Raw genomic sequence first — 1,112,608 nt, 5'->3', positions numbered from 1 at the left:
GGGAGGAGCAGATTTTGGGGGAAGAATTAAGAGTTCAATTTGGGATGTGTTAAGTTTGAGATGTCTATTAGATAAACAATTGTGGAGACTGAATACTCAGATAGAGAAATCCAGGGTTCAGGGGAGAGCTTGAGAATCATCAACATTTAGGTGGTATTCAGAGCCACTGGACTGGATGAGATCTCCTTGAAGAAGCAAAATAACTGAGGACCAAACCCTGAGCATGCCAGTGTTCAGAGTTCAGAGTGATCAGAATGAACCACTTACAGAGACTAAGTAGGAGTGTCCAGTGAGGTAGAAGAGCCAAGAGAAAGGAGTATTTCAGAAACCAAGAGAAGAAAGTGTTTTGAAAAGGAAGGAAACATTGGAAGGGCTATCAGCTTACTCAATAAAGAAATTGCATGGGAAGAAAAAAGAAGGAAGGAGAACCTGCAGGTTAAAAGGAAATTTAAAGACACACCAACTAGTCATAGTATGTGGACTGCATTTAGATCCTGACTCAACGATCAAACTGAAAAATAATTCCAACATGTCTGAGATAATTGGAAATTGGAACACTGACTAAGATATTTGATGATACTGAGAAGTTACTGTTCATTATTTTAGATGTAATAATTATATATTATATTATTGTTATGTGATATATTTTAGAGTGTGAAATAAAAGTCATATTTTATGGCAAGACAAGAAAAATTTAAACATAAAATATTTCTTTGCCCTTTGGCCTCCTCTCTGTCCTCTACTGTGCATTGTGTATCTGCATTATGCATTGACCAAACCTTCCCCATCAGTAGAAATACCTGAAAGAGCAACATTCTCCTAGCACCAAAAAAAAACAGCCCCTTAAAAGATAACACTCCTTTTTCATCTTGCAAGGGGCTACAGTGACACTTAGATCTGAACTGTGTAAACTGTCAATAATATGTCATTTAATGTACAGCCCTCTGTCTCAAAAAACTTCACAAGAACTGTGCCTTGACTTCTAACAGGCAGAAAAGTTCTTGGAGCTTTCTCAGATGCTGTTCCTGGGTTATAATTCTCAAATTTGGCTAAAATTGAAATTTTCCATTTCTTTCATAGATTGACTATTGATTAAGTTTCATCGACAAGAGCTACATACTGAAGTATTTACAGATAAGCGTTAAAATACAAAGGAGTGGCAAACTGTGCCAAATACTGATGATAGGCTATATAAGGTGAGGACTGATGATTAACCATTGGAATGTGCCTTATGGTGACCTTGAGAAACACCATCTCAGTGGAATGGTGGATCAAAGAGAGGGTGGGAGGAGGGACTGTGGAAACAGCAAGTATAAATGCATATTATGGCAGTGGCTTTTGGGAACATCTTAAAAGTATAAGCTGGAGCAATTCACAGTTATTGTGGCCATTTTTAGAGCTACAGGATGCAGTGGTACCTGTATTTTCTCAATTGCAAAAATGATATAACCATCAGTTTAAAGAGCTTAAAAGATATCACTCATATTCCCACCCCTCTTACAAAATTATTGATTTTAGAATATTTCCTTCTAGGCTCAGGCCACATACTTTGATAATTGTATGCAGTTTCAATAGAATCATGCACATTATTTAAATATTAATGTATTCTTTCATAAATCTGTCCCCATGTTTCTAATATCCTTCATAAGTATATATTTTTTCTTTTCCATCTATTTTTCTCAACCAAATATTTAATTATTTTATTAATTGCTTTTTTACATATAAATGATTGTGAAGGTGATTGATATAAAATTTCAGAAGCAAGCACACATCTAGCTGTGTAAGGAAAGAAATAATATTGCCACTCTTAGAGAAAGGCTCTAGTTAAAAAAAAAATAGTTGGAATGATTTCCTTGAACTATTTGGCTTCAGCTTCTATGAGTCTTATAAGATCTTGTGTGTGGAAGTCAGTGACCAAGGCCATGACATAAGGCCCATAGTTAGGTCCTCAGCTGGTCTGTGATGTGGCCCAGGCACCAGCTATCTGGTAGAAATCCTGCCAGAAGCAATACGTTGCTCTGCTTTTTCTGCTTCTGAGTTCACCCTAGTCAACTCTAGTTATCAACATAAGTAAGTGAAGGACCCCTCTGGCGTGAAATGAGGATTCTTGACTGGTGCGTGTGGCAGGGCAGGCAGGAGCTTCAACATTGCATGATGCTGGCCAGCCAGGTACTGCTAAGAATCTGGGCCATGTTCACCCAGGTATTTACAAGATAAAAAAATAATACAAGAGCAGAAGATACCTTGATAACTCTCCTCCGCATGTCTGTCTCTTGAGTTACAGCCAAAACCGATGTCATATATATCAGGGCATAGCTGTCATACTGTTATTTCCCTTTGCCATCACTTTGGAAATTCCCTTATCTTTTCTCTTTTATCCTGTATCTTACTTTTCCAGGGTTTATTTCCTCATTTTGGTGGCTTGCATCTAGAAATAGTTGCCTGGAAGATAAATGTTTGATACCTTACCCATCTGAAAATATTCTTAATCTTCTTTTGCATTGAATGATATTTGGGTAAGTATAGAATTCCAGGCTGGAAATTGCTTTATTTCAGTGTGTTGAAGATAACATTCCACTGTCTTTTTGCTTCTGGTGTTGCTATTAGAAGAAGTCTATTTTGATCAGATTTTGTTGCTGATTATAAGCTATTCTGATCTCTGATCCTTTGTACGTAACTTATTTTATTCCCGATCCCCCACCTCAGGAAACCTATAAATGTTCTCTTTGTCCCCATTGTACCAAAATTTCATTATAATGGGTACTGCTGTGGAGAATATATGTATATATAGATATAGATATATATAGATAGAGATATAGCTAGAGATAGATATACATTAATCATAACTTCTCTAACCAGTTCCTTTAAGAAATTGAATGATTATTCTTCTATAACTCCTTTGTCACCCAAACTCTGCTTTATAGAGCAAGATTATAAATGAGATTCCATTTTGTAAAAAATACTAATTAATTATTTATTTGGCTTCATCAGGTCTTAGTTGCAGTAGGCAGGATCTTTAGTTGCAGCACACAAACTCTTAGTTGTGGCATGTGGGATCTAGTTCCCTGACCAGGGATCGAACCCGGACCCCTTGCATTAGGATCACAGAGTCTTAGCCACTGGACCACCAGGGAAGTCCCAAGATTCCATTTTAAAACAAATGTATGTATTTGGGGGGAGGGGAATGTGAACAGGTACCCAATTTTCATTAAACTGATCCCTACATCTCACACATCTGAGAAGTTGTATGCACAAAGAGAATTGACATTCAGAGCTTGAAGGTATGCCAGATTTTCTTTTTTGAAAAAGTTCAATATCATTCACTAACTTATGTTTCCTAAGGCCAGAAATTGTTCAGATATATTTGGCCAGATTTTCTTCAAGGCCTTTTCTGCTTCTCACTAGGAATCACAGTTCAGACATGTCAGGGAAGGATGAGTTCCAGCCCTTGGAAGGAGATTACTCAGTTGAGTAAGGGTCGAAGAGTCCTCTTAGCTGACATGTGCATGACACAGAAAGCTAAGAGTTATCAGTGATTCTGAGCAAGAGTGGCAGATAAAACCTGTCTCCATTCACACCCTCATACTCTGTAAAAGATTTTTTTTGGAATATGAGGGTTGTGATGATTTAATGCTCCAGAGTGGGAAGGTATTAAAATGGCCTTCTTTTTGTCTTGCCAGAGGCTCCACTTGAGGAATCCCCCCATTCTAGAAAAAGTGCTATACTGCCCATGTAGGAGGATGGGCTGAGAAGTGGAGGCACTGAGAAACCGATTCTTCACAGATGAGTCTATTCTCACCTTCAAAATACTTAAGAGGAGGCAGGTTCATCAAGAGGTTGAGGAGACCCTTGGTGAGCACTTCCTTAGAGAAAAATTTTAGAGTAGTCAAGTGACCATAACTTTTATCCACTTCTTTCTACCCAACTGGCACTGAAGGGGACAGTCTGTGGCCAGTTCTCCAACAGCAGGCCACATCCAGGATTTGGTAGGGCAAGGATGCATACATATTTCCAGAGGGCCAGACGCAAGACTCTGAGTAGAAGAGCCAAGCTGTGTCCTCTTAGCACTGCCTGTAGGGTCTAAGGGCCTCTAACCAGGATCTGAGAGGTAGACCCAAGGAGCCAGCTGACAGAGGCATTGCCCCTGTCGAGGGAATTGTGGGAGAAATATCTCCAGTGACCTCAGTCCTCTAGAGATCCCACAAATCACCCCAGGAGAGAAAAACACAGCATTGAAAATCTGCTATAATCAGAGGGCACCAACATCAGATGACAACTTTATCAATCAAGGAAGATTTTTCCTCAAAATCTCAGAGGGGGGCCCAGAGCAGCATCTAAAGGTAGTGGTCAAGGAAACAGGAGAAGCTAAGTTTGTTGTTTCCTCAACCCCCATCCCCAGAAGTTCTCCAGGCTACAGCAGGCTCTGTTTTGGAGGGTTGACAGATGAGTTTTCCAAGAGTTTTAACATTTCATTATTACAATGTTCTGGACTTTATATTACTTGAAAGTGAGCAGAAAGGCTTTGAGAACTGATAAAATGTCAACGAAGGGCAGTGAAGAATAAGTGGAAAGAATGTATCTGAAATGAGTACTGCCAGAGACAGTAAAGTTACTTTTTGCTTGCACTATACTGAGTCCAGCTCACTCAGTAAATTGGTTACATCTGCAGACACTGTACTTCTCCTACTTTGAGAGAGTGAGATGCAGGCATAATTGGCATAAGCTTTTTATTGTACTAAAATACACACCACATAAAATTTACCATTTCAACCATTTTAAGTGTACAATTCAGTGGCATTAAGTAATACACAATTTTGTGCAACCATCACCACTATCCATTTCCAGAAGTTTTGCATCATCCCAAACTGAAGGTCTGTACCCATTAACCACTAACTCCCCATTCCTCCCTCCCCTCAGCCTCTGGTGACTACTATTCTACGCTCTGTCACTGAATTTGCCTATTCTAGGTACCCCGTATAAGAGGAATCTGTAATATTTGTCATTTTGTGTCTAGCTTATTTCACTTAGCATAATGTTTTCAAGGTTCATCTATAATGTAGCATGTATTAGAATTTCATTTATTTCTATGACTGAATAATATTCCATTGTATGTACATAACACATTTTGTTTATCCATTTATCTGTTGATGGACATTTGTTCTACTTCCACCTTTCGGTTATTGTGAATACTACTGCTATGAACACTGGTGTACAAATACATGTTCCTGTCCCTGTTTTCAATTCTTTTGGCTATACGTCTAGGAGCAGAATTGCTGGATCATACGAAAAATCCGTGTTTAACATTTTGAGGAACGCCAAGCTGTTTCCACAGTGGCTGCACCATTTTACATTCTCACCAGCAGCACAGCAGGGTTCTAACTTCTCCACATCCTTGTCAACACTTTTTAGTTTCTTTGTTGTTGTTGTTTTTATTTTTTGATAATAGTCATCCTAGTGGGTGTGTGGTTTTGATTTGCATTTCCCTAATAACTAAAGATCATCTGTTCAAGTGCTTATCAGCCATTTGTATGTGTATCTTTGTAGAAATATCTGTTCAAGTCCTTTGACGATTTTTGAATTTGGCTTTTTGTTGTTGTGTTGTATGAGTTATGTGTTCTGGATATTAATCCCTTATCAGATATATTATTTGAAAATATTTTCTCCTATTTTGTGTGTTGTCTTTTTACTCTCTTGATAGTGTACAAAAGTTTTTCATTTTGATGAACAAAAGTACAATTTATTTTTTCTTTTGCTGTCTATGCCTTTGGTGTCATATCCAAGAAATCATTGCTGAACCTAATGTCATGAAGATGTTTTGTTTCTTCTAAGAATTCTATAGTTATAGCATTTAAGTTTAGCTCTTTGAGTCAATTTATGTATCTGGTATAAGGTAAGGTTCTAACTTCATTTTTTGCATGTGGATATCCAGTTTTCCCAGCACCATTTATTGAAATGTCCTTTCCCCACTGAGTAGTCTTGGCATCCTTGTTGAAATCTCTATTCATTACATAGTCTGTCCTTATGCCAGTACTGCACTTGCTTTTTAAGTTGTAGTATTCTTGGCATTATCCTACGATTACATAATTCTGAAAATGAATAGAAACATATATCATTACTGACAAAGTGAATAATATTTGTAGTATCATTACCCGTTTCTGTCGAGTATAATAAATAACCTTAACAGTTCATTGTATTATAAAAATAAATCTATCAAAATTTTTAAACATTTGCCCAAAGCCTCTTATTCCCTTTTTTTTTCTTCACTGATATTATTCCTCTTGCTTAGGCATTGCCCTGGACTTTACTCTAAAGCCAAAGTCCTTTTACTAAAATAGCCAAGAACCTGCATTATCTGGCCAATCACTGCTCACCTACTTCTCTGCCCTTATTTCATAATTCTCATTCCACTCCAGCCACATTGGTTTCTTTGTTTTTCCTCCAATATGCCAAGCACAGTCCCACCCCATTACATCTACTGTGTACCTGCAGTACTCAGTGAGGCTATCTGTAACCACACTGTACAAAATAACAACCTCTCCCCTCCCTCCGAAATACCCTTTCTCTGCTTTACTTTTCTTTGTCACATTTCACAACACTACATATGTACTTATTTGATAATCATCTGTTCTCCCAACACCACCAGGATGTAAGCTTTGTTAGAGCAGGGACTCAGCACCAATGAATGAATGAATGAATGCTTTAGGAAAGAATATGAGTCCTCCTTCATTCATTCAACTAATATTTATTGAGACCTTACTGTAGACTAGTCAGTAAATGGCATAGACATTAAACATACAGAACTTGTTAAATGGTTGCACAAATCTAAAATACAAAATTAAATGAGTTTTTTAAAGAAGTGGGTAAGTCAGTCTCACAGACAAATCCAGATTGGAAGCCTTAGTGACAAATCAAGATTTTAAGGACTGAGCACACTGCCCCTCAGCTATTGCTCAATGCACCCTGACGATCAGATTCTACCCCCCAAGAAACTTGTAATGGAGGTTCACTGAGGCTAGTCATTCTCTACCGATCTTTTGAATGGAGATGGGAGGAGGCACACACCTTCGTGGAGGGCAATTACTTTGCCCTTGCACAGACCCTGTGCTAGCCAGCAGTGCCCAAGAAAGGCTGCAGGTCTGGCTAGGGACTGCATCCCCTCGGGCCCTTTTGGGGCCTGTGCAGAGGCAGCAGCGCAGCCCTGCAAAGACTGATCAGTTCACGGACCTGTGCTTGACTTGCCCTCTGTTTTCACTGTGTAAAAGGCCAGAGGAAATGTGCTGCTTCAAGTATAGCACCACCTCTGCACCTGCTAGATATGGTCTAGAGCTTGAGGGCGCAGCCTGGGAGGTTGCCACAGTGAGGGCCTTAGCGACAGGGTGTATCCACTGCTACTTCAGGGAGGACAGGAAGGACAATATGGGCAGGCCTGGGGTGTGGCCTGGGTTTGCATTAAGTGTGCGACTCCGTTTGGCAGCGGATCGTAACAGCTTCCTGGGGAGGGAGAAACCAAGGACGGTGTAACCCCCTCATGAGAACGTGGTGGGCCAGGAGCCCATAAATGTTCCTGAATGAGTCGGTGGGTGGTGAACGCCAAGAGAGCTTCCGGCTGGGTGGGGGGGAGCTGCCGAGTGAGGAAACACGGCGGTTGATGTGCCTCCTGTCTCTCACTGACTGGGCGGGTGGGGCCGGGGTACCGGAAGGGGGCGAGGGAAGAGGAACCTGGAGAGCAGGAACTCCGCTAAGACTGCGAGAAGGGGCGGGGCTACGAGGCGCGTCGCGGCGGGACTACAATGGCGGGAAGGGGCGGAGTCACGAGGCGCGCCGGGGGCGGGGAGGGGGCCCCGAGCGGCATCTAGCTGCCCGCGCACTGGCCGGAGTGGGTGACGGATACCTCAGAGCGCCCTACGCCCCACCCAGAACCTAGCGCGCCGGCGCCCGGCTTGCACGCGGCAAGGCACTGCGGCGGCGGCGGCGGCGGCGGAGCCGGCTGGGAGGGCGGCGAGAGGCTGTGGCCTGGGCAGCCGAGGCTTACGCAGCGTGTCAACCAGGGCGCCTACGAGCTCCTAGTGCTTCTGCTCGGCTTCGTGGGACTGCTGGCCGTCGGCAGCAGCCTGCTGGTGCTCGTCCTCTACCTCAAGTTCCCGCGGCTCCGCAGCCCCGCCCGCCTCTTCCTGCTTCACGTTGGCCTCGGCAACCTGCTACCCTCCGTCCTCCGGGCCGCGCTAGCTTTCGCGTTCCGCCCGAGGGGCGGCGTGGTGGGGGGCGCCACGAACTGCGTGTGGGACGGCTTCAGCAACAGCCTGTGGGGTGAGTGGCCGGGGTAGACTTCCCGCTCCTGCGGCCTCCTGCCCCCGGCCCCGCCCTCTCCCGCTCCTGGACCCCAACCTCGTGGCGGTGCTCCCCTGACTTCACCTCCCCCTACCTCTCTTCTTCTGATCTCACCTCCTCCCTTGTGACCTCGCCTTCCCCCTGATCTCACCCGCTTCCCCCCACCTCTGCACCTTCCCCGCCGACCTCTTCTCCTCCAGCACTCGCTGATCTCCCTCCCTCCCTGTGCTCACCAGGCCCCACGCCAACCCAAACCCCAGCCTGTCTGCAGCCCCATCTCCCTTGTGCCCACCTCCTCCATACCCCTTTCTGGCCGTTGTGCAGCTCATCTTGCTTCTCTGCTTTCATCTCCTAATTTAATTCAACGGCACGAGACAATGGCTTTTACACTTTGAGGAAAGAAATGAGGGCTGTGGAGTTAAGAGATTCAAGGAAAAAAGTGTTTGATTTGTGAAAGTTGGAGAGGGTGATGAGGAAAGATCTAATTCCTATATTACTTCCCTAAAGTGAGAGGTAGAAACCTAACGTAGTAGTAATGTGTAAATTCTTTGAAAAATTTGCCCATTAGCAGTTGTAAACCTTTGACTGCTTCCTAGGAAGTGAGATCGTTTTATTCAGGTCCTCAGAATGCAAATTGGCATGTGCCCTATTAGCTATTTTTACTATAATTTCCTCCTTATAGTTTCCAGCACACCAAAATCTAAGGTGAGTTTGCAGATGGCCCAGAGAATCTCAACTCAGATGAACAAATAATTAGCTGTGCAGCCAGTAGATTTCATTAAAGTAGAACTTGATTGTGAATACAATACTCTTAACCCATATGGAAGATTTAAGTCTCACTGAGACTTGACATTTTGAAGGATGAACCACCCAGTGTGTCATTGAAGATGTGATTTTTCTAAGATTAGGAAAGTATCCTTTTGTGTGTGCTCCAGAATTTCATTTGTACAAAGATTTGAAATAGAAATGTATATTTCTCAGGTGTTAAATTTCCTTTTAAAAAAAAAGAATCCTGAAATCCATTGATAATTTATTACTGCCTTTATCTTGGCAGGTTTATGAGAATAAAATCTTTGTAGTGTTATCAAAAGTATTTTCTTATTCAACAACCTTCTATGTGGTGACAAATCCAAATATTGTATTTGTTATGATTCCTTTTTTTATATTTTGAGGGAAACAAGAAAATGCAATAGAGATCATAATTTTATTTATTTGATTGTCTCAATGATTCTAATATTCTAATACTACCTACCCCTTCCCCAATAACCCCTTATCTGAGAGCTTCATTTATACAAAGATTTGAAACTTGGGAGGGGGTTGTAGGTGTGTGAAGGTGGTGATATAGATCACACTATAGATTACACTCTTTGTATTAATTTAAAATACCTAACAGGCAATGTTTCAGGCAGGGCTAAGCTTTAAAGAGGGCAATTCAAGCCAAGCCCTAAAGTGGCATCGGTAGCAGAAATTGGGCCACAGACATTAAAGTTCTTATCTTTAAAAAGTGTTTTTTCTGTGCTGGGAAATTCAGCTTCTATCCTGACTCGGTGCCTGGGAATTTGAAAACAGGGGTATATTGAGTTTTTTATTAGTACCAGCATTCCCCTTCTTCCTCATCCCTTATATCTTGTGGCCCCACCCTGCTGTGTCTCCTTGTCTCTTCCATCCTTTTTCCTCCCTCATCATCCCTGCTTAGGTCTCACCCCAGTCAGAAGGGATTTTCTAAGACTGCTAGAAATGTTCACCACACAGTATTTTGCCTGACTACTGCTCTTTCTCTGGGCATTTCTTTAGTGCTTTCAACAATGACTTTAACCTGTTTTTAAGTTAGAGGTGGAAACTCTGGGGCAAGAGGTTCTGAGTCTTGTTTAAGCCCTGGGAGACAAGTCAATAGTGGGTTATGGTGGAGCTGAAAAAGTTCTTAGCAAAGATTAAGAATTTCTTTGCCTGGGGTAAATTCCAAAGACTGTGCTTCTAGGTAAGAGTTAAAGATGAAAAGAGGGAGGGTGCTTCCCTTATTGTTATCCCTGAGCAAGAACTAACCAACCATGGAGTACTGAAGGGGCAGAACATTTTAAAATACCAAAAGTGGCTGCTTGCTCCAGAGGCTTCTGGAGAGGCTGCCTTATCAAGTGGAAAGACCACTGGTCTGATGGTGTGAGAGTGGGTCCCACTCTTGATCCTGTGGCTACCCATCATGTGGACTTTCCCAGTCACTTAATTTCTCCAGCCATCAGTTTTCTCATCTTTTTTACGGGGTAGTTGAGCTAAATGTGTTAAGGTTGTCCTGTCCTGCTTTGTATTACAAGGACTCCTTTGATTCCTATAGGTTAGAAGGTGCCTGGTTTTAGCACTTATAGCTTATATCCTCTCCCTTACTCCCAACCCTCAGCTGTATCCCCTTCTAAACTGAGAATAAGTACATACTATGGTTACACTTCTTCACATACCCTCATGGGTTCTGTCTTCCTCTGCACACCCTGCTGGAAGAAAGCAGAATAAGTAACTCAAACATACTCACATACTTATGTGAGTAGCCTGGCAGCCACTTCATTCTGTGCTCAGTTTCTTGTTTCTGAGGGAATGTTGAAAGCAAGTGGAATCCCTGATATTCTTGAGGCAGAGGCTTTGACTAGACAGGACTATTAAGATTGCCATCTCAAACTGAGCAGTCAGTTCAGTGAATTAGTCAATTTAATCTAAGTTCCAATTGAACAGCTTGTTTTACAGATGTCTAGGATAATTAGTCATCTTAGCCTAGGCGGACCCAATATGCACTGATCAGTAAGTATAGTGGTAGGAAAAATCAGAGCTCAAGAAACTCACCCTTACCGTGCAATGATGAATGACAGAAAGGCCACCTAGCATGTGTGTGTAATGCTTTAGCCTAAAGACTTCCAGGTGAGTATGCTTTTCAACCCTTTGGCTGTTGCACCTCTGGCCATACCTACCACCACACAGGTGTTCTGCACATGGAGTATAATCAGGATGATGCTGGACAGGAGAGACTTTCTTCACTACCACCTCCTACCCCTTCAAAAACAAGAACAACAAACAACATGTTAATCTTGGCAGAGGGTGTTTGGACAGCCCTTTATCTTGGAAGACAGAGATTCAGGGTCTCAGAGCTAGAGTCTTGCAAAATGCAAGTCACCCTATGTTGACTTGGGTTTTAGAAATAGGTGTTATTTTATGTTAAGATATTTTAACATATGGACCCAGGACTTTTTTAACTTATACCTAAAAAACACACCTGTGCGTATGTACATTCATATAAGGATTTCTTATAAAAATATTTTCCCTTCAGTAGACCAATTCTTTCATATACCTAAATATTTTTAAATGCTAGTTGTATTATTGAATTAATCCTTTTTTAATAATCTGAATAGCTAATTCAGTTGAAATAGTCTCATGTTGCTCCCATAAGAGTCAAGTGGTAGGTGGGACATGGAAGAATCTATTCATCTGTCCTAGAAGCATCCACACACTGTATTGCCACAGAAGTATGCATGCATAATCATGACAGTGTGCACATTGAATATAGTCTGTTTCCATAAACACAGTGGAGCCACATGTTACTTGCAATTTAATCTCGCAGTTGTATATCATTCAGATATTTAAAAGCAAAAATTATAGAATTTTATTATGTTAATTCTTCTTTATTTTTGTGGGATGTTATTTTATCCATTCTTCATTGTTGAATTACATGATTTGGAGGAGTCTGTACCTTTTGTTCATTTTCAGGAAATTAGAAAAGATGTGAGAAAGTATTTAATGACTTGCTTTAGTAGAGGCTCATGTCCTAAAAACAAGTTGGGCTCCATTGGATTGTAATTGCTGTTGCATGAAATTACTTTTCTCTTAATATTGTTTACAATTGTATTCTTTCTTGAATTTTCTTCTTTCAGAGAAGAGTTCCAGTCACAAATGCATATGTGATACTTTTTGACATTCACTGCTAAGATGAAATGCAGAAGTGAACACGACACACTCATTCTCGTATTCTCAGATATGATTAGATGTACTTTATCATGTTTTTATGCTACTGACCTATAAGAAAAAAATACTAAAAAAGGGTAGCAGTTAAACACCTAGGACCTGCAACTTCAGTACGTCTGGGATGATCTGGAATATCACAAGGAGAGATTTTATTACAGCATATTCACACCTTATCTGAGCCCTCAGCCTATGTTCATACACATTTCCTTCATTGGAAGTTGTCACCAGACGCTTTACCTCCCAGGATGGACAACAGGCTCCCAACAGAGTTTGATGTGGTTGTAATAGGGACAGGTTTGCCTGAATCCATCCTCGCAGCTGCATGTTCTAGAAGTGGTCAGAGGGTTCTGCATCTTGATTCAAGAAGTTACTATGGAGGAAACTGGGCTAGTTTCAGCTTTTCAGGATTGCTCTCCTGGTTGAAGGAATATCAGCAAAACAGTGACATTGGGGAAGAAAGTACTGCTGCATGGCAAGACATGATCCATGAAACAGAAGAAGGCATCACTCTTCGCAAGAAGGATGAAACCATTCAACACACAGAAGTTTTTTGTTATGCCAGTCAGGATGTGGATGGCAATATTGAAGAGACTGATGATCTGCAGAAAAATCCTTCCTGGGTAGCATCTAGTACCCTCATTAAACCTCTGGATTCTGCGTGCTTGTCTGAAGAAATGCACTCGTTATATGTTTCTAGCTATGAAGTGCCTGCAAAAGGGACTCCAGAAAACAATGGAGAAGTAACTGATACAGCAGAAACCTTGGTGAAAGAAGAATATTGTGGATATAAAACTTATAAACACAGAGTTTCAGATGGTGCTAAAGACGAAATCAAACCTATATTGGAAGACAACAGTGATCCACCAAAGAGAAACAGGATTACTTACTCTCAAATAGTTGAAGAAGGCAGGAGGTTTAATATTGATTTGGTATCAAAGCTGCTTTATTCCCAAGGACTGTTAATTGATCTTTTAATCAAATCAAATGTTAGTCGTTATGCAGAATTTAAAAATGTCACTAGGATTCTTGCATTTCGAGAAGGAAAAGTAGAGCAGGTGCCTTGCTCCAGAGCAGATGTCTTTAATAGCAAAGAGCTCACTGTGGTTGAAAAGAGGATGCTAATGAAATTTCTTACATTTTGTTTAGACTACGAGCAACATCCTGATGAATACCAAGCTTTCACGCAATGCTCATTTTCAGAGTACTTAAAAACCAAAAAATTAACCCCCAGCCTCCAACATTTTGTACTACACTCAATTGCAATGATGTCAGAGTCATCTTGCACAACAATAGAAGGCCTTAAAGCAACAAAAAACTTTCTTCAGTGTCTTGGAAAGTTTGGCAACACTCCCTTTTTATTTCCTTTGTACGGCCAAGGAGAAATTCCCCAGTGTTTCTGCAGGATGTGTGCAGTTTTTGGTGGAATATATTGTCTTCGCCATAAAGTACAATGCCTTGTAGTTGACAAAGAATCTGGAAGATGTAAAGCAATTATAGATCACCTTGGTCAAAGAATAAACGCTAAATATTTCATTGTGGAGGATAGTTACCTTTCTGAGGAAACATGCTCAAATGTGCAGTACGAACAGATCTCCAGGGCAGTGCTCATTACGGATCAGTCTATACTAAAGACAGATTCAGATCAGCAGATTTCCATTTTGATAGTACCTCCAGTGGAACCAGGAGCATGTGCTGTTCGAGTCACTGAATTGTGTTCTTCAACCATGACGTGCATGAAAGACACCTGTCTGGTACATCTGACCTGTTCATCTTCCAAAACAGCAAGAGAAGACTTAGAATCAGTGGTGAAGAAATTATTCACCCCATATGCTGAAACAGAAATAGACAAGGAAGAACTTGCAAAGCCAAGACTCTTGTGGGCTCTTTATTTTAACATGAGAGATTCCTCAGGAGTCAGCAGAAGCTCATATAATGGCTTACCTTCCAATGTTTATGTCTGCACTGGGCCTGACTGTGGACTAGGAAATGAACACGCAGTCAAGCAAGCTGAAACACTCTTCAAGGAGATCTTTCCAAGTGAAGAATTCTGCCCCCCACCTCCAAATCCAGAAGACGTTTTCTTTGATGGTGATGATAAGCAACCAGAGCCTCTTGGAGCCAATACTATAATAATAGCCCAACTAGAATCCTCTGAGGGAAGCAAAAACCTAGAAAGCTCAGAGAAGCACCTTCAAAATTAGAAAAAAGCAAACTGGAAATGCTACTTTGGGCCTTCATCCAGTATCACAATATTCTCATTTAAAGGACAGTTTCCTATATGAGTAATTAGAAGTGGTTATTTGATGAATGGCCTGCAGATGTTGTCTATAACTCTCTTTGTGACTTTCAGTTATTGGATGTATTTGTTAACCTATCAATAATTGATTTATTGGTTATTGGACTTCTTTTTGTTTCAGAATGGGCTCCATGAGCCAGAATCTTAAACAGGGTTAGCTTTATTTTAGTACTGGGTATACATGTGAGGGTTCCATATTAGCCATGGTGCTTAAAGGAAGATGGTATTGTATCTGCTGATCTTCAGATTTTATTATTGTCTACAGAACAATAACATCTAAGGAATATTTTAATTACTTTTGTAGCTATTACAGTTGCTACCACCTCTGAATAGTGAAACACACACAGAGGAAATTATGTGGGTCTTTTCTTTATAATATAAAGATAATATATTAAGTATGATCCTTTATTTGTGAAGGTGATGTCTACAATACATCTTGCAGTTTAATTCTCCTACTTGACCCTTGTAACCAATGAGGCAGTGATGCCACCACAGTCTTATACATTGTAAAAAGAGTCAGAGTTCATTTAGTCGTTGAAGAGCTCATTCTTGGGAGGTTCAGTCCAAAGAAAATCTAGGGGAAAAGATTAGTTCTGGTTTAATATTTCAGAAAATTTCTGAAGAGCACTGCTCTGGTACCTAAAAGAAAAGAACTAAGTAACTCAGGCTAAAGAAAAAATAAATTGCTTCAGGAAAAGATATTACAGAATGCTTGTTCTGAAATTGCTAAGGAGAAACTGAGTGAAGCATTTTTAACCTGGGATTACAGATGGTTTTTAAAATCCATCTGTAAATAGATTTCCCAAGGTTTCTCAGTGAAAGTGAAGCATACCATCTTGTTGACTCCACCACTTCAATTAGTAACACTACAATTGATAGGAGTGAATCAAAGGAGGGTTACCATGTCCCTTTGGTTGTGTCCCACCCCACAAATAATGAGGTAAATGCCTTCGTAATCAACTCCTGCCTCTTAGCTGTTATCTAGAGGATAGAATACTTTTTTCCAGAACTACCAGAAGTCATAAAACTGGTTATACTCTAACAGCAGAAGCTTGTGGAGCTGTCAGAAGAAATAAACTTCCTTCTCTTTAGGTCACTGTTTCCATTCCTCAGACAGAGAATGATAATCCTATAGGAAGGATTTAGGAAGGGATAGGAAAGGATATAGGAAGCCCTTTTAATTACAGTTTTTGTCCTGGAACAGAGCATTTGCTATGTGCTAGGCACTTATTGTGCTCTCTAATTACAGTTTCTCAACAACCCTGTGAGGCAGATATTATTGAATACATTTTCAAAGAGGAAGTAAAGACTTAATAATTCTCTCTGAGTCTGGTTTGTGGAAGAGCCAACATTGGAATCCAGTCTTTCATGATTTCAAAATCTTTCCACTGATGTTAACTGTTAGAAGAGTGTAGGTACTGTAGGAGAAGGAAAAGATGCTCATGAAAACGAGTCTAGCGTTGCTAGTGAATCAAAGTAGACAGACATCTCTTGGCTTATTGAGTCAGAGAAATATGAAAATAAAGATTAATTAAAAGTAAATGTGGCTTAGAGCTATGGATCTCATTGAAGCAGAATTTGTCTAAAGGTTTTAACAAAATCATACTTTTTAATGTATCTTTTGATTATTGTGTTATAAAAAGTAATGTTACTAGGCCAAAATATGCTTTGAATAAATAGTCTTTTGATCTTCTATATGTGAGGAAAATGAAACAAGAAAGATTTAAGTAATTTTCAGCCTACTGAAGTAGAGAAGTCATTAATTGGTATTAATATATATGTTTTGAATCTAGCAGATCTATTATTGGGTGGATTCTAAGGCTTAAACTTATCAAAACAACTGAAATAGACCTAAAAATTAGTTATTAAAATGTAAAAGAATTTAAGATGTTAAGTGAAATGGAGGTGAAGGTGGTAATCCAGACCTATTGAAAAAATTTTAATTTCTGTATCATGAATATTTTTATTCATAAGAATTTGAGAAGGGCAACGAGAAGTTGCAAAAAATGATAGAACCAAAGATAATGGAAACAGGAAAATGTTAGATTAGGTAAAATAAGGGTTTTAAAAACTAAGAAAATGAATATATTGGTTTCCTACTTGAATGCAAATAAATTGGAAATGAAAAAAGTTATTACCAATAAAAAGCATTTTAAAAATTAGAGGATATTATAACCTAGTATAATTTTCTGACAAGTTGGAATTTTACCCTTATGGGCTTATTGGTGAACTTTTTCAAATGTTCAAAATATAAATAATATCTGTGTATCAAAAGATGATATAATATTTGCAGTTTGAGGTTAATATTGCCTCAATGCTAGGAGTCAAACATTTTGAAAAGGGTCTCATTCTGAACAAATGCAGAATATTAGCAAATGATACACAACATAAAAATAATTATTACTGTGACTCAGGATTATAAGGTTAGTGTTCAATAGAATAACCATTAAATCAATATCAACAGAACAAAATAGTAAAAATGCAAAGTACTAACTACAGGTAACTTTAAAAATATTAATAAAATAAATCATTTTTTATTTAATTATATCTGGTAATGATTTTTTTGGTTTCTCATTGTGATAATTACTAAAAACCAAGAACTAACATTATTCCTATTAGGAAAACATATAGGAAACATTTCTCAAGCAGAAATTAAATAATCTTGGCACTACTTTTATTTGTCATTGTAATAAATCATTAATAAGCATTAATAAATCATTAATAAGCATTCATAAATGAGAAAGATAAGGAAAGAAAGCACAAATATTTTCTATTGACATGACTTTTAAACTAGTGAAACCTGTAGTACAATAAACAGGCTGACAATAAAAGACTAATTCAGGAAGTTGTAGGATGTATAACTTTAAAATTAATCTTATTTCTTGGGCTTCCCTGGTGGAGCAGTGGTTAGGAGTGCGCCTGCCAATGTAGGGGACACGGGTTCGTGCCCCGGTCCGGGAGGATCCCACGTGCCGCAGAGCGGCTGGGCCCGTGAGCCATGGATGTTGGGCCTGCGCGTCTGGAGCCTGTGCTCTGCAGTGGGAAAGGCCACGACAGTGAGAGGCCCGCGTACCGCAATAAATAAATAAATAAATAAATTTAATCTTATTTCTAGATTCAAACAGTGACAAGCTACAACTTAAAGTGTTTGGGTATTAACATATACAAGCCATTTAAAGAAAGTTATACAGCTATATTGAGGTAAGAAAGATGCTTATATAGAAGCAGGTTACAGGAACTGCATCCTAGTATAATGAAAAGGAAGTAAATAGGAAATCTGAAAACCAAAATTAGACTCCTCACTTTACTACTTACAAGTTGTGTAATCTTGGGAAAATCATGCCTACTTTCCATTTCACCATCTATAAAATAGAAATAATGCTTTGCAGAATTATTATGAGGATTAAATTAATGTAAAAGAAATTATGTCCAAAGGACTGGCAATAGGGTGAAGTTAGTATGTAGATATACTACACTTCCACTTAACGTTCCAACTGGATGCTTTATATAATTTGACAGAATTGTGATAAATAATTTAGGAAAATAAGCAAGGATATGTCTTTTTAACTTGGGAAAAAAGGGAGTTTTGCACTTCAGATCGTTAAAACATGCTGTTAAGCATCTTTTCTAAATACACTATGGTATTGAGTAGAAAGTTTAAGACTAGTAAACCAATTGGAAAGAAATATATAATAACTGCTTGTGGAAAGATTAGCTGGATGTAAGTATAAAAAAAGAAATTAGATCCACTTCACACATAACAGTTTGTTCCAGATTAAGATCTTCAGTATAAAGGTAAAAATAAAAAGACTACAATTCTCATCCCAATAATTTTGCAAAGGAAACTTTATGGCAAAGAAAAATGGTGACAAGGTAGATGAGATCAACTAAGAAAAATGAAAAATGTATACTAAATAGGAAGAAGACAAGAAATGGGGTATAAGCCACTTGCATTACACAAGGATAAAGTACTCAATATTTTTTAAAAGGTAAGTGCAAATCCATAGGGCTTTGTGCTCTTTACTAGGCAAGTTTATGGAAGAATTGAGTTGAAGCAAGAAGATAGAAATAAAATGGTATTCAGATTTACTAATATTAAAAATGCAAACTAGAGCAACTTTGACTTAGTTCATGCAATTATATTAGCAAAAAAATTTTAATTGCATGTATGCTCATACCAGTAGCATTATTATATTAATGTAGTTTTTTTGAAGAACTATTTAGAAGAATATAAGAACTCTATAACCAATCTGTCTTTTGATAGCTCTAACTCACTCTGAGTAGCATATGCCCAGGAAAATATTTTAAAAGAAAAAAAAGTCTATTTGTATAAAGATATTTCTAGTGATTGCATTCATTTGAGTTTTAAAAAGAGCCCAGTAATTGGGAACTGGATAAGTAAATTTTCATGTATTGCTATTGCTATCATAGACTGTTATATAGCCATTAAATAGTATTGATATATGTAAAACCATATGGGAAAATGTTTAAATGAGACTTGAAAGTGCTAAAACATAAATTATTGTATTTACTGATTGTGTAAAAATTTAGATCTATACATTGGAAAGAATCCGAAGAGAACATTGTAATTAGTTTAACATTAAGAGGGTCTTTTTTCTATAAAATACTGATGTATGAAATAAAAAATAAAAGATTAATTGGTAAAATGGTTTACTGAATTGGTGAGAAAATTATTGATTTCTAAACTTCTAAATTTCTCCTTTAAATTAACAAATATAAGTGTTAGTGTCAAAAGATAATCTCCCAAAACATGGACAGAAAGTTTTCCGACTCTTGGTGGGAAGGAATTCTTGGTCAAGATGGATTTTGCATCTTTTCTCAGTTGCCCAACATTAAGAAATAAGGTATATTGTGACTCTAGGTAGATAAATAATTTTTTAAATGGGAATCTCAGAGCCAGAGGTAGAAATAATAGAAATGATACTAATGCATTCCAGGACATCAGCATGAAGACATTATATACTAAAGTATGGCCCCTAATCCAAGAACATACTTCATTTTGGAGTCTTGGAGGCCAGGGAAATGAAGGTTGGGTTTGGATTGGTAGAAGTGGCCAAGCCTGGGTCTGAGGAGTGCTTTCAGGGAGACCGGTGTTAAGGACAGATCTCAGGGGACTGAGGATGCTGGCAGACCCTTTCTTGTTAGTCTGAGACGTCCAAATCAAGGTGATTTAATTCAACAAACATCAGTTGAACATCAACTGTGGGTTATGAATTTGAATTATTCTAGGGATTAGAAATAGAAATATAAATGACAGATCCTCTAGAGGATGTATGTTTTGTTTTATCTTTATGGGAACTTAAGGTGTTTTCTATCCATCATACTCCACATCATAACCACCTCCTTTCACCCACACTCCCCCCCGCAACAAAACGAAAAGTGATTTGTTGTGCATGGCATTCCTTTAAAGGAATACCAAGACCTTTTATTATGCAGTTGCAAACAAGTAGCTTAATAAAAGGTAGATCAGTTAATACTTTCTGAAATCTATTTCAGCTAACATTCCGTTAATTAAGTTTCTGACAATCAGAAGCTTTCTGTCTTGCCTGTGGGAAGGAGTGAAGAGAAGGTACAAGAGATTGGGTCCCAGAAGCCCAAAGCGTTGAGAGCTCAGAGAATAGAAGTATAAAGAAATCAAAATGAGAGAAGCAGATCATAAAGTTTCAAAACAAAAAATTCTAATTAGGATTAGATTAGGTTTACCTACCTTTGTCTTGGCAGGACAGATAGAAGTCATGCTTTTATTGCGTTGAGGTAGTTGCTTCCTCTTTGAAGATTTATACATTTTTATTTCAGTATTTTTACTCTCATAAAGAGGCATTGTTTCCAGTATAGTTCTTACCCTTCTAACCAACAACCAAATATATTCACATTTCTAAAGCAGGGGACACAATACCTCCAGCTGTATGTAAGCCATGAACAAAGATGCTGAGTGATTCAACTGAAAGAATTTGACTCTAACATGAATATTTTGACAGCAGTTCTGCTACAGCATTTGTAGGATTTTTTCTCCTGACAACTACATTTTTTTTATATGAACCTCAAGACAACTACATAAGGTAAGAAAGGGCAGGTATTTATATCCATTTTACAGATAAGACTTGGAGAAATTAAGTGATTTGCCTGGACTCTCTCCTAGTAAGTATTCAGATTCATTAATTAGAATTGAAATGTAACTTCTGCCTTACCTTCATCTCAAGATGATTATTTATTGCATGTAAGAGTGCACAGCACATAAATCACTATTTTAAAAGTGGTTGCTTCTAGAATTTGAGAGTACTTTTTTTTCAATAAATAAATCATCCTATAAATTAAAATTTGTATAGTTCAAGTGGGCTGACTAGAATTGCAAGAAGGAGAAGGGAGTTTAAGCTCACACCTGAAATCAAACTTTCTCCTGGTTTTTATGTCAAGAGCTTCATTTCTATAATACAGTATTTTTATTAGTTCCTGTTGATATCCTATAATTTTGACATTTGCTTGTTGCTAAATATATATTTAACCCGTAATACACTCTGAACAGCATGAATAAAGGTATAGACATCAGAGGAAAAGGAATGACTTTGGATTCAGAGGTGCAGGGTTGACAAAGTATAGTAGGAAGATAAATACCTTTTTGTAGTTCAATCAGAAGGAAAACATATTTAGGCATTTTATAAGTTTTAAAGAAAAGGGAATCCTAGGGGATACCAGTGCAGTAGGATTAAGACCAACTCTTTTGATTATAGGTCATATAATTAAAGCCCTTGAGCACCCAGTTCCTGTTTGAGACTTTTATTTGTTCATTTATTCATCTCATACCAGAAATATTATGAATCAGTATGGGTAAGTTAATTTTACTTCATGATAAGTTAATTTCATTTATATGTGTAATTTATAGTTAAAGTCTTTGTACCAATTTCAGTATTCTTATTGCCCATTATAAAGAAGAAATTTGGGGGAATGGACTGCTGAGGAAGAGCAGGGAATCTTGTTTTTAGGCAATTAACAGTTGTTAAGTTCCTAAATGATTTAAGTGAATTATTAAAGAGAAATGAGCTGTATGTCCTTCTGTTCCTTTAACAATTCCATTTTATGACTGCATATAACATTATTTGTAGTGCCCTCTGTTGCTGAAACATAAATACCAACCAGGTGTTTACTAAAAGGAAAAAGCAAAAGACGAGAACTGCACTGGAAATAGTTTCTCATGAGATTGTAATCTACTTTAAAACAAAGTCTGTGTGTGCTGTACCTCTGTATTCCCTACAGTGTCTTGCACTTCATAGGCATCCAGAAAAAGATTTGCTAAATGGAAGACGAACTAGCAGTTTCCAGCACCCTTTTTCTTCCTTCTAGGTTCCAACCGACGAACAGAGTACAGAGGAACAATCTGGGAAAATGTATCAAAATTATAGTGCTGGGTCTTTGTATTATTAGTACAGGTAATTAGTTTTAGGGTAAACCTATGTGAGTGAATGAAACTACTTAAAAGGAACATTTAAATCTATGAAATGTTTCATCTAATCATTTTACCAATTTTCTCCCATCAAGGCAGTGGTTCTCAAACTAGGGTGATTTTGCCCTTCAGGGGACATTTGACGATGTCTGGAGACATTTTTGGTTGTTAAAACTGGGAATGGGCTGCTGCTGGCATCTAGTGGGTGGAGGGCAGGAGTTCTGCTAAACATCCTATGATGCACAAGACAGCCTCCCCACAAGAAGGAATTATCCAGCCCAAAATGTCCATAGTGCCAAGTTGGAGAAGCTGCATTAGAGTAAAAGTTATGAATATTTATAATGAATCTGCTTTCTTTTATGCTCCACACTTTTACATTTCTTCCTCAACATTTTCTGACTCCCTCAATGCTTCTTCAACAGGGTCACTGTTGGTAGAAACTGCTGTCTGCTGCTTCCTTACATAACACCTCCCCACTCCTTTATCTCCTTTCCCTCACAAATTAGCTATGGCTTCCTTCTGAAGGTTTATGATAAACTTCAAAACAAAATTCAGAGATTTAGTGAATATTTCTCATCCTGCCCCAATTGTCAGGTACAGCCTAGAGATTTTGTGGGGTTTTAAAAAAAACATGCATCTCATTCAGAAATAGAATAACTCTGCAGTTATAGAAATGAAACTATGATATTCTTCTATTGTTTTGTTTTAGTGTTTTTTTGTCATGTTCTCATTATCTTTTTAGGTATCTTTCTATACACTGCAAACTACCTCAAAATCAATGTAAAAATATTTTGACATACTTTTTTTTGGAGGGGTATTATTTACTTGACAAGCTATGGGCAAATTAATCAAATTACATGTATATGACAATATCCTATGAGTTTCAGAGAAGCCAATACAAGACTAAATAAACCATCCATAATTGAATTATATTTACATTTACACTCACTAATTGTTCACCAAGCAATGAAATAGTGCAGTAGCTTGACATTTTATAAACGGGGATTAACTAGAAAATACCTATAAAATGGAATGAGTAAGGAAATGAGTCAGTATTCTTAATGTAGATATGAATCTTAAGTAGATTACTCGCAAAGTGAAACATAGGATTCGATACAATGCAACATTTATTGAGCACTGTGCCTCAGTTTCTGTGCTAGAGTCTGGGAATACAGAGAATAATTGTATGTAACACTGAGCATTTACTGTATGCCAAACACTGTTCTGAGTGCTTGCTGTATTTACCTTATTTAATCCTCATAACAGCCCAGTTGGGTAGGTGCACTTATTATGCCTGTTTTGCAGATGGGGAAACTGCAAAGAAAAACTTGACCAAGATAACACAGCAGGTATATGGTAGAACCAGGCTTCAAACCCAGGCAGTCTGACTATATAACCCACGTGCTATGATTGCAATGTGGTGTAGTTTCTTCAGAGAGATGTCATATTAATTCCAGGAACAAGTAATTAATTATGTGCCAGGAACGGTCCCGATTTCTTTATATATATATATATATATATATATATATATATATGTATGTATGTATGTATATATGATCTCAATTTTTAAAATAACCCTGTGAGGTAGGTATTAATGTTTCCATGTGTATATGAGAAATAAGACTCAGTAACTTTCCCAAAGTTATAAAATTGGTAAGTAGTAGAACTCCCAATCCACTGGAGCTGACATCGATGCACAATTAACGACTATATTAACCAGGCTATGAACATTTTTGTGATATAGGTATAAATAAACTTTAATGGATGCACAGAGAAGTTACTTTAAGTCTGGCTAGGGAAATCTGGGAAGGCTTCATGAAAGAAAAGACCTGGGTCCTGACTGTTGAAATGAATTTCTACAGACTGATATGAAGAGCAACATTCCATATACGGACAACAGCAGAAACAGAGGTATGGTGTCATCCAGGACAACTCTCTGATGGCTAGATCATAGAGTGCACTGAACTAGAGTGGAGAGGTGGGGCATGTGGGAAAGTGTCCAGGGTATCAGTGTCATAAAGATCATGAGACTTCTATTCAGTGTATAGTGAGGAGCTGTTGAAGGTTTTTCTAGATCAGGCTTATGTTTAAAAAGGTTAGTCTGGTGTAGTGAGGAGGGAGGCCGGAAAGAAGGTGCAGAGACTGGATGCAAATGAGAATGGTAATGAGAAAATGAGTGGTAATGAGAAAAAATATTATAAGGCTTGGGTGGGCTGGGAGATGGAAATGAAACAGGCAGAGAAAAATTTGGAGATAGAAACCTAGAAAATGACTGGATGTTATGGATAAGGTAGAGAAAGGAATTGAAAATGATTAAAACTTCACCTTACGTACTTGAATGAGTGCAATAGCTTTTAACCAAGATTGGGAACAGGTTTTGAAGAAAAGCAAATGGGTTTGGTTCTGGTCATACAAGGTGATCAGGAGATGGTTCTGGAAGGTCTCAGAGGGTTGTATGCTAAAGAGTTTTGACTTTGTCCTAGTGTAGCCCCACTTAATGTATTCAACAAGGAAATGGGTTGTATTTGGATGTATAACCCTGGTGTCTGCTTGGAGGACAAATCCAAAAGAGGCAAGAATGTAGAAAGGAGGCCAGACAGAAGGCTTTTAAAATGGTTTGTCAAGAAATGATGAGGGTCTGAATTGGGACAATAGTACTTAGGACAAAGGAAAGATTTGAGAACTACTGAGGAGATTAACTCAGCTGAGTTAGTGATTGATTGAATGTGAGTGCCACAAGAAAGGAAGAGAAATCAGGAAACAACAGAGAAAGACCTAGTAGATAGAGACCTGTTATGAATGCAAATATGGTACCCTGCCCGTTTTGATGCAGTAACTGACCCCCTGGATTGTCCTGGATTAGGAAAATTTCCTTCTAGGATTCCTAGATATACACTCTTTTTTTCCTCCTGGGGTTGTTAAGCCTCAAGGATATAAATCAGAGGTTGCCAGTACCTTAATTACCAGAGAGTCTGTCTGAAATTTAGGCCAAATAGAGAGCAACCAAACCAGTGATGGGAGGAGAGAGACACAGCCCTGATGACATATTTCAGGTCCCTAACTTATGTGGCTCACATTATATTTCTACTGGAAATACAAAACTGGCATAGAAATAGGACATGAGGTAGGAGAGGGGTTATAGAAACCAAGGGGAATTTCAAAAAGAGCCTGTTCTAAACTGTTGATATTGGAAATGTTTTTGCAATTGATTGATTTATAAATTGATGAAATTATAGAGCAATGGTTTTAAACTGAAGAGTTCTTATGATTCCAATGGGAATGTCTTTAAAGTACAGATTACCAGGTCCCACTCCTGCATTCTGGGTCAGCGGGTATACAGAGGGCAATTGCATTTCATTGTTGCCTGGGTGGTGCGTTGTCATGCATCATGTCATAAGTAAGAAGTAATAAAGCAAGTATTTCATGGTATGGTAGTTGGTATTTAGTTTATCTTCTGGTGGGTATTTTAGAGAGTTGTACTGAAAGCATTAAAATTTTATACAACTTCTCACTTAACAATTTTATTGCCAAGAATTTATCCTAAGGAGGTAATCATGGATGTTTGTAAATATATAGCTAATGGATTGTAATATCCGTGGCTAGCACTTATTAAATGTGTACAATATTCCAGGTACTGTTATAACTGCTTTATGCATATTAATTAACTCAGTCTTCATCCCTACTCTGCAAGGTAGTTAGATAATATACTACTACCCCATTTTACAGTTAAATAAATTAATGCACCAGTAGATTAACTTTTTCAAGGTCACATAAAAGTGGAGGATATGGAACCTGAACTTAGCGCCCTATGTTATACTTAGTGTTTCTCTTCATAGCACTGTTAGAAGAGTGAAAAATTGCAAATAATCCAAAGATCCAGTGTGACATCTGAGGGAGCACATGTTCCAGAAATCAACATACCACTGAGCAAACCATTCAGGACCCAGACCCTGGAAACATGCTTTACCTCCTCCTGACCCCCCAAAAGATGATCAGAACAAATCCTGTCATACCTCACATCCCTGCTGAAGTCAGTCTTTGCCAAAAGGGAAAGCTCTTCATCAGCCATGACTGCACTCTCTTGATATGGTGCAGTCCTGAGCTGCACCATATTATTTATTTCTTGATAAATTATTATTATTTCTTGATATGGTGCAGTCCTAAGCTCCCACCATGTGTGCTCAGAGCCTCCTCTCACAAGCAGTAAACTCTCCTATATCTTCAACATCTTCTCAATATTTTCTCTACCTCCTTTCTTTCCCTTAACCCTGGCTGCACCCAAGGACTCTATTTCCCACCTCCAGGCAGACGCTGTTTTTTTTCAGATGGTGAGCTGAAGTTTCGGCAACAGACCATGAGAGAAACTGAAATAGAGTTTAGCACTCACAGTCCTGGAGGAAGGACATGGCACCCCGCAAGGGGTCACACAGGGAGGTAAAGGCAGAGTGCAGAAAAAAGGAGGCAGGACCTGGGATGCATTATGGTCCATGGGTTGAGTGCTTTGGTGTTGGTGGACTAAAGATGGATTGGACAATTCAAGCCAAAAATAACAGGGTTTTGTTAAGTTCCACAGGGGCTTATCTAAGGGGTACATAGCAGGAAGGCCCTGGGAAGCAGGTGATAGTCAGGGCTGTTGGGAGTCACATCAGGAACTTATGTTTGCTTGTGACTCTGCGGGCTGCTATCAGGGGCATGTGCTTGAATGAGGGGTTAGTGTAAAGTCCTCCAGGCCTCTTGGCCAAATAAAATAGATGTTGAGGCAGTAATACCATGGAGTAGCTTAGCTAAACTCTCAGTACACTGCATATACCCCAGAACCACGTAGTTGAGTAAATGCCCCATTGAGTATCACTGCTGCTTCCAAAGCATTACTCCCTCCTTTTCCTGTAAAACTCTTTGCTCCATCAACACTCACCCCACAGTGAGGTCACAAACTTGAACTCATGCTATCACAAGATGTGCAGGGCATATAGAGCTTATATGGCTCTTGCCTGTCTCATTTGCAGTCTTCTTTCTCCCTCCTGGATAATTCACATCAGTTTACAGTCTAGCCACTACCTCCAGTTGTCCCCTGACTCATGGTTGTCCCTTTCTAGTCTTTGTTTAAAGAGTCTATCTTCTGAATGTCTGCTACTTGCTACCTCCATATCCCCAATGAAATTTTTTGTTTTGTAAGTTATTTAAAAGCTTTTAAATATAGAAAAGTGCAAAGGATAATATAATACATATTTATGTACCACCCAAAGTGAGCAGAGGTTAATATTTCTATATTTATTGTAATCTATCTTTAAAGAATTGAAATATTACAGATAAAATTCACATCTATGTATTTCTTCTCTCTAGTCCATTCTACCTCTTCCCTTCCAGAGATCACTGCAGACATGAATTTAATGTGAATCCAAGCAATGCTTCGACCCTTTTGCTCATGATATATTTACCCATTTCCCCCTTTTGATGGATGTTGGGTTAGTTCCTATAATATGATAAACAATGCCTCAAAGTATATCCTCGTATATATCTCTTCCTATCCAATGTACAAGAGTTTCTCTAGGGCTGTGCTGTCCAATATGGTAACAACCAGCCACATGCCTCTTGGGCACTAGATATGTAACTAGTCTACATTGAGATGTAAAATGCACACTGTATTTTAAAGACTTAGTATCAAAAGAATTATATAAAAAATTTCACTCATAATTTTATGTTTATTATAAGTTGAAATAATATTTTAAAGATGTTAGGTTAAATAAAATATATTATTAAAATTAATCTATCTGTTTCTTTTTACCTTTTAACGTGTGTCTACTAGAAAAATTTAAATAACATATATGGCTCACATTACATTTCTACTGAACAGTACTATTCTAGAGTATATAAGTAAACCTAGAATTCTTGGGCCTGGTAAATGCTGGATAAGTTTTCAGATTGATTTTTTCAGTATCCTCAGTCTCACTCCTTTATATAAAGCCCTTCCATTTCCCCCAGTCTTGGTGATCTTTCCTCTCTCTGAGCTCCTACAGCACTTAGGTTTGTATGTCTCATTTGATAGTTCAAATACAAATTTTGTATTTTTGTTTGTCTTTTTATGTTGCCTTTTCCCTTTTACATCTGGGGTCCCTGTATCTTGGGACTTTGCTTCCCCAGCACTAAGCTCAGGGCCCTACATGTTAGAGCCACTTAAATATTTCAGGAAGGTTTAGAGAGTCCTGTCATCGTCTACTTTTAAGTTGTGATTTGTCCTGGATCAGTTTTATCTTATTTACCTAGAATATGCCTTAAGTCTCTTGTGCATCCAGGCTTCACTTTGCTCTCCATAATATGAGAAAATTCCTTAGGAAGTAACATTAGTCTTCAGGCTGATGAAACTGCTGATATATCCCCAACAAGCTCCTCACTTCCTAGTGGGTTTGGAGTTTGGATAACTAGGCCAGGGAGAACCCCCCATGTACAAGGCCAATAAAGCTCCCTATTCAAATGACACCACCTGCAGACATTTTCTGACATGCTACATCTGGTTCGATAAAACATGGCATTACGATAGCTAATTCGAATATAGGAAGCAGCAGAATTGCAAAAGTCAAGGGAATAGGTAGAGAAGGATAAAACTAGAAATGAGTAAAATATTATGAATATTAGATCTGTCGATATAAACTTGACAAGTTTCCCCTTCCTCAGAGCTGGAGCTTTGTGCATGACATAGCCTTTGGTGTCCCTGTGGAATACTGTTTTGTGAAATGTTAATTCAAAGGAATAGTTATGTTCAGTTTCTCTTAGGTGGGGGCAATTTACAAATTGCTCTGAGCAGCAGATAGGAATAAAGGCAAGCAAATTTTAGAGCCCAGAAAGACACTACTGGGGAAGCTAAGGGATGTGGGAGTGTTGATGTAGAAAGATAGCTAAAGAATAAGAGACTGCAAACATAAAAGGCATGATAACAGCAGTTGAAGGGTATGTGCTATTTCCCTGCCTGGGGTGATCCTCAGTTATATCTGAAAAAGCATACATTATACTGGTCTCTCTGCTGTGGGCATGAGCCATATCTCATTATTCCCTATTTCTTAAAGATGTAGAAGAATTCTTAGGATGAAATATACCTGATAATAATAGTAAATGAATCAAAAGACAGATAAGCAAAAAAATATAAGAAAAGAAGTATGCTGGAGAGAGTGTGGAGAAAAGGGAACCCTCTTGATACAGCCACTACGGAGAACAGTATGGAGGTTCCCTAAAAAACTAAAAATAGAACTAGCATGCGACGCAGCAATCCCACTACTGGGCGTATACCCTGAGAAAACCATAATTCAAAAAGAGTCATGTACCACAATGTTCGTTGCAGCTCTATTTACAATAGCCAGGACATAGAAGCAACCTAAGTGTCTGACAGATGAATGGATAAAGAAGATGTGGCACATATATACAATAGAATATTACTCAGCCATAAAAAGAAATGGAATTGAGTTATTTGTAGTGAGGTAGATGGACCTAGAGTCTGTCATACACAGTGAAGTAAGTCAGAAAGAGAAAAACAAATACCGTATGCTAACACATATATATGGAATCTAAAAAAAAAAAAAAGGTCATGAAGAACCTAGGGGCAGGATGGGAATAAAGATGCAGACCTACTAGAGAATGGACTTGAGGACACAGGGAGGGGGAAGGGTAAGCTGGGACAAAGTGAGAGAGTGGCATGTACATATACACACTACCAAATGTAAAACCGATAACTAGTGGGAAGCAGCCACATAGCACAGGGAGATCAGCTCGGTGCCTTGTGACCACCTAGAAGGGTGGGATAGGGAGGGTGGGAGGGAGGGAGATGCAAGAGGGAAGAGATATGGGGAGATATGTATATGTATAGCTGATTCACTTTGTTATAAAGCAGAAACTAACATACCATTGTAAAGCAATTATACTCCAATAAAGATGTTAAAAAAAAAAAAAAGAAAACTTTAAACTGCTGAAACCATATGATACATGTGAAAAATCTTCTCATTGAAGAGAATCGTTCCATAGAACACTAAAGTCTGTGCATATATTTCCAATCCTGTGCTATTGGCCGGACAAAGAGACAGATGGTAATGCTGTTTCTCTGATGCAAAGGATGGAGGTCATGATGGGAAGACTTCAGGGGCTGAAGGAGAAATGGGTAGCCTGCAGGGTCGGTGTCAAGGAGATGAGAGGGCCGTCCCTCCATGCTGACTGACGTGGGTGCAGATGATGCAATCGAAAGAGCTCTGCACTGCATCTCTTGGTATGGGACTGAAATTGGAGAAGTCAGAGACTTCCACAGTGGTTTCTGGTGTTTCTCCATTGGTCATTGAGCCTGTGGAGGAAAACCTGGAAAATGAGCTAATAGCCATATAGGGAGTATATTAAAGGAGATTTGATTTTAATCTAGATCAACCATTCCTGAAGTCGGAATCATCAGGGCAGTCTCTTAAACATGCAAATTCTCAGGTTCTGTCCCAGACCTACTAAAGCAGAATCTTCAAGGGCAGAGCCTCAGAATTGGCATTTTAAATAATCTCCCCAGGAAATTCATTTGTAGCTATTTCAAAAGCTGGCATTTGGAAATCACTATTCCTACCAAGGGAGAGAGACTTGCTGCTCAGATCTAGAGGGTTTTAAATTGAACATCAAGGGGGAGTTATATCCATGTGACCCCAATTTGACAATGTGGGGGAGAAGCTTGAAGCAGTAGAATCAGAATGGACCTGGGAATCAGCCCTGCTCTAACACCCACTAGCTTTGCTTTGTGGCCTTAGGCAAAATACTTCATATTTGTAAAGCTTGCCTTTCCCACCTCCAATTTTTCTTTAGCTCTTCTTCGTTTGACATTCTCAGCTCAGGATAACTAAGACTTTCATGATATTTTCTTGTCTATCCAAATTGTCCCACACTAGTCAAGCTCAAGATGGGCTTTACTGTACGTGCTGCCACCTCACAAATGTGTATTTTTTAAACTTCAAGCATTGTGTCTCAGCACTGTACTGCCCAGGATATAGCAATTATGTTTTTCCACAACACATTCTGACAAGCTTCCTATCTTCTTTTCCCATTCTCCTTTTATGGTCCTGTGGTATCTCATATCACATTATTTAGTCGACTAGTTACTTGCACACACAAACATGCACACACACACACAAACTCACACACACATACATAATTATAATAGTGTGCTATATTCATTCTTGAGAGAAAAGGGACACTGGCTGTATTTTAATACTCTCCACTTGACTTAAAAGGGAACAAGTGTGTTACCACCTGCTCTAAAACCTAAACTCTGAGCTCCTTTGAGAGCTTTGTAAATTATAAATGACTAAGATTTAATTTTGTACCTCTGAGATGTCCTCATATTGTTAATTTGCTCTTCCAAGGTGTCTCAGATTTTCTTTACTTGGTGCCAGGTTAGTAATCCAGGAAGGAACACTTAGAAATTAGAATCGTCATTGCAGACATGCGGTCACATGGCTATCCCATAATGTATTCATGAGTTGAATTTTTTTCATAGAGTTAAAAAGACCTCAAGCTTCTCTCCATCACAACCAACTCGCTTCATCAGATCTTTCCAGGGAGAATCCAAATAGAGCTCTGGACTAGCAGTCAGAAGACCTGGGTTCTCCTCCAAGCAAAACTTTACCAATCTTGTGACCTTAGGCTAGTCACTAATCTCAGCCCCTTTTCCACACACTCTTATTCAGTGGTGATAATGAGCCTTTTCTGCTTCACATGTCTATGAAGATATGATAAAAAAAATACATGCAATGTACATTGAAAAATATAAAATACCATATGAAATAAGGTGTAACAATTTATTATTGTGTTTGGAGAACAAGAGATGACAAATCTAATGAGAATACCATTTGACTTCCCATCATCCATAAAAATGAATATTTTTACAGGGTCTTTTTAATAGTCAAAAATTAAATTGTGCTAAGTGTCAAATAGTGTTTCAAGCTGAAAAGGGAATCCCGGGCTTCCCTGGTGGCGCAGTGGTTGAGAGTCCACCTGCCGATGCAGGGGACACGGTCCGGGAAGATCCCACATGCCGCGGAGCGGCTGGACCCGTAAGCCATGGCCGCTGAGCCTGCGCGTCCGGAGCCTGTTGCTCCGCAACGGGAGAGGCCACAACAGTGAGAGGCCTGCGTACCGCAAAAAAAAAAAAAAAAAGGGAATCCCTTAGGGAAAAGTGCAGGAAGTTGGCTTGTTTTATCTCTCCTAACTTATATGTTGCTACTTTCCATTAGGAACATTTTTCCTTTTCATTGAAATTGGACTGTGACTATTTCTAAGCATAGGTGACAACCTTAGTGTTTGTTTATTTTACAGGGGTGACCATGTTTGCTCCAGGATTTTTATTCTTTATTTGAGAAGAAACATGGTATACTTAACTTTTATCATCAATAGATATATGATAATACCTTGGTAACTATTCCAGGTGCCAAGGAAGATGTCAGGATACAAAAGACATGGTCCCTACCTATCAACACCTAAGGGTGTTGATAACTTGATTGCAGACTTGGGTACATATTGAATTGTACCAAAATATAGTAGGTAATAAACAGCAGCCATGAAGGTATAGTCTGTTGCTGTTGTGTATGAGCAGAGTGTAGCATGCACTAAGGAAGTTAGAAACGGTGAAAGAGAAAGTTGACCAGATAGTGGAAGCAATATGCAGACTTCCTTGAAAGCAGAATGTTAAGCAAAGGGAGCTTTGCAGATCATTATGCTACAGAGAACCTTAAGATGATTATCTTAGCACAAGTTTCCAAAAATAATGCCTATGGCAAAGCATAAGGACTAATGATTTATTGGAGATATATTCCCAGGGTCTCAAGAATGAGAGAATAAAGGAAGAGACATGGAAGAAAGGCAGTCAAATATGAAAAGATACAATGCCAAGCTGGCCACAGCTTCACAAAAAGAGCTGATTGCTTCATCTTGCAGGACATCTTTGGAGAGGCTGTATGAAACCCATGGAGTTAGAGGAGAGTGCAAGCAATTTAATTTCAGTCCTTCCTGTCTCCTGACTCATATTCATCCAAGTCTGCTCCATTATGTGTTAATGTCCCCTTGCTTCTGGGTTGGGTCAGCTGCGTCCAGGCAGCAGCTAGGGAAGACAGTCTCTGAGGGTCCAGTCCAGTGAGGGCAAAGGTATAGGTTGGTACTGCAAGTAGGTCTATGGTGGTTACAGCAGTAGGAGCTGTAGGTTGGTGACTGTAGTCATGGAACAACCATTGCTTTAAAGCAAGAAAAATGTTCAAGGCCCATGGTTAAGAGAGGGGCTTGTGAGCTGGGTCAAGGAGATGTAGGATGGCACATAAACTGAGTCCAGTCTCAAACTGGTATTTGGTGCACGAGAGGATGATAGAGGTCAGGTAAAGAAAAAGAAAATCAATGAGGAAATCGGTCAGAACGATCACCTGTGGGATGTGAGCCTGCACTAGAATAATGGGAGTGGTATGAAGCACAGAGATGAATATAGAAATATTTCAGAAGAAAAGCCTTCTGTTGGTGTTAAGTGAAAATATGAGATAGGGGAAATACAAGAGTGAAAATTAAGCAAGTAAACATATTCCTAAAGTGGGTCAGAGTCAAGGTCCTGTGAGCAGAACATTCTCTGTTACAGTTTTCTTGAGTACATTGTGGTGAATTATCATAAGATCTAGAATGCTGTGTTCAAGGAGTAATTTTGATTGAGTGGTTGAAATTAAGTGTATGCCTCCTATTTTACCTGTGGTACCACACCCATTCTACAAGTGCAGTTGAATTAGGATTAAATGCACAACTGAGATATCAGAATATATCAATGTTTCCATCTGACTGTTTCCCACTGTTGCATGTGTTTGTCACTCTTCTGAATCTTAAGTAATATGACAGAGAAGTTACTATATATTCAAACTGTCCTTTTTCACTGGACTTGTAGACTGGTCACAATGGACATTTGTTGAGTCCCTTAGTGTAGTAATTATCCCATTTCCCCCATTGTGAGCTATCTTATTCAATGTCCTCCCCTGAAAAGCAGAAACATAAGCATGGAGTAAGTTCTAATGATGTCCTATCCAAAGATAGGGCACTCCTTTCCTTTGGTTATGCTGCATGGAGTTAAGCAATTACCGGGGTGGGGGTGTGTGTGTGGGAAAAAACCTTAAATTCAAATAACAGGCAAAGGAAACAGTCTAAAATTGGGTTATTTGTCCAAATGGGGCTGTAGGAAAACAAAGAGCCAAGTTTGAAGCCAGAGAGGTCAGAGGCCGAGAAGTGATGATATTGAATCAAAGACTGCAGGGCGGAGATGAGCCTGGAATGATTTCCAGGCTACTGTGCAGATGCCCAAGGTAGCCCAGGAGGAGGGGACACACACACAGACGGTCCCCTGTATTTTACCACCTGCGTCAATGACTACTTCCCCCTGCCTCCCCTATTAAAAAAATCACTAGATTTAATGGGGAAAAAAATGCACTCCCTTTTTTAATATATACAAAATACCACTAGTCATGAAAGGGGGCATTTCCTTCCTCTACCCGTCTGGAGTTGTTGTGGCTGGACTAACAATAAGGTTGACACAAAATGAATTAACAGAAGAAAAAGAAACAAATTTAATCATTTACATAGAGGCCTCGTAGAAATGAGACCAAGGAGTGGCCCAAGCAGGCAGCTTTTATGCATTTTTAGACAAAGAAACAATAAATTTGAGAGAAATTGAGAAGACAAAGTTTTGAGGTGCCCAATAAAGTGAAAAATCTAAACACAGTTTGGGCTGGGGGTAGTAAATGGAAGAAGTAACAAGGTTTGTTTACACAGTCTTCTTGGCCTGAATTCCCTATCTCTGGTGACAAGGTATCCTTCTCCCTCTAGATGCAGAGAGCACACCTTTCACATGAGAGATTTATGTCCTGCTTTCAGGAAGACAGAGGAGATGGTTAGAGTGTTCCTCTTGTGTTGGCCATTTCTTAAGTAACTTTAGTTCAAAATAATCAATGTGCCATTGAGGCACACTTTGGGGTGGTCCTCCCTGAACCCCAACACACTGAAGGGTTGCATGAGTGAGGACAACTGAAACAATAATACAGACATTTAAACAGTGAGAAGCTAGTCCACAGACCACAATCTGAGACTGCCGTGTTGAATCACTCTCTTCTGAGGAGTCATTGACCCTTTTGGTGAGGGTGCTCCCAATTCTTAATGCACAGCAAGCATTTGGTGGCTACATGGCAGTCAAAAGTAAATCTCAGTTAAGCTGTTTACCTGAAATCATTTTTTTTTTTTTTTTGCGGTACGCGGGCCTCTCACTGTTGTGGCCTCTCCCGTTGCGGAGCACAGGCTCCGGACGCGCAGGCTCAGTGGCCATGGCTCACGGGCCCAGCCGCTCCACGGCATGTGGGATCTTCCCAGACTGGGGCATGAACCCGTGTCCCCTGCATCGGCAGGCGGACTCTCAACTACTGTGCCACCAGGGAAGCCCATGAAATCATAATTTTGTTAACCCATGGAAAGAGTTTTATGTTTTATGCTGTGCTGTGTTTCTTATGGAACTGAGTCTTTGAATACTAAACATAAAGATAATAAATTTGTTTTTGGAACAAATAGTTGGAAAATGGCATTTCATAAAGGGAGGGAAGCAGTTATAAAGAAAGAATCATTAACTAACGTTAATTTCTTTCTTCTTAATATAGACATCGGATAAATGCCTAAAATATGTATTCTAAAAACCAACCATCATTTTGGTGTTTCAGAGGACTGCTTTTATCGATCAAATGGAATTGCTCATTCCAATGGCTGGGAAACATTATACAATGGTCATCTCTATTTTCCTTTAAAATTCTTCAACTAAAAAAAAAAGTTGAGTTTAAAAAATTACCTCTTCTGATATCAAAAGTAGACAAAGTTACAGAACATATGTAGTAGATAACAGATGGATTAAATATGCTTTCTGCAAAGCCTACTTCAATAGTATAAAATTGTTTTATAATTTTTAAAAGGAAATTAGAAGATGAGTATAGCATAGCATGGACTTTGGAAGCAGACTGATTTGAATCTCAGCTCTGTTATTTATTAACTTGTGACCATGGTAAGTTATTTTTGCCTCAGTTTCATCATCTGCAAAATGGGGATGATAATTTCTTCGTGTCTCACAGAGTTGTGAGGATTAAATAAAATAACTAAGGTAAATTGCTTAGAACAGTGACACATAGTAAGCACTCTGTGTTAGTGACTGAAATTATCATTGCTAATTAAATTAAAAGGTGTGAGAAATCGTATTCAACAAATAAGCAACATAAACAAGATTTCAAAGAAGAATTGGTTACTCTCCTAAGAGAGCAAACTTTTTCAAGCATATTAAATGCACTGTTTTCCTCTAATGTTGTTCAATTATGAGTAGAAACCACCAGTTACGTAATAAAGAAGTATTTTTATTAAGCAACTTCAAATAGCTTTATGTGGACTGAAATAAACTACATCTTTTGAAACTTTTGCAAATCAATACATGTTTTTGAATGAACAAAACTGGAATTTTTATTGCTTGGAAAAAATGTATACCCACTTAGTTTGAAAGATTTTTACCATATGATCTGTAGATTTTATCTGCCACAAGTCAGGTTTTTAAAGTTTGCCCTATTTTATAGGTAGAGAATTTGAAACACAGACCACTGAGTGATTTGTTCAAAAATCACCAGAGAATCCATGATGAAGTGCTTTATCCCCTAATCATCTTCTCTCCCAAATCTATCTCTCCAATTTCCTTTCCAGATCAACTATCCATCATTTGATTCTTCTTCATTCATTCCCACATCAACAAAGATTCACACCCATAAAGTTTATGGACACTTCTCATCTCTTCTTCCTCAGTGTCACTGCATTAGTTCCGTCCCCCATCACTATGATTGTATTGCTCCAGTAGGTTTCTCAATTACCAGACTTGTCTCTCGCCCTAAGCCTTTTTCCATAATGCAGTCAGAAAGAACTTTCCATAAGGAAAATCAGCAAAAGCAAAACCAAGAGAAAATAAAACAAAATTCTCTAGACTTGTACAGTGGTAGAAGAGAACAACAACATTTTAAAGGCTCCTCAGAGCCCTCAGGATACATTTCAAACTCCTCGCCTGATGTTTAAGGGTCTTCCTGGGAGAATCCCTACTCTTTCACTTCTCTCTTATTAGAACTCTTTTTCTACCATATTGAATTATTTGTAGGAACCCAAATAATGTAAGTTCTGTCAGGTCTCCATGTGTTTACATAAACTGTTCCCTCTTCCTGGAATACAATTGACAGTCCTTTCCCCCACACCCTCCTTATTTGCCTGGTTAAAAGGTATTCATATTCAAGATTCAGATCGTGCCTGCTTCCCAGAGAAAAGTCTCCTGAATTGTGTGTATGTATATTCCTCCTCCTACTATCACACTTGGAGTTTCTTCTTATACCGCCTTCAAGGAGCATGAGCTCCTTGAACGTATGAACTGTGTCATATTAACTTTACCACATAGGAATTAACAGATCTGGGGCATGATTAAACAATACCTGTTCTAAACACTTATTCTATTTAGTGTAAACTTGCTTACCCAGAGTCTAGGCTGTTCAATGTGGACATCTAGTGGCCAAAGAGGGAAAATGATTTGGTTCTCAACCTTTGTACATATTATTAATAAACTCGTATTTAAGCTCCAGAGTTCTACACACTCCTGTGCCTTCTGACAATTTTCTACCACTTAAAGCAATTTTGATCCCAGATACTCAGCTATTAAATAATAATACTTTATATGCTACTACTTTACTAACTACATTTATATTCTCATTTAATACACACATGCACACACACAATGAGACAGTGTTTTGGTAAAATTATTCCTATTTTACTGGTGAGCAAATTGAGGTTCAGAAATGTTAATTAACTTTCCCAGAGTCATGGTAGTTATGTATAAAAATTGGAATTGAATCCAGGACTCTGGCCTCAAAAACATTCCTCTGTCATAGAATTTATCAAATTGTTTCATAATTATTTATTCCTCTGCTTATAATTTGTCTTTGTTTTTCCATTACCTAGCACAGTGCCTGTTATATTGTGTGTGCATGATGTACGTTTGTTGATAAATGTTGTAAATAGTGCATAATCAAGTTATATCACAAAGAACTTTACTGGACTCAAACTGATGCATGGAGTTAACATTTGAATACCTTTTTTCATGTCCATGCTTTTGTATACACTATATCCTTGGTCTTGAAATATCCTCACCCTTGTCAGCTTGATAATCTCCCTCCCATGCATCAATTCAAATATTGTTTTCTCTTAAAATCTTCCCTAGTATTTCCCCTGTCAAAGAGATAAGTACTTCCTTCATTGCATTCTCCAGCTCCCCAAATACTGCTCAGTTTTAGCACTGATCACATTCTTATAATTATTTGTTTACATGTCTGTCTTCTCCTTCAGACTATGAGATCTTTGTCAGAATTGCAGGCAGAGGGAACAGCAATATCAAAGCAGCCAGTTTTTGTTTTGTTTTGTTTTAGTTTTGGGTTTTTTACATTTTTAATGAAATATAGTTGATTTATAATGTTGTGTTAGTATCAGGTATACAGCAAAGTGATTCGGTTATACATATATTATTTTTTCAGATTTTTTTCCCTTATAGGTTATTACAAAGTATTGAGCATAGTTCCCTGTGCTATTCAGTAGGTCCTTGCTGGTTATTTATTTTATATATAATAGTATATATATATTAATCCCAAACTCCTAATTTATCCCTCTCCCCTTTTCCCCTTTGGTAACCATAAGTTTCTTTTCTATGTCTGTGGGTCTATTTCTGTTTTGTATATAATTTCATTTGTATCATTTTTTTTAGATTCCACATATAAGTGATATCATATGATATTTGTCCTCTGTCTGGCTTACTTCACTTAGTATGATAATTTCTAGGTCCATCCATGTTGCTGTAAATGGCATTATTTCATTATTTTTTATGGCTGAGTAAATATGTACCACATCTTCTTTATACATTCATCTGTCGATGGACATTTAGGTTGATTCCTTATCTTGGAGATTGTAAATAGTGCTGCATGTATCTTTTCAAATTATGTTTTTCTCCAGATATATGCCCAGGAGTGGGACTGCTGGATCATGTGTTAGTTCTGTTTTTAGTTTTTTAAGGAATGTTCATACTGTTCTCCGTAGTGGCTGCACCAACTTACATTCCCACCAACAGTGTAGGAGGGGTTTTTTCCTCCACATGCTCTCCAGCATTTATTATTTGTAGAATTTTTGATGATGGCCATTCTGCCTGGTGTGAGGTGATACCTCATAGTAGTAAGCAGTCTTGATAATATGACAATGAGATTAGATTTTATAGTCTGTTGTCTTCAAATTGGAGTATGCATACTGCTAGAGGAATATAAACTCTTTCCAATGGCTCTGCAAGGATAGGTTTATGAGAATCAGTTTCTAAATTCTCAGCTTCCATTTGTATTCTTCCTAGAAATCATACTTACTATCCAGGCGCTCCCTTTTTCAATCAGCTTTCTCCCGCTTTACACAGAAAGGCAAGCTCCTAACCTTTCTCAGATAAACTTTAACTGTGGAGTATTACCAGCGGGGGGTGTGGGAGGAAAATTCAGGATGGCAAAGGGACAATTTAAAATATTGATGAAGATCTTGATGAAGTGAATGACACTCAGGTTGTTTCCAATTATTTGTTTTAATAAAATTGAATGGTAGTTGGTAAATCACTAAAAATAATTTTTGAAGATAAACACTGATTTTTGGCACATAAATCCAGAAGAGTTTAAGTAATTCAATATAGAAACATATTCTTAAAATTAATAAAAATTAACTGTAACAAAACTTCCATTACCATCTGGATTTATATATGATCAAGAAATCTCTCTTTAACTTCAGAAACAAGAAAAATAGGAAGAGAATTTACCTTACATTATTTTAGCATTGGTAATAATAACCCCTGGATAGATATATTCTTTGCAGTGAGGGAAAGCTGTATTTATCATTTTGAGATATGTATTTATATTTTTTTCTTTTTAATATTTAACAAAATATTTTGATCAATTGTATGCTAATATAAATTGTAGTGAAAACATAATCTATAAGACAGATTTTCTTAACACTTAGAGGCTTACTATCCAGAAAATTTTTAAATCAATTTCCAAATATATTTTTGTTGAAGAAAAGAATAAGGGAAATAATTTAAAATCTTTCAACATACAAATATATTACACTGGGATAAAAATTTTAGGGGAGAAGAATATCAGAACTGCTGAACAATCATCAACTGGGAGACACTGGAACTCACCAAAAAAGATACCCCACATCCAAAGTTTCAAAGGAGAAGCTGCAGTGAGATGGTAAGAGGGGTACAATCACAATAAAATCAAATCCCATAACCACCAGGTGGGTGACTCACAAACTGGAGAACAGTTATACCACAGAAGTCCACCCACTGGAGTGAAGGTTCTGAGCCCCAAGTCAGAGTTCCCAAACTGAGCGTCTGCAACAGGAGGAGGAATTCCCAGAAAATCAGACTTTGAAGGCTAGTGGGATTTGATTGCAGACCTTTGACAGGACTGGGGGAAACAGAGACTCCACTCTTGGAGGGCACACACAAAGTACTGTGCGCATCAGGACCCAGGGGGAGGGAGCAGTGACCCCATAGGAGACTGAGCCAGACCTACCAGCTAGTGTTGGAGGGTATCCTGTAGAGGTGGGGCGTGGCTGTGGGTCACTGCCGGGACAAGGACACTGGCAGCAAAAGTTCTGGGAAATACTCCTTGCCATGAACGCTCCCGGTGTCGATCATTAGTCCCACAAAAGAGCCTGTAGGCTCCAGTGCTGAGTTGCCTCAGGCCAAACAACCAACAGGAAGGGAACTCAGCCTCACCCATCAGCAGGCAAGTGGATTAAAGTTTTACTGAGCTCTGCCCACCAGAGCAACAACCAGCTTGACCCACCACCAGTCCCTCCCATCAGGAAGCTTGCGCAAGCCTCTTAGATAGCCTCATCCACCAGAGGGCAGACAGCAGAAGCAAGAAGAAATGCAATCCTGCAGCCTGTGGAACGAAAACCATATTCACAGAAAGACAGACAAATTGAAAAGGCAGAGGACTATGTACCAGATGAAGGAACAAGATAAAACCCCAGAAAAACAGCTAAATGAAATGGAGACAGGCAACCTTCCAGAAAAAGAATTCAGAATAATGATAGTGAAGATGATCCAGGAACTTGGAAAAAGAATGGAGGCAAATATCGAGAAGATGCAAGAAATATTTAACAAAGACCTAGAAGAATTAATGAACAAACAAACAGAGATGAACAATACAATAACTGAAATGAAAAATACACTAGAAGGAATCAATAGGAGAACAGCTGAGTCAGAAGAATGGACAAGTGACTTGGAAAACAGAATGGAGGGAAATCAATGCTGCAGAACAGAATAAAGGAAAAAGAATGAAAAGAAATGAAGACAGCCTAAGAGACCTCTGGTGTAACATTAAATGCACCAACATTCACATTTTAGGGGTCGCAGAAGGAGAAGAGACAGAAAAAGGACCAGAGAAAATATTTGAAGAGATTATAGTCGAAAACATCCCTAACATGGGAAAGGAAATATCCACCAAAGTCCAGGAAGTGCAGAGAGTACCAGGCAGGATAAACCCAAGGAGAAACATGCCAAGACACATAGCAATCAAATTGATAAACATTAAAGACAAAGAAAATTATTAAAAGCAACAAGGGAAAAATGACATATAACATACAAGGGAACACACATAAGGTTAACAGCTGATTTCTCAGCAGAAACTCTACAAGCCAGAAGGGAGAGGAATGACATATTTAAAGAGATGAAAGGGAAGAACCTACAACCAAGATGACTCTACCCGGCAAGAATCTCTTTCAGTTTCCACAGAGAAATTAAAAACTTTACAGACAAGTAAAAGCCAAGAGAATTCAGCACCACCAAACCAGCTCTACAACAAATGCTACAGGAACTTCTCTAAGTGGAAAACACAAGAGAAGGAAAAGACCTACAATAACAAACCCAGAACAATAAAGAAAATGGTAATAGGAACATGCATATCAATAAATACCTTAAATGTGAGTGGATAAGATGCCCCAACCAGAAGACACGGGCTTGCTGAGTGGATACAAAAATACGATCCATATATATGCTGCCTACAAAAGACCCACTTCAGACCTAGGGACACATACAGACTGAAAGTGAGGGGATGGGAAAAGATATTCCATGCAAATGCAAATCAAAAGAAAGCTGGAGTAACAATACTCATATCAGATAAAATAGACTTTAAAATAAAGAATGTTACAAGAGACAAGGAAGGACCCTACATAATGATAAAGGGATCAATCCAAGAAGATATAACAATTATAAATATGTATGTACCCAACATAGGAGCACCTCAATACATAAGGCAACTGCTTACAGCTATAAAAGAGGAAATTGACAGTAACACAATAATAGCGGAGGACTTTAACACCTCACTTACACCAATGGACAGATCATCCAAACAGAAAATTCATAAGGAAACACAAGCTTTAAATGACACAATAGACCAGATAGATTCAATTGATATTTATAGGACATTCCATCGGAAAACAGCAGATTACACTTTGTTCTGTAATCCGCACATGGAACATTCTCCAGGATAGATCCAGGATAGATCACATCTTGGGTCACAAATCAAGCATCAGGAAATTTAAGAAAATTAAAATCGTATCAAGCATCTTTTCTGACCGCAACACTATGAGACTAGATATCAATTACAGGAAAAAAATGTAAAAAAATCACAAACACATGGAGGCTAAGCAATATGTCACTAAATAACCAAAAGATCACTGAAGAAATCAAAGAGGAAATCAACAATACCTAGAAACAAATGACAATGAAAACACGATGATCCAAAACTTATGGGATACAGCAAAAGCAGTTCTAAGAGGGAAGTTTATACCAATACAATCTTACCGCAAGAAATAAGAAAAATCTCAAATAAACAATCTAACCTTACACCTAAAGGAACTAGAGAAAGAAGAACAAACAAAACCCAAAGTTAGTAGAAGGAAAGAAACCATAAAGATCAGAGCAGAAATAATGAAATAGAAACAAATAAAACCATAGCAAAGATCAATAAAACCAAAGGTTGGTTCTTTGAGAAGGTAAACAAAGTTGGTAAACCTTTAGCCAGACTCATCAAGAAAAAGTGGGAGAGAACTCAAATCAATAAGACTAGAAATGAAAAAGAAGTTACTATGGACACCACAGAAATACAAAGCATCATAAGAGACTACTACAAGCAACTTTATGTCAGTAAAATGGACAACCTGGAAGAAATGGACAAACTCTTAGAAAGGTATAACCTTCCAAGACGGAACCAGGAAGAAATAGACAATATGAACAGACCAATCGCAAGTAATGAAATTGAAACTGGGATTAAAAATCTTCCAACAAACAAAAGTCCAGGACCAGATGGCTTCACAGGTGAATTCTATCAAACATTTAGAGAAGAGCTAATACACATCCTTCCCAAACTCTTGCAAAAAATTTCAGAGGAAGGAATGCTCCCAAACTCATTCTGCAAGACCACCATCATCCTGATACCAAAACCTAACAAAGATATTACAAAAACGAAAATTACAGACCAATATCACTGATGAATATAGATGCAAAAATCCTCAACAAAATATTAGCAGACAGAATCCAACAACACATTAAAAGGCTCAAATACCATGATCAGTGGGATTTAGCCAGGTATGCAAGGATTCTTCAATACACAGAAATCAATCAATGTGATACACCATATTAACAAATTGAAGAATAAAAACCATATGATCATCTCAATAGATGCAGAAAAGGGTTTTGATAAAATCAACACTGATTTATGATAAAAATTCTCCAGAAAGTGGGCATAGAGGTAACCCACCTCAACATAATAAAGGCCATGACAAACCCACAGCAAACATCATTCTCAGTGGCGAAAAACTGAAAACATTTCCTCTAAAATGAGGAAGAAGACAAGGATGTCCACTCTTGCCACTATTATTCAGCATAGTTTTGGAAGTTTTAGCCACAGCAATCAGAGAAGAAAAAGAAATAAAAGAATACAAATTGGAAAAGAAAAAGTATAACTTTCACTGTTTGCAGATGACATGATACTATACATAGATAATCCAAAATATGCCACTAGAAAACTGCTAGAGCTAATCAATGAATTTGGTAAGGTTGCAGGACACAAAATTAATGCACATAAATCTCTTTCATTCCTATAAACTAATAATGAAAGATCAGAAAGACAAATTAAGGGAACAATCCCATTCACCATTGCAACAAAAAGAATAAAATACCTAGGAATAAACCTACCTAAGGAGGCAAAAGACCTGTACTCAGAAAACTATGAGACACTGATTAAAGAAATCAAAGATGACACAAACAGATGGAGAGATATACTATGTTCTTGCATTGGAGGAATCAGTATTGTGAAAATGACTATACTACCCAAAGCAATCTGCAGATTCAGTGCAATCCTTATCAAATTACTAATGGCATTTTTTACAGAGCTAGAACAAAAAAATCTTAAAATTTGTATGGAGATACAAAAGACCCCGAATAGCCACAGCAATCTTGAGGGAAAGAAACGGAGCTGGAGGAATCAGAGTCCCTGACTTCAGACTATACTACAAAGCTACAGTAATCAAGACAATATGGTACTGGCACAAAAACAGAAATACAGATCAATGGAACAGGATAGAAAGCCCAGAGATAAACTCACACCTATGGTCAACTAATCTATGACAAAGGAGGCAAGGATATACAATGGAGAAAAGACAGGCTCTTCAATAAGTGGTGATGGGTAAACTGGACAGCTACATGTAAAAGAATGAAATTAGAACACTCCCTAACACCATACACAAAAATAAACTCAAAATGGCTTAGAGACCTAAATGGAAGATCAGACACTATAAAACTCTTAGAGGAAGACATAGGAAGAACACTTTTTGACATAAATCACAGTAAGATCATTTTTGACCCACCTCCTAGAGTAATGGAAATAAAAACAAAAATAAAAATTTGGACCTAATGAAACTTAAAGGATTTTGCACAGCAAAGGAAACTATAAACAAGATGAAAAGACAACCCTCAGAATGGGAAAAAAATATTTGCAAATGAATAAATGGACAAAGGATTAATCTCTAAAATATATAAACAGCCCATGCAGCTCAATATCAAAAAACCAAACAACCCAATCAAAAAATGGGCAAAAGACCTAAATAGACATTTCTCCAAAGAGTACATACAGATGGCCATGAGGCACATGAAAAGATGCTCAACATCACTAATTATTAGAGAAATGCAAATCAAAACTACAATGGGGTATCACCTCACACTGGTTAGAATGGGCATTATCAGAAAATCTACAAACAACAAATGCTGGAGAGGGTATGGAGAAAAGGGAACCCTGTTGCACTGTTGGTGGGAATGTAAATTGATACAGCCACTATGGAGAACAGTATGGAGGTCCCTTAAAAAACTAAAAATAGAATTAACATATGACCCAATAATCCCACTGCTGTGCATATATCCAGTAAAAACCATAATTCAAAAAGACACATGCACCCCATTGTTCATTGCAGCACCATTTATAATAGCCAGGTCATGGAAACAACCTAAATGTCCATCGACAGATGAATGGATAAAGAAGATTTGGTACATATTTACAATGGAATATTACTCAGCCATAAAAATAATTGAAAGTGGGTCATTTGTAGAGATGTGGATGGACCTAGAGACTGTCATACAGAGTGAAGAAAGTCAGAAAGAGAAAAACTAATATGGTATATTAACGCATATATGTGGAATCTAGAAAAATAGTACAGATGAACCTGTTTGCAAGGCAGAAATACAGACACAGATGTAGAGAACAAATATAAGGACACCAAGGGGGGAAAGTGGGGTGGGGAGTGGTGGTGGTGGGGTGAATTGGCAGATTGGGATTGACATATATACTCTAACATGTATAAAATAGATAACTAGTAAGAACCTGCTGTATAAAAAAAATAAAATTAAAATAAATAAACTGCTATAAAAAAATTTTAGGGGAAAAGCAGAAGGGAAATATGAGTTTAAATGATTGATCATCTACATGTGTGGGTTTTTGTGTATAGACATGTAAGTATCTATATGCAAATATAGATACAAATATGTTTATGGAATTACTAACATTTATGAATCATTGGATATATTTAAAGAGTAAAGTAATATATTTTTCAATGTTTATGTTACTGAGTCCAAGCTCATAGTGCTCACCGTACAACAGACCAGTAAATTGAGAGATGAGTTGTTGGGACAAGAAATAGTGACTTTATTTGAAAGCCAGAAGACTGAGAAGATGGTGGACTTGTGTCCCAAAGAACCATCTTGCCTGAGTTAGAATTCAGGCTTCTTTTATACTAAAAGGGGAGGGAGTAAAGTCAAACCTTTCCTGGTTCCAGTCAGCCTCTGGAGGGGATGTGTTAATTTCTTCCTACAGTCATTCACAGGTAGGCCTAGTCAGGATGTTTCCTGTGAGCTAAACAAAGTTATTTTAGTTTAATGCTCATTACTGGGGAGTCAGTGTTCCCAGAGATGGGTCATTATGTATTGTTTAAGCTTATAGGCAATATCCCTTTAGAGATTAACTTGCAATAGAATACAAAACGTTCTTCCCTATTAAAATTATATTTACATTGCATGACTCTTTAAATTTAAGGTAAAACAAATTTAAATATATCTCTTTAAAAATGTGAGAGTATACATAATTTCTCAAAATTCTATTAGGAAAAACACTAGAAAAAAGATTGAAGACCTCTGTTGTGAACCACGGGAAGCCACAAAAGGCATGGTCAGATGTGTACAAGCCTGGTAACGACTAACATTTCTACCTCCCCACATGTCTGGAGTCTTAGAGGTTCTTACACGAATTCAAAGAGGATTGCTTGGTCGGCGGGAAGATGGCGGAAGAGTAAGATGTGGAGATCGCCTTCCTCCTCACGGATACACCAGAAATACATCTACACGTGGAACAACTCCTACAGAACACCTACTGAAGGCTGGCAGAAGACCTCAGAGCTCCCAAAAGGCAAGAAACTCCCCACGTACCTGGGTAAGGCAAAAGAAAAAAGAAAAAACAGAGACAAAAGAATAAGGACGGCACCTGCATCAGAGGGAGGGAGCCGTGAAGGAGGAAAAGTTTCCACACACTAGGAAGCCCCTCCGCGGGCGGAGACTGCGGGAGGCGGAGGGGGGAGCTTCGGGACCGCGGAAAGGTGCACAGCGACGGGTGTGGAGGGCAAAGCGGGGAGATTCCTGCACAGACGATCGGTGCCGACCGGCACTCACCAACCTGAGAGGCTTGTCTGCTCACCCGCCGGGGCTGGCGGGGCTGCGAGCTGAGGCTCGGGTTTCAGTTTTGGACGGAGCGCAGGGAGAGGACTGGAGTTGGCGGCTTGAGCATAGCCTGAAGGGGTTGGTGTGCCACGACTAGCCGGGAGGGAGTTCAGGGAAAAGCCTGCACCGGCCGAAGAGGCAAGAGACTTTTTCTTCCCTCTTTGTTTCCTGGTGCGCGAGGAGAGGGGTTTAAGAGCGCTGCTTAAAGGAACTCCAGAGACGGGCGCGAGCCGCGGCTAAAAGCGCGAACCCCAGAGACGGGCGCGAGCCGCGGCTGAGGGCGCGAGCCCCCGAGACGGGCGCGAGCCGCGGCGGGAAGCGCGAGCCCCAGAGACGGGCGCGAGCCGCGGCTGAAACCGCGGAGCCCAGAGACGGGCGGGAGACGCTGGGGCTGCTGCTGCCGCCACCAGGGGGGCTGTGTGCGAGCACAGGTCACTCTCCGCGCCCCTCTTCCGCGGAGCCTGTGCAGGCCGCCACTGCCAGGTTCCCGGGATCCAGGGACAACTTCCCCGGGAGTACGCACGGCGGGTCTCAGGCCAGTGCTGCGTCACGCCGCCTCTGCCGCTGCAGGCCCGCCCCGCACGCAGTGCCCCGCCTTCCCCCATCCCCCAACCCCCGGCCTGAGTGAGCCGGAGCTCCCGAATCAGCGGCTCCTTTAACCCCGTCCTGTCTGAGCAAAAAACAGACGCCCTCCAGCGATCTGCGCGCAGGGGCAGGGCCGGGTACAAAGCTGAGCTCCTGTGAGCTGTGAGAGCAGGGAGGAGAGGGGGAGGTCTCTCCCGGCAGCCGCGGAGGCGGCGGATTGAAGCTCCACAATCAACTTGATGTGCCCTGCATTGTGGAATACCTGAATAGACAGGGAGTGATCCCAAATTGAAGAGGGGGAATTTAGGAGCGAGATCTGTGATTTTTTTTTCCCTTTTCCTCTTTTTGTGAATGTGTGCGTGTATGCTTCTGTGTGAGATCTTGTCTGTATACTCTTGCTTCCACCATTTGTCCTAGGGCTCTATCCGTCCATGGTTTTGTTTTTTTTTTTAAAAAAAAAAAAAAATTTTTTTTAATAATTAATTTTAATTGTAATAACTTTATTGAACTTTACCTTCGTTCTTTCTTTCTTTCTTTCCTTCCCTCCTTCCCTCCTTTAGACAGCGAATCACCCCAGGTTGAGGGGGTGGTCTCTGGGAGCAGGATTTATGATTTTTCCCCCTTTGCCTCTCTTTGTGAAGGTGTATGTGTATGCTTCTGTGTAAGATTTTCTCTGTATAGCTTTGCTTCCAACATTTGTCCTAGGGCTCTATCCATCCATGGTTTTTTTTTAAAAAAAAATTTTTTTTTTCTTAATAATTAATTTTAATTGTAATAACTTTATTGTACTTTACCTTCGTTCTTTCTTTCTTTCCTTCCTTCCTTCCCTCCTTTAGACAGCGAATCACCCCAGGTTGAGGAGGTGGTCTCTGGGAGCAGGATTTATGATTTTTCCCCCTTTGCCTCTCTTTGTGAACACGTATGTGTATGCTTCTGTGTAAGATTTTCTCTGTATAGCTTTGTTTCCAACATTTGTCCTAGGGTTCTATCTGTTCTTTTTTTTTTTTCTTTCTAAATATTTTTTAGTACAATAACTATATTATACTTTATTTTATTTTTACTGTATCTTCTTTCTTCCTTTTTTCCTTCTTTCCCTCCTTCCTTCCTCCCTTCCTCCCTCCCTCCCTCCCTCCTTTCTTTCCTTCTTTGCTTCTTTCTTCCTTCCTTCCTTTCCTCCTTTCCTCCTTTCCTTCTTTCTTTCCTCAAACTTCTACTAATTCTCTCTACATTTTCTCCTTCTTTCCCTCCTTCCTTCCTTCCTTCCTCCCTCCCTCCCTCCTTTCTTTCCTTCTTTGCTTCTTTCTTCCTTCCTTCCTTTCCTCCTTTCCTTCTTTCTTTTCTCATACTTCTACTAATTCTCTCTACATTTTCTCCTTCTTTCCCTCCTACCTTCCTTCCTTCCTCCCTCCCTCCCTCCTTTCTTTCCCTCTTCGCTTCTTTCTTCCTTCCTTCCTTTCCTCCTTTCCTTCTCTCTTTCCTCAAACTTCTACTAATTCTCTCTACATTTTCTCCTTCTTTCCCTCCTTCTTTCCTTCCTTCCTCCCTCCCTCCCTCCCTCCCTCCTTTCTTTCCTTCTTTGCTTCTTTCTTCCTTCCTTCCTTTCCTCCTTTCCCTCTTTCTTTCCTCATACTTCTACTAATTCTCTCTACATTTTCTCCTTCTTTCCCTCCTTCCTTCCTTCCTCCCTCCCTCCCTCCTTTCTTTCCTTCTTTGCTTCTTTCTTCCTTCCTTCCTTTCCTCCTTTCCTTCTTTCTTTCCTCATACTTCTAATAATTCTCTCTACTTTTCCTCCCTTTTATTCTGAGCCGTGTGGATGAAAGGCTCTTGGTGCTCCAGCCCAGGAGGCAGGGCTCTGCCTCTGAGGTAGGAGAGCCAACTTCAGAACACTGATCAACAAGAGACCTCCCAGCTCCACATAATATTAAACGGTGGAAATCTCCCAGAGACCTCCATCTTAACACCAGCACCCAGCTTCACTCAACGACCAGCAAGCCACAGTGCTGGACAACCTATGCCAAACAACTAGCAAAACAGGAACACAACCCCACCCATTAGCAGAGAGGCTGCCGAAAATCATAACAAGGCCACAGACACCCCAAAACACACCACCAGACGTGAACCTGCCCACTAGAGAGACAAGATCCAGCCTCATCCAGCACAACACAGGCACTAGTCCCCTCCACCAGGAAGCCTACACAACCCGCTGAAACAACCTTAGCCACTGGAGACAGACATGAAAAACAACGGGAACTACGAACGTGCAGCCTGCAAAAAGGAGACCCCAAACACAGTAAGATAAGCAAAATGAGAAGACAGAAAAACACACAGCAAATGAAGGAGCAAGATAAAAACCCACCAGACCTAACAAATGAAGAGGAAATAGGCAATCTACCTGAAAAAGAATTCAGAATAATGATAGTAAGGATGATCCGAAATCTTGGAAGTAGAATGGACAAAATGCAAGAAACAGTTAACAAGGACCTACAAGAACTAAAGATGAAACAGGCAACGATGAACAACGCAATAAATGAAATTAAAAGTACTCTAGATAGGATCAATAGCAGAATAACTGAGGCAGAAGAACGGATAAGTGACCTGGAAGATAATGTAGTGGAAATAACTACTGCAGAGCAGAATAAAGAAAAAAGAATGAAAAGAACTGAGGACAGTCTCAGAGAGCTCTGGGACAACATTAAACGCACCAACATTCGAATTATAGGGGTTCCAGAAGAAGAAGAAAAAAAGAAAGGGACTGAGAAAATATTTGAAGAGATTATAGTTGAAAACTTCCCTAATATGGGAAAGGAAATAGTTAATCAAGTCCAGGAAACACAGAGAGTCCCATACAGGATAAATACAAGGAGAAATACGCCAAGACACATATTAATCAAACTATCAAAAATTAAATACAAAGAAAGCATATTAAAAGCAGCAAGGGAAAAACAACAAATAACACACAAGGGAATCCCCATAAGGTTAACAGCTGATCTCTCAGCAGAAACCCTACAAGCCAGAAGGGAGTGGCAGGACATACTGAAAGTGATGAAGGAGAAAAACCTGCAACCAAGACTACTCTACCCAGCAAGGATCTCATTCAGATTTGATGGAGAAATTAAAACCTTTACAGACAAGCAAAAGCTGAGAGAGTTCAGCACCACCAAACCAGCTTTACAACAAATGCTAAAGGAACTTCTCTAGATAAGAAATGCAAAAGAAGGAAACAACCTATAATAACGAACCCAAAACAATATAGAAAATGGGAATAGGAACATACATATCGATAATTACCTTAAATGTAAATGGACTAAATGCTCCCACCAAAAGACACAGATTGGCTGAATGGATACAAAAACAAGACCCTTATATATGCTGTCTACAAGAGACCCACCTCAGACCTAGAGACACATACAGACTGAAAGTAAGGGGATGGAAAAAGATATTCCATGCAAATGGAAACCAAAAGAAAGCTGGAGTAGCAATTCTCATATCAGACAAAATAGACTTTAAAATAAGGACTATTAAAAGGGATAAAGAAGGACACTACATAATGATCAAGGGATCGATCCAAGAAGAAGATATAACAATTGTAAATATTTATGCACCCAACATAGGAGCACCTCAATACGTAAGGCAAATACTAACAGCCATAAAAGGGGAAATTGACAGTAACACATTCATAGTAGGGGACTTTAACACCCCACTTTCACCCATGGACAGATCATCCAAAATGAAAATAAATAAGGAAACACAAGCTTTAAATGATACATTAAACAAGATGGACTTAATTGATATTTATAGGACACTCCATCCAAAAACAACAGAATACACATTTTTCTCAAGTGCTCATGGAACATTCTCCAGGATAGATCATATCTTGGGTCACAAATCAAGCCTTGGTAAATTTAAGAAAATTGAAATTGTATCAAGTATCTTTTCTGACCACAACGCCATGAGACTAGATATCAATTACAGGAAAAGATCTGTAAAATATACAAACACATGGAGGCTAAACAATACAATACTTAATAATGAAGTGATCACTGAAGAAATCAAAGAGGAAATAAAAAAATACCTAGAAACAAATGACAATGGAGACACAACGACCCAAAACCTATGGGATGCAGCAAAAGCAGTTCTAAGGGGGAAGTTTATAGCAATACAAGCCCCCCTTAAGAAGCAGGAAACATCTCGAATAAACAACCTAACCTTGCACCTCAAGCAATTAGAGAAAGAAGAACAAAAAAGCCCCAAAGCTAGCAGAAGGAAAGAAATCATAAAAATCAGATCAGAAATAAATGAAAAAGAAACGAAGGAAACGATAGCAAAGATCAATAAAACTAAAAGCTGGTTCTTTGAGAAGATAAACAAAATAGATAAACCACTAGCCAGACTCATCAAGAAAAAAAGGGAGAAGACTCAAATCAATAGAATTAGAAATGAGAAAGGAGAAATAACAACTGACACTGCAGAAATAAAAAAAATCATGAGAGATTACTACAAGCAACTCTATGCCAATAAAATGGACAATCTGGAAGAAATGGACAAATTCTTAGAAATGCACAACCTGCCAAGACTGAATCAGGAAGAAATAGAAAATATGAACAGACCAATCACAAGCACTGAAATTGAAACTGTGATTAAAAATCTTCCAACAAACAAAAGCCCAGGACCAGATGGCTTCACAGGTGAATTCTATCAAACGTTTAGAGAAGAGCTAACACCTATCCTTCTCAAACTCTTCCAAAATATAGCAGAGGGAGGAACACTCCCAAATTCCTTCTACGAGGCCACCATCACCTTGATACCAAAACCAGACAAGGATGTCACAAAGAAAGAAAACTACAGGCCAATATCACTGATGAACATAGATGCAAAAATCCTCAACAAAATACTAGCAAACAGAATCCAACAGCACATTAAAAGGGTCATACACCATGATCAAGTGGGGTTTATTCCAGGAATGCAAGGATTCTTCAATATACGCAAATCTATCAATGTGATAAACCATATTAACAAATTGAAGGAGAAAAACCATATGATCATCTCAATAGATGCAGAGAAAGCTTTCGACAAAATTCAACACCCATTTATGATAAAAACCCTCCAGAAAGTAGGCATAGAGGGAACTTTCCTCAACATAATAAAGGCCATATATGACAAGCCCACAGCAAACATCATCCTCAATGGTGAAAAACTGAAAGCATTTCCACTAAGATCAGGAACAAGACAAGGTTGCCCACTCTCACCACTCTTATTCAACATAGTTTTGGAAGTTTTAGCCACAGCAATCAGAGAAGAAAAGGAAATAAAAGGAATCCACATCGGAAAAGAAGAAGTAAAGCTGTCACTGTTTGCAGATGACATGATACTATACATAGAGAATCCTAAAGATGCTACCAGAAAACTACTAGAGCTAATCAATGAATTTGGTAAAGTAGCAGGATACAAAATTAATGCACAGAAATCTCTGGCATTCCTATATACTAATGATGAAAAATCTGAAAGTGAAATCAAGAAAACACTCCCATTTACCATTGCAACAAAAAGAATAAAATATCTAGGAATAAACCTACCTAAGGATACGAAAGACCTGTATGCAGAAAATTATAAGACACTGATGAAAGAAATTAAAGATGATACAAATAGATGGAGAGATATACCATGTTCTTGGATGGGAAGAATCAACATTGTGAAAATGACTCTACTACCCAAAGCAATCTACAGATTCAATGCAATCCCTATCAAACTACCACTGGCATTTTTCACAGAACTAGAACAAAAAATTTCGCAATTTGTATGGAAACACAAAAGACCCCGAATAGCCAAAGCAGTCTTGAGAACGAAAAAAGGAGCTGGAGGAATCAGGCTCCCTGACTTCAGACTATACTACAAAGCAACAGTAATCAAGACAGTATGGTACTGGCACAAAAACAGAAAGATAGATCAGTGGAACAGGATAGAAAGCCCAGAGATAAACCCACGCACATATGGACACCTTATCTTTGATAAAGGAGGCAGGAATGTACAGTGGAGAAAGGACAGCCTCTTCAATAAATGGTGCTGGGAAAACTGGACAGGTACATGTAAAAGTATGAGATTAGATCACTCCCTAACACCATACACAAAAATAAGCTCAAAATGGATTAAAGACCTAAATGTAAGGCCAGAAACTATCAAACTCTTAGAGGAAAACATAGGAAGAACACTCTATGACATAAATCACAGCAAGATCCTTTCTGACCCACCTCCTAGAGTAATGGAAATAAAAACAAAAATAAACAAATGGGACCTAATGAAACTTCAAAGCTTTTGCACAGCAAAGGAAACCATAATCAAGACCAAAAGACAACCCTCAGAATGGGAGAAAACATTTGCAAATGAAGCAACTGACAAAGGATTAATCTCCAAAATTTACAAGCAGCTCATGCAGCTCAATAACAAAAAAACAAACAACCCCATCCAAAAATGGGCAGAAGACCTAAACAGACATTTCTCCAAAGAAGATATACAGAATGCCAACAAACACATGAAAGAATGCTCAACATCATTAATCATTAGAGAAATGCAAATCAAAACTACAATGAGATATCATCTCACACCAGTCAGAATGGCCATCATCAAAAAATCTAGAAACAATAAATGCTGGAGAGGGTGTGGAGAAAAGGGGACACTCTTGCACTGCTGGTGGGAATGTGAATTGGTTCAGCCACTATGGAGAACAGTATGGAGGTTCCTCAAAAAACTACAAATAGAATTACCATATGACCCAGCAATCCCACTACTGGGCATATACCCTGAGAAAACCAAAATTCAAAAAGAGTCATGTACCAAAATGTTCATTGCAGCTCTATTTACAATAGCCCGGAGATGGAAAGAACCTAAGCGCCCATCATCGGACGAATGGATAAAGAAGATGTGGCACATATACACAATGGAATATTACTCAGCCTTAAAAAGAAATGAAATTGAGTTATTTGTAATGAGATGGATAGACCTAGAGTCTGTCATACAGAGTGAAGTAGGTCAGAAAGACAAAGACAAGTACCGTATGCTAACACATATATATGGAATTTAAGGGGAAAAAATGTCATGAAGAACCTAGGGATAAGACAGGAATGGAGGCGCAGACCTACTGGAGAACGGACTTGAGGATATGGGGAGGGGGAAGGGTGAGTTTTGACAGGGCGAGAAAGAGTCATGGACATATACACACTAACAAACGTAGTAAGGTAGATAGCTAGGGGGAAGCAGCCGCAAGGCACAGGGATATTAGCTCGGGGCTTTGGGATAGCCTGGAGGGGTGGGAGGGGGAGAGTGGGAGGGAGGGAGACGCAAGAGGGAAGACACATGGGAGCACATGTATATGTATAGCTGATTCACTTTGTTATAAATCAGAAACTAACACACTATTGTAAAGCAATTATACCCCAATAAAGATGTTAAAAAAAAAAAAAAAAAAAAAGAGGATTGCTTTACCTTTGTAGAAGTTCTCCTTCCAGTCAGAAATGCCCTCCCTGATACTTTTTGTTTCTTAAGACCTAGTCCATCTTTTCAGATCCAACTTAACTTTTACCTCTTCATGAAGCCATCCCCAAAAAACAATCCAGTGGGATTTCATTTTTCTGGTTTGTTGTTGCACAATAAACTTAACATATGATTACGTATCATCTTACATTGCCCATCTTACATTGCCCTTAAATGTTGCATATGAGTTAGTCTTGGCTTTATAAGCATATTGTAGTCCCTTTGAAGGTAGGGACCACATGTCTCTGATTTCTCCTATAAGACCTACTCAGCAGAGTAAGAGGCACTTAATACATACATGATCAATTCGCAGCTTTATGGGGGAGCAGGGACATCACACTAGCCCTATAGAAGTTGTAGGGTAATAGAAGTTGCCCTGTAGTGCAATAGGCTGTGTAACAACAAAATCGAGTTCTGAAGTCAGTCCTGGGTTCTCAAAATTGTCTCCACTATCTCTTACCCTTTGGAGCCACGGACCTCTTTTTCCAAAACAAAGGAATACCATACATAGAGTGATTACCATGGGGCTTGACTCATAACTGATGCCCAGTTTGCAACAGTCGCCTTCCCCTTTCCTGCCCACAGTGTCACCTGGAATAGAGAATTAGGCTTAACATCAGTTTAAAAGTACATGTAACATAGTTGTAAGATTATCCATGCATTTTCATCCTCCTGGGGTGTGATCTGGGAATCAATTAGAATATAGAAAGTAATTTGGACTCAGGATTGAAATTCGCTAGTGAAAAAAAAGAGGCTGACATATATTTTGCAACAAAGGGATGTAGTTTAGGTCAGTTCAAATGGGTCACCGTCCAAGACTAAGTCAGTGTGACTAAGCCTGCTACTTATATATACCCGTGCTATTGGGAGGGCCTGAGGAATGCAAGGCTTGCTCTCTCTAGGTCTGTACTAACAGGTCATGGTACTGAATAATAGCTACTGAATTCAGGACTTGAAGCCCATTGTGCTTGCTAAGACACAGTTATGGTCAAAAACTATATTATATTTTTTAAATTCCTTATTGCTTTGAACTAAATAATAAGAAGGGAAAATTCAGTAAACTCCTGTGTTCTGACATCACAATATTGGCTCCCTATTTCAGCTCTGAGCACAATGAGGTTTTTCCTGACACCCTGTCCACATTTCCCTTTATGCCCTCTCCTGCCTCACCTCACATTATTCTCTATCTCTGCACCATCTCGTCCCTTCATAGCACTTCACTAATTTACTTGTTTTGCTTTTTGGTTTGTTATTATCTCTTCTCTTTTACCCACTGGACTGTAATAAGTTCCACAAAACCTTGTTTCACTCACCACTTCACGTCAATTTTCTAGCACCGTGATTGACACATGCAGTTAATGAATAAGCAAATTAATATATGAAATATATAAATTATTGAGTGAATAAATTGCTCTCTCGGGAGAGGCAGAGAAATAAATGAATAATCTTGTTAAAGCCTATTTGTTGTAAAATAAAAGTATAGATGAAGACACAGGAGCACAGAAGACTTCCATCTCTGTCAGCAGTCTTGCATGTGAAAGTTCATAGGCTGACGCTGCTAGTAGGTAGGTTAGGACATCTCTTGTGTAATTTTACCATCACTTTGGTCAGTTCACACTTGTGGAACCCACTTTGACTTTATCTCTATAGCTGAGTCAGATACCTGAGAGAAGTCAAAACCAAAAGAGACTTTTTTTTTAGTGACTCTTCTTGAAATGCTCCAGTTTCCCTTTGGCAGAAAATTTAACACAACAGCTGTACCATTGGGCTAGAGCTGATTTTAGAGCTTTTATTTTTGTCCTGCTATAACTCACATGCCATTTTCCATTCCACATTTTCTTTTATGAGTAAATATGTTTCCAACTGAGTTTCCTGGGGGCTGTGAGACGTTATCTCTATTAAGATATTTTGGCTTTTAGAGCACCTTGTTGGTTCCAGATACTCTGTAAGGTATTGCCAGCGGAGAATGTTCTGCCTGTCTTCTCCCACAACCCCGCAGTGCTGTGCTATGCTGTCCCACTTTCTCTTCTTGCAGGTATTTTTTCCATTATCACCCTAACTACACTGGCCTGTGAACGTTATATTGGCATGATCCATAACAGAGTGATCAGTTTTTCCTGGGCCTGGAGGGCCATTACGTACATCTGGCTATACTCACTGGTGAAGTCAGGGTCACCTCTCCTGGGCTGGCATAGGTACATCCTGGGTGTGCATGTACTAGGCTGTGCTGTGGGTTGGAAATCCAAGGACATCAGCGACTCCTCCTTTGTGCTTTTCTTATTTCTTGACTGCATGGTGGTACCTGTGGGTGTCATTGCCCATTGCTATGGCCATATTTTGTATTCCATTCGAAAAGTGAGTTGAAGAATATGAATGCCCCTCCTCCAAATTGTGCAGGGTAGAAAATTTTCTGTGAAAGAAAATCATACTCTTCCCCACAGCTGATACAGCTCTAGGGGACGTCCCACTTGATAAAATTTTGCACTGTGAGTCACTCTCTGACAAGATCAATGAGGAATGGCATTTACTTTCCCTTCGTCACTCTTTAAACTAGAAAAAGGAAGGAAAGGAGTTCTGAGCAGACAAAATCAATAACAACCAAAAAAAAAAAAACCCTATATCTTCAAGCATTCTTAGAATTTAAGAACTCTAATAAAGGGAATTCCACACTTCCCATAACTTTATTCATCCAATAGTCACATATACCTACTAGAGAATGGTACAGATATTTTGTCTGGAAATCAGTTTTGAGTCATAAAGGACAAGAACTGACCACAGCAGGTTTCCTGTTAGGTGCTAGCAAGAAGGCGTCTGAAGTAACAGACTGGGGCACACTTCATATTCCAGTTTCTAACTTCAACCATGTACATTTTCCTTACTCACTGCTTCTTCCTACTCTTTTCTCTCATCAAAATTCTCCAGTCTCTTGCTCACTCTGCCAACCCCCTCTAGCTTTCACCTCTTTTAAATCACTTAGCCACATGCATTATTTTAAATCATGCCCCATTTTTTCATGTTCCAACATTTTTTATGCACATTCATTTTGAAAAAAATCAAATCCCTTGTTCAATCCAACTCTTTGTTTTCTGCATGACTGTAGTCAAACTACAATAAGTTGAAGAAAAACCACATTGGATTCCCAGCACCCACATTCAGCAAGCAGTGAGATGTCCTCTTAGCAGTGTCTAGCAAACTTTGGATCCCTAGATGGTCCACTCTCTATGCAGTTGCTATTACAAATCCTCAATTCTCATTTTACTCTCTTGCCCTACTATCCTCCCCCCCCCCTTATTCTTATCAAACTGTCATGCTTCTTGTTTGTTTGGCAAAATAAATCAATTACCAAGAAATTCCTTAACTCTCTGCCTCCCTTTATACAAACTTCTAGGTACCTACTCATTCTTTTTTTTTTTTAATATCTTTATTGGAGTATAATTGCTTTACAATGTTGTGTTAGTTTCCACAGTACAACAAACAAGGTGAATCAGCTATACATATACATATATCCCCATATCCCCTCCCTCTTGCACCTCCCTCCCCCCATCGTTATTCCACCCCTCTAGGTGGTCACAAAGCACTGAGCTGATCTCCTTGTGCTATGCAACAGCTTCCCACTAGCCATCCATTGTACATTTGGTAGTGTATATATGTCAATGCTACTCTCTCACTTCATCCCAGCTTCCTCTTCCCTGCCGTGTCCTCAAGTCCATTCTCTATATCTGCATCTTTATTCCTGTCCTGCCACTAGGTTCATCAGTATGAATTTTTTAGATTCCATGTATGTGAATTAGCATACAGTGTTTGTTTTTCTCTTTCTGACTTACTTCACTCTGTATGACAGACTCTAGGTCCATCCACCTCATTACAAATAACTCAATTTTGTTCCTTTTTATGACTGAGTAATATTCCATTGTCTGTGCCACATCTTCTTTATCCAATCATCTGTCAATGGACATTTAGGTTGCTTCCATGTCCTGGCTATTGTAAATAGTGCTACAATGAACATTGTGGTACATGACTCTTTGAATTATGGTTTTCTCAGGGTATATGCCCAGTAGTGGGATTGCTGAGTCATATGGTAGTTCTATTTTTAGTTTTTTAAGGAAAACTATACTGTCCTCCATAGTGGCTGCACCAACTTACATTCTCACCAACAGTACAGGAGGGTTCCCTTTTCTCCACACCCTCTCCAGCATTTATTGTTTGTAGATTTTTTGATGATGACTATTCTGACCAGTGTGAGGTGTTACCTCATTGTGGTTTTGATTTGCATTTCTCTAATGATCAGTGATGTTGAGCATCTTTTCATGTGTTTGTTAGCAATCTGTATGTCTTCTTTGGAGAAATGTCTATTTAGGTTTTCCACCCATTTTTGGATTTGGTTGTTTGTTCTTTTGATATTGAGCTGAATGAGGTGCTTGTGGATTTTGGAGATTAATCCCTTGTCAGTTGCTTCATTTGCAAATATTTTCTCCCACTCTGAGGGTTGTCTTTTCATCGTTTATAGTTTTCTTTGCTGTGCAAAAGCTTTAAAGTTTCATTAGGTCTCATTTGTTTATTTTATTTCCATTACTCTAGGAGGTAGGTCAAAAAAGATCTTGTTATGATTCATGTCATAGAGTATTGTGCCTATGTTTTCCTCTAAGAGTTTTATAGTGTCTGGTCTTACATTTAGATCTTTAATCCACTTTGAGTTTATTTTTGTATGGTATTAAGAAGTGTTCTAATTTCATTCTTTTACATGTAGCTGTCCAGTTTTCCCAGCCCCCACGTGTTGAACAGCCTGTCTTTTCTCCATTGTATATTCTTGCCTCCTTTGTCAAAGATAAGGTGACCATACATGCGTAGATTTATCTCTGGGCTTTCTATCCTGTTCCATTGATCTATATATTTCTGTTTTTGTGCCAGTACCATATTGTCTTGATTGCTGTAGCTTTGTCATATAGTCTGAAGTCAGGGACTCTGATTCCTCCAGCTCCATTTTTTTTTTTCCCCTCAATATTTCTTTGGCTATTTGGGGTCTTTTGTGTCTCCATGCAAAATTTAAGATTTTTGTTCTAGTTCTGTAAAAAATGCCATTGGTAATTTGATAGAGATTGCATTGAATCTGTAGATTGCTTTGCATAGTTTAGTTATTTGCACAATATTGATTCTTCCAATCCAAGAATATGGTATATTTCTCCATCTGTTTGTGTCATCTTTGGTTTCTTTCATCTGTTTCTTATAGTTTTCTGAGTACAGGTCTTTTACCTCCTTAGGTAGGTTTATTCCTAGGTATTTTATTCTTTTTGTTGCAGTGGTAAATGGGAGTGTTTAATTTATCTTTCTGGTCTTTCATTATTAGTGTATAGGAATGAAAGAGATGTGTGTGCATTAATTTTGTATGCTGCAACTTTACCAAATTCATTGATTAGCTCTAGCAGTTTTCTGGTGGCATCTTTAGGATTCTTTATGTATAGTATCATGTCATCTGTAAACAGTGACAGTTTTACTTCTTTTCCAATTTGTATTCCTTTTATTTCTTTTTCTTCTCTGATTGCTGTGGCTAAAACTTTGAAAACTCTGTTGAATAACAGTGGTGAGAGTGGGCACCCTTGTCTTGTTCCTGACCTTAGAGGAAATCCTTTCAGTTTTTCACCATTGAGAATGATGTTGGCTGTGGGTTTGTCATATATGGCTTTTATTATATTGAGGTAGGTTCCCTCTATGCCCACTTTCTGGAAAGTTTTTATCATAAATGGGTGGTGAATTTTGTCAAAACCTTTTTCTGCATCTATTGAGATTATCATAAGTTTTTTATCCTTCAGTTTGTTAATATAGTGTATCACATTGATTGCTTTGCATATATTGAAGAATGCTTGCATTCCTGGGATAAACCCCATTTGATCATGGTGCATGATCCCTTTAATGTGCTGTTGGATTTTGTTTGCTAGCATTTTATTCAGGATTTTTGCAACTATGTTCATCAGTGTTATTAGCCTGTAATTTTCTTTCTTTGTGACATCTTTGTCTGGTTTTGGTATCAGAGTGAAGGTGGCCTCATAAAATGAATTTGGGAGTGTTCCTCTCTCTGCTATATTTTGGAAGAGTTTGAGAAGGATAGGTGTTAGCTGTTCTCTAAAAGCTTGATAGAATTCACCTGTGAAGCCATCTGGTCCTGGGCTTTTGTTTGATGGAGAATTTTAAATTACAATTTCAATTTCAGTACTTGTGATTGGTATATACATATTTTCTATTTCTTCCTGGTTCAGTCTTGGGAGGTTGTACATTTCTAAGAATTTATCCATTTCTTCCAGGTTGTCCATTTTATTGGCATATAGTTACTTGTAGTAGTCTCTCATGATCCTTTGTATTTCTGTGGTGTCAGTCGTTACTTTTCCTTTTTCACTTCTAATTCTGTTTATTTGAGTCTTCTCCCTTTTTTTCCCATTGAGTCTGGCTAATGGTTTATCAATTTTGTTTATCTTCTCAAAGAACCAGATTTACTATTGTTTCCTTCATTTCTTTTTCATTTAATTTTGATCTGATCTTTATGATTTCTTTCCTTTTGCTAATTTTGTTGTTTTGTTTTGTTTTGTTTTGTTCTTTCTCTAATTCCTTTAGGTGTAAGGTAAGGTTTTTTTATTTGAGATTTTTCTTGTTTCTTGAGGTAGCATTGTATTGCTATAAACTTCCCTCTTAGAACTGCTTTTGCTGCATCCTATAGGGTTTGGGTCGTCATGTTTTCATTGTCATTTGTTTCTAGGTATCTTTTGATTTCCTCAGTCATCTCTTGGTTGTTTAGTAGCATATTGTTTAACCTCTGTGTGCTTGTATTTTTTACAGGTTTTTTTTTTTCCTGTAATAGACATCTAGTCTCACAGTACTGTGGTTGGAAAAGATGCTTGATATGATTTCAATTTTCTTAAATTTACTGAGGCTTCATTTTTGACCCAAGATATGATGTCTCCTGGAGAATGTTCCATGTGCACTTGAGTAGAGACTGTATTCTGTTAGTTTTGGATGGAATGTCCTATAAATATCAATTAAGTCCATCTGGTCTATTGTGTCATTTAAAGCTTGTGTTTCCTTATTTATTTTGTGTTTGGATGATATGTCCATTGGTGTAGGTGGGATGTTAAAGCTGCCTAGTATTATTGTGTTACTGTTGATTTTCCCTTTTATGGCTGTTAGCATTTGCCTTATGTATTGAGGTGCTCCTATATTGGATGCATAGATATTTACAATTGTTATATCTACTTCATGGCTTGATCCCTTGATCATTATATAGTGTCTTTCCTTGTCTCTTGTAATAATCTTTATTTTAAAGTCTATTTTGTCTGATACAAGTCTTGATACTTCAGCTTTCTTTTTTTTTTTTTTTTTGCTGTATGTGGACCTCTCACTATTGTGGCCTCTCCCACTGTGGAGCACATGCTCCAGACATGCAGGCCCAGCAGCCATGGCTCATGGGCCCAGCCACTCCATGGCATGTGGGATCTTCCCAGACCAGGGCACGAACCCATGTACCCTGCAACGGCAGGTGGACTCTCAACCACTGCACCACCAGGGAAGCCCTTCAGCTTTCTTTTGATTTGCATTTGCATGGAATGTATTTTTCCATCCCTCACTTTCAGACTGTATGTGTCCCTAGGTCTGAAGTGGGTTTCTTGTAGACAGCCTATATACAAGTCCTGTTTTTGTATCCATTCAGCCAGTCTGTGTCTTTTGGTTGGGGCATTTAATCCATTTACATTTAAGGTAATTATTGATATGTATGTTCCGATTACCATTTTCTTAATTGTTTGGGGTTTGTTTTTGTAAGTCTTTTCCTTCTCTTGTGTTTCCTGCCTAGAGAAGTTCCTTTAGCATTTGTTGTACAGCTGGTTTGGTGGTGCTGAATTCTCTGAACTTTTGCTTTTCCTTAAAGCTTTTGATTTCTCTGTAGAATCTGAGATTCATTTTATTTTGAATTTTATTTTATTTACTTATTATACATCAGGTTCTTATTTGTTATCTATTTTATACATATTATTGTATATATGTCAATCCCTATCTCCCAGTTCATCCTACTCCCCCCACCCCCACCACTTTCCCTGCTTGGTGTCCATACATTTGTTTTCTATCTGTGTCTATTTCTGCCTTGCACACTGGTTCATCTGTAACATTTTCTAGGTTCCACATATATGCATTAATATACAATATTTGTTTTTCTCTTTCTGACTTACATCACCCTGTATTACAATCTCTAGATCCATCCATGTCTCTACAAATGACTCAATTTCATTCCTTTCTATGTCTGAGTAATCTGAATGAGATTCTTGCTGGGTAAAGTAATCTTGGTTGTAGGTTTTTCCCTTTCACCACTTTAAATATATCTTGCCACTCCCTTCTGACCTGTTGAATTTCTTCTGAAAGATCAGCTGTTAACCTTATGGGGATACCTTTCTATGTTATTTGTTGCTTTTCCCTTGCTGCTTTTAATATTTTTTCTTTGTGTTTAATTTTTGTTAGTTTGATTAATATGTGTTTCAGCATGTTTCTCCTTGGATTTATCTTGTATGGGACTCTCTGCTTCCTGGACTTGATTAACTACTTCCTTTCCCACGTTGGGGAAGTTTTCAACTCTAATCTCTTGGAATATTTTCTCAGACCCTTTCTTTTTTTCTTCTTCTGGGACACCTATAATGTTGGCACACTTAATGTTGTCCTAGAGGTCTCTGAGACTGTCCTCCATTCTTTTCATTCTTTTTCCTTTATTCTGCTCTGTGGCAGTTATTTCTACCATTTTATCTTCCATCTCACTTATCTGTTGTTCTGCCTCAGTTATTCTGCCATTGATTCATTCTAGAGTATTTTAAATTATAGTTATTTTGTTGTTCATTACTGTTTGTTTGCTCTTTAGTTCTTCTAGTTCCTTTTTAAATGTTTCTTGTATTTTCTCTATTCTATTTCTGAGATTTTGGATCATCTTTACTATCATCACTCTGAATTCTTTTTCAGGTAGTTTGCCTATTTCCTCTTCATTCATTTGGTCTTGTGGGTTTTTATTGTGCTCCTTTACCTGTAAGATATTTCTCTGTCTCCTCATTTTGTTTAATTTACAGTATTTAAGGTCTCCTTTCCCTAGACTGCAGGGTTGTAAGTAGTTCCTCTTGCTTCAGTTCTCTGCCCTCGGTAGTGGGGTTGGTCCATTGTCTTGTGCAGGCTTCCTGATGGGAGGGATTGGTGCCTATGTTCTGATGGGTGGAGTTGAGTCTTTTTCCTCTGATGAGCAGGGCCATGTCAGGTGATGTGTTTTTGGTGTGTCTATGAGCTTAGTATGACTTTAGGTAGTCTGTGTGATGATGGGTGGCCTTGTGTTCCTGTCTTGTTTGTTGTTTGGTGTGAGATGTCCATTGCTGGAAGCTGCTGGCAGTTGGTTGGAGCTGAGTCTTGGATTCAGATAGAGGTCTCTGTGAGAGCTCTTGGTAATTAATCTTCCCTGGGACCAGGAATTCTCTAGCAGTCCAGCATCCTGGACTTGGTGCTCCCACCCTAGAGCCTGAGGCCTGACATCTGGTCAAGGGACCAAGACCCCACAAGTCACTCGTCCTGACAATAAAGGTAATTTAAAAGACTAACAAAACCCCAGACAAATGGTGAAAAGTAAAATAAAACAAACAGAAACAAGGAAACACGAACACATGCAAAAGAAACAAAAACAGAACCAAACAAATCAAAAAGCAAGAGAACAAGCAGACAAACAAAAGAACCCAAGCACAAAATGGAGCAATTAAGAAGAAAGCTGACAAAAACACAAAACCAAAACACAAAAGCAAAGCAGAGTGCCAACTGAAGAATGAAGCAAAGAAAGAAAACAAACCAACAAAAATGATTAAAAAATAAAAAGAAATTAAAAGGGGAAAGAAGACAGAACAACAGAAAGGCAACGTAGAAATAGAAATATAAAAAAATAAAATGCAAAATTAAAGAAAAAAAAGACAAACAAACCCCCCGAGAAATGTAAAAACAAAATCAAATAAACAAAATCAGAGACAAGGAAACGCACACACCTAAAAGAAGCAAACACAGAGCCAAATAAAACAGAAAGCAAGAAAACAACCAGACAAATAGAAGAGCTCAAAAATGAAATCAAACAATTAGGATTAAAGCTAACAGAAACACATAACCTAAAAACAAAACCAAAGCAGTGTGCCAACTGAAGAATGAAGCAAGGAAAGAGAACAAACCAATAAGAATGATTTTTTAAAAAATAATAAAATGAAATAAAAAGGGAAAAATCACAGGACAACAGAAAAGCAAAGAAGAAATGGAAATATTTAAAATATATATATACACATATATACTGAAGAAAAAAGAAAAAATAAGGGAAAAGAACACAGAACCACAGAAAAGCAAAGTAAAAATAGAAATGTATAAAGAAAAATTTAAAAATATGTTATGAAACATGGAGATCTCAAGAGACTAAATTAAAAAAAGAAAAAAAACCTAAAACTCCACCACCAAATAAACAAAGAAAATCCAAAAAAAAAAAAAAAAACTAGAACCAACAACTTAACAACTCGAAACATAATAAAATTAATAGCAATAATTATGTTTCCCTGGGGTCTCCGCTGTGTCCTTGCACATGCCATGAGCCACACCCACCCCCACCTCCCGAAGAGGCTCTCCTGTGCCTCTGGGCTGGTCTCTGGACCTGCTGTGGGCCCTGTGGGGACTACTCAGACTCTGATCTGGCCCAATTCTTGCATGTGCTTACCCCAAAAGTCCACAGCTACAAGAGCTAGACCGTTTTCACTTGTCGGAACACTCACTGTCTACTCAGCTATTCCATAGATGCAGGGTCTACCTAGCTGATCATGGGTATTTAATCTGCAGCTTGCACAGCTGATGGAAAGATTTTTGATCTTCTTCCTTAGTCACCCCGTCCAGCTTTGGTTTTATCCCCACCTCTGTGTGTGGTCCACCCACAGGAGTCTGGTCCTGAGGCTGCCTTGGAGCCCTTGGGTCTGTCCCTGTGAGGACCAGGCACAGAGGTGGTATGACTGCTTAGATCACAGGAGCCCCAGTGGTGTCAAATGCCCCCACTCATTTTTATATCCCTCTCTTCAGTTGCAAGGGAATGGGAGAGGTCTCTCAGGACCAAACTGATCCTAGATTCTTGTTTTCTTCCCCATCCCATTCTCTGCCTCAGGGACCTCTCTCAAGTAATAATTTTCTCTTTTACTCATATATTCAATCTCTCCCTCAGTACTGGCTGTTTATCTGTAGCATACAACCATGCTAATTTAATTCAAAAGCAAAATATACTCTCAACTCCCTCTAGTTATCACTTTATTTCTCTCCACATCACTGCTAACTCAAAGAAACATTGGTGGCTTTTGGTGCTACATCGTCACTCAATAAGCATTCATTTGACCAATATTTATTGAGCATCTAAAATGTACCAATTATTTACTGTTATGGGCTGAATATTTGTTGTCTCCCCAACACTCAATGTGATGGTATAGGAGATGGGGCCTTTGGTAGGTAATTAGGGATATATGAGAATGGAATCACGAAGGTGGGGCCCTCATGATGGGATTAGCACCCTTATAAGAAGAGAAAGAGAGAGCAGAGCTCTCACTCTCTCTCTCCACTGATAGGAGAACATGGAGAGAATTTGGCTATCTACAAGCCAAGAAAAAAGGCCTCACAATGAAACCTACCTTACTGGCACCTTGATCTTAGACGTCCCAGTCTCCAAGTCTGTGAGAAATAAGTTTCTATTGTTTAAGCCACTCAGTATTTTGTTATGGAAGTCCAAACAAAGGCAATTACTAATCTCTAAGGATACACAGTGAATAAGATATAGCCACTGCCTCAGAGAGTCTGTAGTTTAGTAAATTCACATATTTATTCCTTAACCCATTGCAAATTGGTGATTCCTTCTACCACACTCTCACAGAAACAGTCTCATTAAGGTCATTGATGATCTCCCAAATGTTAGAGCCAATGGACAAACTTCAGTCTCTTTTTTTTCTGGCATCTGTGGCATTGAGACTTGTGGCATTGTTGACAGCTCCTTCTTAATTGTGAGTTTCTGCTCTCAGTGTTTCTAGGACCCCATTCTCTTTTATCTTTGTTGCTGACTCTCTGGGCCCCATCGTCTCATGTCTCCTTCACAGGCTTCTTTTCTTTGGGCCTCCCCAGCATTCTATGCTTAGCTCTCATCTCATCCTGTCACTGACCAGGGTTCTTGGCCTTCCTTAATCAATAGAAATTGATAAGAGGTCAGACAAGAAATTCAAGCAAGGCTTTATTGGGGTCCCTGCTACAGCAGGGAGGAGCAAAAACAAGTAACAAGTTCCCTTGCTCGCTCCTTGAGGCGGGGTCAGCTGGTTCTTTATATGGGGTGAGGGTAGGAGTGGGCCCAGAGACGGGCCAAAGGGGTGGCTTAGGTGGTTTGCCCACCCCTTTGGTGGTGTTGTGTGCAGGGGGCACGCTTTTGCTCTTGACACCCTGCTTTTGCTCCAGGCTTTTCAGAAGTAGCAGTTGGGTTTTTGGTCTTTTTGTATCTCATTGTCCATAATTTGCCCCAACTGCACATGCATGCAGTTAATTTTAGTCCCTTACAGTTTCTTTGTATTTTGTTGCTTGAGGAGACATGTGTCCAGGTGCAAGCACTGCAGCAAAGGGTCCCGGGTCCCGGGTCCCAGCCTGTCTCAATACTACACAATAGACATGGGCAATCTCATATATTGGCAGTATTTTCCTTCTAACAATAGCATGGTGACTTTGAAATCTCTACTTCTGATCCAGGTTGTTCTTATGACCTCTATCAGATCCTCATAGTCAATTGCCTATTGAATACCTTCGTGTGGATAGTCCACAGACTTGTCAAATTCAACATGCGTGAAGATGAATTGGTCATCTTTCCCCCCAAGTCTCTACTCCTCCATTCCCTTTCTTAGTGAATGGTCATCACTCTTATCTACCTAAACCAGAAACTAAGGGGTAATCTTTGACTATTCTTCATCCATGTCTCCCTCACACCCAAACAATTATCAATTTTTATCTATCGAACCTCAAATATATTTCCATATATCTATTTTGTCCTCTCAATTTTTTTGCCTGCCAGACTCAATTCAAAAGGATCTTAGTTTTCCTTTCTTTATTCTTGCCTTCCTCTAATCCATTCTCTTCATACTGCCACCAGATTAATTGTCCTCAAATGAAAATTTTCTTATGTCACTACTCAGCCTAAAATCCTTTAAGGGTTCTATTGCCTTCATGATTAAAAGTAAGGTCCCTGAGCTGACCATGAGGTCCTGTGTGGCCATCTCTCATCTGCCTGTCCAGTCTCATTTTTTTACATTCCCTCCCTCTTGCCACCTCAAGCTTCAGTCAACTACAGTATTTCTTGTCCCCAGAAATTGACATGTTCTTTTACCTCTTTGCCTTAACCCTGGAACATTCTGTCTCTCCTCCTTGTCTAAACTCCTCCTCACCTCAGAAGGCTGAGATCAGGATCTGTTTGCTCTTATCTACCTCTGAATTTGTTACCCCTACTGCGTATTCCCATAGCCCTCTCCGGTCACCTCCCTCATGGTATGTTATCACCTATGGAAATGGTGCTTGTCACCCTCACCAAATAGTGAATTCCTCAAGAGAAGAGACCCACTCTTATTTATTTTTTCACCTATAGCTGGAACAGTACCTACATGCAATAGGGACCAGTGACTATTTTTGGAAAAAATTTACAGAGGGCTTAGGAAAGGGGAGTGGTGAAAGTACAAAGAGATTTGACTACTGACTGTGCTATAAACTCAACACAAAGCTTGGTGCAAGGAATTGCTTCTATTTCCTTATCCAGAGAGGTTATTTGTAATAGCAATAGAGACATAGCTACTCCCTTGAGAAGGACTCACAGTAAAGTCTTTGAAAAACCTACGGGTGTCTGAATCACCAAGCACTAGGCGTTGGTAATTCTGGGGAATTTGTCTTAAGTTGTTCCTCCTTTAGGACAAATTTGTGTATGTATCAATACTTTTGCTTTATTCATAACAATTCTGAAAAATATCCTCAAATGATTGGATAAAAGGGGACAAGACATAAAGTAGAGCTCTTTATTTGGAAAATGTTGAATGAGCAGAGTAAAGGAATAGAGAGTGATGAAACAAAGAAGCCAAAGACAGATAAATGAAAAATAATCATGGAAACGTCACATATGCAAACCCAAATAATCTGAAACTTTAGTCAGATCTTTTCCTTATACCAGAGGAACTGGGAAAGCATAAACCAATATTTTCTTCAATTAATTTCTCCAGTATGCATGTAATTCCAGAATGATAAATGAATTCTCTGCTTTGATAAGTGGTGAGAAATTATGGGGACTGACATTGCCCAGAAAGTGGTACAGATAAAATTGTTGGGCCCTAGATAGTGGGGACTTGAGGCACAGATCATTGACATGTGGTGTATTACTAGTTAATTGAAACCCCAAGGAGTCATAAATCATGATTCCTAATATCCTATATTATCATAAAAGTACATATGAATAAGTATGGTTGTTTCAAATATAATTCAAATATAAATACATAATCTCAAAAACAATCCCACAAAGTCATACGTGTGGAACTGGGACTCAACTTCTGTTTAATAAGTTACACATTTTAACCTCCTTTAATTGTTACTCTTAGAGAAGGTCATTGAATTGCTCAACATCACACAGGGAGCAAAAGTGGTGAATCTGGAATATGAACCCAGATCTTTTAATTCCACATCTAAAGTTTTTACTAGAACTCCACAACCTTCTTAAAATCTCTAGGGAAAAATCCTCCCCCCACCAAAATCCTGTTTTGAAAATAGAATAATATCCTATCACTTTAAATAAAATAGTTTCTTTTAAAATAGAATAGCACACACAGATAATAATAGCACCAGAAATTTAACACTCACTACCATACACACATTTCCTCTACTCTAGAAAAATAATCAACCATTTTAATTATCTATGTTTTCTTCTATTCTCTGTCAATATGAATACATAATTTAATAAGAATATAGTTTCTTAAATAAAGTTTAGATGACATCAGTGATTTAGATAATTCAAATATATTTTTAAATACTATAAGCACATGTTTTAACAGATTTCTTCAGAAAATTTTTCCTTAACTTTTATGATGATGCTAGAAATAAAAGGAACACTTATAGTTTGTTGAAATGCAATAAATTTCCCAGGTTAAAATTATATATTAAGTATCAGTGGTATGCCAGATACCTTTTCTTATATCAATATATAAAGCATTTGTATTTTTGTAGCAAAATTAGCTTCTTAAGATGTCAGAAATATCCATTTGATTTACAAATATACTTTTTTTTTTTTTTTTGCAGTACACGGGCCTCTCACTGTTGCGGCCTCTCTCGTTGCGGAGCACAGGCTCTGGACGCGCAGGTTCAGCGGCCATGGCTAATGGGTCCAGCCGATCCGCAGCACGTGGGAACGAATATACTTTTGATGTACAGGAATATTCTCTCCCTCTTCTTAATAACACGTTTATCACAATAATAGGAGGAACTTCTGTTACCAAGTCCAAGATTGTTCTGCCAGCCACATGACAGGCCAATAAATTGGGAGACAAGGCTTTGGGGCAAGGAATTAATGGCTTTATTTGGAAAGCCAGGAGTCTGAGAAGATGGCAGACTAATGTCCTAGAGAACCATCTTGTTTCTGGGGTCTGGATGCTAGTTTATTTTATAGAACGAAGAGTGGGGAGGTGAGGAGGTAAAGTTAAAAGGCCATAAGTTGTTGCAATTATTTCCTGATTTCAGCCAGACTCTGGGAAAGGATGTGTTAATTTCTTCTTTCCTGCAGCCATTTGACAGGTGGGCTGCATCAGGATGTTGTGAGCAGAACAAAGGTATTTTGGTTTAACATTCAGGCATGGGGGCAGGGTTCTGGATATGGACCATTATGTATATTTTCAGCTATTGGCAGCATCCCTTTAGTGATTAACTTGTAGCAAAAGCAGTAGAATACAAAGGTTAAAGTAAAAGAAACAGATCTAATATGAAGTCAGATTTCTTATTCCCTGTTATACTTCTAAAGAGTTTTTTATCTGAGAAAGTCAAAGAACCTTCAGACTATAGGCCATTATGCCTAAATACTGTTAGTGGGGACAAACTAGGAGTAAAACTAGGAGTAAAAAGTTCTCTAAAATGCTGATTTTAGAGAAAATGGGCTATCTGGGCTTTACTGCGCTCTATCCTCTGCAGCTGAGCCACTGATGAAACAAACCCAAGCAAATTGCTCATCAAAACTCTACTTTATAGTCATTAGCTGTAAAGTGGAAGTCACAGTAGTTTCCAGGAAGAATTTATTTAGGAATTAAGTTTTCATCAAGACTAGCTGTAGGCTTTAACATGTAGAACTACTGACATCACATTTGCTGCCTGGTTTGAGAATTTGAGGATTATGCTCTGGATAAAAGAGATTCTAGGATTATGGAGAATTTTTTTCCAATTTATCGTGACTCTTTATATATTTATTTATTTGGCTGTGTTGGGTCTTAGTTGTGGCACATGGAATCTTCATTGCAGCATGGAGAATATTTCATTGTGGTATGCAGCCTCTCTCTAGTTGTGGTGCTTGGGCTCTACAGCACACAGACTCAGCAGTTGCAGTGTGAGGGCTTAGTTGCCCAGTGGCATGAGGGATCTTAGTTCCCCAATCAGGGATCGAACTCATGTCCCCTGCATTGGAAGGTGGATTCTTAACCACTGGACCACCAGGGAAGTCACTATCATGGCTCTTTCAGGCTGTCTTTTAGCGACTTGAAGATCTAGGCAAAAGAGTTCATTTTCTTCTTCTTTAAGCCAATTAGAAAACATTAAAAACCATTGAAGGATCTAAGAGGCTATTTAGTTCAATATATTATGTTAAGGTGAGGAGACTGAGGCCCAGAGAGTTTAAGGGCTGGGCCCAGCTGCAGGTCCTGGATCAGATGCCAGCCTCCCAAGGTCCTATTCAGTTCTCTTTCCATTAAGGTGGGGCCAAGAATGGTGCCTGAATATTTATTATGAAAACAACAAACAAAAATGATTTTTTCATTTTCACCCCTTTATTTTCCTTCTCCTTTCTGCAGCTCCGTTTTGTTGAAGATCTTCAGACAATTCAAACGTTCAAGATTTTAAGATATGAAAAGAAACTGGCCAAAATGTGCTTTTTCATGATATTTGCCTTTCTGATCTTTTGGATGCCTTGTGATTTGTTTCTTGGTGTTTAATGGTTATGGACACCTGTTCACTCCTACAATAATATCTACTGTTTGATATCTCTTTGCTAAATCAAGCACTGTGTATAATCCAGTTATCTATATCTTCATGATCAGAAAGGTAAGCTTTGTAATTAACTGATCATTTTCACCATGTTGGTGGGGTTGTTGGAAAATATAATACTTTTATAGAGATTATTCATAGCAGCTTCAATGATAAAAACCTAAATCAAGCATTTTATAGGAAAGTAGAGGGTTTAAGAAGAAATGTAGAATATTCCCAGAGAAAATAATAACAATTCTAAGACCTACCAATGGAGATTTGCACTTGTTAGGTAAAATTGTATTAAAATCAGTATTTAATACATCAGAAAACATTTTATGTTTAATAATTACAATCAAAGTTAATAATTTATTTAAAATTCTTACTGCACTATGCAGATTGTATCAATTATCTTTACAAAACTCCATGAAATAGGCACTAATAGTATCTTATTTATGGATTATGAGATAGGTTCAGAGAAGTAAAAGAAGTTGTTTGCTTCAGGACGTGTTGGTGCCCGGATTTGAACCTGGTTTGCTGTTGTATATTTTCACCAACTGATTTGTAATCTTGATCCAAAAAAAAAAAAATCTTAACCTAATTAAAGGAACATTAGTGAGTACACCAAGCTGTAAACTCTACCAGGAAGGGCCTTGCCTGTCTCTGCTGCCCACAATATCCCCAGATTGTAGCACAAATTGCCTCACCTCATAGGGGCTCATTGAATATTTATGGAATGAATTAATGTTCAAAATCCCTTAAGGAAACACATCTAGCTGCCTGCATGGAAGATTCATGCAACTTGAATCTATGGCTATTATAAGGTATTGAAAGAGACCTATGTGGTAAAGTTAATAAGAATTATAATAAATAAAAGACGTTAAACTCCAGGCTTAAGTAGATCTGAGCATTACCACCTAACTCCACATCAGCTAACAAATAAAAAAGAACAACCCAAATTAAATTTACCTAATTTTCTTGAATGTCAATCCAAACTTTTACTTAATATTCAACTTTATTTCCTCCCTGCCCAGTTTCGAAGAGCCCTTTTGCAGCTCCTATGTTTCCGACTGCAGAGATGCCAGTGACCAGCTAAAGACCTACCAGCAGTTGGGAGTGAAATGCAAATCCAACTCATTGTGATGCCACAGAAAGATAGGGACAGACCAAAGAAAAAAGTGACTTTTATCTCTTCTTCCATCATTTTTGTCATCACTAATGATGAATCACTATCAGTTGATGGTGACAGAACCAGTGGGTCATAGGTCGATGTAATCCAAGTTTGTCCTTTATAGGAAAGAATAATGGTAATGAAAGATGGGGCTTTAAATCAGATACCACTTTTAGACTACCATTAAAAGAACTGTTTTGGAATCCCCATTCTATGTAATATCAACAGAACTTTTGTGGTCCAACAGGAAATCTGAATTGCTCTCTGGCCTCAAGGAGTAACTGAGCAAGACAAATTCTTTTAATTCAGCGGGTGCTCTGTATAATGAAAAACCACTTGCACAAGGTGGGCATCGGGCACCATCAACTTCTAACATATTAGAAGTTTTCACTTCAAATATATATTTTTAAAAGACTGTATTTTCCAAAGCACATAACATATTTCTCAAAAATACTTAGATCTTAAAATAACTTTGTCTCATATACTTGTGTGAAATAGCTAGAAAATCTTTAATTTTTTGTAGTGTTGGGTCCTATTCAGTGTCATGTCAAATGGTTGCTCAATCAAATTTATCAAAGTGACAATTCTTAGGATGAAAAAGAATTCCTTAACTTTATGTGAAACAAAAGACTATTGCTCTATGTATAATATGATAAAGAGGAGCTTCAGACCAATGTGCTACTGCGCAAGCTCTAGAAGATACCATTAAAAAGAAACAGAGGAAAGAAAATAGAATGTCAAGGTGGTCAAGGTTTATTGGTAATCATACATTAGCAGATGATGTACATGGTGAAGCTGATGTTAATAGGTGTCTCCATCTATTTCATTTCAAATATGAACATGGCAGGCTTAGCCCCTCCTTCTAGTAATTTCCCACAATTTTGCCAAGAATTCTATTGATAGATTTAGAAAAGGAGTTCCAGCAAAAACCAAACAAACCTACATTTGAAGAGGGATGAAAATAAGTGTAAAACTGTATTCACAAAATGTGAATATTAAATAAAAATATATAATCTTTATTGATCTTCAATCAATACACTGGATAAATAGTGGTCAGTGTTAGTGAAGAGACCATTTTTCCATGAGTCATTATTTAGTTTAAACATGGATTATTAGGACTCAAGAGTTTCCTTGACAATATAGGCAAGAAAGTGAATCATTTTATTTCTTAATTTTTATTTCTTACATGACTGTTCTACTAGTGTTGCATCTTCATAATTAATCACATTTGAAAGACTTCTAAATGATTCAGTTGGCCTATTGAAGAAGGAAGAAGCAAGAAAAAAGTTTCACTAAATGATCATTTAAACATCAAGTTTGTTGCTAGTTTTGCAGCATATAGTTCAAGAATGTTAGTAAATTGCTTCTGAAACGGAGTAAAATATGGCTTCATATTTCTGTGAAAATTGTCTCCCCTTGTTTCCTTTCCACTCTTTTATGTATATAGATATTTAGTTTATAAATAAATCTCTTCCTATCCTTCACTTAGTGTGGCTTTAATAGCCTTTTAAAAAAATCCTTAGAAGGTAATATTGCCTTTTGAAGACTGAGAAATAAAATCAATTCATTTTGAACTCTCTCGAAAGTCCCCCAATCCCTCATTTACACTTCTAGTTTTAGCAAGAAAATCTGAGCACTGTGCTTAGGTAAGTTCCATCCAGGTAATGAAAAGTGCAGTTAATATATTAGGCAAATTGCGACTTTTAGTCCCAGGTGTTAAGTCAACCCTATCATGACTTCTATTATGTCCTTTAAAGAAAAGGGTGATCAGTGACTTCATTGAGGTCTCTAGGGCCTTACTTTTTGAGAAGTGAAAGAGATCTTAGTCACTGCACTTTTATATTTAGAATGATCTGACCTAAGCATAGTGCTGTGGGGAAGCTGAGTTTTACTTAAAGTGGTGGGTTATTTTTTCAATAATTTCAGTGAGCTCACAGAGAAATTCTACATTGAATTTAACTATAAGCTGATAAATATCTTCTATTCGTGAATTAAATATGATGATGGAAACATGATTTTAATCCTGTTTTGGTTACAGAGAAATCTAATATTTGCTACTTCAGGATCTTTTTATCACTTGCTAATGACATTGGGAATTTGTTCTAGTGACTCCAGGGAGTTTACAGGGAGACATGCCCTGTATTCTGGAAGTAAGTGACCCAGTCCCATGGTCTTCTCAAGTAGTCCAGAGGTCTCAGTGACTTGGAACGCATAAGTAGGTAAGTACCACTGACAGCTATCAGTGTTCCAAAGAAAAAGAGTCCTTTGTTTATCACCTGTAAAAAAGAGCAAGAACTTTCACTTTATTTGTGCAGTGATTAAAATCTTTCAAGTAGACTTCATTTTTAAATGACGTTTTATACAATTTCCTCTTTGTTCTTTAAACTGAAACAGTGATGTAATTGCATGACCACTAGGTGAAGTCCTGAAATATCTGGCAAGGTCAAGAATTTGGAGCTTCCTGCCTCCCTCTCTCCCTCCTCTCTCTCTTCCCAGAAACTCCTGAATCTATGTGTCTGTACAAAGAATTCTTAACAGTTAGCCTTTGTCCAGCCATAAAAAAAATTCACAGTTGAAAAAAAAAAGAACTGTTAACTCTGTCTTGAAAGAAGCCACAAATGATTCAGTCATTGCTCAGACCCTGCACAAAGTGTCCCTGAGAAGAGTGATGGGTTCATTGGCCTCTGTGACTTGGAAGACACACATTCAAAGACTTAAACATGCACCCTCACCACCTACAGTCTATCAACCGCACGAGCTGAGGCTCAGTCTAGTCTGGGTTGTGTGCACTCTCGTATCATCCTGGTCTCTTTCACTGCACTTATTGTCCTGCATTCTAACTGCCCGTCACTGTCTCTTTCCCCTTTGGACTTTTAGTTCCTTGAGGGCAGGGACCTTATTTTATTCACCTCTGTATGAATAAATCTTTATTCATTCCAATCTAGCCTCTAAATCTTTCTAAAATCCACACCTGAGACTATGAGCTGCCTTTGTCTTCCTGTTTCCCTCAAAATAATATTCAAGATTTTTCAGGTCCTACTTACTGTTGCAGCTCCACCTCTAGCCATTTTCACACATATGTGCTTCTTCCAGGTCCACTGAAATACTTGCCATTCCCATTCTGAATGTGTGAGAGGTTTCTTCAACCTCCGCGCCCCCCTCCCTATGCCCATGTCCATTCCCCACCAGGGCAGTGTCTCTTCGCTGCAGATGTCCATTTCCCCCACTAGTCTCTGAGCTATGCAAAGGGTAGGGGCTGCTTTATGTTCATCACTATGCCCAGCTCAATGTTTACATACTATTTGTTTAGTGAGTGAAGTTGTAAAGTTTCCACAGTGGAAGATCAGGAATCTGAATCTCCATTTAATGGCATCTGTGAGTCAACTGCCCAAAATTAATGTGGAATAGCATTACACTGGAATTAGACTGTGTTTTATAAGTCATTTGCTTCTGTCCAGTTTTGTAAATTAAACCCATAGGAGTATTGCATGAAGCAAAAGTCAATTGCTAAATAAAAGGTCGCATTGATAAAATAAAGTAGAAAGTTTAGAAATATTAGCATCAATTTCTTTTTTGAATTTCTTCTCAGGGATTGCCTCTTTTTGTAATTTTGTTCATTAGGCATTCTGCCACCTGTGTATCCAGGACATTTTTTAATTTGAAAGGCAAACACCTAGTGTCTGTCACATTATTTCCATATTTGCCTGAGGTAAACATAACCATAACACTGTGAACCTCAACACATCAGATTAAAAATAAGTATAATCTGTTCCAACCTTTTTTTGCCAATGCCAGCGCAGCACTGCCTCATGGTATCTTATTCTGGAAAAGGTGACCTGTAAGAAAGTTTAAAAAGTATTCTTGTGTATTCTTTAACGGCTAAACAGAAGATTAAAATGAGGAAAAGTCTTAAATCCAGACCTTACCATGGTGTAAAGAGGGATAAAAGTAGATGGCATAATAGCATGAAGAAATCTCTCTATGTTCTTTTGGAAGAGGAACCACCTTGAGTTGACGTGTGCTCGCATCTGCAATAATGTAAGGAGTCTCAAAGAATACCTTGAACAAAGTACCTTTAATTGTTTTCTGCAACTTTATCCCTCTTTATTCCCATTCACCACAAAGCCAGACTGAAGGTAGTCAAATAAATTCTTATTTCCAATCCTTTTCAGTCAATGTCAGAGAACAATAACTTGAAAAGGTAGAGCAATTATGCAAAACCTGTTAGAGAACTCTATTTTGCATGGGGGCCAACTCTATTTCAGTAAGAGTCTGTTTGTATGGATCTGTGAGTAGTCTGTGAGCCCAAAGACTTGACTAATTTCTGTTACTTCCTGGTCAGTTTGGAACATTATTTATGGCAAGAAGAGATCTGTTTAAAACTAGGCCTGTCTTGATATACTCCATATTCAGGATAAACATTACGTCGTAGTTGTCTTGTTTTCAAAGACAAGGCAAAATACATCAGTGAGACTTCCAGTATCTTATAGAACTTCCTTCACCACATATGAAACAATTCTGCTTGAGTTGAATTCTATTTTATTTCTTTCTGTCTTCAGGAGAGATGGAAAACAACTATACTCTTTTTAAAATTTTTATCTTGTAAGTTTTTTCATTTGATTATTTAAAAACTATAACCACAACCATTTACTGTGAGCTTTTCATGTGACTGGCTTAAAATGGAATTGTGTTTTTCTTCTGAGTAGTAATCTACTGACTATGAATTTCTTTGGTATTACATATTTCTTTCAGTGCAAAAAACCCCAAAGGATATTCAGTGCTAATTTAAGTTTGCAGCTTATAATGTTAAGAATGGAAAGGTTATTTAATGTCTCTTAAATTTTCCAAATATGTTAACTCATATCAAAAATAATTTTTCATTAAAATAGCATATTAGTACCTCTACTAAATGTCTAAGCCTTGAGTCTATGAATTATCAGATATTGAAACCAGATATTTTGTCTTTTTTGTTACCTCCTAAATGTCCCTGAAATGTAGATGGAGGTGATGTGTGTGGGTCATTATCACTGTCTTTATAGTCAAAGTTCAGCTATGTGTAAGGAATGCTCTGTGTGTGTGTGTGTGTGCATGTTTTCTCTTGGCACCTATTCTTATGCAGCATGCATGAGGCGGGGATCAAAGAAACATTAAAGCAAAGAATGTTTATTAGAATGTCAGTGCATGATCTCATTGAATAGAACCAAACATTCTCACTTGCCTCTATGTAATTGTACATGGATAGGTCTGAAATTGCATGGTCATCTGGAATTCTTAATCTTGAGAATTCAGGAAGGCACATACCTAGAAACCAAGTTAAATAATATATCTTTTCCAAAACAGTCTGTAAACAATGTGCTTGACTCTACACAGTTCAAATGAAATGGTGTATTCTCTATCAGTGGTCTCTACTAACCTTTTAAAACTCTGGACAACAAGACTGTATGACCAACAATCTATGAATACTGAGCAATAACACAGGGACATTTCCCATTACCTATGATTTAATAAAACTTATGATAAAGTTTTTATAATATATACTAGATTAGTGAATCATTATTTTTATTTCACACATGGAAAGCAGTTCATATAAATGACTGTAAATGACCCCAAATCCTTAGAATTTGCTACTCTCCTTTTTGTTCTTCTTTGCTACACCATATACATTTGTTTCATTTTACCTAAGCCACCTTATTAGCTTAAACATACTCTGTTATTCTGTTATCTCCCAGAGGCAGGACTCATGTTATATTCATGTTTGAAAACTTAACCTGGTATATGGTAAACACTGAATAAATATTTGATAAATTAATAACTAACTAATATAACTTCACAGGGCCAAACAACTCTAGTTCTGAGGAAGCCATTTCTAAAGTCAGAGAACATGGGTGCAAGTCCCAGCTTTACCAATTCTAGCTACTTGACTTTGGGCAAGTTACTTAACCATCTCTAAGCTTAAATTTCCTCAGTTGTAAAATAGGGACAAGAATAGTACCTATGCCCCATGTTTTTCATGAGATAATGTGATAAAAATCAGCAAGATACCTAACACATATTACATGTCCAGTGATGTTAGCTATTATTGTGATAATTTTTGTTCTATCTTCATTCTCTTGTAACTAAAACCAGTATTGACAGTATGTTCTGTTATATGAGCCCTCCATCTGTCTCCACCATTGTCATTACATGCTAACCAATCACACAAGGGCTAAAAAGGGAGGAAACAAAATACTTCTGGATCCTGAGCATCTGAGTGAGATAACTGGGAAAGAAAGGAAGAAAACCAGAAGAAATTTACCCTGGAATCTATAATCTCTTCAGATTCAGACAGCACAGTGTTCACTGACTCCCTATAACACTATAAAAAAAATCGTCACTGTGAACTTACTTTGTTCCAGGCTTTTTTTTTCTTGATGTATAGTTGATGTACAATATTATATGAGTTATGGGTGTACAACATAGTGATTCACAATTTTTAAAGGTTATACTCCATTTATAGTTATTATAAAATATTGGCTATATTCCCTGTGTTGTACAATATATCCTTGTAGCTTATTTATTTTATACCTCATAGTTTGTAACTCTTAATCCCCTTCCTCTATCTTGCCCCTCCCCCTACCCTTTTACCCACTGGCAACCACTAGTTTGTAATCTGTGGGTTAGGCTTTTTTTTTTTTTTTTTTTTGCAGTACGCGGGCCTCTCACCGTTGTGGCCTCTCCCGCTGCGGAGCACAGGCTCCAGATGCAAAGGCTCAGTGGCCATGGCTCACAGGCCCAGCCGCTCAGCGGCACGTGGGATCTTCCCAGACTGGGGCACGAACCCGTGTCCCCTGCATTGGCAGGCGGACTCTCAACCACTGCGCCACCAGGGAAGCCCAGGCTTTTTTTAAAAAAAGCTTTCCACAAATTATTTGATTTAACCTTCACAACTCTCAGAAGTGGTATTATCCCCATTTTATTGATGGAAAAAATATCTGAGACTTTAAAAAGATAAAGTGACTTGTTCAAGGTCAAAGGGCTAATAAGTCAGCAAGTCAAGACTGGAATCTGGGTGTAGATTCAAAGCTGGTTCTTTAAGTCTATCCCTTACCTGAAACAGGTTTAAATTCAGAGGTGACCTTTGAGGACATGTAATGCTGAGAAGCAATAAAAGTTATCCAGTTCTCAGGCTATTATTTGCAATTTCTTTTACAGGTGAAAGTTATGTACGCTTAATTTAACTTACTTTCAGAATTATACATAAAGTTTAAAACTTCAATACTTGTAAAATTAATATATTTCTGGAATTAATTTTAATCAAAAGGCAAATGGAAGTATCAGATGCAAGCTTTGATAAGGCAAAAAGCAAGAAAATTCTGGAGCTTCTAAAAGTGTTTCTGAGGTCATGCTGTAGGGATTATAGGCATGGAGGTTAACTAGGCTGAGAGGGAGGGAAAGGAGTATATCTCTGCCAAACTTTGGTGCTCGGAACTTTTATCTTTGTATTGATCGATGCATAGACCTCCATGTAAAACTTAAAATAAACTATTTTTTCCTCTCTGGGTGTTCCTTGTCTGATATGGGCAACAACAGTGGCATAGACTGTTAATAGAAAAATTTATAATCCTGAACAGGAAATATGCATCATGGTTTGTAATCTTCCAGGATCAGAAATAGGTATACAATTAATCAGCAAGGCTAGTCTGTGTCCAGTTGAGAAATTTTACTTACTAAGGTCGTTATTGAATTTATCCATTAATTCATCAAATACCAAGCAGTCTTCAAATCCCTAAAACAAGAAAAAATAAACTGTAAATAATAAATACTTCTTAGCAATTTTGAATAGACTTTTCATTGGTGAGTATAATTCACAGGATGTTTACTCTCAACCAGCACATAACAGCTTAGCATTGAATTCTGATTAAAAAGAGAATTGACTGCATGTTTGATGGTTTTATCTTTGCCCGATTTACTCATATATATATATATATATATATAATTTAGAATATGATCAAAATTTTAAATTACTTGTAATTTTGACAAATCCATTGCTTCTTCAAGAAGCAAAAATAGGGCAGCTTCTTTGGTGACCAGCTACGTCGTTTGGCAGCAGCCTCAAGTGCTCACAACTGCACAGAGCAAGGAGCATGCTGAACAGGGATGTTCCAGTTTAAAAAGACAGAGCTTCAAACAAAGACACGTAAATATCTGGAGCTGCCAAGCTTTATCTTTTAAAGTCAAGAAAGAAATTTCCGGGGGGGACCTTGAAGATGGCGGAAGAGTAAGACGCGGAGATCGCCTTCCTCCCCACGGATACACCAGAAATACATCCACACGTGGAACAACTCCTACAGAACTCCTACTGAAGGCTGGCAGAAGACCTCAGACCTCCCAAAAGGCAAGAAACTCCCCACGTAACTGGGTAGGGCAAAAGAAAAAACAGAGACAAAAGAATAAGGACGGCACCTGCACCAGTGGGAGGGAGCTGTGAAGGAGGAAAAGTTTCCACACACTAGGAAGCCCCTCCGTGGGCGGAGACTGCGGGAGGCAGAGGGGGTTGTTTCGGGACCGCGGAGTAGTGCACAGCGACGGGTGCGGAGGGCAAAGCGGGAAGATTCCTGCACAGACGATCGGTGCCGACCAGCACTCACCAACCCGAGAGGCTTGCTGCTCACCCACCGGGGCGGGCGGGGCTGCGAGCTGAGGCTCGGGTTTTGGTTTTGGACGGAGCTCAGGGAGAGGACTGGGGTTGGCGGCTTGAACATAGCCTGAAGGGGTTAGTGCACCACGACTAGCCGGGAGGGAGTTCGGGGAAAAGCCTGCACCGGCCGAAGAGGCAAGAGACTTTTTCTTCCCTCTTTGTCTCCTGGTGCGCGAGGAGAGGGGTTTAAGAGCGCTGCTTAAAGGAACTCCAGAGACGGGCGCGAGCCGCGGCTGAGGGCGCGAGCCCCCGAGACGGGCGCGAGCCGCGGCTGAAAGCGCGAACCCCAGAGACGGGCGCGAGCCGCGGCTGAGGGCGCGAGCCCCCGAGACGGGCGCAAGCCGCGGCTGAAAGCGCAAACCCCAGAGACGGGCGCGAGCCGCGGCTAAAACCGCGGACCCCAGAGACGGGCGGGAGACGCTAAGGCTGCTGCTGCCGCCACCAAGGGGCCTGTGTGTGAGCACAGGTCACTCTCCACACCCCTCTTCCGCGGAGCCTGTGCAGCCCGCCACTGCCAGGTTCCCGGGATCCAGGGACAACTTCCCCGGGAGTACGCACGGCGGGTCTCAGGCTGGTGCAACGTCACGCCGGCCTCTGCCGCAACGTCACGCTGCCTCTGCAGCTGCAGGCCCGCCCCGCACGTAGTGCCCCTCCTACCCCCATCCCCCAACCCCCGGCCTGAGTGAGCCGGAGGCCCCGAATCAGCGGCTCCTTTAACCCCGTCCTGGCTGAGCGAAAAAACAGACGCCCTCCAGCGACCTACACGCAGAGGCAGGGCCAAATCCAAAGCTGAGCTCCTGTGAGCTGTGAAAACAAAGAAGAGAAAGGGAAATCTCTCCCAGCAGCCACAGAAGCAGCGGATTAAAGCTCCACAATCAACTTGATATACCCTGCATCTGTGGAATACCTGAATAGACAAGGAATGATCCCAAATTGAAGAGGTGGAATTTAGGAGCGAAATCTATGATTTTTTTCCCTTTTCCTCTTTTTGTGAAGGTGTACGTGTATGCTCCTGTGTGACATCTAGTCTGTATACTCTAGCTTCCACCATTTGTCCTAGGGCTCTATCCGTCCATGACTTTTTTTTAAAAATTCTTTTTCTTAATAATTAAGTTTAATTGTAATAACTTTATTATACTTTACCTTCGTTCTTTCTTTCTTTCCTTCCTTCCCTCCCTCCTTTAGACAACGAATCACCCCAAATTGAGGAGGTGGTCTCAGGGAGCAGGATTTATGATTTTTCCCCCTTTACCTCTTTTTGTGAAGGTGTATGTGTATGCTTCTGTGTAAGATTTTCTCTGTATAGCTTTGCTTCCAACATTTGTCCTAAGGTTCTATCCGTCCCTTTTTTTTTTTTCTAAATATTTTTTAATTCAATAACTATATTATACTTTATTTTATTTTTACTGTATCATCTTTCTTTCTGTCTTTTTTTCCTTCTTTCCCTCCTTCCTTCCTTCCTCCCTCCCTCCCTCCCTCCCTTTCTTTCCTTCTTTGCTTCTTTCTTCCTTCCTTCCTTTCCTCCTTTCCTTCTTTCTTTCCTCATACTTCTACTAATTCTCTCTACTTTTTCTCCCTTTTATTCTGAGCCGTGTGGATGAAAGGCTCTTGGTGCTCCAGCCAGGAGTCAGGGCTCTGCCTCTGAGGTAGGAGAGCCAACTTCAGGTCACTGGTCAACAAGAGACCTCCCAGCTCCACATAATATTAAACAGCGGAAATCTCCCAGAGACCTCCATCTTAACACCAGCACCCAGCTTCACTCAACGACCAGCAAGCCACAGTGCTGGACAACCTATGCCAAACAACTAGCAAAACAGGAACACAACCCCACCCATTAGCAGAGAGGCTGCCTAAAATCATAATAAGGCCACAGACACCCCAAAACACACCACCAGACGTGAACCTGCCCACTAGAGAGACAAGATCCAGCCTCATCCAGCACAACACAGGCACTAGTCCCCTCCACCAGGAAGCCTACACAACCCACTGAAACAACCTTAGCCACTGGAGACAGACATCAAAAACAACGGGAACTACGAACCTGCAGCCTGCAAAAAGGAGACCCCAAACACAGTAAGATAAGCAAAATGAGAAGAGAGAAAAACACACAGCAGATGAAGGAGCAAGATAAAAACCCACCAGACCTAACAAATGAAGAGGAAATAGGCAATCTACCTGAAAAAGAATTCAGAATAATGATAGTAAGGATGATCCGAAATCTTGGAAGTAGAATGGACAAAATGCAAGAAACAGTTAACAAGGACCTACAAGAACTAAAGATGAAACAAGCAACGATGAACAATGCAATAAATGAAATTAAAATCACTCTAGATAGGATCAATAGCAGAATAACTGAGGCAGAAGAACGGATAAGTGACCTGGAAGATAAAGTGGTGGAAATAACTACTGCAGAGCAGAATAAAGAAAAAAGAATGAAAAGAACTGAGGACAGTCTCAGAGACCTCTGGGACAACATGAAACGCACCAACATTCGAATTATAGGGGTTCCAGAAGAAGAAGAAAGAAAGAAAGGGACTGAGAAAATATTTGAAGAGATTATAGTTGAAAACTTCCCTAATATGGGAAAGGAAATAGTTAATCAAGTCCAGGAAGCACAGAGGGTCCCATACAGGATAAATACAAGGAGAAACACGCCAAGACACATATTAATCAAACTGTCAAAAATTAAATACAAAGAAAGCATATTAAAAGCAGCAAGGGAAAAACAACAAATAACACACAAGGGAATCCCCATAAGGTTAACAGCGGACCTCTCAGCAGAAACCCTACAAGCCAGAAGGGAGTGGCAGGACATACTGAAAGTGATGAAGGAGAATAGCCTGAAACCAAGACTACTCTACCCAGCAAGGATCTCATTCACATTTGATGGAGAAATTAAAACCTTTACAGACAAGCAAAAGCTGAGAGAGTTCAGCACCACCAAACCAGCTTTACAACAAATGCTAAAGGAACTTCTCTAGACACGAAACACAAGAGAAGGAAATGACCTATAGTAGCGAACCCAAAACAATATATAAAATGGAAATAGGAACATACATATCGATAATTACCTTAAATGTAAATGGACTAAATGCTCCCACCAAAAGACACAGATTGGCTGAATGGATACAAAAACAAGACCCTTATATATGCTGTCTACAAGAGACCCACTTCAGAACTAGAGACACATACAGACTGAAAGTAAGGGGATGGAAAAAGATATTCCATGCAAATGGAAACCAAAAGAAAGCTGGAGTAGCAATTCTCATATCAGACAAAATAGACTTTAAAATAAGGACTATTAAAAGGGACAAAGAAGGACACTACATAATGATCAAGGGATCGATCCAAGAAGAAGATATAACAATTGTAAATATTTATGCACCCAACATAGGAGCACCTCAATACATAAGGCAAATACTAACAACCATAAAAGGGGAGATCAACAGTAACACATTCATAGTAGGGGACTTTAACACCCCACTTTCACCCATGGACAGATCATCCAAAATGAAAATAAATAAGGAAACACAAGCTTTAAATGATACATTAAACAAGATGGACTTAATTGATATTTATAGGACACTCCATCCAAAAACAACAGAATACACATTTTTCTCAAGTGCTCATGGAACATTCTCCAGGATAGATCATATCTTGGGTCACAAATCAAGCCTTGGTAAATTTAAGAAAACTGAAATTGTATCAAGTATCTTTTCCGACCACAACGCCATGAGACTAGATATCAATTACAGGAAAAGATCTGTAAAAAATACAAACACATGGAGGCTAAACAATACACTACTTAATAATGAAGTGATCACTGAAGAAATCAAAGAGGAAATAAAAAAATACCTAGAAACAAATGACAATGGAGACACAACGGCCCAAAACCTATGGGATGCAGCAAAAGCAGTTCTAAGGGGGAAGTTTATAGCAATACAAGCCCCCCTTAAGAAGCAGGAAACATCTCGAATAAACAACCTAACCTTGCACCTCAAGCAATTAGAGAAAGAACAAAAAAACCCCAAAGCTAGCAGAAGGAAAGAAATCATAAAAATCAGATCAGAAATAAATGAAAAAGAAATGAAGGAAACGATAGCAAAGATCAATAAAACTAAAAGCTGGTTCTTTGAGAAGATAAACAAAATAGATAAACCACTAGCCAGACTCATCAAGAAAAAAAGGGAGAAGACTCAAATCAATAGAATTAGAAATGAGAAAGGAGAAATAACAACTGACACTGCAGAAATAAAAAAAATCATGAGAGATTACTACAAGCAACTCTATGCCAATAAAATGGACAATCTGGAAGAAATGGACAAATTTTTAGAAATGCACAACCTGCCAAGACTGAATCAGGAAGAAATAGAAAATATGAACAGACCAATCACAAGCACTGAAATTGAAACTGTGATTAAAAACCTTCCAACAAACAAAAGCCCAGGACCAGATGGCTTCACAGGTGAATTCTATCAAACGTTTAGAGAAGAGCTAACACCTATCCTTCTCAAACTCTTCCAAAATATAGCAGAGGGAGGAACACTCCCAAATTCCTTCTACGAAGCCACCATCACCTTGATACCAAAACCAGACAAGGATGTCACAAAGAAAGAAAACTACAGGCCAATATCACTGATGAACATAGATGCAAAAATCCTCAACAAAATACTAGCAAACAGAATCCAACAGCACATTAAAAGGGTCATACACCATGATCAAGTGGGGTTTATTCCAGGAATGCAAGGATTCTTCAATATACGCAAATCTATCAATGTGATAAACTATATTAACAAATTGAAGGAGAAAAACCATATGATCATCTCAATAGATGCAGAGAAAGCTTTCGACAAAATTCAACACCCATTTATGATAAAAACCCTCCAGAAAGTAGGCATAGAGGGAACTTTCCTAAACATAATAAAAGCCATATATGACAAGCCCACAGCAAACATCATCCTCAATGGTGAAAAACTGAAAGCATTTCCACTAAAATCAGGAACAAGACAAGGTTGCCCACTCTCACCACTCTTATTCAACCTAGTTTTGGAAGTTTTAGCCACAGCAATCAGAGAAGAAAAGGAAATAAAAGGAATCCAAATTGGAAAAGAAGAAGTAAAGCTGTCACTGTTTGCAGATGACATGATACTATACATAGAGAATCCTAAAGATGCTACCAGAAAACTACTAGAGCTAATCAATGAATTTGGTAAAGTAGCAGGATACAAAATTAATGCACAGAAATCTCTGGCATTCCTATATACTAATGATGAAAAATCTGAAAGTGAAATCAAGAAAACACTCCCATTTACCATTGCAACAAAAAGAATAAAATATCTAGGAATAAACCTACCTAAGGATACGAAAGACCTGTATGCAGAAAATTATAAGACACTGATGAAAGAAATTAAAGATGATACAAATAGATGGAGAGATATACCATGTTCTTGGATGGGAAGAATCAACATTGTGAAAATGACTCTACTACCCAAAGCAATCTACAGATTCAATGCAATCCCTATCAAACTACCACTGGCATTTTTCACAGAACTAGAACAAAAAATTTCGCAATTTGTATGGAAACACAAAAGACCCCGAATAGCCAAAGCAATCTTGAGAACGAAAAAAGGAGCTGGAGGAATAAGGCTCCCTGACTTCAGACTATATTACAAAGCAACAGTAATCAAGACAGTATGGTACTGGCACAAAAACAGAAAGATAGATCAGTGGAACAGGATAGAAAGCCCAGAGATAAACCCACGCACATATGGACACCTTATCTTTGATAAAGGAGGCAGGAATGTACAGTGGAGAAAGGACAGCCTCTTCAATAAATGGTGCTGGGAAAACTGGACAGGTACATGTAAAAGTATGAGATTAGATCACTCCCTAACACCATACACAAAAATAAGCTCAAAATGGATTAAAGACCTAAATGTAAGGCCAGAAACTATCAAACTCTTAGAAGAAAACATAGGAAGAACACTCTATGACATAAATCACAGCAAGATCCTTTCTGACCCACCTCCTAGAGTAATGGAAATAAAAACAAAAATAAACAAATGGGACCTAATGAAACTTCAAAGCTTTTGCACAGCAAAGGAAACCATAACCAAGAGCAAAAGACAACCCTCAGAATGGGAGAAAACATTTGCAAATGAAGCAACTGACAAAGGATTAATCTCCAAAATTTACAAGCAGCTCATGCAGCTCAATAACAAAAAAACAAACAACCCCATCCAAAAATGGGCAGAAGACCTAAATAGACATTTCTCCAAAGAAGATATACAGCATGCCAACAAACACATGAAAGAATGCTCAACATCATTAATCATTAGAGAAATGCAAATCAAAACTACAATGAGATATCATCTCACACCAGTCAGAATGGCCATCATCAAAAAGTCTAGAAACAATAAATGCTGGAGAGGGTGTGGAGAAAAGGGGACACTCTTGCACTGCTGGTGGGAATGTGAATTGGTTCAGCCACTATGGAGAACAGTATGGAGGTTCCTTAAAAAACTACAAATAGAATTACCATATGACCCAGCAATCCCACTACTTGGCATATACCCTGAGAAAACCAAAATTCAAAGAGAGTCATGTACCAAAATGTTCATTGCAGCTCTATTTACAATAGCCAGGACATGGAAACAACCTAAGCGCCCATCATCGGATGAATGGATAAAGAAGATGTGGCACATATACACAATGGAATATTACTCAGCCTTAAAAAGAAATGAAATTGAGCTATTTGTAATGAGATGGATAGACCTAGAATCTGTCATACAGAGTGAAGTAAGTCAGAAAGAAAAAGACAAATACCGTATGCTAACACATATATATGGAATTTAAGGGAAAAAAATGTCATGAAGAACCTAGGGGTAAGATAGGAATAAAGACGCAGACCTACTGGAGAACGGACTTAAGGATATGGGGAGGGGGAAGGGTGAGTTTTGACAGGGCGAGAGAGAGTCATGGACATATACACACTAACAAACGTAGTAAGGTAGATAGCTGGGGGGAAGCAGCCGCAAGGCACAGGGATATTAGCTCGGTGCTTTGTGACAGCCTGGAAGGGTGGGAAGGGGAGAGTGGGAGGGAGGGAGACGCAAGAGGGAAGACATATGGGAACATATGTATATGTATAGCTGATTCACTTTGTTGTGAATCAGAAACTAACACACCATTGTAAAGCAATTATACCCCAATAAAGATGTTTAAAAAAAAAAAAAAAAAGAAGCAAAAATAATTATATTGTTCTACCATGAGCATTAAAATAATATTTAAACTCTTCAGGGCTTTAAGATTCACATTTAGAGCAATTTAATGACAGGATAGAACTTTCATATTAACTTACTTTCTATAAGCCAAGATTAAAGCAAATTTCCAATCAACAAATCTACAAAATTAGTAAGGTACTATGCTAAATGAAGTAGGGAGAAGAAAATAAAAAGCTATGTTTCCCTGCATCCTAGGAATTCAAACTATAGTTTTAAGACAATATAAAAATATGTAAAGGTTAAGAAATAAAATATTTCTATATCAATTATACATATCATACCTGAAGCAAATAAATTTGTCAATTATATAGGCTGTTAATGCTATAGGAATTTAGAAATGAGAGATACCATATAGAGATGAGATAACACTCTTAAATTCTTTATTTAATTAATTCATTTATTCCTGGAGAATTCCTATGAGATAGGTATATTAAAATCCGAATTTTACAGATAAGGAAGTAGAGATAAGTTAGTTGCATGAGAACATATTCTAATAAATCATGAAGCCAGACTTTGAACCAGGGAGTTCTAATTATCCACTATGTTAAAATTGATGTTTCCTTACTTTTTTAAAAATTTAAGTACAGTTGACTTACAATATTATATTTATTTCAGGTATACAACATAGTGATTTGATATTTTTATAGATTATACTCCATATAAAGGTATTATAAAATATAGACTATATATTCTGTGCTGTATATTACATCCTTGCATCTTATTTATTTTATGCCTCATAGTTTGTACCTCTTAATCCCCTTCCTCTATCTTGCCCCTCCCCCTACCCTTCTACCCACTGGTAACCACTAGTTTGTTCTCTATATCTGTGAGTCTGTTTCTGCTTTGTTATATTCGTTCATTTGCTTTATTTTTTAGATTCCACATATAAGTGAAAACGTACAGTATTTGTCTTTCTTTGTCTGACTTATTTCACTAACCATAATACCATCCAGGTCCATCCACGTTGTTGCAAATGGCAAAATTTTGTTCTTTTTTATGGTTGAGTAATATTCTGTTGTATATACATAGCACTTCTTTATCCATCCATTGTTAATGGACAGTTAGGTTGCTTCCATATCTTGGCTATTGTAAATAATGCTGATATGAACATGGGGTGTATATATCTTTTCAAATTAGCATTTTAATTTTCTTTGTATACATACCATGAGTGGAATTTCTGGACCATATGGTAGTTCTATTTTTAATTTTTTGAGGAACCTCCATACTGTTTTCCTTAGTGGCTGAACCAATTTACATTCCCACCAACACTACTAGAATTCCCTTTTCTCCACATCCTTGACAACACTTGTTCTTTGTTGTCTTTTTGATGATAGCCATTCTGACAACTATGAGATGATATCTCACAGTGGTTTTGATTTGTACTTCCTTGATGATTAGTGATGTTGAGCATCTTTTCATATGCCTGTTGGCCATCTGTATATCTTCTTTGGAAAAATGCCTATTCAGGTCTTCTGCCCATTTTTTAAATTGGGTTGTTTGTTTTCTTGACATTGAGTTCCATGAGTTTTTATATATTTTTGATATTAACCCCTTATGAGACATTACATTTGCAAAGATCTCCCATTCAGTAGGTTGCCTTTTCCTTTTGTTGATGGTTTCCTACACTGTGCAAAACTTTTAAGTTTGATTAGGTTTCACTTGTTTGTTTTGCTTTTGTTTCTTTTGCTTGAGGAGACAGATCCAAAAAAGTATTACTAAGACCTATGTGAAAGCATTTCTTTTCTTCTAATAGTTTTATGGTTTCATATCCTACACTTAAATCTTTAATCCATTTTGAGTGTATTTTTGGGTATAATAGGAGAAAATATTCTAATTTCATTCTTTTACATGTAGCTGTCCAGTTTTCCCAATACCACTTATTGAAGAGACTGTCTTTTCCCCATTGTATATTTTTGCCTCCTTGGCTGTAGACTAACTGACCATATCTGCATGGGTTTATTTCTGGGTTCGGTGTTCCATTGACCTATGTGTCTGTTTTTGTGTCATTACCATACTGTTTTGATGATTATAACTTTGTAGCATAGTTTGAATTTAGGGTCCATGATACCTCCAGCTTTGTTCTCTTTTCTCAAGATTGCTTTGTCTACTGAGGGTCTTTTGTAGTTCCTTACAAATTTTAGGATTTTTTTCTAGTTCTGTGAAAACTGTCGTGAATATTTTGATAAGAATTGCATTAAGTTTGTAGATTGCTTTGGGTAGTATGGACATTTTAACAATATTAATTCTTCCAATCTATGAATACAGGATATCTTTCCATTTATTTTTATCATCTTTAATTATCTTTATCAATGTCTTATAGTTTTCAGAGTATAAGTCTTTCACCTCCTTGGTTAAATTTATTTCTATGTGTTTTATTATTTTTGGTGCAATTCTAATATTGTTTTCTTGCTTTCACTTTCTAATATTTCATTATTAGTTCATAGAAAAGCAACCGGTTTCTGTATATTAATCTTGCATCCTGCCACTTTACTGAATTCATTTATTAGTTCTAATATTTTTTTGGTGAAGACTTTAGGGTTTTCTATATATGTCATCAGCAAATAGTGACAGTTTTACTTCTTCCTTTCCAATTTGGATGGCTTTTACCTCTTTTACTTGTCTGATTGCTATGACTAGGACCTCCAGTACTATATTAAATAGAAATGATGAGAGTGGACATCCTTATCTTGTTCCTGATCTTAGAGAAAAAGCTTTCAGCTTTTCACTGCTGAGTATGATGTTATCTGTGGGTTTGTCATAAATGACCTTTATTATGTTGAGATATGTCCCCTCTGTACAAATTTTGTTCAGGGTTTTTATCAGAATGGATGTTGAATTTTGTCAAATGCCTTTTCTACATCTATTGAGATGGTCATGTGATTTTTATCTTTTGTTTTGATAATGTGATTTATCACACTGGTTGATTTGCAGATATTGAACCATACTTGTACTGCAGGGATTAATCCCAGTTTATCATAGTTTATGATTCTTTTAATTTATTGTTAAATTTATTTGCTAATATTTTGTTGAGAATTTTTATATCTATATTCATCAGAAAAATTGTCTGTAATATTCTTTTATTTTTTTGTAGTGTCTTTGTATATTTTAGTATCAGGGTAATGCTGAACTCAGAATGAATTTGGGAGTGTTCCCTCCTCTACAATTTTCGGAAAATGTTTGGTAGAATACATCTGGGAAGTTATTAGTCCTGGTTTTGTTTGTTGAGTGTTTTTGATTATTAACTTAGTTTCAATACTAATAATCAGTCAGTTCAGATAATCTATTTCCTCCTGATTCAGTCTTGGAAGATTGTATGTTTCTAGAAATCTATCTGTTTCTCTCAGGTTGTCCAGTTTGTTGGCATATTCATAGTATTCTCCTATGATTGTTTGTGTTTCTGTGATAATGGTTATATTTTCTCCTCTTTCATTTATTATTTTGTTTATTTGGATCCTCTCTCTTTTTTTCTTAGTGAGCCTGGGTAAAGGTTTATCTGTTTTTTGTTTATCTTTTTAAAAAACCAGCCCTTGATTTCATTGATCTTTTCTATTTTTTTTTTGAGGGGGTTCTCTATTTTATTTATTTCCACTCTGATCTTTATTATTTCCTTCCTTCTGCTGACTTTGGGCCTTGTTTTTTCTTCTTTTTCTAATTTCTTCAGATAAGATAGGTTGTTTACTTGAGACTTTTCTATTTTCTTGAGGTAGGCCTGAAATGCTATAAACTTCCCTTTTAAAACTGCTTTTGCCATCCTGTAAATAACAATTAAGTCCACCTGGTCTAATGTGTCATTTAAGGCCACTGTTTCCTTTTAGATTTTCTGTCTGGATGATTTATCCATTAAGGCAAGTGGAGTGTTAAAGTCCTCTACTATTATTGTATTACTGTCAATTTCTCCCTTTATGTCTGTCAATATTCACTTTATATATTTAAGTACTCCTATATTCGATGCATATATGTTTACAGTTTTTATATCCTCTTCCTGTATTGACCCCTTTATCATTATATAATGTCCTTCTTTTTCTTTTATTATAGACTTTGTTTTAAAATTTATTTTGTCTGATATGAGTATTGCTACCCAGCTTTCCTTTTGTTTCTATTTGCATGGAATATCTTTTTCCATCCCTTCACTTTCAATCTGTGTGTGTGTATTTAGCTCTGAAGTGAGTTTCTTGTAGGCAGCAGAGAGATGGATCTTATTTTTTAATCCAATCAGCCACCCTATGTCTTTTGACTGGAGCATTTAATCCAATGACATTTAATGTGGTTATTAATAGGTATGTACTTATTGCCATTTTATTATTTTTTTTCTGGTAGTTCTTCTTTGTTCTTTTCTTTTTCTTTTAGTCTCTTCTTTTGTGGTTTGATGTTTTTCTTTAGTGTTATGTTTGTGTTCCTATCTTTCTAAATTTTGTGTATCTATTCTAGGTTTTTGATTTGTGGTTACCATAGAGTTCATATATGTTGACCTAAACTATACCTACTTGTTTTAAACTGATAGACATTTAAGTTCAAAAACATTCTAAAAGACCTACTTTTTTTACTCCTCCCCCATGGTTTGTGTTTTTTATGTCATATTTTACATTTTCAGGCCTATCCTTTAACTGTTTATTGTAATTATACTTGATTTTACAGTTTTTGTCTTTTAACCTTTGTTCTAGCTTATTTAAGTGGTTGATCCACAGCTCTTACCATATATTTGCCTTTACCAGTGGGATTTTTCCCTTCTTATTTTTCTTATTTCTTGTTACAGCCTTTTCTTTTTTACTTAAAGAAGACACTTTAACATTTCTTGTAAGGTCGATTTAGTAATGATGAACTCTTTTACTTTTTGCTTGTCTGGGAAACTATCTCTCCTTCAATTCTGAACAATAACCTTGCTGGGTAAAGTATTCTTAGTTGTAGGTTTTTTCCTTTCAGCACTTTAAACATATCATTCCATTCCCTTCTGGACTGCAAAGCTGCTGCTGAAAAATCAGCTAATATGATTGCCTATGGGCGTTCCCTTGTTTGTGATTCTTTGTTTTGTTCTTGCTGCCTTTAAAATTCTTTCTTTAATTTTGCCATTTTCATTGTCTTGGTGTGGGTATTTTGGGGTTCATCTTGTTTGGAACTCTTTTTGTTTCCTGTACCTGGATATCTGTTTCCTTCTTCAGGTTAGGGAAGTTTTCAGCCACAATTTCATCAAATACATTTTCTACCTCTTTCTCTCTCTTCTTATCCTGAGACCCCTATAATGTGAATGTTAGTATGTTTGATTGTCTCAGAGGTCTCATTTTTAAGAATTTGTTTTTCTTTTTGCTGTTCTGATTTTGTGATTTCCACTATTCCTTCTTTCAGATCACATATGCATTCTTCTATATCACCTAATCTGCTGTTGAATCCCCCTAGTGTATTTTTCATTTCAGTTATTATATTCTTTAGCTCTGATTGGTTTTTTCTCATATTTTCTAAATCTCTGTTGAAGTTTTCAATGAGTGCTTTCATTCTACTCCCAAGTTTGGTGAGCATCTTTATGACCATCGCTTCTAACCCTTTATTAGGTTAATTATTTATCTCTATTTCATTAGGGTATTTTTCAAGGGTTTTACTTTGTTCTTTTGTTTGAAACATATTCCTCCATTTTCTCATTTTGTTTAACTTTCTATGTTTGTCTCTATGAAATTATGTGAAAGTTACCTGTCCTGGTCTTGAAGGCATGTCTTATGATATCCTATTCAGTCTGCATGTGCCCACTGGCTTTGGTGGGAGAGCTGCATCTGAAGTGAGCATGGGCCACACTTTCCCCTAGGGTATGCTGGCAGCCACCACTTTGGTGGGAAACAGGGCTGGATTCAGAGGGGCTAGAGCCAGATCCAGGTGCAGCCAGGGCTTCTCCTAGACTCAGTGGCAGTCACTGCCCTATGGGGTAGGGTTTGAGGCTCCCAGGGCCTGGAGTAGAAGCCCCGAGGGTGGTGGGTTTCTGCTGAGTGTGATGACAATCTCTGCCTTGGTTGGGGGCATGGCCAGGTTCCTGAGGGCTTGGAGCCACACTTCTAAACTGGTTCTGCTTTTTCCCCAGGTGTACACACCTTGGTTAGAGGCAGGGTGGGGGCTGGAGGGGCTGGAGCCACACTGCTGAGCTGGTTGCATTTCTTCCCTGGTGTGTGCATGCTCATTAGCAATAGCAGCCTCCACCTTAGTGGGGAACAGCGTCAGAGTAGGAGGTGCTGGAGCAGGAGCCCAGTGCATGTTGTGGGGTACACTGGGGAAGCCCTGGCAGGCCATCCAGAGCAACCAGCACTTGTCAGTCTGCTGCCTCCATGATGGGATTGGGAGCAAGCAAGTCTGTGTACATGCTCTTCAGGAGCAGAGTATCAGTTTCTTACTGCCCCCTAGTAAGCCACAGCTAAGGAGTCTCATTTTCCTGGCCTTGAACCCCAGACCTGGGGTGTCTAATATGTGGCTCAAACTCCTTGCTCCCCAGGGAGGATCCCCAAATCTGTGATAGCCCCCTCCTCTTCTGGGTCACACACTAGGGGTGTGTGTCTTGACTAGATCAATTCTCCTCCCCTCCTACCAGACTCCATGTGGTTCTTTCTTTACAGCCTTGGTTGTAGAAGAGCTATTCTGCTAGTCTTCAGGTTGTTCACAGTGAGTTTCTCTATGTGTAGCTGTAGTTTTGATGTGTTCGTGGGAGGAGGTGAACTCAGGGTCCTCCCACTCTACCAACTTGATCCCACCTCTCTTGTTATGTTTTTGTAAAACAAAATGTTTTTGACTACTTTGCTCAAAATATAATTGATTAGATTCATAAGCTCTTTATTCTTGGACTATATCCCATTCACCAAAACAATATAAGACTATGGTTATAAAACTATTAGTAATCAAACACACATGCACATAAAATAATTGTTTGTCTAGACAATTATTTTAGAATTCCTTAAAATTAATGTTCAATATTTGAACACTATTCATTTTCTGAAATATTTTTTAGCCAGAATGGTAAAATTTCCATGAAAGCAGCTAGTATTCAACATCTAGTCTGTTTCATCATTTTATTTAACTCGATCAATTGTGTTTTCTTTTCTTTTGGAATGAAAAAGCAGAGGGAAAAAAAAGATAATTTGGGATATTTTTCTTTTCTGATACTAACATTATAATCTCTAGAAAAAATACACTTTAAAAGTTAAGTCTTGAATTGCTGATAGTCAAGTTTCCAAATTTCAAGTCATCAATACATTTTCTAACTGAACAGAAAACTATCTTATGCTTTTTTATACACTAAATTACTGCATCAAGTAATCCAAGAGTTGACTATATTTAGAGATCAATCTAGTTAAATAGCTGGTATGGTTTTTGAGTTGACTGTTTTCTCAGAGATTATGTGAGGATAGTTTTAAGCATATTTTTTATTTAAGACTTTTTAGTTGAGACTGACCCAGAGAAATTTAAGGGACTTACCTATGGAAAAAGAACTTACCGCATTCATTCCCTGCCCAAAAAAGGGCACTATGGCATGAGCTGCATCTCCCATCAACACACAGTGTGATTTAAAGTGAAAAGAAGAGCACTTAACGGATATCATGGGCTGGGCGGGCAACAGAAAGAAATCTTGTGCCAGGGTTTGCCTTTAGAGGAAAACAATAAAAATGTAAAAATGTTAAGCTGGGTATTAAATATTGTGTAATTCTTTCAGATTTACTGGCTTTGCTAACATAATATTTCATTGAAAAGTACGTGAGAATGTCAGGAAGAAAACAGGAGAGGGAGAACTGAAGTTTCTTCTAGTTTCCAAATTCCACTGTTCTATTTATATTCTTAATTTGCAACAGTTTTAATCACATCCAAAAGGAACAAGTTTAGCTGCATTTGAATAACTTGAAATATGTCTGTGTTATATGTCATGAAAATTTTATTATCAAGCACACAGATCACACAATTTTCAACTACGTTGGAATGTTTTAGGTTTCCTTGGAGAAACTTGAGATGCAGTTGTGCATTTGATTAGCACACAACAAACCAAAATTAAGTTAATGCGAATCCATGTGTATTTGGAAATGAACAACTGTAATCAAGCTAGTATCTGTTCAAGCATCTACAGAGGTTTTGTGGAAGCTATAGGTAGAGAAGTAGTACATACACTAGAGGATCTTAAATCTAGTTGGAGAGGCAAGAAAGAGCCACAGAACAAGTTCTGAAGTAGCTAAGGGCTAAATTTTGGTGTGCAGAGATTTCCCTTCAAAGTCAGAGAAGGAGAAGCCAACACAGGCAATTGAATTTTTCTGCAGGAAAGGATGAGAACTGACAATTTTTAATAGATCTGCTATGGGTGGGCAGTGGGCTATCCCTTTTACATAATTAGCTCATTCAATTTTCAAAATAGCCCTAAAAGTTAGGTAACCTGATGTCTATTTTAATGATAAAAAATCTGAGATTCAGGGAAGTCAGGGACAAGAGCAGTATTCAAATCTTGCTCTTTCTGCAGTATTGTGCTGCCTCCATGAAGACATCGCTGGAGATAGAAAGTGAGCTGGATTCCAGGACGGAGTGACAGTGGGAGAGAGGCACTGAGTGAGACCAAATGACAAGGTCCATATGAAGGGGAAGTTGATATGGGCTAGAGGAGCTGAGACTGATAATCCAGACAGCTAATACAATTAGCTATCAATTTGGGGGAACTTTATATGTGCCTGGCCCTGTGCTGAATGATTTATAGGCATGATCCCCTTCACTCCTCACAACAACCCTTTGGTGCAGGTATTACTATTATCACCATTTTACTGTGAGGGGCGTGAGACATAGGAAAGCTTATACAGCTAGCAACTGGTGGACTTGAGACTTGAGGTTGCAAGCTATTTCTGCCTTGATGTAGATTTGTGTTCCCACCAGCAGAAGGAAGCACAGTCAAGCCCTAAGGGGCCTGAGCGCCTGCTCAGGGTACATAGAAGGTCCAGGGACATTGGTGATTTGTCTTTCCCAGGGAAACTGGCCTGGCCTGGATTTTTTCAGAATTCCTGTTCACAGCACAAGATCCTCTTGGACTTTTGCTGTAATCTAGGCTTCCTGTCTAGGTCACTGCATGATTGGTCATGTTTAACAAAAACGGAAATAAGTGCATTAGCCTTTATTTGAACTTTGAATAACTCAAACCAGTGGGGCAAAAGGCACCATTGCACATCTTGAGACTTACTTTCCAATTAGAGGGATAGAATCCGGAAAGTACTTCTGGAAGAAATTCAGCACATCACTACTAGTTTGCAGTTTTTCAAACTCTTCAAAGGGCATGAACAAAGTACACGTGAAAGATTTGTTCTGTAAGAAGAAGAGGAACAGTGTGAGAGAGATCAGGGGGCCAGGCAATGCTGGCACTAAGGCAGACCCCTAAATCACAGACTGCTTGCTGTGGCTCAGGGGCCTCTGGGAAGAATGTCCAAGCAGACAGGAAAGGCAGCCTCTCTTTCTTCCCTCACTCCCAAGGAAAAGCTCCGTCAAGTCCCAAGGTGCTCCCCAGCTTCTTGGTTATCAGGAGAATTTTATACTGTAAACTCAAGATATTTTCACCAAGCAAACATTACACTTCTTAGATTATTAGGTTGGTTGGATTTGATTTCTCGTCTTTTTTTTTCTTTATTGTTGTTCCATTTAAGATGTCATGATATTAAGGCATTAGACCCTAGGACTGTTAATAAGTGAAGAAAAAAAAAAAGAAAGTAAAAGACCAACCAGAGAAATATCAATAGGTATACCTGTGTATATTATCTATATAGATAATATAGATAATAATAACTATATATGTATATATTATATATTAACATAGCAAAAAAGTTTCTTTCTAATGAAAGAACAGCCATGCTCTTTTGAGATAATGTATATTCCAATGTTGTCCTACAGATATTAAGGATGAAAAATACTTCCTAATATATAACCTAAATCTCTTTGGCTTTATTTCGGGACCATTTCTTCCTGTGCTGTCTTGGGGAAGATGGCAGTCAGGTACCACCACACATAAACCCCCATTAGTCATTCATATATGTTAAATATCCTCTCCAAAGTAAATAGTTTGGATTCCTTCAGGTTTTTCCTCAGTATCCCCAGAGTTTCAGATATAATCACTAAATAGACTAAACAATGATGAAGTTGATTACATTCATGCATACAGAGTATAAAAGTAAGTAACAAAAAACATTAATTATATATGCAAAATGACAGTTGATAAGAAATTTTACACTACCATGTTAGGAAGTGCAATCATCATAAAGGTATCTCTAGGCCAAATATGTAGATAATTAGGTTCCATGGCATACTGCAGGGAAAAAAGGTATATATAATTAGTGTATTAATGTAGCACATCTGCATTAACAAATTAAATACGATGATTCTGTTTATGTTATAATTGTTTCCACAGCAATTTAAATCAATGTCATATGCATGGTGATGTGCACATCCATTGCTACGTAAAGCAGAAGTTTTCTTAGAAAAGACTTTGTGTTCTGTCTTTATAAACTCAGGCTTAGGTGAGTTTTTGATACCATGTATAATTGAAGATTTGAGAACATGCTATAAGATTCATTTTCTCTCTCTCCTCTGTTTCCATGGACACACGCACATATATACACATACACAAATATGTATACATACATATATAAAATATATATTATATACACACATAAGCTGTGGATGTGTGTATATATGTGTAATGTTTTTCTACTTTATTTTTTACCTTATTTGGGTACTTATTTGTATAAACAGAAAGATCCTAAGTTTAAATTTCATGGACAAAACAAAATTTTACAAACAAGCCTCTTATTGCTTGTTTACTACAACATAAATAGTAGAGAGAAATGCTCCCTCTTTAGCAAAGCCACTACAGGGCAATAGCCGCCTGAGTAGGTATGTATGGCTTGGGCACATGAATTGACCCAAAGACCCAAGTGACCCAAACCACTGAGGTTCCCAGGGGTATTACATATATAAGTATATGCCATCCGTTTCCCAACTATTTTAAGTTTGTATTATTTTCTATAAATGTTTAGAGAGCACCTACCATGTATATGTCTTATGGTAGTAAAAAGATGACAAAAAGTACATCTTAGTCTCCTAGCTAACATTTTCACACTTTTTTATAGCTATTTGTGTCTTAGGAGATGAGACTGCTTCTTCCCGGCTTTTTTATCCCCAGAGCCACAAAGAAAGCCCAATACACAGACAAAGAGATGAATAAGTGAATAACACTTTGACACCAAAGATCTCACAAAGCAGTTGAATAGGCAAGATATATACATATGAAAAGCTCCCAAAAACTTCTCTTTAACAACAACTCAAGTGGTAGAGAGACAAAATGATTTGGTGCCTAGGTAGAAGTTTAGGAAAGAAAAACTGGAAAGGTAAGAGGATTGTGGGTCTGGGATGGCTGAAACAAGGGACTGGTAGATTAGATAGCGGTGAAGGACAGTGGCTGCTGGTGAGGGTGAGCACACTGAACAACGTGGAGGGGGCACAAATGAGCATGGTGCCTTACTGGTAATAGGACACCAGCCTGGATGAGGTGAGCCTCCTTGCTTCCCTCTTGCTATCTTTTGACCTATTCTACATGGTGTCGATAAAGCAAATATGATACCAAAAACATTTTGATATTCATACATATTTCATGACCCTAGAAAACAACTCTTTAAAATTTCAGGTTCTTTATTCCAAGTCACGCTCTCAATAGATATCCTTATGCAACAGCGGTCCCAAGGTCAGATTTGTCATAATTCCCATGGGTCTTCTTACTACAAGTCCCTCCACACATAAAGTCTAAGCGAGACAGTTTGCTTGCTGTGCAAAAACAGCTTTAAGATAAGCTCCCACATAATTCCCAAAAGCACTCCCTTAATATTCACCCAACTCTGTCACTCATCCAATCTCTCCCTCCTACTCCACCTGTCAGAGACGGAGTGAAAATGTCTGCTACATTAGAAAAAGAAAAAAGGAAGGAAGAAAAGGAAAAAGAAAAGAAAGGAAGGAAGAAAGAAAGAAGTGGAGAAAAAGTTTCATAGAATTGTTTTTGGGCCATGTCAAAATATTCCCATGTCTGGTCACATTACTATGTCAAAACAGCATTTCTTAAAAGAGTAAAAACTTTCTATAAACCACCAATCATTACTATTAAATAGGAACACCTTGTAAATAAATGGCTATCTTAAATCTACATTAGTAGGCATGATCTCACTCAAACTGGGGACAATTTTTCAACAAAATCCTATAATCCAGAATTATCAGATCCTGGGCCATTAGAATATGACCCACCTGAAGACCATAAAATATCATTGAAGAATTAGTAAATCCATGTTTAACCAGGAGGAAGAAATAGAAAGACAACGAAATGTTAAAATATGGATTTAACTGGCTGAGAGTTTAGTATATAAGTGGTATATAATACCACTATCCCAAACTGACAAACTATTTCATAGATGTCTGAATTTCAAATAGTATAGATTAAATCAGTACCTTAAAATATATGTTTTATATGCAAATCAAGTATTTAACTAATGCTGTTTACTTTTCATTACTGATAAGCCAAGATCCTCATTGCTTCTGTTGGTGTTTTAATTTTCCTTATTAAATTCCTACATTTATTTGCTTATGACAATACACAATATACATACTACATATTTCCCTCCGGCCACATATGGTTTAACGTGGGAAGCAGGGAATGAGAAACATGCAATGCAAATCTCTTTGAAACAACTTGCTGTTCACTTTATTTAATAACTTTTGCATTTAATCATGAGTATAAGAACTCTGGATTGTCAGTATACATAGTTGATTCCCAACCCAATTTTTTTCTCCCAAGAGATAATAGAAAAATGATATTATTTTGTAAGACAAATCCCCTGTGTGTTTCCAATAAGGCAGTTGTAATTCCTCTCCTTCCTTCCATTCAAGAAAACATATCAAAAGGTAAGGGAGTGAGAGTGATATTATTAAAGAGATACCTGTACATCCAATTTATTATTAATTACAAAATACTTGTGGCCTTGATCAAGATATGCTATGAGAACAACTGCACTAGAATACGCTTCTATACTAATATGGGGCAGGGGGAGGAGGAGAGTTGTAGAAAGAAGAAAAGAAAGGGAAAGGACTTACATCCCCATTCTTAGGTGGAATATTCAATTCCATGAACCCATGAGGAATGTATTGTTGACTGTAATCAAAGCGGGGTTTCTTCATGAGGTGAGTTCTGACAGTGGAATAGGCTCCATCACATCCTACAATGAGGTCACAGGTGACATCTTTGGCAACGTTCTCATGTCTGAAAAGTAAAATAAATCATCAAAAAAAAAAAAAAAAGCCTAGTGGTGAAAATGATGAAGTACCTCTATTGGGTATAAAAAGTAGTGACTTAATGGGGCCACTACTCACTTTTACCTATCTGATTTAGAGCTTTGAGTAGATAGCTATAAAATGAAGATAACAATTGTCCCAGTCATGGGTTTGCTTATGAGAATGAGGATAACACAAAACCATACTGATTAATAAAGACATGCTAGGCCACAGAAGCATGACTAAGAGTTGAGTTCCCTGCATGAAGGAAGAGAAACTTGAAAAGAAAGAAAAGTGTTTCAAATGGAGGGAATGTATGAACAACCACAGGATGTGACCAGATCTTCTAGGAGCAACACATTTGTCTTGAACAGAGGGGATCAGAAGATGGATTTAAGAAAAGAATACAATTGGGAAGGGAGGAGAAGAGAATGAATGTTAAGACAAAAGGTTTAAATACATTATTCTGGCAAATGGGAGAAAACAATTTTTTTCCATTGGGGAGATGGTGTATAAAGAGTGGTAATTTAAGATAACTTACTTAGGAGTGGAAACATTGCAGTGGAGCCAGAGTGCAGATGGGAAAGAAATGGGGACAAGGTGACTGTAGTAGCCTGCATGTGTGGGGATGAGAGCCCAAGGATTGTGGCGCTCAGGAAGAAGGAAGACATAGGCTCTGAGGCAAACAGAAAGTATGAATGATTGGTACATGTTTATAGGTCTAGTGGGAGAAAATATGGAAAGGGCTACATCAAGGATGATTTTAATTATTTGGGTAATAGTACTAGGGAAGTCAGGAATGGGAGATGCTTGGTGACAAATAGAGGATCAAGGTTTTAGATGTGTTTGAGATTATGGCAAGTAGTTGTGAAGGTGTTTAATGGGAAATTAATATTGATTAAGATTGAAATAAGGATTGAGAATGAAGAAAAAGCCCTGGCCTGGAGATGTTAATCATAGAAATGTGAATTTACAAGTAGTTGTTGAATGAACTGTGAATCTCCCACGAGTGGGATGTGAGGTTTAGAACTCTAGAGGAAATGGAGTTGGCCAAGGGGAGGCAGACAAATAGTATTCAGAAAGAGGCGAGGAGAAACAGGGCAGCGGAGGGTCATCGGTTTCAAGGGAGGAGAGTGTTTGAAGCAGAGTATGGCTACTAGTGTAGTAGTGTAGAATCAGGAAGAATCACCGGTGCTAGTATTCAGAAGGCATCTAAGACCTATTTTCAATATAAAATTACTTGATTCTAGAAACTGTTTGAATTACCCTGTTAGTAATCATTTAATTCTTTCAAAAGAGCCAGAGAACAAAGTTTACAGGTACAATTCTCCATGTCAACCCTTCACCTCTGAAGTCAAAAGGCTAACTGGTGATTACCCAAGCACTGTGATCATTCCTTCCTCAGGATTACATTTCAACAGCCTGTGGCCAAAGTGCACCTTTGCATTGGGATATTTCTCAACAGCTGAGGAAACAAAGAAAGACAACTAATAGAAATGAAATTCCAATTCTTATTTCACTTAATCAAATTGAAATATTAATCATTTTCTGAGAACAGTGTGATAGAGATACTTATTCTTACCAATGTAAAAACGAGTTAGTTAAAAGGTAATTTGACAACTATTTGGCAAATGTTCCAGGATAATTTGGTAGCAAAAGAGATAAATAAAAATCAACTATCCTCATCTCAAAAAAAAAAAAAACTAATTCCATTATGCAAATTCTTATATCACTGTAATTGTTTGTACCCTAGGAAAGAAGCTGTCATCACATATTTTAAAAGTTTTCCCCAATTTAAGGCTTAATTTGTGATCGGAAATATTCAATCAAACTTCCTTTTTCATACTATGTCTGACTTTATATTTCTTTTTAGCAAGTCCTCTAGACTTCTAGCTCAATTTGTCATAAATATAGATTATTGATACTAATTCTTTTTGTAATCAAACACTGCAACAGTTAGGGGAAAATGAGTAAGAAGATTTGAAACTTAATAAGTAGAATCAAATTATTTTAGTGCTTTCTTTGCCTGCTAACAATCTATAGTGTATTTCGTTTTCTGAATTATTAATTATGTTCTTATCATAGTAGTAAATTTATTTTTGTTCCTATTAATTCTCATGGGCAGGAGATCTATAATTAGTGGTTATTTATTGTTCTTAAAGCGACAAATCAGAATGCAGGTGTTAGAGCTGGAATAGACCTCAGAGATGATTTATTTCAAAACTCTTCATCTTATAAATGGAATAACCAAGATCCTGGAGGGAAAGACAATTTGCCTGAGGTCATACAAAGTTAAAAAAATTAGGAAAAATAACCCAGAGGTCTGACTTCTGTACTTATCTCTCCTTTTCATCTCAGGTTTTGTCTTTTTTTTGTTCTGCTTTGCTTGAGTTTGATTTGGGGTCTGAAGACTTTAAGATTCTTGGACATGAGATTAGAAGCTTTAGAATATTGAAATCTGAGATAAGCCTAAGACTGATCTATGTTTAAGAAACCTTTTGACAAATAACTTGGAGAAGTCAGAGTTTACCTGAACCACTCTGGGTGTCTTTTATTAATACAAACACAAAATGTGTTGGTGGAATCAACCTTTTTGTAAATTAAATTTTATTTTATTTTCAAATTAGATGTATAGTAATACATCCCAAAGAATTTTCCATGGAATACTAGTCCTGTGATATGCTCCCCAAAATAGTTGTTCTGTGGTCAGTCATTAGAGAAATGCTCATACTTTGACCCTCCTGGCTGTGCTGTCCTGGTCCCCAGATACATGTGGCTCTAGAGTGCTTGAAATGCAGCTGGTCTGAATGGAGATGTGATGTACCCACTGGGTTTTGACAACTTAGTACCAAAAAATGAAAAGAATAAAATGTCTCATGAGTAGGTTTCTTACATTGATTGTACATTGAAATGACAATATTTTGGATATATTAGGTTAAATATACATTAAAATTAATTTCACCTTTTTCTTTTTAGGTTTTCTAATGTGGTTAATATAAAGTTTTAAATTATACATGTGGCTGGCATTTGTGGTCACATCTTAGACAGCATTGCTCTAGAAAATCCACACTGCAGACTAGTAGAATAAAGGCCCTGAGAAGTACTGTAAGAAAAGACTTAAAACTAAGTTGATGCAGGGTTTATCAAATTTACCTGACCACATATACTTTTTCTGTTTGTTTTACTTAACAATTATTAATAGCCCACCAAATAGTAAACTATGAAACAATCCTACATGAAAAGCTGATTCAGGGAAATGATTTAGTTACAGTACTTTCAGAGGTGAGCCTCTTCTATTAGAAGGAATGAGCATTTATCTGTGGAATGGGTGGCTCACACATCTGATGCCATGTAAAGGAATAAGAGCTGTGTAAAAGAACTTTATATGTCAAACAAACTTTAGGAGTCAAGAGACTCAGCATTCTTTTTATCAACGTATTTATGTCACTTATGAAATTGCATGCTGTGCAGTGCACCCCTAATGAAAAACAGGTGAGCATGCAAGATTGGAGCTCCTTATTATTAGCAGGTGTTTCATATATTATATATAATACTGGAGGCAGTGACTGTAATAGTTAAAAGCATGGACTTTGGAATAGACAAACTCAAGTTCATATCCAGATTCTACTACTTATTAGCAGTGTAATCTGCTGCTCTGTGGAGCTCTCCAAGCCTCCTTTACCATCTATAAAACTGAGGTAAAAATAATTCCCACTTCACAGAGTTGTTTGGAGGGTTTTACAAATTGATGCAATATAAAGCAGTTAACATAGTGCCTGGTGCATCAGTGAATCTTTTCTATTATTTTTATCAATAAATTCATAGGATACTGTTAAGAGATTATCTTAGGTCCACTATGCTACTTTTTCAAAAATCTGTTTTGTAGTTTCTTTTCTTAAGATCAACATGAATATATCAAGCAACCTAGCCCACCCCCACCTATCTACTCATCCAAAAGTCAGTCTTACAACTACAAGTAAAGAAGTAGAAATAAGAAGAATACTAAGCCCTATTTCTTAAGTACCTGGTGAATCAGCTAGAGTGACCTTCCCTATCACTCCTCCTCCCAGTTGAATTCAATTCAACAGATATGTTGCAAACTCACCCTGGGTAGGGGACTGAGGAGAAACACAGATAAATCATTGGAACCTGTGCTCTCCAAAAATCCAAGGCTGCTGGAACGCATTGAGGGATTGATTGATTTAAAAGAAAGTAGAAATACTAATGGCATGCTTTGCATGGAATGAATCTGTTTAGTACAAATGCTGAAGAAGAGAAAAAAGTATGATAAAGGGCTACATGGAATGTGATTGGATTGATTATCCAAGCTACAAATTTAATTTGCAATCCAGGGACGTTTCAATTAATAGGTAGGTCTCTTTAGTTACATGAGCATCTTCAGGCTTATACACACCTTCCTCTTTCTCAACCTCCTAAACCCTGAATCTGTTTTGTCTCCTACAAATATCTTGAATCTATACCTCCCCCCAACCACTTGGCTATAGCTTTAGTCCAGGGCCTTGTTTTTGCACACAGGGATTATCATAATACTCTAAAATCTGCAGCCCTCTATCAGCCTTCACACTATTGCTTTTCATCTTTCTGATAAGAAAATCTAGTTGTCTCTTTGAAAATTGTTACATCTGTATATCTGTGTTCCACTAGACCATGAGTTCTTCACTGAGGAGTGAGCACTCATTCAATCCAGTGCCTAGAAAACAATAGGAATTCAATACATGCTGAACAAATGATTTTTATTTAGACCACTGATAAAATGAAAAAGAGATGCTGGAAGATGCATCACCACTACTTTTTTTTTTTTTTTTGCGGTACGCGGGCCTCTCACTGTTGTGGCCTCTCCCGTTGCAGAGCACAGGCTCCGGACGCGCAGGCTCAGCGTCCATGGCTCACGGGCCTAGCCGCTCCGCGGCATTTGAGATCTTCCTGGACCGGGGCACGAACCTGTGTCCCCTCCATCGGCAGGCGGACTCTCAACCACTGCGCCACCAGGGAAGCCCTCTACTTTTAAAGAAACACTTTGTATTGTACATAGTCTTGCTCTTAATAACCCCCCCAAAAAGGAATAGTAAACAAATCTCAGTAAATCATGTGACAATCATTAGTCTCATGTGCTTTACAGAAAGTGAAAACTGGTGAATAAAGCACTGGACTTACCAGTCAATAGATCCTTGTTTAGATTTTCTCTGCTTATAGAAAGAATATACTGCAAGAAAAATATAATAGATACTGTTTGTTTCTGAAGAATGGACAAATATGCTTCTATTTTATTCACTCAGCAATAGGAAATATTAATCATTTAGCAGAAGGTTGCAAGCTCAGTTTTATAACCATTTAACTAAGTAACTTTTTTCTATAAACACTTTAATCAAATACATGTTATACAATGTTCACGTTTAAACTTAGGTTCGATACTATAAAAAACAAACCTTTTTCTGGTAGCAAAAACGTTATTTTCACTAAGAAAGATAGTTTTAACAACCAAACATAAATCTCATATATTCATCTTAAGTCTCCAAATCGAGCTGTGTAAAAAACTTCAGAAATGACAGCACTACTAGAATAAATGTACTATTTCCCAAAGAAACTACTTTGAAAGCCTTCATTTCGGTGTGAAAGGCTGTGTGTGTGTGTGGTGTGGTTGTGGTGGGGTGAGGGTTGCTAGGAGTAGGTGGAACCCAGCTGAGACATGTGTTGGTTGTTTCTGACTTCATAGGACCAACTGTTCCATGAGGCACGGTCAGAACAGTGCATAGGGCCCATGATATTTTCAGGGATTCATGAAAATATTTTAATTTTAGTTTATTTTAAAATCAGAAGAAAAAAATATAATGAGTATATATAAGAATGAATCCAGTCTGGATTATATTCAAGATTAATATAATCTTTATATCAATGCACTCATACAATCTAATTTTCAATATTTACTGTTTTATAGAGAAAGGGTCTCACAAAGGCAAAAGTGCCTATCTAGAGCTCATGAAAGTCATAATGCAGTCTTGCAATTCAGGGCAAGTCTATTGCTTTAAAATTTTAAAGCATATAATTTTCCAAATTATGGGACATTACAACATTTAACACAAATATGGTAATTTATTAATCTTCACCTCATTCAAATATAGGCATTTAAAATTAACAGCTAAATCTATACATGGTGTAAAAATAACTTGGTCATGATACAGAAGCAGTGACTGAGGAGGAGCTTCCTGTGTCTTTGCTATAAATTAAAATTAACAGGGATGTCTTCATTCTCTGCCTCATGGTTGTTTTCTAGTCTTCTACATTATTAATCATTGCATTTCCATAGAAACCACACTTGTTATTCAAAGTATATTAGGAAACATTCAAATTATAAAGGCTTATTAATGTGAGGAAAATATTCTTTCCCTTTCAGTTGATTCCTATCAGGCTTAGTTGAGATAATCTGGGAACTAATAATCTGGGAACCAACAGACATGTCGTCCTGCAGGAAGGCCAGGGAGAGTCCCGGTCTAATCTACTCCATATCTTTGAGCAGTATCTTACTATAACCAAAAGTTAGAGTCACTCACATCAAGCTTCACTTCTCCAATACATATTCTAAAAGGCTTATCTTGTGAAGAATAAGTAAGAATAAGAACAAACAAGTCAAGAGCTATAAAGTGGCCCTTGTAACCAAACCTAAAAGAAGTAGGATAATCTCCTTTGGAGATTCGTAAGACAATAGTTGCAGTGCTGACTTTTTCAAATATGCTAGGAAAAAATGTTTACATTCTAGTCCTGAAAGCCTTCAAATGAGAATGTTTTCTAGTAAGGGGGCACCATTTCTGTATTTTGGGTATAGGAGTTTAGCAAGAAGAATTGGGGGAACTCTGACCGGCTCTGTATATTAGAGAGTATTTTGATATTTGGCAACTGGGGAGGGAAATGGGAGGAACCAGTAAGACAGTTGCCACAAGGGAGAAAGGGCAGAGAAATAACAGCTGGGGGAGGTAGGCTCAGAGAAGGGGGTACAGAAAGGATTTCAGAGGTCAAACTGTACACACTAGAAATTTATAAATTGTTTGCTGTGTCCTGTGCAAGGTGGACCTTCCATGACCCCCAAGTCTTCAGCATATTCATGTGTATTTTGAGTGAGTGCTTTTTGTATGGAAAATGGTGAAAATGGTGAGTTTCATGTGTGGCCATCATGGTACACAGCCAATACTAGAGGAGAGGGAGTGGACACCAAGAAGTCCATAGGACAGTAGGTAGGCTCCCTGAGCATTCAAAGAAATCCTGGGGTCATGGGGATGGCTTTGCACTTCCACAGTCTGTGGAATCGACCAATTCAAAGCAATTTTATATAGTTCTTAAAAGATAAGGAGACCCCATGTTCAACTCCAGTATAAAGACAGTGATGCAAAGCTATAAATTTAGCATTAACTCAATTGTTAAGAATTGAGAAATGGCAAGATTGATGGGGAAGGATCATTTCCTCCTTCCATATTGAAGGCCCCGAAATGAGAACTCCCACCAACACTTTCAACTTCCTGGGGAGTCATTGGTGATGAAACTGCTCCTCTCTCTCTCTCTCTCTCTCTCTCTCTCTCTCTTTCTCTCTCTGTGAGGGTAAGGAAGTCAATTTTAGCCTCAAGTCCAAGTCACTCTTTTCATCTAGCTTCCCTGTTATTTTTGAACCATATCTTACTCTTTGACCTATTCATACTTTATTGGTTCAATCTCTGGGGAAGGGATGGATATGCTGAATTGGACCTCCTCAGCACAATGTTAATCCAAGAGAAAGGTGGGATGACTATTACGAGTCGCTCTCATTTTAGCAAAAAGAAACAGTGCAACTAAGCAGTACTACCAGCACTCCTCTGAGGGCCTCCTACACCATGCTCGCTGGCTGTTGTCTGTAAGGAAACCTGTCTTGTTTCTCCCTTGCTGCTGACCTCATGTGATCATGCAGCCTGTTTCTTTCTCCAAGGTGGTTGGAGTCAATGCATCTAAAGCTGCTGATCGCTGTGAGATTCTTTGCAAGTTTTCTCATCACTGGACACACGTGACACTTAAAAATTTACATTGTTTAGAAATTTGGTCTCACCCAACGTCCCTCCATAGATAGACTGTCATTTGATTGGAACAGTGCTATTTCGCTGCCAATCTAAGATTTAAACAAAATGTCTGTTTCAAGCCTCACCTTCTCTTCTCTGAAAATGAAAGCTTTCCTCCCTCTCTGAACCATATAGCTGAGTGCCCCTGCCATCACTCAGGTGAGTTCTTTTCACAAGAACTTGATTACTATCTGTCCTCCCCAGGTTGCAAGCTCCTCTCCTGTTGCTCAGCAACTAGCACAGGGCATGGCTAGCATAGCACAGGAGGACAATTATTGCTTCCAGAAAAGATACATTTAGTTAGTATAGTTTATACTTGACTTGCATGTGTAAATCTTACTTGCCTATCAAGAAGAGGCAATTCTTTTCTTTCTTATAGCATCAAGTTCAATTTGGGGCCAATTAAACAGGACATATTAATTATCTGAAGACATTTATCTGACTATGGATGGTCAGTGGACTGTCTTTCCCTTCCTTCCCCTGCCAGGCTCATGTATTAAGACTCTGTAACTAAGTTTTCATAATGCCAAAATAAGCAGGTTATTATTTCTAAAAAGTCATTAAATAGAAATTTTTAGTCCTTCCCCACTACCCCCTCATTCCCACTTAGTCGTTGGAATGTTTTACTTTTCAATTACTTTTTTTTTTTTTGCGGTACGCGGGCCTCTCACTGCTGTAGCCTCTCCCATTGCGGAGCACAGGCTCTGGACGCGCAGGCTCAGCGGCCATGGATCACGGGCCCAGCCACTCTGCAGCATGTGGGATCTTCCCGGACCGGGGCACGAACCCGTGTCCCCTGCATCGGCAGGCAGACTCTCAACCACTGCGCCACCAGGGAAGCCCTTCAATTACTTTTTAAACGCACACAAAATTTACCATCTTAACCATTTTTAAATATACAGTTCGATGGCATTAAATACATTTACATTGTTGTGCTACTATCAGAACCATCCATCCACAGAACTCTTCATCTTGTAAACCTGAAACTCTGTCCCCATTAAATAATAGCTCCCCATTCCTCCCTTCCTCCAGGTCCTGTCAACCACCATTCTACTTTCTCTTTATATGAATATAACTACTCTAGATACCTTACATAAGCAGAATTATATAGTACTTAACATTTTGTGACTGGCTTATTTAGCTTAGTTTATCTAAGGTTTATCTATGTTGTAGAGTATCAGAACTTCCTTCTTTTTGAAGGCTGAATGGTATTCCTTTTTATGTTGTATAGAAAACCTACACCTGTGCTGTGTGTCTCTCCTTTACTCTCATACTATTACCACACTCACCACACTTCTGACACCATATACATGTGGGAGTTTTCCTCAAACCAGCAATTCTCTGCAACTCCAGCTGGGCACCCTATAGTTTATTCTGACACTACTAACTTGGAGATGGCGTCAGATTCCACAGGTTAAAAGCTCAGCCCTACAAGACCATTCCTCTCCTTCACACGCCAATTGCAAATGCAGTTTGTCACCTGTGCTTCTGACTAATCAGCTATAAATCAGAAGTTGCCATGATCCCCTCTTCAAGGTCAATCAATTTGCTAGAGTGGCTCACAGAATTCAGGGAAACAGGTTACTTACATTTACCAGTTTATTATAAAAGAATATGATAAAGGATACAGATGAACATCTAGGTGGAAGAGATGCATAGGATAAAGTATGTATTTGCCATCTCTGGGTGTGCCACTCTCCCAGTACCTCCATGTGTTCATGAACCTGGAAGCTCTCTGGACCCCATACTTTTGGAATTTTTATGGAGGCTTTATCATGTAGGCATGATGGATAATTAACTCCATTTCCAGCCCATCTCCCCCCTCTGCAGAATGGGGGTTGTGTCCGAAAATTCCAAGCTTCTAATCATGAGTTGGTCTTTCTGGTGACCAGCCCCCATCCAGGAGTCCATCCAGAGTTACCTGGAAAGACACTGCTGTCACCCAGGAAATTCCAAGGGATTTAGGAACTCTGTGTAAGGAACCAAAGACCAAATATTAGAACAAAAGATGCTCCTAGTGTTTTTATCACTTAGAAGATTACAAGGGTTTTAGGAGCCCTATGTCAGGAGCAAGTGCAGAGACCTGTATGTATTTTTTCTATTATCTCACATAAGTATATACCACATTTTGTTTATCCATCCATCAATGGACATTTTGGTTGCTTTTACTTGTTGACTACTGAGAATAATGCTGCTATGATCATGGGTGTTCAAATATCTCTGCCAGACCCTGTTTTCAGTTCTTTTGAATATATACCTAGAAGTGGAATTGCTGAATCATATGGTAGTTCTATTTTTAATTTTCTGAGGAACCACCACACTGTTTTCCACAGTAGATGCACCAATTTACATTCTCACCCACAGGGTACAAGGTTCCTATTTCTCCACACCCTCACCAACACTTATTTTTTGATAGCAGCCACCGTAATGAGTATGAGGTGCTTCAGCTTCTTTAATCAGCACAAGATCCACAAAGACCTTACTCCCATGAGCATATGTGCTTTATTTCTTGCTACCCAAAGTGTGGTCTGTGGACCTGCAGCATGGACACCACCTGGGTGAATTTGGTTTGCAGAACCTCAGCCTCCACCCCAGCCCTACAGAATCAGACTGTGTATTTTAACAAGATCTCAGGTGAGTCTGAGAAGTGCTGATCTACCTACAATGGATGCTCTGCAGAGGATCAGAGACTCAGAAGAATATGAACCTCACTTGGGCTCTGCAAAATGAGGCATTGCTGGATAAAGTAAGCTGGGGTTTTTCTATGGTTGATAGGTTTATGGTACATTCATTCTGTCTCTCAAAGAAATAAACATAGAAAGAAACTGTAATCAGATAAAAATACTTTGCCCAACTCTGTACATTACTATTTCAAAGATAAGAAGAAAAACACAAAGTAGGATAATGGATTTTCCTTCTTAAACACTACATCATCATCTGGCCTCTGTTTGAGAAATTATACAATGCTGAAAGCATTTCCAGTTCATTCTATAAATTCTATTATAACTATTACAACTAGAATAATAATAATTTGAGGCAAGAGAGTCAGGGGGAGGCAATAGCATCATAAAACTTAAGTTTGCATAGCGCTGTTCTTGCATAGTATGCTTAACAATAAATACATGGTAATCTCTATCTAGTTGAAAGGAGATGGGAGGGAAAGGGCATCCCAGGCCAGTATGAGTGAAGCATAGAGGCATAAAACAGCCTAATAGCAATAACAATAATAACCATTATTGAATGGTTATTAGGGACTGGGCCCTTTCTAAGCATCTCATATGAATTAACTAGTATATGTTCTTGCATTCTAAACAGGCAAGCAATGTCAAAGATAGGGTTAGAGAAGAAAAGCAGGGCCAACAAGAAAGTAGCAGGTTCCAGACATTAGACTCAGTTATTACCATTTTACAAAAAAGGAATCTCCAGGTAAACCTACCTGTGACTTTGTCCCATAGGGAATTGCAGACTTTTTTCCTGAAAGAGAGTGAATCATTCTTGCTCTCATGGGGATACCTTGGGCTACAATCTGAAATAAAATCAGAAATATCAATTTCAATTTCCATAATGTGGCATCATGCAAATAAGATAGATATCAATTTTAAAATGTGATTATTCAAGTATTTTCCAAAAATCAAAAAATGTAAAGGTCCATGAGAACACAGTATGGTAGAAAATCAATAAAAACTATGTTCCTGCAAATTTTACTTTTCAGGTTTTTTTTAACCTTTAGATTTTAGAATAGATGTCAAGTTTATTTGGTCTAAAGCAAATATTACAAGCGAAGAAATGGTTCATTGTCAGAGAGATTAAGTTATTTTTCTCATGATCACAAAAGAGAGTAATGCATGAGGAGTAAATCCCAGGATTCCTGAAATCCAGTGCAATGTGCTTTCCTACACATGCCTAAGAAAAATGTGGAAATGCAAATGGCAGTTATATTGACTTATATATCATTTCAAAGACACACTGTTGCAAAAGTGCTATCAATAAAAATATATTTCTCTTCACATTTCCAAGAGACATGATAGTGAGAAGTTTGGCAACATTGAATCCATATAAGGAAAATCTGCAACAGGCACACAATCCAAACACTGAGAGCTCATTGGTTTCAGAATTCAGAAGTTTTCAAATTTTAGATAGGCAATGTAGTGCATATGTGGTTATTATATGACACACAGAGGAGTCTAGGGCAACCGCCCTATAACACAATATTTCTTTAGTAAAACACATTCACACGAAATGAGATTTTTTTTTAAAAGGCTATAAAAAGCCTCACATCAGGTCAAATTTGCTGCTGAGCGGGTGATGAAAAAGCTTTCTAGTCCCAGAACTTCTGGAGTACAGAGTTGTGGATAAGAGATTATGGACCTAAGTAGTCAAAAGAATGGAGTTCGCCCGCCTCCTCTCACCCTGGATGCCATCTCAGATCACACTTCTGTAGGCAGAGGTTCACGATACTGTTGAGAGCCCAGTGTCAGAAGTGATGATCAAATTCCCATCTGATACAGTATCTGCCTGCCCCACAACCTGCTCTGGTCCCCCCAGGTGCCTCAAGTGTGAAATGTTCACCCTGTTGTGAAATTTAGAAGTTTGATAAACCTTTGTAAAATGAGCTCTCATGCAGAGGTTTTTTTGGCATTAAGTGGTGCTTTGAACTAGGAGAAATCAAGACCGTGCAGTTGTTGAAAAACAGCAGATGTTATTTTCTATAAAGAAAATGCATTAACAAGGTACCTGATCTTCCAGGCCAATGGATTTCAAGGCTTGTCGTCCTCTATAAGAAAGGGCCAAATTAATGCTTCTTCCCCGTGCAAATGTAGTCACTCGGATATCTAAGATATTGGAAGTAAACCCCATGTTACACACACTTTCGTATATCCTAATACAGGATGAGCATAGAGCACCTGAAAAACTGGTGCCATCTGGACCAAATTAAAAGACCGTGTTAACTCTTTTAAAGAAAACATGGATAGTAATATATTTGCATTAAATTAAATTTAGATAGTTGAGGTTTTTAACGAAATCTAACAGTGCATCTTTTAAATTTTTTTTCTTTTTAAAATCTAAGGAGTTGCCAACAAACAAATGAAAGGATGCTCAACATCACTAATCATTAGAGAAATGCAAATCAAAACTACAATGAGGTATCACCTCACACTGGTCAGAATGGCCATCATCAAAAAATCTATAAACAGTAAATGCTGGAGAGGGTGTGGAGAAAAGGGAACCCTCTTGCACTGTTGGTAGGAATGTAAATTGATATAGCCACTATGGAAAACAGTATGCAGGTTCTTTAAAAAACTAAAAATAGAACTACTATATGACCCAGCAATCCCACTACTGGGTATATACACTGAGAAAACCATAATTCAAAAAGAGACATGTAGGGGCTTCTCTGGTGGTGCAGTGGTTGGGAGTCCGCCTGCCAATGCAGGGGACACAGGTTTGAGCCCTGGTCTGGGAAGATCCCACATGCCGCGGAGCAACTGGGCCCATGAGCCACAACTACTGAGCCTGCGCGTCTGAAGCCTGTGCTCCGCAACAAGAGAGGCCACGATAGTGAGAGGCCTGTGCACTGCGATGAAGAGTGGCCCTCGCTTGCCACAACTAGAGAAGGCCCTTGCACAGAAACGAAGACCCAACCCAGCCATAAAATAAATAAATAAATAATTAAAAAGAGAAAGAGAGAGAGAGATGTACCATAATGTTCACTGTAGCTCTATTTACAATAGCCAGGACATGGAAGCAACCTAAGTGTCCATTGACAGATGAATGGATAAAGAAGATGTGGTACATGTATGCAATGGAATATTACTCAGCCATAAAAAGAAATGAAGTTGAGTTATTTGCAGTGAGGTGAATGGACCTAGAGACTCTCATACAGAGTGAAGTAAGTCAGAAAGAAAAACAAATACCATATGCAAACACATATATATGGAATCTAAAAAAAAAATGGTTCTGAAGAACCTAGGGGCAGGACAGGAGTAAAGATGCAGATGTAGAGAATGGACTTGAGGACACAGGGAGGGGGAAGGGTAAGCTGGGAAGAAGTGAGAGAGTGGCATGGACATATATACACTACCAAATGTAAAATAGATAGCTAGTGGGAAGCAGCTGCATAGCACAGGGAGATCAGCTCGGTGCTTTGTGACCACCTAGAGGCGTGGGATAGGGAGGGTGGGAGGGAGATGCAAGAGGGAGGGGATATGGGGATATATGTATATGTAAAGCTGATTCACTTTGTTATAAAGCAGAAACTAACACACCATTGTAAAGCAATTATACTCCAATAACGATGTTAAAAAAAAAGAAAAAGAAATGTAAGGAGGAAGAAGTCAAAGAATCAGAACAACATCTCACATTATTCAGTATTGTCTTACCTTCTCTAGCTTCATATACATTAACTTGGAAATTCCTCTTGGCAAGGAAGCATGCATTTAATGATCCCACCTAGGAATCAAAGCAATTTTTTTCAAATTTTTATCTGATTCCACAAATACAGGGAATTTTTGCTTGCTAAATGCAACATCATGTGTGGTCATAGCCTCAGTCATTACACTGATTTACTCAATCACTACAGGAAAATACCATTTGCAAAAATAATGGGATTAACTCAACATTAAGTGGTATAATTTTCAAGGAAGTTTTGGTTTTTCTTTTTTTTTTACTTTTGTATGATGAGATATAACTTTCATACAGAACAATCATAAACCATGTGTACTGTTTGCAGTTAGAAAGCGAACACCCATATAGCCACTCTGATCAAAAAGTAGAACACTGCCAATCTCCTATATCTCCCCCAAACTCCTCCCCGGTTACAATCCCCAAACTTTCACCTAGAGGTAAACGTTCTGACTTTTGTGATAACCAATCTTTGTTTCTTTATATTTTTACCACTTAGGTATACCCCCCTAGGCAATATAATTTAATTTTGTCTGCTTTTGAATCAGATAATTAGAATCACACTTGTGTATTTTTTTGTAGATGTTTCTTTAACTCAATAATATGCTGATGAGATCCATCCATATGATCTCGCATAAAATCCATTTTCATTACTGTATGATTCTTCATTATGTGAAATCTCACAGACTATTTAACCATTTTACTGTTGAAGGACATTTGAGTTGTTTCTGTCCTGAGAATATTATTTTTTCCAGTTTTATTGAGATCTAATCGATATATAAATTGTATAAATTTAAGGTATACAGCGTAATGGTTTGATATATGTGTACATTGTGAATTGATGGCCTGGGTTAATTAACAATGCTGCAAAGAACATTTCTGTACATGTGTCCTGGCACACATGTGCATGATTTTTCTCTAGGGTTTTATGCACAGAAGTGGAATCCCTGGTCAAAGGTTTATGTATCTTCACCTTTATTATGCCAAACTGTTGCAAAATTTTATACTAATGTGTTTTCCTACCAGCAGCTTCTGAGAGTTCGTCTTTGCTGCCAGCATTTGGTGTTCTCAAACTTTTAAACATAGTAGTGGTTGGGTAAGGTGAGGAGGAGTATAGGTTTAACTTACATAAATAAATAGTTATTAATAAAGAGATTGAACACTTTTTCATATATTGATTACCTATTTGCATCTCCTCTCTTGTAAAGTGTCTGTCTTGCCCATTTTCGGTTGAGTTGTCTATTTTTTCTTCTACCGATCATTTGAGCTATTCAGAGATCTGAGTACAGGGTCTGTCATTTTTAAATGTTGCAAATATCTTCTTCCATTCTGTGGCTTGCTTTTTAAACTATATAGTATCTTTAATGATGAGAATCTATTTTAATGTAGTCACATTTAAGAATCTTTTACATTATCGTTAATGCATTTGGTATCCTGCTTAAGAAATCTTTCCCTACTTTGAGATTATAACAACGTTTTTGTATATTGTCTTCTCAAAGCTTTATAGCGTTGCCCTCCTAAATAGCTTTATATAGGTTGCAGTGATTAATGCCTCACCACTAGCAACTTAAATTTAAGAATGCCATCTATATTTAATTATCACACTCGAATTTTCAGCAGCATTCAATACTGTTAACTAACCTTTCTTCTTGAAACACTAAATTTCCTTCATTTTCTGTTTTTTTCCATACATCTCTGGCCATTGCCTCTGTCTTTCACCCTTGCAAAGAAGGACAATCAAATGTTGGGGCTTCTTAAGCCTCCATCCTGGTCTATCTTCCACATCCATGGTGATGCAAAAACTTACATCTCCCACTCAGATCTCTTTTTTGAGCTCGTGCATATAGATGTTTAATTGATGTACATTTTAAATGTCTCAAAGCACCTCAGAATCAACAGATACAAATTGAAACTGTGATCCTTGCCCCAAATTGTGTCAGTTCTCTTCACATGGGATGGATGGGATGTCTCAATGAATGACATCTCATCCATCCAGTTGCTCAAGCTAGAAATCTAAGAGTCGTCTGTGGCACCTCTCTCTCTCTCATTCTCCACGTCCAATCCATTCCAAGTTCTGCCAATTCTACCCTGTAATGTTTCTCCATCTATCCATCTCTTTTCATTTTCACCATTCTGCTGCTAGTTATCATAATCATTGTGCTCGATTAATGTCAAGTTTCCTTTTTATTCTACCAGCATTCATCTGACTTCTTGACCATTGATTCTCCACAAGCAGCCATTTGGTGTAATAGTGAAACAGGTCATTTGAACGAAATCTTCTGCTAAGAGAAAAAGAAAGCCCAGGCAGGTGAACTTGGCATTTGGAGCCACACCTAGGGTTATCTACTCATTACAGGGGAGGCAAAGAATTTCAACAGAATTTTTGATAGATTCATGAAGTTAGAGGGACAAAATCTGGAGTTTAGGACGTGTACCCCAACCTCCTGTTAAGGAGGGTTTAATAAATGCCCAGGGAGGTTGATTGGAAGATGGCGGAAGAGTAAGACGCGGAGATCGCCTTCCTCCCCACGGATACACCAGAAATACATCTACACGTGGAACAACTCCTACAGAACACCTACTGAAGGCTGGCAGAAGACCTCAGACCTCCCAAAAGGCAAGAAACTCCCCACGTACCTGGGTAGGGCAAAAGAAAAAACAGAGACAAAAGAATAAGGACGGCACCTGCACCAGTGGGAGGGAGCTGTGAAGGAGGAAAAGTTTCCACACACTAGGAAGCCCCTCCGCGGGCGGAGACTGCGGGAGGCAGAGGGGGGAGCTTCGGGACCGCGGAGTAGTGCACAGCGACGGGTGCGGAGGGCAAAGCGGGGAGATTCCTGCACAGACGATCGGTGCCGACCGGCACTCACCAACCCGAGAGGCTTGTCTGCTCACCCGCCGGGGCGGGCGGGGCTGCGAGCTGAGGCTCGGGTTTCGGTTTTGGACAGAGCGCAGGGAGAGGACTGGGGTTGGCGGCTTGAACATAGCCTGAAGGGGTTAGTGCACCACGACTAGCCGGGAGGGAGTTCGGGGAAAAGCCTGCACCTGCCGAAGAGGCAAGAGACTTTTTCTTCCCTCTTTGTTTCCTGGTGCGCAGGGAGAGGGGTTTAAGAGCGCTGCTTAAAGGAACTCCAGAGATGGGCGCGAGCCGCGGCTAAAAGCGCGAACCCCAGAGACGGGCGCGAGACGCTAAGGCTGCTGCTGCCGCCACCAAGGGGCCTATGTGTGAGCACAGGTCACTCTCCACACACCTCTTCCGCGGAGCCTGTGCAGCCTGCCACTGCCAGGTTCCCGGGATCCAGGGACAACTTCCCCGGGAGAACGCACGGCGGGCCTCAGGCTGCTGCAACGTCACGCCGGCCTCTGCCGCAACGTCACGCCGCCTCTGCCGCTGCAGGCCCGCCCCGCACGCAGTGCCCCTCCTTCCCCCATCCCCCAACCCCCGGCCTGAGTGAGCTGGAGCCCTTGAATCAGCGGCTCCTTTAACCCCGTCCTGTCTGAGCAAAAAACAGACGCCCTCCAGCGACCTACACGCAGAGGCAGGGCCAAATCCAAAGCTGAGCTCCTGTGAGCTGTGAGAACAAAGAAGAGAAAGGGAAATCTCTCCCAGCAGCCACAGAAGCAGCAGATTAAAGCCCCACAATCAACTTGATATACCCTGCATCTGTGGAATACCTGAATAGACAAGGAATGATCCCAAATTGAAGAGGTGGAATTTAGGAGCGAAATCTATGATTTTTTTCCCCTTTTCCTCTTTTTGTGAATGTGTACGTGTATGCTTCTGTGTGAGATCTTGTCTGTATACTCTTGCTTCCACCATTTGTCCTAGGGCTCTATCCGTCCATGGTTTTTAAAAAATTTTTTTTTTCTTAATAAGTAATTTTAATTGTAATAACTTTATTATACTTTACCTTCGTTCTTTCTTTCTTTCTTTCCTTCCTTCCTTCCCTCCTTTAGACAACGAATCACCCCAAATTGAGGAGGTGGTCTCTGAGAGCAAGATTTATGATTTTTCCCCCTTTACCTCTTTTTGTGAAGGTGTATGTGTATGCTTCTGTGTAAGATTTTCTCTGTATAGCTTTGCTTCCAACATTTGTCCTAAGGTTCTATCCGTCCCTTTTTATTTTTCTAAATATTTTTTAATTCAATAACTATATTATACTTTATTTTATTTTTACTGTAACTTCTTTCTTTCTGTCTTTTTTCCTTCTTTCCCTCCTTCCTTCCTTCCTTCCTCCCTCCCTCCCTCCTTTCTTTCCTTCTTTGCTTCTTTCTTCCTTCCTTCCTTCCTTTCCTTCTTTCTTTCCTCATACTTCTACTAATTCTCTCTACTTTTTCTCCCTTTTATTCTGAGCCGTGTGGATGAAAGGCTCTTGGTGCTCCAGCCCAGAAGTCAGGGCTCTGCCTCTGAGGTAGGAGAGCCAACTTCAGGACACTGGTCAACAAGAGACCTCCCAGCTCCACATAATATTAAACAGTGCAAATCTCCCAGAGACCTCCTTCTTAACACCAGCACCCAGCTTCACTCAACGACCAGCAAGCCACAGTGCTGGACAACCTATGCCAAACAACTAGCAAAACAGGAACACAACCCCACCCATTAGCAGAGAGGCTGCCTAAAATCATAACAAGGCCACAGACACCCCAAAACACACCACCAGACGTGAACCTGCCCACTAGAGAGACAAGATCCAGCCTCATCCAGCACAACACAGGCACTAGTCCCCTCCACCAGGAAGCCTACACAACCCGCTGAAACAACCTTAGCCACTGGAGACAGACATCAAAAACAACGGGAACTACGAACGTGCAGCCTGCAAAAAGGAGACCCCAAACACAGTAAGATAAGCAAAATGAGAAGACAGAAAAACACACAGCAGATGAAGGAGCAAGATAAAAACCCACCAGACCTAACAAATGAAGAGGAAATAGGCAATCTACCTGAAAAAGAATTCAGAATAATGATAGTAAGGATGATCCGAAATCTTGGAAGTAGAATGGACAAAATGCAAGAAACAGTTAACAAGGACCTACAAGAACTAAAGATGAAACAAGCAACGATGAACAACGCAATAAATGAAATTAAAAGTACTCTAGATAGGATCAATAGCAGAATAACTGAGGCAGAAGAACGGATAAGTGACCTGGAAGATAAAGTAGTGGAAATAACTACTGCAGAGCAGAATAAAGAAAAAAGAATGAAAAGAACTGAGGACAGTCTCAGAGACCTCTGGGACAACATTAAACGCACCAACATTCGAATTATAGGGGTTCCAGAAGAAGAAGAGAAAAAGAAAGGGACTGAGAAAATATTTGAAGAGATTATAGTTGAAAACTTCCCTGATATGGGAAAGGAAATAGTTAATCAAGTCCAGGAAGCACAGAGAGTCCCATACAGGATAAATACAAGGAGAAATACGCCAAGACACATATTAATCAAACTGTCAAAAATTAAATACAAAGAAAGCATATTAAAAGCAGCAAGGGAAAAACAACAAATAACACACAAGGGAATCCCCATAAGGTTAACAGCTGATCTCTCAGCAGAAACCCTACAAGCCAGAAGGGAGTGGCAGGACATACTGAAAGTGATGAAGGAGAAAAACCTGCAACCAAGACTACTCTACCCAGCAAGGATCTCATTCACATTTGATGGAGAAATTAAAACCTTTACAGACAAGCAAAAGCTGAGAGAGTTCAGCACCACCAAACCAGCTTTACAACAAATGCTAAAGGAACTTCTCTAGACAAGAAACACGAGAGAAGGAAACGACCTATAATAACGAACCCAAAACAATATAGAAAATGGGAATAGGAACATACATATTGATAATTACCTTAAATGTAAATGGACTAAATGCTCCCACCAAAAGACACAGATTGGCTGAATGGATACAAAAACAAGACCCTTATATATGCTGTCTACAAGAGACCCACTTCAGACCTAGAGACACATACAGACTGAAAGTAAGGGGATGGAAAAAGATATTCCATGTAAATGGAAACCAAAAGAAAGCTGGAGTAGCAATTCTCATATCAGACAAAATAGACTTTAAAATAAGGACTATTAAAAGGGACAAAGAAGGACACTACATAATGATCAAGGGATCGATCCAAGAAGATATAACAATTGTAAATATTTATGCACCCAACATAGGAGCACCTCAATACATAAGGCAAATACTAACAGCCATAAAAGGGGAGATCGACAGTAACACATTCATAGTAGGGGACTTTAACACCCCACTTTCACCCATGGACAGATCATCCAAAATGAAAATAAATAAGGAAACACAAGCTTTAAATGATACATTAAACAAGATGGACTTAATTGATATTTATAGGACACTCCATCCAAAAACAACAGAATACAAAATTTTCTCAAGTGCTCATGGAACATTCTCCAGGATAAATCATATCTTGGGTCACAAATCAAGCCTTGGTAAATTTAAGAAAACTGAAATTGTATCAAGTATCTTTTCTGACCACAACGCCATGAGACTAGATATCAATTACAGGAAAACATCTGTAAAAAATACAAACACATGGAGGCTAAACGATACACTACTTAATAATGAAGTGATCACTGAAGAAATCAAAGAGGAAATAAAAAAATACCTAGAAACAAATGACAATGGAGACACAACGGCCCAAAACCTATGGGATGCAGCAAAAGCAGTTCTAAGGGGGAAGTTTATAGCAATACAAGCCCACCTTAAGAAGCAGGAAACATCTTGAATAAACAACCTAACCTTGCACCTCAAGCAATTAGAGAAAGAAGAACAAAAAAGCCCCAAAGCTAGCAGAAGGAAAGAAATCATAAAAATCAGATCAGAAATAAATGAAAAAGAAATGAAGGAAACGATAGCAAAGATCAATAAAACTAAAAGCTGGTTCTTTGAGAAGATAAACAAAATAGATAAACCACTAGCCAGACTCATCAAGAAAAAAAGGGAGAAGACTCAAATCAATAGAATTAGAAATGAGAAAGGAGAAATAACAACTGACACTGCAGAAATAAAAAAAATCATGAGAGATTACTACAAGCAACTCTATGCCAATAAAATGGACAATCTGGAAGAAATGGACAAATTCTTAGAAATGCACAACCTGCCAAGACTGAATCAGGAAGAAATAGAAAATATGAACAGACCAATCACAAGCACTGAAATTGAAACTGTGATTAAAAATCTTCCAACAAACAAAAGCCCAGGACCAGATGGCTTCACAGGTGAATTCTATCAAACGTTTAGAGAAGAGCTAACACCTATCCTTCTCAAACTCTTCCAAAATATAGCAGAGGGAGGAACACTCCCAAATTCCTTCTACGAGGCCACCATCACCTTGATACCAAAACCAGACAAGGATGTCACAAAGAAAGAAAACTACAGGACAATATCACTGATGAACATAGATGCAAAAATCCTCAACAAAATACTAGCAAACAGAATCCAACAGCACATTAAAAGGATCATACACCATGATCAAGTGGGGTTTATTCCAGGAATGCAAGGATTCTTCAATATACGCAAATCTATCAGTGTGATAAACCATATTAACAAATTGAAGGAGAAAAACCATATGATCATCTCAATAGATGCAGAGAAAGCTTTCGACAAAATTCAACACCCATTTATGATAAAAACCCTCCAGAAAGTAGGCATAGAGGGAACTTTCCTCAACATAATAAAGGCCATATATGACAAGCCCACAGCAAACATCATCCTCAATGGTGAAAAACTGAAAGCATTTCCACTAAGATCAGGAACAAGACAAGGTTGCCCACTCTCACCACTCTTATTCAACCTAGTTTTGGAAGTTTTAGCCACAGCAATCAGAGAAGAAAAGGAAATAAAAGGAATCCAAATCGGAAAAGAAGAAATAAAGCTGTCACTGTTTGCAGATGACATGATACTATACATAGAGAATCCTAAAGATGCTACCAGAAAACTACTAGAGCTAATCAATGAATTTGGTAAAGTAGCAGGATACAAAATTAATGCACAGAAATCTCTGGCATTCCTATATACTAATGATGAAAAATCTGAAAGTGAAATCAAGAAAACACTCCCATTTACCATTGCTACAAAAAGAATAAAATATCTAGGAATAAACCTACCTAAGGAGATGAAAGACCTGTATGCAGAAAATTATAAGGCACTGATGAAAGAAATTAAAGATGATACAAATAGATGGAGAGATATACCATGTTCTTGGATGGGAAGAATCAACATTGTGAAAATGACTCTACTACCCAAAGCAATCTACAGATTCAATGCAATCCCTATCAAACTACCACTGGCATTTTTCACAGAACTAGAACAAAAAATTTCGCAATTTGTATGGAAACACAAAAGACCCCGAATAGCCAAAGCAATCTTGAGAACGAAAAAGGAGCTGGAGAAATCAGGCTCCCTGACTTCAGACTATACTACAAAGCAACAGTAATCAAGACAGTATGGTACTGGCACAAAAACAGAAAGATAGATCAGTGGAACAGGATAGAAAGCCCAGAGATAAACCCACGCACATATGGACACCTTATCTTTGATAAAGGAGGCAGGAATGTACAGTGGAGAAAGGACAGCCTCTTCAATAAATGGTGCTGGGAAAACTGGACAGGTACATGTAAAAGTATGAGATTAGATCACTCCTTAACACCATACACAAAAATAAGCTCAAAATGGATTAAAGACCTAAATGTAAGGCCAAAAACTATCAAACTCTTAGAGGAAAACATAGGAAGAACACTCTATGACATAAATCACAGCAAGATCCTTTCTGACCCACCTCCTAGAGTAATGGAAATAAAAACAAAAATAAACAAATGGGACCTAATGAAACTTCAAAGCTTTTGCACAGCAAAGGAAACCATAACCAAGAGCAAAAGACAACCCTCAGAATGGGAGAAAACATTTGCAAATGAAGCAACTGACAAAGGATTAATCTCCAAAATTTACAAGCAGCTCATGCAGCTCAATAACAAAAAAACAAACAACCCCATCCAAAAATGGGCAGAAGACCTAAATAGACATTTCTCCAAAGAAGATATACAGAATGCCAACAAACACATGAAAGAATGCTCAACATCATTAATGATTAGAGAAATGCAAATCAAAACTACAATGAGATATCACCTCACACCAGTCAGAATGGCCATCATCAAAAAATCTAGAAACAATAAATGCTGGAGAGGGTGTGGAGAAAAGGGGACACTCTTGCACTGCTGGTGGGAATGTGAATTGGTTCAGCCACTATGGAGAACAGTATGGAGGTTCCTTAAAAAACTACAAATAGAATTACCATATGACCCAGCAATCCCACTACTGGGCATATACCCTGAGAAAACCAAAATTCAAAAAGAGTCATGTACCAAAATGTTCATTGCAGCTCTATTTACAATAGCCCGGAGATGGAAACAACCTAAGCGCCCATCATCGGATGAATGGATAAAGAAGATGTGGCACATATACACAATGGAATATTACTCAGCCTTAAAAAGAAATGAAATTGAGCTATTTGTAATGAGATGGATAGACCTAGAGTCTGTCATACAGAGTGAAGTAAGTCAGAAAGAAAAAGGCAAATACCGTATGCTAACACATATATATGGAATTTAAGGGGAAAAAATGTCATGAAGAACCTAGGGGTAAGACAGGAATAAAGACGCAGACCTACTGGAGAACGGACTTGAGGATATGGGGAGGGGGAAGGGTGAGTTTTGACAGGGCGAGAGAGAGTCATGGACATATACACACTAACAAACGTAGTAAGGTAGATAGCTGGGGGGAAGCAGCCGCAAGGCACAGGGATATTAGCTCGGTGCTTTGTGACAGCCTGGAGGGGTGGGATGGGGAGAGTGGGAGGGAGGGAGACGCAAGAGGGAAGACATATGGGAACATATGTATATGTATAGCTGATTCACTTTGTTATAAAGCAGAAACTAACACACCATTGTAAAGCAATTATACCCCAATAAAGATGTTTAAAAATAAAATAAAATAAAATAAATGCCCAGGCTTTGGGTTAGGAACCTAAACAGGTATATCTTAGAAGTAGGGTAAACTGGAAATAAATCAATGATCAAAAGGACCAAAGTAGGCTTAGGAATCATGTCTAGCCCTGATTGGATTATGTTCATCTGGGATTGTTGGTAACCACAGCCACCTGACAGAAGTAAACATAATCTTCTCAGAGAAAAATGACATCATTGTAGGCCTAAGATTTTCTCCATAATATTTTTACATTGTGGAGATCACATCACTGTTCTGCCCCAGCTTTGCTAGCCTTCTTTCAGCTGCTTGTACTCAACATGCTCTCCCTCACCAAAAGATTTCTGTGGCTAACAATCTTCTTCTCTTTCCTCTTTTTCTAGTAAATGCCCATTCATTCTCAGGTCTCCACTCAGCTTTACTTCCTTAAGGAAGCCTTCCTCAGCCACTCTACCTCAAACCCCTTCTTATGAGTTCTCATAGTGCTACAGACTTTTCCTTTGAGAAATGTTAAGGGTTGAATTGTGACACCCCCAAATTCATATGATGAAGTCTTAACCCCAGTAACTCAGTGTGACCTTATTTGGAGACAAGGTATTTACAGAAGTAATTAAGTTAAAATGGGGTCACTAGGGTGCCCCCAAATCCAATATGATGGGAGTCCTTATAAAAAGGGTGATTTGGATACTGAAACACTCATAGAGGGAAGATGATGTGAAGAGACACAGGGAGAAGACGTCCATCTACAAGCCAAGGAGAGAGACCCGGAACAGATCTTTCTCTCACATCCCTCAGAAGGAGCCAACCCTCCTGACATCTTGATTTTAGGCTTCTAGCCTCCAGAACTGTGAAACAATAAATATTTATTTTTTAAACCACTTGTTTGTGGTATTCTGTTACAGCAGCCCTAGGAAACTAATACAAAGTGCTTATCACAATTGAAAGTTTACATCCTTAGGGTGATTCTGTAATCAATATCTGCCTATCCCACTAAGCTGTTTTTGCTCACCATTTTATCCCTGCCCAAAACCATTGTGTTTGCAACATAATCAGTACCTGATCAATATTTGTTGAATGTATAAATGAATGGTAGAGATTACATTTTAAAATAAAATTTGTAACCAAACCAAACCAAATTATATTGAGCGTCTGTTATGCATGATTTAATCTGCTAGATTTTAGGGATCTAAAGATTGTCAAGCTAAGTACTCAGGCCCACTGACACCTAATTTAGTTCAGGTGTCAATCTAGTTCAATCTAGTTTAACCTAGTTCAAGAAGAGAAAAACATATAAACGAATCAATGTTTAGTAGATTTTATATAAAAATTTTGCAGATCCCCCACAGTATCTGGATTTCATATATGGGTTGGTTAAAAAAATATATAATAAATTTAATCATAAAACATTTATATATAATTTTTAAATAATAATATGTTTTAGTCATATAATTTTATTCCATTTACCCAATGTTTCGTGCATATATATTGAGATACCTTTCCCTGCAAAATAATTCTCAGCCCAGAGGTGGAAATCAATGTTAAAAGAAAGAAAAAAAAAGGACTAAAGGAAATCTTACAGAACATACAAGAAAGGGATTAATTTTGCCTTAAGGGATCTAGCAGATTGTATTTTTCAAAGATGGTCATAACAATACCTCTTCTGTTATTTGATCTCAACACTCCTTCAGCAAGAAGTGGAGTTTATTTCTTCACTTTCTTGAATCCAGGAGGGCCTGTGATAGCCTTGATCAATAAAATGCAGTAGAAGCGACACCTGAGCCATTTCCAGGCATAGTCCTTAGCTGGCCTGGAAGCTTCTGCTTCCTGCCTTTTGGAAGCCAGTGATCATATAAGAAGAGTACCTATCTGGAGGCTGTTATGTGTGAGAAACCCAAGACACATGGACAGTACCCATGCAGTTGCTCTCGTTAAGAGCCTCAGCTGAGCATTTCACTCATCAACAGCCAACACAAACTGCCAGCCATGGGAGTGCGCCATCTTGGACATGCAGCTTAGTCAAGCCTTCAGATGACTGCAGCCCCAGGTACATGGCAGAACACGCACAGAACTGTGAGGCGTAATAATAGACTATTGTTTTAGGCCACTAATTTTTGGGGTAGTTTGTTACACAGCAATAGATAGCCAGAACAAAGGGATTGGTAAAAGCTTACTGGAGAAGACTATGTTTCAGTTGAGTTGAAGAATGAAACTATTTTGACATGTAGAGAAGAAGCAAATTGATAAAGAGTATGAATCCTTTGGAATTTTAAAAACAACTTTCAAGAGATATAGAAAAATAATTATTTGAAAAATATTTATTGATTCCTAAGTATTACAAGAATCTTTGTTAGGCATTAAAAGTGATCCAAAGATAATACATAATGGCTGCCCCAAGGGAGTTCACAGTCTTGGCTGGATCTTCATTTTTTCAAATATTATTCACATATTTATTTAGCACATATATATTGATTTTTTTCCTATGTGCCAGCTCTGTGCTAGATGCTAAGGATACAACCAAGAGCAAGATATATCTAGATCTCTCAAGGGGATTACAGTCGATTATAACACAGTGATAAATAGCATGGTGGGGGAAGTACAGCTATGAGAGTACGGAGAAAGGACCCTTAACCCAAATGTAGGGTTACAGAGTAAGATAGGGTATGACTTCTCAGAAAAAAATGAAATCTAACCTGAGACTGAAAGATTGAGCAGGAGTCAGCCAAATAAGTGGGGGTGGGTCAGGAGGAAGAGGGTTCTAAGTAGAAGGAACACATGATAAAGGTTAAAAATAATACTAGAAAGAATAAAACAGAAATCCAATTAAAGAAACAATAATAATAGTGTACAAACCCAATAAGAAGTTGTTATGTATCATTCATTCATTGCTCTAACTCATTTAATCTTCTCTGCAGCCATATGAAGTAGATACTTTATTATCTTGTTTTACAGATATGGAAATTGAGGTACAGAGAAGTTAAGTGGCTCACCTAAGGTAACACAGCTAGTGAGTGCTGGAGTTGGTATCAAGATTCAAATGGATCCAATCTGTCTCCAGAACACAGGCTCTTAATCAATAAAGTAGAAGTATGGGTGAATAGCATACAGTTGAAGATTGAGACCATGAATTAAGAGTGGCCCCAAGATTTGAGGTTTTGTTATATTTTTTTCATTGTAGCACTGAACAGCTTGGATTCTATGGAGAGGAAGAAAACCACTGGAATAAAGCAGAGTGGGATCCATCCATTTGGATGGAATAGAAAGCAAGGAGTTGAAGTATTATTTGGATTGATGAACAGTAACAAGTTGGATGGGATGAAAGGAAAACAGAGAGGACTGATAAATGGGGGGAGTCGGAGTTCCCTGTGAAGAATAGATGTAGGAGAAGCAACTGAATGAGAGAGCTAGTAAGTTAGGAGGCTTTGAACAGAGAGTCCTAAATCCAACACTATTATCGTAGATGAGGCACTTCTGTGGAATGACAAGGTCGAGGTCCAAGATGTGGTCATGGGACTTGGAGACTGAAGTACGGTGGAGGTGGAAGGGATTGAAAGCACAGAATTCTAGGAACTAACAGGCTAGGGAATTGGTTGGGTCAGCAATGTAAACTTTGATAGTCACTCAGTGTGATGTCAAGGCCGGGGTATAGAAAAAAGATTATGAAGTCTTCAATGTTGGGTAGAAGTGGCCTAGAGGTTGATTGATGACAACAATGAGGGGACAGAGGTGATATAAGTAGTATAAGTAACCTCAAATGATTTGCACATAAAAATGGAGAGAGGGCTGGAAGTTTCGGTGCAGAGTAAGGGTACCATGGCAACTCCCAATCTTGAGATACTTGAGCTGTGGGAGAAGGTTGCAAGAGAGCTGCTGTCCTCAGGTTTAAGCTAAGGCCAGGAGTCTGAGGGGAAATGCAATAAGTAAAGCGAAAACACTGGAAATTTTGCCTACCAAAAAACAGATCCAGTGGGCTCTGTGGAAGATTTTGGAAGGGAAGGGAGAAAAGAGAAGTTCAGCAGGGAGACAGGAATCACAGATATGGATGAGGGTACACCTGCGAGGACACACTTAACTAGAGGAGCTCTGAGATGTGAGGCTGCTGGGTTCTCAGCAGCCCCCAGTGGATGTGGGGATTAAGGAGAGGGGCTTGCACCTGGGCAGTGTTTAGGGGACCTATTAGTAAAATTGTAGGCACAGGAGGACCTGAGTCTTCTTCTACTATTTACTCCACATGAGTTTTTTTTTCCTCCGCTCCAAGGCAACTTAGCATCTAAGCACTTAGATATTCTTTTTCTTAATAATCTGATGGTTCAGGGCTTGTGTCTCCTCTCACCACGGATACTGCAGCCACCTAAATTTCTTCATGTTATTCAATTTCTGTAGACTGTGATGGTTATTTTGTAGTCAGTCCCTATTTAAACCATTAAGTGTGTGGAAAGTTAAAAAATTTAATTTTGCAAAGCAATTCACATATTTAATATCCTGAAAGGCCAACCAAGAAATCCATGTTGAATTATTTTGTTAAATAAATATACCAGAGGTAAGGGGTGGTAAGTAGGCAGAACATAGAGGATTTTTAGGACATTGAAAATACTCTGTATGATACCCTAATTTTATACATTTATCCAAACCCAGAGAATGTACAACACCAAGAGTGAACAAGGTAAACTATGAAATTTGAGTGATAATGATGTATCAATGTAGGTTCATCAACTGCAACAAATATACCATTCTGGTGGGGGTGGTTGATAATGGGGCCAGAGGTATATGGGAAATCTCTGTATTCCCCTTAATTTTGCTGTGAACCTTAAACTGTTCTCAAAAATACAGTCATAATAAGTAAGTAAGGACTTCCCTGGTGGTCCAGTGGTGAAGAATCTGCCTGCCAATGCAGGGGACACAGGTTCGATCCCTGGGCCAGGAAGATCCCACATGCTGCAGGGCAACTAAGCCCACGCACCACAACTACTGAAGCCTGCGCCCTCTAGAGTCCGTGCTCCGCAACAAGAGAAGCCACCACAATGAGAAGCCCGAGAGCCGCAACAAAGAGTAGCCCTCACTCACCGCAACTGGAGATAGCCCGTGCGCAGCAACGAAGAGCCAGTGCAGCCAAACAAAAAAAAAGTAAGTAAATAAATAAATAAGCAAACCATTTTTTCCTGTGTAGCCACTACTTAAATTGAGAACACATTACTTGCTAACATTTGGTGTGTCTGAAGAGATCATTACAAATTGCTTCCCTCTTAATCCCTCAGTCTGAAGTGACTTCACCTTGTATTGTCATCATTTTCTCATCAGTGATCAAGCTATCTCAGCTGACAGTATGACTTGGTGTTTGGCATAAAAAACTGTGTGTCTTAATATCTTTTTCATGCCTTTCTTCACACCTTTCCAGCAAGGCCCTGGACTCTTGTGTTTCACTAATCACAGCTCCTTTGATCTTCTTTTTTTTTTTTCTCGGTACGCGGGCCTCTCACTGTTGTGGCCTCTCCCATTGTGGAGCACAGGCTCCAGACGCGCAGGCTCAGTGGCCATGGCTCATGGACCCAGCCGCTCCGTGGCATGTGGGATCTTCCCGGACCGGGGCACGAACCCGTGTCCCCTGCATCGGTAGGCGGACTCTCAACCACTGCGCCACCAGGGAAGCCCTCCTTTGATCTTCTTAATTCCCTTTTTTCCTCCCCTGATTTCTTCCAGCTTATGAAAAGTTGCCTGCCTATCTTCCTTTCACGTGTGTGTTAAAGAATATCTAGTAAGGGCAATAGTAGTAAGTTGTATCAAGGAAAAGAAAAACTGTAAGCAAACTAAAGTTCATACAATAAAATAAATTTCTTCCAAAGGCTAAATTGCTCTATAACATTAGGGAAAAAAACAGAAAGGCTAGATAGAATAAGTCTCACTGAAGGAAAAGAGAAAGGTTTGTGAAACTCCTCTTTCTTTCACAGTATTATAATCATAACTGCTTCTTTTATGTTTGTGGAAAGCAGGACAGGGGAAGGATATTGATCAGGAGACCAACTGGGTCAGGAAAGTTGGAATGAGGCTAGAGGAAGTACTTTAGAAATGAGTTTTTCTTACTGGGAAAACAGACCAGGGAGAAGGACAGTAGGATACACAAGCCACGATCTAAACAATGAAAGATCAGTGAACCTAATATAGGGAAATGGTGTAACCGAGCAGGACCCTTTAGGGCCTTCCCAGGGCATGCCCTTCCGCCATGTCCTCTGCTTTAGCTGTTCTCTGAAGTACATAGATAATAGTATCTGATGCACATTTCCTGAGTTGTTTTACAGATGTGAACCCCTCCCCCCCACCAAATGGAAGGTTAACTACTTGGTGACCATGAGCACATAGCCCCCACAACTCCTGAAGCCTATGGATTGATAATGTTAACCCCTGTGACACTGCTCTGTTACCTCACTATCAACGAACCAGAGAATTATGCATGAGCTGATCACATACCCTGCGATACCCACCCCTCACCTGGCCTTTAAAAATGCTTTGCTGAAACCCTTCAGGGAGTTCTGGGTTTTCTGGGCACGAGCCACCGTCTCCTGGCATGACCCTGCAATAAATCTTCTTCTGCTCCAAACTCCAACATTTTGGTTCGTTTGGCCTCACTGTGTGTCAGGCAGACGAACTTGCCTTTGGTGACAATGACAGAAAAGTGGAGAAACTGAGACTCAGAAGCAAAAACTCCATTCATCTGTTTCCTGGGAATTCAACTTGAATTATAGAGTAAATGAGCTGTAACAAATGACGTACAAACAAGAGTCTCAGTGACTGGGTTCAGAACAGGCTCAGTTCCAAGCCAATGGTGGGCCAATGGTCTACTTTCATGGGTTTGTTATGTTACTTTTCTTTGACCAAAATTTGATTCCAGGATCTTGGGAGATGAAGCTGACTCAGGTGGAGATTCTCCTTCAATCCTTTCTAAGGTTGGAAGTGTTGATCCCTACCTCTCTAACACTTCTTGTGTTTACCAATTGAGCATGTATAAATGGTTCCTCATGAGGTAGAAGGAAAAGAAGGAACCTCAGGTGCTATGGACACAATAGGGTTAAATATAATCTTGGTTCATGAAAATATCAAGGGCTAGAGAGGATGAGGGCCAATAGGATCTCTTATGCATTGCTTGCAATGATCTCAAGTTGAGTATTCACATAACTGACAAATCAGCAATTCCTCTTCAAGGCATATACCCAAAAGAAACTCCAGGAGACACATGCCAGGATATCCAGAGCCACAGTTTTCATAACTAAAAATAAACAAAATACTGGAAGCAGCCTAAATAGCCATCACAGAGGTATGGACAAATAAATTATGGTATATTTACACAATAAAATACTACAATATGAATGTATTAGTAACACTACAAGTAAAAAGAACATGTCCCAGATGACTTCATACTGCGTGATGCTCATATAATAAAGACAACCACAACTAAACCACAGATACATGTATATAACAATTTTTAGAAGTATATATTTTATAGAATTTTTTTTTTTTTTGCAGTACATGGGCCTCTTAATGTTGTGGCCTCTCCCATTGCAGAGCACAGGCTCCGGACGCGCAGGCCCAGCAGCCACGGCCCACGGGCCCAGCCGCTCCACGGCACGTGGGATCCTCCCGGACCAGGGCACGAACCCGCGCCCCCCGCATTGGCAGGCGGACTCTCAACCACTGTGCCACCAGGGAAGCACCAGAAGTATATATTTTTAGGAGCATATTATTTATGTGTGTATATATATATGATCAGCATATATCATATATACATAAAACTTTTATATGTATGAAATCAAGAGAATGATAAACACGAGATTCAGGCCCATGTAATGGGTGGGAGAGAAGCTCAGAGGCTGTTATAAGTCATTCAATGTATCAATTCCAGGTTAAGTGGTGAGTTCAAAAGTACTGCTGCTTATTATTATTAATAAACACACAAAAGAATAAATAAAAATGCCTTCTCCAAGACCAGTCATAATAAGGTGTCCAATTCTGTATAACTAAGGTTTGAATAAAATTAAAAGAAAAAATATTGGTAGATGTTACATAAATTCAACTAGAAGGATTAGTAACATGGATAATAAAGTACTTTTCAGACTCTAACTTTATTTCTCCTTCTTACTTTGTGTAAAATGCACTTAATCAGGAATGAAATGCCTTCTTTAGTTGTTACACAGGCAAAAAGGCTAGCAAAACATAAAGATATAAATGCAAAGGAAAATGTGTGTACATCATTCTGAGCACACCACAAACTCTCGGTTAGGGCACAGCTGGTTCCTGTAAATCAATAGGGGAGGAGGGTGGTGAGAGGAGAGAAGAAACTAGGCAGGGTTAGACTCCTGGGAGCAATCAGCAGTTTTCATGCCAGTTCTTAGAGTTAAGCCTGGACAGAGCTAAGACAGTTCTATTAATGACATGGACAATTATGAAAAATCTCTATATTTCTTTTGAAACACCAATAGTCCACAATAGTAAACAGTTTCGATCATAAAATAACTTGTAAATTAAATGTTTTATTAACAACTGGTCTAGCCTGTTTGCTTAAACAGAGCTCTGATGAGATTCCTGGGTTATGTAATTATGGATTTACCCAATTTATTGTTCTTCCATTTCTCTACTTCCTCTTTTCTTACTTCCTTCTTTAAAGGTCATGTGCTTTGACTCACCCTGGCCCATTATATTGATGCCTAACTTACCAATTTAAAAGATAATTTGAAAATTTCTTTTATATAAATGTGAGTGAGATAAGCTTCTCAGCATTCAGCAGGTGTGGCTTTTTGTAATAGGATTCATTAACTTTCTGCTGATTCCCATGTGACCTCTTCAGCAATGATTGTTCAAGTGTCCAATGATCATGAGAAAACTGTACCTTTTAATTTATAAATGCTGACTTTGACAGGAAGAGGCAAAATGATTATAAACATGTCATACCTTTTATGCCTTTTAATATAATGTGTTTGAAATTAATCTGATAATATAATGTTAAACATGTGTCAACTATGTTGACACATAGTGTCAACATAATGAAGCATATAAAACTCTCCCTAAGAGTCACAGAGTTTGTTTGTTTATGAGTCTGTCACCAAACAGGCTTTAGTAAAGTCTGTTACTACCTCCTACTCATGAAACTATAGCTTGATCTCTGAAGAATTTGATCTTTGAACACAGCAATGTAATGAGAAGAACAAGACTGTTAACTGTACTTACTCTGAAATAAGCAAATAAAAGTGTCTTCAGGGACTTCCCTGGTGGTCCAGTGGGTACGACTCTGAGCTCCCAAAGCAGGGGGCCTGTGTTCGATCCCTGGTTGGGGAACTAGATCCCACATGCATGCCTCAACTAAGAGTTTGCATGCCACAACTAAGAAGTCCACATGCTGCAACTAAAAATCGCACGTGCCGCAACTAAAGATCCCACATGCCGCAACAAAACATCCCATGTGCCACAACGAAGATCCCTCATGCCACAGCTAAGACCCAGCGCAGCCTAAATAAATAAATAATGAATAAATGTATTTTTAAAAAAGGTCTTCATACTTTGTAACAATTCCATCTGCTAGAATTGTGTATGTTATGCCATTACCCTTCACTGGGACTACTACAAGTTTTCTAATAACTCTCCCTCCCCACCAGTCTCTACCTATTTAAGCCATACTTCCACCAGAGCTAGTTATCTTCTAAAACAGAAATCAAATGATGCATTTTCTTTCTTAAAATCCTTTAATGGCTCCTTAGGAAAAAGTCCCAAATTTTCAACATGGCATAAAAGACTTTTATATGGGAACCCAGCCTCTCTCTCCAGCTCATTTTTTGCTATTCCCTTGTACTATCTGTAAGAGGTATACCAAAGTCACTGTATATTTCCTGAATATACCATGTACTTTTATACTTATGTGCCTTTGAATCTAATGTTCCCTTTGCCTGGACTATTTTTTTCTGCTTTAGCCTTCATTCAAGACTCATGTCCTCTGTGCAATTTCTCTCAGTATCTCTCCTACTCCAAAAGACTTGTCTTTTCTTCTTTAATTCCATGGATGTATATATATGTGTGTGTGTGTGTTTGTGTGTGTGTGTGTGTGTGTGTATGTGTGTTTTAACATCTCTCATAATTAACTAAATTATTTATTTACATTCCTGTCTGACTTTCCCACCAGGCTGTGAGTGCCCAGGGAATAATGATATGTGGTGTATGGCTTATACTTTATCAATCTTTCTATTTCTGGTACAGACCTGATACTTAGTAAAAAACTTAACATTTTTCAAAAAAAAATTAGAAAATACAGATAAACATGAAGAAAAATGTAATCTCCTACAATCTTACCATCAGGGAGAACCGGTGTTAAGATTTTCTATGTATGTAAAGCAAACGATATTTCTTTTAAAAATGGTAGCAGGATATATATTTTATTTCATAATTTCCTTTAAAAAATGAATTGTATACTGTGAATATATTTCCAAGTCATAAAATATTTTAAATCATAATACTTGATAGTTGCATTACATTTCATTGTATGCAATGCCCTTATATTTGTACATTTGAGTTATTTTAATTTTTTAGGATTATAAATGATTGCATGGTGCTCACTGAGTTCTTTTGATAAAATCACAGTAATGAAATGGTCCATCAAAGCACAAGTCTTAGTGGCAGGGACCAAACTCTCAGAAACTTCTGAGATCTATACCCTCTTTCTGTCTGCCCCATTGGTTCTTAGGCCTTAGTACCAGGGAGGAATGGAATAAATATAACAGGGTAACAAGAAAGGAGGGAGAAGAAAATCTGAGATAAGTGGAGGAGATGATTTTGATTGCCTGGAGTGTGGGAGGAGTTTGCTGTATTTTCTTTGGTTTTGTTTTTGGAATAGCTGCAAAGTACATGAAAGAGATTGAGAGTGAGTGAGATTTTTAGAAGGTTTTGTTACAGGTTTTGAACATACTCCAGATTTGGTGTTTTGGGGAGACCACGTTAAAGATTCTAATGCTTTTAATTCCCCTCAGGTTGAAGGATGATCGTTCCTCTAAATGCAGTGCCTCGCTGAGGCTGACTTCGAGAGAGCTGATGCTGCTTTCCGCAATTCCCCCCTATTTTTAAGACAATCAGCATGTATTTTTTCAAATTGTCTTCCAGAAAAAAGTACCAATTTAGATTATCATCAACAGTGGAGGAGTGCTCTTTTCTCTTTGAGTAGACAGATAGATAAATAGGTGGATGGATAGATGTTTATGGACAGATGGACAAACAGAGTATTTCGGAACCAATGAAAAGGAAAGCAAAACACATTCCTTGCAGGGAGTTAATAATACTTTGATCTGTCTAGAGTTACTGGTTTCATTCCAGGTACTGCTCATCAGGTAGCAAATGAAATAAACTCTGAGCAAGGAATTCTGTTTTATGTAGGTGAGAACAGGATTTATGAGGCACCTTAGAAGTCCATCAGGATAGCAAAACAAAAAAAAAATCTCAAAATGTTAGTCTGGTGTGTAAGAGAAATATAGATACTTGAGCGAGATAGCTGAAAGAAAACTTGTTCGGTGGGAGGAAATGAAGCACAAGCAAAATTACAAAAGAGATTGGGGAAAGCTGGTAGAGTGAGATGAAAACTTGTCCCTAGCCATTGAGCAACCGCAGGATGAGGTCTGTGGTCACAAAAAAAATCCACTCTACTTCTGTTTGTAGAAGTTGCTAGATATCAGGGCAGTAATAAAGGTTTTTCATACACACATTTTAGTGCCTGAAGAGCAGAAAATAAGAGTGGAGTGAATAGAGTTTTGTTTATTTTAATATTAATAGAACAATAATAATAATAAAGGTAATTAAGTTATTTACATGGTTTGTCTCATCAATATTTGCATAAAATAAAAAGTAGACACTTGAACCAACTATATATAGACCTATATATGGAATTATATATAGACCTTGACCAAAGATTATGAAACATTTGATGGTTTATATGTGTCTAGAATATTTATTTTATAGAAAGTAAAAATTCTGGGTGACATTTGATTTCTGTTTTTACGAAGACTACATTGAGAACAAAGCTAGCGATCTGGGAGTGAGGAAGTATGAAAAAGAAGCAGCATAATGGTAGAATTAAAAGACCTAGGGACCGGCACATATATACAATGGAATATTTCTCAGCCATGAAAGAAACGAAACTGAGTTATTTGTAGTGAGGTGGATGGATCTAGAGACTGTCATACAGAGTGAAGTAAGTCAGAAAGAGAAAAACAAATACCGTATGCTAACAAATACCGTATGGAATCTAAAAAAAAAAAAAGATGGTCCTGAAGAACCTAGGGGCAGGATAGGAATAAAGACGCAGACGTAGAGAATGGACTTGAGGACACGGGGAGCAGTAAGTATAAGCTGGAGAGAAGTGAGAGAGAGGCATGGACTTATATACACTACCAAATGTAAAATAGATAGCTAGTGGGAAGCAGCTGCATAGCACAGGGGGATCAGCTCGGGGCTTTGTGACCTCCTAGAGGGGTGGGATAGGGAGGGTGGGAGGGAAATGCAAGAGGGAGGGGATATGGGGATATCTGTATACATATAGCTGATTCACTTTGTTATATGGCAGAAACTAACACAACATTGTAAAGCAATTATACTCCAATAAAGATGTTAATAAATAAATAAATAATAAAAATAAAACAAGTAGAAAGAAAAAAAAGATCTAGGGACCTAGTTTTAGCCCATGATGAAGCAAGCAAGATGCAGAGAGGGTAAGATTTCTTGGGCTTCCAGCTGGTTGCAGCCTCTCCTCCTCCTCTGCACTGTCTTCTGCTCTTTCTGTCCAGCTGAGCTGAGTAAAGAGTGAGCTCTGAGGGGAAAGATCCTAGGGAGAAAGGGCAGAAAGCACCATCTAGAGCCAATTTGGTATCAGGACTATATTGAGCCTATAAATCTGTGACAGAATTATCATCTATAGAAGTGAGACACAACCTGTCATAGAATCAAGGTCAAGCAGCTTCAAAGGCAATGACTTGAATACTAGGGGAGAGGGCACAATTAATAACAGTGAGTCATAAAATGCACAAGTCTCCTTACCCTGATGTTTTGAATGACTTTACCCTCTAAATAGCTCTTAATGGAGAAGTTTGCTGGGTCAAACATAGGGAGAATGGAGTGGGGTTGCTTGTCAGCAGGGGAGACAAAAGAAATGCTTCAATATTGCCCTAAAATACATCTTCAAAGTGTGTGCCAGAACAATGCACACATACTCCAACAGAAGGCTGCAGCTAAGGCTGGAATGCTTAATAGTCTTTTCAGCCAAAACTCTTAAACTTCAGCCAAAAAGTGAGGGCTCAGTAGCTGTAGTTGTCACTGAAATCTCTGGTCATTTTCATCATACCTGTAAACGTTGAAAATAGTCACCTCAGAAGCAGCATTTCTGAATACCAAGGATCTGAATACCTACGTATCTTAAGGACACATGTGCAGGATAGATGGCCTTTCTTTTGACTTCTCTGGCTTGTCACTTTGGGAAGAAAACACACCTCACTCTAACACAAAGTAAGGCAGCTGGTGTGGCAGTTTTTTCCGCTAGGTCAACTTGTTAGAATTGGAAAACTGTAAAACTCCTTCCAGCCTGAAAAGTAGAGATTGTTTTTCAAATTAGTCCTTCAAAGGACTGCTTTCCTTATTATTCCATTCTGATGAAAAATATTGTCTTTCTTTTAATTGCCCATAACTTCTAAGAGCATGATCTCCCATTTTGTTCTGAAAGCAAACTCATGCACACAAAATATTTTAGTGTGTTTGACAGTATAAGGCACTGGGATAACCTTCATAAAAGGAAAGGGAGCAGGACCCAAAGATAAGAAAATCTTTAGACTCATGAAGTTAAAAACCTTCTATGGGGAATACACTCTGCATATCTATAACTTTCACAGAATGCAGTCTGTGAGAAAGGCAAGCAAAGCTCTGTGTGTGTTGCAGGGGAAGGGGAGGTAATCACCATTGCAGGGGAAGGGGTTGGGAGCAGTGTTTCCCACGAGAAGGAAGATAACTAAGCCAATACAGTCATTTTGCTAAATATCCAGATTAATGCTCTTGAAAAACTGTTTTAACATCTTTTTCCACTCTTCAATAGCTCAACTTTCACCAATTTATGACCATGGTTTACAGTTTCTTTCACCTTTAGTTGCTGAGTAAGATCTTTCATTGATCTATTGGCTCCTTCTGACCTTTTGAACTTGACATTTCTTCGAAGAACAGAAATCAACTGGTTAATCACAGAATCAGATGATCACTATACTAGAGCAAAGACAAATTCTAAGGGTAATCTTTCACTAGACAAGGCACCATTGGGAAAAAAATACGTTCACTATATTCTTTGGACTTCTGAGTAAAGGTTCTCAGCTCCGTTGCATTTTTTCCCCTGGGGCCCAGAGAGAGTCTTTAATGTAGTAGACAGTATAAAGGATTAGGATCAGTCCATGGGGAGGAAGAGTATGGGAAAGGTGGGGGAAAAAATGCAAGGGGGCTTCCCTGGTGGAGCAGTGGTTGAGAGTCCGCCTGCCGATGCAGGGGACACGGGTTCGTGCCCCGGTCCGGGAAGATCCCACATGCCGCGGAGCGGCTAGGCCCGTGAGCCATGGCCACTGAACCTGCGCGTCCGGAGCCTGTGCTCCGCAACAGGAGAGGCCGCAACAGTGAGATGCAAGGAAGTAGATGGGTAAGAAAATAATTTTGTCCTTTATGTATTGAATTTAACCTTCTTGAATTGCTCTATTTAATCAATGTTTTTTTTTCGTAATTTCCTCAATATTCAGACTTCCATCCAATATGAAATTTCTTTTACCTTCATATCATTAAGAAGAGTTTTTCATTCCCCTCATTCATTCATCCATCAAATACTAACTAAATAATGACATTAAGCAATGTTAGGCATGGTTCCAGCCATAAGAGTATATATCCTAGTTGGAGTAGATAGTTAATAAAGAGTTTACCTTTATTTACCAAAAACAAATAAAGTGTATAAGTTCAGATACTGATAAATAATACAAAAAAACAAAAACAGGGAAAAGATGAGGCCAGGCAGGTAGACAGGCTCAGTTCCTGTAGGGCCTTTGGTAAAGAGTTTGGATTTTATTTTTTTTGTAATGGGAAACCACTGGAAGGTTTTAAGCAAACAGTGATAATTCTCATACTAATGATTTAAAAGTGGCTGCTGTGTAACTGCCTGTGGATAAGAGTAGAAGCTGGGAGACCACTTAGGAGGAAATCAGGACTATGGATGAAGGATGATGGTGGCCTGGACTAGGATGTTAGCAATGGCCAGAATTGAAATATATCTTGGATATAGAGCCACCAAGGCTTACTGGTAGAGTGAAAGAGGAATGGGGTTTGCATAAAATGAAAAAAAGAACATGATTCCTAGGTATGGACCTGAGCAATAAGGTAAATAGAATTCCTTTGCAGAGGAATTTTAGTTGCTTGTTAATACACGTGTATTAATTCATGTCTTCTATTTTCTAGCACATGTATGTATGCATGCACAGATAATGACATGTTTACATGATGAAGAGTTCAAGTGTTATTCGGGGAGAAATCTGTGGATGATACCCACATTTTTATGCCTTCCAAAATCATATATCCAATCACATATTTGTTATTTCCCCTTGGACTTCTAAGACATTTTAAGATATATCACTGCTGCCACCCTAGTCCAAGTCTTGGACAAACACAACAGCCTCTTAACTGGTGTATCTGGTCTTCTTACAATTTTCCCAACTCTTCTCTACATAACAGCCTAAGGAATCTTAAAATCGCAGCTTGCTTTCCTACCTAAAATCTTCCAATGGTTTTCCATCGTGTCTAGGATAAAATCTGTCTTCCTTGCCCTCTAAGATCCTAGGATCTCTGGCTATTTCATTCTCCCCAGCCTCAGCAGCTACTCTTCTCCACTCTCATTCTTTCTGCCTTTCTGTCTGCTCCAAGAAAGTGCCCAGCCCATTGTCTATCGCCTCAGTGTTTCTCTTCGGACAGTCGTTCATCTACCCAATATGCTCTTTCTGTAGCCCTTCGCATGGTTCCTTCCTTCTCATTATTCAGGTCATATGCCTCCCCCTCAGAAAGGCTGCCCCTGAGCACACTCTAAATGGACACCCATTAAGACACTACCGCATTACCCTGCTTGCATTTCTTTCATGGTGCTTAGGTCTCACCGAATTTATTTATTCGTTTTCTTCTCCATTGTCTTTCTCCTCCCTGAATGTTCACCACTGTATCCCTAGTACCTAAAATAATGTTAGCACATAGCTGGCACCCAATAAGATTTTGTTGAATACATGAATTCTCCTTTTATGTAAAATTTAGAAAGGAAAAAACTGGACTGAAGCCTGGTATGAAGTAATAAGAAATGACGACACATGTCACATGTATTGGCCAACATGGCATGTGGTAGCCTTCCTTAGCATTTTGAAATTTAGAACCAGAAAAGTTAGAACTGTCGTCGTACTTTGGGGAAAACACAAGAAAGAAGGCAAAACAAAAGTCAGAATTAGTACAAACTGTATAATTCTATGTGCGATATAAAATATACTGATCTATATACAACCCAGAACAGTGTCTGGCACATATTAGGCCCTTAATAAATTTTTGTTGAGTAAATGAATGAATGAGCTAAAGGCCTGCAAATCATTAGACCAAAAGCAAAACCAAAATGATTAAACTTTAACTAATTGGGATATTTTTACTCCAAAATAGGAGTTCTGCTAAGGGAGGGGAAATACAGTTCAGCTGAGGCAGTCCCACGTTAAGCAGAGCTAGCTTTCATATAATAATGACAGAGCAGAGGAGAGCCCCCTCCTACATCTTGCTAAATGTGGGCCATCTCAGCCCCTTCATCTCACCGGCTCTGTGAGAGAGGAGGCCTAACTTCACCACCCTAGGACCAGCTCCACTGCGCCAGCTAAATAAGGTGACTAAACAGGTTTTACTCCCAAGTACTCAGATAACTAGTGAACATTCAACATGATAGTTTTGCATTAACTTCATGTTTCTTGACCCTTTTATTCTTATTAGACAGTATAAACTGAGTTATTAACCAAAGTGGGGCAAATGTTTTGATTAAAATGACTATTTACACTAATAATCTGTTTTTAAAGAGTAGCCAATTTGGGGATTAATCAAATTCAATTTGCTTTATTTTCTATTTTTAAAAATGCTGTACTGAAAAAGCAGGGGAAAACAGACATTTGTATTTAATGGAAATAAAATCGCTTTTCTAGAAAAGAGCAAACTAAACTAATACCACATTTTAAAAGGTGTATTTAAATATCAGAAAAGTTTCAAAAGAAAGTGAACAATCCTTACAAATGATTAGTAATAATCATTAAAATACGTGAAATAGGTAAGGAAGATTAGAGGTACAAACTTCCACTTACAAGATAAATGAACTGTACATCGTGGGGAATATAGTCAATAATTATATAGTATCTCTGTATGACAACAAACGTGGTCAAAAAGTACAAACTTACAGTTATAATGTAAATAAGCACTAAGGGTGTAATGTACAACATGTAATTAATACTGCTATATATTATATATGAAAGTTAAGAAAGTAAATCCTAAGAGTTCTCATCACAGGAGAAGATCTTTTTCTTTTATTTTGTATCTGTATGAGATGAGGGATAATGTTCACTAAACTTATTGCAGCAATCATCTCATGATGTATATAAGTCAAATCATTATGCCGTACACTTTAAACTTATACAGTGTTGTATGTCAATTATACCTCAATAAAACTGGAAGAAAAAAATTAAAGAAGTTAATCTCTGATAAACAAATAAAAAAGAGTAATGATAATTAATATAATACTGCTAACAGGAATAATATATCCAAAGAGATTCTTACCAAGCCACCACCAATGACAGCTATAGTTTTCCTTTGAATATCAGAAGAATCCATCACTGCCAAAGTGGTTTCCATAATTTTTGCTGGTCTTGTCACGGAGAAGACTGTCTCCTGCACACTGATTTCCTCCGGTCTTTACTCTGCCCAAAGCCCTGCATTTGTGAGCCAGCAGCATTATTTGAGCAAGGCTAATCTTCCTTGAACTTAGAAGGTAGCATTTAACCCGTTAGTTGCCCAAAGGACAATCAGCTCAACTTTAGGAAAAAAGGGAATTCATTGCAATAATCAAAATTTGAAAAATCCAGACAAGTTAAGCTACTCACTATCTTATGTGTAAAACAGAATTTTTAAAGCACAGTTTTACAGCTTTTCTTCTTCCTTTTCTAAACTGTGTATTCTTACTTTCATTTTCATCCATGACTAACCATGAATGATACTTCCCTGGTCTCATGTCCCAGAGCATCTTACACTTTTCTTAGGAAGATGGCATGGTTTCATAATTGATCTGTGGATTATTCTTGTTATTAAGACTGGTCAGGGATTTCAGCTAAATGGTCCTCATGGATTGTCTTTTTTTGCATCAAATGCTAGAAACGTTAGAATCTAATTTGTGCATTAACACTAGGGGAGATGGTTAATATTATGCTTTTTATAAATTCATTCATGGCTTCATATTATCTTTCCACTTCTTTGTCTTCTTTCACCCCATTTTAAAAGCATATTTTAAATTTTTGTGCATATTTTTGAATTGAGGGTTTCTTAAAAATGGAGCATGATGTGCAAAATAAAGTAAGAACGTAAATGAAGATGCTTTCTCCCTGGTGAGGGCAGACAGACTTCAGAACGGTTTTTCCCTGGTGAGGAACTAGAGTTAGACATCATTCAATAGTGACCCTTGTGGATAAGTATGGTTAGAGTTGCTAGAAGAAGTTGTTGTTAGGAATTTTTATTTATTTATTTACAATAGGTAATATTACATTCACATGGTATGAAATACAAGAGGCACAAAAGGGTATACAGTGAATAGTCATTTTTCTTCTAATCCTGTCCCTTGGCCACCTATTTCTCCTGCCCAGAGACATCCACTGTTTTGGTGTCTGGGTTTCCCTACTCTTCTGTAAACAGCACTCTCTCTCTCTCTCTCTCTCTCTCTCTCTCTCTCCCTCCCTCCCTCCCTCCTCCTCCCTTCCTTTTCATAAATAGTGGCCAATTTTACATACTTTTCCACTCTCTATTTTTTCATTTACAACATAAACTCAAGAATTCAAACATACAGAGAACAGTTTCATTTGTTTTTTAAAATTGTGGACTGTAACACAAAAAACTAAAGTACATAAAACACAAGTGTAGAGTACAATAACTTATTGTAAAGCAAGTACCCATGTATTCACCACTCAGGCTACAAAAAATCATTGCCAGAACCCCAAAAGTCTACATGTGTTCGCTGCTGATCACCACCTCCTTCACAGAGGTAACCACCATTCATACAAGTATCCTTAAAATACTTTAGGTTTGCACTTTTGCCTCATTTTAAACTTTACTGTAAATGAATTTAGGTTGGGTTTTTTCTTTGAAATTTGCTTTTTTTCTCAATATTATGCTTCTTAAGATCCATCTGTATTATTCCATGGAGTTCTAGTTCACTCGTTTTCATGTATCCATTCTACTGCTGATGGATATTTGGGTGTTTCCAATTTTTTAATATTTTGAATAATGCTGCTGCTTGACCAACCTTGTATATACGATGTAGTGCACACACATATGAGTATGTATAGGAATTACATACTGGTTATGCATATTTTTAACTTTCCAAAATAAACCACAGTTATGTTCCAAAGTATTATACTAACTTTTACTTGACACAGTGTATAGAAATTTCTCTTCTGCTACATCCTCATCAGCATGTACTTCGTTAGTACATCTAGTTTTTGCTGGTCTGGTGGGTGTGTACTGTATCTCACTGTCATTTTAATTTGCATTCTTTGATTATTAATGAAGTTGGGCATCTTTTCTCCTGTTCATTCACATTTGCTTTTTTTCCTCTGTATAGTGTTCATTTTTCTTTTGGGTAGTCTTTTTTCTTTTAACTGACACTGGATATGAGTTTTATTCTTTTTATATATTGCAAATAACTTCTTCTACTCTGTAGCTTGCCTTTTTGCTTTCTTAATGATGTGTTTTGATGGAAAGATATGCTGAATTTTAACATATCAAATGTTATCAACCTTTTCCCTTATGAGTTTGTTTTGATGGTTATTTATTTGGGGGGAGTAGGTACTCATGTTATCTAATTTCCATACAAGCATTTTAAACTGAGTGCTCAAAATTCTTTTTGAAAATTAAAAAAAAAACAAAACTGCAGGAGGGAGATCAAGATGGCAGAATAGAAGGATGTGGAACTCACCTCCTCCCACAAATACATCAGAAATACATCTACATGTGGAACAATTCTCACAGAATACCTACTGAATGTTGACAGATCTCATACAACCAAAGCTTCAAGACAGATTGCCATGTAATCAAGTATAACGAAAGGGGGAAAAAAAGGAATTGGTAGGGGACCCGCATCCCTGGGAGGGAGCTGTGAAAGAGGAAAATTTCCCAGGAACACCCTTCAACAGCTGAGATAACAGCCAGGATACATAGGGAGCTTCAGAGGCTCAGAGGAGAGTGCAGCAGCAGAATTGTGGCAGGCAGAACAGAGCGAGACCAGCACAGACAGTCCTGGTCACCTCCCGGCACTCCCCAGACTGAAATGCATGTCTGCTGGTGTGCGGGAGCTGGCTACTGAAATTTGGGCTTTAGCAGACAGATTTGGGGAGGGGATTGGGGTTGGCTCCATGGAGACAGCCTGAGGGGGCTGGAGTGTGGTCTGAGCAGCAACAACAGGTGTACACAGGACTGGCCCTGGTCCACCATAGAAGCCCCATTGTTAACACAAGCATGAAGCAGGGACACTGCCCTGCCATAGCAGTCTCATTCTCAGCATGCTCACAGTGGGCATGGCTCCACCTCTACAAACTCTAGGAGTATGCAAGCAACAGTGGGTTGTCCTCATGCAGAGGCAGAGCTGAAATCTGAGCCAATCCCTAGGGGCTGCGTGACTTAGAAAGAAGGGTTGAAATCTGAGCCATGTGTCAGCAGCTGTGTGATCCACAGATTTATGCCACCAGTGGCAGCTTTGTGAACTCAGTGCCTGCTGGACATCCAAGTGGATTACTGGTGCTCCCGTAACTGGGGTGGGTCCAGTGATAGCAGCTGCAGTCTTTGCAAGTGGGCACATGGAGAGGCAGAGCTGGGGACTGGACTGATTCCATAGCTCCCATGGCAGGTATAAGTGCACAAGTGTGGTGGTCCCAATGCCTAACTTCAGCAAATCTGCACTGATGAATCTGCACTGGTGGCTTTGTGAGCACAGTGTCTGAAGAACACCCAGGCCAATCACCTGCATTCCCACGGTTGAGGTGGGGCTGAGGGCAGTGTCAAAAACCATGTACTTTGTGAGCCCACACAATGGGTGACAGACACCACAGAGTGCACAGAGTGCACTTCCTAGTGGACGGCTCCTAGGGAGGAATACTCAGTGGCTCCTCTTCAGGCAAAAGTGCTCCAGTCCCACCTACCTCACACTGCAGCTGAGAAACAGATATGGGATCTTCTGCTCCAACAACTGGGGAGCAGACCCTACCCCCAACAGGGCTGTGACAACCACAGACAAAAAGGAGGCCCCACTCAACATCCAGTGCAGGCTGTGTTCACCACAACACCAATCACACAACCTATCAAAGGGATAAAGAGCAGCACACACTGAGGAAAGATATGGCAGGCATTCATACTAAAAATAGCTCTTACACAAAAAATATTAGACTCATGCATGCTACACAGGGATGCTCCCACGTAAAAACAGCCTTTCAAGAACATAGTAGATAACTGCTTCTCCTAAATTCATAGAGAAACATAAGTAAAATGAAGAAGCAGAGTAACCAGTCTTAGTTAAACAATCAAGAGAATTCCCCTGAAAGAACAAACAATGAAACAGAACTCTCTAGTCTATTAGATCCTGAGTTCAAAAAAGAGGAAACAGAAATACTGAAGGAATTAAGAAAGGCTATCAATAGAAATGCAGATCACTGTAAAAAAGAACTAGAAACTATAAAGAGAAGACAATTAAAATTAGAAAATTCATTTGCCAAAATGAAAGCTGCAATAAAGGCAATAAATACAAAACTAAATAATGCAGAAGAATGAATAAATGATCTGCAAGATAAAAAAATAGAAAACATGTAATAAGAACAGAAGACACAAAGACATATGAAAAAAAAATGAAAGCACTATACAAGACCCATGGGATAATATAGTGTCCCAATCTACACATAATAGGGATCCCAGAAGGAGAAGAAAGAGAAGAAGGGATTAAAACTGCATTTGAATAACTTATGCCTGAAAACTTCCCAAACTTAAAGAAGGAAACAGATACAGGAAGCACACAGGGTCCCAAACAAGATGAGCCCAAACAGACCTACACCAAGATGCATTGTAATTAAAATGGCAAAAGTCAAATATAAAGAGAGGATTCTAAAGGCAGCAAGAGAAAAACAAAGAGTTAGTTACAAGAGAAGCCCCATAAGGCTATCAGCTAATTTCTCTACAGAAAGTTTGCAGGCCAGAAGGGAATAGCAAGATATATTCAAAGCACTGAAAGGGAAACACTTGCAACATAGGATACTCTAACCAATGATAATCTTATCATTTAGAATAGAAGAGATAAAAATTTCTCAAATAAGCAAAAACTAAAAGAATACAGCAATACTAAACCTATCCTAAAAGAAATATTGAAAGTTCTTCTCTAAATAGAAAAGAAGCAAGAAACTACAGGAAAGAGAAAATCACAGTTGGAATGTAAATCACTCAAATAAGCCAGTACACAGATTAAAAAAAAAAAAAAAAGCAAAAAAATTCTTATGAAAGAGCAGATAACTAGAATGAACAGCAAAAGGATAAACATGAAGATGTGAAAGGGGACATCAAAATCATCAAATGTGGGGTTGGGGAGCTAAGAAAATGTAGATTTATTTTTTAGAATGTGTTTGAGCCTATATGACTACCAGTCTAAAGCAAGTAGATATAGTAATGGGTTAACATACTTGAAAAACAGGCTAACTACAAATCAAAAACATACAATAGATTTACAGAAATCAAAAAGCAGAGAACACAATCATAATGCAAAAGAAATCCATCAAACCACAAAAGGAAAAACGAAAAGAAAAATAAAGGAAGAAAGAAAAAATACAAAATCAACTGGAAAATAAGGTTTAGAAAGGGAAGAAATACATATCTAATCAAATTTACCTTAAATGTTAATGGATTAAATGTTCCAATCAAAAAACAGAATGGCAGATTGGATAATAAAACAAGAGCCTACAACTTGCTGTCCTTATGGCGAATGACACACAGATTGAAAGTGAGCAGATGGAAAAAGATATTTCATGAAATGGAAATGACAAGAAAGTGGGGGTAGCAAAAGTGATGTCAGACAAAATAGACTTTAAAACAAAGGACATAAAGAAAGATAAAGAAGGACACTACATAATGATAAAGGGATCAATAAGAGGCTATTACACTCATTAACATATATGCAGCCGATATAGGAACACCTAAATACATAAAACAAATACTAAGAGACATAAAGGGAGAAATTGAATGGAATATTATCATATTAGGAGAGTTTTACACTCCACTAACATCAGTGGACAGATCTTCAAGAAAAAATCAGTAAGGCAACAGAGATCCTAAAAGACACAATAGAACAGTTAGACTTGATATTTTCAGGACATTACATGCAAAAAAGACCAGAGACTCCATTTTGTGAGAGCACCAAAATCACAACTAACTGCTGAACAATCATCAACAAGAAGGCACTGGAACTTACCAAAAAAGACACCCACATCCAAAGACAAAGGAGAAGCTGCAATGAGACGGTAGGAGGGGTACAATCACAATAAAATCAAATCCCATAACCACTGGATGGGTGACTCACAAACTGGAGAACAATTATACCACAGAAGTCCACCCACTAGAGTTAAGGTTCTAAGCCCCATATCAGGCTTCCCAACCTGGGGGTCTGGCAATGGGAGGAGGAATTCCCAGAAAACTGGGTTTTGAAGGCTAGCGGGATTTGATTGCAGGACTTCAACAGGACTGGGGAAAACAGAGACTCCATGCTTGGAGGGCACACACAAAACAATGTGTGCATGAGGCCCCAAGGGAAAGGAGCAGTGACCCCGTAGGAGACTGAATGAGACCTAGCTGCTAGTGTTGGAGGGTCTCCTGCAGAGGCGGGGGGTGGCTGTGACTCACTGAAGGGACAAGGACAGTGGCAGCAGAAGTTCTGGGAAGTACTCCTTGGCATGAACCCTCCTGGAGTCCACCATTAGCCCCACCAAAGAGCCTGTAGCCTCCAGTGATGGGTCACCTCAGGCCAAACAACCAACAAGGAGGGAACCTAGCCCCACCCATCAGCAGGCAAGTGGATTAAAGATTTCCTGAGCTCTGCCAACCAGAGCAACAGCCAGCTCTACCCACTACCAGTCCCTCCCATCAGGAAGCTTGCACAAGCCTCTTAGATAGCCTCATCTACCAGAGGGCAAACAGCAGAAGCAAGAAGAACTACAATTCTGCAGCCTGTGAAAAGAAAACCACATTCACAGAAAGATAGACAAAATGAAAAGGCAGAGGACTGTGTACCAGATGAAGCAATAAGATAAAACCCCAGAAAATAGCTAAATAAAGTAGAGATAGGCAACCTTCCAGAAAAAGAATTCAGAATAATGATAATGAAGATGATCCAAGAACTTGGAAAAAGAATGGAGGCAAATATCGAGAAGATGCAACAAATGTTTAACAAAGACTTAGAAGAATTAAACAGCAAATAAACAGAGATGAACAATACAATAACTGAAATGAAAATGAAAAACACTAGAAGGAATCAATAGCAGAACAACTAAGGCAGAGAGTGGATAAGTGACCTGGAAAAGAGAACGGAGGGAAATCAATGCCATGGAACAGAATAAAGGAAAAAGAATGAAAAGAAATGAAGACAGCCTAAGAAATCTCTGGTATAACATTAAATGCACCAACATTCACATTAGAGGGGTCCCAGAAGGAGAAGAGAGACAAAAAGGACCTGAGAAAATATTTGAAGAGATTATAGTTGAAAACATCCTTAACATGGGAAAGGAAATATCCACCAAAGTCCAGGAAGTGCAGAGAGTTCCAGGCAGGATAAACCCAAGGAGAAACATGCCGAGACACATAGCAATCAAATTGACAAACATTAAAGACAAAGAAAAATTATTAAAAGCAACAAGGGAAAAATAACATACAAGGGAACTCGCATAAGGTTAATAGCTGATTTTTCAGCAGAAACTCTACAAGCCAGAAGGGAATGGCATGATATATTTAAAGTGATGAAAAGGAAGAAGCTACAACCAAGATTACGGCACCCAACAAGGATCTCATTCAGATTCGACAGAGAAATGAAAAGCTTTACAGACAAGCAAAAGCTAAGAGAATTCAGCACCACCAAACCAGCTCTACAACAAATGCTACAGGAACTTCTCTAAGTGGGAAACACAAGAGAAGAAAAGGGACTACAAAAACAAACTCAAAACAATTAAGAAAATGGTAATAGGAACATACATATCAATAATTACCTTAAAAGTGAATGGATTAAATGCTCCAACCAAAAGACACAGGCTTGCTGAATGGATACAAAAACAAGACCCGTATATATGCTGCCAACAATAGACCCACTTCAGATCTAGGGACACAAACAGACTGAAAGTGAGGGGATAGGAAAAGATATTCCACGCAAATACAAGTCAAAAAAAGCTGGAGTAGCAATACTCATATCAGATAAAATAGACTTTAAAATAATGTTACAAGACAAAGGAAGGACCCTACATAATGATCAAGGGATCAATCCAAGAAGAAGATATAACAACTGTAAATATCTATGCACCCAAAATAGGAGCACCTCAATACATAAGGCAAATGCCAACAGCCAAAAGAGGAAATAGACAGTAACAAACAAACAAGGAAACAAAATTATCGACAAATAATTCTTGGGGACTTTAACACCTCATCTCAGAATAAAAGCAATATGATCATCCCAATAGATGCAGAAAAAGCTTTTGACAAAATTCAACACACATTTATGATAAAAACTCCAGAAAGTGGGCATAGAGGGAAACTACCTCAACATAATAAAGGCCATATATGACAAACCCACAGCAAATATCATTCTCAATGGTGAAAAACTGAAAGAATTTCTTCTAAAATTTGGAACGAGACAAGGATGTCCACTCTCACCACTATTATTCAACATAGTTTTGGAAGTCCTAGTCATGGCAATCAGAGAAGAAAAAGAAATAAAAGGAACACAAATTGGAAAAGAAGTAAAACTGTCACTGTTTGCAAATGACATGATACTATACATAAAAAACCCTAAAGATGCCACCAGAAAACTACTAGAGCTAATCAGGAATTTGGTAAAGTTGCAGCATACAAAATGAATGCACATAAATCTCTTGCATTCCTATACACTAACAATGAAAGATCAGAAAGAGAAATTAAGGAAACAATCCCATTCACCACTGCAACAAAAAGAATAAAATACTTAGGAATAAACCAACATAATGAGGTAAAAGACCTATACTCAGAAAACTATAAGGCACTGATGAAAGAAATCAGAGATGACACAAACAGATGGAGAGATATACCATGTTTTTGGATTGGAAGAATCAGTGTTGTGAAAATGACTATACTCCACAAAGGAATCTACATATTCAATGCAATCCCTGTCAAATTACCAATGGCATTTTTAACATAACTAGAACAAAAAATCTTAAAATTTGTATGGAGGTACAAAAGATCCCATATAGCCAAAGCAAACTTGAGGGAAAAAAGTGGAGCTGGAGGAATCAGACTCCCTGACTTCAGACTATACTACAAAGCAACAATAATCAAGACAATATCGTACTGGCACAAAAACAGAAATATAGATCAATGGAACAGGATAGAAAGCCCGGAGATAAACTGACATACCTATGGTCAACTAATCTATGACAAAGGAGGCAAGGAGACACAATGGAGAAAAGACAGGCTCTTCAATAAGTGGTGATGGGTAAACTGGACAGCTACATGTAAAAGAATGAAATTAGAACACTCCCTAACACCATACACAAAAATAAACTCCAAATGGATTAAAGCCCTAAATGTAAGACTGGACACTATAAAACTTTTAGAGGAAAACACAGGAAGAACACTCTTTGACATTAATCACAGCAAGATTTTTTTTGACCCACCTCCTAGAGTAATGGAAATTAAAACAAAAATAAACAAACGGGACCTAAGTAACTGAAAACCTTTTGCACAGCAAAGGAAATGATAATATGAAAAGACAACCCTTGGAATGGGAGAAAATATTTGCAAATGAATCAATGGACAAAGGATTAATCTCCAAAATTTACAAGCAGCTCATGCAGCTCAATATCAAAAAAGCAAACAATCCAATTCAAAAATGGGCAGAAGACCTAAATAGACATTTCTCCAAAGAAGATATACAGATGGCCAAGAGATACACAAAAAGATGCTCAACATCACTAAGCATTAGAGAAATGCAAATCAAAACTACAATGAGGTATCACCTCACACCAGTTAGCATGAGCATCATCAGAAAATCTACAAACAACAAATTCTGGAGAGGATGTGGGGAAAAGGGAACCGTCTTGCACTGTTGGTGGGAATATAACTTGATATAGCCACTATGGAGAACAGTATGGAGATTCCTTAAGAAACTAAAAATAGAATTACCATATGACCCAGCAATCCCACTACTTGGTATATACCCAGAGGAAAACATAATTCAAAAAGACACATGCACCCCAATATTCATTGCAGCACTATTTACAATAGCCAGGTCATGGAAGCAATCTAAATGCCCACTGACAGATTAATGGATAAAGAAGATGTGGTACATATATACAATGGAATATTAGTCAGCCATAAAAAGGAATGAAATTGGGTCATTTGTAGAGACATGGATGGATCTAGAGACTGTCATACAGAGTGAAGTTAGTCAGAAAGAGGAAAACAAATATCGTATATTAACACATATATGGGGAATCTAGAAAAAGGGCACAGACAAACCAATTTGCAAGGCAGAAATAAAGACACAGATGTAGAGAACAAACATATGGACACCAAGGGGCGAAAGCAGGGGGTGGGGGTTGTGGTGGTAGGATGAATTGGGAGATTGGGATTGACATATATATACTAATATGTATAAAATAGATAACTAATAAGAACCTGCTGTATAAAAATAAATAAACAAACAAACAAATAAAATGAAATTTAGAAAAATAAAAAAAATATCAGAAAGAAAAAAGCCCAGAATACACATTCTTTTCAAGTGCCCATGGAACATTCTCTCAAATAGACCACAAACTAGGACAAAAAATAAGCCTCAACAAATTTAAGAGGATAGAAATTATTTCAAGCATCCTTTCTGACCACACTGGCATGAAACTAGAAATCAATCACAGAAAGAGAAAAGAGGGGGAAAAAAACCAAATTACACAGGGACTAAAAAACACGGTACTAAAAAAAACAATGGGTCAACAATAAAATAAAAGAGTAAATTTAAAAATACTTCAAGACAAATGACAATGAAAATACAACCATACAAAATCTATGGGATGCAGCAAAAGCAGTCCTAAGAGGGAGGTTCACAGTGATAGAGGCTTTCCTCAAAAAACAAGAAAAATCTCTAATAAACAATCTAAACTACCACCTGAAAGAATTTAGAAAAAGAACAAATAAAACCTAGAGTCAGCAAATGGAAGGACCTAATAAAGTTCAGAGAGGAAATAAGTAAAATAGAGATTTAAAAAAATGGAAAAAAATCAATAAAACCAAGACCTGGTCTTGAAAGGGTAAAAAAATTAACAAACCATCTAGCCAGGCTCACCAAGAAGAAAACAGGACCCAGATAAACAAAATAAGAAATGAAAGAGGAGAAATAACAACAGGTACTGAAGAAATACAATAAAACCCACAAGAGAACACTATTAACAATTATATGCCAACAAATTGGACAACCATTACTTCATGGACAATTTTCTAGAAACATACAGCCCACCAAAACTGAATCAAGAAGGAAGAGATAATTTGAACAGACCAATCACTAGAAGGGAAATAGAATATGTTAAAAACAAAACAAAACAAAACAAAAACTCCCTGCAAACAAAAGTCTAGGACCAGATGGCTTCACTGAGGAATTCTACCAAGCATACAAAGAAGAAATTATACTGACCCTTCTCATACTCTACCAAAAGATTGAAGAAGAGGGAACACTCCCAAAGTCATTCTATGAAGCCACCATCACCCTGATACCAAAACCTGACAAAGACAATACCAAATAATATAATTACAGGCCAATATCTTTGATTAATACAGATGTAAAATTCCTCAATAAAATATTATCAAACCAAATCCAATGACACATAAAAGGAGTTATACACCATGATCAAGTTGGATTCATCCCAGGGTCACAAGGATGGTTCAACATATGCAAATCAATCAACATAATATACCACATCAACAAAAGAAAAGGCAAAAACCACATGATTATCTCAATAGATGCAGAGAAAGCACTTGATAAAACTCAACATCCATCATGATAAAAACTCTTACTAAAGTGGGTATAAGAGGGAACATATCTCAATATAATAAAAGCTATTTATGACAAACCCACAGCCAACATAATACTCAATGGTGAAAAGTTGAAAGTGTTCCCCCTAAAATCTGGAACAAGACAAGGTTGCCCACTCTCACCACTTCTATTCAACATGGTATTGGAAGTCCCAGCCACAGCAATTGGACAAGAAAAAGAAAGAAAATGTATCCAAATTGGAAGGGAAGCAGTAGAATTGTCATTATATGCAGATGACATGATTCTATATATAGAAAACCCTAAAAAGTCTGCACAAAAACTAATAGAACTGATAAAAAGATTCAGCAAGGTAGCAGGATACAAGATTAACATACAGAAGTCAGTTGCATTTCTTTACACTAACAATGAAATATCAGAAAGAGAATGTAAAAAAGATCCTTTTTAAAATCGCATCAAAAAAATAAAATACATAGGAATAAACCTGACCAAGGAGGTGAAAGACTTATATGCTGAGAAGTATAAAACATTGATAAAGGAAATTGAAGATGATTCAAAGAAATGGAAAGATATCCCATGCTTTTGAATTGGAAGAATTAACATTGTTAAAATGACCATGCTACCCAAAGCAATCTACAGACTTAATGTTATCCCTATCAAATTACCCAAAACATTTTTCACAGAACTAGAAAAAGTAATCCTAAAATTTTTATGGAAACATAAAAGACCCAGAATTTTCAAAGCACGGAAAGGACAAACCTGAGGAAAAAGAACAAACCTGGAGGTGTAACCCTCCCAAGACTTCAGACAACACTACAAGCTACAGTAAACAAAGCAATGTGGTATTGGCACAAAAACACACATACGGATCAATGGAACATAATAGGAGCCCAGAAATAAACCTACGGTCAATTGATCTATGACAAAGGAAGCAAGAGTATACAATGGAGAAAAGACAATCTCTTCAGCAAGTGGTGCTGGGAAACCTGGACAGCCACAAATAAATCAATGAAATTAGAACACTCTTTCATACCAGGCACAAAAATAAAGTCAAAATGGCTTAAAGACTTAAATATAAGACATGACACCATAAAACTCCTAGAAGAGAATATAGGCAAAACATTCTCTGACATAAATCATAGCAATGTTTTCTTAGGTCAGTCTCCCAAGGCAATAGAAAAGAAATGAAAATAAACAAATGTGATCAAATCAAACTTTAAAGCTTTTGCACAGCAAAGGAAACAAAACGATAAGACAACCTATGGAATATGAGAAAATATTTGCAAACAATGTGACAAACCAGGGCTTAATTTCAAAAATATACAAACAACTCATACAACTCATTACTAAATAAACAAACAAACCAATTTTTAAAAATGGGAATAAGACCCAAATAGACATTTCTCCAAACATACAGGTGGCCAACCAGCACATGAAAAGATGTTGAACATCACTAATTATTAGAGAAATGTAAAGCAAAACTACAATGAGATATCACCTCACTTCTACTGTATAGCACAGGGAACTATATTGAATATCCTGTAATAAACAGTAAAGGAAAAGAATATGAAAAATAATATATATGTATAACTGAATCACTTTGCTGTACAGCAGAAATCACTCCAATCAGAATGGCCATCATTAAAAATCTACAAATAATAAATGCTGGAGAGGGTACGGAGAAAACGGAACTCGCCTACACTGTTGGTGGGAATGTAAATTGCTGCAGCCACTATAGAAGACAGTATGGAGGTTCCTCAAAAAACTAGAGTTGCCATATGATCCAGCAATCCCACTCCTGGGTATATATGCAGAGAAGACCATAGTTCAAAAAGATACATGCACCCTAATATTTATAGCAGCACTATTTACAATATCCAAGACATGGAAGCAACCTAAATGTCCATCAACAGATGAATGGATATATATATATATATATATATATATATATATATATATATATATATATGGTACTCAGCCATAATAAAGAACGAACAATGCCATTTGCAGCAACATGAATGGACCTTGAGATTATCATACTAAGTGAAGTAAGTCAGAAAGAGAAAGACAAATACCATATGATATCACTTATATGTGGGATCTAAAATATGATACAAATGAACTTATTTACAAAACAGAAACATACTCACAGACATAGAAAACAAATTTATGGTTACCAAAGGGGAAAGGGGGTGCGGGAGGGATAAATTAGGAGTTTGGGATTAGCAGATACAAACTACTATACAACAAGGTCCTACTGTATAGCACAGGGAACTATATTCAATATCCTGTAATAAACAGTAAAGGAAAAGACTATGAAAAATAATATATATGTATAACTGAATCACTTTGCTGTACAGCAGAAATTAACACTACACTGTAAATGAATTATACTTTAATAAAAAAAAATGATGACTTAAAAAAAGAAAAAGGGCTGCAGTAGTTCGAAGCTTCAGATATCAGTATATTGCCTTAGTATTTCTGCTTCTGCCGAGTGCCTGTGGGTGATTTCCCACTCATTTGATGTGTAGAATTAGCGAGGTCTGTTTCTGAAATAGGTGTTCCCTTGATGTCTATATGTCCCTTACGAGACTAAACTAGTTATCTTCAACTATTTGCTCTCTTTCAGCCTAGGAGTTTTTTTCCACAACACTTGATGTGCCCATTTTGAACGTTATTCATCTGAAAGACAAATTCTTATGGAAGTACTCATTGGCAGATCAGTAACAAATAAGATAGCCTGAAGTTTACATATAATTCTCTGCTTGGTAACTGTAAACTTTCTCTTCTACTCAAAAAGCACATCTGGTAGTATATTATTACCTGAGTAACATTCTGACTGCTTTAATTATTTAAAAAAATAATTTAAAAATTTCAAAACCTAACTCTTCTGTATGACGTATTGTTGACCCACTTCACAAATGATCTAGTTAAAACAATGTTTTGTGACATTGAGATTAACTATGAGGATGCTGATAACTGTTATTCTATGATGTTTCTAGATCATTAATGAGGTGGATCAAGTAACTTTCCAGGTCTGAGCCAAAGAAACACACATCAAGCAAGTAGATAAGAGATTAATAATGAATCATGTGGTTCTATGCAGCCTATAAGCAACATGCTAGTGGACTGATAGGTAATGATCATTATTACTTTGGTAGCAAGTCCCAGCTCTTGTCTCAGTTCACTCTCAGTAGAACAAGTAAAATTGCTTTGTATTATTGTCTCCCAGGAATTTCCCCAGTCCCTGTAACAGGGAGAGTCAGTATTATTTGACTGTTTCTCCAGTTAGGTGACAATTTTCAAGTCTCATCTTGCCTTTTCCTTTTTTTCTCTTTTTGAAAATACAAAACTAAATGAAATTTGAATTATAAAGTAGCTACATTTCATAACACCTGAATACTGTGGATTTGATGTTCTTTGGTTTGGAGGAGTACGAAAGAGATAACTTTTTGCTTGAGGTTGGGCAGGAGGAAACAGATCTGAGTAGAGTAACATAGTCAATAACTTTATAAATTGAAGGATGGCATGAGGGCCTTGGGTGTCTGATAAGAGAAAGGGCATCAAAAGCTTGAACAAAGTTTAACTATTACAAAGCTACAATTTCGACCACGGCTACTTGTCTTTCTATTCTTCCTAAATGTCAGGTAGAAAGAGTTGCCTCAGAGGGGCCTCAGGAAACTTAAAGATGACCACACCCTTTTTCTATGGAAGGTTTTCTTGAGGGAAAGAAGGAATTAATGAATTTGTTTTCTCCCTCCTCTGAGCCTGAAGAATGTGAGGCTGTGGGACAAGCTAGGGATTTATGGGGTAACTGTTGTGTCAGGAGCAGCAGCATTTCATCCTCATTGGGATTTGATTATTTGTTAATCCCTAAATCAGGTCCTTCTCCAACAGAATGACCCAAGTGGAGCATACTTTACAGTATGCTTTACTTTACAGAAGACACTGAATGTTTCCACTTTTCTCTACATATATTTATAAGTTTTAAAAATCTGCATTGTTGGGAACAATAAAAGTTTATTAAAAATTAAAATTTAGAAGAGATTAATTAATACAATATTTGCTCTGTTGTTTTCATCATTGTTATACTGTTGAAGTTGAGATGAACTCAGCTTGCTCAATAATTATTTATTCATTTCACCAGGTCTTTGGCACTTACAGCTCTATGTCTTCTTCTGTCTTTGCAGGGCTGGCTCTGCGTGTTTAGGTCTGAAAAGAAAAAAGGTGTAGTGGATGAATAGAAAAGGAAATAAATATTAAAATAAATTAATAATGTACCTTATACTCTATAATGTGCCATAAAGTTAGGAGTGTGGTTAACTTAACCCTCTCTACTTGAGGTCCACTAAAAAAATTTTTTTTTTTTTTTTTTTTTTGCGGTACGCGGGCCTCTCACTGTTGTGGCCTCTCCCGTTGCGGAGCACAGGCTGCGGACGCGCAGGCTCAGCGGCCATGGCTCACGGGCCCAGCCGCTCCGCGGCATGTGGGATCTTCCCAGACCGGGGCACGAACCCGTGTCCCCTGCACCGGCAGGCGGACTCTCAACCACTGCGCCACCAGGGAAGCCCAAAAAATTTTTTTAACAGAAGAAAAAGGAAAGATAATCTAAGACTGAGCCCTGAGGCACTTCCTCATCTTCAAGTGAGGAGCTAGCAAAGAATAGCATGAAGGACTAGCCAATTAGATAAGGGAAGAGGGGGACATTCAATACTGCAAAGATCAGGAAAGAGATATTTCCAAATGGAAGGAGTGTCAATTGCATCACTGCTGCTGAAAATATCGGACACTGTCCATTGGATTTGCAACTTGATGGTCATTGGTGAACTTGACAAAGCAGCATCAGTGGAGTGATGTGAACTGAAGGCAGTCTCTAGTAAACTGAAGAGAGAATCAGAGGCGAAGTGTAGATGGTGAGCAAATATGCCCTAGAAATGGAGAGGTAGTTGAAGTGGGATGCAAGTTGAGGCAGTTTTGTTTGGTTTTGCTTTTAAACATGGGAGATAATACAGCAAGTTTACAGTATTAGTTTATGGCAGTGGTCCAATAAAGAGAAATAAACTGATGATGTAGGAAGAAGAGTGGAAAATTAAAGGTGCAATGTCCTTGATGGGGTGTGGAATCCAGCACATTAGTAGATTTTTTTTCTTTATTTTTCTTAGGGAATGGAGAGAGAGTTGCTTAGTTTTATATTTATTTATTTATTTTTGGTTGTTAATTTTAGTGTTTTTCAAAGTTACTGTACATCCACATAGTTTTAAAAATCAAAAAGTTCTACAAGATAGCCAACATAAACGGTCATCATCCTCTTTATCTCTCTGCCATTTGTCCCTGCACAGAACCATCACTTCCAACTCCAGGGTATATATATCCGTATCTCTAAATAACATGCAATGTTATGACTTTTTGGTTGTTTTAATTTCTGGTTTTAGGTATTAGATCATGACTTCCTATCATTGAAGATGAGGATTAATGTTTTTCACCACCTTTTCTTTTCTCCCAGCACCTATACTCTTTCCATTTCTCTATCAGTATTGTTACATCAACAGTTTGGTTAGATTGATATTTAACATTTAATTTATTATAACTATGGCCTGTCAAATTTAATAATGATTATGTTTACTTTCCTGAAAAATACAACTATTTTTATTTCTCAATTTAAAAAGGTATCTTTTTCTTTGCTGAATTTTCAAGGACATCATAAATTCAATCTCCAAAATCTCCCCCATTTATCTAAATCTCTTATGAATACATTCAAGGGTTTTAGATATTTTATATTCTTGAAGAAATAGCTCCTGGATGCTCTAATTTGCTTCAATCTGGGATGGTTGCTCTCTGTGTTAAGTGCAAGCTGTCATACCCTCATCTAGGGATTTTAAATATCTATCAGATATGTTGGAGACTCTACTTCTTGAAGCCCATGACTTCCCCTTTCTTGGTTTACTCCCTATTTTTGGTGAAGCCCTTTCTCCAAGGATTTTCTGAAAAAGAGTAAGTGGTAAGTAAGTTTTTTGAGACCTTGTCTATGTGAAAATATTTTTATTCCATCCTCACATTTGATTTGGCTAGATATAGAATATTAAGTTGGAAATGATTTTCCTCCAACAATTTGAAGACATCAGTCAGCTATTCTCTAATTTCCAATGTTGCTGTTGAGAAGTCATGAAGATTCCTAATCCTTCAATCGTGACTTATTTTTCTCTCCAGAAGCTCTTCTCTCTGCTCCCAGTGTTGTTACATTTATTGATGACATGACAGATTCTGGCCTGTGTTCCCCATTGTTCTGGCACTAGTGGACTTTGTTAAACTAATTACACAAGGCAACCATTAGACCTAAGTGGCTCTAATGCTTTTGTGGCCTATATAAGCAAACCAAAACCTAAGCCTGTAAGTGCTTCAAGGTTAAGAAAGTGAAACCTAAGAATAAGCAATCACAAACAGCCAACTGGCTTTAAGCTATAGCTAATCAGATCATTTCCTTTGCTTCTGCACTTTCTCTATGTAAGTCTTTGTCCTGGCTTCTACCGGCAGATTGCTCCTAACCACTTCTGGTTTGATGCTGCCCTGTTATAATCGAGTTTTTCTCAAACAAAAATTTTAACCTGCCTCCACTTCTATTTTAACAGCTTTACTCTGAAAACTCATTTCTGCTCGTTCTAAAATATTTTCTTGAATTTGTTTAATAGTTTCTTCCTCTTTGTTTTCCAACATTATTCAGATGTTGGACATACTGAACTGTTCCTCTAATTAACTTCTCTCTCACATTTTCCTTCTCTTTGAATATTTGCTCTACTTTCTGTAGACTTTTACAGCCATATATTCCAACCTTTCTACTAAATTTTTTCTAAGAAATACCCTAGTAATCTCCCAGGTTGGGAGGTATCTTAAATTAGAATCTTCAGAGTTTTTATTTATTATACATTATTATATATAGTCCTCTATTATTATTATAGGATAATGAGAATATTTTAACTGATAAGCATAGAAACTTACTATAAATTTTGTCAACAAGGTGTTTAGATTTAGAACAAAGGAAAGAGAAAACCACTGCATTGTTCATTTGGCCTTCATGGCAGGACATCAAGTTCCATAACTTGAACAGAAAGCAAAGTCAAAGAGAAACTCAAACAAACCATGCAAATATCAACAAGAATAAAGCAGGTCAATATTGTCATCAGACAAAGTTCAAGGTAAAAAAAGAAAAAAAAGAATTAAAAAACCATGCACACAAATCTCTAAGCAAAATAAAAACGTATTTTGCATAGATAAAAGCTTGCATCCTAAAATGAAGATGTATAGTGTCAACTATTAATTTAAAGGCACTTACACTACATTTTCATTATTAAGTAACAAAAATAAATTAACTAAGTCAATGTTTCCCAAATTTCAGTCATTTGTATAGCACCTTCACAATATACTTAAAGTTTTGTTTCATCTTATGTACATTTTATTTATATAAAATGTAACATTATACTGCTGCTGGAGAGGGGAAATCAGGTTCATTGATAAATAGAAGGGGAAAATACAAATAAATTCTAAATTGTAGCTGAATTCTTCACCTGTGGATGAACTTTAGCCAAAGGCTTTCCCTCTGTTTTTACAAAAGATATTAGCAAGTGTTGGAGAAGTGTAAAATAAACATTTGCACATACACCTAAAAGACTCTTTTTACAAAATAGAGATCGAAAATGGGATAATGGCCAATGTTACTTAATGTTGCATTCCTGGGCCATGTACAGGTGGCAATATTGGTTTATATCACACCCTTGCAGAAACTCTGAACTAGACTTAAGTCAGGAAGTTGTGGTGAAAAAAAGGAAATACAAAATAAACCAAAAGAAAATAGGAAGAAATTAATAATCAAAAAAGCACTTTCAAACTAACAAGGAAAAAAGGAGTTGACATATATTGAGCCATTATTTGATCTCTAGAAAACACAAATTGTCATGGGAAATGTGAAATGAAGTGGGCCCCTTCCCTGACAAACTCCTTGAAATGACTACCTTTTCTCTACTTTGAGAAGTAGGCTCACCAGAAGTCACAGGAAATTAATAAGGTGAGAAAGATGGGTCCAAGAGGGCTAGAGCAACTAGTTGCAACTTTTTAAAAATTAATTTTATAAGTTCTATAAAGCCAGTGTGCAATATCCCCAGAAATTAAGAGGAACAGCAAACAAGGTAGAGCTGGTTCATTGGGCTTAGTGACACAGTGTGCCAACCCAGTAAAAGGCAACCAAATACCCCTGGGATAAATTGTAAACAGGGTTAAAGTGAGCAGGGAGCTACACATATGACTCCTTATATAAAGAATAAATGTAAATTGGTCTTGCTCTTCCTGAAGTAGGCAGAGACTTTGAATGGAAATGAAAATGAAGAATAAATGTAAAGTACTCCTCTCTTAGTAACATAGTACAACTATAACCACATTAGCAACCTTAAGTCTAGCCTGAATTTAAACCTAAGCAAGTCCCTTGAGTGTGGCAGTCAAAATCAGCTGAAATTCTGAAAATGGGACATAATGCTATGAATGTTGAACAAAAGATTTAATTTATAATCTAAGTTTTATACCATTTAATATTTCTGTTGCAGAAAGCTAAGAAAGAATACTGAAGAAAAGAACAAGAGCTAAAAAATATAGGAAGAGAAGGTTGCTAAAGTCTTCTGGGAAAGTTCTTTCTTATTTTTTGGGGACTGTTTCTGGAGAGACCCTCTTTCACTGAAAGTTATTACATGCAGATTCAAGGTTTGGAATTGCTGTAGCCATCTTGTCAAAATCTGAAGATGAAGCCTACACAAAGAAAAGGGCAGAATGAAGATAAGATAAGAGAGATAAAACTACAACAGTGAGATCATCTAGTCTGGAAACTGTTCTATCTGTGGATTTGTAACCAAGCAGGACCCTATGTGACCTTCCTGAGACAGAAGCGCTACCAATGTTCTCCACCTGCCTCTTGTTTTAGAAAAGCTCTAGTGTCCCAGGTTCCCCTGAGTTGCAAAAGTCTGGTTCAAGAATTAATGATTGAAAGAATGTGAACATGTAGTAACAAAAAATAGTAGTTGAGCTAGGACAACTGGTGACAATTTGAACAATAAATCAGGCATATAGCAGAATCTTTAGTTCTTCTCTGAAGGGTATAGATAGCAGTATCTGATGCACATTCCTGAGTTGTTTTACAGATACTAAAACCACCACCAGATGGAAGAAGCTAATGGCATGATGACCATGAGCATGTAGTTCCAAGACATGCTGGAGCCTGAGGATTGATAATGTTAATCCCTGTGACACTACCCTGTTACCTCACCATCAGTCAATCAGGGAATTGTGCATGAGCTGATCATGCACAATTCTCTGTGACTCCTCTCCCTCAGCTCCCCTTTAAAACCCCTTCCCTGAAACCCATCAGGGAGTTCGGGGGGTTTGAGCATTAGCTGCCCATACTCTTTGCTTGCTTGGTGCCTGCAATAAATGCTGCACTTCCCTTCACCACAACCCGTTGTCAGTAGATTGGCTTTACTGTGCACAGGTAAGCAGACACAAGTCCAGTTGGGTAACAGTTTTAGTTATGTGAGTCCATCTGGGCTGGATATCCAAGACAGCTCACTCACATGGCTGAGAATTGATGCTGGGTGCCAGCTGTGAGCTCAGCTAAGCTGTTGACTAGAATGCCTGCCTGTGGCCTCTCCAGCACAACTGTCTTAGGGCAGTCAAACTTTTTACATGGTGGCTGACTTAGCACAGGGTAAGTGTCTCAAAAGACTCATGGGGAAGTAGCACAGCCTTTTCTGACCTATCTTCAGCAGCACTCAGATTCTATTTGTTATCAGTGAGTCATAAGACCAGCCTAAATTAAAGGGGAAGATACTATTTAGACTCACCTGTGAAAAAGTCACACTGTAGAAAAGCAGATGGGATGGGAGATATTGCTGTTGGAAAATAAATTTTGCCACACCCATTTATTTATTTTTTTTAATTATTTTTAATCTTTCTGCAGTGCCAAGCTCCATTTCCTGAGAAATATTAATAATGATACAAAAAAAATCCCACTATGTGCCTGCAAAATAGTTAAGATTGTGGGTTAGTTGGATGATACTGGGCATCAATTTTCTCTTCTATAAATAGGAATAATAATAGGACCTACCTCATAGGGTTGTTCTCAGTGTTAAAAGAATTAATACATATAAGTGCTAGAAAATTTTCTAGATCATAATACGTATCAACAGGTGATTGTTAAAAGGGATTAAAATAGCCCATTTATAAAACATCTGTCAGTTAACATTTTAAGTTAAAATGTATGGTTGAAACAGAAGATACACTGAAAATAAAATGAAACAGAATTATCTAAAATAAAATGAGAAACATACATCAGGCAAATAACCACTATAAAACTGGCATAGAAAACAATATTTAAAAGAATTTAAAATAACAAGTAACAGAAATAAAGAGTGATGTTCCCAATGAAGAGAGACTACCTATAAAGAAATCATTGGAGCATTGTGTATAACAGCAAAAAATTACCTTTCATTAAAAACTGTATAAATAAAAAGTTTTACATTCATTCAATGAAATACTGTTAAGTTAAAAGATTATTAAGAAAATGACATAAATAAAATGTGCTAAATTCATGTGATGGAATACTATTAAGTAAAAACATCATGGCTAGGTGTTAAAAACAGAATCCGGTTATAGAACAGTAAAACTGTAAATTTTTAAAAACTGTTGTTTGCATACCAATATGCAAACTAAAAAATACACTGGTGAATATTATATCATAATAATGACAGTTTCTGGGAAGATGGGGAAGAAAATGCAACTCCATTATTAGTAATTTATTTTATTTTACAAAGGGTATGAAGCAAATATATCAAAATGCTAGCATTTCCTAGGAAATGAGAGTAATTATTAGTAAGTGCTTGTTTCTGTAGTTTTCTGTCAAACCGATGACAACGCTAACAATACTACCTTCACACTAAACTTTGGTGTGCTGTCTTATTCAGTGTTGTCTGTCTTTTAATGGTGGAAAGCATAACCATATGGGATGGACAGTTCATTGTTTTCTAAAACCATTCCACTGTCTTTTACTCTGAATTTTTTTTATTCTGAGCTTCTATCTTCTAAATAAATCTTGGTTTGTTTGACAGAGGGAGGAGATACTGAGATACAAAGAGGTGAGGGGGGTGGTTCTGGAATGTTTAGATGGTAGTTCAACTATTATGCTCTTTCATTTAAATTTTCAAATTTTATATATATACGAGTCAAGTTCGTAAGCCACAAAATAACAAACAGTGTTACCTAGAGGTTTTACAGAGACTAACTCTAAGAAGCTTGGCTCTGCAGGTCCTGGACTTTTTTTTTTTTTTTTTTTTTTTTTTGCGGTACGCGGGCCTCTCACTGTTGTGGCCTCTCCCGTTGTGGAGCACAGGCTCCGGACGCGCAGGCTCAGCGGCCATGGCTCACGGGCACAGCCGCTCCGCGGCATGTGGGATCCTCCCGGACCGGGGCACGAACCCGTGTCCCCTGCACCGGCAGGCGGACTCTCAACCACTGCGCCACCAGGGAAGCCCGGTCCTGGACTTTTGACTTCTGGACATCATCCAATGGTTCTCTTTCTTGATTAACTGTCATGTGGTTCCAAGCAGTTCAAAGAAGAAACAAGAGAAAAAATTGTGGTTCCTATGCAATTTTATATCTGTTCCTGCTTTCCTATCATCATCTATAAAAACAACATGCCTTTAATCTGAAAACATGTTATCAATGCAAAAGACTTGGAGAACCTGTATGCAAAAAATTAAAATTCCGAAATCACCTATGATTATGGACATCTTCCCCATTACATTTAAAAAGAGTTCCTAGAGTACCTACTAAGAAGAGAAAGGAAACTGTACAGACCTCAAAACAACAAGTTAAACGAACTGAGTAATTAGTGTTGGCTTTTTATGGATAATTATGATTTCATTCTCTATACTTTGTTTTCTAAAATGTCTGTACTTAAGAGGTAATCTGGAACAGATGAAAAAAGCAAATAGAAAATGTAATGTTTACATGGTAGCTAAATGAATAAGTAAATTCTCCTCTCTAGGCTACACCACCAACCAAATACTGACTCATTAGCTAATACCTCTCTGTTAGGCACTGTAACACAGTAAAACCAAACCAAACCAAATAAACACTGGTTCAACGACGCCACGAACCCCCTTTCGCATCATTCGTTTCCCAGGAATCCCAGGGCTCCACAGTGAGGAAGTTAAGCCCGCCCCTCACGCTTCATTGGCCATTGGCCACTGGTCCCGCCCCACAAGCTCGTCTTTGAAGCCGTTGATTGGATATGAGTGAGGACCGTGGAGGGGACTGGTACTGACAGCCGGTGCGGAGGCGTGGCCATATCCCCCGGAAGTTCTACCCGGACCGCCGCGCTATGGATCGCGCGCTACGGCTCCTCGCGCGTTCGCGTTTCCTCTCACGCGCTCCAGCTTCCGACCCCCGCCCTGGCCCCGGCCCGGCTGGCGCGGCACTCTTGCTGCTTCGGCCTCCGAACGTCGTTCGAATGGTGAGCTCGTGCCGCCCAACCGCCGTGGCCGCCCCGCGATGACCTTGAGGCCTCCCGCCTGCCGGCCCTAAGGTCCCGATACTCGGCTGCGTGTTGGAACTTCGCTGCCGGCCCGGGGCGCCTCCTCCCCCGGGGGAGCGCCCGGGAGGGGCGGCAGCAATTGGCGAGAGCCCTGTCGGGACTCCCCGACCCCGCCCCAGCCGCGCTCACTGCTTCGCCCCTGCCCACGGCGGCTGTCCTCGGAACGGTGCAGGGGTGGACGGTGTGAATTGGGGGCGGCGCCGGAATGGGACGGTGTCCGGAGGGGGCTGCTCCGCTTCTGCTTTTGATGGGCCCAGCTGGATCCAGCCCCTCTGAGCTAGCTTCTGGGGTCACAGCTCTGCAGGGAACTGTTCTTAGGCCTCCAGGCGGGTTGAAAGGTCTTGTGAACCTAAGAGATTTTACTTTTCATGAAATTGGCCATTTAGTTTGTTAGGCTGGTTTTCCCCACTTAACTTTTGTATAAACCCTGAAATGTGAAACAGGGGCAGAGTGTCCTGAAGTACTTTGGAGGAAATTACATGGACCATAACATAACTACAGCTGAATCAGCACTTTTTATTGAGAAAGACCTGCAAGGAACTTAAAGGTCCAATTTCAGGTTATGACACCCTGACTTACATGAGCCCTTTTGCGCTTTAGAGTGTCACCTTCGGTAATTTGGGCTTCAACAAGCATTAAATACGTATGCTCATATGTGTATTATCAGGAAAAGTTTGAGAAATAAATGCTAGTTTAGGAAGACTTACATTCTGCACTCTTCACTGCTGTATGAGCTTTCATTGAGAGAGATGTGATTTCAGACCCTAGTCTGCTACTCAGAGTTGGGATTTGTAGCAGGTAATATTTGTCCTCAGTGTCTGCCGGTAAAATGAAAATAATTACACATACTCATCAAGATTGCCCCTGTGAAAGTACTTTGAGTTTGGGATATGGTGAGTGCTTATTAAATGAATGCTTCCATCTAAGGTATTTCAAAGGCCCAAGACATTTTTCTGGGCTGTAAACTGTAAGATAATTTGATGACATCACTGTACTTGAAACTGCGAAATCAGGGGTGCTTTATATTTCTGCAACTCCCTGCTTGAATAATTTTAGTGCACTTTAGAGCCTTTTAAAAATTTGTTTTTCACTTATTTAGTGTTTTGTAAAAGGGAATAGAAGGCTGGAGAACTGACTCTATCCCGCTGTCAATGTCAAAAAAATAGCATTGCGTTGCATTTAATGTTGTAATGTTAGCTAACATCAGATGAGGATAGATTTTTTTTTTTATATAATCCCAAATACATCTTTTGCCCTCTGATCTTCTCAGCTCCAAAATCTCTGAGTTGATTTTATTAAAAGTTTTTCTTGTTGCTAGTGTTAAGAAATAAACTATATTCAATATCCTGTGACAAACCATAATGTAGAAGATTATGAAAAAGAATATATATGTATAACTGAGTCACTTTGCTGTATAGAAGAAATTAACACAATATTATAAATCAACTATACTTCAATAAAATTTTTTTAACAAAACAAAGAAATTCACATAACCCTAAATGCCCTGTTACCTTTTATCTCAATTAGGAACACAAGGAAGTTCATCCAACAGGAAGATTACATTGAATGCTCCCTGTGTGTAAAACAGTCACTATGGACACAGAGTTTAGAGACTACTGAGGCATATTAAATAAGCAAAGAAGTCATGCACAGTTAATAACACTGTGGTACCGAGGAGAAAAAGTACAGTGAGAGTGAGAATATATAATGGAGACCTGCTGTGAAACTGCCTTGGTAGCATGGTGGACAAGGAAGTCCTACATTTTTTAAAGTAACTTTATTTTATGATCTTCAGGATGGCTATAAAGTCTGGAAACATAGATAATATTCTGTGTTACAATGCAATATCAATAAACCATTTATTACATATTTGTCAGTATTTCAAGACTTAGTGGTCACCCTATATTTTAAGAACAGAAAGACTTTTTAAAAAGTCTGTTTAAAGGAACTGAAAGCCCAAACACAATGAAGTCAAATTTTGGATTTTTATCTCTTGAGATAGTCTTTTTGCCTAGGAAATGATTTGGATTTTCTTGAACACTGAAATATTCTTTTAAACCACCTTAGGATAAGAATCTGAAAGGCATTTTATATTTTCTTTAGGAGATACCATGGTTTAGTTAATGGTTATCTTACACATGCGTGGGGATATACTATAGGCCTGAAGCCTATATTTTTTTGGCTGGCCTTTCTGATTTAGACTGGCATGCAAATTTGGAGACCACGTCATCAATTCCTGAGGTTACCGGAATTAGTGGTTGGTAATAGCACTTGGTATTTCTAGGGCTAAATAGCAATCATACTATGGTGAACACTGGACACACTATTCATTCATGCTTCTCCAGGAGGGGAAGTGATTGTGAATAAACATGCATCTCCCAGGACATCAGGAAATTGCACATTTGTGCCTGCCCCATGCCTAGCTGGTTAACTCTTTAAACTTCTCCTAGAAATTCTGCTCTCTGAATTACAGGTTATAAAGAAATGGTTTTCAAAAACACTAGTTTTTTGTGACAATGGATTATATTATATGAATTAAAAACATTTAACAGATACCATCATGACATCATTTTTCATCAAAAGCACTGATAATTTTCCCATTAATTTAGGTGAGCAGCCCTCCTCTTCTTGCCCAAGCCACTGGGAAGAGGTGACATACATTATAATGTGGGAAGGTTTTGAAAATCATACATATGTTTTTCAGACTTCAGGTGGACTTATTAGTGGGTGGAGAAATCAATGTAGCGGGCAGTTAACAGCATTGGGTTTTTGACAGAATAGCATAGAATAGAAAATAGGCGTACAGGACAGATTTTTTCATGGAATTTTTATTTCAGGTTTGTGTGCATGTACATGTGTGTTTATGTACAATATAAAGGTTTTTTCTTCTGTAGGTCATTGGGAAGAACGTTTGAAGAGATTTGGCAGTTACCTGTTTCATTGTTCCTCTATCTGTGTATATGTGCTTGTCTAACAGACACCAGCCATAGGCATTGCCTCCACTGACAGAGCCTGGAGCCTTTCAGAGTATTTTACAGCATTGCTTCAGTTTCTGATCTACAGATTTGTGCAACCTATATATTTCCTGGGTTAAAAAAAGGGAGAACTTTCTGGTTTTTTGGAATACTTTATTAGCTGGCTAAGCTGCTACAATGTTTGTTGTTGGAAATTTGGGATGTTTATTTTTATTGCTGTAAGGACAAGAAGTATATTTTTTGAAGTGTTTACTGAGATTGTGATTTCAGCCACAATTGACATCTGCCATTTTTTAACGGTCAGTGTCAAGATCTAGAATTTGATGTAGACTGTTGTTTCTTGAGTTAGAATTTAAATTTTTCTAAAGTTTAAGCTTGAAGAACATAGGTAAAATTTATTCACTTAAATCTTTACAAAATACTTTGGATATGAGTTTTATCATTGCAACCTGTTATTTAGGTGACAACATTATTCCTGTTTTATGATGAAAATTTAATAATTTTGAACACAAAAAATGATGTTGTAAATTTAAGGAATCGAACTTGATTTCACAAATGACTGATGGAAACCAATATCCTTTCTTTGGAGCCAGTAACTATTTGCTGTCTTATAACAAGGTGATGGAGAGGAAGAAGAACCTAGCTCATGTGTCCAGTGCCACTGTTGTCATTGCTAATGTTATTGCACCAAAGTATATTTTAACATACAAGGATATTTACTTAGGATATTTAAAACAAAGATCATTATGCAAAATTTTTTTGTGCATTTGAGATATAAAACCCCAGCTGCAAGTTGGCATACGGTGGTGTCAGTGTAAGCACACTCTATTAGAGAAAAATCTAACTGTACATCTTCAGATCCTACAGGGTAGTGGTTGTTGTGGGCCAATCTGGAGTTACTTCCTCCATTTCTTGGTTTATGGAAGTGATAAAAAAGGGAATCCAAACAGCTTTTAGAATACGAAAGTCCAGGGTTTGAGTGTTTCAGGCCCTCCCTCTTGCTGTCTGGGTGATCTGCTGAGATTATTTAATCTTGTGCAGCCTCAGTGTCTCCTTCTTTAACATGGGGATGACCATAGTAAAATCTCCTAGGGTGGTTGTGAAATTCAAATAAGGTGATACCTAAAAAGTGTTTGCTACATAGCACAGTAAATGATTATTTTTATTGGCTTCTCCTTATTGGCTTCGACCAATCCTTTGCAGACTTTTTTTTTCCATTTTTATTGAAATGTAATTGACATACAACACTGTATAAGCTTAAGGTGTACAGCATAATTTGACTCACGTACATCATGAAATGATTGACACAATAAGTTTAGTAAACATGCATGATATCATATAGAGAATTAAAGAAATAGAACAAATTTTTTCTTTGTGATGAGAACTCCTAGGATTTACTCTTTTAACAACTTTCATATATAACGTACAGCAGTGATAATTATATTTATAATGTTGTACATTACATCCCTAGTACTTATTTATCTTGTAACTGGGAGTCTGTAACTCTTGACTGCCTTCATCCAATTCTGCCTAACCCCACCCTCTGCTTCTGGTAACCACAAATCTGATCTCTTTTTCTATGAGTTTGTTTGTTTGCTTGTTCGTTTTTGAAGTATAATTGACCTACAACACTATGTTAATTCCTGTTAAACAACATAGTGATTTTTTAAAGTTATTTATTTTATTGAAGTATAGTTGGTGTACAATATTATATAAATTACAGGTGTATAGTATAGTGACTCACAATTTTTTGTTATGCTCTATTTGTAGTTATTATAAAATATTGGCTATGTTCCCTGTTTTGTAAAATATAGCCTTGTACCTTATTTTACACATAATCGTTTGTACCTCTTAATTCCCTACCCCTGTATTGCCCCTTCCCTCTCTCCACTGGTAACTACTAGTTTGTTCTCTATATCTGTGAGTCTCCTTCCTTTCTTTTTTTTATATTTACTCATTTGTTGTATTTTTTAGATTCCATATGTAAGTCACATTTGTCTTTCTCTGTCTGATTTATTTCACTTAGCATAATACCCTCCAAGTCCATCCATGGTGTTGTAAATGGCAAAATTTCATTCTTTTTTACAGCTGAATAGTTTTCCTTTGTGTATATATACCATATCTTTATCCATTCATCTGTTGATGGACACTAAGGTTACTTCTGTATCTTGGCAATTGTAAATAATAGTGCTGTGAACATTGGTGTGCATGTATCTTTTTTTTTTTTTTTTTTTGCGGTACGCGGGCCTCTCACTGCTGTGGCCTCTCCCGTTGTGGAGCACAGGATCCGGACGCGCAGGCTCAGCGGCCATGGCTCACGGGCCCAGCCGCTCCGCGGCATGTGGGATCTTCCCGGACAGGGGCACGAACCCGTGTCCCCTGCATCGGCAGGCGGACTCTCAACCACCGTGCCACCAGGGAAGCCCCATGTATCTTTTTGAATTAGTGTTTTTGGTTTTTTCAGGTTTATACCCAGGAGTGGTATTGCTATGTAATATGGTAGTTCTATTTTTAGTTTTTTGAGAAACTTTTTTTCTACAGTGGGTGTACCAATTTACATTCCCACCAACAGTACATGAGGGTTCCCTTTTCTCCTCATCTTCACCAAAACTTGTTATTTGTTGTCTTTTTGATAATAGCCATTCTCACGGGTGTGAGGTGATAACTCTTGGTGGTTTGGATTTGCATTTCTCTGTTGATTAGTGATGTTGAGATCTTTTCATGTGCCTATTGGCCATCTGTATGTCTCCCTGGAAAAATGTCTATCTGGGTCCTCTACCCATTTTTTTAATTGGGTTTTTTGTTCTTTTGATGTTGAGTTATATGAGTCTTTCTATATTTTGGATATTAACCCCTTATCAGATATATTGTTTGCAAATATATTCTTCCATTCAGTAGATGGCCTTTTTGTTTTGTTGATAGTTTCCTTCACTGTGCAAAAGCTTTTTACTTTGATGTAGTCCCATTTGTTTTTTTGCTTTTGTGTCTTTTGTTTCCCTTGCCCAAGGAGTCATATACTAAAAAATTTTACCAAGACCCATGTCAAAGAACTTATTGCCTATGTTTTCTTCTGGAAGTTTTATGTAAGTTTTGGGTATTACATTTAAGTCTTTAATCGATTTTTTAATTTATTTTTGTGCATAGTGTGAGAGAGTAGTCCAGTTGGATTTTTTGCATGTAGCTGTCCAGTTTTTCCAGCACCATTTATTGAACAGGCTGTCTTTTCACCATTGTATATTTTACCTCCTTTGTCATGGATTAATTGCCCATATAAGTGTGGGTTCATTTCTGATCTCTATTCTGTTTCATTGACCTATATGTCTGTTTTTGTGCCAGTGCCATACTGTTTTGATTACTATAGCTTTGTAGTATAGTCTGAAATCAGGGAGCATGATACCCCCAGCTTTGGTCTTCTTTCTCAAGATTGTTTCAGCTGTTCAGGGTCTATTGTGTTTCCATACGAATTTTAAAATTATTTTTCTAGTTCTGTGGAAAATGCCATTGGTATTTTGATGGGGATTGCATTTAATCTGTAGATTGCCTTGCGTAGTATGGGCATTTTAAAATTATTAATTCTTCCAATCCATTTCTGTGTCATCTTTAGTTTCTTTCATCAGCGTCTTATAGTTTTTTGAGTACAGATCTTTTACCTCCTTAGTTAGATTTATTCCTAGGTATTTTATTCTTTCTTTATGAGATTGTACATGGGATTGTTTCCTTTTTCTCTTTCTAGTAGTTCATTGTTAGTGTATAGAAATGCAACAGATTTCTGTATATTAATTTTGTACCCTGCAACTTTACTGAATTCATTGATGAGCTCTAATAGTATTTTGGTGGTGTCTTTAGAGTTTTTATGTATAGTATCATGTCCTCTGCAAACAGTGACAGTTTTACTTCTTCCTTTCCCACTTGGATTCCTTTTCTTTTTCTTGTCTGATTGCTGTGGCTAGGACTTCCAATACTATCTTGATTAAATGTGATGACAGTGGGCATCCTTGTCTTGTTCCTGATCTTAGAGGAAATGCTTTCAGCTTTTCACTGTTGAGTATAATGTTAGCTGTGGGTTTGTGATATACAGCCTTTATTATGTTGAGGTATGTTCACTCTATACCCACTTTGTTAAGAATTTTTATCATAAATGGGTCTTGAATTTTGTCAGAAGCTTTTTCTGTATCTGTCAAGATGACTCTATGATTTTTGTTTTTCAGTTTGTTAATGTGGTATATCACATTGACTGATTTGTGGATATTGAACCATCCTTATATCCCTGGAATAAATCCTACTTGATCATGGTGTATGGTCCTTTTAATGTGTTGTCGAATTTTGTTTGCTACTATTTTGTCAAGGATTTTTGCATCTGTGTTCATGAGAGAGATTGGCCTGTAATTTTCTTTTTTTGTGCTTTGTCTGGTTTTGATGTCTGGGTGATGCTGGCCTTGTAGAATGAGTTCAAAAGCATTCCTTCCTCTGCAGTTTTTTGTAAAGATTTGAGAAGGATAGTTGCTACTCTTCTCTAAATGTTTGGTAGAATTTTTCTTGTGAAGACAGTTGGTCCTAGATTTTCGTTTGTTGTTGTTGTTAATTACTGATTTAATTTCATTACAGGTAATTGGTCTGTTCATATTTTCTATTTTTTCCTGGTTCAGTCTTGGGAGATTGTACATTTTAAGGAATTTGTCCATTTCTTAATGGCCATTTTATTGGTATATAATTGTTGGTAGTAATCTCTCATGTTTCTTTGTATTTCTGTGGTGTCAGTTGTAACTTCCTTTTCATTTCTGATTTTATTGATTTGAGCCCTCTCTCTTTTTCCTTTGAGTCTGGCTAAAGGTTTATCAATTTTGTTTATCTTTTCAAAGCACCAGTTCTTAGTTTCATTTATCTTTCATAATTTTTTGTCTCTATTTTATTTACTTCTGCTCTGATCTTTATGATTTCTTTCCATCTGTTGACTTTTGGGTTTTGTTCTTTTTCAGGTTCCTTTAGGTGTAAGGTTAGGTTGATTTTTGATTTTTCTTGTTTCCTGAGGTAGGTGTGTATTGCTATAAACTTCCCTCTTAGAACTGCTTTTCCTCTGTCCCATAAATTTTGCATCATTGTGTTTTCATTTCCATTTGTCTCTAGGTATTCTTTTATTTCATTAATGATCTGTTGGTTATTCAACTGCGTATTGTTTATCCTTCATGTGTTTGTGTTTTTTGCAATTTTTTTTCTTGTCATTGATTTCTAGACTCATGGCATTGTGGTCAGAAAAGTTGCTTGATATGATACCAGTTTTCTTATATTTACTAAGACTTGTTTTGTGGCCTAGCTTGTGATCTGTCCTGGAGAATGTTCCATGTGCATTTGAAAAGAATGTGTATTCTGCTGCTTTTGGATGGAATGTTCTATATAGAGCTATTAAGTCCATTTGGTCTAATGTGTCATTTAAGGCCAGTGTTTCCCTGTTAATTTTTTGTCTGGTGGATGATCTGTCCATTGATGTAAGTAGAATGTTAAAATCCCCTACTATTATTGTGTTCCTGTCATTTTCTCCCCTCGTGTTTGTTAATATTTGCTTTATATTTGTAGGTGATTCTGTGTTGGGTACATACATATTTACAATTGTTATATCTGCTTAGATTTATCCCATGCTCATTATGTAATAGGCTTCTTTGTTTGTTGTTGCAGTCTTTGTTATAAAATCTATTTTGTCTAATGTAAGTATTACTACCATGGCTTTCTTTTCATTTCCATTTGCATAGAATACCTTTTTTCATCCTGTCACTTTTAGTCTGTGTGTGTCTCAGGATCTGAAGTGAGTCTCTTGTAGGCAGTATATATATGAGTCTTGTTTCCATAACCATTCAGCCACTCTATATCTTTTGATTGGAGCATTTAGGCCATTTACATTTAAAGTAATTCTTGATATATATGTACTTACTGCCATTTTGTCCTTTGTTTTGGGGTTGTTTTTATAGTTCTTTTTGTTCCTTTTTTCTTACTTTGCTCTCTTCTCTTGTTATTTGATGACTGTCTTTAAATTACATTTGGATTCCTTTCTCTTTTTTGTGTATCGATTATTGATTTTGGTTTGTGGTTACCATGTGGTTTATATATTGCAGTGTGTGTGTGTGTGTGTGTGTGTGTGTGTGTGTGTGTGTGTATGATTATTTTCAGCTCCTGATCTTTTAAGTGCAAAAGCACTTTAAGAACCCTGCATTTTTATTTCCCCACACACACTTTTTCTGTTTCTGACATTGTATTTTACATCTTTTTGTCTTGTGTGCCCCTTAACTTCTTATTGTGGATATAGACAATTTTACTGGTTTTGCGTTTCAGCCTTCCTACTAGCTTTGTACATGACTGATTTACTACCTTTACTATATTTAGCCTTACCAATGAGATGTTTTTTTCATAATTTTCATACATCTAGTTGTGGCCTTTTTCTCTTAGAGAAACCCATTTAAAGGTGGTTTGGTAGTGCTGAACTCTTAGCTTTTTCTTGTCTGTAAAACTTTTGATCAGTCCATTTAAATCATAATGAAAGCCTTGCCTGTTGGAGTCTTCTGATTTAGGTTTCTCCCTTTCACCACTTTAAATATATCATGCACTCCTTTCAGGCCTGCAGAGTTTCTGCTGAAAACTCAGCTGAAATCCTTAAGTTAAGTACAATTACCTTGTACTTAACTTGTTGCTTTTCCCTTGCTGCTTTTAGTATTCTCTCTTTATCTTTAATTTTTGCCATTAATTAAAGTGTGTCTTGGTGTGGTCCTCTTTGGGTTGATCGTGTTTGGAACTCTGTGTGCTTCCCAGACCTGGATGTCCTTTCCCTTTCCCAGGTTAGGGACATTTTCAGCTATTATGTCTTCAAATATGTTCTCTGCCCCTTTCTCTCTGTCTTCTCCTTCTATGGCTCCTGTAATGTGAATGCCAGTACACTTGATGTTGTCTCTGAGGTCTCTTACACTGCCCATGTTTCTTTTCATCCTTTTTTCTTTTTCCTGTTCAATTTCAGTAATTTCCACTATTCTTTCAGCCCACTGAGCTGTTCCTCTCTGTCATCTAATCTACTGTTGATTCCTTCTAGTGTACTTTTTATTTCAGTTGTTGTATTCTTTAGCTCTCTTTGGTTGTTGGCTCAGGAGGTCTTAAGGCAGCTGGCCTGCTGGTGGGTGGAGCTGTGTCCCTGCGCTAATAAGCTGTATTCCAAAATGGTGCTTTCAAGAACTGATGTCCTTGTGGTAGAACAAGCTCCCATTAGTGGCTGCCCCCAGTGTGTAGGTTCCCAGTGTGAGCTCCAGTTGCCTCCTACCTCTCCGGGAGGCTCTCCAAGATCAGCAGGTATTCTTACCCAGGTTCCTTTCAAATTACTGCTTCTTCCCTGGGTCCCAGAGTGTGTGAAATTTTGTGTGCACCCTTTAAGAGTGGAGTTTCTATTTCCCACAGCCCTCTGGCCAAAAATGAGCCCTGCTAGCCTCCAAAGCCAAACTTTCAAGGGGCTCTTCTTCGCCCTGCTGGGGAGCCTGACATGGGGCCTGGACCCCTCGCTTCTTGGGGAGAACCTCAGCAATTGTAATAATCCTCCAGTTTGTGGGTCACCCCTCCTCTGGGGGTGGGGGGCAGTGGTAATAGGTTTTGACTTTATTGTGTCTTCCTCCCTCCTACCTGTTTTGCCGTGGTTCCTTTATATCTTTAGTTGTAGAAGGTCTTCTCTCTAATTTTCTAGCCTTACTCATCAATCATTGCTCTGTAGATGATTGTAGTTTTGGTGTGCCCATGAGAGGAGATGAGCTCAGAGTCTTCCTACTCTGCCATCTTGGCCACTCCCCTCCTCTGCAGACTTTTAGGCATAGAAAAAAAATGTACCTCATTGGATATACACCTGTATTTCTAACTAGGTACAAGGACACTTTTCTTTTCATGCAATCTAAAAGGCTTTATAATATATAAAGGGTTTTTAAATCTTTCTAGTCCCAGGGGATAACTACAAAATTAATTTTTTCTTATTCAGAGGACTGTTTACTAAAATAGGGTTACTTGGCTGGGTGTTTTTAAATCTTTTGAATCATCTGACCATGTTTATTTTATAATTAATGCAAGATGAACATTAATTAAAGTTCTGAGTATCTCTGATACTCTTAATCTCTTTAATGTAAAGTATCATATGTAAACTCTAGATTTGTATATTTTTTTTAAATTAGTGTAAGTTGATGTATTTAGTAGAGTCCTAGGTTCTCCATAAAAGGGATTTGGGGTCATGGGTTCCTATCCTGGGGAGTGGATTGGTTTCAAGATATAAACTCCTTAAAATCATATGTAAGATTTTACATATATGTATTTATGTTCATTCTTCTAGAGAGAAGATCCATAGTTTTCCTCATATTCTTAAAAGGTTCCAACACCCTGAAAAGGTTAAGAACTGATCTAGCCCATGTCCCCTTGTCTGTACATTTACTGTAACTTATAGATGAGAAAAGCTGACTTGCTGAAGGTGACACAGCTACCAGATGGTGGGCTGTCTCACTGCAAAGCCTGGACTGTTTTGTATGGCACTAAGCTACCTCTCATGCATAATATTTGTAGACCATAGTTGAGCTTTGTTTAAATATATAATTATAATATATATATATATAATACTTTCAAATTTTAAAGTATCATTCTTAACGTCATTTTCCAAAGTTCCCAGTAAAATACGCATTAACCTAAGTACATCAAAGCTTGACCAATAATAGGCATACTCCTGAATTGGAAAAGATTATTATTTTTATTTATCATTTGCATAGTGTATGAATTCTACAATCTGTCTTTAACACATGTATTAATAAATTTGTGTGACAAAAATTTCTCAAGAAAAAAGCTGGAAGTGGGGATAGTAGAATGAGAATCAAAATGGAATTTTTTTGTCTTTTTGGTACTTATTAAGGTTTCTTTACCTGTACATGATGTATTGTTTATATGATGTTATTGTTCTTGATACTTGGTTTCTTTTCAAGCTATAACAGTGTCTTGTCTTTATCTTTAGGCAAGCCAAAGTTCTTTTCGGATAGAATATGATACCTTTGGTGAACTCAAGGTCCCAAATGATAAGTATTATGGCGCCCAGACTGTGAGATCAACAATGAACTTTAAGATTGGAGGGGTGACAGAACGCATGCCAGTAAGTGGCTTTTTTGGAAATGTTGGCTTATTTTGGATGAACTAGGCATTATTCAGTGAGTCACCTTACCTTATAAATAAGTATTTTACAGAGTTAAAATGTAGAGTTATTAGAGAACTGGCTTTGTGAATAATAAGATGTTTCTCTCTCAGTAAAGTGTCAGAACTTTTTGAAGTTTAGTATACTAATATCTTGAGCTATGTATGACTTTGAGTATTTTGGATTTTTGATAGAACTAAGTGATTTGTCTTTCATTCTTGTTTGGATTTTTCATATTTTTACTAGAATTTTGCAGTTTGTAAGCATTTTTAATTTTGATACTTAATTTTTTAACTGATTATTTAAATGATTTAAAAGAAAACCAATTTTTCTTTAATATTATACTTTATCTATCTTGGCTTCAGTTTGTAGAAAAGTATACACAAATTCATAAAAATACTATTTGTCATGATGTCTGGCATATAATAGGTAATATATAAGTATTTGTTCACTGTTAACATGAATGATTTAATGATTAGAAAACTTTCTACCATATTTCATTAAATCCTTAGATTATAACTGATCCTCAATTAGAACTGATATGTACTACTAAGAAAGAAAAAGTCTGCCAATTAAAGTTGTGACATGTCATTGATTGTAGGATGCATCTTGATTTCAGGGATGTTAAAGTGTGAAAAGAATTGATGGAATATATTACATATCCTACTGGAGCCTAACTAGGGTATGAAAAATAGTCAGTGTAGGAATACAGGATAGGCTAGTAAGCCTAGAAGGAACCAGGCTTCATCTGGTGAGATACTGTTTAACATTTATCTTCTAAATATACTTTTTATCTTACAATAAATTTAACTTCCGTAGTTTAGCTAATTACTAAGGCTTCAAGACTGAATCTTGACAGGTTCATACAATTTCCCAAGAGGCAGCTGAATCTTCTTAGAAGAATCTCTCTGTTTTTGCCACCCACAGCCAGTTTAATGGTGAGGTAAACATAGGCTCAGACTACATGGTTGGGAGACAGAGGGTAGCAGATCCTAAAGTATTCTCATATAGTTCAACTCCTGGGATTAAAGAGATTAGTCTTAACCAGTATTGACTGGAGTAAGCATGGCTCATGTTTTGAATTTCCTGCTTCAACCAGCAAGGTGTGTGGTTCTGGGAGTGCATGATTGCTGCCACTGCTGCTGTCCTGGAGATAGAGAAGTTGTTTGGATTTGGACAGGTGTCTGTGAAACATGGATACATGGGTTATCGATTTTTCACATTTGGCTTCATCTGGATTAATTTCCTGAACTATGTTAAATGTAAAGCAGACTGTGTGCCTTAAACTAAGTAGTATGATTAAACCCAACCCTTTGTACCTCAGGTCCATAGGAAAATAAAACCAAAAAAGATTATGAACTGCTATGTGAGTAAATGAAGAATAATGAGACCCTTCTTTCATCTCCAATAATACATTTACTATTTTGTTTTAATAGTGTCCAGTGAAACTTTCTGCTGTGACCTTTGTTCATTTTCATGAGTCCACAAGCACTGTGGGATCAGTCACTCCATTCTAGTAGCCTGAGTTGATTGGCATTTGGTTGTGACTGTGGCTTGGTTGTGACTTTGGCAGTGGTTTAACCCACTGCAGTGTTCCTGTAGAAAATTAAATTCCCATTTTTTTTCATATGTAAAGTTTTAAAGCTTCTAATCTTTTGTGCCATATATCTCCATTTCATTTGGGTAAAACACTTGTAATGTTTTAATTTTGATTTCTTAAAATTCGAAGTAAAAATGTTCTGTTTTTCTTTCCTTTTGTTTGCCCTTCAGTTTATCCTCTGTGTGACCCAGGTTCAGTGTGTCTTACTCATTACTTTTTGTTGTTTTTCCACTTTTATTTTCCTCTAAGGACTATAGCTTCTCTTTTACAAATTTATCACTCTCTTCTTCACCCTTCCTTTCTTCCTTCTTTCTCATTCAAACCTGGTATGGTATCTAAATCACAGTCTATATTATTTACTTTGACAAGAACACATAATTTATTTATCTTGCGGAAAGTTACAGTACCCCAAGCCCAGTGTAGCCCTGCTTCCTGACCCAAGACTCATTTATCTTGTATTTCATTGAAACCTCATCAGATTTACTCAATTTATCCTTTTAAATTTTATGAGGTGCTTTGGAGTAGAAAGTGAAAAGATCTGAAAACTAAAAGGGTTTGATATGTGGTTATATATATCAGAAGCTATCACCTTTAAGTCTGTAGAACTCTGGGTTTTTAAAAAAAAATTATTCTGAGAGAAATGTCCAGTGATTTATTGAGTGTCAAGGCTTCACTGACTAAATAAAATATCATGTTTTTTGGCTTTGGGATGAAATGATACCCATTCAGTAACTGGGTATTTCATACTAATTAGCAGTTAAATATATTATTTCTTTTTATTATTTGTTTATCTAGTTGAGGTATAATTTACATATAACATTAGTTTCAGGTGTACAGCATAATGATTCGATATTTGTATACATTGCAGAATGATCACCACAGTAAGTCTAGTTACTAGTTACTAGTTACATGCCTAGTAACATCCATCACTATACGTAGTTACAAGAAAATTTTTTTTCTTGTGATGAGGACTTTTAAAATCTCTTTGCAACTTTCAAATATGCAATACAGTATTGTTAACTATAGTTACCATGCAATACATTGCATCCCCATGATTTATTTATTTTATAACTGGAAGTTTGTACCTATTGACCTCCTTTATACATTTTGTCCACCCCCTGCCCCTGGCAACCACCAGTGTGTTCTGTCTATGCGCTTGGTTTTCTGATTGTTGTTTGTTTTGCTTTTTAAATTCTACATATAAGTGGGATCATGTGGTATTTGTGTTTACCTGTCTGACTTATTTCACTTGGCGTAATGCCCTCAAGGTCCATCCATGTTGTCACAAATGACAAGATTTCATTCTTTTTTATGGCCAAGTAACATTACATTGTATTTTTTACCACATCTTCTTTATCCATTCATTCATTGATGGATACAGGTTATTTCCATATCATGGCTATTGTAAATAATGCTGCTATGAACATGGGGATGCATATATCTTTTCGAATTAGTGTTTTCATTTTCAAGTAAATACCCAGTAAATACCTGGAATTGCTGGATCAGACAGCAGACGTACTTCAGTTTTTTGAGGAACCTCCATACTGTTTTCCAAAGTGGCTGCACCAATTTACATTCCTCCCAACAGCGTACAATATTTGCCTTTTCTCCACATCCTCGCAAACACTTATTTGTTGTCTTTTTTTTTTTTAATTTTGGGAGTAGGAGTTTATTAATTTATTTATTTATATTTGCTGTGTTGGGTCTTCGTTTCTGTGAAAGGGCTTTCTCTAGTTGTGGCAAGCGGGGGCCACTCTTCATTACGGTGCGCCGGCCTCTCACTATCGCAGCCTCTCTTGTTGCGGAGCACAGGCTCAGTAGTTGTGGCTCACGGGCCTAGTTGCTCCACAGCGTGTGGGATCCTCCCAGACCAGGGCTCGAACCCGTGTCCCCTGCATTGGCAGGTGGACTCCCAACCACTGCGCCACCAGGGAAGCCCCTGTTGTCTTTTTGATAATAGCCATTCTAACAGCTGTGAGGTGGTATCTCATTGTGGTTTTGATTTGCATTTTTCTGGTGATTAGTGATGTTGAGCATCATTTCATGTATCTGTCAGCCATCTGTATATCTTCTTTGGAAAAATGTCTGTTTTCATCATCTGCCCATTTTTTAATCAGTTTGTTTTTTGCTACTGGGTAGTATGAGTTCTTTATATATTTTGAATGTTAACCCCTTATCAGATATATGATTTGCAATATTTCCGTTCAGTAGGTTGCATTTTCTTTCTTTTTTTTTTTTTTAAAGGCAGCAGACTCTTTATTTGATGTGGTTTTAAAATACATCAAAATCAAGTCCCTGGCTGTTCTGTATACCAAAAAGTTTTCAGCACACCTTCAAACAAATCTGGGCGGCCAGTTTGGGCCATAAGGGAAGCAGTTACAGGGACAGAAGGCAGCACCCCTCCTGGGGTTACCTCCTCTGTGCTGTGCAAGGTAATAGGGCTAGAGCACCAACTCAGCAGGCCTCGCCCTCCCCCATAGACACTAGGGCAGCTCCACTGGCCTTCTGGTCAGCCTTCCACAGGGCCACCATGATGGGGGTAGAGGAGGGGAAATAACCATCTTTACAGGCATAACATTCTCTTACAGAAAGTGCCTGAGCTCAGCCCATGGTCCAAAAACCTCACAGAAAACAAATTTTAAAAAGTACTGCTGACACCTCGTAGAATCTGGTGTACACAAAGCTCTCAGCTGGACAAGACCCTGAACGCAAATTACTGTCAGCAGATCCTCACCTGCTGTGGTCTCCTGCAGGAAAAGCTAGCAATCTAAGAACCCAATACACAACTCTTGGTCCTAAAACTGGGGCATAAGACCTGCCCCAGTGAGGAAGGAACTGGCCTTCACTCATGGATAGGCCACCTCTTCATCTGGCCCAGGACCCTGGCTGATGTGGGCAGCACCCAGGAGCCTGGGCTGAATTTGGAAAGCAGAGCACCTGTAGTGGTTGATAAGATTTGGTCAATGGAGAGGAAGAAGAAGGGGATCCCCATCCATAGCCTGGCCTGGATGCCTAGAGACAGATGGCTGGAGGTGAGAGCAGAGGTTGTACCTTGCACAGCTGGGACCACCTTGCTCACTGTAGCTCCATAGCAGCTAGACTTGGTTTCTGAGCATTGCTGTCCTGTGCGGCTGTGATTTCCCACACCACACTGGACTCCAACAGTCCCTTCCCTGCCAACATTAGGACTTTAAGAGGTAACTGAAGTGGGGCAGGCAATCATGTGGGCTACTGCAAGCCTTTCTGCTGGGGGCAGGCAGAAACTTATGCCTCTTCCCTGTGCTTCGTTAGCCCAGCAAACCCTGTATGGGATTGGCAGCTCTTATGTTCCTCAGCAGAGTAGAGTAGTATCCCCTCAGCCAGGGATGGCAGATAGGTCTCAACACTTATACTGGCTGCTGGGAGAATCTTGAGAAATGAGAATATATACCAGGGATTTAGCAGGAAATACTCTGAAGCAGATTAGTGGTACCTACCATGGGGGAAGAGGGGAAGTCATGTGCCATTCATTTGCCATCTCTGGTCTAAGTCCGAACATAATTCAGGAGTACTCTTCATGAACTTAATTATCTGAAGGATTTAAGTTAAGGGCTGAAAGAGTAGGCTATTTGTAAGATAATGAATCGACTTCAAGGAAATACAGGAAGAAGCAAAAACTCAAGCATCTGATTCATCTTGGTCTGTGGCTCCCTCAGGTACACTGAAGCTGAGCCCCAGATGGAGATGGAGTTACAGTACCCCAAGCCCAGTGTAGCCCTGCTTCCTGACCCAAGACTCATTCTGCTGTTCCAGAACATTGTTCTGTACAAAGATTGGCTAATACTCTGGCAAGTTTGCAGTTAGCAGGACTTTCAGAGTATAGGGTATCATGTATAAGGGGTGGGAGAGGGGGTAGAGAAGGAACAGACATAACTGTCTGCAGCCATTTTTGTGGATTTCTGAGGCTTAGTCAATGGCTGAGTCTCATTCTTATCCATAAGCTGTCAGACAAGACCTGGGGGCTCCCACATAAGAAGAAGTAAGATGTCAAGGAGGACATAGCTCTTATTATTTGGGCAACAAGATCAGAGCAAATCTCAAAAGATTGTACACTGCGGGTATGGGTATAGGAAGCAGAAACAGACTCATAAAGCCAAGGGGACAGTTGGGCCCAGGGCCCAGTAACTGCTGCATGGAGATAGTGGTGATGGCATCGGCAGTGGTCTCCCAAGATTGAAACCACAGGTAAGCTTGTGGCAAAGCCATCAGAAGCCCTTTCCTTTTTCTTACTCTAAACAATCTGATTTCATCAAGCAGGAAACCTCAGCCCCAACATGGCAAAGGTACCAGGTGGGGTGCTGAGGGGAGTGGGGCACTAGAGGCCAGGAACCCTGGCACCACCCCTAAAACACCCCTTCTTCCTCAGAAGATCCTCAATACAAACACTGTCACGTGCAAAACAAAAATAAAGGAAACAAAACAAAACCCAAAAACCTTTAGAAAAAATCCTTTGGGTGATCTCTTGTCAATCATTTGTGCAGGCTAGAGAGGCACCTGTGAATGATAAGGCTACTGCGAAACGTCATTGGCATGTTTGTCACTACCAGAGGGCAGAGGAAGTGGTGCCTGAGGGGCTCCCTAACAGCACATCATCCCACACAGAACATTCTCCAGGTCCCTTGTCCTAGGCAGGGAAGCAGTTTCATCGCTGGCTTTGAGCGCCCAATCAACACTCTGCCTGGCAACCCCTTTTCTAAGTCAAGAGAAGCAAAGGAGCTTCCAGGGAAGCTAGGAGAGCCAGAGCTGCCCAAGTCCTGCTAACAGGAGAAACACAGTCAAGGCCTGGGTGTGTCACCTGTCGCGAGCCCTGAAGGGCAGGGAAGGAGGGACTGAGCCTCAAATCGGGCAGCGAATCGCTCAAGTCGCTTGTCCTGCCAGCATACTGTGACAGCAGCTGCAGATGACAGCTCCGCTTTAAGACTCTTCAGCTCACAGAAGAGCCACTGACTTCATGTGTACACACCCCCATCTCCAAGGCAAGCCCATTTTACACTTACAGATATGAGTGTATGAGGTCTTGCCCATATGCTATATGTATGTAAAATTGACCCACAAAATCCAAAACTGCAGAGTCAGATGCCAGCTAGGTCAGAGCACCCTGGGCCTCAGTAGTGAGAGCCTCGCACAGGCCAGGCCTGGCTGGGCTGCTCGCTCCCTTCCCAGCATGCCCCTGGTGCAGGCTCCCTCAGCGGTGGTGAAGGTAGGCTCCTGAAGCCCCGTTTGGCCTGATGCTTCCGTGCTCAGTGCTCCAGGACAGCAAGGAGCTTCTGTGGCCCTTGGGGAGCTAGGTGCTTGGACCCTAGGCCCCTCAGCACCCTGTTCCTTGGAGGCATTGGCAGCCTCTGGCCTCCACACAGGGCCACTGTCAATGAGGGGGCCCTGGCTTCCAGCACTCAGGTCCTGCACCCTCCAGCTGCTGCATTTTCATTTTTTTGACGTTTGCTTTGCTGTGAAGAGGCTTTCTAGTTTGATGTAGTCCCATTTGTTTATTTTTGCTTTTGTTGCTTTTTCTTTTGGACTCCTCCAGAAAATCATTGCCAAGACTGATGTCAAGGAGCTTACTGCCTATATTTTCTTCTAGGAGTTTTATGGTTTCAGATCTTAATGTTCAAGTCTTTAATCCATTTTGAGTTCATTTTTATGTATGGTATAAGATAGTGGTCCAGTTTCATTCTTTTGCATGTGGCCAGTTTTCCCAGCACCATTTTGCTACCTTTATTTTATTTGCTACTTTTAGTTTTTTCTAAAGAGAAGGAAAACTTATAATGTAGCACGGGATCCAGTGAGGGGAAATAATGGTGTAGGCTGGTGAAATGGTTATCATTTGTTTTTAAATATATGAAATAAAAACATATACATTATAATGTCTTATAATAAATAGGACGAATGGTATATATGTGTGAATGTGTGTATATGTGTGTGTGAGGCATACATATATATCTATGAAAAGTCATTGTATTTGCTTTTGTTTGGTTCCCTAAACAAATAGATAAATGATGATTCTTGGTTTTTATATATCTATTTTTAATCTTTCTCTAGATCCTAAACATTTTAGGGTCATAATGTTACTTAAGTTATTGTTTTATGTACCTGCATAAGATAGTAATCTTAAACTTTCATGCCTTTTTTTGTACCTGCATTTTTTTTGTACCTGCATAAGATAGTAATCTTAAATTTTTGTACCTGCATAAGATGGTAATCTTAAACTTTCATGCTTAACTAAAATTGCAAATTTGAGATATTTTTCTGATTAACTCTAGATCCCAGTTATTAAAGCATTTGGCATCTTGAAGCGAGCAGCTGCTGAAGTAAACCAGGATTATGGTCTTGATCCAAAGATTGCTAATGCAATAATGAAGGCAGCAGATGAGGTAAGAGGTAATAAGTGTGTTTACTTAATGGCATCAGACCCATATTAACTGCTGGATAATGATAAGTGCTGACACGAGGAAAGGGGCACTGTGAATTCTTTAGTTAATGAGTTTCAGCATAGGATGGCAGCATTATTATTTGGTGAGGGTATTAATATGGTGCTTAAAATATTGTGGCAAATTTTCTGGGTGATTTTATACCTTTTATTTTTAATTTTCTTTACTTTTCCTTTTAATTTATATAGTTTAAAGAAAACTTGGAAGAGATACCCTTTGAACTTATATATTTGATTTCTTGTTTTATGTATAGATGATTCCTTTGAAAGCTAGTTGGTTATTTGATACTATGTGTGGAGAATGTAATTTCACTATGTCACTAATAACATAATTAATTGCTTACGCAATTAAAGATAAGCAGTCAGAGATAACAGTTTAAAAGCCCTGAATATAATGTTGTTCATTGCAGTACTATTTATTATAACAGCTGCTTATGTAAGTTATATTGTGAAGCCATGGAAATTTAGTTTTTTAAAGAATGTCATAGAACAAACCCTACCATATAAGAAGTGGGGAGGAAAGATTGCAAAATGCATGTATTTTATGATCCTAATTTTATTTAGAAAAAATGAACAGAAAAATATGTTTTTCTACATCTACATATATACTCCCATTGCTGAAAGTAGAGACTAGAAGGTGATGCCAAAATGCTAATCATCTTTATTTCTGAGGGTAGAACTGTGATGACTATTATACTTTTCTTAGTTCTCAGAATTTTTTACACTGATCACCTGTTATTTTTATACAACTAGGAAAAAAGTTTTACTTTAAAGTGAATCAGTTGTTTAAGGTAATAGATTTCTAAAGTGCATGCTGATTTTTTTTAAGCTAAAATCATTCCAGAAGGTGAAGTTAAGCACCCACTCTCTTAGAAAGCTTATAATCCAAAAATTAACAAATTAACTAAAAGGACAAAAATATGACAAAAATAAGGACAAATCTAGACCATATTTATGTCTATGCTTGGAGGTTGCTACTCATAGGACATGTGTGGGATGCAGTAGCTATTAGTGAGCTCACAGTGTTAAGTCACTCGTTCATTATCATGCTGACTCTGGCTGTAACATCTGTTGGATATTCCTGCTGAGTACCAACAGTAAATTTATCTAGACTTAACACATTTGCCAGCCTTAATGGGTGGGTGGGTCTGTCTGTATATTATTAGAGGGCAGTTGAGAAAAAGGAGAAAGATATCTTTGATTCAGTTTTCATTTGGAATCAGTGAAATTGTTATACCATTCACAATAGATAATCTTTCATCTTTTTTTTTTTTTAAATGTTGGGGGTAGGAGTTTATTAATTTTATTTATTTATTTTTGCTGTGTTGGGTCTTTGTTTCTGTGCGAGGGCTTTCTCCAGTTGTGGCAAGCGGGGGCCACTCGCTATCGCGACCTCTCTTGTTGCGGAGCATAGGCTCCAGATGCGCAGGCTCAGTAGTTGTGGCTCACAGGCCCAGTTGCTCCGCGGCACGTGGGATCCTCCCAGACCAGGGCTCGAACCCGTGTCCCATGCATTAGCAGGCAGACTCCCAACCACTGTGCCACCAGGGATGCCCCAATCTTTCACCTTTTAAAGTAGCAGTGGTTAGACTGCAGGAGCTTCAATTTGCTGGACAACCATGAACTATTTGGCACCATCACTAGCATATGAAAAAAGTGAATACCTTTAAAATAGTACTATAAATAGTACCAACTTAATCATATTTGATTTAAATAGCTAAATGAATATTTCTTATTTTTTAAAATTCATTTTGTAACATTTTGCTCTGCAGGTAGCTGAAGGTAAATTAAATGATCATTTTCCTCTCGTGGTATGGCAGACTGGATCAGGAACCCAGACAAATATGAATGTAAATGAAGTCATTAGCAATAGAGCAATTGAAATGCTAGGAGGTCAACTTGGCAGCAAGAAACCCGTGCATCCCAATGATCATGTTAATAAAAGCCAGGTCGGTATACGATCTTTTCTTTGTTATAACTTGAAAAGAATCCTGAGATTTTCCTTGTAAAATGGGCATTAACTTTTTTTTTATGAGGTTTTTTTTCTTTTTAAATTTATTTATTTTTGGCTGCATTGGGTCTTCATTACTATGCATGGGCTTCTCATTGCGGTGGCTTCTCTTGTTGCAGAGCACGGCTCTAGGGCGCAAAGGCTTCAGTAGTTGTGGCTCACGGGTTCTAGAGCACAGGCTCAGTAGTTGTGGTGCACGGGCTTAGTTGCTCCGCGGCATGTGGGATCTTCCCAGACCAGGGCTCGAACCTGTGTCCCCTGCATTGGCAGGAGGATTCTTAACCACTGTTCCACCAGGGAAGCCCCAGGCATTGACTTTTGACAGGGAGTGTTTATTCTGCTTATATTCTTTAATGGAAAGGACTTCTCCTTATTTCTTTTAGGAATCTTGAGTCTGTGTCTTAAATTTTCATAAAAAGCACCTTTAGGGAAAAAAAATCACTTTTAGGACACCTGAATTTAGTATATATGTATATTTTCGCTGTTTGATTTATATTTTAAAAACTCTTTCTTTTGAAATATAAAATTATTTATAAGAATTGCAAAGATACTTCAGAGTTCCTGTATACCCTTCAGCCAGCTACCCGTAATATTAAATATTTTACATAACCCTAGTACATTTGTCACACTAAGAAATTAACATTGGTACAATACTCTTAATTAAACAGGCTTTATTAGGATTTCCCTAGTTTTCTATTGATCTCCTTTTTCTCTTAACCAGGATCCAGTCCATGCTCCACATTGTATTTAGTCATCAGATCCCCTTAGTCTCCTCTAATCTATGAAAGCTTGTCTTTTGTCTTTGTGACTCTTGAAAGCAGTGGCCAGGTATTTTATAGAATGTCCCTCAATATGGGTTTGTCTGTTGTTTTCTCATGATTAGACTGAGACTGTGGATTTTTGGAAAGACTTATAGAAATGAAGGGCTCTTCTTGCATCGTATCAGGGGTACATGATAGCAACATGACTTGGTACTGGTGATGTTAACTTGAATCACTTGGTTAAGATGGTGTCTCCCTGGTTTCTCCATCTTCTATTCTCTATTTGGTAGAAGTAAGCCACTGTGTCCAGCCTATACTCCAGCTACTACACTTAAGCTCCACTTCCTAAACGGAAGAGTATCAAGAAATTTTTGGACATGTGTTAAGATTACCACAGAATTAATAGAGAACTTTGAGGCTATTCAAATAGCCTCTTTCTCCTTAAACTTTTGCCTATTCATTTTAACATTCATCAGTGGATCTTGCCAATAACAACTACATTAGTGTTTCAGTAGTGATTTTCTGTTTCCCTCATTCTTTCTACATTTATTAATTGAAATTTTTCTGTAAGGAATACTGTCTTCTCTCTCCCCTGACATTTATTTATTTAATCATTTATGTATATCAGTATGAATTCATTAATATTTTTTTCTTAAGGTTATAATCTAATATTTTTGATACTTATATTGCTACTCGTATTGTTGCCACAGAGCCACAGCTTGTTGGCTCCTGTGTCCTTTGGACATGCCACCATCCTTTTTCTTTTTTAAGGCACTGATTAATTTTTTGCACTATAAGATGCTCCAGGCTTCTCATCTTGTATTTTTCCTGCCCTAGCCCTCATAAGCACTTATTTTTCCAAAGAGCTCTTGGAGGATCTTATAACTTATTGGGAAGTGATATTTAAAAATCAAGATCTGGGTTCTGAGTATAATTTAATGTATTTTTAAGTAGTGAGGAAGTTTTTTCACATAAGTCCATTGTATGAAGGATTTTGCAAACCCAAGTCTCGCCTTTAAATGTGAGTTTATCTTTTTTTTTTTTTTTTTTTGTGGGCGGTACGCGGGCCTCTCACTGTTGTGGCCTCTCCCGTTGCGGAGCACAGGCTCCGGACGCGCAGGCTCAGCGGCCATGGCTCACGGGCCCAGCCGCTCCGCGGCACGTGGGATCTTCCCAGACCAGGGCACGAACCCACGTCCCCTGCATCGGCAGGCAGACTCTCAACCACTGCGCCACCAGGGAAGCCCGAGTTTATCTTTTACATACACTGAAGTCTGAAATCTACTTCAGAATAATCTAGTGTGTATGGTCAGATGGAGGAGTGAGGTGGAGTTATAGATGAAACAAGATTGGCTGTATGCTAATTGTTTGAATTCAGGTGGTAGATACATGAGTGTTCATTATACCATTCATCCTACTTTTGTAAGTAGTTTGATAATGTCCATAATACAAAGTTTAACAAATGAGTAATGAATATATTTTTTTAAATAGCATCGTAATTTAAAAGTATGGGTTTACAGTTGAGGAAAGAGCATGGAGTTTAGACTACCTGGTCAGGTCCCAGTTCTGCCAACCATAAAAATTTTGGCAAGTCACATAATTTCTTTGACAGTTTAGCTTTTCTATTTTTAAAGTGGTGACCTACCTCACAGAATTTTCCTCAAGTTTAGTAAAGGAAGAAGTGTTTGTGAAAGACTGTATGTGCTATTTAACTGTAAGATATTTTATTATTGCTATCCTTACATACATTTGCTAGTTGTACTTCTCTATGTCTTGCTGTCATTTCTTAGCAAGCAGATAGAGTAACGTATAATACATTCATTGTAGGTGGTATATGTAATATAGTCCTAAATACCTTCCACAAAGGAAATCAGGTTGCTTCTTATTTGATCCTAAGTGATTTGCCACAGGTAAATGTAATTGAGTACTAAATAGCCAAGTTTTGAGTAGTCATTTAGTGAGATTTTTAATTGAGGCATTCAAGTTTGGTTTATTTTTGCCTCTGATTTAACATTTTACATTTCTTTTGAAAATTTTCCAACAGAGCTCAAATGATACTTTTCCCACAGCAATGCATATTGCTGCTGCAGTAGAAGTTCATGAAGTACTGCTACCAGGACTACAGAAGCTACATGATGCCCTTGATGCAAAATCCAAAGAATTTGCCCAGATCATCAAAATTGGGCGTACTCATACACAGGATGCTGTTCCACTTACTCTTGGGCAGGTATATTGCGTGCAATTAGATTTGGTTCAATTGCGAGCTTGGTACAAATGGCCAGCATATTACCCTCTAAATCACACTGGTTTAAAAGACCAAATTTATAACAATTCAGTTCAGTGACAGATGATTCTGCATTAACCAGTCAGTAGTTTTTATTGGTATCCACTCAGAAGAGCAGAGCATACAGGCTATGAGCCAGACTCCACATCAGTCTACTTGAGTTCAAATCTTACTTTGCTATGTGCAAACTATTGGACCTTAGGAAAATTATTTAGCCTTTCTGTGCATCAGTTTTCTGAGCTGTAGAATGAGGAAAATATCTCTTTCATAGGATAGTTATGATGTTCAAATAAGCTGATTCATGTAGAGTGCTTAGAACCGTCCCTGACACATTATAAGCACATGTTGGTGTTAGCTGTCATCATCGTCTTCATCAGTATCATTATCATAATTTCTTCCATTGTCTCTCTTACTCAAAATTAGTAAGTTCTTTAAAAATTAATTTTAAAATGATTAAATGGGGCATATCTTACTCTTTACAGTTGTTTTGGCCACATGTAAAAGAGGTATTTCTCTCTTTTCCAAAATACCAGAAAGTATTTTTATGTTTCTTTATTGATACTTTAAAGAATGCCTAATAGTATACATTGCAAAGGAAATACAAGGAACAGTTTTTGTCTCAGTTAAGTTCACTCCAGTTTGGGAGGTAGGACATATGCAAATTCTATATCAAGTATCAAAAGATAGGTATCCAATAACAGTATTTTTGTAGAAATTCAGGTGAGGGAGAGAGTTTGGCTGCTGGTTATTTGGAAAGATTTCATTTGTAGTTTTGTTCAGATGACAGCAAACACTGAAAAAAAACTTGATCAATATACCTTAACTTTATCACGGAAGGAATGAGGAAAACTGGAAGTGATTAATTGACATACAGATGATATGACTAAACTGAGCTTGCTAAATTAAGTTGTTCCTTAGGCTGTATCTTATTTCTCTTTACATCATTGGCTCTTAGTACCATGCATAATTTCTAAGGAGATACAGTATATGTTTTTGAAACTTTTGAGTATCCCTCTGGATACTCCTTTTTGTGTGTGTTACATGTAGGAAAACCATTATATGCTAAAGTCTGGTTGGGCCATTTACTCAGCCTCCTATGTAAAATCATCATTCTTCGTATTATGACAGAAAGGTTTTTTTTCTCTTTGATTTTATCTTATCAGAAGCATTTATACTTGCTTTTATTGTAATTGTCTTTTGAGGTTTTTGAGTGCAGTTTTTTTCCTCAATAAAAATATATTCCTGAAGTGAATCCAGCTGGTGTATATGTAAGTGGTGTTAGATCAGATGGATCAGGTCTACCTGAAAGGAGTTGTATCTTCTAAAACATTTTCTTTAGAGCAGTGTGAAATCCTAGTACTAATCAAAATTATTCATGATTTTTCAGTGTTTTTAGGCAGGAAAAAAAGATTTAGTGTAACCCTATATCCCAGCTTGCTCAGTTGAGTTCTAGCTTATGCCTTCTGTCCTTACATAATTCTTGATAGGGCCCTTGCTATGTTCTAAACATGATGAATTCTGTGTTTACTTTACTTAAAGGATGTTATACTGTGGGAACCAGTGTGGCATTAATAGCAGAATTAAAATGCATCTTGAAGCTATAGTCTTAACTCTAACCTGTTACCTTCTTGTGCTGTTCAGTGAGTCACGTAGCTTCTTGAGTCCCTGTAAAACATCCTCAAATTCCATATCAGGTTTTTTAACTGAAATTGTACGGAGGATATTTCTATGTTTGCATTTTTCTTGAGGGGATTCAGTTTTTTTCTTTCTCAGAGTTGTTTGAGATACACCAAAAAGTAAATAATTTACAAATAAACCAATAATTTAATCTAGTAAAGTTTTTTTTTTAATGTCCTGTGTTGTTTTTCTTTGCTTTCTATGGAAAGACTAGTTTATAAATAGGCCACATGTTATCAGTGGCATTGTCTACCTGATAGGTTTATAAATTCTCTTTCTCTCCTATACTTTGTTTATTGTATGAATCAAATAATACAGTTACCACTTGAGTAGCTTCTAATTTTGTACCTGAAACGTGTTTTTTAAAAACTTGAATTTAATGTAGTTAGAGTAACTTGTATGCCATTAGAAAATTATATATTCTCACCTTAATTTCTTTTGCTTTTCAGGAATTTAGTGGTTATGTTCAACAAGTGAAATATGCAACAACAAGAATAAAAGGTGCCATGCCAAGAATCTATGAGCTCGCAGCTGGGGGCACTGCTGTCGGTACTGGTTTAAATACTAGAATTGGCTTTGCAGAAAAGGTTGCCGCAAAAGTGGCTGCACTCACAGGTAGGTGATAACACGGTTTATTACTCATTTCCATTATACTAGTCTGTATTTTTCTGGGTGTTTCTGCTTTGAATTCTTACAAATTTAAAGTTAGAAATAATATTTTCCCATCAAACATGTACTTTGTGTCTATTTCAGAAGTTGTAATGTTAACCTTTTGCTTTTTTAAAGTTTTCCATCTGTAAGTTCATACAGCATTAAAATCTGTCAGTGCTAATTTGCTTACTATCTGGTAGTATTCAATTATTTTCCATTTAAAGCTGTTTTGAATACTCATTTTCAAAGCAGGAGGAATCAACTGATGGTTGAGAAATTCATTTGAATGACAAATATGTTAGAGATTGACAGGCTTAATTTCTTTTTTTCCTATGGCATGCTGTGACATTTCTTTGAATTAATGACCTTTTTGAATTTTCTTTCCTTTAGTAGAGTACTGTGCTCTTGATAATGATAACTGTTATTAGAGCTATTATCTCCAGAAAACTCTTATTAAGATGCAGATATTACCAGAGAGTTAGGATACAGATAATTATACAATGCTTATTATTGCTTACTAGCAGAGATTTTTTTAAATCAAATTTTAATCAAGAAGAACTGTATTATGGGGTTTAGAATATGTAGATTTTTAAAAATTTGAACATGGGAGAGATTGAGAATGTCTAACTCATTCTGGCTCCCTAATCTCTCAGAGGACCTTGTGGGTCCTGGCTAGAGAAGAGAATAGAGCACCTAAAATAGGGGGAAAATTGTACTAGGAAAGGAGTGTGGAATAAAGCAGAGTGAATTTTACCTACTTTTCCTCTTTACTCAAGCGTAGTCAGGCATCAACACAGGTGTTTGCAGTAGGATAATGTTTTTTCTTTCAATATTTTATATTTCTTTCAACATTTATTGTACCTGTTCTTTTTATCTTTTAAGTGTGCTAACATCATCAGATTTTCTACCCCTTTAGGACTTCTTGAAGAAATGTAGACAAAGCTTGAGTCTTAAGCATTTTTTTCTGAAGTAAGATTTTTATTCTGTTCTTTTTTTGCTTTTCATATACTGGCACTTTCTGTTTAACTTGCTGATATTAGAAAAATGTTGAATTTTACCTGTTAACTCATATAGGTTATTATTTTTTCTTCAGGCTTGCCTTTCGTCACAGCTCCAAATAAATTTGAAGCTTTGGCTGCTCATGATGCTTTGGTTGAACTCAGTGGAGCCATGAACACGGCCGCTTGCAGTCTGATGAAGATTGCAAATGATATTCGTTTTCTGGGTTCTGGTCCTCGCTCAGGTCTGGGAGAACTGATTTTGCCTGAAAATGAACCAGGAAGCAGTATCATGCCAGGTAATCACATAGCTGGTAAATGTCAGAACTGGAACTTGACTAGAACCCAGGCATTCTCATCTACAAAGCATATCTGCTTTTGTTTTAACGTGATCTCAAAGTGGATAGGGACATGTGTGGTGCCCTTGTTTCACAATGTCTTTGTGGGCTGCTTTTGATCAGGACTTCTGGGGACATCACCCAACAATATAGGAGAAAAGAATTTTAGTTAGCAGCATGTATTTTGATTTCCACCTTAGAAAATATGTAATAGTTTTATCTTTCACAATCCAAAGCAAATAGAATTCTAAAACAGGCTGTTAAAGTGATCTGCATGGGATGAATAAAGATGAATTATATCAAATGCCTCTTATTTCATTTTTTGCTTTAGGTTTTGGCCAGTTAGGTAAGGGAGGCTCCACAAATATGGTTGGGGCCTTGCTTTATTATATGTCTTACTTTATTTAATGAAGTTGGATTTCCTTCTTTTCTTGATGTCTGGATTCCAGTAAGTCATTTGGTGGACTCACTTGATATTCATGGAATCCAGTGGAGAAGTGTGGGCAGTACTGTTAGATGAATGTAGCTGGGTGAACAGTGACATTTAAGGAGTGCCTAATGAGTTGACTTCAGACTGGAGGGATATCTTGGCAGCAAGCTGAAGGGCTGTGCCCTTTCACCACTTTACTGGTGACTGAGGGTGAAGGTAGAGAATATGTGTTGATCATATTAGCAGATAAAGTTGAAATAGCAGTACATCAGATGACAGAGCCTAGATTCATAAAGGACTCTGTAGTTGGACTAAAACTGACAAGAGTGAAAAAGAAAGACCTGACTACAGATTCTTTTAGATCTAGGCATGTGTAGAATGAGAAAAGATCTGATTTTAAAGTATGTCATGTTGAAAAATGACATGAGTTCAGTTGATTGCAAATTCAAGGTGATTACCTAAAAAAGAGAAATGCAGAGTCACAGATAAAGAACTAATCTTCCCACTGTGTTGCTTTGTACTTGTCAGAGGAATCAGGGATGTTCGGTTCAAACTTGAGCTTGTCAGAGGAGTGTTACAGGGTGGTAGGGTTCTGGAAACACAAATAGGAAAATTCCAGCTTAACATCAGTTTCCTCTGGGAAGCCTCTCAGATGTTGGTGAGGTGCTTCTTTTATAAGTATTCCCATAGCAGTCTGCACTTCTCTGTATTGACCCCTTATCTATTATAATTGTCAGTTCTCTCTCCCTCGCCTCCGAGTTCTGTGAGGGCAGGGGCTGCATCCTTCTTCCTCACTGTTGTATATTCAGTGCCTGGCTCCATAAATATTTCTAGAGTGCATGTAAGCCATGAAGGTGAAAAGAGCTATATTTACTGTGTAGTTGTAGGTACTCTACTTATTAGCCATTGCATGATTCAGAGTTTCTGGCTACATGGTTTGTTTCATTAAACAGCACTGATGGTTGGGACATTGCTTTATTATATGTCTTTATTTAATGAAGTTAGTTTTCCTTCTTCTCTTGGTTATTTGATATAAAACCTAATCTTAAACTCATATTTGAAGCCACAAGTGTGTTTGATGTGATTTCTCTCTTTGGCGGTTTTCTTGAAGGCAAGGTGAACCCCACCCAGTGTGAGGCACTGACCATGGTTGCAGCCCAGGTCATGGGCAATCATGTCGCCATTACCATTGGAGGCAGCAGTGGACATTTTGAGTTGAATGTTTTCAAGCCATTGATGGTAAGCTTTAAATTTGATTTTTAATGTCTTTAACCAAAAGCTAGTTGTCTTGGTTTCTGTCTTTCATTAAGGTTTCCTACAGTTCTTTAGGTACTTGGATAATATACCTAGCAGTTGGAAGTTAAACATATGTTAATGTTAGAAGACTAATCCTGTATATTTAATTAGGTGACTTTTAGCTTAAGTAATTGGTGGTTTGCTTTTTATAATAGGAAGAAAAATTCTGGAAGTAGGGTATAGGTTTCTTTCTTTTCCCTCACCACTGGGGATGCCAATTGTTAGAAATAAGTTCCAGTCTCCTCAGTTAAAAAAAAAAAAGAAACTCTCCTTCCAGCCTGTCTCCTTCTCATGCTGCTGCTTTCTTCCTCTCTCTGAATTCAGCCTTTTTAAAGAAATACCCACTCTCACTCTCATTTGCACTGCAGTCTGGCTTCCACCCCTGCACTTATGTTTGAATTGTTCTTGTAGCACTTGTGACCTCTTGAGTCCAGCAGACATGCCATGGCTCTCAACTAACATCTGACCTTGACTTGTTGCTCTTTGAAACACTCTTTGTCCTTGGTTTCTTCAGCACTTTCTCTCCAGTTCTCTTCCCTTTCTCAAGGCTTTCTTCCATTGGTTTTACTCTTCCACATACCTTGAAAACATTGTGTCCACTCAATCTATTCTTTTTCCTTCATCTTTCTGAAGACAGAACAAAATGGCATCATCTTTTATCCAGTTTCCCCAACTTCAGATAATGGAGCTATTATCATTTACAGTCCTTTATTTGTGTGAAGTGTTATATCTAAGTATATATTAGAGGCTTATTTCCAGTTTGTGTCTGGTGTAAAGTCTGATTTTAATTTAATAAGAATATGCAAATAACAAATATTAAGTGTATTCATTCAGTGTATTCATCAACTATTTATTGAGTACTAGTCTGTGTCAGGCACTGTACTCATTGCTAGTGATAGAACAATGAACAAGACAGATTTTTTTTTTTGCCCTTATGGAATGTACATTCTGGTGGAAAATAGAAAGAAGACAGACCAAAGCACAACTCAGACTGATAAAATTTTTTTTTAATTAATTAATTTATTTTTGGCTGCATTGGGTCTTTGTTGCTGTGCATGGGCTTTTTCTCTAGTTGTGGTGAGCAGGGGCTGCTCTTCATTGCAGGGTGCAGGCTCTAGGTGCACGGGCTTCAGTAATTGTGGCACATGGGCTTAGTAGTTGTGGCTTGCAGGCTCAGTAGTTGTGGTGCATGGGCTTAGTTGCTCCACAGCATGTGGGATCTTCCCGGACCAGGGCTTGAACTCGTGTCCCCTGCGTTGGCAGGCAGATTCTTAACCACTACGCCACCAGGGAAGCCCCAGACCGATAAGCATTTGCTTTCAGGTCAAATTCCAAACAGTTAACACCAGCTGCCTGGCAAATATATGTGCATAACAATAAGTGTCTTGCCAAATTTTTTTAAACAAAGGTCTGTTTTGTTTTTAATAGAAAATAAGTCAAGATAATCAACATTTGCCATATAATAAAGTCATTAATATCATTAAACCTTGAAGTTCTGTGTCTTCTACTAGAGGCCATTGTTGGGAGTCTGGTTTTCAGACCCTGGGATTTTAGACCACAGAGATTAGGATGTGGATATATATCTTAATATATATTGGAAATGTTAGCAGAAAGAAAAAAAACTGCTAAAACAAACTAATTGACTTTATACTGTTTTAAAATACTGTGTGAAAGGTTATTTTCAAGGGATTATGGAATATTTGTTTTGTTAAGCATAAAAAATGTGATCATTAAGAACTGAGAAGCCCTGATTTCACTGATTGCCTCAAGCTCACGCTAAACTTTTTTCTTTTTGAATTTTATTTTTTTCTACAGCAGCTTCTTATTAGTCATCCATTTTATACACATCAGTGTATACATGTCAATCCCAATCTCCCAATTCATCACACCACAACCCACTGCTGCTTTCCACCCTTGGTGTCCATACGTGTGGTCTCTACATCTGTGTCTCTATTTCTGCCCTGCAAACAGGTTCATCTGTACCATTTTTCTAGATTCCACATATATGCGTTAAAATATGATATTTGTTTTTCTCTTTCTGACTGACTTCACTCTGTAAGACAGTCTCTAGATTCATCCACGTCTCTACAAATAACCCAATTTCGTTCCTTTTTATGGATGAGTGATATTGCATTGTATATATGTACCACCTCTTCTTTATCCATTCGTCTGTCGATGGGCATTTAGGTTGCTTCCATGACCTGGCTATTGTAAATAGCGCAGCAATGAACATTGGGGTGCATGTGTCTTTTTGAATTATGGTTTTCTCAGGATATATGCCCAGTAGTGGGATTGCTGGGTCACATGGTAATTCTATTTTTAGATTTTTAAGGACCCTCCATACTGTTCTCCATAGTGGCTGTATCAATTAACATTCCCACCAACAGTGCAAGAGGGTTCCCTTTTCTCCACACCCTTTCCAGCATTTGTTGTTTGTAGATTTTCTGATGATGCCCCTTCTAACTGGTGTGAGGTGATACCTCATTGTAGTTTGACTTGCATTTCTGTAATAATTAGTGATGTTGAGCAGCTTTTAATGTGCTTCTTGGCCATCTGTATGTACTCTGGAGAAATGTATGTTTAGGTCTTCTGCCCGTTTTTTGATTGGGTTGTTTTTTTTAATATTGAGCTGCATGAGCTGTTTATATATTTTGGAGATTAATCCTTTGTTGATTCATTTGCAGATATTTTTTTCCCATTCTGAGGGTTGTCTCTTTGTCTTGTTTGTAGTTTCCTTTGCTTTGCAAAAGCTTTTAAGTTTCATTAGGTCCCATTTGCTTATTTTTGTTTTTATTTCCATTACTCTAGGAGGTGGATCAAAAAAGATCTTGCTGTGATTTATGTCAAAGAGTGTTCTTCCTATGTTTTCCTCTAAGAGTTTTATAGTGTCCGGTCTTACATTTAGGTCTCTAATCCATTTTGAGTTTATTTTTGTGTATGGTGTTACGGAGTGTTCTAATTTCATTCTTTTATATGTAGCTGTCCAGTTTTCCCAGCACCACTTATTGAAGAGACTGTCTTTTCTCCATTGTATATCCTTGCCTCCTTTGTCATAGATTAGTTGACCATAGGTGCGTGGGTTTATCTCTGGGCTTTCTATCCTGTTCCATTGATCTATATTTCTATTTTTGTGCCAGTACCATATTGTCTTGATTACTGTAGCTTTGTAGTATAGTTTGAAGTCAGGGAGTCTGATTCCTCCAGCTCCTTTTTATTCCCTCAAGACTGCTTTGGCTTTTCGGGGGTCTTTTGTGTCTCCATACAAATTTTAAGATTTTTTATTCTAGTTCTGTAAAAAATGCCATTGGTAATTTGATAGGGATTGCATTGAACCTGTAGATTGCTTTGGGTGGTATACTCATTTTCACAATATTGATTGTTGTTCTTTAACTTTTCTAGATCCTTGTTAAACATTTCTTGCATCTTCTCGATCTTTGCCTCCATTCTTTTTCCAAGGTCCTGGATCATCTTCACTATCATTATTCTGAATTCTTTTTCTGGAAGGTTGCCTCTCTCCACTTCATTTAGTTGTTTTTCTGGGGTTTTATCTTGTTCCTTCATCTGGTACATAGCCCTATGCCTTTTCATCTTGTGTATCTTTCTGTGAATGTGGTATTTGTTCCACAGGCTGCAGGATTGTAGTTCTTCTTGCTTCTGCTGTCTGCCTTCTGGTGGATGAGGCTGTCTAAGAGGCTTGTGCAAGTTTCCTGATAGGAGGGACTGGCGGTGGATAGAGCTGGCTGTTGCTTTGGTGCGCAGAGCTCAGTAAAACTTTATTCCACTTGCCTGCTGATGGGTGGGGCTGGGTTCCCTCCTTGTTGGTTGTTTGGCCTGAGGTGACCCAACACTTGAGCCTACCCAGGCTCTTTGGTGGGTGGGGCTAATGTTAGACTCTGGGAGGGCTCACTCCAAGGAGTACTTCCCAGACTTTCTGCCGCCAGTGTCCTTGTCCTCACAGTGACACACAGCCATCCCCCGCCTCTGCAGGGGACCCTCCAACACTAGCAGGTAGGTCTGGTTCAGTCTCTTATGGGGTCACTGCTCCTTCCCCTGAGTCCCAATGAGCACACTACTTTGTGTGTGCCCTCCAAGAGTGGAGTCTCTGTTTACCCCAGTCCTGTCAAAGTCCTACAATCAAATCCCGCTAGCCTTCAAAGTCTGATTCTCTAGAAATTCCTCCTCCTGTTGCCAGACCCCCAGGTTGGGAAGCCTGATGCGGGGCTCAGAACCTTCACTCCAGTGGGTGGACTTCTGTGGTATAAGTGTTCTCTAGTTTGTGAGTCACGCACCAGCAGTTACGGGATTTGATTTTATTGTGATTGCACCCCTCCTACCGTCTCATTGTGGCTTCTCCTTTGTCTTTGGATGTGGAGTATCTTTCTTGGTGAGCTCCAGTGTCTTCCTGTCGATGACTGTTCAGCAGTTAGTTGTGATTCTGGTGTTCTTGCAAGAGGGACTGAGAGCACGTCCTTCTACTCTGCCATCTTGAACCAATCTCCTCATGCTGAATTTCTAACCTCTGCATCTTTGTTTCTCTTCCTTCTGCATAGAAGATTCTTTTTCCGTCTCTGGCTATTTAAGTGCTCTCCATCAAATAAAACTTTATCAACTCCTACAACTGGAATTTATTTCTCCCTCTATGCTCTTTAACATTCCATACCTGTATTTTATAACACCACAGACTATCTTGTGTTTTATTTATTTGTATTCATGCCTTTATACCTCTTAAAAGGGCACTTCGGTGCCCTCAGATGTTTATAATTTCTTTCATATTTGTTTTCTTGGGTATGGTGCCTTACAGGTTGTAAGAGTGCTATATGTTAATTGTATTACATACTCATTTATGAATCGCAAATAATGTGTTATTGAACAAAGAAAAAAGTTAGGCTTAATAAGTTTGTCTCTCTCTCTTAGATTAAAAATGTGTTGCACTCAGCCAGACTGTTGGGGGATGCATCAGTTTCCTTCACAGAAAACTGTGTGGTGGGAATCCAGGCCAACACAGAAAGGATCAACAAGCTAATGAATGAGTCTCTAATGTTGGTGACAGCTCTTAATCCTCATATAGGTATGTGTTTAAAGAATAATAGTGTCATTTTGAATACAGTTAAAGGCTGAAAATTTTTTAAGAGACTACTGGATCAGTGTTTGTGAACGACAGATGTCTTTTGGACAATCTCTTAAGACATTTCACATTGTGTTGAAAGACGCTATATATATATAACCTTTATGGTATCATATTGCTTCCAAAATCTTGATTGATTATGCTTCATTTTACTTGAAATGTGCTATGTTCAGAAGTAGAACTTTAAACTTATTTTAATCTTAATGGAATTCAGATACTGTGGGACGCTAAATTCAGATATTAAGTGTCCTCTCAGTTTTTAATGTCACTAGGTGGCACTGGCTGATTAACAACACTGAATGAATTCGTTTTTCTACCTTCTCTAGATGCTATACTATACTTTGTTTTTGTTGTTTTATTCAACTCAGAAATGGATTAAATTAAAAGAAAAAGGGTTATGTATGCATAGCTTATAGGGAAACGGGGGAAATACAAATATTTTGTCTAAAACCATGGCTTTTGTGTTGCAAGCCTTTTCCAGATTTATAAATATTTCATTATGTAGATTCAAAAATGTTAGCTTGGATTATAGATTGACTAGTGATCCCCATTAAATACACTGTTTTGTCATGGATTTTGAGGCATTCATTGCATTGTTATAATGTGTTAAAAGCCTTTTCCCACCTTCTCCTTACTGCTGAGCTGAGGTTATTAACATATTCTTTGATTTTCTACATTAGAACAAGTTATGATGCAGTCATTTGGTGGGATATGATTACTGTTTTTAAACAGTCTTACTTCAATAATCCTGAACTTTCAAGGCTGATTTTATATTCTTGGCTTCATGTCAAGCTGTAATTTCAAGTCTTATAAAGTTAGAGCTCATATAACTGCTTCAGGTAGCTCAGAGCCCAATATGCTATCTGCTCTTTGGAATAGTATTAAGATTGACAGTAATACTGGGTTCTTTTGAAATAATTGTACATCAGCATTCAACTGGAGAGATATACAGAGGAACCCAAAGGCGTATGTGAGAAATGTTTCATCACATATATACTTCAGAATTTGTTACAGAAACATTTGGAGGTACTCCTAAAGCAGAATGATTGATGTCTTTCTTAGACAATTTAATGTGAGGTAAAGGCCATCCAAGGATAAGTAGGCAAACCACACCTTACTGGTTGACAAAGCATGAGCCTTACAACTCCACATCATGGGTTCTGTTTGTGCTTATATATAACAGGCTGATTGGTAATCATGTTTTGTGGGGCTTGAAGAAGAGAACTGAAAGGGTTAGCATAATGCATAGACTTTAATGTCATTATTAACATAAAAGTACAGAATGTCTAATATTAACCCCAAAGGTTTGACATGAGAATTCTTTCTCTCAAAGTTAGTCTGACCAGTAAATGCCCTTTTCAACATGCTTAGCATTCACAAATTAATTTTATTAACTATGTCCATAATATGTTTATAGGTAGATTAATTGCATACTACACATAACATCTTGTAGGTGGTTGATAATTGCACATGACACATAACGTGTTGCTTGGTCAATAATCATATTGCTTCAGCAGGCTTCTTCTCTCTGATCATAGTCCTCTAATCCTGGGTTGGTTTTTTCTGTTTTTTTTTTTTTCTCTTTCACTGGTTTCATTTTTGTTTTTTCCCTTCTTTCTGGTTTTTGCCTTCTTTTTTTGTTGTTGTTAACATTAAACCGAGATAACTTGCAGAATTGCCCTGCCCCTATCTTTATTAACTGTAAAAGCAAGTAACTTTGAAGTAAACAGTAGACCTGTGATCTCTTGCACAAGTATATATTTATACTAAAACTTGTACCCTTGTAATGTCTGGAAGGAGGCCAGGGCATGGAGTGCTGAACCAGAGAGAGATGTTGGAAGCAGCCCTGAAGGCTCATCTCTCAGAGCCCTGCCAGCCCTTCCCTCATTGTGGGAGGACTCTCCTCTCTTTTCCCTCTTAGAGCCCTTTACCATATAGTTCCTGGTTGTGCAGTCCTGTATTTTCTGTAGTGCTGCAGCACTGAGCTTGTTAATGCTTTGTTAGAAAGATAATTTTTCTGGTTAAGCATGCTATTGAAACAGCACATTTATACTAGTCAGATGTATACTTTTATCTCTTGGTGCCATTATATATGTGTGTGTGTGTGTGTGTGTGTGTGCGTGCGTGCGCGTGTGTGTTTGTGTATGTGTATACATATATATCGAGAGAGAGATGCATCTATGTGGATATATTTTCCGCCTTATGAAAATATCTGGGTTAGTGGGCAATTTTAATTTAGGGACAAATCTTGTAGAAAGGGAAGTATGTATTACTTCAGAAAAGTAAAGGTTTTAGTCCATCTAAGAAATGACAACTATCAAGATAATCCACTGCTAAATATTTTTAAGATTAAAAAATGTTTACTTAAGAGACCAGTAGCATTAAGTAAATAATAACGATTACCTTTTGCTTTAGAAAACCAAGTTTCACTATTAACTCCTACATCGCCTTTTAATTTTTTCTTTAGGGTATGACAAAGCAGCCAAGATTGCTAAGACCGCACACAAAAATGGATCGACCTTAAAGGCAACTGCTATTGAACTTGGCTATCTCACAGCAGAGCAGTTTGATGAGTGGGTAAAACCTAAGGACATGCTGGGTCCAAAGTGATTTAAATAAATTCATAATAAAAATTATTGTCATATAAAATAAAAAGTGAAACAGACTCCTTATATTTCTTAAACAAAAATGGATAAATGTGAAAGGAAACTGCTATTGAACTTGACTGTCTCTAGCAGAGCAGTTTGGTCAGTGTATAAAATGCCAGGACATGCTAGGTCCAAAATGAATTTTAAAAGTGTAAAATAAAATAATTAAATGTATAAAATCAAAAGGAAAACAGACTTATTTTTCTTTTATGTTAATTGACTCATATTATATAGTTGAATCTGTGAGTTTTGTGTATGGGTGTTTACCATTTCAAATGTTTTAAAAGAGCCATATCAGTTTTTAAAGAGTTGTAATTTTTTGGGGTGGTTTTTGTTTTAAAAAAATTCCCCTATAGTAAAAAAGTACTTGTTAGCTCATTCCCAAGTTAAGTCTTCAGACATCTTTTATTTTCCTGTGATTTGGGAGCATAAGCTGACCAAGCATTTGCCCTCCTAAGTGGGGTTGTGAGTGGTTTGTATGTGTGTACGCGTCATGCATACATGCATGCATATATATGGAATATATATATGTACACATATATAAGGAAATAGGATAGATTAACAAAATTAAAACATATATATCCTATGTGCTAATTACACAGACACACACACCTGATCTTATTTAAATTATCCTAGGAAGACTGAGTTAAGAATTATAGGACATGGATTAAAAAGGATAAGGGGTGCAAGCAGGAAGCTTGGAAAGAAAGGGAGGGTGTCACGGGAGTGAGTCTTGCCCATCATCTCTCTGTGCACCTCTCAGTGCGAGGATTTTTCAGCAGGAGTTCATTTGACACAACCTCAGGGAATTTTGAATTAGCAGTTCTAGGGAGATCCAGGTTAAGTTGATTTAAACCTGGAACTGAAGGCTTTGTTTAAAATAGACCCAACCTCAATTATGTAGGGAGTTGGAACAATTTGTTCTTTTTTCCCCTCCCACATGTATAATAAATAACAGGATTATGAAGAGAGTGATTCCCACTGGCTAAAGCATCTCATCTGTAAGTAGTACTCTATCAAGTGTGTTTAAAAAGAAAAAAAAAGGAATACTTACTCCTGATACTTATTCTTGGAAAATTAGGCTCATTAACACCAACTCTGCTGTGGTATTTAGAAGATAGCATATATAGCATTTTTAAAAAATAATTAAAATTCTAATATAATGTTCTATGTCAATTGTACCTCAATTTTTAAAAGTTGTATGAGTATTGTGATGAAAAATGAAATTATATTCTTACAAATAATCTCTTAAGCTTGAGTGGATATTCTTTTTTTATTGTAAAAGGGATTTCAAACCTTTTAATGGAGCCCATAGGATCTACTTTTAACCCATGCAGTATTGTTTTTGGCAGTGTTTTTCACATGGTGATGATGTGATGCTTGTGCAGTTTGATTTCCTGTAGCCTATTTTGTTTAAAAAAAAATTATTGGAAAAAATCATAAAACAAAATCAGATTGTGCCTGGAACTCAATAACCAAACTGGCAACTGTTCTATAGTTGTGGACCTGAATGATGTTTTGCCTGAGCAGGCATCCTCAATCTAAACAAGCTGTCATTGGAGGGCTCAACTAGAAACATAACCACTTATGTAATAAAGATAATAGCAAGTCAGGTTTGTAGCCTCAAACAGTCTTTGTACAGCTATCTGCTATATCCTAGCATATTATGAGCCATCATTGAATCCTTTGAGCTGACAGTCATCTTTGTGTGATGTTAGTGAAGTAAAACACTGGGCTTTATGGTGAAATCCTACATAAGTGTTTTAGGATTCCCTGTGAGAGGGTTGTACTGAAAATCAACTTCAGTATTTGTACACTGAGGACAGTGTTGTCTCATGGGACGTTTGGCAATGTCCAGAGACATTTTTGGTAGCACTGAGGAAGGAGTGCTGCTGGCATCTAGTGGGTGAAAGAGATGATGCTGAACATCCTATAATGCACAGGACAACCCCCAACAACAAAGAATTGTCCACCTCCACATATCAATAGTGGTGAGACAGAAACGTAAACCCCAAAGCTACTATCTCTGGAAATGCTCACTGTTTAGTTAGGCTTCACTGTTTGCTTGTGTGTATTTATATCCTGGCATTGCAGAGACTTTATTAATTGAAACCATGAGGTATCTTAGATGTGAGCATGAACAGAAAAGTGTTAATGAAACATTAAGTGATCACAGTGCTCATGGCTTGGAATGACCTACACCCAGCAGGGTATGCAAGGATTTGTGCTGGATAAACATAATGGGGGTGAGGGGCTGTCAAGTACTTGCGAAAACGCCAGGTAAATATGTTTCAAGATGGAGACGAAAACAATCCATTGATCCTTAGCAAACATGTAGAATGCCAAGGGGCTTACTTGAGCAAACACATTTCAGAGGAGGAAAGTCATGGGACTTACGAACAGATCAGTCTAGAACTACACCAAACTTGCCACACAGACGCAGCAGGGAAGTTCATAGAAAGCCACGGGCTAAATTTACTCATTTAACTGTTTCATTTGGTTGACAGCAAAAGTATATATTCACAAAAATTTATGAGAATATTTCATATTCAAGTATATTTTAAAGATCATATGCTTGAATATGGCTGTTATATCTCTTCAACTGTCCTATTGGTCTATAACTACAGCAGCAAGAAATCTTGGAGAGACAAATTTAATGTTTTTTTAAAAAGACAAGATTAAAACTGGTAAGCTAAAATGAATTAGTTTTTTTTTAAGCAAATTCATTAAATTGGCCATTTAGCAACTGACTTTTTGAGCAACTAACCTAGAGCTGCTTCCATCTGCAAGCTGGGTGAGATGAAAGAAGCTGCTGATCATTGTCTGCCATCTGTTTTGTCAAGAAGCAGAGCATCAAGATCACAGAACAACTGTGTGAAGCCAGGCAGATGAGGACATTGTCTTGGTATCTTCAGATTACCCTGGAGATAACCTGCTGACACTTTACCCTGCTCTTCAGGGCTTTCCACAAAAGACGTAACTATGGCTACCCAGCCACAGGCCAAGATGCTGAGTACCAAAGGAGCTCATTAAAATCTATTTGCTGTATTAGCATCAAACATATTCATAAGCCTATGGAATCCGGGATTGAGAAGACCTCTGTCCCTAGGATTAAGGGGTGGGAGATAATGAAATATGTTTCCTATATAAAACACCATACTCTAATAGACAATACTCCTTTCTAGGAACTTGTGGTCTGGGACTTCCCTGGCAGTCCAGTGGTTAAGACTTCACCTTCCAGTGCAGGGGGTGCAAGTTTGATCCCTGGTCAGGGAGCAAAGATCCCACATGGCTTACAGCCAAAAAAAACAAAACAGAAGCAATATTGTAACAAATTCAATAAAGACTTTAAAAATGGTCCACATAAAAAAAATCTTTAAAAAACAAAACTTGTGGTCAAGTGTGCATCATCTTGCCTCAGTCAGGTGAGAAAGGGGTTTAGAATGAAGAGTTTTTGATGAAAGCTACACATTGTCATCAGTAACTTGGGGCTAATTGTCATATCAAGACATTTAAACAAAGGTGAAATTTGAAGCTGTAAAAGAGAATGGCCAAGGAAAAGGCAAAAGGAAAATGAGAGGTAACCACTGAATGAGATAGATGTGGCCATGGAGGTTAAATTAGAATGGTTCAGTCTAGATGCTAAGGCAGGAGAAGGGGGAAGCTGGTAAATCCAGTGGAGTTCAATTTCACCTCAGCTGCTTACTAGTCATGTTCCTGGCCACCACTTTATGTCTATAAACCCATTTCCTTATCCCTAAAATGGAGTTATTGATAACATATTTCATACTTACAAAGTACCAAGTGCAATCCCTGCCTCAATTAGCTTTCTCGGTTTCCTTCCCTGAAGAGAATGGACAAAATTACTAAGTGTTAAACAGATTTTAAAAGGTAAAATTGGATTAGCCATTTTTTCCTTCAAGAAGACTGTTCAGCCATATAATTTATCATCCAAACTGGAACACTTTGTGTTCCAGAACAAAAGGAAGTGCTAAGCTAATTTAAATCGTATAATTTTTAAAAAATTTATTGACCAAAAAATTTTTATCATATTGGTGGACCTATAAATAATGCTACTCAAAAGTTAAGTTTAAAAATAGATTTTTCTCCAAAATACTAAAAACATTTATGAGTATGTGTGTACATTAAAAGGCAAAAATTTTAAACGATTATCTGAACAATAAAAATTAGAGAAGCAGGACTTCCCTGGTGGCGCAGTGGTTGGGAGTCCGCCTGCCGATGCAGTGGACCCGGTTCGTGCCCCGGTCCGGGAAGATCCCACATGCCGCGGAGCGGCTGGGCCTGTGAACCATGCCCGCTGAGCCTGCGCGTCTGGAGCCTGTGCGTCTGGAGCCTGTGCTCCACAACGGCAGAGGCCGCGGCAGTGAGAGGCCCGCGTACCGAAAAAAAAAAAAAAAAAATTAGAGAAGCAGAGTGACATCAACATCATGACTGGGTGAGATGCTCTCTTTATCTCTTCCCCTTCAATCTACAACCAGTAAAACATTAACAACTCAACAAAGATTCCTCTGCCCAACACACTGGGACACTGGAGAATTCCACATATCTGTACATCTAAAGGTGGCTAAACTGGAACACATAGAGGAGGTGGAACTGGAGGAATAGCAGAGGTGGTGCCTGCAATTGGGGCCCTCCGATTGCAGCAGCTGAGCCTACAGCCCCAGAAAACCTGGTAGCAGCAGGGGAGGCTGCACACACAACTCTGGTCTCCCAGCCACAGCAGTGCCCACAGTCACAGATAACTTGGCAGCAGTGGAAGCAAAACCTGTGCTCCCATCCCTCCAGCCGAGGAGGCACCCGAGAATCTGGTACCCCGCTCCCTGACCACACCAGTGCAGCCCATGAACCTGACAACACTGGACATGGCAGAAGTGCCCACAACCCAGGCAACCCCCCAACCCTCCACTCCTCCCTATAGTGGTGGAGCCTGTGGCTCAGGAAATTCCAGATGCGACATAAGCGCCCACCATCCTGGTACCCCAGGCAGTGATGCCAGAGACAACAGCAAGGCACAAATGACCCTGGAGCACAGCAACGACAATGAGGGCACTGAGCATCAACTCTGGCAAAGGCAGTGCGTGGAAAGTGCTGGCTCTCAAATATAGCTAGAAGTAGCTCAAGCAAGAGAAACCAAAAACTTGTGCTATAGCACCACCTTCTGGAAAACAAAAGAAAAGCCTCTAATTTCTAACCTGTTGAATCCTTAGACTCAAGGGGTTTTTTTGGTTTTTGGGGTTATTTTTGCGGTACGCGGGCCTTTCACTGCTGTGGCCTCTCCCGTTGTGGAGCACAGGCTCTGGACGCGTAGGCTCAGCGGCCATGCGTCACGGGCCTAGCCGCTCCGCGGCATGTGGGGTCTTCCCGGACCAGGACACAAACCCGCGTCCCCTGCATCGACAGGCGGACTCTCAACCACTGCGCCACCAGGGAGGCCCTAGACTCAAGTTTTAAAAAGATTTGTGTAAAGGTGTTCACTACTTCAAATGTGCCTGGGGGAGGGGGGCAAGATGGCGGAGGAGTAGGAGGACATGGAGTTCATCTCTCCCCACAGATGCATCAAGAATACATCTACAGGGCTTCCCTGATGGCGCAATGGTTGAGAGTCCGCCTGCCGATGCAGGGAACACGGGTTCGTGCCCCGGTCCGGGAAGATCCCACATGCCGCAGAGTGGCTGGGCCCGTGATCCATGGCCGCTGAGCCTGCGCGTCCAGAGCCTGTGCTCCTCAATGGGAGAGGCTACAGCAGTGAGAGGCCCGCGTACCACACACACAAAAAAAGAATACATCTGCAAATGGAACAAGTCTCATAGAGCACTGGCTGAACACTAGCAGAGGACCTCAGACACCTAAACGGACAAGAAAGATCCCCGCATAACTGGGTAGGATGAGAGAAAGAAGGGAAAAAGAGGAGAGGAAGTGGGACGGGAACGGCAGCCCTTTGGGGGGCAGCAGAAGGAAAGGAGAGGTTCCTGCATCCGGGGAGACCCCTCACCGGCGGCGAGATCAGATGGGACAGAAGGGGAGCTTTGGGGGCTCTTGCAAGACAATGCAGCACCAGGTCTGTGGCAGGACAGAATGAGACCTACACAGACAGTCCGTGCCCCAGCCTGAGATGTGTGTCCCCAGTGCAGACGGGGGCTGGGCGCTGGAACGAGGGGTTTGGGGAGCAAGCCCAGGGAGAGGACTGCTCTTGGTTTCGAGGAGACAGCCTGAGGGGATAGGAGTGAGGAAATCCGCAACCGGAGAGTGTGGAAGAAACCCGACTGCCGTGGAAGTAAAGCGGCATCGTTAAGTGACACGCAAGGGGCAGAGCTGCCATTACAGTCTTTCTCCCCATGCACTGGCCCCTGCCTCCCTGGCCACTAGGAGGGGCCCCCACCAAGGCGGCTTTCTCGCGCCTGTGACCTGATGCTAGGAAGGGCCCCTGCTGGGGCCTCTCTCTCACACCCACAACTGGGTGCTAGGAAGGGCTCCTGCTGAGGACAACTCTCTCATGCCAGTGGCCACTGGCTCCACCACATACCAGTCACTGCCAGGGCTCCAGCGACCCCAGCCACCATGGTGCCTCTGCACCCCCTCCTCACCGGGGTGGACTCCTGTGCTCCAAGGAAGCCTCAGGAGCAAACCCCTGTGGGTGGCCCACAGGTGGAGGTGGGACTGAAAACACAGCTGAGCCCCAGGGACCATGCAACTAAGGAAGAAAGTTTGAAATCTCTCCTCACAGCTGCACAAACTGCAAATTGGCACCTGTTCAACCGGCCTTGTAAACTTAGCACCTACAGAACACCTAAACAGACAACAAGTGCTCCTGCAGCCAAGACAGGCTTCGCTTTAGCAGCTATAGACTTTGTGAGCACATACACATGGGGGTTGGGCCAGGCTGGAGTTGAAGCTGCCCCATAGCATGCACAGCAGGTCCAGATCCATGATTACTGCAATTCTGGGACCTGACTTAGGTGGATCTATGCTGGTGGCCTGGTGAAAACAACATCTGAGAGACACCAGAGTCAATTGCTGGCATACCCACAGTTAAGGTGCGGCCTAGAGCAGTGCCAACAACAGTGTAATCTGAGAGCTCACACAACAGGTGAAAGGCACAGCCACAGGTGAACAGGTCCAGAGAAGGAATACTCAGTGGCTTCCCTCCCAGTGGGGGTGCTCCAATCCCACCTACCTCATACCGCAGATCAGATACACAGCTGAGAAACAGATCTGGGGGCATACTCCAACAAATAAGGAACAGATCCTACCTCTGACAGGGCAGCAATAACCACAGAGCAAAGGGTAGGCCATGCTCAATATCCAGTGCTGGCTCTGTTCACCGCAACATCAGTCACACCTCCTATAAAGGAGATAATGGCCAGCATACACTGAGGAAAGAGGTGGCAGACATCTATGGTTAAAAACAACCCTCACACCAAAAACTATTAAACCCAAACAGGCTACACAGGGAAGTTCCCACATAAAATAGCCCTCCAAGACAGTCTGAGGGTCTGGCATTGGGCAGAAGAAGCCCCAGAGCATTTAGCCTTGAAGGCCATCAGGGCTTGAGTGCATGAGCTCCACAGGGCAGGAGAAACAGAGACTCCACTCTTGGAGGGCACACATAAGATCTCATGTGCACTGGGATCTGGCACAAAGCAATAGTGCCATAGGAACCTGGGCTACACTTACCTAGGGGTCTTAAAGTGTCTCCTGGGAAGGTGAAGGTCGACTATTGCTCACTGTGAGCGCAAGGACACTGGTAGCAGAAGTCCCAGGGAATATTGATCAGAGTGAGATCTCCTGGAGGTCCACACTTCTCCACCAAGACCTGGCCCCACCCAACAAACTGCAGGCTCCAGAGCTGGAATGCCTCAATCCAGACAACCACCAAGATAGGAACACAGGCCCACCCATCAGAAGACAGGCTGCCTAAAGTGATACTGAGCTCACAGCCACCTCAAAACACACCCTTTGACATGGCCCTGCCCATCAGAGGGACAAGACCCAGCTCCACCCAAGAGACGGCAGGCACCAGTCCCTCCCACCAGGAGCCTGCACAAGCCCCTGGACCAACCTCATCTACCAGGGGACAGACACCAGAAGCAAGAGGAATTATGATCCTGCAGCCTGTGGAAAGGAGACCACAAACATAGAAAGTTAGACAAAATGAGATGACAGAGAAATATGTTGTAAATGAAGAAACAAGATAAAAACCCACAAGAACAACTAGATGAAGAAGAGATAGACAATCTATCTGAAAAAAGAATTCAGAGTAATGATAGTAAAGATGATCCAAAATCTCAGAAAAAGAGTGGAGGCACAGATGGAGAAGATACAAGAAATGTTTAACAAGGACCTAGAAGATTTAAAGAACAAACAAATAGAGATGAACAATACAATAACTGAAATGAAAAATACACTAGAAGGGATCAGTAACAGAATAACTGAGGCAGAAAAAGGAATAAGTGAGCTGGAAGACAGAGTGGTGCAAATCACTGCCACAACAGAATAAAGAAAAAGAAATGAGAGTCTCAGAGAATTTGGGACAATATTAAATGCACCAACGTTTGCATTATAGGGGTCCCCAAAGGAGAAGAGAAAGAGAAAGGGCCTGAGAAAATATTTGAAGATATTATAGCCAAAACCTTTCCCAAAATGAGAAAAGAAACATTCACTCAAGTCCAGGAAGTGCAGAGAATCCAATGCAGGATGAACCCAAGGAGGAACACACCGAAACACATATTAATCAAACTGACAAAAATTAAAGACAAAGGAAAAAATAGTAAAAGCAACAAGGGAAAAGCAACAAATAAAATACAAGGGAATCTCCATAAGGTTATCAGCTGATTTTTCAGCAGGTCAGAAGGGAGTGGCACAATGTATTTCGAGTGATGAAATGGAAAAACGTACAACCAAGAATACTCTACCCAGCAAGGCTCTCATTCGGATTCAAAGGAGAAACTGAAAGCTTTACAGAGAAGCAAAAGCTAAAAGAATGCAGCACCACCAAACCAGATTTACAACAAATGCTAAAAGAACTTCTCTAGGTGGGAAAGAGACCAGCAACGTAAAAAACATTGTACATACATAGACTGCTAAATCAAAACCTCATGAGATATGCAAACCCAAAAACTGCAATAGATACACACAAAGAAAGGAAAAGCAACCCAGACACAACACTAAAGATGGTCATTAAACCACAAGAGAAGAGAACAAAAGAGGAAGGGAAGAAAAAAGACCTACAAAAGCAAACACAAAACAATTAAGAAAATGGCAATAAGAACACACATATTGATAATTACCTTAAATGTAAATGGTTTGCTCCAACCAAAAGACACGGACTGGCTGAATGGGTACAAAAACAAGACCCATATATATGCTGTCTACAAGAGACCCACTTCAGACCTAGGGACACATACAGACTGACAGTGAGGGGATGGAGAAATATATTCCATGCAAATGAAAATCAAAAGAAAGCTAGAGTAGCCATTCTCATATCAGACAAAATAGACTTTAAAATAAAGACTGTTACAAGAGACAAGGAAGGACACTACATAATGATCAAGGGATCAATCCAAGAAGAAGATATAACAATTGTGAATATATATGCACCCAACATAGGAGCAGCTCAATATATGAGGCAAATGCTAACAGCCGTAAAAGGGGAAATTGACAGTAACACAATAATAGTGGGGGACTTTAATACACCACTTACACCAATGGACAGATCATCCAGACAGAAAGTTAATAAGGAAACAAATCCTTAAATGACACAGACCAGACAGACTAAACTGATATCTATAGGATATTCCATCCAAAAGCAGTGGAATACACTTTCTTCTCAAGTGCACACAGAATATTCTCCAGGATAGATCACATCAAGGCCCACAAATCAAGCCTCAGTAAACTTAAGAAAATTGAAATCATATCAAGCATCTTTTCCAACCACAAAGCTGTGAGATTAGAAATAAATTGCAGCATTATTTACAATAGCTAAGCTATGGAAACAACCTATGTGTCCATCAACAAATGAATGGATAAAAAAGGAGTAATACATAAATATACAATGAAATATTACTCAGCATAAACAAAGATGAAATCTTGCCATTTACATCAACATGGATGGACCTTGAAGATTAATACTCAGTGAATGCTTCACTAATGCTAAATGAAATAAATCAGACAGAGAAAGGCAAATACTGTGTGATTTCCCTCATATGTTGAATATTAAAAAATAATAATAAATAAAATAAATGAACAAACCAAAACAAACTAAAACAAACATGTAGATACAGAGAACACATTAGAGGTAGCCAGAGGGAAAGGGTCAGGGGAAGGGTGAAATGGTGATGGATGGAAACTAAATTTTTGGGTGAACATGCTGTACAGTATACAGAAGTAGAAATATAATGTTGCATACATGAAACATATAATATTATAAACCAGTTACTTCAATAACAAATTTTTAAAATAACAGAAGCAGAACTATTATTCATGGTACATATTAAAGTAATTTGATCAGTGTCTTATTATCTGTCTCTAATAAAGCATCACTTGTGTTTTCTAAAGAATGTATTTTTTTCCAATAGGGTCTCATTATTTTGAATTTTTCCACAAAATTGGCTATAATCTTTAAAGCTACATTTGTGGTGAAAAATTATAAACCTTTTACATTTTCAATTGACTCTTTGTAGACTACAATATTTTTAATTGAGCAACTAGTCGTTCTACAGCTGCTGATGTACCTGATAAGTTCAGAGCAAATTCTAAATGAAAGATACTTTAAGTACTATATTTTGTTTGTTTTGTTTTTCTTTTTTTTAACATCTTTATTGGAGTATAATTGTTTTACAATGGTGTGTTAGTTTCTGCTTTATAACAATGTGAATCAGTTATACATATACATATATCCCCATATCTCTTCCCTCTTGTGTCTCCCTCCCTCCCGCCCTCCCTATCCAACCCATCTAGATGGTCACAAATCACCGAACTGATGTCCCTGTGCTATGCAGCTGCTTCCCACTAGCTATCTATTTTACATTTGGTAGTGTATATATGTCCATGCCACTGTCTCACTTTGTCCCAGCTTACCCTTCCCCCTCCCCATATCCTCAAGTCCATTCTCTAGTAGGTCTGCGTCTTTATTCCCATCTTGCCCCTAGGTTCTTCATGACCATTTCTTTTTTGTTTTTTAGATTCCATATATATGTGCTAACATATGGTATTTGTTTTTCTCTTTCTGACTTACTTCACTCTGTATGACAGACTCTAGGTCCAACCACCTCAATACAAATAACTCAATTTCGTTTCTTTTTATGGCTGAGTAATATTCCATTGTATATATGTGCCACATCTTCTTTATCCATTCATTTGTTGAAGGACACTTAGGTTGTTTCCATGTCCTGGCTATTGTAAATAGAGCTGCAATGAACATTGTGGTACATGACTCTTTTTGAATTATGGTTTTCTCAGGGTATATGCCCAGTAGTGGGATTGCTGGGTCATCTGGTAGTTCTATTTTGAGTTTTTTAAGGAACCTCCATACTGTTCTCCATAGTGGCTGTATCAATATACATTCCCACCAACAGTACAAGAGGGTTCCCTTTTCTCCACACTCTCTCCAGCATTTATTGTTTGTAGATTTTTTGATGATGGCCATTCTGAGCGGTGTGAGATGATATCTCATTGTACTTTGGATTTGCATTTCTCTAATGATTAATGATATTGAGCATTCTTTCATGTGTTTGTTGGCAATCTGTATATCTTCTTTGGAGAAATGACTATTTAGGTCTCCTGCCCATTTTTGGATTGGGTTATCTTCTCAAAGTACCAGCTTTTAGTTTTATTGATCTTTGCTATCATTTCCTTCATTTCTTTTTCATTTATATCTAATCTGATCCTTTTGATTTCTTTCCTTATGCAACCTTTGGGGGATTTTTTTTGTTCTTCTTTCTCTAATTGCTTTAGGTGTAAGGTTAGGTTGTTTATTTGAGATGTTTCTTGTTTCTAAAGGTAGGATTGTATTGCTATAAACTTCCCTCTTAGAACTGCTTTTGCTGCATCCCACAGGTTTTGGGTCATCGTGATTTCATTGTCATTTGTTTCTAGGAAATTTTTGATTTCCACTTTGATTTCTTCAGTGATCTCTTGGTTATTAAGTAGTATATTGTTTAGCATCCATGTGCTTGTATTTTTTACACATTTTTTCCTGTAATTGATATCTAGTCTCATAGTGTTGTGGTTGGAAAAGATACTTGATATGATTTCAATTTTCTTAAATTTACCAAGGCTTGATTTGTGACCCAAGATATGATCTATCCTGGAGAATGTTCCATGAGCACTTGAAAAGAAAGTATATTCTGTTGTTTTTGTATGGAATGTCATATAAATATCAATTAAGTCCATCTTGTTTAATGTATCATTTAAAGCTTGTACTTCCTTATTTATTTTTATTTTGGATGATCTGTCCATTGGTGAAAGTGGGGTGTTAAAGTTCCCTACTATTATTGTGTTACTGTCGATTTCCCCTTTTATGGCTGTTAGTATTTGCCTTATGTCTTGAGGTGCTCCTATGTTGGGTGCATAAAGATCTACAATTGTTATATCTTCTTCTTGGATTGATCCCTTGATCATTAGGTAGTGTCCTTCTTTAACTCTTGTGACAATCTTTATTTTAAAGTCTATTTTGTCTTCTATGAGAATGGCTACTCCAGCTTTCTTTTGGTTTCCATTTGCATGGAATATCTTTTTCCATCCCCTTACTTTCAGTCTGTATGTGTCCCTAGGTCTGAGGTGGGTCTCTTGTAGACAGCATATATACAGGTCTTGTTTTTGTATCCATTCAGCCAATCTGTGTCTTTTGGTGGGAGCATTTAGTCCATTTACAATTAAGGTAATTATCGATATGTACGTTCCTATTCCCATTTTCTTAATTGTTTTGGGTTCGTTATTGCTCTTCTGCAGGACTGGTTCCTTCTGGGGGGCCCTAAGGAAGCCCGTGTTGCCTTGCCTTTTCCAGCTTCAGAGGCTGCCTTGCATTTCTTGGCTCACTGGCTCTTCCTTGCAATGCTCCATTGTCTTGCTTCTGTCCTCACATTTTCTACTACTCATTCTGGCAGGAATGACTACATCAAACACATCTTCCCTCTACCACTGAGTATTTTAAATTATTATTACAACACTGTCATGAACTACTGCATACTCTAAATTTTGGCCACTCTTTTACTTTTTTTCTTACATAAAGCAGTAGGGGAGAATTTGGAGGCAAAAGGGCAAGAACTTTTAGATATATACAGTTGATTCTCATTATTTGTGGCAGTTATGTTCTACAAAAGTCACAGCAAAGACTGATTTAGTGAATACTAAAGCACTGCTCCCATGAGAAATAGAAAGTTAGGATCTCACAAGCCCCTGGGCAACATATTTTCGTCAACTAATTAATATATAACCTTGTTTTATGTGTGTTTCTGTTTGAAAATCTCTTATTTAATGTATATAAGTTTGATTCATATATATATGAATATATGTATATATACATATGAATATATATGTGTATCTATGGTTGATTCATTAACACTGAACTCATGCCAACAGAGCTGTAACTCATGCCTGAACCAAGCTTATCTCATGCACATGCTTTCTCAGGAAGCCAAGTCACAGCCTTCTTGTGCTTGGGAATACTGGACAGCACTGTATTTGGGGGGCATTTTAAACAGCAAAGTGACCAACAAAAAGCATAAAAATGAGAAAAACATAGCACTAAATAGACCAAGAAAAGGACACTTGTTTACAGAATGAGAGCTAAAACAAGAAGGCCAAGCTTACCTTATTTGAACTCAGCTAGGAGCATGTGTGTCAAGCAACCCAAATTTTTCACCACTCTGCACATGTTCACAAATGGACCACAAAAGCACTATCAGTATAAATTTGGGGTTACAAATAAATTTTAGTGAGTAGGTGAACTACTCACTACTACTATTTGAACTACTACTATTCTATGGAATCTGTAAATAATTAAGATTGACTGTACTACAAAACACTTTTCTAGAAAAGTTGTACAAATTTTTACAACTAGTAATAATTGTATAGGGATAATATTTCAGCAAACAATGAGGGTTTTCATTTTAAAAATTGCCCAACTAACAGTTTCTTTTTTTGACGGTATCTCATCGTTGGTTTAAATTTCTTCTGTTACTACTGTAGTCAATTTTTTAACCCATTTACTAATTTGGTTTTTTGTTCCTGAACTTTGTTAATTTTTCTAATGGGTTTTAGTGTTTTTGTACAAATTTGAATGAGCTTTGTATGTATCTAGTTTATCAAGCTTTGATATAATGAATGTAAATATTTTTCCAGTTTTTCTGTTTGCCTGATAGCTGAATTTGTAGTATATTTTGACATGCAGGGATTTTTGCATTTTTTATGGAGCACTCAAATCTGTCAACTTTTCCCTTTGGCTGTTTCAAGATATTTGGAAGCAAAAGAAAGAGACAGGGGTATAATTTGAGGGACAAGGAGAATCCAGGGAAGTTTTATTTCAGTGTCTTTGCTCTTCTTCTTTCTCTCCTTCTCTCTTGCTCTCCCTCCCTCCATTTCTCCCTCCCTCCATCCCTCTCTCCCTCCATTCCTTCTTTCCTTCCCTCCTTCCTTTCCTTCTTTTTTTTTAAATGCTAAAACTTAAACTTTTTATTGACATAGAAGTAGATTTGAAAAGACACCAAAGATACAAGAGAAAAAGTGTTGGATGGAGTAAAGTCCCAGAAGAAACAAGAATGAATGTCATGGATAGTTTAGATTTGGCAAGAAATAGGACAGAGTTTATATTTTAAACTGGGGATACAGAAGTGAGGAGCAATTAAGGAGACCCAAGGAAAGGGATCTTATTCTTTTCTGGTGTCTCTATTCTTCAGAGGGCCTGGCACATGGTTGGTGGGTGCTCAACAAATCCTTCAGGGGTTGAAAGTTTAATGTGTTAGCCGGGTTATAATCAAGGACTCTCTCCCAAACCACATTTATAAAAAGATTGCAGCTTTACTGAGGTATAACACAATTTTTTTGTACTACAATGAGTCTTTTGTTTCTTTGAATACCATGCCTGCCAAGTAAATATTTGAAAGAGTATTTTATTGACTGAAGCAATACAATAGATGGGTGCATCCTCAGCTCATTGAGATGAAAAGTCTCAATCATTATCCCCTAAAATTTTCTTTAGAAACCAAGAATGAAAGGAAAAGACTGCTATTTAGTCTGTTCCTGCTCAATAAAAGATGGATAACTGCCTTTCCAGTCAAAAAACCTCACTTATAGGACTTTACTACTGTCCTGCAGACTGAATTGCTGAGAAAACCATCACCCAGAATTCTGTGGATCAAGCCAGATTGATTTATCACATCAACCATGTCCTGTACAGTATGCAAGGAGGATGGCAAAGGCTAGTTTAAATAAAACGTGTATGTCCTTGCAATTGTCAAACCAACCAGAAAAGATGATGAAAATAGTCACTTCCTCACAACAGTAGCAAAAGATGTGTTAATTTTCATTTTAATTTAAGCTATTCCTAATGTATTTCACAGTTTTGACAAGATGAGAAGTGCTTTGCACTTTGTCTTTTATTTTAATCATTAATCATGAAAATTATCAATATAACTTATGAATTTTGATTTTGGATTATGTATTTATATATGGTTCTATTTGATGTATGAATAAACACACAAAACAAAACTATGGATTTAGATTTATACTCTGTAGTTATTTTTTGGGAAGGGGGGTTGGAATTTAAACTGATCACTTTTTATTTTTAATTGAAGTATACTTGATTTACTATATTGTGTTAGTTTCAAGTGTAAGAAAAGGGATTCATTTATATATTTTTTTCAGATTATTTTGCATTATAGGTTATTATAAGATATTAAATATAGTTCCCTTTGCTATACAATAAATCCTTGCTGCTTATCTATTTTTATGTGTAATAGTTTATATCTGTTAATCCCATACTCCCAATTTATCTGCTCCTCTCCCTTTCCCCTTTGTTAACCATAAGTTTGTTTTCTATGTCTGGGGGTCTGTTTCTGTTTTGTATTATTTTTAGATTCCACATATAAATGACATCATATAATATTTGTCTTTCTCTGTCTTACTTCACTAAGTATAATATTCTTTAGGTCCATCTCTGTTGCTACAAATGGCAATACTTCATTCTTTATGGCTAATATTCCATTATATATATTTATATGCCATATTATATATATATGCCACGTCTTCTTAAGCCAGTCATCTGTTGATGGGCACTTGGGTTTTTTCCATGTCTTGGCTATCGTGAATAGTGCTGCTGTGAACATTGGGGTGCATGTGTCTTTTCAAATTAGAATTTTCATCTTTTCTGGACATATACCCAGGAGTGGGATTGCTGGGTCATATGGTAGTTCTATTTTTAGTTTTTTTAAGCAACATACCTACTGTTTTCCACAGTGACTGCACCAATTTACTTTCCCACCAACAGTGTAGGAGAGTTCCCTTTTCTCCACACCCTCTCTAGCATTTATTATTTGTGGACATTTTGCTGATAGCCTCTCTGACCCATGTGAGGTGATACTTCATTGTGGTTTTGATTTGTATTTCTCTAATTAGTGATGTTGAATATCTTTTCATGCGCCTATTGACAATCTGTTATGTCTTCTTTGGAGAAGTGTCTATTTAGGTCTGCCCATTTTTTGATTGGGTTATTTGTTTTTTGATACTGAATTGTATGTGTCGTTTGTATATTTTGGATATTAATTCCTTGTCAGTCACATTTTTGCAAATATTTTATCCCATTCAGTAGTTTGTGTTTTTGTTTTTGTTGATGGTTTCCTTTGCTGTGCAAAAGCTTTTAAGACCCATTTGTTTATTTTTGCTTTTATTTATTTTGCCTTGGGAGACTGATCTAAGAAAATATTGCTGTGATTTACATCAGAGAATGTTATATCTATGTTCATTTCTAGGAGTTTTATGGTGTCATGTCTTATATTTAGGTCTTTAAACCATTTTGAGTTTATTTTTGAATATGATGTGAGAGAGTGTGCTAACTTCATTGATTTACATGCAGCTGTCCAGCTTTCCCAACACCACTTGTTAAAGAGACAGTCTTTTCTCCATTGTATATTCTTGCCTCCTTTGTCACAGATTGGTTGCCCATAAAATTGTGGGTTTATTTCTGGGCTCTCTATTCTGTTCCATTGATCTATATGTCTGTTTCTGTGCCAATACCATGCTCTTTCGATTACTGTAGCTTTGTAGTATTGTCTGAAGTCTGGGAAGATTATGTCTCCAGCTTTGTTCTTTTCCCTCAGGATTGCTTTGGCAATTCTGGGTCTTTTCTGGTTCCATATAAATTTTAGAATTATTTGTTCTGTGAAAAATGTCATGGGTATTTTGATAGAGATTGCATTAAATCTATAAATTGCTGTTGGTAGTATGGCCATTACAATCCAAAAGCATGGGTTATCTTTCCATTTCTTTGAACTATCTTCAATTTCCTTTATCAAAGTTTTATAGTTCTCAGCATATAGGTTTTTCACTTCATTGGTTAAGTTTATTTCTAGGTATTTTATTTTTTGACTCAATTTTATTTATTTATTTATTTATTTATTTATTTATTTATTTATTATTATTTGCGGTACACGGGCCTCTCACTGTTGTGGTCTCTCCCGTTGCGGAGCACAGGCTCCAGACATGCAGGCTCAGCGGCGATGGCTCATGGGCCTAGCCACTCCGTGGCATGTGGGATCTTCCCAGACCGGGGCAGGAACCCATGTCCCCTGCAACGGCAAGTGGACTCTCAACCACTGCGCCACCAGGGAAGCCCTGACTCAATTTTAAATGGGAGTTTTTTTTACATTCTCTTTCTGATATTTCATTGTTAGTGTAAAGAAATGGATTTCTGTATGTTAATCTTGTATTCTGCTACATTGCTGAATTCATTTACTAGTTTTAATAGTATCTGTGTGGAGATTTTAGGGGTCTCTATATAAAGTATCATTAAACTAACCACATTTTTTATACCAAAATAATCTTAAATGAAATAGGATGAATTTCCATTCTACTGGGATGAGATGATAATAAACTAAATTCTGATTTTAATTATCTTTTGGTCATGTTTATAATTATTTAGATTCAATTTATTTAGCATATTTCTGCCTCGTTTTCTATTACATTGCTTCTAGGAATAAATTATTGTATATTTGCCAAAATGTAATTTTTGACTATAGTATTTATCTTGTATATCAAATTACAGACATATTTGAGCAAAAAGCAACTGTAACAGTGATCCTTACCCCAGTTGGTAGTGGGAGTGACACATTAGAATCTTTGGGGGAAGTTTAAAAAGTAAATCAATGTCTTACTCCATCCTCATGAATTAAATCAGTTTCTGAGGGAGGGCCCCAGGCATTGCCATTTTTGTAGAAAGCGTCCCAGGTGATTTTTATGTCTAGCCAGGATTGGTAACCACCAACCTATATAACACAATGGTATTTTTTTCCATATATAAATAAGCAATTCACTACATCCCAGATAAAATGTAGTCATTTTTAGTATGTCTAATGAATGCACATTGTGTAGTTCTTGTTATGACACTGTTTAAATCATCTGGGCAGGATTTCACATTATCAATTACTTATGTTATTTTAAATTCTCTAGTTATTTCTCCTTTATTTCCTTGAAGTCTTAAAGGGCCTTGATTATATGGGAGAAATTTTTCATTGCCATTTTATTTTATAACCAAACATTTTTCAAAAGTAATTTTTCTGTATTACTAACAGCCTTTTGGAGAGAATAGTAAAGTCACAGTTTCTTGGAATGTTGTGATACTTTCCCAAAATAAAAATTCCCCCTGCCCACCCACACACACACATGCACACACACACATAGCACATATTGTCTACTGCTATTCTTATTTTAACATAAGCAATATGTGACTTTATAAATTCATAATTGTTAGATGTAATTTTATTGAGATTCCTCACTGCCTATTTCAATACTCCCCAATCATAAATGAACATGCATTCCAAAAAATCATCCTAACTTTGTGAATACAATAAGTATATCACATAACATTTTCTCATTCTATATAACTCTACTTGTCATAGGATAGTAATAGTCAAACCTGAGCTGAAGACCAAGGTATTTGTGTCTAGTTTGCTGTGCTTAACTTCTCTTCATGGAACTTCTCTATTTCTCAATTATTTACACTGAAAAAATTGGATTAAAATCTTCCCATCATCTAATTTTTCCAGCTGTTTGAATGGCATCCTAGTGTTTTCCTCACTGACTACCCACTATTTTTATTTTACCTTATTTTATTGAGCTATTCATTTAGAACTATTTTAGACTTATAGAAAAGTTGAAAAAATAATACAAAAAGTTCCTTTATAGCTCTCATCCTCCTTCCCCTAATATTATCATCTTACGTAGTAGTACAATGATCAAGAACAGGAAATAAGCATTCATACAGTATTATTAACTAAACTATAACCTTTCTCACAAATTTCAGCAATTTCCCCATTATTATTCCTTCTCTGTTCCAGGATTCTATCTGATGTCCCAAACTGCACTTAGTTGTTAATTCCCTTTAGTTGCTTCCAGTCTTTAACAGTTTCTCAGTCTTTCCTTATCTTTTATGACCTTGACACTTTTAAAGTGTATTGACTATTTAAATTATAGAATATTCCTCAATTTGTATTCCTCTAATATTTTCTCATTTTGGGGATGAAATTATACAATTTTGACAAGAGTAACAAAGAATGATATGGTGTTCTTCTCAGTAACATCATATCAAGAGTTTCATGGTGTCTTCCCTAACATCTTTATTGGAGTATAATTACTTTACAATGGTGTGTTTGTTTCTGCTTTATAACAAAGTGAATCAGCTATATACATATACATATACCCCGATATCTCCTCCCTCTTGTGTCTCCCTCCCACCTTCCCGATCCTACCCATCTAGGTGGTCACAAAGCACCGAGCTGATCTCCCTGTGCTATGCAGATGCTTCCCACTAGCTACCTATTTTACATTTTGTAGCATATATATGTCAATGCCAGCTTACCTTTCCCCTCCCCACGTCCTCAAGTCCATTCTCTTTGTCTGCGTCTTTATTCCTGTCCTGTTCCTAGGTTCCTCAGAAAGTTTGTTTTTTTTTTTTAGATGCCATATGTGTTAGGATACAGTATTTGTTTTCCTCTTTCTGACTTACTTCACGCTATATGACAGACTCTGTCTATCCACCTCACTACAAATAACTAAATTTCATTTCTGTTTATGGCTGAGTAATATTCCATTGTATATATGTGTCAATTCTTCTTTATTCATCTGTCGATGGACACTTAGATTGCTTCCAGTCCTGGCTATTTATTGTAAATAGAGCTGCAATGAACATTGTGGTACATGACTGTTTTTGAATGATGGTTTTCTCAGGGTATATGCCCAGTAGTGGGATTGCTGGGTCGTATGGTAATTCTATTTTTAGTTTTTAAAGAACCTCTATACTGTTCTCCACAGTGACTGTATCAATATACATTCCCACCAACAGTGCAACAGGGTACCCTTTTCTCCACACCTTCTCCAGCATTTATTGTTTGCAGATTTTTTGATGATGGTCATTCTAACTGGTGTGAGGTGATACCTCATTGTGGTTTTGATTTGCATTTCTCTAATGATTAGTAATGTTGAGCATCTTTTCATGTGTTTGCTGGCAATCTGTATATCTTCTTTGGAGAAATGTCTATTTAGGTCTTCTTCCTATTTTTTAATTCCGTTTTTTGTTTTTATGATATCAAGCTGCATGAGCTACTTGTAAATTTTGGAGATTAATCCTTTGTCAGTTGCTACATTTGCAAATATTTTCGTCACTGTGAGGGTTGTCTTTTCGTCTTGTTCATGGTTTCCTTCACTGTGCAAAAGCTTTTAAGTTTCATTAGGTCCCATTTGTTTATTTTTGTTCTTATTTCCATATCTTTAGGAGGTGGGTCAAAAAGGGTCTTGCTGTTATTTATGTCATAGAGTGTTCTGCCTATGTTTTCCTCTAAGAGTTTTATAGTATCTAGCCTTATATTTAGGTCTTTAATGTATTTTGAGTTTATTTTTGTGTATGGTGTTAGGGAGTGTTCTAATTTCATTCTTTTACATGTAGCTTTCCAGTTTTCCAAGCACCACTTATTGAAGAGGCTGTCTTTTCTCTACTGTATATCCTTGCCTCTTTATCAAAAATAAGGTAACCATATGTATGTGGGTTTATCTCTGGGCTTTCTATCCTGTTCCATTCATCTATATTTCTGTTTTTGTGCCAGTGTCATACTGTCTTGATTACTGTAACATTGTAGTATAGTCTGAAGTCAGGGAGCCTGATCCCTCCAGCTCCGTTTTTCTTTCTCAAGATTGCTTTGGCTATTCGGGGTCTTTTGTGTTTCCATGCAAATTGTGAGATTTTTTTGTTCTAGCTCTGTGAAAAATGTCAGTGGTAGTTTGATAAGGATTGCATTGAATCTGTAGATTGCTTTGGGTAGTAGAGTCATTTTCACAATGTTGATTCTTCCAATCCAAGAACATGATATATCTCTCCATCTGTTTGTATTATCTTTTATTTCTTTAATCAGTCTTATAATTTTCGGCATACAGGTCTTTAGTCTTCTTAGGTAGTTTTATTCCTAGATATTTTATTCTTTTTGTTGCAATGGTAAATGGGAGTTTTTTCTTAATTTCACTTTCAGAGTTTTCATCATTAATGTATAGGAATGCAAGAGATTGTGCATTAATTTTGTATCCTGCTACATTACCAAATTCATTGATTAGCTCTAGTAGTTTTCTGGTGGCATCTTTAGGATTCTCTATGTATAGTATCATGTCATCTGCAAAACAGTGACAGATTTACTTCTTCTTTTCTGATTTGGATTCCTTTTATTTCTTTTTCTTCTCTGATTGCTGTGGCTAATACTTCCAAAACTATGTTGGAAAATAGTGGTGAGAGTGGGCTACCTTGTCTTTTCCTGATCTTAGTGGAAATGGTTTCAGTTTTTCACCATTGAGGACAAAGCTGACTGTGGGTTTGTCATATATGGCCTTTATTATGTTGAGGTAAGTTCCCTCTATGCCTGCTTTCTGGAGGGTTTTTATCATAAATGGGTGTTGAATTTTGTCAAAAACTTTCCCAGCATCTATTGAGATGATCATATGGTTTTTCTCCTTCAATTTATTAATATGGTGTATCACATTGATTTATTTGCGTATATTGAAGAATCCTTACATTCCTGGAGTAAACTCCACTTGATCATGGTGTGTGATCCTTTTAATGTACTTTTGGATTCTGTTTGCTAGTATTTTGTTGAGGATTTTTGCATCTATGTTCATCAGTGATATTGGCCTGTAGTTTTCTTTCTTTGTGACATCTTTGTGTGGTTTTGGTATCAGGGTGATGGTGGCCTCACAGAATGAGTTTGGGAGTGTTCCTCTCTCTGCTTTATTTTGGAAGAGTTTGAGAAGGATAGGTATTATCTCTTCTCTAAACGTTTGATAGAATTCGGCTGTGAAGCCATCTCGTCCTGGGCTTTTGTTTCTTGGAAGATTTTTAATCACAGTTTCAATGTCAGTGCTTGTGATTGGTCTGTTCATATTTTCTATTTCTTCCTGGTTCAGTCCCAGAAGGTTGAGCTTTTCTAAGAATTTGTCCATGTCTTCGATATTGTCCATTCTATTGGTATATAGTTGCTTGTAGTAATCTCTCATGATCCTTTGTATTTCTGCAGTGTCAGTTGTTACTTCTCCGTTTTCCTTTCTAATTCTATTGATTTGAGTCTTCTCCCTTTTTTTCTTGATTAGTCCAGCTAATGGTTTATCAATTTTGTTTATCTTCTCAAAGACCAGTTTTTCTGTTTGTTTGTTTTTTTAAAAATTAATTAACTAATTAATTTTTGGCTGTGTTTGGTCTTCGTTTCTGTGCAAGGGCTTTCTCTAGTTGCAGCAAGTGGGGGTCACTCTTCATCGCGGTGCACGGGTCTCTCACTATTGCAGCCTTTCTTGCTGTGGAGCACAAGATCTAGATGCGCAGGCTCAGTAGTTGTGGCTCACGGGCCTAGTTGCTACGCGGCATGTGGGATCTTCCCAGACCAGGGATCAAACCTGTGTCCCCTGCATTGGCAGGTTGATTCTCAACCACTGCACCACCAGGGAAGCCCAAGAACCAGTTTTTAGTCTTATTCATATTTGCTATTGTTTCCTTCATCTCTTTTTCATTTATTTCTGATGGATCTCTATGATTTCTTTCTTTCTCCTAACTTTGGGGGGTTTTTGTTCTTTCTCTAATTGCTTTGGGTGTAAGATTAGGTTGTTTATTTGAGATGTTTCTTGTTTCTTGAGGTAGGATTGTATTGCTATAAAATTCCCTCTTAGAACTGCTCTTGCTCCATCCCATAGGTTTTGGGTCGTCATGTTTTCATTGTCATATGTTTCTAGGTATTTTTTGATTTCCACTTGATTTCTTCAGTGATCTCTTGGTTACTTAATAGTGTATTGTTTAGCCTCCGTGTGTTTGTAATTTTTACAGATTGTTTCCTGTAAGTGATATCTAGTCTTATAGCATTGTGGTCAGAAAAGATACTTGATACGATTTCAATTTTCTTAAATTTACCAAGGCTTGATTGGTGGACCAAGATATGATCTATCCTGGAGAATGTTCAATGAGCACTTGAGAAGAAAGTGTGTTTTGTTGTTTTTGGATGGAATGTCCTATAAATATCAATTAACTTCATCTTGTTTAATGTATCATTTAAAGCTTGTGTTTCCTTTTTATTTTCATTTTGGATGATGTGTCCATTAGTAAAGTGTGGTGTTAAACTCCCCTACTATGATTGTGTTACTGTCGATTTCCCCTTTTATGGCTGTTAGCATTTGCCTTATGCATTGAGGTGCTTCTATGTTGAGTGCATAAATATTTACAATTGTTATATCTTCTTCTTGGATTGATCTCTTGATCATATTTAGTGTCCTTCTTTGCCTCTTGTAATAGTCTTTATTTTAAAGTCTATTTTGTCTGATATGAGAATTGCTACTCCAGCCTTCTTTTGATTTCCATTTGCATGGAGTATCTTTTTCCTTCCCCTCACTTTCATTCTGTATGTGTCCCTAGGTCTGAAGCAGGTCTTTTGTAGACAGCATATATATGGGTCTTGTTTTTGTATCCATTCAGCCAGTCTATGTATTTTGGTGAGAGCCTTTAATCCATTTACATTTAAGGTAATTATTAATAGGTATGTTCCTATTATCATTTTCTTAATTGTTTTGAGTTCTTATTGTAGGTCTTTTCCTTCTCTTGTGTTTCCTGCCTAGAGAATTTCCTTTAGCATTTGTTGTAAAGCTGGTTTGGTGGTGCTGAATTCTCTTAGCTTTTGCTTGTTCTTAACTTTTGCTTGTCTGTAAAGGTTTTAATTTCTCCATTGAATCTGAATGAGATCCTTGCTGGGTAGAGTAATCTTGACTGTAGGTTTTTCCCTCTCATGTCTTTAAATATGTCGTGCCACTCCCTTCTGGCTTGCAGAGTTTCTGCTGAAAGATCAGCTGTTAACCTTATGGGGATTCCCTTGTATGTTATTTGTTGCTTTTCCCTTGCTGCTTTTAATATTTTTTGTATGTGTTTAATTTTTGATAATTTTATTCATATGTGTCTTGGTGTGTTTCTCCTTGGATTTATCCCCTATGGGACTCTCTGTACTTCCTGGACTTGATTGACTATCTCCTTTCCCATATTAGGGAAGTTTTCAACTATAATCTCTTCAAATATTTTCTCAGTCCCTTTCTTTTTCTCTTCTTCCTCTGGGACCCCTATAATTCGAATGTTGGTGCATTTAATATTGTCCCAGAGGTCTCTGAGACTGTCCTCAGTTCTTTTCATTCTTTTTTCTTTATTCTGCACTACTGTAGTTATTTCCACTATTTTATTGTCCAGGTCACTTATCCTTTCTTCTGCCTCAGTTATTCTGCTATTGATTCTTTTTAGAGAATTTTTAATTTTATTTATTTTGTTGTTCATCATTGTTTCTTTACTCTTTCGTTCTTCTAGGTCCTTGTTAAACATTTCTTGTATTTTCTCCATTCTACTTCCTAATGGGTGGGGTGGTGTTCCCGTCTTGCTAGCTGTGTGGCATAGGGTGTCCAGCACTGTAACTTGCTGGTCTTTGAGTGTAACTGGGCCTTAGCATTGAGATGGAGATCTCTGGGACAGCTTTTGCCATTTGGTATTATGTGGAGCCAGGAGGTCTCTGGTGAATCAATGTCCTAAACTTGGCTCTCCCACCTCAGAGGCCTGACACCCGACCAGAGCACCAAGACCCTATCAGCCACACAGCTCAGAAGAAAAAGGAGAAAAACAGAAAGAAAGAAAGAAGAAAATAAAAAGAAATTATTAAAATAAAAAATTATTAAAAGTAATAAAAAAAGAAAGAAAGAAGAGAGCAACCTAACAAAAAGCAAACCCACCAAATATAACCAGTGCTAAAAACTATACTTAAAAAATAAATAAATAAATAAACAGGCAGCCAGAATCCTAGGACAAATGGTAAAAGCAAAATCAGACAAAATCACAAAGAAGCATACACATACACACTCACAAAAAGAGAAAAAGAAATATATACACATATATATATATATATATATATAATAAAGAAAGAGAGCAACCAAATCAATAAACAAATCTACTAATGGTAATAAACTCTAAATACTAAACTAAGATAAACATAAAACCAAAAACAAATTAGATGCAGAAAGAAAACCCCAAGTCTGCAGTTGTTCCTAAAGTCCGCAGCCTCAATTTTGGGATGATTCATTGTCTATTCAGGTATTCCAGAGATGCTTGGTACATCAAGTTGATTGGGGAAATTTAATCCATTGTTCCTGAGGCTACTGGGAGAAATTTCCCTTTCTCTTCTTTGTTTGCACAGCTCCTGGGGTTCAGCTTTGGATTTGGCCCTGCCTCTGTGTGTAGGTCACCTGAGGGTGTCTGTTCTTCACTCAGACAGGACAGGGTTAAAGTAGCAGCTGATTAGGAGGCTCTGGTTCACTCAGGCCTGGGGGAGGGAGCGGTATGGAATGTGGGGGGAGCCTGAGGTGGCAGAGGCCGCTTTGATGTTGCAACAGCCTGAGTCATGCTGTGTGTTCTCCCAGGGAAGTGGTCCCTGGAACACGGTATCCTGGCAGTGGTGGGTTGCACAGGTTCCTGGGAGGTGAGTTGTGGATAGTGACCTGTGCTTGCACACAGGCTTCTTGGTGGCTGCAACAGCCTTAACATTTCATGCCCGACTCTGGTGTCTGCACTGATAACCACAGTTCGCACCGGTCTCTGGAGCTCGGTTAGGTGGTACTCTGAATCCCCTCTCCTCGGGCATCCTGAAACAATAGTCTTTTGCTTCTTAGGCAGTTCCAGACTTTTTCCCAGACTCTTTCCCGGCTAGCTGTGGTGCACTAGTCCCCTTCAGGCTGCGTTCAAGCATCCAACTCCAGTCCTCTCCCTGGGATCTGACCTCCAAAGCAGGAGCCTCAGCTCCAGTCCCTGCCTGCCCCAGTGGGTGAGCAGACAAGCCTCACAGGCTGGTGAGTGCTGGTCGGCACCGATCCTCTGTGCAGGAATCTCTCTGCTTTGCCCTCTGCACCCTGTTGCTGCACTCTCCTCTGTGGCTCCAAAGCTTCCCCTCCCCCACCGCCACCCATCGTCTTTGCCAGTGAAGTGACTTCCTAGTGTGCGGCAACTTTTCCTCCTTCACAGCTCCCTCCAAACATTTCAGGTCCTGTCCCTATTCTTTTGTCTCTGTTTTTTCCTTTTTCTTCTGCCCTACCCACATACATGGGGAGTTTCTTGCCTTTTGAGAAGTCTGAGGTCTTCTGCCAGCATTCAGTAGGTGTTCTGTAGGAGTTGTTCCACATGTACATGTATTTCTGATGTATTTGTCGGGAGGAAAGTGGTCTCCATGTCTTACTCCTCTGCCATCTTGAAGGTCTCTATCTTTACCTTATTACCAATGTTGTTTACCTTGATGTCTTGGTTAAGCTGGTGCCTTCCATGTTTCTCTAATGTAAAGTTACTATCGCTCCCTTTGTAGTTAATAAATATCTCAAGGAAGTATGTTGAAAGTATGCAAGTCCTATTTCTCTCATGAATTTTTGCATCCGCGGGTAGATCTTTTCTGCATCAATTATTATTGTGGTATTTGCTTAATGGTGGTGATTCTCTTTTTTTTTCTTTCCTTAAAGAAGAGCTGTTCTTTTCATCATTTATTACTTATTTTATTATTTATTTTATCAGTATGAAACTGTGGAAAATTACTTTTATTCTCTATGTTAAAACCAATAAAAACATTATTAATTTTGTGACTCAATTTGCTCTAAATTTGGCTATTCAGGTTAGGCTACCCCTTATGTTCTTTTGACAAGCCCTCTTATTTCAAGTGCATTTTAACTTTCCTGGTACTAAAAGATTTTCATCATTTGTAACTACATGATCTCCAAACATTTCTATGATGATCTTACCTGTGCAAAGTGTTCACTTTGAAGTAGAAAACTGATGAGTTAATGTGACTGGTAATTATCTTCTCTATTAATTAGTTCATTTTTATGTTATAACCAACACAATTGTAAAATTGAGAATTGCCTGCACCTCAGTGATACCAATGTCACATAAAGTGGGTAGATGAGTATTACCAAATACCACACATAAATGAAAAATAATAAATTGAAATCACATCTAACTTACAAAATTGTTTGTTGATGTGCATACCTCCAAATGAACTTAAGTATACTTCAGATTATTGTAGGGGTTTCAAGGGATTTGGGGGTTGTCCAAGATAAAGCATGACCATAAGATGGAAGTAGTACACCCAAGCTTTGACACTTTTTGACACTTTGATAGATGTGAATGAGGGCAAAATCGCTCATAGTATTTGACCTCCTAGAGTCTAAAGATTAGGGGGTCATCACTCACAAGGGTAGGAAGGCAAGGGAACTCTTAGGGTAGAGGGGCATCAGAGATGGGATTTATGTGGACACAAGAGTGAAGTCACCTAGAAGCATGGTGGGAGTCTTTCAGTCAGAGAGTGCCAAAAGGAAACAGCATCTTGGGGTCTTTATGGCCTGGATCTTATCCTATCTATAGTTAGCATATGTTGGGTACAGTTTTTCATGAGGTACACAAAACAGGCAAGCTCTAATGGTTAAAAATCTGCTTTTTTGGACCATGTTTAAAATAGCTGGATGTGTAAAAATTTGTTTGTCTCTGGTAGGCTTTTGAGCCAAGAGGTCTTTGAAGCAGTGAAGAAATAAATAAGCTAGGGTCCATTACAAAGAAGCCATCTTTGACTCATTTATATAATAAACATAAAGTTGTACCACACTTTTCTCATGCCACATCAACTCTCAGTGCCATCAATATAATGAATGATTATTGAGGGTGAGCTGGAGGGCTAAGCCATTGTCAATCATCTGACAGAAGAGGAGGGTGAGTAATGGATAACAGTTTGTGCCTAGAGATAAAATATTCAATACCAGACAGAAAAAGATCAATTGGACTCAACCTCCAATGCCATACTAACACTTTGGGGGAAGACATAGGAATAGAATGAGTTCATACATATAAAAATTAATGAAGTAAAGGGCAAAGAGGGTGCTAGCTGGATGACTCTTGTCAGCATACTTTATGCAGCAAGAACGTTATTAGCATGGGACTGTTGCAATAGCAGTAGTTTAAAACCTGCATTACAGCTCTGTCTCTCTGGTGGGAGAAAATGGTATGCATTCAATGAGAAGCTGAAGATGGCATGCAATTCCTGATTATCTACTTACCACATATCCAAGGGGCCCTTGGGAAGGATTTGAAGTGACTTCTGTGGTGGAGTGGACAATTCTGGACTTGGATGTCAAAGTCCTCTCCAGATCTTGAGATTGCAACTTGCTTGTCCTGATACCCTAAGTAGAGGACTTAGCTTTGTAAAACCAACTTTCTTTGCAAAACAGGAGTAGAACTTTCTAATTCACACGGTTGTTGTTTGTACTGCCATAAGTCCCAGAATGTAACTACTACCAAGGATGAACTTCTAAACGTTGTCTGGCCTGTGGTGACAGAGTAGGTGGTCGCCATACCAGACATTATTTAAATGGTCTGGAAACAGTCCCTCTCAATGCTGGCTTGAAGACCCACTACAGTATAGGGCTCCATGAATATAGTGACCATATGTATTTTGTCTACCTCTGAATATCCAACATCTTACACAGTACTTGACACATAGTAAGTACTTCATAAATATTTGTTGATCAAATAAAGGCATTATTCAAACTCCTTCTTTGAGAAAACCTTGACTCTAGGCAACAATCCCTGATAAACCAAACATTATTAAATCATTAACATTGGCTTAATCAATCAAATTAACTTCAGCCATGTAGTAATATCCTTGGGGAATGGAGCATGGTTTTCATAAATGAGGTCTAGACCGTGGGATATTATTGAGTAAGGAAGGTAAAACTATGGTGTTGGGGCAGGTGGTTGCTGAGCAGTAGGGAGCTAGAGGAAGTTAAATGTATTGAAAGAGGAACACTCAAAATTAAGAGAAGGTTTCCAAAAACAGACACTTAAAGCAAATGTGAAAAACTTCCTGGGAATAAGTTCTGTGCCTATACAAATTTTAATGAGTTTGAGTCTCTATCTTACTGAGGATAAGACATTATGGAATTAATCATATCTTGAATATGGTTAGTATTTCCTAGAAGAAAGCAGAAAGGGATAGACACCCATTTTTGCAGGTCCCACAACCCAGTTATCTCTGAAGTATAGATCACATAAGGCCAATATGCACAGAGAGAACCACAGGAAAAGGAGGACAGAGGAGAGGGAGTAGGAGAAGAGAAGTGACAGGAGCATGGATTGAGTGAAGGAAGGAAGAAGCAGGGAAAAATAAGGGCTAGAAAGGAAAAATGAGATGCTAACAGTCTGAGAGCTGCCTGTCATTAGTTACCTGAACTGTGTTTCAGAGTTCCTGCTCTACTCAACCATTTCTTGGCATAGGCCAGAGCCCTCAGATAACTTTTTTCTATCATTCTCACCCACAATTTCAAGTACAATTGCCTTTGAAAGGTGTTCATCTGCTTCTCAAATGTTCCTACAGAAAGAAGTCTTTAGACTCTGAGTACTGTTGTGTATCTCAGCCACCAAAAAGAACATTTATGGAGAGTAATTGGGCAAGTTGAGGGTATAAACCCCAGAAGAAACAATGTATTTGGACCAGAAAAATTGGTTGGCAAATGTTAAGGTTTTTATGAGTCATCATGATGATTTTTAAAGTAATTATAATTTGTTCCGTACTTTGTCACAGTTGTTTTGATTTGTGGCTTTAATCAGTGTATAAAGTTATTTTGTTGTCCTTATTTTTAGGAAGATATTCACAGTGTTGAAATATTTCAAATGCCAATGATGTTAGATTTCTTGAATATTTTCCCTTGCTAGTGCCTGATGAGTCATTGTACTATCATTCTGTCCCAAGAACATTATGGTGACACCAGTCTTAGTCATAAATCTATTACCATTGTGGAGGCGGGGTGGTAGGTTATGGGAAGAAATCTACACAATGAGAATAATCTGTTTTAATCTTAAAGTTGGAGTTTTTACTCACATTTTAAAAGCAAATTTATTTTAAAGTAGATTTCCAAGCCTACAATTGCTCAGCTAGCTGCCCTATTATCATGCTATCACCAGCTGCATGAAGTCTTGGGTTTCAAAGGTATGCCATTTGGATGCTATAGTTCATAATTCAATTTTCTTTTCACCAGCATGATGAATGGAGTTTGGGCAGATAATCCTACAGAAAGACTACATTCAACTACTAAATAGAATGTAAACCATGATGTGTCCTGTTACATCACCTAAGGAAAAAGCTGGAACACACCTACAGATTATCTGTTTCAGTTCCTTATTAAGTATGAAACTCATAGTAACAATGCTCTGATAAACTTTCATACAGAGGAGATGAACACCAAATGTTGGTTGATTAGCAAAGCATGGCATACTATTGAAAAATCTAAACAGAAGAGCTGTTTTCAAACATGATAAATAGATCAAATAGTTCTGCAAGAATTAAAACTGACAGCTTTCCTAGTTATGTTATAACACATCAAAATACAACACAGTATTGAGCCTTTCAGGTTTTGAGGGGGAAATGAATGCCTTTAGTTTCATTTTATAACCAAGAAATATGTGTAAAACTAAACCTTACTTCATCCCTTACCTCCATCCACATCTACAGGTATGACAGCAGGAGGGAGAAGATATATGTACCATACGGGTTCAGTTTTCTCCGTAAAATAGAAGGTTGACTTTCCCAACTTCATATCTCCAGATTGGTTAGGTCAGATCACTCGGGGAACATTATATTTGACAGATCACTCAGGGAACATTATATTTGAAATAATCTTATTTTGGGTACTATTTTGTTGTAACATTTTAGGAAGTGGATTAAGAAGTATGGTCTCTGTTCTTCAGGAATTGATTTACTTCGGTTTTTCTATTTCATCATAATTAACTAACACTTTAAATCGCTAAAGAGTTTTAGAAACAAAATAAGTTCTCATAGAAGCTCCATTAAAAATACTGTTAATCTTATTTTACATAACTTTCATACAAAGAGATTGAAAAAGATCCCTAAACATGGGATATCTAGAAAGAATGGACCATTTGATCTGTCCACAGTTCTTTCTGACAATTGGAACTAATGTTATTGTTTTTCAAGAAATTGACCAAACTTGCAAATTGTTTTGGCCTTTTGTAAATACAATGATGATATATAAAATGAGACTTTCTAACTGCTTATCTGTATGTACTTCTGTAATTCCTTCCTTTGTGTAAATTGATTGTTGAATGAGTGAAAATTATTTTACTTGGTTCTATTAACCAATAGTCAATCTTTCACTATTCATCAAAGTTGGAAGGAGGAAAATTATTTATCTGACTTTAACGACTTAACATTATAAGAAGTTTTTTGGTGCTTAAAAAATCTTATCAAAACAACATATTTTATGTGGATAGAACTGAAATTTATTGTCTTACTTAGAGGTTACTTTTATTTTTATTGCTAATGGAAATTTCTGATTCTGATGAAAATTACTTACACTATTTTATTTGTAAATTATTTAAATCATTTTACTTGTGAATTATGTAAAATGTTTCATTTTGAAAAATTTAAAAAGTAAAATATACAAAGAACTGTTAAAATTTAACAATAAACAAACAACCCAATTAAAAAGTGGGCAAAGGATCTGAGCAGACACCTTAACAAAAAGGATATACAAATGGAAAATGAGTATATGAAAAGATGCTCAACATCATTGTCATTAGGTAATTGCAATTACAACAATGATGACATACCATTACCACCTATTAGAATGGTGAAAATCCCAAACACTGACAACACCAAATACAATTGAGGATGTGGAGCACCAGGAACTCTCATTCATTGCTGGTGGGAATGCAAAATGGTACAGCCACTTTGGAAGGCAATTTGACAGTTTCTTACAAATCTAACATACACTTACCATAAAACCAGAAATTGCTCTGGTTTTATGGTGTTTATACAAATGAGTTGAAAACTTATGTCCACACAAAAACATGCACTACTTTACTCATAGTTTCCAAAAATTAGGAAAAAAAAATTCTCTCAATGAGTGAATGAACAAACAAACTCTGGTATATCCATACAGTGGAATACTATTCAGTGATAAAAAGAAATGACCTATCAAGCCATGACAAGACATGGAAGAAACTTAAATCCACCTTTAGTGAAAGGTGCTAAATGAAAGTGAAAGAAGCCAGTCTAAAAAGACTACATACCATATGAATTCAACTATATGACATTCTGGAAAAGATAAAACTATGGAGACAGTAAAAAAAAGTAGTGGTTACAAGAGGTAACAAGCATTTTTAGAGCAGTGAAACTACTCTGTGTGAAACTGTAATGATATATACATGGCATTATGCATTTGTCAAAACCTGCAGAACTATACAACACAACAAATAAACCCCAATGCAAAATATGGATTTCAGTTTATAATAATGCATCCATATTGGTTTATCAATTGTAACAAGTATACTTTCTGCTCAATTAATTAAAAATATGCAAAAGTGTACAGAATATAAATGGATTTTTACAAAACAAATACTATAGAATCACCAACTATAGAATAAGCTTACCATAGAGGACTTACAATAGACTAAGCAACTAACTAAACTAGTCGAAGCTATTGAGTGTGGCACTATGGTTGGTTTTCATCTGAGAAGTAAGAGTAGAATATGCTACCTTGATAAGCTTCCAATTTGGAGGAAACACCAGAGATTTATATTATCATATTTTAATAATTCTAAGATGCTTTAAAAAAGTTTTAGAGATGCATCTCTAAAACTGGATGCACCTTATAATTGATGGCATTTTATAATTGGTTAACTTTTCTTTTTCTTAGTGAAACATAAAATTTATGAGAGCTTGGAATTCAATAAAATATGGTAGCTGCTCCTTTGTAGTCTCTTAACTTACTTTCTTACTTTCTCTCTAAATTTAAAGAGAGCTAATTCAAAGTTCTAGGAGAGCAGGTTCTAGTATGTCCATTAATTTTTCTGATCCCTGGTTTCATCATCTATAAAATGGTAGAAGTTAAAAGATCCTTAAGGTTCCTGCTAGCTCAACATTTGAATCTAGGTCACTTTGTAGTAAGGCAGGAGATACATGGGCTCCAGGCTAGACATTTACAACTAGCCTCCTGTTTATATTTCCTGAGGCAGGAAATAGAGGGACTCCAGGTTAGACATTTACAGCCAGCCTCCTCTTTACACTTCCAGATAGAAATAACAACAGGAACAAAGTAAATAGCTGGCCTTTGTCTCCAGTGGACATGCTAAGGTAACAGTAATGGCAGGGGCAGAAAGGGACTAAACCCTGCTTGGGTAAAAGATCAAGAGGTCACATATTTCTCATCCTTGGGGTCAGGGAAACCTCGACTGCACATGCACAGAAAGACTCCTCAGAGGTCAAAAATGAATGGTCCTGAGTCAAAGAACAAAGTAAGACGATTGACCAGAGGAAAACAAAGATTCAGAAGACTACCCCCTTATAAATGATTTAAACTTCCCAAAGGCATGACTTTTGTCCGAGTTCACCGTGTGTCTGTCGGCATGTACTCTGCTTTTGAAATACACACCTTAGACTTTCTACCTTCTATCTCCTTGTCAAAAAAAATTTTTTTTCAAGGCAGACAAGAACTGAGGCCCAGACTTTAGCCACGGACCCTCATGGTCTAGTGGCTAGGATTTGGACACTCTCACTGCTGCAACCAGGGTTTAATCCCAGTCTTGCTTCCAGCGGCTGCTCACTGCTGTCATTCCGAAACCAGTAGAACAGGACAGTCAAATTGCAAGGTAATACAAATGAAATTGAATTGTTCTTCTCTCCCTGTGAAGCACCTGGGTTGTTTCCAAATAGAAAATGCAGCTTAGTAATAGTTGTGAGCAAGAAATGTCTTAGCCAAGCTTAGTGAGGAAATAGCAGCAGAATCACAGGACTTAGAGTATGTGATCACACATTTTATATATTTGGCACCACCTTGGACTTTCATATGAATAAAAATGAAGAAGTTTTTAGTTTTTTGAAAATAAAATGTTTCAGATTTGATTTGCCTCTGAATTATACTTAGAAGTAAGGGGAAATTAGCTAAATCTATAAGGAACCCTCCAACTCTCCATCTGTCTGCTCACCCCATGCATTCCCAACATCTTTCTACACTCCTAGCCCACCACCAGTGCCACCAAGTATTGTTCCCATGACCACTTCTCCAGGCATCTCCCAAGGTTCTACTTTCTGCATATAAGCCTATACTCTGCAATCTACCTTCACTACCTAAGGCCACTCTAGATTGTGGACTTTATCCTTCCAAACATTTCCCAGCAAGCCCATGAATAATACTCCAAATGTCTTAGCTAATATCAAAAGCTAGAGAGCCTCTTTTAGGTTGATTATGAAACCGTGGATTTTATGTTTATTATAGTTGTGATTTGAGAGCAAATTAACAAACCCAGAAAAGCTGCTAATATCTGCTACTTGCCTGCATGAACATGGTGTTAATAACATAATTATATGTTAATTATAATGTTTTATTATGGTAATGAACTATTGTTCTTTCAAATTATCCCCACAATGGCATTAGTTCAGCCTTTAGTCTTGCTTAAATCTATTAATTAAATGGCCAGAGGTATCTATGTAAATCTACCACTGCATTCACCACTGAAACCTGACAGCTGTTTATGTGACACAGAACTGCTGATCACTTCCTTGAGAATCTGTCTCCTGACAGTTCTGGTAAGAAAGTAAGATGAGTAATGTAATGAATAGACATCAGAAGGGAAAGTTTAGGGCAATTAACATTAAATCATTTCTGTTTTGCTGAATTGCCCACATAAAATGTGATAGAAAAATTAATACATGATTTTAAATACAGGAGACATGAAATCCTACTATTTGCTTTTTAATCAGAACTTGAGATTAGATATACAAATTTGTCTTCTTCAGCTTATTGATATTTATTATTTTCATACATCTCATACTTATTGGTATCTTGGTTTTTGGAGGGTAATAAATATTGAGAAAAGCCATTATTTCTCTTTTCACATCTCCCAACCTCCCTTCACAGTAGAATAAAAAAATGATCACTCACTTCTCCCTAATTTTCCTTCTTTCTTCTTCATCACCTAGTTTATATCAATAATTACTTCCTAGATTTGGATAATTATAGAGATTGTGATATATGTGAGTTCACACAATCCAAATTGATTTGATAACAGCATTCAATAAATAAGCTGACTAGTAGAGGGAGTCAAGATGGCGGTGTGGGAAGACGTGGAGTTAGCATCTCCCAGCAGCTAGAGCACCTGCCAGCCACTGATGGGGGACTCTGATGCCCAAGGAGATGGAAGGAACCCCAAAGTGAACCGGTGGCTTGCAAGACCTTGGTTCATGAGCCCAGGGTCAGCCTGAAGCTCCTGCAGTGGGAGCTCTGAGTCCAAACCACTGGACTGAGAACCTCAGACCCCAGGGAATACTCATCAGAGTGAGGTCTCACGGAATTCCTCATCTCAGCACCAAGACCCAGCTCTACCCAATAGCCTACAAACCCCGGTGTTGGAAGCCTCAGGCCAAACAACCAGTGAGACAAGAACACAATCCCAATCATAAAAAAAAAAAAAAAGAGATGGCAAAAAAAGTCACAGATGAAGGAACAAGGTTAAAACCTACAAGGCCAAATAAGTGAAGAGGATATAGGCAGTCTACCTGAAAAAGAATTCAGAGTAATGATATTAAAGATGATCCAGAATCTCGGAAATAGAATGGAGGCACTGATTGAGAAAATACAAGAAATGTTTAACAAAGATCTAGAAGAACAAAAGAACAAACAAACAGAAATGAACAACACAATAACTGAAATGAAAAATGCACTAGAAGCTATCAATAACAGAATAACGGAGGCAAAAGAATGAATAAGTGAGCTGGAAGACAAAATGGTGGAAATAACTGCTGAGGAGCAGAATAAAGAAAAAAGAATGAAAGGAATTGAAGACAATCTCAGAGATACCTGGGACAAGACTAAACACAGCAACATTCGAATTATAGGGGTCCCAGAAGAAGAAGAGAAAAAGAAAGGGTCTGAGAAAACATTTGAAGAGATAGGAAGAAGGAGAAGAAGGAAGCTGAAAACTTCCCTAACATGGGAAAGGAAATAGTTACTCAAATCCAGGAAATGTAGAGCCCCATACAGGATAAACCCTAGGAAAAACATACCAAGACACATATTAAACAAACTAACAAAAATTAAATTCTAAGAAAAATATTAAAAGCAGCAAGAGAAAAACAAAAAATAACATACAAAGGAATCCCCATAAGGTTATCAGCTGATTTTCAGTGGAAACTCTGCAGGCCAGAAGGGAGTGGCAGGGTATACTTAAGGTGATGAAAGAGAAAAACCTATAACCAAGATTACTCTACCCAGCAAGGATCTCATTCAGATTCAATGGAGAAGTCAAAAGCTTTTCAGACAAGCAAAAGCTAAGAGAATTCAGCACCACCAAACCAGCTTTACAACAAATGCTAAAGAAACTTCTCTAGGTGGGAAACACAAGAGAAGAAAAAGACTCACAAAAACAAACCCAAATCAATTAAGAAAATGGTAATAGGAACATACTATTAATAATACCTTGAATGTAAATGGATTAAATGCCCCAACAAAAAGACACAGGTGGGCTGAATGAATGCAAAAAGAAGACCCATATATATGTTGTCTACAAGAGACCCATTTCAGACCTAGGGACACATACAGACTGAAAGTGAGGGAATGGAAAAAGATATTCCATGCAAATGGAAATCAAAAGAAAGCTAGAGTAGCAGTACTCGTATCAGATAAAATAGACTTTAAAATAAAGAATGTTACAAGAGACAAGGAGGGAGACTACATAATGATCAAAGGATCAATCCAAGAAGAAGATATAATAATTATAAATACTTATGCACCCAACATAGGAACACATCAATACATAAGTCAAATGGTGACAACCATGAAAGGAGAAATCGACAGTAACACAATAATACTAGGGGACTTTAACACCCCACTTACATCAATAGACAGATCATCCAAACAGAAAATAAATAAGGAAACACAAGCTTTAAATGACACAATAGACCAGATAGATCTAATTGACATTTATAGAACATTCCACCCAAAAGTGGCAGAATACACTTCCTTCTCAAGTGCACATGGAACATTCTCCAGGATAGATCACATTTTGGGTCACAAATCAAGCCTCGGAAAATTTAAAAAAATTGAAATCATATCAAGCATCTTTTCTGAATATGATGCTATGAGATTGGAAATCAATTACAGGGGAAAAAAAACTAAAATACACAAATACATGGAGGCTAAACAGTGCACTGCTAAATAACCAAGAGATCATTGAAGAAATCAAAGAAGAAATTTTAAAAATACATAGAAACAAATGACAATGAAAACATAATGACCCAAAACCTATGAGATACAGCAAAAACAGTTCTAAGAGGGAAGTTTATAGCTACAAAATCTCACCTCAAGAAACAAGAAAAATCTCAAATAAACAATCTAACCCTACACTAAAAACAACTAGAGAAAGAAGGACAAAGAAAACCCAAGGTCAGTAGAAGGAAAGAAATCATAAAGATCAGAGAAGAAATAAATGAAATAGAAATGAAGAAAACAACAGCAAAGTTCAATAAAGCTAAAAGCTGGTTCTTTGAGAAGATAGACAAAACTGATAAACCCTTAGACAGACTCACCATGAAAAAAAAGGGAGAAGACTCAAATCAATAAAATTAGAAATGAAAAAGAAGAAATCACAACAGACAGTGAGGAAATACAAAGGATTGTAAGAGACTCCTACAAATAGTGATATGCCAATAAAATGGACAACCACGAAGAAATGGACAAATTCTTGGAAAGGTACAATTTTCCAAAACTGAACTAGGAAGAATTAGAAAATATAAACAGATCTATCACAAGTAATGAAATTGAAACCATAATTTAAAATCTTCCAATAAACAAAAGTCCAGGACCAGATGACTTCACAGGTGAATTCTAACAGACATTTAGAGAAGAACTAACACCCATCCTTCTCAAAGTCTTCCAAAAAATCGCAGAGGGAGAAACACTCCCAAATTCATTCTACGAAGCCACCATCATCCTGATACCAAAACCAGAAAAATATATCACAAGGAAAGAAAATTATAGACCAATACCACAGATGAACATAGATGCAAAAATCCTGAACAAAATACTAGTAAACAGAATCCAACAGCACATTAAGAGGATCATATACCATGATCAAGTGGGATTTATCCCAGGGATGCAAGGATTCTTCAATATACACAAATCAATCAATATGATACACCACATGAACAAGTTAAGAAATAAAAACCATATGATCATCTCAATAGATGCAGAAAAAGCTTTTGACAAAATTCAACACCATTTATGATAAAAACTCTACAGAAAGTGGGCATAGAGGGAATCTACTTCAACATAATAAAGGCCATATATGACAAACCCACAGCAAGCATCATACTCAATAGTGAAAAAATGGAAACATTTACCCTAAGATAAGGAACAAGACAAGGATGTCCACTCTTACCACTCTTATTCAACATAGTTTTGGAAGCCCTAGCCACAACAATCAGAGAAGAAAAGGAAATAAAATAATACAAATTGGAAAAGAATTAAAACTGTCACTGTTTGCCAATGACATGATACTACATACAGAAAATCCTAAAGATGCCACCAGAAAAATACTAGAACTAATCAATGAATTTGGTAAGGTTGCAGGATACAAAATTAATGCACAGATATCTCTGATATTCCTATACACCAACAATGAAAAATCAGAAAGAGAAATTAAGGAAACACTCCTATTTATCATTGCAAAAAAAAGAATAAAATACCTAGGAATAAACCTGCCTAAGGAGGCAAAATACTTGTACTCAGAAAACTATAAAATACTGATGAAAGAAATCAAAGATGACATAAACAGATGAAATATACCATGTTCTTGGATTGGAAGAATCAATATTGTGAAAATGACTATACTACCCAAAGCAATCTACAGATTCAATGCAATGCCTGTCAAACTACCAATGGCATTCTTCACAGAATTAGAACAAAAAATTTTACAATTCATATGGAAACACAAAATACCCTAAATAGCCAATGCAACTTTGAGAAAGAAAAATGTAGTTGGAGAAATAAATCTCCCAGACTTCAAATTATACCACAAAGCTCCAGTAATCAAGACAGTATGTTACTGGCACAAAAATAGAAATATAGATCGGTGGTACAGGATAGAATGCCCAGAGATAAACCCACGCACATTTGGGCACCTAATTTATGACAAAAGAGGCAAGAACATACAAATGGAGAAAAAACAGCCTCTTCAATAAGTGGTGCTGGCAAGACTGGACAGCCACATGTAAAAGAATGAAATTAGAACACTACCAAACACCATACACAAAAATGAACTCAAAGTGAATTAAAGACTTAGTTGTAAGACCAGATACTATAAAACTCTTAGAGAAAAACTTAGGAAAAACACTCTTTGATATAAACCCCAGCAAGATCTTTTTTGACCCACCCCCTAAAGTAATGGAAATAAAAACAAAAATAAACAAATGAGACTTAATTAAACTTAAAAGCTTTTGCACAGCTAAGGAAACCATAAACAAGACAAAAAGGCAACCCTCAGAATGAGAAAAAAATATTTGAAAATGAAACAACAGACAAAGGATTAATCTCCAAAATAATACAAACAGCTCATGGAGCTTAATATCAAAAAACAAACAATCCAGTTAAAAAGTGGGCAGAAGACCTAAATAGATGTTTCACAAAGAAGATATACAGATGACCAAGAGGCACATGAAAAGATGCTCAACATCACTAATTATTAGAGAAATACAAATCAGTACTGCAATGAGATACCTCATGCCAGTCAGAATGGCCATTATCAAAAAATCTAGAAACAATAAATGCTGGAAAGGGTGTGGTGAAAAGGGAACTCTCCTGCACTTTTGGTGGGAACATAAATTGACAAAACCACTATGGAAAACTATATGGAGGTTCCTTAAAAAACTAAAAATAGAACTACCATATGACCCAGCACTCCCACTACTGGGCATATACCCTGAGAAAATCATACTTCAAAAAGAGACATGTGCAATGTTCATTGCAGCAATATTTATAATAGCCAGAATATGGAACCAACCTAAAGGTCCACTGACAGGTGAATGGATAAAGAAGATGTGACACATATATACAATGGAATATTACTCAGCCATGAAAAGGAACGAAATTGAGTTATTTGTAGTGAGGTGGATGGACCTAGAGTCTGTCATGCAGAGTGAAGTAAGTCAGAAAGAGAAAAACAAATACCATATGCTAACACATATATATGGAATCTAAAAAATAAATGGTACTGATGAACCTAGTTGCAGGGCAGGAATAAAGAGGTATACATAGAAAATGGACTTGAGGACATGGAGTGGCAGGGCAAAGCTGGGCGAAGTGAGAGTAGCATTGACATATATACACTACCAAATGTAAAATAGTTCACTGGTAGGAAGCAACAGCATAGCACAGGGAGATCGGCTCGGTGCTTTGTGATGACCTAGAGAGTCATGGGAGGGAAGCTCAAGAGGTAGGGGACATGGGGACATGTGTATGCAAATGGCTGATTCACTTTGTTGTGCAACAGAAACTAACACAGTGTTGTGAAGCAATTGTACTCCAATAAAGTTTTATTTTAAAAATATATGAATAAATAAATAAGCTGACCATCTAGTAAGCTGGCTACCAGAACTGTTTCTCAGACTTTTCCTAGCATGCTTGCTACTAAGTAAATACAAAGAAAATGCTTTTGAGCAAGACGGTGGCATGAGAAGAAGGTATTTTTATTCTTGCTCCCAAATTCCTATTTAAATGAACAGTAAAATATACAAATATATTTTTAAATAACTAAAAACTAGACATGAATATTATCCACACATTAGAGGAAGTGAATACAAAACCCTAGAAGAGCTCTTCTGACAAGCTATAAATTTCAAGAACTGAAGCAAAAATAGGCCCTGGAGCTATAACTCCCACCTGCCTCTTCCCACCAATAGGATTTGTGTTCCACTAGTAAACTCATAGGTCCCTGTGTTCATTCTTGTTTCAGTCTAGAAAGTAGAGAATTAGAGTTCAGCTAAGGTTTGCTCTTTACTCTTGTGAGACTGAGGAGAAAAGTGGCTGGAGACTTCTCTCTAGTGAACTGACAGTATTAGTGGCATAGATGAATATTCATTAAGTGAAAATCTATGATTTATGTTCCGTCTCCATGTCCCAGACTGTTAGATCATGACAGTGGTTTATAACTGTAAACTTTTCTTTAAAATGTGTAGACTGAGATCAAAGGTATTCAACCTATTTCTTGCTTGCCTCAAAAGCTCACCATGAGAAGACTTCCCTGGTAACACAGTGGTTAAGAATCCACCTGCCAATGCAGGGGACATGGGTTTGATCCCTGGTCTGGGAAGATCCAACATGCCACAGAGCAACTAAGCCCATGTACCACAACTACTGAGCCTGCAATCTAGAGCCCATGAGCCACAACTACTGAGCCCGTGTACCACAGTTACTGAAACCCGTGTGCCCTAGAGCCCATGTGCCACAACTACTGAGCCTGTGTGCTGCAACTACTGAAGCCCGCATGCCTAGAGCCCATGCTCTGCAACAAGAGAAGACACTGCAATGAGAAGCCAGCACACCACAACAAAGAGTAGCCCTCACTCACTGCAACTAGAGAAAGCCCACACACAGCAACAAAGATCCAACACAGCCAAAAGAAAGAAAGAAAGAAAGAGAGAAAGAAAGAAAGAAAGGAGAAATCTCTGTTAAAAAAAAGTTCACTATGAGATGAGTTAACTGAAATATTGTAGGATGTATGAAAATATACTGCAGTACACATAAAATGGATCACTCAAAAATAATTACTTCTATTGCCTTCTTCAGAAATGGATTTTCTGCCTGATTAAGGAAATTCTAACTTCTAGCAAAATCGTTAGTCCATTGTATACATATGATTTTATAATAAGTATTTGTGAAATTAAGATAATTTTAGGACAGAAAGATTACATGGAGATGAAAAATATATTTTTCGAAAACAAAAAGATGGTTAGGAGAGGACATAGGGAAAGTAAAAATTACTAATTAATAATTATAAATGAAAGGATGGTTGGGAGAAATCAAAAGTTAGTCTTTTACTCCCTGATGCGAGAATTAGAGAAAACTATACAACACTTGAAAGAAAGGTAATTTTCCAAATACAGTCCATACAGCAGAATAGGAAAAAGCAAGAAGAGAATGGATTTGAAAGAAGGAAAGAAAGAAAGAAAGAAAAGAAATTTGACATGAGTTAAACATATCAATATGTCTGACAATGTAAATGGATTAAATTCCCTTATTAAAGTGAAAAACTTTCAGATTGGTTTAAAAAAAAACAAAACAACACCAAATACCATAATATATTGTTGGGGCTCAGAGTAGGCCACACCAAAATGAAACTCAATGGCATATTGAGTATTCTGAATTAAACTTACTTAAGAAATGGCCAATGCAATGGGGACACTCTGAGTCTCCTTTCTGTTTCCCTGTAAAGCATGAAATAAATATCCCAAGTGAAAGATGCACTCCTTGCATCTGGAGGTAGAAGGGCATGCTTATCACTAAAGATATGAAGTTCAGGCTCAGAAGACTGTATAAACAAAACTTGTTACTTCTTTAAGTTACTACCTCAAGTCCAAACTCTGCTTAGATTCTTCACTAACTGAGCACCCAAAACCTAAGTTTCTTTGTCCTATCAATTCCTCACAAATTTATTGTTTCTTTGTCTAAAAAGTATAAAAGCTGCCTGCTTTGGCCACTTCTGAGGTCCTATTTCTATGGAGCCTCCAGGTACATGTATTAAAATTTATTTCTGGAGTCAAGATGGCAGAATAGGAGGACGTGGAGTTCACTTCTCCTCACAAGTAGATCAAGAATACATCTATAAATGGAACAAATCACACAGAGCACCTGCAGAACACTAGTGGAGGACCTTAAACCTAAAAGTACAAGAAAAATCTCCATGCAACTGGGTAAGACTAAAGAAAGAACAAAAGAAAAGGGGAAATAGGAAGGGACAAGCACCCCTGGCAGGGAGCTGAAAGAGAGGAGAGTTTCCCACACTCAGAGAAGCCCCCTCACAGCAGGGAACTCAGCTGGGACAGAGAGGGAACTTCAGGGTATCAAAGGGGAATGCAGCAACTGGTCAGTGGAAGGCAGGACAGAGTAAGATCTGCGTGCATGGTCCATGCTGCAGCCCTGAGCACCCCAGCCTGAGTTGTGCGTCTCCTGGTGTGGAGGGGGTCTGGGTGCTGGAAAGTGGGGTTTGGAGACTGGGCCCAGGGAGTGGGCAGCTGTTGGCTGTGAAGAGACAGCCTGAAGGGACAGGAGTAAGGAATTCCATGACCAGGAAAGTTTGTGGAAGAAGCCTGGGCCACCATAGAAGCAAGGCACCATTGTTGAGTAGTATGCAAGGGGTGGGTCTGCCATTGCACCCTCCTTCTCCAGCTGCTGGACCCTGCCTCCACGGGCAATGGGAGAGGTACCCATCTGAGCAGGCTCACCCACCCCTCAAGCCAAGGACTCCACGAACTGCACAGACTCCGGGGACCCACGCGCCACACCTGCCAAAGCCTCCTTGGGAGTCAGCTCTGGGCACCCCAGCCTAAGATGGGTGTCCGCCAATGCTGGTGGGGGCTGGGTGTTAAAGTATGGGGTTAGGAGAGCAGACCTGGGGAGAGGACTGCTGTTAGCTGTGCAGATATGACTTGAGTGGATGGGATTGAGGAGCTCCGCTGCCAGGAATGCTCCCAGACTAAGTGGGTTCTGCCTTGGAAATGAGACACCATCGTTGAGTGGCATGCAAAGGGTAAGACCACCATAACGGACTCTCTCCGTACATTCCAGTCCCTGCCTCCGCAGGCAGTGGGAGGAACTCCCACCAGAGTGAGCATGCCCTAATCCATCACAGCTTCCTGCCAGCTCCTGCCTCCATAGGCTCTAGAGGGGGATCCCATCAGAATAAGCATGTGAGCCCCAGTCATGGCCACCTTATCCCTCTCCTGCCTGAGTGAGAAATCTTGCCATCTCCCCCTTTTGCCTGGGTAAGGAACAGATGCCTGAGGGTGGCCCACACACAGAGGTGGAGCCAAAACCAAAGTTGAGCCCCAGGGACTATGGGACTAAGGAAGAGTAACTGAAATCTCTCTGTGGAGCTGCACAAGCCACAGATCAAACCCCTGTGATTGGCTTGGTAAACCCTGCATCTGTGGAATATCTGAATGGACAAAAAGTGCTCTCACAACTGAGACCAGTCTAGCTTTACCAGTTGTGGAATTTGGGGGCAAGAACATGTGGGAACTGGGCCAGGTCAGAGTCTGAAGTGCCCCCACAGTGCCCACAGTGGATACAAGAGACCTACCCAGAGGTCTTGGAGGGCCCCCTGGGGAAGTGGGGGTTGGCTGTGGCTCACGGTAGCTGCAAGCACACTGATAGCGAAGACCCCAGGAAAGTTTTGTTTTGTTTTGTTTTGTGGTCATTTTATTTTTTTTATTTTTTTATATTTCAAATTTTCAAAACTTTTAATTTATTTTTTGAAATTTTTAAATATATTTTTTATTTTTCTACTTTTATTTTACTTTTTTGAAGGTCCATTTATTTTTGTTTGTTTGTTTTTGTTTACTTTTGGTTTTTTGATTTTTGTTTTTTTAATTTTTTTCTGATTTTATCTTTTTTTGGGTCATTTTTGTGTGTTTTCTTTGCTTTTTTTACATTGCTTTCTGTTTTTGTTTTGTTTTTTGTTTGTTCTTTTCTTGTTTGTTTTGGGGTTCTTTGGTTGGTTTCTTGTTTCTTCTCATAGTGTTTGTTTCTTTAGTTAGTTTTTTGTTTGTTTTTATTACTTGTCTTGGGTTTTGTTTTCTTTTCTTTTTCATTGTTGCTTGTTAGTTTTGTTTTTGTTATTTGTCTTGGGTTTTGTTTGACTGTTTATTTTCTTTTCCATTTTCATTTGTTTCTTTTTGGTTTTGTTTGGTTTTGTTTTTATTACTTGTCTTGGGTTTTGTGTGTTTCTTTTCATTTTCTTTTGTTTTTCTTTTTGTTATTTTTCTTGGGTTTTGTTTCATTGTTTGTTTCCTTGTCTTTTTTTTTTTTTTGGCTGCACCACGTGGCTTGCAGGGTCTTGGTCCCCCAGCCAGGGGTCAGGCCTGTGCCCACAACAGGGGGAAGCACTGAATTCAGGATGCTGGACCACCAGAGAATTCCTGGCCTGAAGGAATATTAATCAGTGTGATCTCACCTGGAGGTTCCCATCCCAGCACCAAGACCCAGCTCCACCCAACTGCCTGCAAGTTTCTGTGCTGGATGCCTCAGGCCAAACAACCAGCAAGACAGGAACACATCCCCAACCATCAACAGAAAGGCTGCCTAAAGTTGTATTAAGCTCACAGACACCCCAAAACACACCACCTGGCACAGCCCTATCCATCAGAGGGACAAGACTCAGCTCCACCCACCAGAGCACAAGCACCAGTCCCTCCCACCAGGAAGCCTACACAAGTGCTTGGACCAACAGGGGAAAACATCAGAAGCAAGAGGAACTACGACCCTGCACCCTGTGGAAAGGAGACCATAAACACAGTAAGTTAGACAAAATGAGATGACAGAAGTATATGTTGCAGATGAAAGAGGAAGATAAAAACTCACAAAACCAAATACATGAAGAGGAAATAGGCAATCTACCTGAAAAAGAATTCAGATATGATCCAAGATCTCGGAAATAGAATGGAGGCACCAATTGAGAAGATACAAGAAATATTTAACAAGGACCTAGAAGAACTAAAGAACAAATAAACAGTGATGAACAACACAATAACTGAATGAAAAATACACTAGAAGGAATCAATAGCAGAATAACTGAGGCAGAAGAACAAATAAGTGAGCTGGAAGATAGAATGGTGTAAATAACTGCTGTAGAGCCAAATAAAGAAGAGAATGGAAAGAAATGAGGACAGTTTCAGAGACTTCTGGGACAATGTTAAATGCACCAACATTCGAATTATAGGGGTCTCAGAAGAAGAAGAGACAGAGAAAGGGACTGAGAAAATATTTGCAGAGACTATAGTTGAAAATTTCCAGAACATGGGAAAGGAAATAGTCACCCAAGCCCAGGAAGCACAGAGAGTCCCATACTGGATAAACACAAGGAGAAATATGCTGAAACACATATTAATCTAACTAACAAAAATTAAAGGCAAAGAAAAATATTAAAAGCAGCAAGAGAAAAGCAACAAATAACATACAGGGGAATCCTCATAAGGTTATCAGCTGGTTTTTCAACAGAAACTCTGCAGGCCAGAAGGGAGTGGCAGGATATATTTTAAGTGATAAAAGGGAAAAACCTACAACAAAGATTACTTTACCCAGCAAGGATCTCATTCAGATTTGATGGAGAAATTAAAACCTTTACAGACAAGCAAAAGTTAAGAGAATTCAGCACCACCAAACCAGCTTTACAACAAATGCTAAAGGAATTTTTCTAGGTGGGAAATACAAGAGAAGAAAAAGACTTACAAAAACAAACCCAAAACAATTAAGAAAATGGCAATAGGAATATACATATTGATAATTACCTTAAATGTAAATGGATTAAATGTTCCAACCAAAAGACACAGACTGGATGAATGGATACAAAAACAAAATGCATATATACACTGTCTACAAGAGACCCACTTCAGACCTAGGGACACAAACTAACTGAAAGTGAGAGGATGGAAAAAGATATTCCATGCAAATGGAAATCAAAAGGAAACTGGAGTAGCAATTCTCATATCAGACAAATAGACTCTAAAATAAAGACTGTTACAAGAGACAAGGAAGGACACTACATAATGATCAAGGGATGAGTCCAAGAAGAAGACATAGCAATTGTAAATATATATGCATCCAACATAGGAGCACCTCAAATATAAGGAAAATGCTAACAGCCATAAAATGGGAAATTGACAGTAATACAAGAGTAGTGGGGGATTTTAACACTGCACTTTTACCAATGGAGACAGACAGAAAATTAATAAGGAAACACAAGCCTTAAATAGCACATTAGACCAATAGACTTAATTTATTAGTTAAGACTTAATTTATTAATTAAGACATAATTTATAGGAAATACGACCCCAAAGCAGCAGAATACATTTTCTTCTCAAGTGCAGACAGAACATTCTCCAGAACAGATCACATCTTGGGTCAAAAATCCAGCCTTGGTAAATTTAATATCATAACAAGCATCTTTTCCAACCACAACACTATGAGAATTAGAAATCAATTACTGGGGGAAAAAACCCTGTAAAAACACAAACACATGGAGGCTAAACAATGCATTACTAAATTATCAAGGATCACTGAAGAAATCAAAGAGGAAATCAGAAAATTCCTAGACATAAATGACAATGAAAACACAACAGTCCAAAACATATGGGACACAGCAAAAGCAGTTCTGAGAGGGAAGTTTATAGCAATAAAATCCTAAAATCAAGAAACAAGAAAAATCTCAAATAAACAACCTATTCTTATATCTAAAGCAATTAGAGAAAGAAAAACAAACAAAACCCAAAGTTAGTGGAAGGAAAGAAATCATAAACATCAGAGCAGAAATAAATGAAATAGAGACAAAAAAATAGCAAAGATCAATGAAACTAAATCCTGATTCTTTGAGAAAAACAAAACTGTAAAACCTTTAGCCAGACTCATCAAGAAAAAAAGGGAGAGGACTCAAATCAATAAAATTAGAAATGAAAAAGGAGAAATGCAAAGGACCATAAGAGATTACTATAAGCAACTATAAGCCAGTAAATTGGATGACCTAGAAGAAATGGACAAATTCTTAGAAAGTTAAAACCTTCCAAGGCTGAACCAGGAAGAAATACAAAATATGAACTGACCAATCACAAGTACTGAAATTCAAACTGTGATTAAAAATCTTTCAACAAACAAAAGTCCAGGACCAGATGGCTTCACAGGTAAATTCTATCAAAAATTTAGAGAAGAGTTAACATCTATCCTTCTCAAACTCTTCCAAAAAATTTCAGAGGAAGGAACACTCCTAAGCTCATTCTATGAGGTCTCCATCACCCTGATACCAAAACCAGAAAAAGATATCACAAAAAAAGAAAAGTGCAGACCAATATCAGTGATGAACATAGACACAAAAATCCTCAACAAAATACTCACAAACCAAATCAACAACACATTAAAAGGGTCATACACCTTGACCAAGTGGGATTTATCCCAGGGATGCAAGGATTCTTCAATATGTGCAAATCAATAAATGTGATACACCACATTAACAAACTGAAGAATAAAAACCATATGATCTTCTCAATAGATGCAGAAAAAGCTTTTGACAAAGTTCAACATCCATTTATGATAAAAACTCTCCAAAAGTAGACTTAGAGGGTACCTACCTCAACATAATAAAGGCCATATATGACAAACCTACAACTAACATCATACTCAATGGTGAAAACCTGAAAGGATTTCCTCTAAGATCAAGACAAAACAAGGATGTCCATTCTCTCCACTTTTGTTAAACATAGTTTTGGAAGTCCTAGCCATGGCAGTCAGAGAAGAAAAAGATAAAAGGAATACAAATTGGAAAAGAAGAAGTAAAACTGTCACTGTTTGCAAATGACATGATACTATACATAGAAAATCCTAAACATGCTACCAGAAAACTAGTAGAACTCATCAGTGAATTTGGTAAAGTTGCAGGATACAAAATTAATACACAGAAATCCCTTGCATGCTTATACACTAACAATGAAAGACCGGAAAGAGAGATTAAGGAAACAATCCCATTTACCATCACATCAAAAAGAATAAAACACTTAGGAATAAGTGTTTAGGAATAAACTTACCTAAGGAAGCATGAGTGACAAATGCAGTTCTATAAAGGGACCATTTCTCAGTGAAGGATCAGAGCTGAAGATTTCTAGAGCTGGGTCTTTGGATGAAACTATCCAAGTGAGGAGAAACCTAAACCTAAGGCTAAGGCATGGATACATTTTTAACTTCCAAGACTGTCTTAGTCAGCTGGGGCTCCTCTAACAAAGTACCACAGACTGGGTGGCTTATAAACAACAGAAATTTACTTCTTACAGCTCTGGAGGCTGGAAGTTGAGATCAGGGTGCTAACATGGTCTGGTTCTGGAGAGAGCACTCTTCCAGGTTGCAGACTGCCAGCTTCTCTCTGTGACCTCACAGGGAGGACAGCAGAGAGGAGAAGCAAGCTCTTTGGAGATACTTGTAAGGGCACTAATCCCATTGATGAGAATGGAGCCCCCATCACTTCATCTAATCCTAATCACTTTCCAAAGGTCCCACCTCCTCATACCATCACGTTGGAGGTAGGGTTTCAACAGATAAATTTGGGAGGGACACAAACATTTAGTCCATAACAAGGACTGAAATGCTATCGTGTCACATTTGTTATTTCTCCAGAGCATTTTCTTCAACATGGGAGAGGTGCCAAGCCTGGAGATGGCAGCCTTACCTGGAGATACCTAAATGCTTATGCCCACCCCACCTAGGGAAAGCCTGCAGTCACTGACTGAGGCAGTGATGTTGGGGAATAGAAGATTGGCACTGCTGCTTCAAGTCAGGACATCACTGCTGCCATTCATGCTCCTGAGCTCCCTGAGGGACCAGATGAAGCTGTGTCTTTTCTTAGCTTCTTCCTCTGCCCACTCCAATATCTCTTTGCTTTAAACGTCCTTATTGGAGTATAATTTCTTTACAATGTTGTGTTATTTTCTGGTGTATAACAAAGTGAATAAGCTATATGTATACATATATCCCAATATCCCTGCCCACTTGTGTCTCCCTCCAACCCTCCCTATCCCACCCCTCTAGGTGGTCACAAAGCACTGAGCTTATCTCCCTGTGCTATGCATCTTCTTCCCACTAGTTATCTATTTTACATTTGGTCGTGTACATATGTCAATGCTACTCTCTCACTTCGTTGCATCTTACCCTTCCCCCTCCTGGTGTCCTCAAGTCCATGCTCCACGTCTGTGTCTTTATTTCTGTCCTGCCCTAGGTTTTTGAGAACCATTTCTCATTTTTTTTTTTTTAGATTCCATATATATGTGTTAGCATACAGTATTTGTTTTTTCTTTCTGAATTACTTCACTCTGTATGACAGACTCTATGTCCATCCATATCACTACAAATAACTCAATTTCATTTCTTTTCATGGCTGAATAATATTCCATGGTTTATATGTGCCACATCTTCTTTACCAATTCATCTGTTGATGGACACTTAGGTTGCTTCCAAGTCCTGGCTATTGTAAATGGTGCTGCCATGAACATTGTGGTACATGACTCTATTTGAGTTATGGTTTTCTCAGGGTATATGCCCAGCAGTGGGATTGCTGGGTCATATGGTAGTTCTACTTTTAGTTTTTTAAGGAACCTCCATATTGTTCTCCATAGTGGTTGTATCAGTTTACATTCCCACCAACAGTGCAGGAGGGTTCTGTTTTCTCCACACCCTCTCCGGCATTCATTGTTTGTAGATTTTTTAGTGATGGCCATTCTGACTGGTGTGAGGTGATACCTCATTGTAGTTTTGATTTGCATTTCTCTAATGATTGGTGATGTTGAGCATCCTTTCATGTATTTGTTGGCAATCTGTATATCTTCTTTGGAAAAATGTCTTTTTAGGTCATCCACCCATTTTTGGATGGGTTGTTTGTTTTTTTTGATATTGAGCTGCATGAGCTGCTTGTATATTTTGAAGATTAATCCTTTGTAAGTTGCTTCACTTGCAAATATTTTCTCCCATTCTGAGAGTTGTCTTTTCATCTTGTGTATGGTTTCCTTTGCTGTGCAAAAGGTCTAAAGTTTAATTACATCTCATTTGTTTCTTTCTTTTTTATTCCCATTTCTCTAGGAGGTGAGTCAAAAAGGATCTTGCTGTGATTTATGTCATAGAGTGTTCTGTCTATCTTTTCCTCTGAGAGTTTGATAGTTTCTGGCCTTACATTTAGGTCTTTAATGCATTTTGAGTTTATTTTTGTGTATGGTGTTAGGGAGTGTTCTAATTTCATTCTTTTACATGTAGCTGTCCAGTTTTCCCAGCACCATTTATTGAAGAGGCTGTCTTTTCTCCATTGTATATTCTTGCCTCCTTTACCAAAACTAAAGTGACCCTATGTGCACTGGTTTATCTCTGTGCTTTCTATCCTGTCCCATTGGTCTATATTTCTGTTTTTGTGCCAGTACCATACTGTCTTGATTACTGTAGCTTTGTAGTATAGTCTGGGAGCCTGAGTCCTCCAGCTCTGTTTTTCTTTCTTAAGATTGCTTTGGCTATTTGGGGTCTTTTGTGTTTTCATACAAATTGTGAAATTTTTTGTTCTAGTTCTGTGAAAAATGCCAGTGGTAGTTTGATAGGGATTGCATTGAATCTGTAGATTGCTTTGCATAGTATAGTCATTTTCACAATGTTTATTCTTCCAATCCAAGAACATAGTATATCTCTCCATCTGTTTGTATCACCTTTAATTATTTTCATCACCGTCTTATAATTTTCTGCATACAGGTCTTTTGTCTCCTTAGGTAGGTTTATTCCTAGGTGTTTTATTCTTTTTGTTGCAATGGTAAATAAGAGTGTTTCCTTAATTTCTCTTTTGGATTTTTCATCAGTAGTGTATAGGAATGCAAGAGATTTTGGTGCATTAATTTTGTATCCTGCTAGTTTACCCAATTCATTAATTACCTCTAATAGTTTTCTGGTAGCATCTTTAGCATTCTCTATGCATAGTATCATGTCATCTGCAAACAGCGACAGTTTTTGTTCTTCTTTTCCAATTTGAATTCCTTTTATTTCATTTTCTTCTCTGATTGCTGTGGCTTAAAGTTTCAAAACTATGTTGAATAATAGTGGTGAGATTGGGCAACCTTGTCTTTTTCCTGATCTTAGAGTAAATGGTTTCAATATTTCCCCATTGAGGACGATGTTCACTGTGGTTTTGTCATATGTGACCCCTTATCAGGTTAAGGTAGGTTCCCTCTATGTCTACTTTCTGGAGAGTTTTTATCATAAATGAATATATGAATTTTGTCAAAAGATTTTCTACATCTATTGAGATTATCATATGGTTTTTCTCCTCAATTTGTTAATATGGTGTATCACATTGATTAGTTTGCATATATTGAAGAATCCTTGCATTCCTGGGATAAACCCGATTTGATCATGGTAATGATCCTTTTAATGTGCTGTTGGATTCTGTTTGCTACTATTTTGTTGAGCATTTTTGAATCCATGTTCATCAGTGATACTGGTCTGTAGTTTTGTTTATTTTTTTCAGAAATCTTTTTCTGGTTTTGGTATTAGGGTGATGGTGGTCTTGTAGAATGAGTTTGGGAGTGTTCCTCCCTCTGCTATATTTGGAAGAGTTTGAGAAGAATAAGTGTTACCTCTTCTCTAAATGTTTGATAGAATTCTCCTGCCAGTCCATTTGGTCCTGGGCTTTTTGTTTGAAGATTTTTAATCACAGTCTCAATTTCAGTGCTTGTGATTTGTCTGTTTATATTTTCTATTTCTTCCTGGTTCTGTCTTGGAAGGTTGTGTTTTTCTAAGAATTTGTCCATTTCTATGTGGTTGTCCATTTTACTGGCATATAGTTGCGTGTAGTTATCTCTCATGATCCTTTGTATTTCTGCAGTGTCAGTTGTTACTTCTGTTTCATTTCTAATTCTATTGATTTGAGTCTTCTGCCTTTTTTTCTTGATGAGTCTGGCTAATGGTTTATCAATTTTGATTATCTTCTCAAAGAAACAGCTTTTAGTTTTATTGATCTTTGCTATTGTTTCCTTCATTTCTTTTTCATTATTTCTGATCTGATCTTTATGATTTCTTTCCTTCTGTTAACTTTAGGGGTTCTTTTGTTCTTCTTTCTGTAATTGCTTTAGGTGTAAGGTTAGGTTGTTTATTTGAGATGTTTCTTGAGGTAGGATTGTATTGTTATAAACTTCCCTCTTAGAACTGCTTTTGCTGCATCCCATAGGTTTTGGGTCATCATGTTTTCATTGTCATTTGTTTTCTGGTATTTTTTTATTTCCTCTTTGATTTCTTCAGTGTTATCTTGGTTATTTAGTAGCGTATTTTTTAGCCTCCATATGTTTGCGTTTTTTACAATTTTTTCCAGTAATTGATATCTAGTCTCATAACGTTGTGGTCGGATAAGATACTTGATATGATTTGAATTTTCTTAAATTTACCAAGGCTTGATTTCTGACCCAAGATATGATCTATCCAGGAGAATTTTCCATGAGTACTTGAGAAGCAAGTGTATTTTGTTGTTTTTGGATGGAATGTCCTATCAATTAAGTCCATCTTGTCTAATGTATCATTTAAACCTTGTTTTTTCTTATTTATTTTTACTTTGGATGACCTGTCCATTGGTGAAAGTGAGATGTTAAAATCCCCTACTATTATTGTGTTACTGTCGATTTCCCATTTTATCGCTGTTAGCATTTGCCTTATGTATTGAGTTGCTCCTGTGTTGGATGCATATATATTTACAATTGTAATATCTTCTTCTTGGATTAATCCCTTGATATTTAGGTATTGTCCTTCTTTGTCTCTTGTGATAGTCTTTAAAGTCTATTTCTCTGATGTGAGTATTGCTATTCCAGCTTTCTTTTGATTTCCATTTGCATGGAATATCTTCTTCCATTCCTTTACTTTCAGTCTGTATGTGCCCCTGGGTCTGAACTTGGCCTCTTGTAGACAACATATATATGGGTCTTCTTTTTGTATCCATTCAGCCAGTCTGTGTCTTTTGGTTGGAGCATTTACCTTTAAGGTAATTATCAATATGTGTGTTCCCATTACCACGTTATTAATTGTTTTGGGTTTGTTTTTGTAAGTCTTTTCCTTCTCTTGTGTTTCCTGCCTAGATAAGTCCTTTAGCATTTGTTGTAAAGCTGATTTGGTGGTGAATTCTCTTAACTTTTGCTTGTCTGTAAAGGTTTTAATTTCTCCATGGAATATGAATGAGATCCTTGCTGAATAGAGTAATCATGGCTGTAGCTTTTTCTCTTTCATCACTTTAAATATGTCCTGCCACTCCCTTGTGGCTTGCAGAGTTTCTGCTGAAAGATCAGCTTATGGGGATTCCTTTGTATGTTATTCGTTGCTTTTCCCTTGCTGCTTTTAATATTTTTTCTTTGTATTTAATTTTTTATAGTTTGATTAATATGTATCTTGGCATGTTTCTCCTTTTTATCCAGTATGGAACTCTCTGCACTTCCTAGTTTGATTGACTATTTCCTTTCCTATTTTAAGGAAGTTTTCAACTATAATCTCTTCAAGTATTTTCTCAGTCCCTTTCTTTTTCTCTTCTTCTGAGACCTCTATAATTTAAATATTGGTGCGTTTAATGTTGTCCCAGAAGTCTCTGAGATTGTCCTCAATTCTTTTCATTCTTTTTCCTTTATCCTGCTCCAAGGTAGTTATTTCCACTATTTTATCATCCAGGTCACTTATCTGTTCTTCTGCCTCAGTTTTTCTGCTATTGACTGCTTCTAGAGAATTTTTAATTTCATTTATTGTGTTGTTCATCATTGTTTGTTTGCTCTTTAGTTCTTCTAGGTCCTTGTTAAATGTTTCTTGTATTTTCTCTATTCTATTTCCAAGATTTTGGATCATCCTTACTATCATTACTCTGAATTCTTTTACAGGTAGACTGCCTATTTCCTCTTCATTTCTTTGGTTTAGTGGGTTTTTACGTTGCTTCTTCATCTGCTGCATATTTCTCTGTCTTATTTTGTTAAATTACTTTGTTTGGGATCTCCTTTTCACAGGCTGCATGTTCATATTTCCCATTGTTTTCGGTGTCTGCCCCAAATGGGTAAGGTTGGTTCAGTGGGTTTTGTAGGCTTCCTTGTGGAGGGGACTGGTGCCTGTGTTCTTGTGGATGAGGTTGGATCTTGTCTTTCTGGTGGAAGGACCATGTCTGGTGATGTTTTTGGGGTGTCTCTGACCTTATTATGATTTTAGGCAGCCTCTCTGCTAATGGGTAGGGTCGTGCTCCTGTCTTGCTAGTTGTTTGGGATGGGGTGTCCAGCACGGGAGCTTGCTGGACATTGAGTGGAGCTGGGTCTTAGCATTAAAACAGAGATCTCTGGGAGAGCTCTTGCTGACTGATATTACATGGGACTGGGAGGTCTCTGGTGCTCCAATGTCCTGAACTCAGCTCTCCCACTTTGGAGGTCAGGCCTGACACCAGGCCACAGCACCAAGACCCTGTCAGTCCCATGGCTCTAAAGAGAAAAAGGAAAGAAAAAATTAATTAAAATAAATCATTATTAAAAATAAATAAAATAAGAGAGCAACCAAACCAATAAACAAATCCACTAATGATAACTAGCGCTAAAACCTGAACTAGATAAACATAAAAATCAGAAACAAATCAGTCACAGACAGCAAAGCCCAAGTCTACCATTGCTCCCAAAGTCCAGCACCTCAATTTTCGGATGCTTCATTGTCTATTCAGGTATTCCATAGATGCAGGTTACATCACGTTGATTGTGGGGATTTAATCCACTGCTCCTGTGGCTGCACAGAGAAATTTCCCTTTCTCTTCTTAGTTCACACAGCTCCTGGATTCACCTTCGGTTTTGGTCCCACCTCAACGTGTAGATCACCCTCAGGCATCTGTTCCTGCTCAGACAGGAAAGGGTTAAAGCAGCAGCTGATTAGGGTGCTTTGGCTCACTCAGGCCGGGGATAGGGAGGGGTACGGTTGTCATAATTGGAATATGAGGCAAGCTTGCAGTGGCAGAGGCCGCTGTGACATTGCAACAGCCTTAGGAGTGCTGTGTGTTCTCCCAGGGAAGTTGTCTCTGGATCACAGGACCATGGTAGTGGTGGGATGAACAGGCTCCCGGGGCGGGTGGTATGTGCATAGTGATCTGTGCCTGCACACAGGATTCTTGGTGGCAGCAGCAGCGTTAGCATTTCATGCCCATCTCTGGGGTCTGGGCTACTAGCTGCAGCTCATGCCCATCTCTGGAGCTTGCTTAGGCAGTGCTCTGCCTTCTGTGGGCACATGGGAAAGGAATCCCCTCTCCTTGTGCACCCCCAAACAATGGTCCCTTGACTCTTCTACAGACTTTTTCCTGGACTCCTTTCCAGTTAGCTGTGGTGCACTAGCCCCCTTCAGGCTGTCTTCACACTGCCAACCCCAGTCCTCTCCCTGTGGTCTGACTTCCAAAGCCCAAGCGTCAACTCCCAGGCCCCACCCGCCCTGGCAGGTGAGCAGACAAGCCTCTCAGGCTGGTGAGTGCTGGTTGGCACTGATCCTCTGTGCGGGAATCTCTCCACTTTGCCCTCTACACCCCTGTTGCTGTGCTCTCCTGTGTGGCTCTGAAGATTCCCCCCACCCCCACCGTCCACCTCTGCCACTGAAGGGGCTTCCTAGTGTGTGGAAACTTTTCCTCCTTCACAGCTCCCTCCCAGAGGTGCAGGTCTTGTCCCTGTTCTTTTGTCTCTGTTTTTCCTTTTTTGTTTTGTCCTACTCAGGAACATGGGGATTTTCTTGCCTTTTGGGCAGTCTGACGTCTTCTGCTAGCATTCAGTAGGTGTTCTGTAGGAGTTGTTCCACATGTAGATGTATTTTTGATGTATTTGTGAGGAGGAAGGTGATCTCTACATCTTACTCCTCTGCCATTTTGAAGCTTCCCTCCCCGCCCTTCATTTTTTTTTAACAGGCTCTTTCTTTCTTTTTTTTTTTCTTTTTACAGGCTCCTTTTGAGAGTACTCCCACAAAAAATCACTGTGCAAGACTCACCTTCTGAGACTTCTGGGAGACCCAAATAAGACATTTGCCATGGTGTAAGTAGGGTGATGAAGTGGTCTGTTGGGCAGTTCATGGCTGGTCAGTGATATCACAACATCCAAGCCTCTGTGTAGCTGTGGTTTCATCATCATCATAATGGCTATATGTGGTAGATTACAAAAATGACCACCACTTTCCCCCCTCACTTCAAGCAGTGGAATCTCTTTGCCTAATCCCTGAATCTGTTTGGCCATGTGGTTTGTTTTGGCTAACAGGATATTAGCAAACTTGATGCAAAGACTAGGAAAGTATATGCATATTGGGCTTGCTAGTTTGCTGTTCTTGGATCCCTGGGCTACTACGTGAGTGAGCCCAGGCCAACCTGCTTGGTGATGAAATGCATGTGTCTCAGTTACCCACATTTTCCCAGAAGCAAAGCTGCCTAGCTAACCAGAATTGTACCTTAGATACATGAGTGATCCCAGCTGAGATAAGCAGTAGAACCACACAACCCAAATTGCTGATGCACAGAATCATAAACTAAATAAATGTTTATTATTTTAAACCACTAAATTTTGTTTATTTTATAGCAAATACTAACTGATACAGTGTCATAAACTATGATGGCTCATATTTATTTATACATTTTTGCTGTTTTAGGCTCAAATCGCAGTCCTACAAATGCATATGGCATGATATATGCATATAAAAATATAAAAACACAAATATATATGTTGCAAAAATATCTTTTTAAATTAATGACTTTCTTGAAATTTAGACAGGTAAATGTTGTAGTTATCAGTAATTTACATTTTGGGTAGGCAATTTATACAGTACAATGAAGGAAAAGATTCTTAACATTTATTGAGTGCCTTCCATGTGTTGGGAGCTTTCATATTTACTATCTCATTAATCCTCACAATTACATGGTTAATGCACTGTATTTATTTTTACAAGAGAAAACAACCCTTAATGCTCAGAGAGGGAATGTAACTTGCCCATGGTGAGTTGATTAGCAGATAGATTTGAAGATTAGTTTTCCTGACTTCAAAGATGCTATAATCAGGGAATTCCCTGAGAGTTCAGTGGTTAGGACTTCACACTTTCTCTGCCGAGGGCCCAGGTTTGATCCCTGGCCAGGCAGCTAAGATCCCGCAAGCCATGCACTGCAGCCAAAAAAAAAAAAAAAAAAGATGCTATAATCAGGTACCTCCTGCAAGCCTAGGAATTTTCTTTAAGTGGTTAATTAGAAATTGGAAATGCAGGGCTTCTCAATGCAATATGTATCTTTCATAACAGTGTAAGTATAACTTGGATGAATCTGTGGACCCTATTTACCACCCTTTCAATGTTGGCCTCCATGGCTTATATATAGCTCAGATTTGCAAGAAATTTTCAAGCAATTGTTATTTCCATGTTTCAGTTTAGAACAGAATTTCCCAATTTTCAGAGTAGGAGATACACCTCTAAACTTTAAAATAAACCCTTCCAGTCATCTGTCATCTAAAACATCTCCTCAAGCATAATATATATTTTATATTCAATGCAAATGTTTATTATGCACATTTTTTTTTTCAGTACGTGGGCCTCTCACTGTTGTGACCTCTCCCGTTGTGGAGCACAGGCTCTGGGCGCACAGGCTCAGCGGCCATGGCTCACGGGCCCAGCCGCTCCGTGGCATGTGGGATCTTCCCGGACCGGGGCACGAACCCACGTCCCCTGTATCGGCCGGCGGACTCTCAACCACTGCACCACCAGGGAAGCCCCTATTATGCACTTTTATGTGTCAGTCTTTGCCCTAGGCTCTGGAGAGGCAAGAAAGAGTAAAACATAATCCATTCTCTCAAGAAGCTCAAATTCTAGTGAAGGCAAAAAATACACACATAATTATAAAACAATCTAGTAAATGAAATGTAAGAGTGTTACATTGCACATTTGTGAGTCTGGGGGCTGGAGAGGTGGAGTGGTCAGGGTGAATTTCTTAAAGGAGATGATATCTAAGTCTCAGAGGAGTCCACATGGCTAGGGGTGGGAGTGGGTAGGCACATTATTAGTTAAGGGGATAGTAACTGCTGGAATGAATAAACCCCCAAATTTCAGTAGCCTAATACAATAAAGGTTAGTTTCTTATTCACATTTCAGTCTAATGCAGATGTTCCTGTTGGGGGTGGGTGTGGATGTGGATGGGGCTCAGTCCCTAAAGTCATTCAGGAATCGAGGTTGACAGAGGCTCTGACATTTTCAACACACAACCTCTGATGTCTCATTGGCATCCAGAAGAGAGAAAAGACAGGGTGTAGAAGGCACTTCTGCATCTTCTCCACTTCAATATACTTCACTTCTATAAATACTGCATGGGTCTGCATTCATGGAGTAGTCACATGGCCCAGTCACATGGCCCAGCCAAAAGGACCAGTACTTTGTTTTGTTAACTGCTGTGTACCCTGCACTGGGAGCAGTCCCTAACACATATTAAGGGCACAGCAATACTTCTTGGACTTTTTTGTGATTGAATGAATCTTTATAGCATCCAGCACACAGTGCCATTTCATGTATATTTGTAGAAATAAAATGCAGTTTCCCATCCTCCTGTTTTCCCTACCTTAAATGTAGTCAAAATGTAGTGAAAAACCTAAAGCATCAGAATATGTGGACTTCTTAGTAATGAACCTAAGCGCTGTGACAAGTTGGCAAAATTCTAGGAAATGTTTGTTTGTTGCGCATCAAAGAGGTACCATATCTCTCTAGTCAGACTCTCTCTTAGCTGGAGATTTTTTTCCTTCTGCCCTCCTTCTCTCCCTTTCTTCCATTTCCACAGGCATGAGCATATTCTACAGTGCTGCTGTCCCATATGCTTGGGGGAATACAGAGATTTATTAGACATACTTTTTCTTTGCAAAAGAAGCCCAGATACATCACCAAGAACAAGAATACAAGGCAAACAGTGACAAGCACCACATTAGAGCCATTTATAGAACTGCTCTCTTCCCTGTTCTCTGAGGCCAGGGAGGGGCTGGTTCTAGAACACTTCCCATCATCTAGATGGTTCTAGGATTTCAGCTTTACCTTTTCCCTATCTGGAGACTCTGGTACACCTAACATTCAGATGCCATCTCCCACTTCCTAGTTCTAGTGAGAGGAAAGTGGAGAAAAGATGACTGGGTGAAAACCTTCTACTGTCAAAGCCATAATTTTCATGTTAAACATCTGATGTCTCCCAAGAGAATGTTCTTGTCGTACATGTGTGCCTGAAAGTGATTCTTCCCATGAAGAATCTTTTGGTTGTCAGGCCCAAGGATTAGAATTGCACATGTCAGAAGGACAGTTTTTACCCTCTTTAAGAAGTAAGTTAACTAAAATGCATATAAATAGCTATTTCCACAGATGCAGCTGAGTTTGGAGGACACCCTAACCAGCAGAAGTTAGTGATTTTTTATGCAATCAGGAGAATTAGCTTTAAAAAATACTGCTTCCCAGTGAGACATTCATCAGCCAGTACATCAAGTCAAGCTCCAAGTTCTCAAGCACCTTATATTAAATGGATCATGAGGTTCCTCAGTAGCTTGAGGAATGTGATGAATTTGTAGCCCTAGGGATTCATACTCTGTTACAAATGTTACATGGCCCACTGATAATTCCCAAGGGCAGCAGGGTTAATGCCAAGTTAATGTCATTAGAGGAAGAATCAAAGATCTCACCACATTTCTTCTTCATGAAGAAAATTTCAGTAATGAGGCAATAAGGACATAAAATACTGTGTCTTGTTGGGATATCAGCTAAATGCTTGTTTATGTTTTCAATTTCAAAAAAAGTCATGAAGAATATGGAACATTCTCAGTTCTGGTCATATCACTAACATCTACATTGTGTGCATTTTACCAGATTTTCTAATTTCCAACTGACGACCTCACCAACTCTAGCCCTTTCTTACTCTTCCAACTGGTTGTTTGACTTCTATTTTTATGACTTTGTCTTATTAACTACATGAGCCAAATTATTGGTGTCAATCATGAAAAGTCATCTAAATGGAATTTATTTTCTTTAATATTTACAGGGAAGAAAACTAGTATCCTGTGTAGACAGACATGTTTCTAGTTCCCTGAAAACTGATACCTAAGAACCTAAAATGGTCAGTCTGGAGATCATGGGCAAACTGTAATTGCTCTGTCAAGAAAGCCAACCTGCCTTCTGCAGACCTATTAGGCAAAAGCAATAAGATATGTTAATGTCTTTAATCTTTGGCTTTACGTTACTCTTAGACCATTCTTCCTTGAACTTGTTTTTAGGTCGTAATCAAATCCAGAATTCTGTTGAGGTGGCCCTGCAAGGTCCTTAATGAATAGTCTATAAAGTATATATTTCATTAGGATTAGAAAGTAAAGCTATATTTTAGGAACAAGCATAAGTAACGGCAAACATCCAGAATCATTCATTTATTAAAATAACACTTCAGGGCTTCCCTGGTGGCGCAGTGGTTGAGAGTCCGCCTGCCGATGCAGGGGACACAGGTTCGTGCCCCGGTCCGGGAAGATCCCACATGCCGCGGAGCGGCTGGGCCCGTGAGCCATGGCCACTGAGCCTGCGCGTCCGGAGCCTGTGCTCCGCAACGGGAGAGGCCACAACAGTGAGAGGCCCGCGTACCGCAAAAAAATAATAATAATAAAATAAAATAACACTTATGTGATGATTCAGAGGCCTGAATCTGAATTACCATTCTGCCACTTACTAGCTATCTGACATTGGACATCTCTCTTAACCATTTTGAGCTTCATTCAGTTGCTGATGCTTAAAGTGAAGATAATAATGTTTTATCATCTGACTTCAAAGTTTTTTTTTTTTTACAGTAAAAAGATTTTGAAAATGCCACTTGAGATATAAAAGTTATAAACTATTATTAAAATAATCCAACAAGTAGGCCTCACACACTATTGCTTATGGGTAAGTCCTTTCTGCTTTGCATTTTAAAAAATACCTAAAGCCAGATAAAATGAACCAGAAGACCTTTTTGTTCCTATTATTTTCAGCTCAGAAGGTGTATTGAGATGGAGGAAAACTACCTTAGAGCTTATTAGATTAGTGAACAACTGCATACTGTGTTAAATGGGTTTGGACTAAACTTGAATTAATACTACTGCTAGATGTAGGAGTTTTTTAGATTCCACATGTAAGTATTTGCCTTTTTTTAATCTGACTTCTTTCACTTAGAATAATGCTCTCTAGATTTATCCATGTTGTTGTAGATGGCAGAACTTCCTTTGGTTTTTTATGGTTGAATAATATTCCATTGTTTATATAGGTCATATTTTTAAAATCTATCCATCCATGGAAGGACATTTAGGTTGTTTCCATATCTTGGCTATTATGAAAAATGCTGTAATGAACATGGGTATGCAGATATCTCTTCGAGATACTGATTTCAATTACTTTGGATATATACCCAGAAGTAGGATTGCTGGATCATAAGGTAGTTCAATTTTTAAATTTTTGAGGAGCCCCCATACAGTTTTCCATAATGGTGATGTAGGCCAAAGGCACAAATTTCTAGTTATGAGAATAAGTAGTGAGGATCTAATGTACAACAAGATAACTATAGTTAATAATATGGTGTTGTATAACAAAGTTGTTGAGAACAGATCTTGAACAATCTTAGCACAAGAAGAAAAAGACTTAAGTATGTGAGGTGATAGATGTGTTAATTATTTCAATCTTGGTAAACATTCTACAATGTATATGTATATCACAAGTTGTGCACTTTAAATATATACAATTATATTTGTCAATCATTCCTCAATAAAGTTATTTTGAAAATAATACTAGACAGAATAAGTGATTTGAAGAAAATATCCTGCCTTTTTATTAAAAGCTTGGACAGAATTTTCATAGACTCATAGTGTCAGGGAATACAGATGCTTGACTTTACTATCTTTAAAGTTATGAGGGCAAATCACTGCTGTTCACTAAGTTGAAGGATCTTAAAGTTAATTTCTAGATCCCTAAATGAGACCAATACAACTGATTTTCTAAAACATAAGAAGAGTAGACTTTGGTATATAATATTCTAAATGATGAATTTCACTAACTTTTAGTCACTGAGGTGACTAGTTTTGGGGTATGAGATATCTGACTTCAGTCAGAATATGAATTTGGTTGATCATAGATCAGGCTCTTGATAAAATAGAATAAACAGAAGATACAAGCCCTTTAAAAGAAAATGTTTAATCCCAAATACCAATTCTACAACTGCACATTTCCTCTGCTGTAAAGGTGAAAGTTGAGGGACTATAGAAACAAATGCTAACATGGGAAGAATCTTTGATGTATTTTAAGTTTGGGTTAGTGCTGAGTCGTGTTTTGACACTTTGAGGAGAATGTGATAGTGAACACTTCCTATGGCTTCTCTCATTTTGGAGCCAAGAACTTCATCAGCAACCTCTAATGTATGAATGACAATTGATGATTAGTTTTCTATGTGGCAGACATATCTTGATTGATCCTGGAAGGAAATATCCTCTTAACATTTGGGGAATTTGTTGATGCATTGTATTTCGTCTTAACCCATGTCAAATCATAAAAAAAATAGATATTTTCATGGCAGCTACTTTCTTTTAAATGCAACAAAAACTTTTATTAGAACATTGAAATTATTTCATTTAATCCTTGCAAAAACTCTGTGAGCTTTCACATTTATTAGCTCCCAGCTCTCATTGAAAGGTGTGAAAACTGAGGCACAGAAATTACAAGAGAACAGTCAAAGCATTTATTGTTATATATTTGTAAGAGGAAGTTAACAAGTACCCAAGTACATGCAAGTAGTGAGCTGGCCCTGTCTGGATACATGTACAAGTGTAAGCTTCAAAAATATATATGCAAATAACAATAGAATTCAAAAATCCATGAAGCAAAAATTTTAAAGATTAAAAGGAGAAGTATACAATTTAACAATAATAGTTGGAGACTTGAATATTCCACACTCAATAATTGATAGAGTGCAGAAAAACAGCAAGGAGTCACAAGACTTGAACAAAACTGTCAACCAACTTGTACTAATCAATATTTATAGAATACTTCAAATGATAGCAGAATATACAGTCTTTTCAGAAGCACATGCAACATTATTCAGAATAGATCATATGCCAGGTCGTAAAACAAATTTCAATAGATTTTAAAGGATTAGAATCATGTAAAGTATGTAAATTAGAAATTAACAGTAGGATGAAATTTGGGAAATCCTCAAATATTTGGATATTAAAAAAAACACTTTTATACAACCCATTGGTTGAAGAAAAATTCACAAGGGTAGTTATGAAATATTTAAACTGAATGTAAACATTTATGGCCATGAGTGGCCATAAAATGGTACAACTACTTTGGAAAACAGTTTGGTCATTTCTTAAAAAGTTAAATGTAATCTTACCATATGACCGAGCAATTCACTCTAGGTGTTTAGAAGAGAAATAAAAGCCTATGCCCATAAAAAGACTTATACATGAATTTTTATACAGCCACTATTCATAACAGTTCCAAACTAGAAACAATCAAATGTGCACAATAGATGAACCTCAAAAATATTATGCTAAGTGAGAAAAGCCAGATGTCACATACTACATATTATATGATTCCATTTATATAAAATGTCTAGAAAAGGCAAATCTACAGAGACAGAAACCAGATCAGTGTTTGCCTAGGTCTGAGTTGGAAGGGAGATTGACTCCAAATGAACACAAGGGAACTTTTGGGAGGTGATAGAAATGTTCTCAAACTAGTTTTGTGTAACGGTGCACAACTTTATAAATTTACTAAAAATCATTGTAGTGTGCAGTATGATGGGTGAATTTTATGCTATGTAAATTATATCTCAATGAAGCTGTGAAAAATCATAAGCAGCAAGGAGTAATTGGTGGACAAGTAGAGATGAAAGAAGATTGACAATGTGTTTACAATTGATTAAGCTAGTTGATTCATAATGGGTCTCATTATACTATTTCTTCTACTTTTATATATGCTTGTATATTTTTAAAATAAAAAGTATTTTGAAAGTTAATATTAAATCAAAATTAACAAAACAAACACTTGGTTTCCCACTCCTCTGGTGTCTAAAGTATATCTATCTCTTTTAAACAGTATCAATCTGGGACTTCCCTGGTGGTCCAGTGGTAAAGAATCCACCTTCCAATGCAGGGGACACAGGTTTGATCCCTGGTCAGGGAACTAAGATCCCCATGCCACAGAGCAACTAAGCCCATGTGCCACAACTACTGAGCTAGTGTGCCTCAAGGAGAGAGCCAGTGTGCTGCAACTACAGAGCCCACGCACCCTGGAGTCCATGCACCACAACTAGAGAGAGGAAATCCGCATGCCACAACTAGAGAGAAGCCCATGCACCACAATGAAAGATCCCATATGCTGCAACTAAGACCCAACGCAGCCAAAAAAAAAAAAAAAAAAAGAAAAGAAATATATAAATATTAAGAACAGTATCAATATTCAAGTGTCTCTCCAGATAATTAAAACCACAAATTAACTTAAGCCAATTTAATTTAACAAATTTTGACTGTACATCAGTTATATGCAGGATTTCATGTTGATGCTTACGGCATTTTTTTTTCTCCCAGCCAGTTCCTGATTGATTGAAGCAGATAGTCATGTCATTGTTTTTAAATTTGGTGTTTTCTGTTCCTTTTCACTGAATTTTTATTACTGTCAAGAGTATGAACTTAGAAACATTCTTTTCTATATCTCTCCCTAGATCGCCTTCCTTTCCCATATTTTATCTATAGATAATAGAGGTTTCTTATAGATAATGGAGTTTTTACCCTCACAATTCAAAACATGTAATCATAGAAGCAAAATACTTTGCAATGTGGTAAGATAATTAGGTTTTGGGAAAAGTAATTTACCCCCTCAGATGACATCCAGCAGAGACAGTAATTCAATGCCATGCTCCGAGTGACAACAAGGTCTCACTTTGTAAAACTGATTTACTTCATATAGAGATGAAATGGGTGAATTCCTCCCATCAAAGGGTAATGTACTCAGCTGAAGTAGCCAGTCCATAATTCTAGCTTTACCTATTTGAAAAATCTCAGAAGGAAGAGAGAGAATGAAGAACAGTTTTAGAATGTTTTTCATTCCCTGCTTCCCCTTAAAACAGAATCACCTATAACGGGACATTTGAGATATTGCATTCACAAACTTTATTAAGATATTTATTTTGGGACAATTGTTAGAGCCAAAGGAAGATTGATGTCCCTAGGTATGATCAGGCCCTGAACTGTCTTAACTTCTAGAATTTGGGTACAATGTCAGGAACGTCAGCACAAATTAAACAGACTAACTATGCATAGAGGTAACTTTGTGTAGCAAACATAAGAGATAAGATTATGGAAGGTTTCAAAAGCTCATCAAAGACATGGGAGAATGTCTAAAACATTTATCAAAAAAAAATCTCAGGTTTTCTGAAATCTCCACACCTGTTATTGGGCCTGTAAAAAGCAGGAGCTCAGTAAAAAAGAACTGAACTGAATGTTATTTATCAGCATTGACAATGACTAATGTAAGATAAATTGTAAAACTATTAATGATGTTATGCCTCAAGTGGTAACAATATATACATATTGTGGTATACATACTCAAGGACAAAGAAAATTAAAGATATATGTATACTCTATAACATTATATATATATATACTCATATATAAAGTATACATGCACACATATACATACTCTTTTAATTTTAATTTTTTTAACGTGTATATATTGTGGCTAAGAAAAAAAGACACCATCTCTGAGAGATACAAGAATTTCTGTCACTACAAAAGGTGACTACAAAATAAAATAGGAAAAAATGTTCAGATTACACCACAATCTAAATGAAATGTTTTTACTGTTTCAGTCATCTGATTATTTACTCTGGAAACACTTTCCAACTTGAAAGGCATCAGGCAACAAATACAAGTATCTTGGCCCTTGAAAAAATAGCTTCCAGTGGAAACTGGAATTTTGTTTTGTAAATCAGTGTTTAGTCTTAATGTAGCTAGTATTAATTGTGTGACCTTCAGAAAATCAATTTACTTTTCTGGGTTTCATTTTCTTCACTTATACAATATAACATGAGATTAGGTGAGCATTTCCCCAATTGTCTCCCTCAGAATGAAAGTCCTAGAAAATTGCTCAATCTGCTAGAACAACTGGACATCCTCATTTATTGACTTGCCATTGATTGTTCATTGAGTCCATGAGCATTGGTTAAAGTGTATTCTATTTTATAAAAAACATATTTTCACTTTAATTTTCCTTCTGACTTCAGAGTATGAAGTACTACTCCCTCTGACCTGAGGAAGGGGAATGGTATTCCCCAGTACTGCCTCTTTTTCCAATTTCCTGAAGGTGAAATCCTTCTTTAGAAATGTCAGATGAGTATCAGTGAAGACAGATCCCCAGACTGTCAAAAAAACGTTGCTGTCCATTCTGTGCAGGACTTTCTAAAGGACTTGTGGCATCACACATCCTTATGCATCCAGGTCTCTCAATCTAGCTGCAGGACATGGCCATTTGCAATGACTTCACTGAGTCCATATTCCCTATAGACAATTTCAACCTTCTTATTATTTTTTTGTATTTTATTGAAGTATAGTTGATTTACCATGTTGTGTTTAATTTCTGCTGTACAGCAAAGTGACTCAGTTACACATATACATACTCTTTTTCATATTCTTCTCCATTATGGTTTATCACAAGATATTGAATATAGTTCCCTGTGCTATACAGTAGGACCTTGTTTTTTATCCATCCTATTAACATATATAATAGTTCGCATCTGCTAATCCAAAATTTGCAGTCCTTCCCTCACCCACCCCCTACCCTTGGCAACCACAAGCCTGTTCTCTATATCTGTAAGTCTGCTTTTGTTTCTAGATATGTTTATTTGTGTCATATTTTAGATTCCACATATATGTAATATCATATTGTATTTGTCTTTCTCTTTCTGACTTACTTCACTTAGTATGATAATCTCTAAGCCCATCCATGTTGCTGCAAACAGCATTATCTTATTCTTTTTAATGGTTGAGTAGTATTCCGTTGTATACATTTACCACATCCTCTCTATCCACTCATCTGTCGATGGACATTTAGATTGCTTCCATGTCTTGGCTATTGTGAATAGTGTTGCTATGAACACAGGGCTGTATAGCAGTTTTGAATTATAGTTTTTGAAATATACTTGAATTATAGTTTTGAAATTTTTGAATTATACTTTTTCTGAATTATAGTTTTGTCTGGGTATATGCCTAGGAGTGCGATTGCTGGATCATATGACAGCTCTATTTTTAGTTTTTTGAGGAAGCTCCATACTGTTTTCCATACTGGCTGCACCAACTTACATTCCCATCAACAGTGTAGGAGGGTTCCATTTTCTCCACACCATCTCCAGCATTTGTTATTTGTAGACTTTTTAATGATGACTGGTGTGAGGTGATACCTCATTGTAGTTTTTATTTGCATTTCCCTAATAATTAGCAATGATGAGAATCTTTTCATGGGCCTATTGGCTATCTGTATGTCTTCTTTGGAGAAACGTCTATTCAACTTTCATATTCTTGACCTCTTTACCTCTCTCATCCCTTGGCTTAGCACTTGGTCTGTGACTATTTTGCTTTGATTATATGTTTGGTCAGGTTTTTTTGGCTCTGCGTGACCAGCACTTTCAACCACAATTTTGTCCACATTAGGTCTCCAGTTCCTTCCACCACAGTCATGGGTAAGGTGTGATCTTGTCTATCTTCATTCTCAGTATCCCCATTGGCCAGGCCCTCCATTAAAGAAGGACTAGAGGGACTTCCCTGGTGGCGCAGTGGTTGGGAGTCCGCCTGCCGATGCAGGGGACGCGGGTTCGTGCCCCGGTCCGGGAGGATCCCACATGCCGCGGAGCGGTTGGGCCCGTGAGCCATGGCCGCTGGGCCTGCGTGTCCTGAGCCTGTGCTCCACGGCGGGAGAGGCCACAGCAGTGAGAGGCCTGAGTACCGCAAAAAAAAAAAAAAAAAAAAAAAAAAAAAAAAAAAAAAAAGAAGGACTAGAAAAGATCTGAAAGCTGCCTTTTCACCATTCTCCCAATCTCCTGCACAGTTGCTTATGACGGGAGGTTTGGGGACACACTGTGTATCTCTGCAAGTGACTTAGATTTCTCTTTTGCCCCCTACCATGTGGGGTCTCCTGTGAAGTTAGAGGGAGAAAAATGGAGAAACTCACATTTACCATGTGCCTCCTACATCAGGAACTGTGCTAGTTGTTCACTTAATATCTACATCACTGCCATTTCACAAAGGGGATAACTAAAGTTCACAGAAATTTACTTAACTTTTCCATAGCTGGTAAAGGGCAGAATTATGATTTGATCCCTATGCCTTTTTCTTTCCTCTCCATATCAGTGCCTCACTTGAACATCTATTTATGGACATATAGCCCAATGTCTAGAGAATCAGATATAATGAAATTTGAGTTTCATATTATTTTTCCAATATCACTTAATAAATGATAATGAATATTGAACATATTCCTCTATTTATTCAAAAAACATTTATTGAATAAGTTCTATATCAGTCACTGTTCTAAGCATTTGGGATACATCAATGAAATAAAATGACAAAAATCCTTGCTTCTCGTACAGTTCACATTCTAGTGGGTCAGGGATAGAAAATAACCAATAAGCACAATAATAAATAAGTAAATTGTATAGTATATTCAAAAGTGTAAATAAACAGGAGAAAAGAAATAAAGCAAGATCAGGGGAATCACACTGTATGTGGTTTAGACAGAGGTTTATATTTTGAAATGGAGTGGTGATTGAGAAGATGACATTTGAGCTAAGACATGAAGGAGTCAAGAGGGCAACTGGGTGGTAGAAGACTTTCCAAAGGCTCTGATGTGACTGAAGCAGAGTGAGCAGTATTGGGAGTCAGGGAGAGAGGAGGGAAGGAGAGGAATACAGAGACACTTGCACACAAAGGATTTTGGAAGGGTTTTTCTTTTACCTTTTTTGAAATAGGGACCCCTTGAGGGTGTCTGAGTAAAAAAGTGATTGATTAAGTTTAAAAGAGTGCTGTGTTGAGAATAGACTGAGATAGCTTAAATGTCTAATTTATCATTGTGCATTTACTATGTCTCATGCAGATTAAGACTGGATCTTAACAAGATCAAAATCATGGCAAATGTTCATTTCATTAGACTAAGATGAGCAGCTGAGAAGAGGTGGCTGTAGTCAAGCCTAGAATGTTAACAGTAATGGAGTGTAGGAAACATGGGGGCAAGTAATAACCAGAAAAGGAAAGTGTGGTCTCTGATTTAAGAATCTCGATTTATAACCCCAGGCTTACTTCCAGGATTGATCTCTTTAATGTTCATCTTTCTTTTCTCCGTTTTGTGAAAAGATTTCAGTTTCATAAATTGAATTTTCCCTGAACGATCCTATTTTCAGTTATACATAAAACTTTAAATTTCAATGTATGTGACAAAGAAAACACAAGACTTTGGGCATAATTCTTTTTTTTTTTTTTTTTTGTATTTTTTGAGCATATGCCAGTAGCTACATGAAATTCTTTTAATACCTGTTAATTGATTCTTTTATATTCTCTGTTTTTCTTTCTTTTTTACCTACATAGTTCCCTTAAAGAATCCAAGACAAGGGACTTCCTTGGTGGCACAGGGGTTAAGAATCCACCTGCCAATGCAGGGAACACGGGTTTGAGCCCTGGTGCGGGAACATCCCACATGCCGCAGAGAAACTAAGCCCGTGTGCCACAACTACTGAGCCTGCTCTAGAGCCTGCGAGCCACAACTACTGAGCCCATGTGCCACAACTACTGAAGCCCATGCACCTAGAGCCTGTGCTCCACAACAATAGGAGACACCACAATGAGAAGCCTTTGCACCACACTGAAGAGTAGCCCCTGCTTGCCTCACCTACAGAAAAACCTGCACGCAGCAACAAAGACCCAACACAGCCAAAAATTAATTAATTAAAAAAGAATCCAAGATAAGATGAATAGAAGAGCTTTCCAAATAAATGTGAGAATCTTCTCTCTCATCCTCTTTTGTTTTTACGAGTTCTCTCTTACTGAACTTAGAATTTAGAATGTGAAACAGATGTTCCTACTCTCAAATAGCAATTTGTATTTCTTTGATACTCTTTTCCCTCTCGTCTGAAACATGAATCATATTTATATGTATTAAATATAAGTTACAAAACATTTACCAAGCACCATTTAAATTCAAAGCACCAGTAACCCTCAAAGACTTCAGACAATACTACAAAGCTATAGTAATCAAAACAGTGTGGTACTGGCACAAAAACAGACATATGGATCAATGGCAAAGAATAGAGTCTAGAAATAAACCCACGCAGCTATGGTCAATTATTCTTTGACAAGGGAGGCAAGAATATACAATGGGAGAAAGACAGTCTCTCAGCAAGTGGTACTGGGAAAGTTGGACAGCTGCATATAAATCAATGAAGTTGGAACACACCCTCACACTATAGATAAAAATAAACTAAAAATTGCTTAAAGACTTAAATATAAGACATGATACCATAAAATTCCTAGAAGATAACATAGGCAAAATATTCTCGGACATAAATGGTACCAGTGTTTTCTTAGGTCAGTCTCCAAAGACAATAGAAATAAAATTTAAAAGTAAACGAATGGGACCTAATCAAACTTACAGGCTTTTACACAGCAAAGGAAACCATAAGCAAAATGAAAAAACAACCTACAGAATGAGAGAAAATATTTGCAAATGATGTAACCAACAAGGGCTTAATTTCCAAAATATACAAACAGCTCATACAACTCAACAACAGAAAACAAACAATCCAATCAAATAATGGGCAGAAGGCCTAAATAGACATTTCTCCAAAGAAAACATACAGATGGAAAATAGGCACATGAAAAGATGCTCAACATCACTAATTATTAGAGAAATACAAATCAAAACTACAATGAGGTACCACTTCACACCAGTCAGAATGGCCATCATTAAAAAGTCTACAAGTAACAAATGCTGGAGACGGTGTGGAGAAAGGGAACCCTCCTACATTGTTGATGGGAATGTAACTTGGTGCAGCCAGTATGGAAAACAGTATGGAGGTTCGTTAGAAAACTAAAAATCAAATTATGCTATGATCCAGCAATTCACTCCTGGGCATATATCCAGACAAAACTATAATTCAAAAAGATACATGCACCCCTATGTTCATAGCAGCACTATTCATAATAGCCAAGACATGGAAGCAATGTAACTGTCCATTGACAAACAGATGGATAAAGAAGATGTGGTGTGTATATACAATGGAATACTACTCAGCCATAAAAAAAGAATGAAATAATGCCATTTGCAGCAACATGGAAGCAACTAGAGATTATCAGACTAAGTGAAGTAAGTCAGAAAGAGAAAAAGACAAATACCATATGACATCACTTATATATGGAATCTAAAATATGACACAAATGAACCTATCTATGATGCAGAAACAGACGCACAGACATAGAGAACAAATTTGTGGTTGCCAAGGGGGAGGGGGGGTGGGAGAGAGATTGACTGAGAGTTTGGGGTTAATAGAGGCAAACTATTACATATAGAATGGATGGACAACAAGGTCCTACTCTATAGCACAGGGAACTATATTCAATGTCCTGGGATAAACCATAATGGAAAGGAATATAAAAAAGAAGAAAAATTCAAAGTACCAGGCTGGAAATTGAAATATGAACATGGACAGGCAAACCCTCTGAGCTCCAGGAGCTCAAAATGTAGTGGCTGTCATTCCGGTGGGAACTTTGTTATGGGACCATTATTAAAAGCATCATCTAATATTTCTGCATGGCCATCTCGTGCATAGTCACACGAGATGTTAGAAATTCTTGCTAGCCACATTATAGCCCAGTCAACTTACACTTTTGGTGACTTTCTCTGCTCATTCTGGTCTTGTAAAATCACTATTGGGATTCAGAGTTGCAGGAGTACCTTATATATCTGAAAGATTTGTAAATAAATCCAGTATGCACAGATCTAGATTTAAACAATAGGTCAATTACTGATTATTCATTTTACCAAAAGATTCATAGCTAATTCCTTTAAGAAGCAAGCTCCTCTTATGTATTTAAAACTTTGATAAAATCCATTAAATATTCACAGTTGACATATTACTCTTTAGGGGTACAAGTATTAAATAGAGAGAGAGGTATATTTGTACCTTGGCAGTAGTAATAACTCCTATTAATTCCGTGAAGTGAAAAGATAACAGTATTGGAATTGGAGATTCCCTGAAGATAAAAATCTGTATCACAGAAACTGAAGGCAGTTACTTATACCAAAGGGAGAAAGGGAAGGAAGGAGGGAGGGAGGAATTCATTTGTCATTTCCTCAAGGACAGACCAAGTAGAAGAAAAAGGAAATGTACTTTTCCAGTTCCCTACTAATACAGGGAAAGCTTTTAGATGATATTTTATTTTTTAAATGCCTTTTCTATTTTCTGTTTGTGTTCATGTTGTATATGTATATTTTAAAAACTCATACTTTTGGTAAATATCACTATGTAATATATATTGTACTACTATATTCTATCTATCACATTTACCAGATCTATCTATCATCTACCTACCTATCACCTATTTATATAGCCATCTATCCTTCTACTCATCCAGCATAAAAATCTCTGCTCAAGATAACTACATTTTACAAGAAAATCTTTCCATTTCTAATTCTAGTCCACTCTGGAATCTAGAGTGATAAAAAATAGTTTCAAGAGGGAAAGATTATTGTGAGATTTTTCCTCTCTTCAATATATCACATTTCAGGGCATTCAACAAATCAAATGACAAAGTAGTCATTGCTACCTTAGAAGCTATGGAGAACAACCACACACATGCATACACATACCCCTGTCTTCTTAGAGTTTATCAACTACTGAAGAGACAGAAACCCAACATGTGATCCAATCACTGAAAATCAGCTTCTGCTACCAGCAACAGAGCACCCAGGGCAGGCAGGGGAGCTTGTGCCTAGAAGGTTCTGCAACCTTTACATGCAAGCTGAGGAGCACACCCCAAAATCATTTATTCAGTAGAGTCAAGATGTGAACCTTCCTCACTCTTTTTCATGTTTTTACTTCATTTTGAAGAAAACAGCCCTGCCTAGTTCTCTTTTGAAAGAGCTGTGGTCAGGCCCAGTTTACAGGGGGCTTGTGCCCTTCACAGTCTGGCTCTTTAGCACACTTGGCTCCAGGCCACTGGTAACCAGTATAGCTCATAACCAAATGTCCTTCCCATTGCCAGGTTGTGGGAGGCCATGAAATGCTCACAGTGTGTCAATGGAATTCATCCAATGTGTGCCATACACTACCTTTCAAAAAAAATTGAAGTACAGTTGATTTACAATGTTCTGTTAATTTCTGCTGTACAGCAAAGTGATTCAGTTAAACATATATATACACTTTTTTAAAATATTCTCTTCCATTATGGTTTATCACAGGATATTGAATATAATTCCCTGTGCTGTACAGTAGGACCTTGTTTTTTATCCATCCTATGTATAATAGTTTGCATCTACTAACCCCAAACTCTCAATCCATCTCTCTCCAACCCTCCCTCCCCCTTGGCAACCACAAGTCTGTTCTCTATGTCTGTGAGTCTGTTTCTGCATCATAGATAGGTTCATTTGTGTCATATTTTAGATTTCACATATAAGTGATATGGTGTTTGTCTTACTCTTTCTGACTTACTTCACTTAGTACTATAATCTCTAGTTGCATCTATGTTGTTACAAATGGCATTATTTCATGATTTTTTTATAGCTGAGTTGTATTCCACTGTATATGTGCTTCCTGTACCTGGATTTCTGTTTCTTTCTTTAGGTTTGGGAAGTTTTCAGCCATAATTTCTTCAGATACCTTTTTGATCCCCTTTTCTCTTTCTTCCCCTTCTGGGATTGCTATTATGCGTAGATTGGCATGTTTTATATTATCCCATAGGTCTCTTATATTGCTTTTATTTTTTTTTCATTTGACTTTTTCTTGCTGTTCTGATTGGGTGATTTCCTTTATTCTATCTTCCAGATTGCTTATGCATTGTTCTGCATTATTCATTCTGCAATTCATTGCCTTTAGCTCAACTTTCTCTCTGCAAATGTGTTTTCTAATTTTTCTTGGCTCTTCTTTATAGCTTCTAGATCCTTTTTACAATAACTTTGCATTTCTGTCAATAGCCTTTCTTAATTCCTTCAGCATTTTTATTACCTCCTTTTTGAACTCGGGATCTAATAGACTGGAGAGGTCTGTTTCATTGTTTGTTCTTTAAGGGGAATTCTCCTGGTCTTTTAACTAGGAGTGGTTCCTCTGCTTCTACATTTTATTTATATTTCTCTTACTCTGTGAGTTTAGGAGAAACAGTTATTGACTGTGGTCGTAGGGGGCTATTTATAGGTGGGACTGTCCCTGTGTAGCTTGTGTGGGTTTAATATTTTTGGTGCAAGGGCTGTTTTTAATATGGATGCCTGCTGCCTCTTTCCTCAGCATGGACTGGCCATTATCCCCTTGGTAGGGGCTGTGTAGATGCAGCTGCTGGTTCTTGGCAGCAATGGCAGGTTTTGAGCTCCCCTGTAGCCCTTGAGTGAGGCTCACAACTGCTCCTGGAGGCCGGGAAGGAAGGGGCTGCCATACACTACCTTTTGATCAAAGGGATCTGTAGGAGAGAAGCAGTAACAACAATTCAAACCAAGAAAACATATCCCATTTCCCAAGGGAGAAAGAGTCACAGCTTGAGCGGACTCTTTCTTTCAGGTCCCCACAGAAAGCATTGCCGGATGGCCCCCAAAAGTGGTGGGGAAAGTGAGCAAACACACAGGGTCTACTCCTGGAGACTGCCTCAGGCAAGCGTGTGATTCATGTGCCTGGGTACTGTACTCTGAAGCTGGGGTCTTATCTTGGTGATTTAGTGGCCTGAAGGAGCTTTGGCAGCGATTACATACACTTGACTCAGGAATGAAGCGTATGCTTGGCAGAACATGACTCATTATTTTCTGATAATGTTTACATCCTGATCAGTGTCCTCAGATTAAAACTACTGTCCATTGTGCGGTGATGTCCGTGTGTGACTACAGCTCAGCACAGGGGTGCAGGCACTGTCCTGAGCTTTCACAAAGTGCCTGCTGAGCTACAGCCTCATGCGGCTACAGGCACACTGACTTGCTCTGTAGTTTTCCTCTTCTTCTTCTGTGATGCATTTTTACCCTAAACACAGATTCAGTGATTAAAATGATCAAATGATAAGAAGCACCAGTTTTTTCGTCACTCAAATCTGGATTCAAATCCTCTTTCCACTAGTTAGCAAATGGGTGAAACTGAGCAAGTCATCTAGGCTCTGAGGCTCAATTTACTCATCAGTGAAATGGGGATATTAGCATACCACTCACTGCCTTACTTTGAGGAATAAATTAGATGATGTATTTAAGCTTCTCTTCAAGGAAATTGGCATGACTAGAGTGTAAGAAACACTATTTATTACTATCGGCAAATCTGTCTCCAAAGCTGCTTCTGTGAACTGGGTGGTAGGCGACCATATTCCTGCTGATTTATTCAGTAGCTGCAGCTGAACTCAGTCCACCTGAAATAGAATTTTCTATCTGGAAGGGGATGCTGCAAGTAAGATTCTAAAATCTGGAATTGGCTGAGTGAAAGAGGTGGGACTTTGGACAGTTAGGACTCAGATATTTCAGGCTACAAATCTGGTGACCCTTATTATGTGATGGAAAAACATTTGGTCAGATTGCCACCTGCTGTTCTTTGGAATACAGACCATGTGCTATGGCAGCTTTGCTATTAGCATAAGTAGTAGGAAAAATCCAGAGCCCCGGCATGAGGTTATAGACTTTTTTTCTGAAGGAGAGCTCTGTACTCAGCCTAGAGTTTGCTAATCTGTAAGCAGGGATGGGAGAGGTATTCTTTACCTGTGGCCTGCATTCTAAATTCACTGCAAAGCCTATATTTTGCATACATGCAGAATTTAAAAATAAACGTATTCTTACCAAGCTCAGTATCTGAGTTTCTTATACACAGTCTCCTAAGTGTTCTTTAGACAAATGCCAATTAACTAAGATCATATTATGCTTGATATCTCCCCACTAATGCCTATTATATTTTAAACTACCTCAAAACATGGCCATTAAGCTATGGAATAGAGGACTTGGAAGAGCCCAGAGATCAGCAGGTGAGGGAAAGGAATCTTCAAGCTAAATATCATGTCTAGATGAAATATTTGTCTGTGGTTATTCACACATGGAATTAACTGACCAAGAGCAAAAAGATTGGAAATCTAAATTTTTTATGGAACTATATTGCCAAAGGCCATAATTATTAAACCTCTAAGTCCATTCCTGTATCCCAAATTCAAACCAAAAGAAGTGGGCCCAAAAAATCTGTGGCCCCCTAAGGGAAGTTATCCTCTACAAAGCCTACTTCATATGTAGTCTTGTATGACAATGGTCAAGAGATGGTCTCCCAGGGAGTAGAATGTGAGGCTGTTGGATTGAGTAAACCCAGGAATGTATCCTAGTGATAGAGCACAGAAGTTCTGAGCTTTCCTGCCTGGCAATGTTTGGTATTTACTCTGGTAATATCTCTGCTATGTGCTTTCCATGGTTCTCTTTCCCAAATAGGAGTTAATATTGCCCTTAACCTGTTCCTCTTTTTAACCATTAAATATTGAGTGTTCTGGGGAAAGATAGCTTGTCTTTCAGTTTACCAGTCATTAGACTATGTGAAGTCCCATATAGATCTGATGGAAAGGTTGCACCCAGAGACTTTGAAGAGCTAAATGAAGCAAATAAATTAGGCTTTGAGGTTGATGCCTTTGAGGAGCAATGCTAACATATTCTGCCTTGGAAGGAAGGGTGTGTGTGAATGTTGGGTAGCCGAAGGAGTTGACTATGACAGATATAACTAATTGTCTCAATAGCCATTCTCCCCTTACTTACTAAAGAAACTCTAATTTTATCTGAAGTGGCAAACAAACAATCCCACTTACCAATCAATCACCCACTTATCAATCACCTTCCACTTACCTATAACCTCCCCAGACTTCCTTGAATAGTCATCTGACCCACTTGGACTAATGAGATACAAGCAGAAATCTATTGGCTAGGTCTCCAGAGTTTTTATTTTCCTGATTAAAAAAGAATAAAGCTGTTTAGCATTTACTATTTGCCCCTCATCTTCCTCTCTTCTTTTACTTTTGGCTGGAATTAAGACTCAGAGCCTGAAGGTGGAGGAGTCACCTTGAGACCATTAAGACAGAAGCTGCATGCTGAGAATGGTGGAGCAGGTAGCTAGCAGGAAGCTAGCTCCTGGTGACTTCCTTGAGCAGTTGCACCATCTATGGATTGACTGTCAATTTCTAGATTCCTTCTTATGTTAGAAAGTCCCTTACTTGTTTAAATCCCTGCAGTTGAGTTTTTGTGTAAATACACGTATACGGCCACATTTTAATAAACTGTGGCTTGGTTGCCAAGATAAATAAGAGATCATGGAAAAGAGAGGAAGGTCAAACATTCTTAGTTTTGGGAAGTCCATAGAAGCAATACCTGAAATGATGTAAATGGCAATGGGGTTGTGAAGGAGGCAACTGTGAGCTTTATATAGTGAGGGTGATGGTACCTAAGGAAGTTGAGGAGGCAGAAGAGTGCGACTGTGCCAGAGGTCAAAAGGAGAGGTGAGGCCAAGAGGGGGCAGTGGTACTCTCTTAGGTAAAAGACCTTGGGACAGATGAAGGCCCATGTCAAACAGAGTTACCCTGCCTGGGCCCAGGAATATAGTAGCAAGCTTCGCTAGGAATGGACATGTTGGGACTCAGAGGTGGAAGAATCAGCAGAATGATCTCCCCATCTTCTGGACATTCTATGAAGAGTCATGTTTGGGTTGTAACATGGGTCTTCTTTTCTTCCGTCATTTTCTTCTGAATGAGGACAGTCATTCAGGGGACTAAAAAGGCTGGGTTTAGGTTTTGTGCTGGCTGTTCAGGGGAGTTGTCTCGGTATGCCGCTTTCTAGCATCTGATATGCCTGAGGGAAGTTGGGGATAGATAGGCAAGGCGAGCTATCATTTAGGCCTTCAAATCACCCTCAGTTACTCCTGTTTGACTCGTAATAGCCTGGGAAGACATTTATTTGCCTTTAATATACTTTTTACCTACTAATTCCATGAGATGTGATATTAGGCATAGAGTCTCCTTGTCTAATGAATATATAACAGAATTCTAGTCAAGAAAAGTGATTACATCTTAGTTACCTGTATTATAAACATCTGAATAATTTCAGTGGTCTCTCTGATTTTTCCTGATTTCTGTTCCTGCATTTTAAGAAAATACAAAGGAAAAGGCCCTCTAAGATACAGCAGGCTTCCAAGCTTCAAGCAGACCTCAACTTGGAAGGCCCGAAATTGAAAGCACTGGTAATGGATTTGCTCAAATCAAGCAGAATAAAGTCATCCCTCCTGGCATGTATAAAAACAATCATAATCTTCAAGTAGCATGTACTACATAGATGTCATGATCATGCCTCTCTTTTTAACATACTGATAAAGAAAACAAGAAATGGAATAAAACAATGAGGAAATCTGTCCATCCCTGCTTTTGCTTCCATTATTAGTTTTAACAGAGATTATAAGGTCATAGTGGTTTGCCCATCAGACCTGGCTCATAGGCCAGCTATGTTTGGCCCAGTGTTTTAAGAGATTTTCTAAGTACTTGTTGTTAAGCCAATGGATCAGAGACTATTAAGAACACATCTGTAGTTAAGGACATTAGGTTTCTTTATATTGTTGCCATAGGGGTGATCTCACTCTGGGGAAATTTCTGGTAAAGAGCTGTTGAAAGGGTCTTCTTTTAGAGGTTGGGCTTGTGTTCGATTTTGAGGAGGAATTGGGAAGCAGATACCAGTTCTGGATTTCAGACTACCAAGAAACTAGGAAAATTCAGGCATTGAGTATCTTAATAATTTGTACCTACAAGGTGGGATCATTATATGAGTCTAGATATACGATTGTTAAAGAAGCAGTATCCACTCAGAAATAAGAGATGTTAGCCAGAAGAGGAGTTTTAGCCATTTTTGTGTCATGGGGTGACCTCATCTATGTCTTGTTCTGAACATGGTCATGCAGTGACCTTATTTGTCTTGCTTTGAGTATTATAATTTGGGGGTAACATTGTGGTCTGGTTGTCAGTAGGGCCATTTTTTTACTTTCTCATTATCAACATTTTAAAAATCAAGAGATTTTCACCTAATCTGAATTTGTCTATTTGGGGAAAAAAATGGAAATATTGGACAATGCTGGGCTTTTATTTCCAGATGACACTAATTGGCTATTTTATCTCCAGTTTGCCACAGTCTCCACCCACTTATTGTTTGCTAACAGGCATACTTTATTCTTTCATGTTATTTTCCTGACCTTTATAGACATGTGCATTTTAAACCTCTGGTCTAGATAATTAGCTAACCTCTGTTTTGCAATGGCCTAGGTCTTTTCAGTTATTGAAAATGTTTAATTCTCAAACTTTCTTCACAGTTATTAAAATGAAAGTATTTACCATCATTTAACTAAATCTCTATGCATTAAATTTTGGTCTATATAGGACCAAAATTCTATAGGAAAATAAAATGAAATCCTCAAAGAATATATTACTTTTCAACTGATTGATGAGTCTCTAAATGACTCAGCTGATTTATGTTGGATTTTAAAGGTAGTAAGCTAGAACACATCTTTCAAGGTAAATCCCATAGGATGCTTGTAATTTGTCCATCAGTAGGACTCTTGAATACAAGTGACAGAATAATCTCACTCAGAGTGGCTTAAACAAAAATAATTTATTGACTCACATAACTAAAAAGGCAAGGGGAATATTTGTCCATACTGCTCGATCTAGGCACATAAATAGAGCCATCTATTTACATCTTTTTAGAGTCTTTTCCATTTCTCATCTGGTCTTCTTTTGTTGGCTTCCTTCTCAAGCTCTGCATGAAAATGGCAGATATATATTAAACTATACAAATATAGTTTAATGTTTGACTCTCTTCTCTTTTTGAAAGCTGCACATTCATTTTTTTTAAGTTCTCAATTCGATTATTCCATTTCATCCCTTAGGTGAATAAATTAACAAACTTAATAAAAAAAAATCATTACTGAATGCTCTATGCCAGACACTGCTGAGTGATAGGAATGCAAAGGCAAACATAACACATTTCCTTCGTTCAAAGAGCTCAGAGTTCATTAAGGGATTCAGACAAATGGGCAAATAATCACAATCTAATGGGATGAATGCTATTATACCCATATGTACATGGTGCTAAGAGACCATAGCTATCAGATCCAACTCGGCCTGAGTAGGGAGTGGGTGGTCAGGGAAGCTTGCATACAATAAATACCCCTTGATCACTTACCATGTTCAGATAGTATGCTGAGGGATGGGGTTACAGTGGAGATAAGAAAGCCCTCACAGGTCTTACCATCCTTAAAAGAGGAGGAGGAATTTGTCAGATGGAAGATTGTTAGTGACATTCCTAACAATGTTAGTGACATTCTCTTTGACCTAGAAGTTGTCCTTCTACTGCCCCTCCCCTGAGCAACTCAAATAAACTAAAAACAATACTCACCATAGCCCTGCTGCTAATTTCATTATTGGCAACCGTAATGATCCTAAATTCACACTTCACCTTGGCCAGCATAATGCCAATCATCCTATTAGTGCTCACATTCTGAGAGGCCACACTCAGACTATCCTTACTAGTGATAGTATCAAACATATATGGCACCGACTGCATACAAAATCTTAACCTCCTCCAATGCTAAAATTTATTGTTCCTATGATTATATTAATACCCCTGACTTGGCTATCAAAAAGTAATATAATTTGAATTAATGCTACTGCCCATAGCCTGCTAACTAGCCTCACAAGCCTGCTCCTCCTTAATCACTTTAATGATAATAGGCTTAATTTCTCATTAATGGAATAATAAATAATTAGTGCTAAGACATGACTTGTTTAGAGAACTCCAAGAAGTTCAATGTGCCTGGTAGAGGGGCAGAAAGTCAAAATGAAGAGAAAGAAAAACTAAATCACAAAAAACCCTGAATGAATGAATTGTATATTGTAAAAATGAGGAGCATTTGAAGTCTTTTCATTGGGGTAGTAATGTAATCAAATTCCTATCTTATGAAGATAATTCTAGCATTGGTGTGGAAATGGATTAGAGCAGTGGCCCCAACCTTTTTGGCACCAGGGACGGGTTTCATGGAAGACAATTTTTCCATGGACAGGGTGGGGTGGGGGGCAGGGATGGTTCAGGCGGCAATGTGAGTGATGGGGAGCTATGGGGAGCGGCAGATGAAGCTTCTCTCACTCACCCACCACTCACCTCCTGCTGTGCGGTCCAGTTCCTAACAGGCTGCAGACCGGTATGGGTCTGCAGCCTGGGGGTTGGGGACCCCTGGATTAGAGAAAGCTGAGATAAGAGGAAGGAGACCAATTAGAGATATATGATAACTTTTGAGCTGAGGATTTGGATTAAAGGATGTGCAGTGGAGGGAAATTTTAAGAGACAGTCTAGAAGTAGAATTAATGAGATTTTGTGACCAAAATATAGGAACAGTCCACAAATGAAGGCTGAAGATGACTCTTGGACTTTTGCCTTAGGCATCTTGGTGATTAGTGGTGATATTAACAAAGGCAATGGAAGGAGCAGAAGATTGGTGGATGGTGTGAGGAGGGGAAGATAATGAATTCCACTTTGAAGATATTAAGTTTGAAGTAGTGGCCTGATATTAAAAATGCCAGAAAGCAATTGAATGAGTGGGTCTGCAACTCAGGAAACAGGAACTAAGATATATAGATTTATTTAGAACACATCAACCAGGGGATCGAAGACAAGAAGTTAGGATTACTCAGGGAGAATGTTTAGAAATTTTAGAGGAAGACTAGGTTGGTGCCTGGGCAAATTTGGAATGTAGTTGAGCAAAGAGAACCCATGGAAGCAGAGTGACAGGTAAAAAGATAGGTAAAAGATTTTTTTAAAGAAAGGAAAGAAAGTATTTCTGAAAGGAAAGTGTAGACAATAATGCCAACAGTTGCAGAAGTGAAGTAAAATAAAAATGAGGAGTAGATTTTAGATTTGGCACCTTGATGTCTGTAATAGTTTTGGGTATAGGTGAGGAGATAAGTATAAAAAGCCAGGAGGGTGGAGGAAAGAATGGAAGATGAAGAAATAGTGGATGTATGTTGCTTTTTCCAAAAGTTTGGCTATTAAGGAGAAAAGAATGATAGCTAGAGGAATTCTCAGAACAGAGGTTAACTTTTGTTTGTTTGCTTAATTATTGTTTATTTTATTCCAGGTGGGGAAGAACTGAATATATTTACTTATAGACAAGGTACAGCCATGGAGAATAAGTTCCTACGGGGTTGTGAGAGGATTCATGGAGCAAGAACAAACTGGAGGCAGGAGATGATGAAATTTAAAGAACAGCCAGAGGGATTAGCTCACTGGCTTTCAGACTTGTCTGTGCCTTAAATTCACCTGGAAAACTCGAATGCAATACCAATGCTGAGACCCTGTTCTGAATTTCTGAGACTGGGGCCAGGGAATGGATACTTTTTAATAGCTTTGCAGATAACTTCAACATATAGTCAGCATTTCCTAAAACAAATAAGACGTATCCAAGCTCATCAAAGTGTTAAAGGGTGAGGAATATTTCCAAGGCTAGAACATCATGAAGGGAGTTTGAGATGATCCTCTCTCAATTCTAGGCACTAATCAGGACTTTATTTTTTTTCTGGCATCTGACAAGTTACAGAAATAAGATATGGAGGCCATGAAAGAGGTCCAGAGAAGCACAAAAGAATAACAAAGTTGAAGTACTTGTCCTCCAGGGCCCAGGGGTGTCAAGGAATTTCTCTGGTCATATGAATGGCTTTGAGATGATGAAAACTATGTTTGAAGAGGATACTCTTTTTAGAAAATATAGAGAAAATAGATATAGAAAGGGAGTAAATGAATTCTAGGGATCTTTTTGATCCTTGGGAAAACTTCTATATTGAATAAGCCCCATAAAGTTCCTCTCATTTCTGAAAGGAAACAATAAGACAGAGCTCTAACTCCAAAACATTCCCTCAACACACACACACACACACACACACACACACACACGTACACATAGAGAAAGGGAGCTAAACCTAAAACAAAAAACCAATATTGGGGATTTTTATGAATATGTTTGTCTACAGGCAGCAGAAAATATGACTTCACTGACTTAGCAAATAGGAACTGCTTATGTAATATGACTATCAAAGTAGCTGTTAGTGTTGGTTCAATGACTTGATAAGACACCTCATGATTCACTTGCTTTGCCTTTTGTTTTTTCATCCCACGCTCAACACCTTATGTTGTAAGATAAGCACTCCTCTTCCTGGCACCAACACACATTCAAGGCTAGGAAAGGAAGGAAGGGCAGGAGGTTATGCAGGCTGTGACTTTTCTATTTTATCAGAAAAGAAAAATCTCCCTCAGGAACTTCTGCTCCCTGGCAGAGAATGCTAGCTGCTTATCCAACATTTGTCCTCCCATAGTCCTCAATAACAGAACCCAATTTTATTTTGGGTGTCACTGTGCTCAGCTAAAAGACTATATGTCCCAGCTTTCCTTGCAGCTAGGTCTAGTCAATAAGACAACAGGGGGCTTCCCTGGTGGTGCAGTAGTTGAGAGTCCGCCTGCCGATGCAGGGGACGCGGGATCGTGCCCCGGTCCGGGAAGATCCCACATGCCATGCCGTGGAGCGGCTGGGCCCGTGAGCCATGGCCGCTGAGCCTGCGCGTCCGGAGCCTGTGCTCCGCAACGGGAGAGGCCACAGCAGTGAGAGGCCCGCGTACACACAAAAAAAAAGAGTAGCGGGGAGGTCAGCATATACGTGATTTTGGTGAAGGGGGATAAGTGTAATCAAGCACCCATTTTGGCAAAAGGTTGCTGCTAGTCATGAGGAGCAGACGTCACCATTAATGATTTTAGTGCTTTTCTAGATATGAGAAGATGCAAGAAACTGGGGTCATAAAATTGTCTTCTGAAAATACCTATCTGAAGACCTATTCAGCTGGTTTTCCCAGAGCACAGAGTGTCTCATTCCTGATCTCAGCCTTGAACTTCTTTCAGGGTGTGTTGAAGGTCAGCGACTGCAGTGGCGATTTCTTTCTTCCATAACCAAATGGCGAGCAACAATTTTTAGCTGGCAGGCTTTTTTTTTGCGGTACGCGGGCCTCTCACTGTTGTGGCCTCTCCCGCTGGGGAGCACAGGCTCCGGACGCACAGGCTCAGCATCCATGGCTCACGGGCCCAGCCGCTCCGCGGCACGTGGGATCCTCCCGGACTGGGGCACGAACCCGTGTCCCCTGCATTGGCAGGTGGACTCCCAACCACTGTGCCACCAGGGAAGCCCTGGCAGGCTTTTTATACATATCAATTTATTAGAGAAATTACCTACCAAGTGGTTAATTTTGGCACAATGCACATACTCTGATTGGGTTGTGGCAAGAAGTCCCTCATGAATGCCATGTTTTTCTCTCAGAGAGAGTAGCATTTGAGGGCATTGCTACATTTATGCAAAGTTGAGCAGTTTGTCAGGGTGACTGCCAAGTGACAGATCTTATCTGAGGTGCTTTTAACTATTCAGCATACTCCATGTGTCTTCATTTTAATTTAATCTTGGAAGTCCTTGTTTCTGGACAGAATGCTAAGCTGAGGGTGGGCTCTGCCCAGTGGCCTCCATTGTCACTTTGGGGTGTCTTTTCGTCATGTCACATGGCTACTGCCACTCCTCTTTCTATGGAACTATTTAAGCCTGTGAAACCCACCTCCTGTGGAACAGCTGTTTCTCTTCCCCACTTTTGTCTCCACTGAAGAGTCACTCAGCAGCTTCTGTTGATGTTTTTGAAGCTTTGGAGCCCAGTGAGGACTGAATTTTTCTCATGTTGCCTCAATCTTTTAGACTCTAAGCACAATTCCTTCTGCTCCACCTTTTCTGCAGGTGTGGGATACAGCTCTGCCATTACACTTTTCTTTTTAGAACTTCTAAGTTGTGTTTAATTTGCTGATTTTATTCATTCCTTTCTTTCTCTAAAACTGCAGGACCCTCCTGGCACAGGCTGAGATACCTACATGTCCCTGAAGTTCATTCAGCTACTCTTCAAGTGTTTAAAAACATTCAGCCTGGGCTTCCCTGGTGGCGCAGTGGTTGAGAGTCCGCCTGCCGATGCAGGGGACATGGTTCGTGCCCCGGTCCAGGAAGGTCCCACATGCAAAAATTTAGCCTTTGGATGAGCTACCTCTATTCAAGGCTATCCATTCACAATTTGCTCCTTCGCCCTGAGAACAGAATGGAATTTGGGCAGTGACTCTAGCACTTTCCACCTAAGCTTTAAATTAATAATTTAAAGGTAAATTCTCCTTAGTGTCAACATTCCAATACCTGGAATGCTGTTCATTACCTTGAAATTTAAAATCAAAAATTTCTGCTCAACAATGCCTAAAAGGCCTGTATATGGAGAAATTCTCTTTGTCTTAAAGTTGAATCCTTACCTCAGCTACAAGTACTTAGAGAAATTATGCCTTCTAGTCCAAGGTCAGGCTGTGGAGATACTGCATGCTGATACTTGGCACTGTTTTCCAGAATGCTGGTACCTTCAGCTTTGTCTCCATAGAAACAGCAGTTTACTGTGGCAAAGTTGCCATAAACTCATGTGAACCACTAAGGTGAAAAATCCAACATGGCTGAGCCTGACACCCAAAGCTGCGTACCTTGGTGATGACAGCTAAAAACTAAACAAAGGCGCAGTTGTTAAGACACAGCCACATGGCTCTGAATGGCCTCTCTAGGTTTTCAGGGTCCAAGCTGTGTACTTACTGAAGCCCACACCTAAATTCCCATGCCTTGGCCTCAGCTAAAGACTCACCATGTCTTATTTTGGTCTGGTTCTCAGATTTCTGGCCCAATCCAATAGATGTTGTACACATCTATTTTTCCCCCCTGCCCAAGTATTGAACCACTTGAAAAAGGAAAAAAACAATAAGTTATAGACTGGATGTCTGTGTCCCCCTGAAACCTAATGCCTGAAGGGATGGTCCTAGGATATGGGACCTTTGGGAGGTGATTAGGTCATGACAGTGGAGCCCTCATTAATGGGGTTAGTACCTTCATACGAAAGAGAGCCCAGAGAGCTCATAGGATTATCACAGTAGCATAACAATGAACTCTATTGTGTGGGATTTTTGGTAAATTTACATTGCATTTCTCTTGGGTAAACACTTGGAAAGTGAAATCTTGGCTAATAGGGTAGGCACATGTTCAGCTTTAGAATGTATGACCAGTTTTCTAAAGGGATTTATAATTTATTTTATTTACAATTTATCCAAAGGGATTTACCAATTTATATTCCCATCACCAGTGTAGGAGAGCTCCAGTTGCTTTACATCCACATGAACATGTTTTTTTCAGTCTTTTTAATTTTGGTCATTCTGGTGGTTGTGTAGTCATATCTCTTTGTGCTTTTGATTTCCATTTTCATGATGACTAATGATTATAAACATGTTTTCATATTCTTACCAGCCCTTAAATATCCTTTTTTGTGAAGTACATTCTCAAGCATCTCCTCCAATTTTCTGGGCTAGTTTGATGTTTCTGGGTTGTTTGATGTTTGCTTATTCATTTGTAGGAGTTCTCTATACATTTTGTATTTGCATCCAGACCCAGGACATCTCTCTCAGTACCACAATGAGTCCATACATAAGCATCCTGGAGGTACAGGGAGTTATACCACCTTTTAGGGTAAAAATTTTGACCAGCAGCTGACAAGAGTTGATAGGTTAATGTGTTCCCTTTTTATCTTACTTGGACAAGCATCCTGAAAGCATGCTGTATAGTCTTAGTCAGTCCCATGGAATTGAGACACCAGTTGCCTGCATCAGAGGCCAAGTCAATAACTTACCCTTAAACTCCAATATCAAAAGCATTCTTCCAAGACTTTTTTAAGAGCTGCCTCCCCTCAGGCAATTTATCCTTTTGTTGAATTTCTTTAAATATCACATAGTATTTTTTTAATGAACAGTTCAAATTTATTCACCCTTAACTTCCACACAGCAATTAATATGTTTGAAAAGGCATTTGCTATATTTACAGCACTGTGCTCAGCCCTTCATATGTATATCAGCAAATTCTCACACACACACACAAAATAATTACTGGTACTAGCTCTATTTTACAGATAAGAACTTTGTAAGTAGCAGTTTAGTAACTTACTCAAGGTTGTGTAGCTAGTATGAACTGAAACAGGAAACCAAACTCAGATCTTTTTTCAAAACTCCTGTTTGAGGGACTTCCCTGGTAGTCCAGTGGTTGAGAATCCACCTTCCAATGCAGAAGATGCAGTTTGGGTCCCTGGTCGGGGAACTAGGACCCCACATGCCACGAGGCAGCCCGAGTGCCACAACTGGAGAGAGGCCTGTGGGCTGCAACAAAAAATTTCTCATGCTGTGTCTGGGATCCGATGCACCCAAATAAACAAATAAGTAAATATTTTTTAAAAATAAAGCTTTTGAAAATAAAATCCTGTTTGATTAATTACAATGTTCTGCTGCTTTACTTTGATTGTAGTTCTACATCCAAACATGATAAATTTGCTGTTGATATCACATGACATAATTTTCAGTGTGTTCCCTAAGACTTCTTCTCATTATTTTCATATGTTAATGAGGAGGAGGAGAAGGATAAAGATGAGGATGATGACAATGAATCACTTAGTCTGATATCCCTTATAAAAGAAAAAGTAGGGAAATCTCTGGGGGAAAATGTCATTCACCTCAAGAGGAACAGATGGCTCAAGCTTACAAGGAGCTACGCAAACACAACTAGGAAACTGGAGCCTTTTCTAAGCATACAGTGGGCTAATAAAGAAAACAAACATTTACTAACCAGTGTTGAATGAGATAACAGGAAAAAGAACTGCAGCCATAATCATAGGGCTTTGGGCAAGCCAGGGAGAGCATAAAGGGAATCTTATCCTATAGCAACATGGTTAGTTTCCCATTTGCCCATCCTGAGAATGTTTAATCTCTATTTTACTACTGTTGGCTCACTGAAGACAGAGATTGGAGTGAAAGGATCAAAGATTTTGGGGCTGCACATGCTTGGGTTTAATACCCGGACTTGGCCACTTACCAGCTGTATGTCTTTGCGGAAGCTGCTTGATGTCTCTATGGTTCAATTTTCTCATCTGAAAAATGAAACTAATAAAAGCCTGGCTTTGCTGGGATTTTGCGGAGGTAGGTGTCTGGAATTGTTTCCTTGGCAAACATAATGAAATGATAATTTGCATGCAAGAGTTTTATTGGGCTGTTTTCAGGATCACCACCTGTGGGGGAGCAAGGGAAGCAAGTTTGGGCTGAGCAAGAAGCTGACGGCCTGGGCAGTTGCAACAGAAACCTCAGCTGATCCTGTAGGAGCTCTAGAGCTGAGATGACCCTTAAGAGTTGTCCTGCCTGAGGCAAAAGGTCAGGTTTTTATACCCCACCTCTCCCTGTGGACCAGACGTTGGATGTGGGTTGTGTCCAGTGGGGAGTTTCTGACCTTGGGCTAGGTGGCTCTCTTTAGCTTAAGCAGAGTACCCAAGAGCTGACACTCTCAAGGGATGGCCGAATGAGTGCTTCCGTTGTGAAGGGGGGTCTAAGTAGTGGCCCACAGTATCCACTAGGGTAGGTAAAGCCCCAATCCCATGACTCAGTAGGTGCCTCTTCACCCTAACTCTCCTTCCCAGAGTCTCACTGTGCTTTTCCTTAAGACACTGTAATTGAACTTTGAGCTGCCACCATTGGCGTCTACCCTAGGGATCATCCATCTTCCTGGCCCCATTCCCAGCTTCCTTTCCTGAGGTGACAGCATGCCTTTGAGGCAAGACCCAATCACTCAATTCAGAGACTATCTTTCAGAAGTTCCTGAGAGCTACCACCTTTTAAAGCCTACATCCTGGAGCTGTTTATCTTGAGAGTCTTTGCACATTTCTGTTCAGCTCTTCTTTACTTCAGATACGAGAGTTCGATTTCCAAACATTGAACCTGGCACAAGTCAGACAGCACAAAAAAACTGCCAATAGCCAGACACTAGCCAGAAAATCAGGTAAAAATCAACAAAACAAGCCCCACTGAATGTATCTGCACAGAGGTCAGGCCATTTCCCATAATAGAGTAAGAAGAATAAGTGAACTGGCTGGGAATAGCTAGCTAGCTGACAGATGGTACACTTCTCACATGGCCCCAGGGCTGAATGAGTCTTATTTTGTATATTATGTGAACCCTTCCAAAGCATCAGTGCTGGTTTGATTAGTGACAGCTAATATTTATCAAGCCCTTCCCATGGGTCCTGTGGGTTATCTCATTTTCTCCTCACTGTAACTGGGTGGGGTTCCTGTGAGGAGGGGAATACTAGTTTCTCCATTTTGTACCTGAGGAAATTGAGGCTTAGAATGAATTTAGTTTTCTAGGGTCAATGAGATTTGAATCTAGGTAATCTGACTCTTAACATCTATGTGGGAATTATGGCTTAAAACAATAGGAGAGGTGCAGAGTCCAGTAGCTGCTCCCTCAGATCCAGGAATGATCTCGTTGTGTCAAGGAGGAACACATGGTATATAGTGGGTTGAATAGTGTCCCCACCAAAATTCAAGTCTAGCCAAAACTTCAGAATGTAATCTTATTTGGAAACAGGGTTAAAATTAGCTAAGGATCTAAGATAAAATAATCCTGGATTTAGGGTGGGCCCCAAATCCAATGACTGGTGTCATTAGAAGATGAGCAGAGGACACAGAGAGACACACAGAAGGAAAGTCCATGTGAAAACAGAGGCAGAGATTGGATTGATGTGATCACAAGCCAAGGAATGCTCGGGGCCACCAGAAGCCAGAAGAGGCAAGGAAGGATTCTTCCCTAAAGTCTCCAGAGAAAACATGGCTCTGCTGATACTTTGATTTCAGATATCTATGCTCCAGAGCTGTGCAAAATAAATTACTGTGGTCTTCAACCAGCAAATTTATGTAATTTGTTATGCCAGCCCTAGGAAACTGGTACGTGGTATAATAGAAACAGACCTAAACTGGAAACCATTCTTGTTCTTCTGTAAAATGAGGAGTGTAGTTTAAATGACCTCTAAAATCCCCCTCATCTTTGTCAGTGTATGATCCTAAATCATGCCCTTCCCCAAAATAATCTTTGCACCAGCCATTTAATATCACAGTTACTCAGATCCTTCAATACACCTTTTAAAATGGCGTTTCTTCTACAAATCTCTTAAGTAAAATGTAATCTAAAATGACTTCAGTTTTGAAAATACTCTTCATTTGTTCTTGCCATCTCTTCACTTCCTAATACAGGCACTTATAGCACAGATGACAGCATCAAAAATTAATGCAAGCATTTGAATTTGCCTGAGTTTGTCGCTTTTCAATGGGCTCTGTCAGTAATGATTAGATTCTAGAGAGAAATTGACTCTCAGAAGTAATCACACCAATAACCTACAAAAGGCTGAAGGCTATGAAATGCAGGACTTTTCACAGTACAGATAATGCCCATGTAAATGTTCTTCCTTACTTAAACTTCTGCAAGATAAGACTGTGACCAACACTTCCTCATTATGGGGGCAGCAAAACTAAAACAATGCAAAAGTAGATTTCTACCCCTAAAACACTTTGCTTCTCAGTGGCCCCACAACTAAATCTAGATATGGATCGTACTCCTTCACTTTAGAGATCCTGTTTACATGCCATTGGCTGAATGCTAAAAGCAACAGGGAGCTGAAGAAAAGAAAAGTTAACTTGTCCAAGGTCACCCAGTCAATAAGTAAAGGAACCAGATTCAAAGTTAAGACAGTCTGACTCCAGAGAGTGTGCGCTTAATTCCTACTGTACTTCCACAACATCCCCGTACTATGATTTGGAGAATGGATTTGATGGAATCAAGAATGAAGAAAATGAGACCAGTTAGGAGACTGATGTAATTTTCCAGGCAAGAAGTGTTACACACTTGAATTAAAATAGAAGTAATACTGTAGAGGGAGTAGATTGCAACATTAAGGAGGTAGAAGTTAGATAGACTGATTTGCAGGAGAGAGAGGGTTGAGATATATGACATCCTTGTTTGCTTCTTGGTAAGTGAATAAATGGTGGTGTTATTCACTTAGGTAGGAAGCACAAGAGGAGAAGAGATAAGCTTGAGTACAGATAATGTGTTCAGTTTTGGACACACCAGTTGTATCTCCATTCCTGTGGAGAAGTTCAGTAGATGTCTAAATGGTATATATCTTACTCCCAATTTTTACACGTCTCCAGATTTTCTTGGCTTCTCCTGCTTCCCAAGCACTTGGCCACTTTCTCAGTGGAGAACCTGAACTGCTTGCTACCTTGTCTCTCAACACTGCTGGCAGTTCCAGTCACTGTTTGTGAAGGCCAGGCTCTGGCAGTCTCCATTGTCCCCAGAACAGTGGGATCCACTGCAGCTCTGGCCTCCAAACCTGGCCTGAATGCATCCGGAGGTGATGGTTTCTCTACCACTCTGGACTCAGATGAAGTACTATCCTGGGAGATTGGCTTCCCCAACAGCTTCCCATAACCTGGAAGTATAGGAAGTAAATGGTCCAGGTGGCAAAACTTGACTAATAAAAGACAAAAAATGGAGAGAGCCATCAGATACCTTATTCTTTCTGCTTTCCCATGACAACTGTTTCATGGCACAATGGTTCCAACATCTTATCTGGAGACATCCCCTGGAGAACAAGCAAAAGAACAGTGCTTTTTTGGAGGCTGTACCAACCTGGCCATGTTAAAAATTGTATTTGTTTTCCCTTTTTTTCTTTTCCCCTCATTCTTGATTTCCTGGATTGTACCTCCTCCCTGAATAAAGTATTAGCTTGTAAGCTTTGTCTTTGCCTCTGTTTTCCAGGGAGCTTTGGTTATAACAATTGGTACAAGAAGTGGCTCTGGAAAGCAGACACTTAGCATGAGGTTTTGACAATGTTCTTTCCACCTCTATAAAGTCAATAAGAAGTTACTGCTGGAGTAAGTGTGATGGCAAAACTCCTCTGGCATGTAGAACATAACAAATACTAAAGCTTTCACATGTATTTAATTGGGACAAGATGCAGGTGGAAAGGAAGGAGAAAAGAGATCAAGTACATGCTACACTATGTTGGTATAAGGGCAAGAATAATTACAAGTTGTGCTGTGAAGTAAGTACTTTTTTTCCCCCTAACTTCCAGGGCTTTATTATTTTATTTGAATTTTATTTTAACATCTTAATTGAAGTATAATTGCTTTACAATGGTGTGTTAGTTTCTGCTGTATAACAAAGTGAATCAGCTATACATATACATATATCCACATATCTCCTCCCTCTTGCATCTCCCTCCCACCCTCCCTATCCCATCCCTCTAGGTGGTCACAAAGCACCGAGCTTACCTCCCTGTGCTGTGCAGCTGCTTCCCACTAGCTATCTATTTTACATCTGGTAGTATATATAAGTCCATGCCACTCTCTCACTTCGTCCCAGCTTACTCTTCTCCCTCCCCGTGTCCTCAAGTCCATTCTCTATGTCTGCATCTTTATTCCTGTCCTGTCCCTAGGTTTTTCAGAATCTTTTTTTTTTAATTCCATATTTATGTGTTAGCATACAGTACTTGTTTTTCTCTTTCTGACTTTGAAGTAAGTACTTCTGAGAGCACTGAAGATCTTGCAAAAAATATAAACAATAAGTCCAGAGTAGTTAATTTCCATCTTAAGGAATACTGTGAATGTTAGGGTACCTTTGTGGCAATTTTAAAGGGGATGCCTGTCAACTGTAGCCTCAGGGCATGCTCTGCTGAAATATCAAGTCTAGGATCAAATTATAAGTTTGGCTGTGTTACAAACAAGGCTTAATGCATAGATTGACAGGTTTTCTATGTCAAAGTCAAGGCCCTCACAGGGAAACAGTATACCTTGAGACATGGGATGACAACATTTGGGTTGGACTAATCTGAGCATCTTATACTTGTAAACTCCCCAAGATCCTTCTAGCAAGGAATACGGCCTTCTTTCCCTTGCCAGAGAAGAATAAATTTTACTTTTCTGGAAACTGTAGAAAACATCATCTGAATGAGGTTACCTGTAATATAATGTTAGCTTCCAAGTTTCACCTCTCTACTCCTCTTTGGCTTCAGGCCAATAAACAGGGCCTTATGTCAGCACAGCCTGAGCAGGGAAACATAGCCTCTGTTTCATGAAAGATAGCCAAAGCATGTCAAAATAATCAAGTGGCATGACTACTATGTACCAGTAGGAAAGGGGAGAATATTTCTGAAAGAAGATATTTAGGGTATTATATCGTGGTATGGAGAAAGCTTGAGCAGGATGAATAGAAAAGAATTTATTGACATGGGGAGAATTCTCTCATGACTTGGGATTTAATATTCTTTCCTGGAAAAATACATGTGTGCCAATTTCATGGGGCTGGCATGTTGGTGAAGTTTTCAAGCAAAGACATTTGCTTAAACCTGGTTCTTATATTTTGTTGGGATGACTCCTTGAAGCTAGGCATGACAATGACCTTCAATAGATGAAATAGAGATGACAGAATCTCCTTGGCCCAAGATTGAGGAAGGAGTCAGAACGTTCAGGGGTATAGAGTATGAGGATGGGTTTGCATGTAAAACCCCAAATCCATCACTTGACAGTGTTGCCACAGGAGTAGTCAGAAGATGGTTGCTTCACCAAGGCAATCAAGAAGGACCAGAATCATAGGACTTCCCTGGTGGTCCAGTGGTTAACACTCCACACTCCCAATACAGGGGGCCTGGGTTCGATCCCTGGTCAGGGAACTAGATCCTGCATACCACAACTAAGAGGGTGCATGCTGCAACTAAAAGATCCAGGATGCCACAACTAAAAAAGATTCCACATGCTGCAATGAAGACCCCACGTGCTGCAACTAAGACCCAGCACAGCCAAATAACAACTAACTAACTAAATAAATAAATAATTTTTTTTTAAATGAAGGAAGGACCAGAATCTTTAAAAGGCTTGGTAGCATTCTCTTCTCTTAGTGAGGGTTGACAAAAGGGTAATTCTGCCATGGAACTGGACTTCCTTTTAACAATGAGTATGATGGGTTTCTGGAAAGTCAGAGGCCAGAAGTAATACTAAATTTCAGAAGGCAAGTAGACATATGTGTTATTTATATATTGCTAAGTGCATTTATTAATTCTAACAGTTTATCTTCAGATTCTATATATAAAATAATCTTTTTGTACAAAATGAGAGTCATATTACTTCCTTCCCAGTCCTCATTATCTTTTATTTCCTTTTGTTGCCCTATTGCTTAGGCTTGAAACTTTACCTTTCTTACAATGCTAACATCTTTATCTCGTCCTTGAGCATGGGGGAAAATATTTCAATGTTTCACAATTAAATGTGATGTTTGCTGTTAATTTTTTGTAGATATCTATATCTAGGTTAAGAAAGTTCCCTTTTCTCCCAAGTTTGCTAAGAGTTTTTATTATTATTATCATTATTATTAATCAATGTTAAATTTTAAATCTTTTTTCTGAATTTATCACAATGATTTTCACCTTCTGTTAATGTGGTGAATTACCTTCATTGTTCTTAAATGTTAAAATATCTTTACATTCTTGGGTTAAAATCAGTATTTTTGTGATGTATTTCTGTTTTGTATCTATGGGTTTTATTTGCTTTTTTTGTTTAAGATTTGACATCTTTCCATGAGAAACCCTGACCTTAACTTTCCTTTCTAGTACTGTCTTTGTCACATTTTGGTATTGTGTTAATACTGGCTTCAAAACAAATTGGGTAGAAGAATCAATATTGTTAAAATGACCATACTACCCAAGGCAATCTACAGATTCAATGCAATCCCTATCAAATTACCAATGGCATTTTTCACAGAACAAAAAAATTTTAATTTGTATAGAAACACAAAAGACCCCAAATAGCCAAAACAGTCTTCAGAAAGAAGAAGGAGCTGGAGGAATTGTGCTCCTTGACTCCAGACTATACTACAAAGCTACAGCCATCAAAACAGTATGGTTCTGGCACAAAAACAGACATGTAGATTAATGGCACAGGATAGAAGGCCCAGAAATAAAACTACATTCTTACGGGCAACAAAAAAAGCAGGAATATACAATGGAGAACATACAGACTTTTCAAAAAGTGGTGAGGGAAAAAGTGGTGCTGGGAAAACTGGACAGCCACCTGTAAAAGAATGAAATTAGAACATTCTCTAACACCATATACAAAAATAAACTCAAAATAGATTAAAGGGCTCCCCTGGTGGCGCAGTGGTTGAGAGTCCACCTGCCGATGCAGGGGATGCAGGTTCGTGCCCCGGTCTGGGAGGATCCCACATGCCACAGGGTGGCTGGGCCCGTGAGCCACGGCCACTGAGCCTGCGTGTCCAGAGCCTGTGCTTCGCAACGGGAGAGGCCACAACAGTGGAGACCCGCGTACTGCAAAAATAAATAAATAAACAAATAAATTAAATTAAATCGATTAAAGACCTAAATGTAAGACAAGATACTAGAAAAATTCCAGAGGAAACTATAGGCAGAACACTCTTTGAAAAAAATCACAGCAACTTTTTTTTTTAATCCATCTCCTAGAGTAATGGAAACAAAAGCAAAAAAAAAAAAAAAGGTGACCTAATTAAATTTAAAAGTTTTGCACAGCAAAGGAAACCATCAACAAAATGAAAAGACAACCTATGGAATGGGAGAAAATATCTTCAAATGATACAACAAAGAGATTAATTTCCAAAATATATGAACAGCTTATACAGCTCAATAAAAAAAAAAAAATTGAATCAAAAAATGGACAGAAGACCTAAATAGACGTTTATCCAAAGAAAACATACACATGGCCAATAGGCACATGAAAAGATGTTCAACAATGCTAACTTTCAGAGAAATGCAAATCAAACCTACAATGAAATATCACCTCACACTGCTCAGAATGGTCATGATTAAAACGTCTATAAATAATAAATTCTAGAGAGGGTGTAGAGAAAAAGGAGCCTGCCTATGCTATTAATGGGACTGTAAATTGGTGCAGCCACTATGGAGAACAGTATGGAGGTTCCTTAATAAACTAAAAATAGAGTTGCCATATGATTCAGCAATCCCACTCTTGGGCATATATCTGGAAAAGAAAAAAACTCTAATTTGAAAAGATACAGGCACCCTAATGTTCACAGCAGCACTATTTACAGTAGCCAAGACATGGAAGCAACCTAAATGTTCATCGACAGATGAATGGATAAAGAAGATGTGGTATATATACGCAATGAACTATTTCTCAGCCATAGAAAGAATGAAATAATGTCTTTTGCAGCAACATGGATGGACCTAGAGATTATCATACTAAGTGAAGTGAGTCAGACAGAGAAAGACATTATTTTAGACTCCACATATATTATTTATATGTAATATAAGTAATTTATTACTTATAATATAAGTAATATATTACTTATAAGTAATATATTACATGTGGAATCTAAAATAATGATGCAAATGAACTTATTTATAAAACAGAAAAGACTCACAGACATAGAAAACAAACTTATGGTTTCCAAAGGGGAAAAGGGGGAGGGATAAATTAGGGATTTGAGATTAACAGATACACACTACTATATATAAAATAGATAAACAACAAGGTTCACTGTATAGCACAGAGAACTATATACAATATCCTGTAATAAAACATAATGGAAAAATATGCATAAGGATATATATTCTTTTACATATATTCTCTCTCTATATATATGTATATGTGTAACTGAATCACTTTGCTGTACAGCTGAAACATTGTGTTGTATGCCTGAATCAACTATACTTCAATTTAAAAAATAATCAATAGCAAAAAAATAAAAACATCAAAAAGAAGCAAACTCTTTCCCTTTCTAATCTCTGAAAAATTTTGTGTGACATTGGTATTACTTCCTCTTTAAATATTTGGAACAATTCATCAATGAGACCACCTAGATCTGGATATTTCTTCATGACAAAAACTCTAATAGCGGGTTCAGTTTTGATCATTTTTTTATGACTGTGGCTATGTTCTTTTCCAATGGATATTTCCAATTCATAGTGAAAAGTTTTAGCATTAAGTTCTTGATAATATATTATTATTTTTTATTGTCTGTGGGGACTGTAGTGATTTCTCCTTTATATTCCTGAAATTGGTAGTTTATGCATTCTCTTTTTTTTCTTGATCAGTCTTGCTCAAGCCTGTTTAATTGCATTATTCATTTTGTAGACCCTGATTTTGAATTTTTTCTGTTGAACATTTTATTTCACTTAATTGATTTTGACATATATTTATTATTTATTTTTCTTTGATTTGATATTATCTTCCTATTTATTTTGATGAAATGTTGGATCATTTATTTTATGTCTTTTTTCTTCACTAATATATGTATTTACATCTATAAATTCTTCATTTCTAAACACTGTTTCTGCTTTATGCCATATTTTGGCATGATATATTTTCATTGAAATTAAGTTAAAAATACTTTCAAATATTTATTTCAATTCTTCTTTTGAATTATTTGTTACTTAAAAGCTTACTGATTAATATTCTTAACATTTGTAAATTTTCTGGTTGTATTTTTGTTGATGAATTTAAGCTTAATTGCACTACAATTTAAGAATGCACTTTCAGCTATTTTAATTCTTGGATATGTATTGAGGCTTGCTTTCTGATGCAACATATGAAGAGTTTTGGCAAATGCTCATGTGCATTCTGTAATTCTTGACCATAGTGTTATCTTTAGGCAAAGTATGTAATGTTCACATTTTATATATTGTTACTATTATTCTATCTCTTGGTTCTTGCACCTTTTGTAAGATATGTGTTAAAATCCCCCAAATTGATTAAGATTTATGTATTTATTTTATTCTTCCTTTCTCATAATCTCTTTGTCTGGTTTTGGTATTAGGATAATGCTGGTCTCATAGAATGAGTTATGAAGTATTCCCTCTGTTTTTATTTTTGGAAGAGATTGTAGAAAATTGGTATAATTTCTTCCTTAAATGTTAGGTAGAATTCACTAGTGGAACCATCTGTGCCTGTTACTTTCTATTTTGGAAGATTATTAATTGTAGATTCAATTTTGTTAATAAACATCAGCCAATTCAAATTATCTATTTCTTCTTGTGTGAGTTTGGTAGATTGTATCTTTCAAGGAATTGGTTCTTCTTTTAAGTTATTAAAATTGTGGATATAAGATTTCATATATTTGAAGACGCTCATAGTATTTTTTTATTATTCTTTTCCCTTTCAATGTCTATGGCATCAGTAGTGATGACCCCTTTTCATTTCAAATATTAATAATGTCTACTTTAAAATAAAACATCCAGTTATCTCACCAGCAAAGTTAGTTTATTCAGGAACAGCCAGAGAAATTGCAATTTGTGAAGCACTAACTATGGCAAGCCATGGGTAAATACAGAGAAAAAAGGAGGGGAACTTGCTTTTATAGGGAAAAGAAGGAGATGGGAAGGTCTGTTCAAAATGAAAGTTCATTAGAGGAATGTAAGTATTCAGGGTGGCAATGGCTTCCCATTGGCTGAGTTGTGTCATTTTTCATTGGCTGAACTTGTTGCTGGGAGAGATGAAAATCTTCCTTCCTCTTCCTAGAGAAGTAGAAGCACCTTCATGTTAAAGGTGCAAGGTGCGTCTCTTCCTGTTTGAGGAAATTGACACCAAACAAAAGAGGTAGAACATGAGAACTCCTTCAACAGACTTTCCTGACCAACTTTAATTGAGGTTTAATTTATTAATTTTCACAGTCATTTGTGTCTCCTTTGTTATCTTGATTATAGTGGCTAGAGATATAACAATTTTATTGAACTTTTCAAGGAATTAGCTTTTGGATTTGTTGATTTTCTCTATTAATATCTTAGTCTTGATTGTATTTATTTCTGCTCTGATTTTCACAATTTCTTTTCTTCTTTCTACTTTGAATTTATTTACCTATTTATATTGAAGTATAGTTGATTTACAATGTTCTGTTCATTTCTGATTTACAGCATAGTGATTCAGTTTATATATATATATATATATATATATATATATATATATATATATTCTTATGGATATTTTTTCCATTATGGTTTATTATAGAATATTGAATATAGTTCCCTGTGCTATACAGTAGAATCTTGTTATATGTATCTAATTTATACATATTAGTGTGTAACTGTTCATCTCAAATCACCAATTTATCCTTTCTCCCACACCCTTTCCCCTTTGGGAAACAACCAACCATACTGTTCTCCATAGCAGTTACACCAATTTACAATCCCATTAATAGCATAGGCAGGTCCCCTTTATTCTACACCCTCTCCAACATTTATTATTTATAGACTTTTTAATGATGGCCATTCTGAGCAGTGTGAGGTGATACCTCATTGTAGGTTTGATTTGCATTTCTCTGAAAGTTAGCAATGTTGAGCATTTTTCATGTGCCTATTGGCCATGTGTATGTTTTCTTTGGATAAACGTCTATTTAGGTATTCTGTCCAGTTTTTGATTGGATTGTTTTGTTGTTGCTGTTTTTGTTGTTATTGAGTTGTATGAGCTGTTTGTGTATTTTGGATTTTAAGCCCTTGTCAGCTGCATCATTTGCAAATACTTTTCTCATATTCCATAGGCTGTCTTTTCATTTTGTTGATGGTTTCCCTTGCTGGGCAAAGTCTTTTAAGTTTGATTTGGTCCTGTTTGTTTATTTTTGCTTTTATTTCTGTTGCCTTAGGACAGCAACCAAAGAAAACATTGCTACAATGTGTGTCAGAGAATGTTTTGCCTATATTCTCTTTTAGGAGTTTTATGGTGTCCTGTCTTATATTTAAGTCTTTAAGCCATTTTGAATTTATTTTTGGGTATAGTGTGAGGTAGTGTTCTAACTCCATTGATTTACATGCAGCTGCCCAGGTTTCCCAGCACCACTTGTTAAAGACATGGTCTTTTCTCCATTGTATATTCTTGCCTCCTCTGTCATAGATTAATTGACTGTAGATGTGTGGGTTTATTGGGGGACTCTCTATTCTGTTGCGTTGGCCTATATGTCTGTTTTTGTGCCACTACCATGCTGTTTTGTTTACTGTAGCTTTGTAGTATTGTCTGAAGTCTGAGAGGGTTATTCTTCCAGCTTTGTTCTTTTTCTTCAAGATATCTTTGGCAATTCTGGGCCTTTTATGGTTCAAAATAAAATTTAGGATTATTTGTTCTAGTTCTGTGAAAAATGTCATGGGTAATTTGATTGGGGTCCATTAAACCTGTAGATTGCTTTGGATAGTATGACCATTTTAACAATATTAATTCTTGCAATGCAAGAGCATGGGATATATTTAAATTATTTTGAATCATCTTCAGTTTTCTTTATCAATGTTTTATAGTTATCAGTATATAAGTCTTTCAGCTCCTTGGTCAGGTTTATTCCTAAGTATTTTTTATGTGATTTTTAAATCTTTATTTATTTATGTATTTATTTTTGGCCATGCTGCATGGCTTGTGGGATCTTAGTTCCCTGACCAGGGATTGAATCCAGGCCCTAGGAGTGAAATCACTGTGTCCTAAGCACTGGACCATCAGGGAATTTCCTTAATTCTTTTTTTGGCTATGTTGGGTCTTCATTGCTGTGTGTGGGCTTTCTCTAGCTGTGGTGAGCTGGGACTACTCTTCATTGAAGTACACTGGCTTCTCATTATGGTGACTTCTCTTGTTGTGGCATGTGGGCCCTAGAGTGTGTGGGCTTCAGTACTTTACAAGTGGTGCACAGGCTCAGTAGTTGTGGTTCATGGGCTCTAGAGCACAGGTTCAGTATTTGTGGCACTTGGGCTTAGTTGCTTCATGGCATGTGGGATCTTCCCAGAGCAGGGATCAAACACATGTCCCCTGCATTGGCAGGTGGATTCTTAACCACTGTGCCACCAGGGAAGTCTCCCTTGATGTGATTTTAAAAGGGTGTTTTTTTTTTACATTCTCTTTCTGATGTTTCATTGTTAGTACAAAGAAATGCAATGGATTTCTGTATGTTAATTTTGTACCTTGCTACCTTACTTAATAATTTTGTCAGTTCTAGTAGTTTTTATGTGGAGTCTTTAAGATTTTCTATATATAGTATCATGTCATCTGCATATAATGACAGTTTTACCTCTTCCCTTCCAATTTGGATACACTTTCTTTTTCTTGTCTGATTGCTGTGGCTAAGACTTCCAAAACAATGTTGAGTAGAAGTGGTGAGAGTGAGCATTCTTGTCTTGTTCCAGATTTTAGTGGGAAGGCTTTCAGCTTTTCCCTGTTGAGTATTTGTTGGCTGTGGGTTTGTCATAAATAGCTTTTATTATATTGAGATATTTTCCCTCTAAATCCACTTTGGCAAGAGTTTTTAATCATTAATGGATGTTGAATTTTATTAAATGCTTTTCCTGCATCTGTTAAGACATCATGTACTTTTTGTCTTTTCTTTTGTTGATGTGGTATATCATGTTGATTGATTTGCATATTCAACCTTGTGACCCTAGAATGAACCCAACTTGATCATGGTGTATGATCTTTTTCATGTGTTGTTGGATTCAGTTTGCTAATATTTTGTTGAGGACTTTTGCACCTATATTCATCAAACTTATTGGCCTGTAATTTTCTTTTTTGGTAGTGTCTTGTCTGGTTTTAGTACCAGGGTGATGATGGCTTCATAGAATGACTTTGGGAGTGTTTCCTCCTCTTCAATCTTTGGGAAGAGTTTGAGAAGAATTGGTTTAAGTTCTTCTTTTTATGTTTGGTAGAATTCTCCAGTGAAACTGTATGGTCCTGGACTTTTGTTTGCAGGGAGTTTTTTAAATTACATATTCTATTTCACTTGTAGTGATCAGTCTGTTCAAATTATCTGTTTCCTCTTGATTCAGTTTTGGTGGGCTGTATGTTTCTAGAAACTTGTCCATTTCTTCTAGGTTGTAAAATTTGTTGGCATATAATTGTTCATAGTATTCACTTTTTTGTGTATTTATGTGGTATCAGTTTTTATTTCTCCTCTTTCATTTCTTATTTTGTTTAATTGGGTCATCTCTTTTCTTCTTGTTGCGCCTGGCCAGAGGTTGTCTATTTCATTAACCCTTTCAAGGAACCAGCTCTTGGATTTATTGATTTTTTCTATTGATTTTTATCTCTATTTTATTTATGTCCTCTCTGATCTTTATTATTTCCTTCCTTCTGCTGAATTTAGGTTTTCATTTCTTCCCTTTATAATTCATTTAGGTGGTAGGCTGGGATGTTTATTTGAGATTTTTCTTCTTTTTTGAAGAAGGCCTGTATCACTATGATCTTCCCTCTAAGGACTTCTTTTGGTACATCCAATAGATTTTGTATGGTTGTGTTTTCATTGTCACTTGTCTCAAGGTATTTTTAAATTTCCTCTTTGATTTTATCATTGAACCATTGGTTTTTTAATAGCATGTTGTTTAGTCTCCATGTAATTGTTTTTTGTTTCTTTTCCTTTTTTACATTTCTCTTTCTGTGGTTGATTTCTAGTTTCTTGTTGTTGTGGTCAGAAATGGTGCTTAAAATAATTTCTATCCTCTTAAAGTTGTTGAGGCTTATTTTATGTCCTAGTATATGGTCTATCCTAGAGAATGTGCACTTGAAAAGAATGTGTATTCTGTATTTTTGGATATAACGTCCTGAAAATATCAAAAGTCTAACTGCTCTATTTTATCATTTAGGATTTCTGTTGCCTTACTGATTTTTTTCCAGAAAGATCTGTCCATTGTTATCAGTGAGGTGTTAAAGTCTCCTATTATTGTATTTCCATCAATTTCTCTTTTTCTGTCTGTTAGGATTTGTTTTATGTATTTAGGTGCTCCTATATTGGATTTACATATGTTAACAGGTGAAATAACCTCTTCTTGTATTGATCCTTTTATCATTATATATCGTCCTTTTTATGGGTAGTTTTTAAAAATTTATTTTATTGAAGTATAATTGACTTACACTGTTGTGTTAATTTCTGCTGTACAGCAAAGTGATTCAGTTATACACATATATATTCTTTTTCATATGCATTTCCCTTATGGTTTATCATGGGATATTGAATTAAAGTGTTGTTCTTTATCTTTCTTTATGGCCTTTGTTTTAAAGTATACTTTTTCTGATATGAGTATTGCTACCTCCTCTTTCTTGTCACTTACTCTCACATGAAATATCTTTTTCCTTCCCCTCCATTTTAATCTTTGTGTGTCCTTCATCCTAAATTGGGTCTCTTGTAGGCAGTGTATTGTAAGTTCTTTATTATACAATACACCACTCTATGTCTTTTGATTGGCACATTTAGTCCATTGACAATTTAAGGCAATTATTGATATGTATTTATAGCCATTTTAAATGTTGTTTTCTATTTGATTTTGTATTTTTTCATTTTTCCTTTCTTTTTCCTTTTGTTTTCCTTTTGTGATTTGATGGTTTTCTTTGTATTATTCTTGTGTTCTCTTCTTTTTGGTGTTTGTAAATCTATTGTATGTTTTTCATTTGTGGTTACCCTGCTTTTCAAGTATTTTATCCCCTTACTATACCTACTTGCTTTAGACTGGTAGTCATATAAGTGCAAACACATTCTAAAAAATACCCCTATATTTTCTTACTCCCCTCCCCTACATTTTATGATTTTGATGTCCTCTTTTACATCTTCATGCTTATCCTTTTGCTGCTCATTGTAGGTATCATTGCTTTCACAAGAGTTTTTTGGGTTTTTTTTTTGCTTTTGTTGTATTTTTTAATCTGTGTACTGGAGTGATTTACTTCCCAATTGTGATGTTCTCTTTCCTATAGTTTCTTGCTTCTTTTCTATTTGGAGAAGACCTTTCAATATTTCTTGGAGTTTTTGCTTTTCTGTGAAATTCTTTATCTCTCCTTCGATTCTAAATGATAATCTTGCTGCATAGAGAATTCTAGTTTGCAGTTTTTTCCCTTGCAGGACTTTGAATATACCTTGCTACTCCCCTCTGGCCTGCAACCTTTCTGTAGAGAAGTAAGCTGATAGCAGTATGGGAGGATTCCCTTGTAATTAACTTTTTGTTTTTCTCTTGCTAACTTTAGAATCCTCTCTTTACCTTTAACTTTTTTCATTTTATTTATAATATGTCTTGGTGTATGTCAGTTTGGGTTCATCTTCTTTGGGATCCTCTGTGCTTCCTGTACCTGGATGTCTGATTCCTTCTCTAAGTTTGGGAATTTTTCAGCCATAATTTATTCAAATGCATTTTCAATCCCCTTTTCTCTTTCTTCTCCTTCTGGGATCCCTATTATGTGTAGATATGGATGCTGTATATTATCCCATAGGTCTCATATATTGCTTTCATTTTTTTGCTTTTGTTTTTCTGTCTGCTATTCGGATTGGGTGATTTCCATTATTCTATCTTGCAGATCACTTATTCATTCTTCTGCAATATTCACTTTGCTATTTATTGCCTTTAGCTCACCTTTTGTCTTGGCAAATGAGTTTGCTCTATCGTTGTCACAGTCACGTCAGGTCAGGAGTCTTCCCCAGTTGTTGTAGTAGAAGCCCCCAGATCCATTTCTGAGCTATGGTGTGAGGTGGGTGGGACTGGAGCACTTCTTCTGGGAGAGGAGCCACTGAGTATTCCTCCATAGGAGCTGTCCATTGGGAATTGTGCTCTGTGGTGTTGCTTGTCACCTATTGTGCAGGTTCACACAGTACACTGTTGATGGCATGCCCTTGGCCCCAGCTCAAGTGTGGGGATGCAGGCAATTGGCCTGGGTGTCCCAGGCTCTGTGCTAACAAAGCCAATAGCACAGGTCTCTTGGTGCAGATCTGCTGAAGTCTGGCACTGGGACCGCAGTAGCCATGCACCTGCGTCCACCAAGGGAGGTTTGGAATCAGCACAGACCCTGACCTGCCTCCAGGTGTGTTCACCAGCAAAACCCACAGCCACTAAAACTGGACCTGCCCCAGCAGTGGGAGCACCAGTAATCTACTCAGATGTCCAGCTGGTGCTGCTCATGGAGTAAATCCATGGATCAACAGCCCTGGAACACTGCTCAGATTTCAGCCCTGGTTATGAAGTCACATGTCACCTGGGGATCAGCTCAGATTTCAGCCCAGCCTCTTTGTGTGTGGGCAACCTGCTCATGCTTGCGTACTCCCAGAGTTCATAGAGGTGGAGCTGGACCTGCTGTGAGCATACCAAGAATGAAGTTGCTATGGCTGCATCCTGCCCCTCCCTTTGTTTACAATGGGCCTTCTGTGGTGGACATGGGCTCCATCCTCTACACACACCCAGTTGCACCTCAGACCACACTCCAGCCCCCTCAGGCTGTCTCCTTGCAGCCAACCCCAGTCTTCTCACCAGGTCTGTCTACTGAAGCCCGAGTTTCAGCTCTCAGCCCTTGTAAGCACCAACAGTTGTGTCTCTTGGTCTGGGAAGTGCAGGGAGGTGGCCAGGACTGCCTGTGCTGGTTTCTTTCTGTTCTGCCTGACAGAATCCAGGCAGATTCTTCTCTGCATTCTTCTCTGAGTCTCTGAAGCTCCCTTTGTGTCCTGGCTGATCTCCCATCAGTAAAAAGCTTTCCCAGGCTGAGAGTCCCATTCCTCTTTCACAGCTCCATCCCATGGGCACCAATCCCATCCAGATTCCTCTTTTTTTGTTTTTTTTCTTTTGTCCTACCTGGTTATCTAGTGATCTTTCTTGCAATTTTGGTTATATGAAATATTCTGCCAGTGTTCTGTAGGTATTCTGTAAGAATTGTTCCACCTGTAGATGCATTTTTGATGTATTTGTGGGAGGAGGTGAGCTCCATGTCCTTCTAGTCCACCATTTTCATCTTCTCTTCTTTACTTTGGATTTAATTTTCTCCTTTGTTTTCTTGTTTCTTAGAATGGAAGTTTAGATAATTGATTTTAGATCTTTTTTTCTAATGTATGCATTTAATATTATAAATTAATATTTTAGCATGGTTTTTACTGCATTCTACAAATTTTGATAAGTTGTATTTTCATTTTCATTTAGTCCAAAATATTTTTAGCTTCTCTTGAGACTTATTCTTTGACCACGTGTTATTTAGAAGTGTGTTGTTTAATCTTCAAATATTTTTGTATTTTCTAGCTCTCTTTCTGTCATTGATTTCCAATTTGATTCTATTGTAGTCTGAAAGCATACTTTGTATGATTTCTACTTTAAAAAATTTGCTGAGGTGTGTTTTCTGCCCCAGGATGCAGTCTATCTTGGTGAATGTTCCACGTGGGCATGAGAAGTATGTGTATTTTATTATTGTTGGATGAATTATTCTATAAATGTCAGTCAGATCCAGTTGATTGATGGTGTTGTTTGATTCAACTATATCCTTATTGATTCTTTTTGCCTGCTGGACCTGTTAAGTACTGATAGAGGGGAGCTGAGGTCTCCAACTATAATAGTGGAATTTTCTATTTCTCCTTGCAATTCTGCCAATTTTTCTTTCATGTATCTTGATGCTATCTTGCTAGATTTATGCATGTTAAGAATTGTTATAATTTCTTGGAGACGTGACCTCTTTAATATTACATAATATACTCTTAATCACTGATACTTTTCCTTGCTCTTGATTCTACTGGTCTGCAATTAATACAGCCATTCTCTTTTCTTTTTGTGTGCATTAATGTAGTATATCTTTCACCATCCCTTTCTTTTCTCTTATTTTTTTTATTGGAGTAAAATTGCTTTACAAAGTTGTGTTAGTTTCTGCTGTACAATGAAATGAATCAGTTATATGTATATTTATATCCCCTTCCTCCTGGAGCTCCCTCCCACCCCCCAACCCCCATCCAACCCATCTAGGTCATCACACAGCACCAAGCTGGGCTCCCTGTGTCCCACAGCAGGTTCCCACTAGCTATCTATTTTACACATGGTAGTGTATTTATATCAAACCTAATCTCCCAGTTCGTCCCACCCTCCCCATACCCCCCACCCTGGGGTCCACATGTCCATTCTCTATGTCTACATGTCTATTCCTGCCCTACAAATAGGTTAATCTGTACCATTTTTCCAGAGTCCACATATATGCGATAATATACAATATTTGTTTTTCTCATTCTGGCTTACTTCACTCTGTATGACAGACACTGTGTCCATCCACATCTCTACAAATGACCCAATTTTGTTCCTTTTTATGGCAGAGTAATATTCCATTGCATATATGTACCACACCTTCTTTATCCATGCCTCTGTTGATGGACATTAGGGTGTTTCCATATCCTGACTATTGTAAATAGTGCTAAAATGAATATTTGAGTGCATGTGTCCTTTTGAATGATGGTTTTCTCAGGGTATATACCCAGTAGTGGGATTGCTGGGTCATATGGTAGTTCCATTTTTCGTTTTTTAAGGAACGTCCATACTGTAGTCCATAGTGGCTGTATCAATTTACAATCCCACCAACAGAGCAAGAGGGTTCCCTTTTCTCCACACTCTCTCCAGCATTTATTGTTTGTAGATTTTTTGATGGTGGCCATTCTGACCAGTGTGAGGTGATACCTCATTGTCCTTTTGATTTGCATTTCTCTAATAATTAGTGTTGTTGAGCACCTTTCATGTGCCTCTTGGCCACCTGTAAGTCTTCTTTGGTGAAATGTCTATTTAGGTGTTCCAACCATTTTTTAATTGGGTTGTTTGTTTTTTTGATATTGAGCTCCATGAGCTGTTTGTATATTTTGGAGATTAACCCTTTGTCAGTTGCTTCATTTGCAAATAATTTCTCCCATTCTGAGGCTTGTGTTTTTGTCTTGTTTATGGTTTCCTTTGCAAAACCTTTGAAGTTTCATTAGGTACCATTTATTTTTGTTTTTATTCTCATTACTCTAGGAGATGGGTCAAAAAGACTCTTCCTGTGGTTTATGTCAAAGAGTGTTTTCCTATGTTTTCCTCTAAGAGTTTTATAGTGCCTGGTCTTACATTTAGGTCTTCAATTCATTTTGAGTTTATTTTTGTGTATGGTGTTAGGGAGTGTTCTAACTTCATTCTTTTACATGTAGATGTCCAGTTTTCCTAGGACCACTTATGGAAGAGATTATCTTTTCTCCATTGTATGTTCTTACCTCCCTTGTCATAAATTGGTGACCATATGTGTATGGGTTTATCTCTGGTTTTCTGTCCTTTACCATTGATCTATATTTCTGTTTGTCTGCCAATGCCATACTGTCTTGAGTATTCTAGCTTTACAGTATAGTTTGAAGTCCGGTAGCCTTATTCCTCCAGCTCTGTTTTTCTTTCTCAAAATTGCTTTGGCTCTTGGGAGTCTTGTGTGTTTCCACACAAATTATAAAGTTTTTTGTTCTAGTTCTGTGAAAAATGCCTTAGGTAGTTTGATAGGGATTGCACTGAACCTGTAGATTTCTTTGTGTAGTACAGTCATCTTCACAGTGTTTATTCTTCCAATCCAATAGCATGGTGTATCTCTCCATCTGTTTGTATCATCTTTGATTTCTTTGATCAGTGTCTTATAGCTTTCTGCATACAGAACTTTTGTCTCCTTTGGTAGGTTTATTCCTAGGTATTTTATTCTTTTTTGTTGCAATGGTAAATGTGAGTGTTTCCTTAATTTCTCTTTCAGAATTTTCATCCTTAGTGTATAGGAATGCAAGAGATTTCTGTGCATTAATTTTGTATCCTGTTACTTTGCCAAATTCATTGATTAACTCTAGTAGTTGTCTGGTAGCATCTTTAGGATTCTTTATGTATAATATCATGTTATCTGTAAATAGTGACAGTTTTACTTCTTCTTTTCTGATTTGAATTTCTTTTATTTCTTTTTCTTCTCTGATTGCCAGTGCTAAATCTTCCAAAACTATGTTGAATAATAGTGGTGAGAGTGGGCAACCTTATCTTTTTCCTGATCTTAGAGGAAATGGTTTCAGTTTTTCACCACTGAGAATGATGTTGGCTGTGGATTTGTCATATATGGCCTTTATAAGGATGAGGTAGGATCACTCTATGCCCACTTTCTGGAGAATTTTTATCATAAATTGGTGTTGAATTTTATCAAAAGCTTTTCCTGCATCTACTGAGATGATCATATGGTTTTCATCCTTCAATTCCTTAATATGGTTTATCACATTGATTGATTTGCATATATTGAAGAATCCTTGCATTCCTGGGATAAACCCCACTTGATCATGGTGTATGATCCTTTTAATGTGCTGTTGGATTCTGCTTACTAGTGATATTGGCCTGTAATTTCCTTTTTTGACGTCTTTATCTGGTTTTGGTATCAGGGTAACGGTGGCCTCATAGAATGCGTTTGGGAGTGTTCCTCCCTCTGCTATATTTTGGAAGAGTTTGAGACGGATAGGTGTTAGCTCTTCTCTAAATGTTTGATAGAATTCACTGGTGATGCCATCTGGTCCTGGACTTTTGTTTGTTGGAAGATTATTAATCACAGTTTCGATTTCAGTGCTTGTATTTGTTCATATTTTCTATTTTTTCCTGGTTCAGTCTTAGAGGGTTGTACTTTTCTAACAATTTGTCAATTTCTTCCAGATTGTCAATTTTATTGGCATAGAGTTGCTTGTAGTAGTCTCTTATGTTGCTTTCTGCAGTGTCAGTTGTTACTTCTTTTTCATTTTTAATTCTGTTGATTTGAGTCTTCTCCCTTTTTTTCTTGATGAGTCTGGTTAATGGTTTATCAATTTTGTTTATCTTCTCAAAGAACCACCTTTTAGTTTTATTGATCTTTGCTATTATTTCCTTTATTTCTTTTTCATTTATTTCTGATCTGATCTTTCTGATTTCTTTCCTTCTGCTAACTTTGGGTTTTTTTGTTCTTCTTTCTCTAATTGCTTTAGGTGTAAGTTTAGGCTGTTTATTTGAGATGTTTCTTGTTTCCTGAGGTAGGATTTTATTGCTATAAGCTGCCCTCTTGGAACTGTTTTTGCAGCATCCTGTAGGCTTTGGGTCATCATGTTTTCATTGTCATTTGTTTCTAGGTATTTTTTGATTTGCTTTTTTATTTCTTCAGTGATATCTTGGTTACTTAGTAGTGTATTGTTTAGCCTCCATGTGTTTGTATTTTTTACAGTTTTTTTCCTGTTATTGATATCTAGTCTCACAGCATTGTGGTTGGAAAAGATACTTGATACAATTTCAATTTTCTTAAATTTACCAAGGCTTGATTTGTGACCCAAGATGTGATCTATCCTGGGGAATGTTCCACGTGCACTTGAGAAGAAAGTGTATTTTGCCACTTTCAGATGCAATGTCCTATAATTATCAATTAAATCTATCTGGTCTATGGTGTCATTTAAAATTTGTGTTTCCTTATTTATTTTCTGTTTGGATGATCTGTCCATTGGTGTAAGTAGGGTGTTGAAGTCCCCTGCTATTTTTGTATTGCTGTCAATTTCCCCTTTTATGGCTATTAGCATTTGTCTGATGTATTGAGGGTGTATAAATATTTATCACTGTTATATCTTCTTCTTGGAGGGATCCCTTGATCATTACATAGTCTCCTTCCTTATCTCTTGTAAAAGTCTTTATTTTACAGTCTATTTTGTCTGATATGAGTATTGTTACTCCAGATTTCCTTTGATTTCCATTTGCATGGAATATCTTTTTCCATTCCTTTACTTTCAGTCTTATGTGTCCCTAGGTCTGAAGTGGGTCTCTTGTAGAGAACATATATATGGGTCTTTTTTTTTGTATCCATTCAGCCAGTCTGTGTCTTTTGGTTGGAGCATTTAATCCATTTAAATTCAAGGTTATTATTGATATGTATGTTCCTATTACCATTTTCTTAATTGTTTTGGGTTTGTTTTTGTGGGTCTTTTTCTTCTTTTGTGTTTCCCACCTAGAGAAGTTCCTTTAGCATAAAGGTAAAACTGGTTTGGTGGTACTGAATTGTCTTAGCTTTTGCTTGTCTGTAAAGCTTTTGATTTCTCTGTTGAATCTGAATGAGATCCTTGCTGGGTAGAGTAGTCTTGGTTGTAGGTTTTTCTCTTTTATCACTTTAAGTATATCCTGCCACTCTCTTCTGTCCTGCAGAGTTTCTGCTGAAAAATCAGCTGATAACCTTATGGGGATTCCTTTGTATGTTATTTTTTGCTTTTCCCTTGCTGCTCTTAATATTTTTTCTTTGAGTTAAATTTTTGTTAGTTTAATTAATATGTGTCTTGGTGTGTTTCTCCTAGGGTTTCTCCTAGGGTTTATCCTGTATGTGACTCTCAGTGCTTCTTGGACTTGCATGATTATTTCCTTTCTCATGTTAGGGAAGTTTTCCACTATAATCTCTTTGAATTTTTTTTTAAAACTCTTTTTCTCTTCTTCTTCTGGGACCCCTTTAATTAGACCGTTTGTACATTTAGTGTTGTCCCAGAGGTCTCTGAGATTGCCTTCAATTCTTTTCATTCTTTTTTCTTTATTCTGCTCCTCGGCAGTTATTTCCACCAATCTGTCTTTCAGCTCATTTATTCGTTCTTCTGCTTCAGTTATTCTGTTATTGATTCCTTTTAGTGTATTTTTCATTTCAGTTATTGTGTTGTTCACCTCTGTTTTTTCTTCAGTTCTTCTAGATCTTTGTCAAACATTTCTTGTATTTTCTCAATCCATGCCTCCATTCTATTTCTGAGATTATGGATCATCTTTACTATCATTACCCTTAATACTTTTTCAGGTAAGATGCCTATTTTCTCTATTTATTTGGTCTTGTAGGTTTTTACTTTGCTCCTTCATCTGTGACATATTTTTTGTTGTCTCTTTTTTCTTTTTTTTAGTGTGTGGGATTGTGTTCCTGTCTTACTGGTTGTTTGGCCTGAGGATTCCGGTACTGGAGTTGGGTAGAGCTGGGTCTTTCTGCTGAGGTGACAACCTCTGGGAGACCTCACTCCCTGGGGTCTGAGGTTCTCTGTTTGTCCAGTGGTTCAGAGTCAGAGGTCCCATTGCAGGAGCTCTGGCCCAACTCCCAGCTCATGGACCAAGATCCTGTAAACAGCATGGGGCAGCAAAAAGAAGAAAAGCAAAAAAAGAGGGACTTCCCTGTTGGCACAGTGGTTAAGAATCAGCCTGCCAATGCCAGGGACATGGGTTCGAGCTATGGTCCAGGAAGATCCCACATCCCACAGAGCAACTAAGCCCATGCACCACAATGTCTGACCCTGCTCTCTAGAGCCTGCGAAGCCACAACTGCTGAGCCTGTGTGCTACAACTACTGAAGCCCGCATGCCTAGAGCCTGTGTTCTGCAACAAGAGAAGCCACTGCAATGAGAAGCTCACGCAGTGCAACAAAGAGTAGCGCCCACTTGTTGCAACTAGAGAAAGTCCACGCACAGCAACGAAGACCCAATGGAGCCAAAAAAAAGAAAAAAGAAAAGCAGAACAATAAGAAAGGGTAAAAAATAAAATTAGAAAATGAAAAGATATGTTAGAAAGAATAAAAAAATAAAAATATAGATGAAACAACAACGAGAAGGTAAAACAGAATCACAGTAGTAAAAAAGAGAAGAAAAGGAAAACAAAAAAAGCTGGAAAAGGTCTTGGTTGTGGAGGGTGGCACTTAGGCTGGGGCGGGGTTTAGGTGGTGGGCAGGGTCTATGTTTAGGCCCCAGAGGGCCACTAAAGGCCCTCAGGAGGCTGGGAGGGGGCTTAGGCTCAATGCAGCAGGAGGGGCCCAGGCATGCCTCTGGCCTTGGAGGGTGGAGGACCAGGTCCAGAACCCAAACAGGCTCACTGGGCCCAAGTGGGCATGGGAAATGTTAGGCATGTTCCCCCCTGATCGTCCAATCCCAGAGATCCCCTCCTCATGGTCTCTCTTTTTCTTCTGCCTCCTCCCTCCTATGACCCTCAGACCCATTCAGCCAGTGGGGACCCTGGAAGGCAAGGGACAAGACCCAGAAACCCAACAGGCTCCCCAGGGTCTAGTGCATGGGGGAAACACCTACAGTGCCACCTCTGATCCCCCAGCCCTGGATATTCCTCCCATCTGCCTCTCCTCCTCTTCTCCCTTCCTCCCTTCCTCCTACTTCCCTAGGACCCCTGCATCCAGAGGGAGCCTCAGAGGGCAGAGGACCAGGCCCAGGTGTCCTGCAGGCTTCCTGGGCCCCAACTGGGCAGGAGAGATGCTAAGTGCACTCCTCCCGATCCTTCAAGCCCCCGAGGGTCCCTCCAGACATGGGAAACCCTCCCCCTTCCCAGATACATCCTAGAGGTGCTGGTCCTGTCCAGCCTTCACTACTCTTCCCCCGTCACTCTCCCCTCATCCTACCCAGTTGCTCGGGAGTTCCTCCTGTCTCCTTGGGCGTTGAAGTCTCCCACCAGCATCCAGCAGGCACCCTCGTTGTGGGGAGACATGAACTCCGTGTCTTCCCCAGCCACCATCTTAACACAGAGTATTCCTTTACTTTTAATCTATTTGTGTTTTTATATTTAAAATGGGTTTCCCATAGAAAACATAGTGCTGGGTCTTGTTGTTGGTGGTGGTTTTTTTAACCCATTCTGATAGTCTTTTAATTGTTGTATTTAGACCATTCTAATTTAAAGCAATTGTTCATATTGCTGGATTAGTATCCACCACTTCTGTAACTGGGTCCTACTCATTGCCCTTGTCTTTTTCCCTTTTATTTGTCTTCCACATCTTTTTCTGTCTTTTGGTTTTAATTGAACATTTTATAGGATTCCATTTCCTCTTCTCTCTTAGCATATCTATTATAATTCTTTAAAAATATGTTTAAGTGGCAGACCTAGATTTTTCCACTATCTCAGTCCACTTTCAAATAATACTATACTGCTTTATGGGTAATGCAGGTAACATAACAGAGTATTACCAATTTCTCCCTCCCCTACTTTATAACATTACTGTCATATATTTCACTTATCTGTAAGCTATAATCATCGTTACTATTTTTTTAACAAACTGCTATTTGTTAGATCAGTTAAAAATAAGAAAAGTAAAAGATGTTATTTTAAGTTCATTTGCTCTTTCTCTAATATTCCTTTATTCATATAAATCTGATTTTCTGACCTATATCATTTTCCTTCTCTCTGAAGAACTTCTTGTTAGCATTTCTTGCTAGCCAGATTTATTGGTGGGCAATTCCTTCATTGTTGTTTACCTGAGAAAGTCTTTGTTTCTCTTTCACATTTGAAGAATAATTTTACTGGGTACAGAATTCTACGTTGATTGGTTTGTTTGTTTTTGTTCTTTCAACACTTTAAATATTTCACTCCATTCTCTTTTTCCTTGCATGGCTTCTAAAAGAAGTCTAACATAATTATTTTATTTAGTTAATTTTTATATTATTAATATTTATTATGAAATGTACATCTTTATCTCTAGTAATGCCTTTTGCTTAAAGTGTACATTTTTGGCATTAATATAGATATTCCACCTTTTTTTGGGGGGAGAGTTACTGGGATATACTTTTCTACCCCTTTATTTTTAACCTTTTGTGTGTTTATATTTAAAGTGTGTCTCTAATAAATAACATGTAGTTATATTTTCTTTTTAACTCATCCATAGTCTTAGTATTTAGCACATTTATGTTTTTGTTATTACTGATGTATATAGACTTATTTATATCTTTATATTATATTTTTCCTATTTAGCACCTCTTTTTGTTTTTATCCCTTTCTGGTGTCTTTTATTAATTATAACTAAATTAATACCATTAATATAAATAAATTAATACCATTAATACCAAGATATTTTTCTTGTTCCATTTCCCTCTCTATTTATTTGACATATATTTATTCTTTTACTATTCTTTTAATGGTTACCCCAGAGATTACAATATGTACCCTTGACTTATTATAGTTCAATAATAACTATTATTTTTATTATATGTTAGTAGTGATATTTTAGTTCCCTTTCAATATTTTGTTACTCTTGCCATGAATTTTACTTATATTTTAACTCTCACATAATATTGTGTTTTTATTAAAGTCAATATTTATTTATTTTTACACACATATTTGCCCTTTCTAGTGCACTTTATTTCTTCATTCATTTCTATCTTTCCTGGCAACAAATTTCTTAGTTTTTTTTTTCTTTCTGGAAATGACTTTTATGATTTTTTTTTTGGTATGGATATTTTCACTTGTTAAAGAATTCTAAGTTGGCAGTTATTTTTTTTAACACCTTAAAAATATCATTCTGTTATTTCTTGGCCTCCATCATTTTTGTTGAGAATTCAGTTGTCATTTTAAAGTCATGTGTCATTTTTCTCTTTTATTCATTTTAAAGTTTTTTGTTATATTGGTGCTGAAAGGCTTTACTATTATTTGCTTACATCTTACTTGACTTATTTAGCTTGTGGTTTGCAGTGCTTCTTCTATATCATTTTGCTTCTCTCTAAAGAACTTATTTCAACATTTCTTGCAAGTCAGGTCTACTGGTGAGAAATTTCCCCAATTATCATTTATCTGAGAATGTATTTCTCCTTCACTTTTGTAGGATAATTTTGGTGGATCAGAATTCTAGGTTGGTGGTTGATCTGTGGGTTGATGGCTTTGATTAGTTTTGAAAATTTCTCATATAGTTTTTCTCCAAATATTGTTTTTACTCTTTTCTTTCTTTCATCTGTACATTACAATTCTTCATTTTACCCCACAATATCTTCCACTTTTTTTCTGTATTTCCTATTCTCGGTGGTTCTGTTTTTTAATCTCAGTGCTGCTGTTTGATTATTTTCTGTTAACATTTCTTCCAGTTCACTAATCCTGTCTTCAGCTGTGTCAAAACTGCTGCCAAAGACCTGTTTGATTCATAATTTCAGTTACTATATTTTTATGTTATAGAATTTAAATATTAAATGAATTACAACACTTTGGTGAAGGTCTTTATCTTTTAACCTATTTTCTCCATCTTTGCCTCTATGTTCTTGAACATGCCAATCATAGTTACTTTGAAATTCTTAATTTTCAACTTATTATCTTGATTACCTTTGAGCCTGTTTCTTGTCTTCTTCCCTCTTGGCTTACAATCATATGTTCCTGTTTCTCGGCATGATTAGTAATTTTTAATTGAAAGGTAGATATTGAATAGAAAAAAATAATGATAGAGCCTCCAGTTTATATTTCTCCATAGAGATTTTACCTTTTCCTCTGCTGGGCATATAGAGAAAGGGCTTATAACTTTATTTCAGTCAGAGACTGTGTTGAGTCAAGGCTATATTTTGTTTTTGGAAAGGCTTTGTCTAGTTCTGGTTAATTTAAATGCTAGGTTGTAAATTTTCAGTGCCTTTTTGTGTTAACCTAAACAAGTAGACTGCCAAATATTCCTCCAGCAAAGATGGGTTTATTCAGGACCTGCTGAGAATTGAAATTTGGGGTCTGCAACCTTGGTGAGTCCCAGGCAACTTCCCCCATGGCAAGGGAAGGAGAGGAAAAGGAAGTAGGGAGGGCTACATTAGAGAGTCCATGGCTTTCCATTGGTTGAGTCCTTGCCAGAAAAGAAAAGGAGTCTTCCTTTTTCCTGTTGGACTGTTATCATTACAGGGTGTGAGAACTCCCCATTCTGGTCTCCCACTCTATTTAATTGAGGTTTCTGTTGATTAATTTTTTTTTTTTTTGTGGTACGGGGGCCTCTCACTGCTGTGGCCTCTCCCGTTGCGGAGCACAGGCTCCGGACGCGCAGGCTCAGCGGCCATGGCTCACGGGCCCAGCCACTCCGCGGCATGTGGGATCCTCCCAGACCGGGACACGAACCCGTGTCCCCTGCATCAGCAGGCAGACTGTCAACCACTGCGCCACCAGGGAAGCCCTGTTGATTAATTTTTTACATTTCCCCCTTTTAATCAAGACCATTCTCTGAAAGCATCTCTGATCAAGTATCAGGTTTCCTATTTTCAGCAGCTTTTTGTCCCTCAACATCAGGAAGGAACTTTCCTGGGCGTCATGTGTCTTATCAACAGGAAAGTTCACAGATTGAAAACCTATTAAGGTCACAGTGAACTAACAAGTTAAGGGTAGGAGGGAGAACTGTCAGGCACTTTTTATCTAAATCCATATCTTATCAAGTTCATAGACATTGGAGATCATGTGAAACATTACATCATCAAAGGTTTGGCAATAAACTTCCAAAAGACCTGGTCCAGATATCTTAGGAAAGCTGTCTCATCAGATGTCATCTGCTTCAATTCTGGGAAATCTTTACTTTCAAGTCACCAGATGAAGTGTATGTCCGGTCAGGGTTCAGTGTTTTCTTTAGGTGTGTAACATGAATCCAAAAGTCTATTCCTTGGAGTTTGATGGCACAGGGTTGGTTAGCAGTACTTGATAGGGGCTTTTCCAGCAAGGTTGAAGAGAGTTCTTGTGGCAGTGTCTTTTCCAATAGATAAAATTTCCAGGTTGCAAAATGTGATGCTTAAGGTCTTCATCTCTAGAGAGTACACTGTGAAAAGATGGCTCTACCAAAACATGGTTATTTTAATAGAAGCAATTAGGCCTTTGCAATATTAGAGTATCTCTCCTTCTATCAGTTGTGGATCAAAAAAAGCAGGTGCCAATTGTATTGGATGTCCTGTGACCATTTAAAAGGGTGAGAGTTTATAGCTCCAAGAGGGATGAGTCTGAGATATAGAAGGACCAACAGCAATGCTTTTGACCAAGGTATTTGGAGGGCCTCTACAAATTTTGTCAACTGAGTGTTAATAATGCTGTTAGTGCATTAGAAGATTGAGCACAGTGAAAGTGTTGTAAAACCAGACACACAGCACAGACTTGTTAAAACACCTGGCCAAGAAAACAGGTTCCTTGGTCACTATGAAGTTTTAATAATCTTTCCCAAAAGGACTTTAGCCACAAAAAAGGTAGTAGACTGTCTGCAAGGGAAGGCTTCAGTCCAGTCTGAAAATGTACAGATCATGACTAAACATATTTATATTCATTAGACAAAGGAAGTTGTATGAAATCCATTTGCTAGTTTTTAAAAATTATCATTTGGGAAAACATCTCTTTGGACCATGACAAAGGTTTAGTTTCTGTTGTTCCCCTTAAAGGCACCATTCTTTGAAGGATTATCAGCAAGATGATTTCCCCTAACTTCCAGAGAGTCAAGTTTATAAAGCCCTGGAATCTTAATAATAGCTAAAATGACAGGTAAAACTATTTCATCAAATAATTCTTAAATATAGCGACCATTTAAATTTTTATTCCCACTGGAAGTAAGGAAACCAACATTCTTTCCACAACATTCCAAAATTATGAACTACCAAAAGCATATCTACTATCAGTATAAATATTGGCAGCTTTGTCCTTGGCTAAAGTTCAAGCCTGTGTAACAGCATATAATTCAGCCTGTTGGGCCAAAGTAGCCATGGGTAAAAATGCTGCCTCGACATCAAAGTAGGTATGATAGCATACTCAGCGCAGTATTTGCCATTGTCACCTTTAAAATAAGAACCATCAGTGAACCATGAGAAGTAAATATTATCCAATGGGATTTTCTGTAGATCATCATGAGGAGTCAGGAGGTGGCCCATCAGTGTTAAGCAGTCATGAGGGACTTTGTCAGTGATGGAGGGAAGAAGAGTAGCTGGGTTAAGTTTATTACAATATAAAGAGTTATGTGCATGGCAGTTAACAAAAGGACTTCATAGGAGGTGAGGCAGCTGGCTGAGAAATACTGAGTGTGATGACAATTCAGGAGAGCTTCTACGGCATGAAGTACAAAAATAGTTAAAGGGGATTCCACAATAATTTTGTCTTTGGCCTTAGCCAAAAGGGAAGTGGCCATAATGGCTCTAAGACCAGAGTGTTATCCCCATGCCACAGGGTCCAGTTGCTGACTATAATTCTCCATAGGTCCATGGTAGTCCCTGTGTTTTGGGGTGAGTACACCAAGGGCATTCCCTTTTCATATATATAAGGGGGGATATGATAATTAGGGAGCCCAAGGGGAGATGAGTTCACCAAATTCTCCTTTAAGGCTTTTAAAGCTACATTGCCCCATAAAATTGGACTGGGTTTTTTAATGTTGAGTAAAACCTATAATGGTTTGCACATAAGAGAAGTTTGGAATTCAATTTCAGCAATAACCAAGTAGCCCAAGAAAACCTCACAGCTGGTGCTTTGTTTTGGGTTTTGGGAAACATAGGACACCATGAAGTCTATCTGGAACTAGGTGTAACCCTTGTTCTAATATCAGATGCTCTAAATACCGAACCTGGATTTGGGAAAATAGTAATTTTTCTTTGACGACCTTGTGTCCCTTTAAGGCTAAAAGTTTTTAGATGCTGTCTTCCTATGAGGAGGTTTCAGAAGTAGAGCAAAGAAGCAAATGGTCCACATATTCCAACAAAGTAGGACCTCTAGGGAACTTTATGACATCCAGACCAGCCTTTAGGATTTGAGAGAAATAAGAAGGACTCTTACTATTACCCTGAGACATTGCTGTCCAGGTGAATTATTCTTCCCAAGTGAAGGCAAAAAGGTTAAGGCAAAAAGCTTCATTAAATGGAATACTAAAGAATGCACTGCATAAATCAATTATAGTAAAGAGTTTACTTCCAATGGGAATGGATGTTAGTAGTGTATGGGAGTTAGAAACAACAGGCGTTGAAGGATAACAATGCTGTTTATTGCTCAGAGGTCCGGGACAAACCTCCACCCTCAGCCTTTAGGTTTTCTCAACAATAATATGGGAGTGTTATAGGGGTTAGTACAAGGAATAATGACACCTTGAGCATTGTAATCTTCTATTATGGGCTTTATGCTTTGGAGGGCTTCTTATAGGGTATTGATTAATTCTGAGAAGACGTTTTGAGAGGTCTATTTGCATCTTGATAGGAGTTGTGCTGTGAATTTTGCCAACATCAGTTGGAGATTTTACCCATAAGGAAAGTGGTAGCTGATTCAATAAGGATGAATTATTAGTGTGTCCAGAATCACCTCTAGTACCATCAGAGATGGAACAAATAAAAGATGTCAAGGGTCATTTAATTCACTTGGTGGGTTCCTTTGATTACTACTGCTAATTTTTAGAATCATTTCTGTCTTTGGGAAGAAAGACATACTGGTATGATACTACTCTAAGAAGAAGTCTTAACCTAATAAATAGATGGGGTTGGAGGAACTGAGGAGAAAAGTGTCAGTATCTCTCAAAGAGCCTAAACAAAAGAGAATAAGTTTAGAGAGAGGAACCTTTTGAGGTTTATTAGAGATGTCTACTATTTGAACTGTTTTAGTACTTTGAGGTAGGGGCTGCTTTATGGTAATGGGGTTGAGCACCAAGAGTGTGGCTCTGGTGTCAATTAGGATTGGAAGCAAGTCATCCCCAGCCTGGAGAAATGTTTCTGAAAGCCAATTGAAAGGGAAGAGTGGGAATAGCCCCTGCACTTCCTTGGAGCCCCATCATTGAGAATTGGGAGAAAGTTGGAAAGGCTGGTTAGAGGGCTGTAGGCACCTAAAGCACTTCAATTTGTAATGATCTCTTTTCCAATGTCCTGGGTCTTTGCAATAACAGCAGAAATCAGGAAGGTTTTGTTTTTGTTTAGGAACTTTCATTTGGTGGAGTTGAAGATTAAGAGCTGATTGCCAGATTAACGAAATCAGGAGTGGACATAGTTTCCATTCCATCCTGGTCTTTCTTACTAGAAGGAAAAGGTCCCAGTTCAGCAAATTAATAAACATAGAGTTAAAAGCTACCCAGGTGGAATCAATATCTGAAGACTAGAATTTTCTTTAAAGACAACCTGAAGTCGATTGTAATAATCAAGAACAGGTTCTTCAGATTTTTGTGTGCAAGACTGAATTTTGTTTCAATCAACAGTCTTCAGAAAAGTCCTAGGAACTGTTAGGTTGATAAGTCTGAACGATTATATTAAATTCCTTAGCAAATCTGAGGAATTCAGTTACTTTGGGAAACTTTTTGACTATGGCTTGCAGTTCAGCTTTAGTCCAGGGAGTATAAGAAATTAAGGGTTTAACCTCTGGATCCTCAGATGGCTTAACTTTAAAGGGACAGGTTCTGACAAGTTCAGAGGAAAAGAGAGTGAAAAGATTTTCAGAGAAAGGGAGAAGTTTGGAGAGACACTTGGGGGAACTGAGGCTGTAGTGGAGGCATAGGCAGCACAGAAGGCAAGGAGGAATATCTGACCACAAGGAGTTGAAAGAGACAAGACAAGGCTCTGCTGGAGGCAGAGCCTGAGACAGAGAAGCCAAGAAAAAAGAGCCTGAGGTGCCGGGAGCCATTTTATCTCTCTTTGGTAATTTGTTTGCCTCAGTTAATCTTAAAATCTTATTCTTTACTGAGGCAATTTTAGATTCCTAACAGCATTGGGAAGCTTCAAAATACCAATCGGAATAAGCATTCCACACAGTTCTGAAAAATTCTGAGCTATTGTAGTCCAATTCTGTTTTAAGGGAATTAAGTTTGGGGATTCCAAAATTCCCCATAAAGGCCACTGATCTTCTAAATTGCTTTTGGTCAGGTCAGTCTATTTAATTAGAAATGCACAGGAGGAAGGACTGTGTTTTGTTGCTGTGCTGCCCAGCTTGCGGGATCTTAGTTCCTTGACCAAGGATTGAACGTGGGCCACGGCAGTGTAAGCACCACATATTAACCACTGGACCACCAAGGAATTCCCAGGTTATGATTTTTAAAAATAAAATCAGCTGGAGTTCCTGTGAGGGGGGCACCCTCAAAATACTTAGATAACTGGGATCCCATTTCCTACAGGTCTTTTATCCTCTAGAATAAAGAACAATTTTCAAACAACTTAAAGAGCTTACAGAACAAATGGCTCAATTCGAACAGCTTGCAAGCTAATCTCAGGCAATACTTAAAAGATAACTTTGTCTGGGAGGAGCCAGGTCTCCAGAAGACAGCTCTTCTAAAGGAATGGGCTATGGGCTGAAAAACCAGCACAGTTTCATTTATTTTTTCTTAATCATCTTTACTGGAGTATAATTGCTTTAAAATGGTGTGTTAGTTTCTGCTGTATAAAAAAGTGAATCAGCTATACATATACATATATAACCCTATGTCCTCCCTCTTGCATATCCCTCCCATTCTCCCTATCCCACCCTTCTAGGTGGTCACAAAACACGGAGCCGACTTCCCTGCGCTATGCTGTTGCTTCCCCACTAGCTATCGGTTTTACATTTGGTAGTGTATATATGTCCGTGCCACTCTCTCACTTCATCCCAGTTTACCTTTCCCCTTCCCCATGTCCTCAAGTCCATTCTCTATGTCTGCATCTTTATACCTGTCCTGCCCCTAGGTTTTTCAGAATCCTTTTTTTTTTTTTTGGATTCCATATATATGTGTTGGCATATGGTATTTGTTTTTCTCTCTCTGACTTACTTCACTCTGTATGACAGTCTCTAGGTCCATCCACCTCATGAAAAATAACTCAATTTCATTTCTTTTTATGGCTCAGTAATATTCCATTGTATATATGTGCCACATCTTCTTTATCCATTCATCTGTCAATGGACACTTATGTTGCTTCTATGTCCTAGCGATTGTAAACAGAGCTGCAATGATCATTGTGGTACATGACTCTTTTTGAATTATGGTTTTCTCAGGGTATATGCCCAGTAGTGGGATTGCTGGGTTGTATGGTAGTTTTATTTTTAGTTTTTTAAGGAACCTCCATACTGTTCTCCATAGTAGCTGTATCAATTTACATTCCTACCAACAGTGCAAGAGGGTTCCCTTTTTTCCACAGCCTCTCCAGCATTTACTGTTTGTAGATTTTTTGATGATGGCCATTCTGACTGGTGTGAGGTGATACCTCATTGTAGTTTTGATTTTCATTTCTCTAATGATTAGTGATGAGCATTCTTTCATGTTTTTCTTGGCAATCTGTATATCTGCTTTGGAGAAATGTCTATTTACATCTGCCCATTTTTGCATTGGGTTGTTTGTTTTCTTGATATTGAACTACATGAGCTGCTGGTAAATTTTGCAGATTAATCTTTTTTCAGTTGCTTCATTTGCAAATATTTCCCCCCCATTCTGAGGGCTGCCTTTTCATCTTATTTACGTTTTCTTTTGCTGTGCAAAAGCTTTTAAGTATCATTAGGTCCCATTTGTTTATTTTTGCTTTATATCCATTTCTCTAGGAGGTGTGTCAAAAAGAATCTCGCTGTGATTTATGTCATAGAGTGTTCTGCCTATGTTTTCCTCTAAGAGTTTTATCGTGTCTAGCCTTACATTTAGGTCTTTAATCCATTTTGAGCTTATTTTGTGTATGGGGTTGGGAGTATTCTAATTTCATTCTTTTACATGTAGCTGTCCAGTTTTCCCAGCACCACTTATTGAAGAGGCTGTCTTTTCTCCATTGTATACTCTTGCCTCCTTTATCAAAGTTAAGGTGACCATAGGTGCGTGGGTTTATCTCTGTGCTTTCTATCCTGTTCCATTGATCTATATTTTTGTTTTTGTGCCAGTACCATACTATCTTGATGACTGCAGCTTTGTAGTGTAGTCTGAAGTCCGGGAGCCTGATTCCTCCAGCTCTGTTTTTCTTTCTCAAGATTGCTTTGGCTATTTGGGGTCTTTTGTGTTTCCATACAAATTGTGAAATTTTTTGTTCTAGTTCTGTGAAAGATGCCAGTGGTAGTTTGATAGGGATTGCATTGAATCTGTAGATTGCTTTGGGTAGTATAGTCATTTGCACAGCATTGATTCTTCCAATCCAAGAACATGGTATATCTCTCCATCTCTTGTATCATCTTTAATTTCTTTCATCAGTGCATTATAGTTTTCTGCATACAGGTCTTTTGTCTCCTTTGGTAGGTTTATTCCTAGGTATTTTATTTGGTTTTTTTTGCCATGGTAAATGAGAGTATTTCCTTAATTTCTCTTTCAGATTTTTCATCATTAGTGTATAGGAATGTAAGAGATTTCTGTGCATTAATCTTGTATCCTGCTGCTTTACCAACTCATTGATTAGTTCTAGTAGTTTTCTGGTAGCATATTTAAGATTCTCTATGTCTAGTATCAGGTCATCTGCAAACAGTGACACCTTAATTCTTCTTTTCTCATTTGGATTCATTTTATTTCATTTTATTCTCTGATTGCTGTGGCTAAAAATTCCAAAACTATGTTGAATAATAGTGGTGAGAGTGGGCAACCTTGTCTTGTTCCTGATCTTAGTGGAAATGGTTTCAGTTTTTCACCACTGAGAACAATGTTGGCTGTGGGTTTGTCATATATGACCTTTATTATGTTGAGGTAAGTTCCCTCTATGCCTCCATTAAGAGGGAAGTTTCTAGCAATACAATCCTGTATCAAGAAACAAGAAAACTCTCAAATAAACAATCTTACACCTAAAGCAATTAGAGAAAGAAGAACAAAAAACCCCCAAAGTTAGTGGAAGGAAAGAAATCACAAAGATTAGATCAGAAACAAATGAAAAAAGAATGAAGGAAACTATAGCAAAGATCAGTAAAACTAAAAACTTGTTCTTTGAGAAGATAAACTTAACTGATAAACCACTAACCAGACTCATCAACAAAAAAAGGGAGAAGACTCAAATCAATGGGATTAGAAATGAAAAAGAAGTAACTCCTGACACTGCAGAATACAAAGGATCATGAGAGATTACTACAAGCAACTATATGCCAATAAAATGGACAACCTGGAAGAAATGGACACATTATTAGAAAAGAACAACCTTCCAAGAGTGAACCAGGAAGAAATAGATAATATAAACAGACCAATCACAAGCACTGAAATTGAAACTGTGATTAAAAATCTTCCAACAAACAAAAGCCCAGGACCAGATGGTCTCACAGACGAATTCTATCAAATATTTAGAGAAGAGCTAACACATATCCTTCTCAAACTCTTCCAAAATATAGCAGAGGGAGGAACACTCCGAAACTCATTCTATGAGACCACCATCACCCTGATACCAAAATCAGAAAAAGATGTCATAAACATAGAAAATTACAGGGCAATATCACTGATGAATATAGATGCAAAAATCCTCAACAAAATACTAGTAAGCAGAATCCAACAGCACATTAAAAGGATCATACACCATGATGAAGTGAGGTTTACCCAGAAATGCAAGGATTCTTCAATATATGCAAATCAATCAATGTGATACACCATATTAACAAATTAAAGGATGAAACCATATGGTCATCTCAATAGATGCAGAAAAAGCTTTTGACAAATTTCAACATCCATTTATGATTTAAAAAAACCCTACAGTTTCATTTAAAGCAGCCTCTTCCCAATAGAATTGGACTGAAGGCATTCTTAGCCAGCTTCAGTTGAAACAGTCTGATCTCAAGATAAGATCAAAGTGCCAAACAAGTACTTCGTACAGAACAAGGCCTTAACCACAAGGATGAAACCTTTATATAGATCCCAAGTAAAAACTAGAGAGCTTCAAATGCAGAGAGTATGAACCTGGATCCAGGAGAAAGATGTACCTTCAAACGCCAGGGTCAGGCAGAAAAGCAGTGAGTGACAATGGCCTCCACTGTGGATGCCCCACCTATTTGCTCACCAGCCACAGAGCTGCAGGGGTCTTCTCTGGTCCCCATACATGCCACCAAAATGTTGATCTGAAATAAATAGACTGCTAGATATTTCTCCAGCCAAGATGGGTTTATTCAGGATAAACAAAGAATTGCAATTTGGGATCTGCAACAAAGGCAAACCATGTGCAAGTCCCTACGTGGCAAGGTAATGAGAATGCTTTTATGGAGACGACAGTAAAAAAGTTGGAAGGGCTACAGTAAGCAAAGAGTACATGGCTTTTCATTGGCTTAGTCCTTGCCAGGGAAGAAGAAGAATCTTTTCCCGTTGAGCTCTGCCTTCGTCCCAGGACATGAGAGCTCCCCTTTCTGGTCTTCGAGCTCTATTAATTTTTCACATTTCTGATAGACTGATATGTTCACTGGGAGCCCTTCCCCTAGCAAATCCTGAACTCTAATTTTTATGTCAATATCACAGTGATACTGCAATAAAGCACGGCTCTGAATTTCAGGACATTTCGGCTCAGGTTTATATCTTCCAAAGACATTCAGCTATAGAAATAGGCAAATTCCTAGAGAGCAAAATGTTTCCCCACCAGATTCAGTTTCACTCTTCTCTACTCACTGGAATGTTGCCTCCTTATTTCCAATGTTGTCTCTCTAGCCTTGTGAGATTTACATAGTCTCTTCTGGTTTCTGTCCTCCAGCTATGGCCCCCTGCCTGGGAAAAGCCCAGATTATCAGCCTCTTGCCTTGGAACTGGAATTAATAATTGCTCTCAGTAACAAAGTAGCTACCATTGTGGTTTCAAGTTGCATTTCCCTGTTGACTAATGATGTTGAGCATTTTTCATGTGCTTATCAGTCATAGATATATCTTCTTGGCAAAAATCTTTTGTCCACTTTTAAACTGGGTTTTTGCCTTTTTATTGTTGAATTTTAAGAGTTGTTTATAAATTCTGGACACAAGCTCTTTATCAGATATATGATATCAAAATACTTTCTTCCCTTCTATAGGTTGTCTTTTCACTTTCTTGATGGTGTCCTTTGAAGCACAAAGGTTTAATGAAGTGTATTATATCATTTTTTTCCTTTTGTTTTTTGTGCTTTTGCTGTCATACCTGAAATTGTTCCCTAAGCCAAGGACATGAAGATATACTCGTAAGTTATTCTTAGCGTTTTAGAGTTCTGACATTTAGGTCTATGATCCATTTTGAGTTATTTTGGGTAAGTGGTGTGAGTAGAGATCCACTTTCATTCTTTTGTGTGTGGGTGCTAGTTGTCCCAGCACATTTGTGGAAAAGCTATACTTTCCCCATTGAATGACCTTGGCACCCTTAACAAAGATCAATTGGCCATAGATATCCATAGATATATGGATTTTATTTTGGACTCTTAAATATATTTATTTGATCTATGTGTCTATCTTTATGCCAGTGCCAAACTGTCTTGATTTCCATAGCTTTGTAGTAAGTTTGGAAGCAAGGAAGTGTGATTCTCCGATTTTATTCTCCTTTTTCAAGATTGTTTTGGATATTCTGGATATCTTGAATTTTTATATGATTTTTAGGATCAGCTTATATATTTCTCAAAAAAAGGCAGATATTTCAATAGGGTTTGCATTGAATGCACTGTCAGTATAGTTTAAAATTACATTTATCTTATGAATCAGAAGAACATATTTTTCGTATTTTAAAGCCCATTTGCGTTTCTTTTTCTGAAATAAGAACTCATGTCTTTGACTCTTTTCTTGTTTGGGTATCTGTTCCAGTTCTATTCTTATAACACTCAAATTATGTTTGAGAACAAGACTAGAGGGATGGACCTGTTTCATAGTTACACTAGAATATAGACTCATATATACTCTTCATGCTCCACTTGTATTGTGGTATAGGATATTTCTGATTAAAATAACCAGACCCACATTTAAATTCAACAAAGGAAAAACCTGTTCTTTTTTCCTCTTTCCTCAGAAGACAAAGTATATTTATTATTATGTCCATGGATTGAAAATTCCAAAATGACTTTCATCAAAATAGCCAGACAACTCATACTTGGAAGAAAGTTGTTTCACAAGACACATCAATTTATTATTAATTTTTAAAAATCAGTTTCTTTTTCTTCACATGTTTTTTTTCTTTGTTCTCCATGGGGAGAATTTATAGAATTCTTGCTCTCTTTCTGTTTTGAAGGAATTTCCCCTTAGTTATGTTATTTCTCTCTTATCCTTCCCTTACCTGGTATGGGCTAACAATTATTTATGTTTCTCTTGTATTTTTCAGTTTTCTAACTACAATTTATAGGTCTTAAATTTAGCCTAGTCATGCTCCTTGAAAGAAAAAGGCTTAGGTATATAGCTATGTCTTGGTTAGTGAGAAAAATAGCTCCCAGATGTGTCAAGGTCAGAAAACCAGTGTCACCATGAGGTGCACAATGACAGAGGGATAGGGAACATCAACCTCCATACTGATCAAGGGTGAGTGATGGGTAGTTTTGCTGTTCTCTCCACTATGCTAAGAATTAACTTATAAGTACAGGTGTTTGACAGCTTTTGTTTCAAATATGAAGACCTCTTATTCTATTCCCCTGGAGTACTGAAAGTGTGCATTTTCATTCACTCCAAACAGACTGTCAGTGCCAATGGGTATTAATCAATTCTAGATCACTAAAGGGCTGTGTGAATACCTAAATGGCTCTGCCTGTTCTTGATAACACATTAGAGAAACGAATAAGGCAGTGAAATTATAACATAATTAATTTCAAATCATGAGCAAAGTAAGATGACCATGCATTTTAAGCAAGTTTTCTCTAAGGGCTCAGTGCTGTCTCTTTTCAAATTTGTTTCTGGGAGCAGCTAATGTTCTCTATCTGTCCAGTCTCCCTCACTTCTTTATTTTAAATTGTCCTGTATGCTATTTCATCATTCTTCTTGGTGACAGACACATATTTTTGAAATATTGACTTGGGTACATAGCATGGAAAGAAAAAGAATATGTTATAGAGTTTGAATGTGGTTAAGTGTGGCATTTCCACTGAAGAATGATATGAACAGAATTTTGCTTGTATTTATTTAACATATTTCTACTAAGGAGGTCAAAGAACTTTATAAATGTGGCTGTGAATCATCTTTGCATTACTTGCAAGTGGTGCCAAATTCACAGGATTTTTCATGGCACTAGTATTAGCAGAAAACACTGATATTTGCCAGTTTCGGTTAACCATGTTCTCTAGGTTTTTTCACTTTAGTTGTTTCATAGGACAAGATTTTCTTCAGGTATGGCTAAAGCTATTTTATCAAGAAATTGTTGAAAGAAAGGGACTAACTTCTATGTAGGTCTTCCTGTGCCAGAGGCCATGCTAAAAGACCAAAGGTGTTATCACATTTGATTCTATGGCGGGCTTATGAGGTAGCTTTTATTATCTCCACCTATTTCAGATGAGGAAACTGAGGGTTCTCACATTGCAGAAGAGAGCTCTGAATCCTAGTCTACCTCCAAAGCCTGAACTTCCTCTTCCATATTCACTATCCCACCCCCAAGGAGATTGCATGAGAGTCCTGTGCTCAGGATGCAAAAGAAGTAGACTTGGGTTTCCTTGGCCTACAATTACATTTCCGTTAAATTCCAAAGTGTGTGTTTTTTCATATAAAGTTTTAGAAAATATTTTCAATTCCTTGATTTTTTTCTAGAATAGGGGCTATACCTCACACTCCCAGCCAAGTTCACTGAAAATGGGACTTTTGTCAGAAGAGGCTAAGCATGACAGAAGCTTATTGCAAGTCAGCTTTATTAAGGATCATTTATGAATGGCATTTTTGGGCCACTTCACTCTTTACAAATGAATTCAAAATCAGAATGTTCACTTATGGAAGCAACAAGTATGTACTGTATGGTACAGAGAAATATAACCATTATTTTGTAATAACTTTAAATGTAGTATAACCTATAAAATATTGAATGACTATGTTATACACCTGAAACTAATATAATATTGTAAATCAACTATACTTCAATTAAAAGAAAGAAAAGAAGGTTCACTTGTGGAGAAGCCATGCTTTCTGCTACTATGTATGTGTGGCCAGAAAATGGGAAGAAAAGGAATATGGAAGTAGCTTAGATCAAAATAGAATAAATAAATAAACTAAGTGTGCCTGGAAATACATGGCCATATCATGTCAGCTCCACTGTTGGTGCTAAGGCTGATCTCTCAGAGGTGTCAGAGCTGTAAGAAAGCTCAAAGATCATAAAGTCTAATCGACCCATTTTTTCAGATGAAAACATTGAGCCACATGTGGCAGCGGCGGGGGAAGTCAGATTCCACAACTGCAGTAGCAGGTTCATGGCAAGAATCATAGCTTGCAGGCTGCCCTGTGTGGCCTCATCTTCCTACAGCTTGTAGACCCTCAGGATTAGTGGAGCTGCTGCAGAGGCAGTGGTCACCCAGAGCAGCAAGAGTACCACCACCAAGCTCCTTCCCCTGGAACTACACTTATCATTGCAACATCAAGATGCTATATGTCTGGTCTTGGTGCTCTGGCCGGGTGTCAGGCCTGAGCCTCTAGGGTAGGACAGCCAAGTTCAGGACATTGGTCCACCATAGACTGCCTGGCTCCTCATAATATCAGTCTGTGAGAGATCTCCCAGAGATCTCCATTTCAATGCTAAGACCCAGCTCCACTCAACGACCAGTGCTGGACACCCCATGCCAAACAACTAGCAAGACAGGAACACAACTCCACCCATAAGCAGAGGCTACCTATAATCATAAGGTCACAGACACCTCAAAATACACCACCGTACGTGGTCCTGCCCACCAGAAGACAAGATGCAGCCTCATCCACCAGAAGACAAGTACCAGTCTCCCCCACTAGGAAGCCTACACAACCCACTGAAGCAACCTTACCCACTGGGGGCACACACCAAAAACAGCAGGAACTACGAACATACAGCCTGTGAAAAGGAGACCCCAAACATAGTAAGTTAAGCAAAATGAGAAGACAGAGAAATACACAGCAGATGAAGGAGCAAAGTAAAAACCCACCAGAACAAACAAATGAAGAGGAAATAGGGAGTGTACCTGAAAAAGAATTCAGAGTAACGATAGCAAAGATGATCCAAAATTGTGGAAATAGATGGAGAAAATACAAGAAACGTTTAATAAGGGCCTAGAAGAATGAAAGAGCAAACAAAAAATGATGAACAACACAATCATGGAATTAAAAATTCTCTAGAAGGAATCAATAGTGGAATAACTGAGGCAGAAGAACGGATAAGTGACCTGGAAGATAAAATAGTGGAAATAACTACCACAGAGCAGAATAAAGAAAAGAAGAATGAAAACAAATGAGGACAGTCTCAGAGACCACTAGGACAACATTAAACGAACCAACATGTGAATTATAGGGTCCCAGAAGAAGAGAAAAAGAAAGGGACTGAGAAAATATTTCAAGAGATTATAGTAGAAAACCTCCCTAATATGGGAAAGGAAAGAGCCATTCAAGTCCAGGAAGAACAGAGAGTCCCATACAGGATAAATTCAAGGAGAAACATGCCAAGACACATATTAATCAAACTATCAAAAATTAAATACAAAGAAAGAATATTAAAAGCAGCATGGGAAAAACAACAAATAACATATGAGGGAATCCCCATAAGGTTAACAGCTGATCTTTCAGCAGAAACTCTGCAAGCCAGAAGGGTGTGGCAGAACATATTTAAAGTGATGAAACGGAAAAACGTATAACCAAGATTACTCTACCCAGCAAGGATCTCACTCAGATTCGACAGAGAAATTAAAACCTTTACAGAAAAACAAAAGCAAAAAGAATTCAGCACCACCAAAATAGCTTTACAACAAATGCTAAAGGAACTTCTCTTGGCAGGAATCACAACAGAAGGAAAAGACCTACAATAAGAAACCCCCAAAATTAGGAAAATGGTAATAGGAACATACATATTGACAATTACCTTAAAGGTAAATGGATTAATGCTCCAACCAAAAGATATGGACTGGCTGAATGGATACAAAAACAAGACCTGTATATATGCTGCCTACAAGAGACCCACTTCAGACTTACGGACAAGTACAGACTGAAAGTGAGGGGTTGGAAAAAGATATTCCATGCAAAAGGAAATCAAAAGAAAGCTGGAGCAGCAATTCTCATATCAGACAAAATAGACTTTAAAATAAAGACTATTACAATAGACAAAGAAGGACACTACATAATGATCAAGGGATCAATCCAAGAAGAAGATATGACAATCGTAAATATTTATGCACCCAACATAGGAGCATCTCAATACGTAAGGCAAATGCTAACAGCCATAATATGGGAAATTGACAGTAACACAATCATAGTAGGGGACTTTAACGCCCCACTTTCACCAATGGACATACCATGCAAAATGAAAATAAATAAGGAAACACCAGTTTTAAATGACACACACATTAAACAAGTTGGATTTAATTGATATTTGTACAACATTCCATCCAAAAAAACAGAATACACTTTCTTCTCAAGTGCTTATGGAACATTCTCCAGGATAGATCACATCCTGGGTCACAAATCAAGCCTTGCTAAATTTAAGAAAATTGAAAACATATCAAGTATCTTTTCCGACCACAATGCTATAATATCAATTACTGGAAAAAAACTGTAATAAATACAAGCACATGGAGGCTAAACAATACACTACTAAATAACCAAGAGATCACTGAAGAAATCAAAGAAGAAATCAAAAAATACTTAGAAACAAATGACAATGAAAACATGACTACCCAAAACTATGTGATGCAGCAAAAGCAGTTTTAACAGGGAAGTTTATAGAAATACAACCCTACCTCAAGAAACAAGAAACATCTCAAATAAACAACCTAACCTTACACCTAAAGCAATTAGAGAAAGAAGAAAATAAAACACCCCAAAGTTAGCAGAAGGAAAGAAATCATAAGGATCAGATCAGAGATAAATGAAAAAGAAATGAAGGAAATGGTAGAAAAGATCAACAAAACTAAAAGTTGGTTCTGTGAGAAGATAAACAAAATTGATAAAACATTAGCCAGACTCATCAAGAAAAAGGGGAAAAGACTCAAATCAATAGAATTAGAAATGAAAATGGAGAAGGAACAACTGACACTGCAGAAATACAAAGGATCATGAGAAATTACTAAAAGCAACTATATGCCAATAAAATGGACAACCTGGAAGAAATGAACACATTCTTAGAAAAGCACAACCTTCTGAGACTAAACCAGGAAAAAATGGAAAATATAAACAGACCAATCACAAGCACTGACATTGAAACTGTGATTTAAAATCTTCAAACGGGGCTTCCCTGGTGGCGCAATGGTTGAGAGTCCGCCTGCCGAGGCATGGGGCATGGGTTCATGCCCAGGTCCAGGAAGATCCCACGTGCTGCGGAGTGGCTGGGCCCATAAGCCATGGCCACTGAGCCTGCGCGTCCAGAGCCTGTGCTCCACAACCGGAGAGGCCAAAACAGTGAGAGGCCCACGTACCACAAAAAAACCCAAAAAGAATCTTCCAACAAAAAAAAGCCTAGGTCCAGATGGCTTCACAGGTGAATACTATCAAACAATTAGGGAAGCACTAACACCTAACCTTCTCAAACTCTTACAAAACATAGCAGAGGGAGGAACACTGCCAAATTCATTCTATGAGGCCACCATCACCCTGACACCAAAACCAGACAAAGGTGTCACAGTAAAAGTAAACTACAGACCAATATCACTGATGAACATAGATGTAAAAACCCTCAACAAAATACTAGTGAACAGAAATCAACAGCACATCAAAAGCATCATACACCATGATCAAGTGGGGTTTATCCCAGGAATCCAAAGATTCTTCAATATTTGCAAGTCACTCAATGTGATAAACCATATTAACAAATTGAAGGAGAAAAGCCATATGGTCATCTCAATACATGCACAGAAAGCCTTTGACAAAATTCAGCACCCATTTATGATAAAAAAAAAAAAAAACACCCTCCAGAAAGTAGGCATAGAGGGTACTTACCTCAACATAATAAAGTTCATATATGACAAACCCACAGCCAACATCATTCTCCATGGTGAAAAACTGAAACCATTTCCCGTTAGATCAGGAACACGACAAGGTTGTCCACTCTCACCATTATTATTCAACATAGTTTTGGAAGTTTTAGCCACAGCAATCAGAGAAGAAAAAGGATTCAAATCAAAAAAGAAGTAAAGCTGTCACTGTTTGCAAATGACATGATACTATACCTAGATAACCCTAAAGATTCTACCAGAAAACTACTGGAGCTAATCAATGAATGTGATACAGTAGTAGTATACAAAATTAATGCACAGAAATCTCTTGCATTCCTATACACTAAGGATGAAAATTCTGAAAGAGAAATTAAGGAAACACTCCCATTTGCCATTGCAACAAAAAGAATAAAATACCTAGGAATAAACTTATCTAAGGAGACAAAAGACCTGTATACAGAAGACTATAAGACACTGATGAAAGAAATTAAAGATGATACAAAGAGATGGAGAGATATACCATGTTCTTGGATTGGAAGAATCAACACTGTGAAAATGACTATACTACCTAAAGCAATCTACAGACTCAATGCAATCCCTATCAAACTACCACTGGCATTTTTCACAGAACTAGAACAAAAAATTTCACAATTTGTATGGAAACGCAGAAGACCCCAAATAGCCAAAGCAATCTTGAGAAAGAAAAACAGAGCAAGAGGAATCAGGCTCCTGGACTTCAAACTATACTACAAAGCTACAGTCATCAAGACAGCATGGTACTGGCACAGAAACAGAAATATAGATCAATGGAACAGGATAGAAAGCACAGAGATAAACCAATGCACATAGGGTCACTTTAGTTTTGGTAAAGGAGGCAAGAATATACAATGGAGAAAAGACAGCCTCTTCAATAAGTGGTGCTGGGAAAACTGGACAGCTACATGTAAAAGAATGAAATTAGAACACTCCCTAACACCATACACAAAAATAAGCTCAAAATGGATTAAAGACCTAAATGTAAGGCTAGACACGATAAAACTCTTAGAGGAAAACATAGGCAGAACACTCTGACATAAATCATAGCAAGATCCTTTTTGACCCACCTCTTAGAGAAATGGAAAAAAAACAAAAATAAACAAATGGGACCTAATGAAACTTAAAAGCTTTTGCAAAGCCAAGGAAACCATAAACAAGACCAAAAGACAACCCTCAGAATGGGAGAAAATATTTGCAAATGAAGCAACTGACAAAGGATTAATCTCCAAAATTTACAAGGAGCACATGCAGGTCAGTATCAAAAAAGCAAACAACTCAATGCAAAAATGGGCAGAAAACCTAATTAGACATTTCTCCAAAGAAGATATACAGATTGTCAACAAACACATGAATGAATGCTCAACATCATTAATCATTAGAGAAATGTAAATCAAAACTATAATGAAGTATCACCTCACACCAGTCTGAATGGCCATCATCAAAAAATCTACAAACAATAAATGCTGGAGAGGGTTTGGAAAAAAGGAAAGTCTCTTGTACTGTTGGTGGGAATGTAAATTGATACAGCCACTATGGAGAACAGTGTGGAGGTTCCTTAAAAAACTAAAAATAGAACTACCATGCAACCCAGCAATCCCACTACTAGGCATATACCCTGATAAAACCATAATTCAAAAAGAGTCATGTACTACAATGTTCATTGCAGCTCTGTTTACAATAGGCGGGACATGGAAGCAACCTGTGTCCATCAACAGATAAATGGATAAAGAAGATGTGGCACATATATACAATGGAATATTACTGAGCCATAAAAAGAAATGAAATTGAGTTATTTCTAGTGAGGTGGGTGAACCCTGTCATACAGGGTGAAGTTAGTCAGAAAGAGAAAAACAAATACTGTATGCTAACACATATATGTGGAATCTAAAAAAAAAGGAGGTTCTGAAGAACCTATGGACAAGACAGGAATAAAGGCACAGATGTAGAGAATGGACTTGAGGATACAGGGAGTGGGAAGGGTAAGCTGGGAGCAAGTGAGAGAGTGGCATGGACACATATATACTACCAAATGTAAAGCATATATTGGGAAGCAGCCACATAGCACAGGGAGATCAGCTCAGTGCTTTGTGACCACCTAGAGAGTGGTATAGGGAGGGTGGGAGGGAGATGCAAGAGGGAGAGGATATGGGGATATATGTATACATATAGCTGGTTCACTTTCTTATACAGCAGAAACTAACACACCATTGTAAAGCAATTATAATCCAATAAAGATGTTTAAAAAAAATTGAGCTACATGGCTATTAAATGACTTGCCCAAAGTTAAACTTTTCCACTCTTAACACCTACTCCAATACCCATCCCATGACACCACAATTACTTGAAGGCTGTGAAATAATACATGGCTTATGATTTTTCTATAGTTAATCTGATGTATATGTTTTATAGAGAGTACATTTAATTTACTAAGCTGGACTTTTCTTGAGAAAGAAATAACCCCCTCTTATTTTAAGCCATAGAGATTTGGGGGCTTACCACAGCATAGCCTTCCTGTCCTGAATAATATATTCCTCTACTGAGCTGATTGATCATACTTTTTTCTCCCTTAATGTATTTATTGAAATGTTACATTAAAAGATTTTTTGATGTTGACTTATCCTTGCATTCTTGAGGTAATTCCTAGAATATGATATAGTATGTTGGCATGGCCTATTTGATATATACTACATTTAATAAAATTATTTTATTTATCTCTTACTCTAGGATCACAAGTGAGATGGGTCTATCATGTGTTCTTCTTACCCTATCCTTTTCCAGTTTTGACATTAGGTTTCACTAGGTTCATACATTGGCTGACTTTTCCTCTTTTTCTATTCCCTGAAATAGCTTGTGTAAGATAAAGATGATCATCTCTTGAGTTTTGAGCAAGAGGGAATGTAGCATCAGATGAACCTGGAGAAGTGATGCGGGGTCTGATGATTTAAGATTTTGTAGGCCATAAAATCTTTGTAAGAAGCTTGAATTTTATTCTAAGGGAATTGGGAAGCTATTGAAGGATTTAAGCTCCCAAATATCATCATGATCTATCACATATTTTAAATATATCACTCTGGCTTTATTTGGAGAATATATTAATGTGGCTAAGCAGGGAAGCAGAAACAGTAGTTAGGGGGCTACTTAAGTAGTCTGTGTAAGACATAATGGTGTCTTAGTCTAGGAGGACGCAGATGAAGTGGGAGAATAGAATTATCTTGATGTGATATTTATTTTGATATACATTGACAAGACATTAATGGATTGTATAAAGGAATGAGAAAAAGGGAAGGACTATGGCTTCTTTGAATAATTCTTAGATTTTTGTTTGTATTATTGGGAAAAGAGTGTTCTACATACTCACATGGGGAATTCTGGGAAAGGAATAACTTGGGATGTAAGTTGGGAAAATATAATCTCTGTCTTGGACCTCTTTAAATAGAAAAGGCTAGTATGTATCCCAGTGAAGATGTAAACAGTTGGAATTGTGAGTTTGGAGTTCTGGGTGATGGGGTAGAATTCAGGATAGGGGATGTAAATTAGGATGTCATCAGCATAATGATGGCATTTAAAGTCACTGAGCCGGATGAGGTCACCAGAAGAGAGAGTATCTGGGGGCAGGCAAAGAAGTTGGGCCAGGAAGAGACATTCTCCAGGGTACTTTAGTAGCTCTCTTGTATTTCTAATTTGGGTCTGGATGATTCTCCATCTACTTGGGCTGTGATATTCATTTAGAAATTTGTCAGCTACTGTGTAGGTGCTTAATGAATAAAGATTTAATGATTCAGAAAAGACAGTTATTTGTGGGCGAGGTGCTTGGGAATCCACAGGAGTTCTTACAGTGGCTTCCCGGGCCTCCCTCCACCTGTAGTGGCTTGATAGAGAATTTCAGGTTCTCCCTCAAAGATCTTCTAGCATAAATGTCCTGCTTTCAGTCAGCATAGAATTGTGTCAGCCAGAGACTTGAATTGAATCTGGCACATTTCAACAATGGGTCTCAGAAGGGAGGGAGAGCTTTAAACCAGGATCACTCCTGAAGGCCTGGAATGTCACACCCTTGGCCCAGGGCAGGATTTTTAATCAGTCATGGCATTCTTTCTGCTGATCCCACAAATGATGACCTCTTTCTCAACATGCAGAGCTCAAGGCATCTAAACAAAAATGAAAGTAAAAGCTTCATTGCCAATCAAGGAATAGACAGATGCTCAATTTAAGAGCTATAGTATTTGGATAGCTCAAGAACATGTGTTTAGCAGCTCAAGAGGACCAAAAGAGATGGCTTCAGGGCCTTAATCTGCTCTTGAGGGAGAGTTTCTCTCCCAGGTGGCCATACGCTACACTGGGAAACTTGGAAAAACCTTGTTTTCCAAATATGGACTCTATTAGTCAAGGGCAAATAACATTGATTTTCGTACCTTGAAAATTTATTCCTGGAGTAACCAACGGTAAGAAAGAAAAGTAATTCTTTCTAGGGATCTAATATTTAAGGAGAATTGGAAAATACCACCCTGTGTCAAGTAGATTGAAAGCTGCAGATTCGATGATTTAAGTACCATAAATTACACAGCACAGGGAGAATCTTAATCCTGGTGTAAGCTCTTTGCCATAGACTGCTTTGCCATCTTTCAATTACAGCATTATTCTTTGTATAGTATTTGAAGTTGGTAAACAAAAACTAATTTAGGGTCTATTTTCTAAATGTTTTTCTATAAATTACAGAAGTGTATTAAGTAATTTAAGTAAGTCTTCAGTTCACTCTTTTTTGGTTTTCTTTTGCTGTTTCTTATTAAAAACAAGTTAGGTTTGTAGAAATTCAGTAGTGCTAATGTTTGGCTAGTTGGAAGAACTAGGAAGTATTTATAAGTAGAGATAATGGAGAATCAAAGAAAAGGATAATAAGAGAATTACAAGAGAGGTTCTGACTTGGGGTGAGCAGTTGCCCTTTACCCTGAACATGATAAAATTAGCAACTTCTGAGCAAATACAAGCTGCTGGCAGGAAGACACATATAAGACAACCATGTGGTGAAGACCAACTTCATGATATCAGATAGCAAATGTTTCTAGGTGTGCAGCTTCTCTCACAGTCACACGTCAGCAACAACCAGCCCACCCTTTCTGTATGCAATGTTTAAAACTAAGTCCCCTCTCCTGCATGAGGTCTTCCTTGACACCAAGAAAGCCCTAAATGAAATCAAAGAGATATTTTATTATTGGTATCCTTCATCTGTCATTTTTAATATTTCAGGTCAATCTTGTCTCAATTTAGATGAAAATTATTTTAAGTCTTCATAGGAAAATGGTGTTCAGTTTTCAGGGTCCAGTTTCAAATCATTTCCTCCTATGCCATCTCATTTTGTAGTCAGACAACATGGATTAGAAGCAACCATTGTAGTCACCTAGTCCATGTAGCAATACATGTAACAATAATCCCTAACGACCATTCATCATGGCCTCGGACACCTCCAGGAACATGCAACTCACCTCCTCAGTAAGGCCATTCTGAACAGCCCTAATTGTTAGAAATTACTTCCTTGCATTGAACTGAAATCCATCTGCCTGAAACTTCTACCTTTTAAACTTAAATTTGTCCTCTGGGGCTTGAAAGATTATGCTTGATTCTTTTTCCTCAAGAGAATCCTTTAATGTTTTAAGATAATCATCGCAAATCACCCAAGCCTTTTCCTTTACTGACAAAGTATCTCTATTTCTTCCTATTGTCAGAGTGGCTTTGAGCACCTTCACATCCTTATTGCTTTCCTCCAGATTCATTTCATCACTCCTTCCACCTGTTGTGCCCTGCTTGTGCCTGGCATGGTTGTAGGGACTGGGTGTACAATAGGGTGCAATAAGTAGTGAGAACAGAACAAAATCTCTGTGCTCATGGATCTTAAATAGCAGAGGTAGAGGCAGAGTTTTAACAAACGATTGAATGTGGAGGTCTATGTCTTTGGTATGTGGAATCCAGAATATTTTAGATGTGTCTGCACAGAGCAGTGCTGTGCCAGGCCCAGTTTCTAATAGCTCCATTCATCTGGTCTATACTTCTCCATCACTGTATTTCTAGCAATGCAGTCTGAGATTACATTATTTGGGGGGGGCAGATGTGCACTCTTTTTGAACAATACTGAGTTTGCTTTCAATGACAAACAAAACCCAAGTATTTTTTTCATTTGAACTGATATTCAGTCATATTTTGTCCATCCTGTACTTAGTGTTAATCTAACTCTCTCCCATCTAGGTATAAGGCTTAATATTAATCCTTCCTAAATTTCATCTTACTTGGTTACAAGTTCATCTTTCCAGCCTGCCTTGATCTCCGTGGTTTCTGCCACCATTAACCGGTGCATTAGCTATTCTTCATAGCTTTGTGGCATTCATAAATTTGATAAGTGGACTACTTACACCCTTACTTGAGCCATTGCACAAGCCCAGTTAGAACAGGGAAATTCTAAGGTCAGAACTCTGAATCCTCCCCATGAAGTCCTCTTTTCTGGTGTGTCCCGGTCAATTAATCAGCTCTTTTTTCTGACTTTATTCAGTTTGCTATGAATCCAATGAACTGTTCTTAGAGCTCTCACTTTATCTTCATGTTTACAAAGCTCTCACAAAAGAAACTGTCAAATGCCTTGTTGAATAGTATATATTGCCTTCATATGGTCCTCATTTGCCAGTCAGAGACCACACCTACAGAGGAAATGTGGCTGGTTTGCACAATGTTGTGGTGGGTGCACCCTCATTTGTCTCTTTGTGAACCCCATTCTTCTCTTCAAATTTTCAAAGCCCATCCACTTTCTGATTGCTTAAATCGCAGACTTCCCAGCATGGGCTGTAGGTTCTTTGCAATCTGGCCCCAATTTATATACTATCTTCATCTCCATCAAAGTCATTCCTTCTCTTTGAAACAATCCACATCAAACTTCTTGCTGTTCATTAAATATTTGTCTCTTATTTATGTTTCTGTAATTCAGCATATGTTATTCCACCCACCTGAGATGCTGCTGTGCTCTTCTTCCCCTTTGTCCATCTGGAAGACTCCTATCAATTTTAGAGAGTCTGATAAAATGTCCTTGACTTTCATTTCTGTGCTTTCCTAACACTTTGTCAACACCTGCACTGAATACATCACACCATAGTGATTTACCCATCTTTCTACTGAACTCTGTCTTGGGAAAGGTCTATTCATCATCAGAGACTACCATAATGTCTGGTATGTTGTAAAGGACTTAATAGACATGTGTTGAATTCTATTGTAGAACTTTCCTATGGGCAGGCTCTAGGTACCAATCCAGTATGTGCATCTTCTCCCTTATTCCCGGCAAACTGGCTCAATTTTGCTATCATCTTTTCTCTACCATGCTTTAAAAGTTCCTGAGAATTTCATTTCCAAATTCTTTCATTGCCAATGCCTGGAACTTCTCTGACTTTGGAGATAAATTCTTTAAGATGGTTGAGTGCTTTTTTTTTTTTTTGGCTGTGCCGTGCGGCATGCAGGATCTTTGTTCCCTGACCAGGGATCGAACCCACACCCCCTGCATTGTAAGCACGGCGTCTTAACCACTGGACCGCCAGGGAAGTCCCTGAGTGTCCTTCTTTTTTTTTTTTTCTCTTATCCTGAGCCTCAGTTGCCTCTTAGAGGTGTTATCACATAATGTAAGAATCATTAGATTTGGAATCTTAAGACTGCGGTTTAAGTCCTGACTCTAATTCTGCCAACTTGGGTGACCTTGAGAAAGTAAGTACACTTTATTGAAGCCCAGTTTCTTTATTTGAAGGTTATTGCTTCCATTTTTATTATTTTAATATTCTAATCATGTGTTCTATCATTTCTAATTTGAAGACTGCTCTTGGCTAAGAATTTGGAAACTAAATAGGAAATGAGTTCTTCTGTGTTTTCCTATCTTCTGGGGTCATGACCCCACTTACCCCTGTCCAGCTGCTGGACTCTGCACCCATGCATCCCAATACGAGCCCCGCTGAAAACTCCAAACATGGCCTGTTCTTGCCATGCTTAGCCCTCCTGCAGGGGCTTTACCTTCTAGCTCTCATTATACCATTCTGATGCTGTCACCTGGTTTTCACTATATTTTAGACACCATACACTGCCTGTTGGATGGACTGTTTTCAATTACTGTAGCTACAGCTGCCCCTGGTGTCTGACCAACAGAAATGACCGTCTATTTCTAGGCCACTGCTTCTGATCTAATCAATATGACTGCTATCAGACTGCCTTTCTAAATACTTTACTTGCCTTGCAATAAAAAGATTTTCACACAGAACAAAGCAGATAATATGAGTTTTGTTTTATTGTTAAGGACACTGAGGCTTAGAATAGTCAAGCCACTTGCCCACTGTGACCTAGATTTTAAGCAGTGAAATCAGCTAAAACTCAGATGTTCTAACGCCCTCTCTAGTCCTACTCCAACATTCCAAAAGGGCAGGAACAAGGTTGCAACACTTTCTGTATTCCTTCCCAAACATTATACAGCATCTCACTCATAATATGTGTTCAACGAATTTGCAAACTAATTGAAGAGTGTATATAATATTTAAAAATTGTGTCACTTTGGGGCTTCCCTGGTGGCGCAGTGGTTGAGAGTCCGCCTGCTGATGCAGGGGACACGGGTTCGTGCCCCGGTCTGGGAAGATCCCACATGCCGCGGAGCGGCTGGGCCCGTGAGCCATGGCCGCTGAGCCTGCGCGTGAGAGGCCCACGTACGGCAAAAAAAAAAAAAAAAAATTGTGTCACTTTGGAAGTAATCTATATCAGAATTTAAACATTTTAACAGGAAGGAGTGTTATGATGTGACTTATTTTGTGTTATGATATCTAGTCATCTTGTGTGAAAGTTATAGGATTTATGCTATGTTAAGCTATGCTAAGTAGTTCAAATGGGGTCACAGTGGCCAATGTGAACTTTCATATTAGTTGTTTTGAAATGTCTGCTGTAGGATTGCAAGTGTCTTTGAGTAAAAAACTAAGAGTGCTAATTTCGATAAGGGATTTATTAGGCAAATTAGGATTTATGTCACTGGAACTGAAGGAGTAACTGATAGAGACAAGATCCCCTGGGGTATAACTGTTGCTCCTACTGACAGACAGACTTCTTAAAATGAGACCACTGAGCTGCATGACTGGAAGGATCTTTGCTGGAAGAGCCAACTCTGAGCTGCTGAGAGCTATTCCAGGAAACTGCTGGGGGCTCCCTCAGAACAACAGATGTCTTCCCACACATACTTGTCGCTTGTCATGAGCCCTGCTGCTGGACCTGAGATGACTCCTTCCCATGCTTTTCCTTGGAGCGTCTTGTTACCCTCTTGCTATTTCCCCACTTTGACTAACTCATGTTGTGTGCTAATTGTGTGCAATGTACCTAGTGATTTGTGAATTGAATTGGCTACATTTCATAAGTCTATAATTCTGTGATTCTTTTCTCTTTTTTTAAACTTTATTGGAGTATAATTGCTTTACAATGTTGTGTTAGTTTCTGCTTTATAACAAAGTGAATCAGCTACACATATACATATATACCCATATCTCCTCCTTCTTGTATCTCCCTCCCGCCCTCCCCATCCCACTCCTCTAGGTGGTCACAAAGCACGGAGCAGATCTCCCTGTGCTATGTAGCTGCTTCCCACTAGCTATCTATTTTACATTTGGTAGTGTATATGTGTCTATGCCACTCTCTCACTTTGTCCCAAGTTACCCTTCCCCTTCCTCATGTCCTCAAGTCCATTCTCTACGTCTGCAGCATTATTCCTGTCCTGTCCCTAGGTTTTTCAGAACCTTTTTTTAATTGTTTTAGATTCCATATATATGCGTTAGCATATAGTATTTGTTTTTCTCTTTCTGACTTACTTCACTCTGTATGACAGTATCTAGGTCCATCCACCTCACTACAAATAACTCAATTTCGTTTCTTTTTATGGCTGAGTAATATTCCATTGTATATATGTGCCACATCTTCTTTATCCACCCATCTGTTGATGGACACTTAGGTTGCTTCCATGTCCTAGCTATTGTAAATAGAGCTGCAATGAACATTGTGGAAATGGCTATTTTTGAATTATGGTTTTCTCAAGGTATATGTCCAGTAGTGGGATTGTTGGGTTGTATGGTAGTTCTGCTTTTAGTTTTTTAAGGAACCTCCATACTGTTCTCCATAGTGGCTTTATCAATTTACATTCCCACCAGCAGTGCAAGAGGGTTCCCTTTTCTCCACAGCCTCTCCAGCATTTATTGTTTGCAGATTTTTTGATGATGGCCATTCTGACAGGTGTGAAGTGATACCTCATTGTAGTTTTGATTTGCATTTGATTAGTGATGTTGAGCATTCTTTCATGTTTTCTTCTTGGCCATCGGTATACCCTCTTTGGAGAAATGTCTATTTAGGTTTTCCACCTATTTTTGGATTGGGTTTTTGTTGTTTTGATATTGAGCTGCATGAGCTGCTTGTAAATTTTGGAGATTAATCCTCTGTCAGTTGCTTCATTTGCAAATATTTTCTCCTGTTCTGAGGGTTGCCTTTCTGTCTTGTTTATGTTTTCCTTTGTGGTGCAAAAGCTTTTAAGTTTCATTAGGTCCCATTTGTTTATTTTTATTTTTTTTCCATTTCTCTAGGAGGTGGGTCAAAAAGGATCTTGCTGTGATTTATGTCAGAGTGTTCTGCCCATGTTTTCCTATAAGAGTTTTATAGTATCTGATCTTATATTTAGGTCTTTAATCCATTTTGAGTTTATTTTTGTGTATGGTGTTAGGGAGTGTTCTAATTTCATTATTTTACTTGTAGTTGTCCGCTTTTCCCAGCACCACTTATTGAAGAGGCTGTCTTTTCTCCATTGTATATTCTTGCTTCCTTTATCAAAGGTAAGGTGACTGTAGGTGCGTGAGTTTATCTCTGTGCTTTCTATCCTGTTCCATTGATCTATATTTTTGTTTTTGTGCCAGTACCATACTATCTTGATTACTGTAGCTTTGTAGTATAGTCTGAAGTCTGGGAGCCTGAGTCCTCCAGCTCCATTTTTCTTTCTCAAGATTGTTTTGGCTATTCGGGGTCTTTTGTGTTTCCATATAAATTGTGAAATTTTTTGTTCTAGTTCTGTGAAAAATGCCCTTGGTAGTTTGACAGGGATTGCATTGAATCTGTAGATTGCTTTAGGTAGTATAGTCATTCGCACAGTGTTGATTCTTCTGATCCAAGAACATGGTATCTCTCTATCTGTTTGTATTATCTTTAATTTCTTTCATTAGTTTCTTTTAGTTTTCTGCATACAGGTCTTCTGTCTCCTTAGGTGGGTTTATTCCTACGTATTTTATTCTTTTTGTTGCAATGGTAATTGGGAGTGTTTCCTTAATTTCTCTTTCAGATTTTTCATGATTAGTGTATAGGAATACAAGAGATTTCTGTGCATTAATTTTGTATCCTGCTACTTTACCAAATTCATTGATTAGCTCTAGTAGTTTTCTGGTAGTATCTTTAGGGTTACCTAGGTATACTATCATGCCATTTGCAAACAGTGACAGCTTTATTTCTTCTTTTCTGATTTGATTCCTTTTATTTCTTTTTCTTCTCTGATTGAGGTGGCTAAAACTTCCAAAACTATGCTGAATAATAGTCATGAGAGTGGACAACCTTGTCTTGTTCCTGATCTTACAGGACATGGTTTCAATTTTTCACCATTGGAGAATGACGTTGTCTGTTGGTTTGTCATATATGGTCTTTTTTATGTTGAGGTAAGTTCTCTCTATGCCTACTTTCGGGAGGGTTTTTATCATAAATGGTGTTGAATTTTTTCAAAATCGTTTTCTGCATGTATTGAGATGACCATATGGTTTTTCTCCTTCAGTTTGTTCATATGGTTTATCACATTGATTGATTTGCATACATTGAAGAATCCTTGCATTCCTGGGATAAACCCTACTTGATCACGCTGTATGATCCTTTTAATATGCTGTTTGAGTCTGTTTGCTAGTATTTTGTTGAGGATTTTTGCATCTATGTTCATCAGTGATATTGGCCTGTAGTTTTCTTTCTTTGTGACATCTTTGTCTAGGTTTGGTATCAGGGTGATAGTGGCCTCGTAGAATGAATTTGGGAATGTTCCTCCCTCTTCTATATTTTGGAAGAGTTTGAGAAGGATAGTTGTTAGCTCTTCTCTAAATGTTTGACAGAATTCGTCTGCGAAGCCATCTGGTCCTGGGCTTTTGTTTGTTGGAAGATTTTAAATCACAGTTTCAATTTCAGTGCTTGTGATTGGTCTGTTTATATTTTCTATTTCTTCCTGGTTCAGTTTCAGAAGGTTGTGCTTTTCTAAGAATGTGTCCATTTCTTCCAGGTTGTCCATTTTATTGGCATATAGTTGCTTGTTGTAATCTCTCATGATCCTTTGTATTTCTGTAGTGTCAGTTGTTACTTTTCCTTTTTCATTTCTAATTCTATTGATTTGAGTCTTCTCCCTTTTTTTCTTGATGACTCTGCCTAATGGTTTATCAGTTTTGTTTATCTTCTCAAAGAACTAGTTTTCAGTTTTATTCATCTTTGCTATTGTTTCCTTCATTTCTTTTTCACTTATTTCTGATCTGATCTTTATGATTTCTTTCCTCCTGCTAACTTTGGGTTTTTTTGGTTCTTCTTTCTCTAATTGCTTTAGGTGTAAGTTAGGTTGTTTATGAGATGTTTCTTGTTTCTTGAGGTAGGATTGTATTTCTATAAACTTCTCTCTTAGAACTGCTCTTGCTGCATCCCATAGGTTTTGGGTAGTCGTGCTTTCATTGTCATTTGTTTCTAGGTATTTTTTGATTTCCCCTTTGATTTCTTCAGTGTTCTCTCAGTTATTTAACATTTTATTGCTTAACCTCAACGTGTTTGTATTTTTTACAGATTTCTTCCTGTAATTGATATCTAGTCTCATAGTATTGTGGTCAGAAAAGATACTTGATATGATTTCAATTTTCTTAAATTTATGAAGTCTTGATTTGTGACCCAAGATATGGTCTATCCAGGAGAATGTTCCATGAACACTTGAGAAGAAAGTGTATTCTGTTGTTTTTAGATGGAATGTCCTATAACTATCAATTAAGTCCATCTTGTTTAATTTATCATTTAAGGCTTGTGTTTCCTTATTTTCATTTTGGATGATATATCCATTGGTGAAAGTGGGGGGTTAAAGTCGATTTTTACTATGATTTTTGATTTTTTTCCTGTCGATTTCCCCTTTTATGGCTGTTGTATGCCTTATGTATTGAGGTGCTCTTATGTTGGGTGCATAAATATTTACAATTGTTATATCTTCTTGGATTTATTGCTTGATAATTATGTAGTGTCCTTCTTTGTCTCTTGTAATAGTCTTTATTTTAAAGTCTGTTTTGTCTGATATAAGAATTGCTACGCCAGCTTTCTTTTGATTTCCATTTGCATGGAATATCTTTTTCCATCCCCTCACTTTCAGTCTGTATGTGTCCCTAGGTCTGAAGTGGGTCTCTTGTGGACAGCATATATACAGGTCTTGTTTTTGTATCCATTCAGCCAGTCTTTGTCTTTTGGTTGGAACATTTAATCCATTTACATTTAAGGTAGTTGTCAATATGTATGTTCCTGTGACCATTTTCTTAATTGTTTTGGGTTTGTTATTGTAGGTCTTTTCCTTCCCTTGTGTTTCTTGCCTAGAGAAGTTCCTTTAGCATTTGTTGTAAAGGTATTTTGGTGGTGCTAAATTCTCTTAGGTTTTGCTTGTCTGTAAAGGTTTTAATTTCTCCGTCGAATCTGAATGAGATCCTTGCTTGGCAGAGTATTCTTGGTTTTAGGTTTTTCCCTTTCATCACTTTAAATATGTCCTGCCACTCCCTTCTGGCTTTCAGAGTTTCTGCTGAGAGATCAGCTGTTAACCTTATGGTGATTCCTTTGTATGTTATTGTTGTTTTTCACTTCCTGCTTTTAATATTTTTTCTTTGTATTCAGTTTTATATAGTTTGATTAATATGTGTCTTTGCATGTTTCTCCTTGGATTTATCCTATATGGGAGTCTCTGCACTTGCTGGACTTGACTGAGTATTTCCTTTCCCATATTAGTGAAGTTTTCAACTATAATCTCTTGAAATATTTTCTCAGTCCCTTTCTTTATCTCCTCTTCTTCTGGGACCCCTATAATTCGAATGTTGGCTTGTTTAGTGTTTTCCCAGAAGTCTTTGAGACTGTCTTCAATTCTTTCATTCTTTTTTCTTTATTCTGCACTGCGGTAGTTATTTCCACTATTTTATCTTCCAGGTCACTTTTCCACTCTCCCCCCCACCCCAGTTAATCTGCTATTGATTTCTTCTAGATAATTTTTAATTTCATTTATTGCATTGTTCATCATTGTTTGTTTGCTCTTTAGTTCTTCTTAGTCCTTGTTAAACTTTTCTTATATTTTCTCCATTCTATATCCAAGATTTTGGACCATCTTTATTATCATTACTCTTGAATTCTTTTTCAGGGAGACTGCCTATTTCCTCTTCATTTGTTTGGTCTGTTGGGTTTTTACCATGCTCCTTCATCTGCTTTGTGTTTCTCTGTCTTCTCATTTTGCTTAACTTACTGTGTTTGGGATCTCCTTTTTGCAGGCTGCATGTTCATAGTTTCTGTTGTTTTCGGTGTCTGCTCCCAGTGGCTAAGGTTCGTTCAATGGGTTTTTTAGGCTTCCTGTAGGAGGGGACTGGTGTCTGTGTTCTGGTTGATGAGGCTGGATCTTGTCTTTCTGGTGGGCAAGACTGTGTCCGTTGGTGTGTTTTGGGGTGTCTCTGAGCTTATTATGATTTTAGGCAGCCTCTCTTCTAATGTGTGGTGACGTGTTTCTGTCTTGCTAGTTGTTTCGCATAGGGTGTCCAGCACTGAAGCTTGCTGGTCGTTTAGTGGAGCTGTGTCTTAGCATTAAGATGGAGATCTCTGGGAGAGCTTTTGCCGTTTGATATTATTTGGAGCTGGGAGGTCTCTGGTGGACCAATGTCCTGAACTCAGTTCTCCCACCTCAGAAGCACAGGCCTGATGTCTGGCCAGAGCACGAAGACCCTCTTAGCCACACAGCTCAGAAGGAAAAGGAGAAAAAAAGAAAGTAAGAAAAAATAAATAAAGTTATTAAAATAAAAAGTAATAAAAATTATTTAAAATAAAAAAATTAAAAAGTAATAAGAAAGAAAGAAGAGGGCAACTTAGCAAAACAGCAAATCCACTAGTGATAACCAGCACTAAAAATTATACTAAAACAAAACAAAACAAAAAAACAGACAGCGAGAATGCTAGGACAAATGGTAAAAGGAAAGCTATGCAGACAAAATCACACAAAGAAGCATACACATACACACTCACAAAAGGAGAAAAAGAAAAAAATATATATCTCTATATAAAATAAAAGAAAGAGAGCAACCAAATCAATAAACAAATCTACCAATGATAATAAACTCTAAATACTAAACTATGATGAACATAAAACCCAAAACAAATTAGATGCAGAAAGCAAACCCCAAGTCTACAGTTGCTCCCTAAGTCCACTGCCTCAATTTTGGGGTGATTTGTTGTCTATTCAGGTATTCCAGAGAAGCAGGGTACATCACGTTGATTGTGGGGATTTAATCTGCTGCTCCTGAGGCTGCTGGGAGAAATTTCCCTTTGTATTCTTTGTTCGCACAGCCCCCAGGGTTCAGCTTTGGATTTGGCCCCTCCTCTGCATGTAGGTCACCTGAGGGTGTCTGTTCTTCCCTCAGACAGGATGGGGTTAAAGTAGCAGATGATTAGGGGGCTCTGGCTCACTCAGACTGGGGGGAGGGGAGGGTATGGAATACAGGGCGAGACTGTGGCGGCAGAGGCCGGCATGACATTGCAACAGCATGAGGCACGCCATGTGTTCTACTGAGGAAGTTGTCCCTTAATCACAGGACCCTGGCAGTGGCGGGCTGCACAGGCTCCAGGGAGGGGAGGTGTGGATAGTGACCTGTGCTTGCATACAGGCTTCTTGGTGGCTGCAGCAGCAGCCTTAGTGTTTCATGCCTATCTCTGGTGTCCGCACTGGTAGCTGCGGCTCACACCTGTCTCTGGAGCTCGTTTAGGTGGTGCTCTGAATCCCCTCTCCTTGTGCACCCAGAAACAATGGTCTCTTGCCTTTTAGGTAGTTCCAGACTTTTTCCTGGATTCCCTCCCGGCTAGCTGTGGCACACTAGCCCCTTTCAGGCTGTGTTCACGCAGCCAACCCCAGTCCTCTCCCTGTAGTCTGACCTCTGAAGCCCGAGCCTCAGTTCCCAGCCCCCACCCATCCCGGCGGGTGAGCAGACAAGCCTCTCAGGCTGGTGAGTGCCGGTCGGCACTGATCCTCTGTGTGGGAATCTCTCTGCTTTGTCTTCTGCACTCCTGTTGCTGTGTTCTCCTCTGTGGCTCTGAAGTTTCTCCCCTGCCACACCCGTCTCCACCAGTGAAGGGGCTTCCTAGTGCGTGGAAAATTCCTCCTTCACAGCTCCCTCCCAGAGGTGCAGGTCCTGTCCCTATTCTTTTGTCTGTTTTTTCTTTTGCCCTACCCAGGTACTTGGGGAGTTTCTTGCCTTTTGGGAAGTCTGAGGTCTTCTGCCAGCATTCAGCAGGTGTTCTGTAGGAGTTGTTCCACATGTAGGTGTGTTCCTGATGTATTTGTGGGGAGGAAGGTGATCTGTATGTCTTACTCCTCCGCCATCTTGAAGGTCTCTCTAATTCCGTGATCTTTAACCTGGCCTCACCGCTGGGCCCTGACAAACAAGGAGAGAGGAATAAACTCCTGATAAGGACAAAGTTTAGTTTTCATTTTTTTCCTCTTTGCCAGCCCCCTGACATTGGTATGGGAGTTCTAATTAGCAAGAAAGTGGCTGTAAAATAGACAAAAGGATGGTAAAAGTGGAGAATAATTCATTAATGTGAGTATTGTGCCATAAATAATTGAGAGTTGACTACAAAGAAGAAAGTATTTCTTAAAAGTCTGTCATTTGGGTTAAGATTTCTTAAACCACTCTGCTTTTTTCACCCTGCCTATATCAATCTCAAATCAATTATCCCATAAAATGCCAATGTAATATTGTGACCAGCATTATCCATTTAACATGTCCTCATCTTTGTACTTGCCCCTGTGTCACTTGCAGTTCTTTCACACAATAAAAGCCTCAAATCAGTAAAGTGCTTTCTTCTAGAAATTCAAAGTGCTTTCTCTATGTTAATGTTTAATTAATTCTCAAAGCATTTCTCTGTGGAGTGGGCATGTAGTAGGAAAAGGAATTATTCGTTCCCTTTATGACACACAGGAAACAGGTTTGAAGAGCATACCATTTCCATCTATTGTGGAACGTGATGTTAATTCAGTTTTGTTCAAAGTCATAGACCATGTTCTTTTCAAACAGAATCATGTTCATTGATTTATTCACTCAATAAATCAGCAAACAATTACTGGGTGCTCTCTATATGTCAAGTCCTGTTCTAGACCCTGGGGATATAGCAGTGAACAGGAGAGGAAAAATGTTTGACCTCGCAGAACTTAAATTCTTTCAGAGGGAGACAGACAACAAACATCGTCAATTGTATTGTATGTTTGAAGGTGATAAATGCTCTGAAAAAGAAAACAAATCAGTGTAAAAAGGAAAGGGTGTGACAGGAGGGGGCATAACTTCAAATAAGTTATTTAGAGTAGGCTTCACTGAGAGGGTCCCTCAGCAATATCTGAGGGAAGAGCTGTCAGGGCAGACACCCTGGCCGACACCCTGATTTTGGACATCGAACCTCCAGAGCTGTGAAAGAATACATTTCTGTTGTTTAAGCCACTCAGTTTGTGATGCTTTGTTACAACAGTTAGCAAACAAATAAACTATTTCCAATATTTCAAAAATATTAATCAAATTCTATTTTTTTCCAAGGTAAGACTGAAGCTAAAGACAAAGACAACAACAAAAACCTTAAATGTCATTGTTTGGGGTGGAATTACATTTATTGGGTGAAGTAACAGGACTTTCACCTGATGCTCAGGAGTTCTATATAGCATGAAAAAATGGATGCATTATTACATTTTACAATTTAATTTGTTTGACAAAAATATCTCAAAATATAGGGTCCATGAGGAAAATGATAAGTGATTTTGAGCAATGATATCTGAGACTCACATATTTACATGGTTTTGGAAAGAAAGAAACAGAAAAACATCCCAAAATATCCATGTTGTTTTGCTGTTTGCAACATAAAAAGTCATTACAGAGGCCAAAAATACAAAAAAGAACATATTAAAGCTTTATGTTCTAAGATCCAGACAGGCTTTGAGAGGTGATCTAGTCTAATTTCCACAGTTTATATATGAAAAATGTGAGTCCTAGAAATGTTAAGGTGATGGACATAATTTTTTTCCAATATACTGTAACACAAATTATGAATTGTTTAATGAGGCTTAATAATAACAATAGAAGAAATGGTGAAATGTGTTATTCCTTGAATCTTCCTCCTTGATATTTGCCTTGCAAGGGTAAGCAGTCAGAAGCATTCTTGAGTCATAAATGCACAGAGAGAAAGGTGTAAGTTAGGTATGTGGAGGGATGACAGTGGGATGAGAGATGAGACAGACAATAGAATGAAAGTCATCTTGGTGGGAGACCCCTGGATTTTTTTAAACTCATGCTGTTGCTAGAGGCACTTTTGCACATTTTTTTTCATAGGGCTTTGGAGACACACAGAGGCATGTTTGAATCCAGGCTCTGATAGTTAGAAGGTATATGACCATGGTCAAGTTTCCTAACTTGAACCTCAGTTTCTTTACATAGCTTTTGGGGTAAATTTTGTCAGAAATTGTGAGAACTAAAAAAATGTATAGGACGAATATAGATATAAATTATGTCTATATATAAATATAGATATGGTAGGAATCCTGTAAATGGTGGTCTTATTAATTTCCTAATGCATTTCAGAATTTCTTGCCTTTGTGTCTTACTGAAAACCCTTTTTGTCATCATCTCTACATGGAGATATCCTATCAGTCCTTGAAGAGTCCAGTTTGAATGTCAACCCCTTCCCTTCAGTCAGTTCACATACTTTCTATCATTCAGTTTTGCACTTTCATGTAGTTATTGGTTTCAAGGTTTTAGCTCCCTAACTTGGATTTCTCTTAGAAGAGTGAAAAGCACCAGGAAGACTTGGATATGAACTCTGCCAGCCACTCAGTCAGGGAAGTAGAACCACTATTAGTATAATGGAATAAGAGGTGTATTTTAGGAACAATAGTTTACACAATTGAAATATCTGAGAAAAGTCACTACCAGACCCTCTGAGGCCTTTGTGTCGGTGGGCAAGTTGAAGCTTACAGGGATATCTCGGAAGCCAGACATAGCCGGGTGCTGGAGGGGACCATTACAGGAAGCTGGTAGAAAGTCAGCGGAAAGCTATGGTCTTTGCATGGCTACTGCTCCTTTAGGTCCACATTCAGACTCTTGGTATGTGTGTGGTTGCTCATAAGGGTTGGGAATTAGGAATGTCTGAATGTGAAGTGAGGGAGAGCAAGGACATGCTAGAACGCTCTGGGACTCTGTGTGCGTCACAGTGTCAAACTACAAAGTCCTTCAGAGAGGAATAGGTGCTATCTCACTTTGTTTTCCTTATTTTGCACAAATTCCTCCTTTGGCAAACTCTGCTCACGTGCACACAGGGAAGGGGATCTTGGGAAATGTAGTTTTGGCTAACCAAGTTGACACAGTAACAACCAGCACAGCCACTTATTGGTTATGTGGGCTGTATCTGGACAGTTTATGTAAGCTTTATAATCTTCCCCTTTCCCATTGGTGTATCAGTGCAAAAGACATGACAATTATAACTACCTCTGCAGGGTTTTAGTGAGGGTTAAATGAGATAATAATGTAAAGAATGTGTTACTAAATATAAAAATTACTTATCATATTATTATTATTAGATACATCTATTCATTTAGCTAATGTGCATCTACTGTGTGCCAGAAACTGTACTATACCTGAGATGTTATATAGCAGTGAGATAAACAGACATTATCCCTGTTATCATGAAGCTGATCAGACACCAATTAGATATTCAAATAGAGGTGTTAAGCAAGCAGATGAAAGACTAGATTTCAGAGCATGGGTCTACACTAAAGGTATATATTTGGGAGTTATTAGTATTTAGGAAGCATTTGAAGGTCTGAGTCTGATTTAGCTCACCTAGGGAGTGCTCGTAAATTGAGAGAAGTAGAAGCCCAATGACTGAGACATGAGGCATACCAAAATTTAGAAGTGAAAAAGATAAAGAGGAACAAGCAATGAGGCTGAGAAACAGCAGCCAGAAATGTAGAAAAGAAATAAAAGGGGTGAGGGGATGAGAGAAATAGGTGAGGGAGATTAAGAGGCACATACTTACAGATACAAAATATATGAGTCACAGGTATGAAATGTACAGTGTGGGGCATATAGTCAATAATTATGTACTATCTTCATATGGTGACAGTAACTAGACTGACTGTGGTGATCATTTTGAAATGTACAGAAATATTGAATCACTATGCTGCGCAACAGGAACTAACATAGCCTCATAGGTCAATTAAACCTCAAAAACAAACAAACTCAAAGAAAACCTGATCAGATTTGCGGTTACCAGAAGTAGGGGTGGGGGGGAGGTAGAATTGGATGAAGGTAGCCAAAAGGTACAAACTACCAGTCACAACTTAAATAAGTACTAGGGAACGTACTGTACAACATGATAAGTATAATTAAATATAATTAACACTGTGGCATGTTACATATGAAAGTTGTTAAGAGGAAATCCTAAGAGTTCCCATCACAAGGAAAAAACACATGTTTTTCTTTTCTTTTGTATCTATATGAGATGGCGGATCTTCATTCACTAAATTTATTGTGGTAATCATTTTATGATATATGTAAGTCAAATCATTATGGTGTACACCCTTAACTTATACAGTGCTGTATGTCAGTTATGTCTCAATAAAACTAGAAGAAAAAGAAAGAAATAACAGCGGTGTCCTGATAACCAAATGTAGAAAGTTTTTGAGAAGGTGAGAGGGATCAACTTTAACTTCTGAAAAGTTGATTCACATGATAATTGAACTGACCATTGATTTAGTAACAAGGAGGTCACTGTCAGAATAGAATGGGTTCAAGACAGAGTTCGGGTGAGGAAGTTTTTGGTGTAAAAGGAAGCAGAAAAATAGGACAGGAGTAAGTGGGAAGTGTGTCAAGGGAGATTTTACACGTTATCTGTAACTGTATCTACATATAGATATCTTATGTACATATCTTACCTAAGATAATCTACACATAGATATAGATATCATAATCTATATGACGGGTGGATAGATGGATGGGGTATATTTTACACCTCATTCATAAAATATGAAATGTTAGCTCTATTCTGTTAGTTTGTTGACTGATGGGAATGTTCCATCAGTGCTGAGCTTGGGTATCCCCTATAGGGACAGAACCTCTACCTCGACATGTGAAGGAGAATGACTGCTTGTTTCAGGTAGTTCCTCCTTAAGAGAAAGATGTTCAAACTGAGTGAATATGCCCAGTTATTCTTTCCAAACTTATTAATCCAGTTCATGACAACTTCCCAGAGTTGACTGAGTGAAGGGGAAGAGAGAGGGGCTGAAGGGGAAGAGGTAGTTTTTGGCTATGGTAAGAAGGTTAAGGACATATATAGAGAATTTGAAAAAATGGCAATTTTGCTGAAAAGGATCACAATTTCCAGAGCACACCATGGAAACAGTTTGGGAATTGGGGAAGAGTGGGAGATGGGTCAGACTAGGGTGTGTGTAAATGTAGTTTGGGCTAGTAATCTTTGCCCTGTAGTATTTAGAACAGAGGATAGGTTGAATAAATATTTGTTCCCTGAGTGAAACCTGACAGGACCTGGGTGGGACGGGGGAAATGCACTGGTGCACATGGCCCCTGGGTTTGCTTTGAACAGTTGTCCTGACCAGGGGTAAGTTCTATTCTTACCTAGGATGTTAGGAGGGGCTGGCTTGATTATTTTCTGTCTCTCCACCACACCTGGCCCAGCTGTGCAAGGAAAACTTCAGGTATTTATAACTTCACAACCCTGCCCCTGAAAGCCAGACACACAAATTCCTTTTACTATAACTGGGACACAAGTGATTTTTCTTCTTAATGTGGCTCTAATCCTTACAGAAGAATTAGTGACAGCAACCTGAAGAATAATTATGGAGGATCGGCACCCCACACCTTCTTTGAAAACTGCTGGAGGTTGAGAGTAAGTGGGTGAAAGTTCCTCTGAGCACCATCTGTCAGAGAGAGAAAACAGATATTGGGGATGTGCCTTCATTTTAACAGGTGGCAAGATGTTCCCCTCGAGTTGGCAGCCTCCAGATCATTTCCCGTTTCTCTAACTTAGGAGGAAGCTGTGAAAGTCGCAGGCAAACGGGCTGAATGACTCATTTGATCCTGGACATTTCCTTCACTCCTAGGATGTCTCAATCTCTCTCTACTCTCGTTATTTAAGCTTAACGATGAACAATCATCTGCTTCGCTCGCACAGTCAGCGAAGTCATCAGGCACGTGACGAAACTGCCGGCTGCAAGGGGTTCCATCCGTTCCTGCATGCCTCCATCCATCCACCCACCTACCCATCGCCCTTCCTGTTCTCCGGCTTACACTCCCATCGCCAGGCCTTCAGCGGCGCGCACACCGCCGGGCCGGGTGTGCAAGGGCCCGGGCTGCGCGCGCTGGGGGCAGGGCGGCAGCTTCCCACAGAGGAGACTGTGGGGCGGCGGGGCCGGAGGGGCCGCGAGGCCGCGCGGAGCCGAGCCCCGCCCCCTACCCAGCACCTACGGACGCCGGGTCCCACGTGACAGTCCCCTCCTCCCTCCCCAGTCGCGCGCACGGGCCGGGCGTCTCGGGCCCGCGCGCGCTCGTGGTCCGAGAGCCCGGGAGCAAAGCGAAGCGAAGGAGGGAGAGGCGGAGCGCGGGCCGTCAGAGCCCTGTGCCCGCGCGGAGGTGATGAAGCTGGCCGCGCGCTGACACCGCCGCACCCAGCCGCTGGGAAGAAGGCGCCTCGGGCCGCGACCTTCAGGAGAAGGTACGTGGCTGGGGGTGGGGGTTGGCGGGAGGCGGCGCCCCGGAGCCCCGCGACCCGGTCTTCGGGGCTGACACTGCCGCTGGCCCGGCTCCCGCGCGCGGCTTGGGCTCGCCTGCCATTTGCTGCCGCCGTGAGAGCCAAGCAGGCGAGCTGGGCTTGCTTGTTTTCCCCTCAGTGCCTGGTCACTCTGAGGCTTCCGCAGTTAGGTGCTGCTCACGGTGACCCAGGTAATTGCCTAAAGGGCCGACCTCCCACCTGGTCTTGTTTCCGGGACACCTTCTGATGCCTTCTTGCAAAGGTTGGGCAGGGTTACGCCGTGACTTCCGAAGCCGAGCGGGCCGAGGGGAGAGGAGCCAGTGGCCGGCAGTGCAGGCAGGTGAAAGTCGGAGAAGCTCCCAGACTCTGTGCGGGAGACCTAGGGGAATGAAGGCGAAACACATGACTGGAGAATGGCTCGGGGAATGGGCCTCTCTGATGCGCCTGTATGCGGGAAACTAGCCAGACACCTGGGAGAAAGTGTGCTGCCACAGGGTGTTGCCTTTCTGCCCATTCGGGGAAAACACCGAAGATACTGTGGAGATGCAGTATTGGGAGAGAAGAGAACTCATAGGATGGAAATGGTAACGGTGGTTTTTTTTTTTTTCTTCAGTGAGCCTTAAACACTTTAAAAAATGAGTACCCAGAAAATCAAGTCAATTAAAACCATAGTCAAATGACTATTTTAACTAAAAGATTGTCATTCATTTCTTACTTATAATTCCCTGGGAGTACTGTAGGTGTAAATTCAGTTGTTTTTTTTTTTTTTTTTAAATCTATTTCTGTGCTATTTCTTGCAAGCCAGCCCCAGCATTTAAGCATGCTCCATTGTGGGATGGGTGCTGTGGATGGGGAAGATGAATCAAGAGTCAACCTTCTTAAGGGCTTCCCTGGTGGTGCAGTGGTTGAGAGTCCGCCTGCCGATGTACGGGACATGAGTTCGTGCCCCGGTCCGGGAAGATCCCACATGCCGCGGGAGCGGCTGGGTCCGTGAGCCATGGCCATTGAGCCTGCGCGTCTGGAGCCCGTGCCCCTCAACACAGGCTCCGGACCACAACAGTGAGAGGCCCGCGTATCGCAAAAAAAAAAAAAAAAAAAAAGTCAACTTTCTTAATTACTACCATTAGGATCTCACTGATGTCTCTCTGACTCTTGCAGGGAGGAGTGATAATTCTTGTATCTAAGAGTGGACCACGTGTGTGGTGACATGGCCCAGGGGAATAATTATGGGCAGACCAGCAATGGGGTGGCAGATGAATCACCCAACATGCTGGTGTACAGAAAGGTAAGGATTTCTTCACTTTCGTGGAAAAAGGGAAACTTCTGGCTTCCTTGAATTTTTTTTCCCTCAGATCAATTTTGTGGTCTTATGGATTCTCCAAATCCCCAGTGACTGCACATTATACTTGAGGATGATCTGACATTCTCAAGTAATGCATATGTGTAGAGACACAGTGAAGTAAATGAGGCTACTCATACTGTGTTCTCACACTTTCCCTGGTGATCTTACATAGATTAATCCACAGTCAGCAATAGCAGGAAGTTTGGACATCCCACATATTTTGTTTGTTACATACATGATTTTATAGCATCTGTAATAGATTTTAGAAGCTTTTTCTTATACTCCTTCTAAGCATTTAGGTTATAATGATTATATAAATGTATAACATTTTAGAAATGAAAATAGACTACTTTGCAATTCTGGGGCAAGAGTGAATGTGGCTATGAATGTATGGGTGGTTTAAAAATTTTACTTTTAACTAAACAATTCCAGTTTTTTTTGGTTAAATCTTAGCTTTAAAGCCACCATAATAAAGGTGTATTTGAATATTGTATATGCTTCAGAGTGGTTGCTTAGGTAAGTTCATTCTGGTTATAGTCAACAATCTTCCTAAAATTAAGGAAGCAGTATTTTTTAATTAACTTCTGTACCATTTGTTTCTATTGCTTTTTATGCTGGGATTATTTTTCTTTAGCATATTATCTATAGTGCTTATGGGGCAAGATTTCTTTAGTTAACACTAGCAATTGTAAAAAGGAAACCAGACCTCGAAATGAAGGAAATTGTTAAAGATTTTGATTAGTGTGAGCACATTGAAGAGTCTAGGATGAGTTTGCTAGAGGATCAGAACTGGTTATGAATAAAGATGAAAAGCTTTCCACCTTGACCTATACTAAATGAAAACTCTCCTTCTGTGTGAGCCAGGATGATTAAGAGGTGGTGATGATATGTGTTTGAGGAAATCTTGTTATTGCTTTGATGTGAATATGCATGGACATCCTGTCAATGCTAGCCTTGTAGACCATAGTGTATTGTGTACCTATGAATGCACTTTTGTGGGTCTGGGATAGCACAATAAAACTTTTTTCCCACAGGGAAAAAAAATTGCCTATTTTAGTCTTAAAGCATCCCAACTGGATAAATCAAGAAAATAATCCACTTGGGCCTAAGTTATTACTATTATTTTCCTACACTGATTTAAATTACTGGATATTTGTCCATTCTGTATAGATGTGGTTCTGAGAAGAACTATCTTAGGGGCAGTTATGTGTTTTTTAAAGAAGTTATAATATTCTTTATTGTTTTGTATGACTGAATATTGTAATATGCAGGATGTGAGAATTGTAAATTCTACCTTATAGGTTTGTGCAATGTCGAAAGTTGGACTTCTGTAAAATTATCAGTAGTTAGCTATTTTTGTTAGGTCAAACACTATATTCTCTGTTTCCCTATTAAAAGATCAGGGGTTGAATTGATTGGACACCTAACAGTTAATCTTGATTAGAAATAAACTTAATATGACATCAGTCTGTGTCTCATTTAGTCAGTTATCATGAGAATATGTGAAAAATGAGGCTAGGAGTTTTATAGATAGTTATTGGATTATTTAGTGTACCTAAGCTTCATACTGCTAATTTTGAAACACTCTATAAATTGTTGTTTAGCATCAAATTGCCGTTAGGGCTACTTATAAATTAACAGGTTATGATAACTTCAGGGAGAGAATGTAATGCCTCATTTCTTTTAAGCATTTGTATTCTGTTGGGTAAGGTTGGAACTGCTTGTGCTACTTCTTTACCCTCCTTTTCCTAGCTTTTTGTTTAGGGTAATGGCACATACAATTTATTTCTAGAAAAGATTTCCCTGATAAATCATTGTTGGAAAAAAGTTGACACCAGTAAATTTTACTCATAATGCTTACTTATGCATTGCCTGTCTATCCTTTTATTCTCTGAACATATATCTTTTTGTTTGTGATATAAATAATAATATATAAAGAAATACCAGATAATTTGTATAAAGAAACACAGTTGTTCTTGGTTAGCATTTGCTGGTTACCAAGTCAAATGGTCCATGTCTGTAGGCAGACATACAACATGATTTTATGTGACTATTTTACCTCTGTTTTTTGTATCTTATGTGGGCTTTGACATTTAATATCTTCTCAGTAGAGGCCAGATTTTAATGTGAAGAACAGCAGAATAGTTGGAGAGGGGTAAAAAGGAAAGGAGTAGGTTGACTCCATATGTCAACTGCTCAACCTGCATGAAAGAATAAGTGACTTGTTACAAATGCTTATTAATCATGAAGTCAGTCAAAGGTTAGGAAAGAGCTTCAGCCTCACGGTGCATTGCTTAGTATCAGTGAAGAGAATAGTTAGAGAGATTGCTGTTTTATTGATTCATGCCAATTTTCTACTTCTAGTTCACTGTTGAAACACAGTTCTTAAAGTGGGTTCTGTGTTCTCACCACTTCCCCTCCCTGCAAGCCACCTCTTGTTTACTGCCCAGGATTCTGATGGTTTATACCTACTAAAGATATGCATGTGCTGTTTCCATTTTTTCTTGGTAGATTATGAATGAGGTTTAGGAATATTCTTGTGCGGCAGAGAAAACAGTGAATGGTTGTCAAAGTGTGATGCACAGAAAAGAGCTGGAATTTGTGAATTTCTTGTGTTCATCTGATGTCTCTCCATTATGATTATCCTCATATGGGTTATTGGAATTCCTCAAAATAATGGGAAAGTTCCAGGGATCTTTCTTCCATGGAGAATTCCTTAGCGATGTTCAGGAAAAATGTATTTTCAGTGGGTAGAACTATGATCCTCCAGGCAGAGTGAGTGCTGCCATAGTGAGGGCTACAGGCATTAGTAACACTGTTACCGACCAGGGTTCTTGGACTCCTTAATCAGTAGAAATTGATAAGAGGCCAGATGAGAAATTCAGGCAAGGGTTTATTGGGATGCCCACTGCAGCACAGCGGTTGAAAACAAGGAGCAGTTCCCCTTGCTTGCTGCCTGAGTGGAGGGTGAGCTGGTCCCTTAAATGGGGTGAGGGTAGGGGCGGGTCCAGGAGGCTGGACTGGAGGTATGGCTTGGGTGGTCTGCCCACTCCCTTGGTGGTGCTGGGTGCAGGGATCATGCACAGCACCCTGCTTTTGCTCTGAACGCCTCATAAGTGGCAGTTGGGTTTTTGGTCTTTTTGTATCTTGTTCATAATTTGCCCCAGCTGCACATGCACACAGTTATTTTTAGTCCCTTATAGTTTCTTTGTATTCTGTTGCTGCAGGAGACGTTCATCCAGGTGCAAGCACTGCAGCAAAGGGTCCCAGGTCCCAGCCTGTCTCACACTGCCTCACAATCAGGGTTGGTACCTGCAAATCAGTCTCGGATATTTGCCAGTACCTTTTTGGCTTAATGTGAGGGCTCTCTGTAGGCTTCATTTGATATAAGAGGTACATTAAAAAAATCCATATGGACAAAATATTTTCCTTACAAATTTTTCAGTTTATAATGCTGCTTTTTTTTTTATAAGCAAGTGATTAAGTTAGTGTGGTTATGTCATTTTATGTATTTGAAAATATTCAAAAGTTTATAAAATGTGAAGCTTAACCACTTTTATTTCTGGGGTTTCCTAAGCTCCCTTCAGATAGACCTTAACTAGAATGGAATAGAAATAATCAACTTCTTTAAGAAGAGACCCACCTAGCTCCAACTCACCTTGGATTCAGACTAGCTTCTTGAAATGTAGTGAGGTGAAATGTATGTAGAGGTGAAAACTCAGAACTCAAACACTACTGTCATTCTTGGTCTGCTTTGGGTAAAACTCTCATTCCTGGGGGTGGTACTGGCTGTAAAGGATCGCTGAGCTAGAACCCAGGGTTACAAGGAGACACATTCTAAATTTGGTGTCTGGCCAGCATGCTGCCCACTAGACAGTATACATCACTTTTTGTCCAGAAGCTGACGTTCCTGCATTTGAAAAACAAAATTTCTAGGGCACCTTGGGGCCAATATTTCATATTGGCTGGAATGCTGGCTTCTTACTAGCAAGAATGCTCAAAATGACCAATACTTTCTGTTATTATTGCAGCAACAGTTTATCTTCCAGTTGTCAGAAAAGAAAATGAAAATATTTTCCTCATTCACTGTTTTAGTGGAATGAACACATATTTTGGAAATAGCAAACCTATAAAGTTCACTATGCCTCTCCCCTCCCCCCCACCTTTTCCCTTACCCATTCTCTCTTCCCCTCCTCTCTCTTCATTTTTCATCTAGTCACTCTCATTCCGTTTGCTTCTTCTTTTCACTTTTCAAAAACGACTTAAGTGGGGACTTCCCTGGTGGCCCAGTGGTTAAGACTCTGTACTCCCAATGCAGAGGGCCCAGGTTTGATCCCTGGTCAGAGAACTAGGTACCGCATGCCGCAACTAAAGATCCCGTGTGCCGCAACTGAGACCCCATGCAGCCAAATAAATAAATAAATATTTTAAAAAAAGACCTAGGGTGAAGATGTAATTTTCCCTGAGATGCTGCTCATTTTAGTTGTGAAAGAGAAAATGATGTCTTTTGGAGATGAGAGCAGGTACCATCTTGTTTGAGTACCTGTTATACACAGACATTCAGGTGCTTTTAAACTCGGTATTATATTGTGGTAGTGGCAAAAGGTTAGTCTTGAAAGATTAAGACTGCTGTTTTTTGCAGAGTAAGATGGGACCACTGGCCTTTCTTACATAAAGGTGTAATGGGAGCTATCAGCCCAGTAGGAAGATGACCTCTGCTGATTGGCTTGACCTAGACATTGCCTTTGAAAGCTTTTTCTGAAGTAAGTCTGTTCTGTGAAAACAGATATATCTGCAAGAGAGGGGAGTGACTAGTTTTCTTCTTTGGAAAAGATTTAGTCACAGACATCACTAGTTTCTTAGGGGTGAGTTAGCTGACATTTTTGGCACTAACTCAGTGCATCTGTCACTTCAGGATTGTCCAGTGTGGTCAACCTTGAAGGTGTCACGTTCCTCCCTCCTCGAACTCCATTATGAAAAATAGCCTTTGACATTTTTGAACCTTAGTTATCTTGATCTGTCTGGGTATAGGGTGCAGCTACATGTTAGTACAGTAAAGAATATTTCTAAGTGATGACCAGAGAAAGGGCTGTTGGAAAAGGAAGGAATGTTTGCAAATGGATAATCACAGAAGGCATTTAGGCCCCTCAGATTTCTAAATTAGGGGCTCAGATGGGAGGCGGGCATCAGAAAGATTCCATTTCTAAAAAGTTCCAAAATGGAGTTTCTTCTATATGCATTATTTGAAAGCACCTTCCTAGACTAAAGGATGTTGTCTACTATAAATATGAATTTAATCTGTTTGAATCAAATGCAGACCTGTTTTTCCCTCAGTGACACAAATGCGTCCTGAGATAGGATAGGACCACCATCTATGATACTTCTGAGAAGTAGATAGAGACATTTTATGAGTAATAATTTAATGTTGAATTTTGGGTAATAATTAACTTGAGTTCAGAGCAAGAAAGCCTTTCATGGTGGAGCTTTTTCCTCACCAGTTGTTGCTTATCAGTACTATTTGTGGGATTAAGATAAGAATTTGTGGCCTGAATTTTATTTCCGTTTCTCACCTCCAACCTCCCCAAATCTAATGGATCAGAGGAAAGTGCAGATGTAGAAAGGAGAAGCTCTGAAGGAATTTTATTGCCTTATAATAGCCTTTGTGGCTCTATTGAGTGATGGAAAGCAGGGTATATTTCAGTAGTATGGTTGATGGAATGTGATCACTGCAGAGAATATGAAAATATTTTGGATTTGGATAGTTTAGTGACTTAATAAATATTAAGTCTCCTTGAAAACGATATTGTGGAAAACAAGCAACACAAGTAGTTGGCCCTTGCTCCCCCTTTCATAGCTGTGAAAAGGAGGCATTTGAATGTCAGAGTTACAGAGGCTTCTATCTTACAAGATATCAATCTAATTATAAAATAATTGTAAATGTGAATGTGGGTATGCAGTTCCTTAGGGAAAAAAAGACCCACTTCTCTGCCATTTGCCCAAGGCAATATGAAAATTTAACTTTCCCTCTTTTTAATTCCCTTTGTCTTGTGTCTAATTCAATTAACAAAGGTCTCAGGACATTGGAACTCTAATAGACAATCATGAAGGTTATTTCAGCTCCATTAAAATTGCCACCTGGCCTAGGCTAGAAAAAATTTTGACTGAGGGGCCTATCCAGGGAGAGAAGTTGTTCTGTCTTCCGGAAAAATATGTAGGAAAATGGCAGCTTTGTTCTAGCTGGGTTCTTAAGCATAGTCTAGAAGCCTTCTTATGTTAGGTCCTTTCTGGTGATTAGCAAGTAAAATTTTCTTAAGGAATCAGTGTGCTGAAGTAGAAGCATGTGCATTGCAGTTGGGTGGTTTTGGTTTTAAGTCATGGCTCTGCCATTGTTTAGCTCTGCAGTTGTGGTTTAGCAACCTAACTCCTTTCATTTCAGTTTCCTTATGTATAAAATGACAAAAAATAAGGAAACATTTCCTTCATAGAGCTGTTTGATGATAAAATGAGGTAGCCTATGTTAGACCCTCAGTGAATGTCTCAAAAATGCTATAATAATAATTATACAATTATAATTATAACATAATTTATAATATGTAATAGTTACATTATATATAATTCTAATAACTATTCTTATTACTATTTATTTAATGAAGCACCTTGTATGTTCCATGGGGTCCAATATGTTGCTATATTTTTTGATAAAGGTGAAAATATGAACATTTTAACCACTTCCAGTCATGTCTTTCTGGTAGTTAAAAAGGCAGATTCTGTAAGATGATTTGGTAATACCATTTTATGACACAATGAGCGTCCTGTCTTATGTTATTAGTTCAATATAGCTAGCTTCTTCTATTTTTAATAAGCCCTTTGAATTATTATCTAATATATCTTTGAAGTCTGCATAGTTACTTAGGTATTATGTAAACTCAATAAAGCCTTTGCATTCTGGAATTTCAGAGGTAAAAGGAAACTAAGAATTTATCTACTTTTTAATTTTGCAGATTATGAAATTTAAGATCAGAGAAGTCAGTAACATGATTTGTCTAAGGTCACACAGGTTGAATTGAGGTCTTTATTTGTCTTTCTGTGATGTGTGTGTGTCTCTCTCTTAAAATAAATGCAGTAAGTCTTGTGTTTGTAGTTCAGTTTCAGTAAGAAATCAGCATCCTGGTTACTCTGTGGCATCTATGGATTATTCCAGGATATTTAATCACCCATTATAAATAGATTACTAGATTCCCTTTTCCCTTCAACTATAGTTGAGCATTTGGAGCGCCAGGAATGATAAGATTGGGAACTAGACTGACTGACCTACCCTGGTAGTAGTTCTGTCTTTGATTTGATCCTCACTGGAAGTTCTAGGCTGATGAACACCCAGAATTTGATGCTCTGTGGCAACACTGTCCAATAGAGCTTTCTATCTTGATGGAAATATTCTGTGTACTGTCCAGTATAGTAGCTACTAGCCACAGAGGGTAGTTGAACGCTTGAAATGTGGCTGATGTGACCAAGGACCTGAATTATAAATTATATTTAATTTTAATTAATTATAATTTAAATTTAAATAGCCCCCTGTGGCTAGTGGCTATTATATTTGATAGCATAGTGATTATGGAATAAAGACCTTTAGAAAAACAGCATCAAAGCCAAGAGAAGAGATAAAAGAAAATGCTAGACTTAGCTTGAGACTTGGCATGCAGTGCTTGCAACAAAGTAGGGCCCAACAAACAACTTTTTAAAATAATAATACAGGTGTAAGGTTTTAAAGGAGGACCATGGTTTGCTAAGGAGATATTAGGAGATATTATAATAAATGACACCAAGGGTTGATGTTTTGTTATTTTTCATCCTACGGAGACTTTAAGTTGTCTGCAGAGGCTGGCCCTCCAGAGGTCAGATGATAGGGGCTGTCTTTCAGTAAGACTAAAGTCTGCATATGCCATGAATATTCCAGGAAGTGCACTCGCAGCATCTCAGATGATTTGCTGATGTTGAAAGTATTCCAGTTAATTTCTATCTTATGGTGTCTCAAACATGCATCATAGCCATTCCAATTCCTAATAAGACTGAGGGAAAACCAGAAGCCCTGGGTAAAAGGGATTTAAAGTGGTTGGAATCCTTGTTCAGAGTTTAACATTGGGTTATAAAGAAATCCATTGTTTTTAAGCTCACTTCTCTTTCATATGTCTCAGAATGTTGAAAGGAAGGCAGCAGTCTAGGGAAAGTAGTAGTTCATGACGGAGTGACAGAGTCTCCAAGTCAGAAGGGCTAGATGTGAATTCCTGCTCTGCCCCCAACTGGCTGTGTAAGTTTGGGCAAGTGTGTTAACTTCTCCTGGAGACTACTTTACAGAATCATTGGAAAGATGAAGTATAAGTGAGAATGTTTGACTGAGAGTGATTGACAGGTAATACAGACTCTTTTTGGGAATTGTGGAAGTTACTGAGGTTCCTTGCAAGAATAAACTTTGCAAAACTCTCCTTGCCAAGTCTTCCCTGCTTGCTGAGTGTCCCCATGGCTGTAGGTCATGTAGAAGTCCAGCTAACATGCTTTCCCCCATTTGGTCATTGCTGGAAGACGTCAAGACCAATATAAATCTACATAACCATCTTTGGCCACACAGAAGCTTTTGAACGTTAGGCAAACTGGTTCAGTAGAAAGTTTTTCTCTAGTACAGAAATCTAGGGAAAATTTTCACCTTTAATATTTAAAATGATGTATACCAAAGCATTTTGAAGAAAATTAAGTACACATAGAACATATTATTAATAATATTTCTCTTGCTGAACTTTTTTTAGTTGCATTTCCTCTGGAAATTAATGCCATTTGTCACTTGCTCTGTTTTATACTTAGTATTTTGGGTTTTGACTTTTGGTTTATTGTTCATTAGAATAGTTGTTATTTATTGAGTGTCAAGGCTTTTATCTGTATTACCTGATTTCCTTAAAGTATGTTGCACTTTGATTATTAGCATCCTGTTTTTCTAATAAGAAAGCTGAAAGTGACTTATGCAGACTAAGTGACTGCCCAAGATCGCTCAGGAATTAGTAACAGAGCTGGTGAGCTCCACGAGGGTGGAGACTCCTATTTTTCAGTGCTGTGTTCCCAGCACCTAGAAAAATGGCACATAATAGGTGTTTTTGAATATTGAGTGCCTAAGCACATGAATCAGTGGGTGAATAGATGAATGAATGCTTGATCCAAAGACCGTATTCTTGCCTCTTCACTGTGTTGCTTCCATTTAAGTTAGTGAATGGACAGCGCACTCAAAATTCAGTTCTGTACACCATACATACATTGAGCCTCAGCTCTGAGTGAGCCTTGTGTGGGCATTGGGGATAGAGTTGTGGTCGAGATAGATAGGGTTTGAGCCCTCACTGAGCTTATTTTACAGTGGTGAGGACAGATGTCAGACAACTTATCGTAGAGTGATTACTGCTGTGAAAAGGGAAGAACTGGGTGTTAGGAAAATTTATTTATATTGGGTCATCTGGTTTCTGAAATAAATATGTTGATATGTATCTTCTGTTTGCAGTTCTGAGTGCTTAGCACAGTGCCCAAAGTGCCCAGCTTCTGACACTTAGTAAGTACTCAATAAATGAACTAAATTGAGCTAAGCTAATGTTGAAAGTCTTCAGAGATTTATGGAGACAGAGGAGGCAAGAGTGTTGATCTTATCCCTTAGAAAACCAAATGTCTCCTTCCATAGACTAAAAATTTACTTAATACTTGTGAACTTGAATGAAATTACTTTGCCTCTTTGAGTCCCAGTTTCCTCCTCTGAAAAATGGAGATAGTAATAATAATAATGATAAGTTATTATAAATAGTGCATGTAAAGCTTGGATAAGTAGGAAACATTTAATATATGTTAACTATTACCTATAAATGCTGCCCCCAAAGGATTTCTCTGTAAGTGGAAGTGATGACACATAAGGAGGATTTCCCTTTAAAATTTGTCTTTCTTATACATATTTTAGAATTTAGAATTTGCTGCTCTTCATTGGCTCTTGATGGTTTTGTTTAAAGCTGTTTCATATGGTAAATGTACAATGAATATTAAAAATTTTTCATCATACACAATTCAAACAAATACAAAAGTAGAGAAAAATAATATAAAGAATCTTCATGTACCCATCACATCGTGTCAACAATTCTTAACTGCTGGTAGATCTGGTTTCATTTATGCTTCCTCACTTCGGATTTCCCCCAGTTGGTTATTTTGAAGCAAATCTCAGAAAGTATATCATTTAAGATATAAATTCTTTAGTGTGTATAAGTACTTTTAAGGAAGATAAAGGTAAAATAAAGGTAAATAAAATGATAATTTGTCCTAGGTCCTTAAAATAATGGCATATTTTACTCCATGAGCTTTATCATTTTTTTCATATTGCTCAAATGGGTCTATCATTCTTTCTTTTTCTTTTTTCTTTGTGGTAAAATACATCTAACATAAAATTTACCATTTTAAACATTTTTACATGTATAGTTCAGTGGCATAAAGTACATTCACAGTGTTCTGCAACTCTCACCACCATCCATCTCCAGAACTTTTTTCATCTTCCCAAGCTGAAACTCTGTACCCATTAAACAGCAGTTCCCCATTCTCCTCTCCCTCAACCCCTGACAATCACCCTTCTACTCTCTGTCTCTATGAATTTCACTACTCTTTGTACCTCATATCAGTGGAATTATACAGTATTTGTTCTTTTGTGACTGGCTTATTTCACTTAGTATAATTTCCTCAAGGTGCACCCATGTTATAGCATGTGTCAGAATTTTCTTCCTTTTTAAGGCTGAAAAATACTCCATTGGATGTATATACCACATTTTGTTTATCCTTTCATCATTGGATGGGCATTTGGGTTACTTCCACCTTTGACTGTTGTGCTAATGCTGCAATGAACATTGGTGTATAAATATCTGTTCTAGTCCATGCTTTTAATTCCCAGAATCGGAATTGCTGGATCATATGGTTATCGTATTTCTAATTTTTTGAGGAACCACCATGTTGTTTTTCATAGTGGCTACACTATTTTACATTCGTACCAGCAGTGCACAAAGGTTACAACTTCTTCACATTCTCACCAACACTTGTTATTTTTGATAGTAGTTATACTAATGGGTATGAAGTGACATCTCTTTGTGGTTTTGATTTGCATTTCCAAAATGATTGAGCATCTTTTGCTTATTGGCTATTTTCATATCTTCTTTGGAGATTTTGTGAACTTTTAAAGAGATTTGATTGCAGTTAGGAATGGTTTGACCTATGAACTACATGACCACTTAGATTTATGTCTAACCAAAATTCTGTTATTTTTGTTTGGATTTCTGAGCTACCTTTTTAATAATGGGGAGGTCTTTAAAGTCCTTTCTATCCTTAGCTTCCAAGTTTACAGTTAAAGTGAAACCTCCATAATTGACTCTTTTGGGTGATGGTAGTGATGAAGCTTAATGACTAAAAAAAATTAAAAATAATAGCACATTTAAAAATGAATTCAGTTTTATTTGTTTTGAATCTATGAAGTAACTGCTTTTGGGGCTACTGGGATGGGACAGGCAGTCCACATCTCTTAAAGAATCTTGTAAATGTTTTAAAGAATATTCCAGACTCTCTCAAATTAGAATATTTATTGTCTTTCCTTGACTTTTATTTAGTCTTTCCATTCTTTTATTTTTAGTACATTTATGTTTGGTAAATGTTAGTGAATATAGAGCACTCATTCTATTCTTAAGGTAAGAATAGAGATATAATTGATTTTAACCAGAAAAGTTACTATTCATTTAGATTAGTATAGAAAGATAATTTCAAATGAATTTCTCTTTTCATCTTAAATCTTGTTTTTATGCAGTTGTATATTCTTTTCATAACATTTCTTTTAACTGATTTGAACTGATTAACTGATTTGAAGATGTCTTAGTATAGGTCATTTGGGATGAGACTTTCAATGGCTTCAATCAAAAGGACTTTATCTTTTGGAAGTGTGTTCTAGCATTCCTCATTGCTGTCTTACTCTGAAAGTTTACTAGAAACTAATTAACTTACTTGTACACTATGATTTGTTTGACTTGTACCCTATTGATTTGTTTGACTCAAAGCTCATTATCACTTTATAAAACTGTGGTAAACCCCTCTGTCCTTGATATTTCTTTTCCTCTTCTTCTGTAGTAATAGCACTCTGCATTTTCATCTAGGCACATGGCCACTAGAATAAAGATTGCATTTCTCAGGCTTCCAGGCAGCTAGGCATGGCCATTTGATATATTCTGGCCAATGAGATGTAAACAGAAGAGGTGTATATAGTATCTGGGAAGTGCCCTCAAAGAAAGGGAGTATACCTTTCTTTTTTCCTTTTCTTACTCTTCCTGGCTAGAATGCAGTCATCTTGGCCAGGAGGTAGAAGCTGAGAGTTATGGATGGCAGAACAACAAAAGGGAATGAACCTGGGTCCCTGATGATTATAGAGTCAGCATACAAACCTGACCTGCCTACATAATTCTATGTTAGAGAAAAATTAAAAATTAAGAATTCTTCTTCTATATTTTTTAAAGATTTTTTTAGAGCAGTTTTAGGTTTTCAACAAAATTGAGAGGAAGGTACAGAGATTTCCCATATAATCCCTACCCTACATAACCAACCTTATTATCAACATTACTCATCAGAGTGGTAGATTTTTACCAAAGATAGACCTATACTGATGCATCATAATCACCCAAAGTTCATAGGTTACCTTAGGGTTCACTGTTGACGTTGTACCTTCTGTGGTTTGAACAAATACATAACGACATGTATCCATCATTATAATATCATACAGAGTAGTTTTATTGCCATCTTTATGTCTTCTTTAAGATACTATGATTTGGATTTTCTGTTACTTGCGACCAAATCAAATTCTAACCAACTTAACAACGACATCCAAAACCTTTTATTTTTAATCTGTAAGATAGTAATAGGGAAAAAATTTTTTTTTTTCTTTTGAAATATACGTTTCTTGTTTTATTTTAAAAGCAGCCTATTTGCTTTCTAGGAATAAATCTAGTTTCTTTTAAATAATATAATTGAGAAATTCTGCTGCATTAATTATGTAAATAGTTCAATTTAATTTAGTAAATATTTACTGAACAATTGTTTTGTGCTAGGTAATTTTGCTAGAAGTGTCAGGGGGTAAAGAATCAGTGATGACAATCATATATTCTTTATCAGAGCACTTTACAATCCCAAGATTGGAGGATCAACAGTTTTACAGTTAATTTCTTGTATATATATATATATATATATATATATATGTGTATGTGTAAAACCTCATAAAATTGATGGTGCACTTATTAAATTTCTTATTATTTATTATTTTTAAATATTTGTTTATTATTTATTTATTTATTTAATTTATTTTGGGTCGCATTGGGTCTTAGTTGGGGCACACCGGATCTTCATTGAGGCATGCAGAATCTTTCGTTGTGGCAGGCGAGCTTCTCCTTAGTTGTGGTGTGCAGGTTTTTCTCTTCTCTATTTGTGGCGTGTGGGTTTTCTCCTCTGTAGTTACGGCTTGCAGGCTCCAGGGCACATGGGCTCTTGTAGTTGTGGCGCACAGGTTCCAGAGCGTGTGGGCTCTGTAGTTTGCAGCACTCAGGCTCTCTAGCTCAGTAGTTGTGGCGTGCGGGCTTAGTTGCCCTGCGGCATGTGGGACTTAGTTCCCTGACCAGGGATCGAACCCGTATCCCCTGCATTGTAAGGTTGATTCTTTAACACAGGATCACCAGGGAGGTCCCTTACTCAATTTTTAAAAAATTCTTGTTTTCCTATGAGGAAACCAAGGCCTGGAAAGATTATTTTCCCATGTCAAAAAATAAATGCACATTAAAACCATATGTTTGGGCTTCCCTGGTGGTGCAGTGGTTAAGAATTTGCCTGCCAATGCAGGGGACAGGGGTTCGATCCCTGGTCCGGGAAGATCCCATATGCTGCGGAGCAACAAAGCCCGCGAACCTCAACTACTGAAGCCTGCACGCCTAGAACTTGTGCCCTGCAACAAGAGAAGCCACCACTGTGAGAAGCCCACACACCGCAACGAGGAGTAGCCCCCGCTCGCCGCAACTAGAGAAAGCCCACGCACAGCAACGAAGACCCAATGCAGCCAAAAATAAATAAATAAAATTTAAAAAACAAACATAAAACCCCATATGTTTCATTTTATTGCCAATTAAGTATGCTAGGTATACTTAAAAATTTTGAATTTATTTCTTTACCTTAGAAATTACTCATATGACAGATTTTATAGCTGAAGATGCTCTTCTTGCAATGTCTTTTTAGCTGATTTGAAAATTGAATCATTTTACATACTAAAACACAAGCTACTTAAAGTTGTGGAGCTAGGCCAGTACTGCCTAAATTTATTTGAACATTATATATGAGCCTTATTTTATGCTTATAAAAAATTTTATAAGCATTTTGTTGAGCATATTTATGAAAAAGAATTACCTTTCTTGGTAGCATCTTCGTGGGAAATTGTACATTCTTAACCATGCAGATGAGGTGCTGAGTTGAATTTTAACAAAGAGAGTCAAGTAAGTGCAATGAAAACAATTTATTTATACCATCTATTCCATCAATCTGTGGTGCCTGAGTATATCAGAAATACCCACACAACAAAGCAAAATATGGACATTTCTGCTGTGGCATAATAAGTTCCACTAAAAAAGCCCCACACTCTGCAAAATCACACACTAAAAATAACTGGCATTTTGAAGGAAATAGAATTGGAATAGATCACTCAAAGTGTTTTAACCACCAAAACATTTAATGTTATAATTAAGCAATAACCAAAAAAATCTTATTAAAACTTCTAGCATGTCTATAAAAACATGCTAACTTCCCTATAAGTAAAGAAATAACACAGTAATACAAGACTTTACCTTTAGAAAATACAGGCGAGGGTGGCTTGATGGAAGAGTATATAAGGAAGTATTGTCTGCTGAATTATGAAAACAAGGACAGAGGGACGTTAGCAGCAGAATTTGCAGGTAGAGGAGCAGTGACAGGCTTACCATGAAATGGTTCTGGCTCCTTATCTAGTGTTTGCGTGTTTGTTTTGTACAAATATACGAGAGAAATGTGCAATAAACCCTTTTGAAACCCAGCATTTAGCCAGACTGAGCCAAGAGGAAGAATGGGTCATGTGAGCAGTGCTACATTCCTCCAGTGCTTGCTGCACCCACTATGTGTATACTTTGTGTTTGGCTGTTGTATTGTGGTGGCACAAAACGTAGTGTGCTAAGAAATATTGTGCATGAACCTATGGGGCTTCTGTGTTGGTCTGACATAATTCCCTCATTTACCTATGGGCTAATTCTTGCTATGGAAATACACTCTGTGTGAAACACACTACATCAAATGATTGTTAAACTCCTCACCGTTGAGCAAGGGAGACCTGCCCAGTCCAGGCAAGAAAAAAAGCAAGTGTGTTTGAACTAAGGGTGGTGCAAGGAAAGGAGGCAGAGGAGGTGAACAATGGGTAGATAAAGGCAGACAAGGGAAGGTGAATGCTTTGAGAACACACTGTTTCCCATGTGTGATTTTATTTGATTTTCGTAACAGTCCTATGAGGGGGTACTGTTCGCTCATTCTACATATTAGGGGAATGAGGCCCAGAGAGGGTAAAGACTTGGCCCAAGATCGCACAGATAGAAAATGGTGGTGTCAGGATTTGAAATCAAGTCTGTGTAACCCCAAATCCTGTGTTTTACAAACTATAGCAGGTGACTTCCCTACTGGGTTGGAATATGGGCCTTGTAGCCCGTGTCTTCAAGGCAGTGGGCCACACTTCTGTGGCTTTGTGAACTTAGGGAATCTTTTAAACTCCCTGAGCCTCTTTTTCCTCACATATGGAGGTGCTAGGAATAGCCACTTCAGAGGATTATTGTGACAATTGTATATGATTACACACGTAGAAGTGTTTTACAAATGTGTAAACATTATGCAAGCAATAAAGCATCTTATTTTCTCTCCACGAAACTTCCAGCTCTTTACATTAAAAATGATTATAAATGTTTTTTTTAAGATTACAGGCTTAGTAGTTTATATAGTCACAAGTTAAAAAGCAGAAAGAGGAAAGTCCCTGGGAAGTTTGGTTCCAAAGCAAAACGCTTCTCTGTATGTTAAGTAAACTGAAGGAGGGAACCATTGATTCCAGCTGCAGATACTGCTTGCATGTGTGCTTATTTTTTTTTTTTTTTTTTTTTTTATCTTTTTGGCTCTGTAAGAAGAGGATCTGATTCTGGTTTCCTTTGTGTCCCTAGAGAAACTAACGTATCACCTGGCAGATTTAGTGGATATTTAATAACTGACAGATTTAGGACTGTGTGAAGGAAGAAAGAGAATTGTGGTTAAAATTTTTACAACAGATTCAAAATATTTGTTTCTACTATTTTATTAAAAAGTAGTTCCACAAACTAAGACAAAAATGGCAGTTTCTCAGTTTGCTTTGTAAGTTGTTAAAAGCAGTGGCATTTGCTGCAATCTCAAGAGTGTTTAAATAGCCACTTAAACCCTTACAGAGTAAAAAGTACATTGGACTAATCCGAAGTCCCCGGTTCCGACTTTGCTTATCATTACTAGCTGGTTGGTTTGGACAATCTGTCTGCGTCTTAATTCTTTGCCTTGTGAAACGTGCGTGTGTTTGTGCATGTGGGAAGGGCATAGTTGATGTAAAGATGCTCTCCAAGCAGTGCTAAGGTTTCAAGGTATGATTCAAGGTGCTGGAATAACTTCCCATACTCCCCCGGTAACCTGAGAGATATAATCCATCTCTCAAGGTTATAGACCACCCCATTACAAGTGGGCTCAGTCTTTAGTTTCTTGCTGTGCTGTTTCATTTTATTTGGTTTAGCCCTTTTTATTAGTGTGGAGATTGGAATAATCAATGTGCAGGAAATTGTCTCGTGGATATTATTTTTGATTGTTTGGAGCATTTGACTAGCAAAACCCAGTGCCCCTTCCTGCTAATTGTTAATGACTCCTAATGTGTCGTAATTTAATAATGCTTGTGGAAATAAATGTTTGCTTTCTTTTGTATTTGCATGTATTAGAGCTTTTACATAAATCAACTGATGATTCTGGAAGTGATTGTATAGCTAGAACTACTGATATGGATTTTTGCCAAGACATGGCCTTTTTCATTGCAGTTCCCTCTTTTTATAAAAATACAAAATGGTCATAGTATTCAAAGGAAACTGAAAAATCCATGGACTTTCTTAATGCTACTTTTTAAAAACTACATTAGAGAAGGAAACTTATCAGTTGAGTGGCTATTGCTGTTTGGGAGGAATGCTCTGTTTGCCCCTCCTCACTGTATTGCCCTATGATATACAAAAGAACTTTCTAACAGCCATTCAACTGTAGAATGAATCCCTTCAGGATAGGAAGTTCCTTTTTTTAAGAGGTGCATCAGTTCAGTGAGACTGAGTGTCATTGAGCTTATTAAAGCATTCCATGGCCTAGAATGATCTTAATGATCTATATGACCCATATAACCTCTGACTGAGAACAGATTCTGCTATTTCAACCATTGCCCTTGTATTTAGTGGAAACCTTAATTATTCTTTCAAGGGAAAAAGATTTTAAACCACCAATTAACCACCATCTTCATAACGTCAGTCTAGAAGCCGAGAATTCTGAAAAGCTTTTACTTTTCTCATCCATCATCTGCTTATTCTAGATGATTGTATTTCTGGTTTACCTCGTTTTTATTAGAAGGGAATAAGACACTTTTTTTTTTTTTTTTTTTTTGGTGGTACGCGGGCCTCTTACTGTTGTGGCCTCTCCCGTTGCGGAGCACAGGCTCCGGAAGCGCAGGCCCAGTGGCTATGGCTCACGGGCCCAGCCGCTTCACGGCATGTGGGATCTTCCCGGACCGGGGCACGAACCCGTGTCCCCTGCATCGGCAGGTGGACTCTCAACCACTGCGCCACCAGGGAAGCCCAAAAACACTTTTTGATATATATTGCATTGACTTATTCTACTAATAGATTTCTGAGCAAGTTCCTTTGTGGTTATGGTTTTGTTTTACTTAAACATTATAGAACCAAACAATGTTCATGAAACTATAATATTATACTTGCTATTAATGTAGAACTTTCACAGAAACTTATTAAAACAGAGAAATACAAAGGACTATTTTTTCTACGAAAAAGAGAAAACTGAGATGCAAAATAAATAGAACATTTTTGTATTACTAAAGAGATCTAATAAAACTCAAAATGGCCTTTTGATCTTGCTAATAGATCATAATGCCTATACAAATAGTTTTGATATTCTTAAAAAAATAAGAAAATACAGTGTATTCCTTTAAATCATTGTTAAATTATTGAGATTTAAGGAGTTAAATCATGACTGTCAGGCTCAGTAAAAGATTGCCATAGCCTAACATTTAAGCAGTGTTTTGACCTTTACAGAGTGCTTTTAGAGATGCTATTTCTTTTTAGCCCTCATAGTTATCCTGTGGGAGTTATTATCCTTACTGAGTATGGCAGATGAGAAACCTCAGTCGTAGACTTAGCCAAGATTATAGATCTGAGGACACAAACCCAGGTTTTCTAACTCACAAAGTAGTTCTCATTCTTCCAACCTAAGTCTTTCCTTAGTCGTCTAGATACCATTTTGAATACACCTGTTATAATGGCCTCAAAGTAAAGACTGGAATGATCCAGTTGAGATATATCCAGTCACTACTGGATTACTCATGGCAAATTCTCACATGTGACTAAACAAACTTTGTGAAGTTGCTGTCACCTCAGTAACCTCATCTCACCAACTGAGTGTTTTTCTATCAATACCAGTAGCCCAGCAGGCCTTGAGGAGTACGTGGTGGAGAAAGCTAGGCGAGGCAAATGACAATATTGTAGTGGTTGATGCCTTTAAGGAGAGCCTAGGTCTGCCTCTCTGTTGGTCTGTTTGGAGATTTTTTCTAAACTCCACCTACTGAATTTCCTCTCTGTGAGAGACTCTTCAAAACAAAATAAAACCTTGTATTTGTTACCCTTCTCCCCCCAGGCGACAGTGAATTGAGACCAACTCAGTTATGACTGTTCACCATTTTGGAAAAAAACTCTCCATCCCTTGCAGGCGGCAGTGAAAACAAAGGCTGGTGGGGAAATAGGACTGTCTGTTGCATTCCTATAATGTCAGAAGCCGTATTATATGGTTCAGAAGTTGAAATTTTAATTTTTTTCTTCCTCCTGTTTGTGTCAATTTGTGGGGAGCGTTCAGAGGCTTTATTTTATCAGTATTCCAACTAAATTCTCTAGGGAGGGTCAAGCTGCCAATAAGTTTCTGCTTCTCATTTGTTTACAGGTATGCAACTAGGAGATACACCACAATCAGGTTTTCAAAACAGTTTGCACAGTTAATTAGGCTTTATCTAAAAGGGAAGTGTTTCGTTGTTTTTGATATTTCATTGGCAGTGTATGAAGTAAAAAATTACTTTTTAAAATTGAATGGTACTATTTGGAATAAATGTTTAAATGAAAGGACTGGAGTGGAGGCTGAGGGTACAGTGGGTGAGAGGGAGAATCAGTGTGAAAGTACCCCAAGAACAATTTTGGAAACTAGACTGTGCTCTCAGTCTATTACAATCTATTACAATTTTAACCTTCCTGGACCAACAAAATTCCTCCTCTGTCTGTTGAACTCTCCCAACATTTGATTGATGTTTCTTTTATGATACGAATCACTTTTCATCTCTGCCTTACCATATGTCTTTGTATTGTGTGTGTATGAATGAATACTTGTGACCCCCTAACTGGGAATATCTGAATATAAGCTGTAATTCTCATTTCGTATTTCTATAAAACATTTCTGGGCAAACTACTAGCTGGCTAGTAAAATTGCCCAGAGTTCTACCCATGAGTAGATTTAAATCACTGCTGTTTTAGAGAGTCTATGGATTGAGTGAAACTAGTAAGTAAATGCAGAAATAAAATAGCAAAAATGATTCCTAGATTCCAGGTCTAAAACAGTCTCACAGTATGTAAAAGTGAATAAGTAATAGTAATAATAGTGACTCTAATAAGAATATCAAAAACAACAATGTAATAGTTAAAATATATTATTTCTTTACCGTATGTGAGGCATTGTGCTAAGCACTTTACATATGCTATATAATTTAATCCTTAAACTAGTTACAGATTTGGAGAATTTAAGGAAGATGCCAAGGCTAAGCTGCATTGACAGAGCCAGGATTCAAACCCAGATTTTTTTTTAAAGCTTGTTCTCTCCACCATTATATTATAATGCAATAGATTCTCAATCGGGTTTCATTAACAGTTTTTCACCGTCAAAGTGAAGCTAAGAGGTTTTGCAATCTTAGTGGTGACTTTCAGTTAAATAAACAACAGCACAATGGGTAAGTGATAATACCCTCTTTCTAAAATTAGACTGTTTCTCTCATTTTTGATAGACAGGATTAGGAGTTGACAATAAAATAGTATGTATATTTTAAATGTCTCTTTAGTTGGTTTTTGACATCTGCTGGAGCAAACAGTTTAAAAAAATAGAAGGAAAAATCCACTGAAGAAGAATGCATTTAATATAGGAATTATGAAAAAGCTGTACTAAATAGAGATAAAATGATGACTGATGAAAACATTTGTTGCATCCAAATAGAAACAGGGTTTTATTTTGCTTTGTAGTGTGGAAGATTATGCCTTTAGATTCTAGGGTGTATAAATAGTTTCCATAAGAAAATTCAACCACAGAGTGGCTTGACTAGTATAGTGGAACTTCTACCACCTATTTTCTGGACATTATAATTCTGTTTTTGCATAAATGGTTTCAATAGCTTTTTTTTTTTTTTCTTTTTTTTTTTCTTTGCCATACGCGGGCCTCTCACTGTTGTGGCCTCTCCCGTTGCGGAGCACAGGCTCCGGACGCGCAGGCTCAGCGGCCATGGCTCACGGGCCCAACGGCTCCGCGGCATGTGGGATCTTCCTGGACCGGGACACGAACCCGTGTCCCCTGCATCGGCAGGCGGACTCTCAACCACTGCGCCGCCAGGGAAGCCCTCAATCACTTTTTGTTTTATCAACCCTCTTACACTTCAGATCACATTGAGCTTGCAATCAAAGGAAGTATTTTTCAGAGAAGCTACTGTATAGCAAGGTCCTCTTCAAGTTCTGTTGATACTTTCATGATTGATTATTTAAACCTAAACACTGGCTTTATGTTGAAATCTTTCTAATTACATTTTATTAAATTGCATTCAGTTTTTCATCATGTTGGGTTTTTTTGTCTGACAGATTATACGTTCTATTCCATTTCACTCTCAGATGTGTGACATGGGCCACTTAAAGCTGATCACGTCAGAAGACAGAGCCATGAGCCCTCACTTTAGTTAAAAACTTGCCACCAAATTTTCATTGACTTTTTAACCAGTATTTTCTGTAAAATCTAATTTGAAAACATCATTTTCAATTCTAATTTCTAATCATTGAAATTTAATGTATCTTTATAATTGACCTTAAATATATTTTAAAAATAAGATATGACATAAATAATAATATAGATAAGCTTCAAATACATTTTTTAAAGAACAAGATGAAGTACAAACAATAAACATATACAAAATTTGGTAAGAGCTGTTGCGGGCAGGCCTATTGATACTGTTGGTTCGAAACCTCAGGAGCTTCCTGGGTGAAACCTGAAACCCGCTCCATACATGGAAGGCAAGGGGGGATGGAAGAGGCAGACACTCCAGTTTGGTAGGTGGCAGGTGGAATAAGCAGGAAACTCACGTATGAGACTTGCCTTGGGCAGCTAAAATAGGTCTCCACATCTGCCCGCCAGAAACTTAAAAGGTTATCTAGTTACATCAACTATATACCTCAATGAAAAATAGTAATAGTGCTAAGGTTGAGAAACCCTGGAAAAAAAAAAGTTTATCTAGAGGCCTTTAACTGGGTTCAGTCACATATTCAGTTCAGATGGTCTTAACACCACATTGCTCTCGGAAGTCTGCGTTCTTCAGAACGGCTTCTGCTGGGAGAACCTTGCCTGAAATGTGTAATCCAAGGACTGGAGAGGGGTGAGGAGCCTCTGACTGCCCAGGTGCAGCTCAGGGGTCAACCTGCAGTCACGTCCTTTCCATGCCTTCTTCCAACATATACATAGCGAAGGGAAGTGAAGGGACTTCACTTACTATTATTATTATTATTTTTATTATTATGACTTATTATTTATGTCATATCTTATTATTTATGTCATATCTTCACTTCTCATAGGGAAGTGAAGAAGGGGAGGTGATAGCAGAAGGATTCTCTACATTTAATAAGCGAAGGTGCAAATGAGGAGGCCAGATATGCCCAGCAGACAGTCTATGGTGATAAGCCTTACTTCCTGGAGTGTCCTGAGAGAAAGACAGACTAAGAGTGGAGTTTCTTTGCCCCTCACTCAGGAGTTGATGTAATAACACAGCTGGGGTCCCATAAGTTGGATGTTGAGGGATTGCTTCTTTCCCTCAGTCTTTTTCCATTAGAGGTGACTGGAGATGAAGCTCCTGGAGGTACCTCTGTCTGCATAGGAATCCTAGGGAGGAAAACCGAAGTTACCGGTGGTGTTTGAACAGCTTATGACTTTCCTAAGGAAGCTAATAGCCCTGGGGAAGCTGACCTTTGCTGGGGGATTTGGCAAAGGGATTACACTGTTTTATGGGTAGATCCTGTTACCGTGTACTTAAGTTTATTTAACAGTGTAGTCTCTAGAGTAGAGGCTACTTGTGACATAGTAAAAAAAGAATAAAAAACTAATGGTTGTTCGAAGTCATCCTGTTTACCTGGAGAAGTGAGAAAAATTACATTTTCCTCTAATCAGCGTACAGATATTCTCTCTTTCTCTCTCTCTCTGTCCCCCCACCTTTCTCCCTCTTTCTTTCCCTCCCTCTGTGTCTCAATACTTTTTCCCCTTTTATTTTTTCCAGTTTTATTGAGCTATAATTGACATATTACATTGTTTCAAGTGTATAACATAATGATTTGGTATTTCTCTATATTGTGAGATGATCACCGCAGTAAGTCGAGTTAACATGCATCACATCACATAGTTACACATTTTTTTCCTTTTGATGAGAACTTTTAAGATGTACTTTTTGGCAACTCTCAGATATCCAATATTGTTAACTTTAATTATCATGCCGTATATTATATCCCCAGAACTCACTTATCTTATAACTAGAAGTTTGTACCTTTTGACCACCTTCACTTACTCCATCCCCCTCTCTGGCCCCTGGAAACTGTAAATGTTATTTCTGTTTCTATGAGTTTTTTTCTTTTGGATTCCACATGTAAGTGAGATCATACAGTATTTATCTTTCTCTGTCTGACCCGCTTCACCTAGCACAATGCCCTCATGGTCTACCAATGTCATTGCAAATGGCAGGACCTTTCTCCCTTTATGACTAAACAGTATTCCACCACATACATGCACCACACCCTCTCCATCCATACATCTGCTGATGGATACCCAGTCTGCCTCTGTGTCCTCGGCACCATAGCCAACACACACCACAATGAATGTGGAGGTGCAGACATCCTCTGGGGATAGTGATCCTGTTTCCTTCAGACATATCCAGAAGTGGAACTGCTTGACCATATGGAAGATCCATTCCTAGTTTTTTGAGGAACCTCTGTTCTATTCTCCTCAGTGGCTGCATCAGTCCATACTCTCACCAACAGTGAATGAGGCCCACCCTCATCCCTGCCAGCACTAGCCATCCCTCATCCCCCGGATAACAGCCATTCCAACAGTTGTGAGGTGACATCTCACCGTAGCCCTGCTCTGACCTTCTTAATAATTCCATACACTTGCTGGACACCTGAATATCTTCTTTGGAAAAAGATCCATTCAGTATTGTATGGCTTCTGTGTAACTAGTAGGTACAAGGATCCCCTGCTAGTTTGGATCACAGTCATCACTCACTAAGAATTGATTGAAGAAGGCCGCATAGGTCCCTTGCATCTAGTTTCACATTGTTGTACTTAACAGCACCAGGAAGGCCTGCCATTGTAGTGAGTAAAAAGTTTGTCACATTGAAATAGAGAAAATCTTTGTTGTGTAAATAATTGTTTTTTCTTAGTTACTAGAATCCTTTAAATCTCCTTAGAGTCAGGTTGTTGATGGGGATGAGTGGACATTGAAATATATATGACGTTGACTAGTTTCAGATGTGTTTACCAGTCTTTTTCTCACATCAAGATTACCTTGTTTGTGAACTTTACATTCATTTCTTTTCATTCCTCTTCATTTAAAATGTAGCTATGACTATAAAGTCATAACTTTATAGTAGAATGTGAAGTGTTATAGATTACTCTGAGCACAGAACATTTTTCATTCTGAATAGAAGTATTAAATATATTTCTTAAAGAAAGAGCAATGAGCTGAGCCTTATGAAAGAGGTCAGATTTTGACTTAAACATGTAAGTTAGAAGAGGCGTCTAGCTGGGGAAAAATAGCCAGAGAAAATTAATAGATATGAGAATAAGCCATGGAAAGTTGGTGGGCAACAGTAGGGAATGATGCCAAGAAGTGAGATCGGATTCTGAAAGGTCGTGATGATCATGATAAAAGAATTTAGCCTTTATTCAGCAGACAGTGGTGCTCTATAGAAGAGTTTTTAATTGGGGATGACTATGAATTAGGAGCTCTTCTGAAGCAATACAAAGATTGCACACGTGAGAAGGCAGAAGGCTCAATGATAAGGCCCTCATAAAATCCCCAGGAGGGTAGTGAGGGCGTAAGTTATACTATTTGCAGAGAAAATGGAAAAAAGGCATTGGTTATATATGAGACGTAGCATCACTAGGTGGTAATAGAAAAGCAACCATCATCTGTGTCATAAGGCAAAAAATGTTCTGGGTTTCTGCTTCCATATCTATTCTTTTCCATTCCAAATTGTCTCCAGGGCAATGCATCCTGTGTTTAAAATATTCACTATAATAGTCTGTTTTAAGTGAACAAGCTAGTGATAAGTAGCTAGAGAGTTAGTTTAAATTTAAAGCTCATTTATTCCTTCCTCTATTGAGTAGAAAAGAAAATCGTCATCATTATTGTCATCCTCACAATCAGGACCATCATCTAACAACACCGAAGGCTATACCGCTATTGTTCATAATCTCACTTATTGCTCATAATAGCCCCTTGAGGCACTCTTACTATACCCATTTTACACATGAGATAGATGAGGCTTAGAGAGAATAAGTAGCTTGCCTAGGGCCACATGGGTAGTAAATGGCAGAGCTGGCTTTGGGCTCAGGCAGCCTGGGCTTTAAAAAATGACACTGTTTGCCTATGCCGCTTTGCTACAGCAGTATATCAAGAATAGATTAAATTCTTTTACTATGAACTTCCAGAATTTACCCTAATTATTTGGGTATGTTACGAATCTGTCATATTGGGGTTTGGCGTATATTTCAGAATAGTTGTGACCCAGCGGGTTGGGTTGACTGGAATCAGATTCTCAGCGTGTCAGGACCTCAGACAACTCTCAGGCTTGTTCTCTAACGGGAACTGCTTCTGTCTGGCATTTTCATTTGTCCTATTTTCTACTAGTTAGCCTTCTTCCTATACTTCACCTTTTGTCCTCCCTCATAACATTAAATTATGTTGGCTCACTCTTCTGATTTCTAATTCCAAAATTTTGAGATTAGAATCTCATTGCCTGGTTTATCTTCTGATGCTTGGGCATAGGTTTGCCACTGCCTGGGTTCTGGGTTCTTCAATGAGAACCCAGTTTCTCTTCTTAAAACTGGATTTGGGGGAAGGAGAAGACTGTACTCCCCTAGGCCTGCCCCTTCAGTGAGAGTGATGGGTGACACAGGCTCTGACAGGTACCTCTTTGGTTTAGAAGAAGTAGATGGTATATGTTACAAATGCATCACTATTTGAGTAAAATAAATTGTCACATCATCTATTGGTAAACACTGTGTATTAGCCAGAACTTGGTGTGTTCATTGGCACTTAATATAGCCACAGAAACTTATTATCAGGAAATTTTCTATTATCACAGAATCAAACACTTCACCTTTTATTTTTTTTTAATTTCCAAATAAAAATAGCACAGTAGTTTGTAGTGTATGAGAATAACTATGATATTTAAATGATTAACTCAGTTAATCAAAATCCCTTGGTTTTTGTTTTCTACTTTGATAAAATTTACATGTTTGTTTCTTACCGTCAGAAGAATTTAGAAATCATTTTATTTCCCAGCTCTATCAAATTGATTTCTGTCCTTTGGAGTATTCTAAGACTGCAGCATAAAATTCAAGGTCTGGGCAATATTTGTGTGATTCTGTTTTCATTTGTTCCTCATGTGGGAATTCATGAATTATGATATTTTTATCTTACATTTCATAGACTATTTGCTAGGAAAAGGTAGGGCCATTGACACTGTGACTGTATGGAACTGATACTTGCTACTCTACAGCCCAATAGGATTTCTGAAACTAGCACCTTCAGTAGTAATCATGTTGGTATTTATTATTTAATGCCATAAAGGTCTTCAGGTTTTCTGAGGTTGGAATTTAAAGAACACCTGAGGGGCTGCCTGGCATCAAGGCTCAGTTCACCCTTAAAGGGCAATTCATGCAGCTGATAATTTAATTCAGGGTAAACTGTTTCTGTACTTGAATTTTTTACATGTAGGTTATTCAACCATCAGATTTTTTTCATTAACTTTCTTTATATGAGAAACAAATGGCATATAAGCTGCTATATATATATTTGTTAAAACAACTTCTGATGTCAGTTAGAGGGTGAACATAGAGTCATTAATATCTTACAACACCTGAACCTATTAAATAATGGTAGCAGATATGTGTGGATTAAGTGGAGAAATAAAATAATCCTGGAATGTCTTCTGAATAATTATTTTAAGAGATCCAGTCATTCACTTATAGTTCTGCAGTTGTATACCTACTACGTCCTCACTGCTGTAGGAGGCTATGAAAATGAATAAGATGTGTTAGAGGTGGCAAGAGAGATATAAACCAGAAGACTGAGAGTATAGAGGACAGAGATGTTACCCTCATATGGCATAATTTGGGCAGATTAATAGAGGAGGGGTTTGGATGAGTTGGGTTTGAATACGTGGAATGGGAGGTATGTTAGTCCAGTTGAAAAAGAGAGGAGAGAACAGACATGGAGCAGGGGTGAGTTCTCTGAATGCTAAGAGAATAGCACAAGGTCTTTTGGAGATGAAGTGTAGATTTTACAAAGGATATGTGGCTTACCAGTGAAGGAGGCAGGTTGGAGACAGCTTGTGAAGAGCTTGAATTCCAGACCAGAGGTTTGTACTTTATTCTACAAATAACAAGCAAGAATTATACAGTTTAAATCAGGACACATACACATATACACATTTTTGAGCTGTGTTTTAAGAAGTCTAATCTGTCTACTATGTGTGGGATATACTAGAGAAGATTATTTAGGATTATGGTTATTAGTTCTAGGTATATTTTATTCTTTAAATTGGGCAGTAAATATCTGATATATGTGGTAATTCTGACAGAACCGAAGCAACCACAACCTCCTATCCTCATGTTGTTAGGTATAAATGACAGTATTCTTTGGTTTGAAGTAATAATTTTAGGAAGAAGTTTGGAAGAGTCTGACATTGAAGTGGTTAAAAATCTGACTTGTGATTCTGAATCAAGTGGAATAGTTTTCACTATGCTTTTGGAAAGTGAATCTGATGTGTCCACCCAACTTCATATTTGGAAGGTCATGGAGGCATGTTGGCCGAGCTGAAAGGGAGATAGGGTTCACATCCAGCTGGAGACTCTGACTTGCTTAGAAGCAGAAAGCATTGGAGAGAAAAAGACTACTCATGCTTACTACGTTTTTAATATAGAAACAGCTTCATTTCTTTGGGAGATAGAAAGGGCAATAATGCTCAAAGATGAGATGGCCAAAAGTGACTCTTTTATTCTGCAACAGTTTGATCTGAAAGAATTTCTTCCTGTGGTGGTACAGTTTAAGGAGAAGTTTATTATCTCCTCCCCACCACGCTGCCCAAGTTTGGACCTAGGAATTGGATTTGGGAAAGAATAAATTGACACCAGGTTTAAATATTTATAAAATCTTTATGAAACTCCCTCTTTCAGATCTAGACTTCCTGTACTGAGTGGCAGTCTGCATGTCTTCCAGTCATTCACTGTGGGCCAGTGCTTATAACAGTGGGTTTTGCTGTTTCCTCTGTCCATTCAAGTTATATAACATAGAGTGTTTACACTGATATATTAGGAAATTGTCCAGTCCAATTTCTATTTTGCGTTGTATTGTAGACGCAGCTGCATTTTAATTTTCTATGTTATTGGAACAGAGAAGGCTTGTGCCCACAACCCAACCACCCCTTTTTTGCTACTGCTACAGAAAGTGCTTGCCTCACTACAACACTCAGCACCCTCTACCGTAACTGTATATTTACCTTGTGTCTCCACTAGTCTCTGTTGAGAGAAGAGGCAGTGTCTCTCCTTTCTAGTTCCAGTGCCTAACACAGTGCCATCAATTAATGTTTACTCAATAAATACTGTTAATTAAATTAATGGATTGTTTACATAAATAATTGTAACCTTTTCTAAGGCATCACATCACCTAGTTTGGTTTAACTACTCTAGTCAAAGGGCCAATCGCTTAAGTGAGAGAAAGAACAAAGGTCAACCATTTGTTTAAGTTATGGAAATGTCAAAGTTATCAATTCACTCATCTCTTTATTCAGTAGGTGCTGTGCTAGGTCATTTGGGAATAACACACTTTCTGCAGTTATTTCAGTGTGATAAGTGCTTACTGTTGATGAATGCATGGAGGGTTCTGTCCAAAGGATAAACATTTATGTTGTACTAGAGAGCCTGAAAAGGCTTCCTGGAGAAGGTGATGCTGAGTTTTGAAGGAAAACCAGGAGTTAATTACTTTAAGAACACAGGGAACGGTACTTACGATATCAGGAAGAGCATCTATAAGGGCGCAGAGTTGGAGTCAGCATGATGCTTCAGTGAACTACAAGTACTTCAGCATGGATGGGAGAAAGCCTGGGAGAGTCGTTAGCTTCTTTTGGACATTTTAAAACTTTAAAACAGAAATTATAAAATATTTTCTTAAAGATATTTAATAAGTGAAATGAGATGGTAATGTTCTTTCTCTTTTCATTTATCCTTATTAAAAATAAAACTTTCGGGGCTTCCCTGGTGGTGCAGTGGTTGAGAGTCCGCCTGCCGATCGATGCAGGGGACACGTACGGGTTCGTGCCCCGGTCCGGGAAGATCCCACATGCCGTGGAGCGGCTGGGCCTGTGAGCCATGGCCGCTGAGCCTGCGTGTCCGGAGCCTGTGCTCCGCAATGGGAGAGGCCCGCGTACTGCAAAAAATAAATAAATAAATAAAACTTTCTTCAACCCAATAGTAATACATGATTATTATGGTAACTTGGACTACATGGAAAAGATAAAATAAAATAAAACTCCTCCTTTAATCCCTCCATTCAGAGATACTACTGCCATTAATATTTTGGTGTATTTTCTTACTGATTTTTAAAATATCAACATTTTACAGATACCATTAACAGTAATAATTGATGTGTTTTTGTAGGTTTTTTTCTTTTATATCAGTATTCCATATCTAATTCCATAGATGTAGAACATGGGAAAAATGAAAGTCAAGCAATAAATCATTAAATGGCCTTTATTTTAGAAAGGGAGAAGAAAGTTACCATTTATAGACAAAATGTTAGGTTTTTCATATTAAATATTATCAGTCAACCAAGTTAACGTTGCCAGAGGAATTCAGACTCTAATCTCTAGAAGATAAGAAGTGCCTATGGGTTGCTACCATGTCTGCATGGATTTCCTGCTACAGTTCTGGTTGTTCACTTAATCATTTAAACAGTCATGAATCACTTGAAAAATCACAGATAACCCAGATGTCTTACTTGAGTAATTTATGGATCAGTGCCCTTCGTTTGATCTTCTCTTTCTACCCTCTGTTTTTTAAAAAAAGTCAAATGCCATGCATGTTTAAAGGGTTAAGTCTATGCAGCCTTTTCTAAATGAATCAGAGGGTTGAATTATTTTATTATTTTATTCAGTAATAAAAATTGAATAATTTTTTATTGCTTTATAATGATTAAAAAATAGTATGAATGTTGACTCCTTTTACTTGTAAAACAACACTCCTATGTTGAAAGTCCTCACAGTAGAAGCACTTAAATGCTGGCAATTCCATACATGTACCTAAGAATACTTTAAAATACTATCACATATAAGAACTGACTTTTAAAAGTGGCGAGCTCTTGGGCTTCCCTGGTGGTGCAGTGGTTGAGAGTCCGCCTGCCGATGCGGGGGACACGGGTTCGTGACCCGGTCTGGGAGGGTCCCGCATGCCGTGGAGCAGCTGGGCCCGTGAGCCATGGCCGCTGAGCTTGTGCGTCTGGAGCCTGTGCTCCGCAACGGGAGGGGCCACAGCAGTGAGAGGCCTGCGTACTGCAAAAAAAAAAAAAAAAAGTGGCGAGCCCTTTGAGACCACCTACTTGCTACATTTCAGCCAAGTCTTATTTTATAGTTAATGTGAAATACTGCAGATGTGTACAATTTTGTTATTTTATTATTAAAACTGAGATACTTCCATTAGTGTTTGATGTTTGGATTCCCATATTGACTTAATAACTTTAACTTACTGTCCATTTATATGTATTTATTATTTTCGCTTTTCTATCAGAATGTTTACTCTTTGGTTATAAACTCCTGGGTAGCAGGGGATATGTCTGTGATACATAGACAAATATATTAAACAAGGAATAAATATTATGCTCAGACTCTCCATTGAGAAGGTGAAGTGGGTCAGGAGCATCAAGTTCGCAGGAGATGGCTTTCCTGTGGAATACACAAGAAAGGATTTGGTTTATGTAAGGAAGCCAAGGCCTTGAAAAGGAATCTCAGAATAACTTGTATGGCATATGAATCACTGTTTACTGCCCAATGTTATCTTCTGCTTTGGCAAAGGAGATGATGATATTATTGTCCTTGGAAGATATATTGAGAACCCAAAATATATCCAACAACAGCAGCTGAGGAATGGCTTCAAAGCAGATGCATGAAATCTCGGTAATCCAAAGAGATACATCTATAATGTAAACAATTGAGATGTTTATTCCATGATGTTTTGTAAAGGGCGCATACTTTGGTATGTGGGGACCACATTGGTCTCTCCTCTCAAAACTCGTCATCAGAATCCTGGGTGGCTGGGCATGTGGTCCTTAGTATAGTGGGTTCTTGGGTGAGGTCTTAAAAAGCCTGGCTCGAGGTTCAGGGTTTGATTCAGCTGAAGGGTTGATAGCAGCTTCTCTCAGGCACATTGAGAGACCCACGAAAAGGTAAATGCAGAAAGCAAGACAATGGTCTTTTCCCCATATTCGGCTCCAGGTCATCTTAACAGCTTGCTTACTGGAGACCAAGCTGAAGTTCTAGACCTGACTTGTGTTGTTTCATAATAGTCAGTTGTTAAACATACAGATGACCAATAGGCACATGAAAAGAAGCTGAACATCGCTAATTATTAGAGAAATGAAAATCAAAACTACAGTGAGGTACCACCTCACACAGATCAGAATGGCCATCATCAAAAAAGTCTACAACTAACAAATGCTGGATGGAGAGGGTGTGGAGAAAAGGGAACCTGCCTACACTGTTGGTGGGAATGTAAATTGCTGCAGCCAATATGGAGAACAGTATGGAGGCCCTTCACAAAACTAAAAAGAGAGTTGCCATCCAGCAGTCTCACTCCTGAGCATATATCCAGACAAAACTCTAAGTTGAAAAGATCCATGCACCTCTATGTTGATAGCAGCACTATTTACAATAGCCAAGACATGGAAGCAACCTAAATGTCCATTGACAGATGAATGGATAAAGAAGATGTGGTATATATACCCAGTGGGATATTACTCAGCCATAAAAAAGAATGAAATAATGCCATTTGTAGTAACATGGATGGACCTAGAGATTACCATACTAAGTGAAGTAAGTCAGAAGACAAAGACAAATGCCATATGATATCACATATATGTGGAATCTAAAATATGACACAAATGAACTTATCTACAAAACAGAAACAGACTCACAGACATAGGGAACAGACTTGTGGTTGCCAAGGGGGAGGGGGTGGGGGAGGGATGGATTGGGAGTTTGGGATTAGCAGATGTAAACTATTATATATAGAATGGATAAAGAACAAGGTTCTACTGTATAGCACAGGGAACTGTATTCAATATCCTGTAGTAAACCGTAATGGAAAAGAATATGAAAAATAATTTGTGTATGTATAACTGAATCACTTTGCTGTACAGCAGAAATTAACACAATATTGTAAATCAACTATGCTTCAATAAAATAAATTTAAAAAGAAGAGCCAACTGTTAAATTCTCAGGAAGTCTCTGTGTTGGTTTTTAAACACAGCCATTATTTAGTATTAAGTAACATAAACTTACAATTCAGTAAATTATATTAAAAGGAGGTAATAAATACTCAAAACTCATCACTTCCTAATTATTTTTTCCAAATTTTATTATTTTCTGTGCTTTTAAAACTGTTTACATCTTGTAAATAAACTGCTTGTCTCTTCCCAACTCTAGGTTCCATATCATACACTGGAAGCTTGAAATCAGCCACATTGGGATAGTTACACCACAGAAATCAGCTAACAGTACAAATGAATTGCTTACTTGATTGTTTTATTGAATTCAAGATCTGAGAAAGTGATGGCAAAAACATTGACAATGCAGATATAAACTTAAAATACATCGTGTTTAGAGCTGTTACATTGTGAACAGCCAAGAAAAAAAAAGAAAGAAAATGTTCTTCTGATATTTGAAAACTGTTATCTGACTCAACAAAGTTGCTCACGTCATTGATAAACAAGAAAAGTTTTGACATTCATCTTCACTGTTTTACTCGTTAAAATAAAAATCTCAACCAGCATTCATGCCACATATAAAATTATAACAAAAACTATTTGGAAAGGAGTTATGGATTGAGATGCAACTCCATTTGTCAAATTACGGTTGAATTGCAACCACAGTTGGCTATGGATAAAACAGTTGGGTAGAAACCAATGAAAGCATCCTGTGAGAATCAATTGGCTGTGTAGGATTTACAATAAGAAGTATGTATATTGTATTCTTGGTAAACTGTGTGGTACTCATTCTATCAGTATAATTTATAATAAACTTATGTTTATACTTACAGTTTTGGAGGGCCAGGTGCTGTCATTCATTAGCATAGTGCTGCCAGACTAGAAGCTGACAGCAATACCACCTACCCCTTAACCTTAAAAGTTTGGGCCTGTTTATGGGGCTATGATTATGAGGCTGTGGAAAAGCCCTTTCTCCTCCTTCCTTTGATGAGTAGAAATTTATTTCATAGATTCAAGGCTTCCTGTTTGTTTAAAATGTTAACATTCTTGGGAGAAGTGGCACATTATTCTTTATTAATCATTTGTATTATAGTGTGCTTGAATTTGTTATATTGATTCATTGATTAGAGAGCCAGGGATATTGTGGAAGTGAAAAAGCTCAGAATGGAGAGTCAGAAATCAAAGAGGAATTTTACACACTTCGTTATTTTGTTCAATGGCAGCAAGGAATTTAGAATTATTTATGAATATTGGTCACAGGAGAGTTTAACATCCATTGTGGGGTTTAAATAGTTTGTTTGCTTCTTTTATCAGGGTCTTTTCTGGTCAGCTGGCGCTATGTGACATTCCACAGCTCAGGGGCAGGAAAGTTAATAAGGGAGAATTGTTGGTATTGTTCAAAACATAATTTAGTCGAAATTATCAAAAAGAAATCATACTAGAGAATGCATTCAAATCTTTGGTACAACCAGAAAGTGACTCGGTTATTGATACATTTTTTAAGCCATTAAATTCCTGAAATTTATTTTCTCCTAGTCTGAAATTTTAAGGCAATAAGGCATAGCAATTTTCAGACAATAGAGAGTTAGCAGGATAACTATGCTTGAGGAAATACAGGACTCAAGAGAAACACTTTAAGTTAATTATTAAAAAAATATGAAGTCAAAACAATAAAATACCCCTGGTAAACAAAATGAAGTGGCTGATTGTGAGATTGATCATTATTCAATTTAAAATAATTCTGTATGAGGCTTCTCTTTTTCTTACGTTGAACTCACTACTGTTAAGTAGATCTTCATTTCTGGCACTCCTCCACTCCCTGGGGCCAAACTTATTTCTGCCATCATCTGCACCTCAAAAAACGGTACTACCATTCATTCCATTATTTAAGTAAAGAAATTTAGAAGCTATTCCTGATTCTGTCCTTTTTCTCACGTTGTGTTCTATCCATCAACAAGTTTCCTTGGCTCTACCTTTAAAATACATCATGACTTCATCCACATTAAATCATTTCATAGTTACCACTATCATCTCTTACATAGACTACTGCTATTTTTTTCTCCACAGTACAGACAAAATGGTCTATTAAACATTTCAGTTAGCTTATGCCACAGCATACTCAAAAACTCAGTGCACTGTAGGTCCTTGCCTTAGTCTACAAATCCCTATGGGGCTTGGGCCTGGCCATTGCTCTGACTGCTTCTCTCACCAAATCTCCCGCAAGGGTCTCTCTCTGGCCCTTTGCTACAACTGCTTTGGTCTCTGGATAGGTTCTGAAGGCGCCAAGCTCATCCTACCTCAAGCAGTTCACAGCTGCTGTTCTTCTGTCTGAAATTCTCCTTCCTCAGATATTCACGAGTCACGATTTCTCTTAGCTCATACATCAACTTTCTTGAACTCCCTGCATTACTGTCTTTGTTTCACCCTGCTTTATTCTTCTTAGCATTAATCATTCCATGATATTATATTACATATGATTACATATGATTTTTAGTGTTTATTGTCTGCTTTTCAATGAGGACTTCCTTGACCACATAATTTAATAATGCTCAGTCTGTTTCCTTGATATTCCTAATTCCCTTTACCCTCTACTAGTACATTGCATTTATCACTTTCTAACATTGTATGTAATATTATGCTATTGTTCCTAGTGTATTTCCCTCACTAGAATGTAAGCTCCATGAGAGTAGGTACCTTTGTAGGTTTTGTTCACTGGTGCATCCCCAGTGCCTAGAATAGTAGGTGCTCAATAAATAGTAACTGAGTGAATAAAGGTGAGGAATGAAAAATTTGTTGAGTGATTGGAAAAGGTAAGGAAAAGCTCCCTATGGTTTGTAACCTAGTGATATTAATTCCCTAATCAAATGTCCTTTGGGAGGCTCAAAGTTAGTAATACGCTAAGAAAATCCCAGTTGTGGTGAAGTTCACTTTTGAAAGCTTTAATTTTTCAAAGTATCAAATGTTCATCTATTTACTGATGAAAAGAGAGGCTCAGAGCAATGCCCTGTTGCTCTTCCTGTGTATGTACTCGTCTCTTAAGTATCAGGGGCAGAGAGAATCAGCTTAAATTATTTTGGGGCTTTATTTTCCATTTGGGGAACACATTCCACGATACAGTCAGTTCTGCTATAACACTCATTTGAAATCACAAATTTGTTCCAACGCAATTGATATATTAGGGAGCAATTTGCATATAATGCAAATTCACTTGTGAGTGAATGAAGAAAACTGCACCCAGCTGAATTGAGCCACATACAATAGAAATACACAAAACGCACATTTCTCAAACATCTACCAACTACCTCACAGTTTAGACCTATGCTATGAGCCACACCCACCTTCATATGGTGTCACCACTTTGCAATTTCAGACAACCCTTTTTCTATCACTTCACAGTAACACAAGTTGTAACCCTTGCCATGCCCACATCTGTTAGCCAACATCAGGTCTTTTCAAGATGGAGATTATGCATTATCTTGAAAAAACTTAAATACTGTAGAAGTTATGTATTTATTAACCAATTAACATGTGAAAAACTGCTGCCCTTTTTAATAGGTTTGTGTCTTTTTTTCATGTGTCAGAGATGAAGTTTTTTTTAATTAATTTTTATTGGAGTATAGTTGCTTTACAATGTTGTGTTAGTTTCTGCTGTACAGCAAAGTAAATCAGCTATATGTATAAATACATCCCCTCTTTTTTGGATTTCCTTCCCATTTAGGTCACCACAGAGCACTGAGTAGAGTTCCCTGTGCTATACAGTAGGTTCTCATTAGTTATCTATTTTATACATAGTAGTGTATATATGTCAATCCCAATCTCCCAGTTCATCCCATCCCCCCTTCACCCCCAGTATCTATAAATCCATTCTCTTCGTCTGTGTCTCTGTTTCTGCTTTGCAGATAAGTTCATTTGTATCATTTTTCTAGATTCCACATATAAGCGATACTATACTATATTTGTTTTACTCTTTCTGACTTCACTCTGTATGACAAACTCTTGGTCCATCCACGCCTCTGCAAATTGCACAATTTCATTCCTTTTTATGGCTGAGCATTATTCCATTGTATATATGTACCACATCTTCTTTATCCATTCTTCTCCTCATGGAAATTTAGGTTGCTTCCATGTCCTGGCTATTGTAAATAGTGCTGCAGTGAAATTGAGAGGCATGTATCTTTTTGAATTATGGTTTTCTCTGGGTATATGCCCAGTAGTGGGATTGCTGGGTCATATGGTAGTTCTCTTTTCAGTTTTTTAAGGAACCTCCATACTGTTCTCCATAGTGGCTGTATCAGTTTACATTCCCACAGATGAAGTTTTGAGTGTTGTGTCTCTAACTACATTTTCCCCCCATAAGCTCTGTGATTTATTATTTATTTATTTTTATTTAATTTTTAAATTAATTAATTTTATTTTTGGCTGCGTTGGGTCTTCCTTGCTGCGTGCGGGCTTTCTCTAGTTGCAGTGAGCGGGGGCTACTCTTTGCTGCAGTGTTTGGGCTTCTCTTGTTGTGGAGCATGGGCTGTAGGCATGCGGGCTTCAGTAGTTGTGGGTCGCGGGCTCTAGAGCGCAGGCTCCGTCGTTGTGGCGCATGGGCTTAGTTGGTCTGCGGCATGTGGGATCTTCCCAGAGCAAGGCTTGAACCCGTGTCCCCTACATTGGCAGGTGGATTCTTAACCACTGCGCCACCAGGGAAGCCCCTATCGCCCAATTTTTTGTAGTGCATAATTTTTAGGAACACCTATGTTGTGTTATAGCTGAACTAGCTGTGTTTTCAAAAGGGGCTAGCAAAATGTCTAGTAATAATAATAATACCATAAAATTGTGTTACACTTTGCAATCTATAGGTTCCATTTTTGTTATCCAATTTTTTATTTTAATAATGATTCTTTGAGTAAGATACTTTATAAATGAAGAATCAAAACATGAGAGAGGGTTGAGAACCTTGTCAGGGGTCAAAAATCAATGTCAGAACTATAGTCAAATCCAAGCCTCTGTCTATAAGTGCAGTTCTCTGCCTCAGCAACTACAAGGACCAAGATGAGAGGATACTGGCTCATTTCTTTGATCTCTGTCTTGCAGATATGCATTCCATATCCCTCTGTGGGAAAAATATTTCTGATAGTCAAATGAATACCTTTATTTATTTATTTATTTATTTTTGTGGTGTGCGGGCCTCTCACTGCTGTGGCCTCTCCTGCTGCGGAGCACAGGCTCCGGACGCGCAGGCTCAGCAGCCATGGCTCACGGGCCCAGCCACTCCGTGGCATGTGGGATCTTCCCGGACCGGGGCACAAACCCGTGTCTCCTGCATCGGCAGGTGGACTCTCAACCACTGTGCCACCAGGGAAGCCCGAATACCTTTGATTGAACAGTGGATTTTAAAAAGCAATACAAGAATATTAAGTTAAGAATTTTAAAATTTCACATAACAGCAGAATGGGAAAGAGAGCAATTCTGAATTGAGTGAGGGAGGCATTTAAAGGCTAAGGGAGGATGATTCACCCATCATTTGCTCCTGTAAGCTCCTTTTCATGGATAGTCATTAGCTCCCTGGGAATTTTATGATGTCATGATTTTGTCCTGGTTTTTCTTGACTGCAGGGGATAGTATATTGGTGAAAAGAACATATTCCTGTCTTCCTGTGTTGATTGTCTCTTTGTCTTTCATCACACACACATGCACACACACAACACACATACACACACACACACGGCTTCTTCATCCAGGTCTTAATTTACACTGTTTCTTAAGATAGATATACTTAATGGAAAATGGTTGACTTGACTAAATTAGAAGATGTATTTGCTGCCACGAGTCAATTTCTCAAGTTATTGACTTTTTTCATAAAGGAAAGAATGACTGCAAGTATTGGTTTCTTGTTCCCTTAAGATGAAAGTTCTTTGAAAAAATCCACCTTCAGGAAGAAGCAAACATGTTGTGTGCCTTGGAAATATGACTTATTAACTTGTAATGGAATTACTCACAAGACAGCATTAATGGCATTTTTGGGCTGATGCATCTCTTATCTTGCTCTGGAATGCTAGCATATTTTTGTGAGTTAGCAGAGACTGTGGCATTAAAACTCCTCTCACTAGGATTCTCAAGGATACTTGTGCCAGTGTGACAAATGGATTATTTTATACACTACCAAACGTAAAATAGATAGCTAGTGGGAAGCAGCTGCATAGCACAGGGAGATCAGCTCGGTGGTTTGTGACCACCTAGAGGGGTGGGACAGGGAGGGTGGGAGGGAGGGAGACGCAAGAGGGAAGTGATATGGGAACATATGTATATGTATAACTGATTCACTTTGTTATAAAGCAGAAACTAACACACCATTGTAAAGCAATTATACTCCAATAAAGACGTTTAAAATAAAAAATAAATAATCTGAGCACTGTATGGTGAGCTGTCAGACTGATGCAATCATGGAGACTCATGAATCATGTGCTATTTTAATTATCACATTAAGCACAATATTGTAATTTGAGATTAATTCTAACATTTGCATTTTGCCTTGCCTCCTATGCCAGAGAATCAAATGTCACAATCTGTATTGTTTTCCTAAGTTTTCAGTGAATCAGGAAACTTCTATAGGAAAAGACACTGTAACGTATAACATTGTAACACAGCGTTCCTCAGATCTTTGGTATTATATTGACCTTGTCACTTTTGCATTCTAGTAATGCTTCTAAGTATGAGTTTATTGCTGAAATCTTCTGTTTCCAGTGGCAAATGTCAGATGTCTATAATTTTAATGCCAGATGCTGTGACTTTTGAATAATTTCTTTTGATAATGAACTTTCGTTTTCTTTTTTCTTCTTTTTGCGGTTCGCGGGCCTCTCACTGCTGTGGCCTCTCCCGCTGGGGAGCACAGGCTCCGGATGCGCAGGCTCAGCAGCCATGGCTCACGGGCCCAGCCGCTCCGCGGCCTGTGGGATCTTCCCGGACCGGGGCACGAACCCGCGTCCCCTTCATCAGCAGGCGGACTCTCAACCACTGCACCACCAGGGAAGCCCGATAATGAACTTTAATTACAACAGGCTGCAATATGACCAAGATGATTGGGTGATTCCTGTTCCTTATGGACTCCTTGGGTTGTTTATTCTTGTCATTTTCATTTCGGTGCTTGCATGCCTTGAAATTTATAGGAGAGATTATTGAAAGATAAGCAAGTGAAATAAAATGAACAGTTTTGAGCCCACTCTTTGTCCATGTACTCATTAATGCCACTCTGACATAGGTGATGGCTGTCGTCAGTTTAGAGAGGATGATGGAGAGTAAAACAGAGGAGACCTGATGTTATAAGAACCAGTATATAAGTAATTCCAAACATTTTTAGTTTAAAAACCTGCATTAGCTAGCTTTCTTTTAATAAATCCGGCTTTCTTTCTCTTGCTGACTATTTCCGTGTGCATTAAGCTCGGAGGACACCCACACAGTGTGCTCATTGTAAGTATCCGTGGTGTGAACCAATGTATAAGTCTGGAGAGCATGCTGTAAAAAGCAGCCAGGAGTCATGGTCAAATCTACTAGATTACGGATACTTATATCCAGGCTATGTTAGAAACTTTAAAAATACTTAGCAACTGTCTAGCCCAAGCCCTTAGAAGTACTTACACAGATGAGCACAATCCTTTCTAGGTCTCTCAGGAAATAGACCAGCTGATAAAAGTAATTTGCTCTGACCCCCTAACAGGGCTTGTTGCTGTTATCTTACAGGGCAAATGTTTAAAGTGTGATACTTTATCCAGTTGCTTGATCCACATCAGTGTAAAAATACAAAGTTGGTTTGTTTTTGGTTAAACAGAACTGGAATATTAGAATATAGCTAAGTTTTAAGCTGTTATTTTGATGGTCCTATTTTAAATACCAAAATGGGAACACAGTTCCTTCTATATTCAGTAGACTGTAAGGGATTTGATTGGGAGGCTGGACTGGAATTGTTTTTCTATTCTGGTCAGTGTGCCCTGGGCTGCAGGCTAAAGAAAGCACTCAGTGCCTCCCCACCTCATTATTCTCATCTCCCTAGCAACTGCAATGGCATCAGTGCCTGAAACAGCCCTTGAAAAAGGATAAAGATCATTGTGTCGAAAGTTATTCCTAATTTTGCAGAGATAAAGATGTGTGTGCATCCATCTGCACATTTTAAGCGTAAAATCACAAGAGTGAAAAAAATTATTGGAGTGAGGCGAAAAGCTGAGTATCAACATACAGCTGTAATTCTCACTGAACACATATTCTTATTGCCATCTATATCTGTACCCAGAGGTCAAGGGAAGATAAGACTTTCACCAAGGACCCCCGTTGAGTGCTCTGGAGCTTTGCGTCAGCAACTTCTTTGGTAAGCCATCCCATTCATTCAGTGATTCATTTAAGAATATTAACTGAGCATCTATGTGTGTCAGACACTGCAGATGCTGGGAGACGCAACAGAAACACAAAACGCAACACAAAACACAAAACAAAAATGTCTTGATATGACTTATGAAAAGGGCCTGGAAAAAGGCCTGCCACATTATGAGTAATCAATGACCAGCATCCTCTTCTTATCTTCTCCTTACCTGAATTTTACTTTTCTAAAGGAAACCTATTTCTTTTAGTTGGTTTGAATGAATAACTAAATCTCTTAGCAGTTTGTTGAGATCTATTGGTGAGTTAATAGAAATGTATTTGAAAGCCCTGATCACTGCCCTTACTCAATGGGAAGTACCAAGATAATTGATGCACTCAAAAGTCTTGTTTATTTTTATATAATGTGCGTTTGTTATTTATCTCTTTTTGCAGTTGGTTACGCCAGTTTCTATTAGAATCTTTCTCAGTGTGGCCTTATTAGCAGGTCAGTGAATTTAGTAAGTTTTCCTTTAACCACGTTTAAATTCATTAGGATGGAGTGGAGAGTATGCACTTCCAGGGTCCACTCATAGTGTTTGGGATGTTCTCAAAATGTTCCTATAAATGACTCATCCAATAGATTGCATATAGAGATTGGACAGGAAGAAGAGCATTTTTCTATGGTCACATTTATAGTGAAGATGAAAAGATAATACCTAAACCCCAAGAAACACAGTAGAATCTTTCAATAAAAATCTGTTTTAGCAAAAAACACTCAATAGGTGACCAAATACTAATTTGCCTGCCAAGGGCTTTGATTTCATTTTTACAGCCTTTCTCCCTTACAAACCATCTCATTACCTTCTTACCTTGTTGTTAGTATGCTATGAAAGGAAACACTGGATAATCAGTCATATGACACTATTTTGCCAGTTAACCTCTTCTTTTCCAAAGTAGGCTTCTAGAGGTAGGTGTGTGTGTGTGTGTGTATGTGTGTGTGTGTGTGTATGAGAGAGAGAGAGAGAGAGAGAGAGAGAGAGAGAGAGATAGAGAGAGAGAGAGAGAGAGAGAGAGAATGAGTAGGAGGTCTTCTTGTAGTTACTTAGAAAATATACTAATATATCTTTTCTTTATTCTGATCTGAATTCCATGCTCCAAGACCATAACTATTCCAACTTCATTTCTACTGGTTAGTTACAGGTTAGTTAGACCTTGGAGGAAGTTACTTCACCTCTTTACATCTTTTTCCTTCTACAAAGAAGAGAGTGGGGAGAGTGAAGTTTTTGAGAAGGCCTTTGAAGTCCATCCAGTTATAAGATTACTCTGTTCTTTTAATAAATGTCTCTGAGGACAGTGCCCACTCTGGGTTCTTTGAACACACCCTCTAATATCCTGACACACTCATTAGCAAGAATGGCTGTTATCTGAGCTTGTGAGAGCATGGCAATCACTTTGGTGGAACTCGGTCTAGAAAAACTGAGATCGAAAATGATGTAGGATTGAGCATCAGCTTCATATTAATGCCTGTTTCTCTAGTTATGTGTTTTTGTTTTTGTTTTTTTAATAAGAGAAAGCTAGCCACTGGGGTAGAAATGCTGGGAAAAAATATATTTGTAAATTACTTCATTAAAACTTGGAAAAGGATATGAGCCAGCGAAAATAGTTTAAAATTCCTAAAAAGAATCTACCAGAGAAAACACAGAATACCTTTAGAGAAATTAGGCAGTTGTACCACTCATAAACAGAAGATCTGAAAAATTTAAACCTTTAAATAATATAGTAGATCAGGTTTATTGTAAAGTTTTGTTGTTAGATATTGGGACAACTTTTTTTTGACAGACCAAGAGGGTTACAACATATTACAATTAGTCACTGTGTTTTAATTCATGACATAGCTAAATACAGGTAATAATAAAAGATACTGATAACAATGTGCAGCTAAATAAATCTTTGACACTACATTCCCAGGACCTTCTCAAACCGCACACATGGCAGATACATGATTTCTTACTTTATTCTCAAGCCAGCACCGTAACTATCTTTGATGTCCCCTACCATCTTTCAAAAGTAAATAACTATATATTTTAAACTAACTCCTTATTTAGCAGTATGTATACAACCCGAACTTTGTTAATATAGGAAAACTGAATGGTCAGTTCTTTTCTCCATGTGCACTTCTCCCAATCCCCTCTCAACCCCTTGCTGAGTCATTTGCTTTTCTATCCAGCTTGTAGCACCTAGAACTCAAATTCCTGCCTCAGCCGGATTACAAACTTTTAATCATCAGGCACCTCCTGGGCTACTTGGAAATAGCAAAAACAACAACTCCAATCCATTGAGAACTTTTGTTGGATGTACTTAAAGACAGATCTAGGATCTGATGCTTCTCATCACTTCCAGGGTTACACCCTGGCCTTAACCATGACTGTGGCTCTCCTGGGTGGGTGAAACACCTAACTCATATCTCTGCTTCCACACTTGCCTCTATGGTCTTTTCTCTGCACAGCAATCAGAGGGACCTTGTTAAAATGTAAATTCACCAAATGGTTGACAAATGGAAATTTCTCCTATAGATATAGTCAAATAAGGATAAGTGACAGAATGTAAACTGTTATCATTTTGAAAGGATTATCAGTAGGCTGTTACCACCACAAAATAAAATTTAACCTGCATTACTATTCCTCCTGATAAAAGTATTTTTCCTTCACCTATGAAGGAGTTTTGTACAAAAAATAGAACCTGAGTCTGAACAAGCCACTTGATCTTACTGCCAATTTATAGGAGACAGAGGAACATGTTACATGAAGCCATAGGCCTGCAATCAACAAAATCCATACTGTGGCAAATTCTGCAGAATAAACAACCCAGTTTTTTCAATAACAGCAAAAATAAATGCAAGAAAAAAAGAGATGTTGGAGGGCTTCCCTGGTGGCACAGTGGTTGAGAGTCTGCCTGCCGATGCAGGGGACACGGGTTCGTGCCCCGGTCCGGGAAGATCCCACATGCCGTGGAGTGGCTGGGCCCGTGAGCCATGACCGCTGAGCCTGCACGTCCGGAGCCTGTGCTCCGGAACGGGAGAGGCCACAACAGTGAGAGGCCCACATATCGCAAAAAAAAAAAAAGGGATGTTGGAGACCCTATAGATTAAAAGAGACTTAAGAGATAGCAACAATTACAAAGTGTGGATCTTATTTTGATTCTTATTCAAACACACAAACTAAAAAATTGTAAGTTTACCAAGGAACTATGACCACTCACTGGACATCTGATGATATTAATAAAGCATTGTTAATTTTTCAAGTTTGAATCAGAGGTGTGATGGTAAGTATTTAACAGTTGGATCTCCAGAAATAAAAGCCCTGATTTTCATGTTTGTTGATTTCCGTGAAGTATATACTCCCCCTATGGTCGATTTCAAGGTCAGAGATCCCTGAATGAGAAGAGATGCACACACGGGTGCTTTTAGGCTAAGCCAATATATGAACTGCTCCAGCCCACACTGGGGGTGATAATTATATTGCAGTGGTGTTAAAAAAAAAAAGAAAAGTGCCTATATTTTGGAGGTGCCTACTAAAATATATATAGTTGAAATGACATGTTGTCTGAGGTTTTCCTCAAAATGATCTGGGGTAGGGGTGTGTAGGGAGTATAAATGAAAAAGTATTTTAGTCATAAATATACTGGGGTTTCTTATACATTTTCCTCTACTTTACATATGATTTACATTTTCTAAAATAGAAAGATTTTAAAAAGTAAGTCACATCTTCTACTGAAAATCCTCCAGGGACTACCTTTCTGAGTAGATGCCAAGGTCCTGAATATAACTTGAGAGGCCTACACTTGGCCTTCTCCTTTCACTCTGCTCCACTGGTGTTGATCTCCCTGCTGGCCTTTCAGTATGCTAAGCCTGCTTTCTCCTTTGGGCCTTTGTACTGGCTGCTGTCTCTGCCCAGAATACTTTCCCCCAGATGACCACAGAACTCACACCTTCACTTTCTTTCAAGCCTTTGCTTAGATGCCATCTTCTTAACAAGGGCCCCATTGAATGCTCCATTCTGCCCACAGCCCCAGCCTAGTACTCGTGATGCCTAGTACTTACCATCTTCTAACACATAATATTATTTACATATTTAAATCAATATAAACTACATATTTAAGTAGTTAGAATAGTGCCTGGAATGTAGTGGTTACTCTAAATAATTTTTTATTGAACAAAATGAGTGGAGGCAGGTGACATCTGTGAATGTCACAGAATTTTTCTCCTCTTGTTTGATACTACTGATTATATTACCTGCACTGACTACAACATTTAAATTATATTTTTGGAAGATGGTACTGCTGGAAACACTTTTTAATATTGATAAAAATAGTACAGATTATCTTAGATTCTCTTCAAAAGCTCAATACAAATTTGTTTCTACACCAGAAGTGCAGAGGTAGAAACCTTTTAAGAGACTATAATGAGTATCTTAAAAACAGAATCAGTAAGCTTCCAGAGGAAAAAGAATGACAATTTGATTAGTTTACTTCCAAAATGTCTTGGCCATTGTTTTAGGGAGTTTACAATTTTTTGTTAGGAGCTGAAACAATTTTTAGTTAGAATCTTTTAGATTCTAGAATATTTGCTTGAACCAGAATTCCCCCACCTCCACTATTCCCCCATTATCTTTCAGCATATACTTAGATATATGCTTTTTTCAGTACTTGTTCATCTAGGTAGATTAACTTTGACACTCCTTAACCATCATCCCCAAATATTCAGGGGAACATCTTGTAAGAACTTCAAGGAAGAACAAATCTCCTCACTTTTTGGACTTTCAAGCAAACACTGTTAATTCTAGGTGAACTTCCTAATGCCATGGTCCAAACAGAGAGCTCAAAAACTTGTCTGATGTTTTTTTTGTACATGTAGTTAGGGTACATGGACCTAAATGCTATATTGAATTGTGTAGTCCTTTTAGTACTCTTCATTTCTGCACTGATTTCTTTGCTCTAGCAAACAAAATTAGCTATTTCAGTGACCCAGGAATAGGAGCGCTCCAGTATAGAATCTGAGAACCATGGTTGGTTTTTTGCTTAAATCACAGCCAACTAATGACTAAAGGGCTTGGTTTTCATTCTGTTGCACAGCATTCAGTGGGACACTCAGGTCTTGAGTAAAAGGAGAAAGGCTTATTAGAAAATAAGCATATGAAAAGATGGGGAAATGCAAATTAAAACAACAATGAGATACTACAGGCCTGTCAGAATGATTGAAATCCAGAACACTGACAACACCAAATGGTGGTGGGGATGTGGAGTAACAGGAACTCTCATTCATTGCTGGTGGGAATGCAAAATGGTGTAGTCACTTTGGAAGACGGTTTGGCAGTTTCTCAAGAAATTATACGTACTCTTTCCTACAATCCAGCAATCACTCTTTGTTATTAATCCAAATACATTGGAACTGTGTCCACACAAAAACCTTCGCATGGATATTTATAGCAACATTATTTAAAATTGTCAAAAGTTGGAGGCAACCACGGTATCCTCCGGTAGGCGAATAGATAAATAAACTGTGGTATAACCAGACAGTGCAGTATTATTCAGCACTGAAAAGAAATGAGATGTCAAACATAAAAAGACATGGAAGAACCTTAAATGCATGTTATAAAGTGAAGGAAGCCAATCTGCAAAGGCTATGTACCGTATGATTCCAACTATATGACATTCTGGGAAAAGCAAAACTATGGAAACAGTAAAAAGACAAGTGGTTGGCGGGGATTAGCAGCGAGGAAGGGATAAATAAGTGGAGCACAGTGGATACTTAGGGCAGTGAAATTACTCTATATGATCCTATAATGGTATTTACGTGTCACTATACATTTGTCAGGACTCATAGAATATACAATACCAAAAGTGTACCCCTAATGTAGACTTTGGGTGATTATGATGTGTCCGTGTAGTTTATTGGATTGTGACAAATGTACCACTCTGATGGGGGATTGATAATAGGGGAGGCTCTGTGTGTGTTGCGGGGGCAGCAGGATATGAGAACTCTGTATCTTCAGCTCCGTTTTGCTGTAAAAAATAAAGTCTGTTTAAAAAAAAGATAGGCCTAATAAAACTGAGAGGAGAGTACCTAAGTGATGCCTTAATGTGACTAGTTAAGGAATAAAATGAAAGGCTGCTCCATAATGAACTAGATTGTTATTTATTGATTTGCAAATATGAGCATAAATAGATTTTAGGAATGAAAATCAAAGCTGTGTTTCGAAATTAGAGTGGATTAGATCTCATAGTCTTTTCTGTTTTCCTGCAAAAGATGCAGTATGTGTAGTGATGCTGGTTTCAGATCATTTCCTAAATATTCCAGTTGCCATAGCAGCCAAAGCTGATGATGGAATTTATATACAAAGTCCTCAGAAAAGAGATTTGCCAAAAAAGTCTTTGGAGTTGCTCAAGATAGTTGGCTTTTTCATATCTCATCTTCAGAACATTTCTTTGCTTATAAGTTTTCAGCATTTATTCTAGTAAGTTAAGATAGTAGTATTTTTTTTTGTTGATATGTACCTATCATCTAAGTGACATACATGAAATGGTCAGTGTAGTAACTAGACAGAATAATTGAAACACTGACTTTCCTGGAAAATATGGAGACTATTAACAAGCCTAGGAGTGTCAGAGGTTAGAAAGGGAAGCTCCAAGAGTCTTCAGAACTGTATTAGCTCATGTTAGTTAGCCCTTCTTTCTCTTTAAACATATTATCATTTCTTGGGGACTAATCCTAGATTTAAGGTTGTATACGCTAGGGACTTCCCTGGTGGGGCAGTGGTTAAGAATCCACCTGCCAATGCAGGGGACACGGGTTCAAGCCCTGGTCTGGGAAGATCCCACATGCCACGGAGCAGCTAAGCCTGTGTGCCACAGCTACTGAGCCTGCGCTCTAGAGCCCGCGAGCTACACTATTGAGCCCCTGTGCTACAACTACTGAAGCCTGTGCGCCTAGAGCCTGGGCTCTGCAACAAGAGAAGCCACTGCAATGAGAAGCCTGCACACCGCAACGAAGAGTAGCCCCCACTCGCCACAGCTAGAGAAAGCCCACACACAGCAACGAAGACCCAACACAGCCAAAAAAAAAGGTTGTACACACTAGAATTAAAATTAAAGGGTGAGAAGTACTTGTCATGTCTGCAGAGATCACTGAACCAGCTCTGGACTCCCCTGGAGATGCAATTTTGTAGCCTCTTGTTCTTTATCTGCTGAATTATGTGATGGTAAACATGCCCCAGCCTTGGGCACAGCTCAGTTGACCTTATTACATTTGTTTTTCTTTTCTAGAAGGTTATCCTAAGGTCACCAGAATGTGGTGAACGGAATCAAAACAATGGACACTAAATTCTTTCTCCATGGCTATGTGATCTCCTCAGAAGATTAGATGATGGGAGTCCTGGAGACTTTGAGAGAACTGACCTTTACCAGTATTGCTACCACCAATTAACATGGTTTCCCTGTTGACTGGTGCAACCAAGTATTTGCTTAGTATTTAACATACATAGAAGAGAACAAGCCTTATTTGGGGAAAACTATTTGTGAGATACTTCTTCTGGTCTACCAGAATTTTCTCTAAAGTTGGGTCTTGGTTTCCACTTAGCCTAAGCATAATAATACACAACGGTGTAGATGACTGTGCTGAGTGCTATGAAGAAACAATAGAAGGTGCCATTAGGGAATATGGAAAAACCTGATTTAGTCGGAGGGGTGAGATGAGCCAAGATCTTCCTGAAGCGGTAACATTTAAGCTGGGACCAAAAGAACGAGTAGGTGTCAGTAAGGCAAACAACTCTACTTGGATTAACTGACCTTATTTCAACTTTTCAAAAATAAAGCAAGCTCCCTGATCAGGGTATTCACACAGGCTACTTAACATTGGCTTGAAATGCTGGTCCTCTCCTGGTTTGTGATTATTTTTGTAATTATCCATTTAATATTAGCCTTCCCTAGTAATCTGCAATCAGGAATCATATTTCTTTCTTTATCATCAGGATTTGAGTAATATTGAATTACTTTGTGATTCCTCTTCTTTGTCCTATTAGTCACTGTCCATCCAACATCTCCTTTGAAGGGAGTGAGTTAATGTACTGGTAGCAGATCCAGTGGCAAATGAATGAGATTTGGCTTGAATATTCTTCTGTGGTGCCCAAGTTCCCTTTAATAAAATAATTTTGGTGGTTTTCTGGTTGACTATCTTTAATATATTGCTTTACCATTTATAGTAATAGCACACTTGTGTTTCAGTGTTTGATTTAGGTCTTGTAGTACTTAAACTTTGCAACATATTACAGTTGTTCCTTCACCATTTCATCGGACACCTTCAGACGGAAGTAGATGCTACTTCGAGTCACTTTGATTTTACTTTCTTTGATACTGTTCATTAGAAAAGGATTCTTGAGGACTTCCCTGGTGGTCCAGTGGTAAAGAATCCGCCCTCCAATGCAGGGGATGTGGGTTAGATCCCTGGTCAGGGAACTAAGATCCCACGTGCCGCAGGGCAACAAAGCCTGCACGCCACAACTACTGAGCTTGCGTGCTTCAACTAGAGATCCTGCGTGCCACAGACAACAGAGCCTGCGCACCTCAACTGGAGAGGCTGCATGCCACAAACTACAGAGAGTGCCCTGGAGCCTGCGTGCAACAACTATAGAGCCCATGTGCCCTGGATCCTGCGCCACAACTGGAGAGAAGCCCACGTGCCACAACGAAAAGATCCCGCATGCTGCAACGAAGATCCTGCGTGCTGCAACTAAGACCAGATGCAGCCAAAAAAAAAAAAAATATATATATATATATATATATATAATTATATAAAAAAAGAAAAGGATTCTCATTACTTCGTACACTTATATCTCAGGATTAGGACACTGAAAATCTGCAACTCCTTAAATCAACCCATTATTGAAGTCCAGGTTAATGGGGGATTTAAGGATTTATGAGGTCAAAAGCTGTGTGTGGCTTAGTACTGTAATTATTTACATGTCAAGAATTCAGCCATGCCTTTTATAGACTTCATAGCAGCTCAAGCTTTGCCATGTAGTTCTTCCTAGTATTGGCCAATTATACTGTTGAATTTTCACCTGGTGGTGATGCCCCTGGTGACAGGATCATTCTTACTTGCTAATGAATTCCTAAATTTCTGAAATGAGGTTTTTAGGATCACAGAGTTTGTTACTGACTTTTCTCCTAGTAGAGCTGAATAATCAAAGCCACATTCAAACCAGATATGAAGAAAGCTGACTGTCTATTCCTATACCTCATTACAAAAATTCACATATTCGTAGGGCATTCTTGTTGTATTCTTTCTGAATTTAATCCACTCATCTTAATCTGGTTCTGAAATGGTGCTGCTATCCTTCTAAGGATTGATTCTCATAATTTATCTGTCCTTTCCATCCTTCTCTTTACAAATTCATTCCATAAATATTCATTGAACACATTCTATGGGCCAGACAGTTTTCTAGGTTCTGGGGCTAGTGCAGTCCATTAAAGACACAAAAATCGCTTTCTTAATGGAGTTCACATTCTAAAGGCATGAGACAATGAGTAAGAGAAATAAGTAAAATATAGCATTTTAGTTGGTGATGAGTGCCGTAGAAGAAATAAGGGAGAGAGATGGAGTGTTGGTGGGCAAATTGAACATTTAAATCAGGTGGCCAAGGGAAAACCTAGCTGAGAAGCTAACCTTTGAGAACAGATGTAAAGGAAATGAGATGGCACTATTGGGGGAAGAATGTCCAAACAGGAAGAGCAGCAAGAGGGAAGATCCTAGAAGAGAAAAGATGCCTGGAATGGTCAGGGAATGATGAGTAGACCAGAGGGGTAGGACCAGTAGGGAGAGGAAAGAAGATAAGGTCAAATATGTGACAGGGATCAGGCCATGTGGGGCTGTGTGGGCTACCTCAAGGACACTGTGGCTTAGTTACTGCGAGGGAGATGGAAAGCCCCTGGAGTTTTGAGGACAGGAATGAAACGATCTGATTTACACATAAGCAGATTTACTCTGGCTGTTGTGTAATAGGCTGAAAGGGATACAGTTGGAAGCGGGGAGACCAGTTAGGAGGTTGTTACAATAATCCATGCAGGAGGTAAAGGTGCTTTGGATCGTAGTGGTGGCTGTGGAGGTGGTGAGAAGGAGAAGGATTCTGGCTATATTTGTAAGGTAGATCTAAGGGAATTTGTTGATAGATGGGCATGTGAAGGAAAGCAACAAGTCAAGGATGACTCAGAGTTTTTTGGCCCAAGCAACTGGAGGTGTGTAGTTGCTATTAAGAGAGATGCGGGGGCGGGGCTTCCCTGGTGGCGCAGTGGTTGAGAGTCTGCCTGTCGATGCAAGGGACACGGGTTCGTGCCCCAGTCCGGGAAGATCCCACATGCCGTGGAGCGGCTGGGCCCGTGAGCCATGGCTGCTGGGCCTGCGCGTCTGGAGCCCGTGCTCCGCAACGGGAGAGGCCACAACAGTGAGAGGCCCACGTACCGCAAAAAAAAAAGAAAAAAAAAAAGGGAGAGATGGGGAAGACTGGAGGAGTGCAGGTTTGGTAGAAGATGGGAAGTTTGACAGAAGGCCTCCTCGTTCCTCCCTTTCTCAAGACCCATGGCTATTCTCAGGCCTTCCTCAGTCCTGACACATACACACTCACTCATTCCCCACTGAAAGTGGTTGACAGGTTCCTGGGAGCTAGAGTCTCATTTAGTGCTGAACAAAGGGGCTGAGGGAGGGGAGAGGATATGTGTAGAGAGAGTTGCCTTTTTAACATCTGAATTTTGGATGGAGTCCTGGAGGGCCAGGGACTTGAAGAAAAATACAAATTGTGCTAGAATTCATGTTTCATTTTAAAGTAACATAATCTACAAGGAGTGAAATAAAGAACTTTGGTTGTAGCTCTTCTGATACGCTGGTCTGTATTTTCCTCTTTCATGTCAGAGTTGAGACCTCAAGCTAGAAGCCATTCCTCTGGGATTCACATTTTTTAGTTCCCTCACGCCATCCTTCACCTCCTGGGCCCCTCCTGCCTGGTTTTAGGTCTTGCTCCCAGCCTGTTGGGTAGGGTCCATATTTGCTTCTTCACAGCTGAATTTGTTGAATGAATGGCGTTTAGCTCTATGATGTGACTTGTGCCTTAAAAAACTCTCTGGTTATAACAGATCATCCTATTATTTGTAATTGATTTTCCTTTACATAAGTGTTTCACATTGAGATTGGGCTTCATTGGGAAGGGGTTCATTGAGATATGGGTACATAAGCTATTTGAATGATAGCAAAGAAATAATGTGCTACAAAATTTTAAAGCTGAAAATGGAATAAACCTTTGAGATTCAGAATTCTTAGAGGTATTAGCATGTCAGTTTTTTTGTAAACTCTGTTTTATCTGGTAGTGTTTACATGTTTATACTATAAGGCCAATTGTGTTATTACTTTGAAAGAGGCTCACCTAAAAAGTGTTGATTTAAGGAAAACTTAAGTAATAGTACAAGAGGGTCATAGTTATAGCAAAAATTGTAAAGGTTGGGATGCACATATAAGCTTGGGAAACACAGGTCTAATCTAAACAACCAGTTGACACTTGGAAGTATTCCTCCATAGCTCTGCTCAGTGGTCATTCAGCCTATGATTGTGTATGTTGAAGACTGGAGATTTTGCATGCCATAAGGTCATATTCAGACAGTTGGGATTTATGGGAATTCTCCACTGCATTGATGGTACTTTTCTTCTGAATCTGTCTAATAATTGTAAGAAATATAGTACATGGATCTTCAACTCTCAGTTACCCTGGGCTGCTTCTCAAGCATGTTTTGTTTGTTATTTTAGTACTATTATTAACAATAATTAGATAGGTAACATAGATTCAAATAATTTTAAATATTATCTACCTTGGCTCATAGAAATGAATAAAAGAAGAATCAATTTATGTGAAAAAGAGAATAGACTGAACAGCTGATTCTTGTCCTTTTCCCAAGCTGGCCCTTGGGGGCAAGGAGAGACATAAGCAAGACCCAGCTTTTGGTTTGCTTTTGTAGGGATGTATTAGGTGTAAAAAATTGCCTCTTCAATATTAAGGAAAAGTGTCAGTTTGATTAAGGAACTGCTAAAACTGTGTCTTAAAAAACAACTAATTAAAGCCAATTTGAATTGATAAATATATATATATTTTAGTCCACAAAGCTAGGAGTTAATTTGTCTCTCCTGTCTGCTACCAAACTGCATGGCAGATTTTATCATTACAGTTATTAAAGAAAATATCCTAAGTCAGGCAGTGTTCACAGACACCTGCAACCAGGCTAAGTCCCATGCAACAGTGTCTGAAAGAACAACTTCATTTCTATGCATTTCAAAAGCTGGTATGTAGTTAGTGATGGGCAGAGTTAAAAAACAACAGTTATTCTGTTGGTTGCTGTGGTGATGGCCTCAAGCTGGTAGCACTTCAGAGATGAATGTCTCCAGCTCATTTGCATGAGGCAGAAATGACGTGATGCTTAGGGTATGGCACTCCAGGTGTGTTTTTAACATGACAGTTACTGCGGAGAAATGTCTATTCTGAGACAAGTTGATTTTATTTTTAATTTTTCACTTGAAAACATTTTTATGTCACTTGACCCCCTAATCATCATTTCCAGCAGCCATTTCTCAGAGTTCAGTCTGATGGAACTTTGTACAGCGCTTACCATTGAGGGTGACTCAGCATTCTCAGCTCCTTTCCCGTGGTACTGAAATAAGGGATCACCTTTCTGTTTGTTTTTCCTGGCTCTGTCAGTGCCTCCTTCTCCTCTTAGCTTCCGAAGTGTGATCCTCCAACGTTGTTGCCTATCTCCTCTGTCTGACTCTTTCTGTGTCCCTTCTCCCTTCTCCTCTCTCTCCTTCTGCTCTTCATCTCCCTGTCTCCTCCTCTATTATCCGACCACCTCTCATGTCTATACAGATGATTCCTGAACCCTCATTACAAGCCCAGGATTCTCTCTCCAGTTGCAAATTTACATTTCTAACTCCCAGTTAGAATCTTCTCAAGATACTCTGTGGACACTTTAAGCTCAACTTGTTCAAAATAAACTCATACTCCTACCTCAATTTTTGTGAATAATATGGATCTCTAAGTAACCACCCAGAATTGAGTCTTTGAGGCTATCTTCAGTCCTCCCCTCTCCCAGGCCATTTGTATCCAAGCATTGGTTGAGTAGTTTTATCACCCGACACTTGGATCTACCTCATCCTCACCTTTGTCACTGAGGCCACAGCTGTCACTGCCTGACACTTGGACTCCTAGCAGTCTTTCACCTCTGATTGATTCAGGATGTTACTTGCTGGAGTTCCACAAACACAGCTCCAACTTAGCCTTTCCTGATATTCAAAATATGCCCTGTGGACGGAAGAAAATCTCTATTCATAAATGTGGTGGTCTGACCCTATTCCCTGTTTTCTGCCTCAACACAGCTGTTTGCACCCACACACCACTGCTCTGGCTGCGTAGGAAATGTGTTATGTTTTCTTACTGACTTGTCCTTGCTGACATTTCCCCTTTGCTTTGAAGACTCTTTCCCTCAACCTTTGTTACCTTTACATTTGTAAATGTAACTATTTTTCTTACTATATAACAAATTTTAAATCATGAAAGTAACCTCATAGAAATTTTGGAAGACAGTAGGAAAATATTAGAAAGGAATTAAAATTCTTGCATAGTCACATCACTCAGATGTAAGAACTATTATATTATTTAACTTTATTTTCATTGATATACATTTACCACACATTTAGTTTAGTGATATTGATAAACACTGTATGTACAGGTTTTACATCAGCTCTTTTTACTTCGAATTACATTCTAAGCATTTTCTGGTGCATTAAATGTTATTTGAGAACGTGTAATGTCTGCAAAATATTTTATCATATGGATGTACTGTAACTTATTCAAAATCTACTGGTTTGTGTAGTAAATAATTTTAAAGAGGCATAGTTTTCTGTTGAATTTTTAAGATGATTATCCCTATACTGTTTCTTTAGGACACATGGTTTATTTCCTTCTGCCCTCCCTTTCTTCTCTCTGTTGCCCTTTATTTTCCCTGGGGTGAGGAGTGTTCAGGGTAGATTAAGCATTTGGCTGTAAGCAGAGGCAATGGCTTGTACATAATCCACCCACTCTTGGCTTGATTGCTGATAGCATCTTCTCAGACCCATAACCTGGACTGGTTGTGATATGAGCAGTTTCTAAGTCCTGTACTGTTCCGTTGGATTAATGGGATCCTCTTCTATCCTCACTATTTGTCTCTCTGATGGACTAATAAATGGACAAAGTACATGAAAATCCACAGCCCTGTTGTCCCTTTGCTACTAGGGCTCTTCAAACTTCACTATACAAGTAGCATTTTACCAGGATGGTGAAGTGGCACTTCACCATCCTGTAGCATTTTACTTTTTGGGGTCATACCCGTTTCCAGGGAGTACTTTATTTCTTTCTTTATTTTTTTTTTCTTTTTTTTGCGGTACGCGGGCCTCTCACTGTTGTGGCCTCTCCCGTTGTGGAGCACAGGCTCCGGACGCGCAGGCTCAGCGGCCATGGGTCACGGGTGCAGCCGCTCCGCGGCATGTGGGATCTTCCCGGACCAGGGCACGAACCCACGTCCCCTGCATCAGCAGGCGGAATCTCAACCACTGCGCCACCAGGGAAGCCCTATTTCTTAAATGATCCCTTTTACACCCTCTCTTCTTGTTTTAAGGAATTGGTTTGTATAGAAAGCTGTGGAAAAAATAGTATGGATTAAAGTAGAGGCCAAGACATAATTTATCTCACTGATTGCACTGTAGAAGGAGTGCTCCTTGTGCTTTGGTTGGGACACTGAGTATTCTCTGGGCTGGAATTAGAAGAATAAGGAATGTCTGATCTCCCCTTAGCCTGGTAGCACTGTCCCATTTTAGGTGGTAAACCATGTTCTGGCTAGTAGCAATCCTCAGGTCAGCTCTACAAGTTAGTGACCAGTGGAAATTCCTCAGGGTTCTTTATCAGACAGCCATCTGCTTAAGCTTCTTTTTCTGTGTTAACATGTTATTTCAGTTGCTAGATTTACGAACTATAAGCCACACATCAAAAGCACCCACAATTCTATGAGGCCCATCTAAAATGGCCTTTACATGAACTGATCCTGATGTCCAGGGAACCTTGGCTCACTGTCTTCCTCCCTTGTGTTCTCATAATACTTGGATTATTCTGCTCTCAAAGTGTATATCTCATTTGACATAATCTGTGTACATTTTATCCCCTTTACCAGTCTAAGTTCGTTAAGGACAGAGAGGCGCTTTATTTACCTTGCCATGTTCTCAATAGAAATCTGGGAAGGAGGTGGGGTGAGTGGAAACCAAACATGAGTGCTTGTGGCTCACTAAGTCAGACGCATGATACTTTACCTGTGCCATTTTATACTTCCATTATACTGATTAATTGCATGCAGATATCCTTTAAGTGCCAATGTCACATTAGAAAGTAGTGTTCACATATACATGTGTTTGTAAGTAAGTTTATAATCCATCTAGTCAATCCATGAAATGTCTACACTCATTCTCCATTGACAGTTGAGAAAACCGAGCTTTGGAGAATTTATATAATTTATCCAGACTCACACAACTATAAAGTGACAAAGCTGGTATCCAAATCCAGATCAAATCAATTGTATAGCCTCTTTGTCACCCTTCCACACCCCCTACTTTTTATAAACGTGTGCTGAGGTGTTTAGTTAAAGTGCAATTGAGTACAGAGTTCATTGTTTTTTTTTTTTTATCAATCAATCAACCTAACTTGAAATGAGCATAGGCCAAAATTTCCTTTCTACTTTGCATAAATAAAAAAATGAAACAAAGGGTTTTTATTTTGCACCCTGAGATAGTGGATGATTAGAGATATTTGGAGTTCACGTAACCATGCTAATTTTCTAAGTCAGTGCTACCTTTTAGTAAGCTTTTGTTAGAGAAGTTATTCATGTATCTTAAAAATTTTATCTGTTGGCTAGTGGATTGTGTCTGAGGGAGATTTGCACACGTTCTTTGGAATGCCACTTTATTTTCAAATCATGTAAATCGCACATTTGGCATCAGCTAGTGCTATTTTCCTTTTGATCATCTTGCCTATAGCAGCTCTGGGTGAGACATTATTACATATGCACTCCCTAAAATACATACTTCTCATTTACAAACACTTGTACATGTGAACCCTACTTTCTGCTGTGGCATTTGATTTTAAAGGGAGATTTTCACATGTGTATGCAACTAACTAGAACATAAAAACACTGAGATGGAAAATACAGGGCTCTTTTAACCTTTGCGTATATTCTAATGATATCTCCCTTGGTGAGATAAGAAATTTCTCAACAAAGGATTCCTGCTGAGCTTGTATAAGTGATAGCACCACCTGCTTTCAATGTGAGTGCACTGGGCAGAGCCGTGGAGAGCGCCCCTGTGCTCTACCTTGCCTCCATTGCTCCTCTTCTCACTTCAGTAGCAGCAGGCACAGTCATGACCCAACTCCGTCCTCCTCCCCCACACCATTCCCCGTCTACCCCCAGGCAGATTGTTTGAGAGTCTGTTTGATCTCTGATGCACCTGAGACAGTGAGATGTGATGAAAGATTCCTTAATTTAGAATAAGTGCTCAGGAACCCAGGTGCTTTCTACATATGCTTTGTGGTTACTACATAAATATTTGTTCAGTCAATGAATGAGATAAGTGCACCTTTTACTAGGCACTTAACAACTACTGTGTCATGGAATCTGGAACTATAAAATTGAATGAGAAAAACTGAATGAGTTATTGCATAGAATCTAATTGTTGAGGAGGGTTACTAGATGTTACTATGCAACATGGTGAGTATTATGATGGAAGCCTGGAAAGGCCATTAGGGGAATATAGAGGACAAATAAATCAAGCTTGTAAATCAGGGAGTATTTCCTGACAACTGGACAATGGGACTAAATTTTGAAATATGAGTGGACATTTACTAGATGAAGAAGGTCCACAGGGCAGAAAGAGGAAAAAATTTATGCAAAGAAAAGTGCAGAGTTAAGGAAAGGATGATGTATTTAGGGACCTGCAATTAGTTTGAATTGACTGGAGAAGGAGACTTAGATGCTGAGGCTGATAGAGGGGCAGGAGCTAGACCATGAAGGGCTTATGTGCTTAGTATCTCATGGAAAGTTTGACTTGCATTGTCTTGGATATGGGGCTGCTCTGAGACCAGCACCCCTTACTGAGGGAAGAATTGGTGTCATTACTTGCCTTGCATATTAAGCCTTATACAACAAAAACAACAACAAAGAATGGTTTGGGCATTTGCAGAAGTTGAGTGGATTTATACAGTTACTAAGCAGGCAGGTTGCTTTGGTTTTGGCTGGCGTCTAATGTCAGAACAGTGCAGTCACTGGAAGGCATCCTTGTGGTAGTGGTAATTGTGCTCCAGAAAGGCGTATTTCCTGCTGAGTAGCTAGAGGTTAGGATGGAGAGGCTACAGGGACCAGAACCACCAATCAGACGTGGAACCTGAGTTCCAGAGGTTGGGGAGGAATCCTATCCTGCAGGTCCTCAATTTCTTGAGAGAGGCTTTGGGCAGGGTGCCATGAAGAGAATTCTCAGGACTTTCCAGAAATGGATTTATTCCTTTACAGGATGTTGTAATTGTTAGGAGCCCTCAGTTTGAAAATGGAAGTAGGCCTTTTTACTTATCTTACTCCTCTTGATGGCAGATAACCTTGATGTCTGCAGCAATGCAGTTTCCCATCTGAGGAGTCTACAGGTCAGAGAGAAGTTTCCCTTCCTTTACATCACTGCCCCACAGGCACTTCAGCACATTCATAACAGATTCAGATGGAGTTGGAAGGAGGATCCACTGTACACTTCGTAAGGCTTCCTGAAAAGCCTTCTCAGAGGACAAGTAACTGGCATGCTTGTCTCCTCACCTGCTCAGAGATGAAGCCTGAACTAGATACATGAACGAGAACAGGAGCTTTGGAGCAGAACAAACCTGGACTCAAATCCTGAATCTTCTCATCTCTAGCCATGTGATCTCAAGCATGTTACTTTACCTCTCTTAGCCCAGTTTTCACATGTGTGAAAACTTCACGGGTAATAAAATATCAGGTGCTTGGTCACATAAACTGTATGATCTGTTGATGTTCATTTTTTCTCATTGCCAAAACTTCACAGTTTCTGTGCTGTGGAAATTTTCATTATTTCTCATAAGTTTCTACATCAAGTAAAATGTTAATTGATCTGCAACGAGGTGCCCCTAGTTTTCTAGAAGAGTTCGACTTTCAAATGACTTGTCCTATGTCATGTACCTTGATTTTTTTTTCAATCAGAAAATCTGGCCACCACAGATGTCCAAGCCTAACTGTTACTTCCTTTAGAACAGGGCAGAAACCTGATTTCTGGCAATGCATGTGATGTTTATACGGGAGAAGTTCATCTGTCATATGTATAGTAGATGTTTATAGGTATCTATAGAAATGAGGAGAACCAGAAGAATCTTCCTTTGCCTAAGATCATTATATGATGCAGAACACTTCTGTATTACAGAAAAATAGAACTGGAAAAACTAGAGCCAGCGACTTACAGGTCATACACTGTACTAGTGACCTCATTGCCATGTATCCTTTGTGCCCAGAGAGAAAGGGTTCTATCTTCACTGTAATCTTTATGTTAATGGGCAGAAACCACTCCTTTTGTGCTAAGTCCCTGGACACATTATGACTTCTCTTAGCATTGATCAGAATAATTTTGTTTAGAATAATTTAGTGATGTCTACCGTGTGTGTCACCATCCAGTGGCTTTAAAAAAATACTGTAGTCAGATGTATTTTGAGCTTTAAGGTCAGGTTATTTTATCATGACATACAGGGATCTATATTTTGAAGGCTCTCCAATGGTTGGAGTCTTTGCAGGAATTAAGCACTGAAATCTAGATGCCATTTGTCAGTTGTGGTGGGTGGTGTATAGGTTACCAAACAGAAGAAGAGGGCTTCAAGTGGCATGTTTATGGGACTGTGAAGTCACTTTAATGATATTACTCTTTCTTGAACAATGTGGCATAACTAGAGACTTCTGGAAGATAACAATAGTCAGGCTGGTAGCAGCAAGCTGCAGGGGGCTGGCTTTTATTAGCAAGCTGAAAAGACCTGATAGAAGGATCTCTGTTTGGACTAGATGGAGAGAAGGAGAAGAAACTCAGAGGTTGAATCAGACTGACTCCTGGTGAGGCAGGTTTGATATACTCTCTGTTCGATTGAACCAGCAGATAGTCTGTATATTCAGTCTTGCTAATAGATTAGATAATACCATCATCTCTTCATCCCCCCTTTTAAAATTACAGTGGGAATTCTTCCTGATGGTGTTTCGGAATTAGGTTTGGATGGGAGGAAAGGAAGCGTCATATATAAAATAATAGGAAACAATTTCATTCTCCTGTATTAGAGCTGATGAAGGGAGTCAGTGTAAAACAAACTGGACTGAATGGAGAATCTGTATTCTGATCTTAGTTTTACCACTAAGAAGTAGCATAACATTGTCCAAGTCACTTCATTGCCTTATCACCTCTGATAAGATCCCTAAGGCTCTTTCTATCTCAGCACTGCCATGACCTTAGGTATGGGCAAAGGTAATAGAATTGTTGAGGTTTTCTGGGATGGAATGGGTATGACTGGAGATGAAGGTAGAGAGAATGGAAGTGACCTCAAAAAGGGACTTGGAAAGAATGATTTCCTTGAAGATAATGCAGCAAAAAGTTGGTAGAAAACAAAAAGTTTTGAATTCAAAAGGATATGATCAATAAACAAAAGGATTATGATTACATTTACAATGATCATTTTCAGGTTATTATTAACTCTTATGATAGAGTTTCAAAAATAAGGAATATAATTGATAATCTTTATTCTAAGAGACTTGAACCTTTTAGATTTGGTGTATGTTTGTGGGTGAGGGCTGGGGAAAGGTTGGGGCATGTAACCTTGAGGACCACATTCCACAGAGGGCACTCCTAGCTACTGTGAAATAGTCAGGAGTCCAGCCCGGCAGGAAGAGGTCAATCAAGACCAATAAGGAGCTTCCTTATTGGTAAGAAAATTTATTACCTGAGAGGAGTTTTAGTACACTGTTTGAAAGCACTGACTCTGGAGACACACTTCTTGGGTGTGAAACCTGGCTCTGCCACTTTTAGCTGTGTGACCTTAGACAGGCTACTTAATATCTTTTTGAATCAGTTTCTTTGTGTGTAAAATGGAGATGATAATAACTTTAGAGGATATTATGAAGATTAGATGTAAAATACCTAGGACAGACTTCTGTCTCCAAGAAGGTGAAGTAGACATACTTTTCCCTACTGGATCCTCTAAGTACAATGAAAAGTCCTAGACACTACATACAAACAAATGTAAGAAGACTATGAAAGGAGGAGATAAGAAGTTAGACTAGCTAGGGACTTTGGAACATGAGGAATGGTACCGCTAATGAGTTCTCTGGGTAATCTTTTTGCTTCATATCCCAGACTTGGAGTAGAAGAAGACAGCAACCCAGAAATTCCAATGGCACAGACCAGAAAAAAACGCCACAAAAACCTGATCTCTCTAGTTGAGGGACCAGGAAAAGGGCAACTCAGAAAGACAGATACTTTTAGATAATAACAGCTCCACTCTAGCCAAACACCACAGAAAAAACTGTGGCCCCACCACCACCCATACCAGCAAAGGCTCGGTGGGGAGACTAGACATTTTCTCTCACAAAGCTGTAATGAGGTACCCAACACCTTCATCACGATGGTGCCAGAGAAGACCAAGTAGGGGTCAGGACTTTCATTCCTTGTTGTTAGTATCAAGACTCTCTCCCCCATCCCACACCATGGTCAGTGGAAACAATATGGGTAGCCTGGACAGTAATGAGGTAAACCCTCTCTTTTCCTCTGAGGTGGTGTCAGAGGAGGCTTAATGGAGAGTCAGGACTTTCACCATTGCCCAGGGTTAATGAGAATATCCTCACTGTGGTGTCAGAGCTAGAAATACCACCCATGACAAAGAGTGACAGGGAGTGCCCTCCACTTCCAGGTGTCAGTGGAAGCCAAGTAACAAAACTGAACTTCATCTGGCAATAATGAGGTAGCACCCTCCCCAATACCCTGCCAGAGCAGTGTCAGAGAACATAAGATCCAGAGTCTCCTAACATGTGACAAAAATGCCTGTGTTTCAGTTGAAAATCATGAACCATACTGAGGACCAGGAAGATCCCAAACTAAATGAAAAGAAAAAAATCAATAGCTACTATCATCAAGATGACAGAAATGTTAGAATCTGGCAAAGATTTTAAAGCAGCCATAAGAATGATAAGAATACTTCCGCGAGCAATATGAGCACACTTGAAACAAATGGAAAAAATGAAAAGCCTCAGCAGAGAAATAGAAGATATTAAAGAAAAAAACTAACTGGAAAATTTAGAACTGAAAAATATAATAACTAAAATAGAAAGCTTAGTGAAGGGGCTCAACAGCGGAATGCAGGTGATAGATGAAAGAGTCAATGAACTGGAAGATAGAACAACAGAAATGACACAATCTGAAAAACAGAAAATAGACTGAAACAGAATGAACAGACTCAGGACCTGTAGAATTATACCAAAAGATTTAATATTTGGGTCGTCAAAGTTCTGAAGGGAGAGGAGAACGAGGGTGGGCTGAAAAGGTGATCAAAGAAATACTAAATGAAAACTTCCCAAATTTGGCAAAAGATATACACCTATAGATTCAAGAAACTGTGAATGAACTCCACCCAGAATAAACCCAAAGAAATTCATGCAGGGACACACCATAATTAAACTTCTGAAAATTAAACTAAAAGAAAAAAATCTTAAAAGCTGCCAGAAAAAATGTCATTTTAATCTCTGGGGCAAAAAAAAAAAATAAAAATTTTTATCAGAAACATTGGAAGCTAGAAGGAAGTGACATATTATTTTTCAAGTGCTGAAAGAAAATAATTGTCAACCCAGAATCCACTATCCAGCAAAAATATCCTTCAGGAATGAAGGGGAAGTCAAGTCATTCTCAGATGAAGGAAAACAGAATTTATTGCTAGCAGACCTACCCTAAAAGAATGGCTAAAGGAAGATCTCTAAACAGAAAATAAATTATAAAAGAAGGAACCTTGGAACATCAGGAAGGAACAAAGAACATGGTAAGTGAAAGTATGGGTAAATATGTAGTTTTTTCTTCTCCTTTTGAGCTTTCTACGTTATGTTTGACAGTTGAAGTGAAAACTACAACACTGTCTGATGTGACTTTAAATGTATGTGAATAAAGTATTTAAGGCAATTATATTATAAAGAAGAGAGGGTAAAGGTACATAAAGGGAGTTAAGTTTTCTATATATCACTCAATTGGTAAAATAATGACACCCAAGTGTCAACAACCACCCAAGTAGGTTTTGATAAGTTATGTATCTGTAATGTAAAACCTTAAAGCAACAAATAAAAAAGTTATACATGGAAATTCACTTAAAAAGATATCAAAATGAAATTCTATAAAATGTTCAAATAATCCACAGGAAGGCAGGAAAAAGAAAACATGAAAAACAGAGGGAATAGAAAAAATTACAAAGGCAGACTTAAGACCTAACATATCAATCATTACATTAAAAATAAATGGCATAGTACACCAATAAAATTAGAGAGATTGGCAGAGTGGATTTAAAAACATGACTGAGCTATATGCTGTCTATAAGGAACTGACTTCAAACATAATAATTAACAGAAAGTGAAAGATAGAAAAATAAATTTATACAAATACTAATTAAAGGAAACAATGAGTGACTATATTAATATCACATAAATTAGGCTTCAAGGTCAAAAAAATTACTAGAAACAAAGAAAGACATTATATAATGCTAAAAATGTCAATCCAGCAAAAAGACATAGAAGTCTGAAATGTGTATACATCAAAAAATAGTTGCAAAATATTTGAAGCACAGCTCCTAGAATTGAAAGAAGTAGACAGATTGACAGTTTAGCTGGAGACTTCAGCACTCCTCTCTCAAAAATAGATTAGAACAACTGGCCAGAAAGGCAGCAAGGATATAGAACTCAGCAACATCTTCAACCACCAGGATCTAATCAATATTTAAAGAACACTCTAGAAGTAAGATATATATATATATATATATATATATATATATATATATATATATATATCCCCAAGTGGTTATGGAACACATGCCAGATAGACCACATCCTGGGACATAAAACTCACCTCAGTAAACTTAAAAGAATCGAACCCATAAATAATATGTTTTTTGACCACAGAGGAAACAAATTAGAAATTAATAACAGAAAGGTAACAGGAAAATCTCCAAACGCTTGGCCACTAAACAATACATTTCCAAATAAATCGTGAGTCAAAGGGGAAGACAAGCAGGAAATAGTTTAAAAATATTGAACTGAATGAAAATGAAAATAGAATATATCAAAATTTGTGGGGCCTAGTTAAGTAGAACTGAGAAATTTAGAGCATTAAAAACATATATTAGAAAATAAGAAAAGCATCAAATCAATAAGAGGAGCAAAGCAGGAAGAAATAAGGAAGTAATAAAGATAACATATAGAAATGAAATTGAAAATAAAAAAATAGAGAAAGCAATGAAGCAACAGGCTGGTTCTTTGAAAAGATCAAATAAAGTAGCAAACCTCTGGCAAGACCAACAAACAAAAAAAGAAAGAAGACATATATTACCAATCTCAAGTATGTAGCAGGAGTTATCACTATAGACTGCAGATAATAAGGATAATAAGGAAATACTCTACACACATAAATTCAATAACTTAGATGAAAGGACCACTTTTTCAAAAAACACAAATTACTACAATCTACCCAATATAAACTTGATAATTTGAATAGCCCTATAACAAATGTTTAAAGAGTTGATACCAATTCCACACAATTCCTTCCAGAAAATAGAGTAGGAGACAACATTTCCCCAATCATTTTAGGAGCCTCATATTACCCTTATACCATAACCAAAGACTGTACAAAAAGAGAAAAGCTCACATCAGTATCTCATTAATATAGTGCAAAAATTCTTAACAAAACAATCACAAGTAGAATTCAGTAGGATAAAAAGAATTATACACTATGCCTACCTGGAGTTGATTTCAGTGATCCAAGGCTGATATAGTAGTTGAAAATCAATCATAAATCTCTGTATTAGAAGGCTAAAGAAGAAAATTCTCATGATCATATCAATCAGTGCAGAAAAACCATTTGACAAAATCCAACACCCTTTTATGGTAAAAACTCTTGGAAACCTAGGAATAGAAGAGAACTTCTTCAGTTTAAGAACACCTACAAAAAACCTACAGCCAGTGTTATTCTTAATGGTGAAGAACTGAGTGCTTTCTCCCTAAAACTGTGAACACTGCAGGGATATTTACCCTCTCCACTCTCATTCAACACAATGCTTAAAGTTTTAGCCAGTACAGTAACTCATGAAGAGGAAAGGACATTCAGATTAGAAAGGAAGAGGTCTCTTTGCAGATGACATGACTATGTAGAAAATTCCAAGGAATCTATGAAAAAACTCCTAGAACTGTTGAGTTCAGTAAGATCATAGGATACGTATGATACGTAAGATACAATTGGATACATAAGATACAATTGATCTTAAAATCAATTGTATTTCTATATCATAGCAATGAAAATTTTGACACCAAAATTAAAAATATAATACCATTTACAATTGCTAAAGATAAAATTGAAATATGTGTAAACCTTGTGAAACAAGACGTATGCTGAAAACTGTGCAATGCTGATCTAATAAATCAAAGATTTAAATAAATGGAGAGACATACCATGTTCATGGATTAGAAAACTCAAAATATTAATGATGTCAATTCTCCCCAAATTGATATATAGGTCTAACATAATTCCTATAAAAATTCCAGCAAGATTTTTTTGTAAATATAGGCAAGAATACTCTAAAATTTATAATGAAAAGCAGAAGAACTAGATTAGGTAAAACAATCTCAGAAAAGAAGAATAAAGTTGGAAGAATCAGTCTTTTCAATTTTCAAAACTTATTGTATAGCTACAGTAATCAAGACTGTGTGGTATTGGTAAGAGGGACATATACATAGATTAATGGAACAGAATAAAGTAACCAGAAACAGATCCACACGAATATGACCAACTGATTTTTGGCAAAGTTGCACAGTTTGAAGGAGGAAAGGCAGCATTTTCAATAAAAGGTAATGGGATAATTGGACACTCATGGGGAAACATGAACCTCAACCTCTTTGTTTCACATTTTATACTAAAATTAACTGAAACTAGATTATGGACTTAAATATAAAGTCAAACTGATAAAGCTTTGATGAAAAACATAGGAGAAAACCTTTGAAATGAAGAGTTAGGGAAAGAGTTTGAATATATGATACTAAAAGCATAATCCATAAAAGGAAAAAAATCACTAAAGTGGACATGATCAAAATTAAAAACTTTTGCTCTCTGAAATACCCTGTTAAGAGGATGAAAAGACAAGCTATAGACTGGAAAAGAATATTTGCAAACCATGTATTTGACAAAGGGCTAGTATTGAGAGTGTATAAAGAGCTCTCATGACCCATCTGTAAAAAACCAAACAATCCAATTAAAAAATGGCAAAAGAAACGAGGAGACATTTCACAAAAGAGGACAGATGACAAATACGTATGTAAAAATATGTTCAACATCATTACCCATAAGGGAAATGAAATTTAAAACCAACAATAAGAAATAACTACACAGCTATCAGAATGACCAAAATAAGAAAATAGTGACAACAGCAAAAACTGGGGAAGATTCAAAGAAACTGGATCACTCATGCATTGCTGGCGGGAATGTAAAGTGCAGTAGGCACTCTGGAAAATAATTTGGCAGTTTCTTAAAAAAGTAAACCTGCAACTACTATTCTATTTTCCCAGAGTTTGCAATCCTGGACATTTTTATCCCAGATAATTGAAGATTTATATTCACACAAAAACCTGTGTATGAATGATTGCAGCAGTTTTATTGATAGTAGCCCTGACTTCATTTGCTAGGGCTGTCATAACAAAGCACTGAAACTTTGGTGGTTTAAACAACAGATAATTGTTGTCTCACATTCCTGGAGACTAGACATCTGAGATCAAGGTATAGTCAGGGTTGGGTCTTTCTAAGGGCTCTGAGGGAGAATCTGTTCTAAGCCTCTCTCCTATCTTCTGGTGGTTTTCTGGCAGTCATTGGTGTTCCTTGGTCTGATCTCTGCCTTCATGTTCACACAGAGTTCTCCCTGTGTTTATGCCTGGGTACAAATTTCCTCTTTTAATGCTGACATAAGTCACATGGATTAGGGGCCCACCCTACTCCAGTATGACATCATCTTATTATTTATCTGCAAGAACCCTGTTTCTAAATAAGATCATATTCTGAGATACTGGGGGTTAGGACCTCAACATATGAATCAACAAACCCCAAACTGGAAACAACCTAGAAATCTTTCAACAGGTGAATGGGTCAACTGTGACATATACTGTAGAAAACTACCCAGCAATAAAAGAGGGACAAACTATTGATACGTGCAATAACCTGGATGAATCTCTAGAAAATTATAATGAGTGAAGAAAGCCAATCCCCAAAGTTTACATGTGGTATAATTCCATTTGTATAATATTCCTGAAATGACAAAGTATAGAAATAAATAACTGATTAGTGGTTGCCAGGAGTAACGGAGGGGGTGGAGTAGAGGGATGTGGGTGTGGCAGGCAGTATGAGAGATTCCTGTGGTAATGGACAGGGTCTGTGTTTTTTACTGATATCAATATCCTGGTTGTGATACTGTACTATATTTTTGCAAGATGTTACCATTGGCAGATATTGACTAAAGGTTTCAAGTGGTCTCTCTGTATTATTTCCTGCAACTGCATGTCAATCTGCAGTTATCTCGAAATAAATTTGTAATACCAAAAATAGCTAAGACGTAAGTGTGTGGTACATAGCTAATTGTTCAGTAAGTGAGCATTTGACTCAGGAAATGAATAAGTTAGCACTAAATGCTGTTATTATCTTTGATAAAAGACCATTTTTTTTCATATAACTTCAGCACTGAGTGCGTCTACACATAATACATTTAGCTTTTGCCTTCCCTCAAAGAACAAATGTAGAAATAATAAGAAAATCAGTAGGTACCAACACCCATTCTTCACAGTAACTGGACTGTGTCCTTCCTCTTGAGTCCTAAATGGAGCTCTCTTGAGCTTTCTTGGGTACTGCGTACTGAAGGAAGTAACATCTTTGTCCTAATTATCTTCCATGTACTCCAGTGTATTTCTTTGTTCAGCTATATTATAAGGAAGTTCTGGGATATTGCTGCCTTCCACGTTGCCCATGATTTCTTGTGGTCTTCATTGGGGAAGGAACCAACCAGAGCATGTACTGATTGTGTCCCACTATGGGAAAGATGTGTATGTTGATGGAGGCCCCCATGTGGATAGCTGTTGGTATGTGTTCCTTTTGTGGTGGAGTGAAGAGAGTGCTTCTCCCACTTTCTCTCAGAAAATGAGAATGGATAATGGAAACAGGAAACATACAATCCATTTTCAATGGATTTAGAAAACATCTGCTACCCTAAACCACAATGTATGAGGAAGGGTGGACAAGTACACTAGAGGTCAAGGAGAAATGTGCAGAGACATTGAGTCAGCATGCTCAAAGTGACAGTTTATAGACAAAGCCGACAGAGTACAAATCTTCAAAGTGGGTGGAACAACCTGAGGGGCAAGACAACCATCCACTGTTGAGAACAGTGATAACAAGGTGCATGGGCTGGTAAGGGAAGGATGAGTAGTTGTGGGTGAATGAGAAATGACACTGACGTGCTATAGTTGTGAGCTGCAGGCAGCAATGGAGGGTCTGCACTGGGCAGCCTACAGCTACTGAAGAACCCTCACCCACCCTGTGTCAGAGAGAACCTCTCCAACAAGTTGTACATACCTGCTCCAGGAAGAGCTCACATTTTTCAAAAACAAGTGATAAATTAATAAGGGGGGTGGGTAAGGAGAAGAGCCAAGAATAAATTTTGTACAAAAGTAATGTAGAAAAGATTAGAAAAAACAAATACAAATGGCAGATGGAGAATGTGCACTCTAAAAATGTTCTCTGAACAGAATGATATTTGTGTTTTTAAAAAATTAAAGCAATAAGTTCCATAGAATAAACATTTCAACCATGCATATGAGGTCATGGAAGATGTGGTGAGGCAACAGAAGAATGTGAAACATGAGCTGCTCGAGGTCAAGAAATAACGTGAAAGAAAAAAAATTCATCAAATATGAAGTCCTCCTTGGAAGCAACACAAAGAAAATTAGAGATTATTGAAAATAAGGCAGGCAAAATGGGGAGGTATTAGGCAAAGGATGCAAATTCTCATTATACAAGATGAATAAGTCCTGGAGATCCACTTTACAGCATTGTATCTATAGTTAACAATACTCTATTGTATACTTCAAATTTTATTAAGAGTGTAGATCTTAAGTGTTTTTTATCATAAAAAATAATAAATAGAGAGGGCAGTAAAAGACTTTTGGAGATGATGAATGTTTATGGCATAGATTGTGGTGATGGTTCCATGAGTTTATACTTATCTCCAAACTCATGAGTTGAATACTTAAATGTGTACAACTTTTGTATGTCAGTCATACATCAATAATGTCATTTGAGGGCTTCCCTGGTGGCGCAGTGGTTGAGGGTCCGCCTGCCATTGCAGGGGACACGGGTTCGTGCCCCGGTCTGGGAAGATCCCACATGCTGCGGAGTGGCTGGGCCCGTGAGCCGTGGCCGCTGAGCCCGCGCGTCCGGAGCCTGTGCTCCGCAACGGGAGAGGCCAGAACAGTGAGGCCCACGTACCGCAAAAAAAAAAAAAAAATAATGTCATTTGAAAACTATGGTTACAAATATGAGTGTGACAGCATTGAGGAAAGCAAGCAAAATGATGACATGAGCAAAGGATAAAATGATTTTAAAAAATGATAAATATGGAAGAGAAAGTGAATCAACATACATATATTTACTATTCCTGAAGAAAAGAATCAATTAATGAAATGGAAAAAAAATCTAAAGATGCAATTTAAGAAAACTTTTCATAACCAAAAGAAGCCTTGAGGCTAGGATTCAAGGGCCAAGAAATGTTGACACATAATAATCAAAATAGATATATATCCTAGTAACTTTACTAGACCTCAGAATTGTAAAAATAATTTGGGTATAATAAGATGAAAAAACTGAGCCCAGCTTTAGACTTTTCCACAAAATTATCTAGAGCAGAAATAGAGGAAATTGGAGCAATGCCCTGCACTCTTCTGTACACCCCCCACAAATTGAAGCAGTGTTTTTAACAGCAAAAGAATCAAAGCAATCTGTAAATGTCAATCATTAGGGAACAATTTAAATGAATTATAATATTAAATTATAGTATATGCATGCAATGGAAGATTATATAGCTATTAAAAGAATATAGCATCTCTAGTAATAATATTTGGAATGATTTCCAAGGTATATTTTAAGCAGAAAACCCAGTGACATGCTACTCTATATTATTTTAAGATATATTTTTAAAAACTGATAATAGAGATTGTCATTGAGCAGAGGTAAGAGGGATACCTTTCTCTGTCCCTTTTTTCTTCCTCTGTGCACATGCTATTAAGATAACTGAAACAAAAAGAAATGGACTTGTTTACTCAAAATATCTTCTCTACTAGAGCCTGAAAATTGACCATTAGAGTCACCTTTCCGTTTTATTCATTGATTTCCATTTTAAGGTGCAGATATTCATAGGTCAGATAGCACATTGTGATTCCCTTGGGAGAAATGGACCATTAAAATTCCTTTGTTTTTCTTCAGAACACTTTTATCAGAGAAGGTGCTCAACAAACACTGATTGTCTGGACATTCACTAAGCTAAAATGAAGCAACAAAATAGGATCCTTAAGATGATTCATATTGTTGCTTGAGTATGAAAGTATTACCAGATTGTCAGCATTGCTCCTTAAACCCATTTATCCAAATGAAACATGGAATTGAGAATTAGAAATAAAATTAGCACTTTGAAGCCATTTTTTACTCTGCTTTAAGAACTGTATTTTTCCTTTTTGACCTGTCAGTAGAATTGTATTACCTTTCAGGCTTTAATCAAGAGCTAAATGTACTAACGGCAAGAGTTGCCCCAAGTTAATTGTGTTTAGTCTAAACTGTTTATAGAATATTTTTGAAGTCCCTAGAGTATTCTGTGCTGTGATCCATTCTGAGCTGATCTTAAAGTCACCTACTTCATTTCCAAGTTCTGTAGGACAAATCTCACTGTAACCCCTGTGGTTCCCACTACTGACACAAGAGTTATGACAGACAAAGGCTTTAAATACGGGAAGGTGATAAAATAATTGGATTATCTCCATATCTCACATACAACCACATCAATATTTCTCAGCCATTAGCATGGCTCATTTTGGTCATGATTTAACCCACACAAGCCTGTATAAGGCACCTATCTAGATTCATTAAAAGCTTCAAATGATTAAGTCTCCATTTGAGTTGTTGCTACCCCTACTAAACAAATAGGTTTTTCTTTTACTCATTTGATTTTGTTTCCTACTGTAACTTTTTGAGAAATGTATATTCAACTGACAGAACTGAGTGAAAAGAGCTGAGTGAAAAGTAACTGAGTGAAAAGTAGCTGAAATGCTATCTGGAATGGCAGTGCTTGGGCCCTGGCTAGTTTAAAGCATAGAAGCTTGATTCTTTCCCTTTTGTCCTCACGTAGGGCTCTTTGAGATCCCTGGGAGAAGGAAGTCCCTGGAAAGCTTTTATAGATGAATACCCTGCCTACTCTTAACTCTGTTTTTCTAACTGGGCCATTAATAAAAATCTACCAGCTGATCTTAATTGCTACAAGGGAGAGAAAGATGCTCTCAATGTTGGCTAACATTTCCTACCACAGAGGGTTTTAAAGAATTAAGACAATGCCTTAAGCTACCGTAAGATGCAAATAGGGAAACACAAAGCTCAAGATGGCGGAATAGGAAGTGCACTCCATCTTACGAGAACAACAAAATCACAACTAAGTGCTGAACAACCACTGACAAAGAAAACACTGGAACCTACCAAAAAAGATACCCTGCATCCAAAGACAAAGAAGAAGCCACAACAAGACGGCAGGAGGGGCGCAATCATGATAAAATCAAATCCCATACCTACCAGGTAGGAAACCTATAAACTGGAAAACAGTTATACCACAGAAGTTCTCCCACTGGAGTGAAAGTTTTGAGCCCCACGTCAGGATTCCCAGCCTGGGGGTCTGGCAAAGGGAGGAAGAGCCGCCAAACAATCTGGCTTTGGATGCCAGTGGGGTTTGATCACAGGAATTACACAGGACTGGGGGAAGCAGAAACTCCACCCTTGGAGGCCATGCGGAAGGACCCATGTGCACCAAGACCCAGGGGAAAAGAGCAGTGACGCTGTAAGAGACTGGTCCAGACCTATGTGCTGGTATTGAAGGGTCTCCTGCAGAGGTGGGGGTGGTTGTGACTCATGCGGGAACAGAGACACTGGCAGCAGAATTCTGGGAGTACTCATTAGCGTGAGCCCTCCTGGAGGCCGCCATTAGCCCCACCCAACAGCCTATAGGTTCCAGTGCTGGGAAGCCTCAGGCCAAACAACCAACAGGGTGGGAACACAGCCCCACTGGTCAGCAGAAAAGCACAACCTTCCGGAACATGGCCCTGCCCACCAGAGGAACAAGACCCAGCTCCACCCACCACCAATCCCACCCATCAGGAAGCCAGCAGAAGCCTCTTAGATAGCCTCCATCCACCAGAGGGCAGACAGAAAAAGCAAGAAGAACTACAATCTTGCAGCCTGTGGAATGGAAACCACAATCACAGAAAGTTGGACAAAATGAAATGGCAGAATATGCCCAGAAGAAGGAACAAGATAAAAGCCCAGAACAACTATGTGAAGTGGAGATAGGCAACCTTCTGGAAAAAGAATTCAGAATTATGATAGTGAAGATGATCCAGGATGTTGGAATAAGAATGGAGGTAATGATCAAGAAGATGCAAGAAATGTTTAAGAAAGACCTAGAAGAACTAAAGAATAAACAGAGATGAACAGTACAATATCTAAAGTGAAAAATACACTAGAAGGAATCAATAGTAGAATAACTGAGGCAAAAGAATGGATAAGTTATCTGGAAGACAGAATGATGGTAATCACTGCAGCAGAACAGAATAAAGAAAAAAGAATGAAAAGAAATGAAGACAGTCTAAGAGACCTCTGGGACAACATTAAATGCACCAACATTCGTATTATAAGGGTCCCAGAAGGAGAAAAGAGAGAGAAAGATCCTGAGAAAATACATGAAGGGATAATAGCTGAAAACTTCCCTTACATTAGAAAGGAACCAGTCACCCAAGTCCAGGAAGCACAGAGAGTCCCAGGCAGGATAAACCCAAGGAGGAAAATGCTGAGACACATAGAAATCAAATTGATAAAAATTAAAAACAAAGAAATAATATTAAAAAGAAGGGAAAAGCAACAATAGCATATAAGAGAACTCCCATAAGGTTATCAGCTGATTTCTCAGCAGAAACTCTGCAGGCCTGAAGGGAGTGGCACAATATATTTAAAGTGATGAAAGGGAAAGATCTACATCCAAGAATACTCTACCCAGCAAGGCTCTAATTCAGATGTGACAGAGAAATCAAAAGCTTTACAGGCAAGCAAAAGCTAAGAGAATTTGGCACTATCAGACTATCTTTGCAGCAAATGCTAAAGGAACTTCTCTAAGTGGAAAAGAAAAGGCCACAGCTAGAAACAAGATCACTGGTAAAGGTAAACACACAGTAAAGGTACGAAATCATCCACACACAAATATGATATCAAAACCAGCAGTTGTGAGAAGGGGAGAACACAAGGCAGGATATTGGAAATGCATTTTTAATTAAAAGACCAGTAACTTAAAACAATCTTGTTTGTATATAGACTGCTATATCAAAACCTCATGGTAACTGCAAACTGAAAATCTACATTGGGTACACACACACAAAAGAAAAAGGAATCAAAACACAACACTAAACTTAGTCATCAAATCATAAGAGAAGAGAACAAAAGACAAAGGGAAGAAAAAAGACCTACAAAAACAAATCCAAAACAATTAACAAAATGGTAATAAGAACATACTATATCAATAATTACCTTAAACATAAATGGATTAAATGATCCAACCGAAAGACACAGACTGGCTGAATGGATACAAAAACAAAACCTGAATATACACTGTCTACAAGAGACCCAACTTCAGACCTAGGGACACATATAGACTGAAAGTGAGGGGATGGAAAAAGGTATTCCATGCAAATGGAAATCAGAAGAAAGCTGGAGTAGCAATACTCAAATCAGGCAAGATATACTTTGAAATAAAGACTCTTACAAGACACAAAGAAGGACACTATGTAATAATCAAGGGGTCAATCAAAGAAGAAGATATAACATTGTAAATATATATGGACCCAAAATAGGAGCACCTCAATATATAAGGCAAATACTAACAGTCATAAAGGGAGAAATCGAAATAACACCCCACTTTCATCAATGGATGGATCATCCAGACAGAAAATCAATAAGGAAACATAGGCCTTAAATGTCACATTAGACCAGATGGACTTAACTGATATTTATAGAGCATTCCATCCAAAAGCATCAGAATACACATTCTCCTCAAGTGCACATGGAACATTCTCCAGGATTCGTGCTGGACCACAAATCAAGCCTCAGTAAATTTAAGAAAATTAAAATCATATCAAGCATCATTTTGGACCACAATGCTGTGAGATTAGAAATCAATTACAGGAAAAAAAACTGTGAAACACCACAAACACGTGGAGGCTAAACAATAGGCTACTAAATAACCAATGGATCACTGAAGAAATGAAAGAGGAAATCAAGAAATACTTAGAGACAAATGAAAATGAGAGCACAACGATCCAAAACCTATGGGATGCAGCAAAAGCAGTTCTAAGAAGGACTTTTATAGCAGTACAATCTTACCTCAGGAAACAAGCAAACAAAAAATCACAAATAAATGACCTAACTTTACACCTAAAGCAACTAGAGAAAGGAGAACAAACAAAACCCAAAATTAACAGAATGAAAGGAATCATAAAGATCAGAGCAGAAATAAATGAAATAGAAACAAAGAAAACAATAGAAAAGATCAAGGAAACTAAAAGCTGGTTCTTTGAAAAAATAAACAAAATTGACAAACCTTTAACCAGACTCATAAAGAAAAAAAGGGAGAGGGCTCAAATCAGTAAAATTAGAAATGAAAAAGAAGTTACAGTGGACACCACAGAAATACAAAGAATCATAAGAGACTACTACAATCAACTATATGCCAATAAAATGGACAATCTAGAAGAAATGGACAAATTCTTACAAAGGTACAATCTCCCAAGACTCAACTAGGAAGAACTGGAAAATATGAACAGACTAATCACAAGTACTGAAATCAAAAGTGTGATTAAAAAACTTCCAACAAACAAAAGTCCAGGACCAGGTGGCTTCACAGGCAAATTCTGTCAAATATTTAGAGAAGGGTTAACACCCATCCTTCTGAAACTATTCTAAAAAATTGCAGAGGAATACTCCCAAACTCATTCTATGAGGCCACCATTACCCTGATACCAAAACCGGACAAAGATACCACAAAAGAGAAAATTACAGGCCAATATCACTGATGAACATAGATGCAAAAATTCTCAACAAAGTACTAGCAGACCATATCCAACAATACATTGAAAGGATCTTAAACAGTGATCAAGTGGGCTTTATCCCAGGGATGCAAGGATTTTTCAGTATCCGCAAATCAATCACTGTGATACACCCCATCAACAAACTGAAGAATAAAAACTATATGATCATATCAATAGATGCAGAAAAAGCTTTTGACAAAACTCAACACCCATTTATTGTAAAAACCCTCCAGAAAGTGGGCATGGAAGGAACATAACATAATAAGGTCCACATATGACAGACCTACAGCTAACATCATTCTTAACAGTGAAAAGCGGAAAGCATTTCCTCTGAGGTCAGGAACAAGACAAAGATGTCTACTCTCGCCACTTTTATTCAACATAGTTTTAGAAGTCCTAGCCATGGCAATCAGAGAAGAAAAAGAAATAAAAAGAGTCCAAATTGGAAAGGAAGAAGTAAAACTATCACTGTTTGTAGACAACATGATACTATACATAGAAAATCCTGAAGATGCTACTGGAAAACTGTTAGAGCTCATCAGTGAATTTGGTAAATTGGTGGGATACAAAATTAATATACAGAAGTCTGTTTCATTTCTATACACTAACAACAAAAGATTAGAAAGAGAAATTAAAGAAACAATCTCATTTACTGCTGCATCAAAAAGAATAAAATACCTAGGAATAAACCTACCTAAGAATACAAAACACCTATACTCTGAATACTATAAGATGCTGATGAAAGAAATCACAGATGACACAAAAAGATGGAAAGATATATCATGTTCTTGGATTGGCAGAATCAGTACTGTCAAATTGACTGTACTACAGAAGACAATCTACAGATTCAATGCAATCCCTATCAAATCACCAATGGCATTTTTCATAGAACTAGAACCAAAAATCTTACAATTTGTATGGAGACACAAAAGAACCCGAGTAGCTAAAGGGACCTTTTTTTTTCTTTTTAAATTTTTTTTCGATTTTTTGATGTGGACCATTTTAAAAGTCTTTATTGAATTTCTTACAGTATTGCTTCTGTTTTATGTTTTGGTTTTTGGCCACGAGGCATGTGGGATATTAACTCCCTGACCAGGGATTGAACCCACACCCCCTGCATTGGAAGGTGAAGTCTTAACCACTGTACTGCCAGGGAAGTCCCAAGGCAATCTTGAGAAAGAATAGTGGAGCTGGAGGAATCAGGCTCCCTGACTTCAGACTATACTACAAAGCAACAGTAATCAAAACAATATGGTACTGGCACAAAAACAGTAATATAGGTCAGTGAAACAGGATAGAAAGCCCAGAAATGAACCCACTCACCTATGGTCAATTTATCTACAACAAAAGAGGCAAGACTATGCAATGGAGAAAAGACAGTCTCTTCAATAAATGGTTCTGGGAAAACTGGACAGCTACATGTCAAAAAGTGAAATTAGAACACTCTTCAATACCACAGACAAAAATAAACTCAAAATGGACTAAAGACCTAAATGTAAGATCAGATACTATAAAAGTCTTAGAGGAAAACATAGAACACTGACATAAATTGCAGCAATATCTTTTCTGATCAGTCTCTCAGAGTAATGGAAATAAAAACAAAAGTAAACAAATGAGACCTAATTAAACTCAAAAGATTTTGCACAGTAAAGGAAACCATAAACAAAATGAAAAGACAACCCAGAAAATGGGAGAAAATATTTGCAAATGATGTGACTGACAAAGAAGTAGTCTCCAAAATTTACAAACAGCTCATGTGGCTCAATACCTTAAAAACAAACAACCCAATCAAAAAATGGGCAGAAGACCTAAACTGACATTTCTCCAAAGAAGACATACAGATGGGCAATAGGCACATAAAAAGATGTTCAGCATTGCTAATTATTAGAGAAATGCAAATCAAAACTACAATGAGATATCACCTCACACCAGGCAGGATGACCATGGTCAAAAAATCTATAAACAAATGCTGGAGAGGATGTGGAGAAAGGGAACTCACCTACACGGTTGGTGGCAATGAAAGTTGGTACAGCCACTATGGAGAATGGTATGGAGGTTCCTTAAAAAACTAAAAATAGAGCTATCATATGATACAGCAGTCCCATTCCTGGGCATATATCCAGAGAAAAACTTGGTTTGAAAGTATACTTTCACCCCAATGTTCATTGAAGCACTGTTTACGATAGTTGAGACGTGGAAGCAACCTAAATGTTCATCGACAGATGAATGGATAAAGAAGATGTGGTACACATACAATGGAATATTACTTAGCAATTAAAAGAATGAAGTAATACCATTTGCAGCAACATGGATGTACCTGGATATTATCATACTAAGTGAAGTAAGTCAGGCAGAGAAAGGCAAATATATGATATCGCCTATATGCAGAATCTAAAAAAATGATATAAATGAACTTATATACAAAACAGAAACAGACTCACAGACCTAGAGAATGAACTTCTGGTTACCAGGGTGTAAGGGTGGCGGGGAGGGATAGATTGGGTGTTTGGGATTGACATGCATGCACTGCTATATTTAAAATAGAAAACCAACAAGGGCCTATTGTATAGCACAGGGAACTCTGCTCAACATTCTGTAATAACCTACATTGGGAAACGAATTTGAAAAAGAATAGATACATGTATATGTATAACTGAATCACTTTGCTGTCCACCTGAGACTAACACAACATTGTTAATCAACTATACTCCAATGTAAAATAAAAATTAAAAAAATTATCCTCAAAAAATTAAGTTGTGGGCTTCCCTGGTGGCGCAGTGGTTGAGAGTCCGCCTGCCGATGCAGGGGACACGAGTTCATGCCCCAGTCTGGGAGGATCCCACATGCCGTGGAGCGGCTGGGCCCGTGAGCCATGGCCGCTGAGCCTGTGCGTCCGGAGCCTGTGCTCTACAACAGGAGAGGCCACAACAGTGAGAGGCCCGCGTACTGCAAAAAAAGAAAAAAAAAATTAAGTTGCAAATAGGAAGCTAGCATACTCCCAAGGTGACCGAGCCTAAGGATGTATAAACAAGTATCCTGTGAGGGGTTTGTTATAACGTGTTTTTAAGGAAGCAAATAACTAATTGCATAAACTCTTCCTACTGAATATCACCTTTCCTCAAATTGAAAAAATAGACAACTTCCTTGGGTCATCATATGAATTAGTAGGTACTGAACAAAGTCTTGTCTGTCCTGGGTCAAAGCACAGTCCAGGACTGTGGCTTTAATGTATGACTGTGGCCACTTCTGAAATGTCTTTCTAATAATCCATTCTGTTTCTTCAACCAGAGCTGAATTTTCAGCTATACTCAGTCTTTATGGTGAGGGAGGTCTAAAAAACTGTTCTGCTGAGCCAGCTCTGCCTTGCCTATGGTAATCAGATACCATAAGTACACTCATAGTATACTGTTCTTACTCTTACTTCTCACTTCTGTTGGTAAAATGAAGTTGCTATCCAGATAAAACAGGAGCACATCTACTTTGCCAGAGTTAACTTGAATGATCAGTACATCCTGTATAAGGTAAGTTCTTCTCAGTGCTCTGGTTGTGATACGATCTGAAAGAACATATTTAGAAGGTCAATGATACAGATAATTTAGTATAATTTCTCAGCTTAATATAAACCAGGGGAAACCTAGGCTTGCAATTTTCCATTGTCAGTCATGAGATTGGGAGGAAATACTGAATGTAACCACAGGGCATTTCCATGGGCAGTAATGAGGTTTTATTAGTAATATAATTGTATTCATTTTAAACCTGTAAAAGTCATGAGTAATAAGTTCAAACCATCCATTAAAAAATTTCTAACTTAATTTCTATATTTTCCACTTAAATACATTAGAATTTCTTGAGCCTTCTCAGTTAATGTCATAATCATATCTGCATAGATTACATTGATGTTTCTTCATCTGTAAAATTTCTTCAGATATCCATGTTACAAAATCATAATAAATAATATTAGTTCTGGGTACAAAGTTGTCTTAGAATGGCATCATTACTAAAAATTATTTAAATAGTTCTGTTATTTGTGTAGTCTTTGCCGCTTCAAAAAATTCAGGGGAAGTTTAGTTTAATTAATCTTTGTCCAGTTAGGTGTCTGGTTAATACAAGCAATTTGGTGTCTAATACCACTCTCCTCATTTTACACATTCAATAAAAGTTTGAGCGGCTACCAAGTATCAGCACCAGTCCAGATGCTGAAAATATAAAGATGAAGGAGATTTCTGGATGCATGTAGGAAGTTACAAGAGACTATCACTCCCACACTAACTTTGACATTATCACTCCCACACTAACTTTGACATCAAGTCAAAGCCAACTCTTTTCCAGGGACCTTCACCAAATGTGCAGAGGTACAGTGCCAAATAGTGGCATCAGAACAAGTTTGCTGAACTAATTTATCCCTGAGATATGAGAGGTCTTTCTTAAATACAAGGTGGAGGACTATTGAAGGCTAGGGATAGGGCAGGAGATAAGACAAATTTCTCTCAGGCATTTTAGACCATCGTCAAGTATACTATAGTAGCCCCCTAACGGCTGGGAGTGGGGCAGGAAAGCTGAGATTGTCTCACTAGACTAATTAGGGACTTCACAGAATGTACTGTAAAAGCCTTCTGAAGGCTAGGGGTCAGATATTAGTGCTAAGAGGGATATCTTGAGGTGCAGAAAGCTATAAGTGGGACTGGAGAAGAAAGATAACTCCCTAGAGACCAAAAAACAAACAAACAAACAAACAAACAAACTGGAAGATGTACTGAAAAGTAGGTAGAGATTTCTCAGAGCTTGAAAATTTGGTGGCTGAGTGCCAAAGCAGAACAGTATTTCTAGAGACTTGCCAATGGCCTAGTCTTGCTGAAGGGAAAGTCCTGATTATGTCTTTGAACTTTTGAAGCTGGTGCATAACTAAATCTGACTAAAGCAAAACTTTAGCCCAGATACATCTCAACTACAGATTATCCTAACTAAGCACTGACAGAAGAAGGAGTGTATCCTTTCTTGGGAAGTACTATTATTTACTTTAGTCTCTAATATTACTTTACTTACAATGTCTCAACCACAGTAAAAATACATGAAGTATGCAAAGATGTAAGGAATATGGCTCGAAGTCAAGAGAGAGGATATAGTCAATAGAAGCGGAGTAAGGGTTGGACTGGATGATGGAATTATCAGGCAGACTTTAAAAAGCCCATGATATGTATGTTAAAGGATCAGTGGAAATGTGGACAAAATATGTAAACATACAGGAAATTTCAGCAGAGAGATAGAAGCTATAAAAAAAAGAGCCAAAGAATATGCTAGAAATGAAAACTACAAAAATCAAAAATAAAAAAAATTACTTGATGAACTTAATAGATAGAGGAAAGGATCAGGAAACCTGAACATGTGAAAAGTGAACAAATGATCCAAACTGTAAAATAAAGAGAAAAAAGAGGAAAAAATGAAACAAGCTACTTGAAACATGGGGACATTTTCAAAGTGGTCTAATCATAGGCAATTAGAACCTATGGAAAAAGAGGAGAAGAGCAGAGAGAAAAGAAATATCTGAAGAGAGAGTAGGTGAGAATTTTTCAAAATTGATTAAAGGCCTCAACCTTGACGAAAGATCTGGAGAAAGACTGGTTATATGGATGGGGTTAGGAACTTCTTTTCAGATTGGGTATTCAAGGAGTGCTTATATGAGATTAGCGTAATTTGAGCAGAAATCGTTAGCCATGGTAAAATACAGTTGAGAGCATTCTAGGGTGAAGAAACAAACAAAAGCCCTAAATTGGTAGTAATCCTGGTGTGTTTGAGGGTGGCAGGAAGCCAGTGAGGGGAAAGCTGTGGGAAATAATGTGTAGAGGTCAGCAGGAGTGAGATCACATGACCTTGTGTAGGCCATTGCAAGAGGTGATGGGCAAATTCTGCTATGGGAAGATATTGGCAAGTCTTAATGCATTTGATGGGAATTATTTGGACTATGGGAATACCCAAACAGATTTCTACATCTGATTTCCTTTTTTTTTTTAACATTTTGAGATGCAAAAATGTTAATTCAGGGAAGATTCTTTACTTGTCTCTCTAATCAAGCTCATCAGGAAGCTCTGAGGTCATCTTTGGGTAAGTATCAAAATAATTTTAAAGGTTATAAAATCTATTTACAATTTTGGACTTCTAAATTTACATTTTAAAAGAAACATTTTAGCCAGGTTAGTTTCCACCAGCAGAAAAGATACAGGTTAATTTTCCACATAGGTCAGAAGTGAAATGATGAATGTTTCAGCCACTGTAGTGATATTTAAAATAGGAGCCATGCAGAATGCAAAAGGGACGTTAAATGTCTGAACAGGGAGTTTTATTTCTATGAATGTTACTTCTGAACTGAATGTTACTTCTGAATGTCAGGTCTTCTGTAGTTCTCATGACCTAGGCCAGTAACCTACCTGACTAGTGAAAAGCAGATTCACTAGAGCTTCAATTGGAGTTTTCTTTAAACTGTGTTAAAGTTTCTTTAAACTACATTAAAACTTGAAAGTTTTCTTTACTCAGACAGGTACTTGATCTTCGAGCTATCAGTACACTTTCCAAGGCCACCAGGTTGGAAAAAATTGCTTTAGGTTTCATGTAAGCCATGGGAATATGGCTTAAATTTTGTCTGTTAAAGTAAAGAAGTTTAAGTAGATTTAGGATTAAGATTGTAAGACTTGCAATACAAAAAACAAATGACCCCAAGATCATTAAAAGAGGAATATTTCTGCACCCTGAGATAGATGGAAGGAATGCAGTTCTGTTGTTCCATGTGTCCAGTTTTAAATATGGTGCTAGTTAGGCCAAGGGCACAAATTTGCTTGTGCCATAGGAGTGTCCTTAGCCTTATTCTACTCTGCCCACCGAAATGGAGAATTTCAATGGGAATTGGCCCTGTGGGAGAGGGACTGCCATTTTAAAGCTAGGACCCTTGAGAGTACTCAAGCAGACGGGGCAGGCATTCGTTAGTGGAGTCAGGCAGGGCTGGCACAGTAGGCCTCCCAGAGAAGGTGAGGCTTAAACCAGTTCTGAAGGAATTGAGATGAATTAACTAAGATTTCATAATATTCAAGGTCTTCGAGTTTATTTTAAAAAAAACGTATCTGTTCCTATGTGCTATCTAAGTCATTTCGCTTGCTGATAAATGCACTGCCGAAAGTAACAATGTTCAGAAAGAATGAGCTGTTTTTAATTCAGCTTCATAACGACCTAAGTTTGCCAACTACTTTTGAGTCCATGGCCCTAAATGGCTAGAATGATTTACAATGCAGGATTTGTTCTTGTATTGTTCAGGCAGTAGTGTAAATTTCTACTGGAAAATCCGTAGATTAAGTGTTGAAAACGGGACAGGTCTCATTTGGGATACCTATGTTGCATTTAGATAGAGGAAGTGTACTTATGGTTCAAAGAATAGCAGATCTCCCCTTTGTTGTCAGAATCACTTTTTGTTCTTTTTAAATTTCTTTCCCTTTTATTTTTCTTTCTTTTTCAATTACTCTCACTCAATCTTTTCTTTTCCTTTTTCCTTACTTTCTAAATCTGACCAGAGGCATATAAACAGACAAGCTGAATACATATTTCTGGCAATTATTCTTGGAAAAAACTTTGGAAAATTATGTGACTGTTGTATTACCATTCCCACCTAGTAGAATCTATCAAGATAAAAATACATGACTCGGCAGGAGCCCTTGCTTGAGGACCCCTGGGAATGAAATGTGTGGTTGAACCCAGTCTTCTTTCAGGTTTATTTTTACTTGCTGGCATCCTCAGTCATTGTGTTTGTTCACTAGGAGGTGTCTACCCATGTTTCCACAAAAAGCATCACTGGACTAGAGTGTCACCTCCATAATCCTCCTACCATGTTCAGCTGGGGCTTTTAGGCTGGTTACAAAAGAGAATTTTTAAAAAAGAGGCCCGAGATTCTGTCAACTCTTCCATTTTCCTTAAAGTATTAAAGCTAATCTCCTGGAAACATGAGATAGTTGATTTGAGTTAGGAACAAAAATGACAGGGATGGTAAGTATCACTCTATATAATTAGTCTATATAATCTCTAGAATAACTACTGAAGAAATTTCTTATATATTTATCTAAACAAAGTATTAAAGTTTTAAAATAATAGTACAGGTTTCTAGTTGAGCATGGAGCTTTGAACACCTGTTTTACCTCAGCTCCCTTTTAAAAGTCCACTTAAATGCTAGTGTAAGGCATAAAAATAAAGTTCAACAGTGAAGAGGAAGGAGGGAAATCAGGAGTGGGCTAGAGGTGTCCACACATTTTTGGAATATGTAAAGAGGTTGGAGGAGTGGAGACTGATTTAGCAGTGAGATAAAGCTGTTAGTAACTTATGCCTGTAGATGTCATCAAGCAACACCACAGATTCCCAGAAAGGCAACATGATTGGAGGCTTCAGGTACCACAGACAGCAAGCATAAAGTACAGGGCAAGACTACAGGAAAATCAATCCACGTGTAGCATTTGAACCTCCACTTTCCTTCCTATACCCCACAGTGTCAGGAAACGACCCCTACCCTTGCTTCTATAGAAGTCTACAGCTGGAAAAACAGACTGGAGAAACTGTTACCTCAGGGAGCTCAGGCACATTGCAGGTGTGTGTTCTCAAGCAGGGACTGTTTTGCTCCCCACCCTCTAGGGGATGTTTGTCAATATCAAGAGACATTTTTAGTTGTCACAACTTGAGGAGTCTTCTGGCATCTAGTGGTTAGAGGCTAAACAGTCTAGCAGTGCACGGCATGGCCTTCCATAGCAAAGGATTGTCTAGCCACAGATGTCCTCAGTGCTGAGGTTGAGAAACCCTGCTCAGGGGTAAGGAGAGGCACAGGGCTTGATGGGAATTAAGCCAGAGTCTGCACATTGAACATTGGGAACCCCAGCTCCTTTCCTTACTCTGGTCTTGGAATGCCAAATGGCAGGCGGGAACTCTGATGAATCTCTTCTGCAAGATAGAAGAAAAGGCCACCAGGCAGTGACTTTTGGGGAGGGGAGGTGCCAATAAAAATGCCTCTCACTGCCAGATTGTCCAACCACCAACTGGCAAGACCACCGATACACAGGTCCAATCAATGTGTTAACATTTTATCTTTAAATATGAATGACAGGAAATAATCTTAGAAATATTTCAGACTCAGAAAAAAAAGCACACACTTAAACTGAAATTAAAATTGTAAAAAGTGTAAACAGAGAAAACCAAAAAAAAAAAAAGTGTAGAAAAAAGAACACTTCAAAAAAATCTCATAATATCCTCAGAGAGATAATAGAAGTTTCAATGTATTCTATACTTAAAAGAGAAGTCAGAGAGCAGGAAAGAGCTTTTTGAAATTAAAAATATGTGGGGCTAAAAAAATAGAAGAGTTAAATGAAAGTTGAACTTTTCTAGGAAGTAAAATAAGAAGCAAATTGACAATTGGAGAGAAAAGATATGAAAGCTGGGGCTTTGACATGTGTCTACTAGAAGTTCTATAGAGAGAGAATAATAGGCAAAGAAATGTGAGAATAATTCCCCAAACCAAGGAATATGAGTCTCCAGAGGGGAAGAACTGCCAAGCAGCCAGCACCAGAAATTGAAAGAGAACAATCAAGGCAAATCATTGTGAATTTGTAGAACACCAAAGAGAAAAAATAGGTCCAAACAAAGGACTGGGAATAGGAATTGCATCAGTCTTCTTAGCAGCAATCTGACCCGCTAGAAGTTAATGGAACAATTCCTTCAGAGTTATGAAGAACAATGGTGTGACCTGGTCACAGTCATCTAACTAGAATTCTAAACCCAGTCACACCCTCCGTGAAAGGTTGAGGAAGGAATAAAGGCATTTTCAGACAGGCAAGAGGCCACAAATCTACCTTTTATGCATCCTTTTTTGAGGAAGATACTGGAAAGGGGGGGAACCTGGGATCCTGGAAGGTTCCCAAGGGGTGAACCTGGGATCCTGGAAGCAAGGTCCCAACCTCAGAGAGTGTCTGAAGACAGGTGCAGAACAGCTGTGCAGGTGGTCTGGTGAGCACCCAGTCCAGCCTGGAGACAGGCAGAAGCTCTTGGGCAGAGTCTCCAGGTAAAGAAAAATGAAACAATGATTTCCTGTTTTGTTGGATTAGTGGAGCACAGACTTGACTTTATCATGGCACATACAGAGAGCAGAGGTTTGAATTATTGGGCTGTTCTCATAAATACAATGCTATATCTGAGATCTGAGGAGGTTTGAGGAAAAGGAAGAAAGAATTTGTCTGATTTTGTTGTCACATTTTATTGGATTGGCCAAAATTTCACTTGGGTTTTTCCATAAGGTGGTACCAAAAACCCGAATGAACTTTTTGGCCAACCCGATATATCCAAAAGACTTGCTTACACTCCTTAAAATAAAACTCTGTTTTTCACTATGTCCCTGAAGTTTCTACCCAATGTTTAAAAAATGTTAGGAGTTCCACCAATAAATATTAGTTGAATGAATGTTTCAGATATGGACCTTGGTTCCACAAATTGTGGAAGAGTACAGAAGACTGCACAGAAGTTCTCTATTCTGTCTTGAGGGAAGGTAACATTCAGGTGAAAGAGGCCTGACTCCAAATGAGAAGGCTCGAGAAATGGGGTGTTCATCAGTGACTAAGAACTGGAGAGAGTTTTTAAATAAAGGAAAAGGAATGGAGAGATTTAGCCAATTATGGAGCCAAGATAATCCCGATAAAAACCACTTTCAAAAATCAGATAATGGAGTCAGTGTGTGATCTTGACAACATGCAATTCCCCAGTCCTTGGGGTTTAGTTAACAAACTTAATGAGGCACTTCCAATTATTCTGAAATCATGGAGACCTGGCATGAAACCAGATCTATGCATAGAAGTCGCATAATAGTTTCTAAAATAGGTGAATAACAGTCTTAAAAATTTGGTGTTAATCCTCAGAACAACAATGATTTAAATGAGATAAAGGCAGAAGAATGGCAAGCGGCTCTGAGGCTCTGAGGCTCTGGAATCCTAGGTAGAGAATTCTGAATTTTGTGGTTCACAAAACCTTGAGCTCTCCACAAACACCCTCTACAGATCACCTCTATTCCAGCCCCTGGAAACCAGGCTGTCTTGTACATTGAAAGGCAGGGAGGATCAAGAGGGAGGTGAATATAAATTGCTCTTGTCTAGTACTCAGATGACTCAGGATTTGTGTGACCTGGATGCTAATGTCACACATTAATTGAATGTTGAATCATTTTACCTCATGATTCAATCTGAGTAGTCACAGTTCTGTTTTTTTTTCCTGAGACTAAATGTCCATCTCATGTGTGCCGTTGACTCTTTTATATTTGTTACGCTATGCTTTGGTCCTTGTAACTCATCCAAATCCTTCCTTTCTTTTGCTTGTCCAATCCATTCAGGCTCTTCTTGGAGCCCTGCCCCCTACCCCACCCTCTTGCCCTGACTCTGCATCCTGAGGATAGATATTGATCTTGTAGGACTGCTTCTGGGAACACCACCCATGGCTGTTCTCCACCTGCCTATGGAAAATTTCTCTGCATCTTCTTGGCCTCTGCTGGCTTCCTGGATACCCTATAGCAAACCACCTTCTGGGTACTCAGAATCAACTGTATGCTTTAACTTTGCCCATGGGTCTATTTTGATTACCTTCTCTTCACCTATTGGTGAGGGAGGGATTACCATCCTAAGATTATGGGATGACTGAATACATGGCACCTGAAACTGGACAGATGAGATCAAAAGCAGTTTATTAAGCATATACACTCACAGCCTGGCAGAGGAGAACAGACTACCACACAGAACATGTGAAGGCTGCACTTTGGAACAGAGTGAACAAGAAGGCAATGTGGTTGGTAGCCTTTGTAGTAATAAGAGGTTGGGGTGATATCTGGTTCCTATAGGAGGATGTGATTGGCTTGTTTGAATAATTTCAGGGGCTGGCAAGGAACTGAAGCACACTATTCAGGGATAAGCAGGTACTGTGTCTGCTCTCCTTGATAAGGAGGGCTGTTTGTTTAGCTAGGGGACATTACCTGTGGGAACTTGCAGTTGGGCCATTCCAGGCCCCTCCTGGTTTGCTGCAGACTGTCAAGACATGTATAATATTAGGCCTTGATAACCTTAGGGTCTTTCCTTTATCTCCTGATCTATTTGTGTGTTTATGTCTACTTAATCCTTTGCTGCCCCAAACACTGCATTTACCTTTCCATCTCTTGTGACATCATGGGAGAAAGTCAATCCACACCCACTGCATTGATCTACTTAGTATTATGAGATAAAATAGCTTGGTGGAAACTTCAAGATTGTCTGCCTGGATAACTTCATTTCGTAGCTGAGGGAATGGAGGCTATGGCATGCCTTGATCATAATCCCACAGTTAGTATTGCTGCCGGGGCATGAAGTTATTAAGATAAAATATTCGTTTATTTGATTGACAGTGAGATGCTTTGGAGTTTCCATCCAGGAGCCATAGAATGCCTGGGTCCTCATCAGCTGAACAGCTGACCTTAAATATTTTAAGAATTCTAGCAATGGGTCGTTAGCCATAGACACACGCGTCTCTCCTGTGGCGTCTATAGTACTTGGGATCCATCCAGGGAGGCTTCCTTCTCTTTTTCTTCCCTAGCATAGTGTGAATGACCAAGGCATTGCAAGGGGGAATGATGAATGGAGTAGGGAAGTGGGCTGTAACCCTGTATATGAAGGGCTGAAATTCAGACTTTGAGGATATATAAATGTGCCCTAGCATTGCTAAATTTATCTCACTTGAAAATTCCTTTTTTCCACTTGTCCTTTGAAAATAACTGTTATTTTCCCTGGCCCATCTACATAGTATATATGCAATATGTACTATTTTTATTTCAATCTGAAAATTACCTTCATTTTTTTCTTTTTTAGTGTGCAAACACACTGTAAAAATCAGGGAAAATAGCATTTTTTATTTCCTGAATTCTTAGCCATCATACTTTTCTATAGGTCTAGTATTATTAAATGGTTTTTTTTCTTTCTTTGGTTACAATTAACATCATGACTGCTGGTCCTTATTTAGCAGCTGTCTTCCCGGTATAAAGAGTAGAATAGAATTCTGGAGCTGGAAAGGATTTTTGTGACCACCTCAATTGTTGCCCTTATTTTTTATTATCCAACATTTTTATTGGAGTATAATTGCTCTACAGTGATGCGTTAGCTTCTGCTGTATAACAAAGTGAATCAGCCATATGTATACACATATCCCCATATCCCCTCCCTCTTGTAGCTCCCTTCCACCCTCCCTATCCCACCCTTCTAGGTGGTCACAAAACACCGAGCTGATCTCCCTGTGCTATGCAGCTGCTTCCCACTAGCCATCCATTCTACATTTGGTAGTGTATATATGTCCATGCCACTCTCTCACCTCGTCGCAGCCCACTCCTTCCCCTCCTTGTGTCCTCAAGTCCACTCTCCACGTCTGCCTCTTTATTCCTGTCCTGTCCGTAGGTTCTTCAGAACCTTGTTTTTTTTTTTTTTCAGATCACATATATATGTGTTAGCATATGGTATTTATTTTTATCTTTCTAACTTCACTCTGTATGACAGACTCTAGGTCCATCCACCTCACTACAAATAACTCAACTTTGTTTCTTTTTATGGCTGAGTAATATTCCACTGTATATATGTGCCAAATCTTCTTTATCCGTTCATCTGTTGATGGACACTTAGGTTGCTTCCATGTCCTGGCTATTGTAAATAGAACTGCAGTGAACATTGTGGTACATGACTCTTTTTGAGTTATGGTTTTCTCAGGGTATATGCCCAGTAGTGGGATTGCTGGGTCATATGGTAGCTCTATTTTTAGTTTTTTAAGGAACCTCCATAGTGGCTGTATCAATTTACATTCCCACCAACAGTGCAAGAGGGTTGTGTTTTCTCCACACCCTCTCCAGTATTTATTGTTTGTAGACTTTTTGATAATGCCTATCCTGACCAGTGTGAGGTGATACCTTATTGTAGTTTTGATTTGCATTTCTCTAATGATTTGTGATGTTGAGCATCCTTTCATATGTTTGTTGGAAATCTGTATATCTTCTTTGGAGAAATGTCTATTTAGGTCTTCTGACCATTTTTGGGTTGGGTTGTTTGTTTTTTTGATATTGAGCTTCATGAGCTGCTTATAAATTTTGGAGATTAATCCTTTGTCAGTTGCTTCATTGGCAAATATTTTCTTCCATTCTGAAGGTTGGCTTTTTGTCTTGTTTATGGTTTCCTTTGCTGTGCAAAACCTTCGAAGTTTCATTAGGTCCCATTTGTTTATATTTGTTTTTATTTCCATTTCTCTAGGAGGTGGGTCAAAAGGGATCTTGCTGTGATATATGTCATAGAGTTTTCTGCCTATGTTTTCCTCTAAGAGTTTTATAGTATCTGATCTTACATTTAGGTCTTTAATGCATTTTGAGTTTATTTTTCTGTATGGTATTAAGAAGTGGTCTAATTTCATTCTTTTAGATGTAGCTGTCTAGTTTTCCCAGCACCACTTATTGAAGAGGCTGTCTTTTCTCCATTGTATATTCTTGCCTCCTTTATCAAAGATAAGGTGACCATATGTGCATGGGTTTACCTCTGGGCTTTCTATCCTGTTCCATTGATCTATATTTCTGTTTTTGTGCCAGTACCATACTGTCTTGATGACTGTAGCTTTGTAGTATAGTATGAAGTCCAAGAGCCTGATTCCTCCAGCTCCGTTTTTCTTTCTCAAGATTGCTTTGGCTCTTCAGGGTATTTAGCGTTTCCATACAAATTGTGAATTTTTTTGTTCTAGTTCTGTGAAAAAAGCCATTGGTAGCTTGATAGGGGTTGCATTGAATCTATAGATTGCCTTGGGTAGTATAGTGATTTTCACAATGTTGATTCTTTCAGTCCAAGAACATGGTATATCTCTCCATCTGTTTGTATCATCTTTAATTTCTTTCATCAGTTCCTTATAGTTTTCTGCATACAGGTCTTCTGTCTCCTTAGGTACGTTTATTCCTAGGTATTTATTTTTTGTTGTTGCAGTGGTAAATGGGAGTGTTTCCTTAATTTCTCTTTCAGATTTTTCATCATTAATGTATAAGAATGGAAGAGATTTTTGTGCACTAATTTTGTATCCTGCTACTTTACCACATTCATTGCTTAGCTCTAGTAGTTTTCTGGTAACATATTTAGGATTCTCTATGTATAGTATCATGTCATCTGCAAACAGTGACAGTTTTACTTCTTCTTTTCCAATTTGGATTCCTTTTATTTATTTTTCTTTTCTGATTGCTGTGGCTAAAACTTCCAAAACTATGTTGTATAATAGTGGTGAGAGTGGACCACATTGTCTTATTCCTGATCTTAGCGGAAATGTTTTGAGTTTTTCACCATTGAGAACAATGTTGGCTGTGGGTTTGTCATATACGGCCTTTATTATGTTGAGGAAAGTTCCCTCTATTCCTACTTTCCGGAGGGTTTTTATCATAAATGGGTGTTGAATTTTGTCGAAAGTTTTTTCTGTGTCTATTGAGATGATCATATTGTTTTTCTCCTTCGGTTTGTTAATATGGTTTATCACACTGATTTGCGTATATTGAAGAATCCTTGCATTCCTAGGATAAACCCCACTTGATCAGGGTGTATGATCCTTTTAACCTGCTGTTGGATTCTTTTTGCTAGCATTTTGTTGAGGGTTTTTGCTTCTATGTTCATCATTGATATTGGCCTGTAGTTTTCATTTTTTGTTACATCTTTGCCTGGTTTTGGTATCAGGGTGATGGTGGCCTCGTAGAAAGAGTCTGTGAGTGTTCCTCCCTCTGCTATATTTTGGAAGAGTTTGAGAAGGATAGGTTTTAGTTCTTCTGTAAATGTTTGACAGAATTCGTCTGTGAAGTCATCTTGTCCTCGGCTTTTGTTTGTTGGAAGATTTTAAATCACAGTCTCAATATCAGTGTTTGTGATTGGTCTGTTTATATTTCCTATTTCTTCCTGGTTCAGTCTCAGAAGGTTGTGCTTTTCTAAGAATTTGTCCATTTCTTCCAGGTTGTCCATTTTATTGGCATATAGTTGCTTGTAGTAACCTCTCATGATCCTTGATATTTCTGTAGTGTCAGTTGTTACTTTTCTTTTTTATTTCTACTTCTATTGATTTGAGTCTTCTCCCTGTTTTTCTTGATGAGTCTGGCTAATGGTTTATCAAGTTTGTTTATCTTCTCAAAGAACAAACTTCTAGTTTTATTGACCTTTGTTATCTTTTTCTTCATATCTGTTTCATTTATTTCTGATCTGAGCTTCATGATTTCTTTCCTTATGCTAACTTTGGGTTTCCTTTGTTCATCTTTCTCTAATTGCTTTAGGTGTAAGGTTAGGTTGTTTATTTGAGATTTTTCCTGTTTCTTGAGGTAGGATTGTTTTGCTCTAAACTTCCCTCTTAGAACTGCTTTTGCTGCATCCCATAGGTTTTGGGTAGTCGTGTTTTCATTGTCATTTGTTTCTAGGTATTTTTTTATTTTCTCTTTGATTTCTTTAGTGATCTCTTGGTTATTTAGTAGCATATTGTTTAGCCTCCGTGTGTTTGTATTGTTTACAGTTTTTTCCCTGTAATTGATATCTAGCCTTATAGCGTTGTTGTTGGAAAAGATCCTAGATACGATTACAGTTTTTTAAAATTTACCAAGGCTTGATTTCTGACCCAAGATATGATTTATCCGGGAGAATGTTCCATGAGCACTTAAGAAGAAAATGTATTCTGTTGTTTTTGGATGGAATGTCCTATAAACATCAATCAAGTCCATCTTGTTTAATGTGTCACTTAAAGCTTGTATTTCCTTATTTATTTTCATTTTGGATGATCTGTCCATTGGTGAAAGTGGGGTGTTAAAGTCCCCTACTATGATTTTGTTACTTTTGATTTCCCCTTTTATGGCTGTTAGCATTTGCCTTATATTTTGAGGTGCTGCTATGTTGGGTGCATAAATATTTACAATTGTTATATCTTCTTCTTGGATTGATCCCTTGATCATCAGGTAGTGTCCTTATTTGTCTCTTGTAATAGTCTTTCTTTTAAAGTCTATATTGTCTGCTATGAAAATTGCTACTCCAGCTTTCTTTTGATATCCATTTGCAGGGAATATCTTTTTCTATCCCCTCACTTTCAGTTTGTATGTGTCCCTAAGTCTGAAGTGGATCTTTTGTAGACAGCATATGTACGGGTCTTGTTTTTGTGTCCATTCAGTCGGTCTGCGTCTTTTGGTTGTAGCATGTAATCCATTTGCCTGTAAAGTAATTATCGATATGTATGTTCCTATTACCATTTTCTTAATTGTTTTGGGTTGGGTTTTGTAGGTCTTTTCCTTCTCTTGTGTTTCCTGCCTAGAGTAGTTTCTTTAGCATTTGTTGTAAAGCTGGTTTGGTGGTGCTGAATTCTCTTAACTTTTGCTTGTCTGTAAAGATTTTAATTTCTCCATTGAATCTGAATGAGATCCTTGCTGGGTAGAGTAATCTTGGTTTTAGGTTTTTCCCTTCCATCACTTTAAACATATCCTGCCACACCCTTCTGGCTTGCAGAATTTCTGCTGAAAGATCAGCTGTTAACCTTATGGGGATTCCCTTGTATGTTATTTTTTGCTTTTCCCTTGCTGCTTTTAATATTTGTTCTTTGTATTTAATTTTTGATAGTTTGATTAATATGTGTCTTGGCACGTTTCTCCTTGGATTTCTCCTGTATGGGACTCTCTGTGCCTCTGTCCTGAAGTTGATTGACTATTTCCTTCCCCATATTAGGGAATTTTTCAACTTTAATCTCTTCAAATATTTTCTCAGTCCCTTTCTTTTTCTCTTCTTCTTCTGAGACCCCTATAATTCGAATGTTGCTGCATTTAATTTTGTCCCAGAGGTCTCTGAGTCTGTCCTCAATTCTTTTCATTCTTTTTTCTGTATTCTGGTCTGTGGTAGTTATTTCCAGTGTTTTATCTTCCAGGTCACTTACTGTTCTTGTGCCTCAGTTATTCCACTATTGATTCCTTCTAGAGAAATTTTAATATCATTTATTGTGTTGTTCATCATTGTTTGCTCTTGTTCTTGTAGGTTCTTGTTAAACGTTTCTTATATTTTCTCCATTCTGTTTCCAAGGTTTTGGATCATCTTTACTATCATTACTCTGAATTCTTTTTCAGGGAGACTGCCTATTTCCTCTTCATTTGTTTGGTCTGGTGCATTTTTACCTTGCTCCTTCATCTGCTGTGTATTTCTCTGTCTTCTCATTTTGCTTAACTTACTGTGTTTGGGGTCTCCTTGTCTCAGGCTACAGGTTCGTAGTTCCCATTGTTTTTGGTGTCTTCCCCCAGTGGGTAAGGTTGGTTTAGTGGGTTGTGTAGGTTTCCTGAGAGGGGACTAGTGCCTTTGTTCTGGTTGATGAGGCTGGATCTTGTCTTTCTGGTGGGCAAGACTGTGTCTGGTAGTGTGTTTTGGGCTGTCTGTGACCTTAGTATGATTTTAGACAGCCTCTCTGCTAATGGGTGGGGTTGTGTTCCTGTCTTGCTAGTTGTTTGGCATGGGGTGTTCATCCCTGGATCTTGCTGGTTGTTGAGTGGAGCTGGGTCTTTGCATTGAGATTGGTATCTCTGGGAGAGCTCCCACTTATTGATATTATGTGGGGCCGGGAGGTCTCTGGTGTACCAAAGTCTTGAATTTGGCTCTTCCACCTCAGAAACTCAAGGCTGACAGCCGGCCGGAGCACCAAGACCCTGTCAGCTCCGCGGCTGGAGAAGATCAGCTATGAGTTGGGTGTCAGCCACTGCCCTGTTGTAGCTCTGTCTCAGCTGTCTCCAAAGGTCACCCAGATACATTGGGTTATTCCACCATTCCTCAGAACTTGCACATGGCAGTCTAGGAGTTTTAGACGTCCTCCTAATTCTCTTTATTGAAATACCTTTCATTCATGGTAGTGAGAGATATGCTAATAGTGTTGGTTCTCTTTTGTTCAGAGACTGGAACAGTCTGAGCCTTCATGTGACCAAGTCAGGATCAGCTGGCCAATGGTCCCAAAGTGATAACATGTCAGATTCCAAGAACGCTTTCTGCAGCACATGAGCCGTAGTCCCAAGCAGCCGCTCTGCTCAGCTGCAACACTCTTACCGGGGAACTTGGTGGGACCCTCAGACGAGGATTTCTGCCATCCCTAGTGCCTGACTTGCCCACCCAGGCAAGGAGCTGAGGAGAGCGTCTCCCAGCCCTGTCTCACCAGAGGAGTGGACACCTGCTGTTGCCCTCATTTTTGAGAGGAGCACCTTGAAAACCAGGTAGAGCTGGAACTGGAATATAGTGCATGAGAAACCAGTCAATTTGAGGCTGCTGCTTATGTGGCATGGCTTGAGGAGTGCCAGCAGGGCTCCCTTGCTAAACGCCTGCTCCACTGTCTGTCATCTATGAGGACATTGGAGCCATTGAGGCTTGAAGAAGTTTTACATTAGAAGTCTTCTGTTGAAACCAGATGTCTTAGGGAAGAGTCCCACGTTTAGCCCATTTTAGCCAAACCTTTGGATATTTGCTGGAACTGTACAAGGAATTAGCAGAATGAGACACAGCGTTGATCTGGAGTTAGGGAACAGTGGGATATGGAGGGAAAGGGCATTCCAATGCTTTGTTACTGACTTTCATGACAATATTGTCTACATATAAGGTAGATAATATTATCCCCATATTAGAGATGAGGGGCCCAAGATTCAGAGACGTTAAGTGTTTTAGGTCTACCTATGGAACAAAAACAAATCCTCCCAAAATAAATGATATAACACTTTATTCTTTTGCCTTATCTAAACCCAAGTTGAATGTCTTTTGACTTTAGAAGCATGAATGCTTGGATTGGTTACCCTGTGAAAAATCAGGTGTTACTTTGAAGTCTGGCTTTTTCAGGCAATATAGGTAATTGATATACTCAACATAGGTGGACAGAAACAATTAGGTTACATTTAATGATGATTCAACCTCTGAACAGGTATTTAGAGCTGCTTTTTCTGTGCCCAGTAGAAGCCAGGAACAGAAGAGCAGTACCAAGTAATCAGTGCCTACCCTCCAGTCATCTGTAGCATGCTTGTGAGAGTTTCCTAGGAGAAACTATTGAATGTCTGTTAGGACAGCTGTGTGGCTTAGCCTGCTAGTGTTGTAGGTGCTCAAAGAAGACTGAGGCTAGTAGAGCCACGGTGGTTAGAGGAGCTCCACAGTGAAGGTGGAGCTTTTAGTGGACAAGCAGTGAGAATTTGGGCGGATATAGGACAAATCTCATATGAATAGTAGGCAGTATGGTGCAGCTGAGCAAACATAGGGAGTCAGATGACTTTGCATTCATTTTGGTCTTTGCTATTCAATAAATTGATTATGGGATTATGATTATGATTTTAATCTCTAGACTAAGTCTTAAAATGAGAGAATAAGACTACATGATCTCTAAGGTCCCTTCTAGTGCTAATATTTTATAATTTTAAATGGTACACATTAAATAGAGTGATATTAGTTGAGGTTTCAGTACTATGTCATGAGGCCCAATGATGCCTACAAGTGGGGATGGCAAAAGTGTCCTTGTCCTAGACCTTTTCATTCTTGGGTCTCATAAACAATTGTTGTTGCTATTAGATTAGTATTTTAGTGGTATATAATTTGTTCCTGACTTCATTCTTTGTGGTTTCTTTTTAGTCTTTATACTTACAGTACCTTTATATGTCATCCCAGTGAGTACATTGTGATAAGCTCCTTGAAAACAGGGTCATGCCTAATTTTTGTTTTTTGGCTGCATTGGGTCTTTGTTGCTGTGCATGGACTTTCTCTAGTGGTGAGTGGGTGCTACTCTTCGTTCTGGTGTGCAGCCTTCTCATTGCGGTGGCTTCTCTTGTGGAGCACAGGCTCTATGTGCGTAGGCTTCAGTAGTTGCAGCACATGGGCCTAGTATTTGCGGCACACGGACCCTAGAGTGTGCAGGCTTCAGTAGTTGCTGCACGTGGGCTCAGTAGTTGCGGCACATGGGCTCTAGGGTGCGTGGGCTCAGTAGTTGTGGCTCACAGGTTCTAGAGTGTAGCATACCTAATTAATACTTGCCTAGTACAATGTATGCCACATATTTGCTGCTAAATATTTGCCAGATAGAGTTAAATAGAACATTTAAAGTGCTTTTCAACTTTCTGTAACATGAGAGAAGTTTCATTGGTCCTTAGAATTGTGCTAGAAACTGAGATGAGGGAGAGTGGGAAAAGAAGGGAGAAGTGACCTTGGTTATGTGGGCCAAAAAAAAAAAAAATGGAATTGGGGCTAATATCTCTATCTTTGTATAATTTCCTGCTGTGGAGCCTGGTCCCCTGATGCAATTGACATTGCCTGTATTATTGGAAAATTATCATTTCTATTTAGATGTAGAAATAAAAGAATAATGGTGTAGATTTAGACTAATTGTTTTCTTTGAGGTACTGTAGGATAGTAGTATGGAAATGTGAATTATCATGTTGCTAGGCAAAGTTAATGGGTGTAGAAAATTTTCTGTATATCTTGCCTCTGATAGATCATTTGAGTAATCCTCTCCCTACTTCCCCCCTGAATTTTTGCTTGTTAAAATTCAGACTTTGGTGATGTTCACAGAATTTCTAGCCTATATCAGTTCAATTAGAACCTCCCTAGGGTTGTCTGTTCCTTGTTAGGACTGTAAGTTGTTTGACTTGCATGACCTTGGCCTTTCCTAATGTAGGCATGGACTGAGAAGAACCTGTGGTTGCTGGGGAAAATAAAAACATGGCGTTTTATGATTTCCTCATTTCATCTACTTAATTTTGTTCCTTAAAAGACATGGCATGCATGAATGAGTACTGAAAGGCTGCTGTAGCTCTCACTAAATATTTAAGTAAATTAATTGCCTTAGAAAAGGTCATCAAAATCTTTAGATGTTATAAATTATGTGATTCAATGAAACTAAATTCTGCCACTCAAATTCTTCTATTACTTCTTGTGTCTGAAACATATAAGACTTTTAGTCTAGAATAGTTTTCTCATTTCTTTCCCACCCACATTCCCTGTCAATTTGTTTTCTCTACTTTGAGTTCAGGCTTTTCCCTCATTCTTGCAGGGGAAATGGGGTTCACTATGTGATTATTGAAGCGCTACAGTTAATTCCTTTTCTGGAAGAAAGGGGAAGTCTTTCTCCCTTCCATAAATCAAAATGAATAGGATGAAATGAAAAAAAAGGATTAAACCTCTTGCCAACCCAGTATATGAGATCTCATTAGATCAATTATATCCAACGATTCCAGATCTAAGTTTTTAAGAGGCCATGATATATGTCTTTAATTCACTGTTTAAGTCTTCCTACCTGCGTGGTGTTATAGACTGTTAATTTTCAATGATGAAAATAATTTAATTAATTTTCTCTCTACTTATTTAAGGATTGGTCTAATAGAGTAAAAGCTGATTCTAATTCTAACAAACACTTTCTGCGTGAAATTTGGCAAGCCATTTCAATTCTCTGCATCTCTGGTTCCTTATCTGTGAGGCAAGGCACATAGTTTTTCTTTTCTTTCCTTTGTGTGAGCCTGCAAGGGGAGTTAGAGAATGAGAGATGGGGAGAAAGAAAGTGGGGAAAGTCTCGATACTGTTGTCCTACTGAATTAAAAATGATGTTTTCCTCACACTTTAGACAGAATTTTAATTCCCAGAGGGAAATGTATTGTTTTCTCTTAAATTAGAATATAAGCATTTTAAAGGCAGGAACTTGTGCCTTCTCCATATTAATTTAGACTGTACAGGGCAGACCCAAATATTGCAAATGTTTATTTCATAGATTTGTGCCTTTAGGCACAATCTTGGTTGTTTTAACTTTTTTTTGCAAAGTCTTCCAAAGTTTTCAGTACAGTAATGTATACATATATTATTCTAATAGCAGTTTAAAAATAATCGGCATCTTGGCCTATGGGAGAAGTTTGAGAAAGTCCTTGCTGTGGACTGAATGCTTCTATTCCCCAAAGTCACATGTTGAAATCTTAACCCCCAAAGTGATGGTATTTGGAGGTGGGGCTTTGGGAGGTCTTATCTTAGGTCATCAGGTTATAGTTCATGATTGAGATTGTAAGGAGAGACGAGAGCGCTTGCTCTAGCACTTTCTGCTCTCTGCCATATGAAGATACAACAAGAAGATGTCCATCTACAAACCAAGAAGCAGGCTTTCACCAGACACTGAATATGCCAGCACCTTGATCTTGGACTTCCAGCCTCTGTAACTGTGAAAAGTAAATTTGTGTTGTATAAGCCACCCAATCTATGGTATTTTTGTTATAGCAGCCTGAGCTAAGATAGTCCTTTGAGGAAATAGTGCAAAATGTAAATAAGTGACAGCAAGACTACCTCACAATTACAATGTATCCTCATCCTCAACTGTTGACCATTATGTGTTTCAGCAGAGACCAGTTGTTTAATACTTCTCTGTGCCGGAAGACTTTTTGAAATTATGTCAGGTGTTGGACAGACATTTTGTTCAGAGAATAAAGTCATTTTTAATAATTTCTGTCTCTTTGGAGAATGAATCTAAATTTTTCCAAACACCTAAGAGCCATTCTAGAGATGTATAACTTTTAAGATCTTGACACCCTACTTTCCTAAGTCATCTTACACAAACCACATGGAGTGATGGTTCAGGCTTGCTGAAGTAAATTTTTTGGGGGTGGGCTATAGGATTACAGAACAGGGGTTACCAACTGGTAAAGATCTTCAAAGATCTTTAAATTTTACCTGGGACTTCTCTGGTGGTGCAGTGGTTAAGAATGCAGGGGACACGGGTTCAATCCCTAGTCCAGGAAGATCCCACATGCCGCGGAGCATCTAAACCCGTGTGCCACAACTACTTAGCCTGCACTCTAGAGCCTGCAAGCCACAACTACTGAGCTTGTGTGCCACAACTACTGAAGCCCGTGTGCCTAGAGCCTGTGCTCCACAACAAGAGAAGCCACTGCAGTGAGAATCCCATGCACCACAACAAAGAGTAGCCCCTGCTCGACACAACTAGAGAAAGCCCACGTGCAGCAACGAAGACCCAATGCAGCCAAAAATAAATTAAAAAAAAAAATTCACCTCATCCATGTCTACTTGTATTCAATAGTATTGTTTCCAACTTCTCCACTTTTAGTTTCTGTTGTTGTTCAGGGACTTCTCAGTCTATTTCTTTTTCCACCTCTGGTATCTCAAAATTTCAAGAAATACAAAGTAGATTATTTTCATAAAAATATTTTTGAATTCCAGCCATAACTTCTGGTTTCTCTCATTAATGGAATTTCCCACATTCTGTTTTGCAGTGAGTGTTTATGTCGTTAAGCACCCACTTGAGAGTTTTAGTGAAGGGCATAAAGCTAGGGAATGCCTTCCTTCCAGTCAAACCCAAATTCAGAGCCCTCTCTGCTCCATATCTATCTGAAGAAAGAAGCACGTTGCAAATCCTCCAGGAATCGAGCCCTGTCTACTTACATTTGGACAGTAGGCCCCCTAAATGCTGTTGACAGTTACTCTTCACCTCCCTCACCCAGTTTAAACACGGAATATTTTTGTTGCTGTTCCCTCACATTCAGTGTCTGCTCATTTTTCTGTCTGTCCTTAGAGTGCTTTTTGTGTTAGTGTTTCCTGTCATAGGCAGTTAGTTCCTGGAATTTCTTTGATTCAGGTTGAATGACACTCTGTTCAAGTTATGGGCATTACTAACTGCATCTGTCAATGACATGGTGGAAAGAAGGTTTTTAGGTGGTGATTAATGCCAGTCTCTCTACAAAACCTGGCTTCAGGAGTAAAATAATAGAGTTATTTCTCATTCCCAGTAGAAGCTTAGAATACCTTTATTTATGCCTCATAAAATTGGACATGACTGATTCAGAACTAGTGATCTCTGCTTGCTGTGTTTCATGTTTATCACCCAAATAAATTGAAAATCAGTAGTTGCTAACTAATAATTATATAAACAGGATCAGTGTAAGGTATTGTTCACTTATTTAGAATTGTGAGAACTTTAGCAAACTAGTTCCTAAGATTATATATCCTCAGGGTTAGAAAAGATCTCAACAGTCACCTTCAGTCCTCTGTGTGGCCTAGTTTCTTCATCTTCAAAAGGAATGAAGACAGAATAATTAGACAAGATGATCTACCAGCTGTGAAATTCTGTGATGCTATGTTGTGGGTATTTCAGCACTTGAGTTGGTGAATCAGGATCAGTCTCAGGAATAAATTGAACATTTTGGGGGGAATATCAGAAATGTTGGTTGCTAGTACTCTCCAGGTGTTAAAGTGCCAGGCAATATAATTCTTAGTATATAATTATTGCTTTGCAATTTATTCAGTTATTTTTCTGAGAACATTCGGAGATTAGTCAATATTATTTTGAGAATAGTCAACATCTTACAACTAATTTATAAACATACAACTAAATCCTGAAAACCCAGCATCCTATGGACTAAATGTTTGTGTTCCCCAGATACCTATGTTGAAGTCCTTAATTTGTAATGTGATGGTATCTGGAGGTGAAGATTTGGTGAAGTAATTCGGTTTGGTTGACGGTGGAGGCTTCATGATGGAATTGGTACCCTTATGAGAGGATGAACAGGCCGGAGTTTTCTCTCTCTACCATGTGAGGGCACAGTAAAAAGGCTGTCTGTAAACCAGGAAGAAGAAGAGGGCCCTCACCAGAACCCAGTCATGCTGGCACCCTGAGTTCAGCCTTCCCAGCCTTCAGAACTGTGAGAAATAAATTTTTGTTATTTAAACCACTTACGCTATGGAATTCTGTTAATAGCATCTTGAACAGACTAAGACACATCTCAAAAACAAAACAAAACAAAACAAAACTCCCTCTCTTTGGATTTCATTTCCTACAAACATGATTTTATTACCTCCTTGAATGACTCCCATGTCCTGCCAGACCAAAATCACTCTCCTAACTTGCACGCTTGCATTTCTTAACCTGTCTTGTAGTGAGAAGAAATTTGAAGAGAATAGCACCAGAATCTATTGTTTATTTCTTACTAATAGTGTGTTACATGTAGATAAACCTAGCAAACGATAATAGTTCTCATCCAGAGTTTTTATCAACAATATTGTTTGTCTTCATAAATTTGGGAGTTAAATTGAGTTACCATAGAGATGAGAATAGGTCAAAAACCAACTCAGATTCGGAAGAAAATAAGTAACCACTATAGAATTCTGTGTGAAGGCTTATTTCTGACTTAGGTTACTACACATGACATAGGTTTTCCTCAAGTTTCTATGAAACTCTGGAATTTCAGGGAATGAATACTGCTTATTTCTCACAAAGACAGTGAATCCTGAGGAACAAAAGACAGTGTGCTTAGGGCAAGGCATAGTGGACTTGATTTTCTGCCTCAAGGCCCATGCAGAATAACCTTTATCTTCCTTGAGAATGCACAATGTTGGTGTAGAGGTAGGGGAAAAGAAGTAGCGGAAGATGGGCTCTTGTTAGTCTGGAGGTCGTGTTGTGGAGATAGCTCTTGTTAGTCTGGAGGCCGTGTTGTGGAGATAGCTATGTGCAGGAAATGATAGGCACACTCTAGGGGCCGAGGGCCTTGCTCCTACAACCACAAGAAATAAATTTTGTCAACAAACGGTGAGGTTGGAAGAAGACCCTGAGCCTCAAACAGGATACAGATTTAGCCAGTGCCTTGACTGCAGCCTTGTTAGACCCTGAACACAGAGGGCTGATGTAAATTGTGCCCAGATTCATGACCTATGGAAACTGTGAGGTATTAAATATATGTTGTTCTAAGATGCTGAAAAAAGGAATGCACCATGTCAAACATCAGCTAGAGAAGGTGAAAATGCCGTAACATCTACCCTTGAAGGATTTAAAATGTATTTATTTGTAGAACTAATAATTTGTGGAACTAACTAAGTGGATGTGTGTGGGTGGGGGGAGTTGTGAGGCTTAGCAAAACTCAGGTGAGAGGCGACCAAGTATGGTCTCAAGGCCTCCTGTCCCTCTAAATTCTTTGATCCTCACGGAAAAGAGGCATCATATTACAGAATTTCTCTATAAGATCTCTTGGGAAATAGCTACTAAATGAACTGAGAAAGCACTGAACTGTGTGTAACATGTTCCCCAAGTATTGAGACTTGACTTTGTGATGTTTCCCAAAGAAAGAAAACCACAGTGCATTGTTCAGGGTGGGTGTCTGCTCGGGGACATGATGAGAACTTGGTCTTCACCTCCTGGTAATAAGCTCACCTTTCAGTTCCATTTGCTTTCAGAGTCATCAAGAAAGAAGGACAAGAGCTAACCTTTTCTTGACCTGTGCTTATGAAGGACTACATCATGCCTGCAGTGCCATTCTCTGCAGCCTTGCCATGTAAATCTGGGTGTGGCTGGTGAGGGTTCTTTTGCTCTTAACAGAGCTCCCAAATAATTTGCTTCTTCCTGTGGCAAAAGGATTGCCTTACTATGATTTAAATGTTTAGCTTAGTATTTGGAACTTGAACATACATTCTTGAAAAATTCAGGGCTTCCTGTGAATTGGAGAGCCCTTTGACTGGAAAGACCTTCACTCCAGTCAAACTTCATGTGCTTTATTCCTTAGACTATTTACTTTCTTTTCTTTCTTCCTCACAGTCATATACTCTCTACAGTGAGAGCATGATAGTAAAACATTTCAGCAGAGGTTCTTGTCTTGCTAAGCTACAATGATAAAGGTAAGATATCTGAGTAATAATTAATGTCTTTGAAGCCCAAGGTGGTTGTTGAAGGCTTCAGGTACTTTTTTATTAGCACCAAACACAAAAATTAATTAAAAGCAACCAGGGATTAATTTTAAATCTGTGTCACTGGTAATATCTTCTCAGTATCAAATAGTTACTTGAATAATGTCTCCAAAATGTTGTAAAAGTGTGTTTACATTTTCAGAGGATTCAGTATTTGATGCAAAAACCAAGATTTGAAAATATACAATGAAAGAGGCTTTAGCATGTTATTATTTTAAAGAGTGATCAATAGGTAAATGTCAGAGTATCAGTCAAGGACACTTATTGAAAGCCAATACTAAGTATAAGGGATTCAAAGATGAGCAAGGCTGAGCCCTGCCTTTGAGCTGAGCAGAGGAGGCAGACATGAAAATAACAAATACAGCAGAACAATTCACTATTCAAAGGGCCTTTCAGAAATCCACTGGGCTCAGCCTCCTTGTTTATTGAACTTCCTGATGCTACCAATATTTCTTGGTTTGAATGAGTTATTATTTCCTGTTGAGTTATAGAGTTTTATATTTGTTACTTGACAAATGACAGACATCATCTGACAAATGTCCAAACACTCCTGTAATAGCCATTTATCAAAGTGACTAGTGCTTTAAAGGCACAGTGCTTACCGCTAAGTACAGACGGTTTGTGCACTAGAGAGACCTGAAAGACAACAGAGAGGCAGAGAGAAAGGCATTGCCTGCTTTATCTTCTGTGGTGTTTGGTGTTTTTATCCAAACATTAATTCTCACATTTTAAAGTGCTTTAAGTTACTTTGTAGGAGGTGAATGTCAAAAACCACAGCACTAAAATGTTTACAATGGTGACTCCAGATATTATTTAGAGCATCATTTTGTAGTTCATAGGTCAAAAGTAGAAAGGTAGGGATAATCAGTTACACAATTTTAAAAGAAAAAGAACCGTAAGTGCTTGTTATAGACTGAATGTTTGTGTACCCCCCCAAATTTGTATGTTGAAATCCTAACCCTCAATGTGATAGTATTTGGAGGCTAGAACTTTGGGAGGTGATTAGGTCATAAAGCTAGAGCTCTCACGAATGGTATTAGTACCCTTGTAAAAGAGATCCCAGAGAGTTCCCTCCCCACTTTTGCCATGTGAGGATGCAGTGTGACATCAATGTACTAGGAAGTGGGCTCATGAATATCCCAGTGCCTTGATCTTGGACTCCCAGCTTCCAGAACTATGAGAAATAAGTTTCCATTGTTTATAAGTCCACCAGTGTATGGTAATCTGTTATAGCAGCCTGAACAAACTAAGGTGGTGCTTTTGACCTGTTTCACTAACATAAGATTTAATTTACCCTTATTCCCTCCTCCAACAAAATTGTTTGCTCTTTCTTTTAAAAAATGAATTTTTATTAAATATGAAATATAAAAAGGTAGTGTAAAATATAATGTATGCCATAGAGAATAACACTTAAATGTGTAATGTACTCATCATTTTCCTTCCACAAAAAAATTACCCTTATCCTGATTCTTCTATTTATCATTCTCTAATTCTTTACAGTTTTCCCGTATATGTTTGCATTCTGAAACAACATCTCTGGCTTTTCATATTCTTAATGTAATATTAATAGAATCATATTGTATATATTCTTTAAAAATTTAACCATTATGAGTCAATTCATTGTTAACTGCCATATAATATCGCATAATTTATTTATGTACAAATACACTACCATGTATTTATCCTTTAAACTGCTGAAGGAAATTTTCAGTATCTTTCTGTGGTACAAGCAGTGGTACTAGAGGCATCCTTGCATATGTCTCCTGGCGAATTGTCTAAGAGTTTCTAAGATGTATACCTAGGAAGAGATTGCTGGGTCATAAGGTCTGCATATGTTCAGAAGACACAATGTTATTAGTATGTCAGTTCTCCCACAAAAGATTTATAGATTTAATGTAATGTCAGTCAAAATCCCAGCAAGCGTTTTAGGCAGAAACTGACAAGTTCATTCCAAATTTATATGGAAATGCAAAAAGCCTAGAACTGCTAAAACAATTGGGAAAAGGAGGTCAAAACTGAAAATTTTACACTACTGATTTCAGGACTTACTATAGGAAAGTAAGCAAAATAATCATCTTATTTGTGTAAAGATATACAATTAGAACAACAGAACAGAATAGTAGTCTATAAATAGATCACACGCATATGGTCGAAGAGTTTTGATAAAAATGCTAGGACAATTCTATGGGTACAATAATTACAACAAACTGTGCAATAACAATTATGTAGTCATATGAGAAAAAAAATGAACCTTGACTTTTACCTTGTACCATGTGCAAAAGTTGACTCGAAATGAATCATATACTAAAATATCAAAATCTAAAACTTCTAGAAGAAAATCTTAGTGTCCTTAAATTTGACAGAGTTTTCTTATGTGCGATACAGAGCTATAAAAGGAAGGTCAGTAAGTTAGACTTAATGAAAGTTAAAAACAGGGATGAATAGACAAGCTACAGACAAAGCACATGTTTAATAAAGAACTTGTACCTAGGCTATATTAAGAATTCTTACAACTCAATATAGTCCAACTAAAAACAGGGAGAAATGTTAATATCCAATGTTAATATCCCTAAAAGAAGGAGTGCTTATAATAAGAAAATGCTTTTCAATAAGAAAAAGTATACCGTGATAGAAAAATGTGGATGGTATGTGAATAGACAGTAAACAAAACAACAAAAATACTTATTTAACCCCATTAATAATTAAATATGCAAATAAAAGTAACTCAATATTTTTCATTTACCAAGATTTCAGAAATTAAAAAAAATCTAAGCAAATCAGGTGTAAAGCAAAACAGGCAATTTCAAGTACTTCTGATGGTGTATATTCACAGAAGTTTTTTGGAGGGCATTGTGCTAAATGTGTCTGAGTATCCCAACTTAATTCTTGTGGACTGGGCAATCATACACTTAGAAAATAATTGTATATTTTTAAATATATATTTACTGTAGCACTATTTATATTAGTAAAATTATAGAAACAACCTAAATGCTCATTAGCAGAGAAGTAGTTACATAAATTATAATATATGCATAGTATGGAATATATAGCTATAAAAAGTGATGATTGACCAGTTTTTCCCATTTCCATCCATCCACATATTTATCTCTTCGTGTGTGTGTGTGTGTGTGTGTGTGCGTGCGTATGTGTGTGTGTAACTAGGTGGAGTTACTCCTGAATTAAATGTTACATGTTCTGAGGCAGAAAATGAGAGTTTTTCAATCGGAGAGAAAAGTGCTTCCCCTGCTTGAGGTGGTAGGGAGTTTAGGAGAGAGGGATGGGTCTAGGAAAAGCTGAGAAAATACATATGGACAAGTGAAAATAATGAGATGGTGGCTCTAAATCATGATAGAATATTTTGCACTGCTCAAGAAGACTATACTCCTTGTGGTAATGTCTACATTTGCCCCATGGACTGAATTAGCCTCCCTCCAATGATGTTATTATCTCCAGAGAAAGAACCTAGGGAGAGAAGAAAGCTTTTTATGCAGGATGAGATTCAGATTCAGAGTTAATACCTAACTTGAATATTAAAAGAAATGTAATATCATTTAATTCCCTAACTGCTGGAGCAAAACACACCTATTATTGTACATCAGGGTATGCTTATAAGAAGAGATGTCTTGAATACAGTCACTTAAAAGCTTATGGTGCTCATCTTTGGGTAGTGAGATTTCTACTGACTATAACTTTCTTCTTCTAACTTTTCTATGTTGTTTGATCTTTTCCAAACAACCAAGTATTATTTTTACAAAATCCAAAAGATTATTTAAATAAAATGCCATTAAATTTTGCATGTGATCATTTCATTAGGGAAATGAAGCTGACTAATTTTAAATATGTTTAACTAATTTTTGAACTTTGAAAATGTTTTCATCTACCTACAGATACTCCTGTACAAACTTCCTGTAAAAATTAAAACATTGAACTCTGTAAAGAAAATTCCTCTTTCTTTGACTTAGGAATGTTATAATTTTGAAGATAACCTGTATATTTTCAAGAGTCCCTCTTTTGTTCTTATGCCTTTTCTATTTAATTTTCACCTCTCTACAGATTGTCATAAGTAAGTTCAGCAGAGTTACCAGGATTTCTGAAGGTGGTGTGTGTTTTATAAAAATTCCTCTTATAAGCTCAGAGATTAGAGCAGATATGGCCAAACAGTAGTTTTTAATCTACTTAAAGATTATCTTGAAGTAAATTTTGTAGTGGAGTCCATATAATAACGCTCACTCTGGCAAACAATTTGAAGTACTTCTCATAATATATACATATGTATATATTGGGCTGGCCAAAAGATTCGTTCATTTTTTTCCATAAGATGGCTCTAGTAAACTTAGTTGTCTTTAGCTTCATTCAAAGCAATTTTAATAGGTTGTATGTGACAGCTGTCATATCAGCATGCATTTTAAAAAAAGACTTATCAAAATTGGTGAATTTTGGGACTTCCCTGGTGGCGCAGTGGTTAAGAATCTGCCTGCCAATGCAGGGGACATGGGTTCGATCCCTGGTCCAGGAAGATACCACGTCGCGGAGCAACTAAAAGCCTGTGAACCACAACTACTGAGCCCGTGAGCCACAACTACTGAAGCCCACGTGCCTAGAGCCTGCGCTCTGCAACAAGAGAAGCCACCGCAATTGGAAGCCTGCGCACCTCAACAAAGACCCAACGTGGCAAAAATAAATAAAATGGTTAACTTAAAAAAAAAAAGGCTGAATTTTTGTGTATTTTAATATTGAAGATGGAAGAAAAAAGCAACATTTTCAGCATATTATGAAAGGTAAAAACGCAACTGAAACGCAAAGAAAAAAGATTTGTGCAGTGTATGAAGAAGGTGCTGTGACTGATCAAACGTTTCAAAAGTAGTTTGTGAAGTTTCATGCTGGAGATTTCTCACTGGGCAATGCTCCATGGTTGGGTAGACCAGTTGAAGTTGATAGCGATCAAATCGAGACATTATTTGAGAACAATCAATGTTATACAACGTGGGAGATAGCCAACATACTCAGAATATCCAAATCAAGCATTGAAAATCGTTTTCACCAGCTTGGTTATGTGAATCGCTTTGATGTTTGGGTTCCACGTAAGTTAAGTGAAAAAAACCTTCTTGACCATATTTCCGCATGTGATTCTCTACTTAAACCTAACAAAAACGTTCCATTTTTAAAACAAATTGTGATGGATAATGAAAAGTGGATAATGTACAATAATATGGAACAGAAGAGTTCGTGGGGCAAGCAAAATGAACCACCACCAACCACACCGAAGGCCGGTCTTCATCCAAAGGTGATGTGTATATAGTGGGATTGGAAGGGAGCTCCTTCCAGAAGACCAAATGATAAATTCCAAGTGCTGCTCCTAGTTAGACCAACTGAAAGCAGCCCTCGGTGAAAAGCGTCTGGAATTAGTCAACAGAAAATGCATAATCTTCCATCAGGATAACGTAAGACCTCATGTTTCTTTGATGACCAGGCAAAAACTGTTATGGGTTGGCTGGGAAGTTCTGATTAATCCACTGTATTCACCAGACATTGCACCTTCGATTTCCATTGATTTTGGTCTTTACAAAATTCTCTTAATGGAAAAAGTTTCAATTTCCTGGAAGACTGCAAAAGGCACGTGGGACAGTTCTTTGCTCAAAAAGATGAAAAGTTTTAGGAAGATGGAATTATGAAGTTGCCTGAAAAATGGCAGAAGGTAGTGGAACAAAAGGGTGAATACATTGTTCAATAAAGTTCTTGGTGAAAATGAAAAATGTGTCTGTCATTTTTACTTAAAAACTGAAGGCACTTTCTGGTCAACCCAATATATTATATATATAATTATATCTCAGATATAGTATAGTTTGAAAACACTGCCTTAATAAATTATTCTCCTGGTCTGACATCCAGTAAGGGGGCTCCTTGTTATAAGTAGAGGAAAATCAAAGAATAATAAGATCAACTTCCTGGCCCCGGACAGCTTAGGCTATGACTGTGTGGGCCTCTGTTTCGGGGAACATAATCTTCCCATTAAGTTGACTTAAGTTTTTGTAATACTGTGATTAGTTGTTGTGAAAAGTCTTTGTAAGTGTTTGTTATCTAAAACAAAATAAATCAGAATAGGTTTCTCTGATGCTACAGTCTTAAACTCATCAGAATATAATACTCCTGAGATGAGGTACGTTCTAGAGCTCAACTCCTAATTTTCTAAAACTCACCGTGTATTCTTAAACCAGTCATTTAAATTTTCCAATTTCCATTTTGGTCATCTGTAAACTATAAATAAAACTGGCCTCATTGACTTCTTTGGTAAGTATTCTAAAATTGTAGACAACATTAGAATAAGATTTACTTATCCTGAACTCACAGGGAATTAGTAGTCATTAATTGCTGGGGATTTAAAGTAGGTAGGGATGGATTAGATGCTAGCGTTCCAATTGTTTCAGATTAAAAATTGAATAAGATATGGTGTATGACACCTGGTTAGATTTGCACTTCAGAATTGCCCTATAATATTGGAGCAACTAGGTAATCCACACACACCCGGGCCTTGAGGTTTTCATTTATTAAATGGATGTAAGAGTAGGACTTGCTCTATTTAATAAGCTTAGTATGAGTCACATGAGATAATATATGAAAAAACTTTATGCATTAGAGTGGCCTGTGAGTATAGATGACTAATGTATCAGATTTTTCCATAATATAAATAGAATATACTGGATTATCATCTAGGTTTTTATTTTCTATGTATATTATATGCACATAATTTAAGGAAGTCATTATGAATATTCTTGCATTTTCTATGCCAAAATACAGCTGTAAATATAAATGCAGTTGTGGTACATAAAAATGTTTACTACGCTACACAACAGATGCACATATCCCACATACCCCACCCTACCCAAATCCTGAGATGGACTTTAGAGGTTGTAACCCTTGTAGCATCAAACACTGACACGCAAAGTACTACTGGATTGCTGGTAGCTTTTGGCCAGAGTTTCCTGCAGAAATTTTTACCTATCTCACAACAAATATATATAACAATTTTTTTCTACTTCATTTTCTTCAGACACTGCAATACTGAAGTTCAGGTTGATTTTTAGCCCCCACATATCTCTTCCCCTCAGAGCGTCAGAAATATTTTTTTCTTGTTATTTTTTTCTTTATATTTTATTTTTTTCTTCTACCATTTTCTGCATGTACTATTTGGCCTATTACAGGCATTTTTGGCCAATCAGAAACTTTGTTTCTTCCAAGCCAATAAATTACTCTGTGATCTAGGCCAATCAGAGTGTCTTACCTTAATTCACTTTTTACTAGCAGCCCAGGGTCATCATTTTGGCTGTGAAAGTGAGTGCATGTATGATTAAAAACAAGCCAAAGATTCAGGAATCTGAGAAAATCCCAAGCCAGATTAATAATGAAGAAAAGAAAAGCACACCTATGAACATCATTATAAAACTTCTGGAAAACAAAAGTAAAGAAAAACAGAAATCTAAACACGGAGACCAAAAAGAGACATATTAAGTAAATGGGAATGTTGATAAGAATGGCAGCTAACTACTCCCTAATAACAACCATAGACAAAAAAAGAAAAAGAAAAAAAAAAGGAACAGCATTTTTTAGTGCTAAAGGAAAAAACCCTGCCAACCTAGAATTCTATATTCAGTGAAGCCTTTGTGGAAGTCCAAGTTCCAGCAAAGAAATTTTAGCACACTGTTGGATACACTGGAGAGGGTAAGAAGAATATTTTGACTTTTACCCCTGTCACACTTTTCTCAGCTCAGTGCAACGAGAACACATCTTGAGCCATAATTTCTGCTGTGGAGGAAAGTGAAACTATGTTAGTGAGCACTTCCCTAGCTATGATGGACACTGTCAAAGAGGCTCATTTCTCTCTTTCCCCATCCAAAGTACTGATTGTGAGAGGCATGCCTAAAGTCCATATGTGACAAACCCACAGTTAACATCACACTCAATGGTGGTGGTGGCAGTGAGTGGCTTGGAGAAGAGCAGCCAGAGCTCAGAATGGAATGTATCAGAACATGGATTCTACCATGTCATGGACTCTGCTGGGAGGCCTGCCCATGAGCTGCTGGGGATGCCTTGCCTGCAGATAACTCCAGTTGGCCCATGGGCACCCCTAGTGCTCCATGGGCCTCACTCACATATCCCCCACTCCATGCCTGGCTCATCGGTATGCTCTTGATGGCAGCGAGAGCAAGCTATTGTAGATGGCGAGTGAGTACATACAGAAAGCCAACCAGGGTCTGCAGGCCTGGGAGAGACCACAAAGTTGAGCATTTAGCACTGCCCTTGTGAAAGCAAAAGGGAAGCTGTCAGCATCCAGCCTGGCTTGGCAGGATGGAGAGAAGGCATACAGGCTTAAGAATTCTGCCACGAGAGAGTAAGAAATGTGGAGCAGGCAAATCCATAGAAGGTCTGAGTGAGCCTTAGGATCCCTAGTAGGGCTAACAGAAGGCATTTTTCTCCTGAAATCAGTCACTAAAAGATGGTGGAGGTGACTGCTACTTCAGATGTGAAGACAGCAGTGCAAGACATGAAGGAACGTGAAAAATCAAGGAAACATAACATCAACGAAGAAATCAAATATTTTTTTAAGTAACATCCCTAATACATGGAGGTCTACAATTTACGTGTTAAAAATTCAAAATAGTTGCTTCAAGGAAGCCTAATGAGCTACAAGAAAGCACAGAAACAGAATTGAATGAAACTAGGAAAGCCATACATTAGTAAAATCAAAAGTTAATGAAGAGATAAAATCATTACAAAGAACCAAACAGAAATTCTAGAGTTGAAGAATAGAGTTAATGAAATGAAAAATGCAATAAAGAGCATCAATAGTAGAACAGATCAAGCAAAAGAAAGAGTTTGTGAAGTAGAAGGCAGGACTTTTGTAATTGTCCAGTCAGAGAAGAATGAAAATAAAGAGTGAAGAGAGCCTGTGTTAACTATGGAATATCTTGAAGAGAAACAATCTGCAAATTATTGGATTCCAGAAGGAGAATTACGGTTAACAACCATAATTATGGTTTTCTGTGGATGTATGCCCAGGAGTGGGATTACACTCTCTCCAGCATTTATTGTTTGTAGACTTTTTGATGATGGCCATTCTGACTGGTGAGAAGTGATACCTCATTATAGTTTTGATTTTTATTTCTTAAATAATTAGCAATGTTGAGCATGTTTTCATGTGCTTTTTGGCTATCTGTAGGTCTTCTTTGGAGAAATGTCTATTTAGATCTTCTGCCCATTTTTTGATTGGCATGTTTATTTTTTTCAAATTGAGCTGCATGTGATGTTTTGTATATTTTGGAGATTAATCTCTTGTTGGTTGCATCATTTGTAAATATTTTCTGCCATTCTGTTGGTTGTCCTTTCATTTTGTTTATAGTTTCCTTTGCTGTACAAAGGATTTAAGTTTAATTAGGTTCCATTTTTTAATTTTTGTGTTTATTTTCATTACTCTCAGAGGTGGATCCAAAAAGACATTGCTGCAGTTTATGTCAAAGAATGTTCTCCCTGTGTTTTCCTCTAAGAGTTTTAGAGTATCCGATATTACATTTAGGTTTATTTTTGTGTATGGTGCTAGAGAATGTTATAATTACATTCTTTTACATGTAGCTATCCAGTTTTACCAGCTCCACTTATTGTAGAGACCGTTTTCTGCATTGTATATTCTTGCTTCCTTTTTCATAGATTAATTGACCATAGTTGCATGGGTTTATTTCTGGCTTTCTATCCTGTTCCACTGCTCTATATTGCTGTTTTTGTGCCAATACCATACTGTTTTGATTACCATTGCTTTGTAGTATAGTCTGAAGTTGTGGAGCCTGATTCCACCAGTGCTGCTATTCTTTCTCAAGATTCCTTTGGCTATTCAGGGTCTTTTGTGTTTCCATACAAATTGAAAATTTTTTTGTTCGAGTTCTGTGAAAAATGCATTGGTAATTTGATAAGGATTGCATTGAATCTGTAGATTGCCTTGGGTAGTATAGTCATTTTGACAATATTGTTTCTGCCAGTCTAAGAACATGGTATATCTTTCCATCTGTTTGTGTCAATTTTGATTTCTTTCAACAGCATCTGACAGTTTTTGGAATACAGGTCTTTCACCTCCTTAGGTAGGTTTATTCCTAGGTATTTTATTTTTTTGATGTGATGGTAAATGGGGTTGTTTCCTTAATTTCTCTTTTTGATCTTCCATTGTTAGTGTATAGAAACACAACAGATTTCTGTGTGTCAATTTTGTATTCTGCAGCTTTACTGAATTTTTGATGAACTCTAGTAGTTTTCTGGTGGCATCTTTAGGATTTTCTGTGAGTAGTATCATATCTGCAAACAATGATAGTTTTACTTTTCCAATTTGGATTCCTTTTATTACTTTTTCTTCTCTGATTTCTATGGCTAGGTCTTCCAAAAGTATGTTGAATAAAAGTGGTGGGAGTGGACATTCTTGTCTTATTCCTGTTCTTAGAGGAAATGCTTTCAGCTTTTCACCATTGAGTGTGATGTTAACTGTGGGTTTGTCACATATGGACTTTAGTATGTTGAGGTATGTTTCCTCTATGCCTACTTTCTGGAGAGTTTTTTTATCATAAGTGGGTGTTGAATTTTGTCAAAAGCTCTTTCTGCATCTATTGAGATGATCATATGGTTTTTATTCTTCAATTTGTTAATGTGGTATATCACACTGATTAATTTGCAGATATTGAAAAATCCTTGCATTCCTGGGGTAAATCCCACTTGATCATGGTGTTTGATCCTTTTAATGTTTTGTTGGTTTTGGTTTGCTTGTGTTTTTGCGTCTGTGTTCATCAGTGATATTGGGCTGTAGTTTTCTTTTTTTGTGGTATGTTGTCTGGTTTTGGTATCAGAGTGATTGTGGCCTTATAGAATGAGTTTGGGAGTGTTCCTTCCTCTGCAATTTTTTGGAATAGTTTCAGAAGGGTAGGTGTCAACTCTTCTCTGAATGGTTGATAGAATTCGCCTGTGAAGCCACCTGGTTCTGAACTTCGTTTGTTGGGAGTTTTTCTTTAATCACAGTTTCAATTTCAGTATTTGTGACTGATCTGTTCATATTTTTTATTTCTTCCTGGTTCAGTCTTGGGGGATTGTACCTTTCTATGAATTTGTTCATTTTTTCTAGGTTGTCCTCTTTATTGGCATAGAGTTGCTTGTAGTAATCTCTTATGATTATTTGTAGTTCTGTGGTATCAACTGTAACTTCTTTTTCATTTCTAATTTAATTGATTTGAACTCTCTCCCTTTTTTTCTTGATGAGTCTGGCAAAAGGTTTATCAATTTTGTTTAAGTTTTCAAAGCTTCAGTTTCATTGATCTTTTCTTCGTCTCCACATCAGTTATTTCTCCTCCAATCTTTATGATTTCTCTCCTTTTACTAAGTTTGGGTTTTGTTTGTTCTTGTTTCTCTAGTTCCTTTAGGTGTAAGTTTAGGTTGTTTATTTGTGATGTTTCACGCTTTTTGAGGGAAGCTTGTATTGCTATAAGCTTCCCTCATAGAACTTCTTTTGCTGCATCCCATAGGCTTTGGATTTTTATGTTTCATTTTATTTTTCTCTAGATATTTTTTGATTTCTTCTTTGGTTTCTTCAGTGGCCCATTGGTTGTGTAGTAGCATATCGTTTAGCCTCTTCATATTTTTTTACAGGTTTTTCTTGTTGTTGTTGATTTATAATCTCATAATGTTTTGGTCAGCAAAGATGCTTGATATGATTTCAATTTTCTTAAATTTACTGAGGCTTGATTTGTGACCCAAGGTGTGATCTATCTTGAAGAATGTTCCATGTGCTCTTGAAAAGAATGTGTATTCTGCTGGTTTTGGATGGAATGCTCTGTAGTTATCAATTAAGTCCATTTGGTGTAATGTGTCATTTAAAGCCTGTGTTTCCTTATTGATTTTCTGTCTGGATGATCTGTCCTTTGATATAAGTGGGATGTTATTGTCTCCCACTCTCATAGTGTTACTGTCAATTTCTCCTTTTATGGCTGTTATATTTGCCTTATATATTCCAGTGAACCTATTTTGGGTGCATATATATTTACAATGTTATATCTTCTTCTTGAATAGATCCCTTGATCATAATGTAGAGTCCTTCTTTATCTATTATAACAGTCTTTATTTTAAAGTCTATTTTGTCTGATATGAGTACTGCTACTCCAGCTTTCTTTTCATTTCCATTAGCATGGAATACCTTTTCCTGTACGCTCACTTTCAGTCTGTATGTGTCCCTAGATCTGAAGTGGGTCTCTTGTAGACAGCATATATACGGGTCTTGTTTTTGTATCCATTCAGCCAGTCCGTGCCTTTTGGTTGAACCATTTAATCTATTTACATTTAATGTAATTTTTGATGGGTATGTTTTTATTGCCATTTTGTTAATTGTTTTGGATTAGTTTTTGTAGGGTTTTTTCTTTCCTTCCTCTTATGTTTTCTTCTCTTGTGATTTGATAACTAACTTTAGTGTTGTGTTTGGATTTCTTTTCTTTGTGTGTATCTATTGTTGATTTTCAATTTGTGGTTCCCATAAGGTTTTGATTGAGCAGTTTATATATGTACAAGATTGTTTTAAGTTGCTGGTTTCTTAATTTAAAATTCATTTCAAATATCCTGCATTCGTACTGTCCTCCTCTCAAGGTTACTGGTTTTGATATTATATTTGTTTTTGTACGTGTTTCTCCCTTTACTGTATGTTTGCCTTTACCAGTGAATGTTCACATTTTGTAATTTTCTTCTTTCTGGTGGAGGCCTTTTCTTTTCTGCCTGGAAAATTTTCTTTAGCTTATCTTGTAAAGCTGGTTTGGTGGTATTGAACTCTCTTAGCTTCTGCTTGTCTGTAAAGCTTTAGATTTCTCCGTCAAATCTGGATGAGAGCCTTGATAGGTAGAGAACAGTAAGTCCCCTACATACGAACCTTCAAGTTGTGAACATTCATAGATGCAAATGTGTGTTCTCTCAACGTCAGGTGTGAGTGAAATTGCAGCTTTCCCTTTGTCTTCTGTTGCTGAGGATCCTTCAGCTTTATCATCTCCCACCTCCTCTTCCTTCTCCAGTCAGTAACTCTTCTTGCCTGTTCACTCAATGCTAGCCCCTGTTTGACAGCTGTTGTACTGTACTGCTATACTTTTCAAGGTACTGTATTGTAAGATTTAAAATGTTTTTTTAAATTTTTGTGTGTTTGTTTTTTATGTATTATTTGTGTGAAAAATATTATAAACCTATTACAGTACAGTACTATATAGCCTATTTTGTTCGTTGGATACCTAGACTAGGTATCCAACTTTGTTGGACATACAGACAAATTGGACTTACAAACACACTCTTGGGATGGAACTCGTTCATACTTCGGGGACTTACTGTATTCTTGGTTGTAGGTTTTTCCCTTTCATCACTTTAAATATATCATGCCATTCCCTTTTGGCCTGCAGAGTTTTTGCTGAAAAATCAGCTGATAACCTTATGGGGATTCCCTTGTATGTTACTTGTTGCTTTTCTCTTGTTACTTTCAATATTTCCACTTTGTCTTTAATTTTTGTCAATCTGATTAACATGTGTCTTGGTGTGTTTATCCTTGGGTTTATCCTGTATGGGACTCTGCACTTTGTGGACTTGGGTGACTGGTTCCTTTCTAATGTTAAGAAAGTTTTCAGCTATTATCTCTTCATGTATTTTCTCAGACCCTTTCTCCCTCTCTTCTCCTTCTTGGACCCCTATATTGTGAATGTTGGTGCATTTAATATTGTCCTGTAGGTCTCTTAGACTGTCCTCATTTCTTTTCATTCTTTTATCTTTATTCTGTTCTGCAGCAGTGATTTCCACCATTCTCTCTTCCTGCTTACTTATTTGTTCTTCTGCCTGATTTATTCTGCTCTTGATTCTTTCCAGTGTATTTTTCATCTGTATTGCTCATCTCTGTTCTTTATATCTTCCAGCTTTTTGTTAAACCTTTTTTGTAACTTCTCAGTCTCTGCCTCCATTCCTTTTCCTATATCTTGTATCATCTATGCTGTTGTTCCTCTGAATTCTTTTTCAAGTACATTGCTTAATCTCCACTTCACATAGTTGTTCTTCTGGGTTTTATCTTGTTCCTTCCTCTGGAACATATTCCTCTGCCATCTCATTTTGTCTAACTTTCTGTGTTGTGGTTTCCATTCTGTAGGCTGCAGGATTATAGTTTGTTTTGCTACTGGTGTCTGCCCCCTGGTGGGTGACGCTGGTCTAGACACTTGTGCAGGCTTTCTGGTGGGAGGGACTGGTGCCTGCTCACTGTTGGGTGGAGCTGGGCCTTGTCCCTCTGGTGGACAGGGCCACGTCAAGGGGTGTGTTTAGAGGTGGCTCTGGGCTCGGGAAGATTTTCGGCAGCCTGTTTGCTAATGGTTGGTGTTGTGTTCCTGCCCTGTTGGTTGTTTGGTCTGAGACATTACAGCACTGGAGCCTACATGCTGTTGGGTGGGGCCAGGTCTTAGTGTCTAAAGGGTGGTCTCCAGGAGAGCTTAAGCCAGTGAGAACTCTCTGGTACCTCCACCACCAGTGTTCTTGTCCCTGCAGTGAGTCACATTTCCCCTGCATCCCCAGAAGACCTCTCGAACTAGCAGATATGTCTGGCCCAGGCTCCTGTGAACTCACTGCTTTTTTCCTGGTTCCTAGTGTGCAGGAGAACTTGTGTGCAACCTCCAAGAGTGGAGTTTCTGGTTCTCCCAGTCATGTGGAGTTCCTGTGATCAAGCCCTGGCCAAATGCTCTGGGGCTCCTCCTCCTGATGCAAGACCTGTGGACTGGGGAGCCTGACATGGGGCTCAGAACTCTCACTCCTCTGGGGGAACATCTGCGATACAATTTTCCATTTTGTGGGTTACCCACCCAGTGGGTATAGGGTTTGATTTTATCACGAATGTGCCACTCCTACCATCTCATTGTTTCTTCTTGGTCATTGGATGTAGAATATCTTTTTTAGTAGCTTCTGGGGTTTTTTGTCAATGGTTGTTCAGCAGTTAGTCATGATTTTGGTCTTTTCATGAGAGGAGGTGAGCTCAAGTCCTCCTAATCCACCACGTTGTCTCCAGCTCTGGGAACACATTTCAAAAAATAGCACTTACCCCAAAAGAATACACGAAATGTTTAGGAAATGAGGGACAAAGCAACAAACGCAGTACGGTGGGAGACTGAAATACAACCATGTCATTATTTACATTAAATTTAGATGGGGTAAACTCTTTATCTAAAAGACAGATATTTTGAATATTGAAAAAAAACCAGGACCTAAGTATATGATGTCTACATGTATATACTTTAAATAGAAAGGCACACATCAATTAAAAGTAGATGAATAGAAAAATATATACCATTGCAAACATATTATAAGACTTGGTTGGTTTTATTACTATCAAAGTAAATTTCAAGGTAAGGAATAATACCATAGATAAGGTAAAATAAGGATTAAAAGGTCAATTCATAAAAAATTCATAACAATTCTAAATGTTCATGTACCTAAAAATGTAACTTCAATATATATAAAGCAAAAATTGTTAAAAATAGAGAGAGAAACATATTTAGACATTTTAACATTCCTCTCTCTTTAATTGATAGAAAAAGGAGTTGGAAAATCAGTGAGGATACAGAAGACTTGATCAACACCATCCATCAACTTGACCATATTGACAGTTACACCATAGTCAGTTAATGTAGGCTACACATTCATTACAAGTGTACATGTAATATTTATCAAGAAATTGTATTTTGGGTCATAAAACAAATGTATTGATACAAGACATTAATTCTGTCTCTATTTCTTCCAAAAGACAAATATTTTAAAATTATTTTATTAATCTAAAATCACGATCCCTATTTTTTTCAGTTGGGAAAAGGAAGCTCATTTACTCCCAACTTACTCTAATTAAATCCAGTTTGATTCTTGCTCTTGGTGGCCACACAGACCAATTACATGATCGTATTATTTAAGAAAGCTATCACAAAGCCTTGCCCTCTGGGCCTCCTAGGCTGGCTGTCCCTGGCACTATTGGTAAAGAACAATAGCATGTGGATTTTTCTTTCAACTAAATGATTTATGCACATAGATTCTCTTTCTTCCTATTATTGCAATTTCAGATTCATGCAAAAGTACTTACCTTGTAATATTAATAACAGTGGAATTCATGATAACCAAATTCAAGAAATACGACTTAGTGGTACTTTAAAATAAACTGAACTATTTGAATTAAAAGATTTAATTCTAGTATAGCTTTATTCTTTCATTCAGAAATAATTATTGAATCTTTCTTACAAGATGGGGCTTGTTTTGAGAGAGCTTACAACTTAGAAAAGGATACAGTGAAATGTTCCAAGTGTGTCTCATTTTGTAGACAAAATGAGGATATATTCTCTTTTAAAGACCAGGTGTATGATGACTTCAGCCTCCCTCCTGCTTTAGTGCAGTAATTCTAGTCTTTTGCCATGTCTCTTTTCATGTATTTCTGGGAGTCCCAAGGGGATGGTTACTAATACATGAATTTATTCTGGTTGTTGCTGTGTTTTCACCAGTCAGCCAGTCATGTCAGTTCTGCCCTAGGGCCACTGCTGGGTTCCTTCTGTGCCCCCACTTCCTGGAAATGGCTCCCTTTGGGCCACTGCTGCTGTCCTTTGTGTTGCTTCATCCAAGCATGGGTGCTTAATTTTATGAGATTTACAATATGTTCAGGAATAACAGAAGAAAATAACAACAAAGAGAACAATTTAGAATGGCTACTAGGAAGGCCCTTTTAAAGCTCACAGGCCCAGACCCCTCAGATTCTAGCCTAGTACCATGTTGCAGAAGCCAGTTTACCTACCTGTAAAGGACTGCTCAAAACCCAGAGCCGGGGCTTCCCTGGTGGCGCAGTGGTTGAGAGTCTGCCTGCCAATGCAGGGGACACGGGTTCGTGCCCCGGTCTGGGAGGATCCCACATGCTGCGGAGCGGCTGGGTCCGGGAGCCATGGCCGCTGAGCCTGCGCGTCCGGAGCCTGTGCTCTGCAACAGGAGAGGCCACAACAGTGAGAGCCCCGCCTACCGCAAAAAAAAACAAAAAACAAAACAAAACAAAAAACCCAGAGCCATGCATCCTTCAAGTCTGAGCAAGAGGGAGATTTGTTCTTCTCATATCCATTCCTTTTAGTTTAAGACATGCCTTCCTAAACCTTGTATTGGTACTGGAATTAATCTCTGCATTGGAACATGGACAGTGAAAATATCTACTTCCTTCAAAAGAAATTTCACCTTCTACTTCTGTAGGGACATAGTCTGTTCCTAGAGTTAAAAGCACACTGTCATGCTAGACCACAATAGTGAAGAATCAGTATATTTCCCTAAGTTTGAATTATTGTCTAGAAATACACAAGTTGAAAAATATAGTCAAATTTAAGTGAACCAGGTTCCATTCCTTTTTATAGTCATGTCTGACTTTCAAGCAGACCCGTGGCCTGCATATCCTTCCTGCTTATTTTTGGGGTATTCATTTCTGATCTCTGAGATAGCCACCCCAGTCTTAATCCATACCCAATCACCAAAGACATTCAAACATTTTTAAAGAAAATAATGTACAATTGCATAGGTCAGTCTTAATCCATACTTGGGAAAGGAAATTGCTCTAAAGGAAATAATCTGGAGACATTCAACTCTGCCTACCACAAAGGGGCACTTTTACATCATAATGCTGTATTATTTTTGGCTTCTAACACTCTGTATCCAGAAAAATCTCTGCTGTACATTTGTATATCTCATGGTCCTTCTGAAAAAAAAGTTCTCTGAATGATGAGATCGCTGCCTCCAAAACAAAGTCAACTGTTTACCTCTTGTCATAGAAGGTGTCTTTGCTGGATGCTCCAATAGCATGGTGTTTTCAGGTTTTTGCCTTTCCAATGAAACAGGTGACTTTCTTCATTTCTCTTTGCATGTTTAATAGGCACCTGGAGCATGATGTAGCGAAAACAGAACTCTTGATTTCCTCCTCCCCCCAAATTTCTTCTGTCCCTCTGTACCCCATTTCATAAAGGCCAACTCCAGCAATTTGGTTGCTGAAGTAAAAACCTACATTTTTTTTGGATTCATCCCTTTTCCTCATCTTTCCCATTCTCTCTTTCTTCCAAGCTGTTAACTATAGTCTTGTTGGCACTGCATAAAATATATTCCAAATTCATCTATTTCTCTCCCTTCTAGTCAAGTGACCCTGTGATTATTGTAGTAAACAACTGGTCTTTCTGCTTCTATTCTTATATATTCTAGGAGCTAGTGATTTTTTTGAAGTGAAAACCAAGTGGGAGGGAAAATATTTGCAAATGATATGACTGCTGAGATTAATTTCCAAGATATATAAATAGCTCATACAACTATCAAAAAATCAAACAACCCAGTCAAAAAATTGGCAAAAGACCTGAATAGACATTTTTCCAAAGAAGACATAGAAATGGCTGATAGACACATGAAAAGATGCTCAGCATCGCTAATTACTAGCAAAATGCAAATTAAAACTTCAATGAGACACCACCTCGCGTCTGTCAGAATGGCTATCATCAAAAAGATATAGCTCTGGCTATACAAATAGCAAATGTTGGCAAGGATGTGGAGAAAAGGGAACCCTTGTACACAGTTTGTGGGAAAGTAAATTGGTGCAGACACTATGAGAAACAGTATGGAAATTCCTCACATACTAAAAATAGAACTACCATAGGATTTGACCACTCCATTCCTGGGTATATATCTGAAAAGAAATGAAAACACTAATTTGAAAAGATACAAGCACCTCCATATTCATAGCAGCATTAGTTGCAGGAGCCAAGATAGGGAAGTAACCTAAGTGTCCATCAACAGATGAATGGATAAAGAAGATGTGGCACATATATACAATGGAATGTTACTCAGCCCTATAAAGAAATGAAATTGAGTTTTTTTGTAACGAGGTGGATGGACCTAGAGACTGTCATATAGAGTGAAGTAAGTCAGAAAGAGAAAAATAAATACTGTATGCTAGCACATATACATGGAATCTTAAAAAAAAAAAGAGTTCTGAAGAACCTAGGAGCAAGACAGGAATAAAAATGCAGATGTAGAGAATGGACTTGAGGAAACGGGGAAGGGTAAGGGTAAGCTGGACGAAGTGAGAGAGTGGCATGGACATATATACACTACCAAATGTAAAGTGAATAGTTAGTGGAAAGCAGCCACATAGCACAGGGAGATCAGCTTGTTGCTTTGTGTCCACCTAGAGGGGTGGGATATGGAGGGTGGGAGGGCGACGCAAGAGGGAGGAGATAATGGGGATATATGTTTATGTATAGCTGATTCACTTTGTTATACAGCAGGAACTAACATACCATTGTAAAGCAATTATACTCCAATAAAGATGTTAAAAAAAAAAGTTGTGGTATATATACAGTGGAATATTACTCAGCCATAAAAACAGAATGAAACTCTATTATTTGCAACAACATGGATGGACCTAGAAGGTATTATGCTTAGTGAAATAAATGAGAGAAAGACAAATACTCCATGTTATCACTTATATGTGGAATCTGAAAAATAAAGCGAATGAATGTATGTAGCAAAACAGAAACAGGCTCACAGATATAGGAAACAAACTAGTGGCTACCAGCGGGGAGAGGGAAGGGGGAAGGGACAAGATGGGGTAAGGGACTAAGAGATACAAATTACTATTTATAAAATACATAAGAAACAAGGATATTTTTTACAACACAGGGAATATAGCCATTATTTTGTAATAACTTTAAATGGAGTATAACCTATAAAAATATTGAATCACTATGCTGTATACCTGAAACTAATATAATACTGTAAATCAACTATACTTCAATTAAAAAAAATAAAGAATATAATTTTGCAACCTAAAAAAAAATAAAGTGAAAACCAAATGCCACTTTCCTGCTGAAAGACTCAACTATATTTCCCTACTGCACTTAAAATAATATTCAGATTTCTTTCCATGACTTATGAAATCCTATGTGATGAAGTGAGAATCCTTGATTCTTGGTGGCTTATTGGCTATGAAGGCAGTGGGAGCGATATCAGCTTTGCTTCTTCAGTGCAAATGCTTGGCATAGGTTTCTGATTAAATCACCTTCTCTAGGATAAAGAGAGAAAACAGGATTGGGTTGGAGAATGGGAATGGGAGACATAGAAGACACAAAGGAGAATGAAAGAGTGACAAGATTTTACAAATGTTTAAAAAAGAAATTTCAAAAAGCAAACGTGTTGTTTGTTACCTGTGAAAAAAGAAAATAGCTTCACTCTAGGTTGCTGCTTCTCACTTGATAACCGTGTGAAAGAAGAGGCTTCTGAGAAACATGGACAGTAGGGGTCTGTTTAGGTTCACAGACGTGTATGAGTTTGCTCTGGTATCTGAGTCACTGTTAGCAGAGTAGGGGCTGTAGGAGTCTTAGGTAGCTCATGCACCCTGAAAGGTGAAGAGGGTTCTTTAAGCTCACCAGGCTCTCCAAGGTATTTTTCTAAGTGTTGCATTATTTTTTCTGCTTTTCCATGAGGTTGCCAATCACTTCTAGGAGGCAGAGGGGTGAAGGTCAAAGTAGCCCCGTTTGAAAGCAAGCAGTTCCACAGACATGTGCTCCCCCTTCTCTGTGGCCTTTAAGCCCATGGAATATTGAGATGAAAATAGAAAACAGCTCTAGAAAATTTATGCCTCAAGAAATATTGAGCCAAATTTATTTGCTAAGGCATTGCTAATCGGTTTTATAGAAAAGTAAAATGACTCAGAATCAGATGTGGGGCAAGGTGTCAGAGGACTGTTTCCTTTACTTGAATTGTCAAGTGGAAGGCGTTTCCTCTGTAAGGCCAATAAGGCTGTCTTGAGGTCCCAAGTCTCCTACTTTCTCTCTCACTGGAGAGAAGCAGAGGGCTCTTCCTGGAGAGGACCAAGAGGGAAGCAAGCAGACTGTTCCAGCTGATGAGGAATGCTGGAAGGTGAGCTGAGGTTATCCTCCTAATTATTGCTGACCCCCTCAGGAGGGCAGATGGACTACATGTGATGAAGATGAAGAAGTGATGGCATCTGTTGGAAGGAACTTAAAGGCATTTGGATGCCAGGTTTTCCTGAAGCCCAGTAGGCCAGCATGTGTTGTCAGAAGAGTGCTTAATATGAACAGAAGTGGCTCAGGGAGCAGGGCAGTGATTTGTTTACCTTAATCTATGTCCCCGAATAATATAGTATTTATCTTTGTTTTTCATGTTGTAATTTTAAATGTTATTAAAGCATTAAAATTTAATGTTTTAATGTTATAAGTAACATATAATTTCATATTTTGGATAATTATATTTCTAATATATATATATAATTCCTAACCATTAATATATAAAATTCTTAACTATATAATAGGAATATAATATGTATGTGAAGCTATATATAAAACTATATATATAACTTAACTATATCTAAAATATATAGTTACAGACTTATTTATGGTTATATTGATATATTTCTCATATATGTATGTTATATATTTATACTCATTATTTATATAAACACACGTTTAGCAGACCCATGTTTCAGTGAGATCTACTTTTTTATATGGTTACTACCTTAAAAGTGGCAACCCAGTTTGAATTTAATACGTTTTGTTTTCTTACAAGCAATGTTTACACACACGCACATGTGTAGTATTTGTGACCATGTTTAAAGAGCAAATTCTCTAGCTCCATCAGGCTTACTCCTTGAGTCTGATATTAGTCAGAATCATGTAAGCCTGATGAGGCATCACTTCTGTGGTGGCAGGTGTCTAAACTGCAGGATCAGTGCATTGAATCATTAAGAGTAGCAGATGACACTCTTCTCGTTCTGCCGGGGTGTTCACTCAGGCACTTGCCTGTGTCAGTGGCAATTAGATGACTCAACTGTTTCGCCATGCAGCCTTTTCCCCCTGCAACACTTTCGCTTCAGTGTTGAAAGTGTTGCAGGGGGAAAGTCTGAAAGTCTGAAGTATAGAAAGTCTCCGTTTCTATGTTTATCTGACTCCTCAAGCCCTGCGGCCCTGGATCATTATTCATTTACTTTACTTGAGCCACTTCTGTTTCAGCTTCAATAAGTGGCCTTGGTGGGCTTCACTCCTGCCATATGTGTGTGCTAAACTGCGGACAGTGTAGTAATTGATGACATGCTGGTTGCTTGTGTATTTTCTATCTTCTCTGATAAAAGCACAACAGATGCAGGTGTAAGAAATACTGTACTTATTTACAGATTTCTGGCCCCATTCCCAGAATTTCTTTTTTTTCCCCCACTTACCATGAAAGTGGATTTTCTTTTAATTTTTTTTAAAACCAAGGTATAATTTATATACAACAAATGCACAGATTTTCAATGTACAGTTCAATAATTTTTAACAAATGAATTATACCCACGTAACTGTGCACCAAACTGTTGAGCATTTCCATCACCCTGGAAAGTTCACTTGTACACCTTTGCAATCAGTCCCGTTCCGTGAAACAATCTCTTTTCTTACTTCTTTCATCATAGGTCATATCTACCTGCTCTAGCACTTTCTATATGACACCATACAGTAGGTACTGTTTTTGTTCCTGACTTGCTTAAAATGTCTTTGAGATTCATGAAGAAATTTATTCCTTTCAAGTACCAAGTAGTGTTCCATTGTATGAAGATACTACTGTTTATATATTTACTTGTTGATGCTCAGTTGTTTCCATTTTGGGATTATTGGGTTGTCTATTTATTATTGATTCATAGAAGTTTTACATATTCAAGATAACAAGTTCTTTGCCAGAAGTTGGCTTTGCAGATATCTCTCCCAGTCTGTGTTTTATCTTTTCATCTTCTTAATGGTGTCATTTGATGAGCAGAAATTTAAAATTTTGATTATGTTCGTTTTATGATTTTTTTTATGCCTAGTGCTTTTTGTATCCTGTTAAAGAACTCTTTGCCAACCACAAGATCATTCTCCTGTGTTTCCTTTTTGAAAACATTGAAGCTTTCTAGTTTCAGATTTTGCATGAAGCCTTCCTATCTAAATCTAATTCTTGTGTATGGTGCGAGGTAGGGGTCGAGGTTCTTTTTTTTTAATATGGATATACAATTGATCTAGCATCATTTGTTGCAAAAACTTTCCTTTCCCTACTGGCTCTGTGTGTGTGTGTGTGTGTGTGTGTGTGTGTGTGTGGATTTCAGGACTTTATTCTGTTTCACTGACTTGTTTATCTACCTTTATGCAAGTGTCTTAATTATTGTGGTTTTATGGTAAGTCTTAAAAACAGGTAGTATAAGTCTTCCCAATTTGTTCCTCTTTTTAAGGTTATTTTTACTATTCCTCATCTTTTGCATTTTCATAGACATATACAATCAGCTTGTTAATTTCTACTACAAGCCTCAAGGAATTTTGATTGGGTTGCACTAAATTTATAGATCAATTAGGGGAGAACTGACACTTTAGCAATATTAATGTTTCCAATTCCTAAGCATGTTATATGGTTTAACTTTTTATTTAATAACTTTCTGCAATATGTAGTAGTTTTCAGAATACAAGTCTTACCTATCTTAAATTCATTTTTGAGTATTTTATGTTTTTCCTACAATTGTAAATGAATTGCTTTTTAGTTTCATTTTCTAATAGTTCACTGATAAAATATTGAAATGTAATTAAATTTTGTATATTGATCTTAATTCCTATGACTTTGCTAAATTCACTTTTCAGTTCCAGTAGTTTTGGGGGGGTAGATTCCTTAGAATGTTTTGTATGTACAATCATGTCAACCTCAAAAAAGACTGTTTTGCTTCTTTCTTTTTAATTTTTATACCTTTATTTTTTTCTTACATTGTTGTCTTACATAGAACTACCAGTATATTTTTGAATAGATGTGGAGACAGTGGAAATCTTGTTCCTAAACTAAGAAGCATTCAATATTCACCATTAAGTATGACATTAACTGTTTGTTTCTTCATATATGCCCACTATCAGGTTGATGAAATTCCTTTCTTTTCCTAGTGTTTTGAGAGTTTTTTTTTTTCATGAATGGGTGTGACATTTTGTCAAAAATGTTTTTGAATCAGTTGAAATTTTTATTTCTCTTTGATTCTGTTAATGTGATGAGTTACCACCATTGATTTCATAATGTAAAACCAACCTTTAATTCTGGCATAAGCTCCGTGTATTAATGAAATTTATCCTTTTTGTATAGTGCTGAATTTGATTTGCTAATATTTTATTGAGGACTTTGTATATTTATTCATGTAGGTTATTGGTCTATAATTTTCTTTTTTTATAATGTCTTTGTGAGGTTTTGGTAACAGGGTTATTCTGGCTTCATTAAACTACCTGAAAAGTATTTCCTTCTGTTTTCTCAAAGAGTTTGTATAACACTGGTATTCATTTTGTCCTTAAACCTTTGATAGAATTTGTGAGTAAAGATATATGGGCCTGGGGTTTTCTTTGTTAAAAAGTTTTAAATTATGAATTCAATTTTAAAAATGGATATAAAGCTCTTTGAATTTTTCTGTTTCTTCTTGTGCTAATTTTGGTAAGATGTGCTTTTCAAGGAATTCTTCCACTTGCTCTAAGCTGTTGAAGTTATAGGCATAAAATCGTTAATGTTTTTGTCTTCTTGGAGAATTGAATCCCTTTTCATAATGTAATAAGCCTGTCTATCACTAGTAATATTTCTTTTCTGAGGCCTACTTTGAGATTAATAAAACTACTTTAGCTTTCTTTTGAGTAGTATCTGAATGGAATATCTTTTTTCATTCTTTTACTTTTAATCCATTTATGCCTTTATATTTAAAGTGGTATTCTTATAGGCAGTATATAGTGGGATCTTGCTTTTATCTAATCTAACAGTCTATATTTGAATTAGTGTGGCTTACATTTAATGTGATTATTGACATGGTTGAATTAAAATCTACCATCTAACCAGTTGTTTCCTTTTGTAAATTTATTATTAATTTTTAATTTTATTTTTTAAATTTTATTGGAGTAGATTTACAATGTTGTGTTAGTTTCAGGTGTACAGCAAAGTGATTCAGTTATATATATACATATATTCATTCTTTTTTAGATTCTTTTCTTATATAGGTTATCGCAGAATATTGAGTGGTGTTCCCTGTAGTATACAGTAGGTCCTTGTTGGTTCTCTATCTCATATATAGTGGTGTGTGTGTGTTCATTCCAAGCTTCATCCCTCCCCCCACATTTCCCCTTTGGTAACCATAAGTTTGTTTGCGATATCTGTGAGTCTCTTTCTGTTTTGTAAATAAGTTCATTTGTTTCCATTTTTAATTAGATTCCACATATGAGTGATATCATATGATATTTGTCTTTCTTTGTCTGACTTAATTCACTTAGTATGATAATCTCTAGGTCCACCCATGTTGCTGTAAATGGCATTATTTTATTCTTTTTTATGGCTGAGTAATATTCAATTGTATATATCGATATGTACCACATCTTCTTTATTCATTGCTCTGTTGATGGACATTTAGATTGCTTGCATGTCTTGGCTGTTTTGCTCTGTGGTGACTTGGCTACTGTAAATAGTGCTGCAATGAACATTGGGGTGCATGTATCCTTTTGGATTATGGTTTTCTCCGGATATATGCCCAGGAGTGGGATTGCTGGATCATGTGGCAGCTCTATGACCAAAATCATATTGCTTCTTTAGTGAATGTAACGTGAATGTAATGATAATAATGCTGGGACCTTCCACTTGAATTTTCTTAGTCCTATACTGTTCATATTCTCTCAAATCTAAACAAGCTCAGCATAAGTCTGACTGAGGTTGTGGCTTATTGGCAGATAATGTACACAGTTTAATAACATAGGTCTTCCTTATCTGTAAATAATGTGTTAACTAGAAGCATAATATCAAAAAATTAACACCATTTTCTATATGTGATGGATGTTCAGAAGTCCTTATTTTGGGTCAAATGACAAGGTGTTAACAAGAGAAATTAGCATCTGTGGGAGGTTTAACTGGGTCATTTGGTGTCTGTAAATTTGCTTCATGACTAACTCTATACACTGAGGAAAAATAAATATCTTGAACTCCAAAATTGCATGTTACATAATATAATATCCTGAATACATTTCACTTTTTATTAGTTTCCAGATTAAAAAAAACAGGTGAGTGGTTCCTTTCTAAGTGTTTAAATATGTACATTCATGCACTAGACAGTTTGCTTCGTGCTAGTCATGCATTCAATTATGTTTCTAAAATGTCAGCGATATAGAACATATATATTAGGGACATTTGTCATCTTGGGTGTTCTGCCTTCTCTTCCTCTTTCTGACAGTATCTCGGTAGGAAGCAAATCAAGGTGCTTGGCTTCATACCAATAAAACTGGAGGGTCCCAGAGGTTCCTTCCACAGGATTGTTCCTCTCACTGCCACATTTCCACTCAGAGGCAGACACAAAATCCAAAGGTGACTAGTCAGACCCTTTGTCCATGTACTTAAAATCCCGAGTGACAGATAAGTTGGAATGCTTTGTGGCTGAAAGCATGAGATGAGCCAGCTTACAGTGGCTTAAGCAATAATTGTATGATCTCATATAGCAAGAGATCTGGAGGGAAACATTTGGTAGCGCGAGGGTTCATAAGCTTAGAAACAGCATGAAGACTCAACAGCTTCCCTTTCCTCAGAGGGCTGGTTTTTCATTCTCACATTTGTCATATCGTGGTCCCAAACTACAGCCGTTATATATGCACACAGGCACACAGGAGCATATTAAAACAGAACTGAGGGGTAATCAGGAAGCCAGAAAACACACACACTCTCTTTCTCTCAGAAAACAAACACTTCCCAGGTCACCTTCAAGAGACTTCCTCTTATGTTTCATTTCCCTATGCCTAGTTAAGGGAAACAGGGAAAATGGATACCTGGGAAGCAGGTTTCAGTCAGCAGGGAAGAAAGGAAGGGGGGAATGGGTACAAAAACAAAACAAACAAAAAAAACTCCCACAATCAGGATGAAAATACAAACAGTAAGTATTGCTGGAGTTTATAAATTCATTTCATTGGCCACATCGCATGAGCCGTGGAGCTAATATTGCGATGGAAATCTTATAGAGCTGCCTGATTTGTTTGTTCCAAGTTTTGATCTTATACATCCCCAGATTTAAAAAATATTTCCCTTTTTGCTTATGTTGCCAGTTTGCTCTTTACCAAAGGAACGCTAACTTTTTCAGAGACTAAGAAGCCAGGGTTCTGACATCAGCTCTGCCATTCAGTGTTTGTGGGACCTTCTGAAATTAATCATGCTACCTCTCTGAACTTCAGCCTCTCATCTATGGAATCGAATTATTTAACGGCTTTGCATGTTATTGTCACTAACACCTATGATTTTGTAAGATCTATTATTATATTCAATTACAGGCCTTCTCTCTCTTGAATATTCCCAGAATGGTTGAATAAATTTGCTTTTTTTCTGCTACATCAAAAAAACAAAGAGCTTATTAGTATCATGATGAATACATTAAAATAAAAATTAGATTTAAAAATCTGAGAGGGGGCTTCCCTGGTGGCACAGTGGTTGAGAGTGTGCCTGCCGATGTAGAGGACATGGGTTCATGCCTCGGTTCGGGAAGATCCCACATGCTGCGGAGCGGCTGGGCCCGTGAGCCATGGCCGCTGAGCCTGCGCATCCGGAGCCTGTGCTCCGCAACGGGAGAGGCCCCAACCGTGAGAGGCCCGCGTACCGCAAAGAAAAAAAAAATATGAGAGGCTTCTGAAGGCCAAATTGTATACCTAAAATATTAGGAATTTAGATTTATTACCCTGGAAATAGCATGGAATTCAAAGTTGATATTCCATGAAGTTTTTTTTTCTACTTTTGCTACTCCTTTGCAGGAAACCAGCTAATATCAACTAAGCACCTACAATGTGTTGACACTACTCTAGTTACTGAGGATGCAGTAAAGTGTGGTGTATATGTTTGGATTAAGTTTGACAATAGGGAACAGAGACCTAGAGACACAACAGCTTAAATCAGGGAGCACTGTATGTCTTTCTCATGGAAAGCCCAGAAGTAGGTGACCAGAGTGGTATATGGAGATGCAGGCTCTTCTCATACTGTTGCTTTGCTATGTGTGATCCCCCATTCCTAAGATCACCTCATGGTCAGGATGGCTGCTCCTGACCTGCTGGTCAGGTCAGATTCTAGCTGTCGAGAAGGAGAAAAAAATTATATTTAAAGACTAAATATAAATATATATGAATATAAAGAAGGAAAAGATATACACTGGCTGTTTTGGGGGGAAGATTTCTGGAAGCTGCCTCATGATCTCCTGCTCACTGACCACAGCATATTCATGCTGGGAGGCTGGGAGATAATAGTCTTTAATTTTTTGCTGTGCTTTCTGAAAACTTAAGGGCTCTGTTACTTTGGAAGGAGAAGATGAATACTGATGAACAACTAGCAGACTTTCTTATACATGGTGATTCAGTTTTTTTGAGATGAGTATATAAGTATTTAGTTAAAATGAAATATAGAAAAAACAATGATAGACCTCCAGTTTTAGCATTTTTGGAAGCACGTAAGAGGAGCTCCATGTGTATGTGTGTGTGCGCACTGTGTACGTGCATTTCACAGTGGAAGATAAGGCAGGTGGAGAGAAATCAAGAGAGGTTCCTAGGATAGGGTAATGGATAAACTAGACATGAGATATAAATTAAAATTTAAGCAAGAAACATAGGATTGCAGGGTGCTACCAAAAGTTCAGTACTAAAGAAACAAACACTCTGAGTTATGGATGATGGGAAATGATGTTAAGTAGCAGGCAGAGATTGTGTCATGGAAATCTTCTCATACCATCATATGAATTCTGTAAAAAGATTATAAGATTTTATTTTATAAAAACCAGTGGTCTACAAAACTAATTTTATTTATGTATACTGGCAGTGACCAATTTAACAATGAAAATAAAAGCACAATTTCATTCATAATAGCATCAAAAAGGCCAAAGCACTTAGGATTACATGTAACAAAAGAAGTGCAAGGCATGGACATTGAAAATTACAAAACGTGGTTGAGAGAAATTACATGTTCATGGATTGGAAGACTGGATATAGTCAAGATGGTAATTCTCTAGTTGATCTGTATGTTCAACACAATCGCTAAGTCCCCATAGGCTTTTGTTTTTTTCTAGAAACTGATGAGATAGTTCTAAAACTTTTATGGAAATGTAAAAGACTCAGAATATCCAAAGCAATTGAAAGAAGAAATTAGACCACTAGTTGGACCGCTCAATTCAAAACTTATTATGAGCTTACATAAGTTAGACAGTGTGGTATTGGTTTAAGAATACACATATAGATCAGTGGAACAGAATTATGAGATCCAAAAATAAATCCTGTATTTATGGTCAACTAATTTTCAACAAAGGTGTCAAGATGATTAAAAGGGGGTAAGGACAGCTTTTTTGTACAGTAGTAGTGAGACAATTAGATATCCACAGGTAAAGTGGTGAATTTAGATCCTTACCTTCTATCACACACAAAATCAACATAAGATATATCATAGACCTAAATATGAGCTAAAATTTTAAAACTTCTAAAAGAAAAAACATAGTAGAAAATCTTTGTGGTCATGGGTTAGTCAGCATGTTTTTAGATATGATACCAGCAGCACAATCATGAAAGAAAAATTAATAAATTGGATTTTGTCAAAATTAAAACCTTTTGTTCTTCTAAAGACACCATTAAGAAACTGAAAAGACAAGCCTTAGCCTGAGAGAAAATATTTGCAAATAATTTATTTGATAAAGATATGTGCTATAGAATATGTAGAGAAATCTTACAAATCAGTAATAAGACAATTTATTTAAAAATGGGAAAAAAGCTGAATAGCTATTTCGTCAAAGAAGATATATCATATTAATAGCCCTTAAGCACATGAAAAGATGCTCAACAGCTTTTGTCATTAGGGAATTACAAATTAAAACCACAATGGAGTACCACTTCTCACCCAGTAGAAAATGTCTATTATCAAAAAGGCAATTACCAATGTTGGTGAGGATGTGGAGAAAATGAAACTCTCATGCATTACTAGTGGGAATGTCAAGTAATTAATTAAATTTTCCTTCTCTTATAGAGTCAGTATTACCATGTTCACCTGATCATCCAAATCTACGTTCCTGATTCTCAGACATGTCCCAAGCTAGTGATAATAATCATAATAGTAATTGCAAATATTCATATAATGCTCTGTGCCAGGAGCTGTTCTAAGCACATTATACATATAAACTCATTTAATCCTCACAACAACTCTATGAAGTAAGGTCTAATAAAATGAGTCTATTATCCCCATTTTATAGATAAGGAAACAGGTGCTTTAGCTTACCTCAGTTTCGGTCCTTATCTTTTTTTCCCTGAAAAAGTACAATAAGCTCCTAACATATCTCTGCCTTACAGTCAAATTATCTTCAAACCCACCCTCCTCTAAATTGTCATTGTTCTATAGCTAACGGATAAATGTAACCCTAGGCCTCTCCTGATTACAAGCCTTCAAGTGCCTCCCTCTTACAGTATCATCTAAAGGTACACATCAAAATCACCTGGGAGGGCTTCCCTGGTGGCGCAGTGGTTGAGAGTCCGCCTGCCGATGCAGGGGACACGGGTTCGCGCCCCAGTCCAGGAAGATCCCACATGCCGCGGAGCGGCTGGGCCCGTGAGCCGTGGCTGCTGAGCCTGCACTTCAGGAGCCGGTGCTCCGCAACGCGAGAGGCCACAGCAGTGAGAGGCCCAGATACCGCAAAAAAAAAAATCACCTGGGATCATTTCCATAAAATAAATGCCTAAGCCCACTCCAAACCTAGAGGATCAGAACAGCCTTGGGGCGGGAGGGTGGGGGGACTCTGAACATGTATATATACTTATAAGTCTTCTCAGGATTTCTGCCATATGTCTCTAATTCAGAACATAGACCACTCTAATTCAGATCATTGTGTTTTGTTTTGAGAGTGTTATCGAGGTATAACTTACATACTACAAAATTCACCCATTTTTAAGTGTATAATTCAATGATTTTTAGTAAATTTACTAAGTTTGGCAACCCCAACCACAATTCAGTTTTTGAACATTTCTATAACCCCTAAAAGCTTTTTTGTCCATGTGCAGCAAAGCCTGCTTCCAACCCAGCCCCAAGGAAACCACTATCTGCTTTTTATATCTATAGATTTGCCTGTACTACCCATTTCACATAAATGTAATCTGTTAAGTCTGGGTTCTTTCACTTGGCATAATGTTTTGTAGGTTCCTACATGTTACAACTTGTATCAGTAGTTCGTTCCTTTTAATTGCTATAAATATTCTACTACATGCATATACTCATTTTTTTAGTCATTCACCATTTGATGTATATTTGAATTGTGTGCATCTTTGGCTACTATGAGTAGTTCTGCTATGAACATGTGGGTACATATTATTGTGTGGACATATATTTTCAATTCCCTTGGGTAAATAGTGAAGTGTAAAATTGTTGAGTTGTATTGTAAGTTCATATTTAACTCTTCAAAAAAAATGCCAAACTGTTTTCCAAAGTGGTTGAATTACTTGACATTCCCACTAGTAATGCATGAGAGTTTCATTTTCTCCACATCCTCACCAACACTGGTAATTGCCTTTTTGATAATAGACATTTTCTACTGGGTGAGAAGTGGTACTCCATTGTGGTTTTAATTTGTAATTCCCTAATGACAAAAGCTGTTGAGCATCTTTTCATGTGCTTAAGGGCTATTAATATGATATATCTTCTTTGACAAAATAGCTATTCAGCTTTTTTCCCATTTTTAAATAAATTGTCTTATTACTGATTTGTAAGATTTCTCTACATATTCTATAGCAAAAATCTTTATTTTATTTTTGTTGAAGGAAAATTCAACAGGACAAGGAATCAAGATGACACAGGAGAGAAGTGGGCAAGCAGGGGGTGGGACTGGGCATACCTCACCCTCTGTGACTGGGGGAACACGAGTATGGATGTGGTGGTAGGGGCACTTGCAAGTGGGGAGGAGATGGGGAGCTGAGCTTGGAAACAGGCACTTTAGTTCTGCCTACATTGGGGCTGACACCTCGCTGTGCCTACGGCTGAGAGGGCCATAGTTGTGGACCTGGAGAAGCAACATAGTGCCCAATACATTCTTGTTTCCTCATCTTCTCAAATTTTACCTCTGAGCATTAATACTTTTACTAGCTCTTAGTACCCTCTCCTGTTTCCCTCAGTAAACCTTCTAGGAGTCTCTGCTCCTTAAGTTCGCTACACTGTTGTCTTTATCCTTAGGTCAAAACTTTCTCATGTTGGCTTTGATGAAACTAGGTCTGAAATGGCTTCTATTTTATTGCTTTGTTCATAAAATAAATGTATGACTGGGCAGGAGGGTGACGTAAATGCCCTTTGAGGCCAGACAGGGAAGATTCTGCCAATATTTGTGCATTTTACAAAGCCAAAGAGCATCTATTTATTTATCCCTTTTGAAGATGTAAAACATAACGGCTATTTGATGGAAATTAATAGTACCCTCTTTAGTTCTAATAAAAATTCCTTTATTACCATAATATCTTTATAGATATGAAGTGTCTTCCTGTTAATGATTTCCTAGAACTCCAGTGGTAGAATCACATTTTGCTTCATACTAACTCTGGGAGAGAGTTGGGGATGAGAACAAAGCAGCCTGATCAAGTGACTGTTTGTAGTACAGATCAAGAACTATGGCTTCTAGGAGTTATTTGACATCTTATGGAAATAATAAGATGTGAACTAATTTCATAAATAGTGAAGTAATTGAAGAAGGAAGAAAGAGAAGTAATTTCTCCCTGAATATAAAGAAGTAAAAATGAGCAGGAATAGATAATGTTTGTATAATGAGCTACTTTATCTAGTCTGGTTGGAGAACAGTGCATTCTAGTTTTGTATGATTCTGACAGAGTTTTCTGTACAAACCTAAGGACAACTAATTTTCAAGGAATCATAATAAAACAAACCATATTTGACCCTATGGCTTTATTAAGCATAATTCAACTTTACTTAATGATTCAGAAAATGCTCTCAGGCATTGTACAGGCTTTGGGGTCAATATTATTGCTCACTGAGTACCAGACTGTAAGAATCAAAGATGGCCCATAGTTTGTCTCTGTGACATGCTCTGCAATTCTTCCCAGAAAAATGAGTCTCTGTGCCCCCAAATTAAATGTGTTTTCTTACTCCATTGACACACATTGAGTAGGAATTTCCAAGAATGATAAGGCAAGGACTTCAGGTAGAAAGTCAGCCTGATGTTAGAGAGACAGTATAGTACAGTAAAAAGAACCTTGAATATGGATGGTGGAGGTTATTGGTTTTAGGAACTGATGAAGATTTATCATCCAGTAGCCAAAATTCTGAATGTTGGGCAGTAGCCCTTTACGCTGAACTGTAGAGGTTATCTGTTTTCTGTTATAGATCTACAACCATATGTTTTAGAACAATCAATTCCTTTGGTTTTGAGATAGGAGGCCAAGCCCATTGCTATTCTGTTTGGTATCTTTATGTTCATAGGTAAATTTTATGAATGTTCCCAGGATTTGAAGATCGGTGTTGGCAAAATTATTTTTAAATGATTCTGATAATTTCCCCCAAATGTATCCTTCACTCTCCCCTTTGTCGTATGGCAGAGTTCCCAAACCAATCAAGTTCAATTTTGAGTGTAAACTGATAAAATGAATGTTTTCTTGAGGAGGAGTAGAGAAGGAAGTGGCCTACTACACCATTTGTAAAAAGCTCTTTAAATATTTTACTCAGCATTCTTTGGTGCAACCTCATTTCTGTCTCTTCATATATTTAGAGCAGCTCAGTTAGCTTTGGAAGGCAGTTACAGAGAGCTTTCAGCTAGCTTTTGGCCACAGACAGATGGCATCAGATGACTAGTGCGGAGGATGTCTCACCTGTAAATGAGGGCAAGGAGAAGTGGAAGCTGCAGGCATGAGGACTCTTGGCTAGAACAGAGCGTGTAGCTGCCAAGAATTCAAAGACCAGAGAAGAGGTTTAAAGATTTCACTACTGTGGGAAGTTTCCTATCATCTACTTCCTAAGTCAATTTTCTCAAAAACGCTTTGTCTGCAACGTGCTTGAGTATAGCTACAGTATATTAGGATACTGCCTCGGAAAGCAAGGCCTGAACTGCGAGTCAGTAGACCATCTGTTCTTGCTTTATTAGCAAGTTGTGATGGGGGTAGCAAACGGAAATTGAATACTTTCTAATTACCAAGAATGGCATTTTTCTCTGAGTGTATGCCCAGTAGTGGGATTGCTGGGTCATATGGTAATTCTATTTTTAGTTTTTTAAGGAACCTCCAGACTGTTCTCCACAGTGGCTGTATCAATTTACATTCCCACCAACAGTGCAAGAGGGTTCCCTTTTCTCCACACCCTCTCCAGCATTTATTCTAGACATCACCCCTTAATAGGGAAATGACAAGGTCATACCGGAGAAGAACACGTGGGCTGAGAGATATGTGGGGAACATATCTGGAAAACACAGTATGCCACCACATTAAATAAAGTAATGATAATAAAGAGTTCTAAGCTAAGTAGAAGTACCCTCAGGGTATCTAGTTAATCAAATCACTATTGCTTGTTAAAGCTCTGAGTATCTTTAATTTGACAGATGTCTTTTATTGACCCTGAAATCTGGCCTTTTGCATACTGAAACCAAATAAAACTGTCCTGAGCTTTCAGGCTCCATACCAGTTACCTGCTACCTGATTACAGCTTACCTTTTCCCTCTATGAACAATTTTTGCCACAGAGTTTATTTTGCCCTCAGCTGGATTTCATCACAGTCAAATGCATCCTCAGCCATTGTCACTTGCTGGCTGGGCAACCTGAGCAGTTTCTTTCATCTCTATGAGCCCCTAATTTGAGGTGTGAGGAGTTTAGGATATATGGTTCCTACATTCCCCTACAGCTGTCATATTCTCTCATTGCATGTGTGCACATGGATATAGCCCTATACATGGGTTTTATTTTGCTATAGTAGATCCCACCTTAGAACACTTTTCCCTAGCTGACATAAGTGAATTTTAACCACCTTGGAATTCCTCACCAGAGCTGACCTTTGTATTGGCAGTTCACAGTCTTTACTGCATCAGATCCCAGCTTGCCTTCTGAAAGCAAAAGTGACACACTTTTTTTTTTGCGGTACCCGGGCCTCTCACTGTTGTGGCCTCTCCCATTGCGGAGCACAGACTCCGACCGCGCAGGCTCAGCGGCCATGGCTCACGGGCCTAGCCGCTCAGTGGCATTTGGGATCTTCCCAGACTGGGGCACGAACCCACGTCCCCTGCATCTCTTCCCACCAGGGAAGCCCGACACACGTTCTTACGCATTTGAACGTTTGACCTAAGAAGATCATGACCATTTTTCATGAAGTTATCTGGGAAAGTAAAACCTATTTTGTATTACAGTGTGGTTTATTAAACTTTTGAAACTTCAGAATTTAAAAAAGCAAAGAAAACAAAACAAAAACTACATGCAGAATAAATTGTTAATATATTGAGTTTTGAAAAATAATTATTTGCTATTCTTATCAAGGGTGATGGTTGCTTTCTCTGATCAATTTCTGCTTATCCTTCAGTGTTCAGCTGAAATGTCATCTGGAAGTAATCAGTCAATTTTCCCTATTATATAAATTCCTAATATCTTATTTATCTCCTTCATAACACTTGTCACAAGTGTTATGTAATTGAATAATTATTATGCAATGAATAATATATTGTTTTTTCCCATTGTCTTTATTCTTTTTTTATATTTTATATTGGAGTATAGTTGATTTACAATGTTGTGTTAGTTTCAGGTGTACAGCAAAGTGATTCAGTTATACATATACATATATTCTATTCTTTTTCAGATTCTTTTCCCATATAGGTTATTACAGACTATTGAGTAGAGTGCTGTACAGTAGATCCTTGTTGATTATCTACTTCATACATAGCAGTGTGTATATGTTAATCCCAAACTCCCAATTTATTCCTCCCCTCACCTTTCCCCTTTGTTTTCAAAGTCTGTGAGTCTGTTTCTGTTTTGTAAATAAGTTCATTTGTGTCAGTTCTTTAGACTGTATTTACATTTAGAATCTGTTATTGTTTGCCTCCACTTTTGTATAAGCTCCATTGTGGTCTAACTCATTATTTCCCCCACTGCTTGGTCATTAATAGGTGCTCAGCAGAGTTTCACTGTATGCAGGAATGAAGAATAGGATATACTCTCAACCCTGTATACTGAAAGAGATCATCTAATCATCTTAACCACCAGACTCTGTGCGACTTGCTCATCCTGAACATGACTGGAGCAAGTGGTCACAGAAAAGGATGCTAGCCTTCCTCCAGCCCCCTCTCAAGGGTACTTGCATACTGTGATGGTAGCCAGCTTATTGTTCCTTACATTTTGTAGGAGCATTTACTATTTAATAAAACATTTTGTTTTCCTCACCTAGAGGGTAAAATAGATTTTCTCGTTCTCTCTTCTTTACTCAGGGAGCGTCTTTATTTGGCTAATGCCATTGTCTTCTTTAACAGATGAGTGTGTTAGGGAATTTTAAGGGACTTGGGGTGCTCTCACCTCCAGCACTCTTGGTTTGAGATGTAGCTGCTGAACTGCCCTTGTGGATGAATCAGTACCCTCTTGATCCCATGAATTTCTCCTGGCTTCTAGCCCAAGGTTCGAGTGGTATTGCAAACGTCAGCACCCTTGAAGAGGTTTCAAATATTTAGTCCAATAAATCAATTTTTCCTCACTCCTACCACTGCTAAATGGCACTCTTTTCTCAGTGGCAGCAAAGAAAAGGCAACTTAACATGAAAACTGCAGTTGGGAAGTTGGCATACAGCTCCTGTTTATGTCTCGCTCAGGCTGGACTGTTATCACTGTTGATTTCTGTACCTAACAAGTCAGAAATAACTGAGCTCAAGAAAGTATTCATACTTTCACCCTCTCCGTCAACATGAACTTTAAGATGCTAAATAAGTCATATGTTCAAAGAGAAGCTTGGTAGAAATATCACAGTCACTCAAAGGCCTTGTAATATCTCTCTAAAAGGCACATTAAACATTTCACATCCAAAGCCTGCTCATTCATTCATTCAGCCAATATTTGTGGAGCAGACACTATGTGCCTGGTGCTGGGGATACAGCAGTGAATATGAGAAGAATCCTTCCTGCCTTCAGGTGTCCTACCCCATTTTATAAGAGAGGAAGCTGAGCATAGAATATGAAGATTTATTGCAGTTCTTATGGTATCAGCAATGAAGTCAGGTATATTATACCTTAAGACAGTATATTTACTATATATGTCTTTCTTGGAGATTGCATGAATTATTTAGGTAATTTAAGCCCAATTCTTTTACTTTTCCTTGAATTATAGGGACCTGTCTAAAATGCATATTTCCTAAATTGCACATTTTCCTCAGTTCTCCACTATGCTCTGAGTGAAGCACCACAAACAACGTTTTTTTTTTTTTTTTGGTCTAGGTCATTTCCAAATCAAACTTTTGTGGAAAACATTCTATGCTGCAATCACTCTTCTATACACTGTTGGGGAACCAAAATTGTAGTGGGCCTGTTTAGAAAAGCTTGCTGTGGAGAAGATGAGACAAGGCACAGACTCAAGAAACTAAATGGAATGATTGCCCATGGTAGTTGCTAAAGAGGAGAAACATGGGCCTCCATCTTTCTCAGGAAGCATTTTATCCACTGATGTATTTGGTGGTGTTTATATTTAAATACAGTGAACATTTCACAGTTAGCCTCCTATTAAGTCTTCATCAAGCTATATCTGACCAAATTATTGTCATGAATTTTTGTCTAATTTTAGTGATGGGAAGAAAGAGACTGAGTATTCTAATAAATAAATTTGGAATCAATATACTATATAAATATAGAGTGTGTATTTTGTTTACCAGTCATTAGACAAGGCATTTCACAAAACACCTTTTCTTGGAAACTCACGATATGTAAAGATAGAGTCTTAGGACTGTCATGGGCCATGTCTTCTTATTCCCTTCTAGTGCAGAGTGACAATTTTAGTATCAACTTGAACATTTCAATGGATGGGACCTCACAATGTGATAATAGAAACAAAAATATCCAGTGTTTTATATGCTTTTACAAAACATATTTTCTTATTAAATTCTCCTAGCAGCCTTGCTTGTTATTTTTAGAACAGCACTAATTTTTGGAAAGTCTTCTTTATATCAACCAGAACTTTCTGTTTTGCAAACTCTAACTTATGATCCTGATTTAACTTTCTAGAGTTAAGTAGAACATGCTTATTTTATCTGGGTGAACATAATAACCTCTTTTAGAGGACAACTTTAACAATATTTGAAGGTACTACCAATGTTCTCTTTTTCCAATCATCTTTTCTCACCACTCATCAACTTAATTTTGCCTTTTTTGGGGTCAAACTCTGCCATACTATTTAAACCTATTCCTTGTGGAAATTGCTTGCAGACTCTCCAACAACCTGGTCACCCCTCTCTGGACACAAATTTACTATCATCTTTAAACTGGGGTGCTGGGAATAGAATGCAGATACCTGACTGTGTGTGGCACAGTGAGATTCTTATCTTCTTATCTTGATCAAGGCATTTTCTTCAGGTGAATGGGAGGTGTCATAGCGTAGAGTTCAGAGTGTGGACTGTGGAGTCAGCAAAGCCATTGGTTAAATTGTGGCTGTCTGCCTGTGGCTGTAAGACCTTGAGCAGTTTACCTAGCCTCTCAGTTTGAGCTTTGGTTTCCTCAGCTAAAACATGCAAAGCATAATATTTACAAAGCAGTTTTGTTGTAAGATATGTGTGTAATCTTCTTGTTACTATTAATAACAATAATAATATAGCTCAAAACTTGGATGTGAGGCAAGTGCATCACCCTGTTCATTTATATTAAGCTTTTCACTAACAGACTCTTGGTTTCTCTTACACATTACTTTTATTATTATTATTATTTTTGGTACGCGGGCCTCTCACTGTTGTGGCCTCTTCCATTGCGGAGCACAGGCTCCGGACGCGCAGGCTCAGCGTCCATGGCTCACGGGCCCAGCCGCTCCACGGCATGTGGGATCCTCCCAGACCGGGGCATGAGCCCGCATCCCCTGCATTGGCAGGCAGACTCTCAACCACTGAGCCACCAGGGAAGCCCCACATTACTTTTAAAATCTGGTTTCTGTCATCCTGTAGACCTGTGGTTCTCCAACTTATCACCTGGAGAGCATTTAGAAATTCCAGTGCCCAGGCTGTACTTCAGAAACCAATTAAATAATACTTTCTGAGAGTAAAGACCAAGCACCAGTATTTTTTAAGGGCTTACAATTTTTCATACACAGCTAACTTTGAGAACCACTGCTGTAGAATGCTGAGAATAAAGATAGCTTAAATACTATCTAATTCAACATTTACCATGTTATTCAGATTAAGTAATGCTAACAGGTATAATAAATCCACAAATCTTAGTAACTGAGCACCGTGAAAGTTCATTTCTCACTTACACTATGTCCAATATGGATGATCCTAGTCATCCATACAGACTTCTGATGCAGAAACCCGAGCTCCTTCCATTTTGTCTTTGATCTCCTCTAATTCTTAGAGTTTTTCCTAAAAAGTCATTGTCTTGATCAGGGCTCTCCAGAGAAACAGAACCAATAGGATATGTACACACACACACACACACACACACACACACACACACACATACACATATATATGTACATATTCATGTATATACATGAATATAACTATATTTATTTAAAAATTTGTTTTAAGGAATTTGCTTACACAGTAATGAAGGGTGTCAAGTCTAAAATCTGCAGGTTGGGCTAGTAGGCTGACCCTGAGAGGAGCTGATGCAGTAGTGCAAATCCAAAGGCCCTCTACTGCAGAATTGTCTCCTGCTCAGGCAACATCACCCTTTTGTTCTTGTCAGACTTTCAACTGATTGGATGAGGTTCACCACATTATGGAGGGCAATCTGCTTTATGCAGAGTGCACTAAATGTGATTTATTCCCAAAACGTCCTCACAGAAACATCCAGAATAATGTTTGACCATCTATCTAGGCACCCCATGGTCCAGCCAAGTTAACACATAAAATTAGCCATCACAGTTAAGCCTGAATAGTTTTCATTAGCCAAGTCTGGATGTGGCATTTATTACATCTGTTCATGTTTCACTGGCTAGAACTCAGTCACATCACTACAACCAAGCACAAGAGAAGCTGGAAAATATAGTTTAGGTGTGCACTCAAGAAGAGAGGAAATGGGTGAACATCTAGCCAGTATATGCCACATCTGCATTTAAAAAGCAGAGAAATAAGTATTAGCTCTTATCAACTAATAGAGGGTTTTGTTCTTGTTTCTTCTTATTTAACCGAAGTGAAGAACCTTATTTTTGTCTCCCTTTATTTTTAAGCTTTGCTTCATTCCTTCTTTTTATTTCAGTAGAATCTAAATCCCTAATATACTTGTAGAGTATTAGCAATATTAATAATATTAACACTTACACTGTCACTACAGGAAGAGTCTTCCTGCCCTAAGATTAGAATGATCTTTATGAGAACCCAATAGGGTTCATGAAAAACTATAACCATCCCACATAATTTGAACATCTGTCTTCTAGTACTTTCTCTCCCTTATTTGAGAAGAATTTGCCCCCTTTCCTACTTTAAAAAAAAGGGGGGGGAGGATAAGGGAGTATGAGAGGAAAGAAAAATAATTTTCTCTCAGGAATAGACTCTACTTTCAAAGGTTCTTAACCCTGGCTACACATTAGAAATATCTGGGGAGTTTCAAGTATATTCTGTGTTGGACCCTGTCTCCAGACATTTTAAATTAATTGGTCTGCAGTATGGCACAGGCATTGATATTTCTAAAGAGGTTCCTAGGTGAATATGACCAGGGGTAAGAATTACTTCCAAAATTACTTTTATTGGCAGTGTTAAAATCTAGAATTAGGGCTTCCCTGGTGGTGCAATGGTTGAGAGTCCACCTGCCGATGTAGGGGACACGGGTTCGTACCCCGGTCTGGGAAGATCCCACATGCCACGGAGCGGCTGGGCCTGTGAGCCATGGACGCTGAGCCTGCGCGTCCGGAGCCTGTGCTCCACAACGGGAGAGTCCACAACAGTGAGAGGCCCGTGTACTGCAAAAAAAAAAAAAAAAAAAAAAAAAAATCTAGAATTGCAAAATTGGATATTTATTTAAATACTAAATAATATAAAGTTATATATATATGTGTATGTATGTGTGTGTGTGTATATATACATGTATAAAGTTTTATGTATAAAACTTTTTCAAGCAGGCAACATAACAGAATGAAGCAGACCATAATAGCAATCATATTACATATATATGACATCAAATATATATGACAGAAGAGCCGAAAGTAGAAATTTACTTCTTATTTATAAATCAGATTAGAGATTAGCAAGTATTCTTGGTATGGAATTTAAAGACTGCCCTTATGTGGAAGTTTTGTGATATCACATACAACAGATTAAAAAAATGTGCATTGTCATATGAATGGCAATTTAGAATCCAGATGATTTTTATGAGGAAGCCCAAAGCAAACCACCTCTTCTTCTGTTGGCATGATCATTCCAACTCTAGGTTTTGAGATTCAGTTAAACCGAGGATGAAAAAATGAGGAAATTTTGGACATAATTTAGTTTTTATTTTTATTCACCTTTTAATATAGGAGTATAATATGAATTAAGATATGTATGTAGTGTGCAAAGAGTGAGCAAAATAATCCTTTCCTCTTTGGCTTTCACTTATCTTCCTAGTTCTGTTTTCCTGTAGACATATAAAGATGGCTTGGGTCAATTTTGTTACGAGGCTGCATTGTGAAATTGACCCTTGATTGGTACTGTACCTGGACTGGGAGACCTATAAATGCCTGATAGGAAGCCATAATTTTGGTCCCAGACTGACTTGAATAATCAACATGTCCCTTTTGGGGTTCCTGAAAGGTATGTCTATGGAGTTATTCAAAAAAGATGTGAGGCATGTGTTTTCTAAACCAAGATGCCCCTCATACCTGCCAGATGTGAATCTGGTAGCTCCTGACAACTGGGTAAGCTACTATAAGGACTCCCCCAGAAAGAGGAACACTTGGTGCTTTCCTGCTGGCATGCTGTGTCTACTGTCCTATAGCATCTTATTAGTGGTTATCAAAGGGTGGTTCTTCAGTCCAGCATCATCATTATCTCCAGGAAACTTCTTGAAAGTTCAGATTCTGGGACCTCATCTCAGGACCACTGAATCAGAAAGCCAGGTGAAAGGGGAGGGTTGGGGAGCAGCAGTCTGTGTCTTAACAGTCCCTTGAGGCAATTCTGACACATACTCAAGATTGAGAACCATTGCTCTGAGTGATCTTGATGCCAAGTGTGGCCTATGGTAGTCTTGTGTGTCTGAGTGTTTAATTGAACCTATGACAGTGATCTTCTCTGGTATGCATAGTGCATTAACTATGTTCAAAAATGTGTCAGGGAAATGCACGTGTTTTCCCAATGAGTTAGAATTGGTTTTAGCATTTAATGAGGATAGTTTGACATATATTTTGTGGATCATAACATAAGATAAAGTTCCTATTTGTGGTGAAACTCACCAAGAGTCAATTTCACCTATTAAATTCCATTTCCCCTAAAGCAAAAGTTCTCACCTGAATAAGGGATAGGGAGGGAGGGTGAAAGGATATTTGAATCTTTTGTGAGAAACACATTTGTGCCCTTCCTCATTAGAGTTAACAAAATTTGAGGGCGAGGAAACGTGTCATTCAAGGACACATACCCACACCCACACACATGCACACACATACACACAAATTTCCCTCCCTGTTTCTTTTTCTTCCCTTCCCTTCCCTTTTCTCCCTCCCTCTTCATTTTTAAATTGTTTTCTTTTTTCACCAACTATTTAATTCTCTTATAAATCTTTCTTTTTATTAATGCCTCAAAAGATAGAAAGGAATATACCAGTTAAATGGTTAGCTTTGTTCTTTTGAGTTTTGGAACTTTCAAAATTGATTAAAAACCATCTGAAAGCATATCCTGTAGTAGAGAATTCTTTATTACCATTTTCAGTGTTATCCTCTTGGGTCAAGTTGAGATAATCCTGAATGGCTTATGTGAAATGGCTCTTGTTTGAGGAAAATGTAATTAGTCAAGGCTTAACACATACATAGTTAAGTGAATAATTGGTGGCAATCTTGTGATTGGAAAGCTCTTTAGTTTAAGTGGAACCCTGATCTTTGCCAGTGAACCACTTGGGAAGGTAAAAGAAAAATTTTTAAAGTGTATTTAAAAGGCTTTTGTTGGTACAGTGGATTTTTAGTTTTAGTGGGCTCTCTTGCTGATTGCATATGGGTTTTACCTGAAGGGAAGTTTCATCAGTGGAGTAAATGGGCATAATAGGTTGTAACACAAATCTGCCTATGGAACCCTAACTTGCTGTATTACACAGTACTCATAGTTTTAAGTGACTCCAACTGTATTAGTCTACTCAGGCTACCATGACAAAATACCACAGACTGGGTGGCTTAAACAGCAGACATTTATTTTCTCACAGTTCTGGAGGCTGGTAGTCCATTATTAAGGTTCCAGAAGATTTGGTTTCTGGTGAGGAACTCCCTTCCTGGCTGGTAGACAGCCACCTTCTCACTGTGTCCTCACATGGCTTTTCCTCAGTGTGCTCATGGGATTGGATGAGTAGGAGAAAGAGAAAGAGCTTTCTGATGTTTCTTCTTATAAGGATACTAATCCTGTTGGATCAGGGTTCCACCCTTATGACCTCATTTAACCTTGATTACTTCCTTAGAGTCTCCATTTCCAAATACAGTCACACTGGGGGATTAAGGCTTCAACATATAAATTTTGGAATGACACAAACATTCAGTCTATAACACCAACTTAACTGAAAATGTCTTAAGGGCAATTAAAATGTTCATATAACTGAAAGTTCAGGTTATCTATCAGAGTTGCTGGATGCAGGCTTAAATGAAGTTGTTGGGACTCTGTTCTTCTATATTTCTTAGCATTGATTTTTATTCTCGGCCAGACTCTCTCCAAGAGATGGCAAGATGACCACTACCAAATTCCAAGTTTATATTCTGTCATCTAACTCAGTGAAAGAAAACTTCACTTTACCAACTGTTTCGTTCAGATTGCTATGACTGTACCTCTTTTAGTTTATTTGAGCCACAAATTCATTCCTAAATCAATTACATTGATCAGGAGGCCAATTGGTCAGACCTGGGTTATGTGTCCAGATCAAGGATTGGGGCAGATATGTCCAAAAATATGTGTCAGGAATAAAGGAGAAGTTACACAAAGGAAACTATAAATGCTGTTGATGAAAGGAGAACCCATTCTTGGCAGGCAGAAGTAACATAGGCACCATACTTCCTAAGCAGAGTGGACCTTCCTTCAGAAAACTGCATTTATCTTCCTACAAATACGGCTGGTATTGATAGGATCCTGTCTTAGTTGGTATATATTTTTTCTAAGAGCTGGATTTAGAGTGACTTCATGAACACCATTTGAAGGTTTAAGTGTAAAAAGTCATAATCTAACCAGGTATATTTTAAATATATAGAATTAAGCTGGCCATGCTTTTTTTCTTTCTTCTCCTTCTTTTTTTTTTTTTTTTTGATGTGGACCATTTTTCAAGTCTTTATTGAATTTGTTACAGTATTGCTTGTTTTTTTTTATAGTTTGATTTTTTTGGCCCCAAGGCATGTGTGATCTTAGCTCCCCAACCAGGGATCGAACCCTCACCCCCTGCAGTGGACGCCAGGGAAGTCCTTTCTTTCTCCTTTTTAAAAGCTCAGTGAAGTTCCTGCTCTTCAAATGACATGGGTCATTGCTACTTTTAATTAGTATAATTTTCTAATATTCTTTTCAAAATTTCTATATGTATATGATATATAAACAGCAGTGTTTTTCCTTTCGAGTAATTTTAGATAGAAGTGAAGTTCAGTTATTTTATGAATTTTATTTTCCTTGTATTATCTTCACTTAATTTATAAATTATATAGTGATTTGTCCTTGCAGGTAGATGAGCTGAAAGATGAGGTATTTAATAATGCCAATTTTTGGAATGTACTTTTTTCTGTTGGGGATTTTGAAGACATTATCTTCCTCACTCATATGGGTTATAAAAGGCTTAGGCATTGGATGTTTGCCAGCTGATATGAAAGGCATAACAGTGGTTATGACTGTACTATGTATGCTGGTGAATAAAAGACATAAGTAAGGTATCCCCATGAAGGAGTTTACAGGCCAATCTGGGAGACAGTCCACTCAACAGAAATGCAAAGCCATCTCAATTTTCTGGAAAAAAAGGGGAGGCTAGTGCTGAAATCATGAGCCCTGAAGTAATTCCATTAATTATTAGCTCTGTGAACTTACACAAGTTACCTAAAATTTCTGGGCCTTAGTTTTCTTATTTGTAAACTAAACGTAATAGACTCTATCTCACAGCGTTGTTAGGAGAATTTAAAAAGTTAAGATATGTTAAACATTTATAAAAAGAAACTGGGTAGAGAGTAAATACAGGCACATGGCCTATTTTTTTCTGTTTATTTTAAGATAATTTTGTTGAACATACTATAACACATAGTTGGAAATTCAACTGAGGGAGACACTCTGGTCTTGGTAATATCAGAAGAAGCTGTGTAAAACTAACCCTTCTGCTTAAAAGAATGATAAATTTTGAGGAAAAAATTTTTAAATTCTCAAGTCATTGGAAAGCAATCAAAAGCAGACAGAAGTTAGAGGGCATCCAACCCTCCAACAAGAAAACTACACTGGTTAAGATTCACATTTGTAAGTCTTTTCCCCCAAGAACACCTCCTAAATGACATCTTATGGGGGGCTAGAACTGAGGCAGAAAGTTGAAGTCCTATCAGCCTGAGGAGTCGTAAAAAGAAAGAGTTTGGAATAGCCAGAGTAGCTGGAAATTGAGGGAAGTAATACCAGAAAAGAGAGAGAGATAGAAGGGGCTGCAAAATATAATGTAAACTCTCCTCAAATCCTTGCTTGACCCGTGAACTTCACATGTGTTACCCATGTGCTTGGAAAATCTCCAAAGTATCTAAGGAGAAAAATAGTAGCTGGAGGCTTGAAAGAGCTTAGCAGGGATGTCAGCCACTACCTATTACTAGGAGATAGAGTTTGAAATTTGAATCCGGTCAAGTTAAGAGAATGTTGGTAAACATGTTGTTGGACTTTTCATTGAAAACCTAGAAGGGCCACTGTTTAGGATTAAATACTATGTATCCAGACTAAAAGCATAACCAATATAGGGCATATCCTCATGAAACATGACATTAAATCTCAACTTGGTCAAGGCGATTCACCAGTGATTTAACTGCCTGCTAGTACAAATCTCAGTACTCTTCAAAGGAAGACAACAGATTCTCAAATTTTACAATGAAATATCCACAATATCACTATACAATAAAAAATCACTAGACCCACTGGAAAAAATAATGTTAAAGAAATAGACCCACGAAGAATACTTATATGGAATAAGCAGACAAGTACTTTATCATAAATATATAGTCTACAGGAAAAATAGGTATATTAAAAAAGGCATGAGGAATTTGAGGAAAAATAAGAAAAATGTAAAACAAAACAAACTGAATAGAAATGCAAGAACTGAAAAATATGAAAGCTGAAATGAGATGAGATTAATAGCAGACTAGACACAACAGAAGAAGCAATATATTTGGTGATAAATCAATAGAAGTCATCTAAAAGGAGGCACAAAATGAAAAGATTTTAAAAATGAACAAACACAATGATCTGAGGGACAGTATCAAATGGTACAATACACTTTTTAATTGTAGTCCTTGGCAGAGAGAAGAGAGAAAATGAAGAAGGAAAAATAGTTGAAGAAACTTTGGCTAAAAAATTTCTAAATTTGGTCTAAAACAGTAATTCACAGATCCAAGCATCTCAGTCAATGAATGTAAAGAAAACTGTACCTAGGCACATCTGCTGAGGTCTTAAGATTAAAAAAAAAATCTTAAGGTCAACCAGAGAAAAAAGGAACATTATATATTAGATAAAAATGCTAAGAATTTTTAAAGATAGCTGACACGTCATTGGAAATAATTGAGGCCAGACAAAAATGGAATGATATCTTTTAAGTTCTGGGAAAAAACATGTTAATCTAGAATTCTGTATTAAAACAAAATCATATTTTTTTAAATGAAGGCACAATAAAGACATTTTCAGGTAAATAACAACTGAGAGAAATTGTTGCTGGCAGGTCTGCAGTCCTAGGTATGCTAAAATAGAGTTCTTCAGGCTGAAGGAAAATGATCCAAGATGGAAACTTAAAAATACAGGAAAGAAAAGCAAAGGACATTATTGATATGTAGATAAATATAATGAATATTTTAGTTTCTTTCTAAAATTATTTAAAGTCAACTGAATGTTTATACCTAAACTAATGACAGTGTATTTATTGAGTTTATAACGTGGGTAAGGGTACTTTAAACAATAGCAAAAGGATTGGGAGGTCTGTAATGGAGCTATACATACATTATGTATCGTGGTATAATATTAATACTACATTAATATTATTAATATTCAGGGTAAACTGTGCTAAGTTCAGAATGCATGTCCTAATCATGATGGTAGCAACTAAAAAATTACTACAAAGAGGAGTACCGAAAAATTCAGTAATGATGTTGAGTGTGACCATGAGGAGGGAGGTGGATGTTGACTAGTCTTTTTTTTTTATACTCTTCTGTAATGTGATTTTTATTTATTTATTTATTATTTTTTGTTGTGTTGGGTCTTCGTTTCTGTGCGAGGGCTTTCTCCAGTTGTGGCAAGCGGGGGCCACTCTTCATCGCGGTGCGCGGGCCTCTCACTATCGCGGCCTCTCTTTTTGCGGAGCACAGGCTCCAGACGCGCAGGCTCAGTATTTGTGGCTCATGGGCCTAGTTGCTCTGCGGCATGTGGGATCTTCCCAGACGAGGGCTCGAACCCGTGTCCCCTGCATTAGCAGGCAGATTCTCAACCACTGCGCCACCAGGGAAGCCCTTGACTAGTCTTTATACAGACTTCAAGTAAGTTTTCCTGTTTCCATTACTATGGCTGACTTTCACCTCTTGTCATATATGGTCCATTTTCACATGAGTTGTGACAGCCTCAGTCAGATAACTTGATGTGCATTCAGGATTCATTCTGATTTGTATGCGATGAACATAAAGTAATGATTGGAGCAGAGATATTTCGGTGCTTTGCCACTGCAAGTGAGATTTATGGTCAGGAATGAAAGTGCAGTGTCTGATACCCAAGGGCATGCTTACAAACAAGACATTATCTATTAATGAGTCCTCATCCTTCAGAAGCAGTTTAATTAAAAGATATATAACCCAGAATCCCGAATGCGTTCCAAGTCAGCAGCATCAAAGCAGAGCCCACAGTATGTGGCTGAAGGTCATCCTCAGGTATACTTCATCAGGAGGCTGACAACAATTAAGGGTAAATAGGAAAAAGAAAAAAAAACACTTGGATTAATATAAGGATTGGCCCATTTTCACAGGAACTGATTTCAGGAGCTTTGGGAAAATGTGAGAGAGTTACCAAATAAATGCAGCTCTGACCAAGGAGCAGTAGGAGAGGTGTTGATTATGGAAGCGACATCTGTGACCTGGGACACAAAACTGGTCCTGCAACATCTGCTTATGTTCCTGGGCAAGTCATTCATTAGACAGAATGCAGAGAGCGTACCACTGATGAGCTGGGGACCTTGGGAAAGTCACCAAAATTCTGGAGGCCTCAATTTTTTCAACTGAAATGCGAGGGTGGGACTGAATGATATCTGAGGTCCCTAAGATTCTGATTCAGTGCTGCAGTCAGATACAACTGAGGCCCTTTCCAGCACAACCAAGAGCATCCTCCACTAAGCCCTCCTTCTCCTACCCCCCCAACCCTGGTACCTTCAGATTCAGCTTTTATCCTCACTGGCAGGACCAGCTACATAATTTGTGAGGTCTAGTGCAAAATGAAAATGCAAGGCACCTTGTTCAGATACTAATTAGAATTCAGGATGGAGAGAGCAGAGCATGTCTTAGAAGCACAGGGCCTTCTAAATGTGGTACCCTGTGTGACTGCCCAGGTCACACGTCTATGAAGCCACCTCTGCTCCCTGGACTTTGAATATGGAAACTTAGTAGTGACACAGATTATCCCAAATGACAAATATGCAAATATTACATATTGATGGTGGAATATTTATAAACTGTAATTGTATAAACCTGCCTCCTCATAGTACAAATTTGACATCTGACATGGTAGAGAAATGGTGATAATGGTTAACCATAATTTTACTGAGTTAATTTAATTACTAGTAATGATATTTATTTTCTAATAGACCTTATTTTTTAGAGCTGTTTTAGATACATAGTGAAACTGAGTGGAAAGTACATATATATATATGGAATATGTATTATATGTATCCTATATACCACTCACCCACCACCACACACATGCATAGCCTCCACTATTATCAACATCACTTACCAGAGTGGTATCTTTGCTACAACTGATGAGCCTACATTGACATATCATTGTCACCCAAAGTCCACAGTGTACATTAGGGTTCACTCTTGGTGTCGTATATTTTATGGGTTTAGACAAATTTAATGACATGTATCATATAGAGTAGTTTCATTGACCTAAAAATTCTTTGTGCCCCGCTTACGTGTCCTTCCCTTCCCCTTAACCCCTGGCAACTACTGATCTTTCTACTGTCTCATAGTTTTGCCTTTTCCAGAATGTCATATAGTTGGAATCATACAATATGCAACCTTTTCAGATTGGCTTCTTTCATTTAGTAATATGCATTTAATTTTCTCCAGGTCTTTTTATGACTTGATAGCTCATTTTAGTGCTGAATAATACTCCATTGTCTGGATGCACCACAGTTTATTTATCCATTCACCTACTGAAGGGCATCTTGGTTTCTTCCAAGTTTTGGCAACTATGAATAAAGCTGCTGTATACATCAGTGTGTAAGTTTTGTGTGAACATAGTTTTAAATTCTTTTGTATAAATTCCCAGGTGTACAGTTGCTGGCTTGTATATAGTAAGAGTATGTTTAATTTTGTAAGAAACTGCCAAACTGTCTTCCAAAGTGGCTGTACCATTTTTTTATTCTCACTAGCAATGAATGAGAGTTCCTGTTGCTCCACATCCTCCCCAACATTAGGAGCTGTCAGTTTTCTGAACTTTGGTCATTTTAAAAGGAGTGTAGTGGTACATCTTTTCAAATGCTTATTTGCTATTTGCCTATATTCTTTGATGAGGTGTTTGTTCAGCTCTTTGGCCCATTTTAAAAATCAGGTTATTATCCTATTGTTGAGTTTTAAGAGTTATTTGTATATTTGGGGTAACAATCCTTTATGAGATTTTTTTTTTCCAAATATTTTCTCCCAGTCTTTGGCTTGTCTTCAAATTCTCTTGACTTGCTCTCTTGCAGAGCAGAAAACTTTCATTTTAATGAAGTTCAGCTGATCAATTCTTTTGTTCATGGATTGTGCCTTTGGTCTTGTATCTAAAAAGTGTCATTGCCAGACTGAAGGTCATCTAGATTTTCTCCTATTTTTTCTCCTAGGAGTTTTATAGTGATACTGGCTTTCTTTTAACCTGTATAACTTGTCACCATACACACAGTGTTTCTCACCTAACACAATTATATTGGATTCTTAGAATCCAATGAAAAATACAGTTATTTTCCAGGTTAAGAAAATGAGGCATTGAGACAGAACAATGATTCAGAGCCATCTCTTTTTACTCTTGGTCCAGTTTTCTTTCTTTGAGACCATGATATCCCACTACATCACCTCCCTGAAATAAAACTTGATGGAACACAAAGACACTTTTATTTAGAAAGTTCAAACGTCTCTAGGTGCAATTCCTTATGGAAGATTGATTTGGCTGTTTTGTATAAATAGAACTGGTACAGCAGATACCATTCAAAAGAACCTTTATGAATACCAACCATATGCTAGAATAGCCTTGGCTGCAAGGTCTTTTGTGATTTCTTTTTTTTCTTTTGTTGAGTACAGAGGACACTTACCTCTGCTGTGAATGGCTTTCATCCCCACACTTTGCATTTCTTGCTATTGAACTAGAGTAATGGGGTCTTTAGTTATGAAAACCAGGGGTTTCTAAACCTTACAATAAAGTTGCTGTTTCAAGAATAAGATGCATTTTTCCCAAATAATATTGAAACTGTTATCTGCTTGATACTATACTCTGCCTGTCTCTCATTTTATGTTGGGGGTTGGGGTAGGTAGAGGAGGATAGACTGATGAATTAATACACGGGGTTAGGAGTTCAAATTCTAGCTCCATACTTACTAACTGTGTGATCTTTGGCAACTTACTTAATCATCCTGTGCCACTAAAATACTGGAAAATATTTGTACCAACAAAAAAGGATTGTTGTGCTGAGTAAAAGAAATATAAACCACATAGTTTGCGCCATAAAAATTAGATAATAACAATTTATTATTTTAGGAAGTAAAGTGAAGAGTTGATAGAACAGTGTTTTATGAGTGATTTTATTAGCAACTTGGTGACACACTCCAGGAACTAGCATGAACAGTATGCAAATTGGGGATATAGTGAGATAGCAAAAATGGAATGAAAATGACAAAAACAGAATTTAGGGGAAAATGTTAATAGTAAGGGAACTAACAAGAAACAACAAGCACACAAAAACAAAAAGCTCAATCAAAACAAAAAATATCTGAACTAAGCTTCAGAAAAGTAAAATTAGCCAAATCAGATTATATAAGAAAATAAAAAATACAACCTTTAATTCAATTACTTTATTTACCCAGAATATGCATTATACTGAAAGGCAGATTAAAACTAATGTAAAATGGGTTTAGAAACTGTTGAAAACAATTAAGGTTAAGGTAATTTGTAGCCAAGTTCAAATTTGTATGGTTACAGTTTTGCTTTATGTCAGTGCACTCTTAAAATATCTATTTGTAGCATGTTGCAAAATAGTAGATGACAATTCTCTTAAAATAGTTATTTAGTTCAGGAGAAAGTAAGCTATAAGCTTATGAATAAGGTATGATCCCTGCCTCTGGGTGGTCAGGCATATAAAAGTCAATAAATATTTATTGAATTTAATTGAAACATGTAGAGGTACAGATAGAGGCCTTCTCAGAGGACTTTTGGTTTGGTGACCATAATATACTGTTACCCTTGAATTTACTTATGTTGCTATGTTACCAAAATAGTGTCTATAATTTATTCCTTTTATAATCACAGGGTAAAGATCCTTAGCAATCACCTGGTCCTGTGTCATCTCGTGTCCAAAGCTTGTTCATCCTCCGCAAGGTTTGATTCCCACTAGAAATCTATGTATTGAGTCCATGCTTATTCTCCTTCACATCTAATCCTTGTTGTTTGTAATTTGGGAAACTGAAACACTGTGGAATGTGCCTGCTATGATTTCCATGACTACCCTCTGCAGCAGTGCAGACAGCAGGCGGACAGAGAGGCTTGAGGACCCCTGCAAGCTGTCATGTTCTCCTCTTTCTGTTATTTAGGTGTAAATTCACCAATATTTTCCATTCTTCTTTTTTTAAAGTGGTGGCATAGCCTGTCTCTTCAAGGCCTCATTTTTCCTAGAACAGAATACAGTATTTTCAGTGCAGTCTGATATGGACAAACTATAGAAGCATTATTAATTCTCTCATTCTGGGCATTATTCTTTAACAGCACCTAAGATCACATTAATATTTTTGACAAGCGCATTACATTATTGATTTATTTTAAGTTACTGTATATCTTTGTGCCTCAGTTTCTTCACCTGTAGAATGGGAATGCCAATAAATTTACTTTAAGGGTTTTATCCAGAGTGAATGAGTTAATGCTTTTAAATGATTAGATACTTTAAATGATTAGAGCAGTGCCCAGTACATGGTAGACCCTTCATATATGTTAGCTGCTATTATTTTATGATTTTTATTATATTCTTATTAATGGTCAGTTAAAATTCCTAAGTCTTAATCATATTGATGTTCAATCACATTCTTCTCATCCATTCTAATGGGTTTTTTGTTTTTATCTTTAAGGGAAAGATTTGGATTTACTAAATATAATCTTGTTAAAATTCCATTATGCCATGTTATCTAAATCAGGATACTCTTATCCAATTCATGCTGTGTTCCTCTAGGCTGTGCATTATTTCACATGTGATAAGTGCATCATCTGTGTGTCCCAGGCTGTTAAATCATTGTTAAAAGTGTCAGATTTGTCCCTGCAGTGGACCACTAGAGACGTTGCTCCAGGTTGACACTGATTTAATAATTAGTTTTCTTTGGAGATAGGTGCCCAATCAGTAAAAAGCTGACTGGAATTTATACCATTCAGCCTGTATTCCATGCACAATAGATCCTTCATCCAGGAACATGGTGTTGATGAAGGAAGAGCCCCTGCCTTCAGAGGAGCTCCGCTTCTGCCTGAGTGCTCACAGGTTTTCAACTGTGGCTCTGTGATATCTTTGGCAAGTTCTTTCAGTACCTGATAATGTAGTTAGAACAACAAAGATCCTCTTACCTCACCTGAATATTTCTCTGTTAATTGTGTTTTTAAATCTCTCAGGGTTTCCTCCCCTGTTTCCCAGACCACACAGGCAGATTGGAAAGAACAAAACTATTGCTTGAACACACAGCTTCTGCAGTGTTGTGAGCATGTTTGGGATCTTGTTTCTCATTCTGGTGTAGGGCTGGGGTGGGACAGATGGGTGAAATAGGGAAACTATAGTATACTTTTCGCCTGGGATGTTCCTCTTTGCTATGGCAGAGGAAATTGCATAGGGGCAGGGCTAACTGGGAAGGGCTAAGGATTGAAATTAGATCAGTTCATTGAGGGGCTCATTATCACTGCCTTCCCTCCATCTTCCAAAAAGAGGATCCCGGTGTGGTTCTGGAAATGCCTCCTGGTCTGTGGACATCACTAAGCCTGTCACAGTAACCCCATTCCTGTGATCAGTGATTGGCTCAGACATGAGCATGAGATGCATAGTGTGGGACAAAGACCAAGTGAGAAGAATTGTGTCCTAAACAAATGTAAGAATTACTACTATTTTCATTTTGGAGAAAAAACAGATGGCAAAGATATCAGTGTTTCTACTCAAAATCCCACAACAAGTAAAGCAGAAAGGATCAGTCTACACTTTAATCTTGAGTATTGAGCCATTATTTTCTTTTCCAGTGGCAGCAATTCAGTGAACCTTCCATTTGAGTGTAGTTTTATGGACAATTAACTGCTTCTGTTAATTGATCTAGGGGAAAGAGATATAAAAAATTGCAAAGCAGTTTTACTTGAACACTTCACTTGATTTTTTTTTTTTTTTTTTTTTTTGGCGGTACATGGGCCTCTCACTGTTGTGGCCTCTCCCGCTGCGGAGCACAGGCTCCGGACGCGCAGGCTCAGCGGCCATTGCTCACGGGCCCTGCCGCTCCGCGGCACGTGGGATCCTCCCAGACCAGGGCATGAACCCGTGTCCCCCCTGCATCGGCAGGCGGACTCTCAACCACTGCGCCACCAGGGAAGCCCTTCACTTGATTTTTTTGGTGGGTTTGGTTAATGAACCCTTTTGAACAAGCCCATTGTAATTCTCTTTGCTAGTACCTTTTATTTCATCCCCAGCAGTTATCACAGCCTGAAATTTTCTTGCTTGTTTGTTCTCTGTCTCCTCCAGCTAAATGTGGGCTGCATGAAGACAATGGTATTGTCTGTCTCATATTCCAATGCCTGGAATAGGTAGTTGCTTAATAAATATTCACTGAATGAACAATCAGATTTTCTAGCCATCTCTATTACATCAACATGTAAGCTATGCAAAACACATTTTTTAAGTGCATTCTCTATTCCTGGCATAGTGGTAAACAAAATAGCCCTATGTAATTCTTAATTTTTAGAAGGGAAAAGCAGAAAAGGAAGGAAGGAAGAGAGAGAGAGAGATGGAAAGATGGAGAGATGGAGGGAGGGAGGAAGGATGAAGGAAAGAAAGGGAAAGGAAAGGAAAAAGAAAGAAAGAAAAGAAGGAAGAAGGAGGGAAGGAAGGAAGAAAGGAATGACTATGAGAGTTCTGGAGGCTTGGAAGTGCAAGATCAAGATGCCAGCCAATTTGTTTCCCGGTGAGAGCTTTCTTCCTGGCTTGCAAATGGCTTCCTTCTCCTTGAGTTCTCACATTGCCTTTTCTTGCAGTGTGCACATGGAGATCTCTGTCTGTCTCTCTCACTCTTCCTTTTCTTATAAAACCACTAATCCCATCATAAGGACTGTACCCTTTTGACCTTATATAACCTTAATTACCTCTCAAAAGTCTTATTTCCAAGTACCATCATATTAGGGGTTTGGGCTGCAACATATAAATTGGGGGTGAGGGACGCATTCAGCTCACAAAGGAAGGAAGGAAAGAAAGAAAGAAAAGGAGGAAAGGGAGAGAGAATATGAAGGAAGGAAGGAAGAGGTAATTTGAGAAAGCATTAAGTGCTATGGAGAAAAATAAGACTGAGCCATGTAATGTGCCTGGAGAATTATGTTAAATTGGGTGGTCACACGGCCTCTTCAAAGAGGTGACATTTATTTAAGATTGATATGTAAAAGTGAGCAAGAAGAGAGTTCCAGGCAGAGCGGTAGGTAGTCCAATGGTTCCGAGGAGGAAACGGCTCACAGTGTTTGAAGAACTGAATGCCAGTGGGGTGAGCATGGTAGGTGAAAAGATGGTGACGAGGAATAAGGTTAGTCACATTGATGGGAGCTCCATAAAACAAAGATTTGTAAGTCATGGTTAAGAAGTTCTAATTTATGCTGAGAGTATGGGAAGCCAATGAGAAATTTTTAGAAGAGGAGTGAAACCATCTGATTAGGTTTTTTAAACTTCACTCTTTTGGTCATGAGGCAAATGGATTGTAACTCGGTAAGAGTGGCATCAGGAGACCAGTTTAGAAGCTATTTTATTAGTTCATGACTAGTAATGATGTGTGGCACCAAGGTGGTTGTAGTGAGGATGGGGAGAAATAGATGTATAACAGATGCCTTTTGAAGGGTGAGTCAATTGAATTTGCTAATAGATAGACATGGGGCTTAAATGTAAAAAAGGGACATTACTGCTTAGATTTTTGGCTTGAGCAAAGAGCTTCAAAGCTGTGAGAAAAGTCAGGTGTCTTGATAACTTCCTCTGCAGTTCTATTCATCCAGGCTATGAATTATCAAGACCCATTACCTCTTGCAATCATTACTGGTACCTTATAATGCTTTTTTAAGGAGTTTCTTCTAAGTTAGAGTCAGGAAGTATTCAAGATAGGACATTCTATGAATACTAATTGATTTTTTTTCTCCATTAGTTAATTATTTCATGAATTAGCAAAAAAGTTCAAAAATAGTGATTAACATAAATTTAGGTACCTATCTGTGGATTCTGTTATTGATTCTTGAATTTCATGACCATGGATAAAAAGAGATAAATCTATTAATAAATAATTTTACTTTTGTGTATCTATATGTATACATACTGTATGCATATATATGTATGTGAATATTATTTTAAACTCAACAGTTCTGATAGCAAGATGTTCAAATATGAATTTTTAGTATAAAGCACTTAAAAGCCCTCAAATGGAGTATTTCATTATTGATACAATTTAACTGTATTATCTATATTATAGCTTATGTATTGTCATTCTGTGAAAAGCCAGTTTAAATCATTAATGAAAACTCCAGAGTTTTCCACCATTAACATTTCTTTCAATATACTCATTCTTTTTTTGTTTGTTTTTTGTAGGGGTAAGAAGAACAAAAACAAAACAAAAAGGCAGTTGAGACAATAGTCTTTTCTCTTTTGTTCATAAATCTAGCTGACTTTTTTTTTTTTTTTTTTGCGGTACGCGGGCCTCTCACTGTTGTGGTCTCTCCCGTTGCGGAGCACAGGCTCCGGACGTGCAGACTCAGCAGCCACGGCTCACGGGCCCAGCCGCTCCGCGGTATGTGGAATCTTCCCAGACCGGGGCACGAACCCGTGTCCCCTGCATCGGCAGGCGGACTTTCAACCACTGCGCCACCAGGGAAGCCCAATCTAGCTGACTTTTAAAGTGAGTGCTCTAAATTGGATTCTTTCATTTTCAAATATTTCTATTCTAAATTGGCAGACACCACGATTATTAGCTTTTTACAGAGAAAGAGTGCTATAATTACTTAATTTTATTTTTTTGCCAAATGAATTTCTACTTTATTCACTAAGAAAATTGTACAGCACCCACCTCAAATTTATTATGTGTGCTATGTGTTTTAAGACCTTGCACATCACACCTCACCCATCCCGACCTCTCCCCATGTCCTACAGGATAGAGAACACTCTGGAGCTTGGCAGGCAGTCACAATGCTTGACCTTTTGTTCTTCAACTTTCTGTTCCTCTGGGATCCTTTTCATTTCAACCAATTATCCTCTTTGCTGAGTGTTGACTCTGATTCTTGAGCTCCCTTTTTTGTGTGGTTTCTAAGAGTATTTCACCACATATGGTTCTGTCCCTCCCCCTTCACACATATCTAAGTTCTTTTCATCATTTTAGGCTCATTCTTTCTAAAGTTTTTCTTGAACTTTGGTCAACTGAACTTTCCCCCTTAATTTACTTTTGGTAAATTCATACTCCCTTCACCCATTATTCCCACCCCCCCATTTATTAAAAACAAAATAAAATAAATCATAACAAGCATCAGTAAGTAAACAGCTAGTAGCTTAATGGCAAAGAGGCATTTTTTTCCCCAAAAATACAAATTTGGTAATATTGGCATTTAGTCTATGTATCTAGATGGTTGGCCATTTGAAAGGGCAATAGAGTTCCTATTAGGTTTGACCCTCAGATGATGGCTTCAGGAAGATAAATTCTGTTTTCAAATAATGTCATCATCTGGACTGCATGTGTCATATCTTCTGGTTGCCAACAACAAAAATATCAAAGGAATTGTAAATTTCATGAAGGTTAGTACTATTTTTATCCTGCCACTACTGCACCTTAATTGTTTAGAAATGTACCTGCCATGAATGAATGAAAAATAGCAAAGGGAATTTATTATATTTTAACAGAAAAAAATAGCATTGCAGGGGTTAGTGTACTTGTTTTGTGATTGCCCTCAATGTGTCAATCAAGAGATTGGGATTATATCAGGCCGGATTGTTGCTTTCAAGTCATAGAACCTTCCTTTGATTGATTTAAGCAGAAAGAAATTTGGTGAAAGGATATTGTTTGGGGTATTCAGTGCTCACAGAGTCAATGAGAAACTGGAGGACCCAGCTTGAAAAGGAGCGGGAACCAAGATACCTCTAGATGGCCATGGCAGCCAAAAATGCAGATGCCTTCTAAAGACAGGAAAGTAGAGCAGAATGGATACATGGCCTGGGTTTGAATGAGAAAAGTCACAGCTGAAAGGTACAGAATCTGCCCAGGATCTGCCAAGCAGCAAGATTACATGCTAAGTGTTGAGGACAAAGCATTTCAGGATGTATCCCTCTCTTTGCTAGATTCCTTCCAGTTTTGGTGCTGTGGCCCAAATTAATTGTCCTTATTATTCTTATAAAGAGGCCTATTTTCTTATTATGGGAAAAGTATGTTTGCCTCATAGATGAGCTACTTCTAGGCTAATAAACTATGCAAGCTGATGATATTTTATTGTTGTTTACTATGTTTGTAAGTTCCACAGGCATGGGGAAACAGATATCATGAATATCTATCATAAGAACTGAGTAGATATTTATGAATGAATCTTGATAATGTAGGATGTGAATTTTGCAGTTTTAACACCTATCCCTTTGGGGTTTCCTATTCTGATGCCAGAAGAGACAAGTTCTCTCATTTTGGGAGCCTCACTACCTGGGATGATGTAAGCCAAAAATCTCTATAGCCATGGCCAGACTTCTCCTGCCCTCACCTATAGGATGAGTGTCCATAATGCCAGAAGAGAACCGTGTAAAGACATAGAAACAGAAAAAGGGGAGAGAGAGAGAGCTGCTATGAAAGTTATAATTATGGGATTACCTAAAATTTTAATGTTTTTTAAATGTTTCCTTATGTTAGTTTGGTTAGCTTTTTGTTTTTTAGGAATTTGTGCATTTTATCTAAATTTTAAAATGCATTGGCACACAGTTGTTCAAAATAGCCTCCTCTTAATCTGTTTTAAATTTTTATTTTTCTAATTTAAAAATTTTATCCACTCTGCTTTAGATCCTAGTCCCACATAGGTCATTACAGAGTGTTGACTGGAGTTCCCTGTGCTATTCAGTAGGTTCTTATTAGTTACCTATTCTATATATAGTAGTGTGTATGTGTCAATCCTCATCTTCCAGTTTATCCCCCCCGTCCCCATTACCCTCTGGTAACTACAACTTTGTTTTCTACATCTGTGACTCAACTTCTGTTTTGTAAATAAGTTCATTTGTACCATTTCTTTAGATTTCACATATAAGCAGTATCATATGATATTTGTCTTTCTGTCTGACTTACTTCACTCAGTATGACAGTCTCTAGGTTCATCCATGTTGCTGCAGATGGCATTATTTCATTCTTTTTTATGGCTGAGTATTGTTCCATTGTATACATGTACCACATCTTCTTTATCTGTTCCTCCATTGATGGACATTTAGGTTGCTTCCAGTCCTGGCTATTGTAAATAATGCTGCAATGGACATTGGGGTGCATGTATCCTTTTGAATTATGGTTTTCTCCAGATATACACCCAGCAGTAGGATTGCTGCATCATATGGTAGCTCAATTTTTAGTTTTTTTAAGGAATCTCCATACTGTTCTCCATAGTGCCTATACAACAGGAACCTCCATACTGTTCTCCATAGTGGCTGTATCAGTTTACATTCCTGTCAACAGTGTAGAAGGGTTCCCTTTTCTCCACACCCTCTCCAGCATTTATTGTTTGTAGATTTGGTTGATGATGGCCATTCTAACTGGTGTGAAGTGATACCTCATTGTAGTTTTGATTTGCTTTTCTCTAATAATTAGTGATGTTGAGCATCTTTTCATGTGCCTCTTGGCCATCTGTATGACTTCTTTGGAGAAGTGTCTATTTAGATCTTCCACCCATCTTTTGATTGGATTGTTTGTTTTTTGATATTGAGCAGCATGAGCTGTTTGTATATTTTGGAAATTAAGCCCTTGTCAGTCGCTTCATTTGCAAATATTTTCTCCCATTCTGTGGGTTTTCTTTTAGTTTTGTTGCTGGTTTCCTTTGCTGTGCAAAAGCTTTTAATTTTAATTATGTCCCATTTGTTTACTTTTGTTTTTATTTTCATTACTCTCAGAGGTGGATCAGAAAAGATCTTGCTGCGATTTATGTCATAGAGTTTTCTGCCTATGTGTTCCTCTGAGATTTATAGTATCCAGTCTTACATTTAGATCTTTAATCCATTTTGAGTTTATTTTTGTGTATGATGTTAGAGAATGTTCTAATTTCATTCTTTTACATGTAGCTATCCAGTTTCCCCAGCACCACATATTGAAGAGACTATCTTTTCTCCATTATATATTCTTGCTTCCTTTGTCATAGATTGACCATAGGTACATGGATTTATTTCTGGGCTTTATATCATGTTCCATTGATTTATAAGTCTGTATTTGTGCCAGTACCATACTGTTTTGATTACTGTAGCTTTATAGTATAGTCTGAAGTCAGGGAACCTGATTCCTCCAGCTACATTTTTCTTTCTCAAGATTGCTTTAGCTAGTCACAGTCTTTTGTGTTTCCTTACAAATTTTAAGATTTTTTTTGTTCTAGATCTGTAAAAAATGCCATTGGTAATTTGATAGGGATTGCATTGAATCTGTAGATTGCCATGGGTAGTATAGTCATTTTGACAATATTGATTTTTCCAATCCAAGAACATGGCGTATCTTCCCAGCTTTTTGTGTCATATTCTTTTTCTTTCATCAGCTTCTTATAGTCTTTGGAGTACAGATCTTTTGGCTCCTGTGGTAGGTTTATTCCTAGATATTTCATTCTTTTTGATGTGATGATAAATGAGATTGTGTCCTTAATTTCTCTTTCTGATCTTTCATTATTACTATTTAGGAATGGAAGAGACTTCTGTGTATCAAGTTTTTATACTGCAACTTTACTGAATTCATTGATGAGCTCTAGTAGTTTTCTGGGAGTATCTTTAGGAATTTCTATGTATAGTATCATGTCATCTGCAAACAGTGACAGTTTTACTTCTTCTTTTCCTGTTTGGATTCCTTTTCTTTTTCTTGTCTGATTGCTGTGGTTAGGACTTCAACAGTATGTTGAATAAAAGTGGCTATAGGGGACATCCTTGTTTTGTTCCTGATCTTAGAGGAAATGCTCTCAGCTTTTCACCATTGAATATGGTGTTAGATGTGGGTTTGTCATATATGGCCTTTATTATGTTGAGGTATGTTACCTCATTACACAATTTCTGGAGAGTTTTTATAATAAATGGATGTTGAATTTTGTCAAAAGCTTTTTCTGCATCTATTGAAATGATCATATGTTTTTTCTTCAGTTTGTTAATGTGGAATATCACACTGATTGATCTGCAGATATTGAAAAATCGTTGCATCCCTGGGATAATTCCCATTTGATCATGGTTTATGATCTTTGTAATGTATTTTGAAATTCAGTTTGCTAGTATTTGTTGAGGACTTTTGCAGTGATGTTGGCCTGTAGTTTTCTTTTTTGTAGTATCTTGTCTGGTTTTGGTATTGGGGTGATAGTGGCCTCATAGAATAATTTTGGGAGTATTTCTTCCTCTGCAATTTTTTGGAATAGTTTTAGAAAGATAGGTGTTAACTCCTCTCTAAATGTTTGATAGAATTTGCCTGTGAAGCCATTTGTTCCTGGACTTTTGTTTGTTGGGAGTTTTTTACCCACAGTTTCAATTTCAGTACATGTGATTGGTCTGTTCATATTTTCCATCTCTTCCTGGTTCAGTCTTGGGAGATTGTACCTTCTAAGAATTTGTCCATTTCTTCTAGGTTATCCATTTTATTGGCATATGGTTTCTTGTAGTAGTCTCTTATCCCTTGTATTTCTGTAATGTCAGTTGTAACTTCTCCTTTTTAATTTCTAATTTAATTGATTTCAGCCCTCTCCCTTTTTTTCTTGATGAGTCTGGCTAAAGGTTTATCAATTTTGTTTATCTTTTCAAAGAACCAGCTTTTAGTTTCATAGATCTTTTCTATTGTTTTCTTTGTCTCTATCTCATTTATGTCTGCTCTGATCTTTATGACTTCTTTCCTTCTACTAAATTTGGTTTTGTTTTTCTTCTTTCTCTAGTTCCTTTACGTATAAGTTTAGCTTGTTTATTTGAGATTGTTTTGTGGTGTTTCCTGAGGTAAGCTTGTGTTGCTATAAACTTCCTTCTTAGAACTGCTTTTGCTGCATCCCATAGGCTTTGGATCATCGTGTTTCCATTGTCATTTGTCTCTAGGTATTTTTGGATTTTCTCTTTGATTTCATCAGTGAGCCATTGGTTATTTAGCAGCATATTGTTTAGCCTGCACGTGTCTGTGCTTTTCACAGTTTTTTTTACTTGTAGTTGATATCTAATCTCATAACATTGTGCTCGGAGAAGATGCTTGATATGATTTCAATTTTCTTTAATTTACCAAGGCTTGCTTTGTGGCCCAGCATGTGATCTATCCTGGAGAATGTCCCACGTGCACTTGAAGAAAATGTATATTCTACTGCTTTTGGATGGAATGTTCTATAACTATCAATTAAGTCCCTTTGTTCTAATGTTTTATTTAAGGCCTGTGTTTCTGTGTTGATTTTCTTTCTGGATGATCTGTCCATTGATGTAAGTGGGATGTTAAAGTCCCCCAGTATTATTGTGTTACTGTTGATTTCCCCTTTTATGGCTGTTAGCATTTGCCATATATATAGAGGTGCTCCTCTGTTGGGTGCATACATATTTACAATTGTTATGTCTTCTTCTTGGATTGATCCCTTGATCATTATGTAGTATCCTTCTTTGTCTCTTGTAACAGTCTTCATTTTAAAGTCTATTTTGTCTGATATGAGTATTGGTAATCCAGCATTCTTTTGATTTCATTTGCATGGAATACTTATTTCCATCTCTTCACTTTCATTTTGTATGTGTCCCTAGATCTGAAGTGGGTCTCTTGTAGACAGCGTATATATGAGTCTTGTTTTTGTATCCATTAAGCCACTCTGTGCCTTTTGGTTGGAGCATTTAATCCGTTTACATTTAAGGTAATTGTCTATATGTATGTTCTTATTGGCATTTTGTTAATTGTTTTGGATTTATTTTTGTAGGTGCTTTCTCTTCCCTTCCTGTTTTGTTCTTTTCTCTTGCTATGTGATGACTGTCTTTAGTGTTGTGTTTGGATTCCTTTTCCTTTTTTGTGTGTATGTGTATTGTAGATTTTCCCATTAGGTTTTGATATAGCAGTCTATATATGTACAAGATTGTTTTAAGTTGCTGTTCTCATAATTTAAAATTCATTTCAAATATCTTGCATTTGTACTCTCTTCCTCTCAAGATTACTGGTTTTGATATTATATTTGTGTGTACATGAGTTCCTACCTTTACTGTATGTTTGTCTTTACTGGTGAGCTTTCCCAGTTTGTAATTTTTTTTGTTTCTGGTGGTGGCTTTTTCTTTTATGCCTAGAGAATTTCCTTTAGCTTTTGTTGTAAAGCTGGTTTGGTGGTGCTGAATTCTCTTAGCCTTTGCTTGTCTGTAAAGCTTTTTATTTCTCTGTCAAATTTGAGTGAGAGCCTTGCTGGGTGGAGTATTCTTGGTTGTAGGTTTTACCCTTTCATCACTTTAAATATATCATGCCACTCCCTTCTGGCCTGCAGAGTTTCGGCTGAAAAATCACCCAGTAATCTCAGGGGCATTCCCTTTTATGTTATTTGTTGCTTTTCCCTTGTTGCTTTTAATATTTTCTGTATGTCTTTAATTTTTTTCAATTCAATTTATATGTGTATCAGCGTGTTCCTCCCTGTGTTAATCCTACCTGGGACTCTGTGCTTCCTGGACTTGGGTGACTATTTCCTTTCTCATGTTAGGGAAGTTTTCAGCTATTATCCCTTCATATATGTTCTCAGGCCCTTTCTCACTCTTTTCTCCTTCTGGGACCCCTATAATGTGAATGCTGGTGCATTTAATATTGTCCCATAGGTCTCTTAAACTGTCCTCATTTGTTTACATTCTTTTTTTCTTTATTCTAATCCACAGCAGTGATTTCCCCTATTCTGTCTTCCTGCTCACTTATCTGTTCTTACAGCTCATGTATTCTGCCATTGATTTCTTCTAGTATGTTTTTCATTTCAGTTATTGTATTCTTCAACTCTGATTGTTCTTTATATTTTCTATTTCTTTGTTAAAATTTTGTTTTAACTTCTTGCACTGTGCATTCATTCTTTTTCTGAGATCTTGGATCATCTTTATGATCATTACTCTGAAGTCTTTCTCTGTTAGATTGCCAATCTCCACTCCACTAGTTGTTCTTTGGTGTTTTATCTTTTTTCTTCATCTGGAACATATTCCTCTGATGTCTTATTTTATTTAAATTATTAAACCAACTGTTTTCCCAGTTGGTTCCACAGGCTGCTGGATCATACATAGTTTTCCTGCTTCTGTTGTCTGCCCCCTAGTAGGTGAAGCTGGTCTAGAGGCTTGTGCAGTCTTCTTGATGTGAGGGGTCGGTTCCTGCCCACTGCTGAGTGGAGCTTGGTCTTGGCCCTCTGATGGGCAGTGCCATGTCAAAGGTTGTGTGTAGAGGTAGTTGTGGGCTCAGGAGCTCTTCAGGCTGCCCGTCTGTTGATTGGTGGGGTTGTGCTTATGCCCTTTTTGTTGTTTGGCCTGAGGCATCTCAGTACTGAAGCCTACAGGCTGTTGGGTGGGGCCCTGTTTTGGTGCTGATGACCCGAGCAAGATGTCTGCCTTCTTGAGGGTTCATGTGTCTGAACAGTACCCGAAATTTCCACCACCAGTGTCCATGTTTCCAGGGAGCACCACAGCCATACCTCACCTCCCCACGAACCCCTCCAAGACCAGTGGGTAGTTTTGGCCTAGGCTCCTGTGAAGACACTACCTTTGACCTGGGCTCTGGTACGTGTGAGACCTTGTGTGTCTCCTCAAAGAGTGAAGTCTCTATTTTTCCCAGTCCTGTGAGCTCCTGCAGTCAAGCCCTGCTGGCTTTCAAAACTAAATGCTTTGGGAGCTCCTCCCCCTGATGCCAGATACTCAGGCTGGGGAGCCTGATGTGGGGCTCAGAACTGTCATGCCTGTGGGAGAACTTCTTCAGTATAATTATTCTCCAGTTCGTAGATGGCCCACCCATTGGGTGTAGTATTTGATTATATTGCGAGTGCACCCCTCCTACTGTCTTGCCGTGGTTTCTTCTTTATATTCTTGGATATAGAATATCTTTTTTTGCAGGTTCCAGTCTTTTTTATTAATGGCTGTTCAGCAGTTGGTTGTGTTTTTCGTGTATTCGTGGGAGGAGGTGAGCCCATGGTACTTCTATTCTGCCATCTTTTTTTCCTCCAGAGATTTATGTGAACTTTGCCAAACAGTAGCTTCTGGGGCTGAGGGTGACGGCCAGGAGGACACTCAGCAAATGGTTGGTACAAATGGAAAGGCTCCTCATTAACCACACAGCTGCTAGTTTGCATTACCACCAGCAACTCGAAACTACAGCCAAGTAGTTGGCTGACTTAACATGGAGGCTGAGAAGCTTTTTCTTGCAGTACTGATGAAGAGATTAATAAAAAGGATATGGCCCTTGTAGCTGAGTACAGTGAGTTTTCATCCAAGTGGCCTTGTCTTCTTCTCATAAGTTTGTTTAAGATATTCTCTCCTACAGGGACAGAGCCTGTCCCTAGGCCTGCTACTGCTCTGTCTCTATAAGTTTTCCCCTCAATCAACGGCTGGTCCCAGTTGGTGTGTGTGCTTTCAGGGCATTCACTCTTGATTACTTGACATTAGATGATCTTGGACAAGTTATTAATTCTCTGTGAGCCTCAGTATTTTCTTCATTAAATAGGGATAATGACAGTAAACACTTCATTTGGTTTCTTCTTTATGGATCCTCAAAGTTCATCAGAAAATTTAAAAATCCTCTAGCTTATCTTGCACTACTCTATTTTCTCTTCTTCTATTTTTAAAGTCACACAGGAGAAAAATAATCAGTTTTCAAAGTTCCATTGATCTGATCTCCCTGCACCAGCAAAAATGTGTCCAAGTGATTCTGCCAAAAAGTAAGCCAAAAACTCATCAAAGGTAAAACGAAGAAGTGAGGAGTGGAGAAGGAAGGGGATGGTGAAAGCTGGGGGTCTTTGGACTGGGAGCCCAAGTAGCCAGAGAATATTTTCATGCTGTTGAAATCTACAGTACTATATACCCGCTTTGGTTGTCATACAAACAAGCACACTCGCGGACACACACTTTCTCTTTCTCACAAAAGCAGGCACACATTCACACTCACACAAACCCGTGTGAAGAATCTATCAATAGTAACCTCTAATAGCTGTTGCGTGCTGCAAATGGTTCAGCTCACTTACCTTTTGATTGGTGTAGGGTCAAAAGAATATACAAAATCAAGGGGGAGCCCCACAACCATGTAGATTCCAGATCCCTCTCCCCCAGGCAGATTCATGATTTTACTACTTTTATCTTTTAATTTCTCTACTACCTTTGTGTGGGAATGATATCCTACATTTACTCTATGTTGCCTTTAGCAGTGAGTTTTTACTTTGTAACTTTCTTGTTTCTAGTTACCGCCTTTTTGTTTTGTGTTTCTTTTTATAAGTTCCTTTTACATTTGTTGTAAAACTGGTTTGGTGGTACTGAATTCTTTTAGATTCTGCTTGTCTGTAAAGCTTTTGCTTTCTCCATCAAATGTGAATGACAGACTTGCTGGGTAGAGTATTCTTGGTTGTAGGTTTTTCCCATGCATCACTTTATATCATGCCACTCCCTTCTGGTCTGCAGAGTTTCTGCTGAAAAATCAGCTGATATCCTTATGGGAGTTCCCTTTTATTTTATTTGTTGCTTTTCCCTTGCTGCTTTTAATATTTTCTCTTTATATTTAATTTTTGTGATTTTGATTACAGTTTGTATTGATGTGTTCCTCTTTGGGTTAATCCTGTGTTGGACTCTCTATGCTTCCTGGACTTGGGTGACTGTTTTCTTTCCCAGTTTAGGGAAGTTTTCTGCTATTATATCTTCAAATTTTTTCTCAGGCCCTTTCTCTCTCTCTCTTCTCTTTTTGGGACCACTGTAATGTGAATATTAGTGTGCATGATGTTGTCTCAGAGGTCTCTTAAATTATCCTTATTTCTTTTCATTCTTTTTTCTTTTTTCTGTCTAGTGGCAGTGATTTCCACTACTCTGTCTTCCAGCTTAGTGATTCGCTCTTCTGTATCACTGAGTCTACTATTGATTCCTTCTAGTATATTTTTCATTTCAGTTATTGTGTTCTCTATCTCTGTTTCGTTGTTCTTTAAATTTTCTAACTGTGTTAAAAACTTTTAACTTCTCACTCTGTGCATCCATTCTCCTCCTGAGTTCTTTGAACATCTTTAGGATCATTACTCTGAACACTTTCTCAGGTAGCTTGCCAATCTCCACTTCAGTTAGTTCTACTTGTGGGGTTTTATCTTTTTTCCTTCGTCTGGAGCACATTCCTCTGCCTTCTCATTTTGTCTAAATTGCTATTTATATTTTTATGTATGTGGTAAGTTAGTTATGTTTCTTGAGCTTGGAGAAGTGGCCTTCTATAGAAGACATCCTGTGTGTTCCAGTAGTGCACTCCCTTCTCATCACCCAAGCTTTATGCTTTAGGGTTTCCCCTTAAGATGGCTGTGTGGGTCCTTCTGTTGTAGAAGCCTGATTGTGTGGATGGTCTGGTAGGCTTGATTGGCCCCTAGTCCTGTTGGTTGCCAGACCCTGCCTTGTATGGATGCTGTTAGCTGCTCTTTAGCAGGGCCTGGTCACAAGGCCTGGTTGCAGAACCCTAGGGGACCCCAGGAGTAGCGCTGGCTCACTAGTGGGTGGAGTCAGGGTCCAAAAAACTCTGGGGCTGTTGCCCACCACTGGCATGTGAAGCCAGAGCCTGGGGTTAGTTCCACACTACTGACAGGCACAGCTGTTTCCTGGAGTCTGGCTGCAGGACCTGGGGTTCCCAGAGCTTGTTTCAGATCATGGAGGGGGTGCTTGTTCCTGACACAGTTGCATATGGGATCCAGGGTGTCCTGAAGGTTGTGTTGGCCTGCAAGTGGACAGGGCTAGGGCCCAGTTGTTCCTAGGGTGCTTTCTGGCATCCTGTTCATGAATTTGGTCTGCCGGTTGGGGATCATAGTTTTCCTCCTTCTGATGACTGCCTCTGGTGGGTTAGGCTAGTCTAGAGGCTAATGGAGGCTTCCTGTTGGGAAGAGCTGGTGCCCACTCAATGGTGGGTGGAGCTGGTTCTTGGCCTTTCTGCAGTCCTATGGGGCACTTGTAAGTATGTCCCACTGGCCTTCAAAGCCAACTGTCTAGGGGCTTGTCTTCCTGGTACTGGACCCCCAGGCTGGAGTGCCTGATATGGAGCTCAGAACTCTCACTTCTGTGGGAGAACCTCTGCAATATAAATATTCTCCAGTTTGTGGATCACCTACCCAGGGGGATATAGGGTTTGACTGTATCATGAGTCTGCCCCTACTGTCAGTCTCATGGTTCCTTCTGTATGCCTTTATTTGTAGAAGGTCTTTCCTGGTAGGTTCTAGTCTTTTTTCATTGATGGTTGTTCTGCAGATAGTTGTGAGTTTGGTGTGCTAGTGAGAGGAGGTGAGCTCAGGGTCATTCTACTTCACCATCTTGGCTGCTCTCTTCATGGTCTTTTCTTAATTTTCTATCATTATTTTCTTATTCTTCTGGCCTTAATTTTTTCTTCTGACTCATCTTCCAATTCACTGGTTTCTTTTCTTTGGTTCTGTATAGCCTACTGTTCTATCTATCCACAAAGTTTTAAATTTCAGTTCTAGAATTTAAATTTTCTTTGTTTTCAGAGTTTTTGGCTCTTTGCTAAGTTTTTTCACCTTATTTTATTCTTTAATCACAGTTATTTTGAAGTTCCTATCAGATGAATACAATAACTGGATTTCTCATGGGTCTTTGAGTACTGTCTGTTTTTTTTCCCTCTTGCTATTTGGCCACATCTTTTTTTTTTTTTAATTTATTTTATTTATTTATTTTTGGCTGCATTGGGTCTTCCCTGCTGCGTGCATGCTTTCTCCAGTTGCGGTGAGCAGGGGCTACTCTTCATTGCAGTGCGTGGGCTTCTCGTTGTGGTGGCTTCTCTTGTTGCAGAGCACAGCCTCTAGGCGCGCAGGCTTCAGTAGTTGGGGCACGAGGACTCAGTAGTTGTGGCTTTTGGGCTCTAGAGCGCAGGTTCAGTAGTTGTGGCGCACGGGCTTCATTGCTCCATGGCGTGTGGGAACTTCCTGGACCAGGGCTTGAACCCGTGTCTCCTGCATTGGCAGGTGGATTCTTAACCACTGCGCCACCAGGGAAGCTCTGGCCACATCTTTTAATATGGTTATTTTTAATTGAATATCATATGTTGTAGATGAAAACTTGTAAGATATTTTGAAGCTTGAATGAATGTTCTTTTTCCAGGTAGGAGTTAGATTTATTTCTTGAAAGCAGCTTGGTGAAATGGCAGTCCCCTTAACCCTTTAAGGGGTTGAGCTGAACTGAAGTTTAAGTTTTTATGAGGGCTGATCTGTTTTCTCTTTACCTTACTTTCAGTCTGAAGCCCTCTGGGGTCCCTAATGGCATCTTATGTCTTCACCCGAGGCTATTCATCCCTTAACGGCTGTGAAGTCAAATTTTTTTGCCCTTCCTTGTGGAACTTTTAAATACTTCATTCAGTCTCATTCAGTCTCTGAGCCTTTCAGCACCTGCTTTGGAGGTATACTCCCTCGAGGCTTCCCTTATCTCAGAATTTTGGCTTTGAAAATCCTCTTTATCTTCATGACTCTCTGATGAGTTCAAACATAAGGGTTTTATAATTTTTTTTCAGCTTTTATATTATTTTCTGCAGGAAATCGGTGAGAAACAAAATGACCTCCATTGCCAGAGCAGAAGTCCGCTTCATTTTTGAAGAACAAAAACCTTGTCTTTGAAGTTTTATTATACTACCCATTTTCTGAAACTCACCAGCTAGAGAGACATGATGGTTAGAAATCACATTAGTTAATTTTCAGGATCCAGGATGTTAGGAGTTATCATCGTAGGAGACCTGACTAAAGACGGCAGGAGCCAAGCTCTTCTTCCAGTATAGGAGGGTGGTAGAGAGTGTCTGAGACTCAGATCCACAGGGCTACCCAGGACCATCCTCTGGGGCAGCAAGGGATGAAGAAGGTTCTGAGGGAAGTGGCTAGCATTCTTGGATTAGCTGTCTGATTTGGGGCTTAAAGAGGATGAATTATTTCTCACTTGGTATACTTCCACCCTCAGTCAGAATTGGCTTAAGAACTGACTTAAGTCTGATTTTGTAGGTGATATATTTGGCTATAAGGAATGCGAAATCCACAGAAAAAGAAAAACTTGTGGTTCCCAATACAAACATTTGTGTCTCTACAATTAAAGACAAGGCAAAGATGGCTGCTCTCAACATCTTCATTTAACATCATGCTTGAAGTCCTCACAGATGCAGTATATCAAGAAAAGGATATAAAAAGTATACAGACAAAGAAGAAAGAAATAAAACTGCCACTATTGTCAGATGGAATGACTGTCTACATAGAAAATGCTAATGCATCTACAAAAAAATTCCTAGAACTAATTAGTGAGTTCAGCAAAGTCACAAGATCTAAGATAAACATACAAAAACCTATTGTATTTCTCTATCAGAGTAGTGAACACATGGATATCAGAACTAAAAAGATATTACCATTTATAATCATTCAAAATAAAAAAGTAAGTACAGGACAAGATATACAGGACTTCTTATGCTAAAAACTACACAATGCTGATCAAAGAAAATCTAAAGAAATGGAGAGAAATATCTTTTTTATTACTCAAAACAATAGAAATTTATTCTCACGCTGTTTCAGAGGCTCGAATCTGAGATCAACATGTCAACACTGTTGATTCCTTTTTGTTGGTTCTGAGGGAGAATCTATTCCTTTTCCTCTTCCTAGCTTCTGGTCCTTACTGGCAATCCTTGGCATCTTTGGCTTGTAGACTCAGTACTCCAGTCTATGCTTCTGTTGTCACGTGGCATTCTACTTGTGTGTCTCTGTCTTCACATGGCATTCCTGTATCCAAATTTTCTTTATTTTATAAAGACACCAGACCAGTCACTGGGTTAGGACCCACTCTTCCTAATCCACTATGACCTAATTTTAACTTGATTATTTATATCTGGAAAGACCCTATTTCCAAATAAGTCACATTCACAGATCCCAGGGTTGGGCCTCAATATATATTTTTTGAGGGACACAATTCACCCTATAGCAATATGCCTTATTTTAAATTATATTTTTGTGGATTGGAAGACTCAGTGTAGTAAAGATGTCAATTCCCTTCAAAACCGACTTACTGATTCAACACAATTTCTCGCAAAATTCCAGCAAGATTTTTGTAGATATAGAGAAGATTATTCTAAAATTCACATGGAATTCAGAGGAACTAGAGGAGCTAAAACAATTTGAAAAAGAAGAATAAAGTGGGAAGAATCAGACTACCTGATTTTGCTATCAAGACTGTAGAATTAACAGTGGAATAAATGCATAGATCAATGGAACAGAATAGAAAATTGGAAATATACCTGCACAAATATCACCAATTGAGTTTTGATAAAGCTTCAAAAGCAAGTCAGTGGAGAAAAGATAGCCTTTAGCCTTTTCAATAAATGCTGTTGATGCAGTAGTAGGATGTCCAAAGGGCAAAAAATTGAACCTCAATCAGTCTCACAGCTTATACAAAACTACCACGTATATTAACACAGAATGGATCACAGACTTAAATATAAAATGTAAAAGCATATAAGTTAAGAGAAAAGAGAAGAAACTTTGCAGTATCTATGCCAGGGCAAATAGCTCTAAGACTTGATACCAAAGGAAGATTTATAAAACAAAAAATTGATAAATTAGACTTTATCAAAGTTAAAAACTTTTGTTCTGTGAAAGACCTTGTTAAGAGGATAAAAAGACAAGCTATAGACTGGGAGAAAATAATTGCAAACCCTATATATGAAAAAGGCCTAGTATCTAGAAGGAATTTTCAAAATTCAACAGTGAAACAAGCAAACAATACAATTAGAACATGTGCAAAGATAGGTCAGCAAGTGGCAGTCTCAGTCCAGGTATTTGTGGGTTTAATTTTTTTCCTCCTATGATTATTACATTTTAATGAGAATTTTTATTTTGAAATAATTATAGAATCATATGCAGCTGTAAGAAATGATACAGAAAGATCCCATGTACCCTTTACTCAGTTTCCCCCAATGGTAACATCTTGCAAAACTATACTATAATCTCATAACCAGAATATTGACATCGATACAGTCATCTTCATCACCGCAAGGATCCCACATGCTGTCCTTTTACAGCCGAACTTACTTCCCCTTCCACCACATGCCCTCCTTAACTTCTGGCAACCACTGATTTGTTCTCCAACTCTATAGTTTTGTCATTTTAAGAATGTTATGTAAATGCAATCATATATAACCTTTTGGAATTGGCTTTCTTCACTCCACATAATTTTCTGGAGAGTCATACATGTTGTTGCATGTATCAATCATTTGTTTCATTTTATAGCTGAGTAGTGTTCCATGGTATGGATATACCATACCATGTAATATTACTTAAGTTTGCTTAACCAGTCACCCATTGAAGAACATCTGAACTGTTCCCATTTGGGACTATTATGAATAAAGCTTCTAAATATTTGTATATAGGTTTTTATGTGAACATAAGTTATCATTTCTCTGCAATAAATGTCCAGGAGTGCAAGTACTGTGTAGTATGGTAGCTGCATGTTTAGTTTTTAAGAAACTGCCAAACTGCTTTCCGAAATGGCTAAATCATTTAAATAACCACAAACAATATACGAACATTTCAGTTCCTCCACATTCTCACCAGCAATTAGTGTTGGCACTATTTTTTATTTTACCATTCTGATAGATGTGTTTAATTGTGGTTTTAACCTAATGGATAATATCATATGTATTTTCATGTGCTTATTTGCCATCTGTATATCTTTGGTAAAAATTCTTATTAAAATGTAATAATCATAGGAGGAAAAAAATTAAACCCACGAATACCTTGACTGAGACTACCACTTGCTGACCTAATTCCTTGATTTTATCTGATTCCTGTTTCATTATCACAGACCATTTCTTTTTCTTTATGTGTGTTGTTTTAGCCTCCTCAGGTAGACTGTGGGCCACTTGGGCACAGAGATATGTCTTTCATATGCCCTTTTTCCACATGCTCCACAATTCCTGCACCAATACTGAGCATGTGGAAGTGAACCTCACTTAATGTGTTTGGCAGTTGGGTAAATAACTGAGGTAAGTGGTGTTATCACAAAACCCTGTTACTTCATTGAGTTGGAAATGTAAAATGAAGAATAAAATGGTATTTTTGTTTTGTTTCTTTACCCTCAAGAAGACATATGAAATAGATAAGCATAAGATTTGTATAGCAGGTACATTTTGTATTTTTTGGTTGATAGTTTGAATTTCTGCTGAATTGCTAAACATTAGAAGTATTTTTTGTATTTCCTCATATACTTTTAAAACATTTTTTTGAGGTAATGATAGGAAGGGTCTCTTAGTACTTCTCTTTCTAAATAAGTAAACAAATTTATGGAGGGGTTAATTTACTACCCAAGATCACAAAATAATGTCACAGAAACATAGAAGGCAGTCAATATTAGTCCTAGGGCTTTTCCTTGGTTTTCCAAGGTGATTCTTACTATTTCTGTTACTGATTTGTAATTTTAAGTATGGTTTCTTTGTAAAACTTGTGAGGAGGATTAAGAGCCTATAATCATAAAATTCCTCAAATAAAATTTCCATGGATTGAAAGATGAAGAGCATATTTTTTGTTACCACGTTATAACAGTTTGCTATAAAGAAAAATGTCTTATAATTGAGGTTCTCTTTTGATTCTTATACGTATTTCGTATTTATTATAAAGTTCTTTTTTTCTGAAGACCTACTCAACTATTTAAAAAGTAGATTGGTTATATAAGTAATTAACATATTCACTTGTGAAAAACTTTCTACATGATTGCTCAAGGCCTGCCTGTGCTTTTGGGAGAGTGGAATGAAAAGACTATAATGGCAGTTAGAGAAGAGTCTAATTCTCCTTTTACCTTTAGATGATGTTTTAATGCAGTCAGTGTAGTGGATGTTTGTTAGTTCATATCATTTGATCGAACACCAAATTGAATAATGGAATTGAAATAAGCAATCCCCTTGCTAGATGAAGAGAAACAAACAGATACTTAAAGGTGAAGATAGCTATAGGGAATAACTTATAGTTTGCGTTTTTTAGAAGTGAAGTAAGGTAAATGGCAGTATGCACTAGGTTAATGTTAATTTCTTTATAAAAAGATTCTCAGTCCTTGAAGTGGGGCAACCCTGTGAGCCTAAAAATTTGATCTTTGGCATTCCAGTTTTATTGAGCTGTATGACATAGAGAACTGACGATGAAAAGAGCCTTCAGTTAGTATTCCGAACAATAGAATTGCCTTCTCTAAAAATCTCTCCCTGAAATAATTTTATACTGGTATTTAATGATTTTTTCCTCCTGAAAGTGACAGTTGAAAAAAAGTATAAAATCTCAAATTTGAGTTCAAATCTTAGCTACTTCACTTACTAACAGTATAGCCTTGGATAATTCATTTATCACTCCAAACTTAGTTCTCTTCATCTATGCATAGGGAACTGTTATCTACCTCACAGGATTGTCAGGAGGATGAAATGAGGTGACAGTACTGTGACTGTTGTCCAGTAGGATCTTAGTAGATGCAGAACCTAAATTGAGATCTTATGTAATACTGTTAACTCCCCTGTTTATTCTTTATTTTTCCTTCACTCCTTCACAACATCTACCCTTTCTTTTTTTCTTTATTAAAAAAATAATCACAGAGGTTTGTATTGGGTCCTTTCCCCTCTGCTATAACCTTTCCATACTTGAAAAACAAGTTTATCACAATTTTCTCATCTCTACAATAGGCAATCTCTTCTCCTTCAGCATGCTGAGAAGTCTGTGGGATTCAATATTAAAGGAACTTAAGTTTATATGAGGATAATATGCCTGTATCATTCTTGGCAAATGAGTTGACACAAAAGACCACAGGGTTCTTCATCTGTCTACATTTCTATTTCATTCAGTGTGGAGTTCCTTGTCGTAGACATATGCTAATGTTAGATAAGAAGTATGATCAGGAAATAGAATTTCAGGGGAAAGAGGTTTGAGAAGAGCTGTAAGAATCAGATGAAAATGCTTGGAAGGGCTTCCCTGGTGGCGCAGTGGTTGAGAGTCCGCCTGCCGATGCAGGGGACACGGGTTCGTGCCCCGGTCTGGGAGGATCCCACATGCTGCGGAGCAGCTGGGCCCGTGAGCCATGGCCGCTGAGCCTGCGCGTCCAGAGCCTGTGCTCCGCAACGGGAGAGGCCACAACAGTGAGAGGCCCGCTTACCGAAAAAAAAAAAAAAAATGCTAGGGAAAACCATCTTAAATGAGGGATCTTGTGATCTTCTGCATCAGTTGATAAATTAGACTTAATCAAAGTTGAAACCTTTTCCATTTCAAAAGAAATCATTAAGAAAATTAAAAGTCAAGCTACAGATTGGGAGAAAATGCACACAAAACATATATATCTGATAACTGACTTGTATCTAGAATATTTAAAACATTCTTACAACTTAATAAATGAAAGAAAAACAGCCCCATAAAATGTACAAAAGCTTTGAGTAGACATTTTCACAGGGAAGATATACAAATGGCAAATATGCTCCTGAAGGATGTTTAAAGTGATTAGTCATTAGGGAGATTGAATTAAAAGTACAGTGAGATACCACTGTACACGCAGTAGAATTTTTGCATATTTTTGGCTATAACGAAAAATAATGACAACAGTAAATGTTGATGAGAATGCGGAGAAGCTGTAACTTTCATTCTTTGCTGGGTGGAAATGTAAACTATATAGACACTGTGGAGAACAGTTTGGCACTTTAAAAGTTCACAATAACTAACCATGTGGTGCAGTAATTCTACTCCTAAGTATTTACTCAAAAGAAGAGAAATGAAGAAACTATACCTACACGAAGATTATATGTGAATATTCACAGCAGCATTATTCATGAGAGAGTCAAATTTTGGAAACAATTTGGATGTCCATCAGTTGGTAATAGATAAACAAAATGTGGTATATTGATGCAAAAGCATGCTATTTGAAAAAAAAAGAAAAGAAAAAGGAAACAGTCCACTGATATTTGTTACAACATGGGCAAACCTCAGAAAAGTTACGCAAAATGGAAGAAATCAGACATAGCAGATCATATAATGTATGATTTCATTTGCATGAAACATCTATAAAAGGCAAATTTTATAGACACAGAAGGCACATCAGCAGTGGCCAGGGACTGGGTGAGGAGCAGTGATTGATTGCAAATAAGCACAAGGCAATCTTTTGGGGTGATGGAAATGCTCTAAAAGTAGATTGTGGTGATGGTGACTAATGCACTATATATTTTCTTAAAATAATTGAATTGTACATTTTTATGAGGTGAATTTTAAATTACATTTCAACACTAAAATTTTTAAAAATATGCTGTCAACTTTTTAAAATTTAACAGTTTTTAATGTCTGTCTGAAATGCATGCAATTATTTCTGTTGATCATCTTCCCTTTCCCTTACATCGTAGAATTGCCTAATACCTGCATTGAACTTATGACTGACTTTGGAACCTTTGCTACGATGCAACTCCATCATTTTATTTAATCTCAAAGCAGAGACAAATCACAAAACATACATTAAGGTCATAGAAATTGTTTTATTCTTTTAAAAAATAAACAGTAAAATTCACTTTTTTTTTGCATTACAGTCCTATGAGTTTGGTCAAACATTTACAGTCATATAACCACCAATCAAGAACTGTTCCATCACTACCCTCCCTCCCCCAGACTCCCTCATGCTATCATGTTATAGTCAATACTTTTCCCTGCTTCCAATCCCTGGAAACCTTTTACTGTTTTCTGTCCCTACATTTTTACCTTTTCCAGAATGTTTTATACATAGAATAATATAGTATGAAGCCTTTTGAATCTGGCTTATTACACTTAATATAACATTTGAAATTCAGCTGTGGTGTTGCCAGGTATCAGTATTCTGTCCATTTTTATTGCCAAGTCATATTCTATTTCATGGATGTATCATTGTTTATCTATTCACCAGATGAAGGGTATTTGGGTTGAAATTATGAATAAATCCTCCATGAACTTCATGAACAGGTTTTTGGGTGAGCATAAAAATTTGGGGGGTAGGTAGGAGTGGTTTAATATCTGGTTTGTGACAGTTTTTAATATTTGTAAGGTTTATAATGATGGTTGCTTTTTTTATCCCTGTTACTGGTAACCTTCTCTCTTTTTCTCTTAATCAAACTGGCTGAAGGTTTATCAGTTTCTTAGATTTTTTTTCATGAACCAGCCTTTGATTTTATCTATGTTTTTCTGCTTTCAATTCCATTGATTTCTTTTCATAACTGCTGTTTTCTTCCTTTGTTTATTTTGGGTTTAGTTTGCTCTCCTTTCCCTAATTTTTTAAGTTGGAAACTTAGTTATTCTGTTTAAATTTTAGTGTTTAATGCTATGAATTTTCCTCTAAGCAGTCTTGAATGCATCCCACCATGTTCGATATGTTGTGTTTTCATTTTCATTCAATTCAAAATATTTTCTAATTTTCCTTGTGTCTTCTTTTTTTGGTTCATGGTTATTTAGAGGCATGTTTTTAAGTTTCAAAGCATTTGGGGATTTTCCAGTTATCTTTTTGTTTGTTGTTAAGCTCTAGTTTAATTCTATTATGATCAGAGAATTTATGTGATTTTAATTTTTATGATTTCTTAAGGTTTATTTTATGGCTCAGATTATGGTTCCGCTTGGTGGATGTCCCAAATGCACTTTAAAGAATGTGTATTCTGCTGTTGGGTGGACTGTCCTATAAATGTCAGTTGGTAAAGTTGGTTGGTACCATTCTCAGGTCTTCTGTATCTTTACCTATTTTCTATTTGTTCTATTGATTACAAAGAGAAAAGTACTGAAATATTCGGCTATAATTGTAATTTTTCTTCGTTCAGTTCTATCAGTTTTTGCTTCATGAATTTTGAAGCTCTGTTTTTATTTATTTATTTATTGTGATTAATCCATATTTTATTGTATTTTATTTTTTTAACATCTTTATTGGAGTATAATTGCTTTACAATGGTGTGTTAGTTTCTGGTGTATAACAAAGTGAATCAGCTGTATGTATACATATATCCCCATATCTCCTCCCTCTTGCATTTCCCTCCCACACTCCCTATCCCACTCCCCGAGGTGGACAAAAAGCACAGAGCTGATCTCCCTGTGCTATGTGGCTGCTTCCCACTAGCTATCTATTTTACATTTGGTGTATATATGTCCATACCACTCTCTCACTTTGTCCCAGCTTACCCCTCCCCCTCCCTGTGTCTTCAAATCAATTCTCTACGTATGCATCTTTATTCCTGTCCTGCCCCTAGATTCTTCAGAACCATTTTTTTTTTTTAGATTCCATATATATGTGTTAGCATACAGTATTTGTTTTTCTCTTTCTGACTTACTTCACTCTGTATGACAGTCTTTAGGTCCATCCACCTCACTACAAATAACTCAGTTTCGTTTCTTTTTATGGCTGAGTAATATTCCATTGTATATATGTGCCACATCTTCTTTATCCATTCATCTGTCGATGGACACTTAGGTTGCTTCCATGTCCTGGCTATTGTAAATAGAGCTGCAATGAACATTGTAGTACATGACTCTTTTTGAAATATGGTTTTCTCAGGGTATATGCCCAGTAGTGGGATTGCTGGGTCGTATGGTAGTTCTATTTGTAGTTTTTTAAGGAACCTCCATACTGTTCTCCATAGTGGCTTATCAATTTACCTTTCCACCAACAGTACAAGAAGGTTCACTTTTCTCCACACCCTCTCCAGCATTTATTGGTTGTAGATTTTTTGACTATGGCCATTCTGACTGGTGTGAGGTGATACCTCATTGTAGTTTTGATTTGCATTTCTCTAATGATTAGTGATGTTGTGAAGGTCTGTTTTTAAGTGATCATAGGGATTTCATATTAAAATAGGATAGACGAGTAGAAACAATAGAATTCTGTATTTCTCTTTAAGAAGTTACTTTAAAAGGAGAATCATCTTCATGCATAGACCATGTGGGCACAGTTTCTTTTGTTCTGTCCCTTAGACTACTTAGTGGTTCTCAGACTTTAAAGTTAAAAATCCTACATGATTGTAGACCAAAATCCATGTGTACTTCATGGATAATTTCAGGAATGTACAAAGATAAATTTAACTTTATCTGATTTTTCCTAATGTACTTACTTTAGAGCCCAACTTCCTATAAAAGTGTACCTCCACAATATCTTCTTTATTCTACTGAGAATGTTCAAATCAAAGGTTACAGTCTCAGCTAAATTCTATGAGCTACTTTTTTCCTTAGTAGACTAATTTGAGCTTCCATATCTCTTCAATTATGTCTGTATCATGGCAGTTGAAATTCCATTATATTTGATATATCTATGAGCTGCCTTCCAAGAATAACTTAGCCATCTGCTTATCCAGTGCTTGTCATAGCAACCTGACATGTGGTTAGGCCATTAGGGGTTATTTTAAAATAAATAGGTATAAAAATGAGTGTAAATTTTCTGTCATCTTCAACAAAGTAGCTAGGTAATTTATGTTTTTATTGGCTCCTGACCTCACGTAATAATTGTGGACTCATGATCCTTAGTAGACTACTTCACTCAATACGCTTTTTTTTTAGTCAATACATTTTTTGATTAACCAGAGCCATTTATGATCATGGAGTGCACAAATAATCTAGTTAGCTACTAAGTGACTTTGCTTTTTCTAACGTAACCCTCTCTGATGCAGAGTTGCATGGAGGTGCGTCATCCTTACTTGTAATACCCAGAGGTGAGCTGCTGTCAGTTTGTAGCTCTCTAATCCCACCCTCTTCTGCTCTGTCCACCTGGCTTCTACCAGGTAACACTATCACTGCTTTTAGCTACTGCTTTTTCCTGACAATGATGTCACAGATGTGTTTTGGTCTGAAGATGCCTAAGGGATGTCAGGTTCTCTGATATCCTTCTTGTGCCAAGGCCATATAGAAGTGAGGGAGAATGCTCCTCTCTTATTACTGTTCCATTTTCTCCACATGGTTCCCATGTGGTTCGCAAATGTTTTTCTGTATATAAAACCTCTCTTTCCCAATCCCTTACTAGAATTCAGGCAGGAATATATGGGAAGACTGGGCTGGAGGACAGATTTGAACTTGTAGAATTATTCTTCCTCTTTACAAATTATCTTTGCACTTGACCCAGCTTGACTTCTTCCTGAGAGTGAATTTTTTCCCCAGGAAACTTCAGTACCATAGATAGATAGACTACCTACAGGCCTGACCCACCTATCTACCACACATACCTAGATTGCTTAATTCCAGGTGTCATCACAGTTGTGATAAATGAAGGATGATTTATTGTGCTTTGAGTATCTACAGGGCCTATTTAGCTTTTTACAACAGGATGGGCCAGACTAGAAAGGTCCTACACCTGTCTGGTGAGATGGAGCAGATAGCTGTCAGCTGAGCTGAGCCTTTTGCATGTCCTAATAGTAGAAATCAAGTACCACAGATAGGCACACACCCAAATCATACTGTAGAGAAACAATTGCAATAGGTTGCAGAGAAACAATTAGCAATAGAGGTTTCCAGAAAAGGTAGTGTAATAGGCACATGTATGAAGTCCAAGGACTGAGAAGCTGAGACATGGTCTACTTCTATGTCCAAGCAGGAAGGCAAGTGGTATTTGGGTGATCACTAATAGGGAGAAGGGCCCAGCCATCAGACTCAGTTCTGAGTCTAGGCTTCAGGTTTTAGATAAGGGATTAGTGAGTACATGGCAGGGACCCAGTGCCAGGAGAGGGTTATCAAAATGAAACAAATAAATGGGGGTCGGAGCATGTATGAATGCATTTATTCATTCTTTCTTTTAAAAGACATTTATGGAAACCTAAATGTGCCTGGTGCTATGTTAGAAAGAAACTTGTTCATAAGACCTAGAGAAACTAAAGCTCAGGAATGGGATGCAAACTCAATTTTCAGAACAGAGGTACAATACCAAGGTCAGAAGAGCAGCAAATGTTGCTCTGTGCTGACACCTGAAAGTATGAGCTATCATTTAGAAAGCATTCATAGCCATACTAACATTGATGTAGCACCTATTATACGCTGAGAGTTGTGTGTGCTAAATGCTTTATTTGCATCATTTCATTCAGTTCTCTCAACTGCCTTGTAAGGTACACATTATCTCCATTTTTAGAGGTGAAGAAATTGATCATTAATCACAGCTGTGACAAATGGAGTATGATTTATTGTTCTTTGGGTTTCTGTGGGGCCTGCTTAGTTATTTACAACAAGATGGCTCAGGCCAATAAGGTCCTAATCCTGTCTGCTGAGATGGAGCAGATAGTAGCTGAGCTGAATCTGTTGCAGGTGCTGATGGTAGAGACCCAATTCAGGAAAATGAAATGACTTAGGCAAGGTACCAAAATTATGGGACTGAAGGAGAGTCAGAATTTCCAACCCTGCTTTTCTTGCATCACAGTGCCATCGATTGTAATACGGTAATATATTAGTCTTCCTGGTCTGTTAAGATACAGAACATTATTTGTTCCCCCACTGTATGGTCTCAGAACAAAAACTCTTTCAGAATTCTTACGCTTCCTTCCTATTTTTCTTCTGTATTCCCCTATGCGTCTTGCCACCATCAGTAGGGCTTCTTGTCACAGTTCTGGCTTTTCATTCCAATCAGCAGCTTTTGATCTGTTGTAGGCTAAGAAACAAATAAGAAGACCTGGAGAAACTAAGGCTCAGGAATGGGATGCAAACTCAAATTTCAGAACAGAGACACAATACCAAGGTCCCAAATAATTAGCAGATGTAGCTCTTTGTTGACACCTGAAAGTGTGAGCTATCATTTAGAAAGCATTCACAACCGTACTAATATTGATGTAGCACCTATTATATGCTAGGAGCTGTGTAAATACCTGCCACTTATTGAACCTTGTCTGTCTGGCAGGTTCTGTGCTAAATCCTTTACAAGTTTTATCTCATTTAATTCTTACTACTCTATGGTAGAAATACTATTCTTTGTTTTAAATAGACTAATTTTAGAGCAGTTGTAAATGCCACAGCCAAATTCAGAGGAAGTACAGAGATTTCTCATATATTCCCTGCCCCTACGCATGCATAGCCTCCCCAACTATCGACATCCCCCACTAGAATGGTACATCTGTTATAGCTGATAAACCTACATTGACATATCATTATCACCCAAAATCCATAGTTTACAGTAGAGTTCACTCTTGCTGCTCTACGTTCCATGAGTTTGGACAAATGTATGATGACATGTATCTACCATTATAGCATCATATAGAATAATTTCATTGCCCTAAAAAATCCTCTGTGCTTTGCTTATTCTTCCCTCTCCCCTCTAACCTCTGGAAACCACTGATCATTTTCCTCTTTCCATAGTTTTCCCTTTTCCAGAATGTCATACAGTTGGAATCATACTGTATGTATCCTTTTCAGATTGGCTTCTTTCACTTAGTAACAAACATTTAAGGTTCCAGAGGTACTAGTCTTCCCAATTTACAGATGAGAAAAATACAGTCTGTGAAAGCTGAATGATTTGCCTAGGATTACACAAAGAGTGAGTGGCAGGGCTTCCCTGGTGGCACAGTGGTTGAGAGTCCGCCTGCCAGTGTAGGGGACGCGGGTTCGTGCCCCGGTCCGGGAAGATCCCACATGCCATGGAGTGGCTGGGCCCCTGAGCCATGGCCGCTGAGCCTGCGCGTCCGGAGCCTGTGCTCCGCAACGGGAGAGGCCACAACAGTGAGAGGCCCGTGTACCACACAAAAAAAAAAAAAAAAAAAAAAGAAAAAGAACGAGTGAGTGGCAGATGTGTTTGACTTCAGAACTGGAGAGAGCTCTAGACTCCCCTCCTCCCGCTGACCTTTGTTGGTAGCAGAGTCAGGAACCTTCAAGCCCCTTGACTCCTGATCTGTTGCTCTTTCTACAATGCCATTTTGCTTCTCAAATAAGGTCCTGCTATAATAGAAGAGTAATTATAAGGATGGAAACCTTATTCTCTGCTTGGAAACATTGTCCCACATGTAAGCCATGTCCTAGAGATCTGTTTCTCAACATTACACTTCCTTATGGTTGCCATGCAACAAGAAATGTGTGTCAAGGTGTGTTTCTTATATATGATGCTCTAGACTGATCATTTTATCTTAAGGGAGAACAACACACCTTATATTATTGTGTCCCTCTGTTTACCAAAAATTCCACTAAAGATTCTTGTCCACCTTATATCTGAATCACACCGATGGATGGATGACTGTTAATTATATAGGACATCACAACATTAAAATTTTTTTATTATTGCAATATTAGATTTTAATTTAGCATTTCATAAAGGGAAAGGCATCTACCCAACTAGATTTTAGGACCCCTAAAGGGCAGGAAGTGTATTCTGTATTCCTTTGTGTCCCTCATAGTGCCTATCAGAGTGCCTCATGTGAGTATGATTTAATATTGATTTGCCAATTAACTTGTCACTAAAACCAAACTCTGGTAATCACACCATATTAACAGAAACTCTTGGTGAATTTTTTCTTGGGCATCCACAGACTGTGATGTTATATTCTTCTGGAATTTGGTGCAGAATTGGACTAACATGCTTTTTAGATCAACTGTAAGTCATTAGACTTTCTTTCTGTAATTATTGTGTTGAGGGAAACTGTGGGTCACATGTTGTCCATCTGAATCTGTGTGGCAATGAATCATGTGCTTGTGGAGATTTATTATGCACCAGTATTATGAATAATGAAAGGCCTTTAGAGCTAGAATGGGATTTACCTGCCTACAGGACTTTGCTTAGTTGTGGCTCCCTCATTCCAGTGTGTCAAATGGGAGTGCTAACTGTCTTTTCGTTGCTCTGATTTGGTGCTGCAGTGACTCAGAATGATAATTGATTGATGATTAAGATACCCCATCAACCAGAGTTTTTGAGAATCTACCAAATATTAGACACTTGTTAAATTCTAGGACTTCAACTGTCAACATATCAGGCATTTTCCCACCCTCAACAGAGCTTATGATTCAGTAGAAATGTAGCCAGTGATGCACCATGATGGAAGGTAATTAGCATGTGTCTTTAGGCTGAGCTACAACATAGTAGGCATCTTTAGAATTCTACACAGTGAGCACTAAAGATATATAGCACAGTTTGGTATATATCTTGGTATATAGCACAGATTGATATATATCAATCTTACAGTAGAATCTAAAACTGATGCACAAGAGATAAATGGAAATGATAATGAATAAAAAGTTTATTTCTTTATTCCAAACATCTGGTATGAATAAATGGATTAAATTTTAACTGGATTCTGGTATCATATCAGTAAAACCTAGGATGTAGTACTTAGAAACTATATCCACAAGGAAAATGATATGTTTGGAGGGGTTTGAATCTTATGCAACATATCAACCTCATTATACACTGTTGACCACATCCTCCTTGGAATACTCTCTTCTGTTGGCTTCTTTTGGTTTTCCTCTCTTTTGGTTTTCCTCCTATTGAAGTGGCCCTTGATGGCTATTCACCTTCTACCGACCTCCAAATGGTCAACTCCCAGGGTTTGATCTTGGGCACTCTTCTTGTCTCTACGCTTAGTCTCTCCCTAAGTGATCACAGCTAGTCCTATGGCTTTAAATCCATCCAAATGCTGATGATTCCCAAATTTATATCTCTTACTCTCAATAATATCCTGGACTCCTGACTTACATATACAACTACCTTTTTCACATCTCCATCTTATTACCGGTAGGTGTCTCAAGCATACTGCAACTAAATTGAACCTCTGGGTTTCCCCCACCCTTCCCTTCCTCCCCAGTTTTCCCAGTCTCAGTAAATGACACATCCATCCAGTCAGTTGCTTAGGCTCTTAAGAATAAGACCTAGGAATTGGCTTTGATTACTCTCTTTTTCTCTCCATTCCTACCCCATTCCCACAGGAAGTCCTGTTGCCTCTCCAAAATATGTCCTAACTCTGTTCATTCCTCTACCTCCCCACTGCCACCCTCAGTCCAAGCTATTATTAATTTTCACCTGAACTTCTGCAGTAACCTCTTAACTATTCTGTCTCAAAGTTTGCTTTCCTGCAGTCCATTCTGCACTCAGCATTCAGAGTGCATAAAGTTACTTGAATAAGTTTAATACTATTAGTCCTATAAAGACATTCTCCTGTTTAAACCTTTTCAGTGGCTTCCTGTATTTACAATAAAACTCAAATTCATAAATATGGCCAGTATGAACCTCTCTGACCCCATTTTCCAGTGTGTTCCCCGTCCCTTTCTGTGCTGTAGGATCACTGGCATTCCTTGTTTTGAACATGCCAAATGCGTTCCTGTCTGAAGACCATCATATCTGCTATTCCCTCTGCATTGGATGCTCTTGTCTGGCCCCTGACTTCTTACCACTCTGGTGTCTGTTTCTTCAGACAGGTTTTCCTTGGCCAGCTCTATGAAGTAGCTTTTCACTCACTTTGTGACATGATCTGATTTTATTTCTTTCACAGCCTTTTTCATGATCTCTTTATTGACTGTTACAGGCATCTTTATCCCTACACAAGAATGTAAGCTCCTTGAAGGCATGTGCTTTTCCATATTCATTGTTCTCTCCTAGTCAGCCAAACAGGGTACCTATCAGGCACTCAGGAAATACTGCTTGCATAAATCACTTAGCTCTGTGCATAGCCTCGAAATCCTTTTCAGTTTGGTGAGACGGTACCGTGTCAACTTTACACATCACCATCTTAGAACTTGAAAGGCAGAGTTGCATAGAGTCCTATTGCTGGAGAGTGCCTCATGCCTAATTCAGCATTTCTCAGAGGAGGGAATGAGCACACTAGACTACCAGAGGATCCTGCCATGGGACTTCACTCTCTTGGGTTTCCCTCAAGTAGTAAGTATTCAGAGTAGAGTCTGTTTTTCCTCATAAGGTTAGTATTATTGTTAGTCATATCCAAAGCTCACAATGGCCTCTAATAGGGAGACTGCAGAGTGTGTGACTCTTGATTACCCAAAATGCAGCTGCTTTGTGCCTTTATCTAAAATATAAGCCCCAGTCCCTTGTTTTCTGTCCCATTGGTTGCGTATAAATCCCAGACCCTCATTTACTACTCCTGGGTTTAGCCAATTAGAAAAGTTCATCTGGCTTCTAGGTAACTGATGTTCTCCTGGAGGTGGTAGAGGGTAAGATGAGCACTTGAAAGATACCGACTCAGAGATAGCTAAGCACTTTTTCCTCCGTCCTTCAGATGAGTGTGCAAACAAGTAAACAAACTAATAACCCAGATCTTAAAACAGTATCCCGGGCAGCTTTGGTCTTTCCAAAGCTCAACTCTGAACTAACCCTGATAAAAACCTTTCAAAGCTTTCTATTGCTTACATATCCTGTTTTAGGATAATGCTCAAGGGCTCCTGATTTCAGCCTATGACTCCCCTTCACAACCTTATCTCTCATGTCTTTACTTCAAAGGATGGCAGAATAACAAAGGGGAGCTGGGGTAAGGCTGCCTGGGTTTCTGCTTTGCCTCAGCTCTTGTTACTTTCTAGTGATTAGGCATCTGATCTTTCCTTGTTTAAATTTATTGACAGCTCAATCCTCTTTCCCTCCTCTGTCATGGACTCCTCCCACCATACAGCCTGACCCACTTCTCTCTTTGAATTCTCATATTTCTCAACTGCCCTCTTACGGTATTATACTTACCACATTCTGGCTAACGTTCTGGCATTGATGCAGACATCCACGTCCTTTCCTAGTCTACAAGCACCTTGCAGTCTTGCAGGTCTGTGAAAACTTGTAAACCTTGGACCAAAGCCTGGTCTTCCCTCTGGAGAAGACCTCTTCCACACATGTGGCATCCTGGGGGTTATTCATGGAGCAGGGAGTGAGAAAGTGACACTCAGAGAGCTAGATGAGTCCCCACCAAACTGGTGATGACTGAAGTGACTGCTGTGACAACTAATCTCCCACCCCTCTCTCCTCTCTCCTACTTGTAGTGATGGTATAAAAGAATCTTACATGCCACTCATGTGTAACAGGAGACAAGGATGCCTTCTTCTTCTCATGTATCTTCTGGTATTTTCTGTGAATTGGAGTCTAGAAACACATGGGAGATATTTTCCCTTTCAAATACACTAAAAAAGAACTCCATTATTTGCTTTTCGTTGTTCACAGAACTACCACAGACAGGAGTGCTCTTCCTACTAATCACAAAGTATGGAGGAGAAGGAAGGAGTTGTCCCAGTATAACCAGTTTTTCACTTAATTTTTGAAAATAGCTCAAGATTGTAATGTGTTCTGGCTTTGGGAACACAAAGTTCCCAAACTAGCTGTTTCCTGATGTGTAAAATGGGAGTTAGTAATAGCCTCACCCATTACTGGACTGAATGTCAATATTATGACATAGTATGAGTGTGTTTCGTGTTTGGTCATTGCAATCGTTGTTGCTTTTGTTGTGGTCATCCATTTACAATGCTTGGTGTCAGTCTATTTATCTCTTGTAAAAATAAAATACAGTGTGTGTGAAGAAAAAAAAAGAGGGAGGAGATATGGGGATATATGTATAAAAAAAAAAAGAGCCTCACCCAATAGAGTTTTAAGGATTAATTAAAATACTTCATATAAAGCTCTCAGCCCAGTGCCTGGTGAAGAGGATGATTGGAATATAAAAATAAAAGTTTCCCTTGGGTGTGCCATGCAATACATTGAATTTTCATTAGCATTAACGGCTCACTGTAATTCTGTGGATCTGAACAAATCCATTTCTTATCTGGTATTGGGAACAGAAGAATTAACCTCTTAAAAATTTGTCGGGCAAAGTAAAGATTTAGATTTCTAAAGTTGCTTCGTCCTTTCTGACTCTGGTTTTAACACATAGAAACTGCTTTTATGGACTATAATTAAAGTGGTGGAATGCTTCCATGTCCGATTTTCAATTTTCTCAACATGGTACTTCAAGCAATGCCCCAAGTTAACCATTGTATTTAAAAATTGAGTCGTGTTGTATTAATTTCTTAGGATCACTAAAATTGTTGGGATCCTAAAATCCTCAGGATTAATGAACAAGGGTTGTGAGCTCCAATTTTTTTTTGCTTTCCCTGCAGCAGACCTCAAGGTGGGTAGCAAGTGAACATATGAAGTCAGTGCACTTGGAAATAATTTGTATCTTTAAACAGTTAAACTCTGTATACCATGGTGTTAGGGTAAACTGATTCAGAAACATGAACAATATTTCCTCACTTGTCCTTCCTCCAGGGTAAGTATGAATAAGTGTGTTCTGAGTAACCTGGAAGGATGGGACTGTGGACCCCTGTTTCTCAGTACTGCCTCAAGCTGCATGGCTTACTGTAAAACTGCGGTATCATCTGGCTTGACCAGTAGGAGAGCAGTGGTGGTGGTTGGGTGGATGCGGGGTTGGGAGGCAAAAACTGGTAATTATCGGATTACCATAAAAGTAGCTAACCTAAAGCCAGATAGACACTTTTCTCTCAGACTAATCAACCATACTTTCTATATGCTTTGAAATAAAAACTTCTGGCTATTAAATTCCTAAAATATGTTTATATACATTATGATATTTGATATTCATAACAACCCTGTGACCTAGGTAACTCAGGCATCTTTATTTATCTATACAAAAAAGGAAAAGAAGAGTCAGGCAATCAAAGTATAAAAATCCGCTGGAAGAAGTAAGCTAGAATAGAGGCCCAATTGTGGAGGCCAGAGGCTGTGGTTCAAATCCTAGACCTGCCCCATATAATGGTGACTTTGCCAAAGGATTTAAAACCTCTGAGCCTCAGCTTATGAATTTGAAAAATGAAGATTGTAATAGTCATTATGTAGGGTTTATTACAAGGGACATAATTTGGAAGCTGTATGTAAGATATGAAGATTGTCTAATAATCTCTAAGGAAAAAATTTGCAATGGCCTATTTATGCTTCTCTTTCTAGGACCAAAAAGTTATGCCAAGAAAATTCCTTGGCTCCCTTTTACTGCAAAACTTTGACAGAAAGAAGGCCCGATTGACATGTATACTTAAAGTTGCTTGCCTTTTGCTCTTTAAAAGAGCATTGCGAATTCTTAAAAAACACGTAATGCAGTTATGGGTAAATAATCTTCACTGTTTATTGCATTCTTTCTGAACTTTGAAAGTAAAATTTCCTTTCCTGCTCATTCTGCTCATTTCCACTTGACAAACAGATGACTCATTTCTCAAGGTTTGAAGATGGCAACGATTTAAAGTTTTCAAAGTCACCAGCAAATAAACTGACTTCAGGCTGAGTTTAGACACAAAACCAGATTTATTTATTTATTTTTTATTATTAGTTTTTAAGATGTTGGGGGTAGGAGTTTATTAATTAATTTATTTATATTTGTTGTGTTGGGCCTTCGTTTCTGTGCGAGGGCTTTCTCTAGTTGTGGCAAGGGGGGGCCACTCTTCATCGCGGTGCGCGGGCCTCTCACTATCGCGGCCTCTCCTGTTGCGGAGCACAGGCTCTAGACGCTCAGTCTCAGTAGTTGTGGCTCACGGGCCCAGTCTCTCCGCGGCATGTGGGATCCTCCCAGACCAGGGCTCGAACCTGTGTCCCTTGCATTAGCAGGCAGACTCTCAACCACTGCGCCACCAGGGAAGCCCAAAACCAGATTTATTTTGTCCTTGGGTTGTCAGTTCAAAGTCTGGTGAATTCTGTCTCATGTGAGTCCAACTTGCTGTCCACAAAGCATTAAACTGCATTAAAATTAAGGATAATACCTTAATTTTATTCAGTGATTTATAAACGTACAAAGTCCAGCAACCATGTCCTATTCTTTGCCATATTCTTCTGATTAAGTATTGGATTTTAAGATACTTTTTTTTTTTTTTTTTTTTTTTAAACATCTTTATTGGGGTATAATTGCTTTACAATGGTGTGTTAGTTTCTGATTTACAACAAAGTGAATCAGCTATACATATACATATGTTCCCATATGTCTTCCCTCTTGCGTCTCCCTCCCTCCCACTCTCCCCACCCCACCCTTCCAGGCTGTCACAAAGCACCGAGCTAATATCCCTGTGCCTTGCGGCTGCTTCCCCCCAGCTATCTACCTTACTACGTTTGTTAGTGTGTATATGTCCATGACTCTCTCTCGCCCTGTCAAAACTCACCCTTCCCCCTCCCCATATCCTTAAGTCCGTTCTCCAGTAGGTCTGCGTCTTTATTCCTATCTTACCCCTAGGTCCTTCATGACATTTTTTTCCCTTAAATTCCATATATATGTGTTAGCATACGGTATTTGTCTTTTTCTTTCTGACTTACTTCACTCTGTATGACAGATTCTAGGTCTATCCATCTCATTACAAATAGCTCAATTTCATTTCTTTTTAAGGCTGAGTAATATTCCATTGTGTATGTGTGCCACATCTTCTTTATCCATTCATCCGATGATGGGCGCTTAGGTTGTTTCCATGTCCTGGCTATTGTAAATAGAGCTGCAATGAACATTTTGGTACATGACTCTCTTTGAATTTTGGTTTTCTCAGGGTATATGCCAAGTAGTGGGATTGCTGGGTCATATGGTAATTCTATTTGTAGTTTTTTAAGGAACCTCCATACTGTTCTCCACAGTGGCTGAACCAATTCACATTCCCACCAGCAGTGCAAGAGTGTCCCCTTTTCTCCACACCCTCTCCAGCATTTATTGTTTCTTGATTTTTTGATGATGGCCATTCTGACTGGTGTGAGATGATATCTCATTGTAGTTTTGATTTGCATTTCTCTAATGATTAATGATGTTGAGCATTCTTTCATGTGTTTGTTGGCATTCTGTATATCTTCTTTGGAGAAATGTCTATTTAGGTCTTCTGCCCATTTTTGGATGGGGTTGTTTGTATTTTTGTTATTGAGCTGCATGAGCTGCTTGTAAATTTTGGAGATTAATCCTTTGTCAGTTGCTTCATTTGCAAATATTTTCTCCCATTCTGAGGGTTGTCTTTTCGTCTTGTTTATGGTTTCCTTTGCTGTGCAAAAGCTTTGAAGTTTCATTAGGTCCCATTTGTTTATTTTTGTTTTTATTTCCATTACTCTAGGAGGTGGGTCAGAAAGGATCTTGCTGTGATTTATGTCATAGAGTGTTCTTCCTATGTTTTCTTCTAAGAGTTTGATAGTTTCTGGCCTTACATTTAGGTCTTTAATCCATTTTGAGCTTATTTTTGTGTATGGTGTTAGGGAGTGATCTAATCTCATACTTTTACATGTACCTGTCCAGTTTTCCCAGCACCATTTATTGAAGAGGCTGTCCTTTCTCCACTGTACATTCCTGCCTCCTTTATCAAAGATAAGGTGTCCATATGTGCGTGGGTTTATCTCTGGGCTTTCTATCCTGTTCCACTGATCTATCTTTCTGTTTTTGTGCCAGTACCATACTGTCTTGATTACTGTTGCTTTGTAATATAGTCTGAAGTCAGGGAGCCTTATTCCTCCAGCTCCTTTTTTCGTTCTCAAGATTGCTTTGGCTATTCGGGGTCTTTTGTGTTTCCATACAAATTGCGAAATTTTTTGTTCTAGTTCTGTGAAAAATGCCAGTGGTAGTTTGATAGGGATTGCATTGAATCTGTAGATTGCTTTGGGTAGTAGAGTCATTTTCACAATGTTGATTCTTCCCATCCAAGAACATGGTATATCTCTCCATCTATTTGTATCATCTTTAATTTCTTTCATCAGTGTCTTATAATTTTCTGCATACAGGTCTTTCGTATCCTTAGGTAGGTTTATTCCTAGATATTTTATTCTTTTTGTTGCAATGGTAAATGGGAGTGTTTTCTTGATTTCACTTTCAGATTTTTCATCATTAGTATATAGGAATGCCAGAGATTTCTGTGCATTAATTTTGTATCCTGCTACTTTACCAAATTCATTGATTAGCTCTAGTAGTTTTCTGGTAGCATCTTTAGGATTCTCTATGTATAGTATCATGTCATCTGCAAACAGTGACAGCTTTACTTCTTCTTTTCCAATTTGGATTCCTTTTATTTCCTTTTCTTCTCTGATTGCTGTGGCTAAAACTTCCAAAACTATGTTGAATAAGAGTGGTGAGAGTGGGCAACCTTGTCTTGTTCCTGATTTTAGTGGAAATGCTTTCAGTTTTTCACCATTGAGGATGATGTTTGCTGTGGGCTTGTCATATATGGCTTTTATTATGTTTAGGAAAGTTCCCTCTATGCCTACTTTCTGGAGGGTTTTTATCATAAATGGGTGTTGAATTTTGTCGAAAGCTTTCTCTGCATCTATTGAGATGATCATATGGTTTTTCTCCTTCAATTTGTTAATATAGTTTATCACATTGATAGATTTGCGTATATTGAAGAATCCTTGCATTCCTGGAATAAACCCCACTTGATCATGGTGTATGACCCTTTTAATGTGCTGTTGGATTCTGTTTGCTAGTATTTTGTTGAGGATTTTTGCATCTATGTTCATCAGTGATATTGGCCTGTAGTTTTCTTTCTTTGTGACATCCTTGTCTGGTTTTGGTATCAAGGTGATGGTGGCTTCGTAGAAGGAATTTGGGAGTGTTCCTCCCTCTGCTATATTTTGGAAGAGTTTGAGAAGGATAGGTGTTAGCTCTTCTCTAAACGTTTGATAGAATTCACCTGTGAAGCCATCTGGTCCTGGGCTTTTGTTTGTTGGAAGGTTTTTAATCACAGTTTCAATTTCAGTGCTTGTGATTGGTCTGTTCATATTTTCTATTTCTTCCTGATTCAGTCTTGGCAGGTTGTGCATTTCTAAGAATTTGTCCATTTCTTCCAGATTGTCCATTTTATTGGCATAGAGTTGCTTGTAGTAATCTCTCATGATTTTTTTTATTTCTGCAGTGTCAGTTGTTACTTCTCCTTTTTCATTTCTAATTCTATTGATTTGAGTCTTCTCCCTTTTTTTCTTGATGAGTCTGGCTAGTGGTTTATCTATTTTGTTTATCTTCTCAAAGAACCAGCTTTTAGTTTTATTGATCTTTGCTATTGTTTCCTTCATTTCTTTTTCATTTATTTCTGATCTGATTTTTATGATTTCTTTCCTTCTGCTAGCTTTGGGGTTTTTTTGTTCTTCTTTCTCTAATTGCTTGAGGTGCAAGGTTAGGTTGTTTATTCGAGATGTTTCCTGCTTCTTAAGGTGGGCTTGTATTGCTATAAACTTCCCCCTTAGAACTGCTTTTGCTGCATCCCATAGGTTTTGGGTCGTTGTGTCTCCATTGTCATTTGTTTCTAGGTATTTTTTTATTTCCTCTTTGATTTCTTCAGTGATCACTTCATTATTAAGTAGTGTATTGTTTAGCCTCCATGTGTTTGTATTTTTTACAGATCTTTTCCTGTAATTGATATCTAGTCTCATGGCGTTGTGGTCGGAAAAGATACTTGATACAATTTCAGTTTTCTTAAATTTACCAAGGCTTGATTTGTGACCCAAGATATGATCTATCCTGGAGAATGTTCCATGAGCACTTGAGAAAAATGTGTATTCTGTTGTTTTTGGATGGAGTGTCCTATAAATATCAATTAAGTCCATCTTGTTTAATGTATCATTTAAAGCTTGTGTTTCCTTATTTATTTTCATTTTGGATGATCTGTCCATGGGTGAAAGTGGGGTGTTAAAGTCCCCTACTATGAATGTGTTACTGTTGATCTCCCCTTTTATGGTTGTTAGTATTTGCCTTATGTATTGAGGTGCTCCTATGTTGGGTGCATAAATATTTACAATTGTTATATCTTCTTCTTGGATCGATCCCTTGATCATTATGTAGTGTCCTTCTTTGTCCCTTTTAATAGTCCTTATTTTAAAGTCTATTTTGTCTGATATGAGAATTGCTACTCCAGCTTTCTTTTGGTTTCCATTTGCATGGAATATCTTTTTCCATCCCCTTACTTTCAGTCTGTATGTGTCTCTAGTTCTGAAGTGGGTCTCTTGTAGACAGCATATATAAGGGTCTTGTTTTTGTATCCATTCAGCCAATCTGTGTCTTTTGGTGGGAGCATTTAGTCCATTTACATTTAAGGTAATTATTGATATGTATGTTCCTATTTCCATTTTATATATCGTTTTGGGTTCGCTACTATAGGTCATTTCCTTCTCTTGTGTTTCGTGTCTAGAGAAGTTCCTTTAGCATTTGTTGTAAAGCTGGTTTGGTGGTGCTGAACTCTCTCAGCTTTTGCTTGTCTGTAAAGGTTTTAATTTCTCCATCAAATGTGAATGAGATCCTTGCTGGGTAGAGTAGTCTTGGTTTCAGGCTATTCTCCTTCATCACTTTCAGTATATCCTGCCACTCCCTTCTGGCTTGTAGGGTTTCTGCTGAGAGGTCCGCTGTTAACCTTATGGGGATTCCCTTGTGTGTTATTTGTTGTTTTTCCCTTGCTGCTTTTAATATGCTTTCTTTGTATTTAATTTTTGACAGTTTGATTAATATGTGTCTTGGCGTGTTTCTCCTTGTATTTATCCTGTATGGGACCCTCTGTGCTTCCTGGACTTGATTAACTATTTCCTTTCCCATATTAGGGAAGTTTTCAACTATAATCTCTTCAAATATTTTCTCAGTCCCTTTCTTTCTTTCTTCTTCTTCTGGAACCCCTATAATTCGAATGTTGGTGCGTTTCATGTTGTCCCAGAGGTCTCTGAGACTGTCCTCAGTTCTTTTCATTCTTTTTTCTTTATTCTGCTCTGCAGTAGTTATTTCCACTACTTTATCTTCCAGGTCACTTATCCGTTCTTCTGCCTCAGTTATTCTGCTATTGATCCTATCTAGAGTGATTTTAATTTCATTTATTGCATTGTTCATCGTTGCTTGTTTCATCTTTAGTTCTTGTAGGTCCTTGTTAACTGTTTCTTGCATTTTGTCCATTCTACTTCCAAGATTTCGGATCATCCTTACTATCATTATTCTGAATTCTTTTTCAGGTAGATTGCCTATTTCTTCTTCATTTGTTAGGTCTGGTGGGTTTTTATCTTGCTCCTTCATCTGCTGTGTGTTTTTCTGTCTTCTCATTTTGCTTATCTTACTGTGTTTGGGGTCTCCTTTTTGCAGGCTGCAGGTTCGTAGTTCCCGTTGTTTTTGATGTCTGTCTCCAGTGGCTAAGGTTGTTTCAGTGGGTTGTGTAGGCTTCCTGGTGGAGGGGACTAGTGCCTGTGTTGTGCTGGATGAGGCTGGATCTTGTCTCTCTAGTGGGCAGGTTCACGTCTGGTGGTGTGTTTTGGGGTGTCTGTGGCCTTATTATGATTTTAGGCAGCCTCTCTGCTAATGGGTGGGGTTGTGTTCCTGTTTTGCTAGTTGTTTGGCATAGGTTGTCCAGCACTGTGGCTTGCTGGTCGTTGAGTGAAGCTGGGTGCTGGTGTTAAGATGGAGGTCTCTGGGAGATTTCCGCTGTTTAATATTATGTGGAGCTGGGAGGTCTCTTGTTGACCAGTGACCTGAAGTTGGCTCTCCTACCTCAGAGGCAGAGCCCTGACTCCTGGCTGGAGCACCAAGAGCCTTTCATCCACACGGCTCAGAATAAAAGGGAGAAAAAGTAGAGAGAATTAGTAGAAGTATGAGGAAAGAAAGAAGGAAAGGAGGAAAGGAAGGAAGGAAGAAAGAAGCAAAGAAGGAAAGAAAGGAGGGAGGGAGGGAGAGAGGGAGGAAGGAAGGAAGGAGGGAAAGAAGGAAAAAAAGACAGAAAGAAAGATGATACAGTAAAAATAAAATAAAGTATAATATAGTTATTGAATTAAAAAATATTTAGAAAAAAAAAAAAGGGACGGATAGAACCTTAGGACAAATGTTGGAAGCAAAGCTATACAGAGAAAATCTTACACAGAAGCATACACATACACCTTCACAAAAAGAGGTAAAGGGGGAAAAATCATAAATCCTGCTCCCTGAGACCACCTCCTCAATTTGGGGTGATTCGTTGTCTAAAGGAGGGAGGGAAGGAAGGAAAGAAAGAAAGAACGAAGGTAAAGTATAATAAAGTTATTACAATTAAACTTAATTATTAATTAAAAGAATTTAAAAAAAAAAGTCATGGACGGATAGAGCCCTAGGACAAATGGTGGAAGCTAGAGTATACAGACTAGATGTCACACAGGAGCATACACGTACACCTTCACAAAAAGAGGAAAAGGGAAAAAAATCATAGATTTCGCTCCTAAATTCCACCTCTTCAATTTGGGATCATTCCTTGTCTATTCAGGTATTCCACAGATGCAGGGTATATCAAGTTGATTGTGGAGCTTTAATCCGCTGCTTCTGTGGCTGCTGGGAGAGATTTCCCTTTCTCTTCTTTGTTTTCACAGCTCACAGGAGCTCAGCTTTGGATTTGGCCCTGCCTCTGCGTGTAGGTCGCTGGAGGGCGTCTGTTTTTTCGCTCAGCCAGGACGGGGTTAAAGGAGCCGCTGATTCGGGGCCTCCGGCTCACTCAGGCCGGGGGTTGGGGGATGGGGGTAGGAGGGGCACTACGTGCGGGGCGGGCCTGCAGCTGCAGAGGCAGCGTGACGTTGCGGCAGAGGCCGGCGTGACGTTGCACCAGCCTGAGACCCGCCGTGCGTACTCCCGGGGAAGTTGTCCCTGGATCCCGGGAACCTGGCAGTGGCGGGCTGCACAGGCTCCGCGGAAGAGGGGTGTGGAGAGTGACCTGTGCTCGCACACAGGCCCCTTGGTGGCGGCAGCAGCAGCCTTAGCGTCTCCCGCCCGTCTCTGGGGTCCGCGGTTTTAGCCGCGGCTCGCGCCCGTCTCTGGGATTTGCGCTTTCAGCCGCGGCTTGCGCCCGTCTCGGGGGCTCGCGCCCTCAGCCGCGGCTCGCGCCCGTCTCTGGGGTTTGCGCTTTCAGCCGCGGCTCGCGCCCGTCTCGGGGGCTCGCGCCCTCAGCCGCGGCTCGCGCCCGTCTCTGGAGTTCCTTTAAGCAGCGCTCTTAAACCCCTCTCCTCGCGCACCAGGAGACAAAGAGGGAAGAAAAAGTCTCTTGCCTCTTCGGCCGGTGCAGGCTTTTCCCCGAACTCCCTCCCGGCTAGTCGTGGTGCACTAACCCCTTCAGGCTATGTTCAAGCCGCCAACCCCAGTCCTCTCCCTGAGCTCCGTCCAAAACCAAAACCCGTGCCTCAGCTCGCAGCCCCGCCCGCCCCGGCGGGTGAGCAGACAAGCCACTCGGGCTGGTGAGTGCCGGTCAGCACCGATCGTCTGTGCAGGAATCTCCCCGCTTTGCCCTCCGCACCCGTCGCTGTGCACTACTCCGCGGTCCCGAAACTCCCCCCTCTGCCTCCCGCAGTCTCCTCCCGCGGAGGGGCTTCCTAGTGTGTGGAAACTTTTCCTCCTTCACAGCTCCCTCCCACTGGTGCAGGTGCCGTCCTTATTCTTTTGTCTCTGTTTTTTCTTTTGCCCTACCCAGTTACGTGGGGAGTTTCTTGCCTTTTGGGAGGTCTGAGGTCTTCTGCCAGCCTTCAGTAGGAGTTCTGTAGGAGTTGTTCCACGTGTGGATGTATTTCTGGTGTATCCGTGGGGAGGAAGGCGATCTCCGCGTCTTACTCTTCCGCCATCTTCAAGGTCCCCTTAAGATACTTTTTTTTTTTTTTTTTTCTGTGAGTGAATGTAATTATTTCAAATCCTGGATGTAATACCTGTTTTTATTTTACCATTTTAACTTTATATTTTGCAGTTTCCTTATCAAAGTCAGTGTGCTCATTCACCCAAAATAATAGCCAGTGATGCCAGGAAAGACCTTGGTATCCAGATTGCCACATAAGCTCTGCTTCTTAAAAAATAACTTAGCAGAATCAGAAAGCAGAAGACATAACCAACAAGTATCTTGGCAGCACAGAAGTGATTGTATAAACAATAGGATCAATTGAAAAGCAGTTTTTAGAACACGCTGAGTCCCGGTGGAGAAATCCTAGTTTGCTAAAGGTTGATCTGAGCATAATGAGTTCAGTTAACCTTTCTATCTCATAATTTTCCACTTGTTAAATTGTGAAGATGATGCAGTTTTTTCTGGGTTGATAAACGGGATATTTCAAGAGTAGCACAAGCACTAAATTTACACAATATCAAAAGGAATCAACTGAAAAAAAACCATCTAGTCAATCCATTTGCTACAGATGCATTAACTTTGACTGATTTTTTTTCATCTACTGAACTGAATGATTAAGAAAACATTACAAAGTTGTTTAAATTAACAAATTATCTGATGAATGTAGGGAAAGCTGGAATCCTTTCCATTTAATGTACCTATGTCACTCATGGATTAGGTACAGAAATAATCCGTTTCTCAAAATACCTAAGATATTCCCATGTGTTAACTCAATGACAGGTACTATAAAGTGATTTAAAAACCTCTAGAACTCACTTATGATTATAAAATTGAACTTCAGAAGATTTTTGTATAATAGAGTACTATGTAAGAGTAGAGGTACATAGATATTTAAATTTCTGACATTTTATTTCATGGAACTGTGGGTCATATAAATGATCTATAAGTATGTGTTAAATGAATGAATAAATGGATAAGTGAAAGAACATTTATAGGAGTTAAAAGAACTGAGTTGATGACTAAGATTGTGTGGCTCTGTCTCAGCTGAACCATCACCACAATGGGACTGCTGTCTGATTTATGGGATTATAGTGAGAAATGAAGAAAAAGAAAACTTTGGAAACCACTAATAACCATTTAAATGTAATATGATGCTCTATTTAGTATGGTAACATTTAATTTTTCCAACATTATGAGAAAACGACATGTTTGATGAATGAAATTTCTAGGCATTCACCAATTTAGGTAGTATTAAGATAACCAGTTTGACAGAAATTTTCTAAAATATGGTATATATTTCTTTCCTTTATTAAACAGAACATAATGAACATAATTTAACCTTGCTCTAATGACTCATACTCATTGTTACAAAGTGGGCTGCAAAGTAATAATTTTTTCTTGATTATTAAGTTTGTAGGACTGATGGCTCCTGCATCAAATGGCCCCTGACTGCTTTGCTTGTCTAATTAGCTTATTCCTATCATCTGTCACTTCTGACTATCCTAAGAAGATGACTTTATTGCTTCTAGTCTTTAGTTCTCTGTAGGCCTGGATGAGGTAGGATTGACAGGAGAAAATGGGGATCTAATGCAAAGCAAGTAATTTTCACCCTGGAACTGGATTCTCTTTCTGTGCTACAGTAGCAGAGTGAAATCTTCCCTGTTGCACAGGCAAAGTCACTTTCTGCTCTCTGCTCTGATTTCCATCTACCCTTTGCACATTGACCCATATTTGTAATGGCCAATTGCTCTGCCAGCCTGCCTATTCCTTGACAGCCTGGTAAACTTGGGCGGAAATCATCAATTGTATACCTCCTGTCATTATACCTGACATACATAGTAAGTTTATAATAAATATTTGTAGAAATAAACACATAAGAGATTTACCAGCTCTCTTTGTCTCTGTCTCTCCAAATAGGGCTGTTGTGTGTCTTTTCAGGCTGCTTGCAAAGTTGTCTAGAATCAAAACATATTAAAGGGTAATTGTTTCTGATTATAATATCCAGGGGTAATTCATTGTTTTCACTTCTTTTAAAAAAATTTTTAATTTTTTATTGGAGTATAGTTGCTTTACAATATTCTGTTAGTTTATACTGTATAGCAAAGTGAATGATCTATACTTATAGATATATATCCCCTCTTTGTTGGATTTCCTTTTCATTTAGGTCACCACAGGGCATTGAGTAGAGGTCCCTGTGCTATACAGTAGGTCCTCATTAGTTATCTATTTTATACATAGTATCAATAGTGTATATATGGCAATCCCAGTCTCCTAATTCATCCCACCCCCCCTTCTCCCGTGGTATCCTTATGTTTGTTCTATGTTTGTGTCTCTATTTCTGCTTTGTAAATAAGATCGTCTATACCAATTTTTTCAGATTCCACATATGTATGTTAATATACAATATTTGTTTTTCTGACTTACTTCACTCTGTATGACAGTCTCTAGGTCCATCCATGTCTCTACAAATGACCCAATTTTGTTCCCTTTTATGGCTGAGTAATATTCCATATATATGGAATATATATATATATATATATATGTTTGTATATATGTACAAACATAAATATATATATTTACAAACATATAAATATATATATATATATGTTTGTATATATGTACAAACATCTTTATCCATTCATCTGTTGATGGACATTTAGGTTGCTTCCATGTCCTGGCTATTGTAAATAGTGCTGCAGTGAACATTGGGGTACATGTGTCTTTTTTGAATTATGGTTTTCTCTGGGTATATGCCCAGTAGTGGGATTGCTGGGTCATATGGTAGTTCTATTTTTAGTTTTTTAAGGACTCTCCATACTGTTCTCCATAGTGGCAGTATCAGTTTACATTCCCACCAACAATGCATGTGGGTTCCCCTTTCTCCACACACTCTCCGAGCATTTATTGTTTGTAGATTTTTTGATGATGGCCATTCTGACCGGTGTGAGGTGATACCTCATTGTAGTTTTGATTTACATTTCTCTAATGATTAGTTATGTTGAGCATCCTTTCATGTGTTTGTTGGCAATCTGTATATCTTCTTTGGAGAAATGTCTGTTTAGGTCTTCTTCCCATTTTTGGATTGGGTTGTTTGTTTTTTTGATATTGAGCTGCATGAGCTGCTTGTAAATTTTGGAGATTAATCGTTTGTCAGTTGCTTCATTTGCAAATGTTTTGTCCCATCCTGAGGGTTGTCTTTTCATCTTGTTTATGGTTTCCTTTGCCATGCAAAAGCTTTTAGGTTTCATTAGGTCCCATTTGTTTATTTTTGTTTTTATTTCCATTTGTTCTAGGAGGTGGGTCAAAAAGGATCTTTCTGTGATTTATGTCATATAGTGTTCTGCCTATGTTTTCCTCTAAGAGTTTTATAGTGTCTGGCCTTACATTTAGCTCTTTAATCCATTCTGAGTTTATTTTTGTGTATGGTGTTAGGGAGTGCTCTAATTTCATTCTTTTACATGTAGCTATCCAATTTTCCCAACACCACTTTTGAAGAGGCTATCTTTGCTCCATTGTGTATTCTGCTACTTTTGGATGGAATGTCCTATAAATATCAATTAAGTCTATCTAATCTAATGTGTCATTTAAGGCTTCTGTTTCCTTATTAATTTTCTGTCTGGGTGATCTATCCATTGGTGTAAGTGGAATGTTTAAGTCCCCCACTATTATTGTGTTACTGTTGATTTCCCCTTTTATGGCTGTTAGCATTTGCCTTATGTATTGAAGTGCTCTTATGTTGGGTGCATACATGTTTACAGTTGTTCTAGCTTCTTCTTGGATCGATCCCTTGATCATTATGTAGTGTCCTTCCTTGTCTCTTGTGACAGTCTTATTTTAAAGTCTATTTTGTCTGTTATGAGTATTGCGACTCCCTCTTTCCTTTGATTTCCATTTGCATGGGATATCTTTTTCCTTCCCCTCACTTTTAGTCCGTATATGTCCCTGGGTCTGAAGTGGGTCTCTTGTAGACAACGTATAAATGGCTCTTGTTTTTGTAACCGTTCAGTCAGTCTCTGTCTTTTGGTTGGAGCATTTAATCCATTTACATTTAAGGTAATTATCGATATGTATGTTTCTATTACCATTTTTTAATTGTGTTGGGTTTGTTTTTATACGTCTTCTTCTTCTCTTATGTTTCCTGCCTAGAGAAGTTCTTTCAGAATTTGTTGTAAATATGGTCTGGTGGTGCTGAATTCTCTTAGCTTTTGCTTGTCTGTAAAGCTTTTGATTTCTCTGTTGAATCTGAATGAGATCCTTGCTGGGTAGAGTATTCTTGGTTGTAGGCTCTTCCCTTTCATCACTTTAAATATATTATGCCACTCCCTTCTGGCCTGCGGCGTTTCTGCTGAAAGATTGGCTGATAACCTTATGGGGATTCCCTTGTATATTATTTGTTACTTTTCCCTTGCTGCTTTTAATATTTTTTCTTTGTATTTAATTTTTGTTAGTATGATTAATACATGTCTTGGTGTGTTTCTCCTTGGGTTTATCCTTTATTGGAATCTCAGCACTTCCTGGACTTGATTGACTATTTCCTTTCCCATGTTAGGGAAATTTTCGCCTATATTCTTTTCAAATATTTTTTCAGACCCTTTCTCTTTCTCTTCTTCTCCTGGTACCCCTATAATTCAAATGTTGGAATGTTTAATGTTGTCCCGAGATCTCTGAGACCATCCTCAATTCTTTTCATTCTTTTTTCTTTACTCTGGTCCGTGGCAGTTATTTCCACCATTCTGTCTTCCAGCTCACTTATATGTTGTTCTGCCTCAGTTATTCTGCTATTGATTCTTTCTACTGTATTTTTAATTTCAGTTAGTGTGTTGTTCATCACTGTTCTTTAGTTCTTCTAGGTCCTTGTTAAACGTTTCTTATATTTTGTCCATTGAATTTCTGAGATTTTGGATATCTTTACTATCATTACTCTGAATTATTTTTCAGGTAGATTGCCTATTTCCTCTTCATTTATTTGGTTTTGTGGATTTTTATCTTTCTCCTTTGTCTGCAACATATTTCTTGGTCTTCTCATTTTGTCTAACTTTCTGTGTTTGAGGTCTCCTTCCTGCAGGCTGGCTGCAGGATTGTAGTTCCTCTTGCTTCTGGTGTCTGCCCGCAGTGGGTGAGGTTGGTCCAGTGGCTTATGTACGCTTCCTGATGGGAGGGACTGGTGCCTGCATTCTGGGGTTTGGAGCTGGATTAGTCCCTCTGATGGGTTGTGCTACATCAGGTGGTGTGTTTTAGAGTGTCTGTGGGCTTAGTATGACTTTAGGCAGCCTATCTGCTGATGGGTGGGTTTGTGTTCCTGTCTTGCTTGTTTGGTGTGGGACATTCAGCACTGGAGCATGTGGTCAGTTGGGTACAGCCAGGTCTTTGAATTGAGATGGAGACCTCCGTGAGAGCTCTTGCTGTTTAGTATTCCCAGGGACCAGGAATTCTCTGGAGTTCCAGCATCCTGGAGTTAGCACTCGCACCCCAGAGGCTCAGGCCTGACCCCCCCCCAGCTTGGGAACCAAGACCCTGCAAGCCACACAGCTTGGCAATAAAAGGAAAAAGCAAAGAAAAAAAAAAAGAGCAGATAGAAAACAGATAAAAACAAAGAGGCAAAAAACCCCAAGACAGATAACAAAGACAAAAACAAGCAAACAGCAACAACAACAATTAAGAACAAACAAACAAACAAATGAACAGACAGACAAAACCCCAGATGGGTGGTTAAAGCAGAACCAAACAAAAACTAAGAACATACAAAAAAAGGAGAAAAAGAGAAACGGGGAAAATAAAAAGCAAGAGAACAACCAGACAAAGAAAAGAACCCCAAAATGTTATCAAACAATTAAAACAAAATTGACAAAAACAAAGAATAAAAAGCAAAATAAAAGCAGAATGCAAACTGAATGAAAAAGCAAATAGAACAAAACAAACACAAAAAATGATTTTAAAAAGATAAGAACAAAGGAAAAAATATGTAAACAAAATAGAACAAAGGAAAGAAAAAAACAGAACAAAAAAGTAACGTAGAAATAGAAATATAAAAAACAATAAAAATATGTATAAAAAACTATAGTATAATAAAAATAAAGCAAGTAAGAAGACAACAACAGAAAAATCAAAACTTAAAAAAATAGTATTTTCCTGGGGTCTCATCTCTCAGTGTCCTTGCCCCCACCGTGAGTCACAGCCAACCTCTGCCTCCCCAGGAGGCCCTCCAAAACCTCTAGATAGGTCTTTGGTCCCCCTGTGGGCACTGCGGCAGCAGCTTAGACTCTGACTTGGGCAGACTTCTGTGGGTACTAGTTCCCAGTGTCACAGCTGCTAGAGCTAGAGCAGTTTCATTAGTGGGAACACTTGTTGTCCATTCAGATATTACATAGATGCAGGGTTTACCTAGCTGATCGTGGTGATTTATATCTATGGCATTTAAAATTTTTTTTAATGACATTTTTAAAAAGATATTATCCACTTGATAAATAAAAGTGAGGGAGGTGTGAGGTAAAGAATATAAATGAAAATTAAGTTTATTCATTATTTCAAACCTTTGGAAATTAATTGAAAGCAAAAACCTGTATGGTTATTGGAATGCCTTGCATAGAAAATCTAAATGGTGCCCCAACACACTTTGTGATGAACAATTGGCATGTCAAGGAAATTCCAGCACACTTGTATATGAGAATACTACTATTATCTGCATGACTCAGCTGCTATAGTGGTTACCCACCATGCTGATAGTAACTGAAAGGAGAGCCACATGGTAACTGTCTAACAGAGTCATTTTAGGATTCCATTAGGGATGTCACTAGGAGATCAGTTGAGATTTGGATATGTTCTTTATTGCTGCAACTACCTATTCTCAGCTGAGTTAATGTGGGAAATAAGCTGGTTGAAAACCATCCTAACCATTGAGGATATCAATTATAAACACACTAACACACATGCATATGAACATATACAAGAAAAAAACCAAACCAATTTCTTATAAACTACATATAAGAATTTCACTCAAATTTGCTTCTGTTTAATAAGTAAATTCCTCATTTACTAACTAAAAAGTGATCAAGTCATCTTGCATTAGCCATCAGTAAAGTGTATTTACTGGACTCAAGTTAACAATATGTTGTTTTCAATTAATGACTAAAGAAGCACACATACATATATGCATACACACATTGTCACAGTCACATACACATTCGGATGAAGACGACTCTTGATTTTCTTAAGGACCGTAAACGTAAGGAGCATATTCATATATACATACACATGTATATATATATATATATATATATATGTGCTTTTCTATATCTATTTATATATGACCATACATAACATATATATGTGTGTATATACTTATAATTTCTTATAGCTGCAGAAAATATTACCATAAACTTCCTAGTGACTTAAAACAGCACCCATTTATGAACTCAGAGTATGTATGGATCAAAGGTCAGGAGTCTGGAGACAGCCTAACTGGGTCCTCTGTTCAGGGGCTCAAAAGACTGAAATCAAGATGTCAACCAGGCTACATTCTTATCCGAGGGCTCAACTAGGGAGGAATCCACTTCTATGTTTCCTCAGGTTATTTGCACAATTCATTTCCTTTTGGCTGTAGAATTCATGGTGGTTTTCTTCTTCCAACTTAACAATGGAGAAATGGAGAGAGAGCGTTTGCTGCTGTCACACAGCATTTTCATATATGTCATATTGGATAGAATCCAGTTATATGGTCTTATTACCAAGGTTGGTGTCTTTATTACATTGAAAGACAGAGAGAACAGATACTGAAGGAAATCTTACCATCTTTGCTTTGGTGTGCCCCTAGCCACCCAACTATTTGTATGTGTTCTTTACTCCACACCTCTGACATAGTTCCTCCTTCCCAAAGGAGGCAAGCCCAGTGTTCTATATCTGAACCAAAGTCCAAGATATCTGCTTCAATCTCCTGCTTTCTCCCATGTATGGGTAGTATTTTTCTTATTTTGGTGACCTATAAACTAAATGACATGTTATTTGCCCCTCCCAGCTTATGCCATTTCAGTGGACCAATGGAAACTCTCATTCAGACAAGAGGAGAATGGGGGACATAGGCACTGTTCCATAGCATTGGGTTGGCCAAAAAGTTCCTTCGGTTTTTCAGTAAAAAGAAACATTTTTCATTTTCATCAAGAACTTTATTGAACAATGTAACAACACAACAACATAATCATTGTTTTGTTCCACTACCTTCTGCCATTTTCCAGGCAACTTCATAATTCCATATTCCCAAAACTTTTAATCTTTTTGAGCAAAGAACGGTTCCAGGTGCCTTTTACAGTCTTCTAGGGAATTGAAATTTTTTCCATTAAGAGAATTTTGTAAAGACCAAAATAAATGGAAATCCAAGGGTGCAATGTCTGGTGAATACAGCGGATGAATCAGAACTTCCCAGCCAAGCTGTAACAGTTTTTGCCTGGTCATCAAAAACCATGCGGTTTTGCATTATCCTGATGGAAGATTATGCATTTTCTGTTGACTAATTCTGGACACTTTTCGTTGAGTGCTGCTTTCAGTTGGTCTAATTGGGAGCAGTGCTTGTTGGAATTAATCATTTGGTTTTCTGGAGGAGCTCATAATAGAGGACTCCCTTCCAGTCCCACCATATTCACAACATCACCTTCTTTGGATGAAGACCGGCCTTTGATGTGGTTGGTGGTGGTTCATTTCTCTTGCCCCACGATCTCTTCCATTCCACATTATTGTACAGTATCCACTTTTCATTTCCCATCACAATTTGTTTTAAAAATGGAACGTTTTCATTATGGGAAGTAGAGAATCACATGCGGAAATATGATCAAGAAGGTGTTTTTCACTTAACTTATGTAGAACCCAAACATCAAAGCAATTCACATACCCAAGCTGGTGCAAATGATTTTCAGTGTTTGATTTGGATATTTTGAGTATGTCAGCTATCTCTCCTATGGTATAATGTTGATTGTTCTCAGTTAATGTCTTGATTTGATCACTATCAACCTCAACTGGTCTACCCGACCGCGGAACATACTCCAGTTAGAAATCTCCAGCACGAACCTTCGCAAACCACTCTTGACGTTTGACACTTACAGCACCTTCTGCATACACTGCACAAATCTTTTTGCTTTTCAGTTGCGTTTTACCTTTCTTGAAATAATAAAGCATAATATGCCGAAAATGTTGCTTCTTTTCTTCCATCTTCAATGTTAAAATGGCTACACAAAAATTCATCTATTTTGTTTTTTTTTTTTTAATGCACTCTGATATGGCCATTGTCACAATACAGTCTAACAAAATTGTTTCAAATGAAGTTGAAGACAACTAAGTGATACTAGAGCCATCTTATGGAAAAAAGCTGAACGAACTTTTTGGCCAACCCAATAATTACCAATCTGACTGGTTAGGAATAGCAAAGATTTCCTTCCCTGGTAGTAGAGCATTTTCCTTACTGAACTTGTCCTACAGGCCCTGGTTCTGCCCTCCATTGTTCACTGTCTTTGTGCCCTCTGGCTCAGCCTTCCAAAAGACTGTTCTTAGTGCATTATCATACATGACCTTTCTATGGGAGGGTATTGGGGAGCATGCCATGCTTGAGGTTGCTCAGTTGGTGTTAGTTTTGGGGCCAGGGTTCTCATGGAGTCTGAACATTGATGGGCTTTTTCAGGCTGGGAGTGTGGATTATTTGGCAATAGTCTTTCAAAAACTTAAAAGGCTTCTGATCTATTTAATCATAATAATCTTATCTGCAAAAAACTATAGCCAAAGGCACTGTCTATGAAATTTTTCAATCCAAAATCTCTGGCTCTACTCATCGCAGCCTATGTCAACTACAGGGTGACTTCCTTGTGATCTTCTAAAATAATAGCTTAAGCTTTTCCCTGTCCTCAGTTTCAGGGCTTTTGTAAGACAGGATTATCATTTCATTCCTGTTGTGGCTGCACCTTGGAGCTAATCTAGACTAGCTGATTTAATCTCATTTTATATTCTATGTCTTCCCATTCGTTAGGCTCCAACTACAGTGTCTTCTTTCAGTTCTTCAGATAGCTGAACTTTTTTTCCTGCTCAGGGCCATTGCCATATGCTGCTTCTCCTTGAAATGTTTTTCCCCTCGCATAGCCTCTTGTTCTTCCTCCTATCCGTCAATGACTGACTAACTCCATCGCATGCTCAGTTCCCAAGTTCAAATGTCACCTATTAAGAGAGACTTTTCTGACCACTATATGTACATAAAGTCCCCCATTTTTATTCTCTATTTTGTCTTCATGTTTCCTTCATGATGTTTACCCAATGGATGATTTTAAAATTTGCTTTCTGTAATGGGTTGAGTAGTGTTGCCCCCCCCTCAATTAATATCCACCTAGAATCTCATAATATGACCTTGTTTGGAAATTGAATCTTTGCATATATATCAGTTAAGGATCTTGAGATAGAATTATCCTGGATTTAGGGTGGGCCCCAGACCCAATGACTGGTGTCTTTGCAAGAAGAGGAGAGGACGCAGAAAGACTCATGGGGAAGAATGCCATGTGAAGAAGGAGACAGAAATGGGAGTGATATTGTCACAAGCCAAGGAATGTGAGAGGCCACCAGGAGTGGAATAGGCAAAGAATATTCCTCTTGAGCCTTTGGAGGGAGCATGGCCCTGTTAATATCTTGATTTCAGACTTCTGGACTCTGGAAATGAGAGAGAATAATTTTTTTTGTTTTATGCTATGCAGTTTGTGATAGTTTGTTATGACAGCCCTAGGAAACTAATATACTTTTATTTTTATTTGATTTTTTCCTGACTGTTCTGTAGAATGCTGCTTCTCAGATATGAACTTGCATCAGAGTCACCATGAAGGATTGTTAAAACAGACTTGCTGGGCTCCAGCCCCAACACTTCAGATTCAGTAGGTCTGAGGTTCTAAGATGAGGCCTAAGAATTTACATTCCTAACAGTTTTTTCAGGTCATGATGATGCTTCTGGACTGTGGGGTCAAACTTTGAGGACCACTGCTCTCAGGTATAAACTTCTGAGGTTTGGGACCAGATTTGCCATTTTCAACATTGTACACTAGAGCCCTGGCATGGAGTCCGACACATGGTGTGCGATCATTACATATTTGTTAAGTGAATTATTAAGTTGGTAGGTTAAGAAACTCATATTTGTATAGGTTACTCATTCAACATATTCTAGACCTAGCATGAATGCTGGTTACAAATATAAACTGCTGTGCCCAACAATAAAGTTGTATACAAGTTTAGTACCTACCTCCTTCTGTGGTGTTAATAGCTAAGTATCCTGGCTGTTCACCAAAATAAGTCCATCAAATGGTGAGACTTCATATACAGAAGGAGTGAACCCTTTACAAAGAGGCAGCTGAGGATTTGAATACAGTGGAATGGAAATTTGACCTATATGATTGTATGTGAATATTACTGTTCAGTACTATGGTTATGATTATAGACATTTCAGTTAAATTTTTTCCAGTGATGTTCAGATTATATAAAACCTTATTGGCAACTCTGAGAATAGTTCCTTGCATTCAGACTACTGAGGAAAAACGTTTCCTCAATATTGGGATTTATTGATCCCAAGTACATATTAGCATATGTCGGTTGCAAACTGGTGGCCCATGGGCAAAATCTGCCTAGTTGATGTGTTTTGTTTGGTTTGCACAGTATTTTTTAAATGTGGGAAACTTCACATACATATTTAGATATCTACCTTCTTGATAAAAGCCCTTAAAGCAACAGTCTGCCAGATCTAATTAGAAGCTACCACATTTAGATGGGTCAGGGGCTCCTCAGAGAGACAGTACCCCACTGCTTATCTTACACCTGACTTTCATTCCGTTACTTCCTTGGCCTTCCTGTAGACACATGAGTTTTCAACCTGTCGTGTTATATAACAAACATTAGTGAACATGTGCTGTGTATCAGGAACTGAAATTGGATGTGAAGAGATGATTAAGACAGCCCTTGGCCTCCAAGCACACATGGTCTATTGGGAGAGATAGGCACTGAAGCAAATAATTATAATGGTGAAAGTGATATCTATAATGGAGGTTTGTATAAAGTATTAGAGGAATTACTACTAATTATTGCAAAGAAGCGAGAGAGAGGGAAAAAAGATCCAAGTTTTTTGTTCTTTCACAGATGAAATGCCATAGATGTGGGGAAGATTTTTTTAAAATGCAGAATGATTCTTGGCAAAGTGCATGATTTCCACTGGGCTTGTCATTTGCTTTTTTCCCTTTTTATATGTAACTATTTTGTTTATTGAAAACATTTAGTTTGTGCTCCTCTTTGCCACTGAGGATAGCAATATGGTAACAAGTTTATTGATTTTGTCTTTTTCTTTCTTCATGCTGTCATGCACATGATAAAATATTTCATTTCAGATTACTGCTTTTTCAGTGTCACCAGAAACAAATGATAATAAAAATAATTAAGTAAACAAAGTACTACCAACCACCGCTACCAATATGTTTTGTATTTGGCCAATACTGTTTCGGTTTTAGCTAACTCTGGCGTATAAGACGCTTTTCATCAATGACTTGTTTTACTTTTCATCAGAATCATCATTTTTAACCTGGATGTATGAAGCATGATAATTGCCTGGGTAATTATGACAGAAGTATAGGGTTGGACAAAAAATTTGTTCGAGTTTTTCTGTATAGTGTTGCAGAAAAAACCCGAATGAACTTTTTGGCCAACCCAATATTTCATGTAGGATTTAGCATAGGAACACTGGAGAAATTCCTCCTTATAATTTGTAATGGCATCATGCTTGTTTCTGCTTGTGACCTCTGCCTAAAAGAATTTTTTTTTACTCCCAGGAATATGCACCTGATTATCTGTGTTAATTACTGGTGGAAAAGGAATGGAGCACCAGGATCACCTAGAGAAAAGAGGTTCTCAGGCTTAAAGTCTAAAGATTTTTGTACATGAGACTATCTTGAACAATATAATAAGGTCTACCAACAAAGAATTTTAGCCAAAATGAAAGTGAGATATTAAGTGTAATACTAGATCCATTAAGAATTTCAAAGTGTTCTTAATGTGACAGTCAGTGCAAATCATTTGACTTTCTATGAGTCTTATTTTTTTATTATATGTGTTCCATCCCCCCTATACTAATGCCTCTCTTCTACTCTCTCTCTTTTTCCCTACAGTCCTACTCAGTACTTCTACTTTCTTCCAGTGTATTGTCTTGGCCAAGGATGTTAAGTTATCTTTGCTTTATGTCTCTTCTTTTTATTATAAAAATAAATATTTTTGTCTCTTATGTTAAAAGGTAATAAGAATTAACCTGATAAAATCTAGGAAAGAATTAAATATATATTGTTATCAGGTTGTTGCAACCAAATAAAAATCATCCTTAAAATTTCACTGAAGTATGGCAAGTATTTCTTGAGAGTCTAGCTCCTGAAACATGAAGAGTCCTGAGCATTATTTTGTGCTTAACATGTTTAGAACAGTATGAATTCATATGGTGTGAAAGATTTCGTTTAAAGTTAGTGTCATCTGGTGTGTCTGGCTGCACTGAAAACTTGGAGTTGTGTCAGTCTGATTAGCATATTCTACTGAGTGTTGTTAAAAACCCAGCTGTGCTTTTCATTTTTTTACCTTTCCTTGGTCCTGGCTTGAGGATCAGCACATGGTTATGACTAGAATTGACCACCATGTTTAAATTTCCAACTGAGCTAGTTTTCTCTGATTTTCTGCTGGCCAATCCATGTGTTACTTGTTCCTGACCAATATGGCATTTTATTTAGAGAGTAGAAAGCCTCAGGCAAAATCTAGAATGATAATAGAAAGTAGTTAATGAAAATCATTGACCCTCAAGGTAACTATTCTAGTGTGTTAGAATAAAGGTTACAATTTGATTTGATTTGGCTTTAGGAGTTGTGAATAGGAGGCAAGAGGGAAGCCTTTGGTGTTGCCCAGGCCTGCCTTTGTCCTGTTCCCAAGAAGTCCCTGAGCATGGTTTTGATAAGGTCAACCCACTGTGATCCAGAGGTTGGCCTGGACCTACAGACTCAGAGATCTGACTGGTTAACACAATTGAAGTCAACCTGTCCCTCAGCATGCAATTACATATCATCCCCGTTCATAAAGTTGGACATAAAGCAGAGCAGAATGTATTAATTTCCAGTAAAATTGGCCAGAGTGCTGAAATCTTGTGTCCTCTAGTCAACCCAAATGCTCTCTACAGTCAAAATACATAAGAAGCCAAATTAAAAATGGAAAACTAGTTGTGAACATGTATTTGAAAAGAGGGATGTTACACCGTTATCTCCGCAAAGCCACATTTAGCCCTAGTACTGAAGGAGTTGAGCTAAATCACCCTGTTTTCACTGAAAGGATTGGAAGGTCACTACAGTTGCTTGCTTCAGGCACCTTCTTTTCCTGGCTTCTGATTAAGCCCCTATTCATCCCCTTGGCTGAGTTCAGCCAGAAGTGATCATGCTTTCCTACCCATGGAGCTAGTCTTTCTTTAAGGAGACATTGCATATAACTATTCCTATCATATAGTTTTCAAAGTGGTAAAACCAGGACAACTTAACTTACATCTTTTACAATTTCTTGGAACATAATGCTGTCATTTCCAATATACTAACTATAGGTCTACATTCTACACTTTTTAAAAAATATGTTTATTTATTTGGCTGTGTTGGGTCTTCCTTGTGGCACATGGGGTCTTCGTTGTGGCACTCATTGCGGGCGCACGGACTCCTATAGTTGTGGCGTGTGGGCTTTCAGAGCACGTGGGCTCTGTAATTGTGACACATGGGCTCTCTAGTTGCAGCGCACAAGCTCAGTAGTTGTGGCGCACGGCTTACTTGCCCCATGGCATGTGGGATCTTAGTTCCCCTGACCAGGGCTTGAACCCTTGTCCCCTGCATTGAAAGGTGGATTCTTTACCATGGACCACCAGGGAAATCCCTAGGTCTACATTCTAAAGGTATAACAGGCTTAATGAAGGCAACGATTATCAAAGGACTGGAAGCTATGGTTTAAAAACAGTTGCAGACTGCCTTAATTGTAATAAGCGCTCTGCTATTTACTGGTTATGTAGACTTGGCAAAGAAACTTACAACTTTAAGTCTCAGTTTTCCCATCTGAAAGATGGGAAATAATAATGTTGCCTGCTTCATAGAATAGTTAGGATTAAACGACATGATATATACATAAGGTTAAGCAAATTTCCAGGCATTTATTGAAGTAAGCATTAAGTTGAATGTTAGTTATTACTATTTATAGTATTATAATACATGCTCTTTTTAATCATGCCTTAAAAGCACCAATCAGGTGAAGTGGGCTGATCAGGTTTGAATGGAGATTTTGATTCTCTTGGTGCGATGAGTTCTCTGTGCCTATGGCAAAACTTCCAAGATCCTTCTAACTGCTACTTTTGGATACATTGAAAGCTATAGTCCCTTCTTATGACTAAATCCCATCAAAAATTATATTTCAGTTATTCCAATACCTCTGCATATGCAGATACAACCTGGGAATGATGTAGTTTCTATTTTGGAACTTCTCAAAGTGGGTGTTTTATTTTATGAAGATTTCTTAGTCATTTCTACAGATGATTTGGATGTCTAACCAAATTCAAAATGCATTAGCTACCATATTCCTTCTGATTTCAAACCAGCAAAATGTGGTAGGCAAAATGAATACACTTTGAAAAGTCCTGCTATAGATAACATGGCCTGGATGGTTTGATAGGTCAGGAAAAGAGAAATCAAATTTCAATTAAAATATTTAATAAGCTGGAATGGTGCAACAAAATATGCGACTCCTCCATAATTTCAGGACAGTTTGACTATCAAATTGACTCATCACCATTTTAATTCTGAGTTGATTTGTTATTATTATGAAACAGCTCTTATTTTGCAGGTATAATTGATAATACAAATAAAGAGCCAATACATAAAACTCACATTGAATTTTGTGAGCATGAAAGCTATAACAACTCTCTATTTTAAATTCAAATATACATTCCACATCCCAGTTCTTCATTGCTACTTATCTCACCTGTCCACATATCATTCAGGTGATGAGTCACTCAGTCTTTCTTACTTGGAAGAGGAACAAAGTAGTATCTTTCATTTTAACGTCTGTCTAGAATTTTATAAAGAGGGTGAGATCTTACCCAGAACTCTTTGCACTGTTCAGAAGAAAGGAATACCCTCTCTTGATCTTGAGGGCTGAGTCATTGTCTGTATCATAAGATAAGAAGTCAAGGATGATGGAACGTTGCTTTTTCAAATTCCCTTCCATGATAATGACTAGCCCCCAATTTTTCCACATTGAAATCATACATCTGACATGTTGTAAAAGGAAGAGCTAACATAGGGATCTCAGGTCCATATTACTTAAAGATAATAAGAAGTTCTAAGTGTTCTATCAAAAATATGACAAAATGGCCCTAGGAAAAGGTTTTCTTCCTGCCATATTAACTTAACCTTTTCCAGAGGTGCTCCAGTTTCTCATCACCTGCTTTACCTTTGGCCCAGAACACCTTCTGCCCTTCCCACCCTTCATCCATCTGGCTTCATGCTGCTTGTCCTGCATGGACTTAACTCAACATGACCTCCTCTTAAAGATGCTGTCTACATTGGCCCCCTTCCACTCTGACTTAGGTGTTGTTCTTCTGTATTCTTTGACCCCATAGCACTCTGCTCATACCTCAATGCTCTTATTAACTAAGTAGAAATATCTCATTTTCTTGTCCATTTTTTTAGTATATAGTAGATACCCTATATGTTTGTTTAATAAGGAATAAATGAAGGGATGAATGGAAGAAATGTTTATTTTTGCCTGGGGCAGTTGGAAAGTTCCTACATTTGGATTGTCTAGAAGGATGGGTAGGTGTTTGTCAATAAAGGAACAAAGAAGGGGATTCTAGGTAGAAAGAACTGTGCATGACAAAGACAAGAAATGAAAACACTTGGTGAGTAGAGGGAGGAGTTAATGTTTTGCTGTATAGTGAGACAAGTGGATGAGATAAAGTGGAATCGGGTGGGTAATAGAACAGTGTTGGACAGGTCAGGTGAGATTAAATTATGAAAGGCTTTTGAAGCTGGAGTAAGCAGAAAAGAAAGCATTGTTACTTCTTAGGTAAGCAACAGATGTAATTGAAATGGATGATGTGTTTACAAACAATAGAAAAGATAAACACATGTATCATTTCTTTGTGAACTCTGACTCCAAAAAGCTCAGTATACTTTGAAAAGTAAGAATAGGCATAAACTCTTGGGTACTCTTTTGAGAAATATTGCATAAATAAATTGATGGATGGAGATAAAGATAGAAGGCTCATGGGTAGATTTGTAGCAAAATTTTTATGATTTGCATGTGCCCATGGGAACCCCAGACATGTTAGTATTCAATTGGCCATTAATGTGCCCTTTGGGATTAAAAATTTTATTTCTAATCTTCTGATATCTTTGATAATAAAGTTTCAGGCATCTGGAGACTAAGTGCTATTGTATCAAAGCCACTGACTCCCAGGGATAAATTAAAATTCTGGAACTTTTAGGAATAGTCCAGGGAAAACATTTTCTACCTTAGTTTGGGAGGCAGATCATAAATATTCTTTACACTTAAACAGATATCATCATTGCTGGTACATTTCCCTGTTGCTTACATGTTTGAAGATGTATCCATTCATTTATCTAGGCAACATTAAAATGGCTCCCATTTATTTGACAAATACTATTTTTCCAGCTCCATATTTAATACAGATATTTTGACCTAAAATTATGTGAAGGATTGAGTCTGAATTGGGGTCTATAAGTCATTATGCATTTCTGTATAAGATGTTTAGTGTTTTGTGAGAGGTGAGATAATTATAGACAGGTGTATATGTAGCAAGTCTATCTATGTGAATACCCAAATTGGGGTATTCATCAGTAATCAAATGTATGATATTTTGCCCATCGAACCATAAGTCATATAGCTCAAGAGTTGGCAATTTTTCTAAAAAGGGCCAGATGGTATACATATTGGGCTTTGTGGGCTATATGATACCTGTAACAACTTCTCACTTCTGTCATTCCAGGGTAAGCAGCCATGTAAAACATGTAAATGAATAAGCATGGCTGTGCTCTAATAAAGCTTTATTTATGGATACTGAAATTTGAATTTTGTAGGATTTTCACATATCATGAAATATTATGCTTTTTATTCTTTTCAACCATTAAAAGACCTAAAAAACATTATTAGCTCATGAGCCATACAAAAACAGGTGGCAAGCCAGATTTGGCCCATGAGCCAATGTTTGCTGATTCCAGACAAAGATGATCATCTTTGCCTCTAGAATCATCTTCTGGATCTGCCTGATGGATCTACTTCCAAGTTGCCTGGATGAGAAGCATCCCTTCCTCGGAAACCAGTTTTTACTTAAGTATTGATTAGAATGATTCTCACACCAACTGCTAATTACCTTTTACAGCAGGTGGTTTTCCATGTGGTGCAAACCAAGGAATGCATTGTGAATCACAGAGGGAAGGTGGTGTGGGGAATCCTTACTTTCAAAGCTTTCCTAGCCTCAACTGCTTCCTCTCCCTCTTCACTGACTCATGTTAGAGCATCAGACTTTTCAGGAACTGATGCCAGCCAGGGCTCCTGGAAGCAGGTAGAAGCAATGGAAAGTAACATTTAGCAGGAAAAGGGTGACCCCTGTATCCAGGTTATATCTTGAAATAGATGTTTTCCTTTTTTTCCCAAGAACTGCCAGTAAGCTAGGAATGCAAGTTGCACTGATGGAAATGCCAGTCCTAGCAGCTGTGACCAACAGCATACTTACCTTTGGTAGAGATTTTAAAAATATATATGTACATTCACACATAAGTATGTATACATGTACTCATGTACAGGAGGCAGGCTGTAGTCAGAGTCTAGGATATAAAATTATAATTAGGCAGTATCCTTGGGACCAGTATCTGGAAGGGAGGAAAAAGAAGCAATAGGGAGTAGAGGGAGAAGTTGAGCTGCTGTGCAGGCCCAAAGACAAAGACCCTGTGGGGAGCTCTGTAATTAGAATTGACCATCAGAGTTGTCCCAGGTTGGGCCAGGATAGGCACATCTTTATGCTCTCATACTAATTATGTCATTAGATTGAGAGCCACCCAGGAAGGGGTATGACCTTATGTGAGGCTGTTCTCTGCAGTTGGCTGACAGCTGAAGGCTCTCTACTGACTGTACTCACAGACTAGGCTACAAGTCCTTTAATGAAAAATTCTGTTTCTCTATCCCTTAACTCTCTGTCCATCTGTCCATCAATCCATCCATTCATTTATCTATGTATCAGTCAGTCTACTGTGTGCATGTGTGTGTGTCCTAGCATAGTGCCTAGCTCTTGAAATAATTTGCTGGAAGGATTAACTATAATTAATGTTTGACGAGGCATCATAGCTAGTTATAAGTATTTGTTTTGTTTTTATTACTTAGCATGAAATTTATCTTTTGGCAGTTTATCTTGAGATTAGTGAGTTTGTGATAAAGTTCTTTTTTATTGCCTTTATTGATTTTCTTTTTCATATCTGGACTACACTATTTTTTTGAAAAACACATGGCTGTTTTGACAATTTTTTTTGTTTGTTTACAAGTTACTGTCATTGTTGACTACATCTTCGCTTGGAGTGATCATTTATTAGATGCCCTCATGTCCCATCTCTGCTATCACTGACAATGAAATCAGGTAGCTCACCCTAAATTGTCCATTATTTTGCTCTCCTCTTTGCCCCTGTCATCCAATATGTCTCCAGGCTCTGCCAACTTTACCTTAGTATGAGTTTTCAGATTTTGGCATCTGCAATATCTGCCTAAGGCTAGGTTCTACTTATCTTACACTTAAAATGTTTTAATGGCCTCTAGCTTGTTTTCTTGGCATTTGTGGAGACATCTTACATCCAGCAACAGATTCATTTTCAAGAGGTTCTAATAGTTTTACTTTCTCTGGGTGCTGCCCTGGCTCTCACTGGCCTTTTCTTAAGGTCCCCCTCCTGTCACTGCTGCCTGTTATTCTTATGTCCTGGGCTCACCCCTTCTCTTCAGCCAGAGCCATACTGGCCTCCTAGGAAGACACACTGGTTTTCCCTTGAGTTCTGTACAGTTGCTGTTCCCTCAGTTTGAGATTCTGCTCTCCCTGTGTCTCCGCGGGGTTCTTTCCCTCCCTACACTTAGGACTCTGATAAAATTCTATTTTCGCAGACCAGCGTTAACCATCTGCCCAAAGAAGCCAGACCCATTTTTTTTTTTAATTAATTAATTAATTTTATTTATTTTTGGCTGTGTTGGGTCTTTGTTTCTGTGCGAGGGCTTTCTCTAGTTGGAGCAAGCGGGAGCCACTCTTCATCGCGGTGCGCAGGCCTCTCCCTGTCGTGGCCTCTCTTGTTGCAGAGTACAGGCTCCAGACGCACAGGCTCAGTAGTTGTGGCGCACGGACTTAGTTGCTCCGCTGCATGTGGGATCTTCTCACACCAGGGCTCCAACCTGTGTCCCCTGCATTGGCAGGCAGATTCTCAACCATCGCGCTACCAGGGAAGCCCAGACCCATTCTTCTCTATTCTCTTACCCTTCCTTATTTTTCTCCATGGTATTTATTAGTATCTAAAAATATTATATATACTTATCACTTGATTTTTTTCATCTTCCCTCATTACAATGTCACCCACAAAAACAGGACTATCTTTGTCTATCTCCTTCGCTGTTTATCCTGTGTCCTTGCACTGACAAAGGTCAAAGATCAAAAGGGCAAAGATCCTTACACTGACCCTCTAGGAAATTATACATTTTGATAAAATTATACATTAAAATTTTTTATTGAAGTATATTTGATTTACAGTGTTAGTTCCTGGTGTACAGCAAAATGATTTGGTTTATATATATATATATATATATATATTATCATATTCTTTTGCCTTATGGTTTATTACAAGGTATTGAATATAGTTCCTTGTGCTATACAGTAGGACCTTGTTACCTTTTTATATATAGTAAGATTGTATCTGCTAATCACAGACCCCTAACTTATCCCTCCGCCAGCTCCTTCCCCTTTGGTAATCATGTTTGTTTTCTATGTCTGTGAGTCTGTTCTGTTTTGTAAATAAGTTCATTTGTGTCATATTTTAGATTCCACATATAAGTGGTATCATATGGTATTTGTCTTTCTCTCTGTGACTTACTTCACTTAGTGTGATAATGTCTAGGTCCATCCATGTTGCTGCAAATGGCATTATTTCATTCTTTTTTATGGCTGAGTTATATTCCATTGTATATATGTACCACATCTTCTTTACCCATTCCTCTGATGATGGACATTTGGGTTGCTTCCATGTTTGGCTATTGTGTAAATAGTGTTGCTATGAACATTGGGGTGCATGTATCTTTTGAAATTATAGTTTTCTCTGGGTATATGCCTGGGAGTGGGATTGCCGGATCATATGGCAACTCTGTTTTCAGTTTTTTAGGAACCCCATACTATTTTTCATAGTGGCTGCAGCAATTTACATTCCCACCAACAGTGTAGGAGGGTTCCCTTTTCTCCACACCCTCTCCAGCATTTCTTATTTGCAGACTTTTTAATATTGGCCATTCTGACCAGTGTGAGGTGTTACCCCATTATAGTTTTGATTTGCATAAAGTTAAACATTTTAATAATGTATGTAAAAGCACTTCAGAGCATTTAAAGTATACCCAAATAAGAATATTAGTCCTTGATTTTGTGTAGTAGTACTGTACCCTGGAATACTTCTCACCCTCCTCACTTCCAAGCCATGTATCTTCCTTCCGTCCAAGCTCAGCCTAAGGCTAGGCTGTTCTCCATTAGACCTTTCTGTTGCTGTATTTGAGGAGCCCAATAAATAGTGCCTGCTTCCCTGCCCATATTCTGGGCAGGTGGAGACACAAAACATAGCAGTCAGACTGCTGAGACCACATTACCACCATTATTACTGGTGAAGGCTATGCTGGAAGATGGGGTTAGGTCTGCAGGCGAATGTGCTACCCAGTGCGGAGCACTCAAAGTAGACACGCTCACCTGCGTGGCCATAGGCAGCACTTGACTGGGCCAGACCCCTCCTCTGTTGTGAACAGCTTACCTTGGCAGCACAGTGGAGAATATTTCCCCTAACATATTTTTCCATATAAGCCCATATTTTTACTTTTAAAGTGGATTGAGCTGAATTGCATACAGCTTGAAGGCAATGGTTGGGTCTTCTGGTACCTTCAGGGATGCTATGCTGTCATTGCAGTTGTCAGCAGTTCTGATAGTATTGTTTACAATACTACCACTCTGTTATCAGCCTGGCAAATGTATCTCATTTTTGTCTTACAAAATGAACATAATCCGTTTGTGGGTTTATGTGTAAATCCACAATGACTACTCGTTATCAGTTGATGTTTATTCTGAGTGACACAAATGGGGAATGTATTACCTAAATCTCTGAGTTCCAATTACACAACTCATAGATCTTCATAAATAAAAATATGCACTGATTTGCAGTCCAGGCATATTTAGTGAGTGATCTGATTAGCAAATATCATTAAAGAGATAGGCAATAAGACATTTGTTTCAGTCAGAATCAGTTAGGGTATGGAAACTAATAACCTCCAAATCTCAGTGGCTTAAAACAAAGTTTTCTTTCTCACTTTTGTCCTCACCCACTGAAACACTGCTGGCTCCTGTGATAGGAGGAAGAAAGTGATCTCCTAGCAGCAAACGTGCAAAATGCTTGTCATACCTTCCACTCACAGCACAGTGCCAGAGCTAGCCACATAGCTCTACTCAACACAGGGGTCCGACTCGCATCCTCCTAACATGTCCCCAGGTAGTGGACAGCTAGAAATACTTGGTAAAGGGCATTAGGGACTACATCAGCATTGTAGCGTATGTAGCATGTGAAGCATATGGCTACATTGAGTCAGAGACTAAAGCAGACTATATTGTGGCTAAAAGCGTCTGGACCGTTCACCAAGCTTAGTGAAAGAGTTTCATTCAATGACAAAAAAAATAGCAATTGCTATTGGGTAAAGTTCTCAATATGTCTGAATAACTTAAAAGAGCTTTTACTAGGGAACCGCTGCTCTATCTTCAATGAATAATAGTATTTTCAATAATGATGCAAAAAGACACTACCTGGGACCTGTATTTACCTATTTTTAAGTAACATACATTCTACAATTAAGGTATATTTTATTGATATTTTTAAACTGGGAGGTTTTTTGTTCCAGAGTTAGAGTTAAATTATCAAGAAAACTATCAAAACATATATGGCACTGATATCCAGCTCTACATTTTCCATTCCCCTTAGGACTCCTTAGGACTTAGGCGTGTCCTAAAATTCCATTTTCTTGAATCTCAGTGAGACAGAGTCACCTTTCTTCCTCATTTTCCATTAAGTCACTCATTAAATTTCTCATTTGAATCAATAAGAATGCTACTTACAGGGGCAAACGTTAGGTTATGAAGGCAAATAAGAAGTAAGTAAGTGGAATATTCTAGAGTAGCTTTGTTGATAAAGTGAATGTACGATGAGCATAGTTTGCAAAGATGGATCACTTCACAGCCCAAGGTAGAGTAAATGTTTTTATAGACAACCACATGGCAACAAGAGTTGGTATCACATTCACAATACCTAAAGATGCTAACATGAAAATGTCTTTCCCTCTGAGATAAAGTTCTTTAATATAATTTAAGAGAAATTCTACTTGATATTTTTCTGGTTCTTCTAACAAACATGTTATGTTTTATAGTGCATTTTCTTACCATAATAGCAAGCCAATGGAAATGGAGTCATCTTATTAGATGTAACCCAAGTGTTTTGTCAGCCTGGAGTCCAGACCCAAAAGAGTTCCTAGTCCACTATTCCCTCTATACACTTGATAACTCCCATCTGTACTGCCTGTGACAGAACTGGGTGTTTCTCCTCTGGTCATTGTTTACAATCCCTTCCTCAGTCCCACATGCCAAGTGAATGCTTCCGTTTCCTTCTGCTGGAGTCTCTACACATGTCTGGGCTGCCTTCATGGACATTGCCTAAGGAGCTCAGGCTTTCTTTGCTCTGACACTTTGGGGGCACAAGTTGTAGTACCTGCTCTTCAGGGCACGGGCACAAATGCTTGCCAGCACCATCTCTCTTCCTACAGATTTTCAGGCATGACATCAAGGGCCAAGCCCCAGGGGATATAGATCAAGCTTCTAAATCCTTTCTCTAGGATGGAGGTGAGGGGCAAACTCTTCAGCATTCCCTGTGGAGTGGGGCATATGGCACAGTTTATCCAAAAAACCCTTTGTTAATCTCCAAACCTACGATTTTGAACCTCAGTATGGGAATCAATTTTATATCTTCAGTATGACTGAGGGACCAAGTCATCATTTTTCCCCATGGTCTTGTTTTCTTATCCTGGAAGGTAAGGAATTAAGGCTTCAGGCAAAACTGAGACTGAAATAATTACATTTTGATATCTTTACTGTGCTGACATTTATTCTCAAATCTGTCTACAAGTGAACATAGAGTGAAAACATGCATCTCTATAAATGGGTTACATATTGCACTAAGTGTAATTTTATTGGTTACTACAGTTGCTCATATTCCCAAACAAGTTGCAATCATGTTACCACCTGTCTTCATTTTATGATCCACATTATTTTTTTTTTGCTCATCCGTACTGATATATATGTAATTCAGTGACAAGGGATGGCAGCCTCCCTTTAACACATGAGCATTGTACCCTTGGTCTGTACATTCCCCATGTGCAGGGAAGACGAGTAGAGTGGTTTAGAAGAAATGCCCATCATTCTCTCCCCCACTGTCAATCTCTATTGGACATACAGCAGATGTCCACACTGGTCTCTTTGTTCATCCCCCAACACGTTTATTGCTATTATACTATGGTATGGATATAGGTATGGATATGGTTAACTGAGAGTTAACAACTACTGCTGGTTAATAAGATAAGACCTAGCCAGTCTGTTTGTCTATAGAACTTATTCAGGAGAACAGGGCCATGTGAGTATAGTACTGGTAGGATGACACAACAAAACAGCAAGTCATGTCAGTAGTTTTGTAAAAAAGGAAATGCTCACGTTAGCTACTTATGAAGTTAATTGGTTACATTTTCCACTTTTCACTTGGCTGTTTGCTGTTTGTTTGCTGTGTGTATAGCCAAAGTAAGCACCTGAGGAATATTTTCTGCTTTTTGTTCAGTTAGAACCACAGATATTTGTGCTAGACTGTACACTAAAGATCATCAATCCAGTGATGCCCTGTTGAAGCATGAAGACCTTTTAAAATGTCAACAGAGTTGCTACTGTATTTTTTGTATGTGCAACAAAATTAAAAATAAGCAATTAGGATTACATCAAACTAAAAAGCTACTGCACAGCAAAGGAAACAATCAACAGATTGAAAAGGTAACCTACAGAATGGGAGAAAATATTTGCAAACCATATATCTGATAAAGAGTTAATATCCAAAATATATAAGGAACTCCTACAAATAAATAGCAAAAACCAAATAAACTGATTTAAAAATGGGCAAAGAAGCTGAATAAACATTTCTCCAAAGAATGGTTCCAAGGGATGGCTATTTAACAACAAATAAGATAAATGTTAGTGAGGATGTGGAGAAAAGAGCACCCTAGTGCAATCTAGATGGGAATGTAAATGGTACAGTCACTATGGGAAACAGTATGGAGGTTTCTCAAAAAACTAAAAATAGAGATACCATATGATCCAGCAATCCCACTTTTGAGTATATATCCGAAAAATTGAAATCAAGATCTTGCAGAGATATCTGAACTCCCATGTTTACTGCATCATTATTCACAATAGCCAAGACCTGGAAACAATCTAAACGTCCATCAACAGATGAATAGATAAAGAAAATGTAGTGTGTGTGTGTGTGTGTGTGTGTGTGTGTGTGTGTGTATATATACACACACACACACACACATATATATACATACACACACATATATGTATACAAAGAAATATTAATCAGCCTTAAAAAAGAAGGAATTTCTGCCATTTGTGACAACAAGGATGAATGAAGCTGGAAGGATATTATGCTAAACGAAATAAGCCAGACACAGAAGATCATGGTACCTGGCCATGGTCAAATACTACATGGTACCACTTACATGAGGAATCTAAAATAGTCAAGTTCACAGAAGTGGAGAGTAGAATGATGGTTGTGAGGGGCTGTGGGAAGGGGGAAATGGGAAGGTATTAGTCAGAGGGCACAAAGTTTTATTTTAGTTATTTATTTATTTTTATACGTCATACTTGAATTTTATTTTTTAACAATTTTTATTGGAGTTGATTTACAATGTAAATAGTTGATTTACAGTGTTGTGTTAGTTTCAGGTGTACAGCAAAGTGAATCAGTTATACATATATCCACTCTTTTTCTTTTTTTTCAATTCTTTTCCAGAGGGCACAAAGTTTTAGTTATACAAGATGCATAAGTCCTAGAGAAATCTGTTGAACAGTGTAGAGCCCATAATTAACAAAACTTTATTGTATACTTAAGAAGTTGATAAGAAGGTAGATCTTAGGTTGTATTCCTATCACACACAAAAAGAATCATTTAAAAAAATTTTTTTTAAATTAGGACAACCTTAAGAAAGGTATAAAGATAAAATAAAAAGTCTTTTTTAAAAAAATATTTACGGACCAAAGCTACTATAATTTCAGTAATGCTTTTGAATGATACTGGTTTTCTTAGGCACAAAAAACTACATATATGTGAAACTGTTATTTTGTTATTGTGTGTGTATGCATGTGTGTTCAGTCTTTACGTAGCCTTAGACTATATGTGGGTTTTCAGATCCTTATAGTAACTCCCAACTTGACCCAACTGGTTGGGAACCACCTGTCTGTATCTATCTGTATTATTTTATGGGTGAGGAAAACATCAGGTGAAGTGACCTGCTTTAGGCCACACATAGTGGAAGGAGTGTTGTCATTTAGTATTATGATTATTATATTTCAACTGACACTCATAGTTGTACTGGGCTAAGTGCTGGGAATAAAGTATTGAGACATAGTCCATGAGAAGTTAAGACATACGTAGAAAGCAAAAGGGCTTCTGACTTATACTGACCAATATTACCAGCAGACCCTGTTCATTACCATCTGGCTAAATGACGTGAAGTGAATAGAACATTTGAAACTACCACGTAGTACCAGTAAAGTTGTCTTGTCACTGGGCATATAGATGCAGTTCCAGCCTCTGAGGCTTAACATACTTCCTGGAAAATAGTAGTCATTCAATGAATATTTGTTGAACAAACGAATGAATGAGAAGAAAGTAAAGAAATAAAACAGCATATTTTTTTGAGTCGCTTTATGGTATTGTGTTGATTCCTTACATATGTAATACTTAATCTAGATGGAATATTTAACCTGCCAAAAAAACTTAAAAAGTAAAAATTTAATTACTTTGTGGACTGATTCTCAAAATGCTTTAAAGATGCATTTTACTGGTACCCTGCATAGAAATTACATGTTAAAACTGTGTGATTTACTGGTAGTATTGGAATTATTGTCTGAGTCATTTATGCCTGTCATTATTGAATCTTTTTTTTGTTTTTTCCTTAATCATAAAATATGGAGAAGTAAAATTCATAATAATTTATATTTTACAGACAGTAGAAGACCAAGACAGGTAATGTGGCTTACCCAAGGTCATATAGCAGTAAATTCATCCAAAACTGAGAAGAGAATCCTCCTTCTAGGTTAAGGCTCTAGGTTAAGGTTTGCTAACCAGATCAAACAGTAATGGTGGTGTAACCTTACAACAGACTGAAATTAACTTAGATTTTGCACTTTTGGCATATAGGGAATGATCGTATTGGATGCAAATGAGTGGGGAAGGAAAAGAACCCGGGACATTGAATTTCTTTGCATTAGTCAGTGTGTCTCCCTGTTTTTTATAATAATCTCTACACCTTTCTCTGACTAGCCAGAGAGTAATTTCTTTCTGGAGGTTGACTTTGCTGGAAAATGGAATCTTGTGTACATGTGTTATTTAGTTCCATGAGGCAGGCTGGATGGAGGTGGTGATTGTCAACCCAAGGGTTGCTTCAAGTATGAAATAGATGTGCAAGTAGAGTCACAAAACGTAGCTATCAATGAAGCAAAACAAACAAAGAAACAAAAAAACCCAACCTTCTTGGGAAAGGCAATGAGTGACCTCTGGGGAGAAAGAAGAGAATTTCTTATTTTCTTGCTTTGGTGTATAGTTTAGGTTGGGAATCTTGTCCCTAAATTATTTATGTTCAGAGCTCAGCTATTGTGATAGGATCAGGTTTTCCAGATGTTTCTTCTGATGCTGACATTTTACTGAGTAAGGATAAGGGAGCAATTGTGTGACTTTTGCTGCATCACTGGCTTCTGGAAGTGCTTCAGCCCAGAGCATACTTGCCTTCCCTTCCTCAGCCTTCTTTATCTGCCAACCCCACCCACAACAGAGCAGAGCTGTTGTTACCTCTTTGTCCTCAACCAACAGACAAAAACACCTTATCCTTTCCAAACTGTGACTTTTCCCTTTGAGGGTAAACTTAAGTGATAAAAATCGTATAACTTGCCGTCTTCTGCAAAACAATGATTAGTATCAGGAAATTTGCAAGGTTGAAAAACACTCAAAGAAAATGCAAATTTCACTCTAATTATCACCACTAGAACTGCTAATTAAACTGGGGATAAGACCATGGAATATAGAATTTAAAAAGAGCAGAGGACCTTGAAGTCTATCTAATTCAACCTTGAATCCAAAGTACAAATCTCTTGTCAAAAATCCTGCTTGATGCTTTCTCTCAGGACAACATACTCCCTTTTTATTGAGCTCTAATTGGTGTGAGATTCTTCCTGGAGCAAGCAGGCATCTAAAACATTTTATAAATGACACCAAAGCCTGAGGTGGGGAAGCAGGAGCAGAAAGGAAGAAAGGGCCAACTCCTCCCGACTCACTAAGCTGCCCCTTCTTGGGAGGGTGAGATTTTAAGGAAGAAGAAGAGGCAGGTGAGCTAACAGAAGAGGAAAAATGATAGTGCTTCTCATGCTGTCCTGCAACATTGACTAGTTCAAGGGTTTCCTGCCCCACTGGCAGCTCTGGGGTTGACTGGCTGGATGTCAACCCTGTGCTGCAGGCTTGTTGCTGCTATGGGGGATGGAAGATTCCAAATACCAGGTTTAGCATCCCTCCGCTTCTGTCTTGCAAATGCAGCCAGATGCTTACCTGGCAGCACTTATCTAGGCAGGCCCAGGACAGCACAATGACAGAGATGATTAGGTTTCTGCTGAGGAGTGCCAGCACTTTGAAAGCACTTGCCTGGCGGGTTAATATTCTGCCTCAGTTCAGATCAGTGAAAGATTACATTTATGGCTTCCCAGGGAAGATGGGGTATTTTGAAGGTTTACAAAGCTGCTTCTGTGATTAATCCTCTGTGCCTCAGTAAATGATAATAGTGTCTAGAAGTTCTTACTGATAAGACCTTTTGCCAAACATCCTGTGAGACCCACAGAGGGTATTGGGCCATACCTACTGTCTGTGTGTCTGTGTGCACACGTGCGCAAGTACGTGTGGTAGATGCATTTACAAGAAAGGTTTGGTATAAAGACCAGTGGAATAAATAGCACATGCCCCGGCACATGGGTATCAGTTTGAATGAGAATTTGGTCTGTCCTCCTGAAGCAGTCCGTCTGAAACATGCTTTTATTTTTCTGTGTATTATTGGAACAAATTTGGAAAGTCAGTAAAATCTGTACATTATTATTTCAGCTAAGTAAGTGGTTTAATTCTTTGGAAAATACATCCCTCCCTTGCTTGCCTTAAATATTCCATTCAGAGCTGCCTGCGTATAGCAGTGGTTCTTACCTCTAGAGGGAATAGCCATCTCCCTGAGGGCTGTCAAGAATGCAGATTTCCGGTCCTGCCCACAGAGAGTCCAGCTCAGTGTATCTGGGACGCCAGGGACCCGCATTTGAGGCACTGGGGATTCTCAGCCCCTTGACCAGGCCTCATAGCTGCTCGTTCCTGGGCTGCTCCTCCTGGGGGCTTTGGCTGGGGCTTTGTTCTTCTCTTGCCCTCACTCCGCATCAGTAGAGAAGTTCAGTAGTCAGCAATCCATATCTCCAATTTGGGTAGAGAACATCTATTATAAAAGCACACTGGCTCTTAGGGTAATTACATACCTTTGGGTTGGAGAAAGCTGCTCTGGTAACTTTAGGGAAACTGAAGAAGTATGCCTTTCCTATTTTTATGCTGAGTAGGGTGGAGGTGGTGGGAATGTCTTCTACTGTGAGTGACTACAAAGCAAGATAGGGAGGTGACAGTGCTCATAAGAAACCCAAATGCTGTGAAATCAGGGGGGAATGGACACTAATGGGTAAATTGTGTCAAAATATGTCTGAATCCATGACTTCAAGATAACTATTAGTATTATCCTTCCATTTTATGCATATAAGTATTGGTCTTTGTTTTAAATAAGGAGTTTTGCTTATTCTCTGTCAGTCAGTGAGCCAACAGGAAGGAGGATGCACACTTGAAAGGAGCTATTTGAAGAGAATGAAAGATACTCTGTCCAGAGGGTGGGCAAGGTTAAGGAAACCATCAGAGAATGGAGAAAAATAAGGGACCAGTCACGGCAAGGAGCCCTTCACACCTCTGGGCTGATGGTACAAGGGGAGGGGGCTCTTGGTGGGAGTTGTCAAGAGTGTCCAGCCACAGGTCTTGGTGGGAGTTGTCAAGAGTATCCAGTCCTGCCTGCCTGGCAGGACTATTCAATAGGAAAGGAAAGGCATTATCCACTGCCAAACTGCAGCCCACAGGGAGAGGGCAGAGGAAGAATGTTCTCCAATCATGCTCTCCTGCCTGTGTCCCAGTCATAAGCCAGACACAAGCAGCTTGGTGTGGAGGACAGCCTGCAGGGCAGAGAGTAGAGGAGGGAAAAGAGCAGAACACATGTGGAGAGCCAACAAGAATATCCAGCAGGGTCTCTCTCTGCAGGGTAGTTCATGTAAGGAGCAGTAACAGAAACAGGATGGTTATTGGGTATGGTTCTCTAAAAGAATCTCCGTGGGCTAGAAGTAAATTACAGTCTTAATCTTGGGGTAGAATCAAGATTATGACTGTAAATATTAGTTGAGGCAAAGCTTTTAAGGAGAGTTACTTCTAAATTGGGGAATTATAATGACAAGAAAAAAATTAGTTGAGAATAGTCAAATGAAAGTATTTTGAAATGAACACTTTATAAGAAAGCATGGCATAAGCACATGAAAAGATGCTGAACATCAATAGTCATTAGGGAAATGCAAATTAAAAGCACTATGAGGTCCAGCTACACACCCAGTACAGTGGCTGTCATCAAAAAAGACAGACAATAATATGCTGGTTACGATGTGGAGAAATGGGAGCCTTCAGACTTGTTGGTGGGAATGAAGAATGGTGCAGCCACTTTGGGAAACAGTTTGGCATTCCCTTAAAAAGCTACACATAAGCTAATCATCTAACCCAGCAATTCCCCTCCTAAGTATCCATTACCTACCCAAGGGAAATAAAAACGTATTTTCATCCAAACGTAGTATATTAATGTTAATTGCAGCATTATTCATAATAGACCCAAAGTGGAAGCAACCCAAACGGTCATCACAACTGGTGAATGGATAAACAAAATATAGTACATTCATACAGTGGAATGCTATCTGGAAAAAAAGAAGGAAGAAAGGAAGGTAGGAAGGAAAGAAGGAAGGACACAATCTACTAATAAATGAAGCATCAGGGATGAACCTAAAAAAATATTTTGCTAAATAAAATAAGTCAGACATATTTTATATGATTCCATTTATATGAAATATCCAGCAAAGATGAATCTGTGGAGACAAGAGTTTTGGAGCATTTTTAATCTTTGCCGATATTTTACCTCTCTTCATTCCTGGAGCTGAGTGTTATTGATTGATGATTTTGTATAAAATATTACAAAAAGGCCTAGAGTTGGTACTTAGCTTAATGTCAGGGGCATTTGTTCAGCCCTAATCTGGATTATGAAGATATGTTATTCTTTTAAAAGCATATTATGGGGGGAGACCTCCACTAAGCTGTTTAAGAGAAATGGAAATAATCCTCAAAGCTTTTGAAGAAATATAAAAGAAATATTTATGCAGAGAACTTCAAGTAGTAAGTGGAAAGGATGGAGATGAGTTTTTTTGGACATGATCTTTTAAAATGGGGGATATAGATAAGTGAAGTAACTGAAATAAAGAGGAGGCACAGGGTATGAAATTATATTAATTATCAAATTCTAAGCATCTATGGCTATCACTGGATCAAGACAATAGATGAGATACTTTTAACAACCAAATTCTACAGGAGCCAGGTGTGCCTGATGGGGGCCGTCCCTCACAGCGGGCATGCTGTGCTTCTTGTTGGCCTCCTATTCACATGTGGGGTATTTAGCTCCAGTTGCCCAATTGTGCTCAGCCTGTTCAGTATCCTTAAATCTCCTCTTCCTACTCTCTCCTCCTCTCTCTACACTTGTTCTCTAACGCCTCTCTCTTAATTTTGGTTCACTGTGATACCTCCCTTTTTGGTTGCCCATAGCATTTATTACTAGTGTTACAAATTTTGGCTCTTGATTAAATTTAGGAATTGTTTATATATTTTGTTATTCTCTAATAGCTTTGTGTTGATTCATATCATCTTCTCAAATGATAGCATTCAAGTTCCTCTTAGGTAGCAGCATATAAATACACTTTGTGATTCCGTAAAAATAGTGATATACTGGTAAACCAGCTCTCTGGGGAAAAAAAGGCCGTGATTTGTAACATTTGCTAAATTCTGTGGTTTAAACATTCTTGCCATGGCCAATTTCAAGCTAGCTATTGTTTAACAATCTCTCACACAATTCCTGAAAATTTAACCACTGGGTCCTGCAAACAGGTGTGTGACAATTCCAGCTCACACTGCAACCAGTGTAGAGACTAATGATGTCCAGCAGCCTGCTTGGACAGTCTGAATTGGCTCACAATGGAAGTTATGGAAGTTGAATTTTTAGGTTCTTATAATGAATATTAAATTTGGGAGCTCAAAGTCATAAAAGACCCCTTTGTAAGCCCTTGTATATTCATACTCCCTAAAACAACAAGAAAGAAAAAACAGTAAAAAAAGATACCAGTAACATACATATATTAAAAAGACTCAGTGTTTTTAATTCAGATATAATTCATTAAAGTTACTTATTTGACATAGACTCTGTGCCACTCTCTGACTTAAGCCCCAGATACTTGAAGACCAAAGAAACATAACTACTCCCCTCAAGGAGTTCACAGTAGGAAAGGGAGAAAAGTAAAAAGAGATGCCTATAAAATATAGTTTTTGCTGGTGGAAGTCAAGGAATATCTATACCAGACTTGAAGGGAGGAGTGTATATAATAAACATTGTTTAAATATAATATAATATTTAAATATAATAAACATTGTTTTAATAATGAAGTTTATAATAGAATTTTACATTTGCTTAAGTGGACATCAAGATGATCTAGGAAACTAGCAGATTAACAGAAGGCACATCTTCATGGCTTCTTTGGGCCCCTCCTAACTCTAACATATGAAAATTACACGTTTTTAATACAAAGGAAGAGAAAATAGATGACAAATCATTGTGAAAACAAAATAAGCATAGTATAATTCCCATTTGTAATTTTTAAACCGATGAATTTACAAATGCACTTGAGCTGAGACCATGAGCAGTCCCAAAACCAATTGAAAATGAAAATAAGGTAGAACAAATTAGCTATTTTGGGGTGCTCTTTAAAAATAAAGAGTATAACCATTTTCAGGTAATCAGGTAGTTTTGTTGCTTCTTCACCCCAAGTTTCCCAGTTGCTGCCTAGGGGCTTTGTGCCTGGAGCTCCTTACCAGATGCCCAATGCTCCACAGGGCCACTCACTGTGTGATTTCGTGGCAGCTGTGTGAGCAGGAGAGAACTCTGGGGTGACACACACCTTTATACTGTGGATGTCTCCACTCACCTCTAAACCATTAGGAAATGTTTCACAAGGTGCTATCCAAGAAAACTCTCCATCATGACTACCTGTGGAGACAGTGGAAACTTGTGTTTACATTTTATTTTTTTGACTTTTTCTACTCAGTCTTTTTTTTTTAATTGAAGTATATTAGATTTACAATGTTTTGTTAGTTTCTCGTGTAGAGCAAAGTGATTCCTTTATATATATATGTATATATATACACGTATATACATGTGTATATTATTTTCCATATTCTTTTCCATTATACGTTATTACAAGATACTCAATATAGTTTCCTGTGCTATACAGTAGTACCTTGTCTATCTATTTTTTTTCTGATTTCTTTTCTTTGTTAACATCTTTATTGGAGTATAATTGCTTTACAATGGTGCGTTAGTTTCTGCTTTATAACAAAGTGAGTCAGCTATACATATACATATATCCCCATATCTCTTCCCTCTTGTGTCTCCCTCCCTCCCACCCTCTATCCCACCCCTCTAGGTGGTCACCAAGCACCGAGCTGATCTCCCTGAGCTATGTGGCTGCTTCCCACTAGCTATCTATTTTACGTTTGGTAGTGTATATATGTCCATGCCACTCTCACTTCGTCACAGCTTACCCTTCACCCTCCCCGTGTCCACAAGTCCATTCTCTACGTCTGCGTCTTTATTCCTGTCCTGCCCCTAGGTTTTTCAGAACCATTTTTCTTTCTCTTTTTTTTTTAGATTCCATATATATGTGTTAGCATACGGTATTTCTTTTTCTCTTTCTGACTTCACTCTGTATGACAGATTCTAGGTCCATCCACCTCACTACAAATAACTCAATTTCGTTTCTTTTTATGGCTGAGTAATATACCATTATATATATGTGCCACATCTTCTTTATCCATTCATCTGTCAATGGACACTTAGGTTGCTTCCATGTCCTGGCTATTGTAAATAGAGCTGCAATGAACATTGTGGTACATGACTCTTTTTGAATTATGGTTTTCTCAGGGTATATGCCCAGCAGTAGGATTGCTCTGTCGTATGGTATTTCTATTTTTAGTTTTTTAAGGAACCTCCATACTGTTCTCCATAGTGGCTGTATCAGTTTACATTCCCACCAATAGTGCAAGAGGGTTCCCTTTTCTCCACACCCTCTCCAGCATTTATTGTTTCTAGATTTTTTGATGATGGCCGTTCTGACTGGTGTGAGATGATATCTCATTGTAGTTTTGATTTGCATTTCTCTAATGATTAGTGATGTTGAACATCCTTTCATGTATTTGTTGGCAATTTGTATATATTCTTTACAGAAATGTCTATTTAGGTCTTCTGCCCATTTTTGGATGGGTTCTTTGTTTTTTGATATTGAGCTGTATGAGCTGCTTGTCAATTTTGGAGATTAATCCTTTGTCAGTTGCTTCATTTGCAAATATTTTCTCCCATTCTCAGGGCTGTCTTTTCATCTTTTTTATGGTTTCCTTTGCTGTGCAAAAGCTATTAAGTTTCATTAGGTCCCATTTGTTTATTTTTGTTTTTATTTCCATTAGTCTAGGAGGTGGGTCAAAAAGGATCTTGCTGTGATTTATGTCATAGAGTGTTCTGCCTATGTTTTCCTCTGAGAATTTTATAGTGTCTGGCCTTACATTTAGGTCTTTAATCCATTTTGAGTTTATTTTTCTGTATGGTGTTAGGGAGTGCTTTAATTTCATTCTTTTACATGTAGCTGTCCAGTTTTCCCGGCACCACTGTTGAAGAGGCTATCCTTTCTCCATTGTACATTCTTGCCTCCTTTATCAAAGATAATGTGACCATATGTTCGTGGGTTTACCTCTGGGCTTTCTGTCCTGTTCCATTGATCTGTATTTCTGTTTTTGTGCCAGTACCTTACTGTCTTGATTACTGTAGCTTTGTAGTATACTCTGAAGTCAGGGAGCCTGATTCTTCCAGTTCCATTTTGCTTTCTCAAGATTGCTTTGGCTATTCGGGGTCTTTTGTGTTTCCATACAAATTGTGAAATTTTTTGTTCTAATTCTGTGAAAAATGCCACTGGTAGTTTGATAGGGATTGCATTGAACCTGTAGATGGCTTTGGGTAATATAGTCATTTTCACAGTTTGATTCTTCCAATCCAAGAACATGAAATATCTCTCCATCTGTTTGTATCATCTTTAACTTCTTTCATCATGTCTTATAATTTTCTGCATACGGGTCTTTGTCACCGTAGGGAGGTTTATTCGTAGTTATTTTATACTTTTTGTTGCAATGGTAAATGTGAGTGTTTCCTTAATTTTCAGATTTTTCATCATCAGTGTATAGGAATGCAAGAGATTTCTGTGCATTAATTTTGGATCCTGCTACTTTACCAAATTCATTGAATAGTTCTAATAGTTTTCTAGTCGCATCTTTAGGACTCTCTATGTATAGTATCATGTCATCTACAAACAGTGACAGCTTTACTTCTTCTTTTCCAATTAGGATTCCTTTTATTTCTTTTTCTACTCTGATTACTGTGGCTAAAACTTCCAAAACTATGTTGAATAATGGTGGTGAGAGTGGACAACCTTCTCTTGTTCCTAATCTTAGAGGAAATGGTTTCAGTTTTTCACCATTGAGAATGATGTTGGCTGTGGGTTTGTCATATATGGCCTTTATTATGTTGAGGTGAGTTCCCTCAATGCCTACATTCTGGAAGGTTTTTATTATAAATGGGTGTTGAATTTTGTCAAAAGCTTTTTCTGCATCTATTGAGATGATCATATGGTTTTTCTCCAATTTGTTAATATAGTTTATCACATTGACTGATTTACGTGTATTGAAGAATCTTTGCATTCCTGGGATAACCCCCACTTGATCATAGTGTATGATCCTTTTAATGTGAGGTTGGATTATGTTTGCTAGTATTTGATTGAGGATTTTTGCATGTATGTTCATCAGTGATATTGGCTTGTAGTTTTCTTTCTTTGTGAGATCTTTGTCTGGTTTTGGTATCATGGTTATGGTGGCCTCATAGAATGAATTTGGGAGTGTTCCTTCCTCTGCTATATTTTGGAAGAGTTTGAGAAGGATAGGTGTTAGTTCTTCTCTAAATGTTTGATAGAATTCGCCTGTGAAGCCATCTGGTCCCGGGCTTTTGTTTGTTGGAAGATTTTAAATCACAGTCTCAATTTCCATGCTTGTGAGTGGTCTGTTTATATTTCCTGTTTCTTCCTGGTTCAGTCTCGGAAGGTTGTGCTTTTCTAAGAATTTGTCCATGTCTTCCAGGTTGTCCATTTTATTGGCATATAGTTGCTTGTAGTAATCTCTCATGATCCTTTGTATTTCTGCAGTGTCAGTTGTTACTTCTCCTTTTTCATTTCTAATATTATTGATTTTCATCTTCTCCCTTTTTTTCTTGATGAGTCTGGCTAATGGTTTATCAATTTTGTTTATCTTCTCAAAGTACCAACTTTTATTGATCTTTGGTATTGTTTCCTTCATTTCTTTTTCATTTATTTCTGATCTGATCTTTATGAATTCTTTCCTTCTGCTAACTTGGGTTTTTTTGTTCTTCCTTCTCTAATTGCTTTAGGTGTAAGGTTAAGTTGTTTACTTGTGATGTTTCATGTTTCTTGATTTATGATTGTATTGCTATAAACTTCCCTCTTAGAACTGGTTTTGCTGCATCCCATAGGTTTTTGGTCATCTTGTTTACATTGTCATTTGTTTCTAGGTATTTTTTGATTTCCTCTTTGATTTCTTCAGTCATCTCTTGGTTATTTAGTCGTGTATTGCTTAGCCTCGATGTGTTGGTATTTTTTACAGGTTTTTTCCTGTAATTGATAATCTAGTCTCATAGTGTTGTGGTTGGAAAAGATACTTGATACGATTTCAGTTTTCCTAAATTTACCAAGGCTTGATTTTTGACCCAAGATATGCTCTATCCTGTAGAATGATCCATGAGCACTTGAGAAGAAAGTGTATTCTGTTGTTTTTGGATGGAATGTCCCATAAATATCAATTAAGTCCATCTTGTTTAATGTATCATTTAAAGCTTGTGTTTCCTTATTTATTTTCATTTTGGATGCTCTATTCATTGATGAAAGTTTGGTGTTAAAGTCCCCTACTATTGTTATGTTCCTGTCGATTTCCCCTTTTATGGCTATTAGTATTTGCCTTATGTATTGAGGTGCTCCTATGTTGGGTGCATAAATATTTACAATTGTTATATCTTCTTCTTGGATTGATCCCTTGATCATTATGAAGTGTCCTTCTTTGTCTCTTGTAATAGTCTTTATTTTAAAGTCTATATTGTGATATGAAAATTGCTACTCCAGCTTTCTTTTGATTTCCATTTGCATGGAAAACCTTTTTCTATCCCCTCACTTGCAGTGTGTACATGTCCCTAGGTCTGTAGTGGGTATCTTGTAGACAGCATATATACGGGTCTTGTTTTTGTATCCATTCAGCCAGTCTGTGCCTTTTGGTTGAACCATTTAATCTATTTAAATTTAATGTAATTTTTGATGGGTATGTTTTTATTGCCATTTTGTTAATTGTTTTGGATTAGTTTTTGCTTAACTTAGTGTGTTTGGCATCTCCTTTTTGCAGGCTGCAAGTTCATAGTTCCCCTTGTTTTTGATGTCTGACCCCAGTGACTAAAGTTGGTTCAGTGCGTTGTGTAGGCTTCCTGGTGGAGGGGACTGGTCCCTGTGTTCTGGTGGCTGAGGCTGGATCTTGTGTTTCTGGTGGGCAGGATCACATCTGGTGGTGTGTTTTGGGGTCTCTGTGACCTTATTATGATTTTAGACAGCCTCTGTGCTAATGGGTGTGGTTGTCTTCCTGTCTTGGTAGTTGTTTGGCATAGGGTGTCCAGCACTGTAGCTTGCTGGTCGTTTAGTGGAGGTGGGTCTTAGCATTGAGATGAAGGTCTCCAGGAGAGGGTCTGCCGTTTGATATTATGTGAAGCCAGGAGGTCTCTGGTGGACCAATTTTCTGAACTCAACTCTCCCTCCTCACAGGCACAGGCCTCACACCCGGCTGGAGTACCGAGACCCTGTCAGCCACATGGCTCAGAAGAAGAGGGAGAAAAAAAGAAAGAAAGGAAGAAAAAATAAAAGAAAATAAAGTTATTAAAATAAAAAGAATTAAAAAGTAATAAAAAAAGAAAAAGGAAAGAAAGAAAGAAGAGAGCAACCAAACGAACAGACTAACCCACCAATGATAACCAGTGCTAAAACCTATACTAAAAAAAAAAAAAAAGAAAGAAAAGAAAAATGGACAGACAGAACGCTAGGATAAATGGTAAAAGCAAAGCTATGCAGGCAAAATCACACAGAGAAGCATGCACATAGACACTCACAAATAGAGAAAAATATCTATATATCTATATGTCTATATCTATATCTATATATATTAGAAAAGGAGGTGAGCAGCCAAACCAATAAACAAATCTACCAAAGATAATAAACTCTAAATACCAAACGAAATAAACCTAAAATCAAAAGCAGATTAGAAGCAGAAAGCAATCCCCAAGTCTATCGTTGCTCCCAAAGTCCACCGCCTCAATTTTGGGATGATTTGTTGTCTATTCAGGTATTCCAGAGATGCAGGGTGCATCAGGTTGATTGTGGGGATTTAATCCACTGCTCCTGAGGCTGCTGGGAGAAATTTCCCTTTCTCTTCTTTGTTCACACAGCTCCTGGGGGTCAGCTTTAGATTTGGCCCAGCCTATGTGTATAAGTCACCTGAGCACGTCTGTTCTTTGGTCAGACAGGAGGGGGTTAAAGGAGCAGCTGCTTAGGGCGCTCTGGCTCATTGAGGCTGGGTGATGGGAGGGGTACAGAATGCGGGGAGATCCTGGGGCGGCAGAGGCCAATGTGATGTTGCAACAGCCTGAGGCGCACCGTGTGTTCTCCTGGGGAAGTTGTCCCTGGATCATGGGACCCTGGCAGTGGTGAGCTGCACAGGCTCCCTGGGAGCGGAGGTAATGGATAGTGACCTGTACTTGCAGCAGCAGTGACCTGTACTTGCAGCAGCAGTGACCTGTACTTGCAGCAGCAGCCTTAGCATTTTATGCCCATCTCTTGTGTCCACACTGATAGCCGCAGCTTGCACCCACCTCTGGAGCTTGTTTAGGTGGTGTTCTGAATCCCCTCTCCTTGTGAACCCTGAAACAGTGGTCTCTTGCCTCTTCAGCGGTTCCAGACTTTTTCCCGGACTCCCTCCCAGCGAGCTGTGGGGCACTAGCCCCCTTCAGGCTGTGTTCATTCAGCTAACCCTAGTCGTCTCTCTGGGACCTGACCTCCAAAGCTGGAGCCTTAGCTCCCATCCCCCACCCGCCCCGGCGGGTGAGCAGACAAGCCTCTCAGGCTGGTGAGTGTGGTCGGCACCAATCCTCTGTGCAGGAATCTTTTCTCTTTGCCCTCTGCACCCCTATTACTGCACTCTCCTCTGTGGCTCTGAAGCTTCCCCCCCCACCACACCCGTCTCTTCCAGTGAGGGGGCTTCCTAGTGTGTGGAAACATTTCCTCCTTCACAGCTCCCTCCCAGAGGTGCAGGTCCTCTCCCTATTCTTTTGTCTCTGTTTTTTCTTTTTTCTTTTGCCCTACCCAGGTACGTGGGGAATTTCTTGCCATTTGGGAAGTCTGAGGTCTTTTGCTAGCATTCAGTAGATGTTTTGTAGGAGTTGTTCCACATGTAGATGTATTTCTGATGTATTTGTGGGGAGGAAGGTGATCTCCACGTCTTACTCCTCTGCCATCTTGAAAGTTTGTCCTTTTTATCTATTTTCTATATAGTAGCTTGTATCCGTTAATCCCTAACTCCTAATTTATCCCTCCCCACCCTTTTCCACTTTGGTAACCATAAGTTTGTTTGCTGTGTCTGTGAGTTTGTTTCTGTTTTGTAAATAAGTTCATTTGTATCATATTTTAGATTCCATATATAAGTGATATCATATGATGTTTGTCTTTCTCTGTCTGCCATACTTCACTTAGTATGATAATCTCTAGGTCCATCCACACTGCTGCAAATGGCATTCTTTCATTCTCCTTATGGCTAATTAGCATTCCATTGTATATATATACCACATATTTTTTATGCATTCATCTGACGATGGACATAGTGATTGATTTCATGTCTTAGTTATTGTAAATAGTGCTGCAGTGAATATTAGGGTGCATGTATCTTTTCCAACTATAGGTTTCTCTGGATATATACCCAGGAGTGCGATTGCTGGATCATATGGCAACTCTACTTTTAGTTTTTTGCAGAATGTCCATACTGTTTTCCATAGTGGCTGCAGCAACTTACATTCCCACCAATAGTGTAGGAGTGTTCCCTTTTCTCCACACCCTCTCAAACATTAATTATTTGTAGACATTTTTATGATGGCCTTCCTGACCAGTGTGAGGTGGTACCTCATTGTAGTTTTGATTTATATTTCTCTAATAGTTGGTGATGTTGAGCAGCTTTTCATGTTCCTATTGGCCATCTGTATATTCTTTGGAGAAATGTCTATTTAGGGCTTCTGTTCATTTTTTGATTGGCTTGTTTGTGTTTTGTATTATTGAGTTGTATGAGCTGTTAGTGTATTTTGGAAATTAAGCCCTGTTGGCTGCATCATTTGCAAATATTTACCCCCATTCTGTAAGTTGTCTTTTCATTTTGTTTATGGTTTTCTTTACTGTACAAAAGCTTTTAAGCTTTTGATTAGGTCCCATTTGTTTATTTTTGCTTTTATTTCTTTTGCCTTTGTAGACTGACCTAAGAAAATATTGCTATGATTTATGTCAGAGAATGTCCTCTTCTAAGAGTTTTATGGTGTCCATTTTATATTTAAGTCTTTAACCCATTTTGAGTTTACAGTAGTTTTGCATATGGTGTGAGGGAGTGTTCTAACTTTATTGATTTACATGCAACTGTCCAGCTTTCCCAACACCACTTGCCAAAGATACTGTCTTTTCTCTATTGTATATTCTTAGCTTCTTTGTCATTGATAAATTGAACATATGTGTGTGGCTTTATTTTGGGGCTCTCTATTCTGTTCCATTGATCCATATATCTGTGTTTGTGCCAATACCATGCTGTTTTGATTACTGTAGCTTTGTAGTATTGTCTGAAGTGTGGGAGAGTTATGATTCCAGCTTTGTCCTTTTCTCTCAGGATTTCTGTGGCAATTCTGGGTCATTTATGGTTCCATGTACATTTTAGGATTATTTGTCCTGTTTCTGTGAAAAATGTCATGGGTAATTTGATGGGGATCACATTAAATCTGTAGATTGCTTTGGATAGTATGGCCATTTTAACAATATTAATTCTTCCTATCTAAGAGCATGGGATATATTTTCATATCTTTAAATCATCTTTAGTGTCCTTTATCAGTGTTTTATAGTTCTCAATGTGTACATCTTTCACTTCCTTGGTCAGGTTTATTCTTAAGTGTTTTATTCTTTATGATGTGATTTTAAATGGGATTTTTTTTTCTTTCCCTTTCTGAGATTTTATTGCTACTGTAAAGAAATGCAACCAATTTCTCTATGTTAATCTTGTATCCTTCTACCTTGCTGAATTCTTTTATCAGTTCTAGTAGTTTTTGTGTAGCGTCTTTACAATTTTCTGTATAATATCATGTCATCTTCATATAATGACAGTTTTACCTCTTCCTTTCCAATTTGGATACATTTTATTTCTTTTTCTTGTCTGATTGCTGTGGCTAGCGCTTCCAACACTATGTTGAATAGAACTGGTGAGAGTGGGCATCCTTTTTTTATTCCAGACTTTAGCAGGAAGGCTTTCAGATTTTCGCCATTGAGTATTATGTTGGCTGTAGGTTTGTAATAAATAGCTTTTATTATGTAGAGATGTTTTCCCTTTATACCCACTTTGGTAAGAGTTTTTATCATGAACGGATGTTGGATTTTGTTAAATGCTTTTTCTGCATCTATTGAGATGATCATGTGTTTTTTGTCTTTTCTTTTGTTGATGTGGTGTATCACATTGATTTGTGCATGTTGAACCATCCTTGTGAACTTGGGATGAACCCCACTTGGTCATGGTGTATGATCTTTTTTGTGTGTTGTTGGATTTGGTTTGCTAATATTTTGTTGAGACATTTTGCATCCATATTCATCAAAGACATTGGCCTGTAATTTTCTGGTGGTGTCTTTGTCTGGTTTTGATATCAGGTTGATGAAGGCTTCATAGAATGTCTTGGGAGTGTTCCCTCTTCAGTTTTTTGGAAGATTTTGAGAAGGATCAGTATAATTCTTTATGTGTTAGGTATAATTCGCCTTGAAGCCATCTGGTCCTGGACTTTTGTTTGTAGGGAGTTTTTAAATTACAGATTCCATTTCACATCTAGTGATCAGTCTGTTCAAATTATCTCTTTCTTCTTGATTCAGTTTTGACAGGCTGTATGTTTTGAGAAACTTGTCCATTTCTTCTAGGTTGTCGAATTTGTTAGCATAGAATTGTTCACAGTTTTCTTTTATGGTTTTTTGTATTTCTGTGGTACTGGTTGTTATTTTCCTCTTTCATTTCTTATTTTGTTTATTTGGATCCCCTCTCTTTTCTTCTTGGTGAAGAAAAGATGGCCAATAGGCACATGAAAAGATGTTCTACTTCTACTTTTCTTTTATATTTATATCTCTTCTCCCTTAAAGTAAACATCATGGTTCCTAATATCATCAATACATCTACTTATTTTCTCTATTGTACAATAAAATGCACCAAGCAGTCTCAAAACTAGAATACCAACACTACTACAAACAGTAAACACACTAATAAAATATAGGATATGTTTTCAGACTTTTTTTTTTGCTCTTAAACTCATATATCACTAAAACTGGACAGCTAATTACAAAAGTCATCTGAAATAATTTTATTCTGTGTGGTTATCAATTTGAAATATACTTAATCTCATTTATTTCTATTTAGTTTTATATAAAAAGGGGTTTTCTTTTTTCTTTTATAATTACTTTCATAACTGTATTTCTTCACTTTACCAATGTAAATAAACAGTATTTCCATTTGTATTACCATTGTTTTATTGAAGTATAATTGACTTACAATATTATATTAGTTTCAGATGTACAACATAGTAATTTGATAATTTTATACACTACAAAATGATCACCATGGTAAGTGTAGTTACCATCTGCCACCATGCTGTTATTATAATATGATTGACTATATTACATATGCTGTATATTACATACTGTGACTTATTTATTTTATAACTGAAAGTTTATGCCTCTTAATCTTCCTTACCCATGTCACTCATTCCCTGACTTACCTCCCTTATGACAACCATTATTTTGTTATGTGTGTTTATAAGTCGGTTTCCCTTTTGTTATATCAATATTTGTTTATTTTTTTTAGATTCCCCATATAGGTGAAATCATACAGTATTTGTCTTTCTTTGTTAGACTTATTTCACTTAACTAGGTCCACCCGTTTTTGTCACAAAGGTAAGATTTCATTCTTTTTCATGGCTGAGTATATACACACACACACACACACACACACACACACACACACACACACACTACATCTTCTCTATCCATTTATCCATCGATAGACACTTAGGTTACTTCCATATATTTGCTGTTGCAAATAACACTGCAATGAACATGTGGGTATGTGTATCTTTTTGAATGAGTGTTTTTGTTTTCTTTGAAAAAATACCCAGAAGTGGAATTCTGGATCATATGGTAGTTCTATTCTCAATTTTTTGGGGAAATTCCATACTGTTTTCCATAGTGGCAGGACTAACTTACAATCCTACCAATAGTGCCCAAGTGTTCCCTTTTCTCCACATACTCGCCAAAACTTTTTGTTTGTTATGTTTTTATTAGCAGGCATTCTCACAGGTATGAGGTAAAATCTCATTGTTGTTTTGATTTGCATTTCCCTGATAATTAGTGATGTTTAGCATCATTTCATGTTCCTGTTGGCCATCTGTCTTCTCTGGAAAAATGTCTTTTCAAGTCTTCTGCCCATTTTTTAATCAGATTTACAAAAAAAAATTTGAGTAGTATGAGTTCTTTGTATATTTTAGATATTAACCCCTTTTTGAGTATGTCATTTGCAAACATCTTATTCCATAAGCTGTCTTTAGTTTAGCTGATAGTTTCCTTTACTGTACAAACCCTTTTTAGTTTATGCAATCCCATTTGTTTATTTTTGCTTTGATTTGCCTTTGCCTGAGGAGACATATTCAAATAAACATTGCTAAGACTGATTCCAAAGAGCATACTGCCTGTGTTTTCCTCTAGAAGTTTTATGGTTTCAGGTCTTACATTTAAGGCTGCAATCCATTCTGAGTTTACTTTTGGATATGGTGTGAGAAAGTATAGTTCAGTTTGATTCTTTTGCATGTAGGTTTCCAGTTTTCCTAGCACAAATTATTGAAGAGGCTGTTTTTTCCCCATTGTATATTCTTGTCTCCTTTATCATAGATTAATCGACCATATAATCATGGGTTTATTTCTGGGTTTTCTATTCTGTTCTATTGATCTTTGTGTCTGTTTTTGTGAGTAATATATGGTTTTGATTACTGTAGCTTTGTAGTATAGTTTGGAGTCAGGGAGCATGATGCCTAAAGCATTGTTTTTCTTCCTCAAGATTGTTTTGGATGTGTGGGGCCTCTTTTGTCTCCAAACAAATTTTAGACTTAGTTGTTCTAGTCCTGTGAAAAATACGATTGGTATTTTGATAGGAATTGCAATGATTCTATAGATTGCTTTGTTGAATATAGTCATTGTACAATATTAATTCTTATAATCCATTAGCAAGGCATATTTTTCCATTTTCTTGTGACATCTTCTGTTTCTTTCATAAATGTCTTATAGTTTACCAAGTACAGAACTTTTATCTCCTTGATTAAGTTTATTTCTATTATTTTTGCTGCAAAGATAAATCAGATTGTTTTTTTAATTTCTCTTTCTGATAGCTTACTTTTAGTATACAGAAACATACAGATTTCTGTATATTAATTTTGTATCCTGTAACTTATTGAATTCATTTATTGTTTCTAATAGTTTTTGTTTTGTGGCTTCTTTAGGCCTTTCTATATATGGTATCAGGTCACCTGCAAACAGTGACAGTGTCAGTTGTTCCTTTCCAATTTGGCTTCCATGTATTTTTTTTTTTTCTTGTCTGATTGCTGTGGCTAGGATGTCTAGTACTATGGTGAATAAAAATTGTTGAGAATGGGCATTCTTTTCTTGTCCTTGATCTTAGAACAAGTGATTTTGGAGTTTCCCTGTTGAATATGATGCTAGCTGTAGGTTTGTAATATATGGTTTTCATATGCTGAGGTAAGTTCCCTCTGTACCCACTTTGTTTTGATAGCTATTTTTTTTTAATTTAATTTAATTTTTTTATACAGCAGGTTCTTGTTAGTTATCAATTTTGTACACATCAGTGTATACATGTCAATCCCAATTGCCGAATTCAGCATGCCACCATCCCACCCCCCACTACAGCTTTCCCCACTTGGTGTCCATACGTTTGTTCTCTACATCTGTGTCTCAACTTCTGCCCTGCAAACTGGTTCACCTGTACCATTTTTCTAGGTTCCACATACATGCGTTAATATACTGTATTTGTTTTTCTCTTTCTGACTTACTTCACTCCGTATGACAGTCTCTAGATCCATCCACATCTCAACAAATGACTCAATTTTGTTCCTTTTTATGGCTGAGTAATATTCCATTGTATATATGTACCATATCTTCTTTATCCATTCATCTGTCAATGGGCATTTAGGTTGCTTCCATGACCTGACTATTGTAAATAGTGCTGCAGTGAACATTGGGGTACATGTGTCTTTTTGAATTATGGTTTTCTCTGGGTATATGCCCAGTAGTGGGATTGCTGGATCATATGGTAATTCTATATTTAGTTTTTAAAGGAACCCTCATACTGTTCTCCATAGTGGCTGTATCAATTTACATTCCCACCAACAGTACAAGAGGGCTCCCTTTCTCCACACCCTCTCCAGCATTTGTTGTTTGTAGATTTTCTGATGATGCCCATTCTAACTGGTGTGAGGTGATACCTCATTGTAGTTTTGATTTGCATTTCTCTAATACTTAGTGATGTTGAGCAGCTTTTCGTGTGCTTCCTGGCCATCTGTATGTCTTCTTTGGAGAAATGTCTATTTAGGTCTTCTGCTCATTTTTGGATTGGGCTGTTTGTTTTTTTAATATTGAGCTGCATGAGCTGTTTATATATTTTGGAGATTAATCCTTTGTCTGTTGATTCGTTTGCACATATTTTCTCCCATTCTGAGGATTGTCTTTTCATCTTGTTTAGGGTTTTCTTTGCTGTGCAAAAGTTTTTAAGTTTCATTAGGTCCCATTTGCTTATTTTTGTTTTTATTTCCATTACTCTAGAAGGTGGATCAAAAAAGATCTTGCTGTGATTTATGTCAAAGAGTGTTCTTCCTATGTTTTCCTCTAAGAGTTTTATAGTGTCCTGTCTTGCATTTAGGTCTTAAATCCATTTTGAGTTTATTTTTGTGTATGGTGTTAGGGAGTATTCTAATTTCATTCTTTTACATGTAGCTGTCCAGTTTTCCTAGCACCACTTATTGAAGAGACTGTCTTTTCTCCATTGTATATCCTTGTCAACTTTGTCATAGATTCGTTGACCATAGGTGCGTGGGTTTATCTCTGGGCTTTCTATCTTGTTCCATTGATCTATGGTTCTGTTTTTGTGCCAGTACCTTATTGTCTTGATTACTGTAACTTTGTAGTATAGTCTGAAGTCAGGGAGTCTGATTTCTCCAGCTCCGTTTTTTTACCTCAAGACTGCTTTGGCTATTTGGGGTCTTTTGTGTCTCCATACAAATTTTAAGATTGTTTGTTCTAGTTCTGTAAAAAATGGCATTGGTAATTTGATAGGGATTGCATTGAATCTGTAGATTGCTTTGGATAGTATAGTCATTTTCACAATATTGACTCTTCCAATCCAAGAACATGGTATATCTCTCCATCTGTTGGTATCATCTTGAATTTCTTTCATCAGTGTCTTATAGTTTTCTGTATACAGGTTTTTTGTCTCCCTAGGTAGGTTTATTCCTAGGTATTATTTTTTAGACTATTTTATTTATTTCTCCTCTGACAATTACTGTTCCTTTTCTTCTACTGACTTTGAGTTTTGATTGTTCTTTTTCTAGTTCCTTTAGGTACAAGTTAGATGGTTTATTTGAGATTTTTCTTATTTCGTGTGGTAGACTTGTATCAGTATCAACTTCACTCCTAGAACTGCTTTTGGTGCATCCCATAGATTTTGGATCATCGTGTTTTCATTACAGTCTTCAGGTATTTTTAATTTCCTCTTTGATATCTCCAATGACCCATGTTTTGTTTAGTAGCATATTATTGTTTTTCACATTTTTTTCTTATAGTTGATTTTTACTCTCACAGCATTGTGTTCAGAAAAGGTGCTTGATATGATTTCAACCTTCTTAAATTTATTGAGAATTGTTTTATGGCCTAACATGTGATCTATCCTGAAGAATGTTACATATGTACTTGAAAAGAATGTGTATGCTGCTTTTGGATGAAATATTCTTTATTTTTCTATTAACTCTGTCTCATCTAAGGTGTCATTTAAGGCCAGTGTTTCCTTATTGATTTTTCTGTCTGGGTAAACTGTCCATTGATGTAAGCAGGGGGTGTTAAGATCCTCTACTATTATTTTATTACTGTAAATTTCTCCCTTTTTGCCTGTTAATATTTGCTTTATGTATTTAGGTGCTCCTGTGGTAGGTGCATATATATTTACAGTTTTATGTCTTCTTGGATTGATCCCTTTATCATTATGTAATGTCCTTCTTTGTCTATTGTTACAGTCTTTGTTTTAAAGTTTGTTTTCTCTGATATATGTATTGCTAACCCAGCTTTCTTTTTCTTTCCATCTGCATGGAATACCTTTTTCTATCCCTTCACTTTTTCTGTGTGTGTCATTAGATCTGAAATGTAGGCAGCATATCTATGGGTCTTGTTTTTAATCCAGTCAGCCACCTTGTCTCTTTTCTATTGGAGCATTTAGTCCATTTACATTTAAATAATTACCAATAGGTTTGCACTTATTGCCATTTTCTTAATTGTTTTTGTAGTTCTTTTTTGTTCTTCTCTTCTTCTTTTGCTCTCTTCCATTTTGATTTGATGACTTTATCTTTAGTGTAATGTTTTGATATCTTTCTTTTTTTTTTTAAGCCAAGCCACGCGGCATGCGGGGTCTTAGTTTCCCCAACCAGGGGTCTAACCCACAGCCCCTGCAGTGGAAGCGTGGGGTCTTAACCACTGAACCACCAGGGAAGTCCCTTCTTTCTCTTTTTTGTGCTGTATCTATTATACATATTTTTTGCATTTATGACAGGAGTATATTAAAAAACATACATTTTTACATTGCTTATCACTTAAGTTCAAATGCATTCTAACAACCCTGTACTTCCCCCCGTCATACCCCTGCCATTCAGTGGTTTTGACATCATCTTTTACATGTCTTTTTCTCGTGTATCTCTTCGCAACTTATTGTTGATATAGATGACTTTAGTACTTTTGTCTTTTAACTTTTCTACTAGCTTTATAAATGATACATCTCCTACCTTTACTGAATGTTTGCCTTTACCAATGAGATCTTTCCTTTCATAATTTTCACATTTCTAGTAGTTGTCTTTTCTTTTCCTCTTAGAAAAGTCCCTTTAAGATTTTTTATAGAGCCAGTTTAGTAGTTCTTTTACTCTTGTAGCTTTTGCTTGCCTGTAAAAGTCTTTATCTCTCCTTCAAATCTGAATAGTAGCCTTCCAAGTAAAGTATTCTTGGTTGTAGGTTTTTTTCTTTCTTCCCCTTGAATATATTGTGCCACTCCCTTCTTGACCTGCAAAGTTTCTGCTGAAAAGTCAGCTGATGGTCTTATGTGAGTTCCTGTGTATGTAACTAGTTGCTTTTCTCTTGCTGCTTTTAAAATTCTGTCTTTATCCTTTATTTCTTACATTTTAATTATAATGTGTCTTGAAGTGGAACTCTTTGTGTTGTTCCAGACCCTGTGCTTCCTGTATCTGGATGCCTATTTCCTTTCCCAGGTTAGGGACGTTTTCAGCTATTATTTCTTCAAATAAGTTCCCTGCCCCTTTCTCTCTTTCTTCTCCTTATGAGACACTTATAGTGCAAATGTAGTACACTTCATGTTGTTCCAGAGGCCTCTTAAACTATCCTAATTTTTTAATATTGTTTTTACTTTTATTCCCTTCAGTTTGGGCTATTTCCGCTACTCTGTTTTTCAGTTCACTGATTCATTCTTCTGTATCATCTAATCCATTGTTCATTCCTTATAATGGCTTTTTTATTTCAGTTATTTTATTCTTCAGCTCCTTTTTTCTTCTTTATATTTTCTAGCTGTTTGTTAAACTTCACCGTTTTCATGTATTCTTCTCTCAAGTTCATTAAGCATCTTTATGATCATCATTTAAACTCTTTATTGTGTAGATTCCTTATCTCCACTTTGTTTAGTTTTTCCTCTGAGGTTTTGTCTTCTTTATTTGGAATGTATTCCCCTGTCTCCTCATTTTGCCTAATTCTCTGTGACTGTTTCTATGTATTATATAGGGTGGTTACATTTTCTGTACTTGGAGAAGTGGCCTTACATAGGAAGCCTCCTATAGGGCTCAGCAGCACACTGTCCTCTAGTCAGAGCTATATGCTCTAGTGTTGCCCAGTATGTGAGTGTGTGAGCCCTTCTGCTGTGGCATGGTGAACTACTTTGTGCACACTGGTAGGTGGTGCTTGCCCCCAGCCTGGTTGGCTGCCAGCCCCTGCCTCTAGTGGTGGCTGTTAGCCTGCTGGTGGGTGAGGTTGGATCCTGGGGTGGCTGGCTGTGGTGCATGCAGGGGCCCAGGGCTGGTGCTGACCTGCTGGTGGGCAGGTCCAGGTCCCAGGGCAGTTGGATGCAGAGCCTGGGGGCCAGGTCTGTTGCTGGCCTGCTAGTGGAAGAGGCTGGTCCTGGGGCAGCTGGCTGCATGGCCTGAGGGATCGTGGAGCTGATGCTGGCCCACTGGTGGGCGGGTAACCCCCCTGGCACTAATAGATTAGTGGGAGGACTCCTAATGGTACTTGCCAGCACCAGTGTCCTCGTGGTAGAAGGAGCTCTTCAAATGGCTGCTACCAGCACCTATATCCTCAGGGGGATTCCCAGTTACCTCCTGCCTCTCAAGGAGGCCCTCTAAGAGCCTCACATGGGTCTGACAGAGGCTCCTTTTAATTTACTGCCTCTGTGCTGGGATTCAACGTATCTGTGATTTTTGTGTGCATCCTTTTAGAGCAATCTGTTTCCTGTAACCCTCCCATTCTCCTGTGTGCAAGCCCCACTGGCCTTCAGAGCTGAATATTCTGGTGGCTTGTCTTCTTGGTGCAGGACCCCAGGCTGTAGAGCCTGACATGGGGCTTGGACTCCTCACTCCTTGGGGAGAACCTCTGCAATTGTGATTATCCTCCTGTTTGTGGGTTGCCTATTCATGGTGAATGAGTCTTGACTATACTGCATCTTCACCCCTCCTACCTATCCTATTGTGGTTCCTTCATTGCACCTTTCGTTGTGGCAAATTCTGTTCTGTTAATCTTCATGTTGTGCTTATCAGTAGTTGCTGTGTAAGTAGTTGCAATTTTGGTGGGCCTGTGGGAGGAGGTGAGCTCAGGGTCTCCCTACTCCACCATCTTGACCACTCCTCCTCTGTATTACAATTTTTACAATCTGTTACATTTCTGCAGTGTATTACAATGTATTTACAGTGTTTCACTTACATTTTTCAGAGCCCTTTTTAAATAGAAAATCCATTCTTGTAAGTTGAGTTATTGAAAAATTTTAACAATAAATCTGATTCTTAACTTTGAGATTCCTTGTATTCTGTAGAATTTTGAGGTAATGTACCACCCCCCCAGGAAATGCAAGTATCTCATATAAATTTGTGCCAATGGATCCCATAGTCCTATACTCATGACAGTTATACTTATTATTTAGTTGCTTGATTATTTTTTACTTTGATTAAAAATAACATTGCTTGAGACTTTTCTCTTTGCTAGGTGTTGCATTTTTGTTCATAGCTGATAGGCTGTCAAAATTAATGAAGACAGGGATCTTTTTCCCTACCCAAAGCACAGACTTGACCCTGTGTTTTCCATAAACGATTATTGAACGGATACATAATGAACACTTCTCTGGGCTTCACGCTACATGTGGAGATGCGGGAACCATTCAACGAAGTCCTTGTGATATTGTAACAAAATATTTGTGGATTTCTGTCTGAAAAATATTAGTGCCCCCAAATTATCCTACTTTTTAATTATTTTTGTGTATGACACATAACAAGTAGAATATTTTCCATTGTCTTCAGGCTTTCAAAAAGGTTTACATTGTATTCATGGGAGTTTCTTATTAGTGAGAAAAGGAGCAGAATCCCTGGCTTGTGAAGACTGACAGTCCTTCAAGAGGTCCATCACTAATAGACTGCCACTTCTTTCTTTCCTTTTATTAAACCTAATACATCACATTTTCCAGTTAGGATGGATGCTGCTGCTGCGTTTAGTTTGCTGTATTTTAAAGCATCGTCTATTAACAGGGTATGTAATGTGTTTCAAGCTGGTTTAATGAGCCAGACAAGTGAAAACAAATGTCCTTCATTCTCTGCTTGGTTAATAAATATTTCTTCTGCATTTTCTTATGGGATAGCTAGCAAAGAAGCCAAAGTTTTTTGTTTCTTTGAAAGAAAAAACATCAGTGAAGTAGCATTGGCTGTTGGGTTTAATCAGCTGCAGCTTGTACATTTGTACTGCTTAGATTTGGAATCATAAGTAAGATACAGAAAAAATGAGATCTGTGATGTTATGAGAGAAATTCTGGTAGATCCTTAACAGTTTAGGTGTCTTTTTTTCTTTTAAAATATATTCCTATTCTCTGCCCAATTCCCACACATATGTCTAAAGAGACAGTCTCTTCCTCACTCTCACCAAATTTAACCCATCTTCTAGAACAGTAATTCTGAACAGTGGTCCCGATATCATCAACACCAGCCAGCTTATCCAGGAAAAATGTTAAAAATGCAAAATTTCAGGCCCTACTTCAGATCTACTGACTAATAAACTCTGGGGGTGGGACCCAGAAATCTCTGTAAGCCTTCGCTTTGATTCTGATGCAGGCTCAAGTTTGAGAACTTCTATTTTAGAAAGAGTGAGATAATGTCTTTATTTTGGTGATTAGATTCTTGCGAATGAGCAGAGATCCAAATTCCTTTACTTTTCCAAATAAACATTTGGTTTCTTTCCCTGTGTGCTGAGTGTTTAGTTTAATTCAAGAATGACTATGATTCATGCGTGACTCTGGAAAGGTGTTTTTATTTTTAAGGTACAGAGAGTAAAGTCTAAAGGAGAAAAACATATATTGCTCAATTTTTTTTAAAAAGTGAATCATGTCATCGGCATAAACACATCATTCTTCAGACTGGCATTAATTCAGTTAATATTACTTCCTAAATTGCTGCCATCAATATCATGTTACCACCACCTCTCCTTTCAGAGCAGAATTATGCTGGCCTCTTGTTTTCTTTCACTTTGTAATTAAATCTTTTTTCCTATTAATTTGCATTTAATTGCTATTAACACCTATCTCCAAAGATGAATGGGACAGAGTAAGGAGTTGTCACATTTAGTTTACATCTGAAAGGAATATTAAAAAGCAAAAACACTCAATCCAAACCCTTAATGGTTCAGGAAAGGAAATGGTATTCAAGAAAGTTAAGTGGCTTGCAAATTTAGGATCTCTCTTGCTTTAGCAGAGAATGTTTATCACTGTTTGTTGTTAGCAATTCGGCATAGTTAGGAAAAAGATTTTAGACTTACTGACTAAGAAATATGTATTTTTTGGCATGAAGTCATTACTGATTTCATCTTTGCCTTTTTCTTATTATCTCTCTTATTAATAGACATGAATACTTGAAAGCTTCCTGCAGGATTTATAGAAGTAATTACTTGCTCAAATATTGCAGAGCAGACAGGAGATTCATTCCAGGACTTTTTTTGTGTGTCAAAATGATTCTAGTTTTTAAAAATGAGAATGAACAATGGTCCATGGTACAATTAAAAGCATAAGTACAGAGCTTAGTTCTTTTTATTTTCTTTGTCGTTGTTAATCACTTAAAATGGGTAATTAATTCTCAAATTAATCCCTGGAAAATTAAAGGAACATCTGGTGAAGTGCATTATTTTGGATTATTTTACAAAGAAGTGGTTACCAAGTGAGTGCTTGCTGGGCTAGAAAAATTGTAACCTTAACCTGTTTTTTTTCTCCTTTTGAAAGTCAGCCAAACAATGCTCATTCTCAATAGAAGTAATAGCTCCATCTATGGTCTATAGTAACACTGACAATTTGAAGACTTTGCTGAGCAGTGATAGCAACTTTCTGACTTATATTCTTGCCCTAGATTCAAAGAGATGGATCAGTGATTATACTAATCAAAAGCTTGCAATTCTAAAATACCCGGAAGAAATTCAGTTACATCATTAATTTGATATAAAAGTAATTACTTGAAAAACAGTTTTAATAATATAAGAGATTTGAGATGAACTTAGGTTGACTGTGTAAGAGTCATTCCCCCTACCTCTTGGCACACCCCCAATTTTTTTTTTTTTTTTTTTTTTTTTTTGCGCTACGCGGGCCTCTCACTGTTGTGGCCTCTCCCGTTGCAGAGCACAGGCTCCGGACGCGCAGGCTCAGCGGCCACGGCTCACGGGCGTAGCCATTCCGCGGCATGTGGGATCTTCCCGCACCGGGGCACGAACCCATGTCCCCTGCATCGGCAGGTGGACTCTCAACCACTGCGCCACCAGGGAAGCCCACACCCCCAATTTTATATAGGCATTCATACTCCCACATGCTTTAGACCAATCCTTAGAAGGACTAACATCACCTGGGAGCTTGTTGGAAATGCAAACTCATGGGCCCTACCTTAGAACTACTGACTTTGATGTGGATCCCAGAAATCTGTGTTTTAATAAGCTCTCCAGAAAACTCCAGTGCACACTCAAGTTTGAAAACCACCGCTTTTTGGGGGGTTGATTATATGTATCCCATTCTCTTGGCCAGTGATTGGCGTATCAAGCACACTTAACCAAATTCTGGCTGACTTGACCTAAAGAGATTTCTTCTGTGGGGCTGCCAGGAATACTTTTTTGCTATTTGAAGGAAGCAAAAGTAATTGGTAGACCCATTATGTTTGTTTTTAAACATTGGTATGTGAAATGTGTTGCCTGGGACTGTTGCAGCCATCTTATGATTATGAATGTCACAAATAGGGAACCAAATCTTAAGTCGCCCTTCCTCAGGACTTCTCGTTTTGTGAGATTTTAAAACAAACAAAAAACCTATTACTGCTTAAAGCCTTTTAGTTCAGTTTTTTGTTTCTTTATTTGCTTGTTTGTTTCTGGTGGCCAATAGCCAAGTACACTTGAGCACACAGGCCATTTATGGCATTTTGAAAATAAATCTTATGGTTGATTTGAGTGTTAAGACTGAGGGTGAAAAGCTCACCTCTTTTTATATCACATCTGCTTTGAAAATCCTTTTTCAAAATGTTAGAAACGTTTGAGATTTTTTTTAAAGTTATGTTTCCCCCTTCTCTACAGTGCTAATTGGTGTATAAATAGAAGCTGTCCTTCTGTCAATATTTCTGGGTAGAAATATCAATTATAATTATTTAGCTGTTTAACTGTTATTTAATTTGCCTTCTTTCTGGGCTTAAGACAGGATATAGCATAGAGGAGGAAAATGTGAACCATATCCAAGGCTGAAAAATCTTAAAAGAGTTCCCACCCCTTTCTATAAAATTCCCTACCTACTCCTCTCATGAACTGCTTTTTTTGCTTATTATTCTGTATGTTCAAATAGCATTTAAGTGACCAGTTTCTCAGCAATTCCTTTGCAAAATAATTTTTTTTTTTTTTTTTTTGCGGTTCACGGGCCTCTCACTGTTGTGGTCTCTCCCATTGCGGAGCACAGGCTCCGGACGCGCAGGCTCAGCGGCCATGGCTCACGGGCCCAGCCGCTCTGCGGCATGTGGGATCCTCCCGGACCGGGGCACGAACCCATGTCCCCTGCATCGGCAAGCGGACTCCCAACACTGCGCCACCAGGGAAGCCCTGCAAAATAATTTTGAAATATTTTGTAGAGCTGTCGATCATTCAAGTATACTTACATATATACATGTATTCTACAGTTTAAACTTTTTGGTATCGTGAAATCTTTTCTGAACTTTTATGTAACATATCTCTCTATATTTCCCCTTTAACTCTATTTAGCTACATTTTTGAAAGTTCAGTTTTGTTATTTTCAGTTAAAATTTGTTTATCCTTATATATTTATGAAATATGTTAAACTTTTTGCAGAGAGCAATCTCTAAAACTATGTTTTTACATCTAAGTATATACACCTAGATACATGTTAGTACCACTGTTTGTAGTCTACCCTGTTTAAATATTTACCTCTATTTTAATTTTAATTGATAAAATAGTATGGAAATTTATTATTTTTTTCTAGCTTAATAGAATTGTACTCTCTGTATGATTCAGTCCTTGAAATATGTTGAGATACACTTTATGACCTAGTATATGGTCATTTTTTTATAACTGTCACATGTAAGTTTAAAAAACTATTATGTATTTTGAGAAGATATTTCCCAAATATTACAAATATTCTTTATTTGATAAATCCCTAATTATCCTTCAAAGATTCCAATCTAGTGTCACCTCCTCAGGGGGGCTCTTCTGATAGCTTAAGGCAGATCCTTCATCTGGTTTCCCCCAATAATATTACTTTGACATTGAAATTTATACACTTACGTGCATATCCACCTTAGACCATAAGATCCTAGGTCAAAAGAAACTTCTAACTGATCTTTACTACTGTACCTAATTTAATACTGTACCATAGTACACATAGTAGGCACTCAGGAAATATTTCTGGAGGGAGGGAAGGAAGGAAGGAAATAAAGAAGGAAGTAAGGGAGGAAAGAAAGAAAAAGAAAGAAAGGAAGAAAAGAAGAAAGAAAGAAAGGAGGGAAGTGAACAATAGAATGGTAATATGTTGAACTTAATCATATGCTTAGGATTCTTCAAGGTTGGTTTCTGTATTTAGATAATGCCATCACCAAGACAAAAAAAAATATCAACTCAGGGTTCCTAAATAAAGAATGAGCAATTTGAAGAGAAGATGCAATTATAGCCAACACTTACGTGGTGTTTTTCTGTACCAAAAAATTTCCTAAGCTCTGCAGTAGGTGTATGGGGGCTAGGGGTAGGAGGGTGTAAACTCATTTAATGCTCACAACAGCTCTGTGAGGTGGGTACTATTATTTATCAATTCTATTTTTCAGATGCTGAGATTGAGGCACTAAAATGTTGACTAACTTTCCCAAGATCAGAAGATGGAGAATAGCAGAACTGTGGTTTTTATCCAAGCATTATTGCTCTAGAGCCTGTGGTTTGAACCTCATGCCATACATACTACCTTAATAAGTACAAATGGGAAGAACCTCAGATTTTAGCAATTTTGAGAGAAAGAGCAAAATTTGAAAACTTTTTTTGTGGAGGTCCTCTAGAATGGAGTTGTCTTCTGACCCTTGAATGGGCTTTCCAAAACTCCAGGTCCCAGCTGTGGTTCTGCCCTCTGCTGCCTGAGGGTCAGTTCTGGAGTCATTTAAACAGCTTACATCTATCTCCCTCTGTTCCCTCTGCACATTGGAAATAAGAGCATTTTTCCTTTGTTAGAGGGCAGCTGTGAGATAATGTCTGAAATGCACATTCCTAAGAGGGAATAAGATCTATGTAGTAAAGGGGAGTTAATATATGCCATAAATTAGATGGGGAATGTAAAACTCTCCATCAGCTCAGGCTGTTTCCATGCCAGGTCACAGTGAAGAGGACCTCCCTACTCAGAGCAATAAATATGTATGTACCTATTACATTCTAAACCCACCTACTATGTGTCTAAATTAATTCTGAAAAGTAGGAAGATTGCTTTATCCTTTTAACAGCTGGCATGAGAACTTTTCTTAAATAGAGAACTGGCTTTGTTGGGAAAGCATACTTGGAATAGAAACTGAAGGCTGAGTGTGGGGGAGGAAGCTGATGTGCAGGAGAGCAGAGGAGGAACCCGTGGCTTTTCTGCAGAGGAAGGGAGGCTGAAGTCAGTGTATGTGTGTGTGCGTCGGAAGTATCTGGATGAGGGAGAAGGGAGGACAGAGACCTAGAGAAATTCGAACATTGCAGTGGGATGTAGCCCTCTCCTTGTTAACCCCTCAAATATTGAGTGAATTCTAGAAAACCTTGAATTGAAGTGAGTAGCATTCTTGTGGAGAGCTATGTAAGAGCTGATTTTGAGCTCACTATATGCAGGCACAGAATAATGACCTTGTGTCTGGATAAAGCTGAGCCAGGAAAGGTATTAGCAGAAATCTCAGGACAGCTTAAGATTTCCTCATATTGTTCATTGGAGGGTCAAAGAAATTCTACATAAACTCCAAGGACATAGAATCCCAGCTGATATCTAGGTTGTGGTTCTTGAAGCAAAAAGGCAAGGCAATGCCAAAAATACTTAAGATACCAAGAAGCATTTTCTGCCTAATGTCTTGGGAGAAGACAAATGCTTTAGTCTCTGAAGAAGACCTCCCACGTCTTTATATAATCAAGTTTCTTTAGGCCTTACCAGTCTGATGGTACAGAGAGAGTCAATTGATCAGTAGCAATCCAGTTTCACTGGTTCTTGCCTCTATCTGCAGCTGTGTGCTGTTTCCCATCAATTTTCCCCAAACACCCCTAGGAGGGCCCGAAGTGTGTTTCATATGTCCACATGATCAGGTCAGCTCCCAGGGACCATTGGTGGTTTAGTTGGGGGTCACATGGCTCTGCCCTGTCCACTAGGCACAGTCTAGCTCCCACAGTTTGGGACACTTCACTGCAGGAAGCTGAGATTGGTTCCAAAGCATTAGTACTGGTTCCCACCTAGTGTTACTCTTTTAATGGAACAGCTTTTTATTATTTTGTTTTCCTTTGAGTGCTACTCCTACCCACCCCCCACCTCTGCCTTCCATAGTAATAAGACAAAAATCTAAAGAGAAAAACAGATGTCCTCAAAACCTGTCTCCCCATCTGCTAACTAATGATTTTATAAAGCTTGGTGGTAGAAGGCACCTTTTGGCTCTTATTAAGAGACATTTTTTTTTTTTTGCGGTACATGGGCCTCTCACTGTTGTGGCCTCTCCGGTTGCGGAGCGCAGGCTCAGCGGTCATGGCTCACGGGCCCAGCCTCTCCGCAGCATGTGGGATCTTCCTGGACCGGGGCACGAACCCGCATCCCCTGCATCGGCAGGTGGACTCTCAACCACTGCGCCACCAGGGAAGCCCACCACCCCGATTTTTATGCTGGAAAGTCAAACTAGTTGGTTACATTTTATGTATGGCTGCATCAGTTATAGGGTTTATTTCCAAACAGATTTTCAAATGACAGTTTTATTGTTGCTGCTTTTTATGGACTTGTTTTTTTTGTTCCTCTTTTCGTTGTTGTTCTTTCATTACCTTAACCTAGACCCATACATACCTTCCAAGTGTCTTGTACTGAGCATTAGCCTCTGAAATCTCCCTACAAAATAAGGTTCTACAGCTCCACTGTTTGGAAGTACTGCATACCACAGTCCTGTCTTAGAAATCTTTGGTGCAAGTTAGAAGAGTAAGACCTCTGGAAGCCTTATATTGGAGACATATGTTTAAAACTTTTTTTCCCACCAATATTGCACAATTTGGTCACTGAATCCCTTTTCCTGATATCATCTATAAACTGTCCAAATTACTAGTGTTCTGCTCTCTGGGTATCCTTCACAGTCCCAAGAAACACACAGGGGTCTCGGCAAGGGTATTTAATGGAATAAGAAATACCATCTACAGTGGAATGGTAATTGAGAGAGCAGTGTTCATGGGAACACATTTTCCTGGGATCAAAGCCTTCTACTGGGACCTAAGTATGTGTATAAAATCCTTGCCTCTAGTCTTTCTTCACAATCCAAAATGTGGTGTGAAACAGGCTTACTTAATCTATTTAAAATGTGCCTAACATTTACCTTTACTCTAATCCTCCATTCCCTATTTCCTGAACTATGGGCAAACTTCATTACTGGCTGATGTGGTACCATGAATAGCCCCTTTCTTGCTTGGTCCACTTTCTTTTTTTGCCTCTATCTCTAGGCCCAGGTATTTCTAGGTCTGAGACCAGCTCTGTCCATGAACAGGAAACATAAGGAAACTCAGGGGATCTCTGGCCCACTTGCTCATTAATTCAACAAGTATATCAATATTTTGGACATATATATGTACCAGGTAAAAACATTTCTGTGCAAGACATGGTTTCTACCCGTAAGTTGACAGTATAAAGGAAGAGACAGATAAATAAAATACAAATACAATATCAGGCAATAAGGACTATGTTAGAGGTATGCAGAGAGCAGTGTGTGTGAGAGAAGGTGACTCAGAGCCATGGACTCTGTGTAGAATCTTGCAGGATAAGCTGAATTTTACCAGGTCGGCTGGTCAGGCCAAGGCTCAGAGGCATGACAGCTCTCTTGAGAGAAATGACTCAAAACTTCAATGTGGGAAGGAAACGAGGGGATGAGGATTGTGTTGTGGATGGGCGAGGGCCTCTTATGCAAAGCCAAGCTCTTTGAGCTTTATCCTAAAGACAAATAAGAAACACCAAAGTATCTTCAACAAGAGAGCAAAATAATTAGATTGACTCACAACACACTACTCTGACCACAGGGTGGAGGGTAGCCTTTAGAGATCAGGACTGCACACCAGAGTGCAATGGTTGTGTCCAGGATAAGTCCTATGCGATCCTTTGAGTTGCAAGCAGAGCTAGTCTTCCTTTGCATGGAACACCATTGTTAGTTGAAAGAACGACGAAACTTGTTTCAGACATGGGTGTTTGGCAGACTTATTTATTTGTTTGAACAAAATGATCCTGTCACTTCAAGGAAAAAAAACCTGACTATTAATTGCCAATAACAAAGTTCTGTCTTCGGAATAAAAGTTAGAATTTCGGAAAACTTGTAATTGTCATAGTGGACCTGGCAGCTTCCTAATAGTTAAAGACGTTTATCATTAGATTGGTGGTGATATTAACAAATGTCATGTTTGCTCTTATATAATGAAATGTGTCAGGATTTGAGAGATCTACATAATTCAGTGACTCAGTTTTCAGATGACCAATGCACAATATCCCTGGGTAAAAGATTCATTCAAAGTGAAAAATAGACCAATAGATTTTAATATTAATAGAAGATGAAAAGTTCATTGATAAGGTGTCAGATTCTACAGCTCAACTAACCATTGATAACCTATAGTGTTTTAGTGTAGTATCGAAGAGGAATATCCTCAGCTGTCTGAAATAGCTATTAAAATACCTCTTCCTTTTCAACCAAAGAACATACTGCAACAGATTGAATGCACAATAGATATAAGAATCCAGCTGTCTTCTCCTAAGCCAAACATTGAAGAGATTTGCAAAACTGTACAATAATGACACTTCTTACTAAGTATGACTTGGGAAATATAGTTATTTTGTGATAAAAATTATGTTAACATGTAATGGATTTATTATAATTTTAATGAAATGTGTATATGTATATTTATATTGCTTACTTTTGATTTCAAAAATGGTAAATATTAATAGGTATAACGCATCTGAACAGAAACTCTTTAGGGTTCCCAATAACTTTTAACAATGTGAAGGGGTTCTGAGATCAAAAAATTTGAGGAGCTGGGTTAGATGTCTCTTTCTAGAGACCAGGACTTTCACTTTAAATGAAATGAGGTTTTTTTCGTTGTTTGTTTAATTGTTTGGGTGGATCTTAAGGATTGGAACTACTTGCTTACATTTATTTCCTCATGGAATGCACCCAACAGAGTAGTATTTTACAAACTCTAGTTAATTATGTTCTATTAGGTTATGGAAGCAATTGAGAAGGTTGTAACTAGTGTTTTTATTATAATATAATGGGGATATAATGGAAAATGCCAGACTTCACTACCCAGACTAAGTGCAACTATTGTTTCATGAAACTGTTTTTTTTTCAATTAAATCTATATATGTATATAGGAATATGCATGTTTGAACTGGGTCATCATGGAAAATGTTTATGTCACTGTACATTGCTGTAAAAAGTCTGAAAGCCTTTGCAAGAGAGATCTTACAATGCTCTTACAAGTGGTTGTATTAACCCAGCCTCTGCTTGGGTTGACCTCATGCTGTTTTTTTTTTAACATCTTTATTGGAGTATAATTGCTTTACAATGGTGTGTTAGTTTCTGCTGTATAACAAAATGAATCAACTATACACATACATGTATCCCCATATCCCCTCCCTCTTGTATCTCACTCCCACCCTCCCAATCCCACCCCTCTAGTTGGATACAAAACACCCAGCTGGTGGGAAGCAGCCACAAAGCAGAGGGAGATCAGCTCGGAGCTCATGCTGTTTTGATTCTTTGCAGCACTGGCTCTGGTTCCCAAAGCCATTCCTTGATTTCTTACCCAAGGTCCTTTTTGTCTTTGTTGGCTTCCCCATAACAACCTTAGGATTGAATTACATTGCAGCTTTTCTTTTTCCTCTATTTCCTCTTTTGCCCCTGTCCTACTTCTACTCAGGCCTGTGCCTAACACTCTTTCACTTTCTCTTACAAATACCTGCTCCACAAACTATCTGTTCTAGTCAAATTAATCCAAAGCTTTCTTACTGCCTTAGTTTTGCTTACATCTGTCCACTCAGTTTATCTGATTTGTACTCAGTGTTCAAAGCACAACCCAAAAGATCTCTCCTCTGGGAAGTCATTCCTCACCTCCTTTCCTGTCACAAACCCCAGACTACAGTGTAGGCATTTGACATTTCTACATTATAGATTTCACAGTAACTATAATACTAGCAACTTTAGTGAAGCATTTAGAGAGAATTATTAAACAGTTGGTTCAGCCACTGACATATGGACTGAATGACATAGTTTCTGTATAGTTTCAAAAATTCTATAATTCTTAGCAGCTATTCCCAGGGAATGCATGAAGACAAGCAGAACTTGAAGTGAGAGTATTTCAAAGTCTTGGTTGAAATTCAAAGGATTGTTAGTACTGTATGCAATCAAATGGAAAATCTTCAAGGTGGTATAAGTCTTTTCCTCAAATTTCCCCTAATAGGAGACTAGACTGTGTTCTAGGGACGTTTATATTGTATTTTAAGAGGAAAATTGATGTTCTTTTTTTGATGGCAGTATGTTTTTTGGAATATTATTCTCCATTGCCATGCTTTGCAGGTGGGCTCACTAGAGTGTTCACGTCTTACCAACTGTGTAACCTTGAATCTATCACTTTAATTTTCAGACCCTTAGTTCTGTCATCTGTAAAAAGATGTTAATAGTAATAACACTATCTATATTACATGGTTATTAGGAGCAAATTAAAAAACGTATATAAAAGTACAGTGCAAATTTTTAGTATATGAACTATTTTGCTCATGAAAAAAGGTCAGATCTAGTGCCAAAAGTATCCATAGTGGCAGGAGGCTAGCACCCAAAGCCTACTAGATGAGCCCAGTCACTTTTTATGTGAGAAATTCACACTAATTGAAAACTTAGTATATGTTTTCTTAAAATAATACCTTTTGTAGAGGGAATTTATATTCCTTTTAAAAAGTAAGTTGGCATAATAACTTGATGGTTTTTATAGCTGAGTGATGAGTACATAGGGGCCCAATGTATTCTGTTTATCTGTGTCTATTTAAATTTTTCTACAATAAAAGTTTAAAAATTACACATATAATGCAAATTTTAGAGAGGTCTAATTATAGATCACATAAGATTTGGTTTCACATTACTGCCTCCTTTCTAGGCACAGATTTCCTAAGATGGATATATTCATTGTCTTCCATGTCAGTCAATACCTAGCACCAATGGAAGGACACAGCGTGGCCCTTTAGAAAGCAGGGTAAAGAACGTTTATACTCCCCAAAAGGAAACTAATCCAAATGACAGGGCTGGCAAGAAGAAAGGAGAAGCCATCCTGTCACATTTCACAAATGCACTGAGGAAAGATGATTCCCCACTAGGGCCTGAATCCAATGATCCTCCATTTGAGAATTCTTAGTGTGCATGACCCTCAAGGGTACATAAGTAGAATTTTGAAAAAGTTAATTGATAAGTATTTAATAGAAGAATAAATGTCTCCTGGAAGAAATCATTTAGGTTTATACCCATGGCTCTTAACTGAGCAGTATAGCATTGCTGGGGTTGGAGTGGTTGGGATTTACTCTGGTCTTTTAGAACTTTTAAGGTAGCAACATTTAAACCAACAACTGTCCAAAGATTCAGAGCAAATCATTCTTTCACATAAGAATAATCTATTTCTGATCAGTTGTTCAACTATCTACTAAATCAGTGTTTTATTTGACCTCAACACCTCTCTATTAGTCATAGAATGTTAGAACTGGAGAGGGATTTTGGTTCTATAAAAGGCGTTGTTTGGACAAGAATTTACTCCAAATTTTTCTCTGGAATTCTACTACATATAATTGTGTATGTTTAAAAGTGTGGAAATATAGACCACCCAAATGAGAACAAAAGATATTCAGAGCTTGCATAGCTACGGAGTCAGCCACCATCACTAGCATTTGGCAGATATTCAAAAGCGGCAAGGGAGTTGGAAAGCTTTATACTGAAAAAGAGAAGGCTTCAGATCGGCCCTGATTGCACGTTGTTGGCATGGGGAAGTTGGAGGTGGATATCTTATTGGCTTGGGGACCATATTTAGCTTTCTCTGGTTGGTCCTGAGTTGGAAGCAGGGGCAAAATTAGGGAAGCTACTGTTCATTGCCAAGGTCCTTACTCTTCTAGGCTCACTGCTGCAGAGCTTGTGATTTGGCTTCTTGGGCTGGTTGCAGAGTTTGTGGGTCAGAGTTCTTTTGTCATTTGTGGTCTGGCTGTTGTCTCTTTGTGTATTCAGCCTCTCAGAGGGTACTGTTCAGGATATACATACAGGTGTAATTAAACCAGTATTTATTCTCAAGAAACTTGCAGTAAAAGAGGGCAGAAAAAATATTGTACATAGATGATTATAGTAATACAGAGTGTGTCATTAAGAAGGGAATAAAGAAAGTCGTAATAGTCACTCTGAAAATAGGGCAGTTTCACTTCATAGTAGTGCACTTTTGGAAATACTGTCATCCCAGGGTCTGGGAAGGGGAACAAATGTTGACAAGCACATGTTCCATCAAAGAAGTAGCATTCTCGTTCTATAGAGAAAAAGACTAAGGTTCAGAGACGTTAAATTACTTTCCTAAAATCATTCAGCAAATGACAGAGCTGAGATTTCCACCTGGTTCTCTTGGACAAGAAAGGTCATTTACTTCACTTCTAGTTCCCAAAAGTGCATACTTATGAGGGTGTCAAAATGTTAAGGGAGCAGATGCAGTTATAAAATATATTTAATATTTTAATGTTTTAAGACCATAAAAAAAAAGCTATTGTTTTCATTATTCGAGCTACAGAAAATAAATCTCCACAAGTTTCTCTTGACTGGTGGAGACCTGCAGAAATTGATGACTGTCAATGGAGGTGTTTCAAATTGTCTAGGAGTCTGTGGAATTTGCATTTGTCAAAGGGGAAATAGTTTTAATGATTCAACGTCACTGCACTTTAGTGTAATTATGTAGAACTAAATTTGCTGATTTTTTTTTTACTTATCACATTTTTTTATTGAAGTATAGTTGATTTACAATATTGTGTCAATCTCTGCTGTACAGCAAAGTGACTCAGTTATACACATACATTATTTTTTATATTCTTTTCCATTATGGTTTATCACAGGATATTGAGTATAGTTCCCTGTGCTATACATTAGGACCTTGTTGTTTATCCATTCTAAATGTAATAGTTTGCATCCACTAACCCCAAACTCCCAATCCTTCCCTCCCTTCCCCCCATCACCCTTGGCAACCACAAGTCTGTTCTCTGTGTCTATGAATCTGTTTCTTGTTTGTAGGTTCATTTGTGCCATATTTTAGGTTCCACATATAAGTGATATCATATGGTATTTGTCTTCCTCTTTCTGACTTACTTCACTTAGTATGATAATCTCTAGTTGCATCCATGTTGCTGCAAAAAGTCATTATTTTGTTCTTTTTTATGGCTGAGTAGTATTTTATTGTATATATGTACCATATCTTCTTTATCCATTCATCTGTCAATGGACATTTAGGTTGTTTCCACATTTCGGCTATTGTGAACAGCACTGCTATGAACATAGGGGTGCATGTATCTTTTTGAATTATAGTTTTGTCCGGATATATTCCCAGGAGTGGGATTGCTGGATCATATGGTAATTCTATTTTTAGTTTTCTGAGGAGCCTCCATACTGTTTTCCACAGTGGCTGTACCAACTTACGTTCCCACCAACAATGTAGGAGGTTCCCTTTTCTTCACACCCTCTCCATTTGTTATTTGTAGACTTTCTAATGATGGCCATTATGACTGGTGTGAGGTGATACCTCATTGTAGTTTTGATTTGCATTTCTCTAATAATTATTGATGTTGAGCATCTTTTCATGTGCCTCCTGGCTATCTGTATGTCTTCTTTGGAGAAATGTCTATTAAGGTCTTCTGCCCATTTTTCGATTGGGTTGTTTGTTTTGTCATTGTTGAGTTGTATGAGCTGTTTGTATATTTTGGAGATTAAGCCCTTGTCTGTTGCATCATTTTCAAATGTTTTCTCCCATTCCGTAGGTTGTCTTTTCATTTTTTTTTTTTTTTATGGTTTCCTTTGCAGTGCAAAAGCTTGTAAGTTTGGTTAGGTCCCATTTGTTTATTTTTGTTTTTATTTCTATTGCCTTGGGAGACTGACCTAGAAAACATTGGTATGATTTATGTCAGAGAATGTTTTGCCTATGCTCTCTTCTAGGAGTTTTGTGGTGACATGTCTTATGTTTAAGTCTTTAGGCCATTTTGAGTTTATTTTTGTGCATGGTGTGAGGGTGTGTTCTAACTTCCTTAATTTACATGCAGCTGTCCAACTTTCCCAGCACCACTTGCTGAAGAGACTGTCTTTTTCCCATTTTATATTCTTGCCTCCTTTGTCGAAGATTAATTGACCATAGGTGTGTGGGTTTATCTCTGGGCTCTGTATTCTGTTCCATTGATCCATATGTCTATTTTTGTTCCGGTACCACACTGTTTCGATTACTGTAGGTTTGTAGTATTATCTGAAGGTTGGGAGAGTTATGCCTCCTGCTTTTTTTTTTTTTTCCCCCTCAGGATTTCTCTGGCAATTCTGGGTCTTTTGTGGTTCCATATAAAGTTTTGGATTATTTGTTCTAGTACTGTGAAAAATGTCATGGGTAATTTGATAGGGATTGCATTAAATCTAGCTTCGGGTAGTATTGCTATTTTAACAGTATTAATTCTTCCAATCCAAGAGCATGGAATATCTTTCCATTTCTTTTAATCCTCTTTTATTTCCTTTTTTAATATTTTGTAGTTCTCAGTGTATAAGTCTTTCACCTCCTTGGTTGGGTTTATTCCTAGGTGTTTTTTTTCTTTGTTTGTTTTTTTGGTATGATTTTAAAAGGTATTGTCTTTTTGCATTCCCTTTCTGATATTTCATTGTTAGTGTAAAGGAATCCAACCGATTTCTGAATGTTAATCTTGTATCCTGCTACTTTGCTGAATTCATTTGTTAGATCTAGTAGCTTTTGTGTGGAGTCCTTAGCGTTTTCTATATTTTGTATCATGTCATCTGCATATAATGACAGTTTCACCTCTTCCCTTCCAGTTTGGATACCTTTTATTTCTTTTTCTTGTCTGATTGCTGTGGCTAGGACTTCCAATACTATGTTTCTAGAAAGTTGTCCATTTCTTCTAGGTTGTCAAATTTTTTGGCATATAATTGTTCTAGTATTCTCTTATGGTATTTTTTTTTTTTTTTTTTTTGGTTTTCTTTTCTTCTTGGTGAGCCTGGCCAGAGGTTTGTCAATTTTGTTTACCCTTTCAAAGAACCAGCTCTTGGTTTTGTTGATTTTTTTCTGTGTTTTTAGTCTCTATTTTATTTATTTCCTTCCTTCTGCTGACTTCAGGTTTAGTTTCTTCTTCTTTTTCTAATTCTTTTAGGTGATAGGTTAGATTGTTTACTTGAGATTTTCTTGTTTTTTGATGAAAGCCTGTATCGCTATGAACTTCCCTCTAAGAACTGCCTTTGATGCATCCCATAGATTTTGTATGGTTGTATTTTCAATTGTCGTTTGCCTCAAGGTATTTTTTAATTTCATTTTTGATTTCTGTGTTGACCCATTGGTTTCTTAGTAGCATGTTATTTAGTCTCCATGTAATCGTTTTTTTCTCATTTCTTTTCCTGTTGTTGGTTTCTAATTTCATGCCATTGTGGTCATTGAAGATACTTGAAATAATTTCTATACTCTTAAATTTGTTGAGGTTAATTTTTTGCCCTAGGGTGTGGTCAATCCTAGAGAATGTTCTGTGTGAGCTTAAAAAGAATGTATATTCTGGGTTTTTCTGGATGTAGTGTCCTGAAAATATCAACTAAGTCTATCTGTTCTATTGTATCATTTAGGACCTCTGTTGCCTTATTGATTCTCTGTGTGGAAGATCTGTCCATTTATGTGAGTGGAATGTTAAAGTCTCCAATATTATTATATTCCTATCAATTTCTCCCTTTATGTCTGTTAGTATGTGTTTTATGTATTTGGGTGCTCCTATATTAGGTGCATATATGTTGATGATGTAAAATCCTCTTCTTGTATTGATCCTTTTATCATTATGTAGTGTCCTTCTTTATCTTTCTTTATAGACTTTGCTTTAAATTCTATTTTCTTGTTATGAGTACTACAACTCCTGCTCTTTCTTGTCATTTCTGTTTGCATGAAATATCTTTTTCCATCCCCTCACTTTCAATCTATGTGTGTCCTTTGCCCTAAGGTTGGTCTCTTGCAGGCAGCATATTGTAGGTTCTTGTTTTTTATATCCAGTCTGCCACTCTGTGTCTTTTGATTGGAGCATTTAGTCCATTGACATTTAAGGTAATTATTGATACATATGTATTTATTGCCATTTCAAACCTTGTTTTCCAGTTGGTTCTTTGTTCTTTGTTCCTTTCTTTTTCCTTCTTTTTTTTTGTTTGTAGTTTGATGATTTCCTCTTATTTTATCCTTGTGTTCTCTTCTTTTAGGTTTTTGTGAATCTATTGTATGTTTTTGATTTGCTGTTGCCCTGTTTTTCAGTTATGTTAACCCCTTTCTATATCCTCTTGCTTTAGACTGATCATCATATAATAGACTCAAACACATTCTTAAAAAAAGAAAAAGAATCTGCATTTTCTTACTCACCTTCCTTACATTTTATGATTTTGATGTCCCTTTTTACATCTTCATCTTTATCCTTCTGCTGTTCCTTATGTTTATCATTGCTTTCAGAAATAGGTTTTTATTTTCTTTTTGATTTGTATACTGGCTAATTTAAGTGATTTATTTTCCAATTGTGATTTCCTCCTTCCCGTTTATTCTTACTTTATTTCTTTAGAGATGACCTTTCAATATTTCTTTTAGAATAGGATTCATATTGCTGTATTCTCTTAATTTTTGCTGGTCTGAGAAATTATTTCTGCTCTTATTCTAAATGATAATCTTGCTGGGTAGAGTATTCTAGGTTGCAGACTTTTCTCTTTCAAGACTTTGAGTATATTTTGCCACTCCTTTCTGGCCTGCAGTGTTTCTGTAGAGAAATCAGCTGATATTCTTATGGGGGTTCCCTTGTAAAGAAATCTTTGTTTTTCTCTTGCTGCCTTTAGAATCCTCTCTTTATCTTTTACTTTTGCCATTTTTATTATAATATGTCTTGGTGTAGGTCTGTTTGGGTTCATCTTGTTTGGGACCCTCTGTGCTTTCTGTATCTGGATATCTGTTTCCTTCTTTAGGTTTGGGAAGTTTTCAGCCATAATTCTTTAAAATACGTTTTCATTCCCCTTTTCTCTTTCTTCTCCTTCTGGGATACTATTATGCATAGATTGTTCCACTTTATATTATTCCATAGGTCTCATATTGCTTTCAGTTTTTTTTTTTTTAATTTGGCTTTCTCTCTTCTGTTTTGATAGGGTAATTTCCATTAGTCTATCTTCCAGGTCACTTATTCTTTCTTCGGCATTATTCATTCTGCTGTTCATTGCCTTGAGCTCAGCTTTCATCTCGGCAAATGAATTTTCTAATTTTTCTTGACTCATCCTTATAGTTTCTAGTTCCTTTAACAGTAATCTGAATTTCTGTCAATAGCCTTTCTTAATTCCCTCAGTATTTTCATTACCTCCTTTTTGAACTTGGTGTCTGTTAGACAGAAGAGGTCTGTTTCATTGATTGTTCTTTCAGAGGAATTTTCTTGGTTTTTTAAACTGAGAGTGGTTCCTATGCTTCTTCATTTTGCTTGTATTTCTCTTAGTCTGTGAGTTTAGGAGAAATAATTATCTACTGTAGACTTGGAGGGCTATTTATAAGTGGGATTGTCCCTGTGTGGCTTGTGTGGGTTTAATATTTTTTTGGCCTGAGAGCAGTTTTTGGTTTGGATGCTTTCCATCTCTTTCCTCAGCGTGTGCTGGCTGTTATCCCCTTGATACGGGGTGTGCAGGTGTGCAGGTGCATGGCTTGCACAGGTTCCCAGGATGGCATGGGCAGAGGTTGGCTCCTGGTTGCAGGTCCCTCCTCAACAGAGCTGGCAGGTCACGTGCCCCTAGGGAAGTTGGCCCCGGATCATAGGACCCTAGGTGGCAGTGGGTCATGCACCCCCATGGAGGTGGGGGCAGTGGTTGGCACTGGGTCTCAGGACCCTCAGCAGAGACGGGCCTCACGTGTTCCTGGGGAAGTTTGCCCCAGATTGCGGAGCCCTTAGCAGTGGCCGTGGTGGGTTGTGCGCACTGGGGGTGGTGGGGTAGGTGGTCGGCACTAGGTTGCAGGGTCCTCGGCAGTGGTGGCAGGCCACACGTGCCCCCGGGAAGTGGGCCCCAGATCGCAGGACCCTCAGCAGTGGCAGGCCATGCAGGCTCCTGGGAAGGTGGGGGCAATGACCTGCACCCACTGACAGGACCCGCAGCAGTGGCGGCAGCACTCCACGCCTACCTCTGGAGTCCAAGATGGCAGCCGAGGCTTGCACCTGCCCCTGGAGCTCATGGAGGCAGTGCCTTGTCACCTGCGAGTGCACAGAGAAAGAAGCTCCTATGGCAGGCCCACTTCCTCCACTCACGTCTCCCCCAACAGTGGTCCCTTGCCTCTCTGGCAGGCCCAGGCTTCTTCCTGGACTCCCTCCGTTGTGGCGCACTACACCCTAGCCCCCTCAGGCTGTCTTCACACAGCCAACCCCAGACCCCTCCCCGGCGTCTGACCTCTGAAGCCCGAGCCTCAGTACCCAGCCCCCACCTCCCCCAGCGGGCGAGTGAACAAGCTTCTCAGGCTAGAGAGTGCCAGTTGGCACCAGCCCTCTGTTCAGGTCTCTCTCTGCTTTGCCCTCTGCACACCTGTTGCTGTGCTCTCCTCTGAGGCTCTGAAGTGCCCCCTCTGTCCCTGCCAGTGAGAGGACTTCCCAGTGTGCAGAAGCCTGCCTTTCCTCTCTCACAGATCCCTCGCAGAGGTGCAGGTCCCATCCACATTCCTTCCTCTCTCTCTCTGCAAATTTAGATATCAGATCAAGATGACAGAAGAGTAGGACATGGAACTCACCTTCTCTCCACAGATACATCAACAATAAATCTACCTGTGGAACGACTCTCACAAAACATCTACCTAACACTGGCAGTAGAACTCAGACTCCCAAAAGGGCAGGAATATCTCCAAGTAACTGTGTAGGGCAAAAGAAAAAAGAAAAAAGAAAAAAACGAGAGAGAGGAAGGAACGTGGATGGGACCTGCACCTCTGTGAGGGCTGTGAAAGAGGAAAGGCTTCCGCATACTGGGAAGTCCTCTCACTGACAGGGACAGAGGGGGTGCTTCAGAGCCTCAGAGGAGAGCACAGCAACAAGTGTGCAGAGAGCAAAGCAGAGAGAGACCTGCACAGAGGGTTGGTGCCAACTGGCACTCCGTAGCCTGAGATGCTTGTTCACTCGCCCGCTGGGGGAGGTGGGGACTGGGTACTGAGGCTCGGGCTTCAGAGGTCAGATGCCGGGGAGGGGTCTGGGGTTGGCTGTGTGAAGACAGCCTGAGGGGGCTAGGGTGTAGTGCGCCACAACGGAGGGAGTCCAGGAAGAAGCCTGGGCCTGCCAGAGAGGCAAGGGACTACTGCTGGGGGGTGTGAGAGGAGGAGGTGGGCCTGCCATAGGAGCTTCTTTCTCTGTGCACTCGCAGGTGACAAGGCACTGCCTCCATGAGCTCCAGGGGCAGGTGCAAGCCTCGGCTGCCATCTTGGACTCCAGAGGTAGGCATGGAGTGCTGCCGCCACTGCTGCGGGTCCTGTCAGTGGGTGCAGGTCATTGCCCCCACCTTCCCAGGAGCCTGCATGGCCTGCCACTGCTGAGGGTCCTGCGATCTGGGGCCCACTTCCCGGGGGCACGTGTGGCCTGCCACCACTGCTGAGGACCCTGCAACCTGGTGCTGACCACCTACCCCACCACCCCCAGTGCGCACAACCCACCATGGCCACTGCTAAGGGCCCCGCGGTCTGGGGAAAACTTCCCTGGGAGCATGTGAGGCCCGCCTCTGCTGAGGGTCCTGAGACCCAGTGCCAACCACTGCCCCCACCTCCATGGGGGTGCACGACCCACTGCCACCTAGGGTCCTATGATCCGGGGCCAACTTCCCTAGGGTCACGTGACCTGCCAGCTCTGTTGCGGAGGGACCTGCAACCTCTGCCCATGCCATCCTGGGAACCTGTGCAAGCCATGCACCTGCACACCTGCACACCCCGTATCAAGGGGATAACAGCCAGCACACGCTGAGGAAAGAGATGGAAAGCATCCAAACCAAAAACTGCTCTCAGGCCAAAAAAATATTAAACCCACACAAGCCACACAGGGACAATCCCACTTATAAATAGCCCTCCAAGTCTACAGTAGATAATTATTTCTCCTATACTCACAGACTAAGAGAATTTGACTATTTGCTAGAACAGGGAAACACTTATGTTTACTGGCTTACTTTTATGATAAATTATGTTATGTGGTAAAGGCTACAGATGAATATCCAGATGAAGAAATACATGGGATGAGGCCTGGGAGGGTACTAAGTGCCAGAGCTTCTGTCCCCATGAAGTTAGGATGTGTCAGACTCCCTGCATGTTGATCTGTTCACCAATCTGGAAGCTCCCTGAACCCCATATTATTGAGATTTTTTTATGGAGGCTTCATCAACTATGCAGGATTGAAAATTTACTCCATTTCTAGCTCCTCTCCCCTCTCTGGTGAATTGGGGTCGGTGTGGGGGCTGACGATCCCAAGCTTCTAAACATGGTTTGGTTTTTCTGGTGACCAGCCCCCATTGTGGAGCCTATTAAGAGTTACCTCATTAGAACAAAAGACACTCTTATCACCCAAGAAATTCCAAGGGATTTAGGAACTCTCTCAGGAGCCAGGATCAAAGATCAAATATCAGAATGAAAAATGGTCCTGGTACCCTTATCACTTAGGAAATTACAAGGATTTTAAGAGTTCTATACCAGGAATCAGGGGCAGAGACCAATATATATACATTTTCTATTATTTTGCACTTATGCTTTACAAACATACTGCATATTCCATTAATCCCTCCCCCTGCAAAGGGATTCATACAAATTCCTATATATATAAAATGTGGAGTAAGATCTTTTTCTCCAGCATAACTGTAATTCCCTGTTCATCCTAGCTACCTCTCTCTATGCTTAATGACACCTTCACTATGATTTCCTTCACCTGGATTCTTTTTTCCATTCAGCCACTGTGTGTTAGATAAGTTATGCTGTGTCATATTTTACCTTCCTTCTTTGTAATGCTAGGTAATTTTCTGTGGTTAATCTCTATTTTTAATGCTTGGTGTATATCTCTGCTGTTGCCTTGATAACATATGTATTATATAGCATGTGATACTATACTTTGTAATAAGGAAATTTGGCCTACAGGAGAAAAGTGCTGTTTAATGGAAGATGTATCCTGGCAAGGGTTTAAACACGCATAAATGATGCCTAGATGTATCCCAGCCTTTTAGGTGAATGGATGCTTTTAGCATTTATGTCTGTTCCCTCAGTATTTTCTGTCTACACTTTAGCACACTCACTGGAAGGAATGGAGTACATTTAGAAACTGAATAAGTTAGTAGACATGAATGGAAAAAAAGAATGATTTAATTACAAATTTTATATTCAATAAATCATGTTACATTCAATCAATCATGTTTCCCTAGGGATACAACTTAAGTTTTTGCATTACACAGTGTTACATTACATATTTGCATAACATTCAAGGAAGCACTTTATAGATAATAGAATACAGACAATTTTTGCTTTTGAGACACTATTATAATGTGATTCCTTTTTGCACGTAAGTGCACATATGGCAGGTCCAGTTAGACCTCTGAGACCTAATAGTTGTAAAACTCATGACTCTTATAGAACCTGGAGGGGAAATATAGTTGATGTAAGGACTATTCCTTCAAACCAGTATTAAAAAGTGATTACAGGGCTTCCCTGGTGGCGCAGTGGTTGAGAGTCCTCCGGCCGATGCAGGGGACGCGGGTTCGTGCCCCGGTCCGGGAGGATCCCACATGCCGCAGAGTGGCTGGGCCCGTGAGCCATGGCCACTGAGCCTGCGCGTCTGGAGCCTGTGCTCCGCAACAGGAGAGGCCACAACAGTGAGAGGCCTGCGTACCCCAAAAAAAAAAAAAAAAAAAAAAAAAGTGATTACATCTCATAATTATGTTAGATGCACAGACACATTAATATAACATAATAATATATTGTTATAACATTACTATATTTGAACTATTTTTAGGGCAGTGCCTGAGCTTTGTGCAATAGCAGAACAAAATTAGGATTTCAGATCAGTATTTCTAGCTAGAGCAGTGACTAGCCCAAGCCAATCTTGATTATGGTACTGAGTCTCCCATGACCTTCTGATGTCCATGGTTTTATTTTTTTTCTTCCAGTTTTATTGAGATATAATTGGCATACTTCTAATACTGTGTCAAATAGAAATGGCAAAAATGGACATCCTTGTCTATTCCTGATTTTAGAGTAAAGGCTTTCAGTTTTTCACAGTTGTTTATGATGTTAACTATGGGTTTGTCATAAATGGCATTTATTACATTGCAATATGTTCTCTCTATACAAGCTGTGATAAGAGTTTTTATCATGACTGGATATTGAATTTTGTCAAGGGTTTTTTCTATGTCTACTGACGTGATCTTGTAATTTTTATTTTTCCTTTTGTTAATGTGGTGAATCACATTGATTGATTTGCAAATATTGAAATATTCTTGTGATTGTGGAATAAATCCAACTTGATCCTGGTGTATGATCCTTTTTTATATACTATTGGATTCACTTTGCTAATATTTTGTTGAGGATTTTTGCATCTATTTTCATCAAAGATATGGGCCTGCAATTTTCTTTTTTCGTAGTGTCTTTGTCTGGTTTTGGTATTAGGGTAATGGGGGCCTCAAAGAATGAGTTTGGTAGTGTTCCATCCTCTTTAATTCTTTGGAATAGTTTGAGAAGGATAGGTATTATCTCTTCTTTATATGTTTGGTAGAATTCCCCTGTGAAGCCATCAGTCCCGGAGTTTTGTTTGCTGGTAGTTTTTTTTAAATTACAAATTCAATTTCACTACTAGTGATTGGTCTGCTCAAATTGTGTTTCCTTCTGATTCAGTCTTCGAAGTTTCTATGTTTCTAAAACTCTGTCCCTTTCTTTTATGGTGTCCAATTTGTTGGTATATAACTTTTTAAATTTTATTTATTTATTTTTGGCTGCATTGGGTCTTCATTGCTGCATGCGGGCTTTAGTTGTAGTACGCAGGCTTTCTCTAGTTGCGGTGAGTGGGGGCTACTCTTCGTTGTTGTGTAGGCTTCTCATTGTGGGGGCTTCTCATTGCAGAGCACGGGCTCTAGGTGTGTGGGCTTCAGTAGGTGTGGCACATGGGCTCAGTAATTGTGGCTCACGGGCTCTAGAGCGCAGGCTCAGTAGTTGCGGCACATGGGCTTAGTTTTTCCGCGGCATGTGGGATCTTCCCAGACCAGGGCTTGGACCCATATCCCCTGCATTGGCAGGCGGATTCTTAACCACTGTGCAACCAGGGATGTCCCAGTTGGTATGTAATTGCTTGTAGTATTCTCTTGTGATTTTTTTAGTATCTCTGTGATATTCGTTGTTATCTCTCCTCTTTCATTTCTTATTTGGTTTATTTGGGTCCTTTTTTTTTTTTACTGATAAACCTGGCTAACGGCTTATAAGTTTCATTTATCTATTCAAAAAACCAACTCTTGGTTTCACTGATCTTTTCTATTGCGTTTTTTGTCTTTACTTTATTTATTTCCTGCCTTATCTCTTATTTCCTTTCTTCTGCTGACTTTGGGCTTTGTTTATCCTTATTCTGATTCCTTGAGGTGATAGTTTAGGTTGTTTATATGAGATTTTTCTTGTTTCTTGAGTAAGGCCTGTGTTGCTACACACTTCCCTCTTAGAACTGCTTTTGCCGCATCTCATAGATTTTGGTGTGTTGTGTTTCTATTTTAGTTAGTCTCAAGGTATTTTCTGATTTCCTCTTTGATTTCTCCATTGACCCATTGGGTTTTAGTAGCATGTTGTTTAGTCTCCATGTGTTTGTGTTTTCCCCATTTTTCTTCCTGTGATTGATTTCTAGTTTCATACTATGGTGGTTGGAAAAAATGCTTGATGTAATTTCTAATATCTTAAATTTGTTGATGCCTGTTTTGTGGCCTAGCATGTGATCTATCTTGCAGAATTTTTACATGTGCACTCTAAAATAATGTGTAGTATGCTGTTTTTTGGATCAGGGTCGTATAGATAGCTGTTAAGTCCAGCTGTTATATTGTGTCATTTAAGATCACAGTTGACTTGTGATTTTCTGTCCACTGATGTAAGTGGGGTGTTAAAGTCCCCTACTATTATTGTATTACTGTCTGTTAATATTTGTTTTTAATATATTTGGGTACTCCTGTATGGGGTGCTTATATGTTAATGAACATAATATCCTCTTTTTGTATTGATCCTTTTATCATTATGTATAATGCCTCTCTTTGTCTTTTGTTTGTAGCCTTTGTTTTAAAGTCAGGTCTAGTATGAGAATTGCTACCTCTGCTTGTTTGTTTTTTCTGTTTGCATGCAATATCTTTTTCCATCCCCTTACTTTCAGTCTGTGTCTCTAGCTCTGAAGTGAGTCTTCTGTAGGCAGTATATAGGTGGATCTTGTTTTATTATCCAGTCAGCCACCTTATGTCTTTTGATTGCAACATTTAGTTCATTGACATTTTAAGTAATTATTGATAAGTATGTACTTATTGCCATTTTCTTACTTGATTTCTGTTTGTTTTTATATTTCTTTTTTGTTCTTTTTCTTTTTGTTTCTTCCCTTCAATTTGATGATTTTTCTCTAATAGTATTTTTGTGTATTTTCTTTTTAGTTTTTGTGTATCTATTGTAGGTTTTTGATTTGTGGTTACCATGAGGTTCATATATGTTGACCTACACCTAAATCTACAAGTTTTAAACTGATAGTCTTTTAAGTTCAGACACATTCTAAAAGTTCTACATTCCCCCCCAATATTGTGTTTTTAATGTCATATTTTACATCTTCATGTTTATCCCTAAACTATTTATTGTAGGTATAGTTGCTTTTACAATTTTTTTCTGTTCATCTTCCTACTGGCTTATTTAAGTGGTTGGTCCTTAGCCCTTGCTATATATTTGTCTTTCATAGTTGGATTTTCCCTTTCCCATAACTTCTTCTATCTTTTCCACTTAGAGAAGACCTTTTAACATTTATTTTAGGCTAGGCTTAGTATTGATGAACACGTTTAGGTTTTGATATATATATATATATATATATATATAGTGCCACTCCCTTCTTGTCTGCAAGAAGTTTTTGTGAGAAATCAGCTGATATCCTTATAAGGATTCCCTTGTATGTGATTCTTTGTTTTTCTCTTACTCATTTTAGATTCTGTCTTTAACTTCTGCCTTTTAAATTATGGTATGTCGTGGTGTGGGTCTGTCTGAGTTCATCTTGTTGGGACCCTCTGTACTTCCTGTGGTTGGATATCTGTTTCCTTCTTCACATTTGGGAAGTTTTCAGCCATAATTTTCTCAAATATAATTTCTATCCATTCTCTCTCTCTTCTCCTTCTCAGAGCCCTATAAAATGAATGTTGGTATGCTTAATGTTATCTTGGAGATCTCTTAAACTGTTTTGATTTTTAAAAATTTGCTTTTCTCTTTGCTGTTCTGTTTGGATGATTTCCATAATCCTATCTTCCAGATCACTTATGTGTTCTTTTATGTCACTTAGTCTGCTGTTCATTCCTTCTAGTGTTTTGTTTGTTTGTTGTTGTTGTTTTTAATTTCAGCTATTGAATTCTTCATTTCTGATGGGTCTTTTTTATATTTTCTCCTTCCTTGTTAATGTTATCACTGTGTAGATCTATTATTTTACCTAATTCAGTTAACATTTTTATAACCAGTGCTTTGAATTGTTTACCTAGTAAATTGTTTATTTCTATTTCATTATTTTTTCAGTGGTTTTCTCTTTCTCTTGAGAAGAGAGCAGTTGAGATCACTTCCTCTGCTTTTACATTTTGCTTAACTGTCTGTGCTTCTATGAATTTAGGTAAAACAGTTGCCTATTGCAGTTTTGGAGGGGTGTTCTTATGTGGGAGCATTCCCATATAGACTGTTTGTAACCATTGCCTTTGTGGGAGAGCTGGATTTGATGTGGACGCAAGTTATGTCTTTCCTCAGGGTGTACTGGCAACTATCATTTTGGTAGGAGGTGGGGCTGGAGATGGGAGGGATAGAGCTGGACTCAGTTGTGAGGTGGAAATTGTCCTCTGCTCAGTGGCTGTCACTGCTATATCCAGTGTGGGATCTGATCCCAAGTTGCTGGAGCAGGAGTCCTGAGGATTGGGACTGAGCTGGCTTTGTTCCCTTTAAGTGGATTTTCCCCTCTTCCTGCACTGGGACCCTTGCCCCAGAGAGGGTAGTACCAAAGCAAGAGGGGCCATGCAGGCTCTCAGCTTGTGGTTGGCTGTAGACAGAGATTTGAGCTGTTTCCAATGTGCTGCCTTATGCAGGCATTCGTATTTGTATCACTCACTCCACTCAGACGCAGCCTTGGGTGCAACTCTCCTTTATCCCTCACAACTGATCACTGCCCCCGCCAGCCTCTGCCTCCCCCAGCTTGTTGTGGGGTCACACCACAGAGCTGGCAGGGTCAGCGTGGACTTTTGGCATGCATCGGGATGTGAGCTCTGGTTGAGCAGTGCTGTCAGAGATCTGGGCTGCTTCTGATGTGCTGCTTTGAGCAAGCGCCCCAAATGGGTGCCACAGCCCTGCCCAGTCTCTGCTCCTAGACTGGGTTGTTTGTGCATCCTGGGGTTGAATCTTCTCATCTCCAGATTCAGGGCCACGTTGTAAGATACAGTAAGTAAGGCAGGAGTGTTTACTTGCCTGGGGCTGAGGTGCAAACCGAGGCAGTGGCAGGATATTTTGGCAGTTGCTAGAGCAGACCCCCCAAAATATTGCATGCTCTTTATGAGCAGAGTCCAGGCTTCCTAATGCCCCATTGTCCCAGCAGTCCTCCATACAGCCAGTGGGGCTCATCTCCCCCACATAGGACCCCAGGACTAGGGTGTCTAATCTGTAGCTCTCACTGCTCACTCCCCAAGGTGAATGTCTATGTATTCTCCCTTTTCCTCTGAGCCCCCTCCCATGAGCACAGGTCCCAACCTGATCACTTTTCTTCCCTTTCTGCCTGATTATGTATCTTTCTTACAGCCTTGGTTGTAGTGGAGTCCTTCTGCTACTTTTCTGGTTAGTGAGAATTGTTCCACATGTAGGTGTATTTTTGATATATTTTGGGGGAGAAGTGAGCTTTATGTCCTCTTACTAGGCCATCTTGGTTGATCTCCTACAACATCATTTTTTTGACATATATACATATGAAACGATTGTCACAATCAGTTTAGTAAACATCTATCATCTCCTATAGATAGAAAATTAAAGACAAAAAGAATTTCTTCTTGATGAAAGCTCTTAGGATTTACTCACTTAACAACTTCATTAAAGGAGTTTTAATTATATTTATTGTGTTGTACATCACATTCGTAGCTCTTATTTTTCTTATAACTGGAAGTTTGTGCCTTTTGACTGCCTCCATTCAGTCCCCCCTCTCCCTATCCCGCTTTGGTAACCACAAATCTGATCTCTGTTTCTATGAGTTTTTCTGTTTGTTTTCACAATAAAATTGCCCTAGAACACTTTTAATTCCTGTTACACAACATGATTCAATATTACTATACATTTCAAAATGATCACCATGGTAAGCCTAGTTATGATATGTCACTGTGCAAAAATATTATATAGTTATTGACTATATGTCCCACACTGTACATTTCATACCCATGACTCATTTGTTTTGCAACTGGAAGTTTTTAAGTTTTTATCCTCTCACCTATTTCTTTTTTCCCTCTACCCCCCTCCACTCTAGCAACCACCTATTTGTTCTCTGTACCTACAATTCTATTTCTGTTTTGTTATGTTTGTTGATTTGTTTTGTTTTTTAAATTCCACATATAAGTGAAATTATACCTGACATCCATGTTTTAACTGTAAAATAATAGATATAGGTGTTCTAGCAGTAAGTAAGGCAAACTCCTTATTTGACTTTATTTTTTTCTCATAAAATTATTGAGTATTGTTGTCAAGAAGAAGGCAGCCAAGGGTTCTGATTTCCTTGGCATGAGAATTTTGTTTTCATGAGGAAAACAAAATTGTGGGGGAGATAAAAGGCACAGTTATTGGATGAGACGTTATACATTTGTATGTCTAGGTTTGGACCTACTTTGCTTAGGGATTTTGTATAAACTCAATCATTATGCATCCTAATTTCTCTTTTCACTTAGAGAATGAGTGAATAGTTGTACTAAACTTGGTGCAGAGAAGTTTTTTGTAGGTAGATCAGTAAGAGGGAGGTGATTTTTGCCAAATCCCCATCTCCAGCCTTCTGCATGTAAAGGGTGAATCAGAAAAGTCACAATGAATTTTTCCTTATTTATAGCTAACTGTTCAGTAGGTTGGAAAGATCAATATGGCTGTTCAAATGCTTTTGAAAAAATAAAATAGATATTAGCTTTGTAGTGCCTTGAACTGTCAGCACCAGGAAAGGTAGAGTTAAAGGAGGAGTTTCTTTTTTCCCTTTTGCCTTCTACAATTTACTCATTGATCTCAAAAGAATTCTAAGAAATTGAAATTTAAAAATCAAGCTGTGAAATAAGGAAACCAAAGAACTTCCCATAGAAAAAAAGGTCAGAATCAGCAGCAGCAAAAACCAAGTTATAACTCTGAAAAACATGAAGCATAAGGCAGATAGCCAAATCATCGTATCTTTATTTTTAGTGTGTGTATCTGAAGTAGGTAAACCTTCATCATCGGCATGATTATACTTTTGTCCTTTTAAAGTGCTTTTGCCTTGTCTTCAGGTTATAATCCTTTAAAAAATTGTTTTAAATGGGAGTCACAGACAGGGTATTAATTCTTACACTAAGCAGGCTGGATTAACCTAGGCTAAGCAGTAATCATATATACGGTGGTGATGACCACAGCTCATTATTTTGATTACACTTGTTAAAACAATATTGAAATCACTCCAGAGATATCTCTGAGCATCCATTTTACAAAAGAAGTTGTCATAAAGTAGATTACTTGAGTAATATATATTGATACCACATCATTAAAATAGGAGTCTTTAGCCCTTCTGCCCACACTTAATCCAAAACCCTCATGTTTCCTCTCAGTGGAAGCAGAATACAGCTATTGCTTGTGGCCCCAAAAGTAACACTCCATGCACTGACAATTAGGTCCTGTCTGGACCAGCACTCTCAACCAGGATTTTCTGAGAATATTAAACCCTAATTGACTGAGGGTTCCATTTTATGTGATAAATTAACTTCCGAATACCACTAGTCCACTACCAACTTTGAGAGAATTGAGAAGATAATCACTAACATCATATTCTGAAGGGCTTAATTCTCTTATGGAATCCTTTATGGAAAAGGAGGCTGGGCAGGGTATTACTTCATTTGGCATTGTCCTTTGCATTTTTATGAAAGAATAGTCCAACCTAGGGGAACCTATACATCAATGAAACCACTGGACAAACCTCTTTTTCTAGTCCTTGGAAGGGATCTCACACCTCTGACTCCTGGGCCCTGGCAAGAATGTTCAAATTCTAGGTCTTCAAGCATACAGATGGGCAAAGAGCTGTCTGGTGCTTCCAGGTTGGGAAACAGTGCAACACAGGGTGAACACAGATCTTTTCTTGTCTCCCTAACTCAGAAAGTTTTTCTACCTTGATCAATGCTGCAAGGACACTTGTCTCTTAAATTTCTTACTCAGTGCACCTTCCCTTCTGGTCTTAAATCTCTTGACTGTTTTCTGTATCTGAAGCCTTCCTGATAGTGATGGGACTCAGAGAACTTAACCTTATATTTATTAGCTCTAGCCAGGCTAAGGGGACAGAAAGAACAAAGAAAGTTAGTGTGAGATTGATCAAAAAGACCAGCTCTTGTTATCTTAACTACTTGTTCCTTTACCACATAATGCTTAATATTCTGAAATCAGGATTCAACTTCACTTAAGAAGACCCTGGGAAGTATGACTTAAGGGCAATATTCATAATAGTACTTAATAGTTTTTGAAACATTGTTTTACATGTATATCTCATTGAATGTGAGAGGTAAGTAACATTATCTCCATTTAATGAATAAGGACACAGAGGCTTAAAAATAGGTGACTTGATCAGGGTTATTTAACTAATATTCCACCTAGCTGAGTATTAAACTTAGCCCCGTTTTGTTATTTCGCACTTGGCCCAGACTGAATAGCATCCTCTCTTACCTCTAGACACTTTGCTAACTCTGGATCTTTATATGTTCAAATTAATTGGGATAGTGTTGCCTGACTTTTTGCCTCCTTTGTTCAGTTCCACTGTTCCTGATTTTGTTTCCACATTATGCCAAACGTTGTTACGGAAATTTTGTAATGATGAGACCTTTTAAGAAGAACTTTTAGAACATTCTTTAAGAATCTCTGTAAATTCTTAAAGTAGAAATAATGAATGCATGATGATATCTTTCATTAAATGATAAAACATGGCATCAGTTTTCCTGTGTTTACTTTTATTAGGTGGATTTCTGTACTGCTACCCACCTTAATCCCTAGTCAAAGATATGACTTATCTAGGCTTGATGATATAAGAAATTTTTAATTAGGCTGAGAGGAAGGAAGGAAGGAGTAAAATAAATTCAAGATTTTATTGTCTTTTTTTCTATTTAAACATGAATGTTAAACTTCAGTACAATATATTAATGACAGTCTTGGTCGCAAATACAGCTGTTTATGAGATGTGGATGGATAGACAAGTGCATTTTATAGTTTTTAAGTAACTTTGTGGTGAAAGTAAATTATAACTTAAATAACATTTATATTTTAACATGCACTCCAAAATGAATCTGATGTCTCCTGAATTATATTCCATCTTCCCTCTGTAGCCATTTTTATCTCTGTCATTCATAAATTCACCCAGATCTTTTTTTAACGGAAGTGTAGTTCATTTACATCATATTAGTTTCAGGTGCACAACATGGCACTTCTAAATTTTTATAGATTATACTCTATTTAAATTCACCACAAAATAATGGCTATATTTCCTTGTAGACTATCCATTTTAAACATAGTAGTTTTTACTTCCTTGTCCCCTACACCAACCTGCCTCTTCCCTCCTACCTCTCCCAAATAGTAACTAACAGTCTTTTTTCTATACCAGTGAGCCTGTTTCTGTTTTACTATATTCATTTGTTTGTTTTAATATGTAGATTCCACATATAAGTGATAATATAACAGTATTTGTCCCTGTCTGTCTGAATCATTTCACTAAGCATAATACCTTCCAGGTCTATCCACATTGTTGCAAATGGTGGAATTTCATTCTTTTTTATGGCTGAGTAGTATTCCATTGTGTTGATTTTTTTTTTTTTTTTGGGTGTGTGTGTATCTCACATCTTCTTTTATTACTCATTTTTTGATGGACTCTTAGATGGCTTCAATTTCTTGGTTTTATAAATAAGGTTGCTATGTGTATTGCAGTATGTGTATCTTTTTAAATTTGTGTTTTTTTGATATACACCCAGGAGTGGATATGCTGGATCATATGGTAGCTCTATTTTTAGTGTTTTGAAGCACCTCCAGACATTTATGCATAGTGACTGCCTCATTTACAATCCCACCAACAGTGTACAAAGATTCCCTTTTCTTTACATCCTGGCCAACATTTGTTATTTGTAGTCTTTTTGATGATATACATTCTAAAAGTGTGAGGTGATATAATCATCATGGTTTTAATTTGCATTTCTCTGATGATTAACAATGTTGAGCATCTTTTCATATGCCACCTGTATGTCTGCTTTGGAAAAATGTCTATTCAGGTTCTCTACCCATTTTTTAAAATGGGTTGTTTATTTTATTTTTATTAATTAATTAGCACCAGGTCTTAGTAGCAGCAGGCAGGCTCTTTAATTGCAGTTTACAGGCTCCTCTGTTGCAGCCCTCCAGCTCCTTAGTTGCAGCACATGGGCTCCTTAGTTGCGACTCCAGGGCTCCTTAGTTGTGGCTTGCCAGCTTCTTAGTTGTGGCACTTGGGCTCCTTAGTTGTGGGACACAAACTTTTAGTTGCAGCATGCGTGTGGGACCCAGTTCCCTGACCAGGGATCCAGGCCCCCTGCACTGGCAGCGCAGACTCTTATCCACTGTGCTGCCAAGGAAGTCCCAAGTGGGTTGTTTATTTTTTTGATGTTGAAATGTATGAGTTCTTTTTATATTTTTTATATTAACTCCTTATCAGATATATCATTTCAAATGCATTCTCCCATTAAGTAGGTGGACTTTTTGTTTTGTTAATAATTTCTTTGCTGTGCAAAAGGTGTTTACTTTGATGTAGTCCCATTTGTTTATTTTTGCTTTTGTTTCCCTTGCCAGAAAAGACATATTTAATAAAAATATAACCAAGACTGATGGCAAAGAGCTTATTGCCTGTGTTTTCCTCTAGAACTACTATGGTTTTAGGTGTTTCATTTAAATTTTTAATCCATTTTGGATTTATTTTTGTGCTTCATGTGAGAGAGTAATCCAGTTTGATTCTTTTGCATTTAACTGTCCAGTTTTCCCAACACCATTTGTTAAAGAGGCTGTCTTTTCCTCACTGTATATTCTTGCATCCCATTCCATAGATTAATTGCCCATATAAGTTAGGGTTCATTTCTATGCTCTCTATTCTGTTCTAGTGATCTATGTGACTGGTGTTGTGCCAGCACCATACTGTTTCGATGCCTGTAATTATGTAGTATAGTTTGAAATCAGGAAATGTGTGCTACCTTCAGCTTTGGTCTCCTTTCTAAAGCTTGCTTTGGCTTTTGGGGGTTTTTTGTGTTTCCATACAAATGTGAGAATTATTTTTTCTAGTTCTGTGAAAAATGCAATCTGTCCACCAGGGGACAGACAGCAGAAGCAAGAAGAACTACAGTCCTGCAGCCTGTGGAACAAAAACCACATTCATAGAAAGATACACAAGATGAAAAGGCAGAGGGCAATGTACCAGATGCAGGAGCAATATAAAACCCCAGAAAAACAACTAAATGAAGTGAAGATAGGCAACCTTCCAGAAAAAGAATTCAGAATAATGACAGTGAAGATGATCCAGGACCTCAGAAAAAGAATGGAGGCAAAGATCAAGAAGATGCAAGAAATGTCTAAGAAAGACCTACAAGAATTAAAGAACAAACAAACAGACATGAACAATACAATAACTGAAATGAAAATTACACTAGAAGAAATCAATAGCAGAGTAACTGAGGCAGAAGAACAGATAAGTGACTTGGAAGACAGAATGGTGGAATTCACTTTTGTGGAACAGAATAAAGAAAAAAGAATGAAAAGAAATGAAGACAGTCTAAGAGACCTCTGGGACAACATTAAATGCAACATTTGCATTATGGGGGTCCCAGAAGGAGAGGAGAGAGAGAAAGGACTCAAGAAAATATTTGAGGAGATTATAGTAAAAAACTTCCCTAACATGGGAAAGGAAATAGCCATCCAAGTCCAGGAAGCACAGAGAGTCCCATACAGGATAAACCCAAGGAGAAACACGCCGAGACACATAGTAATCATATTGGCAAAAATTAAAGACAGAGAAAAATTATAGAAAGCAGCAAGGGAAAAGCAGCAAGTAACATACAAGGGAACTCCCATAAGGTTAACAGCTGATGTCTCAGCAGAAACTCCACAAGTCAGAAGGGAGTGGCATGATATACTTAAAGTGATGAAAGGGAAGAGGCTACAACCAAGATTACTCAACCCAGCAAGGATCTCATTCAGATTTGATGGAGAAATCAAAAGCTTTACAGACAAGCAAAAGCTAAGAGAATTCACACCACCGAACCAGCTCTAAAACAAATGCTAAAGGAACTTCTCTAAGTGGGAAACACAAGAGAAGAAAAGGGCCTACGAAAACAAACCCAAAACAATTAAGAAAATGGTAATAGGAATATACACATCAATAATTACCTTAAATGTAAATGGATTAAATCCTCCAACCAAAAGACACAGACTTCCTGAATGAATACAAAAACAAGACCCATATATATGCTGTCTACAAGAGACCCACTTCAGACCTAGGGGCACATACAGACTGAAAGTGAAGGGATGGAAAAATATATTCCATGCAAACAGAAATCAAAATAAAGGTGGAGTAGCAATACTCATATCAGGTAAAATAGATTTTAAAGAATGTTACAAGAGACAAGGAAGGACACTACATAATGATCAATCAAGAAGAAGATATAACAATTCTAAATATATATGCACCCAACATAGGAGCACCTCAATACATAAGGCAACAGCTAACAGCTCTAAAAGAGGAAATCAACAGTAACACAGTAATAGTGGGGGACTTTAACACCTCACTTACACCAATGGACAGATCATCCAAACAGAAAATTAATAAGGAAACACAAGCTTTAAATGACACAATAGACCAGTTAGATTTAATTGAAATTTACAGGACATTCCATCCAAAAACAGCAGATTACACTTTCTTCTCAAGTGCGCATGGAACATTCTCCAGGATAGATCACATCTTGGGTCACAAATCAAAACTTAGTAAATTTAAGAAAATTGAAATCATATCAAGCATCTTTTCTGACCACTATGCTGTGAGATTAGAAATGAATTACAGGGAAATAAATGTAAAAAACAAAAACAAGTGGAGACTAAACCATATGTTACTAAATAACCAAAAGATCACTGAAGAAATCAAAGAGGAAATCAAAAAAATACCTATAGACAAATGACAATGGAAACATGACAATCCAAAACCTATGGGATGCAGCAAAAGCAGTTCTAAGAGGGAAGTTTATAGCTATACAAGCCTACCTCAAGAAACAAGAAAAATCTCAAGTAAACAATCTAACCTTACACCTAAAGGAACTAGAGAAAGAAGAACAAACAAAACCCAAAGTTAGGAGAAGGAAAGAAATCATAAAGATCAGAGCAGAAATAAATGAAATAGAAACAAAGGAAACAATAGCAAAGATCAATAATACTAAAAGCTGGTTCTTTGAGAAGATAAACAAAATTGATAAACCATTAGCCAGACTCATCAAGAAAAAGAGGGAGAGGACTCAAATCAAGAAAATTAGAAATGAAAAAGGAGAAGTTACAACAGACATTGCAGAAATACAAAGCTAAGAGACTACTACAAGCAACTCTACGCCAATAAAATAGACAACCTGGAAGAAATGGACAAATTCTTAGAAAGGTATAACTGTCCAAGACTGAACCAGGAAGAAATAAAAAATATGAACAGATCAATCACAAGTAATGAAATTGAAACTGTGATTAAAAATCTTCCAACAAAGAAAAGTCCAGGACCAGATGACTTCACAGGTGAATTCTATCAAACATTTAGAGAAGAGCTAACATCCATCCATCTCAAAGTCTTCCAAAAAATTTCAGAGGAAGGAACACTCCCAAACTCATTCTATGAGGCCACCATCACCCTGATACCAAAACGAGACAAAGATACTACAAAAAAAGAAAATTACTCTCTGATGAATATAGATGCAAAAATCCTCAACAAAATACTAGCAAACAGAATTCAACAACACATTAAAAGTATCATACAGCATGATCACGTGGGATTTATCCCAGGGATGCAAGGATTCTTCAATATATGCAAATCAATCAGTGTGATACACCATATTAACAAATTGAAGAATAAAAACCATATGATCATCTCAATAAAGGCAGAAAAAGCTTTTGACAAAAATTCAACACCCATTTATGATAAAAGTTCTCCAGAAAGTGGGGATAGAGCAAACCTACCTCAATATAATAAAGGCCATATATACGACAATCCCACAGCAAACATCATTCTCAATGGTGAAAAACTGAAAGCATTTCCTCTAAGATCAGGAAAAAGACAAGGATATCCACTGTCACCACTATTATTCAACATAGTTTTGGAAGTCCTAACCATGGCAATCAGAGAAGAAAAAGAAATAAAAGGAATCCAAATTGGAAAAGAAAAAGTAAAAGTGTCATTGTTTGCAGATGACATGATACTATACTTAGAGAATCCTAAAGATGCCACCAGAGAACTACTAGAGCTCGTCAATAAATTTGGTACAGTTGCAGGATACAAAATTAATGCACAGAAATTTCTTGCATTCCGATATACTAGTGATGAAAAATCTGAAAGAGAAATTAAGGAAACACTTCCATTTACCATTGTAACAAAGAGAATAAAATACCTTGAAATAGGGCTTCCCTGGTGGTGCAGTGGTTGAGAGTCCACCTGCCAATGCAGGGGACACAGGTTCGTGCCCCGGTCCAGGAAGATCCCACATGCCGCGGAGTGGCTGGGCCTGTGAGCCATGGCCACTGAGCCTGCACACAGGGAGCCTGCGCTCCACAATGGGAGAGGCCACAATGGTGAGAGGCCCACATACCGCAAAAAAAATAATACCTTGGAATAAACCTGCCTAGGGAGACAAAAGATCTGTATGCAGAAAACTGTAAGACACTGATGAAAGAAATTAAAGATGATACCAAAAGATGGAGAAATATATGCCATGTTCTTGGATTGGAAGAATCAATATTGTGAAAATGACTATACTACCCAAAGCAATCTACAGATTCAATGCAATCCCTGTCAAATTACCAATGGCATTTTTTACAGAACTAGAACAAAAAACGTTAAAATTTGTATGGAGACACAGAAGACCCAAAATAGCCAAAGCAGTCTTGAGGGAAAAAAGCGGAGCTGGAGGAATCAGAATCCCTGACTTCAGACTATGCTACAAAGCTACAGTCATTAAGACAATATGGTACTGGCACAAAAACAGAAATACACATCAATGAAACAAGATAGAAAGCCCAGAGATAAACCCATGCACCTATGGTCAACTAATCTATGACAAAGGAGGCAGAGTTATACAATGGAGAATGGACAGTCTCTTTAATAAGTGGTGCTGGGAAAACTGGACAGCTACATGTAAAAGAATGAAATTAGAGCACTCCCTAACACCATACACAAAAAAAAAACCTCAAAATTGATTAAATACCTAAATGTAAGACCAGACACTATAAAACTCTTAAAGGAAAACATAGGAAGAACACTCTTTGGCATAAATCACAGCAAGATCTTTTTTGATCCACCTCCTAAAATAATGGAAATAAAAACCAAAATAAACAAATGGGACCTAATGAAACTTAAAAGCTTTTGCACAGCAAGAGAAACCGTAAAAAAGATGAAAAGACAACCCTCAGAATGGGAGAAAATATTTGCAAATGAGTCAACGGACAAAGGATTAATCTCCAAAGTATATAAACAGCTCATGCTGTTCAATATTAAAAAAACAAACAATCCAATCCAAAAATGGGCAGAAGACCTAAATAGACATTTCTCCAGAGAAGATATACAGATTGCCAACAAACACATGAAAGGATGCTCATCATCACTAATTATTTGAGAAATGCAAATCAAAACTACAATGAGATATCACCCATTAGAATGGCCATCATCAGAAAATCTACATACATCAAATGCTGGAGAGGGTGTGGAGAAAAGGGAACCCTCTTGCACTGTTGGTGGGAATGTAAATTCATACAGCCACTATGGAGAACCGTGTGGAGGTTCTTTAAAAAAATAAAAATAGAATTACCATATGACCCAGCAATCCCACTACTGGGCATATACCCAGAGAAAACCATAATTCAAAAAGACACATGCACCCCAGTGTTCACTGCAGCACTTTTTACAATAGCCAGGTCATGGAAGCAATCTAAACGCCCATCGACAGGCGAATGGATAAAGAAGATTTGGTACATATATACAATGGAATATTACTCAGCCATAAATAGGAACGAAATTGAGTCATTTGTTGAGACAAGTGGATGGATTTAGAGACTGTCATACAGAGTGAAGTAAGTCAGAAAGAGAAAGACAAATATCGTGTATTAACACATGTATGTGGAACCTAGAAAAATGGTAGAGATGAACCAGTTTGCAGGGCAGAAATTGAGACACAGATGTAGAGAACAAACTTATGGACACCAAGGGGTGAAAGTGGCGGGGGTGGGTGTGGGGGTGGGATGAATTGGGAGTTTGGGATTGACATGTATACCCTGATGTGTATAAAATTGATGACAAAAAAAAAAAAAACAAGCAGATGAAAACATTCAGACCTCTAGGCAGAGACTGCTTCAGAACAAAGATCTTGGGGGAAAAATGCAACATGTATTTTGATAGGGGTTGCATTGAAGCTGTAGATTGATTAGATAGTATAGTCATTTTAGCAATATTAGTTCTTCCAATCTAAGACCATGGTATATCTTTCCATCTGTTTGTGTTTTATTTTCTTTCATCAGCATCTTACAGTTTTATGATTACAGGTCTTTTACGTTCTTAGATTTATTGTATTTTTTTTTTCTGCTGCAATTGTAAATGGGGTAGTTTTCTTAATTTCTCTCTCTGATAGTTTGTTGTAAACTTATAGGAATGCAATAGATTTCTATATATTTATTTTAAATTCTGCAATTTTACTCAATTCATTGATGAGTTCTATTTGGTTTTTAGTGGCATCTTTAGGATTTTCTATATATAGTATCCTGTTCTCTGAAAACAATAACAGTTTTACTTCTTTTCCAATTAGAATTCCTCTTTTTTCTTGTCTGACTGCTGTGGCTAGGACTTCCAATACTATGGTGAATAAAATTGGTGAGAGTTCTCATTCTTTTCTTCTTTGTGATCTTACAGGAAAGAAGTTCATGTTTTCACCCTTGAGTATGATGTTAGCTGTGGGTTTGTCATATATGGTTTTTATTATGTTGAGGTTTGTTCCCTCTATACCCACTTTGTTGAGTGTTTTTTTTTTTTATCATAAAGGAATATTGAATTTTGTCAAAAGCTTTTTCTGCATCTGTTGAGATAATCATATAATTTTTATTCTTTAATTTGTTAATGTGGTATATCACATTGATTAATTTTCAGATTTTTTACCATTCTTGATACCGTGGGATATATTTCACTTGATCATGATTTATGATGTTGTTAATGTATTATTGAATTGAATTCTGTTTCTTAATATATTGTGGCTTTTTGCATATGTGTTTTATCAGTGATACTGGCCTGTAATTTTATTTTTTTGTGGTATGTTTTTCTGGTTTTGTTATCAGATCGATGGTGGTCTCAGAGAATGATTTTTGAAGCATTTCTTCCTCTGCAGTTTTTTGGAGTAGTTGGAGAAGGATAGGTGTTAACTCTTCTTTAAATGTTTGGTAGAATTCACTTTTGAAGCCATCTTGTCCTGAACTTTTTTGTTTTTTGGGATTTTTTAGATTACTGATTCAATTTCATTACTAGTATTTGGTCAGCTTATATTTTCTATTTATTCCAGACTCGGTCTTGTGAGATTGCACACTTCTAGGAATTTGTGCATTCCTTCTAGGTTGTCCATTTATTGGCATATAATTTTTCATAGTTTTCTCTTATGATCATTTTATTTCCCTGTGGTGTCAGTTGTAATAACTTCTTTTTCATTTATGATTTTATTTATTTGGGCCCTCTTTTTTTTTCTCATGAGTCTGGCTAAAGTTTTATTGATTTTGTTTCTCTTTTCAAAGGACCAGTGCTTAGTTTCATCAATCTTTTCTCTACCTTTTATTTTCTTAGTCTCTATTTCATTTATTTCCACTCTGAACTTTATTATTTCTTTTCTTTTATTAACTTTGGGTTTTGTTTTCTTCTTTTTCCAGTTCCTTTAGGTATAAGGTTATGTTGTTTATTCCAGATTTTTCTTGTTTCCTGAGGTAGGCTTTTATTACTATAAATTTCCCTCTTAGAACTTCTCCTAACCATAGATTTTGGATCATTGTGTTTTTATTTTATTTTTTTGTCTCCAGGTATTTTTAAAATTTCCCCTTTGATTTCTTAAGTGACTCATTGGTTGTTCAGTAGCATATTGTTTAGCTTCTATGTATTCATTTTTTCTGCAGTCTTAACTTTTTTATTTGATTGGTTTTTTGTAGTTGATATCTAGTATCATAATGGTGTGGTCAGAAAAAAATGCTTGGTATGATTTTAATATTCGTAAACTTACTGAGACTTGTTCTGTGGCCCAGCATGTGATCTGTCCTGGAGAATGTTTCATATATGCTTGAAAAATTGTACATTATGCTGCCTCTGGACGGAATTTTCTTTATTTATCTATTAACTCTATTTTGTCTAAGGTGCCATTTAAGGCCAGTGTTTCCTTCTTGATTTTTTGTCTGGATAAACTGTCCATTGATGTAAGTGGGGTTTAAAGTCCCCTAATATTATTGTGTTACTGTCAATTTCTTCCTTTATGTCTGTTACTATTTGCCTTATGTATTTAGGAGGTCCTATGTTGGGAACATACACATTTACAGTTGTTATATCTTCTTGGACTGATGCCTTTATCATTATGCAATGTCCTTCTTTGTCTCTTGTTACAGTGTTTGTTTTAAAGTCTATTTTGTCTAATGTAAGCACTGCTACCCCAACTTTCTTTACCTTTCTGTTTTCGTGGAATACCTTTTTCCATCCTCCCACTTTCATTCTGTCTATGTCTTTAGATCTGATGTGAGTTTCTTATAGGCAATGTATATGTACGTATGTATATGGGTCTTGTTTTGTATCCATTCAGCCACTCTATGTCTTTTGAATGGAGTATTTAGTTCATTTACATTTAAAGTAATTATTTTTAGAGGTGTACTTATTGCCATTTTGTCAATTGTTATTGGGTTGTTTTTGTAGTCTTTTTTTCCCTTTCTTCTTCTGCTGTCTTCCCTTCTGATTTAATTACTATGTTTAGTGTTATGTTTGGAATCCTTTCTCTTATTGTACGTGTGTATCTATTATAGATTTTTGGTTTGTCTTTACCAGATCATTTGTATATAGCAATCTGTTCATATATGTGATTGAGTTGATGACCTCTTAAGGTCAAACACATTTTACCAACCTTGAGTTTTTACACATTTAATGATTTTTGAGATCCTATTTTACAATACTTTTGTTTTATGTATCCTTTAACTACTTATTGTGGACATAGATGATTTTACTTTCACCTTCCTGCTGGCTTTATAATGGTTGATCTACCACCTGTATTGAATATTTCCTTTTACCAATGAAAATTTTCTTTTCATAATTTTCATGCTTTTAGTTGTAGTCTTTTATTTCCTGCTTAGATGTATTCCTTTAACATTTCTTTTCCAGTCGGTTTAGTGGGGCTAAACTCATTTAGCTTTTGCTTGTCTGTAAAACACTTTATTTCTCCTTAAAATCAGAATGATAGCCTTTCTGGGTAGATGTTTCTGTTATAGGTCTTTTCCTTTCATCACTTTAAATATATCATGTCATCACTTCTGGCCTGCAGAGTTTCCACTGCAAAGTCAGCTGATTGTCTTATGGCAGTTCCCTTGTATGTAACTGGTTGGTTTTTCCTTGCTGTTTTTAATATTCTCTCTTTAATTTTTGCTCTTTTAATTACTGTGTGTCTTGGTATGGTCCTCTTTGGGTTGATTTTGTTTTAGACTCTGTGTTTCCTGGTAATGGATTTCTGTTTTCTTTCCGAGATTAATGAATTTTCAGCTATCATGTCTTCAAATATGTTCTCTGCTCCTTTCTCTCTCTTTTTTCTCCTTCTGAGATCCCTATAATGCTAATATCAGTATGCTTGATTTTTGCCAGTGGTTTCTTAAGCTGTGCTAATTTTTTTTTTTCTTTTCCTTTCAGCTTAGGTGATTTGCACTACTCTCTTCCTGTTCACGGACCCATTCCTCTGTGCCATCTGGTCGACTTTTGATTCCTTCTAGTGTATTTTTTACTTTAGTTATTGTATTCTTTAGCTTTGTTTTGTTCTTATTTATATTTTCGAAATCTTTGTTAAACTTCTCACTGTGTTTACCCATTTTTCTCCCAAGTTTTCTGAGCATCTTTATGATTATTATCATGAACTCTTTATTGGGTAGATTACTTATCTCCACTTTGCTTAACTCTCCTTCTGGGCTTTATGTTGTTTTTTCGTTTCAAAAATATTCTTCTGTCTGTCATTTCATTTTGCCTGATTCCCAGTTTTTATTTCTGTGTATTAGGAAGGTCAGTTACATTTCTCAATCTTGGAAATGTGGCCTTATGCTTGAGATGTCATATGGGGTCCAGCAGCACACTCTCCTTTGTTCACCAGAACTGTATGCTGTAGAGGTGCCTTGTATGTGGGCTTCATGGGCCCTTCTGTTGTGGCAGGGCCAACTAGTGTGGGCATACTTGTAAGCATGACTGGCTCCAGGCTAGTTGGTTGCCTGGCCCTGCATAGCCCAGAGACTGTCAACTGCTGCTGGGTGGGGCCAGGATATGAGGTGGCTGACTTTGTGGTCCTGGGAGTCAGAGGTTGCTGTTGGCCCCTGGGGTTGGGGCCAGATCCCTGGACTGCTGGCTGCATGGCTCATTGTGCCTTGGAGCTGGTGTTCACTTGGGGTTGGGCTGGGGCCCAGGGTGTCTAGAGACTGGTGCTGTCTCACTGGTGGGTAAGGTCGGCTCCTGGGGCTAGTGCCCAGTCCACTGCTGGGCAGGGCCAAGTATTGAGCCTCCTCGGGAGTGGGACCAGTTCCTGGGTCTGCAGGTGTTGTTCATGGGGGCCTATGGCTGCTGCCTGCCTTCTGGTGGGTGACGCTGTGTCCCCTGCTGGGCCTGGGGCAGTCCCAGGACTAGTGCCGACCAGCTGGCTGGAGGGTCTGGTCCTGGTGCTAATAAGGTAGAGGGAGGACTCCAAAATGGCACTTGCCAGCTCCAGTGTCCTTGTGGTAGAACAAGTTCCCCAAAATAGCTGCCGCTGGTGTCTGTTTCCCCAGGATGAGTCCTACTTTCCTCCTGCCTCTCTGGGAGGCTCTCTAAGATCAGCAAGTGGGTCTGACCCAGGCTACTTTCAAATTACTGCTTCTGCTCTGAGTCTCAAAACATGTGAGATTTTGTGTGTGACCTTTAAGAGTGGGGTCTGTATTTCCCACAGCCCTTTGGCTCTCCTGAAAACAAGCCCCATTGGCCTTCAAAGATGAATTCTGGGAGCTCATCTTCCTGGTGCAGGACCCCCGGCCAGGGAGCCTGATATGGGGCTTGGACCCCTAGCTTCTTGAGGAGAACCTGTGCAATTTTAAGTATCCTCTCATTTGAGGTTCTCTTCCTTGGGAGTTTTGGTAGCTTACCTGAGAGTATGAGTCTTGACTATACTACACCTCCACCTCTCCTACCATTCTCATTGTGATTCCTTCTTTATATCGATAGCTGTGGAAGATCTTTTCTGCTAGTCTTCAGGTTGTTCTCATCAATAGCTGCTCTGTAAATAGTTGTAATTTTGGTGTGCCCATTGGAGGGGGTGGGCTCAGGGTCTTCCTACTCCTCCATCTTGGCCACACTTTTAGGCAGTCAGTACTGACTTTTGATTGAGTAACTAGTTCTCCTACATATTGCCTGCCATCCTATAGTATTCATGGCTGGCTTGTGAAATGGTGATTTGTAGAGCTCCAAACTGTAAAATCTCTAAAAATAAGAAATGGATGTTTGAGCATTAGCAAGACTCCATGGTGTCTCATGGCAGCATTATGATAAACATTTAAGTAGTATTGTTTCATTACTCTTCACCCCTGATAATATGTATACTATTATCTTTTTTTCCATTAAAAAATGAGAAAGCTAAGTCTTAGGGTAACAAAGTAACTTACCTGTTCATACAGCTTGCAGGTAGCACAGCCAGGACCAAACTTAGATCTGACAGTCCTAAGTGCATGTTCATAATCACTCTGCTGTTTGGATTGAAACTGAAATGTGTTGACAGCTGGAAGTAAATGCATTTGTAAAAGGTCTGGTCAATTTAATCAGCTCATCGGTTTTTGACTGAGATTTGACTCTTTGACTTAAGTAAGAAAACTTACCCAGTTCCGAACACTGATGATTATTTCCAGATTAAGTAATTTTGTAGCTAGAAGAAATCTTACAAATCACCTGCTTCTAACTTTTTATTTTAAGGGTTAATTAAATAAGACTGTGAGAGAACCTCCGTGACCAAAGGCATGCCCCGTTTTACTGCCCATAGTCTACTGTTATGTTATCCCATGCTCAAAGTCTCCTCACCTTCAGAAACAGGCTCATGAGTGTGAAAACACATTCTGACCCTGTATAACTCAATATCATCCTTATGAAGATAGATAGATAGATAGATAGATAGATAGATAGATAGATAGATAGATAGAGATATGTAGATAGATAGGTAGGTAGATAGATAATCTTCTTTTGGGATGCTCGTGATATCTGAGTCTTTTGGCCTTAAATTAAATCGCCCTAAAGAGTTTTAATATTTATTAGAGTTACTTTTTTAGTATCTTGCTGTGTAGCTTGCTTTTTAGTTTGTCTGCTTTTAGCATTCTCCTCATCCATTTTCCATTGCTTATAGTCGGAAAGCAGATGATAAAGCATGTTAAAACCTGCTTATTATAAAAATAGTCTCTGAGTGAATGCTTAAATGAGTTTAGGATGATGTGTTTTTTATATGTGGCCTTTGTGACTGATTTTAGCTTTTAAAAACTAGATTATATTGGGTCTTTGTTTTTGTTTTGTTGTTTTGTTTGCTTATTCTATGTCATGATAAGGTTCATGTGTAAATCGTATCTGAATTAAAATAAAAACAGCTGAATACATTTTGATGATCACATTTTCAATCTAGAACACAAATCCTATTTTTACATGGAGTCTAAAATTTTTTTCTGCTGTGGAACTTATGGCTCAGGAACATTGAAGATTTTAAAATACAACCACAGAGGTCACTTTTAATTCCCAGATTCCTAACCTTGCTACTTTGGGATCCAGTGAACTGAGAGATGGACCTTAATTCAGCACCCAGCCAGAGGTGATGATTGTCACATCCAGGGAGCTTAGGTGATTAAAGTGGGAGTCAGAGAGGTTTCCATGTCCATCTAAGCTGGCCTAGTTTAAACCATTAAGCTGATGATAAAAGGGTTTACAGGCTGATACTAGGCAAGGCAAAGCAGCTTATTCCTCATTTCTCAGCATTGTGTCAAGTAAATGAAGGACAAGCAACAACAAAATAAAGCCATAAACATGTATATTTTTTCATGTTTCTATAATTGGATGAAATATTTTATTACATGTGAAGAACTGAATATTGTTGGGGTCTTTGGGGGGTCTGATTAAAAAAAAACAGACTTCCTTTCCTAGCTGAATTCTGAACCCACTGAATATCACAACCAAAGAGTAAAGCAGTTAGAGGTCACGGTATCACCTTGATCACTGACAAAGCTATTATATTGAAGAGTGTTTGTGAACACAGGAGACTTAATCCTAAAACCCAGTCCTTAACAGACTACTCACCCACTGGGGTAGGCCTCTCCACATCAGCAGATTTGGATATGGGCTTCCCTACAGGAAAGGGATGGGCTCTGTAGGCCAATTTCTCATTCCCAACTCTTTTACCTGATAAGTCAGCGCAGCTCCCCAGAGTGGAGTGAGTTAGGGAACAGAGGCAGGAGAATTAGGCTAATAGTGCTCCCTCCACATGGAAAAGGAACATAAGGAGTGGAGAATATGCAGCTCAAAGTATCAGGGGTGTGGTGTGTGTAGACATCTGAAGTCCAATATTTATTGTCTGTGTGTGGTATTTTATATATGCTGTATCATTTAATAAAATACTGTACTCCTCCCACCCCAACCCAACCCTACAAAGGTTGTGGAATAGTTGTTATAAATATTATTATATAGATTTTACACATGAGGAAACGAAACCTTAGAGAAGTTGCTTAGCTTGCTCAAAGTGTCATGAATGATAATGAGAAGGTCTGAAACCCATTTTCCCACATCTTAGTTTCTCATGTTAATAAATCTGAAAATACTTATCCAGGCAAATAAGATCTCTTCATTGAAAACTGTTCTGAAGCCGTGTTGATTGATGATTACTTGATACAACATTTAGACTGTGATTTTTTAAAACTTTTTATTTTGAAATAATTTCAGATTTACAGAAAAGATGCAACAATCTTACAGAGAAGTCCCTGTATGCCCTTTATTCAGCTTCCTCTAATTTCATCATCTTATATAATGATAACATAATTTTCAAAAATGGGAAATTGATATTGGTACTACACTATTAACTAACTACAAACCTTACTCAAATTTCACTACTCACCCATTGTTTTCAATATTGACTGAATTTTTTGAAGGCAGCAAGTGTATTATATTCATATTCACATCCGTAGTGCCCTCTGTAAGTCTGGTCTAGAATCAGTCATAAGTAACTGCTTGTGAGATGAGTAAATAATAGATTTTGAGTTTCATACTATCGATACAACTTGTGTATATTTGTGTGTATATATGTGCCACAGACTTAGAAGCACATACAAAAGTCTGAAGCTGTGATTTGAATGAATGTTATTCAGAACTAAGTTCCACATTAGACTTGGTAAAGCAAAGACATTTAAAACTGAAAAATTTTCAAAAAAAAAGAGAATGTACTAATCGGATTGAAAGAAAGATACATACATTGGAAGGTACTAAATTAGCAAAAGGCTATGGTGTGACATTCATTTTATTACTTTTGTACATGTGTGTGCATGCATGTAGATTTCATATGTCAGTTTAGTAAATGCCTGGGCAAGAGAAGAAGCAGTTGCTGGCAGTCAGTCCTGTTTTTTTTTTTTGTGGTACGCGGGCCTCTCACTGTTGTGGCCTCTCCCGTTGTGGAGCACAGGCTCCGGACAAGCAGGCTCAGCGGCCATGGCTCACGGGCCCAGCCACTCTGCGGCATGTGGGATCCTCCTGGACCGGGGCGCGAACCCGTGTCCCCTGCATCGGCAGGCGGACTCTCAACCACTGCGCCACCAGGGAAACCCCAAATTGATGCTTTTAAGTCTTCTATTTTCTTTTGCACTGACTTCAGTAGAGATAGCATTAATGAAATGTGGATCTTGTTATCACAATGTTTTCTGATCACTTATAACCAAAGAATGTGAAACCAGGAGAGAGGCAATATTCCAAGCACAAAATTCTTCTTAAGCTTAATGAACTCTGAAATAGCCACCTTTCTTTCTGTTTTCTCAATCGTCTTTTAACCAAACTGAAAATATTAATGTGACAAAATATAGAAAGAAAAGAATATGGCATTATTCTTAGGGAAAACAGGTATACAAAATTCTTATGAGGACTGATTTTTCTCAAAAAGTTCAACTTTTAAAACGTTTTAATTATTTTATTATTGTTATTTAGATGGAAGACGTCATAGCACGCATGCAAGATGAAAAAAATGGAATTCCTATTCGTACCGTCAAAAGCTTTCTTTCCAAGATACCTAGTGTCTTCTCTGGTAAGTTTGCATTCAATGTAACACTATTTTCTTCAGCACTCTTCATATAACTATGTAAAATCTATTCTAGTCATTTACTATTGACGCTCTCTCTAACTCATTATTCAATAATTATTTATAAAAATTTGTCATGTTCAACATCATGTTGGATACTTGACTTGATAGTAAAACAAATCAAAACAGCAAAAAAAAGAAAAAATCATGACCTTACCCAAAAGTAGTTGCAAAGACATAATGAACAAATGTGAAATAACAGAAAAAATATATATATATATATTAAAATATAGATGTATGAAACAGTGTGCTGTAGATTATATACAAAAGTTAGGAAGGTGTCAAAAATCAATGAAGAGGCAAGAAAGGGTTCCTGAAGAGCAGTGATAAGCTGAGTTTGAAAAATGAGGAATTATATCAGCCTCAAGACTACTACCTCAACCAATTCTTCATGCAAAACTGGGAGTGACCAAACTGCTAAGAACAGGGTGGATAGATGGGAACAAATAGAGTTGGGTCAAATAAGGAGGGTCTAGGGTCTTTGAAAGCCAACCAAAGAATCTAGGTCTGATATAACAGAAAATATGGAGATACCTACAATTTTTGCAGAGAATGTTATGATGAAAGTGCTTGGGGTGAATTGATATTCAGTAAGGGTCCTTGTCGCTGTGATAGGTGTAAGGCTCTTGTAGGAATAGTTTGAATGCTAAGGATCTGATAGCCAGGGAGTGGAGGAATGGAGAGGAAAAAGCATGAGGATTTGGTGAATAACTAGGTATATAGGACATAAGATGACATGAACCAATGGTTTTTGTTTTTTAATTGGGTGATTGTGAGATATAGGAATTATTATTAGAAATAGGGAAATGCCACAGATTTGGTTGAAAGTGACTAGAGAAGCCCTAGAGAAAATAGATAATAATAAGTTAGAAATAGGTGCTCTGGCTCCAGGAGACAGTGAATGGCCAAGCTCTGGGGACTCGGGTGTGCTCTGTCCTTGGATGGCATGACTTAGAGAAGAGACAGAATCAGAAAGACCAAAGCCTTCGCAGCCAGTAAGGAGAGTAAGGAGGCTGGTGCTGAGCATGTGGAGGGGAGGGTGCTTGATGGAATTCATGAACAAGAGTTGTGTGATGCTTTCTTGTGAACAAGGATCAAAAGAAGACCAATGACCAGGAATCCTTCAGCCTTGGTACGATGGTAATAATTAGGGCCAGAACACAAATAAGTAGGCCCAGATGTTGATGTTTAATAGCTGCATTGCTCTCAGATGAAAGAGAGAAAGCAATGGAGCAGATAAGAGCTGCAGTGGCCTGACATTTTGCTCTAATAAAACGTATTCTCTTTTTCCTGTTACTGCCTTTCAGTCCCACTTTGTTCCAGTTTCTTGTTCTTCCTTGATGATGCCTTATATTTTCCCATATCTGGGACTTTATCTCTTCCTTCCTCAGTATTCTACTTCCAGACTTCGAGGTCATTCTGACCATTAAATTCTGTCCATTCTTCAGCAGCTAGCTCAGAGAGCTCTTTGGAGAAAACTATCCTGAGTTTTGTTCTCTGTTCTCTCAAAAGACCTGTTGTTATTGTTGTTTTGCCTCCCTGTTAGTAATTATTATGCCCCACCTTGCCTTATAGTTATTTTTTTATATGTCCTGTATCCTCGAGTAAGTATTAAGCTCCTTGCCATCAATAACTCAGAGAGTTAACTTTACCTCTAAACACAAGTATGAAAACTACTTGTATTTTGTCAACCAATGAAAAAGAGAACTTACCTCTTTAAAATACTTCAATATTGGGGTTGTAAACTGAAATGCATTCACAATCCAGGCAAATAAATTCACTAAGTTGCCCTTCTGAACTGGGAGCTGTGGTCAATTAAATAGTGCATAGCCGATACAGAGGCGTTTTAATTCAGGAATTTAATGGCTGAACGCAAAAGGATTGCCCATCAGTTTAAGCTGAGCTTCAAGTTAGAGTTACCTGCTCTAATGGTAAATCTAAAATTTTGGTTGAGTTCTTCAAGTAATAATACCTCCAATACAATTCCAATATAGCATTGTATTGGAAGAACTCTTGATTGACAATATTAAGGTCTTAATTAAAAAGTAAGAATGAGATTGAACCATGAAGTGCCTGTTATTATTTTAATGTTCATTAACATAAACCAACAATGTTAGCTGTGAAATAAAGAGAATATCAATGATAATTTTCATATTACTGTAATTAGTTTCTAATTATCATTCAGTGTTTTCTAGAGAGTTTTAGGAGCTCTCTGCCTCACAGGTTCAATTAGATGCTTTGCTGTAGATTTAATTTGTATGTCTAGTATTATGTCTAGTATTTCACCAACCTATTTGTATTAATATTCCCAAATTATAATGGTCTGAATCTCCATCTACTTTACTAGCAGTTTTTGGTCTTTTTTAGTAATTTTCTTCTCCTGCTATTTCTTATGGTGATTTGGGATTAATCCCTGTATTCTTTTGTGGCCTGACTTGCTACCCACTGCTTACTTTCCTGCCTCTTTCTGCTTCTTCTTTCTCTTTTTCATGTTCTACTTCAGAGCTGCTAATGAAACAAGGGATCTACTAACTTTAGGCCCTTACTTCAATCAGAAACCAACTGTGATGAGTGATGTAATGTGTGAGAGGAAGGTAGTGAGATTGTTGGGGAAAGGAGTCTATTTTGTTATGGACCATTTCACAAGGGAAAAACTGTCTCAAATACTGTTGATCTAGCTCTTTCAGGTTACCCATTTATGCTCCCTAAAGCCTTGATGAACAAAGCATGGTCCATGAACCAAGAATATCAACATCACCTGGGAATTTATTAGAAATACAGTATCTGGGCCCACTCCAGACCTACTAAATCTGGATCACAATTTTAACTCTAAAGTTTAAGAGGTACTGCCTTAAGTAGGGCAGCAGGGCCAGACTGGGTTCCAGGCCAGTACTCAATTTTTACTGGGTGCAGTGGCCGACATGTTTGTGCAGAGCTTTCTGTTTCCCTTCAAGGGCCCTGATTATTTCTTCTGCAGTCTGGCCTCAATCAAGCCCACCCCAGTTTGTCTAATGGTTTTTTCTTGTTTTGGTTTTGTTTTGATTTGTTTGTTTCTCTTGTGGGAGGGAGAAGGGATTATAAAGAAGAATCTAGTTCCTTCTAGCTCCTTTACTCCAAGCCAAGAGCCTCTTCAGCCTCTAAGATTGAGGGATGTTAACAGTTATGTGGAGAGATGGAAACTATCCAGCTCTACCAGGCAGCACCCATATATAATACACATGTCATGGTGGCCAAGTAATGTTCATATCTACCTCAGGGGAAAACAGCTGTATTAAGAACATGATGATGCAATTCCACCCTCTCACAACATCTGAGATCCAAACCCAGTATCATGGCTATTACATAGATAATATAACTAACAGTGGTTTGGGCTTTGGAAATTTTTTGTTTGTTTATTTTTCCCCACCTCCTGATAAATGCTTTCTTCCAGCTAAACATCCAAGACTTCTCTAATTATTTTGGTTTTGGAGTTGTTAATTTTAGCCTCCTGGTTTCCATGGTCCCAACATCAGATGAAAAATCTTTGGATGAACACTCCATGTTGATCTCTTGAACTATGGGATAGGAGATGTCCTTGGGTAGGACAATGTCCAATCACAACCTTGTTTTCCCCCAGAATTGCCTTCTCAACTTGTGAGATAGCTTAGGCAGTTCCATTGGTTTTATATGACTGAACCCCCTCAAGTTCAAGAAATGAAATCAGTGGTGGGCATTTGAATGTTTTCATATTCTGGACATTCAGTATTTCACTTATTCTAGATCATGGTGAAATAAGCCTTTACCCATTGTGTGAGGTTAATTTTCTTCAGTGGATTGACTGGGAAGTTACTGTGTTTCCAGATAAGCCACCGCAGGAAATAAATCTGACCGCTCTTCTCAGTTCTTTATAAATGGTGTAGGTTTTCATTAAAATGGTCAGAAATAAATTGGGGGTTGTAAGTCAGCCATTCCTGCATTTCATATATTTCTGTCTTTTGTCTTAATAGCTTGAGGACATTCTCCATCACGAGCACATCGATACTTAAGGAGTTGCATCTTTTTGTTACTGTTCTTTTGCAACTTATTTCCATTCTTCATCTGAACTGATCACTTTTAACATGCTCTTATAAAAATGGCTTGCCACCAATTGGCAAGAGCAAAATTTATAGTCAGAAGAGTTATTTAATAGTCCTTATGATGTGTGGGTTTGGCTAGCCTTAAGTCTTTTTTTCTAAAACTACTTTATTGAGGTATGATTAAAATAAAAACCTCTATACATTTAATGTATTCAACTTGATGAGTTTGGAGATAAGTATAAACAGGTGAAATCATCACCACTATCCATGCCATGAGCATATCCATCATCCCGTAAAATTTGCTTCTGCCTTAATTAATTAATTTTGGGTAAGAACATTTAACATAAGAGCTACCATTTTAGCAGATTTTAAAGTATGCAATACAGTTTGTTAACTATAGGCACTATGCTGTACAGGAGATCTCTATAACTTTTACATCTTGTGTAACTGAAAGTTGTACCCTTTGACTAATATGTCCCCACTTCCCCATCTCCCAGCACTTGGCAACCACTATTCTACTCTCTGCTTTTATGAGTTTGACTGTTTTATATTCCTCATATCTATGGTGTCATGCAGTATTTGTCCTTCTGTGTCTGGCTTACATTAGTTGGCATAAGGTCCTCCAGATTCACCCATGTTGTCACAAAAGGCAGGATTTCCTTCTTTTTTAAGGCTAAATAGTACTCTGTTGAGACTTTAGCCTCAAGTCTTAGGCTCAAGAGAGCATCTTTAATTCTCTAGAATCCACTCAGGCCATTTTTTCCCTCTGTGTTCTATTCTTACTCTCAGCAAGTTTAATAACAAAGGAAGCCCTAACCAGTAACATGCTGAGCTACTCCAATTACATGGAAATAGGAATTATTATATTTCATATTACTGGATAATGAATCATTATTCATATTTTATTATTATTTTGGTCCTCTAACAGGGTATACAGTTCTCTGTGAGGCCTTGTTCTTTTCAGGCATGTATGTGAAACTCAGCAGTATATATGAGCTTAAAAATTAAGTTGCTTTTAAATGAAATAATTTGAATATGTCCTGCCTCTTATCTTTTATTCTTCCAAAGGTTGTATGAATGTTTATTAGTGTCATGGAGAAATGATCTGTATAGGCTTAAAGTTATCTTGTGGGTAGCTGCACCGGTAAGAAAGAAAAGGAGAAAGCTTGGTGATATGGACTGGCTGAATGCAAGTTTAATAAGTACATATTTTGCATCTAAAGTTTTTGAGAACAGCTTTCAGGGTGCCTTATGACTTAAACCTGATTACATCTGGAGTTAAGGACAATAAAATTAGAAATAAATATTATGGAATATTTTTCTCTGGAGACTGTAAGACTGTCTAAGTAATTCTAAGATATTTCTAAGAGTCTAAGATGCTCTTTTCTGAAACTGACATCTTACTGTGAAATATTTTTCATCTGTCATTGGAATGGCTAGCATGGGTTCTACAGAAATTCAGAGAGAAATAGATTGCTTTTAAAACAATTGTAAAATATTTTGGCATGAATCATGCTTGTAATATTTTGCTTTTATAATATCCCATTGGTAATTCAAGAATCTAAAGAGGAAATTTATAAGCAATAAATAAGAAAGAAAAAATATCTAAAAATATTGGCAGTTCTTAAAGTTCAATTCTGAAAAAATAAATTCTTGGAGAAAACAAAAAATTTAAACTAGATTTGCAAGAAACATAAACATTTGCCAAAAGCCAGTCCTTTCTTTGTCATCTTCTTGACATACCTCTCTGACAAAGTCACAAAACAACTGGCACATGGTAACTACACAATCAGCCAAACTGAGGAACAGAGGGGAAGCTGAACTGTCACATAATCAAACAGGTATTTAAATTATCTTGGCTGTGAAAGATTCTTCACCCCATGTTGGTTGTCACTCTTATTGTAAAATAGCACCATGAAGTGATTAGAAATAGTAAAGAATTCTAAGCTACTTGGACTCTCTGGCATTTGTTCTAGATAATTCTTTTTCTATAGCTAAATACTACTGGGAAAATGATAAGGTTAGCTATGTATTGGGCTTTCACTGTATTTGTAGATAAATGACTTATTTTAAAATGTGGTTGAATCAATTTGATTTGACCAAGATAAAAAGCAAGCTCTTGTTTTCACCAGAATGTTAGAAGAAATGGTAAAAATTCAGGAATACCTTAATGCTTTGATTTCACCTTTAGTTTTCTTTGTAGCCACGCCAGTTAGACTCAGAAACTATTTTTCTCTTTCAGGGTAACTGTAGATGGTGGTGCTGTTTCTCTGGAGTGCTTTTTGGACATCTGAATTTGCTATTTTGTATTTTAAGTGAATATTATTGGGATTGGATTGGATTTTGTCCTCCAAATAACTTCATTCCAGAGAGGGAAAGTCTGTTCAAATACATAAATATGTCTGTCAAAATTCTACAGATAAGAGTCCTCTCTGACTACCAACTGTGTTGGTTTTCTAGAGTAGTTCTGTTACCTTATCCTTTACTCAGAACATGGTTTCTCCCTATATGTTCTTGCTAGGGCAAAGACTCTTTCCAACACAACTGAATCATTTTATTGTTGTATGACCAACAGCTGTAAATAAATCTCTGGAGATGGGCCTTTTTACTTAAGATTATGAACACAACTCAAGAGTAAATCATTATCAATAGCCGAAATATGTAATTTACTTGACAAAAATCATTGTGCCTACAGAATAGCAGATTTCTATCCTTAAGGAGCTCTCTGGAAAAGACTCTAAGAACTATGATGAACTTCCAGTTCTCTCATTCCTACCTGGGAATCTGACAGGGTTCATAGATAAACACAGGGTGAATGCACAAACATGTAGCCAAGGTTCTACGGAGAAATATTGAGGCTCACTAACATTGTAGCTTATTTTTTGGACTTGGGGAAAAAGGGCAATTGATGTACTTTTTTTAGAATGTCCAAAAAGCACTACTACATTTTTACAAAGAAGAACTGTACATGGCAGTGTTGAGAGTATTTTGGCATGGTTAAGGAACAATATATTGATAAAAGGCAGAAAACAGAGTGCAGTCATAAACAAACAACTGTCTGTAAGTCTGGGGAATCCCAACTTGTGTTGAATTTTATCTTAGAATTTAAATATTATCTTTAGGCATCTGGACTCTTCAGATTTACAGATGATGCCAAATTGTTCCAAAAAGTAAAAACCCAAACCATGAAAGAAAACAAAAATCAAAGATGAGAACACCAGGATATGTGAAGAACTTTCTGGAAAGTTATCAAGAGAGAGAAAATTTAGCCAAATAGAAAATGATACATTTATAAAAAATAATGCAAAGTCAAGTCTGGGGCAGGTTCAGCACTAATATTTAAGACCCATGAAAGGAGCTAGAGGGTCACCAATAGCCTAGTCCCTAAAGTTGCTGCTCTGTTGTGCTCCTGTGATCAACAAGACCCCACTGAGGTCTTGAATAAGGTGTTGAGTATAACATAGGAGGAAATTGGACAGAAATAGGAAACTATCCTACCCATATTTAGAACCGTATGAATATCAGCTCCTCAAAATTAGAGCTATTTCATGCCATTTTTTAATCTAACCTCAAGGCAGATTTAACAGTTTGAAAAAATTCGATTGAAAATTTGACTGATTGAAAAGGAAGCCTAGGTAATGAAAAGTAGAAGTTGTTACTGGTCATGTGTTAAAAATATAAACAGTTCAAAAGGGTTAGATAAATATAGATAATGCATGCACAAGAGATGAGCAAGAAAAAATGGGATACTTGGGGTTTATTCTTATTTTTTGATGTTGATGTTACTGGGAGATTCAATATATCTGTGTGTGGCACACAGGAAATTAGCAATAAATGGAAAAATTACTGTAGTTAATACCAATAATATTATCACTTTTATTACCACCTTCAGAGGCCTGGATTAGGCCCAGGTTTATACGTTCTCTTTCCTCCTAGATAGTTAATCTGTTGCAAGACCAGGGGTAATTACCTGTGCTGGAGGCTCTGTAGCATCTGACACAAGGTTATTTTAGTATCTCCTTAAAAGGTATTTGTTGAATACCTATTACTTTCATTAATTGATGATCATTTCCCACATTCTTAAGGTGCCTTATAGATTTTAACACTCTTTAATGTGTCCTATCTTTCATTCCTCACAAGTAACTAAACATATGAAATTGAAATCTTCTAGAGAGATGAATGCATGTTAATTGTTCTTTTCATATAATACCATTGGAACTTAAGATCATTACACATTGATATTGATTTTTTTCCTTTAATAAATCACGTTTTGACTTTCTTAACTAGTTTCTTTATTATCATAATGTCAATACCCAGCTAATTGTGTCATCTGGACTCTTAGTGAATGAATAAAATAGTGATAGAGGCAATCTTGCAAATTTGTTTTGGGAGATTTAAATGATGCAGACATATTAACTTTTCATTTATTAGTTACCTACTCTGAAAATTTTCACAAATATTGACTTCTCTTTAAAGCAACAGGCCTGAAAAGCTTAATTTTGCTCATTGGTGAGTTTTTGCCTAAAATCATAGAAATGATAGGTTGCTAAAGAAAAGCCTATCAAAGTGGAGCTTTACTTCTTTAAATTAATGAATTAGCATTGCTTTCTTTTGGGAGGAGATCAAAATTGACTGTAGAGATAGACGTTTATTTGGGATGATACTAAAGCCTTCATTCTCTCCAAGAATGAATAAATCTTGATGACTGAATTGCTGGTCTGTATGTGTTTTGTGAAATGATGAATCAGTGCACGATGTTCGAGTTATACCATTTTGCTCTGCCTTTTTATCCTGATGATACCATCTGGATTTGTCTTCATTTCCCTCTCTCTCTGAACATACTTTGGAGGGCTTCCATTTTTCACCTCCTAGAAATTCTAGGATAGAGAGCTATCCTGTCCTTACCCTCATCCTACCCTATTGGCATCCCCGAGCCAGCCTGTATTAATCATTCCTTTCTTTAGGTTTTTCTAGCACTATGTTCGTCTTCATGGAGTTTATTTTACCTGACATTTTGTCCTCAGTGAGCATGTGCTATGATTCTTACCAGTGGCTGTAAGCACTTGGAGAACAAGAATAATTTCTCATTTCAATTTGAATCCTCTGTAGATTCAGTGTCTGGAAGATAGTAGATACTCAGCAAATGTAATGACTTCTCATAGGACAGCTGATGTCCCAGGCATTCAGGTACATCCACAACAAATTCCACTTTTCGATTCATTGGCAGTGGAAAGAACACTCAGTGTAATTACTTTGCTGTCATTTACTAGCTTAGATGGGTTTCAGCATGGAGACTCAGCATGGATTCCAGAGTCCAAGACACTCTCAATTTAAATTTTATTTGGTTTAAAGTGAATATTTGCAACATCAGACATTCCCATATTTAAATGTAAATATTCTTCAACCCTGTCTAGAATAGTGCAAAAAGTATATATATTCTGGTAGTAAAGAGACCTGGATTTTAGTCCTGTATCTCATGTTGCAAAGGAGAACATTATGTGTTAAGTGACAGCTCCAGCTCCAACGCTTATAAGAATATCAATGTTTTGGTCATAACCACTATCATAGGAACTACCGGCATTTATTGAGTGCTTACAATATACTTGATATTCAGTAAATATTTACTTTTTAGGTGTATTCTTTTATATATTATTGTCCTTACAAAGATAAGTAAAGTTCAGAGAAGTTAAATAACTTGGCTAAGGAGAGACTGTTAGAAAGGTTCTAGGTATTTTCATCATAAACACCTTTGCCACAAGTAGTTTCACAGCACAACTAACTGGCTGTAAAGCCATTTTGCTATAAAAGAAAAAAATAACTGGTTGATTGACAGTTTTGTTTTGATTACAGTAGAAAATAATAAAATACCAGTTTCTGCAAATCCTTTGGTGAGCAGTCATCCCTCCCACCTGTCAGAATCAGAAGTTTTCCCGAGTTAAGCAAATAGAAGAGGCGGCTAGTAATTCCCAACAGCTTTTGAAGGCATTAATGATCGATTCTTTAGCTAATTTAGTTACAACGGCTTGTTCTCTCTTGCTGTGTTTTCCAAATTTATGACCTAATACTAGAAGTTGGAGGCAAAAGGAGAATCAACCTCCTCCTATCCTCCTGGCCCCCAAATGGTTACATGATTCCTGATGAGTATAAGTCTCTTGAAAACGTTGAAAATTTTAACAGAATATGGCTTAGGTTAGCTCACCAAAGGATTTGCAAAAACTGATGTTATCATTTTCTAGTGTGATGTCAACCATATATTTTATCTTTTACAGCAAAATGGCCTCACGGCCAGTTAGTTGTAGGCGAAACTGCTTGCAGGGAAGGTATTTATAGGAACATAGCGGACACATGTTAGGTAAGCTGTAGAGCTGACATTTAAATCTAGGATAATCTAGTGTGTGTGTGTGTGTGTGTGTGTGGGTGTGGGTGTGGGTGTGGGTGTACATATATACAAATTATCATAATACATTATCATATAGTGTGATAAATATTATATATATATCATAATCTGATCCCATTAAATAATTTGAATCCTTCCTGTTTCATTCTGCATTCAGCTTGTAAATGCCCTTTTCTCTTTTACAAAGAAATCAGTCAAGTAAGAGACTTCTCAGGGTAAGGTGACATGGGTAGTAATCGAGGGGCTTTTCTTTTGAGACTTGATTACTTTACAAGCATCAGTCCATTCACCACAGTACTTGGGTATCTTATCCAGTGAAAAAGTGCCATGTTTATTTAGGAGATATGCACAGTCAATGAAGGAGAAGAAAACAGCATGCTGAGAACTTGTAGTGGAAAGAAACAGAACAAAGCAGAGCAAAAACAGAACAATAGCTGGAGGGCTAAACAAGGGACCATGCTTATGTAAACTTCCCTGGAACAAACCATGAATGTTCCCAGAACTGGGGCACATCCAGAATTCCACAGCACTATGTCCATCACTTTTATCCAAATACCAGGACTGTCACATTACATAATTTTCACATTTGTTCTTATTTTTGATGACCGCAGAACAGACTTGTGTCCCAGTTAGCCATTTTGTCCCTTTCATTTATTCTTTGGGTCAGATTTCTGCTAACTCACGTCATTTGCATAACTGCTCAGATCTGTTTCCAGGGAAACGGTTTTACTTTCTGTGTAAATATAAGATATTTGTCCTAACTCCCCTCTGTCACATTTTGTTACAAAGAGACATTTTGGGTAGTTGTTTATTCTTAAATTTTTCTTTGAAACAATTTCTTGTGGAAATCATGTACAAAATTACTTATCCCTTTTGCTATATGCAGGACTCTATTGAGAAAGGAGAAGGTTGACTTAAAAGGGTTTGTTTGGAGCAGGGAGAGTCAGAACTAAGTTGTGAGATTAGACTTTTAGGTTTGTCTCTAGCCTGTGATGTGGAATTAATTTAGAGTGTGATTTCTGTCATTAGCTGGAGATTTGGGGAATCATTTACACACGGTCAAATTTCACATGTGAACAAAATGACAGTTTTGGAAACTACACCCTTTCTTCTGCAGCGTTGGAGTTCTTCACTGAGCAAAATTTCCCCCATTGTTTACTGCTGAGTGCTGAGTGTTCCTTGTCTGTGGGGGTTCCTGGTGGAAGGAAGCCATTGGGAGGTCTGGGGGCTGGTCAGGGAAAGCTCATCAGTTAAAGGGAGAGGGATATGGAGGCAGATGAAGCACATTGTAGAAGAGGCTCAGTCTGAGAAACATGGCACTCGAATCAAATAGCGTCATCTTTTCCACACGTCATGGCAGATATGGATCACTCTCTGGGGAGTCCTCCAGGTGGGCTGCTCAGTATAACCTTAGGGTGGCTTTGAATGTTAAGCCATTGCAAGTTGATACCTGAAAACTGCCAATTTCAAATGATCTTGGAACAGAATTTGACGATGGATGCATCATTCCACGTGTCAATCTAGAAGATACAATCAACGGAGTTGCACTGATGATGTAAAATGTTTGGAAAGCAAAGCCTGATGTAAGCTTCATGTGAAAAATCATTGGTCACTTGGTCATTCTCACCCCACAAATAGTGGTATCTTAAGGTGACAAACTAATTTGGTAGTTCTTTTCAGAAGGACAGTTTTTGGGACCCATACATCTTCATGAGATCATGTGCTTTTTAGTGATCTTTCTTCCTCAGAACAAATTTCATGTTAGAAATCTTCCAGGGCCCATCTGTGGAAGATACTGAGAATATAGAGGACTGGATTGCCTGGGAAGACTTGCTTTCTCTCTTTCTCTCCCTTATCAAAGACATGTTAATAAAGGGTTAATGAGTTCTACGTATAAAATCTTTGGTTTTTAAAGCTTTTTGCTACCTGAGCTCTTTGTTAGACTAAGCCTTAGAGAACCCAAAAAGGAAGTTCAAAATAGAACTAACATTTTCTTTAAAAATTTAAGGATCTTCCTCTTTCAGATGAGAGCAAGGAGGTTTCTTTTAATGTTTGACTTTTTCCCCCTTCTCTTTTTTGGCAGCCTTCACATGTACAAATCTCACTGAAGTCATTCCAGGCTGAAAGCATTTATGATCAAATACCAGAAAGCTAAAAATAAGTATTCTACCCTTTCTCTAGAGGTTACTGAATATTTATTTCTCTTAACCTTTCTGTTCAGGTGGCAAGAGATGGATTTTAATGGTTGCTGGGGGCAAATGTGTTGGAAGATCAGTAAATAATTCAAGATAACTGCACTCAAAACCACCCTTCAGTGCCAAGCAGTCTGGCTTGTTTCACAACTTAGATAGTTTTGGAAAATGGTGATACAGCCAAAACTCCAAGGCCAGTATTAGATTACACCAATTTGTAGCCATTGTATTTGATGGCTTCAAAGCCATCCTCCCTTTTCCTGGCACTATCTCCTTGGATTTCCTTTGGGTGACTATCTCATCCCACTCTCAGTCCAAGTGGTTTGAGTGCGGCCACCCAATCTCTGGATCAAGGCTAGGGGAAGGAATGTGACTCAGCCTTGGCCAATCAGATAATCATGGCCAGTACTTTTGCTGGAACAGTTGAGGAAAGAGACCCTTTCTTTCTGCATGTTGTTAAGCTAGTAGGTATAAACCTAAGGTAAAATTTGTCTGAAAGTGAAACTAGTACAGAGGAGAGAGAGCCATAGATTAGAATGAAATTTGGTCTTGAAAACAACTTTTGAGCACCTGTATCTGGCTATACTTGAAGCTTTTCAGCTACTGAGCCAATAAATTTCCATTTTACTTAAGTTAGCTTAACCTTGTCTTCTGGTAATGAGTTCTGAATTATACATTCCTCTTAATTATCTTCAATCCTCATTTTTTCCCAAGGGATTCTTTGCATCTGACACCAAACTTAGTTATTTTGATTTTTTTGGGGGGGGAGGGTTGGGTAATTTTAAAGTTGCCTGTTTTTATTTCTTTGAATTGCAAAACTAAAATAATGCATCATTTTTCCTGCTTAAAGATAGAGCAGTATAAGACCAAAGACAGTTAATTTTTGTCTACTTTTATCACTGAGGTCTACGGCCTAGACTTTACTTGCCACAGTTACAGAGATTCAAAGAAAGAAGATGGCATTTATAAATGATGTTAAAGGATGAATTAATTTTACCAGGTATTGCCCATTAACTTCTTAATTATATTACTATAATCAAGTTTCTGTGGCTTTTTCTTCCTCCTAGATGCTTAACACTAGAAAGAAGCCTGGTAATGCATACTCTTGTGCCCACTGCAATTTTTCAGACTCACCCCTTTCTGAGGGAGTTTTACCACAATATGGACCACAAGAAGTAAAAGCTGTGTTTTATTTACTCTCAGATCATGTGTCAATGGCCCTGGTATGGAATACATGATCAGAAAATATTTGCTCAACCAACTAGTTTATCTAACTTTGTAGTCCCAGTGTATATTAATTCTACGTAGTCACCTCTTCAGTAATGCTTTCTCATTGAGTATCTTCTACAGTCAGATTTTGTGAAATACATTGATGATACAAAAATGAGAAGGTATATTCTACCCAATTGCACTGGGAGTTTTTCATCAACATGGAAGAATGACCAACAGAGTTTATCATCTCCTATTCTTCCCCAAACCCACAGAAGTGACAATAAAGGACTGTTTGAAAGGTATTAACCCACAGGGACAATGAGAGAATGAAGCAACGGATGAAAGATGCAATTTTTTTTTTTTGAATAAGGAAAGTGATGGAGGAGAAGTAAGTGTTCACACTTAGCAGAATGGACAGAGCTATATAACCCAACTTACAACCCAGTGAGAAATGAGCCAGCTTGCCCCACAGAACTCAGTTCTGTGAAAGACTTAGATGAGAAACAAGGCTGGAAAGAGATTTATTGAAACAATAGATCTAGAGCAGCTGGATCCCCAGGACCCTCCCCCACTCCATGCAACCTTCCAGAAAAGTCACAGAGTTTTATTTTCTGGAAATATTGTGCAGCTCCTAATTTGAGAATCCCAAATGCAGCAGGGAGAGCTGGGGTGGAAAAGGTAAATAAGTGAAAATCTGAATTACTGACTTTGTTCTTCTTTCCCCAGTCTGCCTGCAGGGTGCCGACATACTGCCTAGCTGCGAGCTTAGGGAATTCCCCTCTGGAGGACGTCACTGGCCCCAGAGAATGGCCATGATGTACTGACATTTGTTTCCATCCTAAATTTCTTTTGAAGTGTAAAGTAATGACATTATACAGGAAGACAGGTACAAACATACACACACCTGGAGAAAGGCGTTGATTCAGCTTCAGGAATTCAGCAAATATTTCTTTAAGTTGACAACAGCCAAGGCCCTGTGCAATCAAGGGTATCAGTAGGTAAGAGAGCTTCCAAGACTGGCTAGTGAGAGAGGTATACTCTTTCTGAATTTACAGAGCAAGTGATGGAACTTAAAATCTGTTTACCTGTGTATTCCCAGTAATTTTAAACTTAAAATTTTTATTCTGGGCTTTTAATTGATAGGCACTAAAGTTTTCATTGAAAGAAAAGGTTCTGTGTTAACATAATTCAGAGGTAACTTAAGATTTGTATACTTTTTCCTGTCTCTAAAACGTTTTTTATGCATTACACTTTTCTTAATAGTTTTGGAAATCATGGTCAGTTTCTTACATTAATGATCATCTTTTCTAAGATTTTTTTTTTTTTTTTTTTTGGTCTGGTACCTCATTTCTATTTCATTAGTTTTGGTCTGTAAGTTCCTCGAGATCAGGTCTCTGTCTCATCCACTTCTATATCCCCACACACAGAGATGCTAAATAAATGCTTGTTATCTTTTTTGTGTGTCTATTGTTGAGTAGTACAGCAGTCCTTAAGCAACAGCGCAGTGTCATCTCCTTGAACAATGTATCAGTCATAATTTTATTTTATATATTTTCTGATGCTTTGACATCTTGGGTCCTTGCTTACCCATGAGATACTGCCACTTCCAGGGCTGACCAATTTCTATAGAAAGTAAAGGATTGGCATGCAAGTGCGCCTTTCATATGCAAGCCAAATAATCCAAAGCCCACATCCCCACCACCTCCTCTCTCTGGCCCCTATTCCTCAGAGCCCTCTGAAATTATTCAAACTAGGCAATCCTAATTCTGCTTACCCTGTCTTACGTTGCCTTTCCCATGAAAATGACAATGAGGCTCTTGTCCATGCTTTTCCCCATCTCTCTCTGCCTCCTGACTGACCCTGGTGCTTCCCCATGTGGCCCCACATGTCATGCCATTCCTCCTGCTATAGGGAACTTTGAATAAAACTTCTTCCTTCATGACTATCATTTCTGTGTCTGTATGTCTTACCATACCTGATTAAGAGAAATCCCGGATACATTTTAAAACAGTTGACTTATTCATAGACTTGGCTGGTAAGGAAACATTGCTGTGCCCAAATGTATTCAGTGTTTTCACTTACACACTAACATCGGCATGGTGTTAGTTCGCCATGTCCCTGTTCGCACAGGACACCACCAAACCCAAAGGGACCAGATGACACATGACACAAGTGGTGGGTCACTCTGTAGCTGAGAAGTCAATTCCACACTGTAGTTAAGCGGCATTATGGTCTGCAGCTATGCTCAAAGAAGGACAAAGTGGAAAATTCCATGCTTCCCTGGAACCAGGGAGGTGGATGGGAAACAGCCTCATGGCAGCCTTCTGCAAAATGGAGAGCCTCCTGCAAGATAGTCTGTGCAACAGCTCCTCACAGAACATCTGTCTTGCCATGCTCCTGGAAGAATGGCAGAGAACATTCTGCACAGACATGGTCAGACTGCAGTTGAGCCTTGCCTGCATGGTCTCTGTGGGCATATGCAAGGTCACAGGGCACTCTGGCAGAACTGTCCCCTACATTTGTCACTTCTCAAGGTCTTCTGGTATTTCTAGCACTGTGATAGTTGAATGAAAACTTTAGTTTTTAAGTCTACCCAGCTTAACTCATCAGATGTGCTGTATGTGTATCAGATGTCTTTCAAAATATCTTTACCACTTAGATTACTAGATTGTGGATCTATTCTGAGAGATGTCAGAAATACTGCCATCTAGTTCTATCCATTTCTTTAATTATTTCAACTTCTACGCTTTTTGTGTAATTTGAAAGTGGTAAAACATCTTTCAGTAAAAGGAAAAGACTAAGTGTCACATAGCACTTCATGTTTAAAGTGAAGATCCTCCTTCCTTCCCCTTTTCTTTCTCCTTTCTATTCTTCCCTCCCTCTTTCGTTTTTGCCTTAATTGGGGTAGGTAGTGTAGTCCCATGTTCATCTGTGGGTGGAGGTGATTGGAAATGTGATTTAATTAATATTAGAGAGTGAGTGAAAGTCAGGATGTAGACCTGAACATTCATCTAGATTTCTTGATTGGACCTTTGATTGTTAATTGTTCTTTGTATTTGTCTAGTGAGATTAATCATATAACTAAATTAAGGAATGTATAAAAATTTAGCACAGCATACTTTCATATATAATATTCTTAGTAAAAATTTACCTTAAAAGTAATTTAGCATCTAAGGATTAGCAAAGCTTTTACAGGACATTTTATTTGAGCTTCTCAGTACCCTGTGAGGTAAGCACAACTGCTTTTTCACCATTTATAGCAAAGTAACTGAAGATCAGAGAGCAAAAATGTCTTGACCAGAATCACACTGCTAATAAATATGGAACTAAGATTTGAACCCAGGCCTGGCATACTTTTACATAGTTATAATTGTCTTTAATCTCATGCATGTTCTCTAAGGCACTGTTATGTCCTGAATTTTGTCCCCTCCAAATTCATATGTTAAAGCCCTAACCCCTTATACTTCAGAATGTGACTGTTTTGAGGTATAGGGCCTTTAAAGCAGTAGTTAAGTTAAAATGAGGCCCATGGGGTGGGTCCCAATCTAATCTGACTGGTATCCTTATAAAAAGAGGAGATTAGGGCACACAGAGAGACACCATGGATGGGTGTATACAGAGAAAAAGCCACATGAGCACACAGTGAGAAAGGTGGCCATCTGTAAGCTAAAGACAGAGGCCTCAGGAAAAACCAAACCTGCTGACACCTTGATCTTAGCCTTCCAGCCTCCAGAGCTGTGAGAAAATGAACTTCTGTTGTTTCAGCCATCCAGTCTATAGTATTTTGTTATGACAGCCCTAGCAAACTAGCATAGGGACAAAACAGAAACTGAGGAATTCATTAATTAAACCACATTCTTAAACCAACCCAGCCTTCTGTTCAGGAGCAGTTCTTAGCAGAAACCATGGAATGTCTACTAAACGAGTGCTGTGAAAGGTGAATGGATATCTTTTTATTTGGTGATGTTTAAAATATCTGGCAAGGCATGCTGGCTCTGGGAAATACCCTATTACCTAAGATATAATCAGTCCAGTCCAAAACCTCCTACCTAGAAAGTGAGTTAGAAAACTAAAATTGCAGAGTATGCTCCTCCAGCTATAAACTAAAGTGAAATACCTACAGAAATAGGAAAAAATTAAAGTAGTCATGAAATACAAAGTTTTTATAGAAAATGCCACATGCCACCAAGATAACTAGAGAATACATGTTTAGTAAATATCAGAAAAAGGAAGACAATCAACCTTTTTTGATTCAGTTTTTACAAAATGTGCACATAATGGAAACCCAATGTTCTTGTCCAGCTTTCTGAAGAGAAATGGGCATTTTTTAAGTCCCCATCATTCATTGCTCTGAGTTATGTGAATATAATGAATTTTGTCTCATTTTCTCTTCTAAACAGGGAACATCCCACATTGTACCCGATAGCTGGTTACCCAAACATGGCCTCCTGTTGGTTTGTTCTCACAATATTTTCCTGTAATGGCTTGCTAAATTCCATGCCTAAGAAAATTATTACCCATTCCAGGCATGCCCGCACATCCTCTGGGTTTGTCCTTGTGCCTGCTTCGCAGTGGGGCAGCTCTGTTCACAGTGTGGACATCCTCCTATGGGGGCTTGCTTTGTCCCTAATCAAGCCCTGAAGAGGCATCTCCTTATGGCACTCACAGATGGCTGTGTGGAAAACATTTTCTCATCTTGGTAAAGCTTTTTTTAAGGTCATCTTTCGGTCAAGGTGAATTTTAAAAATAGTTTTACAAAGAGGCTAGAAAACAGTTGCTTGACTATAATTGGAAAACCTCTAATTCCCCAGCTTATAGAAGTGACAGATCATAAATAAATTGATTTTCTTTAGCCTACCCTAATGACTTCTTGGCTGGAGGCTTCTTTACATTTCTACCAAGCTGTGGAGAATCCCACAAGTTTATTTGGATTACTGAGCTGTATGGAATAGAATGGCAAATTATCAATGAACTGATCAACTTATGTGTCATAAAAGTGACCAGTTCAGCTGCTTCCTTTCTTCCCCTACTTACCTTTCCAGATGTTACATTTACAGTCCCTCTTCATGTGTCCTTTCCACATCTGTCCACTTTCTCCCTCACCTTGGTTCAGGGAGCAGACGTGCATATAGTCTCCTTGTCAGGAGAAAGAATGCTGCCCTTCTTTGGATGGCCCTGTGTTATCATAGACAGAGGCTTTGTCATCTGATCCTCTTTGAACCTGCCTAACTTCTATGTGCCACTGGGCAAAGTGCTTAGTGTAGTGTATTTGAGACTCCATTTTCTCAGTAACATGAGTATAACCATGCCTTCCTTTTTCTTAAGAGTGTTGGAACATTAAATGTACTTTATATGCATATATGTCTCATATCTATACATGCATATATGCACACACCCAGTAAATATAAGGCATTTATGATATATGAATTCCTCCTAGTACAGGTTCTGTTTATTTTTTCCTTCTGTCATTTAGTTTTGTTTCAATGTAATTTTTTCCAATAGCATGTTGCTGTCAAGGGCACTTTTGATTATTACATTAGTATATTTTCGTATGGGTCAGAAATAAGTCAGCAATAAAGTAAACTGTGTTTCTTTTACATTTTCATGAATCTCTCACCATTTCAGTAGCACAAAAAGCCATATATGAAAACTTGAGTAAAGGCGAAAGGTGTTGTACTATCCCTTCCTCCCCAAAGTGGTCTGAAATCATTGCATAATTTCTTCTCCTCATTAGGATTGTCATTCATGCAATGTTTAAATTTTTCTCTTACTGACTTATGTAGAAATTGTGTTAGCAAATTTGTACCTGTTATTCTTTATTGCTCTGAGGTATTGGAATGTTACTAATAGGTGCTAAAGCTTTTAAATTAGGCATAGTCAAATTTCTCCATTTCTCTGGAGAAACGGAACATGGAGGAATCAGAGTTATCATTGTATTAACTATACAAAAGTACACTACTAATTTTAAAGTATCTATATATATGTCTGGTAATATAAAGATGGTGATATTGAGCAAAGTTGAAAAAATATCTACTCCTATTTTGCTTCTTGTGTTTTAAACATCTTTCTCCCTGATGTCACGACTATACTGCTTTCCTGCACCTTCCATTTACAACATCCTCAGAGGAGAGGCACTGTGAGGTAATGATTATGCATGACCCTGAAGCCACACTCCCCAGTTAAAACCAGCCCTTCCATTCATGAACTTTGTGACCTTAGACTCTATTGTGCTTCTGTTTCTTCATCTGTGGAAAAAGAGTGATAGTGATTGTTGTGAAAATTAAATGAGTTAATATATGTAATATATTACTATAGTAGCTGGGTGCTGGTAAATGCTCAGGAAGTTTTTAGCTATGGTTGTTAGCTGTCATAGAGCAGAATAAGGAAGAAAAGCTAAAGGAAATCCAGAGTGTCCATATATCTTTAGCATTGGTTACAGTATGGGTCTTTCCCAAATTAGATTTACCAATAGTATTTTAGATAGATGGACAGAAAGAAAGAAATGAAGGGAGGGAGGAAGGAAGGAAGGAAGGAAGGAAAGAAGGGAGGGAGAAAGGAAGAAAGAAAGAAAGAGGGAGGGAGGGAAGCGTGGGGAGGGAGGGAGGGAGGAAGGAAGATAAAGAACCCAAAAGCTGAAAGTAAACTTTATTTTCTCTGGTCTAAATACCTACGCATTGAATTAATACAATGCATTCTGTATAGCTTATTAGCTTCATCCCACTGTTGGCTGGTGGGGTAGCTTATGGTCAACAACAACAAATCTCATATAAGTTGCTGTCAATTCTGCTCCATTCTATATTGTTGCTTTTTTAAAAACCTCAATGTATGGCTTTACTTTATATTCCATTTTGGACTTAGCCCATCAACTCTACTCTCTGTCCAGATCATTTAGATGGGAGCAGTTACCTATGCATCTTAACTATTAGGTAAGAAACCAACCATAGGAAACATAATAATTTATTGTTCTGATTATAATGATTTCTGTAATTATTAATATATTTTCAGATCTTGTACTTAGAAAAAGTTCACATTTCTGAGTAGGTTTCTGTTTTTTCATGAATGTTTACTAACTGTATGTATAGGTATCCAAAGTCCTGGAGAGAGAGTTCTCAGTGGTCCTCACTCAGTCCCTGTTTACTTAACATTGATAAGTGTCTGCTAAGTGTCAAGCTAGTATCATGGAATACAGAGTTAAATCAGGGACAATCCTTATACTTAAGGAGTTTCCAGCCTAGTGGAAGAGGAAGATACATACCCAATGATCTTCATAACACCACGTTGTAAATATTATAATACAACGGAGGGCACAGCTAAGTCAAGCTGCAACACGTAATAGACATCATTACTTTAGCTTCATTTAACTATTGTGGTACTTCACCAGAATGGGTACATTAAGGCTTAACAGCATTCATCTGGCAACTTCATTCACACAGCTAATTAGCAGTTAAGTCCTTTGGGAAATTCAAACCTCCTGATCCTAAACAATGTAAAGTAGGACAGGCTGTATTTTAGTGCAGGAAGGAAACATTTCTTGTCTTTCCACCAAATCAACACATTAGTTTCTTATTTGTGCCAATGATCTCAGAAGCTCTGTAACAACCAAGTTTGCCTGAAGATTCTTTCTTATTTCTTCCTACAGCAAGGTAAAGGGCAAGCAGTTCAGTTTCACCTTAACAGGAAGAAGTCTTACAATAATGGTTCACATAATGCCTCTGATAGATTTCAGTTTTGCTGTTCTTGTTCCTAAGTCAATCAAGTACCTTAATTTAAAAGCTTCAGTGAATATCTCTGAATGGGTCTTAGAAGTGATGGTAATTATTATTTGAGGAGCTAGAGATGAGAGGTAGACAATTGGGCTCATCTAAAGAGATGAGGCTCTTAGGAAATAAAGAAAGAGGCCTGTAAGAACTATGTGTTGAGGTCACAGTGTTGCCCACTGTAAATATTTAATCAAGATCTCATAGTTTTATTTTTAATAGTAATGAACTTGGCGCATGGGTAGAGAGAAGGAGACAGAAGTGATTTGTTCAACTCGCAGGAGTCCTGCGAGTGTAGTTCCTTCATTTGCAGTGTTTATGCTTAAGGAGACCAGAGCAAAGCAGAGCTGAAAGTGTCTTTTTTTGTCAGCATGATTGTTTGAGTGGGCCATCCTAGAAGGGACTAGGTGTTTCAAAGTTATACTGCTCTTCATAACACGGATCAATGGAACTTGGATCAATGCATGTACATTTCTGATTGCTCATCCATTCACTCATACAGATAATCTTGAGGGTAAATGAGGAATGCCTTTATGGGTAATAGGTTAGAGTTAGGAGTGAAATAAAGATCAAAATTTCATAAAGGTAGTAGTTGATTTTTCTTGCATGAGATAAATGAGAATATCATTTACTACATTATTAATTTATAATGTATGCTTTGTATGCACTTACATGCTGTTTTATTGTCAATAACTACTCTCTGTGTGGTAAATAATACTAAATAGCATCATTAGAGTGCATACCAAATGCCAGATATTGTTCTAAGAGCTACATACGATTTATCTTATTTAACTCCCACAACAATTCTATGAAAGAAGTTTTAGCCTAGTTTAACACCTGGGAAGTTTGAGGCTAAGAAATAGTTCATCTAACATCACTCAGCTAATTAGTAAATGAAGTTTATTTATACCCAGGTAGTCAGATTCTGGCTCTTCCACTTGACAGTGTATGCTCCCAATAAATCAATTGGATGGATAAGAAAAATTGGTGAATAAATAAGAAAGAGATACTTTAAAAAATAAATATAAGCAATATAGAGAGAGTAATAAGTGTTTCTGTTATTGAACATTAATAACATTACCAGTAACTTAAACTAAACTATGGTGGTGTGTATAATTCCCATTGAGCTTTTTTTTTTTTTTTTTTTGCGGTACGCAAGCATGTGGGATCTTCTTGGACCAGGGCACGAACCCGTGTCCCCTGCATCGGCAGGTGGACTCTCAATCACTGCGCCACCAGGGAAGCCCAATTCCCATTGATATTAAATAGAAACATAATATTTTAACCAAAAAACAGTGAACTTGATCCTGGTGCCACATTCTAAAGGGAATTTAACATCTGACATCTTGTACAACAGAAAGGTTAATGTCTTCAGGAACAGCATTTCAGCAAAGAGTTTTTGTATGGCTACTCTGTAAAAACTGACAAAATTGGGGAGTGGGGAGGATGTTTAAAACTCAGAGAGCACCCATCTGAGCCAACTCTTTTGCCAGGTGTTTTATCTGTGAATCTTTCAATCTGAACAACTACCTTGTCATTATTCCTTGGTATTGTCCCAGTTTTATAGAAGAAAAAACCAAGACTCACACAGATTAACTAGCTGTCAAGCTTATGCAACTAGAAGTGGTGAAGGTTTATCTTTCTAATTCCAAAATCCATGCTTTCTTCACTACACCATGTTTAAAATATAATGATAGTTCAAGCTAGAGTCTCATATATTTGACTTTATAGTGAAGTTACACTTAAAGGAAGGGATTTTCAAAGAAACTCTAGCACTGGAATCTATTTTTTTTTCTGGATACACCACACAGGGACCCCAGTAAATTAAAAACTTAAAAGTGAAGATGTTCCTGTCGAAGGGACTGTGTGCAGAGCTCCTTTCTACTCCCTCTTCCATAAGATTCCTATGGCACTTTAGCTGCACAAGGAATACCTGGAGACTGGTTTAAAAATGCAGATTCCTGGGCCATGGCCCCAGATAATCTGATTTGGGGCTATGAATCTGCATTTTAAATAAGCACTTCAAGTGTTTCTAATACAGATGTCTTAGAAAAACATTGACCTGCAAAATGCACAGCCTGCCCCTTATCTGATTTCTCTCAAGTATCATGTGCCTAGGTTTTTGGACAAGATCTCTAAGATTCTTAAATTTGGTAAATTTACTTGGATTGTAAAAGTAAATGCTGATTTCATTCATTATAATAATACCATCATTTGTAAATGTAATAAAAAAAGAGCAGTGCCTGACACACAATGGGTTGTCAATAATATTTGCCAAATTAATGAATAGATGAATGAATGAATAATGTAATTTCAAGAATTGCTCCAAGTTGGGAAATAGGAAGAGACACAGTATATCGGTCCAGTGCAAAAAGATAATTTAATTGAGTTGAGTAAAATAATTGTTATGAAAAATAATGGTGTCATGGATCAACATCTCAGTTTTTATGCCAATGATTTCTTCTTAGTGATTGTTTTTCTATTTTGAATAATTTGCATTAATTTACAGAAAAATTAACCAGCTTTACAGAAACCCAGTAAAGCACTAAATTAGAATCCTATTAATTCTCTAGACGTTTGTTACTTCAGAGCATCTTCTGGTAATAGAGGATGGCATCTACAGAAAGAAAGGCAGGTGACAGCAGAAAGTTTTAAATGACTATCAATTAGATAAATCCCATACTTTTAAAGAGAACAGGTCCTCTGTTTAAAATGTCTGTTTGGGGGCCTAAATTACTTGCTTTCTGAGATTTCCATGCTGAGAAGCTGTAATTCTGCTCTGAATCTCTGTGTGAGAGCCTGCAGTTCTTTGGCAATTGATCAGGCCCTAATCCAAGCCAGAAACAAAACTCTTACTGCCTTTTTTAAGAGGAGAACATGGAGTGATCCCCATATGAAATACTCGAATTCTTCAAAACTATTAACGTCCACTAAAAGATTTAGTAATCTGTGGCTTTCCTACATCACTCACTCTGATCAGATTTTCATCAATAATCTAATGTTAGTGAGGAATTGTGAAGGAATAAGGCTAAATAAAAACTAGGTGGGGTAGGGGAAACCTTCAAGATGGCAGAGGAGTAAGACTTGGAGATCACCTTCCTCCCCACGATGGCAGAGGAGTAAGACTTGGAGATCACCTTCCTCCCCACAAATACATCAAAAATACATCTACATGTGGAACAACTCCTACAGAACACCTACTGAACGCTGGCAGAAGACCTCAGACCTCCCAAAAGGCAAGAAACTCCCCACGTACCTGGGTAGGGCAAAAGAAAAAACAATAAACAGAGACAAAAGAATAGGGATGGGACCTGCATCTCTGGGAGGGAGCTGTGAAGGAGGAAAAGTTTCCACACACTAGGAAGCCCCTACACTGGTGGAGTTTGGGGGTGGGCAGGGGGGGAAGCTTTGGAGCCACAGAGGAGAGCACAGCAACAGGGTTGCAGAGGGCAAAGCAGAGAGATTCCCGCAAAGAGGATCACTGCCGACCAGCACTCACCAGCCTGAGAGGCTTGTCTACTCACCCACCGGGGCAGGTGGGGGCTCGGAGCTAAGGCTCAGGCTTCGGAGGTCAGCCCCCAGGGAGAGGACTGGGGTTGGCTGTGTGAACACTGCCTGAAGGGGGCTAGTACACCACAGCAAGCAAGGAGGGAGTACGGGAAAAATTCTGGACCTGTAGAAGAGGCAAGAGACCGTTGTTTTGGGGTGCACGAGGAAAGGGGATTCCTTCCCTGTCTGCCCACAGAAGGCAGAGGACTGCCAAAACAAGCTCCAGAGATGGGTGTGAACCCCAGCTATCAGCTCGGACCCCAGAGATGGGCATGAAATGCTAACGCTGCTGCTGCAGCCACCAAGAATCCTGTGTGCAAGCACAGGTCACTATCCACACACCACCCCCCCGGGAGACTGTGCAGCCTGCCACTGCCAGGGTCCTGTGATCCAGGGACAAGTTCCCAGGAGAACACATTGTGCGCCTCAGGTTGTTGCAAGTCACACCGGCCTCTGCCGCCGTAGGCTTGCCCAGCATTCCAAATATAACTACTGTACCCCTCCCTCCCCCTGGCATGAGTGAGCCAGAGCCCCCTAATCAGCAGCTGCTTTAACCTTCCTCCTGTCTGGGTGGGAACAGATGCCTGAGGGCGACCTACACGCAGAGATGGGGCCAAAACCAAAGCTGAACCCCAGGAGCTGTGCGAAGAAGAGAAAGGGAAATTTCTCTGTGCAGCCTCAGGAGCAATAGATTAAATCCTCACAATCAACTTGATGAACGCTGCATCTGTGGAATGCCTGAATAGACAATGAATCGTCCCAAAATTCAGGCGGTGGACTTTGGGAGCTGGTGTAGACTTGGGGTCTGCTGTCCATGACTGATTTGTTTCTGTTTTTTTTGTGTGTGTGTGTGGTACATGGACCTCTCACTGTTGTGGCGTCTCCTGTTGCAGAGCACAGGCTCCAGACTCGCAAGCTCAGCGGCCATGGCTCACGGGCCCAGCCTCTCCGCGGCATGTGGGATCTTCCCGCACTGGGGCACGAACCCACGTCCCCTGCGTCGGCAGGCAGACTCTCAACCACTGCGCCACCAGGGAACCCCCTTGTTTCTGGTTTTTAAGTTTATCTTAGTATAGTTGTTAATGCATGTTATCATTGGTGCATTTGTTTATTGTTAGGGTTGCTCTCTTCATTTTTTATTATTATTATTTTTTATTTTAATAACTTTTTTTTCTTTTCTTCTCCCTTTTCTTCTGAGCCATGTGGCTGACAGGGTTTTGGGGCTCCAGCCTGGTGTCAGGCCTGAGCCTCTGAGGTGGGAGAGCCGAGTTCAGGACATTGGACCACCAGAGACCTCCCAGCCCCATGTAATATCAATCGGCGAGAGCTCTTCCCAAAATCTCTATCTCAATGCTAAGACCCAGCTCCACCCAACAGCCAGCAACCTCCAGTGCTGGACGCCCCATGCCAAACAGCTAGCAAGACAGGAACACACCCTCACCCATTAGCAGAGAGGCTGCCTAAAATCATACTAAGTTCACAAACACCCCAAAACACACTACTGGACATGGTCCTGCCCACCAGAAAGACAAGATCCAGCCCCACCCACCAGAACACAGGCACCAGTCCCCTCTATCAGGAACCCTACACAAGCCACCAAACCAACCTTAGCAACTGGGGGCAGACACCAAAAACAACGGGAACTACAGCCTATTGCAGCCTGTGAAAAGGAGAACCAAAACACAGTAAGTTACACAAAATGAGAAGACAGAGAAATATGCAGCAGATGAAGGAGCAAGGTTAAATCCCATCAGACCAAACAAATGAAGGGGAAATAGGAAGTCTACCTGAAAAAGAATTCAGAATAATGATAGTAAAGATGATCCAAAATCTAGGACATAGAATGGAGAAAATACAAGAAACGTTTAACAAGTACCTAGAAGAAGTGAAAAGCGAACAAACAGTGATGAGCAACACAATAAATGAAACGAAAATTTCTCTAGAAGGAATCAGTACCACAATAACTGAGGCAGAAGAGTGGATAAGTGACCTGGAAGATAAAATACTGAAAATAACTACCACAGAGCAGAAAAAAGAAAAAAGAATTGAGGATAGTCTCAGAGACCTCTGAGTTCGTGCATTAAATGCACAAACATTTGAATTATCTGGGTCCTAGAAGAAGAAGAGAAAAAGAAAGGGTCTGAGAAAATATTTGAAGAGATTATAGTTGAAAACTTCCCTAACGTGGGAAAAGAAATAGACAATCAAGTCCAGGAAGCGCAAAGTCCCATACAGGATAAATCCAAGGAGAAACAAGCCAAGACACCTATTAATCAAACTATCAAAAGTAAAATACAAAGAAAAGATATTAAAAGCAGCAAAAGAAAAGCAACAAATAACATAAAAGGGAATCCCCATAAAGTTAACAGCTTATCTTTCAGCAGAATCTCTGTAAGCCAGAAAGGAGTGGCAGGACATATTTAAAGTGATGAAAGGGGAAAACCTACAACCAAGAATACTCTAACCAGCAAGGATCTCATTCAGATTTGACAGAGAAATTAAAACTTTTACAGACAAGCAAAAGTTAAGAGAATTCAGCACCACCAAACCAGCTTTACAACAAATGTTAAAGGAACTTCTCTAGGCAGGAAACACAAGAGAAGGAAAAGACCTACAATAACAAACCCAAAACAATTAAGAAAATGGTAATAAGGACATGCATATTGATAACTACCTTAAATGTAAATGGATTATATGCTCCAACCAAAAGACATAGACTGGCTGAATTGATACAAAAATAAGACCCACATATATGCTGTCTACAAGAGACCCACTTCAGACCTAAGGACACATACAGACTGAGAGTGAGGGGATGGAAAAAGATATTCCATGCAAATGGAACTCAAAAGAAAGCTGGCATAGCAATTCTCATATCAGACGAAATTGACTTTCAAATAAAGACTATTACAAGAGAGAAGAAGGAGACTACATAATGACTGAAGGATCAATTCAAGAAGAAGATATAACAATTGTAAGTATTTATGAACCCAACATAGGAGCACCTCAACACATAAGGCAAATGCTAACAGCCATAAAAGGGGAAATTGACAGTAACACAATCATAGTAGAGGAACTTAACAGCCCACTTTCACCAATGGACAGATCATCTAAAATAAAAATAAATAAGGAAACACAAGCTTTAAATGATACATTAAACAAGATGGACTTAATTGATATTTATAGGACATTTCATCCAAAAAGAACAGGGTACATTTTCTTTTCTAGTGCTCATGGAACATTCTCCAGGATAGATCTTATGTTGGGTCAAAAATCAAGCCTTGGTAAATTTAAGAAAATTGAAATCGTATCAAGTATCTTTTCCACAATGCTATGAGACTAGATATCAATTACAAGGAAAAAGCTGTAAACAGTACAAACACACAGAGGTTAAACAGTACGCTACTAAATAACCAAGAGATCACTGAAGAAATCAAAGAGGAAATCAAAAAATTCCTAGAAACAAATGACAATGAAAACACGATGACAGAAAACCTGTGGGATGCAGCAAAAGCAGTTCTAAGAGGGAAATTTATAGCAATACAATCCTACCTCAAGAAACAAGAAACATCTCAAATAACCAACCTTACATCTAAATCAATTAGAGAAAGAAGTCCAAAAAAAACACCCCAAAATCCCAAAGGTAGCAAAAGGAAAGAAATCATAAAGATCAGATCAGAAATAAATGAAAAAGAAATGAAGGAAATAATAACAAAGATCAATAAAACTAAAAGCTTGTTCTTTGAGAAGATAAACAAAACTGATAAATCATCAGCCAGACTCCTCAAGAAAGACAGGGAAAAGACTCAAATCAACAGAATAAGAAAAGAAAACGAAGTAACAACTGACACTGCAGAAATACAAAGGATCATGAGAGATTACTACAAGCAGCTAGATGCCAATAAATGGACAACCTGGAAGAAACTGACAAATTCTTAGAAAAGCACAACCTTCTGCAACTGAACCAGGAAGAAATAGAAAATGTAAACAGACCAATCACAAGCACTAAAATTGAGACTGTGATTAAAAATCTTCCAACAAACAAAAGCCCAGGAACAGATGGCTTCACAGGCGAATTCTGTCAAACATTTAGAGAAGAGCTAACACCTATCCTTCTCAAACTCTTCCAAAATATAGCAGAGAGAGGAACACTCCCAAACTCATTCTACGAGGCCATCATCACCCTGATTCCAAAACCAGACAAAGATGTCACAAAAAAAGAAAACTATAGTCCAACATCACTGATGAACATAGATGCAAATATCCTCAACAAAATACTAGCAAACAGAATCCAACAGCACATTAAAAGGATCATACACCATGATTAAGTGGGGTTAATCCCAGGAATGCAAGGATTCTACAATATACACAAATCAGTCAATGTGATACACCATATTAACAAATTGAGGGATTAAAAAACATTTGATAATCTGAATAGATACAGAAAAAGCTTTCAACAAAATTCAACACCCATTTATGAAGAAAACTCTCAAGAAAGTAGGTATAGAGAGAACCTACCTCAACATAATAAAGGCCATACATGACAAACCCACAGTCAACAACATTCTCAATGGTGAAAAGCTGAAACCTTTTCCTCTGATACAACCTTGAACAAGACAAGGTTGACAACTTTCACCACTATTATTCAACATAGTTTTGGAAGTTTTAGGCACAACAATCAGAGAAGAAATCTTGAAATAAAAGGAATCCAAATTGGAAACGAAGAAGTAAACTATCACTGTTTGCAGATAACATGATACTGTACATAGAGAATCCCAAAGATGCTAGCAGATACCTACTAGAGCTAATCAATGAATTTGGTAAAGTAGCAGGATGCAAAATTAATGCACAGAAAACTCTTGCATTCCTATACACTAATGATGAAAAATCAGAAAGAGAAATTAAGGAAACACTCCCATTTACCATTGCAACAAAAAGAATAAAATACCTAGGATTAAATCTACCTAAGGAGACAAAAGACCTGTATGTAGAAAAGCATAAGAAACTAATGAAAGAAATTACAGACAATAGAGACAGATGGAGAGATATGCCATGTTCTTGGATTGGAAGAATCAACATTGTGAAAATGACTATACTACCCAAAGCAATCTACAGATTCATTGCAATCCCTATCAAACTACCAATGGCATTTTTCACAGAAGTAGAACAAAAAATTTGAAAACTTATACGGAAACATAAAAGACCCTGAATAGCCAAAGTGATCTTGAGAAGCAAAAACAGAGCTGGAGGAATCAGGCTCCCTGACTTCAGACTATACTACAAAACTACAGTAATCAAGACAGTATGGTACTGGCTCAGAAATAGAAATATTGATCAGTGGAACAGGATAGAAAGCCCCTAGATAAACCCACACACACATGTTCACCTTATCTTTGATAAAGAAGGCAAGAATATACAATGGAGAAAAGACAGCCTCTTCAATAAGTGGTTCTGGGAAAACTGGACAGCTACATGTAAAAGAATGAAAATAGAACACTCCCTAACTCTGTATACAAAAATAAACTCAAAATGGCTTAGAAACCTAAGTGTAAGGCAGATAGTATAAAATTCTTAGAGGAAAACAGGCAGAACCCTCTATGACATAAATCACAGCAAGATCCTTTTTGACCCACCTTCTAGAGTAATGGAAATAAAAACCAAAATAAACAAATGGGACCTAATGAAACTTAAAAGCTTTTGCACAGCAAAGGAAACCATAAACAAGATGAAAAGACAACCCTCAAAATGGGAGAAAATATTTTCAAACAAAGCAACTGACAAAGGATCAATCTCCAAAATATACAAGCAGGTCATACAGCTCAATATCAAAAAAACAAACAACCCAATCCAAAAATGGGCAGGAGACCTAAATAGACATTTCTCCAAAGAAGATATACAGATTGCCAACAAACACATGAAAGGATGCTCAACATCGCTAATCATTAGAGAAATGCAAATCAAAACTACGAGGTATCACCTCACACCTGTTAGAATGGCCATCATCAAAAAATCTACAAACAATAAATGCTGGAGAGGATGTGGAGAAAAGCGAATCCTCTTCTATTGTTGTTGGGAATGTAAATTGATATAGCCACTATGGAGAACAGTATGGAGGTTCCTTAAAAAACTAAAAATAGAACTACCATACGACCCATGAATTCCACTACTGGGTATATATCCTGAGAAAACCATAATTCAAAAGGACACATGTACCACAATATTCATTGCTGCACTATTTACAATAGCCAGGACATGGAAGCAACATAAGTGTTCATTCATCAACAGATGAATGGATAAAGAAGATGTGGCACATATATACAATGGAATATTACTCAGCCATAAAAATAAATGAAATTGAATTATTTGTAGTGAGGTGGATGGACCTAGAGTCTGTCATACAGAGTGAAGTAAGTCAGAAAGAAAAAAGCAAATACTGTATGCTAACACATATATATGGAATCCAGAAAAAAATGGTTCTGATGAACCTAGGAGCAGGACAGGAATAAAGACGAAATCGTAGAGAATAGACTTGAGGACACGGGGAGGGGAAGGGTAAGCTGGGACAAAGTGAGAGAGAGGCATGGACATATACACACTACCAAATGTTAATTAGATAGCTAGTGGGAAGCAGCCACATAGCACAGGGTGATCAGCTCAGTACTTTGTGACCACCTAGAGGGGTGGGATAGGTAGGGCGGGAGGGAAACACAAGAGGGAGGGGATATTGGGATATATGTATACATATAGCTGATTCACTTTGTTAGAAAGCAGAAACTAACACAACATTGTAAAGCAATTATACTCCAATAAAGATGCTTAAAGAAAAAAAAAAAAACAACAACTAGGTGAGGATTCAATGAACCATTGTGACTCTACAGTGTTGGTGTTGTTCCACTAGGCATTTGAGATGATGACAGGACAATGTGAAGCAAGGAGAGATTGGATGCATTCAGCTGAAAAACTTACAGTCTTGGCTAAATGTCATTAGTTATGCTTAGCCATACAGATTTCTGTACTTTGGATATATAAGTATAAATACTGAATTCTAAACAATTGGTCACTTTTCATTAGAAGGTAGTCCTTTATATGCATACTTCTCTATTCACTGTGAAAGACTTCCTATAAAAGATAATTTCTAATAAGGCTTTGAAGGGTAGTGATTATGCTAACTGACAATTTTTTTTTTTTTTTTTTTTTTTTTTTGTGGTGTGTGGGCCTCTCACTGTTGTGGCCTCTCCCGTTGCAGAGCACAGGCTCCGGACGCACAGGCTCAGCGGCCATGGCTCACGGGCCTAGCCGCTCCACGGCATGTGGGATCTTCCCGGACCGGCTACCCGACATTTTTTTAATGATTAAGAAGTGCAGGTGATCACTGAAGGAAAAACAAAAATAGAAACTGTGAGCAAGCTAGCCTTATTGGGATGGAATAAATGATCTATGATTCCTGACTGTTGGGATGCAGCCAAGCATGGGTCTTGAAGCTAGATATACCTTTTAGGTGGTAGATAGTGAACATTCAGTGTGGCAGATTTAATAGGTTACAGAGAGAAACAGATAATGATCTAGGCCCGCAGGAAATATTGAAAGCTGTAACTCAGGGTGGTGAAAGAATCCCGCCAAAGGGGTTTGTATGTTTCACCTTGCTTCCCAAGCCTTCACCTGGTGAGTTTGTTTCTCAATACCTAGTTCAAGCATCACTTCTTCTAAAGTCCTGTCTGCTACCCTCCCCTTTCTTAACTGATTTAATTGTCTTCCTGTATGCTCCCATAACATCCTGTTTATGTCTCTATCTTAGCACTGATTAGGAATGGATTAAGAATTTTATAGGCCCTTGTACTGAGAAGACAAAACTATTGTGTAACCCAACAATGTAATAAAATTAAGGTAATATTAAATGATAATGAAAGGTTAATGAAATCCACAAAGCTCTGAATTTGTCCACTGGTGCTTGTTCTGTTTCTTTTTTATACCAACTATATCAAACTCCTCTAAATTTTTTCTCAACATCCTTTGTTCCCTGTTATGCTAGTATCCTAAGTATGAGTTTAGTCCTTCTGTTGGATAATTTTTTTTTAATTAAATGACCCATTTTTGTGTTTATTTTCACCAATATACAGTGAGCTCTTAAAGAGAAAGAAAGTGTGATTCATTTATTATCATATTATAAGAGTTTGTCAATAAATATTTGTTGAACCGGACTTAACTGAACCTTGGTAGACAATAGAGAATTTGGTTGTACTATGTCCAGGATATCAGTCAACATGCGTTAGTGAAACTTCTCAGTCTCTAGGTTTGGGGCATACTCCAGTCCTTAAGAAGCAAACCTGGGGGGTGGAAGTGAAGAGGGAGGGGAGGAAAGGGAATCACTCCCTTTCCTAAGGGGACAAGAGAATGATAGAGTAAGATATGAATGTGGGATTCAATATCAGGGCTAGAAAAGCAGCAAGAGTGATTTAATTTTAGTGAGCTTAAAGTCTTAGATCACTATTTCTTAAATCCACACTACTTCCCACCCTCAGGGTAGGTTAAGAATTGGTTCTAGAAACCAAGATGCTGGACACCATGTTGAAAATATTGCCTTATTTGATTTATTGAAGTATCTCTTCATTGATATTTTTTCATTTGTTCAGCAACAGGCTACTGTATGTCAAGTTAGGTGCTAAGGATACCAGGGTTAACACTGACATACCTAATCTACAGCATAACAGAGTTTGCAGACTAGCAGGGGTTATAACTGCATGAATAACCTAGCTTGTCCAAAATGGTGTTTATAATAGTTTCTCATTGTAAATAGCTTGGTATTTGCTCTGACTGGTTGGTGCATATACTATTAACAGTTATATATTTTGAATATCACCCTTTTTTTACAGTAAGTAGCTACAATGTAATTAGAATACAGATTTCCATTTTATAAGAGTTCCTTTGGCTGATGGGTAGAACGTAAAGTAGAAGAGTCAAGACTAGAGACAGAAAAACAGTGAGAAAGTCATTGTAGTGACCTAGGAAAGGTGGGAGGGTGCTGGCAGCCTAGATTTTGGATGTGCCAGTGGAGATGGAGAGAAGCAGATGGATTTGAAAATTATTTAGGTGATAGAGCTAAGGGAGCTTGGTAACTGATTGAATGTGGGAAACAGTCAGCTTATAGGGTCGAGTTAGTTAGATGACAACAGAGTTCTTTGTAAATTGAGAAGGTATAGATCCATCAAGGCTAGTCTCCCTTAGTGATGCTTCAAAGGAATGGTCTGCTCGGCGTACTGGATCTTGACCCCTTCTTTGTATACATCACTCATTTCACAAATAAAAATTTATTTCTAACACTATTATTTAATTAAATCCTCTGGGAGACAGTGTGATAACATTATATGAAGCAGTTTTGAAGCCGCCTCTGGAGTGTAGATCCCTGATCAGCTCCAAATGTTAGCTGTCCATCCCTGGAGTGTGGATTCCTTATTTGGCTGCTTCAAATGCTAACTAACCTACTCCACACATACATCACACTATTCATATTGAAATATTTTTAAAATGAATTATGACTTTTGACCATTTTACTGGGTCTGAAGCTCATGAGAGAGATAGGGGCTAGAGGTATAGATTTAAAAATCATCAGCATGTAGATGGTAGAGCAAAGCCAAGGGAGCAAATGTGATATTCAGAGGATAGTGTGTAAAGTGATAAGAGAAGGGTCTCTGCCAGCTTTGGGAGATACCAACATTGTAGGTATAGGCCAAGCATGCAGATCCTGAAATAAAGATAGCACCCTGAGAGTTGGGAGAGAATCCAGGATAATGATTTGTCACTCAATTCAAGGGAGGTGACGAAGTAGCAACAGTATCAGATGTTCTCAGATGTCTTTTGAAGTTTGCTGCTGACTTTGGCAAGAGCAGTTTCAATGGCGTGATGGGGTGAAAACCAGATTACAGTAGGTTGAGGAATAAGTCAGATGTGAATTCATGCAGACACAGCCAAGTTCCCTCAAGAAGAATGTTTAATACCTGAATCATAGACTCTAGAGTGGACCTTAGATTTCATCTTGTTTATCAAAGAACTGTCACATGAATCCATCTTGACTCCCACCCACTTTAAAAGTAAATACTGAATAACTACTACATGCAAGACACTAAGCTAATTGTCCTAAGTAGTTTACAATCTGCTAGAAGAATGAGACTAAGTATACAGATAAGCTAACATAAGATCCAAGGATTCAAAACTTGTAAATTTAATTCTTAGAGAGGGACAAGAACACAGATCCTATAGTAAGATAGGTGAATAAGTGTATGAATTTTGAAGTCAGTCTAACTAAATTCAGACCATCTACACCATTTAACTGTGTTTTTTTTCTCTCTCTCTCTGCCTCCTCCTCATATGTAAAAATGGGATAAATAATATAACTATTTCATAAGGTTTTTGTGAGGATTAACTGATGATTAATTTAAAATATGTCTTTAATATAATATAGTAAATCCCAATAAATAGTGGGGATTTTTACCTAAACTAGCCCTCTTATTGTACAAATGAGAATACTGAGACTCAAGGAATTTAAATGACTTATCCAAATATATCAGCTAGTTAAGGTTAGAGCTGGAACCAAGACACCAAATAACTGAAGTCTCGTCTAGGTTTCTATGTTTTTAATAAACCATGTTCCATCTACTTGCAATGAAAATTCAGAGAAAACAATACTTACAGAGTACATATTATATAAGATTATCAATTTGGTTAAATCTCCACAATTAGTTAAAAAACTACTTAGTGTCTAAAATAATGTTAACTAAATCAGTAATGCCAGCGAAATTCACTGTCTTGAAAGTGAATTTCTATAAATAGATTAAAGTTACTTTGATCATAGCAATGGTGCGCATGTTTGCATGGGCTAGGAAATCAATTGGGAGGAAGAGCAAACAAGGACTCTTCTTATTCCAAGAAGCAGTACACATGATAGTGAATAGAAGATAAATGGAAACTATTAAGTCAGTCTGTCTTAATTTTAAATAAATGACTTTAGGTATGTATTTGTACAATTTTAATAATGATTGCCCTGAAAGAAATCTCAACCTGTTAAATGACTAATAATAACTATTTATCCTGTACACATAAAGAAAGGAGAAGCCAGACCCCACAATTAACAGTAATATGCTGAAATGAATATTAAATGGTTCTTGGACTGAATACAAAGCCAAAGGGAGGAGTTGTGAGTCCTAATCCCACTGCATCATCTTCTCTAAATGGAGCCCTGAGAAGCCCAAGAGAGACCACAGAGCTCCCCAGCTATGCCTCCACAGGATAATTGTCTTCGAGTTCCTTTATTTGTTCAACAAGTATGTATTGAAAAACTATTGTGTGATAAACAGTATACTTTGCACTGTTAAAGTAGTAAATCAGATGTGATCCCTGAACTCATAGAGGTTTACATTCTAAAAAAGAGATGGAGAAAATAAAGACAAACAGGCTTCCCTGGTGGTGCAGTGGTTGAGAGTCCACCTGCCGATGCAGGGGACACGGATTCGTGCCCCGGTCCGGGAAGATCCCACATGCCGCGGAGCAGCTGGGCCTGTGAGCTATGGCCGCTGAGCCTGCGCATCCAGAGTCTGTGCTCCACAACGGGAGAGGCCACAACAGTGAGAGGCCTATGTACCACAAAAAAAAAAAAAAAAAAAGAAAGAAAGACAAACAAGTAAATGAATGACATGAGATGGCTACAATGTTAAGAGGAATGTTAAATAGGGTGATGGTATAGCCATAGGAGGCAACACAGGAAGGAAAATACTGCTTTAGATACAATGCCTGTTAGGAGGTGACACTTGAATTGAGATCAATAATAAGAAGGAATCAGCCACTTAAAAATCTAAAGATAAATCATTCCAAGCAGAGGTAATATTGAATAGTATGTGCAAAGATCCTGAAGCAGGGATGTCTTGCCTGATTGAGAGCTAGAATGAAGGTCAGTAAGGCTGCAGCACAGTAAACAAGGTAGAGTATGGTGTGAGAAAAGATTGGAGAGGTGACCTACATGATCTGTAGATCAGAGGTTTGCAAACATTTTTTAAAAGCATAACTTGTATTAAGACATACGTTTTGCATTGCAAACAAATACACAGCCTATATAGATAAAACTGAAAAACAAAACAAAAAACAAAAAAGACTTACCCCACTACATATGATTCACTATGGTATTTATTCCGCTGTATTTTTTTTTAATGTAGGTCATAATCTGCCAAACTGATATGATTAATGGTTCATGATTTACTGGCATGGGATCTTGTAAAGCATAGTAAGAAAATTTGTAATGAAATTACTAATTTCATTAGTAATAGAAAACCATTGGAGCATTTTAAGTAGAGTACTGACTAGGAATTAAAAAGCAACTCTACTTGTTGAACAGTAGACATGCAAAAGTGGGGACCAGTTAAACAAAAGATTGGATGATGGCTTGGACGAAGTGATGGTGAAGAGGGTGAGAGTGATTGGATGAATTTGATATGAGTGCTAATGCATCTGCTGATGAATTGGATATGGGCAGTAAAGAAAAGAGAACAATCAAGGATGATTTTTAGGTTTTGGTCCAAGTAACTGGCAGGATGTTGGCATTCTTAATGAATTTTGGGGCTATTGTGGAAGTAGCAGGTCAGGAAGTGTAATTTAAAAGTTCTATTTTAAACACATTGTACATTTGGACTGCCTGTTAGACATGCAAGTGGAGCTGTCAAGTAGATGGTTGGATCTTCAAATCAGGTATTCAAAGGGGAGGTTGGTGTCAGAGATATTGAGTGGAACTCACTGGTATGTGCTCCATGGAATTGGATGTTTTCATCTAGGGAAACAACGCAGATGGAGGTGAAAAGAAGGATAAAGACTAAACCCAGGGAAACACCAGTATTTAAAAGAAGGAGTTTCCCAGGAGTTTGGCAGCTTTGTGCATCTTAAACAAACTTATTCCTTTGTGTAGCTCTCACTGATTCTTCTGTTGTGCCCTGGTCTCCCGTTGCTGGACTACATCATGAAATCACAGTTTAGCACTTAGCTGCATTTGATATTGTTCTGGACTATTTATTTATTAATCTTTAGTTTTATATATTCTCTTCCTAACTTTATGGTAGGTCTAATAAGATCAAGGACTCTCTTATACCTCTTTTATGTCTGTCAAATCCATTAATTCAATGCATATTTATTGAGTATGACAGCCATAGGTCATAGAACATTTCTGAGCACAGAAGAGTAGATGCTTTTTGCATGCAAAAAAAACTCATGATGACAATAGTGAGTCAGCATCGAGAATCTTATTGTTAGGGAGAATCCCCAAATGCAGAATTATTTAAATGTATTCACAGTCAATCTAGAAATAATAGGTGACCAAAGAGTACATTGGAATATCATTGGAATTTGCTGTATTCTTTGTTGACAAATAGTGATGGAAATTTTGTTTTTAAATTCCCAAAATTAACTATAACTTTTCTACTTCCCAGGGGAAACGTAGGAAAAGTCTCCAACATTTAGGGCCAGTGTAGGCAATATTCAGTAAAGCAAATTAAGCAGAGATCTACAAAGCCATGATGGGAAGTGTCCTGCAGGTCACTGAGCAGGAGTCTGCCTGTTCTGTGGGGTGTGCATAGTGTGGACTTTTTTTTTTTTTTTTGATAGAACACTGATTCCTGAAAATAAGTAGAAAGCATCTATACAGCTGAGCTTAAATATAGCCTAATCATGTCATTAGTCTGCCAGAACAAGATAATTTTTTCACTAATTAGGGTGAAAATCTAATCTCTTGAAAGATACCTGCACATATTTGACTAAATTCCAGGTGTCTCCAAAACATATACTCTTTCTTCCTAAAGGCATGTTTATTTGGAAGAGAAATTCATTATCATAAAGCAATAACACTGAAAATACCTCTTGAAAAATAGTCTCAAGAATAAAATGAAGATTGATGTCATACAGTGAGGTGGTTCACCAGAACTCAGTGAAAATTGGGGCTAAGTAAACTTTCCAACCAAAAAAGAGTATCCTCTCCTTCCTGTTCTACACATAGTAGTTGCATTTTTTTTCTTCTCTCCCACTCAAGTGTGGCTGATTTGTCAATACCAGCCTTTTTTTTAGTAGAGGGGCCTCATTTCCTAATGAATAATAATAATTTTAAAATCCTAGTTTTTGAGGACTAGCAGCTTTATTTGAAAATATGTTAGCTGGATTAATTCCAAAACCTCTTTGGCAAAACATTTCCAAGTTTCTGGTAATAGACAAAAAAGGAGATTCAATATATGAATATATTTCTTAGGTTTACTGTATTTTTCCCAATGTTTCAAAATCTAACAGTGCTTTCTAGACTCTAAAAATAATTTTTGAAATTTTCTTTTTTTTATTTTCCATTAATGTCACATTTGTACAAATGTTAGTGAATGTTGGCTAGGGGTATTTAAATTACCTCAACATGAAAGGGCATCACTCTATCTAGATGAATTTGGATCTTATAACATTTAATCTCTCAGTCTTAATCTGTCACTAGTACAAAAAAAAGCATCATCAAAATAAAAATAGGAAAAAAAGAATAAAGGGATTCAATGCAAGCAACCAGATAAGAAAAACCAAGTTTTGTCTTTCTTAAAATGCCTGTTTTCTTCGTGATCCCAACCAATTCAAATTCAAAGCAAAGGCTCCAGTAAAAAAGCAGGTATCTAAAGCACACACTGCCCTTAGAGGGTGCAGCTGCTCTGAGGCAGAGGCATCTGTGGAAGTCCTTGTCTCATGGCAGCTTGGGAGGCATGGTGGGGTGGGGGTGTCTCTGGATGGTCCTGTCAGGACTTCCCTCAAAAGTCAGAACACTGTCAGTGAAAAGGGAATAGTTGGAGCTCCGTGGCAGTGCGACTGGTTTGTGTGAATTGTGTGGTGGTTAAGATAAATGGAAGTGACAATCATTTTTCCAAAGTAATTTAATAAAACTTATTATGAAAGGGACACTAGATATGTGAATATTATTAACAGCAGCTGTTTTCTAATATAAACAATGACTAGCAGTACCGTGAAATTGAGGAGACAATGTGAAAGCAATGAGGAGAAAGAATCCCATTAATTCCCCCCAAAGTCAGCACAATGTCAATGGAAAGGGTTATAGGATTCTCCTACACATTTCAGAGGGAGCTTGGCCCTTCTGACGTTTTGATTTCAAACTTTTAGTCTCTGAACTGTGAGACAATACATTTCTCTTGTTGGAAGCCACCAGGTTTGTGGTCCTTTGTTATGGCAGCCCTATAAAGCAGACACAGTGCCTAAGAATTGGGTGAAAAGACCAGAGAAACAGAGCACTTTGTACATGCAATTATCTTAGAGGCATAAGACATTATATCAGAGAGAGAGTATCAATAATTTCCCCAGACTTCTTGATTGATTTGTGAGGACACTGTAGCCCCAAGAGAGTAGGTGGCTCATCCAGGTGATGAACTCAGTGTATCAGACAGAATGCTGGAATTCAGGTGTCCTGACCCACAACTGTTGTGTACTTTTACACTTGGACAGGTGGCCTCTCCACTTAATGTTATTAAATAATCCTGAGTGACAAGTATGGAGTTATGCAGGTGCAGAGATTTGACAAATGTTATTTGACATGGATATGATTTTTTTCCCAATGAAATTAGGCATATATTTAGTAGCAAACTTTCTAGCTGCATCCAAGATGTTATGTACAATGTATCATTATTTGGCAAATTTAGAAAATAAATTTCAGCACATTTATTTAATATCTTCCAGAGAGTTTAAATCAAAAAAGGTACCACGTGGTATTAATAATAATACTGTCACAGTGACACCATGAACTGTGAGTGAGAGGCTGGGAGGCCATGCCCTACTGGTGGGCTTCTCTCCTTGGATTTATGCAGGCATCAACTGGAGGTAAAGGGGAGAGTATGAGGAAAGCAGATTCATATGTTCCTCAAGAAAATTCTCTAAAAGTTTTTTAAAAGGCTTAATAATTTTTATGAGAGTATAATTGTTGATGCTGAACTTTATGTTTTGTTTTAAGGAGGCTAAGCCAGGTTTCCAGATTACTGACCCTGTCCTGGGGTTATGAACAGAGATGGATCTAAAGCAGAGACATGGTAATACCATGGGAACACTTTGTCATGAGACAAGGGAACACCCTTAGACTCTTTCTCCTCAAATTTGGTAGTGACTCCCCCACATGCACACACATATACCATGATGGTTTATAGAGGCCATTAGCAGGCCATTGAGAATTGTGAACAATTATTTCATTGAGAAGATTTGAATGGTGTATATTTCTCATTTGCCTGAATATTCAAGTGTAATGAGTTAATTTGCTCATTTGAAAGTGTTTCTTGTCTTCCATTAAGTGGTAAGTACTAATAGTGATGTTTGAGTAAAGAGTTCCCTGTTTGAAGTACATTAAAAAGTGTAATAAAGGAAATAATTTAGGGCTGCCCTGGTGGTGCAGTGGTTAAGAATCCACCTTCCAACGCAGGGGACATGGGTTCGAGCCCTGGTCCGGGAAGATCCCACATGCTGAGGAGCAACTTAGCCCATGAGCCACAACTACTGAGCCCATGCACCACAACTATTGAAGCCCACACACCTAGAGCCCGTGCTCCACAACAAGAGAAGCCTGCGCACTGCAACGAAGAGTAACCTCCACTCATTGCAACTAGAGAAAGACCGTGCACAGCAACGAAGACCCAACGCAGCCAAAAATTAATTAATTAATTAAAAAAAGGAAATAATTTAAACCTTTGAACGATTTGAATTCTATTGTTGTAAAAATATGTTTGCCAGAGGAAGGAAGAGAAGAAAGAAAGAGAAGGGAAGAGAGAGGTGGAGGGAGGAAGGAAGGAAGGAAAGGGAAGGAGGGAAAGGAAGGGAAGGAAGGAAAGGAAGGAAGGGAAAGAAAGTAAAAGGATGGGCGAGGGAAAGAAGGTTGACTGAAAGTGTCTTAGTCTCCAGTGCAGTTCTAGGAAAAGTTCAGCAGTGCCATCTGGAAGTTCTCAAGCTAAAATCACAAGCAGTGTCCTGTGTCCCTCAGGAATGGGCCATTTTAGTAAACGTATTGTGCTCAATCATTGATTGGTAGCAACCTGGGAGAGGTGTGGCCTCAGTGCAATCCTCAAAGTGACTTGTTCTCTCTATAACATTTCTCTTTGCCCTGACCTAAAGGTAATCAAGACCATAAATACAGGCTTTAAGTTCCTGTAGTCCTCTGCAACTTGGCAGATCTGAGACTGAGCCTCAGATGTGGGCGCATGTGGCTGCTCAGACAATTGTTGCTGCTGGAACAAGCCATTGGAGGAACTCTAGCGTTCCTTTCATCCTGTTCCTTCTGAGCATGTGTGGGGATCTGGGGGCAGTGAAATTTAAACTTGTGTGAGTTTCAATCACACTGCTGGCTACTGCTCATCCATTTTATAGGTAATTGCTAGATTGAGGAGGATAAAGAGGAAGTAACAAGGCTAGTGGCTAGGGAGAAGCATGAAAACCTGTCTACAGATTTGGGGAAGAGCTCATTCGAGTTACTCTGCAAGGGAGAATTAATCTTCACACATAGCTCCTGGAAAATCAGTAGAGTGTGGTCCTATCATGAGTAAGAGTTACAGTTTAGTGACAGACAGACATATATTCAGATAATTTCAAATAATTAGTGAGTGCTGAGACAAATTATGCTGAGGTGCCTGGGTGCCTGAAGCCTCAGGAAAAGTTTCTTATAGGAAATGACCTCTCAGCTAAGTCTTCAAGGAGCTCAGTATTTTATATTTTTACTCAGTATTTTAGTACTGCTACTGCTGCTGCTGCTGCTACTACTACTACTACTATTACTACTACTACTACTACTTTTTCTCCTTCTTCCTCCTCCCGCTCTCCTCCTTCTTCTTATTTACTCAGTAATTACTGTTTCTGGAAAATATTTGTACATCTTTCCCTTTGTAAAGCCCAAAGCTCCTTAAGCATCTTCTTGCAGTGAATTTTAAATATTCACTAAAATATGTTACAAGTCTATTTTGGAGATTGGAAACCACTACATGGCCCTTACATGACCTGACCTTTCCTGTGATGGTAAAATTATTATTAAATTAATAAACTGAGAATGGTGAGATGAGTACTTTAAAAGATAGCTGCTGCTCTTTAGAGAAGCAAATTTCCTGCAAAGTATTTGTGGATAATAAAACAAGATAAGATGTTGTCTCCATCCATAAGGCCTGCAATTTGTAAGAGATAAAAGAACATAAAGAAAATGAGCATAATACACAAAAGTGCCCAATTGTAAATATATTTTATTTCAAAAGGTTTTTTAAAATCAGTCTTTTGGATATAATGCATTTTCCTATAATGACAGTGTTATTAACAAAATTTTATTTTTTATGCCAGTCCAGAAAATGATATAAGGTAGCTTAAATGTGGCACTAAGAACCCTGATTAGTAATTATTCCACAATCATCAGGCTCTAACTGTGACCCCATGGATATTGGTGCTTGTGGATAGGGTGTGGTGAACTTAGGGTCTGGAAGAAAGAATTAGCCAGAGGAAGTGCTGTGGCTTGTAGGCTACTCACTTTAAGAATGATACCAAGTTTACGAAAAGGCCTATCAGCATGGACAGTTGAAGTCTGATGAGACACTTCAGGAGAGGAAGGGTAGTAAGTCAATAAATAGAGTTGCTGGGGGTTGGGGATAGAATATGCTAGAAGTAGTTCAACTTCTTACAACAACTCCGAGAACCACTCTTGAAAACTTCAGGCTTCAATGAAGCTTGTCCTCATCTGATATACCTAATTGTCTCCCTCTCATTTGTAAAACTTTCTGAGTATTAAGAAATCTAAGCAAAGCTTCTAGAAAAAAATTATGATTTTATACCTGACCTCTTGTTGTCCCTCTCTTAATATGACATGAGAAAGGATAGAAAGAAGTAATGCAATACATTTTTTAAAATGCACATTCCTCCTAAAGGAGGTACTCAATAACATATCACATGCTTTCATTATCCTAAGCTATAGAACACTTTGTATCAAACTAAAAGAAAGGCCTGAGCATTTGAGAGGTAGTTTCCATTGTGAGAGATCACTGCAGCAAGATCTTTCAGGAAAGAATTCTAAAAATGGTGTCACGGGTAGTCTCAGATTTTGACAGATCAAGAATATGGGTGTAGGCAGTTCAAGGAAGACATGAAGTAATTTACTTGAAGTTCTTTCTCTCCATTAAAGATACATGGTTTTTCAAGGTTTTCATTTGAATGACAGCACAAAATTGATGATTCCTTCCTTTGGCCAATTAAGGAAAGAGACAAATATTTAAAGATCAAACGGCTCTGCCTAAAATAACAACAGAAAATGAAATGTTGAGGGAAACTGAAAAATTCTAAACTCATAAACCACGAGGATCTCATAAAAAGTTTGCCTGCCCTTCCCCAAGTAATGAAACAAGTTAAAATCCCAAAGGTACCTTTTACACACCAGAGCACATTTTCAATTTTGTAGAGCTGGCCCAGGTTGCTGGGTGTTCAGATGAATTGTTGGAGGAGATAGAAAATACAGAATCCCTTGACTCCCAAGGGTCCCTTTTTCTTCTTTGACTATATCCCTTTTGAAAGACTTTTTAAAAAGTAGAAACATGGATTCTAGCCTTCTTGGTCATGTTCCAAAGATATTTTTCGAACAATAAACAGGAAAACAAGGATAAGTTTCAAGGGGAAGGCATCCATTCTAGTTTTGGGCAAAGCAGGCCTGCATGGAATACCCTTATTATTCAAACCTACCTAGAGTAACATAACTTACCTGTTCTAAATTTATGTAAAATGTGGCCAAAAAGTAAAAGAAAGGAGTCTACCATGTAAAATACTGATTTAAGAACACATTTGAGAAGAAAGCACACTCAAGGAAGTAGAAGAAAATTTAGACAAGTATTTTACAACATGAAGGAATTTAATAAAATTTAAAACATATCATCTAATGTTCTGAATGAAAAAAATCAAAGATGAGATGAACACACAAGAGAATTTGATGTAAAGGGAACTAGCCACGTTAAGGAAAGAAACTAAAGAGAAAGTAATTACCGTTGCAGAAATTAAAAACTCATTAAAACTCAAAGAATCAACACTTCAAAGCTGAGGCAGTGATAAAGCTGCCTGAATTTAGAGAAAAAGAAGAGGTTAAAACAATTAATTATATTAATAATTAATATTTTGAGCATTTACTCTGTGAAAGAAACTGCTCTAAATTCTTTACGTGTGTTAACTTATTTAGAGAGAGGATTATAGATATGGAGGCAAGAAATGAATACCAAATACCAAATGAATACCAAACCCATGAATTTTTAGAATACCTGAAGATTATATAAGAACTGAAAAAAATCATTTTTTAATTGAAGTAGAGTTGATTTATATTAGTTTCAGGTGTACATCATAGTAATTCCATATTTTTATAGATTATCATTTTTTAATTGAAGTAGAGTTGATTTATATTAGTTTCAGGTGTAAATCATAGTAATTCCATATTTTTATAGATTATACTCAATTTAAATTGTTAAAAAATAATGGCTATATTTCCCTGTGCTGTACAATATATCATAGCTGCTTATTTATTTTATACATAGTAGTTTGTATCTCTTAATCCCCTACTCCTATCTAGTCCCTCCTCCCTTTCCCCACACCAATGGTAAACACTGGTTTGTTCTCTATATCTGTGAGTCTGTTTCTATTTTGTTGTATTCATTCATTTTTATTTTTATTTTTTAGATTCCAAATGTAACATAGAGTATTTGTCTTTTTCTGACTTATTTCACTAAGCATAATTCTCTCTAGGTCCATCCATGTTGTTGCAAATGGCAGAATTTTGTTTTTTATGGCTAATATTCCATTTTGTGTATGGAGATATATATATATATATGTATATCACATCTTCTTTATCCATTTATGTGTTGATGGACACAGGTTGCTTCCATATCTTGGCTATTGTAAATAATGAACATAGAGGTGCATGTATCTTTTTAATGAATTAGTGTTTTCATTTTCTTTGGATATATACCCAAGAGTGGAATTGCTGGACCATATGGTAGTTCTATTTTTAGTATTTTGCAGAACCTCCATACAGTTTTCCATAGTGGTTGTACCAATTTACATTTCTACCAACAGTGTACTAGGGTTCTCTTTTCTCCACACTTTCACCAACATTTGTTTTTTTGTAGACTTTTTGATGATAACCATTTTGACAGGTGTGAGGAAATATCTCATTATGGTTTTGATTTTCATTTCTCTGATTGTTAGTGATGGTGAACATATTTTCATGTGCCTGTTAGCCATCTATATACCTTCTTTGGAAAAATGTCTATTCAGGTCTTCTGCCTACTTTTTAATTGGGTCGTTTGGTTTTTGTCTTTTTGTTTTGATATTGAGTTCCATGAGCTGTCTAAATATTTTGGATATTAACTCCTTATCTGTAATATCATTTGGAAATATTTTCTTCCATTTAGTAGGTTGTCTTTTTCTTTTGTCAATGGTTTCCTTTGCTTTGCAAAAGCTTTTAAGTTCAAATAGGTCCCATTTGTTTATTTTTGCTTTTGTTTCGTTTGTCTTAGGAGAGAGATCCATAAAAAAATATTGCTGTGGCTTATGTCAAAGTGTGTTCTGCCTATGTTTTCTTCTGGGAGTATAGTTTCAGCTCTTACATTTAGGTCTTTAATCCATTTTGAGCTTATTTTTGTATATGGTGTGAGAAAATTGTTCTAATTTCATTCTCTTACATGTGGCTGTCCAGTTTTTCCAGCACCACTTATTGAAGAGACTTTTTCACCATGTACAGTCTTGCTTCCTTTGTCATAGATTAATGACCATAAGTGCATGGGTTAATTTCTGGGCTCTCTATTTTGTTACACTTTTTTGTGTGTTTGTTTGTTTTGTTTGTTTTTTTGGTTTTGGTTTTGTGCCTGTACCATGCCTTTATGATTACAGTAGCTTTGTGATGAAGTCTGAAGTCAGGGAGTGTGATACCTCCAGCTTCATTCTTTTTTCTCAAGATTGCTTTGACAGTTGGGGGAATTTTGTAGATCTGTAGAAATTTTAGGATTATTCTAGTTCTGTGAAAATGTCAAGGGTATTTTGATAGGGATTGCATTAAATCTGTAGATTGCTTTTGGTAGTATAGACATTTTAACAAAATTAATTCTTCTAATCCATGAACACAGGATACCATTCCATTTCTTTGTATCATCTTTAATTTCCTTCATCTATGTATTACAGTTTTCAGAAAATAGGTCTTTCACCTTCTCAATTAAGTTTATTCCTAGGTATTTTATTCTTTTTGATGTGATTTTAAAAGGGACTATTTTCTTGCTTTCTCTTTCTGATAGTTCTTTAAGAATGTACAGAAAAGAAGCAGATTTCTAGATATTAATCTTGTATCCTACAACTTTATGAATTCATTTATTAGTTCTCATAGTTTTTTGGTGGAGACTTTAGGATTTTCTATATATAGTTTCATGTCATCTGCAAATACTGAGAATTTTACTTCTTCCTTTCCAGTGTGGATGCCTTTTATTTCTTTTTCTTGTCTGAGTGCCATGGCTAGGCCTTCCAATACTATGTTAAACAGTATGCTGAGAATGGCCAACCTTTTCTTGTTCTAATTTTAGAGGAAGAGTTTTTCACTGCTGAATGTGATGTTAGCTATAGGTTTGTCATAAGTGGTCTTTATTATGTTGATATATGTTCCCTCTATACAAACTTTGAAGAGAGTTTTTATCATGAATGGGTGTTGAATTTTGTCTAATGCACTTTCTGCATCTATTGAGATGATCATGTGATTTTTACTCTTCCTTTAATGTGGTATATCACATTGATTGATTTGTGGATATTGAAACATTCTTGGATTCCTGGAGTAAATCCCACTTGATCATGGTGTATGGTCCTTTTTATATATCCTTGAATTCAGTTTGCTAATCTTTTCTTGAGGATTTTTGCATCTACTGCAATATATTCATGAGATATATTGCCCTGTAATTTTCTTCCTTCTTCTTTTTTTTTTTTAGTAGGGTGTTTCTCTCATTTTGGTATCAGGGTAATTGTGGCCTTGTAGAATGAATTTGGGAGTATTTCTTCCTCTTCAATTTTTCGGAATAGTTTCAGTAGGATTAGTATTAGCTCTTCTTTATATGTTTGGTAGATTTCCCCTGTGAAGCTGTCTGGTCCTGGCCTTTAGTTTGCTGGGAGTTTTAAAATTACAAATTCTATTGCACTATTAGTGATCAGTTTGTTCAGATGGTCTGTTTCTTCTTTGATTCAGTCTTGGAATGTCATATGTTTCTAAAACTTTGTCCATTCCTTCTAAGTTGTCCAATTTGTTGGCCTATAACTGTTTGTAGTATTCTTTTATTATTTGTGTGTGTGTGTCTCTATGATATTGGTTGTTGTTTCTCCTGTTTCATTTCTTATTTGGTTTGTTTGGGTCCTGTCTCTTTTTTTCTTAATGAACCTGGCTTATCAGTTTTGTTTATCTTTTCAAACAACAGTTTTTGATTTCACTTATGTTTTTTATTAGTTTTTTGAGGGAGAATGTCTATTTTATTGATGTCCTTTCCATTCTTTATTATTAACTTCCTTCTGCTGACTTTGGGTTTTGTTTGTTCTTCTGTTTCTAATTCCTTTAGATTATAATTTAGGGTGCTTATTGGAGATTTTTCTTGTTTCCTGAGGTAGGTGTGTATACCTCTAACTTCCCACTTAGAACTGCTTTTGCTGCATTCCATAGATTTTGGAAAGTTGTGTTTCCATTTTCATTTGCCTCAAGGTATTTTCTGATTTCCTCTTGGATTTCTTCACTGACCCATTGTTTTTTTTTTTTTTTTTAACATCTTTATTGGGGTATAATTGCTTTACAATGGTGTGTTAGTTTCTGCTTTATAACAAAGTGAATCAGTTATACAAATACATATGTTCCCATATCTCTTCCCATCTCCCTCCCTCCCACCCTCCCTATCCCACCCCTCCAGGCAGTCACAAAGCACAAAGCTGCTCGGTGCTTTGTGACCCATTGGTTTTTTAGTCTTTAGTCTCTGCATGTTTGTGATTTTCCCATTTTTCTTCCTGTAATTGAGTTCTAGTTTCACATCATTCTGGTTGGAAAAAATGCTTCAGATAATTTCTGTCATATTAAGGTTGTTGACACTTGTTTAGTAGCCTAGCATGCAATCTATCCTGGAGAATGCTTCAAGTGCACTAGAAAAGAATGTTTATTCTGCTGTTTTTTGATGGAATATCCTGTATATATCTATTAAGTTCAGTAGGTCTAATGTGTCATTTAAGACCACAGTTTCCTTATTGAGTTTCTGTTTGCATGATCTGTCCATTTGTGTAAGTGGGTGTTAAAATCCCCTACTATAATTGCATCATTGTCAATTTCTCATTTTACGTCTGTTAATATTTGATTTATATATTTATGTGCTCCTACATTAGGTGCATATATGTTAATGAGCGTTATATGCCCTTCTTGTATTGACCATTTTATCATTATTTCATACCTTTCTTTGTCTTTTGTTATAGACTTTGTTTTAAAGACTATGTTGTCTGACATGATTATTGCTACGCTGGCTTTCTTTTCATTTCCATTTGCAGCAAATATCTTTTTCTCTATCCTCACTTTCAGTCTGTGTATGTCTTTTCCTCTGAAGTGAGTCTCTCATAAGCAGCATAAAGATGGGTCTTGTTTTTTACCCAATCACCCACACTTTGTCTTTTGATTAGAGCATTTAGTCCATTGACCTTTAAAGTGATTACTGATAAGTATGTACTTACTCTCAATTTGCTACTTATTTTCTTATCATTTTTGTAGTTCTTCTCTGTTCTTTTCTTCTTCTTTTAGTTTCTTCCTTTGTGGTTTTCTTTAGTGGTATGCTTGTTTTCCTTTCTCTCTAGTTTTTGTGTATCTTGTTTTCTCTCTAGTTTTTGTGTAAGTTTTCGATTTGTGGTTTCCATGGGGCTCATATGTGATGACTTATAACTATATCTATTTCTTTGAAACTAGTAGTCATTTAAATTCAAACACATTCTAAAATATCTACATTTTAACACCCCTCCCCATATTTTATGTTTTTCATGTCATATTTTATATCTCCATGTTCATGCCTTCACTGTTTATTGTAGTTATATTTGACCTTACAATTTTTGTCTTTTAATCTTCATACTAGCTTATTTAAGTGGTGGATCCTCAGGCTTTATCTATATGTTTGTCTTTCTAGTGGGACTTTTCTTTTCCTATAGATACTTCTTGTTGTAGCTATTTTTTTTCCTCATAGAGAAGACCCTTTAAAAATTCTTTTAATGTAGGTTTAGTATTGATGAACACTTAGTTGTTGCTTGTTTGAAAAGTTCTTCATCTCTCCTTCAATTCGGAATGATAATCTTACTGGGTAGAGTATCCTAGGCTGCACATATTTCCCTTTGAGCACTTTAAATATATGATGCCACTCCCTTCTGGCCTGCAAATTTTCTGTAGAAAAATCAGTTGATAGCCTTATGGGGGTTACCTTGTATATCACTCTTTGTTTGTTTGTTTTTTGCTTCCTTTAGAATTCTCTCTTTATCTTTAACTTTTACCATTTTAATTATGATGTGTCTTGGTTTTGGTCTGTTTCAGTTCATCTCTGTGCTTCCTGTACCTGGATATCTCTTTCCTTCTTAATGTTCTGGAAGTTTTTGGCCATAAGTTCATCACATCCATTATCGATCCTTTTGTCTCTCTCTTCTAATTCTGAGACCCCTATAATGTGAATGTTGATATGCTTTATGTTGTCCCAGAGGACCTTAAATGGTTCATATTTTTTAAAAATATGTTTTCCTTTTTTCTGTTCTGATTGGGTGATTCCCATTATTCTTTCTTCCATTTTACTTATTTGTTTTTTTGCACCACCTAGTCTGCTGTTCATTCCCTTTAGTATGTTTTCCATTTCAGTTACTGTATTCTTTATTTCCAACTGGGTCTCTTTTATATTTTCTAGTTCCTTGTTAAAATTCTCACTTTTATATTTTCTAGTTCCTTGTTAAAATTCTCACTGTGTTCCTCTATTCTTTTCTGTAATTCAGTTAGCATTCTTATTACTAATGCTTTGAACTCTTTATCTGGTAGATTATTTATTTCTGTTTCAGTAGTTGGTTTTTCTTGTTATTTCAACTGAAACAAATTCATCTGTCTTCTCATTTTGATTATCTTTCTCTGTCTCTTTGAAATTAGGTGAAACCATTACCTATTCCAATATTGAAGGGGTGTCCTTTTGTGGGAGCATCCCTATACAGTCTGTGTGTGCCCAGTGCCTTTTGTAGGAGAGCTTGATCTGACATGAGCATGGGTCACATCTTCCCCCTGGGTGTGCTGTCAGCTATCACTTAGTAGGTGTTGAGGCTGGATATGGGAGTCCTTCAGCCAGAGCCAGGTGTGAGCCAGGCTTCTTCCATGCTGAGTGACCAATATTACCCTATTGGCATTAGGGTTCAAACCCAAATTGCTGAAGTAGAAGCCTTGAGATTTGGGTGCAAGCTGGCTCCTTTCTGTCTAAGTATGCTCTGTCCACTCTGGCACCTTTGCCTCCAGTTGGAGCAGTGCTGGAGCAGACACTCGGCATGAGTCTAGGTACAGGTTGTGGTGATGATCCCAGCCCCAGTTAGCATCCCGCACCACTTCTGATGCATTGCCTCCATAGGCACCAGTAACGGCATCCCTACCTCATTCAGATGCCCTTCTGGGCTGGGCTTCTTGCTCTGTCCCTCACAGATGAGAACCCCTTTGGCCATGGAAGCAATAGGGTGCTATTGTGGAGCTACAGGCATGAGGCATACCCAGCCACAGCTGGCACTTATCTCAGGTTGGGATGTATGTAAGAGTGGTGGCAGGAAACTGGCCAGAGTCTCATGCAGTTTTTTTCTGCTTTCTCCACCTTGTTTCAAGAGAGTGGAGTCTGGGTTTCTTATAGCCCTTCTGTTAGTCCCAGTGGTTTTCTAACTAGCTAAGGGGAGTCATCTTCTCAGGGTCCAACTCCAGGGTGTGGTGCCCAATATGTGGCTCAGACCACTCACTCTACAGTTAGGTTCTTTGCCTGTGTAATTCTCCTTCTTTTTTATGTCCTCTCCCAGGGACACAGGTCCCAATTTGAGCACCTCACTTCCCTTACTACCTGAGTATGTGTGAATCTTTCTTAAAGCCTTGGTTGTACAAGAGTCATTCTGTCAGTCTCCAGTTAGTTTTCAGTGGTAAATGCACCACATGTAGATGTGTTTTTCTCCCTTTTATTTATTTATTTTTTTTAAATTTTATTTTATATTGGAGTATAGTTGATTAAAAATGTGTTAGTTTCAGATGTACAGCAAAGTGATTCAGTATACATATACATGTATCTATAAATGAACTTATTTACGAAAGAGAAACAGACTCACAGACTTAGAGAATGAACTTATGGTTACCAGGGTGGAAGTGTGGAGGGGGGGATAGATTGGGAGTTTGGGATTGACATGTACACACTGATATATTTAAAATAGATAAGCAACAATGACCTACTGTATAGCACAGGGAACTCTGCTCAATATTCTGTAATAACCTAAACGGGAAAAAGAATTTGAAAAAGAATAGATACATGTAGATGTGTTTTTGATATGTTCTTTGGGGATATCCACGCCTTCCTACTTCCACCATCTTAATCTGAATCTCAACAAAAATCTCTTTTTAAAACCTTTTATTGAGGTATAGTTGATTTACAATACTATGTTAGTTTCTGCTGTACAACAAAGTGATTCAGTTATATATATTCTTTTCCATGTTCTTTTCCATTACAGTTTATTACAGGACATTGAATATAATTCCCTGTGCTATACAGTAGGACCTTGTTGTATCTACTAATCCCAAATTCCTAATTTATCCCTCCCCCACCCTCTTTACCTTTGCCATGAGTTTGTTTTCTGTGTCTGTCTGTTTTGTAAACAAGTTCATTTGTATCATATTTTAGATTCTGTATATGGGATATCATATAAGAGATATGATATCATATTAGATTCTCTTTCTGACTTAGTTCACTTAGTATGATAACCTCTAGGTCCATCTATGTTGCTGCAAATGGTATTATTTCATACTTTTTTATGGCTGAGTGGTATTCCATTGTGTGTTTGTGTGTATATACACACAGCACATCTTCTTTATCCATTCATCAGTCAATAGAAATTTATGTTGCTTCCATATCTTGGCTATTGTAAATAGTGCTGCTATGAACATCAGGGTGCATGTATCTTTTTGAATTAGAGTTTTCTCCTGATATACGCCTAGGATTGGTATTGCTGGATCATATGGTAAGGCTATTTTTAGTTTTTTAAGAAACCTCCCTACTGTTTTCCATAGTGACTGAAGCAATTTACATTTCCACCAAGTGTAGGAGAGGTCTCTTTTCTCCAAACCCTCTGCAGCATTTGTTATTTTTATACTGTTTAATGATGGCCATTCTTACTGTTGTGAGGTGATACCTCATTGTAGTTTTGATTTGCATTTCTCTTAACAATAAGCAAAGTTGATCATCTTTTCATGTGCCTAATGGCCATCTGTATGTCTTCTTTGGAGAAGTGTCTATTTAGGTCTTCTGCCCAATTTTTGATTGAGCTGTATGTTTTTGTGTTACTGAGTTGTATGAGCTGTTTGTATATTTTGGAAATTAAACCCTTGTTGGTCACATCAATTACAAATATTTTCTCCCAGTCCAGATCACTTATTTATTCATTCTTCTGCATCATTCAGTTTGCTGTTTATTACCTTTAGCTCAGCTTTTGTCTCAGTAAATAAGTTTTCTAATTTTATTTTGCTTCTTTTTACAGTTTCTAGTTCCTTTTTATAGTAATCTGCCTTTTTATTGATAGCCTTTCTTAATTCAGGATTTTTATTACCTCCTTTTTGAACTCAGGGTCTAGTAGTCTGGAGGGGTCTGTTTCATTGTTTATTCTTTCAGGTCAATTCTCTTCATCTTTTAATTAGGGGTGGTTCCTCTGCTTCTTCATTTTACTTATATTTCTCTGAGTCTTTGAGTTTAGGAGAAAGTTATCTACTGTGCTTGAAGGGCTATTTTTATGTGGGAGTGTCCCTGTGTAGCCTGTGTGACTCTGATATTTTTGGTACAAGGGCTGTTTTTAGTGTGTGGGTGCCTGCCATATCTTTCCCTAGTGTGTGCTGGCTGTTAACCTCTTGATAAGAAGTGTGATTGGTGTTGTGGTTAACAGAGCCTGCCGTGGATGTTGAGCAGGGCCTCCTCTTTGCTCTGCAGTTTTCACAGCCCTGTCAGAGGCAGGGTTTGTTCCCCAGTAGTTGGAGTAGAAACCCCTAGATCCGTTTCCAAGCTGCAGTGTGAGATAGGTGAGAGTGGAGCGCTTCCACTGGGAGAGGAGCCACTGAGTATTCCTCCATGGGAGCTGTCCACTGGGAAGTGCACTCTATGGTGTCACCTGTCACCCATGTGTGTCTCACAAAGTATACTGTTGGCATTGCCCTCGGCACCACCACACCTGTGGGAATGCAGGCAATTGGCCTGGGTGTCCCTCAGGCACTGTGCTCAGAAAGCCACTAGCACAGATCCTTTGGTGCAGATCTGCTGAAGTCAGGCACCAGCACTGCCATAGTTGCACACCTGGACCTGCTGTAGGAACTACAGTAGCAGCTCAGACCACAGGGCCTCCTCCATGTGCGCACGCTGGCAATGTCTACAGCCATTAATGCTGGAGGCGCTGAGCCACGAGTAATCTGCTCGGATGTCCTGCAGGCACTGAGCTTACAAAGCTTCTGGTGGTGGCATAAATTTGTGGATCACACAGCCACTGGGACACTGCTCAGATTTCAGGCCTGCCTCCTCATGACCACCATGCCTGTCAGTGGCTTGAAACAGGAAAATGTCTGGAGATTCATACATGGAAGGTTTTTATGGGCCAGACCTGGAAATTTCTGCTCACCTTACACGTGGCCAGAACTACAAGAAAAGCTGGGCGTGTGTGCTATGTGTCCAGGATGATTTGGTTAGCTAGTCTCTACTACAATGTACTTGGGCAAATTATTTGATCCTGTTCCCAAATATTCATATTTTTTTAAATGGAAGCAGTAAATAACTTACCAAGTAACTTAACAGCCTTCTTAGGGAAACTCTGTTGATTGCTCACATTGCACAGAGCAAAGGCATTTTTAGAATGAAAGTGTACTAACTTTGTAAGTATGGGTTTTAGAGTAGGACAGATTTTCGATGTAATAAATGTTGCTAAATGCAACAACCACCACACGGCAACAACCAAACAACTACAGCAAAACTATCTTCTATATGACATTTCTCTGCCCTTTACACCTTCAATGACATAACTTATGTATAAAAATTTGTTGCAAATCAAGAATATATCATACAAATATCCAATAGCACAATTATCCTGTGTTTCAATGTTCTATGTACCTATACTCACTTCTCCATACTTGTGTTTCATTCAGTGTGCCAATAATCAGCTCATACTTTGGTATTACCATTAAATTAAAGTTTGTATGTAACTTGTTCTTTATTTTCTGGGAATTTTAGAGACATACAGTTTGTTATAGATGCATGAAGGTAATTAATTGACCTCTTACATCTGTATTACAATGCAGAATAATATTCTTTTCCAGTAAAGAACTGAGTTTACAGAGGAAGAAAAAAGGGTCATATTCAGGGGGAAATGGCATTTCAGCTGGAATTTTGAAGAAAGATTACATTTAAAGAATTAATTTATGTTAAAGGTTTAGAATAACAATGATAAGTACACAGTAAGTAGTCTATAAATATAGCTATAATGATGGTGATGGTGATGGCGGTGGTAATATGGTGAAAATGCTGATGGTTATATTGATGCGGGTGCTGATAGTGCTGGCGGTGGTGGTGGTGGTGATGTTGCTATATGTGGTTGTATGAGTTGATTTGGGTATAGCTTTTGGTAAAAAAAAAAATGTTACTAATCCTTAGAACTTTCAGTCACTGATACATGTCATTGAGAAAGCAGATTAAAAAATTATTTTGAGTGTATATTGAACTGTGTCTCCCAGTTCTGAAGTTTTTCCTAATCATTCCTACCAGAAATGATGTAACTAAATGTACCTAAATGATGTACTCTAAATTATTCTTTGGATGCTTCTTTGAACTGATCTTACAGTTTTGTTTTTAAATATCCTCTATCTATCTGATTTCTGTAGAAATATTTCAAAGGACTGTCTGGCTTGGAAATTCTAGGGGTGAAGTTAGACATTTCCTTTCCATCACCTCACTTGATTTGAGAGCGAGTACTGAGCTGCACGTTACCTGATAACTGTATGCTGTGACCTAGTCTTGATATTCTAGTTCCCTGCCACCAAACACTATGCCCCAAAGAAATGATGCCTTTCCTCCTTTTATCTTCAGATCTTCAGCAACTCTAGCATCTTTAGTCCACTGCATATCCCCCAATTCCTCTGAAAACAGGGTTCATTCTACCCTGAGTATCTATTAATATTAAGCACGAGAAGAACTGGAGAGCTAGAAGAAGGAAATAGGATGGATATCCCTAACCTCTAAAATATTTTGTATTGATAATATAAATGTCTATTAACTGATCCATCTTTGTGCTGGTTTTAGTTCTTTGCCCCTTGTTCAATATATTTAACATTAGTTTATTGGCTCCCTCTCCATATAGCCTCAATAAATTCTATCTGAATGAATAAATAAGAATCCCTTTTACCAACCCTTGCATGACACAGAATAAGACATCTATAAATAAATGTTAATTATAAAACTGCTTGCTTTCTGTTATGCAACCAGCATAATTTTACAGAAAGAAGCATAATGTTACTTGGTATTTTTAAAAGTATTTATTTATTGTTTCCTTTTGGAGAGGAACTGTATGACTTTATCATGACTTTCTGTCACCAGTTGGACCTTGTTAGCTCTAGTATACAGGTACATGAGCAATAGCTTTGTAACATCCAGTTTCATCATGTTTCAAAGCCTCTTGCTTTATTCAGTACTTAATACCTGAAGAGATATTTTTCTGTCATCCCATGCCTGGTGGTATTTGATAGTTATTCTGGCAACAGTAATACAACTTTAGTAAAGGTCTAAAGATGCATTTCAAATCATACAATGGCTTGACATTTCATTTGGGAAAGTATAAGTATGTGAATGGGGATTATTTTTCATAGATGTGCAGACCAAGCTAAGAGAATAATATTTTAAAAATAATGAGATTGTAGTCAAGAATGACATGACACAATGTTTGAATTTACATCTTCATTTCATTTGTGTCTCTTGGTTTCCTCTTTCTGTGAAAAGTGTAATGATGCATTTATATTTACCAGCCAACGTCACATATATGGTGAAGTGTTTCATGAGTTTCTAGACTAGCAGTTCCCAGGATAAGTCTCTCAAGGTGATTCTTTATGAGAGAAGTACTTGATCAAATAATTGTGGGATGTGCTATATACTATAACTTCTTTTTGGAGCTATGCAATATTCATTAGCATTTTTAAGGTTCTGAAATATAATAAGGATACTTTTTTTTTTTTTTTTTTTTTTTTTTTTTTTTTTGGGTACGCGGGCCTCTCACTGTTGTGGCCTCTCCCGCTGCGGAGCACAGGCTCCGGACACGCAGGCTCAGCGGCCATGGCTCACGGGCCCAGCAGCTCCGTGGCATGCGGGATCCTCCCGGACCGGGGCACGAACCCGTGTCCCCTGCATCGGCAGGCAGACTCCCAACCACTGCGTCACCAGGGAAGCCCTGGGTTCTGTAGTTTAGTAGCTCCATCAGGTAACTGAATTCATTGAAAATGATCCCTGTGATAGTTATGTTCTTATTATGAAGTGTAGTAGCCTCCATTCAAATAAAACCTTTTTTATTATAATTTCCCTTTTTTATACATGCTTCATCTCTGTGGTTCTCCAGGCACAGATAAAGGAAAAAGACAATACTCCCTCGCAGAAGTTTGGTTTTAGTGATTTTCAGCAATGCAGAATATGAAAAGCTCCCTGCCACAGCCTCAAGAGCCCTGGGCACTCTAAGTGGTTAAGAGCATGAACCTGGTATTGGACTGAGGGTTTGAACCTCAGCTTACTAGCTGTGTAACCTTGGGAAAATATCTGAACTTCTCTGTTTTACTTTTATTAGCTGTGAACCTGGATAAAGATAGCATCTAAAGTGTTGTTGTGAGGATTAAAGTGCCTAATACATAGAAGGGCTTTGAATCAGTCATAGGCACTTTGTAAGTGTTCAATAAAGCATAGATAGCACTACTACCTATTAACCACTGACCTGTCTTCTTCAAATATTGTGTATTTTAACTTTCCTTGAAAGCCCATATCCTCAACTATTTGTGTGCATTTGCGAGTACATCACTTGCCTTCAAATACTTGGCATTTCATGGATTGAAGTATTTTTTCTCTGATACCACTAGATGGCATTCACTCTTCCTGAGAATACTTTAGACTTCCTCACAATAGAGCCTGAAACCAGTTGCCCCCTGAGGCTGATTCCTGGGTACTCAATAGAATGAAAGCTATTGCAGCCCTTCAAAGTTTCTAAAATCATCAGTAGCTCTCAATAGGAGTTTATCTAAAAGTAACATGGGTAGAAAGTAACATTTTAATTTGCAATCAGCGGTTGCTTTGACCTACTCTATTCTTGCTATAGGGATGAGGGCATCACATTTGCTTTTTTAATATGAGCACAATAGCTGGCCTAAATTACCCACCTAATTAACACATAATCTTTTCAAATTAGTGAGCTGCATGGTTTTTTTTTTAATTTCAATTTATATTGGAGTATAGTTGATTTACAATTTTGTATTACTTGCAGATATACAGCAAAGTGATTCAGTTATACATATACATATACTCATTCTTTTTCATATTCTTCTCCCATATAGGATATTAAAGAATATTGAGTAGAGTTCCCTGTGATATATAGTAGGGCCTTGTTGAATATATATTTTATATATAGTAGTGTGTATAGGTTAATTCCAAAGTCCTAATATATCCCTGCATCACTGTTTGAGATTCCACATATAAGTGATGTACACTTCTCACGATTGCTGGTTTTGATATCATATTTGTGTGTGGATGATTTCCTACCTTTACTGTATGTTTGCCTTTACTGGTGAGCTTTCCCATCCATAATTTTCATGTTTCTAGTTGTGTCCTTTTCTTTTCCACCCAGAGAAGTTCCTTTAGGATTTGTTGTAAGCTGGTTTGGTGGTGATGAATTCCCATAGCTTTTGCTTTTCTGTAAAGCTTTCGATTTCGCTGTAGAATTTGAATGGGAGCCTCACTAGGTATTCTTCATTTGTAGGATTTTCCCTTTAATCACTTTATTTTCTTTTAATTTAAAAAAAAATTTATTGGAATATAGTTGATTTATAATGTTGTGTTAGTTACAGCTGTAGAGTAAAGCGAATCATTTATACATATACAAATATCCACTCGTTTTTTCCCATAGAGGCAATTACAGAGTATTGAGTAGAGTTCCCTGTGCTATAAAATAGGTCTTTATTATTTATCTATTTTATATATACTAGTGTGTATATGTCAATCCCAATCTCCCAATTTATCCCTCCTCCGCTTTGCCCCCTGTAACCATAAGTTTGTTTGCTACATCTGTGACTCTATTTCTGTTTTGTAAATAAGTTTACTTATACCGTTTTTTAGATTCCACATATAAGTGTTGTCATATTTGTCTTTTGGTGTCTGATTTACTTCACTCAATGTGACAATCTCTAGGTCCATCCATGTTGCTGCAAATGGCATTATTTCGTTCTTTTTTCTGGCTAATATTCCATTGCATATATGTACCACATCTTCTTTATCCATTCCTCTGTTGATAGACATTTAGGTTGCTTCCATGTTGAGGCTATTGTAAATACTGCTGCAATGAATGTTGGGGTGCACGTATCTTTTTGAAGTATGGTTTTCTCCAGATATATGACAAGGATTGGGAATGCTGGATCATATTGTAACTTTATGCTTAGTTTTTTTAAAGAACCTCCATACTGTTCTCCATAGTGGCTGTACTAATTTACATTCCCACCAACAGTGTGGGAGGGTTCCGTTTTTTCCACACCCTCACCAGGATTTATTGTTTCTAGATTTTTTGATGATGGCCATTCTGACTGGTGTGAGGTGATACCTCATTGTAGTTTTGATTTACATTTCTCTAATAAATAGTGATGTTGATCATCTTTTCACGTGCCTGTTGGCCATCTGTATGTCTTCTTTGGATAAATGTCTATTTAGATCTTCTGCCCATTTTTTGATTGGGTTGTTTGTTTTTTGATAGTGAGCTACGTGAGCTATTTGTATATTTTGGAGATTAATCCCTTGTTGGTTGTTTCATTTGCAAATATTTTCTCCTATTCTGAGGGTTGTCTTTTTGTTTTGTTTTTTGTTTCCTTTGCTGTGCAAAAGCTTTTAAGTTTAATTGGATCCATTTGTTTATTTTTGTCTTTATTTTCATTACTCTGGGAGGTGGATCAAAAAAGATCTTGCTGTGATTTATGTAAAAGAGTGTCCGGCCTATGTTTTCCTCTAAGAGTTTTATAGTGTGCAGTCTTACATTTAGGTCTTTAATCCATTATGAATTTATTTTTGTGTATGGTGTTAGAGAGCGATCTAATTCCATTTTTTTTACATGTAACTGTCCAGTTTTCTGAGCACCACTTACTGAAGAGACTGTGTTTTCTCCATTGTATATTCTTTCCTCCTTTGTCATAGATTAGGTGACCACAGATGTGTGGGATTACCTCTGGACTTTCTATCCTGTTCCATTGATCTATATTTCTGTTTTTGTGCCAGTACCATAGTGTTTTGATGACTGTAGTTTTGTAGTATAGTCTGTAATCAGGAAGCCTTATTCCTCCAGTTCTGTTTTTCTTCCTCAAGATTGCTTTGACTATTCAGGGTCCTTGGTGTTTCCATGCAAATTGTAAAATATTTTGTTCTAATTCTGTGAAAAATGGCATTGGTAATTTAATAGGAATTGCATTGAATTTGTAGATTGCTTTGGGTAGTATTGTCAATTTGAAAATACTGACTCTTCCAACCCAAGAACATGTGATATCTCTCCATCTGTTTGTGTCATCTTTGATTTGTTTTCATCAGTATCTTATAGTTTTCTGGCTTCAGGTCTTTTGCTTCCTTGAGTAGGTTTATTACTAGGTATTTTATTATTTTTGATGTGATGATAAATGGGATTGTTTCCTTAATTTTTCTTTCTGACGTTCCATTGTTAGTGTATAGGAACTCAAGAGATTTCTGGATGTTAATTTTGTATCCTGCAACTTTACCAGATTCATTGATGAGCTCTAGTAGTTTCTGGTAGCATTTTCTATGTATAGTATCATGTCATCTGCAAACAGTGACAGTTTTATTTCTTCTTTACCAGTTTGGATTCCGTTTATTTCTTTTTCTTCTCTGATTGCCGTGTCTAGGACTTCCAAAACTATGTTCAATAAAAGTGGTGAGAGTGGACATCCTTGTCTTGTTCCTGATCTTAGAGGAAATGATTTCAGTTTTTCACCTTTGAGAATGATGTTAGTTGTGGGTTTGTCATATATGGCCTTTATTATACTGAAGTATGTTCCCTCTGTGCCCACTTTCTGGTGAGTTTTTATCATAAATCGGTGTTGAATTTTTGTCAAAAGCTTTTCTGCATCTATTGAGATAATCATGTGGTTTTCATTCTTTGCTTTGTTGATGTGGTGTATCACACTGATTGATTTGCGGATATTGAAAAATCCTTGCAGCCCTGGTATAAATCCCACTTGATCATGGTGTATGATCCTTTTAATGTGTTGTTGGATTCAGTTTGCTGGTATTTTGTTGAGGATTTTTGTGTCTAGTTCATTAGTGATATTGGCCTATAATTTTCTTTTTCTGTGATATCATTGTCTGGTTTTGGTATCAGGGTGATGGTGGCCTCATAGAACACTTTTGGGAGTGTTCCTCCTTCTGCAGTTGTTTGGGAGAGTTTGAGAAGGATAGGCGCTAGCTGTTCTAAATGTTTGATAGAAGTCGCCTGTGCAGCCATCTAGTTTCAATTTCAGTACTTGTGATTGGTCTGTTCATATTTTCTGTTTCTTCCTGGTTCAGTCTTGGAAGGTTGTACCTCTCTAAAAATGTGTCCATTTCTTCTAGGTTGTCCATTTTATTGGCATATAATTGCTTGTACTAGTCTCTTATGATCCCCTGAATTTCTATGTTTTGAATTGTAACTTCTTTTTCATTTCTAATTTTATTGATTTGAGTCCTCTCCCTTTTTTTCTTGATGAGTCTGGCTAAGGGTTTATGAATTTTGTTTATCTTCTCAAAGAATAAACTTTTAGTTTTATTGATCGTTGCTATTGTTTTCTTCATTTGTGTTTCATTTATTTCTTCTCTGATCCTTCTGATTTCTTTCATTTTACTTTTTTACTAACCTTATTCTTTCATTCTTTTAGGTGTAAGGTTAGATTTTTAATTTGAGATTTTTCTTGTTTCTTGAGGTGAGATCAAATTGCTATAAACTTCCCTCTTAGAACTGCTATTGCTTAATCTCACAGATTTTGGGTCATCATGTTTTCATTGTCATTTGTTTCTATGTATTTTTTAATTTCCCCTTTGATTTCTTTAGTGATCTCTTGGTTATTTAGCAGCACTGTTTAGCCTCCATATGTCTGTGGTTTTTACAGTCTTTTTCCTGTAACTGATTTCTAATTTCATAGCATTGTGTTTGGAAAAGATGCTTGATACAATTTCAATTTTCTCAAGTTTTCTGAGGCTTGATTTGTGACCCCAGATGTGATGTATCCTGGAGAATATTCTGTGTGCACTTGAGAAGAAAGTGTATTCTGCTGCTTTTGGATGGAATGTCCTACAAATATCAATAAAGTCTATCTGGTCTAATGTGTCATTTAAGGCTTGTGTTTCCTTATTAATTTTCTGTCTGGATGATCTGTCCATTTGTGTAAGTAGGGTATTAAAGTCCCCCACTATTATTGTGTTACTGTTGATTTCCCCTTTTATGGCTGATATCATTTGCCTTATATATTGAGGTGCTCCTGTGTTGGGTGCATATATATTTACATATGTTATATCTTCTTCTTGGATTGATCCCTTGATCATTATGTAGTGTCCTTCCATGTCTCTTCTGACAGTCTTTATTTTAAAGTCCACTTTGTCTGATATGAGTATTACTACTCCTTCTTTCTTTGGACTTTCATTTGCATATAATATCTTTTTCCATCCCCTCACTTTCAGTCTGTATGTTTCCCTAGGTCTGAAATGGGTCTCTTGTAGGCAGCATATATATGGGTCTTATTTTTGTATCCATTCAGACAGTCTTAGTCTTTTAGTTGAAGCATTTAATTCATTTATGTTTAATATAATGTGTGTTCCTATTGACATTTTCTTAATTATTTTGGGTTTGTTTTTGTAGGTCTTTTTTCTTCCCTTCCTCTTTTGTTCTGTTCTCTTGTGGTTTGATGACCATCTTTAGTGTTCTGTCTAGGAAGCTTTTTCTTTTTGTGTACATCTATTGTAGTTTTTTGGTTTGCATTTCCCATGAAGTTTTGATATAGCAGTGTGTGTGTGTGTGTCTGTGTGTGTGTGTGTATATATAATGTTTTTTTAAGTTGCTGGTCTCTTAATTTCAAATGCAATTCCCATTTCCTGCATTCGTACTCTTTTCTTCTCATGGTTGCTGGTTTTGTTATCATATTTATGTATTGATGAGTTCCTGATTGTACCATCTGCCTTTACCACCAAGCTTTTCCATTTGTGATTTTCTTGTTTCTCATGGTGACCTCCTTTTTTCCCCTGCCTAGAGAAGTTTCTTTAGTATTTGTTGTAAAGCTGGTTTGTTGGTGCTGAATTCTCTTAGCTTTTGTTTGTCTGTAAAGCTTTTTACTTCTCCATTGAATCTGATGAGAGCCTTGCCAGGTAGAGTATTCTTGGTTGTAATTTTTTCCTTTCATCACTTTAAATATATCATGCCACTCCCTTCTGGCCTTCAGAGTTTCTGCTGAAAAAATCAGCTGATAACCTTATGGGGATTCCTTTGTATGTTATTTGTTGCTTTTTCCTTGTTGCTCTTAATATTTTTTTTATTTAATGTTTTTTAGTTTGATTAATATGTATCTCAGTGTTTTCCTCCTTGGGTTTATCCTGTATGAGATTCTTCACTTCTTGGACTTGGGTGACTATTTCCTTTCCCATGTTAGGGAAGTTTTCAATTATGATCTTTTCAAATATTTTCTCAGGCCCTTTCTCTTCCTCTTCTTTTTCTGGGACCCCTGTAATTCAAATGTTCATGCATTTAATATTGTCCCAGAGGTCTTTAAGATGGACCTCATTTCTTTTCTTTGTTGTTTATTCTGTTCCACAGCAGTGATTTCCACCATTCTGTCTTCCAGCTCACTTATCCGTTCTCCTGCCTCAGTTTTTCTGCTATTGATTCCTCCTAGTGTATTTTTCATTTTAGTTATTGTATTGTTCATCTGTTTGTTTGTTCTTTAGTTCTTCTAGGTCTTTGTTAAACATTTCTTGTATCTTCTTGATCCACACCTCCATTCTTTTTCTGAGATCTTGGATCATCTTTACTGTGATTGCTCTGAATTCTTTTTCAGGTAGATTGCCTATCTCCTCTTCATTTAGTTGTTCTTGTAGACTTTTATCTTTCTCCTTTGTCTGCAACATATTTCTTTGTCATCTCATTTGTCTACCTTACTGTGTTTGTGTTTTCCTTTCCATAGTCTGCAGGATCATAGATTCTATTGCTTCTTGTGTCTGCCCCTTTTGTTTTGTGCATGAGAGACCTTGTGTGCTCCCTCCAAGAGTGGAGTCTCTATTTCCCCCAGCCTTGTGGAGCTCCTGCACTTAAGCTCCACTTGCCTTCAAGACTAAGTGCTCTGGGGTTCTTCCTCTCAATGCCAGACCCTCAGAATTTCTTGGAAGGCTTTTGTTTGTGTGAGAACATCCCTTTGTAGCCTGCGTGGTTTTAATTTTTTTTTTTTTTTTTTTTTTTTTTTTTTTTGGTGCAAGGACTGTTTTATAGTATGAATGACTGCCACCTCTTTCTTCAGTGTATGCTGGCTGTTTTCCCCTTGATAGTGGGTTTGACTGGTGTTGTGGTGACCAGAGCCTGCCCTGGATATTGAGTGGGGCCTCCCCTCTGATCTGTGCTTGTCACTGCCCTGTCGGGTGGAATCTGCTCCATAGTTGTTGGAGTAGAGGCCCAAGATCTGTTTCTTAGTTGTGTTTCTGATCTGAGTTGTGAGGGAGGCAGTATTGGAGCACTCCTACTGGGAGAAACCACTGTTCCTCCCCTCTAGCTGTTCACCTGTGAATGTGCTCTGTTGTGTCCCCTTTCGCCCACTGTGCTGGATCACAAAGTACACTGTTGGGTGCACTGCTCTTGGTCCCACCTTAATCGTGGGTATGCTGGCAGTTAGCCCTGGTGTCCCTCAGGCATTGTTTCCACCAGGCCACTGGTGCAGATCCACTGAGTTCAGGTCCCAGGACTGCAGTAATCGTGTCCTTGGACCTGCTGTGAGAGTTATGGAGGCAGCTCAGACTCTGACCTGGCCCAACCCCCAAATGTATGTGCTCAGAAAGCCCACAGCTCCTAAAGCTAGACCCGTCTCAGCTGCAGGAGCACTTATTGTCCGTTTGGATGTTCCGCAGGCGCTGAACTTAGGAAGCCATCAGCAGAGGTGTAACTCCATTGTTCATGAAGCCACGAGGAGAGATTTCAGCTCTTCTTCCTTAGTCACATGGCCCCTGGGGCTCAACTGTAGTTTCAGCCCCAGCTCTACATGTGTTCCTCTCACATGCAGAGCCCCACCTCTGCACGTCTGCTCCTGAGGATGCTGGAGCACATGAGCCCATGAGGTGGGCGGGAGCCAAGGTGACGATCAGGGAAAGCAGGTGGCCCAGGCTGGAGGGTGCCGAAGAAACAATTGATCAGGGTGAGCATGCCACCCAGATAGGGAGGGGGTGGGGGAAGCGATTGCCATGGGTGCATGAACCAGCTCTGGCAGAAGCCCTCCGTAGTGCCCATGGAGGCAGGGAATGGTAAGTGAGGAGAGAAGCTGCAATGGCAGCCCTGCCATTTGCTTGTCACTCAAAATGGCCCTTTGCTTCTGTGGTAGTCTGGGCTTCCTCCACAAGCATTCCTGGTTGTGGACCTCCTCACTCCTGTCCCCTCAGGCTGTCTCCTCTCAGCCAGCAGTAGTCCCCTCCCTGGATCTGCTCTCCAAGCTCCACGTTCCAGCACCCAGTCCCTGTGTGCACTGTGTCTCAGGATGGTGCATACAGGCCCATGGCACAAACCATCTTTGGAGTTCTCACTCTGTCCTGCCTGCCACAGACTGGTTGCTGCACTCTCCTCTGAGCCCCTGAATCTCCCCTTCTGTCCCATCTGATCTCCCTGTGGTGAGGGGTTTCCCCAGATGCTGGAACCTCTTCTCACCTTCAGCTCACCCCCTAGGGGCACAGGTCCCATCTTGCTTCCTCTCCTCTTTCTTTTCCCTTTCTTTGTTCCATCCTACCCAGTTATGTGGGGATCTTTTTGTCCTTTTAGGTGTCCAAGGTCCTCTGATATTTCAGCAGGTGCTCTGTGAGAACTGTTCCATTTTTAAGGGTATTCTTTTTTTTTTTTTTTTTTTTTTTTTTTGGGGTATGCGGGCCTCTCACTGTTGTGGCCTCTCCCGTTGCGGAGCACAGGCTCCGGACGCACAGTCTCAGCAGCCATGGCTCACGGGCCCCCAGCCGCTCCACAGCATGTGGGATCTTCCCAGACTGGGGCATGAACCCATGTCCCCTGCATCGGCAGGCGGACTCTCAACCACTGCACCACCAGGGAAGCCCTTTAAGGGTATTCTTGATGTGTTTGTAGAGAGAGATGAACTCCATGTCCTCCTACTCCTCTGCTATCTTGCGAGACCCCTTACATCACTTTAAATATATCATGCCACTCCCTTCTGGCCTGCAGAGTTTGTGCTGAAAAATCAGCTGACATCCTTATAGAGATTCACTTGTATGTTATTTGTTGCTTTTCCTTTGTTGCTTTTAATATTTTCTCTTTTTTCCTTTAATTTTTGTCAGTTTGATTAATATGTGTCTCATCATATCCCTCCTCGTGTTTGTCCTATATAGCACTCTCTGTGTTTCCTGGACTTGAGTGAGTGTTTCCTTTCCCATTAGGGAAGTTTTTGACTATAATCTCCTCAAATATTTTCTCAGTCCCTTTCTCTCTCTCTTCTCCTTCTGGGACCCATATAATGAGAATTTTGATGCATTTGATGTTGTCCCAGAAGTCTCTGAGACCATGCTTATTTCCTTCATGCTTTTTTCTTTATCTGTTTCACAGCAGTGATATACATCACTCTGTCTTCCTGCTCACTTATTCGTTCTTCTGCCTCATTTATTCTGCTATTGATTTCTTCTCTTGCAGTTATTGTTTTGTTCATCTCTGTCCTTTAGTTCTTCTAGCTCCTTGTTAAACATTTTTTGTGTCTTCTGGATCTGTGCCTCCATCCTTTTCCCAAGATCTTGGATCATCTTTACTATCATTATTCTGAATTCTTTTTCAGGAAGATTGCCTATCTCCTCTCCACTTAGTTGTTCTTCTGGGGTTTTATCTCATTCTTTCGTCTTGAACATATTTCTTCACCATCTCATTTTGTCTTGTTTGTGGTCTACTTTCTGCAGGCTGCTGGGTCATAGTTCCTCTTGCTTCTGGTGTCTTGCCGCTGGTGGGTGAGGTTGGTACAGGGACTTATGTAGGCTTCCTTGTGGGAGAGACTGGTGCCTGCCCACTTGCGGATGGAGCTAGGTCTTTCCCTCTGGTGGACAGGGCTGTGTCAAGGGGTGTGTTTAGTGGTGGCTGTGAGCTCAGTACAACTTTAGGCAGCCTGTTTGCACATGGGTGGAGCTGTGTTCCCACCTTGCCTGTTGTTTGGTCTGAGGCATCCCAGCACTAGAGCCTGCAGGCTGTTGGGTCTGGCCACATCTCGATGCCAAAAGGGCTACCTCCAGGAGAGTTCACACTGGTCAGTATTTCCTGGAGCCTCTGCCACCAGTGCCCTTGCCCTCACAGTGAGCCACTGCTGAGCCCCATCTCCCTAGGAGACCCTCCAAACCCACCCGTAGGTCTAGCACAGGCTCCTATGGAGTCACTGCTTTGTGTTTGGTTCCAGTGAAGGTGAAACCTTGTTTGTGCCCTCCAAGAGTGAAGTCTCTGTTTCTCCCAGTCCTCTGGAGCTCCTGCACTCTAGCCCAGCTGGTCTTCATAGCCAAATGCTCTGTTGGCTTCTCTTCTTGATGCCAGACCCTCAGGCTGGGGAGACTAGCATGGAGCTCAGAACTCTCACTCCTGTGGGAGAACCTCTGTGACATAATTATTTTTAAGTTTGCGTGTATGGGATTTCATTATATCGCAAAAACGCCCCTCCTACCGTCTTGCTGTGGCTTCTTCTTTGTCTTTGGATGTAGAATATCTTTTCTGGTGGGTTCCAGTCTTCTTCACTGATGGTCGTTCTGCAGATAGTTGTGATTTTGGTGTTTTCATGACAGGAGGAGAGCTCGAGGCCTTCTACTCTGCCATCTTGTCTGGAATTGAGGGGATGTTTTTAGTTTGGATGCTTCCAGCCTCTTTTCTTAGTGTGTGTTGCCTGTTACCCCCTTGGTATGGAGTGTGCAGGCGCGGCAGCCTGTGTGCACTCCCGGGACAGAGAGGGCAGCCATCAGTGCCCACTCATGCATCTCACAGTGGCAATGGTAGCTCACATATCCCCGGGACAGTGGAGGCAGTGATTGGCACCTGCTCCTGGTCTGTTAATGGTGGCAGTGGCCCATGTCCACCTCTGGAGCCCAGTATGGTGGCAACGGCTCACGCCCACCCCCAGAGCTCATGTAGGTGGTGTCCTATTGCCTGAGAGCATGCACAGGTAAAGAAGCTTTAATGGCGACTCCACCCCTCTCCTCGTGCACCCCGCCCCCACCAATGATGGCACCTTGCCCGTCTGGCAGGCCCAGGCTTCTTCCAAGTATGCACTCAGTTGCTACACTCCAGCCTCTTCAGGCTGTCTCCACACAGCCAACCCTGGTCCTTTCCCTTGGTCTGACCTCTGAAGCCAGCACCCAGCTGTTGCCCACACCGGCGGATAAATGTCTCAGGCTGGGGAGCGCATGGCGGCAGTACTGACTGTCTGTGCACATCACCTTCCACTTGCCTACTGCAAACCAGGTGCGGCACTCTCCTCCGAGGCTCCAATGCTCCCCCTCTGTCCAGGCTGATTGCCCTGCTGGTGCAGGAATATTTCCTCATTCACGGCTCCCTCCCTGGGGCCCAAGTCCCATCCTGATTCCTTTCTCTCTCTCCCTCTTTTTTTTTTTTTTTTTTTCATTTTTCTTTTGTCCTACCCAGCTACATGGAGGTTTTCTTGCCCTTTTGGAAATCTGAGGTCTTCTGCCAGCATTTAGTAGATGTTCTTTATGAATCGTTCTACTTGTAGATGTATTTTTGATGTATTTGTGGGAGGAGGTGGGCTCCACATCCTACTCCTCCACCATCTTGATTGCTCCCTGCTCTCTTTGAGAATAATAAATACACATCTCTCTCCACAATTTCTTTTGTTCTTTGTGTACATGTGTTAGTTTCTTGACTAAATTTGACCTTGCACTTCATAATTTAGGCTTCCATGAGGCATTGTTCAACCTATCACATGACATTGAGATTTGATTAGATTGACACTGAGATTTGATTAGATTGTCTTTAAAACGGTCAATTTGCATTTCTTTCTTGACCTTAGTAGTAATATAGTGAGATATCACTCAAAACTGTCACAGACACCCTAGCCCATCATTCCTCAGTGGTGTTTGTGCTTCCCGCTGGATGGTCAAGAGTGGCAGTAAAACCAGTTTAAGCAATGAGAGCACCGTGGTATTCAGCCATAAGGCATCAGAATAAGCACAAAACTCTGAAACTATTTACTGTGATCACCCAAGTCTGCAAGATTGCTAAGAGGTACTTCCTGGATCCGAACCAGATTTGCTTGACTTGAGCCATATTTTCCTTCTTCCCCTCTATAAGCACAGCTTTCAGCTTTTGAGCATCTATTACGTACAGGTGCCGGGCTTCACAAACTTCCCCATAGCCCTGTGAATATTCTATTTCCCTTTGTAGTATAATGATTCAGACATGGCCTCTAAAACTAGAAACCCATGCTTCTAGTCCTGTCCATCAGTAGTGTAGCCTTGGGTAAATCACTTCGTGTTTGCACATTGGTATTCTTATCTTTAAAATGGAGATAGAAAGCATTGTCAAAGCAAAAATTGCACTGGACAAACTCAAACAGGCAAGGAAGACATTTTTCAAGGCTATTGCACTAGGGGAGAGAAACCAGAAAGCAATCTGAACTCAACTTCACTGAAACAAAGGGTGGGAGAATTTCTTTGAGACGTGGGTGGGGGAGATCATAGGCCATCTGTGTTTTCCAGTTGGCCTTACTCAAAGAGCAAGTAATCTTTCCGGTATCTTTGTGACAGGAGGTAATTTTACAACTTGTAGCAAGGTACCCACTGAGGTTAGGCTCCTTTCCTCCTACAGATACTGGGATTTAGGGGTGCTATCCTTCATGATGATTTCTTTTCAAGGGGATGGCTCCCAGCTCCTTGAAAAAGAGTCCTAGGTTGTAAAACAGGCAAGAGGTGTTTTTAAAATGCACCTCAGAGGAGCAGAAAAGGAATTTCAATTACAAATTTTCTAAAGTAAATGCTTTAAGAAAAGGGAGGTCGGGGCCAAGAGTCAGGAAAAAGCCTGTCTACAGTTTATTCAAGCTGAGGAGAATATTATGGCCATCTTGATCATCACCTACATCCTTTTAGGTTACAATCATTAACTAAGTAAAACCAAATGAGTAAAATGTAAAGTACTAAAAACAATGCCATAAATGCTCAAAGAGTATTAGTTATTATTCACGATAGGTAGGATATCCATGGTTTAGAGAATAGGATTTGGAGTCAAACAGACCTGCCCATAAATTCCTACTTATTGAGGGCATGGGCAAGTTACTTAACCTTTTAAACCTCACTTTTACCATATATTGTATGAGGTTGAAAACATGTATCTAATAGGGCTATTGTGAGGATTAATGAGGTTGAGTATTACAAGCCTTGCATATAGTCAGTTCTCAATAAATGATAGCTAATATAGTTCTCTTAGGTCCCTGTTCTGCATCAAAAACTGCTGTCTTAAACAGTGCAGCGTAACATGCAGTGTTCAGAGAGAACCCAAGAGGTAACTGGCCACATTTATCATCACTTACTGTCACCCATCCCTACCTTAGGAATGCCAGGTGTGCAGTTGCTTATCCTTTCCCACTATTTTTCTCAGGTTGAACAGAGCATATGCTTGTGTATCAAAAAGTAAACTAGGGTGATGGAGGTGGGACACCAAGTGGTTAATGATTATTTGATAATGGAAACTAATTAGATTTTTCTAAGACACAAAACTGGAACATTATCATATCCATTAGGAATGTTTCCACATAGATTTTTAACAGTAAAGAAAAAGACATTCAATCCCAGTTAATAGTCTACCTCCCATCCCCTTTTTTCTCTATATAATTTTAAAATTTACAGATAGAGAATCTAAAACTGTCCACACATCACTGAGTCAGCTAATACCTAGTTCTTATTTTGCAATTGGGTAAATGGTCTTGGAATCCATCCTGCCAGTAAGCTGTGCAGTTTTGCATTGCTCTGCACCAGTCAGAGGTATGTTTGCTGTCCAAATGATATGTATATGCTCAGAAGTGAGGCTAAAGCATTATATCCAAGAGTATATTTAAACATTTTGAAAACAAATTGCAGACCTTGAAAATTAAGATAATACACTGTATTTTGAAATAACCTTTTTTGTTTATTTAGAAATGGAATGTTATTGTGTCTTTGCTCTCCTATTTACTCAATTCTGTGCCTCACCCCTGGCATGTGCACTGAACCAATGAGAAATAAAATAGCAAACCTGCTTATCACAGTAGAATGAGGACTTCCAAGCAGCTGCTGTAGTGTTACAGAGGAGGATAGATAAGTGTAAATTGTTTATTGCTACTGATGCATGCATAATAGAATTTCTTTGGTTCTGGAGCCCAGATTGAAATTTGAGAAAGAAAATAATATGAGGCAATGCAGCTATTTCACAGTACTAATAGGGAGGTCTACCAACACTGCAAGTCTTTCTGTCCGCATTTCTAATTAAATTGTAAACATTAACTGAATTACCCTTCTGTCTAAATTTCCCATTTACAACATAAGAACCATATTATTTGCTTCTTCTCTATTCAAAGGAATGATCCAAAATTGCTTCTGAAGATAAAATATTGTGATCCACTTTGGGGAAAAAACTATAATTTGATATGGTTGATCATGTTTCCTTGAGTATTTAGCCCTGATGATTGTATCGTGGAATCTATTATATTGGACAAGGAAATAAAAATATTCCACTATGTTCTTCTAGGGAAATCTAGAACTTTACAGAAAAATTTAAGATTGATCCTTTGACCAAACTGATGGATTGCTTCAGTGCAACGGCCAGTTTAGCTAATGCATTTTAGTGGGTTGAATGGTGACCCCTCAAAAATATGTCCACACCCTAACTTCCAGAACCTGTGAATGTCAACTTATTTGGAAAAAATAAAGGCCTTTGCAGATGTGCTAAAGTTAAAAATCTTGAGATTAGATCACCCTGGTTTATCTAGGTGGGCCATAAATCCGACGATGAGTGTTCTCATAAGAGACAAGAAAGGAGAAGAAATAGAGGAGAAGGCCAAGTGAAGATGGAGGCAGAGACTGGAGTGATGCCACTACAAGGAATACCTGGAGCCACCAGAAGCAGTAAGAAGCAAAGAAGCATTTTTCCCAAGGCCCTTCAGAGGAAGCGTGGCCATACCAATACCCTGATTTTGTGCTTATGGCCCCCAGAACTATAAGAATAAATTCCTGTTTATTTAAGCCACCAAGATTGTGGTAATTTTGATGGCAGCTCTAGGAAAGCATACAAGCATATTTTCTTGACTAGAGAGGCCACGTCCATGGAATGAGCAATTCATTGGATTATTTTGTTTTGTTTAGATATAGCTTGTGAGACAACTAGTAGATGAACTATTATAAAACAAAACCCACTTAACTATACAAATATGCCATGTTTATATAACTCTATATCAAGTGAGCAAATCAAGTATTCATTCCTTTTAATTGAGTCAGACTTGTCACTTGGCATATGAGAGATGGAATCAGCATTGACTGAGCACCAGATTTAAAAAAAACCTCAAAAATAGATTTAGTAATTTGGTAAGATTTTCACAGATAAGAAGAAGTGTGACTTCCACTTTCACCTCCAATATACAAAGAGCTTGTGATTCATCACTCCCATCCTTACAATAAGAAAAGCCTGGACAAACTGAAAATCAATGACCTATCTTAGACCCATCAGAGAACTGAGGTCATAGGTCTACTTGCCACCCTGAAACCTATAGAGATAGATTCATCCAGGGACATACCGCATGAGAGCAGGAAGGGATGGGCAGAATTGCTTATGGGTAACGGAAGATGCTAGATATTGTCAATTAGTAGGAACTCTTAAATAGTAACAATGATGAATTGCTGGAGACTGAGGGCAGAGTAGCATGAGAGTGAGAGACTCATAGTCATAGTAAGGCCCTCATACATTGTGGACTTTCACTTCAGAAAGCACACCAGGTTCTCAGGGTTAAGTTCTAAGAAAAATCTCCTCAGAGCCTTGGCAGGGGGAATGGAAGGGTAACTGTCCCAGTCTCTTTTTTGCAACAAAGGCCTTCTCTCCAGGGAAAAGGAATTTTTCAGAGGGAATTCTGGAACTTTATCATAGCTAGGATAAGGGAATTATGCCCCACTCAAGCACTATCTACCCTGAGGAAAAAAGAACAACCATGGTCATCAGGGACAGCCCTTCAAGGAAATAGAAACACCCAGAGAAGGGAGCAGGGAAAGTGGGAAAAACCCCACAAATCTATATCCCTTGAGGAGGGTGGGGCAGAAACACACATGAAGGCCACAGCCCCACTAAATGACTGAGAAGTAATCAGAAAATTATAGAATGTTCCTATCTGCTATTCCCTACCACCACACCAATAAGCCTCCAGTATAATAACACTGTATTACAGTTTGAAGACCAGTAAGGCACAGATCTTCTTGAAACTAGTACCCCTCAAATCAAGAGAGAAGACAAAACACAAAAGCAAAAATAAACAAACAAAATGGACCCTAGAGGAATTGGATGCCTCTGATCCTATAGCTGCAACTAACATTAAACACAGCTGAACTCCTAGATATATTAATAGAAGTTCTCACATTAAAGCCTAATTTACCTTAGTCTCTATTACCTGATACAACATTTCTGGCTTTCAACAAAAAATTTCAACAAAAATTACAAGGCATGCAGAAAGGCAAGAAAAAAATGCAGTAGTCATCAGGACAGACAAAGTAATCATCAGAACCAGACTAAGACATAACACAGATACTGGAATTATCAGACAGAGAATTTAGCATAGCAGTAATTAAAATATAAAGGACCCTAATAGGAAAATATAGAAAACATAAAAGAAGGTGAAGTAGGATTTTTTTAAAGGAAAACGAACAAAAACCTAATATATTATACTCAAACTGTAGAAAACTAAAGACAAAGAGAAAATCTTGACAGAAGACAGACAAGGATAAAAATCATCTGTAGGAAAATGCACAAGGATCAGAGCAGACTTCTCATCAGAAACTATGCAGTCAAGAAGAGAAAGGAGTGAACTCTTTGAAATATTAAAAGAAAATCTGCCTTCCTAGAGTTCTGTGTTTAGCTAACTTGTCCTTGAAAGGTGACATAGAAATAAAGCCTTTCTCAGACAAATAAAAACTGAAAGAGCTCACCACCAGCAGACTCTCCCTGCAAGAAATTCTTCAGGCAGAAGTAAAATGACATGAGTCAGAAACTTGCGTGTAGATGAAGAAAGAGTGAGCATCAGAGAAGAAATAAATGAAGGTAAAACAAAATCTTTTATTTTCTTATTCTTAACTGATCTAAAATACAACTTTCTAAAGCAATAATATTAATAACATTAGGGAATTAGAGCACATGGATAAATGATCTAAATGATAGCAATGTCATCAGGGATGAGAGGAATTAGGAATTCTCTGTTATAAGGTACCTGCACTTCTGATGAAGTAGTGTAGTGTTATTTGAAAGTGGACTTAATTTTTTTTAAGATATATATTGTTTATCCCAGGGCAACTTTTAAATAGTTTTTAGATTAAATAGAAATTTTTTAATTAAAAAATAAGCATAAAAAGGGGAGGTAAAATAGAATGATATAAAATACTCAGTAAGAGAAAGCAGTAAAAGAGGTGAAAAGAAAAAAGAACACATGCAGTGGGTAGAAAACAGGTACAAAGATGGTAGATTTTAATCCAAATATATAAATAATCACTTTAAATGTGAATAGTATAAAAGTACTAGGCAGGGCTTCCCTGGTGGCGCAGTGGTTGAGAGTCCACCTGCCGATGCGGGGGACACGGGTTCGTGCCCCGGTCCGGGAGGATCCCACATGCCGCGGAGCGGCTAGGCCCGTGAGCCATGGCCACTGAGCCTGTGCGTCCGGAGCCTGTGCTCCGCAACAGGAGAGGCCACAACAGTGGGAGGCCCGCGTACCACAGAAAAAAAAAAAAAAAAAAGTACCAAGTAAAGACAGAGATCGTCAGATTGGATTAAAAAAAAAAATACCCAAGAATATGTTGTGTATAAAAAGCCCACTTTGAATATAAAGACTCAGATAAATGCTACATAGATGGAAAAAGGAGATTCTAGTCCCAATCCATTGATATGTATTACAAAGTCACTTAAACTTTCTGGACCTCATTTCCTTATCTGTATTTGTTTTCATGTTGTTATGAGTTTTCACGTAAAACTTTTGCTAAGGAGTTTAAACCTTCTTTGGTATGATATAGGCTCCAACTTTTCATCATTTTCTATGCACCATGTTATCCTGTCCTGCCTTGTACCCTGTAAGTGATTTCTGCTATAGTCTTATGAGGTAGGTCTGCCAAATTCCAGGTTAATCATTTTTAGATGTACATTTTTCTAGTGACCTTATAAATTAAATAATAAATTCAGACCCAGTTATGGACTGAACAAACAGCTTGACAAAATTGCATACTGGGTTTTAAAATTTTGTGAATTTGTTTATATGGGAGTTCGTATAGTACAAGCCACAGAACTCGGTTATTTTTTAACTGGAAGAGACAAGTAAAACATGGAGAATCAGGACACGTCTATGTCTTATTCTGATCTGACTTGATACTTATAACAGATTGGAAAGAAAGAAAATGCTTGTTTTTAAAAGGATGAAAGATCTAAGTGAAATTATCCCAAATATGTAATTGCCATTTATTTAATTTAATTAATTGAAATAAATTCAGTTGATGGTGATGGTAATCTACCAAAACTTTGAGGACACTAACATAAAAAGAATAGAGGTTGACTTTACTTAGTGCTGTCAATCAGTATAAGATTAATCAATTAATCTATAATTTACAAGGCCATAATAACCTTCTGGGAAGCACATTCATCTCAAAGCATGTGCTTTGGTTTGAAATATCTCTATGAAATCAAGCCATTATGGTCAATTTGTTAAAGTCTTGTGCATTGGATATTTTTAATTGTTCAAGTTAACATTAAGCTAATCGAATATAGTTTACTTCATTAGCAACCAAGAAAAAGTGGTAAAAATCCTAACTCTGAAAATGAGAAGTTTTATTGGATAGTTTTTGCATCATATTTTGTCTTCTAAGCTGTAGCAGAACAATGAGCCTAGAAAGTATGGGGCAGATGAACATAATGAAACTTAAAATTTTAGATAAAATGAAAATGTAACATTAAAAGTCATGACTTTTCCATCAATCTCCCAAGAGATTGATTTAGAAAATCTTGCACTTTCTCTGAGAGCCTGGAGATGAAAAATGCAAAGCTTTTTGAAACTGTGGTTCTTTAAATTTATAGGTATCTTAATCATGAGTTATGAACATGGGAGAATTTTTCAATTCATGCTTCAGTGCTCATAAGCATGCAGAAGAGTGAAGGGGTCTTCTGAGATCTGGCGACTCTTTTAGTTTTATCTTACTGTATTTACCTATGTCCCATCTGAACTAGACTGCAATGTTGTTTCCATAAAAATTCCTGCCTTTTGTATAAGCTGTGGAGCCTGTTTATCTCCACATGAGGATCTCATCTTTCAGTCTGGTGAAGACTTACCCATTCTTCATTGTATTCTTCAATGTGTCGGCTGAAATGCCTTTTCGACTCACTAAAGCCTGGAATGACTAATTTCTTTTCAAGATTTTCAGTTATTTCTATCACTCATATGGAAACTTTCATACTGTAGTTATTTGTGGGAATGTTTTACTTTCTTCATATGATTTTAGGCATCATAGTATCATGGTGCTTCCTGGAACGTGATAAATATTCAAAGAATACTAATGAATAAACAATTGAGTTGAGCAGTCTCCATGTTTAGGAAATGATGATACAGTTACATGGTTGGCCCAGTAATTTCTGCTATCTTAACAGTCCTATGATATCCTTTGGGCTATAGCCAAAAACAACTGGAGAAAGCTTGTAAAAGTTTAATTCTGAAGATACCTGTAGACAAGTAATATAGAGTGCATCTGTTCAATGGATTTAAAATTAAAGTGCTGTGTGACCCATTAATGTTTAAAATTTTATCCTTATGTAAGATTGCATAAAAGGCTAATATCATAAATATATATAAATACTATCTAGACAATGCTATCTGATTATTGGATAGATTCAAATTTTATACTGAGGGGTGGATGTAAATGGAGGGTATGCACAGAGTGAAATAATTTTGATTTTCTGTGTTAGGTACTGTCATGCCATCTAGTTTTTGCATTTTGAGACAAAAATCTCAATAAATGTAGAAAATGGAAGATTGTGGGGAAAAAAGAGATCTCATTTCACAAAAAAAGGAAGCAAGGAGATGTAGGCTTGGTGGTGTGAATCTCATATTTGATAGCTAAGACCTTTTTAGAAATAGTGTTTTTAAGTCTTTCATCTAGAATAGACCATCACCATCATTTCTCAAGTTAACCGTCCTAATGCTAGTGAGGTTCCCTGAGAAGGGTGTTCTCTTTGTAGCTCTCATTCCCTGGAATTTTACTGAGAGTAGGATTTAACAAGATTCATTTACATTATTAGGCTGAAAGTTCCCATTAATATGCTGACTCTCAAGAGTGGCATCACGTCTCTTTGTCCTCTCCTACCCTATGTCTTTCACTAATATGATATGGTAGAGACACTTTAATTATGCACTGTAGCACTAGGTAACATCTCTATTTTCCATTTTAAGGTATAGTTCTTAAATCCATTGACTAGGTTCGTTTCCTTTTGCTCTGCATGAGTGGAAAGATGCACATTTATTGAGCTGGATTTCTCACCATCAGGGAGAAAGCAATAGACAAGCCTTCTGAGCTATGAAATGGAAAGGAATTTCCCTTTCAAACCCCTAGTTCAGCTTTTTAAAATTAACCACCACAACACGACATCAATAGGCACATACATATACATATACATACATATATATACACATTCTTTTTATTTCTCACTAACTGACCTGAACTTCCTCATGAGCCCTATTTCTATTCATTCATTTCCAGTTTCTTGAAATATGGCTTAATTTTTCCTATTACATATAACTGAATCACTTTCTGTTTATTCTGTCACTTCCCAGTGACTTCCTGTCATTTAGGTAAAGTTTCTTCCCAAGTCCCCTTACCTTCTCCTTTCCTTTTCTTGGACAGCATTCCAGTGCAGAGGGGTAGGTTAATATGACGTCGTGTTTTGCAAGAGGAGCCTTGGACCACTTGCTGGCTTCAGGTCCTTATTTGCTCCTTGGGCTCTCACTGACCTTCACTGAGGTGTCTTGCCAAACTAATGTCTTTGAGTCTTGCCCTCTGGCCTGGCTGTATCCATGTTCAATTTTCCAGCGTTGATGCAGCTCATGGTCTGTTCTTGTCAATGTTAGAGACTCCCTTCCCCACCACCACCATCAGCACTGTTGTCTATAACTGGCTACCCTTATCTACAGGTTCCTCGTTCCACACTGTAGAGAACCTCAGTAGGCAACATATTTCTTAATTCTCATCTGGCTTCCATGCCCAGCACTCAAGGGCCTCAAGAACTTTTGGATCTCTTCTACCCCTCACAGGTCCTTCTTGAGCAAACAGGGCCAGATTCCACTGTTTCTCTCCTGAGTCTCCTCCACTGTGCTATCAGCCATTCAATGAGGCCGACCCCTCCCATGGTGCTAGGAAGGAAGTGGCACATGAATCATTCTGCCTTTGGATCACCAAACCTATCTGATAGGTTCTGTCCTTCTGTGGCAGTCAACCAGTACTTTCTGCTGAATGTTGCATTAAAAGAACTCAAAACATATAAATGAAAAACCAAAATCTTTGTATGTTTCTTAGACTAATCCAAAAGGATTAGCACTCCCAGGGAGCATACTCCCCCAGAACTCTTTTATAGGCTTTTCTCTGCTTGAGACAAAATTAAATTTCTTTTATATCACTAGAGTTATGTATTTCGTTTTAGTTAAAATAAAATACATATAAAAATACATATAGTTCTTGTTACATACCAAAACAGTCTGTGTGCAGCATTTCTGATGAGAGGATCAAACATCTGATGGAGTTCATCACCTCTTGCACAGGAGCCAGTCAGCATATTCTCCCCATTATGCCGTCCTAGATGCTCAGATGAGACCCATTGATAGGATCAGCAAGAAATTGGAACATTGGCCATGAAAGATGTTAACTTGAAAGTCACAAAATTAGTTATGAATGTTAAGTAATGTGTAAATGCATTTCTAGAAGAGAAGTTAAGCTTTCGATCTATGAGTTTTAATTTAATTTCTTCCTCTTGGCCTTCTCTGCTAGGTTGGAGAGCAGAATAAAATATCCAAAAATGCAGTTTCATTCTTGGCATATTACAAATGATCAGCAGTTGTTCCTTTCCAGGTGTTGAACCTGCCAGTGAGAGATCATCACAGAGCACGGTTCTTAATCCTTTTGGGACTTTCTCCTGATGTGTTTGGTTAGGAACAGGAAAGCACATGTTGCCAAATGTTTCACTTTAAGTGTTTACATCTATGTATATTCTGTTGCTAATATTAATCCATAGAGGGATCCAATTTCTTTGGCTTTACAAGCACCCAGACTTTGAACTATTAACATCATTAGATATTCATTCACAGCACCAACAGGGTAATCACTTTAGAGCAAAGTGCCCTTCAGATACTCAAACCCAGGTAGTCATACCAAGTCTCTTATCTTTTTATTCTAGGCACTACCCAAATGCCATCTCATTTAATCTACTACTTGGCTAGGGCTGCCATAACAAAGTATCACAGACTGGCTGGTTTAAACAAAAGAAATTTATTGTCTCACTGTTCTGGAGATGTGCGTCTGAGATCAAGGTAACAGCAAGGTTGGTTTCAGGTGAGGCCTCTCTCCTTAGCTTATAGAGGTCTTCATATGGTCTTCCCTCTGTGTATCTATGTCCTAATTTTCTCTTCTTATAAGTACACCCGTCATATTGGATTAGGACCCAGTCTAATTTAACCTTATTTAACCTTAATTACATTTTAAAATACTCTGTGTCCAAATATAGTCACATTCTAGGATACTGGGAGTTAGGAATTCAACATAGGAATTTGGGGGACACAACTCAGCCTATAACATTCACTTAACTCTACAGTGTACACTTTCACCTGACTTAATCCTTCCCTCATTGCTGGCTCTCCTTTCAACAGTTTGCAGTATGCCTTCCAACATCGCTATTCAAAGATAAAGATGACAGAGGTATTCACTTCCATTTCTGGATATACCGTTGGATGCCAAATGATGCTGCCAGGATGCCAGCTGATGCCAATGATCCTGCCAGTTCTCAATTCAGTGACTGGGGAAATATGTGAATGGCACCTCCTATTGGAACTATAACCTCCAAAGCTATTGAATAGTCTTGGAATTCAGATCAGTGTAGACTTCTTCACCATAGAGACCCAAGGGTCCTTCTGTGTTTCTTTTGCTCTTTCTCTGAGGTCTGGCAACTTCTTTTCCTATATTCTCCAACACTAAGTCACTCAGAATTGATTTACATTCCTCAGGGCCGGCAGCAGCAACATCACCTGGGAGCTTGTTAGAAATGGAGACTATCAGGCCCCAATCCAGTTTTACTGAATCACAGTCTGCATTTTAACAAGATTTAAACAATGTGATTCATATGCACATTAATATTTGAGAAGTGCTTCTTTCTGGCATCTCTGTCATTCAAGAGGAGAAAAACTAAAGAGTTTTATTTCAGTTACTAAGTCTTACTTATATATAGAAACTCCCTTATAGGTCTCTTTATAGAAATTATTTTAGATTCCTGACCTTAATAGAAACTTGGTCTTTCCCGTAAGACACTGCTTTCTTTGCAGCCATGTATAGCAGTGGTTGAACATGCACCACATATCCATGTGTTTGATGTGGGGCAGGAGAAAAGATAGGTTTTTAAACTTTATTGTCACTTTAAGACTCTCGAATATTTTCTAATTCTTTCAATAGTTTTTCTAAACCCCCTAGATCATTGAATGTCCTCCAGGGCCTATCCTTGCGCTAGACACACCTTGAAAACCTCCTGCTTCCTCTGTGAGCTTGTACCTGTACAGCTGACTGCTGGTGGTGGAAGCCTCTCTGCCCAGAACACCATGCTTCCCAGCCTCACTTGGACCCTTAGGGCCTCTTGTCAAACCTTTGTCAGCAGCCGCTCCCACTTCTCATAGCAGCACTTACATTTCCTCACTTCTTCCTTCAAATTCTTAAATAATAACCACAACTGACTCAAAAGATTGCCATGTGCCTGGTTCATAGGAAAATTTGTGATATAAACATACCAGTTTCCATACTTTGGGAGTACTTTCAATTTCTAGTCCCATCTTTCTTTCCATCTCAGAAAAAGGGTTTTGATTCATATCCTGCATGTACTTTGTCCTGTACTTTGATTTTAATTCTATCCTATCTCTTCTAGGACCTTCCTTTTCTGTAATTCTCTCTCATACATAGGTTCAATCGTTTCCATCCAAGTGTTTAGAGAAGGCTCTCAAGCTTCCAAACTAAACCAGGATCATTTGTTTTAATCTTTCATTGTTCCCTTTAGTTTCGGTCACAGTATTTGCCACTCTAGTTATATATTTAATTTGGGATTATATGTACAGTATTTTCTCACTTGCTAGAGTCTGAGTGCCATACTGTTGTGTATGAAGCTTCATTTTTTTTCTTAATATTAAAAAAAAACTTGAGGGTAAAGTACAGTTAAGCCCTTGAGAAGATGGAATAAAATGAGATAAAAAGGGATTTGCTCTGGACAGAAAAATAGAACTGTCTTCTTCAGAAACTGGGGAAAATAGGAGGGAGGAGATATAAAGACAAACAAATTTATACATGTGGATGTAGTAAGTTGATGGAGTTAATCTTTGTTAACCTCCATTTTTAAATTGAAGTGAGAGGCAAAGGGGGTCATTTGAATATTAGGTTGAGATTTATTGACCCACTGATACCACTGGGTTTTTTTTTATCCCCACCTTCTAACTTTTAAGGTTCAGAAAGACTACATTCTGTTTGTCAAAAGCAGGTGGAAGGTATTTACATAAAATAACGAAAACATAAGTCCATAATAATAAATGACAGGAGTGTTCATAGCAGTTTTATTTATAATGACCATAAACTAGAAACAACCCAAAGGTCTATAAACAAACTGTAGTATCTTCATACAATGAAAAGAACTCAGCAGTTAGAAGGAACACTGATACATGCAATAATATGAATGATTATCAAAACAGTATGTTGAGCAAAAGAAGCCAGGCACCAGTAAGTGCATATTGTAAAATTTTGTTTTATAAAATTCTGGGACAGGCAAAACTAAAACATCGTGATAGAAATGAGAATCCTAGTTTTCTCTGGGGAAGGGGTTATCTTGTCCAAAAGTGATCATGAGGACATTTCAATTACTATGATGATGAAAATGTTCTGTATCTTAATTGAAGTAGTACAGACATCTGTCAGGACTTAGCAAATTTTATACTTGAAATATGTGCATTTTGGTGTATATAAATTGTACCTCAGTAAAGTAGGGCTATAAGTTTTAGTTAACTTAAGCGTCTCTGTTTTACATTCATTTTAGCAAACTCATAGCAGTTGAGAAATTTGAGCCAGTAGTGGAAGATTGGAACAGTCACCGTAAAGAACAGGAGAGAAACTAACTATGAATGCCAGTTCCTGATGTCCCGTCTCCTTCCTTCTCTCACTCTATGTTAGGTACCCTGTGTACTCGCTCCTATAGTGGACTGTTCTTAGGTCTGTCCTAGCACTTACCACATCTGTTTCCTTGCTTCAGCTGCCATTCAGTGAGTTCTTTGAGAATGATCATCATACTCTTTTAACCTTTCCTCTCCAGTGTGCCAGTGTCCCCATAATTACACAGCATGTATTCATGACTGTGGTGTGAATGGGTGGAAGATAAATTACTGAGTACCAGTGAGAAAGGCTGAGGTAGGAGACTAAGTTCCTAATGGAGGTCTGTGAGTTGTGCAGATTCTTCAGGATTTTCAGTCTTGGTATTGGAGTAAGGGCACAGGGTCAGAATGGTCCAACTTTCTCCTCTTTATGCCACTACCTTCCCTGACTAGGCAGTAAGTTCCTCTAGGTAGAAGTCATGCTTCTCTTGTGTTTTCTTTCAGTGCCCAAGAGAGTGCTAAGTGAATTTGGCTTAATGACCAGGTGTGTGGATTCTTGTGATGCTTTGATGGAGACAGGTGCAGGGGTAGGAGGGAGAACGCCTTCATGAATTAGAATTGGGTTTTTGTAGTAATTATGTTTTGATGCAAACTCAGAATCCCTTGTTAAAACAAAACACTTTATGGGATTCTGTTATCCTCGTCACTAAAGTTCTTTTATAAGAGTGAGGTTGACACTCAGGAAAGTGGACTTACTTGCTCAAAACACCAGAATACCAGGTTGTAGAGACACTTTATTTGGGGAGGTTGGGGTAATTGAAAACAATGCTGAAATGAGTATATTTGTGTGTGAATATCTTTATGTGTGTTTATATCTTTATGCCCTTGTATAGTAATAGGGCACATTTTTTTAAATAGCAGATTTTCTGAGCTATTAAGGTGATAGCTAGCTATAATTTAATAAATTTTACAAAATTATCCTGCAAAGGGACTGAACTCTAACTAGTGTATAAAAGTTCTGGTTCCCTATCCTTTCATCAAAATGGTGTATTATGAAACGTTTTTTTCATTTTGCCAATGTATTGAGTATAAATTTTATGTATATATTGTTTTATTATTTAATATGGACTATTTCCATTTAATATTTAATGAATGTCTTATTCATATATCTGCCTGCTTTGCTGTTGGGTTACTGGTCTCTAATTGTTATTTTCTCAAAGTTTTAAATTTATATTCATCCATTCATCAACCATTTACTGAATTCTTATCATATGCCCAAACCACTTGAGACACTGAAGATACAGTCATGAACAAGGCAGATCACGTGCTTGTCTTCATGGGGGATGAAAACAAATACCCATAAAATCTAGTGTTAATAAATATAAAATGTAACATCAAGATGATGAGTGCTGAGAAGAAGAGATGGAAGAAATACTTCCTTTTCCAAATTCATTACAAAAATTTCACAATTGTTCTTTTTTTAAATTTTGTTTATATGCCTTTCCTTTTTTCTGTATAGAATTATTTAATTTTAAAACTTCATATCAGTCATTTATTAATTTTTTTAGCTTCTTGCTTTTGTATCTTATTTAGAAAACTTTCATCCTTACTCATCTACCTTTAAAATTATCTGATTTTCTTCTTCTGCTCTAAGCTAATTTGAACTTCTGTCTCTTGTTTTCAGTTTGGAGCACTTTTTTTAATTCCCTTGATTTTCTTCTTACTCTTACTTCATGGAAATGTTCTTTCCAAGTTGAGTGGAAGAGATACTAACACATTTTTGTTGTTGCTGTATGTCTATATTGTGTTAGGTCCTGTGCTATTTACTTTTACATGTTAATTTCATTTTGAAAAAGTAAAGATTAACCTGTGAAAACACATACATATTCAGAGAATTGTTCTTGTAGTACTGTAGTATGTGGACAAGTGCTGTCCATTAGACTTTTCTGCAATAATGTAAATGTTCTGTATCTGCAGTTCCAATACAGTAGCCACTAGCCAAATGAGGGTATTAAGCACTTGAAGTGTGGCTAGTGTGACTGCAGCTGAATTTTCTTTTAATTTTTATTGGAATATAGTTGATTTACAATGTTGTGTTAGTTTCAGGTATAGAGTAAAGTGAATCAGTTATACATATACACTCTTTTTTTAGATTATTTTCCCATATAGGCCATTACAGAATATTGAGTAGATCTCCCTTTGCTATCAAATAAGTCTGTATTAGTTATCTATTTCATATATAGTAGTGTGTATATGGCAATCCCAATCTCCCAGTTTATCCCTCCCCCTTTTTTCCCATGGTAATCATTTGTTTGCTACATCTGTGACTCTATTTCTGTTTTGTAAATAAGCTCATTTGTACCAATTTTTTTTTTAGATTCCATGTATAAGGGATAACATATGATATTTGTCTTTCTCTGTCTGACTTACTTTCCTCAGTATTACAATCTCTAGGTCTATCCAAGTTGCTGCAAATGGCATTATTTCATTCTTTTTTATGGTTGAGTAATATTCCACTGTATATATGTACTTCATCTTCTTTATCCACTCCTCTGTTGATGCACATTTAGCTTGCTTACATGTTTTGGCTATTGCAAATACTGCTGCAATGAATATTGGAGTGCATGTACCTTTTTGAATTATGGTTTTGTCCAAATATATGCCCAGGAGTGGGATTGCTGGATTATATGGTAATTCTATTTTTAGTTTTTAAAGGAACCTCCATACTGTTCTCCATAAGGGTTCTCCCAATTTACATTCCCACCAACAGTGTAGGAGGGTTCCCTTTTCTCCACACCCTCTCCAGGATTTACTGTTTGTCAACTTTTTGATGATGGCCATTCTGATTGATATGAGGTGATACCTCACTGTAGTTTTGATTTGCATTTCTCTAATAATTAGCACTGTGGAGCATCTTTCAAGTTCTTTTTTTAACATCTTTATTGGAGTATAATTGCTTTAAAATGGTGTGTTAGTTTCTGCTTTATAACGAAGTGAATCAGTTATACATATACATATATCCCCATATATCTTCCCTCTTGCGTCTCTCTCCCTTCCACCCTCCCTTTTTGACCCCTCTAGGTGGTCACAAAGCACTGAGCTGATCTCCCTATGCTATGTGGCTGCTTCCCACTAGCTATCAATTTTATATTTGGTAGTGTTTATATGTCCATGCCACTCTCTCACTTTGTCCCAGCTTCCCCTACCCTCTCCCCATGTCCTCAAGTCTATTCTCTAGTGGGTCTGTGTCTTTATTCCCATCCTGCCCCTATGTTCTTCATAACCATTTTAATTTTTTTTAGATTCCACATATATGTGTTAGCATACAGTATTTGTTTTCTCTTTCTGACTTACTTCACTCTGTATGACAGACTCTAGGTCCATCCACCTCACTACAAATAACTCAATTTTGTTTCCTTTTATGGCTGAGTAATAGTCAATTGTATACTTGTGCCACATCTTCTCTATACATTCATCTGTTAATGGGAAACTTAGGTTGCTTCCATGTCTTGGCTATTGTAAATAGAGCTGCAATGAACATTGTGGTACATGACTCTTTTTGAATTATGGTTTTCCCAGGGTATATGCCCAGTAGTGGAATTCATGGGTCGTATGGTAGTTCTATTTTTAGTTTTTTAAGGAACCTCCATACTGTTCTCCATAGTAGCTGTATCAATTTACATTCCCACCAACAGTGCAAGAGGGTTCCCTTTTCTCCACACCCTCTCCAGCATTTATTGTTTGTAGATTTTTTGATGATGGCTATTCTGACTGGTGTGAGATGATATCTCATTGTAGTTTTGATTTGCATTTCTCTCATGATTAGTGATGTTGAGCATCCTTTCATGTGTTTGTTGGCAATCTGTATATCTTCTTTGGAGAAATGTCTATTTAGGTCTTCTGCTCATTCTTAGATTGGGTTTTTAGTTTTTTTGATATTGAGCTGCATGAGCTGCTTGTAAATTTTGGAAATTAATCCTTTGTCAGTTGCTTCATTTGCAAATATTTTCTCCCATTCTTAAGGTTGTCTTTTTCTCTTGTTTATGTTTTCCTTTGCTGTGTAAAACCTTTTAACCTTCATTAGGTCCCATTTGTCTAGGAGGTGGGTCAAAAATGATCTTGCTGTGATTTATGTCAAAGAGTGTTCTTCCTATATTTTACTCTTAAGAGTTTTTACAGTGCCCGGTCTTACATTTAGGTCTCTAATCCATTTTGAGCTTACTTTTGTGTATGGTGTTAGGGAGTGTTCTAATTTCATTCTTTTACATGTAGCTGTCCAGTTTTCCCAGCACCACTTATTGAAGAAGCTGTCTTTTCTCCATTGTATAGTCTTGCCTCCTTTATCAAAAATAAGGTGACCATATGTGCATGGGTTTATCTCTGGGCTTTCTATCCTGTTCCATTGATCTATATTTCTGTTTTTGTGCCAGTACCATACTGTCTTGATTACTGTAACTTTGTAGTAGAGTCTGAAGTCAGGGAGCCTGATTCTTCCAGCTCCATTTTCTTTCTCAAGATTGCTTTGGCTATTCAGGGTCTTTTGTGTCTCCATTCAAACTGTGAAAATTTTGGTTCTAGTTCTGTGAAAAATGCCAGTGGTAGTTTCATAGGTATTGCATTGAATCTGTAGATTGCTTTGGGTGATATAGTCATTTTCACTTGATTCTTGATTGTTGATTCTTGAATGTTGATTCTTCCAATCCAAGAACATGGTATATCTCTCCATCTGTTTGTATCATCTTTAATTTCTTTTATCAGTGTCCTATACTTGTCTACATACAGGTCTTTTGACTCCTTAGGTAGGTTATTCCTAGGTATTTCATTCTTTTTTGTTGCAATGATAAATTGGTGTGTTTCCTTAATTTCTCTTTCACATTTTTCATCATTAGTGTATACGAACACAAGAGATTTCTGTGCATTAATTTTGTATCCTGCTACTTTACCAAATTCATTGATTAGCTCTAGTAGTTTTCTGGTAGCATCTTTAGGATTCGCTACGTATAGTGTCATGTCATCTGCAAACAGTGACAGCTTTATTTCTTATCTGATTTGGATTCCTTTTATTTTTTTCTTCTCTGTTTGCTGTGGCTAAAACTTCCAGTACAATGTTGAATAATAGTGGTGAGAGTGAGCAACCTTGTCTTGTTCTTAGTGGAAATGATTTCAGTTTTTCACCACTGAAAACAATGTTGGCTGTGGGTTTGTCATATATGGCCGTTATTATGTTGAGGAAAGTTCCCTCTATGCCATTTCTGGAGGGTTTTTATCATAAATGGGTGTTGAATTTTGTCAAAAGGTTTTTCTGTATCTATTGGATGATCATATGATTTTTATTCTTCAGTTGTTAATATGGTTTATCACATTGATTGATTTGCATATATTGAAGAATCCTTTCATTCCTGGGATAAACCCCACTTGATCAAGTTGTATGATGCTTTTAATGTGCTGTTGGATTCTGTTTGCTAGTATTTTGTTGAGGCTTTTTGCATCTTTGTTCATCAGTGATATTGGCCTGTAGTTTTCTTTCTTTGTGACATCTTTGTCTGGTTTTGGTATCAGGGTGATGGTGGCCTTGTAGAATGAGTTTGGGAGTATTCCTCCCTCTGGTACATTTTGGAAGAGTTTGAGAAGGATAGGTGTTCTTCTCTAAATTTTAGATAGAATTCACCTGTGAAGCTATCTGATCCTGGGCTTTTGTTTCTTGGAAGATTTTTAATCACAGTTTCAATTTCAGTGCTTGTGATTGGTCTGTTTATATTTTCTACTTCTTTCTGGTTCAGTCTCCAAAGGTTGTACTTTTCTAAGAATTTGTCCATTTCTTTCAGGTTATCCATTTATTGGCATATAATTTCTTGTAGTAATCTCTCATGAGCCTTTGTATTTCTGCAGTTTCAGTTCTTACTTCTCTCTTTTCACTTCTAATTCTATTGATTTGAGTCCTCTCCCTCTTTTTCTTGATGAGTCTGGCCAATGGTTTATCAATTTTATCTTCTCAAAGAACCAGCTTTTAGTTTTATTGAACTTTGCTATTGTTTCCTTCATTTTTTTTCATTTATTTCTGATCTGATCTTTATGATTTCTTTCCTTCTGCTAACTTTGGGGTTTTTTTGTTTCTTTCTGCAATTGCTTTAGGTGTTTATTTGAGTTGTTTCTTCTTTCTTAATGTAGGATTGTATTGCTATAAACTTCCCTCTTAGAACTGCTTTTGCTGCATCCTATAGGTTTTCTGTCGTCATGTTTTCATTGTCCTTTGATTCTAGGTATTTTTTTATTTCCTTTTTGATTTCTTCAGTGATTGCTTGGTTATGAAGTAAGTGTATTGTTTACCTCCATGTGTTTGTATTTTTTACACATTTTTCCCGTAATTGATATCTAGTCTCATAGCATTGTGGTCGGGAAAGATATTTGATACGATTTCAATTTCTTTAAATTTACCAAGGCTTGATTTGTGACCCAAGATATGATCTGTCATGGAGAATGTTCCATGAGCACTTGAGAAGAAAGTGTATTCTTTTGTTTTTGAATGGATTGTGCTATAAATATCTATTAAGTCCATCTTGTTTATCATTTAAAGCTTGTGTTTCCTTATTTATTTTCATTTTGGATGATCTGTCCATTGGTGAAAGTGGGGTGCTAAAGTCCCCTACTATGATTGTGTTACTGTCCACTTCCCCTTTTATGGCTGTTAGCATTTCCCTTATGTATTGAGGTACTCCTCTGTTGTGTGCATAAATATTTACCATTTTTATATATTCTTCTGGATTGACCCCTTGATTATTATGTAGTGTCCTTCTTTGTCTCTTGTAATAGTAGTATATTTTAAAAACTATTTTGTCTGATATGAGAATTGCTACTCCAGCTTTCTTTTGAGTTCCATTTGCATGGAATAATTTTTTCCATCCCCTCACTTTCAGTCTGTATGTGTCCCTAGGTCTGAAGTGGGTCTCTTGTAGACAGCATATGTACAGGTCTTGTTTTTGTATCCATTCAACCAGTCTGTGTCTTCTGGTTGGAGCACTTAATCCATTTACATTTAAGGTAATTATTGATATGTGTGTTCCTATTACCATTTTCTTTATTGTTTGGGGTTTGTTATTATAGGTCTTTTCTGTCTCTTGTGTTTCCTGCCTTGAGAAATTCCTTTAGCATTTGTTATAAAGCTGGTTTGGTGGTGTCGAATTCTCTTAGGTTTTGTTTTTCTGTAAAGGTTTTAATTTCACCATCGATTCTGAATGAGATCCTTGCTGGGTAGAGTAATCTTGGTTGTAGGTTTTTCCTTTTCATCACTTTAAATATGTCCTGCAACACCCTTCTGACTTACAGAGTTCCTGCTGAAAGGTCAGCTGTTAACCTTATGGGGATCCCCTTGCTCCTTTTTATATTTTTTTTCTTGCTCCTTTTAATATTGTTTCTTTGAATTTAATTTTTGATAGTTTGATTAATTTGTGTCTTGGCATGTTTCTCCTTGGGTTTATCCTGTATGGGACTCTCTGTGCTTCCTGGACTTGATTAACTATTTCCTTTCCCATATTAGGGAAGTTTTCAACTATAATCTCTTTAAATATTTTCTCAGTCCCTTTCTTTCTCTCTTCTTCTTCTGAGACCCATATAATTTGAATATTGGTGCATTTAATGTTGTCTCAGAAGTCTCTGAGACTGTCCTCAATTCTTTTCATTATTTTTTCTTTATGCTGCTCTGCGGTAGTTATTTCCACTACTTTATCTTCCAGGTCACTTATCCATTTTTCTGCCTCAGTTATTCTGCTATTGATTCCTTGTAGAGAATTTTTAATTTCATTTATTGTGTAGTTCATCATTGTTCGTTTGCTCTCTAGTTTTTCTAGGTCCTTGTTAAACATTTCTTGTATTTTCTCCATTCTATTTCCAATATTTTGGATCATCTTTACTATCATTACTCTGAATTCTTTTTCAGGTAGACTGCCTATTTCCTCTTCATTTGTTTCATCTGGTGGGTGTTTGCTCCTTCATCTGCTGTGTGTTTCTCTCTCTTCTCATTTTGCTTAACTTACCGTGTTTGGGGTCTCCTTTTTGCAGACTGCAGGTTCGTAGTTCCCATTGTTTCTGGTGTCTGCACCAAGTGGCTAATGTTGGTTCAGTGGGTTGTGTAGGCTTCCTAGTGGAGGGGACTAGTGCCTGTGTTCTGGTGGATAAGGCTGGATCTTGTCTTGCTGGTGGGCACGTCTGCATCCATTGGTGTCTTTTGGGGCGTCTGTGACGTTTTTATGATTTTAGGCAGCCTTTCCACTAGTGGGTAGGGTTGTGTTCCTGTCTCTCTAGTTGTTTTGCGTAGGGTATCTAGCACTGTAACTTGCTGGTCATTGAGTGGAGCTGGGTCCTGGTGTTGAGTTGGAGATCTCTGGGAGATTTTTGCCATTTGATATTACATGGAGCTAGAAGGTCTCTGGTTTACCAATGTCCTGAACTCGGCTCTCCCACCTCAGAGGCACAGGCCTGACACCCGGCCAGAGCACCAAGATCCTGTCATCCACACGGCTCAGAATAAAAGGGAGAAAATAAAGAAGAAAGAAAGAAAAATATAATAATAATAAAATAAAGTTATTAAAATAAAAAATAATTATTACAAGTAAAAAAAAAATGAAAAGTAATTAAAAACAAGAAAGAAAGAAGAGAGCAACCAAACCAAAAAACATATCCACCAATGATAAGAAGTGCTAAAAACTATACTAAAAAATAAAACAAAGAAAACGGGGAGACAGAACCCTAGGACAAATGGTAAAAGCAAAGCTATACAGGCAAAATTACACACAGAAGCATACACATACACACTCACAAAAAGAGAAAAAGGAAAAATATATATATACTGTTGCTCCCAAAGTCCACTGCCTCAATTTCAGATGATTCGTTTTCTATTCAGGTATTCCACAGATGCAGGGTACCTCAAGTTAATTGTGGAGATTTAATCCACTGCTCCTGAGGTTGCTGGGAGAGATTTCCCTTTCTCTTCTTTGTTCACACAGCTCCCGGGGTTCAGCTTTGAATTTGGCCCCACCTTTGCGTATAGGTTGCCTGAGAGCATATGTTCTTTGTTCAGACAGGACGGGGTTAGAGGAGCAGCTGATTAGGGGGCTCTGGCTCACTCAGGCTGGGGGGAGGGTGGGGTATGGAATATGGGGCAAGCCTGCGGCGGAAGAGGCCATCATGACGTTGCAACACCCTGAGGCACACTGTGTGTTCTCCTGGGGACATGTCCCTGGATCATGGGACCCTGGCAGTGGCATGCTGCACAGGCTCCTGGGAAGAGAGGTGTGGATAGTGACCTATGCTTGCACACAGGCTTCTTTGTGGCTGCAGCAGCAGCCTTAGAGTCTCATGCCCATCTCTCAGGTCCACACAGATAGCTGCGGCACGCACCAGTCTCTGGAGCTCGTTTAGATGGTGCTCTTAATCCCCTCTCCTCATGCACTGCGAAACAAAGAGGCAAGAAGTCTCTTGTCTTTTCGGCAGTTCCATACTTTTTCCTGGACTCCCTCCTGGCTAGCTGTGGCACACTAGCCCCCTTCAGGCTGTGTTTATGCAGCCAACCCCCATCCTCTCCCTGGGATCTGAGCCTCAACTCCCATCCCCCACCCACCCTGGCAGGTGAGCAGACAAGCCTCTCGGGCTGGTGAGTGCTGGTTGGCACTTATCCTCTGTGCGGGAATCTCTCCACTTTGCCCTCTGCACACGCTGCTCTCTCCTTCGTGGCTCCAAAGCTTCCCCCACACCAGCCCTGTCTCCACCAGTAAAGGGGCTTCCTAGTGTGTGGAAACTTTTCCTCCTTCACAGCTCCCGCCCCATGGTGCAGGTCCTGTCCCTATTCTTTTGTCTCTGTTTTTTCTTTTTTCTTTTGTCCTACCCAGGTACGTGGGGAGTTTCTTGCCTTTTGGGAGGTCTGAGGTCTTCTGCTAGCAGTTAGTAGGTGTTCTCTAGGAGTTGTTCCATATGTAGATGTATTTTTCATGTATTTGTGGGGAGGAAGGTGATCTCCATGTCTTATTTTTCCGGCATCTTGAAGGTCTCCCTCTTTCATGTGCCTTTTGGCCATCTGTATGTCTTATTTGGAGAAATGTCTATTTAGATCTTCAGCCCATTTTTGAATGGTTGTTTGTTTCTTTTTGATATTGAGTTGCATGCGCTGTTTATATATTTTAGAGATTAATCCCTTGTCAGTCGCTTCTTTTACAAATATTTTCTCCCATTCTGAGGGTTGTCCTTTCATTTTGTTTATGGTTTCCTTTGCTATGCAAAAGCTTTTAAGTTTAATTAGGTTCCATTTGTTTATTTTTTATTTTTATTTTCATTACTCTAGGAGGTGGCTCAAACAAGATCTTGCTGTGATTTTTGTCAGAGTGTTTAGCCTATGTTTTCCTCTAAGAGTTTTATAATCTTACATTTAGGTCTTTAATCCAGTTTTGAGTTTATTTTTGTGTATGGTGTTAAAAGAATGTTCTTATTTCATTCATTTACATGTAGCTGTCCAGTTTTCCCAGCATCACTTATTGAAGGGCTTGTGTTTTCTCCACTGTATATTTTTGCCTCTTTTGTCATAGATTAGGTGAACATAGGTGTGTGGGTTTATCTCTGGACTTTCTGTCCTGTTCCATTGATCTATATTTCTGTTTTTGTGCCAATACCAAACTGTTTTGATTACTGTAGCTTCGTCATTTAGTATGAAGTTGGGGACGCTGAATTTTCCAGCTCCATTTTTCTTTCTCAAGATTGCTTTGGCTATTCAGGGTCCTTTGTGTTTCCGTACAAATTGTAAAATTTTTTGTTCTAGTTCTGTGGAAAATGCCATTAGTAATTTGATTGCTATTGCATTGAATTTGTAGATTGCTTTGGGTAGTGTAGTCATTTTGACAGTATTGATTCTTCCAATCCAAAACAATCAGGTATCTCTCCATCTGTTTGTGTCATCTTTGATTTCTTTCATCAGCACCTTATATAGTTTTCTAAGTACAGGTCTTTTGTCTCCTTAGGTAGATTTACGCCTAGGTGTTTTATTCTTTTTGAATGTTCATAAATGGGATTGTTTCCTTAATTTCTCTTTCTAACCTTTCGTTGTTGGTGAATAGGGATGCAAGAGATTTCTGTGTATTAATTTTGTAACCTGTAACCTTGCCAAATTCATTGATAAACTCTAGTAGTTTTCTGGTAGCATCTTTAGGATTTTCTATGTATATTATCATGTCATCTCCAAACAATGATAGTTTTACTTCTTCTTTTCCAACTTGGATTTCTTTTATTTCTTTTTCTTCTCTGATTGCTATGGCTAGGACTTCCAAAACTATGTTGAATAAAAGTGGTGAGATTGGACATCTTTTTCTTGTACCTGATCTTAGAGGAAGTGTTTTTCACCATTGAGAATATTGTTAGCTGTGGGTTAATCGTATATAGCCTTTATTATGTTGAGTTAGGTTCTCTTTATGCCCACTTTCTGGTGAGCTTTTATCATTAATGAGTGTTGAATTTTGTCAGAAGCTTTTTCTGCATCTATTGAGATAATCATATGGTTTTTATTCTTCAGTTTGTTAATGTGGTGAATCACATTGATTGATTTGCATATATTGAAGAGTCCTTGCATTCCTGGGATAAACCCCACTTGATCATGGTGTATGATCCTTTTAATGTGTTGTTGGCTGAACTTTTAACTTAATTTAATTTTAATAGCTACATGTGGCTAGGGGATAACATATTGGACAGCAGAGTTCTGGACCATTTGATGGTAAAAAAAGAAAATATTTTCATCTTACCACTTGAATCACATTAAAGACATGAGTAGGGCCGTTTAAAATTTCTCCCTCCCTTCCCTCCTTTTCTTCCTCCCTCCCACCCTCTCCTTCCTTCCTTCCTTCCCTCCCTCCTTCCTTATTTCCTTTCTTCCTTCCTTCCTTGCCCCTTTCTTTCTCTTCTTCTTTCTTTCTTTCTCTTTCGTTCTTTTCTTTCTTTCTTTCTTTCTTCCTTTCTTCCTTTCTTCCATTCTTTCTTTCCAGTTTTATTGAGCTTTATATGTGTTGAGATATAATTATAGTAACCTGGATAGTTTTAGAGTATAAAATTTGATGAATTCTGACATATGAATACCTTCCTAAAACCATCACCACAATCAAGATAATAAACATTTCCATAACCCCCAAAAGTTTCCTTGTTCCCCTTTGAAATCCACCCTCCTTATCTCCCCAGCCCTACCTACCCCAGACCCAGTCACCACTGCTCTGGTTTTTGTCAATCTAGAGTAATCTGCATTTCATATAATTTTATGTAAATAGAATCATACAATATGAACTCTTATTTTTCATTCAGTATAATTATTTTATAAATAAAATGTCTGCCTTCTAACATATTAAAATATAATTAAAAGTTCAGTAATTTTTTTGTTTTTCCATTACAAAACAAAATAAATTTTCTAAAAGTGATTTTAACAACATGTGGACATAATTAGTGAAACAGTTCCCAAAAAGAGAAAGAGCAAAGTAGGAGCCTGAATTATGATCACTTGGGTTATTTGATGGAAAACACTACCATTTTTTATTGAAATCTCTAGATGAGTTTTTTGAGGTAAGGCTGTCTTTGTCTCCTTATTAGTAAAAATAAAAGCATCTATGAGGCCATTTAATCAAAGTTAGCAAATATGTTTGTGTTAGAACATTCATTTTCAAACTTGATAACACATTAAATTCACTTGGGAAGAGTTTTCACAATGCCTATGCACAGACCCTTCTCCTGACATGTTGAATCAGATTTGTTGTGGGTTGTGCCTAGGCATTCATAGTTTAAAATTATCCCAAAGTGATTATAAAGAGGAATAAGGGTTGAGAATCATTGGGATTAGACCATTCAACAGAGAAAATTCCACATTCTGCATTTTATCTTTACTAATATAATCAGTGAGCCAGTAACCTATTTCTTAAAGCATACCTGCTAATTGAAAGTATTAACATATAGAAAGAGAAAATGCAAGTGAGAGATAAAGAGACCCTTAATAAAAAGAGCAAGGACACTTTCAGTAGAGTCTCTTCATTTTGAAAGGGAAGCAACTGGGTTTGAGGGGTAGAGCTAGGACTTCATATCCAGTAGGAGATAATTGCATAACTCAACCTCCAATATCCAAACATTTGAATGATCAATATACCATACATAAAAGTAAATTAGAATACTCTTAATTGTGTAGGTCTTTGCTTAGGAGAAGCATTCTGTTAATCATTCATTTAAGAAATACTTAACAAATATCAATATTTATGTGATGGTAACTTCTAGTGCTGGTTTCAAGGAAGCATTTTATATCAGGTTCCAAATCTGTGAATCATGTACCACCATCTGCTGCAGAAGCAGGTCTCCTTGGGGTACTTATGGCAAGGAAGAGGAACACCTTATTATTCCCTAGGATTTGGCATCTATCACTACACAATCTGTTATGGTGGCCAAGTGGTCTGACTTCCTTTTATTCTCTAGCTGAAAGCTCTTCATTTCCCAGGCCACATCCTATCACCTGCTTTGCTCTCTCAAGGACAAAGAGAGCATGCTCTTTACACAGAGGACGTGGGCCTGGGTCCACACCTCAGGCATGGTTCACACAGGTAAAGCCATGTAAAGAGGAAAAGTACCACTGTCAACAGAAGACAGAGATTTATACTTTTTTTTTTTTTTTTTTTTTTTTTGCGGTATGCAGGCCTCTCACTGTTGTGGCCTCTCCCGTTGCGGAGCACAGGCTCCGGATGCGCAGGCTCAGCAGTCTTGGCTCACGGGCCTAGCCGCTCCGGGCATGTGGGATCTTCCCGGACCGGGACAGGAACCCGTGTCCCCTGAATTGGCAGGCGGACTCTCAACCACTGCGCTACCAGGGAAGCCCAGAGATTTACACTTTTATTCCTTCCCTTAGAACTCTACCTCCTATACGCCATCTCCTAGTGATTTTGAGCATCCTAAATTCACACCAAAGGTTAGTTTGTATCATTAACATTTTTCTACAATTCACTTTCTGCTGTAAACACAGTGGGCTTAATAAGAAAGCTTATGATCAACCAGAGAGGACAGTCGTTTGGGGAAAACAAAGAGGAGTCAGGGGAGAAGTGATCTAAAGAGCTAGAAATTCCAAATTTTTTAAAAAAGTCTATTTCATCATCATCATCATATTATTATTATTTTATATTTTATACCACCTGTGGCACCTATAGTCTACCTTTGACACAGTCAGATTGAGTATGCAAATACTGCCTCTTCTCAACTCATTCAGAGTAAATTCCAAAGTCCTTAAATGGCTTTCAACCCTCTATGTGATCTGCACCCATGCACTCTTTTTTTTTTTGAGGTCTAGAGATTTTATTTTATTTTATTTTTTATTGAAGTATAGTGATTTACAATATATTAGTTTCAGGTGTACAATAGTGACTTAATAGTTTTACAGATTATACTCCATTTAAAACTATTATAAAATGTTGGCTATGTTTCCTGTACTGTACAATGTATCCTTGTAGCTTATTTATTGTATACCTAGTAATTTGTACCTCTTAATCCTCTATGCCTATCTTGCCCCTCCCCACTGGTTACCACTAGTTTGTTTTCTATATCTGTAAGTCTGTTTCTGTTTTATGTTCATTTACTTCTTTCAGTTTTTTAGATTCAATATGTGACAACATAGAGTACTTGTCTTTGTCTGACTTATTTCACTAAGCATAATACCCTGCAGGTCCATCCATGTTGATGCAAATGGCAAGACTTTATTCTTTTTATGGCTGAGTAGTATTCCATTGTATATGTATGTATATACCATATCTTCTTTGTCCACTCCTCTGTTGATGGATGTTTATGTTGCTTCCATATCTTTCTTGATTATTGTAAATAATGCTGCTGTGACCATTGGGGTGCATGTATCTTTTTGAATTAGTGTTTTTGTTTTCGTCAAATGTATACCGAGGAGTGGAATCCCTGGATCATATATGTAGTTCTATTTTTAGTTTTCGGGGAACCTCCGTACTGTTTTCTGAAGTGGCTGCACCAATATACATTCCCATCTACAGCATACTATGGCTCCCTTTTCTCCACATCCTGTCCAACATTTGTTATTTGTGGTCTTTTTGATGATAACCATTCTAACAGGTGTGAGGGGATATCTCACTGTGGTTTTGATTTTCATTTCTCTGATGATTAGTGATGTTGCATCTTTTCATGTGCCTGTTAGCCATCTGTATATCTTCTTTGGAAAAAAATCTCTTCAGGTCTTCTGCCAATTTTTAAATCAGGTTGTTTGCTTTTTTGAGTTCTATGAGCTTTCTATGTATTTTGGATATTAACCCCTGATTGGACATATCATTTGGAAATATTTTCTCCCATTTAATAGGTTGTCTTTTTGTTTTGTTGACGGTTTCCTTTGCTGTGAAAAAACCTTTTAAGTTCAAACAGGTCCCATTTGTTTATTTTTGCTTTTGTTTCTTTTGCCTTAGAAGACAGATCCATAAAAAATATTGCTGCAATTTATGTCAAAGAGAGTTCTGTCTATATTTTCTTCTAGGAGTTTTATGGTTTCAGCCCTTATATTTAGGTATTTAATTCATTTTGAGCTTATTTGTGTATATGGTATGAGAAAAGTATTCTAACTCATTCTTTCACCTGTAGTTGTTCAGTTTTTCTAGCACCGTTTATTGAAGAAACTGTCTTTTACCCATTGTAATTTCTTGCCTCCTTTGCTGTAGATTGATTGACTATAAGTGTGTGTTTATTTCTGGGCTCTGTATTCTGTTCCAGTGCTCTACGTGTCTGTTTTTGTGCCAGTTTCAATTACTGTAGCTTTGTAGTACTGTGCCATGTTATCTCCATTTTGTTCATTTTTCTCAAGATTGCTTTAGTTATTCAGGTCCTTATTTAGTTTCATATAAATTTTAGGATTATTTGTTCTAGTTCTGTGAAAAATGTTATGGGTGTTTTGATAAGGATTGCATTAAATCTGTATTTTTCTTTGGTAATATGGACATTTTAACAATATTAATTCTCCAACCCATGAACACAGAGTATGTTTCCATTTCTTTGTGTCATTTTCAATTTCCTTTATCTATGTATTATAGTTTTCAGTGTATTGGTCTTTAACCTCCTTGGTTAAGTTTATTCCTAGGTATTTAACTCTTTGTAATGTGATTTTAAATCGGACTGTTTTCTTGCTTTCTCTTTCTGATAGTTCATTATTAGTGTACAGAAAAACAAGATTTCAGTATATTAATTTTGTATCCTGCAACTTTACCGAATTCATGTATTAGTTCTAATAGTCTTTTGGTGGAGACTTTAGGGTTTTCTATGTATAGTATCATTTCATCTGCAAATACTGACAGTTTTATTTCTTCCTTTCCAATATGGATGCCTTTTATTTCCTTTTGTTGTCTGAGTGTTGTGACTAATAAGACTTCCAAAACTATGTTAAATAGAAGCGGTGAGAGTGGACACCCTTGTCCTGTTCCTGATTTTAGAGGAAAAGCTTTCAGCTTTTCACTGTTGAGTATGATATTACTCATGGGTTTGTCATAAATGGCCTTTATTATGTTGAGATATGTTCCCTCTATACCAATTTTGATGAGAGTTTTTATTATGAATGGATGTTAAATTTTGTCAAATGATCTTTCTATGTCTATTGAGATTATTATGTGATTTTTACCCTTCCTTTTGTTAATGTGTTATATCACATGGATTGATTAGTGGATATTAGACTATATTTACATGCCTGGAAAAAAAAACCACTTCATGGTGTATGATCCTTTTTATATATTGTTGAATTTGATATGCTAATATTTTGTTGAGGATTTTTTCATGTATATTCATCAGATCTGTTGACCTGAAATTTTCTTTTTTTTAGGGTCTTTGTCTGGTTTTGGTATCAGGGTAATGGTGGCCTTGTAGAGTGCATTTGGGAGTAGTCCCTTCTCTTCAATTTTCTGGAATAGCTTGAGAAGGATGCATATTAACACTTCTTTATATGTTTGGTAGAATTCCCAAGTCCCGGACTTTTGTTTGCTGGAATTTTTTTGATTGCTAATTAAATTTTACTACTACTGATTAGTCTGTTCAGATTGTTTATTTCTCTGTCATTCAGTCTTAGAAGATTTAATGTTTCTAGAAATTAACCCACGACCTCTTTGTCTTCATATCCTCTTGCTTTTGACTTTACTGACTCTGTTCAGCTCTACTTACCTCCTTGCTCCTTCTCTTATATGCCAAGCAGGATTCTACCTTTGGGCCTTGGAATTAGTTTTCTCTGCCTGGAATATTTTGCCCCAGATATCTACATAATTTATCCCATTAGTTCCTTCAAATCTATGCTAAAATCTTACTTTACCAGAGATGTCTTCACTGACCACTCTATAAAAGATAGTAACATGCCACCCACCCCCAACTCCAGGCTTCTTGCCTCATTACTCTTATTTTTCTCCACTGCAGTTATCACCACCTGACATATTTACATGTTTATTTGCTTATTTTCTGTCTATCCTCTTCAGAGTATAAGAGCCAGGAATGTTGTTCACTGCTACTTTCCCTATTCCTAGAATAGGACCTGGCCCACTGTAGGCACTACAGTCTTTCAGAAACTACCATTTATGGAGTGGCCATCATGGCTGGACTGTGCAAGATGCTTAAAATGTATTTTCTCTTTACATCATACTGAGACTTTGAGAGAGAACTATTTTTTTTAACAGAAGTAAACAATTGGACTATAGACATGATACATATAAATTAAGTAGCAGTGTTTGAATAATATGCAGCCAAATTTTAAACTGCAAGAGAAGAGATGAATGGACCTATTTAGAAAGGTGAAAGACAGTCTTCTAAAGGAATGAATCATGAGTAAATCTATTAAATGAACTGTAGAAAATTTGTTATGTCAAAGTTTGTAAAGTGAGTATCAGTGAAAAGCTGAAATAGGAAGAGAAGACAAGGATTCATTTGCCAATTAGGTATCACTTCCCTTTCCTTTGTTTTGCTTCATAATATGGTTTTATGTCAAGAAAATGAAGCAGAAAACCAATAACACTCTGACCATCTGAGGGCTTGTAATAGAAATTCTAAGTTAAAAAGGATCTTCAAGATGAGTATAATTAATATATCTATGAACAGATTTTTCATTGAAATACGTGAACTTGCCAAAAAATTGTGTTATTATATGTCTTTTAAAAAATTTATATCTAGCCTGTATCACAACTTACTAGCCTACATCACAACAAGTTGTGAAATGTGAAAGTGAACTATAATAAAACAGGAGATAGGTTGAGGAGCACTTATTTTCTCATGATTCAAATACAAAATATTATGTTCAAAAATAAGGATAATGAAAAATTCTTATTTTTAAAACTAATTTCATGGGGTAAAGTGCTTTAATATTATTGCTTAAATTTAGATGAACACTATAATAAAGAATGCTATATAGTAAACTATGGCGAGCTAAGGTTTGACAGTTGGTTTTTTCCTCAAGAGAATGCTTTGGTGGGAATGGTAAAATTAAAAGTGCCTGCATTCTAGGAAAGTTCCATTCATAATGTAACCATTCAACACATGTATCTATTAAAAATAGATGTTGAAGTGTTTACTTTCAGGAAGATGGAGTACATTTATTTCTACTTATTCTTCCTCGTAAAGACAACTTAAAACCCTTGTCACTATATATGAAAAAAATGTTAGACTCTGAAAGGTAGAAAGAACAAGTGAGGCTACAAGACCTGAGAAACCAAAGAATGGCATAGTTATGAGTTTCCTGGCAGTTATATATTTGCTTCATATATTCCAGACTTGAAGTGAAAAAGGCCAACAACCCAGAAATGTTAATGGGTGTAGACAAAAAAAGAGAAAAACCCCAATTAAGCTCATGCTCTCAAACCAAAGGATTAGGAAAAGACAGCCTAGCAAGTAGATAACTTTTATATAATAATTGCTGCACTCCAGCCAAACACCACAGAAAAAGCTATAGCCCCCATCCCAACCACACCATCAAAGGCCAGGTGGGGAGCCTAGATTTCTATCCATTTATAATGAAGTAATCTCATACTGACACTGGAGTGGTGTCAGAGAAGGCCAAGCAGGGAACCAGGAATTTCATCTCCACTGGCCAGTAAAGAGGTCCCTTCCTCCAGCCCTGATGTCACTGGTTAGCCACACCCACCTGGTAGTAACAAGGCATCCTACATCTCCCCACTGGAGTGGTATCAGAAGAAACCTAGTGGAGGGCCAGGACTTTGACCATCACCCAGTGGCAACCAGGCCACCCCCATTGCAGTGTCATATTTCTACCTCCACCTGGCATTAATGAAACAACCCCTCTTCCCTTGAAGAAGAACTGTCAAAGAAGGCCAACAGAAGGTTTAAATAAAATCCAGAGTCTCATAACATAGTATAAAAAGGTTCAGATTTCAATTAAAAATCACTTATTATACCTAGAGTCAGAAATATCTCAAGCTTAATGAAAAACAATCAGTAATGCCAACACTGAGATGACAGAGATGTTAGATTATCTTACAAAGATTTTGAAGCAGCTATGATAAAAATTTTTCAATAAATAACCTTGAACACTTTTAAAACAAAACACTGAAAAGACAGAAAACAAATAGAAATTCTCAGCAAAGAAGTGTAAGATATGAAGAACCACCAAGTAGAAATTTTAAAACTGAAAAATACAATAACCAAATGAAAAGCTCAGTGGATGGGCTTGACTAAAGAATGGACGAAACAGCGGAAAGAATCAGTAAAATGGAAGGTAGAACAATAGAAATTACCTAATCTGGACAGCAGATACACAGTAGACTGACAAAAATGAACACAGCCTCTGGGACTTGTGAGACTATAACAAAAGACCTAACATTTGTGTCATCAGAGTCCTGAAAGAAGAGGAAAAACAAGGTGAGGATTAAAAAAACACTCAAAGAAATAGGCTGAAAATTTTCCACTTAGTCTAAAATAGGATATATAAAAATCAATGAAATCCACACTAAGACATATAATAATTAAACTACAGACAACAAAAAGAATTTTTGAAAGCTGTCAAGGAAAAATGACACTTTAACTATAATAGAAAAATAATTCAAATGAGAACAGATTTCTCATCAGGAAACAAAAAAAAATGGCATGACATTTTTCAGATGCTGTAAGAAAAGAATTGTCAACACAGAATCCTATACCCAGCAAACATTTCCTTGAGGAATAAAGTGAAAATAAAACATTCTCAGATGAATTAAAACTAAGAGAATTTGTCACTAGCTGACCTACTCTAACAGAATGGCTAAAGGAAGTTTTCTAAATTAAAAGGAAACAATAAAGGAAGGAAACTTGAAACAACAGAAAAAAAAAAACATGGTAAACAAATAAGTAGGTGAATGCAATAGGTTTTCCTTCTACTCTTTAATTTTCTAAATTGTTTCATTGTTAAAGAAAAACATAACAAAGTCTGATATGCTTCTAAATGTAGATAGAATAATTACTTAATAAATATAACAAACTGGAGATTAAAGGGACATAAAGGAAAATAAGGTTTCTATCCTTTACTCAAACTGGTAAAGTGGTAACACCAGTAAGTTGTGATGTTATGTATATATACTGTAATTTTGGCATCAACTATGAAATGCTCTACAAAGTGATACCCTCAAAAACACTTAGATAACTCAAAATGAAATTCTTTTTTTTTTTTTTTCACTAACTGGTCTCTCTGCTTTTCAATTTAAGTGAGTCTCTGCAATTTACCACTTACTCAGAATGACCTTAAAGCTCCAATACGATCGTGTCATTTCCTCATTTAATATCTTTCAAAGGCTTCTTGTCAACTAAGAATAAGGGGTACACAGCTTTTGGCTTACACAGCTTTTTGTGACCTGTGTCTGTTCAACTCACCAGGCTCAATCCCACCACTTTCCTTCCCCACCACCCCAACTCAGATCCAGCTGCACTAGTGATCCTAAGACTTTGGAAAAAACAGAGACTTTAGTGATGCTTTGGACTTAGTTTCAAACTAGGCTTTGACATGTCAGACATTTTGTAGGTTACTCAAAACTTTCCTGAGCTCCATCTTGTCTTCTATAAGATGAATGTAATATCACCTACTTCATTAGATTGTTATGAGAACCATATAAGTTCTGTTAATTTGATAGTTATATACTTTTGCATCAAATATCTAACACATAATAAATGCTTTAAATTATAGCTGTTATTTTGATTACTCACCCTTTGCCTAAAATATTCTTTCTCCAATGTTCACCTCTTCTTAAAACAGGCTTAATTCTTTCTTTAGAATTCAGCACTGATATAACTTTCTCTGAAATTCAATACTTTGGTTAAACTTACAAGAATTAAAAAAACAAAAAACTTACAAGAATTAAGTTCGAGTTTGTTGCAACTGGGTTCAATCTTAGTTCCATTATATTCTATTTGTATAACTTCCATCAATTAACAATTTCTCAGATCTTAAGTTTCCTCATTTGTTCAATGAGGATGAAAATCCCTATCTTATGGGTTTCTGTGAGTATTAAATCATTTTTGGAAAGGACAAATAAATCTATGCCTTCTTTTCCAACACACAAAAGTTCTCTCACTTCCACTTTTTCTCTCTATCTCTCAAAATGAAATTGTTAAAAAATGTTAATACAATCCATAGGATGGCAGAAAAAAAGAACATGGAGAGAAGAAAAACGTAGAAAAACCAGAAAACAAAAAATAAATGTCATGCTTAAGCCTTAACATATCAATAGTTACATTAAATGTAAACTTGATAACACCAATTAAAAGACAAAAGTTGGCACAGTGGACAAAAAAACATGACCCAACTACATGCTCTCTACCAGAAACTAACTTTAAACATACTGATATAAGCAGGTATATAGTAAAAGGGTAGAAAAAGATACATTATGCAAACTTTAATCAATGGAAAGCTGGAGTAGGTATATAAATTTCACACAAAACAGACTTCCTTACGAGGAAACACATAAGAAATAAAGAAAGATAGTAAATAGAAAGTTTAATTCTCTAAGAAGACATAACAAACTTAAATGCGTATATACCTAAAAAGAGAGCATCAAAATACACAAACCAAAAATGGGTAGAACTGAAAATAGAAATAGACATCTCCATTATTACGATTGGAGATTTTGAAACTCTTCTAACTGATAAATCAAGCAGCATTTCCCGCACTTACTCTCACCATCCCAAACAAGAGACACTATGGTTTTCTCAGAACACGATTTGGAAAAAGCTGCTCTGATTGGTCAGTAATCATCTTGAGCTCTGGGAGAGGGTGAGAAACAATCCTTAGGGTCATCTCAATTTCCTTTTATCCCTTCATTATAGTCATTTTTACTGCCTTCTTGTTTTTGCAGCCTATCTTTAAAGATTCTTAGGCTTTGAAAAGACACAAAATCCTTGCTTTGTGTCTAAAGAGATCTTTTTATGGTTTATGGAATTTACACAGCAAACTTTAAAAATCCAGATAAATTCCCATGGTCTTCATTAAATATCTGCTTAAAAAACAACTAGGAGCTCTACCCAACAAATCTAACTTATTTTCACTGTGCTTCACTAAAAGGTATGGAAATGTATTTTTACTCTATCTTCAGTGCACATTAGTAGTAATTGCTGTGAATATTTGGGCTTTTGCCTCTGTATTTTTTCTTTTTTTTCATTTACATTTAGGTAATATATTTTAGTGTAGAAGGTGAGGTAGGATGTCACCTTTATTTTTACATTATAATATACATTTTAAATGATTTTATTGTCATAATACACTTCATATATGGTAGTATTACCTCTCATTTCTCTACTCTTTCAAAAATATCCTGTGGTTTTTGGCCTCGGTGCATGACTCAGCTCAGTCCACTTCAAGATGCTGACAAACAGATCTAGCCACACAGCCTGTTGAGCTCTACCCTACATGACCATGGGCACTGGCAGCTGTGTTGGGCCATCTTGCCTGTAGGATGAAGCAGTGCCTTCAGATGCCTGCCTTCTTGTACTTCCAAGAGATTAGTTCAAGATGGCAGAGTAGAAGGACATGCTCTCACTCCCTCTTTCAAGAACACCAGAATCACAACTAAATGCTGAACAATCATCAACAGGAAGACACTGGAACTCACCAAAAAAGATACCCCACATGCAAAAACAAAGGAGAAGCCGCAATGAGATGGTAGGAGGGGTGCTATCACAATAAAATCAAATACCATAACTGCTAGGTAGGTGACTCACAAACTGGAGAACACTTACACCACAGAAGTCCACCCACTGAAGAGAAGATTCTGAGTCCCACGTCAGGCTTCCCAAACTGGGGGTCCAGCAATGGGAGGAGGAATTTCTAGAGAATCAAACTTTGAAAACTAGCAGGATTTGATTGCAGGACTTCAGCAGGATTGGGGGAAACAGAGACTCCACTCTTGGAGGGCACACACAAAGTAGTGTGCACACAGGGGAAGGAGCAGTGACCCCATAGGAGACTGAACCAGACCTACCTGCTAGTGTTGGAGGGTCTCCTGCAGAGGCAGGGGGACAGCTGTGTCTCACCAAGGGACAAGGACACTGTCAGCAGAAATTCTGGGAAGTACTCCTTGGCATGAGCCATCCCAGAGTCCGCCATTAGCTCCACCAAAGAGCCCAGGGAGGCTCCAGTGTTGGGTCACCTCAGGCCAAACAACCAACAGGGAGGGAACCCAGCCCCACCCATCAGCAGACAAGTGGATTAAAGTTTTACAGAGCTCTGCACAACAGGGCAACAGCCAGCTCTACCCACCACCAGTCCCTCCCATCAGGTAACTTACACAAGCCTCTTAGTTAGCCTCATCCACCAGAGGGCAGACAGCAGAAGCAAGAAGGACTACAATCCTGCAGCCTGTGGAACAAAAACCACATTCACAGAAAGATAGACAAGACAAAAAGGCAGAGGGCTGTGTACCAGATGAAGAAACAAGATAAAACCCCAGAAAAACAGCTAAGTGAAGTGGAGATAGGCAATCTTCCAGAAAAAGAATTCAGAATAATCATAGTGAAGATGATCCAGGACCTCAGAAAAAGAATGGAGGCAAAGATTGAGAAGATGCAAGAAATGTTTAACAAAGATCTAGAAGAATTAAAGAAAAAGCAAACAGACATGAACAATACAATAACTGAAATGAAAACTGATACACTAGAAGGAATTAATAGTAGAATAACCGAGGCAAAAGAACAGATAAGTGACTTGGAAGACAGAATGGTGGAATTCACTGCTGTGGAACAGAATAAAGAAAAAAGAATGAAAAGAAATGAAGACAGCCTAAGAGACCTCTGGGACAACATTAAATGCAACAACATTCGCATTATAGGGGTCCCAGAAGGACAAGAAAGAGAGAAAGGACCAGAGAAAATATTTGAAGAGATTTCAGTCAAAAACTTCCCTAACATGGGACAGGAAATGGCCACCCAAGTCCAGGAAGTGCAGAGAGTCCCATACAGGATAAACCCAAGGAGAAGCATGCCAAGACACATAGTAATCAAATTAACAAAAATTAAAGACAAAGAAAAATTATTGAAAGCAGCAAGGAAAAAACAACAAATAATATACAAGGGAACTCCCATAAGCTGATTTCTCAGCAGAAATTCTACAAGCCAGAAGGGAGTGGCATGATATGCTTAAAGTGACGAAAGGGAGGAACATACAACCAAGGTTACTCTACCCCGCAAAGATCTCATTCAGATTTGATGGAGAAACCAAAAGCTTTAGACAAGCAAAAGCTAAGAGAATTCAGCACCACCAAACCAGCTCTACAACAAATGCTAAAGGACCTTCTCTAAGTGGGAAACACAAGAGAAGAAAAGGACTTACAAAAACAAACCCAAAACAATTAAGAAAATGGTAATAGGAACGTACATATCGATAATTACCTTAAACATGAATATATTAAATGCTCCAACCAAAAGATACAGGCTTGCTGAATGGATACAAAAACAAGACCCATATATATGCTGTCTACAAGAGACCCACTTCAGACAGAGGGACACATACAGACTGAAAGTGAGGGGATGGAAAAGATATTCCATGCAAATAGAAATCAAAAGAAAGCTGGAGTAGGAATATTCATATCAGGTAAAATAGACTTTAAAATAAACAATGTTACAAGAGACAAGGAAGGACAATATATAATGATCAAGGGATCAATCCAAGAAGAAAATATAACAATTATAAATATATATGCACCCAACACAGGAGCACCTCAATACCTAAGGCAACAGCTAACAGCTCTAAAACAGGAAATCGACAGTAGCACAGTAATAGTGGAGGACTTTAACACCTCATTTACACAAATCGACAGATCATCGAAACAGAAAATTAATAAGGAAACACAAGCTTTAAATGACACAATAGACCAGATAGATTTAATTGATATTTATAGGACATTCCATCCAAAAACAGCAGATTACACTTTCTTCTCAAGTGCACATGGAACATTCTCCAGGATAGATCACATCTTGGGTCACAAATCAAGCCTCAGTAAATTTCAGAAAATTGAAATCATATCAAGCACCTTTTCTAACCACAATGCTATGAGATTAGAAATGAATGACAGGGAAAAACATGTAAAAAACGCAAACACACGGAGGCTAAACAATATGTTACTAAATAACCAAGAGATCACTGAAGAAATCAAAGAGGAAATCAAAAAATACCTAGAGACAAATGACAATGGAAACATGACAATCCAAAACCTATGGGATGCAGCAAAAGCAGTTACAAGAGGGAAGTTTATAGCTATACAGGCCTACCTCAAGAAAAAAGAAAAATCTCTAACAATCTAACCTTACACCTAAAGGAACCAGAGAAAGAAGAACAAACAAAACCCAAAGTTAGGAGAAGGAAAGAAATCATAAAGATCAGAGCAGAAATAAATGAAATAGAAACAAAGAAAACAGTAGCAAAGATCAATAAGACTAAAAGCTGGGTATTTGAGAAGATAAACAAAATTGATAAACCATTAGCCAGATTCATCAAGAAAAAGAGAGGACTCAAATCAAGAAAATTAGAAATGAAAAAGAAGTTACAACAGACACTGCAGAAATACAAAGTATCCTAAGAGACTACTACAAGCAACTTTATGCCAATAAAATGGACAACCTGAAAGATACGGACAAATTCTTAGAAAGGTATAACCTTCCAAGACTGAACCGGGAAGAAATATAAAATATGAACAGACCAATTGCAAGTAATGAAATTGAAACTGTGATTTAAAACCTTCCAACAGGGCTTCCCTGGTGGCGCAGTGGTTGAGAGTCCGCCTGTCGATGCAGGGGACACGGGGTCGTGCCTGGTCCGGGAAGATCCCACATGCTGCGGATATGCGGCTGGGTCCATGAGCCATGGCCGCTGAGCCTGCGGGTCCAGAGCCTGTGCTCCGCAACAGGAGAGGCCACGACAGTGAGAGGCCTGCGTACCGCAAAAAAAAAAAAAAAAAAAACCTTCCAAGAAACAAAAGTCCAGGAGCATATAGCTCCACAGGTGAATTCTATCAAGCATTTAGAAAACCAGTCATTCTCAAACTTCGAAAAAATTGCAGAGGAAGGAAAACTCCCAAACTCATTCTATGAGGCCAAAATCACCCTGATACCAAAACCAGACAAGGATACTACAAAAAAAGAAAATTACAGACCAAATCACTGATGAATAAAGATGCAAAAATCAACAAAATACTAGCAAACAATCCAGCAACACATTAAAAGGATCATACACCATGATCAAGAGGGATTTATCCCAGAGATGCAAGAATTCAATATACACAAATCAGTCAATGTGATACACCATATTAACAATTTGAAGAATAAAAACCATATGATCATCTCAATAGATGCAGAAAAAGCTTTTGACAAAATTCAACACCAATTTATGATAAAAACTCTCCAGAAAGTGGGCACAGAGGGAACCTATTTCAACATAATAAAGGCCATATATGACAAAACCATAGCAAACATCATTCTCGATGGTGAAAAACTGAAAGCATTTCCTCTAAGACCAGGAACAAGACAAGGATATCTTCTGTCACTACTATTATTCAACATAGTTTTGGAAGTCCTAGCCATGGCAATCAGAGAAGAAAAAGAAATAAAAGGAATCCAAATTGGAAAAGAAAAAGTAAAAGTGTCATTGTTTGCAGATGACATGATACTATACATAGAGAATCCTAAAGATGCCACCAGAAAACTACTAGAACTAATCAATGAATTTGGTAAAGTTGCAGGATACAAAATTAATGCATGGAAATCTCTTGCCTTCCTGTACACTAATGATCAAAAATCTGAAAGAGAAATTAAGGAAAAACTCCCATTTACCATTGCCACATAAAGAATGAAATACCTAGGAATAAACCTACCTAGGGATACAAAGACCTGTATGCAGAAAACTATAACACACTGATGAAAGAAATTAAAGATGATACCAACAGATGGAGATATATACCATGTTCTTGGATTGGAAAAATCAATATCGTGAAAATGACTACACTACCCAAAGCAATCTACAGATTCAGTGCAATCCCTATCAAATTACCAGTGGCATTTTTTTACAGGACTAGAAAAAAAATCTTAAAGTTTGTATGGAGACACAAAAGACTCAGAATAGCCAAAGCAGTCTTAAGGGAAAAAAACGGAGCTGGAGGAAACAGGCTCCCTAACTTCAGAATATAGTATAAAGCTACTGTAATCAAGACAATATGGTACTGACACAAAAACAGAAATATACATCAATGGAACAATATAGAAAGCCCAGAGATAAACCCACACACCTATGGTCAACTAATCTATGACAAAGGAGGCAAGGATATACAATGGAGAAAAGGCAGTCTCTTCAGTAAGTGGTGCTGAGAAAACTGGACAGCTACATGTAAAAGAATGAAATTAGAATACTCCCTAACACCATACACAGAAATAAACTCAAAATGGATTAGAAACCTAAATGTAAGACTGAGCACTGTAAAAACTCTTAGAGGAAAACATAGGAAGAACAATCTTTGACATAAATCACAGCAAGATATTTTTTGATCCACCTCCTAGAGTAGAAATAAAAATAAACAAATGGGACCTAATGAAACTTAAAAGCTTTTGCACAGCAAAGGAAACCATAAACAAGACGAAAAGACAACCCTCAGAATGGGAGAAAATATTTGCAAATGAATCAATGGACAAAGGATTAATCTCCAAAATACATAAACACCTCATGCAACTCAATATTAAAGAAACAAACAACCCAATCCAAAAATGGGCAGAAGACCTAAATAGGCATTTCTCCAGAGATGACATACAGGTAGCCAAGAAGCCATACAGATGGCTAAGAAGTACATGAAAAGCTGCTCAATATCACTAATTATTAGGGAAATGCAAATCAAAACTACAGTGAGGTATCACCTCACAGCAGTTAGAATGGGCATCATCAGAAAATCTACAAACAACAAATGCTGGAGAGGGTGTGGAGAAAAGGTAACCCTCTTGCACTGTTGGTGGGAATGTAAATTGATACAAGCCACTATGGAGAACAGTATGGAGGTTCCTTAAAAACCTAAAAATAGAATTACCATATGACCCAGCAATCCCACTCCTGGGCATATACCCAGAGAAATCCATAGTTCAAAAGACACATGCACCCCAATGTTCATTGCAGCACTATTTACAATAGCCAGGTCATGGAAGCAACCTAAATGCCCATCGACAGTCAAATGGGTAAAGAAGATGTGGTGCATATATATACAGTGGAATATTACTCAGCCATAAAAAGGAACGAAACTGGGTCATTTGTAGAGACGTGGATGCATCTAGAGACTGTCATACAGAGTGAAGTTAGTCAGAAAGAGAAAAAAAAAATCGTATATTAACGCATATATGTGGAACCTAGAAAATGGTACAGATGAACCGGTATGCAGAGCAGAAATTGAGACACAGAAGTAGAGAAAAAACGTATGGACACCAAGGTGGGGGAAAGTGGCAGGGGGTGGGGGTTGTGGTGGTGGGATGAATTGGGAGGTTGGGATTGACATATATACACTGATGTGTATAAAATGGATGACTAATAAGAAAAGTAAAAAATAAACTTACAAAAAAAAAGATAAGACAAAAATCAATGAAAATGAAACCAGAAAAACAATAAACAACAACAAAAAAATGTATCTACAATCATTTGTATTATTTTTTAGAATCCACAGATAATAGAAAATAAAACTTGTGGTTACCAAAGGGGAGAAGGAAGTTGGAAGGGACAAATTAGTGTTATGGGATTAAGAGATACAAGTTGCTATATATAACATAGCTAAGCAACAAGGATATGTTGTATAGCACAGGAAATTATACCCATTATCTTATAATAACCTAGAGTGGAATAAAATATACAAAAATACTGAGTCACTATGCTATATACCTGGACCTAACACAATACTATAAATCAACTATACTTCAATAAAAAAGAATGTACATAACCACTGAAAAAAAATGTACAGTCTCAGTTTTATATTGATTACAAGTTAATTGATAATATTTTAGAAATATATTATTAAAATTAAAAAAGTATTCTGTGTATTTTGCATGTCTAGTTTTCTATGTGAACATTAGAAACAGCTACTATAATTATAAAACCAAAATTCCATTCATATTATTAAGTTCTATATTATTGTAATTTATATAGATTTAACTTTTTATAATAGTCCCCTTGAAAAACTGACATTCTTTGAAGTCTTATTTGAGTTGTTGGATACTTTATTTATTTATTAACATCTTTATTGGAGTATAATTGATATACACTGTTGTCTTAGTTTCTGCTTTATAACAAAGTGAATCAGCTATATATATATACATATTTACCCATATCTCCTCCCTCTTGCGTCACCCTCCGACCCTCCCTACCCCACCTCTCTATATGGTCCCAAAACACCAAGCTGATCTCCCTGTGCTATGTGGCTGTTTCCCACTAGCTATCAGTTTTACATTTAGTAGTGTGTATATGTCCATGCCACTCTCTCACTTCGTCCCAGTTTACCCTTCCCCTCCCCATGTCCTCAAGTCCATTCGCCATGTCTCTGTCTTTATTTGCGGTCCTGCCCTTATGTTCTTCAGAACCTTTTTTTTTTTTTTTAGATATCATATATATGTGTTAGCATATGGTATTTGTTTTTCTCTTTCTGACTTACTTCACTCTATATGACCGTATCTGTGTCCACCCACCTCACTACAAATAACTCAATTTTGTTTCTTTTTATGGCTAATATTCAATTGTATATATGTGCCACATCTTCTTTATCCATTAATCTGTCGATGGACACTTAGGTTGCTTCCATATCCTGGCTATCATAAATAGACCTGCAAGGAACATTTTGGTACATGACTCTTTCTGAATTATGGTTTTTTCAGGGTATATGCCCAGTAGTGGAATTCGTGGGTCGTATGGTAGTTCTATTTTTAGTTTTTTAAAGAACCTCCATACTGTTCTCCATAGTGGCTGTATCAATTTACATTCCCACCAACAGTGAAAGAGGGTTCCCTTTTCTCCACACCCTCTCCAGCATTTATTGTTTGTAGATTTTTTGATGATGGCCGTGCTGAATGGTGTGAGGTGATACCTCATTGTAGTTTTGATTTGCATTTCTCTAATGACTAGTGATGTTGAGCATCCTTTCATGTGTTTGTTGGCAATCTGTATACCTTCTTTGGAGAAATGTCTATTTAGGTCTTCTGCCCATTTTTGGATTGGGTTGTTTGTTTTTTTGATATTGAGCTGCATGAGTTGCTTGTATATTTTGGAGATTAATCCTATATCAGTTGTTTCTTTTGCAAACATATTCTCCCATTCTGCAGGTTAGCTTTTCATCTTGTTTATGGTTTCCTTTGCTGTGCAAAAGCTTTGAAGTTTCATTAGGTCCCATTTGTTTATTTTTGTTTTAACTTCCATTTCTCTAGGAGGTGAGTCAAAAAGGATCTTGCTGTGATTTATGTCATAGAGTGTTCTGCCTATGTTTTCCTCTAAGAGTTTTATAGTCTCTGGCCTTACATTTAGGTCTTTAATCCAGTTTGAGTTAATTTTTGTGTATGGTGTTAGGGAGTGTTCTAATTTCAGTTTTTTAAATGTAGCTGTCCAGTTTTCCTGCAACCACTGTTGAAGAGGCTGTCTTTTCTCCATTATATATCCTTGCCTCCTTTATCAAAGAAAACGTGACCATCTGTTTGTAGGTTTATCTCTGGGCATTCTATCCTGTCCATTGATCTGTATTGCTGTTTTTGTGCCAGTACCATCCTGTCTTTTTTTTTTTTTTTTTTTTTTAAAAAACTTTATTGGGGTATAATTGCTTTACAATGGTGTGTTAGTTTCTGCTTTATAACAAAGTGAATCAGCTATACATATACATATGTTCCCATATGTCTTCCCTCTTGCGTCTCCCTCCCTCCCACTCTCCCCATCCCACACTTCCAGGCTGTCACAAAGCACCGAGCTAATATCCCTGTGCCTTGCGGCTGCTTCCCCCCAGCTATCTACCTTACTACGTTTGTTAGTGTGTATATGTCCATGACTCTCTCTCGCCCTGTCAAAACTCACCCTTCCCCCTCCCCATATCCTCAAGTCCGTTCTCCAGTAGGTCTGCGTCTTTATTCCTATCTTACCCCTAGGTTCTTCATGACATTTTTTTCCCTTAAATTCCATATATATGTGTTAGCATACGGTATTTGTCTTTTTCTTTCTGACTTACTTCACTCTGTATGACAGACTCTAGGTCTATCCATCTCATTACAAATAGCTCAATTTCATTTCTTTTTAAGGCTGAGTAATATTCCATTGTGTATATGTGCCACATCTTCTTTATCCATTCATCCGATGATGGGCGCTTAGGTTGTTTCCATGTCCTGGCTATTGTAAATAGAGCTGCAATGAACATTTTGGTACATGACTCTCTTTGAATTTTGGTTTTCTCAGGGTATATGCCAAGTAGTGGGATTGCTGGGTCATATGGTAATTCTATTTGTAGTTTTTTAAGGAACCTCCATACTGTTCTCCACAGTGGCTGAACCAATTCACATTCCCACCAGCAGTGCAAGAGTGTCCCCTTTTCTCCACACCCTCTCCAGCATTTATTGTTTCTTGATTTTTTGATGATGGCCATTCTGACTGGTGTGAGATGATATCTCATTGTAGTTTTGATTTGCATTTCTCTAATGATTAATGATGTTGAGCATTCTTTCATGTGTGTGTTGGCATTCTGTATATCTTCTTTGGAGAAATGTCTATTTAGGTCTTCTGCCCATTTTTGGATGGGGTTGTTTGTATTTTTGTTATTGAGCTGCATGAGCTGCTTGTAAATTTTGGAGATTAATCCTTTGTCAGTTGCTTCATTTGCAAATGTTTTCTCCCATTCTGAGGGTTGTCTTTTGGTCTTGGTTATGGTTTCCTTTGCTGTGCAAAAGCTTTGAAGTTTCATTAGGTCCCATTTGTTTATTTTTGTTTTTATTTCCATTACTCTAGGAGGTGGGTCAGAAAGGATCTTGCTGTGATTTATGTCATAGAGTGTTCTTCCTATGTTTTCCTCTAAGAGTTTGATAGTTTCTGGCCTTACATTTAGGTCTTTAATCCATTTTGAGCTTATTTTTGTGTATGGTGTTAGGGAGTGATCTAATCTCATACTTTTACATGTACCTGTCCAGTTTTCCCAGCACCATTTATTGAAGAGGCTGTCCTTTCTCCACTGTACATTCCTGCCTCCTTTATCAAAGATAAGGTGTCCATATGTGCGTGGGTTTATCTCTGGGCTTTCTATCCTGTTCCACTGATCTATCTTTCTGTTTTTGTGCCAGTACCATACTGTCTTGATTACTGTTGCTTTGTAATATAGTCTAAAGTCAGGGAGCCTTATTCCTCCAGCTCCTTTTTTCGTTCTCAAGATTGCTTTGGCTATTCGGGGTCTTTTGTGTTTCCATACAAATTGCGAAATTTTTGGTTCTAGTTCTGTGAAAAATGCCAGTGGTAGTTTGATAGGGATTGCATTGAATCTGTAGATTGCTTTGGGTAGTAGAGTCATTTTCACAATGTTGATTCTTCCCATCCAAGAACATGGTATATCTCTCCATCTATTTGTATCATCTTTAATTTCTTTCATCAGTGTCTTATAATTTTCTGCATACAGGTCTTTCGTATCCTTAGGTAGGTTTATTCCTAGATATTTTATTCTTTTTGTTGCAATGGTAAATGGGAGTGTTTTCTTGATTTCACTTTCAGATTTTTCATCATTAGTATATAGGAATGCCAGAGATTTCTGTGCATTAATTTTGTATCCTGCTACTTTACCAAATTCATTGATTAGCTCTAGTAGTTTTCTGGTAGCATCTTTAGGATTCTCTATGTATAGTATCATGTCATCTGCAAACAGTGACAGCTTTACTTCTTCTTTTCCGATTTGGATTCCTTTTATTTCCTTTTCTTCTCTGATTGCTGTGGCTAAAACTTCCAAAACTATGTTGAATAAGAGTGGTGAGAGTGGGCAACCTTGTCTTGTTCCTGATCTTAGTGGAAATGCTTTCAGTTTTTCACCATTGAGGATGATGTTTGCTGTGGGCTTGTCATATATGGCTTTTATTATGTTTAGGAAAGTTCCCTCTATGCCTACTTTCTGGAGGGTTTTTATCATAAATGGGTGTTGAATTTTGTCGAAAGCTTTCTCTGCATCTATTGAGATGATCATATGGTTTTTCTCCTTCAATTTGTTAATATGGTTTATCACATTGATAGATTTGCGTATATTGAAGAATCCTTGCATTCCTGGAATAAACCCCACTTGATCATGGTGTATGACCCTTTTAATGTGCTGTTGGATTCTGTTTGCTAGTATTTTGTTGAGGATTTTTGCATCTATGTTCATCAGTGATATTGGCCTGTAGTTTTCTTTCTTTGTGACATCCTTGTCTGGTTTTGGTATCAAGGTGATGGTGGCTTCATAGAAGGAATTTGGGAGTGTTCCTCCCTCTGCTATATTTTGGAAGAGTTTGAGAAGGATAGGTGTTAGCTCTTCTCTAAACGTTTGATAGAATTCACCTGTGAAGCCATCTGGTCCTGGGCTTTTGTTTGTTGGAAGGTTTTTAATCACAGTTTCAATTTCAGTGCTTGTGATTGGTCTGTTCATATTTTCTATTTCTTCCTGATTCAGTCTTGGCAGGTTGTGCATTTCTAAGAATTTGTCCATTTCTTCCAGATTGTCCATTTTATTGGCATAGAGTTGCTTGTAGTAATCTCTCATGATTTTTTTTATTTCTGCAGTGTCAGTTGTTACTTCTCCTTTTTCATTTCTAATTCTATTGATTTGAGTCTTCTCCCTTTTTTTCTTGATGAGTCTGGCTAGTGGTTTATCTATTTTGTTTATCTTCTCAAAGAACCAGCTTTTAGTTTTATTGATCTTTGCTATTGTTTCCTTCATTTCTTTTTCATTTATTTCTGATCTGATTTTTATGATTTCTTTCCTTCTGCTAGCTTTGGGGTTTTTTTGTTCTTCTTTCTCTAATTGCTTGAGGTGCAAGGTTAGGTTGTTTATTCGAGATGTTTCCTGCTTCTTAAGGTGGGCTTGTATTGCTATAAACTTCCCCCTTAGAACTGCTTTTGCTGCATCCCATAGGTTTTGGGTCATTGTGTCTCCATTGTCATTTGTTTCTAGGTATTTTTTAATTTCCTCTTTGATTTCTTCAGTGATCACTTCATTATTAAGTAGTGTATTGTTTAGCCTCCATGTGTTTGTATTTTTTACAGATCTTTTCCTGTAATTGATATCTAGTCTCATGGCGTTGTGGTCGGAAAAGATACTTGATACAATTTCAGTTTTCTTAAATTTACCAAGGCTTGATTTGTGACCCAAGATATGATCTATCCTGGAGAATGTTCCATGAGCACTTGAGAAAAATGTGTATTCTGTTGTTTTTGGATGGAGTGTCCTATAAATATCAATTAAGTCCATCTTGTTTAATGTATCATTTAAAGCTTGTGTTTCCTTATTTATTTTCATTTTGGATGATCTGTCCATGGGTGAAAGTGGGGTGTTAAAGTCCCCTACTATGAATGTGTTACTGTTGATCTCCCCTTTTATGGTTGTTAGTATTTGCCTTATGTATTGAGGTGCTCCTATGTTGGGTGCATAAATATTTACAATTGTTATATCTTCTTCTTGGATCGATCCCTTGATCATTATGTAGTGTCCTTCTTTGTCCCTTTTAATAGTCCTTATTTTAAAGTCTATTTTGTCTGATATGAGAATTGCTACTCCAGCTTTCTTTTGGTTTCCATTTGCATGGAATATCTTTTTCCATCCCCTTACTTTCAGTCTGTATGTGTCTCTAGTTCTGAAGTGGGTCTCTTGTAGACAGCATATATAAGGGTCTTGTTTTTGTATCCATTCAGCCAATCTGTGTCTTTTGGTGGGAGCATTTAGTCCATTTACATGTAAGGTAATTATTGATATGTATGTTCCTATTTCCATTTTATATATTGTTTTGGGTTCGCTACTATAGGTCATTTCCTTCTCTTGTGTTTCGTGTCTAGAGAAGTTCCTTTAGCATTTGTTGTAAAGCTGGTTTGGTGGTGCTGAACTCTCTCAGCTTTTGCTTGTCTGTAAAGGTTTTAATTTCTCCATCAAATGTGAATGAGATCCTTGCTGGGTAGAGTAGTCTTGGTTTCAGGCTATTCTCCTTCATCACTTTCAGTATGTCCTGCCACTCCCTTCTGGCTTGTAGGGTTTCTGCTGAGAGATCCGCTGTTAACCTTATGGGGATTCCCTTGTGTGTTATTTGTTGTTTTTCCCTTGCTGCTTTTAATATGCTTTCTTTGTATTTAATTTTTGACAGTTTGATTAATATGTGTCTTGGCGTGTTTCTCCTTGTATTTATCCTGTATGGGACCCTCTGTGCTTCCTGGACTTGATTAACTATTTCCTTTCCCATATTAGGGAAGTTTTCAACTATAATCTCTTCAAATATTTTCTCAGTCCCTTTCTTTCTTTCTTCTTCTTCTGGAACCCCTATAATTCGAATGTTGGTGCGTTTCATGTTGTCCCAGAGGTCTCTGAGACTGTCCTCAGTTCTTTTCATTCTTTTTTCTTTATTCTGCTCTGCAGTAGTTATTTCCACTACTTTATCTTCCAGGTCACTTATCCGTTCTTCTGCCTCAGTTATTCTGCTATTGATCCTATCTAGAGTGATTTTAATTTCATTTATTGCATTGTTCATCGTTGCTTGTTTCATCTTTAGTTCTTGTAGGTCCTTGTTAACTGTTTCTTGCATTTTGTCCATTCTACTTCCAAGATTTCGGATCATCCTTACTATCATTATTCTGAATTCTTTTTCAGGTAGATTGCCTATTTCCTCTTCATTTGTTAGGTCTGGTGGGTTTTTATCTTGCTCCTTCATCTGCTGTGTGTTTTTCTGTCTTCTCATTTTGCTTATCTTACTGTGTTTGGGGTCTCCTTTTTGCAGGCTGCACATTCGTAGTTCCCGTTGTTTTTGATGTCTGTCTCCAGTGGCTAAGGTTGTTTCAGTGGGTTGTGTAGGCTTCCTGGTGGAGGGGACTAGTGCCTGTGTTGTGCTGGATGAGGCTGGATCTTGTCTCTCTAGTGGGCAGGTTCACGTCTGGTGGTGTGTTTTGGGGTGTCTGTGGCCTTATTATGATTTTAGGCAGCCTCTCTGCTAATGGGTGGGGTTGTGTTCCTGTTTTGCTAGTTGTTTGGCATAGGTTGTCCAGCACTGTGGCTTGCTGGTCGTTGAGTGAAGCTGGGTGCTGGTGTTAAGATGGAGGTCTCTGGGAGATTTCCGCTGTTTAATATTATGTGGAGCTGGGAGGTCTCTTGTTGACCAGTGTCCTGAAGTTGGCTCTCCTACCTCAGAGGCAGAGCCCTGACTCCTGGCTGGAGCACCAAGAGCCTTTCATCCACACGGCTCAGCATAAAAGGGAGAAAAATTAGAGAGAATTAGTAGAAGTATGAGGAAAGAAAGAAGGAAAGGAGGAAAGGAAGGAAGGAAGAAAGAAGCAAAGAAGGAAAGAAAGGAGGGAGGGAGGGAGGGAGGGAGGAAGGAGGGAAAGAAGGAAAAAAAGACAGAAAGAAAGATGATACAGTAAAAATAAAATAAAGTATAATATAGTTATTGAATTAAAAAGTATTTAGAAAAAAAAAAGGGACGGATAGAACCTTAGGACAAATGTTGGAAGCAAAGCTATACAGAGAAAATCTTACACAGAAGCATACACATACACCTTCACAAAAAGAGGTAAAGGGGGAAAAATCATAAATCCTGCTCCCTGAGACCACCTCCTCAATTTGGGGTGATTCGTTGTCTAAAGGAGGGAAGGAAGGAAGGAAAGAAAGAAAGAACGAAGGTAAAGTATAATAAAGTTATTACAATTAAACTTAATTATTAAGAAAAAGAATTTTTAAAAAAAAGTCATGGACGGATAGAGCCCTAGGACAAATGGTGGAAGCAAGAGTATACAGACAAGATCTCACACAGAAGCATACACGTACACATTCACAAAAAGAGGAAAAGGGAAAAAAATCATAGATCTCGCTCCTAAATTCCACCTCTTCAATTTGGGATCATTCCTTGTCTATTCAGGTATTCCACAGATGCAGGGTATATCAAGTTGATTGTGGAGCTTTAATCTGCTGCTTCTGTGGCTGCTGGGAGAGATTTCCCTTTCTCTTCTTTGTTCTCACAGCTCACAGGAGCTCAGCTTTGGATTTGGCCCTGCCTCTGCGTGTAGGTCGCTGGAGGGCGTCTGTTTTTTCGCTCAGACAGGACGGGGTTAAAGGAGCCGCTGATTCGGGGCCTCCGGCTCTCTCTGGCCGGGGGTTGGGGGATGGGGGTAGGAGGGGCACTACGTGCGGGGCGGGCCTGCGGCGGCAGAGGCAGCGTGACGTTGCGGCAGAGGCCGGCGTGATGTTGCACCAGCCTGAGACCCGCCGTGCGTACTCCCGGGGAAGTTGTCCCTGGATCCCGGGAACCTGGCAGTGGCGGGCTGCACAGGCTCCGCGGAAGAGGGGTGTGGAGAGTGACCTGGGGTCGCACACAGGCCCCTTGGTGGCGGCAGCAGCAGCCTTAGCGTCTCCCGCCCGTCTCTGGGGTCCGCGGTTTTAGCCGTGGCTCGCGCCCGTCTCTGGGGTTTGCGCTTTCAGCCGCGGCTCGCGCCCGTCTCGGGGGCTCGCGCCCTCAGCCGCGGCTCGCGCCCGTCTCTGGGGTTCGCGCTTTTAGCCGCGGCTCGCGCCCGTCTCTGGAGTTCCTTTAAGCAGCGCTCTTAAACCCCTCTCCTCGCGCACCAGGAAACAAAGAGGGAAGAAAAAGTCTCTTGCCTCTTCGGCCGGTGCAGGCTTTTCCCCGAACTCCCTCCCGGCTAGTCGTGGTGCACTAACCCCTTCAGGCTATGTTCAAGCCGCCAACCCCAGTCCTCTCCCTGAGCTCCGTCCAAAACCAAAACCCGAGCCTCAGCTCGCAGCCCCGCCCGCCCCGGCGGGTGAGCAGACAAGCCTCTCGGGTTGGTGAGTGCTGGTCGGCACCGATCGTCTGTGCAGGAATCTCCCCGCTTTGCCCTCCACACCCGTCGCTGTGCACTACTCCGCGGTCCCGAAACTCCCCCCTCTGCCTCCCGCAGTCTCCGCCCACGGAGGGGCTTCCTAGTGTGTGGAAACTTTTCCTCCTTCACAGCTCCCTCCCACTGGTGCAGGTGCCGTCCTTATTCTTTTGTCTCTGTTTTTTCTTTTGCCCTACCCAGTTACGTGGGGAGTTTCTTGCCTTTTGGGAGGTCTGAGGTCTTCTGCCAGCCTTCAGTAGGAGTTCTGTAGGAGTTGTTCCACGTGTGGATGTATTTCTGGTGTATCCGTGGGGAGGAAGGCGATCTCCGCGTCTTACTCTTCCGCCATCTTCAAGGTCCCCCCATCCTGTCTTTTTTACTGTAGTTTGTAGTATACTCTGAAGTTGTTTCTTCAAGCTCCATTTTTCTTTCTCTTCTTCAAGCCTGATTCTTCAAGCTCCATTTTTCTTTCTCAAGATTGCTTTTGCTATTTGGGGTGTCTTGTGTTTCCATACAAATTGTGAAATTTTTTGTTCTAGTTCAGTGAAAAATGCTAGTGGTAGTTTAATAGGGATTGTCTTGAATATGTAGATTGCTTTAGGTAATATATTCATTTTCACAATGTTGATTCTTCCAATCCAAGAACATGGTGCATCTCCCCATCTGTTTGTATCACCTTTAATTCCCTTCGTTAGTGTCTTATAGTTTTCTGCACACAGGTCTTTTGTCTCCCTAGGTAGGTTTATTCCTAGGTATTTTATTCTTTTTTTTGCAGTAGTAAATGGAAGTGTTTCTTTAATTTCTCTTTCAGATTTTTCATCATTAGTGTATAGGAAGGCATGAGATTTCAGTGCATTAATTTTATATCATGCAACTTTACCAAATTCATTGATTAGCTCTAGTAGTTTTCTGATAGCATCTTTAGGATTCTCTATGTATAGTACCATGTCATCTGCAAACAGTGACAGTTTTACTTATTCTTTCTGATTTAGATTCCTTTTATTTCTTTTTCGTCTCTGATTGCTGTGGCTAAAACTTCAAACACTAAGTTGAATAATAGTGGTGAGAGTGGGCAACCTTGTCTTGTTCCTGATCTTAGTGGAAATGGTTTCACTTTTTCACCATTGAGAACAATGTTGGCTGTGGGTTTGTCATATGTGGCCTTTATTATGTTAAGCTCCCTTTATGCCTCTTTCTGGAGGGTTTTTATCGTAAATTGGTGTTGACTTTTGTCAAAAGCTTTTTCTTCATCTATTTAGATGACCATATGGTTTTTCTCCTTCCATTTGTTAATTTGGTTTATCACATTGATTGATTTGCATATATTGAAGAAACCTTGCATTCCTGGGATAAACCCCACTTGATCATGTTGTATGATCCTTTTAATGTGCTGTTGGATTCTCTTTGCTAGTATGTTGTTGCATCTATGTTCTTGCATCTATGTTCATCAGTGATATTGGCCTTTAGATTTCTTTCTTAGTGACATCTTTGTCTGGTCGAATCTGAATGAGATCCTTTCTGGGTATAATCTTAGTTGTAGGTTTTTCTCTTTCATCACTTTAAATATGTCCTGCCCCTCCCTTCTGGCTTGTAGTGTTTCTGCTGAACGTTCAGCTGTTAATCTTATGAGGATTCCCTTGTATGTTATTTGTTGCTTTTCCCTTGCTGCTTTTAATATTGTTTCTTTGTATTTAATTTTTATAGTTTGATTAATATGTGTCTTGGCATGTTTCTCCTTGGGTTTATCCTATATGGGCCTCTCTGTGCTTCCTGGACTTGATTAACTATTTCCTTTCCCATATCAGGGAAGTTTTCAACTATAATCTCTTCAAATATTTTCTCAGTACCTTTCTTTTTCTCTTCTTCTTCTGGGACCCATATAATTCAAGCATTGGTACGTTTAATGTTGTCCAAGAGGTCTCTGAGACTGTCCTCAATTCTTTTCATTATTTTTTCTTTATGCTGCTCTGTGGTAGTTATTTGCACTATTTTATCTTCCAGGTCAATCATCCGTTCTTCTGCCTCAGTTATTCTGCTATTGATTCCTTCTGGAGAATGTTTAATTTCATTTATTGTGTTGTTCATCATTGTTTGTTTGCTCTTTAGTTCTTCTAGGTCCTTGTTAAACGTTTCTTGTATCTTCCCCATTCTATTTCCAATATTTTGGATCATCTTTACTATCATTACTCTGAATTCTTCTTCAGGTATACTGCCTATTTCCTCTTCATTTATTTGGTCTTGTGGGTTTTACCTTGCTCCTTCATCTGCTGTGTATTTCTCTGTCTTCTCATTTTGCTTAACTTACTGTGTTTGGGGTCTCCTTTTTTCTGGCTGCTGGTTTGTAGTTCCCATTGCTTTTGGTGTTTGCCCCCAGTGGGTAAGGTTCTTTCACTGGGTTGTGGAGGCTTCCTTGTGGAGGGGAGTGGTGCCTGTGTTCTGGTGGATGAGGCTCGATCTTGTCTTTGGTGGGCAGGACCATGTCCTGTGGTGTGTTTGGGGGTGTCCGTGAACTTTCTATGATTTTAGGCAGCTTCTCTGCTTACGGGTGTGGTTGTGTTCCTGTCTTGCCAGTTGTTTGGCATAGGGTGTCCAGCACTATAGCTTGCTGGTTGTTGAGTGGAGCTGTGTCTTTGTGTTGAGATGGGGATCTCTGAGAGAGCTTTCGCCATTTGATATTATGTCGAGCCAGGAGGTCTCTGGTGGACCAATGTCCTGAACTCGGCTCTCCCACCTCAGAAGCTTAGGCCTGACACCCAGTTGGACCACCAAGACCCTGTCAGCTACACAGCTCAGAAGAAAAGGGAGGGAAAAAAAGAAAAAAATAATTAATTAATTAATTAAAGTTATTAAAATAAAATACTTTTTTAAATTATTAAAATAAGAAAGTAATAAAAGCAAGCAAGAAAGAAGAGAGCAACCAAACCAAAAACAAATCCACCAATTCTAACAAGGGCTAAAAACTATACTAAAAGGAAAAAAAAGGACACACAGAACCCTAGGACAAATGGTAAAAGCAAATCTATGCAGAGAAAATCACACAAAGAAGCATACACATACACACTCACAAAAGGAGAAAAAGGAAATATATATATATATAAAAGAAAAAAAGGAAGAGAGTAACCAAATCAATAAACAAATCTACCAATGATCATAAGTGCTAAATACTAAACTAAGGTAAAGATAAAACCAGAAACAAATTAGATGCAGAAAGCAAACTCCAAGTCTACAGTTGGTTCCAGCCTCCACTGCCTCAGTTTCAGGATGATTCGTTGTCTATTCCGGTATTCCACAGATGCAGGGTACATCAAGTTGATTGTGGAGCTTTAATCCGCTGCTCCTGAGGCTGCTGGGAGAGATTTCCCTTTCTCTTCTTTGTTCTCACAGCTCCTGCGGCTCAGCTTTCGATTTGGCCCCGCCTCTGCATGTAGGTCACCTGAGGCCATCTGTTCCCTGCCCAGACAGGACGGGGTTAAAGTATCAGCTGATTAGGGGCTCTGGCTCACTCAGGCCAGGGGGAGGGAGGGGTACAGAATGTAGGTCGAGCCCGCAGTGGCAGAGGCTGGCATGATGTTGCAACAGCTGAGGCGTGCCGTGTGTTCTCCTGGGGAAGTTGTCCCTGGATCACAGGACCCTGGCAGTGGTGGGCCGCACAGGCTCCCTGGTGGGGAGGTGTAGATAGTGACCTGTGCTTGCACACAGGCTTCTTGGTAGCTGCAGCAGCAGCCTTAGTGTTTCATGCCCATCTCTGGTGTCCACGCTGATAGCCACGGCTCGCGCCCATCTCTGGAGCTCGTTTAGGTGGTGCTCTGAATCCCCTCTCCTTGTGCACCCCAAAACAATGGTCTCTTACCTCTTAGGCAGGTCCAGACCATTTCCCGGACTCCCTCCTGGCTAGCTGTGGCTCACTAGCCCCCTTCAGGCTGTATTCACACAGCCAACCCCAGTCCTCTCCCTGGGATCTGACCTCCGAAGCCGAAGCCTCAGCTCCCAGCCCCCACACAACCCAGCGGGTGAGCAGACAAGCCTCTCAGGCTGGTGAGTGCTGGTCGGCAGCCATCCTCTGTGTGGAAATCTCTCCACTTTGCCCTCTGCAGCCCTGGTGCTGCGCTCTCCTCCGTGGCTCTGAAGCTTCCCCCCCCCCGCCCAACTCCGGTCTCCACCAGTGAAGGGGCTTCCTAGTGTGTGGAAACTTTTCCTCCTTCACAGCTCCCTCCCAGAGGTGCAGGTCCTGTCCTATTCTTTTATCTCTGTTTTTTTCTTTTTTCTTTTGTCCTACCCAGGTATGTGGGGAGTTTCTTGCCTTTTTGGTCTTCTGCCAGCATTCAATAGGTGTTCTGTAGGAGTTGTTCCACATGTAGGTGTATTTTTGATGTATTTGTGGGGAGGAAGGTGATTTCCACGTCTTACTCCTCCACCATCTTGAAGGGCCCTCCTGTCTCTTTAATTTTCAGATTCAGGTTATGTTTACAAAGGCCAGTATTTTCTGTGATTCTACTTTTGGTTTAGGGCCATAACACTCTGAGTAAGAACCTAGAAAGAAAATGTAATCAACCACATAATTTGCTTTTGCCATCATATCTACAAATGCATTTAAATGTCCTCTTTTCTTTAAAGTGTTGTAGACCAAGACTTAAAATGTGTTCCAGGTTTAGCAAAAGGAATAATATCTGTTTTAATTATTACTCTGGATTTCAGGGATGTTATTAGCTATGGAAGATTGTAAGACATGCTTTTACATTATAACTTTGACCCAGTTTCAATCTGTGACCAGAAGATAATTTTAATTCTATGAAAACTGGATAATCTTTTCTAAATAAAGCTGATATATAAAAATCCAGGCATAACAATAATCAATTGGATGTTACTCATTTTAGAAAATAAATTCTTCCCTTAAAAAGATACACACTCATATAAAAACACCCAATTGCATATACACCATGAGGTTCTTTTGCATAGCTCTTTTACTACACATGAAGTGTATCTTTATTCACACACAAAAAATGTATTCACAGTCTTCCAGGAATATAATAATTTCATAGAACAAAACATTTATATTTATAACAAAGCAGAATAGCATGCTCATTTCATTCACAATTTGACATGCTTTTGAGCTCCACCTCCTCCCTCTTTTCTGCTTTTTTTTCTGGTAGAAATATAAAAGCTAAAGAACTCGAGGAAGCTGTGGTTTAACCTGTTGGTTTGTCTGCCAAGTAATCATTCTTTCTGGAAACTCTTTCCATCTATGCCTCCCACCAGCACAGCTGTGTTTATGATCCCACCTTTCTTACCACAGTTGACTGAAATAGAAATGAGTACCTTCCCCAAACTAAGGCCCTCCATCAGAAATTAGGAACTGTGACTACAAAATTTTAGCCTCAAACTACCTGCTTCCTTCAGTGAAGGAGATGTAAACCCAGGAAATATGAGCCCTTAGGACCCACTTTGTGGATGAGAAACAGCAGAGACTGTTTTTTAGAGAGAAATACATCCAGAGAGGAACCACAAGGAACTCTTATGTCATCAGAGTCCTGCTTCCGTTTTTCCTTGAGGCCCAAATGTATCCTTTCCCTTTGGTCCAGGATACCTTTTAGCAAATTCCTTAATTAATTTGTGTATTTTTTATACTTCCCTCAAAGACTGTTCTTTGTAATCATAAGTGTCCTAATGAAAGAACTCAAATTTTATTGTTATTGATATATTAATTTGAGATATTAGCAAGAAAGTGTCAATGGAGACTCTTCAAAACACTGAGAATAGAAGTACCATATGATCCAGTGATTCCACTTCTGGGTATTTATTTGAAGGAAACAAAAACACTTACTTGAAAAGATATCTGCACCCTCAAGTTCACTGCAGCATTATTTATAATAGCCAAGGTATGGAAACAACCTAAGTGTCCATAGATGGATGAATGGATAGAGAAAATGTGGTATGAGATATTATTCAACCATAAAAAAGAAGGAAATCTTGCCATTTGCAACAACATGGATGGACCTTGAGGGTGTTCTGCTAAGGGAAATAAGTCAGACAGAAAAAGACAAACACCAGATAATGTCACTTACAAGTGGAATCTAAAACAACAGCAACAAAAACCTGAACTCATAGATTCAGAGAACAAATGGGTGGTTGCCAGAGGCGGGGTTTGGGAGGGTGGGAGAAATGGTGTGAAGTGAGTGAAAGGTACAGACTTCAGTTATAAAAGAAGTAAGTCCAGGGGATGTAATGTACAATATATTGAATATAGTTAATAATACTGTATTGTATAATTAAAAGTTGCTAAGAGAGTAGATTGTAAAGGTCCTTGCCACAAGAAAAAAAAAAAACAACTTTGCAGCTATATGAGATGATGGTTGTTAATTGGACTTATTATGGTGATCATTTCATGGTATATACAAATACTGAATCATTATGTTGTACACCTGAAACTAATATAATGTTATATGTCAGTTAAAAAAAAGAATCAATGCTCTCCAGCCAAAGACCACCAGGAACACACCTATGATTGAACAACTTGAGTTTATTACTCTTAAGCGAGAGAGAACACACACCCTAGGGAAGCCAAAGGGTGTCTCAGTAACAAAGTGTTAGAAATAATCTATTACAGGATTTAGACTTTGGATGTCCTATTGGATCCTCAGACCTGACGATGGTTGTGCAGTTGCATTCAAGATGGGACAGGATACGTCAGCAAGCAGGAACACAAGTAATCATCAGAAACAAAACGTTGTTTTTAGATATTAGCAATTACTTATTCTAAAGATTAAGGAAAGATTCAGTTCATTCTTTCAGCTTTACAAATGGGTAATATGTCAGCTTACAAAAAAAACCTTTATTTTTTTTAAATCTTAAAGAAATACTGCAGTAAAAATTAAACTGAATTAAATTTTTTTTGCACCAAGAATCTTAAAAATTATGACAGCGATACACAAGGGTGTCATTAAATGTTGGATGAGAATAACTGTTAGGGCTGATTTTTCAGTGTTTGGGGTCCTTTGTGCATAAAGTACATGTCTATAAACATTGAAGCTATACCTACAGTAAATGTTTAACAGTGATCTGTGTTAGAGCACTTTGAAAAGAATGAGGGAAATGTGATTAGTAAGACATCATTTCTTCCCTCAAAGGACTCACAGAAGAGTAAATCGGCTTCACTCCACATTCTTTCCTACTTGTCCCTAAAACTATAGGTCTACAGCAAGATTTTCATAGAAACTCAATAAATGTGCATTATATACTATTTAATGATGATGATGATAAACACTTATTGTTCCTATTTCAAGGAACCAAGAATAATGTTGGAAAAATATTTTCCAGATATACAGGATGTTATATTTAGTGAGAGATGCTGAGAATACATAACCCATAAAAAACAGGGACTATTTGTGGTGGTATTCATTAAATAAAATACATTCATATTGCCAGGACCATGTCTATGTGGTTCTGAGGGTTCAGCAAAGTATTTAGGCAGTGCAAAGAGCCTACTACTCATTTTCCTGAAAGAGAAATATTACAAAGGTCAATGTCTTTGCCTCAGGAATATTTGGAACCCTTCCATTGTGATTAAGAGCTAAAGGTTTTCATTAAAAGCTCTAACAGAAATTACAAAAAGAAGGTTTTTTGTTAAAGATACAAATCAAAATTGTAACATTTTGGTTGCTTACAAAGTCCTCATATATTATATTTGCAAACATTTCACAATATTTTTCTTTTGGTGAACCTCAGTTTCAGGTTCAGAGTGTGGATAGCTATAGTTGTCACTTGTAGGTGAGGATGTGCTCTAACTTGTAGAGGGTATATGGCCTGCAATGGAAGTATAGTAGGCTCTGCCCAGAGCATAGTCCAAGCCTTGTCACTCGGCATCAGAGCAGACTTGGGGAAGCCCCTTTACTACTCAGGTCCATGGCATGGGTGAGGAAATAATATTGATGTCTAAATGTCTTTGATTCCTTTGCTTTAATTATGGATGGAGTGGTGAATTGATAGCCTTGAAAAGGGAACATTATCACCGTGAAGGGTGATTACGGTAGCTGAAAATTACAGGCCAGTCAAATGTTCTTTGTATGACCAATGCCATCATTTTGTAAATTCTCTTAGAGTAGCATATGAGGAGGGGAATCTTGCTGTTTGTTCATCTAGTCTTTTAACATTTACTCATCACCTTTTATATGCCAGGCACTGGTCTGGGTGCTTGAGATCCAAAGATGAATAACACACACCCTTACCTCCAAGGAACTCATGATGCAATGGGAAAGACAGACAAAAATTAACAAAAGATGATAAAACCATTGACAAGTGTAATGAATGATGAGGATATTAATAGGTCTTAGCGGAGAAAGACTTTACCTGGCAAGGTGAGATAGGGATGAGCAGAGTAGGCTTCCTGGAGTAGTTAATATATGAACTGAACTTTATGAAATCAGTTGGGATTAACCAAAGGAAAAAGAGGCAGAGACAGAATAGCGTGAGCAAAGTCATGGAAATAAGAAACAATATGGCATGTGCAGAACTATGAGCAGTACGTAAGGAACATTTTTGCTTTGCTTGTTTTGCTTGTTTTCATTGCAAATCATAGATTATGGGATTATACAATAATAAAGCTTTCACTGCTCCTGCTAAGTAGAGAGAACACATAATTTTGTAACTCTAAAAGTGTTAGATGCCTCTAAGATTTCAAGACAAGAGTATGGGCACTGATCAGGGCTCAACTTTCCAGAAGTTGCAATCACAGAGACAAATTTACCTCTTAGGGCTGTGGTCCCCAACCTTTCTGGCACCAGGGACCGGTTTCATGGAAGACAGTTTTTCCATGGACCAGGGTGCAGGGGGATGGTTTCGGGATGATTCAAGAGCATTACATTTATTGTGCACTTTATTTCTATTATTATTACATTGTAATATATAATGAAATAATTATACAACTCACCATAATGCAGAATCAGTGGGAGCCCTGAGCTTGTTTTCCTGCAAATAGATAGTCCCACCTGGGGGTGATGGGAGACAGTGACACTCAAAGTGTGTTGCTTATGTTCAGTCTACTCCCCAACCTCATTTTGGTCGCTGTCACTGCAGAAAACCCTGCTTCACAGAGATAGGGCATTGGGAATGGGAAGCAGGCTTTTCAGTGCTTTTGTGGCAATCTCAGGATATTCCGCCTTGACTTTAGTCCAGAACATATGGAGATTTGAAGTTGTCTCAAACATACTTTTAAGGCCACCGTCATTTGTGATCTCAAGCAGTTGATCCTCTTCTAGCACAGACAAAGTCAATTTCACCTGGCTTATTCACAAATGGGTTGTGGATCCATTCCTTCCCAGTTCGGGGGTCTTTTGTGGTTAGGAAGTAATGCTCAAACTCTTCTGAAAGCTGAGATAGGTGATCATGCACCAGCTGGGAGAAAGAAGGCCCTGGCTCAGCCTCTTTCAAAATCTTTGCTAATGTTTGAAACACGTCAAAAATCCCAATGTTCACTTGTCACCCCCATAATTCCAGTTTGGATTGAATGCAGCCACTTTATCTGTTGACTTGAACACCGTTGTTCTTCTCCCCTGAAGTGACAGATTGAGTTTGTTGAGCAGGTTGAATATGTCACACAAGTAAGCAAGTTTTGTGACCCATTCTGTGTCACTGAAATGTGCTGCCAGTGGTGACTGTTTTTTTTAAGAAATCTCTGGAGTGGCTCTTGTAACTCACAAACTCTGGCCAGTGATCTTCCTTTAGAAAGCCATCTCACTTCTGTGTGTAAGAGAAGATGTGTTGCTCTGCGTCTGTCTCCTCACAGAGCTGCACAAACAGACGTGAGTTAAGGGCGTGTACCTTAATGTGGTTGATAATTTTAATCACATCCTGCGAAATGTTGTTAAGTTCAGGTGACATTTTTTGACTAGCCAACATTTCTCTATGGTTGACACAGTGCATAGACTCACATTCAGAAACAACCTCTTTGACCCGAGTAGTGAAACCAGAAAGCTATCCAGTCGTGGCAGCCGCTCCATCCGTGCATATACCAACACAAAATGACCAATTCAGTTTTCCTGATATGTAACCATTCAAAGACTTGAATAGCTCTGCACCTGTGGTGTTAGTTGGCAACAAAAGTGCATGAAACACATCCTCATGCACATCCTCCTGAAAAATATGTCACACAAAAGCAAGCATTGTTGCCTTGTTGTCAACATCGGTAGACTCATCAACTTAGATTGCATATCACGGTGACTCATTAATCCTCTCTAACAATTGTGCCTCAATATTCTCTGCTGTTTCATCAATTCATTTAGTTATGGTGCTAGCTGAAAGAGGAACATGTGCCACCTTTTGAACTGCAACCTCTCCTAAAAGTTCACGACAAATGTCCTTAGCAGCAGGCAGGATCAACTCTTCACTAATAGTAAAGGGCTTCTTAGCTTTAGCAATGTGATTAGCCACTAAGAATGATGCTCTCAGTGCAGACACATTAGATGAAGTGGTGGCCTTCAGCAATTGCTTCTGTTCTTCCTGTTCACGTTTTTTTCTTTTGAAAAATTCCAAAGGCTTGTCTTTTAATGCAGGGTACTTGGTCTCCATGTGGTGAAGCGGTTTTCAAGGTTTCATGGCTTTGTTGGATAGCCGGTTGCTGCATATTATACAAAGTGGGCTTGGAGAATGTGAATCACCTGTGGCAATGAACCTGTAATTTAAGTAGGACTCTTGATATTTTCTTTTAAATGCAGCTTTCTTTTTGTTGGCAGTCTTAGAGTCTTCTATTCTTTCACCATTGGGTCTTTCCCCTTTCCAAAGAAGCTCTCTAACGACGTTTGTTTTTTACTCTTTTTGGCTAGGGTTAGCTTGTGGGCTAACTGTGACTGAGACAGGTGTGCAGTGAGGGAAAGAGAGGCAGAGAGAAGTGGTAAATAAAATAATGGGAGGGCCATGCGCAGACTAAAGTAAGTGTCGGATTCTGACTTATACCCTGCCACCAGATGCAGCTGTACAATTGAAGTACATCAAGTCACTTGCCACTATAAAGCCTGCCACCAGATGCAGCTTAATTGTCACTTGCCACTCACTGATAGGGTTTTTTTTTTGGCTATGTTGGGTCTTTGTTGCTGTGTGCAGGCTTTCTCTAGTTGCGGTGAGTGGGGGCTACTCTTCATTGTGGTGCACGAGCTTCTCATTGTGGAGGCTTCTCTTGTTGTGGAGCATGGGCTCTAGGCGTGCAGGCTTCAGTAGTTGTGGCTCATGGACTCTCTAGAGCGCAGGCTCAGTAGTTGTGGTGCATGGGCTTAGTTGCTCCGTGGCACGTGAGATCTTCCCACACCAGGGTTCAAACACGTGTCCCCTGCATTGGCAGGCAGATTCTTAACCACTGCACCACCAGGGAAGTCCCACAGATAGGGTTTTGACATGAGTCTGCAAGCAACTGATTTATTATGGTCTCTGTGCAGTCAAACCTCTCTGCTAATGATAATCTGTATTTGCAGCCGCTCCGCAGCGCTAGCACCACCACTTCAGCTCTACCTCAGATCATCAGGCATTAGATTCTCATAATGAGTGCACAACCTAGATCCCTGGCATGCGCAGTTCACAGTAGGGTTCGCGCTCCTATGAGAATCTAATGCCACCGCTGATCGGACAGGAGGCGGAGCTCAGGCAGTAATGCGAGCGATGGGAAGCGGCTGTAAATAACGATGAAGCTTTGCTCGCCTGCTGCTCACCTCCTGCTGTGTGGCGCAGTTCCTAACAGGCCATGGACCGGTATTGGTCTGTGGCCCAGGGTTGGGGGATCCCTGTCTTAGGGTATAAGATACTGTTGCACCTCTTAACTAGTTTCACATTTTTTTAAAGAAATAAACAAAGCCAAACAAAACATCCTGCTTGTTACTCTGATGTCCTCAGTATAAAGATAAATGAAATTAGAACACACCATAACACCATACACAAAAATAAACTCAAAATGGATTAAAGACCTAAATGTAAAGCCAGACACTATTAAACTCTTAGAGGAAGACATAGGCAGAAAACTCCATGATATAAATCACAGCAAGATCCTTTTTGACTCACCTCTTAGAGAAATGGAAATAAAAACAAAAGTAAACAAATGGGACCTAATGAAACTTAAAAGTTTTGCACAGCAAAGGAGACCATAAACAAGATGAAAAGACAACCCTCAGAATGGGAGAAAATATTTGCAAATGAAGCAACTGACAAAGGATTAATCTCCAAAATTTACAAGCAGCTCATGCAGCTCAATATCAGAAAAACAAACAACCCAATCCAAAAATGGGCAGAAGACCTAAATAGACATTTCTCCAGAGAAGATATACAGATTGCCAACAAACACATGAAAGAATGCTCAACATCATAATCATTAGAGAAATGCAAATCAAAACTACAATGAGATATCATCTCACACCGGTCAGAATGGCCATCATCAAAAAATCTACAAACAATAAATGCTGGAGAGGGTGTGGAGAAAAGGGAGCTCTCTTGCAGTGTTGGTGGGAATGTAAATTGATACAGCCACTATGGAGAACAGTATGGAGGTTCCTTAAAAAACTAAAAATAGAACTACCATACGACCCATGAATTCCACTACTGGGCATATACCCTGAGAAAACCATAATTCAAAAAGAGTCATGTACCACAATGTTCATTGCAGCTCTATTTACAATAGCCAGGACATGGAAGCAACCTAAGTGACCATCAACAGATGAATGGATAAAGAAGATGTGGTGCATATATACAATGGAATATTACTCATGCATAAAAAGAAATGAAATTGAGTTTTTTGTAGTGAGGTGGATGGACCTAGAGTCTGTCATACAGAGTGAAGTAAGTCAGAAAGAGAAAAACAAATACTGTATGCTAACACATATATATGGAATCTAAGAAAAAGAAATAGTCATGAAGAACCTAGGGGCAAGACAGGAATAAAGACGCAGACGTACTAGAGAATGGAGTTGAGGATATGGGGAGGGGGAAGGGTAAGCTGGGGCAAAGTGAGAGAGTGGCATGAACATATATATACACCACCAAATGTAAAATAGATAGCTAGTAGGAAGCAGCCGCATAGCACAGGGAGATCAGCTCAGTGCTTTGTGACCACCTAGAGTGCTGAGATAGGGAGGGTGGGAGGGAGGGAGACACAAGAGGGAAGAGATATGGGGATATATGTATATGTATAACTGATTCACTTTGTTAAAAGCAGAAACTAACCACCATTGTAAAGCAATTATACCCCAATAAAGATGTTAAAAAAAAAAAAGATAGGGGCTTCCCTGGTGGCGCGGTGGTTGAGAGTCCGCCTGCTGATGCGGGGGACACGGGTTCGTGCCGTGGTGCGGGAAGATCCCACATGCCGCGGAGCGGCTGGGCCCGTGAGCCATGGCCGCTGAGCCTGCGCGTCCGGAGCCTGTGCCCCGCAACGCGAGAGGCCACAACAGTGGGAGGCCCGCATACCGCAAAAAAAAAAAAAAAAAGATAAATGGAACTCTAAAGTGTTCTGGATATGTACATTTGTACACGAAAATTTTAGCAGATCTGCCACTTATTTATTAAAGATAAAGCTGAGAAATTGGGAGAAAGGGGCAATTCCTTTCTACACCCCTCCTGGCCATTTTTTTTTGGCTATGTAAAAAGCCATTTGAATCAGTTTTCAACATTACTATGATAGCATTTCTCTTTCAATCTTTTGGTTCCATAAGATGCTGGAATTTTTTTTCTCCCTTTCTCTGTCTCTACCTCTCTCAACTGGGAGTTAAGGTCTTGCTGTCATAGATGCATAATAGATGAGTATGGTGAACTGGATGTACATTTGACAATAAAATAATTCATAATGTGTTGAAACCATACATACATTGGGTGATCACACAACAATAAAACCACTATAATGATAATGACAGGCAATCACATTGGCTCTTTTACAGTGAACTGAGACCACCACTGTGACAGAAATACCCAAAACTAGGCCAGGAACATAAGTTTCTTGTTTCCTGAATTAAATGTAATTTCAAATTAGACTGCTTTGTATTTCTTTCTGTTCGGGAAAGGGTGGGGGGAGAGGGAGAAAGAGGGAGAGAGAAGAAAATTTTTTTAAAATAACACTTTTCTGAAGGTATTTTAAAATCACTTTTCACATTAAGAAAAAATTATAGTCCTGGAACCAATATTTGGCTCTCTTCAAGAGTAGAAATTTTCCAGTGGCTGCTCATATATTTTCCCCAAATAGATGCTCAAATGTGAAAAATGAGCAGGGCGCCTGGAGATAGCTAATAATATTTAGGTACCTGGAATTCTACATTGGTCAAGTAACACTACATACACATTTGAAAAACTGAGTTTCCCCTTTCATAAAAGGGAAGGCCATGCCTCAAGACAACTTAGGCTGTAAGTAATAAGTTAAGCACAACATTCTGCAACATCTGTGTTCTAATGAATGGTTTCTCCTCCTTCCTTCCCTCAGAGCTTCCTTAGGATCTAGTTGAAGTCATCCTCTCAAATGCAGTTAAATCAACGGCAGTTGTCAAGGAACAGTTATAAAAGAATACAAGTTAGATTCAATACTTGATGTTAATATTTTTTAAATGCATGCATATTGAAATTGATGTTGGGTGTAACTGTTTTCATAAGTTTTAGGACATTATTGTCAAGCTTGATGATCAAGTTTATTTTGAAATTAATTTTGAACTATTCTGCTTTAAGCAACTAGAATGATTTGGCCATTGTTAATATCACTCATTTGCCAGGTCTCAGGTGGGTAGGCTACAACTGTACCCAGCCTCCAAGAGAGGTAGAAATGGAATTTCAGTTCACACAAAATTTCATTCATGCAGCCCTGATACAGCTTACTAAGTATATGTAACTATTTACATTACATATTTTTTGCAGTTTTATGTAGAAATGAATTATGCTGAGAGCCAAATTAAACAGAAATGAACATCTCAGGTAAATCAACACCTCTTCCTGAATCTCCCATTTCTGCTCATATTTTCACCATTCTGTTCATTCCTAATGCTCCTGGACTGTAAACTTTGAGTCCTCTTAATTTTCCCACTTGCCAACCCAGACCTAGTCACAAGGTCCTAGAACAAGTCTAATTTTGTTCTAATTCACTTGTACACTGAACTAGCTCAGGGCCTTATCCTTTCAATCTTGGATCACAACCCACTAGAAATGTTGGCTGCCCTGCTTTCCTTTTGACCAGCCTACGGCTCTCCACACACATTGCCAAAGGTGATGGTCAAGGGAAGTTCTGTTGTGTAAATGAATCTTGAGTGTCTTGAAAATAGTGGAAAGACCTTTCAGTCAAAGAAAATACTATTATAAAGACACAATACTATAACAACACAAATTTGTTGCCAAAAACTGACAACCAATTTGGGTTGGCTTGAGAGTAGATACAGGGACTGGATGGGGAAAACCAGAAATGAGACAGGTATCATCTTATAAAGTATTGGTTATGCCATGCTAAGAATTGTGCTTGAAACATAGTGGGCACTCAATAAACATTCATTAAATGAATAAATCAATGAATCACTTTATCCACTACTAGTATATTAAATCTTTATGTTTAAACATTTCATATTTAATAATTGACTAGTTTGCACCTTGGCTCACTGAAGAAAAACAATGTATTCACTCTCTGTTTTCAATACTTCATATGTGGCTGATCTTTAATCTGTTATTATAACAATTAGAAACATTCCTACTCTTATGAGTGCTAAATGTTGAGTTCTTAAGGTTAACATATATAAATAGATGTTCATATATATGTATATATATGTGTGTTTCTTTTTCTCTTTTTTCAGGGTCAGACATTGTTCAATGGTTAATAAAGAACTTAACCATAGAAGATCCAGGTAAATAAATAATTTTCCCATCGATAAAAGTATTTTCTTTGTGGTTTTAAGAAATATGTTTTTTCAGGGCTAACATGACAAGCAAGCAAACCTGAAAAATTATAATTACATTTTAACTATGTTTTTCCCATTTATACAGATTTTATGGTAGTCAATGTATATTTAACTAAATTTTATTTAGTTTACTTTAAAATTTTTTCAATATATAATGTCCTACTTTATAACATTTGATTCAGGTGATTAGCGACTGTTAGAATGGATGAGCAGTATACATGTCCATAAATAATTATACATATAATTTATAGCAAGTGATTATGAAATAATGAAATTTCTCTTCTGAAAACACATAGAACTAAATCTCATTAATTTATAATTTTGCCTTGACTCCATTTTTGCATGAGGTTTGAAAACAATGTTATTTGTAATTCCAATTTTTTATCACGCCTACATTGTGTTTTTAATACCCTTATTGCAGCCATGGACTCATTTATTGTGGTGGACATTTTGTGTATTCTGCAACGCAAAACGAATGTCCACAATTTGAGAACAGTTTCTACCAGCACACATCTTCATTGCCTAGAACATATTCTGAATTGTGAGGAATTTAATGACTTTAAAGAAATATCATGTAAAAGCCTGCATGTGTGGCAAATATTTCACATCACTGAAATAAAAGTGAGATTATTTTGTTTAGAGAAGATGCTGAAAGAAAACAAAATAACATAAAAATTGGGATTACAGTGACAGAATGACATAATAGAGAAAGATGGCAATACACTAACTACACAGACACTATTCCTTCAATTAAAAAAAAAATTGATACGGCTTTTACTCCTGCTCCTGGTGATTACCACCTTAGAATGATTTAGAAATAATAGTACATGGAGATGCAAAGTTTTTATTTTTACTCATTTTGAGCTAACTTTATAAGGCCGTGCCACCAGAAAATATACTTCTAATTCTGTAAAAAATGTCTGTGTACATCCCCTGATCACTTGGTATATGATCTTTTAAAATACTTATTCTATCAAGTTAAACAGGAATAAAACAAGTAAGTAAAGATGAAGCAGCTACTGCCAGCATCAAATTATTATTAGGTGAAAAAATGAGATAATTATTGAGAAAGGAAGCCACGGTCTTGACAGTTTTACCTTTCAGCCTCAGCTCAGTGCCATTCCTGACTTTATAAACTGTAGCACCAGACAAAAGACTCCAGTGCTAAGAAAACACTGGCACAGTCACAGAAAACCAGGGAACTACTGATTTGCAAAGAATATCATTTCTCAAAAGGTGAAGTAGATACAAAAGAGTAGTTCTTTTGCAAATTAAGACTGAAAGTGTACTTCAGTAATAGTCTGAGAAGCAGGGAAAATATACAGGCATAATATGCTAGTAAGAAACACTCGTTTATAATTTATATAAGAAATATCATTTTAGCTATAATGTATATGAAAAACTGATTTTATTTGCTTGTTCAACCGTTTAAGGAAGTTGTAACGCTTCATTAGAAGGTATATAAAAAGATAAAATCAATTATATCTGGGAAATAACATTCATGATTTTCAGTCATATTTATGACAGGCTGAAAAATTAGTTTTTGGTTGGTTGGTATGGAGTGAAAAATTCTGTGCTGGATTTTAAGAAGCACTGATGATTGTTCTGAAGATATAACAGATTTTGCACACAGAGAATGAATCAATCTGGGAAATGATTCTAGTTAAATACGATCAAGAATGTAGCTGACATCTACTTTGGTGGTTGCATGATTAATTTAATCATACCATTTTAGAACTGCTCATGAAGAGATAAGTAGTTATTGCAAAGCTAGGTCTAATTTTAACTTCATAAATTATCTGAAGATATTTAAATATAAAAGAGAAACCCATGCCAGGCTTCTATGTTGTGCTTATTTGGTGGTCAAGTGGTTGTTTGAAGAACTCTAGGGATCATTTGAAGTTCTAGATCAATAACTTGTTGAAAGAGAATTTTGTGGCAAGTTGGAAGAAAAAACTAACGCTTTGGTATGGGAGCAGGTTCTGGTGATCCATTTAGAGATGGGGAGAGGATTGCATGATCTTCAGGGACTTCTGAGGGAAAGGGTTGCATAATCCAACACCAGTATATATTTACGTATACATACCAAATTTTCCTTTTACATTCATTCAACGATGGACAGTTAGGTTGCTTCCATATCCTGGCTATTGTAAATGATGCTGCAATGAACATTGGGGTGCAAATATCTTTTTGAGTTAGTGTTTTTGTTTCCTTTGGATAAATTCCCACAAAGGGAATTGCTGAATCATATGGTAGTAAAATTTTTTATATTATTTTTTTTTTGTGCGGTGTGTGGGCCACTCACTGTTGTGGCCTCTCCCGTTGTGGAGCACAGGCTCCGGACGCACAGGCTCAGCGGCCATGGCTCACGGGCCCAGCCTCTCTGCGGCATGTGGGATCTTCCCGGACCGGGGCATGAACCCGTGTCCTCTGCATCAGCAGGCGGACTCTCAACCACTGCGCCACCAGGGAAGCCCTATTTTTAATTTTTTGAGGAACTTCCATAATGTTTTTCATAGTGTCTGCATCAGTTAACACCAACAGTGCACAATGGTTTCCTTTTCTCCACAACCTTGCCAACATTTCTTATTTATTATCTTTTTGCTAATAGCCATTCTGACAGGTGTGAGGTGATATCTCATTGTGTTTTTGATTTACATTTCCCTAATGATTGGTGATGTTGAGCATCTTTTTCAAGTACCTATTGTGGACATCTGTATGTCTTCTTGGAAAAATGACTATTCAGATCATCTGCCCGTTTTTAATCAGATTTTTTGTTATTGAATCCTTTATATATTTTGACTATTAACACTTACCAGATATATGATTTGCAAATATCTTCTCCCATTCAGTAGGTTGCCTTTTCATTTTGATGATGGTTTCCTTCACTGAGCAAAAGATTTTTAGTTTGATCTAGTCCCATTTGTTTATTTTTACTTTCGTGTCCCTTACCTTTGGGGTCAGGTCCACCAAAACATCACTGAGATCTATGTCAGTGAGTTTACCACCTATGTTTTCTTCTAGGAATTTTATGATTTCTGGTCTTACACTCAAGTCTTTAATCCATTTTGAATTAGTTTTTATGTATGGTATAAGACAGTAATCTAGTTTTGCTCTTTCACATGTGGCTGTCTAGTTTCTCCAACACCATTTATGACATTTCATGACACCAAAATAATGTCATTTCTTTCTTTTATGTGTTTGGCTCCTTGGTAGTAAATTAATTGACCATATATTTGTGGGTTTATTTATGGACTGTCAATTCTGTTCCATTGATCTGTGTGTCTGTTTTTGTGTCAATACCATACTGTTTTGATTAATATGGCTTTGTGGTATAGTTTGAAATTAGGACGCTCAATACCTAAGGTTTTGTTCATTGTTCTCAAGCTTGTTTTTGCTATTTGGGATCCTTTGTGGTTCCATACAAATTTTAGAAGTATTTGTTCTAGTTCTACAAAATATGTCTTTGGAATTTTTATAAGGATTTCATTGAATCTGTAGATTGCTTTGGCTATTAGGGGCATTTTAACAATATTAATTCTTCCAATTCATGAGCATGGAATATCTTTCCATTTATTTGTGTCTTTAGTTTCTTTCCTCAGTGTCTTATAGTTCTCAGTGTACAGGTATTTCACTTCCTTGGTTAAATTTATTCCTACGTATTTTAATTTTTTTGATGCAATTGAAAATGGGATTGTTTTCTTCATTTATCTTTCTGATAGTTTGTTAGTAGTGTATAGAAACACAACAGATTTCTGTATATTAATTCTTTATCCTGAAACTTTACAGAATTCATTTATTAGTTCTAATTGTTTTTTGGTGTAGTCTTAGGATTTTCTATATATAGTATCATGTAAACTGAAAACAGTGACAGTTTTACTTCTTCCTATCCAATTTGGATGCCCTTTATTTATTTTTCTTGCCTAACTGCTGTGGCTAGGACTTCAATACAATGTTGAATAAAAGTGGCAAGAGTAGACATCCTTGTCTTGTTCCTGGTCTTAGAGGAAAAGTTTTCAGCTTTTCTCTGTTCAGTATGATGTTAATTGTGGGTTTGTCATATATGACCTTTATTATGTTGAGGTATATTCCCTCAATATGCCCTTTCTTGAGCATTTTTGCATAAATTGATGTTGAATTTTGTCAAATGTTTTTCTGCAACTATCAGGATGATCATATGATTTTCTATGTTCACCAAGGATTTTGGATTGTAACTTTCTTTCTTGTGATGACCTCGTCTGATTTTGGTATCAGAGTAATGCCAGCTTTATGAAATGTGTTTGGAAGGTTTCCTTTCTCTTCAATTTTTTGGAAGAATTTAAGAAGGATTGATATTAAATTTTTGAATGTTTTGTAGAATTCACCAGTAAAAGCTACTGGTCATGGGCTTTTGTTTGTTGGGAGATTTTTAAATTACTGTTTTAATTTCCCTACTAGTAATCAGTCTATTAAGATTTTCTATTTCTTCATGATTCAGTCTTAGAAGATTGTATATTTCTAAAAATTTATCCATTTCTTCTAGACTGTCCAATTTGTTTACATATACTTTTTGTAGCAGTCCTTATGATTCTTTATTTTTCTGTGGTATCAGTTTTAAATTCTCCTTTTTAATCTCTGATTTTGTTTGAGTCCTCTCTCTTTTTTTCGTGGTTAGTCTAGCTACTTTGTTGATTTTATCTTTTCAAAAACCAGCTCCTTGTTTCATTGGTGTTTTCTATGGTTTTTTTTAATCTCTACTTCACTTATTTCCACTCTGATCTTTATTATTTCATGTATTCTACTAATTTTACCTTTGTTCTTTTTATAGTTCCTTTAGGTGTAAAGTCAGATTGTTTATTTGAGATATTGTTATGAGGTAGGAGTGTATTGCTATGAAATTCTCTCTTTGAACTGATTTTCTGCATCCCATAGACTTTGCTATGTCATATTTATGTTCTCATTTCTCTTTAGGTATTTTTTTTTCCTCTTTTGATTTCTTTGATTATCCATTGATACTTTGGTATCAATTTTATTTAATTAGATTTAATTATAGATTTTATTTAATCATCATTTTTTGTGTTTTTTCTCTTTATTTCCTTGTGATTGTTTTCTAGTTTCATACAATTATGGTAAAAGAAAATACTTGACATAATTTCAATCTTCTTGAATTACTTGAGACTTGCTTTGCAATCTAACATGTGATCTATCCTGGATATTGTTCCATATGCACTTGAGAAGAATATGTATTCTGCTGCTTTGAGATGAAACATATGTATCAGAATGTATTTATCTCTTAAGTATATGATGTAAATGTGTCATTTACGTCCACTGTTTCCTTATTTTGCTAGATGATCTATGCATTGATTTAAGTAGGGTGTTAAAGTCCCCTACTATTGTTGTATTGCTTTCGATTTTTCAACTTAAGTCCATTAATATTTGCTTTATATATCTTGGTGCTCCTCTGTTGGGTTCATATACGTTTATAAAGGTTATATCTTCTTGCTGAATTGACCTCTTTATCATTATGAATATTCTTCTTTGTCTTTTATTATAGTTTTTGTGTAAAGCCTATTTTGTCTGATATGAGTATAGCTACTCTTGCTTTCTTTTCATTTCCATATGCATGGAATATCTTTTTCCATCCCTTCACTGTAAGTCCATGTGTGTCCTTTCTTCTGAAGTGAGTCTCTTGTAGGCAACATATAGATGGGTCTTGTGTTTTAATCCATTCAGCTAGTCTGTGTCTTTTGATTATTGAATTTAGTCCATTTACATTAAAGTAAGTAGTGATAATCATGTATTTTGCCATTTTGTTTATTGTTTACTGGCTGTTCTTATAGTTACTCTCAGTTCTTTTCTTTTCCTCTTTATCTCTTCCCTTGTGTTTTGTTGATTTTCTTTAGTATTATGTTGAGATTCTTTTTCTCATTTTCTTTTGTGTATTTACTACAAGTTTTTTTCTTATGGTTATTATGAGGTTCACATATGACAGCCTGTTTAAATGGTAGACTGTTTTAAGTTGGTAGCAACTTAAATGTGAACACATTCCAAACTTTTATCTTTTTACTCTTCCACCCTCCTACCCTGGACAAACGTTTTACTCATGATAACACATTTTACATTATTTATTTTATGCATCCTTTAATTAATTATTATAATTTTAGTTATTTTTACTTGTCTTTTAACCACTATGCTTGCTTTATAAATGCTTGATCCACTTCCTGTAGTATATATTTATCTATACCGGTGAAATTTTTATTTTCATATGTTTCTTATTATTAATTAGTGCCTTTTCTTTTCACCTTAAATAAGTCTTTATAATATTTCTTGTAGGGATGGTTTAGTGGTGATGAACTCCTTTTGTTTTTGTCTATCTGGGGAAATATTGACTTCTTTTTCAATTCTGTGTGATATTCTTGGTTGGAAGTATTTTCCCTTAAGCACTCTGAATATGTCATCCACCCCCTTCTGGCCTGTAGTTTCTGCTGAAAAATCTGTGATAGCCTTATGTGGTTTCTTTTCATATGTAACAAGTTGTTATTCTCTTGCTGCTTTTAGGATACTATTTTTATCCTTAAACTTTACAATTTTAAGTATAATGTGTCTTAATGTGTGTCTCTTTGAGTTCATCTTATTTGGAACTCTCTGGGCTTCCTGGACCTGGATGTCTATTTCTTTTCCCAGATTAGGGAAGTTTTCAGATACTGTTTCTTCAAATAATTTTTCTGGCTCTTTCTCTCTTCTCATTCTAGGACCCCTATAATGCATATATTTCATTTGATGTTGTTCCAAAGCTCTATTAAGATTTCTTCACTTTTTAAAATTCTTTTTTCATTTTTCTACTCTTGTCTGTGTTAGTTCCATTGTTTTGTCTTTCAGCTCACCAAATTGTTCTTCTACATCATGCAGTCTGCTGTTGATCCCATCTAGTGTATTTTTAATTATGTCATTACTTCTATTTGGTACTTTTTAATATTTTCTGTCTCTTTGTTGAACTTCTCACTGTGTGTATTTATTCTGCTTCCAGGTTCAGTGAGCATCTTTATCTTGCTCTTTCAATGGGGACATACTCCAATATCTCTTTATTTTGCCTAGTTTTCTTTGTTTGTTTGTATCTAATAGGTATATCAGCTATCTCTCCCAGTCTTGAAGGAGTGGCCTTATTTAGGTGATGTCTCCTGGGACTCAGAAGTACAATTCTGCCTGGCCACTAGATCCAGGAGTTCAAGAGGTCTCCCCTATGTGTGCTGCATGCACCCTACTGTTGTGGTGGAATCCTGGCTGCTGTGTGGCACTGGTGGATGAGTCTGGATCCCAGGTTAGCTGCTGGGAGCAGCTGCCAAAGGGCACTGGTAGATGGGGCTATTGCTAATCCAGCAGGGCTCTTAGTGAGGCATGCCCACTGGTGCTAACAGATGGACAATTCCAAAATGGCACCCTCTAGTGCCAGTATTAGCAAGGTAACCAGCGATCACATAAATGGCTCAAATCAGTGATTCATTTCCAGGGGGGTATTTCACCTGGTTCCTGTCTCTCTGGCAGATGCTTCAAGGTTAGTAAGTGGGTATCCTATACCTATGATCTGTGTACTTTATTTTAAATTGAAGTATAGTTGATTTACAATGTTGAGTTAGTTTCAGGTATACAGCAAAGTGATTGAGTTTTATATATATATATATACATATATTCTTCTGCAGATTCGTTTTCATTATATATTATTACAAGATATCAAATATAGTTCCCCGTGCAATACAGTAAGTCCTTGTTGTTTATCAATTTTATATATAGTAGTGGGCATCTGTTAAGCCCAAACACCTAATTTATCCCTTCCTCCCCCTGCCTTCCCCTTTGGTAACCATAAGTTTATTTTCTATGTCTGTGAATCTTTTCCTGTTTTGTAAATAAGTTCAGTTATATCAGTTTTTTAGATTCCATGTATAAGTGATATCCTATGATATTTGTCTTTCTCTGTCTAACTTATTGGGATAATCTCTAGTTCCATCCAAGTTACTGTGAATGACATTTTATTCATTTTTATGACTAATATTCCATTGTATAAATACCACCTATTCTTTATCCATTTATTTATCTGTCAATGGACACTTAGGTTGCTCCATGTCTTGGCTGTTGTAAATAGTACTTCTATGAACATTAGAGTGCTTGTATCTTTTCAAATTAGAGTTTTCATCTTTTCTGGATATATCCCCAGGAGTCAGATTGCTGGATCATATGGTAGCTCTATTTTTAGTTATTTTAAGGAACCTCCATACTGTTCTCTATAGTGGATGCACCAGTTTACATTCCCCCAAAGAGTGTAGGAGGACTCCCTTATCTACAGCCCCCCTCTAGCATTAGTTTGTAGACTTTTGATGTTGGCCATTGTGACTGGTGTGAGGTAATTTTGATCATTGTAGTTTGATCATCATTGTAGTTTTGATTTGCATTTCTCTAATAACTAGAGATGTTGAACATCTTTAGATGTGCCTGCTGGCCATCTGTATGTCCTCTTTGGAGAAATGTCTATTTAGGTCTTCTGCCCATTTTTTGATTGGATTGTTCTATTTTTTAATATTGAGCTATATGAGCTATTTGTATATTTTGGAAATTAATCCCTTGCCAGTTGCATCATTTACAGACATTTTCTCCCATTCCATAGGTTCTCTTTTCATTTTGTGTATGGTTTCTTGGCTGTGCAAAAGCTTTTAAGTTTAATTAGATTTCGTTTGTTTATTTTTGCTTTTATTTCCATTACTCGAGGAGATGGATCAAAAAAAATATTGCTGCTTTATGTCAAAGAGTGTTCTGTGTTTTCCTCCAGGAATTTTATAGTATCCAAACTTACATTTAGGTCTTTAATCCATTTTTTGTTTATATTTTTGTATATGGTGTTAGCTAATGTTCTAATTTCATTCTTTTACATCCAGCTTCCCAGTTTTCCCAGCACCACTTATTCAAGAGATTTTTTCCATTGTTTGTTCTTGCCTCCTTTTTCATAGATTAATTGACCGTAGCTGCATGGGTTTATTTCTGGGCTTTCTATCCTGTTCCATTGATCTGTGTGTCTGTTTTTGTGTCAGTACCATACTCTTGAATACTGTAGCTTTGTAGTAGATTCTGAAGTCAGGGAACATGATTCCTCCATTTCCATTCTGCTTTCTCAAGATTTTTGGCTATCTGAGGTCTTTTGTGTTTCCATACAAATTTTAAAATTATTTTTCTAGTTCTGTGAAAATTCCCATTGGTAACTTGATAGGGATTGCCTTGAATTTGTAGATTGCCTTGGGTAGTATGGTCATTTTAACAATATCGATTCTCCCACTCCAAGAAAACCACCATATATCATTCCACCTGTTTGTGTTGTCTTCAGCTTCTTTCATCAGCATCTTCTAGTTTTCAGAGTACAAGTCTTTTTCCTCCTTAGATAGGTTTATTCCTATGTATTTTATTCTTTTGGATGTGATGATAAATGGGATTGTTTCCCTAATTTCTCTTTCTCATATTTCATTGTTGGTGTATAGAAATGGAAGAGATTTCTGTATATTGATTTTGTATCGTGCAACTTTATTGAATTCATTGATGAGCTCTAGTAGTTTTGGTGGCATCTATAGGCTTTTCAATGTATAGTATCATGTCATCTGCAAACAGTGACAGTTTAACTTCTTCCTTTCAAATTTGGATTCCTTTTATTTCTTTTTCTTGTCTGCTTGCTGTGGCTAGGACTTCCAAAATTATGTTGAGTAAAAGTGGTGGAAGCAGGCATCCTTGTCTTGTACCTGACCTTAGAAGAAATGCTTTCAGATTTTCACCATTGAGTATGATGTTAGGTATGGGTTGTCATATGTGGCCTTTATTATGTTGAGGTGCATTCCTTCTTTGCCCACTTTCTGGAAAGTGTTTATCATAGATGCTGTTGAATTTTGTCAGAAGCTTTTCCTGCAGCTATAGAGATGACCATACGGTTTTAATTCTTCAATTTGTTAATGTGATGTATCTCATTGACTGATTTGCAGATATTGAAAAATCCTTACATCTTTGGTATAAATCCCACTTGACCATGTTGTATGACCATTTTAATGTATTGTTGGATTGAGTTTGCTAGTATTTTGTTGAGGAGTTTTGCATCTATGTTCGTCAGTGATATTGGCCTGTAATTTTCCTTTTTTTGCAATATCTTTGTCTGGTTTTGCTATCAGGGTTATGCTGGCTTCATAGAATGAGTTTGGAAATGTTCTCTCCTCTGCAATTTTTTGAAATACTTTCATAAGGATAGGTGTTAACTCTTCTTTAAATGTTTTGTAGAATTCACCTGTGAAACCATCTGGTCCTGGACTTCTGTTTGTTGAAAATTTTTAAATTACTGATTCAATTTTAGTACTGGTAATTTGTCAGTTAATATTTTCTATTTCTTCCTGGTTCAGTCTTAAGAGATTGTCCCTTTTTAAGAATTTGTCCATTTCTTCTTGGTTGTCCATTTTATTGGCATATAGTTGCTCATAGTAGTCTCATGATCCTTTATATTTCTGTGATGTCACTTGTAACTTCTTTTTTATTTCTGATTTTATTGATTTGCACCCTCTTCTATTTTTTCTTGTTGAGTCTGGCTAAAGGATTATCAATTTTGTTTATCTGGTTAAAGAACTAAAGCTTTTAGTTTCATTGATCTTTTCTATTGTTTTCTTCATCTCTATTTCATTTATTTCTGCTCTGATCTTTATTTCTTTCCTTCTACTAACTTTGGGTTATGTTTGTTCTCCTTTCTCTGCTTGCTTTAGGTATAAGGTTAAGTTGTTTGAGATTTTTTCTTGTTACCTGATGTAAAACTGTATTGATCTAAAATTCCCTCTTAGAACTGCCTTTGCTATGTCCCATAGGTTTTGGATCATCGTGTTTTCGTTTCCATTTGTCTCTAGGTATTTTTTGATTTCCTCTTTGATTTCTCCAGTGATTCCTTGGTTGGTTAGTAGCACATTGTTTAGCCTCCACACGTTTGTGTTTTCTGCCTTTTTTTCCTTGTGGTTGATTTTTAGTCTCATAGCATTTTGGTCAGAAAATATGATTGATATAATTTCAATTTTCTAAGGCTTGTTTTGTGGCCTGGCATTTAATCTACTCTAGAGAATGTTCCATGTGCACTTGAAAACAATGTGTATTCTCTGCTTTTGGGTGGAAATCTCTCTATATATCAATTAAGTTCATTTGGTCTAATGTGTCATTTACGGCCTGTATTTCCTTATTGATTTTCCACCTGGATTTCCAGTCCATTGTTGTAAGTGGGATGTTAAAGTCCCCTAAAACAGTAAGCTTTACTGTTGTTTTATCCTTTTATGTCTGTTAATTTTTGCCTTATATATTGAGGTGCTCCCATGTTGGGTGCATATATATTTACAATTTTTATATCTCCTTCTTGCATTGATCACTTGATCATTATATAGTATCCTTTTTTGTCTCTTGTAACAGTCTTTATTTTAAAGTCTATTTTATTCAAAATAAATATCACTACTCTGGCTTTCTTTTCACTTCCACTTGTGTGGAATACCTTTTTCCATATCCTCACTTTCAGTCTGTATGTATCTCTAGTTCTGAAGTAAGTCTTTTGGAGGCAGCATATATATGGGTCTTTTTTCTTCATTCAACCACTCTATGTCTTTTGGTTGGAACATTTATTTAATTTACATTTATGGTAATTATTGGTATTCCCTCCCACTTTTTTTTCTTCCCTTATGATGTGATGACTATCTTAGTGTTATGTTGGGATTCATTTTTCTTTTTTGTTTATATATCTGTTATAGATTTTTTGGTTTGCAGTTACTGTGAGGTTTTTGTATAGCAGTTTCCCTCTTTCTCCCTCTGTCTGTCTCATGCTCTCTCTCTCTCTCTCTCTATATATATATATATATACTATATATATATACATATATATAGTATATATATATATGTATGTGTGTGTACATATATTATATTATATATATAGGAATTATTGTTTTAAGTTGCTGATCTCTTAATTTCAAATGCATTTTAAAAAGCCTGCATTTGTACTCTCTTCCCCTCACAATTTCTGTTTTTAATATAATATTTTACCTCTAATTGTTTTCTGTATCCCTTAACTGCTTATTGTGGTTACAGATGATTTTACTACTTTCATCTGTTAACTTCCCTACTAGTTTTGTTTGTGGATGATTTATTACTTTTCCTGTATGTTTGCCTTTGTCAGTGAGCTCTTTCATTTTGTAATTTTATTGTTTCTAGTTGTGGCCTTTTCTTTTTCACCTAGAGAAGTTCCTTTAACATTCGTTGTAATGCCAGTTTGGTGGTGCTGAATTCTTTTAGCTTCTGCTTGTTTGTAATGCTTTGATTTCTCCCTCAAATCTGAATGAGAGCCTTGCTTGGTAGAGTATTCTTGGTTATAGTTTTTTTCCTTTCACCACATTAAATATATCATACTACTCCTTCCTGGCCTGTAGAGTTTCTGTTGAAAAATCAGTACATAGCTTTATGTGAGTTCCCTATTATGTTATTTGTTGCTTTTCTCTTGTTACCTCTAATATGCTCTCTTTATCTTTAATTTTTGTCATTTTGATTACAATGTGTCTTTGTGTGTTCCTTTTTGGATGAATTCTGTATGGGACTCTATGCACTTCCTGTACTTGGGTGACTGTTTCCTTTCCCATGTTGGGGAGGTTTTCAGCTATTATCTCTTCAAATGTTTTCTAGTGCCCTTTCTCTCTTCTCCCTCTGAGACCCCTATAATGTGAATATAAGTGTGCTTGATGTTGTCCCAGAGGTCTCTTAAACTGTCCTTGTTTGTTTTCATTCTTAATTCTTTTTTTCTGTTCAATGGCAGTGATTTCAACTACTCTGTCTTCCAGGTTACTGATCTGTGCTTTTATATCATTTAGTCTACTATTGATTCCTTCTAGCATATTTTTCATTTCAGTTATTGTATTCTTCATCTCTGTTTGGCTCTTCTTTAAATTTTATAACTCTTTGTTAAAAATTCTGACTCTTTGCTCTGTGCATCCATTCTCCTCCCTAGTTTTTTGCTCATCTTACAATCATGACTCTCAAGTCTTTCTCAGATAGATTGCCTGTCTTCACTTCACTTAGTTCTTCTGGGGTTTTATCTTGTTCCTTTGTCTGGAACATATTCCTCTGCTGCCTCATTTTGTCTAAGTCCCTATTTGTATTTTTATGTTTTAGGTTATTTCTGTTTCTCAACCTTGGAGAAGTGGCCTTCTCTAGGAGACATCCTATGTGTCCCAGCAGTGCACTTCCCTCTTGTCACCCCAGCTGTATGCTCTAGGGCTTCCCCCAAAGAGGGCTGCATGGGTTCTTCTGTTGTGGTGGGCTGACTTATATGGGTGGTCTGGTGGGCTTTACTGGCCCCTAGTCCAGTTGGTTGGAAAGGTCCTACCTTGTGTGGATGTTGCTGGCTGCTGTTTAATGTTGCCTTTTCATGAGGCGGCTGGTTGCAGAACCCTAAGGCACCCCGGGGCTAGTGCTGGCTCACTGGTGGGTGGAGTCTAGGTTGTGCAGGGGCTGTTGCCCACACACTGGCATGTGAAGCCAGATCCTGGGGTTAGTGCAGGACTACTAGCAGGCAGAGTTGTTTCTTGGAGCCTGGCTGCATGGCCCATGGATCCCATAGCTCATTTTAGATTGTTGGTGAGGGAAGGCTAGTTCCTGACACAGTTATGTATGTGGTGCAAGGTGTCGTGAAAATTGTGTTGGCCTACTAGTGGGCAGGGCCAGGGCCCAGCCACAGTGTAGGGTCTGGCTTGCTGTTGGCGGTCTTATTCCACAGGCTGTGGGATACTGGTTTTCCTGGTTCTGGCATCTGCCCCCTAGTGAATAAGGCTGGTCTAGAGGCTAGTGCAAGCTTCCTGGAGGGCAGGGCCGGTGCCTACTCACTATTGTGTGGAGGTGGGTCTTGGCCCTCTAGTGGGTAGGGCTGTGTCTAGGCGCATGTCTAGAGGTGACTCTGGGCTCAGGAAGTCTTTAGGCAGCCTGTTTGCTGATGGGTCCATACCAGGTTAGTTGTTTGGCCTGAGGCATCCCAGCATTGGAGCCTACAGGGTTTGGGTGGGGCCAGGTCTTGGTGCTAATGATCCAACAGTGTTCACATATTTGGATGTTTCTCAATATGCCTGCCACTAGTGTCTTTGTTCCCAAGATTCCCCACCTCTCCAAGAGACTCCGAGTCCAGAAGGTAAGTCTGGCCCAGGCTCCTACCAGGTTACTGCTTTTGCCTTTGCTCCCGGTGTGGGTAGGGTTTTGTGTGCTCCCTTTTAAGAGTGAAGACTCTATTTCCCCTAGTCATGTGGGGCTCTGTAATTAAGCCCTGCTGGCCTTCAGAGCCAAATACTGTGTGGTTTCTACTTCTTGGTTCTGGAACCCCAAGCTGGGGAGTCTCATGTGAGGTTTAGTACTCTCACTCCTGTGGGACAGCCTCAGCAATATAATTATTCTACAGTTTGTGGGTCTCCCCCCTCCCTAGGGGATATGGGATTTAATTATATTGTGAGTCCATCCCTCCTACCTGTATCATTGTGGTTCCTTCTTTATGTCTTAGTTGTAGAAGATCTTTTCTGGTAGGTTCCAGTGTTCTTCATTGATGGCTGTTCTATAGATAGTTGTGATTTTGTTGTGCTCATGAGAGGAGTGAACTCAGGGTCTTTCTAGTCTGCTGTCTTGGCCAGTCCCCCTGTGTACTTTTTGTTCTGTTCTTTTTGTGCTGGTTTTGGGTTGAATGAGTCTGTACATAAGATGTTTAAGAACAGGTTTTATGCCCCCTGCAGTTATGTAGTTTTCCTGGGCATATTCCCCATTGGTTTTCAAAGCTAAGCATTTGGGGGGCTTGTCTCTTCTGTTCAGGATCAAAGGGTTAGAGTGCCTGATGTGTAACTTGAAGCCCTTTCGCCTCAGAGAGAATTCCATACCTTTGTGATCCCTCCTAATTGTGGATTGCTGTGGCTGAGATGTGGGTTTTTCCTTGACAAGCCAGTATCTCTGCCTTTTCTTCCTGTCTTGAAGCTCTCCTTTTCCCTTTGTTGAGGAGGGTCTGTTCATTCAGTTTTCAGGTCCTTTTCCAAAAGAATTATTTCATATGTAGTTGTAGCTTTGTTGTGTCCATGGGAGGATGTGAGTTCAGGGTCTTCAGTACTGCCATCTTGAACCCACATTTCTCTGAATGCTGCTTATTAGGCATATTCCTAGTTATTTTATTTTGTGTAACTATTATACGTGGGTTCTCCCTTCCATTATATTTACTAACTGATTATTGTTTGTACATATGAAAATTATTAATTTATATATTGCTAATTGTATGTATCACTACATTACTAACTTTTACTTTTGTTAATATTTTTGTATTTGTAATTTATTTTAAAACTAGAATACTTCTTCCAGCAGGTTTTCCGGATTATATGTGGTTGCGGTTGAGTACCTGAGCCCTTGCATATGTGTCAGTAACTTTTGTTGCCTGTGTGTATGCTGACAACATGGCTAGATATAGAGTACATGAGATAAACTTTCATTTTTAAAATACTGTAGATATTAATTCATTGCTGTTATGCATTCAATATGCTGTTTTTCCCCTGCCAGTATTCTTACCATAATGTCTTCCCTCTCTTTGAAACTCAAAATACAGGTAGACAGTTCCTAGTTGTTTATACTTTTCTTTTCTTTTCTTTTCTTTTCTTTTTTGGTGTATTTATATTATGTGCTGAATCATTTAAGTTGGTTTAGGTTTTCTTAAGATGAAGAAAATTGTTTTTTCCTTTTCTGTTATTAAACTTCATATTTTTAGTTTTTAAAATGTGACTATGGGCTTCCCTGGTGGCGCAGTGGTTGAGAGTCCGCCTGCCGATGCAGGGGACACGGGTTCGTGCCCCTGTCCGGGAGGATCCCACGTGCCGCGGAGCGGCTGGGCCACGTGAGCCATGGCCGCTGAGCCTGCGCGTCCGGAGCCTGTGCTCCACAAGGGGAGAGGCCCACGTACCGGAAAAAAAAAAAAAAAATGTGACTACTATTTTGTGCTTTTCTGAGAATTGAAATATATACATACAAATAAATTAAGCAGTTAACACTGCATCTAGTTGCTCAGAACATGTTAACAATTATAGTTAGTTTTATATTCATTGTTGTTGTTATATCTAATTATTTTCCTGTTTATTTGTTCTGGCTTATTCTTTTGAAACATTTACTGGTATATTTCACTCCATTCTATACTGCAATTTTTTTCATTATTTTCCTAGCTTTTCACCTTTCTTCTCCATCTAGCTTAACTTATTTTGTACATTACACGATTTCTTTTAATTTTCTTCACTGGCAATTCAGCTCTTTATTGCTGCTAATAGAAAATAAATATATTATGGTACTTTAAATTTTTATTATTTTTCTTATTTTCTCCAGTTCTTTATTTATTTTTACCTGCCCTTTTGCAAGTTCCCTACTAATCACAGTGTGCTGTCTTATTAGTTATCTTTTATCTCTTCTTATATTACATCAGTGCTGTTCACTTTTTACATTATAATTGCATAGAAAATACTGTCATAATTTTACTTCTTGTCATTTTATGTCTTAGAAGTGTTTGTGGGTTTGTTTCTTGAATTGTTTTCCCATTTATTCTCCTCAAGCATAAAATATTCTACATAGGACTGACATTTAGTTATTGATAGGGTGGATGGATTGTCCTTAGAAAACTCAGTGCCATAGTTTCCCTTTTTTTCAGCTGGAGCTTCAGTGCTGGTAATATTAATTTGCCTTAATAGGTTAGCTTTCTTTTGATAGACTGAGTCATGTGGTGAAGGAGCTGGAACTGTGGAAACCCTTATATCAGGACTTCATCATGATATTATAACTGTCTCTTAGTGTGATGAACCCATTTCACTGGGTTATATTCTCTCCCTATATTCTGCTTTGTCAATTGCCCAGCTGCCTGCAAGCTGTGGCCTTTCCAGATTTCTGTGGTATTTGTTCTCCACTGTGGTAGAGAAAAGCAGTCCAAACATTTTACTGTTGTTATAGCCCCACTTTGGCTGCTTTTGGGTACTGTTGATCTACTTGAATGAACAGGATCCAAAATAGTGTGCTCTGTTCTCTTCTGTGTTCTGCCCTTCCCATGCAGATTTTGGGGTTTTATTAGTGATCTTCCAAAGTCTTCTCAGTGCTGTGGTGCTTTCTTAGGAGGTGTTGCAATCTGGTCCAATATACATTATATTCTTAGACTTTGGGGGTGTATGTTTTGCCACCCTTCCCTAATTTTTAATGCTAATGCAGGTTTCTATTTTTGTAGTTTTCTGCTGCTGAGTTGATAGTTATAAACTTTGCTTATGTTGCCATGGTGCTGGAAGTTAATGATTTTATTAATACTTTTCAACTCTATTTCTTAGAACATAGAATATATATGCAAATGCAAAGCACAGAATAAATTGCATTAGCCTTAGAGTTAGAGCTTAGCTGATAGACTAAGTGAAATGGTACTTTGATTTCATAGAAAGAGAAATTGATAGGGTAGGAGTGTGAGAGGAAGAATTTAGCCCTTGGTGAACATCTTTTCTCACTGGCATCCACTGGAAAGCATATTGTACACTACCAATGTCTTCAGTTGGTGATTCAGTCAGTGGCTTGCATGTTGTTTCTTATTCCCATTGACAAGGTCTCTTCCTTTCTTTGACAATATTTGCTTTACCAGGCTTAGTTCGGGATCACAAGAAGTGATCCTGCCTCAAACTGGGAAAGTGTGTTGTGCTTCCTAAGGCCTTGTGGCATATTTCTGTTTTACTGCCAGCTGCATGAGAATAATTCTGCTGCTCTCCTACCATTCTGAAGTATGGGGTTCTTTGAGTTGTCTGAGGTCCTCTCTGCCTGGACAAACCATACAGTCCTTGCAGTATGATCCTTCTGCGTCACCAGGTCTTTATTTAGGAAAAGAAACAGGTGGTCTCTGCTCTTGGGTAAAGGTATTAACCTTGTGCTTGTTCTTTTCCCCATTGTTTGAAATAGTATTCTATCATGTCAATTAGGTTTTGCTGTGTATCAAACCACCCCAAAATTTAGTGGCTTAGAACAAACAGCTATTTTATTTAGCTCATGATTCTGTGGACTGGCTGGACCAGAGTTTACTTGGTTGATTCCTGCTGGACTTTCTGATGGACTGTAGCTAGCTGGTGGGTGGATGATCTAGGATTTTGGGCATATTTGGTATTTGGTAGGCTGTCAGCCAGGTGCCTCTCATTCTCTCATCCTTCAACCTGCTAGCACTGGCATTTTACCATGGTGTTTTCTGGGTTCCAAATACAACACAAGCTTCTGCTAGTGTCACATTTTCTATTGCTTCATTTGCCAAGCAAGTGCCATGGCCAAGAACAGAGCCAGTGTAGGAAGGTACATTCAAAAACGGATGCAGAAGAGTGCAAGCAAATTGGGGCAGTTACTACAAAAATCTTCCACATCTGTATTTCTTCTGCCTTTCAGGTCTGCCCTCCTATGGTATGTCCTACTAGCTTTTGACTTGGAGTTGCAAAATTCATCCTCCAGAACCTGTTCATTTTTTCTTAGTAAATATGCTTTATGTCCAATATCATATCATACTAATTATAGATGTGATTTGAGTGAATTTGTCTAAGACAAAGCTTTGGTGAAGTTTGCATCCTTCACAAAATGATTGACAGACATCAATAACTTCTTGATATCACCTTGCTCATTTGTGATCCTTGCTGCCTCTCCCTGGAAGGGTCACTCTTACCAAACTCTTGAAGTGATAATGACCAAGGTGAGTAGTACTTCAGACTAATGAGTAGCTAGGATTTGACATGAGTCTCACTGTGACCCGTGGATATCAAAGAACATTAAATATTTCTATGTTCCCTGAGTGGCAACCTGCTTGCTCTACCTTTCTCCTTCTCTTTGTCAGCCCATGCTTCTTGAGATCCCAGTATTCCTTGAGAGGCATCCTAGAAATGAAGATGGGTAATGGGCTTTGCAGACATGCTTGAGCTTGAATCTGTATCTGTACTTACTGTCTATGGAGCATTGGGCAAGTTACTTAATTTCTCTCTTTATTTTTTTCTTTTCTTCTTCTTCAGTAAGATGCTTTTATTACAATGTTTTGTGAAGCTCAAATGAGTCAACATACAAGTGTGCCAAAATCCTGATTTTATTTTTAAATAGGCCAGATTCTTTTAAACTCTGAACATTTGCAAGCACATTTAACTAAATTGAATTCTTTAAAAACATATGCAATTTTTATACTAGCCTTCAAACACAACCTATTCCTTCTCTTCATCATTCAGCTCCCGTTGGCTTTCCTTTACAATGAATATTTTCTGAGCATATTTACATTTGATAGCACTCAAGTTTTTGCTTAATTTTATTAGCTTTTATTTTTTATTTTACATGTTGGTCTTGTCGCTTCATTCAAATCTAGAGAACATAATGGCAGAGAACATATATCCCCTCCAATCATTGACTGAAGTGCCAAGATCAATCAGTTCCCAATTATCACTTGATTTTTTTTTTACTAATGGGAATCCACTGAAGTGATATCAAGTTTATGGTAACTACTGATTTAGTTTGTGATCTCCTAAATAGATGAGAAGTGAGGAGGAAGAAATTTCAAATGAACTTTTCTTCATCTAAACCAAACCCAATATAAAAGAAATGGTTAGGGGGCTTCCCTGGTGGCGCAGTGGTTGAGAGTCCGCCTGCCAATGCAGGGGACACGGGTTCATGCCCCGGTCTGGGAGGATCCCACATGCTGTGGAGTGGCTGGGCCTGTGGGCCTTGGCCGCTGAGCCTGTGCCTCCGGAGCCTGTGCTCCACAGCAGGAGAGGCCACAATGGTGAGAGACCCGCGTACCGCCAAAATATAAATAAATAAACAAATGGTTTAAAATGCAGACAGAAGAATAAGATTAAGGATAAATATAGATTTATCCAGGATAAAAACTTAATTTTGAATAGTTGCAAAATTTCTTCCTTTAGAAGTATCATCTGTTGTAAAAAAAAAAAAAAAAAAAAAAACCTGTGAAGATTGAGATTCAGACAAAATTGAGATTCAACCAGATGTTTTGCTTACATATTATCAAACTGGATTGAATATCTTGTCACTGAATTAATTGACTCAACCTATTATGTTCACCATTATACCATCTGTCATCTGCCTCTAAATCCTGCCACAAGTTCTCTAGAAAAAGTGATATAAATTCTGTTAAATATAATAAAACTCTGTTACAAGTGGCCTTAGTATTCTATGGATTTGGTTAGCTTGCCAGTGAAATCAGAATGTATCAGAATTGAGAAAGTATATAGTATCTCTGTTATCCTTGATAACGTTTACTTGCAAAGCATTTCATGCTTTTTCCATATAGTTTTTAAATAGATCATTTCATTTGAATACCACAAAAATGTCAAGAAGTAGTCATTCAGACATAGTTATTTTACAAATGGAGAATCCAATTGGAGAATCTCCAATTTTACAATTGGAGAATCAACTGAGAGGAAATTATGACAAAAACCTGTTTAAATACATAGAAACATGTCTTCCAATCTCTACCCTGTGTGTATGCTCCTTTTTGCACAATTATTTCAGACCTAGATTCTACTTTTCCTTAAATGGTTGGCAACCATGAGAGGTACATAGATCCACCTGACCAGATGTTTCATTATATAGTGTCTTTTGGAATAAAGAAATTGATTTTCTCGGATTTGTTATTGTACTTACCTATTGCATCCTGGCCATACCCTTTGTTAGAGCTATTTCCTATATATTTCAACTCATATGTATTATAGGCAAAATAAAAAGAGATCTTTTCTGTATGCTCTTGTTTCAAACAATAGTCTTACTTGGGTAGTGGGAGGAAAGAAGCATTTCAAACACTCTGCACCTATAAAAGTACATATTTTATTGTCCAGTCTACAAGTTATCATGTCAATATGAAATAGATAAAAGTGACCCCTTTATTATTTATTGTTTCAGTGCTAATGAACCAGTATAGGAAAATATTCTTTCTTTCTACGGCATAATTTTAAATTTTGATGATAATATGCAAGAAATCATAGATTGGAGCCATCACACACACCTCTAACAAGATTGATTACTTTGACCTTGTTCAGAATGATAGATATTACCCAAGCATACATCTTGCAAATGTGCCTTTTCTGTTTTAAATAATGCTTAAAGAAAGCACTAATAAATTCCTCATATCTTTGAGTACCTGCTCCCAACCCATGTCCCTGCTACTGCAGCCAGAGCTTCATAGTTATTCATATGTACATAGGGAATACTATACATTGTTCTAATTATTTTCATGTGAGATGAGCAAGAGCCATAGTTTCCTATATGTATTCATTTTAGTGACTTATTAGCTTCTCCTGAGAAGAGAGCAGTAATTCCTTTTTTCATATATTCTATTGGTATCCCAGTTCTTTAAAATACAAATCACGGTATCTTTATATGGAATATAATCAGGAGCCTGTCTTTTGGTGGCCTTTGCCCCTTGGGAATACTCTAGCAAGGCAGAAAGTAAAAAAGTCTGCAAATGTTTACTCTATGATATCTTCTAATCAAAGTAATCCATACCAACAAGTAAAGCCCAGTCATATCTAGCCTATTGGGATCAACTCTTTCATTTAACTTATATCCTAGCCACACTTCCTTCTCCTCCTCTCCCCCATTTTTCTAACTATTTATTTATGTTTTGCATTTGCATTTAAATACCATATTTCATAATGGAGAAAGTGAGTTCTATTGTCATTTTATTAATATAATAATGCAGTTGCTGTACATAATTAGAACTCAAAACCCAGAATGTACTGCAAAATGTTCATAAAGTCCATAAATCAAAGTTTTGATTGCCAGAATGGAGGCTATTACTCCCAGCTTGTCTGCCATGGTTTTAGCCACAGGCAGGCCATTTTTCCTGCTGATAGATGCTTTTTCTGGTTTGGGCTCTGGCTGTCTTCATCTCCCAGCTTGATTACTATATTGCAGTAACAGTAGAAAAAAATTATAATACATTAGCATTAATGAATTGGGTGTCCCCAGGTACCATACTGTATGTTTTCTTCCTATTTAAATCATTATAAATAGGAAGGAGACAAAAAAGTTCACATGTATTGAACACCAACTGTATGCCAAGCACCTGTTGAAAACTTGGTATACAGTTGACCCTTGAAAAACACAGGTTTGAACTGCACAGGTCCACTTATTTGCAGATTTTTTCAATTGTAAATACTACAGTACTACACAATCTGAAGTTTTTGAATCTGAACATGCAGAACCCTGGATATGGAGGGGACTGACTGTAAAATTATACTCAGATTTTCAACTGTGTAGAGGGTCGGCACTGTGCACGGGTCAACTGTATGTTATTCAATCTTAAAGAAAAAAGAGAGAGAAACTTCATAAAGTAGGTGGTAGACCAGAAAACTAAGTCTCAGATCGTGAAACTACTAAGAGAGAGAGAACCAGTATTCAAATCCAGATACATTTGATATCAAAAAATGAACTCTTTCAGGTCCAGACAAGGAATATCAATTTCACTTTACAGATGAGGTTCCTAAGACTCAGAACAGACCTGAGATGTGGAGCTGGGATTCACACCTGCTGTGTCAGACATGATGCCAACACAATGCATTTGTTAGAGATTCAGCAGGTACCCTCTAGCTATGTTAGTTCCGTCATTTGATTTGTACTGGCTAGCACATGCATCTATAAATGTCAGTCCCAGAGTTTTGTAACCTCTCTCAAGTTTACCTGAGTGGATGATTTTCTGTATTTTATTTATAGTTGTCAACTATTTATTAAGGAATATACTAAAAGTAGCTGGGAATGTAATTAGAATTGCAGTCTTTTCGTTTGTAAAACTTGAACAAGCATAATGATAGCATCATTCAGTGTACTTTTAACTAGGTTATTAATTCCACTTGGGAGCATTTTCTGTCTCAGCAGAGCTTGATATTTCTATCTTATCCACTAGAAAAACCAAAAATAAAGATTACTCCACAGACCAAACTGCCCTGTGGTGTTGTCTAAATTCTTCTAGGAACTGGTTGGCCTATTTGCTGTCTTCTTCTTTTTAGGTCTTCACTTTCTTTATTATTAACCTTTTTATGTACACATGTTCCTTTTATAAGCCAAGTTGAATATTTTTGTTTTGAAGAAGAAATAGGGCATGTACAACCTTTTAAAAATAAAAGGAGAGCTTCCCTGGTGGCGCAGTGGTTGAGAGTCCGCCTGCGGATGCAGGGGACGCGGGTTCGTGCCCCGGTATGGGAAGATCCCACATGCAGCAGAGCGGCTGGGCCCGTGAGCCATGGCCGCTGAACCTGCGCATCCGGAGCCTGTGCTCCGCAACGGGAGAGGCCACAACAGTGAGAGGCCCACGTACCGCAAAAAAATAAAAATAAATAAATAAAGAAAAGAAAAGAAAAGAAAGGAAAGTAGGAAAAATTTTTTTAAATTAGAAAGAAGGAAAGAAAAGTAGAAAGGACTGGTAAAGCTAATAAGGCCTAGAGCATAAGATATTGAAAATATATCTATTCATCAAGGTAGGCTACTCAGAAAAAGAAGGGAAATGTAAGTGATTATATCTGTTATCCAGAAGGAGCCATAGACAGTTGTGTAAAAGCTATCTAAAAAGTCAGGCCCCTTTATCTTTTATTAAATATAACAGTAGTTTTTATCTCCTAGCTGAAGAATGAGTTAGGTTTTTTTCCCCCTCTGTATTTGAGTTGAGGGCAATACTACTTGCTCTATTCCTATGTCATAATTGTGAAGCCTTTCCTTTTATTACAACTAAGAATGCTAGGAAATGCTAGCTACAGTAGTACAGAAAACATGATGAGTGCTGATAGAAGCTTTGTAACCTAAATACGATCCTACTATGGCATGAATATACCGGTCTGTTCACTATCACTTGGTCACAAACCATACATAAAGATTACTTCTTTCACAGTAAAAAGATTATGCTTTATAAAATAATGAGTCTGAGAAATTCAATGTAACATATAATATGATTTTTAAATTTTGAAAATTCCCATGTAAATGAGAAAGTTGTGGGTCTAATAAAACTAAAATGCTTTTTTAAATTTTGCAGTTATATTAAAATGTAAGTGATTGGACCTCTTGAATTATCCAGAATTCCTCCTTCCTAATACCTGGGCACCAAGGCCCATTAGAGTACATACTGTAGAATTCTGGTTAACTACATTTCACCTGAGGCACACACTCAGAATATGGTTTGTGTCATTTTTCTATAAATAACGGCTCTTTTGATTTAATCTAAATTTTTGGAAGGGGATCTTCCAGGTGTCACTAGCACTTTGATCCTTTTGAATGGCCAAAAGGAAGTGTCAGATTTTCAGACTCTGGAGGGTTACTTGTCTGTTTCAGCAAACCTGACATTTGATTCTTCCTTTGCTGAGTTTCATCCATTAAAATATCTGTGGTTTGGGTAATTGGGAGCTGCTGTGTAAGCAATGATAAACATACCACTTCTTTAATCTTCTTCTGACTGTTTCACCAGTGAAGCCTTGGCCTTCATTTAACGATCTGCCAGGTTTTCCTTGGGTATTTCCTCAAGTGTGCCTTCTGCTTTGTAGGTGGTTCAATATATCTTTTTGGGGGATAGATGTCAGATGTCACACATAGTACCCTATAATGCGCACATTTTTCTTAAAACATTTTGGATTATTAAAAAGCAATGTAAGTCCACCATATGTAATTTGGGAAATGTGGAAAAATATAAAGAGGAGAATAAAAAGTTCTCATAAAAAGCAGTCAGATAACCACTAAAATTCTGGCACATTTTTTTAGTCTTCTTTGAAGGCCTGAGTTTTTTCATTGGAACTTGTCTCACTCAGTGTCTTTCCCTCCCCACATCTGGGAGTTTTCCTGGGCCACTCAGGAACCAGTATCTCATGTCCCTTTGCCCTCATCTGTTTGTGATACCCACATCCTTGCCACAGCTTCAATTGCCCTTATAAGTTTGCTGTGTCCCAGCACGATGACCCCCTGCCACCATCGCCTGACCCCAGCTACGGGCACCATTCCTTCCTGGAAGCTACGAAGCCTGCACTTCTTCCCAGACTTCTACCTTCATCTCCCAGACTCTGACTCTACACAAGATTTGTTTGAGCCTTATGGAGAGTAGAAGGAAAATACATCAGGAAGCGTAACTATTATCCCTTCACAGTCCAGATCTGTCTTTGAGTCCTTTAGAAGCGGATTCCCTCTTGCCCTCCTCATGTCTAGTGACAGTGGCCAACATCCCCAACACTGACAATCTTCCAGGCATATTCAGGCCCAGCATCTGGGCTAAATTAACTCCTAGCCAATGAGAAAAGATGAAATTTGCCTTCATCCTACTCTTAGCCACAGTTTCTAAATTCTCATAGCTGACTCTAGGATTGGACTTTTCCAAGGACATCTGAGGACTGACCTTTTCTAAGGATATGTTTTTGGATTGACCTCTTCCAAGGGCTTGTTGACATAACACCACCCCTGTTGACAGGCCTGGATTGTCCTTCTGTTGTCACATCATGGTCTGATTTCAGGACATTTTCCAAAGTCTGGGACAGATATTCACTAGACTGTGAACTTTGTAAATAGAAGGACTTTGTTTTGTTCTTTGCTCCATATCTAGCATCTTTACTATGCCTGGCATACCTATTGGGCATTTAAATATTATTTAATTGAATATTTTTAACAAAGAGAATATTAACATAAAAAATAGACTGTTTTTTATCTTTCATATTTCACTTAACGTTATATTGAGAGCATTTTCATATTTATGACTCAAGCTCTAGATAAAGGTTTATCTTGAAGTGAAAAGCCCTAGGTTCCCATTACCCTACATCACAAAGAAAGCATTTAGTTATAGAACAGAAAATGAAACATCCTGGGGTTATCAATCCATAGGTTTCATATAATCTATTTTTCTCTAAGTAAAGGCAAGGATAAATGTTATCCAACTGCAGGAAAATTTTCTGAAACAGCCTAAGGAAGTTGTTTTTATTGCATGGAAAATGAGTTTTATGAGCAAATAGTAGCTCCTGTTAGAAATAAAACATGATTTACGTGTTGAAATATTGCAGCACTCTGAAAACCCAAGCAAAAGCTTAGCAATGACATAATGAGAGTCTCATAAAAATCATAAAAAGACAACATAGTTTGGAAGTTTATCTTTAGGCCTCAAATAATATCATATTAAGTGAAATCGCTGCTTTAGGTTATACTTTATTTTTCTGAGAATTTTTCAAAAACTATAAAGCTATTAGAAAGTATCCTGAAACCCAGCAGGAATTCTTTTTTAAACATGATTCAAGGGCTCTCCACATGCTTCCAGCTTAGAAAAGTAGCAGTTGTAGACATTTCTTTTCATACAGTTCAGGAGAGTGAGTAAGTAGAACAGCGTTTCTGGAATGACACATTTATACCAACAAGTATCAGGAGATAAGATGATATTGTGGGTTGGATCACACGACTACTGAATTACTTACTCTTCTGGGACCTTTCTACTCGATCTGGTGTGTAGTGAACAGCTATTAAGGAAGGAGAGCGTCTTGTCCCTGTACAATAGGCAAATTCCCATCGCCTCACTTTTTTACAAACATGCACCCTTAGTTTTATTAATGCCTTCTAGCTCCCAACTGGCCTCCTAACTTTAATAAGTATGCCTAATTTACTAACAGAGGTTTAGATTATTTGGTATTTATTCTTTTTGGTGTTCTCTGAGCTTCCTGGGTTTAGATTTGGTGTCTGACATTAATTTTGCGAAGTTCCTCACCATTATTATTTCAATATTTCTTCTGCTGAATTATTTTCTCCTGGTATTCTATATACACATACTAAACACATATACACATACTAAACATACATATACACATACTAAACCTTTTTATTTGTCTCACAATTCTTGGATACTCTGTTTTGTTCTTTTTTATTATTTTTTTTCTCTGAATTTGAGTTTGGTGGATTTCTATCTCCGAGCTCACCGATTCTTTTCTCAGTCTTATGAAGTCTACTAATGAGTCCAGTAAGACATTTTTCATTTCTGTTACAATGTTTTTGATTTCTAGCATTTCCTTTTGACTCTTTCTTAGAATCTCTCTGCTTACATTACCCATCTATTTTTGCATATTTTCCACTTTTTCCATTAGAGCCCTTACCAGAATAATCATAGTTATTTGTAATTTCCTCTCTGATAATTTCCACTTCTATGTCATATCTGATTTGGTTCTGATGATTGTTTTGTTTCTTTACACTATATTTGTCTTGCATTTTGCACGCCTTGTAATTTCATTGAAAGCTGGGCATCCTCTTCCTTATAATAGGAACTAAGGCCTTTAATGTACTGAATTTTAGTAATCTGGCAAGTAGTTGGGCTGTGTTTAATGTTTGCTATAGTGATCAATGACAGAGGCTTCACATTCCTCTAATGCTTTCATTTTTTCCCTGCGCTTGACTTTGGGCTTCTCTAAGCACTCCACCTCAGAGAACATCTGTTTATTACAGCTTTGAGGTGTAATGTCCTGATATTATACTGGATCCTTCAGGTGTTATGGTTAGGTATTGAGGAGTGGGGGAATTCTATAATCTCCAACTAAATCCCAGTGTGTTAATATGCCTGTGTCTTGGAGCTGTGACCTTCACAAATATTCTCCAGTTGTATAGATCTTCCATCTGTTTACAACTACCTTTATTCCCTGGCTGTAGCTTTCCTAAACTATTTTCTTGAAATACTTTCCTATCAGCTATGTTTTCTTTCCTCTTGGCTAGGTGAGATAGGAAGTCTAGGGAGGGCTGGCATGGAAGAAATGCCCTTTCTCCAGTGGGAATAAGTCTGGAAAAGTTTTTTCCCCTGCAGTATAGTCCTGTGTGTGGAGAAAGCTCTGAGAATATTTCACAATGACTATTCTTTCTCTCCTCCTTTGAGAGCCATGAGGGGTCTTTCTTGGGTCTTCATTATAGGGATCTAGTGGGATCCTAGAATTATAGCCCATGAAGGTGTGGTGCCTCCCCAGGACAAGCCCCTGGTGTTTCTCACTCTTCTGCTAGTCTATACTTAGCCCCAAGGTCTTTGTCAAAATTGTTATTTTAGTGTTTTACTAGCTAATGGATCTAACAGCTCTCCTCAAAGTAAGTAAATCTTGGCTGTGTCCCTGGATGAGTCTGTCTCTGCAGACTTTGGGGTGGAGGTTTGTCCTTCAACTTCAGTTCTTTGGTCGAAAAAATTTAGTTGATTTTCAGCTTGTCCAGCTTTTCCTTGTTGTAAGGATGAGAGTAACAACTTCTAAGCACTTTACTTGTCTCAGCTGAAACCAGAAGTCACTGTTTGAATTTTTAAGCACAGCATATTCCACTGCATTGTGAGTCTCTTGAGGATGGACCTAGAGACAACATCATATTCACTTTTGTATCCATGGGATGAAACTAAGCATACAGTGAATAATTGTATGGATAACAGGATGGATATATGGACGTATAGATGGGTGAAGAAATGAAGACTCATAAATTGCTAAAACCTGGTCTGAATCAATAATGGAGAAAAAGTTTAAAGGAAATAAGAAGGAGATATAATTTTATTAATTAATTATATAAGATAAGCCTAGGAAACAAATCCAGAATGAATAGTGACAAAAATTAGAAGGGAGAGCACATTTAGGCAAATTGGAGATAAATTAAAGGACCTTTCTCTTCACCATGAGTCTAATATCATTCCATGACTAGTCTACACCAGGCTTTCTCAAAGCTTTCATTGGAAACTGGTGGATGTCTTTTTTTTTTTTCACTCATGCTCTATATAATAAGACTATTCATTTTATCTAAAATTCAATATAATGCAGCACACCTCAAATTAATGCACATTAAAGCAAGACACCATTTATTCCATCAAATGAAGAATGAGGAAATAAATAGTAATGCCAAGTGGTTCACAAGTTTGCAGGGATACCAACACATTTACAACCTCCTGGTGAGAATTTAAATTGTATGCATTTCTGGAAATTAATTTTGTAGTATACAGAAACACTTTAAAAATATGTGTAACTAAAAAAGAAAAGAAAAAATGGGCTTCCCTGGTGGCGCAGTGGTTGAGAGTCTGCCTGCCGATGCAGGGGACACGGGTTCGTGCCCGGTCCAGGAGGATCCCACATGCCACAGAGCGGCTAGGCCTGTGAGCCATGGCCGCTGAGCCTGTGCGTCCAGAGCCTGTGCTTTGCAACGGGAGAGGCCACAACAGTAAGAGGCCCGCGTACCGAAAAGAAAAAAAAAAAATATGTGTGTAACTTTTGACTTCATTACTTATTTCTAAGAATTTGTTCTATGAAATAATGTAGGATTCATTTATCTGTTTTTGCTAGTATACCTTTTAGTTGTTTGTAATATTCTGGAAAGTTAAGGCACTAATAAGCGAGCAGGCCAAAAAAATAAACAAACCAAAAATAAAAAAGTTCCAACTCACATAGAACTTAAATGTTTATTGGAAAAGATTAATACTAAATAACAAATAGATAAACATGTAAAATTATAAGTGGTAATGAGTGATATGCATATAATTAAAGCAAAATAAAATGGTATGTAGTGAGTAAATCCTATGTTATTCTGTGTAGTCAGGTTATAGTACCCTGATGTGGTAGATTTCACCAGACATCAATCGGGGAAGAAAGGAGGATGTTCAGCTCTCTGGAGGAAGAGTGCTGAGCGTCTCAGGCAGAGAGAGCAGCAATTGCAAAACCTCAAGGCATGAATATGCGTGGTAAGTTTGAGGAAGAGTGAGGAGCTCTGTGTACTAGAGCAGGATATGTGAAGGGGAGGAAGACAGAGAAGTAACTAGTGGCTAGATCATGTAGGATTTTTTTTTAAGGCCAAAGCAAGCACTTTGAACTCTATCCTGAGAAATATGAAAAATTATTGGAGGATTTTAGTAAGAGTGACATGACCTGATTTACATTTTTAAATAATCACTGTGGAAAAGAGCAGGGCATGAATGGAAACTCATTGAAATGTTGTTGCAGTGATTCAGCCAAAAGATGATACCAGATTGGACTGAGGTGGTGATGGCAGAAGTGGGTAGATTCTGAGCTCATCAGGTAGAATCATCAGAATGTTCTCACGGACTGGATGTGATGAATGGGAGAAAGACAGGTATCAAATACTGAAAATTACAGGCCAATATCATTGATGAAGAGAGATGGAAAAATCTCCCTCACCTATTTCTCTCCTTCTCTGTGCACCTCCCCTGTGGCAATCACCTGTTTGTTCTCTGTATCTGTAACTCTGTTTCTGTTTTGTTAAGTTTGTTCTTTTATTCCATTGTGATGTCTTTGTCTGGTTTTGGTATCAGGATGATGCTTGCCTTGTAGGATGAGTTTTGAAGCCTCTGAAATTTTTGGAAATAGTTTGAGAAGGATAGGGGTTAACTCTTCTCTACGTGTTTGGTAGAATTCACCTGTAAAGCTGTCTGGTCCGGAACTTTTGTTTTGGGGGAGTTTTTGTTTGTTCGTTTTGTTTTGTTTTGTTTTCCTGATTTAATTTCATTACTGGTAATTAGTCTGTTCATATGTTCTGTTTCTTCCTGATAAGTCTTGGGAGATTTTACATTTTGAGGATGTTTTGTATTTTTGTGGTGTTGAGTGTAACTTCTTTTTCACCATTTCTGATTTTATTGATTCGGGCCCTCTTTTTTTCTTGATGAATCTGCTAAAGGTTTATCAATTTTGTTTATCGTTTCAAAGAATCATTAATCTTTTCTATTGTTGTGGCCTCTATTTCATTTATTTCTGCTCTGATCTTTATGATTTATTTCCTTCTACTAATGTAGGGGGTTTTTTGTTTGTTTTTTTCTAGTTCTTTAGGTGTAAGGTTAGGTTGTTTGAGATTTTTCTTGTTTCATGAGGTAGGTTTGTATTACTATACACTTCCCTCTCATAACTGCTTTTGCTGTGTTCCATAGATTTTGGATCATTGTGTTTTTTATTTCATTTATCTCCAGGTATTTTTCTTATTTCTTCTTTGATTTCTTCAGTGATCCATTGGTTGTTAAATAGCATATTTTTTAGCATCCATGTTTCTGTTTTTTGCAGTTTTTCTCTTATAGCTGACTTCTACTCTCATAGTGTTATGGTCGCAAAAGATGCTTGATATGATTTCAATTTTCTTAAATTTACTGAGACTTGTTTGATGGCCTAGCATGTTATCTACCTTGGAGAATGTTCCATGTGCACTTGAAAAGAGTGTGTATTCTGCTGCTTTTGGATGGAATGTTCTATATAGATCTATTAAGTCCTTTTATTCTAATGTGTCATTTTAGGCCTTATTGATTTTCTGTCTGGATTATCTGTCCATTGATGCGCCTGGAGTGTTAAAGTCCCCTAATTTTATTGTGTTCGTGTTAATTTCTCCTTTTGTGTCTGTTAATATTTGTTTTATGTATTTAGGTTCTCTTATGTTGGGTACATATATATTTCCAGTTGTTACATTTTCTTGGATCACTCCCTTGATCATTATGTAACATCCTTCTTTGTCTCTTGTTACAGTCTTTATTTTAAAGACTATTTTGTCTGAAATAACTGTTGCTACCCTAGCTTTCTTTTGATACGCATTTGCATGGGGTAACTTTTTCCATCCCTTCACTTTCTGACTGTGTGTGTCTGAAGTGAGTTTAGATCTGAAGTGAGTTTGCTTGTAGGTAGCATATATATGCACGTGTATTCATTCAGCCACTCTATGTCTTTTGATTACAGCATTTAGTCCACTTACATTTAAAGTAATTATTGATATGTATGTTTTTATTGCCATTATGTTCATTGTTTTGATGTTGGGGGTGCCATTCCCTTCTGGCCTGCAGAATTTCTGCTACAAATTCAGCTGATAGCCTTGCAGGAGTTCCCCTTGTGGGAGTTCCCTTGTATGTAACTTGTTGTTTTTCCCTTGCTACTTTTAGTTATTTTCTCTTTATCTTTAACTTTTGCCATTTTAATTACAATGTGCCTTAGTGTGGTCCTCTTTGGCTTGATCCTGTTGGGAGTCTCTGTGCTTCTGGACATGGATGTCTGCTTCCTTTTACAGGTTAGGGAAGTTTTCAGCTATTATGACTCTAAATCTGTTCTCTGCTCCTTTCTCTCTCTCTTCTCCCCCTTGAGACCCCTATAATGAGAATGTCAGTATGCTAGATGTTGTCTCAGAGATCTTTTAAACTGACCTCATTTCTATATTTTTTTTCTTTTTTCTGTTCAGCTTGAATATCTGTCTTCCAGCTTGCTGATCTGTTCTTTCATATTATCTATCTACTGTTGATTCCTTCTAGTGTATTTTGCATTGCATTTATTGTATTCTTCATCTCTGGTTCTTCTTCATATTTTCTAACTCTGTTAAAAAGTTTTGACTTCTCACTCTATTCATTTAATCTTTTCTCAAGTTCTTTGAAAGTCTTTACAATCACTACCTTGAACTTTTTATCTGCTAGATTGCCTATTTCCACTTCACTTAGTTCTTCTGGGGTTTTATCTTGTTCCTTCGTTTGGAACATATTCCTCTGTCACCTCATTTTGCCTAATTTATTATTTTTGTGTATTTGGTAGGTTGGTTATATTTGCCAACCTCATAGAAGTCACGTTTTGTAGGAGACATCCTGTGCATCCCAGCAACGCTCTCCTCTCTTATCACCAGCTCTATATGCTCTAGGGGTACCCCCTATTTGGGCTGCATGGGTCCTTCTGTTGTAATGGGCTGACTACTGTGGGTTGTCTGGTGAGCATGGCTGGCACTGGTCTGGTTGGTTGCCAGGGCCTGCCTTGTGCACAGGCTGCCAGCCACTGGTTGGAGGGGAGAGGTCACAAGGCTGCTGGCTCTGGGGCCCCAGTTGTGTACCAGGGCTAGTGTTGGCCAACTGGTAGATGGAACCAGGTTTTAGAGTTGATAGTCGCATGGCTGGGGGTCCTGGATCTAGTGCTGATCTGCTTGAGGGTGGGGCCAGTTCCTGATACAGCTGACTGTGGGGTTCAGGGTGTCCCAAAGCTGGTGTTGGCCCATTGGTGAAAGGGTCTGGATCCCAATATGGCTGGGGTTCCAAGATGTCTTGGAACTGGTCTTGGCCTGCTGTTGACTACAGCCAGGACCCAAGGAGTCTCGAGGCTGATGCCCTCCCACTGGTAGGTAAAATCAGGTCCTTGGGATAGTGCCAGCCCACTAGGGAGTGAAGCTGGGTCCTGGGGTCTTAGACTGTAGGACACTGGGGTCCTGGAGTTTTTTGGCCCACTGGTTGGTGGGGCTGGGCCCCAGGGGGTCCTGGGTCTGGTGCCTACCCACTGTGAATGACGGTGGTCCTAGGACTAGTGCCAGCCCACTGGTGGACAGAGCCAGGTCCCAATGTCTCTGGCTGCAGGGCCCTGGGGGTCCCGAGGCTAGTGCTAGTGCATTGGTGTGAGGGGCCTGGTCCTGGGACCTCTGGTCAACATTGCTGGGTCTCAGGGCAGTCGTGGAGTTAGGAGGTCTTAAGGAAGCAAGCCTGCTTCTTTGGTGGGGCTGTGTCTCTGCCTAGCTAGTTGCTTGGACTGAGTTGTCCCAGTTCTGGTGCAGACAGGCTGGTGGGAGGGGTTGGGGCTGGTACTAATTAGCTAGACGGAAGATTCTAAAATGGGGCTTACCAGCACCAGTGTCCATATGATCAAACAAGTTCCCCACAATGGCTGCCACCATTGTCTGTGTCCCCAGGGTGAGCTCTAGTTGCCTCCTGCCTCTCCGGGAGGCTCTCCAAGATCAGCAGGTGGGTCTGCCCCAGGCTCCTGTCAAATTACTGCTTCTGCCTTGGGTCTAGAGCATGTGAGATTTTGTGTGTACCCTTTAAGAGTGATTCCCTATTTCCCACAGTCCTCTGGCTCTCGCAAAAGTAAGCCCCACTGGCCTTCAAAGCCAAATGCTCTGGGGGCTTGTCTTCCCGGTGCAGAACCCCTGCACTGGGGAACCCAATGTGGGACTCAGTCCACTAGCTCCTTGGGGAGAACCTCTGCAACTGTAATTATCATGCCATTTATGAGTAGCCCACCCAGGGGTGTGGGTCTTGACTATACTGGGTCTCTGCCCCTCCTACCCATCTGTTGTTGTTCCTTCTTTATATCTTTAGTTGTAGAAGATGTTTTCTGCTAGCCTTCCAGTTTTTTCTCATCAATAGTTTCTCTGTAAATAGTTGTAATTTGGGTGTGCCCATGGGAGGACGTGAGCTCAGGGTCCTTCTACTCCTACCATCTTGGCCACTCCTCTAGAATTTCTTGATTTGAATTCTGGCAATAGAGTCTTCTACTCTATATATTTTATTAGAAGAATCTTATGAAACCATATACTTTTTAGAGGCTGATTGATTTTAATCCTTTAAAAATATCTGGTGTTTATAAATTCTGGCTTATTGTGCAAAAATAGAAAATAATTTTGTGGAGGGGTGTTAATCCTTTTATTAGCTCATCCATATTTCTTCTTTATGTTTCTGAACCTGCCTTATTGTAGTATTATGCAATACTCATAGTTTCAATATTTAAAATGAAAATTGTTGATGGAAATTTGTGCTGATTTTAAAACAGCAAAAAGAAAAATTATTTTAATACATCTCATTTTAATAAATTTACTTCCTCTAGTCTCCAAACTTTTTCTTTGCAAAAGAGTATCTCTATTGATTAGATCCATGGGATAGATTGTGTATTAGAATTCTAGACGTCACTTGTTTGCAGGTTAACTTGTTTCCAACACACACATAAACCAGTATATAAACACAGAGAGAAGAAAAGAAAACTGATAAGTACATGAACTTACGCAAACTGGAATTTTTTCACTTTGAATGTTGTAATGATTATTTTTTTTTTTAAACATCTTTATTGGGGTATAATTGCTTTACAATGGTGTGTTAGTTTCTGCTTTATAACAAAGTGAATCAGCTATACATATACATATGTTCCCATATGTCTTCCCTCTTGCGTCTCCCTCCCTCCCACTCTCCCCATCCCACCCTTCCAGGCTGTCACAAAGCACCGAGCTAATATCCCTGTGCCTTGCGGCTGCTTCCCCCCAGCTATCTACCTTACTACGTTTGTTAGTGTGTATATGTCCATGACTCTCTCTCGCCCTGTCAAAACTCACCCCTCCCCCTCCCCATACCCTCAAGTCTGTTCTCCAGTAGGTCTGCGTCTTTATTCCTATCTTACCCCTAGGTTCTTCATGACATTTTTTTCCCTTAAATTCCATATATATGTGTTAGCATATGGTATTTGTCTTTTTCTTTCTGACTTACTTCACTCTGTATGACAGACTCTAGGTCTATCCATCTCATTACAAATAGCTCAATTTCATTTCTTTTTAAGGCTGAGTAATATTCCATTGTGTATATGTGCCACATCTTCTTTATCCATTCATCCGCTGATGGGCGCTTAGGTTGTTTCCATGTCCTGGCTATTGTAAATAGAGCTGCAATGAACATTTTGGTACATGACTCTCTTTGAATTTTGGTTTTCTCAGGGTATATGCCAAGTAGTGGGATTGCTGGGTCATATGGTAATTCTATTTGTAGTTTTTTAAGGAACCTCCATACTGTTCTCCACAGTGGCTGAACCAATTCACATTCCCACCAGCAGTGCAAGAGTGTCCCCTTTTCTCCACACCCTCTCCAGCATTTATTGTTTCTAGATTTTTTGATGATGGCCATTCTGACTGGTGTGAGATGATATCTCATTGTAGTTTTGATTTGCATTTCTCTAATGATTAATGATGTTGAGCATTCTTTCATGTGTTTGTTGGCATTCTGTATATCTTCTTTGGAGAAATGTCTATTTAGGTCTTCTGCCCATTTTTGGATGGGGTTGTTTGTTTTTTTGTTATTGAGCTGCATGAGCTGCTTGTAAATTTTGGAGATTAATCCTTTGTCAGTTGCTTCATTTGCAAATGTTTTCTCCCATTCTGAGGGTTGTCTTTTGGTCTTGGTTATGGTTTCCTTTGCTGTGCAAAAGCTTTGAAGTTTCATTAGGTCCCATTTGTTTATTTTTGTTTTTATTTCCATTACTCTAGGAGGTGGGTCAGAAAGGATCTTGCTGTGATTTATGTCATAGAGTGTTCTTCCTATGTTTTCTTCTAAGAGTTTGATAGTTTCTGGCCTTACATTTAGGTCTTTAATCCATTTTGAGCTTATTTTTGTGTATGGTGTTAGGGAGTGATCTAATCTCATACTTTTACATGTACCTGTCCAGTTTTCCCAGCACCATTTATTGAAGAGGCTGTCCTTTCTCCACTGTACATTCCTGCCTCCTTTATCAAAGATAAGGTGTCCATATGTGCGTGGGTTTATCTCTGGGCTTTCTATCCTGTTCCACTGATCTATCTTTCTGTTTTTGTGCCAGTACCATACTGTCTTGATTACTGTTGCTTTGTAATATAGTCTAAAGTCAGGGAGCCTTATTCCTCCAGCTCCTTTTTTCGTTCTCAAGATTGCTTTGGCTATTCGGGGTCTTTTGTGTTTCCATACAAATTGCGAAATTTTTGGTTCTAGTTCTGTGAAAAATGCCAGTGGTAGTTTGATAGGGATTGCATTGAATCTGTAGATTGCTTTGGGTAGTAGAGTCATTTTCACAATGTTGATTCTTCCCATCCAAGAACATGGTATATCTCTCCATCTATTTGTATCATCTTTAATTTCTTTCATCAGTGTCTTATAATTTTCTGCATACAGGTCTTTCGTATCCTTAGGTAGGTTTATTCCTAGATATTTTATTCTTTTTGTTGCAATGGTAAATGGGAGTGTTTTCTTGATTTCACTTTCAGATTTTTCATCATTAGTATATAGGAATGCCAGAGATTTCTGTGCATTAATTTTGTATCCTGCTACTTTACCAAATTCATTGATTAGCTCTAGTAGTTTTCTGGTAGCATCTTTAGGATTCTCTATGTATAGTATCATGTCATCTGCAAACAGTGACAGCTTTACTTCTTCTTTTCCGATTTGGATTCCTTTTATTTCCTTTTCTTCTCTGATTGCTGTGGCTAAAACTTCCAAAACTATGTTGAATAAGAGTGGTGAGAGTGGGCAACCTTGTCTTGTTCCTGATCTTAGTGGAAATGCTTTCAGTTTTTCACCATTGAGGATGATGTTTGCTGTGGGCTTGTCATATATGGCTTTTATTATGTTTAGGAAAGTTCCCTCTATGCCTACTTTCTGGAGGGTTTTTATCATAAATGGGTGTTGAATTTTGTCGAAAGCTTTCTCTGCATCTATTGAGATGATCATATGGTTTTTCTCCTTCAATTTGTTAATATGGTTTATCACATTGATAGATTTGCGTATATTGAAGAATCCTTGCATTCCTGGAATAAACCCCACTTGATCATGGTGTATGATCCTTTTAATGTGCTTTTGGATTCTGTTTGCTAGTATTTTGTTGAGGATTTTTGCATCTATGTTCATCAGTGATATTGGCCTGTAGTTTTCTTTCTTTGTGACATCCTTGTCTGGTTTTGGTATCAAGGTGATGGTGGCTTCGTAGAAGGAATTTGGGAGTGTTCCTCCCTCTGCTATATTTTGGAAGAGTTTGAGAAGGATAGGTGTTAGCTCTTCTCTAAACGTTTGATAGAATTCACCTGTGAAGCCATCTGGTCCTGGGCTTTTGTTTGTTGGAAGGTTTTTAATCACAGTTTCAATTTCAGTGCTTGTGATTGGTCTGTTCATATTTTCTATTTCTTCCTGATTCAGTCTTGGCAGGTTGTGCATTTCTAAGAATTTGTCCATTTCTTCCAGATTGTCCATTTTATTGGCATAGAGTTGCTTGTAGTAATCTCTCATGATTTTTTTTATTTCTGCAGTGTCAGTTGTTACTTCTCCTTTTTCATTTCTAATTCTATTGATTTGAGTCTTCTCCCTTTTTTTCTTGATGAGTCTGGCTAGTGGTTTATCTATTTTGTTTATCTTCTCAAAGAACCAGCTTTTAGTTTTATTGATCTTTGCTATTGTTTCCTTCATTTCTTTTTCATTTATTTCTGATCTGATTTTTATGATTTCTTTCCTTCTGCTAGCTTTGGGGTTTTTTTGTTCTTCTTTCTCTAATTGCTTGAGGTGCAAGGTTAGGTTGTTTATTCGAGATGTTTCCTGCTTCTTAAGGTGGGCTTGTATTGCTATAAACTTCCCCCTTAGAACTGCTTTTGCTGCATCCCATAGGTTTTGGGTCGTTGTGTCTCCATTGTCATTTGTTTCTAGGTATTTTTTTATTTCCTCTTTGATTTCTTCAGTGATCACTTCATTATTAAGTAGTGTATTGTTTAGCCTCCATGTGTTTGTATTTTTTAAAGATCTTTTCCTGTAATTGATATCTAGTCTCATGGCGTTGTGGTCGGAAAAGATACTTGATACAATTTCAGTTTTCTTTGCCTATTTCGTCTTCATTTGTTAGGTCTGGTGGGTTTTTATCTTGCTCCTTCATCTGCTGTGTGTTTTTCTGTCTTCTCATTTTGCTTATCTTACTGTGTTTGGGGTCTCCTTTTTGCAGGCTGCACTTTCGTAGTTCCCGTTGTTTTTGATGTCTGTCTCCAGTGGCTAAGGTTGTTTCAGTGGGTTGTGTAGGCTTCCTGGTGGAGGGGACTAGTGCCTGTGTTGTGCTGGATGAGGCTGGATCTTGTCTCTCTAGTGGGCAGGTTCACGTCTGGTGGTGTGTTTTGGGGTGTCTGTGGCCTTATTATGATTTTACGCAGCCTCTCTGCTAATGGGTGGGGTTGTGTTCCTGTTTTGCTAGTTGTTTGGCATAGGTTGTCCAGCACTGTGGCTTGCTGGTCGTTGAGTGAAGCTGGGTGCTGGTGTTAAGATGGAGGTCTCTGGGATATTTCCACCGTTTAATATTATGTGGAGCTGGGAGGTCTCTTGTTGACCAGTGTCCTGAAGTTGGCTCTCCTACCTCAGAGGCAGAGCCCTGACTCCTGGCTGGAGCACCAAGAGCCTTTCATCCACACAGCTCAGAATAAAAGGGAGAAAAAGTAGGGAGAATTAGTAGAAGTATGAGTAAAGAAAGAAGGAAAGGAGGAAAGGAAGGAAGGAAGAAAAGCAAAGAAGGAAAGAAAGGAGGGAGGGAGGGAGGGAGGGAGGAAGGAAGGAAGGAGGGAAAGAAGGAAAAAAGACAGAAAGAAAGATGATACAGTAAAAATAAAATAAAGTATAATATAGTTATTGAATTAAAAAATATTTAGAAAAAAAAAAAAAAGGGACGGATAGAACCTTAGGACAAATGTTGGAAGCAAAGCTATACAGAGAAAATCTTACACAGAAGCATACACATACACCTTCACAAAAAGAGGTAAAGGGGGAAAAATCATAAATCCTGCTCCCTGAGACCACCTCCTCAATTTGGGGTGATTCGTTGTCTAAAGGAGGGAAGGAAGGAAGGAAAGAAAGAAAGAACGAAGGTAAAGTATAATAAAGTTATTACAATTAAACTTAATTATTAAGAAAAAGAATTTTTAAAAAAAAGTCATGGACGGATAGAGCCCTAGGACAAATGGTGGAAGCAAGAGTATACAGACAGGATCTCACACAGAAGCATACACGTACACATTCACAAAAAGAGGGAAAGGGAAAAAAATCATAGATCTCGCTCCTAAATTCCACCTCTTCAATTTGGGATCATTCCTTGTCTATTCAGGTATTCCACAGATGCAGGGTATATCAAGTTGATTGTGGAGCTTTAATCCGCTGCTTCTGTGGCTGCTGGGAGAGATTTCCCTTTCTCTTCTTTGTTCTCACAGCTCACAGGAGCTCAGCTTTGGATTTGGCCCTGCCTCTGCGTGTAGGTCGCTGGAGGGCGTCTGTTTTTTCGCTCAGACAGGACGGGGTTAAAGGAGCCGCTGATTCGGGGCCTCCGGCTCTCTCTGGCCGGGGGTTGGGGGATGGGGGTAGGAGGGGCACTACGTGCGGGGCGGGCCTGCGGCGGCAGAGGCAGCGTGACGTTGCGGCAGAGGCCGGCGTGATGTTGCACCAGCCTGAGACCCGCCGTGCGTACTCCCGGGGAAGTTGTCCCTGGATCCCGGGAACCTGGCAGTGGCGGGCTGCACAGGCTCCGCGGAAGAGGGGTGTGGAGAGTGACCTGGGGTCGCACACAGGCCCCTTGGTGGCGGCAGCAGCAGCCTTAGCGTCTCCCGCCCGTCTCTGGGGTCCGCGGTTTTAGCCGCGGCTCGCGCCCGTCTCTGGGGTTTGCGCTTTCAGCCGCGGCTCGCGCCCGTCTCGGGGGCTCGCGCCCTCAGCCGCGGCTCGCGCCCGTCTCTGGGGTTCGCGCTTTTAGCCGCGGCTCGCGCCCGTCTCTGGAGTTCCTTTAAGCAGCGCTCTTAAACCCCTCTCCTCGCGCACCAGGAAACAAAGAGGGAAGAAAAAGTCTCTTGCCTCTTCGGCCGGTGCAGGCTTTTCCCCGAACTCCCTCCCGGCTAGTCGTGGTGCACTAACCCCTTCAGGCTATGTTCAAGCCGCCAACCCCAGTCCTCTCCCTGAGCTCCGTCCAAAACCAAAACCCGAGCCTCAGCTCGCAGCCCCGCCCGCCCCGGTGGGTGAGCAGCAAGCCTCTCGGGTTGGTGAGTGCTGGTCGGCACCGATCGTCTGTGCAGGAATCTCCCCGCTTTGCCCTCCACACCCGTCGCTGTGCACTACTCCGCGGTCCCGAAACTCCCCCCTCCGCCTCCCGCAGTCTCCGCCCGCGGAGGGGCTTCCTAGTGTGTGGAAACTTTTCCTCCTTCACAGCTCCCTCCCACTGGTGCAGGTGCCGTCCTTATTCTTTTGTCTCTGTTTTTTCTTTTGCCCTACCCAGTTACGTGGGGAGTTTCTTGCCTTTTGGGAGGTCTGAGGTCTTCTGCCAGCCTTCAGTAGGAGTTATGTAGGAGTTGTTCCACGTGTGGATGTATTTCTGGTGTATCCGTGGGGAGGAAGGCGATCTCCGCGTCTTACTCTTCCGCCATCTTCAAGGTCTCATTCGCGGTCCAACTCAAGCGTGCTCTCTCCTCCACTGGCTTGTGGGTCCCTCACAGGCTGAGACAGGACCACAGCGGCGCTTCATTCCAAGGGGCAACTTTACTTTGGCTTCTCTGAGAATGGCGCCCCCGGGTATCCCCTGAATGTTGTAATGATTATTTAAACAGTTGCTGACATCAGTCCTGATATCCCACACTACACCCCCAGTTGAAGCAATGATTTCTGCAAAATAGAGATGAAAGGAAATTTTATCTTGTTTTGCTTAGAAATTTCATAAAAACTATTTCCATGATCCAAGGGTATAGCTTTGAAATTAGCTTTATACTTCATTATGGTTTAAATATCGTTAAGGAATAGTGATTTTAAAAACATAGTACCATGAGCAGGTAATATCAGAAGACTATGTGGCTTATTCTTTTTGTATGTGTGTGTGTGTTAGTTTCCGCTTGATAACAAAGTGAATTGGCTATACATATACATATATTCCCATATCTCCTCCCTCTTGCATCTCCCTCCCACCCTCCGTATCCCACCCCTTTAGGTGGACACAAAGCACCAAGCTGATCTCCCTGTGCTATGCAGCTGCTTCCCACTAGCTATCTATTTTACATTTGGTAGTATATGTATGTCCATTCCACTCTCTCACTTTGTCCCAGCTTACCCTTCTCCCTCCCCATGTCCTCAAGTCCATTCTCTACATCTGCATCTTTATTCATGTCCTGCCCTTAGGTTCTTCAGACCTTTTTTTTTTTAAGATTCCATATAGATGTGTTAGCATACAGTATTTGTTTTTCTCTTTCTGACTTACTTCACTCTGTATGACAGACTCTAGGTCCATCCACCACACTACAAATAACTCAATTTCATTTCTTTTTATGGCTGAGTAATATTCCATTGTATATATGTGCCACATCTTCTTTGTCCATTCATCTGTCAATGGACACTTAGGTTGCTTCCATGTCCTGGCTATTGTAAATAGAGCTGCAACGAACATTGTGGTACATGACTCTTTTTGAAGTATGGTTTTCTCAGGGTTGGTGGGAATGTAAACTGATACAGCCACTATGGAGAACAGTATGGAGGTTCCTTAAAAAACTAAAAATAGAACTACCATACGACCCAGCAATCCCACTATGTGGCTTATTCTTTAGGAGTGACATTTGATTTTCAAACCAAATGCATTTAGGGCATTCTGTCACATGGCATGAGTTACTGGGTATTTGTGTGCATTTTTACAACTAGCTTTTGAAAATATATAGATAGAACATACATCAATCCAGTTTTTATCTATGTGGAATAAGTATTACATTTGCTCTGTGCACAAATCACTCTTAATTTACCATAGGATTGAGTTTTAAGCAACTGAAACTCAAATCTGCTATTGTATTTCATATTGTACATTTAAATTTATTGTTTGTGTTATTGGGGCAGGCACAATGGCAAGAGTATCTGAGGAAGAAAGAAAAATATCTATTTCCATTTGATACAAAGAGGCAAAATAAATGTGGCAGCATCTCTGCCACAACTTCCAGCATGGGTGTTGATTGCACACCATGTCATAGAATCAGAGTTGGAAACAGTTTAGTGATCCACCCCTGCATTTCCAGATGCCTACTTTAAGGTCCAGAGAAATGAGATAACTTAAGATACGCAGTCACAGAAACTAGACTATGATTGGCATTCAAATCCCATGACTTGCAGTTGAGCGTGTTTTTCCATGATATGCACGCATTCTTGTTAAGTAGCATGTGCTGTCTTTGATTTGAAGCAACATAAGCTGCAGAAGCTCCCTGTCTTTTTAAAAATTGAACTGTAGTGGATTTACAGTGTTTTATTAGTTTCAGGTGTACAGCAAGGTGATTCCATTTTATATATATACTTTTTCAGATTCTTTTCCTTTATAGGTTATCACAAAGAATTGAGTATAGTTTTCTGTGCTATACAGTAGGTCCTTTCTGGTTATCTTTTTTTATATATAGTAGTCCCTGTCTATTAAAGTTAGCTCAGTGTCTTACTTTCCTTCCAACTCATTCAACCAGACTAACTGGTGGAAACTTTGCAGAATATATACTGGATTTTAGAGGGAATGTTGCTTTCCACTTTCATTTATTATTGCCTCGCTCTTGTGATTGTTGTAGATTGCTTACACTATTCTTGAATAAACTCAGTGTGAGTTTTCTCTCATCTGAATACTATTCTAGCACCTAATCACACATATAAATAAAATAGAATCTTGTTGAAGTGCAGCTGATTTTACACAATGATGGAACTACCATTTATACAGAAGGATATACTATATCAGTGAAATGAACGTGCTGATATCCTATAGTTACCAGATAACATAGATCTTAAACCAGTTCTCCACACCAATATCACATAGGTCTTTCTCTCTCTTTTTAAAAATTTCAGCATTATTCTTCATATTGAAATAATCTCTTAAGGTGTCATACTTACTGATACTAGGCAACTAGACTTTTCTACCCTAAGTGTGTGATAAGGGCCATTGATGTTTGATCCTGTTACTTTCAGTACCAATTTCTTAATGAGTTAATTTTTTTGAGTCCTGGGAAAATATTATGCTTCCTTAAGAAATCCTCTCCATTCTGACTGCTGTTCCTGTGCTTCCTCTGTCACTGTTGTTTATTAGCATTGCCATTCTTGGTGTGTCCTCATATCATTCCTCCCCGCCCCCAGCTCCTGAACTGTGGGAGTTCTGACTGATCTGTTGCACTTTCATGTTTCAGATTGTAAACCTGGTGTGCAGAATATGTTACCTTTGGAAATCTTTTCCTATAACTATGATACCAAATCTTTGGGATTTGGGTAGTGTTCTTTGCTGCCTAGGAATAAGTGTAAGTGCATTCCAGAGCAGATTCATCATCTGTACACTAAATATCCCAGTTTGATCACCTGGAAGACTTTAAATAGTGTTCAGTTGGAAGTGTTTAACATGATCTAGAAGCCTGGATCAATACCAGCTACTAGTTTCCCCACTGCCTTTTGCAGTAGACTAAGTGCTACTGAATGTGTCCTTTCATAATATGAACTAACCAATAATAACTCACATTTTTGGAGCACTTCTATGTGGCTGGCCTTATTTTACGTGCATTGCACATTTATCTCAATTGTTCCTCACAACAGACTTTTAACATCAGCATTTTATTATCTTTGTTTTACAGATGAGGACACAGGCCCAGAGAATGAGCCTTCTGCCCCAGTCATACAGCTAGCACATGAGGGAGTCAGAGTTTGAACCCAAGTGGCTGGCTTGTACATCCTAGCTGCTTCACCCAACACTGTGCTCCTTTGTTTGGAAATATTATTCGCTTGCATTAATTACCTAGTGTAAGCTTCAAAGCTGGTATAAATTATGCTTCTGTTTTTATTTCTCCCAAATAGAATCTATTTTATCTTATTTAATCTATTTCACCATATTGTACACTTCTAAATCCTGATTTTTGATTGCTAAAAGGCAAGTGGCACTTCATTTTTCTATGTGGAAATGATTTTTTTTTTTTTAAAAAAGGAGAAAAGCCCCAATACTTACTTCTTTCACTAACTCTTACTATTGAGAAGATAGACCTACCTCAGAAATCCCTAACTGTAGTAATAGTTCACTTTTATTTGGCCTTGTTGGAGAAAAAAAATCTTCTGCGTATGTGATTTTTCTACATGATTAATCTTACCTTGCAAATGCCTATTCTAAAAAAAGTATAATATTTTGAAATATTTCTCTAATGACCACTTCCCTGTCTTCTTAGAGAATAACAAGTTTAACAAAGTCTTTCCTTTATGACTCAGAATCATCATGATAAATGTCTGTTATTTTACTATTTAATAACTTACCTCTGTCTACTTTTTAGTTTTTCTTTCCTTGATCTCATATCATCGGCTGTCATTTTTTTTCTATTTTGAGTGGATTTCCTTCTAAAATACTTCTCCCCATAACACTAATCATATTTGCTACATCATGTATGCTGTGTTGATAATGAAACAATCACATTTTCTAATATATACACATAAAAGTAAAAATGCATGACAGGAATAAAAATAGAAGATTTAGTGAAATTTTTTATTATTATTTCTTCACTCAGAGGCATTGTTCCATCACTGTGAAATTATAGGGTATATTTGGGAGATGCTGAGATTACCCGCTGTGGGATCCCTGGATAAAGAAGATATTACTGAGTTCTGAAAATATGTTATAAATACAGAACTGAATATAGAAATATATATTTCTACATATGGAAATATAGAACTGAACACACAAGTCTCTTTTATAGTATGCTTTTTATCCTATTAACTTTCTGAAGTAGTTGTGATTCAAAAGCAAATTACACCATGCAGAATTCGTTTTACTTTTAAAGGATTTTGATAATTCTGTTGTTTAAGGCTTTAAGGTGAAGTAATGCGATGAGCACGTCAGGCTTAACAAAGCTACACTACGCTGTTCACATAGTAACAGTTGTTTAGAGATGCATTTTTACTTCTCGGTTTGTTCATGGCTTGAACATCCAAATGAAAAATAAACTGGAATCTTAATGGTAAGTTTATTGTTGAAGTTTATCCAGTTGTGTGGGTGACGTGGATAACACATGTGCAAGACGATTTATTAGTAATTATTTTGCTAAGAAGCATAATGTTGTGGGGCTATCTGGTGCGCCATTATTGGGAGGGTGATCTTGATAGACTACCCATTAGATTCTTTCAACACTTAGTTCCAAGACTGCCAGTGGTCCTCCAGCTTCTTATTAGATTAAGGCTGTGCTGAGATTCAGGGGCAGCTGGATCATGGGGAAATGTAGCTCCATGCTTATTACTCACAATAAACAATTCAACCTTGAGAAAACTATCCCAAGCCCACCCTAAGATCTCTTAGTGGCGTTTGTGCCATTTATATCACTATTATCTTTTCCCATATAAAACACTTAGAACAGTCCCACCTCAAAAGCTTTAAAAGTATTTTGAAAAGATATTATGAACATCTAAATTATCTTGGCAAAGCGTAAGCTGCTTATCATCACGACACTAGATAACTAGTATTTTTTGTGCAGTATATGTTTTTCATATTCCATATGTCATTTATTCATAAATTTACTTATTCACTCATTCAGTAAATACTGATTCAATAGCTACTTTTGCTATTGCTATGCTACATGTCAAACTTATAGCCTTAAATGAGACAGAAAATTCACCCGATGCCCTGATTTTCATCTAACCATTCATCCTGTCTTGGTCATGTTCTCTGGAGGTTCTGTGATAGAGCATGTAACTTGTCCAATCTCAATCTCTCTAGGTTACTGTTTGACCAATGACCCTGAAATCATTTTATAAGGTTTGTTAGAAGTTCAGTCCTCTTATATATTAAGTTAAATAGTTTGATTTGACCTCTACATAGAACTATGTGTGGGCCATGCAGAAACTAAATTTTGATCTTATTGATACCGCCACAAATGTACATCTGTTGAATTCAAGGCATTTAAAAAACCTATCAAAACCAATTTTCCTTATTAATAAAATTATGGAGCATGAGAATCTGTTGGAGGGTTGCAAAATGAGAATATATATCATTAAACCAAACAAAAACGGAGTATTGTACCTCGAAAAAAAGAGGTTGAGATTACTTGCTAATTCACTATTATTCTCTTCAGCAAACATTTATGCAGGCCTAATTATGGTAGTGTTATGTGAAGAAAACCTGCAGACATTCATCTTGCCCTCTAGAAATGTATGATTTATCATATAATTAGTATCTATTGAATACAGAAAGGTAAGAACTTGCGTATGTTCATTTGCTTCTGATTTTCTTTTCTGCAGCTTCCCTATATTTACTTACACTATGTTTTTCTAATCCTCATCAACACATTAGCACCTGTTTTTTGATGTTTCTTTGTTTTATTTTAGTCACACTCTTCCCTGTGCTTAGAGTTTAGAAACTTTACTATTAATCTTTCTGGGCATCTGTTCTCCTTTCTTGTATCTATACTCTGAAAATTTCCCCATGTGCCATAATTCAATTTACCTTTCTGGAAAGTAGTGCTAATAATATTTTCCTAGGCCACAGACTGCTGGAATAAAATGAATAAAGATGGTTGTAACAAGATAGGTGGACCACCTGACTTTGAAATCCCCAAACAGATGTAATATATTGCTCTGCCCAGGGCTACCAGACAGGAACACCCAGGGATTCTGAACATGACCAAGGCTGTAAGCACCTGCTCATTATTATAGGCCAGCATTCTTCACAGATCCTCTTGCCATTTTAATTTTATAAATAATCCACAAAAAGAAGACATAACTGGCTGATGCTATTTAGGACTGCCAGCTCCCCCACTCAGCCTGGTTGAAGGCAAATTTATGGAAGTGGATTTCCTGAAAGTACTTTAAAGAAAAGTAAAAATCATTCAGTGTGTAAATAAAGAAGCACAATAGCTACCACCTGTTGAGTATCTACTATAGCACAGGGTACTATTCCATCTTCTTCTTTATATATATTCTTATTTGATTTTTATACCAGCTCTGCAAGGTGGGTTTATTACCTCTATTAATGGATAGGAGAGTTACAGAGAATTTAAGTAACAAAAGCTAGTGAGTATCTCCAAAGGTTTTGTTCTTCCCACAATATCACACTACCTCCTGAGCTTTAATAAGAATCACAGAATATGTGGGTATATACTTACAAGCACCTTAGACTTTGAGAAGACCTTGACTTTGAACTAAAAGGATGCATAAGTGATGAAAAAATCCTCCTTTGTAGAAAAAGAACATTCTATGCAGGGAGAGACTTGATTGGTAGTGTGAAAAGATGACTGGGACACTTAATAACAGTCTCTGGACACATGACAAAGAGGCTGATTGGCAGTTGTTCTTTATTATTGACAAGATCAGTGGAGTGGAGGCCGGAGATAGAAGAAGTTACCAATTAAAATATTTGCAAGATGCTAGATAATAATTAAAAGGGGCACTGTAGTAGCCCATTACAGGTAAAATTTAACAGTTATCTTATTATTAGCCAATATAGGCATGGAAGTGAGGAGAGTAATTTACTGCATAAATTAAAGTATTATGTTCCAACTATTTCCCAGACTACTGGGAAAATATAATGTTTTCATTGTCATATAAACCTCTACATAGTCCATATGTAGAATACTGTATACAGAGTAGTAAAAGCTAGAACAGTCTGGCCAACCACAGACTGCAGGCTCACTTAGTGCAGCATAAATTTTTCTAGATACCTTAACATTACCTGTTAACATTGCCTCTAGTAATGGTTCATATCATTAGAAAAATTGCTGATAGTATTGGATATTCATATTACAGGGCAGGGGGTGATGCAAGCAAGAACACTTTTTAAAGTTTAAAGTGCTATATAAATGCCAAGTAGAATTGTTTGTGTAAGGTTATTAACATATAGCAAAATATGTCCCATCTATAAAATGAAGAAACCAGATTCTGTGATTTCAGGAAAAACCTTCAGTTTCAATGTTCCATAACTTTATGTTCTCATGGGCTGGTCGCCATGCACTGTTGGTCATTGCACAGTCACTACCAGGAAGCAGAGCCATCTTAGTACCTTATGTGGAAGAGCTGAAAGAAGAAGTACAAAGACAGGCTTTTCAGGATGATGAGAATTCCAATGCAAGAATGTGTTCAAATGGAACAAGATAAAATTCTACATGGCTATAAGTCAACAGTTTTAAAGAGAGCTTTTATATGTGTTTTTTGGTTTGTTTATTTTCATGAAACAGTTGAGGCACTCCATTTGGGAACACTAATGGCTGCCCATGGCTACTTCTTTCCAATCTCGGATCATGTCCTCACACTCAAGGATGATGGCACCTTTTACCGGTTCCAAGTAAGTTTAATAAAAATATTCTTTAACAGTAAAAACAAGTCTGCATTTTCATTGTTTTACAAAAAATTTGAAAATTATGACTTATTTTACTTTGACTTAAGCTAGTTAGAATCTAATGATTTGTGAAAGCTAAATTGTGTGATGATTTAAATTATATTTTATATAAAATGTTTGAGAAAAATTCAGAGAGTGACAATGGAATTCACGAAGATGAGAGAGTTCATCTGTAAGTAACATTTATTTGCTAGGAAGGAAGTTGAGAGATTAACTAAATTTGTTACACTCTAGACCCTGCATGATCCAGAGCCATCTACAGTCCAAGCAAATAGTCATGGGAATGCTTGAAGCTCCAGGGTAGAATTTAGCTAATAAATACATATCCTCTGCATGTCTGAGACCTACAAGTCTATGAAGACTGACATGCATGATGCTTTGCGTACATATACTCATCTGAGACAGGAAGCCACCTTAGATAACTTATAAACTGACAAGAGTCATTCTAAGGTCATTTTTCAAATGAGATACCTATAAAGAATAATCTTTCAGGAAATGATTGTGGACTCTAATTTCAGTTATTGAGCATTCAGTTGACACTTGAGTTTACAGTGGTTTACCTGAAGTGTATTCTACATTTCATTAGACATTATGGTTCATTAGTAACTGACTGGAAGATTCCAACCTAAAAAAATTAAGGCATATATGCCAGAGTTCAAACTCTAGCTCTAGGTATTTTCAGAGGATTCTCCCCATCGTCCAACTTTTAGACATTGGAGCATTCTTCTCACTAGCCCCGAATGATTAGATGTTCTATATCTAAATAAAGTGACTTGGATGCCTAAGGACTTGCTTGGACTTTGCAGTTGAAAACAGAGGGAATATGTTTTAAAAAATTGTTCTCAAAGATCATTGTCCTCCTAGAAAACTCTCACTGCCACTTCCTTAGGGCACGTCTATGGAAGGCAAATAATCATAGGACTTTCTGCACTGAATAGCTAGTAAATAAAGCAGTCTCCTGAAACTGTGATACTGACCTAAGTATTCAAGCAATTTAAATTAGTTGAATCACTTAATTTTAAAAGGCTTTAAAATAATGAAGCTTTATCCTTTATAGAGTTAAATTTAAAGTAATGGTAGCTTAAAACAGCTTATTATTAAGTTAGAGTAACTTATGGTCCTAAAGTTAGCATTTTAATAAATAGAAATTATTAGTGATTAGCAAACAAATTATGTATGTGTTACTAACACTTTTTGATTTTTTAAAAGGAGTTACTTTGCTATTGCAGGATTACATTTTCCATAAAATTTTATTTTCTTATACAAGTTTTTCATATGCAGACTCTAAGTAAACATTAGGCCTAAAAATTTCTTACAAATTCTAAGTGAAATGTATTTTTTTAACAAAAATACCAACTTTTATCCATCTTTGCTACGAATATTACAAGTAAAATCATCTGTGTATAATATAATATGTTTATAAGGGAAACATTGAATATAGTCTATCTGTTAACAATTATCTAATTCAAAAATTTCCCTCAAAACAAACTAGCTGAGACATGGCCTAAAATTAGTGGTGATGTCTTGAATTAGTATAATTTACAACCTTTAACTCTGCTGTTGTCATTCCCAGACTGAAGTTAGTAGGCAGACAAGGTGTTCTTTTCTTTTTTGCGGTACGCGGGCCTCTCACTGCGGTGGCCTCTCCCGTCGCGGAGCACAGGCTCCGGACGCGCAGGCTCAGCGGCCATGGCTCATGGGCCTAGCCGCTCCACGGCATGTGGGATCCTCCCGGACCAAGCACGAACCCGTGTCCCCTGCATCAGCAGGCGGACTCTCAACCACTGCGCCACCAGGGAGGCCCCAGACAAGGTTTTATTGTCATGCTCATGGGTCAAAGATGAGCAAAGCTGGGAATGGATCACCCTGCATTCTGCAGAAAAGGAGAGACTGTTTTTAAAGAACTTTACAGCAAAGCAAGGGAATGAGTACAAATGATAAACTAATTACATCACTACTAGGTATAGGCAGAAGATTATCAAGTTCAATATGCCTAAATAGATGATAGATGATAGATAATCTTTTAAATTACATGAATTAATGTTAAATATTAAATGTTAAATATTTTAATGACACATCCACATTCAAAATAGGATAGAAACATATTTGTAAATCTAATAACCATACAATCTAAAAACCAAGGGTTTAAAAACAAAAGAAACCCCAGAAAAATCAGGGATAATTTAATTCCTGCTACAGTGTCTACCAAGGCATTAATTAGTTTATATTTGAACAGCTCTAATAACAGAAAACACATTATTGTTCAAAGTGTTTACTTCCATTTTTGTGTTGGTTCCAAGCAGCATTAAGTTCTTTATTACATTGAATTGAAATTCAACTCCATGGAAGGATTTTAAAAATCATGGGTTAAAATAGGAAACTTGCAATATTGTGTTTACAATTGCTCCAGTGAATGATTGAGATTCTAACCATCATTAGGAATATGAAAAAGCTTTGGGGCATGAGTTTGAGGCAAACAGAAATCTTACTTTAATTTCACTGGTATGCCGCAGTAAATGTGTCTCAATTTTTCAATCATATGATTTTTGTATTTACTGTAAACTTGCAATTGTCTAATTTATCCTCCTTAGCTAACTGAAATTGAGTTCTGACATGATTATCCAGGTCACTTTCATGACTTTCATCACATTAGTATAGGTGCCAAAGATTACTGAGCAATGGCTAGACAGTTTTGGATCTGTTTTATTATGGCTAAAGAAGCAAACTCTGAAAAGCAGAGAAACTCATACATTAAAATGTCCTAAAGCCTAGTTTGACTGTGAAAGTAAATTTTAAAATTCCAACAAACTATAGGAGTTTGTTATTTAAATTTTCTTTTACTATAAATCAAAATATTTTTCCTAGAAAAAATATCTTGCAATATTAGTGAAGAGTGTTGGTTTTGTGCCTTTTCCACATAATATCACAGGATAAAATAGCTTCATTCATTTATTTTTACAGTCAGGAAATTTTCACTAAAGTAAATGATAGAAAAATAAAGAAAAATTATAAGAATGCTATTGAAAACATTCCTTGTGGTTTTGAGAAAAACGTATGTGTCTGACCAGTCTGACTAGAGTATATATTTTTAGAGTTAGATAAACAGGTATGCATACGCATGCGTGCACGTACACACACACACACACACACCCCTCCCAAAATAAAGAAGCAACCCAAAGGGAATAATGCATTCTATGCGAAGTATCTCAAAAGCTAGCAGCCCACATGAAAGGAAGATTTTTAACTACTTTGTTTCTCTATGGTTCTCCTAGAGTAGTGACCCAGTTTTCCTCTCAAACTAGGTTAAGTGGATTCATTTGCCAAGGAGGGGGTGCTGTATAAAGGCTTGATATCCCCCTTTATCTAGTGCTTCAACTTTTTTACCCTCTAAATGTATTCTGTCACTTTGTTCATATATATACAAAATTAGTATTAGTGGCCTTCTTTATGATACTGGAGCAATTCCCAAGAAAGCATAGAGGGTAAATCAAATCCCCTAGGAGTCCTAAACTGTTTGGAAGGGCTCTCTCCCAGAGATTCAAACAGTTCTCCCAATTACCCTTTTCCCCCCTTGAGAGTCCCTCTTCTAGAAGGCAGAATTATCAAACAGGTAATCAGAGATTACCCTAAATATGCTTGTTACACACAGATTGTTAATATAATTGACTAATAAATATAATTAAGCCCACAAGGCTGACATCTGTAGTCACTGTTCCATTGAATCCCAGAGCCATCATCATCCAAGGAAACAGTTTGAAAGAGTAGACTGGTGGTGATGGAGTATCCCCGGGGTCTGGAGCCAAGCATGTCCAGCCATGAGGGCTAGAAAAGCCCTATCAGAAAATATAATATGCTGATGATAATAATTGGGTTTTCTCGATCAGACATTTTCTTTGTAGTTTCATCAGTTTCCAGAATTTCACAGAATCATGTATCTGTCTATTGTTAAGCAATCAACTAAGATATTAGTTAAAAAAAATCATCTCTGACTTGTGCAGTTTAAAAATTTAGAGTAATAAGTGTCTCTATACAGAAATATTTTTTAAAGTGAGGGGGAAAAGTTGTTTTAATCTAGCTGGATAATGTTGAGAGCTGCATTATGTAATTAATAGAACCAAGCAAATGATTGCCAGATCTTAAGGAAAGATTCTGACGGTTGAACTTTTGGATCTACTGAGGGCAATGCTGAAATACATAAATCATAAAAAACAATTTGCTAAATTTAAACATAGCTCATCATGAGTCTTCCTGAATATAATACTTTGCTTTCAGTCTTTGTGTATTAACACTTTTTATTTGAATAATGCAATCAGTCCTTTTACCTTTTTGTCAGATGACATACAATTGTAGCAAATGTACACTGTCTTAAATACCTGCTGGTGCTGCACCTATTTGGAAGCTGAACAACTTCTTAGCAAAGTAAATGTCAAAGAAAAACCTTACAATGCCTCTCTGAGTACTTTTTCTGGGTAATAAAACATACATTGTTAGCAAAATTCTAGGTAATTGCTGAAGGTAAACACAGCTCATAAACCAGGAACCCCACTAATTCTTTATGTGCCTAACCTAAGTTCCACTTCTTTTCATTCCACAGACACCCTATTTTTGGCCATCAAATTGTTGGGAGCCAGAAAACACAGACTATGGTCAGTGCAATATCTCCTCATTTTATTATTGACAACTAGTGTGTATGGATGAACCCATGCTTGCATTTTATTATTTGTCACTGAGAAAAGAAAAGCACAGTTTTCAGTATGGGACTAATATTTCTAACATTGAATTTATGAATGGTCTTGTTTGGAAGGTCACCAAACCTGGTGGCAGCTTATTCCATGTTATAGTGCCCCCTGTGACTATTAAAAAAAATACTTTCTTCTGAATAGATGAAAGAGCTATAAACAAGCTTAAAAGGATTTTTTTTTTTTTCTGTACCACCTTGGTCTACTAGAAAGAGTAACAAAGGGGCTCAGAGAGCCAGAGTTTTAGTTCACCTCTCCTATTTAGCTATGATTTGTGGTAAATCCCTTGCCTTTCCCAGACTCCATTTTTCTATTATTTGAGGCATCCTATGATTCTACAAGCAGAAGGTTTTGTTAAACATGAAAGACCAAATGCAAGCAAAAGAAAAGATACAATAGGAAATTTAATCATAGTGAATCAACTTCAGTCAACTTAGAATGAACTCAGTTCAACAACCATGATTTTAGTTAAGCTCTTCAAGGAAATAGGCCCTTAATAAGTGCTCATCTTCTTACATCTTCCTGAAGGCTACAGTTTTCAAAAATAATATTGTATGTATGGTTTTTAAATGTCATTTCTACAAGTATTCATTCAGGATTTGTTCCAATGCAAAGTGTTATAGTAGGTGCTAGGATAACAAGGAGACTCTGACTTTATCTACACTGTTGAGTAACTCATAGGCTAGACGAGAAAAGGGAATTATACAGAAGGAGTTGCTGTGAAGTGCTGAGGGAATATGATAGTGGTATGTGTAAAATATATGGAAGTTTAAAAGAATAAGAGAGTGACTTTGAGGGTTTCTAGAGTGATTTCACAAAAGAACTGAGGGCATCTGAGTTGGATTTTAAAGGAGGGTAGATTTTTCGGGAAACAAGGCAGAGAAGGCATTTGAGGAAGAGTGCCAGCATGTTCAAAGACAGAAACTTCACAGCAATCTGGCTTTTGTTGGCTCCTGGAGAGACGTTTTGTAAGAAAACCATAGGAAATCCCATGGAGTCATCCCTCATTTTTGTCATTTCAGAAAGTTGAATTTCATAATCCATCCAAGGGTGGTCAGGTGCCAACCAAAGATTCAAACTAACATAATTTATGGAAGACAATCTGAAAACCAGAATACTGAACCATTAATAGAGAGAATAGATGATTCCTTTCCAGTAGTGGGAATGTTGATTTTTTTTCATCCAGGGTACACATTCTTCAAAACTGATGCCCTTGGAGAAAGAAGTTAATTAAAACAAACAAACAAACAAAAAAAACTGCCGATTTGTGGATCTGAGTTGGAGAACTTTGTGATGTATTTTGTCCAACCTGGGATGATACCTGGGAATTATTTCACCAAAGAGTATGAAGTTCTAGTGGAGAAAATACCTGCACACCTGAGAAGGAGCTCATGGAGAAAAACCCAGGTGTTGGAGGCAGACAGACCTGACCACAGATACTGCCACAACGATGTACCACATACTAACTGTGTGACTTGGGCAAGCATGTAACATCTCTGAGCCTCAGTCTGCTCACTTTTCAAGCAGAAATAATAATATTGACTTTCTAAAGTTGTTGAAATAACCCAAATTAATATGCCTAAAAAAACTGGTATTGCTCCTATCATACTTAATAAATCAAAATTGTTTTCGGTCGTCATCGTTATTGCCTGACAGATAAACTGCCTCTGTTCCTTACAGAAAAGCAAATTCTTATTCTTAATGTTCTCTCAGTCCTTATTTTGTGTTTTTCATAAATATGTTAGTGTTCCCAATTGCAGTTCATGTTTCAGCACTTCACAGTAGATTAATGTTTCTGTGGTAAGGCCAAGGAAATGGCATGGCTTACACAGAAAATCATTTACAGAACATCCCTCAAAGTCAGTCATCTCAAAATTATTAATGTCATTCAGTTTAACATTAGCTCTTATTGGTGTCCATTTCAAAGGGAATCATCTTCTAAACTTTCTCCCGAAACCTGGAGAGCCTGCAATTTTTAACTAAAAATAAGCATAGTCTTTATTATTCTATTTGTTTCCCCCCCTGAATAAACATACACCTGTTTATGTCTCATTTGCTTGGATTATATACAAGTGAAGAATAAAATAATTATTCAATAAAAAGTTATAGAAAAAATGAGAGGAAGTGAAATGATAATGATCTCAGACACTGTTCCACTCCTACAGGCAATGATGCTTTGTCTTCTATGATTTTTCTTTTTAGGTACAAGTATAGAAGCAATTCAAATTATCCAACTTCGAATTTTATACCACCATTTATCTAAAGAACATTTATAAAGTATGAACACTTGCTTATAAAGAGGATGTTGATACTGTGATGTAGTTGGGTGTGAGGCCCAATAGAAATAATAGTGATTACTTAGGCTGTTTATTCTGAGACAGTTGGGGCAGACAGGAGTTTATTGCTTAAAGCAGGTTTAAAGAATGGTTTCTTATATTCTATTAGTATCTAATGTCTATTTCCATCACCAATTCAAACTTACTAGGAAGCCTCTGCAAAACATAAACCTCTTAGGTCAGTTTATGTGGAGAAACACTTTTCCATGGTTACCTTAGTTTTGTAGAAAAATAGAATATGTTCATCATGTTTAATGACTAAGTCAAGGCAATATGGACTAAAGGGCTATGAAAAAACACAGTACTTTGAAAATCAAGTTGTGTGAGATTTCTGGTATTTTTTCACCCAAGTACAAAATTATTCCAATCCAAGCCAATTAAAATGGAGTCTGGAATGGACTTCCCAGGTGTATTTGCATAAGAATCATCTAGCATAAAAGGATTGCAATGAGGGCTGGAGGCCAAGACATGAGGAAGTTTAAGAGAACTATGATAAGAAGTAGAGACAGTAGTGGTGGTAGCAAACTAAAACAGAAGCGAGAGACAGGAAGTTCACTGATATCTCTAAGCACACACATTGCACATTGAAGTTCCTACAGATGATCACACATTGACCAATACCTTTCGTCTGGCTCCTTTTGAGGGTTAAATCTCCAATGTTCATAAAGGACTTGAACCCCAAGAAATCAAAATTTCCAATAAAGACAGGAGCTGACCCTATACTTGTATGGCTCACGTCACTCACTTTACCCAAATCCTAGCCCTGTTGGAGCATATCTTTATTGAATACTTTTATATTTTGTTCATTGTAGATTTTTTTGCAGTTTTATTTTTTCATATATTACATTAAAGTATTATTTTTCTTGATTAGTGAGTTTTTTGGCACTCCCTTGACTTTCGCCCCCTAGGCAAGTGCCATACTCATCTCATCCTAGGGCCAACTGAGACCAACATATGACAATTGCAGAAAGGCAGAGGAGTTCTCAACATAAGGACCTTTTAACAGTGAAAATTGTCCGGAACTTGCATTTTCTTGTAGGATGATGGTTGTGCCTCAGAAAACATTCAGCCAAAGGCCTGTATTTTCTCCAGGATGTTGTGAGGTCTTTCAGGCCTAGGGAGAGAGACTCCACTTACTGACCCTAAGAACTAGACATCACTAAGTTCCACCTGTGAAAACCATGCTGAAATAATATTAGAGTTCTGGTTGGCCAATCATAGCAATTGTATGCTGACATTAAATAATCACAGCAGCTTTGAGATAAATAGTAATTTTTTCCTTCAGGGACAGATTTTAAGTTGGTTAGTTAACATCGGTATAAAGATTGCTATAACCAAATACTGCATTTTGGGGATGGATGACAAGGAATTTATGATTAATTAGAGAGATTGAATACACAATAAATCGGTGAACTTTAAAATAAATGCATGAGCAAAATCAAATTAATAGCATATATAACTTCATGTCTGTGTCTTAAATCTTAGTTGACAAAATACCAATGCCTTAAATCTTTGTATATTAATAATTCCATGATATATAATATTGAAAAACTTAGAATTCAAGATTTGGGGGAAAATAGAAGAACTTCACTTTTCTAAAAATTAGTTTGTTTCTTGACCTAAGACACTGAAATGCTTTCCAAAATATTCATCCCGTTAATAAAATTGTGTGGTGGAGTGCGGTTCCTGCTTCATTCTCTTTGGCACTTAAGTTTTAAGTTGTTTGTTTCATAAGACCTTTAATAGAGCCTCTACAGTTCTATGTAATAGTCCTACATAGAACACCTAAAACCTTTGCCGTTCACTTTTGATGACTCTGTCCCTGCTATGTCTATTTTTGAAGTACATGTTAGTGGTTCCTAAAACCATGTTTTAGAGAAGAATTTTTTAAATTTCTATTTTTGGTACAGTTTTAAGTATACAAAAAATTGAACAGACAGTAGGAGAATTCCCCTAAACCACCTCAATACCACCCACACTCTTTCCTATTATTAATATGTCACATTAGTGTAGTAAATTTGCTACAATTGATGATCCAATATTGAAACATTATTATTAACTAAAGTTCATAGTTTACATGAGAGTTCACTCTTTGTATTGTGCATTCTGTGGGTTTTGACAAATGTATAATGACATGTATCTACCATTGCCCTAAAATTTCCCAGCGTTTTACCTGTTCATCTCTTCCTCTCTCCTCCTGAACCCCTGTCAACCACTGCTATTTTTACTATATCCTTAGCTTTCCCTTTTTCAGAATGTTATTTAGTTGGAATCACACAGAATGGAGGCTTTTCAGATTAGCTTTATTCACTTTAGTTCCTTCTGAGTCTTTGAATGAAGTTGAAGAACATCTTGGATGTCCATTTGTTCCAGCATCGTTTGTTGAAAGCACTATCCTTTCTCCATTGAATTGCCTTTGATCCTTTGTCAAATATTGGTTGACTATATTTATGTGGGGCTATTTCTATTCTGTTCCATTGATCTATTTGTTCTTTCTCTAATACAGCACTTTCCTGATTACTATAGATTTATACTGTGTCTTGAAATTGGATACTGTCAGTCCTCTAAATTTGTACTTCTCCTTCAGTATTATGTTATATATTCTGGGTATTTTGCTTTCCAAAAACTGTAGGATCAGTTTTTCAATACCCACAAAATAACCTGCTGGAATTTGGGATTGCAGGTCAAATTAGAAATAAGTGATATCTTGACAATATTGAGTCTTCCTAGCCATGAACATGGATTATCTTTCCATTTATTTCTTCTTTGATATTTTTCATCAGAATTTGGACTTTTAATAAAGCTCTAGTACTCATTTTGTTAAATTTATACCTAAGTACTTTTTCTTTTTATTTAGCACACTATTTACAGTTGTGTGCTAATGTAAATGGCATCATATTTTTTATTTCAAATTCCAATTACTCATTACTGATTTATAGAAAAGCAAATTTTATAACATTAACTTGCTATAATCACTTTTTGGTTCTAAGAGTTTTTTAGTTGTTTCTTTGGATTTTCTATACAGACAAGTATCTGTCATCTGTGAACAAAGATAGTTTTCTATTTTCCTTTTCAAACTATATACTTTTAATTCCTTTTTTCTTATGGCATTAGCTAGAATGTCTGGTAAGATGTTGAATAGGAGTGGTGCAAGGGGACATCCTTGCTTTGTTCCTCACCTTAACAGTAATGCATCTAGTTTCTAACCATTTATTATCATGTTAGCTCTAGGTTTTTTGTAGATGTTCTTTATCAAGTTGAGGAAGTTTCCTGTCCAATCCTAGTTTTTCAAGAGTTTTATTTACTTATGTGTTTTTGTTTGTTTATAATCAGTACTATATTTCATCAAATACTTTCTTTGCATTTATTGACATGATCATATGGTTTTTCTTCTTTATTCTGTTGATATGACGGGTTACCTTAATTGACTTTTAGTCAGCCAGTCTTTCATAACAAGAATAAATCTCACTTGGCTATGATGTATAATTCTTTTTATACGTTGTTGGATGTGATTTGCTAATATTTTATTGGGGATCTTTTAAAAATTGAAGTATAGATGTTTTACAGTGTTTTCATGTGTACAGCAAAGTGATTCAGTTACATACACATAAATATATACACATATATTCTTTTTCAGATTCTTTTCCATATTAGGTTATTACAAGATATTGAATGTGGTTCCCAGTACTATACAGTAACACTTGTTGTTTTTCTGTTTTATATATAGTAATGTGCATCTGTTAATCCTCAATTCCTAATTTATCCCCCCCCCCATTGGAGATCTTTGCATTTATGTTCATGAGAACATTGATATGTAGTTTTCCATTCTTTTTTTTTTTTCGGTACACAGGCCTCTCACTGTTGTGGCTTCTCCCGTTGCGGAGCACAGGCTCCGGACGCACAGGCTCAGCGGCCATGGCTCACAGGCCTAGCCGCTCCGCGGTATCTGGGATCTTCCCAGACCAGGGCACGAACCCGTGTCCCCTGCATCGGCAGGCAGACTCTCAACCACTGCGCCACCAGGGAAGCCCTGTAGTTTTCCATTCTTGTAATGCCTTTTTAGGTTTTGGTATTAGGATAATACTGGCCTCAAAGAGTAAGTTAGGAAGTATTCCTTCTCCTTCTGTTTTCTGGGAGCAATTGTGGAGAATTGGTATTATTTCTTCCATTTTAATGTTTGGTAGAATTCACCAATGAAACCATATTAGCTTTGTGCTTTCTGTTTTGGTAGGTTATCAATTACTGATTAAATTTCTTTAACTGATGTAAGCCTATTCATATTATCTTTTTCCCCTTGTGTCAGTATTGGTAGATTTTGTCTTTCAAAAAATTGGTCTGTTTTATCTAGGTTTATCTGTTTATCAAACCTGTGAGCTAGAGTTGTTTATAATATCCCTTTATTATCTTTTTTAAATCAATGGAATCAGTAGTGAGCGCCCCTCTTTTATTTCTTATGTCAGTAATTTGTGTCTTATCTTGTTTCTTTTAGTTTGGCTAGAGGTTTATTAATATTGATCTCTTCAAAGAACCAGCTTTTGGTTTTGTTGAATTACTTTATTGGTTTCCTGTTTTCAAGTTCATGACTTCTTTCTTTTTTTTTTAGTTCATTGATTTCCGCTCTAAAATTTTAGTATTTCTTTTCTTCAGCTTACCTTGGATTTAATATTTTCTTTTCCTTTTTTTGTTTCCTATGCTGGAAGCTTAGGTTATTGATTTTAGATCTCTATTCTTTTCTAATATATGTATTCAATGCTATAAGTTTCCCTCTAAGCACAGCTTTCACTGCATCACATATTTTGATTAAGTTGTATTTTTATTTTCATTTAGTCAAAAATATTTTTCAATTTCTCTTGGGATTTCTTTGACTATATGTTATTTACAAGTGTGTTGTTTAATAACAGGCATTTGAGGGCTTTCTAGCTGTGTTTCTGTTATTAATTTCTGGCTTAATTCCATTGATGTCTGAGAGTACACTTCGTATGATTTCTACTTTTAATAATTTGTTAAAGTGTGTTTTATGGCCTAGAATGTGGTCCATTTTGGTGCATTACCTGGGAACTTGTATATTCAGCTTTTGTTGGATGAAGTATTTTATAAATTTCAATTAGATCCAGTTGATTGATGGTGCTATTCTGTTCAACTATGTCTTCACTGATTTTTCTGCCCAGTGGATCTGTCAACTACAGATAGATGTGTGTTGAAGTCTTCAGTTATAATACTTGTCTATTTTTCCTTAAGTCTCTCAGTTTTTGCCTCCAGTATTTTAATGCTCTATTGTTAAGAGCATAAACATTAAGGATTTTTATGTCTTCATGAGAATTAATTCCTTTATCATGTAATGCCCCTATTTATTCCTAATAACTTTTTTCTGCAGTCTACTTTGTCTGAAATTAATTTATCTACACTTGTTTTCTCTTTATTAGTGTTAACATGGCATGTCTTTCCTCCCCTTTATTTGTAATCTATCTGTGTCTTTATATTTAAAGTGGGTTTATTATAGACAGCACATAATTAGATCCAGTTTTTAGTACACTCTGACAATCTTTGTCTTTTAATTATTATATTTAGACCATTCCCACTAGAAGTGATTATTAGTATTGTTGGATTAACATAGATCATATTTGTAACTGTTTTCTATTCATTTCCCTTTTTCTTTGTCTTGCTTTATTTTTCTTTTTTCTTCCATCCTTTTTCTGCCTTCCCTGATTTTAATTGAGCATTTTATATGATTCAATTTTCTCTCATATCTAAGTATATCAATTATACTTTTTAAATTTTTAAGATTGCCCTAGAGTTTTAAATGAAAATTTGATGTAATTCTTAGCCTTTGTCCTCTATATGTAAGGTGTTCCCTCCTACTCCCACCCCAGCTTTGTTCAAGGTTTTCACTTTGTCTTTGGTTTTCTGCATTTAGAATATGATATATATAGGTATAGTGTTTTTGGTATTAATCATGCCTGGTGTTATATATGAGTTTCCTGGATCTGTGGTTTTAATGTCTATTGGTTTCCTAGGGCTGTCATAACAAAATACCACTGACTACATGGCTTAAACAAAAACAAAAATTTTTTTTCTCACAGTTCTGGAAGAATTGTTGGTTTTTATTTTGCTCAGCAGTAACAATTTCCAAGCTACTTATAGGATGGACCAACCGAGAGCATTTTTTTAAGGGAATTCCTTTATTTTTATATTTTATTTATTTATTTTTGGCTGTGTTGGGTCTTCGTTTCTGTGCAAGGACTTTCTCTAGTTGCGGCAAGCGGGGGCCCCTCTTCATCGCGGTGCGCGGGCCTCTCACTATCATGGCCTCTCCTGTTGCAGAGCACAGGCTCCAGACGTGCAGGCTTAGTAATTGTGGCTCACGGGCCTTGTTGCTTCGCAGCATGTGGGATCTTCCCAGGCCAGGGCTCGAACCCGTGTCCCCTGCATTGGCAGGCAGATTCTCAACCACTGCGCCACCAGGGAAGCCCCCAGAGAGCATATTTTTATAGGGGGAAAAATGAACAGATCATGACCAAGCTTGTTGTTTTTGTTTACTTTGTATCTGCTTTTCTTTAATTTTTTTTTTTCTTCAGTATTGAATCCTGGGATGGTCTCTGAGCCAACATCTAAGAGAAATGGAAAACATAAAGTCGCTTCTTTCTGCTCTATGTGTTCTCCCTTCCCACTGGGCTTTGGAGAGTATCTGAAAAGCAACCATTAGTGTCTTTTGAGGTTGTTGTTTTCCCCTTGATTTCCCTGTAGGCAGCTTTGGAGCTGCTCTAGAATGGAAAGGGAGAGAAACGTGGCACTCTCGATTGGAAAAGCATGATATAAGGGCAGATAAACAAGATAAAAGTGTGTTTAAGCAGAATTCTAGTAAGCCTTTCATATTCTTAAATTTTATATATGTTCTACTATAAACCTGTAAAGAACATAATTTACATGTTACATTCCAACATTTTTTCCCAAAAGCTATCATGATCAGTGGTCATTTCTAAATTGATGTGCCTGGATCAAAATCAGAGGTGGATTCAGAAAGAAGAATAAAATGTCACATCTTACCAGAAATGTCCCATCATGATTCAAAATTACAGATTATCTGGAATAGTTAAAAGTTTAAACCACAAAATGAAAATCTTCACTGATCCAGCCACTTTGCAGTAATCTAATTTGTGGAAATGATGGACTCCCATACATCTCTCTTAATAAAAATGAAAATCTATATTTAATATTTTATTACTGTAGTTATAAAGGGTAGTATTGGTAATATAATCTATTTTATAAACTAAATATTCACCATGAACTAGTTTTAGCAAAAACAACAACAAATTACGTCTTAAAAACAAAATACATTTCTCAATAAACAGAACTACTTTATTGTTTAAGACTTTTTAATTTTAGAGCTAAAGCATTTATGACATCTTAAAAATACAAATATCGGCACAAATTGTTCTCCTTTATAAAATGTCCCAAGTTTTTGTCATTTCAAGACACAAAACATACTGATAAAAATGTTATTGAATGAATTGGGTCCTGCTTACAAAATCAATTACATACTTATAAATGTCAGGAGAAAGGAAAGTTGCCTTTAATGAGAGTGCCAGCAATCTGGGGAGATGTTGGACTCAGCACTCCCCAAAAACCACCTCCAAAAGTTCTGCTCAGCCATAAACACTCTTAAAGGCAAACAGAGAAGTAATCTCAGGTAATTATTGAGATGGGGGTCAGAATCATTGCAGTCCCCCACTGTGTGCAGGCTTGTGGACTCCTCATGATCTTCCTCTAGATGTTATCTTTTCACACAGTTTGGTCACAGAGTTAGATCAGATGATTACTGAAAGGGAAGCAGGGAAGAGATATGGTCATCTGTTAATTATGTATTCTTCACTTCTACTTCTTTGATCTATGGAACTGACAAGTTAGGCAAGGTATTGTGTGATTAAAGTTGCAGGACACAAAATTAATACACAGAAATCTGTTTCACTTCTATACACTAACAACAAAAGATCAGAAAGAGAAATTAAAGAAACAATCCCATTTACCATCACATCAAATAAATAAATTAATTAATTAAATACCTAGAAATAAACCTAACTAAGGAAGCAAAAGACCTATAGTCAGAAAACTATAACATACTGATGAAAGAAATCAAAAACGACATAAACAGATGGAGAGATATACCATGTTCTTTGATTGGGAGAATCAGTATTGTCAAAATGACTATACTACCCAAAGTAATATACAGATTCAACGCAATCTCTATCAAATTACCAATAGCATTTTTCACAGAATTAGAACAAAAGAATTTACAACTTGTATGGAAACACAGAAGACACCAAATAGCCAAGGCAATCTTGAAAAAGAAAAAAAATGACTTGGAGGGGTCAGGATCCCTGACTTCCATCTATACTACAAAGCTACAGTCATTAAAACAGTATGGTACTGGCACAAAACACATATAGATCAATAGAACAAGATAGAAAATTCAGAGATAAACCCACACACTTATGGTCACCTAATCTATGACAAAGGAGGCAAGAATGTACAATGGAGAAAACACAGCCTCTTCAATAAGTGGTGCTGGAGAAACTGAACAGCTACATGTAAAAGAATGAAATTAGAACACTCCCTAACCCCAGAAACAAAAATAAACTCAAAATGGATTAAAGACCTAAATGTAACATCGGATGCTATAAAACTCTTAGAGGAAAACATAGGCTCTCTGACATAAATCGCATCAAGAACCTTTTTGATCCACCTCTGAGCATAATGAAAATAAATAAATAAATAAACAAATGGGACCTAATTAATCTTAAAAATTTTTGCACAGCAAAGGAAACCAGCAACAAAATGAAAAGAAGACCTACAGAATGGGAGAAAATATTTGCAAACAAAGCAACCAACAAGGGATTAATCTCCAAAATATACACATAGTTCATGCAGCTCAATATCAAAAGAAACAAACAACCCAATCAAAAAATGGGCAGAAGATCTAAATAGACATTCTCCAAAGAAGACATACAGATGGCCAAGTGTCACATGAAAATATGCTCAACATCACTAATTATTAGAGAAATCACCTCACACTGGTCAGAATGGCCATCATCAAAAAATCTCCAAGCAATAAATGCTGGAGAGGGCATGGAGAAAAGGGAACCCTCCTATACTGTTTGTGGGAATGTAGATTGGTACAGCCACTATGAAGAACAGTATGGAGATTCCTTAAAAAACTAAAAATAGAGCTGCCATATGATCCTGCAATCCCACTTCTGGGCATGTATCTGGAGAAAACCATATTTGAAAGGATACATGCACCCCAATGTTCATTGCAGTACTATTTACAACAGCCAGGACATGGAAGCAACCTAAATGGCCATCAAAAGAGGAATGGATAAAGAATATGTGATACATATATACAATGGAATATTACTCAGCCATTAAAATGAATGAAATAATGTCATTCACAGCAACATAGATGGATGGACCTAGAGATGATCATACTAAGTGAAGTAAGTCAGACAGAGAAAGACAAATGTCATATGGTATCACTTGTATGTGGAATCTAAAGAAATGGTACAAATGAACCTATTTATAAAACAGAAGTTTAGTCACAGATGTAGAAAAGAAAATTTTACTAGGGGAAAGGGGAGGGAGGGATAAATTGGGAGATTGTTGTTGACATATACACACTACTATATATAGAATAAATAAATAATTAAGTACCTACTGAATAGCACAGGGAACTATATTCAATACTCTGTAATGACCTATATGGGAATAGAACCTAAAAAAAGAGTGGATATATGTGTATGTATAACTGACTCACTTTACCATACAGCAGAAACTAACACACTGTTAATCAACTATATTCCAATTAAAAAAAAAAAAGATTTGAAAGGTGTGCTTGTGCCAGAGATGAGTAGAGCATGGGGGTGCCTGGTTTAAAAGTTAATTAAAATATAGCTTTCCTAAAGTGACAAGAAAAGAGGCTTCCTCCTGAGGGCAGTTTTCTGCAAGAGCTGCTTACAAAAGGAATAAACCATTAAATGGCTTGGTTTTTACCTGACTTATGCAAAGATTAAGACACCTTATTTACTCTCTTTCACGAATATTATATGCTTTTACATATGCATATGAATACTGCACACACATTTATTTATTTAAGATAAATAGATCATCTCTAATAGTTAAATAGTTCCAGTATCCATAGTTATGTGTGATTGATTGAAGCAGTGCTTTCTTCAAATGCCATTTGTAAATACATATTAATAATGCTGTTTGGTTTGGGAGTTTGCTAACATCATTCTATGGACTTTACACATAAACTTAGAATTTTTAGTTAAGGATGATACATATTTTAGTGAGTTAGAAAATATAATATTACAATGATTTAGTTATGACTTGTTACATCCCTCTCTAAATTTGAACTTTTTTTTTAACATCTTCATTGGAGTATAATTGCTTTACAATGTTGTGTTAGTTTCTGCTTTATAACAAAGTGAATCAGCTATACATATATACCCATATCTCCTCCTTGCGTCTCCCTCCCACTCTCCCTATCCCACCCCTCTAGGTGGTCACAAAGCACAGAGCTGATCTCCCCATGCGATACAGCTGCTTCCCACTAGCTATCTATTTTACATTTGGTTGTGTATATATGTCAATGCTACTCTCTCACTTCGTCGCAGCTTACTCTTTCCCCTACTGGTGTCCTCAAGTCCATTCTCTACGCCTGCATCTTTATTCCTGTCCTGCCCCTGGGTTCATCAGAACGATTTTTTTTTTTTTTTTTTTTTAGGTTTTGGGTCATATGGTAGTTCTATTTTTAGTTTTTTAAAGAACCTCCATACTGTTCTCCATAGTGGCTGTATCAATTTACATTCCCACCAACAGTGCAAGAGAGCTCCCTTTTCTCCACACCCTCTCCAGCATTTATTGTTTGTAGATTTTTTGATGATCGCCATTCTGACAGGTATGAGGTGATACCTCATTGTAGTTTTGATTTGCATTTCTCTAATGATTAGTGATGTTGAGCATCCTTTCATGTGTTTGTTGGCAATCTGTATATCTTCTTTGGAGAAATGTCTATTTAGATCTTCTGCTAACTTTTGGATTGGGTTGTTTGTTTTTTGATATTGAGCTGCATGAGCTGCTTGTATATTTTGGAGATTAATCCTTTGTCAGTTGCTTCTTTTGCAAATATTTCTCCCATTCTGAAGGTTGTCTTTTTGTATTGTTTATGGTTTCCTTTGCTGTGCAAAAGCCTTGAAGTTTCATTAGGTCCCATTTGTTTATTTTTGTTTTTATTTCCATATCTCTAGGAGGTGGATCAAAAAGGATCTTGCTGTGTTTTATGTCAGAGTGTTCTTCCTATGTTTTCCTCTAAGAGTTTTATAGTGTCTGGTCTTACATTTAGGTCTTTAATCCATTTTGAGTTTATTTTTGTGTATGGTGTTAGGAAGTGTTCTAATTTCATTCTTTTACATGTAGCTGTCCAGTTTTCCCAGCACCACTTATTGAAGAGGCTGTCTTTTCTCCATTGTATATTCTTGCCTCCTTTATCAAAGATAAGGTGACCATATGTTTGTGGGTTTATCTCTGGGCTTTCTATCCTGCACAAACATTTAAATGTATTGTGTGTGTCGACTGAAATAAAAAACACACAATGTAAGAGCAGTGAGTTTCAGTTTTATCCAGGGACCTTACTGAGGACTAGAGCCCAGGAGACAGCCTCTCAGATAGCTCTGAGAAACTACTCTGAGGTAGGGGAGGAGCCAGTATATATATGAATTTCTGGCTGGGAAATGCATGTAGTCAAGCATAAAATGATTACTGCTAATCACAAAGAGCAGATATCTCAAGCTAATTATTTTAGTGCTTTTCTATGTATAGGAAGATGCAAGAATCTGGGGTCATTGAAATTCTTCCTTAAACATGCATCTTAACCATCCAGGAGCCTGTATGTTCCAAGCACAGAATGCTTCATCCTCTTTTTCCATCTTGAATTCCCCTCAGGGCACACTGTCTGTGGGCAACTGCAGTGGGCTGCCACTTAACCCTTTGTGTAAGGGGATAATGAATGACACTCTTTGTTCTTTTTGTTTACAAATGTATACTTGCATCATGCCTACATAAAATACACATATAGTTATCCAGATGGAAAATTAAAATAAGTCCTAAACATAGTATCTATAAAATAAAATTAAGGCTATATTAATATTTTTGAAATACCAGCCTAGTTTATAACCTCAATCTCTAGAAATGCTGTCTGTTGTACTGAAAATAACTGCAGTTAACCAAGCCACCAGCTTGGAAGTATCATGTCGCTTATCTCTCCAAGTGGTGAAACAAGCCTATTGAGAAGATTCATACCTAATGATTTGTGCTACTTATTGGCTTCTGGTTTGGCTCCATCCTTACATTTCCTTATGAGTCTTTTCTTCCTGTCAGCTACCAATAATGATATGAAAAAAGAGAAACATATTTGACATATTTGATATTTTATAGCAAAAGATATTCAATTCTTAACTGCCTAATGTCAGCATTGTTATTTTGTATCTTTACATTATTATTTATTCATATATTAAGCAGGGAAAAGTTTTCCATTAACTGTGCTATGTATGATATACATATGTAAAGATATTGTGTTCATGTTTGTGTATGTGTATTGGAGGTGGATGAGGGATGATTTTTTTGTATGGAAAGACCAATTTTGGAAGGATTGAAATACATTACAATTTTAAATAAGCAAAATCAGCAACATGCTTCCCAACAAGGAACTAATTCTGTGTCTTTGCAAGTCACGAGAATGGAATTTTTAGGACCTGCTATCTCTCAAGTGCTTTATATTTCACTGTTTCTTGAAGTGTGGCCCTGATTTGTCTGCATCAGCTCTGATGATTTTAAAATGCAGATTCCTGGTCTCTTTCCTGACCAATTGAATCTGAGACTTCAACCTGAGAATTAGCATTATTAATTAACTCTTCCAGATGTACACTATAGTTTGAAAAACAGGCAGTCATTATTTATTTAGTTTACCAAGTCTGATTAACTTGATATTTGTATTTCTGGTGTCTCTACATTTTCTCTCATTTTGAATGATCATTCCTGTTTGTTCAACTACATTTTAAATAATGGTATATCAGAAATTTGAATAACACTTAACAGCTTATATTATAACTTTACATACATTATTTGCTTTAATCCCTCTCAGGAAGTCTTCAGAGTATTATTAGCCATACTCTACAGATGAAAAAAAACAAAACAAAACAAACAAAAAAACAAAACCAAGAAAAAACAAAGGACTAGAGAGGTAAAGAATCTACCCTGCTGCTAAAAATGACAGAGCCAGGATTGGAACTCAGGACTTCTGACTGAGTTTTATGCTATTCCCATTCTACTATACTTGCCTTTCTTTCATGGTCCACTGGGCATGGGTGTTTCTCAGTTATGCCATACCATGGTGGCATTTATAAGACATAGCTAGCTGGGTGTTTAGCTACATGTGGCCAGCTGCCTATGCAATGATATTATAGTTAAAGGCATTGTTATGCACAAGATAATTCAGGAAGGACCTGCACAATGAGTCAAATAGAGGACCCAGGTTGAAACCTAGATTATATCAACATTTACAGACAAATTACCAGAAGAGGAACCAGCAAAAGAGAATGAGTAAGAGATGTGGAGATCAGATTTCAGTGAAGGGATGGGAAGTTAGGAAACAAAGGCAGTAATAAGCTGATAAGCTCGGACTGTTTTCTCAACTATTTGACAATGAAGTGAGAAGATAGAAAAGGATGGATGGGTGGATGGATGAATGAATGAATGGGATAGAGAGAAAAAAATGGAAAAAGCAAGCTTGCTCAGTAGATGGAAATGATGATGCAGGGTTAGTGGTATGTCGTTCAATATGGAAGAAAGATGGATTTATTTGGAAAATAAAGGGACGTTTTAATGAAGGGATAGAGACTAGAAAAAGTAGGATGAACAATGCATCTTCTACAGATGTTTGCCCAGGATACAGTAAGAAAGAGCAGAAGATTCCTAATTCAGTCCAGAATCTAGCACTTCTTTCTCTCTCTAGTGTGCTGATTCCTAACAGGCAATACCCTTTGGAATAATAATTTCCCATCCATCCGTGCTATCATTTAGAACTGAATTTCAAACTGATTATGGCACATTTTAGTAGGGTAAAAGACTCTATGGCTCCATTATCTTACCCTAAGTAAGTTTTAGGTAGAAAACAAAACCTCAATAACAATAAAGTGGCACTGTATAGGAAAAACTGTGGAATAGATATGTTTGTTTCAAACAAAGGAATATGGATAACTCATATGTGAACTGTAATGTATGCATGTTTTTTGTGAAATTATTGGAAACCTATTGTCTTGGAATGCCATTGATGTAAATATGCATCATGACACACCGTGGGATTAATTAAATAATTTATAGCAATCTGAATAGTGGTGATAATATAAAATAAACATTAATTTTCAATTTAAAGTCACTGAAAATTATGACCAACTCAGAACAACACTGCAGGTGCTATAATATCCTCTTCAAAAATTACTGGAATCCCAATGATCCATGGATACATGTGTTCAAAACTTTGTGACATTGCCAAGTGTCATGTGACAGTAAGACTTCCCAGGAAAATCTTAATTAGAGACCACAGTAAATTCTATTAACGGGCCAATTTTAGTTTATGAATTTCAAATTTTAGTGTAACCTTTTTGGTTGTCATATCCTGATGCAGACTGAAGGAAACACTTGCAGCATTGGGTCATTTCACAGCCCTTCAGAAAGAGCCTTAGAGCAGTGGGCTGTGGGCCTAGTTCTGAGAATCATGGATTTGGGGATTTGTTTGGATTAACAAGCTCTCCCAGTACCAATTCCTTGGATATACCAAGTACGCCTTCTAGCTTTGTTGTGAATTAATTGAATCACATAATCAGGTGCCTTTCTTCAAGTGACAATACAGTAGAAGTACTTAGAAAACTGTAGTTGTGGTTATTCACTTGTTATTTGGTTATTGTCATTATAATTTTGTAATTACAATTTCATGTATTAAAAATTGTAACTGTGGTTTATTTGGGACCTGGATCAGGATAGAAATATTCTGGCTTAGGTGGAACTTTTTTTTTTACCTGGTGGGGTTGGAATAAAAAGGGTGTAAGGGGCTTTGACAGTATCAGTGTACAACCAAAACTTCCCATTTTGCTTAGGCTTAATAATTACAGGAAGCACATTATTTCATTTAAAGTTTTACTAAAGAAAAATAGTTAATCATGGTAACCATGAGAAAAAAAAAACACATTCACACTCCTTATGGAGACTTTTTTGAAGATCAAAGAATGGAAGGGAAAATTTAAAAATAACAAAGATCATTGGTGAGATCATTTATAATTTAAGTAAATACTAATAGGCAATGCATTTTACAAACTAGCAATACTATTTCATGAAGACTCAGTTTTCTCAAGTCTAGCAATTAAAGCGGCATTATTTTTTCATTGTTTTAATATAGAGTGGCTGGGGGCGTGCAGACTACTGTTCACTCAGTTTTTGGTCCTTGAAATTTTCTCAGCCTTGGAAGTTAGAGGTAGAACCTTCACATCCTGGATGGTAAATATTCTATATCCTATGACTCTCTGGTTAGGTAACAGAAATTTTTGTGGCATAAAGCTGAAATAAGACTACTTCTAAATCCAAGTGATTTTCAAAAAATAATTTGTTTTCTTTAATTAAAACCTGCTTAAAGGGAAATTTGCATATCTGATTTCATATTTTCCTTGAGCAAGGAGAGGGTAGGGGGACTTAATATTTTGTTTCTACATTCTCTTAATAGAAGGGAGATTTAGATTGTTTTAAATCACACTAGAAAAAGGTCCTCATAGGAACCATGGAGAAAGTGAAGCAAGAGAGTAAACTTGAGCACCTGGCTAGGTTCTGAATTTTCTGTTGGCATAGCAATTGCATGCAGCGCTACAACTCTTCTTGCCTCAGAATGTCAATGTCAGGATTAAAACATGACTTTCCCCAGTAATGGAATTTCAGAGCTGCAGGGAACCTGAGATCATCCAATTCGACCATCTCAGCTAAAGAGGAGGCAGCTGAGTTCCAGAGAGTGATAGGATTTGCCAAGCCAAGGTCACAAGTTATTGGCCAAGTTTAGAACACACTAAAGGTTAGATAAGTAGAAGACTGCTGAATTCTTACTTAGCAGAGCATTCAATAAAGACTTTCAATAGCTTATTGAATAGTTGCTACTTTTCTCAGGCTATTAAGGACATATACCAAATGTGCTATGCCTTTGCATTTCTATCATTGTTATGGAACAAATTCTGGCAAGATAAGTTTTCTGTGACTGACCTGGGCTATGCTTTCATGCTAAGTTTGAGGTGTCAGGTTCTTGTTAAGTTTCTCTGCAAGCCTAGAAATATTATCCTAAGGCTGCCCAGTCTCCTACTGTTGCTTCCTGGTTTCTTTGTAAATTGTTGGCCAGCTTCCAGCTATTATAATAAAAGTAACAGTGATAACACACTGTACTCCCAGATTACCGTGCTATTTGTCAAGTTCTTGTACTATTCATCAGTCTGATTTCCTGGAGGGAGAGGCAAAGGGCAAGAACTGCAAAGCCATCTTAAACATATTTCCGTTTTAGATATAGTTTACCAGCTGGGGAAAAACCATATCTCTGCTTAATTTATAGGAACTAGAATTCTTCTGCCCAGCTGACTGACTATTCAATTCAAACCACCAAATGAAATACCTTGGAGTTAAAATGTGTCAAGTGTGACTTCACAAAATGGAATCACTGGGACATGACTTAGCAATTGCTGAGTGCTTTTTGAAGGTTAAATCCTGTCCAAAGGCGGTGCAGTACCCTGAGAGGACTTTTAATGATATACCTGGCAGCCTGTCTAGGGCACAGTTACATGAGAAGTTATCAAAGTGAATAGTTCCACAGCCTCTTTCCAAAGTGACTGGCACAGCCTTGGGTGAACTTTATAAAAATTTGCTTAGAGATCCTGGTCTCCATCTAGCATTTCTATGCCTTAGGCCACTGTAGTTAACATAGACATAGATGACTTCCCTACTGAAATCTGTGTCACAATATGAGTAACCAGAGCATACTGTCTGGTTACTAAGTGTCAGATGGCCCAAGAACACTCTGACTCACCTACTTATAATTTGTATGGCCCTGGGAGTGGACTTAGACTCTTTGGGTTTCACTGTTAGCATCAGTACCTCCTTTCTGAGACAGTTGACTTAAGGGTCTGAATAAGATAATATATGTAAATGCCTTAAGATAGAGCAAGGCTCATGGAAGCATGATTAGATGACATTTCCTTTTCCTTAAGGAGGAGACAGAAGTCCACAGCTTTAATTATTTTCATATTTATAGTTCTTGGCTTTTATTCCAGAGATGTCCTAAAGGAATTCTGTCTCCTTAAAACTAGACCTTCAAGGTAAGTATTTGAAGATTTTAAAAGTCCAAGTGTTCAATTACCATAGCAGATCTCCCTATTTTAAATAGAAGTATAGTTGATTTACAGTGTTTCATGTGTATGGCAAAGTGATTCAAATATATATATATATACATATATATATATATGTATATATATATATATATTCTTTTTCACATTCTTTTCCATTATAGGTTATTACAAGATATTGAATATAGTTACATGAGCTATGCAGTAGGTTCTTGTTGTTTACCTATTTTACATATAGTAGTGTGTATCTTTTAATCTCAAATCCCTAATTTATCTACCCCCTCCTTTCCCCTTTGGTAACCATAAGTTGTTATCTATGTCGGTGAGTCTGTTTCTGTTTTGTAAATAAGTTCATTTGCATCATTTTTTTAGATTCCACATATAAGTGATATCATATGATATTTGTCTTTCTCTGTCTGACTTACTTCACTTAGTATGGTAATCTCTAGGTCCATCCATGTTGATATTATTGACATTATTTCATTCTTTTTATGACTAACATTCCATTGTCTGTATATATATATATATATATATATATATATATATATATATATATACCACATCTTTTTTATACACTCACCTGACAATGGACATTTAGGTTGCTTCCATGTCCTAGCTACTGTAAATAGTGCTACAAAGAACATGGGGGTGCACATGTCCTTTCAAATTATGGTTTTCTCCAGATATAAGCCCAGGAGTGGGACTGCAGTATCATATGGTAGCTGTATTTTCAGTTTTTTTGAGGAACCGCCATATTGTTCTCCATAGTGGCTGTACCAGTTTACATTCCCACCAACAGTGTGGGAGGTTTCCCTTTTCCTCACACCCTCTCCAGCATTTATTGCTTGTAGACTTTTTGATGATGTCCATTCTGACTGGTGAGAGGTGATATCTCATTGTAGTTTTGATTTGCATTTCTCTAATAATGAGTGATGTTGAGCTTCTTTTCATGTGCCTCTTGGCCATCTGTATGTCTTCTTTGGAGAAATGTCTGTTTAGGGCTTCCACCCATTTTTTAATTGGGTTGTTTGTTTCTTTGATATTGAGCTGCATGAGCTGTTTGTATACTTTGGAGATTAATCCCTTGTCAGTCGCTTCGTTTGCAAATGTTTTCTCCCATTTTGTGGTTTTCTTTTAGTTTTGTTGATGGTTCCTTTGCTATGCAAAAGCTTTTAAGTTTAATTAGGTCCCATTTGTTTATTTTTGCTTTTATTTCCATTATTCTAGGAGATGGATCCAAAAAGATATTGCTGCAATTTATGTCAAAGAGTGTCCTGCCTATGTTTTCCTCTAGGATTTTTATAGTATCCGGTCTTCCATTTAGGTCTTTCATCCATTTTGAGAATGTTCTAATTTCATTCTTTTACATGGGACTTTCCAGTTTTCCCAGCAGCACTTATTGAAGAAACTGTCTATTCACCATTGTATATTCTTGCCTCCTTTGTCATAGATAAATTGACCATAGGTGCGTGGGTTTATTTCTGGGCTTTCTATTCTGTTCCATTGATCTATATTTCTGTTTTTCTTCCAGTACAATACTGTTTTGATGACTGTAACTTTGTAGTTTAGTCTGAAGGCAGGGAGGGTTATGCCTCCAGCTTTGTTCTTTTTCCTCAGGATTGCTTTGGCAATTCTGGGTCTTTCATGGTTCCATTTAAATTTTTGGATTATTTGTTTAGTTCTGTGAAAAATGTCATGGGTAATTTAATAGGGATTGCATTGATTCTGTAGCTTGCCTTGGGTAGTATAGTCATTTTGTCAATATTGATTCTTCCAATCCAAGAACATGGTATATCTTTCAATCAGTTTATGTCATCTTCAATTTCTTTCATCAGATCTTAAAGTTTTCTGAGTACAGGTCTTTTGCCTCCTTAGGTAGGTTTAACCTAGGTATTTTATTCTTTTTGATGCAATGGTAAATGGGATTGTTTCCCTAATTTCTCTTTCTGATATGTTAATGTATAGAAATGCAACAGATTTCTGCATATTAATCTTGTACCCTGAAACTTTGCCGAATTCATTGATGAGCTCTAGTAGTTTTTGGTGACATCTTTAGGATTTTCTCTGTATAGTATCATGTCATCTGCAAACAGTGACAGTTTTAGTTCTTCCTATCCAATTTGGATTCCATTTATTTCTTTTTCTTGTCTGATTGCTGTGGCTAAGACCTCCAGAACTATGTTGAATAAGTGGCAAGAGGGCTTCCCTGGTGGTGCAGTGGCTGAGAGTCCGCCTGCTGATGCAGGGGACACAGGTTCGTGCCCCAGTCCAGGAAGATCCCACATGCCACGGAGCGGCTGGGCTCGTGAGCCATGGCCGCTGAGCCTGCACATCCGGAGCCCGTGCTCCGCAACGGGAGAGGCCACAACAGTGAGAGGCCTGTGTACCACAAAAAAAAAAAAAAAAAAAAGTGGCAAGAGTGGGCCTCCTTATCTTCTTCCTGATCTTAGAGGAAATGCTTTCAGCTTTTCACCATTGAGTATGATGTTAGCTGTAGGTTCGTTATATATAGCCTTTATTATGTTAATGTAGGTTTCCTCTAAGCCCACATTTTGGAGAGTCTTATCATAAATTCGTGTTGAATTTTTTCAAAAGATTTATGCATCTATTAAGATGATCGTATGGTTTTTATTCTTCGATTGGTAATGTGGTGTATCACACTGATTGATTTGTAGATACTGAAAAATCTTTGTATCCCTGGGACAGATCCCACTTGATCATGGTGTATGATCCTTTTATTATATTGTTGGTTATTATGTTTGAAGATTTTTGTGTCTATGTTCATCAGTGATATTGGCTTAATAGAATGTATTTGGGAGTGTTGCCTCCTATTCAGTTTTTTGGAAGAGTTTGAGAAGGATCAGTATAAGTTCTTCTTTATATGTTTTGCCTGTGAAACCATGCGGTCCTAGAATTTTGTTTGTAGGGAGATTTCAAATTATAGATTCTATTTCACTTTTAGTTATTGGTTTGTTCAAATTATCTATTTCTTCTTGATTCATTTTGGTGGGCTGTATGTTTCTAAAAACTTGTCCATTCCTTCAAGGTTGTTGAATTTGTTGGCATATAATTTTTCATAGTATTCCCTTGTTGGGGTTTCTTTTGGGATTTCTGTGGTATCAGTTGTTACGTCTCCTTTTTCATTTCTTATTTTGTTTATTTGGGTTCTCTCTCTTTTCTTTTTGGTAAGCCTGACCAGAGGTTTGTCAATCTTCTTTACCCTTTCAGAGAACCAGCTCTTGGTTTTATTGATCTTTTCTATTGTTTTTTAATTTCTCTTTTATTAATTCCTCTCTGATCTTTATTATTTCCTTCCTTCTGCTGACTTTAAGTTTTGCTTATTCTTCTTTTCCTAATTCTTTTTGGTGATAGGTTAGGTTGTTTATTTAAGGCTTTTCTTGTTTTTTTGAGGAAATCTGTATTGCTATGAACTTCCCTCTGAGAACAGCTTTCACTGTATCCCACAGATTTTGTATAGTTGTGTTTTTATTGTCATTTGTCTTAAGGTATTTTTAAATTTCCTCTTTGATTTCATTGTTGACCCATTTGTTTTTTTAGTAGAATTTTGTTTAATGTCCACATCTTTCTGCTTTTCCCATTTTTTTTCCTGTAATTAATTTCTAGTTTCATACTGTTGTTGTTGGATAAAAATGCTTGATATAATGCCTATCTCTTAAATGTGTTGAGACTTGTTTTGTGACCAAACATGTGATCTATTCTGGAGAATCTTCCTTGTTCACTTGAAAAGAATGTGTATTTTGCTGTTTTTGGATGGAGTGTCCTTTAGATATCTATTAAGTCCAACTGGTCTACTGTATCATTTAAAATCACTGTTGCCTTATTAATTTTCTATTTGTATGATCTGTCCATTGATGTGAGTGGGGTGTTAAAGTCTACTACTATTATTGTTTTTCTGTCAGTTTCTCCCTTTGTGTCTGTTAGTATTTGTTTTATGTATTTGGGTGCTGTATATTAGGTGCTTATATGTTGATGAGTGTGAAACCCTCTTCTTGTATTGTTACTTTTAGCATCATACAGTGTCCTTTATCTTTCTTTATGGCCTTTGTTCTAAAGTCTGTTTTGCCTGATAGGAGTATTTTGACCCCTGTTTTCCTATCATTTCTATTTGTATGAAACATCTTTTTCCATCCCCTCACTTTTAATCTATGTGTGTCCTTTGCCCTAAAATGGATCTCTTGTAGGCAGCATATTCTAGACTCTTGTTTTTCTATCCAATCTACCACTCTGTCTTTTGACTGGTGCATTTAGTCCATTGACATTTAAGGTAATTATTGATAGGTATGTATTTATTGCCATTTTAAACCTTGTTTTCCTCTTGATTTTATATTCCTTCTTTGTCCCTTTCTTTTTCTTTCTGTTTTTTCTTCTGTGGTTTGATGAATTTCTTTTGTATTATCCTTATGTTCTCTTCTTTTTATTTTTGGTGAAACTATTGTATATTTTTGATCTGTGGTTACCCTGTTTTTCAAGTATGTTAACCCCTTCCTATATCTACTTGCCTTAGACTGGTAGTCATATAAGCTCAAACACATTCTAGGAAATGAAAAAAAAATCTACATTTTCTTACTGTGGTTCCCCACATTTTATGATTTTTATGTCCTCTTTTACATCTTCATGTTCATCCTTCTGCTCTTCATTGTGGTTATCAAAAAAAATTTTTTTAATATGCGTACTGGCTTATTTAGGTGACTTCCTTTCCAATTGTGATTTTCTCTTTCCTATAGATTCTTACCTCTTTTCTATTTAGAGAAGACCTTTCAATATTTCCTTTAGGATATGTTTAGTATTGCTGTATTCTTTTAGTTTTTGCTTGTGTGAGGTATTCTTTACCTCTCCCTCTATTCTAAATGATGATCTTACTGGGTAGAATATCCTAGGTTGCAGATTTTTCCCTTTCAGGACTTTGAATATATCTCACCACCCCTTCTGGCTGCAACATTTCTGTAGAGAAACCAGATGATAGCCTTATGGGGGTTCCCTTGTTATTTACTCTTTGTTTTTCTCTTGCTGCCTTTAGAATCCTCTCTTTACCTTTAACTTTTGCCATTTTTATTATAATACATCTTGGTATAGGTCTGTTGGGTTTATCTTGTTTGGGACTCTCTGTGCTTCCTGTACCTGGATATCTTTTTACTTCTTTAGGTTTGGGAAATTTTCAGCCATAATTTCTTCAAATACGTTTTTGATCACCTTCTCTCTTTCTTCCCCTTCTGGAATCTCTATTATGCATAGATTGGCATGCTTTATATTATCCCATAGGTCTCTTATATTGCTTTCAATTTTTTCATTTGGCTTTCTGTCTGCTGTCCTGATTGGGTAATTTCCATTATTCTATCTTCCAGATCACTTGTTCACTCTTCTGCATTATTCATTCTGCCATTCATTGCTCAGCTTTCATCTCAGCAAATGAGTTTTCTATTTTTTCTTGGTTCCTCTTTATAGTTTCTAATTCAGTTTTACATTACTCTGCATTTCTGTCAATAGCTTTTCTTAATTCCTTCAGTATTTTCATTGTCTCCTTTTTGAAATTGGTGTCTATTAGATTGAAGAGGTCTATTTCATTGTTTGTTCTTTCAGGAGAATTCTCTTGGTCTTTTAATTGGGAGTGGTTCCTCTGCTTCTTCATTTTACTCATATTTCTCTTATTCTGTGAGTTTAGGAGAAACAATTATCTACTGTTGTCTTGGAGGGCTATTTAGATGTGGGAGCATCCCTGTGTAGCTTGATGTGGGTTTAATATTTTTGGTGCAAGGGATGTTTTTAGAATGGATGCCTGTCACCTCTTTCCTCACTGTATGCTGGCCATTATCCCCTTGTTAGGGGGTGTGCAGATGCAGTGGCTGGAGCCCAGTCCTGGGATTCTCAGCAGTGGTGGCAGCTCATGTGCACCCCTGGAGCACACGATGGGAGCAGAGGTGGCTCACGACCATTCCCAGAGCCCTAAAGGGCAGTGGTGATGGCTTCTGACTGATCCTGAAGCCCAGGGGTGTGGTGCGGGGGGGCTTGTGACTGTTCCTTAAGCCCAGGGCGGGGGGTGATGGGGTGGTGGTGGCAGCTTGCAACTGCTCCTGGATTCCGTAAGGGTGGCAATGCTGGCTTGCAACCACTGCTGTAGCCTCAGGGGGTGTGGCAGCAGTGGCTAGCGATCACTCCTGTACCTCGTGTAGGTGGTGTTCTGCCATCTGAGAGTGCATGCAAGGGAAAAGCCTGCAATGGCGGGTCTCCCCACTGCCCTCATGCATCCCCAAAACAATGGCACCTGGCCTTTAAGGTGGGCCAGGCTTCCCCTGCATACACCCTCAGTGGCAGTTGCACCAGACTCCAGCCCCTTCAGTCTGTTTCCACTAATCCCATACCAATCTTCTCCCTGGGGTTGATCTCCAAAGCCCAGCTTCAGCACCCAGCCCATGCCCACACCAGCAGACACTCATCTCAGTATGTGGAGTGCAGGGCAGTGGCACTGACCATCTGTGCGGGTCTCTCTCTGTTCTACCTGCTGCAAACCGGTTACTGCAATCTCCTCCAAGGCTATGAAGCTCCCCCTTCTGTCCTGACTGATTTCCCTGCCAGTGAGGGGACTTCCCAGGTTGCTTCCTCCCAGGGGCACAGGTCCTGTCCAGATTCCTTTCTCATTTTCTTTTTTTTTTTCTTTTTTCTTTTGTCCTACCCAGTTACATGGAGATTTTCTTACCCTTTCAGAAGTCTGAGTTCTTCTGACAGAGTTCAGATACTCTGTGAGAATCGTTCCACCTGTGGATGTATTTTTGATGTATTTGTGGGAGGAAGTGAACTTCACATCCTACTCTTCCGCAACTTGATTGCTTCTCCCCTACAATTATTATTATTATTTTTTTTTTTTTGTGGTATGCAGGCCTCTCACTGTTGTGGCCTCTCCCGTTGTGGAGCACAGGCTCCAGACGTGCAGGCTCAGTGGCCATGGCTCACGGGCCTAGCCACTCCATGGCATGTGGGATCCTTCCGGACCAGGGCACGAACCCATGTCCCCTGCATCAGCAGGCGGACTCTTAACCACTGAGCCACCAGGGAAGCCCCCCACAATTAGTTTTTGATAGCATATTTTATATCTAATTGTTTTGTGTACCCCTTAACTGCTTATTGCTGAAGTGGATGATTTCATTACTTTTGTCTTTTAACCTCCCTACTAGCTTTGTTTGTGGATGATTTCATACCTTTAATCTATGTTTTCCTTTACCAGTGAGCTTTTTCATGCCATATTTTTTTGTTTGTTTGTTTCTAGTTCTGACCTTTTCTTTTTTGCCTAGAGAAGTTCCTTTAAGATTGCTGTAAAGCTGGTTTTGTGGTGCTGAATTATTTTAGCTTCTGCTTATTTGTAAAGCTTTTGATTTTTCCATCAAATCTGAATGAGAACCATGTTGGGTAGAGTATTTTGGTTGTAAGTTTTTCCCTTTCATCACTTTAAATATATCATGCCACTCCTTTCTGGCCTGCAGAGTTTCTGCTGAAAATCACCTGACAGCCTTATGGGAGCTCCTTTTTATGTTATTTGCTGCTTTCCCCTTGCTGCTTTTAATATTCTCTATCTTTAATTTTTGTCATTTTGATTACAATGTGTTTTGGTGTGTTCCTCTTTGGGTCAATCCTGTATGGGACTCTCTGGGCTTCATGGACTTGGGTGACTGTCTCGTTTCCCAAGTTAGGGAGGTTTTCAGCTATTATTCTTCAAATATTTTCTAGGTCCCTTTCTCTCTCTCATCTCCTTCTAGGACCCCTATAATGTGAGTATTAGTGCAACTGATGTTGTCCCAGAGGTCTCTTAAACTGTCCTCATTTCTTTTAATTCTTTTTTCTTTTTTCTGTAGCAGCGGTGATTTCCATTACCCTATCTTCCAGCTCACTGATCCCTTCTTCTGAATCATTTAGTCTACTATTGATTCCTTCTAGTGTATTCTTTTTTTTTTTTTAAACATCTTTATTGGGGTATAATTGCTTTACAATGGTGTGTTAGTTTCTGCTTTATAACAAAGTGAATCAGCTATACATATACATATGTTCCCATATGTCTTCCCTCTTGCGTCTGCCTCCCTCCCACTCTCCCCATCCCACCCCTCCAGGCTGTCACAAAGCACCGAGCTAATATTCCTGTGCCTTGCGGCTGCTTCCCCCTAGCTACCTACCTTACTACGTTTGTTAGTGTGTATATGTCCAGGACTCTCTCTCGCCCTGTCAAAACTCACCCTTCCCCCTCCCCATATCCTCAAGTCCGTTCTCCAGTAGGTCTGCGTCTTTATTCCTGTCTTACCCCTAGGTTCTTCATGACATTTTTTTCCCTTAAATTCCATATATATGTGTTAGCATACGGTATTTGTCTTTTTCTTTCTGGCTTACTTCACTCTGAATGACAGACTCTAGGTCTATCCATCTCATTACAAATAGCTCAATTTCATTTCTTTTTAAGGCTGAGTAATATTCCATTGTGTATATGTGCCACATCTTCTTTATCCATTCATCCGATGATGGGCGCTTAGGTTGTTTCCATCTCCGGGCTATTGTAAATAGAGCTGCAATGAACATTTTGGTACATGACTCTTTTTGAATTTCGGTTTTCTCAGGGTATATGCCCAGTAGTGGGATTGCTGGGTCATATGGTAATTCTATTTGTAGTTTTTTAAGGAACCTCCATACTGTTCTCCACAGTGGCTGAACCAATTCACATTCCCACCAGCAGTGCAAGAGTGTCTCCTTGTCTCCACACCCTCTCCAGCATTTATTGTTTCTTGATTTTTTGATGATGGCCATTCTGACCGGTGTGAGATGATATCTCATTGTAGTTTTGATTTGCATTTCTCTAATGATTAATGATGTTGAGCATTCTTTCATGTGTTTGTTGGCATTCTGTATATCTTCTTTGGAGAAATGTCTATTTAGGTCTTCTGCCCATTTTTGGATTGGGTTGTTTGTTTTTTTGTTATTGAGCTGCATGAGCTGCTTGTAAATTTTGGAGATTAATCCTTTGTCAGTTGCTTCATTTGCAAATGTTTTCTCCCATTCTGAGGGTTGTCTTTTGGTCTTGATTATGGTTTCCTTTGCTGTGCAAAAGCTTTGAAGTTTCATTAGGTCCCATTTGTTTATTTTTGTTTTTATTTCCATTACTCTAGGAGGTGGGTCAGAAAGGATCTTGCTGTGATTTATGTCATAGAGTGTTCTTCCTATGTTTTCCTCTAAGAGTTTGATAGTTTCTGGCCTTACATTTAGGTCTTTAATCCATTTTGAGCTTATTTTTGTGTATGGTGTTAGGGAGCGATCTAATCTCATACTTTTACATGTACCTGTCCAGTTTTCCCAGCACCATTTATTGAAGAGGCTGTCCTTTCTCCACTGTACATTCCTGCCTCCTTTATCAAAGATAAGGTGTCCATATGTGCGTGGGTTTATCTCTGGGCTTTCTATCCTGTTCCACTGATCTTTCTGTTTTTGTGCCAGTACCATACTGTCTTGATTACTGTTGCTTTGTAGTATAGTCTGAAGTCAGGGAGCCTGATTCCTCCAGCTCCTTTCTTCGTTCTCAAGATTGCTTTGGCTATTCGGGGTCTTTTGTGTTTCCATACAAATTGCGAAATTTTTGGTTCTAGTTCTGTGAAAAATGCCAGTGGTAGTTTGATAGGGATTGCATTGAATCTGTAGATTGCTTTGGGTAGTAGAGTCATTTTCACAATGTTGATTCTTCCCATCCAAGAACATGGTATATCTCTCCATCTATTTGTATCATCTTTAATTTCTTTCATCAGTGTCTTATAATTTTCTGCATACAGGTCTTTCGTATCCTTAGGTAGGTTTATTCCTAGATATTTTATTCTTTTTGTTGCAATGGTAAATGGGAGTACTTTCTTGATTTCACTTTCAGATTTTTCATCATTAGTATATAGGAATGCCAGAGATTTCTGTGCATTAATTTTGTATCCTGCTACTTTACCAAATTCATTGATTAGCTCTAGTAGTTTTCTGGTAGCATCTTTAGGATTCTCTATGTATAGTATCATGTCATCTGCAAACAGTGACAGCTTTACTTCTTCTTTTCCGATTTGGATTCCTTTTATTTCCTTTTCTTCTCTGATTGCTGTGGCTAAAACTTCCAAAACTATGTTGAATAAGACTGGTGAGAGTGGGCAACCTTGTCTTGTTCCTGATCTTAGTGGAAATGCTTTCAGTTTTTCACCATTGAGGATGATGTTTGCTGTGGGCTTGTCATATATGGCCTTTATTATGTTGAGGAAAGTTCCCTCTATGCCTACTTTCTGGAGGGTTTTTATCATAAATGGGTGTTGAATTTTGTCGAAAGCTTTCTCTGCATCTATTGAGATGATCATATGGTTTTTCTCCTTCAATTTGTTAATATGGTTTATCACATTGATAGATTTGCGTATATTGAAGAATCCTTGCATTCCTGGAATAAACCCCACTTGATCATGGTGTATGATCCTTTTAATGTGCTGTTGGATTCTGTTTGCTAGTATTTTGTTGAGGATTTTTGCATCTATGTTCATCAGTGATATTGGCCTGTAGTTTTCTTTCTTTGTGACATCCTTGTCTGGTTTTGGTATCAAGGTGATGGTGGCCTCGTAGAAGGAATTTGGGAGTGTTCCTCCCTCTGCTATATTTTGGAAGAGTTCGAGGAGGATAGGTGTTAGCTCTTCTCTAAACGTTTGATAGAATTCACCTGTGAAGCCATCTGGTCCTGGGCTTTTGTTTGTTGGAAGATTTTTAATCACCGTTTCAATTTCAGTGCTTGTGATTGGTCTGTTCATATTTTGTATTTCTTCCTGATTCAGTCTTGGCAGGTTGTGCATTTCTAAGAATTTGTCCATTTCTTCCAGATTGTCCATTTTATTGGCGTAGAGTTGCTTGTAGTAATCTCTCGTGATTTTTTTTATTTCTGCAGTGTCAGTTGTTACTTCTTCTTTTTCATTTCTAATTCTATTGATTTGAGTCTTTTCCCTTTTTTTCTTGATGAGTCTGGCTAGTGGTTTATCTATTTTGTTTATCTTCTCAAAGAACCAGCTTTTAGTTTTATTGATCTTTGCTATCGTTTCCTTCATTTCTTTTTCATTTATTTCTGATCTGATTTTTATGATTTCTTTCCTTCTGCTAGCTTTTGGGTTTTTTTGTTCTTCTTTCTCTAATTGCTTGAGGTGCAAGGTTAGGTTGTTTATTCGAGATGTTTCCTGCTTCTTAAGGTGGGCTTGTATTGCTATAAACTTCCCCCTTAGAACTGCTTTTGCTGCATCCCATAGGTTTTGGGTCGTTGTGTCTCCATTGTCATTTGTTTCTAGGTATTTTTTTATTTCCTCTTTGATTTCTTCAGTGATCACTTCATTATTAAGTAGTGTATTGTTTAGCCTCCATGTGTTTGTATTTTTTACAGATCTTTTCCTGTAATTGATATCTAGTCTCATGGTGTTGTGGTCAGAAAAGATACTTGATACAATTTCAGTTTTCTTTAATTTACCAAGGCTTGATTTGTGACCCAAGATATGATCTATCCTGGAGAATGTTCCATGAGCACTTGAGAAAAATGTGTATTCTGTTGTTTTTGGATGGAGTGTCCTATAAATATCAATTAAGTCCATCTTGTTTAATGTATCAATTAAAGCTTGTGTTTCCTTATTTATTTTCATTTTGGGTGATCTGTCCATGGGTGAAAGTGGGGTGTTAAAGTCCCCTACTATGAATGTGGTACTGTCGATCTCCCCTTTTATGGCTGTTAGTATTTGCCTTATGTATTGAGGTGCTCCTATGTTGGGTGCATAAATATTTACAATTGTTATATCTTCTTCTTGGATCGATCCCTTGATCATTATGTAGTGTCCTTCTTTGTCCTTTTTAATAGTCCTTATTTTAAAGTCTATTTTGTCTGATATGAGAATTGCTACTCCAGCTTTCTTTTGGTTTCCATTTGCATGGAATATCTTTTTCCATCCCCTTACTTTCAGTCTGTATGTGTCTCTAGGTCTGAAGTGGATCTCTTGTAGACAGCATATATAAGGGTCTTGTTTTTGTATCCATTCAGCCAATCTGTGTCTTTTGGTGGGAGCATTTAGTCCATTTACATTTAAGGTAATTATCGATATGTATGTTCCTATTCCCATTTTCTATATTGTTTTCGGTTCGTTATTATAGGTCATTTCCTTCTCTTGTGTTTCTTGTCTAGAGAAGTTCCTTTAGCATTTGTTGTAAAGCTGGTTTGGTGGTGCTGAACTCTCTCAGCTTTTGCTTGTCTGTAAAGGTTTTAATTTCTCCATCAAATGTGAATGAGATCCTTGCTGGGTAGAGTAGTCTTGGTTGCAGGTTTTTCTCCTTCATCACTTTCAGTATGTCCTGCCATTCCCTTCTGGCTTGTAGGGTTTCTGCTGAGAGATCAGCTGTTAACCTTATGGGGATTCCCTTGTGTGTTATTTGTTGTTTTTCCCTTGCTGCTTTTAATATGCTTTCTTTGTATTTAATTTTTGACAGTTTGATTAATATGTGTCTTGGCGTATTTCTCCTTGTATTTATCCTGTATGGGACTCTCTGTGCTTCCTGGACTTGATTAACTATTTCCTTTCCCATATTAGGGAAGTTTTCAACTATAATCTCTTCAAATATTTTCTCAGTCCCTTTCTTTCTTTCTTCTTCTTCTGGAACCCCTATAATTCGAATGTTGGTGCATTTAATGTTGTCCCAGAGGTCTCTGAGACTGTCCTCAGTTCTTTTCATTCTTTTTTCTTTATTCTGCTCTGTAGTAGTTATTCCCACTACTTTATCTTCCAGGTCACTTATCCGTTCTTCTGCCTCAGTTATTCTGCTATTGATCCTATCTAGAGTACTTTTAATTTCATTTATTGCGTTGTTCATCGTTGCTTGTTTCATCTTTAGTTCTTGTAGGTCCTTGTTAACTGTTTCTTGCATTTTGTCCATTCTACTTCCAAGATTTCGGATCATCCTTACTATCATTATTCTGAATTCTTTTTCAGGTAGATTGCCTATTTCCTCTTCATTTGTTAGGTCTGGTGGGTTTTTATCTTGCTCCTTCATCTGCTGTGTGTTTTTCTGTCTTCTCATTTTGCTTATCTTACTGTGTTTGGGGTCTCCTTTTTGCAGGCTGCACATTCGTAGTTCCCGTTGTTTTTGATGTCTGTCTCCAGTGGCTAAGGTTGTTTCAGTGGGTTGTGTAGGCTTCCTGGTGGAGGGGACTAGTGCCTGTGTTGTGCTGGATGAGGCTGGATCTTGTCTCTCTAGTGGGCAGGTTCACGTCTGGTGGTGTGTTTTGGGGTGTCTGTGGCCTTATTATGATTTTAGGCAGCCTCTCTGCTAATGGGTGGGGTTCTGTTCCTGTTTTGCTAGTTGTTTGGCATAGGTTGTCCAGCACTGTGGCTTGCTGGTCATTGAGTGAAGCTGGGTGCTGGTGTTAAGATGGAGGTCTCTGGGAGATTTCCACCGTTTAATATTATGTGGAGCTGGGAGGTCTCTTGTTGACCAGTGTCCTGAAGTTGGCTCTCCTACCTCAGAGGCAGAGCCCTGACTCCTGGGCTGGAGCACCAAGAGCCTTTCATCCACATGGCTCAGAATAAAAGGGAGAAAAAGTAGAGAGAATTGGTAGAAGTATGAGGAAAGAAAGAGGGAATGGAGGAAAGGAAGGAAGGAAGAAAGAAGCAAAGAAGGAAAGAAAGGAGGGAGGGAGGGAGGGAGGAAGGAAGGAAGGAGGGAAAAAAGGAAAAAAGAAAGAAAGAAGATACAGTAAAAATAAAATAAAGTATAATATAGTTATTGAATTAAAAAAATATTTAGAAAAAAAAAAAGGGACGGATAGAACCTTAGGACAAATGTTGGAAGCAAAGCTATACAGAGAAAATCTTACACAGAAGCATACACATACACGTTCACAAAAAGAGGTAAAGGGGGAAAAATCATAAATCTTGCTCTCAGAGACCACCTCCTCAATTTGGGGTGATTCGTTGTCTAAAGGAGAGAAGGAAGGAAGGAAATAAAGAAAAAGAACGATGGTAAAGTATAATAAAGTTATTACAATTAAAATTAATTATTAAGAAAAAAAATTTTTTTTAAAAACCATGGACGGATAGAGCCCTAGGACAAATGGTGGAAGCAAGAGTATACAGCCAAGATCTCACACAGAAGCATACACGTACACATTCACAAAAAGAGGAAAAGGGAAAAAAATCATAGATCTCGCTCCTAAATTCCACCTCTTCAATTTGGGATCACTCCCTGTCTATTCAGGTATTCCACAGATGCAGGGTATATCGAGTTGATTGTGGAGCTTTAATCCGCTGCTTCTGTGGCTGCTGGGAGAGATTTCCCTTTCTCTTCTTTGTTCTCACAGCTCACAGGAGCTCAGCTTTGGATTTGGCCCTGCCTCTGCGTGTAGGTCACTGGAGGGCGTCTGTTTTTTGCTCAGACAGGACGGGGTTAAAGGAGCCGCTGATTCGGGGTCTCCGGCTCACTCAGGCCGGGGGTTGGGGGATGGGGGAAGGAGGGGCACTGCGTGCGGGGCGGGCCTGCGGCGGCAGAGGCGGCGTGACGTTGCGGCAGAGGCCGGCGTGACGCTGCACCAGCCTGAGGCCCACCGTGCGTACATACTCCCGGGGTAGTTGTCCCTGGATCCCGGGAACCTGGCAGTGGCGGGCTGCACAGGCTCCGCGGAAGAGGGGTGTGGAGAGTGACCTGTGGTCGCACACAGGCCCCTTGGTGGTGGCTGCAGCAGCCTTAGCGTCTCCCGCCCGTCTCTGGGGTCCGCTGTTTTAGCCGCGGTTCGCGCCCGTCTCTGGGGTTCGCGCTTTTAGCCGTGGCTCGCGCCCGTCTCTGGGGTCCGCGGTTTTAGCCACGGCTCGTGCCCGTCTCTGGGGTTCGCGCTTCTAGCCGCGGCTCGCGCCCGTCTCTGGGGTTCGCGCTTTTAGCCGCGGCTCGCGCCCGTCTCTGGAGTTCCTTTAAGCAGCACTCTTAAAGCCCTCTCCTCGTGCACCAGGAAACAAAGAGGGAAGAAAAAGTCTCTTGCCTCTTCGGCAGGTGCAGGCTTTTCCCCCGAACTCCCTCCCGGCTAGTCGTGGTGCACCAACCCCTTCAGGCTATGTTCAAGCCGCCAATCCCAATCCTCTCCCTGTGCTCCGTCCAAAACCGAAACCCGAGCCTCAGCTCGCAGCCCCGCCTGCCCCGGCGGGTGAGCAGACAAGCCTCTCGGGTTGGTGAGTGCCGGTCGGCACTGATCGTCTGTGCAGGAATCTCCCCGCTTTGCCCTCCGCACCCGTCGCTGTGCACTACTCCATGGTCCCGAAGCTCCCCCCTCCGCCTCCCGCAGTCTCCGCCCGCGGAGGGGCTTCCTAGTGTGTGGAAACTTTTCCTCCTTCACAGCTCCCTCCCACTGGTGCAGGTGCCGTCCTTATTCTTTTGTCTCTGTTTTTTCTTTTTTACTTTTGCCCTACCCAGGTACGTGGGGAGTTTCTTGCCTTTTGGGAGGTCTGAGGTCTTCTGCCAACCTTCAGTAGGTGTTCTGTAGGAGTTGTTCCACGTGTAGATGTATTTCTGGTGTATCTGTGGGGAGGAAGGCGATCTCCACGTCTTACTCTTCTGCCATCTTCCTAAAAACTCTTTCTAGTGTATTCTTCATCTCTGTTTGGTTGTTCTTTAAATTTTCTAACTGTTTGTTAAAAACTTCTGACTTCTCGCTCTGTGCATCCATTATTTTCCTGTGTTTTGTGCATCCATTATTTTCCTGAGTTTTTTGATCATCTTTAAGATCATTATTCTGAACTCTTTCTCAAGTAGACTGCCTATCTTCACTTCGCTTAGTTTTTCTTCTGGGTTTTTATCTTGATAAATCTTCTCTAATAAAGGCATTTGATCCCATACAGTAACAAATTCATACTCCTATTTTATAATAACATAGTCTTCATTATTAACATAGTCAGAAAATTAAATAATTTTAAAATAATTTGTATAATATATTCTCCTGGTTAGTTTTCTTTTAAGATTTAATTTATCTTGCTGTTAATGTTTGAGTTGCTGTAGAGTCATAAATTAAAAAAAAATAAAATTACCTTAATTACTGTTATTTCTTACCTTTTCATTCCTCTAAGTGCATTCCTAATGACTAAATAGTTAAATGATTCCTAGATTTTATAGTACTGTATTAACAGCAAATTTAAAGTACTTCCAAGGAATTACTTTGGAAATTATGTTTTTAAAGAAGATAATTATCTCTTTTTTCAGAGTGAAATTAAGATTAATTTCACTTTGTTTTTAAAAGGTCCAAAAATTATTGAGGTTTTAAATATATGTCCATTCAGCATAGATATAATTACAATATATATTTGCATCTTTGGGTAGGTGTAAGAAGAACTGACTGACACAGCATACTTCCCAGAAATTTTCCCATATTGCTCCCCCTCACCCCTGAATGGAATAAAAAACAAAGGTAGAAAATCTAGACTAGAATGTATCATTAGAACAGTGAAAATTAGAGAGTGATGCCACACATCACTCACTTGAAAGACGTATCTCTTTTCTGGAATCAATGGAATTTAGTCAAGACAGGAAGATGGTGATATCATTTCTTTTCTCAAGAAATTAGGGCAGCTTTGTAGAATGAAATTGGATGAAATTCTGACCAACCCATTAATGATTTCCAATATCTATACATGAGAGCTAGAGAGGTAAGTCTTGGATGGCAGAGAAAGACTTGCTCCATCTTGGATCAAGGTTTCTTAGGCTTAAACACAGCATTGGAAAAGACAGCATTGCCTGATGTTTTGTCCCTGACCTAGATTTCATAAAGCATTTCAGGTTCTCTCAGACATTTGGGAAGCAAGCTTAAGAGTAGAGGGGAGAGACTGAGAGAAGAGCAATGAAGTACCTTGAAGGGTAGTTGCTGCTGGCCAACAGCTACCACAGAGAACCGAGGATTATCAACATCTTTTCCAGCTCACCTTCATCAGTGTAGTGGCCTCACTCAAAAATGAGTGAGCAAACACCAAAAGAAACCAGAAATAAGAAGGGTCACCATAACGGGTGATATCTCTCCTTTCCTGGGTAAATATACATCCCATCAAATTTAGATTTTTAAAAAGTTGTGCAAAAACAAAACTTCCTTTCTTTAATTATCCAAGACAATAGCTTTCTCTTCCTGGCCTCCAGGATTCAATAACTGTGATTAAAAATAGTTTACAAATGGAATGTGAATACTGTAAGTAATTTTATAAAACTATAACAGAGCATAGGATAAATTCTGGGTCACTAAAAGAATTACGAAGATAGGAGGAAGTGAAGATAGGTTAATTTATTCATCATTTATGAAGGTAAGCATTAGACAGTGTTTAATTTCTGAGGTTAACTTTCAAGAAATATGTATTTAAGCATTTACTTAAATATATGAGTGCCACTAAAGGAACAGTAACAAGTTTTATTACTTCTAAATTATTAAAGTAGGAGTGAGAACACTCCATGTAACAAAAGGCAGAAAACGGAATTTCAATCAGAGAGAGAGAGGGAGATGATAACATAAGAAAAGGAATAACAAACATTAACTTACACAAATGAATATAAATATTTGTCTATTAAAAGAACAAATATCTTTATGTTAGGTCATGAATAAAATCCAACAATATCTTTCTACAAGGAAGACAAGTGAAACAAACTGACTCTTTCAGTTAGCATAAATGGTGAAAATAACAGTGGAAAATGAAATTAGGGGTTGCAATATACACCAGATGAAAAATAGTTCAAGGGACAAAGTATTAAATGGAGCCAAATCAGTGAAGAAAACAATCCATAAAAATTTTTATATTAAAATCTATGATATGAAAACTGTTGGAAATATTAGAAAACACATAAAGAAACATGATGAAAGTGTTGCACTTAACATACCTCTTTCAAGCCAGAATGGCAAAAATTCAAGTCTGGCATTTAGGAGAGGATATTAACATATTTCTGAAAAGGTATAATGAGTAGAAATTTGGCAGTGTCTTATAAAATTCAGAATGTGCCTGTCCCTCAAACTCCTGATACCAATTCCAGGAGTATATGCTGTAATAATTCACTGGATAATTATTTATAATAGCTTTATTTTTTTAAGATTTTGTATGATGTGGACCAATTTTAAAGTCTTTATTGAATTTGTTACTATATTGCTTCTGTTTTATGTTTTGGTTTTTTGGCCGTGAGGCATGTAGGATCTTAGATCCCCAACCAGGGATTGAAACCTCACCTGCTGCATTGGAAAGCAAAGTCTTAACCACTGGACCACCAGGGAAGTCCCCTGTAATAGCTTTAGAAAAAAGAAAGAAAGAAAAAAACTAGAAAACATCTAAGTATTTAAATATACGGATAGGCTAAATAATATGTGATACAGTCATAGGATAGACTACAGCAGTCAAGAGAAACAAGCTATATCTATAGAAAACAGCCTGAGTAAATCTCAATGATGTTGTGCTGAGTTTAAAAAAAAAAAGCAGGTTTCTGAACATGTACTGCAGATGCCATATGTCTGTATCATTATTAAATTTCTCTCCAAAAGCCTGGGAGGTCTAATAAATAAAAATTCAAATCCCCCAATAGAAAAACTAACAAAGTCATGAATAGCTAACTCACAAATGGAAAATGTACTCAAATAGTCAGTAAACATTCATTGATGTTTTCACTCAGCAAATCTGTTTTGAACATCTACTATGTGCCAAATACTATTGTAGGCAGGGGGATACTTGGGAAAACAAAATAAGCAAAAATCTCTGTCCTCTTGGAGCTGACATTCTAGTGAGGGCAGTAGGGGGGAAAATTAAGCTAATAAGCAATCTACATAAATGAATACATAAATTGTATATTAGGAGGTAAAATATTGAGCGGAGGAAGGCAATAGGAAAGGGGCTAGTAAGGGGTGGGGAGGGGAGATGTTGGTGAGAGAATACCAGTTCAGCCCTGAGGGCAGAGTGCAAGCTTTCCAGAAATAGGTAAAGGAGCAAAGGCCAGAAGCAGAACATCTGTTATGCAGCTCAAACACAGCTAGAGAGCAGCAGGAAAGGAGGTCAGAGGACAACTTAATGGAGAAGCAAGGACTTTGGCTTTTAGAGTGAGATGAGATGGGAAGCAGTTGGAAAAATGGAGAGTTTCAACACAGTGGCAATCTGATTTATTTTAACAGAATAATTCTGATTGCTTTGCTGAAAATAGACTCTCCAGAGTTGGAGAGGGTATGAGTCACACTCATGTCTAAACTTTACAGAATTTGTTTTTAAGGATCAAAATGCTTGAAAGGTGCTTAGTCCCTAATGAGCAATAACACTTTCAGGAAATAAACAATTTCTAAAAAGTAAAACACATGCATGTATACATACATGCAGAAATATTAGATATATAATAGCAAAACTATGGATATAACCCAAGTGCCCAGCAATAAGGGATCATTTAAATAAATTATAGTACATCTTGGGACTTCCCTGGTGGTGCAGTGGTTAAGACTTCGCCTTTCAGTCCAGGGAGTGTGGGTTCGATCCCTGGTTGGGGAGCTAAGATCCCACATGCCTCAAGGCCAAAAAACCAAAACATAAAACAGAAGCATTATTGTAACAAATTCAATAAAGACTTTAAAAATGGTCCACATCAAAACAATCTTTAAAAAAAATTATAGTACATCTCGACACAGGACTGTCGTGAAGTAATTTTTTAAATATAAAGAGCAACACTTATTGATATGAAAATTTAGCCACAATATAATATTAAAGAAAAAAGTTTCTAAGACAGCATTTGTAGTACAGTTTGAGTACATTGTAAATAAATATATGCAGATAGATTTTTATATAAATATACATATTCATGTGTATATTAGTGGATGTATATAGAAGGAGAAAACCCAGAATATATACCAAAATAGTGGCAGTGAGATGATACTTGACAATGATTTTTTACTTTAATATTTATATTTTTTCTACATCGTCTGAACTTTTACAATGAGGGATTAAGGATTTTAAATTTTAAACTACTTCAACTTTGAGGTAAAACAATTTGCACACACTTTGAATGGCAATATAATATCTCATTGAACAAATATGCGTGCTTTCTTTGCCTATTCCCCATTGTCATTCCTGTATCCACATCGTGGATGCTTAAGTCTCTGTGCCTCTTGTGTTATTTCCTTGGGTTATAGTCTCAGAAGAGCACGTACTGGAACAATGGCCATGAATATTTTAAGGCTTTATTACGCATTGTCAAAACCCTTTCCAAGGGCTTCCCTGGTGGTGCAGTGGTTGAGAGTCCACCCGCTGATGCAGGGGACACGGGTTCGTGCCCCGGTCCAGGAAGATCCCACATGCCGCGGAGTGGCTAGGCCCGTGAGCCATGGCCACTGAGCCTGTGCATCCGGAAAAAAAAAAACCCTTTCCAAGCAGATTTTCCCTGTTTACCTGCTCACCAGCAGTGCTATTTCACTCTTCTGTTGCCAGGATAGTTTATTCTCACTCTGTATCTGTCTTTGTTGTTTCGATGTGTAGAGTGATTTTTGTAACAGGATGTTAAAAGGGAAATCCAGCTAAAGTGTGAAGTAGATCAAGAGTAGACATGGGGCTTCCCTGGTGGCACAGTGGTTGAGAGTCCGCCTGCCGATGCAGGGGACACGGGTTCGTGCCCTGGTCCAGGAAGATCCCACATGCCGCGGAGTGGCTGGGCACGGCCGCTGAGCCTGCGCGTCCGGAGCCTGTGCTCCGCAACGGGAGAGGCCACAGCAGTGAGAGGCCCGCGTACCGCAAAAAAAAAAAAAAAAAAGTAGACATGAACGCACCATGCAACACTGACACACAGAGTACCATAGTAGTTGCCATCAACTCACATTGAGATTATTTAAGGGTAAGACATTGGCTTGAGGCTCATTTCGTGGCTGTTAGGTGCTGGGAGTCATTGCCCCCACCAGCCCAAGTGGGTGGGGAGTGCCTCCACTTCAGGCCCAGAGACAGAGAGTTCAATGGGCTTCTGAGAGTGCTTGACAGCAGTCACCTACCCCGGGGGACACACTAGACCATGAACTTCCAGGCCTCAGAATTACAAAGGGCAAGAGACAGGCCGTCTAGCTATGGATGGGACATTGAAAGGGAGGTGGCTATGTTCTGTGGCCTACTTTCAGGGCAAAGAGTGCATGAATGTTTCTAAGCCATGTGTGAGAGGTAGTCCTGTCTTAGAAAGCAGCCTGGAGGGACAAACAGCATTGCAAAGAGAAGCTAAAGGTACAAATCAAGGGCTATGGCATTTGCCAGCCCCAGCAAAAGGGTGCTGCAGGTGAGAGATCCCCACAGGAGATCTTGCAGGGGAGAGATTCTCCAAAGCATCCACAAAAGTACCTGAGAAATACAGTAAACTTTAAACCCCTGCCAAGTCCAGAGAATGGCAACACTAGATCATCACGGTGGTACCAGTAGGGTAAGAATGTCAGCACTCACCTTTCCGCTCTTTCCTTGCTGTACTCCAATCCCAGAAGACAAGAAGCCTTGGTTACAATACTTTGAGGCGGACACAGAAAAACAAGGTGGAGAAAGAAGGCACTCACACTTATTTCACAGAAGCTGGGGGAAAGGGGAAGCCTTCAAGACCTTAAACCAAGCTTGGAGTTTCGACTATTACTTGGATGCACATTCTTATTAATAAACTGGGACTTTTTGAATTACCCAAGAGTGACCAACAAGACTGTGAAACTTGCCTGAATTTTTATTATTATACCACAAAGTAAACTTTAAAAGATAAAAAAGAGTTGCATTATGGCACTATGTGTTACATTTGTATTACTTTGGTTGAAAGTTGGATATTTTTCCAGTATTTACTTGGCAATTGTTTTTCTAGTCTTTATGAATTATATTTATGTCCTGTCCGTATTTAGATATTAGGATCTCAGTGATTTTTCACTGACCTCTGTGATACAATTCTGTACCCTTTTGTCATGAGTATCAGTGTTTGCTCAACAGGCTACTCTACATTTAGAGCTTTATGAAATTAAATGGAAAAACTGATGTCAGATTTTACTTTCTATTCAATTAGACATGTGATCTAGAAACTTCAACTTTTCCATCTAAATTCTAAGTTGTATTTAAGCCAAATTCTATGCCTTTACTACACAACTATTTTAGCCAGAGTAACACTTCAGGGTTTCTCAAACTTTCTTCCACTTAGTGGCAGAGCTTCCTATTAAACTACTTGTTTGTTGACCCTTTAAGTCCTCAAAACTATCTCATTATAGTCTCCCAGAAAACTACTGCAAAGAGATATATTTACATTTTAAATTGAAGTTAAACCCTTGATAATGGGAAACATCTTAAATAGAACTGCAGAAATGGGTTTTTTCATTGTATTTTCAATAATTTGGCAGTACAGAAAAAAATTCAAGCATTGTATTAAAAAGTATTCATACTTTGTACCAGGGCCTAGGTCCATACACAACATCATAGGGCACTTTTAGTGCCTAAATAATTAGAGATCAGTACAAAAAGAATTGAACTGAGCCATAGTTTTGACTATGCCCAAGTACTCCCATTTTTTCAATCTTTGATAAATTGAATTAATTTGAAACTCTTTTTCATCTGCTTGATCCTCCTTCCTCATCCATATCAGCCCAATGCTGATACTCTCTGCTGATAAAGAATAAAAGTATCATCTGTTCCTGTCAACATGCTGTGCTGTGTCTAGACTAGATTGGTGAGGTTTGGGCCATTCCGGTCATGACCATATTTGGTCTATTTTCAACAGAATTTCAGAGTGTTCCCTACTCTGCTAATACAGCCTTCACCTTTTCCCTTCTTTCTCTTTACCAAAGAGTCTAGTAGAAATTACTTGAATTAATTCAACTTCTCAATAGCTTCTTCTGAAAATATCCTGTACATTCACTTATTCATTCATTCACTCATTCAACAAATACATATGAAACATCTACTCTATAACTGGCACTGCCTGTCCATACCTTCATTTTGTTTCCTAGACAGTTAAAGAAAATTGCATTTACCTATAATAAAGGATGCATAAATTCTTAGTGAACATTCATCTTAAAAATATCACTCTGCTCCTGCTTTATTTGTTAGTTTACCTAATGAGGTTAGAAATATGTTTCCCAAAAGGGGTCTTATTTTGAAAAGAACAAAGTTTAGATGACCACAATCAATAAAACAAGTAGAGGCTGATGCAGCCTTCTGCATATATAGAGAGGAGGGCTGACTGATGGGGCTTGAAATTTGATTAAAGGTGACTCCATAGGAAATCTGAAATTATTTAATTGGGTATTTAAGAAAATTCAATCTTTCTCTCATGAAGAGATACCCTCAGGAATGTTGCACATACATTACAATCTCTTTCACCAACTGCTGAAAACATTTTAGATATTTTGTTGAAATCACGGTGGCCTGTACATTAAGAGTTTCTTCAGGAGAGAGTGTAAATTATATCCAATTAGGAAATTACATCATATCAATTTTGTTTTTCAATTTTCAATTTTGTAAATTTTGAAAATTAATAATTTTAAAAATCAGTGATTTTGTAATCTACATATGAAAATTACTAATATTAATAGAAAAATAAAATTACCATAGTAGATTATAGAGAGATGTGTTCTAAAATCTATCCTAGGTTTTTAGTGTTTGTAGTAATATTAGCAACATTCCAAGGTTGGTCTCTCCTTTCCCATGACTTTCATACAGGAAATCTTAGAGGGCAGAAATTGAATAAATAGCATCAGTGTTTTCAGTGGCCTCAGATTTTTTGTATAAGTTATTTCCTCACTGATATCAGCTGGATTTCATTATCAAAAACTGAAGGTGGTACAGATTAGTGCAAAAGTTGTATTTATAAGAGATCCCCCAGGGCTAGCCTTACAAAAAGTGATATTTGACACTCTTTATCCAATGGATTTATCCATTGGCATCTAGAATTGATAGAGTTTATCTTGAATTTTATGAGACTCAAATACCATATGTTATGGAAAATTACAAAAATATTCTGGAAATGAGACTTTCCAGAGGGCTCTGAATAACTTTTTGGTTTTGGTTGGTCATATTTTGTTTATTTTAATTTAATGTTTATTGTATATTGGAGTACAGTTGATTTACAATATTGTCTTAGTTTCAGGTGTACAGTAAAGTGATTCAGTTGTACACATACAAATATCCATTCTTTTTCAGATTCTTTTCCATATAGGTTATTACAGAATATTGAGTAGAGTTCCCTGGCTATACAGTAGGCCCTTGTTGATTATCTATTTTATATATAGTAGTGTGTATATGTTAATCCCAAACTCCTAATTTATCCCTCCCCACCACCCTTCCCCCTGGTAACCATAAGTTTGTTTTCAAAGTCTGTGAGTCTGTTTTGTAAATAAGTTCATTTGTATCATTTTTTTTGATTCCACATATAAGTGGTATCATGTGATATTTGTCTTCCTCTGTATGACTTATTTCCCTTAGTATGATAATCACTAGGTCCATCCATGTTGCTGCAGATGGCATTATTTCATTCTTTATTATGGCTGAGTAGTATTCCATTGTATATATGTACAAAATCTTTTTTATCCATTCTGCCTTCGATGGGCATTTAGGTTGCTTGCATGTCTTAACTATTGTAAATAGTGCTGCAGTGAACATTGGGGTGCATGTATCTTTTCGAATTATGGTCTTCTCTGGGTATATGCCCAGAAGTGGGATTGCTGGATCATATGGTAGTTCAATTTTTAGTTTTTTAAAGAACCACCATACTGTTCTCCATAGGGAGTGTCCCAATTTACATTCCCACCAACAGTGTAGGAATATTCTGTTTTCTTCATACCCTCTCCAGCATTTATTGTTTTTGGACTTTTTGATGATGGCCATTCTGACTGTTGTGAGGTGTTACATCATTGTAGTTTTGATTTGCATTTCTTTAATAATTAGCTATGTGGAGCACCTTTTCATGTGCTTTTTGGCCATCTGTATGTCTTCTTTGGAGAAATGTCTATTTAGGTCTTCTGCCCATTTTGTTTGTTTGTTTGTTTTCTGTTTTTTTTAATTGGAGTATACTTTTTTTACACTGCTGTGTCAGTTTCTGCTGTACAGCAAAGCGACTCAGCCATACATATACATATATCCCCTATTTTTTGGATTTCCTTCCCATTTAGGTCACCACAGAGCACCAAGTAGAGTTCCTTGTGCTACACCGTAGGTTCTCATTAGTCATCTATTTTATACATAGTAGTGTATATATGTCAATCCTAATCTCCCAATTCATCCCCCCCCTTCACCCTTGGTATCCATATGTTTGTGTCTCTGATTTCCGCTTTGCAAGTAAGATCATCATTACCATTTTTCTTGATTCCACATATATGTGTTAATATACGATATTTGTTTTTCTCTTTCTGACTTCACTCTGTATGACAGTCTCTGGGTCCATTTATGTCTCTGCAAATGATACAGTTTTGTTCCTTTTTATTGCTGAGTAATATTCCATTGTATATATGTGCCACATCTTCTATATCCATTCCTCTGCTGATGGACATTTATGTTGCATCCATGTCCTGGCTATTGTAAATAGTGCTGCAGTGAATATTGGAGTGCATGTGTCTTTTTGAATTATGATTTTTTCAGGGTATATGCCCAATAGTGGGATTGCTGGGTCATATGGTAGTTCTATTTTTAGTTTTTTAAGGAACCTCCATACTGTTCTACATAGTGGCTGTATCAATTTACATTCCCACTAACAGTGCAAGAGGATTCCCTTTACTCTACACCATCTCCAGCATTTATTCTTTGTAGATTTTTTGATGATGGCTACTCTGAATAGTGTGAGGTGATGCCTTGTTATAGTTTTGATTTGTACTTCTCTAATAATTAATGATGTTGAGCATTTTTTCATGTGTTTTTGACCATCTGTATGTCTTCTTTGGAGAAATGTCTATTTAGGTCTTCTGCCCATTTTTTGATTGGGTTCTTTGTTTTTTTGATGTTGAGCTGCATGAGCTGTTTGTATATTTTGGAGATTAGCCCATTGTCAGTCACTTCATTTGCAAATATTGTTTCCCATCCTCTGGGTTGTCTTTTCATCTTGTTTATGGTTTCCTTTGCTGTGCAAAAGCTTGTAAGATTATTAGGTCCCATTTGTTTATTTTTGCTTTTATTTTCAGTACTTTAAGAGGTGGATCCAAAAAGATATTGCTGTGATTTATGTCAAAAATTGTCCTACCTATTACTTCCTCTAGGAGTTTTATAGTATTCAGTATTCCATTTAGATCTCTAATGGATTTGTGTCTTGGATTTCTTTTATTTCTTTTTCTTCTCTGATTGCTGTGGCTCAGACTTCCAAAACTATGTTGAATAAATGTGTGGAAATCTTTGTCTTGTTCCTGATCTTAGAGGAAATGCTTTCAGTTTTTCACCATTGGCTATGATGTTACCTGTTGGTTTGTCATATATGGCCTTTATTATGTTGAGGTACATTCCCTCTATGCCCATTTTATGGAGAGTTTTTATCATAAATGGGTGTTGAATTTTGTCAAAAGAATTTTCTGCATCTATTAAAATGATCATTTGTTTATTTTTGGTTTTATTGCCATTAGTCTAGGAGATGGCTCGAAAAAGATATTGCTGTGATTTATATCAAAGAGTGTTCTACCTATGTTTTCCTCTAATAGTTTTATAGTATTCAGTCTTACATTTAAGTCTTTAATCCATTTTGAGTTTGTTTTTTGTATGATGTTAAAGAAATTTCTGATTTCTTTTTTTACATGTAGCCGTCTAGTTTTCCCAGCACCACTTATTGAAGAGACTGTCTTTTCTCCATTGTATGTTCTTGCCTCCTTTGTCATAGATTAATTGACCATAGGTTCATGGGTTTATTTCTGGGCTTGCTATCATGGTTCATTGATCTATATTTCTGTTTTTGTGCCAGTACCATACTGTTTTGATTGCTGTAGCTTTGCAGTATAGTCAGAAGTCAGGGAGCCTGTTTCCTCCAGCTCCGCTTTTCTTTCTCAAGATTGCTTTGGCTATTCAGGGTCTTTTGTGTTTCAATACAAATTTTAAGATTTTTGTTCTAGTTCTGTGGAAAATGCCATTGGTAATTTGACAGGGATTGATTGAATCTGTAGATTGCCTTGTGTAGTACAGTCATTTTGACAATACTGATTCTTCCAATTCAAGAACATGGTATATCTTTACATCTGTTTGTGTCATCTTCAATTTCTTTCATCAGCATCTCATAGTTTGGGGAGTACAGGTATTTTGTCTTCTTAGGTAGATTTATTCCTAAGTATTTGATTATTTTTCATGCAATGGTAAATGTGATTGTTTCTTTAATTTCTCTTTCTGATCTTTTGTTGTTGTTGTATAAAAGTGGAACAGATTTCTGTGTATTAATTTTGTATCCTGCAAATTTACTGAATTCATTGATTACCTCTAGCAGTTTTCTGGTAGTATCTTTAGGATTTTCTATGTATAGTATCATGTCACCTGCAAACAGTGACAATTTTCCTTATTCTTTTCCAATTTGGATTCCTTTCATTTCTTTTTCTTCTCTGATTGCCATGGCTAGGACTTCCAAAGCTATGTTGAAGAAAAGTGGTGAGAGTGGAAATCCTTGTCTTGTTCCTGATCGTAGAGGAAATGCTTTCAGCTTTTCACCATTGAATATGATGTTACCAGTAGGTTTGTCATATATCGCCTTTATTATGTTGAGGTATGTTCCCTCTATGCCCACTTTCTGGAGAGTTTTTATCATAAATGGCTGTTGAATTTTGTCAAAAGCTTTTTCTGCATCTATTGAGATGATCATATGGTTTTTGTTCTTCAAATTGTTAATGTACTGTATCACACTGGTTGATTTGTGGATATTAAAAAACACTTGCACACCTGAAATAAATCCCATTTGATCATGGTTTATGATCCTTATAAGGTATTGTTGGATTCAGATGGCTAGTATTTTGTTGAGGATTTTTGTGTATATGTTCATCAGTGATATTGGCCTATAGTTTTCTTTTTTTGTGATATCTTTGTCTGGTATCAGGGTGATGGTGCACTCATAGAATGAGTTTGGGTGTTTTCCTTTCTCTGCAATTTTTTGGAATAGTTTCAGAAGGATAGATGTTAGCCCCTCTCTAAATGTTTGATAGAATTTGCCTGTGAAGCCATTTGTTCCTGGCCTTTTGTTTGTTGTGATTCACAGTTTCAATTTCAGTGCTTGTGATTGGTCTATTCATATTTTCCATTTCTTCCTGATTCAGTCTTGGGAGATTGTACTTTCTACAACATTGTCCTTTTCTTCTAGGTTGTCCATTTTATTGGTGTATAGTTGCTTGTAGTAGTGTATTATGGTCCTTTGTATTTCTGTGGTGTCTGTTGTAACTTCTCCTTTTTCATTTCTAATGTTATTGATTTCAGTCCTCTCCCATTTTTTCTTGATGAGTCTGGCTAAAGGTTTATCAGTTTTGTTTATCTTTTCAAAGAACCATCTTTTAGTTTCATAGATGTTTTCTATTGTTTTCTTAGTCTGTATTTAATTTATTTCTGCTCTCATCTTTATGTTTTCTTTCTTCTACTAACTTTGGGTTTTTTTAGTTCTTCTTTCTCTAGTTGATTTGGTATAGGTTTAGGTTGTTGATTTAAGATTTCCCTTGTTTCCTGAGGTAAGATTGTATTGCTATAAACTTCCCTTTTAGAACTGCTTTTGCTGCACCCCATAGGTTTTAGATTGTCATGTTTTCCTTGTCATTTGTCTCTAGGTATTTTTTAATTTTCTCTTTGATTTCTTCAGTGATCCATTGATTGTTTAGTGACATATTTCACCTCCACGTGTTTCTGTTTTTTTTCTTCTGGTTGATTTCTAATGTCATAGCCATGTGGTCAGAAAAGATATTTGATATGATTTCAATTTTCTTACATTTATAGAGGCTTGCTTTGTGGTCCAACATGTGTTCTATCTTAGAGAATGTTCCATGTGTACTTGAGAAGAATGTGTATTCTGCTGCTTTTGGATGGAATGTTTTATAAATATCAATTAAGGCCATCTAGTCTAATGTGTCATTTAAGGCCTTATTGTGTTTCCTTATTGATTTTCTGTCTGCATGTTCTCTCCATTGATGTAAGTGAGGTGTTAAAGTCCCCCACTGTTATTCTGTTACTGTTGATTTTTCCTTTAATACTGTTAGCATTTGCCTTATATATTGAGATCCTCCTATGTTGGGTGAACATAAATTTGCAATTGTTTTGTCATCTTCTTGGACTCATCTCTTGATCATTATGTGGTGTCCTTCTTTGCCTCTTGTAACAGTCTTTATTTTTAAGTCTATTTTGTCTGATATGAGTATTGCTACTCCAGCTTTTTTTTTAAATTCCATTTGCATGGAATATCTTTTTCCATCCCCTCACTTTCAGTCTGTATGTTTCCCTAGATCTGAAGTGGGTCACTTTTACACAGCATATATACAGGTCTTGTTTTTGTATCCATTCAGCCAGTCTATGCCTTTCTTTGTAGTATTTAATCCATTTACATTTAAGGTAATTATCAATATGTATGTTCTATTGGTATTTTGTTAATTGTTTTTGATTTCTTTAGGTAGGTCTTTTTTCTTCCCTTCCTATTTTGTTCTCTTCTCTTGTGATTTGATGAGTATCTTTGGTGTTGTGTTTTATTATGTTTTTTCTTTTGTGTGTGTATCTATTGTAGATTTTTATGTGAGGTTACCATGTGGTTTTTATTTAGCTATATATATATATTCATATATATATACACATATACACATATATATGTGTGTATATATATATATATATATATATATGATTTTTTCAAGTTGCTTGTCTCTTCAAATGCATTTTGAACATCCTGGATTTGTGCTCTCCTCATGATTGCTGGTTTTAATATCATATTTGCACGTGGATGAGTTCCAACCTTTACTGTATGTTTGCCTTTACTGGTGAACTTTCCCATTCGTAATTTTGTTTGTTTCTTTCTTTCTAGTTGTTGCCTCTTCTTTTCTGCCTAGAGAAATTCCTTTAGCATTTGTTGTAAAGCTGGTTTGGTGGTGCTGAATTCTCTTAGCTTTTGCTTGTCAGTAAAGCTTTTCATTTCTCCTCAAGTCTGAACGAGAGCCTTGCTAAGTAGAGTATTCTTAGTTATAGTTTTTTTCCTTTCATCATTTAAACATATCATGTCATTCCCTTCTGGCCTGCAGAGTTTCTGCTGAAAAATCAGCTGATAGCCTTATTGGGATTCCATTGCATGTTATTTGTTGCTTTTCCCTTGTTGCTTTTAGTATTTTCTCTTTGCTTTTAATTTTTGTTAGTTTGGTTAATATGTGTCTTTGCATATTCCTCCTTGGTTTTATCCTGTATGGGACTCTCTGTGCTTCCTGGACTTGAGTGAGTGTTTCCTTTTCCATGTTAAGGAAGTTTTCTCCTATTATCTGTTCAAGTGTTTTCCCAGGTCCTTTCCTCTCTCTCTTCTCCTTCTGAGACCCCTATAATGCAAATGTTGGTACATTTAATGTTGTCCCAGAGCTCTCTATGACTGTCTTCATTCATTTTCATTCTTTTTTCTTTATTCTGTTCCATGGCAGTGATTTCCACCAATCTGCCTTCCAGCTCACTTGTCTCTTCTTATGCCTCATTTATTCTGCTAATTATTCCTTCTAGTATATTTTTCATTTCAGTTATTTTATTGTTCATCTCTGTTTTTTGTTCTTTGAATTATCTACCTCTTTGTTAAACGTTTCTTTTATCTTCTTGGTCTGTGCCTTCATTCTTTTTCTGAGATCTTGGATCATCTTTAGGATCATTACTCCAAATTCTTTTACAGGTAGATTGCCTATCTATACACTTCACCTACTTGTTCTTCTGGGATTTTATCTTGTTCCTTCATCTGGAACATATTTCTCTGCCATCTCATTTTGTCTAGCTTTCTGTTTGTGGTCTCTGTTCTGCAGGCTGCAGGATCATACTTCCTCTTGCTCCTGGTGTTTGCCCCCTGGTGGTTAGGTTCTTCCAGGGACTTGTGCAGGCTTCCTGGTAGGAGAGACTGGTGCCTGCCCACTGGTGGGGGGAGCTGGGTGTTGTCCCTATGGTGGGCAGGGCCATGTCAACAGGTGTGTTCAGAGGAGGCTGTGAGCTCAGGACAACTTTTAGCAGCCTGTCTGCTGATGGGTGGGGCTGTGTTCTCACCTTGTTGGTTGTTTGGCCTGAGGCGTCCCAGTACTGGAGTCTGCAAGCTGCTGGGTGGGGTTGGGTCTCAGTGCCAAAATGGCAGCCTCCTGGAGAGCTCACACTGATGAATATTCCCTGGCCCTCCACTACCAGTGTCCTTGCCCTCACCATGTGCCACAGCCCACCCGTGCCTCCCCAGGAGACCCTCTAAGACTCGCAGGTAGATCTGGCGCAGGCTCCTGTGGAGTCACTGCTTTGTCCTGGATGCCAGGGCACATGAAACCTTGTGTGCACCCTTCAAGAGTGGCGTGTCTGTTTCCCCCAGTCCTGTGGAGCTCCTGCACTCAAGTCCCCTGGCCTTCAAAGCCCAATTCTCTGGTGGTTCCTCCTCCCGATGCCAGACCCTCAGACTGGGGAGCCTGATGTCTGGCTCAGAAGTCTCACTACTGTGGGAGAACTTCTGAGATATAATTATTTTCCAGTTTGTGGGTTGCCCACCTGGTGGGTATGAGATTTGATTATATTGTGAAAACGCCCCTTCTCATTGTGGCTTCCTGTTTGTCTTTGGATGTAGAATATCTTCTTTGGTAGGTTACAGTCTTTTTTGTGTCAGTGGTTGTTCTGAAGATAGTTGTGATTTTGGTATTTTGTGAGAGAGCTCCAGTCCTCCTTCTTCAACATCCTGTCTCCTCCCTTCTGAATGTCTTGATATTAACATGAGAGTCACTAATATTCCTGAAATCACTGAAGAAATTTGACTGTTCGATGGCAATGCTGCTGTCAACGTCCTCTTTCTATCTGCCATTTATCCTGTAAATCTTCTGCCCAGATGGACTTTGCCTGGTAATGGAGAAGACAGAGTTCTCAAGGAAAATGGAATTAAAAGGTTATTGGATTATAGTTAGGTCAGATATATACTCTCCTCTCTCCTAGTGACAAAATGACTGATTGATGATTGATCCTTGTGGATTGCAGCAAAGAAGATGCTAAGAAGCCTTCGGTTTACATTAATAAATTATTTCAGTTGACAATAGAATACGGAAATAATTGAATGTGCAAATAGTGATTCCCTCTTCGTGCAATTCTTTTTTTAAAAATCGTTTTATTTGTATATCCAGATTTTAACATTCATTTGATCTTTTATTGAAAAGGCTTTATTTTTTCCCCTTATATTTTGAGGAAGCTAAAATTGTGACAACTATTTAATGAAATAAAGGAAATGGTTACCAAATTTTTAAACATATCTATTTTCTTATAACGCCTTTTTATATTACCGCTATGTTTGAATTTCAGTAATGATGTTACAGATTACTTATTTTGTCCAAAAAAAGTTAAAAAGAGAAAATTACAACTTGTGGAAAAATGACAAAGACCAACATGTCTTGGTTTATAATGCTCTGTTTTTATTTTTAGTGTCTCAATGTAAATAAGCAGGTGAGAGATGATTGATTTTTTTTCCTTTACAGCGGTTTACCTCTGCAAAAGAACAATGCAAAACAAAGCAAGGCTGGAACTAGCTGACTATGAAGCTGTAAGTACCAAGGACTTCCTGACAAAGAAAGGTATAAAATGAGCAAGAATAAGGCCTACGGTCATTTCTGGGCACTCTTAACTTTCTACATTCATGGATCTTAGGGATCAGATTTCCAGGGAAGGGCAGCATAATGATTTAACATATCCCTTACTTGCTTACTTCCTCTCATCATTCACACTGAGGATGGTGAAATTCTAAATACACAAACTCAGAGAAGAAGGAGGAAGCATATCTTATTTGCTAAAATTGACTTAAATGTAAAAACTTATATATATGTATATATATATACTATATATAATGAAGATATCCAAACTTAGAGAATTATAGAGCATTTACACTGGGAAAATGGTTTTTGCATAACCTTTATGTTGGTCACCATCAGCAGATTAGTCTCATGTAGTTTGTTCAGATGGTTGCTATGTTCTGATTTACTAAACTTGAAGCACTGTCCACAACTGGGTAGTAGGGGGCTGAAGGTTTAAATTTTTCTCAGGAACTGGATAGACTGGTTGAATCAGTAGTAGAGAGTATTGCTTTCCTGTTCCTCAGTAAAATGAGCACAGGAAAATCCAATGGATTAGTCTTGAGCACTTTTTTTATATAAGGTAAGTTGAGTATTTTTGATATTTAGTTATATTCTCCAATATTAATACTCATAATAGGTTTTCCTGTGTCCTCTATGACTGTTAATATGAGTATTAGCTGCGTTCAGTGAGCATGACTTATCATTCCAAGTACACTTACTCCTTTAGAAATTCTGATTTGTTTTTTTGGTAAGTACATATGGTAGATAAACTAGAAGGGAGGAGTAAACCTGAGGACCAGAATGTCTTCACCGTGGTATATTTTTCAGGAGAGCTTGGCCAGGCTGCAGAGGGCATTTGCTCGGAAGTGGGAGTTCATTTTTATGCAAGCAGAAGCACAAGCAAAGTGAGTCCTTGTGAGTCTTTTGGAAGATTTGTCCAAGTTGTGGCCTTTTGTCCAGAGAGGCACTACAATTAACACTACTTATTATTCATTGTTATGATATTAACAGAGTGGACAAGAAGAGAGACAAGATTGAAAGAAAGATCCTTGATAGTCAGGAGAGAGCATTCTGGGACGTACACAGACCCGTGGTAAGCAAGCGCACCAACGTTGTCTAACTTCATAATCTCAGCCTTTGGAAAGTAAAGGAAGAATGCAGAATGCAGTAACTCCATCACTTGTCGCAAAGTCTTGGTGAATTATTTAAGAAAAGATTGCCACTTTTGTAAGATGCCACTTGTGTAAGATGACTAGAGTTCAATAGTATAATATTTTTTAAAACGATGCATTTTTCTAACATGACATCACTTGCTTGTTCATTCTTTGTTTTTGAGGTGCTTGATACTTTCATACACTTGAAAGAAAGAAGACTGCCACAAAGCAGTTTTGCATGGCTTATGATCTACATTTTTCTGGATTGATAGTAAAAGTATTAGTCAAAATGTTGTTCCTCCACTAATTTTTCTTTTTAAAACTTACTAACAACCTGCTTTGAATGTCAACTTTCATGGAAACATTTTAGGTGGCTCAGTTTCAGATCAGCTCATACTTCTAATGATGTAACTGGTCATTGAATCTACATACAGTAACTTAGCTGGTTTTCTTAAATAGTAATGTTAAACCATGTGAGTCAGAGTAACAAATAACAAATGTCCTTGATTAATACCAGAAAACTTTGTGTAAGGAATTAAACAATGGTTATGAGCATTCATAAGAAAGCATGTCTACTCTCATATAGCATATTTTGATGCTAGGTCTTTGTTTTCTATGTATTTCTTTAAACACAGACCTAGAGAATTATATTTACATACTGTTATTAAATAACAGGATCACAGCATAAGACAAATCAAGATTCTTTGAGAATATCTTAAAATTTTCCTCTCAACTACCTTTAGAAACAGACCAAAATAGGTCTGTTTTCCAAAGGTTTGTATATATATCTGTATCTATACCTATATATATATAGTTATGGATATATATTGATATATATTTAAATGTTAGATAGTAATGCAGTTGTTAAATTTCATATGGAATTTTTTGAATTCAAAAAAATTAGAATTGAGATTTAACTGTCTTTCCTACTCAAAATTCAGCTTGAGTTTTATTACTCATGGTATAAAGGATTGTGAGGCCACATGCATACGTATTGCAAGGATATGAAGTAGGATTTTTCCTTGCTTGTTTGTTTGTTTTAAGCCATCTCTAGAAACTGGTTAATACATTATGTTCTCATGTTTCTCCACTTTATGCCCCTGGACATCTGGTGGCCCATCTCTAGCCTAGTTTAACTTTGATGGCCTATATCCTCCTGGCAACCCAAGAGGACTCACTCCATGCCGGTTCCCCTACACTGCCCACATCCATTCTACAGCAAAAACTCATGTTCTCCCAGCATGTCGATTGATCTCACCTCAACACACTCCCCTGCTCCATCCCCCAAGAATTGCTCAGCCAATCCCTTGCCTTCTATGTGCCCTGTTGGAAGCAGAACCTGTTCACAGTTGTTTTTTGCTCTAACCAGTGTAAGTCAGGCTCCAGTCCTCTGTGTCTCCACAGAGCAAGAAGCACATATGAGTGCTCTCCAAGGGGTCCCCTGCTTACCCCTCATTAGGCTTTCAATTAGAAAGTCATCCAAAGGAGCACCTGGAGGCAGAAACCACCCTGAAGCCATTAGTTCCATGTCCCTTATTCAATTTGTGGATGCTTATGAGGGGCTTTATATCACTTAAAATGAACATGTTATGCAATACTTGGTTATTGTTTATTTTCTAGAGGGAAAAAAATAGAGTTTTGGGTTATCTGTATGCCTCTGAGAATGGAATGCACCTAATCCAACCCTACCTTCAACTATTTATTTTTTACATTACAACTCTATCCCATTTAAAAAGAAAAAAATTTTTTTGCAGTGGTCCCAGGTGCATGTGAAGTGATGACACTTGTCTGGAGGCCATGTCAGACACACAGGTCCTGCCTCATATCTGGTTTTTAGAGTTCTGGGTCCTTAGTGAGAGTTAATACAGAGATGATGCTGGCAAGGACATTAGCAGCAGGACGCTCCTATAAGAGCTTTTAATAGCTATTTCCCCAGCAAAATGCATAAGCTCTATCTCTATTCATTGGCTGTAGTGTTAAATAAACAATGATAAGAAGAGCTTTCTACCTCCAAAAAGTGTCCTTATTTTTATTTTGGTTTTGAAAAAGTCTTATTACGAAAATACGAACACACTACTACAAGTTTTTAAACTGTAGAAATTAATATTCTCATTAGAATAAAAATCTCTACTCAGATTTAATAGATTCATAACACAATTTATATTTTCCTGGACTGCTTTAGCTTTATTACTATATAAAGTATCTTTATTTTCAAAAAACAGAAATGAAGTTATCCTATCAGTACTATTCATTGAATTTTTTTCATTTTGTTTCTTCTTGCATAATCCTACTGTTAAACCTTTCCAAAAAATGTAGCAGAGAGCAATTAATCCTTATAAAGCTTTTACTAATTCAAGTAAAGGTGATGTGCTACATTGCATTTTGTTTGGTTTGCTTTGATTTGATCTGGCTTGATGCTGCCATTTATTTAGTTTAAATAGGTTGGAAACCATTAGCCAGAAGTGTAGTAGGGAAGAGGAAATCTCAAAAAGAAGCTCAGAATCTTTAAAGTATACTTAAATTTAATGTAAAATACTATATTACATGAACTTAGAGATGTAGAAAATATATGGAGTGAGATTTAGTTTTTTTAAATGCCGTCACTTAACGCAGTATACTCATTTTATTGCATTTAATACCTTTATGAAATAAATTTAGCTTCTTTAAGCATGTCCGTGTTTACTCCAGAAAAAAAAATTAAGGTCTTAACACTGAAAAGGACTCTTCAGTTATCAAGAACTCCAGACAGAATTGCCACACACTAACTACTCAAGATGATAGTAGGGGAAATGCACCAAATTATAGCAAATGTCAAAGATAATTTGGGATTTGGGTTAACTTGTGTATTTAGTGTTTTGGTACTTTTATGAAGCCTCTTCAAGGGCTAATGGATTCTTAGTCTATATTAATTGAATTTGAGCAACTAGTTAAATTGAAGTAAAAATTCTGTTTGTCACACTGCTGAAGGGTTTCATTGATACTAACTTCCTAGTAATTGTTTTATATTATCAGATCATGGTCTTTTGAAGAGCAGGAGTTTGTCTGAAATTTTATATACATTTCTGTAAATTTTTCTTTGAATAAATTAGTTTGGAGCAGTCTGGTGAAGCGTGTGTGTGTGTTGTGTGTGTGTGCACACGCACACAAAAATACATTAAAATTTGGAGTTTAAAAGTGTCTGAAGAAGAGGTTATAGATTTGCATAAGAAGTTTAAGGAGTTCCATAAGATTCAAAGTTTTTGTAACCTATTGAGTTATATCAGAGTGATTCTGAGGCCCAATAATAGAAAGGAGCAATGAGATTCTTAAAATACAATCATCATGGAGCAAAAAAAAGAAGTCCAGTGGACTGGCCTTTCAAAATATAGTGGTGCTGATGCTCTGGGTCTGAGGGGTGAAGAGCAACCAAACTTGTTCCACACAGCCCTGCTATGGAGCCAGTTTATATCCTTTGCACAGACTTTGTTTTTGTTTTGTTTGTCTGTTACATTTTTTTGGCTTTATTGAGGTGTAATTGACAAACTAAATTGTAAGATATTTAAATTGTACAATAATTTGGTTTTTTATACGTATTCATTTGGTTTTTTAATTTGATTTTTTATACATATTCATTGTGAAAGGTTTCCCACCATTGAGTTAACACCGACTGAGAGTTGATCTAAAGAGATGTAGTATAGGGAATTTAGGCCAATTTAATTCTGGGCACATTCAGATGTGTGCATTGCAAGGTGGAGTCAATATAGAATGAATCACCTTTCTTCTCACCTTGGAAATCCACAGTGACCTGGTGGGAGCACTGAGACAGTACTTTGAGAGAGTACTGTGGGGGTACATTATTTATACCACAAACTATAAAGCACAAGACCACAATTATAAATATTCTTGCAGATACACTATGATAGGCACCACCTTGAAACATTTTTTATTTTTCAAAGAAGATGTTGGGGGTAGGAGTTTATTAATTAATTTATTTATTTTTGCTGTGTTGGGTCTTCGTTTCTGTGCGAGGGCTTTCTCTAGTTGTGGCAAGCGGGGGCCACTCTTCATTGTGGTGCGCGGGCCTCTCACTATCACGGCATCTCTTGTTGCGGAGCACAGGCTCCAGATGCACAGGCTCAGTAGTTGTGGCTCACGGGCCTAGTTGCTCCGCGGCATGTGGGATCCTCCCAGACCAGGGCTGGAACCCGTGTCCCCTGCGTTAGCAGGCAGATTCTCAACCACTACACCACCAGGGAAGCCCTTGACACATTTTTTATTGGTGGTTGGAGGGAACCTGGTATTTGGTCAAGGTACAGGTCTTTTTAAATTTTTTATTGAAGTATAACATACATACTAGAAATGCAAACCAAAATCACAATGAAATAGCACCTCACACCAGTTAGAATGGCTGTTCTAAAAAGAGAAGAAGTAACAAGTGTTGGTGAGGATGGGAAGCAAAAGTAATTCTTGTGCACTGGGAATTCTTGGTGGGAATGTAAATTGGTACAACCACTATGGAAACAGTATGGAGGTTTCTCAAAAAATTAAAAATAGAATTCCACTTCTGGGTATTTATCCAAAGTAAATAAAAACACGAACTTCAAAAGATATATGCACCCTCATGTTCAGTGCAGCATTATTTACAATAGCCAAGACATAGATGTGACCTAAGTGTCCATTGATGGATGAGTGAATTAAAAAAATGTGTGACACAGGCATACCTCAGTGATATTGTAGGTTCAGTTCCCGACCACCTACAAAATTTTGGTGGTGTATATAAAAGTTGTGTTTACATGATACTGTAGTCTATTAAGTGTTCAGTAGCATTAAATCTAAAAAACAATGCCTTAATTTTAAAATACTTGGTTGCTAAAAAATGCTAACCATCATTAGAACCTTCAGCAAGTCATAGTAATAACATCAAAGATCACAGATCACCATAACAAATATAATAATAACGAAAAAGTTTGAAATATTGTGAGAATTACCAAACTGTGACTCAGAGACACAGAGGGAGCAAATGCTGCTGGAAGAATGGTGCTGACAGACTTACTTGGGTTGCCACAAATCCCTTCGATTTGTAAAATGATGTAATATCTGCAAAGCACAATAAAGAGAAGTGCGATAAAATGAGGTGTGCCTGTATGTATGTGTTTGTGTATATATTTGTACATACATATACACATATATAATGGAATATTATTCAGCTGTAAAACGAATGAAATCTTGCCATTTGTGACAATGTAGGTGGAACTTGAGGACATTATGCTAAGTGAAATAAGTTAGACAGAGGATGACAAATACCTTATGAGGTCACTTACATGTAGAATCTGAAAAACAAACTCATAGATACAGAAACAAACAAACTCATACAAACCGATTTGTGGTTGCCAGAGCCACGGGGTTGGGAGGGTGGGAGAAATGGTGTGAAGGGGGTGAAAAGGTACAGACTTCCAGTTATAAAAGAAATAAGTCCTGGGGATGTAATGTACAGCATGTTAACTATAGTTAATAATACTGAAGTGTATATTGGAAAGTTGCTAAGACAGTCGATTTAAAAAATATGCATCACAAGGAAAAAAATTTGTAACTGTGTGGTGATGGATGTTATCTAGACTTATTGTGGTGATCATTTTACAATATATACAAATATTGAATCATTATATTGTACACCTGAAATGAATATAATGTTATATGTCAATTATATCTCAATAATACTTTTTTTTAATTTTTAGATTTTATTTTGGGTCTTTGTTGCTGTGCATGGGCTTTTTCTCTCTAGTTGTGGTGAGCGGGGACTACTCGTCATTGTGGTGCACGGGCTTCTCATTGCAGTGGCTTCTCTTGTTGCAGAGCACAGGCTCTAGGCACGCGGGCTTCAATAGTTGCCGCACACAGGCTTCAGTAGTTGTGGCACATGGGCTTAGTTACTTACAGGCATATGGGATCTTCCCGGACCAGGGATCAAACCTGTGTCCCCTGCACTGGCAGGTGGATTCTTAACCACTGCACCACCAGGGAAGTCCTGCTCAACAATAATTTTTTAAAGTATAACATACATACAGAAAACTACACAAAGCATAAGTGCACAATGAATTTTCATGAAATGAACACAGCCAAATCACCAGGATCCCAGAGCCCTACTAGTGACCATTCCAGTCACTACTCCCTAGGTCAATGGTAACTTCTCATACCATAGATAAATTTGCCTACTTTTAATCTTTATATAAATGAAATTATTAATATCACTCTTTTTATATTCAACATCTTTTGAGATTCTTTCATATTATTGCATGTAGTTGTAGTTTGTTTATTCTCATTACTGTATTAGTATTCTATTATGTGAGAGTAGAGGATTTTATTATATACTGATGTTAAATTAACTTCCACAGTGTTACTACTCCATTATTTTATCCATAATTTTGATATTCAATTTATTGTTTTCACTAACTTGTTATGTTCATGATTCAACTTAAGTTACTCCAGACTTTTGTTTATCACACAAAACCATCAACTCAATCTCTTTAATTTAGGTTCAAAAGCAATGCAGACCTCAAAATAAAATAGAAAAACAAGGTGAATGATAGTGTATCATATGGTATTATATATAATAAAAGAGTAATCTTTTGTTATATATAGAACTCATACATCAATGAGAAAATGTCAAAGAAGTAAAAAATGTAATGGAAAACACTTATATTTTTACCTATTAAGTTTGCAAAGAATTTTTAAAAGGTAATATCATAACCATATATTTGCATACAATCTTACCATCTTAGGTCCAAAGGCCCATTTTAATTCTTTGTTTGTTGGGAGAGGCATAAGTAATTAGATAGGTAGGTAGCTGGATAGATAGGTAGATAGATAGATGATAGATGATGATAGATAGCTAGATAGATAGATGATAGAAAGATAGAGGAATAGGCAGACATGTGCAGAAAAAAGACTGAAAAGATATATACACAAATATCAACAATAGTTATTTACGAATGTTGAAATTCTGTTGATTTTCTTCCTTTTGCTAATCTGTTTTAAAATTAAAATTTAATGAATGTTTAGATATAGAGCAAGAAAAATCAATAATAGTTTTAAAAAGTGAATCAGGACTTCCATTCCAGCATATAAAGAACTTGGAAGTTGTCACTCCCATTCTCACAATAAGCAAAAAAGCTGAATAAACTGAAAATCAACAATTTTTCTTAGATTCATCTCAGAATGAGGTCGCTGGGCAAAATACTGTTAGTCCCCAAACTGGAGAGACAGACAGGCAAATACAACTTACCAGAACAGAAGCCCAAGAGCAGAAACCTCTGAGGAACCAATGCTGGGGTAAGAAATCCTAAACTGTAATCGACAAATTGCTGGAAGTTCAGAGTAGACAGACTTGAGCTGAGTCTTAAGGGGACACCACACATTTTTGTGAGTTTTACCTCCAGGAACCCTACCAGATTCTCACAGTGAAGTTTGAAGAAAAATCCCTTTGTACATCTCTCAGGGGAAGGGGAAGAGAAACTATTTTGAAATACACTCAGGATATTCTCTTCTTCTTAACAAGACCTGTCTTTAAGAGAAACTGATCAGGGTTGTACCAAAGCCACAACATGAGGGAAGGGAAATACCCAACTTCAACCCTGGTCTTACCAAAATGAGGGGAAAAAAATATGAGAGTAATTTGTAAAGGTCACAGCCCTGGGGCACAGGCTCACTAAAAGATTGAGACCTAATCACAGGACTATAGGATGCTTCCCTTCTCCCTACACCTTACCACAACCTTAACAGAGCCTAAATAACAAGAGGGAATTGCAAAGGAAAGAACTGCACATCTCAGGCCTTATTTAAGAAGCCTCAGGGAAACCCAGAGACAACTGGGAAGACAAAAACAAGGAAACCAGATGAAAGTTTAGCCTCTGATACAGCAAAAGAAAACAATAAATACATCCTCCCTCTAGCCAGATATACATAAAACCACACAATAAACACCTATTTATCTCAGTTTCTTTTACCCAGTACGTCATGTCTGGCTTTCAATTAAAAACTGCACATACAGTAAAAGAAAATAAAAACAGCTCAGAGACACATTAAGCATCAGAATCAGACTCAAATATGGAAGAAATGTTGAAATTATCAAACCAAGGACTTGAAACAAGTAAGTATGATGAATGTGCTAATGGAGGAAGTGAACAGCATAAAAGAATAAAGAATAGAGGTACAATATAAGCAGAAGCACAGAAACTCTAAGAAAGAATCAAAAGGAAATGTTAGAATAAAAAAATACCATAACATAAATGAAGAATGCCTTTGATGTGCTCATCAATAGACTGGACATGGCCAAGCAGATGGTCAGTGAGCTTGAAGAAATATCAATGGAAATTTTGAAAACTCAAGTGCAAAGAGGAAAAAGAGATTGAAAAAGACAGAATATCCAAGAGCTGTGAAATAATTACTAAAGGTGTAACATACATGTAATAGGAATACCAGAAAGAGAAAGGAAGAGAAGAAATATCTGAAGCAGTGATGACCAATAGTTTCCAAAAATTAATACCAAACTGAGAACCGGAAGCTTAGAGAATACCAACCAGAGTAAATATCAAAAAATCTAAACCTAAGCATATCACATTCAAACTGCAGAAAATGAAGACAAAGTGAAAATCTTGAAAGAAGCCAGAGGAGCAAGATTAACAATTGCATCAGACTTCTCTTTAGAAATCATGCAAGCAAGAGAGAAGAGTGAAATATTTTATGTTGAAAGAAAGAAAAAAAAACACCTTAGAATTCTATATCCAGCAAAATTATCCTCTATAAGTGCAAGAGAAATGAAGACTTTCTCAGACAAACAAAAAATGAGGGAATTTGTCATCAGGAGACCTATCTTGCAAGAAATGCAGAAGGAATGTCTTCAGAAAGAAAGAAATGACATAGGTCAGAAACTCAGATCTAGTTTTTATTCTTAATTTAAAATAGTTCAAATAATAATAGCAACAGTGTATTCTGTGATTATAGATTAAGGGTAAGTGGAATGAATGACAGCAGTGTTATAAGGTACAGAAGGGAGAAGGAATTGGGAATAATCTATTATAAGGTACTTGAATGGAGTAGTATTGTGTGATTTGAAAGAGTAGTTGGATTAGATGTAAATGTATATTGAAAACCCTAGGGCAACCACTTAGAAAAGTTTAAAATGAAGTAGAATTGCTATGTTAAGAGAGGAGGAAAAAAATGAAATTGTAAAAATTCTCAATCGAAAACATAGAGGGCAGAAAAATAAAGAAAAGAAAAAGAAACTGAGCAATGGTGATAAATATCAATAGAAAACAATAAAAAATATGGTAGATATTAATCCAGCTATAAAAACTATCACTTTAAACAGCAGTGGCCTAAATATACCAATTAAAAGGCAGAGATTGTCAGAGTGAATAAAAAAGACCTAATTATATATTAAGAAACTCACCTTAAATATAAGGACAGAGGTACAAACTAAAAGTAAAGTAAAGCAATGGAGAAAGTAAAGGGATGCTAACACTAGTCAAAAGATAGGTGGAGTAGCTATATTAATTTCAGATGAAGCCAGCTCCAGAGCGAGGAGAATTATCAAAGATGAGGAGCAACATTATGTAATGATAAAGAGATCAATTATTCATGAAGACATAATGTGTCAAATTATGACATAATGTGTGTGCACAACAGAACATCAAAATTTGAGACAAAAACTGATAAGAACTGCAAGGAGACATAGATGAATACACCATTATAGCTGTAGTCTTCAACACACCTCTGTCAGCAGTTGACCAATCTAGCAGGCAGAAAATCAGTAAGGACATAATTGAAATGAAGAGCACCATCAATCAACTGGATTTAATTGACATCATAAAATACTTCATCCAATACAGCAGAATACACCTTCTCCTCAAATTCCCATGGAACACACTAAGAGAGACCACATTCTGGGCCACAAAACACACCTTACTAAATTTAAAAGTTTTTAAATAGAAATTATATGAAGTATTCCCAGACCACAGTGGAATTAAACTAGATATCAATAACAGAAACATAGATGGAAAACCACAAAATACTTAGAGTTAAGCAACACACTTCTAAATAACGTACGGGTCAAAAAGAAGTTTCAAGAATAATTTTAAAATATTTCAAACTAAATAAAAATACGTGTTATCTAAATTTGTGGATGCAGTGAAAGCTGTGCTTGGAAATTTATACATATATGCATTGATGCATATGTTAGAAAACTCTAAAATCAATAATCTAAACTTTTACATTAGAAAACTAGATAACCAAGGGCAAATTAAACCCAATTAAGCAGAAGAAAAGAAATAAGAATTAGAGAAGAAATTAATGAAATTGAAAACAGAAAACTGATAGAGAAATACAATCTGATAGAGAGCTGGTTGTTGGAAAAAATCAGTAAAGTTGATGAGCCTCTAGTCAGAGAGCAGACACAAGTTACTAATATCAGAAATAAAAGAGGGACAATTACTACTGATCCCATGGACATTAAAATAAGAAAGGAATATTATAAACAACTCTATGCCCACAAATATGAAAACCTACATGAAATGGACAAACTCTTTGAAAGGCACAATCTACCAAAACTCACCAAGAAAACAGTTAATATAAATATGCCTACATGTATAAATGAATAAGCCTGTATCTGTTATTAAAGATAACAGTCTATTCAACTAAATAAATTGAATCTATAAGAAATAACATTTCAAAATAGAAAGCAACAGCCCAGATTAGTTCACTGATGAATTCTAGCAAACATTTACAGGAGAAATTATACCAATTCTTTACAATTTTTCCTGAAAATAGCAGAGAGGCTACTTCCTAACTCAATCTAGGAATCCAGCATTACCTTAATACTCAAACCTAACAAAGTCACTGCAAGAAAGGCAAACAATTTCTCTCATGAACATAGGTGCAAAATTTTTCAATGAAGTATGAGTATATCACATCCAACAATGTATAAAAAGAAGTATATGCCACAACCAAGTGGGATTTATTCCAGGTATACAAGGCTAGTTCAGCATTCCATAGGCAACAGGCTAAAAATCATATGCTTATATCAATTTGACAAAATCCAACACCCATTCAAAGATTAAAATTTTCAGCAAATTAGGAATAGAGGGGAACTTCCTCAACTTGATAAAGCACATTTACCAAGACCCTACAGCTAACATCATACTTAATTGTGAAATACTAGATGATTTCCCTCTGAGTTTAGGAACAAGGCAAGGTGTTCCCTCTCACCACTCCTATTCAACATCTTACTGAAGGTCCTAGCTAATATAATAACAAGAAAAGGAAACTGAACATACATAGATTGGGAAGGAAGAAATAAAACTGTCTTTATTCACAGATGACATGATGGTCTATGTAGAAAATCCCAAAGAATCAACAACCACAGCAACAAAACTCCTAGAATTAATAAGTAATAATAATAAAGTTGCAGGATATAAGGTTAATACACAAAAGTCAACTGATTTCTTATATATTAGCAATGAACAATTGGAATTTGAATTTAAAAACACAATACCATTTCATTAGCATTTAACAAAATGTTAAATGCTGTTAGATACAGATATAAGGCTAACAAAATATGCACAAGATTTATATGGGGGGAAATACTGAAAGAATTTCAATATTTGCTGAAAAAAATTTAAAAAATCAAAATAAATGGAGGGATGTTCCATGAATGGAGATAGGAAGACTTAATATTGTCAAGATGTTAGTTCTGCAATATTAGATCTATAGATTTAACACAATCCGAATCAAAATCCCAGCAAATTATTTTGTGGATATTGACAAACTTGTTCTAAAGTTTATGGAAAAGACAAATGACACAGAATAACACAATACTGAAACAGAATAACAAAGTAAGAGGACTAATACTATCTGACTTCAAGACTTACTATAAAAGCTACTGTAATCAAAACAGTATAGTACTGTTAATAGGCAAATACATCAGTTGAATAGAATAGAGAGCCCAGAAATAGACCCACACAAATATAGTCAACTTATATTTGACAAAGTAGCAAAACAGCTCAATGGAGAAAGGATAGTCTTCCCAACAAATAGTGCTGGAACAACTGAAGATCCACATTCAAAAAAAGAGGAAGAAAATGAACCTAGACACAGACCTTACACCTTTTAAAAATATTACCTCAAAATGGATCATTCACCTAAATGTAAAATGTTAAACTAAAAATTATTAGAAAATAACATAGGAGAAAATCTAGATGACTTTTGGTTTGGTGATATGTTTTTAGATTCAACACCACAGGCATGAAAGAAAAAAAATGATGTCAGTTTATTAAAATTAAAACTTTTGGCTCTGTGAAAGACACTGTTAAGAAAATGAGAAGACAAACCACAGACTGGGAGCATAATATCAAAACAAACAAATAACTGAAAATGGACTAGTATCCAGAATACAACAAAGAATTCTTAAAGCTCAACAATGAGAAACAACCAATTAAGAACTGACAAAAATAACTGATTCACTTTGTTATAAAGCAGAAACTAACACACCATTGTAAAGCAATTATACCCCAATAAAGATGTTAAAAAAAAAAAAAAGAACTGACAAAAGATCTGAATAGACACCTCACCAAATAAGATATACAGATGACAAATAAGTATATGAAAAGATGTTCAACATCATATATCATTAGGACATTTCAAAGTAAAACAATGAAGACACCACAACCCGCCTATTAGAACAGTCAAAATCCAAAACACAGACAACACCAAATGCTGGTGAGAATGTGGAGCAAAAGGAACTCTCATTCATTGCTGGTGGGAATGCAAAATGGTACAGCCACTTTGGAAGACAGTTTAGCAGTTTCCTACAAAACTAAACATACTCTTACCATGTGATACAGCATTCATACTCCATGATATTTACCCAAATGAGTTGAAAACTATTGTCTATACACAAACCTGCACATTAATGCTTATAGAAGCTTCATTCATAATTGTCAAGACTTAGAAGCAACCAAGATGTTCTTCAATAGGAAACTGTGCTACATTTATACAGTTAAATATTTTTTCAGCAATAAAAAGAAATGAGCTATCAAGCCACAAAAAGACATGGAGGAACCTTAAATTCATAGTGCAAAGCTAAAGAAGCCAATCTGAAAAGGCTATACAATTCCAACTCTATGACACCCTAGAAAAGGCAAAATTATAGAGACAGGAAAAATATCAGTGGTTTTTAGATTTTGAGAGAGGCAAGGTAGAGCATAGGACATTTTAGGGGCAGTGAAACTATTCTATAGGATACTGTAATGGTAGATACATATCATTATACATATGTCAAAGCTCATAGAATTTACAACACAAAAAGTGAACCCTAATGTTAACTGTGTACTTTAGTTAATAATAATGTATCAATATTGGCTCATCAATTATAACAAATGTGACTTAGCTGAAACTTCCACTTTCAAAATCCTACTACATTTGGAAGTTACTGAGAGCATATCTATTTAGATCAAGTTAAAATTTTGCTTTCATTAATTCTGCAAATTAAAAAAGTAAACTATAGCTATATTCTATAAATACAAAAAAAGTATATCATGTGTATTATCCAGGCAGGAAAAAAAAGGTTAGCTACATGCAATCAAAATTTAGTCTATGCCACAAGACAGTGAAACAGCATGTATATAATTTAAGGAAGTAGAGAATGTACTTAGGCAACTTGTCTTCCATGTACAGTGGAAATATAGAAACTCTCGGGTATAATTTAAACTATTACTCTATTACCCAAATCATTTTATTAAGGAAAAAGAATCTTACTTGAGAACTTCCTCCAACTGACCAAAGGTAAATCCAATAAATAATTAAAATATGTGAAAGTCATAATCCAAAAGACTGGTGGTAAACAATGGAAATCATTTACATTTTTATTAAGTATGCAATAAATAAAACCTCATGATAGTGATAGAATAGATAGCTCTGAAATGAATAGAGATATATTTATATTCTTGGTATATAATAAAAGCTTTTGGTAGAAAACATCACACATTAGTGAGGATGAGATAGATTAGTCAACAAATGCTCTCAAAAGAAGTTATTCTGAGGAAAAAACAATGTCTTGCCCTATTCTCCACATTAAAACACATTGAAAATTGATTTAAAAGCCATTCTTTTTTATAAAGGAAAAGGAAGCAAAGAAAGAAATATATAGAAAAAGAGAAAAAATCCTATTCAAAAATAGAGGTTTAGGGACTTCCTTGGTGGCACAGTGGTTGAGAATCTGCCTGCCACCGCAGGAGATGCCAGTTTGATCCCTGGTCCAGGAAGATCCCACATACCGCTGTGCACCTAAGCTTGTGTGCCACAACTACTGAGCCTGTGCTCTAGAGCCCACGTGCCACAACTATTAAGCCCTTGCACTGCAACTGCTGAAGCCCACATGCCTAGAGCCCATGCTCCACCGCAAGAAAAGCCACCGCAATGAGAAGCCCACGCATCACAATGAAGAGTAGCCCCTGCTCACCGCAACTAGAGAGAAAGCCCGTGCGCAGCAATGAAGACCGAACACAGCCAAAACAAACAAACAAACAAACAAACAAAAGAAAGAGCAAAAATAGAGGTTTACATTTAGCTAATGTTAGGATAGGGGAAACTTTTCATGCCTAAAGACAGCAGAAGAAATCATGAAGATAAATGTCAAATAAATTTAACTTAAAATTTAGTTTTTATGTTTAAAAATATAATTAAAAGGAAAATAGACAATCTTTGAAAACTATCAGTATTAGCAATGTATAAAATAACTATACAATTCAGGCTTAACCTGACAATTTACAATAGAAAATATATAACTGGCTATTAAAAAAAATTTTTTTTAAGTTTAACCTTTCTAGTCATAAAAATGCAAATTAAAATAAAGAGGTGCCACTTGTCTTCAATCCATTTCATTTAAAATTTTTAAAATAAATCATATGTAATCCTGGCAAAAGTAGTAGTGAGATAAGTGCTCCTAAAGCTGTGGTAGATGGGTGCATTGGTATTACCTTCTGAAAATAATTCAACAATATGAATACAAAGTTAAAATATTTTGCACAAGTAAGTTATCTGAAGTCATGCAGAGAAAGTGGAGTGGTTAAACATACAAGGATAGATAATAATTGAAACTATGAATATTACACTTACGTTATAATAAATATTTAACAAGAAGGAATGGTTAAATAAGATGTGCCCACAAGGTGAGATACATAACTGTTCACAATGAGAGTTTCAAAGAGTTTTAAAGATGTGGAAAAAGCCTATGCTGAAATATGAAATGAAATTCTCTGTATATAAAATTATATGTAATATGATCCCAATTTTGTTAAAAAATAGACACCTAGAGAAACGGGTAGAGAAAGAATATTCCAAATATTGATTGTAGTTATTCTGGGATATTTGATATCATAGGTAATTTTAATTTCTACAGGGAGTGTGTCACATTTATACTCTGAAAAATTATAAAAGATAAAATATTCTTAGACCCTGTTAACTGACCCCTATCATCCAGGTGAAAGGAAGGCATGTTTCTGCCATGCTCTGAAATGGCCAAGACACACCTGGAGTATGGTATCCCGTCCCAGATACTGCATTCTCAAGGGTAATGTGTAGAAATGCTGACTATCTTTTGAACAGGGTGAGCAGAAAAATGAGGGTAGTGGGTAAGGCGCGGTGATAAGATGTATGAGAATAAGTGAGAGGATCTGAGAACTTTAGCTTAGGACAGAGAAGCTAAATGCTATTACTCATCTGTTTTCAAGTGTTTGAGCAGCTGTTATCAGAAAAAGGTGTGGCATTGTCTTACTGTGATTTGGATAAAGGAGGCAGATTTTGTCGAAATGAAGAATGTCCCCATCCATTTAATTGTCCCGTGATGACATCACAGAGCAGAGAGGTCTCTGTCTTTTGAATAGTCCAGTGTTGTGGCATAAGGGTCATCCCTCCTGGGTCACTGCTTGGGCCTCCATGCCTAAGATTCAGTGTTCCTCATTAGGAGAAGGTGCAATGGGAGAGTTATTGATGAAAGGACTTCAGACTGAAATTGGAAAGCGTCACATTCCAACAAACTTAATGAAAAGAGACAGAACATAAAGTCCTTTCATCAATTCAGATTTTAAATTTGGCATATATTAGATTATATATGATAGTAAGCTCACTAAGAATAAAGGAGCAAGAGAGAGGAAAAGAGCTTGAGGTTTAAATTCTTGTTGTTGTATTATCAACAGTGATTGATAATTGATTGCACATTTCACCCGTGACCAAAGTTTGTTATTTTGCATGTGAAATTAGTATCTGATATTCTTTCAGCGAATGATTTGGAATTTAGTAAGACCAGGGTGTGGTTTTCACCCTTGTGAAAGCAGTCATCTAAACTGTCTCTATTCTGTTTAACCTCAAAGACAGAGATGTGATGTTTCTCTGAAGTAACTCCAGAAAGAAGGTTAGATGCATTCCCACAGAGAATATGATTGAATTTTTTAATATGCTCCATAATGAGCATGGATTGTCACATATTTTCCATTTCTAAAATAGATAAAGTGCTTTGAAATTTGATGTACATTAAGAGACTGCTCCCTTTTCCTATCAGTTTAAAAATGGAATTGATTTTTGCAAACATACTGTTTTCTGGCTGTGAGGAGTGGTGTTAAATTTTCAAATAATTCCCATCATTGGCTTCATTAACTTAGATAGTGGGGATGTTGATAGTTTTAGTATTAATGTGGACCAAGAGGTTGCATCTTGTGTTTGAGAGAGTGTTTTCATCATAAAAATAATACAGTTTTTGTTATAATTATTTCATGTTTGGCTATCTTGAGGAAAACAATCCTCTAAAAATGTCTCTATTCCACCATGGTAATTTCTGATGAGACTATTTTTTATTTGCTACATTAAGAGAAGTGATGGCAAATTGGATACAGATATATTCTCCAAGGCAGACAATATTTTCTCCAGAGAAAATATATTTAGTATCATTTTTCTGAGAAATCCTGGTCTAGAAACCTCTTAAAACATACAAGTTGTTATATTATCTTATTTATTCATATGATGTCTTACACTTTATCTCTTCTTTTTAAAATACCTAAAAACATGCTAGAAAAAAAATTATGTGATTGTGAGGTTACTCTCAGCAACCTTCATTCATGTTTGATATTTAAGCACACTTACAAGGGTAACTACTTATAATCTAGGTAACCTAAAATTGGTCTTTTTTTCCTTCATCAAATCTCAAGTTCCTGAAAAGTGTCACTGAAAGCAATAAAAACCCCCAGAGATCCCTAAGACCGAATGATTTTTTTGTGTGCCTTAGAGACAGGGTAAGGTGATGTTTACATTGATGATACCCCTTTTTGTCTTGGTTGGTTCTTTAGATTCCTTTGATTGTGAGGAAGGAGAGTGAGGTCCTGCATACTTAGGCACCGTCCCCATCACCCCCCAACACACACACAGGCAGCACTGGGAGAACAAATACCTCAGTCTTCCCAATGTTGGGAAAGAAGATGGCTATAGATAACAACAGCACCCAGAGAGCATTCACTGGGTGTCAGGCACTGTTCTCAGTACTTTACATAAATTTGTTCACCCAGCCTTCACAACAACCACAGGAAGCATTGTTATTTTCTCTTTGCCAATGAGGACTCTCAGGCACAAAACGCTTAAGTTGCACAAAGTCCCACAAGTGGTAAGTGGGGAGCCAGTATTGAACAGGTGATTTGCTCCAGGGCTCATCCTCTTCATCATGACACCTTACAAAGGGCCCCTCTACAAAGCTAGTATTGGCATGTAATATGATTGCTTATAAATTTTCTTTTTAATCCTTATATTACTCTTGTACGGGAGGAAGAATAATTTTCTCCCTACTCTCTGAGTTCCTAGCTGAACCCTCTGATAAAAGACAGATTAACAAGAAGAAAAAAACAAACAGAAATCTATTAACATGTGTACCTCATATATACATGGAAGATACCCAGGAAAAATGTGTAGCTCCCATGAGTTACACAGAGGTGGCTTAGAATTCAGGATTAAATACCATCTTAATAGGGAAAGGGGAGAGGGATGTAGGCCTGTGAGAGAAGAATCAATGGTTTTTAGGAAAGATGACTGGTCCCTTAGAAGAACAGTTGGGGGAGGTATGACAGAGTTTGTCTGGGTTTGGTGTTGACTTCTAGTCTCTTCTCTCATAAGAATCAATCTTCCTCAGTTGAATCCCAGGGAGGGAATTAGTGGCAATTGAGTTTCTTTTGGAGGATCTATCTTTAGACAAATAAGGCGAGTTGAGAGAAAGCTGCTTTAAATGCTATATCTCAAAATAATCAATATGCCAAAGCAACATATTTTGGGGTGGCCTGTTCTACTATCCTTCACTCCTTTAGGTTTGCATTAATTTTTAGCCCCATTTCATAGATAAGGCAACTGAAGTTCAGATACTGAGTTTTCTTTTGTTTTCCCCTGGGACATGTTCTCCTTTAGGAGGAGCCAGGAATGAACCTTGGTCTTCTGAATTACATTCCATTGCTTCTTCCCCTAACTCGGCTGCCTGTCAAAGCCAGGCCCTGAGGCTAACATGACAGTTCCTGAAGGAAAGCAATTAGGGTGAGTTAGGACTTATAATAAACCAAGGAAAAAGAAAGGTATAACTGTTTCAATGAAACAATCTTAATTAAAGGCAAAGTAGATTAACTCTTTTAAACAGACATGCCTGTCTAGAAATCTCACACCACCGAGTATAATTATACTGGCAAAATCTAGAGTAAAGGAGAAGAGAGAAAAGAAGGAGTATTATCTTTGGATACTAGAGAGTCCCAGCACAGCAAGGAAATGGATGATGAGATAACACAGATTTTAAAAATGGGACGAAGGCATCATCCAGGTTGGAGATCTCACCTTCTACACCAGGATGTTTTGACTTTAGTATGTTTTAATATCTAGTAAGTCTCATCTCCCCAACCCCCATTGTGCTCCTCACTCAATGCTCTTCATTTTAGGTTTTTCCTAGTTATTTTTCCATTTGAATTTTGGAACCAATTGTCTAACATCAGAAAAACAAAAAACTTTTTGGCGTTTTAATTGGATTTGCTAAATTTATGTAAAACTTGGGAGAATTGACTTCTTTATGGAGTTAAGTTATCCTATCCATTTGACATATTTACTTTTGTGTCTTTCAGGAGCATCTTTAATTTTCCTCATGCAACCTTTTACACATTTCTTGTTAGATTTCTTTCTTTTTATTTTGTTTTTAATTTTTTATTGATGTAACATTATTATAACATTATATGTTTCATGTGTACATTATATTTCAACTTCTGTATACATTATAGTACTCACCACCCCCCAAAGTTTAGTTTTCATCTGTCACTGTACTACAGTTGACCCCCTTTACAATTTTGCCCTCCCCCCGCCCCTTCCCCTCTAATACCTGCTATTCTGTTCACTGTAGCTACATGTTTGTTTTTATTTGGTTTGGTTTGTCCATTTATTTTGTTTTTTTCTGTTTTGTGTTTTAGATTCTACATATGAGTGAAGTCATATGGTATTTGTCTTTCTCTGTTGGACTTATTTCACTTAGCATAATACTTTCAAGGTCAATCCATGTTGTCTCTAACAGCAAGATTTTTAATCTTTTTTATGGCTTCTTCATTCATTCATTCATGGGTACTTGGCTTATTTCCATATCTTAGCTATTTTAAATAATGCTGCAATAAGCACTAGGGGGCAAATTTCTTTTCGAATTACTGTTTTCGTATTCTTTGGATAAATACACAGAGGTAGAATAACTAGACCATATGGCAGTTCTATTTTGAATTTTTTGAGGAATCTCCATGATGGTTTCCATAGTGGCTGCACCAATTTACATTCCCACCAATAATGTATGAAGGTTCTATTTTCTCCACATGCTCTTCAACACTTGTTATTTTTTACGTTCTCTATAATAAATATTCTAATGAGTGTGAGGTGATATCCTATTGTGGTTTTGATTTGCATTTCCCTAATAATGAGTGATGTTGAATATTCTTTCATGAACCTGTTGGCCATCTGTATGTCTTCTTTGGAAAAAATGTCTATTCAAATCCTCTTTCCATTTTTTAATCAAGTTGTTAGGTTGTTTTTTTTTTTTTGATGTTGAATTGTATGAACTCTGTATGTTTTGAATATTAACTTCTTATTGGATATAAAATTTGCCAATATCTCCCATTTGGTAGGTTGTCTTCTTGTTTGGTTGATGGTTTACTTTGCTGTACAGAAACTTTTTAATTTGATATAGTTTCATTTTTTATTTTTGCTATTGTTTACTTTGCCTGAGGGGACATATGTAGAAAGTTTCTAAGTCAAATGTTTTCTTCCAGGAGTTTTATACTTTCATGTCTTACTTTCAAGTATTTCATCAATTTTCAGTTGACTTTTGTGTATAGTGTAAGAGAATAGTCTACTTTCATTCTCTTGCCTGTGGCTGTCCAGTTTTCCCAACACCATTATTAAAAAGACTGGCCTTTCTCCATTGTATGTTCTTTGCTCCTTCATATATGAATTAACTGTTCATATATGTGCGGGTTTATTTCTGGGTTCTTGATTCTGTCTCATTGGTTTGTGTGTCCATTTTTCTGCCAATACAATGCTGTTTTGATTACTATGGCTTTGTAGTATAATTTGAAATCAAGGTGTGTGATCCTTGTAGCTTTACTCAGGATTGCTCTGGCTATTGGGAAGCTTTTGTAATTCCATGTAAATTTAAATAATTTTTTGGTTCTTTTTCTGTGAAAAATTGTCATTGGGATTTTGATAGCATTTACATTGAATCTGTAGATTGCTTTAGGTAATATGGACATTTTAACAATGCTAATTCTTCTAACACATAAGCATGGAATATTTTTCCATTTCTTTGTGTCTTAAATTTCTTTCAGCAATGGTTTTATAGTTTTCAGTGTAGAGGTCTCCTTGATTAAATTTATTCCTAGGTATTTTGTTCTTTTTGCTGCTACTGTGAATAAGATTATTTTCTTAATTTCTTTTTCTGCTTGTTAGTTGTTAGTGTATAGAAGTGCAGCAGACTTTGTATATTGATTTTGTACCCAGAAATACTTGTTTATTGTTTCTAATAGGCTTGTGGTAGAGTCTCTAGGGTTTTCTGTATCTAAAATCATGTCATCCACAAATAGTGACAGTTTACTTCTTCCTATCCAATTTGGATGCTATCTATCTATCTATCTATCGATCATCTATTGATTTATTTATTTTTGTGCCTAAGTGCTCTGGCTAGGACTTATATTACTGTGTTGAATAAGAGTGGTATGAGTGGGCATCCTTGTCTTGTTCCTGATCTTAGAGGGATAGTTTTCAGTTTTTCACCACTGAGTATAAAGTTAACTGTGGGTTCATCATATATGGTCTTTATTATGTTTAGGAAAGTTCCTTCTATCCCCATTTTTTTGAGAGTTTTTATCATAAATGGTTGTCAAATGATTTTTCTACATCTATTGAGATGATCAAATTATTTTTATCTTTCATTTTGTTAATATGGTGTTTAACATTGATTGATTTGCAGATATTGATTCATTCTTTCATTGCTGGGATAAATCCCACTTGATCATGGTATGTGATCCTTTTAATTTACTGTTGTATTTCTTTGCTAATATATTGAGGACTTTTGCATCTGTGTTCATCAGACATATTGGCCTGTAATTTTCTTTCTTTGTGTTGTCCTTTGCCTGGGTTTGGTATCAGGGTAATGTTGGCCTTGTAAAATATTATGAAGTATTCCTTCCTCTTCAGTTTTTTTGGAAGAATTTTAGAAGGATAAGCATTAAATCTTTGAATATTTGCTAGAATTCACCTGTGAAGCCATCTGGTCCTGGGCTTTTGTTTTTTGGGAGATCTTTGATTACTGATTCAATCTCCTTACTAGTGATCAGTTTACTCAGATTTTCTCTTTCCTCATGATTCAGTCTTGGAAGGTTGTATGAGGCTAAAATTTTCTATTTCTTCTAGGTTGTCTAATTTGTTGGCATATAGCTGTCCATAGTATTGTGTTGGCCAAAAAGTTCATTTGGGTTTTTCCATAACATCTTACCTGAACGAACTTTTTGGCCAATCTAATATTTTCTTACAATCCTGTGTATTTCTTTGGTATCTGTTAATTCTCCTCCTTCATTTCTTTTTTTTTTTTTTTTTGGCTGTGTTGGGTCTTCATTGCTGTGTGTAGGCTTTCTCTAGTTGTGGCAAGTGGGAGCTACTCTTCATTGCAGTATGTGGGCTTCTTGTTGCAGAGCACAGCCTCCAGGTGCGTGGTCTTCAGTAGTTGTGGCACTTGGGCTCAGTAGTCATGGGGCATGGCTCTAGAATGCAGGCTCAGCAGCTGTGGTATGCAGGCTTATTAGTAGATCCATGGTATCTTCTAGGACCAGGGATCGAACCCGTGTCCCCTGTATTGGCAGGTGGATTCTTAACCACTGTGCACCAGGGAAGTCCCTCCTCTTTCATTTCTGATTTTATTCATCTGAACTTTCTCTCTCTCTCTTTTTTTTTAGTGAGTCTAACTAAAAGTTGGTCAGTTTATCTTTTCAAAGAACCAGCTTAGTTTCATTGATCTTTTTCTATTGTCTTTTTAGTCTCTTTTTAATTTATTTCCACTCTGATTCTTTTTTTAGTTCCTTCATCCTGTTGAGGCTTCATTTATTCTTCTTTTTAATAGCTTCTTTAGATATAAAATTAGGTTGTTTATTTGAGATTTTTCTTTTTTCTTGAGGTTGGCATGTATTGGTATACACTTCCCTCTTAGTATTGCTTTTGCTGCATCACATACATATTGGTATGTTGTATTTTCATTTGTCTTCACATATTTTTTAAATTTCTTTTTTGATTTCTTCATTGACCCAATAGTTATTCAGTAGTATGTTGTTTTGTCTCCACATATTTGTGACTTTCCCAGCTTTCTTCTTTTGGTTGATTTCTAGTTTCATACCACTGTGGTCAGAAAAGAGGCTTGATAGGATTTCAGTCTTCATAAATTTATCGAGATTTGTTTTATGTCCCAACATATGGTCTATCCTTGAGAGCATCCATGTGCACTTGAGAAGAATGTGTATTCTGCTGCACTTGGATGGAATCCTCTGTATAAATCTATAAAAGTTCTTTTGATCTAATGTTCCATTTAAAGCTGCTCTTTCTTTGTTGACTTTCTTTCTGGATGACCTATCCACTGGTATAAGTGAGGTTTTAAAGTCCCCTAATATTATTGTGTTGCTGTCAGTTTCCCCCGTGAGGTCTATTAATAATTGCTTTATATATTTTGGTGCTCTTTTGATAGGTTCATATATATTAATAACTATTATGTCTTCTTGATGAATTGTCTCCTTTATTATTATATACTGTTCAGTTTTGTCTCTTGTAACCTTTTCTGACTTGAAACCTATTTTGTCTGATATGAGTATGGCTACACCCACTTTCTTTTGGCTGCCATTTGCTTGTCTTATTATCCATCCTTCACTTTGAGCCTATATTTGCCTTTAGAGCTGAGATGAGTCTCCTGGAGGCAGCATATAGTTGAGTCTTATTTTTTAATCCATCCAGCCACTCTATTTTTTGATTGGTGAATTCAATCTGTTTACATTTTGGGTGATTATTGATATATCAGGACTTAGTACTGCTATTTTAGCTTTTGTTTTCTGGTTGCTCTATATCTCTATTATTTCTTTTTCCTTGTGTTTCTATCTGTCATTTTGGTTTGGTAGTTTTCTATGATATTTTTCTCAGTTTCCTCTTTTTCTGTGTGTCATGTTTCTGCTCTGGATTTATGTTTTGTGGTTGTCATGATGTTTGTATAAAACATCTCATAAATAAAATAACCCTTTCTCTGCTGATAACATCTTATCTTCATTTGCCTATATGGGTTCCATTCTTTTCATCTTCCTCTTTTATGTTTTTGTTGTCTCAAATTATCCCTTTTTATGTTGTAAGTTCATTACCAAATTGAAGTAGTTATAGTTATTTTTACTGCTTTTTTTCCCTTTAACATTTATGCTTTAATTAAGCATAAATATTATGCTTAATTAAGCATAAACTCTATCCCTGTATAGAGTTGCAATTTTCTGATTTTATTTTTCACCTTACTCAATGTTTTGTGTACTTTTACCTTTCATTTCAGGTAGACTGCGGCTGTTTTCAGCATTTCTTGTAAGCCAGGTCTAGTGGTAGTTAACTCCCTCAGCTTTTGTTTATCTGGGAAAGCTTTTAGTTTTGCTTCATATCTGAAGGGTAAATTTGCCAGATTTTTGGCTGACAGCTTTTAATCTTTCAATTTTTTTTTTTTTTTTTTTGCGGTACATGGGCCTCTCACTGTTGTGGCCTCTCCCATTGTGGAGCACAGGCTCTGGACGCGCAGGCTTAGTGGCCATGGCTCACGGGCCCAGCCGCTCCACGGCATGTGGGATCTTCCCAGACCAGGGCACAAACCCGTGTCCCCTGCATCGGCAGTCGGACTCTCAACCACTGCACCACCAGGGAAGCCCTAATCTTTCAATATTTTGAGTACGTTATTTCACTGTCTCCTGACCTGTAGAGTTTCTGCTGAGAAATCTGCTAATAACCTATTCAAGATTCCTTTGTAGGTTACTGTCCTTTTTCCCTGGTTGCCTTTAAAATTCTTTTTTGTCATTGACTTGGCAATTTAGTATTGGAGAAAGTCTTTTTGTGGTGAGGTAGTTAGGTATTCTCTTAGCTTTATGGACTTGTATATCCAGTTCCTTTCCCACCTTTGGGAAGTTCTCAGCTATTATTTCTTTAAATAAACTCCCCATTCCCTACTCCTCCCTTCTCCTTCTGGGGTACCCATTATCCTTATGTTGCCCTTCCTAATGGAATTGGATAGCTCTCATAGAATTTCTTCATTATTTTTTTAGATCGTAGTTCTCTCTTCTTTTCTACCTGTATCTTTTGTAGATTTCTTTCTTAGAGCTTACTAATTCTCTCTTACATATGTTTTGTTCTGTTTCCAATGCTTTCTAATGCATTTTTTTTTTTTTTTTTTTTGCTGTATGCGGGCCTCTCACCGTCGTGGCCTCTCCTGCTGTGGAGCCCAGGCTCCAGACACACAGGCTCAGCGGCTCAGCGGCCATGGCTCACTGGCCCAGCCGCTCCGCGGCATGTGGGATCTTCCCGGACTGGGGCACGAACCCGCGTCTCCTGCATCGGCAGGCGGACTCTCAACCACTGTGCCACCAGGGAAGCCCCTCTAATGCATTTTTATCTCACTTTTTGAGTTCTTCAGCTACAGAATTTCTGTTTGGTTCTTTTTTAGAGTTTCAATCTCTTTGGTAAAGTGTTGCTTCAGTTCATTCATTTTAATCATGAGCACATTACCCTGCCTTTCTGAGTGTTCTTGTAGCTCACTGAGTTTCTTCATGACAGCTATTTTTTTTTTGGCCACACTGTGCAGCTTGTAGGATCTTAGTTCCCGACCAGGGACTGAACCTGGGCTCTCGGCAGTGAGAGCATGGAGCATGACAGCTAGTTGAATTCTCTATCAGTTACTTTAAGTTTGGTTCCTGGAAAATTGTCGTTTTCTTTTTATGATATTGTGCTACCATGGTTCTTCATGGTGTTCAATGAGTTGTTCCTCTGTTAGCGTATTTGAACTAGTGAAACCTTTCTTCTTTAGGTAAAGCTTTTTTTTTTTTAAACTTGATTTTAACTTAACAGATCAGTAATTGGAGGCCTTTCTTTGGTTTTTCAGTAGGTGGCACTATAGAACAAGGTTTAAGTTTCTGTTGCCTGAACTGCCTCTGGTTATGGAGTAGGCACTTTCCACCCTATACAGTCTCTGCCAGAAGTGTCCTCTGGTGGCCTTGTTGTCACTGCTTGTGCTTCCAGGGTCACTGGCACCTTGCTGCTGCTGTTGTTGCTACTGTCACTGGCGTTGCTGCCTGGGGCTCTCGAATGGCAGGCACCTCCACCGTGTCCAGTGTCGCCTGGGTTGTCAGCTCTGCTGCTGCAGGGAGGGTGGGGGTCAGAGTCACAGGCACCTCCACTGCTAGAGGGATGGGGTCTCAGGCCCTCCTGCTGCTGCTGCTTGATTACCTGTGCAGCTGTGGCTAGGTTGTGGAGGAAGCTGTGCACCATCTCCCCTGCTACTATTAGGTTCTCTGGAGTTGCAAGTCAGCCTCTGTGGTCAGGGGGCCTGGATCAGCACCTCTTCTGCTGTTCCTCACGTTCTGCCTCCTCTATGTGTTCCAGTCTACCCACCTTTTGATGTACACATGTATGAATTCTCTGGTGTCTTGATATGTTGGGCAGAGGAACATTTGTTGTGCTATGCATGTTTTGCTGGTTGTAGATTGAAGGGGAGAGACAAAGGGAACATTTCATGCCACCATGATGCTGATATCACCAAAATGTGCATTTTATTTTTTTTAATTTTTTGTTGTTGTTATAAATGGGGTTTTCTTTTCTATTGCTCTTTTTTTAAAAAAAAAAACTATATAATTAAGAAAGTGTGCATTAACTGGTATCTTATATAGGTGAGATTTTCAAACATTTTTGTCTTATTACTACTTTTCACTCCTAAAAACTATTGTGTACCCCAAAGCGTTTTTGTTTATATGATTTTTATCTGTTGGTATTTACTACATTAAAAATTAAAACTGAGGAATTTTTAAAATATGTATTTGCTGACTCATTTAAAAAACAAGAAGCCAATTGCATAATAAACTATTAGCACAATTTTAATGGAAAAAATTGGCATATTTTAAATACCAAAGGGAAAATTAGTGAGAAGAGTGGCACTATTTTAAACTTTTGCAAATCATTTTCATCTTTAGCTAAATAGAAGACAGCTGTATTCTCATGTCTGCTTCTTCAGTCAATCCATTGCTAGGTCACATATCCTATCATCTCTGGGACACTCTACTGTACACTACTGAGAGAATGACAGTGAGAAAAACACATAATGTCATAGTATTTTTATGATAATAATTTTGACCTTGCAACACCCTTGAAAGAAGACTGCTGGTGTAGAGTATTGTTGTTTTTGGTTTTTTATAAATTTATTTATTTTTTAAAATTTTTGGCTGTGTTGGGTCTTCATTGCTGAGCGTCAGCTTTTCTCTATTTGTGGTGAGTGGGGTCTACTCTTCATTGCAGTGCACGGGCTTCTCATTGCAGTGGCTTCTTTTGTTGCAGAGCACAGGCTCTAGGCATGTGGGCTTCAGCAGTTGTGGCACATGGGCTCAGTAACTGTGGCTGGTGGGCTCTAGGGCGCCGGCTCAGTAGTTGTGGCGCATGGGCCTAGGTGCTCTGCGGCATGTGGGATCTTCCCGGGCCAGGGCTCAAACCCGTGTCCCCTGCATTGGCAGGCGGATTCTTTTTTCTCCTTATATCTGTTAATAATATGTGAATTTTCTTAATGTGTTGTTTTCTTAATGTGATATTGAATTTTTTTTGTTTTTATCTATTTAGGACTTTTTCATGGACATTCAAAAGTAAAATTGGCTAGTATTAGATTTATTTTTTATTTCTGTAATGAAATATTTACTGTAAAGTATCACAATGGTATTAATTTTGGCATTAATATTTCCATGTTTCAGAAAAGCCTCGTACATAATTATGTAATTTCTCTAATGTAGATATCTATGATGCGAGGTAGGGTAAAGCAACATTTTATCATGAGCCCAAATGATGGATTACACAAAGCTTGACAGAGAGAAACATTTTGCTCACTTCTATTCCCAATCCTCCAACCATGCATAAGCTCTACACACTGTGGCTTCTCTTCATTTATATTTTCCCCTCTCTCAAATGCAAAGGACTAGGGGGAAGCTAATGCAGCCACAAAGTTCGATGTAGTGCATCAAAAGAGTAACAGCAGCTAAAAAAGACGTAGCTCAAATACCAGCTTATCCCCTAAGTGTGTGATTTTACTAAATGTCTTCAAGTCTCAGGGTCCTCATTTGTTAAATGTGGATAATAATACCTACCTCATAGGTCCAGTGAGAACACATTGAAATAATATGTGTAAATTGCTTTTATGTACCTGGCACATAGTCATTGTTTAATAATTGGTGGTTGAAGTTTTTTTAGTAACCATGCTTTTAAAGGGAGACGAAAAATGCAGGAGTAAATGAGTGTAGAATAGTTGGCATTGTACCTTTGACCTGGTTTAATCAGGAAAGACTTTTGGGGATCAGAAAAGCTTGAATTAAGGTTTGAAGCTTGAGTAAATGCATTAGTATCTATTGTCGCATAACAAATTGCCCCCAAACTTCACAGCATAAAATAACAAATTGTTTGTTTTTTTGTTTGTTCTGAGGGTCAGGAATCTGGGAGTTGTTTTCCTGAGTAGTTCTGACTTAAGGTCTCTCGTGAGATTGCAGTCAAGTTGTTGGCCTGGGCTGCAGTCATCTGAAGGGACTGGAGAATCTGCTTCACTCAAATGGTGGGCAGGAGGAGATGCTTCAGTTCCTTACAACATAGACCTCTACATAAGGATACTCAAGACATGGCTTCCCCATGACACCCCAAGATAGAAAGAGCCCAGTCAGAAACTTCATCTGAACTAATCTCAGAAGTATCATACCATCATTTGCACACTGGTCTATTTGTTCACACAGACTAACTCTGGTACAACATGGGGACTATACAGGGTGTAGACACCAGGAGGAGGAGGTCATTAGGAACCATCTTGGAGGGTGAGTATCACAGTAGAATTTGGGCAATGGAAAGAAACAAAACTGGGAGGAAAAGAGAAAACTAGGTCAGACCCTAGCATGAACATCCCTGTCCTTGACATGGGTGACCCGTGCAGATGCTGATGGAGCTATCTTATGGTAACCTCTAAGCAAGAGGTGGAGACAACAGAGCCCTGGATCAATGGAGAAGGGCTAACCCTATACACTTCTCCCAGTTGAACAAGGTGATTTCCTTGCCAAACTGCCAGAGGAAGAACATGAAAGAGTAATTCCTAAACTAAAGAATGCCTCTTGCTACCCATATTAACCTTTAGGCAAGTTATGTATATGTTCTCAACTTTAATTTCCACATTCTCTAAGCAGAGCTATATATAATCTCTCTCACAATATTGAGCAAAGCAAGCTTTGAAAGTCGAGTGACCGGCATGAGGTGGTAATCAGCCCCTTATAAGAAGATGGAGTCCTAACACATATAGTCTGCTTGCTCCTAACTATATTCAGCCAGTGCCAGGCATATAGCAACCTAATGTTGTATCATAGATGTATTTTGGATTCACCAGTGAATTAATAATACCTGCTCTCTCCCCTGCACACATCTTTTGAATGACACTCATTGGAATAGTTTAAAAGGCACACAGGTTTTTTCTGTCACTGGGCTCTATTTGAGCCAATCAAGGGATCGATGGTCAGGTTCAAATTAATAGAACTTTGTCAGCTATCACAAACCTCAGTGATTTCTGGCATTGGCCATGCACTAAAGGTACTTAGCTTTCAAGCTGTGCCTCTGTTCAGATGTACGTTTTTCAACTGAAACACGTGTTTAATGTGTACCACATGGACATAAGAGTATAATAATACATGTGGATTTCTGTTGATGATGATAAGAATATTGATTAGTACCTTTATGGAAGTATCTGATTACAAAAGCTTTTTGCATTCATTATGTCACTCATACTTTACAGGGACCTTGTAGGGTGGGTAATTATTGTCTTTAATTTACAAACAAGAGAAGCAAAACTCTGTGGAGTTTTGTTGACGATCATACAGCTAAGTCTCAATCTTTACTTATGACTAAAAGATGGGCATTTGCTCCAAAACTCCATGTAATCGCTATTAAATAGTATGTAATCTTTCTTTGTCAATTCATAGTGTATATCAGGATATTTTATTGCATGAAGGTCAGCTTTGTGCACATTAACTAGTTTTTATTTTGTATTACTGAAATGATTAATTGAGCTGTTCATTTGTTTGGTGGTCTAATGTGTCTTGCATATCTGCTTGCTCTCTGAGGAAGGCATAGGACAGTATATGTCCATTGTCACAGCATCTCTGAGAGGAAGCTAAATATTATCAGCCATGATAGGCTGCTGGGGAAAAAGCCACAACATGGAATGTGCCTTATAAGTACAACAGGTATAAAACCTAGAAACCCCCAGGTCTGATTCTGGGCTGGAACCAGCAGGTATAGTATTCTATAGATTGTAAGGGAGATGACTTTTAATTTTGTACCACATGTAATTTACATATGCATAATTTAATGTGTTCATTTGATACTTAAACAGTAGCAGAACTTTAATATATTTCCTAATATCTCCCTTGAAAGTTATCAGTGATAATCCTATTGCAACTTTTGGCATTGTCAGTTTTGTGGTGTCCATGAGAAACAAATTATGTCAAAGTCAGTAAGAACGATGCAATTTTCTGTCCTTAATCCTCAAATCAGCCCATGTTCCTGATGCTGCCTTCTCTATCAATAGTCTGTGATCTTGTTACTGATTCTTTTAACTGTTTTAGAAAATCCAAATTGTGTTAATCCAAATTTAACTCTTTACTTTGTGCTATGAAAAAATAATAGTGTTTCTCTCTCTTACTCTAACCTGTATCTTTGGATTGAAAAATATTTTGACAATGTGGCTATCATGAGCCTCTATGAATGAAATTACTCTTTTTTGCTCCCTGGTTATATCTTTTATCCTCTGTTTGCTCTTTCCATCCTTAAATAGACTTGGAGATACAGTGTCCTATTATTATGTAATATCTGATGCTTTTTACATGAGCCAAGTGTAGAATAAAAACTGCTTTCCCTATTATTAAGTCAGTCCTTCTATAGCCAGTGGGTTGACAACTCTTCAAAATATTGTGCCTAGATTTCTGACCTATGTCTTCTGAAATGCTGAGAATGTGGATAATTGTTGGGGTGATGCTTAGAGCAAAGCCCTGTGGACCAACAGCCAACACTCAAAGAGGTGGGAAGAGTATAGTATTGATCTCAAGTACTGATAGTATGTATCCTTGGCAAGTGTCAGGAGGGAAGGACAACCTCTAGCTCCAATGAGCTACTGGGAAGCCAGCCTCTTGGACTATTCCTACTATAGCTGAACTAAAATTCAGTTTGCCAGTGGGAAAAGGTCAATAGGTAAGCTTTTAAGTATACAGAGAGAAAGACAATAAATCAGGCAAGATGTTAACAACTGAAGAATATAAAAAAAAAAGAGTTGATATAGTCCTTTGAACCATTCTTGAAATTCTTTCAGTAGGTTTAAAATCATATGAAAGTTAAAATGTGCATACAGACACACACACATACACACACACACGTGTACACAGTCTGTAAGGGGATGACTGGGCAAACAAATGGGCTCAACCTGCCAATATCCTGACAGGGCCAGTATGAGTTCTGATGTCAGAGAGAGAAGTTATTATTTAGGCTCTGTTTTGTTCTTTTCATTTACTTTTCCCCAGATACACAAATTGTACTGAAAAAAAAAAGAAAAGGAAGGCTGTGTTCTCTTAAACTGACACCAAGTATCTGTTTCAAATGAACTTTTTCTTGAGAAAAATAATTAAATTAAAATTTAAAACAATCTAAATTCATAGAAAAAAAGTAAATCCTCTTTAAAACCCAGAAAGTTCTAGAAAATTTCTCCTCTACTCTGCTGTTTTCCCTTTTTACAATTGTATATGCTTCCTCACAGTCAAAAACTGGATTTTCAAAACCAGTTAACTTTCATTATCAGAAACTCCAACATAAAGACATTTATCATTGCACATTTTCAGATGTAGCAGTTAGCGCTTGAGAAATGAAAAATTGAAGCTACCATTAATGAAATGAAATTCAAAGATATGAATCTGGTGCCTGACTTGATGTATCTGAAGAATTTTGAACTGAACGTAGTTCTACACCCTTGTCTCCATCCCCACCATACAATAAGTCCCCCAATAGTACTTACTCATCTATTTATTAAATATGATATCTGGCCTTAAATTTGCTAAAGTTTGTTTGTTGCTTTTCAGTAGAGTTCAACTGGTTTGTTTTTAATTAGCAGTTTTCTCAGATCCTAATAAACCATCTGAAAGCATGGGAGAAAGACTCAATCCTTTGCTGTACGATTGTTTTCTTTATGTCAAGATATACTGCTAATAATAATAACAGCTAATGTGCTTCCTGTGCTCTGTGTCAGGAGCCATGATGAACCCGTGCCACACTATTTCATGCAGCATTGAATCTGGTGCTGTTACTATTGCCCTCTCTGTGTAGGTGGAGACTCCAAGACTTGGAGCAGTTGCTTAACTCTTTTGAGACTATATACCCCATGATGTTAACTCTTTTGTAGCTGTGTTGTTTTGTTCTTTTTATATATTAGTATCATTTTTAAAAGTGGCATAACCCTTTAAATAAGTGACTTATTCAAAGATTTTCTACATTCTACAATGAATGATTCTTTTCATTGGGGGTCTTAATCTTTAATTTCTTAATAAAGAGCAATGGGGAACAATGATACCACAGTGAGTCTTTTGGAAATTTAGCTCTTTTACTCTAGGTCTATAACTCACTTTTTATGTATTTTTTATTGTAGTAAAAAACCCTTAACCTGAGATCTAGCCTCATAAAAAATTTAAGTGTACAATACGTTATTGTTGACCACAGGTATAATGTTGTACAGCAGCTTTCTAGAGCTTATTCATCTTCCTTAACTCAAGTGTTATGTTCATTGATTAGCAACTTCCTATTTCTCCTTCCCCCCAGCTCCTGGAAACAACCTTTTGATTCCGTGAATTGGACAATTTTTAGATACCTCATAAAAGTGGAATCATGTAGTATTTGTCTTCCTGTGACAGGTTTACTTCACATAGCATAATGTTCTTAGGGTTCATCTGGGTTGTCACATGTTGCAGGATTCCCTTCATTTTTTAAGCTGAATAATATTCCATTGTATGAGTATACCATGTTTTATTTATCTCTTCTTCTGCCAGTGGACACCACAATTTATTTATGTATTCTTTTGTCAATGGATACTTAGGTTGTTTCCACACTTTGGCTATTATGAACATGGCTACAGTGAACATAGGATTGTTAATATCTCTTTGAGATTCTGATTTCAATTATTTGGGGGGTTTTATGTTTTTCTTTATTTGCGCTGACCTCATCCCAATAAACCATTCCCAAAGTAATCACGACTCCTGAGTGAGTTTTTTTTTAAATAAACTTTATTTCCTAGAGCAGTTCTAGGTCCACAGCAAAACTGAGCAGAAACTATAGATAGTTCCCATATCCCCCCTGCTCCCCACACACACAGCCACCCCCATTATCAACATCACCAGAGTGGTACATTTGTTATAATTGATGAACCTACATTGAAATATCATTGTCACCCAGAATCCATAGTTTACACTAGGGTTCACTCTCGGTATTGTACATTTTATGGGTTTGAATAAATGTATAATGACGTGTATCCACCATTATAGTATGATACAGAGTAGTTTCACTGCTCCCCAAAATCTTCTGTGCTCCACCAGTTCTTCCCTCCCTCTCCCCAACCCCTGGCAGCCACTGATTTTTTTACTCTCTCCTTAGTTATGCCTTTTCCAGAATGTCATATAGTTGGAATCTTACAATGTGTAGACTTTTCAGATTGGCTTCTTTCACTAAGTAAGATGCATATCAGTTTCTTCATGGCTTTTTATGTTTAACAGCTCATTTCTTTTTAGTGCTAAAAAATATTCCATTGCGTACCTGTACCACATTTAGCTACTGAAGTACATCTTGTTTTTAAAATTTTTATTGGAATATAGTTGCTTTACAATATTGTGTTAGTTTCTACTGTACAGCAAAGTGAATCAGATATACATATACATATATCCCCTCTTTTTTTGGATTTCCTTCCCACTTAGGTTGCCACAGACCACTGAGTAGAGTTCCCTGTGCTATACAGTAGGTTCTCATTAGTTATCTATTTTATACATAGTATCAATAGTGTATATATATCAGTCCCAATCTCCCAATTTATGCCACCCCCCTCCTTGATATCCACATGTTTGTTCTCTACGTCTGTGTCTCTATTTCTGCTTTGTAACTAAGATCGTCTATACCAATTTTTTCAGATTCCACATATATACATTAATATACGATATTTGTTTTTCTCTTTCTGACTTACTTCACTCTGTATGACAGTCTCTAGGTCCATCCACGTCTCTACAAATGACCCAATTTCATTCCCTTTTATGGCTGACTAATATTCCATTGTATATATGTACCACATCTTCTTTATCCATTCCTCTGTTGATGGACATTTAGGTTGTTTCCGTGTCCTGGCTATTGTAAATATTGCTGCAGTGAACACTGGGGTGCATGTGTATTTTTGAATTATGGTTTTCTCTAGGTAGTGGGATTGCTGGGCCACATGGTAGTTCTACTTTTAGTTTTTTAAGGAACCTTCATACTGTTCTCCACAGTGGCTGTATCAATCTAAATTCCCACCAACAGTGCAAGAGGGTTCCCTTTTCTCCACACCCTCTCCAGCATTTATTATTTGTAGATTTTGTGATGATGGCCATTCTGACCTGTGTAAGGTGATACCTCATTGTAGTTTTGATTTGTATTTCTCTAATAATTAGTGATGTTGAGCATCTTTTCATGTGCTTTTGGGCCATCTGTATGTCTTCTTTGGAGAAATGTCTATTTAAGTCTTCTGCCCATTTTTTTGATTGGGTTGTTTGTTTTTTTGATATTGAGCTGCATGAGCTGTTTGTATATTTTGGAGATTAATCCTTTCTCCGTTGATTCATTTGCATATATTTTCTCCCATTCTGAGGGTTGTCTTTTCATCTTGTTTATGGTTTCCTTTGCTGTGCAAAAGCTTTTAAGTTTAATTAGGTCCCATTTGTATATTTTTGGTTTTATTCTCATTACTCTAGGAAGTGGGTCAAGAAAGATCTTATGCTGTGGTTTACGGCAAAGAGCATTCTGCCTGTCTTCCTCTAAGAGTTTTATAATGTCTGGCCTTACATTTAGGTCTTTAATCCATTTTGAATTTATTTTTGTGTATGGTGTTAGGAAGTGTTCTAATTTCATTCTTTTACATGTAGCTGTCCAGATCTTCCAGCACCACTTATTGAAGAGGCTGTCTTTTCTCCATTAGGTAGGTTTATTCCTATGTCTTTTTGTTATTATTGTTGCAATAGGAAATGGGACTGTTTCCTTAATTTCTGTTTCTGATCTTTTGTTGTTAGTGAATAGGAATGCAAGAGATTTCTCTGCATTAATTTAGTATCCTGCAACTTTCCAAATTCATTGATTAGCTCTAGTATTTTTCTGGTGGCATCTTTAGGATTTTCTATGTATAGTATCATGTCATCTGCAAATAGTGAGAGTTTTACTTCTTCTTTTCCAATTTGGATTCCTTTTATTTCTGTTTCTTCTCTGATTGCCATGACTAGGACTTCCAAAACTATGTTGCATAACAGTGGTGAGAGTGGACATCCTTGTCTTGTTCCTGATCTTAGAGGAAATGCTTTCAGTTTTTCACCATTGAGGATGATGTTTGCTGTGGGTTTGTCATTTACAGACTTTATTATGTTGATGTAGGTTCCCTCTATGCCCACTTTCTGGAGAGTTATTTTCATAAATTGGTGTTGAATTTTATCAAAAGCTTTTTCTGCATCTATTTAGATGATCATATGGTTTTTATTCTTTAATTTGTTAATATGGTGTATCACATTGATTGGTTTGCATATATTGAAGAATCTTGCATTCCTGGGACAAATACCACTTGATCATGTTGTATGATCCTTTTAATGTGTTGTTGCATTCAGTTTGCTAGTATTTTGTTGAGGATATTTGCTTCTATGTTCATCAGGGATATTGGTCTGTAATTTTTGTGTGTGATATCTTTGGTTTTCATATCAGGAAGATGGTGGCCTTGTAGAACGAGTTTGGGAGTATTCCTCCATCTGCAAGTTTTTGGAAGAATTTGAGAAGGATAGGTATTAGCTCTTCTCTAAATGTTTGATAGAATTCACCTGTGAAGCCATCTGGTCCTGGACTTTTGTTTGTTGGAAGATTTTTAATTACAGTTTCAATTTCACTATTTATGATTGGTCTGTTTATATTTCTAATTCTTCCTGGTTCAGTCTTGGAATGTTGTACCTTTCCAAGAATTTGTCCATTTCTACCAGGTTGTGCATTTTATTGGCATATAGTTGCTTGTAGTAGTCTCTTTTGAACCTTTGTATTTCTGTGAAGTCAGTTGTAATTTCTCCTTTTTCATTTCTAATTTTATCGATTTGAGTTCTCTCCCTTTTTTTTCTTGATGAGTCTGGCAAAAGGTTTATCAATTTTGTTTTTCTTCTCAAAGAACCAACTTTTAGTTTTATTGATCTTTGCTATTGTTTTCTTTGTTTCTATCTCATTTATTTCTGCTCTGATCTTTATTGTTTCTTTCCTTTTACTAACTTTGTGTTTTCTTTCTTCTTTCTCTAGTTGCTTTACATGTAAGTTTAGATTGTTTACTTGAGATTTTTCTTGAGGTGATATTGTATTGCTGTAAACTTCCCTCTTAGAACTGCTCTTGATGCATCCCACAGGTTTTGGGTCACAATATTTTTATTATTATTTGTTTCTATGTATTTTTTAATTTCCTCTTTGATTTCTTCAGTGATCTCTTGGTTATTTAGCAGTGCACTGTTTAACCTCCATGTGTTTGTGTTTTTTATAGTTTTTTTTTTCCTGTAATTGATTTCTAATTCCATAGCATGTGGTCGGAAAAGATGCTTGATATGATTTCAAATTTCTTAAATTTTCTGAGGCTTGATTTGTGACCCAAGATGTGATCTGTCCTGGAGAATGTTCTGTATGCATTTGAGAGGAAAGTGTATTCTTCCACTTTCCGGTGCTATGTCCTATGACTATCAAATCTGTCTGGTTTATTTCATCACATATTTATTTGTTTTAATAAATTTAATTAATTATTTATTTATTTTTTGGCTGCTTTGCTGAATGTGGGCTTTCTCTAGTTGCGGCAAGTTGGGGCTACTCTTTGTGCGGTACACAGGCTCTAGGTGGCTTCTCTTGTTGCAGAGCACGGGCTCTACCACACATACTTCAGTAGTTGTGGCATATGGTCTCAGTAGTTGTGGCTCATGGGCTCTAGAGTGGAGACTCAGTAGTTGTGGCGCACAAGCTTAGTTGCTCCGTGGCATGTGGGATCTTCCCAGACCAGGGCTCAAACCTGTGGATTCTTAACCACTGTGCCACGAGGGAAGTCTCTATTGTGTCATTTAAAGCTTGTGTTTCCTTATTTATTTACCATCTAGATGAACTGTCCATTGGTGTAATTGGGGTATTAAAGTGCCCCACTATTATTGTGTTACTGTTGATTTCCCCTTTTATGGTTGTTAGCATTTGCCTTATGTATTGAGGTGCTCCTATTTTGGGTGCATAAACATTTATAACTGTTACATCTTCTTCTGGGATTGATCCCTTGATCATTACATAGTGTCCTTCCTTATCTCTTGTAGCAGATTTTATTTTAAAGTGTACTTTATCTGATATGAGTATTGCTACTCCAGCTTTCTTTTGATTTCCATTTTCATGAAATATCTTTTTACATCCCTTTACTTTCAGTCTTATGTGTCCCTAGGTCTGAAGTGGGTCTCTTGTAGACAGCATATATATGGGCCTTGTTTTTGTATCCATTCAACTAGTCTTTGTCTTTTGGTTGGAGCATTTAATCCATTTACATTCAGAGTAATTATCAATATGTATGTTCCTATTACCATTTTCTTAATTGTTTTGGGTTTGTTATTGTAGGTCTTTTCCTTCTCCTGTGCTTCCTGCCTAGAGAAGTTCCTTTAGCATTTGTTGTAAAGCTGGTTTGTTGGTGCTGAATTCTCTTAGCTTTTGCTTCTCTGTGAAGCTTTTGATCTTTCTGTTGTATATGAATGAGAACCTTGCTGGGTAATCTTTGTTGTAGGTTTTTCCCTTTCAACTCTTTAAATATACCCTGCCACTTCCTCTGGCCTGCAGAGTTTCTGCTGAAAGATCGGCTGATAACCTTATGGGGATTTCCCTTGTTTGTTATTTGTTGCTTTTCCCTTGCTGCTTTTAATATTTTTTCTTTGAATTTAATTTTTGTTAGTTTGATTAATATGTGTCTTGGTGTGAGTCTCCTTGGGTTTATCCTGTATGGGACTCTCTGTACTTCTTGGACTTGGGTGGCTATTTCCTTTCCCAAGTTAGGGAATTTTTCAACTATGACTTCTTCAAATATTTTTTCATGCCATTTCTCTTTCTCTTCTTCTGGGACCCCTATAATTTGAATGTTGATGTTTTATGTTGTCCCACATGTCTCTGAAGCTGTCCTCAATTCTTTTCATTCTTTTTTCTCTATTCTGTTCCTCAGTAGTTATTTCACCAATGTATCTTCTGGCTCACTTATTCGTTCTTCTGCCTCAGTTATTCTACTATTGATTCCTTCTAGTGTACTTTTCATTTTAGTTATTGTGTTGTTCATCTCTGTTTGTTTGTTATTTAGTTCTTCTAGATCTTTGTCAACATTTCTTATATTTTCTTGATCCGTGCCTGCATTCTATTTCCAAGATTTTGGATCATCTTTACTATCATTACTCTGAATTCTTTTTCAGGTAGCTTGTCTATTTCCTCTTCATTTATTTGGTCTTTTGGGTTTTTACCTTGCTTCTTCATCTGTAACATATGTTTTTGTCATCTCATTTTCTTTGATGGGTGGGGCTGTGTTCCTGTCTTACTGGTTGTTTGGCCTGAGGCTTCCAGCACTGGAGTTTACCAGCAGTTGGGTAGAGCCAGGTCTTGGTGCTGAGATGGTGACTTCCAAGAGACCTCACTTTGATTAATATTCCCTGGGGTCTGAGGTTCTTTGTTAGTCCAGTGGTTTGGACTTGGTGCTCCCACCACAGGAGCTCAGGCTTGACCCCCAGCTTCTGAACCATGATCCCACAAGCCACATGGCACAGCCAAAAAAAAAAAAAAAGGAGCATAACAGTAACAAAGAATTAAAAATAAAATTAATAAGTAAAAAATATATTAGAAAAAAATATATAAATGAAACAACAGCAAGGTAAAACAGAACCACAATAGAAAAAAAGAAACCAGAAAAGGCCTTGGCTGTGGGGGTGGGGCTTAGGCAGGGGAGGGGCCTAGGCTCAGGACACTCACAGTTGGAAAATGCCCTGGGGGTGGGGCTGGGGCAGGGAGGGGCTTAGTCTGGGGGTGGCGGCAGGCCTAGGCTCAGGACCCCGAAAATCCCTGGGGGTGTTGGGTGGTAGATTTTAGGCTCTGCTTGGCCAGAAGGGCCTCAGAGTGTGGAGGATCAGGCCCAGTACCCAAGCAGGCTCCATGGGGCCCAATTGGGCAGGGGAAACACTGGCCATGTTCCCTTCCAATCCTCTGATCCCCCAAGGTTTTCTCCCCATCCCTGTTGATTCCCTCATGGTGAGTGGGCCCCTCTGAGTGTGGAAACCCCTCCCCTTCCCCAGCCACCTCCCAGGGCATTTTCCAACTGTCCAACTTTCCATTCCTCCTCCACTTCTCCTTCCCCCTTGCTCTCCCCCATGTCCTACCTGGTCACTTGGGGGTTCCTCGTGTTCTCTTAGGTGTCTGAGGTCCCCAACCAGTGCCTGGTATGTGCCCTAGTGGTGAGGAGATGCAAACTCCACGTACTCCTACTCTGCCATCTTAACTGCACCCCCAGAAATTTTTAATTTTATTGAAGTTCAATTGATCAGTTATTTCTTTCATGGATTGTGCCTTTGCTGTTGTATTTATAAAGTCATCACCAAACTCAACGTTACCTAGATTTTCTTCTATGTTATCTTCTAAGAGTTTTATAGTTTAGCATTTTACATTTAGGTCCATTTTTGTGAAAGACATAAAGCTTGAGTGAGCTTTTAAAAATCTAAAGCATACCAAGTCACTTTCATGTTTAAAACCCTCCAATGACTTCCACTTGTGTTTAGAACTGAACCAAAGATTTTACCATGGTCTATAATTTCTACCTAACTTAACCACTTTCCACGACTCCAAAGTGTCATGGTACATTTCCCTCCCCTCTGCTACAGCAGACTTCCTCGTGACTCTTGACATGTGGAATTCATTCATAAAATACATTGAAGTAGGATTACTTACTTAAGAATCTATAGCCAACAAATAAGATTGAGTAGGAATCAAATGAGTAAGTATTATAGAGGAATGTGAATGGAAGGAATTCCAGGGTAATTGCCACAAACAACTTCTTTCAGTCTGTGTTTAACGTTTAGTAAATTGGTGGGTCAGCAAGGCTGAAAGAATCAGACGCTAAATCAATTGGCAAGTGCCCAAAAAAGAAAGAAAAGCTTGAATTGGCTCTTTAAAAAAATATCCTGAGGTTGAACACTTCAAAAATCTAGAATTACTTTGTATAAGAGTAAGGGATCATTTTAATTGAGGTACAATATACTGCAAATTGTGTTTTTAAAACTGGTACAGTGTTACAGAAGGACAAATCATTTTCAATAATTTAATTGTGTTTGAACCAATAATTAAATATATTCAAAATTTTAATTTTCCCAGAGTCATGTCTGATTTTTAAATTTCCAGGAATATGTGTATCCCTTACTGTCAGCTCTATATGCCACCTCATTCTTAAATCTCCACTTATTTGTCACTTAGGACATTGTTTTGCCCAGTTACACATCAGCTACAGTTGATTGAATTTAAAGAGAGTTGTTCTCCATTACTATTAATAGTGCTGCTCTTCACCAAGGATCCTTAAGATATCCTAAGTTATCCTGAAAACAAGTGTGCCTTCCACTACAACTAATAAAAATGCATTATGTCATGAGAGGAAATAAATGATTTTTAGATGCTTTTAAATAAAATATCAATAATGAAAGCAAGGGAGCGTAGGAGGGAAGGAGACGCAAGAGGGAAGAGATATGGGGACATATGTATATGTATAACTGATTCACTTTGTTATGAAGCAGAAACTAACACACCATTGTAAAGCAATTATACTCCAATAAAGATGTAAAAAATAAATAATAATAATAATAATGAAAGCAAGAATCCCAGCTTCTGTTTTGCAACTCATTAAGACACTTAAATGAATGCTATGGCAGTAATATTTCTCAATATTATGATCATTTTGCCCCTTCAGGAATGGATTCCAAGACATTAAATTCTGTTTAAAATAAATTCATCCTTGAATTACTAGAAATAATGTATGCTTCTTTTCTAGGTCAATGTAAATACAACTTTATTATTCCTTAAATCCAACAATACTGTGTACTTAACATTATATATGTAAAATAGTACATATTTGAGCATTTTTACTGAGTGCCTACTTGATAATGGTAATGTTATTTATATCTTATTGGGAAGATATGTTTTGTAGTTCAGAAAAACAATTTATGCATAACATTTCAAGCAGATCTGCTAGCAGCTAGTGGTATATATTATATATGCTTCAAAAAGATAACTGCCTTTTTAAAATACCAAGGCCAACAAGGTCTTATTGGGATTAAAGTTGCTTAAAAGCAAAATTTTTAAAAATATTTGTCTGCCATATTGGTGAGGACAAACAGAATGTACATAAGAATGGATGTCTGAAATGTTCTGTTGTTGTGTAATGCCCTCTGCCAACTTCTGTCCAGTCCTTATGCTCCTACATTGCAATGATTCATCTGTCTGGCATCCTTATTATATTAACAGAATATTGAGGTATGGTCATACCTTCCTTTTTTTTTATTTTTAGTTTTTTTTTTGCTGTACGCGGGCCTCTCACTGTTGTGGCCTCTCCCGTTGCGGAGCACAGGCTCCGGACGTGCAGGCTCAGTGGCCATGGCTCATGGGCCCAGCCGCTCCATGGCATGTGGGATCTTCCCGGGCCGGGGCACGAACCCGTGTCCCCTGCATCGGCAGGCAGACTCCCAACCACTGCGCCAGCAGGGAAGCCTCATACCTTCATTTTTATATCTTACCATTTATCACTAGATCTGACAATTAGATACAGAAATAAATTTTCTTAAAATTATTTTAAAATTCCCCCAAAAATGTATTGCTGTAATTCATTCACCACAGTGCCTGATGTCTGAAAGCAGTTATTTTGCAAGTATCAACACTAGGTCATGACCTTAATTATTCAGAAATATACTAGATGACTTTGGCCATCTAAGCTTTTTTAATATTCAAGAATCCCCTATTTAACTTAGGTACCAGAGATCTGTCTAAGCATTAGCTGTCCTAAGAGGCTCTTTAGAAATGAAAGGAAGTTGGAAGGTCACTGAGACATGCATCCCAGGTCCAGTTTATTATTTTAACCATTTTGCCATTAGCAAAAAATTTTGAACTGGCATATTTCATTAGCCTGGAATGGGAGCAGAGTTATGGGACATTACCTCAGGGTTCAGTCTTCTAATAATGTTTACTTTTAGGATCAATGCCTTCTTATTAATTTGCTGATTAATGGTGTTAAGAATTGGTTCAAATAGAATTTTAGATGTCTGCTAATGGCTCATTAACTAAATTTGAAAGGCCATACTCTTTTAACTCTGAAAATGAAAATTCTAATTCTTTTTGAGACTGCAGTCAGATACATTCTTATGCAAGGGGAAAAAAATCTTTCCTCTTCATGCCTTCAGTGGTTGACACAATTTCTGGGGCCATTTGTCAATACCCATACAGTATGACTTGGTATGAAGTATGATTGATTTAGAATTCTAGCTTATAACAGAAGGAGTTTTCAAGTTCTATTAGTTCAGACTTCTCATGTGCATAAAGAAAATATATTTTCTGTATTTTTTATAATTGGCCAATTTTTCTCAGAAACCCATTTGAAAGATAGTTTTCAACGTGTGTGCTCTGCATGATACAATCATTTAAATCATCTGCTAGGAAACTTTTGGATAAGTGATCACACTTTCAATTTTTTTTCTACCTCTCCCTGCTGCTATGCAAGGTTGTTTTTGATAGCAGTTTGGGGTACAAATATTTTATTTTTATATGATCTTCTGGCTTCTTTCTGATTTCTGCTTTAGCTAGGTCAGTGGAGTCTATTCCTAGGACTGCTATCATGGGGGTACCATCTCATGTCTGGGCACTCACTGCTGGAGTTTGTGTTCCAGGCATTTGCTCCCAGTGTAAAACCCCTGCACACCTCGGCCTTGGTCTCAACCTTAGGCTCCCATCCATCTGTTAATCTTGTCAGAACTTCTGCCTCCTTTACTACTGAGGCATGCAACAAACTCTGGGTCTCTTGCTTGCTGTATACAAGCCTCGGGAAACACTATTTCAGGCTCATCTCTCTTGCCAACTCCAATTGTAAAGATTCATGTTGGCTGTGATGGCATCTGGTGATTCTTCTAGGTATATAAATGGGACTAGCTATACCACCCACACATTACAGGCTCCCTCATAATTGTCTGACCATTTCTATCACTCTTTTCTTTCCCCCTGGGGTTTCTTCTCTAGAGGAGGAAAACGAGGACACCTGTTGAGTGCTGCCTCTTACCTTTATTTTTCTTTTTCCCCTGGTCAGAGAGGGACATGCTTTCCTTTTCCTGTATATCATATCCACATTTATCCCACTCCTTAACGTATAGAAGAAAATCTCCTATGATCTATCTTGCCATGCTTGGCTCTTGATATATCGATGAGAGCTTAAAGAATTTCACTGCCTACACTTCCCTAATGAGCTTAGGGGTGGAAGGCTGCAAGGAAATGGAAATTGAATAGGAAATGAACACATATTGTTCATGTTTTAAAACATTATCTTTGTTACTTCTAGATCAATGGTTATGACTCCTGGCTGCATATTAAAATCACCAGGTGGGGAGTAATTGGTGGGGAGGCTAAAACATACTTATGCCTAGACCAGCCACAGAAAATTAAATCAGAATATCGTATATTCATCAGCCTCATGCTGATAAAGTTTAAGTGAATTGCTCAGTGTCAGTTAGTAATAAGTCTCACCCAGGAGGGTGCTCTTCCTTCCTCCTACACTTGCAAGCAGACCACGGTGCTAAACCAGCTATTTCTATTCTTAAATAGATATGCAAACCAAGTTTATAGTTTATTTAATGTTTATAGGGCAGAGTATTACAGTATATCTATATATTTCACATATAACCTACAAAGAAAAAAATGATTTACTTCTTTATCACTTACAACATTATGGTGGAGTTTTGTCACAATAGTTGTACTATCAGGGGAGGGTTTTTTAAGGAAAATGTCCTATGTCCTCATTATACAAAGAGCTAATCCCTATTGCTTACCAGCGCTTGTGGAGAACTTCTTATTTCCCTAATCACATCAGTGCTGCCTTTTGCCTTTCCCACCACCCCATCCCAACTCCTCAAAAGAGTTGTTTCCACGTTCATATTTTCTCTGGAGTCACTTTCAAGGATAACTGATGTTCTAATGATCTTTCAATCTGTGGGGGGAAAATAGAGAAATTGAGCAGAGATGTGCAATGTAATAAGTTTTACTAGTACTGGAGATCCCTACATCCTGTATCAAAACTTGAAAGTAAAGGAAACACAACCATGTAACTGATAACTTCCAATCACTTCTAAAGGATAAGTGATGTCTGAGGACCTTTCTAGATTTAAGATCCCAAGTATTTTTAAGTCTCCTTTCTTCTGTTTCCTGATTCATATTTTCTCTCCCCTACCTCCTCTCTCTTTCTATTCCTCTTCCCTTTCTCCTCCTCCCTCTTCCTTTTTCTCTCTCTTTCTCTTTTCTTCCTCCCTCCCTCTTCCTCTCTTCTTCTCCAAATAAAAAAGAAGCTTTACAGCTCTTTGTTTCTTTGCAACAGAATGATAAATCTGGCAAAATGACACTTCTGTGGTTGTCAAAAAACAAGGAGCAGGCTGTCCACCCTTTTCCTCCAATCCACCCTGTTTTAAAGGGGTTCACCTGCCTGTGGGAAACAAAAAAGAGAGTCAGGAATTCCTGAGAAGCATGGTATATTCATTCCCAGTTGCTTTCTTCATCTTCCTCATTTTAACCATTAACTCCATTGCACATTCTGTCAATAGAAAACAAATATTCCAAGCCACTGGATTTCATGAATCATTGTAGAAAAATTACCCTGGGATATGAGCTGGTTCAACTGAATGCCATTGGATTTCTAACTTAGGAGAAGCAAGCAACCATCAGTGTCTTTGTCATCAGAGAGGGTACACTCTGAGTGATGTTGAATGCAGGTATCAGCTGGGGGTATCACCCCATTTAGTCTCTGGACACCCTTGCTCTAAATCTGTTGGGTTAGCAGCTACTAATAATACTAACACCCACTTTCACATGCAAATCTCTTGTATTTCTTTTTCCTGTTTCTCTGGGAGTTATTCTAGAATGGTATCTGAAGGCTTTTAAACTTGAGGAGTAAAAGAGTGCAAAGCATTTCATCACTGGCTACTGCTGAGAGAAGTGGCTGTGGCCATTTGAAAAGGGCGGCCAGGGACTTGTGTCATCACAGCATTTGCTCAGGTTCTGGAGAGTGAGTGCACTGATCAAAAACTTTACACCCAAAGATTCCTTTGTCTTTCTGTTTTCCATTTCCAGCCTGGATGCGTAAATACCACTGAAGTGGACATTAAGAAGTCATCCAGAATGAGAAATCCACACAAAACACGAAAGGTAAAATTGACATTTGTTGGGCTGATCTTGGTAATGTGTTGGACTGTTTAGAGGATGTCAAACACACAAAGAGACCCTTTTATTCCATTTCATGAGTGCCTTCTAGTATCTTCCCTGCTCTTCCTTGTTTCTTGACTGGAAGAAAATCTGGAAGTTCAAGCCCTGGACTTCTGTCAGTTCCTCTGTCCCCAGGAAATAGCCCCCGTCCTGATTCTCAAGTGTGTCAAGGTCCCAAAGTGTGTGTGTGGGGGGGTGGCTGTTGAAGGAAAAGGATGCTGAGAGAAGAGCAATTAACAGAAAAATGTATCTCTTTTGGAGCCCAGGAAATGAGGAAAAGTAGGTAGAGATTATCTGAGAAAAAGTGGTACTCATGAGAGAAGGGCCTTGTTAGAGAAAAACATGAAGAAAAAAAGACATCATCATAAAGATGTTTAATTATAGATATCGTATGAGGACCATGTTTTAACATCAGAATTTAATTTATAGTGACACAACTATAGAATAGTGGTTATAGGTTCAGGATCTCTTATGTGAGGAAGTATGTAACAAAAACAAAATGCTGTTCTGAATTCAGTGACATTGAATATAATTGCTTGAAAACACATAGCAGAAGTATCTACATTTTTTTAAAGTAACACATACAGGTAGAAGACATTTTTATTTATTCCATTAAAAAATGGTTGATGCACATAAGAATGTCTGGCCTATAGCAATCACTCTGAGGACACAGCCGAAGGTCAGTGCCACTAGATCAAAACATCCCACAAACTTCAAGACCTTCTCTTCCGTAGCTTTTTACTTATGCAGCATTTTCCAGGATATGTGTCCCAGCAGCAGGTACTAAACATTTTTTTTGTAGTCTTATTTCTTAATGTCTTCTTCTTCCATCCCTATAAACATAGCATTACGTTCAAAGGCCCCAGTACCGTCCAAGTACCTTTTCTTTCTTGTAAGACAGTTTATCTTGATGTTAGGATAAAGAAGCCACAGGAAAAGTGCCATAAAATCCATTCAGATGAGGTGCTCAAAAGCTTTTGCCCCTAGCATATCTCTGAGAAAAAGAGGCAAAGCCAGACCAAAGCAAGCCTATTGGCCCCTCTCTCTTATGATCAGCCCTACTCAGTTCCTCTCATCCTCTGCTCACAGCATGGCCTGAGTGTACCGGGACGAGCTTTGTGGAACCAAATTCAAAAATCTATCAGCTCTCCCAAAGTACATTAAGCCACTTCTCTCCACTTATGAATTTTGAAGAGTTCGGAATACATTACGTTGTGTCAAGTTTCCCCCAACAGACACCAAGTGAGCTATGCTCTGATTCAGAAGAAAAAGTATATGGATTGATGAGATAGAACTTAAAGATTAATAAAGTAATTGTTTACACTCTCCCTTTAGCACTATACTCAGTGATGATATCTTACCAGTGCATCACATTGCATCATTCTTTTTGAAAATTTGGGAAGCATTAGTTTGCAGTGTTTATACATGAAAATATTGGTATTTCTTTACTTCCATATGCAAAATGTGGAAATTTAAATTTTAATGTGTTATAAAATGGGATAAATTATTCATATCTTAGAGCAGCACAAAAGTGTTTTAAGTAAGAAGTACAATAAACTTGCAGGCAAGAGAAACTCTGCTCAAAATAGATAAAAGAGTGGAATAGTCTAAAACCTTGGGAGTAGGCCAGGGCAGTTAGCCCTGGATATTACTGGACGCAGGGACTCAGACACAGGCAGAGCTCTCTCTCTCATTCTTCTCTAGTCTCCTTTCTCTGCCCTCCGTCTGCACTGGCTTCCTCCACATGGCATCAGACATGGTCACAATCATTCTCCAGTTGAGCTGAGAATCCAAAGGAAAGAGAAATATTCCCTCCCTCATCACCAGTTAGAAAAATCCCAGAAATTCCACTCCACATAGAAAGGCATAGAAGCTTCCTGCACACTTTAGTTCTTATTTTAAAATCCCCTCCCCTTGACAAAAAAAAAAAAAAGTTGGAGAGAATTTTCTTAGATCTCTTCTGAAATGTAAAGTGAAATCACATATGAACAGATTTAAGTAGAAAGTCAAATCTGTTTCATTCAATGAATAACCTATTCAGTATTCATTTGGATGATACTACATATGAAAAGTGCTCATCCAGGCACCCTGGGGAATAAAAGCTGTGTTAATCAAGTCAAAGCATCTTGGTTTAGTAATTATCTTTGCTATTAAAATTCAAAATGGATCCCAATTAGTTAATTTGATTTCCCCGCATCTGCAAATATTAAGACACTGAGAAAATTTTATTTATCTTTCTCTCTAGCCTTACCCACCCTGTGCCAAGATTTCTAATACATTTAATTTTTCTAAAAAATGCAAATCCTTTTACATTGTAAATGATCCTCATGACTTGTCAGCCAAAATAGGATCAATTTTCTTACCTCCTTTACCCGTAAATTAAGCCCTGAACATAAAATTGCATTATTCATGGCTATTTTCACTCTAGCCAAGAATCAAAGTTAAAAGCTATCACTGATCCCCAGAAAATGAAGCTATCTGGGTCCAGCTATCACTGGTCCCTGAATCTTGAAAGGGAGAATTCATGATGTTTACTTACATGTAAGGCTAAAAAGGAAACTTCCCAGTAACCTCAGAGCCAGTGGCCAGGCTGCTGGAAGACTACTTTAAACAACACTGCCCAATGGCTTGGGTCTTATATAGAACTTCATGAAGACGACATGAAATGCATGCATATTGAAATAATCTTAGAAATGTAGAGCTAGAAGATAATTTATGGATCATTTTACTTCTATGACACCATAAATTGTGTGTTTTTCTAGAAATTTTCTAGAATTTTTCTATAAATCTTGGCCTCTCCTGTTGCGGAGCACAGGCTCCGGACGCGCAGGCTCAGCGGTCATGGCTCACGGGCCTAGCCGCTCCGTGGCATGTGGGATCTTCCCGGACTGGGGCATGAACCCGTGTCCCCTGCATTGGCAGGCGGACTCTCAACCACTGCGCCACCAGGGAAGCCCTAGAAATCTTTTAAATTATTTTAAATCTTAACCAAAAAACTTACTGTTAGAACTGTCAGCTATCTTGTCTTAAAAACATTTTTTTACATGAACTAGAGATTCTTATTAAAGAACTTTAAGTAATTAAACCAATGTAAGCAAGAATGGAAAGTTCACACCTTAGAATCTTTTTTATTTTCTTTATCAAAAATTAGCATGAGACAACTGAAAAAATAGCAGACATTGGAAAGTATGATTGTTTCATTATTAGTGATCTTTCACTTGCCTAATTTTGTTTGTTTGTTTGTTTGTTTGCGGTATATGGGCCTCTCACTGCTGTGGCCTCTCCCATTGCGGAGCACAGGCTCCGGACGCACAGGCTCAGCGGCCATGGCTCACGGGCCCAGCCGCTCTGCGGCATGTGGGATCCTCCTGGACCAGGACACAAACCCGCGTCCCCTGCATCGGCAGGCGGACTCTCAACCACTGCGCCACCAGGGAAGCCCCACTTGCCTAATTTTTAAATAGCCACCTCAGCCGTTATTTCAGAGTTCAGAGGGTTATGGTATTTAATCAGACTCAAAAGCAAGAAGCAGTAGTTCATGCAGGGCTTTTCTGTTTCTTCAGTGGAAATTAAGTCTCCTTTTGTTCTAGGCACTATGCTTTTGTCATTCTTTTCTTTCATGATACTTATCACAGTTTTAATCATGTTTATTTGTGTGATTCTTGTGTAACCTTTAGGTTGTGAGTTCCAATGAAAGAGGAAGCATACCTATTTTTGTTTATCTCTATATCCCTAATGCTTAGCATTATATCCAGCATATAGTAGGTGTTCAATAAACGTTGAATAAATGCCAAAAGGAAAGAAAAAGAAACAGTCCAATCCATTTAGTTCAGTCTTGTTAATAATTAATTCACAGCACATGTGCTACTCCTTGGGTTGAAATGTATGCCCAGTAACAAGAATTGAGTTTCAGTAGACTGGGGCTATGGCAAAGGAGGGAAGATTGAAGGACCTACCAAAGATAGTCTGAAAACCAAGTCAAATATGTTAAAGATGGGCTAAGAGCCAAATAACAGGGAGTCACAAGGAAAAGGGGCCCAGGTATAGAGCCAAAAGGTTAACATTAAGAAGAGGTGGAGTCCAAGTGAAAACAGGTCAGTTAACAAAACACATTTGAATTTAGAGTTACTGGTAAGGTTGGTGATGTGCCTGGAAATTGGCTTGGTTAAGCATCTACCCTCTGCTGATTTCAACAGTTTCTTTCCACTATTTGGTAACTTTAATTCTGTGGGGCTCATGAAACTTTATCATGACCTCATCCTTCATCCTCATGTCCAAAGAAAAAGTGCTCAGTAGCTACATTAAGTTCTTTATTTTAAAGTAATAATACTTCGAATTTAAACAAAAATTAATTTGGCCTCTTCCTTGAGTTGACATGTGAGATGTCTCACCTTCAGTTGGGAATGAATTTTTGTCCCTTTAAGTCCCCAGATCTTTATTTATATATACTATGGGTCTTTCTCAAAATAGAGCATTCCTAAATAGCGGGTTTGACCTTTTGACAAAATAGTAAAGAAACACTGGGACATTAAGAATTTCAAAGATGTGCAAAACCTTAGGGGTCACTGATGTTTGCAAATGGCATCCAGTGGAACCAAGTGACAAGGCCAGTATTGTAAGGTAAATAACCCAGTTTTGAGATGGGAAAGTAGGAGCACCCTGGAGTGTCTTTATCATAACCATCAGAGACCAAATCAGCAATGGAATTCTTAACTTAGTTTCTCTCCTTAGTACTCCATTCCTTTCCCATGTAAAACAACTCAGATTATTTTTACGCTGGCTTATTACATTTTTATTCTATTCTATATCCACCTCTATTTTATTCTGAAATCAATATGTATTAGATGTTGTGTTGTGTTGTGTTGTCATTCCCCAACTTAGTACTCTCAGCCCACCCCCACACTTTATCACACTAAGCTAGTTTTTTTTCATATAATCAATTATTCTGTCAGTTAATCTAACCACGTATTTTTTCCAAAAAGCTGTGCTTCTATTTTACATCCATATTTGTGATAGCATTTACGATAGCAGTGCCTTTTGAATTTTGATAAGAAGCTTAATCCAATATGCAGCAAAGCTTTGAGTTACCTTACTGGATATATAACACGAAACTACCTTTTAGAAAGTCTGTGACTATAAATGGTATTTTGTCCTAACATATTTTGTTTTTATTTTAATATAGTCTGTCTATGGTCTTCAAAATGATATTAGAAGTCACAGTCCTACCCACACACCCACACCAGAAACTAAACCTCCAACAGAAGATGAGTTACAACAACAGGTGAGTCAACCTATAATAATGGTTTACAGGGTACATGGGTTACAGAGTAGCAGGTATGAAGACCAGATGTTGATGTTAATAGTAGGTATTTTTAAAACTGATTTTTAGGATTGACTGTTTCATATAGATTTGTAGTGAAAAGGTGATTTTAAGATACGTAGTCACTTGAAAATGTATCAGTATATGGAGATAGTTTTCAAAACTCTTCACTCTTTAATTCCCCAAATCCTTTTCCCTCTAACCAATTTTTAAAAATTACACACACTGATTTATCGGTGCCTCCATTATTAAGAGTTATTTTATACTCCAGAACTCTGTCTTAAAGAATGAGAAGACAAGAGGTTGGTGACATTAGGTCATGTGTTTTCCACCTCCAGTCATGTGGCATGATCTTCACAAAAGAGTGCTTAATCTTGTTTCTGCAGTACTGATATCTATAAGCCTCTTGAAGTTTTCCTTCATTAGCACTGACGAACATGGTATGTATTGTTTCTTGTTTCACACATTGATCAATAGCGTTGGCTCCAAGTAATATTTCAAAGCGAACACCAAGGGTCTCATATCAAATCACAGTTAAATATCTTGGTTAGTTAAGTCATGGGACTTTTTCTCCTTTTGCTTATTTTCCCCTAATATTTTATTGTAACATGGTTTATCAATTGTGTAATACATACTTTTTCTACTATATTTATAGTCACCATGAAGGAAAAGTAATTCAGAGAGTTTTAAATTTTCCACGTGTTATTATGTCCATGTGAGAATTTGTCCTGAAATGTTGATACAATTATTCTTAAAACAAATATAACTGATGCTTTTGTTGGGTTAGTATTAGGAAGTAGGGATTATTTTGAAATTATAGTAACGAATAATAAACACATTTATTTTCTGAATTTAATGTTTGAGGGAGAAATGATTCTGATTTGGATAAATGCTAAAATTTCTACAACACTTTTAAAATAAAGTCACATTTTGTTAAAGCAGGCAGAATGTTCAAATTCACTGCTGTTCCAAAGCAATACTTGTTATGTTTACATTCAAACAGAGTTTAATTTTTTGTTAACTCTTTTAAAGCCCTCATGTCTGATTTTTTTCTACAGACTTTGAAATTTTACTGGTTGAGAACATATTCTTGTTTAGAATTGCTCAGTCTATCAGAATTTAGAGCTGAAAATTGTGCGAATGTAACTACTTCTTTATCTCTTTTTTCAGATAAAGTATTGGCAAATACAGTTAGATAGACATCGGTTAAAAATGTCAAAAGTTGCTGATAGGTAAGTATTGCAAGACACCCATATAAATAAAAAATTTTTCATATAACAATTAAATGTGCTCAATATGGTAAGAGAACTGGTGGGAGGAGAAGTTATAAATAATTGGAGCCCTATAAGAAATATTATTTTCCTTTTCCTTTTTGAACATGGAAAACTTTCAAAGAGCTCTTTTGTTGTACTTCGAATGGCAGAATAATCATTATTATCTTAGGTCTCTAGAGGTCCAGTCTTTGTGCAACCAGAATCAAATACAGAAGATAATTCCAAGGAGTTGAATCTTTTCACTCCTGCTAGGAGAAATGAAACTTTCAATTTATTAAGTTACCTTTTGGCAACTTAGAAGCTCTTTGTAAATTCATCTTAACATTCACACTACTCAGTTATTTTATGACTTCAGAATTTGAATGAAACTCAGATTTTATATATTTTCCTATTTTTCATTTAAATCTGTTTTTAAGGCATTCACGTTCTTCATTTTGGGGCATTGCCAGATCTTACCTCTCCAACTTTTTTCCTCTCCTTTTTCCCTTTAGGTTTTTTTTAGATACAGATTTTTTTTCAAAAACTTGCTGTCAGTGATTCCCCCTTTACCTAATTCCTGTAAATACTTTTGACAAAAAATTTCCATTTAACCCCTTCTCCAAGTTGAGCTAAACTCTGTTGTGCTGTGGGTGGGCTAGTTGACCAAGGATTGGAACTGACCTTTAGCACCTCCTTTTACACAGTGACCTCTTCCATTTTGCCTCATTTTAATGGAGGGATATTAATTCATATTGCTTAGGCATGGGGAGAGATGGAATCCTTAGCCATATTTGTCTTCCAAGAAGCACAATAAGTTGATGCATTAAAGTTATTGAAAGATGAAAACTGCTATTGGATTTCATTCTATAAGCAAGCAAGGATTCCTTGGCCAGATGTTTTTGTATTGTGTCCCTTACAAAGATCAGATAAAACCTCAGACAGAAAACTAAGGAAAATGAAAATGTTTCTTTCTCTCGAGTCTGCTAAGTTACACGGAACAGTATGTAGAATATGACCCATTTCTTGTGCCACCTGACCCTTCTAACCCATGGTTGTCTGATGACACTACCTTCTGGGAACTTGAAGCAAGGTAAGTGACATTTTCTCTTCCTTCCAAATATTTCACTTATTTCAGGGTTTGATTGAAATAGGAAGAATCTTATGGCTGACTAATTGTAAAAGTAATTTTACTCTGTGTCTACATTAGCCATGATATAAAGCTCTTGTTCAAGGAAATGGTTTTTGAACATTAGATATTTGCATTTATATTAGATTTGCATTTCCAGAAAGAATGGCACAAAAAATTAGAGGTGCAAGCGGTTCAAGGAAGACTAGTCAGAGTTAGGGTCTTTAGTTCTTAAAATTTAGCTCATTGTTTTTAGCTTCCTTGAAAATCTGCATAGCCACAAAAGCCCATCTATTCAAGTAAAATGAATGCTACATCCATAGTTACTTAAGCCCAATACAAGTATGCCTTTATAAATTCAATTTTAAAGCAAAACGAATTTACCGTAAACACTCTAAGAGAAACTGACAAGAGACTGACTTCTTAAGAAAACCAAAGCACAGTTTAAGACTCCCTGGTTTCTTTCATCAGCTATATAAGGGAAGAATTATATCATCAATCTTGATGGAGTCATAAAAAGATCATTGCATACCCCTTTACAGAGTGAGGATTTAGTATTCTGTAGCACTCCTCTAGAATGCATTTATGGACCTTCTCTTCCATCCAGTGGTTCTTAAATGCTTGACAAGTACAGATCTCTTCATCCGTTAAATTCTAGATTTTATACATGTGAAAGTTGGAACCCCAAAATGTTGTGACTCAACCAGGACAAGGTCACACATTTAATCAACAGCAGAGTCATAAACCAGGATTTAAGTCTTTTGAGTCTCAATGTATTTTCCTCCAATACAACCTGCCACCATGAGACTTCATTGTGTAGTGGTTAAGAAATTGAGCTCTGGGGTCAGAATGTCTGGAATATCACCTGTTCAACATTGTCAAGTTATAACCCTCTTTCTGTCTCGATTTCTTCATTTCTAAAATAAGAATTATAATAGGATCTGTCTCATAAAGTTGCTGAAAAAATCTAAAAGAGAGAATCCATCTCTTTATATCTAATGCTTAATAAACATTAAACTTTATTATTAATGCCCAACTTTCATCTCATGATAATTTCATGCAGATCCATCAATCAGATTTTTTTTTCTGAAAAATATGCTAAAGGTGGGAAATTAAAATCATACATGATTTTGAGGGGAAATATAATAGCAGAAGATAAAATTTGTAATGAAAGGAATATATTTGGCTTTGTTTTATCTCCTATAGCAAAGAACCAAGCCAGCAGAGGGTAAAACGATGGGGTTTTGGCATGGATGAAGCATTGAAAGATCCAGTTGGGAGAGAACAGTTCCTTAAATTTCTAGAGTCAGAATTCAGCTCAGAAAACTTAAGGTAAACCCTGTTGTTTGACTCTTATACTATATGCAAGAGAGACCTACCTGTGATGAGTCTGGTTATTTTGCACTTGATAGACCAGTTACTATCCCACCAACATCATGATGATGATACGGGCCCATTGAATTTCTGCCTCCTGATGGAAGAAGAGAAGGTAATGAAGGCAAAGCACTTTGTCCAACATTATCACTTCCTCATAACGGTTTATTTTACACTGTCTCCTGACCTTTTACCTATGTAAATCTGATGCATTTGAAATGGCCTGCATAAAGAAGTATAACACTTAGACTAGTATTTGGCAAAGTGTGGAATCATTGATAATATTTATGCAGTTTAATTAAAATATCACCTATTTATCAATATTGGTCTTTGTATATTGCATCTCAAGTAAGATCTAGAAAAAGAGATTGAGTGCTTCTGTAAAACTTGAAACAAGACTATGGAGTACATTTACTTTGTACACTTAAATACAGCCTCAGGGCAGTTGAGAGCAGCACCTCACTGAGCCCTGCTGGAGGGGTGCGCATCCTTCCCATCTGTTGTAAACAGCATCCTTACGTATTTTTGAAACTTTTCTGACTTGAGGCACCTGGAAATTGAAATTTTAAATGTGAGACATTGGAATAGATTTTAATGGCTCTAAGATCACTGAAGTGAGTGATAACTTTCCACTACATAAAATGGTTTTTCTACAAGTTCTTTCATTCATTATTCTTTTGAAACTTAACACCCTAATTTACTCTCCCATGACTTATGCAGTCCTGGGAAATTCATTTACAGAAAGGCATCAGCATTCATTTGTTTTCACTGGAACTAAGCAGCTCCAGAAATGTCACACTCTTTTCAGGACATTTAACAGATACCAATACCAAACCATTCAGAAATACATAAAGTTTTGACAGATGTCCCATGGATTAAGCAAGTTGACCACAGACAGAGTCTGGAGGAATTTAATTATATGTGCATGCCTGTCATGGATGGTTGGGATGCAACTTCCTATTCTCTTTCAAGTTTATGAGAACACTTGTTTGACAGGGCTTTCACAAGGTCTTCAGTTGCTAAGGATTTTTATTGGACCTACTAAATAATATTTTCTATCCTGAGGTCACATTATCAATTATTGAGTACAAGAATGAATAAAAATAAAGCAGAGATAAAGTCTATTTTTAGCCTTTTAGTGGATGGGGAGGTGGAGTTTCCTCTAATTCTCTAAGTTTTTGAAAAAATGCTGACATCATGGGCTTCATGATGAAGAAATAAATAAGCAGTGCCCCACCAGTATCACCTAATCAAATAAACGTCCTTCCTGCTCTTAATAAAAGTACAGCCTAGTGGTGAATACAGAGAAGAAAACAGATCACAACACAAAATCATGGGTATTAGATCAGAGAAATACAGAGGAATGGCAAACCCAGAGGTGGAGATCAGTAAAGGCACCCTAAGGGAAACAGCTTCTAGGCTTGGATGATAAGGAGATAACCAGGCAAAAAAGGAAGAGGGAAGAAGTTTGGGGCAAAAGGAATAGCGTGTGCAAACTCTGTTTCATGAATGAAATTGAATCACTGCTGTTTTCTTAATCCATGCCTTAACTATTTCTTATCTCAGTAATTCTATGCCACACTAGATTGCCTGATAAGTAATTGCATATAAGAAATATTACATATTTCATTGTGTGAAAATGTATAAATATCATCCAAAAGGCTTTCTGTCCTAAATTTTAAAAATACAGAATAGTTAATTTGAAGTAGTCCCGGCCCTAGTTCTATAGGGCTTAGATATTTAATATTTTTATGGAAGAAGTGTTTAGTTCTGGAAAAGGTAAATGCTTGCATATATTTTTGCAGTCTAGGATCTCCCTTACTCCATTTCTTCCTTTAATTTAAATGGCCACATGTATATGTCTTTTCCTGCTGTGTTAGGAAAACAGGGGCTGGATATCCCAAGAATCAGAGGTTATATAAAAATATTGCACATAGACAGCAGACATAAATATCTACCAAATGCTATCTTAAATTTTGGGCTAAACTGATCATTTGGAAATAGATTTATTATAAGTGTTTAATTAGAGCAATTTCTTAAATCTGAACTAAATTGCTTTTAGAGTCCTTTTTCTTTGTAAGCATTGTAAATGCTAATAAATCCTGTTAATTTTTTTTACTGCATGTTATGTTGAAATAAAAACAAAGTAAAATTAAAAATGAAATATATTTCATATATAGTCACATATATATTTCTTGAGTATATACCATAAGCTTGTTATATGTTTCCATACTAAGGATTGATAAATACAGATATAATTCTTGAATACCTTCTATATGCCATAATATGCTTCATATTCACTACTTTTATAAGTATGCCATGCTGTATTTTGTATTTATTATTTCTGATTATCATTCATCTAATCATAACTTCAGAAATGAAATGTAAATATTCTTGCCCCATTTTACAGGCAAGCAAAATATGACTGGAAGAATTTAAGCATCTTTCAGAATCAGATTACTAATAATTGGCATCCTAGGCTTTCTATAATCCAATACCAAGCTACTGTCCACTGCTTCCCCAACCTGAACCCCCTGCTTCTGCCTAGGTATCTGGTGTCACAGACCGAGGGAGACAAAATAGTCAAGTTAGCCAGCAGGGCTAATTACACCTAAATAAGTCAATGCATCTTATTTAGCATCTGCTATTTAGGGAAGTGTGACACTCATATGAGCATTTTCTTCTAGTATTGAGACAGAAACAATAGTCAAGAAAAACTGCTTATTGATAAGTACTTATACCTCAAATATAACTTCTGCTCTCGCTTGGTGTATTTTCGCTCATTCCTTTTTCAGGTAAAGCAGAGTAAGTACTAAGTAAATGTAATAATATGAATGTTATATGAGTGCCTAAAAATATGTCAAGCACTTCAAAAGTGCCCTTTACATAATTTATCTCATTTAATCTAATGGAAACCCAGTGAGATAGGCATTAGCATTCCATTTTACTGATGACAAAATCAAGGCTCAAAGACATTAAGATAATTCCTCATAGTCCAGCTACCATATAATAAGGGGCTATAATAAATAGCCAGTGCCCTTTACATTCTACTAAATTATTATAATGACTATGCTGAGGATAAGAAATGCAGTGATACTTTTAAGGAGGCATTCAAGAGAGTGGTTTTGAGCATGTCATCTGCTGCAGATCTGGGGGCAAACCGTAGCTGTGGCACTCACAGTGGATAACTTAAATAAGTGACTTATCCTTCATATCTTCAGTTTTCTCTAAAGTGGGGGAAATATTAACGCATACTCTATAAAGTTGTAGGGATTGCATGAATTAATATAGCTAAATCACTTAGAATAGTGCCTGCACTTACTTGTCAGTATAGATGCTGTTAGTATTACCTCCTCAACCCTTTGATATTTCACCCGTAATTTCAAGTCTATTTAAGATGTCACTGCATCTGTACAGCCTTCCTAGAACTCCCTTTTCCAACCCAGTACTTGCCCCAGCAGAGGGGCTCCTTCCTGCTCTGCATTCCCAGACTATCTGGTTTGTGCTATTTCTTGAGAATCTCTCATGTGCTTCCTTGTATTATGGCCATTTGAGTGGTGTATCTTTGCTAGTTCAAGGACAAAGACATTCTTTTTATCTATGTGTTCAAAGAGTGCTGAAATGAACCTGAATGAGCATGAATTATAACACTTATGCTCCCTCAGATTGCACCTAGCCTTTCTATTAGATTGCACAGTGTCAGAATCTGTATTTTAAAAGGAAATGGTCTTGACCTTTCCTTTCTGAAAGCAACCCATGGTAGTTTTATGTTTAAAGCATTGTTCATGTTGGATTATCTACTGTTATCTATCTACAGGAAAATGGTATCTAGAAACTGGAAAATTACTAGGTTGAGTAATATTTGATATTCTAATTGTAGCTGAACTACTTTATTACTTATTTTTGAACTTTCATTAATCTGCAAGTTAAAACGTAATAGTTATGAAGGTACTGCTTATCCCCTTCTACCTTTCTTAAGACTCTGTAGCCTATAGTGACCTTCACCTCTGTCGTCATCTTTTCCATTTCATGATCACATCTGGCCCCTGTTGAGGATAACATAGATCTAGTACTTCCTTTTTCAAGTATCTTTTTTAAATTTAAAAACACTATATGATGTGTTATATACATATTCATTTTGTCATCATTTCTCGGTCTAACCAAAAAGACATATTATAGAGCAAAATTTAAAAAAATGAAACCCATTAATAGAATGTGACTTCTTATTAGACTTTGCTATTTGCTTTTATCAAGCAAAACATGTTCTGGTGTTCTTTCCTTTCAGAATATACTATATTCTATATAGAAGCATATCAAATATATTTTTATGTTTAGCAGTGAGTCAGTATTATTTTTTCCCAGAACTTCTCAATTGTCATAATGCCTCTGCAAATTTAAGCCTTTTGAACAATTACATGTGAAAGCTTGCTGCTTCTGTCATTTCATAACTCCCTGAATTAAATCGCCTAAAATTAGTTACTTGCCCTGATTTCTCCAGCTAGGGCATTTTCTAATCTGTGTCCAGGCCTCTTTTAATTCCAGTAAAGCTTCACTGTAATTCCCTTACCTGGTAGAGCAGAAAATCCTCTCCATACTAACCCTCATTGCTCAAATGGACAAAAGATCCAAAAGATAGAGTATGTGGCATACTTTATCCCCCCCAATCAGATGATCCGCGTCACTCACCTTAATGCCCTTCAAACTCCTCTTCCTTTCTAATAAATGGTTCTTTAGCAGTGCTCCTTTGTTTCAGTAAAATTTAAGGTTGTACAGAATCAGGACCCTGGCAGATCTGTTTTTAACAGAGAACATCTAAAAGAGATAGTTTTCAAGATTTCCTTTCCCTAAATGTTATATCTTTGAATACGACTAATTAAAAAAATCGGTAAAGGCCTGTTTCTGAGCCTTCAGAGAAAATGAGTTCATTATTATGCTTCATTGTGAATTGAATGATAGGTCAATAATTTAAGAATTTTCGGATTATGAGGCATTGGAGTAAATGCTTGGTGTCACATTTTGCATAGATTCTGGCTAGCAGTGGAGGACTTGAAGAAAAGGCCTATTAGAGAAGTCCCCTCTCGAGTTCAGGAAATATGGCAAGAATTTCTGGCTCCAGGAGCCCCCAGTGCTATTAACTTGGATTCTAAGAGCTATGACAAAACCACACAGAATGTGAAGGAGCCCGGGCGATACACATTCGAAGATGCTCAGGTTGGTACATGGATGGGCCTCACATTGCGTCACAAATGTTCTCCTGAGAAGTTGAAAGTTGGAATACTTTTGTTTTATTTTCATTGTAATTGGTGGCTATATCTAATATTTTCAATTTAGGTAACTGTATGTAAAATAACTAATTGATCTAAAAGAGAACAGAGATGCTTTAAAATGAGTTTTTAAAGCCTGGGAATTTTTGTAAATTTGAATGATTTTACATGAAAATTTCTTGAAGGGAAATATTTTAACTATTTGAAAACTTTTTACTTTATTTTCTACTTTGTCACCTCAGTAACATGTATTTGAACTCTTTAACTTGTCTTCCAATGAGGAGATTCTAAGATTCTGACATTCCTAAATAATTTATTATTATGGATAGTCAGAACTAAACTAAATTAGCTTGAAGTTATGTAAAACTCAAACCACTTTTGTCTCTGATGATAAAATGAAATAGTAAATTTAGGCATTTATTATTTTTTCAAGTTACTTTTTTAGTCTTCAAAAAGAAGAGAAAAGGAAATTGATATTAATATTAACATCCTAAGACAAATTTTTATGTGTTTTTTCTTTTTTTCTCAAACTGGGTGTAATTGCCTCCTGAGAAGCAATTTGAATTTCTACTTTTTCTAAAAAAATATTGTGCTCAATAGGAAAAATAAACATGAAATGAGAGGATATTATTTCCTAATGATGTGTTGAAATTGGCTTTTAAACCAGAACATGCATGCTTCATAATTTCTTAAAACCTCTTTTAGAGAAGAATGTTAGCTCTAGGAAGTATCTTGTTTTTTAAATAACTACATTACTAAAACAAAATATAGAAGATGAAGAATAAGGTACACAAATTTCCTTTCTTATTTTTACTCTCGGTAGAAAATATATTTATCCTTTGCTTTGGTTTAAAAAGAAATGAGCCACTGTGCAGAAAACTAACACAAGTTGAAACAGCCAACCAAAAACCCATTCATTCGCCCTGGCTCTGCTATGGTCTTCTATGTGGAAATAATTACATTCTATGGAGACACATGAGAGAGAGCAGGATGAAAATTCTGGCTCTGTTGCTTATTTCTCTGCTGGTTTTTCTTTCTTGCAGTTCAAGATAAACTTTCAAGCATTTTTCTGGAGCCAACAGCGTGTAAAATATTTGAAATTACCTTCCCCAAATCTTAATATTAAAAAGAACATTTCTTTGTTATCTTTGTCATTGAAGAATATTCTTGCTTATTGGGTCTTCAATAAAAGGAAAAGGCATGATTTTCTATAGAAAACACTACTACCTGACCGTAGGCTTCTTTTTTCAATCAACCTCAGATATTTAATTCCAGCTTTTTGTAGGCTTTTAAACCATATATTCAAAAATATAATAATAGAAATTCCTGCTGCTGTTTAAGAAGAGATGCAATGTAATAAGAAAGCAGATTCTGGAGCCAAATTGCCTGGGTTTTAGTCTGAGCTTTGCTCTGTGACCTATTGCAAGTACTTCACTTCTTCATGCTTCAGTTTCTTCATATTTAAAATAGATATAAAAATGGTTACCAACCTTGTTGAGGTTTTGTGAGGATATAATTAACTAATATAGGCAAGCACTTAGAAGTGTACCTGACATATACTCAAGCATATTTGAGCACTTACTATGCATACCCTTATACTTTGCTAAACATTTGTCATTCCTCTAATCCTGACAATAACTCTATTTTATAGATTAGAAAATTTAGACTCAGAGAAATGAATAAAGTGGTCAAAATTTACATTTTATAAGTGGTAGATCTTGAGCAACATAACATCTGAATCCCAAAATGACTGACTTCTAAATAAGACATTGCCTCACTTTTCCAACAACAAATTCTGATGCAGTTCCAAATGTACCATATTTTTGGAGATGAACCTTAGACTAGATATTGAGACTTAATCCAGAACGTCTTTAAGTGGATTCACAGTAACTACAAATTATCGCTGGTGTGTTTAAGACCAGGGAAACTGAGTCATTTCTTAAAATATATATTTTCTCCAAACAAGAAGAGACTGGGACATTCTGGATACTCTCAAGTGGTTCAAAACTCCATGTCTAACAGACTGGAATGAACAAGGAGCATTTATGCTCCCCTAGAGTGCAATAAGCCAAAGCAGAATCTCCCTAGATTGGGCCAACACTGAATTGGATGGATACATTTTTTTCTTCTTTGTCTACCAATATTCATCATCAAAACAGAACATTGCAGACTGATTAGGATTATCAGATATTTACCTAATCTATCTATGAATAAGTCAAAACATGCACACAAATTGGGAGGTTTAGCAATTAAATATCACAAAATTTATTTTTGGACTTGTGCTCTGGCCTAAAGTGGATGTAGATGACAGTTTTCACCAAACAAATGATTCATTTGGGAAGTCTGCACCCTCCAACTACATATAAATGCCAAAGGCTTCTAGAATGATTATTGAATCTTGACTTCACATCATTGTCTTTTGGCCTGGAGTAATCTTAAGAGACAGCAGATTTATTGATATTCTTAAATGATCTATGTAAATCAACAACTTGATTTGAAATTACTTCATGACAATCTGCTAACTAAATTCCTTTTTTTTTTTTAAGGACTGGTTGTGGTTTACCTCCTCCATAGCTCCCAAACCAGTTTAAACATTGATCCTTGAATAAAATAATAAATTTGAAAGTCTAAATGTTCTATAAGCATATAAAATATTCTCATCAGCATTATCATTATTATTTTTAGCTGCTTCCAGATTTGTTTTTGAACCAAATGTTGTATTCTTATCACAGTACTTGATTTTTCCTGAGAAATAATAAGGAAGCACCTCAACCATTATTTCTTTTTAGGAGCACATTTACAAACTGATGAAAAGTGATTCATACCCACGTTTTATAAGATCCAGTGCCTATCAAGAGCTTCTACAGGCAAAGAAAAAGGTATTGGTTCTTTGTGAATTTTTTTGACCTAGTTCTCAGTTGTAGTTATTTGGAGTAGTTACCTCTGCTGGGCCCACAGTATTGGACAAATGGTAAGTGAATATACTCCAAGACCCTCCCCCAAACCTTTGCATTTTATAAGGGCCATTTAAGTTATATGGGTTTCTGTTTGTTGATTGCTTATTTTCTTCTTTGTTTGTTTGTTTCTGCAGATGTTCATGCTTTACAAAGTTGTTTAGACACCGTTTTCATGTTTCATGTTAGTCTTCTGTATGCCAGTTTAAGGAAATAAAAAATTACAATAAAGAAAGGAAAAGAACAATGTCATCAGATCAAAAACTTAAAGAGGGTTTTCCTTGTCCAGTAAGCTAGAATGTATGTTTTGGGCCAAATGCTCCGTAACTCATTGTTTTCAATGATAGTTGCCAAAATGCAGTAATGTTTGCTTTCACATATTTTCATTTGGCATTTATTCTGAGTCACTTAGTATCCCTACGATGAGGTTCCATACCTAAGATGATAGCCAAGCACATTTTTGAAGAGCTGCAATAGGCTACATTGTTCAATTAATGTTTATAATCAAAGTCTCACTGTAAATAACACCTTATATAACCAGTATAACAGGGAATGGAAAATCTGGATGTAAACATCAACATCATTCATTATTTTGTAATGTTAAAATAGTCCATAGCTTCTTGAAATTCTGAGATGAAATTATAATTTGTGTAATTCATGATCATCATTTAAGCTAATGGTATTTTTCAAAGTCCATTGACTTTGCAATGGGAAATAGATACTCTGTAGTTGCACTGTCCAGTACAGCAACCACTAGCCACATGGAGCTGTTCAAATTTAAATTAGTTAAGGTTACATAAAATTCTACTCAAATTTCTAATACTCAATGGCCACAGCTAAAGACTTCTGAAATATTAGTTAGTATAGAATGAAATTTCCATGCTTTCAGAAAGTTCTACTGGACAGCAATGCTCTACAGAATTAATGATGTTATCAACAGAAATTTAGTACCAGTAGAAAATTATGAGGAAATTCTGAAGTTAAGCCACTAGATTTTCAAACATTTAGGCTTTGAAAATGTTGGCATAAAACCTTAACATATCTACTTCATTTTAGTGTAATTTGATTTTGCTTGAAATCACACTATTTTGTTTGCACAAGAAGAGTTTTGGTGTTAAAAGTAAAAGCACTAATGCAAACAGAGCCCACGTCCTGTGACAAGAGGCCTTCTGTGGCAACTCTCCTGTCTTCCTGATCCCTATGATTTAGAACATGAATTTGGTGTTGTATCATTTCATCATCCTGTCTTTTTCTGCTGTTTTTCTTTCTTTCTTTTTTTCTCTCTTTCTTCCTTCCTTCCTTCCTTCTTCTCATTATTTCTTTTGTTCTTTTCTTCTTTCTTTCTTCCTTCCTTCCTTCCTCTCTTTATTTCTTTCATTCTTTCTTTTTGTTCTTCCTTCCTTTCTTTCTTTCTTTCTTCCTTCCTTCCTCTCTTTCTTTCTTTCTTTCTTCTCTCTCTCTCTCTTTGTTCCTTTGCCCCACCCAACCCCACACATGTAAGTCGGAATACTCAATGGATCGCAGAACATCTTTTGAAAACTTTGCACAGAATGTGGTAAGTTTTAATTTTTAAGGAATTACAAATCATTAAGTCCAATTGGGAAACATTCCCAGTTTCAAGCCCCATCTTTCACCTTGCATCCTTTGATGTAACAGCAAAGGTATTTATTGCCTTTATTCAAATTCAGCATTTCCTGCTTCCTACTTATCTTTCTGTCCCAGCACTTTCTGGAGTAGATAAGATATCACACGTGAAAATCTATATGTATCAAACTAAGGCTTGGAAAGAAATGTGTATTATGATACATAAAATGAAGAAACTGTTCTTTATATTTTAATTTTTATTCTATGTATCTCTTTCTTTATTAAAGATAGTGCATGCATTTCTATACTCTTTCCCTTAGCTCTTCCTAAGGCGTAAAAGGTTAAGAACAATGAGGGTTCTGTTCTTTCTACTTTTGCAGGGAGAAAATGACTTATTGAACAGTTTAAAGCCAGACTCAGTATGAATGGGGGTCGGCAACAATATATGCCCCACCAAAGACCCACTAGCATGCCTTTCTTATTCTTTATTTTTCAGGAAGGTATTGAAAACTATTGCATAAATCATCCAGGAAACCAGTAGTTTCCCTACCAGTGTTTTCTTAGCATCTTTCCATGTGCATAAGTGATATATTTGTTTGTGGGATTCTTTTTTTTTTTTCTTTTTTTGATATTGTGCCAGTGCCTTTGGAACTTTCTAACATTGTGTAAGCTCAAACTAAAGCCTTCAACACATTTATTTTTATAGGGCAGAAACATCCCTATTTTCCCATGCCATAAAAACTGTACACCAACACTGAGGGCCAGCACTAACCTGTTATGAAAAGAGGTAGAAAAATCTTGGTTTATACTCAAGTTTGTCTGCATTGTCTGTTGAGTTGTGTGGTCAGCTCCATGCTGCTGCTGCTGTGGGTGTGTGTTGTGGCTTTTGCTGTGATGGCCAGTTAAGTGGAGTTATGTGTGTTGAAATGTAAGCAAATTGGATTCAGCAAAAATATGTTTTTTGTTTTTAGTTTCCTTCAAGGATCCTTTCGGTGGGGAATGTTAATCAGTTCTTTTTATGAATTCCTAGTTGTGGCTGTGCCCAGAGTATTTGAAAGATTTTTAAAAGCAGTGTATACTTTGAACACTCAATGTGATTGCACAAATTAAAGGGCTAGAAAATGAAGGACTCCAGGAATTAATCACACTATAAACTTCCCAAAATTTTGGCTGGATCTTTTGGAGTCTCTGACCTTTAATATAAAATTTTCTTAAGCATGCCTCATAAGTCACCATGGGAAGATAAAGACAATGCTAAAGAAATGCCTCGAGATTTTGCTGGAGGAAGTCGCCACAGGATGTTGCACAGTGTTCTGTGTATTGTTTAAGAATTGTTTCAAATTCATTCTTTTCTAACGTAACGCTGACAGAATATTGTTCTTGAGATTGGATTGGAAATTTCTGTAATATAATTAAAAACATATAATGCAAATTAAGGAATATGGAAAGGGGAAGCAAAATGGTTGTCTTTCCTCCAACACCATCCCCAAATCTCACCAACTTCCCCAATTCTTAAAGTAGGACCACATTGTAACTCATTGCAAACTTTAAGAAAGGATCAGTAGGAAATAAGGAAAGAGAGAATTAATCATCTACACCTTCAACCAAAATTTATATGCCAAGTGCCAACTATACTGCAGACATTGCTATGTCTTAGGAAAAAGACCTCAATTGCTAAGGTACATAATGATATAGACAAAATGTTATGTTGTGCAGGAGAAAGATAAACTATTTCAACTTGTATTAGGGTGGATAGGGAGGGTCCATGGGTAATGTGAGAATTCCCAGAAGAAGTTACATTTAACTGGATAAATAGGATTTCATTAGGCCAAGAAAGGCAACCATCCTTTTAAGAAGAAGGGGGAAAAAAGGCTGGGATTACTGAAGAAAGAGAAGTTGAGTAACATTCATACCATAACACATATATACACACAACATACTGATAAATTTCAGATAACCTTCAGACACAATTGTTTAGGGTTAATCCTTTTCCATCCAGGAAAATAAAAAGTAATGTTTTTATTGAATATTTTGTTTTGGTAGTACTCTAAAGAAATGGAGTAAGAAAATTAGAAAGACTCTCTGATTTCCTCAGTAGATTATGAATGATAACATTTATTTAATTAGTTATGAGCAATAAATTTCCATCCTGAAAATTATTTATATACAAAAATTTTAAATATTAACTGTATACCATTGTCTTATGATGGTTAATTTCTATTTAAAGTTCCCTTTAACTTTCTATTTTCATTTATTTTTTTATTTCCCCTTGGTTCAGTGTTCCTCCATAATATGGTTACTTTTAGGGTCAGAAGTTGCGTTAGCCATCCTAAGTACTTAACATCATATATTTTATGGAATACCTTTATAGGATCAATAAAATGATTTTAACACAAGATAAAGAATGAGTGATTTTATTATCAGATAGACATAATGGAGGAAAGACACAGTTTAAATAAACATTTTAAAAGAGTTCTATGTGCAGGTTGCTCTGGTAAATACGGGGAGGCTACAACATAGAGTATCCAAGAAAGAAATGGACTTGGGGAATTACAGGTAAATAAGTGTGTAGACTGTAAAAGGAACTAGGCAAAGTGAGATAATGATAATAACTCACATTCACTGAGTGCCTGCCATGTGCCAGGCTCTGTACTAGGCACTTTATATTATCTAATTTAATCTGAACCTACAAGTTAGGTAATATAATACTCATTATTTTACCCATTTTACAGGTGAGAACACTGAAAGGTCAGAGGAGTTACTTAATTTTCCCAGAATCATACAGTTAGTTAAGGAGCTAGCACTAACCCCAAATTTATTTTGTTCCCAAATTCTTTCTTTCTACACTGATCACCTTGCTCTTCCAATGGTAGAAGACAGATAAATCTTTCCACTTGATGATAACCTCCTCTGGAATCTGAGTCCATTTCCGTTAGTGTTTATATGTAGAAGTTTATTTACATTTCAGCATAGTTATTTTTATAACCTGGCTTATAAAAATGGCATCACTGTTTTGTTTCACACAAGAGTCAAAAACGTTTTGCTTGACAGCTCTTCCTAATACCATTGGAAATCCCATTGGTTACTGAGGTTAATAAATTCTTGCAGGCACTTTAGAGAATAATTATAGTAAACAGCTAACAGCTGTATAGCATTTTACAATGTTCCAAGGACAGTCATTACTTTTTGTTTGTATTTTTGTTGTTGTTATTTACAAACACAACTATCGTGGGAGGTGGTCAGGTAGGTGTTACCATCATTTCACACATAAGCAAACTGAGGACTAATGGGGTGAAGTCATTTCACCAATATTAATCAATTGTTGAGTGTTAGGGCCAGACCTAGAAGCAATGTTTTCTGACTTTAAATTAATTACTTTGTAGACTACTCCTTTTCTTCTCATTATACCCAACACTGGAGGGATAAAAATAACTCACATTTGTGTAATACCTTCACCTTGGCTTGTTGTCCAAGAAATCTCATTTCTTATCATTTACTTTTTTATTATTTTCCTTGCCATCAGAGAATTTTCTTCAGGTTTTTCAAGGGTTGCTGTGTCCTCTCATGCCTTTAAATGTTATTCTTATTAAGTTGATTTCATTCTCTTTTGACAAAGTTCATGTAACGGTTATTTTCTTTCCAACCATTAAATTATCAAAGTATCTGTCTGCCATATAAACCTTAAGGGAGAACAGATAGGAAATAAGGGGAGAAACAAAGTAAGAGGATTGATCATCTACACCTTCAATCAAAATTCATAAATCAAGTGCCAAATGCCAATTGTATTACTTATTACCTCTTCTCCTTAATTTGCCTTTGGGCTACAGAAGTAGAAATGAGAATTAAAGAATGTTAACGTTGAACTTCCAGGAACTCACCTAATCTAACCTCTTTTGGAGAAAAATTTTACCCTATCTCAGTGAAGACAATTTACTGCAGAGCCTTAAAAGAATCAACATACAAGATATAATGACCACTTTGCTCTCCCACCCCCTCTCCTCCAGTGTACTGATGCTAGTGCATTGGGCTTGTAAGGTACCCTCTCAAGACTGAAATTACCAGAAGTTTTGGAAACTGTGTGAGAGAATTTCAACAAAAGGACTGAGTTGGCGCTGAAATCAGTTGATTGATTTTTTGCAATCAAATCTGTATTTAACTCTATAAATCATTAGTATACGTATTGATAAGAACAAATGTAAATATAAATCCTATAACTTGTTTGGAGTGTTAAAAGTGAGAAAGATACAATATGCTTAGTTCTTTTAGAATGTTCTTTTTGTTTAAATCTAGGTAAACTATTTTTCTAAGCCCATCATGGAGTTCCTAGTTAATACACCTTATGCAGATTTTATACAAGCAGCAAAGTGTGGTTTAAAAAAAAGCCCAGACCTGGAAGCCCGACATGTTAATATTAGGTTTGAAACCCAGTCTTACACTTCTCTTGCTGTATGAATTTTTAGAAATCAGTTAAACTGCTGAACCTTAATTTCTTCATCTACAATATCTCTAGCCAGAAATAGCTCTAATCAGTACTTGTGCAAAATAAATAAATAGATAGATAGATAAATAAATAAATAAAATAAAATAAACTTAAGAAATACTTTAATTATGCTTTTGAAACATGCTTTATTTACTTAATTTGCATCAGAAATATCTTACAGGTCATTTCATATTCTTCTACATGATTATATTTATTGACTGCATGAAATTCTTCTGAATGAATATACCTATAATGCATTTTTCCATTCCTCTGTTGGTGGACATTTATGTTGTTCCTTATTTATTTATTTCTTTATTCATTGTCATTGCAGCTCAAAGTGTGGTAAACATTCTTCAAGTTAAATACTGATTTTTTTTCTCATACTCATAAAAAATTGAGTTGCTTGGTTAAATGGAATGCAAAATTATGAAAGAAGAGATGTCTATTTATTTTTCTCTCTCTTATCTTTACTTTTGCCCTAATGCAAGAGATACACTAGAGGGAAAAATAACTTATCACAGAAGACAGAAATCCAAGTTCATATTCTTGATTTCCAAAACCACTTGTGTTACACATTAATAACAGGCTTCCTTATCAATTAGTCCTCAATCTCTGAAGAATTATAGTGTTTTCTGGGAGCCTTACACTTTTTTTCAAGACGCTGTCAAAAACACTATGGATTATTTCTAGTCCCTGGTCAAATTATTTTTAACTTGGTTTTATTAAATGTGAAATCTAGCATGAAACTTCCTCTGCATACCCTAATAATCACTGTGATTGTACACTGAGACTGCCCTCTCCACCCAGTATAACCCTATGAATAATACAGATTCCAGGTTTTGGAAATACAGCCTCACACCAGCTATGGAGCAATACTGTAAGAGTGCAATGCTGTGTCAAATCTACTCATGCAGACCCCTCAACTGTGCAGTTGAGCTGGACATTGGTTCTCCTTAAGATTGAAACATGGCATTCCTGGTTGAGTGCTCTAGACTTTGCTGTATGGGCACATTAGTGTAGATAAGCTGTTGGAAAAGGATCCTAGAGCCCCTAAAAATAAAATTTATAAACTTGTCACTGGGTTTGCTCACCATGAATAATACCAATATAGAAAATTGATTGACCTGGTGATCTATGTTCCACTCATATGCTACATTTTTATCATTGTTTTCATATATTATGTTACTAGTTCCTAGATTATTCATTCATTCTACATATATTGAGTTTTGACTATATGACAGGTGTCAGGGAAGAAGAAATTTTCTTCTACCCTTCTAGGTTCTTCTGGCTGGTCTAAGAATTAAATTGACATGAGACAGATTAATAAGAGAAAAATCAAAAGTTTAATAATATGTATACATGGGAGAGACCCAGGAAAACTAACTCATCAAAATGTCTGAAACTTTTAACTTAAATATCTTCCGCTAAAGACAAAAGAGGATGTTGAGGGTAGTGGTTTGGGACCTCAAATGTGAAGAAGGCAACTGACATGGAGATGGGAAAGCAAATGTTTGGTAGGACATGCAGAAACAATGGGACACAAAGAGGAATTTTAACAGACTTTCCTAGGTTTCTCCCTATCTCCTTGCCTAGTTCATATTATAGTTATCTATGGTGATTACTCCCTTCCTGGAACAGGTTCTCTATCTACATTCTTTAGGCAGTCAGGGGGAAGGTCAAAATTTCTTCCTGAGTGTTTTGGGCCTTGGTTATTTTCAGTTTGAAATAATCCACATGCCAAAGAGACATTTTGGGGTGGCAAATCTTGCTCCCCTACACAGGTTATGTGCTACTCCTTTGTGGTTAAAAAGGCATCCTGGGCTTCCCTGGTGGCGCAGTGGTTGAGAGTCCGCCTGCCGATGCAGGGGACGCGGGTTTGTGCCCCGGTCCGGGAAGATCCCACATGCCCGGAGCAGCTGGGCCCGTGAGCCATGGCCGCTGAGCCTGCGCATCCGCCTGTGCTCCCCAGCGCTAGAGGCCACAGCAGTGAGAGGCCCGCGTACCGCAAAAAAAAAAAAAAAAAGACATCCTGTTCTTACTTTCACTTCCCTTGATATCAATTTCTACCACAATGAAGTCAGAAAGGGCATTCTCTAGATTGTATTTATACTAATGAAGTTACACTATAGTTACACCTCCATGGAGTTAATGAGATCCTCGATTCACATAAACATCCCTCATAATGAAGCAGATCATCTGCTTCACATAAACATCCATCATGATATAAAAGCAGTTTAGAAACTGTGAGAGGGAAGGTTTTGATTTTATATTTGTGCACCTGTGAATCTACCCTAAGGAGAACTTTGTGCATATTCTTTTCTGATTGAGTGCTATAGTTATTGCTTGAGGTTATAGGTATATTCATATAGAAAACTATGTTAGAAAACTCCTAGAGCACCCTAAGTAAATATAATTTATAAACTTGGCATTGGGTTTCCCTACCATAGATATTAAACACATAAAGTGGGTCTGGTCAAGAATGAACTACATTCTCCTCTTTCTTCTCTAGTGGACCTGAAACTCATCTCATTTATCATTTTGTAGTTGACATATATGGCTATCCATCTTCTTTTACTGAAACTGCTGTGTCGTGATAACTTGCCTGAGAAAGCAGTTTTAGGTTCCCTGCAGCATGATGTAAATTGATTGGTGTGAAATGTATCAAACTATGTAGGCTGTTTAGTTTCGCCAATATATCTTTATTTTCCCCTAGTGGCATCATTAGTTCTTAAGTTGCCACTCAGGTTCTATAAACTATAAATTGTATAGTGGTTTTTGGCCAAAGAGCATCCAGTACAACTCTGGAGGCTCCTAAGGAATGTTTTGAGGCTGCTGAGTAGACAACCCCCAGTGGTAAACTTCCCCCTTCGCTGCTATATATGCCAGAGGCAGAAGTTTCAATAGTATTTCCCAAAGCACTGCTCTGATGTACCTAAGGCCTTGGGTTGAAGCCAGTGATCATGAGGCCCCAGCTACCTGCATAATTGGAGACCACCCTGGGGGCTCTATTTAACAATTTTATAACCCAGTAGTACCCATGTGTCCAAGCATTATTGGATTCTTTTATCCAACAACAAAAAAAATACTTATTGAGCACCTATTGTGGGTCAGGCACCTTCTTCCTAGTTAAGAATACATAAATAATAAAAATAGGAAGCTAGTAGGTAATAATAATAAGTTAATAATAGTAGTAATGACAAATATAAATAATAATAATAGTTAAGAAGAAGAAGAAATAATAGTCACTAACATGTATACCTTAGTTGGTTCATTCTTCTTATGAAAGTTAACTGTTCAATGAACAGAACTAGTTTCCTACCAGCTTCCCATTAGCTTACTTCATGTAAATCATGAAAGTTTTCCTTAAAGCAACACAGAGTAGGCAGGAAGAAGAGTTAAGCTTAAGCAAGAGATCTACTTATTAAATAGTTGGGGTAAGCAGCCCTGAAGGAGGGAGAGAACAAAGGTAGAACCAGAAAGAGGGTCTAAGGACTTGACAAATTGTGTTCCAGGCAAGACTGCCATGGAGATTTCCAGTTAGAGGAATATAGTACAGAATAAGGTAATCAAAAAGATAGCTCATAATCTGGATCCAAACAATGGGCCATTTTATATATGCAGAAGATGAAGGTGGAAGGCAAGTTAAGAGAACCTAAAGATAAGAGGACATGATAGGATCAGTAGCTACTATATTAATTCATATTTGATGATAATGCCAAGAACTTGGTTAATGAGATAGAGGAAGTAAAGGAGGAAGAGTACAACTTTTAGCACCAGTATATTTGCATATAGGCTACAGTATTTTTGAGCTAAGTTTACTGGAAGAGTTGATAGTAGAAAAATAAACTTCAGACTGTCTCAATTAGGAATTGAAAGTTATATAATAGTTAATAAATTATTTTACATTATCACTTCTATTTTATTTGACAGTATATGAAATGGAAGTTTTACTCAACTATGACGAAAAATTGTAGCTGAGTAAAGCAAGAAGATGGGGAATATTTGTGTATGCTTATGTACGTTACAATATTTGTCAAGTACTTGAAGACAGTCAACTATCAATCTCAGTATTGATCTCAATTACCTCCCTGAGTTAAATAGAATTTCATAGTATTACATACAGTTAAATAGAATTTCATCAATAGCCTGAGGACAATACGTTTGCATATTCTTTTTATAAATGTGTTTTACATAGCTAGGAAAAATATAAATGGAACTTAAATTGATAAAGATTGGGATTATGTCTAAATTTAATTTCCACTAAAAATACATTCATATGTTTAATTGTATCTAGATATGAAATCACTTACTAAGCAGCCCCATATCATCATCAAGCCATCTCATTTGCTGTTATCCATTCTAAACCCACATGTCCCATTGTATGTGTTCATTAGCATTCCTTTATGAAACACTTTTCAGAAAAGAAAGCCATTTTTATATTTATGACCAGCTATGGGAGTGAATTTTACTTTTCCATAATTTATGCTAGTACTTGGAGACAATAACTCTAAAATGAGTGACTTAAAATAGCTAGATAATAGACATCTTTATCTAAATTGCATACACGTTTATAGACTTAGATATATTTTGTTTATAAACAAACACCCTGCTGTGTTTTCTCAAGTGTTTGGCAGGTACCATAAGGCAAGCCCAGACTGGGCAAAATCCCATATCCTCTGCATTGTGCATCACATTTTGATTGCTGTTTTTGTCACTGTTGTTTTCCGACGTCCAGAAGTTACCATTATGAAAATAAGCTTGTGGTCATTACTGGAAGTTTAAAACACCATTTCTAAATTGCACTGACTATTATTTCTGGAGAATAAAAGATCAGCCGTCATTTTTTTGGTTCATCAATTCATTCCAATTTACTTATTTTGATGTTAAAGATTTTTCTTTCTATTTCATCAGCAATAGAAAAATTACTCGATAGACATGGCTGATGTAAACAGGGATAGCAAGCACCCATTATCAAGACTGTTCACTTGAAATATGCATATTAATATCTAGGAGGAACATACTTCCAACACCAGAAAGAAAAGACTATTGGGAAGTCTTTATCTTTTCTAATTCTAAAAGTCTTCAAAGGACTTTTGGGAGACATTGAAAATGATGAATTTTTGGAGTCTCAAAATTGAAAAGGGATTTAGAGGCATCAATTTCCCCAGGTCCAATCCCCAGCCATTGCATGAATCTCTGCTGTAGACTCAATGACAAGTATGCATCCAGCATTTGCTGGCCTATAAGTTCCAGAGACGTGGTACCTTTAGAACGCAGGGGTAGTTAATTTCATTTTTTAGAATTTCATTCCTTGTTTTTAGAATAATCTACTTTTTGGTAACTTCGGAGTATTGATCCTAGTTCTGTCTCCTGGAGCTAGGCAGAATAATACAAACATTCCAGTAGATCTAGACATCTGTTGAATTATTTGAAGGTGTAATTATATCTCCTCTCAAGTTTTGTTTTTATTTCCATTAGTTAAAATCTAGTTCACCGTTTTTCTGTATGGTTCAACTATCCATATACCATATCTCAAAATAACCAGGGGCTTGGAAAATGCAGATTCCTTGACCTTATCCCAGATAAACTGTGTTAGAATCTCTCTCTCTCTCTCTCACTGTTTACAAGCGCTTCAGAATTCAGTTTAAGAACCATGATCTAGGTAGCAGCCGGACTTCTCCTTACCAAAGATCAGTGGTTCTTACTTCTTCACTTTAGCTGCAGCAGAATCATTTGGAGAACTTCTCATAACACAGATAGCTAGACCTCACCTCTCAGAAAGGCTAATTAAGTAGTTTTCTGGTAAGATCCAAGAATTTTAATTTTTTAATAATTCTCAAGTGATACTGATACTACCAGTTTGGAGACCACACTTCGAAAACCACTGCCCTAGCCTAACAGATTCCCTCCACTCTCCCCACTGATAGGTGCCAAGGGCACACCTAGTGTCACATCTGAGAGGCTACTCTCCAGTTTTGCTCACACATTTTGCAAGCAGCATTTGAATTACATGGATGAGTCAATTGTGTTTGTTCCCATAGCTGTTTACCATAATTGAACTTATAGTAATTACATAATTTATGTAAATGTCATATAAGCTGCTGAAATTTGAGTATGAAAAGAAAAAGATATTTCTATGAAAACTAAGCTGAACACTTAACAAGACTTAATAAACTTGCCTTAAAATTGCAATCAAATTAAATCTGAGTGAGCCTTGCATTGGGAAAGTGGGCTTCTAATGTTTTCTCATTCAATAATCTCATGTTCTTTCACCACCTTAATTGCTCACCTCCTATATCCACCCCAGTTAATCAGTAGTCCTCCAAAACTGATAACGGAACACAATACTTGAGAAGTAACCAAACCAGCATAGATTGGAAATATTATCTGCCCAACAGGAAAGAAAGAACATATGTAACTTTTACAATCCAGTCCAAGCATTGTATCAGCTTCCCCACCCCAGCTCCCAGTCACAGCAGCCATATCAAATTGTAGGGTTATTTGGGGCTTAAAAATTTTTTTAATCTAGAATTTTTTTTCTTGTGAGCTCAGATTACATCTCCCCAATCTTCTCTTTTACTGCTAGATTGGTTTATTGTTTGTTTATTAATTTTCATGTAAGTTTGGTTCTTTATCCTTCTTTCCATTAAGTTTTATCTTGTAAGTTATAGCCTTACATAATTTTTTGGAATATCTCTTTGTTACCCTGTCTTTTAACTAAGATTAGCAAATTGGCATCATACATTCATTTTAGCAGAATTCCATCAGTTTAATAATGCAAATTATTGATTAAAATGTGGAATCAAGACAGAGTTCCACTACTCCAAAAATTAGCACACCTTGAAGGTAGTTGTTTATTTAGTTATGAACCTCACCTTTTTCTGTGTCATCCACAGAGATACCATGAAAGACTGCTAAATGCCTTACTTAGTCCAAGAAGCTTTGTTTAAAGCAACTTCCTGTCCTCAAGTCTGGTAAACTCTTTTTTAAAATGAGTAAATGAGCGTGTATATGACAAAGATCTAATATGGTTTATATGGGGAGTTCTTATCAAAAAAATAATCAGAAGAGCACTATGTCATTAGAAAAATGAGCAAAGGTCTTCAACAGTTTTTTTTTTTTTTTTTTCGGTATTCGGTCCTCTCACTGTTGTGGCCTCTCCCGCTGCGGAGCACAGGCTCCGGACACGCAGGCTCAGCGGCCATGGCTCACGGGCCCAGCCGCTCCGCGGCATGTGGGATCTTCCCCGACCGGGACACGAACCTACGTCCCCTGCATCGGCAGGCTGACTCTCAACCACTGCGCCACCAGGGAAACCCTATACAAACTGTACTTCTGTACATTTATATGTGTGTAGGACGAAAATAACATTTCAGAAACAATACATTCCCTTATTATGTGCAACACACCCTGATATACTTTGATCTATTCTATGATATGTAATTTTTTCCTTAATGTTGGTAGCATCTTTCTAAATTGATTTCCTTTCCCACTAATGTCATGAATTTCAACAAAACATTGTTTTTGAAGAAATATATGTTACATGGTTAATTGATCAAAATAGGATCATTTTAATAAGCATGTTAATCATAAGCCATAATACTATTCACAGTATAATATCAGTTTTGTAAAAAAAAAATAAAATAAAATAGCATTTTTGTATTAAAAAGTAAAATGATATATTAGCATGTAAATAACTGTATTTTGGGTAAAGTTTATTTCTCTTTATATTTTTCTATGTTTTCCTCATTTTCTCAAATGGATAGACACTTTTTATATCAGGAAACTATTCTTAACTAAGGAAATGAAAGTATTTGGCTTTACTTTTTCTATCTCAAACCACACAGGGAGCTAGTAATAAGTGCTTACATATAAATGTATTCATAAACCATCTCTTTTAAGTACATAATAACAGAATTTTTTCCAGCATTCAACATTAAATATACCAGCCTCCAAACTAGCTACAGAACCCCCTTCCTTTCTTTCTTCCTCCTTTCCTTCCTTTCTTTCTTAAATCTCAATAATTGAGCTTTCTTTAATTGTATTGAAACTCACACTTTGCAGTTTTGCTAAAATTATTCACTGGTGATTCAGTAAACTCACCTGCAAATTAACCTAGGAGGCTTGGTTTCATTTAAAGCAGGGAAGGTCTTTCCAAACTCCTAGCCTAGTTCATTTCCTTCTTAACACATTCCCGGTTAGTTTCATTGATATGAACAACCAGGGCAAAATAGGAGTTGAAAAGACCCAAATTCCGCCACTTAATTATTTAATAGGGTGTGACCAAGTGCTCCCATTTCTCATCCTACCTTGCCTCTCCTCCCCCAAGATAAAAGTTACTTGTCCCAATACATTTGAATCTCGTTACCCTGGTTTCTAGAAGCTTATTCTTAAAATGTGATTTCCAGCCAAGGAACTCAGCTCATGCAAAGCAAGCACATATTTGGGGACTTCTATAATATTAATATTGCTTAACAGGTATCAATTGCTTCACCAAGCCAGGTAACTTAGAGAATTGTACAAAATAGCATGTACAAAAAATGTACAAGTACTGGCAAAGAGTCCAGAGAGGGAAACTGCAGAAGAACTTAAGGGGCAATTAGAAGACTTCAGCCAAAACCTGAGTAAGAAGTTTAACTGAAGACTGAGTAGAACCTGAGCTGAGAGAGTAATAAGTGCAAAAGCCAGCCAAAGAACCATTCTGTGAAGTGACAGTAGGTAGTTTGAAAGGCCAGGGAAACCAGGTTATGAAGGATTTTGAAACCCAGGCAAAGACATTTATATTTTTTAAGTGAAACCAGGGCAATTTTCAGTATGAGAGTAAGAGTAAACAGATAACATCCTTTAGTTCAACCTGTTTTAAGAGCATACATGTCCTATCTCTAGTCCAACAGCATCTCATTACCACCAAACAGTCAGCTCTTTTTATTACACAGCTGTGGGGCTGAGCACAGGTTAGACAACTGGGTCATATACACCAGTAGAAAGTCAATGACAAGATTTGCCCTCTCTTGGTCTCAGCCTCTTACTGTGGCCTCTGGAGCCTACATGGCATTCTAGAATATACTTTTAAGTCTACAGCAACATATGGGAAAGACTAGGAGGCAGTGATAAGAAACACACAAGTAGGAATTATAAGAGTTAAGATGTTAACATCTTTTTAAATCCAAAAGATGCTGATAATTTCCTATTCTTCTCTTTAAGCTCTTTCATGCCTATCTTCTAAAAATCCATCCCTTCATTTACCGTTGGTTTGTTTAGTGTCCTGTAGACTCAGAAAGACTGCTGTATGTTTTTATGACAGTAATAAAACAAATAGTTGGTCACTCAAGCAAATATAGCTTCTCTCTACTTCCTTTATGGATTAGTGTCTGCAGGAAAGGAGTGTGGAAATTTGCCTCCATCTCAAGGCTCTCAGACTGGAGCTAAGAGCCTGACCTTTATGTCCATTTCTACTGGCTCACAGCTCTTTGTCAACTTTATGTTATCACTTTAAGACCAAGAAAGATGTTAAAAATCAGGTGAAATTCATAACTTTTGATAGTTAACTTGAGAAGGCAAAGAACCGGCAATAGGTAGTTTTGTTTAGGGGAGTTTTATATTCCTAATTATAACAAAATCTCTCTGCAACATTTAAGATAGGAAGGAATTGGTTTGGTGGAGATGAAATTTTATTGAGACACTAGAAAACCTTCTTTGTTTATGTGGTAGCTGTATTGTAGATTAGCCAGAGGCTCTGTCTTCACTTAAGTGCCAGTTAAAGTCAGGTTAATTTTGTCCTGAAATTGATCATGTGCTTCTTTTGCTAGCATACTGTCCATTAACTAGATATTACAAAATCTCATAGGATCTTGAGTTTTTATTTTGTTTTGTTTTGAGTTTCTGTCTTTGTCTTTCTCTATGGATTTCCATTTACAATATAATCTATTTCCTTTATTATTTTTAATTTTTATTTTATATTGGAGTATAGTTGATTAACAATGTTCTGTTAGTCTCAGGTGTACAGCAAAGTGATTCAGTTATACATTATATGTATCTATTCTTTTTCAAATTCTTTTCCTTTAGAAAAGAAAGGGTATAAATCATATAACACAAATGTAGTCATTTGGTTAAAAATAATTATTATTCATATGGAATTCAGTTGTAAGCAATCTGGTAAAAGCTGCTATTGGTAAGGGATTTTTAGCCCTTTTAGTTTCTAGAATTAAGATTTTAGAACTTAACTATGAAAATTTCCAAAAAAAAAGAAAATTTCCCAGATTCTTCAACTTAGAAAAATTATGAAAAGATAATTAGCAGAATTATCTTTTAAGGTGATTTCATACAGCCTCCAAGGAACCTCACTGTAAAGGATTGTTACAAAATATCTGATGTGCAATTATATTATTTCCTACCCTCAAGAAAGGATTAGTGTTCTTTTTAAGATTTTCCAGTAGAGTGAGCAACTGGTATTTCTTTGTGCACTAGAGAGCACCTAGGTATTTTTCTTTCCAGTATGTGAAAAAGGCAAGATTTGCACAGGGCTTACAGATAGATCCAAGTAATCTAGGTCTTCAAATCTAGATGACTCACTTGGGTGTCCATGCTATTTACTTTGACCCCTGAGTGGGGCACTTAAGTTCTTTTTACTATTAGTTACACCCAAATTTGCCTTTTAATTGCCTCAATACACAGAACAAATACCCTTATTACATATTTGGTGAGTCCATATCTCATAAGTGTTTCATTGTGTGGCTATGTTAAGACGTATACATGTGTTCTCCCATTTCTGTTCATCTGTTTTCCTATTATCACAAATCCGAGGTTTACTGTAGGCCTCATTCCATGAATGAGTGTTTTTAAATTATCTCCTGGGACAACAGCTTATCAAGCTAAACTTTTACCTCCCCCCCTTTTAATGAAGCCTATACCAGGACAAATACTAATAGCTTCAAGGATATTTGGGGGGAAAAAGTAGAAAGAGAACAATGTTACTATTTGTTACATTTACAGAGATGACACAGTTTCCACCCATCCAAATGAAAAATGACTCTGAGTTGTAAATGGCTTCCTATTTCAGTGTAACTATGCTATTCATCTTCTCAATAGTTTGAACCAAATTACATTAATCTGTAGTTTTAAAATAAATAGTTTTATATTAACATCTTTATCCTCCTCCTCAACTGTATAAGAATTCACTCTTATGCTTCAACCAGTATATGGTTCTCGCCATCTCACAAATGGCACTAGAAACAGTAAGCACTTTTTAAAAATACGTTAGCCTCAGAATGAATATATACGCACACATGTTAATAACATAAAACAGTAGTAAATATATGAAATAATATAGTCTTCAAGTATAGAAAAGTAGTTTTTCTATTCCAACATTATTTGATTAACCTATTGCTCAGGTTTGGAGTGTTAAAAGTAGTATAATTTCAGCTTCCAATGCATGAGAAATTTTCTGCTCTTCTCAGAGTCAGAACTGTGACTTTGGGGCTCAGTGTCCTAATGAGAAAGAATAATAATAATAATAATAATATAATAAGGTAAAAGGTAACATAAACTGAGTACACAGAATGTTCTGAGAACAGTTTTAAGTAATTTACTTGTATTATTCTTCACAACAAGCTTTAAAAATAGGTACTACTATTATCCCCATTGAATGAATGAGGAAACAGGCACAGAAGTGGTGGCAAGAAGAAACAAAGCATATTTTGTTTATAAGGCCAATGTAAAGTAGGGTGTACTATTAAAAATCTTTGTTTTCGTTCATATTTTTCTTCCCATAGAGTGATTAGAGCATAGCTAAGTGGGAAAGATCTTTTCTAAACTTTGGATCTTTTACTATCAGTTGCTAAAAACTAAGTTTTGAACCCTTTCTCCAATTAAAAGAGAATGATGCTTCGTTTTCATCACTGCTGTTCAAGTATACAAAAAGGCCTTGTCAGTTACTGTACAGTATGTAAGGAAAGCTTGATTTTGGAATTATTAACAATTTCTTAAATATATCATTCTTTTCCCAAAATATGGTCATGAATGCTGATTCCTCTCCCCAAACCATACCACCCATTTATCAAACTCTGAGCCTCATTAGGTGGTAAATCAAGACTATTGCTGTGACTAAGTTATTACTAAATATTATATTTCTTAAAACATCTTTTGATTTTTCCATTATTATTTTATCCTCTGAGAAGTACAAATTCCACCTATTTTTATACTAGAACATACAATGAGGGATAAAACATAAATAACCAATTAATGATCTGCTATTCTGATCAGAAATTTAAAATTTCTTACCTCTCTAGAGTATTTGTAATTTACAGGGACAGTTTTGATTATCAAGGTTTTCAAAAAGTGAATATGTATAGTAGGTATTAACATAAAATGTAGAATCAGAATATATGGGATTTCTCTGGGATTAGGGTTGGAAGAAATCAAGTGGAAAAGGAAGGTGTCCACAGTTTGAAGTACAGAACAAATAGACTTTTATCTTTAGATGTATAATTGGCACTGGTTGTTTGTTTTTCCATTACCATATAGGTTAGGGAATAGACTCAATCTTGAGTTTCCAGCAATCTCACCCTCAAAAATCATTTTATTTAATTAAATCATACCCTCTGCATACCTAGATATTTATAAATGCAACACTAATTTCAGCAGTGGAACAAGAATGCATTCACATTGCAGAGCAGCTTCCTAAGGTTTGTTGTAACATGTTTATAACCAGTTGCAAACCTAGGTGTTGCATCATCGCTAAGCCTCAGTGGAACATTTTGGACATGTTTTATGATTTGCTGATTTGTGCTGTGAACCCATCAGTCTGTTTGCAGTGGGGAGGAAGTGGGTGGGAGGGGTGGGAAGATGGAAGAACGGAGGATCATTTTGTTTGATGTGTCGGTGGAGGGAGGGAGGGAACTTGGTCATGAAGTTTGAACTAAGATGCACCTAAAGGGTTCCATTTTGACCCTTGCACAAAATCAGCTGCAATAAATAGATGCTACTCATAAGCAGGTTTTCAGTGATCATATTGTTTTTTTTTTCTTGTTTATATTTTTTTCTCAGGGGAAATCTCTCACGTCAAAGAGGTTAACAAGCCTCGTTCAGTCTTATTAAAAGGATCATCTTGTAGCATGAAAGTGAACTGGAGTCATTGCATATACTTTGTAGTTCTTTGTTGTTACCTGCAGCAGAGGACATTAGACCAAGATGTTGCATGAGCAAAGGACCTGAATTGTTCTTTCTTTGTGTACATTAAGGCACTGCCATCTCCAAGGGACTCTACCATCTCGATGCCTCCATTTCAAAATGTCTGCTAACTTCCTCCTTGTACTAAGCTGGATCTGTGTCTTTTCCTTTTTTAACAATTCAAGTGAAGTAAATCTTTTTCCCCCCTTTCTCTCTATCTTAAAGCTTCTTCTAGACACACAGTTCACTAAAAATTCAGTCACAAACTGGAAGAATTATAAAAGGAAAAAAAGCATATATCAATAAGTATACATACAGCTTCACATTTATTAAATAAATTAGCACAGAAAGTTTCATTTCACCAATATATCACAGTCAGAAACAAGCTTATGTCTTTGTCTGTATATTCTTGGTTAATGTTTCTCGCATTTATTTTTATACCATATTTAAATGAAACACCTTTTACTCGAAATGTATTAAAGTTGATCCCTTCTCTGTAAATTTGTGAATGTTTATATTGTTGTTTTATCTTTCATTAAAAGATGCATAATCTCGTTGCTTTTGTAACTTTTGACTTCTGTGCTAATTGAAAATGAAAATGCTGAGAAAGCATCAACAAATGTAGTCACAATGTAAGCTCTCACCCTGGAAGTTCATTTCAGGGTTTCAAGATAAGCTTGGATGGTGCAGCAGCCAGGAGCAGAATGAAAGTGATTCATCTGGGAGCTCACCCAGGATCAGGGAGATGCTTTTGCTCCCCTGGAAAACAACACAAATTGGCCTTCCACATTTTCAGAGCTATTTATGAGGTCTTTCTAATTATGAATATGCATCGCTATGTTTTACAAATGCATATTTCATTAGAATTATGTTTTAGTGTGACTTTTCAACTCAGGAACAGATTCTTTTCTTTAAGTATAACTCTAAACTGCCTAGATTGGTGGCTTTTAACTCTGGTGGTTACAAATTCCTTTGAGAACATGATGGTAATTACTAACATTTAGGGAGTGCTTACTAAGTACCTACCACTGTATTATGGGCTTCACATGCCCATAAAATCCTCACATTTAATCCACACAGCAGGCCTATAAGACTATTTCTGCAATTTTGAGAATATTGAAGCAGAGAAAGGTTAAGTAACTTGTTCAGAGTCACACAGCCTAGTGGTGGGTTGGGATACAAATCCAGATGAAGGACTCTAGAGCCCACTGTACTACGCTGATCCACTATACCACACAAATTCTTTTGGTAAAAGTTAAGTGAAAATCCATACACACTCTCACATAGGAAATATTTGCACTGAATTTTAAGACATTCATAGAATACCCTCTGAAATTCATCCAAGGACCCCAGGTAAGAAATCTGACTGCCTTTAAGGGTTGGATCAGTGACACAGAAGGTCACCCAGCCAAGAGACAGGCCTAATCTGTTTGCTTTTGCATCCACCAAAGGATTGCAGAATCTGGTTATTTAAAAAAGAAAAATAGATCGAGTTATTAATGGCTATTAATTACTATGAGTAAATTTAAATTCCAAAAAAGTTTACCAATATTGATGCAAAATCAATAGTGGAGCTTGTTGGCTACTTTATAAACTGCCGCAAGATGGAAGAGACTTATATGTAGGCTATAATCTGAACACTGTGAATAATTTAAGAAAGATTTAATTATATGCCCATATGGCTTTTTAAGAACAATACATAAAATGCAAATAAACCTAAGTTTATAGATGTTCTCCCTTAAAAACACTTAAGTCAGGACAACTTTGAGCACTGAAGCTAAATTGAAACCCTATCTAAAGGAAACATTGTTTGAAAGAAAACAGTAACCCTTTTAGAAGAACATGATGCATAAACAATAAGACTTGCACAAATATGATTGGTCATTTTGGAAACTATTTTTCAAAAACCATTCTTACTAATTCCAAATCATAGAATTGGATTTATACAGAAATGAAAGGCATATGAATGACAATAGAGGGCAAAGAAGTGAAACCCTCAGGCAAGTATCCCTAAGTCAGGAGCTCCCAGTAAAATTTCTAGGTTCAAGTACATAAAAGTTTTAAGTGGCCTAATGACTCATTTTAATGTGGTTTAGACAAGACTCAGAATACAAAACAGTGGTATTTCAGGAAAAGCACTTGGAAAAGTTATGGAATTCCTTGCACCTAACTCAAGCATAGGGCAACTGTCTCCCACCCCACCTTGGGACAATTTTATCTATAAGGCATAGAATAAAAATCTCTCTAGTTTCTAATGAATAAAATGGTTTCTAAGAAGTCTTTTTCTACCTTAAAGCAATTTAAAAAGTTATTCACCAAAGCAGTGACCCAGAGTTCCTACACTTACACCGCAAAACTATGTAATATAGCCTCTAAATCGCATCAACTGCTTCTTTCCTTTGCTGTGTATGTTACAGTAATGTTTTTGGTGGATCTCCAAAGGAATTTCTGCTTGAATCAGAGTAATATAAAAGTAGTCAGCAACCTTAACTAAGCCATCTCCTGTCAGATGCCAGGAAAATAAATGAAGGCAGAAACCTTCCCTCTTCATTATTGCAAGTGTGTGAGTTGATCTTGCGACTTAGGAGTAAAGTTCTCAGTTCTCTTTGTAGATATACGATGGTTTATTAATAATTTTGGTCTATGGGGAAAGGCAAGTCTTGGCTACTAGCATGAATTTAGTCCAGCTACATGCACTGATCATCTCACATATGATTTTTGTGTTCTTAGATACATACTTGAAAGAGCACATTGAAATATTCCATGGTTATACTATTCCCCGTGACTATCTCTCCTAGCTGGACAGGAGACCAAAGCCAAGTGCTGAATCAGGATACCAGAGACCAAGGGAAAAGTATAGAGAACAGTGAGGTGTGATGGTGGGTTGAGAACCAACCAGATAAAGTCAATGAAGAATTAGGACCAAATGGGTGACCAAAAACTGAAATTGATAAGTCAAGGAGACTATGTCTTGAACAAGTGGATTCTGGAAATTATAGCTCTGCAATATAGAAATGGGACTTTTCAGAGACCATCAATGGCCTCACCTGTGTATAGAAAAGAAACTTTTGCGGGAACCTAGCCAGTATGAGCTAGAGGTGGTTGATGGCTATTATAATGTAGCAGAGATGAAATTACCCAACTTTCCCAGTTCAGGGTATTCAAAGGAATCTTTGGCCCCAAAGTACAAGAATAAAAACTTCTCCCTCTCTCACACTCTAAATTTCCAGAGGTCTCCTGGGATAACACAGGGAAGTGGGTATTTAGTAACTAAAATATTCAGTTTTGTTATTATTATTTTATAGAAAATACACATTTAGTTAACTAATTTTTAATAATTTCTTTGCTTACCATTAATTCTTCTTTTTTGCATATATTCTTCACACTTCTTTTTTTTCTCTTGATAGAGACCATTCTCTATCCAGAAGTAAACTTGGAAGTTGAAAAGTAGAAGGGAGTAGAAGGAAACAAAATATTTTAACTTTGTCTTATTTTTGAGAACTGAAGTACAGAATAGCTTTATATTTAGCTAGAAAAAAATACATTTAAAATTTTAACTATGTACTTATACAATATACAATATGAATATTGAAATGAAAAATACCACTTCTAAAATATATGATAGGGAAATGAAAAAAGAATACTAGATCTATACAGTTGGAAATATGAAAGGGGAAGGGAAGTAAGAGCATATTAAATGGCAAACACAAATTAACGTGGAAGAAATAAATTCAAATATTTTAGTAATTAAAATACAGGAGATGATTTAAAATCATCTTTTAGAAATTCTCAGATTAGACTAAAAGTGCATCTGGGCATAGTTTATAAGAGACACCTAAAACAATACTACCCAAAGTTCTAATCCAAGGTGGCAGTGTGGGAAGATTCTGAACTCACCTTTTCTCATGGATGCAACATATCAACATCTGCATGTAAATAAATTTCTCCTAAAGAAGAACTGACAGCTAATTGAACAGCATCTGTACAACAAAAATGATAGAGACGTTTGTAGGAGGGGTGTACCCATAGAGATGGGTAAGAGAAATGGAGACACAGTATGTTTTGCCAAAAGTTTTACTTTCGTTTTAGGTTCGAAGGATTCGTTTACAAGAAGACACCACTCGTCACACAAATGACAATTTCAACTTAATTTTAATAGAAAATCATTAAAAATAAAGAAACAGAAATAAAAAGGGAAAGAAAAGTAAAAGCATGTATACCACCAAATTGGGCCAATACCTACACCCAGACTCCAACAGAGCTGGGAAGTCCCAAAAACAGTAATCTGGAGTCCCAACTGGGCAAAGTCCCAGGCAGTGTGTCCACTCTGCAGGTGAGACTTCAAATTGCAGTTTAGAGGAGTCCCGCTTATAATACCAGGCTGCAAAGTGATATCATCAGTTTGCATGCAAATATGCAGCTCTGAGTTTCTTCAGCAATGCTGTTTATCTCATTTTGTGTATTATAAGAAGTTCTAGACCCCCGGAAACTTGCCAGGTCCCCAAGGCTCAAGAAATTCCATGATCCACTCCCATCTTTTTTTTTTTTTTTTTAATTTATTTATTTTTGGCTGCTTTGGGTCTTCATTGCTGTGCGGGCTTTCTCTAGTTGTGGAGAGTGGGGGCTACTATTCATTGCAGAGTGTGTGCTTCTCATTGTGGTGGCTTCTCTTGTTGCAGAGCACGGGCTCTAGACATGCGGGCTTCAGTAGTTGTGGCACGCAGGCTCAGTAGTTGAGGCACATGGGCTCAGTTGCTCTGAGGCATGTGGGATATTCCCAAACAAGGGATTGAACCCATGTCTCCTGCATTGGCAGGCAGATTCCCAACCACTGCACCACCAGGGAAGTCCCCCTTCTTTATCTTAAGTACCTCCAGACTTGCTGGCGGCAGCTCACAAGCAGGCACGGAGTCCAGGCAAGGTCACTAATCAGTTAGAGGCCTAATGTTGCCTCTGAAGCATGAACAAGTCTACTTCCATTTCAAACCTCCTAACACAGTATTGACAGGAACCCCACCCCCAACACTGTGACATGCAATAGGGAAGCATATCACTGAAGGGCAAGCGCATAGACTTGCTTGCCCTGGGGCACAACGAAAAAACACTGGTTTAAAGGGCACCTAGACTATATGTGAGGGAAATTCATTTACCAACCCTAGAACTTCTGCCACACGGGAAGGACACTGCTGAAACCCTCTCCAAGGTCAGAGGTGCAAGACAGCAAGATTTTTTGTTTTCCCTTTTCACCTTGATATCACAGGTGGGAATGTGATCCAGGGCTCTAAGTCAGCCTGCCAAGGAGCTCAGTGTGCCCCAGACCCCAGTCCACACTATCTCAAGCCATCCCCCCAAGGCAGTGCTGGTGCACTGCATCTCAGGTTCCCCTGACTGTATGCACTCCAGCTCCAGCTGTCCCACCAAAGTGGTCTTGGTGAAGCCCCAGGAACCCCCCTGGCCTATGCCTGCTCCAGTTGTCTGCCAAGGCAGCTCCTGCATGGCATGCCCCAGTGCCTCCACCCCCCTGGCCCATGCCCACTTCAGCTGCAGATGGCCTGCCAAAGCCACTCAGTACATGAAGTCTACACAGGAGATCCAGAGGAATATGTTCCAAACAAAAGAACAAGATAAAACCCCAGGGGAAAAAAAAAAAAACCTAATGAAACAAAATAAGCAATTTACAACATAAAGAGTGAAAAGTAATAGTCATGAAGATGCTCACTGAACTCAGGAGAAGAATGCAGAATCACAGTGAGAGTGAGAACGTCAACAAAGAGAAAATATGAGAAGAACAATCAGAGCTGAAGAACACAAGAACTAAGATGAAAAATATACTAGAGGGAATAAACAGTGGATTAGATGATACAGCAGAAAACCAGTGATCTGGAGGACAGAATAGTGGAAATCATGAAATCAGAACAGCAAAAAGAAAAACAAATTTAAAAAATGAAAACAGTTTAAGGAATCTTTAAGACAACATTAAACATACTAACATTTGCATTATAGCAGTCCCAGAAGGAGAAGAGAGATAAAAGGGGGCAGAAAAAATATTTGAAGAAATAATAGCTGAAAAATTCCCCAACCTGGAAAAGGAAACATATCTAGGTCCAGGAAACACAGAGAGTCCCACACAAGATGAATCCAAAGAGATCCACACAAAGACATATCATAATTAAAATGGAAAAAGTGAAAGATAAAGAGAAAATCTTAAAGGAAGCAAGAGAAAAACAATTAGTCACATACAAGGAAACCTCCATAAGACTATCAGCTAAGTTTTCAGCAGAAACTTTGCAGGCCAGAAGAGAGTGGCATGATATATTTAAAGTACGAAAAATAAAAAACTTACACCCAAGAATACCCAGTAAGGTTATCATTCAGAATTGAAGGAGAGATAGTTTCTCAGACAAGCAAAAGCTAAAAGACTTCATCACCACTAAACCAGCCTTATAATAAAAGTTAAAGTGTCTTCTCTAAGGAGAAAAGAAAAAGCCATGACTAGAGATAAGAAAATATATAGGAGAAAAGTCTCATTGGTAAAGGCAGTCGATAAGCCACTTTAAAGGCTAGTATGAAGGCTAAAAGGCAAAAATAACTATAGCTACAAAAAGTAGGTAAGGGATACACAAAATTTTTAAATGCAAAATATGACATCAAAAACATAAAATATAGACAGTAAGGGATTAAAAATGTAGTGCTTTTAAAGTGTGCTTGAACCTAAGCAACTATCAGCTTTAAATAAGCCACTATACATATAGGACAATATATATGAACCTTATGGTAATCACAAACCAAAAACCTACATTAGATACAGGAACAAAGGAGAAAGCACTCAAGCATGGCACTAAAGAAAATCATCAAACCACAAGAGAAGGGTTCAAGAAAAGAAGAAAGGAACAGAAAAGAACTACAAAAAAAAAAAAACAGAAAACAAGTAACAAAATGGCAATAAGTACATACTTACTAATAATTGCTCTAAATGTGAATGGACTAAATGCTCCAATAAAAAGACATATCTAAAGACACACAGACTGAAAGTAAAGGGATGGAAAAAAGATATTATATGCAAATGGGAACAGAAAGCAAGGGTAGCAATGTGTATATTAGACAAAATAGACTTTAAAATAAAAACTCTAACAAAAGAAAAAGTTGGCCATTACATATGCAAGAAGAGGACATAACATTCATAAATATTTAGCACCCAACAATAGAAACATATAAATATATAAAGTAAATATAAACAGACATAAAGGGAGAAATTGACAGCAATATAAAATAGGAGGGGACTAACACCCACTTACATCAAGGGACAGATCATCCAGACAGAAAGTCAATAAGGAAATATTGGCCTTAAACAACATGTTAGATCAGATAGAATTAATAGATATATACAGAAACTATTTGCAAATGGTATGACAAATAATGGGTTAATATCCAAAACATTTAAACAGCTCACACAACTGTATCAAAAAAGCAAAAACAAAGCAAAAACCAAAAAAACCTGATCTTTTAAAAATAGAGAACCTGAATAGATATTTTTCCAAAGAAGACATAGAGACGGCCAACAGGCACATGAAAAGATACTCAACATCTCTAATCACCAGGGAAATGCAAATTAAAACCACAGTGAGATATCACCTCACATCTGTCAGGCTATATCAAAAAGATAACAAATATCAAGTGTTGACAAGGATGTAGAGAAAAGGGAACCCCTGTGCACTGCTGCAGGAATTGTTACAGCCACTATGAAAAATAGTATGGCGTTTCCTCAAAAAATTAATAATAGAACTACTATATGATCCAGCAGTTCCACACTGGGTATTTACCTGAAGAAAATGAAAACACTAATTTGAAAAGATATATGCACCCCAATGTTTATTGCAGCATTATTTAAAATAGCCAAGAAATGGAAGCAACCTATCAATATATGAGTGGATAGAGAAGACGTGGTATATATCTATAATGGAATATTACTCAGCGATACAAATAATTAAATATTGCCATCTGTGACAACATAGATAGATCTAAAGGATATTATACTAAGTGCAGTAAGTCAGAGAAAGACAAATACCATGTGATTTCACTTATATGTGTGAAATCTAAAAAACAAATGAACAAACAAAACAGAAACAGACCAATAGATACAGAGAACAAACTAGTGTTTACCAGAGGGGAGGAGTATGGTCCCCTTCAAGGAGGGATGGTTAAAATAGGTGAAGGGCTTTAAGAGTTGCAAACTTCCAATTGTAAAATATATGTCATGGGGATGTAATGTGTAGCATAGGGAATATAGTCAATAATATTTTAATAACTTTGTATGATTACTAGACTTTTTGTGGTGATAACTAATGTATAAAAATATCAAATCACTATGTTGTACATCTGAAACTAATATATTATGTCAATTATGTGTCAGTGAAAAAAATACTACCCCAAAAAATGGAACATAAAATTTTTGAGAATATATATCCAAAAAAACAATTCAATGTGAAAAGCATTAACTGAAATCAAGAAGCACATTCATATGGATAAATAATCAATAATCCATAAAGAATTTAAAACAATCATAAACCTACATTCACCTAATAATACAGCCTCAAAATTTAAACAAAACTGCCAAATTGGACAAATACATAATCATAGTGGGAAACTAAAATACTGCTTGCAAAAACTAAGTGTAACAGTTTTTAAAGATATAGAATATTTGAGTAATATAACTAACACACATGCATTTGCACACACAGACAAACACACACAACAGAGAGGGTACTGACTTGGTTTTCCAATACTTTCAAAACATTTAGAAATACTGACCAGATATTATGTGCAAAATAGGCTCAATAAATTATTGAAATAGGCTCAATAAATGATTTGTATTATTTGCTAAGATACAATAAAAATAGAAATCAACAATAAAATGATAAACTTTCTTTAATACAAGTAGAATATAAAAAGCAAACTACAATATTCTTGAATTAAAAAGGAAATCTAAATAATACTGGGAAAATAGATCTATCTGATCAAGAAACTAAAGCTGTTACTCACTCTAAAAAAACAAATAAAATGGTAAGATCTCCAGATTAACCATGAAAATAAAAGATGTAGCAAAATTAATAATATTCAAATTAACGTCTTCAATATTCTTTTCTTCTCCCTCTTCTTTTTCCTTTCCTTCTCCAACTATTCAAAGCCCACATCATTAGGTGGGGCTTAGCAAGGTGAGTGGCTATGCAATGTGGGTGCTTGGGGAGAGTCATAGAGGCTCAACATAAGGAGACAGAGACCAAGCAGGGAGATGAGGTGGTCCTCACAGGGAAGGCAACCTAATATGGCCTATGAAAGACTGGGCAGGGTGAAGAGAGTGTTCATAAGGAAAGCACACAAAGCAACAGCCCAGGGACAACCAGGGTATCAGAAACCAAGCAAAGTGAGGGGGGCATCCCCAGACCTGAGGGTATAGGTTTTTGGAGATTGAGAAGAGGGAAGAGGACCTCTGTATAGGGGGACATCCAGAGTGGGTGGGGCCCACAGGAGGCCAGAGGGCATCCACCTGGGGGGTAGAGGGTAGTTGGCCCAGCAGCATGGGATGTTAGATCTGCCATATGCTGAGGAAGGAATCCTTGCATAGAGAGGGCAGCGGCAGCAGCAGCTAAGAGCAGGGCATTGGAACCTGAGCAGGGTAAGGAGGATGTTCACAGGAGGCCAGCACAAGATGTCAGAGCCAGAAAAAGTTGAGAATGTGTCTATCTAGAAGGAAGGCTCAGCACAGGATCCAGAGGCTTAAGCATATTATAGTCCACATGGTGAGTGGACTGGTACAGCATGTCAGAGCCCAAAAGGATAGAAGAGAGCTACCATGCGGGGAGTGACTCAGCCCAAGGAGGATGAATAGGGCATTCAATTGGAATGGGGAGAGGTAGGTGCAATGTTAGAGCCCAAAAGAGGCAAAGAAGGCATTCTTACACAGTACCAAGTATGGGAGAGGAGGTAAGGAGGAAAAAGGCAATGGCAGTCAAGAGAGGAATAATGGCAGCCAGCCTTCTAACTGTTGGAGAAGGGGTTTAGAAATATGAAAAGGGAAACAACTAGAAAGAACCCTAAGATGTTTGATTAGCATTAGAGATGCCACTGTGAACTTGTTTTCATTATATAGCAATGGATATAGATATAATGTGCACATACATGCATACACATAGGTCAAATAAATAGATGTAATGTGTACATACATACACATAGGTCAAACAAATTCCCTATGTCCACTGAGAGAGCCTAGGAGCAGCTGCATCTCAATGACTAGAAGCAATCCAAGCTCCCAGATCACAGCTTCTAAGTGATGCTCCTGGGAAAAAGGAACTATAGCTTCTTGGAGAAAACAGAAAATTCCAGGACTGGGGCAGGGATGGCAATATATGAGGATAAAATGTCTGGATAAAACACCCGAAACTAAGGAAGTACACAGAGACTGATGGGGAAATGTCTAAAGGACATAGAAGTCAACTTGAAGGAGCTCTCACTGGCCAGTTTGAGTATCAAAATAAGTAATGAAATGAACAGATTATCTAATTAAATAATAATCTAGTGAATAAAATAGTAATCACTGAATCTGAATTATTAATACAAATGAATGAATGAATGAACTGAATATTTGATTAGGATGGGGTATTTACATAGTTTCAGAGTAGCTCCCCATAAATCATATCAATTACGAAAGAGGAATGAGTAACTTTACAAGGGAGAAGCCTGGAAGGCACCACGTTAATCAAGTTCCAGTAACGGGACAAATCCAAATTAAGCACCCACTTTCAAGGATGCAATGAGAAGAATAAGCATCATTTCGGTGATATTCCTGCCAAAGATGCACAACTTTAATCATGTGGAAACATCAAACTCAAATTGAGGAACACTCTGCAAATTACTGACAATGTTCAAAACTGTCAGCATCAAAAAATAAGTCAAGGTGGGGGCTTCCCTGGTGGCGCAGTGGTTGGGAGTCCGCCTGCCGATGCAGGGGACACGGGTTCATGCCCCAGTCTGGGAAGATCCCACATGCCGCGGAGCGGCTGGGCCCGTGAGCCCTGGCCGCTGAGCCTGTGCGTCCGGGGCCTGTGCTCCGCAATGGGAGAAGCCACAATAGTGAGAGGCCCGCGTACCGCAAAAAAAAAAAAAAAGTCAAGGTGGGACTGAGGAAGTATTCCAAATGGAAGAAGACTAAAGCAACATAGCAACTAAATGCAATGCATGGCTCTGGACTGGATCCTTTTGCTATAAAGCATATTTATGGGCAATTGGCAAAGCTTGAACTGGCTTTGTTGAATAGACTGCAGTAATAAGTCAGTGATAATTTCCTAATGTTGATAGTTGGATTGTTGATATATAGAAGAATGTCCTTGTTTGCAGGAAATACACACTAAGGATTTGGGGGGTGTCAAGATGGTGGAGTGGGAGGACACGGAGTTCATGTCTCCCCATGACTAGGGTACCTACCAGATGCTGGTGGGGGACCTCGACACCCAAGGAGACGGGAGGAACCCCCAAGCAACCAGGTAGGACATGGGGGGGAGTGAGCGGGGAAGAGAAGTGGAGGCCAGACAGGACCAGTGCCCCTAAGGGGTGGCTGGGAGAGCGGAGGGGTTTCCACACCTGGAGGGACCCTCGGGGGCTTAGAGGATCAAGGGGGAACACGACTAGTGTTTCCCCTCCCCACTTGGCCCTGAGGAGCCTGCTGGGGTCCCAGGCTGGATCCTTGGCCTTCCAAGACCCACTTTGACCACATTGGTCCTAGGGGCTTAGGAGGGAAGGGGGGCAAGAAGAGGAGACGTGGATGAGGAAGGGCCCTCCAGGATCAGAGGATCAGGGGGGAGCGTGCCTAGTGTTTCCCCTGCCCACTCAGCCCTGGAGAGCCTGCTGGGCTCCCAGGGCTGGTCCTCTGCCCTCTGAGGGCCCCTATGGCTGCATGGGTCCTAGGGGAATAGGAAAGAGAGAGGAAGAGGAGGAGAGGCAGACAGGGTGACCTTCCAGGACCAGAAGATCAGGGGAAGTGCAGCTGGCATTTCCCCCACCCACTGGGGGTGGAAAGCCCTGGGAAGCCTGTTGGACTTCCAGACCAGATCCTCCACCTTCCAAGGCCTCCTCTGGTCGTGTGGGTCCTAGGGGTGTAGGAGGGAGGGATGAGGGGGAGAAGAGGAGAAGTGGATGGGGAGGGGCCCTCTGGGATCAGAGGATCAGGGGGAATGTGCCTACCATTTCCCCTGCCCACCTGGGCCCCAGGCAGCCTGCTGGGCTCCCAGGCCTGGTCTTCTGCCCTCCAAGGCCCCCTCTGGCTGCATAGGTCATAGGGGCATAGGAGGGCGGGAGGAGGGGGAAGAGTAGGAGAGACAGACAGAGGGGGGGACCCTCTGAGCCCAGAGGATAAGGGAAGGTGTGACTGGGGTTTCCACCACCTACTCAGACTCTGGGAAGCATGGTGAGTCCCAGGCTGGGGCCTCCACCCTCCAAGGCCCCCTCCAGACACATGGGTACTAAAGGCATGGGAAGGAGGGAGGAGAGGGGAGGAGGAGGAGAGGCAGACAGTGGCGGGAGGAGACTCCAGGATCGGCATATCAGGGGAGATGTGGCTAGTTTCCCACCTGCTCAAGCCCCAGGAAGCCTGCTGGGCTTCCGGGCCTTGTCCCCTGCCTTCTGGGACCCCCTCTGTCCATATGGGTCCTAGGGGCCTAGTGGAGGGGAAGAAGAGGAGAGGTGAACAGGGAAGGACCCTCCAGGATCAGGGGTTCAGGGGGAATGCCCCTAATATTTCTCCTGACAACTCAGGCCCTGGGGAGCCTGCTGGGGTCCCGGGCCTGGTCCTCCACCCTCTGAGGCCACAGGCAATCCTGGGCCCCACCAGCTGCACTGAGCCTAAGTCCCCTGCTGCCCGCCCCCGACTGTGGGCCCTTTCCAGCTGCATGGGTCCTAAGCCTAGGTCCTGGACCCCACCTAAACCATGTCCCTGCCTAAGCCCCACCTCCTATAGCCAAGGCCTTTTCCAGTTTTTTTTTTTCCTCTTTTTTGCTATTGTGGTTCTGTTATACCTTACAGTTATAGTTTCACTTATATATTTTATTTTTTCTAATATATCTGTTAGTTTTCTAATCTTATTTTACTTTTTACTCTATCTTATTGTCCTGCTCCTTTTTTTCTTTTTCTTTCTTTTTTGTTTTTTTGCCACCCCATGCAGCTTGTGGGATTTTGGTTCATGAACCAGATGTCGGGCCTGAGTTCCTTTGATGGGAGATCCAAGACCGAACCACTGGACTAACAGAGAACCTCAGACACCAGGGAATATTCATCGGTGTGAGGTCTCCCAGAGGTGCTCATCTCAGCACCAAGAACCAGCTCTACCTAATAGCCTACAAACTCCAGTGCTAGAAGCCTCAGGCCAGACAGGAAGATAGGAACACAACTGTATGCTAACACATATATATGGAATCTAAAAATATATGGTTCTGATGAAGTAAGGGCAGGACAAGAATAAAGACGCAGATGTAGAGAATGGACTTGAGGAGACGGGGAGGGGGAAGGGTAAGCTGGGACAAAGTGAGAGAATAACACTGACATATATACACTACTAAATGTAAAATAGATAGCTAGTGGGAAGCAGCTGCATAGCACAGAGAAATCAGTTTGGTGCTTTGTGACCACCTAAAGGGGTATGATAGGGAGTGTGGAAGGGAGGCGCAAGAGGGAAGGGATATGGGGTAAAGACCTACAAGACCAAATAAATGAAGAGGAAATAGGCAATCTACCTAAAAAGGAACTAAGAGTAATGATAGTAAAGATGATCCAAAATCTTGGAAATAGAATGGAGACATGGATTACAAAATTACAAGAAATGTTTAACAAAGATCTCGAAGAAGTAAAGAACAAACAAACAGAGATGAACTACACAATAACTGGAATGAATAATACACTAGAAGGAATCAATAACAGAAATAACTGAGGCAGAAGAATGAATAAGTGAGCTAGACAGAATGGTGGAAATAACTGTCAAGGAGCAGAATAAAGAAAGAAGAATGAAAAGAATTGAAGACAATTTCAGAGACCTCTGGGACAACACTAAATGCACCAACATTCGAATTATAGGGGTCCCAGAAGAAGATGAGAAAAAGAAAGGGTATGAGAATATATTCAAAGAGATTAGAGTCAAAAACTTCCCTAACATGGGACAGGAAATAGCCACCCAAGCCCAGGAAGCACAGAAAGTCCCATACAGGGTAAACCCTAGGAGAAACACACCAAGACACATATTAATCAAACTAACAAAAATTAAGTTCAGAGAAAAAAAAAAAAAAGCAGCAAGGGAAAAACAAAAAATAACATACAAGGGAAGCTGATTCCTCTTGCAGGACATACTTAAAGTGATGAAAGGGAAAAAACTACAACCAAGATTACCCAGCAAGGATCTCATTCATATTTAACAGAGAAATCAAAAGCTTTATAGACAAGCAAAAGCTAACAGAATTCAGGACCACCAAACCAACTTTACAACAAATGCTAAAGGAACTTCTCTAGGCAGGAAACACAACAGAAGAAAAAGACACACAAACCCAAAACAATTAAGAAAATGGTAATAGGAACATACATATTGATAATTACCTTGAATGTAAATGGATTAAATGTTCCAACCAAATGACACAGACTGGCTGAATGGATACAAAAACAAGACCCATATATGTGCTGTCTACAAGAGACCCACTTACAAGAGACCCACTTCAGACCTAGGGATACATACAGACTGAAAGTGAAGGGATGGAAAAAGATATTCCATGCGAACAGAAATCAAAAGAAAGCTGAAGTAGCAATACTTGTATCAGATAAAAGAGACTTTAAAATAAAGACTGTTACAAGAGACAAAGAAAGACACTACATAATGATCAAGGGATCAATCCAAGAAGAAGATATAACAATTATAAATATTTATGCATCCAACATAGGAGCACCTCAATACATAAGACGAATGCTAACAACCATGAAAGGGGAAATTGACAGTAACACAGTAATAGTGGGGGACTTTAACACCACACTTACACCAATAGATCATCCAAGCAGAAAATAAATAAACACAATCTTTAAATGACACAATAAACCAGATGTATTTAACTGATATTTATAGGACATTCCACCTGAAAGTGGCAGAATACACTTTCTTCTCAAGTGCACACAGAACATTCTCCAGGGCAGATCACATCTTGGGTCACAAATAAAGCCTCAGAAAATTAAAGAAAATTGAAATCATATCAAGCATCTTTTCTCACCACAATGTTATGAGATTAGAAATCAATTACAGGAAAAAAACTGTAAAAAACACAAATACATGGAGGCTAAACAGTGTGCCACTAAATAAACAAGAGATCACTGAAGATATCAAAGAGGAAAAAGAAATACGTAGAAACAAATGACAATGAAAACACAATGACACAAAAACCTATGGGATGCAGCAACAGCAGTTCCATGAGGGAAGTTTATAGCAATTCAATCTCACCTCAAGAAACAAGAAAAATCTCAAATAAACAATCTAACCTTACGTGTAAAGCAACTAGAGAGAGAAAAACAAGCAGAACCCAAAGTTAGTAGAAGGAAAGAAATCATAAAGATCATAGCAAAAATGAAATAGAAATGAAAACAACAGTAGCAAACATCAATACAACTAAAAGCTGGTTCTCTGAGAAGATAAACAAAACTGATAAACCTTTAGAGAGACTCATGAAGAAAAAAAGGCAGAGAACTCAAATCACTAAAATTAGGAATGAAAATGGAGAAATTACAACTGACTCCACAGAAATACATAGGATCATAAGTGACGACTACAAGCAACTATATGCCAAAAAATGGACAACCTGGAAGAAAGGGACAAATTATTGGAAAGTTACAACTTTCCAAGACTGAACCAAGAAGAATTAGAAAATATAAACAGACCAATCATAAATAATGAAATTGAAACTGTAATTAAAAATCTTCCAACAATCAAAAGTCCAGGACCAGATGGCTTCACAGGTGAATTCTATCAAACATTTAGAAAAGAGCTAATAATTATCCTTCTCAAACTCTTCCCAAAAAATTGCAGAGGGATGAACTGTCCCAAATTCGTTCTACAAGGCCACCATCACCCTGATATGAAAACCAGACAAATATATCACCAAAAAAGAAAATTACAGGGCTTCCCTGGTGGCGCAGTGGTTGAGAGTCCGCCTGCCGATGCAGGGGACACGGGTTCGTGCCCCGGTCCGGGAGGATCCCACGTGCCGCGGAGCGGCTGGGCCCGTGAGCCATGGCCGCTGAGCCTGCACGTCCGGAGCCTGTGCTCCGCAACGGGAGAGGCCACAACAGTGAGAGGCCCACGTACCGCAAAAAAAAAAAAAAAGAAAAGAAAATTACAGACCAGTATCACTGATGAACATAGAAGCAAAAAACCTCAACAAAATACTAGCAAACAGAATCCAATAACACATTAAAAGGATCATACACCATGATGAAGTGAGATTTATGCAAGGATTCTTTTTTTTTAAGTTTATTTATTTATTTATGGCTGCATTGGGCATTTGTTGCTGTGCACGGGCTTTCTCTAGTTGAGGCGAGAGGGAGTTACTCTTCATTGCAGTGTGCAAGCTTCTCACTGTAGTGGCTTCTTTTGTTGTGGAGCATGGGCTCTAGGTGCATGGGCCTCAGTAGCTGTGGCACGCAGGCTCAGTAGTTGTGGCTCACATGCTCTACAGTATAGGCTCAGTAGTTGTGGCACATGGGGTAGTTGCTTCACAGCATGTGGGATCTTCCTGAACCAGGGCTTGAACCTGTGTCCTGTGCATTAGCAGGTGGATTCTTAACAACTGCACCACTAGGGAAGCCCCAGGATTCTACAATATATGCAAATCAATCAATGTGATACACCATATTAACAAAAGAATTAAAGAATAAAAACCATATGATCATCTCAATAGATGCAGAAAAAGCTTTTGACAAAATTCAACACCAATTTATGATAAAAACTCTTCAGAAAGTGAGCGTAGAGGAAACATACTTCAACATAATAAAGGCCATATATGACAAACCCACAGCTAACATCATTCTCAATGGTGAAAAACTGAAAGCATTTCCTCTAAGATCAAGAACAAAACAAGGAGGTCCACTCTCACCAGTTTTATTTAACATGGATTTGGAAGTCCTAGCCAAGGCAATCAGCGAAGAAAAGAAATAAATGGAATCCAAATTGGAAAAGAAGATATAAAACTGTCACTGTTTGCAGATGACATGATACTATAAAAAGAAAATCCTAAAGATGTTACCAGAAACTACTAGAGCTCATCAATTAATTTGGTAAAGTTGCAAGATACAAAATTAACACAGAGAAATCTCTTGCATTCCTATTCACTAACAAAAAAAGATCAGAAAGAGAAATTAAGGAAACAATCTAATTTATCATCCCATCAAAAAGAACAAAATACCTAGAAATAAACCTACGCAAGGAGGCAAAAGACCTGAACCCAGAAAACTATAAGATACCGATGAAAGAAATCAAAGGTGACAAAAACAGATGGAAAGATATCCCATGTTCTTGGACTGGAAGAATCAATATTGTGAAAATGACTCTACTACCCAAAGCAATCTACAGATTCAATGCAATCCCTATCAAATTACCAGTGACATTCTTCACAGAATTAGAATAAAATTTTACAATTTGTATGGAAACATAAAGGGCCCTGAATAGCTAAAGATATCGTGAGAAAGAAAAATAGAGCTGGTGGAATCAGGCTCCGATTTCAAACTATATTACAAAGCTATAGTAATCAAAACAGTATGGTACTGGCACAAAAACAGCAATATAGATAAATGGTAGAGGATAGAAAGCCCAGAGATAAATCCATGCACCTATGGTCACCTAATTTATGACAAGGAGGCAAGAACACACAGTGGAGCAAAGACAGCCTCTTCAATAAGTGGTGCTGGGAAAACTGGACAGCTACATGTAAAAGAATGCAATTAGAACACTCCCTGACACCATAAATAAAAATACAGTCAAAATGGATTAAAGACCTAAATGTAAGGCCAGACACTATAAAACTTTTAGAGAAAAACATAGGCAGAACACTTTTCGACATAAATCACAGCAAGATCTTTTTTGACCCACCTGCTAGAGTAATGAAAATAAAAACAAAAATAAACAAATGGCACCTAATGAAACTTAAAAGCTTTTACACAGCAAAGGAAACCATAAACAAGATGAAAAGAAACCCTCAGAATGGAAGAAAATATTTGCAAATGAAGCAACAAAGTATTAATCTCCAAAATATGCAAACAGCTCATGGAGCTCAATATCAAAAAAACAAACAACCCAATTAAAAATGGGCAGAAGACCTAAATAGACATTTCACCAAAGAAGACATACATATGGTCAAGAGGCACGTGAAAAGCTGCTCAACATCACTAATTATCAGAGAAATGCAAATCAAAACTACAGTGAGCTATTACCTCGCACTGGTTAGAATGGTCATCATCAAAAAATCTACAAACAGTAAATGCTGGAGAGGGTGTGGAGAAAAGGAAACCCTCTTGCACTGTTGGTGGGAATGTAAATTGCTACAGCCACTGTGGAGAATAGTATGGAGGTTCCTTGAAAAACTAAAATTAGAACTACCATATGACCTAGCAATCCCACTGCTGGGCATATACCCTGAGAAAAGCATAATTCAAAAGGACACATGTACCCCAATGTTCATTGCAGCACTATTTACAATAGCCAGGGAGAGCGGCGGGAAGATGGCGGAAGAGTAAGACGTGGAGATCGCCTTCCTCCTCACGGATACACCAGAAATACATCTACACGTGGAACAACTCCTACAGAACACCTACTGAAGGCTGGCAGAAGACCTCAGAGCTCCCAAAAGGCAAGAAACTCCCCACGTACCTGGGTAGGGCAAAAGAAAAAAGAAAAAACAGAGACAAAAGAATAAGGACGGCACCTGCACCAGTGGGAGGGAGCTGTGAAGGAGGAAAAGTTTCCACACACTAGGAAGCCCCTCCGCGGGCGGAGACTGCGGGAGGCGGAGGGGGGAGCTTCGGGACCGCGGAGGAGTGCACAGCGACGGGTGTGGAGGGCAAAGCGGGGAGATTCCTGCACAGACGATCGGTGCCGACCGGCACTCACCAACCCGAGAGGCTTGTCTGCTCACCCGCCGGGGCGGGCGGGGCTGCGAGCTGAGGCTCAGGTTTCGGTTTTGGACGGAGCGCAGGGAGAGGACTGGGGTTGGCGGCTTGAGCATAGCCTGAAGGGGTTGGTGCGCCACGACTAGCCGGGAGGGAGTTCGGGGAAAAGCCTGCACCGGCCGAAGAGGCAAGAGACTTTTTCTTCCCTCTTTGTTTCCTGGTGCGCGAGGAGAGGGGTTTAAGAGCGCTGCTTAAAGGAACTCCAGAGACGGGCGCGAGCCGCGGCTAAAAGCGCGAACCCCAGAGACGGGCGCGAGCCGCGGCTGAGGGCGCGAGCCCCCGAGACGGGCGCGACCCGCGACTGAAACCATGGACCCCAGAGACGCGCGGGAGACGCTGGGGCTGCTGCTGCCGCCATCAGGGAGGCTGTGTGCGAGCACAGGTCACTCTCCGCGCCCCTCTTCCGCGGAGCATGTGCAGGCCGCCACTGCCAGGTTCCCAGGATCCAGCGACAACTTCCCCGGGAGTACGCACGGCGGGTCTCAGGCTGGTGCAGCGTCACGCCGGCCTCTGCCGCAGCGTCACGCCGCCTCTGCCGCCGCAGGCCCGCCCCGCACGCAGTGCCCCTCCTTCCCCCATCCCCCAACCCCCGGCCTGAGTGAGCCGGAGCTCCCGAATCAGCGGCTCCTTTAACCCCGTCCTGTCTGAGCAAAAAACAGACGCCCTCCAGCGATCTGCGCGCAGGGGCAGGGCCGGGTACAAAGCTGAGCTCCTGTGAGCTGTGAGAGCAGGGAGGAGAGGGGGAGGTCTCTCCCGGCAGCCGCGGAGGCGGCGGATTGAAGCTCCACAATCAACTTGATGTGCCCTGCATTGTGGAATACCTGAATAGACAGGGAGTGATCCCAAATTGAAGAGGGGGAATTTAGGAGCGAGATCTGTGATTTTTTTCCCTTTTCCTCTTTTTGTGAATGTGTGCGTGTATGCTTCTGTGTGAGATCTTGTCTGTATACTCTTGCTTCCACCATTTGTCCTAGGGCTCTATCCGTCCATGGTTTTTTTTAAAAAAAAAAAAATTTTTTTTTAATAATTAATTTTAATTGTAATAACTTTATTGAACTTTACCTTCGTTCTTTCTTTCTTTCTTTCCTTCCCTCCTTCCCTCCTTTAGACAGCGAATCACCCCAGGTTGAGGGGGTGGTCTCTGGGAGCAGGATTTATGATTTTTCCCCCTTTGCCTCTCTTTGTGAACGTGTATGTGTATGCTTCTGTGTAAGATTTTCTCTGTATAGCTTGGCTCCCAACAGTTGTCCTAGGGCTCTATCCGTCCATGGTTTTTTTAAAAAAAATTTTTTTTTTCTTAATAATTAATTTTAATTGTAATAACTTTATTGTACTTTACCTTCGTTCTTTCTTTCTTTCTTTCCTTCCTTCCTTCCCTCCTTTAGACAACAAATCACCCCAAATTGAGGAGGTGGTCTCTGGGAGCAGGATTTATGATTTTTCCCCCTTTGCCTCTCTTTGTGAACGTGTATGTGTATGCTTCTGTGTAAGATTTTCTCTGTATAGCTTTGCTTCCAACATTTGTCCTAGGGCTCTATCCGTCCATGGTTTTTTTTAAAAAAAAATTTTCTTTTCTTAATAATTAATTTTAATTGTAATAACTTTATTGTACTTTACCTTCGTTCTTTCTTTCTTTCCTTCCTTCCTTCCCTCCTTTAGACAGCGAATCACCCCAGGTTGAGGAGGTGGTCTCTGGGAGCAGGATTTATGATTTTTCCCCCTTTGCCTCTCTTTGTGAACACGTATGTGTATGCTTCTGTGTAAGATTTTCTCTGTATAGCTTTGTTTCCAACATTTGTCCTAGGGTTCTATCTGTTCTTTTTTTTTTTTCTTTCTTTCTAAATATTTTTTAGTACAATAACTATATTATACTTTATTTTATTTTTACTGTATCTTCTTTCTTTCTGTCTTTTTTCCTTCTTTCCCTCCTTCCTTCCTCCCTTCCTCCCTCCCTCCCTCCTTTCTTTCCTTCTTTGCTTCTTTCTTCCTTCCTTCCTTTCCTCCTTTCCTCCTTTCCTTCTTTCTTTCCTCAAACTTCTACTAATTCTCTCTACATTTTCTCCTTCTTTCCCTCCTTCCTTCCCCCCTCCCTCCCTTTCTTTCCTTCTTTGCTTCTTTCTTCCTTCCTTCCTTTCCTCCTTTCCTTCTTTCTTTCCTCATACTTCTACTAATTCTCTCTACATTTTCTCCTTCTTTCCCTCCTACCTTCCTTCCTTCCTCCCTCCCTCCTTTCTTTCCTTCTTTGCTTCTTTCTTCCTTCCTTCCTTTCCTCCTTTCCTTCTTTCTTTCCTCATACTTCTACTAATTCTCTCTACATTTTCTCCTTCTTTCCCTCCTACCTTCCTTCCTCCCTCCCTCCCTCCTTTCTTTCCTTCTTTGCTTCTTTCTTCCCTCCTTCCTTTCCTCCTTTCCTTCTTTCTTTCCTCATACTTCTAATAATTCTCTCTACTTTTCCTCCCTTTTATTCTGAGCCATGTGGATGAAAGGCTCTTGGTGCTCCAGCCCAGGAGGCAGGGCTCTGCCTCTGAGGTAGGAGAGCCAACTTCAGGACACTGATCAACAAGAGACCTCCCAGCTCCACATAATAATAAACGGTGGAAATCTCCCAGAGACCTCCATCTTAACACCAGCACCCAGCTTCACTCAACGACCAGCAAGCCACAGTGCTGGACAACCTATGCCAAACAACTAGCAAAACAGGAACACAACCCCACCCATTAGCAGAGAGGCTGCCTAAAATCATAACAAGGCCACAGACACCCCAAAACACACCACCAGACGTGAACCTGCCCACTAGAGAGACAAGATCCAGCCTCATCCAGCACAACACAGGCACTAGTCCCCTCCACCAGGAAGCCTACACAACCCGCTGAAACAACCTTAGCCACTGGAGACAGACATCAAAAACAACGGGAACTACGAACGTGCAGCCTGCAAAAAGGAGACCCCAAACACAGTAAGATAAGCAAAATGAGAAGACAGAAAAACACACAGCAGATGAAGGAGCAAGATAAAAACCCACCAGACCTAACAAATGAAGAGGAAATAGGCAATCTACCTGAAAAAGAATTCAGAATAATGATAGTAAGGATGATCCGAAATCTTGGAAGTAGAATGGACAAAATGCAAGAAACAGTTAATAAGGACCTACAAGAACTAAAGATGAAACAAGCAACGATGAACAACGCAATAAATGAAATTAAAAGTACTCTAGATAGGATCAATAGCAGAATAACTGAGGCAGAAGAACGGATAAGTGACCTGGAAGATAAAGTAGTGGAAATAACTACTGCAGAGCAGAATAAAGAAAAAAGAATGAAAAGAACTGAGGACAGTCTCAGAGAGCTCTGGGACAACATTAAACGCACCAACATTCGAATTATAGGGGTTCCAGAAGAAGAAGAAAAAAAGAAAGGGACTGAGAAAATATTTGAAGAGATTATAGTTGAAAACTTCCCTAATATGGGAAAGGAAATAGTTAATCAAGTCCAGGAAGCACAGAGAGTCCCATACAGGATAAATACAAGGAGAAATATGCCAAGACACATATTAATCAAACTATCAAAAATTAAATACAAAGAAAGCATATTAAAAGCAGCAAGGGAAAAACAACAAATAACACACAAGGGAATCCCCATAAGGTTAACAGCTGATCTCTCAGCAGAAACCCTACAAGCCAGAAGGGAGTGGCAGGACATACTGAAAGTGATGAAGGAGAAAAACCTGCAACCAAGACTACTCTACCCAGCAAGGATCTCATTCAGATTTGATGGAGAAATTAAAACCTTTACAGACAAGCAAAAGCTGAGAGAGTTCAGCACCACCAAACCAGCTTTACAACAAATGCTAAAGGAACTTCTCTAGATAAGAAATGCAAAAGAAGGAAACGACCTATAATAATGAACCCAAAACAATATAGAAAATGGGAATAGGAACATACATATCGATAATTACCTTAAATGTAAATGGACTAAATGCTCCCACCAAAAGACACAGATTGGCTGAATGGATACAAAAACAAGACCCTTATATATGCTGTCTACAAGAGACCCACCTCAGACCTAGAGACACATACAGACTGAAAGTAAGGGGATGGAAAAAGATATTCCATGCAAATGGAAACCAAAAGAAAGCTGGAGTAGCAATTCTCATATCAGACAAAATAGACTTTAAAATAAGGACTATTAAAAGGGATAAAGAAGGACACTACATAATGATCAAGGGATCGATCCAAGAAGAAGATATAACAATTGTAAATATTTATGCACCCAACATAGGAGCACCTCAATACGTAAGGCAAATACTAACAGCCATAAAAGGGGAAATTGACAGTAACACATTCATAGTAGGGGACTTTAACACCCCACTTTCACCCATGGACAGATCATCCAAAATGAAAATAAATAAGGAAACACAAGCTTTAAATGATACATTAAACAAGATGGACTTAATTGATATTTATAGGACACTCCATCCAAAAACAACAGAATACACATTTTTCTCAAGTGCTCATGGAACATTCTCCAGGATAGATCATATCTTGGGTCACAAATCAAGCCTTGGTAAATTTAAGAAAATTGAAATTGTATCAAGTATCTTTTCTGACCACAACGCCATGAGACTAGATATCAATTACAGGAAAAGATCTGTAAAATATACAAACACATGGAGGCTAAACAATACACTACTTAATAATGAAGTGATCACTGAAGAAATCAAAGAGGAAATAAAAAAATACCTAGAAACAAATGACAATGGAGACACAACGACCCAAAACCTATGGGATGCAGCAAAAGCAGTTCTAAGGGGGAAGTTTATAGCAATACAAGCCCACCTTAAGAAGCAGGAAACATCTCGAATAAACAACCTAACCTTGCACCTCAAGCAATTAGAGAAAGAAGAACAAAAAAGCCCCAAAGCTAGCAGAAGGAAAGAAATCATAAAAATCAGATCAGAAATAAATGAAAAAGAAATGAAGGAAACGATAGCAAAGATCAATAAAACTAAAAGCTGGTTCTTTGAGAAGATAAACAAAATAGATAAACCACTAGCCAGACTCATCAAGAAAAAAAGGGAGAAGACTCAAATCAATAGAATTAGAAATGAGAAAGGAGAAATAACAACTGACACTGCAGAAATAAAAAAAATCATGAGAGATTACTACAAGCAACTCTATGCCAATAAAATGGACAATCTGGAAGAAATGGACAAATTCTTAGAAATGCACAACCTGCCAAGACTGAATCAGGAAGAAATAGAAAATATGAACAGACCAATCACAAGCACTGAAATTGAAACTGTGATTAAAAATCTTCCAACAAACAAAAGCCCAGGACCAGATGGCTTCACAGGTGAATTCTATCAAACGTTTAGAGAAGAGCTAACACCTATCCTTCTCGAACTCTTCCAAAATATAGCAGAGGGAGGAACACTCCCAAATTACTTCTACGAGGCCACCATCACCTTGATACCAAAACCAGACAAGGATGTCACAAAGAAAGAAAACTACAGGCCAATATCACTGATGAACATAGATGCAAAAATCCTCAACAAAATACTAGCAAACAGAATCCAACAGCACATTAAAAGGATCATACACCATGATCAAGTGGGGTTTATTCCAGGAATGCAAGGATTCTTCAATATACGCAAATCTATCAATGTGATAAACCATATTAACAAATTGAAGGAGAAAAACCATATGATCATCTCAATAGATGCAGAGAAAGCTTTTGACAAAATTCAACACCCATTTCTGATAAAAACCCTCCAGAAAGTAGGCATAGAGGGAACTTTCCTCAACATAATAAAGGCCATATATGACAAGCCCACAGCAAACATCATCCTCAATGGTGAAAAACTGAAAGCATTTCCACTAAGATCAGGAACAAGACAAGGTTGCCCACTCTCACCACTCTTATTCAACATAGTTTTGGAAGTTTTAGCCACAGCAATCAGAGAAGAAAAGGAAATAAAAGGAATCCACATCGGAAAAGAAGAAGTAAAGCTGTCACTGTTTGCAGATGACATGATACTATACATAGAGAATCCTAAAGATGCTACCAGAAAACTACTAGAGCTAATCAATGAATTTGGTAAAGTAGCAGGATACAAAATTAATGCACAGAAATCTCTGGCATTCCTATATACTAATGATGAAAAATCTGAAAGTGAAATCAAGAAAGTACTCCCATTTACCATTGCAACAAAAAGAATAAAATATCTAGGAATAAACCTACCTAAGGATACGAAAGACCTGTATGCAGAAAATTATAAGACACTGATGAAAGAAATTAAAGATGATACAAATAGATGGAGAGATATACCATGTTCTTGGATAGGAAGAATCAACATTGTGAAAATGACTCTACTACCCAAAGCAAACTACAGATTCAATGCAATCCCTATCAAACTACCACTGGCATTTTTCACAGAACTAGAACAAAAAATTTCGCAATTTGTATGGAAACACAAAAGACCCCGAATAGCCAAAGCAATCTTGAGAACGAAAAAAGGAGCTGGAGGAATCAGGCTCCCTGACTTCAGACTATACTACAAAGCAACAGTAATCAAGACAGTATGGTACTGGCACAAAAACAGAAAGATAGATCAGTGGAACAGGATAGAAAGCCCAGAGATAAACCCACGCACATATGGACACCTTATCTTTGATAAAGGAGGCAGGAATGTACAGTGGAGAAAGGACAGCCTCTTCAATAAATGGTGCTGGGAAAACTGGACAGGTACATGTAAAAGTATGAGATTAGATCACTCCCTAACACCATACACAAAAATAAGCTCAAAATGGATTAAAGACCTAAATGTAAGGCCAGAAACTATCAAACTCTTAGAGGAAAACATAGGAAGAACACTCTATGACATAAATCACAGCAAGATCCTTTCTGACCCACCTCCTAGAGTAATGGAAATAAAAACAAAAATAAACAAATGGGACCTAATGAAACTTCAAAGCTTTTGCACAGCAAAGGAAACCATAATCAAGACCAAAAGACAACCCTCAGAATGGGAGAAAACATTTGCAAATGAAGCAACTGACAAAGGATTAATCTCCAAAATTTACAAGCAGCTCATGCAGCTCAATAACAAAAAAACAATCAACCCCATCCAAAAATGGGCAGAAGACCTAAACAGACATTTCTCCAAAGAAGATATACAGAATGCCAACAAACACATGAAAGAATGCTCAACATCATTAATCATTAGAGAAATGCAAATCAAAACTACAATGAGATATCATCTCACACCAGTCAGAATGGCCATCATCAAAAAATCTAGAAACAATAAATGCTGGAGAGGGTGTGGAGAAAAGGGGACACTCTTGCACTGCTGGTGGGAATGTGAAATGGTTCAGCCACTATGGAGAACAGTATGGAGGTTCCTTAAAAAACTACAAATAGAATTACCATATGACCCAGCAATCCCACTACTGGGCATATACCCTGAGAAAACCAAAATTCAAAAAGAGTCATGTACCAAAATGTTCATTGCAGCTCTATTTACAATAGCCCGGAGATGGAAAGAACCTAAGCGCCCATCATCGGACGAATGGATAAAGAAGATGTGGCACATATACACAATGGAATATTACTCAGCCTTAAAAAGAAATGAAATTGAGATATTTGTAATGAGATGGATAGACCTAGAGTCTGTCATACAGAGTGAAGTAAGTCAGAAAGACAAAGACAAATACCGTATGCTAACACATATATATGGAATTTAAGGGGAAAAAATGTCATGAAGAACCTAGGGATAAGACAGGAATAGAGGCGCAGACCTACTGGAGAACGGACTTGAGGATATGGGGAGGGGGAAGGGTGAGTTTTGACAGGGCAAGAGAGAGTCATGGACATATACACACTAACAAACGTAGTAAGGTAGATAGCTAGGGGGAAGCAGCCGCAAGGCACAGGGATATTAGCTCGGGGCTTTGGGACAGCCTGGAAGGGTGGGAGGGGGAGAGTGGGAGGGAGGGAGACGCAAGAGGGAAGACACATGGGAGCACATGTATATGTATAGCTGATTCACTTTGTTATAAATCAGAAACTAACACACCATTGTAAAGCAATTATACCCCAATAAAGATGTTAAAAAAAAAAAAAAACAAACAACCCAATCCAAAAATGGGCAGAAGACCTAAATAGACATTTTTCCAAAGAAGATATACAGATTACAAAAAAAAATAAATAAATAAAATGAATGTTTCCACAAGAAAAAAAAAAAAAAAAAAATAGCCAGGACATGGAAAGAACCTAAATGTCCATTGACAGATGAATGGATAAAGAAGATGTGGTACATATATACAATAGAATATTAGCCATAAAAAGAATGAAATTGGGTCATTTGTAGAGATGTGGGTGGACCTAGAGTCTGTCATACTGAGTGAAGCCAGAAAGAGGAAAACAAATATCGTATATTAATGTATATATGTGGAATCTAGAAAAATGATACAGATGAACCTATTTGCAGGGCAGGAATAGAGACGTAGATGTAGACAATGGACGTGTGGACACAGTGGGGGAAGGGGAGGGTCGGATGAATTGGGAGATTAAGACTGACATATATACACTACCACGCATAAAACAGCTAGAGGGAACATGTTATAAAGCACAGGAAGCTCAGCTTGGTGCTCTGTGACGACCTAGATGCATGGGATGGGGGCGGGGCATGGAAGGGAGGTCCAAGAGGGAGGGGATATAGGTATACATATAGCTGATTCACTTCGTTGCACAGCAGAAACTATTAACTCCAATAAAAAATAAATAAATAAGGATTTGGGGGTGTTGGGGCCTTATGTCAGTACCTTACTATCAAATTATTCTTGTGGGGGAAAATATTTTGTACTTATTTGCAACAGTTTGAAGTTTGCTTCAAAAAGAAAAAGTTTAAAGATAATTGTTTCAAACAGAGATAAATGTTTTATTTCACTTTTAGAAAAATATGGGAAATGCCTGAGTAACTTTACTCTAATACCTGGATGAAGTGGATAAATCTCTAGAATATAATTTAGAGCATTCAGGTAGGTCATATAATACCAAACTCTCCTATAATGGAGCACCTAAAAATACTGGACAACATTTTAAAAAATTATTTTAAATGCATAACTAAGTTCACAAAAAGGTGGATTATCCTCAGAGGAAAAAGAAAGTAGAAATACAATATAGGGTTAGCATAAGATTGTAAGCATAAGAACATTCAAAAATGTCGATGAACAAACTATCATAATAGATTTCAGCAAGTTTCTCATATGTATGTTAGATACATTGCTGATGGAAGGATCCACATGTGAAACACAACATATTCTAAATAAGAGTAATGACTAATAAGAAAAAATTAGGTGAAATACTCCATTCAAAATGATTTTTAAATAAAAAGCAGTTAAGAATAATTTTAACAAAGTGGATGAACCTCATAAAGAAAATAATACATTTTGTTGAAGAACATAAAACATCTAAAAAATGGAGAATGAGAATTTTCAATAATATTACACACATATCGATTTTTTCAAATAATTTAGAAATTCAGTGCAGTCTCAATCAAATGTAAATAGAACTATTTGTGGAACTTTTCAAATTAATTATAAATTTATACAGAAGCATAAATGAGCAAGAATAAATGAGGCAAAAAATAAAATGAACACGGTAAGACCACTTAATCTACAATTTAGCAAGAAATTCTATAAAGTTATAGTAATTTTAGAATAGTGAAATTGGCCCAGGAATAAATCTATAGATAAATGCAATAGAAAAGAGCCCCCTTAGAAGCATACACAGAATAATTGTATGAGGGGAGGCATCATGAATCAGTGGGGGAGAATTTGGACTATTTAACACATCTTGCTGAAACAATTACATATCTCTGTGTAAATAATAAAATTGTGAAATACAAAATAAAGTCCAGATGGATCAGAAACATAAATATTTTAAAAACTGAACTATTTGAGTCAAAAAGAAGACTAACTTTATGACCTTAGGTTAGAAAGGTATTAATTAAATTATCCCAATAACACACATAGAACAGAAAAACATTAACAAATGTGGCTATAATCAGAATTTTAAACTTCTTCTTAATGAGAAATAACATTTACAAGGATAAGACAAACAACATATAAGTAGAAGAACACATAAAACCAAGAATTATTTTTAAAGCTATGTAACCAAGAGAACTCCAAAATTTAAGAAGACAACAGAAAATGTGTGCAAAATGCATCAATAGACAATTTGTGGAATCCAAATAGCCAACAAGCATATGAAAAGATGGTAAAAATCACCCATTATTAGGAAAGTGTAAATTAAAATCATGACATTATTTTTCATCTATCAGGCCAAAGTTTTAGGATCTAACATTATTGCATATTGATGACTGTATGAAAAACAAGTTCTCAGACACATCACTGATGAGAGTAAAAATAATTACAACCATTCTGGAAGGGAATTTGATGCATCTATTAAATATGAAAATGTACATACCCAATTTCTCCACAATTCTACTTTCAGGTCTCTGGGTTAAATAAATATATATGGACAAGCAGATAGATACAAAGGTAAGTACTGCACCCGCTTAATTATAGAAAAGTAAAAGAAAGTATGCACATGATGCAATAGGGGAATGAAATGAAGTGAAATGAAATATCATGGATTATTATTTAGTTGTTATGAGAATGAATTATATTTGTATTTATCAATATAGATAGCTCTCAAAAATATGGTTGAATAAACAAGTAAGCTCTTAAATAATATGTACAACTAGTTAATGTTTTAAAAACTCAGGGGCTTCCCTGGTGGCGCAGTGGTTGGGGGTCCACCTGCCGATGCGGGGGACGCAGGTTCGTGCCCCGGTCCTGGAGGGTCCCGCGTGTCACGGAGTGGCTGAGCCCATGAGCCATGACCGCTGAGCCTGCGCATCCGGAGCCTGTGCTCCGCAGCGGGAGAGGCTGCGGCGGTGAGAGGCCCGTGTACCGCAAAAAAAAAAAACAAAAAAAATGCTCAGAACAATAACATTTGTGTGTGTGCGTGTGTCTAAATGTACGTAAGAGAACTCCAATAAAAATAATTGTCTGCTTGGAGGTTTAGTCAATATGGGTCATGATAGACGTCAAGGTCAAAATGGAAGTTTATTTCCAAACATAACATTGTAATTTTTAAAGAAATGATCATATGTTCATATATAACTTGTGTACTTTTTCAAAACTTGAGAAAAATAAAGGCCAGAAGTGTATATAATATATGATATCCAGGCAACAAAATAAATTGAACAGAGACTAGAAGATGTGATGCTTGCTGGGAGAATATGTGCTGGCAATTATCTTATGGGCTTCTTAGGTCTTACTAATATGAAATCTACAAGGGAGAAAAAATACATATTCTTTCTATACTGTATTTAGAAAGACTTCATTTTCCCCTTGTATCTATCATTAACACCCACCATTTATTTAAGAACAAGTTTCTAATCTTGTCAGAAAATGAGGACCATTAAATCGCCTGATGCACATGAATTGCTACATGCCCTCAGCATGAACAGAACTTTATCAATTTGCTGACTTTAAGATGACTTCAAGATTCAAAGCTCTGATCCATAGTCTCCGCTATCAAAGATGCCTCAAGGAGAAAGACAAGCTGCATCATCCATACTAACCAATCTGTGGCTTACTTGGTCTTGTCTGTCTCAGAGAGGCTTATTCCCATCTCAAGTTCACTGACTGTTTCCATTACATAGGTTCTTTTGAGGTTCTGACCTGAAGCAAGTACAAGTGGAAAGGCTCAACTATTTAAAGGTGAAGTGGAAGTTCGGTCTTTAACTCCTAGGTCCAAAATTTTCTTCTGTGACCACACATGAGGGTATCGCAAATTTAAAACCTGACTACATGCCTCTCTGTCATTCAGGCCACTGTAAGATTAAATGTGACACAATTGACTCAGAGAAATATTAATAACTGGATTTTTTTCACCTTAGCTTCCTAAGCTCCCAAAGAAGTTTCATCAGAAGACTCATTCTCCCCTCCAGAGCTTTGAAAAACATAGATTGTATATATGCAAATGGAAAGCTTTCTGTTAAGAATTAATGACTAATACAAGAAGAAGCTCCTATCAACTCTCTAGAATCACAGTTTTCAGAAGAATGATAGAATAGAGAAAATGGCTAAAGTCCCAAGTTAGAGTACAGACAATCTAAGTCCAAACCCAAACCGTGGGACTTACATACTCCACATGGCTATAGGGAGAGTTGGGTCTGCAAAGCAGACTCTGGGATTTCTTCTCTAGCCAGGCTCTAAGACCTCAGATTACTTCCCACAGTAGATAAAACAGAAACAACGAAGCTCTTATTTCCTGAGAAGAGGATATGCCTATATGAGCTTATCACAGGTGTATAGAAAGGACAGGAGGAGCCCTGGTCCTTGTTTTTGAGCCAAAGTAATGTCTGCCAAGACTTCCAGTCTCTCTCGTTACCCTGAAACTTTTCTTCCCAGAGGACAAGAAGAAGCTAACAAGATCTGTCAGAAGCTGAAATTAATTGGTCCTTTTGGAGCAATTGAATCTACAAAAAAATTGACTGGTACTGGTAAGTGAATTTACAGATAAAAGATCTATACATAAAAACCAATTGAATTGAAAGCATTTTCAGAATGGTAAAGACTTCCAGAAGTCTGATCCTCCATAAAAGCAATGAGAATGCTAGCAAAAATGATCAAAATCAGTTTTTTTTCAGAAATCTAGAAATTAACTAAAGGCTTGTAATAATTGGAAAAGCATTTATTCAAGAAAGCCAGATGAATTTTGGTAAGAACAGTGAGTCTTTGGTGTTTTAACTCATCTTTTTCCCATCCCCCTTTCCCTAGCTTCATGGTCACTTTGAAAGCCAAAAGCCTCACAACTACAGTGAAAGCCATCAACCTCACAGCCAGCGGAGAGAAGAAAGTGTGTTTAGATCTCCACAACAGCCCCACCCCAAAAGATTCATCACTCTTGGATCTGTCTGGCAGCTTCCTGAAAAGCTCTATTCTCAGGTCTTCTCTTCATTTGACCTGACTTAGAACTTGCACTGTGAGAAGAGCCCTATCACTAGGGTGTTGGCTAAAAAAACAATCAGTAGCAATTATTTAACATCACAGCTACCTGAGGCAATGATACCAGTTGGAGATTATAGGAGGCTGACTTAAAAATATAAAAGGAAAAACTGAGGAATGATAAAGCTATGATATATTCCAAGGAATCTAGAAGGTCACACACAGGTACAGTTCTGGGCATATGACCAAGAAACCCTGAGAAGGCCCTACTCTTTCACCTCTGACTAATCTTAAGCCTCTATGAAAACAGGAAGTGAAGGCTAAGGAAGAATTGTAAACTCCCTGCTGGAGTATTGAAAATATGAGCAATCTACATACAGAGCCTCTCAGTGAATGTTTGGAAATTTATTGATTCAAGGTATTTAAAGAAATCTCTGTCTAATTTTTAGCTGACCACTAAGGTACCTGAGCAGACAATTAAGTGACTGCACATGACAAAAATTAGACTTAACAGGATTAGTCCAGGGAAGTCTTGAAACAAAGAGCAAAAACAATGACAAGAACAAACAACAATAACAAACATTTTGGGAAGGGAGGGTGGCACCAATCTAATTTCTAGAATTACCACATTGTATTATCTAAAATGTACAGTTTTCACCAACAAATTACAAGAAGTGCACCCAGGCAGGAAAGTATGGCCCATACTCAGGGGGAAAAAAGCAATCAATAAAAACTGTTCCTGCAGAAGCCCAGATGTTGAATTTACTGAACAAAGATTTTAAATCAGCTATTATAAATATGGCCAACAATGAAAGGAAATCAGGTCTAAACAACTAGAAGAGAATATGAGATATTATCTCACCAAATAGAGGAAGAAATATCCAAAATTAAAAAATACATAGAGACAGAAATTAGATTACTGGTTGCCATGGGCTAGAGGAAAGGGGGAATATTGAGTTACCAGTAATTTGTTTCTTTTCTGAGTGATGAAATGTTTTAAAATTAGATAGCAGTAATGGGTGTACAACTCTGTTAATATTCTAAAAACCACTAATTTGTACAATTTAAAAGGATAAATGTTATGATGTGTGAATTATATCTCAATAAAGATGTAATAATAAATCAATTGTGTTTCTATATAGTAGCAACAAACAATCAGAAATTAAACTTAAAAAATACTATATGCAATGGCATCATAAACATGAAATACTTAGGGATAAATTTAACAAGATGTTTGAAAGATCAGTACATTGAAACTTCAAGCATTACTGAGGGAAGTTAAGGAAGACCTAATTTAATGGTGAAGTACATTCTGTCCATGGATTGGAAAAAATCAACTCACATATATTGACAAGTGAGTTTTGACAAAGGTAACAAGATAATTCAGGGGAGAAAAGATCATCTTTTCAACAAATGATGCTGGTACAATTAGATATCCATAGGGAAAAAATTGAACTTCATTCCATACACAAAAATTAACTCAAAGTGGTCATAAACCTAAATATAAAACTAACACAATAAAACTTCTATACCTAAACATATGGGAAAATTTTTGTGACTTTGAGTTAGTCAAAGATTTCTAAGATATGACACCAAAAACATGATCCATAAAAAGAGAAATTAATTAATAAATTAGACCTCATCAAAATTTTAAAGTTTTGTTCTTCAGAAGAAACTGTTAAGAGAATGAAAAGTCACAGATTGGGAGAAAATATTGTTAGTTTTATTAGCTACTTGGTAAATCCATCTTCACAGCTAGCAGTTGGTAGAATCTGGAATTTAAAGTCAAGAGTGTCTCACTGCAAAGCCCATGTTCTTCACCAAATCAGATAGGTCTCCTCCTACAGCAGTAACACTGTATCTGGCCCATGGTATATGCTTAGTAGATAATTGTTGCATGAATGATACCAATTAAGTAGGTGGGAACTCACTTGTATGTGTATTGTCAAATGAAAAAAATTCACAACCTATAAGCTGAGAATTATGTTTTTATTCGGTGAACAAAACTGAGGACTTCAGCCCAAGACACAGCATCTCAGATAACTCTGAGAGATGGCTCTGAAGAGGTAGAGGAGCCAGGATACATAGGAATTTTTGCAACAAAGACCAGGTAGTCGGAACTTTAAAAGATTACTGTTAATTAAAGAAAATCAGATATCTCAAGTTAAGGAATTTAGCACTTTCTGTGTATGGGAAGATGCAAGAGTCTGGGCTCACTGGAATCATTCCTTTGATATGTACCTCAGCTATCTGGGGCCAGTATCCTATGCTTTCTCATGGTGAGGCTCCTCAGGGTGCACTGTTGGGGGTGGCTGCAGTGGTTGACTGCTAGATAGCTGGCATCCTGTTTCTATCCTGAGTTCCCTCAAGTCTTATTGTCAGGGCAGCTGTAATGTGATGACTTGATGGCTGCAACATCCTTTGTTTACTGATATGGCAGGCAACATTTTTTTTCATTGATAGTCCCTCCCTTTGGTCATAAATTCATCCAACGTTTGGGAGACATTTCATGACCAATTTTTGTACCATGTTGCTAGGAAGGCTCATTCCTAAATCAGGCAAAGATTCTGTTGATATGCCACTCAGCGTGCTAATTTCTGGATAAGTCCTGTTGATAATTTAAAATTCTGTGAATCCCCTGTCTTACTACTTTTTTATGATCCAGAAAATGTTTTCCCTTATTGCTTCTTCCCATACCTATCACACTATTACAATTATTCTATGTGTAGTTATGAATTTAATCTATTTCCTCAAGATGTTTAGCTATCATTAATTTTGTTGGAGGCCAGGTTACACTTTGGGTAATGTAAGAGACAAGAATCCTATAAAATAGGGCTTCCCTGGTGGCACAGTGGTTGAGAGTCTGCCTGCTGATGCAGGGGACACAGGTTCGTGCCCTGGTCCGGGAAGATCCCACATGCCATGGAGCAGCTGGGCCCGTAAGCCATGGCTGCTGAGCCTGCACGTCCGGAGCCTGTGCTCCACAACGGGAGAGGCCACAACGAGAGGCCCACGTACCTCAAAAAAAAAAAAAAAAAAACAGGATCCTATAAAATAGGATATAAGTAATACAACTAATAACATTGACAAAGTCACAGTGTAGCAGGGAGACACAAAGCATAAGTAATTTGGAAATAAAGAACAAATTAAAACAATGATTAGTATAACTAGTTGTAATCTAGTTGCAATAAATCATCAAGTCCACCAGACAGCCAGCTGGAGAAGCCAAATTCTGAAAGGATCAGATAGAGAGAAAAGATGCATGTTTCATCTTTGTTTACAAAGGTATACTTTATCAACTTGTTGCAGTTCATAGCATAAAAAGAAAGGTTTCTGGAAAAGATTAAAAGCCAGTATATTTCAAAAGAAGTCATAAAGTTATAAATCATATTTATCAGTTCCTCAGTTCCACATAATTAATTAATTCCTGTTGATTTGGATGAAGTCATCACTTTCCCTATTTAAGTGATATGATCTAAAAATTATCAGAAACTTATATCTGTCAAAAAAGTCCTTTTATGAATTTTGTTGAAGATCTCCATTTTATAAAAGCATCAGTGCAAAATAATGATTGTCTATAAAGGACAAAACTTAAAATGGCATGGTTAAAGATTTGATTACAGTGCAGTTGGCAAGAAACTTGGACTTTTCTGTGACATATAACACTTTAAGATAATAACTAGAATTAGAACCAATAACATTATACCAGGACATATCAGACTTTCAGGAATTCTATATTAAGTTTGGAATATCTATACTAATGACATTTATTCATACAGTACAACCTAAGGTTTATGTCCAACCACTTAATAATGTTTCTTAAGTAATTTAACCTACCAAATAAGGCTACTTGGTTTAATATTACTCTCTGAGGGCTTCCCTGGTGGTGCAGTGGTTGAGAGTCCACCTGCCGATGCAGGGGACACGGGTTCGTGCCCAGGTCCGGGAAGATCCTACATGCTGTGGAGCGGCTAGGCCCGTGAGCCATGGCTGCTGAGCCTGCGCGCCCAGAGCCTGCAACGGGAGAGCCCACAATAGTGAGAGGCCCGCGTACCACAAAAACAAAACAAAACAAAAAAGCAGACCACCAAGAAAATTTGTTCTCTTAACAGAGAGAAAATCAAACTCCAGTCTTGTACTAGCTTACTTTTAACAACAAAATCCATTTACTTAATTAAATTCAACCTAACTTTAGCTAATCCTGATCATGCATCAAACTCTTTTCTTGGGGTTCCTTTTCCGCAACCTCTCATCACTTTCTGTCTCCATATTAGTTTGTGCCTTATGTTTCCATCCAAAAACAACCAGCTCTAAGACAAAATTAATTTTTTCCCCTTAACAAAATATGTTGCTACTCCTCATACGTTCTTTTGCTGAAAACACACATTCTACTTTTCTTGCGTACTGAAAGATTTCCTTTATTATTTCTAGTAGCTTTAATTACATATTACAAATTTAACCTTTAAAAAACTTAATCCCGGGACTTCCGTGGTGCGCAGTGGTTAAGAATCTGCCTGCCAATGCAGGGGACATGGGTTCGATCCCTGGTCCAGGAAGATCCCACATGCTGTGGAGCAACTAAGCCCATACACCACAACTACTGAGCCTGCGTGCTGCAACTGCTGAAGCCCGTGTGCCTAGAGCCCATGCTCAGCAACAAGAGAAGCCACTGCAATGAAAATCCCATGCACCACAATGAAGAGTAGCCCCTGCTCACTGCAACTAGAGAAAGCCTGTGCCCAGCAACGAAGACCCAACACAGCCAAAAATAAATAAAATTATTTAAAAAAAAACCCAACTTAATCCCTAGCAAAAACTGACAATCAGTAAGTGATTGTGAACTGTCTGTCATACCAGAATTTCCTGATTGGAATATCCCATAGCCTCATGAAACATATAACAATTGATTCAATGTGGTACAAGACATGTCTAATAAACCCAAACATCTTTAGTTTCCCTCTCATAAGTAAGTAAATTTAGACCTGTTTAGCAATTTAATGTCCTAGCATCTTATTTTCTTTGGAAATGACCTAGCTATTCAATAAACTTCCATCATTTAACTTAATTTAGCACAACTCTAGAATTTCCAGTTAACAAATAACTGGAGAGGTAATTTTAAGTAGACATTTAAAAAAATATAATTGTTTTTAAGGAGTTCACCCAAAAGCTCTTATCTCATTTGCATTCCATTTACTTATAAGAATTTCATCATACCAAGTTATTTATTTTTCTTGCTGACAAATTTGCAACAGATGTAACAAGATCTTATTTGACTTCTATTAAACTGAGGTACAATAAAAGTATTATACTTAATGTTGATGACTCTAAAGACGTGTATAAATTAGATCAACAAACTTGAACTAACCTTAATACCAGATGTCAATTTAATATTGAATATTTCCCAGTTCAAGTGAACCTGAAAGTCATTTGGGTTGGGTTTTTTTATATTTAGAAATATTCAGTTTGTAAGCACTTACTTTTAAGTCAATTAAATAGAGCTCTTTTATAAATTTAATTTTGATAATATTTTCCAGAGATAGAGACATCTCATATGTATAAAGTATACACAGACATATAAACAGAGAAAACTAGAGATCTCAAGGCTTCTTTTAAAAAAAAAGTCGTGAATCAGGTATTACAATATAAACTTACTAGTTTATATATAACCGTTGGGATAAATTAAAGCTGACTAAGGCTTTAGTATTTGTGGAAAAGACTTTTAAGATTTGTATTTGTCCTTGATAAAATTCTTAGGACACTAGATTTTCAGCTGAGGGAGGCTTCCCAGCAGTTTGAGTTTAAAGCTGCCACTTTTCCCCGCCTTGGTTTCAGGTTTTACCTGATTAAGAAATTAGGCTCAGTCTCAGATCCTTGTAGCTAGTTTGTATTTCTGATTTGTAGAGCTATGCAAGACAAAAACAGTTGTTTTTAGCTCTCCCAAAGAACAGGTCTGTCACCTAAATGATATTAAAAGATTGATTTGCCCAACTATATTTTCTATATTGGTGAAAATATTTCTAACTAAACTGAAATTTAAGTGTTCTATTATCTAGAACTTCAGGGTTTAACTTATCAGGCCTTCAAAATTTGTATAAGGCATTCAACAAAGAACCTCTTTCTGAGTTCACAAGTTAAACCTGAAGCAAAATCACTAATTTTATTGTTATTAACCCCTGAATATTAGTTTCCAGTTTTACTTTATATTGTATGGTTCAGGTAACCCTATTGGTTTTCTTTGGTATGTGTAATTAATATTTTCTGAGGGACAGATTTATACGCCTTATCTTATACTACCATGTAAGGCAAGCATTTCCCCATGAAACATGCTTATCTCACAATAAAAATAATCAAAAGAGATGTAACCATCTCATAAAAAGCCCATATACATACACACACACACACACACACACACACACACACACACATAAATTTTTGTAAACTTTATCTTGATCCTATCAACTTTTATACCTTTGACTTTAGTTTTCATTAGGACTCAGTCAACAAGCTTTGATCTTACAGGAGGAGTCCTAGAAGTTTTTCTTTTTATTTCCTGTCCAGTTTATCTATTTTTAAATAAAAGGCTCTGGGATCCCCAGAGAGGGGTTGAGCCAAGGAACTCAGGTCCTTTTGTCAATCTTGATTAATTGGCCTGTTGCCCCAAGTAATTAGTAACTAGTAATTAGTAATTATTGGTCAGGTATCTCAGTGTAATTTTTTCAGCCCTTTAAATCTATCTATCTATCTATCTATCGATTGATTGATATAGATAGATAGATAGATAGGTTTTAAACTGGGGTAAATAGAGTGGATTTGTTTGGCCTTTAATGTTGGGGACCAGTAGGGGATCCCTTCTGGTCCATTTAACCTTAGGTAGTGTTATATCAAAACCTTGTGTTTTAATCTCATAAATGTCTGTTTTGCTTATCCCATTTTAAATAACCATCTAAAGATTTCTTTATCCATTTGGGATAAGTCCCTTTAAAATTTCTACCTTGTTGGGAAAAATCTCTAGACTTTCCTCACAGTTTTTTTCCTGTTAATCAACTTAGTTAACATTAATTATTCTAATGTTTTTGTTAGAATCTGTAAGACCCACTGAGGGGAAGCAGAGAATAATATAAGCCTTCCCAAACTGGTTTTTCTTGTTTGTTTTAAACTAAGCAAGTTCCCACATATTTTTGCCCTTGGGGATCCTTCCCCATGAATCCTGTGCATTCTTTCATCTTAGCACCAGAGACAGATTATATCAGTGTCATTTATTTTGAGTACCTGTCTCTCTATTTGGAGTGCTTATAACCTGCCCTTATCCATCCAACAATAAGCAGAGTACCTGGAATATAGAAAAGTTGGATGGAAGTATTTTAAACCTACTGATGAGCTGCAGAAGTCCTATATGCCTTTAAAATGAAACAGTCAAGTGTTGAGAGTATGTCTGTGCTCCCTTCTTCTTAGGATCTAAAGCTAACTGTAACTTCCAAGTATACAAGCCTTCTTTACGTCCATTGAAAGCAATCCTACATACTCATTCATGTCTGCCAGACTCAGTGACTTGCTGAAACCTAGCCCTGGCTAATAAGTAAAAAAATCTCTAAGTAATCTTGATCTGCATTTAAATGTGTAAGATTAATTGTTCATGGGTTCATAATATATATTTTAGTCATTTGTTTAATATGCTAATCTGGATCTTGTATTCTGATCCCCAGTTTTCTTTTAAGGCAAAAAATATATAAAATAAAAATACATACATATAAAATGTAAAATATAAAAATAGGGTGCAGCAGTTTGGTATGATGAAGAATAGACTGACTTGTTGGAACACTACTATATTTCATTACTTTAAAGATTCACCAATTATAAAATGAACAATTATATTATGTATCACTATAAAAGGGGAAAAAATAGCCCACAAACCACTGTCAATTAAACCAACACAATGCTTTTGTACCACTAAGAATTTTATTTTAAACTTATTGAAAGAGTTTTTAAAGAACTTATTCAAACATTCAGTCATATATCACTCTTGTATATCCATAAAGAGAAAAAATATGAGAGAAATATATTGTTAAAGGATTCCAAAAGTTTCTTCTCATTCAGACCAGAATCTGGTTATTCAGAATGACTTTGCATCCCAGTTATTGATACCCTCATCCTTCCACAAAGTATTTTCATCTGTGTCATCAAGAGAACAGTGGTGAAGGACTTCTTAGGAGAGGACTACATCAGGAGCAACCTGCTGTACATTTTGATGCTGGCCTTTTCTTGATCTTACCAGAAGATGTCAGTGGAAGTTTTTTCAGACAACAACCAAATCGATTATTCCTTCCTCAAATGGTCCTTAAATGGTCTGTTGGCGAAAGTATTGAAGGCTATAGTTGCCCAGTCCTGCACCAGAAATAGCAACCAAGGGCTGCATACATAGGTAGTAACAGCTAAGACATGAGACAGTGACTGCGGGATGCTGTTGATTATAAGATGTATCCCAGTTTCAGAGAAGTAAAATGTGCAAAAAAAAGTATGTCTTAGAGTCTTTGGATCTGTCACTTGCTATTTGTGCCATCTTGGGCAACAGGAAAAATGTTTAGAGCCCAGGATTTGGAGTGTTCTTAGCAGAACATTGTACTAGAACAGTTTCATCTTTAAAAGTACATCCTAGGGCTTCCCTGGTGGTGCAGTGGCTGAGAGTCCGCCTGCCGATGCAAGGGACACGGGTTCGTACCCCGGTCCGGGAAGATCCCACATGCCGTGGAGCGGCTGGGCCCGTGAGCCATGGCCGCTGAGCCTGTGTGTCCAGAGCCTGTGCTCCGCAACGGGAGAGGCCACAGCAGTGAGAGGCCCGTGTACCGCAAAAAAAAAAAAAAAAAAGTACATATTAATCTCATCCACTTGAATGTTAAAATACAGCCTATTATGGAATATTGAAAAGTTAGAATATGGAAATTCTTTCTGTCCCTTTTTACACTATACTAGTGTTAGAATATCAGGACACATTAAAATGCTGTAAGGAATGGGTAGTTATATTATTATCATTACTTACCCACGTTAATGATATATCTCTTCATAAGATGATCAGACTTTTGAGAGTTTTACTTTCTAAACTGATGGAGGAAACACAATTTAAATATACTTTGACAATAAAATTTAATTTCTGTTCACTTCAGTAGATAGGAATTTTGGAATATTGGGGAGTATTGGGAGGGAACATCTCCCCCATTATGCTAGCTGAAATCGAGGTTGATATTCAGAGTAATTTTCTGTCTAAAACAGATAAAACACAGCTATATATATATATATATATATATATATATATATATATATATATATATGAATCACTTAGTAATGTGCATGAAATAATATGAACATTCATTGTTATATTTAAACAATGTCCTAAAATTTCAAGTAACTTAGAACATCAGTTCAGATTCTTCATTTGCAAACAACAGAAAGCCAGTTTAGTTAACTAGCTAAAAAAGGAGGTTCTGGAGGCCTGTTGGGACTTACACAAGCTGGTGGGAAGCTGGAGCATCAGGCTTGGAAATGAAATACCTGGAAGTGGGAACCTTGGCCATGCTGCTTGGGCCCACAGGACAAGGAGAGAACTCTAGGCATTTTCCAACTCTCTGCCCCTCTGAGTCATGATCCTGGTGGAAAATTTCCAATTGCTTGAGTGGAAGTCACAAGATTTCTGGGTGACAATTTGGGGGCTACTGAGAAGAAGTACTTATTTGGTATAATAGGCTCGGATTAGTGTTTTTTGGAAATAAAGAGATAAATCCCCTGGAGTGAGTGGCCCAGTTGAAGCTCTTGTACCAATCAGTCAAGGCTTTCCCAACTCTTCCCCAGCTGGGCTCCCCATACTGCTTCTGGGTCATCTCCTCTGATTGACATAGCCGAATAAGTGTGGATGGGAGACTTGAAACACCTGATCTGACTATATGACGCTACTAAGAAAAACTTCTTGCTGGCTTTTAGTTGCCTTCTGAGTAAAAATCCAAACTTTTTATCTGGCTCTTCATAGTCTCTGGAGTCAGAATGTCTATGGCTCAAGTCCAGGTTCCACCAGTTTCCATCTCAATTTCTGTACCTCACTTTCATTGTTTGTGAAATGGACATAAGAGTTGCTGTGTGGGCTTCCCTGATGGCGCAGTGGTTGGGAGCCCGCCTACCGATGCAGGGGACACGGGTTCGTGCCCCGGTCCGGGAAGATCCCACTTGCCGCGGAGCGGCTAGGCCCGTGAGCCATGGCCGCTGAGCCTGCGCGTCCGGGGCCTGTGCTCCGCAACGGGAGGGGTCGCAACAGTGAGAGGCCCGCGTATCACAAAAACAAAACAAAACAAAACAAAACAAAACAAAAAAGAGTTGCTGTGTGATGAAAAGAGTTTATACACATAATACAATTAGAGCAGGATCTGGCACAGAGTAAGGGCTTTGTAGGCATGATTATTAATCTTGTCAATATTATCTTTATCATCTTGTCAATTTTTATCTTTATTATTGTCTAGTGAATAAGGTATCCAGCTTATTCTTGTTAATAGAATTGCAGGCACCTAAAGTCCCACTGTGAAACATTGTGTATGTAATGTGTATGCATTGTGAGGGAAATAATTCCCAAGGAGGGAGACTGGGATGCTGTTAAGAAGGAAAACTAAATGTTGGATGGTGTATTAGTTCTCCAGAGAAATAGAACCAATAGGAGATCTATCTATCTATCTATCATTTATCTATCTATCATCTTATGTGTACATATATATATATATACACATATATATGGGAAGAGAGAGAGAGAGAGAGATTATAAGGAATTGGTGGAGGATAGTGGCTAATCCCAAGACCTACAGGGTACATCAGCAAGCTGGAGACCCAGAAGAGGTGATGGTTTAGTTCCAGTGTGAAGGCCAGCAGGCTCGAGACTCAAGAATAACAAATGTTTCAGTTGATGTTTCAGTTCAAGTTTGAAGACAGGGGGAAAATGGTGTGCTGGTGGCTGGTATTCAGTCAGGAAAGAATTTTCTTACTTGGGGAAGGGTCAGACTTTTTGTTCTATTCAGGCCTTCAACAGATTGGTTGAGGGCATATTAGGGAGTGGTCTTCTGATTTACTTAGTCTACCAATTAAAATGTTAATCTCATCCAAAAACATCCTTTCAGAAACACCCCAAATAATGTTTGACCAAATATCTGGGCACTCCGTGGTCCAATCAAATTGACACCTAAAGTTAACCATCACAGATGGCAAATCAATAAATAAACATACAGTGATTTGACTATAGTTACTTTAACAGAATATTGAAATTTATTTATATAACTCAAATTCATAAGCAGCATATAAGCATTGAAATGTCATTGTTTAAGTAAATGGGTAGGGGAATGGAATTAAAAATACTAGCTGTATCAACAACCTAGTATTTGGGTAGATCATGGTTAGTGTCTCTTTGAGCTGCAATGCATACCAGTTTAAAGTTTATTTATTAGACAATTAGGGTCAGAAATCTTGTAGATCTTAATATGCATTATTATACATAGGGTTAATGAAGAGCACATTCCAAACTAAATTAGTAATGATGAAATTAACTAAATTAATAATTATGAAATTAATAAAAGAATAACAAAAAGCCAAAAGTGCCTGGGACACTGATAAACCATATCTTTGTCCTGAATATTGCAGGGTCTCATAGGAAATGGTGCATAATGAAGCAGAGGTTTGTAGGATTGCCAAGAGGTAAATATAAACAAAACTCTCAGCTCTACCAATATGATTATCTAAATCTAGTGGATTTTCAGTAACAGTGCTTAGTGCACAAAAAAATAAAAATCTGTGTAACTTTATTTCCAACAAGAAACAAGGAGAGAACTTGCATTTTGGCATCAGTTTGAAGCTCATCAGAGATATTTTTATCCACCAATGGGCAAAACAGATCTTCCACAAGCCTTTTACAGAGATTTGGGGAAGAGGTTATGAGTGGCTGAGTTGAACACACTTTATGTTTCAATATATCATTAGGGTAATTAGTTCAAGTAACGGATAATTAGTTTGAGGACTTTTGATCCATTTATACTTTCCCCGGTATTTGCTGTTTTCGTTGGTCATTAGCAAATCAAACCTCAAAGTGTGGGGGAGGTAGGTATGGGGGTAAAAGAAGGAAAAGAAAAAATTGAAAACTGAAAAGGAAATAAGAAAATGAAAGGAAAGAGCAGGGGAGGAGAGGGAAAGAGAGAAGTGGAAAGGGGAGAGGAGGAAAAGGCGGGAAGGGCAGGAGAGCAGGGGGATTTATATAACTGCATTTACATCACTGACATTATGAAGATGTCATGTAGGAATCCTAATATTGCTGCTCCCCTAAGGAAGAATCTAAGTAGGACAAGCAAGAATCACCATAGTATCCACATAGGGCAGCTCCCAGACCTTTTCCATAGGGAGCCATCTGGCGGGGGCGGGTGGTGGTAGGAAGTGGCCCACAGGTGTTTATGAGGATGCCTCCAGGCTCCCTGAAAGACTCACCCATTTACATCTTTTAGTGCAGGCCCAGCTCTGCTGGCTCCATGGAGCCCTTCTTGATTTCCTTCACTGAAATAATCATTTCCTCCTCAGAACACTAAAGCACATTTTTGTTCTTCTACTCTTAGACATATCATGAGTATATTTTTAGAAATAAAACATAACCCAGAAATTTTTCCAGCATATAAATGTGTTTATATGCAAATACATGCTGGATAATACAGTTAATTTTATTTTACTTGTGACTGACTTGCTCCTATAAGCCATTTCAAATCCCTTAGGAAATGAGGTTTGTATAAATAAAAATTAATCTACATACAAAAGAAATCTTACAGAGGTATAATAATACTTTACATAAAGTTACTCATTTAATACATTTTGTTACCTGAAATGTGAGACTGTCCTGAAAAAAACAGAACGTGATTCCCCAAATTATCTATGTTGCCACATTTTATACTGCATGAGTTGTATTCAGGTCTATTTTTCCCTTCCAGATTCTCAGGAAACTACCTTTAATTCTGACCATTATAATAGGAGGTTAAATGGGCAGTTTTGACCTTAACAATTGACTTGCCTGACACTCAGAGAATTAGCTCAAGGCTAATTGACAAGTCAGGTAGGATTTTAACCCAAGCCATCTATCCCAAGCCCTGTGTTTATTCCACTAACCTACAAAGTTTTGCTTGAGTGACTTTGAGAAGGTATAAAGTTAAGAGCCTCCTTTGTCACCAGTGAAGGTATTAACCTTTGAGTGAGAGCATGGTCTTGGGGAACTAAGTCTGCCAACTGTTTTCAAATTCTGAGGATGTCCCCTTGGCCATTGTGATTAAGATATATTGTGCTATATCATACCAGGAAAGTCTCCCTCTTCTGCCTGCTTTGCAAAACATTGAAGAATGCTTGTCTTGTCTGATCAAACTGTTCATAAGACATAAAGGGACCCCCAAAATTATCTTGCCCTGACTAGACATAGGATCTTGCGCAGTTAATTACCTACAAGTATGTATTTCCTTCTCTTGAAAATGTAGGTAATTGAAATAGATACTTTTTAAGATTCTTTCATCAGAACACAAGAAAAGTGTTTCCTAGGATTACTTTCTGGAGTTTTGAGAACAAGGGTCAAATATGAAGATAGAATCATCAGAATAATATTGCCTTTTAAGAGACAACGGTATAGCTGCTTTGAAATGTACTATGGAGGGTTCATAGCGTAATGGCTGGCTCTGGACTATTAATTTGGGTATGACTGTCCAAAAATAAAAGTAAGTCATATTTTTAATTCACAGATTATAAACCTATGTAGGGAAGAAAATGAAATAAAATGAATAAATTTCACATCAAATTTATTTTCTTTGTCTTGCTATACACTCTTTTAGACCCTAGGAACTTAATTTATAAAAAATAATGTTCTGTGTGCCTTGGTACATTTATTCTTGCCACAGAGGTCTCTCCTCTATAGTTCACTCTCCTTTTTCTCTCTCATCAGTCTTGTTATAGCTTATGTCTATTGTTATGTTCAGACCACATTTAGATGACTTTTTGAACTAAGCACTAATGTCACTAAGCACTTATGTAGGCTATCCTGTGAGCCAGTTCTTTAAACAGCCCCTCCAAGATTGCAAACTCACATGCCCACTGCTCTGGTTCAGGATCCCAGTGCAATTAAAGAAAAAGAAGAGACCTTTTATTCCAAAAGGCTTGATGTCTTTTGATGACGTTTTTTGATGGCTGTTTTCTTTCGTATCATAATAGATATTTTCTTTTAGATGTAGCTTCTAACTGTCACTGTCATCAGACCGTTCTCTGAATCTGGTCTTTCATTGCCATTTGATTTATTTAGGGCTTTGCAGTTGTCTTTATTCCTCAGTGTAACTTGGGTCCATGGACAAGTGTGTGTCAGCCACTCCATCACGTGGAGTGCAAAGATAGCAGAATCTGTCCTTAAGTTTTATCTTTGAAGAAAACAAATTATACTGGCATGAAACATAGACTTTCAAACTCAAATAAAATTGATTCCTGATGGAAATGTGACCTTCATGAAACGGTTGTTAAGAACCGTTTGTGAAGAACCGGTTGTGAAGAAATAAATGTGGTTTCTGAGCAAGTCTGACATCTAGTGGTCAATTGATATTTCTAAGCTAGCTAAAGGAGCCAGCTCTGTTCAAGTGAATTGTGATGGAACTGCTGTACAAATATGGTAAGCCTACAGACTGATGGAGTCAGTGCAATAAAGTTAAAAGGTAAGGAATGGAAAATTATGAAGGTTACTCAGATATTTGTTATACCTGTCTATGATCAGACAACTTAAGTGACTATGGACTCAGAGACATGAGTCCAAGCAATCACTTCACAAGGAAAAGAGGGACAGAGAAAGGAAAATGTGCATGGGATTGTATGTGTTTATTGATAAAAATAATAACTACTTTACATGATACCATATGACAAGTCTTATACAAACTGCTGCAAACATCACCGTCTTCCCGGAAACCTTGAAAAGTAAGTAATATGATACTTATGGCGGATGAAATTGAGAGGTTCAGTGACTTGCTGAGTTGCCCAAATTCTTATAACAAAAGTTAGCAGAGATAAATCCTTTGTCTAGGATTTAGCTCTAGGATTTCCAGCTAGGCTATAATAGCCCAGTACATCGTAACAGGCAGAGGAGATTAAGGGGTAATTATGGGGTAATAATATCATACTATTACTAAATATAAATAATACTGTTAATATTGTTAAAATAAATAATAATAAACTATTATTATTATCCATAAATTGAAGACAAGTAAAAGAAAAAATAAACCTCTGCCTTAATACAGAGTTTTAAATTTTATTTATAATCAATTAGCACATGTGTGTGAATTATTTTTAAGATTTGAACCTTTCTTCCCCAGTTTTATTTTTTGTGAGATATGAATGATGTATAACATTGGATTAGTTTTAGTTGTACAACATGATGCTTTGATGTAAATATACAGCGAAGTAATCACCACATGTGTTTTCCTTTAGGGTGTCATAATTTGCAGCTGGAGACTATGTTAGAAGAGAAAAGACAAGCAAAGAAATCCTTACTCGCTCCACATCTCCAGTTTTCTGCCCAGAGAGCAACTTTCAACATGACATGACTGCTTAGCCTTTGAGTATCACCAACGCTTCACCCTTTAGAAGCCTTGGGTGGCTTCTTGCCATGCAATACGGTTGCCAAATAGGACGGTACTCTAGATATTTTTCTGACCTAAGCCCAGCACTCAGGAAGCTCAGTGAACCCCGAAGATTTAAATTAAAAAGTTACGAGGCCTAGTCAGTAACTATGGTTGGGCCTTAAATTGCTTTGCAGGCTGACTTTTTAGTCATTCTAAAAGACTTATGACATTATTCAGTTTTCAGCTCATAATTTCTAGAAGAACTCCTCTGAATCCCATGACATCTAAGAACCCTAACCATGGCATAGAGCTCTTGTCTGAGTCAGAAAACCCTAGTCTAAATAAGCTAGAGTGAGGCTTCTAGGGGCAACGTAATTCAAAAAGACATTGAGCAAATAACTTAGAACATGTTCGTAAGTGTGTAACAAAGGAGGGGTAGGTGGTGATGTGCAGAAAGGGGCTGGGGGTGGATGCCCAGACTCATTAAGCTGGCACTGCCACTGCTCACAAGTTATTTGTTGTTTAATGGTGGGCTGCTTGCTGTGGAAAGAAATGTCAAGGCAGGAAACTGGCAGGCCTGGGATCAGGAGGAGAAATTTTCTCTCATCTCAAGCCAAGATGTTTCTTCATGAGAGAGGCTGACTCTGGGCTCTGGTCAACTACCTGACTTGGGGTGGTTCCTTGTGGATGACTGTGAAGCCTGTATGTTCAAAGAGGTGTGTGATCTGAAACCATGAGTGTCGAAGCCAGCCTGTTGCCAACAAACTAGTGAATACAACAAAAATGAAGCAGACTCACAGATACAGAGAAAAAAATAGTGGTTACAAGTGGGGAGAGGGAAAGGGGAGGGTCAATATAAGGGGTAGGGGAAGAAAAGGGGTTATTATGGGATTATATGAAATTATCTGTGTGAAACTTTTTTTTAACAACTTTATTGGAGTATAATTGCTTTACAATGGTGTGTTAGTTTCTGCTTTATAACAAAGTGAATCAGCTATACATATATCCCTATATCTCCTCTCTCTTGCATCTCCCTCCCATCCTCTCTATCCCACCCCTCTAGGTGGTCAGAAAGCCCTGAGCTGATCTCCCTGTGCTATGCAGCTGCTTCCCACTATCTATTTTACATTTGGTAGTGTATATAGGTCCATGCCACTCTCTCACTTCGTCCCAACTTCCCCTTCCCCTTCCTCCATCCCCAAGTCCATTCTCTACGTCTGCATCATTATTCCTGTCCTTTCCCTAGGTTCTTCATAACCATTTTTTTTAAGATTCCATATATATGTGTTAGCATATGGTATTTGTTTTTCTCTTTCTGACTTACTTCACTCTGTATTACAGACTCTAGCTCCATCCACCTCACTACAAATAACTCAGTTTCATTTCTTTTTATGGTTGAGTAATATTTGATTGTATATATGTGCCACATCTTTACTCATTCATCTGTCGATGGACACTTAGGTTGCTTCCATGTCCTGGCTATTGTAAATAGAGCTGCAATGAACATTGTGGTACATGACTCTTTTTGAATTATGGTTTTTTCAGGGTATATGCCCAGTAGTGAAACACCTGGGTCGTGTGGTAGTTCTATTTTTGGTTTTTTAAGGAACCTCCTCACTGTTCTCCATAGTGGCTGTATCAATTTACATTCCCAACAACAGTACAAGAGGGTTCCCTTTTCTCCACACCCTCTCCAGCATTTATCGTTTGTAGACTTTTTGGTGATGGCCATTCTGACTAGTGTGAGGTGATACCTCATTGTAGTTTTGATTTGCATTTCTCTAATGATTAGTGATGTTGAGAATTCTTCCATGTGTTTGTGGGCAGCACCTTGGATGCTGGGTGGCTGGTTGGGGGCAGGACTGCAGACCGCAGAGGGCCCTGCAGACACGCTCTCCTGGGAACTGGAACTGGATCGATCAGATCCTGGAGCAACGAGGAGCAATCAGGTCTGCACAACAAGGAGTTCTGCGTTGTAAAAGAAGCACTAGGACATAGGGGCTGGAGGGTGGGGACACTGTGGGAGAGCCCTGCTAGAAAGCTCCCACAAAGAACTTTCTAGGTCAACAGAATTAGGGCTCGTGACCAAGACAGGGACACTGGGGAGTTTCAAGCATGGGCAGTAAATGCAAATGCCAATAGGGACCCAACGGTCATATAAATGAGTATAACAGGCCCAACATGACAGACTCAGCACAAACTCCCTATGTTACCTGTTAACTGTGAGGGCCTGTTCTTTACTTCCACAGAGAAACAGTCTCTCTTTTGCTTGAAACATATGGCCCTCCCAGTCTGTTTCTCCCACTTTCAGAGACACGGGGATTATGAAATAAGACATCTGGATTTAAATCATCTTCCCATGTTCCAGTAAGGGCTCATATTGTGTGTTTTAAACCCTGTGAGCCACGCCGCCGAGCACTGCCGTGGGCTGTGCTGGGCCACCGCTCCCAGGCATTATCACTAAATCCCAGAGTAAGGGCAGGGCTTGTGGCCTGAATGAGTTGGGGGGCAGAGAGAAGGTGCCAGGCTGACAGAGCACTAGCAGGGGGCTGGGAGGGTGTGGAAGCAGTGGGTAATCCTGGGACTGCAAAGCTTCCAGACAGAGTCTGAGCAGCGCTACCCAGGGAGTCTATGACGGAAGCTGATAAGGATGGTTGTGACTGGAAAAGCGGTGCCACAGTCAGTCACAGAAATTTAGGAAATCCTGAATTAACAGGGCTACAAGGGTTTCTTGACTCAACTTCCTAGAGCGTCTCAAGAGCTCCGGTGAATCGTGAACTCCCAAGAGGATAATTCATACAGGAACAGGGTTTTCCCCAAATGCATGTGGCTGAAAAACCCACTGCATCTCTGGGATGAGTATTCTAGAATGCCCACTGAGAAACCCCGGGACTTCCCAAGGTATAAGAGGGGTGTGTGTGAGGGGAAAGGCACCACCTCAGTGCGAAACAGCATCTCACAAAGGTGGTGAGGGTTAGGAGGGCGCAAGAAAACCGCAGGCAGTTGGCAAGTAATGACAAGACGCTCGTTTCAGTGGTGTCTGCTCCAAAAGACAAACCAGAAACAACAAGGGCACGACGAGTGCATCCTGAGGTGAGAGAAGCCCACAAAAGAGTCACTAGGCCTCTCCTGACTGCCTTACTTTTAAATAAAAAATTAACTCTAAATTTGCACACGATTAGGAAAACTAGAGTAAAAGTATAAAGATCTATTCCCTTCCATAGAGGTGGTTGCCATTAACAGTCTTTTGTGCATTTTCAGGATCGGATACACAAATGTGTATACGTGTATATATGCGTGTTTCCATATGTACATATATAGTATATACAAATACAAACACTGTGGGTTTCTAAGTGGAATAATAGACATGTCCTTTTCTACACCTGCTCTTTTTCCTTTTGACCTGATGACGTATCAGGTCATCTTCCCAGTTTGCTCACAGACCTTCCCCGTTCTCCACACACACGTTACTCCATACCACGGATGGATCCTAATTTCCTTCATCAGACCCCTCCTGAAGGACATTCGGGTTGTCTCTAGATTTTCCCCATTACTTAAGTATCGCTCATTGGACCTGCGGGTGCCTGATTTTATGCACACTTTTGTGTAAGGCAGAGTACTGGCAGAGGGCAGGTGCCTAGAAGTAAAAGTCTTTGGTCAAAGAGCAAGAGAGTTTTGAACTTTGATGGACGCTGCAAACCTCGCTCCAAAATTGAACACATTTATTATACTTAACATAGGCAAAGTGTGCTTGTTCCCTCGTCTACACCAGATGTTATCAGTCTTTAGAATTTCTGCCTATCAGAGGGGAAGAAAATCCCATGGTTTTCATCTGCATTTCCTAAAGAAGTTGGCCCCTCTTCATTTGTCTAGTAGCTAGCTGTGTTTCTTCTGAGTTGTTTGCTCATACGGGTAGAAACCACCCCCTGCCTTTTTAAAATTTGGTTATCCTTTTTCATTTATTTGTGGGTTATTCTCTATATCAACAGTAACCTTTCTATGTTAATACACTACCAAACTTCTGTGTCTGTCATTTTGTTTTGTTCATGTCTTGAACTGTAGGAACGTTTTAAATTTTCATGTAATTAAATATCTTTTACTTTATGGCTTCTGAGTTTTATGGCTTACTTAGGAAGGCTTCTGTACTCCCATACACTTACACAGAAATTCTCTCCTGTGTTTTATATCTGCTTCTTGCATTTAGTTGCATTTACATCTTTTCGACTGACTAGAATTTGTGTATGCTGTGATGCAAATATATAATTTCTGTTTAAATGAATTATCAATGCTTCAATCAGTCAATTAGACAAAAAGTCAAGTTAGACTTTAAAATTGTCTAAGTCAAAATCCAATTCTCAAGTAAACAGGGACCAGTTTCTGGACTTTTCCACCGATCTGTCATTCCCTCTGTCAGTGGCTTTATATGTTAATAGATCATATGTTAACATCACATTTTATTAATGTTAACATATATGTTCAAAATGTTTCATCTATCCTTTTGCACTAACTTTTTCAGGCGAACACTGAAGTGACATCTAGATATTTACTAATTTTTGTGACTATTGCGAATGGGATCATTCCTTGTTTTTTAGTGTTATATTTGGTTTATGGGAAAGTAACTGACTTTTACATATTTAGACATAACTGATCACAATTCTGAACATGGTCATTTCTAGTTTTTCCACTGATTCCTGCATTTGGAAAAGGCCGTCATCATCTGTGATTTTTGTTGTTTCCTTAGTAAAGGCTCCAGAACCGGCCCACCCCCCAACCCCGAGTCTCCACATGTTCTTATCCTGCCTGATCCCACTTCCCCGCTGCACCTGACCCTAACCTGTCTGCGCTGCTGTAAAACACTGTCTGTTCACAGGGTTGTGATGACAATAAAAGGTATTCATATCTGTAAAGCGCCAAGGGCTCTGCCTACTTTATTTTATTTTGGGGTTGTCACTAGACACATCACATGCGTCCCTCTCTTTCCTAAGGCCTGGACCCCACATGAAAGGGTGACCTCGTATCTGGATATGGATTTTGTCACTTCAAGAGCTTTATCATATTAAAATTAATATCTAATACATATTAAACACTATTTGTCAGGAACATCCTAGGTGCGTTCCATAAGAACCACAAATAATATTGACAGCTAACCGTTAAGGAAATAATTAACTATTAAGGAATAACCATTAAGGCTGTTTTAATTTTAGCACACTGGATATATGAGGGGTATAAGTTCTAGTAGCATTAAAAAAAAGAAAGAATTACCAATTGTAATAGTAGCTTTTCCTTTTCAACCACTTTCCAAAATTATAGTTCTCCTTTTCTGTCTAGCAGCTTTGTATGGTTCCTTCACCGATGGAGAAGTTATCCACTGGTACTGCGACAGAAATGATAAATATGCCATTTAAGTTACAGGTAATTTAGGAGGGTTTGATCTTCATTGGAGATTAAGATATTTTAAGTTAATAAAAGGTCTTCAATCTGCATTTCTGGGAAGCTAAATTAAAGCATCACACAACATTTTCAAAAACAGAAAAGCCATTTCATTTGACTAAAATATTAGTTTTAAGATGGCAGAAAGTACCTTGATAATTTTCTTTTAAGAAGGAAAGAAAAGCCATTAAAGAGAAATTCTTCCGAGAGAATTAAAACATGTTATATACCTCTGACTTGGCACTCCTTCCATTCTGGAGACCTTTTTTGATAACTGTTTTCATCACAGAATAATTTAAAGTAAAATAAATTGAAATTAGACTATTTCCCAATGAGTGGCTATTTCCATTTAAAACCAAAAGCCAACTAATTATTGCTTTTCCCATAAAATTAAATATGAAATCTACATTATGTAATTGTACACTTATTTCCCCCTTTGTGAATTCTAATTTCTTCCTCAGAAACCTAAGATGCCATCTTGCAGACTGCCCACAGTGGCTACGATTTTGGCAGCAGCAAAGGGCAACTTTAAACATTTTGCATCTAAAGTGGCTTTGGATACCTTTGGATAAAAAGTACAGTATGAGCCATTTTACAAAGTGTGTGGCCATTTTACAAAACAGCTTGACAGTTCCTGCAAGTGTTAAACATAGAGTTACCCTATGACCCAGCAGTTCCACTACTAAATATATACCTAAGGGAAATAAAAACTTATGTCTGCACAAAAGCTTGCACGTGAATGTTCATAGAAGCATATTTCTGAAAACAAAAGGTGGAAAAAATTCAAATGTCAATCTGACAAATGAATAAACAAAATGTGGAATATCCGTACAATAGAATAGCATTCAGCTATAGAAAGGAATGATCTATTGATCCATGTTACAACATGGATGAACCATGAAAGCATTATATAAAGAAAAGCAGCCACTGTCAAAAGATCACATATTGCATGGTCCCATTTATATGAAATGCCCATAATAGCAAATCTGTAGAGACAGAAAGGAGATTAGTGGTTGCCTAGAGCTGAGAGTGTTGAGAGAATCAAAAAACATTGTTAATGTGTAATGGGTTTCTTTGTGGGGGGACAGAAATCTAAAGTTGGATTGTTGTGATGGTTACACATGTCTTTTAGTGGTTACACTAAGAACCACTGAATTGTATACATTAAAGGGGTAAATTATGGTATGTAAATTACATCCTAATAAAGCTGTTAAAATTATAATTTTATATTTATAAATTCATCCAAAATGACAAATTCTTAAAACATGCAACCTAACAAGAATAACCCAAGAAAAGAAATATCTAAAAAATCTATATCTACTTAAAAAGTTGTATGTATAATGAAGTACCTTTACAGAAAATGATTTCCAGGGATAAATGGCTTTCCAAGTAAATTCTTCCAAATATTTAGGGAAGAAATATTGGTAATCTTACATAAATCCTTCCAGGAAACAGAAAATAATATATTGCTCAAAAATTTTATAAGGCCAACATAAGCTTCAGATCAAAACTAAAAAGAATATTACAAGAATAAAATCATAGGCCAGTTTCTCTTTTGAACATGTATGCAAAATTTGTAAACAAAAGCACAAACTGTATCCATGGTATGTAAAACAGTAATATATCACAATCAAAGTAGCTTTATTCTAGTAATGCAAGGTTGGTTTAATGTTCCCACATGAAACCGATCCCAGAAATGAATTAGAATGGGAAAAAAATTCATTTAAAAAAGAAGTCTTGGGAATTCCCTGGTGGCCCAGTGGTTAGGACTTGGTGCTTTCACTGCTGGGGGCCTGGGATTCAATCCCTGGTCAGGGAACTAAGATCCTGCAAGGCATGAGGCAGGGCACCCCCCCCCCCCGCCAAAAAAAAAGAAAAAAAGAAGTTTCAACCAGGAGAAGCACAAGAGTGAATAAAAATAACAGATAGCACCTTATGAAAAGTGGGTGAAGATTATGGAATACTTGAAACTTTTAAAACAAACAGAAATTGCTAAAGATTCAAGAGGATGTGACAAATGTTATACATAGGCAAAAAATAAAATAAAATAAAATAAAATAAACAAATGATGGGAGCCCAAAAATCCAGATACCCAAATCCCGTCTCTGAAAATCCTCATTCAATGGGTTCTGGATTTCCTCTATGTTTCAAAACCTACAGGTGATTCTGATAAGATTCACAGACACAATGTAAAGCTTCTGCTTTACAGGGAATAATACCATATTATTTTGTTATTTTATAGTTATAGTAACAGGTTGTACTATTGACCAGTAAGTCTGATGTCAAAATGCACTCCCCACTAGGGATATAAAAGGAACTAATAGTCTCTACGGCTACTTGGTGGCAGCATGCATGTATTGCAAGGGCAATTATTGTAGGAATCCAAATGAGTGGAACATTTTAGAATTGGAAGACTACATACAGATCATCTAGTCAAGCTTCCAACTATTATAGTTGTGAAAACTAAGGCCTATATAAATGAAATGATTTATCTCCAAAGAGGGTTAGTGAAAGAGTACAAAATAAAATATACCTCTGAACTTTTAATTTAGTTCTATTTTTATTAATCTCAATATTAGCTCAAACTTCAGTGTGACACATTTGGGATTGAAGTCTTGCTTGAATTTAGTGGTTGCGTGCCTTTTAGTAAGTTACTAAAACACTTTTAACTTCGCTTCTCACATATGCAAAATGGTGAGCCTTGACTGATATAGAGTATGAGATAGCCTAGCACTGTTTTCAACACAAACAAGTACTTAAAATTTTTTGCCTCTCATCCCTCTTAGACAACCTCTATTCTCTTAACAATAAAAGTGTCTTTCAGCTAGCAAAGCACCCCAGAGCTGACCACATTCTGGCAAGAGATATAGGATTCTTTTCCTTACTGAGGGGTTCTTTATACATGATATTTGAACTGCACTGAAACATGAACTTCTCTTGTTTATACTGTATTAATGGACTTGATAGATGAATTTTAAAAAGTAATATGCAGGAATTAAGCCGCATTACTCTCAAGAAATATTATTCGATAGTGGTGGCTAGAATGATAAACAGTGTTTGGACAGGGAGTCCATATTGGATATGAACAACCTGTACTCCAATTCGTCTATTAAGAATAAATAGAATCTTTTCAAAATCTGTTTTAAAGGGCAGTTACTTTCTTCTGCCTCATTTAAGTTACCTCAAGAAAAAGACAATCTCCTGAATCCTTGTTTAAAAGGCTTTTAATATAAACCAAATAATGTTTTGCAACATTTCCCAAACTTTTCATTATCAAATTAGCTGAGGCTTCTCAACGATGATCATTTCACAACAATATCTCTATTTTCACCTTCTTTAAATGAATTGGCCTCATAGATGTGCCATTAAAACAGAGCTTCACCCTCAACGTATTTTAAAGTTTGTATTCAAACAGTATGAAGAAAACAGGATCAGGGAATTCAGCCATAAAAGTGAATGGATTACTGATACATGCTACATCATGGATGCAACTAAGTGAAAGGAATCAGACACGAAAGGCCACATATTGTATGGTTCCATTTATACGAAATGTCCAGCAATGGCAAATCCATACACATGGAAAATATTATACATTAGTGATTGCCAGGGATTTGAATGAGACGGAAATAGGGAATGACTGCTTAAAATGGGTGTAGGTTTCCTTTTGGGGTGATGAAAATGTTTTGCAACTAGGCAGTGGTGACAGTTTCACAGCATTGTGACAGTACTAATTTCCACTGAATGGTACAGTGAATTGTAAAATGATCAAAATGGTGAATTTTACGTTATGTTCATTTTATTACAATAAAAAAGGAGAAAGAAACAGGGAAAGACTTTGAGTTTGGGAAACTAAGGTGAACTGGTCAAGAAAAAGACAGCTCTACTGTTCAGTGTTCTCTCAGCTCTCCCAGTGCATTAATCCTCAGCAAAAAGTAGCCTGAACTTGTCGATGATAGTCATTCAACACAGTCCAGGGAAAAGTAAATAAAATAAAACCCAACTCTTCTTCTTTAGCACATCTGTGACAGGTTAACTTCCTGCTCAGCCACATGGACATTCATGAGGACGTTTCACTTTAGGTGTCCTCTACTTCAGCACTTTACTCACAGCTCATTCACACATGTATGCAACAGCATTTCTTAATTTAATGGACTCTGCAGTGCTGGTTGTGATCAGTCTCATGAAAAGAAAAGGGAAGGAGGAAAAAGCCTCCACATTGACTTGGTGGTCTTGGGATGAAATGGATGCAGAAGACAGCTTGATTGTCAAACTGGAAACTTTTATTTTCCTTTTCCTCTTCTTTTTATCTTTCCTATCAGGTCTTCTGTCCACTTCCCACCACCTTCTTTCAAACAGGAAAGACACTAATTAGCTGCTGGATTTTTTTTTTTTTGTTAAAACAACTATTGTTTTAGATTTCTTGCTGTCTGCTGAATGTTATTGTTTTTACTGCCAAATGAGCTTCGGTGGTTGATGTAGGGGGTCTCTTGGGAACTTAACTTTTTCAAGTTTAAGTGGAAAAGCTGTTTTGTTTGAATTGGCTTTTACTGGGTGCTTCAAGATTTGCTCTTAGCTCTTTGATGGGGGACTGAATAGCACAATGTTTCCTTTGAGGTCCCAGTAAATATAGGATCCCATGTCCTCCTGGGCACTTAATTGTGATTTTGCTGTGTGTGCTCTCCAATAGCCAGATGCAGATTCCAGGAAAATGACATATAAATGAATATAAATAATCTAATAGTTTTAGAATTTGCTTTGGCCATACTCCTGGTCTCATTCTACTTCTTGCAGCAGTTGGCTTGAAAGAGCATTAGCTATGTATATATTAAATATAATATACAAATACCAATATTAAATATTATATTGGTGTATAAATGTAATATATTACTGTTTAAATTAATGTATAACAATTATGTTTTATATTAACATGTATTTTTGCATAGCATATATTGTACACAAAATATATGACTAATGCAATGTATTTATGTTTAATATGTTCACAATACTAATATGATATATCATGTAATATTGATTATAAAACAATTACATCATAATATATAAATATATAATTATTATTATCTGATATATTATACTTAAAGTATTCTATATAACACAATACATAATGTATTATTATGACAAGTATATTATATAATATATAGTATATATTTTTAAATTATACATTACACATACAAGTATGTATAACTATTTATAATTTTATTTACATAGGAATCTGTTCATAACAATTGATGTAAAAATATGCAATATTTTAAATCAAGTGGGCCATAATCTCACTACCTACGCATAACTACTTTTAAAATCTTGAACCCTGTCTAACTCATGCTTCCATATCTCTCAACCGGCTTTTCTACACATGCACGTAGACACACATTTATACACGATATACATGTATACTACCAGTTTCCAGTTCAATGTATATAAATATATGATATATATAATTATATTCCTGTATATGTATAGAAATATAAATCAAAGGTATGTGTAGGGCTTCCCTGGTGGCGCAGTGGTTGAGAGTCCGCCTGCCGATGCAGGGGACACGGGATCGTGCGCTGGTCCGGGAAGATCCCACATGCCGCAGAGTGGTTGGTCCCGTGAGACATGGCCACTGAGCCTGCGCGTCTGGAGCCTGTGCTCCGCAACGGGAGAGGCCACAACAGTGAGAGGCCCGTGTATAGCAAAAAAAAAAAAAAAAAAAAGTATGTGTATAGGTATGTATTTCACATATTTATATAAATATATCATATAAATAATGTATGTGTATATAAATACATGATTATATACATACATACACACAAATAGACTTATTTAAACAAAAGAGACCTAAATAAACATAGTTCTCGAAAAATAAAACTAGTTATGTCTCACTGTTTCAATAACAGATTATAGTTTTCTACTGTATGTGCTTCTGTAATCGTTATGAACAATTCCCATTTGTTGAATGTTAAGTTGTTTTAATTTTTTGCCATTATTAATGAAGCTCTGAAGAATATGGTGGGCAAGATTACTTGAAAAACTCTCCTGAAAGAAAAGAGTTAGGTATGCTAGGTTAAATGTAAACAGCTTATTTTTAAGTGCAAGTCTGATTTTTGAAGTGTGCAGTAGAAATTTCCAGGACCCATGAAAGAAGCGGGGTACATGTGTGAGAGTTATAGCTATATTAAGAGTGGATTGAAGATCTTGACAGCTTAGAACAGAAGCTGGCAATCCTGTTTTTATGAAGCGAAATAGCAAATATTTTAGGCTTTGTAGACCAAAGAGGCAAAATTGAGGATATTATATAGGTACTTAGGTAACCATTTAAAATGTTACCAGTTAAAACGTGAAAATTATTCCTAGCTCATAGGCCATAAAAAATAGGCAGCTGTCTGGATTTGGAATACAGGCCGTAGTTGAATGACACACCTGGTATAGAGACTTGTTTTTAAATGGCCATGACCACATGGGAGGCAGGAGGTAAGACTCCATCCCTACTAGATGGGAAGTTAGAACTAAACCTATCTATCCCTAGCTTCACCTTTAATGAAAGGGTGTGCCAGTAAAAAAAATATCTGCTGGCAAAGGGAGACTAAGACCAAATTCTCTTGGCCTCTGCTCTGGGTAGGAAACAGGTAGGAAATCTTGAGAATTCTGAACCCCAGATCTGTGTTCACAGTGTTTGGGTTGCAAATTTATTTGCGGTCTTGCAAACAGAAGCTAAGAAATTACCTTAAAATGCTCCCAGATCGGTGGTATTCCAAACACAGAACTAAACACTCTCTGGAGAAGTAGACCTTCAACCCAGGCCTATAGCGTTCCCACAGATAAAGTTTAACTAAACATGAGCTCATGATCTAAATGTACGCAATAATGAAGAAATCAGCTACAATGGGAGAGAATCAGCAAAAACGATCAATACCAGAATTAGATTCCCAAGGCCATCCATTGAATGTTGGAATGATCAGGTGCAAGGCAGAAAATATACATAAAACTAGAACTGAAACAAGGAGCAAGGATGTTTTAAAAGACTGGGTAGGATCTTTCAAACATTTTTAAAGTACATGTCATTGATAAAGCTAAAAACTCGAAGGTCGTGTAATACAGCAGATTAATCGTGGAGAAGAGTGAAATTATGCTGTTTTTAAAAATATGGCAAATCAGATTTTCTGCCTAATTATATAAGTAGATTTCTCTTAAAAAATACACATATTTTAAAGACTTATTGGCTGTAAAATAACTAAAGGATATTTCAGAGGGCCTCTGTCCAAAGAAAAGTGTGAAGTAGCAAAACACAGAAAGTGGAGGGGAAAAAATGTCAATATATACATTACTATAGGGTGAACTAAGCCTTAGGCCAGCAACTATGAGGAGGAGCTGACCCTTAGATACGTACAACTAAGCTGGAATCTTCAAAAAGTTCAACTATTTATAACTAAAAAGATTTCTTAAAATTAATAACCAAGTGTTTTAATTGACATCAGAAGAGCAAAACAATAAACCCTCAGAACATAGAAAAATTAGATAATAAAGATATGAGCAGAACTTAATAAAACAGAAAAAAGTATAAAATTGAGGTGATTTAGTAAGTCAAAAAATATTCTTTGAAAATATTTTAAAAACACACTTTGATTAAGCAAAACAAAAACAAAAGTAAATAATACACAGAAAGAATCAGGACAATGTCATAGCAGAGAGTAAAAACAGAGAATATATGAAATGCCAGTAAATTTGAACATTTATGTAAAGTGGACAGTTTCCTAGCTCCTAGAGTTTACCAAAACTGACACAAGAAGAAATATATAGCTGGAGTTCTTTCACCAGTAAAGGAATTAAGTCAATAGTTTACAATCTTTCACCAAGAAGATACCAGACCCAGCCAGATCTTTTGGGTGGGGAATTCTATCAAACTTCTATTAAACAGATAACATCAGTATTAATAAAGAAAAACTTCTAGAGAGTGGCAAAGGAAGAATGCTCCTTTATTCATCTTATGAAGTCTATTAATCCTAATACTGAAAACAGATTAGGACTGTAAGGAAAAAGAAATTTACAGGTCAAATTTACTTGTAAGTATAAAAGCAAAAATTTTGATCTACGATATTAGCTACCCAAATTCCCTAGAGTAAGAAAAAGCATGAGCAAGTTAGGTCATCCAGTGAATGAAAAGGTAGTTTAATGTCAAGAATATATATCAATAGATTGAAATCACCACATTTTATTTCTTTCATCTGTCTCTTTAAAAAATTGGTAAGTACTTATATTGATCTCTCTTGTACTAGGCACTGTGCTAAGTCACTTACATATTTACTCCTTTAAACCTTCTATCATCCCTGGGGGAAAGTTCTATTTTGCTTCCATTTCTTAGCTAAGACTCTAACCCCCAGGAAAGTGAAGCAACATTTATAAGTTTTTGTGGATGGTCAGTGACGGGACCAGTACAGGAACATCCAAAGTCTGTGCTTGGAAACAGTGCCCCATGTTGACACTCACATTACAGATGAAAGGAAAGGAACCATGCACTTACCATATAGATTAAATGTCACATTACACGTTAAAGGAAGGGAACCACGCACTTACATTATAGATTGATACCCACATAACAGGTTAAAGGAAAAAGAAACATGTGCTTCTCTCAAAAGTTGTAAAGAAAGCATATCTAATTGGCTCGGTGCTTTATGACAGCCTGGAGGGGTGGGACAGGGAGGGTGGGAGGGAGGGAAACGCAAGAGGGAAGACATATGGGAACATATGTGTATGTATAACTGATTCACTTTGTTATAAAGCAGAAACTAACACACCATTGTGAAGCAATTATACCCCAATAAAGATGTTAAAGAAAAAAAAGAAAGCATATCTATTTCTAAATACATTTCCCAATTTCTTTTGCTTGTTTTCTGACCTTTGTAGTGCATTCTGCCATGAGGAAAATTTTAATTCTTATATAATTAAATGTATCCTTTTTTTCTTTGAATCTTAGAAAGGTGTTCCTCATGAATAATTTATTTCAAGTCTCCCAGGTTTCTGATACTTTTACAGTTTCATTATTTTTTTACTTTTAACTAGTTGCTGTATCTAGAATTTAGTAATGATAGCCATATTTTCCCACTTTTGTTGAAGAAGTTTTGCTACTGACCCAAAATGTGAATTTTATTTTAATCTCAAATCCCTTATGCTCTTGCATCTAATTTTAAGATGTTTCTTATCCCACTGGTTGTTTTGTCTATCTGAAACAAAATGCTACCTTAATTATAATGTAATTATAATATAATAAATGTAATTAGTAAACATAATACCATATATAATAAATAGCATAATATAAAATAACAAAATATAATTTACCATATAACAAGGTCAAAAGATAACAAAACTATACAATCACTTGAAATATCCTCCAAAGATATTTTATAAAATTAAATATTCATTTCTAATTTAAAACAAAGAGTAAAATAGGGATTGATGAATGCTTCCACAGTAAGATGAAATTATATATCTAAAAGAGAAAGAAGTAAATGATAAACTTTAGTAACACTGGCAATAAATACAGGACAAGATGAAGATGCCTGATATAATGTTAAATAAAAAGAATTATGTAACATTGTCTTTGCAGCACTGATGAGTTCAGTGAAAAGAGAATCTCATAGAAAAGAGTATCTCGTTCTTCTTAACGTATGTACACTTGTCCATTGCATGAACATAACAGCTTATTTAACCAATATGTTACTGATCTGCATCTGGATTTCTAGGTTTCCATGGAATTTTATTATGCACAATTGTTACAAACTCTAGGACTTCCTCTTATGTTTATATCTTTTGAAAGAAACAATATCTCCACAGATGATTTATCTGTGCTGGCTGCTAGCAGACTATGGCTACTTCTCAGTTCTTCCCTTTACATTCCTAGTCAATATGAAAATGGAAGGCAAGAAGGTCTTCTGTTTAGAGACTCTAAATATACGTCTTGGTAATAAAGTCTTGGTGGTAAAGCCTAAAAATATCAACCCAGAACAAGTGTTTTTCCAGCTGTAACTATGTGTGATTCCCTTGGTTTTATTACTGTAGAGGGTGTAATAAGACAAGACTGTAGGGTCTGCCCTCAAAGTGCTTCCAGTAAGATGAGCTAAGTCAAGTATCGTGGCATATCTAATTCAAGACAAAATATAATGGCTCCTTTTCTCTCATAGCAAAACTTCGTGGAGTGAATATCGAAGTCACTGTAGGCTCTTAATTAAAGGAACACAATAAATCTTGTATTGGAAGGTGGTTATTCTGGTCTCTTTGCAGAGATGAACTGGAAATTGTCTAGAAGAAGGAAAATTAGCTTAACCAAAGTTAAACTCATAAATAATTGAGCATTAATTAAATATCTGTGGTCTATGTTTCTCTTTGATCGTAATTTCTCCCAATTTATACACCTCTTTGATACCCGATTAATCATTGTCAAAGATGCAGTTAACAATGATTATTACTGTGTATTAGGTTTTGCCTGGGCCCTGAAGAAACTATCCTAAATCACCAGCTATGATTGTCACTTGATTTTCTCACAAAGAACAATCAGAACTCCTTGTCTTAAGTGGCTTGGAATGTGAAACTAAGAAGTCTCTTAGATACTGTTAGAGGACCCTACAGAGCCCATTGGTGAAAGTTTGGAAAACACTGGGCTTCTTAAAATTGATTCTTGTAGTGTGTTACGAAAGATGACTGAACCAAAAGAATAACAGTGTCTCTGGTTCTGTTGTTAGTGTTCTCCATGGAAACGTTGCTGAAGCTTCTGGACTCAATTTCCTTCCCCATGTGTGAATGTCACTGAAAAGATCCAACTCCATTCTATCCCCATATAACTTCAGAAACTAAGCAAAATGAAGACTCAAAATTCATTTCAAATAATGAAATGAATATATAACGTAGAATGGAACTGGGAAAATACCTGGTTTAAATTCTGGAAAGTACCAACTATGCAATTCTGGATAAGTTGCTTAATCTTGCTTAGTCTAATTTAATGCCCATCTCACAGGATGTTATGATGATTAATTTAATATCTTTGTACAACATACAGTGTTATGTAATTTCTTCTTGTTCTTCTTGAGTAAATTCATATCTTTAAGCAACTCACTTTAAAAAATAGTTACTTACTTGCTTAGATTACTCTTACCTTCTATTATCAGCAGAATTGTGTCCTGCTCAAGTTAATATGTGTTAAGTCTTAACCCCCAATACCTCGTAATATGACTGTATTTAGAGATAAGGCCCTTAAATAGGTAATTGAGGTAAAATGAGGTCAGATGGGTGGGCTCTATTCCAATATGACTGGTGTTCTTATCAAAATAAAATATTAGGACACAGACATGCAGAGAGAACAAAGTAATTATTAGTAACCACGATCATGTCGTGAATGCATGGAATATGTCACCATTTGCCAACCACCGTGTCAAGTCAGCAGAAACTACAGAAATTAAGAGCTCACCGCAGAAATTCACACACCCGTGCACCAGGTAAGGGACCACAGGCAGAAGTTCACTCACCCTTTCATGTGCCCCTCAGGGAGTGCAGGCTCTCTCCTGGGCAGGACGAGCACAGACACTTATCGGGAGTTGTACTACTTTTAAAATGCGTTGATACAACCATGTCTCATTGGTTGAGTCAGCATACGCTTTTTGTAAACCCCAAATTCTCCACACCTCCTACCTTTGGCGCTGCCCTAGTCTCAAAGCTCCTGCCCCTGCTCCTCAGGCCGCGTCCCCATGTGAGGCGGGGCTGCGTGCGGACGCACGGCGAGCGCGCAGTCGTCCTCGAGCCCCGCCCCCACGGAGCCGCCTGCCGGTTTGAACCGCATCCCAGCGCGCGGAGGACGATGGGGCTGGCGCCAAGGGCGGGCGATTCGCCATGGGAGGTGGCGCGGAAGCGCGACATGGAGGTGCTGGCCTAGCTGGGGCCCTAAGTAGTCTGACTGCGACGCGGATCCTGCGCACACTACAGGGCCGCAGCTGCTGATCGGTGAGCGCCCGAGGGGCTGGGAGGCGAGCCGGGGACCCCCAGGCGGGTGTGGGCATCGTGTCCACAGCTTGTGTCCCATAAGCCGCACTCGGGCCATGATCACTCCGTGAAGCTGCAATGCGACCCCGCGGCCAACTTCTTCCTGCGCTGTGAGGACCTGTGCGCGCTGCAGGACTCAGTGCCTCTGCCCGCCTTGCGCGCTTCCCTGCGGGAGGGCCTGCTGGACTTAATGCCGACCGCCTCCGCAGGGTGGACTGGGCGCCGCTCCTGAGCACCCTCTGCCCCTGATCTGTATCCAGAGCTTCTTCCAGACACGGCTGGGCGAGACAGGTTTGTAGTTCCCGCTTCCAGGGGCTCTCGTGTGGGCGCTGCGAAGCGGGGTTTTAGATGGTGCAAGGTGGAGGGTGGGCACTAGAATCGGTGCCCAGTGCCCGGGTGTGCGAGCACTAGACGGGGCGTGCGGCCTAGCACTCCTGCCAGCTCGGTGACCCCGGCCGAGTGCCTTAAGGCTTCTAGGTCTCAGTGTTCTCATCCGTATCATGGGCTTAACAGGACCCACTCTCTGTGGCGGTTACAAGGACTCACTCTGTTAATGCTTGTAGACTCTGCAATGTAGAACACTTAGCACAGTTTGGAGCATCGTTAATTGTTCCACTGATGTAACCTGGTCTGTTGAATGACTTTGCCTGGTACAGACCAAAGCGATCAGGAAATTGATATATCCCAGCTTCATTTCCTTTCCATTAAAACAGGGCTCAGGATAAAAAAATCTTTTTTTTAAATAAATTCATTTAATTAATTAATTCATTTATTTGGTTGTGTTGGGTCTTCGTTTCTGTGCGAGGGCTTTCTCTGGTTGGGGCGAGCAGGGGCCATTCTTCATCGCGGTGCACGGGCCTCTCACTGTCGCGACCTCTCCTGTTGCGGAGCATAGGCTCCAGATGCACAGGCTCCAGATGCTCAGGCTCAATGGGCCCAGTTGCTCCGCGGCTTGTGGGATCTTCCCAGACCAGGGCTCGAACCGGTGTCCCTTGTATTGGCAGGCAGATTCTCAACCACTGCACCACCCGGGAAGCCCAATAAAGTCTTTTTTTCAATAGTCGTATCATATAGTGGAAAGAGCACCAGTGTGAAGCCAGCTTAGGGTTTGAATTCCAGGGCTTATGCTGTCTGTGGCCTGCGCAGGTTACTTTTGAACTGCAATCCCCACACTTGTAAAATGACATTAAAAACCACTCTTTCTGAGGGTTCTTACAATTAATTAAGCACCTTATGTGTGTAAAGTATCCTGGCACTTGAATGAGTTGTCAGAACCAAGGGCTGCTGGAGACGATGCTTCTGCCCTAGGTAATCTCCCCTTCTACTGGGCAGCAAGTAAACACAAGCACAGGAGTCAGTGCTCTGGAAGAAGTGAGTTCTGGTGCTGCAGAGCACAGAATCTTTCTGTTTTTTAATTTAATTTTTATTTTATATTGGAGTATAGTTGATTTACAGTATTGTGCTTGTTTTAGGTGTACAGTAAAGTGATTCAGTTATACATATATCCATTCCTTTTCAGATTCTTTTCCCGTGCACGTTATTATAGGATATGGAGTAGAGTTTCTTGTGCTATGCAGTAGGTCCTTGTTGATTACCTATTTTATATATAGCCGTGTGTATATGTTAATCCCAAAGTCCTAATTTATCCCTCCCCCCTACCTTTCCCCTTTGCAGAGCACAGAATCTTAAAAGGGGAAGTTCAGGGTAGGCTTCTTGGAGGAGGTGCCATCCTTTCTAAGGATAGTAGAACCTCCTGGGGTGGCAGGAGGGAGCAGTGTGTCAAAGGTTGAGAAATATAAGAAAATATGGCAAAGCTAATGTACAGGACTGGAACTCAGGGTTTGGGAAAGAAATGAGAGTTGATACTGGAAACCTAGTGGGGACAAACAGAAAGCGACCTTGTTTGTCCTGTCAGAAGTTTGGATGTTTATCCTGAAGGCTGTGGGAAACCCTAATAAACAATAAGATGGACTTCTGGTTTAGAGGCTCACTCGGACCTCCATGTGGAAGGCAGTTGATTGGGTGCGGTGTGAATTGTAATCTAAAGGTCCCACTTAAGTTATAAAAGGTTGGACTGCGTTTTGGAGATCCGAGAGAGAATGGGTGGGGCCTGGCGACCAGTTAGAAAAGGAAGGGCAGCAAGCGTGGGTGACAGTTTACAGCTGCATCTTTTTGTGAGATACAGAGCACAGTAGAGAGGGATTGGGGGTGGCGAGAGGCTCTTACTTGATCTTCAGTGCTTTAGAGGGGCCTGGTAGACGGGTCTGGGCCCAAGGTTCAGATCTGGGCTTTTTGGGAGGACAGGTGTTTGAAGGCATGGGAGATACTTAGGTTACCCACAAGACGATACAAAGAATCATAGGTCTGAGAGTTTTTTAAGTGAGTATATATATATATACATTTTAAATTTTTATTTATTTATTTATGGCTGTGTTGGATCTTCGTTTCTGTGCGAGGGCTTTCTCTAGTTGTGGCAAGTGTGGGCCACTCTTTATCGCGGTGCGTGGGCCTCTCTTAAGTGAGTATATTTGAGGATGTTTATAAGCTGAGAGAAAGTAGTTATTTGTTTTCAAAAAGCTGAATACTTATCGTGTGCCTGGCCTTCTTCTAGGATCTGGGGTTCACACCATCTGTTATCTCTTCTGCAAGGACAGTTTAACTCATCCCCTGGTGAAGAGAAGTCAGATTATTCTTTGCATCCCATTCAGGTGTAGGAACTGTTCTGTACCTCTGAAGGGACTTTACTTAACCAGAGTAATAATGTAGAAATCAAAAGAAATTATAGCTGGAAGGGACCTTAAAGGCCACTGTACTTAATTTTGCTGAATATTTTACATTGAATTTAAGAAAAATTTATTGCAGAGCCCATTCTCTTCAGAGTTCCTTCACTGAACTTTCTTTATGTCTTGCATCCAGTGGGTCCAGCTTGTAGATTTTGGCCTCCTCCTAAATTTGCTTCTTCATCCATATTACATTTTGCCCGAACAATGGCAGAAACTCCTGGGTGGTTTTGCGGCCCCTGGGTTCAGTTCCTCTAAGTTCATCTGCCTACTCATGTTGAGTGATCTTCTACCATAAAAAGATGTGCTTAAAATAATGCTGCTAATGGCTTGCCCACACAGAGTTAGTGCATACTAGCCGCCCAGCGTGTGCTCTGCCCAGAGGCGTGTACTCTGAACTGTGCTCGGCCAAGCCTCATGGGGCTCTTTGGCCCTGAGGAAGGGGAGCTTTTTGGGATCACTCCCTTTATCTAATCGGTCCTTCAGCAGCGGGGTGCCTTTTTCTAATCAGTGGAGGCACCCTTACTCAGCCAGCGGTAGCCCCAGGCCTCATCACCTGTGGGATACAAGCCATGATCTCTCCCAGGCTTGCTTTGGCCAGCATCTCTATTTTCCTTTCTGTCTCTTCTCACACTTGGACCCCTGGCGTTTAGTCATCCCCACCTGCAGTATTTAAATTGCCCAGCAGGTGTCAGGCTTGAGTGTCTTTGCACAGATACTCCCTGTGCAGTTAATGCACCTCGTACTCCAACTCTGCAAACTCTCATGAAGCCGTCACTTACATATAACTTTTTGCCTCCATAGGAACCTCTGTGCATAAAGGTTATGGTTCTTTATCTCATGTGATTGAAAGTTTGAGCTTATACATCTCCCTCCTTAATGAAGGCTTTAAGGGCAGGAGTCGTTTGTAATCCTTAGCACAGAATAGACGCTTTTTTTTTTTTTTTTTTTCCGGTACGCGGGCCTCTCATTGCTGTGGCCTCTCCCGCCGCGGAGCACAGGCTTCGGACGCGCAGGCTCAGCGGCCATGGCTCACGGGCACAGCCGCTCCGCGGCATGTGGGATCCTCCCGAACCGGGGCATAGATCCCGTGTCCCCTGCATCGGCAGGCGGACTCTCAACCACTGCACCACCAGGGAAGTCCTTTAGATGCTTTTTAATGATGATAAAATATATGGTTAAAATCACTCATTTTACGATAATTTTGGTTTAGGTTGTGACAGAAATAAAGTTTACTTTATTTCTTATCTTACTTTAAACTTATTAAAGTTTACTTTATTTACGACAGGAAGTCGTGTTCCTGCCATAAGAAATAAAGATGTGACATTCTAGTTGTGTAAAGTTCTTAAATGCTGTGTAAGTGCGTCAGGTGCGCTAAGGAAACTGGAGCTAAGTGGGCTAGTTGTGAGAGAGAGAGAGTTAACTATGTTAACAAAGGTAAGCCTTCATTGGGTCCTGCCAACCTTTGATAGTTGCTTTTGGGGCAAACTAAACCAATAAAATTTTAAACTTGTTCTCCCCATTAAATGGATTGAATAAATCGGCCACTTTGGTGCACCTGTGTCTTGCGAGTTGTCCACTTGGAGATGAAGGTTTAGAAAGTGAGTTTCAGTCTTGTTTAAGTCTCTTCCGTCAGACTGGTCTCGTGATTTCTTACACACCACGTTACTTCCTGTCTACCTTTTCTTGGTGTTGTTCATGCCTGGATTGTCTCCTGTGCCTGCTCAAACCTTGGTCCATTCTCATTTGTACCATAGAAGTTTGTCATGCTGGATACTGTCAGAACTAATTTTACTTAAGTTTGTGTTAAGCCACAAACCACACATTTTGTATATTTTCTGTTTTTTGTGTTTGTCTGTATTTTAATGTTTCTCTTCAAGAAATATTATGGGAAGGGAAATAGCAAGATGTAAAGAGCAAAAAAGTCATCATGATCTTTAAATTGTTAGAACGTGTATCTGCAATCATAATTATAATGCACTGTGGTATGTGTTAAAATAGGAAATATATGTCATGTCCCATAAGAGCAGCAAACACAGTGGTGTTAGTGGGGGTGTGTCATGGAAGTAATCACAAAGCAGGTGACTCTTGATTAGGGTCCTGAAACATTAGTGTGCCTTCCCTGTGTCCAGTAGTGGTCTGAAGGGGTAAGGAAGCCTGCCTTTCAATTTGAGGGAACAGAGGGTTTGAAGTCCTCCCTCTTCTATTGCTCTGTATACTGCATAGCAGCTAATAAAATACTGGGTTTATAGTTGACATTTACATCGCTGATTGATCATCAAGATTGGCATGTATCATTGGAAATGAAAATCGGAAGTCTTACGCTCTTTAGGTTTTTCTTTTTTTTCCTTTGTCTCAAAAGTATGTAGTACTTTACTGAGTGGTTGGGAAGAAAGTTTGCAGTATCCAGTGCATTCAGTTTTAGTACTGAATAGAATTAAACTGTTGCTGTAAACTGGAATAACACTTTGTTACTGACAAGTTTTAGAATGCATCAGTTCATCAATTACCTGTTTGGGAAGATTGTAGTTAACGATTTTAAGAAAGTGGCTGTAAACCTCCAATTGACTCAAGAAAAGCAAATAAGTCAAGATTGACAAATGTATAGGCTCTTCATCTTATTGTGTGTGTGTGTGTGTGTGTGTGTGTTTTCTGTTAGTTATTTGTCAAGGTGTAAAGAACTCTATCACTCTTAAAACAGTAAACTTCACGGGGTGTAATCTGACATGGCAGGGAGCAGATCACATGGCCAAGATCTTAAAGGTGATTTTTTTATGTTTAAACTTTCATGAAAATGTATGTGATTGAAGCACATTAATATATTGGTACAAATGGTAGTTAATTTTTTTCTTTTGATACCTGTGAGTGCAGATTTCATTTTATTGAAAGAATATGACCAGTTTTCAGTTTGGGATTCTAACATTTAGTAAAGATAGTCCACTTAATTTTAGAAATAAGAGATTTAATATATAATACATAATAATATTTTTATGTAGTTTTAGTTACTGAAAACATTGATTGTGATACTGTGAAAAAACTATGCCATTACAGTCTTCAAGACTTAAATGAATCAAGTGTCTATTAGCTGCTGTAGTTTATAAACTAATAAAAATCACTACATCAGCAATTTGTAAATACAGTTTTTAAAATAATGCCTTACCAACTTTACAGTGGTTATAATGACTGTATTTAGCCCTAAAGTTATTTAATAATTTGACATGAAGCCTTTTTAATAGTTTGATGGTGCAGATCAGGGATAGGTAAACTGTGGCTGGTGGGCCAGATCCAGCCCATCGCCTGGTAAAGAAAGTTTTTTTGGAACATAGTCGCACCCATTGTTTAGAAAGTTTTTTTGGAACATAGTCACACCCATTGTTCACATGGTACCTATGGCTACTCTCACTCTACGCCAGTGGAGTTGAGTAGTTGCAACAGAAACTGTATAGCCCACAAAGCTGGAAATGTTTGGGCTTCCCTGGTGGTGCAGGGGTTGAGAATCTGCCTGTTAATGCAGGGGACTAGGGGTTCGAGCCCTGGTCTGGGAAGATCCCACATGTCGCGGAGCAACTAGGCCCTTGAGCCACAACTACTGAGCCTGCGCGTCTGGAGCCTGTGCTCCGCAAAAAGAGAGGCTGCAATAGTGAGAGGCCCATGCACCGCGATGAAGAGTGGCCCCCGCTTGCCACAACTAGAGAAAGCCCTCGCACAGAAACGAAGACCCAACACAGTCAAAAATAAATAAACAAATGTGGGGTTTAAAGAAAAAAAATATTATATATTAAAAAAAGCTGGAAATGTTTAAATTTAGATTTTAAAAATTGAAAAATTATTTGAGCCTATACAGGGCAAGTGCATTGACCCCTGTGATTGAAAACAGTCAAGAAGTTGGGTGCCGAAGCCAAATGGCCTAGGTTCAAATTCCCTTTCTCCCATTTCATAGCTAGTGACCATGGACAAATCACTTAACCTCTATGCCTCATTATGAGGTTTAAATGAACTCATTTGTATAAATAGTGCCTGGCACATACTAAGCACTGTATAAGTGATTGCTGTTATTTCTGCTTGGAGCTTTTATAAGTTATTGTTAATAGAAAAATGACACTAATGATTTTTGTTTTAGGGTGTCAAAGGCACTTTGAGTCTTTTATTTTTTCAAGAATGTAATAAGACTTCTTTCATTTAACGTCAGTGTTCCCTATTACCATAATTTATTTTATGAATATAAAGAATGGAATGTCTTTAAGACAGTACTTGTGCTTAGATGTCAAACCATTATCTTCCCAAGGCACATCAAACTGGCTTTGCCTAGTCCAGGCCTCTGAAGTTTGTGTGCACACCCTAGGTAGCATGTGAGATCCAGTTTGTAAATATAGTTTTTAAAATAATGCTTGGGACTTCCCTGGCGGTCCAGCAGTTAAGACTATGCACTCCCAATGCAGGGGGCTTGGGTTCGATCCCTGCTCAAGGAACTAGATCCCATGTGTCTGCCGTAACTAAGAGCCCACATGCCAAAACTAAATGATCCAGCATGCCACAACTAAAGACCCAGCACAGCCAAACAAACAAACAAACAAATAAATAAATAAATATTTTTTTTAAAATAAGTAAAATAAAATAATGCCTTAGGAGTTAGGAAAAGAAAATATTAGAACGTTTTTACCTTTGTATTATTTTTAAAAATCTGTGTAGTTTATCGTGTACATAAATTATATATATGGAACTTTGTGTATATAATTTGTTAATAAATAAGATGCATATTAAAAAGTTTTCTTATGTTTTGCCCAGTCAGGTGTTTGGAGGCCATTGGAGGACAGAATGATGAAATATAGAACCTCAGCAAAGATAGAATTTAGAACCAATTCCCTGACTTAGAAGATAAGGAAAATAATTCATAGACTGTTAATTGAGTTGTCCAACTTTACATAAGTGTTCAGAAACAGGAAATCCAGTGGCTAGAATCTAATCACTGAATGACTAGAATCTGGGTCACTGGACTCATAAACCAGAAGTGACTGTTTAATTTCTCAGGTTGATGCTCCTGGCATATATGCTTGATATGTGTGTGTGTGAATCTCTGACATAATAAGCCATACACAGTTGGCACACCCTGTTTCCTTATTCAAGCATCATAATTTCATCCCATTAAATATCTGAAGTATCAGACTACCAGAAGGCATGAAGAAACCTGGGCTGAGCGTCTTTGTTCCAGGAGACCTGATCTTGACTGTATGGCTGGTTGGCGGCACATCACTCTGAACTGCAACACGCTCATTGGTGACCTGGGTGCAAGTGCTTTGGCAGAATCTCTTAGTGAGGATTTATGGCTTAGAGGTAAATTCTAAAATTGAAAATATTGAATTTTTAATGTGATATATGCTTAGCTTTTGGCATGATACTGTTGTGATAGGATTTTTTTAAGCCTGATTTTACTGATAGCTTTTATTTTGCTTTTAAACTTTCCCTAAGAGTTGCATATATCCTTTATAGAAAATACAGAGTAACAAGAGAACAATTACCTATAATTTTAATACCCAGATATAATCACTGTTCATTTTGGTGTATATACTTTCAGTCTTTTATTTTTCTATAAATATATTTGTACACTTAGGGATTACAAAAATAGAATTGTAGTATACTTGCTATTTCATATTCCTGCTTTTTTCACTTAATGATGTATCACGTAGTATTGTGTCATATTGATGTCCCATAGTTTAATCAATTCTTTGCAATTAGATTTAGACAGTTTGCTTTTCCCTATCAGAAACAATGTGAATGCGTTATATACACATCTCTGTGTCCATCGGGCTTACTTCTGTAGAGTAAGGTACTACAAGTGGAATGACTAAGTGTGACATATTTTTAAGACTTTTGATACACACGGCCAAATTACCACCCAGAAATGCTATGGCAATTTGTAGTCCACCCCAACAGTAGATGTGAAGCCTGCCTCTCACAAACACTGGCTTGTAGCGCTTGTAAAAGAATGTAAAACTACAAAAATGAGTACCTCTCCATTTTCTATGCAAGTGGGATTACTCCAAATTTTATAACATTTTTCAATTAATTTAGTATGAGCATTTTAGCAAGTCAGTAAATTTGCATCTCCTGCATGATTTTTTTGTGATTGTTCAGTATTCCATTGTATGAATATGCCACAGTGCACATAGCTTATCCATTCTTGTGTATAAGCTATGTCCAGTTTTTCAGTTACAAATAGTACTCTGATATATATATATCCTTACCTATATCTCTGACTATTTCTTTTAGTTAAATTCTTAGAAAGAGAGTTGTTGGATCAAAAGGGTATAGACATTATTTAAAGGCTTTTCTTACAGAATCTTGGCTTAATCTGATAGGAGAATAACCACATTTAGTTTTATTTTGTATTCATTTGATTTACTGGTGAGGTTTACTGACTGTTTGTATTAATTTGGCTATTTGGTTAATTATACCCTGTGTCCATTCTTCTGTAGTGAGAGTTTGTAAGGGTTGTATCATATTCTGTCAGATCCTTATGTCTGACTTGCTATTTCTATGTGTCATGGGGGTGTTGAAAGACTCCAGTTATTTTAATGTGATGGTCCATACAACACTTAAAAAAAAGACTCATTGGGCTTCCCTGTAGGCACAGTGGTTGGGAGTCCGCCTGCTGATGCAGCAGACACGGGTTCGTGCCCCGGTCTGGGAAGATCCCACATGCCGCGGAGCGGCTAGGCCCGTGAGCCATGGCCGCTGAGCCTATGCGTCCGGAGCCTGTGCTCCGCAATGGTAGAGGCCACAACAGTGAGAGGCCCGCGTACTGTTAAAAAAAAAAAAAAGACTCATCATAGTTTCCTTTTATGTAATATTTTTTAATACCTGTGCTTTGGTGATGATCCCTTTGGTTTAAATGAATAGGTTGTTCAGTCCCAGAACTACTAGAATTCATGATCAGTTTTTCTGGTTTTTGTCTGACTTTTCATGGAGAGAGTTCTTGACCATCATACTTTCATGATAGGTTTTTAGTATGTATTCTCTATTCACACATTGTTTGAATTTGTTATTATTTGTAACCTCTTAGACCTGTCTTTTTTTCCTCTAAAACTAACAGTTATTACATTTCTTGTAGTTTGTTTTCCCCTTTTAACTAGTTTCATGTGTGATTTGGAGCTGAAGATCATGATCAAAAGAATGCAGTGCATTTCTGAGCTCCACCAGGTTTTGCTTGTGAGGTTTACATGCCACTGCCGCCCTTGCTAATTATGAACTGAGATTCATTTTGTGATGCTTTTTGCTCATAGGTTATATACAGTTATTCTTCAGTTCTGTAATAGTAAAATATGTTGGATGATTTATTGGGACTAAAGGCAGGGTTATCATTGCACATCCAAGAAGAGGTTTTTAAATTGGATTATGCATTATGTGTGTGCGTATACATTTCTGTTTTTTTCCATACCCAAAATTACAAACCTGCCATGACTTGTCTTGTGCAGGACTCTTCCACACGTGAGAAAATGGGAGTTGTCTATGTGTTAAATCTGTAGAGACTTCGCAAATGACCTTTTGTCTTTCATCAAAAGCACTGGACCTGCAGCAGTGTGGCCTCACCAGTGAAGGAGCAAAGGCTTTACTAAAGGCCCTTGAAACCAACAGAACTCTGCTCATTCTGGATATAAGAAAAAATCCACTTGTTGGTATGTGGTCACTTTTTTTTAATTGATAAACACATAGGAAAACAAAAAGAATTTGTTCACGTATTGACAGTTTTTAAAACTTAATGTGTTTAACTTTCCTCATCATATACAGCTGGCCCTTGAACAACTTGGGGCTAGGGGTGCCGACCTCTACGCAGTTGAAAATCTGGGTATAAGTTTATAGTCAGTGGTTCCGCATCTGTGGATTCAACCAACCTTGGATCGTATAGGATGATAGTACATATTTATTGAAAAATATCCATGTGTCAATGGACCTGCGAGGTTCTAACCCATGTTGTTCAAGCTTCAACTGTACTTTTCTAGTGTTGCACTTCCCTTATGTCTTTAGCAGATAATGTACTAATTAAAGTGAGTTATACTTGTAAATTTTTCTTATCTCTATTCTGAATAGAGGTGAACCTAGATACTAAGCCTGCTTCCACGAAGAGCATTATTTCTTTCCTGTGCAACCTCTGAATTCTTGCCAGAAGTACTTTATTCATTTGTCAGATTCACAAGTAATTTTTTTACTATCTTCTGTGTGCCAGATATGGGTTTAGGCACTAGGGATAAAGCAGTGAACCAGACAGACAAAAGTCTTGCCCTCATGGAGCTTACATTCTAGTGAAGGAGTTCAGATAGAAATGAGTAAAGAGATAAGTCATATAATTTTAGACAGTAGGAAGTGCAAAAATATCTTAATGTAAGGAGAGTGAGGGAGAGCAGGTAGGACTCCATTGGATAGGTTTGTTAGGGGACGGCTTCACAGGAGAAGTGGCATTTCAACGGAGACCTGAATGAAGAGAGGAGCAAGCCATGGAAGAACTGAAGTAAGCACATTCCAGGACAAGGAGGCAATGAGTATGCAGGCATGTAGGTGGGTGGATTATTTAAGGAAAAGCAAGGAGGCCAATATGGCCAGAGTACTGAGTGAAGAAGAGTGTGGTATGACCTGAGGTCAAGGAGCTAGCCAGGGGTCTGCTCTTGTAAAGTCTTGAAGGCCAGAGTAAAGATGTGGATTCTTCTAAAAGAGTAGAGGGTTTTGAATTGGGACAAGGCATGATCTAAATAGTATCTGAATAAGATGACCTGGTATAGAGAATAGAGTTGGGGGGATAAAGAAGAGAAACAGGGAGACGAGTTAGGTTACTATCACGGTGGTCCAAATAAGGAGATGTTTATGGCCTAGCTTAGGTTGGAAGTTTGGACCAAGTCAAAAGCAGTTTAATGCAGGTTGTGTTTTGAAGGTGTAGCTAACAAGGCTTGCCGATAGATTAGATGTGGGGTATGAAGGAGATAGTAACAAGGAGACAAGTCATTGATGATTATGTGTGCAACTGGATGGTATCACTTAGAAAAAGGGGGCTGATGGGAGGAGCAGCTTTTGAGGGAATATCAGGACTTTGGTTTGTTATCTTAGATGCCCTTTAGGTATCTAAGTGTCTGGATGGTGCTCAGACTGTACTTTCTATCCAAAGGTATCCAAAGCCACTTTAGATGCAAAACGTTTAAAGCTGACCTTTGCTGCTGCCAAAATAGTAGCCACTGTGAGCAGTCTGCAAGATGGCATCTTAGGATTTTGAGGAAGAAATTAGAATACACAAAGCAGGAAATAAGTGTATAATTACATAGTGTAGATTTCATATTTAATTTTATGGGAAAAGCAATAATTATTTGGCTTTAAATGGAAATAGCCACTCATTGGGAAATAATTACTCTAATTTCAATTTATTATACTTTAAATCATTCTGTGATGAAAGCAGTTACTGAAAAATGTCTCCAGAATGGAAGGAGTGCCAAGTCAGAGGTATACAACATGTTTTAATTCTCTCGGAAGAATTTCTCTTTAATGGCTTGTTTTTCTTTCCTTTTTAAAAGAAAATCATCAAGGTACTTTCTGCCATCTTAAAACTAAGTGTTTAGTCAAATGAAATGGCTTTTCTGTTTTTGAAAATGTTGTGTGATGCTTTAATTTAGCTTCCCAGAAATGCAGATTGAAGACCTTTTATTAACTTAAAATATCTTAATCTCCAATGAAGATCAAACCCTCCTAAATTACCTGGAACTTAAATGGCATATTTATCATTTCTCTCTCAGTACCAGTGGATAACTTCTCCATCGGTGAAGGAACCATGCAAAGCTGCTAGACAGAAAAGGAGACCTATAATTTTGGAAAGTGGTCGAAAAGGAAAAGCTACTATTACAATTGGTAACTCTTTCTTTATTTTAATGCTACTAGAACTTATACCCCTTATATTTTCCGGTGTGCTAAAATTAAAACAGCCTGAATGGTTATTCCTTAATGGTTAATTACTTCCTTAACGGTTAGCTGTCAATATTATTTGTGTTTTTTATGGAATGCACCTAGGATGTTCCTGACAAATAGTGTTTAATATGTATTAGATATTAATTTTAATATGATAAAGCTCTTGAAGTGACAAAATCCATATCCAGATACGAGGTCACCTTTTCTCCCTTTCATGTGGGGTCCAGGCCTTAGGAAAGAGAGGGAAGCATGTGATGTGTCTAGTGACAACCCCAAGATAAAATAAAGTAGGCAGAGCCCTTGGCACTTTACAGATATGAATACCTTTTATTGTCATCACCACCCTGTGAACAGACAGTGTTTTACAGCAGCGCAGACAGGTTAGAGTCAGGTGCAGCGGGGAAGTGGGATCAGGCAGGATAAGAACATGGGGAGAGTCGGGGGGGTGGGCTGGTTCCAGAGCCTTTACTAAGGAAACAACAAAAATCACAGATAATGACTTTTTTCAAAATGCAGCAATCAGTGGAAAAACTAGAAATGACCATGTTCAGAATTGTGATCAGTTATGTATGTAAAAGTCAGTTACTTTCCCATAAGCCAGAAATAACAATAAAAAACAAGGAAAGATCCCATTCGCAATAGTCACAAAAATTGGTAAGTATCTAGAAGTCAGTTCAGTGTTCACCTGAAAAAGTTAGTGCAAAAGGATAGATGAAACATTTTGAACATATATGTTAACATTAATAAAATGTGATGTTAACATATGATCTATTAACATATAAAGCCACTGGCAGAAGGAAACACAGATTGGTGGAAAAGTCCAGAAACTGGTCCCTGTTTACTTGAGAATTGGATTTTGACTTAGACAATTTTAAAGTCTAACTTGACTTTTTGTCTAATTGACTGATTGAAGCATTGATAATTCATTTAAACAGAAATTATATATTTGCATCACAGCATACACAAATTCTAGTCAGTCGAAAAGATGTAAATGCAACTAAATGCAAGAAGCAGATATAAAACACAGGAGAGAATTTCTGTGTAAGTGTATGGGAGTACAGAAGCCTTCCTAAGTAAGCCATAAAACTCAGAAGCCATAAAGTAAAAGATATTTAATTACATGAAAATTTAAAACATTCCTACAGTTCAAGACATAAACAAAACAAAATGACAGACACAGAAGTTTGGTAGTGTATTAACATATAAAGGTTACTGTTGATACAGAGAATAACCCACAAATAAATGAAAAAGGATAACCAAATTTTAAAAAGGCAGGGGGTGGTTTCTACCTGTATGAGCAAACAACTCAGAAGAAACACAGCTAGCTACTAGACAAATGAAGAGGGGCCAACTTCTTTAGGAAATGCAGATGAAAACCATGGGATTTTCTTCCCCTCTGATAGGCAGAAATTCTAAAGACTGATAACATCTGGTGTAGACGAGGGAACAAGCACACTTTGCCTATGTTAAGTATAATAAATGTGTTCAATTTTGGAGCGAGGTTTGCAGCGTCCATCAAAGTTCAAAACTCTCTTGCTTTTTGACCAAAGACTTTTACTTCTAGGCACCTGCCCTCTGCCAGTACTCTGCCTTACACAAAAGTGTGCATAAAATCAGGCACCCGCAGGTCCAATGAGCGATACTTAAGTAATGGGGAAAATCTAGAGACAACCCGGATGTCCTTCAGGAGGGGTCTGATGAAGGAAATTAGGATCCATCCGTGGTATGGAGTAACGTGTGTGTGGAGAACGGGGAAGGTCTGTGAGCAAACTGGGAAGATGACCTGATACGTCATCAGGTCAAAAGGAAAAAGAGCAGGTGTAGAAAAGGACATGTCTATTATTCCACTTAGAAACCCACAGTGTTTATATTTGTATATACTATATATGTATATATGTACATATGGAAACACGCATATATACACGTATAAACATTTGTGTATCTGATCCTGAAAATGCACAAAAGACTGTTAATGGCAACCACCTCTATGGAAGGGAATAGATCTTTATATTTTTACTCTAGTTTTCCTAATCGTGTGCAAATTTAGAGTTAATTTTTTATTTAAAAGTTAGGCAGTCAGGAGAGGCCTAGTGACTCTTTTGTGGGCTTCTCTCACCTCAGGATGCACTCGTCGCGCCCTTGTTGTTTCTGGTTTGTCTTTTGGAGCAGACACCACTGAAACGAGCGTCTTGTCATTGCTTGCCAACTGCCTGCGGTTTTCTTGCGCCCTCCTAACCCTCACCACCTTTGTGAGATGCTGTTTCGCACTGAAGTGGTGCCTTTCCCCTCACACACACCCCTCTTATATCTTGGGAAGTCCCGGGGTTTCTCAGTGGGCATTCTAGAATACTCATCCCAGAGATGCAGTGGGTTTTTCAGCCACATGCATTTGGGGAAAACCCTGTTCCTGTATGAATTATCCTCTTGGGAGTTCACGATTCACCGGAGCTCTTGAGACGCTCTAGGAAGTTGAGTCAAGAAACCCTTGTAGCCCTGTTAATTCAGGATTTCCTAAATTTCTATGACTGACTGTGGCACCGCTTTTCCAGTCACAACCATCCTTATCAGCTTCCCTCATAGACTCCCTGGGGAGCGCTGCTCAGACTCTGTCCTGGAAGCTTTGCAGTCCCAGGATTACCCACTGCTTCCACACCCTCCCAGCCCCCTGCTAGCGCTCTGTCGGCCTGGCACCTTCTCCCTGCCCCCCAACTCATTCAGGCCACAGGCCCTGCCCTCGCTCTGGGATTTAGTGATAATGCCTGGGAGCGGTGGCCCAGCACAGCCCACAGCAGTGCCCGGCGTGGCTCACAGGGTTTAAAACACACAATATGAGCCCTTACTGGAACATGGGAAGATGATTTAAATCCAGATGTCTTATTTCATAATCCCCGTGTCTCTGAAAGTGGGAGAAACAGACTGGGAGGGCCATATGTTTCAAGCAAAGAGAGACTGTTTCTCTGTGGAAGTAAAGAACAGGCCCTCACAGTTAACAGGTAACGTAGGGAGTTTGTGCTGAGTCTGCCATGTTGGGCCTATTATACTCATTTATATGACCGTTGGGTCCCTATTGGCATTTGCATTTACTGCCCATGCTTGAAACTCCCCAGTGTCCCTGTCTTGGTCACGAGCCCCTCAATAAAACTAGTTTCTTCTCCAGGTTGAGCTTTTCCAACTCTTAGAGGTCTAAAGTGAAGGATAGGAAACATACTATATTTGCATCTATTTTTATTTAAGAGTTATCTAAGGAGATTTATCTAATTAAATAGGAATTTCCTAACAGATGCCAAAATAAACAATCAACAAGTTTTCTTTAAAGATCATATATATTATATAACAAGATCCACCTAAGAGTTAAAATATAAGTAGGTATACAATTTAACTATTTGAAGATAATTTTTCTTCTTACCACTGAAGCAATAAGCAGGTAGTAGTACAATTTGGGGAAAACAATATTTCTGGCTTTTGTTTGTTTTATTTTAATTTGTGATATTCGTGAGATCTTTTGTGAAGCCTTTGGGTATATAGTAAAATTCATGGGTTTTTAACTTTGTATTGACTCGTATTTTTGTAGGTTTAAAATTTTTCTTCTGGCTTTAATTTATACTATCTCCTTTCACTTCTTCATTTAGAAATAATGTATTTTTCTCAGGATTGCAATCTCAGTGCAGTTCTCTACTTTTCTATTTGTTGGACATTCTCTTAGACATCTACATTTTTATCTAGTTAGTACATTTCTAGTTTTTTATACAATTGATAAGAACTCTTTAATCTTATGAATTCTTTATATTTTCTCTTTGGAGACAAGATTTATAGGGATTTCCTTGGGCTTAAACTAGAAAGAAAAACGAATTTGCATATGAAATGTTGAAGGCTTTGTTACAAAGTGGACTAACATTATATGTATGTTTGAAATAAACTGCTTCAACCAGAGCACCTAGCTGTTAACCTCCAGATTAATATCTATCATAAAATATGTGCGTGCTTCCAACACATGGCATTGCCTCCTATTACTGCATGTCCAGGAGAAATTGTTTTGTCTTGTAGCAAAAGACATTAGCTCTTTGCACATTTTTTTTTTTTTTTAATGACAGCTATCCGAAGATCAAGCGTTCCCTTGTATGTGAGGACAGAAAAGGACAATTTTTAGACAGGTCTAATATCCAGTTGTACATTTCAGTCACTTAGAGAGAAGGCTTAGACCCCTGAAGCCCAAAGCCACAGGTTTTTTAGGATTATGGTGGTATACGCCTCCAGTTTATAGGAAAAAAATGCGTTGTAGAAAATCCAAGTTAAATTAGGACTAAAATCCAAGTTAAATCTAGAACTAAAGTTTTACTGCCCCCAATACTTGTAAACTCTAGGTTACTGCTCTGTTGTCCATTTCATCAGTTGCAGAATATTCAAGTTAGTCTTTCAGTGCTAACAAGAACATAAAAATGCATTATGTCTAAAAGCAGAACATGATTGCCAAGCCAGATCTGCGCATTACCTGAGAGTTTGGGGGGCCACCCAAGCGGCATCTACTTGTTTGCTACTGACCTTCAGTTAGACTTGCTCAAGAATTGTTACAATGTAATAACATACACCCTTATGTACTCTTGAGTTTATTGAAAACACACAGCAAATGTGCACACACACACACATACACACCAGCACACCAGCACACACCTACTCTAGAGCCTAGAATTTTAAGAGTCAGAACTTTTTACTTGCTTCTGGATTAAGATGGACCCTGTATTTCCTCAGCATGCTAATTAGAAACTCTATAAACAATTCAAAACCAGCTTCTTAAAATTCTGCTTTACAAAAAAAAATTGATGTTAAATGTTATCCTCAGAGAGTTCTCCTCTGACTTTTCAAATTGTTTTTTTCTCCCTTCATGGGATAAACAGTTAGGGTTTCTTTTTCTTTGTTTTTTTATCTCTCATTGTAAAAAATTCTATCTTGAAAGCTAATTTATTATTTCTTCCTTATCATGGATGACATGGGAACAAAGATGATATTTCATCAGTCTTGTTTTTATTTAAGTTGAAAGGTTATATATTTCTACTATCTACTGCAATACTGCTAAATATTTTTATAGTGCTTGTAAATCTTATGACATTATTTTTGTAGTTTGTATTTAAGGCATTTACTCAAAAGGGACCATATGCCTCAGTTCATGTCACTCTATCATCAGTGTGTATGGTCACTCTATTTTCTAATACTTTTAAGATTGGTTTTGGCCCCAACGTTCCTCTGCCAGATTTATTTCCTTTATTTTCCCCTATATAGCACCATTTGGGCCATTTAATATGTAATCTCCCAACTCACCTTTATAGTTATTTTAAACATGTGTATGTATTTGAAATACCGAATTGTTTTGTATTTTCTAATTTTTGCAAAAGTAGTAACGACTAAAAATCACATCCTATTCTTTTATTTTCTACTTTCATCTCTACACTTCCAGTGTCAAAGGCTGGACAGATCTGCCCACTTTAGTACTCTGGCAATTAAACAGAACCCTCTTCTGGCAGAAGCCTATTCGAATTTGGGGAATGTGTACAAGGAATGAGGGCAGTTGCAGGAAGCAATTGAGCATTACCAGCACGCATTACGTCTCAAACCAGATTTCATCGATGGTTATATTAACCTGGCAGCCGCTTTGGTAGCAGCAGGCAACATGGAAGGGGCAGTACACGCTTACGTCTCTGCTCTTCAGTGCAATCCTGATTTGTACTGTGTTCGCAGTGACCTGGGGAACCTGCTCAAAGCCCTGGGTCGCTTGGAAGGAGCCAAGGCATGTTATTTGAAAGCAATGGAGACGCAACCGAACTTTGCAGTAGCTTGGAGTGATCTTGGCTGTGTTTTCAATGGACTAGGGGAGGTTTGGCTTGCAATTCATCACTTTGAAAAGGCTGTCACCCTTGACCCCAATTTTCTGGATGCTTATATCAATTTAGGAAATGTCTTGAAAGAGGCACGGATATTTGACAGAGCTGTGGCAGCTTACCTTTGTGCCCTAAGCTTGAGTCCAAATCATGCAGTGGTACGTGCCAACCTGGCTGGTGTATACTATGAGCAAGGCCTGATGGATCTGGCAATAGACACCTACAGGCGAGCTATTGAATTGCAACCACATTTCCCTGATGCTTACAGCAACCTAGCCAACGCTCTGGAAGAGAAGGGCCGTGTTGCCGAAGCAGAAGGTTGTTATAACACAGCTCTGCGGCTGTGCCCCACCCATGCAGACTCTCTGAATAACCTAGCCAATATCAAAGGAGACCAGGGAAACATTGAAGAGGCAGTTCGCTTGTATCGTAAAGCATTAGAAGTCTTCCCAGAGTTTGCTGTTGCCCATTCAAATTTAGCAAGTGTATTGCAGCAGCAGGGGAACCTGCAGGAAGCTCTGATGCATTATAAGGAAGCTATTCGAATCAGTCCTACCTCTGCTGATGCCTACTGTAATATGGGAAACACTCTAAAGGAGATGCAGGATGTTCAGGGAGCCTTGCCGTGTTATACTCGTGCCATTCAGATTAACCCTGCGCTTGCGGATGCCCACAGCAATCTGGCTTCCATTCACAAGTGTTCAGGGAATATTCCAGAAGCAATTGCTTCTTATCGCGCTGCTCTGAAGCTTGAACCTGATTTTCCTGACGCTTATTGTGATTTGGCTCATTGCCTGCAGATTGTCTGTGATTGGACAGACTATGATGAGCGAATGAAGAAGTTGGTCAGCATTGTGGCTGACCAGCTGGAGAAGAATAGGTTGCCTCCTGTGCAGCCTCATCATAGTATGCTCTATCCTCTTTCTCATGGCTTCAGGAAGGCTATTGCTGAGAGCCATGGGAACCTCTGCTTGGATGAGATCAGTGTCCTTCATAAACCACCGTACGAACATCCAAAAGACTTGAAGCTCAGTGATGGTCGACTGCGTGTAGGGTACGTGAGTTCTGACTTTGGGAATCATCCTACTTCTCATCTTATGCAGTCTATTCCAGGCACGCACAATCCTGATAAACTTGAGGTCTTCTGTTATGCCCTGAGCCCAGATGACGGCACAAACTTCCGAGCGAAGGTGATGGCAGAAGCCCATCATTTCACTGATTTTTCTCAGATTCCATGCAGTGGGAAAGCAGCTGATCGCATCCATCAAGATGGTATACACATCCTTGTAAATCTGAATGGTTATACCAGGGGTGCTCAAAATGAACTCTTTGCTCTCAGGCCAGCTCCTATTCAGGCAATGTGGCTGGGCTACCCTGGGACCAGTGGCGTGCTTTTCATGGATTATATCATCACTGATCAGGAAACTTCACCTGCTGAAGTTGCTGAGCAGTATTCTGAGAAACTGGCTTATATGCCCCATACTTTCTTTATTGGTGATCATGCTAATATGTTCCCTCACCTGAAGAAGAAAGCAGTCATCGATTTTAAGTCCAATGGGCACATTTATGACAGTCGGATTGTACTGAATGGCATCGACCTCAAAGCATTTCTTGATAGTCTCCCAGATGTGCAAATTGTCCAGATGAAATGTCCTGGTGGAAGAGACAACGCAGACAGCAGCAATACAGCTCTTAATATGCCTGTCATTCCTATGAATACTACTGCAGAGGCAGTTATTGAAATGATTAACAGAGGACAAATTCAGATAACAATTAATGGATTCAGTCTTAGCAATGGACTGGCAACTACCCAGATCAACGTTAAGGCTGCCACTGGAGAGGAGGTTCCCCGTACCATTATTGTAACCACACGTTCTCAGTACGGGTTACTGGAAGATGCCATCGTGTACTGTAACTTCAATCAGTTATATAAAATTGACCCATCTACTTTGCAGATGTGGGCAAATATTCTGAAGCGTGTTCCCAATAGTGTACTGTGGCTGTTGCATTTTCTAGCAGTAGGAGAACCTAATATTCAACAGTATGCACAAAATATGGGCCTTCCCCAGAACCGTATCATTTTTTCACCTGTTGCTCCTAAAGAGGAACATGTTCGGAGAGGCCAGCTGGCTGATGTCTGCTTGGACACTCCACTCTGTAATGGACACACCACAGGGATGGATGTCCTTTGGTCCGGGACACCCATGGTGACTATGCCAGGAGAGACTCTTGCTTCCCGAGTTGCATCTTCCCAGCTCACTTGTTTAGGCTGTCTTGAGCTTATTGCTAAAAATAGACAAGAATATGAAGACATAGCTGTGAAACTGGGAACTGATCTAGAATACCTGAAGAAAATTCGTGGCAAAGTCTGGAAGCAGAGAACATCTAGCCCTCTGTTCAACACCAAACAATACACGATGGACCTAGAGCGGCTCTATCTACAGATGTGGGAGCATTACACAGCTGGCAACAAACCTGATCACATGATTAAGCCTGTTGAAGTCACTGAGTCGGCCTAAATAATGACTGTGTGCACAGGAGAATTACCCCTGTACCTGAGCCTCAACCTTCTGGGGGAAAGGCAACTACTTTCTCCTTATCTGTACAATACCATGTTGCAGATGGGTGACAGACAATGATAAGAAATAGCACAGCCAGACTTGCTTCCTGCATGATCATGATCACGATCACGACAGGGAGAGACAGAAGAGATGGGAAACTGCTGTTCCACAAGGAGTCTCCATAGAATTTTGCAGCAGCCAGGTGTCTGGAAGGTCTGGAAGGTAAGTCTGGAAGGTCTGATCTCCCTTGGTCTTCCATGGGATGGATGGTTAATGTGGAAGGGAGATAGAGATTGCCCAGCCGTTTTGTGATTATCATGGATTGGTTGAGTCTTCTGGATTAATATTTTTCTTTATATTTTGGGTATTGGAGCTTTTAAAAATGTTTGGTTTCAGGTATTTTTATTCATGTGAAGTGTATATGATTCTCTTGAGATAAGGTTTTAACCTAAAATATTCCTTGTTTTAGTTTCTGAACTCTACAGATAAAAGGGGACTGCTGGTGTAGTCTTTTTATAGGTTTGATAAACCACTTGAGCCTATATGAGTCATTTTAGTTTCTGACATAATGTTTGGAACTATCAGTGCTTTGTTGTTTTATAGAAGATGACTTAAATTCTCTTTCTGGTCCGCTTCCTTCTTCCCTTCCCCCCACTTGAAAAATTCTCCTGTAACTTGGCTAACAAAAAACCAAGTCTGATTCAAAACCTCCCAGAGTGTTTCTCTTAAACACATCTTCTGATGCCAAATGAAGTTTCTTAGGAGTGATTATTAATTCTGAAGGGCACAGTTGTGGTACTGTCACTGATGATAATGATAATGGATTTTGGCCCAGAGTTTTGACCTGTTTCACCAGTGTTTTACCGTTGACTGCCCCTCTATGCTGCTTCCAAAAGTGATAGTGTGTGATAAGATTTTTACTTTCATTTATAAAGTTTGTTTTTTTTTTTTAGTGAGTCCTGTTCTTCCTTTTTCTTTCAGCAGAAATGAAATCCCAGGTAAGTATAAGTATTCAAATATTTGATCAGTAAGTCACAGTTATCTCCAGTACATTAAATAACTTTCATCGAAAAACATGTTATAGGTAAAAAGCTCTGAAGGACCAGCTATGTATATGATAATTATGTTTCAGACCTTCTAGGGTATTATGTATAATAACTTGTCTTCTGGGCATGGTCTTGAAGTCTTTATGGATTCAGCCTCAGTAGTAGCGAACTGCACTATTACTTGGTTTGGAGTACAAATTAGACTTTAGCCCTCCTGGAGGTTGAGTTTTTGGTATTGAAAACCATAGAAATGAAATTATTGTATTTCAACAAAGGATCGAGGGCTTGAGGCTTAAACAAGGCAACATATGTGTGGGAAGCAGTCAGCCTTGAGAGCAGGCTATGGACATGCCAGACATGCTGCTCGAAGGGACTGTCCCTACTTGTTCCCCTCCTTGTTCCATTCCATGGGAGATAAATCACCAGGGCCCAGAAATCAGAAAGAATGTAAAATCAGACAAGCAAAGGTGTCTCCCCCCTGCACATGCAGGTTATTTTTGATGCTTCTGGGTTTATGGGTTTTCTCCCAGGGAAGTTAACCTTGAGCCGAGAAAGTCTGTAGATAATGTAAACCACCATCTGGCAACCTTCCTTTTTCCAGTCTATATAATCTGCAACTGTAGCAGGAAGGTGTGAGTCTTCCTTTGGTTCCAGAGTGAAATGCGAGTTGGAGTTGGAGTTGGAAAAGAGGCCCACAGCCAAGTGTTAGAGAAAGAAATGTGAAGTCATTAGTGAGAAACCACGTTAAAGTTAAGGTGAAGAGGCATGAGGAAATGGGCAACTGTTACAGTATTACAAAGATCATCAAGAAGCATATCCATGAATGTGGTTTGTATTGCAATCTGCTGAAAAAGAGACAAGTGTCCTGGCCTGGCCTTCATGGAGATTATGTTTTATTGATTTTTATAATAGATTATTGTTGAAAAGGGCCTCCTATAAATTATAACCATGCAAAGGCAGCAAGATAATTTTTTTTCTTTATGTATGTGTTTCTCATTCCTACTCACTTCTCTCTTAGGGGAAGAGAAAATCACACACAAAAAAATGTCAACTCTCAGCTATTCATTTTCAAAATAATTTTTTTCCAAATTCCAGTGGAGGCAATAGGTTCACTGTTAAGATTTGTAAGGCTCAAAAAGCTAGATTTTTACAAAGTGTAGCCAAATTTTATTCTATAAATAATAGCTTTGGAAAGAATGTGTCATGATGCAAAGTTGGAAAAAGCTGGTTTTTCTTCCGTGAATGACTTCAATGTGTTGGGAGAAGAGGCAGAGAAGAAATCAAAGTAATTAAACATGGGGTGAGTTTTCCTGATACGGGACTCTAGTGCTTTAAAATAGACTAGATAACCCTAGGGATAAGCTGAGGGTAGAACAGACCAATGCCTCATTTCCAATCTGGTACCCTGGAAGAAAACAGTGTATTTCCTTTGAGGTCTTGAGAGGTTTTTCTTCTGCTTTGTTTTGTTTTTGGTTCATTTTGTAATCAACGTTATAAAGGTATCATTTACATACAATAAAATGCAGACATTTTTAGTCAACGGTTCAGTGACTTTTAATTAATGTATACCTTTGTATAGCTACCACCCCCATAAAGATAGATAACAATTCTAAAATCCTAGAAAGTTTCCTCCTAGGCTTTTGCAAAAGTATCCCCATCTCCCACCCCAAGGCAACCACCGATCTGTTTTTTATCTTTAGAGATGACTTGCCCAGTTTAGAATTTCATGTAAGTTGAATAATACAGTAGGTGCCCTTTTGATCTGGCTTCACTTGCTCAGCATATAGTTTTTGAGATTCGTTCATGTTGGGATGTTTTACACCAGGACTTTAGCCTGGGTGGCTGATGTTGTCTGAAGGCACCTATAGGTACATCTGAGTCTCTGGCATTGTCACTGTCTGTTCTTGGCTCTGTACTTTCAACTTTACTAAGAAGCACAAGGTTGAAGTAAGGAAGATCATTGTCAGTATAATGGAGGTGAAGTGGGTTCTGTTATATAATATTCTCAGCATAAATTGACCTGCTTGGAATCATTGTGTTGATAATTGACAAGGATACTCTTCCTCCAAAAACCTTGATACTATAAAACTTCTAAAGGACGCTGTCCTAGGACTCTTTTAGTTTTCATTTTTTGGAAACATTTCTGGAAAATTCAAATACTCACAACCTGAAAGAAGCAATTATTCACCTGAAGGCTGACTCTGCTAAAGTTGAGTTGTCCGACCTTTACATGCTGATAGAAACCAAAAAGCCTTGCAAAACAATGCTCTCTTATTGGATATAAGCATATAGATTGTTTAAGATGGACGTGTATATGCAGTAAAGTGAAAAAACAGAGAATCTTTGAGATTCCCTTGCTGGTTTTTTTTTACTTTTTCATTTAAGTTTCTATAGCGTATGCTAATAATTCAGGGTAACCTCAGGTTAGTTTTAGTTCCACTCTTTACATAAATGTTGAAGTACTCCATACCCACCTTTTTTCTACCTTCCTTCTTTTCTTCCATCTTTCCTTTCTAACTTCTTATAATCCATTATACTTAATCCTGCATTTGCTGAGGTGACAATTAGTGTAGGAAAATACTGTGAAATTTTGCTGTTCAGAATGCATGTTGACCAAATTCTATATTGAGAAAAGGTCTGAATTTACCCAGAGTAACCCTTTCTCAGCGTCTTTGAATAAAGGCCATAGAAAGTGGGCTATATATAGTATCCTGACAGGTATGTAGATTTCATAGCAATTGCCCTCAGAGAGCTTACCTATTGTAGATGCATATGAATGCATTTAATGATTGCTTTGTTGGCAGCAGTGCCATCATACACGGTCTGTTTGGTTTTATATCATTCTCATTACCTGCTGATTACCACTGTATACATTGCAAATGGAGTGGTTTCTATGGCTTGTGAATTTCACGGCCAAATAATATGTAATTTATTGCACACTTTAGTGTAGAAGATGGAGACTCCATAACTTTTCGTGTGTTCTTTGCCCCTTTGGAAATGTATTACCCTGAGATCAGGCAAAGTAATAAATTTATTTCAAATGTGCGTGATAGCTAAACATCAATTAAGAATGGTGGGCAATATTTCTGCTTCCAGCAACATCACAGTGTTTAAAGACTAAGCCATTGAACGTGGAGTCACTGAACATGGGACTCAGTTCACTGGGATCCTTCTTAGAAAAATAAAGGACAACTTGAATTGGATTTGTGTGGCTTATTCAAGTAGTAACTAATCAGCTACATCTTGGTGAACTTAATTTGTCACAAACGTTTGGTATTTTATTAACTCTCTTCCCCTTCTTCCCCCGACTCTCACAAGAATGGATCATGAGTATCTTAAAACATACTAAGTTGTCTTCCATCCCTGTTAATCTAACTACAAAAGCACACTTTCCTTATCCAATGCAACTTACTGTCTTTTAGAGTAGCTGTGCTTTTAATTCTGTACAAAATTACAACCAGCAAAGAGAAACATTTTCAAGGAGCCACCACATTGTAGAGCTTTAGAAAGAAGACTTTAGAATTAAGGGCAAGTATATCAATTTATAGCTAAAGCAGCTGAGGCCTAAAGTAGGCAGGTTACCATCGAGGTCAGGGAAAGTGGTGGAAGATCAGGTTTCAAGCTGAGGAAGAGTCTACAGGAACTCAATCTGAGCAGGTCAGACACTGAAAGGAGACCACGAATGTTCTGGGAAGGCTGGCATGTGGCCTCAAGTGTGGGATTCAGACACGGAGTGGGCCCGGGGGGAACTGAGCTTCTGCAGTAGGCAGAGAAGTCCACCTCCTCTCCAGAAAGTGCCGATGACATCAGGGAGTTGAGGGCAAAGAGCAATGAGTTCCAGTCCACCTGAGAAAGCAGGCCAGTCTGATTAACTCTGAATTTAGGCTTATTTCAGATACTTCTTGAGAAAGAACTTGGACAAGAGCAAGTCCCACGCAGCCTCTTTTAAATCCATGCCCAGTATTTTCTGGTGGAGTTGCTTAAACCCTCCAAGTGACTCCAGCATTTTAATTTCACTCTGTAAATAATTCTGACAGTTCTATGATTGATTATTTAATGGGTAAATAAGTAGGGTCACAAAAGAGTGTGAATGCATTTTACAGAATGAGGATGGGCGGAGTGGAGCAGTCTGGAATAGCACACCAATAAAAAGGGATCTTGGTAAAGAAGAATGTCTATTAGAAATGGAGAGGAATTCGCGAGGAAATTAGTGCCTGACTCCACGCCCTTCTCTCTGCATGTTTAAAAGCTAGTTTCTAATTTTATTTTCATAGGAGATGTCTCTGTGATGAATTGTCTTTTACCTCCACACTATTTATCGCATGGACATATTGCGAAGTTTGTGTGAGAGAAAGCAAGTATTAGAATTTGTCTTGCCAGCAGCTATAAGCACTGCCTGGAACAATGTAGAAGGAAAAGGGAAGGAAGGTGGAAACAAAGGAGAAAGACAGCTGATGATGCTGGAGTCTCTCGCTGGGATTTGTGGTGTCTCTTTCTGAAAGTAAGTACAGAAAGTCAGAATTCGACTGATTGTTTCTTGATCACGGTTTGTTTTCATTTTTGCTTTATTCGTGCTCTCTCATCAGTTATTTCAGCCAGTGCCATGTCATTTTCAGTTTCAGTAAGCATGCCTGTCTTGTTTCCATTTGCATTATTCATGCAAACGTTGATTGAACTGATGACCCCGAGTTATCACGGAAACATTAAATACACCAGTGGATGCATTTCTTAATTGTAGAAAAAAATTACCGAGTGAAGGTTAAAATAACTCCTCTTCATTTTGTCATTTTAAAAAAACTCCTAACATACAATACCTCATTGCCTAACAATGCCAGATAAATGAAGAATTCCTATGTATTCATGAATGCAGGCTAGTCTGTATATTTTTTGGCAGGTATGACCGTTACCGAGGGTAATGGCCTGGTTTGCTGGCCATGTCCTGTCTCCTAGAAAGTTGTACTTTCTGTTGTCTTTCAGTTGGTCCATTGGATATCAGAGGTGAATTTATAAAACTATACTTCCCTTTACACTTACTTTGTTTTGTTTTGTTTCCCTTGAAGTATAGTTGATTGACAATGTTGTGTTTCAGGTGTACAGCCAAGTGATTCAGATATATATATATTTCTTTTTCAGATCCTTTTCCTTTATAGGTTATTACAAGGTATTGAATATAGTTGCCTGTGCTATACAGCAGGACCTCGTAGTTTATCTACTTTATATATAGTATACACTTACTTTCTGTGATCCACGCTGGTCAGACCACATAATTATTTTCACTTCTGATATAATTTTTTCCGGTCCAACCTCAAATCTTTGATAAGAAGATATTTTAAAATAAGTTTAGCATGTGTGTGCTCTAAATCCAACAGTAGTTATTAGAGATATGATTTTGCACTAGGTATTCCTCCCTTTTTTGTTCTTGGCCAACCAATTGAAAATTAGTTTTTATTTTCTGGTTGATTTGCTAGATGTTTATGACTATAATAAAAGTCTTAAATTTTGTCTCATATCTTAAAACACAATCTGAATTAGCAATGGATATTGTGCTATAAATAGGGGCTGTCATATAAATATTGTTTCTAATTTCAAAAACATATAACCTAGAAGGGAACACAGACACATATGCAGCAATTATGGTAACTGCATTTGTTTACTAAGTGAAATGGATAAAGTGCTAGCGAGCCTTGAACAGGCAAATCAGCTGCAAAAATAGATGCACAGTTCTTTAAAAATATTTTTAACATTTTTCCAGGTACATGTAGAGTATAACTTAGCATAAAAACGGTATGGGTTTGAGGATATGGGGAGGGGGAAGGTTAAGCTGTGACAAAGAGAGTGGCATGGACATATATACACTACCAAACGTAAAATAGATAGCTAGTGGGAAGCAGCCGCTTAGCACAGGGAGATCAGCTCGGTGCTTGGTGACCACCTGGATGGGTGGGATAGGGAGGGTGGGTGGGAGACAAAAGAGGGAGGGGTTATGGGGATGTATGTATATGTATAGGTGATTCACTTTGTTATAAAGCAGAAACTAACACACCATTGTAAAGCAATTATACTCCAATAAAGACGTTAAAAATAAATAAGTAAAAGAAGACTGACTCATCCAATTAAAAAAAAAAAAGAAATTCTCTCATCCTGGATTCAAGAGAAGGGATGAAGTAAAAGGATGAGGAAGAACAAGAGGAGGAAATGTGAGCGTGGAGAGGGTAGGAGGAAGAGCAGAAGGCAAATAAGTGTATGTGCTTCCCTTGCCATCCCTGACTTTTTTTTTTTTTTTTGGCGCTTCAGGAAAACCCAAAAGCCAGAGAAGAGCAGAGAGGTGCTCACCACTGCATGTGAACAAAAAGGTGAAGAGAAGAGAATGGTGGTAATCTGCGCAGGCAACTGGAGGATGACCTGAGTGCATCTCACCAGGGAACGGTCCCCGTTCCATAGAATCCCTGAATATGCCAGGCTTTTATGTTTAGATGGGGGGCCGAAGGTGTCTGTGGGGTCCCCACATACATCACTCCTGGAGGTGTTGTTACCATTGTGTTCTTTGTAAAGAGTGTCCCTGGTGAGGTTCAACATCTCCCTCTGCAGGACCCAGCCTTGCCCTCCCAACCTGCCAAGGTCAGCAGGCAACATCCCCAGTTAATCACCAGGTGTAGTGAGATATCTGGAGTGGCCCTGGTACCCCCCAGTTCAGGCCTCCTGGGGAAAGGGTGAGGAGGACAGAGGCACCGGGCCTTCTTCTCATGCAAGCAGACAGCTCACCTGGCCCAGCGCTGCTGCATCCCTGTGGGCACGCAGTAGCCCTGGCATCCGGTAGGGGACACTGCAGGATCCACACCTGGCTGGGATTTGCCCAACCCCTGGGGACCCCTCAGCCTCTGTGGAGCCCCCCTGAAGGGCCTGGGTCACCTCATGGCACCATTTCTCAACCTGAGGTTCTATAGCTTTTTCATAGATGTGTAAAAATTGAATACAACACACACACAAAATGAAGGCAATTCAAAGCAATGCTAATTTAGGATGAGTTAAAGGGCCAGGATTCCAAATTAATTATGACCTTAAAATTAGATAACAAATACATCTGGTTTTATTACACGCTGAAAAGCAGTGTCTTCTACAACTTTTCATGTTGGGATACAGCAAAGCTATAGAATTTATGATTCTATGACCACAGCATCAGGATATTTTTAAAGTAAAAAGCACAGGCAAGTTTGGCTGGGGTGTTAAAGAAAGAAAAACGATTATTAGGGGGAAAGGGAACATTGTGGTTCTCTGCCCACTTCCACTGTGCTGGTCTCATGATGGGCCGTGTTGCATGTAGGCTGGAGGGACAGGGTCACTACTGCCACCTGTGTCATCAGACCTCCCACTCCTCACAGCGCCCAGGTGGGAGGGACCCACACTTTTCACCCTGGAGCCCCAGAGCCTCCCCTTTCCTCTGCATCACTTTCACTGTCCAGGGGACCAGTCGCTTGAACGCCGCCCGGCCAAATGCCCAGGTTAAATCGCCCCTGTAGGACAGGTCTCTCTGCTACCAGAACACACTTGGCAAAGAGCAGCAAACAGGCCCCAGTGCCCTGGGGATGTGAGCCCTGGGGATGTCAGGGCCCAAAGTCACTTGCAGGGTCTGAGTAGCCCCCTGGGTCCCACACACCGATCCCAGGGAGCCTACCTCCCCACTGACTCCAGTCCCTGCCTTTGTGTGGCATGTTTTGGTCTGACACCTGTGAAGACTGTGACCTGGAGGCCTCAGCCTGAGACTCAGAGGGGATGGAGCTTGTGCAGCGTCTGGCAGCTTAAATGAGACACGAGGCCAAGGAAGGAGGGCCGCCTCTCTGCTCCCCCTCCGCTCCTGAGTCAGCTAGTGAGTGCTGCCCTTCCTGTCGGAGCTGTACAGATTTAGCATAAATTTTAGATATATGTCTTATTTTTAACAATGAAAGGCTGTTACATCAAGCAAAATTGATCTCCTCTTTTTTTTTTTTAAACATTTCTATGTAAAATAACACACAAGTCTAGAAAAGCACCCTCCGCAAAGGGAGGGCTCAGTGAATTACAATGGGCGCTCCACTCTGGGGAGCAGTAGTTTTTCCCTCTGTGAAAGCCCAGATGCTTCAGAGAAGCTCCTCTCAGCTTCCTTCCTCTGGCCCGACCTCCACAGTGGAAATCCCAAAGGGACTGGGTTCTCCCAGCCCTCCAGCACCCTCCACTACTTTCTGATTGTGCTGCCACACTCATTTTGAGTTGTCTGTGTGTAAATCACTGCACTTGGAATATACATGGAGTAACTGATTTCATTCTTATAACCGAATAAGTTAGCACTTATTCTTCTCCCCTTCTACAGGGGGCAGCCAGGGTGCTTGGGGACGTCCTGTATATTGAACTGGGTGTTGGTAACAGATGTGTTTATATTTACAAGAAACCCTAAAGCTCTATGCTTAAGACCTGTGCCCTGTACAATACACCAAGTAAACTTCAATTAGAAAGAGATGCCAAAAAAATTTCCCCACAAAACAAACTTCAGGGCCAGGTGGCTTCCTCTGATTTCTACCAAACATTTAAGACAGAAACGATGTCCGTCTCCTACACACTCTTCCAGAGAACAGATACAGAGGGAACACACCCGCACTGCTTTCATCGGACCAGAATACTGATGTCATACCAGCAGCAGATATTACAGGACAGGAGAAATGACAGGCTAAACACTTCTGAATGTCGATGTCAAAATCTAAAAGCAAATATTAGCAGTCTAAATCTAGAGGTTTTCAGAAAGGAAGGAAAGTGGGATTTCGTGGCGGTATTTGCCGTGGTTGATGTGGACAGGATCACTGGGTGTTTGGGCGCTGCCTGGGAACGTGGAGAGAAGGGACAATGCCATCGGGTTAGTGGAATGAACATTTGGTGACAGAGATTAGGAGGGCCTGGGTCATCCTCAGCGCCAGTCCTGGGATGGGGTCTCTAGGCTGTGGCTATGGAGGGGTCCCTCTAGAAAGGCATGGGCCTCTCTCCTGTGCCACTGCAGGGTCTAGGGATGGATGAGGAGTTTGTAGGGGCTGGATTTTGATGAGGAAGGATGAGCAGGGAAGGTGCGCCCTCAGAGCCAGTGCAGCCACGGCCCCTCCCCAGCCAGGCCGTAGCCCAGGCTACTCAGACAGTTGCTCACATCAATAGTCGGGCGACAGCGGGGCACGCCAGCTTCACCCACTAAACCACCAAGCACAGCCCAGCGGGCCACTGTCCTCATTAATCAGCACTAACTGTGCATCCAGGGCTGGTTGTTGAAGACCAAGCTAATTTGTTAGAGACGTGCCATGTGGGCAACTGGCTTGGAGAGACCAGGGCTCTGAGCCACGTGGAGACAAGCCGACCACTGGTCAGACCACCAGGAGGCTCACCCAGTGTGTGAAGACGCTGAGGGAGGAGGGACGTAGATGGGACCCCCTGATCCTTCAAGGGACCTTCTTTCAGGGATGTTTAAGAGCTGTGGGGTCAGGGATCAACATGTAAGGGAGGCAGCAGGTCAGGCATAGGCCCTCCTGTTGGCTCAGACCCCTCCTGTCCTTGGAGCAACCATGGGGCAGGCAGGAGGATTGGGGGGATGGAGGGAGGGGAGCCCTGGGCTCAGGAGTCCAGAGCACCATCTAGAGGATTCAGGGGTTCAGGGATTTCTGTCCCAGGGAACCAACTACATTCCTGTCCCACATGCATCTGTCATCAGCTTTGCGACTCCGGGAAAGTCACTTAAAATCCCAACATTTTAGTGCCATGTACCATAAAATATGGCTCACAGCACCTGCCATGAGTTCCCCACGGGGCTGATGTGGGGATCACAGGAGATGATGACAGATATTCTTCACAAGCTCTAAAGCATCACACCCATAACTTTCCCCACTCCCCTGCCCTGTGGCATCCAGGTCCCCTCGCTGGAGGCAGCACTACCACATTTCTTGCTTATTCTTCCAGACATTTAATGTTTGAACACTTAGGTAGCACTTATGAAGTAACCATCATTTTTCATCAGGGTCTACCTGATTTGCTGGATTAAGCTTCATCATGTAATACTAATAAGTGGACCCTATTAACATTTCCACTATCACAGAACAAGGAACTGAGGACAGAGGGTCTGCATAACTTTCCCAGGTTCATGTGGCTTCTGGTATGATTTGAATCCAGACCATCAGGCACCAGCCCCCACTCTGTCGGTCACTGTGCTGTGCTCCCTTTCTATATTATCTCACTAAATAAACTCATGTCCCCGTGCAGTCAGCCTGCTGGCTATTTTAAGGGCACACCACATTACAACACCCTCTTCTCAGCCCAGCTTCGATTCACTTGACTCCCCTAGACTCCCCTAGGAGGCTGGTGAACAAAGAGAACAGACGTGTGACCTGGGAATGAATTGACACCTCTGCATGGTCGTCTCCCAGCAACATATCAATAGTTCTCTCAGTTTTTGTTGTGTTTTCCAGGATCATGACTCGGGTACCAAGAAGAAAAGGAAGATTATAAAGGAATCAAACACAGGATGTACGAGAATGTCATCTGTGATCAAGATAATCTGCTGGCCATCCGCAGCGGTGGTTCAGGCACATCAGAATCAGCATCTGGCCAAACAACAGGGTAGGGACACAAATAGCACCCCCACTAACCACTCCATTGAAGGTACTGTGGAACTAATACCAGCAAGTAGATTCAGGAGCAGTGGCTGTAGTTTGTACAGCAGAGCCTGGATCTGGCTGAGGGAGGATTGGGCAGGGAAGGTGCCCACTCAGAGCCTGTGCAGCCACTGCCCGCTCTTAGCCAGGCCTTAGTCCAAGCTGCTCAGACGATTGGTCAGTCTCAAGTCAGTGAGACCCTGGGGGCCTGTAACCTTCATCTGTTAAGCCACCAAAACACCAGCCCAGTAGACCCTGTTCCCAGCTAATGAATATTAACTGCTCATCATCCGGGTTTGATCAGTTGAAGATGATGCTAATTCTCTGTGCAACTGTCATGTGGGCAGTTGGTTTGGAATGTCCTGGGTTTTGAGTCAGGGAGTCAAGTAGACTACTGGTCATTCAGGGTGGTCACCTGACCACCAGGAAGTCTCACTGCAAATCAGCTGCTAGAATCAAGTGCTGAGGGGGAAGGGAGGGGAGATGCACACATATTTGGATACCCCGCTCCATCAGGTGGTCTGCATTTGGGGGAAAGACACTGTATTTGGGGTCAGGGATTGAAACGTAGAGCCAGGAGGTGGGTCCAGATTTGAGCCATTCTCTTGGGCCAGGCACCTCCTCCGAGTACCAGCTGTCTCCCTGCAGCATCCTTGGGGCAGGAGGATGTGGGAAAGGGAGTGAGGAGAGCTCTTGGTTTGTGTATCCAGGGCATGATCTCATGTCCATGTGTTCAGGAATCTCTATCCCTCCCCTGCCTCAGACCCATCACTCATCAGTGTTGTGACGCTGGACAAGTTACTCAATCTGTCTAAATTTCAGTGCCCTGAACCATAAAATATGGGTCACAGCCTCTACTCTGCCCACCCCACAGTGCATCACAAGAAATAATATTCTTTCCATGAGCTCTAAAACTTCTTACTCATGTCATCAATGTGAAAAAGTAGGCTCTATCCTCCTATTTGTAGCCTCCTAGGTGCCCTTTCTGGAGACAACCTACTTATTCTTCCAGGCATTTAATACTTGAACATTTATGTAGGTAGCACTTATGAAGTACCCATCATTTTTCTTCAGGCTTTGTATTTACTAATTTTTCGCCTCAGAACATAATACGAATAAGCAGGTCCTACTAATATTTCCGTATCCCTGGCCAGGGAACTGAGAAACAGAAGGGCTAAGTAACTAACCTTCCCAGGTACACATGGCGTTCAAATAGGATTTGATTTCAGGCCATCAGGCACCAGCACCCATACTCTCCCTCATTGTGTTGTGCTGACTTTGTACTTGTCTCATGTAAATAAAGTTATTTTCCCCATGTGATCAGCCTGTTGGGTATTTTAAGTGCACGCTAAAATGCAAGGTCCATCTTCATAAGCCCTACTTTGATTCAGGGGACTCCCTGGGCAGCTAGTAATAAGGAGATCTGAAGTTTCACCTGTGAATAAGTTAAGACTTTTGCCAGGAAGATGTCAACACCTCTCACTATTGTGAATGTATTTCCTAGGAACTTGTTTCAGGACTATGAAGAGAAAAAGACAAGGATTCAAACCAAGGATACATATGGGGATTGATCCTCCGTGAAGAAAATATACTGGCTGGCCCTCACCGTCATTCAACAGCTCAAAATGAACATCTAGTCCCAAAGGGTTGAGCCTCAAATATCATCCCATACAAGCCACTCCATTGAAGTCACTGTGAGAATTCCATCCTGAAACTGATCAAGAGTAATGACTATAAAAATGTTGTCATATTATCTTTTGATTGAGATATAATTCACAGTCCATCAATTCACATTTTTTTTTAACTGTGTGATTCAGCTGCTTTTAGTGTACTCAGGTTTTGCAATCAACATCTCTAATTCCAGTACATTTTCATCATCCCCAAGAGAAACCTCATAACTAGTATCAGTCATTCTCATTCTGTCCTCCCCTTTCACCCCAGCCCTGGGTCTTTCTGTCTCTATTGATTTTCCTATGCTGGACCTTTCATATGAATAGAACCACACAATGTGCGGACTTCTGTGTCTGACTTTTGCAGTAAGCAAAATGTATTCAAGGTGCATCCAGGTTGTAGCATGTATCTGTCCTTCACCCTTTTAATGGCTGAATAGTATTCATTGTATGGATATAACACATTTTATTTTTCCATTCCTCAGTTGGCGAATAGTTGGGTTGTTTCCACTCTTTGGCTATTATGAATAATGATACGACAATATAACACTCATGTACAAGTTTTTGTGTGAACATATGTTTTTTATTTCTCCTGGACATATACCTGGGAGTGGAGTTCCTGGGCCATATTGTATCTCTGTGTTGAACTTTTTGAGGAACGGCCAAACTATTTTCTTTTTCATATTTGCACCAGCAATGCTTGAAAGTGCCAGTTTCCCCACATCATTGCCAACTCTTGTTTTTAAAAAAATTATATGGCACAATAGTGGGTATGAAGTGGTATCTCACTGTGGTTTCAGTTTGCATAATTTTGACTAATAATTTTGGACATGTTTTCATGTGCTTATTGGCAATTTGTGTCTTCTTTGGAGCAGTATCTATGCAGATTCTTTTTCTCATTTTTAAAATTTGGTTATTTGACATTATATTGTTGAGTTGCCAGTGTTCTTTACATATTCTGAATACTAGGCTTTATCAGATATGTGACTTGCAAACATTTTGCTTCATTCTGAAGGTTGTATTATGTCTTTCTTGATGGTGTTCTTTGAAACACAAAGGATTTTAATTTTGATAAAGTCCAATTTCTTTTTCCTTTTGTTGCCTGTGCTTTTGCTATCATATTTAAGAGTTCATTGCCAAATCCAAGACTATGAAGATTTATCCCTTTTTTTCTTCAGAAATTTGTATAGTTTAGCTCTTATATTTAATTCTTTGATCCATTTTAAATTCAAAGTCTATTTTGTCTGATATTGGTATAGACACTCCTGCTCTCTTGGTTGCTATTTGAGTTTTCTCACTGAGTTTGGAATTCCCTTTTCTGTCCTTTAACTTTCAAGCTGCTTGAGTCTTTTGATCTCAAGTAAGTCTCTTGTAGAGAGCATATAGTTGGATCATGTTTTTACCTATTCCGCCAATCTCTGTATTTTGATTGGAGAGTTTAATGCATTTACATTTAAAGTAATTGCTGATCAAAAAAAGACTTATTTCTGCTATTGTGCTGTTTCTTTTCCATCTGCCCAAAGCTTTTTTGCCCCTCATTTCCTGCATTCCTCTCTTTCGTTGTGTGTGTTTAGCTGATTTCTTACAATAAAATATTTAAATTACTTTCTCACTTCCTTTTGGGAATATTCTATAGCTATTTTCTTTGTGTTTACCATGGGGATTACCTTTAACATCCTAAAATTAAAACACTCTAATTTGAACTTACACCAGGTTAAACTCAACAACATCCAAGTTCTTGAAGCTAAAAGAGCATCCTACTGTCTCAATGCAAAAGACCTTCTCCAAGACACACTGCAGTTTCTGCCTGGCTGGGACATTGCCCCAGAGTGGGGTTAAGTTGAAGGAGTCGAAGGAGGCATACATTTCCATCCTCTGGATCACTGCTCACCAAAAAATACATAATGCCACGCACATATGTAATTTTGAATTTTCTAATGAACACACCAGGAAAATGAAAATGATGAAGTCAATGTAAATAATAGACTTTTAATTCAGTATCTGCAAAATGTTAGAATTTTTACATGTGGCACGAGACATGTGGTCATATTACGAGGGCTTGAGAGCCACATGGAGCAAGATAGAGGACAAGCAGCATGCACTTGAAACTCTAAGAAGTGAACGCTAACAGGCAGATGGGGCCTGGAAGTCCAAAGTTGAATAACAGCTCCGTAGCAGGGTGATAATGGTGGTGGTTTTTCCTGCCTCTGTCTCCCAGCTTACGCAAGGCACGCAAAGTCCAGCAGCAGCTGAAAGTTAAAACCATGGGATCAACCGTTTATTTCTAGCTAGACAAGTGAGAAAGTGGGGGGCTTGCATGTTGAGGAGTGAGGGGGTCACCCCCATTGGTCTTTTACTCCCCAGTTACCACATCTCTCCTGCAACCTCCGTGATGGCAGAGGCCTTCACTGAAAAATGGCCTGTGTCTCTGGACAAAGGAACAGGTTAAGAGGCTCCTATTGTCTGAAGAGTGTGGGGGCATGCCTGTTATTTTCATTTCTTTTCTCTTGCTATTTCACCTGAAAGATCTACCTGGTCATAGGGAACTGCATGACAGCATGACGCCTTAAACACTTTAAGGAACATGCAGGAGGGGCCCCTGAAGCCTGAGAATGTGTGTAGAATTCCAAAGAGGAGAGAGCTAAAGGAGGAGACTATTTAGGTCTGTGTATGAGCCCACATAAGGCCTGGGATCCCCCTGAGCCTCATGCACAGACAGAGCCAACGAGGCAGAGTAGAGGCTTGCAGAAGTGAACTACAGTATAAGCTGCCACTCAATTCCGAGATTAACCCCCGAGTGGTACATGCACCATGTGGACACAAATAGCACAGCAGTGTCCTGAAAACTGCACCAAGACTGGAACAACTCAGAAGACAAGGCACAATACCTATTTGCCCATAGGTTCATGAATTGCTTAATAAAAACCACAGAAAAAGAAAAAGTATCAATCTCCTGAGGATTTTAATAGGAACCAGAGTCTCGAAACATAATAAGCAAACTTTCCAGGATACCACCCAACATCACACAACAGAGCATACAAAGAACCAGGAAAATGTGACAAATTCTCAAGAGAAAATGCAATCAACAGATCCAGCCCTGAAATAACCCACATGGAGGAATTAGCAGACAAAGCATCCATTACAACCATGCTCAATGTGTTAAAAGTAAATCCTCCTGAAATTAATGGAAAGAAGTTCTTCACTGAGAAGTACAAACCATGAAAAAGAAGCAAATGGAAAGTTTAGAACTTAACATGCAATATCCAAAAGCAAACATTTACTGGATGGGCTGAATAACAGAACAGAGAAAACAGAGGAAACATTCAGAAAACTTATGGATCAATAGAAATGGCACAATCTGAAAAACAAAGAGGATACATGACTGAACAAAAATTAAGTCTCAGAGACATGTGAAACAATATTGCAAGTTCTACCTTTTGTGCCGTTGGAGGGTCTGAAGGAAAGGTGCAGAAGAAAATATATGAGGAAAAGACTAGTTGAAAACGTCACTGATTTCGAGACACAGACCTAAGCTCAGAAAGCCTCACCCTGACACACAATCTGATAAAAAAGCCAAGGTGAAGAATAATCTTGAAAACAGTCAAGGAAACCGACCTGTTATACATCACAGACTGTCAACGTGAAGGACTGTGATTCCTCATCAGAAAACAGAGACCAGAAAAGAATGGAATAACATCTTTAAAGTATTAAAGGAAAAGACCAAACCAGGATATGATATCCTTAAAGCAAGGATATCCTTAAAGACTGAAAGCCAAACAAAAGCCAAAATGAAATCTGATGGAGATGAGAGAAAACTAAGAGAATTCATCACCAATTTGCTATAAAAATATTACATGAAAGGAACTTCTTCAGGCTGAAGTGAAATGACACAAGAAAGAAGTAAGCTTGCAACTTCAGGAACAAAGGAAGGGCAACAAAAATGGCAAGTATCTGGAAAAATTATCCTCTTACATTATTTTGTATATGTATGACTTTTTTTTTTTTTGACCACGCCTGCGTGGCCTGCGGGATCTTAGTTCCCCTACCAGGGACTGAACCCGGGGCCCCAGCAGTGAAAGTGCTGAGTCCTAACCACTGGGCCACCAGGGAATTCCCTGTATATGTATGAAAAAAGGATACCACAGTCTCAGAGGGTGGCATTGAAGTCATATAAAGGTGACACATATGACAGCTATAACAAAGAGTGGAAGGTAAAAGAATCTATATGGATGTAAGCCTTCTGAATTTTATTTAATTGGTAAAATATTAACTCTAGACTGTGAAACAATACGTATACATAGTGTTATTCCAAGAACAATTAAAAAATGACAAACTCAAGAAAATTGGATAACCTCAATAGTCCTGTATTTACAATAGTCCTATATTTAGGAATTGTGGACAAGATAGCTAAAACATTCACATACGTGTTTTGTGAAAAGTTTTTCTCTTGGTTAATTGCCTAGGAGTGGGTTTTTGGGTCATATGGTAAGTATGGCCCTCTCAGCCAGCCCTGGCCACCACGTCAGGTGTCACCCCAGCAGGATCTGGATGGTGTGGGCACTTCCGTTCTTAGCAGCTCTCCCCTCCAGTGCCGCCAGGGGAAAGGGCAGGAGGACACAGAAGCGCTGCTGCTAAAGCTGCCGCCTCTTGTGGGACTGCACAGCCAGCAACCTTGCTCCACGTTGCTGGGCAAGGATCCCGTCCAGTACAGTTAGTTACCCCGACAGCACTGGTGCGCGGCCAGGGGAGAAGGGCCAGCTGTCCTGCCAAGAAGCTCATCACGCTCAAGGCAAACACCTCCAGCCCTCAGACACCCGGGAGATTCAGAAGCGCTAGACGGTCCAGGGGCGCGCATCCTCACCTGTGCGCCCCAGGGCCTGACGTGTACTCTGCGCATGCGCCACCCCTCCCTAAACTTGTTGCGCCCTGCCAACGCACTGCGCATTGTTCGCTCACAAGGTTTCAGAGTATAAAAAGGCAACTAGGCCAAAGAGAGCGCACTCCGCTTTTGGTCCGAGTTGGCAGCTGAAGGAGAGTGCTCAGGAGCCCAGCTCTCTATCCAATGACCGACCTCACCCAAGTTCTCTAGGAGCAGTTACTTAGGTAGGCCCTGCCCCTCAACCCCTGCCCCGGGCACTGAGGGACCAGCACCGGCCAGGAGGGCTCGGCTGCCCCCAGCCCGCTCCCCGCGCCCACCGACTTCCCGTGGCCGGCCCGGGTCACCCAGCTGTCTATGGCCGGCTATCCACTCGCAGGCCAGCCCACAAGTATCCAGTGACTCTGCGTCTGCGCTTTGCCACAGAGTCTCTGAGATCCCATTCTACCATCCCGCAGACGCTGCACTCCTTATGGGGATCCTTATCTCCATCATCAGGCAAAGCCATCGGAAGAAGGCAGTGATGGGTGCTTGCACCTCCACAACGTCCCGCAGGTCAATGTCCGCAGTGGACACAGTCACTGTCAGTGTGGCGCGGGGGCAGCCAGTGCCGGCCACGACACCCAGCTGTGTCCCGAACTACAGCACAGAGAAGGTGGTGTTGAGGGCCCTAGGAGAGAGCGGGCAAGGGATGGCCAAGCTGAAGCGAGTCCCCACAGTCACAGGGAGGAACCATGACCAGAGAAATGGCCCCGATGACACTGGGGCGCACGATCTGCATTTAGGCCCCTGGGGGGGGGGGGGTCTTTCTTCGTGCCCAGGCCTGGATCTCTGCAGAGAGACCTCCACGCCAAGTGGGCAGAGGACAGATCCATCAGGAAACTGCAGACCTCTTGTATGAGCTCCTGCCCCCAAAGAAACGCCATCACGAGCTCATATAGCTCCACCCGAGGTTTCCTGCCAGTGAAGAGAAAGAGAGGTTCTGCCATACCGCAAGGGCTGCCCCAGATGTCTGCAAAGACAGGGAGCGAGGAGGGCCCTCCATCGCCCTCTGCAGCTCCGGTGGTTTACCAGAGGAAAAGCCAGCGTGACAAAAATGCAGAGGCAGCAAGAGGGCAGAAAGGGCCCTGGAGTAACGGCTCCCGCACATCTGACAGTCCCAGGCCCCGAAAACGCAGGATTTCTCTGCTGCCGCACAGGCGAGGGGAGCCTCTGAGGCTGCCCCCAGCCCCTGAGCCGGGTTTCCGTGTCACCGCCGAAGTCCTAGACTCGGAGAAGGAAGCAGCGTTCCGGCGCATCAACAGTGCGCTGCGGGGTGAGACCTATGCCATCGGGGGCCTGGCCGCCAGGCGGCCTTCCTGTGCTTTCCGCCTGCCTGCCGCAGAGGCTGCTTCTCTGCCTGCTGTCCCGGCAGACCCCAGCAGGGATCCACAGCTGGAGAGATGCGGTAGGAAGCAGGACTCCCCAGCCACAATGGACATCCGGGCGTCTGCTAGAGGGGCCTCCTCTGTGCATCCTTTGAGAGACAGCACAGCTCACCGGGCCACCTCTTCTCCCTGCCGCAGCCTCTTCCAGGCACCTCTTCGCACTCAGCCCTCAGCCCCTCTCACCTTGCTGACCCCCACTTCCTCCCCAGTATCAGGCAAGGCTGGCCTGTCTGCTAGGCCCCCAGACCCTCCGCCCCTACTCCCTCCCCCGTGCCAGGCATGGCCGGTGCGATCAGAAGCCTGGCTCCTGACTGGCCCGCTCCTGCCGCTGCTGCGGCTTCCCTTCCCTGCTTCAAGTTGAAGCTCATCTCGGGGCCTCCTATGAATGGGGCAGAAGGAGGCCCTTTACAGCCCAAGGCATCAGTCACAGCTGCCGTGGATGCCAGATTTGCCTTCCCTGCAGCTCCCAGCACCTGCGAAACGGAGTCCCGCACACCCACGTGTGTGGACTCTCCTGTCTTCACCCCACAGAACCTCCCTCCCGTCACCAGCCCTACTGCCTCCTCCCCAAGCCTGCCCATTACGTGTACCGGCAGTTCCAGACCCTCACCCGTCACATCTGCGGGCCTGGCACCCCAGGCCGCTTCTGACCCTGAGGTCAACCCCATGGACACCACTCCACCCTCCCATCCTCTCCTCTTGGGGTCCGCCCCTGGCTCCAGTGGGAGCCTCTTCTTCTCGACCCAGGCCCGGCAGACGCCCCCCAGTGACAGCACATCCTCAGTCACAGTCACCACCAGCTTACCTGCACTCAGGGTCTGCACCCAAACTCTGAGCTTTCCTCTTCAGCCTGGAGCCACTACCCAGCCCATCTCTGGGGCCCCTGATTGGCAGCAGCGAGGAACCACCGCCTGTGGCAGCTCTCCCCAGCATAGGAAACGGAAAGCTCCAGGCTTTGCCTCTGCTCCAGGCCCCCCAGCTTCGGGCAGCCCCGCACAAGCAGCTTCTGGGGGTTCATCATCCACAAATTCCACCGTGGGCACCCATGCCAGCACACAGCTGGGTTTTGGGAGCAGAGCGGCTGCCCTAGATCTGAGCTGCATGTTTGCAGCTCTGAGTGTTACAGCAGGAACGAGGGGGCCCCCGAGCACCACACACAGCAATGGGGGCAGCGTGGGCCTGAACTCCTGGGGCCCTCCTCACCAGAGCCAACCCATGGTGAGCACGGGACCCAGCCCTAAGAAGAAGCCTGGGTTTGGAGGCACTACTGCCCCCATCTTAAGTCACATCCCCAGGGCCGCACCCAGGCAGGGTCCCCCTACTTCCAGCGGAGGGCGCAGCCCATGCCCAGCCAAGGCTGACTTTAGGGGTGTGTCGGTCCCGGCCTCTACTCCTATCAGCCTCAGCTCCGCAGTGGGCACAGCAAGGTGCAGCCTTGCTCTTAGGGCCCCCTCATCACCTGTCCAGGGCTTGGCTGGACAAAAAACCACTGGGCCATCGACCAAGTCATTCTCCTCCAGGTCGCGATTCATTACCTTGGGGTTTAAGAGGAGGAAGTTGGCCTGAGCCAATAATTTTGGGGCGAGGCCATCAGTGTCCACCTCCTCCCAGGCTGGGTCTCGTGTGGACCCTGTTTCGATGTGAAACTTATAATAAAGCTTTGTTCTTGTTCTTTTGCATAATCCGCACGTGTCTGCGATCTGTAGATCAAATGTGGAAAAGCACTGGCTTGTATGAGTGGTAACATGGAAAGCCAGACCTGTTTACAGTTTCCTGTGACCCTGCTCATGGGTTGTGAAGAGTAGCACAACAAGATGGCTACAAGGGCCCTATATTAAAAGTGTGTTTTGAGTTTAAACGATGCAGTCCGGAATAAAATGGGCCCAGAGGGAGGGGTAAACAGGGAGGGTCATCCTTGTCTGTTGTAATTGCTGCTTCCCACCCACCTCTCTGGCCTGGAGGGGGCTGGGTCATCCCGAGCACACACCAGCCGCCCATACTCTACACGTTTAGTATTTTCTAATGTAGCAGTTTCTTTGACTTTTTTTGTTTTGCTTTAATAAGTCTTAGGCAAATCATTTACATGCACATCTCACTCAGAGAGTATATGTCCATACAACCTAAAGCAATCTACAGATCCAGTGCAATCCCTATCAAAATTCCAATGACATTTTTTACATAAATAGGAAAAACAATCCTAAAATGCGTATGGAACTGCAATAGACTTCAAAAGCCACAGCAATCCTGAGAAAGAAGAACAAAGCTGGAGGCAACACTTTTCCTGATTTCAAATTATACTACAAAGCTACAATATTCAAAGTAGTATGGTACTGGCATGAAAACAGACACATACACCAATGCAACAGAATCAAGAGCCGAGAAATAAATCCACACACATACAGGCAACTAATTGACAGGGATCCAAGAATACTCAACAGGGAAAAGATAGTCTCTTCAGTAAATGGTGTTGGGAAAACTGGATACCCACATGCCAAACAAAGAAAGTGGACCCCTATCTTACACCATTTGTAAAAATTAACTTGAAATGGATTAAAGACTTAAATGTAAGACCTGAAACTGTAAAACTCCTAGAAGAGAACATAAAGAGAAAGCTCCTTAACATTGGTCTTGGTGATGATTTTTTGGGTATGACAACAAAACCACAAGCAACAAAAACAAAAAGCAACCAATGGGACTACATCAAACTAAAAAGCTCCTGGAGAGCAAAAGAAACAATCAACAAAATGAAAAGGCAACCTAGGAATGGGAAAAAATATTTGCAAACCACATGTATGATAAGAGGTTAATACCCAAAATCTTTAAGGAATTCAAACAACTCCATAGCAACAAACAAACAAACAAACAAACCAAAACAAATAATCTGACTCTAAAATTGGCAAAGCAGGGGACTTCCCTGGTGGTCCAGTGGTTAAGACTCCACACTTCCACTGCAGGGGGCATGGGTTTGATCCCTGGTCAGGGAATTAAGGCCCGCATGTCATGCAGTGTGTGTAAAAAAATAAAATAAAATAGGCAAATCAAGACTAGGAAACAACTAAGTGTCCAACAGGTGAATGGATAAAGAAAATGTGACATATAGATATAGATAGATAGATGGATAATGGAATTTTATTCAGCCACATGAAAAGAAGGAAATCTGCCATTTGTGACAACACAGATAGACCTTGAGGGCATTATGCTAAGTGCATTAAGTCAGAGGGCGAAACATAAATACTGTATGAGATCACTTATATGTGGAATCTTTAAAAGCAAAGAAGAAACAACTCACAGATACAGTAGAATAGACTGGTTGCCAGAGGTGGGAGGTCGGTGAAATAGCTGAAAGTGGTCCAAAGGTACAAACTTCAAGTTATAAGATACATAAGTCCTGGGGATGTCATGTATAGTGTAGTGACTATAGCTAACAATATTGTGTATTTGAAAGTTGCTAAGAGAGTAGCTCTTAAAAGCTCTCATCACAAGAAAAGAATAATTTGTTACTGTGAGTGGTGATGTATGAAAAGCCATGGAAGAAGCTTAAATGCATATTGCTAGTTGAAAGAAACCAGTCTGAAAAGACTACACACTGGATGATTCCAACCATATGACATTCTGGGAAAGGCAAAGCTATGAAAACAAGAGGACTATGCTGGCCCCAGTGGACACCACTGTCTCTCCTTTCAGGAGCCTCCAGGTGCTGGAGACCTTCCCCCCTGAGATCCAGGTCTTCATGAAGGACTCCAGTAGGCCAGGGCAAGCCTTACACCATTGATCCTGATGACTCCATCCACGACTTGAAAGAGAGATTGAAGAGGCTGGAGGACCTTACGTGGAGGATCAGATACTCGGGTTCTGGGGCCAGAAACTGTGGAATCAATAGCTTCTCAGACTGCACATCAAGGATTGTGACACCATCATGCTCGTTAAGAGAGGCCCCACATCCCCACGAGTGCCAAGATCATGGCTGTTCACTTTGTAGACTTCTATGGTCATATGTCCCCCTAGCTCACCCCTTTCTACCCAGACCACTGTGCTCTTTCTGAAGCATAAATAGAAACAGAATCCTCCCCTGCTTAAAATTCTCCAATGGCTCCCTATTACCTTGGGTCCTATACCTCAAGTTCAAGTTCCTTTGCTTGGCATTCAGGGATTCTTGACCATTTAGCTCTTGCTGACCTCTCAGTCTCTCCTCGTCACTCTCAAAACATACCAGACGTGGCCAAACACTTGCAATTCCAGAACACTGAATGCTGGCTCACAACTCCATGACTTTGAGTCAACTTTCCTTCTCCCCCATGTTGTCACCATTCAAAGTTCAAACCTCTAAGTTATTGATTCTCAAAAGTAAGGACCCCAGACCAGCAGAATCAACATCATCTGGGAACCTCTTTGAAATAAAAATTCTCAGCAGCTAGCCCAGAATTACCTGAGTTAGGTTCTCTGGAAGTGAGACTCAGCAATCTGTGTCTTAACAAGCCTTCCAAGTAATTCTGAGCAAATATGGAAGTTCCAGGGAGTTAACACCCCAGGGAGTAAGCCTTGGCACATTGAAAGACAGGAACCAGCGATTGCAGCGAGTGCATACTCCCCTCCTCCACCTCTCAGGTGGATAATTTTGAGGCACGTTATGCATTGCTCCTTAGAGGGTCCCCAGTGGGATCAAAGCTCAGCTGCCCACAGTAGTGATCAATTTCATGATATTTCTTGGACTGTTTTTTCCTCCTTCTCAATCCCCCACACCTGTCCCTTGGGATCATTTCCCAAAACAAGTCTCATGTAAGCTCCTTGTCTCAGGCTCTGCATTTGGAGGAACACAAGCTAAGAGAAAACCCATCTTTATGTAATCTTCCTCTTCCTAAAACCCAGCCCACACCCTTCCTAACTACTAGCTCTTCCCCCACCACCATAGAAATGTGCCCAACTACGTGGCATTTCTACAAACCATAAAACCAATACACAATCGACTGCATGTTCCCCTTTTTTTTTTTTTTTTTGCGGTACGCGGGCCTCTCACTGTTGTGGCCTCTCCTGTGGCAGAGCACATGGCTCCGGACAGCGCAGTCTCAGCGGCCATGGCTCACGGGCCTAGCCACTCAGCAGGCGTGTAGGGATCTTCCCAGACCGGGGCACGAGCCCATGTCCCCTGCATCGGCAGGCGGACTCCCAGCCACTGCGTCACCAGGGAAGCCCCATGTTCCCTTTTAAAATCATTTTTTTCTTTTTTGGTCACACTGCGAGGCCTGCAGGTTCCTAAATACCAGACCAGGGATTGAACCCTGGTCCCTGACAGTGAAAGCCCAGAGTCCCAACCGCTGGACTGCCAGGGAAATCTTTTGAAATCTTGAAAGCTGCTGAACTCCCAGATGTCTCATGAAAATGAATAATGAAATGAATCAAAACTAATATGTAAGGTCTATTGAGGAAAGTGGTGGCTACCAGTGGGGAGAAGGAAGTGGGGAGAGGCAAAATAGGAGGACGGGATTAAGAGGTACAAACTACTGTGTATAAAATAGATAAGCTACAAGGACATATTGTACAGCACAGGGAATAGAGCCAATATATTATAATAACTTTAGTTTTTCAAAGGTTTATTTATTATTTATTTATTTAATTTATTGGGTCTTAATTGCGAGACGCAGGATCTTCACTGAGGCGTGCGGGATCTTTCATTGCAGCATGTGGGCTCTTCGTTGTGGTGTGGAGGTTTCTCTCTAGTTGTGGCCTGCATGCTCCAGGGCACACTGGGCTCAGTAGTTGTGGCACGCTGAGCTTAGTTGCCCTGCCGCCTGTAGGATCTTAGTTCCCCGACCAGGGATCAGACCTGTGTCCCCTGAATTGGAAGGCAGATTCTTTACCACTGGATCACCAGGGAAGTGCCTATAATAACTTCAAATGGAGTATAACCTGTAAAAATATTGAATAACTATGTTGTACACCTGAAACCGATATAGTGTTGTAAATCAATTATACTTCAAAAAGATGTTTTAAACTAAGATGTAAGGTCTGAATGTTTGAATACTTTTGTTTGAATAACTTTTATATTGCCTTGAAGCTCATTATCTGTCATTATAAACTATAGGACAAATGTTTGGAATCTCACTTTATTGTTGACTATGGTTTGCGAAATTGCCACTGCTCTTTAAACAGTTATAATATAGGACTGTCTAAGGACCAGGCACTACCAAACTTTGAAAATATGGAGACTTTTAGAATTTATGTAATTAAAAATGTGATTCTTTCCATTTGGGGTTAGCCAGTTGGAAAGTTTAAATTGAAACGTGTCATGATTGAGGGTTTTTTTTTTCCCCAAATGGTAGCCAGTGAAATGATATGAGGTCTGGAATTCACTTCCAAATAATACAGGAGGGGAGATGTGGATGGAGATATCATTGAAACAAGATTGTCTGTAGGTTGGGACTTCCCTGGTGGTCCAGTGGTTAGGACACTGTGCTTCTACTGCAGGGGGCGTGGGTTCAATCCCTGGTTGGGGAACTAAGATCCCGCGTGCCGGGTGGCCAATAAAAATAAAAATGGGCAGAAGACCTGAATAAACATTTAAAACACTGTCTACAGGTTGATAATTGCTGAAGATGGGGAATGGTACATGGAGGTTCATTGTATTATTCTACTTTTGTTCATGTTTGAAATTTTCCATAATAAGAAAATTGAATCATACCACTTCTCCCTACCTTTCACTGCTACCATTCTGATCCAAGGCGCCACATCTCTTGCCTGGACTGTTGTAGTAACTTCTTCACTGAATTCCTGCTTCTGCTCTCACCTCCACTCCCCACCCTCTGCTTTTAATCCAATCTTCCCACGAACAGCCAGTGTGATACCGTTAAAATGAAAGTCCATCCATGTCCCTCTTCTGCTTGGAACTCCCCAGTGGCTCCCCATTTCAATCAGAGTAAAAGCCAAAGTCTTAGTAGTCTTCAAGATCCTACACAATTCGCCCCCTACACTTGTACTCAAACCTCATCCCCTCCCACTCTCCCCCTTTGATCATTCCATTCCAGTCACACTGCTATTCCTCAATCCCACCAGGCGTACTGCCGCCACAGGGCCTTTGCACTTGCTGTTCCTTCTCCCATTCTTCTTTAATGTTTTAAATTTATTTTATTTATTTTTAATTTTTGGCTGAGCCGGGTCTCAGTCGCGGCACACGGGATCTTTCGTTGGGGCGTGTGGACTTCTTAGTTGCCGCATACAGACTCTTAGCTGCGGCATGCATGTGGAATTTGGTTCCCCGATCGGGGATCGAACCTGGGCCCCCTGCATTGGGAGAGTGGAGTCTTACCCACTGGACCACCAGGGAAGTCCCACTTTCTCTCATTCTTCCCTCTGACATACGTACCGCTCACTCTTCGCCTCCTTCATGTCTTTGCTCAAATGTCTCCTTTTCAAACCTTCCCTAGCCACCTTTCTTGAGACTGAACCCCTGAACATTGCCACTTCTCACCCCCCCACACACACGTAGTCAGTATCTTTTAACCTCTTTCCCTGCTTTATTTTCCTGATTAGCACTTATCACCATCTTAATGATTATAATGTTACTTATTTATCCTGTTTATTATCTGTCTCCACCATTAGAGTGTTAGCTCTCTGCAGTCCGAGAATTTTGCCTATTCACGGCTGTATCCCCAGGACACCTGCCTGGCACATAGCGGGCACTCAACAAATGTCTGTTGAATGAATGAATGAATGGCATTCCGAGTTTCAATCCCTGCCCACCTGTCCAGGCACAGCTCTCACCTCTCCCCTCCCTGCCCTCCATGCCAACGTGGATCTGACAGCCGAGTCCTGGCACATACCAGGATGATTCACACTTCTCAGCCTTATCCTGTCTTGTGCCCTCTGTCTCCTGGCCGCATTCCCAGTCTTTGAAGACTCATCTCAAGCAGGTGTTCACTGACACCACAGGTGACCCCAAAGAAACTCTTCTGCCTGAATTTCCACCAAGTTTCTGTGCCCTCTTTTCTCCTAGTACACAGGACACTGGACTCTCTGTGCCTCCTCCGTCTCCCCCACTGCTCTGGGAGCCCCTGGGGCAGGAACCACGTCTTACATTGTCTTCTTAGCACAATGTCTGGCACCCAGCCAGCACTCAATAGATGTACAGTGAACGAATAACAATACTTGCATTTACTGAATGTTTTCTCTGCTAAATGTTCTCTTGCTTAATCCACACAACCTATGGGGTAGGTATTATTCTTAAACCCATTTTAAGGATTATTTCTGTAAGGGTCAGAGAGGTTAAGAGTCTGGCAAAGGGCAGACTGGAATTCCAGAGTTTGTTCTGCGGAACCCTAGAATTCCCACTGTTCAGCCCAACCTCCAGCGAGTGCCTGCTCTTACTGAGCCTGTTTTGGGTGACAAGGTTGTGGGGATGGGATTGGTGGATACCATCCAAGTCCCATCTCCTGGGGGAGTTGCCTTTCCCAGGGCCATCCTCAAGCCAGTTTCAGTTTCCAAGTTGTAAAAGGGAAACTAAGAGGTGAGAAACGAAACCTACAGCAGAAAGGGTGACTAAAAGCCCCGCCTGTTAAGGTGGTTTCACCAAGTGCCCCTCGGCACCCCAGCTGCAGTGAATGGCCTCCAGGAAGAGGATCCCCTGGTCAGCCAGACACCCCTTGTTTCCCCTCCACTCTGGTCCTTTATTCCACAGGGTGCTGGAGGTCAGCTGAGGAGGAGTCCCCTTAAAGAAGAGTGTGTGTGCCAGGAGCTGGGTAGGTGTGTGGGTATATATCTAGCCGCCAGTGGTACTCTCAAGACAGAGATGGCAGTGCCCCCGAAGCTCTTTGTCTCCCCAGCTTCCAGGCTGAACTCCTTCGTGGCTCACTGCCTGCATCCCAGCCAGAAGTGGAAAAAGAGGTGTTGGAGACTGTGCAGACTGTGGAGCAGTTCCTGAGGGAGCAGAGCTTCCAGGGGGAGCATGGGCTGGACCAGGAATCGGGGGTGCTGAAGGTGGTCAAGGTGAGACTGGTTCCCTCCATCCCCAGGCCAGGGCTGGGCAAAATGCAGCTTGTGGGTCTACATCCCTGAGGATGCTGGGACCTGTTGCC

General features: G+C 38.1%; 8 protein-coding genes and 1 long non-coding RNA gene across 19 annotated transcripts; 8 read left to right on the top strand and 1 right to left on the bottom strand.

Annotated features, from left to right (window-relative positions):
• The first annotated feature begins 7,558 nt into the window (after positions 1-7,558).
• On the top strand, positions 7,559-74,192 carry OPN3 (opsin 3). The gene is given in 6 exon segments (XM_032607894.1): positions 7,559-7,816; positions 7,878-8,307; positions 57,653-57,972; positions 72,726-72,841; positions 72,843-72,975; positions 73,932-74,192. Coding segments are annotated over 6 exon segments (1,518 nt in total).
• Positions 7,921-19,290, top strand: CHML (CHM like Rab escort protein). The gene is made up of 2 exons (XM_032638695.1): positions 7,921-8,307; positions 12,237-19,290. The coding sequence occupies exon 2, from the start codon at positions 12,573-12,575 to the stop codon at positions 14,526-14,528; it is 1,956 nt and encodes a 651-aa protein (XP_032494586.1). The 5' UTR covers positions 7,921-8,307; positions 12,237-12,572; the 3' UTR covers positions 14,529-19,290.
• Positions 74,193-74,805: 613 nt separating the features above from the next.
• Positions 74,806-145,745, bottom strand: KMO (kynurenine 3-monooxygenase). The gene is given in 16 exon segments (XM_032638707.1): positions 74,806-76,204; positions 76,207-76,344; positions 77,845-77,904; positions 77,995-78,096; positions 79,287-79,369; positions 81,776-81,833; positions 97,491-97,638; positions 99,201-99,322; positions 100,242-100,313; positions 103,142-103,307; positions 104,696-104,783; positions 108,494-108,542; positions 114,851-114,940; positions 116,149-116,246; positions 117,795-117,864; positions 145,671-145,745. Coding segments are annotated over 16 exon segments (1,482 nt in total). The 3' UTR covers positions 74,806-76,141.
• A 24,039-nt stretch (positions 145,746-169,784) lies between these two features.
• Positions 169,785-208,659, top strand: FH (fumarate hydratase). Its single transcript, XM_032602871.1, has 10 exons — positions 169,785-169,945; positions 182,006-182,140; positions 190,079-190,189; positions 192,018-192,194; positions 195,062-195,244; positions 197,428-197,593; positions 198,723-198,926; positions 200,507-200,634; positions 205,606-205,759; positions 208,284-208,659. The coding sequence occupies exons 1-10, from the start codon at positions 169,814-169,816 to the stop codon at positions 208,424-208,426; spliced, it is 1,533 nt and encodes a 510-aa protein (XP_032458762.1). The 5' UTR covers positions 169,785-169,813; the 3' UTR covers positions 208,427-208,659.
• Positions 208,660-366,575: 157,916 nt separating this feature from the next.
• On the top strand, positions 366,576-997,949 carry RGS7 (regulator of G protein signaling 7). Of its 9 annotated transcripts, none has more exons than XR_004348551.1 (18): positions 366,576-366,771; positions 367,966-368,092; positions 669,805-669,901; positions 807,811-807,861; positions 856,612-856,718; positions 861,367-861,418; positions 913,954-914,018; positions 914,875-914,951; positions 915,058-915,139; positions 960,729-960,803; positions 966,043-966,141; positions 967,351-967,412; positions 968,413-968,523; positions 969,766-969,891; positions 974,958-975,144; positions 977,987-978,076; positions 979,653-980,522; positions 997,260-997,919. XR_004348551.1 is itself a non-coding variant. In XM_032623442.1 (18 exons), exons 2-18 carry the CDS (start codon positions 368,015-368,017, stop codon positions 991,163-991,165), a joined length of 1,467 nt encoding a protein of 488 aa, XP_032479333.1. In that variant the 5' UTR covers positions 366,576-366,771; positions 367,966-368,014; the 3' UTR covers positions 991,166-991,324. The 9 variants fall into 9 exon arrangements, 8 of the variants coding, with proteins under 8 accessions (XP_032479333.1, XP_032479355.1, XP_032479347.1 ...); XM_032623442.1 differs by lacking the exon at positions 997,260-997,919 and adding an exon at positions 991,112-991,324 and having other exon boundaries at positions 979,653-979,706; XM_032623472.1 differs by lacking the exons at positions 366,576-366,771; positions 997,260-997,919 and adding exons at positions 523,868-523,936; positions 991,112-991,324 and having other exon boundaries at positions 368,002-368,092; positions 979,653-979,706.
• On the top strand, positions 483,143-496,671 carry LOC116749284. The gene is made up of 3 exons (XR_004348557.1): positions 483,143-483,153; positions 485,715-485,725; positions 496,525-496,671. It is a non-coding gene; the product is annotated as an uncharacterized LOC116749284 (long non-coding RNA).
• Positions 997,950-1,062,537: 64,588 nt separating the features above from the next.
• Positions 1,062,538-1,078,256, top strand: LOC116741380 (centrosomal protein of 78 kDa-like). Its single transcript, XM_032607750.1, is given in 14 exon segments — positions 1,062,538-1,062,600; positions 1,062,763-1,062,904; positions 1,062,907-1,062,954; positions 1,062,957-1,063,010; positions 1,066,713-1,066,729; positions 1,066,769-1,066,936; positions 1,067,028-1,067,100; positions 1,068,159-1,068,262; positions 1,070,656-1,070,830; positions 1,073,059-1,073,172; positions 1,074,915-1,074,979; positions 1,075,270-1,075,463; positions 1,077,003-1,077,161; positions 1,078,007-1,078,256. Coding segments are annotated over 14 exon segments (1,626 nt in total).
• A 2,624-nt stretch (positions 1,078,257-1,080,880) lies between these two features.
• Positions 1,080,881-1,108,654, top strand: LOC116750490 (UDP-N-acetylglucosamine--peptide N-acetylglucosaminyltransferase 110 kDa subunit-like). Of its 3 annotated transcripts, XR_004349034.1 has the most exons (6): positions 1,084,012-1,084,091; positions 1,084,823-1,084,867; positions 1,089,190-1,089,416; positions 1,091,210-1,092,779; positions 1,095,385-1,095,535; positions 1,097,075-1,098,332. XR_004349034.1 is itself a non-coding variant. In XM_032625192.1 (4 exons), exon 1 carries the CDS (start codon positions 1,081,101-1,081,103, stop codon positions 1,083,825-1,083,827), a length of 2,727 nt encoding a protein of 908 aa, XP_032481083.1. In that variant the 5' UTR covers positions 1,080,881-1,081,100; the 3' UTR covers positions 1,083,828-1,084,091; positions 1,091,210-1,092,779; positions 1,095,385-1,095,535; positions 1,097,075-1,098,332. The 3 variants fall into 3 exon arrangements, 2 of the variants coding, with proteins under 2 accessions (XP_032481083.1, XP_032481093.1); XM_032625192.1 differs by lacking the exons at positions 1,084,823-1,084,867; positions 1,089,190-1,089,416 and having other exon boundaries at positions 1,080,881-1,084,091; XM_032625202.1 differs by lacking the exons at positions 1,084,012-1,084,091; positions 1,084,823-1,084,867; positions 1,089,190-1,089,416; ... (1 more) ...; positions 1,095,385-1,095,535; positions 1,097,075-1,098,332 and adding exons at positions 1,080,894-1,083,287; positions 1,096,989-1,096,998; positions 1,102,330-1,102,334; positions 1,108,644-1,108,654.
• Positions 1,102,640-1,103,904, top strand: LOC116741230 (putative POM121-like protein 1). The gene is given in 2 exon segments (XM_032607441.1): positions 1,102,640-1,102,880; positions 1,102,883-1,103,904. Coding segments are annotated over 2 exon segments (1,263 nt in total).
• Positions 1,108,655-1,112,608: the final 3,954 nt, after the last annotated feature.

Source organism: Phocoena sinus, chromosome 1, assembly GCF_008692025.1.
Source record: "Phocoena sinus isolate mPhoSin1 chromosome 1, mPhoSin1.pri, whole genome shotgun sequence".
NCBI lineage: Eukaryota > Metazoa > Chordata > Mammalia > Artiodactyla > Phocoenidae > Phocoena > Phocoena sinus.
This window is presented reverse-complemented; position numbering and strand designations above follow the sequence as displayed.

Excerpts from the sequence above, each read along its gene's own strand:
- CHML (XM_032638695.1), top strand. The coding sequence starts at position 12,573 with ATGGACAACAGGCTCCCAACAGAGTTTGATGTGGTTGTAATAGGGACA.
- FH (XM_032602871.1), top strand. The coding sequence starts at position 169,814 with ATGGATCGCGCGCTACGGCTCCTCGCGCGTTCGCGTTTCCTCTCACGC. Across the intron at positions 195,245-197,427 it reads TTCCACTTACTCTTGGGCAG|GAATTTAGTGGTTATGTTCA; the intron begins GTATATTGCGTG and ends TTTGCTTTTCAG. Across the intron at positions 198,927-200,506 it reads AGGAAGCAGTATCATGCCAG|GCAAGGTGAACCCCACCCAG; the intron begins GTAATCACATAG and ends GTTTTCTTGAAG.
- RGS7 (XM_032623442.1), top strand. The coding sequence starts at position 368,015 with ATGGCCCAGGGGAATAATTATGGGCAGACCAGCAATGGGGTGGCAGAT. Across the intron at positions 861,419-913,953 it reads GCCAGAAAACACAGACTATG|CGGTTTACCTCTGCAAAAGA; the intron begins GTCAGTGCAATA and ends TTTCCTTTACAG. Across the intron at positions 968,524-969,765 it reads TTCTGGGAACTTGAAGCAAG|CAAAGAACCAAGCCAGCAGA; the intron begins GTAAGTGACATT and ends TATCTCCTATAG.
- LOC116750490 (XM_032625192.1), top strand. The coding sequence starts at position 1,081,101 with ATGGAAGGGGCAGTACACGCTTACGTCTCTGCTCTTCAGTGCAATCCT.